At 42.9% G+C, this 1,153,433-nt stretch overlaps 6 protein-coding genes across 48 annotated transcripts in view; 4 read left to right on the top strand and 2 right to left on the bottom strand.

Annotated features, from left to right (window-relative positions):
- The window catches only part of SLIT2 (slit guidance ligand 2), a 426,589-nt gene extending 78,720 nt beyond the window's left edge, over window positions 1-347,869 (top strand). For 2 of the 8 annotated variants that reach the window (XM_053253821.1, XM_053253814.1), the window contains 35 exons: window positions 169,194-169,265; window positions 184,454-184,525; window positions 189,152-189,223; window positions 195,927-196,090; window positions 197,904-198,042; window positions 230,653-230,724; window positions 232,122-232,193; window positions 235,943-236,014; window positions 237,917-238,060; window positions 238,201-238,364; window positions 239,133-239,156; window positions 243,384-243,401; window positions 244,434-244,584; window positions 255,330-255,404; window positions 260,083-260,226; window positions 262,612-262,755; window positions 267,755-267,921; window positions 270,302-270,434; window positions 273,356-273,424; window positions 274,907-274,978; window positions 275,136-275,207; window positions 276,382-276,453; window positions 279,173-279,336; window positions 291,953-292,077; window positions 295,509-295,606; window positions 305,332-305,471; window positions 315,416-315,442; window positions 322,566-322,659; window positions 329,939-330,076; window positions 330,169-330,409; window positions 331,523-331,653; window positions 337,438-337,592; window positions 339,083-339,371; window positions 344,566-344,777; window positions 345,939-347,869. In XM_053253821.1, coding sequence (XP_053109796.1) covers window positions 169,194-169,265; window positions 184,454-184,525; window positions 189,152-189,223; window positions 195,927-196,090; window positions 197,904-198,042; window positions 230,653-230,724; window positions 232,122-232,193; window positions 235,943-236,014; window positions 237,917-238,060; window positions 238,201-238,364; window positions 239,133-239,156; window positions 243,384-243,401; window positions 244,434-244,584; window positions 255,330-255,404; window positions 260,083-260,226; window positions 262,612-262,755; window positions 267,755-267,921; window positions 270,302-270,434; window positions 273,356-273,424; window positions 274,907-274,978; window positions 275,136-275,207; window positions 276,382-276,453; window positions 279,173-279,336; window positions 291,953-292,077; window positions 295,509-295,606; window positions 305,332-305,471; window positions 315,416-315,442; window positions 322,566-322,659; window positions 329,939-330,076; window positions 330,169-330,409; window positions 331,523-331,653; window positions 337,438-337,592; window positions 339,083-339,371; window positions 344,566-344,777; window positions 345,939-346,180 — 4,240 coding nt within the window. In that variant the 3' untranslated portion in view covers window positions 346,181-347,869. Of the gene's footprint in view, window positions 1-169,193; window positions 169,266-184,453; window positions 184,526-189,151; window positions 189,224-195,926; window positions 196,091-197,903; window positions 198,043-230,652; window positions 230,725-232,121; window positions 232,194-235,942; window positions 236,015-237,916; window positions 238,061-238,200; window positions 238,365-239,132; window positions 239,157-243,383; window positions 243,402-244,433; window positions 244,585-255,329; window positions 255,405-260,082; window positions 260,227-262,611; window positions 262,756-267,754; window positions 267,922-270,301; window positions 270,435-273,355; window positions 273,425-274,906; window positions 274,979-275,135; window positions 275,208-276,381; window positions 276,454-279,172; window positions 279,337-291,952; window positions 292,078-295,508; window positions 295,607-305,331; window positions 305,472-315,415; window positions 315,443-322,565; window positions 322,660-329,938; window positions 330,077-330,168; window positions 330,410-331,522; window positions 331,654-337,437; window positions 337,593-339,082; window positions 339,372-344,565; window positions 344,778-345,201; window positions 345,291-345,938 lie in introns of all 8 variants that reach the window. The other 6 variants (XM_053253818.1, XM_053253819.1, XM_053253822.1 and 3 more) reach the window with 6 other exon arrangements.
- A 13,007-nt stretch (window positions 347,870-360,876) lies between these two features.
- On the top strand, window positions 360,877-384,276 carry PACRGL (parkin coregulated like). Of its 2 annotated transcripts, none has more exons than XM_053252541.1 (8): window positions 360,877-361,299; window positions 363,695-363,848; window positions 366,288-366,355; window positions 367,824-367,914; window positions 370,571-370,705; window positions 374,433-374,540; window positions 375,054-375,134; window positions 378,944-384,276. In XM_053252541.1, exons 1-8 carry the CDS (start codon window positions 361,280-361,282, stop codon window positions 378,998-379,000), a joined length of 714 nt encoding a protein of 237 aa, XP_053108516.1. In that variant the 5' UTR covers window positions 360,877-361,279; the 3' UTR covers window positions 379,001-384,276. The 2 variants fall into 2 exon arrangements, with proteins under 2 accessions (XP_053108516.1, XP_053108517.1); XM_053252542.1 differs by lacking the exon at window positions 360,877-361,299 and adding an exon at window positions 363,191-363,521 and having other exon boundaries at window positions 363,692-363,848.
- KCNIP4 (potassium voltage-gated channel interacting protein 4) lies at window positions 381,191-980,021 on the bottom strand. 21 transcript variants are annotated; one of them, XM_053252519.1, is made up of 10 exons: window positions 979,809-980,021; window positions 979,443-979,696; window positions 466,102-466,207; window positions 455,395-455,515; window positions 412,638-412,707; window positions 401,844-401,914; window positions 389,661-389,768; window positions 387,907-388,011; window positions 386,048-386,110; window positions 381,191-381,401 (listed from the first exon to the last, which is right to left on the bottom strand). In XM_053252519.1, exons 2-10 carry the CDS (start codon window positions 979,501-979,503, stop codon window positions 381,354-381,356), a joined length of 753 nt encoding a protein of 250 aa, XP_053108494.1. In that variant the 5' UTR covers window positions 979,504-979,696; window positions 979,809-980,021; the 3' UTR covers window positions 381,191-381,353. The 21 variants fall into 21 exon arrangements, with proteins under 21 accessions (XP_053108494.1, XP_053108499.1, XP_053108493.1 ...); XM_053252524.1 differs by lacking the exons at window positions 466,102-466,207; window positions 979,443-979,696; window positions 979,809-980,021 and adding exons at window positions 549,200-549,232; window positions 579,372-579,427; window positions 584,646-584,709 and having other exon boundaries at window positions 455,395-455,519; XM_053252518.1 differs by lacking the exon at window positions 979,809-980,021 and having other exon boundaries at window positions 979,443-979,794.
- A 13,957-nt stretch (window positions 980,022-993,978) lies between these two features.
- LOC128326181 (uncharacterized) lies at window positions 993,979-1,055,313 on the bottom strand. Of its 9 annotated transcripts, none has more exons than XM_053252551.1 (6): window positions 1,047,767-1,047,928; window positions 1,024,417-1,024,511; window positions 1,009,470-1,009,554; window positions 1,002,296-1,002,385; window positions 995,038-995,132; window positions 993,979-994,592 (listed from the first exon to the last, which is right to left on the bottom strand). In XM_053252551.1, exons 1-5 carry the CDS (start codon window positions 1,047,819-1,047,821, stop codon window positions 995,056-995,058), a joined length of 402 nt encoding a protein of 133 aa, XP_053108526.1. In that variant the 5' UTR covers window positions 1,047,822-1,047,928; the 3' UTR covers window positions 993,979-994,592; window positions 995,038-995,055. The 9 variants fall into 9 exon arrangements, 8 of the variants coding, with proteins under 8 accessions (XP_053108526.1, XP_053108520.1, XP_053108523.1 ...); XM_053252545.1 differs by having other exon boundaries at window positions 1,002,296-1,002,372; XR_008307878.1 differs by lacking the exon at window positions 1,047,767-1,047,928 and adding an exon at window positions 1,046,168-1,046,512 and having other exon boundaries at window positions 993,979-995,132; window positions 1,002,245-1,002,385.
- Window positions 1,055,314-1,055,506: 193 nt separating this feature from the next.
- On the top strand, window positions 1,055,507-1,108,931 carry LOC128326177 (uncharacterized). 6 transcript variants are annotated; one of them, XM_053252515.1, is made up of 24 exons: window positions 1,055,507-1,055,533; window positions 1,055,638-1,056,458; window positions 1,095,749-1,095,834; window positions 1,096,353-1,096,426; window positions 1,097,883-1,097,946; window positions 1,098,927-1,099,015; window positions 1,099,337-1,099,400; window positions 1,100,459-1,100,544; window positions 1,100,867-1,100,939; window positions 1,101,889-1,101,974; window positions 1,102,357-1,102,435; window positions 1,102,831-1,102,922; window positions 1,103,771-1,103,840; window positions 1,104,141-1,104,310; window positions 1,104,679-1,104,801; window positions 1,104,921-1,105,041; window positions 1,105,132-1,105,269; window positions 1,105,656-1,105,784; window positions 1,106,005-1,106,154; window positions 1,106,379-1,106,498; window positions 1,106,600-1,106,708; window positions 1,107,032-1,107,094; window positions 1,107,362-1,107,553; window positions 1,107,848-1,108,931. In XM_053252515.1, exons 4-23 carry the CDS (start codon window positions 1,096,356-1,096,358, stop codon window positions 1,107,544-1,107,546), a joined length of 2,082 nt encoding a protein of 693 aa, XP_053108490.1. In that variant the 5' UTR covers window positions 1,055,507-1,055,533; window positions 1,055,638-1,056,458; window positions 1,095,749-1,095,834; window positions 1,096,353-1,096,355; the 3' UTR covers window positions 1,107,547-1,107,553; window positions 1,107,848-1,108,931. The 6 variants fall into 6 exon arrangements, with proteins under 6 accessions (XP_053108490.1, XP_053108489.1, XP_053108492.1 ...); XM_053252514.1 differs by having other exon boundaries at window positions 1,095,744-1,095,834; XM_053252512.1 differs by lacking the exon at window positions 1,095,749-1,095,834 and having other exon boundaries at window positions 1,055,509-1,055,533.
- An 8,582-nt stretch (window positions 1,108,932-1,117,513) lies between these two features.
- Window positions 1,117,514-1,134,216, top strand: LOC128327674 (uncharacterized). Of its 2 annotated transcripts, none has more exons than XM_053256741.1 (22): window positions 1,117,514-1,117,616; window positions 1,121,668-1,121,741; window positions 1,123,248-1,123,311; window positions 1,124,292-1,124,380; window positions 1,124,702-1,124,765; window positions 1,125,823-1,125,908; window positions 1,126,231-1,126,303; window positions 1,127,251-1,127,336; window positions 1,127,684-1,127,762; window positions 1,128,142-1,128,233; window positions 1,129,082-1,129,151; window positions 1,129,452-1,129,621; window positions 1,129,990-1,130,112; window positions 1,130,232-1,130,352; window positions 1,130,443-1,130,580; window positions 1,130,967-1,131,140; window positions 1,131,313-1,131,462; window positions 1,131,687-1,131,806; window positions 1,131,908-1,132,016; window positions 1,132,340-1,132,402; window positions 1,132,670-1,132,861; window positions 1,133,156-1,134,216. In XM_053256741.1, the coding sequence occupies exons 1-21, from the start codon at window positions 1,117,593-1,117,595 to the stop codon at window positions 1,132,852-1,132,854; spliced, it is 2,154 nt and encodes a 717-aa protein (XP_053112716.1). In that variant the 5' UTR covers window positions 1,117,514-1,117,592; the 3' UTR covers window positions 1,132,855-1,132,861; window positions 1,133,156-1,134,216. The 2 variants fall into 2 exon arrangements, with proteins under 2 accessions (XP_053112716.1, XP_053112717.1); XM_053256742.1 differs by lacking the exon at window positions 1,117,514-1,117,616 and adding an exon at window positions 1,118,691-1,118,795.
- The last annotated feature ends 19,217 nt before the right edge of the window (window positions 1,134,217-1,153,433 follow it).

Genomic DNA, 1,153,433 nt, shown 5'->3' with positions numbered 1-1,153,433 from the left:
AATATTGTCCTGAATTTTATAACTTCAAAAAGGAGCAAGCATGGGCCATCTTGTTGAGCCCTTCCCTTTCGCATCTGGATATAGTATGTAATGTTAGACAAGGTTGTGGTATCCTGTGTCCTAAAAATCCAATTTTCATGTTGCTGGCACAATTGAGTTCAAAATTAATCTATAAGATAATTTTAATGACTTGGTCCATCGTGGTTTTAATTTTGCTGCTATTGTCTTCCTCCATTTCTTAATTTATATTAAAGCCTTTGGGGTAAATACCCATCTTTCTATCTGTTCTCTAATTTAATATTATTAATTAGTTGTGATTCTTTATCTACACTTCATCTTTGACTTCTGCATATTACTCCAACCGATGAAGTAACTCATTGTCTTCCTAAAAGAGGAATAAAATATTCATGGTAGCCTAATTGAGATCGTACCATGAAGCAGTGCAAGTTCCTTCTTCATTTGCTTTCTTTTCCATCCCTACATGGGCCAGTCACTTCTCTCTCAGCCTAACCTACTTCACAGGGTTGTTGTGAGGAGAAACTTAAGTATGTAGTACACCACTCTGGGCTCCTTGGAGGAAAAGTGGGATATAAAATGTAAAAATAATAATAATTAAAAAATATATTTCATTTCTGGACTTGGTAACTGGGAACCAGTCCTTAAAATCTGGTATAATTGGATACTGCATACTTTATGCAATGCAATCAGTGATATTAATACGGATTATGAGCAAATAATTTTGCCTGGGCACTTACTATTACAAAACAATGGGAGGAGTGTAGTTTAGGGTGGGTGGGAGGGGAGGGCGGAGGTTGATAGTATCTTCAAAAATATGCACAACTTCTAGGAGGTTCAGCTATACATATAATGCATTTCTGTGGCAGAAGAAAAGTATACTAAGGCTGGATTCACACAATAACTGTGGCTTGTTTACTCCATGCAGGCCTCCTTACATATGGGGAGATTACTTGGAGAATGTAAAGGGAGTCTGGTTGCAAAAGTTTGTTGCTTCCTGCAGCCATTTCCATTATGGTGGCACATATTTCAAATTGCAGCTGTGTGGAATGACTTCCCAATTCACATGGAGACGTCTTCATATGCTACTATACATAAAACTGATTGTTTTGGTGGAAGAAAGAAAACTGACATTACCATATATGATTTTGCCTTGAGTTGTGCTTAATTTCAACATTAGAAGATGCAGGCTATGAAGAAGAAATGTAATTGCTAGTGAACTTATCAGGACAAGTCTTGAAACAGGAAAGTAGAATATATGACTTGGAGGAGAAGAGGTGGATATGCAGCCTGTCTTGCCATCTGTCATAAGAACATAAGAACAGCCCTGCTGGATCAGATACTAGGCCCATCTAGTCCAGCATACTGTTTCACACAGTGGCCCACCAGATGCCGCTGGAAGCCACAGGCAGGAGTTGAGGGCATCATTTTAGGGAATCCCACACATCTCTATCTTTTGGGGCGGGGGAGAACTGAAGAAGGTTTATTGGGTAAGATGTAGATGTCGGTAAGATGCTTCCTTATATGTTGACAGATGCAGAGAAGCACTTATCAAAATATGCATGCTCTAAAAAAAATTGGGTGTTCAATTAAAAAATTAAAATAACTTTAAAGAATGTAGATCTTAAATCTGGAAAGCTTAAAAATAAAAAGAGCAAATGTTCACAGTTTGACTTTTCATGCTTAACTAAGGGAAAACATTGCAAAAGCAAATGCCAAACTTTAATTGATATGCTTGTAATTCTTGCAGCATTAGATTATCCTGTTTGGCTAGATTCCATTGTAGTACTATCTAATGTTTAGGTTGACTTAGAATAAACCTTTTCAGTGCATAATATATAGCACATTTTAGTAATCTCCAGTGGTTAATGCTTTGTACAGAAGATGAATGGTGAGTTTTAATATTGGAAATAAAACATTTTGGCAACTAATGCAAGTGTGAACTGTAAATAGAAATAACAATTTGCTCTAATGTTTTATCCATAATTGATACTGTGAAATAAAGCATAGTTGGTATTTGAACATGGGGGATTTCTTGATACACAGTGCCATGAAGGGAAAAATTGAATAATGACTTGATGGTGATAAGCGTCTGCTGTTACTGTTCCAGTGGGAATTATGATAATGGCAGCAACCCAAGCACTATGCTAGAGTTGAATTGGAGAACAAGAACTTGGAGGTTTTGTGTATGTGACATTATTATAACAAACAACTTTAGAGGCAGGCTGAAATTCTGTCAATGAATAAGGCAAAATTCCTTATTCATACGAAACTTCAAACAGCATTCCTAGTGCAGTAAACTTGGATAAACTTGGATTTTAGTGTTTTGAAATAAGCCTATAGAACTGACCAAATGAAATGTATCCAATTCAGAAACATGGCAGTTTTGGTCATTTAATGTAGTGGTTGGACTTTTTGGTTAGTTTCTAGTTAGACAGGAATTATACAGACATTCCTGTTCCTATATAAGGTGAAGAATAGAAACTTTCTACTGTTATAAGTCTTTAAGATCATATATTGGTTATAAAACCCAAATTATTCATACAGTCTTTGACATCAGTAACTAGGTATCAGATACCACAGCTTTCCAAAGTTGGTGCAGATGCATTGAGAAATGACTTTGATATAGCAGTTTAAATATTGATCCCAAAGAAACAGATTTCACATATTTGTGACCCCTTTTATGGCAATGATTTTTTTCTTGTTCCCTTAACATTATTTTAAAACTTTACTCATCAGAGAAGATATAAACTTATTTTGGAAAAAATCCACTGAGTACCTATTAAGTTTATTAGTCTTCAAAGTTTCCATTATTTTAATAGAAGAATAAGTCAGGGCACATATCTCAGAAACACGTAAGATGGGCAATCCTTAAAATAATTGGCAGTTGTCATCCAGCCAGACTCTCTTTTGGATGTAAAGATGGCTGAGTAAAAAGAGAACACACGGAGAAAAATCTGGGAATTGTGGGATAGGAAGACATTGGACTTCCACCTTTGGACTTACTAGCTGCAACATATTTATAACCTCTACTAAGTGAGCAAAGAGGCACCTTTTTAATGTGGTGATTCTCTTTATTTAGTAGGGGGGAGAGTAGCTGGCCCTATCCACCCCCAGCACAGGACCTCCAGTGACTGCTGCTGGATTATGAGCCCTTTGGGGACAGGGATCCTTTTATTTCATTCATTCATTCCCTCTCTGTGTAAACTGCTTTGGAAACCTTTGTTGAAAAGCGGTATATAAATATTTGTTATGTTTCCTTTTTATTTAAATGTAATGAAGCTAAGCTCTCTTGAGATCAATTGTAGTCCATTTTACTTTTGCCAAAGATCTTTCAAGAAGAGAAATGAGGAAATGGGCTCTGTTCTTCTCCAAAGGGCCCTTCCTAGTGAGTGGTAGTCCTCAGAATTCCCACATGCATGCGGATTGTGCCTCTTCCCTTTCTGGATAAAGTGTTAAGTTCTCCCATCAGATTAAAAGTGTGGCAGGGGAATAGTGGGAAATCCTCTTCGTCGTCTTATTATTATTATTATTATTATTAACATTTATATCCCGCTCTTCCTCCAAGGAGCCCAGAGCGGTGTACTACATATTTGAGTTTCTCTACCACAACAACCCTATGAAGTAGGTTAGGCTGAGAGAGAAGTGACTGCCCAGAGTCACCCAGCTAGTTTCATGGCTGAATGGGGATTTGAACTTGGGTCTCCCCGGTTCTAGTCCAGCACTCTAACCACTACACCACGCTGGCTCTGATGGTTAGGGTGGAAGTAGCTCACCTGTGAGGCAATGCCCTTCTTCCTCAAGGGTCTTACCTGATAAGTGGCCATCTTACTTTGCACTGGTTTCAGTGTGAATGCAGAAGGGAAAAAGATGAAGTTGTTGCACCTGTAGAACTTTTACCTGACCCTCTACTGTGGTTGGTGGCATTTTGGAGAAACACTGTGCCTTGTGAAGATGCATGAGGAAGAAATTAATTGGGTGCATCTTTAGCATGTTTTTTGGGAAGGCGCATTTAATTTCCTGGATCCATGCCTCCCTCCCCAACCTAATGTTGAACTAAAAGGCAAAGGCAAGGTGTGCATGAAGCCTAATTTTAAAGCCAGTAACAGTATATGAGAATGTAAAAAGTACTATTTACATGATGTACAATTAAGATGATCACAACTTCTTAGAAAACAAGTGAGAATTGTAAAGTCATCTTAAATGACTTAATCCTCAAGGATTATTTATATTTTAATTTCCTTAGTTTCTGTTGAACATCAGTGTGTGTCAATTCTACAGCACCTTAGGATGTTTAAGCCGCTTAGCTTGCCAAACTGTAGCTCACAATCTTATGTACGTTTAACACAAGCTTAGCAGGAGATTGAGAACTAAAAGATGAAAGCATACCTATTCTATTCATCTAGTAGAAAATTGAGACTAATTCTTAAGATAAATTCATGAAACACCAAGATCTATTATCAAAGTTAGTGAAATGGAACCTCCATATTTAGAAATAATATACTAGGGATGTGCAGAATTGGTGCTGTCATGAACTGGATCACCGTGAATTGGGCTGGAGTGGTTTGATCATGAACCACTTTGAACTGGTTAATTGAACCAACTGGCCCAGCTGATCAATTTGACTAAACTGGTTTGCATACCCATGGTTCAGTTCAATTTTGGACTGAACTGTTCCAAACACTGCAAAACTCCTAGAATATACTTTTCAATACCTGATGTTGGGGACATACAATGGAAATAGTATTACAATAATCCTGTAATGTACTTCACTCTATTATATTTTCAAAAGTTTTGCTCAGAGTAAATTAAAAGTGAAAAGTTACACAGGGACTCAGTGGAGAATGAGGGGTAAGAAGACTCTACCAATATTAATACAGGTGTGTGTGTGTGTGTGTGTGTGTGTGTGTGTGTTGGTGTTGTTTTTTTACAACAGCCTTACAATGGTGTTCACTAAAAGATGAACACAGACTTCTACTTCATATGATCTTCTTCTCCCAGAAGGAAAACATTTAGCAATTCAAGATATCTAAATTGCAGTCAGAAGACTAGTGGCAGGTGCACTGCAGACAATCAAAGCCAACATGCCTTAGCAACTTTTAAGAAGAAATTATTGCTACCACCACCTCATTATATTAGGTTTGTTTGAATAAAGTTGTGGCTTATTAGTCACACTTATTTGTGTCTTTCTTTCCATACTGTCTACTAATTTAGAACATTTAAAAAGCTGTCAGATAAGTCTCTGAGCTTACACAGAATGCATGTCTCAGTTATACCCATGGGGCAAAATGCCCAAAGAAGCTACCATTTACTGGTGTTGGTAGACTGCACAGAAAGGCTCACATCCAGCAGAGTGGTTTAGGGTTGTGAGAGCACTAGTACATGCTGCTCCTCCCTTGAATCAGAACTTGGAACCACCAGTTACCCATTGTTATGTTTTTAATGAGTTCTTTGTAGATAGAATGTATTTGGGCCAACTTTAGACTCAGACCCCACAATTTTTGCAGAGTCTAATGCAGAGGCTCCTGTTATGTGGTTAGGTTGAATAAATTTCAGATTGTGACTCCTAATGATGTGGATAGGCTGCTTGGAATGGTGTGGACTACCACTGTTCTCTTGGCCCTTGCCTGATATGGCTTATACTGTCTAGCAGCGGGGTTGTTGTAGAAGTCCTGGTAGATATTAAAAATACTTATCTGAGGGAGGGCAGGATGTCTTCCTGTCTTAAGGAGGCAATCAGACTTCTTCTGAAGAAGCCTATATTGGATCCCACAGAATTAAGCCTGTCTCCAAGTTTCCGTGCTTGGGCAAGGTAACTGAGAGGGTGGAGGCCTCCCAGCTCCAGGCAGTCTTGGAGGAAATTGATTCTTTAGATCCATTTCAAACTGGTTTTTGGGCAGGCTGTGGGATGGAGACTGTCTTGGTCTACCTGATGGATGATCTCCCATGGGGAATTGAAAGAGGGTGTGTGACCCTGTTGGTCCTTTTGGATCTCTCAGCGACTTTCTATACCACTGACTGTAGTATCCTTCTGGAACACCTGAGAGGGCTGGGAATGGGAAGCACTACTTTACAGTGATTCTGCTCCTAGTTCTCGGGCAGATTCCAGATGGTGTCACTTGGAGACTGTTCTTTATCCCCCTCCCCCCCATTTAAATTTTTATTGATTTTAACAATATCTTAACATTCACATCACATTAAACAAATATTGACTTCCCGCTCACACCTCCTCGTGAATCACCAACTATAGAATTAACCCTTGCTATAATAATTATTCAAAACATATATCTTAAACCTTACAAACTCGATTTTGATCTACCCTACCTGCTAATATTACTAAATTTCAAACCCTGTTGTAAAATCAATATTAGGAAAATAGTTCTTTAAGTATAATAAGAATGGTTTCCAATCTTCTTTAAAGCATTCCAAATTTTGGTCTCTTATCAGTACTGTAAGTTTTGCCATCTCCGCATATTCCAAAATTTTTATCAGCCAATCTTCTTTTGAGGGCAGTTCATTACTCTTCCATTTCTGCTCATATATTATTCTGGCTGCCGTAGTAGCATACATAAAAAATGTTAAGTTGGTTGTAGAAAACACTCCTTGCATTATTCCCAGCAGGAAGGATTCTGGCTTCTTAGGAAATGTCATTTTGAAAATTTTCTTTAACTCATTATATATCATGTCCCCAAAGGCCTTAGCCTTCCTACAAGACCACCACATATGAAAAAAGTTCCTTCAGAGTGTCCACATTTCCAACATTTGTTTGAAACATTTTTATACATTAATGCCAGTTTTTTAGGTGTCAAATACCACCTATACATCATTTTATAATAATTTTCTTTTAAAACATAACATGCAGTGAACTTTAAATCAGTTTTCCATAATTTTTCCCAGGCTGCCATTTCTATATTATGAGACTGTTCTTCAGAATGTGAACATTTATATGGCATTCCCCAGAGCTCCATATTGTCTCCAATGCTTTTTAACGTCTACATGAAACCACTGGGAAAGTTCATCAGGAAGTTTGGTGCACAGTGTTTTCAGTATGCTGATTACAGCCAAATCTATTTCTCCATGTCAGCATCATCAGGAGAAGGCATAACCTCCTTAAATGCCTTTCTCAAGGCAGTGATTGGCTGGATGAGAGATAACAGACAGACTGAATCCAAATAAGATAGAGATACTTATTATGTGGGGTCAGAACTCGGGAGACTATTTTGATGTGCCAGTTCTGGATGGGGTCACACTTCCCCAGAAGGAGCAAGTGTGCAGTCTGGGGGTGCTTCTGGATCCAAACCTCTCTCTGGTGTCCCGGGTTGAAACAGTGGCCAGATGTGCTTTCTATCAGCTTCAGCTGATATGCCAGCTTCACCAGTTTCTTGAGATAAATGAGCTCAGAACAGTAGTACATATATGGGTAACTTCCAGACTTGACTACAGCAATGCACTCTATGTGGGGCTGCCTTTGTACGTAGTCTGGAGCTCTAGTTAGTACAGAAGGCAGCAGCCAGGTTGGTCTCTGGGTCATCTTCAAAATAAATCTCCAAGAGACCATATAACTCTGATATTAAAAGAACTACACAGGCTACCAATACGTTTCTGGGCAAAATATACAAGGTGCTGCTTATAACCTATAAAGGCCTAAACAGCTTAAGACCAAAGTGTTTGACAACATCATCTTCACTAAGAGCCCCATTGCCCATTGAGATCATCTGGAGAGGTTAGTCTGCAGTTGCCATCAGCTCATCTGGAGGCTATACAATGATGGGCCTTCTCTGTTGCTGCCCCAAGACTCTGAAATGCTCTCCCTGCTGAAATAAGAGCCTCCCCATTTCTGACAACTTTTAAAAAAACTCTAAAGACACATTTGTTCATCCAAGGTAGACTTGTGGTTTTAAGTTGTTTTAAGGCTTTAATTTGTCTTATGTTGATGTAAACCACCCAGAGATGGAAGTTTGGGGTGGTGTACAATGTAACAAATAAACAAGACACTATATTGGGCTGGTTCAGATGAACATGAATCCCAAAGAATAAACTGGACAGTGACATCAGACAGGCAAGTTTAAACCATTTGCAGTGATATCAGACAGGCATGATCTGGGCCAACTTCATCCTGCTCACATGCTGGGATTTGCATTCATCTGAACAGTAGGACATGCTGGACTAAACTTGCTAAGGACTGCACTGTTCTGCAGCTGCTGTAGATACAAAAGAGGCTCAGTGATCTCTGCTCTGAATGAAAGTCAAATTAGACGCACAGTTCAACTATGAGCGATGCTTGCTATGGTGGCTCGGTGGTTCAGACAGCTCAGGATAAAGGCAGATGGCAACCATCTTTATTAAGGGAAAAGAACAATTCTTCCCAGTAGCAATCAATCCAGCCACTTGACATGTACTGTGATATCTGCCCTCGACTGATTACCCTGTTATACGGGGGACTTCAAAGGTGAATAATTTGAAAAACATTCGACAGATTTTTTTCTCTCAAATGAAAACCAAGCATTTCACTTTGGACCTGAATTTTTGAAAACATTTACTGAGTGAAACAACAAAATAATAAATTACTGTTGGCCAAATATAGGTAGCCAGCAAATGAAATCTAGAAGCAATATTCCTGAATGTTCATGGTCAACAATCAACAAATCCAAATGCAATTGAGAAGTTTATTGAAGAACAAGGAATAGGAGTGTGAAGAGGTGAGTGGAACCATACAGTATAAAAAAGAAACACATGATATGCTCTAGTTCACCTATACATTTAAAGCACTCTAGGTCTTAATCGTAGTCTTCTATGAGAGACAAAATTCCCTTCAGGCAAAGCAGCTGAACGCTTCCATAAGACGGAATGGGCTGTTCTGTTGTTTAGGAAAAGGGGACATAAAGGGGGAATACCTTGCCAATCAAATTCTAGAGGTGGAGATTCTATCCTCCTTTCAGTGAGTAGGGTTTCTCTTTATCAGCAAGAGAGTAACTGTCTCTTGAACATGGTCTGTGCAAATGGTGCAGGACATGTTTTGCACATCCATTCCAAATGCCTATAATATCAGCCTCTTGACAGATATCCAGGAAGAACTGAGAAATGAAGGAACTTCTTCCTTTTCTTGCCAGATTTAAGCAGTTTTCTTGAGGTGTGATTGGGATGCTTGTTATGTGCCTCTTAATTAGACAAGGTAATCGGAGCAAAATTGAGCTTAAAAAAAAAGTTACTTAAAGCTGGACTTTTCTCTCCATTGTTCTGTAGATGTCACTGCAGGGGTGCCAAACAGAGGCCCTCCAGCTGTTGTTGGCCTACAACTCCTATCATCCCTGGCCACTGTAACAGGGGATGATGGGAGTTATAGGCCAACAACAGCTGGAGGGGCACAATTTGACATTTCTGCCATAGACACTGTTAAAATTACATCCTGTTAAGGTTTCAATTTGTTTAAATCTCCAGCTAAGATGTTTTTACTGTACTGGAATAAAAGATACTGTGTGTGTGTGTCTAGTTGATCACTGCAGTGGTATTCAGAGAATTTTGGGTGTTGTAGATTATACTCTCCTCAGTATAATCCTGGCACAAGACAAATGTCATGATGGGTGTTACCTAAATCTGGGGAAAAGTCCCTTCTTCCTGTCCCTCTACATGTTGATTTCTCTGATTTAACTGGTGCATAAAAATTGTTACAGCTCTGTTTGCTAAGGCTCAATAGCCTTGTGTATGTCTGTATTCACAAAGATCAGTGGGACTTTTGCTTTGTATTGATCCTTGCATTGGAAACAGAATTTGACAGCATGGAAGCAATAGAGGCATCTCCATTTCTGAAAATAGATCTTTGGACCAAATGTTGTTTAGATCTATTATTTCCTTCACTAGGCTGTGGTTCATAGTACTGTCATCAAATTGCTGCCAATTCAGTAGAGTAGGAATATTTGCTAGCAGAGAAAGAACAACTTTTTTTTTTACCCTACCAGGTTGCCTCTAGTAATATAGACAGAAGGGTCAATCCAGACTTGACTGAAGTGGCATGTTGGCAGATCAGAAATCTACATCAAGATTTCTGTTAACATCACTCAACAGGTAGAATTGTTCGCTCCCATGTTTAGCTGTACACTCCCCCCCCTTTTTTTTAACATTACCCATTTACTGCTTACCTCCCACTCGGTAAGTGATGGCCATAAAGGGAACAACTGTGAATACTGATGAAACTGCTGTAAACTACCCTAAACCCATGGGATAAGGCAGGGTATAATTATAATAAATACAAGTACAACTATTTATATACCACTCTTTAACAAAAGTTCCCAAAGCAGTTTACACAGAGAAAAATAAATAAATGATGGATGGATCCCTGCCTCCAAAGGGCTCACAATAGACCGGGAAAATGAGTCTTAGTCTCCAGTAATCCCGTAATGCCATGAGTGTGGTGCACTGGCGGATTCCCCCATGAGTCGAGTGCTCTAGGCATGCAGCCTGAGCACACACACGATCCTGAACCTGTGTTTGAGGGTGCATTTGTGCCCTCTAACCCTGGTTAAGGGTCGGGATTAGGCTAGTGGGGGCAGAAGCTCCAGGATTGGAAGTGATCCCGACACCACATGGGCTGCCCGTGTGAATAGCCTCTATGTTTAACATTTATTTATTTGATTTATAAGTTGCCTAATAAAAGTTTTCTAGGTGGTTTACATAAAACTAAAACTAAAAACAGACAAAACAAAAACAATTAAAATGATAAATAGAATTTTTTAAACTAAAAACCTGAAGGAACAGGTGCGTCTTGAGAGTTTCTTAAAGGCAGCCACATTGCTGTTAGTTAGCCCATTATAAACTTCATTATAGACTCATTACAGAGTTGTACAGGGTAACTGGACCTTAGGGTGCTGAACTAAGTACAAAAACTATAGAGTGTCCTTTTCTCATGGGTGCTCTGCTTGCAGGCATAACAGGACCATGGGAAAAGGTGTTTGAGCAGCCTTCACAGGAGAGGAGAGCTGGTTTGTGGTAGCAAGCATGGCTTGTCCCCTTAGCTAAGCAGGGTCTGCCCTGGTTGCATATGAATGGGAGACTAGAAGTATAAGCACTGTAAGATATTCCCTACAGGGGATGGAGCCGCTCTGGGAAGAGCAGAAGGTTTCAAGTTCCCTCGTTGGCTTCTCCAAAATAGGGCTGAGAGAGATTCCTGCCTGCAACTTGGGAGAAGCCGCTGCCGGTCTGTGAAGACAATACTGAGCTAGATAGACCAATGGTCTGACTCAGTATATGGCAGCTTCTTGTGTTCCTGAGCCATATGATTAAATCAGCCAACACTGACAACAGAATTGAAGTTCACTTATTAAAGTAAGCTGAACAGAATCAGGATGTGCTAGTCTAGATACTCACACTTGAATAACCCCTTCAGAAATAAATATTTTGCCTTGATGTGGTCACAAGATTTTAAAAAAAAAAATCCTTATGTACTCATTGCTGAAAGTTTGGACTACCTAGATGAAGTTTTGGGGTTTTGGGCCTAGTTGACGTTCTGTAGAATTCAAAAGGCCATTTGACGATTATGTAAGACCACTACTACTACTATTTAAAGTATTGCCTAGCATGTCAAAGCATAACACAGTTTTAGATTGTGTGATTTCTGTGTAAGATTCCTAGGCATTTTCCTCCATCAGCACACTAATCCAGTTTATAGATGAAGTAATCCCAAATTTGGTCTCGAGGGAAGGCTCCATCTTGTGGATGACTTTGTGGGAAACAGTTCACTGTTCTACTGTTTCAGAGTTCGTACATAACATTGAGAAATCATTACATACTAAAAAAAAAAAAAAGGAGCTGTGTGAGAATGCTCTTGGATTTAATGAACAAAGCCTAGTTTTTGAGAGTGGTGCAGGAACATTTTATTTCCATATTCATTTTTGTTTCTGGGCTGACATGAAACAAGCTAAGCATGATGGTGCCAAGTGGCTTTTCTTTTGAATAACTCATCTAGGGGGAATTAATTCTAGGCAAGCATTTAGTGTGAAGTTAGTCAAATGTGTGTTGGTGACTTATGAACAGGTTATATCAAATATTTGAATATGACAGTAATAAAGTGTTTTGTGGGTTTTTTCATTTATTGTTTTTTAGGTAATTTCTGATTAAATGTGTGCTTCATTTTAAAAGAACTACCATTTTTCTCTGCTTTTGGCATTCTGTTTTGTCAAGATATAATAGTAAAAATATTATGCTTTTTATATTATATTTTCCCACATATTTTGAAAATGCACAAAGCAATAGCTGCAGATACATATCTTAGCAACGTGTGAATGGTCAGATGATGGAGGATTTTTAAAAAATCAGTCAAAGCATGCCCAACTGCATTTCTTCAAGGTCATTTTCTGTGTTAATAGCTTGATTTCTGTAGCTGAGGGGCATATATTGTGTTGCGGGAAGGGAGGATCAGCAAAATGGTTTTGCTATTGTTTGTCCCCACCACTTACAGAATAAAACTGGCTGGATGTGCACTTTATGTAGAAGAGGAAATGCATTCAATTGCCCCAGAATAAAAATTGAGAGGGTAACAAAATGGCAGAGCATTTCTCCATATTGGCTAGCCTCATTCATTTCTTATGATGCACAAGGGCATATATAAAGAAACATTTTCATACTGGAGATGTACAGGCTATGAAGAAAAAGGAGCAAGTTGGTGCAGATAACGGTGCACCAAATGGTGCAGATAACAAATTCCCATAATGTGCTGTGGGTATATGTGACTCAAATCATAGATCACAAATGAATGAGTTACCTACATTAGGTGAAGTATTCTCCCAAGTACAAATACTTGCATCTGAGTGCTGTGCAAATATCACACATACATCCACAACAACAGAGTATAGTGTTAGTTTCTTCAGAAAAATGGTGCCCACGTCTAGTGGGGGTGATGGTTTAAGAGTGTGGAGGGAGGCTGGTTGCAAATTCTCATCAGTACTGTATCTGGGTACAATATTCATGGTTTTAATGTTAACCATGTTTATGTTTTATGTTTGTCACACAAGAGTTCCAGTAGGTGTTTATTAGATAAAAATTTTAACTATCCTCAGCTGCTTATGATGATGGTGATGGACATTTCAGAAATAACTGATAGCTCACACATTTTAAATAATGTGAAAATTTGAGCAGTCTCTCAGTCATTTGAGTCTTGATAAAAGAATTTTGATTTTGTTTTCCTAGAATCAGTGCACTAGTTCAAACATCACAGTTAAAACTTGGCTCCACACAAGATATCCAATCCTCAGAAATATGCATTCCTGTCTTCCTCTCCTTGCATGAAGTCAGAAGAATTCCACTTTCAGATGTGATTAAAAGCAAACCAAACTTGATTGAGATGCCTGTTTTCAGGCCTTAGGTTTAGATATTGGTTTATTTCAAGGAAATTGGTTAGAATAAACCAAGATAAGTAGTTGGGATATTGCGACCAATCTTGATTTCTAAACTGCAATTGAAATTCTTCTGAGGCTCGCAGAAGAAGGGGAGGAAAGAGCATGCATTTATGAGGCTCAGGGACTTTGTACAGAACCAAGATCTAACTGTGGTTCCGCATGATGTCTGAAACAGCCCAGTGTGACATGAGAGGCTCTACTTTTTTCTGATTATGTTAACTATTCCTGGTGATGATGTGGGTATTTGTAATTCTGTTCAATACATGTAGCTTGTCTGCAGTGCTGTCTTAAGTGAGTTTGGGCAAATGCCCATCCCACTGGTGAGATGGAGGGTTGAGTTGGTGGGCACACATGGCCTGCAGCTGAAGAGGAGGAAACTGGCAGCTGGTGATGATGGCGGCAGAGGGTGGGACTGGTGTGTGTGTGGCGGGGGGGGGGGGGGGCAAGCTGCATTTTCCTCTTTTCCTGTCCAGCCATGGATATCTGTTTTTTTGCCCCACCAGAGCTGCAGGGCTAAAAGACAGAAAGCTAGAGAGTAGGGATGTGTAAGAAACAGATTTGTGTTTTGAGCTCGAAACAAAACACAAAATGGCTGGAACATTCTGTAGAACCAGCTGCTGAGCCAGCTATTTTGACAGAACAAACTTGAAACAGTTCAAGTGTTTCGGCCATAGGGAACAATTTTATTTATTTAATATCAGGCTGCTATCAGGCTCGAAATTGGATGGCCACCTGTAGAGGCGAGAGTCTGGAAGATGGTCTTTTCTTATTGGCTCAATTTGATTTTTACCCCTACGGGCATTGCTCCCTTGATACTAGAGAATGGTTTTATGTCCCGTTGGAAAAACAATATTAATGTAATGTTAGCGTCCTTGGATTTTTCCCTGCCTCTAATTAGAGCCTTGGGCCATAGCAAGTCCAAAACTGCTATAACCCAATGTATTTGGGACATGATGAAACAGGGGGATGTTGCCCAAATAGGTCCGGACCTATTCTTAGGAGACCAAATCAGCAATTATTTTCCTGCTGAATATTTACTTAGGATCTCTAACGGGGACCATCGTAGGGCTCTTTCAGCGGCCAGACTTAACGCCCTTCATACGGCAGTATTGGAAGGACGTTTTGGGAAGGTGCCCTACAATCAAAGATTATGTCCATGCCAGAATGGTGAAGTAGAGACCACAGAACACCTGATGCTGAGGTGTAGATTTCATATTGAATTAAGGGGAAAGCTTCTTTCCCCACTGTTAATTCATCTCAATTCTAATTGTTCCTCTGGTAGGGACAAGGTTCTTTTTTTGGTTGCTGCCAAGTCAGAGTATGTTTACAGGAGGGTAGCAAAATTCTTATTTATAGCAAGTAAGATTCAATTTAGAATGATGGAGGCACAAGATGCTGGGCTGTGCACTTTAGATTAACTGGCTTATTTGAATGGAATTGGCTATATGTGCGGTATCGGGAGCCATTAATGTTTTATCCATTTTATGTCAAATGTATTTAATCTATTTTATGTATTTATTCTTGCTGGGTTTTTTTAATATGCTGGCCTTGGGCCGAAATAAACAAATAAACAAATAATTTATTTAATACATTTCTATGCACTAAATAGAAATAGAATTCAAAATACCCCATTGTTCCCCATGGGTGCTATGGGTTTGAAACACCCCATTGTTCCTCATGCTCAACTACAGCAATTTCAGCCACATCTTGACTGAGTACAAGGGACACACAAATGAGTTGGGTGGTAGATCACGATGGGTGCTACCTACTACCCAACCCTGGAATTGTTCCCTATGGCTGGAATGAGCTGCACTCGCATAGTGCACACCAGTTTTGCCTTGTAATTTGCAATGCATTTTGCAACCCTTCCTTGGAAAACATTATAGAAGCCCCACAGTAAAGGGCAATCTGCCACTTCCAACACAGAACACACATTTCAAACAGTCCAAAAATGGCCAAAAAAGCCCCCACTGATCCAGAAACTTCTGTCTGCCAGAATACCTGTGCTGCAGTTACATCATTAGCACAAGTTGCTCTCACACACACAATTATGACTCCTTACTTCCTAGCATTGCCACAGCAGCACCCTTACTTAGCAGCAACCAGAGCCATAAGCTCAACTAGAGTAATTTCAGCCACATCTTGACTGAATACACCTTGCAATGCAGATTGCAGAGCAGAGCAGACCCGTGAGTGAAGCACAGGTTTGTCTCAAGGCCAGACATGGAGCTCATCACAGCAATCACTGAGAAATATTACAGAGAGAAAGGGAGCTGCCACTGTCCATTTCTTGCCACAGCACTATCTCACAAACAAACTAAACCACAACTCAAGAAAGGCGGGCACCCAAGTTTTGCCTTTGTCAGTCTGAGATCTAGAAAACCAGATAGTTATATCAGCAATTGCTGATTATATTATATTCAGTGCTGAGAAAATAAAATCACAAAATCAATCATTCCTTCCTTCCTCCCTTCCTCTTCTCCTGTCCTGATGATAACTCTTCTTCAAGAGAGGAAGGCAGTGTTCTTTGCCTCTCAGTCCCTTTGAATACAATTTGAAATTGCCTCCTTTTTTGTCCCTCTCTTTCTTCCAGCAGCCAATGAGGCACTGTTGCCCATGACAACACTTGATTTGTATGATAACAAATCAATCAAGAAGCAAGGAGATCGCAAGCCAATTGTAAGCCAGTACTAGAAAACCAAACAGCAAGGGAAAAACAGACCTCCAAAATGGCTCTCAGAATGTTGAAATGTTTCAGTCAAAATGGGGTTGTTCTGCTCCAAGTTCGAAGCAGGCCCTTTATTTCAAGGGTGTTCTGTTTTGAGTGTGGAACAATCTAAATGGCCCATTTCAAGTCAAAACGTTTTGCCACTGAAATGTTCTGCACATCCCTACAAGAGAGACACACAAATAGGGTAGGGCAGGGAGATACAACTGCAGCTGCTTGACCAGCTAGCACCACCCTCTGCCTCTGTTGGCTCCAGCTGCTACTGTTGCCGGGGCCCTGCCTAGCTGGCAATCTTTGCCTGGGTTCTGCACCCCCTTCAGTGGTCCTGAGCTCTGTAGTCCCCCACCCCCTGGATGGTCCTGCCTTTCTGAGATTAATGTGTGTGGTAGTAATTGGTAAGGACACAATCTTTGTTCCATTACCTATTTTTGAAGATAGTTATTTGCTCTTTATTGGGTGGACATTCCTTTTCCAGGAATATTTATTTCTAAAAATGTAGATGATCATAACTGCAGATGCCTAAAAGTCTTGACCATGCATGGGCGAAGCATGTTTCTGATCTAGAGCCTTGGAGTCCTTCTGTATATGTGTGCGTGCCTGTAATTGGGCTAACTGCATTTTGCTGTGTCAAATACCTTACATGCAACCAAGTGATCTGTTGCCTTATTTAAAATAGGAGAGGTCTCATCAAAAGATACTGTACTGGGTTCATTTCACTCCTCATGACCTTCCTGGCTTTCAGTTTTGTAATTCTAATTTTACAGTATATTATGAGGCTGTGAATACCATAGGCTTTGAAAATAAAATAATAACATTACTTGCAGCGATCTGAGAAAATCTCATTAAAAAGCACACCATAGAAATATTTGAGTGCTTGATCAGTCAATTTAATCAGGAGTTTCGCCTCAAGTGGAAGAAAACTTAACACACATACTGTATAGTTTATGTAAGCATTTTCTTTATTATATCTTTATACCACCTGATATATAGCTCTCTAGGCGGTGTACAAAGTAGATTTAAAATATGTAAATGTTAAGCTCCAAAGCAGGCTTCTCCCTCCATTAATGTTTGGTAAATAGGTATATTTGAAGTTTTGCAAAATGCACCCATTTAAGCAATACATATGCTTTGAAAATCCTAATTATTGCAGTTGGTGAAACAGTCTAGATACATGGATTGTTTGAACAAGAGCTGGTTAGATTGACAAGTGACTGACAGGTTAAACAGTCTTGCTGTGCTCTGTCTTCATGCTGTGATACAGTGCTGTAGATACCCCATAAGCCTCAGGAAGTAACTGCAATCCAGTTTTTATTAAACTCTTGGTGCCAGTGCCTGTTGACATTACTTTTAATTAGCAGTCAAAATGTGGCACTGCCTCCCCTCCCCTAAGGCATCCCCCTTAACTTTTACACATTGATTGCTGCTCTGTGGGAATTCTATAATGGGCACACATTTAATCATGTTTATTGATGTTAAGTAGGGGCATATCCTTTTGAGCATATTTCGCAAAATGCAATGTTGCTGAAGGTTTCATTACTATGAACGTGCTAAAGGACAAGCTCGTTCCCTTGAAGCCAAGGTAGCTGACCTGGAGGAGCTGAGAGAGGCAGAGAGTATATGGATGAGACCTTTGGGGATGTTATAGAGTCATCCTGCTCCCAGTCTGATGGATGCTTTGCTGCCATGGAGAATGGAGGTCTCAGGGAAAGAAGACATAATTCCAAGGAAGAGGGACATGCTCCCTTAGAAGGGACCCCTTTGTTGGATGATGAACCCATATACTCTCACACGGGGTGGGGGCATTCTTGTGTTGGGTGACTCTGTCATTAGGGACACAGAGAGATGGGTATGTGATCTGCATCTAGACTGCACAGTGAGTTGCCTGTCTGGTGCAAAGGTTGCAGATATCATGCAGCATCTAGATAGGGTGTTAGGAAGTCGGCACCTTGACACCAACAATTGTAGGAAATGTACTCGGGAGATTCTTAAAGCAAAATGTAGGCTGCTGGGTAGCATATTGAAGTCCAGGAGCCCGAAGGTGGTGGTGTTGGTGTTATTACATTTAGATCCCGCTTTTCCTCCAAGGAGCCCAGAGCGGTGTACTACATACTTGCGTTTTTTCCTCGCAACAACCCTGTGAAGTAGGTTAGGCTGAGAGAAACATGACTGGCCCAGAATCACCAGGCTAGTATCATGGCTGAATGGGGATTTGAACTCGGGTCTCCCTGGTCCTAGTCCCGCACTCTAACCACTACACCACGCTGGCTCTCTGTTCTTAGAATGCTACCTGTTCAATGTGCAGGGCCAGCGAGAGAGGTAGAGCTGAGGATTTTCAAAGTGTGGAGAAGACAGTGGTGCCAGAAAGAGGGGTTTAGATTCATTAGGCACTGGAGAAAGCTTTGAGACAACATACAGAAAGAGCCTGTACAAAAGAGATGGTCTCCACTTGAACCAAGGTGGAACCAGATTGCTGGTGCTTAAAATCAAAAACGTTTTAGAGCAGCTTTTAAAATGACTTTTTAAAATGGGGGGAATAGCCTACAGTTGCTGGGCAGTATCCAGTTCAGCAGACCTCCTCCCTTAAGATGCAAGGGTGTGAACTTTTCAGATAAACTGGAAGGGGTAGAGTAGAACCAGGAAAAGAGCAGAAAGAAGGATATGATAGTTGGTCAAAGAGATTAAATAGCCATAAGGGAGATAGTACACACAGAAAATGGGTAAGAGACTTTGTGTATACCTATTTGTATGCCAGTGCCAAAAGCCTCTGAGCCAAGATGGGTGAGCTGGAGTGCTTGGCTGCTAATGTAAACATATAGTGGCATAATGGAAACCTGGTGAGAACCAGGGGGCACTATTATTCCTGGATATGAACTCTATAGAAGGACACGGAGGGACAGAGTGGGGGTGGAGTAGCACTATATGCTAAAGAAGGGATAGAATTTAACAAAATATAAAATCTAGAAGGACCAGAATCTTCCACAGAATCACTGTGGGTGATAATAAAAAGCCTTAAAGGAAATGTATTAGTAGGGACATGTTGTCACCCTCCTAGGGATGTGCACGGAACTGAATTGCCCAGTTTGGCTCAAATCCAGACTAGATTCGAGCTGCTCAGGGGTGGACTCATTCAAACCTGGTTTGGTCCGGCCATTGAGCTGACTTGAGGGGCTGGACTGGCATACTTCTAAAAGGGAATCGGTCAAGGATTCCCATTTACAAGTAAAGGGCTCAAGGCTAAGTAAAGGGGGATGCGATGGAAAAGCTAGCCTTTTAAAAATGCACCTTTTCAAAAACCAAGCCACAGAGGCGGTGGCTCCTTCCACCCACCCCCTCTGACCGGCTTCTCAAGTGACCAGCCGGCTGCACTGCGGGGCTCCTTCCACATGACCCCACCAGTCTCCCAAATGACCGTCTGCACTGTGGCCTGTTTCCGGCCTCTGGACGTGTGTGTAGAGGCCCGAAATGGGCCACAGTGCAGCCTCACAGTCATTTGGGAGGCTGACAAGGGGTGAAAGCAGCCATAGCTGCCCATCCGTAGCATGGCCAGTCTGTCACTTGGGAGGACAGTGGGGGGGTGGTGGTGGAAGGAGCCCCTCCAGCCGTGGTTTCTTTTTAAAGGTACAATTTTAAAAGACTAGCTTTCCCATCAAACCCCCCCCCCTTTATTTATTTTATTTATATACCGCCTGAACGGAAAGGCTCTAGGCTCTTTAGCCCTTTTACTTGTAAAGAGGATTCTTGCTGGATTCCCCTTTACAAGTATGCCCATCTAGGCATACACAAGGGGGGGTTGGTTCCAAGCGCTCCTCGGACTGACTCCCCCTGGTCCAGTTCAAGGGCAAGCCTTTGAACCAAGCCAGCTTGATTTCGAGCCGGCTTACACATCCCTACACCCTTCCGTTCAAAATGCTGAGGTTGACATGGAGTTGGAGAAGGAAATCAGGGGGGTGTCAAAGAGATACAGAGCTGTAATAATTGGTGACGTCAGTTACTGTCCTATAGACTGCATACATTCATGTTCAGGTAGTGACAAAAATGGCAGATTTCTAGGCATGTTAAATGACTGTGTGTTAGAACAAGTTGGTCATGGAACAGACCATAGAGAAGGTGACTTTGGACCTAAGCCTGAGTGGTTTTATTGTATAGGTAAATCTGTATCAATTGCATTTTACTTTCCTCTTGTGCGACCCTCAGCTATAATACTGGGATAATTCAGTAATAGCAAAAAAAAAATTACTGGTAGTGGCAGAAGCTGAAAGGAAAAAGGGAGAGGGAGGAACATATTCGTCATTAACATTGGTCCATTTAGTTTAAAGCTGGATAACCTCACCAGGGTGTTTTCCGGACTATGAGATTTGTAATGCTTAAAGTGTTCTAAAATGTCACAGAATAGTGAAACATTTCAAAACTGAGAATAAAGGATTGTTCTATGTTTCATTGTAGGCTGGTTGCCATTCGGTTAGAGTGCTGGACTAGGACCGGGGAGACCTGAGTTCAAATCCCCATTCAGCCATAAAACTAGCTGGGTGACTCTGGGCCAGTCACTTCTCTCTCAGCCTAACCTACTTCACAGGGTTGTTGTGAAAGAGAAACTCAAGTATGTAGTACGCCACTCTGGGCTCCTTGGAGGAAGAGCGGGATATAAATGTAAAATTATAATAATAATAATAATTCACATTTCCCATCCATTGCAATATTTTTTCAAGGAAGGATGTGTCCATATTCTCCCTTGTAATGCATTTATCTGCCCTCCTCCTGCCATTTTGGCCAATGGCATCATGGGTGTGTGAAGTATGATGTTTCATTTTACAATTACGCAAGTCATTCCAGTGATTTTTTTTTTTTAAACTCCATCTGCTGCTAGGCCTGTGGCTGATGGAGTGGCTGGTCTGGAGCGAGCAAGCCAAGGGAGCAGGAGGGAGTGCCGGGTGGTGGACTGCATGCGGGCACTCTGAAACACTGAGCTGGCCATGCAGCGTCGGGCAGACTCCCCACCACCACCGCCCACCCGCCTGCCAGTCTCACCCTCACCACTGCAGGACTGTGAGCAGGCACTCCAAAGCGCCGAGCCAGCCACGCAGCACTGGGCAGCCTCATGCGCCTGATCACCAGCCTCGCCTTTGCTGCTGGAGGTACCGTAGCTGGGTCCTGTGGCCAAGCTGCCCCTGCTCACCCACTCACTTTCTGCATCTCTCTGGCTTGCTGGCCATGAACTTACTCTTAGGAAGCACCACCCCCGCTTTTGCCTGCCTCTTATTGTAAAGCAATGACTGCTTCCTCTAGGAGGTCGCTTTTTAAAATAAAAAGCGTTTGCAGGATTGCTTAATTTGGATGCAAAATGTGGGCCATCCCTACAAGTCAAATAAAAATTATATTTGGAATGAAAATAACCATTCACACCACAACATGCTGCAATGCATAAACTATGTGACAAGCCTCCCTACAATGGAAAAATATAGCTACTTTCCTGCAACATTTTTGACGTGTTATAGGGCCATAACAAAACAATAAAATCTGAAACAAGGCATTGGAAGTACCCTGCTGACAACATAGCAACACTGATGTCATGTCACAGGTAAAATGGAGGGGCACTTAATGAACATGTTACTAGACTGTTGAAGCACGTAATTCGGAAAATGCCCAGTTTGGGTACAGATTGAAATACAGGTATTTGTATTCAAAGAGTAGGATATTAAGCGTATACCTACACATGAACTGAGCTTCTCGTGGATTGAGGCTGAAGACTGAGTCAAATTGAAGTGATGACAGAAACTATTGCTAAAAATGAACAGATCGCCAAGACTAGATAACATTCCTCCAAGAGTTCTTAAAGAACTCAAATGTGAAATTGCTGATTTCCTAGCAAAAATACAGGTGAAACTCGAAAAATTAGAATATCGTGCAAAAGTTCATTAATTTCAGTAATGCAAATTAAAAGGTGAAACTGATATATGAGACAGACGCATTACATGCAAAGCGAGATAAGTCAAGCCTTAATTTGTTATAATTGTGATAACAAATAAAGGCAGTTCACATAGAAAACTTAAAACAAGACTATAAAAATTACACAATTAAAATATTAAAATAAAAACAGAGATCTAACTAAAAGTTTTTTAGAATACATGCATAAAATAACCATACAAAATACAAAGAAGCAGCAGTAGAGACAATCACATAAAAGCCTTGGTAAAAAGCCAAGTTTTCACATGCTTTCTAAAAACTGTGATGGAGACCGAGGAGCAAATAGCCACAGAGAGAACATTCCAGAGTCTGGGGGCAGCAACAGAGAAGGCCCTGTCCCGTGTGCACAGCAGCCAAGCCTCCTTCATTGTCAGCACTTGGAGCAGAACCCCTCAGATGACCTTGTCAGGCAAGCAGCAACCCTTGGGAGCATGGGTATCCGGAGCCCAAAACATTAAGGGCTTTAAAGGTCAAAACCAGCACCTTGAACTGGACCCGGAAACAAACTGGCAGCCAGTGCCTCTCTTTCAAAATGGCTGTGATGTGATCCCAGCTGGCAGCTCCGGATAAAATCCTAGCTGTCGCATTTTGCACTAGCTGCAGTTTCCGAATATTCTTCAAGGGCAGCCCCATGTACTGCACGTTACAGTAATCCAGCCTTGACATGACATGACTAAGGCGTGAGTAACTGGACAGATCTGCCTTCTCAATAAAGCCACACTTTATTTGTGCACTAGCCGAAGCCGTGCAAAGGCACCCCTGGCCACCCCCTCCATGTGAGTTTCCAAAAGCTGAGCTGGGTCCAGCAATATCCCCAAGCTGCATATTTGCTCCTTCAAGGGGAGTGCAACCACATCCTGAACCGGTAGAATCTCCAGATGACACTAAACTATGTTGTGTAGTGAAATGCAAAATGGATTGTGAGGAGCTCCAAAAGGATCTTTTGTTGCCCACTGGGTGAGTGGGCAACAAAATGACAAAAGATGTTTAATGTAAGTAAATGTAAAGTTATTTATATTGGGGCAAAAAACTCCAAATTCACACATCTGAGTCTGAGTTGTTGGTGACTGACCAGGATAGGAATCTTGAGTTTGTGGTAGACAGCTTGTTGAAAGTGTCTACTCAGTGTTTGGCAGCTGTGAAAAAAGCAAATTCCATGCTCAAAATCATTAGGAAAGGAATTGAAAATAAAGCTGCTAATATCTTAATTCTCTTATATAAAACTATGGTCATCAAGACTAGATCGCATTCCCCCAAGAGTTCTTAAAGCTGCATTTGGAGTATTGTGTACAGTTCTGGTCACCATAACTCAAAATGGACATTGTAGAACTGAAAAAAGTGCGGAGGAGGGCAAGTAAGTTCACTGGGAGCCTAGAGCACTTCGTTATGAAGCAAGGCTAAGGGGTTTTTTAAGTTCAGAAAAAAAGACAATTGAGGGGAGATTTGATAGAGATCTATAAAATTATGCATGATGTGGAGAGAGTGGAAAGAGAGAAATTTCCCCCTCTCACAACACTAGAACCAGGGATTATACCACGAAATTGAATGCCAGGAATTTTAGGAATGTCAGGAATTTTAGGATCACCAAAAGGAAGTACCTTTTCACACAGTATGTCATTAATCTATGGAATTCTCTGCCACAGAATGTTTTGTTGGTCGTCAGCTTGGATGGCTTTAAAAAGGCTTAGACAAGTTCACGAAGGACAAGACTATCAATGGCTACTAGTCTGGTGGCTATAGGCCACCTCCAGCCTCCAAGGCACAATGCCTCTCAATACCAGTTGCAGGGGAGCAACAGCAAGAGAAAGGCCATGCCCTCAGCTCTTGCCTGTGGGCTCCCCCGAGGCATCTGATGGGCCACTGTGTGAAATAGGATGCTGGACTAGATAGGCCTTGGGCCTGATCCAGCAGGGCTGTTCTTATGTTCTATTATGTAATGTTTCCAGTGGAATGCAATTTTTATAAGCAACCAATTACAGATTTACTATAAGCTATCATAGATAGCACTACGAGAACACTGTAGAACAGGTAATACCTTGATATATTAGTCCCCTTTTGGCATATTTTCCTTTGCAGGATCACAGATCCAGATTCTTTCTTGAATGACTGGGCATAGTAGAAGTAATAATAATACCACTTTTCAACAAAAAGTTCACAAAGTAGTTTACATGTCAAAAGGAAAGAGAGAAAGAGAGCAGAAAAATGTGAACATTATTCATTGTCCCAAGCAGCTCACAGTCTTCAAATAGTTCCTAGTCATTGGCCCCAATTTGAACTTGTGTGTATTGGAATTCTGTTACGCTTCCATTTCTTAGATTTTTGAACCTTGGCTACATCCAGATGAAAGTGTTTATTTTGGTACCATTGGAAATTTCAGGGGAGAAAAACAGACTTTAATTGGAGGGCTAGTCAGATGTGATGAGCCACCCTAATGAAAGTGTCAAAGTGGCCTGAGAAACAAACTATTCTGATTCATGGTTGAGGAAATAGCTAAATGTATGGTTAGGCATGAACATTCCAACAGTATTCAGGAATGATAAAATGTTACCTTTGATAGCAACCTCCTCGCCCCCAAGTTGCTTGAAATGGAGACCAACAACAACAACAATATAAATAATTAATAAATAAACTTTATTTGCTAGCTGCCCCATAACAAATTGTTCTCTGGGCAGCACAATCCTTGCCCTTTCACTTTTCATTTAGGAGAAGGAGCTGGAAAACAGAGTATTACTGGAGGAAGAAAGGGTCCCTCTTTACTCATTTTGCTAAGACTACACTGTAAAACAGTGCAGTTAACTTATGTGAATTTTGCTCTTTGGAAAGGACAGAGAACTCAAGAAATGTGCCAGAGTATTTTCCTTGACAGGCATTAAATACATCCAGTATTCATATAAAAACCACAATGATTTTTCCTCTCAAAAACACAACATGACTTCTGTGTATGAACAACAAATAAGAAGTTAGAAGTTAGGAGTGGTTGGCTTCAGACAATATGTGACTTAGAATATTTTCAAAAGCCATAAAGCATGTTTTGAGATAAAATTTCCTATGAAAATGTCCCAGATGAAACTTTTCTTGAAGTCTTACTTTTTCTGGCTATCCTTTTTAAAATCTGTTTGTTCCAAGTATGACACAATCACATCTACTTAGTCTATTTTACACTTGTCCTTCTCATTATGAACATGATTAGTAATTTAGTAAATCCCTGTTAAGGTGCAAATCCAAATTTCTTTAAAAGTCTACATGTTACCATAATGACATCTATATAGCCTGACGTTTTGTACAGATGATTATATATTTTAAAATCTCTGGTCAGATTTTAACCTGGAGTTAAAATTTAGTGCAGATAAGAGTAACTAAGAGGTTCTTTGACTTTGTTGTCATGATGAAAGAAAAAGCCTCCATTTTAACCATACCAATCAGCTTTCATGTAGATTTTGGGCTTATTTTAGACTGTGAATACTTTTTAATCAGTCTAAATTGAACTCATATGTGACAACTGTTCATGTTGCATTAAGCAGCTGTGTAACTTTTAACTTTTTATTTATAACCAACTATTAATATTTGGTTGATGACCAAACAACCATTATTCTATTGGTTGCTGACCACACAAATGGCTGTCACGCATGTGTGGAGGCCATGTGCATACCGGCACAACACAGGGCAGCTGAGGGAGAGCGCCATAGTGTGTGACGATAGCTGGGGGTGGCGATTAAGGAAGTGGTGGCGAGCAGCGGAGGAGCAGGTATGGACCTGCTTTCCTCCATGTTAAAGGGGATGTGTCATTCCTCCATGTTAAAGGGATGTGCTGCGATCTGGCATCTGAATGTTGTTTTGTGCACATCCCTAAGTTAAATGGGAAGTATTATTAAACAAGTCTGCCAAAAAGTCACATGAATTATCCTTCAAGATATACCAAGAGATTGATGGCACTTGTGTGCCATGGTACAAGGCCCAGTAGGCTAGAAAAAGGGAGTGGAGCCACTTGGACCTATAGTGTGCTTGAAGGGACTCAAGCGATCGAGAATACTCAAGAGACCAAGGATGAAAAGCATTGAACAAGAGGGAGTTGCATTGGCTTCTAGTGTTGTTGACCAATGCGCAAATGATGGGAGCATAAACTCTTCTTTTACCACTGGGGAGGAGGGGTAATAGCAGGGATGGCTTGCTGGCGAGGTGAACTGAAGCAGTTACCTAGAATGGCACATTTGGTGTGGGGCATGCCAGCATGTAGCCCCTGCCCTCCACAGACTCTGCAGTCTTGCTGGTCCATCAGTGCCATAGCTGCCTGGGCCCCCGAACTGTTCTTGCAGTGTTCCCTTTTCTCTGTCAGCATTGTTGGTGGGCTTACCCCACCCACTCGGGCCACCTCAATATTGAAGGCAAAGCACAGGAGACTTAGTGAACTTGTTCCAGTTTTTGCTGTGTCCTGCTGTTGGCATTGCCTTCAGTTTCCCAGCAGCCAGCCAATTTCTTTTTCTTCAGTTAGTGCTCCATTTTATTTTATTTTAATGTATTTTATTTTATTTTTATCTATCATATTTCTATACCACCCAAAACTTGCGTCTCTGAGCAGTTTACAGTTAAAATCATTTAAATCATTTAAAACCCACTATTAAAAATAATAAAATCATAAATCTAATTAAAAGCCTGGGTGAATAAATGTGTCTCCAGTGCCTTTTAAAAAGTTGCCAGAGATGGAGAGACTCTTATTTCAATAGGAAGTGCATTCCAAAGTCCAGGGGCATCAACGGAGAAAGCCCATTTCTGAGTAGCTGCCAAACAAGTTGGCAGCAACCACAGACGAACCTCTCCAGATGATCTTAACAGGCGGTGGGGCTCATGGCAAAGAAGATGTTCTCTTAAATACCAAGGGCCTAAACTGTTTAGGGCTTTATAGGTAATAACCAGCACCTTGTATTTTGCCCAGAAACGTATTGGCAGCCCGTGTAGTTCATTCAACACAAGAGTAATATGGTTTCTGCTAAATGACCCAGAGACCAACTTTGATGCCACATTCTGAACCAACTGCAGTTTCCGTACTATGTACAAAGGCAACCCCACATGGAGCGCATTGCAGTAATCCAGCCTAGAGGTTACCGGCATATGTACCACTGTTTTGAAGTCCTTCGTCTCAAGAAATGGACACAGCTGGAGTATCAGCAGAAGCTGATAAAAAGCACCTCTGGCCACCACCTCAACCCGGGACACCAGGGACTGGTTCAGATCCAGAAGCACCTCCAGACTGTGTACTTGTTCCTTCCGGGGTAGTGTGACTCCATCCAGAACCGGCAGATCAAAATCATCTCCCAAGTTCTGACCCCGCTCAATAAGTATCTCCGTCTTATCTGGATTCAGCCTCAGTTTGTTATCCCTCATCCAGCCCATTACTGCCTCTAGGCGGGCATTTAGGGAGGTTATGCCTTCTCCTGATGATGTTGATATGGAGAATTAGATTTGGGTGTCATCAGCATACTGATAACACCCTGCACCAAATCTCCTGATGACCTCTCCCAGCAATTTCATATAGATGTTAAACAATGTCTTAGACAATATGGAGCCCTGAGGGACAGCATAGGAAAGTTCAGATTTTGAAGAACAACGGTCTCCAAGAGACATCATCTGGAATCTTCCCATGAGGTAGGAGCGGAACCACTGCAAAGCAATGCCTCTCACTCCAAATTCCCTCAGATGTTCCAGAAGGATATTATGGTCAATTGTATCAAAAGCCGCTCAGAGAGCCAAAAGCACCAACAGAGTCACACTCCCTCTGTCAATTCCCAATTGGAGATCATCCATCAGGTCAACCAAGGCAATCTCCACCCCATAGCCTTGCCAAAAGTCAGTTTGAAATGGGTCTAGATCAGGCTTCCCCAAACTGCGGCCCTCCAGATGTTGATGAACTACAACTCCCAGCATACCCAGCCACAAAAAATTATGTCTAGGGATGCTGGGAGTTGTAGTTCAGCAACATCTGGAGGGCCGCAGTTTGGGGAAGCCTGGTCTAGATAATCAGTTTCCTCCAAGACTGCCTGGAGCTGGGAGGCCTCAACTTTCTCAGTCACCTTGCCCAGCCATGGAAGGTTGGAGACACACTTTAACCTGCCTGTTCCAACTCCCTCACTTGCTGCAATCCCTCCTACACTTCTCTTAGAGACTTAGGGTACGATTGACCAGGCCTTTTCTTTTCAGGCCTGAAAATAAGTGGCAACATATGCAGGATATATATGTTGTTGCTGTCAGTGTTGTGTTGGGGCTGCCATGCCTCTTCAGTGGGCCTCTGCTTGGCCTGGGTCATGCCAGGCCATGCAGAAACCCATTGTACAAGCACGGTGGCCGAAAACCAGCCGAATAATGGCCAAAACTAAGGGAGGCTGGCGGGGGAGTGGGAACATCTGTAGACCCGCACCCCCACCTCAGACAACTCCCCTGGAGGGAGTAAGTTTCAAAAAAAAACTTTGAAGGGTGAAAAAACTATCTCTCAAACCCCAGGGGATGGGGTCCAGGGTAGGAACGAACAGGGTGGTTCAGTGTGACCCCGAACAGTCAAATCGAACCAGTTCAGCATTGAACCTGTTTGCACATCCCTAGTTGGAACTGCCTTCTGAGTTCAGAGAACTCTTTCTTTTGGGAAATTTTCTTTGTATTTCGAGGTCTTCACAGATGTCATTGTATTACTGCTCCTTGTATCTTCTAGCAGCTTTCTGAAATTCCCTATTATGAGGTCTTTATCTTTCTTGATTATAACCACTTTTAAAAGGTGCCTCTTTGCTCATTTAGCAGGTAAATGACCTGCTTTTGTGCCTAAAGCCATCACATTAAGCTGTACAGTCAAGCAGAATATCTTGGCCAATATTTTGTTAGCTACACTATAGGTCACTCCTACAGCCAAGCAAGATGCAGTCTTGGACTGCAAGTTTGTCCCAAGTTACATGAGGTTAAGTCCAGAAATAAAATGGCTACTTCAACAAATAATTTGGTTCCCAATTTATTTGCTCTCCAAGACTAGATTGAACATCCTGGGATTTAGACTTATGTTTGCAAGGACTCTTGAATTCCAAGACTTGTTGCAATTGGATCATTCACCACCACCCCTTTCCAATTTGCATGTAATGTGTAGGATTTTTACATTCCAGTTTTAGTGATTTCAGGTGTTCAAAACAATTAGATTGCCAAAGAAATGTACAATTCAACGTCTGTATCCTGATCTGTGATATGTGAATAGAGACATTTTTTAGAAGCATGGAATGGAATAAAATGCCCATTATCTCTTAAAAAGCAAAAGATGTTTTGTTACTGGTGTGAAAATGAAGAATCCTAAATCCTCTATTTTGTGAGGTTTATATCCATTTGGGGAGGGGGAGAGAGAGAGAGAAAATCAAATTTTCAAGAATTTAACATTTTCCCACCAAGAATACATGTTAATGTGGTCTGTTCTTGCATACTTACATCAAAATAAGACTTTGCAAAATAGACTACAGGTAATTATTTTAAAAGTTGTTTCCTCCCTGCCCTTGAAATGTTTGCCTGTTTTTAAATCATAAGAAACAGTTGCAATCCCATGTGTGCTACTGTGTTATTGGTTTGTAATCCAATTGGTGGTAGATACATATTTTGTCTAGATTATATGCAAGGTAGTTGGATTTTCTTTTTGAATGGACCTTTGGCAAGGAAATCTTATGAGGAAGATGTATTTCCACTTGTCAGGGAGAGAATCTGAATAACTGTTTGAGATTACAGCTGGTTTTCCCAGAGACGTAAGTTTGGGTGGGGTATAAATTTGATAAATAAATAAATATAAATTTAAAGGTGTACATGGAGATTCAACATAGCCATAATGATTAACAGCCAGTGATACACCTTTCTTCCTCTATTAATGTGACTACAGGAGAACCTCATTATATGCGGATTCTATATCCACGGTTTCGTGTGTTCACAGGTTTCTAATTGACACCTGGTTTCATTGTCCATGGATACAGAAGAGTTAAAACCTGTGTATCTGCGGTTCCTAGAGGGCCAGAAGTGACAGTGGAGCTAATTTCCGGCTGGCATTTTGTCCATTAGAGCCATTTTGTGGCTCATTTCAGCAGCCGCAGCAATAATAAAAAAAATAATAATAATAATAACTATTATTTTTGGAGAATCCACAATTTTAGGGACTATTTGGGGAGGAGGCATTGCTGGATGCCAGGAGGCCCACAGACCACGATAGGGCACCTTATTTGGTCCATTTTTGTGTGGTGTGTATGGTGTTTTTTGAGTCTGGAAATCTAACTCCTGCATTCCCATAGACTCAATGACTCATTATCCATGATTTTGTTATCCATGGTAATATGCAGGAATGGAACCCCCATGGATAATGAGGTCCACCTGTACTTTTCTTCTTTATCAGTAAGAGGTCATTTGGCTGAGTCTGAGAGAATTTGAATAGTTCTTCACCTTATTTCCATTCTATATTTTATTTTAGTGTTGTGTTATACTGCTGAGGAAAGCCCTAAAATCCTTTACACAATTTTGTGAGCAGGAAAAGCTGTTGATAAACTACCAAAAGACGAAAATAATGACCTTTGCCAGGAGAGTTAAAGACAACAGCTGGTACATCAGTGGTAACAAAATAGCCCAGGTCCACTGTTTTTAACAATCTAGGAATAGCTTTTCACTCCTCAGGTCGAAGAGATGCACACCTAGATTACTACCCTTAACTACTGGTTGAAGGTGGTATTCTCACCAATGGGTGAGAAATCCACACTCAGGTTTCCACTCACATGACTCCCAATTGCAGTTATTATTATTAGATTAATAACAATACAATCTAAGTTTCTAAGATTAATTATGTTTTATTATATTGTAAATTTTACAGGGATTCGCGTGAATCACTAATTTTATCCTTGATTAAGGATCTACCAGGCAGAGGAGATGAAGCATACATTTTATTTCTTTTATCAGATCATCAAGCCCATGTTACCAATAACGTGGCTAAATTTTGTTTAATAGCAATTAATATACAACAATAACTAATGACCACTGTAGTGGAATAATTTATCATGCCACTGTATATTCATAAAGCTATACTGTTGTTATACTGTACGTGTATAACACTGTGTTTTTCTTCATGCTTCTGTACTGGTCAAAGACTGCAATAAAGTTTATCTATCTATCTACTGATGAAGAACTGCTTCAATGAAAAAGTGCACCTTAAAGTGCCACAAGACTTTTAGTTGTGCTTGCATTTTTTCCTTTTCCTCTTTTTCAATAAGATTACAGCAGTGTGTATGCCATAATTAAGGATAACAATTATATATGTGTATAAATGGGGGGAGGGGGGACCTCAAGCATAATTTTAACATAATAAAATATAACCTGCCAAGGAAAAAAAAGGGGGGGGGACTCCACCTTATTCTATCTCTTTTCTCCAAAAAACATAAATAATTCATTTAAATCCAAACAAATTGCTGAAAATTCCTCTTCTTTTGCATTTTGATTGTTACTTGATTTGATTATTAATGTTACAACAAAACAATCTTGAATGATATACTTCAGTTATTATGGATGAACATAGAAAGCTGTCATCTTCTGAGTCAGACCACTGGTCCAGTAAGCTCAGTATTGTTTGTCCTGAATGGTAGCAATTCTCCAGAACTAGAAATCCCAGGACCACCTGCATCATTCTAGATTCCATATGGGGGGGGGGAGGCATGCCCTTATAAAGTCTTGCAAAGAGAGGCAACTGCTTGCTCTGTTACGGTTGGGAAAGAAAAGAAAGAATAAAGGTTTTGTTTCCTACAGTGTTCCCTCTAATTTTTTCCCCCATCGGTGAGCGGAATGAGGTTGGTTCTGGGCGGCAGTATCAAGGAGGTGTGTGCACATATGCATTATTATGTGCCACTATAGATACAACACTCACACACACAAATACTGAAGGAAAGAAGTGTATTTTACAATTCTATACCATTTATAAAATTATAACATAAAATAATATTTATTCTGTTTATAAAATTGGGATTTATAGCTTTATAGTGCCAAACTACATATGCTAACTTTTGGTTTGAAGCCAAGCTCTTAAAATTCCATAAAGACAAAATTTATTCTGTCTGAGCTTTTCTGAAGGTAGAGTCGTCTTGATATAGTGATTGGTTTTGACCTGTGCATTAGGCTCCTGCTTGCTATACGCTATTATCTTCTCTGCCACTTATCAAAATTTCACAGTTCTTGGGGAATAGTGCTAGATTCCCTCAGTAGACAAGATCTGGAATAACTGGATTACATACAGAACAAAAGCCTTCAATTAATTAACTAGGAAATATATTTATAGCTGTTTTCATTACTTTAAAATTCTGAGTATTATTTTAACTTATTGTTCTCAGCAGAGTTTTAACACTCAATTAATTAAAATGCGTTCAGAATTTTCTGAAAAATAGTTTCTGAAAAAGAAGACTCTATTATGTTTAAGTAATGAAAACAGCTATAAATATATTGCCTAGTAAATTAATTGAAAGCTTTTGTTCTGTATGTGATCCAGTTATTCCAGATCTTGACTACTGAGGGAATCTAGCACTATTCCCTGAGAATTCTCAGATTTTGATAAGTGGCAGAGAAGAGTATAGCAAGCAGGAGCCTAATGCACAGGTAAAAACGAACCACTATATCAAGAAGACTGTATCAGAAAAGTTCGGACAGAATACATTTTGTCTTTATGGAAATTCAAGAACTTGGCTTCAACACCAAAACAACACCACATCCAAGAAAAGCAGAACCCCTCTTTTCCCCACCATGCCCTCCACTCATTCCATTCACTCCTCTTATGGGGAAGGCACCTTAACCATCCAAGCAGCCAGGGAGGGAGATTTGGAGAGCAAGAAGAGTGGAAGCCCAGTCAAAAGAGCACAGGGACAGGGTTGCTGCTTCTAGCACTGGTGGTGATCCCACTTTTGAGTCTCTCCCTCTTCATTGCTGCTGTTTTTTGGGCCAGCTCCAGGAGTGCAGCCACCTGTCCACACTGCCTCTGACTTGCCTGGCAACGCGGCAGAAGGGGCACTGGAAACAGGCTTACTCTGCCTCACCCTGTAAAATCTCATTTGCCCACCCCAGCCCAACTCGTTCCGCTACTCCCTGATGGCAGAGGGAGGCGCTGCCAGTATTAGGGCAAGAGAACTGATTGAGAGGTGGGGAAGTGTGAAGAAAATGAAACCTCCAAGAAAATAGAGCTGTTTTGTGAATTGTGGGCCAGACATCAGGAGACTTCAGATTCCCTCCAGCCACCTACCTTCTCCTCCCCACTTCCTTTCTACCTTCCTGATATGGGAGGGGCTGAGTAAGGAAGGAATGGCTCATCAGTAGAGTCTTCCCTTTGTAAGAGATTCGAGATGCCCGAAATTCCTTTGCAGTTTAGGAATAGATGGGGATCCCAGAATCCTCACATCAAAGGGTGAGGATTCACCCAGGCATGCCACTGGGGCACAGCACAGTGGGAGGGGGGAAAGGAAGGAGTGGCTTGGATCTGCTCAGCATGATGGTGCGGGAAAAGGAAGATGTGACTGGAGGAAGAGGTTCAGTTCACCTTTTCCCCTCCACCTGCAGGTCATCCCATGCTGCACAACTGGAAACTGTTAAAAGAAAGGATTGGCACAGTGCAGTGTGGCTTGGTGGGGTGGGGGGAAGGAAAAGGCAGCACAAGGAGCAGTGCAGTGAGCACCTGCTGAAAACAGCTGTGCGGGGGTCTGGAGTTCAGTGTGCGCACTCACATGTGCACATCCTGTTTCCTGCTGGTCCTCAGAGGCAAGATACCTCTAAATACCAGTTGTAGGACAGCAACAACAGGAGAGAGGGTATGCCCTCACTTATTGCCTATGGGCTTCTCAGAGGCATCTGGTGGGCCACTGTGGGAAACAGGATGCTGGACTAGATAGACGCTTGGCCTAATCAAATATGAGACCATTTTGGACATTCTGAGGTCATACCCAAAGTGAAGCAGGGCCACTCTGCACAGGCTGAAAGATTGTATGTTGTTTCAAACAATTTAAATCTTGCTTTTTTGAAGGATGTCCTATCCTTTCCCCCACACCATGGTCCCAGTCTGAATCAGGCCCCCTCTGTAGCTGCTGTTTCCTCTGGGATGGAAGCTCCCATTGACATCTTAAATTGCATAGTTTCTTGACACTTTCCTTCTGTATTAAGTGCTTGCATGCATACAAACACTCTGGGTTAGTTCATAAATTCAGCAGAAGCAAGTGGCAATGCTTTTGCTGCATGGTACTATTACATCTGTGTACACATGTTGCGGGTGGGGGTAAGAGGGAGGTTGCATGCTTGAATGCTCTCCCATGGAGAGAGAGAAAAGCCCACCTCTTTGCAATTAGAAAGCTATAACATGCTAGAAAAAGGACTAAGCTTAACTATTTCCCCTGACTTTACTTTTCCGTGTACAGAGAACAGGGTTTTTTTTTTTTTTTTGTGGAGGAACATTTAAACAACCACATCTTCAGTTTGAAGTGTAACAATTGAGGAAATACTTAAACTGGCCCTAATTATTAGTCCTGTGCATGTTCAGAAAATTTGGATTTGACCAGATCCAAATTTGACAACATCGGATTCAGATTCTATGGGTTCTGCCAATATTGGTATGAATTTGGAATCTGAATCAAAATTCTGACTTAAATTTGGATTTCCCCCCATAGTTGTCAATGGGGAAATTGAAAAAAAATCACCAGTTAGTACTAGAGCCTTAAAACTTGTCCCACGTGTGAAGAAGGAAGTCAGGGGCCCCTGTAGTGAACTAGAAGATAATTGGTCAATCCTATAATTTGGCGCATGTCACCCACATTGGCAGGACCACCACCCACCCACCCCGCCAAAAGCTATGGGTCAATTATTGTTGAATTTTTGAAATTTTTCTTTAATATAGCTTAAAATGGTAAAATCTGGCTTGTTTTGAAGCCAGAACTTTGCAAAACATTCTGGATTCTGAAGCACCTCCTTTGACCATCATCCTACCCCCATGTGGAGGAAATTACACCTTTTAATCCTTTAATGGCTAGAAGGGAAAGTGAGAAATTCTTTCTAACCACAAAAATGGAAACATTCAGGGTACTTTCACTTTTACTGACTCTGTGATTCTGCAATGGGGAAGACAAAAAATAATATATCAAAGGAATGCCCTTGTTCCTCCACATTGGTGTGGAATGATTCAAAGGGAGGAATTCAGATATAGAACCTTTTGTAAAGTTCTGCCTTGAAACAAGCCAGATTTCACCATTTTAAAATAAAAATTTCAAGCATTCACCAAAAATAAGGGCATTGACACATAGCTTTGAAAAAAATTACACAGAGTCCTGCCAATGTGGAATTCATATGTTGCAGATTTCATAACTGTATGCCCATGCATTCTGGAAATATAAAAGGGGGGGCCTTTTTATCAGGGGGGGGCAAGGGGGAAGGCTGTTACACTTTTTCATGAAGGCAAGGAGCAGATTCCTCTACATAGTGGGAATCGAAGTGGGATCTTAAGTTTCAGAAGTTTTTGTGAAGTACTGGCTTAAAACAAATCAGATTTCACAATTTTTAGCCATTTTTATCACAAATCTTACAAAAATTCACCAAAAAGCAGGGGATTGACTAATTGTCTTCAAATTTGCTACAGGCATCTCTGATCTGCTTCTCCACATGTTTGTCAAGCCTCTAGACCCAACTGGTAAGTTTTAGTGATCCCCCCTTTGCTCTATTCATCTGTGGGGGAAAATCTTATTCAGTTTTGCTAATTCCAAAATTCTGAAATGCTTCTGAAATTAATTTTGATATTTCAGAATTAATCCTAACTTTACTTGATTTAAAATCAACCAACCAGAGTTGGATTGTACCCATTTTTACCAATTCTGAGCAATTTCAAATAAATTCCTAAACTTTTAATACAAATTTGTACAGGCCTACTAATTGTCACTGAAATAAGCTGTTATTGAACACTTCAGTTTTAAATCCCACAATTCAGTGTTAAATCCAACATAAATCCAACCATTTTGACCTTCCTAGTAAATAGTGACACTCAGACTTGCTTTGGAATAAGAAAGACCTTTATCATACTTTTCAGTGTCCCACAATTATCTTTGTCCAATTTTATAACTTGCTTATCCTGTCAGAAGTTCATGATGAGCTTGTGGAGCAGACTTTTTGTCCATTTGCATGCATAATGCATAGCTCTGGAAATGTGAGTCTGTATGAAAAGCATGTAGTGTTTGCCTTGTTCTTGCATCAGAAGAATTTTTCTTTTGTGCATTTTATGCTTGTTTCCAGAGGCTTAAAATGAAAGCTTTGTTTCTGAAATAATGGCTTAGTGTAAGCTTACATTGTTGATCCCCTTAGTAGATGCAATGTAATCCACTTTGGTAATGTGAATTTTTAAACAATCATCAGCCTTTGTCATTAACCCTTCTATACTAATGGTAATACCCTAGGAAAAACTACAAAGGAATTCAGTGCCCTGGTTTAACATAAGGCTTATAGGACACTTCACAACATTAGCATTCCTTTATTTCAGGCAGTCTATATTCAAGTTGTACAGTGCTGAATGTAAAAGAGTGATTTGTAAAAGACTAAAGTTGAAGTTCAAATATAGTTTACTTAATAAATATGCAGGAAACTGCTTTAAGGAAAACATTCCAAAATGCCCTTCCATTTTTTAAAAAAAGGCTTATAAAAGTATATGTTGTACTGTATTTTAACATGTTATGTTTTTCATGTAGAACCATTTGCATGGGCTTACATACTCTAAATTGCACATACTAAATTTTAGTAACACATTTCCATGAATTACATATAGTGTGCTTGAGTCTATTAGTCTACTACAGGAGTGCAGAACTCAAACTGTGACTTGGTATATGGAGGCTAAGCTTAACTTTAAAATTAAAAATGAATTAACATTATATTAACTGATATAGAATAAAAGTACTACATTAAGTTTAAAAACCAATTCTTTATTTTTAATTTAATTTACATTTTTAATATTTAAGGGAGGGTGGGACTGTGTTCGCCCCCTTCCCGGCAGCTTCTAACCCTTTGCCATTGGCAACCCTACTGTCCCTCAGCCACCACCCTCCCGGCAGCCTCCCTTGGTAGTGCGTTTGCCACAGAGCTGTATGCTGTGCTCTCCCAGCCCTTGGCTTTTGCCTGCCGCCTCTTCCTGTTCACCTGACAGGAGCTTGCTGAGCCAGGGAATGAGGGGGACGATCCTGCTGCTGTTGCTTGGAGGAGCTTCCCCGTGGCTCCCTCCTTGACCCGGTTCCATCCTGCTTGCCTGCCTACTCACCTGGCAGGAGTTTGCTCGGCTGCGGAGTGAGCAGCTGATCAACTGTCACAGGCAGAAGGGAGGAAAGCTGATTAGCAGCTTTCTTCTTGTACTTGGCCCCATCCCACCCACTTGACCAGAGCTTGCTTGGGTAGTGAGTGGGCTGATTTGCTGCCGCCGCTGGCAGCAGAAGAGAGGAAAGGCTGATCAACAGCTTTCTCCTTGAATCTGTCCCAAAATGGCTACCAATGAAGGATGCACATGCCAGCCAACAATATACTTCCCAATGAAGTGTGGCAGAGGCAGCAGGAAGCCCCAGCAAGTGGAGAGGACTGCTGTTGCTTCAATGGGCTGTTGGGCTGGGAATGGAAGAAGTGTAGCAGTGGCAACCAACCCCAGCAAGTAGGGAGGATTCCTCCCTGCCTGTGAGGCTGGTTGCTGCTACTGCACCAAATGATAGCAGTCCTCTTCACTTGCTAGTGAAAGCTTCCATTGCCATTGCTGTGCTTCTCCACCTGCTGAAGTGGTGACATTCTTCCTGGAAGAATGCCACTGCTTCGGAGGTGGGAGAAGAAGCATGGAAGTGGCAGACAGCCCCACAAGTGAAGAAGAAACCTTCCCACTTGCTGGGGTTGGTTGCCACTGCCACACTTAGCAACGGCATTAGCAAATCACACTGTGGTAGGCAGTGTGGGGGCTGGGAGAAGGACCAGGAAGTCTGTCATCCGCACACAGGCTGAGCTGCTGCGGGACAGGGAGACGTTGCCCAGTAATAGTGTTAGTGGCCACTGGCTGGCCAGGACTTGTCCTGGAGGGGAGAGGAATGCTGATTGGGGTGGCAGAGAACCCTGCCACCCCCATAGAGCTTGGGGCCTCAGACTTGAGCCCTGAAGCCCGGGCTATTGTCAACAGTGCTATTGTCTCTCACTAAATTCTTAGCAAAACAGACATGTTTTTACTAAGAGCTTCCCCAGACATCAAGCTTTACTGTTGGATTAAGAGGAGCGAAGTACTGTGAGTGATGGATATTTCAAATTTGCCTAAAACACCGACACAAAAAGTAGATTTCCTTTACCCCAGACAGAAATCAGGCTAAGCATCAATGAGTAATGAAAAACCTGAACCACGTATAGAGTGCTCCCTGATAGCTCATGGGGACCTTGACTTAAAAAGCTAGATGATATGTGAACACACACTTGCCCTTCCATGGTCAATCAAAGTAAAATCACTGCCTGGGAATGCTCCTGGTGACAAAATATCCCAGTGTGGGGCCTGCATGGACTGAATGGTGTAGGCAGAGGTTTCCAACCTTGGGTTCTCAGATGTTGCTGGACTACAACTCCCATCATCAAATAATGGGAGTTTTAGTCCAGCAACATCTGGGGACCCAAGGGTGGAAACCTTGTTGGTAAGGAATTCCTGATCTGGTGCCTCAACAGAAAATAGTCTGTCACACATCCTTGAAAATAGATGCTCCACTAACAGAGGAATATGGAGCACTATATGGAGTTATCCTATTTTATTATTCTGACGTTAAGTAGGTGTGTTGGCTTGGTCAAGGCCATCAGGTCAGGGCCAAACTAAAGGTTACTTGCAAATACATGTATTGATTGCACAAACAAGCCCCACCCCCTTTTAAAGGAAAAGTCAGTTCTGGTGGGGGTGCTTGGGAGCAGAGAAGTTCCCAGTGGAGTGGGAATACTTTGTTTATTGGACTGCCAATTTCTCTGCTCTAAATAGCTTGCCCGTGTAAACTTTGGAGATGCATTTTTGGAGCAGGGAAATGGCAGGTAGGAAAAGCTGAGCCTTCCTTCTCCACTATCTTTCTGCTCGTAGGAACCCCCACCAGAAAAGGCTTTTTCCTGTTTGAAAAGGAGTGCTGAGTTACTGTTAAACGTGTGTGTGTGTGTGTGTGTGTAAGTAAGTGTAAGATGTTGTTTGTGATTAAGTGTTATGGCACAGCAGAAGTTTGAACTCAGCTCTCACAAGCCAAGTGGAAAGGACATTTCCAGTATCAGAAATCTGGTATTGTACAGCCCCAGTAAGTACCACGGCCCTCATGCAAGTACTTTCCATATGTGGGGCTCTGCTCATGGAAGGTGCTGCTCCATGGCCTTATTTCTGAGGATTCTCCTTTCCCACTACAGCTGTGACCCTCAGCCTCCACTCACAAGGTGGTCCTCAGCCTCCAGGAGTAGTTTTGGGGGGGTTCAGGAAGCTGCCCAAGGGAAGATTGGGGAGAATATCACTTGCACAAGTGCATGTGCCTTTTGCTACTTAGAATACAACCCATTGTAAGTAAAGCAAGTTTAATAACTTTACTTTGTAAACTGCAACAAAATATAAAATAAAAAACAATAACATTTACTAATTAAAGCAATAAAACAGACTGATTCAAAAGTAAAAGCTAGCAGCAGCTGTTTAAAACCATAGATTAAAAGCTGATTGGAACTGAAAAGTTTTCACAGACTTCTAGAGAGATGCAAAGATGGAGTCAGATCTCCACCAGGAATGAGTTCCACAGTTTTGGTGTTGCCTCTCAAAAGACTCTGTTGCACATATCCATCCACCTAATTTTACAAGTGAATGGGAAAGAGAGCAGGGCCTCTGAAGCTAATCATAGAAACTGGGCAGGTTCATAAGCAAGTAGGTGGTTCCTAAAGTGAATGGGTTCTGATTCCCTCGCTGTTTAGAACTTTAAAGGTCAACACCAGGACTTTAAATCAGATTCAGAAACAAGCAGGCATCAAAATAACATTTCAACATTTCACACACCAGATATCTAACAATAGCTTAGCAGCTGCATTTTGTACCAAATGAAATTTTCTGGACCATTTTTAAAGGCAACTCAATGCAGAGAGCGTTGCAGTAATCTAGTTTGGAATAGGGATGTGCAGAACATTTCAAAGTCAAAACGTTTCCACTCAAAACGGGCCATTTCAAGTGCTCCGAGCACAAAACAAAACACCCTTTTAAATAAAAGGCCTGTTTGAGCCCTTATACTGTGCCTGAAGAGGATACATTAGGAGAGGAGGGAGGAAGATTTTATTTTGTGGCTTTCTCAGCACTGAGTATAATATGCTGTACTATTGCTGCTATGGTTTTGCTGGATTTCAGATTGACAAAGGCTGAACTTGGGTGCCTGCTTTCCTTCCTTGAGCTGTGGTTTGTTTTGTTTGTGAGATAATGTTGTGGCGAGAAATGACAGTGGCATTTCGCTCTTGCTGTAATGTGGTCCACATCTGGCCTGGAGACAAATTTGTGGTTCACTCACTCTCTGGTTTGCTCTGTAATCTGCATTGCAAGGTGTAAGTCAAAATGTGGCTGAAGTTGCTTTAGTTGAGCTTATGGCTATGCTCGCTACTAAGTAAGGGTGCTGCTGTGGCAGCTGTTGCAATGCTAGGAAGTAACATAAGGAGATAATTGTGTGAGAGAGACCAGCTTGTGCCAATGATGTTATTGCAGCACAGGAATTGTGGCTGGCAGTGGATTCTGGGCCAGTGATTCTTTTTTGGCCATTTGTGGACTGTTTGAAAAAAAATGTGTGTTCTGTGTTGGGAGAGACAGATTCCCTTTTTACTGTGTGCTTCTGCAGTGTTTTTCAAGGCAGGGTTGCAAAATGCAAAACCAGTGTGCTCTCTGTGGGTGCAGCTTGTAGGGAGAAATGGGAGAATTCAAAACACCCCATTGTTCCCCATGGGTAGGTCCTAGGGAACCAAAGTGGGTTTGGTGGTAGGGCATGATGGGTGCTACCTACCACCCAGCCCACAAAAGAAATGGGCAAGCAGGCAATTTTTAACCTTTCACCAAAACTATTGCTCCCTATGGCTGTAACACTTGTAATGTTTCAAGTTTTGTTTCGTTGAAACAGCCAGGTTAACTGCTGTTTTGACAAAACATTTTGGCTGCTTAAATTTCATTTTGAGCTCAAAACAAAAACCATTTCATGGACATACTTAATTTGGAAGTAACTATGACATCGATAACTGATGCCGGATCAAAGACCACATGTGGCAAAGCAACCAAAAAGAGATTCTTCATCACCTTTGTCCCCTGTTTGTTCAGGGAAATGGTGAATACACAGGTATTCCTCCTAGCTGCTGATTCATGGGAAGTGTAACTCCACCCAAAATAGTTTTAATAGTCTTCTAGGTGGTAACATAAGAGTTTCATTACCATCTTCTAATCCTGGGGAGGCAGTGAAAGTGACAAACATTGGTTCCTCAAGCTGGTTCAGGAAGGAATTTGGGTGAGCAAGCTGAAACGTCATCTAGATAAAGTTTTTTCAACTAAGCGGCAAAAATACACAACTGAGCCATCATTGCAGCCTCAATTATTTGACAAGAGGGTACAAGCATCAAATGCTAACAGGCCACAAAAGGATTGAGTAAATATCAAGTTTTTAAAATTGGTGCCTATACTGTAATTATGCGTCTGTCAAAGTTGGGGAGGGAGTTCCACAGTCTGGGCACCACAATCAACATACTGATGATACTTCAGCCCAAGTGGATGTGGAGGAACCTTGTAAGAAAACTCTGAAAATTTCTTCTTGTGAAGAACCCTGTAATATCTATATATATATTTCTCCTGGGTGTGCCCAGGAGAAATGCGTCCCGGCAGCCCAGCTGATTGGCTGGGCTGCGGGGGCGCCTGATTGGTCCTGGTGCACCCAGGAGAACGGCGGCGGCCATGGCCGGGGAGCCAGGCGGGCCCGGCCGCGGAGTCGAGGCGGCGGGCCTGGCCGGGCCTGGCGGCGGCACCCTCGGGCCCGGCCGCGGAGGTAAGGCGGCGGGCCCGGGCACAGCGCAGGCGGCGGCGGGCCCGCCCGCACTAGAGGCACAGATGCTCTGTGCCCGGGCCCACTAGTTATCTGAATTTCTTCACTTTTCAATTTGAATAAATTTCAGTTCCATCATATGATCAGGGGTAGCTCTGTTATGAAGGTGGGGTGGCATCCCATCTATTGCCCTATTTGCCTATTGCCATTGCCCCAATGGTATCTGTGCTGCTGCCCACCTTTGTGCTTCCACCCTCACCAGTCTGCCCACTACCTCACCAGCTCAGATGCCACTCCCTTTCCCTTCACTGCAGGAGGCCTCACCTTCTGCAGCATGTCACTGCTGCTTACATACCAACAAGGCAGTGTGGAATGCGCATCCAGCAGTGGCAGCTTCACTGGCTGGTCTCTTACTGTCACTGCTGCATCAGCACTAGCTCTCTCTTTGTCTTTTCTCTCTAGCACCAAACATGTCTGCTTTGTCTCCAGACAAGTTTGATGCTGGAGGGGGAATTGAACTGGTCATTGCCCAGCAGCAATGGCCAGTTGTGGAAGCTGCCATTGCTGGATGCATACTTCATGCTGCCTCACTGGCATGCAAGGAGCAGTACCATGGCCCAGGAGAATCTAGTGGTGAGGGGGAAGAAGAGTAGCAGCTAGGTGAAGGGCAGGGCCAGCGCAAGTGTGGGATGATGTCAGTCTCAGCCCTCACCCAGGGCAGCTTATTCTCCTCAAGCTGCAAAAGACAATGAGACACAAGGTGGAATCTCATGGCAGCTCACAAGTCAATGATCATGGGGTAGAACCTAAATTTTCCCATCCTCTCCTGAGATTGACCTCCCAGGAATGAGTGAACTCACCGCAAAGCACTGACCCCTTCCCACAAGTCATCCCAGAAGGTCAGGATACCATTTAGATCAAATGTCCAGGAGAATCAACAGGTTTACACTCTCTCATCCATATCCTGATATAGGTGATCAGAGTGACCAAAGTAGACCTAAATCCAGGATCCAAGTAATCAGTTTCATCCAAGATCAACTGGAGTCGAGATGCTACCACCTGCTTTGACACCTTCCACAACCCAAAAGGGAGGTTAGTTAGATCCGCCCACAGTGCCCTGAAGTCACCTTAAGTGGCACAGCAGGGAGATAACAAGCAGAAGGTTGACTAACAAGCAGAAGGTTGCCGGTTCGAATCCCTGCTGGTATGTTTCCTAGACTATGGGAAACACCTATATTTTGCAGCAGCAATGTAGGAAGATGCTGAAAGGCATCTCATTCTGCGCAGGAGGCAATGGTAAACCCCTCCTGAATTTTACCAAAGAAAACTACAGGGTTCTTTGAGCGCCAGGAGTCAAAATCAACTTGACGACACACTTTACTTACTTACAATGCCCCGATGTAGCATCACTCCAGAAATGCTTTACACTGAGGGCATTGTGTGAGAATTAAAATGGTGATCATCTCATAATGAAAGAAGCACCACTACTGCTGCCCCTCACTGCCTGGAAAACCTGCCAGACTCTCAAGGTGCAATGCTACAACCTAACAGAGGTTAGCTTGATGGGGATGGGGGGTTTCTGGCTGATCTAGGAAAAGGCTCATCCAGGACACACTTTGCCCTTTCAAACCAGGAGCTGACCCTGATACTCTTCCTTAGGGGTATTCACTACCTCCAAGATAAGACCTGCTGTGGCAGCCAGGATGGGCAAGGATCAGGTGCCTTTCAAGTGTGTAAGTGGTTGGCTTCAGTCCTCCAAGCAGCTTTTAAACCTCCTCAGGGAGAACAAAAAGAGTTCATGAAAACATGACTAGTTGGAACCCTGAAGCAACTATTTTTGATACTTGGACTGCAATCTTTAATCAATTTCAAAGTTATCTTAGAGAGCTCCTTCTTCTACATGATCCGCACTGCACGTTAAGGTCATCTGAGGAGGTCTTTCTCCAGTTACACTGGTTCATCTGGTGGCAACCCAGAGGAGGGCCTTCTCTGTAGCTGCTCCTGAGCTGTGGAATGCACTCCCGGCATAAATCCATAATTTGAGATCATTACTGTCCTTCAGGAGAGCCCTTAAAACCTATCTGTTTGGCCTGGCCTTCCAGGGTTTTTAAATGACTGATAAACTGTTTTAAATTGCTGCTCTGGTTCTCCAGGGTTTTTTAGCTGTTTGAATTGTTTAATTGGTTTTGTTCTGTTTTTGTAGTTTGATTTTAACTTTTAACTTGTTCTAATTGTTTTTACCATGTTGTAAACCACCCTGAGCCATTTTGGAAGGGCAATATATAAATCGAATGAATGAATGAATACATTTAATTGGCTAGGTTAACTGCTTGAAAACCTTTTAAGTTGTCTAAAAAGTCATTGTCAATTAATCAGGCAACACTTTTTTTTAAAAAAAAGGCTAATTATTTTTGATGTAAGTACTTGTACAAACTATAGACGACAGACACAGTTTTGGAAGAGACATTCGCCTTGATTTTCACACACAAGAGGAAATGCCTCTGCTGCAAGTTATAGATGCACTGGAAACAAAATTATCTTTTCTTCAAAACTGTTGTCTTATGTGACATATGAAAATGTATGCAGATTTAATGAGTTAAAACTCATTTGATTAGTTGGTAAATATTTCTTTAATCAGGTGATAATCCTAATATTTACTCTATTAGCCAGAGATTACTGTCCATTTTACTGAATCCATGATAAAGTAGGGCCCCTTTGTCTATTCAATGACTAAAGTTAACTTTATGAAATAATTTCAAACATAAGTGGTCCAGGTGACTTAGATAGTGAGTTAGTTTACAAAGAGGTATCCTATTTTACAAATATAACCAAAGAGGTTGCAAACATTAGGAAACACTGATCAGCTCCTATTACTTCGCGTCCTGGATGACCTCATGAAGCAAGACTGCAAATTAAGAGTGTTCAAAGGAAAACCAATAATGCAGAGGAAAACAGCTGAATCCAATATTGACATTATGCTGTCTGAAACACAGAGGCCAAAGAGAACATTACAACTTAGCACCTGCTACTGGCATTTCTCAAATCCCTAAAGTGATTTGTGAAAAAATAAAAGGCAGAGTAATTCCACAAACTAAGTTAAAAGGCAAACTCCTTATCCTTTTGATATGGTGCCTATTAGAAAATAATCAAAAAGTTACTTCTTCCATTAGCATATGCTTTGGTTCGACAGTGGGAATGCTTTGAGATTTGTTTTCTGAAAATCAGTTGCAGCAGTTATGTTACTTAAATATATGTTCATTGTTAGCACTATCTAAACCTTTGTTTCCCTAAGTAATTGGAAATGTTCCTATCTGCTTTTTAAAAAGCATCTGTGATGTTGAACTGTACTTAAGGAGTTATCACTTGAAAACAACATGTTTTTCTGTGTAATTATGGTAGTCAAAATGGAAGTATCTGGAAATAATTTTTATTTTTTCATGGAATGAGAGATCAGTAATGGTCCATATTATTTCTAATTGCAATTATATTTTTCTCAGCAAATTTAGGCTGCAATCTTGGCTAGTTAACAGTCAAGTTATCCAGGTCATCAGGACAATTGGTTGTATACATGAACCTAAATTATTTTGCTTGTGTAGATCAGGTTTTCAAAAATGGGCAGAGTTGCATTCAAACAGTGAACATGCTCAATGTTCCATAATTCTGCTTGATGGTGGTTATTTGTATTTTAAAAGATGATTGTGAATGGGAACAAACTAACAGTCCAGCAGGTACCATGGAACTTGAAACAGCATTCATTCAAAACATCTATGATTCTCCTTTTGACCCAGTTAGGTCTCTGAGGCACTTTACAAGAGAAACATTAAATACACACAGATTTTTTTTTAAAAAAAATAATCTCAACATCATTGCAGCCTCAATAAGTTGTCAGAGAGTGCAAGCATAAAATGCTCGCAGGCCACCAAAAACCTGAGCAACTTAGTACCCTGTTTCCCCGAAAGTAAGACCTACCCCGAAAGTAAGACCTAGCAGTAATTTCTGATGTACCGCTAATATGCCCTAGTGCATTTTTTGGGGCTAAAATTAATATAAGACACTGTCTTATTTTCGGGGAAACACAGTATCTAGTTTTGAGTGTAAACTGAAACAAGGTGGGTGGTATCAAAACTGGGGGAGAGTTACATAGTTTGGGCCACAATAGAGAATACTCTTTCTCCAGTTGCCATTTGTCCTGTCCTGATTGTCAGCAATATGAGGCAGGCCTGGGCTGCAGGATCTTGGAGAGATCCAAAGGATAAAGTTGACTCCACACTATCCAGTGGCAGACTGAGCCCTTAAGTACTACCGAAGCAGACTACCCTTGCTGTGCCACCTCCCTGCCTGGAGAGTGTAAATGTTAAAGGGGCAGACTTCTGTGTTGGAGTTTGGCACTCCATCCTTTGCTCGATCAGTTCCTGCTGAGCTTGTTGCTGGTATGCAGATAGGGGGGGCATGATGATGAGGTAGAGACCAGACCAGCCACAGGCTGAGGTTCAAAGCGTGCTGCCCCAGGGAGCTTAGGCCCTGAACGAGCTATCTCAGGGGATTCCAACTCCTGGGATTCCCTTAAGTTCTCTTCTGGTGTCAAGATCCAGGACTATGGCTGGGGTTTGTTCTGCCTCCTAAACATCTGACTCAAAGGCACTACTATGAGCAGGGGCTGTGCCAGTCTGGGCCATGACATCTACCCACTGAAGCAAGGCCTTGGTGGAAGTTCATAATATTTGGACAAATTCTTATGGGAACAGGTGAATCCCATAGGTGAAGCCAGCATGTTGTAGTGGTTAGAGTGCTGGACTAGGACCGGGGAGACCCGAGTTCAAATCCCCATTCAGCCATAAAACTAGCTGGGTGACTCTGGGCCAGTCACTTCTCTCTCAGCCTAACCTACTTCACAGGGTTGTTGTGAGAAGAAACCTAAGTATGTAGTACACCGCTCTGGGCTCCTTGGAGGAAGAGCGGGATATAAATGTAATCATCATCATCATCTTCAGTCACCCTGGTTGATCCTGGGCCATTTAGGATTTCAAAGGTCAAGATCGACACTTGGAATGAGGAAAACAATTACAGGGGTTTGGGAGTAGGAGACACTGCTTTGTAGTGGTTCTGCTCTTACCTCTCAGGTTGATTTCAAATGGTGCTACTTGGAAATTATTGCTCTTCAAAGTGAAAGCTACTGTATGGAGTCCCGCAAGGCTCCATTCCATCTCTAGTGCTGTTTAAGAGAGTTGCTTCTTCTTCATGAACTCCACTGCTTATTAAGATCATCAGGGAAGGTCTGGTTGTGGTTACCACCATGTTGTTTGTTAGCAACCCAAAATTTGGCCTTCTCTAGGTTTGAAACCTTGGCTCTGGAACACACTCCCAAATGAAATCAGAACTTTCTCATCTCTGGCTGTTTTTAAGTGCCCCTTGAAAACACACCTATTTTATCAGGTTTTTAGTTTATGATGTTTTAAAGTTTTGTTGATGGTTATTTTAATTGGTTTTAAGGTTTTAATTGTAAACCATCCAGATACTTTATATGGAGTGGTACATAAATATGAAAAATAAACAAATACAAGCACAGTTCTTTTCACACTGGACCAATATGATCAAATTTATGGGTCTCTATTAGTTAATAGACTCTGAGGGACAAATGACAGGGTCATAATTTCCTGAGGTGCTCACAGGAGGCAATAATCTTCTCCTATCCTCTTAAGATACAGACATTCCAGGATACTAAGGAGAGTAGCTACCCAGTTTTGCAAACCAGCTCTACTCTGCTTTCCTAGAAGTGTGTTGCTGGAATGTATAGCTGATCTTAGCAAAAATAATATAAAAATCATTTAATAAACATTCTTATGGCCATTTTCAGTTCTGACGGGCTTGAGGAAGGATTTTTCCCCCAAAGGAAAGAGAAACAACTGAATGTCCTGCACAACACCACTGCTCTTCCTCCCCCCACCCCAACTCAAATAGCATGATAAAGGTGGATTCCTTTTCCCGCCCCGCACATGGCAGGAAACAATCCAGTCACTCTCCCAACCTCCCTAGTGGGGTTTGTGGGACAAGCCAGATACCAGTGTATCTCTTTCAGGATGAGCTGGGACTCCTCCTGGCACAGGGATCCAGTACAGACACAGAACTTGGTCAGCTGCAAAAGGAGATCAAGAGGACCTCGGATGGCTCCAAGCAAAAATAAAGAAGGCTTGAGTACAACAGCATGAGATAAGTGTAGTTTCATCTCTGGCTGCTGGTTTTTATAGCTGCTGCCCAGATGGAGTGGATTGGCCCTGCCTCTTCCCTAAGAAGGCTCTGTTGTTTAAAGGAGCCTTGCCTGATTTTATAAGTGCTGGCTTCCCCTGGCTGTTTTGGTAGAGATCCCAGCAGTGTGGGGTTGCCTGTGGTCTGGATCATAGTTTTCCCACTGTGTCTCATCCCTTGAACTATCTGCTTTTGTCGTGATCTGTGGTTAAGACAAAGTGCTGGTTTATTCATCCCCCACCACCACCGTGGTGGGAAAGAATCCACTTTGCCAGGTTGTAGCGTAGTACCTTGAGAGTTAAGGTGTGAACACAAATGGAGAGGGATGGTTGCTTTTGGTCTCTCACTGTTCTGAGCAGCTTGCTCCCTTCCCCAAGACAAGCAGTAATGCTGCTGCCCAGGAGTTGACTCGCATGTCAGAAACAAGTCCAACAACCTCTGGGAAATGTATTAAACCATTCATAGGTTTCCCTTCTGATCCTAGGGTTTCTGAATGTAATCCTTACAGGAGTTTTAGAGTACAAATGGATTCCTAACAAACCTCAGCAGCATCTCCCTTCACTTTCTGAATACTGACCCTTTTTTCTGTTGGGGGTAGATAAAAATATAGGATAAATCCCTAGACATGCACATGACGGAAACCCCCAAGACGTAATGACTGAAAGGGTATGGAGAAAATGAGTGCTATGAGACCATTGTCCCCCTCCACAGTCTGTTTAACAAACTGCAAAAGGGTATTTAAGCATATTGAAGTGTATTAAATGATTTAGGTTGTTTATGTATATTCAAATTAACTTAAGATGTTATTGTTTACTTTAAATTACTTTTAAAATTTTATTTATAAGTGTATACCTTGAATCTTCAGCACTGAGAAGGGACCTTGGAGTAGCTAACTGTATGTGTGTTTGTGTGTGTGTGTTGTGTTGCATACAAACAATGTGCAGTAAAACCATCAATAGCAAAGAATATTAAAAGCAAAACAATAATAGGGATATTTGGCTCTGTTGATTTTTGTTATTACTTCAAATTGCATTTGTAATTTGTATTTATAGATAAAAATATAGTTATTCTAAAATTGCAAAGGGATGTTTCTCATGACCCCAGAGACCAATTCCCCATCTAACTCAGCAATTCTTTAAGCTGCAAATGTGCAGTCTCCCTCAATGTCTGATTGAAGATTAGTGTGAAGAGTGTGTGTAAAGGGGTTCTATTTCATGTACTAGTTTTTCTAATTGAAATATGAATACTTGTTGGAAGATGGGTGTATATTATAATATGTAGTATCTGATATTTTGCTCTGGATACTATTCCATAATAACGGACCCATAAGTTACATTAGTATATATGAGCATTACTCACAAGTAAAAAGCAATGATTTTGTTTCATAGTTTTAGTTTGCAAGGCAACTGAGATGTTGCTCTGTGCAATGTGGTGTGGTGGTTAGAGTGCTGGATGATGACTGAGGCTGGAGTACAAATTTCTATGCAGCCATGAAGCTCACTGAGTGCCAGTCACTAACTCCTCAGGCCAATCTATCTCCAGTAGTTGTGATGAGGATAAAAATTACCATGTATACCAGCTGGGGCAGCTTGGATAAATATACATCTAAAAATGTTTTAACCCCTCCACACACAAACCATTTAACATAATTCTAAATTGGTAGGTCTTACCAATTGTGATTCATATCCCATCTTAAACCCGCTGTGTACTATCTCATGGATGTGGCAACCATTTTAAGGTTTCACTACTCCTAAAGACAGAATTACTACATTTTCTTCAGTGTATATGGAACTGCTTTTTTTTTTCCCCTGGCTTGACTTTGCTTTCCTAGAAAAGGGCAAATTCAGCAGTTGAAAGTACTTTACTTTCTATTGTCATATTTCAGTTCAGAAAGAAAACTGTGATCAGTGGAACCCAGTGGGGATCCTCCCTTTCCTCCAGATGGTTGTGACACTTGAGTAAACCTTGGAGGATTAAGAGCACTCCAGTGAGCACTTGCTGTAAACTCCTGACACAATCTGACAGTCCAAAGCTGGCTTGTGGGCCTATTTAAGGTGGCCATGGGTGCAGGATACAAATCAACAGCCACGTGAATTTTGGAAAAGATACTGTATGATGAATTGTGTGTAATGTTAAAGAGAGTTGATTTGTGAGCATTCGAGGGTAAACATAGGTAACTGTATTAAATGTTGTTGTTCAAATGAAATGATTTACACGCCTTCTCGCTCATTAATTTTAACTTGTCTAAAGCCTTTTGGCTGAATGAGCACAGCATGATGCAAATGTCCTTACTCTATCTTAAATGGGGTTTGCAAACTACCTAAATAGTTAAATAATGGCAAAAACTGTATGCACTCATCAGACCCTAGTCAGGTTGACTAAATGTAATTATGCATCAGCACCATCTGCTCCAGTGTGATAAGAAAGTAAACACGAGTACCTCCCTCCCCCCCCCTTTTTTGGTATGTTGAATAAATTTTTCTCATTGTGCTTTGCTGATAAAAGTGAAATACATCTTGCTGGTGAATCCTTGGAAATTAGAATGGGAGAAGGTTTAAAAGCCTCTATGCAATGGTAGATATGGAACTTTGAAATCAAGTATTTGTTATACTTCCAAAGGGATTCAGAAAGAATGTAGTCTTCACATTTAATATAAAATCTGGTCTGTATGCGTCTTGGATTCTAAATTGAGCCATTCAAAAACCATATGGCAACAGGTGCATAATTATCAGTGTTACACATGTCTTCAAGGTAATGCATTTCTTCTGGATGAATGAATATTTAAATCATACTGCTTAACACCACCTTAGCTAGTAAACAGACAATGCTTCAGCCCTGGCCTGTAAATTGATCTGTGTTATCTATAGATTGCTTTTACTGCATAGCCATTGACTGCAATAATTTGTGTCTTTCAGTGTTTTCTCTGTTTATCGAAGCATGACAGAGAGTTTGGTTATGTTCCATGTTGGGGGATGAGGGGAAATCACTGATGTATTTAATTATTATTCTGTGCCTCCCACTATTTCTCTTGTTTTTCTAGCCTATCTGAGAAGATGTGATATGAAAATGCTTTCAGGGAATCAGAAATGGTTCTACATTACCTTACAAATAGGCACATTTAATCTTGCAGTATGACATATTACTAAGTACTAATTTTCCAAATATATTATGGTACACTGTGTATTTTTCCTGTGTGTATAAAGCATACTGAAAGTATGTTTTCAAAAATGCTTATTAAATCTGCTTTTGACTTCTTCAAAAGTAGATGTCAGGTGAAAGCAAACTCTTGTTTCAAGTAGTTCATTGAAACCAATAAAAAATAGTGGCCCAGTTCAGACATAACATGGAGCCAAAACTGAATCTTAGCTTTGTGCTGTGTTGCCTAGTTTCGGGCATGCATACCCTTCCTCCCCTTTGCTAAATATTCAGACATATTAGTTGGTTTAATGTAAATGTTTCTACCACTTGAATTGCTGGTTCTCAATTGTTTTTACATTCAGTATAAAATAGATTAAGAGTCATAAAATATTCATTCATTCATTCATTTTACACACATTTATTTACACATTTTATTTTACACATTTTTATACCACCCAATCACTGGGCGGTTTGTCAAAATATGTCAGTTAACCATAGTTATGTGCCTTCTGCCAAAGCATTGCCTGGGAAATGTGAAACAAAATATATTAATTCCATACAACTAAGTTGACTTTGACCCATTAAAGTGAATTTTGTGCCCAAAGTGCATTTCTGTGCTGTGCCAGACAAATTAGTTGCTGATTTTCACACAACACACGTGGGTTAGGTGGATGTATGTATTAAATTGAACTGAAAGTTATACACATTTTCAAATACTAATTTATATGCAGGTTTTGAGTTGTATTCCTTTTACTGCTGGAAAGAAAATTAGTGAAGGCACAACTTTGAAAACAAGCTGTATTTAGCATTGGTTAATCTACTCGTATAAACAAAGTTTTGTTCATTTATACATTCTGAAGTCTACTTATAGTGTGTTTATGGAATAAGATTAAATAGTACCACCACATTATGCAGTCTCTGCATGCCCCAGGTTAGTTTTTCTTTCATTTTCTGATCCTATTTTATGCAGCCCATATTTATAGCCACTGGTGGTAGGACTACAATGGTGTTAGTGCAGGCTTCCCTTTAATGGAGCACCGTTAGTGTTGGCTATTGTTCAAGCTGCTTCAGGCTACTTAACTCTGCAAGGTTGCCTGGAAACCCCTCTTTTCCAGTCCATTCCTCTGTCTCCCAGCTCACACTAGTCTAATGTTTAAAGCTTCTAAGAATAAAGGTCTATGTGCGCTTGTTTTTTGTGACCTTTGTGGTACTAAACCAGTGACCTCTTAAACACAGACATGTAGCTGCCCATTGTAGTTTGCATGTCTGTCTAGTTAAAACAAACACTATACCAGCTGCTAAACAATTGTAATTAATGCCTTTAAAGTTGCATGCATGGTTACTTTAGAAAGGAAAATATCACAGTGATTATAAACCAAAATGTATATGCTGGTTTGAAATGAATGGTAAATATTATGTAGTTTCAGAAGATCTTAATATAAGACAACACAGCCCTTCTACCTTAATTCTTCCTCAAATTAATGCTTACAGTGAATCAAGATTAAAAAGAAAGACAATGTTAAAATTCAGTCATCCAAAAATCATCAGTGATCTCATCATTTAAGATGACAGTTAAGATGCTCTCAATTTTCACTCGTGCTAATAGTGAAACTAGTACGGAAATTTGTAGATAAGTGAAACTAGTACGGAAATTTGTAGATAAGATGCTGTGCCATAAAAGCTGTAAAGACTTTGTAGAGTTTTGTATATTATGCTGCTTTATAAATAAGGCTCTATGCACCCACACCTTTACACATGATTAGACCTCACCCTTACTTGCAAGTACACCCCATGACTTCACTTGTATGCAGACTCTCAGCCTTACTCCTGTAAAAACCTTGCATCCTTGGTTGTGAGTAGACCCCACACTTACAGGTAATGTTGAGGTAAGACTGACTCATTAATAATCATCATGCAGGGTTAGAGGGGGCAAGACCAATTGGGCGGGAGGATAATCTAAGCCAATAACAGAGAGTGGTCGCCCATACCCTAGCCTCAATCTTGATCAGGCCTGTCTCCAGGCAGAGTGTGGCATTGGAGACACATCGTGGCACACGGAGCGCTGCCCTCAAGAATGTAGATTGTACATGTTCCAAAGTCGCAATGTTGGGAAATGGACCCAGCTGAGCACCATAGAGTTGCTGAGCAAGTGGTTTAGCTATGAATAGTTTGAGGGCTGCAGGTAGATAGTGTCCTCATCTTGTTTGCATGAATTGAAGAATAGCAGAGGAGCTTCTCTGGGCATTTAGTGCCACATGTTCTCCATGCTTTTCTAGAGCCTCCAGAGTGAAAAACTACACCCAAGTATTTAAAATGTGCAACTTGCTCCATCTTATGCCCTTTGATCCTCCAAGAGTGAATCTTAGGCCTCATGGCAAAGGCCATGATTTTAGTTTTCTTGTAGTTAATTTCCAGGCAATCCTTGCAGTGCAGCACCAGGGCCCTCAGTGCTCTTTTAAGCCCAATGGGGGTCCGTGAAAGAATGGCTGCATCATCTGTGTATAACAGGATGGAAGCATATAGGGAAGTGGCCCTGCAGGAGAAAGTCTTAGTTGGGCAATTAGAATGTGAATCTCTGTGGTTGAGACCAGAGCCCATGCTGGGGAGTCATTGATAATACAAGGAGGGCTTCCACAGTCAATAGCAGGGTCTTTGTATAAATCCTGAAAGTGTTTCTCCCAGATCTCTGGATGGATATGACATTCCAAGTGATTTGGACAGTAGCTGGGAGAGTGCTTTGCAAGACGCCAAAACGTGCCAGAGTCTTTGGATCTAGCAGCCTGGATGAGTTCCAACCAAGCCTCTTTCATGGCCTCTTTTTTCTTATGAGCCAACAGGAGTTTATACTGTCTTTTCTGCTGTAGGAGATTGTGTGCAGCCCACAGTCCAGAGCATGATTTATAGACCTGGTAAGTGTTGGCAAGGGCTCTTTTAGCATTAACACAGTCCTTATCAAACCACTGCCTAGAGACCGGCTGACGCGGTTCGTGCGGCTCACAATTCTTGCGAGTTAAGAGGTGCTGTAGTTCCTGGACTAGGGCTTTGTAGGACTCCACGGGTGAATAAGTGGGGTCAGTGTTTATTAAGGATGATTGGATACACTGTAGGTGGTCAGTGGCAAGTAGCTCTCTCAACGCTTGATCTAGTTGAGGTGACCATTTAGCCCAGCGATAAGTTCCTTCTGCCAAGGTTATGGAAGCATTGTAGCGGTTCTCCATGTGGGACTGATAAATGAATGGCTTCAAAAGTAGCGAGATGGGCAGGTGATCACTATCAAATTTGGAGATTACCTGAAAACTCAGGTCATTCTCCCAATCACATTGTTCACAGACTATGGGGTTGCACAGGGACGTAACTATAATAGGGCAAGGGGAGACAGTTGTCTGGGCGCCCACTGTCTTGGGGGCCCCCCAGAGGCAAGTCATATGACTGACTCCCCCAGCCGCACACCCTCATGGGCTTCCTTCATTTGTATTCATCCTCTGAAATTGATGTGAGTGTTAAGACCTGGAGCTACCAGAACAGCATGTCTTTCTCTAGTACCATTAAATGACTTGCATCGTCCACAATTTACAAAACCTTAAAAAAAATAATTTAGGATAATGTTCTATTGTGGCACATAGGAGATATATAGATATAGATGTAGATTAAATTTTACTATGATATAGGATGATGTTTTATAGAATAATTTAGGATGACGTTCTATTGTGGCACATAGGAGATATATAGATATAAATTTTACTATGCTTTTTGTTACCACTATTCTGCCTCATTTAAGATTTCTTTACTTCATGAACTGAGCTTCAGTGGGTGGGGGTGGGTGGGTACATTTTAAAATCTTGTCTCTGGGCCCACTCCAACCTTGCTACGCCCCTGGGGTTGCAGATGTTCTCACAAGAGTTGGGAACTGGTTGCAAACCATAGTTGTTTGGGATTTTCCCCATAGGGCAAAACATGGTCAGGGGGCTGTACTCTGCCTGCCAGTTTTATGTTGTGCAGGCCTAACCTACAGCTAGATGACCATCTGTAGCAGATTCCTGAACTGAGCAGAAGGCTGGACTAGAAGACTTCCAAGGTCCTGTCCAACTCTATGATCTATCTATTATCTATATCTCTTGTAGCTTGAAGAGTGAATAGCTATGTCTGGTGGCTGTTGCTACGATTGTCCATCTTTTTTGCAACCAGATGAGACTGATTTTAGCCTCTGAGAACAAGGCTGATAGAAGATATCTAAATTGTGGATATTCAGTAATTTCCAAAACCTGCTTATCCAATAAGGATTAGTGGTCTCTACTGTATGATAGTACATGACTTGCAGCTGCTTTGATTACCTTAATGAATTCAGCCTGGCATAACAGCATAATGTTTTGGTGACTAACAAGGAGTTTGGGATTTTCTTATTGCCACTGAAGAAGGCTGATCAGTAGCTGAAACACCAATAGCTTGTGGGACACTTCTTTGGACAGGACATTATTCATCTAGAGCTTCATAGGAAGTTTTTATCAGCACCCTTCTGCAACATCACAGTCAGACTTTTATAAGCATGAAGTTTATTGTATGGGTTGTTTGTATATGCAGTGGATTTTATCTTTTTCATTTGCATCATTTGTGAAGGTTTTACTAAAGTAAAGTGTGCTGTCAAGTCGATGTCCATTCCTGGCAACCACAGAGCCCTGTGGTTGTCTTTTGGTAGAACACAGGAGAGGTTTATCTACCATTGTCTCCTGCTGCACAGTATGAGATGTTGCCTTTCAGCATCTTCCTATATCTCTGCTGCCCGATATAGTTGTTTCCCATTGTCTGGGAAACATACCAGTGGGGATTCGAACCAGCAACCTTCTGCTCGTTAGTCAAGCCATTTCCCCGCTGCATCATTAGGTGGCTTTACTAGCATATGAAATATCTGATTTATAGATGGTTGTTGTTTTATAATATACAAGCTGACCCCGCACAGAGCATCTGTGTGCTCTTTGGGGCCGGCTACCTCTCCCGCCCCCCGGCCGGTTCCGCTGCCGCCTGGCCTTGATCCGCCTCCGCAGCTGGGCCCAGTGCCTCCGCTGCCAGGCCCACCACCGGGCTGAGTTCCGCCTTTGCGGCCGGGCCTGCCAGGCCCGTTGCCGCTGCTTGCTGGCCTCTGCGGTTGGCCTCCTCTCCCCCACCCTCTTGCCCATGCTGCCGGCCGAGTCCCGCTGCTCCGCCCAGGCCCGCCTCACCTCGCCCACCCGGGCCCGCTGCCTCGCCTCGCTCGCCGGCCCGCCAGGGCCCACCGCCGCTTCGCCTCGCTCTCCTGGGCCCGCCGCAGCCTCGCCTCGCCCATTCACCCGCCCGGGCCCGCCGCCGCCTCGCCCATTCACCCGCCTGGGCCCGCCACCGCCTTGCCTCGCTCACTCGCCCGCCCGGGCCCGCCTCGTCTCGCCCACCCGGGCCCGCTGCCTCGCCTCGCCTCGCTCGCCCGCCCGCCCGGGCCCACCGCCACTTCGCCTCGCTCGCCCGGGCCCGCCGCAGCCTCGCCTCGCTCGCTCACTTGCCCGCCCGGGCCCGCCACCGCCTCGCCTCGCTCATTCACCCACCCGGGCCTGCCGCCGCCTTGCCTCGCCTTGCTCACCCACCCGGGCCCGCCGCCGCCTCGCCTCGCTCATTCACCCGCCCGGGCCCGCCACCGCCTTGCCTCGCTCACTTGGCCACCCGGGCCCACCGCCACCTTGCCCGCCCGGGCCCACTGCCTCGCCTCCGCGGCCGGGCCTGCGGCCACCATGGCTGCCCACAGCCTGGTCCGCCACTGGTTCAGTTCTCCTGGGTGCACTGCACCACCCAATCAGGCGCCTCCGCAGCCCAGCCAATCAGCTGGGCTGCTGGGATGCATCCCCACAGGCACGTCTACGAGAATTAAATATATGGATCCTGGATTAAATATGTATTTGTACTTGAGGATCTAGATTCTATTTGAAGTAGATTTGAGTGTCATCAGTGTATAGATAGCACCCTGCACCAAATCACCTGATGATCTCTGCTGTTGGTTTAATGTAGATGTTAAAAAAGCATTGGAGACAGAATGGAGCCTTGTGGAACTCCATATAAGTGGAACTCTCACTTTGAAGAACAATAGTCTCTAAGCGACACCATCTGGAAACTGCCCAATGGGTAAGAGTAGAACCCCTGTAAAACAGTGCCTCCCACTCCCAACCCCATCAGGCAATCTAGAAGAATACCAAGGTCAATGGTACTGAAAGCTGCTGAGAGATGCAACAGATCTTGATACATACAAGACCCTCTCAATCATCTTGCCTAAGCATGGGAGTTGGGAGATGGAGCTAAAACTCTGAGAAGGTTTAATGTAGGCTTCTTTAAACAAGGTCTAATGATTGCCTCAAAACAGGATGGCATTCTGTTCTCTCTGAGAAGCATTTATGATATCTACCAGTGCCTCTACAACAACTTCCCTACTAGACCGTAGAAGCCAGGTTGGGCAAGGATCAAGAGAACAGATGGTAGGACATACCAGTTAAAGTAGCTTTTCCACATCATCAGGAATCACAAACTGAAATTGGTATAATTTAACTATACAAGAGGAAGTTACTGGACACTCACACAATAAATGTTGACTCAATTGCGGTATCTTGGTCGGCTTGAATATGAGAGACTATGTCTGTAAAAAATCATTAAAAGCATCACAGCAGTCAACCAATGGTTCCAGGTTACTGCTGCTGCTACTACTATTACTACTACTATGACGATTATTATTAATTATGTAAAGTATTTATTCCTCAATTCTCCAGTACACTACTGCTTGGATCAAGTTTGGAGAAGTTCCCCCGTTAGGGGGCTGGGTTTGGCCCTCTCTCACAACCAGTGTTCCCTCTAACAAGGATTTCCAGATGTTGACTACAACTCCCAGAATTCCCAAGCAAAAGCCATTTGCAGCTGGAGATTCTGGGAGTTGTAGTTGGGAACACTGCTCATTACCCTAGGCAACTGTGCTGGATGTGAGTTTGAGGATGCAATGCAGGCAGAAAAGAACTGCTGATTTGCTGCATACATTGCTAGAGCATAGGTCTTCAGTTGTGCTTTGCACTTTAATCTGTTGGATTCGCGTTGAGTCTTTCACCACTTGCATGCTAGTTGTCTACCAAGGCACTCCAGCTCCTGTAATTCTTCTGTATACCACGGGCCCTATTTTGATGCAGGTCAAAGAAGATACTTAGGAGTAATTGTGACTACTGCCCTACTGCGAGTTCCTTTGTTCCTAACCTCCACCAGGGCATCATCAGAATCGCTAGCATAACCAACTTTAAAGCCTTCCAAGTCGTCTGAGATCTAATAGCCTTCTCAGGCTGACCATCCCAACAGGCCATCCCAATAGCCTTATCAGGCTGACCATGCCCTGCAGAGGTGGGTTGTGGCTGTGAATCTGACCTTAATGAGGTGAAAGTACATGCTATTCAGAGCACAATTTACTATGGTAAATAACAAATGGTTTATTTTCAGTGCAGGCAAGGAAAAGTCATTAGTCATATCCCTGTCTATTGCAAGTAGAAATAGCTCCGTTGTAATTTCAGCTACTCCTGTGTGCTATTTTTATGAATATAGAGAATTATGTTTTGGATCATTAAAACACCTGCTGTAGCTAGAAATTTTTTTCATGGGGTTTCCTAGTGGTGGTGGTAGTGTGAATAAAGCAATGTTTGTAGCCAACAGTTCTGGTATGCCTGGGGAATGCTCCACATATGGAACTGTGAAAGCTTGTGAAACCTTCCATGACATTGAAAAGAAAGGGGCAGCCCCTGCTTGTGCATCAAAGCCTTGCTAAGCTTCCCAACAGGCTGAAAACTTAAATCAGAACCATTACCTCCAAAATTCTGGAGATGAAAACATGGGCCCCTTCATGTACTTATAATATCCATATCCTTAAAACCACTGATTTAGCTTCACTATTTCACATTGCTGAAGGATCTCCTCATACTGTGTATGCTTTATTTATTTACTCATTGATATGTTCCTCATTGAATTAATTCAAGGCAATTTAAATGACCAAGAGAAAGATCTGATCTAAATGAAGCTTCCCTCAGATACTTCTTCACATATTTCTTAAATAATGGTGAAAATCTGATCACTAAAACATATTAATTCACAACTCAGTAAAGTATTTACAACATCCAAGAAGGTATACTTTGTGTAATTTTTTAGATAACGTGATTCTTTACTAATTTAGAAAAGAGTACATAATACCTGGTATCTTTAAAAAATGTAATTGATACCTTTTTCTCATTACATGTGTCAAGCTGCCCTGTATCTCCTTGTTATATTGCTTACATTGGTGATATAGCAGATTAAAATCTTTGTCTTAGAGCAAGCTCACATGAAGGAAAGAGATGCTGAAGCTGTCTGGCTAGGCTTCTCCTAAAACATTTCTGTATTACCGGTAGGTTCAAAATGCTGCCACCACCACCCCTTTTGTCTACAGAAACACTCTGGGTTTGGGGTGGGATAATCCCAGAGAGAAAACTATTGATTTTGCTCTTGGACAAGTAGAAAAATCTTCCATTTTATTCAGTTACAACAGACTGCTTCTGTCTGAGGCTTTCTCAGCTTTAAATACATCTTAGAATGCTTAATTCCAACAAAAATAGGTTGTCTTTATGCAAGCTTAAATGTTTATAGAGTCTTTTTCAATGCCCTAGTTAGGATGGGTGTAGGCTACTGTTTCTTATTTTAATTATGTTACAAGTAAACAATAATAGAACAGTAGTATGCAAAAGCACACACACCAAAGAAATACAAGTTCTAACATGTGACTAAACAAACTCTTCCCTAAATTAATCTTCCTGAAGCCAAAGCCCAGGCTTCCTTTCCTTGAACTCACCAAACTCCAGATGAGAATTCAAACTTCTTCCCCCCCTGTCTTTCAAAGATCTGCAGAGTCATTCTCCTGCAGCCAGCTTCCATGGCCACCTGTCCTCCTGTGCACCGCCCGCCTAGCTTCATTCTAACCAATACTTCCCTTCTTCCTGGCAACAGCTCTCTAGGTCCTACCCACCTGATGTGCTGATTGGCTGTACCCTGGAGTTCACAAGGCTGTCAGTCAAGACAGGGTTCACTTCCAGTTAACTCTTTAGGGGAAGGGGAGTCTGATTACTACAGATGTGTTTTCCTTTTTCACACAGGGAAGGAATTGCTTCATTATTTTTCAAAATCCTTTCTCACACCCCAAATCAAGGAAAACACTTCTCCACTCCACTAGGAGTGTAAAACAAGCACCATTTCGGAGGGCTGTTTTTCCGTTTGATTTTCTGGCACTGGCTTCTCATTTTATTATGATCTCCTTTCTTCTTGGTTGGCTTGTTATCATCATACAAATGAAGTATTGTCATGGGCAACTGTGCCCCCATTGGCTGGAGTGAGGGATGAGGGGGAACACAATTGTTACCCCCCCCCAAAAGGGCAAGTGAGCAATTTCTAATGTATTTGTAACCTTTCCCCATAGGATCCTTTGGGGTTTGGGGGAAAGGATTAAAATTTGTTTAAAATCACCCACTTTCCTATTTCTTTTGTGACTTGGGTGGTGGGTAGCACCCATCATATCCTACCAGACCCACTCTAGTATCCCTAGGAGCTATCCATGGGGAACAATGGGGTATTCCATGTTCCCCATTGTTCCTTATGGCCAAAACACTAGAAATAGATGTAATGAACGCAAAACGTTTTAAGTGTTTCAATGAAACTTTTTGAGGATTTTGCATTTCATTTCAAGCTCCAAATGAAATGCAAAATCCATTACATGCACACCACTACTATTCAGTTTGTATCTTTGTACATGTAACTTTAGTCTGTTTAGAAACAGAAATTGAAAGCCTATAAAAATTCTAGAAGGAAGAACTCGTAATTGCTGAGAAAACCTTAGCCATTTTCATGAGCTGAAACGGAAATGAATGGGCATGTTTGATTGGTACTGTAAGTAATGTGTGTGGGTGAGCCATTAATTCATTTTAAAAAGACTGTCAATGAAGATGTATAATGTTTGTGATGAGATTTAATTGCAACCAAATCATTTTAAAATGAGAAATTTAGTATTTTTTAAAAAATAAAAAAATCAAATTAAAAATTAAAAATCCATTTTTATTTTTTTTCCAAATTAATGTTTATCCATCCTGATTTAAAGCAAAGAGGATGTCTATACTTGTTTTAAAGGCATTCGAGAAAAATCACCATTGTCCTATAATACATTTTCAAATGTTGTGAACCTCCCTGAGCCGTTTTGGAAGGGTGGTATATAAATCTAATAAATAATAATAATAATACAGGTTCAAAAAGACCCTCACCATTGCAGTGTCTGTTATGGCAGACAGACACTGCAATGGATGGTGTCTTCATTTTCATGCATACGCACTAGAGACAAAATTTAACTTCTAGAGACCATTGGTGGTGGAAATAGAAATGCAAAGAATACCACAGCTCTCTGATCATATGTGGCTCCAGAGCTGGGTTCCAAATAAGGGCTTAACATACCCAGTTGAATTTTTGGCTTTGAACAGAAGACTCCCACCCCCTGACATCCATCATCACAAACTGTTCTGAAAAGTTCCCAGAGTTTCAAAAAGAAGTTTGCTATGTGGCATGTGATTTTGTTTTTCATGATCAACTGCTCTGTATCCTCTGTGGGTACTAGAATATGCAGCTGTTTGGATCCCAGCCTGTGTATCATTGAACTCTTTTTAAAATGGATTTGTGAATCTGATATATATATATGGACATATAAAAAATTCTAACAGTCAATGGATATTTCCCTTTCACCTCCTTACAGATTTTAAGCAGCATTAGCAGCAGATTATTTCTACCCATATTAAAATAAATAACAGAATGGGGGGTGGAAAGTTATTTTATTTGCAGAGTGATGGCATGTGCCCTATTCCCTGAAGACTGAGCATTTGAACTCAACTAGCATTGTTATGATAGCTGTGTCCCCAGTCTGATTTCTAAAGGTTAGTTTCTGTTGTCTTTATCTCTGTAGAGATTTCCTAGGAAGAATTATTACATGGCTCAGTGATCATAGTGTAGTCTTTTCTTTTGCAATCTGTAATATTAAAAAATACCAGAAGATTACTCTATAGAATCAATCTGTCCTTCAGCATGTAGAAATAATAACACAATTGTGGTTGTGCACTGGTGTGCAGTGATATGAAGCATGAGTGCTATTTGAAAAAGTAGGACTTGCCATGCTAAATTATATAAAGAAAAAAATATGCATATGCCCACTCTCCTAGTAATGTCCTGTGGCATTGGTTTTCATTTGTGTGAATACGTAACTAAGAAATAACTGTGAAAAGCTGTGTTAATAATTTTATTTTATTTGTTAACTGTACTGAGACTTCAGATCAGAGAAATACAGATTGTCGGGTTCTTCTTTGAATATGACAGCATTTCAATTCTGGGCATAGTATTTCACTCACTTCAGGAGTATAGTTCTTTAAGTGAAGTTTCAGAGAGTGTTCTGCCAGCTTAGCAAGGTATGTATTCTTTTCTTTTTTGGAATGAAATGCCTTTGAAGAGGCTGTAAACATCATGCACAGTTTTGGACAGGCCATGTTAGGGACTTGGGAAATAGCTTCACGTTTGCAAGTGAAGTCTGTGCCATTGGTTGAACGTGTAGGATCTCCTCAAGGGTGTGCAGTCGTGGGAAACTAGAGACAGTTCTTGTTTTTCATTCACTAATCCAAGGTTGTTTTGGTTGTTTTGTTTTGGCCTGGAATTTTTCAGTGATTTGTAAAGAATAAATAGTTGAGTTATCAGGAGTCTATTATGTGATGCTGTTCTCACATATCCCATAGATATGTAGACACAATGTGCAGCAGAAGTATATTTGCAATAGAGGTAGAAACAGAGGTATGGTAACTAGTAACACAGCCCAGTCCACTGATTGTTTGGAAGTAAGACCCCCTGTTTTCATTGAGTGTTTTGTTCAAATAAATGTGCATAAGATTACAGCCTTAATGTATTATTCCTTTTCAGTATAGATCTTGATTTTAAAAAGTGATACAAAATGTTTCTCAGTGTTAATCTTGTGAAGAATCTCTCTAAACAGTTCTAAATAAATATTTTGCATCATGTATGCTCATTATGACGGAATTGGGGAGACACTGCATTAATAAATCCGATCCTAAGCTCTTAATGCTTGCTATGTGAGTCATAAATAAGACTTTTGCCCAAACCTAAAACACATTACTTACAAATAAACTCCAGCTTAACTGAAAATAGTGCCATCAGCTAATACTTAAAATCTCTGTTTTGTTGGTAAGAAAGTCATTGTAGGGAGTTGTACATGAAATGGCGTTCTGGTGAAGTGACTGATAAACAGCTGCAGAGCTAATCCAGTGGGCTGATGGTAAACTGAGGGGAAAGATTGTTTATTGCTGCATGTACTGAAGAACAAATGAAAGCAACAACAGGCAAGAAGCTGGAGAGTCTGAAACTCTTTCAGAGCAGATCACCAAGTCAGCTATCTTCATTCTGAGTTTACAGCCTTGTAATTCAAAGATCTGCATTGTTGTGATGTACAATAATAACTATGAATATTGTAATTCAGCCCCCTTATTGGCACGAAATAAGGGCAGATGGGGGTCATCTTTAATACTTTGTCCCTGTCTCATGCTGCGTCTGATCTTCCTTGGTGCCCACTGCACTGTGAGGGATTGTGCTTGTGTAAAGTCCTCTTTGCTGGGAAAACCTGGGTCTCTGCTGAACATCTGAGAATTTGCTTGGTTTGAAGTTAAGAAGCTCCAACCCTGCAATTCCCTTAATTGGCTATTTCCCCCTGCATCATGGCAAACACATGCCTGGTTGTGGGGAAAATATCATGGGGAGCAGATGGGAATTGTTGGAGTTGACTGTAGCACTAACCGCTACTACTGCTTGTCCAGTTTGAATCCCCCACTGAACCACTTTGCAGCTGTTGGTGGAGATTGTGGTTCTCAAGTGCATAGTATACAGCAGGGATTCTCAACGTGTGGGTCCCCAGATGTAATTGGACTTCAACTCCCATAATTCCCAACCAAAGGCCACTGGGGCTGGGGATTATGGAAGTTGAATTCCAATAGCATCTGGGGACCCATACGTTGAGAAACCCTGGTCTACAGTATACCATACCTGTTATTGCAGAGAACTGGGCAGTGGGTGTAGGGGGAGGAGGAGGATAGTTGTACAAGGCTTGCTTTTGCACAAGGTTTCCCGAACCAGCAGTGATGGCATGTGCAAAGGGGGTGGGGCCCAGGGTCCACAGAGCTCAAGCGAGCTCTCCAGAGCTCATTTCTAGGCAGGCAGCCCTCGCTGCTTGATAATGTTCATTTTCCTTCCTCAAAATGAACATTATCCAGCAGCAAGGGCTGCCTCAAAATGAGCTTCAGAGAGTTCCTGGTGGCAGCCCATAATTGTTTTTGATTTTTATTAGTGATGCCTCATGGACCAGTACCCAGCACCTTGCAGACCGGCACTGGTCCACGGACCGGTGGTTGAGAAACACTGCTTTAGGGCAAGCCTGGGTAGGCTAGTTATTTTGAAGGGAAGCTTGCCTACCTGTTATGATGGGGTCTCAGTATTTAACATTTTACTTATGGTAGATAAACAGTAAACAGAAATATTTAGAAATATTAGCGTTAAATTTTAGTTTCATTTGTTTTATTTTAATCAAAATACTGTATTTAGAGATTGCAATTAAATTGACTTAAACGGGCTCCAGAATGCCTTAGATTTTTTTAACTTGTGTTTGTTTGGTTCATCTTTTGGCCTGAGTACTTGCAAAGAGCCACAATTTAATATAATATATTGGGTCAAGTTTCTGAATTGTAAGCTGGGCTTCTGTTATACAGTGTAGAGAACAGTATTTGGAGTTTATCTTTATTATACTTCCTTTGTAGTCCCAGTATTGGATTTAAGAGTTTAAGTGCTCTGTATTGAGTGTTTTGCCTGTGTCCTGGTCCTCAGTGAGCAGTTGCCATTGCTGCTTGAACAGCCGTAAGCTTCAGCAAGTAGGTTCTTGACTAAATATTTCCGTATTAATTTACATGATGAATGTACTATAAAACTAATGTAGTTTTTTGTGGTAGTAAATGCTATAAATCCTCAGCATAGGACAGAATTGAACTTCTTCTGTCTGATCAATACTTTATTCGCTTCCAGCTACAATGTCTCTACTTTTTATGTTGGCAAGCCTTAATTATGGACAAGAATTCTCATATAGTTTATATGATAATTCATATACATATATTTTGAGGTCTACACGTGCTATGCACATGCATAACTTAGACCCCCTTCCTTGAATGGTTTACAGGGCCTATCTTCTTGAGTTTTAATTCCAGCCCCGTGCTCAAAGGACCTGAGGGGAGAATGCAGGATATCTAATTCTTCATCAGATAACTGAGCTTGGAGATGGGATGTAAGAGATGCTTCCTGGAAGTGCAGCACAAAATGAAAATGATGGGTCAACCCAGTTCATCTCTGGGACTTGCAATTGGAAAAAAGTCCCCTTTCCTTGCAGTCAGTCAGCCTGAGAAATTGTCCTTCCCTACAGTAGATCTCTCCTTTTCAGACCTGTTCATCTTTCTCTAGGAGATGATAGTTTTTAACCATAGAGCTGACAATGGAGATGGTATAGGCTGATGATGATGGTGATGATGATTAAGTGTATGTGTTCTTATTGTTACACCATTCCTGCAAACAATGTTTTATAGGGTAACATAAGCAAAGACAGGTTTCTGTCCCAAGGAGCTAAATTTAGAGACAAGAGAGAGAAAGACAAGAGTAATAAGGATGAATGCAAGCAAATATTTCATACACTTGAGTTTCATTCCAGTTGGAGATGCAATAGATTTTATTATTCCCTAACCTACCTACTCTGCCTCTAGCAATATTTTGAACTAGCTTAACCTACGCGGAGTATTTGCGTGCTAGTACTTGATTGCTTCCCTCACCCCCTGCCACAGCCCCCCTCACCTCAAAGAGATCTCCACTTTCACATGAGTCGCACCGTGCTCCTCCTTCTCCATCACATTTGCTTCCAACCCCCACCCCTCTTGGTCACTCCTCTATCCCTCTTGGTTGTGGCTACAGTGTGGCTGGTGCCTTTTGGCCAAGCTGTAGCTCCCTATCCCCAGAGACCTTCCCACCCTCACCCGAGCCCGGCTCCTGCTCCTCCTCACAATAGCAGAAGCAGCAGCAGCGGTTGACTGGGCCCTTCCTCACTGCTGCCACTGCCATGGCCACTCTTTCCCCTCAGGTCGCTGACAGGCCTGGGCCCTTCCCTCGCCTGCCCGCCACCCTCTGCCAATAGCCTGGGTAGCCCCAAAGAAGCAGTGGTTGACTGGGCCCTTCCTTGCTGCTGCTGCTGCCAGGGCCACTCATTCCCCTCAGGCTCCTGACAGGCTTGGGCCTGTCCCTCACCCTTCCTTCTCTCTCTCTTCCCCTCCCTTCTTTTTCTCTCTTTCTCTCTTCTCCACTCACTCTTCGCCTCTGTCTGTCTTTCTTCCCCTCCCTTCTCTCCCTCTCTCTCTCCCCCCTCTCCTAAGTTAACAGATCTTGTTCATCTTGTTTCCTCATCCAATTCATACAGTGACAGCCTCCTTCTCTTGAAGGGGCTCTTTACTCCATCAGAACCCCTCTCTTCGCAGACCCCTCCCCACATCCTTTTATATTGAAGGTAGTCAAGCTTCCCTTCCAAATGAAAATGATGTGAGTACTCAAGTGTTGCCATGATTTTGGAGGTTCTGTCTTGCTCATTGCTACTTTGTCTGTATTATCTTTAAACTTAAATCCTTAGACTATTTGGGTATTTGTTTACCTTAGAGGAATTCAGTTCAGTTGCAGAAAAATGATTGTTTTATGTCTCGTTGGAAAGCAAAGTATGTTTGGTCAATTCAGCCTGAATATTATGTATTGTTAATTAATTGAATCAAAGCTTCTGTTGTAATTGTTAGAAAGGTGAGATTCCCTGAGGTCCTGTTATGTATTAAATGTTTGTTACATTTCACAGTAAAGAGAGAGAGGCATTAGTGCCTATACACATGAGAAAATTTTGCATGTGGATACAGGAGGAGACCTGTAGATACAGGAAGCAACTCCACTATCTCATCTGTCTGTGAATTAATCAAATTCTCAATAAGTTCTTAAACACTAGCTTTTGTGTATTTAACACACATAGGCATAACCACCCCATGTAGTTGAAATGTGGCATGAAATAGAGACCTCACACTTGATTCAAGTCATTTCAATTAATACAGTTCATGTGATATAGTATGCAGTTTAGAAGCAAAATCAGTAAACTACAAGATAATTTTTCATAAGCTGTGCCAATTCTCTATTGGCAAAAATATTGTAGTCTGACTAATACCAGAATCTTAGCATAAATGTCACATTTTCTTTGACAACTCTTTCACAGGTTTTCTACTACATTTAATCCAGTTCCAGATTAACAGGTGGTTTTGAGCTGCAAAACAATTCTTAAAAACAAACTAATTACTAATGCACTGTAGGTTAATTTCTGCGAGGTTATGAGAAGGGCCATTTCTTCTGTAGATGGTCACTCTCCTACATTTGTACATGTGAGGTGTTTGTTTGTTTAATTAACACATTATATACAGGTCAAGAATCCTTTATCCGGACTGCTTGGGACCAGAGGTGTTCCGGATTTTGAATTTTCCCAGATTTCAGAATATGTTCATAAATGAGATATCTTGGGCATGAAAGGTTACTGGGTTTTTTTCCTCCAACAACCCCTGAAGTTCCTTCCTGCCTTCCAGCCAAACTCCTTCCTGCTTCCCCTCCTTCCCCTCTCACAGACCGGCTTGAGAAGTGTGTGAGTAGCAGTGCAATCCCATTCACAAAACCAGCTTGGCTCTGCCTCGGAGAGCTCTTCCCCTGTTCGGAGCGCCTTTGCAGACGGAGCCCCAGGTCCTGCTTTGCCTCCCTTCACTCTGCCCTGCCTACAAGTGCCCTTAAATTCCCTTAAATGCTGCCAGCAAAGTGCCTGTCCATGTGGGAAGGGAAGAGCAGCTGAGGCTGAGGAGCGGGCCGGGCAACCACCATTGCAGACGGAGCCGTGGGTGCTGCTTTGCTGTGAGTTGTGGGTGCTGCTTAGTTTGGGGGCTTTTTGCTGCTTTGCCACTGTTGGCTGCTGAGTTGGGGCTGGGCTTGGTTTGGGGGCTTTGTGAGTGGTTGAAGTTGAGAATCCAAGTGGAAAATAAAAGTGGGGTTTGTTTTTTTCTCAGTGTGATGTCCGGATTTCGGATCTTTCCAGATTTTGGGAGTCCAGACAAAGGATTCTTGACCTGTATGCCCAAAACGCAAGTCTCTGGGTGGTTTACAACAAAACAAAGGTTTTGTTTTGAGAGTGTTGTTGACCCTCAGCATTCTGCTTGAGCTCACAATGATAAATGGAAATAGAGTTAAACTTGTTTTTGTCATGAAAATTTGAATGTGAGTTATTTAAAGGTCTTAGATAGGATTGCTTGTGGCTATGTCATGAATGTACACATGGCATAAATGGTTTTATTTCATCTGAAATAGACTTTAAATTGGATAGAAGTCAGTGCATCAAAACATAGTGAGAAAGTAGTAAATAAAGTAACAAAACCAGGAACCCTATTACTTCTTAGTGCATTTTTTAAAAAGGAGGGTGTTAATGAAATGGTAGAGTGATTCCACTTTCTCTCTCTCTCTTCTAGCAGTGGCTCTGTTATCTGGAGCAGGGATTCTCAACGTTGGGACCCCAGATGTTATTGGATTTCAGCTCCCATAATCCCCAACCAAAGGCCACTGGGCCTGGGGATTATGGGAGTTGAAGTCCAATAACATCTGGGGACCCAACACTGAGAATCTCTGATCTGGAGAACACTCTGCATTTTCCCAGAAACAAGATACTATAATATGAGTTCCCACCCTGAAACATGGAAGATGTGATTTTCTGTTCCAAAAGTGCTACCTTGCACTTCAGTAAGGATCTGTGCAACAACTGAATAACAGTATGTGTTACCTCCCAAAGGCTCAGTTGTTTAGAAAGTCACTAAACCCCCAGGCCTTTAAACTGGGGAGGTGGGGGGCCAAGACAGTAAGCAGTGACGTGGAGTTCAGGAATTCAGATGACCTTGAGGCAAGTGGAGACTTTCCCTCTGCCAGCTGAAGACTATGCCAAAATTCTAACTACCACCAAATAAATCACAAAATGTTACAAAATAATGTTTTGAACTGGATATCCACTCCTTTATTTAATATGTAGCTGTTAATACATTCTTTATATGTCTTATAAAATGATAGCTGTTCTGAGCTTCCATATCTATAGAGGGTTAGTACTTGTTGGTACAATGCACTTGTCTTAACTTGGAAGTGCAAAAATATTTTTGATGTTTGAGATGACTGTCAAGCAATAGTGTGAGTTGGAGTTGGTTGTAGAAAGAAACAGAGACAAAACTCAGACCACCCAGTGTAGTTCAAGCTGCTCTTAACTCCAAGAACCTAAAACATGTGGCATAGAATAAAACTTGGCAGGGCATTTGCATTCCTTTTATGTTTTGTTGCATTTTTCAGTTCGCTATTGTAATATAAAATTATTTTATTAGACTTTCAAACAGAAGACTTAACTTTGAGTGGCATAATCTAATTTTTGCACTCTTGGACTGAGCAGCATTTAAGGATCTGTGTTTAGAAAGATGCATGGTTCAGCTGTTTCATGTGTATTTTCATCTGTACAAATTGTGAAGGTATGTGGGATATGCACCTTACTGGAGAGGAGCATGCTGTATAGAAAGGACTTCATTCCAAAGGTTCTCTGTTAATGGTGTTCTATACTTCTTGCTCCAGCATCACTGGACCCCAAGTACTTACATTTTTTCCTAAACTCTGCATTTATATATAGACCCACAATAAAATGTTGCAGTATATCCCTGGTGTGCATGTGTCACTTAGGCCCATGGCTGAGCATGGTGAAAAAACAGGAATCTCTAACTTAGGACTTCTTCCATATGCATCCCCCCACCCCTGATCTCTGGGTTTGTTTGGTTTTTTGTGAAGGGGAAGGACTGATCCTCTCTCAGCTCCTTTTCATCCAGTCTTTAAGTTTCAAGAGTTAATGGCTGGTTAAGGGATCAACTGAATGTTTTCATCCATTTCTGCTAAGGTTGTAGGGAGGGAAAGGGATTGTGAAATAGGTTATATCTAATGATGAATGTTGTTAGTTTAGTGTGTGTGTACACACATGCAGTAATTTAACAGATTCAGATTCTGTGTGCTATTTCCCCCTCTGTTCCTCAATGGAGTTCACACATATTTTATGTTGTTTTTTGTGGGGGAGGGGTTAACCCTCCACACCAAGAGCTTAAACGTGCCAGCATAGCATCGTATGGAACATAGGAACATAGGAAGCTTCCATATACTGAGTCAGACCATTGGTCTATCTAGCTCAGTATTGTCTTCACAGACTGGCAGCAGCTTCTCCAAGGTTGCAGGCAGGAATCTCTCTCAGCCCTATCTTGGAGAAGCCAGGGAGGGAACTTGGAGCCTAGATGCTCTTCCCAGAGCGGCTCCATCCCCTGAGGGGAATATCTTGCAGTGCTCACACATCAGGTCTCCCATTCAGATGCAACCAGGGCAGACCCTGCTTAGCTATGGGGACAAGTCATGCTTGCTACCACAAGACCAGCTTTCCTCTCCTAATGGACTATGGACTAGGACTGGGAAGACCTGAGTTCGAATCCCCATTCAGCCATGAAACTCACTGGGTGACTCTGGGCCAGTCATGTATCTCAAAACCTAACCTACCTCACAGGGTTGTTGTGCAGATAAAGATAAGCATGTACACTCCTCTGAGGTCCTTGGAGGAAGAGTGGGATATAAATGTAAGAATAAATACTCTTCCCCCTCAAAAACATAAAGCTGTGAAATGGCTGGTGAGAAAACTTAATGAGTTTTAGGTACCTTTTCCTCAAAAGGAGAAGAGTTGTGACTGTCTTGAGCGAGTATTCTTTAAGCCAAGAAATTTCACGCACTTTGTGTCCAAGACTTCCTTCCCTCTCCTTGCATTAGCTTAATTGACCTGGTTGTCTGTGCCCTGAGTCCATGAATATCCCACTCCACTGAATTACATTGGGGCAGTTTTGGAGTTTTTCTGTCTCCCTTAGGTTTTTTCTTTAGTGTTTTTTTTTAAACTGATGTATCATGGGTTATCCCAGTCTGCCTGTACATCCCTCTCACCTGCAGGTGTTCTGGTTATGCATCCATATACATCATGACTTTTCCAGCTCTTTTGGAAATGGATATAAGATTTATAAATTATAATATAGTTGTAACTGTAATTATATAGTTATATAATTTAAAATGAATTCTAAGATTTCTTTTCCAGAAATTATTATTTTTCAGGTGGGTGAGATTTGAAAGATCTCTGGCTACCTATTGCTAGTGCAATACAGAATTGTTTACATAATGACTGAATTAAAACAGATTTAAAAATATATATTAAGAAAACATGTGGAGCCTAGCATGAAATCAGTTTGGGCACAAATGGCTCAGGCAGCTGTCAGTGGGGTGAGGAGCAGTTCCATTTAAAAGCAGGTAAGTGGCTCCTTACTTGCTCATCTGCTGGCCTGCTGCTTTTCTGGTGGTGGCATCTACTCTCCACAAGGCTGTGTGCAGCTTCAGTGCTGTTCTCTTCAGCCTCCACGTGGCATTGGCACACACATGCATGCTGGCCACCTGTGTGCCAGCACCACATGGAAGCTGTAGGAAACAGTGCTGCAGCCATGTGTGGCCTTTTGGAGAGCAGGTACCGCTGCCAGAAATGCCGCATGACAGTGGACAAGCACGTAAGGAGCCGCTTACCTGCTTCTAAAGGGAACCGCTCCCTGCCCTGTCAAACCAGTTTGAATGCCGGCACCCGAGCTGATTTGGCTCTTCTCAGAGAAGGTGCCAAACCGGCTCATGCGCATCGCTAGCATTAACTTATAGGTTGCTTTGGTGCTGTTGCAAATAAAGTTTTTAAACTATATTCTGCCAAACTCTTGGGTTCCTTGCAAGCTTCTCAAAGGTTCCTCAGTGATAAGATGAGTAATTGCAGGTAGTAACTGCAGCAATTGTCCTGCACTACCAGTCTTCCCCTGGAATGCTTAGTTGTAGGGTTGTGGTAGGGTTTCCTCCTCCTGCTCCTGCTCCTGTTCTAGCATTATCCTGTTGTACACTGAGCCAGAGTCTCTGCTGAAGCAGGGATCCAGGAGAGCAGATACCTTGGACAGCTCCAAGGGTAAGACTGGTATAGGGATGTGTACAAAATAGATTTTGCGTTCTGTATCAAGCTCAAAACAAAATGCTAGCAACAGAAACATCTTATTGGAAACATCAGGCAAAACAGCTGTTTTGATGAAACAACTTGAAACCTTTTGAGTGTTTTGGCCATAGGGAACAATGAGGACGCTCAAAACACCCCATTGTTTCCTACATGTAGCTCCTAGGGACACCAAAGTGGGTTGTGTGGTAGGGCCTGATGGGTGCTACCTACCACCCAGCCCACAAAAGAAATGGGCAAGCGTGTGAGTTAAAACAATTCTTTAACCTTTCCCCAAAGCCCCAAAAGGATGCCACAGCAGCACCCTTTCTTAGCAGTAAGCATAGCCACAAGCTCAGCTAGAGCAATTTCAACCACCTTTTGACTGAGTACACCTTGCAATGCATTGCAGAGCAGATTAGAGCAGTGAGTAAAGCAGGAGGTAGTCTCAAGGCCAGACATGGAGCTCATCATAGCAATCACCATGAAATATCACACACACACACCTCTGCCACTGTTCATTTCTGGCCACAAAGAAGCCAAACCACAGCTGAAGGAAAGTTGGCACCCAAGTTCTGCCTTTGTCAATCTGAGATCCAGCAAAACCAGAGAGTTATAGCAGCAATAACATAGCATATTGAGCCCCTGGTGGCGCAGTGGTAAAACTGCCGCCCTGTAACCAGAAGGTTACAAGTTCGATCCTGACCAGGGGCTCAAGGTTGACTCAGCCTTCCATCCTTCCGAGGTCGGTAAAATGAGTACCCAGAATGTTGGGGGCAATATGTTACATCATTGTAAACCGCTTAGAGAGCTCTGGCTATAGAGCGGTATATAAATGTAAGTGCTATATTATACTCAGTGCTGAAAAAACCACAAAATCAAACCTTCCTTCCTCTTCTTCTGTCCTGACGTATCTTCTTCTTCAAGAGAAGCAGGCATAGTATAAGGGCTCTCTTTGTCTCCCAATCCCTCTGAAATTCCCTCCTTTTGTGTGCACCCCTGCCTTCTCCAAAATGGTGCATGGAATGTCAAAACATTTCAATAGAAATGGCATTGCTAGAAAGAGGTCCTTTATTTAAAGGGTGTTCTGTTTCGAGTTGAAAAGTTCTGCACATTCCCAGACTGACAGTGGTGGACAAGTTGTTCTGGGAAGCTTAGCTGCAATTACTCATCTTGTCCTTCAGGGACCTTTACGAAGCTTGCAAGTAACTCCAGAGTTTTCCAGAACACATAGTAAGTTCAGCTAGCTCTGAGCACGAACCAAGTGGCTCACCCCTGCCCTGCTGGCCTCCCCAAGAGTATCCTGGGCCAGCAGCGGCCCAGTTCAGGCCTTTGTGCATGTGTGTGGGTCACTTGTGTGGTCATGCAAATGGCACCTGGTCATGCGCGGAGGTCACTAAGATGGCCCCCACATATGCACAGAGGCCCAAACTGGGCTGCTGCTGGCCCTGGCTACTCTGGGGAAGGCCGGCAGGGGTGGGGGAGAACTGCCCCTACTGATGCTGATGCTTGTACTGTGAATACTAAATTACTTCCCTTCCGCCCCCTCTAGGTTTAGGGAAGGCCTTGCCCCTTTACTGTTAAAGGGGAATCCTCCCTGGATTCCCCTTTACCAGTAGAGCTCTGAGCTGGCTCACCTTCAAAATGGGCCCGGTTTGGTTTGAACTCTAATTGGCCAGTCTGCTTTGATCCTGAACCTGTCAAACTATGCCGCCTTGACATCGAACCCAGCTTGAACCCTGATACTGTGAGCAAGGCTGAGTAGACTATTGTCTCCATATTTTCCTTCACGCTGTAACTAAAAGGGGAGAGTATTTTTTAAAAACTGAGAGCTGGACATACATGGAAGGAACTTGGGATATCTCTAAGAGAGCTTTAACCTCCACAGCTCCTTCCATAGCTATCTCTGCGGGTAAACTGAATTAACATTTCAAAAATGGATTAATCATTTCATGTGTATAATTCTGTGTTCCATCACCAGGAATGCTCAAAGTTCTCAAATATCTAAAAAATAAACAATATTTAAAAATTAAGAAGATGGGAATCGGCAGGAATTGATTCTACAGGCAAAGGGTTATGAGGAAGAGGTCAGGTGGGGAGGAATTGATAAAAGTAGCTTATTTTAATTCTTTAACATGTCTAGCCTTTCCCTTCCTAATGGGATGTTACAATAATTTTAACAGAGAAGAATCAATATAAGTAACTGGACTCAAATTCAGATTGACTGTATTACCTAGATCAGTGTTTCTAAAAGAGCGGTCCGTGGACCGGTGCCGGTCCACAAGGTGTCGGGTACTGGTCTGTGAGACATCACTAATTAAAAAATCACCCCCCAAAAAAGAACAATTTCAGGCCAGCAGGGGCTCTCCAGAGCTCTTTTCCAGGCAGCCCTCGGTGCTGGATAACGTTCATTTCGCTTCCTCGAAACGAATGTTATCCAGCAGTGAGGGCTGCCCGGAAATGAGCTCTGGAGAGCTGCCCAAAATTGTTTTGGGGGGATGCCTGGGGGTGGAGTTGGGGGTGGCAGTGAAGATCCCCTTACTAACTGCTGGACTGGGAAACTGTGCATGAATAATGTACCAGTCCATGACTCCAAAAGCGCTGAGAAATACTGACCTAGATAGATTCTCTCCCTGCCCCCCCACCCTGCCTTCTGATAGCTGTTATCTTTAATTTGCTCTTCATTCACTGAAATATGGAAGGATCTTTATTCATAGCCTTCTCAAATTAGCTCTAAAGCTGTCTAGGGCCTGGGATATAAAATCCAGAAGCTCAATGGGTGGATGATGAAGCTTTTGTGGTACTGTGAAGCAATCTCTTCATTGAGCCTATGATTGTTAGTTCAACTGCAAGTAAGAAGATCAAGGACCAGTAATTAGCAATGTCCCTGACAACTGTCAAGTGGAAGAAGTGTTGGAGTTTGAGGACAGCTACAAAATGCTTGAGAGTTCCTCAAATCTCTTTGTGATTATTGGTAGGAAATATATCTTATGAAACTTTTAAAAATGTTCTTTTTTGCATGATCATTTCTTTTATGTAGGGGTATTTTTGGTGTTGGTTGGTGAGCAAATTGTCAAAGATGGAAAAAGTCTTCTCAAGAACTTCTTAATTAATAGGAATTGTTTACTCTGCTTGAAAAATAACTCCAAAAGTTCCAACCCTACTTTCTGCCCTTTCATGTTTGATGAATTTACATAGCCCATGCCTAATAATTAACTCATGTTTCATCTTATCTATATGCTGCAATGTACTTTATTTGTAATACCTGCTATTAGTAAGATGTTTTTTCCAGGTTGCTATAGCATTAGATTTAGTTTTGTTTTGGAGTCTGGAAAAATCTCTGCAGCTTGGTTACTTTGGCTTTACTGTTATATTTACTTTCTCTCAGTTGATCTGCATAAGGCATTCTGGCTTTTCTGAGTCCCATCTGACTGTGCTGCTAACAGCTGACATCATTTGTATGGGCCCAAGGAATGTAGAATAATTTTAAGATTGTTAGGTCTTGTTAAACTATGAGCTAAACTTGTAGCCTCAGTCAGGTTTTTATTCTATTCATCATATTCATAGTAATTTCATACTTTCCCTTCTGGAAGATCACCTCTTAAGAGGACAAAGTCAGCATCATTTTACTTCTTGAAAGCACTGGCTTGCTAAAAACAATTAACTTCCTGCAGAGTTAATACTTGGCTCAGCCTTCCATGGCTTATGAACAGTGAAAAGTGTGTGTTTGGTTACCACTTCATTGTTTTCTGTCACATTCTTTATTGGAAGAACCATGTAGAATAATTTACATTTGTATGATTGTGTTGTGTCTGACTTTCAATGCAAGTTGGGTTGGGGTTTTTTTTGGTGGTTTTTTTGGTAACAGGTTAGTATAACATTCATGATTGTTGCTGTTCATTAATGTTATGGCTTTCTGATGTCATCATTATCAACAAAGCATCACAGCAAGTATTTCTGACATAAGTTGGTTGGGGACAGACACAATTTGTAATCCTACTCTGGAGTAGTTATTACATTCCACAATACATATATTTACCACTTGCATATAGCAGAAGATGTTGCTATGCCCAGTTTATAAATTAAGTGTGAAAATATAGGGCTATTTTTGACCACAAATTCTGTAAAGAAAATCTAGATTTCATTGGTAGATTCTTGTGTCCACCCATCCCAAGGACAGTTTCCCACCCATGCAGTGCCTCACTGGGTCCTGGCCGAAGCTTTGCACATCAGAGTAGGTAGGTTAATGATATTACCTATCTGCATTCACACACCAACATACAAAAGGTATTGTGTGAAAGAGTTATGAACATGGATACAAAAATGAAAGTTTTAAGTTAAGTATCCAAAGTTCATGAAGGTAATAGGACAGTAATAAGCGTTTTTCCAGAGGGTTGGGCATAGTTAGTACATGTATGTAACAGCCAGCCACACATAACTGAAACAAACTGGGAATGCTGTAAGTAGAACTGCTCTGGAGTGAGGAAATTAGCTTGACATTTGGGGAGCAGTCTATTGCACTATTAACTTGAGCAGAGTTTTGGTCATGGAAATAATAAGGAAATATAGATGTAGTACAGCAAATTTATTTGGGATGAAATTGGGATATAGGGGGGAAAGGTTGGTTAGGCAAGCAATAAAATGTTAACTATCCATCTTAACAAGAATTTCACTAGGAGGAATTTTAGCTAAAGGTCCAAATTGTAAGTAAAGCAGCTTAAGGCTTGCCATAGAAAAAGGCTTTGAAAGCAGGTATGGACAGGAAAAAGAAAGTGGGCAAGGAGATTTAGAGGGCCAGGAAGTTAGTATTACTGATCCTGATCCAGTGCCAGGGCATTTGTAGATGGGCAGCCGAGCAGGTCTCTGAGCAGGGGGGAGGGCAGCAGAAGAGCAGGAAGAAGAAAAAATAAGTGGTGTGGAGCTAGCTACCACTTGCAGGCTTGAGAGCCAATATGGTGTAAATCCAGGCAGACCACTGCGCAGATGCTGATGCAGGTTTCAGTATAGTTTCCAAATGCAGGTTCTGAACGCATGTGTTTGGATTTGAAGTACAAGTAGGCAAATTCATATATGGGGGCCATGCACAAGTCACATACCTTTGCTGGAGGGGCTGAAATGTAGGCTGAACAAATAAGCTCATGGTTGCATGAACTGATCAGCTTGGGTGTAAACCCCCTGAACAAGAGCTGGAAATGACTTGGGTGAAGTGTATGTGGAGATCTGAATAGGTCACCTTTAAAACCTTATCTGAGAACAGGGGATGTCTCCAGGTGGAGAGAGAAGTAAAGTGGAGAAATACATTCTTCTTAAGTCTTAATGACTTCACCTTAGTTCTTGCTAGGGTTGTGTATGGAACCAGCTGGCCTGGTTGGATTCGGGTGTGAACTGTACGCGAACCTGACTGGGCCAGTTTGGTCCGGCACCCCTCGAACCCCCCCTCCTGGTTTGGTTCAGTCGGGGGGGTTCACAATTTTTTAAAAAAAATAATTTTTTTTTTACCTGTAGCCCCTTTGGGGGGGCTTCCTAAAGGCTGAGGTGCTCCGCAAAGATTCCCCCTCCCCCCGCCAGCCTCTTAATTCATGGCTGCAGCCTGTCCCAGGCTGATTTTCTGACCCATTCGGGCCTGCAAAGATTGGTGCGGTGGCTATTTTGGAAGCTGCTGTGCATGCTCAAATGTTCTCTGAGAGGCCTGGCATGGCCTAGGGCCTCACAGGGACCATTTGAGCATGCACAGCAGCCATTTTTTAAAATAAAAAAAATTAAAAATGACCACCGAAAACAAAATGGCCACTGCACATGCTCACATGGTCTCTGCAAGGCCCTAGGCCATGCCAGGCCTTGCAGAGGCCATTCGATCATGCGCAGCAGCTTTCAAAATAGCCTCCGCACCGATATTTGCAGGGCCGAACGGGCCAGAAAATCAGCCCAGGACAGGCCGCGGCAGTGAATTAAGAGGCCGGGGGGGAGGGGGAACCTTTGTGGACAGCCCCCCAAAGGGGCTACAGATAGCATTTTAAAAAAAACAACAACCCTCAAACTTGGAAGGGGAGTTCGGTCCGGTTCGACTGGACCGGAGGGCGGGGTTTGGTTCTAACCCAAACCCCCTGAACCAGTTTGCAGATCTCTAGTCCTCGCCAGCTCATTAGGTGGTTGACAGTGGGTTGGGGATGAGCCATGCTTATCTGAGTTACAGCAAATGAGAGGTCTCTTGCAGGAGGGAGGTAGCTATTCCCTCTGAGAACATGTTTTTAACATGGCGTCTGTTCTGCCAGCTCTTCCTTCAATTTGAAAGTTAGACAAAGAGAGGTTGGGGGGGATAATTCCCTGCAGTCCTTTGGTATAATGAATTAGGGCAACATTGTCCCATGCTTTGCTTGTGCTAAGTGACCAAATTGCATAGTTTGCCAAATGTGGGCATGTGCAGAATTCATGATCCCATGAGCTCAGGTGTCCTGAAATTGAAGCTGTGGTCCCTCATTTCCAAATCATATAGAGTCCCAAGATAAGGGGCTGCAACAATGCCTAAAATAATGAATGCTATTTTAATAAATATTTTCATGGAACGATTACATAGGTACTCTTATTTACTTGTCAGATCTAGTTTCATACCCATAATTAAATATTTTATCAGGAAAGATTAGTAGCATAGGACATCATTTCTAGCAAACATTATGGATTACAGTATACTAGCACAGTAGTGCCAGTATATAGTAGTTAAGAAGAACAGTTGTTTCAACATTCTGCCCTTATAAGACCTGAACACTCTGTTGGTCATACAAGCAAACCATCTGTAAAATCTACCTGAAGATTTGTGGAAATCAACTTGGTGACAAGAGTCACCACCCTTCCAAATTTGGTACAGATCTGATGACAAATGGCTGAGATATAGCAGTTTAAATATCACTCCTAAGAAGTGACACCTTCCGTATTTGCTACACTTTTTTTGTCAACAGGTAACATATCTTTTAATTTTAATTTTTTAATGTTCTTTTAAATATGTTTTAAAATTCTGGTGTATGCTTTAGCATAATGCTGTGTTTTGAAAAAACAGTGTTTTCTGAATTATTAGCCTCTGAAGTCTGCATAATACTGGGTAAAATCAACGAAGGACCCTTAATGTTGATTTTGCCCAATTAGGGTTCTGAAGCCAAAGTAGGAAGGGGAAAGTCCTGGCAAATGACTTCCTGGTTCTTAATGTAGCTACTTGTTAAGGAAAGGCTTGGAACATTCTGGCACTTCCTCCTCACTTTCCTGTTATGGGCTTTTAGTTTCTCCCACCACTGAGGCAGCAACAAGGGGCCTTTTCAGGGCACACAAGGTGGGAAGAGGTGGCAGATGGATAGGGGTGTGCAATTCGGTATTTTCAGTGTTTCGGTTCGGACCTGAACCAAAACACCCCTGTTCTGCTCTGTGCCTGAATTTTGCTCACTCGAATCACCCCCAATTCGGTTCGGATTTGGATTTACCCGAATCCAAATCCAAATCGATTCTGGTAAGAAAAATGGGTCCTGGGGCCAAAAGATGGGGTGGGGTGGTAGTGCCCAATGGGTGGAGGCTATCACCCAAATTTCAGGGGGATTGGGCAAAGGGCTGATTTTTGGTGATTTTTTTAAGTTTTAGTGTCTTTGGGGCAGATCGGGGGCAGAAAGTGGGATCTGGGCCAGAAGCGTGGGGTGGTAGTGCCTAATGGGTGGAGGCTACCACCCCAATTGCAAAGTGATTGGGCAGAGGGCTGATTTTTGGTGAATTTCTGAAGTTTACACGTTTTTAAGGTTTTCCCGCATTAGATAGAATGGGGGGTGTATCGCTTCACGTCGGGGGGAAAGGGGTGGCCTAGAGTGGTGTGGGGTTGGTGGTAGTGCCGGGTAGGGGCAAGGAAGCTACCTGAATTTTTTCAAAGGATTTGGGCAGAGGGCTGATTTTTGGTTAATTGTTGAAGTTCATGTCTTTAAGGTTTAGATTCTATGATAGCAGATGAGAGTGGATTCATGGTGTGTCATTGAAAATCTCATTTGCTATCATAGAATCCACACTCAGAATACCTCAGAAACAACAGAAAACTGTACCCCATGGGTTAGAAACCCATGGGGGTGGTTGGCACCCTATGTGCACTACACCACCACTTGCTCTGGGCCACCCCAGCACCCCCCAAGTGCACTTATGGGGCTGCTGAAAGCTCCATTCTATTATAACTTATGAGGAAAAACCTTAAAGACACGTACACTTCAACAATTAACCAAAAATCAGCCCTCTGCCCAAATCCTTTGAAAAAATTCAGGTAGCTTCCTTGCCCCTACCCGGCACTACCACCAACCCCACACCACTCTAGGCCACCCCTTTCCCCCCGATGTGAAACGATACACCCTCCATTATACTTAATGGGGGGAAACCTTAAAGACGCATAAACTTCAGAAATTCACCAAAAATCAGCCCTCTGCCCAATCACTCTGCAATTGGGGTGGTAGCCTCCACCCATTAGGCACCACCACCCCACCCCACTCTTTTGGACCAGATCCCGCGTTATGCCCCCTAACTGCCCCTAAGACACTAAAACTTCAGACATTCACCAAAAATCAGCCCTTTGCCCAATCCCTCTGCAATTGGGGTGGTAACCTCCACCCATTAGGCACTACCACCCCACCCCACTCTTTTGGCCCCAGGACCTTTTCAATTAAAGTAAAAGGAAAGCAATTTCTGCATTGAAATCAATGGAGGCAAAAAGACGGGAAATTCAAAGAGACGTCAAACTGAAAACGGAGGGGGAAGAAGAAGACAAGGCTGGCACTTTTCTAGGGCACAAAAAGGAGACCCAAAACACCTGAAAAATTCGGACCCGAAACAGGGGTGCTTCGTTTCGGGTCCGAAAATTATCGGGTCTCATCATGGGTGATTCGGTTCGGCTCCGAATCACCCGAAATTGGTCGTTTCGGGCACAGATCATTCTGTGCCCGAAATGTTTTGCACATCCCTACAGATGGACTTAGAAGGGAGGCTGCAACAAGATGGCAAAGGCCCTTGCGAGGGCACAGAAAATGGTGGCAGGCTGCCTTTGAATATGAACTTCCTACATCCTCTCTAATAAAACGCTTGGTGTCCGTCCGTGGATGGCCACCAAGCGTGTGTTCGTGCCTCCCTGCCCTGTTCTGCGCCTGCGCGAAGCGCAGGCCCAGAACAGGGCAAGGGAGACACGACCGCCAGCACCCGGCGGACATCTTGGACGGCCACAAGCGGCCGCCCTGAAGAAGCCGGAGAAGCGCCGGCGGGGGAAACTGGCCGACGCGGCGGCAGAGCCACCGCCTCGCCCAGAAGAGACAGCAACCAAGCTGGGGAGACGAGGGACGGAATGGAGGCCAACGGAGGCCGGCGGGACAGAGCCGACCGTGAAGGGCCCGGGCCGGCCACGGAGGATGGCAGCGGCGCCTCCAGAGACCGCCCAGCCGGTGATTGAGGGGGGAAGAGGCGGCAGGGGAAGCCTGTCCTCCCGCCACCCGCTCACCCGCCCTCCCAGCTTTCCAAAATCCCCTTCCCCGCTCCTCCCCCCAATTGATTACGGGCCAAAAGGGCCCATGAGAAGGCCGTCGCCCCCGCCTATAGCCCACCCACCCACCCAGCTGCCCGAGCCCACCTTACCCACTCCAGCCCGCGATAGTCGGGCGAAGAAAAAAAAAATTATTTGCACAGTGGAAGTGAGGAGCTCAGAAACAGAGCTCCTCTTTGTGCTATGCTGCTGCCCCAACTGCCGCTATGGACGCAAAGGACGCAAATAATATTTTTTTTCTTCGCCCGACTATCGCGGGCTGGAGTGGGTAAGGTGGGCTCGGGCAGCTGGGTGGGTGGGTGGGCTATAGGCGGGGGCGACGGCCTTCTCATTGGCCCTTTTGGCCCGTAATCAATTGGGGGGAGGAGCGGGGAAGGGGATTTTGGAAAGCTGGGAGGGCAGGTGAGCGGGCGGCAGGAGGACAGAGGGAGGAGGGGAAAATGGGGGGGAAAAAAACAACCGAGAGAGAGACAAGCAGAAAGGTGGAAGAAAAAGGAAAAAAAACACTTAAAGGCGGGAGAGAAAGCTAGCGCCCGTTATCATAACGGGCTTAAAAATACTAGTCAGAGATAAACTGCCTGTGAATATGGAGGCTCCATTCAGCCAGCATGGGAATTAAGCTTCCCTTTCCCACAGTTCCTAATCAGGTTTTCTTTTTTAAAAGCCTGCAAATTCAGATATCCAAAAACCTTCAGAGTAAAGATGGCTTTCCATTTTCACTCCTGCTCTTAAAAGCATGTAAAGACTTTGTATAGTCTCGTATATTATGCTGCTTTAGAAATTAGGCTCCATGCACCCACACCTTTACACATGAGTAGATGGCACCCTTACTTGTGAGTAGACCTGCAACTTTACTCGGAAGTATTTAAACCAAAGATTTTACACACAGTATTGAGTCTGCAGGACCAGAGAGAGAGAGAGAGAGAGGAGGAATAAGAAGACCTTTTAAAAATACACTTCAGTGGTTGGTGTGTGTGTGTGCGCACACGCACGCTCTTCAGGGCTGAATCCATAAGGAGCTAAACAAAGCACATCTGTGTTATAGTCCCGACTGACTGACTGTCAGCAGACAATACATTCAAATATTTTAGCCAGAAGATTGTTCTCCCCCCACCCCTTCTTTTAAAAACAAAAATAGCTTTCAAGATGTGCTCCTGAAATTGTATTTGTGTACTGATTATGCAGTACTGTCTGTTGTCAGCAGGGAGTTCTACAAAGAAAACAGCAAGGTCTAACATTGCAATAGTAGATGAACCAAGTGAACTAGGATACAATTGTCCACTTTTCTTGATGTGCCTAGCTTAGCATAAATATATGACTAACTGAGGTGTCATTTAAAGAGAGAGAGAGAGAGGCTTGAAATATTCAAAAAGATTCATGGAAAGAAATTGAGTATTTTATTTTAAAATCTATTCATAATCTGAAATTTTTCTGAAGGCTCTGACAAGGAGCCTATCTAATTTTGGCACATACTGTGGTGTAAGATCTAGCTTCAATTTTTTAAAACATATAACGAACAAAGTTGCAGGAGAAAGTAAACAATGGCCTAAGAATATGTAGACCAGCTGAACAAAGAGAAAATACAGAGAGGAATAGGATATAGAGTCATCCCCAAGATTTGAAGTACCTTATTTACCTGAATCAGATTTTTTCCAAGTTATTTGATATTAGAAATTGAGAGTCGTCTGGTACCTGTATCAAGCAGCAGTGATACAGGAAGATGCTGAAAGGCATCATCTCATACTGTGCAGGAGGAGGCAATGGTAAACCCCTCCTGTATTCTACCAAAGACAACCACAGGGCTCTGTAGTCACCAGGAGTCGACACAGACTCAATGGCACACTTTACCTTTTACCTTAAATTCAGAGTCCTTTTCCTTTTGGGTAAAATACAGGTATAATCTGTCTTTAAGCTCTCTTTTTCAAGGAAAATAGTCTTGAATTCAGAGTCATCTTCTCTTCAGGTAAATATGGTATGTCTGACTATGTGAAATACGTCCTTTCAGTATTATAGTACTATATTTGTGTCTGTTTGAACCCTGGTGAAGTCAGGATGCCCTTCTTCCATCAAGAAGAATGAACACTTATGGTATCAATGTCCTTCCGCCTGCCCGCCAGCTGCCCTTCAGTGGAGGAGAACAACCTTTTATGGGAGCAGTGACTCTGCACCCTTCAGGGCTTGCTATAGCAGATCTACCAACAGCAGTGTCCACAAATGCATATGGGCTGCTGTTATAGTGGTCCACAAAAGTCCGATCCAAAAAGTCACTCAAATTATTATTATTTTATTTTTACATTTATATCCCGCTCTTCCTCCAAGGAGCCCAGAGCGGTGTACTACATACTTGAGTTTCTCTTTCACAGCAACCCTGTGAAGTAGGTTAGGCTGAGAGAGAAGTGACTGGCCCAGAGTCACCCAGCTAGTTTCATGGCTGAATGGGGATTTGAACTCGGGTCTCCCCGGTCCTAGTCCAGCACTCTAACCAGCTATGGTGCACAGTTCACTCCAAATCCTGTAGCGAGGTCTTGCTGAACCAATCTGCCACCACACTGGCCAAACTCACCAGATGTACTAGTAGGTCGTTAGCCTACTAGTGAAGCATCGGGGATCTCATGTTTCCCTCTCTGTTGACATTGATCTTTGCAAATACATTGTCCATCTGGATGAGAACATGGCTATTGGCGATCTAGTTCTGGAAGTCAAATAGGGGTAGCATGATTTCCTTAAGTTCCAGCTAGTTTATGGTTTTCCATAGCTCCAGTTCAGACGAAATCCCCTGAGTGACCAGGATTCTGATATGTATAAGCATTACATAAGGGGCACTATTGTCTGAATTGACAACAAATCCATATAGTGTAGTGTGTACATCCCTCAAGGCCAGTTCAGTGAAATGGGCCAGCTCATTCATCCATATTCATCTAAAATGTCCATATTCAGTGTATATCTATCTATCTATCTATCTATCTATCTATCTATCTATCTATCTATCTATCTTTCATCTTCAGGTGTGGAATCAGTGCCACAAGGGCCTTTGTGAATGTTCTGGGAGCTGATGTTAGTTCAGAGTTCACTGCCCTCCCCTGTACTGGAAATGCCTTGGACAGATCAATGGATATCAGGAAATCCCATTTGAATAGACTCTGGAGCTTCTCTGGATTTGTGGAACAGATTTGTCACTTTCAGGAATATTGGATTGCCTTCATCACTACCAGGTGTTATTAGGGGGTTCCTAAGATATTGTCAACACTACAAAATTGTCCTTGGGATGGCAAGTAAACTCCAGGACTCCCTGAGATACCATCTCCCACACCCATGCACCTGAGGTTATCTGTAGATGTAAAGCAAAGAAGCTGTGGATCTCTGCAACAAAGGAACCAAAGTCAACCAAAGAGTGTCTCCTGCTTCACTGTGGGTTAGGGAAATGCAGTGGGAGGGGTAAGAGCACCCTCCCCTACCTTCGAGCTGCCCCCTGCTGGTTTCATGCACATACCTATTGTGAATGTCCTCGGATTAGATGCCAGCCTGAAAGAAAAGCTCTGTATTGATACTGCTTCTTTCTGTAGGAAAAACACAGATTTTATGGTGGGCTGGGTGAATGGAAATGTGGATATATGCCTCTGTGAGATTGATTAAGACAAGGAAACTTACTTGGCAGGGGCGTATCTAGGGTAGGGCAGGCAGGGCACGTGCCCCGGGCGCCACTTGAAGGGGGGCACCATTTTGTAAAAATTTTTTTAAATGGCTGCCAAAAACAAAATGGCCACCGTGCATGCTCAAATGGCCTCTGTGAGGCCCTAGGTCATGCTAGGCTTTGCAGAGGCCATTTGAGCATGCACGGTGGCCATTTTGTTTTCAGTGGCCTTAAAAAAAAAGGATTATTTTTAAAAACGGCCACTGCACATGCTCAAATGGTCCCTGCGAGGCCCTAGAGGCCAGCGGGGTGAGGGGGAACCTTTGCAACCCCCCCCCCCACAGACTTTAGGAAGCCCCCCAAAGGGGCTACGGGTAAAAATAATAATAATAAATATATAATATAAGACACTGTACACATATTCAGATTGGCACTATGTACAGAGAATCAGGGCTTGTGAATACTGAGCTGACACTTATGAGCTAGGATTGTATTCATTTGCTCTTACTTTGCTTCTTGTGATAAGTGAGTTAAATGTGATGTCTTAATAATATGGCTATTAATGGTGAGTTTGTCTTTGAATCAGTGTGAAATCCTTAATATTAAGGCCCACTGGGAGTTTCTTGCTCTCTTTCTCTCATTTTAACTGTCTTTCTGAAAGACTAGAATATATTCCAAGCAGTGACACAGTTTACTCTGCATATCCTTTAATTATTTACAGAGTATCTGGGAAAAGTCAAATTCTCCATTTATTTTTAAAACTTATGTAATGGTGATGCTACAATGCATAGTAGAGAATTAGACAGGCACTTCTGTTTAGTTTTCCAAGTACACCTCCACATAGTATTTGGGTATTTCATGAGCCCCCACATACTGAAATGTGTAGTTTTCCAGCATTTTTTGGTCTGGCTAAGTCCACTGCAAAATAGTTTTTGAAATATAAAAAGATTAACGAGCTTGACTTGTATTTTTCAGCTGATATTATGGTAAAGTTATCTGAAAGATGGGTGTCAGATGTTTGGAGAGGGGGTGCAATTTCAGTGCTTGCCCTAGGCGCTATATTCCCTAGATACGCTTCTGTTGGGTATAGTGCCTCTAAAATGGTCTTCAAAGGTCTCCATGTATTCTGTTCAGTCAATGTCACAAGGAGAGGGTACTACTTAAAAAGTGACCTTTAGAGTGTTGGATTTAGTTTATGATCTCATAAGTTAGCCTTTGGGAGGACCCTCAACTAATCTATATAATAATGATGGAGATTAGCTTAACAGGGAAACCTGTCTTCCAGCCCTTGCCGTTTATAGTATAGAAGGCCCTAGTAAGAGCTCCCTAAACCAACCCCAAAGTGTTGTAATGATACCCAGGGAAGAGAACTTGCAGAGTCCTTTGGAACTCTAAGGGTAAAATTATAAGCAATACTGTATTTTCCTTTTCTGTTGGATGAAACTTGGTTTTAGATCCCTCAGAACCTATAATTAGACATATACATTTGAGGAGGTAAAGAACTTGGTAATTTGAAAGAAATATCAAAACAGATCTTTAAAAATGGAATTGTTGTTTTGAATGTACCTGTAATGTCTGGCCCTAAACTGTCACAGTAGTGCCACATTTATTCTAAGTTATCCTTGTTTTATACTGTACAGAATTGGCATATTCATCACATGAAATTAGGCTATTCTCTTAAGGCAGCAAGAGAAAATTATATCAAAGTTTGTCTTAACACATAAATTAAACTTCTAAAATCATGTTTTTAGAATATCGGGATATTAAATTGTATATAAGAAATGACAAGATTTAAGACCTCTTTTAATGCATAGGTAAAACAAATACAATTGACAATGATGTTTTAATATTGAAAAATGTTTGATGAGTTTGTAATATCTTTGTTTTTGTTTTATCTACGCATTAAAAGAGGTCTTAAATCTTGACTGGAGTAGAGGAGTATGTGTATATTATTGCTATTGTATTATAAGAAATGAGGGGGAAAAATTATAACTTCATCTAAATTTAAAGCGACTGTCCTTGTGTGTGCATATTCCCCCTCCCCCACCGCACTTCACATGTACCATAGGTACATTCCTTGGAACTCCTTATTTTCAAATGTAACTATTGTTAACATGTATGAAAGGGATGTTCCCATATCCTTCAGTTCTGTCATATGCATGGCATGATATTCTCTTTGCTAGAACACTAACAAGTCTCATCAGGGAGACTTCATGTCCTGTGCTTGGAGTTTGAGATATAAAAATGTTTTCAAACTTTTTCTAATTACCTGGCCTTGAACTATATATGTTTAAAATTTCAGCTTTCTGCCTGTTTTGTAATTGCCTAAACAATATTGATATCCCCATGAGTTCCAAACAACTTTAATGATACAGCTTTCATTTTGCAAACGTAAATACATAATGACACCCAGCTCTTTTTCACTATGTCATTCGATCTCTGTGAGCTACTGATAGATGTTCTGAACCAGGGGCTGAGGGAAGGTAGTAGTGGGCTGGTTGTGGACTAACAAACTAAGACTTAATCCAGAGAATATAGAAGTGCTAGTAATCAGGATGGAAGAGTGATTAGGATGGAAGAGGGATTTCAGCTTATTTAGGATACAGTTGCACTGCTTCTGAAAGACCAGGTGCACAGCTGGGCGTGCAGGGGAGGGGCGGGATTATCTTGGACCAGGAATTGTTCCTCTAAAACCAGACGGCCACTGTTGCTAGGAGGGCCTTGGCACAGTTTTGGCTGCAGCTGCAGCTGCAGTTCTGTCCCGAGGTGGCAGATGTAGCCATTGTTACAGATGCCTTGATCTCATAACATCTGGATTAATGCAGTGTGCTCTGTGTGAGGCTGCCTCTGAAAAATATTTGTAAATTGTATAAGGTGCAGAACATGGTGGCCAGGTTACTGTCAGGGGCTGCCTGTTTATTATTCCTGTTTTGAAGGAATTGCACTGGCTGCTGAACTGTCTTTGGTTACAATTCAAGGTACTGAACCTTTCAAGCCCTAGACAGTTTGTGGTCCAGACCAGATGTGCATTCTTTGGGATCCTAGAATAAATAGAAGTTTATAAATGTAACAATAAAATATATTCCAGATTGCCACTGCAAATGCTGTTTCCCCTGAATTCGAAAACAGTTCAAGTATGTGAAGAAGAAAGGCTCACTCATGCATTCTGTTAGAGGTATGATTTAGCTTTGTCACTGCTGGAGTAATAAGACAGGCTTCACATTTTTTCAGTTTAGTGGCATAACATTTTCCTGTCTTCAGACTCTTCTAGTAATTTGTGTGTCTTATACTATATTGCAGTAAAATTCAGTTTCATAAATCTTGCAGAAGTGCCCTAACAATTAGAATATCTAAGTGAATGCATAAAGCATTGTATAGGTGATATGTTTTCATAGTTGCATTTAAAGTGGTTTTGTCAAGCTGGAAGGGTCTTCTGTAAACGTGGGCTATATACAGGCAGCCCATGTGATTACGTTCAGTAAGTTTAGTTAACAATTCTACCTTTTTTCTGTTTTATATACTGTCTCAATCTGCTTTTGAAGAACCGAAGGCCATTTTAAAAGAACAGAATACAATTTGGAGCAGCCCTTGAACTTCACCTTTTCTAGCCTTGGTTTCTGGGTTGCTATTCCGTTAGCATGATGAACTAATTGACCTAGTAGAACTCCCTGTAGAATACCAGGTTCTGCTTAGATCATCAGGAGCACAATTTGTTGTTTCATTTCCTCTTCAGATCCCACCAGGGAAACTGAATTGTGAAAAGACTGCCTGCTGGGAGCATTCAGTCTTCATGACTGAATAAGTAACTTCTTTTGGGGTACTATCTTAATTAACAACAAAAAGGAGAACATAGGATGAAGAAGCCTGCAGTGATTCAGATACAGATGACTAACTTCAGTAACACAATCACTTGAACCACACAACTTCTGAAAGTCTGGGACCCTGAGCAGGTGCAAAGCAGAAAGCTTCATTTACACCATATAAGGCATTTTATTCATGGTAACTCAGCAAAATTTGAGCAGACCATTACTGAGGTTTAAGTCTGAGAAGGGAAAATTTGGCAGGAGGAAATGGGGGGAATCCAGTATATTAGTTTACAAATGAAATTAATGCTAACTCATTCTCATTTGTCAGTGCCAGAATTAAATCTTAATGTTTTAAATCTTAATAATTCCAGTCAGGAAGAAAACAGTTTATATTTACAGTGAGCCATGGTGGTCCATTGAAGGAATTGGCAGTAATCCAGTGTAGGAAGGAACCCAAACTAAGGAATGAATAAAAGGTGGGAAAACGCCCAACTATGTCCATGAAAGTAGCTTGGGCTTTGCAGTGTGGAGAAAAAAACACAATGAACAAAGGACATGCTGGAAGAATGGATGAATTGGTGGGATAGTAGAGAAGGCATGGCAGGGAACATTGTGCTGGGAACATTGATGGATGGCTGTCCAAATAAACATAAAGTACATCAAACCAGAATAGTATCCGTTTAAATAAATATGGACTTCACAAGCAATTGAAGTAAATTCATGTATGATGCATATGAAAAACTGCTGGTTTAGCAATACTCTGTCTCAAAAGGAAAGGTACATAATGCATATGCTGTAAACATTAATATAAGGTATAATTATTGTACAATTAGATTGATATATAAACACTTAGGAGTTGTGTTTGTTACTTCTACATACATAATTTATCCTCTCCCGACATATCAAAAGAAATCATACCAGGTACACAATGTAATTTAAGAGTAAGATCAGAAGGAGAAATATTACACTGGCACAAGTGTAATAGATAGATAGATAGACAGAGAGATAGATGGATATGACTATCCTCCATATATTATCTATATTGTTTCGTGTTGGCTAAAATATTTAATTTACAAACCTGTAGAGGAAAAAAAATCTGGTTAAATAAGAACATAAGAACAGCCCTGCTGGATCAGGCCCAAGGCCCATCCTGTTTCACACAGTGGCCCACCAGATGCTGCTGGAAGTCTACAGGCAGGAGTTGAGGGCATGCCCTCTCTCCTGCTGTTACTCCCCTGCAATTGATACTCAGAGGCATCCTGCCTTTGAGGCTGGAGGTGGCCTATAGCCCTCCAACTAGCAGCCGTTGATAGACCTCTCCTTCATGAAGTTATCCAAACCCTTCTTAAAACCATCCAGGTTGTTGGCTGTTAATGATTTACTTGAAGCAGCTTAGTACAGTGTAGATCAGTAAAACTTTAATTCACTCACTGTGTTATGGGCCAAATGGGTTCCCCAAATTCCACCTTAATTTGGGAGATGCTACACTGAGGAAATTCCTATACAGTTGAGAGGCAGCCAGAGACTTCAAATATGTCACTGGGGCTTTCCAGGCAAGGCACAGTCTCCCTCCGTGTCTATAGCCAGAGATCTCAAATGCATTGCTGTTGCTTCCCAGCAAGGCACAATATACCCTGTGGCAGTAGCTGGAGACCTGAAGAGCATTGCCAGTGAGGCTTAGTCTCCCTGGTGGCTATGTCGCTGCCCAGGTATGGCTGGCTCAGCCCTCACTCCTGGCCACTCAAACTTATCATTCCCGACTGGGGGGACTCTTGCCTGTACCAAGAGGGGTGTCAAGAGGGCTCTTCCTGCCTGATTGGCCGGTAGTTTCTGTTCTTAGAGCCCTAACTCCCCAGTGGGACTCCCAGGAAGTAGGAGTATAAAAAAATGCATAAAAAATGTTAGTTTGTAAATCAGTCCTTTTCCTTTGGGATGCCTTTATATGTAGAGAATCCTGTCTCTGACTACAGGGTAAACTTAGAATCTTGAAAGATCAGGCACATCATAAACCATAGCACAGTTTGGTTATTGGTTTAAACAGTTTGGAGGTTAGAGAGAAACTTTGATGCAAGCATGATTGTTCACAACTTTTATTGAGGCAGCAAACAAAAATTTGGTAACTAAGATATTTATAAGAATTATGGCTTTTCTGGTCATGTACCAAAATATATTTTTAATATTTCAAGAACTATGGGTATTTAATATTTAGAGGAGTTTCTAATTGGAGGGAAATTAAAGTGCTGTTTAAAGTTTTCATTCTAGATAAAACAATAAAAAATATTTTTTTAAAAAAATAAAGTGCTATTTCATAGAAGCACCATCTGCATCATTTCCCCCGCAATTGTTTCATGAAGAGACCCATGTAGGGCATGTGGATATGTTGGGCTCCTAGCTGATATAGCCAGTACATATATTGGAGAGTTGATAGATGAATGATGGTAATGGGGGCCACAGTATTTACAGAACTGACCTGGGTGTGGATGACATGATCATAAATAAGTAGAAAGGAGAAAATGCAGTCCTGAATTATACTGGTTTTAAGAAATATCTGATGTGCCTTATGTCAAAAATAAAATATGATTTATCTGATTAATGGAAGTTGCATGTAAATGTGATAAGACAAACAGAGCCTATATTTCAGTTTTGTCATAGAGTCTTCCACTAAGCTGATTGTTCTCCCTCGCTCAACCCTTTCTGTTCTTCTGAGACTCCCTGTGGCATTTTTGCCTCTACTTAACTATCTCTCAGAACATAACTGACATCAAATCTAATTTGCAACTCTTTGATTACATCTTGATCATATTAGTGTGTGTGTACATATGTGCTGGAAAGAGATACTGCTCTTATCAGAAATTTAGAGCACACATAGTGTGGGTGTGTATAATTGACAAATACTGATTACGTGACATTAATTATGTATTGTGTACCATTTAATACATTGGTAGTTGCACATATAGTGGTGGTGGGGAGAGGTTTGACATGCTTTGGCTTGACGAGTAGTTTTTGTGTTTCTTCCTTGAACAACTAATTCTTTTATTTTCTTGCTTCCTTTTACTGAGATGTACCACAGCTATTTGGTACTGAGTAAATCCTATTTGTTTGATCTGCAAGAAACTGTCACTATCAGTTGCTTAACCCCCAGCAGTGATATCACGTTTCTGCAGAATCTATACTTTTCCCCTACTAAGTAGTTTGTGCCCTCAGAGTCCCTGTGACCTTTCCTTGTGCATTTGGTAGAGTTTCATGAACTCATGCAACCACATAACAATGTCCTAAAATAGCCCGACTCTAGGCATTGTGCTAGCTGGAGCAAAGAGCTTTCTCCCCTCTGCACAGTGCTACACATTTTCCTGTCCCCTATATTAGTGCAATACTGCTGTACTGAAGCTGCAACACCAGCACTGAACTTGCCTTCCTCTATGACACCACACAGTGGAGTGAGTAGCAAGAAGTTTGTCTATTTCCTAGTCTGCTTCATCCTACAGATTAGATATCTGGTACTGGACAAAACAAGAGTATCTTTTTCTTTTTCATTCACAGGCTGGCCTCAGAAATATGTATTAGCAGCAGAAAACACTAACCAGAGTTAAAATTACAATCTCCTTTTGTGCACAGACATACAGCTAACCGCCATTAGCCTAACTGAAGTAGAGGGAGAGGGGAGCCCCTCCCTGTCGCTCAGCCTCCCAGTTGATCCCAGCCAGCTCTGCAGCCAAACTGTTGGCAAAGTGTCACCACATCAGCAGCTCAGCCATGATAGACTATGATCTGCAGCGGGGCGTGCTGAGTGAGTGCATTTTTTTAGTGCCCCGCCCACCCTCGGCAGGGGAAGCAAATCGAAAGCCCTTTACAGGCCCCATGATGCCAGTGCTGCTTCTGCCAGCCATGGCACCGCCACCACCCCCAAGTGGCTCAGCACAGAAAGCAAAGCACCACACAAACTCCAATCCCCAGGGGAATCTGGGGCATGGGGGTGGGGGTGGGGCAGGATGGAATCCTGATTTCTTTATGGAATCAGAGGTGAGAACCCATATTCGCCAGAATGGGATATGCAGATGGAGTAGGGCAAAGGATATTGGAGATCTGTCGCACCATGACCAAGGAAGATGTTGTGTGGGGGAGACCTCAGCAAAGCACTCCAGCCAGACTCACCACTAAGCCACTGCAAGGAGCTTGCTGCCCTGTGGGCTAACAATCTCATGAGGAGCCAGTCTATTTGGAATATGCTTGAGCCTGTTAAAGTGTTATTCTGCACCCACAGACTGTGAGCTCATGAGCTGAGTTGGCCACTTAACCACCAGCTAATTCAAGGGTGCCCCGCTCTTGTGGAGACCCCGACTATCCTTGTTGAAAAATAGAAGAAAAATAAAACTTTGCTCTCCTCTAATCACTGCTCCCTCTAAGAGGGATGCCAAGCTATTGTTGACTGCAACTCCCACCAGTCTCAGCTGCAGTGGCCTTTGGCTGGGGATTATGGGAGTTGTAGTCAACAACAGCTAGGAATCCCTGTTAGAGGGAACACTGCCCCTAATCCTTATTCAGCATTGCACTCATCCCAGAGGACATCCCCACACCCCATGTTCCATAGCCTGGCTGTGTGCACGATCGTGGGGTGGGCTTACAGGACATCACATTCACTCAAGTGGCTTGGTGGCGGTCGTCAAAACCAGGAAAGCACTTGCCTGAGTGCCTGTCCTCACAGCATTCCTGCATGGGGCATCCTCCTTTGCTCCTCTTAATCTGCCACTCTCATGAGAGAACGATCCATGGAGTTATGGGCTAACATTGCAGCATGCAACGAGAATACTAGCTTGTACAACACAAGTCCATCGTGTAAATTTTTAGTTAGTGCCCAGCAGATGGTTCTTCTCATGACTAAGGCTTAGAGAGCAACCATCCCCCCCACCCCCAGGGAAGGGGCTGAGTGAAAAACATGGCTGGTAAAAAACACTTACTTGGTGAAAAATAGAACATGGCTGCTCTGGAATCCCCTCTGGGGGTCGGCTTTTCAGATCACGCCAATAGTACCCCCACACAAACCATTTGCATGGGCAGTGCACTCAGTGTGCTGTGGAGCAGACCCTTCCAGCCATTCAAAATTCCTGGGCCAGGGCCATCATTGTGGCATATGTAGATGAGCCACTGTGGGGAACCCCGGGCAAGGGGTTCCAGTGATCCCTGCCAAGCTGTGTGGGTGTAGTGGGCAGAGAAATCCATGTATATGTGCTGTGGGGCAACCTTACTGCCAGGTGAGTGCTTGTAACCCTGCAATCCACCATCCCCCTTTCCCATCCTTTCTTTGTGAACAATAGAACTTGGCTTCTTCAGCTTGCCTGCTTGGGTCAGCATCTTGGCTTCCCTCTCAGGTTCCCCTGCTTGTGCTTCCACTTGGTGTGTTTGTGCTTGTGGACACCCATGACTGCTTGCCCCAAGTGGCTGAGCGGCTTGATAGGATGGCTGGTCTGGGATGGGGCATGTTGGCATCCCTGTAGCCTGGCAACTCCATAGCTGCACGGCTGACAGGAGGGGTGGGGCTGGTTTTCCAAGCAACTGCGAGTGAAAAGTGCCGAAAGCATGGAGCAGCCGCATCCTCAGACGGGTCTGCGCTGCCACCTCTATGCTTGAAAATGGGCACTCAACAGCTGTTAAGTATGAGTCTGCCATCAGGTGTGATGCTTTGGCGGCAAAACTGCCACCTCAGGTCCCAATTAGAGTTTGTCGGGGCAAACTGGAGTTTACTTTTGAGGCTTAACTGCACTTTGGGGTGTTTGGGCATGCTACAGTTACAAACTCTGGTAGCTTTAACTGCAGTTAAAGTATACGTGTGAACCAGGCCGCAGACTCACTAGCAGCTTAAAAGGTATGTCAGTATATATATTTTTAGCAGACCCCTGTTAACTGAACAAAGAGACACCTCTGAAGTGGTGATTCTCTTATATTTAGCAGAGGGGGGAAGCAACTGGCCCTATCTAACCCCAGCACAGCATCCCTCCAGTGGCTGTTGCTGGTGTCTACCTTATATGTCTTTTTCGATTGTGAGCCCTTTGGGGACATGGGATCATCTTCTTGATGTATTATTTATTTTTCTATGTAAACCGCTTTGAGAATTTTGTTGAAGAGCGGTATATCAATATTCGTAGTTGTAGTATATACTCCAACTGCCTGTATTTACAAGGACCATTCCCTGTAGGGGAATATTATTCTTCTATTTGACTTTTGGGAAATCTTAACCTACCCGCCTCCCCCCCCAATAAATATTAAAAATATTTATTGGTGTACACTTATATGCAATAGAGTGTGCTAGCTTTCCAAACCCCTTCCTTCATGATTCCATTATGCTAGACAGCAAATGTTCATTTGCTTGAATTGCTTGGTTTGTGTGGGGATGCTATTGGCGTGGTCTGAAAAGCAGACCCCCAGAAGGGATTCCAGAGCAGCCATGTTCTATTTTTCACCAAGTAAGGGTGGAGAAGGGGGACCTAGCCCCTTCCCTGGGGGGGCGGGGCGGGAGGCAGGATGGTTGCTCTAACTCATGAGAAGAACCATCTGCTGGGCACTAACTGAAAATTTACACCATGGACGCATGTTGTACAAGTTAGTATTCTAGTTTAGTAGTATAACTAGTTTCGTGATAATGAATATTTTACTGAGCATTATTAAGTTTTGGGAAAAGAAAACTGTTGTAGTCAGTGACGTACAAGCTCCAGACAGGGTATTTTACAATTTAATAAATATCATGTACAACAGACAACCTTCAATAATGTGTAATTATGTAGTGATGGAGGGAAGAATCCCCAGGGTATAAGGGTGTTGAAAATGCACAAAAGTGACCCTGTTTTCTTGAATGATGGTATGTTTCATGCCCTAGTCTTGGTGTATTTCTTCTTCTCCTTTGCTAGAGACAGACAGAAGTTCTCCAACTCTCTAGGGAAGCTGGGATTTATCACTGGTATTCACCACTCATCCTCCCCTTCCCCACAAAGCTGTAATAATGAAACCTGAAGCTTATTAGAATTTGATCAAATCTAACAATCTTAATAAGTACATTCATTCTGAGCCCTGCAGCATGGAGATCGGCCCTCTACAGTGGGAGAAATGTTGCAATCTGTAGTTTCTGGACTATGTGCAACAGCAGCCCAATGTAGAGTGCATTACAGTAGGTTATCAGCATATGTATCACTGTTTTAAGGTCATTTTCCTCCAGAAATGGGTGTAACTGACGTATCAGCTGAAGCAGATTAAAAGCGCCCCTGGCCATTGCCTCAACCTGAAAGACCAAATTGAGTTTTGGATCTAGGAGCACTCCCAAGCTACGTATTTGTTGTTTCTGGAGAAGTGTAACCCCATCCAGAAAAGGCTGATCTAACCCATTTCTCGAGTTCTGACTCCCAACAGTCAATACCTTCATCTTATTTGGATGAAGGTACTGACAATTTCCAACCAATTACTGTCAGCAATCTGGCCACCCAGAAGGGAAGTTCAGGAAGACAGTCCACAATACAAACTGGGCTGCAAAAACAAAACACGGCTCAGAATAGTTCTCTATATCGGGCTTGGGCTGAAAGCTGTCAATACGAGGGTTGACAAATGTTGTCTTCCAGCGGCTAAAAGAGAGCTGTTTATAGTCCAAGCTGATAACTCTCAGCTGGCAGGGATTCAAGGCTTAGCCCTCTGCAAGAGGCATTTACTCCTCCTGATAGTTTCCAGCTGTGCTCTTCGCCTTGTGACACGCCTTTGCTGTGGAGTCAGTGGGGGTTGCCTGCACAGCTCATCTTCTAGTCTGTTCATCACTGTCTCTGCTGCTTCAGACTGCTGTGCCTGCTCTGAAACATCAGCCGGACCTTCTTCAGCCGTCTCTTGGGAACTGACAGCCGGGCTCTGCCCCTCGGGCACCCCTGCATTGGCTGAAACGCTGTCAGGTTCCCCTTCCTCTTCGCTATCTGAGATCAAGGGCATGACAATTACTGCCTCTAGGCAAATATTTAGGGAAGTTATATTATTACCTGATGAAGTTGATATGAAGAAATAGATTTGGGTGTCATCAGTATATTGATGAGATCTTGCACCAAATATCTTGATGATCTCTGCCAGCAGTTTCATGTAGATGTTAAAAAGCATTGCAGACAGTATGGAGCCTTGTAGAACTCCTTACATTAATGCCTACTTTGCAGAGCAACAGTCTCCAAGTTACTCCATCTCGAATCTGCCCAAGAGGTAGGGATGGAACCACTTTAAAACAATGCCACACAATCCAAATCCCTCATGCGACCCAGAAGGATACCATGGTCAATGGTATCAAATGCCACCAAGAGTTCCAAAAGGATCAACATAGATATATGACAAGAAATTTGGGTGGAAGACAATTCATTCAGCATAGCAGCAGCATGTTCTGATGCTCACATGATAATTTCCAGTCGGCTAACAAGCTCTGGTTTCACATTATATATCTTAACCCAGCTAGATGGCTTTTCCAAAGTGTGGAAGTAGTCTGAACTATATTGTTGTCCTGAAAACAAATGCTTTGGCATGCTGCAAATGTTAGTACAACCCATGTCTATGGTACTTTGGAATGTCTTCCTTCTTTATTTTTTTCTCTGTTACTATTTTCAAATAGTTTTAAAACATTTATTTGATTTCAAATTCTAGCTGTATTAAGCCCCTGGTGCAGTATTCTCCACTATTTTTCAAACGGGGGAACTTTGGCGGTGGGCAACCTTCAGTGTGTTAAATGAACACTGCTCTGGAGTGTTGTCTATGCATTCCTGACTGATGTTGGGGCTTGTGTGAGGAATTAGCAAATATAGAGTGAGCAGTTCATTACAGAATAGATTTGTGCAAGGCTTCTGTCTGAAATGACCGACAGAGAGTTGCATTCAAATACAATCAGGTTTATTTAAAGTTTTAGGAGTACAGAAAGGAAACCTTGATTAGCAAGCAACACAATATTAACTAGCAAAATTAACCAGGCTAATAATATCAGTAATCCTAGATTGAAGTTCACCAAGAGGCATTCTAGCTTGAGAACTGAATTAAATCCATTCAAGGCTGACTAGAGAAATGGTCTTAGAGAACAGTTTCAGACATTAAAGAGAGTAGGAAGAGAGGGGAGCAAGATATTTCAGAGCAGAATTAGTATACCTAATTCCTTCCGGTGGTGTGTTGCAACACTTGTTGCTCAGTTGATACCAATGGATATCTCTCTCCGGGGACAAGCAGGGAGATGGGATGCAAGAGCCAGGGATCTGTGTGCCACTTGCAGGTCAGGGAGCAAGTTAAAGTCCAAAGGAGGTCTGATTCCAAGTGACAAGTTCCTTGCTGGAGCTAGGTGTGCTGCACAGATTGGGCCTGGAGACAGAGCCCACCTGGAGACTGAGAGCAGGACGGGCACGAGAGCCAAGGCACAGCAATATAGTTTAGCTGTTACCCAGATACACATATATGCAGTGGGTGAATCCAGAGAAGAGACACACTGCTTGGTGGTCTCGAGGGCAGAAACAGGCAACAACTTGCCCTGTGACCAAATGTTGACCACACCTTTCTGCTGAGAAGGGTAACATTCACAATGGACAAAAGAATACATTTTGCTCTGTTCAGTCTTCAGTGGGTGTGCTCTAAAAACACAATGGAGTGAAGAGGTTTGGGAAACCTCTATAGGATGGAGTGAATGGGTGCGTTGAAGTTTATCTTTGTGGGTCAGGAAGACCTGGGTGTGATTGGAATGTTTTAATGAGCACTCTTTCTGAGCCTTGAGCCAGCCATTAAGACTTCTGTTAAAGAGATGAGCCTGTTTTACCTTTATCTACTCCTTCCTGCGAAGGTGATAATCTCAATGTCTAATCCGATGTGCCAACAAGAAGGGGAGTTCTTTGGCCATTTCTGTTAGAAGAATAGCTCTTAAATTGTGTCCACTTCAGCTCCTCATCTGTTCTGGAATCAGAGAGAAAAGCACAAGAAATAGTCCTCTTTCAGTCATGGGTTAGGCTTGACCTGAAGTTACCTTCCCCATGTTGCCTGCTAAGCAATATACCCTCATGAGTTAGCTCATGTAAGCAAATGGTGAGCTCACGTTCAGAGAGTCCAAAAATGAAAACTACAAGTCTGTAGTTCCAAATCATGTACAGCGGGTGCTACTGGGAGCCCTCATTCAAGCTATACTCATAACAAGTGTGAGAGCTGTTTCCCATTGTCCTGACCTTCACACAATATTGTACTTTCCCCCAATACTGTGCTTTTCTGTGAGGGACAGAGAGACAGAGAGACAGAGTCCTCTTTTAAGAACTCTAGGAAAGTCTATACTTCCTGGCACTCTGTTAATGCCTTCCAAGATAGCACAGGGCTCAAGAGGGCTCCATTTCCCTTAAAGGAGCCCCCCCCCCAAGCTGGGCAAAGCGCTGCACTGCAGATGAGAATAGTTGTCTCTACATGGTGTCAGGGGGACTGTGCATAGTATTCCGCTTTGGCTGAAGCTTCACACAGGCCTAGTAAATAAAGTAGCCAGGGAGCCAAACTTAGGGTTGATGGGGGCTGCCACTGGACCTCAGGCCTTACAATGAAGAACACTGATCTAGCTCTTCAAAAATGTTAGTTCTTATATCGAAACACCACCTCACAAGTTGTTACATGGCTGATTGAATTCTCCTTAGCCCCTGTGAGTGGGATGAATGCCATACCAATTCCTTGTTCTCTTTGTATAATGAAATAGTTCTATCCCACCACACACACACACACACACACACACACACACACACACACATTTCAGAGATTGAATCTAATTATTATTCAGTTTAATCACTTATCAATTATTTACTTCCTTTAATTGTTGCATTTTACCTCTCCTGGAGTCTGTTTGAAATCCTGAGATGCTTCCTGTACTGTTCCCTTTGTTTTGCTCCTCTCTGGCCTGAGTGGCACTCAATCTTAATTAGTGGTTTGTTAGCTGTCTTGTCAAGCTTGCAAATTAATGTTGTTCACTTTCCAGATTTCCATGATTTGAGTCAGTTTTATAATGTTTACATACTTGTGCCATGTGGTATATTTTTTTAAACCTCTACTTACAGAACAGCCTAGGAAACATAAAACATGTTCAGATAATTAGCAATGTGCATTAAAGAGAATGATATTTGCATTGTGACTATTTTCCACATTTAGAAAATCCATTGCTCATTGACAGATTTGCCTGATCTGCCATGATACATCAGGATGTTGTGGATTATTCTGGGGCATATTCTAGAGCACACACTATTAATGGCACCACCCTGACATGTCGGATATAATATTATTCCTCCTTCGACTGAGTATATTATCTAAAATACACTCAACACTTTCATGCAGCTAGATATTAGAGAGGATAGATGCCATTGGGCAAACTGCTTTTCAGGAAAGCTTATATTTTTAATTATCATTTCTTGTAGGAAGCTCTGATTAGCTTTCAACAAACTCCATCATTTTGCAAAACAGTTTGAAAGGAAGTGGTTGACTATATTAAAAAGTAATAAAAAGTTGTGGATGTTGAGAGGAAGGAGGACTCAATGATTACTCCCTTTTGCCCAATTATATTATCTTTGATAACATTTCTACCAATAGATATAGAAGCTTCATTGCCTTGGGAATAGGAAGACATGAGTATTTGTTTCTGTCTAGACTTGCTCTCCTGCTGAACTCTTGCCATGCCCAGCCAAGATAAAAGACAGGAAGGCACACCTGCTATTAAGCAACCAGTATCCATTTTGGCAAGTATCAATGCCAGACTGGGAAGACTGATCAATATGTTTTTAACCAAGTTAGACATAATTAAAGAAAGTAGTGGCAAAGAGTTAAGATTCTCTCTTGTCATCAAGTGAGATGGAATAATGCTTGAATATCTTGCTATTTGATTGCTGTCATACATATCAGTTGTCTTAATATGAGTATATAACTTGTAAGTGAATTTGACTTCCTTTGTCTTCTGATATATTAAAATTCTAATAGATTTTGCCTAAGATCCAGTTCAGATGTAATGCAAAACTGTTTGATACTATGTAAATGAGGCTTATGGATCTGCAAGCTCTGTACTTCCCATTTCTCTCTAGCTTGTCTCATGAACCAAAAGAGTATGAAAGTTTGTGCTTTCATTTTAAGACCAAACTGCAGCTCAGCTTGTGACTGGAAGCGGGCCTGTTAAGTTTGGAGATGTGTGTCTGGATCGATATTTTCAACTTTTGGTTGAAATTGATCTATTTTCCTTCCTTAATCTTTAACCTTTAAGTATGAATCCCACTGATTGATCCCACTGACTTGGATGTATTTAATTACTGAAAAGCTTAAATTATATGGTTTGTCAATGGAATATCTACTCCCTCTGGGTTCTGATAATTCCAAGGTCATTATTGATGCGGATCATGAGATAGATATAAGTTCGGCATCAAGCTATGTGAACTTTGGAGCTGTTAAGCCTTTGCAAAACCAGCTAAATATTTGTATAATATGATATGCCCAATACCCAAAAGGATGGGCTGGACATGCTGCCCTCTGTGGTGTTGGAAGGTAAGTTCAAGAGAATCCCCTATCTGAAGAGAATGTGTTCCTGTGGGAATGGGGATGTTGAGACAGTTAGCCATGTGCTCTTGTATTGTTCTTTTTACAGCGATATACATTTTAGATATATTTCTCCTCTCATTTCTAGATACCCAAATAATTCTGATGAGTTTTATATAAATTTACTTGTCTCTGATAAACACACCAATGTCTCGTATCAGGTTGGAAGACTTTGTATGGCTGTGATTAAGATCCGCACATGATGTGCTGGAAATGGTTAAGATAGGGTTTTTTAAAAAAAGTTTGTTTTATTTTATGTAATTGCTGCCTTTTACACACGTAAGTGTGTGTGTTTATGTTCTTTTGGGGGGGGGTTCCTTTTTATTTCGGTTTGGATTGAAATGTGTCTATTTGATCAAAGATCATAATAAACTGAACTGAGCAGCTCACCAATATGTACAACCAGAGAGAACTGTGGTTTAAATAACTATAGTCAAGGCAGGCTAGCAAATCACAATTTGATTTTTGGTTTGTTCTAACTATAGTTAGGTTACAAATCACAGTTCCTCAAGTTCAAGCATAACTTTTATTGGGGTTTGACAAATCCTGTGAATCAGGGAGCCATGGCACCAAGAAATTCAACCCTGGGGCCTAGACTAGGATCTTAAAAAGCAGAATTATTTAACAAAAATCTGTATTTGTAACAGGGAACCCTTTTTCCATTCCATGTATGTTACTTGTAAAGGGGATAAAGAAAAGACCATTTGTCCTGCTCCCTCCACATCTGTCACTAAGTCTGGTAATTTTTCCAAGTGTCCATTGTCTGGCTCCTTAAATTTTGGGCTGACTTCTAGGTTCAAAGAGAATTAGTCAAGGCCTGGTTTATAGATCCAAAGATAATTTGCCAAAGTTTTGTGTGTGTTAGGGGCATGCAGAACAAGTTCGAATTGAACCTGGTTCTATTCAATCAGGGCCCCCCCCCCCCGCAAAGGGGACCAATCAGAGTTAGAACTGAACCAGGCCCAGTTCAGATTGAAACGGTTTGACCTCTTTGGGTGGCTATGCTTATAAAGGGGAATCCAATCCCCTTTACAAGCAAAGAGGATGCCTAACTCTAAAGGGTTCGGTGTCAGGCAAGAGGGCATCTTACTGCTGCTGGCATGTCGGCGGCCCTCTAAGCCCTACCAGCACTCCACCATGACCAGGCAGCCTGGCTCGGGTCTCCGCACATGAGCTGAGGCCAGAATTGGGCTGCCTACCAGCCCACGGTGCCGGGGGGAGCACTGGTGGGCCTAGAGATGCCCCCAAACCCTTTATGGGATCCCCTTTGCTGTAAAGGGGAATCCTCATTGGATTATCCTTTACAAGCAAAGACACTCTAACCGGTTCAACCTAGTTTGACTACCAAACTGCCGGCTGGATCTAACAAACCGGATTCCTTACCAGCAGTTTGATGCAAATTCATCTCCAATTTGAACTGAACCACAGCAGACAGTTCTGTGTACACTCCTAGTGTGTGTGTGCATCTGTCTATCTGTCTGTCTGTCTGTCTGTCTATCTATCTATTTATTATCTTTTCACTTTCCATTACAACACTGTTTGAAGTAGCTAACTGCTGCAGTAAAATATAATTTTAAAAGCTCAACTGCAATATAATTAATATGAGAAACTGAAATAGATTAAGCTGTAAAAAAAAAACCCAGGAGAATGCATTCACGAAAATAATTACCGTTAATATAAACTAATAATTGTAGTTAATATAAACTAAAATTAAAAATGGGGACAAACCAGACAGGCTTGCATGGGGATGGGGCCCTAGCCCAGTAAAAGAGTGTCATATTCCCCATATAGAGCTGGGGAAGACTCCTGGCTGAAACACTGGAGTGTCGTGGCATCAGTGTAGAAAGTCCTGACATAGATGGACTAATAGTCTGACTTAAGACAGCTTGCTATGTTCCTATAACTGCCTGACACTTAAAATATAACAGTGATGCCTCCAGGAAAACTTGTCTGAGGAGAGTGTTCCACAACCAGGGCACTACCACAGAAATGACCCTCTGTCCACTAGCCATCTAGCTAGCATTTGAAGGTGAATATTAAGTCGCCCATTAAGATCATCTGGAGAGGTTCGTCTACACCAGCCCGTCTGCTGGCTACTCAGGGATGGGCATTCTCTGTTGCTGCCTCGAGGCTTTGGAATGTGCCTTATTGAAATAATAGCCTCCCCATAAGAACATAAGAAAAGCCCTGCTGGATCAGGCCCAAGGCCCATCTAGTCCAGCATCCTGTTTCACACAGTGGCCCATCAGATGCCGGTTGGAAGCCACAGGCAGGAGTTGAGGGCATGCCCTCTCTCTTGCTGTTACTCCCCCACAACTGGTATTCAGAGGCATCCTGCCTTTGAGGCTGGAGGTGGCCTATAGCCCTCCAATTAGTAGCCGTTGATAGACCTATCCTCCATGAAGTTATCCATACCCCTCTTGAAGCCTTCCACGTTGTTGGCTGTCATCACATTTCGTGGCAGAGAATTCCACAAGTTGATTATGTGTTGTGTGAAAAAGTACTTCCATTTGTTGGTCCTAAATTTCCCAGCAATCAATTTCATGGGATGACCCCTGGTTCTAGTGTTATGGGAGAGGGAGAAGAATTTCTCTCTATCCACTTTCTCCACTCCATGCATGATTTTATAGACCTCTATCATGTCTCCCCGTAGTAATCTTTTTTCTAAACTAAAAAGCCCCAGGTGTTGTAGCCTTGCCTCATGAGAAAGGTGCTCTAGGCCCCTGATCATCTTGGTTGCCCTCTTCTGCACCTTTTCCAGTTCTACAATGTCCTTTTTTAGATGTGGTGACCAGAATTGTATGCAGTACTCCAGGTATGGCCGCACCATAGTTTTGTATAAGAGCATTATAATATTAGCTGTTTTATTTTCAATCTTCTTCCTAATGATCCCTAGCATGGAATTGGCCTTTTTCACAGCTGCTGCACATTGAGTTGACACTTCCAACGAGCTGTCCACCATGACCCCAAGATCTCTCTCCTGGTCAGTCACTGACAGCTCAGATCCCATCAGCATATACTTGAAGTTGGGGTTCTTCATGCCAATGTGCATCACTTTACATTTTGCAACTTGAACCTCATTTACCACTTTGTCACCCATTCACCCAGTTTGGAGAGATCATTTTGGAGCTCCTCACAACCTGACCACTTTTAAAAGGTCAGTCACAACACATTTGTTCACCCATGCTTTTAATTAGATTTAGATTTAATAGTTAACATTTTTAACATGTTTTAAATTTTAAATTGTTTTAATGTTTTAATTTTATTTTAATTGTATTTTTATTGTAAACTGCCCAGAGATGTGAGTTTTGGGTGGTATAGAAATTTGTCAAATAAAATAAATAAAATATTGGTAATATTATTTGCAGCAATGACCAGACCTCATATTTCTTACTTGGTCAAAGATTCAGTTCAGACATTTGAGCCTAGGGAATATCTGTCACATGGTGGCAGCTGGGAAGTGATTTTATCAAAGTGCATTCTAAGGACCATGTGAGTGGCATACTGTGTGAGCTGGGTGACTTCAGTCATGGTTTTTTTTAGTGGATTGTCCTTTCCCCTCCAACTCCAAGAAGATAAAGGGATCTCCACTCCAATTCTGTTTTGCTGTGACTTCCTTTGGCATGATACAAACGTTACCTTTTATAAATATTTCATTGAGTCACTATACACGTTAGGAGTATCATGTGGATGTTTTCATTTTCACATGGCAAAGCCATTTTTAGGAATATTTTTGAAATTTTTCCACACATATGATTTTTGCGACAAATCTTTTGCAAGACAACCAGTTTATGCATGTGTCCATTGTCATTTGCTCCGTACTTACGACATATTAGTTGCTGCATGTTTTTTCCTTTTCTGGCCTGGAGGATTAATGTCAAGATAGTGTGTCTCACTGATGCTCCCTGCTGTTAATGAATTGCTACTTGTTTCTTATCTTCACTGTGGTTGCAACAGACTAGATAATGTGTAGCATCTTGCTAAATTTCCAAGATTTGTGCATGTAGACTGCAAAGAATCTGGTGAAACAGATAAAACTTCAGCCTTGCTCTGCAGTGAATGAAAATGTATAAATGGAAAATTCAACAAAGATAGATAGTTTTACATATTCTCTCATCTCTTATATCTACAAACTGAATTCTGGGCAGCCCTTACTGTTCTTATCAGTTTCATCAGACATGTGCACACCATTCCATACCTACAGACATCTTCAGTGTGCTTTTGTTTTCTGCATTTTTAATGGAGCAATAAATATTTTCTTCTACATATCGGTTTTAGCTAGACAAATGTAAAACTTCAATAATATCGAAACTCAGACCAGTTTTTAAAACTTGGCTGAATTCCACCTTCTTGGGTGGGATTTATGGTTTCGGTAAAAAATGATGGAAAACAATCAGTGGGTTCTCATGGTTTCTGCATGAAACAAATCTAAACTTGGCAGTTTTCTGACAGTTTTCTGCCACATTTTGCTTTGATATTGGTCTGATGTGCAATCAACAAGCTGATATTTTCAAAAACCACGTTTTTGGCTTTTATTTCAGAAGCATTTAGAAGAGCCTAGAACTGAATGGATATTGTAAATCTTCATGAGTTAACTAGTTGTCTGGTTATACAGTTAAAACACTTTAGAGATTGTGTACTTGTTTATATGAAATAAAGTTTGGCACCCTGCTCCCCCAAATGCTTCCTTAGGCTCATTTGTTCCGCCTCACCTCATTCAGAAGCCCCAGGGTCATCTTTTATGGTTGTGGTGTTTTAGACCAGGGATTCTCAATGTTGGGTCCCCAGATGTTATTGGACTTTAACTCCCATAATCCCCAACCAAAGGCCACTGGGGCTGGTGATTATGGGAGTTGAAGTCCAATAACATCTGGGGACCCAACGTTGAGAATCCCTGTTTTAGACGAACTGGACATAAAGTTTTAATTGTTCAAATTACCTTCTAATAGATGCCAGGTAGCATGCACACATACTAGAAGTCCTCAGTTTAGGACACACAGAGGCCATGCATGTGCTGGTGTTGCATGAGGGCAGCTGGAAGATGCCCTGCCACGATGATAGTTGGGGGGGAGTGCCACTGAACTTCCTGTGCCAGCAAGCACTGGAGGAACAGGTACGGCCCTGCTCTCCTCTCTGTTAAAGGTGTGGGGAATGTGCTGTGATGCACTACTCAAATCACACTTTGTGCACATCCCTAGGGGAGACTCTCTTATGGGCTAGAGGAGGAGGAGGCAACAATGCCAGCTTAGGCTCACGCTGCCATAGAGACACAGTCCTGCTGGCAACTGCTGCTGCATCTGAGACTGCAGAGGGATTGGCTGGCTTGCCCATCCAAGATATTCCTTCTGCCACCATTGCTGCTTCAGCTCCTCCTCCACCAGGTACAGCTGCTGTGCTGTGACAGCAAGAAGGAAGAAGCCTAGCCTGTATCCTGCCCACGTGCTGCTATCTACTCACTCCGCCCTCCTTCCCTGTCCAACAGTTGCCCAGGAGGTGGAAATGGAAGTGAGCTACTCAGCTTCCCTTCTTTCCATGGAAAAGTGAGAAAGAGTCAGAAAGGGAGTGTGTGACAAGGGTGAGCAACCTCTCATTCTCTGCCATCAACCTTTGGTGATTTTTCAATGGTTTTACACAGTCTGAATTCTTTAATTGTTTGTTTTAATTATTGCTTTGTTTTATATTATATGTAAACCATGAGTCAACAGTAATGAATTTGTAAACTTCTCTGCTGCATGTTTGCACATCTGTGAGTAACACACCACCATCTTTGACAGTAGCAGGAAAAAAGTTGAGTCTAGCCTTGGTTTAGGAAGCAAATTCGGTTTTAGAAGATTGTTTCCTATGGGAAAATAGGTTCTGAGTTATGTTTCAACTTAAGACACAGTTCTCAGGAACCAGTTGTGTCTTAAGTCTGAGGACTGCCTGTAGTCTTCTGTGTGTGCAGCTGGGAGCTCAAACGAAGGCAGGGGGACAGACAGGTTCCTGCTGTTGCAAGGAAATATTAGCAAGGGGAAATGTTTCCCTACATAAACTGTCTCTAGCTGTGGGTGGCACAAATGCATTTTCCTCAGTCACCAATGCAGGACACAGCCCTGGTACTTAGTTAAAATTTCCAATGACTAGATATGATTTTAAATTTCTGCTAACTAGATATGATTTAACTAGATTCTGGCAGTGGGGGGAGTAATACTTTGAATGTGAATGCTTAACCAAGGGTTTTATAAATAAATAGGAAAAAAATCTGTTTTTTAATTTTAAAAAAGATTGATTGATTAAGTGCCGTCAAGTCATTGTCGACTCTTAGCGACCACATAGATTGATTCTCTCCAGGTATCAAAACATAAGTTAGGAAAATAAACCATCTTTTTTTAAAAAAATGTATTTGGGCTTTAATGCTAGACCAAGAATATGATATAAAATGTTATACCTTCCATTGCTTGAGGGAGGATTCAGCTTTCTCAGGAACAGCAGAACAGCAGAAAGAGAAAGATGAGATGGTGGGGGACATCTTGCCACCCCAATTACACTCCAAAAATTTACCATGGGGTAACCATCTCACCTCATGGAAGGATGTATAATGCTTATAATGATTGCAGTGGCAGAGGAACCTTCTAACTGGCTATTAAGTTTTGAAGTTTGAATACATAGCCCAGCCATTGTAACCACCATATAGCAGCATGTCAGAATTTGATTTTAAAACCCATAACAACATTTGTTCCCTGAAGTGATTTTTGCCTTAGGTGATTGTTTATTTTTACATACAAATTACCTTGACACTCTCCTAGTAGGTTCAAGGCAACGTGTGTGTGTTTGTTTGTTTGTTTGTTTGTTTACCTGACTAATCCTCACCCCCTCCGGAGTAAAGTATTTAGCCTCAAGAGCAGCTAGGGCATTATATTAAATCATTTCTAAAGAACTATACTTATTGCACATAAGTATAGAGATCGGCCACAAGTAATACCTTGGTGATCTCGGGCCCTAGGGATATTAACTGCAATCAACAAGAGCCAGGGCCTTCTCAGTGGTGGCCCAGCTCTGTGGAACGGTCTCCCAGATAATATCAGAGCTCTCCACAATCTGTTGGCTTTCCGTAAGGCATTAAGACTGAAATGTTCTGTCGGGTGTTCAGTCTCTGAGATAGCTGGTTGTAGAGTGATCTTGTAGTCCATGGTTTCTATGTCATGTGGAATGAGTACTTCATGGGGTTGGGGTTATGACATGATGTAAGATGTATTTTATAGAATTGTGTTGCTGTATGTGTCCTGAGTCCTATGGGAGTAGGGCGACATATAGATCTAACTAAATACAGTAAATCCAACTAACTAAATAATAAATGTGTATGTTAACCCCTTAAAGTAGTCAAGGCAGAGATGTTGGTGCATCATGCCTTTTAAAAGCTTTTGTAGCATGCCACCCTAAAGTCCTGGGCCAAGATTTGCTGTTTTATTTAAGAAATTTTGGAATTTATTCTGATACTGAATGCTCAGCACAAGCTGGAAATATTTATCCTGCCTTGGCACATTGCCCTTGTAGTGGAACAGTCTTGTTCTGGAATGGACAGTTTTATGATTGCATCCAAAGTCACATACTGTCTTGTTGACTAAGCAAGTGCTTGGATCCATGGTGTCCAATCTTAAACTAAATTCTGATGTAGCATAACATGCCAAAGATGCCCATTTGTTTTGGAGGTTTAAGATAGCTAATTGTCCTTTTTCTTATCTTACAAAACAGTGCAGCCCTATTGCCAATTTTCTTTCTGATGTTCACAGCACTATAACCGTCAACATTTCATAAATGAAGATAGGGGCACAGTCTTGTAATACCCCTATTATCACACTGACCAAGGTTCACTACCTGAGCCCAGTCCATCTCATCCCTGTTACACACTGAAGAAGTCTCTTCTTCATCTGCCTGTAAGTTGCATTCATTCATTTACCTTGTGGTGGTCTACCCTGCACTGGATTTTGTAAGATGGTTTGTTACTGAGATGCAGATAGTACAATGTGTACTGAGATCTATACTCAAGGTAAATATGTAAACAAATAGATCCCAGCTATGTTCAAAGTACATTTAATGTATAAGGCACAGTTTATACTATAAAATAGTTGTAACTCTTATGAGTGACTAGTAATACTAAGTTCACATATGTCAGCAAGGCCACACCAAATCCACTTATATTACAAGAAGTCCACTATGGTGACACAGATACCTTCATTTCGCGTACTACTCTTTGTCAAGTGGAAACATGGATAAATGGTTGAAATAAATCTTTCCGCATGTTGAAGCTTCTTGGTAAAAGTTTGATAAAACTTACAAATTGTGGAAAATGGCATATCCTAATTGTGGAAAATGGCATATCCTATGCCAGAACATGAATTTATCCACTAATATAGTTATTTCACATGACATATTGTACAAATGTTTCAGTACAAAATCCTTATATAATGTAATATTGCGCGCTCTCTCTTTCTCTCTCTCTATATATATTCCAAAAGTTCACTTTTAGTATAACAATTGCTTATTAACTGAAGACTATTCATAACATAATTTTAAACTGTACAAAGCCATGATCATAATAGTTACTGAGATGACCATTAGTTTCCTTTCCAAAAAAAAGAGCATGTTTAGTCTCACAATTTGTTTATTATTCAAAGAGCTAGGTAGGCATTTATGGAAACCTGTGGTTGAGTCACAACTCAATACAGTGCAAGAGCTTTAACTCTCCTTACTTTCAATGTCAGGAGGAGATCACATTTGTTTGGAAAAAATTCAGGACACCTACCACTGCCCCACTAACCAGCATTAAGCCACCCATGAAACTTAGGAAGAATGTTACGTCCCATCCCTGAAAATGCCAAACATATTTGTCACATGCGGGTGGGCATGCTATTCAGATCCATACTAAGACAATATGGTATATTTTCCATGAACTTTCTCACCCCTATTTGATAGTTGGTGTGCGCTCTCTCTATTATACCTTCTAATGGTTTCTTTGAACTGTGAATTATTGTTAGGAGTATAGAACAATGAACTTGCATAATATTATCTGACATAACATTGCCATTGTGCTCTTGCTTTGAATTTTGGTGGCAACTTCAGCTAGGCCATCAAAAAAGTTTAAACAAAACATTATGGGCAAGGTTAATTGCTGTTGATGTAAAATGACAGAGATCATTCAGTGAGAATACTCCTTTGAAATAATATGAAAAATATCCAGACTGTTTTTCCACCCAAACTATGCAATGGAATAGCAAATATTGGCTTGGGTCCAGGGTATTAAAGAGAGCACCTTCTCTGCCATGAACCCAGCTGCCTATTAAGATCATCTGGGGAGGTCCAGTTGTGATTGCTGTCAGCTTGTTTGGTGGCAACTCAGAACCAGGCCTTCTCTATGGCTGCTCCGGGACTTTGGAATATACCCTCTGTCAAAATAAGAGCATCTCCATCTCTGATTGCTTTTAGAAAGACTCTCAACACACCTGTTTTCTCAGGCTCTTAACTGAAATTAATTTTAAACTGTTAATTGTTTTTTTACCTGTGAAATTTTTAGTCTGTTTTATATTTGTTGTTTTAAATTGTGTACACTGCCTAGAAATACACATATCAGGTGGTATATAAAGGTAGTATGTAAGTAAATAAATAAATAAAATAAGAAATAATTACGCAGAGATCTGTCAGTCCCTCAAGACTTTGTTTCAGGGATCTGGAAGGACAGCTAATGCACTTGTAATGGAATTCCCCTTCAGATGAGCTTTTTTTTTGGCCTCAGAATCTGACTTTATTATAATCACATTGCAACCCCTTTCAGGAGATGCATGAAGAATGGGGATATTAAGAGACATAAAATGAGAGAGAGGGCAGTGTTTCAGAATAGTTCAGCATGGCCATAATCTTCCACTTAAATGGGAGTTTCACCTTGAACTTCTGTGCTCTCCTCTTTATAATTTCAGTGACAGAAAACAAATTAAACCATACTTGTAACTTGGCCCTCCTTTCCGAACTAGGAGAGAATACAGTATAGGAGAGAATACAGAGAATCATTACAGTTCCAGGTGTAATTGCTATGCCCAAGGGAGCAAAGTGCAAGAATCTAGAATTGCAGTGGAGCTGGGACAGATGTGGTAGTTGGAAGAAAGAACAGAATTAATTGGCATTGGACAGGTGGTACATAATTAATTGATTGAAGGCAGAAAGCCAAAGTTAATTGACATGGGGCTGGAAGACACATACTTGATTGATGTGGTGGTGGTGCTGGTGTTGTATAAACTGATAGAGTAATAATGTGGAAAACACAAAATATGAGGTTAATAAGCCACAAAATTAATCAGGGATTTGGAAGCCCATATGACACTTGTTCAAGCAAATATCTCTCACTTTTTTGCTAACAAATAAATCCTCTTGCTTTTCTGCACTCCTCAAAAGCACAGGAACTACTGTGAAATCTGTGGCTATATCATAGACCACTATAACCCCCTGCCACAAGCCCCTGCCACAACATGTATTCTCTACTACTAAACACAACTGAATTATACTCAGATGGTTGAGATGGTTATACCCGGCAAGGGAAGTGAGTTTCAGAATTAAGGGATGGGAAACAGTTGACAAGTAGGGACTGAAATGCTTAATACCCTTGTTCTTGAACATTATGTTTAGTAAATTGTAAAGAAGGTTTGATATTTGTATGTATAACTTGCTGACTTACTGACTAAATTCCTCATGACCAAATCCTATATAAATAAATGAAAAGTTATTCCTGACTGATTTTAAATTATTGCTGATTTGTCCCATTGATTTCAGTGGTACTTAGTCATGACTAAATAGTTGGTATGTGACTCATGTATGAATATATTTATCTTAAGACCATGATAATGGTGTTTTCAAAGCACCCCAAAATCTTTAAATGGGCAATAAATGGGCATATTATTGAACAGGTTAAGGTTTTTAAGTATTTGGGGGTAGTATTCCACCAAACTGGAACATGTAAAGCCCATCTTGATTATATTTCCCAAAGTGCTGAACAGACGGCAAATGTGATTAAGTCCTTCTATTACTCTAGGGGTGCCTTTTTCGTACCAGCAGCTATAAAATTGTTGAAGGCCAAGATATATCCCCAAATTCTTTATGGGGCACAGATCGGTCCTCTGGAAAATTTCTCTCAGCTTCAAACAGTACAAACTAAATTCCTGAGGGCTATTTTTCAGGTACCCAGGGTACAGCAAATGCCGTCCTTCGTAGCGATGCTGGGGTCACTACTCTGAAAGCAAAAGTATGGTTTTGTATAATTAAATTTTGGTTAAGCCTGGTCTTCTTTCCACCCGGTCTTGCCCCTTTAGTGTTATCAGACAGTTTCATTTCCAAATGGAAATCAGCTCTGAAATTAAAATTGCATCACTTGGGCACGTCTCAAGAAGATCTTGTTGGGCGAGGATTAGAGCAGGCGCTTTGCTTTGTGAAGCAACGGCTCCGAGATATAGATTTGCAGGAGGAGTCCGCACTGCTACCCAAGGGAATATACTTAGGTTCTCAAACTTTTAACTATAAACCAGCTGAATATTTAGACCAGATCTTGGTACCAAAATTTAAGAGATTTCTGACCCTCGCACGATTGAACGTTCTCCCTTCGGCACTACTTGATGGTAAATTCAAACAACTTCCTTATGATCAGCGCTGTTGTCCCTGCAGCTCAGGGGATATAGAGTCTATCATCCATGTTATTCTTTATTCCCAGTTTTATAAGGATGCTCGCACCAAATTTATTGCTTCTATTTTAGCCATTTATCCTGGTCACACAGACCAATTTTATTTTGAAATTATGCTGGCCAATTTTAAACCTGTAATTTCAGATAATGTGGCAAAGTTCTGTTTTGTGGCGTCGAAGCTCCATAAAGACTGTATTAGTAATTTGAACAGTTTGTGATTTTGTAAACTTCTGAAATTCTTGAATTTTTAAATTAATGCTATTAATTGTTATTGTTTGTTAATCTGGTCTGTGACCGCAAGAAACATACAAACAATGTATTTATCAATTTGGGATCAAACTATCTCAAATTTTTAGTTCAAATCTTCATTATGGTCAATTACCAGCTTTATATAGTGAACAATCCCTGTAAAATAACAAGCAACAATAGTAATAATAACAGTAGCAAAGCAGGGAATTGTGCAACACTTCTAATAAAGGTAATTTATATGCTAGCAATCAAGTTAGACAGAGTGTAATATACTGTAGTTGTTGTAATTCAATAACAGTGTAAGTAAGTGTAAAGTGAGGCATATTGGGGCAAAAAAACCCAGGGCTGGATTATTCACTGGACACAATAGGCAAAGTGCCAAAGCTTCGATGGGCCTACAAAAAGGTTTTTTGTATGTGTGGTGAGAAGGGGGAGATTTTGTGTATATTTACTTCTCTGAACCAAACCGAATTCTTTCTAAACCCAGCCTCCTCCTAAGATGTACTTCAGACACCCTCTCTCTGGGCTACAGTTGCCATCTCCCCCAATTTTCTGGCTATTACCTGAATTTTAAGTATGTCATTCGGATTGCTTGGCCCACCTGAATTCCCCTGGATTTCAGCTTTCTTTAAAAAAAATTTTTTTTAAGCAAATTTTTGGCCCTTGTAGAAATGGATTTATGGAGCAAATTGTGCAGTCACGATTCTGCTCAACTGCTGGACTTGGACTAAGACAGGTAAAGCACAGGATGCTAGCTAATCGGTTCACAAGTACAGTAATCCCCTGAGGAATGCTGCCTTTTTTCTTTTATCAGCAGGAGATCTCTATCAGGCAGTTGAGAGGATGACTTGCTTTTAGTTTTATGTAAATCAATGCCTGCCTACCAGGCTGTGTATTGTAATGTTTAAGGCTCTGGCTTTATATTCTATGCATGCCTGCTTAGAAGTAAGCACAGTTGGTTTCAATCAGATCTTCTCTGAAGTGTTTACAGAATTGCAGGCTTAACTAAAAAGCTGTGCATTTTTTTTATCAACCTCTTATCTCTCTCTGTGACTCTAGCCTTTCCTATCTCTATGAGATTTCATTGCCCATGCTTTTCAATGGGAGAGTTTCCCCACATTTTCTGGGAAAGTAATGCATTTGGTGGGGTGGGGGTGGGGCGGGGCGGTAGTCCGTGAGAGGTTTGGAACCTATCTACAAAACTGGAAAGATGTTTCTATCTTTTGTGCATTGGTCTGGGACTAGGACTGAGTTTCATGTCAGTCAATGAGTGAGTGAGGCCCAAGCAGATAAATTGACAATAGTGAGCAATATAGTGAGCTCTACACTGAGAAAAGCTCTTTTATACATTGCTTCTCGGCCTTTTGGCTAAGATCAAGTGTTGTATTAAGTGTTGCTCTTTTATAGGAAAGTTCCTCACAGTTTCCAAGCCCACAAACCCAGATTTCTGCTGGACATCGAAAAGACACAGTTTTGCAGCTGTGAGTGAGGCGCTGGAACGTGGAGACGAGAAGGCAAAGGACCAAGGGTGATTTCTATGCCTTGTCTGGCTTCCCCTACCCCACCTTGGGTTCTCTTTTCTTGCAACCTCTCTGTGTCAACTTGACTAGGATCTTCCTGGGCAAAATGCTCCGTCAGATCCCAGCAGGGAGAAAAGCTGGGGGAGGGAAGAGACTGAAGAGACTGTATGTGAGGCTCTGGAAGTTGGGGGAGTAAAGACAAGGGATTGGGGTGACCCTTAAGGCTTGATGGGTAAAACTGCCAGTTTTTAGCCTACTTTGCAGTAGGCTTATGAGATCAACTGGCATTCTTTGTGTCTCTCTGTGTGTCACTTCCCACATCAACTTTACAATGCCTGGACAAATATGAACCAAATCAGATATGGTTGTATGGGACACATAGGGACACCTCAACGACATAATTTGTGAGGATGGAATCCACACAGATCAGGATGGCAGATGCGTAAACTTTTGAGGCGCAAGTGGGCTAACTTGTGAACCACCTAACTGATTTGAACCAAATTTGCTTCAGCTGTAGGGACACATAGGGATGCCAAAATGGCATAGTTTGTGGTGATGTCATTCACCCCAATCCAAGATGGCACACATGTGAACATTTGAGGTGCAAGTGCACTAACTTGTGGGCTGACTAACCAATTTGAACCAAATGAGGTGCAGTTGTAGTGAGTGACACACAGGGACACCTCAGTGGTATAGTTTGTAATGATGTCATCCACCCCAATTCAATGTGATGGAGACCTGAGCATTTGAGGCACAAGCGATCTAATGTGGACCTTAATTTGAACCAAATTTAGTCCAGTTGTAGAGAATGTGAAAGGAAAGTAGGTAGATTAGTTTTTACTAGAACAACTTGTTTTTCTTGTCACAGCAAAAAATAAAAATAGAAGTTCATGTTTGCAACTCAAACACACAGATATGCACAGTTTTTCATATTTATTCTATACCAGAAAGTGAGTGAAACTTGTAAACAGCACGCTTGTTTTGTAAGCTGCACTTGGAATAATGATCTTCTCAGTAGGATGTTCTGAGCATTTTAGTAAAGCTAGAGAAGTACTTTAAAACTGTGGATTATCAGCATTGTTTAATGTGGTTCATTAGTACTATCGGCCTTTTGAGCTTCAACCCTATGCTTGTGTTTAGCATTTTCTAAAGAGCAACTGGTAAACACATTAACTTTTCCACTGGCAACAGGAAAGAAGTCAACTGCCTAAAGTTGATAAGCTTCCTTTGATTTGGTAATATGGAATATTGAATCTATCACAGATTAAAGGAGGTGTGTTTTTTAACTGCTTTATGGTATTAACACATGTTTATATGAGATTGTATGGCATATCTTTGTTTTGGTTTCAAAGACAATGATTGCTTCCTTTTCTTATGCAGGCCAAATTACTCTTATCAGAGTCAAGCAGGAATTGTTTTTCAGCTTTTACACATAGTATTCCATAGTCTTCACTCAGGTTATCATTGGCAGGCTGTGGCATTCTATTGACAGTTTCAATACTTTATGATCATATTATTTGCTTTTGCACCTCTACTCCAATATTTTAATAAATAAATTTCCATAAAAGTACATACACTCTCTTTTCTTCTACAATCTATTCCAAGCTAGTTTTTCACCAGCTGTATTTAGGATGTAGCATTGTATCAAGGAATTACCAAGCATTTGACCTTTGTCTCTTGTAGTATGAACTTGTAGAGAAATAAAAATGTTCACACTTCTATCTTTAGATAAGAACAATTATTGCTTACACTTTTCATGACTTGACATATTATACTAATGAGAGGGGAGGCACTAAATAAGTCTTATTAACAAATGCATGGAAAATTATGAACTCCCTTGAAACAATAGTTGACGTTCATAAGCAAGTTGCACTGTTTTCAGGCAGTTCTATATGGAGACTTGGGAGCATGTCGTTGGTCATGACATATTCCTATATGTCAAAAGGCTAGCCTTTATAATTAGTTTCTGTGTTACAAACATACCCATGCAACAATTAGCTAGTGTTGTCATGTGAACGTTTATATTAATGACAGTTTTAAAAGAAAAATAGTGAGATAATTAAACTATATAATTTCCATATTTATTACTGATGGAAGAATTTCCTGCTTGATTAGAGCTTGGTCAAATATAATTGGAAAGTAGTTCACTTGTTTCTGAGCCCAATTCAGAAATTTGGGAAATCTGTTGAACTCCATCAGGAGGGAACCCAGATTCCTTTTTCTACAGTGACCCCAACCCCTATCTTCAACTACTCCTTCCTTCCCCCAAAATCTATCTGGTGGTAGCAGAAGTTTGTGAGGCCAAGATTCTTCCTAGCTCTTGGGATGCTGAAAGATCAGTACCTCAGATGCCAGAGACTTTGGGATATGGCCTTTTCCAGGGTACCTGAATACTCTATATGGATGTCAGGTATTCTGTAAACTACATGTCCCAGGATTTCTTAGTCACCTGAACATGCTCCGAAAGTCAGTTTACATTTTGAACCAGAAGAGAACTTAATGGGGAAATAGACACTCAATTTGCAATGCAGCTGAGCATTACAAGCTGGAGAAATTTTGTATTTTGAGCCAGGAAAATATGAACTTTGGCAACATCATAAGTTTCCATATGTAAGAAAATCCCTTGCCATTGCGTATAATATCCCTTGTGATAATTTATGAAAGAGTCTAAAAATTATTCTGAATGGATGTTAACTTCAGGGGCATTATCCATCTGTCAGTTTTTGTTTTTTCACTGTTCCTAGATATCAAATCAACTAATAGGAGTCAGAAATGTGGGAGTTAATTCCATGCAAATGATCGTATGCAAACCACTAGAAAGCCACTGGGGAATTCAACTTATGTCGCAAGGCTGAGCATAGTTTAAACTTTCACAAGGTGTTTGATACTGCATGTAAAATGTGAGGGCAATTAGTGTAACACTGCACAGATCCAACATGTAATTACCACTTGCAATAATGCAGGGACTGCTTAACTCTCCAAGGGCTCTCTTTTTGCCAGAATTCACTGCAACAACAGAATTCATTTTTAACATATAGTAACAATGGCTAGAAGCTATAAACTAGGCATTACTTAAAAGCCTAAAAAACAACAACACAACCAAATGACAGTCACCTAGTGTTTTCAGAGTATACTTTTTCTTCTTTTGTAACATGACAGGGGATTCAAAAACAATTCTGAATATCTGATATTAGTATTATTAATGTATGGGAGCATATGACCAGGCATGATATTTGCATGGGTGATGATGTAACAGTGATGAGTGCTTGCTTAGTACTCCTTGCCTTAATGTTGTGAAAGAATTAAAATTGTGGTCCCCATATGACGTAGTTTTACTACGGTAAAGGTAAAGTATGCCCTTGAGTCAGTGTCAACTCCTGGCAGCCACAGAGCCCTGTGGTTGTCTTTGATAGAATACAGAAGGGGTTTACCATTACCATCTCCTGCGCAGTATGAGATAATGCCTTTCAGCATCTTCCTATATTGCTGCTGCCCAATATAGATGTTTCCCATAGTCCGGGAAACATACCAGTGGGGCTTTGAACTGGCAACCTCTGGCTTGCTAGTCAAGTCATTTCCATGCTGCACTAAGCTAGTTAAACGTTTTCTGAGCTGGACCACTTCAGACTGCAGGGAGGATCCCACAGGATAGAATACTCTGCTGTACAAAAGATCCCTCCAGAAAGAAAACTAGTATGTCAGGGGGAAAGGCTATAGCCTAGCCTTTTATCTTACATGCTCACTTTCTATCATAGGATTTTAAATTTTATTTTATTTCTGTAATGGAGGAGCATTCAATTATGTATCTGTAGTCTGGTGCCTTCCAAATACATGTTTATCACCAACCAGGGGCGGAGCCACCATTGGGCAAATGGGTTCAAAGAACCCAGGCCACCACCAATCAGGGGCCACGAGCGTGGCCCAGACACGCCCCGTGCATCTGATGTTAGACACAGGAGGGTGTTATTTCAGTCCCCGTTCGGGAGGGACACCATGCCCCCTCATCTGACATTAGACGTGGGGGTGGGTCTAGCCAACCCCCTGCATCTGACGTAAGGTGCAGGGGGGCTGCAGCGGCTGCACCCTGGCCACCACCAGCCTCCCTGCACCTCTGTCACCTCCATAAGAAATAGACCCATACATGCCACCAGAAAAGTAACATTGGAAACCTATTAAATTTGTTTAAACCTTGGCACATGGTTGAAGGAAATTACTTAAACCTTCTCTGGCTGCAATTCAGGAAGGGCAGGATTTGTGCTGATTAAAAATGTTGAGGCTTTTATTTCGTTAAGATCCTTTCTTGTCAATAGGCTTTCTCTATGCAACAAAAGTGAGATTACTGATTGACAGTGGTAGCAATTTCTTTGTTTATATGTGCATGCATGTGTGTGTGTGCACACACACACAGAATCTCCCTGAATTATGCTATCTCATGATGCAGTTTTGTTTCAGGAGACATTCTGCAAGGGTATGGTGGCCCCCAGCAGATAGCTGCGGGGAAGTCTGTTGCTCTTAAAATAGGGGGGGGGAGTTGCTGTCGCCAGTTCAATAAGCCACCCCAAACCTTTTGAAATACATTTTACCCCCTTGAAATCATCCCCAAGTTCAGACTTTTTTTGCCCCTGCTTTTGCCCCTTCCTAATTTGAATTGTTAGACTTTTTGTGTGGCCCAGCTTCTAAAAGCTTAAATTTTTTGTAATATGTGTAGACTGGGCTTACCTGCTTAAATTATGAACACCCTTTTGCCACAGGGCTACCAGAACTTTGCATTTCAGGAGTTTGGAATTCATTATGGTTCCCCATAAAACTGAGCAATGGTATGCCAATCATAGGGGAATTCACTAATAAGTGTTAGTATCTTTGGGCCAGTATCTTGGTTGGAAAGAAAATATGATGTGTATGTGTGCGCGTATTTGTATGCTTGCATGTGTGTTTTTGTGTGTGTGCTCTCAGTTTTTGTTCCTGGAGGTCCTGGCAGTTTTAAAAGCAGATCACTTGTATACAGTATAAGAGCAAAATGTACTGGCTTTTGATTTCTGTAGAAAGAGGCATTTTTTCTTTTTTTGTTTAAAATGATTTACAATCTGGAACAGATTCTGCAGCATGGTTGTTTTGAAAGAAAACAGAAAACTTTGTAGAGAGTTTAGAGTGTGTGTTTGAGATGGAGAGATGTTTAATAATGGAGCAATGGCTGTGTTTTTCACTCTGCATATATAAATTATTTTTAATTGTGCTGTCCCTATATAGCCTCAAAGTCTTCATGATCAGACATAGTTATTAGAGAAAGATGGGATCATGTGCTGAGATCATAGATTGTATATGTAAATGAGATTAGTGTGATTAATATTTCCTGGGTAAAGTCAATCATTATGCACAGAACATACCAGTAAAGTATTTGCTTTGGGGTTTACTGCATAGATGAGAGATTAATTGATCATATTCTCTTTTAAAACAATTTTAACAAGTTTTTTAAAGTATTAATTTTTTCAAAACCTTTCTAAAAAGAGTTTACAAGCAAGATAGCACTCTTCCCTTCAGTCCAATACTCAGAAGAAAATCTTGACCAGGTTTCACTGGGGAAGACTGTCAGATCTGAGCAATTCACATATTGTGTAATTTGTATGTTGCAGCATAACGTATGTTTTTAGATACCAAGGAATGTTGCCATTGACAATTTACCCCAAAAACAATTTTTCCAGTTTTCAATACAGCAACTTAAAATACAGTAAAATAAACTGTACAGAGACCAAACTATATACAATATATTTGAATTTTATTATAACCATCTTCAGGCATTATAAAGTAATGGCCTCTGTACCCAGGTACAGTACCAGCTGGAGTTGCACCAGCAAGCCCTGCCTCCACCACCACAATGCTCTCCAGAGACCCTGTGTTTGCAGAGACAAATGCTGTAACCTATGAACCCTCCCTGCCAGCATTATTACTCATGGAGAAAGTCATTGGACGCAGTGGTTGACTGAGTATGAAGGTCATAGGAAAACAAAATAGCCATGGATATGCTGTGGCAGGATATGACGCTTCTAGCCCTGGCACACAGTTCAGCTCTTCAGAGCCAATATGCTGAACTAGTTGTTAAACTAGGGAGACCCTGGATTAAATCCCCACTTAACAATGATACTTAGTGGGTGACTTTGGACTTTCTCTAAACATCACAGGATTGTGCTGGGGATGAACCATGTACACAACCATGAGCTCCCTGGAGGAATAAAAGTATAACATCATCCTTGCGTGCAGAAGGTTAGAGGCCTGATCTATAGCTATTCAGGATCAGTTTTCCAGCTGTACAACTCTTTTGAATTAATTTTAGAATCGATTAGGCTAGTCTACCCATCACTAATATTAAAGAGCTAAGAGATAACTAACAGCAAGGTTTTAATTATATTGCTGCATATATGTTTCAAATCCTGAAATAGAATTTGAAATCAATTCATTATTTTTGCACCAATTATCACTCTACTAAGACTTATGACTAAATTAAGGTATTCTTTAATAACATACTGGTTCTTGAGCAACTAATTAAATATCTGAGTGCTGCTTAATTATATTATAATCTATAATAATCAAATACATTCCTTCAAGTCATTACACTTCATTGCATGCTAATAAGTCCATAGAGTCTCATAAGTTATTTTTAAAATCTAGCATTCATGATATATCTGTACTGCAATCTATCATCTAATCTTTTTGCTTGTTTCTTTGTTTGCTGCATAATATTATTTCTTATACTCTTGCAGGCTATGAGACTGTCCGACTATTGTTGGACTACAACTCCCATCATTGCTGTAAACAATGGCCAGTAGCCAGGAATTATGGGAGGTGTTGTCCAATAACACCCAGAGGTTGGCCCACCCATACTATAATTTGGATCTAGCTTGTGCAAGTGCGATGAGATTTGCTAAAGGGATCTTACTTGCTTCCTCCCCACTGCAGTCCCCCCAAAAGCTGCTGCTGAGGGCCAGGAGAGTCTTGAAGATTGGGTGGGATGCATCAGAGGAATGTCTAGAAACATCTCTGTTTAGCAAAGGAGCAAATTTAAAGTAATGTGTTCTGGAAAACATGGAAGGGGCAAGAGCCAAACACCCACAGGAGAGCCTTTGACCATAAGGGTTGCTCATGGGAAGTGGTCTTCCCTCCCTCTCCCCTCATTTGTCTTTACTTCTCCCCATTTTCCAGGAGACAGCCTTTCAAAGAAACCTCAAAAGAGGAGTCTGCTGTTTAACTTTGACATTTCTTTGAAGCATGTAAAATAGGGACAGGAGAGGAAATCCAGCTCCTCACTGGGGGGAGGGGTTCCATGGTACCGGTGTTGTCCTGTTGGGTTGTCCTCTGCCATTTTCCCAGTTATTTAGGGGGTTCAGCCCTAATTCAATGTAATGGAGTTCAGTTGCTCAATTACATTAAATTAGAGTCAAATTCAGTCACTTCAGGGGCAAACATTGAGGAATGAGGAGGGATCCAATCCTACAAGGGATTGGTTTCCCCCCACAGCGTCTTTGGCTTTTGCCCCAACAGCATCTAATTTTGTCTCCTAGTGAATATTATCAAGTCACAGACTCATTCTGGACACATTTTGTACAGTGCAAAAACAACAAACACAAACCCTGTGTAGGTGCAACTAAGCTTTTGTGTAGTTGGAGTTTAATAAGGAAGCATGTTATTTCCTAAAGAGAAATAAAAGGAGAAAAAGAAGCAGAAAATAAAGATGAATACTGTTTCCTTTCCATCTGTATAACTTTATACAAAAAGTATCAGAGAGTCTTTCCTTACTCTCTTCAATTATTTGCTTCTCTTTTTCTCGCTTTAATTTTTCTTGCTTGCCCTGTCTTTGTCTCTTATTCTTCTCCTTTCCTTGCTATGTTGTGTTCTATTTCTTCCTTCCTTTCTCTTTTTTTTACTTGTTCATTTCATTTTCTCTTCCATCTTCCTTCCTTTGCTTTCTTTTCCTTCCATCTTTCTTTTCTCTATCTATGCAACCAGGAACCTAGAAAAATAGAGGTCTCGGCTATGGGGAAAAGATCATATAGGTGTATGCATATGGTTTTTGCACCCAGAACCCAAATAAGAGACATGTGATGACTTTAAAATTCAGGTTGTGCTTTATTAATTAATAACCAAGATCTGCAATGTAAGAAATAAAGCGTGGTTAGAAAACCTTTCTAAAGGCAGCTGCCTGCCCCAATATAAGACAAGCCAACTGAACTCTGAGACAGGCAACAGTCATGTGACTGCTCATGCCTCATCAAAAGGGGATCTGTTTGAAGTAGGTGTGTGTGGGGGCAGAAGGATCACATTTAAACACCAATCATAGTAGGGATTTTTTTAAAAAAAAAACTCTACTTGGCCAGGTAATTCCACACCCAGAAAAGGGTGGGTGAGTCCCAAGCTCCGATATGAAAAGGCCCAAGCAAGGGGGCAGGCCAGTTTATGAAGCAGCTGCCCCAAACTCCACTGATTGAACATGCAAAGGCCCAGTGAGCACTGCAGTGACATAGGACCAAGATACAACTCCACTCGCCCAAAACCATGCTGGGGGAAGGAGTGACAATATTTAGATAGATTGGGCAAGATCCAGACTAAGTTTGACATGATGAAGTCTAAATGAAATGAATGAGATACACGTTAGGCAGTATCCAGACTAAGTTAGGCATGACTTAAGTATAATTTAAATTAATGGGATTTTGTTAGTCATGACTGACTTCAATCTCACTTTCTTTAATTTATTTCAGTGATACTAAGTCATGGCTGATGTAGTCTGGATCCTTCCCATAGAAATGGGAAGCCATATGTAATCCTTCTCCCCTCTCCCTTGTGATCACCATAAAATATGAAAGGGGTACCCTAGCTGGTGCCAGGTTAGAGAGAATTGCCCTACCATAAGGAGGGCAGCACCTTAATACATCAAAGAATGGGGAAAGGGGAATTTGAAATTGGTTTTTCAACCAAACATCTTGTATCTATTGGCTTCACCCTTTCTTCCTTCTTCCCTAACTTGAATGTGGGAAAAATAAAATTCCCTTATAAAAGTAGCACAAGAGGGAAGACAGAATAAATCCTTCTCTCCAAATGAATGAATACTGTACATTTATAGAACTGGGGTGGGGACCCTCTGGAAAGGATCCAATTTAATGGTAATGCCAGGTGATGGTAATGAGTTAAGTTTATGTGGAACTAGTTTTGCACATGTGAAGTAGCAGAAGGTATGAAAGCATTTACATTGTGGGTTTGAAAAGTTGAAAGCATGTGGTAGCAATTTTTTAACCTCAGTACATGAGCTGCTTGTCAGTAAAGGTCCATACACCCAAAGCTAGTTAATAACAGCTGCAGAAGAAAGTTCTTTTAAAAGTTATTAGAGTGTTTCCGAATTCTCTGGAGACGCTGAACAAGTGAAGTTGGCCACATGCGAATGCAGTAGATCTGTTTTCTGCTTGTTTAGTAACCAACATATGAAGAACCACAAGAGAGAGGGCATGCCCTCACCTCTTGCCTGTGGGCTTCTTAGAGGCATCTGGTGGGCCACTGTGTGAAACAGGATGCTGGATTGGATGGGCCTTGAGCCTGATCAAGCAGGGCTGTTCTTATTTTCTTAAGGAGGAGAAACCTGTGGCAGAATATGCATACTATACCTAAAGGGTGTAGAATATTATTTTCTAGTGAACTCTATAGTTAGTAATAAATGCTGATTAATATAATGTCCATATTAAAAGTAAATGGGATAGGAAGTGAGGAGGAGCACTTAACACTTAGAAGAGAATTGCTTGCAACATATTGTGGTCATTCACACAATCAAAAACTGTGTTCTACCTAGGTTTGGGAGCTTTGTGTGCTCCCAATTTTCAGTTGTGTAGACGTGATTGTGTGAAAGTAAAGTAGGAGGAAATGCTACCCAGGTTTTCCTCCTACCCTGCTTCCCCACAATCACTTCTACCTAGGTTTTCCTCCTGCCTTGCTTACAAACCTAGGTAGAACACAGTTTTTGATTGTGTGAACTTTCTCATTATCTTGTAAAATCAGACAATTGTGGCATAATACTAAACAAATACTATCTGAATTTCAAAAACATGTAACTCATTTTAACTTCCAGGCAGGCAAAAGACTTTGAAAGTTGGGTTGCCAGGTTGCTGTGACACTTGTGGTATGCATTTGTGTAAAATGTGATAAAATTTTGAATGGGGTGTGTGTGAGAGAGAGAGAGAGAGAGAGAGAGAGAGAGAGAGAGAATGTGTGCTTTGAAGCCTCTCTTTATTTTGCCACTGCTCAAGGTTATTAGATTGGCTACTGTCGAGATTTGCTTGCTATGCAGCAAATATTACAACAGGCAAATTGCATTTCACATTGGCTACATATTTGCTCTGAATAAAGTATATGACCAGCCTTTCATAGGCTGGAAGAAATGGAAAGATGGTGTTTAGTGCTAGCAATAATAATCTAGATGCAAGTCTATGGGACGAGGTTAACTGTTTGCATCAAGGTTGCGTTCTGCAGGAATAATTAAGCCTCATGATTCTTTCAGACATTTGATTTCCTCTTTCACACAGAGTGGCTTCACATGCCACTTTTAATGTCAGGTTCACCACTGGAGCTATGGGGAGGTGGGTGAGCTTCACCTTCAGTTGTGTGAGGTTGATGCTGACATTTGCTGTCCTGTGCAAACCCACTAACGTCTGTCTCTTTTGCCAGGCTTTTTGTTCTAGACACATCTGTAACCAACTTCAGTTCTTGCTTGTTAGACTGGCTGCTGAAGCTGGAACCAAAAGTTGGGTAGAACATGCTGACATGGATGGGTTTGCACAGACATAACACAACCAGTGTCAGCATTGCCCTCATGCAAAGACAAGCTTGTCCACACTCCTGGGGTTCCAACTTCAGCAGCAAAAGGTAAGGTAAAGCGTGCCGTCGAATCGGTGTCGACTCCTGGCACCCACAGAGCCCTGTGGTTTTCTTTTGGTAGAATACAGGAGGGGTTTACCATTGCGTCCTCCCATGCAGTCTTTATAAGGGAATTTTATTTTTCTCACATTCAAGTTAGGGAAGAAGGAAGAAAGGGTGAAGCCAGTAGATACAAGTCTGGGAAACATACCAGCGGGGATTTGAACCAGCAACCTTCTGCTCAAGTATTTCCCCGCTCCGCCAGCAGCAAACCTGACATTAAAAGTGGCACGTGAAGCTGCCTGCTTGCACGTGCACAGTCAGAAGCGGTATAGTCATGTTGCAAAAGTTGTCAAGCATCATAAAATTAACTGAAAAAATTCTGAGAGGAAAAAACATTATTAACTTGATGATTAGATAACACTTTCTGAAATCCCTCTTCATATGAGGAAATCAAGCCGTGAGTTACAAATTGATGAGAGGGAATATTTGAAAGAGAGACAGTGATAATGTAGTGCTAGATTCAAGAGGGCAACTAGCTAATAAAATATGTGACACTATTGATTAAATAATCTAACACAATGTGGCATTTGGGGAGCACGTTCTTTTCTCTTTTGAGGAATACTGTAGTGATAAATGAATGTGTGCATTTTTGAAGCATTTCTAAGCCTTTGAGTGCCCCTAGGTGGCCAAAATAAAAAATGCAGTGTTAGCAGCTTTCCCATATTTATCTCTGTCTTTCGGACAGACTGCTAATCTTTGTTTTTGATGAGTCACTGTTCTCAGGCTTCATGCCATATTTTTAGGAGGCAGTGACTAAAACAAGTGATCCCATTGCTTTTGGAAAGTCTCTGCTTAACAGAACAGCATTTGTGTGGTGTTAATTCTAATATGGAAATTGCTGACATTCTGAAGTTGCAGTCTATCATTACTCCCACATGACTCCAATTTAGCCCCTATCATTGCAGTTGTCAGTATCAATTGGGGCTTAGATTGCATCACAGTGTACAGAGCGGGATGGTCAGTGCATAAGAACCACATCTCATTTGCCTAGCATCTTTTTTTTTTAAGTCTGTTTGATACAGTTTGGCCATTCTTTTAATCACCTATATAATTGCTTTCTGTTTCGGCTCAGTTTTACATTGGTTTTGAAGCTGCATAGTGGAACCTTCTATTTCTTAACAGATTGATACTTCTACATTATTTGGTGCTTAGGTGCCTTAGGTTTCAACTCTAAACCTACTTACTATGAGCAAGTCCCATTGCACATACAATAGCAAGTGAGAGAGAACAAATTCTGTTTCTTAAATGCATGTTTTGAGGGGGAAATCCTGTGGGAACTTACTTATTTTTATATGGTTGATCATAAACACCAAAATGTAAGATGTGGATTTTTTATGATTACAAAGAAAGAAAATGAGAAGATGCTTTCCTGTCCCCAAAGGCTTACAGTCTAAAGAGAACAGAAGGGAGATACCAACAGGCTACAGCCACTGGGAGGGATGCAATACTGGGCAGTTGTTGTTGTTGTTACATTTATATCCTGCTCTTCAACCAAGGAGCTCAGAGCAGTGCACTACATACTTAAATTTCTCTTTCACAACAACCCTGTGAAGTAAGTTAGGCTGAGAGAGAAGTGACTGGCCCAGAGTCATCCAGCTAGTATCATGGCTGAATAGGGATTTGAACTCAGGTCTTCCAGGTCCTAGTCCAGCACTCTAACCACTACACCACGCTGGCTCTTTCAGTTGCTACCCTGCTGCTAAGTACAGGACTGTCACTGCCTTAAAAGCTGCCCTTTTTGTTCAGTCAGCACACAGCTGTAACAATGTGATGTAAGTTTCTGTCCTTTAAGAATTAACAAAAATTTAATTCTTTTAATTTAAAATACTGATATCCATCACATGTAGTAAAAGCCTAAGGCAGCTTACAATCCACATGTTTTAAAATCATAATTAAAACATGATAAAAACAGCCAGCACAAAGAGACAAATTACATAGGAGGCTAGGACTTGGAAATCAAGCAAGCCCATAGACCCACAAGAGTCTATTAGTCTTTAAAGTAAAAGGTAAAGTGTGCCATCAAGTTGATTTCAACTCCTGGCACCCACAGAGCCCTGTGGTTTTCTTTTGGTAGAATACAGGAGAGGTTTACCATTGCCTCCCCCCACTCAGTCTGAGATTATGCCTTTCAGCATCTTCCTATATCACTGCTGCCCAATATAATAGCAGCGGGGATTCAAACCAGAAACCTTCTGCTTGTTAGTCAAGCATTTCCCCGCTGCACCACTTAAGGTGAACTGGCATCAAAATGCTATAGGAGAGGGGGTTAACAGAGCCTTTCAGGACAAGGCCAATCATGGACTTAATTTTTTTCTACAGATTATAATTTTCACCAGACTATTATGGAGAAAGCTACTTCCCACATATCCACCTCTGGTGGTAGTGAGACATATAGAAGATCTTCCACAATGATTTAAGTGGTCATGTATGAGGAGTATTCTGGTCCCATATAACCCAGGGCCTTAAATACAATAAGATCATTCTCATGGCCGTTACTGGGGCACGAAGGGCAAGGAGGGGGAAGGCAGGGTTGAACCTACTTTCTTCCCAGATAATCATCATCCTCTGTGTGGTGTGGGGCTCTCATGCCCACATGATCCACACTGCTCTGAGCAGGGCGGATCTCTTGAGGCCAGTAAAAATGAAGCCTGGCCTCCAGGTATCCCTAAATATCTGTGTATCCCTCAGGGAGCATGATGCATTGAAGGATTTCTCCTCAATCTGGGTGCTCTAGGCACCAGCTCTGTCTCTGCTTGGGCTGTGTGCAGCCTGAGCATATACAGAACCCTATACCTGGGTAAAAGGACTTTCCCCCAGGTAAAAGTCAGTGTACAAATCCCGGGCTATCCAGGGAGGCAGCTCTGGGATCAGCCTCAATCTTGACACTTCACACGAGCAGCCCTACCCGGATAGGGCTGCGCAAGCCTGGGTAGGGATGTTTTGTGTGATCAGCCTCAATGACCATCACTTGGAATTGGACTGAGAAACAGACCAGGATCCAGTGGAGCTGATGGCATAACAGAGTTGCATGATCCAAATAGCTGGCCCAGTCAAATCTCTTAAACATAGCATTTTGTACTACCTGAAATTTTTGATCATTCTTCAAAGGCAGCCTGAAGTAGAATGTGTTTCAGTAATCCTATTTTGACTTAACTAAGGCATGTATGACTGGCTAGAACTTCCCTCTCTAAAAATGGATGAAGTTGATACACCACTGTATACAATTCTTTGCTACAGCTACTAGTTAGTTCTCCAGGAGCAATGCTGAGTCAATAACAGCCCTTTTCAGACATTATAAAACATGAACTCTGTACCCAGATACCTGGAGAGAGCCTCCTGTGCCTGAGAAAGCTGGGGAGCCTAGCACTGTCAGCCATGGGAGGATCTCTCCTTCTAAGTACAGCATTTGTCCCTACAAACAAATACCCTATCCAGAGAAATTGGGGAGCATAATTTAAGAATATGCTAGTACAAGGCTTGCTGGTACACTCCTGTGGATGCTGTACATGGATATAGTGTCCATGTTTTCTAATGTCTGAACAGGGCTTAGGAATATTCCCACAATGTGAACTTGATTCTTAAGGGATGTGCAACCCTGTCCCAAGTTCAACTGTTCTGCTGACCAAGAGCATTTCTGTCTTGTCTGGAAAGACTCTCAGCTTAGGTGCTCATATTTAGTGGAAAACTAATGTTAATGAATTTATTTATTTATTTAACAATATTTATGTCCTGACCCTCCAGTACACTACTGCTCGGAGTGGCTCACAACATTAATAAAATAGATAGAATGTTAAATAAAAGATTAATAAAGTTAAACAAGTTAAAAGACCAGGCTAAAACCACATTTAAAATTACAATTTTTTTTAAAAGTTCCAAATAAAAAATTATGAATAAGTTAAAAACTGAGGACTGTAAACATAATGGTTTAGTACCTCCATGGCACCTCCATGGAATGAATATTTTGAAAAAGTGAAATAGAGCTGGATATTATCTTGAGGACATTCCAGACAATCTCCACAGCAGGCTCTTGTATATGTTAAATAGCATCAGGAATATGGAAAGCTGCAGAACAGCAGCCAATGACTATGGGATCAAAAATATTTTTTTCCAGCACCACCTTTTCAAATCTGCCGTCCAGGAAATCTGCCCTTTAGTCCTGGAATGACTGAAATAGTTATGAAATGATGGCAGGTGATCCAGAAGGGCACCATGATTAATTGTATTGGAAACCACTGTGAGATCCAGCAGAACCAACTAGAGCACATTACCTCTCTCCAGCCCTCAGTGTAGGCCATCTACCAGGGTGACCAAAATGGTCTCAGTGCCCAAACTGGAATTGGGTCACCATTGCAAGATCAATCACTTTGCCCAAGAATGAAATATTGGTAACAGGACAGTGATTGTCTAGGTCAGTGGAAACTGAAGAAGGTCTAGCCACTGCCTCCTTCAGTACCATCAAAGCCATACCCTCAAGGAAGCATTAATCATTTTTATCCACTCAACCAGCTAGTCCTCCTTTGTCCACTTTAGTCAGGCAAGAAAGATAAAGGTTGAGCAGAAAAGTAAAGGAGAAAAGTGCCCAGAGTGACCAAATGCAGTGAGCTGGGGAAAGGGTTCAACTTTCCACACCTGGAGGCTTTTCAGACAGCAGGCTTTACTGTGTGCAGACTCCTGTGCACATAACTTGTAAAGGTTCCCTTCCCACTTTCCTGCTCAGAAGTGCTCTTACCCCTGGACTTTGGGGCCCAAGCCCAGGGCCCCCAAATCCTCCTTAGTCTGTTCTGGGTGGTGTGGTTTGTGCCTTCAAGAACCCACAGGTTAAAAAAATGATGCTTAACTTGCAGTGGGAGGCCTCCAAAGGCCTTTAGGTCCAGGCTCCAAATCTACCTAGGTGCACCTTTGTTCCTGCTTTATAAGTGAGACAGGAATGTGACAGCAAATTGGGCTCCTCCTCATCACATCTCATTTTTGACCCAAAATATTGTTTCTGATTATGATTTATAAAGATCTGTAAACAGGATTTCAAGATAGCCCCCCCCCAAGAAAACCCAAACTTTGTTTTTGAGGCAACTCAAAACTTCAGCATGCATTAACTGGAGAGTACTTATGACTGTCATTTACAGTACAAGTGAAGTTTGATTGTTGGCATTCCAGTACCACATCTGAGGTACTGGATAATTCCAGATAAGATGCTACTGTGGTAACTAATTAAAGGTAAAGTCTGCCGCCGAGTCAGTGTCGACTCCTGGCGACCACAGAGCCCTGTGGTTTTATTTGGTAGAATACAGGAGGGGTTTTACTGGAGGGATTTACCATTGCCATCACCCACACTGTAGGAGACAATGCCTTTCAGAATCTCCCTATATCGCTGCTGCCCGATAAAGGAGTTTCCCATAGTTTGGGAAACATAACAATGTTGATTCAAACCGACAACCTCTGGCTTGCTAGTCATGCCATTTCCCCGCTATGCCATTAGGTGGCTCAGTAGACAATTAGTCTATATTATCCATATAAAATAGTAATGTTTCCATTTATAAGACACTTATTTTGCAAAATGTATGTAAATGATGAAGTTAAAGTTATTTCCCAAGACTACAAGTGTTCTTTGTGAATGGAAACAGCTGGGTTCACACTTCTAAGAAAAAAAGAATGCTTCCAGAAAGATGCATCCATCCACCATGAAAGCAAATATTTGTTTTTGGAAGATATAAAAGCTGTCCCGAGAGCAGCAGGCTTGGCAAAAGTGGGAATAGAAGGACCAAACTAATCTTTTATGAAAGTCAGATAAGTTTCATGCTCCTTAACATCAACTGTGACTGCCAACATTTTCTTTTTGTTTTTTGACTGGAGCCTGACTAGTGCGAACAAAATAGGAAAAGTGATTTAAAGTTCACTCAGCATTGGACAGCAGGAGGCAACAGCTTCTGTAGTTTCAGCAGATGGAAAGAGTGCAGTGGGCCTTTAATAAGGCTTGTGATGATTCTATGAAGAAAGGAGACAGGACTCGAAGGGCCTATAGAATTCTGTTGCAACGTTAGTACGTTTCCTGTACTTGGTTTGGCTTCTTTTGTGTAGCTTTGTAGTATTGTCATTAAAATACTGATTATGAATGGGGAACAAGAGAAATATGGCTGAAATTTAATGTTAGGGCTCAGCAATATCTGCTGTGGTCTGAATATTCACGGACATCATTAGAATATACAATGTAAAATAAAATATTAATACAAGTCATAAACCTCTTCCTCGGCAATGCATTGTAGTTGGTAGTAATTCTGTGTGTTCATGCAAATATTGGTGAAATGAATTAGCCAGAGGCAGTCCAGGATTATACCACTTGGGGAAAATCTCTTCATCCAACCCTCCCACTTTAAAAAAAAAGTCTGCAATCACCATTCACACATTCATATAACTAATAGGATTTGAAGTATTGCAAAGGGATTAAAACAAGATAATTAGTTTACTGCTCATCCTCACAATATAGCAGGCAAAAACCTTTTGAGGAAAGACACACAAAATGGGTCAGAAAATATGTGGAAAATTAGATAAATGTGTCTGAATCAACTATAACTGATTCAAATGCGTCTGAATCAGCTATAACATTATGAAAAGATCCTACAGCATCTTTCCAGCAGTGGAAAATGTTTCTGGACACTGAGAAATTAATTTTCAGTGTTTAAAAGTGTCAAGTGTTTAAATGCAGCTTCACATTTCTTGCCATAATGTAATGTGGAATAATGAAGTAAAAAAGCTGAAACACTTTGTTTCAGAGGTTTAAGAATAGAATTTAAAACAAAGAGTGTCTGGTGACAAAGTTGGGGGATATATATATATATATATATATATATATATATATATATATATATATATGAAAGAGGATGGGAAAGCTTCATAGTTTATCAAGGTCTTTTGGGGGTGTGTGTGTGTGTACTATATGTAACACTAACTTGATCAAAGATGCTCAGAGTTATTAAGACGCATGTTGATCTCACCCTGCTAGTCATTACTGTGGTCTCTTATCCTCTGCTTTAAGAAGCAGCAGGCACTGCTCTATTGAGCAGTTAGCAGCTCCATAGAAATAAGTCCTGTAGTATGTTTACAACTGGAGGAGAGAAGGGGGCAGGGAAGTATTTCACAGGGGAACTAGTTGGGGAAGCAAAGCAAAGAGGTTCAGACTGACACAGTAGCAAACTTCAATTTAAAAGAAAAACTATAAACACTTTCTTAAGCTTTAACTCAAATTCTTCAGTGTTCTTTATCTTGTTTGCTTTTCAGTTAATTTTTGTACAGTGCAAAACAGATTATTTGCCAAGATGTAATGAATATTGATTTTGCAGAAATAAACTTCTTTTATACTTGCATTCTGTTTAACATTAAAATGATCTAGGATAGCAATTAAATGTGTTTAGAGGAATGTTAAAGGGGGGGGGGACTTGAGAAGGCCTCTTTAGTGGTCTAGTTTACAAATACAGAGAAGACATGTACGTTAATTTATATTTCTTGGAGTATATTACTCGGACACTCTGGAGTCGCTGCCCCCCATGAGCTGACCACTTGGTTGAGCTACTTAAAAAGGAAACCTACCTAAAAGCGGGGCGGGGGGAATCAAGCCCATTTCTCATTCTGTGAGGACAGAGGGCACCCACCAAAGGTTGATTCAGACCCAAAGTCTTCTCTGGAAGCAGAGAGTGGTGTCAGTGACTAGCGGACCCACACTGGAACAATGATGAGTGAGTGAAACTGCCTAAACTCCTGTGGGGTGGTCCTTACAATCAATTTTTATCAACCCTTGCTGCCAGGATCCAAAGAGCTATTTTAAGCATGCCCAGTATATATGTCATTCTGGGGGCTGGGGGCTTGATGTTGGCAACTAGGTTGGCAGTTGCTCATGATACATCATTCTCCTGTCTGCGGCTGTGGTTAAATTGTACTACAGAATATGGGTTTTACTCCTGCCTGCTTTACCACTTTTGTCGCAGACAGAAGCCCCACTCAGGACTAAGTCCAAGGTCGCCTTCTCTCTGGTTGGTTCCATGACCAATTGTTCTAGGGCAGTCATTCGGTGTGTCTTGAAATTTGGTCTATTTGTCACTAACTGAATGTGACAGCGTGGAATGTGGAGCGAGCATGGTGTAGTGGTTAGAGTGCTGGACTAGAATCGGGGTGACTCGAGTTCAAATCCCTGTTCAGCCATGATACTTGCTGGGTGACTCTGGGTCAGTCACTTCTCTCTCAGCCTAACCTACTTCACAGGGTTGTGGAGGAAGAGCGGGATATAAAATGTAAAAAATAAATAATTAATAAAATAAATAAATTTACCCAGTCTATGTGTAATTGAAGCCACTCATTATTACAGGTCTGTGTCTCTTTGATGCCTCCCTGATTTGAGGCCGCCCTTCTTCAACTGCCAATCACTGTCAGCATTTTGATCCAAAGGGCAATAGTACATCCCTAGTACCACACTTCGTTTCAGGCATTGTAGAGCTTCTATGGCCTTGTAGAATTTCTGTGGAGGATTCCGGTCTTCCTAGGTTTTCTAGCTTGTTAGATTCTGTCCCTTCTTTAACATACATTGCTACTCGACCCCCAATTCACCCCTCCCTGTCCTTTCTATAGAGTTTATATCCAGGAATAACAGTGTCCCACTGGTTCTCACTGTTCCACCATGTTTCTGTTATGCCCATTCTATCTATGTTTTCATTAGCAACCGAGCACCCCAGCTCACCCATCTTGGCTCCGAGGCTTCTGGCATTGGCATATAAGCAATGAATCTCTTACCTGGTGTGTGCTAGCTTTCTTTTGGCCATTTGATCTCTTTGGCCAGCTAGCACAGCTTTCTGTCTGCTCTTTATCTGGTTCTGCTCTGTCGCCTTCTGTTTTATCTAAATAATTTACACCTTCACATCTTAAGGGGTGTTATTTGCTGAACTGGATACTGCCCAGCTCCTGTCGGCTATCCCCCAGCTGTCAGTTTAAAAGCTATCTCTCCTTTCTTTCCCCATCTCCCCCTAGCCAGCGAAGCATGCAAAGGCTGGCCAGGGGAGGGGAGGGAATGTCAGGGTTGAGGTGGGATGGAGGGAAACGGGGAAAGATGTATGTAAAATACAAAATGTCAAAAACACATTTGTTTAAAAAAGCTACTCTGTGAACCTTCTTATTTTAAGTTCCAGCGGTCTGTTTCCATCTTGGTTCAAGTGGAACCCTTCCTTATTGTACAGGCTCATCTTGACCCAAGATGTATTCCAGTGCCTAACAAATCTAAACCCCTCCTTCTGGCACCACCATCTCATCCACACATTGAGACCCCTCAGCAATGCCTGTCTCGCTGACCCTGTGCGTGGAACAGGTAGCATTTCTGAGAATGCTACCTTGAGGGTTCTGGACTTCAATATGCTACCTAACAGCCTAATTTGGGCTTACAGGACCTCCAGACTGCATTTCCCAACATTGTTGGTGCCAACATGCACCATGATAGCTTACTTCTCTCCAGCATTGCCTAACAGCCGATCTAGATGCTGTGTGATGTCCGCAACCTTTGCACCAGGCAGGCAAGTCACTGTGCAGTCTACATGTGGGTCACAGACCCATCTCTCTATACCCCTAATGACTGAATCTCTCACTACAAGGATCCCCCCCCCAGAAGAGTATCCCCTGTGCAAGAGGATATGGGTTTATCATTCACGGAAGTGGTCCTTTCTAAGGGAGCATTTTCCTCTTACTCAGAATGATGTTCTCTCCTGAGACCTTCGTTCTCCCTGACAGCAGAGGAGCGAGCAGCCTTGGAGTAGGATACCTCTGCTACATCCCTAAAGGTCTCGTCCACATACTTCTCTGACTCTCTGAGCTTCTCCAGGTCAGCCACGCTTTGAGGGAACGTACTTGTTCCCTGAGAGCCAGGAGCATCTTGCACTGAGCACAGGCCCATGGCTTCCACCCCTCAAGCAGATAGTCATACATGCAAGACTGTACAATATATTAGGAAGCAGCCCCTCCCCTGCTGGCTTTCTATTTTCATGACTGATTTTGTTGGCTGTTTAGCATATGGGAGATTGTTTATTTGAAAGTCAGGTCTTAGCTGAAGTTGTCAACTATTCAACAGTTCAAACTTTATTTCCTGAGAATATGAAAGAGGGAGGAGTACTTACATTCTCTTCCTGCAGGGCTCCTTGTGATCAACTTTCAAGCTCCTTGTGATCAACTTTCAAGGTAGGCTTCAAAGTAAGACGAATAGGCTTGGTCTGTACCCAGACCATCTACAACATGTAGATGTCTACAACATCGCAGAATACCTTTACATACTTAGATCCTACGATTCTGTGTATTCATACAGAGACTTGGTGGCAGTGAAATAAAAGAATGCTGAGAGACATTAAAATAATAACATAAATTCAAATAAGTGCATTCTAGAAAAGCTCCCGAAGACACATTCATATTTAGAATCATAGCTTAAAGCTAAATACATCTCAGCCTCTTGTCTTTTTGCTTTAGTCCACAATCCAAATTATGCCTGCTAAGATAACTTGACAGTTAGCTTCCCAGCCCTTATCAGTTATCTGAGAATCTTACTGAATGTTGAATATAAAATATACTTCAAGAGAAATGTCTTATATTCTTTTGGGACAAAACATACACGTAAACCCCTCATCCGCTTAATTGTTAAATGTGAAATTCATGTTGTAAATTGGTTACTTGGAGATAGCAGTTTTAATCTGAGGAAGGGATGTGCACAGATTTATGATCTGAATTGGCTAAAATGGACATGAGAAATTGGGATAAGCAGCAATCTGAAAGTACATTAGTTCTCTTGCTTATAATTTGAACTATATGAAAAGGATCTTTATTTTGATTTGGCCGGATGCACAACATTTTGAATAGAATAAAATATAAACTAAGGTAGAGATTAAGCAAAGCGCTGATGTGTGAGAATCAGGGTGGATTTGATTTAAATCAAACTGATTTAAATCACGATTTAAATCACGATTTAAATCACTAGCAGGGTGGATAAAAATCAAAAAAATCCGATTTAAATAAAAAAAATCTGATTTAAATAAAAAAATACGATTTTTTTGATTTAAATTGGATTTTTTTGATTTAAATTGGATTTTTTTATTTTTATCCACCCTGCTAGTGATTTAAATCGTGATTTAAATCGTGATTTAAATCAGTTTGATTTAAATCAAATCCACCCTGGTGAGAATCCATTTTTTTTACAAGCAGAAATCCCAAAGATGTCAGTGGATGTATAGTTTAATAATTAAGCTGTAGAGTGTTTTCAACATTCCACCATCATAAGCCCTGAACATTCTATTTCTTATAAAATCAAAACCCTTTGTCCAATCTGCCTGGCCATCCGCAAACATTACCTAATGACAAGAGATACCCCCCGCTGCAAATTTGCTGAAGATCAATCGAAAAATGGCTTAGATAGAGCAGTTTTTGTATTTTGAACAGGGGTGTAGAATAGTTGGCAACATTTTTTCGGATGGAGGAAGTTCTATTTAAATGATTTTGTAGTCCATTTTTGCATAGTTTCAGCCTTTAGACTGCATGCCAGAAAATTGCCTTTTATATATCCCCCTGGGACCCAACTGATTATTTTGCAACTGATCCTCAAAGTTGGGTTTTAAGAGGCAGAAAAATGCATTTTTTGTGCTAACAAAGTAGCAAGTTTGAGGTTATAGTGCCCACAACACTCCCCACAAAAAACATGCCCCAGTGTTCTCTGCTGGCTGCCCTGGCCTCCACCCCCAGGGCTCAAATGGCCTCTGTGCATGTGTGGAGTCCACAAATACGTGGAAACAATTTGAGCACTTGGTACAGGGCAGCCTTCAGGAAACGCTCTTGCCACTGCTCTGTTCCAGCCTGCACCCCTCAGCCATTCAGGGGCACACCTTACCCCGGCATGCGAGCATTCCCTGCCAGGTGTCCTGCTTCTGTCCCAAGGGCTTAGGAACATAGGAACATTGGAAGCTGTCATATACTGAGTCAGACCATTGGTCTACCTAGCTCAATATTGTCTTCACAGACTGGCAGCGGCTTCTCCAAGGTTGCAGGCAGGAATCTCTCTCAGCCTATCTTGGAGAAGCCAGGGAGGGAACTTGAAACCTTCTGCTCTTCCCAGAGTGGCTTCATCCCCTGAGGGGAATATCTTGCAGTGCTCACACATCAAGTCTCCCATTCAGATGCAACCAGGGCAGACCCTGCTTAGCTATGGGGACAAGTCATGATTGCTACCACAAGACCAGCTCTCCTCTCCACGCATATGCCAACTCTGCACATGCGTGGAGGTCATCTGAGCCCTGGGGGGCAGGGCAGCTGGCAGCGAATGCCAGCTTGCCAGGGCCAGGACAAGAAGGAGCACACCGGAATGGATGAGGGGTGTGCTGGCTTTTACGTGTGCATGCGTGAATGGCTATGTCACTTGTGTACAACCCTCACACTATTTTGCTGACAATGCCATCCTGAAAGAAATTAAATAAAGCAGGAGAATTGCTCTTATTGCATTTGTTCTTAGTGCCTGTTCTTGTGCAGCCAGTATTAAATCCTCTGTTTCTTTCTTCAAGTTGCCATTCTTAAGCCATTGCCAGGTCTCGGTGATGTCTGATTTTCCAGTTAATATTGACCATGCAGTGGCTTATTTTTCTATTTTTCTGCTCAGTTTTTGACTTGTTCTTTCTTGTAGGCCTGCTTTCTTTCATTGGTGTTGAATAGTTTCACATTATTGACCATTTTAAGTGCATCTTCTTCACTGTTCTTCAAGGCCTCTTTTCTCCTCCTCTACTGTTTGATGGACTTGCAGCATTCCTCTTCCACCTGAGCTGTGAGGGAAGTATAGCCTATCGACATCACTGCGTGGGTGCAGAGCATGATTGATGGTCATGATTTTCCTGGTCTTACGATCTAGCGTCTCTAGCTCTGCCTGGGTCCAGTCTATTATTCCTGCAGTGTATCTGATAACAGGTATAGCCCAGGTGTTTATGGCTTGTATGGTGTTCCCGCCATTGAGTTTGGACTTGAGGATTTTTCTAACTCTCCTGAAGAGTTCCAATTTTTCTTTTCCAATTTCCAATTTCCAATTTCCAATTTCCACTTCCAATTTTTCTTTTAACTTCAGTGTGTGCAATGTTATCAGCCTGGAGAATGCCCAAGTATTTGTAAGGTTCTTTCTCTTCCAGGTTCTTGATCTTGCTTCCTTTGGGCAGTTCTATTCCTTCTGTTTTTCTTATTTTCCCTCTGTACATTATTAATGCAGCACACTTGTCTAGTCCAAACTCCATTGCTATATTGCTACTGAATATACGGACAGTGTTTAGCAGTGATTCGATTTCTGACTGGGACTTTCCATACAAGTTCAGATCGTCCATGTACAGCAGATGGTTGATTTGACTTGATGTTTTAGATGTTTGGTATCCCAGGCCTGTTTTGTTTAGTATTTGTGAAGGTGGGGTCATGGCGATTACAAACAACAGAGGGGATAGTGAGTCCCCTTGGAAAATGCCTCTTCTAATGCTAATCTGTCCAAGTGTCTCGCCATTGATTGTTAACTGTGTACTCCACATGCTCATTGCTTTTTAAATAAATATCTGAATGTTTTTGCTGATACCAGTTGCTTCTAAACATTTTCGTATCCATGTGTGAGGCAATGAATCGAAGGCTTTCTTGTAGTCAATCCATGCAACACTTAGATTGGTTTTTCTTCTCTTGCAGTTTTCTAAAATCATTTTGTCAATCAGCAGCTGGTCTTTTGTGCCTCTGGTGTTCGGGCAATTTCCTTTGTGTTCAATGGGAAGTTGTTTGTTAGTTAATAAGTGTTGCATCACTTCATCTTCTATTATTCCAGTTAATAATTTGAACATGGTTGGCAGGCAAATTATCGGTCTATAATTACTTGGAAGTGCACCTTTTGCTGGGTCTTTCATGATGAGATGGGTTTTCCCAGTTGTTAGCCATTGTTCAATATCACCTCCTTGCAAAATGTGATTGAACTGTTTTGATAGTTGTTTATGAAGGCTTGTTAGGTGTTTAAGCCAAAAGCCATGCAGTTCATCGTCGCCTGGAGCAGTCCAATTTTTAATTTTCTTTGCTCTTTCACTTATTAATTCTGGTGTTATTAGAGCTTGCATTTGTGGGTCACATTTTTCAACCTCTTTCACCCAGTCTGCTTTTTTATTATAATCTATTGGATTGTCCCATAATTTTCCCAGAATTGCACAGTTTCTTCTTTATTTGGTGTTTCTACATTTCTTGCAGTTTCTCCTTCTATGCTTTGGTAGAAACGTCTCTGATTCGACTGGAATTGGAGATTCTGCCTGTGTTGTGTAATTCTGGCTTCATATCTGCTAATCTTCTTTGACATTGCTGTTATTTGCTGCTTTATTATTTCCAGGACTTCTCTAATTCTCCTTGAATCTAGGTGGTATTTTTGGATCAGATACTGTTTGGTGTTTTCATTCTTCAGCTTCTTGTCTTTCATATCTTTCAATTTACTAGCATCTGATCTAAGCCTGGAGATTTTATTTTCTAATCTAATCTTCCATTTAGGTGATGTACTACTTTCTTTTTTTACAGGTCCACTGATCTTATATCCAAGCTCTTGTGTTGTTATTGTTGCTGCACTGTACATTAGTTGGTTTGTTTCTTGCAAATTATTGGTTGTTATTTCTGCAAGTGCAGCATTGACATCTTTTAATGCCTAAGCAAGTTGTTTTTTGGCAACTGTTTTTAGAGCTGGAAGTCGAACCCTGGTGGTGGTTTGGTTCATGTGCTCAGTTATTTTTTGCTTTAGTTCTTGATGCTTTGTTGTTAAACGGCATTTGGGTTTTTGAGGTGAAGGCAAAGGGGAGGTTGCCTGGTTTTGATTTTGAAACAGTTCAGCAGCAGTGGCATCCTCTATTTCCAACACCTCCTCCACCTGCGCCTGAGCAACTGCTTCAGTTGGTGGTAATTCTTCTTCCATGTCTTGAGCCTGTGTTGCTCTTTGCAGTTCTTCCAGCTCAACTCCTGTGAATACTTTATTTCTTATTATGTATCTTCTCTGGTCTGCTAGCCTTTGTTCTGTGATTTCTGTATCGGGATGCTTCTCTTTCCAAATTTGGTACATTCTTTTTAAATAGCCTCTTCTAGTTGGACTAGACTTGTAATAGCAGATCATTATTTCCTTGTTGGCATTTTTCGTATATTTTTTTTCGGTTAAGCGATGTTTCTTCCAGTAACTTTGCTCTCTTCAGCCCTGGTTGCTCAACTGAAGATCCTGAGTCCTGTAGCCCACTTGCCACCAGATGTCCAGGGACTCCAGCACCTGGCGCGGTCCTTGTTGACCCGGGCGACGACCGATCCGGTATAGATTTATTAAAGTTATGTCTCACCATATTGTTGATGGGAGAGGCACTCTTTGTCTGGCTCCTCTGGTGAGACCTGTCCAGTATGGTTGGACATCTGGCATAGCTCTCACCTTCCTCAGAGCACACAAGCCCCATAACCACGCCAAGGTAGTGCCTCACTGGGGCGTTGTTGTTGTTGTTGTTATTTCAATTTCTATACCTCCCTTCCAAAAATGGCTCAGGGCGGTTTACACAGAGAAATAAATAAATAATAAACAATAAGATGTATCCCTGTCCCCAAATGGCTCACATTCTAAAACGAAACATAAGATAGACACAAGCAACAGTCACTGAAAGTACTGTGCTGGGGGTGGATAGGGCCTGTTTTGGTATGTCAAACAATAGCGAATGCAGTATGTTTTTATTTGTCCAATCATCATCCTTGAACTTTGCTTGGTCTCTTATACAGCAAACCAAAATCCAGTATCCCACTGGTGGGTTCTGTGTCGATCAGTTCTGCACCTAAACTGAAATGAGTGTCATGCTATTGTCAGATATAGATATGGCATATGGAGATGGGGAAGGAAGAGTTTTCAGTCTAAATACTTGCATTTGTAACTGTGCTTTTGTTTGAGTTTTGTCACCAGGTACTAAAACATGGTTCTGTGCTAAAGGAAGATATTTTGCTTGCCTAGCGTTTAAGTTTGAAACTAATCTTCATTGTAAATATTTCTCCTTCTCTTGAACTTCCTTGAATAGAGAGAGGCATGGATTTTCTCACTGAAAAGTGAATATATAGTCTTTCCTCACCTCTCCCCTGTTACAGCAAAGAAAGCAAAAATGAACTTTGTGAGTTTGGTCATGCTAGGCACTTTGGATGGGGCATGAAAGCTTTAAGTGTGAAAAGCATTTTTTATAAAACAAGTTGGTCAGTTCTGAAAGACAGCAGCTGTGCTGTCACATCATTGTGCATTTTGGTATATGACAGCACAGTTGCTGTCTAGGATAGATGGGTGGAGCAGAAGTTAGGGGAAGAAATTATGTTCTGTCAAGTTTGTGTGGTTCCTTTTTCTTCTGTGATTTTCAGCATATATGCATATATATACACTTTTGTATGACCTTGATCTAACACTGATGTTTACATATGTTGCTATCCACATATTCTAGAAATGGGGGTCTCTGTATCCCTATAACCTCCAGTATTTCACAGATGAAAATAGGAACGCTGCTGTGCATGAGTAGATGTGCTGGTGTGGAGTCTGGCAGCCCAGATTCACGTCCTGCTGGGTTATGGTGGGCCACACTCCAGATGCAAATATGCCATGAGTAAAAAGTGGAAATTGAAAGTACAGGTGATTTGCAATGACAAAGTATTGATGCAAGCCACACATTACATGGCAAGTCACAAAGACATAGATGAGTTATGTTGCATTTGTATCCTTTAGAGGATATTAGTCCCATTTTAAAGCTGAGGAATTCTAAGACACAGCAATAAGTGAAATGCCCAAAACCAGGAGTGAATTATTGTAACAGAATTCTCTCCCCCCCCCAATTTTATTAAAACATAAATAAAAAGGGGGGAACAGTATCATAATATATCTTTAAGCAAGTACTAAAAAGAAAACATTCTAAATATATATTAACAGTTCTAAGAAAGTTTGGCAGCAATGATCAACATTTGATTATGCCTGATCAACACTTGGTTGCATAAAGCTTCACAAATCAAATCCGGACAATGGGAACAAATGAAGTCCTTGTCAGATATTAAAAATTATAAAGGGATCCCAAGTTGACATAAATGACTCAGTTGAGACTTCATTCATATATACTGAAACTTTGGAAATTGAGGCATAATCCCATAATTTCAAGAACCAGTCATTTAAGGAGGGGACTTCAGAAACATGCCAATTGTGAGCATATAAAATCCTGGCTCCAGTAATCATATATAAAGACAGCTCATTACATTTAGAAGGTTTATATAAGGTTTTGTCATACTTAAAAGAAAGATTTCTGGTAGAAAAGGAAATTTAATCTCTAAAATTTGCTCCATTTTCTCATGAATTTGCTTCCAAAACAATTAAGCCTTATTATAGGTCCACCACATATGGAAAAATGACCCTGGTTGGTGATTAAATTTCCAACAATTTTTAGAAAATTAATTATCTTATTAATTGTCAGGGGAGTCATGTACCATCTGAAAATCATCTTATATGAGTTTCCCCTTAGGTTGTAACACAATGTAAATTTAACATTTCTTTTCCACTGGTATTCCCAGTCAATCGTCCTGTTGAAATTCTGCATCCACTGTATCATGCACTCTTTAACCTGCTCTGTCTCTGTCACATATTTCAACACAGATTATATATTTTTCCCAACAAATGGTCCTTATTTCAGCTAATTAAGCCTTCAAAGTCAGTCAATTCTCTAAGTTTTCCACCTTGTATTTGTAGCTCCTTACGTACTATTGAACTGATCTGGATCTGTTGAAACCAAGATGGTTGTTGAGATTCGAAATCTGACTTGCATTGTAACAGAATTCTTCTTACTGAACTATTATTTCTGGTTAACAATAAAGATAGTATTTCAAAGCATATCAAGAATGTTTTCCTTTCACTGAGCAAGCAACCTCCCTTATTTCCATACAATTAGACTGAAGAAACAGGCTTACAGTGAATGGCATGCCTCCCATGCAGATTAAAGTCCTAGCACTTTCTCTTTAGAAATTGAGATCCAATTTTGTAACCAGCAAAATACAACCCAAGAGCATATGGTTTTGTTCATACAATGATCCAGTTGTTTTCCATTCTCATTCCAGCAACTCTTAACAAAAACAGATTCTTTTTCCTCACAGTTTCCCCCTCCTGCTTACTTCCTGTCATAGGCTTGCTTATTCTCTGCTTCTTTATTTTGTTCCAAGTCCTCACAGTAACTCTCCCAAGCAGCTCAGGAGTCTGTTTTACATGGCTGAATCCTGGAATATGTAGTGATCAGACTCCCCATCCCCTAAAGAGTTAACCAGAAGTGAACCCTCTCTTGACTGACAGGCTGGTGAACTCCAGGGCTCAGCCAATCAGCACACCAGATGGGTGGGACCTAGAGAGCTGTTACCAGGAAGAAGGGAGTTCTTTGTTAGAAGAATCTAGGCTAGAGGTGCTGAGAAACGTGCTGAGGTGCTGAGAAATTCAAACACATCCTCAAACTGTCAGAAGCTCTCAGTTTTCTCACCACATGTGGGCTTGCACATGGAAGATTTTTGAACTTATCCAATAGCAAAATAAAGTTTTCCCTGGGATTCCACCCCAAGCCCAGGGAGGTTCAAGCTCTTTCAATAAGAGGGGTGGCGGCGGCCGCATTTTGGACCTACTGATAATACAGAATAGTTTTAGGAGAAGCCTGTCCACGTAGCTTAGCAGGGATGATTCAGCATTTCTTTCCCTCATGTGAGCTTGCTCTGAGACAAAGGCAAATTGTCAGGGGAGTCATGTACCATCTGAAAAACATCTTAATCCAGTTTCTTTGGCTACAGGAGAATAACTCTACTACAATCCACTACAGAATAGAAGACCAAAAGTATTTCTGAGCACATGCAGAGTACATTTCCCTCATTCTGAACAACAGTAGTCTCCTGCCTTCTCACATGGTTAGCATTAAAGAGAAGATTACCCCTGAGCATATGCTTAGGCAAGGTTTTTGGTAGCTGTGCTCATAATCTTTTCTATTCTCTCTCATTCTCTCCCTCTCTCCCTCCCTCCACTCCTGGCTTCCTCCCCACCTGCATCACAGTCTGCCTTCTCATGCCAAACTGTCAGTTGTTACCTGAGAAAACCATAGTACAATGCTAACTCCAGGATTTTGTTGAGCCTTGGGCAATATACCCTTAGTGGCCTGCTTTAACCTGCTAGAGTTCGGACACACAAACCAAGAATTCACTCTTGCTGATTTCAAGCATGCTGTATGCCCTACATAAATTGAGAATAGATGGCCCAGTTTTGAAAGTAGGCCTTTGCGGGTTTGAGGGACTTAGCAGATGCCTGAATTTGTCTCTCTCCAGACTGACCATTTGTTACTGCTTTTCATGCATCAAATGCAAATGATGATGTTTTGCAGAGAGGCATTCTCAGCACTTGCTCTCATGCTGGTTTCAAACTGACTTTTTATGGCTATAAATAACTGTTAGGGTAGAAAAATTAGCACATCCCAAACCCTTGGGATCTGGTGGCATATAAGTGGCGGATGTGGTGGCATATAAGTGGAGGATGTGGTGGCATATAAGTGGCATATAAGTGCAATTAAACTAATGTTTATTTATTGTATTTATTTATTTATTTTATTGTTGGATTTATCTACCACCTTTCATTAAAAACAACCCCAAGGCGGTTTACAAAAGTTAAAAAACATACAATAAAAATGACAATTAAAACATTAAGCTAAAAATATAAAACAAATCTAATTTAAAAACTATAAAATACAAGCATAAAACTATAAAAGAGTAAAAACACATAGAAGCAGCAGTAGAAACAGTTGCGGAATTTGTGGAAACATGTGGAACATGTTGTGGAATTTTCTTTCCTTAATGGTGTGACTCCTTTGACCATTTTTGAAGCATGCTCATGGTTACCAGCAAGAAATATCAGTTATATATAGGGATGTGCAAACTGGCTCAAAATCAAATGGGTTCACACTCGAACCAGTTCATTTCAAAGGCTCGATCTTGGACTGACCCTGGTCCGGGTTGAGCTGAACCTCTTGGGCAGTGGAGGCTTGGTTCGAGGGGCTGGGGTCCCTTAGCATCATTTTAAAAACCATAGTTACTGCTGCCAGCAGCTGCAGCAGCCACAGAAGGGGGCACTGCGGCAGCTCCCCCTCCAGTTGTGACCCCTCCTTCTCGGTTGTGACCCATCTGCAGTAGAATGCACTCGCAGAAAAAAGACATACTCCCTTGCTTAGGGCTTTTAAAAAAGATCTCAAAATCCATCTGTTTAGAGAGGCTTTTAAAATCTAATGCAAATCTTATTATCTAAATCTATAATGATGATAAATTGATTGACTTTTTATTTTATTTTATCTTTATTTATTTGTCTTAATTGAGTTTTTAAAATTGATTTTATTCTATGCTGTGTTCTTATTGTGTTAAACTTTTTCTGTTGTGAGCTGCCACAAGCAGTATTGTACTGAAGGGGCAGGGTTATAATTATAATTATTATAATTAATAATAAATAAAATGTTGCATCCTTTTCCTAATGCTGATGTTGCATCATTTTCCTGATGCATTATTGGAAAAAATTGGCTACACACTCTAGTTACAGTGTGCGGCCATTCCCCTTCTCCCCCCCTCCCCCACAGTTGTGTACCAGGAAAGGGACCGAATGTTGCTTTATTTCCTGGTGGCACCAGGCAGATAAGGTCAGTGCTTTGAAACAAGCCAATTCCTTCAAATATGTCAGCTCCTTACTAAAAGTAAACTCTATCTGGATACATTAAGCCAATAATGATTATGATTATTGGCTCAATGTGATCCTGAATGCATTGTTAGCATGATGTGAGAATGGCCAGGATCAGGATTGCGCTGATAATTCAGTCAGTGCATAGTTGTACCATTTATACTGGTGTGAATACAAAGAACCATGAGCAGAAGGAGAAAATGTATTTGTAGTTACATGCACAAGTCTTACTGAAAATTTCTTGCAGTGTAGCACCACAGAGTTTCAAGGATTGTACTAAAATATGAGAAACATAGTGAAGGAAGAGAGTGTAGCATAGAAACTCATACTGGACAATTAAAAAGGATTTGAAAAGAGGTTGTGCTCTTCTGTGAGGAAAAAAAGGATTTGTGCTAGTGGAAGGACACTTGTGGATCCAAGCAGTTTTATTTGTATGTTTAAAACTAATTTTGCATAGTGACTCTCTCTTAGAAAGACAATAAGTTATAAATATCAGCTAAATGGCCTGGGGTGAATGAGCTTTGTATATAAGTAAGTGTGTGTGTGTGTGTGTGTGTGTGTGTGTGTTTTCACACACACACACACACACACACGTATATACATACACCACACACGTTATTTTGCAGAAGCATATATTTACAAGGAGCATACATTATTTTGCAAAAACATAAAAACATTTCTTACATGCAATCAGTATTTTAAAAAGTATATTTGCATTAAAAGTTAGTTCAGTATTTAACTCTGAACATCCAAAACAAACATTTACATACATTAAAGTATGACTGACCTATAGTCACAAAGATGTATTTAAAATGATGTACCAAAAACAGCTGCTCAAATGAAATGAAAAGAAGTCACATTGGTTACACTTCAAAAGTATGAAGTTATGCTGACAAATTAAGTGTAAGGAATGAGATACAAGTACTTCATAATATGTTTTCTTACGGACATTGGATATGTGGCTCTTTAGAAAATGTAGCCGTTTAAGATGGTAGTTTTATGACAATGTTTTTATGAGTTCAATAATATTCCAGTATTTAGCTTCACAGAAGTTGAATATATTAGAAAGAGTTTTAACGATTGCATTTCACAAACTCCTTTGACAGATCAAGCTTATTGATGTGATTTAAAGGCATAGAGAAAACAGTACATGTGCCACTTCTAATTGTAGAAAGCTTTCTATCTCTTTCTCCTTTATTTTTCAAAATCTTCTACTAATGAAAAGGTTCCAGTATGTAATTCAATTTTCTTTTGGCTTTGCCAGAAGATTAATTAATTCTTGGAACATTTTAACCACTGAAAGCTGTGCATGAGAAAGTAGTTTGTCCTAGCTTTCTATACGATTACATTTTATCATAGGCTTTCCATAACTTTACAACATTTTGATATCCATTAACAAATGTGGCAGGGGGGTGAATAAATATTATCTCATGCAGTGCAATACAGGACTTATAAATAGACATGAATTTAGTTGGGTTCTGTTCTTAGTGTCCATCATTAGACTACATTGACTGGGGCCATTGATTTTTAAAAGGATGCAAAATATGATTGACCGCACACTTGCCTCTCTTTATGCTAGTTTATGTCAGATTAACATCAGGTTCAGGGGAGATGCCCCATGGGACATCTTTGACTGGGCATCCATGTCATCCCATGGATCCATGTCATTGTTTGGGGCATCTCATTTAGCAATTATTTTTGTTCCCCTCCACATTGGTCTAGCAGCTTGCTATATTTGTTAAAACGAGTAGACAAAAACATTCTCGGGATAATTATTATTTATTATTTATTTTATTTACATATATTTATTTATTATTTTATTTTTATACATGGATTATTTATACAGGGATACTCATTTATTATTTATTATTATTGAAATTATATACTGCCTAATTTAAAATCTCAAGGTGGTCTGTGTTTTTATGGGTTCCGTCTCTTCCCTCCTTTAGACAGTTTTTGAAATGGTTGTTATTCAAATAGGGCCTTGAAGTATAATTTTCTTGTTTTGTTGCTGCTGCTTCATTCCTTTGCTACTGATTTTTGTAATTGTAACATTGTTCATGATTTTAATACACTTTATTAAATTGTAAATATGTTAATACATTTTGATTATATTGTTGTTTTATACTGCTTTGAATACATATTGTAAAAAAGTAGGATATAAATGGAATGAACTAATTAAATATGTTTTATAATAAGCTTAGTTACAGCTGTGATTCTTCATGAAAGGACAGACTATAGTTTCAGCAACGATGCTGGGATTAAAAAGATTAAAAGAAAATACTACACTACAACAGAACATATGGAAGAAGTTCCTTGACATTCCTGCAATATTTATTTTAAATATACATATATATTAGGTGCTAGTAATGCTTTCTTTAAAAAAAGAAAAAGTGGAGAAATTTCCTGAATTATGAAATGCTTAAGAGCACTTTCTTATTCAGAAGTTGACCATGTTTACACTCACTAAATGTGTAAAAGTTCTGTACAGCTGGATTTTGTTGAATATGAAATTAGTTGTTTCTTGATGAAACACTTATTCAGCTCATAGCTTGAGAGAGATGAATAGAGGACTGTATATAATCTATGATCTACTCTCCTTTCTCCTATGTCTCCTTTTCTTTTGGGGTATGGAACTTTCTCCTGTCTAATTTGCATGGAAGTTCAGGATCTCTCTTCCCGACTTCAGAACAGGGCCAGATTAAGCTACTGTGGGGCCTGTAGCATATTTTATAAAGGGGCCCTAAATTTAAAAAAATGCACATAAATATTAAAACATAAATTATTTACTTGCATAGTAAAGTAATTCAATTTTTTAATGTGCTATATTTTGGAGTATGGGAGACCAAGCCACAAACTCACACTTACTACAACAACAGTGAACATGTATATACCATTTTTCAATCAAAATTCTCAGTGTGGTTTACACAGAAAAATAAAGAGTGGAGAGATGATTCTCTGTCTCCAAAGGGCTCACACTCTAAAAAGAAAAATTTGGTAGGCACCAGCAACAGCCACTGGACAGATGCTATGCTGGGCCTTCTCTTAAAAGGCACATTTAGCAGAAAAGGGGTATTTTATCTAACATGGACCAAATAAAACAGGTAAAGTTTTAAATTTAATTCCCAGAGTTTTTGATTTAGGAATGAAAACAAACATGCTAAACAAGAGTGAAGGGCAAGATTGGGAAAAGGCACAAGCCATATACTCTGTTAGTTCTACTATCATTTAAATCTACAGTCTAGCATTTACACATAATACAGCTGGAAACCTAAGCACTTGAACCCTGGAAGTGCCACATACCATACAGGACTCAAGAAACCAGAAGTTTCTCCCTGACCCACCCCCAATAAAGTCTACTGTTTACAGGAATCTTTCAGCCACACCCCAAGGGAAATACATTACATACAGAGCATTTGCTTTGCAAATGAGTTGGGACAATGCATGATTGCTACTACAAGACTAGGAGCATATCAAGCAAAACTAAAGACATTACAGTCAGAGGTTTTTTTCTCCTGCATCAGATTTTTATCCTGCAATTAATACCCACATAGTTGAGAACCAATGTGGAACTGTGTAGTGATTAGAGTGCTAAATTCTAGGGCTGGGGGACTTGCATAGAAAAGTAACCAGAAAGGTCTTGTATGAGCTTTGCAAGACTCTCTGTGCATCCTCCCAGCTACAACTCACTTGGCCAAAACTAGCAACGTGACTGGAAATTTTATGAAGGAAAGGGGTGGAGAAGAAAGGCATCACCAACCTGCAGCTTTAGGTTTTGAAAGCAGAGGCTAAGGCTCCCTGGAGAAGGTCTGGGCTCTTTGTGTGTATCTTTGTTCTGCTCTTCTACACTCCCTCCCTGTTCCCCAGGCCTGGGATTTTAAAAAAAGACTTGCTCGCACCTTCAGTTTTGTCTGAGCCTCTGCTTCAGATGATCTGCCTACCTGGTCTGTCTCCAGCTTCACTTGGAACATTTTCTTTCTGGCCTCTGGGATTTCTTGAAATAAAAAAGTATTTTCCTAATTTTTTTTCCCTTGGATACTTTGGAGTTAGGGCTGGAGAAGACTCTCCTGCAAGCTTCAAGGTCTCTTTTTCTCCCTGTCCCAGCTAGCCACGCCACCCTGCCCTTGCAGCAATTACTGCCTGCCTCCCCCCCCCGCCACTCAGAGTGATAAAGAAGATCTCCTGAAAACTTTGCAAGTAATGCCCCATTACTTGTTGACAGGGGAGGGGCACACTACAGCTGAGCTGAGCCTGCTAATCGTTGGCAAGTGAAGTGAGAGCAAGCGCTCACTGCAGCCGCTGCAGAGGCAGGAGTAAATAGAACCCACTTTTCAGCATGCTCTTCCCCACACACCAAGTAGAGAGAGCAGAAGGGGCAGTTGGAAGCCAGGTGTGCGGGGCCCTCAAACGCAGGGCCCATAGCAAATGCTACATTTGCTACTACGTTAATTCGCCATAGCTTCAGAACCCTAGACTCCCTGTCTACAGACAGAATCTAACAATCCAAGCATGGTTTGGGCAGGAAGTGGGAGGCACCAGATAAAACAAATTGACCTTGTGATCATAGAGGCATTTTGCCTTCCTCTGCTTCCTGACACAGATTTTGTCATTATGATTAGGGTGAACATTAAATACAGTATTTTAGTCATATTTTAAATCTTCATCTAAATTTTACTAAAGACTCGAATAAAATAAAAATAATGAAGAAGGTGTGTGTGCCTCTATGTGTGTGTGTGTGTCTACTGATTATTATATTATGCTTTCAGAATTTAACATAATAGGCTCGGGAACATGTTTTTGAAACACTCTTGCCCTATATCTTGACTTCCACATATGGATCTCCTCCTTCTATGCTTCAGGAATCACAGGTATGAATAGTTGCATATCTGGCACAATGTATAACCACGTGTGACTAGAGCTGGAGTAGGGCATCTGTTTGTATTCTGTATATTTTCATAGATCTGGAAGCTATCTGTGTGTGGATATGGGTTTTGGAAGAGGCCCTCAGGACCAGTCCTAACTAGTTGAGTGTTCCCTTGAGTTCAAGGGTTTGGAAAAGCCTATGAGCAAAATATTTACCACCACCACATCACCCTTCAAAGGAAACAAAACAGAACAAAAACTCTAAGCGAATTCCAAATCTGCTATTGCAAAAATTGTACTCCAGAATATGGAGGAGGAAATCAATCTCTCCATCCCATCCTATACAAATGCATATACTCTAATACTGTTGAATATTAACTTGATTCTGAACATTTGCTGCAACCCTAATCATATTACCCAAAGTTTATTTTAATAAACCAATGGCAGCCCCCACCCCCATTTTTAAGGCTCCTTTCTCACTGTTTGTTAGTGTTGCTATGACAATGGATTGTAAGTAGGGCTATAAGTTTCCAGTCCTCCTACATTCTTGGCTGGACTCTTGGGACTTGTAGCTGTCATGTGCTGAAGTAGTTGCGAGATATAGGAGCCATTTGCTCAGTACATGTCTGAATTAGTTTTAATCTATGAAAACTTCAAACTTTTAAGTGCCTGTTATTGAGGTTGAGATAAAAGAAAACTAGCTGCACAGAGCTCCCCTACCTGCCCACTCGCCTAGTTAAAATTAGTGAAAAATGAGATCAAATATTGTCAGGACAGATATAAGATATAAGCAGGACCAGGTCCAGGTTTCAGTGTGTCCTTGGTCTTCCATGGTCCTTTCCTACCTGGCTAAGCCCTCCCTACACCCCACAGACATACACTAAGGATTGGGGTGGGGTGGTCTACCTTGGTATTTATGGGAGAGAGGAAGCAAGAATGAAGTGTCTTGCTTGGCAGAGAGTGTTCTTCCACTTCAGTAAGAAGACTATGAGCACAGGGATGTCTTCAAGGATTGACTGAGCCCATTTGTCCGAGCCATTGCAGCTACCCTGAGTTATGACACAAGCCTTGGTGAGAACCAGTGTAAACTCAAAAGCAAAGTAGCAAAATAATATGTCTGACGTATATGTCATGGTAAATAACTTTAAAGCTCTCAAAATGGGTTTTATATAATTATTATAATTGTTATTCTTATTTCTTGTTTACACAGACAGGTGTTATTGACTGGTTTGTTTTATCCAGACAACGAGTCCTTCCCAAGGACCTGGGATGGCTGAATTTTATTATCAATATCATTGCTATTATTATATTATATTATAGATATTGTCGTAGAATATAGGCTGTTCCCAGTAAAGCTGCTTTTTGTAATTGGCTGATGGTGATTTCTGTGGCCCCTATGGTGCTGAGGTGCTCTTCAAGTGGTTTTGGAATTGCACCTAGGGCACCAGTTACCACTGGGATTATTTTGGTGGTCTTCTGCCACAGTCTTTCAATTTTAGTTTGTAGATCTTTGTATTTTGTGATTATTTTTCTATTTCTTTTCTTCTATTCTGCTATTCCCTGATATTGCTATGTCGATTATTTTGACTTGTTTTTCTTTCTTCCCGGCTAGTTATATCTGGTGTATTGTGTGGCAGATGTTTGTCTGTTTGTAGTTGAAATTCCCATAATATTTTTGCATCTTCATTTTCTACAACTTTTTCGATTTTATGGTCCCACCAGTTTTTGCCTACAGGCAGATGTTCCAGTGTATCATTCCTGTTACCTTGTCATTTCTTTTTTTGTAGTCAGTCTGTGCTATCTTTTTACAACAGCTGATTAGGTGGTCCACTGTTTCATCTGCTTCTTTACAAAGGCGGCACTTGCTGTTTGTTGTTGACTTTTCTACATTTGCTCTTATTGCATTTGTTCTTAGTGCCTGTTCTTGTGCAGCCAGTATTAAACCCTCAGTTTCTTTCTTCAAGTTGCCATTCTTAAGGCATTGCCAGGTCTTGGTGATGTCTGATTTTCCACTTATATTGTGCAAATATTGACCATGTAGTGGCTTCTTTTTCCATTTTTCTGCTTGGTTCTTGACTTGTTCTTTCTTGCAGGCCTGCTTTGTTTCATTGGTGTTGAATAGTTTCTCATTATTGACCATTTTAAGAGCATCTTCTTCACTGTCCTTTATATATTCTTCAAGTGCTCTTTACACAGTCAGACTGGTGCTATTGACTGATTTGTTTTATCCAGACATCGAGTCCTTCCCAAGAACCTAGGATGGCTGAATTTTATTATCAATATTATTGTTATTATTATAGATATCGTCGCAAAATATAGACTGTTCCCAGTAAAGTTGCTTTTTGTAATTGGCTGATGGTGATTTCTGTGGCCCCTATGGTGTTGAGGTGCTCTTCAAGGTCTTTTGGAACTGCGCCCAGGGCACCAATTACCACTGGGATTATTTTGGTCTTTTTCTGCCACAGTCTTTCAATTTGTAGATCTTTGTGTTTTGTTATTTTTTTCTATTTCTTTTTCTTCTATTTTGCTATCACCTGGTATTTTTATTTATTGATTGATTGGAGACATTTAATATACTGCCCACTCCGAAGACTCCAGGCAGTGCACAACAACATGGAAACAGGCAACATTAAAAATTACATTACATTAATAATTAAAAATTATTTTTAAAAAACAAAAAACTAAAGTAACTACCAAAGAACAGAAAAATGAACTACAGGGCAAAAGCCTGGCGAAAAAGAAAAGTCTTCAATAGCGATTTGAAGATCGGTAAGGAAGGGGCTAGCCAGATCTGTAGGGGGAGAGAGTTCCAAAGGAGCGGGGCAGCAACCGAAAAGGCCCTTTCACAGGTCTTAGAGCCCCAAACATCTCAGAAATCAGGGACCGACAGAAGGGCCATCTGAGATTATCTAACTGGATGGGATGTAACTGGATGGGAGAGGCAGTCTGTAGGTAGACAGGCACCAGACCCCGCAAGGCTTTGAAGGTCAGGCCAGGACCTTAAATTGAGTTCTGAAGTGAATAGGCCATAAGTGAAGGCAAACAACAAGAACCTAAAAAGAACTGTCCTTTCAGTTATTTTGAGATTGGTTCAGACCAATGTCCATTTAGCCCAGTTTTTTTTTAATCCAACAATAGCTAGACAGATGCCTTTGAGAAGGTTACAAACAAGACTTGAAGGTCATGTCCTCCCATATCAACTGTTCCCATTATCTGGTATTCAGAGAAATGCTGCCTCTACATATGCAGGTTCTGTTTAGTTATAATAAGTAATACTCATTGATAGACCCACCTTAATGGATTTTTCTATCTTTGAAATAGCTTTAAAAGCTATTGATAACCACCATGTCAAGAACAGCCCTGCTGGATCAGGCCCAAGGCCCATCTAGTCCAGCATCCTGTTTCACACAGTGTCTTGTGGTAGTGAATTCTATAAGCTAGTTGTGCATATACAAATAGACATATGAAAATAAGATTAACTTCTTAGTGACCACTTATTTAAAATATTGTCTTTAAGAAAAAAGAGCTAGTAATTCTTTAAATAACAACAACAATAGCTGAAACTTCTGGGAAAGGGCCTGTACTATTCTTGGTGGGGGGCAGTCTCCCTTAGGCACACCATAACTATAGCCGTGCATTAATAGACATTTTATTATTATCCACTATATAAATATTAAATATAACTAATGAAGGAAACATGTTAAGGCTTCTGAGAGTCAAGTAAAGTACACATGAGACCATGATGTACCTCCATTTTATTTTTATAATTGCCATTTGTTATGCTGAATCATTGTAGCCTTTCATAATCAGAGTGGTGAATCTTCTCAGGAAATTAATTTCCTATAATGAATAATATTTTATGTCTGCTTAATATTATACTGAGCCTTTTTAGCAAATTACTGTAAGTGCATTTTTGGATGCATTGGAGGATGGAATTGAGACTTGCTTTGAAAATTGCTAATTTGATGTTTTAGTTTATTCCAAGATTATACATGACCCTTTAATAAATAAAATAATAGATTGGTATTTTTCGATTAACTTATTATAGAGTGCAAAGGAAAACAAAAGTATCCTCTACAAATCTCAAAGGATGATTTAGTGTAGTAGGCCCAGAAGCACTGCAAGGGCAGGCTCACTGTGTCCCCTCGACAGCTGCTGGGAGCAGATTGTGCGCCGGGCAGCAGCCATTACAATTGCTGCTTATGCTCAAAAAAGCAACTAAATCAGTGTTTCTCAAACTTTTTGAATTCCTAACTTATCCTGCCTGCTGACTCTTTGCTCTTTGACTTTTTGACTCTTTGGCTGGCTAGCAAAATGTTGACACATAGTGCTACTCCATGCTGTTGACTGGAGCACTGATTCAACACTGGCATTAGAAGAGGGCTAGAGCAGCGCAACTCATACTTCCTCCTAGAACTAACCAGCCAGAGGAGGTGCCAGGAGGGTGAAAGCTAGTATGTCCAGAGTTTCCATGTATCACCTGCATCTCTTCCACTTCCATAGTTAACATAGCAAGTTTTGAGACTTCAGTGCTAAACCCTACTGCTAGAGGAAACTATCTGACTGTGCCTGTTGCGGACTCCTCAACCTCCCCGAAACTGGGCACACACACCCCTCCTGTTGACTCTCTCCCCCCCAGGAGCATTACCCCACATTTTAAGGATTATGAATCACAGAATGCTGAACAGAAGTAGTTTGCAAAAGGATTTTTACTATTACTACTACTACTACAAATATTTATATACCACTTTTCAACAAAAGATCCCAAAGCGGTGTGTGTGTGTGTGTGTGTGTGTGTGTGTGTGTGTGTATATATATATATATATATATATATATAAAAATAAATAAATCCCTGGCCCCAAAGGGCTCACAGTCTAAAAACAAACATAAGATAGACACCAGCCACAGCCACTGGAGGGATGCTTTGCTACGGTTGTATAGGACCATTTTCTCTCCCCCTGCTCAATGAAGAAAATCACCACTTAAAAAGGTGCCTCTTTGCTCAGTTAGCAGGGGAATTTTACTAATGGAGCAATTCGGAGGGCAGATCATGTTTCTTTCCCACCCACAGATATTGCACAAGTAAGGAGAGCACTGATAAATTAATTTTGCCTGGAGACATGGAGTTGAATTTATAAGTAAAGGAGTTTGTTTATGAAATCCATCCAGGAGATGTATAAGGTCTGCATGCCTAGCTGCTTGCTACATCAGGAAAGGAAGAGGAACTCTGTTTCTCAGGTGAGAGAATGAAACCTGAGACTATCAGTCTAACAAAGGGGAAGTAGAGTAGAGAAAGTGTAGTCAGAAAGGGGATTCCCTTCACTATCTCTACCCCCAGTGGTCAATAGCGTTGCTGGTACTAAGCATCAATGCCATCAGGAGCTGCATCTCAACAATGACAACATGATCAGTTGGGTCTAAGGAGCTAGGAGATACTTTTGCCTGCTTCGAAAACCTGCCCTAGTGCAGTTGATATTCTAATCAAATGATCACTAAGATAAATGTGTTCCTTCAGCTACTCTTATATTGAGCATAACCTGCAGTATGGGTTTTATCCCATGTTTTTTATTTAAAGTTGAGCAGGACAGTGGACAGACTTGCACAGAGGATGAGGCTTCAAGGGTTGTGTTGCACACAGAGGTTTGTGCTGCGGCTGTTAAAGTGCTTGGATAGGCTTGGGCTACTACCAGTAGGAGGGGGAAAGTACTGTGTTGTGTTACATGTTATTGTGTATGAGTTAATACAAATGATCAGGAGCTATTATGTGTGTGTGTATGCATCATGCTTTTCATGAGCTTGGGTCACTAGGGATATGAAACAGGTATAACCCAGACATCCATGATATTCTCAAGAGCACTCCTTAACTTTCTCCTATGAATGTGAATGGCTGCCATTTCATTCCTATGGGAAAAATTAAATTGATGCCCTTAAAGACAACATTGTTGTGGGAGCAAACTTGCATATTACCCATAACATACACAGAACTCCCCAGGAACCACAAAACATTGCTCCATTTAGATGGAGGAAGAATCACTGGTTCCTCCTCTGTTCCAAATACAGCCTTGGGGAAGGGAAGTGTGTCTTAACTTCTTCTTAGGCAGGCATTCACAAATCATCTTGCCAGTTTACCAGGGGTGAGTACTGTACTGTTGGCTTTCTGGCAATCAGAACACCTAGCACCACATAGATGTCCATTCCAGAATTCTCATTTCCAATGCCTTTCTTTTTTTTAAGATAAGAGACAAGAATTCCTTTTGAACAGTAGGAGAGAGCTCTCACTCTTCTTGCCCTCTTCATATCCCAGTGCAAATGAGAGAAGATCCACTTCTCTCTCCTAAGTCTTCTGCCTGTGTGCCAGAAAGGATTTCAGGAAAGTGAGGGAGTTGGCCAGCACAGCTAATCACTTACTAGTGAGTTTGGGATGGGCAAATATTGCTACTCTACACAGCCTTTTCTGAAGCAGAGAGTTTACCTTGACTTTACTTTTTGCTCTTTCCACTACAACAGCTTCAGTGATAGTAGATGAAGAAAGGAACAAGATAAGTTCAGTCCAGTTTCTCTACTTAGGAAATGAGTATGTAGGATAGTGATGAACTGGATTGGCAAATAATTATACTATTACTACAAATACTTGTATACCAATCTTCAACCAAATTTCTCAAAGTGATTTCCTATTATTTACATAGGAAAGTCTAGACTAATGTCAGTTAACAAACTGTGGTTTATGTGGGGCAATCAAACCACTGTCTGAATCCAATGTTTGAAGTTTTTTGGTTTGCCCTAACCTAATCATCCTGCATGATGTCTAAACCCACGACTGTGGATTAATAATTAGCTCTACTTTCCATGGTTCCATATGATGCAGGAATCCACCCTGTCTATTAAGCAATCAGGTCCTTAATGGACTGGCTAAGTGACTTGATTATGAATCACTGTTCAGATTACAGTTTAAATTAGGGATGTGTGGAACCTGGGTGGATGATGTGCACTCTCTAAGTGCTTAATAATTGCATTATTTACAGGATTAGAGGGACACACATGCTTTCTGTGAGAAATAACAGTTTTAAATAGTTCAGAGAAAACAGACCATTTCCTGTTTCAGTTGTTCAGAATTGCGAATAAAAAACCCAATGCAACTATCCACTACCATATATTTCTCATGTAATTTTAAAATCCATCATGTGTCATTCAATCTCGCAGACAATTGATTCTGTATTTTCTCCCTGTCCCTAACTTTCTAAAAATTTGTTTGTGTAAAACAAACATTTAAAGTTCAACCGCAAACTAGTTTCCTCTTAACAACCATTTCACAATTGCTGCTGTGCAGAGAGTTGTAATGTTTGACAGAGTAAACACTGTTCCTGGATGTGACACTTAATTCCAACGTGCCTACTTAGATTGATTTGAAGAGTACTTCTGTGTAACCTGTTGTAACACATGTGTTACAACACATGGTGTACTTGGATTGTTGGTTGGCAGATACACAGACCTTGCTTAGACTTAAATTAACCTTTTATTAAGCATGTTAAAATTCTGCATAGTTCTGGACAAAAGGGAAATTTGCATTCTGAAACTGCATGTAGAGCAGAGGTTCTCAGCCTTGGGTCCCCAGATGTTGCTGGACTACAACTCCCAACATATCCTGACCTAGAGACATGGGCATCTGCTGGGTGAGGGGTAAGGGACAGTTGCCATCTAGATTCATGGCCTTTTATGTATTTAGATTTGTGTTTATATATATGTTATGAATGTAGTGTCCCCTTCTATTGGAAAAATTCCTGTGGCTGCCCATGTCCACACTTATCCTTTCTGGAGCAGCAACTGATTCATTATTTAAACTGATTTAACTGTTTCTTTCCTGACCAGAGTCACTGTAAGGTGACTATAAAGGTTTTACTGCCATGCATCTGTTTTGTTACACGATAATTTACCTGGATGCTTGAGAGTTGCATCTGGCCACTAGATGACAGCCACTCACAGCTGGTCTTTCTCATAACTGAAAAGGAGCCTTTCAGCCCCAACCATCCTCTTTATAACTAGTTTCAATATACAATCAAATAATTGCATATTATTTCCAGTATCCCAACCTTCTTCCCCAGGCAAAACAGCACTCCAGTTTGGGGTTCTCAGAATCAGTCAGCTATAAGCAGCAGTGAGTAAGAGAGACGGGAGGGAAAGTTGCCACTTTACACTTACACTCCACTCTAGATTAGAATTTCAGCCACTAATATGAATATTTTGAATTGTTTTATTCCAAATATATTTCATCATGGGAAACTAATGCTATGCTCCATGTAAGCCCCCTTAATGAACATTTTAAAACCAGTTTTCTTCCTCAAAGTTTCAGTCTTTCTGTTCTTTTTCCTTCTTTTCAGGACTGCCTTCTGATTGTGTTTTATTCTATTATTCTCAAGACAGACACATGCTAGATGTAGTTAAACTGGTTTGAGCAGATGTATGGTGCATTGCAAGGCACTTATTTTCAGGGCAGAAATAAAATGTTCAACCACCAGCCTTAGACACACATTCTAGGAAATTCTTATGTTTGCCCACTTTGTTTTTTTGCTTCAGCCAAGCTACAGAGCAGGACACAAATAGCTCTCCTGTATGGGGCTTGTGCCCAGAAACAAACTGCAACTAGTGAAGATTTTTTTTTCGCACAGGTGAGGGATGTTCAGTGTGCGACTCCTGTTAAACTGGCCATCATCTTCTAGACAAGTTGAAGCTACTAAACCTTCTTCAAAGGTTTAAAAGTTCCACATATAACACATTACAGTAATCTATAAAGGTCAACATTTTGTGCCTTGTTCAGCCGGATCTTGATAATGCAAATTCTATCAGCCCCTTCATCCGGGATCAAATAATGGATGGCAGCTGTTTTTCTTCTGAACTGACCTATCATTAGCATCCACACCTCAGTGGTGCATTGACTTGGCTACCAGGATAGCTTGGGCAGAGAGAAAGACTGGAAAGGGGGTAGGGAAGAGCTTTAATGGAAGTGTTCCTCCCCATAACTGGCTCGGCTCCCATTGCCCAAACACTTTCTGCCCATTACAACAACATTTGGAGTGCCCACCCCCCTTCTCAGATCAGTGCCAACAGAGCTGCTGAAACATGTAGTGTTCTTAGCAAGGTCTGAAGTAAGCTAAAGCCATATAAAGGACTGCATTTTGCCATCTAAAAGTGGGCAAACACTTTTCATTGTTGCAGTTATTACAATTGTTGTTCATACCAGCAGCAATCAATATATTGATCCAGTTAAGACATAACATTATATTATAATATAATGGAGAGAAGAGCTGGTCTTGTGGTAGCAAGCATGACTTGTCCCCATAGCTAAGCAGGGTCTGCCCTGGTTGCATATGAATGGGAGACTTGATGTGTGAGCACTGCAAGATATTCCCCTCAGGGGATGAAGCCGCTCTGGGAAGAGCATCTTGGTTCCAAGTTCCCTCCCTGGCATCTCCAAGAAAGGGCTGAGAGAGATTCCTGCCTGCAACCTTGGAGAAGCCGCTGCCAGTCTGAGAAGACAATACTGAGCTAGATAGACCAATGGTCTGACTCAGTATAGGGCAGTTTCCTATGATCCTATGTTCCTAACATTATATCCTGGCTTTGTGCAATGTCTCCAATCTACACGGAAATGTGCACACACACACCCCTCACTGCTCATGTAAGACTCAGAAGAATTCTGTTTTTCTTCTGGATAGCAACAAGCCAAGAATGCTCATTGTGAGTTAATTCCTGGTTCAGATCCTGGCTTATTATAGTACTTTGGTTAGAATAAGCCAGGATCACTTAGTTCAAATGAAAAAGAGTGATCCTGGCTTGTTCTTAACCAGAATCAGAGGAAGAATTCTTCCAACACTTGTACGGGCAGGGAGGGAGGGAGCACAACTCCTGAGATGCAGGATGTCATAGTAAGTCAGGATAATCATCATAGTTCCATGTTATGCTTACACTCATTGTCATGTGAACTCACTTCACTGCAAGAGACAGAGAACATTGTAAAAAAGAAATTAAATATTTTTAAAAGTACTCATTGCATTTTCTATGTATGTCTGATAATATGTGGTGATTCTCTACAATTTTATTATAGACCATAATCAGTTTTGTTCTAGCTGATGTATTATAAGCTGTTGAGATATTAAGAAATGTTCACAAGAACATTTGTGGAGTCAAACAATAAAAATAATGTTGACAAACAGTGAAACAGTGTGCTGATGAACATGAGGGAAGTTAAACGTCAGTTGAGATTCAAAAACTAGGGCAGGGGTGTTGAACTGTGGTCCTCACAGTGGCTACTGGTTGTCTAAGGTTGTGAAGGAACTATCTCAGGTGCCTTCTTCCATATAATCCAACTTGGAGCCTTCAATGACCAACTGTGATGCTTTAATGAGTTTTTTGCGAATAAAAACTGACCGTGAGGAGAGCTTCAGCAACTGTTTTGAAAGTTAGCTGTTGCACATTGATTCCTTTTCCCCCTAGTTTTAACTTGATGTTTTTATTGGACTAGTTAATGTAGGTGTAGTTGGTGGTTCATTCATTTTTTTTAATCCTGTTGTACCAGGATAACTGTTCAAAGCATATAATTCTGGACATCCTCTTCACCTCTATATTTCTGCTTCTTACCTGTGAAATTAAGGACTTCTTCCATGCTCAGTAGTTTCTGTAACGTATTGGGTGGCATTATAGATTTATGATGCTTCTGATCAGACTCTAAGAGAGGTTAAACCATGGAGGAAAAATAAAATTACTGATAATTAAATTTAGCAGCAGGTTTGCCTTCTACCAAAGATTTATTGCCTTAAAGTAAATTATGGTTTAGCTATACAGGAAAAAAGAACCCTGAGCCAACCTTAGCAGTGCATGATATAGTTATTCCACATAGCAATTTCCATTTATACAATTAAAATAATAGCACTCCGTGCTTTGTGAGGTAAATGGCATATTCAACTTTGTCGGTGAGTAATAAAATAGCCGCAATGCAGAACTGAGTTCATTTGCTAAGAGCTGGTGCATTGCATGTGATTCACTAATATTATACTACACATACGTTTTTATTACACACACACACACACACACACACACACACAGGACTATACCATGTGTGTTCATTTACACTTTTTAAATTTGTGTATGTTAGTCATTTGGTAAAGACATATTTGTAGAGTTGCCCAAATGTGTGTAACAACTAATCTTGAATAAGCTCTGGTATTTCTGCCATTTTATCAGAGGCGTATCTAGGGAAAATAATGCCAAGGACCAGCACTGATATTGGCCCCTGTCCAAACATCTGACACCCATGTTTCAGATAACTTTACCATAATATCAGCTCAAAAATACAATTTCAGACACTTTCAGGAGAAACAGGTTGTAAGCAACACATACATGCATAGACACATACAACCACACATGCAGCACATATGTGCCAGTTGCCTTCCCAAGGAAATGCAGCACATCCATGTGCTGGGCATGCCTCCATAGAGCTAAGCAGTAAAAGCTCTCTCTAGCAAATGCTCTGCTACCTCAGCACACCTCACTACAGGTTGCTGCCTCCAAGAAATTCAGGGATGGTTTTTTTTATGTCCAAACAGCCTGAAAGGGAGATGGTTGCAATGGAAAATCCTAGGGGCCCCAAACAATCTGAAATTATCCAACAGCTTACAATAGGCTTGGATCCAGCAGCCTGATCAGGAAGAAGGTGGAAGTTGCAACTAGCCACAGAACAGCAAAACAGTGTGATATTCGAATCAGAAAAATGGTGTTTGTATGTATGTGAGAGAGAAATAATTTATAACAATAATCTACCAATTTTCTGTCTCTGCCACACTGCAAAGGTTTGGTAAAAAGTTGCCCCTGCCCCATCCCCTCACGTTCCTGGGTCTAAAGGTAAAAACAAAACAAAAAACCCAATTCTATTGCACACATATTCCATTTCCTATCTGTCGCTGTGACAGATACTAAGGTAGTAAGAGCATATGGCCTGTGATAGTGTATATTGGATGGAGGACACCAGCCACCTTCATAGCATTACAACCCTTTCAAAAGTGAGTTCTGCCATAAATGAACCAAGTAGGCACACAAATATGGTGCCTTGGATAAGTTACACCTCCCTTGTTCAAGAGGCAGCCAACAGGCAGACTGGACAGTAAACTTTATGTCTAGTTTATCAAATGCACTAGTCAATCAGAATCACAGCATGACTATTCAATGTGTCTTTTTAAAAACAATTGTGTTCAAAGTAAAAAGGGAGTTGCATTGATTTTTTTAAAAAAGACATTCTAAAATATAACTTTTTTAGAAGGCAAGGAAACTTGAGCAAATCTACTTTGCATGTGCACAGGCAATAAAAACCAGAGTACAACTCAGCTAAATTGAAGAGAATAATTTGCAGAACGTTAACCACTTATTTCAAAAGAAAAGCCATTTCTCAATATGGTAAGACTGCACAACACAAAGATGGCAATACATTTCAAATGCAACATTTCTGGGTGTGAATTCTTATGAGGTTTTTTTTAAGCACTACACAAGTTAAAAGCAGGCACTTTCCAAGTTTGAAATCCCACAAACCTTATAATCAGATAGCTTGACAAATATGCAGATAAAGACAGAGCTTTTTATATAGAATTAAACAGCATGTGAGTGAATATTTCCATTTTATTCTTTGCTTCTTCCCCTCACCCTTCATTTTGCCAGCTTACAAGATATTAAACCAACATTGTGTTTTTAAGAGATGTTTTGTCCACTTACTTTTGTGCCATTTATATCTGGTTTTTAAATGCTCGGGTCCCTTGCCAAGAACTTTGCATTCTTCTGACTCCCTAGATCAGGGAAAAATCTAGACTTGGGTCTCGCAGAGGCCATTTGAGTATGTGCAGTGGCCATTTTTAAGCTCAGTGAAGCTTATCCCACATGAGCTGGGCCTTCTCATTACCCTAGTCTGCATTAGCAAGAAACAGGACTTCAGTTTCCATCTCAAAGCCTTTCAAAACTGTGACAGAATGCTGTGATTCCCAGTGACAGGATCAAGTTTTTGGATCAAGGAGAGTGCTTTACTCTCTTTTATGAAGGCAAACGGTAGATTCTTTTGTATGGGGGTGGAATGATGGTATTGGGGGGAGGGGCCTTCAGTTCCAGAAATTTTTGAAATTTTCTGTCATGAAATAAGCCACTTATAGGACTGTGTGTTTTAAATTCAAAAAGTATTAAAAACCAACAGATTGCCCAATGCATTTCAAATTCAATATGCGGAGCCCTCCCAAAATGCCCTACCTCTGTGTCTAATGTCAAAGCCCTATGACAAGCCATTCCATAAATATTCAAAGTGGGGGGATAACCACAAAAAGGAAATGAGCTCAGGAAGCTGCTGTGGGGAGGGGATTGGGCTGCAGCCTCTTTTGTCCCCAGAGTCCTGCTCGGGCCACAGCACAATAATGGGGATTTGGGGGCCCTGGGGGGGTGAGGAACCAGAGTAGCTCCAGTACTAAGTCTGGGGGGGAAGTTCCAGGCAGACACAGGCTTAGCACAGGAGACCAGGGAAGCCAACCCAGAGCAAACCAGAGAATGTGGTGTGCACAGGCCACCACTCTGTCTCCTTTATTCTCCGCTGCCTACATCCTGCCAGCAGAATCAGAAAGTCCTCTGGAAGCCCCGCCGAAGAGCTGATGGTAGGGTTGGGAGAGCTCATGAAGCTGCTGCGGGGAGGGGATTGGGCTGCAGTCTCTCTTGTCCCTCACAGTCATGCTTGGGCTGCCTCAAGAAGATGGGGATTTGGAGACCCCAGGGGGCATAAGGGACCAGACTTCTGTCCAGAAGTCCTGTCCAAAGAGCCCCCCACCTGTGTGTAATGCTTATTTCAAAGTTTTAAAAATAACTTCAAATGTTTTAGTATATAACATTGAATGAGGTATCTAGGTGGGAAAGGATGAAAAGGAAAAATCCTTTTGAATTTGATGGTCCACTGGACTTCCTCCTCCCCCCAATAGTAGGATATAATAACCATTTTTTAAAAAAATCATCATTTCCCTATAGCTTTTTTTTAAAAAGTGTAGTCAAAGCAACTGTGAATTGTTTAAAGGCAGGAGCATCAGGTTGTCAATAGTGTGAAGTGAGAACAAAGTAGTAGGGATTTATGTCTGACTCTATAGCTGGGTTTGGGAGAAAGACATAGTCTCATGTTTAGATTCTGTGGGCCACTGGCATGCCTGCCAGCAAATCTGTAAGTGGGGGAAGTGGAAGTATATTGGGAACTGAGAGTGTGTGTTCTTGGCAGGCATGATGTCCAAACCTGCCCAGGTCCGTTCCCATGTTCTCTGTCCAACATTATCTTGAAGTTCTCTCCCTGAATTTAAATATTGGTTATGGAAGTTAGGAGAATGTCTGACAGAGAATCTTGGGAACCAGACTAGAGTGGGTTCAAAGTTCAAACAGCGCACCTGCCAAGAGTGCATGCCCTCAGTTTCGAATATATTCCCAACATTTTTCCCATTTTCAACTTGCCAGCAGTTGTTTGAAGCCACCTTATTAGTACTGTAATATGGTTTCAATCCACTGCCTTGAAGGAGGACTACTTTATTGTAGCCCTGTGTGAGATTTCGCTCAAATCAAGCTGGTGGCTAAGAAAAGAGGCTTGGGGAAAGGGCTGTAGCAGAGTCTTTAGCTAGCAGTAAGAGCAGAGCCCCTATACTGCTCAAAGCAGTGAATGGGCTGGGCTGGAAAACCTTTAAATGGGTCAAGGGATATCTGTATTTGAAGTCTTATGTGAGTACTGAACCTCTGTTTACAATAACAGAAAGCATTTGTTCCTGAATGGGTTCTCAGTATTCTGATATTTTAATTTTCAAACTCAAATTACAGCTTGCTCACTGAGGCTAGTTGGCATTCACCTGTGAATTTTTAAATAACTCAAATGTGAAATGGCTAAACTTCTAACAAAAAAATATGCAACGTCATAATCAGCATTCTCCAAGAAAGTCCATAAGCATGTGTATAGGACGATCTAATACTCAGACCAGCAAAAAGATCTTGAGAAACATTCCTTAGTAACCTTCGCATCATGGGTCATCATTTAAGGTCCAGGTTACCTTAGAGAGTGCCTCCTTCTGCATGATCCCACTAAGGAGGTCTGTCTCCAGTTACCACCGGCACATCTGGTGATGACTGCTCTCTAGCTGCAACTGCTCTCTAGCTGTTCCTGGACTGTGGAGAGCACTCCCTGTAGAAATCCATAATTTGAATTCATAACTGGCGTTCAGGATTGCCCTCAAAACCTATCTGTTTGGACTGGCCTTCCAGGGTTTTTAATTTGTTGTAAATGTTTTTAACTTGCTGTAACCTGTTTTCCAGAGGTTTTAAATGTTTTAACTGTTAATTGTTTCATGGTGTGTTATAGTCTCTGTTTGTAATTGTTAATTGATTTTAATTGTTTTGTTTTAATGTAAACCACCCTGAGCCATTTTTGGAAGGGCGGTATAGAAATTAAATGAATGAATAAATGAATAAATAAAATCTTACCAATTGGTAACTGGTTAAAGAATAGGAAGCAGAAGATAGGACTAAATGAACAGTTTCACAGTGGAAGGAAGGCAAGTAAGTGGAACCCTAAGGGATTAGTGCTGTTCAACTCATTTATTCAACATTATTTAGAAGGGTGAGCAATGAGGTAGCTAAGTTTGTGAACACGTATCTGCAGTAGATAGAGGGCCGGAAGTGACCGCGGAGGTCACTTCTGGACGCCTTTTGTTTCACAGAGCCCAGGTCGAGCAATTTTGTGGCTTGTTTATTTTTTTAAAATGGACTTTCCCCACTATTTTTCACAGTTTTCAGGAGTATTTCGCTCTTTGGAATGCCCTTGGCACATTGGGGGCCCGTGTAGCACACCACAGTGAGTTTTGGGTCATTTGGGAGATTTCAGGTCATTTTGAGGCCATTGTGACACTTAAAATTTTTTTCCTCCACCCTAGAGCCTCACCCCCCCCCCCTTTCCCCCTAGCCCAAATGCCTCATTACACACGGATCTGTTCCTTGTGGCAGTAGCCAAGGAACGGAACCCCTGCATGTAGAGATTCTCCTGTATATGTGTTATCTGTAGTATGCAGTGACACACTCTCATAATAATTGAACTTGACTTGTAACAACATTTACCATAAAGGTGCACACTGCTGTTCAGAAATCTGGATATGTGTCCCCAGGTACTCATATGTGTTTAGGCAGATGCAATATTTTGAGAGGCAAGCAACCTACACAGAATTTGATGTGTGTGTTAACACTTCCATGTGATTTCACCCCTCTCCTGTTTACCTGCTTCTTTTGTTTAACCAAGTCTACCTAACCATCGAGACTCTGCCAACTTAAAATTAATTTCAATCCAGTTTTAATGTGTGTCCCCTGCCCTTTTAAAGAAGTTTTTTGAGGCCTTCCTTTGATAGAATACAAGTATAGTAAAGTTTTCATATTCAAACCCAAGCAACCTGAGAGGCTTTAAAAGTGGCCAATTGTTTCAAACCACAGTTCTAGCTAAGGATTACCTGGAATGCTGTACACTAGCTTTTTTGGAAAGGAACTCTTCATTGCTGTATAGCTTAAGTGATTCCTTCTTTGTAGTTGATAACAAGTACTTTATTCTAAGAAAATGTGTGTAATTTAGAATGGAGATTGAATTACAGTGGTTTGAACTAACTTGAAATACCTGTTCTTAAAATATATTCCTTTACAGGAGATCCTTTGTATGCTATATAAAAGTGTGGAAACCTACCAAAGTTAAGTGTATTCCTTTTATTTATTTATTTTAGGGACCTCAGTGAAAACCAGATTCATGCCATTCCAAGGAAGGCTTTTCGTGGAGCTGTAGACATTAAAAACTTGTAAGTATTTTTATTGTCTTCATATGGTTTACTTTTTATTATAATATAGTGTATCTCCAGATAACCTTCCATTCCCGGCAAGGAGTGAGCAAGAAGTGAGGTTAATGGGGACTCATGAAAAGGCCTTTTCTGTGGTGGCACCCAGCTTGTGGAACACCCTGCCATGAGAAGTTCATCTCTTTGGTGTTTTTGAAGTTTAAAATCCTTTTTGTTACAGCAAGCCTTTTATTTTTGTGGTTTGTGCTGTATTTCTGTCTTTTAGAATGTTTGTGTGGTGGTCTTGAAACTATTTTATTTGATTTATTTGAGATTCTTAAATTTGATTTATGTTGAATGCTTTGGGCATCTCCTGGAGAAGGTATAAAGAGGGATTAAAAAATTGCAATAAAATAAATATATGTCAACAATCAGACTAATCTTTTGCCAGTATGCTGGTGCTCACATGGAACTTTTGTCTGTGTGCAGAATGTTAGTCTGGATCTCAGCCAATACTGTATTTTTAGCCTCTTATTTAAAATGGGTTTTTAATACATATAGACTGGTATTTTAAAAGTATAACTATATAACCTACATTCATAGGTGAGTAAGAGGTAAGGGAAGACCTGGTAGAATCTGGACTGTAAGTTGAAGCCCTAGCTTTTTTTCTCTCCATGCGCTGTTTTACAGCATTAGAGGTTGAAAACTATACCAGCAAGCTCAGTATGGTTTGTTGATACATGCGTATCAGCACTGTTTCTTATTTTTTCTTCAACAGACTTTTCATACCACATTTGATTTTTTTTCTCCCTTCACTTTGCTCATTCCTTTCCCTTTTTCTATATCTCCCCTCCCAACTACTATTACACCTACTTATTTTGCTTAACCAGCCTGGTCCATGGTCTCATCCATGTCACTGGGTGGTAAACCTATGTCTCAGCTGTACCGCCTTAGAGTACAGCTGAGGACTCATGTTAAAAAAATGCTCCTCCACACACAAATATTCACTGAACATGGAGAACTCAATGGTAATGAAAAATCTAGCTCTCTATCTTTGTGGTGTTTTGTTTTGTTGGTCTGGAAACATTCCATTGCCCTTGGAAGCCATATTTGCTAAACTCATTGGACAAGCTCCAGCTAGACTACAACAGATGCTGTTGCAGCTTCAAAAATATGACATACGTATTGTTTATACTAAGGGCAAGGATATATTTATAGCTTACACATTGTTGAGAGCAGCTCCATCCAACTTGTAGACTGATGATTATGATGATGTAGACCTAGATGAGAAGGTTGCTAATGGGCTTAAAGAGACTGATCCTATTGGTGACCAATTACTCCATCAGTTGCAAGAGTGTACTAATTTTGACCCAATTCTTCAAGGTCTTAAGGTTCAGTGTTAAGGTTCAGTGAATCTGAGAATAACTGGTCACAGAAGCAGGAACAAGTTAAGCCCGAGCTCAGAGTGTATTGGCCCTTGAAAGATCAAATTAGGATTGAAAATGACTTATTAATAATGATTGGCTTGAAGATTATTATTCAACATGGTGCACAAGGGAAGATGTTGAAATTATTGCACTTTTCACATCAAGGAGTTCAGCGAACAAAAGCTAAAGCCTGCTCCCTCATCTTCTATGTCCCATAGAACAGTGGGTGAGGAATTGCCCACAATGTCAGGCACTGCAGTCCAGTAATCATAGGGGAGCCTATGATACCTCACAAGATTCCTGATCTTCATTGGCTAAAGTTGGCAGCCACACCCAACCAAACACAACCTAATCTTAAAAACACAAGTTTAGCAGCTAAAGTGAGAACTGCCCCTTTTCTTCCCAGTGTGAATCTGAGAAGATGGGACAAGCATAAGTGTTTATACAAAATCCGGCATTAACCTTGAGCCATTTGTTTCTTGCATTGCATTACTGCTCTTGAGCTACAGTTTGGAAACCACTGGTTGCAAGACTTAAAATATAGCTTTTCTGAACACTTGTTCATATGTTGTCAGACATTGCTTTAAAGTTGAGGGATTAACTATTATTTTAAATTTAGGCAGACTCAAGTGTGAAACAGTCTAATGCAGGGGCGTAACTATAATAGGGCAAGGGGAGAGAGTTGTCTGGGGGCCCACTGCCTTGTGGGGGCCCCCCAAAAGGCAAGTCACATGACTGACTCCCCCAGCCGCGCACCCGCCTGGGCTTCCTTCAGTTGTATTCATCCTCTGAAATTGATGTGAGTGTTAAGGCCTGGAGCTACCAGAACAGCATGTCTTCCTCTAGTACCATTCAATGACTTGCATTGTCCACAATTTACACAACCTTTTAAAAATAATGTAGGATGATGTTCTATTGTGGCACATAGGTGTGTGTGTGTGTGTGTGTGTGTGTGTATGTATATATGTAGGTGTATGTATGTGTGTGTGTGTGTGTGTGTGTGTGTGTGTGTGTGTGTATGCATATATATATACACACATATATACCTATGTGCCACAATAGAACATCATCCTACATTATTTTTAAAAAGGTTTTATAAATTGTGGACGATGCAAGTCATTTAATGGTACTAAATAAAGACATAGAGAAAGACAAGATAGATAGATAGATAGATAGATAGATAGATAGATAGATAGATAGATAGATAAAAATTTTACTATGCTTTTTGTTACCACTATTCAGCCTCATTTAAGATTTCTTTACTTTATGAGCTGAGCTTCGGGGGGGGGGCATGTTTAAAATCTTGTCTCTGGGCCTACTTCAAGCCTGCTACGCCCCTGGTCTAATGCTTTGGCAAATCATAGGAACATAGGAAACTGCCATATACTGAGTCAGACCATTGGTCTATCTAGCTCAGTATTGTCTTCTCAGACTGGCAGCGGCTTCTCCAAGGTTGCAGGCAGGAATCTCTCTCAGCCCTATCTTGGAGAAGCCAGGGAGGGAACTTGAAACCTTCTGCTCTTCCCAGAGTGGCTTCATCCCCTGAGGGGAAGATCTTGCAATGCTCACACATCAAGTCTCCCATTCATATGCAACCAGGGCAGACCCTGCTTAGCTATGGGGACAAGTCATGCTTGCTACCACAAGACCAGCTCTCCTCTCCGTGAATCAAACAAGTTATGAGAAAAGAGCAATATCTCAGATAATTAATATAGTCCTACAACTCTGGATCTTGTTAATTATTTTACTAGAACTCAGAACATATTAGAAGCTAATTGTTTTTATTTATTTTTAATTAAATAACTGTTTCAAAACAAGAGAAGATGTATTGATTAGTTTTAACTTTGAAGCAGCCTCCACAGAGCTCAAGACAATGAGCATAAAATGAGAGTTTCCCATTTTATTTTCACAGCAAGAGGCTCAGGTCAGGTGGAGAAAAAAGTGAGCTCCCCAAGGCTATCCAAGAGCGCTTCATGGTTGAATGCAGATATGAACTTAGGTCTCCTTGGGCACATTATCAGTTCCTAAGATTATGTTGCTTTTTCTTACTTCCATAACTGAGAGAAAAAGTTGTTGATGTAGTAACTAATTGAAATATTAGTTGCTATATAAACTAATTAACACATTTCAGCTAGCATCTTAGTTCTCCCAACAATTTCTGTTGGGTGACAGCTAATCCAGTTATTTTAAGGATCCAGCATCTATTTTACTTCTATATTATATTTACTCAACCTGCCAGCCACATTTGATTCCCCAAAATACTAAAAACAATTACAGCTCATCATAAGGTATACTCTTTCATCAAACAATGTATTAAAATTATATGCTGTAATCTTCCAGGAGCTTTTAGAAGCTGTGAAGCAGGGGCGTAGCTAGGGGAGAGGGGGCCCGTGTTCATCCCTCTCTTGGACGGCCCCCCAGAGTGAGGGAGACAATGAAGAAAATAGGGAGGGATGGAGCTGGAGGGCCCTCAGGAGCTGGGGGCCCGTGTTCTTTGAACCCTTTCGTTCAATTATAGCTACGCCCCTGGACAGCCTACATTTCTCAGTGGAACTCCTCTAAAAGACAAAGGGCTACTAAATTTCAATAGGACCATCTAGTAAATTAGACAGAATGTTAGTGACTTCTCTGAGCTAGGATATCTTGCTGCAGCTTTTAAATTATGGTTAATGCATTTCAAGTATGTCAACTCTTTCTCAGTCAGTAGTCACTTTTTGTCTATTGGGAGAGCACTTCCCAAGAAACTCTTCATTCAAGAAGCAAGAAATGTATCTGACAAAGAGTTGTCCAATTCAGAATGTGCTGGGTACCATAATAGAATAGTAATCATTTTTCTAAATAAAGTGCATTACTTGGCAGCTTGTACATCTGGCTTTTTGATCTTGAATTGGTGCTGCCCATACTCCAACATCAAGAGCCATAATAATAAAAACAATAAAATTAGTAGAACGAGGAAAGTATGAATTTCAAAGGGGAAACATATGTCCTAAAAAGCAATCAGATGTGTAATGAAAGCAGCAGGCAAACATGCCTAGGGTGGGAGCTCCAGTTTGTGGCCACCACTGAGCAGCCCCTCTCTCCAACAGCCACCAAACCTAACCTGAAAAGGCATTTGTATCACTGAGAATTAGTGTGTCTTAAAGACTACATTAATATTCTGTGTAAAATGTAGCATATGTACATGAAGAGATAGTGATAAATACAGTAAAACAACTCTAAGGGAAATATTAAACATCCGTAACTTGATCCCACATCAATTGGAAGGCAAGGAGTATCCATTCCATTTGATTTACTCATTGTATGTGCCTAATTTTAATTAAGCTTCAGTTTCAGCTACTGAGGCATTTTTCCCCATAATACTGGAACACCAATGCATACTATTGTATGATGAATAAGATCATCCTAGGTGATCGTATATCAGATTATCATTAATTTTGTTTTGTCTAACTGAATGTCAGTTTGAATGCTGCTGCTGCTACTACTACTACTACTACTACTACTACTTCCCCTTATTGTGAACATCAAAGCTTGACTTAAGTTGATATTAAAGACTGTGTGAAACTTTCTTCATGAAATAAAAACCTGTGAAAATCACATTTCAGTATTTTCATACAAACCTTTAACTGTAAGTAAATATACAACAAAAGGCATGTGCACACGCCATCCTGAACTTATCCTATGATACTTCAGGATGTTTGATAAACCTAATCCCCAGACAGTCAAAATAGTTAGAGCAAATAGAGGTAGATACAATAAGGAAGCGGGTTGCCATTCTTTAGTGCTCAAATATACTTGACCAAGACAGGTCTCAACTAGAGATGTGTGAAACGTTTTGAGCACAGAACGATCTGTGTGCAAAACGACCAATTCCGGATGATTCAGAGCCGAACCGAATCACCCCCGACGAGTTCCGATAAATTTCGAACCCGAAACGAATCACCCCTGTTTCGGGTCCGAATTTTTCGGGTGTTTCGGGTCTCCATTTTGTGCCCCAGAAAAGTGCCAGCCTTGTCTTCTTCTTCCCCCTCCATTTTCAGTTTGAGGTCTCTTTGAATTTCCTGCCTTTTTGCCTCCATTGATTTCAATGCAGAAATTGCTTTCCTTTCACTTTAATTGAAAAGGTCCTGGGGCCAAAAGAGTGGGGTGGGGTGGTAGTGCCCAATGGGTGGAGGCTACCACCCCAATTACAGAGTGATTGGGCAGAGGGCTGATGTTTGGTGATTTTTTGAGAGTTTTAGTGTGTATGGGGTAGATTGGGGGCAGAAAGTGGGATCTGGGGCAGAAGGGTGGGGTGGGGTGGTAGTGCCCAATGGGTGGAGGCTACCACCCGAATTCCAGGGGGATTGGGCAGAGGGCTGATTTTTGGTGAATTTCTGAAGTTTAAGTGTTTTTAAGGTTTCCCCCCTTTAGGTATAATCGCTTCACGTCGGGGGGAAAGGGGTGGCCTAGAGTGGGGTGGGGTTGGTGGTGGTGCGGGGTAGGGGCAAGGAAGCTACCTGAATATTTTCAAAGGATTTAGGCAGAAGGCTGAACTTTGGTGATTTCATTTGTTGGAGTTTTGTTGCTTCTGAGGTGAGCTGAGTGTGGATTCTGTGATAGCAAATGAGATTTTCAATGACACACCATGAATCCACTCTCATCTGCTATCATAGAATCTAAACCTTAAAGACATGTGAACTTCAACAATTCACCAAAAATCAGCCCTCTGCCCAAATCCTTTGAAAAAATTCAGGTAGCTTCCTTGCCCCTACCCGGCAACACCACCAACCCCACACCACTCTATGCCACCCCTTTCCCCCCGACGTGAAGTGATACACCCTCCATTCTACCTAATGGGGGGAAACCTTAAAAACGCGTAAACATCAGAAATTCACCAAAAATCAGCCCTTTGCCCAATTCCCCTGAAATTTGGGTGGTAGCCTCCACCCATTGGGCACTACCACTCCACCCCACTCTTTTGGCCCCAGGACCTGTTTTTCTAATCCGAATCGATTTGGATTAGGATTAGGAGTAATTTGGCTCCGAACCGAATCGGGGGTGATTCGGGTAGGCAAAATTCGGGCACAGAACAGAACAGGGGTGTTTCAGTTTGGGTCCGAACCGAAACACTGAAAAATCCAAATTGCACACCACTAGTCTCAACACACCAGCTATCAGTTCCCCGAAAGCTGACAGAGAGAAGTATTGCTCTAAGAAACAACTCCAAATGTTAATTGTAAAAAAACTGGTTTTAAAAATGTGTTGTAAAAATAAAATGTAATAAATAATTCTGAAATTAAGCTAAATGTTTCTGGAAATAATAGCACAGGGATGAGGGAGCTCTCTCTCACACCCACAGGCACACCAAAAGTTGGTTCTAGCTTTGATCTATTTTAGATCAAAGTAAATGCAACTTTCACAGCACTTTGCAGGTCATTAAAAGAGGATCCTGCCATCACTTGTTTTGTTTATAACAATTTCTGTTGTGTGTGCGTTTGTGTGTACATCCGTCCTCTATGATTGGCATTCTCCAGGAATTAACAGAAGTCCCAAGGTGACTACTGAAAGCAATCCTGATTATTTTAATGACCTCATGTAAACAATTTTGAGTAAAAAAAACCTATCCAGAAATAGTTTCAGCCAGAGTTAATAATCTCTCTGTGTGTGTGTGCTTTCTCCCCCCCCCACCCCCACTCTGAGTTACTTCTTTCATTCATACATCCATACATACATCCAAGTAGCTACGGAGAAGGTGGGAACAGGCTATCAGAGGTATTACTGATAAATTTGTGAAGACTGAATGTGATGCAGATCAGGTTGAAGGAGTTTTACTTGCTTAGGTAATGGGAAATCTTTACAGCTATGTGAGCAGAAACCTTACTGTACTGTTCTGTGGTTCATAAAGATGGAGAAAAAGATGTCACAGTCATTTACCATCAGAAGTGTTCTACTCAAGCAAAATTGCAGTTGATTTCAGTGGGGCTTGAATGTGTGGTTGTGAATAGGTTGAAGACTTAGATTCAACCCATATTCTTTTATATTGTTCATTTTATAGAGATATTCATATTTCTCTTATTTCTCCTCTCTTATTGAATATGCCTTATAGAATGGATGATGAATAAATTTCTTTTCTTTTCACTTATTGCTATGCACCCATAACACTGTGTGTGGCCAAATTCTGTGCAGCTGCAAGTAAGATTAGGACTGAGATGGTTTAAATTATACTTAATAGTACTATGAAGATTCTGACATTATGTATTTTTACTATTTATACTTTGTTGTGTGCTGTTTTTGTTGTGTCAAAGACCATAATGAAGTATTCATTCAGTCAAACCAAACTTTATTTTGGTCTCTGACCAGCAAAGAAGACTTCGATTGTATTGGCATACAGGGGATTATGCATTTTGTCCTCTGTGGAAAATGAGACCAAATGTTGTACTGGCTTTTTATAGTAATTATTAGAAGAGGGCAGAGAATTATTAATATCTAACTCTGTTGTGTATATATAATAATTGGGGGACAGGGGTAAGGAGCTAAAATATTAAACTGATTGTAATCGTACAAAAAGGAAATGGAAACATTTATAGGTGGACATCTTGGCTCCGTATCCCAGTGTATCTGTCTCATGAAACTGGGTAAATTATTTTAATTACAAGACGGCCTGCTGTGTTGGTCCCAGAGAAAGGATTCGTAAAAATTCAGATGATGCCATTTTATTAAACCAGCTGAAGGCAGAACACCACATCAAATTGTACAGTGTAACAAAAATCCAGTGGCTGCTTTTTCTAAAGAAATGCAACTTTAGGAGAAGGATTTGGAACGGAGAAGCAGCAGCGAGGCGGGGGTGTTTAATCCTTTCCCCACTTGCTGATTCTCTCTGCCAAATCCCCACTGCAAGCAGCTCTCCCCCTGCCCCAGTTAGAAACATGTATTTGGATCTTTAAGTGGTTGAACCAGCTTGGAGGTGATTTGGAGTGGAAAGGCAATAGGTGGGAATGGGTTAAGCACCCCCTTGCAGCTTCTCCATTCAAAATTGTCTTCATGAGGTTGCTTTTCCCTTGGAAATTAAAATACACTAGTATTAGATCTGGAATGGCAAGCTGCATTCTACGAATGTACCTAAACATATATATATATATTTTACCAGTCACTGATTAGAAATTGTGCCTGTCTGTTGCATATTTGTCCAATAGTGTGTGCGGTGTGTGTGTGTGTGTGTGTGTGATGTGGTATAGTGGGTAGAACATTGGGCATAGATAGGGGAGACCCAAGTTCAAATCTTCACACAGCCATGAAGTTCATTGGATCGTTTTACCAATTCACTAGTTCTCACCTACTTCATGCAGTGGTTGTGAGGATAAAATAAGATAATTGCCATATATGTCATTGGGAAGAAAGGCAACACAATATGAAATAAATGTTGGTGGGGGGTTTTCCAGTGAGTTCCATTTATTTGTTCACATGTCATTGATGTTTTGCCAACATATTGATTATTTGATTTGCTGGGTAAAGATAGTCCATGTATTGTGATTTGCATATGACAATCTCATGTATTTAGTATTGTTTTCCCCTAGCAATTTCTAAAGATGTAAGTACAGATTGTTTCAATACAAGATGTATTTCACTAGGCAAAATTAAAAGCATTTTGTATTGCACATAGCCTCTATATTACCAGAACTTCTCTGGCCTCTATATTGCAGAAACACTGGGTGGTGCCACTGCAGATTTTCTTGATGTCAAGGAATCCAATTCCCTCCATCTGCTTTCATTCATCATGATACAGCAGGATTTGTTTTTCCTTTTAGGGTAGAACATTCTTTGTCTATGGAAAGCTTACTTCCAACTATAAGCTGTGAGAGGCCAGGAAGCTATTTACATGTAAATACTGCACACCTTTTTAATCTTATAGTGTTTTTTTTTTCATTTTTATTGAATAAGCTTTATTTAATAGACACAAATCTTTGAAATCAGTCAAGAAGACATATACACAGAGAACATTTCAGTAGACCTGCCAGGAAGTTTTACACACAGAAGTTTTACCGTGAGGTTTTTGCTTTTAGCTCGCATCTCCTCTGGAATGGAGGGTGCATGTGTACATATCAGCCAAATTTTCCCCAAAGTCCCTGCGAGTTATCAGGGAGCAGTCCACACGTGCAATTCGGGTTTCCCATTGTGCCCGAGTGTAGTCCAATTGATCTCAGGAGTAAAAAACTCCACTCTTTTCAGTGGCTTTTTGAGACAGCTTTAAGTTTGCTGTAAAGCCTCCTGACAAACCCGTGGTAAAATCTGCTGTGCGTAAAACCTCCAGGATCACAAAAAGTATCAGAAGAAAATATTTTGATTGTTAGAGCTCAGTTGCTATTGCATTGATCAAGTTGACCAGTATTGTGCTTCAAGTTTGCAGTTATTTCATTGATTGACATATTAATACTTAGCCTGCTTAATAAAAGCAACCACTTATATATTAAAAAGAGGTTTCTTTTCTCTTCAGATTAAGTGATAAATTTTCAAATTAATTGACTCTTGTATTAATACTTTCTGATTACTACAATCTGTAGACTTTTAAAATCTGTTGCTGTTATTCCATACTACCTCAAATAAAACAAAACAAAGAGAAAAGACTACATTTTAATCAGCTGTTCTGCTGCCAAGAAAATTGTTTGTGCCAAGTTTATTCCATGGTGAACAGAAAAATAACTATATGGGAAAGCAGCATGTTTGAAAACTGCTACTTAGCCTTAACCACATCAGTGTTTGGAGGACATCATTAAAAGAAAGATCCTCATTTTTCCCCCCGGATGCACCTGAACTCATGCCAGTTTAGGGGAAGAAATCTGCCTTTCAGGTCTTGTAGGACAAGATTTGCTCGAGTGCTTTCTGTACCGTTAAATCTTTCCCTTTGTGTATAATATGGATGATTTAGGAGGAGCTGTGTCAGCGCTGATTTATACATTGACAGCTAAGGATAATAAGATATGGGCCAACATACAGCTCACCCTTTTACAGATTAACCTGCAGACTGCATTAGGCAAATTTGATGGCATTAAAAGATTTTACCGATTTGTCTGGAAACAATTTCTCTTTTGTGTTGTGTCAGAGGATAACATTTCATGCCATTGTACTAATTTAAATGGCTTTGATAAATTGCTCCGGAGGTTAGAGAACTGTACTGAAGATATTATTTTGGCCCTTTAAAATAAAAAGCCTATTAACTTAATTGTTAAATGCCCTTAATTAGTTTAAATGGAAAACGTCTGAGACTCTTGCATTTTCTAAAAATGGTCTGCAGTGCAAACATTGCACCAAAATGATTAACTGCAGTGCCTGGAAAATTATTGTTTCTGGTAGACAGTAATACACTGCAGTGAAGAACACAGAAAATATAGTATACATCCTATGATTGTGTTCAGTTTCTTGTGCAAGTGAAACAGGAGATATGCAAAAGAAATACAGTGTTCTTTTGCAGCTTTTATGCATTTTGTTGAGATTTACACTTCCTGCTGTATTTTACCCATAGTGGGTACATCTACATGTGTATATGGTACCTAAGGTGTATCTCATTTCTGTATGAAAGGAAACACTCTTCGTGTCATTCCCCATGGGCTCTCAAGTATGACATTACAGTGTAGCCATCCAAAGATTATCACAGAGTTAGTGGCCCTTTCCGCAGTAAAGCACTTTAGCACTGCTGCAACATGGCTGTTCCACAGCTGGAAGCAGATCTATCTCTGTGGTTCCACATATCACCCAGCAGAGAGCTATAGTCACTATTACAATTCCTCAATGAAAATGCCCATGGCAAAAGCAAAAGTATGCAGTGCACATTATCACACCAACAATAACAATTGCAAGCAATAAAGTTTGAACGTTTTAATGTGTTTTATTTTTATTAACAGATGCGTGTCTTGGCACAGAGACAAAATAAATATTTCAAAATTATGAAAAAGTGAAATGCTGACTGTTGAAAAGTAATAGGACAAATAGGAATATAGGAATAGCATGTTGGGACACATAATAATAGTAAGCAGCAAGTGCTGGTTGTTCCTATCAACTTTTTGTGGGGTGGTATGGAGGATGAATTTAGTTCTTCTCTCCTGACACCTGATCTGCAGTGTGTGACCATGTTGAAAGGGTGTCATGGATGCAGGCAAGTAGTGCAGTAAGTAAATGTGGGGCAAGAAATGAGGGATTTAACCAAACATAATGAATTGCCTCCAATGGCAGATTACCGCATAGGCAGTATAGGCAGCCACCTATGGCGGTAAATCTTGGGGAGTGGTATCTTGGAGGGAAACTTAATTCACACACACACCCGCAACCTTTAAAATTGCTGCCATGTAGCGGCAGAGGCTCTGCCCGCCTCCTAAATCGTCACAGGAGATGAGGTCAGGCACTGGAGGACAGCAGCGAAAGAGGTCATCAGTCAAGCCTGGCTTACTCGCAAATGACACAGAGCAGACAATTTTGGGCCTCTGTGCACGTGCAGATAGGGGTGTGCACGGAACCGTCTGGCCCCCATCGAACCCCCCCCCGTCTAGTCTGGCAGGTCCACAAACCTTTTTAAAAATTTAAATGAAAAGTAACTACCTGTAGCCGTGGGGAGGGGGGGTTCGCGGAGGCCCGAAAGGGCCAAAAAGACTACATTTACCCCGCTGTGGCAGTGATGAGGGAGGCCACGGGGGGAGACGGAACCCTCATGGACCACCCACCCCGTGGCTACAGCAAGCCCCAAAGGGGCTACTTTTCATTTAAATTTTTTTTTTTAAAAAAAGGTTCACGGACCTGCTGGACCAGACCGGCAGTCCAGTTCCGGTCCAGATGGAACCAGGGGGGCGGGGTTCAGTTCGATCATGAACCCACAACCCCTGGACCGAACCGTTGGACCATGGACCACCAGACCGGTTCTGCACATCCCTACGTGTAGAGGCCTGGAATTTCCCGCTCCATGTCATTTGCGAGTAAGGCAGGCTTGAGTGTGGAGCTCTTTCGCCGCTGTCCTTCAGTGCCCTACCTCACTTCCTGTGATGGTTTAAGAGGTGGGCAGAGCCTCCTCCACCGCTACACAGCAGCATTTTTAAAGGTAAAAAACCATAATTATGTATCCCCCCCCCCCGCACAAAGCCCCCTTACTCTTGTCTCTGGGGCAGCAAACCTTTTGCTGCCAATGGGCGGGAAATGATTAATCCACCCCTGATTGCCTCTCAAGGACCGATCTTCTGCCAATTGAATCAATAGAGCTTTGCCAGTCCACAAACAAAAGGCTGGTGCTGTGGTTGCTTTGAAAGTCACAAAATCAGCCACAAAGCAACTATTTAGAATGTCAGGGACTGACTTTTTGAGGAAGATTATTTAGAGTAGTCCCACTGAAATTAAAAGGACAAGAATTTCTTAATTTCTCCTTTTAATTTCAATGGAACTGCTTTCAGTAATTTTCTTCATTATGTCAGCCAGGAAGACAACAGGGGAAACACTAGACTGCAACAGTTTGGTAGTGACATCACCAGGATCCTCTATGATAACTGGGTGAGCACTAGGCTTTGTTGCAGGAGGATATGGGAACTTCTTCACACCAAAGACTACTCAAAAGAAGTGGGTTCTGAAGATGTCATGTAGGCCTTCTCAAAGGACTTTCCAGGCTTATGAAGCAGAAAGGTAGAGTCACTGAAGACAGAAGGATACTTGCAAATGGCTGAAGGTGCTGGAGATGAAGGAACAATGGTCACAGGCAAACATTTAATATTCTAGAATTCAATTAAGCTGAAGTACTTGGATTGAACCTGCTTTATGATCCATTTCTAAGATAGGCTGTGGTAGCAAATAAATCCTTACATCTGGGTGCATGTATCAGTGTGCTGGGTAGTGGCCTAGACCATTATACTGCATCAGTGTTGCAACCTTGGGCAAGATCCACATTAGTTATGACTAAGTCCCATTGACATCAATGGAGCATAATTAGTCTTGACTAATTTGTCTCATTTATTTTCATGATTCTAAGTCATGACTGCACCTCATTTAAAAAGAGATTAACTTGGAAATAAATCCCATGGATTTTGCTGATCATTGATTGGAAGTGTTTTAGGATCACAACTCAAATTAATATAAATCAAAGCACTAGCTTACTGATGGTTTGGACTAGAGATGTTAAATAAACTAAATCTACATGGTGCAGTGGGGAAATGCTTGACTCAGAAGCAGAAAGTTGGCGAATCCCCACTGGTACTATATTGGGCAGCAGCGATATAGGAAGATGCTGAAAGGCATCATCTCATACCGTGCGGGAGGAGGCAATGGTAAACCCCTCCAAAGAAAACCACAGAGTTCTGTGAGCGCCAGTAGTTGAAATCGACTTGACGGCACACTTTACCTTTGCCTTACAATTTTGTGGACTCTTACTATGGAGTTTTGAAGTTACTGGCACTTTTGAAGTTACTGGCACTTATTACTGAATAAGAAAGCTTAGAATTGAGCAGTCCAGCTGCTGTCAAAGCACACATGTGGACGCGTTTAAGAATTTTATCTTAAATGGTTAGTGATATCTCATCAAGCAGATATGCAAAGATATGCACGTTCACCTATGTCCATCTTAGACAATCTGTTTTACTAGCTTGGAATAGATAAGATGGGTGAAAACTACTCTCTGTATGTGCATGCATGCATGCATGCATAAGTGTTCATTCATATTTATGTTTATCTTATGTTTTAAAAAAAAACCATAATCATGAAGTCAATATTTTATTTTATTTTTTGCCGGGCGGGGCAGGGGGGAGAAATCCCCAATCCTAAACCAATGTATTTGGAAACAAGGTCTATTAAGTGGAATTTCCTTCAGAGGAAATAGGTTTAAGGTTGCAATTAATTAGTTTCCCTAGGCTAATACTTATGCAGGTTAGCTTAATTAAAATGGTGGTTTAAGGTTTTGACTTTTTGTTTTGTTTTTGTTGTTATCACAAAAGTTTTATCAACCTGCCATCCTACACCATACTGTATTCTGAATGAGGCAGTAACCATTGTAGTAATTTCTTGGAGAGAGTATTAATCTTTTCAGAAAACTGAGTGTAAATTATACATATCGTAATACTTAAAGATTAATAATGCCTAGGCAGCAGTGCTGATTTTTATGTTTAGCTTTCTACCATTCCTTCATTACATCCTATCTGCATGGGATCATGAAGAATACAAACTGCAGAAGTCTTATGCTAAGGGTTGTTTTCATGAACTAAAATATGCATTGGTTTTGTTTGGAGTGGAAATGTAAAATGTACCAGGCCTCATATACATGCTTAAGAATGTGGATTTCTGGAAGGAAGCTGCTTTAAAGAACTAAGGGTGGTCTCTCCCACTCTTTCTTGTCAAGGATAGTGAAATTAACATGCAGCTGAGCTTCTCTGATAAATGGATTCTGTTAGGTCACTGAGGGGATGCATGTGACATTAAGTGATTTACAGCCCTTTACCTTAATGAAATTGTTTCAGCGAGATGACGCTGAGAGCTTTTAATGGATAGCTTTTCTTGATGTAATGAAATTGCATTCCTTTGGCATTTAATATAAGGTGCAGTTATTATTTACTGGAGCTTTCCCAGGGCTGTCGTGGTTTTGCACACGCAGTTCAGAACAAAAAGAGATTTCAGTGGCGACATCAAGACCAGAATGGCGTGTGACATTCTTAAGCAGATGAGTGTATTTGGGGACTACATTTCAGTTAGTATGGCCTAGCTCTCAAGCCTCATTTGTTAAGGAGGCTTTCTAACCTGTAATGCTGCCAGCCTTCATCTCTTTCACGTATCACCTCCTAATCTGTTTAACAGGCAACTGGATTACAACCAGATCAGCTGTATTGAAGATGGGGCATTTAGGGCTCTCCGCGATCTGGAAGTACTGTAAGTAACTGCCTCTCTCTCTTACTTCTTAAACAGGGAAGTCCAAATGTAGAAGCCTATCTGGTAGCTGCACTTCGGGTATCAAAATGCTCTAGTGGGATGATGTATTGGAATAAATTAATGGTGATGTTTTATAAGATATTACAAAAACATATAAAAAGAGTAGAGATGTTTTATTTAACAAGAACATCACATTTACCAAGGATAATCATGTAAAGCAAAATAATTTCCTTTAAAAAGCAATACAGGAGTTTGTTATTCAGTTTGTTTTTGTAAAACCATTTTCCATTGTTCAGATCCCACAAAATTCTGTTCTTGCTTTCAGATATAATCTTTGTGTATTAAGATTACAAGTTGCAAAGCCTTGAATACATTTCAATATCTTTCACAAAGCTAATTTTCTAAGAGAATGGAATGTGGTTTTATTTAAAGATGTGGCTTTCTGTGTTCAGTTTTTTACAATTGATTTTGACTCCTGAGCTGCTGTCTGCAAGCTGTTCACTGTGCAATAGCCTCACAGAAGTCACTAGGACTATTCTGCAGATAAGCAGGTAGGTAATAGGAGGTTAAGTGCCTTTTGGATTGTCATGCCAATGAGGTACTACCTGTATGCATAAAAAACTGAAAGTGTGATCAGCTCTACTATGCTAACTTATTTTGCTTTTTAATTGTTATGTATTGCCTGTGACTAAAAAGCAGTAAATATAACGAATAACATATCTACTAATTTAAAAAACCTGGAGACTTATCATGTAATCATGTAATATTCATGCTATCAGTCAGAGCTGCATGTTCCTTGGGAACATCATTCTGAAGTAAGTAAGGTTCTATGTCCAAGATAACTATATAATGCTGGCACATAAATGTGCCATTCATTATTTTAATATGTCTCTTTTTTAAAAAGCAGTCAGGAGATGCAAAACTACATTCATTTGATAAGAAGGAAGGTTTTTTGTACATATTAGAAAGTCATTTCAGAATAAAAGGAACAACAAAACAAAAGGAACACAATCTCAGATGGCAAAAATGTGATTATTATTTGGCAATTTAACAGCTAAACTTTGTTCATCTAGAATAGTAAAACATGGCTATTGTTATTTGGCATTTTAAATAATTGCATCACCAGTAGTAGATTTTATTTAAAATGATGTATGGCAATTTGGGCAAATATTTTAAAGTAAAATCAAGGTTTTAATGTCAGTGTATATTGATTATTTAAGTAAGCAAATACTGTAGATGATCTGTTAGTATAACTCCATACATTCTGCATTATTTTATTAGCATTATTTTATTAGCCTGTAGTGATCTTTTACAAAGCTGGATTAAGCAGGTTATTAAACTTTATATAAAAGTTTATATAAAAACTGGGGCCTAACTGTAGTCAACAGAAGTTGTCTCACTGAAAACTTTACACAATGGAAGTCAGGAGGCCTTTCCAATATGCTTCACAGGGCCCTGATATCCTAATATATCATATATATTGAAGAATCAAATACTACCATGCCCATTTGTGATTTTTTTTAAAAAGCCCAAATTGTTCCCATTGTTGTTGGATCAATTCATCATAAAACAGTATGGCGCTGCATAAGGTGTTTGAACCTAAGTATGCACATCATTACAGTTCATCCATTACAGGTCATCATCCAGCTGGACGCGGACTGATGTTAAACATAGCTATCTGCAAAGCAAAGAATATTTGAGACAATATATTCTGAAGAAAGTGTGCTTTCCCCTTCTATAGATGGGATATTAGTCCATTCAGTAGATTTACATTCTGTAGATGTTGTTTCTTCGGCATGTATATGTTGCCCTCAAAAGATGAAAAACAAAGGACCAATCTCCCAAGTTTTACAGTGGTTACAGTTTATCATTAGTCACTATAATCAATAAGGTTAAATTAAGTAGTTTTTGTATTTGACTGATCATACAGTTTGTATAAATACAGCATTACTGTACATGGAATATCTTTGTTTTCCACGGATGTGCATGTGTAACAGAGTTTGTGTACTGTGTATTCTAAATACATATGAACCTTACCCACAGTTCCCTCAGGTCTGAACGGTGTCACTAATACCACAGACCTTTGTATATTTATGCAAAAAATGCAAGTCAAGGGAATGGATTCTTCCCATGACTGAGAATGCAGAGTTTCACTCTTACTTAACAATCAGATTAAAATCCAGACATTTCAAAATTCTGACTTGAGAGGTTTTTAGGTAATAGTTCTGCCAATTAATCCCTTCTGTGCATGCTGTTGTGGTTTCAAAATAACATCTTCCAGTTTTTAATTTCTCCCTGCTGCTGCTGTGTGGAAGGGGTGGGGGTGGGGGAACCCAATAACAGTCTAATAATTTTAAAAAGAAATGGCAGAGAGGAGAGCAGCAGCTCTGACAGTTGTCACATTGCTGTCAAATTCACCAGCTGAACTGAAAAACAATAAAATGGAAATGTTTTCCAAACCTGATAAATGTGAGGTTACTTGGACGCAGTAAATATAAACAAGTTACAGGAACAATTTGAGGAATTGTGAATTTGGAAGTATAGATGTGAATTTAGAAGTGTAGAGGAGAATATGATCTATCTAATTAATTACATAATTATATAATATAGTTTAACTGAAAAAAATAGTTTGTTGTATAATAATTATGCTGCTGTTTGCATGGGTTCTGGCAGCAGATTCAAAGCACTAAATTTGCCCTATTAAAACAGATGAAGTGCATCCATGCGCTCTGGAGAATCCCACAGACTTCAGGAGGCCTAGACCGGTGCATGAAGTTCCTAGTTCTCGCAGGTGCCTCTTAGACTTTTTCATGGCAAAATGGTGCTTTTTGCCATGCATAGTTACTTTGTTTTGGATTTGTTACATCACTAAAGACACATATGGGAGCTTGTAGCTTGTATTTATGGAAAACATTTAGGCAAATACAGGATAAAAGTCCAGCATATTGTACCAGCAATTCACAGAACAATCAAAATTAAAATTAATTGGAAATATAGAAGGCTGTCTATTCCAGGGCACTGTAAATGACTCTTAAGTCTTTCAAGGCATTGTTCTTTTACAAAATGCACTGAGAAAAGTAACCTTGCATATATATATATATATATATATATATATATATATATATATATATATAATTAAACAGTAATGCTTATATATTCAGAATAATAAGTTGCAATGTGGTTCTCAATAGTTTGGTGACATATCCAAATAATATTTTGAAACTGTTCTGTGTTCTTCTAATGAAAAGAGTCAGGGAGAAGTGTTAGAAATGGCATAAAACCTCTCATCTCACACCTGTCATGTTTACAAGCACTTTATATTAATTGACAAAAAGCCCTCTATTTTTATTAGCTGTTTTCTTTTCAAGTTCACAGAAACAACTTTTCTTTTCAACCCACAGAAACAAGTACACTCAGTTCAAGCCAGGAGATCTTGTTTGTGTCTTAGCCTCTAGTACTGCAAACATCCCTGTGCTTTGGTAATATTATTATTATCATCATAAATTTGAAGGTCTTAAATAAATTTTATTATTGGCAATATCCCTCCCTATCACCAATGCAGAATCCTCTACATCGCAAGCCCTTCCCATTCTCTTACACTACACCACCTTTCCACAACAAGATGGAAATACGTAATCATGCAATTAAAAGGACAGGTGTAGACTAGATTGGAACTATCAAGGTGCCTTACTAGTGGAGAGCTCCAAAGAATGTATGTTGATGACCTGAGCTGTGCATTCAAGAAGATTCCTATCAGGATCACTACTCGCCAGAATGTTCTGGGAGCAGATCCATTCATGGATACAAACATGGCAGTCAGCTGAATTTGAAACAAATGCCTTGCTATTATGTTTGGCTTCTAAGTAGGTAGTCCATTTGATTGCTCTTGGTGAGTAAGAATCTCATTAGGTGATCAAGCAGAGGGAAAGTTCTCCCCCCCCCCCTTTAAGGCACATATAAGGAATGCTAGTAAAAATGTTTGTTGGTTGCAAGGCTCACTTTCAGGAAATCCTCTTCCTACCTTCCCCAGTAAAGTCATGAGCATTCTACAATTTTATAAATGAAATAATGCTTTTCAGAGAACAGTTTTTCTGGGAATTTGGATATAGAAAGTGACTGTGTTATTTCCAAATGTGAACGCACTTCTTAGGATCTGAGATCTTTTCAGTCCACTGGCCTAATCCTTATAGCTTTGGTGTTCTCTATATCATCATAATAGGTCTGTGCATGTATTAGTGGCCAGCCAAGATTCATGGTTGTGGTTGGCTCCATCTCATGCTGAACTTTTGCATGTGGTGCCTGTAACACCTTGTTACTGATGGCACCTCTCAAAAAAGCCAAACAAGAAAGGACAGAAACCATCCTCTCATATTTTTCCATGGAGGAATGAAGGGGTGATTTCTCTCACATATTGAGCTTTTGCAGGAGGCACCAGCAACTGCTGCCCCGGCTTGCTGCAAAAGCCCAGCAGGAAGGGAGTCTTTGTGCTCGATTTGTCTACTTGTATTAATCTTGCACCAAGTATCAGGTCAGCTTTCCTCTTTTATATCTGATGTCCATTCCCAACTCAATTACCAGCATCATTTCCTGACTGAAACATTTGTACTTGTCTTTAATGTTTTACAGCACTCTCAACAATAACAACATCACACGACTCTCAGTGGCAAGTTTCAATCACATGCCCAAACTCAGAACCTTGTAAGTAGTTTGGTATTATTGTTCCTTGTGGCTTTTGAAATCATGATCTGATCAGATGGTCGAAAGGAATTTTTCTTGGAAACTCTAATGTATATTTATACATTGGTTCTTAATTTTAAAATAAATAAAAATGTGGTCCGAATGTATTTCTCTAAAGAAGATCTTTTAAATGTTTAAAACTGCTAGTTTTATGTTTGGGAACTATATTTTAGGATGGGACACACACACTCTCTAATACTACAGTAATGAGACAGTCTACTATATTCACTGGCTTACATCTAGACTAAATTACTCATGAGTGCACCCACTGAAATTAATAGGACTAATTTCAATAGTACTGCCTATGAGAAATTTAATCTGGATGTAAGCTATAGTAGCCAAAAGTTCTGATCAGGAGGCAATGAAGCTGCAATGAAGAGATTGGAGGACCTGAAGTGTCCCTTACAAGCCTTAAACCCCACAAAGCTTCTTGTGCTACTGGTTGGGAACGACTGTTTTGGGGCTTTGACCAGGCTTCAGTAAACCCACTCACCTCCTTGCCTGTGGCAAATGCCCTTTCCCTACCGGCAAGGAACAAAAGCAGGGGTGCCTTTTTTTGGTACCGTTCTCTTTGCTAGAACTTTGCAGAGATGCTGCAGGCTGCACATGCAGCTCTACCTCACAACCCCTGGAGCAACCCATTTCCCTGGCCATATTCACCTCAGGCACCACTGGAAGCCCTGCTGGAGGCTGCTCATCAGGGATCAGCTGCACTCCTACTAAGATCCCCAACAGAGAGAAAAGCTGCTATTTGTCCACTCCCCCAGTTAACATGAGGAAAAGAAACTAATGAGGAAGGACACTCTGCAGGCAGGCTCCACCCGAGGCAGCTGAGGTAGGGAGGGAAGAGATCAGAAAAGGGGCAGTAAGAATGACACGATAATTCCTTACCATCCTGCTTTGCTTCTTTCCTTGACTTGTGGCTTGTTTAAAAAGCCTCTTCTCCAATCTCTCCCTCCCTTTGCCTTGGCGGCTCTGTGTGTGAATGGGCCGATGATGGCGGAGGAGGGGATGTGAATACCCTCTCAGGAGTCTAAGCAAGCAGTATATTTGGGAGAAAGCCAGAAATTCACTTACAAGGTGGGGATTACAGTACTGGAGGCAGGGACAGAAGAAAGAGAAGATAAAAGAGATCTGAAATGAGCACTTTTTGTGCTTGGAGTGCAAATGCCATGAAAATTGGGGAAGGGTTGGTCAGTAGAAGTAATGTGTTTGGTGAGTAAGTAAATTGGTTTTGGCTAGTGCATCAAGACAAAATTTGTAGAGACCCTTTGTAATGCCAGAGCTCTCAGTTCACTACCTGATGGTGACGCAGTGGCCTGAAACCATCCCTTACATCACCAAATCATTCCTCCTGTACTGTGGGATAGGTGACCCTTAAGGTGGATTTACGTTCATAGTAGTGGCATAGCTGATAAATAAGATGGCAACTGCAGCATGATGTACTTTCAGGAAATAGTTTATAATCCTCAGAGGGCTGCAAGTGTGGATGGCAGATTTGATCTTATAAGAGATTAAAAATGCCATTCATTTGATTGTGGCACAAAATTTGTCTTTAATTTGGCTGACCCAGGTGTTGTATATCCGGGCTTATAGATTTATGAGGGTGAGTGTTAGGTTTTCTTCTAGCTATTCAAAATGTCCACACCAGATGATTTTCAGAGAGGATTTTTCTTGGGCTTCATTCTTGTGCTTGTTCTTAAGCACTGCACTGATATTAACATGTGGTGAAGACACTGGAACCTGTGATTGAAATATAGAACACTAAAATTTTATCTTCAATAGATTCTGCGGGACAAAAGTGGAAAAAGATTTTGAGGAATTGAATCAGTCATGTTTCATTTAATATCACAGTAAAATCTAAGAATGGCTGTCGGATATGATGAATGCAAAACTTTTATAAGCTTTTATTGCTGTAATGCTGGTAGGCCTAATTAAATTAAAATGACACTTCTAGATTCTAATACATAAAATAAAACAAAACATAGCATCTTCCAGCTGTGCTGCAATTAAGGTTATGTTAAGCATTTGCTTCAAAATCTCCCATTTTTAGCAGTTGTTCCTTGCATATAAAATATGCTTAAGACAATTCAGAAAAATAATTGAGCAAGTTTTAAATCAGTGTTGATTTAAACAGTGTTCAATAATAATAATTTTATAAAAAATTAAAACTACAAATACAGTGGTCCCTCGACTTACAAACTACTCGACATAAGTATTTTTCGAGTTACAAACGGCAGTTTTAGATCCGGTTTTAGATGCGGTTTTTTCGACTTACAAATTTTTAGATGGGGTTTCCTCGACTTACGAATTTTACATGCGGTTTCCTTGACTTACGAATTTTACATGCGGTTTCCTTGACTTGCCTGCCTGTTTACTGCCTGTTTATTCTTGAAAAGAAATGTTCCTGTGCAGTTTGCAAGCCTTACTGGGGGTCTGGGTCTTTTTTCTAGGCTCCGGAACGCATTAATCCGTTCCCAATGCATTCCTATGGGAAACCGCTTTTCGACTTATGAACTTTTCGACTTACAAATGTGCATTCGGAACGGATTAATTTCGTAAGTAGAGGGACCACTGTAAAATGGTTTATGGTCTTTCAAATCCAAATCTGATGCTCACTCTTGATGCATTTAAAGTATTGAGAAAATCAGTACTAAGATCCAGATGTCCATGTTTCTCACGGTGCAATGATCTGATGAAAAAGGTCCACCAGTTTTTTTCCCCTCTCCCCCCCCCACTGCAAAAGCAAGACTGCATAACCCATGACCCAATGCGTGAGAATGAGAAGCTGCTGCAGCATCAGACTTGACAGAGTGACAGCAGCTGCGACTGTGATATTCTAATATGTATAACTTCTAGTTTCTCAGTTAAGAAATAAACAACAAAACTTTATTTGACTATTTACATAGTTAAAGAGTCCAAGTTATATTTAGAGAGAAATGCGAGGTCTGCACTGTTTGCCAGTTCAGCTATGAGGGGTTGCTGAGTAGGGATGTGCATGAATTGATTAAATAATAATGGTGCTAGTAAGTAACAGCCAATCTAGTCAGCTAGCAGCACTGTGTCTGAGAAAGGGCAAGAATGTGAGGCTTTTAAACATTGACACCATGTAGCTACAATGCCTTGAGAGAAGTACCAGGAAAATGACTAAAACTAATAGAAGCAATCATCCTGCTCAATTTCTTTGACATAAAATGTCCAGGATGACACTTTTCCTACATCTTAGACAGGACATCCGATTCCTGGATTGTTCAGGCAAATCCTGGGCATGTGGCAACTCTAGTTGTAACACACATGATACAATTTAAGCAGATTTTAAGACTTAATTATATATATATGCCATATATATGGCACCACACAATAGTATTGTATGCACAATTATGGGAAAGAAAGAGGCATGATTAATAACTGCTTGCTGTTCAGACACCAGAATGAACATTGTTGGTCTAAATCTTCATATCTAGTATTAGTGTAATTCTAGCACCTAGAATTGAAGTCCCAGAAACTAATGTTAGTGTAGCTGCTAGCATTGGACTACGGTGGACAAGTAGCATGCACTACTTTCCTTACCTCTTACAGTAGATCACATAATCGCATGTCACTCTGTGCGGCTAATGTGATTCGTATCTCTGTGAACATATATCAGTGCCATATACTGAGTTAACCAGCCCTAGAACCAAATACAAATTTTCAAAGCCCTTGTGGTACCTGGGGAGCTAGGGAAGAAAAAAATTACAGGAGCAACTCAAGCCTCAAGATGGGAAGGGAGTTGGGGGTAGTCCTTCCAGACCCAAGAGGACATGATGCAGCCTGTCCCCTGCCCCTACTTGGACCTAGGATTGGTAGTCCTAGGACCAAGTGGGGGCAGGAGACAGGCTGTATCATGTCCTCTTGGCTCCGGAAGGTTACCCCAACTGCCTTTCCCGTCTTGGGTAATGGTGTGGGAAGAGGAGAGATTCCAATAGACAAGAGTTCCCACAGAGTTCCAACAATAGCATGGATGTCATTCAGTTCTGATAGCACCCTACAGTCTAACATGTCTTTTGTACTGAGACAACTACACAGCCCTAATATTTCGGTGTTTTGATTGTGTTGCTGCTGCATCTCTGTATATGTTTTACAGTGTTACAGGTTTTATATATATTTTTAATGATTGTATTCTGCTTTGCAATATATGCTTCATGTTTATAGTGTCAGACTGTCAGTCTGTTTCTTTCTGTTCTAGCAGCTGCTCTTCAGGGTTTCAGACAAGGGTCTTTCCCAGCCCTACTTGGGGATGCTAGTAATTGAAGCTGCGACCTCTGCATGCAAAGCATGTGCTTTATCACAGCACTATGGCTCCTCCCCATAAAGGCCTGAGGGCCAACACATGACTTACAAAATTTAGGAGCATAGGAAGCTGCTATATACTGTGTCAGACCACTGGTCTATCTAGCTCAGTATTGTCTTCTCAGACTGGCAGCGGCTTCTCCAAGGTTGCAGGCAGGAATCTCTCTCAGCCCTATCTTGGAGATGCCAGGGAGGGAACTTGGAACCTTCTGCTCTTCCCAGAGCAGCTCCATCCCCTAAGGGAAATATCTTACAGTGCTCACACTTCTAGTCTCCCTTTTATATTGGGTGGGCCCTGCTTAGCTAAGGGGACAAGTCATGCTTGCTACCACAAGACCAGCTCTCCTCTGAGAGAAATTTAAAAATAAATAAATTATAAAATTGCTCATGAAACCTGTTTTTAGTGGATGAATTAGCTTTTGGACCAGGTTCTTGATCCCTTTCTCCTTCTTGTTTTTTTTATTAATGTAATGTTATGTAGATACCTTAGGCAGACTGCAAAATGAATGTCAGTGACATCATAAATTATTCTGAAAATAAGAGTTGATTTATACTTCTCTGTCATATTCCTTTAGTTTGAGAATGCGTTAAAGTCCAGCTGAAGTCATTTACCTAATTTAGTGAATATATTTGTCTAGTATCTTATCTTTAGCAAAGTGCTTTTTGCTACCTGGCAAAAAGCCATGGATCTTGCATAGGTCCTTGCCAAGAAAGAGGCAACTTATTTAATTCCTCAGTTGCTGCCATTTGGTCTTTTAATTTCAAGCATTGCTTTGAGTTTGGGTCCTAAGGAGCCAAAAACAACTAATCCCCTCTTTTGTGATTAAACCAAAAGAAATGGAAGAGAGAAAAATGTGAAGAGTTCTGCCTGTACTGAATTATTTGCTTTATTCAGCAGAAAACAAATTTGAGCTACTAAAAGGATTTCTACAGGCAGTTACTATAGTGACCATTCATGACCCAAAATACTCATATATTCAATTAGAAGAAAAATCTTTTAACTTTTTTCATGTCCTTGTCACTGCAGTGGTCATTCTTCATGCAATCACATACTTTTCTATAGATCCAAGTTAAAGGACTCCATGTAAATATTAAAAAGCATTGGTGACAGAATGGAACCCTGAGGGACTCCACATTAGAAGCTCCCATTTTTGAAGAGTAACTGTCACCACATGCCACCATCTGAAATCTACCCAAGACATAGGAGTGGAACCACTGTAAAACAGTTCGTCCTATCGCCAAAATTCCTCAGGCAATCCAGAAGGGTACCATGGCTGATTGTATCGAAAGCTGCTGAGAAATCCAAAAGAACCAGCAGAGTTGCACTCACTCTATCAATTGCCTGGCGAAGGTCACCTGTCAGACTGATTAAGGCAATCTCAATCCCATAGCCAGCCCTAAAGCCAGTTTGAAATTAGTCTAGATAATCAATTTCCTCCCCTTCTTAAGAAGGGGTCTAACCACCACCTCCCTCAGACAAGGTGGCATCCTGCCCTCCTACAGTGACCCCTAGTTGATATCAACTAGGCCATCTCCAACAACCTCCCTGCAAGATGAAAACAGCCATGTTGGGCAAGGATCCAAAGAACAGGTGGTAGGCCATACTGCTCCAAGCAGCTTGTCCACATCCTCAGGAGTTCAAAACTGAAACTGGTCATGTATTTATTTATTTATTTATTTATTTATTTATACATTTATATCCCACTCTTCCTCCAAGGAGCCCAGAGCAGTGTACTACATACTTCAGTTTATTCTCACAACAACCCTGTGAAGTAGGTTAGGCTGAGAGAGAAGTGACTAGCCCAGAGTCACCCAGCTAGTATCATGGCTGAATGGGGATTTGAACTCGGGTCTCCCGGGTTGCAGCACTCTAACCACTACACCACGCTGGCTGTCGTATTACCCATGTATTTATTAAATAATGTTTATCCTGCCTTTCCACTCACAATAAATGCTCAAGGTGACAAATACTAGAATAAACACAAAACAATAACACAAAATCAAACACAAAATTTAGCAAATGAAAAAATAGCAGCTCAACTAATCAAAGAGATGAGAGCCAATAACAAATCAATTCCAAGTTATGGTAGGAAAACCAAAGGCTCCAAAATATTGATGCTGGTGAGTTGTTTTGCCAGAACATTTTGTACTAGCTAAAGTTTCCAGGCAGTCTTAAAAGACAGTCTCACCTAGAGCACATTACAATAGTCCAAAGTCAAGGTAATGAGTGACCACGGCCAGATCTGTATTCTCCAGGAACTTGTCATATATTACTTGAAACATACTGACTTGTTTTTTGCTTTGTTTTATTTCATCTCCCCGCTCCCTGCTTCAGCCGACTGCACTCCAACAACCTCTATTGTGATTGCCATCTGGCTTGGTTATCTGATTGGCTGCGTCAGCGACCTCGGGTTGGCCTCTATACCCAGTGCATGGGCCCATCACACTTAAGGGGTCACAATGTAGCTGAAGTTCAGAAAAGAGAATTCATCTGCAGTGGTAAGAGCATCAATATTATTTTAGAAGTACCCAGACACAACGTATTAGAGGAGTAGCTTGGCAGAAAGCATGTTTAACACCAATTTCACTAATGGTACACAAAACATAGTGAGCTTGAGCCAGTCACCGTGTGGGCAGATAAGTCTTAACAGAGCACTGTTTTTATCCCTGGAAGTTTTTCACATGGGGCTTATAAAGCCCTTTAATTCACATCTCGTCCAGAATGGAGGGTGTGCGTTCACATATTGGCCAGATTTACCTCAAAGTCCCTGCGAGTTATCGGGGAGCACTTACACACAATTTGGGTTTTTCACAGTGCATCACTGTGTAGCCTGATTTATATCTGGGGTTAAAAAAAAAATCCACTATTTGTGTAGGATTTTGGGGACAACCTTGAGTTCACAGTAAAGCCTCCCAGTAAACTTGTGGTAAACCCTGCTGTGTGTACAAGTTCCTGCTGATGCAGATTCAAGGCAGTGCAAGTTGAAGATGGGAAAGTGGGAGACCTCTGCAGGCCTTCCATATCCCCATTGAGGCATCCCTTTCTGCCTGATACAATATACATAAACTCCAGAGCATAACAAATTTATTCAGGAGCAAGGGGGAAGGCTGGATTGCAACACAGGAGCTGCCCAAAGGCTTCCCATTTCCCCGAGCAGCCAGTTACACTGCTTGCAGTAGCAGAGCTGTGGAAGGGGTGGAAACAGGCCTATTGGAACCCTCCACATGAGAATTGCACCAGTGTATAAGTGGATTGAGCATAGACTCAGCAAATATCTTATCTACTCTCATCACAGCATATATACTTTGTGTAAGAAAGCTACATATACTCTGCGGGAGAAGACTATGCAACATGCATATGTGGGTACAGAATATGTGCACGCAGAGCTTTTTGTATGAAATATGTATAAGTTTGAAGTTTATACACAGTTTATCCTTTTGCTCCAGCATTTTCTATAGTTTCATAACCACCTCTCACAGAGGAATCCCAATGGCATGGAAAATAGAATACATTTTGTACAGTTTGCCATGTCTGTAGCTTTTCTGTTTTTGCAATGAAATAATAAAATGACTAATGGCTTCTTACTAACTCGTTAATTTCTATCTCTCTTTATTTATATCCCCTAGATGAGGAAGAAGGCAAGTGCATTTTCTTTAAAAATAAATACATCTCAATTTATACTAGAAATTAAATTGACAGTAAACACTGTTGCATTCTCAAAGCTTATGCATACAACAGTGGTACATGTTAACTTTTTATTTTTTAAAAAAATGAAGTTTCAATTGAATATTACTTCTTGAATATGGCAGCTGGTGGTCCTATGCATTCTACAGAACAAGCAGCAATATTCTATATATGCTTACCGAAGGGTTAATTTGATTTGCTTACTGGCTTTGCTGAACAATTTCAAAAAGCTCCTATAAATAGACAGACTGCTGAACATATAGCTATTGTTGCTAACGAAGGCTGCACATAAATTACGTTTTCTTCTAAGTTAACATAAAGACTGAGAGTTAGATAAAGAAGTTGTTTCCCTATACAAGCTCTATATTGTCACTCAAGTGCTCGATGTACTATGGTGGAATCTGTACACCTATCAGTATCACCTGATAGTATCACCTATACAGTGTATGAAAGCAAAGCAGCTGCTTTTGTGTATGTTTTTAATAAAGCATTTGAAATTTGTATTTGGGAGTTAGGAAGGGATAGGAAAAACTACTTTTTGTGATCGCTGTAGCATTAAAATGAGTTAGGTTTTTCATTAATAGCATTCTTACGGTTTTAGAAGTAGCAATCTGTTACTGTTTCCAGGTCATCAGTCTTTTATGGCTCCCTCCTGCAGCGTCTTGCACTGCCCCGCTGCATGTACCTGTAGTAACAACATTGTGGACTGCCGTGGGAAAGGACTTACGGAGATCCCAACCAATCTGCCAGAAACCATAACAGAAATGTATGTAACAGGGTATTTCCCCCCTGCATTTACTTATGCTTTTCTTTCATATTGCTTCTTTATATTTGTTGAATGTATGCTGCTGTTTTATCCTGAGTCAGACCACTGGTACATCTAGGTTTGTATTGTCTACACTGGGGCAGGCAACAATGGAACTCCAGGTATTGCTGAACTACAACTCCCATCATCCCTGGCCACTAGAAAATTGTGTCTGGAGATGATGGGAGTTGTAGTTCAGCAACAGCTGGACTGCCAATTCTATCCCTGCTCCACATGGATTGGCAATGTCTGCCTAGGATTTCAGACAGGGATCTTCCCAACCCTACTTAGAGATGCCAGGGATTTAACTTGAATCTTTTTGCATGCGAAGCATGTTCCCTGCCACTAAATTGTAGCCCCATGCCTTGGGCTTGCTATCACAAGTTTGTATAGTGCTGAGATGGAACATAGAGAAACGTTTCCTTTTCTGGTTATATAACTGGGTGTGGATCAACCAAATTTTCTTTCACATAATCTTGTATTTGCTTCTCTATGCTAAATACAGCAATTCAAACTCCATTAAAAATATATATTCAAAATTGGGCATACATTGTCTTTAAATTTGTAGTTCACTCCCCTTACATGACATTAGCCATAATTTAAAACAATCACATATGAGATACTTACATTTCAGTGTGGTGAAGATGCTCTATTCTTTCTTCAGCCACTTCAAGTGTGCCATTCTTCAGAGTAATGTGATGAAATAGAACACCTAGAAACCATAAACTTGATGACTTTTAAAGGTTATAAGTTTATTCGGTCATTGACCAGCAAACTTAAATGTTAACTAGCTGAATCCGCATAGAGCATCTGTGTGTAAGTGCTAATGCACTCGGCCTTCCCCACCCCCTCACTCTACCTTCCTCACCCCAGAGACTTGGTGGGGTGACAGAAGGCCCCCTCACTCAGCCTTCCCCTCCTGCTCAGCCTCCCCCCAAGACTTGGTGGGGCAACAGAAGTCCCAACTTGTTCTGCCTCCCCCTGCCCGCTCACCCTTTCCTTCTTACCTCTCCCTCCTGCTTGCCGCTCACCCTTTCCTCTCTCCCACCTGCTTGCCGCTCACCCTTTCCTCTCTCCCACCTGCTTGCTGCTCACCCTTTCCTCTCTCCCACCTGCTTGCTGCTCACCCTTTCCTCTCTCCCACCTGCTTGCCGCTCACTCTTTCCTCTCTCCCACCTGCTCGACGCTCACCCTTTCCTCTCCCCCCGCCTGCTTGCCGCTCAACCTTTCCTCTCACCCGCCTGCTCGTTGCTCGCCCTTTCCTCTCCTCGCCACTCCCCTGCCGCTCATCCTTTCCTGTCTCTGCTGCCCCCCACCACTTTCCTCTCACCACCACCCCCTGCTGATTGCCCTTTCCTCTCCCCACCCACCACCACTTGCCCTCTCCTCTCCACCCACCCTCCCACCGGCCACCTGGCCTCCCCACCACCACCCACTCATTGCTTGCCCTTTCCTCTCTTCTGAGGCCTCCTCCCTGCCTTCTGTCTCTCTCTGGAACTATTGCAAAATGTGCCACGTACCACCCGAGATTAGCGGGTCACCATCTTAATATCAGAAGATAAGGCACTCAGCAGATTTACTGAAAATATCTCTAGAGGGTTCTGGAAGCTAGTTAGTTCCTTGAATCTCCAAGACTGAATTAACCAGCCTTTGTTTTTAAAAACACTTTTTTGTAAAGTTCTTAGTATCCTGATCACTGCTATACTTCTAAATAACTTATGCTGAAACAATTGCCATCACTTTCAGGAGAAAGTAATTCCAAATAAATATGTTGAGGATTGTGGCCTCATCCCTTATCTACCCAAAGAGAAGTATATCATTTTACTGCTGCCATCTGTGAACCATGTGCACATTGGGAGATGTACAATAAAGGAGACATTGTAGTTGCTTCACAATGATGGAATGCCCCAGAGACCAAATGTCCACAAATATGACAAATTCAAATACACCAAATATTTATATATTTTCAACAAAAAACTTTTCAACAAAAGTTCCCAAAGAGGTTTACATAGATACAGATACATAAACAAATAAATAAAGTGGCTCCCTGTCCTCAAAGAGTTCACAATCTAGAAAAGGAACATAAGATAGACACTAGCAACAGCCACTGCAGAGATGCTGTGCTGGAGATGGATAGGGCCAGTTGCTCTCCCCCTGCTAAATAAAGAGGATCATCACTTTAAAAAGATCTCTCTTTGCTCAATTAGCACCTTCCAGAAGTATGGGAGCAGGGGTGTGGCTACCATTCAGAGCTAGAATTTGGTATTAGGAGTTAGATGTTCAATCAAATTGTGTCTGAAATAGTACGGTTTTAACAATTTGTTGGGGCTCCCCTGACAGTTGTGCCCATAAATTCTCTCTGACAAATGTGTCAACCCTAGTTACAACTATGAGCAAAATGAAATGAAACGGAACTACTTCTTGTACAAGGAGTAGCTCCTCCAACATCTATCTCTCTCTCTCTCTCTCTCTCTCTCTCTCTCTCTCTCTCTCTCTCTCTCTCTCTCTCTCACACACACACACACACACACACACACACACACACACATACACCAACAAGCTGTTTCCCCCTAAGTTTTCCATTTTAAATCCACCCCCACTCTATTTGATAATAAATTTCAACTCATTGGTGAACACATTAAATTGGTGATTAAGATACACACGGAGGCATATAGTCACATTATTTATGATTACTGGGAATTTAATAAGTGGATTCTTGCTTAAGTGTCTCTCAGAGAACATTACTAATTGTTGGACTTTCAACTGGTTGAAACTTATTATCTGATAGAGGGTGTGAAGAATTAAAATGGAAACCTCAGGGGGAAACGTGTGTGTGTGTGTGTGTGTGTGTGTGTGTGTGTGTGTGTATGTGTGTGTGTGTATGTGTGATACTCCTTGCCTTAAATGTGTTGTGTGTTCAAGTTAAATTGCTGAGCATTTTGGATGAAGAAACAAGATATTAGGTTTCCAGTGTTTCCTACTCCTTTTCAGTAATGACATATCTAAATGCATTCTTGAATTTTCCCTGCTTGGGAGATATGAAAGTTGTCTCTGCATTGAGAACTTGCGCATCTCTTAGGTTCAGAAGATTAAGGGCTGTTTTTTGACCGGGATTGGAAAGAGTACTCAACAGTGGAGCTTGGTGGCTGTTTCACGCATTTTCCCCTATAGAGTTCTTTGCACAGGTGAGGATTAGGAGCTCATATAGTTTTGGGAGCAATAGCTGGGAGTGGAGCTTCTGCAGAACTTCATATTGTAAACATAAATGACTGTTTTGTTTTAAGGCCTCCTGCTCCTTGCATTTCATCCTGCTACTCCATACAGGAAATACTTCCGATTGGCTAAGAGGGGCTCTCACAAGAGGTCAGGTGCTGCATCAGGCCATTACTGTTAGAGAAAGAAGAATGGGACCCCAAAAATGTTCTCTAGAGAAAAGGGGGTTCTTTCTGTCCATATAAGTCGCAGATAAACCCAGAAGCCCATTCCCCCCTTACTAATTATAGAGATGATCTATAAAGAGGGAAAGTGGTTTATTTAGCCATAGAGAGAGCGCCCTGCTAACTAGGCAGAGGCAGCTTTCAAAGTGGTGTTTCTCTTAATTAACCCCAGTGCAGCATCCCTCCAGTGGTTGTTACTGGTGTCTACTTTGTGTTTATTTTTAGACGGTGAGCCTTTTAGGGGACTGGGGACCATAATAATGGTGCTAGTAAGTAACAGCCAATCTAGTCAGCTAGCAGCACTGTGTCTGAGAAAGGGTAAGAATGTGAGGCTTTTAAACATTGACACCATGTAGCTACAATGCCTTGAGAGAAGTACCAGGAAAATGACTAAAACTAATAGAAGCAATCATCCTGCTCAATTTCTTTGACATAAAATGTCCAGGATGACACTTTTCCTACATCTTAGACAGGACATCCGATTCCTGGATTGTTCAGGCAAATCCTGGGCATGTGGCAACCCTAGTTGTAACACACATGATACAATTTAAGCAGATATATATATGTGTGTGTGTGTGTGTGTGTGTGTGTGTGTATATATGCCATATATATGGCACCACACAATAGTATTGTATGCACAATTATGGGAAAGAAAGAGGCATGATTAATAACTGCTTGCTGTTCAGACACCAGAATGAACATTGTTGGTCTAAATCTTCATATCTAGTATTAGTGTAATTCTAGCACCTAGAATTGAAGTCCCAGAAACTAATGTTAGTGTAGCTGCTAGCAATGGACTACGGTGGACAAGTAGCATGCACTACTTTCCTTACCTCTTACCGTAGATCACATAATCGCACGTCACTCTGTGCGGCTAATGTGATTCATATCTCTGTGAACATATATCAGTGCCATATACTGAGTCAAGTCATTGATCCATCTAGTTTGGTATTGTCCATGTCAACTGTCAGCAGTCCTCTATGGTCTCAGTCAGAATTTTTTTTCCAGATCTGCTGCATAAAATTCTTTAACTGAAGATGCTGAGGACTGACTACCTTGTACATACAAAGTATGTGCTCTACCACTGAACTATAAGCTGTTTAGAACTGAGATGACAAAAGCTAATTCAGACTGTAAAGGATTAGCAGGTTGTACAAACACAACTTAGTAACACTATTAAAAGTTATTTACATATTTATTTCTTGATTGTTATAACACTTTTCAGACCCATAGCCAGAGCATGGCCAGGGTGTGACATCCCACCCACCCACCCAAAAAATTATCCCACCCCCGCTCCAGCCCAGGCCTGGACTGGCCCACCAGGAAGATTCCTGGTGTCCCCCCTGCCCACACTGTGCCCCCCGCAACAGCGTGAGTCATGAGGAGGTCGGCTTCCCATTCTGCACCCAGACAGTGAGGAAAGCAGTCCCTGGCTGGGAGCGTGAATTCGTCAGCAGCAGTGAGATCAGCATCAGTAAGCAAAGGGTTAAACCTGGGAGTCCCACCCTTCTCCCCAGCAGCCTAGCTGTTTCTGCTGCATTCTTGAGCTGCTTCCTGGACGCTCAGCATACCGCAGGAGGCAAGAAGGGAGCCAGATGGGAAGTGGAGGGACTTTGAACTTCTTCTCTCAAGGATAGTAAAACAAAAACTTTCCCATTCCCCAACCCATATCTGTTTGTTTTATTTGTTCCCCTTGATTAAGCCACTGTGTTTTTCTTTTCACCCACCCTGTATGAACCGTGTGTGTGTGTGTTTCTTCCCTCCCAATTTGAAGAACTTGTATGTGTCTGCCTACATTTGAAAAGCCAGTCTGCTTGTGTTTTTTCTTCCCACCCACCCCCACCTCCCTGGTTTGAATCTCAACCCCTCCCCTCCCTCCATTGTAAACTTGTAATAAATATCCTCCCCAAGTCCAACAATATACCTTCTTGTGATGAAATTATTCAGTAAATGTTTTTAAAGTTTTTAAAAGAATAAGAGAGAAGAAAAAATGCTCTAACAAAATAGATATGTTGTTGGTCCTGCCTTTTGGTTTAGCATGTGCTGTTGAGTTTATATTAAGAATATTTATAGTGTGTGTTGCTTTATGTATCTTGTAGATACATAACAAAATTTGGCTACTGTATAAGAAATAAATGGATCTGTGTCAGAGAGTAAAAATTTAATAAGAAAATCCTCAGGTTGCCCTGTCAGTCTGATAAGTAGCAGACAAATCAGTCGCTGTCTAATATCCCAGTAAAGCCTGCAATTTAGTAAAAAGTGGGTGATGGTTTCAATTCCACCACAAGGACACATCTGGGCCTCCAAGGGTAGATGTCAATATCTCCCGACTAGCAAAGCTGATGGCAAAGCATTAAATCTGGCTCTCGAAAAGGCCCAACAGAATTTGCTAAAAGTATTGGTAAACAGATATGGTGCAGGAAGAACCCCCAACCTGGCCTTTAAGGGTTTATAGACAAACAGGCCATCTCGTTCTGCAATTCAATGTCTTCCAGTCTCTGGCGAACCATTTTCTTTGCATTCACTAAATGCAATTCCAACAAAGAGTAGGGGGTTAGTCCAATATGGAGGAGTTTGTCAGTTAACTTTAGGCACCAGAGCAGTTGAGGGACATCCAAAAGGAACTTGGGTATAAGACCTACTGGCCGAAGATGGAGCTTCATCCATAAGTAAATAATAACCTAGCCCAGGCCTCTATCCTAAGTATGCCAGCCTCCTGGTGAATCACCCGATTGGAAGTGCATCTGGTAGTGCCAAAAAGAGCCCTCAAGAAGCCTGTCTGGATCCTTTCAAGAGCAGTAAAATTACTATAAGGGCCTAACTGTGCACCATATAACAGTTGAGGTACAGCTTTAGCTAAAAACAATTTGATAGCGGCAGGTATGTAATTTCCACCCTCAACACGATAGAATCTCAGAGCTGTCATACTACATTTAGCCGCATTGATAACCATTCTGATATGTGCAGATTTGCTACCGTTGTATTGGAAAACCACTCACAAATACTTGAATTGTTTCACCTGTTGTATTTGGTGACCCTCAATCAACCATTTAAATTCCTTAACTTTGTTGTTGAAACAAACAATTTTCAATTTAGTAAAATTAATGTCCAGATATTCCTCATGACAATGACAAGCCAGGGCCCCCAGGGTTCTCTGAAGGTCTATCCTAGTCTGTGACAGTATAATGCTATTGTCCGCGTATGTAAGTATCGAGAGCCTTTTGTCCGCAAGTTTTGGGGCATGCTTATCCAGGTCCTGCAGCAGTTTAATTAATTCATTAACATAAAAGTTAAATAGGAAAGGTGCCAGTATACAACCTTGCCTAACACCTTTCAAAGTTGAAACTGGGTTAGAAAGATGACCTGCTGGATTAAGGTGCACACAGAGGGCAGAATTTTCATGCAATTTATAGATTAATAATAAAAGCCTCTTATCAATTGTTGTGGTGGCTAATTTTGCCCACAAAAGGCCTCTAGAGATTGACTCAAAAGCTTTTTTGAAATCAACAAAAGCTGCATAAAGCGATCTTTTACCATCATTAACATATTTGTCAATCAGATATTGTAAGGCTAGGCAGTGGTCCATAACTGACTGGTCACATCTGAAGCCTGCTTGCTCTTCCTCCAACAAGCCTTCTTGTTCCATCCAAAGATGTTTAGCATATAATTTACTAATTGCGTTAAGAAGGCTTATTGGCCTGTAGTTGGCAGGCTCATCTTTACTTCCTTTTTTGTAGACTGGGACTATAATAGCAAGGCCCCAGTCCTTAGGAATTTGGGCCAACTGATCAATATATGTAAATAATGAGGCCAATCAATATGAGACTTCAATAGATCTGAGGGAATCAATTGCTTAATTTCATAAGATGTGACCGGAGGCCACTGCGGCAGTGAGCCTAAAGTTAAATCCAGCTGAAAGTACGTGTTCTGATCATTATAAAATGCAGAAAAATAGGACTCCCAGGTTTCAGCTGGAATAGGATTTAACATATAGCTATAAGAATGAACAGCTGAAACAGAAGTCAACCTCCAGAAACCTACAGAGTCCTTGTTCTTAACAGCATTGATGAGGGATGAGCAACGTTCCTGCCTAGCAACTCTTTGCTTATGCCTTAGAAGGGCCTTATAGGCTCTCTTCCTCTGCATCAGTTCCAACTTCAGTGTTGGGTTGTTTTTAAAACATGCTGCAAATGAAAGTAAATCCCTTTTATTCGGTACACAATCCTGGTCAAATTATTTTCTTTTATGTCTGGTCTCAGCACTAGGTTCCGCAAGGCACAGTCTAGAAAAAAGAGGCTTTAAATGTTGTATAAGTGCTCCATAGGCACTGAGAGCAAAAAAGTTACTCTCTTTATCCCAAAGTCACCTATAAGTTTGGCACGAATCTCTACCCCTATCTCTGAATTAAACCATTCAGTGACTACTTGAGCAGTATACTGGTTCCATTTAACTTTGCACAAGCCTGAATCAGCAGTCGAATTTAGAGGAGTGTGCATAATTTTTGGTAAGGGGATAATGATCACTTTCTGGTCTTGTCACCACTTTAAACTCCTTTTCCTTCACATAAAGATCACGGGATACTGCTAAATAATCAATTGTCAAAAACTTGGCCCCCGAACAAAAAGTATATTGTCCTGGGCAGTCGCCTGGAGCAGCTCCATTCAGTATAAATAAATCTAAATTATTGACAGTCTGAGCCAGACAGAACCCCACAAAGTTACCAGTCTGGTCTAAGGAAGTACATATAGAAAAACAGGAGATTTTTTTTAAAAAAATTATTTATGGTCATAGACCAAAATTTAAAGCATACATAATAATACACATATGATATAATAGTAATATATACAGAGATCCAATATTATCTCATCCTAATCAGCAGTTTCCAGTTTACATAATCTGGTTGACCATCTGTTGTCTAGCATTCTTAGCTGCCTCACAAAACTTAGCAACTTTAATTGTTACATCTTCCTTCTGATCTGAGAGCAGATAGTTGCCGTAGAATACATCTGTATGTCCTGGAAAGTCAGCCAGTAATGAGGAAATATAACGAGATTGAAAATCGCTATAGAAGAGGCAGCGGAGTAAAATATGAAAGGTAGACTCCTGTTCTCCAGAGCTGCAAGGGCATAGTCTCTGCTCTTTTGGTATCCCTCTAAATTTACCTTCTAGTTCAGCTGAAGGTAGCACATTAAATCTGGCCAGTGTGAACATCATGCGGTACTTAGTAATCGTAATCTTGTCCAAGTAATTCGCAGGTTTAGTATTATATATTTGTAATCCCAGAAAAACTTCTTTATAGATTAGAGATCGATCAGTCTGCATTTCTGAAAAAACAGTCTGAAAAACAGGAGATTGTGTCTGTTGCTGGGGGCCATGAGGAGAACCTATCAAATTATAAAAAGTCATTTTGGCTCATCCTAGTGTTACAACCACCACCAATTATTAAGGAGGCAGTTGGATATGTGGAGACTAATTGTGAAAGATATGCCTCCACATCCTTCCATTGTGATTTGACCTGAGAATGAAGGCTGTGAGAGGGCAGATATAGATTAATACAAAGTAACTTGAACTTATCGTACGATAACAGTGCTGCAACAACCCAGTTAGCAAAAAAGGTAGTTTTTCAGCTTTCATCTTTAAATGAGTGGAAAGACGATTATGGAGTTGGTAATACAGCAGGCTCCCCATGGTGGGATGAGGAGTAACTTGGTGCCAGCAGAGGAGCAACCTTATCAAACTGCGGGTCAGACAGTAAAGGCACCTTTGGGGATTTAAATAAATCCAAAAGCGTGGTTTAATTTTCAATCTCCGTGTATAAGTCCTTCATCCCAATCGTCACTAAAATAACATTATCATTTTTATTTGGTGAATAGACAGGAAGATAAGATGCATCATTCCTTTTAGGAGAATTGTTTATACCATTTTATCTTCCTTAGAAGTAGTTTTGCCGTCATAGTCCATTGGTTCTTTTCCCGTAACATAAAGAAGATGTTAGGGCGCATACAGAGGCTAAAGTTTGCTCAATCTGTGATATAGTTATTAATTGAGAGTTGTCCAAGTCACTTGGCTGCAGACCAGAATCAGTAGGAGCTTCGCTTATCTGTACAGCAAGTGCTGTTTGCATCTGCTTCTCAGCCAAACTAGGGAGTATCTGCTTCTCGTACAATTTAGGAGGTGTCTTGCTGCTCCATGAACTTTTAAGATTCCTTACAGTTGAGAAATAATTATCAACCAGGTCCTTAGACTGTGATTTAGCAAACACTCTCCTAGGGAAAACATCCAAACCACTTAAGAAGTGATGCATCCAGAAGAGTGACACTGTGATTAATGAATGTTCAAAAAAGAGCAGCAGTTTAAGACCATAAAAATTGCATGTAGGCTGCTTAGTAAAGAATTTTAGATCAACTGAATTGATATCAAAATTCAAAATCTGTTCAAGGGCTCTTCTAATATTATGCTTAGTATTCCAATGACATGCATTAATAAGATTCTGGTAAACAGTAAGTATAATTTGGTTTGGCTGATAAATTTTTGTAGAGTCTTTAATATTCTTATTATTATTTATTTACACGATCAGACAGGTGTTATTGACTGGTTTGTTTTATCCAGACATCAAGTCCGCCCCAAGGACCTGGGATGGCTAAATTTTATTGTCAATGATATTGCTGTTGTTATAGATATCGTCGCAGAATATAGGCTGTTCCCAGTAAAGCTGCTTTTTGTAATTGGCTGATGGTGATTTCTGTAGCCCCTATGGTGTTGAGGTGCTCTTCAAGGTCTTTTGGAACTGCACTCAGGTCGCCAATTACCACTGGGATTATTTTGGTCTTTTTCTGCCACAGCCTTTCAATTTCAATTTGTAGATCTTTGTATTTTGTGATTTTTTCTATTTCTTTTTATTCTATTCTTCTCTCCCCTGGTATTGTTATATCGATTATTTTAACTTGTTTTTCTTTCTTCTCGACTGCAGTTATATCTGGTGTATTGTGTGGCAGATGTTTGTCTGTTTGTAGTCGGAAGACCCATAATAGTTTTATATCTTCATTTTCTTCAACTTTTTCAATTTTACGGTCCCACCAATGTTTGGCTACAGGTAGCTTGTATTTTTTGCAGATGTTCCAGTGTATCATCCGTGCTACCTTGTCATGCCTTTGTTTGTAGTCAGTCTGTGCGATCTTTTTACAACAGCTGATTAGGTGGTCCACTGTTTTTCATCTGATTCTTTACAAAGACGACACTTGCTGTTTGTTGTTGATTTCTCGACTTTTGCTCTTATTGCATTTGTTCTTAGTGCCTGTTCTTGTGCAGCCAGTATTAAACCCTCTGTTTCTTTCTTCAAGTTGCCATTCTTAAGCCATTGCCAGGTCTTGGTGATGTCTGATTTTCCACTTTTATTGTGCAAATATTGACCATGCAGGGGCTTATTTCTCCATTTTTCTGCTCGGTTCTTGACTTGTTCTTTCTTATAGGCCTGCTTTGTTTCATTGGTGTTGAATAGTTTCTCGTTATTAACCATTTTAAGTGCATCTTCTTCCCTGTCCTTGATATATTCTTCAAGGCCTCTTTTCTCCTCTTCTACTGTTTGATGGACTTGCAGCATTCCTCTTCCACCTGAGCTGCGAGGGAGGTATAGCCTATCTACATCACTGCAGGGGTGCAGAGCATGATTGATGGTCATGATTTTCCTGGTCTTACGATCCAGCGTCTCTAGCTCTGCCTGGGTCCAGTCTATTATTCCTGTAGTGTATCTGATAACAGGTATAGCCCAGGTGTTTATGGCTTGTATGGTGTTCCCGCCATTGAGTTTGGACTTGAGGATTTTTCTAACTCTCCTGATGTATTCACTTCCAATTTTGCTTTTGTCTTCAGTGTGTGCAATGTTATCAGCCTGGAGGATGCCCAAGTATTTGTAATGTTCTTTCTCTTCCAGGTTCTTGATGTTGCTTCCATTGGTCAGTTCTATTCCTTCTGTTTTTCTTATTTTCCCTCTGTTCATTAATAATGCAGCACACTTGTCTAGTCCAAACTCCATTGCTGTATCGCTAGTGAATATACGGACAGTGTTTAGCAGTGATTCGATTTCTGACTGGGACTTTCCATACAACTTCAGATCATCCATGTAGAGCAGATAGTTTATTTGACTTGATGTTTTAGATGTTTGGTATCTGAGGCCTGTTTTCTTTAGTATTTGTGAAAGTGGGGACATGGCGATTACAAACAACAGAGGGGATAGTGAGTCCCCTTGGAAAATGCCTCTTCTAATGCTAACCTGTCCAAGTGTCTCTCCACTGATTGTTAACTGTGTACTCCACATGCTCATTGCTTTTTTAAAATAAATATATGAATGTTTTTTTCTGACACCAGTTGTTTCTAAACATTTTCGTATCCATGTGTGAGGCAATGAATCGAAGGCTTTCTTGTAGTCAATCCATGCAACACTTAGATTGGTTTTTCTTCTCTTGCAATTTTCTAAAATCATTTTGTCAATCAGCAGCTGGTCTTTTGTGCCTCTGGTGTTTGGGCAATTTCCTTTCTGTTCAACTGGAAGCTGTTTGTTAGTTAATAAGTGTTGCATCACTTCATCTTCTATTATTCCAGTTAATAATTTGAACATGGTTGGCAGGCAGGTTATCAGTCTATAATTACTTGGAACTGCACCTTTTGCTGGGTCTTTCATGATGAGATGAGTTTTCCCAGTTATAATAACTGAGGAGTTGTTGTTGTTGTTATATATTAATAATATATTTATATAATAAATTTATATATATATATATATATATATATATATATATATATATATATAAAAATTTATAGGAGTGAGTTCTTTCAATGCCATAGAGGGAGAGCGAAAATCAAGCTCCATATTTGGAGCAAGTGTCTGAGACATTAGTTCTGGCTTTGGAGGAGTTCTAACATTACTGTAGGAAATACTTAAGTTGTTTACCAAGGTCTTAATTTCATCCAGTTTAACTATAATCATTGATAAACTTTGAAAAAGACATATTTAGGTCTCCAATATCAAAATTGGCATTTTAAAGTAAGGATCCACTATTGAGTCAGCAATTAATGAAGTTTTCACCTTTGAGTCTGTGGAAAGATTAGTTGGCTGTTCTCGTGAGCTCAATAGGGCATCAGACAAAGATAAGGAATCCTTTAGAGCAGGCATCCCTAAACTGCGGCCCTCCAGATGTTGCTGAACTACAACTCCCAGCATAGCCAGCCACAAAGAATTGTGTCTAGGGATGCTGGGAGTTGTAGTTCAGCAACATCTGGAGGGCCGCAGTTTGGGGATGCCTGCTTTAGAGGGTCTGTCGGGGGGGGGGGGTTTCAGTACTTTGTCTATGTCCTCCTCTTGGATCTAATTCACGTTGTCTGTTTTGCCATAACTCCTTGTCCAAAGACTCCGAGAACTTACTGTTATCTTTATCAGTACTTACTATTCGGCATGATGAAAGAAAAGGGAATCTTCATTTGAATTGAGGAATGATCAGAAGTTTTCAATTCCTTGTGGTGTCACAGAAGGTTCTTGTTCTGTTTCTTTCTCATCATATATATATTTTTTAAAAACCTATGTGCCGCTCCTTCTGGAAATATTCGAGCACCAGCGTGTCGAGAGGGGAAAGTGCTCCAGGAGACACTCACAAACACACTCACACACACACACACACACACACACACTCACACACACATACATACATATAATGAAAACACTAAAACAGTTAAAAATTTAAAACAATCTGATATGGCGAGTGTGCTGAGACTACTTCTGACGACCTCCTCCATATTCCACATAGAGAAGCTCTCCTTCTTTGATCTTTCTCCCTTTTCTGTGAGAAAATGGGAAACAACTGGATAGCTTTCCTCTTTCTCCTCCACCTCATTACAGGGAATGCACCACTGAGAGACCTAAAAGACCAAGTCGAAGATAGATCATCCTTGAGAGAATCTATCTATGTGGTCACTAACTTATTTCACAATATGTTTCTCCTTATAATAAATAATATTTTATTTAGCTTTGTGCATGTAACAGTAGTTCATACATTGTCTTTTTAATAAGCTTGTAATGGACTAAAATACCACAACTTATTGAAAGTGGCTTCACAAATTGCTAAAATGAACATTAAGCATTTTCCCCTCCCCCAGCAATAGTCTTTTTATATACACTTGCTCCATCACAGGAAACTCCATTTTAAAAGCCCTTTAAATGCTGACTTGTTCTTAAACGCTAAAAAATTGGGGTAGCTCCATATATGAAATTCTGCTGCCCTGTTTGAAATACAGTTGGTGGCTCCTTCTGCAGTGGATAGACATACACTTAAATATAGTTCATAGAAGAGATCAAGGAAGGAAGGAAGGATCCCTGCCCTTTGGGGACAAGGATCCATCTTTCTTTCTTATTCTTCTATGTAAACTGCTTTGGAAACTTTAGTTGAAAAGCGGTATATACATATTTGTAGTAGTAGTAGAAAATCAAACTGGGCTGCTTTTTTCTGCTGTGATAGGTGTAAAAAGGCTATTTGAATGTGCTTCTGAGTTTACTACTACTACTACTACTACTAGCAGCTTAGGATTGGAGTGCATGTGGCTAAAAGTCAACAGAAATCTGTATATGATACAGACACATATACATATATTTTCTTATGATGCATATCCTGTTCTTCCTCCAAACATTTATCCTCACAACAATCCTGTGAGGCAGGTTTGGAAAAGAGAGAGACTGCCAGTAAACAGGAAAGGGTTCCCCACCACCCATTCAGTAGTGTAATCTTTGTCCTGGCATGCAAAAGAGAGACTTTATGTACAGAATGCACAATGGTGTGGTTGATTCTCTGGAGAGGGGGTAGGCGGCCTTGGATTGTTGCTATATAACCTGGCCCACCCAACTTTTGTGATCCTCCCCCCCCCCCCCCGCTGACTTTTAGGCTGCCTATGGGCCTCCCTCCCTCCCTGGAAGATCACATTTTGAAATGCTATTGAAATGAAATGTACTGCAGGAACATTTTATGAGTGGTAGATTTTGTGTAGCATCAAATTGCAGGATAATCTTTTTAAACAAAAAACTGTATGCCTTTAGCGTATGTTTCAGATTGGATATATTAATTCAGTAAATTACCAAATAACACAAGTGAAAGGTGTAATAGCTAGCTCTCACATTTTCCAGTCTAAAATGTGCTCCGAATATGCACATCTCTGGAATGTCTTGAGAGTACACTCTGCATTTTTTATTCTTCCACATTAGTTATAAAATGCAAAACAGTGATAATTGTATATAGATCATTGTATATTTGTAGCACTACAGCAAAAGCTGTTTCTCTTTTTTCAGTACTGTGCAGTTTTCTTCTGTTTGTTATTCCGTGGGCTAGTGTCATGTACTTTAATCCTCATTACGTTTATTTAGTCTTGAAAGATAAAGGACAGATTGGTGATCAAGCCAAATATATGTTCTATGGATGCAAAAATTGCTAACAATATCAGTTACTGCTTCCTATTTGGTGTTCAAGGTACAAAGTTAGGACAGTTTGTTTTGGATTTAACATTCTGCCATTTTTACTGTTTTGAAAGATGACTTCACAAGAAAAGCACACATTGATCATATTGAAAATGTTGCTCTGTACTGGTTTCAGACAGGAGTCTTTCGCAGCCCTAACTGGAGATGTCTGGATTGAACTTGGGACTTTATATGGCCCATCACCCTATCTTGACATCTGTCTTTTAGGATACACCACCACACTTCTCAAAGTAACACTTCTCATAACTCCTCTTTGAATAAGAGAGTGTTGGTTCCTTCATGGCTGTTTCCTTTCTATACAGAAAATCTGATCAGCAGTCTGTTGCCTAACTAAACAGAATGTTCCTTAAGAAACACACATTGGCGGGGGGGGTGGAATGGAGAGGGGGGCATACTTACATCAGCGTATTTATAATAATTTAAAAAATTGTCTTATGATACAAAGGAAATCTAACAACCCACCTATCTGACTTGTAAGTCTCTATATTATGATATATCTAAAATGTTTTGGGAGTGTGGAAAGTCCAAAATCTGATAACTTCTATGCAACTGCTTACCTGTTACTACTATTAAACAACAATCCCTAAGTAAACTGGTCTGGAAAATCTCCAAAGATTGCTCTGTAGCAAGAGTAACTTTTACAGAAAGTTCTAAAAACTAGCTGAGCTGGGCACAGAGCATCTGTGCCTCTAGCTGCCGCCACCACCACCACCCGCCATTTCTCTGCCCACCCACTGTTGTTTTTCTCTTCTCCCCTCTCCCGCGCCAGCCCATCCACCATCATTTTCTCCTGATCACCACCAATCTGCCCCTTCATACCGCCGCCGGCTTGCCTTCCCTCCTGCTTGTCCATCCCGCCACTGTCCATCTGTCACTGTCTTCTTTGCCCACCAGCCACCACCATTTTTCCCCTCCCACCCATACCTGTGGTTATCTGGCAGCTCTCTGAACTCTTGCGAGAGCTGCCATGCATGGAAGTAGCCACAGGTATGTCTTAGAGAATTAAATTTAAAGAAGATATTGGGTTAAATCCAAAGGTGCCATCCTATCCATGGAGTGACTAAGACATCAGTGTGCTTGTGCAAACTCTTGCATAAACAAAAGGTTTAGAATTTTGTTGTATTGGTGACCTCTGTGCTGTCTTGTATATGATAATGAGTGCATGCAGGTCTAAGTAGGCATTGGAAACAGTCTCACTCCTGTCCTTAGCTAGCTTTCTGTGCCCTGTGTCTAAGCTGAGGGACAGGATTACCATCCTCCTATGAAGGATCACTGCAGCTCCTTGTTGGATGTACACTCATTTAGTGGTGTCTGAATGCAATGCATGATATATTCTCTGAGAAAGTGTTTATTTGTTTGTTTATTATTCTTTTGTTTTTGATTCATAGATGGTTTCTCAGTCAAGTTGAGTTCGTTCATAGTATTAATAACTAGGGATGTGCACGAATTGATTTTTTTATTCGATTTTTGCCCAGATCAAATCACCCCTGATTTGTTTTGTGTCCAAATTTGTCCCCCTGAAGCACTCCAGATTCAATTTGGATTTGATTTGATTTGGATTCAGATTGATTTGGATCATTTATAAAGGTCCTAGGGGCACTAAATTTGAGTGGTCATTAGGTTCCCATTGGTGCCACCTAACACCCAAATTTCAAGGTAGTGAGGCACTTGGTTGATGTGTTTTTACTGATTTTGCATATTTCCACCATATGAAACAATGGTATTTGAATTCACCCTATCCTAATCCTAAAATGGATTCCCAGCTTTCATTAAAAAAAAAGAAAAAAAAGGGGAAAAAAGCTCAGCTCTAGCCCTTGTAGAAGTAGAGTTATGGAACAAAATGTGCAGTCATTTGGATTTGGGATTCTTTGGTGTATAATCTTTTCCTCATAATGAATCCCTATGAGGATTCATTGCACACCTTCATTTCTTCTGTTCATTTTGACTATTATTGGACAGTGTCAAATGTCAACTGCCATGTGTCAACTACACCCCACACAGAGAGACACTTGCAAGGCACTGGGGTACTCAGTTTATTTTTTAGGAATATTGAAGTGTTTAGATTCTTTGGTGTCTTCATTATACACCTTCATTTCTTCTGTTCATTTTGACCCCACTGCTTTGTGGGTAGGGGTGGGGAATTAGTGGCATCCCATGTGCCAACTACCCCCCAGCCGCAATCTGCTGGGTACTCAGTTTATATTTTAGGAATGTTTGAGGTGTGTCAGACTCTTTGGTGTGTAATGAATCCGCATAGGGATTCATTATGAGGAAAGGTTATTAGACACCAAATAGTCTAAACACATGAAAAAATTCCTTGAACATAAACTTAGTAGTACCCCACTGCATTATGAGTGGGAGGGAGTGTAGCTGGCACTGTCCAAAGACATTCAAAATTACTAGAAGAAATGAAGGTGTGTAATGAATCCCGATAGAGATTGACTGAGGAATCTAGCTGATTCAGATGATTTGGAGACAGAACAAATGCCCCTGTTGTCCATTGGCTAGATTCAGGTCCAAATCGAATCATGCAGATTCGATTCAAATAGATTCGAGAGTCTGTTTCCTCCTATTAATTTTCCCTGATTCCCAGTTTCTTTCTCTTTCTCTTTTTTTTTTAAAGCTAAACTCTAGCCCTTGTAGCTGTGGAGTTATGGAGTAAAATTTGTGATTATTATTTTTCAAGTGTTTGGATTCTTTGGAGTATAACAATTCCTCAGTGAATCTATATCAGGATTCATTACACACCTTCATTTCAAATCAATTTGTACCCTAATCGATTCGCACATCCCTACAAATGACCTCTTTTTAATGATTTTTCTCATGCATATGAGCAAAAGCTAGAAAGTTGAAAGATTAAGAAAAAAATGAAGCTTTTTTCACAGACGATGAGTTATGCCCCCCCTTGTTGAAACAAAGTTTTCTTCTAAATAAAGATGATTCATTGTTCTGTAATTCCATAATGACAGTGTGTGTTGCTTTTACTGATAAAATGCAACTGGAGGCATTTGTGTCATTAACAGCTAGTCCCTTGAGGTACTGTTTGATAGAACAATTTGTGTGGATATTAAAAACTAAGCAAGCTGTAGGGCAATGTTTACAGGTTCCTAACACTGATATTGAGTAGGTTGTCAGCCAAATTTATTTAACAAGCAAGCAACAAGAATCTGGAACAGCAGTTTGAAACAACACTTCAGAAAACATATTTTTATGGCTAGTCATAGAGCAGGAGGCTTCATGATTTTTTATAATCATAAGCAGGAGGCTTCATGATATTTTACAACTAAAATTTGAAGTAACAGTCTGTGGCAAATGTTTTGTAGTACTTTGTTAAGAAGGGGGAATGTACTTTTGTGAAGGAAGCCAGAGGCTTCCCAGAGTACATGCAGAACAATAAGTTTCTCCTTGTGAAGAGATAGGCAAATACTAGGTGTGGTAAGAAATGTTGATATCTATCACAATTATTTTGGATTCAGGAGCTGCAATGACTCCTCTCTTTTGTTTTCTGACATCTGTTTCTCCATTTACATTAAAAGAAGATGGGCAATATGATAAGATGTATACCACATATAATCGTCACATGTACTTATAGTACAGGCATGCCTCACTTTCCGTGGACTCGCCATCTGTGGTTTTGCATATCCACGACCAGTTAATAGACACCCTGCCTTGAAATACGCACAGAAAACCCCCAAAATAAGGGGTTAAATTTGGGTATCTGCAGGTTGGGTGGTGCTGGCTGAAAATGACCTTGGAGATCATTTCCAGCTGCCATTTTGTGGCTCATCAGTTTTAAAAAACAAAAACAAAAATTTTCACCTAATTTTGGGGACTTGGGGGCGGGAGCATCATTGAACTCCTGAAGGCCTGCAGAGCATAGTTGGGCAATTTCTTTGACATGTTTTTGCATTTTTAAAATGGTTTGTGGTGATATTTTTGAAGTCTTGGAACCTAACCCACGCGATCCATTAGACAATGCTTAATTATTCATGATTTTGTTACCCACAGTAATCTGTGGGAATGGAAGCCCCTTGGATAATGGGGTCCTCCTGCAGACTCATCATGTATCTGATTTCCTCCCTCCCCTCATTAAATAATTTGGATTTTTTTTTTCAAATGTTAAAAAGTAAAAGCACTGTAACAAGCAGGGCTGTTGATTGATCAACAGCCAAGTGGTTAACAGTTATCACAAGTACCACCTTTTGGAACTATCTGTTCAAGATGGAACAGGGACACTATCAATATATCTCCTAGCCCCATCTCTGCAAGATGATCCAGAGGGATATCATTTGCTCAGCTTGTCCAGTTCACAGAATAGGTCGCCCAAAGCGACTAAAGCAGCTGTAGTCCTGAACCCAGTTGAGAAATAAAAATGAAAAGGATCCGGCGGGGGGACGGGGGACGACCACAAAATCAAAACTTCTGCAGGAGAACAGAGCAGTCCTGGCCTGATGGACCAATGGTCTGACAAGAAACAAAACTTCTAGACTCTGACAATTAGAAAAACTCTTCTTTCTTCTCCAATGTAAGCATACATCCCTGCTTGCCTGCCTGTGTCTGGATAGCACTATGGCCTCAGATTGGCCAAGCAGCTTGATACATGGGTCAGGGCACCAGTCCATCTCATCATCAGCCATGGCAGCGGTGTGCCAGACTGTCTCTATGTGTCAACAGCACTAGGAAGCAGACTGTGACACATTTGGGTTTGGGGCTGGCCAGGTGAAGCAAGCTGCCTGTGGTGTTGCAGTGGGTTGGGGTGACCATGAGTCACTCACACTCCATGGCCAGCTTAGGATTGCCTTGGAAGGGGAGGTTGGCCTTCAGGAAGACCAGCATGCTCCACCATCCATCCAGCCAGACTTGGTGATGAGCTGCCAAAAAACTGATGGGTTCCATCTCCTGGTCTGCCACCCTCTCCTGCAGGAAACACTGCTCAGCACTGCTGCAAAGCTCAGTGGGCTCCTCCTGTACCCCTGGCAAGATGCCAAGAAATCCCTCCATAAACCACTGGGTGGAACGCGGAGGCAGAACCACCAGTTCACTTGACCCCACCAGGGACACCACACTGCTGGACTGGGAAGTGGTAGTGATGCTGCTGCTAGGGGTGAACTGTGCACACTAGCTGTAGGTGCTCCAGCACTCTTCTTCTGGTTGTACCCCAGCCTCCTCTCCTCGCCTAACCTCCGCAACTGGGAGGTCCCTCGAGCTGGGCAGGGATGACTGCTTTGCCCTTCAACCTTGGGTCACATAGGCAGGACAAAACATGCACTGCCAAAGAACTAAAGGGTGTTGTGAGCCGATACACCATGCCAGTCTTCAGCCGACCTGCCAAGGGGATTCCTTCCTCAGTGGTCAGCGTAGAATGGGAGTTCATCCATTGAGTTCATCCTGAATGGGAGCTCATCCATTGTCTTCTTGAGGAGAAAAGTGCCGGGCAAAGCCTGGCTTAGTGTCCTGGCACACAAGCTGTTCATGGCAACATAGAATGGCTCAAGTGCCAAGACAACCTCAGAAAGCAGTGCCCAGTCTGTGTTGGACAGGTCACACACTTCCAAGCCACACCTTGCCAGGGCATGTATGGGTGGCTCTTGCTCCTGCAGGTTCTGGAGCAAGAGAAAGGTGGAGTTCCACCAGGTTGGAACATCCTGAGGGATTGGGAGTTCAGGTAGGCCAAGCTGAAGCTGTCTCTCCTTGAGCAACCACCAACACTTTTCGCTCTGGTAGAAGTAAGCTGCTGTCTTGCTGCACTTCTCCAAAGAGCAGCCATGGCAGTAGCAGGATGATGCCTAGTGCCTGCAGTGGTGATAACCCACCTGGCCGGAAGGTCCAAAGTTATTACCTCGTCAATGGCCTGGGTGATGAAATGAGGCTGTGGGCAACCAGATTGCCCAACAACTGCACAGGCAACTTGGGAGCAGGTGCGTTGCCTCTAGCTGAGGACATTCCAGGCCTATTGGAGCCAACAGGAGCATTGACCCCCAGATGATGCCGTCGCAGGTGCTGCAGCAGTATCCCCATCATCATAAGACATATGAGGTCCTTGCCTCTGCTGACTGTAGTCCTGCAGTGGATGCAGGCAGCATGGTGTGAGCCACCAGGGTGGAGCTCAAAGTGGGCAGCGCTCAAAATGATCTGGGACCATTTTGGTGGTGGTGGTACTGGGGCTATCTGTTCATTCTGGGGCCCACCCACCCCCTCTCTCTGGGGCTGAAAAGGTCCAGGAAGTGGATGTAGTTCCTGCTTCTCCTCAGTCCCAGCCTTGGGGGGTGGGGGTCGTGCTACCAACGTAGTTTAAGTAGGATGGAGAGAACAATCTGGCTGGGCTACCAGCCGACAACACCTTCTGCTCCACTGCCACAGGAAAAGCTTCTTCCCAGATAGGGGAGGGCTATCCTTAATTCTACCTCAGCCTCCATAGACAGCTGTGCTGCAGGACTAGGCTCCTTTGCAAAGGAATAATCTGTACACAACTACATCATTGGGGTCAACTTGGGAAGTTGGTCCATCTCTCCTTCGCCCATCACAACCAGCTGGATCACCACTCTCTCTGCCTGCCTCACACCGTCCTGGACATCTTGAGGTTTTGGGTTTTGGTTTTTTTGTTTTGGTTTTTTAGAAATTTAAGCCCTAACTCTGACGTGGGGTGATCTGCACATCTCTACTTACAAACACATCACAGCAAAAATGTGGACTCATGCACTCCAAGTCCTTCTCTCATTTACTGGTTTCATCAAAACATAGTTTGCTGTTATATCTGAAACAGGTAAACTATGGTTGGTGCAAATAATAGCTTACCTCCAAACCAGAACTGGAAACCACGTTTAATTAATGACAAATTGCCAAAATATTTTGTAGTTCAACTCTGCTACAAGCATTAGCTACCAGTTTCCCACCACCACCCAAGCTAGAACTTCCGAAATACACCTTTAAATCAAGTATTGTAAATGTTTATTTTATTTTATTTAACATATTTTTATACCACCCAAAACTTACGTCTCTGGGCGGTTTGTGTTGTGTTTAATGTGAGGCACTATTCAGAAAATAACGTTTTAAATTAGAATTATTTTTGTCAGCATGCAAATTTCCTTTCACTCTTCATATCTAATTAAATTTGTTTTGGAATTATGTATGAAAAATTGTTCTCACTAAAGTTTGATAGATGAAAAAGGTTAGAAAACAACGCATGTAAATACAGATTTTATTTGCTTATGATCTGGATAAAGAATAATTGGTATCAAACTAGTGTTTTCCCCTCATGTATTTCTATAATTTCACTAAACATTTTTCTTCTTTTGTATGGATTTTGTTTAGAAGATCCTATTCCATATTTATCTTGAATGACATGTAATTTTATCCTGTTATTATACATGAATTTATCATGCTGTAGGTTTGCCACTGAAACAACCAAACTGTTGGCAATTTAAGATGATAGACATTTAATTTGACTATGGACTACCTTTTTCCTTATTTATGCTATTGTCTTCTCAACAGTTATTGACTTTCTCCTATAAATGACATCTGCTTATTGCACCCAGACAATGAAGACATGAGGCAAGCAAAAACAGTATTCTACAGGGCTACAACGTTATTGATAACAATTTGGCAATTGGCTCTCCACCACCTACAGTGGGCTCGCAACTAGGGCTTGTGACCAATGGTTCGAGCCCATCATTAAATGCCATGGCCAACACCTTGGCTCCAGACAGCCCACTTGCCCTACGGCTGAGGCTGCCCTTCCTAAACAACCTAAAGTCAGGCATCTATGAACTGCATCACCCCCTTGAAACACAAAGCCTTTCAGGAAGATGCAGTGGGTGGGGTTTTGCTCACAAATGGGGCCATGCGCCCCATTTCCAAGCAAATTTCCGGCCAGCTCTGCATTCGCAGCACAGCCAGGAACTGCTCTCCCTGCCTTATAAAAGGCAGGGAGATGCGTTCTCACCCAGGCTGGGAAGTCAGCGCTGGGCTAAGCTGCTCAAAATTGAGCCGCTCCATCTTTGAGCAGCTTAGCCCAGCTCTGGGTTCCCAGCCTGGGCGGGAACGCATCTCCCTGCTTATTAAAGCAGGGACAGCCCCTCCTGGCCATGCTGAGAATGTGGCACTGGCTGGGAATTTGCTCGGAAATGGGGAGTGTCTCCGCCCCCCCCCCCGTTTGTGAACAAAACTTCACCTGTGATGTATGACGTGGTGGCATGGCTCAGGTGCGAGGCGCAGCCCCCGAGGGGCAGCAGCCCAGGTTCTTTGAACCCATTTGTGTAATGGTGGCTCTGCCCCTGATGGGGACTATGATCCCATAACCATGTGCCGTTAGTGCTGGCCTTCCGAATGAGAGAGGTTTCCACTTCTGCCAGAAGACCAGGCAAGGAACAATCCTGCACCTCATCAGGGAGATGGTTCTAAAGCCTCACAGCAATTGCAAAGCTCACATCATTTTTGTATAGGAACTAACATGGTAGTAGTTGTAAATAAATATAAAATAGTATTAACAGTAATGTATCAACATACTACCTGTGCTTCAAGATGTATTGGCTTTCTATTAGTAGTACTGACAGGATACATACACACACATACACACACACACACACACACACACTTACAATATTTTTGTATTAAAATGATTTTTCCTACTCAATGTTGCCCCATATTTAAGTTCTTTAAGCATGTCCCTTTCATAATAACACTTCTCAGTAGTATGAGAGTATGAATGAATGCTTTCTTATGGTCATTGACCCAACATCACAGAAACAATACAAAACACAATGAAAATAATACAATAATACAATGAAAATACAATGAAATAATAATACAATAATACAATGGAAATAATACAATAATACAAATAATACAATACAATAATACAATGGAAATAATACAATAATACAAATAATACAATGGAAATAATACAATAATACAAATAATACAATACAATAATACAAATAATACAGTAATACAAAACAAGGATAACTCAAAACAGCTCAGACCTGATCTTACATGCGGCCGGACAAAATTTGGCCACATACAGTGTTGTAGATACATGGCAATCAGCTAATTAAAAAGTTGTATATCCATCATTCATTCTAACAGTGATGTTTGTTAAGAGGGGAGAGATGAGAAATACGAATATCTCTGTAAAATGAGCAGTATAGAAAAACATGAGTCAACAGTTTCGACACCCTGCCCATAAGGACAGATTTGACTGGTAATACAGTAACTACCCTCCAGTAAAGCTGATGGAAGTGTGTTAGTATCAGAGTATATACAGTTAAAAAACTAGAGACCATTATCTAATTTGATGGTTTCCATGATGAAGCATGCATAATTAAACTCAGTTAATTAAATAAGAGGTTGATGTAAGCAACTGTTTACTTTTTCTTGCAAAGCAATTTTTGTTATGATTCCACTTAAACCAAAATTGCTACATCTGAGATCAAGCAATTTAATGGAGTGTTGTCCTATTTGTCCCCTAGAATGAGACACACACATTAGGTGATAAAAAGGGGGAACAAGTTTTACTTGAAGTTTTACACCCCCACCTCCGGTCAGTATTCAAGTTCTCATATCATCTTCTATACTTCTCTGTGCAGAACAGGTCTATACTTCTGTATAATGCAGGTGTGGGGGAAAATCTAATACCTCTGAGCTAAATCTGATCTGATCTTTCCCCCTATACCTCCTTGCAACTCCTCCTAGGGCCCTTATTAATTTACTCCCACTCTGACTTTGTCTTATTCCAGTGTCATTGCTGTGGGCTGGTTTAGATATGTGTCTGTCTGAAGACAAGAACACCGCAGGAGTTTGTGAGCTTCTTTGGCTTGCATGAAGGCACTTTTTGTGAGCTGGTGCCTCCATATGGTTTATCAATATATTCATGCCTTGATGTCCACAATAGCAGTAGCACTTTTTTCTGCCACAATTGTCATTGGAATCAGGGCAGTCAAGTGCAGGCCATTCATGTTTAGGACATGTTTTGGAAGTATCAGTTCACAGAAATGGCTCTCCTCATGAATTTGGCTTGACCACAAACCCAGTGGCAACCCTGTCCACTCCTAAGGTACACACATAGGAACATAGGAAGCTGCCACATACTGAGTCAGACCATTGGTCTATCTAGCTCAGTATTGTCTTCACAGACTGGCAGCACCTTCTCCAATGTTGCACGCAGGAATCTCTCTCAGCCCTACCTTGGAGAAATCATAGAGGGAACTTGGAACCTAGATGCTCTTCCCAGAGCGGCTCCATCCCCTGAGGGGAACCATGGGGACAGCTGCATGTCTGAACCAGCCCTGCAGTATATGGAAGAGGATTAGAGACTTTTATTCTGCTCCATTCTGTCAATACTTGCTAATAGCCACTTGTATCTGTACATATGTTTGTACTAATGTGTGCCTTTGCATCAGATGTAAATTGAATGGAATGCCATATGTTGTGTGCCCTCTTTGTGTGACCCTGGGAATGGGAGGAAAGGCAAGCAAAATAATGCACATGAGCTCCCTTTTGACCCTCCCTTTTTATGGCCTTCACCACTTGCACCAAGTGGAAGATGTTTTTTCTCTGGCTTCCCTCGCCCCTCCACCAAACAGCCCTAAAATATTTTATGATTCAGCTTCTTCATTTTGGTGGAGTAGAGTGGCACGCATTTATTTTATTTATTTTTACATTTTATATCCTGCTCTTTCTCCAAGGAGCCCAGAGCGATGTACTACATACTTAAGTTTCTCCTCACAACAACCCTGTGAAGTAGGTTAGGCTGAGAGAGAAGTGACTGGCCCAGAGGCACCCAGCATGTCTCATGGCTGAATGGGGATTTGAACCCAGTTCTCCCCGGTCCTAGTCCAGCACTCTAACCACTACACTGCGCTGGCACTGATATGTAACGTGGGAAACAAGGAAAAAATAAAAATCAGAGACCACAATGTATCAGTAATAGTGCTGAAACTTTAATTCCATAGTGTATCAACGCAAATGATAAATGCAACCAGCTAAGCCTAACTAGATAGGTTCCCTGTACCAATCCCTGGTACCTAGATTGGTTCCCAAGTACCATTCCATCTTACATGCCTCTTTGTCTTTGCTTTCTAGCAGCTCCTTGTTTCCTCTTTCTCTGCTATGGTTTCTCCAATTCCTTCTTGGTTCCTGTTTGTGACTCTGGCTTTCTTTGAGTCCCTGACTGACTCTGGCTCTGGCCAGGAATGTGGCTATAATTGAGCAACATGAGACGGATTCTTCCTGGGCCAGGGCCCCATGCTGAACAGGAGCCCCTGAACACTGCTGTTGTCACTCCACCCCCCCCCCCACCCCCGCTCCTGAGACAGGCTCCTTTCACTACTTCTGCTCCTGCAGCAACAGGAGCATCTTCTGTCCATCTTCTCCCTCAGGGATGCTGAACCTGGGGATGAGAAAGGCACTCTAGCCCTATGCAGCATTTGTCCCCTCTGAAACAAGAGCTTTCCTTTCAGGGAAGAAATAAGTAGAAACATGTATTTATCCTCCTTCTCCCAGCCAGTAGCAGCAGCATGATTTCTTTGTCTTCCATTCCCAAAGGTCAAGAAATGTTAGCTTAGTTCATCAGCCAGACAAGCTATGTTGATACTAGTTAGGATTTCCCCTCCACTTCTCAGGCATCATTTTTCACTTCATGGACAAGTAGTCGAGTGGATTTCCTGAGCTGTGGCCATTCCTTTCTCACTGCTACTGGGACATGCGGGGAAAGGAGGGAGGAGCAATAGCCCACAGACTGGACTGAGCCAGAAAGAGTGAGGTGGGGATGTGTAGCATTATCAGTTGGCGATAGTTCCTATTACTGACTCTGAGATGAAGAAACAAAATCTTTTTATCTTTGTTTTTTCTTCTTGACCTGTGACACAAGTTGATGTCAGAGAAAAAAGTCTAATAATTCCTTTTCTAATAATTCCTCCTACATTTTCTTAATATCTGTGACTACTCGGGCTCCTCTCAAGAACAATGAAGTGCTGTTCCATGCACTCTGGAAAGGGGTAAACTTTCTTAGGATTGTGAATTAATTGTCTGCAGCATGTGGAGGGGAAAGAACAACTGGCTCCCTGAAAACAAGGATACTACCTTTTCCTATGTCCTGTGCTTGCTTCTGAGGATATGATAAATGGCAAGGAAGGAGTTGCTTTGGTACTACAATAGAAATCAAATAAATAATAACAATAACAATAATACTTGTTGTTTGGTTACAGATACCCTCTCTTCAGGGACTGTGTGGAATGGGAGGGAGAGTCTTGGCTACAGATACTAATAATATCTTTTGTCAGAAGCAGTTTCTTGCACAACACATTTGTTATCCTCATGTGTTGCATGAAGCCCACATCTCCTCCAACTTGCTCTAATGCTTAAAACTAGGCAGTCTGTTGTACCTGGGAAAATTAGGCTCTTCGAGAATGTATTTTCCTCTTTAGGCGCCCTGTCCAAGAGAGTGCCGGTTCAGAGTCTTTGTACCTGGTGCTGGGCTCTCTAGAGCAGGCATCCCCAAACTGCGGCCCTCCAGATGCTGCTGAAATACAACTGCCAGCATACCCAGCCACAAAAAATTGTGTCTAGGGATGCTGGGAGTTGTAGTTCAGCAACATCTGGAGGGCCGCAGTTTGGGGATGCCTGCTCTAGACAGTGGGGATTCTGTTGGTGTACCATCCACTCCGCTGCCCAGCTGACTCTCTGCTTGACCTCATGGAGGTGGTCTCAGATTTGGTGTTGAGAACTCCCATAATGATTGATCTGGGTGACTTCGACATCCATGCTGAGGCTGCCTTGTCTGGAGTGGCTCAGGACTTTATGGCCATGCCAACCATGGGGCTGTCCCAACATGTGGTTGGCCCAACACATGAACTGTGGCACACTCTGGATCTGTTTTTTTCAACTGGACAGGAGGACGGTGATTTGGAATTGGGGGCTATGCCCTTGTCATGGTCAGCTCACTTCCTTCTTAGGTTTAGAATCTCAGCGGCTATGCCACTCTGTGAGAGTGGGGGGACCTATTAAAATGGCCTGCCCTGAAGCTCCAATGGATTCCTCAGGGCTCTGCAGGATTTTTCAGCTGGTATGGCAAGTGATCATGTTGAAGCTCTAGTTACTCTCTGGAAAAGAGAGATGACTTAGGTGGTTGACACAATCGCTTCCAAGTGCCCTCTCCCACAAAGCAGAAATTGTGCAGCGCCTTGGTATACACCTGAACTGAGGGCAGTGAAGCAAGCTAAGAGACAGTTGGAACATAAGTGGAGGAAATCTCAGGATGAATCTGAGCAAACAAAGGTTAGAGCTCACTATCAAATCTATTCTGTGGCAGTGATGGAAGAGCAGAAATACTTTTTCCCATCCACCATTACATCCTCTCAATGTCTTGGTGCAGGGCCTCTTAAAATCTGGCCCTGGACAAGATGTATTAGAACCCTAGGTAGCATGTGGTGACCATGCTGTTTTAGAGTAAAGTCGCTTGCATTCACCATGAGTTGGCTACAGTGTCATTGGGAGAGGTGTTCATACAGTGTTCATGCCGTGTCATTGGGAGAGGTGTCCAGAGTAACACCTGGTCCAGTTTTGCTGGAGGACTTTCAGTTATTGGTGCCCGAGGATGTTGATGTGTTTAGTCAAGTTTGGCCAACCACGTGCATGCTTGACCCTTGCCCTTCATGGCTTATTACATCTAGTAGGGAGGGAATTTTTCGCTGGGTCCAGCAGGTTCTAAGTGGCTCATTGAGAGAGGGAGTGGTCCCAGCTCAATTGAAGGAAACTGTTATTCGACCACTCGTAAAGAAACCCAGTCTGGACCCAGAGGATGTAAACAACTATAGGCCTGTGGCCTATATCCCCTTCCTGGGAAAGATGCTTAAGCATATAGTGGCAAAGAAACTCCAGACCCTCTTGGGGAAATAGGGGAAATAGATTATCTAGATCTATTTCAATCAGGCTTCATGCCTGGCTTTAGAACAGAAACTGCTTTGGTCGCCCTGTGGGATGACCTGTGGAGAGTGGGGGGGGGAGTACAACCCTGTTAATTATCTTGGACCTCTCAGCTGCTTTTGATACCATTGACTATTGCTTTTGATACCATTGGCGAAGTTGGGTGTGAGAGGCACTGATTGGAGGTGGTTCTGCTCCTACCTCAAGGCCCGTTTCCAGAAGGTGGTGCTGGGGGATTACTGCTCCACACCCTTGGCAATTGTGCTTTGGGGTTCTGTGGGGTTCCAATCTTTCCCCTATGTTGTTTAACATCTACTTGAAACTGCTGGGAGAGGTCATCCAGAGATTTGACCTGATGTGTCATCAGTATGCGGATGACACTCAGTTGTATCTCTCTTTTTCATCAGACACAGGTAAGGTGATGACTGTCCTGAATCAGTGCCTCAATGCAGTAATGGACTGGATGTCACAAAGTAATAAACGTTCAACTTCTTCATCAAACCAGATATTAAGCATAACAATAGAGAGTTTGTGGGGAGAGCAAAGTTGGGAATGATGGAAATGCCCCAAATTCTGCAGTTTGTAACATTTCTGGAGGTTTTATTGAAATCTTTCTTATGAAATAGCTTCATAGTTACATAGATTAGCTTCTGCTTGCTGTAAGAAAGATTTCAGGTTGAACTCTGAATATAGACTGAATTTGCTATAGGTAACACTATTTATTATGTTTGGGAATGTTGAGCAATTATCATGTTTACCAGGGTGAGCAATTATCATGTCTGGGAATGTGGCCTTGCCAGGGTGAGCCCCTACGACAACTTGGGAAGTCCACTTTAGCCATCTGGTTGAGAGAATGCCAGGCAGAAGAGCTGCTGAATATGACAGGAGCAGTCATTGTGGGAGCCACTGCAGAGATTTGAGAGGAAACAGAACAGAAAGAATTGATGGGATCTCATGGATCACTTTGTGCTCTTGCAAAACTGTCTTGCAAAGCTCTTGCAGAAGAGCTGCTGAATATGACAGGAGCAGTCATTGTGGGAGCCACTGCAGGGATTTGAGAGGAAACAGAACAGAAAGAATTGATGGGATCTCATGGATAACTTTGTGCTCTTGCAAAATTGTCAACAGTCCGTAGAGCTACATCTGCATAGGTGTAGTGCTGAGAGGGAGGGAAGTCTTAAGGCAAGGCTTGGAGAGGAGGCAGCCTATGAGGAGTCCAGATGATGATGAGGAGGAGGACGACGACACGGTGTTGGTTAACTGTGGTGCTTGGGGGCAGGAAAAGGATACGGTCCATTGCAGAATCCAGGGGCCAGACACCACCCTCAGTTCTGACACACTTAATTTTGTTTACAAAAAACTGAATTGCCTTCTAAGTATGCTTGGTCTTTTTGTCTTGAATTATTTAACTGGAAGTTATATTTTCTGTGCTGTTGCCATTGTCACCTGGAGTATGGACCTGTCAGTAAGGGGCAAGTCAACAATTAAAGTCCTATATATAATGATAAATAGGTAGTGTTTCCTGAAGAATCCCACAGCAGATTTGCAATCTACAGTCAGCAAACCTGCACAAGCCCTGGGATTGCTTATTGGTCAGGTTATTTCACTTAGCTTTTTTGACATTCTCTTTATCTTGAGGGGAGTAAATCGGAGTGGTTATTGCCATGCTTGGAATAGCTGGATCACCTAGATGTTGCCTTGTATTTCCAGAAAATCTGTTAAGCTAAGGTATTTCTCATACCGAACTTCGTAGTCAAAGTCAAGTCATGTTCTGGTGGTCTGCTCATACTCTAGTACATCAAGGGATGGAGCCACCATTGCACAGCGGGGAGGGATCAAAGAACCCGGGCCACCACCACCAGTGGCCGTGCCTGGTGCCTCAGCCACTAGGAATGTACAAACTGGCTCGAGTTCGAGCCAGTCCGACATTGAACTTGGCTGGCTTGAGGGCTTGCCCTCAGCTCGCCCTCGAGCCAAACCTCCTTGGCCAGTCCAGGGGTTCTAACAAAAAAAATTGTTTTTAACAACTCAACAACAAATATATATATACCACTTTTCAACAAAAGTTTCCAAATCTGTTTATATAGTGAAATAATGAATGAATGAATGAGATGGATTCCCGTCCCCAAAAGACTCACTGTCTAAAAATAAGCCATAAGATAGACACCAGCAACAGTCACTGGCGGTACTGTGCTGGGGGTGGACAGGGCCAGTTACTCTTTCTCTGCTGTATAAAGAGAACCACCACATTTAAAAGGTGCCTCTTTGCCCAGTTAGCAGGGTCTGACCCAGGCCAGTGCGCATGCGCGGCAGTCTCCAAAATGGCCCCCACCAGCATGAAGAGGCCCAGAACGGCCCACACAGGGACTAAAATTACCCAAACCAGGCCAATTGGAGACCAGCGGCAGGCTGGCAGGGGGAGGGTGAATCACTGGAGACCCCCCTCCCTGGTGGTGAGTTGTTGAAAAACAATTTTTTTGTTAGAACTCCCAGACCAGCTCAAATTCGAGCCAAACCAGGGGTATGTTCGAACATGCCCTGTTCCACCCCAAACCCAAACATACCCAGTTCCCTTCTAGTCTGGTTCAGGCTTGAACTGATCAGGTCATACCGGTTTCATGCACACTCCTACCAGCCACACACCCTGCATCTTACAACAGACGCAAAGAGAGCATGGTTGAGTTTGCCATCAGGGCCGCATGCCCCAATTGTGAGTAAATAACATCCAGTGCCACATTTGCAGTGGCGGTGGGCAGAGAGCCCCTTTCCCTGCTGTAGGGAGATGTAGGGAGATGTAGGGAGACACTCCCTGATGTAGGGAGACACATTCCCAGCCAGGCTGGGAACCCAGAGCTGGCTGAAGCTTTTCAAAAATGGAGTTGTGTTACAAGCAGGGAAAGGCGCTCCTTGCTGCCACTGCAGACATGGCACTGGATGTTATTTACTCACAAACGGCCCTGTTTGCAACCCCGACCACACACCCTCCACGTCTGATGTCAGACACAAAGTGCATCTGACATCAGATGCTGATTAGGGGACTGCGGGCCACTCCCGGCAGCTGAGCACAGGCTGGCGGCGGCATGGCTGAGTAAATCTAGCAATACTATTGTTAGGTCGCTAAGAAATTAGCTACAGTACCATTGTAAGAAAAAGAAGGGCTACAGTTGTGACTCTAATACTTGACTAATGTTGTTATCAATTGCTTTTTTCATGAATGCAGTATACATACTATACAAGTTAGGAATCTGAGACTTCGTCAGTTGAACAGTGATAACATGTTAGGAATGTCTGACTTACTGGTTACTTCAATCTTTTACACTAGTCTTCTATTGAAAATGGAATCCTCACCCCTGGCAACTATAAATTGTTTATAGTACCTGTATTTCTTGTTGGATGTAACACAAAATGTTTCAGATATGTAGTACATGTAAAATCAGATTAGTGCTTAATTTAACTGTCACTATGCTGCATGTCGAGATGATGGAATGTTTTCCAGTTTTTTAAAATGAAAACAATTGCTAACCCTCGATTCCCGTAGCATAATCTTTCATTATAGTGGGGGGTTGGCGGCAGGGGGAGGAATTACCTATGTTTTAAAAATGCATTCCTTCTCATTGACACTGACATGATTTATACATATTTTAGATTGCCCTCTTGTGTTATGTTTGGGGTTTTTTTTCCAGTTGTATTATTTTTCTTTGCTAGACGGTTGGAGCAAAATTCAATCAAGGTTATTCCCCCTGGAGCTTTCTCACCATATAAAAAGCTTCGAAGAATGTGAGTGAAAAATATTTTGAAATTTATATAAAAACATTCAGATAAAAAACAGGTCATGGTTATACAAAATACCTTCCGTCAATGTATGAGTACTTAAGGATGTCTGACAGCTGACAGCTTAGTTGATATGGCTGTATCTGATTGTTTGGTCTGTGTAACATCTTTGTCATGTTAATAGCTGCCACTTATGACAAGTTATTAATAGAAATTAACATGAACATGTAAATGAAGTTGGAAGTTAACAGAAATAATATTTTAAAAATATTTTTGAAGTGGCAGCACTGCAGTGCAATATCATTGATAGTGTAACATTCAGTGTCCATACTAATCTAATCTCCTTTATCCCCCATATAAAGAATACATTAAAGCTTCTGATTATTGCCAAAATTTAAGTGATTGTTTTGGGATGATGTAATGTACTAAACTATTTTAAATTAATATTGTATATACTTTATAAAAAGTTTAGAAAAATATATAATATGAAAGCTAATTAGCCAGACTTTAGCCTCCTGGAAAGTAGGCTTATGAGATCACCCAGCAGTGTGTGTGTGTGTGTGTGTGTGTGTGTGTGTCCCTATCAACTTTGCAATACCTGGACCAATATGAACCAATTTGGTACAGTTGTAGGGACACATAGAGACACCTCAACAACATTGTTTGTAATGATGTCATCCACCCCAATTCAAGATGGCAGACACATAAACATTTGAGGCACAAGTGGGCTAACTTGTCAAATGCCTAACCTCTTTGAACCAAATTTGCTACAGCTGTAGGGACACTTACAGATGCCTCAGTGCCACATAGTTTGTGATGATGTCATCCACCCCGATTCAAGATGGTGGACATGTGAATGTTTGAGGTACAACTGGGCTAACTTGTAGACCTATTAACTGATTTGAACCAAATTTGGTACAGTTGTAGTGAGTGACACATAGGGACACCTCAATGGTGTACTTTGTGGTGATGTCATCCACCCCAATTCAAGATGGTGGACACGTAAACATTTGAGGCACAAGAAGGCTAACTTGTGGACTGTCTAACCGATTTGAACCAAATTTGCTGCAAGTGTAGGGACACATAGGGATGCTTCAAGGGTGTAGTTTATAATGATGTCATCCACCCTGATTCAGGATGGTGGATGTGTAAATGTTTGAGGTTCAAGTGAGCTAAATCGTAAACCACCTATCTGATTTGCACCAAATTTTGTCCAGTTGTAGGGATAGTGAAAGGAAAGTAGGCAGATTAGTTCTAACTAGAACTTAATTATTAGATCTGTTAACTTATGCTTTATAAAACTGAAATAAATATCTGCTGTTTATCATTTTCACTGATGATGAAGCCTGACAAGATTATTTGTATGCTTCAATTAATTTAATACAATTCCATTCTCATTTTAGTGATCTAAGCAATAATCAGATCTCAGAAGCAGCACCAGATGCTTTCCAAGGCCTGCGCTCACTAAATTCACTGTAAGTATAACTACCATCTCTCTGAAGAAAGGCAGAATTCCATGCTTTCTTGGCCTCAAGTGGTGAGAGGTTTTGATATCACTGAACTTCTACACTGAAAGATACCAGCTTTGTCTCAAGGAGTAGCTTCAGTGATAAGGTCATAAAAAGCCCTGCTGAATCAGACCAGAGGTCCATCTAGTCCAGTATCTTATTTCCAGTAGTGCCCAGCTAGATGCTATCTTCTAAAGGAGATAAATGCACACCTGTTTGCTCAACAGTGGCTTGCCTCTTCAGCAGTGAGAACTACTATTGTAAACATAGTGTGAATGGTGTGCTTGATTTCCACCTGTGTGCATGTACACAGCTTTTGGCTTATGGCCCTAGCCAGTACCCAGTTGCAAATGCTTTCATGTGTGTGCAAAGGATCATCTCACACATGGAAGTATTTAATGGGACTTAATTTTCTTAGATCCAGATTTTTTTTATCAGCTTTATTGTACATCTATCCCTCAGGGAGTTTGCAATCTAAGCATGTTTGTTTAAAATTAAATCCCCTTGAATTGAACCTATTTTGGATCAAAATTGTAAATCTACGGGCACAGAACCAGCTGGCCTGGTTCGATCTGGCACCCCATCAAACCCCCCTCCCATTCAGATGGGGGGGTCATTAATGTTTGATTGTGGTTTTTGTTTTTGTTTTAAATTACCTTTACTCCCCTCCAGGGATTTGTTGGAGGTGGCAGGCTGGGATCTGCGGAGGTTCCCCCTTCCCCCACCAGCCTTCGATATGCCCCCCTCCAGACAGTTTTGATGGGTCTTTGCTGGGCCACACAGGGCCGTGCCACCGGGAGAAGGCCGAAATCTGGCCAAAGAGTGCCCAGATGGGAGAAGAGCTTGCCAAACCGGCCAGAGGGAGACATATCGAAGGCTGGCGGGCGGAGGTGGAACCTCCGCAGGAACCCCCCCATCTCTAGCAACTCCCCAGAGGGGAGTAAAGGTTAATTTTTTTTAAAAGCAGTCAAACGTTTGTGCACCCCCCCTAACATTTGGAGGGTGTTCAGTCTGGGGTCAGACCGAACAGGGGGTGGTTCGGTTTGACCCTGGACTGTCAAACCGAACTGGCTCGACATAGGTCCACTTTGCACATCCCTAAAAATTTGCACAGGGCTTGGGAGGTTTGGACATATTCTTTAGCTTTGACCCCCACCCTTGATCTTGCTGCTTATGAAAACAGAACTAAGCGAATCATAGTAGGTGCTTCAATATTCATATTTCTGAATGTGTGACATACACACCATGATCTTTAGTATTTCTGTGCTTTAGGCTGAACAGCAAATTTAGAGCAGACCTGCCCAAATTGTGACCTACCAAGTCAAATGAAGCTCACTAGCCCTGTAAAGTGCTTCACAGGGAGTGGGTATGTGGTTTGCTTTCTTCCTTTCTTTCTTGATTTTTGTTATTCCAGCCAGGCATCAAAAGCATAATCAATCAATCATCTTTATTACGGCCCAAGACCAGCATAAGACAGAAAAGTAGAGCATGACAAAATAGTAATAAAAGCAAAATATGGAACCATAAAACTATACTACTTTAAAGTTTACTACTATATACTATAAAACTATATTATTATACTTCAGAGCTGCTACACCTTAGACAAGAGGGCAGCTATGAGATAAAACCTTTTGTAAATGGCTATATTTAAAGAATTTTGAACATATAACATATATAAAATGCAAAAAGCAGTGGCTAAAATGGAGTATATAAAATAAGATAGCTAAATGTGAACACTAGAAAAGATAAGATAGTCAGCAATTTAAAGCTATGCAGAGCTGATGAAAGGCTATGGCTGGCATTCGAGGCCCAGCAGATCCTACGTGCTGCCATGAAGAACTTGGCAGTGTTGTACATGAAGACCAGGTCTTCATCCTAAAGCAACATCTGGTATAGACATGCCTTGGGCATCCTGGATACTTGAAAAGTAGCAGAAATATAAGCTTTGCCCAACCATCTCTGTAAAGGGGGCAAAAGAGGAGTACATGTTCTGTTGTTTCGACCTCCCCAGTGTCACAGGCACAAAGTCTCTCTGCAGTTGGGATCTTTCTGTATTTGCCTTCCAATACAGCAGAGGGAAGGGCATGACACGTGTGAGGTAAAAGCCCTTCTGTGGCTTGGAATTTCCGGCTGTGACAGGTACGCGGCAGAGGAAGCATAGTATTTGTATCTTTCCAAAGACAGGAAGGTTGGGACCCTGCCTGAGTTGGCCTGGCACTCAGTGTCCATTATTCTCTGTTTGATGACTGCTTCTGCCTGGTCACAGTCCATAGCAATTAGGAGGGTCGGGGGGAATAAGCCGAGGGACAACAACTTAGTCCACACAGCCCTTTTCCAGGAAGACTGAAAATTGTCCTGCAGGGTCAAAGGGGCCAGGCCCCGGGGGCTGAGGGATAATTTAAGCCAGAGGTTAAGAATGGTCATCCACACTCTGGCGGCAACCTTCATCATGCTGTTTACCAAGTGTAGGGCGGCATTTGAGACACAGCGAGACACTTGGCCATTCTTAGAAATGTAGACAGAACCCACTCCAATGTGGCAAGATTGAAGGGGGGCCCTTGATTGAACACCGTAGAGAAGTTGCGCCAACCTCTTGGCCTCAAATAATTTGAGCACTGCAGGAACTCATTGGCCCCCTCCAGTCCATAGGAATTTTAGAATGGCAGTGGAGCTCCTCTGAGCAGTGAGGGCAACATGGTTGCAGTGGGCCAGAAGCATGTAGGACCACCCCCAGATATTTGAAACAAGCGACCTGTTCGACCTTTTGCCACAAAAACATAATATTTACAGAGTCCATGATACATGGCTGAAAGAATACAATCTGCATATTTGATCAGCTGTTATACTGTTCTGAATTAGGGTTTTATTATTGTCTCCAAAATCTTACCTAGAAATATCCTTAAATCTTTAAGTGGACCTAACCAAAAGGAAAGGGAATTAGCTTTAACATCAATAGTAGTAGAAGCTTATTATGGTCGTTGACCAGTCATTACAGTTTGCATAATATATTTACATTTTACAGAGTTTTGGAGTTAACAGTACAAGCTTTACGCAATTTGCAAGCAATAAAACAAAACTTGGCCACATTAATAGAAATCACTGGTTTAAAATTTGACAGCAGATATTCCAGATAAAAAAAGATCAATGTGGCCAGGATATTTCTTTATAAGGGGTAAAATAAGGTTAGAACGACTATCCCTGTAGAATTGGCAGTAGAGGATTACATGAGCAGTTGTCTCTATGTCCCCTGAGCCACAGGGGCAGTGGCACATTGAATAAAGTATTCAATTATATTTTCCCTCCAAGACCGCAGCAGGGAGAACATTTAATCTGGCAAGGGTCAGGGTTCTCCTAAATTTGGATAGGAGAATGTGGTTTAAGTAATCGGCTGGTTTGAAATTAAAACTCTGAACGCCTATATACATTCCCTTTGGCAAACGTGCACATTCCTCTTGGAGGTCTGTGTCTAGGAGCCGTTGTTTGATAAAATGGATAGCCTGATCAAAACCCCAGCCAATGAGTTAAACATCAATATACCTTCACTGTGGGGTTAGAGAGTTGATCAATATGCTATTAGTGTTAAGAATATAATTCCATATTCAAACTTGAGAGGTTTTACTCTGCTTGTTTCAGGGGTGTATAGTTTTTAAAGAATTCTAGAGGAATAAATTTTGGTTTTCAATCAATCACTTTTTGGAATTGATTATTTGTTATAGTGTTCTCTATGGAAACAAAATCACAGAACTTCCCAAAGGCCTATTTGAAGGACTTTTCTCTCTTCAGTTGCTGTGAGTATATATTGGCTGAAAACTGATTTTGTTTTTGTTCACTGAAAAGTGATTTTTGCATTAAAGGTTGTTTGTACTCATGAATATATTAATCTTTTGGGACTGCTTTGTGCTAGGAATATCAATCCTTGGACATTTACGCCTTTTAGCATCATTACATCAAAACATACAAGCTGTAGTTTGTGCTTGCCCTACAAACCAAATTGTAAAGCAGGGTTTGGTCCTGGTTTGCAGGGCAAATACAAGCCATGAGGCTCTACACACGATCAGTGTGTTGAGCCTACAGGGCATCTGTGGGGAGAGCGGGCTCGGTCGGCCACCCACACAATTACCGGCTCTGTCATGGAGCCGTAGGGGTGGCGGGGATCAAGGGCCGCCAGGCCCCAAGAAGTCCCAGGATGCCCTGTGCGAGTGCGCGGGGCATTCCAGGGAGACCCCCAAGGCCAGAGGGGCTTCGCCTCATGAGCTGCCATGGCGTGGAGCTCGCCGTTGTGACTCATGGTCCCCAAAACAGGGTTAGTGGAGCACTCGCTCCTCTAACCTCATTTAAAAGGGGGGGCGGATACTGACTGAGGTTTGCTGCCAGGAGCTGCACAGCTCCCATGGCAGCACACAACCATGGGAAAGAGGGCTTGGTTCCCTTAGTCCACTTTCCCACGGTCGTGAGAATTGCTTCCATGTTTTACTGGTTTGGTTACAGTAGCAAATTAGGGTTTGCTGTAGTTCAGACTGAGAAGAAGGGAACTGCAGCATGCAAAAGATGGAAGGTCCATGTTAACTTGAGGCTCATCCGAGACTTGTTTATGTCGAGTTAAACCATTGCTTAGCATTATGTCTGACCCAAGCCAATAGTTTGGCAAGATGTCTGAATCAAAAACCATGCTCTGAAGTAAATTTACAAAGTATGGTTTGGCATGATTTGGATGGCATGGATGGCATGATTACCAATTGATAAGCTAGAATTATAGCTATTGGTCTGTCTCTGGTGACTCCATAGAAAGTGTTGAGAAGATAGAAGATGAAAGCAGGAAAGCAGATCTAAACTGTGGTTTGCTTAAATGTCTGGAAACTCAAAGGGCCCTTTGATCATGAGAATGGCTTGAGGGCAGACAGCAGGGAAGGCTGCTTAAACTTATCTTCCCTGCAGATGACTGCTCCTCCATTGCTGGGCGCACTCCCTATGTGCCCAGATGATCTTCTGCTGACCCAGGCAGCATGGAGGGCAGGGGGCCAGGATGCATCATCCTACCCCGCCCCCCAGAAATTCCATAATGCACCATGTGAGTGCATGGTGCATTGTGAGAGACCCCTTTTGGACTCTCATTTTGTTTTGTTTTTTTAAGCTTAATTTGAAAAGGGTTAATTTCTGTGGAAAATCCCATAGAACTAAAAATAAAAAACTATTCCTTAATTATATATGTTAACTTATTTCACGGTATGCACATTTAAAGTCACTATCAATGAGACGAGGTGTATAACCGCCTAGAGCCTTTGGAGTCAGGCAGTATAATAAATAAGTCTGGAAGTAATCTCATAGGTCTGCTTTAAAACTAACCTGGTGCTTAAAATGGTTTATTAGTCTTAAATTCAGCTATGGAATTGTTTGAATGCTATCACTGTAATTTCTAGCTAGTTTTCTTGGCTCATATATTTATTTTCAAGGCAAACACCCCATATGTGTATTCAATGCATACTCAATATTGAAACTGTACCTTAGGGAAGTAGGTATCTCACTGTGTGCACTACATCCAGAATAATTATGTGGTGCTTAAGTAAGTTGTATGTTACTTGAGTGAACTGCTATAAAATAAACTTGCTATGTACAAAGAAAGTTTGTCAGACCTCTGAAGCTTAAGGAACTGTAACCCGTATTCTGTTTTGTAATTGTCTTTGGTTTTACAGATTACTAAATGCTAACAAGATAAATTGCCTGCGAGTAGATGCTTTCCAAGACCTGCACAACTTGAACCTTCTCTCTTTGTACGATAATAAGCTGCAAACCATTGCAAAGGGCACCTTTTCCCCACTACGAGCAATTCAGACCCTGTATGTATTAGAATGGTCCATTTGTTGTTATGTTCTTCAAGCTTTTGGTTTCTGTTCCCAAATAGAGCAAGAAAACTTTAGGAACTACAGACACCAACCACAAACATGTAAAAGCATTCTTTTCTTTTTATTTGTGAAAGGCATTTGGCTCAGAACCCATTTATTTGTGACTGCCATCTGAAGTGGCTGGCGGATTATCTCCATACAAACCCTATTGAAACCAGTGGTGCCCGCTGCACCAGCCCCCGCCGTCTGGCAAACAAAAGGATTGGGCAGATCAAAAGCAAGAAATTTCGCTGTTCAGGTAATTTCCTTAGTTCAGCTGCTACTTTTCTTTTACTTAAAAAAAAAAAAAATAACCAACCCAAACCCCAGCAGTTGCAGATGTCCCTTACAAAAAAGCAGCCTGGTTCTCAACTGAATTATTTAGCAATTGTAGCTGACTGACTGTAGCTGGACTGAACAGAGGCTGTTTGATCATGCAGCATTCCTGTAGTTAGCACACTTGGCACTACTTCTGCCTGACACAAAATTTATGTGACCAAATGGAATATGTGATTGTTTCTGATGAAATAATACAGTTCCAAGGTATACCTCTTGTCCATTGCTTTTCTAAAACAAAAAAAGAAAACAAAACCCAATCCGGAATATGAGTAAAATCTTTAAAATAAATTCACTCAAAGAATGTGAGAACATGGCATTTGTATTACACAGGGAAGCTTATTTCATGCTGAAAAGTACTGTTTGCTTTTTCTAATCTTATTCTATTTCCTACTTACATGTTTCTAAAACCTAACCTCTGTCATCTGGTATCCAGCTGTTTCATGTACATTTCATATTCTGCAGTTAATTCTGTTTTTTGTGTAAATACCAGAAGAGAGTAGTTGGCTGTTTTGATTCCAAATACCTTTATATCTAGTCACACCATATCAGCAGTTGATCTGAATACATATTTTTTTCCCCTTCACAACTACATGTAATTAACTGTAGTCCGTACTCAGTCTATTGGAATTAATTCTTTGCTTGCTAACATTCAGGTGCATATTCTATTTTCTCTCTCTCTTTTATTTAGCGAAAGAACAGTATTTCATTCCAGGTAGGTTTGGCTCTGCAGTAAAATTGACTAACTGCAGGAGCCTTCCCCTCCTCCTTCACCAATATAAATTTTGTTTTAACTTCTTAAGAACTGATGCATGCATTTTAACCCTAGTTAAAGCCCCTTAGAATAGTCATAGTTTTCTAGTTTCATTTTCCCAATAATTGGGCTTTGCATGCAGCTCCTGATATCCAACTCACAAATTAGCACAACAATTTTCCAAATGGAACTTGATTTACGCTAGCTAGGATGCTTCACCAGCTTTCAGATATACCTGTACCTGTCATGCATATCCTACTTGTTAATGCCTCTGTTCTTTAAATGTAGCTACTGAGCTGCTTTTAAATGAAGAGAATCCTGCTTCTATCAAAGAGCTAGGACAGAACCTTAAGACACTTCCAAAAGGAAAACCTTCCTGCTTTGCTTTCATGTACTAAACTGTTGGTTGCTCACCTATGACCTTTGATCCTTGTGTTTGCAAAATCACAAAAAATGCCAAGCAAGACAGCCAAACAGTGCATATGTCTTATATATAAAGACTTTTTAAAAAATAGCAAAAAATTTAGTACATTTACACCTTGCTTTTTAAACCATGCTAATTCTCTTGACATATTCAGCATGAGTGATTTATGTTGGCTCTAGCTCTTTGAAACATGATTCCTTCCTCCTCCTCCTCACAACCCAGCAGCTGACAAACAAGTGTAGTGCTCTTTTAATGGGACAACCCTCACTCCAAAAACAAAACAAAACAAAACAAAAACCAGTCATGTGCTTATGTTATAGTGTCCATAACGGGTTATAAATAATTGATTGGCAAAAGTGCTCAAAGGTCTAATGACGCTTTTGATTGAACTGCAGATGCATGAACTGCCAGCAAAAAAAAATTTCAATTATTGTTTACTGTCTAGTAAAATACTACAATAACTGAGTATGCCATCAATGCAACTTGTTCTTTGAAGCACTTGCAGGCATAAGTAATGTTCTGACTTACCAGTTGATCTTGGGCTGCAACTATTTAAACTGGTGTGTTTTAACCCATGCTGTTTTTACTGTATATAGTACTTCTTTTTCAGTTGGAGTGATCATGTGAGGTTTTTATTGCCCTTAACTAAAACTTGTGTAAGTAGTGCAAAGAAAACGGACTGGCCATTGGCCATTCTTAGATATGATAGAGGTTTGGTGTTATTAAAGAACCAGGAGACGCTGGTCTGAACAATGATTTACACACCACATTTTTACAGGCCTGGCAGTCACTCCACACTTGCATACGCTCTGGGGAAACATAATGTGAAAAGAATAACACATGGATCTCACCAAGAGACATGCATCAAGGATTTAGGAATTCATGAATTACAGAGATCAGAGTTCTGTCCACATGTTACTTTTCTGCATCAGGTCTAAATAATAAGACTGTAACTTGATTTAGCAATCATTGGATGATTCTGCTGGATCATCCAAATTCCAAAATGAAGAGAAAATCCTCTAGCAGAAAAAAGAGTCACTTAAACAGAAGGCCAGTTCCTGTATGTTTAACTAGTATGTGGGTTATGTGTTAAGCAATGGTTTGGATGAACTTTTTCCCCCGCCCCGCCCACCACCCATTTGATAAAGGAACGTGTCAGGAGGAGATCATGACATCCAGGAAAGACATCAGTATGGGCACTCTTAGCACGTCCCCTTTCTTATTTGGCTGGTTTGAGGGGAAATGTACTGTATTGTCAAGTCAAGTCAAACTTTATTACAGTCATAGACCAGCATACATATAACAACATTACCAAAGTTCTAAACGAATTTTACAAATTGTATAACAAAACCTAGCCATTTTATTAATAATCTCACAATCAGAATTTGAAGGTAAAAAATGTAGATAAAATTCATCCGAATGGCCGGAACGTTTTGCAGAAGGGGCAAAACTAATCTTAATCAAGCCTTCCTATAGAAGTCACAGTATAATATTGCATGTGCACATATCTCAACTGAACCAGAGCTGCCTGGACAAACTCGAGCGGAAAAAGGAATACCTTTGAATCTTCCTTCCAGTATGGCAGTTGGGAACGCATTGAGCCAAGCAAGAGTCAAAGCACGTCTGAACTTGCTTTGTTATAATGATACTTAAATACTCTGCCGGTTTGATGTTAATCAACTGATTCCCGAATAAGCTGTTTTTTTCTCAAAAGTGTAACTTTCTCATGAAGTTCTATATCTAGCATACGCTTCTTAATAACTCTTCTGGCCTGATTGAATCCTAGCTTAATAATATCATTATGGGGAAAACCATATTGGGCTAGTTTGTTTTTAAACAAAGACTTCCATTTGAAATTAAAACAGTCAGTCATTATGAGAGAAGCCAGTCCCACCTGAGTAAACACCAATTTCAGCCAAAATAAAATAAGAGATCTCCAGTAACAGGTTTCTAGCCTGATTAATCCCACCTCTCATCTCACCACTGCATTAGGAACACATTGTGGAACCTACAGAATAGACCTTAAAATTTTAGACTGTGTAGCTTCCATCAGGGAAAAATTACTGACCAGACCAAGTTGGGCACCGTACAACAGTTGTGGATAAACCTTGGCTAGAAATAGCTTGATTGCAGCAGGTATATATGAAACACCCCCCCCCCCCCACGTGAAATTGATGACTGAGCATTCAGCAAAGTAGATTTTAGATGAACGTTACGAGAACCTGAACAATGAAAAACCACACCTAAATATTTGAAAGAATTAACTTGAGCAATCTTATGTCCATTGATGGTCCAATTATATTGCCTGGGACATTTTGCAAAAACAAAAACTTTGGGGTTTTTTTAAAGTTAATTTCAATAAACTCTTGCATGCAAAAGTTCAAAAGTAGTCCCAGTGTATGCTGTATTGCCTGAGCTGGCTCAGAAAAGATTTGATTCCAGTATTTTAGCAAGCAATTTGCAATATAGCCATATTCATGCCAGGGTTTCCCCCCCTCCTTTTCAAAGATACATTAAGAGCACTGTTCTATACACATTATATTTAGTTTTTCCCTTGAATCATTGACAGCTGGTGAAGCATTTCCCTAATGGGAACCACTGGCTGCCACTGTGGGGTGATTGAGTGGATGGAATTCTCACTCTTATCAGTAACCATCCGGAAATACCCTGGAGACTCAAGAAGCCTCAATCAGCACTGTGGAAGTGTCCAGTTATTGACTAGTAGCCACCCCTGGCATGTTGTCAGTGAGGATAACTAGCCAATCACAATGTGTGTTTGCATGATGCTGATTGAGGCACTTCGCTCTTCCACCAATGCCTCCCAATAGTTGTGGGTTAGGACTTGAGCAGCCACTGCCCTAAACATTGCTGCCAACACACACACACCAGCATCGCTGGTTTAATATTGCTCTAACACTGTCTTTCAAAGCACTTGTGATCCTTCTCAAAGATAGCTTCTACTTCTTCTTAAAAATAAAATACTGGATATACTTTCCATGCACATGCATCACAATGGCACTTTGAAGAGAGTTTAAATAATTGCTAATTCTAATCCATGTGAAAAGTACTCAGATACACATTAATGTTTGAAAACTGTATTCTTGATCAGGAAGCTAAGTCAAAGAACTCTTAGATAATCTTACAATACGTATTGGAACACTGAATACAATATTGTAGAGCAATTCAAGCCAACATATTATTATTTATTATTATTTTATTATTTTTACATTTTATATCCCGCTCTTCCTTTGCATGCTTAGGTTCATTGTAGTTGGAACTCTTCTCCAACATTTCTTTGTTTTCCTTAAATAACTTATCAGATATTTATAAAAGTGGTATAAAACTGTAGCATCTTTCAATGAATGTGTTTTAGAATGCTGATGCTATCATATATGAGAAGAACCATCATATTATATATATAAACAATAGATGTTCTGCTGTGCCTTTTTCTTTACTGTGACAAGTTATGCTGGTCTTGGACCATAATAAACATGATTGATTGATTGATACTTTGAAATTTCAAGTAAATTATACACTGGCACTTTCAGAGATGGTGCAGTGTCTGAATATCATATAATCAGAGACATGTAGGGTATAACCCAGCCTCTAGGGATGTTGTTGGGAGTTTTGGAATGCCCTTGATGAAGGCAATAAATTTCTCAAATTTTAGCAGAGAACAAGCAAGGGTGAACTTGGGGGGGGCAGTTTGTTTCATTGGGGTCACTCTGTCTTTCTTTCCTCCTTGGCTGACTTTCCTGTTTCAGGAGTTCACCATTTGGGCTGTAAGTAAAGTTCAGTGTGTGAACTACACAACAGTGTAATTCCTAGTCTTGACACACCTTCCACTTCCAGTCTCAGTCTTTGCACCTTTTGTCCAAGAAGAATTCACTGGTCTTTTTTTATTTCTTTGTTTTTTCCTGTTGCGTACCCTCAAGTCCTTACCGGATGTTTCTTCCTGATATGTATAGGATGCTATCTCCATTCTGTAACTTGTGGAGAATGGTGAAGAGATCTTTCTTCCTCCAATCCTCATTTGTGTTGCTTTTACTTAAGTGGTGTTATAGTGGCAGTGAGCATTCTTTAAGAAGAATACCATGCCACCCTAAGCAGTTTCCTGCTGCAACACTTTCCTACTCTTTTCTCTTTCTCCCTTTGCTTCTCCTTGGCCTACATGGATGAAGTTGTGATAACTTAGCGAGATTTTCTGTTGTGCTTGATCTAACCATGTGGTTGCGAGGTATGAGTAAAACATGGTTCTGTCAAGCACCATGGAACGTCACGCAGCTTTCTACAGCATGACAAGCTGCTGAGGCTTAAATCTGGATTACACACTTTAAAAAAAAATTGAAGAAGAAAAATAGGGCTTTAAATTTTATGGTTCTGAGATTATGTAAGAGGGCTGTGGACAGTGAAATAGAAGGAAAAAAAGAAGGGTAATGAAATGGGATACAGGATCTACTTAATCCCGAAACACGGATAAGATATATTTAGCAAGAATTAGTAGTGTTTTGTGTGTTTAACTGTAAAATGGAATAGATTGGCTGACAACTTAATCAGCAGAAGTACAGCTGTGAAAAGCTCAAGCGGTTAATGTTATCCCACCATGTGAACTTTTTCCTAGCAAATTTCAAGCCTTCTGAAATTTAACCCTATATTAAACCTTTAATGTTCCTTCATTAGCATAACACTTCCCAAACCTTGCCCCAAACCCACTTGTCTGTACTGCAGGTCTGTCGCTTTTCTTCTATGAAAAAATAATTTCATCACCATCTTGGTGGATTTACTACCTGGATTTTTATTCTGTTTATCCACAGGCACAGAAGATTATAGATCCAAACTAAGTGGAGACTGCTTTGCAGACCTGGCTTGCCCTGAAAAATGTCGCTGTGAAGGGACAACAGTTGACTGTTCCAATCAAAAGTTCAACAAGATTCCTGACCACATTCCTCAGTATACAGCAGAAATGTAAGTATGAGCCCACAGTGGTGTTCTGAATGGGAATTATTATTAACAGCACTCATTATTAGTCTTCCTTTATTACTTTTTGGAATGTTAGTTTTCAATCTTATCGAGCTTCAGCTCATGTATTTTTACTTGTGTAAGTTATTAGCATCAAACGTTTAGTAAAGGGAAAATAAAAATAAAATCAAAGTTTAGGATCCAGAAAATGCAAAAAGAAAACTGGCACAAGTTGCTTTGTAGTTGCATCCTCAGCAAAACCAACCCCATTCCCTGTCTTGAGCCAACTCCATTCATTCCTCTCACTATCTAATGTAAGCTGCGCCTCATTTACAAGGAAGATAGAGTGCAAACTAAGCAAAGGCTTTTAGGAGGAACACACTTTTAATAGAAAAATGAATTACTAATGGAAACTGAAACAAGCTCACATGGATGACTAACTTGACATACTGGATAGACTGTTCTCCGTAGGGGTGGTACTATTCTGTCCTGGTTTCCCTGGCCACTGTTATTGACAAGTCCAACTTCACAGGATACCCCTGGATCCTTGTAGATTACGAGATGAAGGTGGGACTGAATCAGACTGTTTTGAGGTGTTCACAGAATGATCAGATTCAGAATCACACTTCAAATGTTCATTGCTATGTGAAGGTACTTGGATTCAGAAACTGGACCCAAGAACACTAGACTAAACGTGAGGGAAACTAGCCATGATGTACAATTTTTCTCTCTCCGTGCCATGGCCTTTGAGAGCTCAGGTGGCCCAAATAGTGTTCTGAGAGTTCCTAAACTCTCTCAGTGTTCTGAGAGTTAACCCCTGCTAACTGGGCAAAGAGGCATCTTTTAACGTGGTGATTCTCCTTATTTAGCAGGGGGAAAGTAACTGGCCTTATCCATCCCCAGCATAGTACCTCCAGTGACTGTTGCTGGTGTCTGACTTATGTTTCTTTTTAGATTGTGAGCCCTTCGGGGACAGGGAACCATCTCATTTATTTATTTATTATTTCTCTATGTAAACCGCCCTGAGCCATTTTTGGAAGGGCGGTATAGAAATTGAAATAATAATAATAATAATAATAATAATAATAATAATAATAATAATAATAATAAATCTCCCAAATTCCTACAAATTGAAAGGCTGTGGCAGAAAAAGACCAAAATAATCCCAGTGGTAATTGGCGCCCTAGGTGCAGTTCCAAAACAACTTGAAGAGCACCTCAACACCATCGGGGCTACAGAAATCACCATCAGCCAATTACAAAAAGCAGCTTTACTGGGAACAGCCTATATTCCGCGACGATATCTATAATAACAGCAACATTGATAATAAAATTCAGCCATCTCAGGTCCTTGGGAAGGACTCGATGTCTGGATAAAATAAACCAGTCAATAACACCTGTCTGACTGTGTAAATAAATAAAAATAATAAAATCTCCCAAATTCCTGCCTGTGAAAGCAGGTGATCCACATGATATCTCCTAATAATTCCATCCTCCAAGAACATATACTGTATGAGAGTGGTCCAGTATGCAACACAAGGGCCACTTGGCCTTATCAGAAAGGTCTTTAACCTACACTGGGCTTCCTGGACTTGGGTGCTATGTGTGGAGAATGGCTGTTGTCACGGATTCTGTTTCATAAATGCTTATTTTTGACAAACACGGTTAATACATTTTGTTTTAGCAGTTCCCAGCAGTTGCCAATAAGCTTTTCAAACATCATTTCTGCTGGCAACCTAACAGTGGTGGTATGTGGTGGTGTTCAATACATGGCCAGAAAATAAGATTATATTTTGTAAAGTTGTGTCAGTGATCTTTCCAGGTGCAGTATGCCTAAGTCTAGTATGTATAGCCCTTTCTGTATGACTCATGAATGGGCCAACATACTCAATGTGAAGATGTACCCACAGTTGTCCTGGCCATTGCCATAGGGGCAGATCCAACTGAGGGACATTCAATGACATTCTCTTGAGTTGTTCACCTTTAGAGCAGAAGTACAGCAAATCCTCAAGAGGAACATCCATTTTAGGCCACCACATGTAAATTTGAGCTGCTGCCTTCATTCTGGTCACTCCAGGGTGAGCTGGTCACACCAGACTGCAGTTCTTCAGAACATGAAGCTTAACCCAGACATTCAACACCAGCTGATAAACGCATTGGATGTCAATCAATCCATTGGTCAGACAGTGACATGGAGCTCAGTCAATCTGTGTTTACAATAGTTAAACCTGACTTGTATAGTACAGAATTTTGATAACCTGCAAAGTTAAGTGCCCATCACTGAAGCCTAGCATAGACCTATAGAGTCATATTTTTCAGTTCCCCAAACAATTCCAATAAGTGCTTATGAACCATTAGACTGATGAATGGATAACTATCAATATTGGTGGATTTTTCTGATGAATGGATGACTACTGGTGGATTTTCCCCCCCCTCCAGAGATGATGGCAAGCCCTTTCTTGTCTAAGTGAGCGTAGTTTAACATAGTGCCATTCTGCTGCCAAGAGTAAGTGAGATGCAAAACAGTTAAGCCTCTTTGTCTTCTCTCCCATTATGGGAAATACATCTCTAGTACTATATGGTGAGGCATTGCAGGTGAGATTTGTAGGCTCTGAGGCATTGCAGTGAGCCAGGCAGGAACTATACAGTTTTCATGAGAGATTTAGTGCTGGAATAAACTTCTTTGGACAGCCCCCCAGACCACTGTTCCCTCTAAGAGAGATTTCCAGATGTTGTTGACTACAGCTCCCAGAATCCCCAGCTGCAGTGGCTTTTGCTTAGGGATTATGGGAGTTGTAGTCAACAACATTTGGGAATCCCTCTTAAAGGGAACACTGCCCCACACCCATTTTGCATTTTTCTTATGGATGAAAAATGAGTGAGCCCAAAATTGTTGAAAGATTTGGTAAGAATCTATTATAATAGTCCAGGAGATGCAAGTATGCTTTCCAGCTTTTTTCATCTCAATGATTGGGGCATGATCAGTAGCCTTCACCTTCTCATCAAGTGGTGGAAGGAAACCGTGTTTCCAAGGTAGACAACTTCAGAGGCTTGGAAAACATATTTCTAAAATGTAGAACAGCCTCATCAGAGCACTGGAAGACCTCCTCCAGATACTCCTTAGGTGGTCCTTTCTGGTTGGTCCTTTGATTAGTACATCATCTAGGCACACAGCAATATGGCTTATTCCAGCTAGAAAGCTTTTATAATGGCATAGGCAGATGAAATTTCAAAAGGCAGGTGAATGTGCATGTACAGACTTTTGTGGGTGTTGACTGCGATGATAGTTTGTGATTATCTGCCCACACTAGTTGTTGATATGCATGGGACATGTCCAGTTTTGTGAAGGTGATGCCTCTCACTAGCTTTGCATATAGCTCTTCTAATCTGGATATTGGATAGCACATCAATACAACCTAGTGTTATTCTGTATTATTATTGTAGTTTAGTTAGCTATTTGCTTGTAGCTAGTGCAGATTAAAACTGTTCTATCTTGTTTTAAGACTGAGGCAACCAGATATGACTATTCTGACTTGTTTACTAGACAAATGACACCAGTTGCTTCCAGTGGCATCAGTGCAGTCTCAGCTTTTACTTGCAGTGCAAGGCCAATAACTCTGGCTTGCAAAACTTAGATTTGTACTGTTGGATAAATTTGGATATGGGCCTTCTAGTTTTTCAGCTGCCAGCTCTTAGAGGAATACTGTGGCATATCACTTCAGGATCTCAGGGGGCCCTCCAGTATCTTGTTAATGGATTGCAGAGTGGGTTCCCAGTGTCATCCTAGACATGGCTCTGAGTGACCAAGATGGGTAGTCTTAGTTGAGTATTCTTAGTTTGAATGTCATAGAATACACCTAATTTCACTGTACTCCAGACTGAAATCTTCTCACCTGTGTAAGTTCTAAGGCCTGATTTGGTAGGTCCCAGCTGGAAGCTGGTATCATCCTTAGTCTGTTCCATGGTCTATGAAGATGGCAGATGCTCCTGTGCCCTTTCACAACTGAACAGTAATCACAACTAAACAATACTCCTGTTCATTATCAGATTCAATCATAGTTACTGTGACTATGGATATCCCTTAATTTTTTCCTGGACCTCTTCTGGTTGGGTGTGGAGCATGCGTCTAATGGTGAGCTTTATAGTATATACTCTTCTGTGGGTTGCCTTTCCTCTCTTCTTTACTGTGACAGTTGTTCTCTGAATGGCCCTTCTTTTTGCAGTAGTGACATTCAGATCTCATATGTGGATAATAGACCTAAAAGGCCAAGTTGAAGACAAATCATCCTGGAGAGAATCTATCTATGTGGGCGCTAAAAGTCAACACAGACTTGACGGCACTAAACAAATCAATAATCAATCATGTGGGTAATGACTGTCTCCAGTGGTTGTAGGGCTTCATTGCAGATACTGCAGTGACTGATTATGATGTTCCCCTCTCCTTGGGAATGGCCTATTTGATTAGGGCTCCATTCTGTAGACTTTCTTTTTTTAGGAGCTTGGTTGGAGCTGTTTTGGCCCGTGATTGGCAGATTCTATTGCAAAGCCATTCTTCAAAGTTATTTTAAAAGTCAAATCTAGCAAGGATAAAAGACAGCGTTAAATTGATGTCCTCAGTGCTCCATGCTAGCTGGTCTTGCAGCTGGTCATCAGATAAACAACTGGATGCTACACATTCTGTTATGGATCTGCCTTGAGCAAGTCTGACCAAGGCAGGACAGCAAGGTAGGTTGTGTGGCTCTGAAAAAGAGTTGTTGAACCAGCAAAAGACTGGTGCCAGCTAAAGGTTTTTGGTAGTTGGTGAGAGTCCCACTCATTCCTGGATTCTCAGTTCAGTCCTACTCCAGAGGAAGAAGCCCTTCTTCCGAAATTGGTCCGTCAGGAGGAAAGCCCTTCAATGCTAGGTGAGCACTCTGCTCTAAAGCTGGAGTTCTGCCCTACTGCGGTGGTGCCTCTGCTTCTAGGGACTTCTAGGTGATGGGAGGACAGGCACTTCACCTGTTGGTACTGGGTCAAGCAGTGCTCCAAGGGGGTCACTGGCTCTGGCTGCTTCAGCTCCAAAGCATCTGGAGAGTTGTCATCAGAACCAGAGATCTGGGCTAGGACAGACTACTCCATTTGTGTCTCCTCCACGTTGGTAAATCTTGAAACCTCTTGTTCGTTATTTACATTTAAGCCATTGTACAATTACAGAGGGCTTAGATTCATTCACAATTGTCTCTATAATTTTAGCACATGATGCTTCATTGAGGTCCTTTGGGGTCATCAGGTCCCTAGTGATCCCCTAGGTAGAGGAGCCACAGATACTTAGCAAAACAGAAAACTTCTTCTACATGGTCTCTGTGTATAGCACACTCTAAGGATTTTGCACCTGTACAGAAACACCCTCCAGAACCTAGTATAGCTTTACCTCAGGATTTTGGTAGAACCCCGCCACCAACTTCTCTATAGGGAGCATGATCCACCCTTCTCACTAAAGTCTACTTCAGCCACCACAGACTTTATACGTCTGGAGCTTACTCTGCTCTGCAGTTGGCTTTACCTGTGAGGGGAAGGTAAAGATCCAGAAATGCAAGATCCAAGCTCAACGCCCACATCAACAACATTAGGCATCTCCTCCAAGATCTGGACCTGCAAATAAATTTAGAAAAATCAAAATTAGTTGCTTCTCATCAGATAGAATTGATTGACCTTTTGGATTCCAAAGTAGCCATGGCCTTCCTGCCTCACCACAGAATCCAATCCATCCTCCAGCATGCCACAAAGTTCTGCCATTGCAACACGCACACAGCCCTGTTTGTACAGTGCCTTTAGGGCCTCATGGCATCTACCACTGCCACACAAGCCCGTCTAAAAATGAGGACCCTGCAATGATGGTTTCTCAACACTTTTGCACTTCAGCTCCACCTGCAGTCTCACCTTTTGTCTGTGCCACCTCACATTTGGAAGTCCGTACACTGGTGAACCTATACCAAGAACTTAACACAGGGCCAGCTATTCCACTTGCCACATCCCCAGGTTAACATTGCTACTGACATGTCTGTGCAGGTCTGGGGCCCCCACCTCCACATATTGACTGTAGCTGGGCCATGGTCATGCATACAGACCAGACATCACATAAATTTCCTCGCTCTTCTTGCCATTTTCAAGGCATTGACAATCTGTCATGTGCAGCTCATAGGGAAATCCTTCATGATCTTGACAGACAATACAACGGCTTGCTCTTATGTGAACAGATAGGGTGGCATGGGGTATCGCTCACTCCTCTACCTAGTCCTTCAGATTTGGGATTGGTGCCTAACAAATCTCATTTGGATCATGGCCACTCACATTCAGGATTCCAAGAATACCATAGCTGATGCTCTCACTCATCAGCGACCTTCATCTCAGAAATGGCATCTCCATTCCAGAACCTTCTCCTGGGTTTTCTGTCACTGGGGAACCCCAGCAGTCGACCTCTTTGCAACTAGCGGCAACACTCACTGTCCAGCAAGGCCAGCCATGGCCACAAATCTATTGGTGAAACCTTTCTTCAGTTCTGGGGCAAGGGCCTCTTACACATGTTTCCCACCCCCACCCTTTCCCCTGATCAGTGTTCTCTCTAATTTTTTCCATATGTGTGCAGAATGAGTTTTGTTCTGAGTGGCAGTATCAAGGCAGTGTGTGCGCACATGGGTTCAGTGGGATATTCCTGATTCAATCTGAGCAGGATCTAAAATTAACTGAGCAGACATTAAAAAATGTGTGAGTGTGCACACCTTAGAGGGAACACTGCCCCTGATCCCCAGGATCTTCCAGAAGATCATCAGGTACAGAGCAAACCGCATCATAGACACTCTTTGGTCTCCCAGGCAACCATGGTTCCCTACTCTGCTCTCCCTGTCAAACCACATCTACAACTGTCTTCTCCAGCATCCTTCCCTGTTGACCATAGGCAATGGCACCCACCTCCATCCGGACATCACATCCCTTCAGTTAAATGCCTGGAGGATACCAGTTTGCCATCAGTAAACAAGGAGCTTCTCCAGGTTCTACAGGTTGCCAGGAAGCCTAACACTCAGATGTTACAAAGCTAAGCGGAAACATTTTTCTGTTTATGCTCAGAAGCAGAAAGTCTCCCCTTCTGAAGCTTCACTTGACTTTATTCTTTTGTAACTTGTTGATGAAACAGCCTCGAGGGTGATTAATTGGATCCCTCAGTTTGGGCGAATGTGAGGAATTTAGCTCAGAAGTGCAAGCATATGAACTCAAGAAAAATGGCTTGAGAGAGAGGATTTAATTAAATTAAGGAGTTTATTGAAAGAAAAATAATAAAAGCACAATGAGACTAAATTACTAGGCGGTCTTAATGTAAAAGCAATACAAATATGTTTAAAAACAGACTATTGTAAGGCACATTTAGCTTGAAGTTCCAAATTATGTGTAAATTCCCAGGCAGGCTAGAGAGAGTTACTTCTAAGACAGCGGGGGAAGGTTTCAGAAATAAGAGAAAGGGATAGATTCAGTCCTGAAGGAGCCAGGAAAGCGGCTATATCGCCTGTCCTCATGGAAGATCCGACTCGAGCAGCTGGAGACTAGCAACTCTCCAGATAGGTGAAGTGGGGAGCAGGAGAGTTGAAGAAGTTACTGGGGTTCCTCATGAGGAGAGTTCCAGCATGAGGCCAGCTGGATAGATTGGCAGGGAGACCGATCTAAACCCAGGCACAATGAGCTGAACCTCGGTGTGAGGGCAGCGAATTGGCCAGGCAGTAGTGGCCCCAATTGGCCAGGCAGCTTGGGTGGCCACAATGGAGAGGGGGAATACTTGTAGCAGTTCAGGCCTTCCTAGGCCACGCAGAGGCCAATTGTGCAGGCACAGCAGCCTCCAAAATGTGCACCGTACCAGAGGGGGAAGGCCCGAATGGGCCGAAGAGCTGGTCAAAAGGCCTGTATAGGCATGAAGGGAGGCCAGCGGGGGGAGGGGGAACCTCTGCAGACACACCAACTCCGCCAAAAGGGGGTAAATTAGAAAAAATATTTTTTTAAAGATGTCCATGAAGCCCCCGAACAGGGGAAGGTTCGGTTTGACCCTGAACAGTCGAACCTGTTTGCACATCCCTACTCCCTTCTGCAGAGGCATTCCTATAGATGCTGTCTGTAAAACTGTCATTTGGGCACGTTCGTCAACATTTGTGAGTCATTATGCCTTCAATGTTAGATCCAGGTCTCATTCTAGCTTTCAATCTTCCGTCCTCAAGTCCATTTTCACATGAAACTGTTCCCACCATTCAGACATAAGTAGCTTGCTATGATCCATAAAGTATGCTATACACAGAGACCACATAGAAGAAAGGCAGGTTTCTGACCTGTAACTGTAGTTCTTCTAATGGTCATCAGTGTATGTATACAACCCACCCTTCCTCCCCGCTGTAGCAGCTTCTTAATTTTTCTTGAGCTGTGGTGGTCACTGAAGTGAGAAGGATGGAGCATGCTCTTTAGAAGGCAGTTGGGGGTTGGGTCCCACCAAAATTCTGATGTAAAGCTATAGTAAGTTCTGGAGGACGTTTCTGCACAGGTGTAAAATCCCTAGAGTGTGCTATACATCGATGACCACTAGAAGAACTACAGATAGTATACAGGTAAGAAACCTGCCTTTTTGTTCATCATCGGTCACAGGTTGGCCTTGAAGACAAAACTGAGTCAACCTATCTCCTCTGAGATCCCTAGCTTGGCTCAAAAGCATCCACCTTCCCAAAATGTGCAATGGTAAGCAGTTTGTTATTGACTTTTCTCTTTGTGCTTGATGCAGGGTGTAGATCCCCTGTTGACTTTGAAGATGAAACATGCTCTGTGTAATCACTTACTAGACTGATTCGGAAACAAGTACTGGGTGGACACTGCTGCACAGACTGAATAAGTAAAACCAAAAAATGTTGAACTCCCTTTTTCTTGTTGTTGAAGCCTTTCACCTCTCTTCCTTTCTGGATAGCAACATATGCAGCTCTCACCTAGAACAGGCAGAGCAGATGGTGCTGAATGCCAGACTTGTAAGAGGCATACAAAGCACAATTACACTGCAATGGCATACACCATATGGTTCACTTGCTATAATTTGGGAAACAAAGAAAACGTGTTACCTTCATTGCCAAATAATACAAGCTGGGCCTAGCTTACAAGGAAGCTGGAAAACACAAACCAAGCACAGCTCTCTATTAGCTCTCTCTATCTCTATCATATTTATATTAATAAATATAATTAATAAATAGCACCACCACCGACAGTTTAACCACATCTTCTGGAGAGGAGGAGAAAAAACTCTTAGATTATCATGTTGTGAGCCAAGCCTGATTCACACTCTGTGTATGCTCTGGAGCTAGCATGCTCTGGAGCTTCCTCACCCCGCGGCAGAAGCTGCGAACAGTCTGTCAGGGGGAGCGTCTGCCTTTTTCCTACACAGCTGGGCAGCAAGCTCTTAGGACGAGCCAAGGTTTGCTGAAGCCATGACCAAAAAGCTTGGTTCTTATAGTCATTGTATCCTGAGATCTAGGTATAAAGTCCTTGCACCATAGCAATGTCCGTCATGCATCTAAAAAGTGTCAGTTAACTTGTGTCAAAAAAAACCCGTGCTCGCTCATGACAATTGTGTGCTTGTCAGAGCTGGGTTTCAGGAGATTGAGGAGCAGCCTGTTACCAGGAAGGAATTAATTTTAAATTTTATTGTGTGTTTTTCTCTATTTTGTTTTTTATCTGTTTTTATGAATTTCAATGTTTTGTTTTGTATTATGTTTTAATCTGTACACTGCCTAGAGATTTCTATACTAGGTGGTGTAGAAATGCAATAAATAAATAATAAAATAAATAATAAATAAATTATTTTTGTGTTCTCAAGACAATCTGCATTTCTGAGCTTTGCAGATTTGTCTCTGCTGTGTGAACAAAACTTGAGCCTGAACTCTCTGCCCCAAAGAGGTGTTAGGAAGTCAAAAACATGTCAAGGGGAAAACACTAATCCTATATGTGAGAAATGCCAATCGAAATAGCTTGTTTGTGTGTAAATATACTTCATGTGCATTTCATTTCCAAGGCAATTCACAGTTGTAACACGGGACAGGCAACCTCACTTGTTTCTCAGGAATTAACCAGTTCCCTCAGAGTGCACTCGTGCCTGGCATTAAGGAATCTCCCAACAGAATGCTGATTTTGGACACAGGCCTAGGCCTGTCCTTTTGGGCCCTCAACTTCTGTCCAGTTGGGGTGACCTTGGTCATAAGAGTCACACTATCCATCCTGAATTGCTTCAATCTCTCCAAGTCATCTCCACCCTTAGAGATGTGAGCATGCTCTAGAAAATGTATAGGGGAAAGGAGGTTTCTTAACACACAGTGGTATTTATGGAAACTAGGGATGGAGTGGAGTTATAGTTATAAGATTTATTTTTTGTTCGGTGTCTTTGGTACCTTCAAAAGTGTTAGTATTTTAGATTTGTTGTTTTTGTTGTTGTTATATAATATATTTTATTATATAGTTTTAAAAGTGTGCAGTCAACTCACATCCTCAAACAACTGCTGTTGATTATTCCTTGACCTTGACAAATGTTCAAAATCCGCTGACCATGCTGGGTATTTGTGTACATTTTCCATACCTGCATGTACATATACATGTCAATATATACAGTCACCAGTGTTTATGTAATTTCGTCTGAAGCTCACATCAACTTCAACATGTGTGTATGTGTGCATATATATATTTATATATAATGGTCTTCTTCTACAGACGACTCAACAATAATGAATTCACAGTGCTGGAGGCAACAGGGATCTTTAAGAAACTTCCTCAACTGCGTAAAATGTGAGTATATCTATTATCTTTTCTTGTTTAGATCGCTTTGGTGCAGTAATTTGCTTTTAGAAAAGGTAGAAAGTATTCCAGCAGAAGACTAGTAAACTTGCCTGGTTTTGGCTTCACTACTAAGGGTAGATGAGAGCTGCTAAACCACCTGTTGATGAGTATATTTATTATCTTTTCTTGTTTAGATCGTTTTGGTGCAGTAATGGCTTGGTATCTTATATAGTCCAATTAATTTCATTGCATTTCTTGTTCCAAATAAAGTTGACTTGGCAAGTTTTTTGAATAAAATTGATATGAATTTATAAGTTAATATGAATAAAATGTTTGGTGCATTAGGAATAATGATGATAGAAAAGAGCATGAGTTCTCTTTCTTATAAATAATTTTTTAAATTTTTCTAAAGGAAAAGAAAGCACTGGCCCTAAGATCTCTGTGGAAGGACCTCTTTGAGGCAGCTAAAGGTGCCAATGACTCTAAGTTTTGGTGCTTAGTGAATGCACAGTGGTGCATCCACTCTCTCAATGCTAGCTGTGCAGTAACGATGAATGATTGGGTGACTCATTTTAGGGATCTTTATAATCTCGGGGAGTTCCCTTCAGCTTCTGGGAAGTTGGACTTTAGCTCTGTTCTGGGATTGTCACCAGTTACTGTACTGGAGGTGGAAAAATTAATAGGTGAAATGAAAACTGGTAAGGCCCCAGGATTTGATGGTATTAACCCTGAGGCTATCCAATTGGATATTGAATGGTGGGCCCCTGTGCTGGCCAGGCTCTTCACCTATATAGACTCCACTGGACAAATTCCAAAAGAGTGGAGTACCGCTGTTATAGTGCCAATTTATAAGAAAGGCGAAAGAAATCTCCCCTCGAATTATCGGCCTATTTCACTGTTAAGTGTAGTCAGCAAGCTGTATGCCAGGCACCTTTTAGCCAAACTTTCATGCCTGGATGGAGGACAAGAGTGTTTTGGGGGATGAGCAGACCGGGTTTAGAACTGGACAATCTACCATTGATCAGGTCTTTATCCTCCATCATTTGATTGGGAAATATGGAGATAAGCCTGGGTCAGCTTTGTACATGGCTTTCATTGATTTCAAATCGCTGTTCAACTCTATATCTAGAGGACTGCTTTGGGAGAAGCTAGCTCAAACGAACATCGACAAGCGGCTTCTTTTTTTAATGCAACAGCTTTATGCAGGCTCAAACATCAGAGTTAGATGTCATCCTAAAGGGGAACTCTCACAATCTATACCAACCTATAAAGGAGTGAGGCAGGGATGTATCCTTGCCCCCTCGCTTTTCAATTTATATCTCAATGATTTGGCCCCTTGTTTAACTGACCCCAGCCTACATTCGCCATCTGCAGCAGGTGTGTGTATTCCTCTACTTCTTTATGCAGATGCTGCTGCTATTTTAGCTAGGGCCGCGGTGAGCCTGAGGCGAGCATTGAAAAGATTAGCCCTCTATTGTAGAGCCAATTATCTTTTGATCAATCACTCAGAATACAAAGTCATGGTTTTTTCAAGGAGGCACAGGCTGTTAAGATGGTTGATTGAGGATCAACAGTTAGAACAGGTCTATACATATAGATATTTAGGTGTGACCCTGAAAGCAAGGGGTTCATGGAAGGCGCATACAGATCAAGTTACTCTTACTGCATGGAGAAGTTCTCTGACTATCCGGAGATTTTTCTATTCTAAAGGAGGTGAGATCATTTCGGCCTTGAAATTATTTGCGGCCAAAGTTAGGAGCCAGTTATTATATGGGGCGCAACTTGGTCCTTTTCCTTCATACAAGTCTATGGATGTGGTTCAAAATGACTTCCTTAGGGCCAGGGGCGTAGCTAGGGGAGAGCGGGGCCGTGTTCATCCCTCTCTTTGGCAGCCCCCCAGAGAGAGGGAGATAATGAAGAAAATAGGGAGGGATGGAGCTGGAGGGCCCTCAGGAGCTGGGGGCCCGTGTTCTTTGAACCCTTTCATTCAATTATAGCTATGCCCCTGCTTAGGGCTGTACTTAGAGTACCTAGATGTGTCCCCAATGCATCATTAAGGTTCGAGTTGGGTGTTCTGAAGATCGAGGTCTGGGCCTGGTTGTCTATTTTGACCTATTGGCTTAAAGTCAGATTTTCCCCTAGAGGATGGATTTCTCTTATCTTGGCTGATGTATTCCAGCCCACTTGGGACCAGGCTATCCAGGACAAAATTGTGTCCTTGGGTCTGTCTATGGACTACCTGGTCCTGTTAAGTCACAACCAGGCCAGGCAGCTCCTGAAACAAAGACTTTTGGACTTCGAAATCCAACAAGAACTTTCCCAAATCCCTGAATGTACTAAAAGGAGGCTGGGTTTGAGCAGTTCTAGTTGGGGCCCTGCTGCTTATTTGAATGCCTTGAGCTTGACATGCTATCAGAGGGCCTTTTTTAGAGCAAGACTTGATATGTTACCTTCAGCGGTGCTCTCAGGGAGGTTTCTGGGGATTCCTAGAGAGGATAGATTATGCCCATGTGGTATGGGGGAAGTCGAATCCATCCAACATGTTTTGTTGCACTGTCCATTATATAGATATTTAAGATGTTCCTTATTGACTCCTCTTCTGACACCCTTCCCAGGTTGCTCTGGAGATTTTTATGTTTCCTATCTTCTTGCGGATAGAACTTTAGATGTCACCTTTAAGATGGCTAAATTTTGTTCTATTGCATTACAGTTGCGGCAGCGAGCTTTTCCTTGATTAATTGTAAATTTTTATTGATCATTTGTTTGTGGATATTCATCTATATATTTAAATATTTCACTTCCTTATTGTATTTTTCTATGCTATGAGATGTTTTGTTATGTTATGTTATGCTGACCTTGGGTTGCAAATAAAGAACTTTGACTTTGACTTTGATATGAATTTATAAGTTAATATGAATAAAATGTTTGGTGCATTAGGAATAATGATGATAGAAAAGAGCATGAGTTCTTTTTCTTATAAATAATTCTTTAAATTTTTCAAAAAGCTTCCATGCTAGGCCATTGGCAGGGTGGGGGGCGGGATTAATATCGGTTTTTTAGATGTTCATTTTTGCCAGTATTGCACCCATATTTTCTTCTCATCTATCACCACTAGTATGTGTGGGAGATGAAAGGAGAGGAGTCATAATTTACTTGTGGAGTACAAGCTTTGCATGCTCAAGGTCCTAGATTCAATCTTTGGTGGCTGATATTTAGACTAGCACTGTGCTGGTGCAACAGTGCTGACATCTAGACCAATGCTACACCGTCATGTGAAAGGGGAGCACAGTTTTTGCCCTCACTGAAGCCCACTGTGCTTCCTGAAAAAATGTTCCTGAGGGTCATACAGTCCTCAGGGACTTGTTTTTGGGAGACCCAATGGGCTTCAGAGGGAATGGGACATTGGCTAAAATTGTCCCTCTTCTTCTTTTTAACATTTCTATCTTGCTCTTTCTCCAAGGAGCCTGGAGTCACACATATGATTACGTTTCTCCACGCAGCAACTCTGTTAAGTAGGTTAGAGTAGTCCAATGCTCTAACCACTACATTATGTGACAGCATATTGTTAGTCTGGGTGTCAGTACTGTTTCACCAACTCAGTGCTTCTCTGGATGTTAGCTGGCATCTTCACCTAAAAGCATCATGATTTTTAATTGTATTGTCAAACCATGAAATGGTACTAAGTAGCATAGGTCAGGATATCACTAGAGCTTTGACTTGTGACTGTGCTCCAGTTCTGACTCTTCCAGTTTGCTATATTAACAGAAATCAGTGTGGGAACTGAATTAGTGCTCTGACATTTCATATGACCAATCCAGCCTTCCTTCCCCTTTCTGAAATCAAGCTGATTAATTAGTAACTCTGACCACTACCTCTCATAAGTTAAGTTGATTAATTTTGTACTATTGGCAATTGTTTTTCAACCTGAACTAGGAAAGAAAATACAGAGGTCAACATCTGGAGCAGCATACTACAGGCATACCTAACATCCAGCAGTACACAGCCTTAGCCCCACACTATTGCATGCTATCCCTAACACACGGGCAATTTTGTGCTTTCATGCAAGAGTGTTAATACTTTATAGTGCTCACCTGCACCCCAAAAGTGCTCTGTTGCAGTGGAAACATTTCACTGAGGGTCAAGTGATGTGTCCCCACTCTAATAGAGCACCTCTGGAGCACAGGCAAGGTCCAGAAAGTTTTTGAGCTCTTATGCAAAAGTGCTCACGCTTCAGGGAATGCATGCAACAGCATGGGGGTCTAAGGCTACATGCTGCTAGATGTTAGGAGCACTCACGGTATGCTGCTCTGAAAGTCATTTACTGTCATTTTAGGAATAGCTGATGAAGTCTCTGTAATAAAGGTACAACTTGTGTTCAGAAATGCTTTTCATGGGATTCACAATAGTGAAGCAAGTATTTTAAAAGCGACAAAAGCTGTTGATGAAAGCTACTGTTATAAAAGATCTGACAATATAGTATTGTCACTATATTGTTGCAATGTTACTGAAGAGGTTTTCTTTCTGGGTCCTTTCTGGTGTTTCAGTTCCAAGTGACTCCCAAACACTGGTTAGAGCTATCTTGAAACTTTGTTATTAGGCCAGAATTTAGTCATTGTCATTTATGCTTATTTTCTCCAAAACATGATTTTTTTTCTTTTTAATGTACTTTGTCATGAATATACAATAGAAATCTGAGCAATAACAAAATCACAGATATTGAAGAAGGAGTATTTGAAGGAGCATCTGGTGTCAATGAGCTGTTGCTTACCAGTAACCGGTTGGAGAATGTCCGGCACAAAATGTTTAAAGGACTAGAAAGTCTCAAAACGTTGTAAGTCATATCTTTATTCTCCTCACTTCCTATTCATAAATGCCTTTTCTTTCCTGTCTGGTACATTTTATGTTTAAAATTTTTTTAGCTATGTGATGTAAGTGGATACGTGCTTTCCTTTTGCTTCCAGTATCGTGATCATGTAACCTGGCCTACTTACAGTAGAACTCTGAAGTTACTGCTTTAGAGATTTTGTTGTGAACATTTGGCAGCATGAAATGAACTGTAAACCAGATGTGGATCTAGGTTTTATGAATGGCGCTATGCATGTGTCTTTCAACCCATTCTATAGCTGCAAGGCAACGTTGTTTGTCCTTGTTTCTTTTCCCCACTGCTCCCTGACAATAGCTTTCTGGCTATTGCCAGATTTATTCTCAGTCACTGGATCAACCAGGATGGTGATTAGTAAAGCATAACTGTGAAGTCAGAAGCCAACAGTTCAGAGTTTTCCTCTGCTATGAACTCCTCAGGCAGCCTTAGCCACACCACTTTCCCTCAGCAGTAATTAACACCCAACCTCAGTATATGTGGGTAAAAATAGCAAATAAGAGGTTAATTCAGCATAACTGCAGGTTGGACTTGGCCAGAAATGACCTTGGAAGTTATTTCCGGCCACCATTTTGTGACGAGGAGCCAGTCTTGATGAAAGAACTGCATTTCCCAATTTTTCACTGAAAATTGGGACTTTGGGCTCGGCGGGGGGGATCACTGGACTCCTGAAGGTAGGTAGGGCATGGTAGGGCCCTTTATTTTGACATTTTGTGGGCTTTTTTGGTAGGGGGGGGGCAGGCAGGCACCGGGAACATGTTCCATAGACTCAATGACTCTATATTCAAGGTTTCATTATCCGCAATAATAGCAGAAAATGGGACGCCCATGAATACAGAGATTCACCTGTACTAATGTAATCTGGAATGCTACTGTGTATGATTTTATAGTTCTTCTGGATCCTTCACATGCTAAATATGCAGATAAAAGTGTTCTGAGGTTTTTTTAGTAAAAAGGAAGAAAAAGCCCCATGTCCCTAGTATATTCACTTAACATATATTTGCTACTGAAAAACCAAATTAAAATTTTCTGCATGATGGCTATGTCTATTGTTTACATTTGCTTTCATTCATATTTGGACTCCCTCCCTGGCTGACCTGTGTACAATGGAGCTGGAGCAATTTTAATTCTTCCCCTGGAGACAGTCCAAACCGAATTTTTAAGTACGATATTTTAAGTGGCTAAGCATGTTCCCAATGTAGTTCTTCTAAGGTTGAAAGCAGAACTATTAAAAATAGAGGCCAAAATTTGGATAACTATAATAAATTATTGGTTGAAACTAAAGTTCTTCCCTAATGGTTTAGTATCTTTTATACTAGAAGACTCTTTCAAATCCACCTGGTATCAACAAATAGAGATTAATTTTATTTCATATTGTTTCTCTCTGGAGGCGTTACTTTCCCTAGGCTATAATCGGGCCAGGGAAGTGTTAAAACAATGTATATTAGATATGGCGCATCAAAGAGAGTTAAGTCTACTATCTAAATCCATTAAACAGGAGAGATTAAACAGCTATTTTAAGCTGGCAGAATACCTTTTTAATTTAAAGGTTTTTAGTCATAAAAGGGAGTTCACTTTGGCGAGATGTAACACTGCCACCTGTGGTGCTATCTGGAATTTTTTGAAAATACCATATGAAGAAAGAGACTGCCTCTATGGTTTGAGATAAACAAATGAGCATATAATTTGTAAATTGTAAAATTTTATAGAAATATTTGCAACATATTTATAGCACCCCTTTTGTCATCCTTTTTAGGGCAATTGGAAATGTTTTATATGTCATATTTATTGGCAGATTAGAAATCAGAGATAATGTTTGCTTTAGCCAGCTTTTGTGCTGCACTGCAGTTCATATAAGAAGACGTAATTTACTTAACAAGCAGTAGAAGATAGAAAGGGCTCTCAGTTATGTTGCTATAATGTGTGGTGTGTATGTAGTGAATTTATTCTTGCTATACTGGTTATAGACTGAATAAAATTGGAATTGAATTGAATCTCCCCAAAGAAAGATGTAACCGCCACTGTAAAAATTGTTGCTAATCCTGCTATCAATTTTAAGAGTGAACTAAACATAATCATGAGTCAGGCAGACAATATCAGAGCTGCCTTATTAATTGCCATGCATAGGAAGAAGTTATCAGTTTTGTCCGTCCAAACAAAGAGCTTAGAGTGGAAGCTGAATGCACTGCAAGATTTACTGCTGAAAAGCTTATTACTCCTGGAAAATGCAAGATATTTTATCATGCTGATTAGTAAGCTGTTAAGAATGTAGACAGATGAGAGGTATGATATTTTATATGTGGGCTAACAAACTAATTTGTTCATGTTTTTCCTCAGAATGTTAAGGAGCAATCGCATTAGCTGCGTCAGCAATGATAGTTTCACAGGCCTGAGTTCTGTTCGATTACTGTCCTTATATGATAACCAAATAACTACAATTGCTCCTGGTGCCTTTGATACACTCCATTCTCTGTCCACACTGTAAGTTGTTAATACATTTGAAGCCAATCCTTGACATTTATGTTTCTTTCTCTCTTTGTGTAGATAGAAGTAGATATTATATATATAATTTTATTAATTAATATCAGGATGCAATTCTCTCCCCACCACACACAAAAAAAAGGTCTGGAGTATCTGCAACATTATGTGGCAGTTTTCACAGAATACTAAAAATTGTGTAACATGAAAATATGTGGGCAATCTTTGCTAAACATTAGGTGGTTCACACTTTTCCTAAGGGCTCCATATATGGTGTCTGTTATTTTCCTGGAGATGCACTGGCATGAAAAACTGTAGTATGTGAACTGAGCCTTCCACGGTTATAGTCCCAGCTTTCTGGCAATGATCTCCTTCTATCCTGGACACCTTCTACTCTTTATCTGAATCAGGAGAAGACTTGAGTCCCATACACTATAGTTCTCTTTGTTAATCTGACCCCAGGGACAGTCGGGGAAGCCCTTGGTCTTTGATCCAAAGATTCACAGAGCTCAGATTCACACGTAGAGTTCCTTTCTTCAAATACTTCCCAATTCATTTCAACATTAGAGGACCTCATGGCATACACATTGGGATGTAAATACTGAGCTGCTCTTATTGTTGGAGTGAATGGGGAAGTTGTTCCACATGTGGGGCAGTCATCCAATTATTCATGTTTCAACTCATTGATTTCGTGGAAGTAAGCCTGCTCAACTGGATGCAGTTCTACAGCTTTAGGAACTAGAATGGGCCAGTCAGAAATACACAGTCCAAGTCCCATTCTTTTCCCACAAATTCCTGTCAGTTCACAAGTAGGGAAAAGCACTTACCTGCTCCTGAGCAATTATCCTTTTGTTGGGCAGCTGAATATGTGTATCAGGGTGGAAGGAGAGCATTGGTTGCTACAATTCCAATACTCACAAGTACTCTTGTATTTAGAGAAGCTCTGATATATCTAAAGCAACTCTTTTTTGCATCCTCACTGTCCATTGTTCCAAATTCAACCATTACACTGTCACAAAAGAGCTGAAGAAGGAAAGAACTGTGCAACTCTAATGATTTAATTGTGAATTAAATAATGTCACACAACCTTCTGATATATGAATTATATATTCCAATTGCCAATGGGAAGAAATTGGGGGACTGTATGTGTATGTGTGTGCAGAATTGAAGTATCATTAGAAAAAGGTGAAAAGTCAATAGGATTCTAAAGAAGAATCAGACCTCTGATTTAATTTGCAAATCATTTATTCACATATGATTTTCTCTGATACAGAGCATTGTATCTCCATTATCTTACTCAGAAAAAGTTATCAGGCTTCTGTTACTTTTAATAGTTGCGTAGAAAGGAGAATTTTGGCATGTGTAGATTCTTGTCCACCATAGCACTACAATAAGAGACGCTACATTTTCCACAGATATCTTTTTCATAAACATTACAGGTAAATTATTTCTGATACTTAATCTAGTCACTGTAGGGAAGCCCAATAAGAAGCCTGTCAATTGCAGTAAGATGGGTAAATTGGCACCTGACCTAAAGACCTATATAGCTACAACAGGGAAAACACAAGTTGTGATATTGCCCGAATGCACCATAGAGTTGCCACTATTTTTACTAGCTATGTGTATTTCAGTAGCAGCTGAATGTGCAGAAAGTTAACAGTGACTGGAAAGACATCACATATCAATCTGCTATTAAAACACTTCATAGCAAAGGTTTTTTTAAAAGGTAGTTCTTGTTCAGCAGCCATAAATCAGTCTGAGAGCTGCTTTTGCGAAACAGAGTCAGTTTGGACAGTACCATCCATCCAGCTACCCAGTCCTGTGTTGAGGAGTGTGTGCGCACATGTGTTCTTCCCTGCAAGTTCACTGTTCCATTCCTGTATATTCATGTGAGAGGGCAGGGCAAAATGTCCAAACAGAACCTATTTACATTGTTAAATCATATCTGAACAGCACAATTAAGGGTAGTATGGATGGTCTGCTCCCATGTAACTATTCATTAGGGATGTGTAAAACGTATTGACGGAAAAACATTTTGACTAGGAATGAGCTGTTTTGAGTGTTTCAAGCTTGAGACAGACACCCTTAAATAAAGGGCCTGTTTTGAGCTCAGAACAAAACAATCCTGTTTCAATTTGAAATGTTTCAAAGTTTCGAGTGCCACTTTGGAAGCCTGTTTTCTCTTGCTGTTTGGTTTTCTGTCATTGGCTTCTGAATGGCTTGCAATCTCCTTGCTTGGCTTGTTATCATACAAATCAAGTGTTGTCATGGACAACTGTGCCCCTATTGGATGGGGAGGGGGAGGGGGAGGCCAGAAAAAGGGAGTTTCAAAATGTATTCAAAGTGACTGGGAGGCAGAGAGAGCCCTTATAGTGTGTCTCTCTTGAAGAGGATACATCAGAAAAGGAGGAAGGAAGGTTTGATTTTGTGCTTTTCTTTTTTCAGCACTGAGTATAATAGTCTATGCTGTTGCTGCTGTAACTATCGGGTTTTGCGGGATCTCAGATTGACAAAGGCAGAACATGGTTACCTGCCTTCCTTGAGTTGTGGTTTGTTTTGTTTGTGAGATAGTGTTGTGGCAAGAAATGGACAGTGGCAACTGTGTGTGTGTGTGTGTGTTTGTTTGTGTGTAATATTTCTTGGTGATTGCTGTGATGAGCTCTATGTCTGGCCTTGAGACTAACTTGTAATGCACTCATTGCTCTGGACTTCTCTGCAATCTACATTGCAAAGTGTTGTACTTAGTCAAAATGTGGCTGAAGTTGCTCTAGTTGAGCTTATGGGTATGCTTGCTGCTAAGGGTGCTGCTGTGACAGCAGTTGCAATGCTAGGAAGTAAGTAACCATAATTGTGTGTGAGAGAGAAACTTGTGCCATTGAGATTACTACAATGCAGGCACTGAGGCTTGCAGTGGATTCTGAGTAAGTAGATTTTTTTGGCCATTTTTGGACTGTGTTTAAATGTGTGTTCTGTGTTGGGGGACAGATTCCCTTTTATTGTGTGCTTCTGCAGTGTTTTTCAAGGCAGGGTTGAAAAATGCATTGCAAATTGCAATGCAAATTTTGTGTGCGGTGCACAGCAGCATTCTTACCCCCAGACCTTGGGGCCCCAGTCCGGGGGGCGGGGGGATCCAAAGGACCAGCAGGATCTCCACTGCTGCTGCTGTGAGGCTGAACTGCCAATCTTGCCAGTAGTGCTAGCTGCCATGTACACAGCTGGAGGTGGGGGGTGAGTCGAGCAGGCATCCCCCCATGGCAGCAGTTGCAGCAGGAGCGGCTCGCAGTTCTCAAGGGCCTCTGGGCTGAATGGCCAGGCCCAGCAGTCATTCCCACTCCTCTCGTCACATGCACATGGCAGCTAGGATTACTGGCAAGATTGGCAGTTCGGCCTCGCAGTGGCGGCGAAAGAAGCTTGCAGCAGGGGGGTCTCGTGGGGGTGGGTGGGTTGTGGCAGGGGCCGTCTGTGTGCCCAGACTACCTAGGCACACCACTGGCAGTGCACTCTGTGAATACAGCTTGTTCTGGCCATAGGGAACAATGTGGAAACTTGAAACACCCCATTGCTCCCCATGGGTAGCTCCTAGGGACACCAAAATGGGTTGAGTGGTAGGACATGATAGGATCCTATTGTAGGGGGTTGGGGGTGTGGGGAAAGGTTAGAAATTAGTTAAAATTGTCTCCTTGTCCTTTTCTTTTGTGGGTTGAGTGGTAGATATCACCCACCATGCCCTACCACATAACCCACTCTTTTCTCCCAGGAGCTACCCATGGGGAACAATGGAGTGTTTTGATTTCCCCCATTGTTGCCTATGGCCAAAATAACTTTAAGAGTTTCAAATTTTGTTCTGTGGAAACAGCCACTTTGACTGCAGAGTTGATGAAACATTTTGGCCATCTGTGTTTTGTTTTGAGCTCAAAACAAAATGCAAAATCCATTTCATGCACTTCCCTTCTATTGTGGAATGGAATGGCATGCTAGGGAGGGGAGATGCATGTGCCTTTTCTTTTCCTCATGTGATTAGGCAACTAGTTGGATGGTATCATCTGAGCTGGTGTACAGTTAACATAATTACCTAAGCACTAAGATAAATTCATTTTTGCCTGGTTTTGATAAAAAAGGAAAAATGGATATATTTGAAATCTACTTCCCCAGAGCCTTCTGTACTTATTCAGTGGAGAAGATATAGAAGGGAGGTGGAGGAGGGAAACAACAGGAAATGTGTTATCTGTAACAGTTCAGGTTTCTGTGGTAGGAATTTCTGAGGGAAGAATGTAATTGCCAACATACTTAATCCTCTTCCCACTTAAAATGTGACAAGTTACATCTAGTGACTAATTTGTGCATATTAAAGATGGCATGTTTATAAATAATGAAATTGTCAATAGTCTTCTGCTGAAATATGAAGATGCCAAAAGCACTGAGAGTTGTGGAAGTAAATTCATTTTTATAACTGGCATGTAATCAACTTAGCTGTCAGTTTAGATGGGAAACCTATTCTCTAGAGCAAATAAAAGATGGAAATCTTGAGGAGGCAAATTAATGAAAGAGCTGTTGTAGGGTTAAAGCTAATAATATAAAGTAATCAGCCTTCATCTCTTCGTTAAATTACTGTATTATGGAGTGTAGGTAGCCTGACAGCAAGTCAGATCTGTGACATGTTTAAATTGTTTCTAAATAAGATGTAGCAGGATTTCATGGCTCAGGCTCTGAATTGCTATCCTGAACTTTGTCTGGAGCCATGAGGGTTTTTTGACGAAAGAATTTCATCAGGGTTGGCATTTTGGAAAACACAAGTGTGTGTTCAGGGGTGGGGAGTAGAGGCGTTGGTAAGGCCAGTTCCAATGAATGTGCTCTCTCACTCTCTCTCTCTCTCTCTCTCTCTCTCTCTCTCTCTCTGTGTTTCTCTCTCTCTCCCCATATATATTTACATATATGAATGCTTTTGTTTAAATTGTTTCATCAATTGAAACTGAACTATGTCTTGTTCACATGTGCTTATCAGAAACCTCTTAGCCAATCCTTTCAACTGCAACTGCCACTTAGCATGGCTGGGAGAATGGCTGCGGAAGAAGCGCATCGTAACGGGGAACCCTCGCTGCCAGAAGCCCTACTTTTTAAAAGAAATTCCTATACAAGATGTTGCCATTCAAGATTTCACTTGTGATGATGGTAAGAAATGCAGCTCTTATTGTGAGTGTAGCAAAACAGTCAGAATAGTGTTGCATGAAGAAAAATCTGGTATATTATTGCTACTGTTTATAGACTCTTCCTGTTTTGTTTTACATTAAAATGACCATTATTTCATCTATATATTTTTTCTACATTATTTTTTCTACATGGAAAAAAAATGAAATTGTGGTGTAAAAGGCTATGGGACAGCATAGCCCTTTATACCACCATTTCATTTTTTTCCTCTTTCTCTTTCATTCTGTGGCCATTTGATCCCATTTCATCTTTCTGGGATGAAATATGAAACCAGAAGTCCGCTCACCTCCAGTTTCGCTACGTCTGAACCTGAGGAACTAGATTTAAAAGAAAAAATGGATTTATGGTTTCCCTTCCCAAACTCTGTTTGTCACCTTAGGTTCTCTCTAAGTTTCATTGTCCCAGCCTCCAGTTTGCCTGTGCCAGCTGCACATTTGAATGCTGGCACCTCTGCCAAATCAGACTTGAGAGAAGAAGCTTCTCCCTTATTTTGGATGCTATTGGCTGTGTGGGCTGTCCTTCAGGAAAGAAGGAGGCCCACACAGCCAGCTCCCCTGCCTCTCTGCAGTCTGTTTGACTCCAGAGAGGATGCTCTCCAGTACGTCTGAACACAGACAGGAGAGTGGAGGGAAGGGGGTACGGAACTGTGGGTCCATTGGACCCATGGTTCCATATTCTGCCTGAACTGGCCGTGTGTGTGTGTGTGTGTGTGTGTGTGTGTGTGTGTGTGTGTGTGTGTGTTACTACTGTTTTGTTTTGTAAAGTTGGATGTAATTTACATTCAGATATTTTAAGGATTTCCAGCCTTGAAAATCTTCCCTTTTCTCTTACTGGGGGTTGAGAGGGCAGACTCAGCTCCCAGAATAGCAATTCTCTCCCACTGGAACACAAGCCCCACTTTCTAGCTTTACCAGATCAGACTTCTCATGAGTTAGAAGCAGGTATTTTCCCCCTTGAAGTTCCACTAGGTTTTCTTCTCATTTTTCTTCTTCTTTATTTTTAGTATTCTCTTTCTCTGCCCCTGTCCCTTTTCTCCCCCTATCCCTAGTTATAAAAGGGAGAGGATTGTGAACCCCTTGGAGCACACAGGGGATCCTGCCCCCTCAACTGTTCTAAAGTGCCATGTATGTGGATAGCTAAATAGATAATGATGGCAGTAGTAGTAGCAGCAGTAGTAAAGGGTTTTTATTATTTAATGTAATTTGATTTATTTTTATTTTGCTTGTATCATTATTGTTAGCCACCTTGAGAGTCCTTGTTAGCAGAAAGGTGGTATACACATTGTATACATACATACATACATATATGAAATGAAATGAAAACCATGTATTACTTTGTATCAGTATATTGCAGCAAAACTGACATGGGCTAGGATCAAAAGGACTGTCAATTTAGTTGTGTGAGCCTAACAAAGTTTTAGGTTTATTTCTTTGAAGAGCACCCACCCATTCCATTACCACATGATAGACGGAGGGGGGATTTCAAAGGCAGTTTGTGAAATGGAAATAGGAGGAGCAGCTGTTCAAATAAATACAAGTAAAACATTTCACTGGACTTCTACAAGAACATAGGAAGCCTCTTTTTACTGACTTAGACCATTGGTCCGTCAGTGTCAGTATTGGTTACACTGACTGGCAGTGGCTCTCCAACATTTCAGGCAGGAATCTTTCCCAACCCTTAGAGAAGATGGCAGGCATTGAGCCTGGGACCTCCTACATGCAAACAGCTGCTCCCCCACTGCCCTATGTCCCCATCCCCTTAGGGCAGGGCTAGGCAACCTTTTCTCTCCAGCTACTGCTGAACTATAATTCTCATCATCTCCAGCCACAATAAATTGGGATGACGGGAGTTGTAATTCAACAGCAGCTATAGAGAAAGGGATGCTTTCCCCTGCCCTAAGAGGAATATCTTACAGTAGACAGTGCTCACATGTAGTTACTCATCCAACTGCAAACCAAGGTGAATCCTGCTTAGCAAAGGGGGAAATTCATTCTTGCTACCACAAGACCATTCTCCACCCGTTGCATGAGCTAAGCAGCTTTTCTATCCTGACTATGGTGGTAAGGTGCCGTCATCCATGCTGTAATACTCCGGTAATCGTGGTAGATGTTGTTTTCCCAAAATAAGTGGGCACTAGTATACTGGAAGCTGAGATATATTTTGGAAACCATAATTGAAGGTAAAATAGCTTGTAACATTTTGTTTTCTCTTTATCGAGCCACTTGAAAACAGAACACCACCCATATATGAGTAGAATGGGATTAAAAATATTGTGCTGCTGCCAAGTGTGTGAAGTGTTCTTAGCTGCACAATGCTGATCTTTCTATTTCTTTTTATGAACTAGGAAATGATGACAACAGTTGCTCTCCAGTCTCCCGCTGTCCTGTGGAATGTACTTGTCTAGATACCGTTGTTCGTTGTAGCAACAAAGGTCTGAAGACATTGCCTAAAGGCATCCCCAAAGATGTAACTGAACTGTAAGTAGTACAAGATCTTCCTCTCATTAAATACCAGTAATAATATTTGTTTTAAGAATGGTGGGAGTACTTCTGACAGGTCCATAACATTACTCCAGAGCTAACGCTCATTTTGCTAAATATATTTGAAGGAAACCTTGTTTATAAAGGGGTGGTGCTTTCCTTTTGTATATGGCTTCTCTGGACTTATCCAAATGCTTGAAATAATCTACTCCTCCAGCAGTTACATCCCTGTACCCTAGAGTAGGGAATGAAGGAATAATGGAAAAACTCACACTTCATATTTGACTCTCCAAGGGAGTATGTAAACCAGAAAAAAAAAATTTCCACACCACATATGTTTATAACATTTCTTGAAAATGTCACTACCTCTCCCCACAACCACCAACCAAGTATACATCTTTCTAGATCAAGGGGTCCCAATCTTGGGTTCCCAGATATTGTTGGACAACAACTCTCCTCACCTAGGGATGATAGGGATGTGCATGGAACTGGCGGAGGCGGAGGGGTTAAGTTTAAGGCTGGGAGAAGGTGCACTCCCCCCCCCCATTTCCCCCACTGGTGCTCGCTAAAAAACCTGGTCTGGCGGGGCAGCAGTGTACCTCCCTGCCACCCCATCCTCTCCTCAGACCGGAAGTAAGCGAAAGTAGCCTGTGCACATGCGCACATCAGTGTGTGAGCGTCCGTGCCCCCAAAAGTGGCAAAGAAGACCAAACACTTAAATGGCCCAGACGTGGCCTAAAAGAAAAAGGAATGCAAGCTGGCCTCCGGTGGGGCACCACTTTGTGAGAGGTTTCAGCTACAGGCAGTACAGGCGTGGCTATCACTGACGACAGTCTCTGAGATTCCTGCCAAAACCATGGCCAGACGTGGCCTAAAAGAAAAAGGAATGCAAACTGGCCTCTGGCGGAGCTCCGCTTTGTGAGAGGCTTCAGCTACAGGCAGTACGGGCGCGGCTATCACTAACGTCAGTCTCTGAGATTCCCGCCAAAACCACAGCAGCAATTATGTCTCTCCTCAGCCCGTGCCTGTTTATAAGGCTTTGCCTTCGGCCTTGCCGCTCGCTGCTTCTGCACTCCTACAGGGGGTGCGCTCAGAAGCGCCTGAGACTATTACCAGCCCTAACAATGAGGCTTTGTCAGCCAGTGAGTTGCAGTGGTTGGGGGACTTTGTTAAAAAACAATGTTTGTAACAACTTCTGCTTATTTCCAGTCTGAGGAGAGCACGGGGGGCAGGGAGCTATGCTGCCACCCTGCCGGACCAGATTTTTTAGCAAGCACCAGCAAGGGAAACACAGTCAGGGGAATCAGTGTTATATGGTCCCTTCGGCTAAACCCAGAAACCAATCTGGCTGCCACATTCTGTACCAATTGTAGTTTCTGAACTACGTACAAAGGCAGCCTCATGTAGAGTGCACTACAGTAGTCAAGCCTCGAGGTTACCAGCATATATACCACCGTTTTAAGGTCATTTGTCTACAGAAATGGACAAATCTGGAGTATCGGCCGAAGCTGATAAAAAGCATTCTTGGCCACAGCCTCAACCTGAGAAACCAGGGAGAGTTTGGGATCCAGGAGCACTCCCAGACTACAAACCTGATCTTGTAGGACGAGTGTAACCACATGCAGAACAGGCAGATCTAAACCATGTTATGCCTCATCCAGCTCAATATAGCTTCCAGGCAGGCATTTAGGGGTGTCATGCCATTTCCTGATGAAGTTGGTATGGAGAAATAGATCTGGGTGTCATCAGCATATTGATAGCATCCCAGACCAAATTTCTTGATGATCTCTCCCAATGGTTTCATGCAGATGTTAAAAAGCATGGGAGGCAGTATGGAGCACCCACTTTAGCTTAAATTTAGATTTGTTTATAAATGTTTATGTTTTGGTGGTGTTTTCATGATAGTTATGAACCACTCTAGAAGTTAGGGTTGTGCAGCTCTGTTCGAAGGCCCAACTTTGAACCATGTCTGGTTCATTTCTAGATGAGGCTGGGCCGGCTCGGGCCCAGTTTGAAGCCGCTGCTGCTCAGTAAAAAGGGTTAAATGGGGTTACTTACAGCAGCCGTGTGTGGGGGATGGCAGCGGCGGCTTCCCCATTCCCCGCTGGCCTCTCTGTGAGCCTCAAAGGCCGGGCCTTTTTGGGGCCCATTTTGGGCCTCCACACATGTGTGGAGGCCATTTGTTTGACTTCGTGCACATACATGGGCCATTTGTGTGAGTCACACAAAAACAGTCCTTGTCCTTGAAATTGTGGGGAAGCCTGCTGGGGTCAGGGGGAGCCACTACCACAGCCACTGAGAGTAACCCTTTTTACTGCATAGTAGGGGCTTCGAACAGGGCCTGAGCCTGTTTGAATTCGAACCGAGCCAGGGGCCCAGTTCTGGGTTCAAACCAAACCAGGAAACCAGTATTTTGGGCACACCCCTAGTAGAAGTCCATCAAACTGAAAGGCAACAAATAAATATTCTAAATAAATAAATGGTTTTCAAGACCAGCTGCTTCACTATTGCAGCTTGTAAACATAGTCATGGATGTTGCTTTCTCACTGAACAAGTATTACTACACTCCATAAAGTGATATTGATATACAACCAATACCCTTCTGAGATAGGCCAGATGTGTTTGAATCAAGTAGAAAATCTTGGTTCATAATGGTGAAATTATTTCTGTTAACCAAGTGTGCAGGTGTGCATCTGGCTATTAAACTGGCTGTTGATCTCATCTATTCCCCAGCCATCATATTATCCTTATAAAGAAGAAAAACTGCATGCAACTGTAATTGTGAAACCAATATTTAAGAGCTAGTTAAGAGTATCTACATGGACCTTTTTATTGTTTTACTTCTGGATACTGTAGTCATGGAAGCAACTATTAATGATTTCAATTAAATAATATTGCATTCTATTTTCCTTTTGTAGTTACTTGGATGGAAACCAGTTTACCCTTGTCCCCAAAGAACTTTCAAACTACAAGCACTTAACTCTTATGTGAGTAACTTTCAGAGTATCTCTCTATGCTGTTATTTAAAAGCTGCTGTTCCATTAAATGAAATGGCTCCAAGAAAAACATAAAATGTAGTGGGCCTTTTTGCAAATATAACTGCAGTATGCATTTTAGAAATTGTATATTTTTAGTTCACTGATCACAACACAATTCATTAGAAAGTATGGAGACAGAAATCCCCATTATCCGCTCCAAAAGATGCAGAGTGCAAACTCCCACAAAACATACTCTGGAATATGCTGGCTGTACTTACTTGTTAAATAGATGGAGTACAGTATTAGACAGCATAAAGGCATTTAAATGATTTCAATTACAGAAAGAAATTGCCATAGTTTGGTAGGAACAAGGTTATACAGCAGTCGATAATGTTACATTGTGGAAGTAGGAGCAGCATTTATTTTCTTCAGAGGACCCCTTTCTAAAAAGTTTGCTAGTTTTCTTTTATTGAAAAGTAATTTCAGCTATAGCTGCAGTTTCCAAGTTAAGCTTCAGGAGAATTGCAAACTGGAGGAAAGTGTATTAGATTGCATCATGTATAAATACAATCAAAATGTTTTTACATTCTAAAAAAAAGTATGTTTTCCCCTTATGTACATCATATAAAGCAAGGTGATTCATTCTTTTAATTTAAACAACACTGCAATTAAGAAGAGTTGTATACAGGATCTGCTTTACTGCAAAAATATTTGTTTCACATCATTCAGAGAGTCTCTGGGCCAAATATGTATATTTGCATTAAAATAAACATAGGTCTTTGCGGGGAGGTGGTCTTTGAAAAGTAATGCTGAAAATAATCCTTATATAGTGATCTATATTATTAATTCTCCTGGGTGTGCCTTGGAATGTGCGTCCCAGCACCCAGCTGATTGGCTGGGCGGGGGAGGCGCCTGATTGGCTGAGGCGCACCCAGGAGGATTGGTTGCTGTGGCGGCAGCACCCAGCTGCGGAGGCCAGAGGCAGCGGCAGGCCCAGCCCGGCCGCAGAGGCAAGGTCCAGGAGGAGGGAAAGACGTGGGGGCAGAATTGGCGGTGGGGAGGAGAGGCGGCTGTGCCTGGCACAGGCCGGCCGTGGTTAGGAAGCGGAGACTGGGACAGAAGGCGGGGGGGAGGAAGAGGTAACCGCCGGCCCCAAGGAGTGCACAGATGCTCTGTGCAGGGTCAGCTAGTTAGCTTTATTTCACAAAGGCAAGTATAGTCGACAGTTATGTTTGTAGGGATTGGTGCACTTCATTTGAAGGATTATTTGCATTTCCTTCTTCCTTTTGCTGTAATGGTGTGTGGTGGGGATAATGGTGGTGTGAAGTATTATCAAGTTAAATGCTTGCTAGTTTGTACACTGCATGTAGCATTATATGTTGAATGACAATTTCAAAATGGCATTAAATACTACATCTACTAATAGGATTTGGTGTTTCAAGATCTGTGTTGTAATGTAACAGATTGAATTTCTGAATTTATTTTTTGTAGAGATTTAAGTAACAACAGAATCAGCACTCTTTCTAACCAGAGCTTCAGCAACATGACTCAGCTGCTTACATTGTAAGTGTATATGTGTAACAAAGAACATATAGGAAGAAAGTATTTGTCATCTTACTAGCTGATCTGGATTTTTGCTGCATGATAATGATGGAAGCAATCTGTGACCTGAAATGTTCGTAAAATATAGTTTGAAAATGGATTTTTGGTATGCTTTCAGAATTCTCAGTTACAATCGTCTCAGATGTATTCCAGCACGGACATTTGATGGCTTGAAGTCACTTAGGTTGCTGTAAGTAGTGTTGTTCTGTTGTTCACTTGCTTGTGTGATACCACTTGAGGGATTATGCTGGCCTTGGGCCAAAATAAACAAATACATACATACATACTTACACTTGAAGGATTAGGCCTGATTCATACCATTAGCTGAGCAGAGAGGTTACCTCTTCCTTGTGGCTTCATCCCAACTGCTCCAATGTTCCCATGCCAGTACCCCCGGAGACAGAGGAGGTGGGGCAGCTGCATCAGAACATTTCATATGATCCACATAATCACCTGCCAGTAATTTCACCGTTTCATAATTTACTGGAATAGTATGGGGAGCAACCACAAGGTCTGTGCCATTTTGTCAATGTATGACCTTGGGCTTGGTATTTTCTTATCAGAATAATTCCCCAAAGAGTCATTTGTTATGTTAATTTAGGTTGCATGGAATCATCCTAAAGCAAATCCAAATTTAATTATTGAACTGAAGTTATTAAGGAATAGTTCACAGCAGGGTGGATTTGATTTAAATCAAACTGATTTAAATCACGATTTAAATCACGATTTAAATCACTAGCAGGGTGGATAATAATAAAAAAATCCAATTTAAATCAAAAAAATCCAATTTAAATCAAAAAAATCGTATTTTTTTATTTAAATCAGATTTTTTTTATTTAAATCGGATTTTTTTGATTTTTATCCACCCTGCTAGTGATTTAAATTGTGATTTAAATCGTGATTTAAATCAGTTTGATTTAAATCAAATCCACCCTGGTTCACAGCAATATCTATATAGATATAGATATAGATATAGATATTATAAAACAACAGGTATAATCATAATGTGAAATTAACTTCTGAATATTGAGCTTTAATTCTAAGAGGTAGAACACTAGGATTGTGAATACCACCTATTTAAAGGGAAAGGTTTCGGTTCACTGTGTAGGTGTTCTTTCAACCATATCAAAAAATTAGTCAATGGAATAAATAGTTCACATGTGTACATTTAGATAAAATTTGTTGTACACAAATAATTACTAGTAGTGGCTGACATCCAGAATAATCCTCCACTGATGCTCCTGTGCCTCCCAAAACTATGTTCCTAAATGTACAGAATGCTGCTCTGCTTAATTTGATGTTGTCAGATAAAGAAGGATTTCCTCATCTGCTTTCATGAATACAAATGTTTCTCCTTTGCTTAGGTCCTTACATGGCAATGATATTTCTGTTGTTCCTGAAGGGGCTTTCAATGATCTTTCAGCATTATCACATCTGTGAGTATTTCATCCAGAAACCTGTATTTTGTTGAGGGGTGTGAGGAGAAACATTAAAATCTCACAAAGCAGGGTATGCTCTACTGGTAAAGAAGTTTAGCCCAAGACATTATCTGGAGACAGTAGGTTGAGTTCCAAGAGCAAATAAAGGTATATTCATAAACTAAAACATTGCATACTGAGAGAGAAACATCACAAACAGGACTAGCCTTCAACAACAAAGCAGTTCTGACTAGGGATGTGCGCACTGGCTCGAGGTCAAGCTGGTTCGACATCGAACTGGACCAGCTTGAGGGCTCACCCTCAAGGCTGGCTCAGAGCCGGTTCGTGGTTTTAAAGATTTTTTTTCCTTTTCTAAATTTAAGGCTAATTGCCTGGTCTGGGAATGCTGCCATGGCTGTGGGGGGCGGTATCTCCACATCACACCACCATCGCCCCATTCCCACCCCCCCAGCCTTTCCCTGCAATTCAAAGGGCCATTTTGGCCCATTTCCAGGTCATTCCAGCCCCTCCTCCAGTGATGGAGGCTATTTTGGAGGCTGCCTTGCATGCACCCTGGGCCCCAGGACATGCAAATGGCCAGGGTGCATGCATGGCAGCCTCCAAAATGGCTAGCACTACTGCAAAGAGTCAAAATTGCCCTTTTAAGTGTGGGGGAAGGCTGGTGGGGGGAGGGGAGATGGCCAAGACCCCACCGTGGTGACCCCGCCATGGCAACACCCCTGGACCCGGCCTTAAAAAAAATTAAACTTAGAACCCCCAAACTGGCTCTAATTCGAGCCAAGCCAGGGGTCTGTTTGGGGGGCACAAAACTGAACATGCCCAGTTTGGTTTGAGTCCAATTCGGACTCGAACCGAACCAGGCAAACCTGTTTTGTGCACACCCCTAGTCCTGACTCTGATCAAACAGACCTATTAACATGTCATCATGCACCTAGTGGCCAGAAGAGATGACTGCAGTGCTAAGAGCAATGCTTTAGAATTTTCACTTCTGACACTCCTTCTAATCACCCAAGCACCAATCAACAACTCCCATCATCTCTCACAATGCAAGAAAATGATTTCTTGGCAGTTGCTTTGCGAGCACATCTGCTATCATGTTTTCCGTTGGACAGTATTTCATCTCCACCGGACCCTTTTTGTGTACATCATGCACATAATTCTATTTTGTGTCAATATGCTTTGTTCTGGATTTTATTTTCTCCATTTTGAAAGCAAAATACAATTTTGATTGTCCTCAAACAATTCAGTTGGCTTTGGTTCATCAGCTCCAAAGTCTTGCAACAAATTGTGTATCCATGCCACCTCCTGGCAAGCCTGAGTGGTTGACGCATATTCTGCTTCCATAGAGGAAAGAGCAACAGTGTTTTGTTTTCAACTGAACCAACTAATTGCTCCACCTCCATAAATAACAGGTATCCACTTATGGAATTATGATCTGTTCTGCCTTTTTCCCAATCTGCATCCACATAACCACTAATCTAGGATTACTACTTGTTGGCAATCTCAGTTTAAAGGTACTGTAGTTAAAGATACATACCCAGTCTTTTAACTGCAATCCAACCATTTTTGGTGGGTGTACTCACTTTCCTGTTTAAAATTCCCACAGCTCCAGCAATGTCTGGTCTTGTTACTGTGGCAATTTATAGAAGTTATCCAATTGCTTTCCTATTTTGCCCATTGTCTGGAAGAGGCTCACTGTTTGCATCTTCCAGAATTTAGCTTCCATTGGAGTGCTGACTTCCTTGACATCTATAAGACCCAATACATTCTAAAAGATATTTTATATTTTATTTCTGATAAAGAAGATAACTCTCATCTTGTTCTTTTTCTATGTGTATTCCGAGATAATAGGAAATGTTCCTCAGATGCTTTACTTATATTTCTTGCTTTCCAATTTCATCACCATCTTTTGTTTTTTATAACGAACAATCAAACAATCAATTCATCAATGTATATTTAGTATATAAGTTTATCTATTGTTTCTAAACTTTGAATATAGACAAGAATCAACTTTTCCTTGAATAAACCCTTGTTTAACTAGCAACTGATTTAGCTTTGTATTCCAGGATCTTGCTGCTTTAGAACATGCATGCTCTTTTGGAGCTTACACACAAGTCCCTCTTTACCAGGTTCCTCAAACCCTCTCAGTTGTTCCATATAATGGCCTCCTTATAAATGTCCACCATGTAAATTTCCAGTTTTGACATCTAAATGGTCTGCATACATTTTCCTTGCTGCTGCCATGAAGGAAGGTGCTTCTGAGATCGGCAGCCTGAGGAGAGCCAGGCTGCCAATCACAGAACTTCCTTCCCTCACGGTTACAGTGGATCTGCCACTGTAACCATTGTAAACCACCCAGAGACATAAGTTTTAGGTGGTATAAAAATATGTTAAATAAATAAATAATGAATAAATAAACCGTGAGCAGCTGGAAAGAGGGGATGAGTGACAGCTCCAAGGTGGGACATCTTACCCACTTTCAGAGCTGTAACCATGAACGGGGCTAGTGTCTCTAAAGTCAATCCTCTTACAATGAGGTCTTCATGCAGTTGTATAACTAGAGGTTCTCCATTTTGAATAAAAGATCTGTATTCTCATTTCTACGGATTTTAAACAAATTAATGCAGCAGGCTTAGCTTTGAAATGTTTTCTGCTAAATTTTTATTTAATTTTAAGTCTGGGCATATGAAATGGTTATTCTCTTTTTGTTCTTCAGTGCCATTGGGGCAAATCCACTTCACTGTGACTGTAACATGCAGTGGCTGTCTGACTGGGTAAAGTCAGAATACAAAGAACCAGGCATAGCCCGATGTGCTGGTCCCGGAGAAATGGCTGACAAGCTACTTCTCACCACTCCATCAAAAAAATTCACTTGTCAAGGTATGAGGATAGTGGTTTTTTAATTTCCATGTTCAAGTACACTTTGAAATCTGACAATTCAGTAGTTAAACTGAATGGTAATTGCCTTGGCTATTGACTATTGAAGCTGTATGTTTCCCGTTGTATATAAGCAAGAAGTGGTAATGCATATTCTGATCCCATCTTATCCAAGATATTAACAGTATCCAGGTACCAATAATTGACGCAGCTCATCTTAAGATTTTTCAGTGATACACTATTCGTTAACTATTCAGCATTCTCCCTAAATTAATAAGGGCAGCGGTTCTCAAACTAGGGTCCCTGCATGTGGTTGGACTACAATTCCCATCACCCCCAGCCATGACAGCTGCTTGGATTTGTTGTCCAACCAGTGCCGGCTCAAGTAGTTGTGGCACCTTTGCCCAATTTTGCTCCGGCGCCGCCCCCAATCTCCCATGTTTAATACAGTTTCTATTTTAGTTAAAAACTACAAATTTCTGTGTCTTCATCTTTTACTTTATTCAGTACATTTTATTAAAACATTAAAATTATTTTAGTAACTAACTCACAAATAGGCAGTATATACATTAAACAAACAAACAAATAATAGATACAATTAAAATGAAACATTCCTCCAAATTTAGGAAAGGTCTGCCCCCAACTTTTATGAAACATGAAATGTTCTTCCAGATTCATTTTCCTTAAAGATGGACACTTCCAGATGTGAAGTCTGATTAAAATTCATTGGAAGGGCAAGAAAATTTTGAAATGTGAAGTGGGAGAGATCATCTTCCCATGCAAAATACTAAAATATATATATATAGGGTTCATGTTTTTCCCCATTACTAGATGAACCATGACAGTCCCAAGTTAGTTAGTTAGAATATTAGGTGAATATTCATTCGCTGAATCCCTCCTCCGCATGGCAAGCCAGGCAGGCCTGAGTCTTGAGGGTTGCCTGAAGTCTTGAAAGCCTCCTGCCACCAGTGCCAGCTTTGCATCTGCTGCGCCAGCACCTTCTGCCTTTGCTTGCTTGTTGCTGCTGCTGCTCCAGGCAAGAGGAATTAGCTGGTTTAGATGCAAACCAGGAATTAGCTGATTTAGATGAGACAGGTATCAATGTCTCTATTCGAGGAGGAGCCATTTGCATGATGATATACCCATCAGCACTGCTCCTCTCTGCTCTGCTCCTCCCACCATCACTGGCTTTGCTCCCAGACTGTTTTTGGTATTACAGACTGGAAAAGCAGGGAGGGATGGAATGAAACTGCAAGAAAATGTGCCACCCCAAGATGGCAACCCTGCCTTGAGATCTTGCCCTGCCCTCTCCATCAAATGTAGAATTGCTTACTCCATGGCATGCAGTCATGACACCGAAACTAAACCTTTACTGCCAAGCATAGCAATCTAGCCTCTCTCAATGTCAGCACACGGAGCAAAGGCACCCCTGATGATCTTGATCATTCTGATGAGCGGGCAGAAACCCTTGGAAGCAGGCAGTCCTTCAGGTATCCAGGTATGTTATGGAACTCATTGCCACAAGTTCTGGTGATGGCCACAGGGCTTTAAATGATGGCTGCAGATGGTTGCAGTGGTAAACAAGGTGAAGGCCATCTTGGGCCTCATTAACAGAACCGTACTAGACAAGTCACAAGGAATTAGCATTCCACTCTATTCCTCACTGGTCAAATCTTACCCAGAGTACTGTGTCTAGTTCTGGGTGCTGTACTTTAAAAACTAGAACATGTTCAGGAGAGGGCAAACAAGCCCTATGAAGGGTTGAGGGGACTGGGTATGTTTAGCCTCGAGAAGAGAAAACTCAAGAGGAACATGTCTGCACTCTTCACATCCCCTAAAAGCTATCACATAGACAAAGGCAAAGTATGGTTGCTCTCTGCTGCCCCAGGGAACCAGACATGATCTTATGGGCTGAAGTTACAGGAGGGCAGATTTTGGATCAACATTAGGAGAAGCTTCTTAATGGTCAGAGCAGTCCAGCAATGGAATCAATTAACTGGGGAAAGGGTGGGTTCTCCCTGGCTGGAGGTCCTCAGGCAGAGGCTGGTCAGCCCCTTCTGGGATTGCTCTGCTCTGGATTTCCTGCACTAAGCATGGGTTGATCTCAGGAATTCTCAACGTTGGGTCCCCAGAAGTTATTGGACTTCAACTCCCATAATCCAAAACCAAAGGCCACTGGGGCTGGGGATTATGGGAGTTGAAGTCCAATAACATCTGGGGACCCAATGTTGAGAATCCCTGATCTAGATAGCCTCTACAGATCCCTCCAACATCAGGAAGGGTTTCAATATTTGCTTGCAATACTGGAATATTAAACTGGGCTATGCCATATCTCTCCAGATGTATTCCTTTATAACTGGGTTTCTCAACGTGTGGGTCCCCAGATGTTATTGAACTTCAACTCCCATAATCCCCAGCCCCAGTGGCCTTTGGTTGGGAATTATGGGAATTGAAGTCTAATTACATCTGGGGACCCACACGTTGATAATCCCTGCTTTATAACAGCTGTAGCTGAAAAATTGCAGATCAGTGTTCTTTTTAAGGCGTGTGGGTATACTCGTGTTCACATGCTTTTTAATGTCGTCCTCAGTTAATTTTAGATACTGCTCAGGTTTAATCAAAAAGGTCCTACTCTGAATGCATGTGCACACATACTGCCTTGATACAGCTGCCCAGAACAAAACCCATTCTGCAAAGAGATGAAAAAATTAGAGGCAACACTGATGCAGATACAGTTGTCCCTCACCAACTTCAAGGGTTCTGTTCTGGGAAACCCTCACTGTTGGCGACTTCGCAGTTGGGAAGTAATAGGTAATCATTGCAAACAGGGGGTTAGGGAATTGCAGTAAAAAAATAAATAAACCCAAGTTAAAAACCAGGAAAAAATCCCACCTGACTTCCGAAATTTGCCCCCTGGCCCCTAGAAATTGCCTTTGAATAGCTGAAAATCACCCCCTGACACCCAGAAATGACCCCCTGACCCATTAAATTTCCCCCAAAAATGTTCTTTTAATTTTTAAAAAACCTCACTAAACCACTGGTACACAGGTCGCAGTTGGCAAGGGAGGTCACAATTTCCCAGTTGCGGATACTCACATCCGTTATTGGGAAACCACGATTGATGAGGAACAATTGTATATTTTTCTTGCCTAGAAACGCTGTAGATAATATTTTGTAATATACCCTCAAGTATCTTGTCATTTCGAGATAATTTCTCAATCCATAAATAGCACGCCACTATATCAAGAACAGTTGCATTTAGACAAAAAATTAATTTGCTTTAATTAATCTTTTTCATTCCAATTTCCATCCCTTGTTTTACAAGATTGTAAACCATTGGCAAGTATGGTTTTTTGAGATGCAGTGCTGAATAGGCATTCCCCCTGCCCGCCAGCCCGTCCATTCATTCTCTCTCTCTCTCTCTCTCTCTCTCTCTCTCTCTCTCTCTCTCTCTCTCTCATATCAGCTGCAGCTAGATGGTCAGCAAAGAGCAAAGCAGCTGCTGAACTATGCTCCATTAAACTAAGAACCTCTTATGTCTTTTTTTTTTTTTTGTCACATTCACAAGGTTAGGGCCAGCACCCCACCCCCCGGGTGTGAGTCAGGCGTGGCCATCTCTCTCACCTCACTTGTTTGGTCAAGGGGAATAATAAACAACTTCAGTTTTTTAAAAAAAGTTTGAAAGGCTTTGCACTTTCTCTCCTCCACTCCTTCTCCCCACTTAACTTTTACTAAAGTAAAACATTCAAATTAGGCCAGCAGTCCAAGTCATCAGTGTTGGTAATCTCCACTCATTCTGGCCTTCTCTCTGCTACTCCTTCAGGCCTTCTCCTTTGTGCTGACCTTACACAACACTAACAATAGCAATAGCAATAGCAATAGCACTTACATTTATATACCGCTCTATAGTCAGAGCTCTCTAAGCGGTTTACAATGATTTAGCATATTGCCCCCAACATTCTGGGTACTCATTTTACCGACCTCGGAAGGATGGAAGGCTGAGTCAACCTTGAGCCCCTCTCAGGATCGAACTTGTAACCTTCTGGTTACAGGGCGGCAGGTTTACCACTGCGCCACCATGGGCTCTGGTGCGTATAGCAGTGATGTCACTCGCACTGCGCAGGTGTGCCGCTGCCTGCTTGGGCCAGGCGGTAGAGCATTTTGGGCTGCTATGCTGCCGCCTCTCACTCACCCCCACCAAACCTGACCCAGTGGGTGGCGGTGGCAGCAGGTAGCAGTGGGCTGGGCTGGCTTGGCTCTCAGCCCCTGGCTGGTGGCAAGAGGTGGCAAGCAACCTAGGGTCTCGGGAACATGATGGCAGGTCCCCAGAGTGAGTGCACCCCTGACCGGAGACATTTTGGTCGCTGGCTTAAGCTGGTCCTGAGTCCAACAACATCTCAGGATCCAAGTTTGAGAACCCATAAATTTTGGACAGTACACATATTATACAAAGGAAAAGCATGGATGTCACAAAGAGTTGTTTGAGAACTCATGTGTAACCTAAGTACTCAACTTAATTGACTACAGCTGTTTGTTAAGTGTACACTCTTTGGAAAACTTGGGTTACGTCTCTGGGTGTCAAGCCTTATTCAGATCTGCTTCAGCTTTGGACGTACAGCCTTTATGAGATTTGTGGATGCACAGCCTATATAGCCTCTGTGAAAGCACACTGGGAAGTCCCTCCCCCATGCTGATCTTCTCATCAGCTCTACCCCCACACTGTAACCAAGTGCAACATTTATCTGAGATACACACATGTAGAATAGTCTTGTGTACATGCCACCTTGATGGAAAGGCAGGGTATACATCCATTAAATACGCTCAGAATTAAAAATGAGGGACATTATTAGCAAGGATGGCACTATACAACTGTGTATAAAGAATAAAATAACCATTCAACTTTTAAAAAGTTTACTAAATTCCCTTCTGAATCATAAAACTCTACATAAATTATTTACTAGAACTATTGTGAGTAGAGAGCATATTCCCATGTATATATTCTTCCCAATATATTTGCCCCATTCCCATACTCAATATTCCTTTTTGGGTGCAGATCTAACAGGCTTTCAATTTTTTTTTTACTTTTGACATTTCATAATCCACACCCTACTTCTAGAGATTCCAGGGCCTTGTGGTTTTCTTATACCAGGTAAGATTGTACAGTGCCCTTAACTGGATTGCTGTTTAAGACAAGACCGTCTGACCTTCCCTACATGTTTCTCAAGCAAACCTTTTCCTAAGACATGCATGTCGTGTTGGTCTTTCCCCTCTTTGCTTGGATGATTTTTATAGGCAATTTTGTTACTATGTACTATAGCATACACACACCCTGGCATCCTAGGTAGCTTTTTTTTTTTAAGTGACTATTAATTATTCTACCAAATAATTGTCATCACCTGTTGTTGTTCAGTAACCTCAGTGATTTTGATGCCTGTTTTTCCTCATTCCTGTCATGTACTTTTTATATTTGCAGACTTAAGTGTTCATGTTGATATGCCTTCTGATGCCTTGACTACTTTCTTTCTTAATTTTTTCTTTGCTTGCTGGCTTCCTCCACCACCCTCATATTGACTATGATTATAATCTCGATCCTGTTCTTTCTAAGCATTCTTCCCTTTTGAGTCTCTTCCCTCTCTTGAATATATTGCTATTTACCCAGTCCAAAAACAGGGTAAACTCCTTTCCACCATATTAGTAACTTAATAGGCATTTCATATGGACTGAATGGCATTATCTCTTTGCTTTGTTGAGGGAGAAGAAACACACAATTTGGGCCCCTTAGCATATGGATGCCTGCATATGGCCATCCACAAAACATGGTACTGTATATTATAAGCATGTTGGAGCTCTCTTCCACAGAAACAGAATAATTTGACCAGATAAACAACGGAAGGCTTGCTGTTTATACTATAACCCAATTTCCATGACATTTAATATATCAATAATTACCTGATGCTGTCTTCCCACTCCCATTTTCCTGCCATCATTGACTCTATCAATCCCATATTTAAAGTTGCTATTATCTGCTCTTTAGCTTGCCCCTCAAACTCATATGTTTCATCTTCTCCCATTTTACTCTGCATTTGTGAAGGATGATTAAGAATCACTTGGTCTTCCTATGCTGTATCACTCCTCTTTCAGATATATTCTCCCTCTGTCCAGTCCTTCGCTTTACTTTCATTTTGTTTGAATTTTCAGCCATCCTTGTCTTCCTGCCTTTCACTCTTACTTTACTACCTTCTCTTTGTTCTTCTATTACAAAGAGTAATAGGTGGTGTCTAACTTAAAAAGTTAGGTGGTGTCTAACTTTTTCACCACCTCCAATCCCTCAACTAATTCCTTTGTTACTTCCTATGATGATTTTAATCAGACTTCAGGACCTGAAATTTCTGAGAAAGAGCCCCTTTTGAGATCATCAGGGCAGGCACACTTTAACCCCCTCTTTTCCAGAACAAATAGATTCCACTTGAACTAGCACTAACCCTATATTGACTCTTCATTTCTCCCCACGTGCTTTATCTTAAAACTACTGAAATGTCTCTTTAATATCTCTTGCCTTCACTTTCTTCTCCAATGTTTTTTCCAGACTTCTTTCAAATAGTATTTAGCCTTTCAGCCTTTACCCTTTAGGGGCCATCTTAATTCTTTTCCAGTTCCTTGTCTTTGATAACACTGACCATTCTCACCTCTTAACACTCTTTCCTTAAGGCTTGCATGACACAGCCTTTTTCCTGCTCATCTCCAATCTCTCTTTTGGTGGCATGTCTTTTTCACACATTTTGCTTTTTGTGTGAGTCTTGCTCAGTTTGCTGTCCTTTGCTCCCCACTGTTCCCACTGCATATTCTATAGAAGTGTGTCAGATGCCTGTAATGGAGGATTTCTAAGTCAGCCTTTCTGTCCCAGATTTTTCAATATCTGTCCTATCCCACACCTCCAAGTGCTTTCCTTACATTTCCTCCTGGAACTTTCTCTGCAGTCTAAAACTGAATTTATTTGCACTCAGCTCTTTCTTTTTGCCCTCCAAGCATGTTTGGAGTCATCTTCAACTCTTATGTTGCCTCTTCCCTTCACACAAAGCTATTGACTGATACTGCTTTTGTTCAGTTTTGCTGCATCTACTACCCCAAACTCTTCGTTGCTTCTCTAGACAATAACTAAGTTAATGCAATTGCGCCTTTGCTGACTTTTCCACACTTCTTCAATACAGTTTTGCTCTCATCAGCCCTTTCCTGAAGTAGGGGTGTGTGTGGAACTGGTTTCCATGGTTTGTTTCAAATTCAAACTGACCACCTGATATGGTCCGTTCATGGAACCAACTCAAACTGATTCAAATTGGTTTGCCCATAGGAAATTATGGGAAATGTGAACCACCCCATTATTCCCCGTAGGTAGGTCCTAGGGACACCAAAGTGGGTTGAGTAGTAAGGCATGATGGGTGCCACGTACCACCCAACCTGCAAAACAATTGTGGAATCAGGTGATTTGAAAAGAATTTTTAAATTTTTCTTGTGTCAGTAGGTCAACCCTAACCCTACTTTTCCTAGATCAGTAAGCCACCCACCATGCCCTAGGCACCCAACCTGTTTTGGTGTCACTAGGACCTACCCGTGGGGAATAATGGGGTGGTTCAGGTTCCCCATTATCCCCTATGGACGAAACAGGGCACTTACTGCCACACAAGTTTTTAAACAGTGCAAAAAGGGAATTGTATCAATCTGTCCTTCCCAACACAGATTCACCGAACACCACATGGTGCATTTCAAACACAATTAAAAAAAAAGAATCACTGACCCAGAATCTACTGCCAGCCACAGTGACAGGTGCCTGCACTGCATCATTGATACAAGTTGCTCTCACACACACTGACACATAATTATGACTCCATTACAACAGCAGCACACACCCTTAGCAAGCATATCTGTGTGCTTAGTGGATTTGATAGAGGGGTGCTTTTTGCATAGTCCCACACATGGCTTACTGACAACAGCAATGTTGCTGCTGGGAGGGGGGAGTGCACACTAGAAGTAGGCACTCCAGCACCCTTCTCCTGATTCAGACTCCTCTTCTTAGCCAGGCTAACCTCTTCAACAAGGAGGTCCCTCCACCAGGGCAGCTCATCACGAGTGATAGGCAGGACAAAACATGCTCTGCTGATTGACCCAAGATACTGCTGAGCCGCTCCACTACTCACCTACCAGATCACGTGCTTCCCCAGTGGTCAGCAAGGTCTGGAGGTCACCCATCATCTTCTCCAGAAGAGTGGCGGGCAAAGCCTGGCTCAGCATTGCTGTCTCAGCACACAAGTGGTTCTTGGCAACAAAGAATGGCTCAAGTGCCAAGACTACCTTGGAAATGAGTTTCCAGTCCATGCTGTACAGGTCATACACTCTTAAGCCACACCACTTTGCCAGGTCGTGGATGGTCAGCTCTTGCTCCTGCTGTGGAGGTGGTGTTCCACTGGGTCGGAATATCTTTCAGGATTAGGTGTTTAGGTAGGTGGCTCATGCTGCCGATCCCTGAGCATTGACCTAGCCTTTTCACTCTGGTGGAAGTGGGCTGCTATTTTGCTGCACTTCGCCATAAGAACATCTGTGGCAACAGCAGGGCATTCAGGACAGAGGCTTTGTCATTGACTGCCTTGTCATTGACTGCCATTCTCTTTATTTAGCAGGGGGGGATCAACTGGCCCTATCCATCCTAGCACAGCATCCCTCCAGTAGCTTTTGCTGGTGTCTATCTTACATTTCTTTTTTAGTGAGCCCTTTGGGATCAGAGAGCCATTTTATTTACTTACTTACTTACTTACTTACTTACTTACTTACTTACTTATAGCTATGTAACTGCTTTGGGAACTTTTTGTTGAAAAGTGTTATATAAATATCCATTGTCATCCTTAAGGCCAAGCACATCCATCATGGCCAGGTGCAGAGTGTGTACCATACAACACATGAAGACAAACTGCAGCCGATGGCCTGCCCTCAACATGTTTTCACCATTGTCAGTGACCAGGAGCCCTCAGCAAAGGTTTGGCTGCCCAGACAGCCATTCCTCCACCTGGCATTTGATGACCACCAATAGCTCATCTGCTGTGTGTTCAGTATCCATTGCCTCCACATGCAGCACAGCCCACCTGTGCATTGTTGCAGGTGGAGCTAATCAGTCAATTCGATCACGACTGTCCAACTTTCCAGAGGGCCAATCCAGTTCACAATCCAACTGGACAATCTTGGCCTGGTTCGTGGAGAACCATTTTGTTTCGAACTGTGCACACCTCTATCCTGAAGTCCTTGGACAGATTCTGTGTTACTTTCTACATCAGCTCCGAAGTCTTAATCTTGAAAGCCGCTCTTGTGTAGTGACGATAATGTCTGATTATAACATGCTGAGCTCTTTGAATGAAATGTGGGATGAAAATTCAGTCCATGAATAATATAATCTCTGCACACTCTGTTCCTAATATATTTCTCTTCTGCTTTCTCCCCTTATTTCCCTTCCCATTTCTGTAAGTTCTATCCCCCTGCCACTTTGTCCCATGCCTCTCTTCATGTTTTAAATCCTTTCCTCCAAGCAGTTTAGAGGGACAACCTATTTTTACAATACTTTTCTTGGCAACCATAGATTCACATGTTATGTATATTCTACTACAAGTGGAACCTAGTCCATTTCTGTCCTTCCACTCCTTTATGAAATACATTTATGAAACATTTCTCTTTTGTGTCATCTATGTTTTTAAGACTGAAAGATCACAGAGCACAGGCTGTCTTCTCTGCACTCTGTTCCATCACCTAGTACACCGCCAGTTCTGAATTAATGCCTAATATTTATAGGGATGGTAAAAAGGTGCTTTTCTTGATCAATGACATTTTGTTTAAAAAGTAAATGTACTTTGTCCATGATCCAAAAGGCACAATGTCTGTTCTTCACAAGCAGATGCACAGTGACTTATGGGTGAGCTTGCACTTTATTCCGCATAGCAAACTTGCATAGTGATGAGCCCATATTTGCATATTTTTAAAAAATGTGGGGAAATTATTACAGCTATAGTTTAGTTATAAGGCACCAGTCATTATTGTTGTTTATTTGGTAATCATTTTTATGTTTTCTTGATTAACTTCTTAATTTCTAACATATTTATTACGTATCTGAAGGCAAAAAAACAAACCCTTAAGGTCGTAATTTCATCATTCTATTTGTTTCAGACTGGCCTGGTTTGTTGATTTTTCCATCCAGCAGAGCATTTCAATTAGTTTTAGACTTCTGTTTCAAATATTGTAGCAATGCACAACATTTGCAAATGTCAATGACATACTTTAAAAAAAAAAAAACACCACTATTTAACTGTAAACTATTGTTTAAGTTCTAAGTGGACTCACTCACACACACACACACACACACCCCTATTGTTTTTTAAAGTACTTGCACCAATGTTTAAATATGTGCTGTTTTGAGACATAGAACTGCTTTGTCTAGCAATAGCCACTCTCCCTAGATGTGGCTTAGAGCAGGGATTCTCAACGTTTGGTCCCCAGATGTTATTGGACTTCAATTCCCATAATCCCCAGCCCCAACGGCCTTCGGTTGGGGATTATGGAAGTTGAAGTATATCTGGGGACCCAACGTTGAGAATCCCTAGCTTAGAGGAATCATGCAAAATTGTTGCATGACACTGGACTAGGCAGAAAGGAGTGAATGTAGAATGTGACATCCTTTCACCAGTGTTGATAGCCATGAATTTAGCACTATCCCAGTATTTATAATAAATTGTTATAACAGGAATGCAACTGGCAGACTAGCATGACAGGTCAGATTTGCTGTATTTGACAAGCAGATACTTGCTTGTTTTGGTGACATCTGTGTCAGACATGTCCTCTGCTATCCCAACTATCTATAGCTGTAGGATCAATGCACCTGCTATATCCTGTGTTGATTCTTGAGAACTTAGATTTTGGCATCTTTATCTTCCATTACAATTAGCAACTTCTTGTGGAATCCTAAAATGCTGTTTAAGAAACAAAACAAAAATGGGTTGGTTAGGCCAGGGGGAAAAAGCAGCTGTTTGATATAGCAGCTTTAAATCTTCTTGACTATAGGATACTTACACCAACTATGAAATGATTATGAGTCACTAGAATACTCTGAGGCTCAAACTACACGTGACAGCTGCAGACACATTTATTTATACCAGGGTTGTCCCAATCACACATAAAGCAGCGATGGTAGAGAGAGAAGCAAAAAGATCATATTGGTGCTAAATCTTTCCAACAGCCTCTGCTAACTCAGCTTGGCTCCAATAAGTCCAGCTCATTGATTGAAAATCATCTTGGGAGGGAGAGGTCTTAGGGAGGTAAGCAGTGGGCAGGGAGGCTTAAGATCCACCCACATGCCCCTTTATTCTCAAAATACATGACTGGATCAGACTACAGTTTAAACCGTATCTCTGCCATCACATGTAGTTTGACCTGACTACTTTTATAAGAGAGAAAAACTGAGTAGAAAGAAAAAAAGTAGTGATTATGTGGTGAGCAGGTGGCTAAGATATCTTTAGATATTTAGGTATTTTATAGAATACTAGTAAGTGAGGCCTGCAACTGACGGGGCAAAGTCAAATTTTGCATAGATTACTCTTATAGAAAAGTTTGAGAAATTCAATATATGTAATAGAATTTTTTATGAATGTTTTTGCAAAAGGGAAGTAAAAGAACAGTTTGAAATTTGTAGGATATGGACTTCAAACATTTTTCATTTTTTGTATAATTATCATATATGGTAAATATGAATCATACTAAATTTGAATCTGAGAAAGATTTTATCTTGGGCATTATGTCATTCTGGAATTATTGATCTGATTATTAAGTGTTAAAAATCTGTTGAGAACAATAGCTATTAAAACATTATGATTATATTCAAATTTTCTTCTAAATATTTTTAATCATTTAAACATTTTCCCCAGCATATTCTGATGTAAAAGTAATACATTCCACTAATTTCAGTGACAGAATTATTCATGCAAAATTGGTATCTGTAGGTCATAAGGAAATATGACTTTATTTGTACAAACCGAGATTTGTGCACAGGTTCAGCGTCGAACCGGTTCAGCACCATGGTGAGTGGTGAGCATGATCTTTAAAGTGCTGTCCCTAAGAACGCACGCATGACACTGGCACGCACATGGCATCCATGCATGCATGGATGCCATTTGTGTGGTCAGCAACACCATACTGATGCTATTTGCATGTTGCTGACCACACCATTTGTATGGTCAGCAACACCATGTTAACCATGCAAATGGTATTTCCACATGTGCGGATGCCATGCGTGTGCCAGCACCATGAAGGGTTCTTGGGGGCAGCGTCGTTGCAGCAGGAAGCTGCATGCAACGGTGGAGAACAGGTAAGGGCCTGCTCTCCTCTTTTTTAAAGATCCTGCTCACCGTTCCCCTCCTTGCAGCGCTGAACCTGTGCACAAACCTTGGTTCATGCACATCTCTACTGGCTGTGCTAGTATTGTCTCAGGATCTTGAACTTAGGCAAAGAATATTGATTCAGTCTAAGTAAGAAGATGTGTGGTACAAATAACATTAGGCTTGTGTTTGTGACATGAATTTGTATTTCTTTTAAGGTCCAGTGGATTTCAGTATCCTTGCCAAATGTAGTCCCTGCTTATCAAATCCATGCAAAAATGATGGAACTTGTAATAATGACCCTGTGGATTTCTATAGATGCACCTGTCCCTATGGTTTCAAGGTATGGAGAACATATGAAGCTTCTTACATGGAGTCAGTCCATTTGTCCAGTGAGCCCACTACTGTCTTCTCTGGTAGTAGCACTCCAAAATGTCGGGCACAGCAACAGATTGTGAGAAGCTCCAAAAGGAACCTCCAAACTAGGGGAATGGGTGACAAAATGGCAAATGCGCTTCAGTGTTGGCAAGTGTAAAGTGATGCACATTGGGACGGAAACCCCCAACTTCAAGTATACCTTGCTTGATGGGATCTGAGCTGCCGGTGACTGATCAAGAAAGGGATCATTGGGTCATGGTGGACAGCTCGTTGGAAGTGTCAACTCAATGTGCAGCAGCTGTGAAAAAGGCCAATTCCATGCTAGGGATCATTAGGAAGGGGATTGAAAATAAAACGGCTAATATTATAATGCCCTTATACAAAACTATGGTGCGGCCACACCTGGAGTACTTTGTACAATTCTGGTCACCACATCTAAAAAAGACATTGTAGAACTGGAGAAAGATTCAGAAGAGGGCAACCAAGATGATCAGAGGCCTCGAGCACCTTTCTTAGGAGGCAAGGCTACAACACCCGGGGCTGTTTAGAAAAAAGACGACTACGGGGAGACATGATAGAGGTCTATAAAATCATGCATGGAGTGGAGAAAGTGGATAGAGAGAAACTCTTCTCCCTCTCACATAACAGTAGAACCAGAGGTCATCCCATGAAATTGATAGCCAGGAAATTTAGGACCAGCAAATGGAAGTATTTTTTCACACAACACATAATCAACTTGTGGAATTCTCTGCCACAAGATGTGGTGACAACCAACAACTTGGATGGCTTTAAGAGGGGCTTGGATAACTTCATTGAGGAGAGGTCTATCAATGGCTACTAGTTGGAGGGCTGTAGGCCACCTCTAGTCTCAAAGGCAGAATGCCTCTGAGTACCAGTTGAAGGGCAGTAACAGCAGGAGGGAGGGCATGCCCTCAACTCCTGCTGTTGGCTTCCAGTGGCATCTGGTGGGCCACTGTGTGAAGCAGGATGCTGGACTAGATGGGCCTTGGGCCTGATCCAGCAGGGCTGTTCTTATGTTCTTATCTTTCCCACCCTGTTACCTGAGATCCTTTGAGCTGGAAATGCCAAGCATTGAATTTGGGGTGTTTTGCATGCAAAGCATATGCTATGCCATTAGGGTTGCGCATTTTGTATTTTTTTCTGTTTCAATTTGTACCATATCCAAATCAACCCCATTTTGTATTTTTTCCAAAATTAAGCCTTCTGAATCACCCCAGTTTTGTATTGTATCCGAATTGTGTGGGGATTACAGTGCCCAATGAGTGGAACCTACCACAAAAATTTCAAAGGAATTGGGCAAACTGCTGATTTTTGGTGAATTTTTGAAGTTTGCGCGTCTTTCAGTTTTTCCCCATAGGGTATGATGGAGGTTTCAGGAAAAGTATAGCTTCATGCGGGTGGGGGGAAGGGGTGGCCCAGAGTGGAGTGTGGTTGGTGGTAGTGCCCAGTTGGTACAAGGAAGCTACCACAATTTTTTCAGAGGAATTTGGCAAAGGGCTGATTTTTTAAAGAATTAATGAAATTACGCATCTTTCAGATTTTCCTCGTAGGGTATAATGGAGGTTTCTGCAGTCCCATAACTCCACTTGAGGGGTACCGGGGTGGCCCAGAGCAAGTGGCGGTGTAGTGCACATAGGGTGCCAACCACCCACATGGGTTGCCAACCCATGAAGTACAGGGTTTTGTTGTTCTAGAGGTGTTCTGAGAGTAGATTCTCTAGTAGCACATGAGAGTGGATTCATAGTTTCTCATAAAATCTCATTTGCTACCAGAGAATCTAAACTCAACACCTCAGCAACAACAAAGCCCAGTACCCCAATGGGTTAGCAATCCAGGGGGGTGGTTGGCACCCTCTGTGCACTACACCACCACTCACTTTGGGCCATCCCAGTGCCCCCCAGGTGGAGTTATGGGGCTGCTGAAACCTCCATTATTCCCTATGAGGAAAATCCTTAAAGACACGTAAACCTCAAAAAATCCTAAGAAATCAGGCCTTTGCCCTATTTGGAATCTGGGTGCACCACACTTGGGGCACTGCCACCCAACCCACTGTTTTGACCCTGAACCCCCACATAAACAAGTTGAAAGAGTGAAGAGAATGATGAGCAACAATGACACTTAATTTTTTGGCACAGTTATTTGAGAATTTTGCAGCGGGTATGAGCCTGTCCCTGTGGCACTAGCACAGCAGCACAACCCATTTGTGGATTCAAGCAATCTTTCAATAAAAACCCTCCCTCCCCATGGAACAGTGACCACAGGTCACTTGAGATAGCAAGATAGACCAATGAACTGCCTTGGTACTATGGAACAGCTTCAAATGTTCATTTAACTGAAGTGGAGTGAGCTGTAGCCCAAACAAATCAGCCTACTGTTCAGAATTTTTGAGATTTATCATCACTGCATTTAAGAAAGTGCAAAACCATGGATCATGGTTACAAGAAAGAGAGAAGCAACTAAGATTCCTGGGGATGTCAATAGATTGACAGGGGTATTCACCACCACCCTCCTTTTGTCTCCTGTAGTCCCATGTGGATGACCTGTCCCTGCAATGGCAAAAGTTGTGAACCACTGGCTTAGACATCAAGTCCCACCGAATTACATTGTGGCCTAAATTACATTAGACTGCTCAATTTGGGCAACAAAACTTAGACACCACTATAACTCATAAAAATCAGAAGAAAAACAAAATAGCTCTTCAAAATACCCCTGTACAAGTCAAGAGATTCTTTCTAAACCTTTGGAAAGAAAAACCTGTGTAATTTCAGAAATTACTAACTTTCCTAAGCAGCTTCTCGAAAAGCTTCTCCACTCAATTTATTGTGTGGCTTTTAGCAAGAGCTTTGGAATTGCATTGAGCTCCCAAAGATATTTGGTATTTCTGTCTCAAAATGCTGTCTTCCAAATCCCTTTGCAAGGTCAGTTTGCATTTCAATCACACTGAATACAACACATACTTAACTAAACCATCCAGGCTCAACAGCTTTTTGCATATCTTATCTTCTGCAAATCACTCAGTGCCTCAGCTGGAGTGGAGAGAGTCAGAGAAGTCAATTTCAAATGTAATGCTTTTCCAAAGAACAAAGCATTCTGTCTGGAACACAGTCATTTTGATTTGGAAACAAAAATCTCTTTTTTTTTATTCTTGATTTTGTTTTGGTTACAAAACCTCCAAAATTGCCATTTGCCAAAAACGTTTTGTACCCGAATCGAAATGCACAAGCTTATCTGCCATTTACATGTGACTCCTCTATGGCAAAAGGAAAAAAGGAGTATCAAAAGAGTGGAGGATTGTGTATTATTTTGCTATTTTGAAAGAATATGCAATTTGCCTTCCTTTCACATATTCTTATAACTTTGATGTTTTATTCTTAGGGCCAGGACTGCGATGTTCCAATTCATGCCTGCATTAGCAACCCTTGTAAACATGAGGGGACTTGTCACTTAAAAGAAGGCGGAAAAGATGGATTTTGGTAAGTTTTTTAAATCTGTAAACACAGAAGGGAAGCCCTACTGTGTTTGAAAGGCTTGTTGAACTAGCAAAAAACACAAAAGTCTTTATGCTATTAAACTTTGATCCCACAAAGTAATGAGAAGAGGAGATGTATGTTGATAAGCATAAACACACAGTGTTGGCTCCTCTAAAGCTTCTGTAGTATTCAGGAAACTTGAAGTAACATCAATGAGCTTCGGAGGCTCTGAAAGTTTTTCTTTTTTAAATACATTGTTATTAGTCAAAGCATAACAGGGCAAGACAATGTGCTGTTGACTCTCATATGCTAATTAATAGCTAGCTAAGTCCCTGCTGAAAAGTCTCACAATTCAGCTGTTGTTCTGTGCATTATATCAACAGACAGCCTGTAAATGATCAGATGTAAATCCCAGTGAAACAGAAAATTAATGATTCATTGCCAAATCAGCACGCCAGTGGATAAACATGCTGTGAGCATTTTTAATCTAGAGTTATTTAATCACACAGTACAATTACCCCAGATGTACTTCATGAATTATGAAATACAGTTCTTTAATAAATGGATTTAATAATTTCAAATAAGAATTCTAATCCATTCCTCTAGCTTGTTAGAAATATTCTTGATTCCTGCTATTCATTAAGAAATTATCCTTATTTTTTAAATATCTACATTTTGTCCAAAGGTTGAACTACTTTCTATTTGAAATTAATCTGTTACATTTTAATATCATGGTAAATAAATGCTTCAGTCACAGTTTCAGCACACTAAAATGTTTAAGACATGCTGAAGAACAAGCACATTGTTTCAGAGAGGCACAACCTTAATATGTTTGCTGAATATCAGTTTCTGATATGGTTCACCAATAATACAGTTTTTCACTAGCACCCACTCAGATCTAAGAATTAAGAAATAAATAAAAGCAGAATTTCTGCCCCAAAGAAGCAGAAACATTTAAGTAGTTAGGTTTCAGCCTTTACGCATACATACCTGTCTCTGTGTATATGTATGTGTATGTGTGTGTTTCTGTCTTCATACATTTATTCTAGAACAGACTACAACAATTAAAATTAATTCATGATTAAAGGATTTGCAGAGCCAATCCTGTATTATAAACTGGTGCTAGTTATGTAAAAATGTAAACAAAGCCTCCTTATTTATCTTACAACATTCAGTAAGTAATCTGTTTTCTAGATAAATCTTGGTGGCATTTCTTGAACATTCCTGACATGTTTGACAGTCCTAAATAAGACATTGGCATGAAAGGGTACATAAATGCTGCTGAGAGATAAATGGGCAATATTTATTTTATTTTAATTATTTATATAATCAATGAAATTATCCAGGCAAGTTACAACACAATGAAAATATAAATAACAAAAAAGCTAAATGCATTCAGCATACAAATTTTAAAAGAGCAAGATAAAAGTGGAGAATATTAAAACTCATCAGATATTAGAAGTCTGGGAAAATAAAAAGGTCTTCACTTTCCACTGAAAAAGACATTACTGTAATTTAGCCACATGACTACTACCAGTCTCTGGTTACTTGGCTTGATATTGGGTGAGGCAATAATCATCTGATCAAACTGTGTATACTCAGTTTTTCCCATCCATGCTTTGGTTTATTTCTTACATTGCAGATCTTTGTTGTTAGGTAATAAAGTGGTCCCAGTTGTGAAGCCATCACACACACCTCATCTCTTATTTGGAGCCTGGGTCCAAAATAGGAAGTGGAGAGTAGGAACAAATGGAAAGAGAGAAGTATAAATTAAGGTTACCTAAGGATCTGTCTTGCAACTCATCCTTCTTACCTTGTTCATACATTATCTGAAGTTGGGGGTGAGCAGTGAATGGCCGAGTTTGCAGGTGATTATTCATCTGCAAATTATTAGACCAAATTATTCAGGATGGTAAAAACTGAACTGCTGGTATGTGATCAGGAAAAAGATTTTGGGATTGTGATTGATAGCTCAACGAAAACATAAATTCAGTATGCAGCAGCTGTAAAAAACTTAAATTCCATGCTTGAGATTATTAGGAAAGGGATTGGAAAGGAAACCGCCAGTCTTGCAATCTTCTTAAACAAATCTTTGGTGCCACCACACTTGGAATACTGTGTACAGTTCCGGTCACTCCATCTCAGAAAAGACATTGTAGAACCAGAAATGTTGCAGGCTAACTGGAAAAGTGGAGAGAGACCTAGGGTCAGTTCAGATGTCACACAGAACCTTGGCTTATTTCATGTAACCTAGGTATCATTTGTCATCTGAATCAGTGGCATGGAACTAACCATGGTTTGTTTATGCTTGTATAACTAAGATCTGAATCCTAGGTTTGGAGTTGGCTTGTGTACCTAGGTTTAGCATAGCCATAGTTCTGTGTTATGTCCAAATGTATGACAATGGTTTGTTTCTGTGACTCTTCCCTCGAAGGACTGCCGCTCACAGAGATTCTAGCCCAGAACAGCCATAAAACACAGCTGCTCTAGGCTACAAGTGTTTCTCACTGATGCCAAGTTGAAATCTCACCTCATATGCCTAGCAACTTCTTGTGCCATTATCCTTTTTTTTCCTAGAAACCAAATCACTGACAGGATTCACCTTCCCTTTTAAATCCAGATGTTTTCAGCAAAGACAGTGGAAGACCATTCTGCGTTCCTGCTACTCTCATTTCTGCTGTAGCTGGAGTCCAGCAGCTCACTGTCATAGCAATGGGTTGAACATTACAGACTGTGCTGAAATCCATTACCCAAACACAATTTCTCCATTTTATCTTGTATTCTATTATTTTCAAACAAGAGGGGAGCTGAAAACCTCCTTTTGCTAGTTGGCCCAGTGAGTTGCCTTGATGCTCCCCATGTGAAAACAAGACATATGTGATGCACATGTAGGAGGGAATGCTCATGAGATCTTTCATACAGCCCTACAGCATCACTGATGACAAAATCCAAGGAACATGCAAAACGAACTTTCAAGAATAAATGTTCTTCATGTTCACAGGCCACCATGATGTCCCATTGTCCAAACTCTGTTTCCTCTTCTACATACATAGCTCACGTCAAGGTAGTTCTTCCCTAAATTATGCCCCCCTTCTGCTGGTAATGCTGTATCCACAGGAAATTTTCCTTAGTTTCCCCTTCCACCCCACAACTCCCCCTTTTCTGTGTATCCTGTTGGTCTACTCCGCTTTGCTCAGATATGCAAATAGTGTCAGTCTGCCTTTCTGTTGGAGCTAGGACTCTGGCAGCATCAGCTTTCAGCTGCAGTGTCTCATAGTGACCACTGGCGGGGGTTAGAGTCGTGGATAAAAGTGCTGGACTCCTCCCCTCTTTGTTCTTCCAGTGTTAGTCTCCATTTTGTCTCTCCAGAGATGACTGTCTGTTTTGGTCTCTCTCTTCAGCCATGAGTTATAGCTGAAATAAGTTGCAGGCTCTTTCACATTTGTTTGTAACCTTTTTTCTTTTAAAAAAATCCTTGTAGTTCTTCAGTACTAAAGAATTGTCTTATGACCTCTTGCTTTGCTGCTTTCTCACCAAACTGGTTTTGCTTTGTGATTTGGGGACTGAACTGCCGTTCTTCCCCTGCAAAGGGTTATGGGCCCAGAAGGCAGTGAATAAAAGAGAAAAGCCTAGAGAGTTAAATAGAAAGCAAAGCAAAGAGAAAAGCTTTGAAAATGGAGACAGCACACCAGGTGATTGAAAAGTTGCAAGGTCCTGAGTACAAGATCTGGTCTTTCAAGATGGAAATGCTCCTCAGGAGTCATGGACTTGGTAGTGTTCTGCACACCCAGCATCCTGCAGATGCAGGAACGGAGCAGAAAGAATGGGACAGAGCAGGTGAAAAGGCATCAGGAATGATTTGCTTGGCAGTGAGTGACCCAATCTTAGTGCGTCTAAGAGACAAAGAAAATGCAAAGGATATGTGAGAAACTCTGAAGGGGTTATATAAAAAGAAGTCTGTGGTTTCCAAAGTGCATCTAGTACGAAAACTGAGCAATAAAAGACTTAGAGAAGGAGAAAGTCTGTCCGAGCACAAAAATGAAATGTTAGAACTATCTAGGCAACTGCAAGCTCAAGAACTGCCAGATGCAGTTTTGATAGGATTGCTGTTGAATAGTTCACCACATTATTTTGATAGTGTGACTAGTGCCTTGGAAGTCAAGGAGGATGCAGACTTACAATTTGTAATAAACCATCTAGAGGACTTTGATTTGCACAGAAGGGGTGATAGGCAATCAAAGGAAAGGAAAAGAAATGCATTTAGAACCTTGCAAAAAATAAGAAATGCTTTGTTTTTGGAAGCCCCAAACACTTGCAAAATAAGTGTCCCACAAATAAAGAGTTTGAAGACAAAAGGCAAAACAAAGTTGCAAAGAGAGTGAGTCATCTGGGAACACAAGAGTAAAGAACTTACAAGCAATCAAGGACTAAAATAATAAGCAAAGGATATACCTTGCAAGAACAGATAAAGTTTTGGAAGCTAAGTCTGAGAAATGGAGCAGCGGCATTTGCATTGACTCAGGTGCTACAAGCAACCTGATTAGAGAAAAGGAGAGATTTATAAACCTTGATAAAAGTTGTAATATCCCTATATATTTGGCAGATTGAAAACTGATCTATGCAGAAAGGAAAGGATCTGCACAGTTGCTCTGCAAACCAGAGAAAGAAGAAACCATTGGATGAACAATTGAAGAAGCTTTGTATGTGCCTGCTCTAGAAACAAGTCTGATGTCTGTAAAATATGCTATAGAAAGGGGCTACGAAGTAAAATGTAAAGGAATTTAAATTTTCCTTTCTTTAATGAAATTAATTTCATTACTCATAAACAGGAATTGCTTATGAAAACGGTTTTACAAGAGAATGGATCATTTGAAGTAGAGTGTGTGACTGAAAAGGCCAAAACTGTGAAGGAATGTACACACAAAGGATGTGGAACAGAAGGTTAGGCCATAGAGATGCCAAAATGATATGTCAGGCTGAAAGGTTGGATTTGGTAAAGGGTCTAAAAGTAGGCCCCTGCAGCACTGAATCAAAGTGTGCATGCTGTATAAGAGCAAAGGGAACACAGCCTGCTTTTCTTCCATGTAAAAAAAGAGAAACACAGCATCCTTTGTATCTGATTCATAGTGATGTTTGTGGACCTATGCAAGTTAATACATCAGGAGAGAATAAATATGTTCTTACTTTCATTGATGACTATTATAGATACACATATACATACCTGTTAAGTGAAAAGGGACAGGTACTAGAGAGGCTAAAAGAATATGTTGCAAGAGTGAGCAACAAGTTTGGGAGAAAACCACAGATCCTGCACACTGACTGTGGTGGTGAGTACACTGGGAATGATGTCATAAGATTCCTAAAGAAGCAGGGTATTGAACACCCAAATACTGTTCCTTATACTCTGGAGCAAAATGGAGAGGCAGAAAGAGATAACTATTCTCTTATGGAAATGAGGAGATGCATGCTTGTAGATGCTGGTTTGGCTACTAAATTTTGGGGAGAGACAGTGATGACTGCTACTTACCTGCAAAACAGATTGCCAAAAAAGGCCACAGGAACAACACTACATGATTTATGACATGGCAACAAGCCCACTTTGAGTCATATAAGAGTGTTTGAATATAAAGCATACACCTATATACCAAAAGCCAAAAGGACCAAACTCAACCATAGATCTGAGGAAGGAATACTTGTTGGCTATTCCATAGGATGTAAAGGATATAGGATTTTAGATCTTGCCACAGAAACAATTAAAATATGCAGTGTAGCATACTTCAGTGAAAATGAAAAACCAACCACTAGTGAACTGCCAAACTTTCAGCCCAATTTTCAGTTGGAGAAATATGACCAAAAGGAAGGATCCACTGTAAGTTTTACACCTGGTAGTGATTTAGCAGAAGAGGATGCTGATGATGAACAAAGGGTGTGGCATTCAACATGACAAAATAAAGGAGTTCTGCCTAAGAAACCTTCCTACACTGCAAAGAAAGCTTTCAAGAACCAAGCACGTGGAATGAAACTGTTAACTTACCTGCAACTGAAGCACAAAACTGGAAGGAAGCTGCAAAAGAAGAAATGGAATCATTGCACAAAAATCACACATGGACACTCACAGAGCTACCTGAGGGAAGAAAGACTGTGGGGTGCAAGTGGATTTTTAAAATTAAGCAAAATGCAGAAGGAGATGTCCAGCGTTACAAAGCAAGACTTGTGGCAAAAAGATACTTGCAAATATATGGGGAAGATTATGATGAGACATTTGTTCCCATTGTAAAATACACCTCAGTAAGGACACGCCTAAGCATTGCAGCAGCAAAGAAAATCTAAGTGGATCACATAGACATGAAAAATGCATTTTTTCATGGAGACATCAAAGAAGATATTTATATGGATCAGCCTCAAGTATTTGTGGAACCTGGTAAAGAAAAACTTGTATGGAAGCTGTAGGAAAGTATTATGGACTAAAGCAGGCTACAAGAGCCTGGAATGTCAAACCACTAGCTACTCAATGAGGAATTTACTAGGGATGTATATGAATAACTTTGTCTGCCATACACGTGCTCTCACTACTTCCAGCCACTTCCGGCCGATGGGGGAAATGGGGCGGCAGAGAGGAATGCTGCTGCCCTGAGGGTCTTAAAGATAACAGAGCACTGGTGGGGGAAATGTGGTGGGAGGGGTGAGTACACCCTCCCCCACCCTTAAAGAACTACCCCCGCCGGTGCTGAAACACCGACACACACCCCCGGCGCCAAAACATTTCGGGCACATGCCTCGAATTTACCCAAGGAAAGGCTGACCCTTTCCTGTACTCGAGGCAAAGACAACAGATGGACCTATATACTTACTTCCGTTGATGATTTGAGAATTTGTTATGAAAACAGAGAGGACAGCCTTGAAATAATAAAGCATCTGAATAGTGAGATAGAAATAAAAGAACTTGAGATTATTTCACACTATCTTGGGATACACATAGAGAGAGAAGAGGATGGAAGCTATTGCTTAACAAAAACAGAAAATAAATGATTTACTCGAGTATTTGGGACTTACAGAGGCCAAAAAAACAAGTACACCTATGGAAACAGGTTACTTAAAACAGAAGGAAGAAAGTGAGCTTCTACCAAGTGAACTTCTGCCAGTGAGTACAGGACAGCAATTGGAAAACCTTTATATGTAGCCATGATAACAAGACTATATATAGCTACATCTGTGGGAATCTTGAGTAGGAAAGTAAGCACATCCAGCAAAGATGACTGGACTGCGGTAAAGAGACTAGGCAGGTACCTAAAAGGGACAATCCACCTAAAATTAAAGTTGCCTGCTAGCAGTGGACCCAAATTAGTAAGTTATATGGATGCAAACTGGGCTGAGGATCAAACAGACCTCATAAGTCAACCAGTGGTTATGTATTCTTTTATGATGGTGGAGCATTCAGTTGGTGTAGCTGCAAGCAATCAATAGTTGGTTTCTCATCTACTGAGGCAGAATATGTATCTGCCATCCAAGCATCTCAAGAGGTGCATGGCTGCGCAAGCTAATGTCAGATTTCAACATAGAGATGAACTGAACCTTAGAAAGCACCTTCTTTTGTATAATCCCCATCACACGTTGAGGTCATCTGGAGAGGTCCATCTCCAGTTACCACCAATACGTCCGGTGGTGACTCCAAGCTGGGCCTTAGCTGTGGCTGCTCCTGGCCTGTGGAATGCTCTCCCAGCAGATATTTGTAATTTAGGCTGATTGCTGGCTTTTAAGAGAGCCCTAAAAACTTACTTATTTGGCATGGCCTTCCAAGGTTTTTAAATGGTTCTGAATTATTTTGAATTGTTTTTATATTGTTTTAAGCAGTGTGTTTTAAATGGTGATTTTTTAAAAATTTGTTGTGTACTGTCCAGAGCGTTTGGATGGGGCAGTCTAGAAATGAAATGAAATGAAATGAATAAATAAATAAATAAAACCCACTGAGATGTTTGAGGATAACCAAAGCTGCATCCAGACCTCACAAATGTAGAGAATTAAATGTAGAACAAAACACATTGAAACAAAATATCATTATGTGCGGGATGCACCAGAAAAAGGGACTTGTAAAATTGAAGTATTGTCCAAGTGAACAAATGGTAGCAGATGTGCTAAGTTGTTGCCCAGGGATCAATTCAAAACTTTGAGAGAAAAGTTGGGACTTATAGACTGAAGCACAAGCCTATGAGAACGAGTGTCAGAGCTAGGACTCCGGCAGCATCAGCTCTCAGCTGTAATGTCTCATAGTGACCACTGGGGGATTTTAGGATCATGGATAAAAGTGCTTGACTCCTCTACTCTTTGTTCTTCCTGTGTTAGTCTCCATTTTGTTGCTCTAGAGATGGTTGTTAGGGATGTGCAAATGGGTTCAATGTTGAACTGGTTCGGTTTGACAGTTTGGGGTATAACCGAACCACCCCCTGTGGACCCTGGACTTATTTCCCCTCCTCCCAGCCGTTCATGAGTCAATTTTAAAAAAAACCCAAAAAACCATTTATATAAAAAATAATTGTTAATACAAAAAATAACCCAGGGGGGTTCGATGGGGGGCAAAACCGAACTGGCCAGGTCCTGTTTGGGTCCACTTCCGACTTGAACCAAACTGGGCCAGCCGGTTTTATGCACATCCCTAATTGCTGTTTGTTTTTATCTCTCTCTTCAGCCGTGAGCTACAGCTGAAATAAGCTTCAGGCTCTTTCACATTTGTTTGTAACCTTTTTTTTCTTTAAATAAATCCTTGTAGTTCTTCAATACTAAAGAACTGTCTCAAGACCTTTTGCTTTGCTGTTTTCTCACCAAACTGGTTTTGCTCTGCTATTTGGGGACTGAACTACCATTCTTCCCCTACACTTTCTTCTGTATTCTAACACTCCCCTTTGCCTAACACTTCCTGCCACTTAAACACAGATAATTAATGCTGCCCTTCCATTATTTCACTCCCTCTTTCTTAGCTTCCTCAGTAATCATTTGCATTGCTTTCTGATAATCTAAGTAATCTTTCTGATAATGATAATAATAATCTTTCTGATTATGATAATCAAATAATTATCACAATATTATAATTATCAAATAATGATAATCTTTCTGATAAGAAGTGGTCATGATCGAGCAGAGCCAGTTTTGGGCATACCATCTGTCACACAAGTACAAGTGAATAGGGAATGGTTAACTGTGTTGGTTTGAAACTACAGCTGAGAGATGGGAGGCTAGCACTTAAAGCAAAACCTTTGCCTTCTGAGAAGAGCCAAGAGCGTCCAGAGACTCCAGAAGTGGGCAGAGGAGCCAAGGGAGCTCATTCCAGGCAAGCAACACTTTCCTATGGCTGGGTAAGTTAGGAGTGGGTCGTCTTCCCTGCTCAGCACTTACCCAGCGGGACCTGGAAGGCGCCCCACACCATGGTTAAGAGAAGCAAGCCAGGATTAGTAATCATTTGCAGCAATGATTTGCAGTAATACTTAGTTAAGTTTTACTGAGGTTCCATGTGACATCTGAACTGACCCTAATTTTCTCCCAAAGCCCGATATTCTCCACTCCTGTTTAAAGGGAAATGTCTGGATGTTATTATTACAAATCTATATTTATTGAACAAAAAAACAGGCAAAGCACACAGTCTTTTGAAACACCTTTATGTAATATTCTGCTTAACCGTGTATATTTTGGCAGATCCCCTTGTTTGAAAAATATGAATATTTTCCTCATTTTTACAGGTGTGCCTGTGCAGATGGATTTGAAGGTGAAAACTGTGAAGTTAACATTGATGATTGTGAAGATAATGATTGTGAAAATAATTCAACCTGTGTAGATGGCATCAACAACTATACTTGCTTGTGTCCACCTGAATACACAGGTAGGAAAAACAAAAACAATATTCTGGCAACTCTTAAACATATGTCAGAATGTTAATACTTTATATCCTATGACTCCTTTCTGTTCTGGTTTTGTTAGCAGTGTGCCTTTACAATACCATTTGGAATTCTATTTGTTTAGCTGCACTCATTTACTTTTTTCAGAATATTGCTTGATAGGAAAATGCATATCTTGCAAAAGAAGAACACTGAACTGGAAAGACCCTCATCTTTCACTAATCCTTGATCTAACACATTGCATTGGCAGTTGAAATGGTTAAAGATTTGCTTCCAGAAGTGGTCATGATCCAGCAGAGCCAATTTTGGGCATACCATCTGTCACACAAGTACACCCCCCACAGTTACTTTAGTTTCCACATGCACAGCACTACATTACAGTCCTCTTTTTCAAACTAACACAGATTTTAAAATGATTTTGCAGCTTGGAGGTGGAAACAGGATGCTATAGCACAAACTGAAATAATCTGCTGAGTTTTAGCCAATGTGTCTAGGTTTAAGATATTGGGTGTATTTCTAAGGGAATATGTATGTTTTTAAAAAAATCATTCTCCTCACACACATCTTAGTATAACTTCTTCCATCCACCCAACAAGCGCTCAGTTCAGCATGAATTAAACCATTCTTCTTGAATTAATAAAGGCTGTTATTTTAATCCTGTTATACTAATTTACCACAGCAGTGTGGTTCTTGTGGGGAAAGGAAATCTTCTGAAAATAAATTATTGTCAAGAAAGCAAGATCATATCTTGAGCTCATTTTGTTGATTAGAATTTCAAAATAAGGAATATAAAAATTACTGGAGTGGATAGATGGTTGATATGGAGTTGTACTAGATTATGTGTATGGTATTGGTATATAAATGTAATAAATAGATAATAATAATAAATTTTGGAGACTATAACAAGAGAAAGAAAACATTCATTTCACTATATATACCATGCATAGCAATAACTGAAATGGCAAAAGCATAGATAACTAGGTCCATATCTGAGAGAAAATTCCATATTTTTCTTAATGACTATTGGAGATCATTTCCCCCATACGTGGCACAAATCCTCTGGTCCTCTATTTGAGTGACAAATTAACCACATCCATATGGGTCACAGCAGCTAGAAAGGACTCTGAATGTAAGAAATCCTCATGCAAGGAATAAGTTAGACTAGCTTGACCGGTGCAGAGTATTTGCATGCTAGTTGCTCTGCTCGCCCCCCACCACAGCCCCCTCACCCCGGAGACCTCCACATCCTCCAGCGTGGCAGCATCAACCCTACTTTCCTTCCCTGCACTGCCTCCTCCTCAGGCCTCCCATCTCTGCCACCCTCCTACTCCTTGTCTCAGGTGGTGGCTACCCCGTCAGGCTGCTCTGGTTCCCTAGCCACCCCGAGCTTTCCCTCCCTGCACTACCTCCACTTCGGACCTCCTTCCTCCGCTGCCCTCCTGCTCCTCCTTGTTCTCCTCCTTGGCTGCCCCATCGGGCTACTCCAGTTACCCGGCCACCCCCCAAACCACCTGCTTCAGCCATTACTATCATTCTGTCCCAGCTCTCACCATGCATGAGCTTAGAGCTGTGTGGGTGGGGCTTGCCATGTACGACCTAACCCTTTTATATATAGATAGATAGATAGTACTAGTAACATTTTAGTTGCCCAGTGATGATTCAGCAGTTACTAAAAGAAAATTAACTTATTTAAATCCAGAATTGATTCTTATTTCAGGGCTGGGCTGTCAACTCTCCTACCTTTGCTAGTACCAAATGTACATTTTAAATCAATATTATTGAGCTAGACTACTGTGGATTGAAACAATGCTTAGGCTTCCACATCTAGGCTGTACCTATAAAAAGCTAAATACATAGATTTCAGTGTGTTACGGTACATAGATTTCAGTATGTTGTATAGGAGCATCACACTGATGTTCTGGTGCAAAGGAAAGGTAAATTGATGTTCTCACACTGGAAAAAAATGTTTCCATAGCTTGCTTAGGACATCACTTAAATGTTTTGCAAGGAGATTTTTTAATGAAAAGCTATGTTTAGCATGGTTAAGTACAAGAAAAGAGAGGGGGAACCCCACAAACTATTTTTTTTAAAGAGTTGTTTCCCAAACAGCTATATTAAGACCACTAATAAATAGTGATAATAATTGAAACTGAAAATATTTTATGTAGGGGCTTTCATGGTTTTCTGATTCTCTCTTTGCATCCCCCTCCCCCCTTACTTTCCCTCCTTTAAAAAAATCTAGTTAATTGAATATGTTATCTGGTAAATATCAGATGTTGGATATACTCTTCTGTCATAGCTGACCACTCCGTTTGACAGACTTACTTTTGGTAATCTGCTGACAATATTGGTAAAAGAAAATGAAATTACACACAGATTTCATTTCAAATAAAGATATTTACTCCAAACTGACATCCAGCAAACAATTTCATGTATCATTGTTTCTTTATATTAATTTATCATATCTTAGGATCAAATGAGAGACTTCATGAAAAGGGAGGGGAGTACGAGAGTGGCAGCTGTGTGGGCAAAATGCGACAGGAGATAAAGGGCAGAGATTGGGAGGAGCAAGGAGAAAGTTTAGGAGGAACTGAAGAGTGAAAGTAAGCCAAACACAAAGAGTATCCCAGGGACTCAAGGGCAGTGCAACAGCTATGCCACAGAAGGTGTGCTCACAGCGAGTGAATCAGCTTCTCAGTTCTGATCCTACAATCCAAAGTTCTGACTTTGGGCTCAGCAGACCAGTGACTTCAGCAAAAAGAAGGAAAAAGAGGTGAACACAGAAGCCGGCATTCATCTGGATGAATCTCTCTGGAGCAGTAGCACATAGTTTGTGCCACTTGTCTCCCACTACAGAAGCAGACTTTGCTGCTTCTCAAGGAACCATGCCCTAAACACAGAGAGATCAACATAGCTGAAGGAGACAGAACCTTTTATAGGCTTTCTGTCCAGTGTAATGTCTCAAAGGAGGGAAATCTCAGGCTCAGAAGACCAGGTCTTGAAAGGGACGTGGATGTGTGTCATTCAGCGGATAGTAAGATCAAAAGACTCTTTTGTCCATTACCTGCATATAAGCTTCAGATTCCTGGCCTCAATAGCATTCCTGGGGGTCTGAATAGGTTAAAGCTCACTGTGACCTCGCATGCTCCTATCACATTAACATTTCTTTTATCGTTCAGGAACTAACCACCCTGAGCCATTTTGGAAGGGCGGTATACAAATCAAATCAAATCAAATAAATAAATAAAATGATAAAGGTAGTAGTAATAATAAAGGTAGTGCCCCAGTGAGTCACTATCTTGGCCCCCAGTGAGTCACTACCTTGTCCCCAGTGAGGCACTACCTTGGTGTGGTCGTGGGGCTTGCGTACTCTGATGAAGGTGAGAGCTATGCCAGAGGTCCAACCATACTGGACAGGTCTCACCAGAGGAGCCAGACGAAGAGTGCCTCTCCCATCAACAATATGGTGAGACGTAACTTTAATAAATCTATACCGGATCGGTCGTCACCCGGGTCAGCAAGGACCGCGCCAGGTGCTGGAGTCCCTGGACATCTGGTGGCAAGTGGGCTACAGGACTCAGGATCTTCAGCTGAGCAACCAGGGCTGGAGACTGCAAGGTTACTTGAAGAAATGTCGCTTAACCGAAAAAAATATACGAAAAATGCCAACAAGGAAATAATGATCTGTTATTACAAGTCTAGTCCAACTAGAAGAGGTTATTTTAAAAGAATGTACTAAATTTGGAAAGAGAAGCATCCAGATACAGAAATAACAGAACAAAGGATAGCAGACCAGAGAAGATTCATAATAAGAGATAAAGTATTCACAGAAGTTGAGCTGGAAGAACTGCAAAGAGCAACAGAGGCTCAAGATATGGAAGAAGAATTACCACCAACTGAAGCAGTTGCTCAGGCACAGGTGGAGGAGGTGTTGGAAATAGAGGATGCCACTGTTGCTAAACTGTTTCAAAATCAAAACCAGGCAACCTCCCCTTTGCCTTCACCTCACGAACCCAAATGCCGTTTAACAACAAAGCAACAAGAACTAAAGCAAAAAATAACTGAGCATATGAACCAAACAACCACCAGGGTTCAACTTCCAGCTCTAAAAACAGTTGTCAAAAAACAACTCACTCCAGCATTAAAAGATATAAATGCTGCACTTGCAGAAATAACAACCAATAATTTGCAAGAAACAAACCAACTAATGTACAGTGCAGCAACAATAACAACACAAGAGCTCAGATATAAGATCAGTGGACCTGTCAAAAAAGAAAGTAGTACATCACCTAAATGGAAGATTAGATTAGAAAATAAAATCTCCAGGCTTAGATCAGATGCTAGTAAATTGAAAGATATGAAAGACAAGAAGCTGAAGAAAGAAAACACCAAACAGTATCTGATCCAAAAATACCACCTAGATTCAAGGAGAATTAGAGAAGTCCTGGAAATAATAAAGCAGCAAATAACAGCAGTGTCAAAGAAGATTAGCAGATATGAAGCCAGAATTACACAACACAGGCAGAATCTCCAATTCCAGTCGAATCAGAGACGTTTCTACTAGGGATGTGCATCGAACCACAGAGGCGTGGTCTGGCACTGGGGGGAGTGTGTCTTTAAGATGTATGTGGCGCGCACGCACCAGCAGTGGCAACGAGCGTGTGCACACCGCAAAGGGCGCATGCATGGCTCCAGCTTTTTCGGCTTGCTAACTTTAAAGACAATGACGGGGGCAGGGGCGGAAGGGAGGAACTCTGCCGCCCCAAGAACGTTTTAAGAAAGTCCAGTGCCGGAGGGGGAAGAGCGGCGGGGAGTGGGGGTAAGTGACACCCTCCCCCCCCTCCGCCGAACTGCTGGACTGGCCGAATTCCGGACTGGTCCGGAGGCCTTTTATATGGCCCTGGACCGGTCCGTGCACACTCCTAGTTTCTACCAAAGCATAGAAGGAGAAACTGCAAGAAACATAGAAACACTAAATAAAGAAGAAACAGTGCAATTCGGGGGGAATTATGGGACAATCAAATAGATTATAATAAAAAAGCAGGCTGGATGAAAGAGGTCAAAAAATGTAACCAACAAATGCAAGATCTAATAATAACATCAGAATTAATAGCAATAGCAATAGCACTTACATTTAAATACCGCTCTATAGCCGAAGCTCTCTAAGCGGTTTACAATGATTTAGCATATTGCCCCCTACATTCTGGGTACTCATTTTACCGACCTCGGAAGGATGGAAGGCTGAGTCAACCTTGTCCTGGTCAGGATCGAACTTGTAACCTTCTGGTTACAGGGCGGCAGTTTTACCACTGTGCCACCAGGGGCTCTTTCACCAAGTGAAAGAGCAAAGAAAATTAAAAATTGGACTGCACCAGGTGACGATGAACTGCATGGCTTTTGGCGTAAACACCTAACAAGCCTTCATAAACAACTATCAAAATACTTCAATCACATTTTGCAAGGAGGAGATATTGAACAATGGCTAACAACTGGGAAAACTCAGCTCATCATGAAAGATCCAGCAAAAGGTGCAGTTCCAAGTAATTATAGACAGATAACCTGCCTGCCAACCATGTTCAAATTATTAACTGGAATAATAGCAGATGAAGTCATGCAACACTTATTAACTAACAAACAGCTTCCAGTTGAACACAAAGGAAATTTGCCGAACACCAGAGGCACAAAAGACCAGCTGCTGATTGACAAAATGATTTTAGAAAATTGCAAGAGAAGAAAAACCAATCTAAGTGTTGCATGGATTGACTACAAGAAAGTCTTTGATTCATTGCCTCACACATGGATACTAAAATGTTTAGAAACAACTGGTGTCAGAAAAAACATTCATATATTTATTTTTAAAAAAGCAATGAGCATGTGGAGTACACAGTTAACAATCAGTGGAGAGACACTTGGACAGGTTAGCATTAGAAGAGGCATTTTCCAAGGGGACTCACTATCCCCTCTGTTGTTTGTAATCGCCATGTCCCCACTTTCACAAATACTAAAGAAAACAGGCCTCAGATACCAAACATCTAAAACATCAAGTCAAATAAACTATCTGCTCTACATGGATGATCTGAAGTTGTATGGAAAGTCCCAGTCAGAAATTGAATCACTGCTGAACACTGTCCGTATATTCAGTAGCGATACAGCAATGGAGTTTGGACTAGACAAGTGTGCTGCATTATTAATGAACAGAGGGAAAATAAGAAAAACAGAAGGAATAGAACTGACCAATGGAAGCAACATCAAGAACCTGGAAGAGAAAGAACATTACAAATACTTGGGCATCCTCCAGGCTGATAACATTGCACACACTGAAGACAAAAGCAAAATTGGAAGTGAATACATCAGGAGAGTTAGAAAAATCCTCAAGTCCAAACTCAATGGCGGGAACACCATACAAGCCATAAACACCTGGGCTATACCTGTTATCAGATACACTGCAGGAATAATAGACTGGACCCAGGCAGAGCTAGAGACGCTGGATTGGAAGACCAGGAAAATCATGACCATCAATCATGCTCTGCACCCCCGCAGTGATGTAGATAGGCTATACCTCCCTCACAGCTCAGGTGGAAGAGGAATGCTGCAAGTCCATCAAACAGTAGAGGAGGAGAAAAGAGGCCTTGAAGAATATATCAAGGACAGTGAAGAAGATGCACTTCAAATGGTCAATAATGCGAAACTATTCAATACCAATGAAATAAAGCAGGCCTGCAAGAAAGAACAAGTCAAGAACCGAGCAGAAAAATAGAAAAATAAGCCACTACATGGTCAATATTTGCACAATATAAGTGGAAAATCAGACATCACCAAGACCTGGCAATGGCTTAAGAATGGCAACTTGAAGAAAGAAACAGAGGGTTTAATACTGGCTGCACAAGAACAAGCACTAAGAACAAATGCAATAAGAGCAAAAGTCAAGAAATCAACAACCAACAGCAAGTGCTGCCTTTGTAAAGAAGCAGATGAAACAGTGGACCACCTAATCAGCTGTTGTAAAAAGATTGCACAGACTGACTACAAAGGCATGACAAGGTAGTAGGGATGATACACTGGAACATCTGCAAAAAATACAAGCTACCTGTAGCCAAAAATTGGTGGGACCATAAAATTGAAAAAGTGGTAGAAAATGAAGATGCTAAAATATTATGTGACTTCTGACTACAAACAGGCAAACATCTGCCACACAATACACCAGATATAACTGTAGTCGAGAAGAAAGAAAAACAAGTCAAAATAATCGACATAGCAATACCAGGGGATAGCAGAATAGAAGAAAAAGCAATAGAAAAAAATCACAAAATACAAAGATCTACAAATTGAAATTGAAAGGCTGTGGCAGAAAAAGACCAAAATAATCCAAGTGGTCATTGGCGCCCTGGGTGCAGTTCCAAAAGACCTTGAAGAGCACCTCAACACCATAGGGGCCACAGAAATCACCATTGGCCAATTACAAAATGCAACTTTACTGGGAACAGCCTGTATTCTACAACAATATATATAATAACAGCAACAACATTGATAATAAAATTCAGCCATCTCAGGTCCTTGGGAAGGACTTGATGTCTGGATAAAACAAACCAGTCAATAACACCTGTCTGACTGTGTAAATAAATAAATAATAAAGGTTCCTCAAGGACGCACATGATTCAGCAATGGGAAGCCTTCCATTTGCAAGTGGATTGTCGACTGGTCTAGTTTCTGTACAATAGGTCTACCTGATCCAGTTCAAGATTAAATCTCTCTCTGAGGAATCAAATGCCTGCCTGAGCTGGGGTGCTTCTTATGGCAAGCCATAGATTTCCAACATGGACAAAAGGAAATGGGGATACAGGATTGTGCAAGGATTGTCTGCTAAGGATTGTGGCTGTGGATGATGGAAGTGTAGTCCAGCAACTTCTGGGGACCCAAGTTTAATAACCCCTGCCTTAAACCATTTGGATTCTTGCCAAAAGAAACTTCCTCATCAAAAGCATCCTAAAGATCAGTTAGCATAAAGCCATGTTTATACGGCAGTAGACAGTTCAAGTGAGTTGTTACTCAAGCTGGCTTTGTGGCAAAATGGCCATTTGATTATCACTCTCTTTGTTCATCTGTAGCTGTTCTTCTTTTTGCTCATGTGTTTGACAGCCATAGTCAGACTTCTTCCTTTCACAGATTTCAAAGACAGGGATAATCTGATTAGTTGCTTGTTGAAATGCAGCATTGAGCTAGTCACAGTTATTTAAAACTGGATTTTGTGTTTTTTTTATTATTTTGTTCTGTTGACTTTTATTTTTAGAGGCTCTGTACATCTGGAAAATCAATGTGGCAGGAAGAATAGAGCAAAAATAGAAAATAATTCAGTAGTCAGTACTCAAGAGGGGAATATCTCTAACTTCGTGGTGCATTAACTTACTGAGCTCCTTCTCACATAATATCCCAATGGTCTAGTTGGGGCAGAGGCTGATTAGATATAGGCCCCCTTCCTGCCTAAGACTACCACTTGTTTCAAAATTATTCTTTTAGTATTTTTGGTACGGTGGCAGAATTCTAGAAATGAGTCCAACCCACACACAGATTCCAGGGCAATGCCAGAGAAACAGAGCAAGCTGATGTATGGGCTTCTGAACTGGTAGTTAGTGACTATGGGGTTGTATTTTCTTGAGAGAGAGAGAGAGAGAGAGAGAGAGAGAGAGAGAGAGAGAGAGAGAGATAGGGCCAGTTTGGATAATATTTCCCACCTCAAATTAACATTATAAACTGTGTATCCTGGGGTCTAGCAAATGGCCTTAAAGCACTTAATGCTATAACATTGCTGAACCTGGACTGGGGTATACCTGTTCCATCCTTTGGGTGGAAGACCACTGGAAGCCCCATGGGGAAGTGGGATAATAAAAATGACTGCCATCCTGACTAATGAAGCACCAGTGCAATGGGAGAGAGACCGATGCTTCTGAAAAGTTCAACTGACTCAGCTCCACTGCTAGTTCAGTGTTGGGAGCAAATTTCAGCTACCTCCCCTTCTCTAGGAAGCACTCTTGTGCACCAGAAAATATGTCCCTGAGGGTTACACAGCCCTCAGGTACCTATTTTTGGATGACACAGCTTCTGGGGGAAGGGGAGGTCATTTAAATTCTCTCTCTCTCTCTCAATCTCAATCTCTCTCATACTGCATTGTTCCAGAAGCACTGGTGCTTCTCTTGTTGCACCAATGCTTTGTTAGGATGTCAGCCAATATAAATAAATATTAAAAACTAAATAATGAATCCCTTGTTGTATTGTAACTGAATAGATTTAGCAAACTCTGTTTCATTTTTGAAACACTTCAGTGCCCTCTAGAGGTGAATGCATAAAGCACCAACAAGAAACTCCAGCTAAAACATTAAATGAAATTCTATTGCATGTGTATCTCCTGTAGATGTTTGAAAATCAACACCCTTGGCTACCAGCTGGTGTTGGATTGAAATGCATTGCTTGTCTTTGTTTCCAGCGATAAGAATTCTGTTTCAGTGCTGTGAAGAATAATACGAATGCAGCATTGCTCTGTGCATTTTCTGCCGACCCTCTGAACATTATTTTATGTACCCTTTAACTCTGTCTGGCTTCCCTAACATAATCACATTTTTAAATCCTTGATCTTTACGAATGTCAGGATCATTAAGTGTACATTCTGTAGATTATCTGCTCATTTTTCTTGCTGCTCATTATCATCTACCATTAAGATACCTTTGGTCTACCAGCAAAGCTGTTTCTGTGCCAAAAGTGGCACATACTTTTTGTGTGTGTGTTGTGCTGTAGGTAAAAATGAAAGCTTGCTTTGCTTTTACTACATCAACTGAGCTCTTCTGCTGCTGTTAATTGTGCATTAATTTACTTGTGCTATGCTGTTTCATTACAATGTAAAAAGTCTCTTTGTCTCTTCTGTCTTTGTCATCGCAAGCTGCTAATATGAATGAAGTGGAAAAAGGTTAGTTGTCTTTTTAGCCTATTTTCACTACCTTGGTTTCTCTCTTCAATTTCCTTAAAGGTATATGGGTCTCAGATACTGAAATGGCTGTCAAGAGAAGACATTTAGGGCACTCATCCAAAATGATTTCACTAATTTTAATCATGTATTGGTCACATTTGCTATCAAATGTCCATATGTGGATCTATGTATTCCACAACAAACTGTTTATGAACAGATTTGTGTATGACCTACTGAATAAATGTATTTATATCTGCCATTATGATAATTGACACAACAGATATTATTCAATTTTAAGGAGTTTCTTGCTAATATACTTGCTTCTTCAGCATGTATAGGGTTCATTTTAAATTAAAGAGGTCATTTTATTTCATAAATATACTTAACTTCTTCTGCTTGCTCTAATGAAGCAGTCACTAACACGTTTAACCAGTGTAGCCAAATTGCTGTCCTCAGCTAATAATGTATTTTCCTTCCTAAGTAACATTATTTAAACATCTGTATCCCGTCATTCAGTATTTCTGCTTTCATGGCAGCTAACCATTCATAACAAATAGTTAAAACAGCATATCTAAACAGTAGCTAAACACATTAACTCAGCAGAAACAATAAAGCATAGGAGTGATCAGATAAAAACAATTCAGATTGTATTTTAAGACTGGGAAAATAAGTAACTACCTAGCACTAAAAGGATAGTGCTCGGAACACAGGAAGCTGCCATATACTGAGTCAGACCATTGGTCTATCTAGATCAGTATTGTCTACACAGACTGGCAGTGGCTTCTCCAAGGTTGCAGGCAGGAATCTCTCTCAGCCCTATCTTGGAGATGCTGCCAGGGAGGGAACTTGAAAAACCTTCTGCTCTTCCCAGAGCGGCTCCATCCCCTGAGGGGAATATCTGACAGTGCTCACACATCATCTCTTATTCAAATGCAGCCAGGGTAGACCCTGCTTAGCTAGGGAGACAAGTCATTCTTGCTACCACAAGACCAACTCTCCTTTGAAACATAGTTTCAAAAACAGAACACCACAACCAAAAAATGCCCTCTTTTTGGTGGCCACTCACCTTGCTTCAGAAGGAAGAGGCATTTGGAGAGCTGCCTTCAGAGTACCCAATAGGCCCATAGGCAGATTCAGAGTGCCTAAAGGCAGGTTCATGTGGGGGGAGCTAGTCCTTCATGTTCCTGGGTCCACAACCAAATATGGCTTTAAAGGTAAGAACCAAAACCTGGATTGTGCTCAGACATTTATTTTACCCGTTTATATTTCTTAAGGTGAGGAATAACTTTCCCAAGGCAGTTTGTAGAGATGAATATAAAAGTTTTTTTAAAAAAGATTAGAACGGGCTAGCATAAAAATCCAGTTTAATTTCTAATTTGAAAGCATGCAGTAATGAAATCAATCATAAAATCTCCTATGAAATAGAAAACATTTCAGAGTGCCTGTAATATGGGAAAAGAGAAGGACTTGGTGGATTTTCCTAGGAAAACAATTCTGCATCTACAGAAAGATTCTTTCCCTGGTAATGGATTGGTAGCCAGTACAGTTGTTTAGAATTAACATGTGGTCCTTTTGGCCAGCTCCAGTTATTATTTTGGATTAACTGAACTTTCCAAGATAAATTCAGATACACCATAACTCATTGCAGTGGTCTGGGATGGGTCACAGCAATCCTGATTTATAGATCGTTAAACTATAGTAAATAGCTAACCAGGGATGATAATCTCTGGTGAGAGCTAGTGTAGAAGCTTAAAATGGGGAATTTCCCAATCTCACCTTACCAATGAGCTTCCAAAACAGTTTTGAGTAAGCCACAATCTCTCAACCTCAGTATCCTATTTGAATTGTGGAGATAATCCATATTAATCTGGGCCTTAACCTGTGTGTGCATATGGAGGATGGTTCATATAGGGGAAGGTGGTTCTTTGGCTATGTTGACCACGAAGGGCTTTAAAAGTAAGCACCATCACATTCAAATGGGCCTAGAAGGACACAGGCAGCCTTCCACAGGTAGTACTTTCACAGTACTTACTGAATTTGCTCTCACCTTCTCATAGTCACCGGGATGTGAGCCACAGCATTCTGTACCAGCTCTAATTCCCAAACCACTTTTAAGGACAACCTTGCATAAAGTGCTTTAGTAATCAATCTATGAAGTGACAAGAGTGTGGATAAACATGGGAGATTGCTTTATTCCATTAAAGAGCAGAGTCTATAAAACAAAGGGGGTGCTAATAAAAATGCACCATTTGCTTTTCTATTTGCTGCTGCCATTTGCATTTCCAGCATAGCAAGACCCAGAATCCCCAGGTTCTGAATCTGCTCCATTGAGTTGATTACCACTCCCCCAAAGATATAGGCATGCCAATTCCCTCATGTGCATTGGAATTACTCAATAGCATCAATTCCATGTTTTCTGGCTTCAGCTTGTAGTTTAACCTCGTCCACTTTCTTGTAGCAGTCAGTTTTTGGTTTGGGGAAGGACAACATAGCCGCTTATGGGTGCTTTACAGAATATATATAGGTGCTTTAAAATATAAATATTCAAAATCTGTCAAGTTCTGGATCATTTCTCCCAACGTCTTCATACAGATACTTCATAAGAATTGGCAATAATACCAAGCCCTATAGAACATCACAAGTGCGGAACTTGCCTCTTAAGACCAGAAGCTGGGATGCATTTTGACTTTATCTGGTCCTTCTAAGAAGTGCTTCTTAAAGCCATTTTTGTATTTCCCATGTCTGAAATCTGATCATAAAAACTACTTTGGCTAGACAAAATAAATTGATTCCCTCTTGCTTTCCATCTCAATAAATAATGTTATTCCAGACCAAAAGAAATTCTTATTTATTTATTTTATTATTTATTTAAAATATTTCTATACCACCCAAAACTTGTATATCTGGGCGGTTTACAATTAAAAATTAGTATACAAATATTTTTATTGACGCTCAATATTTTTATTGAGGCTGTTTAGGATATAATTTTATTTCTGGATCTGAGATCTCAGCACTCAGTTGTGTAGAGGCTCTGTGCAGAGATGTGGGACTGAAAAACTTCCGGAAATTTTTTCATACTTTATTTTTCATGGAAAAGTTTCCATTTCTAAAAATTCATTCTTTCATAACATTGATTAGTAACAATAAATGGATGCCAATGCAATATTGGGCAAGCTTTTGTATCACTGTTTAAAATTAGGATTTTGAAAGTCAGAGTTGTCTCCCGTGAAAAGATATCCGAGATTGATTGGCTTGGGCTGACATAGATTATCAAATGCATATGGCAACCAGAAAGATTCATTGTAGGCATCAAGGCATAGAGATGGAAGGCAGGAGAGCAAGCCTGGCAATTTCAAAGTTGTAATTAATATCTTTCAGATTACTGTGCCTAAGAAAAATTTGAGAGAGTACCTATATGTCTTACTGATTTATTGAGTATTCCAATGAAAATAATTTATTTCCAAATATAGCTTTAAATTTGTTTCAGTATAACATGTAATCTACACTGAACTTCTTTATTGATTTTTCCCTTCTAGTCAAACATTTCAGATCAACTACTTAGCTACTTGTACAATTTTGAGATGTGGTGGATACAATTAATGTGTGGGGGAGTGTTACTAGATATATAGGTCAAATAACAAATCAGATCACAATCTATTTAGAAAATCATCTATTTAGAACATCAGGAAAATTTGCATGGAATTGTTTCTGGGGGAAATGCAAATTTTATGCAAATGAGGAAAAAAGCATGAGAAATGTTCCAAAGATTTTTCCATACAATTTTCCAGTTCAAAATAGAAAACTCACATCTCTGACTCTCTGATCCTGCTGTTAGTTTTCTTCAGTTTAGTTTAGAACAGCCTAGGTTGACCGTTCAACCCACTCTAACATCAGCAGCATAAGAGGAGGTAAAAATTGTGACAGGCCCATGAACTTCAAAAAGAAAGTTATTTGTGATCCTTTGGCCCATCTTCCACAGTGCTAATTCATATATTGTGTATTTTTTCCTTCCAAAATGTTGCAAGTTGATTAACTGCCATGAACACAATAACAAATATTGGTACTTTTACTGTTCATAAAGAATAGCTTTTGGCTCCCTTACCTTCCTAACAAAATCAATAAGAAATGTTGAGGTGGGGGGTTGAGGTGGGGCAACAAATCAAACTTGGTACTTCATTTGCAATATTTAATACTCTATATGCCTATATAAACTACAATTTTAAAATATTATATCAATATCTGAGAACCATGGCCAAGATCAAAATCTTCTGTAAGTGTGCCAAAGGCCTTGGCTGAGTGGAATTTTTAATGTTTCTTTCTCTTTGAACTACAGACTCTCTTGTCATATCACAAACCACTTATGAAATAATAATAATAATAATAATAATAATAATAATAATAAAAAAAAATTCAATTTCTATACCGCCCTTCCAAAAATTGCTCAGGGCGGTTAACAAAGAGAAATAACAAATAAGATGGCTCCCTATCCCCAAAGGGCTCACATTCTAAAAATAAACATAAGACACACACCAGCAACAGTCACTGGAAGTACTGTGCTGGGGGTGGATAGGGCCAGTTACCTTCTGCTTCAAAAAAGAGATCCTATGCAGAATGGGGAAGTGGGGCTGATGCTGAAAAGACATAAAACTAAACTTTCCTTGGCCACACAGAACTAGTTGCACAATTCTTTGATCCATACTAATTAATAGAGGTATACAAGGTTGGATGGAGGAGGTCAGATCTGGCCTGACATGGGCCAGGCCAGAAGTTGACAGAGATACTCCAACCCCAACCTAGGAAAGTCTACTTCAGATCAGAGTTCTCTGACCCCATTCAGGGGAAATTGGAGCTTTTTGGAGCTCCAAATGTCAGCAGGAGCTGTGGGGGGAGGGGGCGTCTTCTGCCCTCTGCCTGCCTGCCAGCCTGCCCATGCATTTATTTCTATCTTTTTTAGCCTGTTTTTAAACTTAGAGTTTAAAAATAAAGCACCCAATTTCTGGGTTTGCCCTGCAATTCTCTGGTGTTACATCACTTCACCTTAGATTCTCAGATGTTACATCACTTTTCTTCCGCATCAACTAATGGTCATTGACTGAAATAAACCAAACTTACTTACTTACTTACTTAATTTCTTCCACATGTGTGAGTATAATTCCTGGTTACATTAAAAAACAAATCTAAAAACAACAGATGGCCAGATTCACTTTTAATTAAATACACAGCGTTCAACCATCCTTAGCTACTTGTGTGCCAGCTTACAGAGCTCCTGGGCTGGCCCTTACTTCCCAACATTTATTCTCTGTCTGCACAGACAGCTATAGGGATTTTCTGCCAATATTACTGACCCCAGTTTTACCAACCCCAACCTTTTTAAGGGTTGAAAAGGACCCGAACGGACATCTGGGGGTTCCAGATCTGACCCAATCCAATTTTATAGTCATACACACCCCTACCTACTAACTTACTATATACTTGACTATATTTTAATGCAACTGACAGTCTATGGCAGTGACCACAACTAAAAGGATATTAATCCATTTTATGGAATGTACTACTTTTTATAATTAAGATTTTGAAAGTCAGAGTTTTCTCCAGTGAAAAGATATTCAGGACAGATTGGCTTCTGCTGACAGTATAGAGAATGGTTTTTCAAATGCACAGTGGCTGCATATGGCAACCAGAAAGTTTCATTGTGGGCATCAAGGCATGGGGTGGAAGGCAGAGAGGCCCTGAAAAGCAGCAGAAGCAATGAAGGTTGACTGAGTAAATAAATAAGAAAACAGAGAAGTATTGATAGGGGGCGCATTTGTGCCTGCCTTGGACCTTTAAGATAAGAGTTTAGGGTAGAGGACCAAGTGTGTACCCTGAACTAGCACTTACATTTATATACCGCTCTATAGCCGAAGCTCTCTAAGCGGTTTACAATGATTTAGCATATTGCCCCCAACATTCTGGGTACTCATTTTACCGACCTCGGAAGGATGGAAGGCTGAGTCAACCTTGAGCCCCTTGGTTAGGATCGAACCTGTAACCTTCTGGTTACAGGGCGGCAGTTTACCACTGCGCCACCAGGGGCTCTACTAATTGGTTTTCTGCTAACTCTTTACTTTTTCTATACAAATCAACTGAGTGGCTTTTGTTCTATTTACTTGTATAGTACAAGGGGGAATATCAGCAGTGAGAACCATTGATGAAAGGGTCATAGCTGTGGTTGCACCTGTTGACGTAATTAAAGATCAGATCAGTATCCACAGAAAGCGCCCAACTGTGGCTTCATTCATACTTCCCTTGTAATATGAGAACTGCTTTCCCCTGACTTCTTTCTACAGTGGTCCAGGAGCACTGGTGATATGGCCAATACCAGTGTTTGCATCTATCCAAATGTCATCCTACCTTCTGGCTCGTCATCGTACTAGTAGCTGTCACTGACCCCACATGTTGGAACGGCATAGGAAGAAGCTAAAATGAAAAGGTTTCAATGCTGCTAAAGCAAAGAGTGAACTAGAGTTGTATAAGCACACATGTTGAAAGATCTACAGAAACATTTTGAACCCTTTGTAATAATGTAGGGTCACTTCTTCTACACTACTTCTACATATGTGTAATGTGTTTTAAGATTATTTGTCAGTAAGAGGAAGCTTGTCTTTGTTTAGTCAAGAGATACTGCTATCTGTATTAAACAGCCTTAAAACCTCTACTGTATTGCAATATGATATATTAATCGCTTGATTAGTCAATTAGTAGGATGACAGCTCAACTGACAACTCTGCACTTCAGGGAACCTTTTGTCAATATGCTAATCAACTTTTGGGGGGCAATCATGCATACTGTGTCAGTCTTGCTGGCCTGACTTTGCTGACGGCCCAGAGCAAATCTAACTGCATAAGCAAACAAATTAAATGGCAGTTTTGTACGCTAAGAAATGTGGCTGGAGACAAGTCATGGAAAGCAAGATTATACTGAGCAAGAGAGATTTTTATCATTTGCCAAATGTTTTAACAGCTTTTGTCACAGGAGCTGCTTGGCTGAACTAAGAGTTGCCATAGAAATAAGCAGTGGCTACATTTTGCTTCCCAGTTCCCATGGTGGTCTGGTTAGGCTGACTGGATGTACTTTGTTACAGGTGAGCTGTGTGAAGAGAAGCTGGATTTCTGTGCCCAAGACCTGAACCCCTGTCAGCATGACTCAAAGTGCATCCTGACACCCAAAGGATACAAGTAAGCCCTGTTATCTTTATAGTCCACCCCTCCACCCCCGGGTTTGTGTTTTTAATCACTGCTTTGTCCCCCTGAATGGCCGCAGGCTTTGTTTTCACGAGGATGAATTGTGCTGTCAGTCCTTATTCACAGGAGTTGTGATCACAGGATAATGGCTCAATAGATTTTTTCCCCCTTCAGTTTGCATGGAGCCACATGTAATAACATGAAGATTCTCTGTTGAGTGACCAGTTTCCTAGCAGTGTGGATTAAGAAGGAACAATGAAGAATGGAGAGTTTTTATTCTCTGTGACAATCCACACAAAATCCTTTCGGTGACTTGGAATAGGAAGTGAATAATTATGTTAAATTAAAGCTGGATTATGAAGCTGTAATTACAAGATAGGTTATTAGCAAGACACATTGGAAACCGTTATACAATGAGGAGGTTCATCACCAGGAAGGCTAATCTTTAATTAAATGACATCCTTATTATCATTAATTAGTATGCACACTTGAAAAGTGGTGTTTAATGGACTTCAAATGAGTAGATTTAGGAAACCTTAGGAAACCTGCTGCTCTGATCTGTACCTGTTTTATGTGCTAGGTTTTGTTGTGCCAAATCTACATTAGGCCAGTTGTGAGTTGTCATTTTAAGTTCATTTAAATATATTTCTTGTTTTCATTCCAACCCTAACTTGAACATACACCCTTCACATGGAACTAGTATTTTGATAGATTTTGATTAGCATGATTCCTTCTTGTTGATTTGCTCCCTTTGATGCAATAAAAGTAGGCACAACTGGAAGTGGGAAACCAGAAGTGGGAGAACTGGTACTAAAGCAAAAAGACCACCCTGAGCAATCAGTAACCCAGCAAGCCAAACACAGGCCACTAATCATCAGGGACTTGGTAAACATTCTGGTTTTGCTGCTTGCCTAGGGCTGTAAAAACAAGGGATATTGTCATCCACTGGCAAGCCACAGTATATGCCTGGTGGCCTGAATTTGGCTTGCTACGTCATAGGCTTGCACTGAGAGAAGTTCATGGGAAATGCACACACAAATCATTCCCATCCTTAAAATTTTAACTTGTGAAGAATTTATAACTGTATTCCTTGATGACAGGAATGCTGAGCTAAGTCCTTGATTCTCAAGCATACCTGTGTTAAGAGACTCATCAGTAACTTATGATGTTTTGTGTGTTTCAATTTTTGTTGTTTGTGTTATTTAAGTAATGTATAGATACATTTCCATGAATGAAAAATATAAAGTTTGGGGCACTCACATCTGGATGATACTGGTTTGGGGGAGCAAGAATTCTAAACATATCCAGGCACTCATACAACTAGATAAATGGTTGCTATGGAAACTGCAAACATTTATCTAAGGCTTCCATCTTTCCTGTTATTTGATTGTGTCTTGATTGAGAATGGAAGTAGATCCTGAGTCAGGCTTGCAAGTGGTTAGATGGAAAGACCAGACCTGAGTGTGTTGTATGGGTCAGGCCAAAGTCAACTAATTGAGCCTTTCTTTCAAGAGTCAGGCAGGGTCAGACAGGCTGGGGGTAAGTATGTAGTTAGGTCAGACAGAAATTAAGGTCCTGAGCAGCAAATGAGATCAGAGAGGCCAGAGGTAGGTATGTAGTCAGAGTTATGCAGCTCGTCAGCTTCCAAAAGACAGCAGTACATAAGTGAAGAAAAGGGTGAGGCAAGGCACAGGAAAAATATATAGTGAAAAATTGTTCAGCCTGATGAACTTAGCCCCAGGCTCATTGTTATTGATCACCTGGCTTGGCTGGGCTGCAATACTCTCCTTGGCCCTTATTTAGCTTGTGTTGCAGTGTGGCAGTGACCATGCTAATAGCTCACTTTGCCTGAGAGCTCCTGTAGGAGTAGTACACATGAGTCCTGCTGCCAGATTCCTTGATTAAATCCTGCTAGTGCATTACATCTGTTCTTTCCTTCTCCCACGGATGCAAGGAAGAAGTATCAATGCCTCTCCTCTTGCTGTATTGTTGGATGGTGCTGGGGTTAGTGTGGGATCTTGATATGGTTGGTAGACCTTCTGCTTCCTTGCAGTCATTCCTATATAGATCTGGATGCACATCATGATGGTCTTTCCTTTCCATGTATGCAACGGACAGGTACACAGGAACATCCATATTTATTTTGCCTCTAGTTTGGTGAAAGTGTGTGTAGGGGAGCTCCAGTAGAGAGGTTTCCAGTTATCTGAGGAAAGCTTATTGGGACAAAGTTTAAGAATCCTAGTATAGAAGATGGTTAAGAATTACTAATTCTGCCTCAATGCAGAAAGCTGAACTAGAGCTCATTCTAATTATTATTTCTAATAATTAGTAAGAATTATTAATATTCTTACCATTGTAAGAATAATACAGTGTCTCTGCCTACTCACTAATAAAGTAAGATCCAATTCATAACAGGTAGATCTTGGCTACAGTAAAATCTATAATCCTGAAATGAACTCTAAGCACACAGTTGAGATCCCATGTGACATAATTATCAATAAATGAGACCTTAGTTTATTAGTGGGGAATCAAAGGCGTGAATGTTTCTCACTTCATGAGAATGAATGTTACTCCTGCTAATAACATCTCAGCCAACTAATTCTTTGATAGCATCTATTCTTTTTCAGCAAGCCACCTAATGGTGCAGCAGGGAAATATCTTGCCTAGGGAGCAAGAGGTTGCTGGTTTGAATCCCCACTGGTATGTTTCCCAGACTGTGGGAAACACTATCGGGCAGCAGTGATACAGGAAGATGCTGAAAGGCATCATCTCGTACTGCGCAGGAGATGGCAATGGTAAACCCATACTGTATTCTACCAAAGACAGCTGCAGGGCTCTGTGGTCGCCAGGAGTTGACACCGAACTCGATGGCACAACTTTATTCTCTTTCAGTTTTAGAGTCCTGTGAATCCATAAAAAGACTTGTGCTTTGTTACATGGCTCTTCATTCTTCCTGAGCACATGCATATGTGCTCTTCCTGAGCACATGCAAATACACTCAGTAGATTCAGATATGTGGTACAGGACAGATACAAAGCTCTAAAGCAATTGATTTAAGGGTCATGTTCTCAAGACTAATTTGGATTTTTTGCTCCTTTTTAAAAGCATGATTTACTTTTTATTTGATGAACTATGTTGGAGCAGTCAGTTTTGGCATATTGTATTTTAGGTCAAACAATTGTCTTTATGTTGTGGGTTTGGGGCATATAATTTTTGTCTATGTAAATGAGTTTAAAACAATGAAAGTATAACCAATGGATGCTGAAAATAATTGAGGAGACAGCAAGGTGTAGGGTGCTTTAAAAGATGACTTAATATATAAACAACTTCTGAGTAGTCACTCTCTGAAAGCATCATTGTTTCAATTTATTTTTGTCACATATACTCATCAAAGTAGCCTTTCAGCTTTAACAGGTGAAGCATTAAATAAGAACTTCTATTAATGGACTCAAGGTCTGTGTGTCATGATGAAAATAACATTTACATCACAATTCTTAAAACACTTTCCCTGAACAGCCTAGTGGAACACTTTGAAGATTCCACTATTAATCTGCACAAATCTGTACAAGAAGACACCCCTCCCTACTATTTCCCCCCATTCTAATGCAAAATTAGGAAGCTTACTAAATCTACACAAAAGACATGACCTGCAGATATGAAGAAAAAGACATGATCGGAGGAAGGTTATTTATTTAAAGACTTGTATCTGATTCTATAGCCCCAAGAGGCTCTCGAAGCAGCTTACGAAAATCGCAAGAACATTTTATTACAATCACATTGAAGGCGAATATCAGGAACAGAAGCAACATAGTTTTCATGTAGTCCCTGTATTGCTCAGGCAGAAGTTCATGCCCTCACCCTCGGACTTCTCAAGTGTCATCTCAACAGTCAACACACTTCGGTGCTCCTTTGAGCCACTGCCTTCCAAGCAGCAACTCCATCTGAAGCAAATAAGTAGAGCTGAGCAACTAGAACTCACTCAGCCCTTGATGGAGGCAAGTTGTTCATAAATCTTCCCCCCCAAAAAAAAAGCACTGTTTGAGCTGGGGTGCCCAGCTCAAGAACCCCCAGATCATATAGGCATATCCTGAATCCTGGAAAACAGATGGAGATAAGGGAGATATCTGTGCCTTTTGGAAAAAGTCTTGGCTGATGCAAGCATTCTCCAGACGTTTAATAAGTGACTGCTACATCCCAGTGATAAGCAGATTGGCTGAATGTGGGCTGCCATTTTGCATCTTTGAAAGCTGCACTGCTTCCACCAATGGCTATGGGGGAGGTCAGTTGGTGTCTTGGGTTCCAATGAAGCTTCTTTAGAAATAGGTTGTCCCTAGAGGACACAACTACGCTCTAGCAAAGCTGTTGAAGGAGGATCCAAGACATATGAAAGGGGACAGTCACCTCCCAGTGTGTACCTGATTACTGATATATGGCACCCCCCATTCAATTGGGCCATAATCATCCTACTGGAGAAGACTGGAGGTGATCTTCAGGTGAGTGAGGGGGATTGTCCTTGAATTCTGATATGCAGGCAAAGTGTTTGTCTTGCAGCTTTCAAGATTCTGCAGAATCACGGTACTTCTCGAAATCTAGGCAGGCACAGGGCTAGTAGCTCAATAGCCAGGTGATTGCGGAATTCATTCCTTTGTTTCCAGATGGAGATAGTACAGTTTCTGGCAGGTTTTCCTCACTGAAGTTTTCCCCAGGGTCCAGCAATCTAGATGCAATCGTGGTAAAATAAAGCTGACATCACTTCTAAACATGTGGAGTTAAACCTTTATAAATAGCAGAACTAAACTTGCTGTCTAATTTTTCAACTGTATCTATCTGTCTATCTATCTATCTATCTATCTATCTATCTATCTATCTAATTATCTAAGGCCTGCCTGTGGCTAATCCTGTGTGACAGCTCTCACAAGAGTTCACGAGCAGAAGCACCTGATTGGGTAGTGGGGATTCCATATGCAGATAGGGAGGAGGAGACTGTGAGAGCAGAAGCACCATGGTGATTGGGCAGTGGGGATTCCATATGTGATGGTTAAGGTCAGTTGGAATGCAACTGTTACTGATCAGAAGATGTTCTTGATTGTAGAGGAGAGGAATCTATCTATCTAAAAGGATAGTGGGCAGAGGTCTGAGAAGAGAGGGATCATGAGGGAGGAAAGAGCCCCTTCAGGAGAAGGAGGTTGCCATTGTGTGGATTAGATGAGGAAACAAGATGAACAAGATATGTTAACTCAAGAAGCGGGGAGAAAGACAGCGGGGAAGAGTAAGTGGAGAAGAAAGAAAAAGAAGGGAGGGGAAGAGAGAAAGAAGGAAGGTCGAGGAATGGGCTGAGCCTGTCGGCAGCCTGAGGGGAATGAATGGTGGTGGCGGCAGCAAGGAAGGGCCCAGTCAACTACTGTTGATGTTTGGTGCTACCAAGGCCATTAGCTGAGGAAGGCAGGCAAGGGATGGGCCCAGACCTGTCAGTGGCCTGAGGGGAACAAGCGTCCATGGTGGGTGCAGCAGCAAGGAAGGCCCTGGTCAACTGCTGCTCCTATGGGGAAGAGCAGGAGCGGGGCTCAGGTGAGGTCTCTGGGGATAGGGGGCTGCAGCTTGGCCATAGGCACCATCAACACTGCAGCCGCAACCAAGAGGGGTGAGAGGGATGGAGTAAAGGGATGGAGGAGTAATCAAGCGGGTAAGGGGGATGCAAGCAACTGGATGGAGGAGGAGGAGCAGGAGTGCGGCTCAGGTGAGGTTGGAGGCTGTGGCAGGAGGTAAGGGGAGCAATCAAGTACTAGCGCACAGATACCCTGTGTGGGTTAAGCTGTTATATATATATAAGGCTTAGGTGGTCTGTGGCAAATTGTGTGTGGCAGGAGGTAAGGGGAGCAATCAAGTACTAGCGCACAGATGCCCTGTGTGGGTTAAGCTATTATATATATAAGACTTAGGTGGTCTGTGGCAAATTGTGTGTGGCAAATAGGCTGTGGCAGGGGGTAAGGGTAGCAATCAAATACTAGCGCACAGATACCCTGTGTGGGTTAAGCTGTTATATATATATAAGGCTTAGGTGGTCTGTGGCAAATTGTGTGTGGCAAGCCCCGCCCACACAGTGCTTTACCAATCGGAGGTAACAGAGCAGGAGCACTGTGGTGATTGGGCAGTGGGAATTCCATATGCAGATAGGGAAGAGAGTCTGCAAAGAGGAGTTGTGAGGAAGAAATAGCCCCTTCAGGAGAAAGAGGCAGACACTGTGATAATTAGATGAGGGAACAAGATCTGTTAACTCAGGAAGGAAGAGAGAAAGAAAGAAGGGAAGGGAAGAAAAAGGTGAAGAGCGAGTGGAGGAGAGAGCGAAAAAGTGAGGGAGGGCCCGGTAAGCTGTCAGTGCTTCTCAGAGCTACAGAGGCCATTGGCAGAGGTAGGCAGGGAAGGGATGGGCCCGAGTCTGTCAGTGTCCTGAGGGGAATGAGCAGCCACAGTGGTGGCAATGAGGAAGGGCCCAGTCAACTGCTGCTGCTATGTCTGCAGGGAGGAGCAGGAGTGGGATGAGGATGAGGGTGGAGAGGTCTCTGGGGTTAGCGGGCTGTGGTTTGGCCAACTGGCACTGGCAACGCTGCAGCTGCAACCAAGTGGGGTGAGGGTGATGGAGGAATGGGATGGAGGAGCAACCAAGAAGGGGGTGGAAGCAATGGGATGCAGGAGCAGGAGCACAGCTCAGGTGAGTGTGGAGAGAACTCTGAGGTGAGGGGAGCAATCAAGTACTAGCGTGCAGATGTAAAGTGTGTATTTCTGATCATGCTATGTTGATGTAAAATTTACTGCTGGTTCAGTCACTGTTTTCAAGAAAAAAATTGAGACCCAAAGCAAAAATCTTGGAAGTTTTTCTTTCTCTCTCCAACCAAGTTTCATAGATTTGCTGATTTTGAAATTGTATGCATGTACAATTCCAAAGAGAGCTGTTAGAATTATTCATGGGAGCCCTCATGATGTACAGTCTGAATATCTGATATAATGTCTGATAATCAGACAGAGCAGCAAACAAGAGAAAACCTACATAACATTAAATTGTGGTCTCTCATGCAAAGCAAGGTCTTCAATTAATAGCGTGCAGATTCAACACCAGGCTCTAAAATGTTTTGTTTGAAATATAGTATGGTACAATGCATTTTGAAAATGCATGTTTTTCCTAAATATCTTTGCATTTTGTAGTTGTTCAAAATGGCATTCTAGTCTCTCTTACTAATTAGATATTGTATGTAACTTTGCATTTTCCACTCTATAGGTGTGATTGCACACCTGGCTATGTAGGAGAGCACTGTGATGTTGACTATGATGACTGCCTAGACAACAAGTGTAAAAATGGAGCACAATGTACTGATGCAGTGAATGGTTACACATGCATATGCCCTGAAGGGTACAGGTGAGAACAATTTAGAAAGATGTGACTATGTAGCTGTTATCACATCTGAAGGATGATTTGTTTAACATAATTGTGTCTTTGTTTGCATCTAGTGGACTTTTTTGTGAGTTTTCACCACCAATGGTCTTACCACGCACCAGCCAATGTGATAATTATGAGTGTCAAAATGGAGCTCAGTGCATCATCAAAGCCAGTGAGCCAATCTGTCAGTGTTTGTCAGGTTACCAGGGTGATAAATGTGAAAAGCTGGTCAGCATAAACTTTGTGAACAAAGAATCCTATTTGCAAATTCCTTCAGCAAAGATTCATCCTCAAACCAATATCACTCTCCAGGTAAGGCAAGGTGATCTAAAACAAACTGATCATAAATGAGAGCCGGAATCAGGTACTCCATTAAAAATATATATTTTTTAAATGGAGCCTGTCCATATTCCTGGCATCATCATCAAGAACATTGCATTCAAGGCCAAACTGAATGTATGGTGACCAAAGTGGGTCTGGAAAGCCAGGCCGTTGCTTTTCCACTGCAGAAAGCGAGGAGGAGGACAATTTTCAGGCAAAAAGTAGCAAAGGGGAGATTTTAACCATTCCTGTATCTGATGCTTTGCCACTAACTCTTTCTCCCCTCCCCAGCTCTCAGATTTGTGTTCTTACAGTAGATGCCATGTCATGTGTGAATAAGTAGCTCCATGCAGAGAGGTTCAGGAGAAAAGCAATATGTTTGGGAAGGGTTGCACTTGTGAGGAAGCCATGATCAGCTGAACATCTCTGTTGAGTCTCCATGTAGTGGCAAACCTGGGTTTGCCTCTGCAATGGGTGAACTTGCCCTTACTCAGCCTAATGATTGTCACTGTGCCAGAGGAAGGCTGTGGCTTTCTATGGTTTAGAAAACTTGTTGCATAACTTTATAATCTGTCTAAACCCCTGTTCACACACAGGGAGTGGGTGGGGGTGGAAGGACTCAAGCTAATGGGCTGGGAAGCCTCATCCTCACTGTGTTGCTCACAGTTATGGCATTTGTCAGAAGAGGCAAATGCCATAAGCATGATTGTGGGCATTTCCATGACTAGTAGGCTGGGGCACTCCAACCTTGCAATCATATAATGGAAATATCTGTGAACACACAGTGTTTGCCTCTTCAGACAAACACCGTAACTGTGAGCAGCACAGCAAGGACAAGACTTCCCAGTGCATCAGCACCAGGGCTGGGACTTTTGGGTGCACTAAGAAATGATGTACATGGTTACAGTGTCTTCCCCCTGCCAATGTTTGAACAGACTTACAATTTGATGATACTTGAATTTATTACCCAGGTAGGCCAATAGGAAAAAAAAAAGATGGAAATAACAGTACAGTAGTGATTTTCAGTATTAATACCTTTTATTTGAAGTGAAATCTCCATATTTAATTTAAACGTTTTCTAACCAAATATTTGTTTATTACAAGATTGCTACAGATGAGGATAGTGGGATCCTGCTATATAAAGGTGACAGAGATCATATTGCAGTGGAACTGTACCGTGGACGGGTGAGAGTTAGCTATGACACCGGATCATATCCAGCATCTGCCATTTACAGGTGAACCTATGCACAATGAACTAAACTTTTAAGAGAGTCTGTATGTGATTCTTGGTTTTTTGTGCCCCCCTCCCCCCAAATAGCTACTGGCAACAGAATATTTTGAGGCTATATTGTTAGAATATTACCTTCAAAATAGAAGTTAGCATTATAAGCACTGTACTTTCTAATGAGAAATGTCCATTATAGGAAATTTTTGCTAAGTGTTAGGAATTCTGCAACAAGCTTTTTCCCCATATACACAAATATAACTTGTGTATATTTGTTTATGGACTGCTTGTGTATATTCATATTGTAGTGAACACTGACTACACATATACATTGACTGACTGAGATATAGTCAACCCTAGCCATATCTAAAGCAGTGCTCCTGGACCATATCCAAAAGGACTCTCTCACCTTCTTATCCTCCAGTGTGAGATATGCCATCACCTGCCACAAATACTTTCCCATGTATATTCACCAAACAGATCAGTCTCTGTATAAGAGAATAAATTTACATAAATCAGATACTTAACACTGCAACATTGAGAAACCTGTGAGTGAACATTTCAGTATACCTAGAGCTATGAGCTGGTCTTGTGGTAGCAAGCATGACTTGTCCCCTTAGCTAAGCAGGATCTGCCCTGGTTGCATATGAATAGGAAACTAGAAGTGTGAGCACTGTAAGATATTCCCCTTAGGGGATGGAGCCACTCTGGGAAGAGCATCTGGGTTCCAAGTTCCCGCCCTCACTTCTCCAAGATAGAGCTGAGAGAGATTCCTATCTGCAGCCTTGGAGAAGCCGCTGCCAGTCTGTGAAGACAATACTGAGCTAGATAGACCTGTAGTCTGACTCAGTATATGACAGCTTCCTATATTCCTAAATATCAGGTCTGGAATTCTAGAAATAGCTCTATATGGGCCATTCTAGAGGGTACTGGACATAATCCAGATACAAAATAGGGAAGCCTATTTTGGTCCAGGATTATCCAATACCATTTGGGAATTCCAAAATATTTTGGGGTAGGGGGCATCTTATGCCATCTATCTGCCCGCCTGTGTGATCATACATTTCTTTCTTTCTTTCTTTCTTTCTTTCTTTCTTTCTTTCTTTCTTTCTTTCTTTCTTTCTTTCTTTCTTTCTTTTTTGCTGGTTATTGTACTTATAATTTAAGAAATAAAGTGGTAGATGCTCAGATGTTACATCACCTGTCCTGAGATTCTCGCATGTTACTTCACTTCCCCCACCCCGTGATTCTCTGTGACTACAATTTCTGGATTACATTAATTTAGAAACAACAGATGATCGGATTCACTTGTAATTACATACACAGAGTCCGGCCATCCTTACCTACTTGTGTGCCAACTTTAGAACTCCTTTTCTAACCAGGTCCCCCCCCCCCGCCCCCCAGCACTTGTTTTACTTTCCCCAGAAACAACTGTGAGGATTTTCACCAATGAAAAAATTGGATTCCGGATCTGATACAGGAATTCTGAATAGTCCAAAGGACCAGAACCGATATCTGTAGTTCTGAATCGGATCCGATCCGATCTGGAATTTGAAATGGTGCACGCCCTAAGTGTATCCAAGAACATAGTAAGGTCATACACACAACGATGAGAGGGGCAGGGTGGAGGAAGGCAGGGATGAACCTACCTTCCCCCTGATGATTGTTGGTGGTCTCTTCAACATGCCATCACACGTCCACATGATCCGCGCTGTTCTGAGCAACACAAATTATTGGAAGCTGGGAAAATGAGTCCTGGCCTCCAGGAATCCTTGCACTGTGTATTGGGGGATGCCCCCATGAGTTGGGCACTCTAGGCGCCTGACCCAGTGTGTACACAGACTGCATGCACACACAGATTACACACACACACACAACCCCATACCTGGGTAAAGACCCAGGTTAAAGTCTGGGTTAAAAACTCAGGTTTCCAGAGCAGGCAGCATCGGGGTCGGCCCCAATTCTGGCACTTCACATGGGTTTGGCTGCTCATGTGAGTATCTGTTAGGGATGGATGTGTCATGGTTAGATGTTATAACTGAATTGTTCTGATTCAACCTGATTGAAACCAATGATCATTTGGGGGGGATTTGGTTCAGTCCTAATTAGGGGTGTGCAAATAGGTTCGACATTGAACCAGTTCGGTTTGACAGTTTGGAGTTGAACCGAACCACCCCATTCGGTCCAACCCCAGACCAAACACCCCCAATGGTTCGCAGACCATTTTAGTTTTCTTAAAAAAACCTTTTAAAAACTTTTTCTCCCCTCGGGGAAGTTCCTGGAGGCAGCACGGGGGGGGTCCGTGGAGGTTCCCCCTTCCCCCGCCAGCCTTCCTCATGTCCCCCTCGGCCGGTTCACCCAGCGGAATGGTGGCTATTATGGAGCCCGCCCGGGCCACGCAGAGGCCAAGTGTGCAGGTGCGCGGGCTCCATAATGGCCACCGCACAGCTGGGTGAAGGCTCAGAACCAGCCGAGGGAGACATGAGGAGGGCCGGTGGGGGGAGGGGAAACCTCTGCGGACCCCTCCCCCGCCGTCTTCAGGAATCCCCCCGAGGGGAGTAAAGGTTAAAAAAAATTTTTTTTTACTAGAATGGTCTGTGAACTGCCCTGAACTGAACTGAATCAAGGCGGTGCCGGACCAAACTGGGCCATTTGGGTTCGAGGCAGGCTAGCCAGTTCCGTACACATCCCTAGCCCTAATTCAACCATTGAAGCTTTGGATCATCTCGCTTTGCCAATCACTCAACCTCTGTTTAAAACTTACCAGGTGGGATCAGAAGAAGCTTTATTTTCGCTCCTGGTAGCAAGCAAGCAGTGGCTGCTGTGGCACGGCTTCTTTTTTAAGATTTCTGGACAGCTTTCCCTCGCCTCTGCAATCTTGGGGAAGCCATCGTGTTATGAAATGTACTTTATTTCAGAGGCTACTGCCATTGTCTTCAAAGTGAGCCGAAGCAAATCAGACAGCCCTTCCATGAACCACTGAATCTAATTGAGGGCCCTCAGAAGCAAGGTGCCCCAAAAATCGAATTGATGGTGATCACACACAGTCCTTGCGTTTTTGGCCTTTGAATCACTGGGTTGGATTCACAGAGCAGTGACTGGAAGGATAATAGCCACTAGTGCTGTTCTATAAGAGGGGTTTGTGCAGAGCTATAATAGGTTTGATAGCAGTTCTTATGAGAGCAGAATATCTTTTTGATGTTGTTTCACTTTTCCCATGCAACACTCTAGGTCAGGGGTAGGCAACCTTGGCTCTCCAGCTGCTGATGAACTACAACTCCTATTATGCCTAGCCACACTAAAGTATCTGTGGATATGTTTGATGTATGTGTGTGTCGATAAGAATGTGTGGACATGATTTGGTATGACCAAGAAGTGTGCGGAGCAGACTTGTGGCTAGGGAAACCTTACTCGCATTGCAGCAATGGCAGAAGCCTCTTGGACCAGTGCAGAGATGTAGAGGAGGGCTGCAGCCATGATCATGAGTTGGCCAAACCAGGGAAGGAGGAGTCATCTAGGCCCAGCCCATACCTATCTCACTTACTGGCAGCTGGGGCATATGAATGGGGATAGTAATCTTCTTGCTCAGCCTGATCATTTTCTGATGACTATGCATGAGCAATCAAATCTATCCTCTCCTTTCTCACAGGGAGGGACAGAATCATTCATGAACTAAGGAGAAGGAATCCGATCAAAACCTCTCATGCCTCAGTCGTTCCCCTGATCAATTCTGAAGGTTCACAAGGAAATTCATGGGTTCTGCTCATCTTACTCAAATAAGGGGGAGGAATCTAGAGCCATCATTCCATCATCACACATGCTTTTCTTTGGAAGGAGCACTTATGTTATTATAGAACGAAGAAGCTGCTGCTGCTGCTGCTGCTGCTTAGTTGAAATCAGCTTTTCAAATAGTTCCTCTCAATAGACAAAATGGAATTAAAAGCCCAAAATCAGTCCCTTGGGAAATTTTGCTACACTTTGTTAGGCAATAATATCAAAGGGTCCAGATGTTAATAGATTGTTAAGAAAATTTGTATGATTTTTTTTTAAATTGTCCCCGTAAAATTCAATATTTTCTGTATAATGAAGGCAACCTTTTACCATTCCTTTTAGAAAGCCTTTTAAAATACTCTGTTCAACTTTCTGATGATGTGTTTATAGTTCTGAAAAAGGACCATAATTGTGTGACCAGTATATTATTTTCCACATGCATGCATTTAATTACTTTGAATAAAACAAGATTACAGTATACAAAAAAACCCAATGTACATATTAAAGCACAATCAGGGAATTAAAATATCTTTTTTTACTTAAATAAGATTTTAGCTTTCTTCTAAAATAAACCTAGAAGAGATTGAAGCAAGAGCCTTGTATTTGAGGAGCTCAAAAGGCTCAAAGATGATTCCTTATGGATTTGTATTTTAGTCTCTGCTTCTGCCAGCTATTTTCTGGGAAGCAATAAACAACCAAAGCTGTGTGTTATTTCTATCTTTTTCCATTCCAGCTTCCTTAATCCATTGCAGTCATCTCGTTTTTCTTTTCTTTTCCTAGTCAGCTTTGAAAACCAAATGTAAAATTCCTTCAGCTATATTATCCCTCTTGTTTTCGGCTTCCATAAAAAGCCAGGACCCAAAGGACTAAGTAAGAAGCTTCCTTGTGCACACAGGAACTTCTGAGGCCCAACCCACTTCTGTAGCCTCATGCCATTCGACAAGGGGCTCCCTAAACTACTAAGTGGGGGGCACTGGAACAGCCTGTGGAACAACTTGAAAATCTGCAATTGGAAAAGGAAAACTGGGAAGCTTCTGTGTGCATGTGGAAGTACTTGGGTCTGCATGCAACACTTTATGATTCCAGCCAAAGATTCTTAGAGCTTCCACAATTTGCTGAGGTGCTGAAGGAAGGTGCTTTCCCTAAAGGCCAAGGCCACAACTCAACAGCTGGTGTGGGCATATAATTCCACTTGTGTAGGGGTTCCCTCACTCTCTTCTATAAACAAGGGAATTCGTTAGTCATACAAGCATTGGGAAGTCTTGGCAAATGCATGTATGACATTTTTCTGTTCACAGAGAACATAACCCCTGGCATGCATAGCTAGCCAAATGGAGGACAAGATTCACAGGAGAGAGATTGGAGTTTCACAACACCAGATTGTAGTCAAATATTCTTGATAGGAGGATCATGGTAGAAGGCAATGAGACAATACTGTCAACACTTATTTCTCATGTAATAAAAGGGCTAGAAGTCCCATCTTAATAAGTAGAAAGACATCTTTTCATTACTGACACTCTGAGTGATTGCAGAGGTGTCATTTTGGGAAGGCAAAATTTCCTCTCCGTCTCCACCCACACCTGTGTTTCAGACTTCGTGTGATTCTTTCTCAGGAACATGTATATATCTTCATATTATTTTTGCTCATTAGGTATACTACTGTTGTTGTTGTTGTTGTTAGGTATAAAAAGTAACCAAAATAAACACACTTAAAATGTAGTGCCTTTTAGTACAGGGAAGGGGGAGGGGGAAAGCAGCACACAAATTGACAGGTTGAGGCTGTCTAGACACCTAATTAATACAGGATAATTGTACTGATCTATTCTTTACAGTTTTCATAATGCTGAATGCCTGATGGGAGTCTGATCTCATACCCATAAATGTGCTTTATACCCAGAGGAGTCAATTTACAATGTCCCAGATGTTTAAGAAGTTCATCATCATCATCATCATCATCAATTTTATTACAGCCATTGGCCAGCAAAATATTTAAGAAGTTAAACATCCCTTATTCTTGTTTCAGTGTTGAGACAATCAATGATGGGAATTTCCACATAGTCGAATTACTGGCCATGGATCAGATTCTGTCCTTGTCTATTGATGGAGGAAGTCCCAAGATCATCACTAACTTGTCTAAACAATCTACTTTGAATTTTGACTCCCCGCTCTATGTAGGAGGTAAGGAAACATTTTCCCCCTATAAACATCACTTAAGCCTTGCATTACACAGCGCGAGAGAGAGAGAGTACACATTCATGTTTTTGTGCTAATGACTATGCATGCATTCATTTAAAAAGTGAACATGGGTATAGGCCTCCCCAAATGCAGGGTAAATAGCTGAAGTGTTCTACTGTGGGTGCACTGGATACAATGTGTGACCTGTATGTGTGGTCAGATCTGTCTGTGTATACAATACCTGCATTTACCCAAAAGAAAGAGGACTTTGAATCTAAGATGACCAACCCACCTCATATTTAATAGGCAAGAACTAGCGGGGGAAACCTCATCTTAGATCCAGGTAAATATGGTATGTTCAGTGCTTGTACAATCTGTGCATTGTGTACACAGATACAGATCTGTATGCAGGTACAGTTCATGTGTTATGCTGAACGCAGCTACAGCAGTACACTTCATATCCGTATTCTGCATTTCCAGGGGCCTGTACCCAGGTTCACTTTAAAATGAATGCAAGTAGTCATTCACACAAAATCATGAGTGTGTGCACAGATATCTGGATGAAAATACAACATAATATCTGAACAGGGATTTATTATGTTACAATAAATTCAAACTGTCTTCTTTTCCCATTAACACAAACGCTTATATGCTGTGCAGGGTAACACACACACACACAACACAACAAATATTTATATACCACTTTTCAGCTAAAGTTCCCAAAGCAGTTTACACAGATATAAATAAATAAATAAATAAATAAATAAAATGGCTCCCTGTCCCCAAAGGGCTCACAATCTAAAAAAGAAACATAAGACAGACACCAGCAACAGACACTGGAGGGATGCTGTGCCGGGGATGGATAGGACCAGTTGTTTTCCCCCTGCTAAATAAAGAGAATTACCACTTTTAAAAGATGTCTCTTTGCTTGGTTAGGGTTAACAGGGGAAAAGAAGACTGTTTGACAGTTGTCCAATGCCATGTCCATTATTTCTAATGGATCCAGTATCGTGAAATTGCAACTATGCAATTTAATGTCACAGCAAAACACCGTGGGCAGTATTATAGACATTCTCAGTGGCATGGACTGTGCTGAACAGTCCGTACTACCCTGCACATTCAGGGGCTTTGGAGGTACTATGCTGTGTGATCTCCTTGAAGCTTGATGGTCTGAAGTGATCTAATATGTGATAAACTAAGCAACCACCTAGTGTTGGGCAAACTGCAAAAGCATAGTGTGATAAGGTGTAGTTTCTGTTAAGGCTATCCCACATTAAACCACTTTAGTCAGTCTAGCTCTTTGTGTATTGACCCAAACAAATTGCTGTGCATTGGGGAAAGACAACCCACTAAGTCCACCCTTAGAAACTGGACCAGTAGCCACAAGTTTAATAACTGATTTGTATTTAATTACTCTGACTAAACAATAGCAGTCTCCAGGTAATTCTGCAGTTCATTTTGAGACATGCACTGATGGCTTTTTTGTTTTCTAGGCATGCCTCTGAAGAATAATATTGCTGCTCTACGCCAGTCCCCAGGTCAAAATGGCACTAGCTTTCATGGTTGTATCCGTAATCTATACATCAATAGTGAACTGCAGGACTTTAGGAATGTTCCTCTGCAAGTTGGCATACTTCCAGGCTGTGAACCCTGTCATAAGAAAGTGTGTGTCCATGGAACCTGCCACGCCACTAGCCAGTCAGGATTCACTTGTGAGTGTGATGGAGGATGGATAGGCCCTCTTTGTGATCAACAAGCCAATGATCCGTGCCTAGGAAATAAGTAAGTAATTGTTCAATACCATTCTTTAAAGTTGTGCATTATCATGTAGACATGGGCATATGGAAGACTAAAATGAGACAATACAAGCTTTTGAAGGTCTCCATTTTAAGTAGATCAGTGCCCATACTCAACCCACTTTAAATGTTACAGGACATACAAGCCAATGTAAGGAGAAAAGAGAATACTTTTTTGGGGGGAGGGGGGGCAAATATTCTGCCCTGTTGTGATTCTCTGGCACAATGAGGCAAAAAGTAGCAAGTGTTCTTGGATATGGTATCTTTGGTAATAGACTCTGTATCTGCAAAGTGAAAGAACAGGGCGGAACAAATGTCTCTGAAGGTGGGCATCTGTAAAAGGACTATCTTTCCAATCACCTAAGGTGTTATAGACTTCTCTACAACTTTCACAACTTAATGTGGGAGTGCTGATAGCAGCATTGCTCCATATACCTGTCTGATCCATTCAAGTCTATCGTAACAGGTGAGGAGCCCTCTTTTTTTAACATAAGGTGTATGGAGGATGCAGTAGGGGCTGAATCCTTCCACACCTCACCTTCCAACCCCCATTGTCACAGGCACTTTTCTCTCCAGTCTGACTTACTTCCAGTATCTAAGCTGAACTCCAAGAAAGGTGCCTAGGACAATGGGGAACAGGAAGGTAGGGCAAAGAAAGAGCAGAGTTCACCTTCCTTAAGCTACATAAGAACAGTCCTGCTGGGTCAGGCCCAAAGCTTATAGGTTACAGCATCCTGTTTCCCACAGTGGCCCACCAGATGTCTCTGAGAAGCCTTCAGGCACGAAGTGGGGGCATGCCCTCTCTCCTGCTGTTGCTCCCCTGCAGATGGTATTTAGAGGCATCTTGCCTCTGAGGTGGTCTATAGCCATCAGACTAGGTGCCATCAGCGCATGTCTCAAAATTTGTCTAAACCCCTTTTAAAGCCACCCAAGCTAGTGGCCATCACCACATCCCATGGCAGAGAATTCCATAGATTGCTTATGTGAAAAAGTACTTCCTTTTGTTGATCCTAAATTTCCTGGCCATCAGTTTCATGGGATGATCATGCTTCTACTGTAGTGAAAGAGAGAGAGAAATTTATCTCTGTCCACTCTCTCTACTCCATGCATAATTTTATACACCTCTATCATGTCTCCTCATGGTCACCTCCTTTCCAAACTAAAAAGCCCCAGATGCTGTTAGAGGTGTGCGAGCCAGCTCAGTACGAGTCAAATTCGATATTGAGCCAGCTTGGCTCAACAGGTTCAGAGTCAAACTGGATCACCCTCGGCCAGTCCAAGTTTGAACTGAAGCGGGCCTGGTTCGAACTGAGCCGCTTCAGAACTCTACTGGTAAAGGGGAATCCAGTGAGGCTTGGCTAATTTAAGAGTGGGCAGGAGGGGAGTAAATAAGTACTTACAAGTGCCACTTGTGGCAGCCGCAGCTCCCCACCCCCGTCCCCACCAGCTTCTCCTAGAGTAGACAGGACTACCAGCGTCCCAGTTCTGGCCTTCCTTGGCCTGGTTGACGCCTCTGCGTGTACATGGAGGCCATTTTACTGACTTCCATGCATGCACAGAAACCATTTGCATGACTACATAATTTGAATGGTCATGCAAATGGCCTCTGCACATGCATGGACATCAGTAAAATGCCCTCCATGTGCATGTTCAGAGGCCTGAATCAGGCTGCTGGCAGCCCTGCCTACTCTAGGGGAGGCTAGTGGAGGTGGGAGGAGCTACCACGGCTGGCAGCAGCCCTTGTAAGTACCTAATTACTCCTCTTCCGCCCGTTCTAACATTTCCTGGTAAAGGGGAATCCTCATAGGATTCCCTGGTTTGGTTCAAAGTTGAACCTGGTCCAGCTCAACTGGGCCCCAAACCAGACCAGGCCAGGTCTGCTCAAATCTGGTTCAGATTTGAGCTGAACCGGCAAAAAAGCAAATTCCGTGCTAGGGATCATTAGGAAGGGGATTGAAAATAAAAATGCTAATATTATAATGCCCTTACACAAATCTATGGTGAGGCCACAACTGGAGTACTTTGTACAGTTCTGGTCACTGTATCTTAAGGAGGACATTTTGAAACTGTAAAAGGTGCAGAAGAGGGTAACTGAGGTGATCAGTTTCCTGGAGCACCTTCCTTATGAGGCAAGGCTACATCATCTAGGGATGTGCATAAATCCAATTTTCACAACTGCCACACATTGAGCCGACACTTTCAACAAGCTGTCCACTATGACACCAAGAGTTTGCTCTCAGTCAGTCACCAACAGCTCAGTCTCCATCAGCTTATAAGTGAAGTTGGGGTTCTTTGCCCCAATGTGCATCACTTTACACTTGCTTACATTGAACCACATTTACCATTTGTCGGCCATTCACTCACAGAGTTGAGAGATCTTTTTGGCGCTCCTCACAATCTGTTTTAGATTTCACTACCCTAAATAGTTTAGTGTAATCTGTAAATTTGGCCACTTCACTGCCTACTCCAACTTCTAGATCATGTATGAATAAATTAAAGTGTACTGGTCACAGTACAGATCCCTGGGGGTGGGGACTACATGGTCCTCTTGGTGTAAAAATCAGACCCCCAACTCCTATCTTAAATGTGAATGGGACACACACTTGAACAACAAATGGTTGCCCTGTCACATATAAATTGGCCCACAATCTGCCCAAATTTGGCAAATTTTAGGTTGTACTTCATGTGGAAAATATAATCACCTATCTTTTAAAAGAGAACCTGTCAGACATTTTATCCTTGGCTGAATAGTTTATTAGTACACTAGCTGAGGTTGCAAATCACAGTGTTCAACAACCACTCGGCCACTATTGGATCCTATGCTATCTTTTAGGGCTGTGCATTGCTTGAAAATTCAGAATGGATTCTATGGGGGTTTGGGGGGAAAGGTTAAAAAAAATTTTTTAATCAACCGCTTGCCCATTTCTTTTGTGGGTTGGGTAGTAGGTAGCACCCATCATGCCCTACCACCCAACCCACTTTGGTGTCCCTAGGATCCATGGGGAACAATGGGGTGATTCAATTTCCCCATTTTTCTCTATGGCCAAGTTACTCGAATTGGCTTGGCCACTGTTTCAATGAATTGATTCGAGGATTTTGCTATTCAAGCTTGAATCGAATTGCAAAATCCAATTCATGCACATCTCTGCCTTTGTTATATTGGTGCATTACCTGGTAGCATATTAGGCTCTCCTTTTTTCTAACTTGGAAAAACTGCTGCCATAGAAGGCAGAAGCAGCAGAGTCTATCAGCCCATAATGCTCCAGGAAAGCAAGGAACATCATGACATTGCCTGTTTTCTCTGGTGTATCACCAGGTGGAGGCGGGGATGGCTGCCTCCACAGGGATAAGGCTCTCATCATTCCTGGCAGCATTATGAACCAGCTGCCAGAGACGAAGGTGGAGATTTCAAATTCTTTGTCCACTTTCAAGACAGAAGAAGAGCCTACAGTGCTGCTGTCAGGTCATGTCCCCACCTCCTACCCATCTAATCTGATTTTATATAGGATATATCAGATGTAATGGGATCAGGTCATATCAGACAATTTTTTCATCATATCTGATTCAATGAAAAGTGGTCCCAAAGGGTCCCATTATCAACCTGATTTTATGCACAGCCCTACTATCTTTCAACTCTACCTCTACTGATCTCCACTTGTATTTTCCTCTTGAAGTCTAAACAAGACAGTACAAGAAGGGATCACACCTGTTTTTCCGACAGTATAATAACTAAGTTTTCCGAGTTCTTTACAACTCTGATTTTGGTGACTGAAAAAGGAAATGTCTTATAGCTGCCTTATACTGGCAGACCACTGGTCTATGTTACACAGTGTTGCTTGTAACTGCTCTCCAGGGTCTCATGTAGAAGACTCAGCCCTGATGTCTGAGTTCCTTTTAACAGAAGATGCCAGGGATTGTATGTACAAAGCATGTCCCCTAGACACTTACTACTGAGCTGTGTCAGACATCCCAGAGGGGGAACACGAGCCATCCAACTGACACAACTAATTTTACGAATACAGTTTTGGGTTTCTGTTTACCTTGTCCACATACATGCAGCCCTGGCAAGTAATCTCTGTTCCAATCATGGAACGTTAGATGTACAAGAATGTACAATGCTTGGCTGTGATTGGTGATGTTACTAGGTTTAGTAAACAAAACACAATAAATCCCAATTAGGTAGGCCTTGGTTACTGGTAATCTGCGATTCTATATAGTGTCAGCATGCAGTTTCTGTGAAAATTATGTGTTGAGAAATAAAGAGTCTTCCATAGGAAGAAGGTAATTAACTGCTTGACTATGAACAAAAGAAGAAAATTTCTTCATTCAGTCTAAAGTTTGATCCTGAATCTAAATGTCATACTTTCTTTGGTCAGTGCTCAAAATGGCTTTATCAAGGGACATCAGCCCTTCATATTAGAAAGAAACTCATTGTGTTGTGCTCTGACTAGACACCATAGCAGACTCATTAACTTTTTCTACTGTGAAAGAAGTCACAACTCTACTGAAAGAGATTCCTTAAAGGGGAAAAAAATGAGCAGCTTGAGCCATGTTGCAAGTGCCATGAGTAGTGGCTAAAACCGACAGCACTTCTCCTGGCAACTAAATAGGGTATAAATGAATTGCAATTTTATGTGAAAATCATTGTTTAAATAAAAGCATATGTTAAATTATCTGGGGGTGGGGTAGAATGGAGAGTCAAAATTACAGGTAAGTCATTTCTTTTTTTCTCTCTCTCTCCCTCTTTTTAAATGTAAGCAGCTCTATCAAGCTGAAAAAAATTGGACCAAATTATGCATTCCTTGCCCTTACTTTCTCTTCTCCCCCTGCCCCCCCCAAAAGCGGGGAGAGGAATGGTTGATTGGTGAGGAATGCACAATTTGTTAGCCATGATACTTTGTTCAGGTCTTCCATAACACATCTACAGTGGCAATATTCCAGCACTAACAGAATAATGATCTATGTGCTTCTCTATGCTTGCACTAACCTTGCATACCAATAAGTTTGGTACAAACTGCTTCTCCATGTCTTACAGTACATTCTAAAAAGCATTAAAAAAAAAAAAAAGACAATCAATTTCCTTTTTGAGTACGGTCCAAAGCATTTATAGTCAGTGTCGCTTAGCCTTAGGTTGGATGAATAATTTATTTTTATTCTCTTGGGCTTGTCTTCCCCTGTAGATGTGTGCATGGTACCTGCTTGCCAATCAATGCATTTTCATACAGTTGTAAATGCCTGCAGGGACATGGGGGAGTCCTCTGTGATGAAGATGAAGAACTGTTTAACCCCTGCCAGTCCATCAGATGTAAACATGGTAAATGCAGGCTTTCAGGCCTTGGGAAACCATATTGCGAATGCAGCAGCGGATATACTGGGGACAGCTGTGATAAAGGTAAATGACTAATCAGCTTATCATTTCATATAAGAGGGGGAAATGTCCATTTTACTGTCACAACATATAAAATTTAAGATACATATTCCAATCTTGTGTACACGGAATACATTTTTCTTTGGGCTTTTTAAAAAAATGTTTCTTTTCCTGTTATCACTCACCCCCCCATAAACTATACCATGCTTGTCTCAATGACAGCATTTTTAAATGGTAGCTATTTTATAATGAAGAAAGGAAAAACATATTTTAAAATGGTCCTAGAATTTAATATTAACACTTTGAAGATTTTTTCCCCCATCAAGTATTTTGCTATAAAAACTTTTTTCTTTATTCAGAAGCAACTTTTTGCTATATTTAAACTGCCACCTTTTACCTGCTGTATCTTTCTGTATTTATTGTTTCTCTACCTTCTGCAACTGCGAAGCCAAATCCAATGATTCTGCTCCTAGTTTTATCACAAACTCTACTTTTGACCTCTCATCTTCAACTGATTTATCACAGCGAATTATACAGGTGAGATGGATGAAAACAGGATGACTTTTTTCCTTCACTGTCTTGTTCTTTTCTCTCCTTGTCTATCAAGGCTATTTCATTTCTCTCTTTTTCCCACTCTCTCCCCCTCTTTCAGCTGACATCTATTTATTTTGTACTTTGCATCAGTGTGACTAGAATAGAATATGGGGGTCGAGCCTTTCAACCAGATGTCTCCTATTTAAACTGGTTTTATGCCTCAGTTATTTATGAAGTTAGTGGAATGTAACTTCTATTAAATAGCAGATTGAATAATATTTAACTACAGGTCTAATAAATGAAATTGCATGCTGCCTCAAGCACTTCCCAATAGTAAAACAAACCAGCTGGCTGTATTGTTAAGAATAGATGGTGTGTATTTTTGTAAGAAAGAAAAAGATTTAAATTTCCAATTTTCTTGTCCTTGTAATAATATTGTATTTATGGTTTAGATATAAATCATCCCTGAAAATAAGCTGATCTGAAGAAAGTGCAATCCACAGTTTTAAGCCTGTATATCAAAACCATTATTTTTCCAAGTTTAAATTTAAAAAATAAATAAACTATATTTAGAAGCATTTTATCTTCTCAGTAATAACCATTTTAGGATTGATATCATTTGGTGAGTACTCTCTCTTTTCCTGTTTACAGAAATCTCTTGTCGAGGGGAACGAATCAGAGATTACTTCCAAAAGCAGCAAGGTTATGCCGCGTGCCAGACGACCAAGAAGGTATCGAGACTAGAATGCAGAGGAGGGTGTTCAAGTGGGCAGTGCTGCGGGCCATTGAGGAGCAAGAGGCGGAAATACTCTTTTGAATGCACTGATGGGTCCTCATTTGTGGACGAGGTTGAGAAGGTGGTGAAGTGTGGCTGTACAAAGTGCCCCTCCTAAAGCGTGTCTCGTTTGCCCCACTTGTCTTTTTTTGGAAAATGTTGTATACTTATTGACCATGTCGGACTAATTAATGCTTCATAGTGGAAATATTTGAAATATATTGTAAAATACAGAACAGACTTATTTTTATTATGAGAATAAAGACTTTTTCTTCAATTGCAACAAAAAAAAAAATCAAGTGCTTGAACTGAGACTTCTTGTAACCAAGAGGAGCTCTGAAGAAAAAAAAAATTAAAATAAAGACCTGGTAACATTTCAACACTTATGGGAAATTTAACTGCTTTTAACATCAATCCTTCTTTATAACATGTTGGAGATAAACAGACACTCTGCCCAAGTGACTTTCAACCCAACTGTCTTATTGATGAAAATTCAACCAGATTATGATACTTTTTTAAAAACGTCCTTAACAGTAGATTTATCTCTCTCTCTCTTGCTCTCTCATTCTTGACAAGACCATATCAAACTCTTCCAGGATGTAGGAGAAAGAGTGGCGGGTGAAAAGAATCAATTTGTGCAAGTTTAACCAATTATATGTGATGAATTTTGTATGGCGTAAATAATCAAGTCAGGAAAATAGGGAATTTCGTCTCCCAGACAGAAGAGGATGCACCATAACCCTAAAATCTCCTGATGTTATACTTTTACGTCGGCATGTTAGCAAAAGAAGAAATCAAATAAGTGTTTATCTACCCTTTTCCAGTATTAATTTTCTTTGTAATATAATGTTAAGGGGATGATAAAAATAGATTATTGTTGGAAAAATTAGGTATAATATGGAGTTTTGTTTCTATGAGTTCTGAACAGCTCTATACAGTATTCAGTTTATTGAGAAATATTTATTGTATCAAAGTACATTGTACTTAACATTTTAGGCCACCCCTTTTACTGTTTTTTCAATGCTTTAATATATATTAATTTATATTTGTCCTGATATTTTTGTATTTCCCAGTTTTTATATATATATATATATATATACACACACACACACACAAATATATATATATATAAAGACTTAAAATCAGGATATTTGCAATAGGACTAACATAGTGTGTTCTCATGGAGTATATAGATTTGGTGGGTTTTTAATTGTTTTCCCCCTTAGCAACCTATCATCTGGTGTTACTGATAGAACAGGATGCTGGAAGCAACAACAGATTATAGTTTTCATGGTAGCAAAGAACTGGGGCACTTCTCAAGTCCTTGTAATGTGTAAGGGGGAAATGTCTTTACAGTAGATGGCAAGTGTATAGAAGTGAACATTTCCCTAAATATACATTATTTTACAGAAAATGAAATGATGTGTAGAAAATGACACTAGAAAATAGATATTTACGAACTAATATTCCCTTGAAGTTCCTTACCTTTAAAATTAAAAAGAGAGAGGCTGTATTACCAAGAACTGTGACTTCCCCAAAAATATTAAAACTACTTTAGTGCCCTAATGTATCCCTTTGTTAACATGTTGCTGCTAAATCACAATATAGAATTGGAAATAATTCTTCATAGTGGGTTTGTGTTCTTTTTTTCAGTAAATCTCGGGGTACCCTCTAAAAAGGGTTTTTTAAAAAAAAATTAAAAAGAAAAAGTTAGATGTACATGTGTAATACCGTGTTGCTTTGTCTCATTTGGACTGATATCAGTATCTTTACTGATGTTTGTAAATTAAACAGATATTTACTTCTGTGCCAGCTCTTACTTGTTTTCTTCTAAAGTAGATTATCTTGCTTAAACAAACATCTTTAGCTTTTAAAAAAAGTAAATTCAGTAAACCTTCCCAAATAAAGATTCATCCAGATTCTTGTTGCTGACAAACTAAAGGAGTGTATTGCAGCTTCACTAGCCAGTGTCATCTTCAAAGAATAATGTAGTGCTCATGAAGTCGTGTATATCTTTTGTGAATATTAACCTGAATTTGTTTCTCTTGGGAATTAATTGCAAATACTATACTATGTTGAATGTTAATACAAAATGTACCCCCCCACCCCACCCCACAAATTGTTGATATAGCATACTCTGTAACACATGGATTTTCCGAAATGTTTTTATGCATAGAAATGGCAATATGTTGGAATGGTGGAAGCTAAGGTCCATGTATCATGGTGGTGGTTCTCAACATGAGTGCTAGCTAATCATTTCTTTGCCTAAAAATGGAGTTGGGGCACATTGTTAGCAGAGGGGCCATAGCTCAGCAACAGACCATCTGCTTTGCATGTAGAAGGTCCCTGGTTCAATCCCTGGGATCTCCAGTTACCAGATTATTTTGGGTAGCAGTGATGGCAATGACCTCTGCCTTAAGACCCTGGAAAGTCTCCACCAGCTAGAGTAGATAATTCTGCACTAGAGCGGCCAATGGTCTAGGCAGCTGCATATGTTCATATGTTCTTTTCTTAAACAGAGGCAGGTTGTCTCTAGTGACTCATAGAATCTCATATTACCAATGTCTTGAATTGGTCTGTGTAATCAGTATTCCTATATTGTGTGCCTTAAGGGAATTATTTTGCTTAGGAAATCATAATGTAGGAAAATGCCCAATGAAAATCAAAGGTTTTCTGTTTTGTTTTGTTTTTTAAATATGTAGACAATATACTGTTTTAGAAGAGTACCAAATTATAACATCGTTCATGTAATTTTAAAGGGTGTGTATTACTTTCCCTGCAATATGGTAAACATCTTTTTGGATGAATATATACTGAATCAACTTATCAAATCTATCAATGAGTATGTCTAAAACCAACTTGAAATGTGGGTTCATTAGCAAACTGGGTAGCGGGGATCTCACAAATTTCAGCGTTCTGGGTTGTTTTGCTTCCCTCTTCTCAGAACACTGGGAAACAGAGAGTCAAATTCCTTTAGAAGGAAGGAGTACTGGAGTCATGTGGGGTCTTTATACTTGCAGTTTGCAAGCATTCCTCCATTGACAGGGAGTGGGGGGAGGCAAGGTGGGGGGGAAAATACCCTTTAAGACGGCCATGCCAACCACTCAAATGGCCACTGCACATCCATGGAAGCCATATGAGGGGCGGGGGGGTGCAGTGCAGCCTCCCCACAAGATGCTGCAGTGGCCTCCCGGGCTTTCTGCAGGATGCCAAGTGCCAGTGGTGGCAGCATTTGCCATTTTGAAAAGGTATTTCCTCCCGCCTTCCCGTCACCTCCCCGAATTGGTGTTACTGACTACCAAGGAGCCTTATCTATCTGTGACTCAAGCCTTTTTCTACCTCTATGAGGTATTATTCCTCATGCTTTCCAATGGAAGAGTTTTCCTGCATTTTCCAGGAACTTACTTAACTGTGCCAGGGTTTTCTATTTTCTTGGTAATCTGGGGGAGGTCTGGAACCTACCTGTGAGGCATGTGCACACACATACGTGTGCATATAGGTTGACTATATGCTACAGGAGCACAGAAAAAGCACACAAGAAGGTAGAAGCAGCAAGAGTAGTCCAGTTGCTGGAAATACTAAACCAGATACCCATCCAAATAGTAAAAATGCTGTTTTTCTATCCCCAGGCTGGGCAAGCCAACTGCAGCCCCCTAGTACTCTACAGGTGGATAGGATTTAAAGTACTTCTCAAAGCAGTTTTACACAATTTCCTATTAGTGTCCATTATCCCCCAATGGCAAAGTCATATCAAAACCTAAAGGGGAACACCATGCTCCTGAACACAACAGTCAGTATGTCTCACTCAGTATGTCAGTATTAACTGAATAGTTTGAATTTGCTATAGTTTCTGCTGGAGAAGCGAGAGGAGGCACTTATGTGTGAATTCCAGACATGATAGATATATGGAACTAGAGTGGCCAGCTCTTTGGAGGGGGGAAATCCAGATACTTGAGTGGGGTCCAGAAGGGTCAAGGGTGGCGCCACAGGAATCACTATGCTCATGCATGGTGTGCAGCTTTCCCACTTGCTCACAAGTCATGTACTGTCCCCAAGCAATATGTACATGATTTGGGCCACAAAACAACCCAAACTCCCAACAGTGTGCATAAGCACAAAGCAAGAACTTTGTAAGTCAGGCACTTAGACGTCAAGCCATTAATGTAATACACACACATGCAGCACAGTGTTTAGAACTAAGCACACAGAAGACTTCCTAGAAAACATTGTTCATTTTGCAGAGAATATACACTGAGGCTGAGAGACTCTAGTCCGAAAGGCAAACAGTTTCAGGAAACATGGAGCCAGTGGGCTGCACTGCATGCTGTTCGGGGGCTCTGGCATGATGCCCCTTCACCCAGCGCACTCCAGTGTGAAAAACTCAAGTCCCACAGTTTCTGCCCCAACAATCGGTGGTTCCTGGTGATTTACACTGTAGAAGACTAGATGAGGGAGAATAATACCAGGATTCCAAATTAGCAGGTAGTGCCTTCGGTCAGTGGGGACACCACTGGAAGAGGACTAGACCTATTATTTGCCCTAGTGACTCCAGCCCTTGCAAATCACTGGAGGAGTGACATTGGCAATAACCAAATCAGTTGCACAACACGTGATTAATTCTAACTGCTGTTCCCTGAACTGGATCCAGCCACACAAATGGGGCTTCCATGCTGCTCTAGTGACATATCATTCCTGCACATGTGCAGGACAGTGAAATTAATTAAAAATGGGTATGCACAGAACTGTTCTAAAGTGAAATTATCACTAATCTTAATATAAAGATTTTAAGATCCTTGTCCATTTAAACACAATACTTTGGGAGCTATTTTACCAGAGGTTTGTTCAGTATAAATGATAAGCGGGGGGGGGGGATATAGAATTTCCAAAACATCTATGGTGCTCCAATATATATAAACAACCTGAGGTGAATTAATGCTGATTGTCATTCATAGTAATGCCCCAGGTCTGTGTGTAATATTTGTGCATATGACCTGATGCTTAGCATGGCAGCAAGTCCACATGATAGATCTCAGAAGCAGTAGTGTTGTAGTTCACTTGTGCTCATTTTATTTTCACTGTGGTGCTGGGCCACAAACATCACCTAATGCCTGCAAGATTCTAAGTCAAGGAGTCATCAAAATGAAGGCAGAATAAACAAGAATGTGAGCTGTTTGCTAATATGCATGATTACGCTCTCTCCACCTTCATCTTCATCTTCATTCTGTGCCTGACTCTCTCCTTCCGGCTGCCTTCTTCCTTCTGTGCCATTTTCTACCCAGACCTTCTCTGTATCTCTCTATCCCTTCCAATATCCCCATTACTTCTTTCCCCCAAATCTTCTTCTCCCAGCCCCATTATCTACCATGGCCATTTGTGTCTCGACTACAAGTCATGCCATATGTCCTTAAGAAGATCCTTTGAAACACTGGCATGACATTCTTCATGCATGTAAAACCCAATCCAATGCATTTTTATCCTCAAGTAAAGCTTGCTGAGTTACTTCTGTTTAAGCATACATAGGACTCCAGCCGTCATCACACAAAAGAGTGAAAATGTTACTGGGTCACGGAAATACAATATTAAAAACTTTGGGAGATAGAGTTAAGAATAATCCTGGAATATCAAATTAGTTGACTTGGGGGTGGAGGGAAAGGAGAGAGAGCATTGGAGAGAGGAGGGTATGAGCAGGTTTAGGCAAACATCCAACACGTTAGTTGCTTCTGAATGTCTTGAATGTCGTCCACTGTTCAAAGGAAAAAATGCATTTGAAAAAAGAAGAATATCTAAATTTGAGAGTTCACACTCGGCCTTTTCTTTTGGGCACTGCAGAAAAGCCTGGTTTTCTTAAGGGCTCTTCAAAAGCACCCCAGGTGGCGTCCATCCTACCCCCACTCCCAAGTATTCATTCCCCTTCATTAATTAGGAATGTGACAGTACTTGAACCTGCCTATCTTCTTGAGAGAGGACTAGTACATATTCACAGACCAAGTCCTCACCAGACACATGCTCAGCATCTTATCAAGCAACATTTATGTAGAGGATAGTATTTCCACCTTGTTTAAAATTCTTGGAGCAGCAGTAATCAAAGTTCTTGGCTGCTAAGATTATGTCAAGAATTTCAGGAGAAGAAAAACCTTAGTTTTGTACTAGGACAAAACTAGGTGTATCTTTAAACAAACAATTCGCTTGTCTATTTTAAACAACAAAAATTTAAGAGCAGCCGAGGGGAGGACCAATCCAGGATGAGACAAGAGTGTGTGTGTGTGTGTGTGTGTGTGTGTGTGTGTGTGTGTGTGTGTGTGTTTCTCCTCATCCATCCCAATGAAAACTGTGCCACAAATCCTTCATTAAGTAGGAATGTGACAGTGCTTGAATCTGCCCACTTTATAAAGAGAAGGCTAGCATTTACTGTACATATATTGTATGAGTTGACCTCAACTTCTCTAGAATTAGAAAACAGAGAGACAGTGAGGCTATTCTCACGAGGGGGGAAACCGGGCTAAGGGAGCCCAAGCCGGTGCCCCCCCCCCCCTCAGGCTAAGGGAGCCCAACCCAGTTTCCCCCCATTGTGAGAACCACTGGGCTCACGGGCGAGTCTGGTGGTTCAGTGGTAGCTAACCCACCAAAGTAGCCCTCCCCTAAAATGAGGTTAGCGGTGCCAGCGCTCAGCTAACCCCGTTTTTCAATTGTGAGGCCGCAGTGCAGCTCCATGCCATGGCAACCTGCAAGCAGACCCCCCGACTGGGAAACTGCAGCAAGCCTCCCGGTGTCAGGGGTCCCACAGAATGCCCCACACACTTGCACGGGGCATGCTGGGACTTCTGGGGGCCGAACAGCCACTGATCCCCGCAATCCCTACCAGCTCTGTGACAGAGCTGTTAATCATGTTGGCAGCCTATCCAGCCACCCAGTGGGGGCAAAATGCTCATATGTGGAGAGCGCGGGTCAAGCTCGCTCTCCCCGCAGGCTCTACACTCTGCTTATGTGGAGAGCCTCAGTAACAGACCCAAGACTACTCTTTAGCACCTGTGGCCAGGGGTTAGAAGTGACTGTGAGGAAGCAAGGTAGGAGGAAAACCTGGGTAGCATTCCTCCTACCTTGCTTCCATACAATCACTTCTACCCAGATTTTCATCTTACCTTGCTTCCACACAACCAAAAATTGGGAGCACGCACAGCTCCCAAACCCAGGTAGAACTCAAGGTTTTGATTGTGGGAATGGCCTCATTCACAGTTCTCCAAGTTCTCCCTTGAGTCATGCCAGCAGCTTATCTTTTAAGGAAACATTTATGCAGGAGATAATACTATTCCCAGAACATCCCACTGTTCTCATGAGAAACCTATACACAGGACAGGAAGCCACAGTCCAGACAGAACATGGTGAAACAGACTGGTTCCAGATCAGCAAAGAACTAAGAAAAGGAAGTAGACTTTCTCCTTTTTTATTTAACTTATATGCTGAACATATACTGAGAGAAGCTGGATTGGAAGAAGATGAGCGTGGTTTTAAAGTTGGAGGAAGAAACATCAGTAACCTGTGCTACGCTGATGACACCACTGAGATAGCTGAGAATGTGGATGATCTGCAGGCTCTAGTAATGAAAGTCAAGGAGCACAGTGAAAAATCGGAACTGTGACTAAATGTCAAGAAGACTAAACTAATGACAACAGGTACAGCAACCGAGCCTCAGAATTGATAATGAAGGCATTGAAGTGGATAGCTTCTGCCTTTTAGGATCAGCCATCAACAGTAAAGGATCCAGCAGTCAAGAAATACGCTGCAGACTAGCACTTGGTAGGGTTGCAATGAAGGCCTTGGAAAGGATATTTAGATGCCATGACGTGCCTACACCTACAAAGGTTACAATCTTCCGGACCATGGTTTTCCCCGTGACACTCTAGGGATACAAAAGCTGGACTTTGATGCTTTTGAACTTTGGTGCTGGAGAAGACTTTTGAGGATACCATGGACAGCCAGGAAAACAAACAAATGGATCATAGAACAAATCAATCCAGAATTTTCATTTGAGACAAAAATGACTAGGCTCAAACTATCATACTTCAGAGACATTATGTGAAGACCCAGTTCCCTTGAGAAGTCCATAATGCTGGGGAAAGTTGAAGGAAAGAGAAGAAGAGGACGACCAGCAGCAAGGTGGAATGGACTCAATTATGTCAGCAATGAATGCACCACTGAGAGACCTTAAAGGCCAGGCTGAAGACAGATCATCCTGGACAGAATCCATCTAGGTGGTCGCTAAGAGTCGAACCAGATTTGATGGCACTTAATCAATCAATCAATACTATTCCCCGCCCACAAAGGGAAGCTGCCATGCTAGGGCTGTCCTGCACTTACACAATGGGTAACTGACTGAACATCAGTGGGTGGGGTTTCTGATTTAATTCACCAACTTTAACTAATGTTGCAAATTACCAAAGCCTCATGGAAGAACCTTTCTGAAATATTAATGGAAGTACACAATAACTTTTTTGTTACAATGTAGTTACAATGGAAGTACACAATAACTTTTTTGTTACAATGTTACAAAAGCTACCACTGACTCTCAGTAGGAAAGACCCTCTTTACCATCCTCTTTAATTTCCTGTTACAGCAACATGTGAGAACCAAAATTGCCCTGAAAAATAAAAGACACAGTAGTTTTATCATAGAAGGGCACACATCTTTATTCAACCTTTGTTTGTTGGTTAGAATTTTTGGGCATGTCTTATATACAGCATATTGTACGAGTTGGTGTTAACTTATCTAGAATTAGAAAACAGTGACAGACCCAAGACTACTCTGTGACGTGCATGGCACGTGTGCGTATGTCGGCGGCGGGCAAATACACCCGTGTTACTTCCGGGTTTAGACAACAATAATGGGGCAGGGGCAGCAGGGAGGAATGCTGCCGCCCTGAAGATCTGGCTTAAAAGTGGAGCGCCAGAGGGGGGAAAGCGGTGGGAGGGGTAAGTACAACCCCCCGCCCTTAAAGCAACACACACATACCCGGCGTTGGACCGCGCCTCCGCGGTCCATGCACATCACTAGTCCACAATCCTATTTCACACTGTGGCCCACCAGATGCCTCTGAGAAGCCCACAGGCAAGAGGTGAGAGCATACCCTCTCTCTTGCTGTTGCTCCCCTGCACATGGTATTTAGAGGCATCTTGCCTCTGAGGCTGGGGTGGCCTATAGCCAGCAGACTAGTAGCCATTGATGGACATGTCCTCTAAGGATGTTCAAACAAGTTTGAACTCGAACGAAACAGGGCAACTGGCAATGCCAGTCTGAGTTTGAACCACACAGAGCCTGGTTCTAACCAGTTCAAACTGGTTCCAGCCTCCAAAACTGGGTTGTGTGGTAGGCACCATGGGTGTCAACTACCACCCAAAGCAATTGGGCACTCCTACAATTTTTAATGATGGGGGGTATTTTTCCCATAGGTTATAATGGGGACTTGAACCAGCCCATTTTCACTATGCAGAGCACCTAGGGGCAAAAAAACTGGGGTGGGTGGTAGACACCCAGGAGTGCCAACCACCCACCAAACCCCAACACAATTGGGCATCTCTGCAATTTTAGATTCTTTAGATTTTTTCCATTTTTTGCATTTCTCCCATAGGGAATAATGGGGATTTGAGGATGCACCAACTGTCCCCCTGGGGGGGTGCCTTGGCACCAAAGTGGGTTTGGGCACAAGGCAGGTATGGCCACAACTCCCCCCAGGATCCCCAAGCCAGTGGAGTTTATGGTTTATTTTTTATAATTTTAAAAAGATTTTAGCTTGTTTCAATGCAGCAAACAGTGTGCGACCTTAATTGCTGTGAACTCTGAGTTCAGAGTTCACAGCAATTATGGTCAGTAGGTCACACACTGATCTACATATATGAATGGGGGAGGGACTCCTATTCACTGCATTGAAACAGGCTAAAATCTTTTTTAAAATATATAAAAAATAAACAATGAACCCCACTGGCTTGGGGATCCCGGGGGGAGTTGTGGTCATACCTGCCTTGCACCCATACCCACTTTGGTGCCTAGGCACACCTCAGGTGGGCAGTTGGAGCATACTCAAATCCCCATTATTAGAAATGCAAAAAATTGAAAAATCTTCAAAAAAATAATCTAAAATTGCAGGAGTGTCAGATTGCTTTGAGGTTCAGTGGGTAGTTGAGCCCCCTGGGTGCCTATCACCCACCCCGGTTTTGTATAGGGAATAGTGGGCTGGTTCTAGTCCCCATTATACCCCTATGTAGAATTCTAACCAAACCGGGGGTGGGGGCTTGAGTAAAACTAAAACCAAACCTACACACCCTGGTTCGAAGCTGGTTCAAATTCAAACCAAACAGACCAAGTTGGTTTTGTGCACATCCCTACTGTCCTCCATGAATTTGTCTAAGCCCCTTTTAAAGCCATCTAAGCTAGTGGTCATCACCACATCCCGTGGCAGAGATTTCCATGTATTAAATATGCACTGTGTGAGAAAGCACTTCCTTTTGTTGGTCCTAAATTTCCTGGCCTTCAGTTTTACAGGATGATCCCTGGTTTTAGTGTTGTGTGCAAGAGAGAAAAATTTCTCTGTTCACTCTCTCTGCTCCATGCCTAATTATATATACATCTATTATGTTTCCCTATAATCACCACTTTTCTAAACTAAAAAGCCCCAGATGCTGTATCCTTGCCTCATAAAGAAGGTACTCCAGGCCCCTGATCATCTTGGTTGCCCTCTTCTACACCTTATAACAGTTCCACAGTGTCCTTCTTAAGATATAATGACCAGAACTGTACGCTGTACTCCAAAAGTTGTCACACCAAAGTTTTGTATAAGGGCATTATAATATTAGCATTTTTATTTTCAACCCCCTTCCTAATGATCCCTAGCATGGAATTTGTCTTTTTCACAGCTGCCACAAACTGAGTCAAAACTTTTAAATAGCTGTTCACCATAACCACTCTTGCATCTCTTCTCTCCCTCCAGAAGTCTTTCCCATGTGCCTACATGTGTTTCTGAGAGTTGTGCAGGCCTTAGAGATGCTGAAGTAAAAACTGCAAACTCCACCCGCCCATTACACTTAGTAGTCCTCTGTGCAAGAAGCCTTTACCCTCACAGGATGCTGAAAACTCCCTGTGGATTTGTGGTCCTTCTTCCATCATCATAAGGCTGCAAATCATGTGGGCCACTACTTTTAAGGAGTAGATGTTGTAGCCTTGCCTCATAAGGAAGGTGGTATTGTGATGGGGATACTCCTGATTTGTAAGGGCTGGACAAACTAGGGGCACTAGAGGCAAAAAGCTGGCTTAGTCCATTCCACTGGTGTCCCCATGTGTCCGGTATCAGTGAATGGATGCCATTAATTTCCTAGAGGAAATGTAAAGTGAAACGCAGTAAGGCAAAGCTGGTTAGGCCAGCACCCATTAACAGGGTTCCTGTGCATCTCTATCATTTATTCACACACACGCATGTTCTGCAGTATGCAAGCCCAATCTTCACACACACGTGAAGGTGCATCAAGCAGTAAAATAAAATTTGCCATACATCGCAATGGTGCAATAATACAGGGAAGAATGCAGCCTCTCGTGACTATGTACACAAGCTGGGCAAATAAAAACAAGAGCAACTGATTTGGTAAAAGACTTGCCTGTTAGCCTGTTAGCTCATTGCCCAAGGTCAGCCTCCTCATATAAGTGGACTGACAGATCTCTAGGGTAACATAAAACCATTAAGTTGTTCTTTGATCTCACACCTTCTGTAGAACCTTTAAATCAATTAACCATGAAGCTACTCTGCTTTTCTTCTTTACAGCACAAAAAACTACTTTGGTGTGACTGACACATTACTACATTATAGATCAAAGCCAATGGGGCTCTCCAGATCCAAGCAAGATATTTATGAGGCACACTCTCCCTCCTCCCCTTCAACTGAAAAAAAAACAACCACTACCCTTGTTATGTACATTTGCATCCTTGGAATGGAGGACAATGGGTTTTTGATCGAGATTTGAACAAAAAGCTTCATGAGTATTTAACAGGAAGTAAAAATTGATTTGTGGGAAGGCTCTGTAACTGCCCAGGCTTAAAAAAACTGAATGATAATATTTTATGTAGTATAACACTGCATATTTTTAAAAATTCAGATATAACTTCTAGTTAAAATTGGCCTCCCTTCATATTGTGAACCATGGCAGTGATTAAGCCAAGATTTCAATTCTGTGAGATTTTCAAGAACCATTAGATTACATCTTTCCCCTAAACGAAAATAATGATTCCTCCAGTATACATGCAGCTAAGAGTGATGCATGAGTTCAGCTTGAAGTCTGCCACACTCTTATGTTACCAGTTTTTGAAAATGTGGTAGAGTGCTTAACCCAACATGAAAACCAATACGTTCCTTTTGTATGTAAGAGTCAACAAAAGCTATGTGTCAGTGCCATGTTATTTTTCAGTAGGGGAAAATTCAAAAAGGCACAAAGATTATCAGATACATTCAAATTAGTAAAATAGCTATTAAAAGGGGAATCCCTTTACAAGTGTGGATTCACCTTTACAAGTACAGAAGTGGGGAACCCTTTCAGGGGTAAGGGGGTAGCCAGAGGGGCAGTGAGCAAGCAAGTAAGCCACTTACCTGGCTGGTGCGGCTGCCAGCACTTGCCCTCCTGCTGACCCCCAGCAGTGCACTCCCCCCCCCTTTTACCAAGCCACCAGCAAGCCGGTATGCTTTCCAGGCTAGTTATCTCTTTGTCTCCAAGACCATGCTGCAGGAAAAACTGCAGTAGGGAGAGAGGGATCATTACCAGGCCAGCGAAAATCTAAAGGGGAGATGACCCCACATCTCACACACCCTGCCACGCCCATAGTCTCACACACCCAGTTCCTGGTCAGGAAGGAAGCTAGGAGCATTACTCCTGGGAGACTGGAGGTAGGTAGGTCTCCTACCTACCTACCTGGCTGCACTGATTTCTGCTACTGGTTCTGGAGAAAAAGAGGCTTCTTTAAACAATGGAAGCCTTTAAAATTAATTAATTAATTTAGGCTGCAGGGCCATAATATAGTATAACAATATTGTCTGATACATTGCTCTAAAGTCCCAGTCTGGAGGATGGGGGAATGGGAAATATTTGGGAGAAGCATCTGCTACCCCTTGGAGTCATTCGTAGTTGGTCAGAACTGCTGAATGCAGTTGCGAAGTACCACCTGCCTGTAATTCCTACCAGAGAGTTATGTGCTTCATGCTGCGGGGTAAATACTGAGCGAAGCCACTTTGAATTACATTCACAGCAACCTCTCCCCTCTGCTCTCGGGTTTCGTTTTGATGCAAGTTCACATGGCATGCCTCCGTGTTTTCCTTCTAGCCAATGGGAGGGGGGAGCTTTCTAAAGCGCTATATCTGCATTTCTAAAGAGAGTTTCCCTCTTAACATGCTAATGATTCTACATCAATGCCTCTCCCTATTTGCTCCAGCACTTTTAGAAAAAGTAGCTTAAAACCAGCATTTTTTTAAAACCTGGAGATACACTGAGATAAGCTAGAGTTCACAAGACAAAGCCCAATTTGTGTGTGGAGTGGGTCCAAGGATCTCAAAGGGACTTGGCTGGTGTGTGAACATGCACAATCCCTTCTGAAGGAGATTCAGGCGAGCAGCCCTGTCTGTAAAGCCTCCTGATCAACTTTTTGTAGATAATCGGATGTTACAAAAAGCCCTGAGGCCTCTCTCATCCAAAAATGTAAAAAATATCCCTTGAACCTCTCCCTCATGTTTTTCTTTTATTATAAAAAGAAACATTTATTCTACCACTTTACCATTTTCCACACAAGGGACACACAATTCTGTAATATTTGCTCAGCTCTTAATATTTTATGCCCTCTTTTTTTCTGAGCTGGGAAAACAGGTAAAATGACTTGAGCAAACAGTGCATCTGAGCGACACGATACTTCTTTCCAGTTGGCACTTTATCTGACATTTCAGATACGCAAATTAATTTTTAAAATCCCCTTTCCTTTTGAAATTCACGAACCTGACAGCAGCAGCAGAACAATGGCCAAAGCCTTATACTGAACAGTGGGGGGGGGGACATTACAGGGAATGAGATAAGTGTGTCAGCACCACCATCATGTGGACAAAATCTAAAACTGATTTAAAAAAACCAAAAAAGCCGTCCTTTGCTTCCCTTTGTTTTAAACAAAGGTGGCTTTCTTACGCTTATATGAGTTTTGCGTTAAACCAGTTGCTCAGGGGAGTAAGTGTAAACGCTGCACTTTCTCCTCCTGATTTTCTTAACAGCAAGCACATTGGCAGCAGCATGCATGTGTGGTAGGAGAGGCGGCGGAGCTCTTGAGCACGCCGAGGGGAGCCCTCCTAGGCACTCTTCCTTCGGAGTCAACCTCCGGATGGGGCTCAGTGAGTTCCGACGAGTAACTCTCTCCGCCACAGCCTCCAACAGCAAAGCCCTGGAAACCCTCTACCTCCTTCCCTCCCACGCACGACTACATTATGGATCCTTGCGGGGTGGATGCAGCCCATTATAGCCATTCCTAGATGAGCATGACGGAGAAAAGACACTGCAGACTAAAATGAGACTTGGGCCTCTCCATTCACGGGATTCCCCCAACAACGTCGCCTCCCTTTTTGCCCGGCCGTCCGCCTTTGCAAGGAGTTGGGCCTCGCCGCCACCCGTAGCTTCCTTAGCAACGGGCTCGGGAGCGTGCTTGGGCGGAGCTCGTGCTGCTGCGTGTCCCTCCTTCCATCGGCGCTGGGGCGGGAGGGGAGGGATTTCTTCGTCCCCTTGTCTTGGCGGATTCGGTAAGTAAAGGGGAGAGGGGAAGGTATCCTCCCTCTCTCCGTGCTCCTCCTCCTCGCGGTGGGCCTTCAAGAGCGCGGACAGACCGTCCTCTGTCCCGTTTGATACCATTCAGACCGCGCTGCAATTCTTCTTCGCCATCAGTCTAAACAAACCATCCCATAATAGGCTCGTGCAGTGCAGCTCACCCCCACCGGGAGGGCTGCCGCTATGAGTCTAGTGTAGTGTTACCCAACCTCGAGCGGGGCTGAAAGCTGCCTAGACGGACGTCGAGGGGGTGGGACGGGATAAAAGCTGCCTCTGAGCATGTGCAGAATGTCTCCCCCCCTCTCCCGAATAATGCACAGAAATTAAGGAGAAACGTTGAGGGAGCGTCCTGAAAGAAAAGAAAACGGATAACTAATTAGACTCTGGCTGCTCTAATGAGTGCAAACCCGACTCTGTGCGTGTTTTCATGTCATCGGGGCATGTTTCGTTTTCTATCTCATGAAACTGAAGGTTGGGAAATTTAGGACCGACAAGAGGAAGTACTTTTTCACACAGCATAATTAATCTATGGAAATCTCTGCCAGTGATGTGGTGACGGCTACTAGCTTGGGTGGCTTCAAAAGGGGCTTAGACAAATTCATGAGGACAGGTCTAGCAACGGCTACTAGTCTGGTTGCTTTAGGCTCAGCAGGGTAAGGAGGCTGGCAGCAGCCCCCTGGCCCTGCCCCCTACATCTGATGTCAGATGCAGGGCCCAGCTAGCCATGCCCCTGCATCTTACCTCAGACTTGGGGGGGCATGGCCTCCCTTCCAAACGGGGCTTCCAAACAGGGCCGCACCCTTAAAGGCAGGGAAAGCTGTTCCGGCCACACTGCCAATGCAGTGCGGGCCGATCTCCATGTGGCCCCGTTTAGGAGGGAGATCAATCGGCCCCGCTGCGTTGGCAGTGAGGGCAGGGAGAGTCCCTCAGTGGCAGCACGGGGCCAATTTTGGCTCAAAATGGGGCTGTGTGGCCCTGTTTGGGGCCGAAATAACGTCCCCTGCATCTGACGTCAGACGCAGGGGTGTGTGTCTGACTGGTGGTGGCCTGGGTTTTTTGAACCCGCTCACCCAATGTTGGCTCCACCCCTGTATAGGCTACCTCCAGCCTCAGAGACAAGATGCCTCTAAATGCCAGTTGCAGGGGAGCAACAGCAAGAGAGAAGGCATACCTTCACTTCTTGCCTGTGGATTCTCCAGAGGTATCTGGTGGGCCACTATGTGAAACGGGTCTTGGGCCTGATCCAGCAGGGCTGTTCTTATGTTTTTGAGTTCAATAAAGCGATTATGTCATTGGGTTCAGTGAAGCTTGAAGGTAAAGTTGTGCTGTCAAGTCAGTGTTGACTCCTGGCAACCACAGAGCCATATAGGTTTTTTTGGTAGAATACAGGAGGGGTTTACCATTGCCATCTCCCGCAGAGTATGAGATGAAGCCTTTCAGCATCTTCCTTTATCACTGCTGCCCGATATAGATTTTTCCCATAGTCTGGGAAACATACCAGCGGGCATACGAACCAGCAACCCCTTACTTTCTAGCCAAGTTTCTTCCCTGCTGAAGCTTACTCTCATACAGAATGAGACCCAAGGATCCATGTAGCCCCAACCAGTGTCCCCTCTAACAGGGATTCCCAGATGTTGTTGACTACAACTCCCATAATCCCCAAAGAAAGACTGTTGCAGCTGGGGATGCTAGGAGTTGCAGTCAACAACATCTGGGATTCCCTGCTAGAGGGAACATTGGTACCTGAGTCCCACAGTGGCCAACCAGATGCTTCGGGGAAGCCCACAAGCATCATATGAAAACAATAATTCTGCCCACCCCAGCAACTGGTATTTGGACGTACACAACTGAATGGAACCTTCATGTTCAGAGACATTCATGGCTTTTGGCAGACCTATCCTCCATGGATTTTGCCTAACCTTTTAAAAAGCCATCTAAGCTAGTGGACAAAAGCATTGTGGTAGTATATGTCTGTGTTGTGTAAAGAAGTACTTTATTTTGCCTGTCTACTGCCCATGAATTTTGATGACTGTGAGTTCCAGTATTATGAAAAAAGGAGGAATGGGGATGAGGCTGTAGATCACTGATAGAGCATCTGCTTTGTGTGCAGAAGGCCCATTGGCATCTCTAGGTAGGACTCGGAAAGGTTCTTGCCTGGAAACTTGGGAGAGCTGCTGCCAGTCAGCATACACAGTATTGAGCTAAATAGCCCAAGGGTCTGATCAAGTATAAGACAGCTTCCTATGTTTCTATGAAAAAAACATGTTGCATCCCATCCCATGTAAGTGTTAAATGAACAGAACGTAGCCTAAAGAGTATGCATTGTTTACTACTTTATGCTTAGACAGTTCTATCGCAAATACCTTGCAAGAGTTGCTACAGATTCATCATCTTTTGGTGATGATTCTTTTGGTTAACCCTGAGTAGGTTCTCTGAGCTCTGAACAGATCTCTAGCATTCCTGATAGCCAGTGTAGGTAACCCCATTTTCTGTAATAATGTTTCTATTCAAATACTCCTTTGAAAGTTGTGCTGTAATTGATCTCTATGCTGAGTGGGAAAAGCAGAGTGAAACAACCAAAAGGCATGCAGGAAACAAAGAAATGTGAAGGCCCAAGTCTCAAAAATGGAGCAGCTGGTATATCTTTTTACTGTTCAAATGTCCGTGGGATATATGTTATTACATTGAGAAGAGTTAATTGTTTTTCTTCATTTTAATATAGTAATGCACACCCTCTTGCAGATTTCATCTGTGAGATTTTAGATATTTTTTCCTCTTCTTTTCTTTTTTCTTTTCGGTATCCCAAGAAGTAGTGACAAAAGAATGTCTTCAGGCTCTCAAACAAAAGAGAAGACTGTGACACACAAAAGAAAGACGCTGTCTGCTTCGCCTGCTTCTCCGGATTCTGTAATTAAGCCGCAATCCAGGCCCAGTGATAGACTTAATCCTAAAACAATTGATCCAGTACGTACAGGTTTGATTCAGGAGACTGCCTGACTTGACTGGTGTACCTTAACCCTATTTCATCTGTTTGTGATGCATAAAGTCAGACCAAGTCAAGTGAAATGTGCTTATTTTTAAAATGCTGAGACACAGGGAGATCCACCTATCTCCCTTTGCACTATTCCTGTTGCACTAGGCTAATTTGTTCAGGGACACGGGGACAAAATGCCTTCATTTTCCTCCTTTCTTAATTTTTTGCTGCTGTCCTAGAGCTGCCTCCCAGTAGCTAAAACTGTATTGAGTTTAGTGTAGTAAGCTAAGAACTTTATGAAGTTTCTTGTCTTCTCTGAATTGTATGACAGGTCAGTTTTCAAAGCGCCTTGTGATGCCTCCTGTTCATACAAATAAAAATATAAGCCCAACTTTTCTGAGGAAAATACATTCTTAATCTCTGTGTGACTTAAAGTATTTATATTCCTCATGACTTATACAAATACAAATATTTGTATTTCTCATGACTTATATGTGTTTCTTTTAGGAACCATTTTTTTTCTTCCCTGTTACCGTCTAAAGGCTGACATTATAGTAAATATCAGAAATTTGATGAATGTTGTTAGCTGATAACTGCTTTGTGAGAGGCCATTCTGTTTAATACATTACAGTATTTATTACATACTAGTATTTGTAAGCCCGTTTTAATAACGGGCTCTAGTGGGGGGGGTGCTGCTCTTGGCCTCACCTTGGGGTGCCAGCGGGCCCAGTCTTCTCCCTTTCTCTTGCCCTCCGCCCGCCCCCCCAGCCACCTGATTAAGGGCCAAATCGGCCCAAACAACTGCCGCCTAGGGATGTGCACAAAAGGTTGTTCTGCATGGTGGGGGTAGGGCTTTAAGGGCGGGGGAGAGTGTACTCACCACCACCCCGCCGCATTTCCCCCGCCGGCGCTCTCGGAATTAGAAGCCCCTCGGGACGGCAGCGTTCCTCCCTGCCGTCCCGTTGCCCCCGTCGGCCGGAAGTGGCCGGAAGTCCCGTTCGCGCGTGCGCCCGTCATTTTGACCTCCTTTGGGATCCAAACATATGTTTTGAAAGACTGTTGAAAACTGTTCTGTGCCCCTGGGATAGGGTAGACTGTAAGTCAGATAAACAATATGCTTAGTGTTTCCTTGTGAAGAGTTTCTTGTGATTGCAATAAAAAGTGCTTACTAAAGAAAAAAAATCCTCATATTTACAGTGAGGGTTAGAAAACCCCAAGACTTGACCAGAAGAATCTGGCAGTCATTCCTTCAAAATTCTAGACATTTCTCAACACTCTTTGGTAAATTTTGATATTTTACAGGTAAAATAATAGAAATGAGAATGAAATTTGGTCATTAACTAGTAGCATTTGGCATTTTTGAGACTTATCAGTAAATTGGAACTTTCAGATATTTACCCTTAATGATTAACATTACTAAAGATACAAACAAACCAGTAACATTGACTTCTTCAGGCTCCCTCTTTCACAGGTAACCAGGTAATTAATAAACCACAGGACTGTGTAAATGGCTGTATTTTCCTAGGTTCCATAACTTGCTGCAAGAAGTTATGAGCATCATTAGAGTTTTTGTGAAAATAAACAAATAAATAAAAATTAAAAGTGGGGTATTCTCAGTTGCATAGAAATGATATTTTATAAAGTCTTTGCTTTAGTTTTATGTATGTGGTAAGACTAGAAATTCTACTAAAATTAAACATGCTTTTCAGTATGTTTCCCCCCTCAAACTGCTACAAGCTTTGTATTGTACATTCATTTATTCTTAGTTTTGTTTTTATTTCAGTGTATAAACTTTACGTTTTTATTCAGTAATAAACTCTCTATATTTATTTCTCCTAGGCGTACCCGTCGCTAATCCCATGTGTGGCAGTTCTCACGAGAGTTCGCAAACAGCTGCCGATTAGCGACGAGGACGGGGGAGAAAATAGGGATGCCAGCCGGCGGGAGCAGGCAGCAGAGGCAGGCTGGCCCGGCTGGTGGGAGCAGGCAGTGGCGGGCCGGCCCAGTTGCCAGGAATTGGCGGGCGGGAGGAGGTGGCAGGCCAGCTTTCCAGCCCACCAGCCGGAAACTGCGGGCGGGGGAGAGGAGAAGTGGGCCAGTGTGGAGGAGAAGTGGGCCGGGCGGGCATGGGAGGCACAAGTGCTCTGCACCTGGCCCAGCTAGTACTCTCTATTGCTTCTTTTCACACTTTGTTTGGGATATTATTTTGTAAAATATAACACACAAGGCTTAATGCAGCCAAAGTTAAGTATTTTGAAATCAGTGGGGGAGTACTATACACATGCTTTTCTCTTGTTGGATTAAATGGGATTTGAAAGTATGTAACTTTGGTTGGTAAACACCCATGTTGTTGTTAATAGTATTATTATTTTGATGTAATTCATAATCTGGCACTTTGCTAAATAGCATGTCTTTCCTTTTCTTTCTAGTTTGGTGTTCAGTCAAGAGCTCCTTCTGCCTTTGCTGCCATTTATTCTAAAGGGGGAATTCCTTGCAGGTAACACTTGAGGGGCAGAAGTTTTGTATCATCAAGTCAACATTCTGTAGGAGCTTTTTAGTTGCTTAGTAATAAAGTGAACAAAGTTTCAGTTGTCAAGTGTAAGTTGTCTTTGAGCAAGACTGCCATTGAGACTCCATATATGAACGCAAATGACGCCAAGGGTTGGTTTACACATGCATTCAGAGGTGGCTGGACATCTGAACGCTATCGATTCAGAAGCATTATGTGTGAAGTTAATGTGAAAGTTCTGTCTTCTCTGTGGCTGCTCATTAACACATACAAGTCATCACTTGATCCTGGAGCCATCAAGTGTTGGCTAGAGCCATCAAGCCATCTGCTACTTCTGGGTACTTCCTGTAAATGTAGTGAAGGGGGCGGCAGGGAGGTACACTGCCGCCCCAGGGGATGTTTAAAGAACCGAGCGCCGGTGAGGGAAACACAGTTGGGGGAGGGGTGTAAGTGCATCTTCCCCCAACCTTGAAGCTGTACCCCCCACCCCGCCGGTTCTATGCACATCCCTAGTACCTAGTACAATGCATTTTCCAGTTACCAACCCTATTCTACTTCTTTATATTAATAATAATTAGCATAAATACAATAATCCTTTACTGATAGTAGAAACATGTATATTTGATAGTCCCTTAAGCATATACTGTATATAGCATTTGCTGTTTAATACATACAGATAGAAATCCATGACTTTTGCAGCTAGTAGTTTGCCATAAACTACACCAACAATATATTATTATTTATTGTTCTTGTTAAGAATATTTATATACTGCTTTTCAACAAAAAAAATTCACAAAGCTGTTGAACATATATTATTAGAATTTGTTGTCTTCTAACTACTGATTTTTTGGAAACTGTCTAAAGCTTTTGATAAGGTAGCTTGGAAGGCTGTCCCCAAAAGGTCTGTAGATTGCTAGTAGGAAGCTCATACAATGTATACTAGCACCCACACTGGGATGTAGGAAGCTGCCTTCTACTGAGTCAGACCATTGGTCCATCTAGCTCAGTATTATCTACACCAGTGATTCTCAAACTTGGGTCCTCAGGTGTTATTGGACTTCAACTCCCATAATCCCCAACCAAAGGCCACTGAGGCTGGGGATTATGGGAGTTGAAGTCCAATAACACCTGAGGACCCAAGTTTGAGAATCCCTGATCTACACAAACTGGCAGCGGCTTCTCCAGGGTTGCAGGCAGGAATCTCTCTCAGCCTTATCTCTGAGATTTGCGAGGGAGAGATCTTGGAAGTTTCTGCATGCAAGCAAGCAGGTGCTCTGTATCTCTCATTCAAATGCAAACCAGGGCAGACCCTACTTAGCAAAGGGACAATTTATGCATGCTTCCACAAGACCAGCTCTCCTCCCATAGGTTTAATACCTTTGTAAAAATATTGTGGGGTCTTTGGTAACTAGTGCCTTGTCTGATTATTGATGCTCCTCAACATTTTCTCCTCCAGGTTGGTTCATGGTTCAGTAAAACACAAATTGCAGTGGGATTGTCATCCTGAGACACTTCAGTTTGATCCACTTCTTATAACTTTAGCAGAGGTAACTTTTTTTCTCATTAATATCTATAGAGTAATGCTGAGTGTACCCATTTTTCTTCAAAGCTCATATGTTGTATGGTTTAATAATATGCAGTTTCCAGAGATGTGGGTGACCCATAGCCCAAATACTGTAGCTGTTTTTGTTCAGAGAACAAAGTGCAGTGGGATTCTGAGACTAGCTTTAAAAAAAGGGCAAAATTACTGCAAATAAGTGGTAAGCCTTTTTAATAGATAAGAAGTTGGGGGCATCATGTAAGTAGTCTTTTGAAAAAAAGCGGAGATTAATTGAAGGCTATTTTTAATATACTTAATTCAGAAGGCACCATTCTAACTAGCAGGCAGTATTCTAGCCACCAAGGCCCCCTTCCCTCTCTCCCACCACGTTGCCATGTGGTGTCACCTTGTGTTGATTTCTCCAAGCTGTCATTTGGGGGGCAGGCAGGGCCCAAAAGAACTTTCTGACAAATAAAGCATTTTTGTATTAATAAATAAACATGGCTCTTGTAGTACCTGTGCTGCCCCCTTAACTATTTCCAGAAAGGATGTCCCCATTTTGTCTTTTCAGGAGGCCTACTGCAGACTTGAGCTCAAAACTAGCTGTTGCATTAACATAGCCAAAGAACCCCACAATTCTGCAGCCAAGGAGAGGGGAGTGCCTAACCCACACCTACACACTGTTTGCCCAGGGCCCTTCATTCTGCACAGGTGCACATTGTATGTCTCATCTGATCCCACCCCAAACCTCAGTGGTATCCCAACCAGCACGTTACGTCTTTGCTGTTCAATACCGAATGTACAAAATTCAGTACACTTGTTTTTTTTCTGTGAGGTTTACACATCCCTATTTCTAGATCTATGTTATCTTGGTTGGAAAAAGTACTTCATTTATAGCTCATTCAGGCCTCTGTGTGGGTCTGCAGGGCTATATATCCTGTTGAGTTTTTGCATTAATTCCATATCTGACCTCAGATTCAAGTGGCTTAAGAAAAGCCTTCCCAATGAGCTACTAAATTCACTCCCTAGAAGCAGCAGTATGGTAACCAAAGACCCAGAACATGAGTGTAGTTGTCATCTTCTGCTTTGTGCAATAGCCCTTCCAAATTGATTAATTAGCATATTTGGCATTTATGATTGCCTCTGCATCTGCTAAGAATACCCCTAACAGTAATAATGGAATTTCCACAAATGTAAGCTTTGAGCCTCAGCAGTACTGTGCCAAACTTTGTGAAATATTCTTACAGGTTTTAAAAATTTGTTTCTGAACCGGGAGACAGAGCTTTTTAAAATCCTGATGATCTGCTGTGCCAGGGCAGTAAAGCATAGGAACCACCCGTGGGTTCCCAGCTTTGGTGCAATGGGTCCCTTTGCTTGTGTCATGGGAGCTGCCTACCCCCGGGTGAAGCAGTGATAGTGAGCTTTCATCAGTGTGGGCAGGGGCGTAGCCACCATTGTGCGAAAGGGTTCAAAGAACCCAGGCTGCCAGTGGCAGGAGCTGCCGAAGAAGCCCCCGGGGTGTGTGTGTGGCACGGGCTCTAGAAGAGCCCTGAACGAACGCCGCTGCCCCGGCCTAGGCTACTGGGAGCCAGCGAGCACTTGCCAATCTTTTTCCAGGCAGTGTTTGCTGCCTGAAAGCGTCTATTTCCCTTTCTCTCCCTTAGAGAGGGAGAGAAAGGAGGGAGAATAGATGCTTTCAGGCAGCAAGCGTTGCCTGAAATGAAAGGGAAGGGCTTGCTCAGGCTCTTCGGAGCTCAGGGTCATGCCCCCTTTGTGTGTGATGTCATGTGCAAAGGGGGCATGGCCCGAGCTCTGAAGAGCTTGAGCGAGCCCTTCCCTTTCATTTCAGGCAACGCTTGCTGCCTGAAAGCATCTATTCCCCTTTCTCTCCTGAAAGCATCTATTCTCCCTTTCTCTCCCTCTCTGAAGGAGAGAAAGGGGAATAGATGCTTTCAGGCAGCAATCGCTGCCTCTAAAAAGATCGGCAAGCCCTCGTTGGCTCCCGGTAGCCCAAGCGGGGGGTTCATTCGGGGCACACAGCCGGTACATCAGCAGAGGGTCCGCCGGGTGGGGCTGGACCCAGGCCTCTGCTCAGCTGGCTCCATGCCTGAGTGTGGGCCTTCCACTTACAGTACTGGCAACCAACTCAGCCAGGGGTGTCAAACTGTGGCCCTCCTGCAGATGTTAGCCTGAAACTCCTATCATCCCTGACTACTGGCCACTGTGATTGGGGATGATGGAAGTTGTAGGGCAACAGCAGCTGGAGGCCACAGTTTGACCCTTCCTACCAATGCAGTTTTGTGCTTTTCTGTTGAGTAGGGCAGAGCTGTTTTGTTTGACTCTCCCAGGATGAGCACAGGTAGCGGGGGCTTGGAAATGATAGTTGGACCCCTGTTTCTGAATAAATCTCAGGTGGAGTGAAAGTCAAGTAAATATGTTGACAGAATCAACTATTTTATTGTATACTTTAATGTTTTGAAAAATACGGAAATGCTTGCTGACCGAGCATATATTTGATGAAGCCACAAGGTGGCATAAGTGTGTTATTTGTAATGAATATTTGAAATGAAGCTCTAGTAACTGCTGCTGTTGCTTGAGGGATGTGTCAGATGTGCTTTTTACGTTCAGATACATATTACTATGTTGTTGTACCACTATGGCAGGGGCTAAAAGAGACGCGGCATCCATATACGTTTGTATCCAGAGAGGGCTTTAAAGAATTGCTCTTAGTGGAAGATGCTGCTCAGAAAGCTGTTCCACTGCTACCTCGACTTGTTCCAGTCTTAAAAGTTGCTTTGGTACGTCTCTTCCATTTGTGAGATCTTCTTAAGTACAGGTGGACCTTGTTATCTGTGGAGGTTACCTTTCTGTGGATAACGAGACATTGAGTCAATGGCAATTGGAGGGTTAGGTTCCTAGAGGTGAAAAACCTTTTAAAAGGGATAAAAGGGTTAGGTTCCTAGAGGTGAAAAACCTTTTAAAAGGGATAAAAAGGTTTTTCAAAAGCCTTTTAAAGGGGATAAAAACAGAAATAAGAGAAATAAAGTGCTGTACCATGCTCCACAGGTGTCCAGCTGTCCAGGGACACCCCCCCTCCTTTATTTGATGATTCCCCATGAAAAATTACAGTAACACCCCACCCACCCCCAATAAGCAACAAAATGGCTCTGCTCAGCAAAATTGTGGCCAGAAATGACCTCGGAAGTCATTTCCAACGACATAAGAATAGCAGATACTAACCCTTTTTCGACCCACGTATACCGAGGTCGGGTGCATATGACCCGACTGCAGATACATGAAACTGCGGGTGCTGGTGCCACAGATGACAAGGTCCACCTATAATTTAACAATTTTGATTGATTGGTCTTAGCCACAGTCTCAAGTTGATGTGCACAAAACACTGTATGAAAGCTTCTGCGAGAGGATCAATCTGTGATCCAGAAATAGATCAAATGATGTGTATCTGGATTTTAATCCTACTAAATTATAGAGGCTCTCAGCAGGTTACAACAAATGTAAACATATATAATAAAAGATACATTTTGACAGGTATAAAATAGGGTTGTGCACAGAACCGGCGTTTCCACCGGTTTGATGGTGGGGGTATCTAGCTTTAAGAGCGGGGGAGGGTGCACTTACCCCTCCCACCACTTTCCCCCTGCTGGTGTCTATTTTTTTATTTTTTATTTTAAAGCCCATCAGGGCGGCAGTGTACCTCCCTGGCACGCCATTGCCCCCGTTTTTTGGATGTGACCGGAAGTCTCCAATGCTCGTGCTTGCCCACGCAGGAGTGTCGGAGACTTCCAGTCATATCCAGAAAACGGGGGCAACGGGGTGGCAGGGAGGTACACTGCTGCCTCGATGGGCTTTTAAAAAAATAGACGTGGGGGGGAGCGGCGGGAGGGGTAAGTGCACCCTCCTCCGCTCTTAAAGCACCGCCTTCAAGCCTCCCCGCTGCGGTTTTGTGCACATCCCTAGTATTAAACCCGTCACCTCATACCCATACCCACCAGCTCCTGCTCCCATTCCCTTTGGTTTGAAATTCCCTCTCTGTATTAGGATTAGAAAGTTCCCAAGAAGAAGGGAAGTGGGCAGGCAAAATGAGAACGTCTGCCATATTATCTCTGAACTAGAGCTATTTTAGTCATCCTGTTGTTTATAGAGGCATCTAAAGGATGCTAGGTACATGCAAGCAACGTGCAGGCTCCTGCCTACAGACTCCTGCTCTAGATTAAAAAATTGGACAAAAGGGGAGGCAACTTGGATGGAGGCTAAAAAGCTTTCACTTCCAAGCAAAATCACAAATATTCTACTAAGTATTTCTGAATAAGGGTGCAACAAATATTAAAATCCTAATCAAACAGGAAGGATTATGTGTGATTATTGCTCATGAGTGCCTTGTGGCGGTTGGGGAATGGGGGAGGTACTTCTATGGTAACTGTGGGCCACTTGGGTTTTTGTTCTCTTCCCCAAATACCAATAACTAGCTGAACCTGCACAGAGCATCTGTGCGGTAGTACAGTGAGTCTGTGGCATCCTCCCCTCTCCTCCCACAACTTATTCTCTCCCCCCCCAACTTGCTCTCTCTGTCTGTCTCCCCACCACCCTCTCGCTCGTGCGCTCTGCCCCCACCACCCTCTCGCTCGCGCGCTCTGCCCCCCACCCTCTCGTCCGCGCTCTCCCCACCACCACTCTCTCGACTGCACTCTTCCCCGGCAGCTACTTTCCTTCAGCCCGCCAGTGGCTGCTCTTCCCCTCCCCCCACAACGCAGTCCTCCTCCTTGGCCTGCCGGCACCCGCTCTCCCATCAGCCCGGCGGCGGCCACTCCCCATCAGCCCGCCAGCCGGCCCAGCAGCAGCCTCTTCTCCTCTGACCACCAGCCAACCTGTCAACAGCCGCCTCCTCAACCCAGGCCCGCCACTGCCTCCTCCCGCCTCCTCCCTCCTGAGGCCGGTGGGGCTTCTCCTCCCTCCCCACCAGGCCGCTTCTCCCCCCACTGCCACCACGCCTCCTCCTAAGCCCGCCGGCAGCCTCCTCCAGGGCAGCAGGGCTTTGCCCGCCACCCGGCTCCCTCCCTGCCTGCCAGCCAGGCAGCCATTTTGGGGCGGCCATGCTGCCTCCCCGTCTGTCGCCTCCTAAGCCCATTGTCTGTCTCAGCGCTGAGCACCAGCTCCTCCCCCGCCTTTTCATTGGCCGTGGCTGCAGCGGGGTCGGGGCTTGCCAAACATCCTCATGCATCCACACGCAGTTCTCTCCTCAGTCGGCCATAAGAGAATTAAATATATAGATGGTGACTTATTTAATAAATCATTTGGGATCAGGATTGGGGAGCACAATTGGTATCCTTGTTTACTCTCTTGTGGACTGTATATATTGGCAGAAGGGGATTCTAGACTGCAGTCTATAAATACTGTACTTTTCCTGTGGGCCTGCTTTTGTAATTTTGATAAATTTTATTTATTGATTGAATTTTTATATCGCCCTACCCAATTCAGCTCAGGGCGGTTCACAAACAAAACAAAAACAGTTAAAATCAATCACCAATAAAAACAAAACTTTTTAAATAGGTCTAGAGTCACAATGTTAGAAATAAGAGAATCTTGTAGCACCTTAAAAACGAATACATTTGTTAGTTTTCAAGGTCCTACAGGACTCTAATTCCAGGTGCCAAAATGCTTTGTGCTTCCCAGCCAAATCATTTTAGTGGGGGGCCAGTGGGCACTTTAAAAGGAGGAAGGCAGGTCTTATCTGCCCCTCCATTGTTCCGCCTCCACTGCCCCACCACAGTGCTGTTGGTAGTACTGTTAGTAAATGCCGTGCCACGCGGCTGCCACCCTGTTACCAGCAGCGTCGGCACACAAACGGCATCTGCATGTGCACAGAAGTCACCTTGAGTGGTCAGCGTGGTGTTGCTGACCACTCAAGAAGGTGGTCAGCAAAACCATACATGTTCAGACGCCATTTGCATGCCAGCGCCACACATGCTGCTGGGAACAGGGAACCAGTGGCGCTGCATTTACTAGCAGTACTACCAACAGCACTGCAGTGGGGCGGCTGAGGAGCAATGGAGGGGCAAGTGACACCTGCCTTCCTCCTTTTAAAGTGCCCACTCTCCACCCTGCCTCCCGTCCCCCGGATGTGCATGGAACGCTTTGAGCACATCCCTACACTTTGTTTTTGCTGCAATATACTATAATATGACTACCCCTCTGGAGGGCATTAGAAATACACATGCAAATATTAAGATTAAATATTTGAAAGGATGTGCTATTGAAGCCAATGGCTCTTCTACATGCAGTATTGATCCATCAATTTCAGTGGGACCTACTTTTAAGTAAATATGCAAAACATCATGGGATTATCAAACCATTATTGTGTTGGAGCATAGAAATGAATGCTGCACACTGTGGACTAATTATTGGTCTAGTCACACTATCCTTCTAAAGAGTCTGCAAATTGACAGAGGATTTTTAAGTTGTGGTCGGGCATTGGCTTAGGGTGTTTGTCTTTGCTTTTTCTAAAAGGCTCATTCGGATGGTGAAGTGTTTGAGAGGGGACTGAATGCTTTGGTGCAGTTGAGTGCTGTTGTTGGACCTGCACTTAATGATCATCTGAAGCATTTACTTTCAAGTGTGAGTACAATATTTAGTAGCTGTTTGCCTGCATTTGTTCAAGCGTCTTGAGAAGCTCTTGATTTTAGCTCATGGCATATTTTAATTGCATCATTTAAAGGCATGTCAAAATTTGGGCACTGTTGAACTTGATCAGGTCTGCACAACTTCTGACCCACCAAGCTGACCATAGCCTACAAGCCATGTATTAAGACCAGAGACACACAGACACTTACCCAATCTCAGTGTTGCAGTCCCAGAGAGGAAGCAAGAATAGGAGGTTTATCAAGCTACTGGAGGTGGAGCTGCATTCAGTTTGACAAGTCAAAAGGTGTGAAGGACAGCTCTAGATTGACATTAGGGTCTGGCCAGCTCTCCAGGTCTATGAAATTAGGCCAGCTGCTTACCACTTAATGTCACCAAAGCCTTGTTTCTAGGTGATGTTTTGTACTGAACTAATACAGAGCATACTCCAAAGATTTTGAGACCATTTTTTAAAATACAGTCCCGCTTTGTATTTTACCTTCATAACAGCTTTCAAAGAGACAGATGAGCAAGAAGTTCAAAGAACAAACTATGGATGCTTTGCAAAAGCTGGAACAGTATGGAGGAAAGGTAAGCTTGTATCAGAAGAAGTCCGCTACATTAAACCTAGATGTGAATTTCTTTCTCCTGTGGTTTGCACTGCCTAGTAGCATTAGGCGAAATCCACTTCAGGCAGTCAAGATGATAGACTATGATGCAACAGTAAACCTGCAGAGCCTAACTGAGATGTGGCTTGTCAGTATTGCAGCTGATTGCCATGATTCATTGAATCAGTTACATTGAATCAGTATCCTGAAAGGTGACCTTCTGGAAGTGATGTGAGATTAGTGCTAGACTAATGGAATTTAGGGATTTAGATAAGGCTTTACATCCTCTTCCTAAATATGTTACTTTTTAATTTTATTTATTAAATTTATTAAAACATTTTTATACCGCCCAAAACTTACATCTCTGGGCGGTTTCTTACGTCTCTGGTACTTGAAAGTGTAGCTTCCCCCTGCCCTTTTGGGGGGTGGGGGTGGGAGTGGGTGGAGAAGATGAGGATGTTTTCAGATGAAGGTTCAAATATGTCCTCTCCAATTCCCCTCTCTCTTTTGTTGTTTTCTGAGCACTCACAACAGGATTGGCACAGCCATTACACCCTGAGTTATGAATGTAATGTACTCATTACAGAGTGCTTGGGAATCAGCCACTAGATTGATTTCATACTGTCGGGTCCTTGACATCTGTGGATGCTTTTAAAAGACAAACTTAATACCTTCCTATTTGTTCAGGTTTTTACCCCTTAAGGGCTGCCAGGCTTTTTAGCTTCTCTGTTTGCAGATGTCTTTTGGTGTTCTATGGTTTAACTGGTTTTAATGTTTTAATGTGATTTTTGTGGAGTTTTATTGTATTTTAAATTTTGTAAACCACTTTGGGATGTCTTATGAAAGGCAGTATAGAAATCAAACAATAAATAAACAAATACTCATCCTGTAAATAAACTCGTACTTTTAATGGAAAGTGAGAAGATTGCAAAACAAGAGATGTGCTCGGGTAATGGCATTGGCTCACAGCAGGCCTGCACAACATGCGGCCCGGGGGCTGGATGCGGCCCGCGAGGCCTTTTTTCCTGGCCCCGGGGCTATTTCCTCTTCCTCCGCCTGCTGCTTAAAAAACACCTCCTCAAAAAAAATTCCAGCCGCTGCACGGCCGAGGAGATGGCTGCGGGGGTGCGGGTGTTCTTCCTTACCCTCCCCCACAGCAGCAGTGGCGCACAGCGGCAGAAACCAGAGCGACACTCGGGTCTGCCATTTGGCCCAGTGTTGCTTCCCAACTGCGAGGCAACGCCTGCACAGTTAAGTCTCTCTCTCTCTCTCTCTCTCTCCCACCAAGACTGCGCCATTCTATCTCTCTCTCTCTCTCTCCCACCAAGACTACCCCATTCTCTCTCTCTCCCTCCCTCCCACCAAGACTGCTCCATTCTCTCTCTCTCCCTCTCTCACCCACCAAGACTGCTCCATACTCACTCTCACACACACACACCAAGACTGCTCCATTCTCTCTCTCTCTCTCTCTCGCTCTCTCCAAGACTGCTCCATTCTCTCTCTCTCTTAGGCCAAGCCTCCTGCTGCATCCTTTCCATCTTTCTTTCCCCTTCTCCATTCTTTTCCAAAATTATGAGAAGAGGTTCTCATTTTTTTAATCCTTAAAAGTGTTCCATGTTTTGTATGATGATTTGGCAGAGGTGGAAAGGAAGAACAATGTATTTTATTATGTTTTCGTACAGATTGTATAATATTTATATTATTAGAATGAATTTTAATTCAACTTATTTCATATTAATTTAAATCAATCTTGGCCTGCCAGAACATCAAAAGTTAAATATTGATTAAATTCATTTTAAATTCATTTTTAATTCATTTCACTTTAATTCAGTTGATTGGTTGATTGATTGATATTAAGTGTTACTCTAATAATCAGCACCCTAGGAATTGACCTCGGCCCCCATGAACCAAGTCACGGTTGGTTTCGGCCCGCCAGGTCATTTGAGTTGTGCAGGCCTGGCTTACAGGATGGGCAGTCCACCATATTTGTGACACTGCACCCCAGGTCTGATGCAGACTTTAAAGGCAATGCCCTATGCTGTTTTGAAGCCACAATTGCCAAAGCTGCGTTTCCAGAGGATTCCCTACTTAGAACAAAGGGGAAACCTACGGAAGCACAGCTCCTACAGTCACTGCTTCCAAACCGCATTGGGGCTGCCTTTTGAAGTTTGTAGGAGCAGCCCTGGGGTGGACCATTATGAAGGTGGTGTGCTGTGCATTGTCTCAGCCACCGACCTTAAATACTGAAGGGTGCTGTGGCCTTGTAGGGACTATGCAGGTTCTTTGGACAGACTCTTGCCAACTTCATTCTCAGTAACTGCAGAAAGTATGGGCTTGTTCATATGTGCACATAGTTGCTTATTTTTCAGCACCATTACTCAGTGTCTGAAAAACTGCCACCTGAATGTGTAAAGAGGAAATTTAAATTAAAAAAGGAATGCATTTGAAAAGATGTGAGCATTCTGGCTCCAATTAGAGAGAATGCACATGGAGCAGCTAGAGTGTTGCATAGAACTTTTTAAAAAGCTGTAATCCTGCAAATCAGCTCTTTGGGTAGGAAGGAGTGGTGGGACTGAATCTATACTCTGTACAGCTAATTGCAAGGATTGGGGCTTTTCCAGAGGCTCATGCACACTTCCTGGAGCTGTCGGCTCAAGAAGTAGAACTCAGTACACAACCCGCTTTGCATGCATGGTCCTTCGAGCTAGTGATATGTATGTGACCTCTAAACTAAATCAGGATGCCTGTCTGTGGTGTTGTATCTGTGCAGGCCCAACCATGCATTTAAGTCATGATTCAAACAAACATTGTGCACCAGGCCTAATGTTTCAGAACAGTTTGGAGAGAGCGTCATGCTTATTACACTTATTTAAAACTGCTATGAATGTATATTAGTGATGTGCACTGAATTGCTTCGGTACACATCTAAGGGCGGCAAGGGGTTCCTTTAAGAGGAGGTAGGCAGGTCCTATCTGCCCGTTCTCCATGCCCAGCCAGCCCACTGCGGCGCTATTGCGACAGAAAGACTTTTGTGCAAGCAGCAACTTGTGCTGCTTGCCTCTCTAAAATGCCGCGTTGCGGCGATGGGATGCGTCCCCGGCATTCCTTGTACAGCATCGGCATGCAAATGGCGTGAACGCATGCACCGATGCCATTTACGTGCAGATGCTATGCGAGGGATGCTGGGGACGCATTCCATCACTGCGGCGTGTCATTTTAGGGGCGCAGGCGGCAGAAGCTGCTGCTTGCACGGAAGTCTTTCTGTCGCAGTAGCGCTGCGGTGGGCTGGCGGGGGCTTAGAGGACAGACAGGTAGGACCTGTCCACCTCCTCTTTAAGAGAACCCCGCGCCAAAACGTTTCGGTGCCAGGGAGCCAAAGTGTTTCGACGCCTCTCCAAAGAGATTAGGAGACTGGATATACATTAGGCTCATCCTTAATGTACAGTATTTGATCTTATTCATGAAGTAAACTGAGTAAGACCATGCATAGTGATGCGCATATATATATATAGAGAGAGAGAGGGAGGGAGGGAGGGAGGGAGGGAGGGATGACGACGACTAAAAGGCCAGTTGTTGGAAGAATATACTTTGACAGTATCTGTACACTGTACACTTGTACAGTGTACTTTGACAGTATCTTGCTTGGTTCCACAGAGAAAATGGTATGCTTAGTTTTGGGGAGGAGGCATATTAGTTTGCATGTGTATCATGTATATCAGTTGTGGTTTCAAATGAACTGTATCTCCGCATAAACTTAGTACTTACCATGTTCAATTCTCATTTTATCAACAGGAAAGTCTGACTGTTATAAAATCTAAAATTCCAACTTATTGTTCAATTTCCTCCTGAGGAGAAACAAGAACATGAACCCTCCCCCACCCCACCCCCGCTTCAAACTGTGTTACTTATTTCCCCATAGAACACTGTCCTGTAATCTCTCAGGGGAGACAAGGAATTAATGATTAAGACATATGGTAAGAGTGCATACGTTCAAGGGCAGTTAATTATGGAAAACATAATGGTATTATCTTTGTTGTTCCGGTACTTCTAGCAGAATTTGCAAATCAGTTTGTTTTATTAAATAATGGTCTTATCTGTCTGTTGTAAAATATTACCATAAACAAAACAGGAATATTTACTTGCTGGGTACTTTTATGATTTTAATTGTGATATGGTTTGTGTATATTTGCTGAGTGTGAAGACTTAGGCATTGAGAGCACAATCCAGCCAAAAGTAAGCCCTATAAGGCCTGCTGATTTCAGCGGGAGAGGGTTAAGCACATGCTAAAAGATTTCTCACTAAATCAGTAGAACCTGCTTAATTTTGGATGGGTTGTGCCATGATTAATTAATTTAAATATAGGAACTAATTCATTAAATCACAGAGAAACTTATTTTTATACTGTCAAGTCAGAAATATTCCTAAGGATTCTGGATAGGAAAATCTATAAAGTGTGTTTTACTGAAAGCGAGGTCTCTCATGAAGCAAACAGAATGCTCCAATTACTGTACTCCTTAAACAGTGATACTTTACGTATTAAAAGATTAATTCAGAGATTCAGCATTTGCTTCAAGTATTACACTTTTACATAATAAACTTGTTTTATGACTGCTGACTCCACGTAAGTCTTTTTAAAACAAAGCAAACCAGACATTCTATGTTTTCATTTTATTATAAAATGTGCACATTTATTTTTCACAAATGTACTACAGCAAATTTCAGGTGTACATGTATTGTACTACTCATATTCCTACACTGGTGATAGCAGAGCAGCCTTCAGTGTGCCTCTGTATTCCACCTCTACACCAGAATAGATGCCTGCTTTATTGTTGCAAAATCGTTTTGCAGCATTCTTTGCACTTCTGTCAGCTCTTCAGATCCTTTGTGCAGAAACGTCACAATTGAGGTTGGCATACGTCTTGTATCAGTCATAATGGGCTTCTGGACAGACAAACATTGATCATTGTGACTGTGTTGGGGCACCATGAATCCACATTGGCTATGAGCTTTTGTGCATGGAGGACAGGGAGGAAGGGTAATGGCCAGGCTAGCTTTGCTGCGCCATCTTGACAGCTAGTATGTGTACTACTTCACTTGCTGTGGCTAAAGGCTAATGCCTGCATCTAAAAGTATTCCGGCTCCCCAGTGTGATTTGCTTGTGTATGGATAAGCCATTCTAACCAATCCCCTACTGCTCCTTAAACTGTCATACACTTCTTGCAGAGCCAGCTTTTTGCACTCCATGAGTGGAGCCTTTCCTCTCTGCCCACCATGCACAATGTCAAAAGGAATACAACCAGTTGCATTCATTTAAAAATTTACTATAAAAAGAATTTTATTCTATAAAATGAGTTGGTCGTGAATTTTTTTTTATTTTAAGTTCTTGCTCAGAAGGTATGAGCCTTCCCCACCTGGGTGGGCTATCCATATGGCATAATACAGCCTTCTCCTCCTCCCACTCCTGAATGCATTTGACAAGCACTCAATGTACTTATGAAGAACAAGAGGCCAGTGTGTGCCTTAATCCTGATGCAGCCCTCCACTCAGTCAAGCAATGTGTGCTCTAAAACAGGCAGGTTGGATGAGAGGTGTACACAGACCTCCCATTGTCTGGAGCTGGCAACTGCAGGGTGAGCACACAGTCTGAGCAACAAGTAGGGGCACGGACACGGGGTGGGGCAGGGTCGCAGGACTCTTGTTATGCCTTGTGACCATCCTGCTGCTGCAGGGAAGGGCCATACCTAAAGTGTAATTGGCTGTAATGAGTTTTCATTTGGGATGGTGTAAAATGGTATTTATTAATACAAAAGGGAGCACGAAATTAAATTTTACATTCTGGCAATCTATGTAATAGACACAAGTAATTGATCCTCTCCTTTTCCATCTCTGTTGGACCTCTTCCATCAAGTTTGGAATGGCAATAATAAAGTTTTCTTATTGTTTTTCTTTGGATTGTTTTTCAAATCCAATGCGGTTTTAAGAACTACATGAGCATGGTTTAAGAGGGCTGTCTTTACCTCAACTAGTGGGAAAATACAGTCTCGGTAGGAAGGCTTTAATTAAACAAAGCTTATTTGCATTATACACATCTCAGTGTTAAGCTGAGCAATCCTGTTTATGATAAAAGTGGCAACGGCTTTATGGATTTGTTGCAGCAGAATTGTTCATATTGTCCATTAATTGAAGAGAGACGTGCGTGGGGTTAAATCACATTTTCAAAGAGCTGCATGGAATGCATTATATTTTCATCCTGTAAGAAAAAAACATATCTCATTATCTGAGCAAGAGACTTAACAAACAAATGAAAGTAAAAATATTGCTTAACATTTTTTATTGCAGACAGTTGGCCTCTCCTTATGCTGAAAACTGCAGGGTGTTTTTGTTTTGTTTTTTAAAACCATTAGAAAATGTTAGGATATTTCAGCTTCATGAGCAGCTGAAATTCAGGGCCATAGCTCGGACTCTGGAGAAGCATCTTAGATGTGCCCAAAGGCTTGGGTGGTCTCAGCTGGATTTTTAAAAAATATATCTTTAACAAACAGCTATGCCCCTGCTAACCCTCCCCCTCAATTATCACAACTTGCCTCCCTTAGTTTCAAGAGAGGTTTCCCATGCAGCACTGGGGTGCTGCTGTTATTCCCAACCCCTATGCAGACTGAAGGGGTACAGTCTTGCAACAGCTCATCTCAAAGGCCTCATTTATAAATGACATCGAGAAGTCGTTTTTACATGCCCCATCACATTTAAATGAACTGACAATGTGTTTTTTGCATAGAAAGACATGGAAAATGCATTTTAACGGGAGGGAGGGGGTACATGTGTATATGAGGGCATTGCTGCAAAAGGTTACATTGCATTTGAGAAGTAAATCACTTGTGCCTACTTTATGTATATTATGGGCCACAAGCAGAGTATACAGCCAGATATTTGCGATGCTGGTCTTGTCTCTCTTTATAGCTTGGGAATAAATGTGCTCAGCATGTGAGACAGCAAGAACAGAAGGCCAGAACAAAATATCCATTAGAATGGTATTAATCCGCCAATGACATACCAGAACAAAATGGGTTTTGATTCAGAGGCCGCCTAGGTGCTTGCAACCTTGATTCAGAGGCCACAAATGTTCAGCCCGGTTCTAGTGCTTGCAAAGGAGAATCTGTTAAGGATTCCTCTTTACAAGCATCAGGGGAACCCTATGGGGTTGGAAAAGGGGTGGGTGGGGCAGGCAGCAGATTACCTTTCATGCCACAACAGTGGTGTGGCTCCTTGGTGGTGGCATGCTATGGTGACTCAAATGGCCTCTGTGTATGTGCAGAGGACACTCTGATGGCCTCTGTGCTTGCGCGGAAGCCCAAACCAGATCCCCACCAGCTCACACATGCAGGGGAGCGCTGGTGGGGCCTAGGGGAGCTGCCAGCCAACCAGTGCTGAGAAGCCATGATGTGTAAGGTAATCTGCTGCCCCTACCCTTTTTTTAACCCAGTAGGATTCTCCTGATGCTTGTAAAGGGGAATCCTTATCAGATTCCCCTTTGCAAGCACTAGAACTGGGCTGAATCAGTTTGACCCAAACTGGGCCCAGTTTGGCTCAAATTCAGACCCACCCCCCTTTTTGGAGGGCCAGGCCAGTTCAAGCTCGAACCAGGCCAGTTCAGACTGAACCCGGTTTGAGTTTGAACTGGTCCACACACCCCTGCTTTGGAGTGGCCCCTAATTCAAATCAGTGCTCCAAACGACCCATCCCATTAGTTTCAACCCAAACGGAAGGGGTCACTTCAATTCAGAATCAAGACTGCAGCCCTTTCATTCTTGCTGCTTACCCCAGCAGGGAAAAGGGAATCCTCACTGCCAGAAGCAAAATAAAAGGTTAAAAAGGTGAATGTCTCCTCAGACTCTTGCCCAATAAGTACCACACATACACACACGTCAAGAAGTGTTGGCTCTGTTCACCAGACAATTTTACTCGTTGAGCTATGTTGGTACATTACTCATCAGGATTTTTTGTTAGGCGTCATTTTTCACTTGTCACAGACAAGTCGACTAGTTAATTTCCTGCTACCTATCATGCCAATGGATGCTCTACATTTTGGATGGATGCTTTTTTCTGTAACATTGGGTTAATTGCTTATCTGATATACCCTTTCCTCTCAGAATATGGTTTAACAAATATGTTAAACCATATTTCTTCCAAATATGTACAGATTAGTACTTTAATCTGTAGATTAAAACAACAGATACACTGTTGTTCAAATGTGCAAAAGAAGGGGGTGGACAGGCAAATCCACCAATCCAGCCTTAGCTGGTGTATAACTCTACTTATAGCTTTCATTTCTAAAAGAAAAAACAGTCTCTAGCCCTTTTATTTATGGAGACTAAGGAGCAATGCTGACTGTCATGAAGAGGAAAATTACTCAAAGTAGTCCCATTGAAATTAAAGGACAAATTAGTAATTGCCTAACTCAGGATTTGACAAATCCCAGGTGCCAAGCAGTCATGGTGCCTAGAAGTTTAACTGTGGCACCTAGACTAGGCTATTCATAGGTAGAGTTATTTAATAAGATATTTATTTGCCCCAGACTGTTCTGTTTCTGTTCCAAGTAGGGAGGTACAAAATGTTTTGAGCTCAAAACAAGCCATTTTGAGCTTAAAACAGAATGACCCACTTTCAATCAAAATGTTTCAGGTGTTTCTTGTGCCATGTTGGCCCTCACGCTATTGAACGTTCTCCCTTCAGCAGTACTTGATGGTAAATTCAAACAACTTCCTTATGAACAGCGCTGTTGCCCCTGTGGTTCAGGGGATATAGAGTGTATCACCCATGTTATTCTTTATTGCCAATTGTATAAGGATGCTCGCACCAAATTTATTGCTCCTATTTTAGTCATTTATCCTGTTCACACAGACCAATTTTATTTGGAAATTATGCTGACCAATTTCAAACCTGTAATGTCAGATCATGTGGCAAAGTTCTGTTTCATGGCGTTGAAGTTCCGTAACGAATGTATTAGTAATTTGAACAGTTTGTGACTTTGTAAACTTTGAAATTTCTTGAATTTTCTTATTAATGTTATTAATTGTTATTAATTGTTAATTTGGTCTGTGACCACAATAAACTTACTACTACTACTGCGCCATGTTGGAGGCCTGTTTTTCCATTGCTGGTTGGTTTTCTGGCACTGGCTTCTGCCAGGCTTGCAATCTCCTTGCTTCTTGGTTGGCTTGTTGTCATACAAATCAAGTGTTGTCATGGGCAACTGTGCCCCCATTGGCTGGAGGGGGGGGGCAGAAGGGGGAACACTTTTGGAGGGAATTTCAAAAGGTAAAGGGGACCGGGAGGCAGAGAGAGCCCTATAAGAGGACAGATCAGGAAAGGAGGGCAGAATCAAGGGAGGTTTGATTTTGTGGTTTTCTTTTCTCACCACTGAGTGAGAATATGCTCTTCTATTGCTGCTACTGTATAACGATCTGGTTTTGATGGATCCCAGTTTGACAAAGGCAGAATGTTGGTGCCTGCCTTCCTTGAGTTGTGGTACAGTCTGTTTGTATGATAGTGTTGTGGCAAGAACTGTGGTAGCTCTTGGTGTGTTATTTCTTGGCAGTTACTGTGATGAGCTCCATGTCTGGCCTTGAGACTAACTTGTGCTTCACTTCCCCTGCTCTGCTCTGCTCTGCAATCCGTTTTGCAAGGCGTACTCAGTCAAATGGCACACATACTTATGCATAACTTTACTCTGTTTTTTACGAATGGAAAACACCCATGGGGGGAGGGCGGTCTGCAATTGGGAACTGGCAGGTGAGTGGGGGTGCTTAACCCTTTCCCACAGACTGTACTTTCTTGCAGTTGCTTTTCAATTAAAAAAAAGTTATAAGCAACTACAGGTGATATAGTTTGGCCCTTGAAAATAGTTTATTTCTTCTGAAGAGTGCAGCTTTGGCGCCACACATACTTAAGGGAGAACCTTCTCCCATATGTTACCCGCATTTTTCCTCTGAAATCAGAGAATGCAAACTTGCTCTGTGCTCCTCCATATGCAGAGGTAAGATTAGGGCATAACTATAATAGGGCAAGGGGAGACAGTTGTCTGTGGGCCCACTGCTTTGGGGGGGGGGGCCAGAGGCAAGTCACATGACTAACTCCCCCAGCTGTGCACCCATCTGGGCTTCCTTCAGTTGTATTCATCCTCCGAAACTGATGTGAGTGTTATGACTTGGAGCTACCAGAACAGCACGTCTTTCTCTAGTACCATTAAATGACTTGCATTGTCCACAATTTACAAAACTTAAAAAAAAAATAATTTAGGATGATTTTCTATTGTGGCACATAGGTTGTGTGTGTGTGTGTGTGTGTGTGTGTGTGTGTGTGTGTATTTTGTTACCACTGTTCAACTTTATTTAAGATTTCTTTACTTCATGAGCTGAGCTTCAGTGGGGGGGGGGGCATTTTCAAATCTTGTCTCTGGGCCCACTCCAACCTTGCTACTCCCCTGAGTAGGACATGGAGCATGCATCTCATTTACGTTAGATTGGTTTACTGATTATACTTTGATGCTTTTTTACTTTTCATCTTTTGTCTCTCTCTGAAGGGTAGCTTTACAGAAAAACTGAGCAGATGATGATGATAATGAAGAACAGTGTCTAATATTTTATTTATTTATTTTTATTTGAAATATCCGATTATGATCCTGGAATACAGCCAGACAATGGTGGAAGAACAGTTGGTGGAGATTAAATTCTCATATATTTTACAGAAATACTAAATGTGTTTTCTAAGCACAGGAGGAGTTTGTGGCAATAAAACTTTACATATACAATATTTGGCCATTTCACAAGCAACTCCATACTTTCCTGTGGCAGGCAATGCCACTACAACAATAGCTGCAAATTACCACCCATTACTCACTTTTTGGCAGCTTTCAATGAATTCATCTACAGTAACTACACCATCCTTATTCTTGTCCATTTTCTGCCAAAGAAGAAATTTTGCTTAAGTAATGCCAGCCTCCAAGCTTTTTTTCTTATTTTAAAATAATTAATAAAAATACATTTTTATTACTAAAAATAAACAAAACATGGCATTACACACGAACCAAAGCAGCAAGCTGCTAGACTCCTAACAGGGTCATTCCTACTCTTCCTGAAATTTTAGATTTCCTTTGACTAATAATGTTTCTAGATTAAAGTTTTATATTTCTCTGAACATTATCCAAATGAAAGGCTCAGAGTACAGGTGAGACAAAGAGAAATATTTGGAGCGGTAGGGGAGAGAGTGCTTAGACTAAAATTCTAAACACATATGCTATGGATTAAACTCTATTGAATACACATACTGTGCATCAGTACATCAGCCTAGTAACGTTGCATGCATGGAAGGTGTACAGATGCAAAATTTATGCAAATGATGTTACACAAGAGAAAGCTCATTGGAAATAAAAGGCTTACTCTTATGTACAGTAACATCATTTGCGTAAATTACACATCTTCCATGCTTGCAGCATTACGAGGCACATTATGTAAGCCACTGCGGCTTACTTCTGAATAAGCATACATAGGATTGTTCTACTGGTCAGGTATGTAAGTAAGATAACAAGAATGACAAGCGTCAATATAACAAGAATGGCAAGCCATCAAGGTAAGATGTCTAAGGACTGCTCTGGAAAATAATCCAGCAGCCTGACCACAGGTGATAAAGATGGATGAGTGCACACATTGTCCCTGCTAGGCCTGTGCACCATAAAAAATATCAGATCCAATCTGCCCTAACCAGACCCAATAGAGAAATTATCAGGAGGGCCAACATGGCCCCAGCAAAACTGTTGGCTTGTCGGAATCAGATCGGAATGCCGGCATTTCACTGACATAAAGTTGGTGATTTTCAGGAACTTCACCCCTGGAATAGGGGGAAAGGGGGGAATAAAGGCAACCTCACATGAGGGACCCACCAGGTCAGAAGGTTCCCAGCAGTGAGCTGGAAATTGCCCCCCCCCCCCAATTTCCAAAGTACAGTCCCTTTAAATCAACCCAAGAGTTTGCTTGGAGAGAAAGTCTCTCCAAGCCAGCCCCTGTGGTGGTTTTTAAGGACTGTACCCCCAGAATCAGGAGTGGGGCAAATGTAACCCCGCAGGGGACTCTCTGGCCCTGTAGATCCCCCCTGAGGGGGTTGCCTTTACCCTGACTCCCCAATAAAGGAGGGTACAGTACCAATTTCAGGGGTGCAAATAGGAGCAGGGGAGCCAGCTTGGAGAGATTTTTTTCTCGAAACCAGCTCCTGGCTGTTTTAAAGGGACTGGTGCAGGTGGTCCAACAGAAATGCTGAAAGTAGAAGTCCAGATATTAGTCAGACAGATATTAGTGTAGGGATTTTAGGGATCTGACTATCAGGGCTCCCTACTGCTGTTTTTGAAGACCATCCATTAGTGACTGATAAGAAGCATATTGGTCTGACATTGGCCTGCCGGACCAATAAGATTGCACAGTCCTAGTCCCCCGCTCCTGGCACTCTGGGACACATTCCCCTATTCACGATGTGCGGAGGTTCATCCAAACCTCTTATCTATACACACTACAAATACTAGTTTTGGGACAAACTGTCCCCTCCTATGTGATTAATGAAAGGTGTCCCAGCACTCTTGTGGAGTCAGGGATAGAAGTGGAGGCTCATGGTCTGCACACCTCCTTATCAGATGTGGTTGGGCCAGCAAAGTATAATCTGAACCAAACCTTACAACATCATTTTTTCTAGCATATATTTGTGACTCCTACCTGAAAAAATGTTTCCACGTGTTGCCTTGGGGCATCCTCTTTGAGTACAGGATAAGTGCATTTCCCCATCATATCATATATAGCTTTCATAATATCAAGCATTTCCTGCAGAGCAAAAAACATGTTAAAATTGGCAGAATAATACACATTTGTTACAATTAAACCACAGCGGTTGGTAAAAGATTTGCATTTGCACAATGGAAGCCTTGCTAACTTAGGACAGAAAACCTTTTGGAATGTAATGCATATGGCTTGTTTTGAAATGATTATGACTTAGCTGCTGGTGGCTGAAGAAATAAAATGCTAGCCAAAATGAACACTCAGTCAGCTGTGGGATGTTTCTCTCCAACCCAAGCTGCCTTCTTTTGCACTGGAAGGAGAACCAATTTGCATATGGAAATGAATTAATGTCTCGATAGATCCAAATAATTACAGATCTGCAAAAACATTTGATTTGACACTGTTTTCCAACAGTTTGCCTGAGCAATATGAAAAGTGACCACCAAAAACTCCCTGAGGGGAAAAAATCACAATTGCAGACTCTTCTCCTGAATTAGAGTCTCAATGAGTTATGTTTAAAGGAAGAGAAAACTCTACCTCTAAGGCAGGGGCTCCTTAAATGAGAATTTACTTTCAAAAGAAAACATTGCTAGACATAGACAAGCACATGGGGAGTGGGGAAGAAGGGAAAATAAAAATGTGCTTTTGCCAATTGCAGGCTACTTGCTCCCTCCCTCTTATGCAATTTGTTTTCCTACCTGGTTGCAAGCAGTTTTCTCTGTGTGCAGTGAGTCATTCTCTCTCTCTCTCTCACACACACACACACACAATCTGGGGAAAACTATACCATTTGTCTGTAAGACTATGGGTGGGCACAGAGGGCCTGACTGCACAAACAATCCAAGTGGTTGGTTAAGGTACAATCTCTGCAGGGACACCATAGCAGTAGCGCACAATGCAACTGGAGAAGTGTACCACTTCCAGTGGAGCAGGAGACATGATGATCAGCTGAGAACTGTGTTCACAGCATCCTCCATATAAAGGAACTTGAGAGATATCTCTCTGGGTCAATAAAAAATATTAATTACTTAGTTTGGCCAACACCTTTTCCAGACTTAAAGATGCCTGTTTATAGGATAATCAGGATTGGGGGAGGGGTTAACCCTTGGGGAGGGGTTAACCCTTTGCCCCGACCATTATCCCCATCCGGATCAGAGACCCCAACTATTATTTGCCCTGGGAGGTTAACATATTGATGCCAATTGGAGTTTCCCTTTCAGGCAGGGTCACTCTGGCTCCTGGAGATGTTGTGAATTTGTTTCTCGGTTTTTTTCACAATATCAAGCCATTACAATCTCCAGGATTGCTTTCAGTAGTGGCCTGGAGATGCCAATTCCTTGAAAGTCCAAGCCAATCTTAGAGGGCTGGAAACCCTAATTACAGGGCAAATAGCAGTCATGCCTCCCCCAACATAGATCAAGACCAGAGCAAGAGCAAAAGATTCAGGCTCCTTCCCCTGTGCCATAGTCCCAATCCTGATCACACACACTTACTTTAAGTTCGGAAACAAAGGCAGAGGGCCAAACATGTTTAATGTAATGCCTCCTTTAGCCTTCAGACCATATGATGCAGTCACCTAGGGCAGCAAACAGTCTCTGACAGCCTTCCATTTGACCTAGTGAAAAAACTCACACACTGCCCTGGCCTATACAGCAAGAGTTTTTCACCCACTGGAAGTTAAATTGACTCCTTACCTCTTTAGTTATATAGCCATCTTTGTTTATATCATACAGATTAAAAGCCCAGTTGAGTTTTTCTTGCACTGTTCCCCGCAACAAAATTGAAAGGCCCATAACAAAATCCTTAAAGAAAGAAAAAATAGTGTTTTAATTTTTGACATCATAACCTTATGAGGTCATTCATAACATTATGAGATCATCAAAAACTGCATTACACCTAGGTTTGGGAGCTGTGTGCGCTCCCAATTTTCAGCTGTATGGAAACAAGGTAGAAGGAGAACCTGGGTAGAAGTGATTTTGTGGAAGCAAGGTAGGTAGGAGGAAAACCTGGGTAGGTTCTCCTCCTACTACACAACCACTTCTACCCAGGTTTTCCTCTTACCTTGCTTCTACACAACCGAAAATTGGGAGCACACACAGCTCCCAATTCCATGTATAACACAGTTTTTGATAGCATGAATGATCTCTCTATATAGTATAACATCATAACATTTTTTGACTTTAGAACATTAATACATTTTGGAAGATTGGAGAAACAAAGACAAAAAGAAAGCAAAAGTATACATGGCTGCAATGGGTGAAATCTGATGCATCACCACTCAATAGCAGCTTTATTGCTCCTCTGTTGCATGGAAGAAGGACCAAACCATTAAAGCCACACTCCAAAATTAAGCACTTTTAAGCCCTATAGCTATCAGTGGCAGATGTTTAAGCATGCACTTAACTCTCTCTTGAAATCAAAGGGACCTAAAAATTGTTAACTTTGGCTATGTTAACTTTGGCTATGTCACTGAAACAAGTGGAACTGTAAAGTGCTTAACTGGACTGCACCCAAACTATTTTTGTATAAATCACTGGCTTCCATGTGTCACTGAAGCCAATGAGGCATCTGCTGTGTAAATGGCTCAAGGATTTTAGCTGTTGGAAGCCAAAACAAAAATGACAAACCAGCTAAAGCCTGCTCTCTGATCCCAGCTGACATTTCATGGATGTTGTTGTTTTTATAACAGAGCACTGCTTAAGGCAACAAATTGCCCTTACTGTATAAGCAGTGTCTCTGATTTTGTATGAAACTGTGGATTAGACCAGTGTTTCCTAAACCATACCAGTTGAACTGCAGGGGGAAATTAACCCAAGGAACAAGGAAATCCGTTTTAAACCATCTCAGCCAGTTTCACTCCACTCCAGCAGAAGCCAGTCAGAAATCTCTGAAACAGTGCTTGTAGTCTGGGGGAGTTTCATTTAGCCTCCAGCAGGAGCAAATTTTATTTAATGGTGTTAGCTTAGCATGTGTGATTTGCTTCTTCAAGAAACCAAAAATTGTCAGCTATCCCCCAGGGGAAGGAGAGTTGAAAGTCTCTCCTAGCCTTTCATGTTGATATGCTGTGCACATGTTTGATCAGCATTCAAAGACAATAGAGATCGCCATTTGCAAATTGTAATTCTCCTGAGGTTGGTGTTGAATATCCAAGTAAAGAAAAGCCGATTTTTGTCTGAACGGTTATGTTCTCTGAAAGCAACAAGGTACTAATGATTCAACAGTTGTTATAGGATCACTCTGTGGATGTGCTCTTTATAGCAACAGAGTTCCTCATCTGGACAGACAGCACAAACACAAAATTCAGTTTTATCTCTCATTGACTGTCTCATTGCGTCCAACCACCCAGCAAGGAGCTTCTGGCCAATCAAGGCCAGTGCTACCTCCTTCCCTCTTAGGCCAATCAATGGCCAATATGCCTCTCCCAGGCAGGCTTCCTCTTTTCCTGCCTTCCCACCTATTGGCCAGTCAATGGCCAGTATTTCTTTTCCAGGCAGGTTTCCTACTAACCAGCCTCCCACCTACCCTAGCTATTGGCTGATATTCCAGGGGCAGTCTTTGTCTCTCTGTTCCTTCCCTTCAGCAGCAAGATTAAGCAGCAAAGGGAAGCAGGTATTCTTCTCTCCCTCCTTGCTGGGCTTCTTTCCCATCTCCCCCTCGTCCCCTGCCTATGTCTTTCTCCAAGGAAATGCATACCACACATTGAGAAACTATGGATTAAATCTTTTCTGCACTTTTGCATTAGACTATGAACAACAAACTCAATTAAATTTAGTAATATAAATGTTTTGTTCCAGGAGAGATTAAAAATGATCAGAAAGTTATGAGAACTAGTATCTCACAGCAGAGACATTAATTAGAGAGCCCAATTAAAGGGAATCAAGAGCTCTTTTGCAGAAGTTAAATATGTAGGCATGTCTTTAAGAGCATCCTTTGGGATTACCTGTGAGTGCCCTTAATTTCCCAGTAGTTGGGATTCTGGGGACCAATAGCATCCCTTGTTTATGTATAGAGGAGGCAACAATATAAAAAATGATGTTGTGTCAGAGCCAGTTACTTCATCTGCCCTTTACTGTTTACCCTATTAAACAGTTCTTAATAGGATTAGAGTTTAGAATCATAAAAGTGGGAGAACTGACAAGGCAAAAATCAACTTCTGTCCCTCTGGATCCCTATTTTAGTGGAAATGCCTATTGCTGTTGAAAGTCACTGGCAAATCAGATGTAATAGTTCTTGGAGCAGACCATGAACTGCTGACATTCTTAAGCAAGGTTCACTAACAAATATTAGTAAATAATAGTCTTCAAGAAAGGGGGTAGAAAATTAAACAGCACACATAGACCCCTGGAGGAATATGGCAAATCCCATTTAGAACTGAAGGGATTTCCAAAAGCAGTTTGTGATTTAGCATGGAAATCAAAGATAAAAGATCACAAATTCCATGTAGCTAGCCTTACATGAACCTCAACCATTCTTTGGATCCTGGCCACTGTGTTCTCTCAGAGATTGTTCCTAATGAGAGATCTGGAGGAGGGAGGAAGAGAAAAGAACAACTATTCTACAGACAAAGCAGTAATCATTGCTTCTGTCTGCTAATTCCCTAAGTTTGTAGCTAGAAATATGGCACCTTGGTGAGCAAATACTGTATCAATGTTATGCTTGTTTTCTCATCAACACAAGTTGCAAATTTGCAAATCACAGGGTTGTTTGTGATTTTCTCACACACTGTTATGGTCTATTTTGGTATGGTATGCTATGCCAGTATGTCCTCTACTGGCATTTCAAGTAAAATATTATATAAATAACTAGCCTACCCTGCACAGAGCATCTGTGTGGCACTTTGGGCCCGGCAGTTTCCCCCTCCCTCTTCCTCCTGCCGTGGTCTCTCCTCTCTTCCCCTTCCCTCCAGCCCCGTGCTTTCTAGCCCTCCTCCCCTCCCGTTCCTCCCCACACACAGAATCTCACCGGTCGGGCGGCCAAGAAGGGCCCACTGCCGCCGTTTCCCCCCTCTCTCTCTCCCCCGCCGCCACCGTTTTTCTCTCCCCCCACTCCGCCCACCAGCCGCTTTTCTCTCACCCGCCCGCCCGCCCGCCGCTGCCTTTCTCTCCCTGCCACGCACCCGGCCACCTTCTCTCCCCCCACCTCCACCTGCTTGCCCACCGGCCGGCCACCACCGGCACTTTCTTCCCCTCTCCTCCTCACTCCACCGGCCTTTCACTGGAACTCTTGCAGCGTGTCGCGAGAGAGTTCCGCCGCCAAATCCTGGACACGCATGCCGGCTAAGAGAATTAATTATATAGATATTATATAATATTGTAAAGATATTACAATATTATGATATTGCACTACAACTACTAACAATTCCTATGTAAATAAAACTTACAAGTGGGGTGGGGGAATAACAGCTGAAGCTTTTATCAGCTTCAGCTGATACACCAACTGTGACTTTACCTGGACAGAGATAGCTTGGCCACAGTTACTCATGCTCTGGTAACATCTCGCTCAAATTACTGCAATGCATTGTATGTGGGGCTGCCTTTGAAAATCATCCAGAATAGGGCCTGTAAGCAGGGGTGCATCTAGGTAATTTTGGTGCCTGGACCGCCCCTGCCAAGAGCCCCCCCCCGGGTGCGAGCCCCCCCCCCAGCCTAGTTTTGGGGGCCTTCCACACCAAACCTTTTTTTTAATTTCAGCTGCCATATGGCCATGGGGTGGCTGCCGGAGGGTGAGCAAAGCAGTCCTTCTCTCCCACCCACCCCAACGCCCAGTGGTGATGGCGGCCAGAGTGATGCTGGGCCTGTCCGTTTGGCCCAGCATCTTTTGCTAACTGCGAGGCATGCCTGCGCAGTTGAGAGAGATCGTCACAAATCTGTGACGTCACCCCCACCCCGGCTGCAGAGTGGCTGAATTTTTTTTTTTTTTTAAAGAAGGTGGTTCAGCGTGGCTGCAGGAGGCCCTCCTGGCCATTTGGAGCCACCCCCACCTCCCCGCCAGACCTTAGAGGCCACGGACTGGGACCCAAGGTCTGGGGGTTAGAGCACATCTGCCTGCAAGATTATTAATGAACTGGATGTTTTGAGCACACTACATCAGTGCACTGGCTTCCAATCTGTTTCCGGGCCCAATTCAAAGTGCTGATTTTTTAAAAATTATTATTATTATTATTATTATTACATTTATATCCCGCTCTTCCTTCAAGGAGCCCAGAGCAGTGTACTACATACTTAAGTCTCTCCTCACAACAACCCTGTGAAGTAGGTTAGGCTGAGAGAGAAGTGACTGGCCCCGAGTCACCCAGCTAGTTTTTATGGCTGAATGGGGATTTGAACTCAGGTCTCCCCGGTCCTAGTCCAGCACTCTAACCACTACACCACGCTGGCTCTCTGAAGCCCTAAATGGCTTGGGACCAGGTTACCTCAGAGAGCGCCTAGCCCCATATGTCCTAACCCAGACCTTAAGTCCTTTTTCTGAGGCCCTCCTCTGAGTGCCCCTGCCAAACGAGATGAGATGGGTGGCCTCTAGGGAGAGGGCCTTTTCGGTGGCTGCTCCCCACTTATGGAATAGGCTACCCAGTGAGGTTCACCTGGAGTTATCACTTTTTTCTTTTAGATGCCGGGTAAAGACCTTTTTGTTCACTCAGGCCTTTTAAATTTAAGTTTTGATTTTCAATTTTGATTTTCAATTGATTTTAAAAGAGTTTTTAAATGGCTTTGTATTGTATTTTGTATTCTCCCCCCTTTTGTTTGTTTGTTGTGATTTAATGTGTTATGTGCTTTTATTTCATGTTTTAATGTTGTGTTGTGAGCCTCCCAGAGAACAATTTGTTATGGGGCAGCTAACAAATAAAGTTTATGATTTTATTATTATGGAGAGGAGAGGGAAACAAAGCTAAATCTGAATTCTTTGTGTTAGAAGGTTCTGAATGTAATGTTGTTGAAATGATCAAATGATGGCTGTCAAAGATGCTGACTGATCAAGATAGATCCAAAATATGTTGGATGGCACCAAGGGCACAATCTGGCCAATTCCTGTCAATGGTAGTGAGTTACACATATGCTTAACTGTCTCATTGAAATCAAAGGGATTTTCACATGCTTAACTTTGGCTAAATCACTTATTCTACAACCATCTGCCTTGTTTCACTTTCCACAGAGAGCTGGTAAACACTGCCCCTCCTTCTCCCCCAAATACACGTTTGACTAGAAGGACCATCCTTAGGCCTTCTCCTCCTCATTCAATCTCAAATACACTGAGCATCAAAGCTGCAACAAGCAATGGGATTACTTGTTCATGCCCTCATCCTAAACACCTGCAGCATGATTCAATAAGACTCCCAGATGTAAGCCCATGCTTACCTCTCTTAATAAAATCAATGGTACATAAAAGAGCTTAGCTGTGCCATCCACTTAGCCATTTCCATCCACTGATTTAAAAGTTACTGCATTATAACTGAATTTGAGTTTCCCTTGATGAAATGTTATAATATTTGAACCATACTGGGCAAAGAATAATCTTCCATCAACTACATGTGCCAAAACATTGTTTTTAAATACATCTTTATCCAGCCTTTGAAGAGGTCTACTCTCTGGCTATATTCAGAACGTGATTTGTACTAATTATAAATGGAAGAGCAAAGGTTTATGGAAAAATAAACTGTTTGAAGTTGCAAAAGCCTTATGATGCATTCACACATTTAGTAACTTGGTGCTACAATACAATATCTTAAAGACATCCACGCAACAACATTTTACTGTTTTTTACAATAATTTATTTACAAAAATGCTGCTGTGATGTGACAAGAAATGAAAGCAGAACCTACCCATTCTAGTCTAGGCCGGCACCCTAATGAGGCTGTATTTTAAAATAGCTCTGTCGGCAGTAAATATATTCTTTTTCCTCAAGACCTTATCTAAGAGGAGAGTCTCACTCCTTTCTAAAATCCTTAGCAATCTACATGGCATCATTTGTAGGCACACAAACCCCTTGAGCAACAAGAATAAAGATAACAAACAACTCCTTCCCTCCCTTAGACTTTGTTCTAGACATGAGAAAGAGAAGAGAAAAGGAAATGGGCACAGAAAGATCAAGAGGATATGTTTGGGAGCTCTGGTGCCACCATCCTATCTCTGGGCTGCTACTGCCACTGTGAGATTAGAAAGAAAAGATGCAATGTGCCAAAGGTACAAATGAAGGCCTCTGTTCTTCAGCTTGCAAGCAACACTCCAAGCCTACACAAAGCTTTTTTGACATAATAGTCGACCCAGAAACAGCCAGAAACAGGACTGGGAATTGCCTGTTCTCAAGGAGGTCTTCCAGTATAAAGCTAGCAATATGTTCCATAGACATTTGATCCAAGTGAAAATAATTTGTAAGCAACAGTTCATCATTTTCGATAGGCTTAAACACACATTTCACTAGCTATTCAATCTGGTATAGTTGTGTCACCTGAGGCAAATAGATAGGGATTATTCATTTGCCCCTATATTTGGATCAAATATAACATCACAGAGTTATATTTGATCCAAGGAATGTTCACTGAGATGCATGTCCCACGGATGTCAACAAGGCTTTCACACAGGTAAGCTTTCGATCAGAGCCTTAAATAGTTTCTCGGTACAATGCCAGTAAAACAGAAACTTTGGTCATTCTTTTGGGCAGGAATGAATTAACTGTACCTTTTGAGCACTGATCCTCATTGGGGGGAAATGATACTTTTGGTTTATTAAAGGTTTGTTTACACCATCAGTCATTAAGAAGTTAACAACCATATAACTTTGCCTTAGAATTATGTGTCAACTGTAAGATAATGGAACTTGGAAACAAAGAATTGAGGCTGGTGAAAGTCCTGCTTTTGGTCCTTCCTTCTTTCCTTTCCATTTAATATTTTTCTCATTATATTAAAACCCTTTCTAGCCTTTTCAAAATTGACTGTAATCCATTGAGGAACATTGATTGTGCTGGAGAATGATGGGAGGAGGGCTGGACAAATCAGGGTTTGTCAAATCATCTTTTCTTTCCTGTCTGATTGCACTGTAGAAGCAGTGGCATAACGGGGGGAAACGGCGCCCAGGGCAAGCTCTGCCCCTGAAATTGCGCACTCCCCCCGCCCCCCAGGCCTCCACATACCTGCGCCGGCGCCCCCTGAGCGCAGCGGTGGCGGGAGGCGGCGGCAGATTACGTGGTGTTGGCGGGCGGCGGCGGATCGCCGAGTGCGGCGGATCGCCGAGTGCGGCGGTGGCGGGCGGCGATCCCGCCGAGTGCAGCAGAGCGACACCGAGGCCTGCCGTCTGGCCTGGCATCGCTTCCCAACTGCACTGGCGCGCCTGCGCAGTTGGGAAGCAATGCCAGGCCAGACGGCAGGCCTCGCCGTCACTCTGCTGCACTTGGTGATCCGCTGCCACTGCTGCACTCGGCGGGATCAGCGCCCGCCACCGCCGCACTCGGTTATCCGCCGCCACCGCCGCACTCGGCGATCCGCCACCGCCGTGCGATCCGGGGGGGGGGGGTCGGGGGGCATGCCACTTTTTGGCCCCCCCCACGTGACCCATCAGAGTGGCGCCCAGGGCACGTGCCCTGCCTGCCCCCCTATCGTTACGCCCCTGTGTAGAAGTCCTTGTTAATCTACTGTTAGTAGCTAATACAATATTAGCAAAGAACTAGAGCACCTTCAGCCACTTTGCTTTATTAATAGGATAAATTACGGTGTTGTTTTTTAAAATGACATTGTTAATGTTGTATGTGGATCTGCATGTCATATCTGTTTGCTATATTTTATTTGCTAAATTAAATGCTAGCCTGCATTCAAGTTAGTGAAGATGAATTTGATATGATTCTACAAATGCATTTTTTGCAAGAAAATACTCTTAGTTTGTTTTTGGTGAATGCAAGATATTGTTTCTGAATTATGGATCTGTTAAAGGCATTCTGAACTGATGTATGAGAGAACACCAGGAAAGAGATGTTTACAGTAATATGCTCAAGAGATAACTGGAATATGGACAAGAAAAGACATGTGTTGGAACAGCTCATAAGGAACATCTACTGCTCTGTAACAAATCCAGAAATCCAGGCTTTAAATATATTTGGTGGATATGTAAACAATTATTTTGGGACATTTTAACAGCCTGTATAAAAGCAATAGCAATAGCACTTACATTTATATACCGCTCTATAGCTGGAAGCTCTCTAAGCGGTTTACAATGATTTAGCATATTGCCCCCAGCATTCTGGGTACTCATTTTACCGACCTCGGAAGGATAGAAGGCTGAGTCAACCTTGAGCCCCTTGGTCAGGATCGAACTTGCAACCTTCTGGTTACAGGGCAGCAGTTTTACCACTGCGCCACCAGGGGCAAAGGGTATAAATTATCAATAACAGGATGTGAATTATCAATTGATCTGATTATTGTCCTGTTGGGGAAGCTTAAAGAGATGACTACCTCTTTTAAAATGTAAAATAATAAGGAATATGCTGATTTCTGCATGAATACTGTTAGCTAAGTATTGGAAACAGCAAAACATTGGGCTGGACAACAGCTCACTTTTCACTCTTCCCTTCCCACCACCCCTGACTCACTGGCACGCTGTTGGGTCCACCTTATTTTCATTTTTAAAAGACAAGCCCTCTCCAGGAGGTATATATGTGGGTAGGAGGTATATAAGTTTCTATATATATATATGTCTGTATTAGGAGAATCCACGCATGCAACTGTGTGGGTGAGAAAGTGTATGGGAGTGTGTGATATTATTTGCATAGGAGTGAGAGAAATTGTGTCTCGAAAATGTTTTGTTTTTCAACATGTCCTTACAGCAAAAACATGGAGAGGAGGTCCACCTTCATTTTTGCTCACTCTAACCTAGCTATGCCCCTGGAATCAATCCATATGAGAATGTAGGACAAGAGATTTTGAATGTAATTTAATGAGGCTCTACATACGATCCATGTGTAGAGCCTAACCTGGCTCTGTAGATAATTCAGAAACAAAATCTTGCAGGGCTACCCAAAGAACGCTATCTTGTCTGTCACATCAAATCTCCCTTCCACAATCCAAGACTTACTGAAGGATGTGAAGGGGAAACTCAGACACATACGTACATGCAGTGATAAACAGTAGTTGCAAATTCAGATGTGTAGGCACTCTCCATGACAGCCCCCATGGCCAGGGCCATGCCCACCCCAACAGCCAGAGAAGTCGAGAAGTTCTGGCACTCCATCCCTGCACGTCCCCCCTCCACTACACCCCTGCCTACATTCTGGCTCACATGTGTGGCCTATTTGTCTTTGTATTGGAAATTATGATGGAGATTTTCAGTCACACATTTTAACTACTGGAAACAAACATTTCTGATTTCACATTTTTCTAGCAATGAAGTATGTTGCACTACATGTGTATGGTCAAATCTAAACTTTTTGCCTGGAAACACCTCAACAATGTCAATACATACGCATGTGAGTAAGGGAGGGCCAGGACTGGGTTCAGGGGTAATGTGAAACCAGGATTTGTGCTAACCATAGCTGTGAACCAACACCATGATTTGAGCTCCACACATATAAGCAACCTGTGGTTTCAATAGATAACGAGGTCATTCACACAATCGAAAACTGTGTTCTACCTGGGTTTGGGAACTGTGTGTACTCCCAATTTTTGATTGTGTGGAAGCAAGGTAGGAGAAAAAGCTACCCAGGTTTTCCTCTAACCCTGCTTCCACACAATCACTTCTACCCAGGTTTTCCTCTAACCTTGCTTCCACACAATCAAAAACTGGGAGTACACACAGTTCCCAAACCTAGGCAGAACACAGTTTTTGATTGTGTGAATGACCTCAACCTATGGTTGGGCACAGTAGGCAACCTATGGTTTAGAGCTACTTGCTACTTCACTTTCCCATCTGCTCAAGACTCACAGGTTCACTCCCAACTCCATGGTGCAGCAGTCTCTTGAGGCAAAGCAGTGACCCTAATGGTGGTTTAGCAATGGTCTGTGAATTCAAACGTGACAGGAAACCTTAACTGTGGTTTGTAAACCAGCTTCAAACCATGGTTTAGTGGCCTCAAACAAACCATGTTTTGTGAGCAGGCATGGAGGCGGTTCCCACGATCAGTGGAAGCCATGTGGGGATGGTGAGCAGGGAGAGCGGGCTTAGGCTGCTCTCCCCACACATGAGCAGACAGTCTGCTCTGGGCGGCCACAGCAGCCGCCCACACGACTGCCAGCTCTGTCACGGAGCCGGCAGGGGCTGGGGAGTTCGGCAGCCGTGTGGCCCCCAGAAGCTCCAGCATGCCCTGCGCAAGCGCACAGGGCATGCTGGAGAAATCCCCAAGCCGGGAGGCTGCTTTTCAGCCTCCCGGTCAGGGGTCCCTCATGAGTAGCCGTGGCGCAGCAACTCACGAGCAGAAAAACTGAGTTTGCGGAGTGCTTGCTCCGCAAACCTGGTTTAAGGGGAGGGGTAGTTTGGCGGATTAACCGCCAGGTGGTTCTCACGGTCAGGTGAAATCGGGCTAGGCTCTCCTAGCCCAATTTCGCCTGATCGTGGGAATAGCCTCATGGATTCAGATGTCAGCTAAACAAACCATACTTTCGCATTGCCTTTATATAAATGTCTGTACCACCAATGCAGGCCTGCTCAACTTCGGCCCTCCTGCAGATGTTGGCCTACAATTCCCATAATTTCTGGCTATTGGCTGCTGTGGCTGAGAATTATGGGAGTTGTAGTCCAAAAACAGCTGGGGGGCCAAAGTTGAGCAGGCCTGCACCAATGCAACATTTCATTTGCATGTAATAAAAACCCAGTGGGTGCTTTTCCTACAGAAAGGTAGCTGTGAATGAGATAATTAGGAGCAAAGAAGCAGAGGCTCTCCACATGAGCAGTGTGGAGAGCCTGCAGGGAGTTTATGGGGAGAGCGGGCTTGACCTGCTCTCCCTGCACATGAGCATGCAACTTGCCCTGGAGGCCGAAACGGCCATCCACATGATTACCAGCTCCATCACGGAGCCGGTAGGGGTGGCAGGGATTGGGGGCCTCCTGGCACCCGGAAGTCCCAAAATGCCCCACACAAGTGCACAGGGCATTGTGTGCACTCGTGCATGGGCATTCTGGGGAATGCCCGCATGAGTGCACAGGGCTTTCTGGGGAGCCCCTTGACATGGGGAGGCTTGTTGTAGCCTCCCAGTCAGGGGTCTCCTCATGAGTCGCCACACCACGGCGACACGCGACCAGATAAACGGGGTCAGCAGACCATTTGTTCCACTAACCTTGTTTTAGAGGGGGAATTAAGAGGGCTTGATGCCAGGAGCCATGCAGCTCCCGGCGGTTCACAAGCACAGTAGAAACCAGGCTGGGCTCCCATAACCCGGTTTCCACCACGCGTAAGAATAGCCTCGCAATGTAGGGATGGGTTGCTTAACAACCCCCACCCCCCACTCTGCCGGGCTGCTCCAAATTGTCCCCTTCCAGATGCTCTTCCTCCCACAGGGCTTCAATGCATGTTTGCCCTTATTCCAAACCATCTCATATTTTTTGTTACATATGTAACATGCTAGATTCTCAGTTTCCCTATCTATATTATAGAAGTAATGATACTGGACAACATCAAAGGATTGTAATGCAATAGGAAAAGTGAAAAAGGGTCCAATCCAGTCAAAAATCTGTACTTTTAAGTAACTTTAATTTCAGTGGCATACTTCAGCATGTGCTGAACTCTCTCATTCATATAAATGGGGCTTTAAGCCTTGGCAGGCTTGGGCCCTAAGTATTATAGTATAGTAATAACCAGTATTATATTGACCAGTTAGAGTTATTGAGTATAGCCTATTGTAAGCACTTACTTGGTGTAGCAAGTCATAGCCTTGGACAAGAACAGAAATTAACAGCAGGCCTTACCTCAAAACTTACACATCCACTGTGATCCGTGTCAAATGCATTGAACAGAAAATGTGCGTATGTTGTGGAATCTGTAATTTAAACAAGGTTATTACTTATTAGCCACATTTTTTAAAAAATCTAAAATTCATTTCATGTTTGCTTTCTCTCCCCCAACCCCCTGTTCCCAATAATTATTCGTTTCTTCTTCTTTTGAACAACGAGTCTTAAGTACTCACAAAACCAACCAAGTGCCATGAGTCTGGTTTTGGCTATAAAAGGCCATCATTCCACAAACATTACACATTTGAAGTCTAGAAGATGCTCATCAGCACAATGGGTGCCATAGGTCTGAAAAATTATTCAGCAATTTTTTAATGGGCATCGAAAATTCGGAATGTCTGGAGTTCTCCAGTGTTGCAAAAAATTTCATCTCTATGAAATGGGCCCCATCCACATGTGAGAAGAATTGTACACAGGGATGAAGCCTTACCACTGGATAAGAGATCCACTGCATGAATATCTTGATGCAACAGGACCATGCATGCAAGATATTCATACATACTTCTAAGTATCAACTAGTTGTTGTTGTTGTTGTTATTTATTCAATTTCTATACCGCCCTTCCAAAAATGGCTCAGGGCGGTTTACACAGAGTAATAATAAATAAATAAGATGGATCCCTGTCCCCAAAGGGCTCACATTCTAAAAGAAACATAAGATAGACACCAGCAACAGTCACTGGAGGTCCTGTGCTGGGGGTGGATAGGACCAGTTACTCTTCCCCTGCTAAATAAAGAGAATCACCATGTTAAGAGGTGACTCTTTGCCAAGTTAGCAGGGGTCGATTGAATGATTGACTGATTAAGTGCGTTCAATTCAGTGTTGACTCTTAGCAACCACATAGATAGATTCTCTCCAAGAAGACCTTTCTTCAACTTGACCTTTAAGGTCTCTCAGTGGCTCATTCATTGCTGACGTAATCGAGTCCATCCACGTTGCTGCTGGTCGCCCTCTTCTCCTCTTTCCTTCAACAGTTCCCAGCATTATGGACTTCTCAAGGGAGCTGGGTTTCCACATAATGTGTCTGAAGTATGATAGTTTGAGCCTGGTCATTTGTGCCTCAAGCAACAATTCTGGATTGATTTGATCTATGGCCCATTTGTTTGTTTTCCTGGCTGTCCATGGTATCCTCAAAAGTCTTCTCCAGCACCAAAGTTCAAAAACTTCAATACTTTTTCTGTCTTGCTTCTTCAAAGTCCAGCTTTCACATCCATAGAGTGTCACGGGGAAAAACATGGTCTAAACGATTCTAAAAATTATTATACTATGGGGTGCTTCTCATGATCAGCAAAAATCGGGCTAGCAGAGGCTAGCCCGATTCTTGGTGACCGTAAGAACCACTGGGCTCGCAGCTGAGCCCGGTGGTTCTTGGGCGAGCGCTCCTGCAAACCTGCTTTTTGCAATCGTGAGTAGCCGCGGTGCGCCTTTGCGCCACACCTACTCACGAGTAGAACCCCGGCCAGGAGGCAAAAAGCCACCTCCCGGCTCGGGGGTCTCCTCAGTATGCCCTGCACAGTTGTGCAGGGCATACTGGGCTTGCGGGGGCCGCGTGGCTCCCGCTCCCCCCACCCCCGCCGGCTCCGTCATAGGGCCGGCCATCATGTGGGTGGCCGATCTGGCCGCCCAGGGCTCCCTGTCCGCTTGTGAGTGGGGAGAGCGGGCTTAGCCCGCTCTTCCCGCTCACCAGGAAAAACCGGGTCTCGCTGATTGTAAGACCCGGTCCTATGTCTGATTGCTACCACTGACGATCTTTTAAACTGTCTCCTGTAAAAATCAATTATGCAGATAACCAGTTTTACCAGACCTGACTTCTAGGCCCTGTTCGGACATAGCATGAAACTTCGGGTTAGCTGTGGTGAATCTGTGAAGCCAGGAATCATGCCGCAGACAATTGACTAACTGCAGTTGGCAACCTCCAGCTTCTGGACAGAGGAACCCCTCCCTCTTCCTAGTCTGCCCAGGCTGCATCCCAGCAAGCTCCATTCCGCTCGCGTTGCCAGACTGTGGGCAAGGCATCATCATGCTAGTGAAGCTGCAACTATTGGCCACAGTGCTAGAGGGGGCATGCTTAGCATGATCGTGCCTTTTTGGCAATGGTGGTCACCTGCCCTCAATTGGGCAAAGGCATTTAACCCTTTCCTCACAGTGCTTGCACCACTGTCTTCTACAGTTGGAGAAGGAGGAGCTTGTGGCCCCTCTCTTCCCTCCCCTGGGAAGAGAGAATTGGGCCCCTCTCTTCTCACTTGTCCTGGTTAAAGATGGACTGCACAAGCATTCCCTCTGCTTTTTCTCATATATTGGCAGAATGAGTTTGTTACCAGCAATGGTAATGTGTGACACACCCACACCAGCCCATACTCCAGCAGATATGTCAGGAGATGCATTGCCCCCCCCCCCCCAAGTCTCTGGGGATTTCTATTATTTTCCTCCCCCAACACTCCCTTCCCTATCCTATGCACAAGTGGTGATGTATGGTTGTATAGGATTAGATGGCTAGGAATAGGCCAGAATGTTTTATGATTTGCCCTTTTGTTTTTTGGTGATTTTGATCTGTTTTTGTACCAGTTGGTGGGGAAAGCAGGCCCCACCCCTTCCCCATGGCGAGAGCATGCTCATTCCCAGCCAAACCTATCCACCCCCAGTACATTACTTCCAGTGACTGTTGCTGGCATCTATCTTATGTTTCTTTTTAGATTGTGAGCCCTCTGGGGACAGGGATCCATCTTATTTATTTATTATTACTCTGTGTAAACCGCCTTGAGCCATTTTTGGAAGGGCGGTATAGAAATCGAATTAATAAATAAAATAATAATAAACCTCATGAGCAGAAATGTCCATCTACAGCAGGGTTTGATTGCAGGAGAGATGCTCCCAGTGCGGTGAAGACGGATCCTGCTTCTCACTGTTCTCAGTGGACCACTCTATTGTGAGAGTGCCTAGCCATAGAAACATGCACGAGGGCTGGAGGGCAGCTCAGTTGACAGGCTGAGCCCCGGGAAGAGTCCTGGGGACAACTCCCTCCTGGTCCCAGTGTATAAATGCTCCTTAAATATAAACAGTCCTTAAAAGAGTCTGGCCTCCCTGCAACACATCTCCATGCTTGGTTTAGTTTCTTGCGGTCACCTGGCTAGCCAGGGACCATTCTAATTCATGGGTGTCCCATCCTAGAGTGCCTTGTGGTGGCTGCATTCACTTGCAGTGTCTGGCCCAGCCAGTACTGATTAGCCTGGGATGTAGGATTCATCCCTGTTTCTCCTTGTTGGCCCCCGTCACCCAAAACACCCGAAGCAGCCCAGACTACCCTAAAGTCTAGAAGGATTGGGTGCAAGGGGGAAGGTGCACAGTATGAGTTCTAATGTTAACCAGTGCTGTTGGAAGCCCCCCAACAGTGGGCCCCTTATAGTTGAAGGTTTACCTCATGAGAGTACAGTCAAACGGAGAGCTGAAACATATTGGTGTTTGATTTCTCCAGTATACTGGCCCTCTCATGAGAAGGCTAACCCACCAGCTGGCAAGCCAGCATGAGGACAAAAGTGTGTTGGGTCTTTCTCACTGCTTTGCCTGGGTCTGCTAGCCTGGTGGCACCCTTGGTTACAGTAAACCAAACCCTAGGATCATTTGCTTGCCTTATACATATCATGTCCGAGGAAGTCAATAATATCTACTCCTGGAATATCAGACAGCTAGCCCCGGCCCTTCCCTGGCCCAACAACCTGTGTCTTCCCCAAGGATTCTCAGGCATGTCCCTTGGTCTCATCCCCTCCCCGCACCTTTGTGTACATTAAGACGAAAGAAACTACACTCTACTGATAGTATCTGAGAGCCACAGGAATGGGGCTAGATCAGGTGTTAGGTCAATGAAAGAGCTCCTTGCATGTGTGTCTATTCTCCTTCTTTTATTGAAAGTGGGTTTTCACCAATGGTATTCCATCCCTTTAAATGCAGGGACTGCAGGGATGCGACATCCCTGTTGCCAAGCAGCAGCAGGTGGAGCAAGGGGATGGCAGAAGGTGGGGCATCTGCTCCGAGAGGTGGCCAGAGAAATGTGGCTGCCCTAGAACTGATGCATTTCTGGGCTGCTCTGAGCCGACCTCTCTATGTTGGTGGGAGGAGCTAGTACATGAAACCCATGTTATAGCGGCAGCAGACTTCAGACAACAGAATGCTGCCTCCTAACCTCAGGTTTCAGAAGCGAAATTCACTACCAACTGAGACTTCAGATTCAGGTTTGGGAGTGAAAACAGAACTGCGTTTGGGTGACAAAACTGCGGTGTCACCCTTTCAGACAATCACAAACTCCAACCTCTGGCACGTTTACCTCTGGTTTGGCATTATGTCTGAATGGGACCCTAGAGTGACCTTGTGTGCATTTCAGATAACTCCAGTAGTTTCACAGTCTTTGTTCAGTAAAAAACATCCAAGGCAGTGAAGACAATTGTGATTAAACATAAACTGAAGGGTGAAGGCCTTAAGCTTTTAATTAGCGCTACTTAATGTGATTTCTCTCCTACTAGGTCTGGAATATAGATCAGCAGAGAGAGAGCTTGGCTTTCTAATGAAATATGGCTCCTTTTTAGCACCCAATAATAATAAATATTAGGATACATTAACATTCTGACAGGTGGCAGCAGGAAGCAATAAGTAGTGCTAATGTCTTAGAGGCTCAGACCATGTAACCCGACAGCTCCATTCTCAGCTTATTATTAGTATCGCCATAGTAGCCACATGTTTTGCATCCCAGTCTAGCAGCTTTAATGCAGAAAGTTCTAGTCAGATCTTACAGAGAGAACAGTCAAAACTGTATGAAACGCATTATAAAAAAACGGGGACAATCCCAAAAACAGCACCCTGTGTTCAGTTACTTCTGCAATAAAACTTGTCTCAGATCCTGTCATCATTGCATTGTGTACTTCCTCATCTCAAACTCCACATCATGTTCAAAAAGGTGTAGTGTTAGACAAATTCACGAGGAGAGGTCTATGAAAGGGTGTTGGCCAAGACAGTTAAATGCAACCTCCATGTTCAGAGGCAGTATATGAGTACAAAATGCTGGGGGAAGAATGGTAGAGGGCATTGAGGAAATGTCCCTGGATTCAGTGCTGCACTCCTCAGGCAAGCTTTACCTGTTGAATTTCTGCTTGTCACACAGCTTTGGAAGGCATGGAGCTCTGTTCGGAGAAAAAGGTGGCAAGCTTTCTTGCTCACCTTATTTCTGGGGGGAAAACACTACTTTGTGATTAAAACTAGTTTAGCCTACGATGAAAGTTGACATATAGAGGATTATGATACAAGAGTGTCATAATCTTATTTGGCTACTCTTACCAGCATAGAAAAACCTATAGAGATAGTCAGCAGGCCACTTTAACCAGTGCTTATTTTTATTCTGTAAAAAACAATGAATACTCCTGAATTAGACCAATGGATTAGACTACCTCTAATTTTTAACCATCTAGAATTTTTGTTAAAATGTAACAAATTTCAGGGATTTTTGTTCTTAGTAAATTAAGGCTCTTAAAAATATGGAACAAAGAAAGCTCCAAAGAAATCTGCTACTCTTTTAAGTGTGAGGGAGGAAATTTAGGGCCCAATCCACCTGGCTGTTTCCCTGGGCAAGCCACACTAAAATGAATGGATGAGGTGCATGTTTATGTGTGGCTTCCATTACTTTCAATTGGGTTTGCACAAAAAAACTTCCTGGTACATTGTTCCCAAAGGAGTAACAAGTGGGGGGCAGGGGGAGAACACATACTTGATTGTGATACCAATACTATAATGAAATTTCTAAGGTCTAGAAATTAGCCAGTGCTATAGAAAAACTTCAGTTTTGTTGAGATAAAAGCAGCAGGCCTAGTAAAACAAAGGAAAACTCATACAAATCATGGGGGAATCACCCATTTATGCCAGCTTTAGGTTTTTGACTTACACAATTAAACTGCCTCCTACGTTCCCACTGCACAAACACTAATCTAAGAACCTGTAGGAGGAAAATAACTCTAATATGCACAGCTCCATATAAAGCTTATAAATAATTACATTTAGTGTTGCCACATTTCCTGATCTAACTGAATGTTGCTACAGATTGGGAAGGGGTTTCCTTTTGCTTTCCTTTCAGCTCCATGTTTAATTTAAAGCTCCAACAACAATTATTGAAAGAGCAATTCTTTATAAGTTTGAATGTCTGGAACTTGCAGGATTCAGCTCAGGGAGAGCAAGGGATGCCATTTCAGAGGCAGGGTGCAAATTTCAGTAGAGGAAGCACACAGCAAAGGCAAACTGCAAAGGAATGCCTGCTAACATGTCCCTATTTTCCCATTCAGAGGAATGGGGAAATAGGGACATGTTGTTGTTGTTATAATTATTAATTATTTTTTGTTTATTACATTTGCACACCACCCTATCCATCCAAAGACTTTGGGCAGTGTTAGCAGATATGCAAAGGCTGCTCCTAGACAGATTCAAGATTAAGCTGCAGTTACCACAACCAGCATACCTTAAGAGTATTTTTTTTTAACATTTCATTTTTACATTTTTTAATTAATTACACATTAACTAATTTTGTTTATGCTTCATTATATCCAAAGTAATGTTGTCAGCACATAAAATCTCTCTCTCTCTCTCTCTCTCTCTCTCTCTCTCTCTCTCATTCTCATTCTCTCTCTCTCTTTCACACACACACACACACACACACACACACACACACACACACACACACACACCCTTCTTAAAGGAACCGGATCTATTTAATTAGACAATCCCATTTAGACAATTTAGTGAATAACAATTGCCACTCAGTGTTCAAAACCAGTGAGCTGCTGAGAAATCAATGTCTGTGGTCGGAAAGATGAGGCCACTGCCCCCCTTCAATAGTCTCCTGAGGAGAACCCTAGTGTAAGTAGAACCAGAGGAGGAACCAGGGTGAGGCAGGCAGGGCACGTGCTCTAGGCGCAACTCTGGGAGGGGGCGCAGCGCAATGCCCCACAAAAGCCCCACCACCACCACCCAATTTCCCCCCAAAAAAAATTTCCCCCCAAAAAATCCCCCCCCCCAAATTCCAGATGGCGGAGGGTGGCGGGGCGGTGGGCGGGGCTCCCACTGGCTGGCAGAAAAAGCGCCCGCCTGCCCCTGCACTGCTGCGCAAAGAGCGCATGCCTACATGACCACGTGGGACTAGCAGCAAATGCTGGCCGTTCCAAGTGCTGCTGTGCTGTGCTGTGCTGTGCTGCCGCACATATGAACACAAAACAAAATAGACATGCTCTGCTTCCCTTCCCTTTGCCTGTGTTCAAAGATTTGGGTTGCATGTTTTCTTTGAAAATTTAAACATTAATGGACGGTTAGGTGTGCATGTGGGCACAGGAATATTCCCAAATTGCTAAGGCAGGCAGCTTAGCTCAGCACAGACTTTTGAATGGCTTGTTTCGGTTTCGTTCTGCTCCGGCGTTTCCACTGCCCAGCGCCTCAAGAAACTAATTCCAGTAAAGTGTCATGTTTGCCCGCTGCTGACTGCAGCAAAACCAACCAGAAATCTGGGAGTACCTTATGACAGAAATCCCCACGAAGCCCACTGCTCTCTTTGGTAAGAAGATCCGGTTTATTCGAAGTCTGGGGCTTCTGGTTTCATGGGTTGCTTCTTATTGTAGTTGAAGCAAAAGCTCTACATAAAGAGCAGGAGTTACCGCCAGAGAGAGCATTTTCGCTGCACAGATAAAGTGGGGGAGTGTAAGCTGGAAGTTGTCTCTGTCCTTTTCCTTCTTCTGCAATGGATCTCTGCTCACTTAAAGACCCAAAGGGGGTTGCTTCTGTATTTTACACTGACTCAAGGAAAGATTGTTTTAATTTGTTTTACTAAGTGATGAATGAGTCACCACTGAAGCAAAAGGATGTCCTCCCCACCGCCACTATAATATTGTGTCACCACTCACCAGGAGTGAGAGGGAGGACGTCCTTTGACTCCTTTTGCTTCACAGTGGCGACTCATTCATTGCTTAGTAAAACAAAAACAAAACAATCTTTCCTTGAGTGTAAAATACAGAACAAACAGAAGCAACCCCTTTTGGGGGAAGGGAATGAGGAATCGGAACTAAAAACTACCGCAGTTCAGAGGATAAAGCCCCCTCTCTCTTTTGCATTGGCAGCAGCGGTTAGAACTTTGTGGTGCTCGAGATTCCATCCCTAGAATGTTGGAGCAACAGCTGAGAAGCCACACAGGCAACAGGGAGGGCATGGTTAACTTTCCAGTAACTTTCATATCTTTGGAATCTTTTCACGTCCTAGCATAGGTTCAGAGGCATCAAGATTCCTCGCTTCTCCCACCTTCAGCGTGGAAAGTGAGCTGTTTTCTTTTACTGGAAAGCAGACCATTTGGGGGAAGCAGAGAGAGGTAAACATAATATAGATTATTTCCTTCCTCCCCCACTGCTCTGCTTTCTAGCCATGGTGGATGTTTGTAGTGAGAAGGGTGGGGGTGGCAATGGGGTGGGGGGAGGAAGAAAGGGGATTGTAATAAAGAAAAACTTAAACAAAGTTGTGCGGGAGGAAGGGCAGGGGTGGATCTGGGTGGGAGATTTGCTTCTTTTTCAGCATATTTACTCTGAAGTAGGTAAGTCCCATTCACTTCAAGGGGACTTGAACTTGACTCCTCTGTGTGTGTGTGTTTACTCAGAAGAAAATCCAACTATGGTCTGTAGGGCTAACTCCCAGGTAAATGTGTGTGAAGTTGGAACCTCCTCAGCTCCAGTAAAAATGCATCTGATTGCAAGCAAAAGAGGCAGGAATTCTGCTGCTGCATCCCTGCTGAACTGGTTTCTTTAAGCACCCTGACCCCATTCCTGAATGCTAGACAAGAGGAAGAAAAATGGATTCTGAATATGAGTTATCTCAAGGGTGGGAAAAAATTAGAGCCAGACATGCCCCATGGTTTCCTGTTTTGTTTTGGATCTTACTCTGCTGCAACCCAATCCATGTGTGATACCTTGGGGAAAGAAGTCCTCATGTTCTAGTTGAAAGATCATCATTTCCCTCTCCGTTAACATTCAGGAATGGGGTGGTGGCAGTACTGAAACGAGGGGGGGGGGGCTGGGGGGAAGTGGTCTCTCTAGTTTTTTCATCTTTGTGTGGAATGAGTTTTGTTCTGGGCGGCAGTATCAAGGCACTGTGTGCGCAGATGCATTCAGAATCAGCGCCTTCCCCTTTGCGTCCCCTGCCATCTTTTGCTGTTGCATGCTAGAAACAGGTGTGGGATGGCAGAGAGAAGCCAAACCAGGCATTCAGGTGTGCAACACTGCAATTCTTTCATGCCTTTATGCCTTTGAGGGGTTGCAGATAGAACTGCAAGCCTTTTGGGTGGGAACTAGATCATGTCTGTGTTCTGCATAGCGTTGCGCGTGTGGTTGTTGTAAAATACATGTTAATGAGCAACAGTAGAATTTCTCCTGTGTAGATGTTTAATTTTGCTGCTGATATGCAAGATCTTCCTTAAAGCTTTCTTTGATTAAAAAGATGTTGATGTGATTTCTATATTGAGGAATGCCTAGAGAGGAATTAAATCTATATATCAGCCAAGAAGTTGTGTGGCTAACATCTGCTGCCATGCCATATAACTCCAAGTGACTATGTAGAAGATGCTTGTGATTTTTGGATTCCCTTGCTAAAGCATAAACATAAACAGAGGAGGGGGCTGAAGAAGAGGAGAGGTGGGGACGGAAAGGTAGCTCTCCCAAAGTTCCACTCACTTGCCTGCAGTTTCTGGGGTCCACACATATTAAATAATAGGTAATATAATACCTCAGATGCTGTGTATAACCCATATGTATGTGTGTGTGTGTGTGGCAGTGCTGTAAAATGGGTTAATTATTTTGATGTATATCTGCACAGAGAGTCTTGCACATCTTTAAAAATGCAATTGCTTAAATATTGGATCCTTTAGAGCTGGAAGTGGGGGAGGGGAAAATATGTGGGATGGGAGTATGTTAAGTTGTGTGCTACGCCCCTGGACAGCCGCTTCTTTTCATGTGCGATGCTGACTATTTGAAAAGCAGGAGAGAGGCTGGTTTTTTTGCTTTCATGACCCACTTGAAGCCACAAGCATCCTTTCGTCCAGGGTACAATGACCATTTCTCTCTCCTTCCAAATTAAATCATGTTTAGAGAACCATGCTGTCACACACACTTGTCTACCTTGAGCTAGACAGATACATTCTACATCTAAGTTCGGGAAAGGTCCAGAATACAATACCAGACTTGGTGTTTAAAATGCATGCATCCTGTCCATATATATGCTGTATGGACAGGGGTGCAATTTCAGTGCTTGCCCTAGGCACTATTTTCCCTAGATACGCCTCTGAGTAGAACTCTCTCCCACAGCAGCTATGCCAAAATACACACCTGAGCACTTTTTGGAAGTGTTGCAAGACCTTCCCACTTAGGCTGTTCTTTGGGCTCATGATAAAGTCAAGAAAAAGAGGATCAATTTCCCTAAATGAGATTATTGCTTGTGTTACTCACCCTAAGCCTTTGGGATGAAGTGAGCTATATTTACATAAACAAACTGCAGATTGTGCTTTTAATAAAAATATATTGTTGGTAGACATACTCATTCATTAATTAAAGACCCAAAAGTACTTCTATCCACTCATTAAGAAGTATAAAAGAGTTCATTAACTAGATCAACAGCATGTTTAGTCCAAATTTTAAAGCAATTACAATGGCAATTGGCTGTGCATTCAAACAAGACTAATTATCTTCAGAGTACTCACCTCCCTGTGGGAAGAACTGAGAGTAAATCTCTTTGAAGGTATCTTCATTAACAATCCCACTGGGACATTCCTAAAGAAAGTTGCAAAGAACACTGATAAATAACATCCCTATGTACGAGACTGCAAAACCAAACTGCAAGGCCAAAATCTACACCAAATAGGGATTTCAGAAAGTAGTGTTGAATTTATTACTAGTAGGTGAGGCCTGTCGTTGACTGGGCAGTCATTTTGCATAGACGACACTGCTTCAAGAGTTCAAGAAATGAAATCCAATATTGCCCTCCAATTGGCCCTCCAATATCAGGAGGTGACACTTGCAGAAACCACAATATTGGCGCGCTTGATCTAACTCCCCAAAATGGATTTAGATTCCTTTGCTATTCCTTTGCGTGGGAAAAGTGACTATATAAACTTTAAACCTTCCCATGCATCAACTGAGAAGTGTGGAGAGGTGTGAAGATTTTGTATGCCAGATTTGGTATCTGTAGACCATTGGGAAGTATGAATTTATTTCATACCAACCAACCAATTTTTGAAAATATATAATCTTCCCTGGTAACTGGGCCCACTCCAACCTGGCAAGGTTGGAGTGGGCCCAGAGACAAGATTTTAAAATGAGCCCACCCCCCACCCCCTAAGCTCAGCTCATGAAGTAAAGAAATCTTAAATGAGGCTGAATAGTGGTAAATAAAGCATAGTTATGTGTATGTATAAAACAAATGTTATAAATGTATAAAACAAATGTTATAGATCTATAAAACAAATGTATGTATAATACAAATGTATGTATATATAAAACCTATGTATGTATATATAAATGTATGTATATATAAAACCTATGTGCCACAATAGAACATCATCCTAAATTATTTTTTTTAAGGTTTTGTAAATTGTGGACGATGCAAGTCATTTAATGGTCCTAGAGAAAGACATGCTGTTCTGATAGCTCCAGGTCTTAACACTCACATCAATTTCGGAGGATGAATACAAATGAAGGAAGCCCTGGCGGGTGCGTGGCTGGGGGAGTCAGTCATGTGACTTGCCTCTAGGGCCCCCCCCAGTCAGTGGACCCCCAGACAACTGTCCCCCCTTGCCCTATTATAGTTACGCCCCTGCCTGGTAAAGGAAAGAGAACTGTACATAAGTTTGAAACGTATATTCTCTATGCCCGTAACACCACAACTCACTGCAAGAAGAACATCGTTATTACAGCATAGACCTCTGGTAACTTCCACTGTCAGCATTCCTCAGCAAGCTAGGCAAATATTAACTCTGCATGTGACAGAAATATCCCCATAATCTTCCTGCTGCCAACCTTTCCTGGGAGATATATGTAGAAGTTACAGAAAAGCAAGATACTTACAAGTGGACCTCGTTATCCACAGGGGTTCTATTCTGCCCTGATACCATGGATAGCGAGACTTTGAGTGAATAGGAATTGGGGGGTTATGTTCCTGGAGGTGAAAATGGTTTCAAAATAGCCAAAAAAGGCAGAAATAATTGAAATAAAGTGCTGTACCATGCTCTGCGGGTCCCCAGTTGTCCAGCAATGCCTACAACATCAATGGTTTACTACAAAATGCTGTGAGGGGTGTTTTTTTTTTAACAGAAGAGCCACAAAATGGCTCCTTCAAACAAAATGTTGGCTGGAAATGACTTTGGAGGTCGTTTCTGGCCACCTAGGAACTGCAGATGCACAGATATTAACCCCCTTTTAAAAAAATCGCATATTGCCTGGCCGCAGATATGCAAAACCACAGGTGTCGGGGCCGTGTATAACAAGGTCCACCTGTATTGATGTTAAAATGACACCCACACAAATCTTTGAATTAAATGTATAAAATTGACAAAGGGAAGCCAGTAATCACCTGCACTGGTTCAAATGGTCCCTGCACAAGCATTATTCTTCACTAAGGGTTAAAGCCCTCTTCCCCACCATGCTGTGGTCCCAATCCAGATTGTTCTCCTTTTGGCAGCTACTTTTTTAAAACAAAAAACAAACAAACCCTAATATGCCAGGATCAAACTATGCATTTAACAAAACAGCCGGAAGCATACATGGAACAGTAGCCTTGGGTTACAACTGAACATGACAGAAAATCCACAAACAAGATCTTCCACGGTTTTTAAACACTTGAATAACATCTGCAGCAGGGGTGTAGCTATAATTGAATGGGGAGGGGGAAGAAATGTCCCTTTGATCTCCCAAGGAAGAAATTGCAAGGAGAGGGGACCCATCTTCACTTTTCCACCTGGGCACACTTCAGCCTTGCTACATACCTGACCTGGAGGATGGGGGTAGTTCAGATCTGGACCACGGAGCTGGAGAAGGAGTCAATCATTTCCCCTCTGCCATTTTCCTAATGAATGCACTTCTTTTCTTGAAGATTCTATTTGTCCCATGGGAGAGACATAAATTATTTCTTACTATTCCGCTATTAAAGGTAGGGGCCCTTATAATTTGCATCTGGCTACCTCTGATTAGGCTGGGCAGGCTGGCAGACAGCTGGAAAAGCAATTTGGGTTTTGTCTGTATTTGCTGCTGGAAAGGTGGCTTGCCAAAGTGGTTGCACAGGGATGTGCTCAAACTTGTTTGGCATCTCCTCAAACCAGTGCCAAACCAGCTCAGGAACCTGCATTTAAACTGGTTCAGCGGGGTGGGGTCTAGTTCCTTTAAAAAGCAGGTAAGCAGGTCCTTACCTGCTCCTCTGCCGCCCCACCACTTTTCCAGGCATGGCACCCACATCCCAAAAGGTCATGCATGGCTGCAGCACTGCTCCCAGCAGTCTGCATGTTGTGTCTGCATGCACATGAACGCCGGGCATGCTGCTGGGTGTAGCACTGCAGCAATGAGAGGCCTTTGGGGAAATGGGCACCGTGCCTGGAAAAGCAGTGAGGTGGCAGAGGAGCAGGTAAGGACCTGCTTACCTGCTTTTTAAAGGAACCAATAGCTGCCACGCCCACAGCTTCCTGAGCTGGTTCGGACACATCCTTAGCGGTTGGTATCCCAGGCCCTGTATCCTGAGAGCTGTATCATTAAGTCTGATGCCTGGACTGATATAGCCTTGGAATGAACACAGGCTGTTCTTGCTGCTACTTACAATTCATGCTCACACTGCACACTTGTAATCAGAGTTTTTACAAAGAAATGGGAAGAGAAGCAAGTTTAGCTTCTTAATAAAAAGGCTAGTTGGAAGAAATGCAGTTGACTACAATTCTGCAGGAGCACAGCAACTAATGGCTGGAAGATCACCTACACTGATCTATATTTTGTTTAGATCATTAGAATTTCACCAATTCCGCCCATGGCTACTTCTGGTAAAGGTCTCAGAAAGACCTTCTTTGAGATGCTGACCAATTCATCAATTCTTGCTATTGTTTTCTTTTTCTGTAATGTTGGAGAGATCTAAGGGGGCTTCCAGTTTTGACACTATAAAAATATAGCCTTTGTTATTGCTTCTAATAGATCAAGCCTCTAAGCCATGGTTAATGCATTTCTATTACTTTGGATGAAGTACAAGTTGCCACCAAAATTTTGCTGAAAGTGACATTTAGAGCAATTTGTGGTTGGGGGGAGTATCCTCCTCCTCAGGCAAAATTGCAAGAATGATCAGGAAAGCAAAGGGCATTTCCTGGGGGTGGGGAGGAGGAGGGGGCACACATCCTTAGCTATCACCAACTTTCACCTAAAGTGGAATTCACAGTGAATCAGCAGGTTCTTCTTCAGGCAAAACATAAGAGGTATTTCAAAGGAAGCCAAAGGAGGTGAAGTAAGATTAGCAAAGTTTCTCAGCGAGGTTTCACACATCCCCAAATGATCTCTTTTTGTCAAAAGATTCAGTTTCCCACATACTCCAGTTCCAAATGGGAGGAAAGACTTAAGCTTAGGGGGGAAAGCATATGAATTCATTTCAGCTCTTTATATTCAAATATTTCATTCTCTCAAACCTGATATAAATTTTGTTGGAAGCATAGCATGGATATCCACTCATTTCATTCATTTATTGAAATACTGAATGAAATCAATGATCAGCAACTGCATGTTAATTCTAGCTCATTACTGATGACTGGCTTCCCAAAAGCCAAATGGGGGCCAAATTACCTTATGTTAAGCCCACCACTTTCTGGTGGACTTAATATTGGATGTGAGCCACAAGTTCCCACTTATTGCAAAAAAGCAGCTGTTGGGCCCAATCCAGCTCAGGACCATCGTGCATATGAGAGAGGGAGACAACCCCTTTGTGCTGTTTTTGAGCCCTGCCTCAATTAGCCCTGCCTAAAGCAGCTGTTTGTACCTAAGTCTAGGGACCAGGGATAAATTTGGACTTCTGCTGGTGTACCGATCACCCCGCTGCCCAGTGCAGTCCCTAACTGAGCTGACAGACCTGGTCGCTGAGTTGGCATTGGAGTGGCCCAGGTTGTTGGTGGTGGGGAACTTCAATGTTCATTTTGGGACTGGGTTGTCGGAAGCAGCCATGACGACTGTGGGCCTATCCCAATTGGTCTCTGGAATGACACATGATGCTGATCACACGCTCAATTTAGTCTTTTGCTCTGATCATGGTAGTGTTCCATGGCTGGTGACTCCTGTCATCTCCCCTTTGTCAAGGGCAGATCACCTTCTGGTTAAGGTAGAACTAACAGCCTCAGCCCACCTCTGCAGGGGTGAAGGACCTATTAGGTTCGTCCGCCCGAGGAGCTTATTGTATCCAATAGGATTCCAAGAAGCCTTGGAAGGGTTTAGGGTTGGCTCTGCTAGTGATTCTGTTGATGCTCTGGTGCAAACATGGAATAACGAACTCACTAGAGCAGTAGACACAATTGCTCCTAAGCATCTTCTCTGACCTGCTTTAAAGACAGCCCCGTGGTATTCAGATGAGTTACAGGAGCTGAAGCAGCAAGGTAGACGACTAGAGTGCAAGTCAAGGAAGACTCAACGTGAGTCTGACCGGGCACAATACAGAGCACATTTAAAGATCTATGCTCTGGCACTGCGAAAAGAAGCAGTTCTTTTCTGTTCACATTGCTTCCGCAAACTCACATCCAGCTGAGTTATCTAGGGTTGTGAGGGGGCTAGTATGTACCCCCTTCCCCTTGAATTTAAAATTGGAACCATCAATTAATCGCTGTGACATTTTAACTGACTTTTTGGAGGATAACATTTCTCGTATTTGGCCAAGCTGGATTCCACGGTTATTGCAGAATCTGCTGTGGAGGTGCCCTTCTTGTCTTAAGAAGACTATTATCCGACCACTTTTGAAGAAACCTGCACTGGATCCCTTGGAGTTGGCTAATTACAGACCTGTTTCTAACCTTCCATGGTTGGGCAAGGTGACTGTGCGGGTGGTAGTCTCTCAGATCCAGGCAGTTTTGGATGATGCAGATTATCTAGACCCATTTCAAACTGCCTTTTGTGTGGGCTATCAGGTTGCAACTGCCTTGGTTGGCCTGAAGGATGATCTCCAATTGACTAGGTGACTCTGCTGATCCTCTTGGATCTCTCCACGACCTTCGGTATCATCGACCATAGTATCTTTCTGGATCACCTGAGGGGGTTGGGATTGGTGGCACTGTTTTGCAGTGGTTCCACATCTACCTCTCTGATAGATTCCAGATGGTGTTGCTTGGAGCTTGTTGCTCTGGAAAGTGAGAACTGAAGTATGGAGTTCCACAATGCTCTTTAATATCTACATGAAACCGCTGGGAGAGATCATCAGGAGGTTTGGTGCTGAGTGTTATCAATATGCTGATGACACCCAGATTTACTTTCCCATGTCAACCTCATCAGGAAATGGCATATCTTCCCTAAATGCCTGCTTGGAGGAGGTAATGGGGTGGATGAGGGATAACAAACTGAAGCTGAATCCAAATAAGATGGAAGTAATGACGGGGGGGGGGGTCAGACCCAAGAGATGATTTAGATCTGCCTGTTCTGGATGGCGTTACACTCCCCCTGAAAGATCAGGTACGTAGCCTGGGAGTGCTCCTGGACCAAAGGTTTTCCCTGGCTTCTCAGGTTGAGGCAGTTGCCAGGAGCGCTTTTTATCAGCTTCAGCTTATTCAGCATCTACGTCCATTTCTAGAGGTGAATGACCTTAAAACAGTGGTACATATGCTGGTAACTTCCAGACTAGACTACTGTAATGCACTCTACATAGGGCTGCCTTTGTACGTAGTCTGGAAACTACAACTGGTACAGAATGTGACAGCCAGATTGGACTCTGGGACAACACGAAGGAACCATATAACACCAGTTTTGAAAGAACTGCACTGGTTGCCGATATGTTTCCGGGTGAAATACAAAGTGCTGGTTATTACCTATAAAGCCCTTAACAGCTTGGGACCAGGCTATTTAAGAGAGCACCTCCTTTGTCAAGCACCCGCCCGCCTTTTATGATCATCTGGAGAGGTCCGGTTGTGGTTAACACCAGCTCGTCTGTTGGTGACTCAGGACCGGGCTTTCTCTGTGGCTGCCCCAGGGCTTTGGAATATGCTCCCTGATGCACTAAGAGCTACTCCTTCTCTGTTTATTTTCAAGAAGCCCCTCAAGACTTTCCTGTTCTCTTTTAATTAGAATTTTAATAATTTGTTTTATATTGTTTTTATCATGTTTCATGTATTTTAACCTGTGATTTTAATGTTGGGATTTGTACACCACCTAGAGATTTACATATCAGGTGGTATAAAAATATGATAAATAAATATTTGCAGCAAGTACAATAACCATTTTAACACAAGGGGATAAAAATGTGCTGGCCCATTTCTAGAAGGCTGATTGTGCAGTTGCCATCATTATATTTGTTTAATCTGAAGGGATGATTCAATGATAATAGGGAGAGGTCATAAGCAGTTAACAAGGCTTGACAGTTACTCAAGAATCCTTCTAAAATTCTACAGTGCTACTAAAATACAAGAATCTAGAGAAAGAAGCTAAGTTCTACTTTCTTGTAAACTTGTCATAATGCTGAGACACAAGAGGGCAGCAATGAGCTCCACAAAATACTTTAAAACAAATATAGGATTCTCGTTTCCAGGATTTCAGCAACTTGTCTCTGTGCTATAAGTTGCCACAAGCAGCTATACAGTTACTTACAGACTAAAAGAGAGGCCTCTGTTTATTAGCCTCTGAAATAATGTGTAAGAACGGAAAACAAGAAAGAGTTTAATTGTTCAAATTCCATAGACGTGGACTTGTCTAAGATGAACTGTTCAGTGTCCAAAATGAAGGCTGATTTGAATATCTCCCTCACTGGAGTCTTGACTAGCGGTCATATGAACAGCTGTGCTACCATATTAATTTAATTCATGTAAGGACTATTATGTCTCTACTGCAGTCTGCAATGAAGTTTCTATGGAATAGGATACATCTGCTGGGTTTTCCCCTTGAGCTTTTGATAATGATATTATCAGACAAGCTAAAGCCCTATTATCCCAAAGGATCAGTGATCTGGATTTGCAGTTAATGTGATACTTTGCAAATAAAACCTGCTCCTGGGTGTTTTTAGATGATATCCGTGATTTTGGATTTAGAGATGCAAAATATCAATCAGTAGTGAACTTTCCTTAATACAGATGCACTCTAATACTGGCCAGGTTTAATGTTTTACCCTGCACAGTTACAGGAAAGACATCTAGGACAGACACAGCATATAGCTCCCAGGGTTCAAACAGAGGTGACCTCTCCCCAACTGTCACTATGGAGTATTTTACTTTGAGGGAGAAGAGAAAGACACAGACAACCTGTATTTAACGACACCAAAGGAAAAGATCTAGCTCTTGAAAATTCTATTTCTTGCATAGCTTTTCAGGGATATTTATTATTTTAATGCTTTTATGGAAAGCATTTGGGAGGTTCGCCCGAAAAGCGGTATATAAATGCCAAAACTAAATAAATACATAAATATTGGGTATGCCCATTGCTGTTCTTTTTTGTCCTTGTGGGCGCCATGAAGTCAAATCTCTTTTACATGTTCTTTTACACTGGTTTAAAAAACTCCCCAAAGAGCTAATTAAAGCAGCATATATCTAGGTAATGCTGATAATAGCTATGATCATCAAAGTTCTCTCTCCTCTGCAGTCCATCAGATTGTGTAAAAGTAAAAACTTGGGGCACCAAAATAATTATAAAACCAGTTTTGTGTTTGGTTTTTGGTTACTTCTAGCTGGTTTAATGAAAAGATTAACCCCTCCCGCCCCACCCACCCCCCAAAACATTTTGCCAGGAACAACTCTAGCCACTTCATTACAGTTAATAATACTGCTTCTTCTCACAGTATCTGTTAGGCAGTCATGACCTTCCAGGACAAGGTATATTTCTTGTCCTGATAAGATAAGGTAAGATAAGATAAGATAAGATAAGATAAGATAAGATAAGATAAGATAAGATAAAGATACGATCATAACAGTAATCGAATCAATTTATTACAGCCATAGGCCATACAGAGAACATACAAAGATTAAAACAAGATTAAAAACAAAATATGCCAGCAGTAATATAATACATAATTATCAGGACAAAACAATAGCTCCTAGGAATTAGATCTTAAACAGGATCTTAGTCTAATAGTGACATAAAAAAATTTCACCACCACGTTAGTAATCTCATTATCTTGATCTTCAAGATAAAAATTCAAATAAAAGGGGTCAGCTCTTCCTGGGAATTGCTCTAACAGAGGGAATATGAGTTCTTTCCTAGTATCAGAGTACAGGGAGCAATATAACATCACATGATAAACTGTTTCAGGGAGGCCTGCACCACAAGGGCATAGGCCAAAATCTGACGATCCCTTATTAAATCTTTTTTCCAAAAGGGCTGAAGGCAGCACATTCATACGGGCCCTAGTGAAAGCTATCCTAAACTTCAAAAAGTGTAGGGAAGCTAAATATTTAGCACCTCTATTCCCTGAAGGGGGCATGATACCAAAAAATAGAGGAGAGCAGGTCCTATTTCCCCTAGAAACTAGATTCTGGTGCTCAGTGTCATGAAGGTGTTGTATAAGTGTAACCTTCGCCTTCTCATTTCCCATGAGTAAAATTTCAGAAGGAGATAGACCCATTTGCAATATTTTGTTGTTAACATATGACAGCCAAGGGCTAGGAAAGGGGTCTCTCCATAGAAACAAAAAATAGGAGGGCTCCTGAATATCCAAGCAAAGTTTAATCCATCTGGTGAAAGTAAGTTCCCATGCTTTAAAAAAAAAATAGTAAGGGATCCAGATTCCAAACATAATGCTGAACAAGGTACACATCTGGGTACCCCAAAGATAGCCCTAATAAATAATGACTGAACCGTTTCCATCTCTGATGTTACTCCCTGAATCCAAAGTGGGACGCCATAAAGTAATTGAGCTACAATCTTTGCTCAAAAAACTTGGAGAGCCATAGGTATATACTGGCCTTCTTTGGAATAGCAGAATCGCAAAAGAGCGTTGAGAGTTTTACGAGCAATAGAGATAGAATACGATCTTTGAGATTTCCAGTTAAGATTATATTGGAAATGTATACCAAGGTATTTGAATTTATAAACCTGCTCGATATTTTCCTTATTTAACACCCACTTATAAAGTTTCCTAGCTTTAGTGAAAACCAGGACCTTTGATTTCTCATAGTTAATAGATAAGTTATTGTCATTGCAATAATGGGCAAAGGCTGCCAGCAATCTAAGGAGACCAAGACAGGTCTGGGACAATAACACTGCATTATCTGCATATAACAACACTGGCACACGAATGTCGGCCAATTTCGGGGCGAGGGGATTTTTTAATTCTAAACACTGTGCTAAATCATTGATAAAAAGATTAAACAATGAAGGGGCCAGAACACAACCCTGCCTGACCCCACGAGTGGTGGGGATTGAATCAGTTACAGCCCCATTGGGAGCATATCTGACTTGGATAGAAGAATTGACATGGAGCTGCATAATCAGGAACAACAATCTTTTGTCCATCAAGGATTTCCCAAGCTTAGACCACAATAATTCCCTAGGAATTAGATCGGACGCAGCTTTTAAATCCATAAAAGCTGCGAAAAGTCTACCCTTGGGAGCACTAGAGTATTTACATGCAAGATGGTTCAGAATCATACAGTGGTCAAGTGTAGAGTGACCTGCTCTGAAGCCTGCCTGTTCGGTCCCTAGGATCTGCTGATCAGAAATCCATGTTTCAGGTTTGGATAACAAATAAAGGGCATATACTTTGCCCACTACCGAAAGCAGGCTAATGGGCCTGTAATTAGACGGGTCAAGATGGGAACCCCGTTTGAAGACCGGAACCACTATTGCTATTCTCCACTTAGCAGGGAAGATACTTGTACTGTTTACTGAAGTAAACAAATTAGCTAAGACTGGGGCCCACCAATCCACATTGGCTATCAAAACCTCTGGAAGAATAGCATCAGGACCAGGAGCTTTACCAGTTTTGAGACGGCTAAGTAAATCAACTATTTCACCTGACATAACTGGAGGCCATAAGGGTAACACCTCAAATGAAGGTGGCACAGAGAGTTGCGTGGGTTGAGCATCATTATAGAGAGCATAAAAGTGGGATTCCCATGTTCTAGCTGGAATCCTGCATAACATATTAGAAAGGTTTGCCACCAAAACAATTTTCCAAAAAGCATGGCTGTCTTTTTGGTTTGTAGCCAATATTAGCTTGTTCCAGGTGTTTTTTAATGCCTGTGTCTAGCATACGGAGGAAGATCAGGCAAACGAATAGATTCGACATTAAGGGCTAGTGATACACAACAAGCCAAACCCGCCTTAGACCTTCCCCTGTTGTTATCTAAATGGGCTTTCAATACATGAACAATATAGCCACTAATATTCAAGTTTTCTTTGGACCAAGTCTCTTGAAACGTTAAAATGTCCCATTGTTGCAAGAAGGTGATAAACTCTGTATCAGACCTTTTCCCAGCCCACCCAGCTAAGTTCCAACTAAGAATTTTCCAGTCAAATTGCCTACAATTTACATTATATTCCTCCAATTCAATGCAGGGATGTAAATCAGATGAAGTCTCTATAGGTAAAGATCTAGAGCCGCTTCCTAGCCTAGATGTAGCCAGTGGGGGATTCATTGTTGCAAGACTGGACACTCCACCATCAAATGAGACAGAATCAACATTTGGATTGTAAAATCCCCACTTAAGATAACCTAGCAGAAGATGTCACTTCTGCACAGGAGATTCCACCAGCTTATCCAAAACTCCACTTACATTTGCAGAGGGGAAAAAGAAATTGGAGATTTTGGTCTGTCTAAGGTGATGGGAATCTAAAGTAGGCAAGTTATTTAATTGATTCCTCTCACAAGAAGAAGCAGCAGGAGCCTTCTCCAACAATACAGGTCTCCCATTGACCTCCTGAGGCACCTTCTTTCTGTGCTTGTAATTTTCTGCTAAAACAGTCTCAAGAGAGGTTAGTTTCCTGATATTAGCCCAGAGGCCATCCTTGAGAAGGGATCCACTGTTTATTTTAAAAATGCTTTCCTCAGCCCGGGATCCCAACGAGCTAGAATTAGAAGGGATAGAAGGAGAACAAAAGTTCTGAGACCTGGAGCTCAACAAAGGATCCTTAAAGTTTGGACCACTCAGATCTTCTGGTTCAGGAAACTCCTCATCTTCCAAAATCTGCAAGAAATTAAAATCATCTGACAGTTTTCCAACTTCCGAAATTGTTGTAAAAGATAAATCTTTGTGTTCACTAGAAGGCGGGGGAATTGAACTAGATGAAACATGCACGTCCAAAATGGAGTCTCCAGGCCAACAGCCCTGAAGAGGATTCTGTGTCACAGAAGAGGGGTGTCTCCCTTGAATTCCCTTCTGGAAATTCTCTTTCCGCCTAAGATTCCGCTCTAGCAAACTGGGATTCACAGCCTTATTAGGAGAGTTCATCCGGTTCACATTCATATCCACAAACTCCTCAAAGACCCTCATGGGGAAAATTGCCCACACAGCCAAATGACTCCTCATTCTTATCAGTGATTGCGGGATCAAAGCATGATCAAATGTAAGCAAGAGTTTGAGCATATGCGCTTTGAAAGGTCTTAGCTCTAAAAACGTCATCAAATCAATGGCTTGTACAGGAAAAGCCAAAATTTGAGCAAGGGACCTACAAATTTGCACTTTTGAGTACCACCTCTGACGGTTGGTTGAATTCAAGCAAATATCCAAGATAAGTTGTTTGGGTTGGTATACTAACCAAAAAGTTCTCACATTCTCCCCATAATTATGATGTCCAGGATGAATCAAAGAAGGGACCCCTCCACGGATACTGGAACCTCCATACAGTGGTATTTGGTCTGTAAGTGGGGGCTGGAATTCTGTCTGCACGCCAACATCAGCAGGCTGGTGGTCCTCCTTCAGACTTGTTACTATAGGAGCCCTAAATTTATCATTTAAAACAGGCTTAGATAATTTCTTCAGTTCCAAAGCCAGCTGGTCCATTTGTTCTGAGACTTTAGAAAAGTGCTGGAAAAGATATTTTGAAGTTTCCAGCACTAATAAAGCCAGATTTGAGGAAGAATCCTCACCAGAATCAGGTAAGGACATTTTCCTAGGAATAGGGGGAGATAGATCAGCTGAGTCATTCAAGAATAACAAAGAAAGCTCATCCACTTCACTTAGATTACTAGCCGGTTTAGAAGATTTGTAGCCTTCAGACTTTGATTCAAAACATTCCCTACCGAGCTGCTTCTCATTCCAACCCCTAATTTATCAGAAGTGTGAGTATCCTCATGAATATCCTCAGTGGCTCTGCAATTCAACTTACTTTCACTCTGAGGTTGCTGCAACTGTCCTGGTTGCTCAGAAAATATGTCCTTCTCCACTTGAAATGTTTGATTTACTTGAGATGTAAACTTCTCTTCTCCCAGGAATTCCTGAGCTGAGGGTCTCTCTTCAAGTTGCTTATTCAACTTTATAGCTAGTTTATTTTGCTTTCTTCTCATATTTCTATATGAAATATGATCAGCTTATCAGCTTCAGCAACTGACAGTAGAGTAGAAAAAACAAACTAAAACAAATAGTAATTAAGATAAGAAGCGGAGCAGAGAGAATCAGCATCCTTCCTTCAGTGTCGTTAACCAGAAGTTCATAATAGTAAAAACAGATGAAAGGGAAGAGGGAAGAGAATCTGCTTCAAAAATGATTTGTCCAGAGCTATAGTAGATCTCAAGACACCTATGACACAACTGAGCCAAAGTTAAAGAACATGCGTAACTCTACCATTAAAATCAAAAGGTGTTTAGTAGGCTTGTGCCCGAAACGTTTTGGTGGCCATTATGAAGGCCTCCAAAACGTTTCGGCTCCGGGGCCGTTTTGGTGCTTCGGCGCATGCGCTTGCTTCTTCTGGCCACTTCCGGCTGAGGACGAAAACGGGGCAGCACGGAGGAACGCTGCCGCCCTGAGGGGCTTAAAAGTAACAGAGCGCCAGCGGGGGATATGCGGCGGGAGGGGTGAGTGCACCCTCCCCCGCCCTTATAGGACTACCCCTGCCGGTGCCGAAGAAACTTCGTGCACATCCCCAGTGTTTAGCTGTAGCAGAATCAGGCTCTTTATTGTATGTATGTATGTATGTATGTTGATGATTGATGATTAATATTAAAAACAACTGTAATCTCGACTGCAGTGTTCCAGCTAGTCTGACAATTCAAGCTCTATACTTCCTGGATGTTAATTTCTTAGCTCCCATTTAGCTCAGAGAAGATACAAAGTTTTAAACATAGATCTGATTTTTAAATGCAAAACAACAAAAACTGCAAATCTGAGACACACTGGATGGCAAGTAATGATTTGCTGAACTTTGGATAAGTCTTAAAAGTAGTATTATCAACCAATTAAATATTTTAGTTCATTAATCATCTGCCCTATAACTGATTATTCAACCAAGTTATACATTGCCAAAAACTCAATCTAGGTACATTTTAATTTAAGTTAAGTTACCTTGTAATGTAGTTTGAAAAGCTACTACTCACTGGTGTAAGAAAAGGTCATACTGAATATTTTCTTTTTCGGAGCCTATTACTAACAAGTACCAGAATCAAATAAAGACAGGCATGTCTTGGCTCTCTGCCTCACTGATTACAATTAGCCATGACCAATCAATCAGCTAAAGCTGGGCAAGCCAATCCTATGGTCCTGCTGCCACAGCAGGGCTAATGCTGCCATTATATTGTTGGAATCCTATGCTCTCAGAGCAACAAACTCAAAAGCACAGTAATTAGAATAGTATCAAAAGCTAACATCGCAGCACTGCCAGCTAGTCCTATAGCTTTCCCAACAATTCTGTCACAATGTTGCTCACTGATGATACTCCCCATTACCCAAGTATAGAAGGCACCAAAACACGTAGCAATGCCCCCATGTTACCAAGGCATAGAAGCTACCAATAAACATGAGACAACAGAAGGGACATCAAGGTGGCATGACAGAACACATTCCACACACCTTCCCACACAAAATACAGGTACATCTGCTTGTGTAAAACCTATGATACCAAAGCAGCTCTCATGTTGGATTGAAGGATCTATATGTATAGATGAGAGCCTCACAGAAGTAAATTCCAATACTAGAAGTGTCTCGGCAAAGCATGTTGGGAACTGTAGTATTTAGAAGTCCAGTGCATGTTTTTCTTGTAGTTGTAACTGAGTAGTGTAGGAGGATAATCTGGGCCAGGTTTTGCAGAATATCCAAATAAATAAAACTAGGCCTCTATAGCCCGGCTTGTGTGACCCAAATAAAAACTGCTTCTTCAGGCCGTTCTTTGTATTGTCTTCAGACACCAGGAAAAGGCTTCATATCTCACAGGAACTACTCCCCCTTCCAATATTTTGCATTTTGATGAGGAGTTGCTGGCCACTTTTACTCGAATGCAGGGGTGTAGCTATAATTGAGCAGATGGGTTCAAAGAACTTGGGCCCCCAGTTCCACCACTCCCTATTTTCTTCATTATCTCCCTCACTCTGAGGGGCCCCCTCTACCCTAGCTATGCCCCTGCTCAGATGCCCACAACAACAGAAGTCCAAATGGGATGCCTCCAAGTGCATCCAAATACAATCAAGAAGCTTTGTCCCCGATTCATTGGCACATCAAGAGCCCTATCTAGCAACTACTACTGTATTAAAATTCTCTAAAGCATACCCATGGCTAATCCCATGCGTGGCAGCTCTTGCAAGATTCCTGACAGGGAAGAACAGAGCAGAGCACAGCAGGGGGAGCCTCTTTCTGAGCCAGCCTGCCGAGGAGGGAGGGAAGTCAAGGAGGAGACAGTGGCACCACTGTGAGCCAGCAGGAGAGCACATGTCGGCTCCAACCGCCCACCTCCTCGTGAGGAGGACATCTGAGCAGGCAGTGGCACAGGGGGCAAGAATCAACTGGACGAAGGAATATGGGGAGGGGGAGGGGGGAGAACTGGCTGAAGGGATGGGGTGAGAATGAACTGGCTGAAGGGATAGGGGGTGAGATGGGGGTGAGAACGAACTGGCTGAAGGGATGGAGACGAAATGAAGATGGGGCAAGGAACTGGGTCAATGGCAGGGGAGAGACAGGGAGAACTACAGTCACTAGTACTGATTAATTCTCTAATTCCCTTAACTATAGCTATAGTTAAGGGGATGAGAGAATATATACAGCTTAGGTATGAGTTATCTTAGAGAGCGCCTTCTTCGGTATGATCTCCACAGCACATTAAAGTCATCTGAGGAGGTCCGTCTTCAGTTGTCACCAACATGTCTGGTGGCGACTCAGAGGCAGGCCTTCTCTGTGGGCTCCTGGGCTGTGGAATGCACTCCTGGCAGAAATCTGCAACCTGAGTTCATTATTGACCTTCAGGAGAGCCCTTTAGACCTATCAGTTTGGCCTGGTTTTCTGAGGTTTTAAAAACTCTTTTAATAATATTTTTATGTTTTTATATTTTTCAATTTTAACAGTTAATTGGTTTTAGTGTTTTAATGATTTTTAGTGTTTTTAAACCGCCCTGAGCCATTTTTGGAAGGGCACTATAAAAATCAATCAATCAATCAATCAATCAATCAATCAATCAAACAAAGTAACTAGCTGGGCTGGGCACAGAACATCTGTTCCTCCAGTTTGTCGCAGCCATTTTCTCTTCCCCGCCCCCGTTCACCACCACCGTTTTCTCGCCTGCCCACCACAGCCATTTTCTGCCCAACTGCCTGCCAGTGTTTACTTTTCCTGCAGGCCAGCCAGGCAGCCATCCAGACGCCTGCCCTCCTGCTTGCTGGGTCCTCCGACCTGCCAGCAGGCCACCAGCTACCATCACTGTTTTCTCCCTCGTCCCTGTCACTACCCAGTCCCTGTCACTATCCAGAACTCTCGTGAGAGCTGCCACACATGGGATTAGCGACGGTTACGTCTAAAAGATAGATAGATAGATAGATAGATAGATAGATAGATAGATAGATAGATAGATAGATAGATATTGTTAACTCCTCACTTGGGTTAAAACAAAATATGCCCAGGTCCTAGCTGTTAAAATATCATTTTATGCAATAATTTACTGAAGTTTGCATTGGAAAAGGTTCCTGGGGAAAAAAATGAAGATTAGTTGTTTTAATAACTGACATATTTTGCTGTTTTGCATGAGTGTCGTGAGCCACAATTCATTAAGTGTCAGGCACATTGAGTTTTTCAGATAAAAAAAATTACAAATGTTCATATTATTAACTGTTATTAGGATTGAGTGACTTTTCTTCAAAGTTTCCTCTGTAAGACCAGAATTAAATATATTTTGGGTTATATTATCCTCAGTATGTGCAAAACTATACATTATATATGAGAATGTGCTTATGAGGCAAGACCTATCATGATGGATTTTCTCCAGTTTTCCTCTAATGAATTACTTGCACTTGATTCAATTATGCTGCACACCTTTTTTTTAACTTCAATTATCTGCTGTTATCTGGAGGGAAAGGTTAGAGATCTATTCATTTAATATCCTGTCTACTTAAGCAGTATTATTCCTCGCTTTGTTGTGCTTATACCTCAGTCAGAATTAAGAATTACTTTTATTGCTGGCAACCAGTCAAATATTATTTTGGAAACTTTTTTGAGGTATCTCCCAGAGCATCTTCTCTTTGAAGAGAAGGTATAAAGTTGCCAGATGGTTCTGATCTTGTTTAGTCTAACATTCAGAAACATAAATATGTGAAGCTTTTCCTGTATCTTCACATTCGTGGCAGGAAAACGTTGTGGTTCCATGTGCCTGGTGCTTTACCAAGACAGGGCCACTAGAGCTGCAGTTTCTCATCCGGCTCCCTTTGACCCGAAGAGTTACTGCTAGTGGCAGTATACCATTCCATTCCATTGTAGTGGTGTGCACAGCACTGTACCTCCACAGTCCGGCACTGGGGAGGGGGGCTCTTTAAGGGCAGGGGAGGGTGTATTTACCCCTCCCACCACTTTTCCCCCTCCAGCGCTCCCATTTTTTAAAGCATTTGGGGTGGCAGGGTACCTCCCTGCCGCCCCTTCCCCCATTCTTCGGCAAAAGGCTTCAAAAGCTTGACTGTGCATGCGCATGTTGCGCGCGCACATCACATCTGTGCCTCACAACTGCCTGTGCGCATGTCGCGCACACACACATGTCTGACGTACACACGGACGTGATGCACGCTCACAATGTGCACATGTGCAGTCAGGCTTTTGAAGCCTTTTGCCGTGGAACGGGGGAAGGGGCGGCAGGGAGGTACCCTGCTACCCCAAATGCTTTAAAAAACGGGAATGCTGGAAGGGGGAAAGCAGCGGGAGGAGTAAGTAACCCTCCCCCACCCTTAAAGATCCACCCCACCCCACCCCCGGTGTCGAACTGCCGAACAAGCCCCAGGTCCAGACTGGTCCGGAGGCCCTTAGAATAGACCAGTCCATGCACATCCCTATTCAATTGTATTATAGCACACATGTAAGCCTTTATATAGCTAACATCCCAGTAAAACAATGAGGGCTACAATTTGAACTGGAATTTGAAAAGAGCCCAACTGCCGGGGTGGTGAATATTCCAAGGCAGCTGAGAAAGAGAACAAAATTTCTGAGGCAGCTGAGGCAAGATTGAGAAAGATGTGGCACTGTTTAAGTGTGGAAGTTCACACATCTCCCACTCCAGATTTACACATCTCCCTCTCCAGATTCCCTGGGCTTGCCTCTGTGTCTTTCGTGCACCAGACTCCTGGGGAGGGAGTTCTAAGCTCGGTTTTGCATGCTCGTGAGAACAGCCTCATAGTTAATTTCTAGACTATCAATTTAATGTCAGGACTATGAGCAACCCCAACTTGGCAACGTAACAAATGGCTGCCCAAGGGAGAGCACTTACCAGTGATCAATCCTTGGGAGATCAACCACAGAAACCAGGCACGGAGTAAGGCAGCACACTGCCTGGGATTGGAGCAGCAGAGTGGGAAGGCAGAGATGTGGCAGGACACTGGAGGCTGCTATCCTCTTGCAAGAGAGCCCTGCTGCAGTTGCATGGGGCTGTTTAAGTCTACAGGAGGAGAACAAGAGGCAACCTCTGTGACAACAAGGACTCCTGTCGAGGACCATAGCTGGAGAAGCAAGGCCTTGCCAGAGGGAGCCTGAGGTGGTGGCTTAGAACTCCCTCCCCAGGAGTCTGGTGCACGTAAGACACAGAGGCAATCCCAAGGAATCTGGAGAGGGAGACGTGTAAATCTGGAGTGGGAGATGTGTGAACTTCCACACTTAAACAGTGCCACATCTTTCTCAATCTTGCCTCAGCTGCCTCAGAAATTTTGTTTTTTTTCTCAGCTGCCTTGGAATATTCACCATCCCTGGCAGTTGGGGCAGCCCAGCCCGGTTTTGCACGCTTGTGTGAACCACCGAGATCGCAGGCAATTCCGGTGGCCACAGAACAGCAAACCCACCTAAGTAGCCTCCAGCTTAAATGAGGTTAAGGGGGCAAGTGCTCCCTTACCCTCATTTTTTTGATCAAGTGTCCGCCACGGGAAGGGAAGGTTAACCCTCCTTCCACACAGTTAGCCTTGAACCTCTTCTCACTGGTCGTGAGAAGAGCTTCTGTGAGTAGTTACTAGCGTGCAATATGACTTCCTGATTTAAAAAAAAATAACAATGCCCAGTCGTCATTCAGTTATTTAACCAAGAAACCTTAGTTAAAATAGACTATGGTTTCATGTAACACCAGAATCGGTCCCAAGTCAGATCTTTGATCCATTTAGCACAATACTGTCCGCTGTGACTTGAAACAACATTCCAAGGCCTCGAGTTGAGATCTTTCCTACCCCTACTACTAGAGATCCTTTTAACTTAAGTTGTCGGGGACTGAATCTGGAACCTTCTGCATGCAAAACATGAGCCCTACATGCCCCACCATTCACCTCTAGCCTTTCCCATATTTTTATGGTGGCCAAGCACACAGTGCTCCTCTAACTTTAACAGCTGTGTTGTGTGGAAGAACGAATTTCAGCAGCTACAACTTTTCTCACTCCTACATGATCAGCTACAACTGTTAAAATGCCGCCTTTAACACAAATGGAGCTCTAACCTCCTTTGCACCTGGTTACTTATATACTTCACCTTTAGGAGTGGTCTTCACTTCAGAAATCATTGCAACAGCTCTGTTAAGTAGATCAATATTATTTTATCCATATTGCAGATGGGAAGACTGAGGTTAAGAAACTGGTGGCTTGTCCAAGGGACATTATGGACTCCTGGCTGAGGTGCTACCTTCCCTCTAAGGTGTGTGCATGAGCGCACATGCACAGAATTCCAGACCCTCACACAGCTGTTTTCAGCAGGTGCTCACCATGCTGCTACTCGTGCTGCCTTTTTCTTTCCCCCGCCCTGCCAAGCCACGCTGCACTGTGCTGATCCTTCCTTTTAACTGTTTCCAGGTGTGCAGAGTGGGATGGCACGCAGGTGGAGAGGGAAAGGTGAACTTAGGGACATAGGAAGCTGCCATATACAGAGTCAGATCATTAGTCTATCTAGCTCAGTACTGTCTACACAGACTTGCAGCGGCTTCTCCAAGGTTGCAGGCAGGAATCTCTCTCAGCCCTAACTGAACCTTCCCCCTTACAAGCCACATCTTCCGGAGAGGAGAGCTGGTCTTGTGGTAGCAAGCATGACTTGTCCCCATAGCTAAACAGGGTCTGCCCTGGTTGTATCTGAATGGGAGACTTGATGTGTGAGCACTGCAAGATATTCCCCTCAGGGGATGGAGCTGCTCTGGGAAGAGCAGAAGGTTTCAAGTTCCCTCCCTGGTTTCTCCAAGATAGGGCTGAGAGAGATTCCTGCCTGCAACCTTGGAGAAGCCGCTGCCAGTCTGTGTTATTGAGCTAGATAGACCAATGGTCTGACTCAGTATATGGCAGTTTCCTATGTTCCTTCCCCTTCACTATCATGTTGCTTCTTCCTTTCTCCCTTCCCACTGTGCTGTACCCCAATAGGATGCCTGGAGGAGAAGACGCTACTGGCGAGCCACTCCTCCCTTGCAATTTTTTTTCCATTTCAGCCCCATGGACTTTGATTGATAAAACTATCACTTGCCCACAATATCGTTTTTGTTTTCCCTAGCCTGCTGTGGTCTCTGATCAAACAGATGTTGCAGGTTTTTCTAGCACTTCAAATACTTGCAGCACCTATTTGACCAGAGACCAGAGCAGGAAGAAAAGAATGTATCACAGACGACAACGGATTTATCCTTCTGCCTTCACATCTCTGAAACTTGGCTGAAGATGGCTTTCTATTACTTCTCTAGTGCCTCCAGCAAGGCAGGAGGGAAGTTAAATGAATTGCTCAGTCCTCTGGAGCTTGGTCAGCCTGAGAAGGCAGCACATGCAATTACTTGGCTGCTTTTTGGATCACCATTTAGCTAGGAAGGATTTCCAAAGAAGCAGAGTCAAGTCACTATGAGCTCCTGGGGCAATGCTCTCCACTTCATCTGACTCCCCCTGTGCAATACTCAACAATAAAGCTTTCATATATGTCCCTTAGATATAGATGCATTCTTTTTATAACTTCAAAGCAGTGTGAGAGAATTTTTCCTATCAAAGGAAGGCCAGAAATTAAAACAAAACAAAACAGTATGTTGTTCAACCCATCAATATATCTGCTGATGTACTTTACAGTCCAAAAGCTTACCAAATACAAGAACAAAGTAAATGGCTCCCCTCCATCCTGCTTAACGTCACAAACGAAACAACACACCACAAATTAGCTCTTGTGACTAATGCCTGATTAGGTGCTTACGTGTGAAGAAAGATGTAATTTAAAAAACAAAACACAGAGCTCAGGGCAAATTTCTCATCTACAGTGAAAAACTGCCTTCCTCCCAGCTTCGTAACTTAAACGAACAGACATATATACCAGCAAACTGGACACTGGCTTCAACATTCAAGCCTCAGTTGCCAGGAACCTTGCAGGGAGGAGGACACCTTAACATCTGCTGCCCAGTGGTGAGAGCCTGTGAAGCTGCTGTCTGTTGTTGTCAGCCTGCCAGTCTATGTGCCCCCTAATGTGTGGAGCTGTGGCTGCTGCCCTGTGGGTGAGTCAGTGCAGGATCGGGGCCAGAGGGAGTGAGTCAGCAGTTCTTGAGGACCAGCTGTCCAGATTAGCCATCTTTCCAGGCTTATAGAAGGGCTGCTGTCTATGGCAGCAGGCCTGCCACCAGCGGGGTCGCCACCAAAGGAGCAACACCAAAGGGGGTCACCGCCCTGTGGGGGCGGGATGAGGGCAAGATGGTATCCTTTTGTATTTTTTAGGTCCTAGCTGTTTCAGATGTGTCTTGGTTTGTCTGGGGATGGGGAGACAGGAGGTGTGTCCACTGACTGTGTGGTGGTTATTCTGGGCAGGGGTGGGGTGAAGAATAGAAGAAGTAAAGTTGGCAGGTCAGCGAGTTGTTACAGGGGAAGGGAAGTCAGAAATCTATTAGACGGAGGTATTTATTGTGTGAGGTCGGAATTTAGGAGATGATTTTGATCTGCCAGTTCTGGATGGGGTCACATTGCCCCAGAAGGAACAGGTATGCAGTCTGGGGGTGCTCCTGGACACAATCCTCTCCCAGGTTCCCAGGTTGAGGCAGTGGCCAGAGGTGCCTTTTATCAGCTTAAGCTGATATGCCAGCTGTATCCGTTTCTTGAGATAAATGACCTCAGAACAGTAGTACATCTGCTGGTGACCTCCAGACTTGATTACTGCAATGCGCTCAATGTGGGGCTGCCTTTGAATGTAGTCTAGAAACTGTACTTGGTCCAGAATGAGCTCTGGGTTATGGTCTCTGGGTTATCTCGGAGAGACCATATCACTCCTATCTTAAAAGATCTATACTGGTTGCACATAAGTTACTGGGAAAAATACAAGGTTTTGGTTACAACCTATAAAACCCTAAACAGCTTGGGCTCTGGGTATTTAAAAGAATGTCTTCTTTGCTATGAATCACACCACCCACTGAGATCATCTGGAGAAATTCATTTGCAGTTGCCACTGGCTCGTCTGGTGGCTAGTCAGGGATGGGCCTTCTCCATTGCTGCCCTGAGGCTTTGGAAAGCACTTCCTGTTGAAATAATAGCCTCCCCATCTCTGTCAACTTTTAAAAAGGCAGTCAAGATGCATTTGTTCACTCAGGCTTTTAATTAGATATTGTTTTAATTATGTTTTACATACTTATAATTAATTTTAATTGTTGTAATGTTTTAATCTTTTTATCTGTTGTTTTTATTGTTTTGTTGTAAGCTGCCCAGAGACTTGCGTTTTGGGTGGTATACAAATGTGATAGATAAATAAATAAATAATTAAATCAGTCTTCCCCTTCCCCAGTGCTTCAAGCTACTGAGGCTATTCACACGAGTGCGAAAAACTGGGCTAAGGGAGCCCCGCCCAGTTTTGCACACTCATGAGAAACACTGGAATTGCATCCAATCTCGGTGGATACACAGTGGCAAACCCACCTAAGGAGCCACTCAGTTAAACAAGGTTAAGGGCGTGAGCACTCCCTTACCCTTATTTTCCTGATCGTAGAGAAGTATCTAGGGAAAATAGCGCCTAGGGAAAATAGCGCCTAGGGCAAGCACTGAAATTGCGCCCCCTGTCCAAACATCTGACACCCATCTTTCAGATAACTTTACCATAATATCAGCTGAAAAATACAAGCCAAGCTCGTTAATTTTTTAATGTTTCAAAAACTATTTAGCAGTGGACGTAGCTAGACCAAAAAATGCTGGGAAACTACAAATTTCAGTCTGCTGGGGCTCATGGGGCTCCCAATTACTATTTGGAGGTGTACTTGGAAAATTAAACAGAAGTGCTTGTCTAATTCTCTACTATGCATTGTAGCATCACTATTACATAAGTTTTAAAAATAAATGGAGAATTTGACTTTTCCCAGATACTCTCAAAAGAATTAAAGGATATGCCGAGTAAACTGTGTCACTGCTTGGAATATATTCTAGTATTTCAGAAAGACAGTTAAAATGAGAGAAAGAGAGCAAGAAACTCCCAGTGGGCCTTATTACTAAGGATTTCACACTGACTCAAAGACAAACTTACCATTAATAGCCATATTATTAAGACATCACGTTTAACTCACTTATCACAATAAGCAAAGTAAGAGCAAATGAATACAATCCTAGCTCATAAGCTTCAGCTCAGTATTCACAAGCCCTGATTCTCTGTATATAGTGCCAAACTGAACATGTATACAGTGACTTATATTAAATTAAAAAATTTACCTGTAGCCCCTTTGGGGGGCTTCCTAAAGGCTGTGGGAGGGGGTCTGCAAAGGTTCCCCCTCCCCCCACTGGCCTCTAGGGCCTTGCAGGGACCATTTGAGCATGTGCAGTGGCCATTTTTAAAAATAAATTTTGTATTTAAAAAATGGCCACTGAAAACAAAATGGCCCCCACCATGATCATATGGTCTCTGTGAGGCCTGGCATAGCCTAGGGCCTCACAGAGGCCATTTGAGCATGCACGGTGCCCTGCCTGCCCCACCCTAGATACGCCCCTGCCTGATCGTATGTCAGACTACACAAATCCACTATATTTATTTTATTTAGCATATTTCTATACTACCGAAAATGCAAGTTCTCTGGGCAGTTTACAGGTCAATTAAAAAAAACAACAACCACCCAATAAAAAGATTAACATGTTTCAACAATTAAAATTTTAAAAGTTAAAACTATTAAAACACAATTAAAACAATATCTAATTAAAAGCCTGGGTGAACAGATGTGTCTTGACTGCCCTTTTAAAAGTTGTAAGAGATGGGGAGGCTCTTATTTCAGCAGGAAGTGTGTTCCAAAGGAGAAGGCCTGTCCCCAAGTAGCCACCAGATGAGCCAGTGGCAACTGCAGATGAACCTCTCCAGATGATCTCAATGGGCAGTGCGGTTCATAGCAAAGATGTTCTCTTAAATAACCAGGGCCCAAGCTGTTAAGGGCTTTATAGGTTATAAACAAAACCTTGTACTCTGCCCAGAAACTTATCAGCAGCCAGTGTAGATCTTTTAAAATAGGAGTGGTATGGTCTCTCCGAGATGACCTGGAGACCCACCTGGCTTCCGCATTCTGGACTAACTGCTCCGTCTGGACTAAGATGGAGGTACTTATTGTGCATGCTCGTGCAGGGCATGCTGGAACTTCCAGGGGCCACACGGCCCCCGTACTCTGGAGGAAGACAGAGGGATTAATTGACAAAAAGAACAGCAAATCAGGGGAGCTAACAGTAGGGGATAGGCAAGACACAGTAATGCACTGCAGCTGCAATCTAGGAAGACCAGGTGGCCTTAACCTGCAACAGTTAGATATGGTTTCCAAGGAACAGGGGAAGGCTAAAGCTAGAGATGAGACAAACACAAGAGCAAAGTTCTCCCAGGCTGGTCACTATAAAATGGGGAATTAGTGGAAGAATGCAGAAAGGAGATATCTGATAACCGCCCTGAGCCATTTTTGGAAGGATGGTATAGAAATCAAATGAATTAATAAAACAAACAAAAACAAACAAACTTGGGCAAACTTTCAGTGTAGCTGGAAAAACCTATCCATGAATATGGTTCTGTGCTGTTTGCCAGAGCACTGCACACGGACTGGCTTTTATGCCTAAGGCATCCTTAATCTTAGTTGTGGCTTTGTGCCTCTTTAACTTATGACCACATAAATACCCATAATCAGAAAACACTGGTTACGGGGTCCCTGTGACACTGCTTTAAATGATAAAAGACAGAAATAACAAGAGGGGAGAAGGGGATTTCTACTGTAGAGGGGAGCTGGGTTAGCAACTGAGGTTGAGGAGATTCCTTTCCTGTCTGCACAGTCTTCCTAGCCTGGAATGAAGTAGTTGTTGATCCATTTGGCGAGGGAAACTCCAGGCAGCTAGGTTTGCAGCTCATGAGAGGTCAAGAAAAGAGACCCAAAATAATGAAATCACCTCTTTTGACCAGGGATTCTCAAGATTGGGGATCTCTGGGATGCATCCACGGAATGCACTCTATCTGGACTTAGCAATGGGGTGGATGGTCAAAGTAACCAAGTCAATCCCTGTGAACAATTTTGTGAATGGATTGTGAATAGGCCCGTGAGATATATCATGAACTGTTCAAAGTACTAGTTCTAAGTATATGTGTGTATGTGGGGGGATTTATACCCTCAAATTGATTTGATATTTTTAAAAAATGGAATAGATTCCACCTCACTCCTATTCATAGGAGAAGGGCAAGGCAGGGCAATTTCAAAGGGAAAAGCTTCTACTCTATTGCTGTTAGGAATGGGGGCTAGTCTTGCTCTAAACACGTCCTTTTCCCAACTATTGTCTTGGAGATTCAGACTGGTTGAGTCACCTGAGGATAGAAGCGTTGTGAGGTGTGATGCTAGTCCTTAAGGTTTAATCTAACCATGAGTTTCTAGTCCTCAAGGCTAAGTCAATCAGTAATAGGAAATCTTGTCCATGCTTGAGAGCAGATTGTTCTGGCTGAGTAATAGTTACCATAAGTACATTTAACTGAGGGAAGGGGTTTAAGCATGTACACATGAGATTTAGTTGCTGTTGGAGGTAATTTCCTTCCAGGTCTTCCCAAGCCATTGATCTCCCAAGATCTGTTCATCGCATTGCTATCAAGCAGAGGAGAGGAGCAGTGAGGCTCACCTTCTCCCACATTCCATTTCAAAATGCCTTTTTCTTTTTGGTCTCTGGTAGCGCCAATCTGGGCCCTCAACTGGGCAAAGGAGCAGTCTGGCAGTAGCCAGGAGTTGATATCTTGGAGTAAATGGCTGTGAGAGCAACACCGTGCAACATCCTGAGAGCCCTGGTTCTGCCTGGGAGACCCTCAAGCCTCAATGGTTTGGGATGGGAAAGGGAGGTTATTCCTAACAATTTGGACTGTACTTTGAGTGTTCGAAGTGGCACCCCTGCTTTATAAATGTCACCACTGTCTTCATCCCAAAACACATTCTTCAGAGCTAGAGAAGTAACTGAACTTTAAAACATTTCTTAAGCAACCAAATAGCTGAAAATAACTTTGCAAACCAAGTTAAACAAGAAGCCCAAGCACATCAGACTCTGTTGGGTGAATCCAGAGTTCCCAACAAGTTCTTGTTCTTTCAGTGCTTGCTCATCACTCTAGCAGGGGATTCGATGTTGTTGTTGTTAAGGACAGCAAGGGAGGCAGGAGCTGTAATTAAGCTTAATGTAGCAGAACCAAGAGCTCCAATCGTTGTACAAAATCTGCTGCTACAAACACTTGAGTAGTCACACAGGGCACATGGGGGTGAGGGAGAGGGAGACTGTAGTCACTGCTTCTGCTTCTGGAACATTTGCTTCTCTCAGCCCCCAAGCCAGAATTACCTCCTGGTGCTCTTTTACTAGATAGATTACTTCTACTTTAAAAGCTTAGCCCACTGTTTCTCTTTTTAACCCAGTAAATCCATAGCTCATATCTCTTAAAATAAATTGATGGGTCACTGGGAAACACAGTAGTTGAGGTGTTTGTTCCAGATAATGTCTCTATGTAGACACAGCATTTAACTATGGCAACCAGTGGCACAGCTAGGTCATTTTGGTGCCTGGACCTGTTGGAGATGAACTTCCAGTGCATCGACCTTTTGCACCAACTGTCCTAATGACCACTAGGGGCATTGGGAGTAGAGACAGTGAGTAAGGGTCTCCCTATCTGTCCCTACTCTATGACCCCTGATCTGACTCTGCAGCACTTCCTGTGATGCGTCACAATCCTTCTTTTCCTCCTAGAGAGCAGATGGAAACATCTCTCTCTCTCTCCTTACCTATCCACTATGTAGTCCTTTAGATTAGATATAGGTCTTTCCTGTCTAAGTGTATTTAACCAATAAATGTTTAGTGTTCAGTCACACAAGGATCTCCATGTGTTTTCTCTAAATAGCTGCAATATCCAAACCATCCTCTGCTACCTACTCTGTAACTGGAGTGTGTGCTCATTCCTTCGTGCTCTGCTGTTTTACCTATTGTGGGTAAAAATCAACAACCTCTAACAGGACCACCCCCGCCATGAGGCTCCCCCTGCCACATTTTGGGAGGCCTCCTGCCACCATCCCATGTCTGCCAAGAGGCCCCCCACCATGAGGCTCCCCTGCATTTTGGAGTGCCTCACAGTTATCAAGGGCCACTGGGCCAGGCAGGCAGGCAGGCCCAGCAGCCGCTCCACCCATCCCCTGCATGGGGTGGGAGGAGGCTTGCTTGGTTTACCCCGCACCCCAGCTGTGCACATTGGCGACTAAAATTAAGGTAAATTTTGGCGGTTCGGCAATACAGGGCAGGCGCAGGGTGGCAACCTGAAGCCCCCCAAGAGGTGCCCCTGGACCTTGGAGGCCATGGACTGGGGCCCCAGAGTCCAGGGTAAGAATGCCTCTGATGGCAAGACATTGAGGCTATTCACACGAGCGTGCAAAACTGGGCTAAGGGAGCCCAGCCCAGTTTTGCACACTTGTGTGAACCACTGGGATCGCGTCCAATCCTGGCGGCGACACAGCAGCAAACCCACCTAAGTAGCCTCCCAGTTAAACAAGATTAAGGGAACAAGTGCTCCCTTACCCTCGTTTTCGTGATCGTGTGTCATCTGCAGCTGCACCCAATCTCAGTAATGTACCACACACTCATGTGGTACATTATTTGGGCTCCAGGAGGGGTGCATCCTGGCACCCCGACCCTGGGAGCTGCAGCAAAGTGAGTTTGCAAACCATGGTTGGTGCTAGCCATGGTTATGGGTTACAACTTCACCAAGCAACCCATGGAGGCTATTCCCACAATTGCCCAAAAAGGGGCAAAAGGAGCTCAGCCCGCAACTGGGCGATTGTGTGTTGCAACGGGAGCCACGTGGCTCCCAGCAACTAGCCTCATTAAATCTCTCTCCCCTTACATGAGGTTAATGGAGCAATCACCATAATGGAGCAGTGGCACATGACAACACATGGGTAGACCTCTGACCGGGAGGCTGCAAGCAGCCTCCTGGGCTCAGGGGCCTTTCCAGGAAGCTAAATTATTGTGTACATATGGAGGCCAGTCACGCACACATGCAAAACTGGGCTAAGGGAGCCCAGCCTGGTTTTGCACACGTGTCTGAACTGCCGGGATCATGCCCAATTTAGCTGGCACCACAGCAGCACACCTGCCTATGGAGCTTCCCTTCTAAACAGAGTTAGGAGAGCGCACGCTTTCCTAACTTTGTTTATTTGATCATGTGTCAGCTGTTCTGCTTGCAGCTGCAGCTGGCAAACTCGGGGAGGAGAGGGAGGATCCACATAGTGCACCACGCACCTGCACAGTGCATTATTGGAGCTCTGGGGGGCAGGGAGACGTGGGGCAGCGTGTCCCGGCACCCCAACCCTCAGAGCTACTGGCAGGAGTCCGTGCTCACCTGGGTAAGCTATCCGCCCGCCCAAAGGACAACTGCTTGTGTGTGGGGAGGTAAGCACTTTCAGGCTTCCTCTCCACAATACAGGTAGCCCTTTCTTACTGCACATGAGAAAGAGCTCATGGAATCTTATCAAGAGTTAAGGCAACAAACCATGGTTAGCGCCAACCATGGTTAAGCTATGGGGCCATCCACGCAACCTACTGGGCAGGCAGGGGAAAGGCCTCCCAAACCTTGCCTTCCCTCCAGACAAGCCTTCATTGCTCAGTGGGACGATGCTATGTACACCCACACAATCAGCCCTGCTCTGTGCAGCGTGGAACAGAGCAGACTGATCTGAGGCTGGGACTCATTGTTCCAGTCTCCATGAAGCCCACAATGCAGTGCGCAACATGCGTGCTGCATTTGGGGGATTCCCCAAAGAGACGGGTGCTCTAGGTGCCTGTTTCTGTGTGCACCTGGGCTGGAAGCAGCTCACGCTCGCACACGGGCAAGTAGCTGGGAGTAAAGGAGCACTTGCTCCCTTAACCTCAGTTAACACCTGGGCTTAAAAGCCGGGCTAGGTGGCGCTGGCCTGCAGGGATTGGGCCCGATCCGGGGGTGGGGGCTTCTCACATGCAGCCTAACTCGGGCTGGGTATCCCTAACTGGGTTAGGCTGCATGTGAAAACAGCCTCATTAGTAGGACGAGAGCTGATTTTGTGGTACCAAGCATGACTTGTCCCCTTTGCTAAGCAGGGTCTGCCCCGGTTGCATATGAATAGGAGACTACATGTGTGAGCACTATAAGATAGTCCCCATAGGGCATGGAGCCACTCTGGGAAGATGTTCTCCATGCAGAAGGTTACAAGTTCCCTCCCTGGCATCTCCAAGATAGGGCTGAGAGAGATTCCTGCCTTCAGCCTTGGAGAAGCCACTGCCAGTCTGTGTACGCAATACTAAGCTAAATGGTCCAGTTGTCTGACTCGGTATATGACAACCTTCCTATGTTCTTCTGTATTGAGTCAAAGAGTGTTCTTTTCAATTTTGAAAAGAACAAAGGTGACATGACCGAAGCATCATTATTGACAATGCATGCCCTACTTCATCTCTGGTTGCTGTCATAAGATCAATTGTTTTACATAAATAAAGTGCACAACATCTGCAATCCAACACAGCATTAAGTGCATTTAAACCTTTTGAAATCAACAAGCTTAATCACTGAAATTACTATGTACAATAAGAAGAGGCTATAACTAGTATAAGGTCCTAATGTTCTGTTTTCCAATTCCATGTTTAACCAAAGCCATTTATATTATATTATTAAATAACCAGGACTTTACTATGTGGTCATATCAAACCACTTGGCGCTCTACTCAACTGGCTTCACTGATGCAATGCGAGGTCAGAATCCCCATCATTTGGCAAACCTATGTAAAGCTGTAATCATTTAATTGGTCAACAGATTTACTATATCTTCCTTTACAAACTGGATGTTTTTAAATAGATGTCAGATCTGTAGCTGTAGAAAACCCTGTGTAGAATGCACAATGTGCCATATATTCATAGAATTTCTCACATCCAAATAGTTCCCGAAAACATGAAATTTGTGAGAGTGTCTACAAAATCCAGAGATCATGTTGAAACATAGGAGGGATGTTTTGCAGTTTGTCAGCTATCTCTATGATATATACTAGCCCACATCTGTAATAAACATTTTCTGTATGTTGATGGATTGGGAAACCACAGTTACTGATTTTCTTCTATCCCCATTTTAAGACTATTTTACACATATATGTTCATCACTTGATGACAACAGCACCAAGTGATTGCTGCATATGTAAATAGGACATCTCTGATTAAATACCATGGATAGACGTTTGGTAGCACTCTATCTCACTCCAAATACAATGCTTTTCAGCTGAGTTAGTTCACACTTTTAGTTGCCTGTCATCAAGTACAGTATGAGCATCTGTAAGGGAAAGTTTGTCTCTTTCTTCATTTTTTAAATATAAAACTGTAAATATTTATGTAAAATGCTAGAAGCCTTCTATCTGTTGATCAAGATATAAATCAAAACAATCAATCATCAAATCAAATATCAACTGATGACAATTAATATGTTTAACGTGGGAATAACAAAAAGGCAGACCTTTGTTGTTTGGGCCTTTTCTTTTAATATCTAGAAAAATTATAGGAGTTGAATAAGTTATCAGAATTGTTTGAGAAAACTTGGAGTGTGTAAAAAAAGAAACTATAGGAATTGCTGATTTCTATGGAACCCCTGATACAAAGCATTCTAAAAAGACCCTCAAGGCAAGAGGATCTTCTCATAAACTCCATCACGAATAACATCACACCATGCCATCCTGAAGCATGCAGCTTGTTTCTCATAAACTGTGCTGGCTCTCAAGAGATCCCTAGAAGGCCAAATTTGTTCACTCGTCAGCAAATGCCTAATGAGATCAACACTTTGAAGCTACAAGAAAGACCTTCAGGCTGTTCTTCTGACCCAGAAGTAATTGCAATCTATGAAAGGTGAACAATGAAAGTATGCCTTGCAGGCTCGGCCTGAAAAATTTGTGGTCCACCAAGCTGAATGCAGCTTACCAGCCAAGTATTATGGCTGGTCAAATGCTTGACAGTGAGTCCCACCACCATCATTTTTACATTCCCAAACAGGCAACAAAGCAGGAGACTTATCAGTCCATGCAGAGGCACTCTTAGCCCTGGACTTTGGGGCTAAAGTCCAGGGCCTCCCAGCCCCTGGCAGCCCCCAAATCCTCTTTAGTCTGTCCTGGGTGGTGTGGTTGCCCGGTGGAGCATGATGATGCTTAATTTGCAGGGGAGGGGGGCTTCCAAAGGCCTTTAGGTCCAGTCTCCAAAATTACCTAGGTGCACCTCTATGAAGGGACATAGAGCAGGTAGCCAAAATGTATGAAATTTGGTGGATTACAAACTTTGCAACCCTGATTTTTATAACTGATGCATCACACTATGTAATTAATGTTATGCAAGAAGATTTGTCACAGTAAACTTCAGCAGTTTAATGTATTTTATTTATTTATATTTTGATGTTAATATTGTAAAACATGCATATACCCCTCCATCTCAGTGGATTTGAATAGAAAATGTGTCTACACACAGACATAGGCTTGGTTCAGATGTCATCACACTTTCACATCTATTTCATTTCTTCCCTCCGATGCACAGATTCTTCCTCCCCCTTACTCCAGCACCAGTTCACTCCACAGCACCTGGGGAGGCGCTGCCTTCAATTCCCTAAAAGTGCATTGAGTATGCTGCTTGTCAATCAGGCTCTCTCTCTCTCTCCCACCTGCAATGGGGAAGGAGCCAAGCCTAAATCACATGTGGGATATGGCAATGGTGGCAATTTGCATTCATCCCACAACCAGTACCACACACCTACATGCATGCACATCCAAGTCTCTCCCTTGGCTACCCACAATACACAAATACACGATACAACAATGCAAATAAATAAGGTCTAAAATCAGATAAGGAACGAATCCTGGCTTTTGCCTTCCTTATCAAGCAAGCAAGTTGCAGAGACAGAAACCAGTCATATAGTTTTCTAGCCAGCTAGCAAGCCTGTCACCTAGTCTAGGAAAAGATGTCCTTGATATTGGAAGTCAAGTTTAGACAATGTATAAAAACAATGCAATACATCTTTTCTAAAATATTCTAAAGTATTCAGCTGAAAATGCCACCCCCCCACCCCCCCACCCCCCGTATCATTATGGAAATCAGAGAGAAAAATCCATCAGTGAAATAATGGCTGGACAGGATATAGATGTTTTTTTATTAGAGAGAAGTTTTCACACCAAAGGCAATGAGCCAAGATTTTCTTCTCACACGGATGCCACTTCTGATATACACAGAAAAGGGAAAAGAATTAGTTGGTAATACCCAACAGTAGTCAAGTGAAGCTACTATAGCCTTCATATATGGATGGCCCTTTAAATTTAGAAAAGGAGCATTCTGTAGTCCCTGTGATCCATGAAGTTTGCTTTGCTTTATGGCAGGTTTTATTTTTGCATATATTGTTGGTGGAGCTGTTTTATTTTGGCCTTCTGGGAAAGCAGGGAGAACACAGGATATTCCCTGTGTGATAAAACAGAACCGCTTCTGCCATTCTGTAATTGTTTTATTTTGTTCAGTGTAGTAAAGTGATGTTAAATGGTCACTTTTTTTGGGGGGGGGGATGTGTGTTATTTTGCTTAAATATTGGAGATAGTCCATGTTAGCTCCAAAAAGGTAATTTGCAGTTCAGCACCTGGAAGATGAAAAAAAGGAAAATTCCTGTAGGAACTTTAAAAGTTCTCCAGGAGGCTCATAAGATTATTTCCCTTACAAAGTTCAAAAGTTCAGCCCAGGAAGTAAAGAGTATGAGGCAAACAGGAGCTTAAGTTACTGCCCTTTTGATTGGTCAAAATCTTGGTGGAGAAGTCAGAGGGCTGGTTCAAATGAATGTGAGCCCCATGAGCAAGATGGGGTTGTGCCCAGAGTGCACCTGTCCTGATGTCACCAAAGGCTGTCTAGATGTACTGTTGGGATGTCTTTTAATGCGTGAGAGGGAGTGCATGTAGATGGGTTATTCTGATGAACGTCCCTCTCATGCAATTAATGGACATCCCAACAGCACATCAGAACATCTTTCAGTGACATCAGGATGGGTGCACACTGGGCACACACACTGAGCCTTAGGTTAATCTGAACCAGTCCAGAGTCAAACTATTTAAGCCAGAGTGAGACAGAGGAAAGATAGACAGAAGAAGGGGCGGGATATAGAAGAGGTTATTCAATAAAGGTGTAGTGATCAGCCACCCTTCCCCTAAAGAGTTAACCAGAAGTGAACCCTGACAGGCTGGTGAACTCCAGGGCTCAGCCAAACAGCACACCACATGGGTGAGACCTAGAGAGCCGTTGGGAGGAAGAAGGAGTTCTTTGTTAGAAGAAGCAGGTTGGAGGTGCAGGAAGACACATGAGGCCATGGATGATGGCTACAGGGAGATGGCTACAGCTCTTGGAAGAAAGAACTGCAGGGGCTTGTTCTCAACCAGGGTTTGGATGAGTTCAAGAAAAAGGAAACCTGGGCTTTGGCTTCAGGAAGCTTAGTCTAGGGAACGTTTGTTTAGTCAGATTTTGCGTTAGACTTTCTGTTTCTTTTGTGAGTGCTTTGTATATCCCTGATAAAGATAAAGAAAAGTTGTGCCATCGAGTTGGTGTCAACTCCTGGTGATGACAGAGCCATGTGGTTTTCTTTGGTAGAATACAGGAGGGGTTTACCATTGCCATCTCGTGCAAAGTATGAGATGATGCCTTTCAGCACCTTCCCATAGTCTGGGAAACATACCAGCAGGGATTTGAACCGGCAACCTCTTGCTCCATAGGTAAGTTACTTCCCCGCTGCGCCATTAAGTGCTATTTCCTTGATACTGGTCCATTATTGTTTAACTGTAATGTAACTAAACTAAGAAACACTAGCCTTTGCCCATCCAGCCAGGACATTGCAAAAGACTATGTAAGTTTTTAATTGTGCTTTTGTATTTTCCTACATACCTTTTCCTTGCAACTAGTTAACCATTGTTTTTAAAGCGTGCCACCCCAACATCATTCAGGGTGCTTTTTGAAGTATTCTTGTAACCTACTGAGTATTTTTACCTGAAACTAAAAGCTAAGAGAGCCTCAGATGGAAGCAGTCTGTAGCATTTCAATAAAACTGGGTTTCTTCTTTTTTTTTTCTTTTCTTTTACAAGCCTCTCCTCAAAAACCTCAAGTGGGTTTTTAACTCAGGAGAAAGGGGGGCTGGAAAGTGGGGCTTACTCTGGTGCAGACACATCCTCAGACGTTTAGCAACTACCAGTTTTCTCACCACATGTAGGCTTGCACGTGGAGGATTTTTGGGTACTTTTCCAATAGCAAAAGAGCCATTTGTGAAACTACCAAAAATAAAGAAGAGTTTTAGGAGTAGCCTTTTCCAGAAAGCTCAGCAGGGATGATTCAGCATTTCTTTACCTCATGTGAGCTTGCTCTGAGACAAAGGCTATAATCCGCTACAAAAGGCTATTCAATAAAGGCAAGGAGTCAAGCTAAAAAGAAAAAAGAAAGATATATGACTTGAAAGAAACTGTATTTGTGTACAATATCAGTACAGGTAGGCGTAGCTGAATGCATTTATCCATTGTTATTTTTATACCTCTACTGTTCTTATGGATTACCTCACAAATTGTTTAAAAAAATTTCTTGTACGAATCTGACTATTGATTTTTTTTCATAGTCTTTAGTAAAAAAAGTAATGTGGTCTTTACTGATCTTGCTCTCTGAAACTTTGTCACCCCACATCTAATTGCATTCCTAATAACCCAGTACAAGTGGCAGAATTATAAAAGCATTATCAAAGGTCGCAGTGGTATAGAGCTGTTTGGTGGAGGCGGCAGGACAAGTGTGTGTGTGTGTGTGTGTGTGTGTGTGTGTGTGTGTGTGTGTGTGAGAGAGAGAGAGAGAGAGAGAGAGAGAGAGAGAGAGAGAGAGAGAGAGAGAGAGGGAGGGGGGGGGCTTCCACTGGGTGACAGAGTTGAAGACCACAAGAGGGGTGGAGGAAGAAAGGGGATCAGTCAGTTGTTTGCTCCTCTCCCATCTCATGCATGGTGCAGGCTACTGCTCAGAGAACCATTTTAAAACCTTGAACAGCTTGGCTCAGGATTCTTCTACCTTCTTGGAGTGTTACCCTCATTAATGTACAATTCACATGTACTGTGATTTCTGAGGGATTGGAGGCTTCCAATAGTTATCTTCCCTTTAGGTAACAATTGAGAAAAACTGCTGTCTTTCCAAGAAATGTTGACCTACACTTTCATCTTGCATATTATATCTTCTTAGTAGAGTTGCTACCAAATTTTTCCAACAGTAAAATTTTAATGGTTTTAAAATTAGCTTACAACCTCTGTAATATGGTATTTGAGAAGCAGCATCCAGACTAGTTGATTAGTTGATATTATTAAAACTGTTGCTGTGATTGACTATAGAATGGTGTTTGGTTCCAGGCAAATGGTTTTGTCTTGGGAGGTAAATAGTTGCAGTATGGACAAAAAAGGTGTTTTTTTTAAATGTTGAACTCTGGCTACAGCTACTCACAGTGTGTCACTGCTGTCCTTTCATTATGTATATTTGTAAATGGATTGCAAGTACCAGTGTTCTTGTGACTGTGATTGCGTGAATGTTCACAGTATGCAGTGGTAGTTTTTGCACCTCTGTAACTGTACAACAAAAAACCATACATTATCTCTCTCTCTCTCTCTTATTTAACAGAAGCCTTGATCAGTTTCCAGACTTGGAGATTACAAATTTGTGGTACTGTACTGCCAACAAATCATAGATTTACACAAGATATGATGATATAATTCAAGACTCTGTGCTTATTTCCATTGAAATTAATGGGCTTAAGCATGCTGAACTATGCTGAATGGTAGCTTTTGGCTACTTCTCCCCACTGGTTATATCAGTATAGATGGAATTCAAATTTCCAGCAAGGTCTTAAATGCATAGAACTATGTCTTCCAAGTTTAGCCTCTTAAGCCCTCAGGCTAGCCAAGTGACACATGTAGTTCCAAAACAAGTAACAAACATCAAGAGGACTTAATATACAATAATACATTGTATATAGCGTATATAATAATTTACATTGTCTAATAAAATACAATGAGGCTATTCACATGTGCATGCAAAACTGGCTAAGGGAGCCCAGCCCTTAACAGGAGGGATGGATGCCTGCCTGGAGGTGGTGATGAGCTGGATGAGGGATAACAAACTGAGACTGAATCCAAATAAGACGGAGGTGCTTATTGCTTGGGGTCGGAATTCAGGAGACAATTCTGATCTGCTGATTCTGGATGGGGTCACACTTCCCCAGAAGGAAGAGGTATGCAGCCTGGGAGTGCTTCTGGATCCAAATCTCTCCCTGGTGCCTCAGGCTGAGGCAGTGGGCAGAGGTGCGTTCTATCAGCTTTGGCTGATACACCAGCTGCATCTGTTTCTTGAGATAGATCTCAGAACAGTGTTACATATGTTGGTAACCTCCAGACTTGACTATTGCTATGTACTCTATGTGGGGCTTCCTTTATATATAGTCCGGAAACTGCAGGTGGTCCAGAATGTGGCAGCCAGGTTGGTCTCTGGGTCATCTCAGAGAGATCATATTACTTCTACATTAAAAGAAATACACTGGCTACCAATAGGTTTCTGGACAAAATACAAGGTGCTGGTTATAACTTATAAAGCCTTAAACAGCTTAAGCCCAGGGTATTAAAGAGAATATCTTCTTCACTATGAGCCCCATCACCCATTGAGATCATCAGAAGAGGTTTGTCTGCAGTTGCCACCAGTTCGTCCGGTGGCTACTGTTCTTTTCTGTTGCCACCCCTAGACTCTGGAATGTACTCCCTGCTGTGAAATAAAGAGTCTCCCCATCTCTGACAACTTTTAGAAAGTCTCTAAAGACCCATTTATTCACCTAAGCTTTTTAATTAGACTTGTGGTTTTAAATTGTTTTAAGGTTGCAGAGACTTTTCCAGTCTTAACAAGTTGTTCTAGTAAGAACTAATCAGCCTACTTTCCTTTCACTATCTCTACAACTGGACTAAATTTGGTTCAAATTGAGGTTCACAAGTTAAATCTCTTGCACCTCAAATATTTATGCATCCACCATTTTGGATCAGGGTGGATGACATTATTACAAACTATACCATTGAGGTGTCCCTGTGTGTCACTCACTACAACTGTATCAAATTTGGTTCAAATGGGTTAGACAGTCCTCAAGTTAGTGCACTTGCGCTTCAAAAGATCACACATCCACAATCTTGGATCAAGGTGGATGACATCATCACAAACTACACCACTGGGACATCTCTGTGTGTCCCTACAGCTGTAGCAAATTTGGTTCAAATCAGTTAAGCGGTTCACAAGTTAGCCCACTTGTGCCTTAAAGGTTTATGCGTCTGCCATCTTGGACCGGAGTGGATGACATCATCACAAACTACGCTGTTGAGGTGTCCCTATGTGTCCCTACAACTACCTGATTTGGTTCATATTGGTCCGTGTTGCGAGGTTGCTGGTGGGGGACACACCGACACACACACAGAATGCCGGGTGATCTCATAAGCCTACTGGAAAGTAGGCTAAAAGGGGGGGGAAATTTTCTTTAGCCTTCTCTTTACACTGATCATGATCCATACAAACACCTTAAAATCCCACTGATTTCAATTAATGCTTAATTAATTATTGATTTTTTTTTTAACATTCAGTTACATTCTTAACTATTCCTAATAGCTCATCAATGGGGTTTAAAAGTGATTATCTTGGCTGGATCACACCTGTATAAACTCTGCAGTTTTTCATTAAGTAAAATCTAGAGTACTAAAAATTTCAAGTTAATGTTAGTTATCAATATCTAACCAGAATGATGGTCAACTTGTCAAATTCTGTGACAAGTTTTAAAATCTACATCACAATCCAACAAAGTGCATTTATGGGGGGGGGGGGGAATCACGGATCATCCACAACATTTCCAAACCAGAAAAAGGGAAACACCGGCAGAGATTCCACAGCTGCCATATTTGGGTTTGTCAAGGCTCATATGCATTAACAAGCATGTTGGCTTAAAACTGCATCATTAGGGTTGCCATATTCTGGCTTTCCAAATCCAGGTACCTAATTTGCATATTATGTAAATTGGCTTGTAAATAATTATTGAGCAGAATAGGGACTGCACAATTTGCTCCACAACTCTGCTTCTACAAGGGCTAGAGATTAGCCCCCCCCCCCCACTGCTTTTTTAAAAATGAAAGCTGAAATCCAGGAGAATCTGGGTGGGCTAAGCAATCTGGGTGAGATGCTTAAGAGCCGGGTGAAACCTGGAATTTTGGGGGGCATGGCAACTCTAATCACGGTCCTCATCTCTAAGTACAGGTACATCTCTAAGTACTACATTGTGATGATTTAAAATTTAGTCCTGGGAAGACTCTAAATGGAACTCATTCATTTATCTGCAGTTTTGACTGTTGCACATCAATGTATACATTCAGTTGCTGCCTTGTTCTCTACTTCACAGTTCTCTTGATGAAAATGTAATAATATTCTGTTCTTGAACCCAGTGCATATCTAGGACACTTATGCACAAAATAAAATCTACAGTTTTCCCATCTTAATCTGCATTTCAAACATTTACAGTATTATAGTATGCTTCGGCCTTCATATCAAGGTGAGGTAAGAATAGTACTAATACAGGAATTCAGTAGTTTTATTTGCTTGGAAAGGCCCTGGTCCGAGTATTAAACAAATACTTAGGGAAGGAAAATGTGCAGAAGTACAGGAGCTTTTTTTCTTTTTAAAAAAAACAGGGGAAAAATCCTGCGAGAAACTTATCAATGGCCAAAAGAGAAATAAAGGCTACATGCCGAGTGCATGCTTGATAGTCTGGGCAATTTGTTGTGAAGTGCCACTTGTACAAGGCATGCCACAGAGCCACTGGCTTGAAAGGTTAATGACTGTAGCAATCAGCTTCATTTTGAAGCAAATGGAGATGACAGGAAGCCAGTTACAAACTGCAGCTCTCCCACTGCGATGGCAGCTTGGCAATGATTCATCAGCAATGGTACTGAAGGTGGGGAAGCAGAAAAATGCTGGGAGCAGTCTTTACAACCGGGGGAGTTGAGGGCCCTATTAAACCTCTTTCCCAATTACAGCATAAAGACTTTTAAAATTTTCCCAAATTACTCAGCTTCAGCATTACTCAGCTTTAGTGTATCTTCTCTCAATGCTTTTTACTTAATTTGGCTTACTCCAATTCCTTTTCATTGTTTTCCCTTCTTTTCAGCTCAGTGCCTGCCTTATAAATTATGTTATAACTCCATACAAGTCACACATTTAATATAACATGTTCATAGCTCATCTACAAGGAGCCCCTGGTGGCGCAGTGGTAAAACTGCCGCCCTGTGACCAGAAGGTTACAAGTTCGATCCTGACCAGGGGCTCAAGGTTGACTCAGCCTTCCATCCTTCCGAGGTCGGTAAAATGAGTACCCAGAATGTTGCGGGGCAATATGCTAAATCATTGTAAACCGCTTAGAGAGCTTCCAGCTATAGAGCGGTATATAAATGTAAGTGCTATTGCTATTGCTAACATATACCTCAACCCATAAGGGCCCGTGAATGCACCGCTGAGGGGCAGGCAGCGGGAGGCATCTTTAAGGGAAAAGGAAGTTGGTGCATACCTCTGCAGCATGCCTCCCAGCAGCCCCTGTGGCAGGGAATCGCTGCCGCCACTCACCTGGCATAAACGGAGCCGAGCCCCCGCCAGCAGCCAGGTGAGTGGAGGTGGCAATTCCCCACCGCAGGGGCTGCTGGGAAGCAGTTTCTTTCCCCTTAAATATGCCTCTCGCCACCTACCCACCCCAGCGGCGCGTTCACGAGCCGCTACTGCCTCAACCATTTTTTAAACTTGTATTTTTCTGGAAACCCTTATATGTAGATATCCATAAATGGGCATAGGTGAGTTCAGCTATAGTGTCAAGCCTGGTATGTTGCTATGTGAAAACGTCCTGTGCGCTTACATACTTTGATTTCCAACCTGGCTTCTGATTTAGCAGCAAACCAGAGTTTGTCATTGCACCTGAACCAGGCAAACCATGGGGCTTGTGAAAACCAAAATTTGCCCAGAATGCAAGCCCCATTCAAATTATAGTTTGCCACTTTGTCAGGAGGGAATCTGAGTGCTTGCAGGGAGTGTGCAAGCAAGGGTAAGAAGGAAGGAGTGCATGAGCACAGGGCTCATTCACATAGTGCCCAAGTACAGTGTAATGTCTGCAGCAACCCACTGTTTTCAATCCTTAGCACAACACAACAAAGTGAAACTAGGCTCAATAAATAATTGTGTGTCTTTGACTTTCAGTCTCACCACTAGAACTTGTCCTTTCTAATTAAAATTGGACCCCTCTAATGGATCAGTAAGCTCTTTAATGGATTCATCTATTGATTAAAGTCTGCAGCCCTAATTATTATTATGAGACAATAGTTCCCTATACTTTTCAAGAATTGTCTTTAATACAACACCATTGTAACAGAAATTACTGTTGTGCTACTAATTGTCCTCCATCTATTTCCAGAACTACATGTAACTCCTAGAACTACATGTAACTACATGTAACTTCCAGAACTACATGTAACTACATGTAACTCCTACATGTAACTCCTAATTAGTTCAATTTGTACAACAAATGTCAAGTGAAGGGCAACAGCCACACTGACTTTTGTTTTCAACTTTCCATGTAGCAGGATACTGACCGATGTCAAATGATTGGCAAGATCACCAATTAATACTTTCCAAATGCTCTCCACATCAAATATTTCTCACCCAGCATTAATTGCATTTTTTATCGCACAGAAAAACTCTCTTGGGAGAGGAGGAGTCCGACATAAATTCTGAGCAGTGATAATAGCAAAGAGAAAAGGAAGAGGAGAAGTTGATGAAGGCAGGCAGGGAGCAATTGGGAACAAATAACAACATTATGTAGGGGGAAGCACTGGATGTCAGCCCCTTTCCCCCCAGGCCTGCAGTTCTAATAATTAACTCAAGATGTTATGTTTTGCAATGATTATGGGCTCCAATGGCCCAATCTAACACTCCAGCAAAAGGTGTGATCCAGCTAACTAAACACTTCTATATTTCATGAAATACAAGGGAAGGTACTTCATTAAGTGAATAACTCTGTTAGTTAAATGAATTGGGTGCTAGACATAGGCTGCATTGCATTCTTATTTTGGAATTTTATTTGGGCTTTTGGAGTTCTGGCTGCTGCAAATTGTACCACCCTATTTGGGGCACTTCTACAGAGGTTTTGCAATCAATTCCTCATTGAATCTACAATGTTGTGACACATAGCAAATAAAACATTTTTCCAAAGGTTTTAAGAGAAACTTAGTTGTACTCTGAATATTATCTTTGTCTTATTATCATTATCAACATTATCAAAGTCTTATCTTTGGCAAAGATGAAATTAGTAATTGATACTGCTTCCTAACTTGACAAGATTAACTACCTTGGCATTTAAATCCATTTCACTCCAGCCCAGTCCTCTCAACCAAACATGCTGTAGTGAAGTCATCAGAAGATGACTTTTAACTGTCATTTTCAATGATAACGTGATTTGGTGATGCCACAGCCATATTCCATATTCAAAAGTTAATATGTCTTGCGGGGGACCCACAAATCTCTACATGTGGTAATGTTTTATTGTATTGCATGGGGGGTGAACTCACAAAGAATGCTAAATCTCAGGGAAAATGTAGCATTGTCTATAGAAAATGTAGATGTCTGCATCCTAAGATTAGATTTGTTATTTCAAATGAATAAGTAAATTCCAGTCTCTCTCACTTCTGCAGTCCCCGGCCACATGCACCTATGTCTACCCATTTTCTCTCTGGCCTTCTTCTCCCCGCCCCCCTCCTTCCTCTGGACTGCTCCCTCAACTAAACATCCTTTCCTAGGCCTGTCAATTCCTTTGTTGCCTACCCAGGCTCCAGCCTAATTTTGCTTTTTCTATGCCTCTTTACCTAGCTCCTTCTGCAAGATATGAGCAGCTTATAAAGACATTCTCTGCCTCTGTCTACCAAAGGGCAAACTAATCAATCACTGTCACCATCACCACCACCACCATCATCACCATCATCACACCACCACCATACAATACATCAATATTGTAGCACATCTTACAATATTGCGCTGGAATATTGATAACAGACTGAAGTGACCGCTCATTATCCTGCAACATTAAAATTGGTCACTATGAGAGTCAGGCTTTTCCTAATTTTAATGAACGTACAGCCACTTGAGCTTATAAGCAAAGAACCACTCACATTTTTGAACCCTCTGTATAGGATCTGAAGTTCCTTCTTTGTGAATTTGCTCTGTGCTTCCAGCAGTTCCAGGGCTTCCGGTCGATGCCGTACGGTGGCCATTTCCATTTCATCTTCTACACTGTCTGTGAGACCAAACAGAATAAAAAGTCAGCAAGAAATAAACTGCATATAGGAATAGCTGTCCAATGCATAAAGGATGGATCAATTAGGCAAAAGGAATTTGAGAATCGAAAAATACTACAAGCTCATCATGGTTAGAGTTTGAGCAGGACTTAGCAGTAAGGAGAGTACAGTGTGACTGAGCTGGGTCTTTAATAAAATTATATTATCACAACCTTTTTTTTAATAGTTGGTAACAGCTTCCTAAAGGATTCTTTCTATCCCAAATATTCTATAAACCAGTTCTATCCCAAATGCCCGTTTCTATCACAAACCATTGGGGGTTTACATTAAACCATTAAACAATTGGGGGTTTACATTATTTGCTAGCTGGAGCAAATAAACCATTTCTATCCCAAATATTCTATAAATATTCAGAAAATCTATTGTGATGCAAAGCGTTGTCTCCTATAGAATTCAGATATATAGGAACTAGTCTTTGATCCATTCATGACTTTTGCATCTGTTCTTTGAAGCAGAAATATGAACCTCCTTGTCTACTGTCTCAGAGTCCATGAGAACAGTAGAACTCCTTTAAGGCAAAGAACGTGGATTTAAGCTCACTCAGTTGCGTTTGTGTTAGTCTTAAGGTAAAGTGTGCTGTCAAGTCGATTTCGACTCCTCAGGGCCCACAGAGCCCTGTGGTTTTCTTTGGCAGAATACAGAAGGGCTTTATCATTGCCTCCTCCCGCACAGTACGAGATGATGCCTTTCAGCATCTTCCTATATCACTGCTGTCTGATATAGTACCAGCGGGGATTTGAACCGGCAAGATGCGGAGGTCAACAGAGGCCGCTTTCTCTCTCCATCCCTCTCCATCTTTGCCCACCCCCCACACCCCCCTAATAAGGATTAGGGATGCCCCCTTTACTTGTAAAGGAATATCCTCAAGGACCTGAGTGTGTCCGTGAACCAGTTTGGCCAAGCCTGAAGTAGGTCCAGGCTGGGTCAGTTTGACTCCCACCCGGATTCATACTGAATTGGCCAAACCAGTTCTGTGCACATCCCTAATAGGCTCAGACTATAAACAGCTCAGTTCTTTTCAGAAGCAGGGTTGCCAGGAGCATTTCGGCAGCAGCCTTTACTGCAGGTTTATTGTGAGGCTTTACTGCAAGTTCAAAATTTGCCCGGAAGAACCGATGCAAAAAGTGGATTTCTTTACCCCGGACATACACCAGGCTACACTCTAATGCACAATGAAAAACCTGAATCATGTCTGGAGTGCTCCCTGATAGCTCGCAGGGACATCGGGGTAAATCTGGCCAATATGTGAACGCACACCCTCCATTCTGGAGGAGAAGCAAGCTAAAAGCCCCATCTGGAAATGCTCCAGGTCAGATGCATCAAAACCCGAGATTTCCAAGGTAAAGCCTGGTGATGTCACAAGACTGTCAGTGCTTGAAAACATGAGCAGGGAGGAATCTGCTTCTGGGGCAGCAGTGGCCCCCAAATGATCTGAAATTAATCTTTGCTATTTGTCCACCTGAGAAAAAAGGGGAAAGGGGGAGAAACAGGGTCATTTTTGGCAAACCAGAAATCCCACAGAATTAAATCTCACTCAGCTCCATGGGGCATACTCAGAAATTTGTATAAGATTGTATCCTCAATGGCAGAACAGTTACTGGGAATGAAGATTAGGTGGGAGATTAATATATTGCAGGAACAGGGGTGTAGCAAGATTGGAGTAGGTCCTGGGGCTAAAAGTGAAAGTGGACTCTCGCTCTGCCCCCCTCTTCAGAGACCAAAGAGCAAACTGTCACCCAGCCTGTGGGTCTCCCTCCCTCAGGGGCCTAGGGACATTTGTCCTCCAACCCACCCTCACCCCCCCATTTAAATTGTACCTAAACCCCTGTGCAGGAATATTATCAGATGTACTGCATATAATGCACTCTGTCAGGGCTGGTGAAGGGAGGTTCTACTACGCCATGATTCCAGGTTTAGTTGCATGATAGTTCTGTGAGTCTTTCAATGTGCCAGAATTTCCCTCTATCATATAAATTATCTGTGACTTCCGGTTAAGTTTGATTAATGTTACAATCCTTTCCTTTTAAGCCATTTGTTTGCTTCCCCCCCACCCCCCGCCAGCTGCCTTTCTCTCCAAAAGCTAGGGAGAGCATGAATCACAGAACCATACACAATAAGGGTATTCACATGATCAGCCTAACCCAGGCAGCCCACAGTTTGTGAAGTGGCAGGATCCGCACAGATCCCAGCACCGCCCACCTGCCTGACCCAACTTTTTACCCCGGCCTTTTAACCAGGGTTAAAGGCACAACCATGCCCTTAACCATGGTGCCGGGGTCGTGTGACCACTTGGACTGCAACAGAGACGGGCACCAAGAGTGCCTGTCACACAGGGGTATCTCCCAATGCACTGCGCTTGTCATGTGGTACACTGTGGAATACATGGAGGCCGGGACATATCATTCCAGCCTCCGGAGATCTGCGCTGCATGCTGCAGTGTGGATAGTGTGGGAGTGCGGTCCGCACTTCCCACCAATTTTGAACAATCATGGGGGAGGGAGGTAAGTTTAACGCAGCCTTCCCACCGCCCACCCACCCTCCCCACCATGTGAATACCCTTAATATGTAGATCCACCAGGATTACGATGCGATAAGGCAATGAAGTTGGAACACAAACACTTAGTTAATGTGTTTCTGCTGAGCAATCAACATTTTTTAGCCCAGATGTGATATGACCAGTGGCCTTCCTATTACAAACTTTGCATCTGTTTTTGGTAGTGTCTCGTTCTGATAACAGCAATATACTCTTTTAAACAAAACAATATTCAAAGCACAATTTATTTCCAGGGACAAAGACATCAAAAAGACCGCTATCTTATTTTAGGGCAATAGCTGATCCCTCTACAGAAATGTAATCATAGCCAAAAATACCACCACAAAAACAAAATACAAACAAGGACAACTGCTTACTTGGTCTCAAGAGAAAAGAAAAGTCAAACTTACAGTATACTTAATGCCCCGTGTAAAAACCTACTTCCAACTCAACTAAATTCAAGATGATGTGGCATTAAATTTACAATTCAGGCCCTGGTTTCAACTAAAGTTAGCCATGATGAAGTACAACTGAAATCAATGGCTGATATTCTGTGCAGTGTAACTTGGATTATTCTGAATCACATGCACTGCTGTGGGTGTCTAAAACAAGCCACATAATGTTGTGGAATAGGACTGGTGCACTATTATTAAAATAGGACTGGTGCACTGTTATTAAAATTGTGCAATTGCAATTATTATTTCCAATGGCTGTACATTGTGGAAGTGCGATGCTACAGCCTGTTCCACAATCTATGCCTGTTCCACAACACCATTGATATTGTTTTAGACATCCACAGCAGCACAGGCAGTTCAGAACTGCTCATTAGCCTGCGCAGAATATCAGCCAATGAAAATTAAGTTGTATATGGATCGGACGATACATTATCACAGGAATTTCCAACCTGTGGCAATCCAAATGTTGATGAACGACAAACCCCATCATGCCCAGCTACAATTTATTGGTTTACAAAAAAAGCAATGTGCAGCAATGGGTTGTGTTAGTTCACTCCAGTGATAAGCCACCCAGTGCTATGTCACATTCACAACACTAATGATTAACAGGTTCTGCTCTGCAGGGGTGGAGCCACCATTGCGCGAATGGGTTCAAAGAACCTGGGCTGCGCCCCTCAGGGGCCACACCCTTGCACCCAAGCCACACTCCCTGCATCACACATGAGACACAGGGGGCAAAGTTTTGCTCACAAATGTGGCTGTGCCTCCCATTTCTAAGCAAATTCCCAGCTCATGCCATGTTGGCAGTGCATCCGGGAGCAGCTCTCCCTGCTTTAAAAGGCAGGGAGACATGTTCCTGGTCAGGCTGGGAAGCTGGCGCTGGGCTAAGCTGCTAAAAAATGGAGCTGTGCGGCAAAACTCCATCCCTGTATCTGTCATCAGACACTGTGTCTGATGTTAGAGGAAGGGGGTGTGGCTGGTGGGCCGGCAGTGACAGGCGGCGGCAGGTGGAACTGGGGCTGCCGCTTGGCTCCCTATGTGCCTGCTGCGGTGTTATATTGAAGCCGTGGCAGAAAGTAACAAAATTAACCTTCACAGAGACATTTTTCTACCTGTGCTATTATTCTGCTTTTATATTTGCTTCCCATGTTTTACTGGAAATTACAGACCCCAATCAGAAGTAATGGTTGAAACTTGAAATATTACTCTTTGAAATCAAGATCTGGGAAGCATGGACTTCTTTCTTCAGATTAAGAATTAAGGACTATTTGACTGAAACTTATTAAAATTGTGACTGACTTCCTTCAGAGCTGGCCCACTGACCTCTCTAATGTGTAGGAGGCTACTGCATTATGGTTGCAGAGTGAAATTTCAATCCTCATCAAATATATATGTGCACGTAAGTTCCACAGAAATAAGTGAATGGTATTTCCAAAGTAAACAGCAAGTTTAGTAAAATGTTCGGCAAGTTTAAGCCAACTGATTTTGGTGAAAAACATTTCTGATCCATATTCTTTCAGACTGCATGATGCTGAATATTGCTTATATTAAAAGGTCCCTGAATACTGAAAACCAGGGTGTTAGGGTGAAAAAATGTTAGGGTGAAGAATTCTAGCTTAGTCTTCTTCTTTGTTTTCTATGCACAAGGAGGATATTCAAATGTAATTCCTGACCTGCATTTCAAAATGGTACCGTCCAGGATAAGCTTCACCACATGATTCTGCTGCATGTGTAGATTGGTTTTAATTCTATGTTGAATTGTGACCAAGATGTTGGGATTGATGTGTAAATCATTATTTGCAGATTGCCATCTCAGACAGCATATTAATATGCATCTCAAATTTAAATAATTATTATGCATAACACATTGAATATTTAAGATGTCCCAAATTAAAAATTAAAAGCTTTTTAGAATCTGCACAATTAAAACATTTCTAATTAGCATTTGAAAATTAAATTTCTCCTTTCCTAATACAAAGAAAGCAGCAAGCACTGCTGTTCAATATTCAAGAAGCTCACAAGTTCATTTTGAAATCATGATAAACAGCCTGTGAAAATGTGCTACAACTTCCCTTGCTGTGTCACAGGTGATAACGGACAAGTTTATGCTCCGATTTATAACCTGAAATTTGTTCAATAAGGAACTAATTCAATGAAAAAGCTCTGATTCTCATTCAACTAAATGGCTGTTTAGTTCTGAATTGTTCTGATCCTCACAGGAACTGAATCCCTGTGAATGCTATAAACATTTTAAAAGCTCTCTTCTGTCTGAGGATCTGTTCCTAAAACCTGAAGAAAGAAGAGACTGACTATAATGCATATTCTTCCAAAGACATTAAAATGTGATTATTATGGAATAGACCCTTTCCCCAGCATAGACATTTTAAGGCTTACTACTTAGACTCAGTCCCCAGTTTCCTGTGCTGTAGCCTTATTCCAAGTTGTGTTTCCCCCCTCAATGCAGCTGCTTTTACAAGAAGAAAAGCATTGTTCTGTTTTGGGAGGGACAGATTCATTTTACTGTGTGCTTCTAATCTGCGGTGTTTTACAAGGCGAAGATGCAAAATGAATTACAAATTGCAACGCAAAACTTGTGTGCACTCTATGAGTGCAGTTTGTTATGGTCATTGGGACAAATGGGGAACTTGAAGCATCCCATTGTTCCCCATGGGTAGGTCCTAGGGACACCAAAGTGGGTTGGGTAGTAGGGCATGATGGATGTGGCATTATATAATGCTCTACTATGATGGTAGGGCATGATAGACCTTAAAAGAAATGAGCAAGTGGGTGATTATTATTATTATTATTATTATTATTATTATTATTATTATTATTATTATTATTATTATTATTAAAAAAATACCTTTCCACAAAACCCCTATAGGATCCTAGGTTACAATTTTTTTTAAAAAAATCACCTGCTTGCCTATTTCTTTTGTAGGTTGGCTGTTACGTAGTAGTGATCTGCAAACTGGCTTGATGTCAAGCAAGTTCGATGTCGAGCTGGTTTTGTTTGACAGTCTGGGGTCAAACCGAACCACCCCCTGTCCGACCCCGGACCGAACACCCCCCAACTATTCCAGGGTTCGGACATATCAAGTATCACATATCAGGTATTATAATATGTGTGTGTGTGTGTGTATATGTATATGTATATATGTATATGTGTGTATACACACACACACACACATATTAGGGATGTGCGAATCGATTCGGAGACAAATCGATTTGTACCCAAATCTAGCTGATTTGGGTGATTCAGAGACAAAACGAATCACCCCTGTGGTCCATTGGCTAGATTCAGGTACAAATTGAATTGCAGGCGATTCGATTCGGGTTTTGGATCTGTCCTATTAATTTTTCCAGATTCACAGCTTTCATTAAAAAAAAAGAAAAAAAAAGCTAAGCTCTAGCCCTTATAGAAGTGGAGTTATGGAGCAAAATGTGTGGTCACTGTTTTTCAAGTGTTCGGATTCTTTGGTGTATAATAACTTTCACTCAATGAATCCTAATGAAGATTCATTACACACCTTCATTTCTTCTATTCATTTTGACTGTCTTTTAGACAGTGCCAATTGTCAACTGCCATGTGCCAACTACACCCCACTCCCACCCGCAAGGCAGTGAGGTACCACTCAGTTTAAGTTAAGTGCCTAATGGGTAAAGGCTACCACCCAAATTGCAGAGGGATTGGGCAAAGGGCTGGTTTTTGGTGAATTGTTGAAGTTTTCCATAGGAAATCATGTAGGTTTCAGCAGCCCCATAACTGCACTTGGGGGGTGCTGGGGTGGCCCAGAGTGAGTGGTGGTGTAGTGAACAGAGGGTGCCAGCCACCCCCATGGGTTTCTAGCTCATGGGGTTCAGGGTTCTGTTGTTTCTGAGGTGTTCTGAGTGTAGATTCTCTGGTAGCAAATGAGATTTTCAATACAAACCATGAATCCACTCTCATTTGCTACCATAGAATCTACACCCAGACCACCTCAGAAACAACAGAACCCTGTACCCCATGGGTTAGCAACCCCATGGGAGTGGCTGGCACCCTATGTGCACTACACCACCACTCACTCTGGGCCACCCCAGCACCCTCCAAGTGCACTTATGGGGCTGCTGAAACCTCCATTATACCTTATAGGGGAAAACCTTAAAGATGAGTAAACTTCAACTATTCACCAAAAACCAGCCCTTTGCCCAATCCCTCTGCAATTTGGGTGGTAGCCTCCACCCATTAGGCACTACCACCTCACCTCACTCTTCCACCCCAGATCCCACTTTATGCCCAAATCTTCGCCAAAGATATGCCCCAAAGGTTTAGTGTCCTCAAAGACACTAAACCTTCAACTATTCACCAAAAACTAGCCCTTTGCCCAATCCCTCTGCAATTAGAGAGCCAGCGTCGTGTAGTGGTTAGAGTGCTGGACTAGGACCGGGGAGACCTGAGTTCAAATCCCCATTCAGCCATGAAACTAGCTGGGTGACTCTGGGCCAGTCACTTCTCTCTCAGCCTAATCTACTTCACAGGGTTGTTGTGAAAGAGAAACTCAAGTATGTAGTACACCGCTCTGGGCTCCTTGGAGGAAGAGCGGGATATAAATGTTGTAGTAGTAATGATGATGATGATGATGATGATGATGATAATAATATAATTTGGGTGGTAGCCTCCACCCATTAGGCACTACCACCTCACCACACTCTTCTACCCCAGATCCCACTTTATGCCCCAAATCTGCCTCAAAGACACTAAACCTTCAACAATTCACCAAAAATCAGCCCTTTGTCCAATTCCTCTGCAATTTGGGTGGTAGCCTCCACCCATTAGGCACTTAACTTAAACTGAGTAGTACCTCACTGCCTTGTGGGTGGGAGTGGGTTGTAGTTGGCACATGGCAGTTGACAATTGGCACTGTCTAAAAGGCAGTCAAAATGAATAGAAGAAATGAAGGTGTGTAATGAATCCTCATAAGGATTCATTGAGTGAAAGTTATTATACACCAAAGAATCCGAACACTTAAAAAATAGTGACCACACATTTTGCTCCATAACTCCACTTCTATAAGGGCTAGAGCTTAGCTTTTTTTAAAAAAAATGAAAGCTGTGAATCTGGGAAAATTAATAGGACAGATCCAAAACCCGTATCGATTTGATGCAGATCAGCCGCGATTCGGATCCGAATCGAATTTGGGGTGATTCGGATGGGTCAGATTCGGATCCAAATCAAATCAGGGCTGTTTAGATTTGGTTACAAATCGAAACACAGAAAATCTGAATTGCACACCCCTAAAATAAATAAATAAATATAAATAAATATAAATAAATGTATGTATGTATGTGTGTGTGTATGTATGTGTGTGTGTGTGTGTGTGTATATATATATATATATATATATATATGTATGTATGTCACTTACCCCCTCCAGGGAAGTTGTTGGAGGCAGCGGGGGGTCCAAGGAATAGCAAATCAGTTCCATACACACCCCTAGTAGAAATATGTCCCTGAGAACTGTGCAGACATACTTCCATTTGCTGCAGAGTCCTTCCAGTCCTCTCATGGCTCCTTCCTCAGAAGCGCTTTCTGACACACAGAAGTATGTCCCTGAGGGCTGCACAACACTCAGGGACATATATCTACCATTTACAGAGTGATCTGAAGGAAAGGTAGGAACCCCAAAATCTGCCTTCCCCACTGTACAATGGGAAATGTGCAACTAGTTCCAGTCCTCCAAAGTGGGCACACATATCACATTATGTGTCTGCTTCAATAATCCAGATCTGAGCCTATGAGCTGGGTCTCACGATCCGTGAGACCCGGTTTGGGGTGGTGAGCGAGGAGGGAGCCCTGGGCGGCTGGATCAGCCGCCCACACAATTGCCAGCTCCGTGATGGAGCCGGCGGAGGCTGGGGGGAGCGGGGGCCGATTGGCCCCTGCAAGCTCCAGCATGCCCTGTGCAAGTGCACAGGGCATTCCTGTGAGACCCCCGGAGCCAGGAGGCAGCTTTTTGCCTCCCCTCTGGGGGTCTCCTCATGAGTAGCCGCACCACGGCTACTCACGATCCGATAGCCTGGGTTTGCAGCATACTCACTCTGCAAACCCGGACTAAGGGGCGGGCTACTCGAGCGGGTTAGCTGTTCAAGAACCACCAGGCCCGTAGCCGAGCCCGGTGGTTCTCACATTTAAAGAAAATCAGGCTAGCTATCGTGTGAATAGCCTCTATGTCTTACAAGTCTTATACACATCTCCTACTTCATTCTTTTCTCAGGACTGAAGAAGGAAATGTTCTCTATAGCCAGTGTACCTTGCTCCCTCCTCCCTCCATTAGCTATTGTTCCAACAGACCAGAATGTCTCCCTCTCTGTTGCTTTAGTTCACTATGCTTGCTAAAACTTATTGGCATTCTAGGTATAGATCTTTCTTATCTAAGGAATCAACCTTTGCTCAGTTGGAAGTAATTTCCTCTCTTGTAATAAAATGCTATGGATTGAAGTTCTTGGCATCTTTCTCTCCTGTATTTAAAACACTTTTGTTGTTTTTGGTAAACAGCACCCCATATCAACCCTCAGCCTCACACTGCATTTGCCTAATCAGAATCTTTCTTCATTATTTGCAGTCTGCAGTCATGACTGATTCATTATTAGTTGCCTTATTATTTGGCAATTATGTCATCATGTTGGACCTCTACTTTATTGCTAGTGATTATTTGTTTTATGCTTGCTAATTTTACAAAGCTTTCTAGTATGTTGGCTAATTCCCAACATGATTGAATTTGCTTTAATTTATGTCTGCTAATTCCCTAAGTTATTAAATTGGCTTCATTAATATATCTCATTGATTGGAATATCTAAACATGTGTACATGCCCCCTCTCCCAATATCTTTTACAGTATCAAGCCATTAACATCTCTAGGATTGCTTCCAGTAGTAACTTGAAGATTGATGTTGATTGTTGGAAAGTCCAGGCCAAACCTAGAGGGTTAGGAACCCCATCTGCCACAGAAAGGTTGCAGTAGATTTTTTTGCGGGGGGGGGGCATTCTAGGGTACATTATCAGTTCGTGCAGGACACTATCAAGATTTTCTGGGACTCACCACTAACCATGCAAACGGAGTGTAACAAATTGAGTGCACATCCAATAATCTTCTGTAGTTGTACATTGCCAAGGAAGTTTGGTAGTCAGTAGGTGAGGTCCTTGGGGGCAGATGTCCACCATTATTGGTCTTCTGATCTGAGGCCTGACTTCTAGGATTCCCCAGAGTTTGAAAACCAATGATCCACAATACCACACCTTCACAGAAATATTTAGAGGCACCTTACTGCAAAACACACCAAACTTAGTTGTGTTCCACAAAATACATACTAGAGTGGGCCATAATTGTTCATTTGTGCTTTGATAGTCAAGCACTCCAAGGTTATGCAACAATATTTGGTTACCACAGGATGGTTGTTTTTTAAGGTAGGGTACAGTTAGCATAGTCAAGTTTAATATATACCTCATGACACATGCAAATCTAAACCCCAAAATTTAGCAAATGTGGAAAAAAACTTGCTTTGAATATCAGGAGATGTCGTTTTGACAGCTGAGCAAGGCAAGAGCTTCATAAGCCGCTCTTTAATGCTGTGTTTGGTACTGCTCTGGGCGTAGAGGAAACCTAGAAGATACATTATCAGGGCAGTTAAAGAACAAACTTGCATGCTGTACACCAGATATTTGCATACTGAGAGAGGGAGAGCAATCAGCAAGCAGGCAGACATTCTCAGCCAAGAAACATTGAGAAAGACAACAAAATCACTTCCGCTTTGCATTTAATGCCATACCGGGGAGGCTTTTGTACAATTTTTCTCATTTTATGTGGATTATCCCAGCACAATAAATGAGGAAATGCAAACACCAGCATTAACTCATCTCTGTATACAGGAACCAGATGTCTGGATGTTTTGTTTTTTTAAGTGACAAAATAGTGACAGACACCTCTGTGATTGCTTTAATTGCCTGGTGATTCAAATATAAAACAAAAAATCTGCTTTGTTGTCCCCTATGATGTTTTAAGCTCCACTACTGAGTTCACATCAAACAATTTGCACATGCCATTCATTCAGGAACTGTGATAACCAGCTGGTACTTTTGCCTTTCCTTGATATGCAGCTATTCCCTAGCTTTCCTGTGTCATTTCATGAAATATTATAATCTTTGATTGATTTTTCACAGACTAGATTAAAGCTTAATTTGACTATTTAGTTGTGTAATTTAGCAAGATAAATTGAACAACATTAAATCAATCAGAGAGAAAAATACTTTGGAGAAAGATGCTCAGAGCTTGAATTTATAGAAAAGCGCATGCTATAGGAGATTGCTTTGGATTTGCAACAACCGTGGATATTTCCAAATAGGGTGTTTACTCTGGGACTGCCATACCTTGTTCATTCACTTTTTTTATGGGGGAAGGGGGTTGACATGATGCCATCATCCATTAATTATCAACTGGCACTTACCTTACACTTAAATTACCACACTAATAATGAAGCCATATTAACTTAGCACTAAATGAGGTCATTCACACAAAAACTGTGTTATACCCAGGCTTGGGAGCTCTGTGTGCTCCCAATTTTTGGTTGTGTGGAAGCAAAGTAGGAAGAACACCTGGGTAGAACTGATTGTGTGGAAGCAAGGTAAGAGGAAAAGCCACCCAGGTTTTCCTCCTACCTTGCTTCCACACAATCACTCCTACCCAGGTTTTCCTCCTATCTTACTTCCACACCACCAAAAACTGGGAGCAAACAGAGCTCCCAAACCTGGGTACAACACAGTTTTTGTTGCGTGAATGACCTCATACAGTATTGACACATATACTGCATTAGTGTCTATAATATTAGCATTATTCACACTGAAATGTGAGAATTTCCTGGCAGCACACAGAGCCAGTTGGCCTGCTGATCATTTGGAAAACAGTAGTAGTCACCAGAACAGAAAGAGGTGGTTGGGGCGGGGGGGGGAATGCATGTTCCTGATTCTGCTAATCACAGGGTGAGTCAGCATTTGGGTTGGGGTAAGAGGGAAACACCAAAACCACTGCAACTGCAAATCAAACTCAAAATGTTGGCACTTACAACACTGACAATCTAAGTGTTGGTAGAGCATCTGAAAAATTACTTGTAGAGCTGCATGCAGGAATACCAGTTGTGTCTACACGTGCCCAAATACATGCACAAAAACATGTATTAAAAAGCTACGCCATTTCACTTGCAACTGAAACCAGAAACACAACTGGGTGCCATTACAAGAAGCATATCCTATGATACATGACATACCACTAAAATGAGCAGTCTCCTAGACAAATGATTTCAAACCATGACGTATGTTGCACGCTTGTCAGAGGTTCCCTGTGTAGGAATATCTATCTGAATGTATATCCTTTGGCTATATATTCATATTACAATAGATCATAAAGGCCCATTTTTTTTCTGTCAAACACACAAATTCTATTGTTTATGTTTTCAACATATAATATTGTGGCAAAAGACTAATAAATTTGTTGTAGCATAAGCTTTCATGGACTAGATGCATAAGATGCAGACATCTAGTATCATTATCAATATATATATTCAGTATCAGATGCGTAAGTATTCATCAGATGCATAAATAGTTAGTTAGTTGCATAAATATTATCCTCAGTTTATTCATTCATTCATTAGATTTCTATACCACCCTTCCAAAAATGGCTCAGGTTGGTTTACACAGAGAAATAACAAATAAATAAGATGGACCCCTGTCCCCAAAGGGCTCACAATCTAGAAAAAAACATCAGATAGACACCAGCAACAATCACTGGAGGTACTGTTTATGGTTTTATTGTCTTGTTTCCCCCACTTGGTACAGCCAGAGGCGTAACTATAGGGGGGGCAGGGGGGGCACGTGCCCCGGGCACCATCTTTTTTGGTCACATGGGGGCGCCGCCATGACAAAAAATTATTTTTTAATTTTTTTAAATTTTTTGTTAATACAAATGTTTCCTGCTCAGTGCAGCAGCGCTGCAGCAGTCAAGGGAGCGCGCCGGCGCCCCCTCCCCCACGAGCGGTCCCTTCTGCGCCGCCTGCGCCCCCCCATTGCTTTGCTGGCGCCTGGCGGCCAGTCAGTGGCCTGGCTTGGCGGCGGCGGGCGCTTGTGAGGAAAAACCTAAGTATAATGTAGCATGTTGGGGGCGCGGGGGGGGGGGGCGCCATTTCAATGCTTGCCCCGGGCGCCGTTTTCCCTAGTTACGCCTCTGGGTACAGCTGGTGCAATTGTTCATGGTTTTATTGCCCCTTGGAATGTATGATGCTTGTTTTTCGGTACAGCTCTGTTTTTTGGAATACAATTGTATTGTTTGCATTCTCAAAATGTATTCTTTATATCTGTGTCTAAACCATTACTGAGAAGGCAATCTACATACCTTTAGAGATATATCTGGTTTATAAAATTTATATGTAGTATTGGAAGCTGGCAGGCGAGATATTTAGGTGGTCTTGAGAATACTGCTATTTAGAGGATTGTCTTGAGAAAGAATCCCAGTCTCCTTTCCCTCCCCCTTTATCCTGTGAAGACATTGGTATTTGGGAACCTGCAATTAGCAAGAGATTGCAACTGGAGCAGGTGTGTTCAGTATTGGAACACACACTTGCCACATCTTCACAGGCCCGACCTTAGGGAGGAGTGACTGGGGTGGTAGCCCCGGGCTCCACATTTGGAGGGGCCCCGCTGTGCCAGCAAGTGGCGGGCAGCCTCGCAGACTGCCTGTGCACTTGGCTCCTGGTGGCGGTGTGTAGCGACCACTGTGGCTGCCCGCCACCACCATGTGTGCTTGCCTGGGGGAGGTGGGAAAGCAAGCCCCGTGCCCCCTGCACCTGACACAGGGGGCGTGGCTTCGCTCTGAAATGGGGCCATGCGCTCTGTTTCAGAGCAAATACCAGCAGCGTTGCGCTCGCAGTGTGGCCGGGAGCTGCTCAGGGAGAACAGTTCTCAGGCATGCTGCATACGCAGTGCTGGCCGGCATTTGCTTTGAAACGGGGCTCAAGGCCCCATTTCAGAGCGAGGCCATGCCCTCTGCTGCATCAGACATCAGATGCTGCTGACGACAGATGCAGGGGCGGGCCCCTTCACACCACACCCCCAAGGGACAGTGCTGCATCTTCAAATCTGCATGTAAGATATGTCTCTTTGACCAGACCTATTGACTATTGACTATTTGAAATTGATTAGCACAACTGAGTGATCAATAACAGACATGCTTTCGATCAAAGAGCTTTATGGCCCTGTCTGATCAAAGACTGAAAACTGGATAAAAAGTCTGGCCACAAGACAGAAGACTGCCTTTTCTAAGAGCCTCTCTCAGATCTGCTCAACGGAGTTTACCAGTACCCTGCTAGGTAAAGCTCCACCAAGTCTTGGTCATGTCAGCAGCTTCTCCTGCGGAGGATAAGCTGGGCAGAACCAGTGTCTACAGCTTGCTTTCTGGACCTGATCTAAGACTGTCTACATGTCAGTGGCCTACACTACACTCTCCAGCATCAAACTCTAGCAACAGCCTGTTTTGTTGCCAGCCACTCCAACAGGGGCGTAACTATAGGGGGGGCAGGGGGGGCATGTGCCCCGGGCGCCACCCTGGTGGGTCACATGGGGGGGCGCCAAAAAGTGGCTCAAAAAGTGGCAAAAAGTGGATTAAAAAGGATGGCATGAATAAGGAGTCTTTAGCACTATCACCCTAGTCCCTCGAATTACTCTGGAGTCCTTGGTTTTCGGTTTGTTAAAATACAGTCACTCACAAGGGAAAGTCAGGAACAGAACCAGGGCGTGAGGGAAGGGCATCATAATCATAATCATCATCATTGCATCATAATTCTGATGTTTGAGATACAAGCCAACTCCACAGGGTTGTTGTGAGGAAAAACCTAATGTAGTATGTATCATCATTGCATCATAATTCTGATGTTTGAGATACAGGCCAACTTCACAGGGTTGTTGTGAGGGAAAAACACATGTGTGTCAGTCAGATGTATGTTGTGGGGCGGCGGGGGGGCACGATGGGGGGGCGCAATTTCAGTGCTTGCCCCGGGCGCCGTTTTCCCTAGTTACGCCTCTGCACTCCAAAGCCAGGTAATATGACCAGCTTCTGTGTTCCTTTCTTTCTGAGGATGACAGCCTCCACCTCCATCTGCCTTCCCCTCCATCCTCCCCTTTTCCTCTTCCCCTTTTCCTCACGATCATTAGAAATGTTAGGAACTGTTAGCTTGTAGCCTATGTACTTATGCATGCATATTTTTCCTGCCAGCTCTTAGATTCACTATTATGTTTGTACTCTTAGACTCACTGTTATGCTTTTATTAAGTAAATACAAATCCTCTTGATAAAGTCATGGTCTGTCTTCCTCTGCTTTTCTGCCAAAAAAACCCCAAGCATTGACTCACATCAGAACAAGAGATCCCTCCTCAGGGCAGTTTTGCCAAACTTCTCTTCACTACAGTGTATATCTCTAAGCAAACACAGAGTGCAAAAGTAATTTGGCACACAACATATTGGAAAACTAAAGCTAAAAGTTAGCAGATTATGCTTAAGAATGTTTATGCAAACCTATGTCCCAACATGTATATTTTTTCTTTGTGTTTATGGGGTTTCCAGATCATGTAAGATTTAGGAGTCCATCAGAAACAGCATCTTTAAAGTGGAACAATCAATATTCCTCCAAACAGGGAGATGCTAACCCTCCGCCACAACAGTACAGAGTCCATTCTTGGCAGCCAGAGCCTGGTATTATTCTCTCAGTAGGAATGGTCTTAATCTAGGCCTTCTACAGACTATTGAGGAGTACTTGAAAACTGTAATTTTGATATGTGTTGTTTATTAAATTTAAATTGGTAAATATGTTGTTTATTAAATTTAAAATTCCGGTGTGGTGGGACTGGACACCCATCCCCATCCTCCCCTGTGAACATCCATCCCCACTATGCTACAACAGTTCTTTATTATTATTATTTTTGTGCAACTTGGTTCCTTTGCCTTCTTATGCACAGTTAGGAATTCATATGAATAAACTGACAATGATAATTTGACATTTATCATCCATATGTCTTAGAACCTGTTAACTTCAACAGTTATACAGTTCCCTGTGTTGATAGGGTGGTGTCACATGAATTCCAGCAAGTAAGGAAGCTGGGAAGAAGTTAGGGAAATGCCGGAAGCGGCTGTGCATACTCCCAGTGGGCAGGACGTCTGATCCTGTCCAAGTCCAGTTTCTAAGTCCTTTACCTGACATTCTCTTAAGATTCACCCAACTTCCATAACCAAGATTGGATGGAGAACCTTCCTTGGTCCAGGTTCACTATAAGCTTTCAAGTCATCTTGTGAAATGAAGTGGACTTGACATTGATCATGTCTGGAGGTAGGTTTTTCAGAATATTGAGGGTTATCTGAAAGAGATGGCATCATAGACCTTAAATACACCTGGGTATTTAAGAGAATGTCTTCTTCACCATGAACCCCACCGCCTGTTAAGATCATCTGGAGAGGTTTTGTCTGCGGTTGCCGCCAACTTGTTTGGCGGCTATTCGGGAATGGGCCTTCTCCGTTGCTGCCCCTGGACTTTGAAATATGCTCCCTATTGAAATAAGAGCCTCCCCATCTCTGGCAACTTTTTAAAAGGCACTGAAGACACTTTTATTCACCCAGACTTTTAATTAGATTTATAGTTTTGATATTTAAATATTGGGTTTTTAATGTTTTCAATGTTTTAAATTATTTTAATTGTTAATTGATTTGATTTGATTTGATTTGAATGATTTTAGTTGTAAACTACCCAGAGATGCAGGTTTTGGGCACTATAGAAATATTTTAAATAAATACATAAATAAATCATTGCCTGTGTTATGGTATGCATACTTATCTTAATATTGCCTCTACTTAACAGTTTTTGAAGGTTTTTGTAGTTTTTCAAAATCTGTAGAGCCTATAGGATCAGAAACAACAGTGAGACATAAGAAACTTTTCCATTTTCTTGGAAGCTATTGTCTGTTTCAAATCACAACTCCTTAACAATATCAAGCTTGAAATATTGAGATTTAGGTTTCAGCTTTCCAGGAGTAATAAACTAGGAAGTATCCAGATGAAATTTCTCCCAAGAAGTCCTATTGAAATTCAGCAGACCTAAAGAATACGTCCTGAGTAGTACTATCGAGTAACTTATTCTGGATGCTGCGTATTATTTAATTTCTTTCCCAAGAAGTTTCTTATTTTACTGGCCTTAATTCTTTAACTGCAACCTGCCACACAGAAATTAGTAAGTGATCATTTAAAGTGGTGCTTTTCCTTGCATGGAAATGAATGATTAGAAAATGATTTGCTTGCTAATTTCTACATAGCAAGCTGATCTTAGGGGTAAAATCAGATGTGATGTTTAATGTGTTGCTTGTGCTTCCATTATTTTCCTTAATTAAAATAGCAGATGCATGGGAGTGGGTGCTGATTGGGACCATGGTACACAGATAAGGGGCATTTTACCCCTTCCCTTTGTGCTACAGTCTCAACAAAAATGCCCCTCCCCCTTTCAAGCTGTTTTAAGACCCAGGAGGCAAGTTTCCACTAGCACCAATGGAAGCTTCCTCCTTGGGCTTACAGCAGCAGCTTTGAAGGGGAAGCTTTGTTGGAATTGTGGTATAAAGGAAAACAGTTAAATGCTCCCTTCCTGTGTGCCACTGTCCCAATCATAATATCTCACCCCACCATGGCTGCTATTTTAATTAAGAAAAAAAACTTTAAGCATTGCTGACACATTCAATATCATGTCTAAAGGCAGAGCATAACAGTCACAGGAGTAACCTATCTTTTTTTCACCATTGATTTGTGGGGATTACAATCTTTTCTGTAACTAATTATAAACAGAATGGTTGCTTATACAAAAGCATTTTGTGTTGCGTTCTGAGCTCAGAACGGAATGCAAAATGCGCAAAATGTACTGTTGGAACAACCAGTTGTTCCAACAGAATGACCCCGTTCCATTGGAATGATCCAACACCATTCCGAGCACCATTTTGGATTCCAAAATGGCACTCAGAATGGGGTCAGAACGTTCTGCCTCGGAAAAGATCATTCCAGTTCAAGCTTGGAACAGCAGGCACCACTTTTTAGTGGTGTTATATTCCAAGCTTGGAACACTTGAAACAGCTCATTTAAAGGTGGAATGTTCCGACCTCGGAATGTTCTGCACATCCCTACAACTTATTATAGGACCTGATTTTCTTTGATAGTTTATAACGCATTAAGTAACTAAGGGCAATGCTCTAACAAAAGAGCAAACGTCCTATAAAGTGTATTAGTGGGTAGGACATGGGGTTATTATTTTTTACTCATTCACCACAGTCAATAGCATCAAAAGGCCAAGAGTGGATAAAAGTCAATAATACTTTTTTAAAACCTGATTTTTAAAATTTAAATTAGTTTAATTTTGTTGTTTTTCAAAGAAAATTTTGATTTTTATCCACCCTGCTATATGATGAGCTCCCAGAATCCACCAGCTCATCTTCCAGCTCAATATACATATCCTTGATTCGAGAGTTTTCCATCCCTGCAAATGGCAGCCAATGAAGTGGAGTTGTGGAGGGAAGAGGGAGCACTTACAACACAATCACATCACATCACAGGTTTTGTTTTACTAGATGTAAGAAGAGGAGAAGGTGGGTGCTTTTGACAACAGCTATGTAGGCTCTTTATTGTCTCCTGCTCCTAATATTAAGGCTAACAGGAAAATGAAGGTACTTCAGGGTTGGGTTGAGGGAAGAAACATATTTTAAAACAAAAGCAGTGCATTTATCTTGAGGCAACAATGAGTTACGTGCCAGACTAAGATCTGAAATGTTCTATTTTCCTACCCTCCAGTTTGGAATAATGGTATAAACAGGCAGTCATTTTTCATCTTCTGCATTGTCTCTGTGGAATAATCAAGGACACTGTTGCATTCAAATCTCTGAGTGCAGGAAAAATGATGATGAAGAAACATAAATTCTAAGAATGAGGACTGCAGATTATAGTGGCAGTTACTTCTTTTATTACCAGGCAAACAATACAAAACAAAACACAACAAAACACACATCCCACTGTACCCTGTGCCCTATCCCAGTCCAATTGTGCATGATTCACCTTTCTCATATTATTCAACAAAAAAGATTGAGCAGATTTCATGCTCCACAATTTTCAGCCCTGTTCTATTTCCATGCCATTGTTTTGATTTATAGTACCTCTATTTGGAACACATCTGCAGAAGAATAGTGAAGCAAGCAAGCAATGTTTCTTTAAATACACTGTGAATCAATAAATATTACAATCTGTGATCCATCCTGTGAATCAATAAATATTACAAAATCACTACTGACGACTGAAGCAGCGAGGGTCAAGATACATCCTTTTAAACATACAAACAGTGGATGGGTGGGTGTGCATCTGTGTACGAGAATGGCTAATAGTTCACACACTACCAGACAGCCCCAAGAACGATTTTTAGAAGATACTTGATCTCTCTTTCTTCTGCATTTTTTAACTTAGCCTGAAGAGAGAGGATATTTTTTCAGAGAGTTAGAGGTAGTTTGAGAGAGATTGTTTCTTATGGTGTTTATGCTCTCACAGCTTTAATTTCCTGTAAACTGTGAACAGTTTTGGAAAAAGGTTTGCAGGTTTTTGTAGAACAGTTCCCCAAACCTTCAAAACTGTTTTATCAGAGGCAACAGTGAAAAAAGAGATGGGAGTACACCCCAGTAAAACCTCTTACAAGCCAATTTCAGACTGAGTTTTACTAGTATGTCATAGCATGCCAACAATTAGATGAATTATCTTTCAGTTAACTAATTGCAATAGTTAAATATTTATCTTTGCTTGCAGGCTAAACTGCGGCAGAGATTACTCAGTCACCCTATTGACATGTTATGTTCAACACTCATACAATCTGTATACAGTGTACATAGGAAACTGCCATATACTGAGTCAGACCATTGGTCTATCTAGCTCAGCATTGTCTACACAGACTGGCAGCGGCTTCTCCAAGGTTGCAAGCAGGAATCTCCCTCAGCCCTATCTTGGAGATGCCAGGGAGGGAACTTGGAACCTTCTGCTCTTCCCAGAGCAGCTCCATCCCCTGAGGGGAATCTCTTACAGTGCTCACACATCAAGTCTCCCATTCATATGCAACCATGGCAGACTCTGCTTAGCTAAGGGGACACGTCATGCTTGCTACGACAAGACCAGCTCTCCTCTGCTGGTCTTGTGTACACAAATACAAATCTGTACACAGGTAAAGTTATTCACGCTATGTTGAACGCTAGTACAGCAGTACACTTCCCATCTGTACTGTGCATTTGAGGGAGTTGTACCTAGGTTCACTTTTAAAATGAATGCTGGTACAGTCATTCACACAAAAATATGTACATGTATACAGGCAACTGAACACGTATACAATATAGAGACGTCATTCACATGACTGGGGTGGGCAGTAAGGCTGGTTGAACCATTTGCTGGTTCAACGCTAATGGCCTGTGCGAATGCACGGAGTGTGTGCAGAGACCCGAACCGGGACGTAGCCAACCTGGGCTGTCATCTGGGAGGCCAGTGGGAGGGTTGGAGGAGCCCTCGTTGCCACCTCTGATGTCTCCACCACTGCCACGGCTACCATCAGAACTGCCTCTGCCACCTCTATTTTAAAGGTAAAAATTACCTGTTCTCTACCCTCCCTCCACATGTTCTCTAGGGAAAGGGAATGTCCTTTACTTGTAAAGCGGAATCCTTCCCAGATTCCCCTTTAAAAGTATACCCCCCAAACCAGCCTGTGAGCCAATTCTTCGAACTGGGGTCAGTCCGTTTCAAACTTGGACTGCCCAAACCAGACCGGGTTGATATTGAGCCCCGGCTCAAAGTGACCCGGCTTGCCCATCCCTACCCCACCATCTTGCCACCACACATTAGGAACATAGGAAGCTGCCATATACTGAGTCAGACCATTGGTCTATCTAGCTCAGTATTGTCTTCACAGACTGGCAGCAGCTTCTCCAAGGTTGCAGGCAGGAATCTATCTCAGCCCTATCTTGGAGAAGCCAGGGAGGGAACTTGAAACCTTCTGCTCTTCCCAGAGTGGCTTCATCCCCTGAGGGGAATATCTTATGTGCTCACACATCAAGTCTTCCATTCATATGCAACCAAGGCAGACCCTGCTTAGCTATGGGGACAAGTCATGCTTGCTACCACAAGACCAGCTCTCCATTCCCTCCTAAGTACAAATGACACCTCATCACAGTCACACATGCTTTCACAAGTCCATTCAGCACCCTGCCCCCATTGCTTTGGGTATTTCGCAAGGCCCCCTGCTACTCTGCCACTAACTTGTGCTTCCACATAAGTCCATTTGCACCACCTTGAGTTCTCTTCCACAGCCCCTTACCACCTCCTTGCATTCCCTCCCAAGTTCATGCATCACCATGGGATAGCGCTGGGAGGAGATACACATCCCAGATGTCCCCACATACTTTCCCAATGTCCTTGCATGCCTTCCGAGTCAGCCCCATGGGTTTTGCTTCCCATAGAAGAAGCCACTCCCAGGGCTGGGAGATGGCCATGGAGGGAACTGCTGCCTCATGCAGCACAAGGGGGATGCTGCAGATACATTGGGATTGAGATGTCCAATTAACAGCTTTAATAGTGAACACCTATTTTCTAGAGGTTAAGGGTCCATTTTTATACTGTTGTATCTCCACCAGTTTACACCAGATTTGCCCCAGATTTGAAGTGGTGGTGCCACCTAGTTGATGTCTGCAAACCTTCAGACATGCGTGGAGGCTGGAATCGGGCTGCCACTGGCCCACATTTCTGGTGGGGGGGAGCACTGGCTAGGCCTAGAGGAGCAGCTTCCCCTGCCGCTGAGGTAAGGTGCCCTCTTGTCCGCCCCCACCCACCCTTTCAACACTTTAGAGTTCAGAATCCCCTTTGCTTGTAAAGGGGATTCCTTACCAGATTCCCCTTTACAAGCATAGAACCCTAACTAGGTCCATTTCAGTTTGAAAAGGAGGCTGGTCTGGCTTGAACTCGAACTGGTCAAATTCGGCCGGTTCTAATCAAACAGGGTTTGATTCGAACCCCGTACTGTCTTAAGCCTTGTTTGATAGAAGTTACTACCCATGCTTCCCCATATTAACAGAATTACAGCCTCAGTAATTCAGCCCAGAATTTACTTTCAAACTCTCTTTCAAATACTTTTCCTACTTTAGCACCACAGAGTGCTAAAAAAAAAATTCTGACAAAGCATAGTTATTAAAGTATATTTTAATCCAGTATCTGGCACAATTGGCAACACTCTACTCAACCCAACAGAGTGATCAGGATTCAATTTGTAAAGCTTTCAGAGCTCTGTTTTAATTAAATTATTCTATAAATTCCCTACCAAATAAAAATGATTATCATGTAAGTCCTCAAACCAAAGAAAGCACTTCCCCATATCAAATGCCAAAATTTTTGTAACCCTGTCATCTAAAATGGTCTCACTTTGTGTGTGCAAAAATTAATTGAAATTAAATTAACTGAAATTCTGTAATAGGGCAGTATGACCCCACTTTGTGATTGCTACAGCAGTAAATGACAACACAGCAAGTACATTCACTTCAAATCTGTTCTTCATTTTTTGCTTTTTTGTTAAACCAACACCCCACAAATAACAATGGTAGGTGGAAAAACACACACAACTGCTTTAGACTCTGTATTCAGAACTAAGGACTGCCTTCCCAGAAATTTCCCAAAAATCTCACAGTTCCCCTGCTTGATTCAAATTATTTCAGGATGGTGGTGAAATTAGATCTTTGCTGCTGCCTCCTGAAATAGTTAATGCATTTTATTACCAATACACCCTAAGCCTCTGGGCCTCCTGAATAAAATGCTCTTCCTCAGGCCCTCTGAATTTTGCCTCTTTGAGCCTACTTTGTTCGGAACCTGGAAGTCACCCTCGAGGACCTGCCAGGACTTGCCCTTCCCAACTCTGGCTTCAGAACCTTCAGTGGGCAAAATCAACATTAAGTTTCTTTTAAACCGTTAGCAAGGAGACTTTGAACACTAATTACTCAAAAATTACTAGATGGATATTTTTTAAACAAGCAAAAGGCAATACTCCTGAATGGACCTGGGTTTTTGGAAGAGTTATAAATGCACTAAAAAATTTCAAAGATACGTTATATGTGGTCAAAAAGTAGCCAAAACTTAAACCCCCTCTTTATAGGAGTTATTTCTTACAATGTTGTATCTAAGCCATTTTCCCCTAATCCTAAGCCATTTTTCAATGGATCTGCATCAAATTTGGAGGGGTGGTGTCCCTTGTCACCCAGTTTGCAATTGGTCATTCAGATCTGACATTTTGTTTCAATTTTATAAGCAATAGAACGTTCAGGGTTTATAATGGCAGTGTGTTGAAACAGCTCCTCATCTTACCTGTACTGGCACTAACCTGCCCAGTGGTGCACCTAGGTAATTTTGGAGCCTGGCCCTAAAGGCCTCTGCACACACACACACCCGGAGGCTCCCCCTCCCCACTGCAAGTTAAGCATCATCACCTAGAGGCCTTTGCAGTCCCACCCCCCACGCCCCAACCTGTTGGCCTCTCCCAACCTATTTATAACTGAGGGGGGAAACCAGGGAAGGGAAAATGAGAATGGATAGAGAACTTAAGAGAAAGAGATAAAGAGGAAAGACATACGAACATAAGAACAGCCCTGCTGGATCAGGCACAAGACCCATCTAGTCCAGCATCCTGTTTCACACAGTGGCCCACCAGATGCCTCTGGGGAGCCCACAGGCAAGAGGTATGTGCATGCCCTCTCTCCTGCTGTTGCTCCCCTGCAACTGGTATTGAGAGGTATCGTGCCTCTGAGGCTGGAGATGGCTCACAGCCATCAGACTAGTAGTCACTGATAGACCTGTCCTCTATGAATCTGTCCAAGCCCCTTTTAAAGGCATATAAGCGGAGAGGCGTAACTATAGGGGGGGCAGGGGGGCACGTGCCCCGGGCACCATCTTTTCTGGTCATGTGGGGGGCGCCGCCATGACCAAAATTTTTTTTAAATGTTTTAAATTTTTTGTTAATACAAATGTTTCCTGCTCAGTGCAGCAGCGCTGCAGCAGTCATGGGAGCGCGTCAGTGCCCCCTTCCCCACGAGCGGTCCCTTCTGCGCCGCCTGCGCCCCCCCCCATTGCTTTGCTGGCGCCTGGCGGCCAGTCAGTGGCCTGGCTTGGTGGCAGCGGCGGGCGCTTGTGAGGAAAAACCTAAGTTTAATGTAGTATGTTGGGGGGGCGGCGGTGGGGGCGCGGTGGGGGGGCACCATTTCAGTGCTTGCCCTGGGCGCCGTTTTCCCTAGTTACGCCTCTGGTGGCTATCACCACATCCCATGGCAAAGAATTCCACAGATTCACAGAAGTAAATAATTCAGTTCAAAGGGCTTTCTCTGAAGTGACCATTCTCTCATCCCAGCCAGCTCCAAGTTGTGCTTGCCCCAAAAGCAGAACGCAAAAGGAAGCAACATGGAAGAAGAGGTGGTGCTGCCGCACCATGCAAAAGCCAGGCTGGGTAGGCAGGAAGGCCGGTGAGGGAGAGCGAGAGCCAAGAGCAGTCCGCCGGGAGCTCACCCTACCTTGAGCGCAGAAGGAGAAGGGGAGCGGAGGGCGCGTACAGGGCCCACTCTTGTTCTTCTCCTGCTCTTCCTCTCTCTTTGATTTGCCACAAGCCCCAGTGCAAAAGCCCCAGTGCACCCCCCCTCCCACCAAGCTGTCAGCACCAGGTGCTCTCCACACCATACTATTCAGAGGCTTGCATTTTGGGCGGTATGCCAGTGTTTTAAATAAATAAACAAACATCTGGTTCCACATGTTGTAACAAAGGTTTCATTCCTCAGGAGGAATTTCCTTTTGTTAGAGGAAGGGAACTTTGGATACAAACTTATATATTTAGTGTGGGTGCCAGTTTTGGCAATAGTATATTTTCTGAAATGCTGTAGGCATTCTGAGCATTCAAACACAGGAACTAAGGGTGTCAAAGACTGCTCTGAGGGAGATGAAAATTATGATATAGAAAGGAATAAGAGTAACGTTGGGACTGAGCAGAAGAAAATCTTTCTTTGAAAGCAATTAGATTTTGTTTTAAATTTGCAATTAATGGTTTGATTGAAATAAATTTATTTGATTGAAACAAGGGGGGAAATGGGGAAATGGATATAATAAGGCCTCTGAGGTTTCCCTTCCAAAAGCAACTCCCCACACGTGACAACCTGACATCCCACTCAGAGAAGTTGGGAGTACTTTGGTTGTGTACAAGGAGTACAAGGAGCTGGGGATAGAAAGAGAAAAAGGAATTTCCACTATGTGAAACACTGGCATATATCTAAGGAGCTCTTTGAATTACGGTTTATGGATGTTCAAGGTAGAAGAAAAGTTGAAATAGAAAAAGGATTGAAAGAACTATTCAGACTGTGCTTTTAAAAAGCACTCTTGGCACTTTTTAATGTCAGAAATCTAATTCTGGAAACATAAAGAAAAAGTAGTAAGTAATTTTACAATTCCTACTGAATATTCCTGAAGAGGCAGAGTCTTAAATGTAATGTCAAGAAGTCTCAAGTTAACCTTGCAAGCATTAAGATGTTAAACAGAATAAACAGATTAAATCAGAGCCATTTTCAATATCCAGAAATGATATATGGCACAGTCCTCTTTGGATGGCAGCAGGGTCATGACAGAGAAAATACTCCCTTAAATACCCTGGGCCCAAGCCATTAAGGGCTTTATAGGTAATAACCAGTACTTTGAATTTTGCTCAAAAACATATTGGCAGCCATTGTAGTTCTTTTAAAATCAGTGTTATGTGGTTTCTTCAGGTTGTGCCAGAGATCAATCTGGCTGCTGCATTCTGCACGAATTGTAGTTTCTGGACTATGTACAAAGGCATCCCCACATAGAGCACATTACAGTAGTCAAACCTGGAAGCTAGCAGCCTATGTACCATTGTTTTAAGGTGATTTAACTGGGCCCAGTTTGGTTCAAGGTTGAGCCCTGAAACCGAACCTGCTTGAGATCGAACCGGTTCACACATCCCTAAACAGAACCACTGTAAAATAGTGCTACCCAATCCCAATTCCTTCAGGTGACCCAGAAGGATACCATGGACACTGGTATCAAAAGCAGCTGAGAGATCCAAAAGGATCAGCAGAGACACTCCTTCTGTCAATACCTAGTTGGAAATCATCTATCAGGCTGACTAAGGCAGTCTCAACTCCACAGCATTCTTAAAAGCCAGTCTGAAATGGAATGGTTTGTTTCTTCCAAGACGGTCTAGAGATGAGAAGCCGCCACCTGCTCAATAACCTTGCCCAATCATGGAAGATTGGAGACTATGTCAAATATGCATGGACAGGGCCACTGTCATAATCCTGGGCATAATCCTGCTGGATTATTAATTAAGTGGGCATAATCCTGCTTCCCATTCTTCACAAATCCTGTTGAATGATATGGGGGACAAACCTCCATTCTGCTTGGATGGTACCTGCATTCTGAAAGTGTGCCATGTGGGAGGCTGGTGCGGGGTGGAAGGAGCCCCTGGATTGCCTCTGTCGCCCCACCAGCACAGCCACCCATACTACACGACTACTGGGTCACTTGGGAGGCTAGCAGGGTGTGTGTGGAAGAAGCCCCTGCTGCCTCTGCCCCCACTGTGCCATCCCAACCACAGCAGATTTTAAAGATTTAAAAAGTTAAAAGGGTAAGACCTACCTTTTCCCTACCCCCCTCCACTGCATTTAGCCCTTTGGGAAATCCTTGCCAGATTCCCCTTTATGTCGAACTGGCTCATTAGGCGTGGGGCCTGGTTCAACTTGCCCTCAGACTGGCAGCCCTTAGTTCGGTTCGAGGGTGAACCTTCGTGCCGATTCACACATATCACGATCAATACTGGGGCAGGGGGAAGGCAGGGTTCAACTTACCTTTCCCCCAGACAATCGTTCTGCTTGTCTTCAGTGTGTGAGCAACACGCCCACACAATCTGCACTTCTGTAAGCAGTGCGGACCTCCGGAGGCCGGGATGACATGTTGCATATCTCACAGTGTACCGGATATCTCACAATGCATTGCACTGTGAGCATGGTGCATTGGGGATACTCCCATGAGACAGGCGCTCTAGGTGCCCATCTCTGCGTACACTCAGGCTGCAAGCAGCCCAAGCACACTCATGATCCTAGTGTCGGGGTTAAAGGTGCACTCACAACTTTAACCTCAGCTAAAGGCTGGGCTTCAAAGTGGGGTTAGGTGGTTGAGGAGCGCTGGGATCCATGCAGATAACAGCAGCACACATGAGCAGCCTTATCCAGGTTGGGCTGCCCTACCCTGGGCTAGGCTGCTCGTGAGAACACCCTTATTGACTTGAAACTAGAGTCTTTATGAAGCCTAGAAGCATTGTCCAAAATGTTTGGTTAAAGCCACCCACAAGCACAGGAGAGCAGGTCTGGCCTGCTAACAAGGTGGAGTGAGGTGGTTGTGTCAAGTGATGGACTGCAGAGGCAGTAGAACAGGCCTGCTCGACTTTGCCCTCCCCCAGCTGTTTTCAGACTAAAAAATCCCAGCCACTGTAGCCAATAGCCAGAGATTATGGGAGTAGTAGGCCACCATCTGCAGGAGGGCCAAAGCTGAGCAGGCCTGCAGTACATGGTGCCTAGCACCCATCAGCCTTCACCTGTCATCTCCCCACCCCAGAACCCTCACCCCTTACCTGATGGTCACAATGCTGCCACCACTCTGTCTTCTCCATCTCCTAGCCTTCTAAAAGGCAGAGCGTTGTGAACAAGGAACAGACAGAAGTGTGGCAGGGTAGCCCAGAAACTTTTTCAAAAGTAAAGCCTCAGCACTCTTCTTTCTCACCATTAGCCTGTCTCCTGTCTGATTAAAAGAAGTACAGGGGCTGGGGAAACATGAGTTTGATGGGGCAGACTTGGGGCCAATTCAGGCCAATCTAAAACCCAAAACAGGCTGTGGCTCAACTGGGCCAAACTGGACCAATTTGATTTAGTCTCAATTCAGGAGGGAAGCTTCACACAGTCCTACTTCCAATGACCTCTAACAATCCATGTCTCTTTGTATTGCGTTGCTCACTCTAAAAAGTCTAATCAAATAATGCCTTTGAAACCTTTTTATTTTAATGAAATGAGATATTAAATTTGTATTAGCTGTGAAGCTTAATTAAAAACTGTATCCTGAAACCTTCACATTAAGGGCAAAAAACTGAACATCCCTCTCGCACTGCTAACAAGCCCCGAGTTTCAATTTCTTCCTTGGAAAGTTTTTTACAAAACCTATTTCAATTAAAAAATATATTAAAGTTACATTGTATCATGTAATCACAACACAAATTAAATCCATTAATGCTATTACCTTAGCTCTGGAAATTGCTTTTAATGTTGGTATTGTTCGCAAGCATTCCAAAAAAGCATTTAATCTATTTTACTTGGTTGCTTGTGAATAGTATCACAGAAGCATGAAAATATTAACTCACTATGATAAAGAAGAGTACTAAATCATAGTATACAGTATACCACAGAAACATTTGATTCAATCTGTGTTTTCAAGAACTAGGAAATAGTTTTCATCTTAGGAAATTTGTATTAGTTTGTGTGATTAAAGAAAATCAATAAAGCTACACAAACATCCTATGCGTATGTATAACAGGATTCAGACTAAACTTCAAACTAAATTCAGACTAAACATTAATTCTAAATAGGGGTACCAACAAACAAGCTGGGGGAGAGAAATTGCCTGGTTGGTTACAGTTTCTTTGGGCATGTGGAGCTGTTTTTGCTTGAGAAAATCAAGTGGCTGGGCAGTTCCTCCCCTGACATTTTTTAGATGAATACCTTACACGAATAGCTTTTGCATTAAGCTTTATTTCTGGATCCTTCCAAAAGCCCCTGAGCTCCACCTCTGGCTTAGTTTGATCCTACATTGAGTTGCCCTGTGGGTGGAGGGATAATTATTAGGACTGAAGCTGGGAACTGCACATTGCCTAATACTGAGTTAGACGATTGGTTCATCTAGCTCAGTACTGACTATACTGATAGGCAGAGGCTTCTCCAAAGTTTCAGGCAGGAATCTTTCCCAGCTCTGACTGGAAACTCCAGGGATTGAATATGGGACTTTCTGCATGCAAAGCAGACCCTTCCTATGTACCACAAAACAGCTAGTAGTTTACACCTGAAATATCCAGATTCCCCAGAGAAGTGTACTAATAAACACACACATTTATTTCAATAATTTACATCCCACTTTTAACTTTCAGAACAATTTTTCAAGACAGCTCACATTGCATATAAAACACATAAGAACATAAGAAAAGGCCTGCTGGATCAGGCCCAAGGCCCATCTAGTCCAGCATCCTGTTTCACACAGTGGGCCACCAGATGATGATGATGATGATGATGATGATGATTTCTTATTTACACAGTCAGACAGGTGTTATTGACTGGTTTGTTTTATCCAGACATCGAGTCCTTCCCAAGGACCTGGGATGGCTGAATTTTATTATCAATGTTGTTGCTGTTATTATTACAGATATCGTCACAGAATATAGGCTGTTAACAGTAAAGTTGCTTTTTGTAATTGGCCGATGGTGATTTCTGTGGCCCCTATGGTGTTGAAGTGCTCTTCAAGGTGTTTTTGAATTGCACCTAGGGCACCAATTACTACTGGGATTATTTTGGTCTTCTTCTGCCACAGCCTTTCAATTTCAATTTGTAGATCTTAGTATTTTGTGATTTTTTCTATTTCTTTGTCTTCTATTCTGCTATCCCCTGGTATTGCTATGTTGATTATTTTGACTTGTTTTTCTTTCTTCTCGACTACAGTTATATCTGGTGTATTGTGTGGCAGATGTTTGTCTGTTTGTAGTTGGAAGTCCCATAATATTTTTGCATCTTCATTTTCTACAACCTTTTCAATTTTATAGTCCCACCAATTTTTGGCTACAGGTAGCTTGTATTTTTTCAGATGTTCCAGTGTATCATCCCTGCTACCTTGTCATGCCTTTGTTTGTAGTCAGTCTGTGCAATCTTTTTACAACAAATGATTAGGTGGTCCATGGTTTCATCTGCTTCTTTACAAAGGCAGCACTTGCTGGTTGTTGTTGATTTTTCTACTTTTGCTCTGATTGCATTTGTTCTTAGTGCCTGTTCCTGTGCAGCCAGTATTAAGCCCTCTGTTTCTTTCTTCAAGTTGCTATTCTTAAACCATTGCCAGGTCTTGGTGATGTCTGATTTTCCACTTATATTGTGCAAATATTGCCCATGTAGTGGCTTATTTTTCCATTTTTCTGCTCGGTTCTTGACTTGTTCTTTCTTGTAGGCCTGCTTTGTTTCATTGGTGTTGAATAGTTTCTCTTTATTGACCATTTTATGTGCATCTTCTACACTGTCCTTGATATATTATTTAAGGCCTCTTTTCTCCTCCTCTACTGTTTGATGGACTTGCAGCATTCCTCTTCCACCTGAGGTGCAAGCGAGGTATAGCCTATCTACATCACTGTGGAGGTGCAGAGCATGATTGATGGTCATAATTTTCCTGGTTTATTATTATTTTTGTTGTTGTTTACACAGTCAGACAGGTGTTATTAACTAGTTTGTTTTATACAGACATTGAGTCCTTCCCAAGGACCTGGGATGGCTGAATTTTATTATCAATGTTGTTGCTGTTATTATAGATATCGTCGCAGAATATAGGCTGTTCCCAGTAAAGTTGCTTTTTGTAATTGGCTGATGGTGATTTCTGTGGCCCTTATGGTGTTGAGGTGCTCTTCAAGTTGTTTTGGAATTGCACCTAGGGCACCAATTACCACTGGGATTATTTTGGTCTTTTTCTGCCACAGCCTTTTCTGAAAAAGGCCAAATCCATGCTAGGGATCATTAGGAAGGGAATTGAAAATAAAACAGCTAATATTATAATTCCCTTATACAAAAATATGGTGCGGCCACACCTGGAGTACTGTGTACAATTCTGGTCACCACATCTAAACAAGGACATTGTAGAACTAGAAAAGGTGCAGAAGAAGGAAACCAAGATGATCTTTTTAGTTTAGAAAAAAGATGACTGCGGGGAGACATGATAGAGGTTTATAAAACTGATTGCCAGGAAATTTAGGACCAGCCAACGGAAGTACTCCAAGTGTGGCCGCACCATCGTTTTGTATAAGGGCATTATAATATTAGCTGTTTTATTTTCAATCCCCTTCCTAATGACTCCTGGTCAGTCACCATCAATGTATAATTCAAGTTGGGTGTTTTTGTCCCAATGTGTATCACTTTACACTTGCCAACACTGAACCGCATTTGCCATTTTGTCGCCCAGTCCTCCAGTTTGGAGAGATCCTTTTGGAGCTCCTCACAATCCGTTTTGGATTTCACTACCCAAAAGGGTTTGGTGTCATCTGCAAATCTGGCCACCTCGCTGCTTACCCAACTTCTAGATCATTTATGAATAAATTAAAAAGCACTGGTCCGAGTACAGATCCCTGGAGGACCCCACTTCTTACTTCCCTGCATTGGGAAAACTCTCCATTTATACCTACCCTCTGTTTCCTCTCCTTCAACCAGTTATCAATCCACAAGCAGATTAATATGCAAGAACAACCACCAAATCACACAGCAGCAATTTGGAATAACAGAAGCAGCGCCAGCAAAAAAACATCAGATTATTACACACAATCTGTGCAAAAGTTCAGGGCAGATAAAAATAAAACCACTGTTTACTGGAAGCTTGGACAAATAAAAAGGTCTTAGCCTGGTAGCTGGAGTCTTACAAAGAAGGTATCAGACAGACCTCTGTGGAAGGCTGCACTGTAGGGATGTGCACAAAATGGATTTCGAGCTCAAAACAAAACACAGATGGCTGGATGTTTTGTTGAAACAGCAGTTGAACCAGTTGTTTCGACAGAACAAATCTCAAAAGATTTCAAGTGTTCTGGCCCTAGGGAACAATGGTGAAACATCAAAGACCCCATTGTTCCCCATGGGTAGCTCCTAGGGACACCAAAGTGGGTTGGGCAGTAGGACATGATGGGTGCTACCTACCCCCCCCCCCAACCCACAAAAGCAGTGGACAAACAGGCAGTTTTAAACAATTTTTTAAACTTTTTCCCCAAACCCCCATAGGATCCTATGATATACGATATAGGGCTGTGAAAGAGATTCCTGCCTGTAATCTCGGAGAAGTCTGACTCTGTACTGTAGACAATACCGAGCTAGATGGATCAATGGTCTGACAAGAAACACTTGATTTGTATGATTATAAGCCAACCAAAAAGCAAGGAGATCGCAAGCCAATCAGAAGCCAATACCAGAAAACCAATCAGCAAGGGGGAAACAGACCTTTGAAATGGTGCTCAAAACATTGAAACATTTCATATAGAAGAAGCGTTGTTTTGTTCTGAGATCAGAACAGGCAATTTATTTAAAGGGCATTTTGTTTCAAGCTTCACACACTCGGAATGCCCTGTTTCAAGGAGAAATATTTTGCACATGCCTACTGCACTACCACAAATGGAACCTTTCTTCAGTAACCACTCATGTCACCTCCAAAACAAACAAACAAACACTGAGGGTATTCTCACGATCAGTGGAAAGCGGGCTACGGGAGCTTATTCCGCTTTCCACAGATCATGGGAACCATCGGGCTTGCAAGTGATCCCAGTTTCTCCAATGCAGTTAAACCGCTTACATACCCCTCCCCTTAAACGGGGTTAGCGGAGTGAGCGCTCCACTGTATTGCTGCAGTGGTGCTCCGCACCATGGCAACACACGAGGAGACCCCCGCAGCCAGGAGGCTGCAAGCAGCTCGGACGTCTCTCCAGAATGCTCCGTGCACTCACGCGGGGCATCCTGGAACTTCCGGGGGCCACATGGCCCCCGATCCATGGAGCCGGCAGTCATGTGGGTGGCTGATCTAGCTGCCCAGGGCTCCCTTTCCATCATCTGCAAGGAGAGCTAAGCCCGCTCTCCCCACAAACCCCCTTACTGTGCTTCCCACTGATCGTGGGAATCGCCTCAATGAATATTTAGACAAGGCTGTCAGAGAAAAACCTCCAAAGAAGTGCTTAATGTCCAGGCAAGTTGACATGGGAGAAAGTGGACCTTCAGATACCCAGGTCCCAAGCAGTAGCAAGCATTCTGGAAAGTCTCTTTTCAGTTCAATATGTTTCATCATCAATAATCATCATTACTATTAAATATACTGCTTTAGAATGTTCTAACCAATTCACATACATAATCCCAGCCATCCTTCCAATAACCCTGCTCATGCAGCTTTCACAGTGTTCTATTCCTTTTCTTTTCCCAAATGAAAAAAGTGACACTTTTCATTATTCACACATAATAAATAAGCCTGCTGGTTATATATAAATTAGAAAATTATTTGCTTCACTGGGCTTAATAAATTATTTGGATAAAGTAATCCACATCCTGTTGAAAATTAGAAAATGAGAGCCTTTTTTATTTGGAATGCTGTCCTGATATGCCACCATCAATCACAGTCACTCTGTTATTGTTACTAATTATTTTAGAATGCAAAGTATGTTAAAATTAGTCTCAGCCTGAAATCTCTGATGGTCAAGGTTCTACAAAGTGCTGCAAATGCATCTATGCAAACAACTCCACGTTAAAAAACCAGACAAATTCCACATTGTATAAAAACAGCATAGCTGATTCCACCTGGGAGAGGTTGGGAGCAGGAGGCAGGCTTGCACACATGATCTCCACCCCTCCTATGCCCCCCTCACTTCAGACAAAGGGTAATGAGGGAACAAGGGAAGAACTCTTCTGTTCTTCAAAGAAACATGACATATCTCCCATTTATTCCTATCTGCAGGGGGACTGTGGAGAAGGGAGTGTGTGAGCCTGGGGCCCCACTTCCAATCTCATCCCATGGAGATGGAGTGGGAAGTAACTAAACAAGTCCCACCATCCATTAATTCATGTCTGAAATAGACTAGCATACAATTTCTTCACTAATCAAGAGACTTTGTTTTGCAGCAAAACATTAGACAAGAAAGCACTGAAAAAAGCATCTTGCAAAAGCTCATAAACAGACTGCATTATGGGTCAGTCTTGCTACTGGAAGACTAGATAAATTGGTACTTTGCCCCATCATTAAAAAAAAAAAAGATAGAAGAGAAAGGTCCACAGCTGAACCACATTCTTCTCAGCTATTTTGTCTTTAGAACTGTCTCAGATTTTGAATTAATTTTGAAAAGACTTTTTCCAAGGACTAGATGGTATTAACCCAAAGGTTGTGAAGGAACTCCACTCTAAAAGAACCTGGGACCTTCACACACAGCAGGCTTTAACGCGAGTTTACTGGAAGGCTTTACTGTGAACTCAAAGTTGTCCCCAAAACCTGACAAAAATAGTGGATTTTTTTACCCCGGAGCCCGGATATAAATCAGGTTACACTCTAATGCACAGTGAAAAACCCAAATTGTGTGTGAATTGCTCCCCAATAACTCACAGGGACTTCTGAGTTAATCTGGCTAATATGTGAATGCACCCCCTCCATTCCAGAGGCGATGTGAGTTAAGGGGCTTTAAAAGCCCCATATGAAAAATTTCCTTGCGAATTATTTACTCAAGTATGTAACCTCTTTGTTGGATCACTCCTTGTATCCTATTTAGAACAAAGCTAATCTTTCTTTGTAAAAGACCAACTATAGCTTAGAACAGAATGCAAAAGCTTATAAACACAGTGTTTTGTTTTTAAAGCGTGCAAAGTGATACCATAGGTCAATAAGCAAGTGATAAGTGGCCAGCCAGTCAACACTGGGAAATATCTTTAGGCTTTCCAAATAGGTTCTTTAAAATAGTCCCAGAATAAGCTCAAATTCCTTTTCATTAATTAGTAACTAGCTGAAAAGTTGGAAACCTAAGACAGGTTTGAATAAAGAGAGGCTGTAGCTTATGGTACATTTTGCATGTCTTTGATCACCTGTATCTCCTGCTGAGGTGACACAGAGCTGAAAAGAAGACCGGGTCTTTGTTATCTATGTGACACCTGCTTTTCTATATAATATTCCTTTTTTTATAATCTTCTACTAATGACCCACAATCAAAGAAGGGGTTGATTATTTCAAATCAGAATATAAAATGCACTATTCTTCCCCTTTTCTTGCTATTCCTGGTTCAATATCACAATGCCTGTATGATCCCCATCACCAACAGTAAGAAGCCAGTGCGTCTAACTTGGTGCTCTGGTGGCTGGAAGTCATCACAGCTCATATATACATGTGCTCCATGGGCTTTTTGCAGGTCTACTCTTAATAGCAGGACTATATATACAGTAAGTGCCTTTTGTTGCCTTTTCTGAGGGAGCATTAATAGGTTCTCATCCCCACTCAATTTTATCTTCACAGCCACCCTATCTTTCTGTGCAATACCGGCTGGCCCAAGGGCTTTATGAGCAGAGGACTTGAACTCAAGCAGTGTTCAAGCCGCTGCCAGTCTGTGAAGACAATACTGATCTAGATAGACCAATGGTCTGACTCAGTATATGGCAGTTTGCTATGTTCCTATGAACCCTCTATCAGAGATTCCCAGATGTTGTTGACTATAACTCCCATAATCCCCAGCCAAAGGCCATTGCAGCTAGGGATGCTGGGAGTTGTAATGAACAACATCTGGAGATACCTGTTAGAGGGAACACTGAACCCAAGACTTCCCAGTGTAAATCTACTACACAACGTTGGTTTGTGATACTAGATCCTCTAGGAGGCAATGTTGTCATGGTTGTGTTGCATCCAGCTGACCTAGTCCACAATACAAATTGGTAGGTCAAACATATGGTGATCAGTTATCTGTCCCACTGGGGAAGTTCTGAAACCAGGTTGCTTGCATGGCTCAGATAGAGAGTCTCGTCCCCGCAGTGCTTAGAGATGGGAAAATCTGAAAGTACTTCGAGTGATAGACTAATAGAGTGATAGAGTAATACATAAAATCCGTATTCCTAGTCTTGCAAAAGAGTGCACATAAAAGCAAGCAATGATATCACTGAGGGATGGTGGTGACAGGGTCCTTTCTTTGTATTTCAGACCACATGGGATTATTTCTCAGGAGCACGTGCATTTTTTTGCCCAGTTTCCTGGAACTGCACATTGTGCAATGTGTACTCCCAATTTTTGGTTATGTGGAAACAAGGTAGGAGGAAAACCTGGGTAGCTTTTCCTCTTACCTTGCTTCCACACAATCACTTCTACCTAGGTTTTCTTTTTACCTTGCTTCCACACAAACCAAAATTGGGACTGGAGCACACAGAGCTCCCAAACCCGGGTTCTTCGTGAACATGTGAACAGTGTAATCTCTTCACATGTTCACTACAGAAAGCCTGTGGTTTCCCTGCATTAAAGCCAAGTGAAAACATTCATCCCATTGCTTTCACAACAAACTGAGAGAGGAAGTATCTGGTACAGAAAGTAGCAGCATGCTGACAGAGAAACTACAACGATAGGTCAGGGATCAAACCTGAAGTCATCCTTTTATCAACACCTCACCAAGTATTATTCACAGACAGTACATGCTTCACAGAGGACCATGGAATTAATTAGAATCTATCATCCATAATGCAATGGAAAGTTCCTGACCCAGGGGCTTCAACAGATTTATTTCATATTGCCTTGACTCCTGGCAGCCGTTTTCCATGACACATCCTTCTAGGAGGTTACATTAGAATGACCTAAATTGCAGATGAGATGATGAGGAACGACAAAACAGACAGATCTATCGTGTTACATTTTATTACCATGTCAATTTTAATGAAAAGTACACTGTTCATTAGCTTTTTGGAAATTAAAAATATTCCAGATTAAAAGAGACATTAAAAAACCTCTCCCCTTCCCCATTTCTCTCTTTCTCTCTCTCTAAAATATATAATTCTTTAGGCCTCACAGGTAAACGGACATATTATCATGTATAAAATGATACAGCTAAAGCCACAGTGAAATCCTTTATCAAGTCCTATCAACTCCAGTGTATTGTGAAATGACTTGACAGTTTCTGTAAGAGGGAGTGCTTGCAAATATCAGCCCTTTCACACGATATGGGCCCCAATATTCATCGATATTGGGAATCAATAGCAGGGCTCAGCCCTTCAGCTGTTGTTAGACTATATCTCCCACCATCCCAAGCCACAGTGGTCAATAGTCAGTGGGTGATGGGACATGTGGTCCAACAACAGCTGAAAGGCCAAAGTTGTGCAGCCCTGATCAATATGCAGAATTGTGCAGCCCTGATCAATATGCAGACCAGTGCATGGATCACCAAAGGAAATTGCTGGGGTGGGGTGGGATCATCACCAGAAGGTGTACATATATCTTTCTTCTTTCCTGAACAAAGACTAAGTGCTGTCAGCTGTGAAGAAATTAAAGGCCCTCAACCAATTAAAAATGTAGTTGATTAATCATATGCCTTTTAATTGACTGCTCAAGTAATCAATTACATTTAAATACATTTGCAAAATCAAATGATCCACATCTTTTTAAAGTGCTCAAAGAAGTACATTATTTGCCATGCATTATTTGAAAGAAAGGTAATTTTTAATATGTTCTTTAGGATCTCTTATTACAGTAACAAATCAGAACCAAAACACTGTAAAGAAGAAGAAGTAGCAGAAGTAGAATAAGAAGAGGATTTTAGCTCATACTCTGCATGCAAAGAGCCCTAGGTTTAGTCCCTGGCATCTCCAGTTATAGGATTCTCAGGTAAATGTACTGGAGAGCCTTGGAGAACTGCTGCGCATCAGAGTAGACAGCACTGAACTAGATGCACAAGGTCTAATGCCATTTAAGACAGCTTCATGCGTACACAAGCAAAGAAAACTGGCACTTACTGGTTAACATTGGCCCACATCCATTATTCTGCTGAAGATGTCTATTTTTTATTAATCTACAGAATAAAAATCATCTGTAGTTGCAGCCCTGAAACAACTAAAATTGCTTTAGGCAGGTGGAGTGGGGAGAAGGACAGACTCCAGATCCCCTCTTCCTGCTCTTCTTCCATATGATTACCATTGTCAAAACTTCCAGTGTTGACCGTGTGCCCAGGAGATCCTTTCACACAGCAGGGTGTACAGAGGCAGCTGTTGCATGTGAGGATCTCTGAAGTGGGATCACAATATTCAAATACATTTTTTCACCTTTCATTGTGAGGAACAGTTCCTCAAATACAACAATATGGAAAAAATACTAGCAAAAGCAAACAAGGAAAATATAACTTGTCAAAGGACTAGGCAAAATTCCTTCAGCTACAACAAGGGCTTTGAAATGGATATTGCTGCTTAATGTTTTTCTCATCAGATTTAGAATATTTTACTCAAACCCTTTTCATTAACAAGTAAAGGAAAATTCAGGCTTGTATCCATACAAGCAGCTAGAGAGGGCCATGGCCTTCATGCCCAGCCTGTAGGTTTCCCAGAAGTATTTACCTTCAAGGTCCAGTCTCGCCCCAGTATTCCATTCTGCTGAACTAATTCTTTGACACCAGTGTCTGCACTTGGTCTTCCCATTTGGTTGACCTACTGACCTTTAAAGATGCTGTTTGATGTGAGTTTATGAATTAATTTACAAGTAGGCGAAAATACGACCATCATTTCCTCTTGGGGAAGCCAACATGAGATACAATTTGATAGTTTATGAAGGTAAGACATGCCAAAAGCACTGCCCTGGGGTCACACAACATCGTGATTTACAACTGAACTAATAAAAGAACCAATAATTTCAAATGTCAAGCTGATGGTTTTTGTGCTGAATGGAAAGACTAATCTCAAAAGTTCACATTATATTTTGTCCCAGTCATAAAGACATCACTGTTATGTTACTGCAGGCAGATTTGTTACTGAGATCTTTTGGCATTCACCGGTATTTTACTACCAGTTGGAAGACACAGCTACACTGATGTAAAATATTAACAATGAATGATTGTTATTAATCATGTAGAACTTTGCAAAGCTCTACATCTTTTACAGTCTTACAGTCTTTTAACTTCTCTTAACAATCCATGAATAGGATTGATGGACCCTACCTCCATTTTTCACACAAGGAACTAGGATTAATGAAGAATGGCACCTTGCTCAAGTCTCGAATCTATAGCTAAAGGTGACTGAAACTAGGCTCCCAGGTACAAGGCCAACATGCTATACACTGAACCACTCTGGCCATTACTCATTAATGTTTTATCCCCACCCCGATTACTGTGGTACGCTACAGTAGCTTTCACATCCTTCTTTATATAACTTACTGGCTTCATCTATTTTTCTGCAAAATCCACATAGAGTATTCATATCCTCACAGTCTCTAAATGCAGAGGATTCTCTCCTACCAAGGATTTAAGAGCATGACATCTAAACATCTCCACAGCTGGAATTTAAGATCCACTTTCCCCTTCTCCCTTGCTTCCTCTACTTCAGTCTTTTTCTCTAATCTTCCAGTTTCTATGCAGAGACATGCCCACACAAAAGTGTTACACTATGCAAGAGGAATCTTATACCACTGATGCACTTATGCTGACTGCAAAGCCCTCACTGATTCTGTACCAGTTCCTGAATACAGTGCAGACAGACAAGGGAAAAGTATAGGCTACAGGAGGATAGCATTGATTTGGTATAAACATTTCCAAAGCCTACAAAAAGTCCATGCAAAATCACAGAGGTAGAATCATACCGTACACCACAGATATGATGTGTAAGACAGGTTGCTGCAGAATAAAGTTGTACATCCTACAACAGGTAGAGAACAGCTTTCGGGAATTATTATTATTATTATTATCCTACATTTATATCCCGCTCTTCCTCCAAGGAGCCCAGAGCAGTATACTACATACTTTTAAGTTTCTCTTTCACAACAACCCTGTGTAGTAGGTTAGGCTGAGAGAGAAGTGATGGGCCCAGAGTCATGCAGCTAGTATGATGGCTGAATGGGGATTTGAACTCAGGTCTCCCCGGCCCTAGTCCAGCACTCTAACCACTACACCACGCTGGCTCATGTATTACGGCAGGCGGGGCATGTTCAGCAGTCAGTAGGCATGAGACTAGAGATGCTGAGAGAAGAGGGTCCTTTTTTTCATGTGTGAAATGTTGGATTGTAAGTGATTTACTGCTTAATGCTGGGCAGGCTAAGGGAGATTTATTTAAAGTTTCCCTTCAGTGGAGAACCTGACCACTGTCTGTAAAGATTTTTATACTGAGCTTTACAGAGCTAGAGCTACTGCACAGAAGAACCAGGTGTGATAAGAGGAGCAGGAGGAGACTATAGCCGCATTCACTTGTTTTCTTCACATGTTCATACATTGAATGCATGGAATGGGGAGTGGAACTATTCCTATCGATCACAAATTCCTATGTCTCTGTGTTCAGCTGAATGCATGAAAGGGGCCAGGATGGGTGTGCGTATGGCTGTATACAGACAGATGCTTCCATGCGATCAGGAATACTAATTGTGCAGGATTTCAGACCCTGTGGAAAGACCTACAGGTGCTTTGATGTAGGGGAAAGAGAGTGTGCTCATATGAGGGCATGGTCCCACTCCCTCTCCATGTGTTAATTGAATGTGTGAAATGAGTGAATGGGGCTTATGCTAGAACTTAGAGTATTTAGCATAATAATTCATCCAGACCTGTTCTTTGCAAGTATGCATGAGAAGAGTCACATGAATACCTAGAGTACAGGTCAATGGTTAGTTGGTGTTTGTCCAATTGCTCATTGAGTGCCACCATCACCACTGAGGAAGACCTGAACAACAAAAATATATATTAAATATAATTGGGACATTTGGGGTGGAAACTATAGACAACCTTTCATGTAATCAGCATGTTTCTTCACTCAGAATAAAAATGAAAGAAAGGAGAAACACTTTTGGCTCCAAATTGCTTTCCATTTCAATTAAATAATATCACACATGCTTATGTGAGCCAGTACATACAGCTTAAGTTATTAAAATTGTATTCCTTTGTGACTTAGGAAAAAAAATGCATACTTGTTTCCTTTCACATAACAGATGGGAATAGTAGTTAGTTGGTTCAGGGTTGGACTTTTTTCTGTTAAAAAAGTGTCTTCTTAGTGCTAAGAAAATCTAATTTCCTCCAAACAGGATGTGTGTTATCATCCATCACAGCCCTTTTGTGTTGGATGCTCACTAAGACTGCTCATAACAGCTTGTAGTGATAAGACTGCCATGTTGTGATGCCACAGTATCTAACAACAGATGGCTGAGGTCCTAATCAAACAGACACAAAATAAAATGTGTGCGTGAGGAACAATATCTATCAGCGGTACATGTCAGGGTTTCCTTTCAGAATCTCCTACAGCTTGTTTTTAAAAGCTGGAGTCTTTAAATCCATGGCCTAAAGTATTTGTGTGAGTAACTCCTCCGACTGCCAGTGTTTGGTTTTTCTTAGCCTGTTGACACCACTCAACAATCAAATGAGGTTTTAAAAACGCCTTAATAGCTCTTACTTGGATTGTCACTCATTTTGCTCTGTGATGTGTCTCAGGCTAAGTAAAATGATCCAGTTAGTCTTGCTGGGTATTTCTCAGGCCCAAGCTATTCCCTTCCCCCTTCAAACCTGACAAAGTCTAAGCATCTTTCAGAATGTAGTAACGCCCTTCATATTACTTTTGGCAATCATGGTTAATTTGGCAAATTGGATTTTGATATCAGATAATGCTATTTCATCCTGAATCACCATCCTCTTCTATTCTTTGTCCCTACTCCCCTCTGTCACTACAACTACCATCACTCTCCCTTATTTTCTTCCCCCAATCACCCATCACTACCTCCTTCTCCTCTCCACTCACCCATCTCTGCTCCTCCTCCATTCTTCTTCCTTCGCAGCTTCAAAGAGCTGCTGGAAAAGTGCCTTCAAAATGGTGCTAGGTAGTCTTCCTGGAATGCCTGCTTTAGGATAATTCTACTATCCAAGCCACTCTAGGAAGCCTTGTTGTACCATCTTAAAAGTACTTTCTGCTAACCGCTGAAAGAAGAAGCAAAACAGCTGCATGTGGAAAGAAACAGAAAATGATGTTGGACCACTTTTGTCCTCTCACTTCCGTCTTTGGGATGCCCCCCACCCACCCACAAGTAGCACCACTGTGCATATCAAAATGTCTCTATATGCATCAACATTTCATGCCTCCAACATCAGCTGCTTAATCAGTATAATCAGCATATAGATGCAAATTTACTTCAAACAAAATAAAAAAATGGATATAGTGTAGACACACAAACACACAGAGTAACAGATTTTAACAGAAGATGGCAATTTGAAACATTCAGCACTTTGGGGGAAATGGGAGATGTGAAAATTTTGTAAAGACGTATGTGCTAGCAATAACATTATATTCAGAATGTCCTTATAATCTGGGTACTAAAATGGGCTGATGAGAGGCAGACATGTGTTCCTTTGCATAGTCGCAGTTCTACTGAAGTCCATGGGGCCATGGATGGGTGTAGCTCACCTCCACCTATTATTTTCCTTGATTGCACCCTTAATTAGCAGAACTATTAACTATATGAACAAGAGGGAGTGTATATGCACAGGCACCACCAATTAGAAAGGAGGTGGGCTCAGATATACAAAGCTGGAGCAAGGGGGAAATGTAATTACCTTGCATCTTTTCCAAAGAATAAAATGACTAGCAACACCTTCTAGTTAATAGCATCCAGAAAGCAAATAAATACAGCTGCTGCACATTTGTCAATTTAAACTATAATGAGAAAAATTCCACATTCAAAAATACCTTCATCATCGCAGAATCTAATTGCATATTAACGTAATTGTTTATTTAACTCTTAAGAATTCGAATGAAAAAGGTCTGTACCAAATAAATGACACTCTTTATACTAGCAAAATGGCTGCTAACTTTACATTTTAAAAAATTAAGTTATGGCAGTCAATAAATACCAATAGCATTGCAGTTTTCGGGTCGGTGTGCATAAACAACATTTTGTCATTTACTGAAAGGAACCAATCCCCCACCCTCTGAATGGAAGTGAACTATATCTTTCAATATTTCAAAGATGAAGGCAGGGTCATGCTTATCATACCTATATTCTCATATTAAGGATCACTGCTCAAGGATATCCCACCCCACCCCACCGCAGCCACAGTCTTACTTAGGGATGTGCGAACCGGCTTGACCACGAGCTGGTCTGACATTAAACTGGCCTGGTTTGAGGGCTTGCCCTCAAGCCGGACCAGGCTCAGTTCAGCTCGAGGTTGAGCTGAACCCCTCCAACCAGATTGGGGCACAGTCAGGGGCAAAACAGCATATATACACACACAATATAAACTTATAAACTTACTGCTTGTTGGCCCCGGGGGGGGGGGTTGCTGCTGAGGCTGTGGGGTTCTCTAGTAGCTTCCCTTCCCCCACTTGACTCCTCTGGTCTCTGAAGAGCCAGTTCAGTGCATTTTGGGGGCATTTTGGCCCTCTCTGAGCTCATGGTGGTCATTTTGGAGGGCACCATATATGCACCCTAGCCATTTGCATGGCCGGGTCATGACTCAGCCATGCAAATGGCCAGGGTGCATGAGTAGTGTAGCAGCCTCCAAAATGGCCACCATGAACAAAGGGCCCTTTGGAGAGGAGGGGAGGCCACAGACTCTTGGGAAGCCCTGTGGCTCCCAAATCATCTCCACAGACACTGAAAGGACCAAAACAGCCCCAAAATGGGCTGAACCAGCCCTTCAGAGAGCAGGGGGAGAGGCTGGAGTGGGAGGAGAAGCTGCTAGAGACCCCCTGCAGCAGCAGCTTCACCCCCCAGGCAGCCGTCGTGGTAAGTAAAACAAGTTGTTCTAGTAAGAACTAATCTGCTGACTTTCCTTTCACTTTCTCTACAACTAGACTAAATTTGATTCAACTTGAGGTCCACAAATTAGATCTCTTGCACCTCAAATGTTCACGCATCTGCCATTTTGAATTGGGTCAAATAACATCATCACAAACGATGCCATTTTGGTATTCCTATGTGTCTCTACAGCTGAAGCAAATTTGGTTCAAATTGGTTAGGTGACAAGTTAACCCACCTGCACCTCAAAGGTTTATGTGTCTGCCATCTTGAATCAGGGTGGATGACATCACAAGCTACACCACTGAGGTGTCCCTGTGTGTCCCTCACTACAAATGTACTTAATTTGGTTCAAATCTGTTATACAGTACACGTTAGCCCACTTATGTCTCAAATGTTCATGCATCCGCAATCTTGGATTGGAGTAGATGACATCATCACAAATGATGTCATTGAGGTTTCCCCATGTGCCCCTACAACTGTAGCAAATTCGGTTCAAATTGGTTAAGTGGTTCACAAGTTAGCCCACTTGCTCCTCAAAAGTTTACGTGTCCACCATCTTGAACCAGGTGCATGACATCATCACAAACTATGCCATTGAAGTGTCCCTATAGCTGTAGCCGATTTGGTTCATATTGGTCAAGGCATTCCAAAGTTTATAGGGTGGAACACACACATGGACACACAGGCTGAAAAAATTGGCTCCCTGCACCCCTTCGAGCTGGGCCCTAACCCATTCAGATTCGAGCTGGATCAGGGCCCAACTTGCTGTGCACAAAACTGGACCAGACCCGGTTCAGCTCGAGTCCAGTTCAATTCGAGTCAAATTGGGTATTCCAGTTTTGTGCACATCCCTACTCTTACTGAAGCGTCTATTTGTCCTGCTATATACTATATTCATTAAATCTTTTCTTCATTGATTTAAATGCTGAACAGAGGTAGCTAACTTATATCAAGTCAGACCACTGGTCTATCTAGTGCAGTATTGCGTACACTAGGGGTGCACAACTTTGGTCTTCCAGCTGTTGTTCAGTTACAACTCTCATCATCCTCAGCCAGCGGCCAATAGTCAGAGATGATGGGAGCTGTAGTAGTAGCTGGAGGACCTAAGTTGTACACCACTGGTCTTCATTGACTGGCAGTGAATCGCCAGGGTTTCACGCAGACGTCTTTTCTAGCTCTGCCTGGAGATGACAGAACCTTTTGTGTGTAAAGGGCAGTCCTTTCCACCAAGCTACAGCCCCATCCCCCGCTAAAAAAGGTGTTTAGCCTTTTAGTTAAAAAATACTGGAAAAACATAATTGTCCTTACAGCAGTGTGTAAAATAGCTCTCACTTTTCATAATGACACATATTTCTATATGCCTTTTGTTGGAGACAGCCCCCCTGACCCCAACATTAAACTCAGAGCCACCAACCCAGAATTATATGGAACCCAGGCCTGTGTCTGATTCCATTTTATAAGAGTTCAATTAAATGCCTGAACTCAGGGTGAACTGACACCCAGGTCTCTTGCCTGCCCCATGTACTGCTCTGTGAAGGAGGAGGCAATCCAGCATTGTATTGTGAAATGGGCACTCACAGAAACACAAGGGCTAGGCCTGAGCTAATCAATATGCTAAAATGTAACTCACTATCAGGTAATGTCTGTGGAAGAGGCCAGGGGCTGATCTCCCCTTTCCTGTTGCAAGAAATCTATGTTAATCTTTGTCAATGATGGCTCTGCTATGCCCAAAGGGGATTACTCAGTTGCTGTCTATAGAAATTCCACCCTAGGAGAACACCTGTAGATTTAGTCCTTTTACTAACACCTTCTGGGACCAGGCCCAAATCTGGGGACAAGAGAAGAGGCCCATTTGCAGCTCAGAGATGCAGATTTGCTTTGGTTTCCTCCCCAAGATAGCAGCTAACAGAAGATGGGATTAAGATCTCCCTGGACTGCCTGAATAATTAAAAAGACATTATCCAGAAGGTAACAGCAAGTTGTCACCTTTTGGGACCCAGGAAAGATGATGGGAGATCAAAGGAAGATACAACTATAAAGAATAGCTTACTGGACAGAGAACTGGCAGTCTCTTGCCTACAAGCAGTCTTGTGCCTACACGCAATCTTCTGCCTACAAGCAAGACTTGCTCATGAATTATCCAAGAGTTTGCTGCCCAAGCCGCGGGGCTAGAGGCAGGAACTCTGTCCATGGACAGGAATTGTCTGTGACTTCCACTGCGCAGTGAGAAGTCAAGACTTCCCCTGCCATGGTGCTCTGACTCTCAGCCGTGCTCTGAGCAAACTGCATGCTTGATCCAAGAGCTCCTGTCTCCAGCCAAAAGCTTCTCTCCTTCAGCTGAAAGATCCACCGTTCTCAAGCCTCTGATCCAGGTAATATGCTGCCTTCACAAGCCTTGGATCCCTACTTTCCTCCTCCTTACTAATCACTGCTACCCCCCTTCCTAAGCTCCCCCCCCCTTCCTCCTTCTTCTTTCTCTGCTTCTCTCTAAATGTTTTATTTAGGATTTGTTAGATTATTAGATATCTGTAATTACTGATTGCACACACATATGTTAGTTAGGCACATCACACTACACCTTGAATCGGAAACATGTTTTTAATGTGGATTATTTTATCCTGATGAGCAACTTTTTATAATAAAGCCCATTGAACTTTCTGGGTGTGTCTCTCTCTATCTCTGTTTGCGCACCCAGATCCGAACCAATTCAGTTTGTGTATGATGTGACTTTGCCTCTTTCCCTCTGAGCATGTACAGAGTGCGAAACCAGGTATAGTTCACAACACTTTTGACACATCCTGAGAGGTCACATGGCTGCAATTATAAAATGCCTTATGTGATAGAAACAGGTATTGTAGTTCCCATATGAGGACTTAAAATTAAGGGTTACTTTTTGCTCTGAGCACTCTTCTGTCCAAACTGTAATTCAAATGTTCTAAAATACAGAATGAAATTGGTTCTGCAGCTGGAAAAGATGAAAGTCCTAGGAAAGTGAAATGATCCAATGATATTCCGTTGGTCAGACAGCAAAGTACTGATAGCTAGTATCTGTTGTTGCAAACTGAATGCATAAGGGATGTGCATGCATTTTACAAACACTTTACTCCCTAAAAGAGTTTTTCTTCTAGGAAAGAAGCTAAAATATCAACCATAATTCATCAGTATCCTGGTTGGCTTAAATATACAACTTTTATCAACTTGATTGATGGGTTAAAGTCCCTGGTTGCCATTTAAACTCATTGTAATTGTTTCAGAGTTGTTACTAGGGGTGTGCAATTCGGATTTTTGGTGATTCGGTTCGGGACCCGAACCGAGTCACCCCTGTTCTGTTTTGTGCCCGAATATGGGCCACCCGAATCACCCCTGATTCGGTTCGGATTTAACCCGAATGCGAATCCGAATCGATTCAGGGGGAAAAAAGGGCCCAGGGGCAAAATTTTGGGGTGGGGTGGTAGTGCCCAATGGGTGGAAGCTACCACCCCAATTTCAGGGGGATTGGGCAAAGGGCTGATTTTTGGGAAATATTTGAAGTTTTAGTGACTTTGGGGCAGTTCGGGGTCAATGATAGCAAATGAGATTTTTTTCAATTAAAGAACTCTCATGACCCCACTTTCACTTTTTTCACACTCTCACTTACTATGAATATTGAATGAATCAATCTACCAGCCTCCACCCATTAGGCACTACCACCCCACCCCACTCTTTTTCCCCAGGCCCCACTTTCTGCCCCCATCTGCCCCAAACTGCCCCAAAGACATGAAGACTTCAGAAATTCCCCAAAAATCACCCCTTTGCCCAATCCCCCTGAAATTGGGGTGGTAGCCTGCACCCATTAGGCACTACCACTCCACCCCACTCTTTTTGCCCAGATCCCATTCTATGCCCCCAAACTGCCCCAAAGTCACTAAAACTTCAAAAAATCCCCCCAAATCAGCCATGAGCCGAATCACCCGAATTTTTCAGCCCTGAAATTCGGGTGATTTGGCTCAGCCCCGAAAAATATCGGGGGACACCGGGGGTGATTCGGTTCGGCCCCGAATCACCCGAAATTGCTCATTTTGGGCACAGATCGATCTGTGCCCGAAATTTTTTGCACATCCCTAGTTGTTACAAAAATACAACTTGGACATGTCTATTTTCTTCTAAAAACTTCCCAAGAGAATGTACAGTGAGCAGGAGCTTTATTTAGACACAGTTAATATTATAAATGCACACTAGCTTAACTTGCACAGAGCATCTGCACGCTAGTACTTGATTGCTCCCATCACCCCCTGTCACAGCCCCCCTCACCTCAGAGACCTCTCCACTCTCACCTGAGCTGCACTCCTGCTCCTGCTCCTCTATCTGGCTGCTTCCATCTCCCTCACCCCTCTTGGCTGCAGCTGCAGAATTGCTGGTGCCTAGTGACCAAGCTGCAGCCCCCTATCCCCAGAGAGCTCCCCATCCTCACCCGAGTCCCACTCCTGCTCCTCCCCATAGGAGCAGCAGCAGTGGTTGGCCGGGCCCTTCCTCACTGCTGCTGCCACCACCATGGCTGCTCATTCCCCTCAGGCCACTGACAGGCCGGGCCCATCCCTTGCCTGCCTCCGCCAATGGTCTCAGTAGCCCCAAACAGCAGCAGAGGCACCGCCATGGCCTCTCATTCCCCTCAGAAGCTCGGACCCATCCCTCACCCTTCCTTTTCTCTCCCTCTCCCTCTCCCTTCTTTCTCTCCCCTCCACTTGCTCTTTCCCTCTGTCTTTCTTCTCCTCCCTTCTTTTTCTCTTCCTTCCTCTCTTTCTCCCTTCCTGAGTTAACAGATCTTGTTTCCTCATCTAATTCACACAACGGCAGCCTCCTTCTGAAGTGGCTCTTTCCTCCCTCATGACCCCTCTCTTCGCAGACCCCTGCCCTCCTCCCTATCTGCATATGGAATCCTCACTGCCCAATTACCACGGCGCCACAGGCTCCTCCCCCCCATCTGCATATGGAGGACCCACTGCCCAAGCACCACGGTGCTTCTGCTTGCAAACTCTCGTGAGAGCTGCCACACACAGGATTAGCCATGGGTACTTCTTAGAGAATGTAAGATATAGATTCTAAAACACAACTTTATTTAAGAGTACCAACGTGTTCATAATTTATGTTGATGCTATTGGTACTTGCTATTTACCATGAGCCAGAAAGAAACAAAATTAAGATACTATGAGCAGTTTTAACAGAAGTATTATTAAATGTACACCTTTTGTAGGAGTATGCATGAACTGTTCAATGTCAAACCAGTTCAGTCATGGACTGAACCAGGGCCAGTTTGGTCCACAATCAAACTGAACCAAGCACAGTTCGAGCGGACCGATTCATCTTCGAAAAGTGGCACTGTGGGAGGAGCTGTGAGAAAGGAAATCTAAGGTTCTTACCACCCGGTCCTGTGTGGCTGCAGCTGGCACCACTCACCACACTCTAGTACAGCCCAATCACCACCACATCCATCTTTAAGCAGGCCGCCTGCGCAATACGGTTTCAGCCTCTGCACATATATGGATGCCATTTGTGCAGCCAGGCAAATTGCATGCTTAAAGATGGATGCAATCAGGGCAGCGATTGCACTGTACTGGGAGTGGTGAGGGCAGCTACCATGCAGGGCCGGGCGACAAGGCAGCAGATGATGGGCTAGTTCTCAGGTGTGGCACAGCAGTTCACCCAGCACACCCGCTATGGTTTATCTGCAGATGAGACCAGGGAAAATGGCATCACTATGTTTTTGCTTTTCCCTTTCAAACAGAAAAGGAAGGATGAGGGAAAGGTCGGAAAGAAGGGAAGAATTGGGGATATCAGGGCAGTGGGGAAGCAAAAGGAAGAGTGCACCATTTGGTGCTCTGATTCAGGCAAAAAAATATCATGGGCCAGGACTGGGAGTGTGGTGGGTCAAAATCCCTCTTTCAATCCAAAGAGCTTCTAAACAACCTCCCTTCCACCCACCCACCCACCTGACTTCTTGAAAACATTGAAGTTCTTCTTTCTGGTCATTGACCATAATAAATTTGATTCTGATCTTCAGCAAGGAATCTTAATTCCACACTATGAAAAAATAATTCAGCACTAATGTTATGCATATTTGCATATATTTGAAATTGCAGGAATGTAATCCTTTTACTTTTAAATTGTGATGTTTTATTTATGACAAGTGAATTTTAGCCCGTTGAAAAACGGGCGCTAGTAATGCTTTCGGCCCCTGCCGCCGAACCTCCCAGCTGCCCGATCCCACCATTTGTACAGGAAAGAGGAGCTCGCCAGCAGAGCTCCTCTTTCTGCAAAGGCTCTTCTCAAACTGGCGCTTTGAGCGGAAAGGACGCCCTTTCCGCTCAAAGCGCCAGTTTGAGAAGAGCCTTTGCAGAAAGAGGAGCTCTGCTAGCGAGCTCCTCTTTCCTGCACAAATGGTGGGATCGGGCAGCTGGGAGGGCGGTTCGGCGGCGGCATTTTTCAGGGCCAATTTGGCCCTTAGTAATTTGGCGGGGGGACGGGAATGGTGGGATCGGGCCCCAAGGTTCCCCCCCCCCCGCCCGGCTTTACTGGCGGCGCCAGGCCTCGGCGGCGGCTCCCCCGCCGCCTCTTCCCCCGGCGCCTCTCTCCTTTATTTGCGGCGGCCGCTTCTGGCCCCGCCGCCGCCTCACCCGCACTCCTGCCGCCAGTTGCCCCGTCGCGGCCACCGCCACCTCTGGCCGTGGCCACAGCTGCGCCGCCGCCTCTCCCGCACTCTCCTCCTGGCGTAGGCGGCGGCCACTTCTCCTTCTCCCAGCCCCAACATGGCCGCCGGGTCCTGCCGTTCGTGCCTCCCTTGCCCTGTTCTGGGCATGCCCAGAACAGGCCAGGCACGAACGCACGCTTGGTGTCCGTCCACGGACGGACACCAAGCATTTTATTAGAGAGGATTTGCTGTTTTCTTTAATCTGAATTGTAAATGTATTAGGGATGTGCAGAGCATTCCGATCTCAGAATGTTCCGACTCGAAACAGGCCATTTCAAGTGTTCCGAGCTTGGAACAGAATGCCCTTCAGATAAAAGGCTTGTTTCGATGGAACAAGCTAAACACTCAAAATGTTTCAAGTGCCATTTTGGACTCCAAAATGGTGCTCTTCCGGCCTCTGAGCATGTGTGGCAGCTATTTGCATAGTCCGCACATCACAACACAAATGGCTGCCACACGTGGACAGAGGCCAGAAAAGTGCCATTTTGTAATCCAAATGGCGCTCGGAACATTTCAAGAGTTCAGCTTGTTCCGTCAGAATAACTGGCTTGACCAAAAGTTCTGACTGAATGTTCTGGGGCATTTGCATTCCGTTTCAAGCTCGGAACGGAACGGAAAGATCGTCCCATGCACATCCCTAAAATGTATCACTGTTCAGACTGTAATTTTGGTTGGATGGGTTAATAATAATCTAAAAATTTGTTTTTAAATTATGTAATTGATAATTGAAATTTAGTTGGAATTTATATGTTAAATTTGTATTTTAAAAGAAGTACAAGGATGGATAAAGGTTAATGGACAGCTTTACAAAGCAAAAAGCTTCATGTGATCTAAGAACTTCACAGACATTTCTCAAAATATGCAAATACACACACCAAATGTTTATTTCGAAGAGTTTGTGCAAAATAAAGTCATACTTCCCGATGACTTATAAATACCAAATTGGGCAGACAAAATCTTCCCACTGAAATTAGCTGAATGCACTACTTTTTACACCAGAACATGCTTGGGGAAAGGTTTAATTCATTGTTTGGGGTTTTTTAAAAAAAGCAATTCTGAATATAATAATGATATTTTAACTGTTATTGTTCTTAACAGATTTTTAACAATGAATAATCAAACCAAAAATCAGATTAAAATGACATCACATCCAAGAAAAGCTGAAGATCTTGCTGTGCAGTTGAGAATAATGCACGAAAAGAAACTTTACAGACTGTGTGCACATGTGTGCCCACACACACATTATTGGAAATTATATGCACAATTTAATAAAGATTCTATGGAAATATATTAGAGTTAATTATTAAAATTGTATGCCTTTCTTTCTTTGAGTAGTCTTGCACTATACTATTAATCAGTAAACAAATAATATTCCCCTCCCCCCCCAAACCCCCCAAAAACAGAGCTTCAAGGGAACCACAAGGCAACTGTGTTTGTTTCTCATTAAGTATATTTGTACTTTGGAGGCAGAATGGGAGCATTTACTCATTTCACTAAACCATACATAATATATGCAAACAGACATAAGTAATTAATCTCTTCATTTGAAAAGTCCATTTATTTACCAGGCCAAATAGATGTGTGTCTTGGGCTCATTCACACATACCCCTGTCCCTCTGGGAATGTGCATAGTTCATTCAAAAGTTTGAAAATATATGTGTCATACAGTTTAAATTGTCAAAGAGTTATCAGTAGTTATCAGATATGTGACAACAGCAGTACACAACTGTTTATTATTAACAACTCACTGGAGAAAGCCCAATATGTAACATTTCTTTTTTTTTTAAAGCACATTTTGTTATCTGTAGACTATATCTAGTTTCTGGTCCGCCTGGGCCTAAGACTCATAGCTGTGTGGTTCAGCTGCCCACACAGACGCAACTATTCACACAGGCCTCTTCAGCAAAGCTGTTCTCTTATATGCCTTTCTCATTCTAGAGTCTTCTGGGCTGGTTTCAAAGAATATGACAGTAGCTGTGTGACTCCCTGTTGAACTCCTCATATAATGTTACTGCTCTGGTCTATGGCTTGGTTTGGTTTGGTAGGGATGGTGGAGCTGTTACTCCTCTTTACCAGAAGTAACAGTCCCTCCTAAGAAAAAGTATCTGCTAATGCCAATCTATTGCAGTGTCCAATATATTAAAAAATGTCATATGAACCGTTATACAAAACTGCTGCTTGAAAAATTAATAAAACCCTGGTTGACAACCAGACTAAATTACTCTGTAGTCCCACCAGTGACATCACATTTGGGGGGCCCAGGGGGCATGGGCTTTTTTGTTTGGGGCAGAGTGTTTTGGGGCAGAGGAGCTAAACAGGCATGTGAAAAGTAAGCACAAAAGTAAGCACATGCCACTTCCTGGCTGGCTCACACTATTTAGTGGGCCCCTTCCAAAAGTTTTAAAAGTCACGGTACCTATGATGCTGTGACAATCTGGGCCCAAGCCTTGGATCCTTTCGGAGTGCAGCAATGCCCCTGAGTCCCACTAAAATTAGTGGGGCAAGTTCACAACTGACTCATCCCATTAATTTCAATGGGACTGCTCATGAGTAATTTAGTCTATCAACCTCAATTTTTAAAAAAGTAGTACCATCTGTCACAGCTAAAGGCTTGTTTAGTTGATTAACACCCAGAAGGTCAGCCATTTTATATGGGTTTCTTGCTTGCCATAAAAATCTGGAAAATGCTTTAATATTAATTCAGAACTCCCATCAGATCTGTGTAGCCCATATGCATGCATCATAATACAGAACATGACTACGTTAATTTGCATTGCTTATATAAAATATCATTGCTTAAACAAATTATCAGATGTGAAGCCCATAAAACAACTGTGCTATTTTAACAACTCTTTATATCTCTGCATGCTTTCATATAGTTCTTTCCACCTCCACTGCGAGAAGGAGTGTTTAGAAATCTACATTACTTAAATTACACATATAAAATGCAAAGATTCCTTCAAAGTAGTTTCCCCCCCCCCACACAACATAGTTATGGAGGGGATATAAATAAGATGTTTGTTCTATGGGCAAAAGTTTTCCATATTTCACTCCTCTCCCCACTCCCACCCAGAAAGACAATTAGCTAGTTTTAGCAATTCAACTACAAAAATATGCTTATAAATGAAAGTGGATTCAGTTCAACAAACTTTCACAGCTGACTGCAGGATCTTAGCAGATAATATATGATCCTTTAGTTGCCCTTGAAACATAAATACACCAATTTCTTTCCCAGCACTCCTGGATTTATCAGTTTCTGTGAGAGACCAGGCATCTTGAAGTGTGACAACCATTGCTCATTTACTGTTTCTAAAGTATGCAGCAATCAGTTCTGGGAGTTTGGAGATGGTGTGATTGGAAACATTTCAGAAATCTCTATCCATTATGCCTAGGGCCGTGCATCATCCAACAGAGCAAAACAATGCAAGCTGCAATCTTCTAACACTATACTAGATCTCTCTTTATTTTAATCACAACACTGCAAATTAGACACCCAGGCTGTTTTGTAGCTGGAGGAAAACTATGCAGAGATACACTTAAAATGTTAACTGTGTTGACTTCAGCATGTCAAAGGCAACTGTAGACTGACCAACGGCAGCTCCAGGATTTATTTTATTTTATTTTATTTATTGTTAAATTTATATTTCACCTTTAATTAAGAAAATCCCAAGGCGGCAGGATTTGGGACCCTCTCAGATATAGCACTTTAAAAGGGCCCCCTTAACCTGGAAAAGGCAAAACATTTCCTCATACTGCCTATGACCACCGCGGGGGCTCCATGAAGTGGATGGAGGCAGAGCTAGAATTGAGCAGACGTATTCAAGGGACATAAGCTGCTTACCACCAAGGGCTGCCTCTCCCCCAACCCCAGCTGCCTCACCCTCAGTCCTCTGGTCTCCCCCACCTGCTCGCTGCCTTCCTGGTGACTTCTAAACCTCTAGGAGCCGCAACAAAGGGCTCCTAAACATTCCCTGGCCAAACATTCATGGCCTGGCACTTGTCAACCCAGCCATGATGTCTTTATACTGTGCAGCAGTCAGTGAAACTTTAAAAGCCATTGCTGCAGCTCTTGGAGCTGTAGCAGCTCTTGGAACTCCAGAAGCCATAACAGCGGTTTCTAAAGCTTTCTGTGTCCACCGGCGCTATAAAAATGTCAGAGCCCAGCAAGCCAGGCCCTGACTTTTTTTAAAATAGGCCAAGGCTGGGGAAAGCTTTAGAGGCTGCAACTACCAATCTTGCAGCTTTAGAAGCCAATGTCGCTGTCATTTCCCTGACCACTTGCACTATTAAAAATATGCTGGGCCCTGATGTTTTTATACCGCCAGTGGCTTGGGAAAACTTTAGAAGTCACCACTGGTCTTGGAGCTTTAGCAGCTGCCACTGCTGTAGTGTTGGCAGCAGTGGAGGGGGGGCAGTGGCTACAAGGATGAGGACAATGTGAGCTGCCACGGAAATGGCAACTATGGGGCAAGGGCAGTGGGGAGGGGGGCAGCTGGTGGTAAGGCTGGGGTGGTGGCTGCATTCATAACACAGGCTGTCACCATGTCACTATGCCTTGTTAGTAGCATCAATGCCTCTCTGAGGGAGGGCAGGATGCCTCCTTTTCTCAAGGAGGCAATTGTTAAACAACTTTTAAAGAAACCTACATTGGATCCCTCAGAGCTAGGCAATTATAGGCCTGTCTCCAATCTTCCATGCTTGGGCAAGGTGATTGAGAGGATGGTGGCTTCTCAACTCCAGTCAGTCTTGGAAGAAACAGATTATCTAGACCCATTAAAAATTAGCTTCTGGGCGGGCTATAGGGTAGAAACTGCCTTAGTCAGCCTGATATCCATCTCCAGTTGGGAATCAATGGGGAGTGTGACCCTGTTGGTCCTCTTGGATCTCTTGGTAGCTTTCGATACCATCAACCACAGTATCCTTGTGAACCTCCTGATGGGGTTGAGAGTAGGAGGTACTGCTTTGCAGTGGTTCTGCTCCTATCTCTCAGTAGATTCCAGATGGTGTGGCTCTTCAAAGCAAGAGCTATTATATGGATTCCCAAAGGCTCCATTTTATCTCCAATGCTCTTCAATATCTACATGAAACTGATGGGAGAGATCATCAGGAGATTTGGTGATGGGTGCTATCAATATGCTGATGACACCCAGATTTACTGATTTATTGGAATTTTCTTAGATACTGCCTCCACCAAAGACTCTAGGTGGAGAACAACAACAATACCAATAATAATCTCTCCCTCCCTCCCTCCCTCCCTCCCTCCCTCCCTCCGTCCATATCTCTCTCTCTCTCTCTCTCTCTCTCTCTCTCTCTTTCTCTCTCTCTCTCTCTCTCTCTATATATATATATAGGGCAAACACCAGGCAAAAAAGGTAGGTCTTGAGAAGGGCTTTAACAGCAACCAGAACAAATCGAGGGGGGGAGTGTTCCAAAGAAGAGGGGCAGCCACAAAGAAGGCCTTCCTTCAGGCCCAGGTACCACGCACTACACCAGGGCCCGGAACACTAAGGAGGGCCAGCTGAGAAGTCTTCACAGGATGGGATACAACCAGCCAAGAGTGGCATCCTGAAGATATACAGGTGCTAAGTCCATAAGGGTTTTGTAGGTGAGAACCAGCATTTTAAATTGGACCCAGAGGTTGCCTACAGGCAACCAGTACAGCGACATTTTACAGTACAGTAAAAGAGATGTAACACTATCAAATCTACGGCCATCCATGAGGAGGCGGGCCACTGCATTCTGAACTATTTGAAGCTTCTGAATCATTTTCAAAGACAACCCTAGGTAGAGCTATTTCTCCATATCAACATCATAAGGAGATGTCTTAACTTCTCTAAATGCTTGCTTGAAATTGGTAATGGGCTGGCTGAGGGAGAACAAACTGAAGTTGAATCCAAACAAAATGGAGGTACTCGTTGTGGGAGGCCAGAACTTCAGAAGCCTGTATTTGGTTGAGAGGTTTTCCAGCTTTTGTAGTAGCAAGCATGGCCAGTATACCTCACACACAGTTTTCCAAGCTTTTCAAACTGATTGTGACTTTGCCATTCTGCATGGGTTTGTTTTTTGGACTTGGGCTGGCCTGATTCCTGGACTTTTTTTGTTTTGTGTGGGCTTTGCCTAAGCATGGAATGAAAGAAATGGCTGCAAACTGTGTTATCTACCTGTTCTGGATGGGGTTGATTGATGTCCCTGTTCTTGATGGGGTTGCACTCCCCTTGAAATATCAGACTTGGGACTAGCTTAGATGATGACATCTACCCCGATTCAAGATCAGGGCAGCTAGCTTGTGACTACTTCTAAACCCAAACCTCTCCCTGATATCTCAGGTTGAGGCAATGGCCAGGAGGGCTTTTTATCAGCTTTGGCTGATACAACAGCTATGTCAATTTCTCAAGACAAATGACCTTAAAAGAGTGGTGCATTTGCCGGTATCACCCGGGCTTGACTACTGCAATGCACTCTATGTTGGGTTGCCTTTGTACATAGTTCGGAAATTTAAAATGGTGCAGAATACGGCAGCCAGATAGGTCTCTGGGGCGACCAGCAAAGACCATATTACTCCTATTTTAAAAGAACTGCACTGGCTGCTAATTAGTTTCTGGGCAAAATACAAAGTGCTGGTCATTACCAATAAAGCCCTGAATGGCTTGGGCCCAGGATACCACCTTCTTCATGAACTCCGCCACATATTAAGATCATTAGGGGAGGTCTGGTTGTGGTTGCCACAGGCTTGCTTGGTGGAGACCCAAAGCTGGGCCTTCTCTAGAGTTGATCTGAGGCTTTGGAAAACAGTCTGAAATGAAATTAGAATCTCCCTTTCTCTGGTGGTTTTAAATGACTTTTGAAAACACACCTGTTTCAACAGGCTTTTAGTTTATGTTGTTTTGAAGTTTTATTTACAGCAATTTTAATCTGTTTTATATTGTTTTTAGGTTTTAGTTGCTGTTTGTTTAAATTGTAAACCACCCTGATATTTTATATAGGGCAGTATATAAATGTGTTTAATAAATAAAATGAATATGACCCTGCATGGTGGTACTGTTCAGGAGGATGGTCTTTTGCTACTCCTGGGCCCCCAGAAAATGCACAACTTTGCCACTACTGGAGTGAACTGAGCCAACCATTGGTTAGGAACACAGGAAGCTGCCTTCTACTGAGTCGGACCATTGGTTCCTCTTCTAGCTCGATATTGTCCAGACTGGCAGTGGCTTCTCCAAGGTTGCAGGCAGGGGTATCTCTCAGCCCTATCTTGGAGATGCCAGGGAGGGAACCTGGAACCTTCTGCAGGCAAGCATGCAGATGCTTTTCCCAGAGCAGCCCCATCCCCTAGGGGAAATATCTTACAGTATGCACAGGCAGTTTCCACTTCAAATGCAAACCAGGGTTGACCCTGCTTGGTTGTTATGTGGCTGCAGAAACAAGGAACAAGGCAATCTTGCAGGACCAAAGTAAAGAGTCAGTGTCGTTGGGCAGGTAATGAGGGCCTTGAGAAGGGCTTGCTGCTGATCTCTCAGGGAAGATCACCCTGGCCCCAGCTGGTTTTAAATAATTAATCTAAAGAAATCTGGAAATTGGGTCCAGAGCAAATTGGGCCCCTAGCCTGTGGAGTGATTACATCATTATCATTTTCCCAACCCCTGCCATGGCACTCCCCACAGACCTCTACACTAGCCCTAACACTTTATATAAACTTACAGCAGGATGGAGGAGACTCCAAGGAATGCCACAACAGGGGTTAAGGCCTACTCAGATTTATTTAAGATTAGGATAAACCCCAGATTGTTTCGCCAGCTAATGGCACAGCGGGAAAATGACTGGCCTAGCAAGCAAGAGGTTGCTGGTTCAAATCCCCCGCTGGTATGTTTATATCAGGCCACAGCGATAGAGGAAGGTGCTGCAAGGTATCATCTCATACTGAACAGGAGGAGAAAATTGTAAACCCCTCCTGTATTCTACCAAAGAAAACTACATGGCTTTGTGGTTGCAAGAGTTGACACCGACTCAATGGCACAACTTTACGAATCCACCTAATGGCACAGTGGGGAAATGACTTGACTAGCAAGCCAGAGGTTGCCAGTTCGAATCCCCACTGGTATGTTTCCCAAACTATGGGAAACTCCTATATCGGGCAGCAGTGATATAGGAAGGTGCTGAAAGGCATTATCTAATATTGTGAAGGAGATGGCAATGGTAAACCCCTCCTTACTTATAACTATACATCTCTTCTAAATAGTTTTTAATACACAGCAACATTTAGACATATTGTTCTGTAAAAAGATGTGCAATGCATTGCAATGCTACACACATTTAGATGCAGCTTTCACAAACTATTACATGTGTTCTCTAATCCTTCACTCAGAAAACAAATACAGGCACAGCTGAAAAGGTTAATGTAAAATGTTGCTGCTCTACTTATTCAGAATAGGAAGTAAAAGAATGCCACAAGACAAATCCTGTTACGTTTATTAAAGAGGAGATTGTGAAATGATAAGGAGGTAAAGTGGTCAATGGGGAGGGGGGAATCAATTGAACAATTTTAATTTGCATCAATGTCTGAAAGAAAAAATAGGTATGTCTCCTCCACATGATAGTAGAAGCTAAAATTAGATCACTTGTTATTCCTTCTTAATCTAGACAGTTTTCTTTCTGAAGATGTGTGGTTGGGCAAGACTCTGTTCACATTCATCTACTGGTGTGAAGTATTTCCAAAATTCATTTACATTTCTTTTCCATTTAAAAATGAATGATGATCTATATTGGGAAGGGGAGGTGAACTAGCTCTATACTCCTTGTAATCCCTCAATGCTGAAAGATCTCTATATATAATTTGGTAAGACATACTCATGGCTAATCTCATGTATGGCAGCTCTCGCGAGATTTCGCAAAAGAGGGGAGGCGGAGAGGAAGGTGAGTGGCCAGTGAAAGGAAGCAGCGATGCTGGCCGCTGAGAAAAAGCACCACCCAGCGAGAGGAAGCTGCAGCCAGGCTGCCTGACAAGAGGAAGTGCTGCCTGGTGAGAGGAAGTGGTGACCAGGCCGGCCAGCCAGCCGACTGCCGAGAGGAAGTTGTGGCCGGGGATGTGGTGGGGGAGAATGAACTGGGGCTGAAGGGGGGAGCACGACTTAAGGGATGGGTGGGAGAGACAGGGAGAACTAGGGGTGCAGATGCTCTGCGCCAGGTCAGCTAGTATTTTACTATTCCAGGGAAACTGGAAGTCGGTAGTATAATGAACACAAGATAGAAGAGACTGTAGTGATACTCCAACACAATTAGGAGGTAGATAAGGTTAGATCCAAACAGAGCAAAATCTGCTAAAACTCAGGAGAGGGATGTTGGATTGGGCAAATCTATTTATATTCATCAATTTAAATTTTCACCCCAAACAAGTTCTCATAACAGTTTATATAACAAAAGATATGAGAACATGCTTCCATGTCCCAAAATAGTTCACAAGCTCTACACACACACACACACACACACACACACACACACACACACACACACACAGAAAGAGACACAAACTACAGTCACTGGAGAGATCTTATGCTGGGCTGAATAAGAACAGCTGTTCTTCCTCTGCTAAATATAAAAGAGCCACCAATGATACAAGACAGCCTCTCCTCCATTTTGGATGTATCACAACTGAGCAAAGCGATTGCAGAGACAAACACCTGTTACCAAGAAGGTCGGCCTACATTTGAACCAAAATAACAAAAGTTATACAACCCTAAACTTGCGCAGACTGCCTTGGGAAGGTGGAGTCCACACTCATGTCTCCTATACGCCAACTCAGGCTAACTGTTACTGCTGGAACAATAAGGTACAGCCACGTTCCAGCAGATCATCAAACTCTACCCTAAAATGCAGGCAGAACAACTCCAGCATCACGTATGTAGATTTGGCATACTAGAGCCCTTTTGTCTCTCCCCACCCCCCCAACCATCTGCACAGAAATACATGCACCCACCCTCTGACTCAGTTGCTTGTAGAAGCTTCAAACAGGAGGAGCTCCTGAGCATTTGCAATCTATCCAGAGATACAGCCCTACAGTGAAGGATAGTGTGATGGTGTTAATTCCCTTCTCCTAAAATGAAGACAATAACCAGTGGCAGCTGGTGTGGATGCCATTGGGGTGGGGTGGCGGGAAAATGGCAGGAGGCTGGGTTAGTTACAACTAAAGGTTCAAAGACAGTTCCCAGGGAGAGGAAGGAAGAAGAGGAGGCAGGCTTACAGATCTGTGCTGTGGCTTGCAGAAGTGAAAGAGGAAAGTTTGGTCTAGAATGGGGAAAAGGAAAAGAGTCATCCTTATATCTTTTCTAGAGTCTGCAGCCTTGATAGTGATGTCTAGGGACAAGTATTAGGGTTCTTCCCCATGGTTATAATCAGCGGTGGCTGGTTCACGTGCCACTGGGGCGGGGGGCACCTTTAACTATAAACTAGCAGGTGCTTACCTGTCCTCCTGCCGCACCTGAAAGCTGTTCAGAGCAGCGGCGGGCTGCCCAGCACCTGCTGCAGCAGAGGATCGGCTTCACCACTCAGCTGGCCTAGACCATTTGCGTGGCCAGGAAATGGCCTCCTAGCATGTGCGGAGGCCAGCTGAGTGGCAGTGCCAATCTTCCGTTGCAGTGGGTGCTGGCCAGAGTGCCACTGCTCTGAACAGATTTCAGGTACAGCAGGAGGAGAGGGAAGCACCCGCTAGTTAACAGTTAAAGGTGCCCCCCACCTATGATGGAAAACTGATTTAAAGTTCACTGCATGTTATACTTTAAAAGAAAATTATTATAAGATGATGTACAGGTGGTATTTGACACCGAAAAAAATTAGCATTAATGTATAAAAATGTTCCAAACAAATGTTGGAAATGTGGACAATGTGAAGGAACCTTTTTCCATAGGTGGTGGTCATGTGGGAAGGCAAAGGCCTTTTGGGATATGATATATAATGAGTTGAAGAAAAAATTTAAAATGACATTTCCTAAGAGGCCAGAATCCTTCCTGCTGGGAATAACGCAAGGAGAGTTCTCCAGAAGAAACTTAACATTTTTAATGTATGCAGCCACGGTGGCTAGAATAGTATATGCACAGAAATGGAAAGATAATAAAATGCCCTCAAAAGAAGACTGGTTGATAAAAATTTTGGAATACGCTGGGATGGCAAAACTTACAGCACTCATAAGGGATGAAAACTTGGAATGTTTCAAAGAAGATTGGGAGCCATTCTTATTTTAATTAAAGAACTATTTTTCCAATACGGACCGTTCAGCACGGTTTGAAATTTAGTAACAACAGCAGGTTGGGTAGGGTAAAATCGAGTTTGCAATGTGGAGTATATGTGTTTTGAATTATTATAGCAATGGTAGATTTGTATAGCTAATATGAACTGTGCAGACTGGGAAGTGAGAAGTCAATATTTACTTAATTAAATGTAATTGGACTGTTAAGATATTGTAAAAACCAATAAAAATTTTAAATGGAAAAAAAAAGGTGCCCCCCGCCACTGACCTGGTGGCACCCTGGATGACATCATCACAAACCATGCCATCAGGACCCCTATGTGTCCCTACGGCTGTAGCAAATTTGGTTCAAATCAGTTAGGCAGTTCACAAGTTAGCCCCTTGCGCCTCAAAGGTTTACACGTCCGCCATCTTGGATCGGGGTGGATGACATCATCACAAACTATGCCATTGAGGTGTCCCCATGTGTCCCTAAATCTGTACCTGATTTGGTTCATTTTGGTCCAGGCGTTGCAAAGTAGATGGGGGGGACACACACATGCAGACATACACACAGAATGCCGGTTGATCTCATAGGCCTACTGGAAAGTAGGTTAACAATTATCATTGCTCCTCACTTCTATCTTTTTGGTCACTATAGATGTTATTGCTCTTTATACCACTATCCCTCAACAAGAGATATTACAAGTCATAGAATCAATGTTAGAAAAGAGACCTGTTTTGGATCCCCTCACGACTTTTTAATGTGACCTAGCAGACATTACTTTGACCAAGAATTATTTTTCATTTATTCAGGAGTTTTACTGGCAAATTTCAGGGGTGGCCATGGAGTGCAGGCTTGCCCCCAAATTAGTCAACCTCTTTGTGGACCATTTGGAACACTTTATTTTGAAGAATAATGATTCTGTACGTCACATAGAGGCTTATAGAAGATTTTGGGGGTGGTATTTTTATTGTTTGGATAGGACTGGAGGAGGAATTGAAACAATTTCAGAATTGTCTGGATACTATTCATCCTATCATAACATTTCAAATTTCTTAGGATACTAATAAAATGATTTATTTAGATGTTGAGGCTTTAGGAAAGGCAACAAGACAACAATTACGGCAGATCTGTATTAAAAACCTACAAACATGAACTCTTGTTGAAATTTGACAGCTATCATCTCATCCAGCTGGTCTAAAATAAACCTTCCATATTTGCTAATGTTGAGATTATGTAGGAATCATGGAGATCGGGATGCTTTTTACAGACAAGCCAATATTTTGAAGCACACCTTTTGGAAAGAGGCTACCCTATGCAAAAAAAAAAAAAAAAAGAGAGAGAGAGAGAGAGAGAGAGAAATGCATTTTATAGGGCTACAGCTTTAGATTGAGGAGGATTACTTACTTTTCAAAATAGGAGGGAAACACCCAATAGGATGATTATCCTAGTCACCCATGACACACATTCTCGGGATATATAGCGGGTAATTAGAAGACATTGGCATTCATTACAAGATATTCCAGGATGCGAGAAAACAACCCATGTTTGCCCATAAGAAGAGTGCAAGTTTGAGAGATATACTGGTACATAGCAACCTGTTGAACACAGCTCTACCAGAAGGGTCACAACCACAGATGGGATTCTACCTAAGGGGGCAATTCAAATGTGGCCATTGTTCAGTATGTAGCAACTGTGAAAACACTGTAACAATTATAAATCTCCAGAATCACAAAGGATGTTGTATCAGGGATTTTTTAAAACTGCAATAATAAGGGGATCATTTACATCATACAATGCCCTTGTGGACTTTTGTATGCTGCAATGACTACGAGACAGATAAAAGAGAGAAATATAGAACATAAAAGCTGCAACAACAAAAAATACAAGCCCCCTTGGCAGTGTTCACTCTCATGAGCTCACACAGTTTTTGATGTCCACTCAGTTAATTTTAGATCCCACTCAGGCTGAATCAGGAAGGTCCCACTTTGAATGCACATGTGTGCACACTGCCTTGATACTGCCGCTCAGAACAAAACTTATTCTGCACACAGATGAAAAAAAATTAGAGAGTACACTGCCCTTTGGTCAAACATTTTATTGAGTTCCAACATCAGGTACAGAGTTTGAGGTTTTGGTTCCCAGAACAGGTTCATAACAGGAAAATAGATTTGGTAGGGATGTGCGAGTCGGCTCACATCGAGCTGGCCTGGTTCGGGCAGTCCAAGTTTGAACCAGACCCAAGTTTGAACTGGACCACCTCTAGTAATACTTCTAAAGGGGAATCTGGCTAGGATTCCCCTTTACTTGTAAAGGGGGATTCCCTAGCCTAATGGGGGAAGGGGCAGTAAAAAGGGAATCTTTACTGTTAGGTTCCCACTGGCAGGGACAGTGGGGATGGTGGAGGCTCCTCCAACCTCCCTCCCACGGTCCTCCCAAGTAAAAGGCCAGGCCAGCTGTGGCCCTGTTACGGCCTCAATGCACACATGGAGGCACGGACTGGGCCACAGCCAGCCCAGCCTGTCGTTTGGGAGGTTGGCAAGGGTTTGTTTTTTTAAGAGTCCCCGCTGCCTCCTCTGATATCGCCGCCATACCCACCAGTGGGAAACTAACCGTAAAGACTTGTAAAGGGCAATCGAAGCCAGTTTCCCCTTTATAAATATTACCCCTGAGCCAGCCTACAAGCTGGCTTGGCCCAGCTTGATGGCCGAACAGGACTGGACCCGGTTTGGCCGAGCCCGTGCCCAGACCAGTTCTGGTACAGATTTGACAGGTAGAATTTATTTAAGCCATAACAATTTAGCTAGGAAAGAGAGCAGGAGAAGTGATTTCCAGTTTAGTTCCCATTAGAGTACAGGAGACTACTATGGAGCCAGCATGGTGCAGTGGTTAGAGTGCTGGACTAGGACTGGGCAGCCCCGATTTCAAATCCCCATTCAGCCATGATACTTGCTGGGTGACTAGGCCAGTCACTTCTCTCTCAGCCTAACATAGTTCACAGGGTTGTTGTGAGGAGAAACCTAAGTACTAACAAACAGCTTCCAGTTGAACAGAAAGGAAATTGCTCGAACACCAGAGGCACAAAAGACCAGCTGCTGATTGACAAAATGATTTTAGAAAATTGCAAGAAAAGAAAAACAAATATAAGTGTTGCATAGATTGACTACAAGAAAGCCTTCGATTCATTGCCTCACACATGGATACTAAAATGTTTAGAAACAACTGGTGTCAGCAAGAATATTCAAAAAATTTTTTATTTTTTTTAAAAAGCAATGAGCATGTGGAGTACACAGTTAACAATCAATGGCAAGACACTTGGACAGGTTAGCATTAGATGAGGCATTTTCCAAGGGGATCCACTATGCTCTCTGTTGTTTGTAATCACCATGACCACACTTTCACAAATACTAAACAAAACAGGCCTCGGATACCAAACATCTAAAACATCAAGTAAAATAAACCATCTGCTGTACATGGATGATCTGAAGTTGTATGAAGAGTCCCAGTTAGAAATTGAATCACTGGTAAACACTGTCCGTATATTCAGTAGTGATATAGCAATGGAGTTTGGACTAGACAAGTGTGCTGTATTAATAATGAACAGAGGGAAAATAACAAAAACAGAAGGAATAGAACTGCCCAATGGAAGCAAGATCAAGAACCTGGAAGAGAAAGAACATTACAAATACTTGGGCATTCTCCAGGCTGATAACACTGCACACACTAAAGTTAAAAGCAAAATTGGAAATACAGCAGGAGTGAATACATCAGGAGAGTTAGAAAAATCCTAAAGTCCAAACTCAATGGCGGGAACACCATACCAGCCATCAACACCTGGGCTATACCTCTTATCAGATACACTGCAGGAATAATAGACTGGACCCAGGCAGAGCTAGAGACGCTAGATCATAAGACCAGGAAAATTATGACCACCAATCATGCTCTGCACCCCCGCAGTGATGTCGATAGGCTTTACCTCCCTCACAGCTCAGGTGGAAGAGGAATGCTGCAAGTCCATCAAACAGCAGAGGAGGAGAAAAGAGACCTTGAAGAATATATCAAGGACAGTGAAGAAGATGCACTTAAAATGGTCAATAACGAGAAAGTACTCAACACCAATGAAACAAAGCAGGCCTACAAGAAAGAACAAGTCAAGAACCGAGCAGAAAAATGGAAAAATAAGCCACTGCATAGTCAATATTTGCACAATATAAGTGGAAAATCAGACATCACCAAGACCTGGCAATGGCTTAAGAATGGCAACTTGAAGAAAGAAACAGAGGGCTTAATACTGGCTGCACAGGAACAGGCACTAAGAACAAATGCAATAAAAGCAAAAGTAGAAAAGTCAACAACAAACAGCAAGTGCCGCCTTTGTAAAGAAGCAGATGAAACCGTAGACCACCTAATCAGCTGTTGTAAAAAGATTGCACAGACTGACTACAAACAAAGGCATGACAAGGTAGCAGGGATGATACACTAGAACATCTGCAAAAAATACAAGCTACCTGTAGCCAAAGATTGGTGGGACCATAAAATTGAAAAAGTTGAAGAAAATGAAGATGTAAAAATATTATGGGACTTCCAACTACAAACAGACAAACATCTGCCACACAATACACCAGATATAACTGTAGTCGAGAAGAAAGAAAAACAAGTCAAAATAATCGACACAGCAATACCAGGGGATAGCAGAATAGAAGACAAAGAAATAGAAAAAAATCACAGAGTACAAAGATCTACAAATTGAAATTGAAAGGCTGTGGCAGAAAAAGACCAAAATAATCCCAGTGGTAATTGGCACCCTGGGTGCAGTTCCAAAAGACCTTGAAGAACACCTCAACACCATAGAGGCCACAGAAATCACCATCAGCCAATTACAAAAAGCAACTTTACTGGGACAGCCTATATTCTGCGATGATATCTATAACAGCAACAACATTGACAATAAAATCCAGCCATCCCAGGTCCTTGGGAAGGACTCGATGTCTGGATAAAACAAACCAATAACACCTGTCTGACTGTGTAAATAAATAATAATAATGGAAATGAAAATGTTCCTGTTAGTAAGTACTACAGATTATTTCTAAGATAATATATATGTATATAGAATTGGGGATTACAATGTCATAAGAACAGGAGATTCACATTAACATTATACCATTTTGGATATTGGTTTTTTATGTATATTTTAGTTAATTTCAGGACATATTGTTAACTTAGTTTCTAGTCTATTTAGAGTATTCCATATCACACCTGGAAATCTACATCAATATTGCATTATTTGGGTTATTGGTTTTTATTAAGGTATAGCACACACAATATGTTAATGTTTAACAATTGCCACTTAAGAAGCCTGATTTCAGTCAAAATGCGTTTGGCATAAGTACAAGACTGACAAGATAGACATACCATTTTTCAATTAAAACACGACACTGCAGTCATATACCTGTCCCATCTATAGACAGCATGACACTTTGGAAATGAATCATTGGATCTATTTCCCCCCCCCCCAATTTGACTTATAGTGATAGATGATTCTTTATTAATCTTGTTGTGATTAGAGATGTGCACAAAGTCTTTTATGCATTTAAAGTGGTGGAGAGCGGATGCTTTAAAAAGGGAAAGGAAGACCTGCCCCTACACTGCGGCCCTGTCCGTATTAAACAGCTGCAGTCTGTTCTGAAAAGCCATGCCGTGTGGGGGCTTCCTGCTTGGGAACAGGAAGTTTCCTGTTCCCAGAAGCCTGTGGGTGGTGTTGGCATGTAAATGGCATCTGCACAACAGACTGCATCTGTTTAATATGGACAGTGCTGTGGTAGGGTGGTGGAGGAGTGACTGAGGGGCAGCTAAGACCTGCCTTCCTCCTTTTAAAGTGCCTGCTTGCCCGCCACTGAAAAAACTTGGCTGGGGCAACATGAAACATTTTGGCACCTTGAATTAGAGGCGCCGAAATGCTTTGTGTACATCCCTGTTGTGATTGCATGGACATATTTTTAATTTTACCAATTATCCCTTAGTAATTAAGATTGTTTTGAATTATGTAGTTTTATAATTATCATATTAAAACCTTAACATACAGAATATAGATTATTGTTGTCATAATTTCCAACCTGCCATGGTGAGAGACAATGAGGCCCTTCTCACGATTAGTGAGAAGAGCCTGGATGGGGTTTGTGGGGAGAGCGGGCTAAGCCTGCTCTCCCCACAGTCAGCCGTCTCTGGGCGGCGGCCGCAGCCGCCGCCCTCACAACTGCTGGCTCCATCACGGAGCCAGCGGGGGCTTGGGAGTTCAGGGGCCGTGCCACCCCCGGTAGTTCCAGCATACCCTGCACGAGCGTGGAGGGCATGCTGGAGAGAGAGACACACACACCCCCGAGCCAGGAGGCTGATTTTTTAGCCTCCCAGTTGGGGGTCTCCTCGTGAGCTGTTGTGGCGTGGAGCCACGCTGCCGCAGCACACGATCTGGTAACCCGATCTGCACACGATCTGGTAACACGATCTGGTAACGATCTGGAGTGCTTGATCCACTAACCTGGGCTAAGTGGAGGGGTGCCGCTCAGCTCCCGTGGCAGCACACAACCACCAAAAAGCAGGCTAGGCTCCCTTGGTCCACTTTTTGGCAGTCATGAGAATCGCCTCCTTGTCTAATATTTAGGTGCTCTGAACTGATATTTGCTGCTGTAGTTCTAAAAGAGATGTAAATACTCTCAAGAGAGACTAATTCCTGCACTGCTCACTGATCTGGTGTCAGTTAAGAAATAGACAACTGAATGGTGATTGATGCAACATGGTTTATTGCTCTCCCCATGGCAACCTGCAGATTATCAGACCAGCATGTGATGACGAAGAACGATGTCATGACAGAAGATAGTAGAGCATACCAGGGGTCCCCACTCAGACCAGAGATCTGAGACCAAACTCAGTTCACCAACGTGGTAGACAGCCCATTTTCAGACTTCCTACAGACATCAACCTGTCCATCAAACCATCTATCTTCTTCACCTTGGTTTTCAAAAAGGTAATCCAAGATTCCAAGAATTATTTTCAAATCTAGCTGGCCATTTGATGTCTCTTCATGGTTTGAATGGAAGCCCATGGTGCTAGGCCTTCAGGTTTCATAACAGCCAGCACTTTATCTCATTAGAGAGAGAGCCAGTGTGGTATAATGGTTAGAGTGTTGGACTAGTACCAGGGACAACCAAGTTCAAATCCCCATTCAGTCATGAAACTCACTGAGCGACTCTGGGCCAGTCACTTATTTTTCAGCTTACTCACAGGGTTGTTGTGGGGATAAAGATAACCATGTACGCTGCTCTGAGCTCCTTTGAGGAAGAATGGGATAGAAATGTTATTTATAAAAGACCCAAAATGCACTGAAAATTTTACACACCTAACATTTTACAAGTTTCCTTAGCATGTTTCCTCATTATAACCTTATTCTACTGCATCCCAGATATTTTGACCAGAAAATACATTTAACTTTGCCCACCAACAACTTTGCCTTAATTTTAAAAATTGACTTCCATAAGTACATTCAACATTTGGCTATCAAAGCCTAAACAGAGAGAGCCATAAATGTTAAGAATGCACGTAAGATATTCCAATGAACTTTTCCCAGTTAAAAATAACTTCCAAGTGAAATAGCTCTTCAGAATAAAGGGCACAAGGTTCATTTCACTTATTTAAATATGACAGTTATAATGCCTCAGTGTGTATTAACCTAATTTGAAATAATATTGCAGCAGAAAAGGTATGAGGCAGATTCTTAACCTGCAGTTTGCATTAATAATCAACACAGAATATTCTTAACAGACTACAGATTCTGAAATAATGCAGAGTGAAAGTCATTTCGGTGTACAAGAGGCTCCTGCAATATCACTGGCTCTGCCTTAATCCTATGAAGAAACGATGTGCAAGTCAGCTTCCTGAGCACTTCTTACCATCTGCTCAATGAGAAAAGACCACCTTAGGCACCATCCAGACTAAGTTAGTCTTGACTAAGTCTCACTGAAACTAATGGGACTTACTTAGTCATGACTAACTAGTGTGGATGTTGCCAAATTTCACTGTTCAGTGAATATCATGGCAAAGAATGTGGTCAACTCTCTAAGTGTCAGAGCATGAGGCAGAGCTGGTCCCAGGAATTCAGCCCCCAAAACATCTGCATAGCCTGGAACTCTAAGTCAACCTCAGTGGTCTTCAGAAATTAATATCCCCAGGAACAGTATTAAGCAAGTGTAGAGATAAAACTTGGAGAATTGTACTGATGCACTGGTTAGAAAGGAATTTTTGGGGCACTGAGAAAAGATAAAGTTGGCAGGAAAGTTGGAGAAATGTTTGGACTAAAATTGTTTACTGATAGTTATGTTGGTTTGAATAAATATCTGAATAAAAATACAAAATAAATATACTGAATAAATATACAAAAATAAATTAATACAACAAATAACCGCTTTTCAACAAAAGTTCCCAAAGCAGTTTACATAGATCTAAATAAATTTAAGAAATGGCTCCCTGTCCCCAAGGGGCTCACACAATCTAAAAACGAAACATAGGAGAGACACCAGCAACAGCCCCTGGAGGGATTCTGTGCTGGGGATGGATAGGGCCAGTTGCTCTCCCCCACTAAATAAAGAGAGCCATACTTTAAAAAGCTGTCTCTTCTGTTCAGTCAGCAGGGGACAAATGATCAAAATCTGACAAGTCAGAACTGGATATTCAAACAGGAGTCTTACAGAAATAATTCCAGCTCCTTGCTGCCTATGGCCTGGATATAACATGATGCCTTTGTTGCCAATCGACTACTTTTGGAGGCTTGGAAATTCTGTTCTCCGCCTTATGTTGACTGACTGGGTAGCAGAACAACTAGAACTGGAAACTTCAGATTGAATGACACATAAACAAGGGAATACCTTGCATACATATCATAACTAATGGAATACCTTTCTGGAGTGACTTCATGACAGTTATTGCTCTCAAACAGCAACTGCTATGGTCGGGTACTCCTTGCCCAACTGACACAGACAAACTTATCCACATCCTCTCTTTCCCACCTTTTTCTTCTGTTTTGTAGTCTTCTGTCTTAATATTTTTTAATCTGACTGAAATTAGACTACTGGATTGTCAGTAACTTAATAATTCTGCAAGGAGCAGCTTGTCCACGAGGCAAGATCAGGTGACTGCCTTGGGTGTGGCCCTGTGTAATGGAGTAATGAGTGAGGGCACCCTGCCCCTGCAGGTGTAACTTCACCTACTTGCCTACCACCATACCCAGCTCCACTGCCCTCCATTTGTTTCCCTCCCCTAGTAGCATCCTCACTGCTTTAGCTTATGTCCCTATTTTAAATGGCAAGTCAGAGGCGGAGACAGTGAGGACAGAACTTTTAGCATGGACAATGGAGCAGCAGCCTCATTGCCACTGCTTCACTAGTTCCAGTAGCTGAATCATTTTCTCTCTCACTCCCTTCCCACACATCCCACCAGCAGACTTTAAAAAGTGCTGGACACGTCTGTCAGCGGAAAGCGAGTGTGTGTGTGTTTGTGGGGAGTGCCTGTGTGCTAGCTCCAGTAGCCTAATGATTGCTTTCTCAGGTCAGTGTTAGCTTGTGCTGCTCTGAGAAAGCAATCATTGTCAGGGGGCTGGCCACAGCATCAGGATGGAAGCATGGCCAATGGCATATTGGCACTGTGCAAGCAATTGAGCGACTGCTGGGTGCAAAACATAAGAAGCTGCTTTTCTTCCTAGTAGTTTTGTACCACCCAAAAGGATTATATATCTGTTTTTCAAAAGTTTTTGTTCTAAATTCCCCAATTCTATTCCACAGTCCAGTCTCTCTACTGAAACAACTTAGAGTGAGATTAGGAGGCTTCATCCCTTCCATCAATATATGAACTGAAGAAGTTATAACTGGTTTTGGAAGGAAAACATTATTCTAGATTTTGCCAAAATTCTGATTTGATCCAGATTTCAGAATGAATTCTGAAGGTATCTGGACATGGATATATATGCCTGGAGATGGTGTCAACGTGTTCTGGGTGTCACATTCCATGCTGTTTCTATATTTGTCACAGAATCATCTGAAATGGCTGTGTTTCCGGATCTGGTCTGAAATTTCATCTCCCCTTTCTGCAAACTGAGAATTTGGCTCAAAATCCAGTTGAGGAGATGGAATATGACACCACCGCCAGTTAAAGATTGATTCCACCACTGAATATTTTTGTTCATCTCAAATTCTATGGTTCAATATAGGTGAAACAAATTGCAGCCTAACTTTGGTTAAAAAATAAAGTTTTCCCCTTAATTTTTCTGTAAGGGAATTGCTTCACCTTGTTCAATACATGTGGACCTTACAGCAAAGAAAATGCATAGTATGTCAACCCCATCTTTGTACAAAACCCAAAGCCTGTTGAGCACGTAAAGCATGATTCAATAAATATTGATATATATTGTTACTGTGCAATTGGAAGTGACAATGACCTTTATCTTTCAGTTAATTGACACTTTAGCCCTAGGGATAAACAAATAGCTAGAAGATCTGGGATTACATGGTGCATCTCAATTATAAATCATTAGGGCACTTCTCAGAGTTAGGGATGTGCACAGAACCGCAGAGCGGCAGTCCGGCACTGGGGTGGGGGTTCCATTAAGGGGGGGTGTACTTACCCCTCCTGCCACTTTTCTCCCACCGGCACACTTTTTGGGGGGTGGGAGGATACCTCCCTGAGGCCCCTTCCCCCTATCAGCAGCAAAAGGCTTCAGAAAGCCTTTTGCGTGTGCGCACGTCACACACGCGCGTCACGTCTCTGTGACATGCGTGCGTGACGCAGAGACATGCGCACATGCAAAAGGCTTTCTGAAGATCGGACCGGTCCAGAGGCCTTTAGAATGGTCTCCGGACCGGTCCGTGTACATCACTACTCAGAGTTTGTAAACTGAGACTCTGGCCCGGTTCATACAGAATGCCAAACTAGGGTTAAACATGACAGAGGTTTGTATGTCCATACGTGTGAAAGTGTAGTTTAATGGCAAGAGCCTCCAGTTTGCCTCTGCAAACTCCAATTTGAACCTTCAGTTCGCACAATGGTTCACCTCTGGTTTGGCTGCAAAAGTGTAACATCCAATGTGCACCGGTTTTCAAACCAGAATCATAGAAGTGGCAGCGTAGACCTGCTCAGGGACATGGCTGCTCTATGCCAGTAGTGCTTCTCGCTGGCCACCTCTTGGAGAACCAGCCCCGCCCCTCCTGTCAGCTATACAGCTATGGAGTTGCCAGGCAACAGGGATACTGCCACATCACATTGCAGGCTTGTCATCCTCTCCAGGGGCATTCCCTCTTTGCACTCTGTCCCTTGAGTGAGGGCATAGGAGACAGGGTGGGCACGAAGTGCTTTGCTCCCTGAGAAGTAAATGACAGTGCTGTATTTTTAATTTATTTTTTACATTTATATCCCACTCTTCCTCCAAGGAGCCCAGAGCGGTGTACTACATACTTGAGTTTCTCTTTCACAACAACTCTGTGAAGTAGGTTAGGCTGAGAGAGAAGTGACTGGCCCAGAGTCACCCAGCTCGTTTCATGGCTGAATGGGGATTCGAACTCGGGTCTCCCCGGTCCTAGTCCAGCACTCTAACCACTATACCACGCTGGCTCTCAATAAGCTGTCAGCAAGCACAGACACTCCAAGTGGCAACATAAGCAGGCCACCCCATCACAGCACCAGGAGGGGAATATTTGGCATGTGGGGTGTGTGTCCCATGGTTGGGTTTAAAAGGCAGCCCCAAGCTGGGATCCTGGAGCAGCCAAGCGCTCTCTCTTTTTTCATAGAAAGGTTGGGGAAGGGGGCCCCAGCCCCTTCCCCTTGGGGATTATTGGGCTCTGAGCTTACTCATAAGAAGAACCATCTGTGAGGAGTGGGGAAGGTGCTCTGACATGCTCTTGTTGCATTTTGCAACACTTTTTGTCTGTGAGCACTAACTTAGAATTTACTAGGTGGTATTTGAGTGCTTGCCACCCATTATCCCATGGATCACTCTCTCACGATAGTGCAAGGCCAATGAGTGCTCGAGATCGAGCCAGGATGCTCTATGGAGGAAAGCCGTGGGGACTGGTATTTCAGTGAATGCTGTCCCAGTCCTGGCAACTGCTGCTGCATGGACCCCTGCCAGCCCATGTGCACCCTTACTGAACCCCTGAAGCAGGGCTGTCCTTAGAGAGCCCTGGTGGGGTGTGGGGCCCAGGGCAAATCAGCCAGTGCAGGGCCCCCTCCCAGTTAATTCTAATGGGGGTTAAAGGGCACAGGGCAGTCACCCTGCTTGCCATGTCCTAAGGAGAGCCCTGCCCTGAAGGATGACCCTGCTGTCCTGGGGCAGCTGGAAACTGGGTCTCCCCTCTCCTGCAAATCCCAGCACTGGCAGATCTGCACATGGCACAATGCCAGGCCATTCCAGACCTGAGAATTTTGAATGGGTTTAAAGGTCCATTCCAGAACCTGGTGTCTCCCCTGTCAGCGTAAATGCTTTGGGGGGTTGCTCCTGGCTGGGTGTAAAGGGCAGCCACAAGCAGGGATTCTGGAGCAGCCCAATTCTATTTTTCTCACTGAAAGGTTGGTGAAGGGAGGCCCAGCCCCTTCCTCTTTGAGGGTTTGTGCTCCCTAGGCTTACTAATGAGCAAAGCCAGTCACCAGGGTCGGTAGTGCTCCAGTCTCAGATAAGTGCACGACTGCTGTGAAGATAGTCACCCAACCCAGGTGCACTGCTCAATCATGAGAGTGAAAGGTCATGTGGACACCCCCTTACAACTCATGAGAACCATCAGAGGAGAGGGGAAAGAACTATTGAGCAGATTCAGTCATGATGCCTGATGGCAAAACATCCCCTTCCCCCTGGATCACTCCCTCATGGGAGTGACAGGCCATGAGAGCTCTATACTGAGTCCAGTTACTGTGTGGAGAAGGGGTGCCTTGTGGGAAGGGGGCTGCTTTCCTTGTCTTGGCAACTGCTGCAGAACAGTTGTCTGAGCATGCCCCCCGCCAGCCCCTCTGCCCATGTGGACATGTGCACCCTTGCCGGTGCCCCCAAACAGTGACCTGGGTGTCCCAGGGTCACTTGAAAATGGGGGCTCCCCTCTTCTGTGATTCCCCGCACTGGCAGATCTGCATATGGTGCAACCCTGGACCAGGCCCTTGAATTCTGAGTGGGTTTAAAGGTCTGCCCCAGTGTCTCCCCCTTCCGTGGATACAGCAAGGCTGTATGGCACATGGAGCCTCTAGATCTCCTTTGCTTGCGTGCAAGTCTTCTCAGGGAATGGGGTGGGGAGGCTGTGGAGAATCTATTCTATTTTTTGTTTTACCATGGAGAGTTGGGGGCCCCACACAAGCAGGGGCCCCTGGGGTGGGTGGGGTGGGTGGGCTGGCTCAACTTGTAAGCTCGCAATTCGTGGGTTGACCAGCACCCGCATAGCCGCATCGGTCTCCTCAGAATACTGGTCCTCTCGTGAAAGGGCAAGGCTGCTGGCAGCAAGATGCCAGTGGAGCAAGATGTATGTTGGGTCTGGATGGACTGCTTTGGTGGGGTGACCCCTCGTATCCTAGGTTATGGTGGGACAGATCCCCAATATCCTTTGCCCTCCCTCATCTTTGCCCTCCCCTCCTAGGAAGTCTCAATGTTCTCCTCTCACCACTGGTCTCACTCCCCCAAATTAGTGCTTGTGTGGGACTATCAGGATATAAGGCTCTATCTATACACAAAGGTCTTTATACACAAAGGGAAAGACATTTCCCTTCAGAATCCCCATACTAATTCTGCAGGGGAAGACTAAAAGGGAATAGGTTTGTAGTGTATGGCGCCTTAAATTAAAGAAGGGAGAAGGAAGGAGTACAAATGAACTTAGTGAAGGTTTTCTTAGTTTCCTGACTTCCCAATTTCCCTTTTGCACATGGGTGGAATTGGATATTCTCTCAGACAAGGGCTCTTTTAAATCCTGAGCACCTTGGTTAGGGTAATATGATGATTAGGGAACATTACAATAATTTTACTTGTTTGAGCTGGCAGATGCATTTTTAGTCTACTTTATGAAGGGAAGGCTTATGTGATCAGCGTGGTGTCATGAATGTTTCTATGTGGCCTCCTCTAATAACGTAATGATGAATAAATTGAATTGTACATGGAAGAGGGACCTAGAGGTTTTTTTATTTTGCTGATTCACCATCTTGTCTCAAGATGACAGCCCCTCAAAGTATAGGCTACATCCTTCAGTGTTCGCTCTAAGGTGTGTGCACATGCACACGCTCACAAGTTTTTTGATGTCTGCTCAGTTAATTTTAGATCCCACCCAGGTTGAATCAGGAAGGCCCCATTCTGAATGCACCAGTGCAAATATTGTCTTGATACTGCCGCTCAGAACAAAATTCATTCTGCACACAGATGGAAAAAAATAGAGAATACTGCCAGTCTGAACTGAGCAAGCATGGTAGCAAGCATGACTTGGCCCCTTAACTAAGCAGGGTCTGCCCTGGTTGCAAATGAATGGGAGACTTGATGTGTGAGCACTGCAAGATATTCCCCTCAGGGGATGGAGCTGCTCTGGGAAGAGCAGAAGGCTCCAAGTTCCCTCCCTGGCTTCTCCAAGATAGGGCTGAGAGAGATTCCTGCCTGCAACCTAGGAGAAGCTGCTGCCAGTCTGTGAAGACAATACTGAGCTAGATAGACCAATGGTATGATTCAGTATATGGCAGCTTCCTATGTTCCTATGTAGTGTGTCAAAGGCCTGCCTCCCCAGCCCTGCACACCTCTTTTTATGAAAGGAGAGCTGGTCTTGTGGTAGCCTGCACGACTTGTCCCCTAAGCTAAGCAGAGTCTGCCCTGGTTGCATATGAATGGGAGACTGCATGTGTGAGCACTGTAAGGAATCCCCCTTGGGATGGAGCCGCTCTGGGAAGAGCATCTAGGTTCCAGGTTTCCTCCCTGCTTGCAGCTCCAAGATAGGGCTGAGAGAGATTCCTGCCTGCAACCTTGGAGAAGCCGCTGCCTGTCTGTGAAGACAATACTGAGCTAGATGGACCAATGGTCTGACTCAGTATATGGCAGCTTCCTATGTTCCTATGATGCAGATGCACCTTTTGGGGGACATATTTTTCAGCCACTATTAATCATGATAATTGCCCCTGCAAAGCTGCAGCTCTGTCTATGAAGGGCTTAGTTATCACTCAGTAGGTTTCCATGTCTGTGTGCCCCAGAAGGCAGTTGGAGCTTATAACACGGAAGTCTTTAGTCTAATGGAAAGTCCGTTGGCTTAGCTTCAGAAAGGTGACCATGGCACAGAGCTAGTTCACACAAACAGATGAGATGATAAAACTGTTCTCTGTCTTCATGTTGTGACTGATAGTTCACATGGTTGAAAGCTCTCCACTGAAAAACATTCCCTGCACAAACAAAACTAAAAATCTATTTTTCTGCATTTTTATAAAAGGATTCGGCTACATTATCCCTTGAACACATGCACACAAACAGTCTGAACTGGTACAGTCCAGGAAGTTTTACCATCTCCTCCACAGTTTGTGTGAACTAGACCATAGTTTCAGCACCCTTGCTACAAACAACTCCATTCTTGCTTAAATATATGATTACAGAATATAAAACGATATTTTTATCCCCTGTTCTCGCACTACAGTTTATAGCAAAATATATCCTGTTATTGAGAAATTATTCGGGGAAAAGTATATCACCAACTTAGTCTGGTCCCTTACAAAGAAGAAGACAAAAAGAACTAATGCAAGCTAGCCTGAAACAGTCTTCCCGCACTCTTTTGATTAACAAGCATTACTTTTCAAAGAATCATTGAACACTTGTGCTTTTCAAACCCACAAGGATTATAACCTTTGAGTCAAATTCCACAATATAAATGCAATTATACATTTTCTCCTCATGAATTCAGCTTCTTGACAAAGACACTTCATCAGTACTAACATGCAATAATGACAGACATCAGTTGAGATATTATTATTGAACTTCTAGTAGCTTGCTCTCCCACCATGATATCTATCGTCCTGCTTGTTAACGAAGGGGATTATCAACATGCCTGAACTTTTATGCAATCAGATATACTACATACATTAAACATTCTTAATCACTGCTACTTACAAGTTTCCAACATAAATCCGTAACAGAAGTGCCATTTGGAGCAATTGATGGAAACATGGTTTTATTATATTGATTCTACTAGCTTTTTATATTATGTAGTTAGTTATCACTCATTAGTAGAACTGGCCATCTTCCATATGTTGCTTTCTCTGTTCTATTTCAGTGTTACACCAGAGCCATAAGAGCTTCAAAAAAAAAAAAAAAAAAAGAAAGAAAAGAAAAGTATACCCTTCACTTTCAGTTCCACGGATTAAAACAGGTCCCTACCACGTAATCAACTAAAAGCTTTAGTTAGCAAGGGCTTAGTTTTTAGTGAGGTGGTAAACTTGTTTCAGGGCCATAACACTTTAGACTGCAGGTAGGGGTTTATCTTTCAATCGAATTAATTCCCTCCACATAGAAAACAATATATCAGGCTTCTAGCTTTCTCACCAAGATGTGGTTTTCAATGTGGCAAATCTTTTTATCTAAAGCTTTCAGTCACTTGGGCTCCTATGATTGGCACAACCCAGACATAGGTTTACAACCTATTCTATTCCAGGCCAAGTTGGGTCTTCACCAAGCAGGGATCCAGGAGGGACACAGTTCTGAGGGGAAAGGGGGTATGGACTACAGATAGCTCCAAGAAGGATCACAGGAGAGCTGGATACAGCAACGGAAGATATATGTTGGAGCAGACTGCCAGTTTTTATTACTGCTGCCCAGGTAGAGTGGATCAATCTCACTCTGTTGTTTAGAAGCACCTTGCCCGGTTTTCTACTGGCTTCAGCAGCACTGGGGGATCTCTACTTGGATTAGTACGTCCTTGATTGCTTTTTGGCCTTTTGGCTAAGATCAAGTGTAGTAGGTTGTAAGTGTAGAAGTTAGAGGATGAAGGCAGGGCCATGTCCTTGGGGCGTGGCAGGGGTGCTGGCTCGTTCCTATGATGGGGAAGATTCTGGAGGTGCAGGGTCACCTGACGTCTGGTCATAGAGTCTGCCCACTCTGTCTCATTCCCTGAACTGCCTGCCATGTTGGCACGGGGTCCCACATCTGGGGTCATGAAATCACCTTAATGAAAACTAGGCCTGATCTATCAACTAAACCAATCGTGAGATAGGTCTCCATATGTCTCTCTTGTAATAACCTCAACTGGATTAAGACTGAGATTGTTCTCCTTGCTGCCACTTACAATAAAGCTTTATGTTAGATAGATTTCCCCTGCTAACTAAGCAAAGAGTTACCTTTTAAAAGTGGTGATTCTCTTTATTTAGCAGGGGAAGAATAAATGGCCCTATGCATCCCCAGTGCAGCATCCCTCCAGGGGCTGTTGCTGGTGTCTAATATTTCTTTTTTAGAATGTGAGGTCTTTGGGGACAGGGAACCATTTTATTTATTTATATCCACGTAAACTGCTTTGGGAACTTCTTGTGAACTTTATGAACAATGTGAAATGCAGTATATAAATATTCATCATCTTTGTATGAAATGTTAGAAATATTAAATAACTTCGTTATCTTTTCTCTTCCCACACCATTCAGTTGTTGGCATTATGGAATATAAATGCTGCATGCAGTTTTAGAGACCTAGAGAAGCAGCACAGGAAGAACTGGACAAGTGTGTATGCCATCAGCAATAAACTAAGGAAGGAACAATAGCAGAAAGATTATGTTTTGGGTTTCTAGGGCATAGTTTCACTGTGAACTCTTTGTTCTACCTCTTTGGAATATGAACATTAGCAAGATGACATAAATGCTTAGCGTTTTGAGGCATTTTGGTAATTTTCTAAATCTCTCTCTCTCTCTCTCTCTTCTCTCTCACATACACACACACACACACCCCCCTCCATTTTGCACTTTGCTCTCTCCCCGCCTCCCTTTTTTAAGGAGGTATCTATTGTAGAGTTTTATGTAATACACTCAGTCTTGTATCTTCTTAGTTGTAATAGCTATATCATTCATCTAATATCTTTGTTTTACCTTATATCCAGTATAACTTTTTATTGTGTCTGTCCTTTGATTTCAGCACAGTATCATAATAATAGCTGTTGGCAAAAGCTGGAACTCATTTTACTATCATTGGTTATTTGGCTGGTAGCTACAGTGCTAATTATTATGTTATTATTCAAATTTGTAGACCATACCAACTCTGGGTAGTCTACAACAACATAAAACAGTTTAAACCACTTAAAACAAATTAAAACCACAGTACAGTTAAAACACTTGGGTGAACAAACAAGTCTTTAGAGATTTTTTAAAAGTTGTCAAAGACTCTTATTTCAGCAGGAACACATTCCTGAGAATCAGGGCAGACCAGCCAGTGGCAACCACAGACAAACCTCTCTAGATGATCTCAGTGGATGGTGGGGCTCATGGTGAAGAACATGGTCTCTTAAATACCCAGGGCCTAAGCTGTTTGCAGCTTTATAGGTTATAACCAGCACCTTGTATTTTGCCCAGAAACTTATTGGGAGCCAGTGTAGCTCTTTTAGTATCGGAGTAATCTGGTTTCTCTGAGATGATCCAGAGATTAACCTGGCTGCTGAATCTGTAGTTCATGTTAGGGTTTTGGATGTTTTCAGCGAACTGTTCATTGCATCAAAGTTGGCATTTGCACTATAGAAAATGTGAGAAAATTCTAAGAAAAATAAATGATATAACTTTTGCTTAATAAACTTCACTGAAAACAGTGGAAATGGCACATGATTTTTGTTTCTTAAACTCAACACAGCAGATGCAAGAATGAGTGAGAGGGATTAGATAGAGCTGAGCAGAGTGATGTGTTTGTGTGTACAAAATGTGCATATGTACATGTGTGTCTTTATAAAATAGTTATCAGTTGTTGGAGTACATGGTGGCTTTGTTCATTTAACAGACTTATTAGGAATGCAAACCATTTAGATAATTTGCTAAGATGCTATCTAGAATTCACAAAAATGACATAATTGCCCATCATATTGTTAATATATACCAACTATTACTCACAGAAAGTTGGTGCTCCAAATATCTTTCTTCCCTTTCCATTGGCAGTCCCATCTCCACAATTTCCCCCTTTAATTCTCTGTCCTTAACCCATTCACTCCCACAATGCTTGGTCCAGCTGTCACCTAGTACTCCATATTTCTTGTTCACTAAACACACATATGGATAACTGGATAATTTCCCAACAAAATGTTGGTTTAACTCACTTCCTTTCAATTATATTCTGAAGAACACAAGAGCTAATTCATTCAGTAGCTGAAGTCAAAAGACTGACTTAGTAGGAGCCATTAGCTTACCTTTCAACTTCAAAAAGGAAAAGAAAATACTACTAAGCATTCATTAGCACACCAAACAGCCATGCTACCTCCAGAGAGCAGTTTTGTGGCTTGAGTTTCAACAACCTGATTCAGTCTGATGTACATCTCCTCTGAAAACACATACTCAAACTTAATATTTACAAGACCAGGAAAATCACTAAAAGGATAAAAAAGGATATAAAACAAGCCATTATCATCAAACAGTATAAAACAAGCCATCATCATTTGGCTGCTCTGTTTCATCTTTATGGCTGTTTTTGGTGTTATGTTTTTATGGTTTAAATATTTTAATGTTGTTTTATGAATTTTTATTGTATTAACTTTAGTATATTATAATATACCTTAGGATAATTTTATGAAAGGCGGTATATAAATCTAACAGTAAACAACATAAAATCATCATCAAATGCCTTCAATGTACATATATCTAATAGTATAGTTCGCTGTCGCTCTGTGCCCAATTTCCATGCTATTGGTTGTGAAGGGTCAGAGGGGAAGAAGAGTATGCCGGGCTGGTCAAACCCCTTCTTCTCTATGCCCCTTTTCTGCACAACACTTTCCTCACACTCACTGGATTCCCATCTTTTGCACAAGGGTGAGGCAAGACGGCTGGTCAGTCATCGATACAAATTATATGGTATATGAGCCACAGCTTCCATAATGTAACTAGAGTACTCCTATTTTCATTATACTATTCCAAAATAAGTTTAAGGACCAGCATTACAATTTTGGCTTTTATACTATCAAGTATAGTATGTTATTTCTTATAGTTAATATAAAGTTTTCTTTAAAGGGTTTCCCCTTCCCATTGATTGAATTTTATGGACATATTATATCTTTTGTAATCTGTGATCTTGGGTATAATTCCAGTATATTAATATTATGAACAGAAAATGGACTATTCATATGAACAATAAGATGAATATTTTTCAGCTGCTGCTACATTGTCAGACAGTTAAGCAGGATCAATGGGTTTTTGTGAAACAGTTTTCACCTTTCTGCCACTTAGAAATTCACACTACTTAACAGTTTAAAGGCTGAATTATTTAACAAGTTTTAAAGAAGTGAAAGATCGTCAATTCATTTTTAGGTGATTATGCAAATTACCATTAGTTAAAAAAAAATTCCACTATGCAAAACAGAGGGGGCGGGGAGGAGATAGAATTATAACTTGAAACACTGGTGACATAATTTGTGTCTGTGCAACTTCTAATGAAATGAATTGAGTTTGCCAGGGAAAGAGGTTTAGTGGAAATAAAAGTTCTCCCTTTGCCCAATTGATGGATTCACTGGATTCAGGGTATTTCACTGGATTCAGGGTATTTTTAATACAGAGCAAGTGGCTGAATTGTTTGTTTCTTGCAACACAGAGTAATGTGTACACTTTGTTAGGAGATGGTTTAAATACCAAGTGATGAGAGCATATGACATTAGGGTTACTCAAAGTTTAACAGAGTGATAAACAGCACTCCGTCTCCAATTGAACCCAATAGGAGGTTTCAAGTTGCCTCTTTACATAGAAATAAACTAGGCACAGTGTAAGCCAATATAGACATATATAAGCAAATATATCATTTCCCACAACAAAAAGTCATATTATGAGCAGTACCTGAAGGAGTGTAAGTGATCAATATATACAGATTAATTCCTACACTTATGCTTCTTCTGTGCTGAAGTGATAAAGCAGAATGCATGCAGAATGCTTTTAGATGTGCATGAAAGAAGCCCTTGAATGTTAACCATAATATGGAATTTGAAAAGTGCCTACTTTATAAAGCAATGATCTATATGCAGAGAGATCTTTCCAGTTATAAACTTTTCTACTTGCCGAGAAAGGTTATTGGATGCATGTGTGTGCTGCTTTCAGTTTTGCAACTAAAAGGGTTAGTCTTATACTCTGCAACTACTGGCACACTGCAAAATGTAATATTGTAAAACTGCACTGACGAAATAAAAGCAAGATTTATAGCCCACAGGTTAATAAACGGTAAGTTGCTTGGCAAAGTGGTATTCACAGCTTTTACACCCCCCAAATCTAGTGTACTTACACACCCTCTTTTGGAAGACCAGATACTTTTTATCTACAAACAGCAGAAACCAGAGTGACCACTTTACCTTCTGAAAAATCAATCAGTCCGAGCAAATGGAGCAGCTTCAGAGACGCAAATATAATCACAACAATACCCACTGTTTGCAGTCCCTCGGACTCCCACTCCAAAGTCAACATTCTTCGAGCAAGCAAATCATTCCAGTCAGCTGTCAAAGTCAAACCACTGTGCAATCTGAAGGAAAGTTAAGAGGATTTTACCAGTATTTTGTCTCTCACACTCACACACACAAATTGCCAGTGTACTGGGATAAACTGGAGAAAGTCACTGGCCACAGAGTGGAGGCAAGGGTTAAGTGAAGCCCCTCATTTCATGCATCTTGATGCTTTTGGAGTTCAGTGTTTCCTCTCAGAGTGCTGAAGTGAAGGACCCCTAGCCCTTTGATAAGGCATTGTATCCGGCAAGTGCTAGTACTTCAGAGCTGCTAAGGAGGGCATCTGTCTCAGATCTCTGAGACTTTGCTGTGTCGGTTCAGAAAAAGCAACCCTCCCAGGGAAGTTGCACTAGTAGAAAGCACGCAGCAGCCAGCACTGTTTGATCAAGTGCTTGCAGGCTCATGGTTTACAGTTCAGCTGGAGCCGATAAGAACACTGCTTTTCAGCTTCTCAAATGCCACATTGATCATTATATTGGTTTGGATCTTTTTCATTCGTGTTCTATTTAATGCTTTGGCTATTTTAGTAAATGGTAGTTGTGAGGAAACTGCTCCTTCTTCCTAAACTAGGCACCCAGTTAGAATATATTAGCAAAGATTCAAACTGACATGGTCCAATCACACCCCTTTCGTTGCAAATAGGGCTGCTTCCTGAAGGGACCTTCCACACATCATGAAGAGGCAAACCTCTGTTTGCCACCAAGTACACACTCAAGGAAGAGCTGCAACCAATCATGCTGCATGATTGACAAGTGTACCTGCACGATAGACACATTTGCAAATCTGTTTGCCATATTCTCACTTAGCATTGGTTGGATGCCTAAGATATCTTAAGTATATTCCTAAAAATGTGTGAAGTCTCCTTTGAAAATATGTAACATCCCTAATGACATATTTATACCTTTTAGAAACTCTCTCATACAGAATTACAGAACCTAAGATCCTCTGCACTGACTAGCAAAATCTGAAATACACATAGCTGAGCTGATGCTTCGATGCACAAGTGGAGCTCCTTAGGAATGGGACTGTCAGTGTCTGCACATACAGAGGGAGGGGAAAGGGGCTGCTCTTGCCTTTTGCAGAACTAGATCCAAACTCCTTGGATGGTAGCCAAGAGATGAATCTTGCAGTAGAAAACAACTTAGTAGAATAAGTGATAGGCTTTTAGGAGGATTGTTAGCAAACATCTGCTTTGAACACTCTCATTTCATCCAGCTCCACCAGTTTGTTGCTATTATTGATAAATGATCTGTTACTTAAAGCCACAAGTATGCGACAGGTTACTGCTCAGTCTCACATGCTGCTCATATTTTCATATTTATGCTTATTACAGTGGATGATGGAAACTGTTATCACAAATGTATTCTAGTCCAAGTACATCAGCTACATTGGGAGAACATCTGGGCCCATTATCAATCTGCATATGTTGGAGCTGATGCAGAGATTGACGCTACCCAGACAAAGCTCTTATGAGTTTTCAGTTTCTACGTGCTCTCTCCCACCCCTACCCAATAATGATTGTGATGTAGATGCAAAAATACTACTCTATATATGCTCATATGTCAAAATTAGAGGAGACGGAAGAGTAGCGGGGGCGCAATAGTCCTTATAAGTAAAATGGGTGGGCCCATAAAAGTGTGTGTTCACTTCAGGTTAATTGATAAAAGTTATGAGAGGGGTATAGCTCAATGGCAGAGCACATGCAAACATGTATAACTCACAGGCTGAATTCATGAACTCGCAGGAAACAAGACTGGGAAATATAACAACCAGAGTGTCACTGCTGGTCAGGAAATAAAATACTGGAGTAGCTGGATCATTCATCTAATATATAATGCAGCTTCATATATCCTTTAGTCTGTGTTTTATATGATGCCCAGAAAGCAAGAAATCATAGAGCAGCTTGGAGAAGATAGTTGTATGGACAAAGGACCACTAAAAGATCCTTTAATAGTCACATGAAAAGAAAAAATCAGCCTATGTGATCCTACCATTGCAGTCTTGCATCATGCCTTTTGGATTCTGGGACAATCTTGAAGCAGTGTATTATATGCTTAGGGTCATGTCTTATGCAACAGGTTGTGACGATAGGATGGACCAGTATTGCATCACACAAAATACCAATGGCTATGTTTCCTAGTGAAGAACAGGCTTGGGAGGGTACAATCTGTAATAGAGGTGGAAAGCTGCCTCAATCCTTTCCCTGGCCACCAAATCTCTTCTCCAAACCATCTCTTTCCCCTGCAGTGTTCCAAATGAATGTTAGTCATCTCAGTAAGAGCCCTAGGCATGTATCCCTTACCCACAGGGAAATATGTGCATGGGACCATCAATGGCGGACCTCACAAGTTGTTTTCTGATTCAAGTTGTTTTACAGTGTCTGTTATACCAGACACTGAACAGTCACAGATAACCCTCATTCAAAAATAAATGTTTTATAGCCCAGTTCATTGTTACTTTCTCTACACAGGGAAGAATGAAGAGGGAACATGTGCCGGAGACTCTACTGGGTTGAGATTTCTCCCTGAAATGAAATGAAGGAATAGAGGCATAGAAGTCTTTGCCCACAACAAAACACACCCTAACTTTGAAATGGTGATATAAACCAATATAAAAAGTTAGTAACACCTTACTCAAGTCTATTTGCTTTCACACCTTCGTTACAGCTGATATTAGCTGGATTGGTTTCCTTGTCTTACTAATTCCTTCTGTTGCCAGCTCCTGGACTCTGTATAGGCCCAAGACTCAGAAACTGAACACATTGCCAAGGTTGAGGGCATACTATTGATTTGCATAATGGTACTATAAAAGGCTTCCCAAGTGACAGGACATGTAAAATCCTTAATTGACTAGCATGGAAGAACAGTTGCTCAGAAGCTAGTTATTCCTCATCTATCACCCCTCCTCTCCACAAAATGGGAAATAGCTGATGAATTATAAAATTGTTGAAGCTTTTAATTAGCCCTTGTTTTTATAGGGTGCTGTTGGATTGTCAAAATGAACTACGTTTTGAAATGAACACCATTGTATGTTGGCGGGGCGGGGGGGAGACGACTGAATGTAAGGAAAAACTATAGTCTTTGATTTCCATTCTAGATAAGCAGCAGTTCCTTCTGCTGTTGCCTGCCTGCTTTTGCTTCCCCTGTGGGGCTGCAGCCTCAGGTCAACATCTGTGGGAAGTGTGGGCAGGACTTGGACCAGCCCCTGAGTGACTCAGCTGCTCTTTGGGTCACCTGCTCAGTTTTGGGCTTTATAGGAAGGCTCCTTGTGGCGGCAGGCCCGCCACCGGCAAGGTTGCCACTGAAGGGGTGACACCAAAGGGGGGTGCCCCTTTGGGGGAGCCACTTCGGGGGAGGGCGAGGGCTAGAGGGCTTCTGATTAATTAGTTTTAAGCTGTTTTAGACTTGGGTTGAAGTTGCTGTTATGTGTTTGGGTTTGTCTGGAGATGGGGGGACAGGGGGCACCTTCGTTGACCATGGGGCAGCTATCCCAGTGGTGGTGGGGGAATAGAAGAAGTAATGTTGGCAGGTCAGTGGGCCATTCCAGGGGAAGGGTAGTCAGAAATTTAATAGCTGTCTCCCCTTCCATCTGTCCTGCCAGCTCTTTGACCTCGAGGAGCACTGCCAACAACCCACATAGCTTTCCCCTGCTCCTCTGTAATGCCAGGTCGGTCCAAAATAAATCTGAACTCATCCATGATTTGATCATGGATGAAGGGGTCGACCTGCTATGTATTACCGAGACTTGGTTGGTGGAGGCTAGTGGTCCAGTTTGGTCCCAGCCTCTCCCTCCAGGATATTCTGTAGAGGAGCAGGTGAGGGGATGTGAGCGGAGAGGTGGGGTGGCTGTGGTCTATAAGGATAACATCTCCCTTACCAGGGTCCCTGTCAGGGTATCGGACCATATTGAATGTGTGTACTTGAGCTTGGAGACCAGGGATAGATTGGGACTTCTGTTGGTGTACCAATCGCCCCGCTGCCCAGCAGAATCCCTTACTGAGCTCACGGACTTGGTCGCGGAACTCACGTTGGAGACTCTCAGATCCTTGGTGCTGGGGGACTTCAATGTTCATTTCAGGACCAATCTGTCCGGGGTAGCTCGGGTGTTCATAGCGGCCATGACAACTATGGGCCTATCCCAAGTGGTCTCTGGACCGACACATATTGCAGGTCACACGCCTGATTTGGTATTTTATTCTGATCAGGATGGTGTTCCGTGGGTGGGGACTCCTGTGATTTCCCCATTGTCATGAACGGACCACCATCTGGTTAAGGTTGGACTTACGACCACTTCCCACCTCCGCAGGGGTGAGGGGCCCATTGTAATGGTCCCCCCAAAGAGGTTATTGGATCCAGTAAGATTCTAAGAAGCCTTGGAGGGATTTAATGTTGGCTTTGCTGGTGATCCTGTTGATGCCCTGGTTGAGAATTGGAACAACTTGCTCACCAGGGCAGTAGACATGACTGCTCCCAAGCGTCCCCTCCGACCTGCTTCAAATTCGACCCCTTGGTATACTAAAGATCTGCGGGGGCTGAAGCGGCAAGGTAGGCGACTGGAGCGCAAGTGGAGGAAGACTCGACTCGAATCAGACAGATTGCAACATAGAGCACATTTAAAGATCTATGCTCAGGCAATACGTGCGGCAAAGAGGCAGTTCTTTTCTGCCTGTATTGCCCCTGCAAATTCACGTCCAGCAGAACTGTTCAGGGTTGTGAGGGGATTAGTATCTGCCCCCCTTCCCTTGAACCAGAATTTGGAGTCATCAGTTACCCGCTGTGATGTGTTTAAAGAGTTTTTCGCAGATAAAATCTGTCAGATTCGGGCCGACCTAGATGGAGACTCCACAATTAATTTGATGTCTGAGCTGGAGGTGCCCAACGACTCCTCTTATGTGATTCGACTGGATCGGTTTCAAGTGGTGACTCCTGAGGATGTGGACAAGCTGCTTGGAGCGGTGAGGCCTACCACGTGTTCTCTTGACGCTTGTCCAACATGGCTTGCTTGATCTAGCAGGGAGGTTGTTGTAAACAGCCTGGTGGATATCATAAATGCTTCTCTGAGGGAGGGCAGGATGCCTCCTTGTCTTAAGAAGGCAATCATTAGACCTCTTCTAAAGAGCCTGCATTAGATCCCTCAGAGTTGATAGGCCTGTTATAAGCCTGTTTCCAACCTCCCATGGCTGGGCAAGGTAATTGAGAGGGTGGTGGTCTCTCAGCTCCAGGCGGTCACAGTTTTACAGTGGTTCCACTCCTACCTCTCGGATAGATTACAGATGGTGTCAATTAGAGACTGTTGCTCTTCCAAACCTGAGCTTAAGTACGGTGTCCCTCAAGGCTCCATACTTTCTCCAATGTTTTTTAACATCTACATGAAACCGCTGGGAGAGATCATCAGGGGATTTGGAGCTGGGTGTTACCAGTACGCTGATGATACCCAGATCTACTTCTGCATGTCAACTTCTTCAGGAGCTGGCATATCCTCCCTAAATGCCTGCCTGGAAGCAGTAATGGGCTGGATGAGGGAGAATAAATTGAAGCTGAATCCAGATAAGAAGGAGGTACTTATTGTGAGGGGTTAGAACTCTAGAGACGGTTTTAATCCACCTGTTCTAGATGGGGTCACACTTCCCCAAAAGGAACAGTTTTGCAGTCTGGGAGTACTTCTGGATTAACACCCCTCCCTGGTTTCTCAGGTTGAGGCGGTGGCCAGGGGTGCTTTCTATCAGCTTTGGCAGATACGTCAGCTGCGCCCATTTCTCGAGATCAATGACCTAAAAACAGTGGTACATCTGTTGGTGGCCTCCAGACTTGACTTTTGTAATGTGCTCTATGTGGGGCTTGCTTGGTACGAAGTCTGGAAACTTCAGTTGGTTCAGAATATGGCAGCCAGGTTGGTCTCTGGGTCATCTTGGACAGACCATATTACTCCTTTACTGATGGAGTTACACTGGCTGCCAATAGGTTCCCGGACAAAATACAAAGTGCTAGTTATAACTTACAAAGCCCTAAGCGGCTTAGGCCCTGGGTATCTAAGAGAGCATCTGCTTCATTATGAGCCCCACCGTCCATTGAGGTCATCTGAAGAGGTCCGTCTCCAGTTACTGCCAACTCATTTGGTGGCTACACAGAGACGGGCCTTCTCGGTTGCTGCCCCAAGATTGTGGAATGCGCTCCTTGCTGAGATATGATCATCCCCATCTCTGGCAATTTTCAAAAAACACCTGAAAACCCATCTTTTCACCCAAGCTTTCTCAGCTTCCTAAATTTGGGGGGTTTTAATATCTGGTTTATTTTAAAATTAAAAACCCAATTTCGGGATTTTAGTCACTGTAATTGTTTAATTGTTGTTTTAAAATGCTTTTAAATTGTTAATTGTTATATATTGTTTTTAATTTGTTTTAGCTTTTTACTGTTTTAGTTGTTTGTTTTAATTGTAAACCGCCCTGAGCCATTTTGGAAGGGCAGTATACAAATCAAATCAAATCAAATAAATAAATAATTTATCCTGCCTTAGATATGCTTTTTAATGGTCTCAGTCTTCCTTTAAGCTGTAGGATCCTACTTTCTATGCCCGCTACAATTTTGGATATGAACATGTATTCATGTTAAAGTAGGGTGCATTTATTTATTTTTACATTTATATCCTGCTCTTCCTCCAAGGAGCTCAGAGTGGTGTACATGCTTATTTTTATCCTCACAACAACGCTGTGAGGTAGGTTAAGCAGGTAGAAATCATGATCACAAGGGCGGAAGTAATTTTCACAATTTATGCAAATCTAAACAAAAATTACCAGAATTATTCATATTCTTGAATGCTACATCCCTTGTGTAATCATTCTTGCAATATAATACAGCATACTAGAAACGACCAAATGTAAACTGGCACAGTGATCATTTTGTGCAACTCAACAGATTATTTAAGAACAAAATAATGGAAAGTTGTATATCCAAGAGCCAAATAATGTATCAAAAGTGCTGAACGACTTTACTCTAGAATAGCAATTTACAAGCACACTAAGTCATTAGGATAATGCCAAGAGCTACATACTCCTTACAAGATATAGAGGTGAGTCTCATGATCAGCGAGACTCGCCGGGAAGGGGTTTGTGGGGAGAGCAGGCTTAACCCACTATCCCTGTAGATGAACAGGAAAGCAGCCCTGGGCGGCCGGATCGGCCACCCACACGACTGCCGGCTCTGTCATGGAGCCAGCAGGGGCTGCTGGGATTGGGGGCATCCTGGGGGCATGGGTGTGGGGGGCACCCTGGAGAGACCCCCAGGGCTGGGAGTCTTGTTTAGCCTCTCGGCAGGGGTCTCCTCATGTGTTGCCATGGCGCGGACCTGAAGTGTGGCAACACATGATAAAAAAGACGGGGTTAGACTGCTTTTGCCCGAACGTGAGAATCTCCTCATGGACTTAGGCAGGTGAAAATTCTGATTATTTTTGAACACTTCCAAATTGGTTTGTCCACACAGAAGACAAGGACATTTCATTCTTATAAATTAGTTTCTGTTTCAGCATTAAAATAAATGTATTTTAAAAATATGTTTCTAGGCTGAATTTGCAACATAGCCTGAATTGCATTCTGTATATTAAGACTTGCTTGGGGATGGAATACACCTGCTTTTAAGGCAAGTAATTTGTTTTTTGTATGAAGCACCAAACACCATTTCTGACTGACTATTAAGGACTGAAACTCGCCTTGCAAAGTACTTGAAATGGCTAGCTGAGGGATTTTATGTGGGGATTCAGTCTGAGTAGGGAGTCCAACTATTACAGCCACGAAGCCTCTTTACACCAATATGTCAGAGAGAGCTAGTTTGACCCCTACAAAGTTTGACCCTTACAATTTGACCCCTACAATTTGACCCCTACAAAGGCTTCCTGGCCAGGCTAGCCTGCTACTATGGCTTGGACATTATTATACATGCCCTGCTAAACTCTAGATTAGATTACTATAACTCATTATGCATGGGGCTGCTTCTGAAGACTATCTCAAAACTGCAGTTAGTTCAAAAGAGGACTATGTTCAAATGTGGTTCCCATCACTATTTTAATCAGCAACTGAAATGGGGGGAAACTGCTGTGTAAGTTTGAGGAGCAGAAGAACTTCTCAAGGGTGCTGGTGGTCTTCTTGCTTTTTTAAATTAAACAAGTTGTTCTAGTAAGAACTAATCAGCCTACTTCCATTTCACTGTCTCCACAACTGGATCAAATTTGGTTCAAATTGAGGTCCACAAGTTAGATCTCTTGCACCTCAAATGTTCATGCGTCCACCATCTTGGATCAGGGTGGATGACATCATTACAAACTACACCATTGAGGTTTCCCTGTGTGTCACTCACTACAACTGTACCAAATTTGGTTCAAATCGGTTAGATAGTCCACAAAGTAGCCGGCTCATGCCTCAAACGTTCACACATCTATCATCTTGGATCAGAGTTGGATGACATCATCACAAACATGATGACATCATCACAAACTACTCATTGGAGCATACTTATGTGTCCATACAGCTGTAGCAAATTTGGTTCAAATAGGTTACACTGTCCACAGGTTAGTGCACTTGTGCCTCAAAAGTTTGTGTCTGCCATCTTGAATTGGGTTGGATGACATCGTCACAATTTACACCATTGAGGTGTCCCTATGTGTCCCTACAACTGTACCTGATTTGGTTCATATTGGTCCAGGCATTGCAAAGTTGATGGGGGCAGTATGTGGACGGACACACACACACACACACACGGGCACATGTACAGAATGCCGGGTGATCTCATAAGCCTACTGGAAAGCAGGCTAAAAATTGATATTTGAATAAACAGAAACTAGTAGCAGATGCACCATGTCTCCTCACTGGTGCCATTCTCCTTGCTGGGAAGGAAAATTTTGCTGGTGGGGAGATAGGCAGTACGCCTGTCACTGTGGCCCACTTCTCCGAAAAGTATTTTGTACTTGAAAAAACCAAGAAGTCTGTTGCAGCCTCTCTCGGTATGTTCCCTAGTCCCTCAAGTTTTCTTGCAGATGTATTCCCTTGCATCAAAGCTGCAGGAGTTACTTACAAACACACACACACACACACACACACACACACACACACACACACACACACACTGTTGGCCTCAGAACTCTGGCAAAGTGCTGGAATCATGTACTTTGACCCATTCCCAGTCAGAATTCAACCACTAGGCTACTGATTGTAGGGTTGCCAACATTGCACTGGCTGAAATCGGGACGGGGACTCCGAGAGGGAGCTGGGGGCATGGCCAACTAAGAGCGGGGCTTGTGTTTTTTCTTCTTCTTACTTTTAAAGCTGCCGCAGAGCTGTGGTGGAGCGGGGATGGCGGCGAGAGCTCTTCCGCCTCCCAAACTATGTGAATGGCTCTGGCTGGGGCAGGGGTCGCTTGGGACAGGGCACGCTGGCAACAGGTGCGCTGTGGATGAACTGAAAGCACTATCACTGACTGCAGGCGAGACGGAGAGAAGGTGGCGAAAGAGTCCCTTACTCGGCCCCTCCTTCCTCCCAAATGAGGCAGACGAGCCTTTGCACACACGTGGGTAACAGGAGGAACAGAAAGTTGATGGAGGGAAACAGGATGAGCTCTCCCCTCCTCACCCTCCCTGCAGCTGCCACGCTCCATTCCACCCTCCCCCCGAGTAAACATCTCCTTTAAGGGGAACTCTCCCCACCCCAAAGCTAGTGCTGCCACCGCAAAGCAGTAGTTCTTTAAAAGCACAGTGTGCAAAAGTACTTTATCATTAAAAAAAACCCTCCCCCTCCATCGCGACAGGGGGCTCTGAAACCCTTTAGGTCTGGGCTCCCAAATGACCTGGGTGCACCACTGGACATAAACTTTCATAAAAAATAAAGCATGTGTACTCCTATCTCATACACATTCCTATCTCTATGGATCATGCTTGACGAGAAAAGTTTCACTCTGGGCTGTTTGGTGTTAGAGAAAAGGGATCACTACTTGTAAGGGCTGTTTGAAAACAGTTAGAACAAGCATATCCAAACCTCTCTCACCTTTTAGCAATCAAACGTTTCAAAACATAACTGTTTGCTAAAAGCCTGTTCTTAGAATTTTCATTATCACCCCCCTGCCTCCCCCCTACATACTCTAGTTTAGAAATTTATGACTCACCCATTTGGATATGGATTTGCCAAAGTTCAGTCTCTATGATAGGAAAAAGGAATATACAAAATTTTATGGTATTAGTTTTATGTGCAAGGAGCTATTCAAACAATGGAGATCAAATGAACTGCCGAGTCACAATAATAAAGGAACATTTGTAATCTTCTATGCATTCTGGTGAATACTCAAAAATACAGAGATGACTTTATGAATTTGGATAACCACCTAAGGAAACTGACTGACACCCTGACTAAACTTACTAAAGAAAGTTCTATTGGGATTTAGTAGTCCTTTAGAGTAACTCTTGGGTAATAATATTGAGTAACTTAGTCTGGACATCAGCCAGTGTAAACTAGGGGTGTGCATGGAACTGGTCAGGTCAGATCGGTTGACGTTCAAACAGAATCAGATAAAGATTCCCCCAGTGCTTGTAAAGGGGAATCCTTCCTGGATTCCCCTTTGCAAGTACTAAAACCTGCCGAATGATGTGGAATCAGTTCAATCCAAACTTAGCCTGATTCGGCTAGAAATCAGACCAGCCCCCCATTTTGGAGGGCCAGTCCAGTTCAAGCTTGAATCAGGCCGGTTAGTCTCAAACTGGTTCAAATTCAAACCAGTTCACACACCCCTGGTGTCAACATTTACCACTGTAACTATAATTTTGGAGATCATCAGATCCATGCAGGACTGTCATGTTTCCTTTGTGTGGAAGGTGACAAACTCCATATTTTGGCCATTCACAGTAACTGCCTTGGGATTGTTTTAATGAAAGGTGGTATATAAATTTCACAATAAATAAAAAATAAAAATAAAAATATATGTTGGGGTGTCCAAAATTCCATGAATCTTGACACTTGCACTCTTAACCTTGTCTAACGGCTGGGGCAAAGCAGAGTTAGGTTGGGCCGGGGCGCCAGGATCATCCCAGCATCCCAGTCATCCCAGCATTCCACACAAGCAGCCTAACACAGGCTGGGCTACCTTAGCCTGAGTTAGGCTTCTCGTGAGAACAACCTTAGTATGTGGAATGGTCCTTAATTTCTAGCTTGAGATCCTAAAGCTAGGAATTGCATGCTGATTCAGTGGATTTCTCCCATGAATAGTGTGTTTCTCAGGGTTTACAGATAATGCCTATATTTTTAATAATCAGATAAAATTTGGAGAGCTGAAAACATAGTGGATTTTTCCAGTCCAATTGAAGATGCCAAAATTGTCCTTGATCTGGTGTTTTAAATGTTTTTCACATTTTGTTGGATATGTACTTTTGAACATAAATAGCCACAATGCGCCTGCAATCTAACAGCTAGTTTAATCTAAAGTTCATCCTGATTGACTCAATATGAGGCTGCCTGCTTTTTTCCATTAGTCTCTTGGCAAAGCAACAGAAATGCTATAGCATTTACTCCTCTTGACATACCTTTCCCATTGTGCTCATTACTTTTGGTTTTCAAAGGAGACACTTAATTTGTATCAATACTGTTTTGTGCTTTTGATCAGTTAATGTCACTCTAACCTGCTGCAGAGCAAAGTTTTTTGTCTTGTCCTGACTGTATTCAAGTGTAACTATAGGAGATCCTTGGGGTGTTCTTTCCGTATGTCCATTATCCAGCTATACTATTTTTTTAAAAGTAGCTTGCTTGCTTGCTTTCTTCTCGCCCCCTGATATTTTCTGAAGTAATTTTGTTCTGGTATGCCTCTTTCTCTTTTATATTTCCCAATTCTTGGTGACGATAAGACGACAAATATTTATATACTGCTTTTCAACAGAAGTTCCCAAAGTGGTCTCAGATATAGATAGGTGGGCTCACAAGCCACACTCCCCCTTTACTACTATGAATATTTAAATACCACTTTTCAGCAGAACTTTTCAAAGCTGTTTACATAGAATAAATAAAATGATTTAATGGGCATTATGGAAATGAGGACATTTGTACACTTAATAAAAGCATTCCATTGCCTTTACTAGGAAATGTCTGAATTTTATGTTTTTCTGCCTTTAAAAAATCTTAAATATTAGTCTAGAACAGACACTGGTGGAAGGTTGCTGGATACACTGTATGAGAAGGAACTTGGGCAGTGTGCAATAAATACTGAGGAGACTTGCTACTTTAAAAACTTGATGGATGGAGTAATGTACACAATGAGTCTGTACTAAGTGTTTGTGTGACAAAGAGGATGGGGTTGCATTTCTTTCAGAAACCATAGATACTAGGGATGTGCAAAGTCAGATCAGGAAGGTCAGACATGGCCCTTATACTGACCACTTTGGAGAGCATAGAAGGCAGTCGAACCCCAACCCTGTTTGGCTATATTCCAAGCATTTCAAGCTCCAAATGATGGTGGCATCATTGATGGTGGCAGGAGTCTGTGTGTACAGGTGTGTGTGTGTTTGTTTTTTTGGTTGGGGGCAATTGCCACAGTCTGGCATCCCTCTTCCTACCTTCCTGTCAGCCTGCCCGCACATTTATTTCTTAATTTTTTTAAAGTATTTACCCGGATGTTTTACTTGCAATTGAATGGATGTTTTACTTGCAATTGAAAAGTGAAAACGGCAGATTTCCAGGTTTCCTGAAATTCCAGTGATGAATTTCCTGAGATTCATCACTTCCCCTGATATTCTTGGATGTTTCATAACTTTCTTCCACTGCTCTGAGAGTATGATTTCTGGGTTACTTTTAAAAATTAATTTAAAAAATCAAAGGATGGCCGGATTAACTTGTAATTAAATGTACAGTGTACGATCATCCTCAGCTGCTTGTGGGATGACTTTCAGAGCTCCCTTTTATGCATTCCCCCCCTTGCAATTATTTTTGCTTTACCCCTATAGGAATTTTCACTGAAAAAAGCTGATCCCGATCCTGAGTCTGACATTCTTAAGAGTCCAGAGGACTCTGAAATGATGATTGTCATGATATCAGATCCAATCTGATGCAAATTTTGCATTCATGTATAGGCCCAATAGACACATCAGGAAATGCGCATACTGCAGAATATTTAAGAGAGGCAGTAAAAGCTGTAATGAACTGTGGGTGAAAAATTAAAGTGTCATGTGTGTATTTTGTCACGCACAATGTTGCAAATGTGGCAAAGATGAGAAAATATTTAGACAAAATGTTTATTATTTATTTAACATATTTTTATACCGCCCAAAACTCATGTCTCTGGGCGGTTTACAATAAGCAAACAAACAAAAAGTTAAAACACTAGTTATAACAAAATTAATGATACTGTAAAAGTTAAAACATTACAACTCAAATTCTAACACATTTTAAAACGATGCTAAAACTGTTAAAACAATATTTAATTAAAGGTCTGGGTGAATAGGTGCATCTTTAAAGACTTTTTAAAAGTTGTCAGAGATGGGGTGGCTCTTATTTGAGCAGGGAGCACGTTCCAAAGCTTTGGGGCAGCAGCAGAGAAGGCCCACCCCCGATTAGCCACCAGGCGAGCTGGTGGCAACTACAGATGGACCTCTTCTGATGATCTCAGTGGGCAGTGGGGTTCACAACGAAGAAGACGTTCTCTTAAATACCCAAGGCCCAAGCCATTTAGGGCTTTATAGGTTATAACCAGCACCTTGTATTTTGCCCGGAAACTTATCAGCAGCCAGTGTAGATATTTCAATATGGGAGTAATATGGTCCCTCCAAGATGACCCAGAGACCAACCTGGCTGCCACATTCTGAACCAGCTGTAGTTTCCAGACTACATACACAGGCAGCCCCACACAGAGTGCATTGCAGTAATACAGTCTGGAGGTTACCAGCATATGTACCACTGTTCTGAGGTTGTTTATCTCAAGAAATGGTCAAAGCACCCCAGACTGCATACCTGTTCCTTCCGGTGAAGTGTGACTCCCACCCAGAACAAGGAGATCAAATTTATCTCCCGAGTTTTGACCCCACACAATGAGTACCTCCTTCTTATCTGGATTCAGTCTCAGTTTGTTATCCCTCATCCAGCCCATTACCACTTTCAGGCAGGCATTTAGGGAAGTAGATAGAAGGAAGCTTAAAAACTTATGGCTTGTGCCCATTTAATTCATCTTTTAGTCAACGACTACTTAACTACTCCAGGAATACAAGACAATGCTGAAGTTATAAAATATTTCCTTAACAATAATTTTGTTTAAGCATCACTGAAGAGAGCAGGAGGATCCAAACTAATTTTCCCTCAGCATGTTGGGTGGAATTCTGTGGCTGATTTATTTTTATTTTTTTGGAACAATTTATTAAGAACTGGCCTATTTTCATAAAAATCGTAAAGAAAACCATTCCATCCCAGTTGGAAGTAGATTATCCAAAATATCCAAAGTATCCAAAGTATTCAAAACTGGATTGAAGAGCAATGTAGAAGATATGCTCAGTATACTGAAGTCTGTACCTATAGGCTTGGACATGATTGTTGCTGCACTGTTGATGCTGTTGCAATCTGGAAAGGCCTTTTCAAGAGACACTGAAGAAAGATACAGAGGCGATTCTCACAATCGCCAAAAAGCAGGCTAAGGGAGCCTAGCTCACTTTCTGGTGACTGTGAGAACCACCGGGCTCGCAGGCGAGCCCGGTTGCTCTCAAGCAGATCACCCGCTTAAACTACCCTCCCTAAGCCCAGGTTAGTGGAGCGAGCACTCTACTAACCCAGGCTCTATGATTGTGTGTTGCTGTGGCATGGCTCCACACCGTCGGAACTCATGAGTAGACCCCGACTGGGAGGCTAAAAAGCAGCCTCCTGGCTTGGGGTTCCCTCCAACATGCCCTGAGCGCTCACGCAGGGCATGCTGGAACTTCTGATCCCCCTAGCCCTCGCCGGCTCCGTAATGGAGCCAGCAGTCATGTGGGTGGCCGTTTCGGCCGCCCAGAGCAGACTGACTGCTCGTCTGCAGGGAGAGTGGGCTAAGCCCACTCTCCCCACAAATCCCATTTCAGCTGTTCCCACTGGTTGTGGGAACCGCCTCAAACTGTTGCAAGCAATAAAACAAACAGATCAAACACTCACTCCACCTCATTTTTTTGCAAACATTCTCAAGCCCAGATAGAAAGGTAGATGTCTAACTTCTGAAGATTATGTTTCCATGACATGAGCATCTCAAAACGAGTCCTCAGTTTTGCCAGCCACAATAAATTTCAAGACTGGAAGGGAACTATAAAAGAGTACATGCTTATGGATGATGTTTTAAACAAAATCACTCCCCTGAACTGGTGGAAATCATTAGCCAAGCACCTTGAACCAGAGTTCCTTCAGTTGGTAAGCCAACTTCTTACAGCAGTGGTTTCCTCTGCAGGCAGAGAAAGAATATTTTCATAGCTTGGCATTATTCACTAAAATCTAAGATGTCAACTGGGAGTTGAAAAAACAGGAAAGATTTCGTTTCTATTCAGTCTATGAATAAAAATGACAGTAGAAGTGGGGAAAATGAAACCTAGTTTTAAGGACAGATTTAGTGGAGTGATGATTTGTCTGTTAGTAAAATGTGAAAATAAAACAAAATTAAGAGGATTTTTTTAAAACTTTGAAGGATAGCCTATCCAACTTAGGGGGCTGATGCAATTGTAAATGTGAAACATATATGCAACTGCTGCCACCACTATAACCATGAGCGAGAACTCTTCAAACATAAAACATTATTTCGTAATAACCCGTTTGGGCCTTGGGCATGGTTTGGAGCCATTTTAAAAACTCTCTTCTTAAGAAACAAAACAACAATATAACTCTTATTTTTAAACAGGCAAAATCATTCTTTATTGCATAGTATTAAAAACACCTTCACAGGATATCCCAGCTGCCTTCTGATATGTTGGTAAGGCTATGGCTTCACTGAGAAGATCAGGTCACTCCCCCTGTTGCCAATTTCCTCTTTTTATTCACAGTTCTTATCCTTTTCCTGATAACAAGAAGTTCGGTCTTAATATACTGTAATATACTATATTGATCCTTTATCAGCGAAAATTTAGGTTCTCACCCCAGAAAGCTCTCAGAAACTTTGCTTTAGGAACCATAATTCTGCCTTCAGCTTTTCTCTGGGTTTCCTTCTTGGTGACCTCAACTTTTTTTGGGGGGGGGGTCCTTCCTTCCCTTCACCAGCTCTCCCCTGTTCATCCTTAGGCAACCATAAATCTCTAAGGGATAACTCCCAAATGTCATATTTCCCCTCTAACGGTGACCCCAGATTAATCCATACCCACTAGCAGGACCCCAGCAACAATTATTAGATTAGACTTCCCCTAACAACTAAACACAGATTCTTCACATCTCCTCTCATTCTTAAAAGATTCAGCACCCTTATAACATATCTTTTTTAGACAGAGCATTATGTTTTGTTTCCCTAGGATACAGTGTGCTCCACTTTAAAAGTAAACCTGAACTATCCATGACTATCTCTGCAACTTAGTATTTGAATTATACTTTGGATGTTTCATTTTGGTTAACTGGTATGTGACTACGAATTTTTGTATCATATTCTTCCAATCAATTAACTTCTCATGATGTTTTTGTTTGTTTTTAGTTTTTCATTTTGCTTTACTGATGCTTGGACTTTTTCAGTCAACTTCTTTCTCTGTGGTTGATAAGCATTTCTTTTTAAATGCTTCACACCACAGGAAACTCACATATTTTATTATTTCTTATAAATTTATTAAGTAAAATATTAGATAAAATTTCAGCTAAAATCTGCTGCTCAAACTATTTACATTCAAACAATTTTAAATCTCCCTCCAATTCTACTTTCTCTTTTGCTTCTAGAGTTTTAGACATTCCATGATTCTCACTTTCTGCCTCAAAGCCTTGAGACAATTGATCATCTTCTGCATTTTCAGAATATTTATATATTCTTATATTCTCAGAGATATTTAATTGACCAACAAGTAAATTTTTACTTTGTCTGCTTGTAATTACACAGGCCTGGGCCTCAATGCCAATGATATCTCTACCTATAAGCAAAGGTACAAACAGTTCATTTGTTACCCTGGTTTTACAAAATCCATGAGATCCTCTACACTCAAGGGATAATCCTGCCACTGGGAGTCTGAGAAATTTACCTCCCAATTCTTGTACTTCATAGTACCTTCCTATTACTTACATCTTCCTCCAAGTCAGTTCTAATTATGGAAAATGATGTTATAGTATCCAGCATTCTCCATACAATGTTATCCTCAGCCAACACCTTAATTATAGGATAATATCCACATACTTCTTCATTCAAGTTGTTACACTTTTTAGTCATACCCCTCGAACATTGGAAAGGTACTCTTCTTCATGTAACCCCCCTGCATATTTTTCAAACACTGACTGGAAATCTTGGGGTTTTTCTCCCAGTAGACATTCAGCAAAGTTCTTTATATTTCTGGGTTGTATTGTGAGTCTGAGCCACTACCTTCTGATGTTGTCTCTGTAACTCACACAGTTCCTTCTCCAGTTGTAGATGCTTTTCTCACATATTTTTCTCTGTCCAATTAATCTCTCTCTCCAGCTCTTGTTTCTTTCTTTTTATCTGCATCTGTTGAAAGTTGTATCTCACTTTCCATGAGCAGTTATTGTTCTTCACGCTGATACTGTTTCTCTTGGAAGTGCAGATACTTCAGACAACATTGCACCAATCAAGGTATCACAGGTTTGCTAGGTGTTACTGCAACTACAATCTCCTCTGGATCAGCAAGGTATGTGATTCCTTTGAAGTTTCTCCATAGACTAAAATGTTTATTTCCTGGCATACATAAAGTTTTTTGTTTTTTAAAAGTATTTTAATTGGTTTTAAATGGTTTTAATTGTTTTTGAATTGTTTTTATATTGTTTTTAGCACTGTGTTTTGAATTGTGTTTGTGTGTGTGTGGTGTTTTTTTTTAAGTTGTTGTACACCACCCATAGCCTCTGGATGGGGTGGTTTATAAATGTAATAAATTATTATTATTATTATTATTATTAACACAACTTTACCCATGTTAAAGTATTCTGACATTTTCCTCATGTCCTATGAGCCACTACTCCAAATTAAATGCCCCCCTTGTACTTCTAAAATGTTTACAAAATACAAACTCCTTTTGAATCTCACCATTGCCACCATCTGTGAAACTCACCTTTTCTTTGCTGCCACAACTATAACCAGGAGCTCTTTTAAACATTAAATATTGAACTATTTGTAAACAAGCAAAATCATTGTTTCTTATATCCTTCTTTAGTTGAAGAATATAACAAACATCCTTACTGGGTATCCCAGCTGCCTTCCAGATATGCTGATAAAGCTATGGCTTCACTGACAGGCAGTAATCCCTCTAAGGTGTGTGCATGTGCATGCAGTCACGTTTTTTTTAATGTCCGCTCAGTTAACTTTAGATCCCACTCAGTTTAAATCAGGAGGGTCCCACTCTGACTGCATGTGCACACACAGTGCCTTGATACTGCCACCCAGAATAAAACTCATTCTGCACACAGATGAAAAAAATTAGAGAGAACACTGCTAACAGGATCCTGTCACTCCCGCTGTTAAGTTCCATTTGTCTCATCAGCCCAGCTGAAGCCACAACCTCTAGCAACGCCCCCCCCCAGCAACTGTTACTAAGTTAGATTTCCCCTTAACAACACAGCAGTTAACCACCTATAATCCCAATTAAATACAGATTCTCCACAGTAACATTTAAACCTGTTTAATAAAGTATAAGTGCTATGTTGTTTGTGTGCATGATTTACTTCTTACAATTCCTAATGTACTACTGCTGCATCTGCAGCTTGACACTGGTAATGGGTGATGGTATCCATTAAATAAACTAGGTATTTTGTAAAGTGTGCTGTCAAGTCAGTGTCAACTCCTGGCGACCACAGAGCCCTGTGGTTTTCTTTGGTAGAATACAGGAGGGGTTTACCATTGCCATCTCCCATGCAGTCTCAGATGATGCCTTTCAGCATCTTCCTATATCGCTGCTGCCCTATAGGTGTTTCCCATAGTGTGGAAAACATACTAGCATGGATTTGAACCAGCAACCTCTTGCTCTTTATGCAAGTCATTTCCCCACTGTGTGTACTATTACCTAAATTCGTAAAAATCAAGTTATCTAGAAAATTACATTAAGCATACCCTCTTAGATATAATAAATGTTTTACTGAGTTGTAAATTAACATGCTTTACTGTTCAGATTTGCACAATTGTTTAAGAAATAGGTTTAAAAGTATCAATGGGAAACCTGATTTAAATAAATTAAATAAATTATTTAAATCAGGTTTTTCTCCTTGTGATTTAAATCAATTCACCCTGTTGGGGATAGAAACACTTTTCTATCAACCCTAGTAAATGCTTGGATATTGGCAATAAACAGGGAGTTAAATGATTGTGCAAGGCATAAAAATTACTTGAGTTTTTCATTTTCTCTGTTTTAGGAACAATTTCTCAAGTATGATGGGTCACAGGCTCCAACAGCTCCAAGTAAAACCAATCTTGAAAAGTGCTACATGAGCTGTTTCATGCTGGCTTTTTAAGTAAAACACTGGAAATGCAGAGTTCACTATGACACAGCATCCATTTGGAACAAACCTTGTTGGAAGCAGTAAATCAACAGAGACTTTCTTTTTAGCAGATGTCAGAGGAGTTAAAGGCCACAACAAAAAGTTATAAAGGTGATCCATGATCCATGCTTGGAGCCGTTTTTGCAACTATTTATTAACAAATTCAATGAGCTGATGAATAATATACTGGGCTCCCCCACCACAGCCCGCCATTTCAGGTAGTCTGACTAACATTTTGTTCCCCCCATTTTAGCTCACCAGATGACATGCTATGCTAAATCTGTTATTTAGCTCTGTGGGCTCATTTTTGTTAAACTAAAGAGCAGTCACTGACAGCCGCAAAAGGACCACAACATACGAGTGGAAGCAAATCCTGCCTACCGTTCCATAGTATCAATGAAAATAACGCCCCGGTAGTTTCTATTAGCCCTGGAAGAAAACCTTTCATTAGCACCAGCAGAAGCCTTCCTTCTAGCTATAATAGCTACATGATCACCATTTTCAGCAGAACCACAATGCAGCAGAAAGGGGTTAAATAACCCCTCTCCACATGCTGTTGCTGCTCCACATGCTGATTGGATCTTTTGAGCTACTATTAGCTTGAAAACAACAAACTATGCACTGATTGTAACTCAAAACATGAATGCATATTTTATCTGAATCCTGTGCCTAAGTGTACATGCTCATAACTGTGAAGCTGTAAATGTTAGATAGCACCAACTTTGTGATGCCTGATCATCCATCAAATCATCTGCCCCAGAATATTGTCTGGAAATGAGAATGAGAAGCTATATTAAAACTCTCTAGGTTAGGCGGAAGAGATTGTTTGGGAACCTCCCACAGTTGCTACTGGCAGGGTGTGTGCTTCTGCTCCCCACTCTGCAGGTACTTTCTTCTCTTTCTCAGCCAAGGTTTTGTCCTGAGGAGTGAGTCTTGGGCACAAACTGAAGATCAAAAGCCTGAAGTGATCAGCTGAGAGGCACAATGATGACCCTGAACTCATTCTGAAGATTTTCCCTTTCTCTTGCTCACCTTGATGCTTAAAAATAATTAATAAGGAAGGGAAGATTGTTAAAAAAAAAATCACTCCTCCTTCCCATGCCACAGTGCAACCTTAATCTGGATGTCAACCACTGTTATATCAGCACAGTGCTGGTCTGGATATCAGCCAGTGATTTTTATGCACCCTGCTTACAACCCTCGAAGGAGAGAAGGACATACCATAACAATGAATCACTGAAGTTCTCTCAGAGATCATCAAGTCTAGTGTAAAACAACCAAAAGAAGAAGAAGAAGTAAAATACTCATGCCTCTATATTTTGTATTTTTAAAATCACGAATTTATACTTTCCCTTCACTCTAATGGGACTTGGTCTGAGTTATGAAAGTTAAAGGAAACAAGACTTTGGAAGATCATATTTATGCTGAGAAGCAAGCCTTGAATAACTACACTCCACTGTCTCTGTTTTAACCATATTTTTGCCACTGACATATTTTCACAGTTCCAAACTGTTGCCAGAAAAGAGAAAAGAAATTTGCTTAGGGAAATTAAACTTTTTCTCTTGGGAGCAATTTAATTCTTTCCTGGAAGTTGCAGGCATATACTTGAGGATAAACATAGGTATTTTCAAACAAGGACAGTGGAGCCAGCTCTGTATTGGTCACGATGCTTCAAACTTCTCTGGGAAATATCTACCTACAGAGTGGTTGCTGGATAAGTTTGGAAAACAGAAGATTTTACACATGACTCGAACCACATCATTGCTCTGGTGTACCTGCTTTTAAAAAATAGCATGCAGGGTGGAGGGGGGGGATACTGACTGGGATCATTGCGAAGAGGTTGGGAAGCTTTAGCATCACCACCCACCCACCACCGTTCCAGTCTAGGCTGCCCCCCTGTAGTCTACCCTCCATGTAAGTTATTTGCCCTGGAAAAAAGCTGCAAACATCATAAGCAGGGGCCTGATCCAGATCAGGACTGAGACTGGGAATAGGTCAAGGCTATTCTTACCTCCCAAGATTCTGATTTTGAATGGTCCCCTATGCATGCCATTTACAGAGAGGAAGGGGGGAAAGCACTCTATGTGTGCTAAGGCTAAAATCATGAATCAAGTCACATCTACCCCTGACGGTGGTTCAAAAATAGAGCTAATCTGAAAATCCGCTTAGAAACAATTCAAACAAAATTTTGGGGTTCATGGGGTGAAAAACAAAACAAGAGGTATTTCAGGATGGGTGAGAATTTCTTGTAACATTTTGAGGGAAGCAACTTACTGCTGTTTAGTGGTGGCAACAATTAGGGATATGCAACAGGTTCGACATTGAGCCGGTTGGGTTCAATGGTGCAGGGTCGAACCGAACCCCCTCCGACTGTTCAGGGGTTCGCGGCCTTTTTTAAAAAAAACTAAAAAAACTTTCTTTGTATGCCACTTACCCCCTCCAGGGGAGTCGTTGGAAGTGGTGGGGGGGGGTGTTGTTGGAGATCTTCCCTCCCCCCGCTGGCCTCAATGCAGCCCAAACCAGCCAAATCGGCCGGCTCTTTGGCCCCGGTAAGGTGGCCATTTTGGAGGCCGCCGCACCTGCAGAATTGGCCTCTGAGAGGCCTGGGTCATGCCAGGCCTCTCAAAGGTCAATTGTGCAGGTGCGGTGGCCTCCAAAATGGCCACCATGCCAAGGGGGAAGGCCATATCAGTCTGAAGAGCCAACCGAACGGGCTGGTTTGGACTGTATTGACGCCAGTGGGGGGAGGGGGAACCTCCATACTCACCCGCCGCCTCCAACAACTCCCTCAGAAGGGGTAAGTGACTTTTTTTTAAAAAAAGGGTCCGCGTTTCCAGTGTTCCTTGGCATAACAAGGCGGGGGGGGGGAGAGACATACAGGCATAGCATAAAATAGGACAGAGAGAGAGAGAGAAAGAGAACACAAAGGCGCTTTTCATCAACACTATCCAGCAGTAAGCTTCTTCCCACAAAACTTGAAGAATGTCCTGTGCTCCTCCCCGAAAATGCCAAATGTACCCCATTTTTGTGGCCTCAAAATGCATCAGCAGTAGTTATGATTGAGTCTGGTTCAGACAATTTAAGCCATGGCTTAAACGAAATTATTAAGGGCCAGTTTGGCTGTTATGACACGATGTGATTACTTGTTTAGACAGTTCATCTGAACCAGACAGTACTGTCATTCCAAGGATGTTTCTGAGAAATAAAAAATGTGGTTGACAGTGGGCTAAGGAAGCCCACCCCCTATATGGCAGAAAGCCCCCCATTTTCTCTGTCTGAGAATTTGGGGAAGAAAACGGGGGAAGCATTTTGGAGCAGCTCTATTTCAAAAGACGCCAAAAGCACTGCCAATGGAATGCACAACAACTTTCCACAGCTGCCTTTTGTGAATCCAACTCCTTGCTGATTTCAAATAAAGAACCTAGTATTTGGGTAAATGGATGAGGTTTATTTTTAAACCATACCCTTCCTAATTATTGGAAGATTATAATTCATTTCTATCAGTTGATTAGGCAAGCAGTAAATAAACTCATATTGCTTAAATGCCTCCTCCTCCAGTTACAATCCAAAAAGACTCATTTACCTATTCACAATTACTTTGCAAGCTGTAGAATGGTTAATAATTCTGCCATCAAACTGGGTGCAATCGAAAGCCATAAAAATTCATGGAAGTTTTGCCATAGAATTCAGTGGAAAATGGAGTATACCACTGACTTCCAGAGGGAGCAAGCCCTTATTCATGGATTACCATTACAAGAAAAGGAATCCTGCCCCTGGCCTTTTTCATGAAAGGGAAATTAATTTCCATTTAGGTTTCCATAAGCTTATTTATTATATTAAATTGAGAATTAATTCTATTCACCCACTGCCACAAGACAATTACACAATCTTTAATGTGTCACATATTTCAAGTCTCAAGGCTGAATTGAATTAACAGGGGGATATTCAATTTGTTCCAGCACTGTGATACTATTGTTGTCTCATCATTTAAAATGTCCCTCTCATACCTGGTGCTGAGAAAAACCTGGATGAGTAGCAAATCTGAGAAGGGATATTTTTAATTCATGTATTTGTATACCTGTATTGTGATATGTACTGGGGTGGGCGTCAGGGAAGGAATTATTGTCAAATGCTTCTGCATGTTGACAATTCAGCTATAGTTGCCATCTCATTCAGAATCATATATTTCATAGTACAAGCAAGAAACCTTGACATTTCAAAATAATAGTGATCAAAATGTAGCAGCAGATTGAAATTCAGTAGCTTAAAACCAAACTAGCTCTTATGTAGTGGAATCACAATGGACAACTTCACGCCAGGCTACATGAAAGCAACAATGATTGTAATGGCATGTCCCACTTATCTACAGATCTGCTCTCTAACAAGGACCCTTATAAGAGAGACTTCGGTAGTGGGAGGTATAAATACATGCTAAATAAATAAATAAAACTAGAACAGGTTCAGCGGGCAACAAAGATGATGGAGGGGTATGGAAACAAAACCCTATGAGGATTTGGGATATGTTAAAGGAACTGGATATGTTAAGCCTTGGGAAGAGAAAACGAAGGGAAGATATGACTATCATCTTCGAATATCTGAAGAGCTGTCACACAGAAGGAAGAGTAGTCTTATTCTCTCTTGCTCTTGAGGACAAGACTAGAACTAATAATTCAAAATGACAATGAAGCAGATTCAGGCTAGATATTAGGAGGAATTTCCTAACTGAAAGGACTGCTTGACAGTGAAAGAGTCTGCCTCATGCAATGGTGGGCTCTTCACTGGAAGTTTTCAGAGACTGGATGCATGGGCATCATTCTGCAGCGGGACAGTAGCCCCTGCTGAACTCATAGCTGAATTAATATAAGACATATGTTGTGTATATATTTGTAAATATACACTTTTCCCCTGCTCTGGAAAAATTATTGTGGATACCCATGTCTAGAGGGTCATTTGTCAGGGATTCTATAGCAGTTCCCCCCACTGAGCAGGGGGTTGGATAAAAGACCTTAAAGGTCCATTCCTTCCAAGTATAAAATTATTTTCTTAAAGGGCTTTAGCCTGGAAGTAAAATCAGACTGAAGCGATATATTCTGAAGGCTACAAAGAAGGTGAAGGAAATAGAGGGGCTATTCTTACGATCACAAAAAACGGGCTAGGAAAATCCTAGCCCGATTTTTGTGATCGTAAGAACCACCAGGCTCGCAGCTGAGCCCGGTGGTTCTGGAGCGGATAAGCTGCTCCTGTAGCCCGCCCCTTAGCCCGGGTTTGCGGAGCAAGCACTCCGCAAACCCGGGCTATCTGCTCGTGAGTAGCCGTGGCGTGGCTCCGCACTGCGGCTACTCATGAGTAGACCCCCAGCCGGGAGGCTTAAAAGCAGCCTCCCGGCTCAGGGGTCTCCCCAGTATGCCCTGAGCGCTTACGCAGGGCATACTGGGGCTTCCGGGGGCCGCACGACCCCCGAGCTCCCCAGCCCCCGCCAGCTCCGTCTTGGAGCCGGACATCGTGTGGGTGGCCGATCCGGCCGTCCAGGGCTCCCTGCCCGCTCGTGAGTGGGGAGAGCGGGCTTAGCCCGCTCTTCCTGCTCAGCGCCCTAAACCGGGTCTTACTGATCGTGAGACCCGGTCCAGACTATCTCGAGAAACTGCAAACTTTCTGGTGGGAAAACACATTCCCCAGATGCCTCTTCTCCCATGCACTGTGCTTCCTCCCCACTTTCCCACTGTAAGCATGAGCACTGCTCACACTGATAAACAGCTTTTGCCGAACTTGATCTCCCGAGGTCAGGAAGCTCCCAAAAAGTGTTGAGAAACTAACTTAGTGACCCAGAATTTATGTAAGACTTCACCATCTGGGAATCTTTTTGAATTAAAGAACACAATAAAGCCTGAAGTGGAAAGTTCTTCCTTTCCACTATCTATCCTATCTGCACTCCAAAGACCAGTATACAGCAAGCACAGCAGGGGATATCCTCTAGTAAACATTTCTGATCCCACATTGAAATGTTCCTTGCAAACATCCTCACAGTATTCAGCCTATTTTAGGGCCATTCACTGATATCTGTAGCCTTTCATGGCTGCTACTGCAGTGCATTTCCCCCCCCCCCATTTAATTGCTTCTTCTTGTTCCTGGGATTGTGATTCCAACTAACTAGTTATTACATTAGAACATAATGGTATCAAGTTGTGAGAGTTTGCTATGTCAGTGCACTTTATTTCAAGGCCCCAAAGCCAGTGGCAGCTCCCATCAGTTCTGAGTGTGGCCCCCTGGCCCATTGTTTATTAGGCCTGTGCAAAGCTTGGGCTGAAGCCTAGTACTCCTGACACTGAGTAGAGGCAACCATTCCCACCATACAGTGCGATGCTTTGTCCAGTGCTAGTGGGACTTCTTTAAGGGAAACTCTAGAACCATTAAGAGAAGAATTATCATTTCAACTGTTCTATGAGAGCCTTCCAAGATGGCACTGGGGCTCAATAAGGCTCCTTTTTCCCTTACAGGGGCTGTCCCAGCACTCTCAGAACTGCAGCAATGATCAAAGGTCAGCATGGTGGGAAATGACTCAAGGATTTTTGGCCAAAGTGGCCCCTGCTTGAAAAATAGTGAAGATCACTGGTTTAGGTTGCTATATCACAAAGCCATTTCAATACTTATGTCTCCATCAAAAGCAAAAGGGGAAGGAGGTAAACATATGAGGTAAACATTTCATAAAGTAAAACTTTCTCACTGTAAAACTCTCTCACTCTCTCTCACTAGACAAACTGCTTGAATAGTTCTAACTCAAGGAGTAGCCTAAAGCAGGGATTCTCAACCTTGGGTCTCCAGATGTTATTGGACTTCAGCTCCCCTAATCCCCAGCCCTGATAGCCTTTGGTTGGGGATTATGGGAGTTGAAATCCAAAAACTTCTGGGGACCCAAGGTTGAGAACCTATGGCCTGAAGGATTAAATTTCAAAAGAACTACTCAGGAGTAACTTACATCCATCTTAGTCTGGATGTCGGCCACTCATATTAACAGAACAATAGAGTACTTGAAAGGGTGGAAGGAAGAGAAAATTTCACTTTAAGTTTTTTCTCTATCTTTTTTGTATATTTATTTTCAAAACGCTTAAGAGCAAACATGCAGTTGTAACTATGGAAACAAGAGCTTTCCAGATAAGCATTTCAGTATGCCCCAAGTGACAGACATTGTGATGTTGTGTATTTGCCTTTTGTTGACTCTTAAACAACATTGCTTTACTCTGTTAGGAAATGAAGAAGATGGGTGCCATGAATATCCATGATTTTCTGCTTCTGCAATTAAAACAACATATTTGCTATTCCAGAAAGCAACATCAGCCAACAGATTTACAAATCTGATCACTGGATCTGTGAAAAAGTGGCACTTCTATTGCACAGGCAGTTACACAATTAGGCCCACTGCCAATGTAATGAACAACAATAATTCAGATCTGCATTACTTTATATTAGTCCATATGCTATTTAAGTGGGCAGATGATGAGCAGTTTAGCCAACGGTACAGGTAATAAGCAGCAATTATTCAGCTCAGTGCTACTATCTGTGCAAATGGGAAACATGATCCACAGCTGCAGATAATAAATTACACAAACATGAAGTACAATCAATGAGATCCCTTGCAAACATCACTTTCTTTCTTTTTACTTTTACAAGTGAGTGTTCCAAACATGGAATGACATCATGAGGGAAGACAGAAATACCTGAAAATAAAGTGGCAGATTTGAAACATCCCTAGCTACAACATTGTACTTGATCCTGCCAAATATCAACACTTTAAAACCCCACAGCTTTCAACTGCAGAAATTTAAGTACATTCCTAACTAGATGTGATGGGGAAGGTCTAGGCCTGTTGTTTTTTTCTTTGTTTTAAAATTGTCACTGAGAGAATCAGATCAAGGAAGGTCCACCATAGTGCTTAGTGGGGGCTAAACTTTGTGAGATTTTCACTATTAAAAACTTCCTCCACCACTACCCCCGAAAAGCTGATACTTATCCCACAAGGAAAAACACATAGGTATCTGTATGTTATGTGTATATTTTATCCTGCAAGGCAAATAGTAGCTTTGTGAGGTGGGGGGGAAGTCAGATAGAGGAAATTGAATGGTGAAAGGGTTCTCTCTCTTTTCCCCATTACCAGAGGAGTACCTAGGTAATGTTGGAACCTGGAGCCTGGACCTAAAGGCTTTGTAGTCCCCCCTCCCCGACATCTACAAGTTAAGCATCATTCCCCTACACACACACACAAAATATGTTTTACACATGGGTTTGTGACAGCACAAACAGCAGCTGAACTCACAGACTGTAAGAATATAAAACAGGTATACAGGTGGAACTCCTTACTAGTGGATTCGTTATCTACAGTCGGGAAAACGACACCCAGCCTCGGCATATGCAAAAGAAAGAAAAACACGTCGACCTCACATATCCACGGGTCGAGGGTGGCCGGAAGTGACCACAGAGATTATTTCCAGTCGCCATTTGAGGAACTGGAGCCAGAGAATGGCTCCCGTCAAAAAACCACAACCGTGATTTTTGGCCAGTGCGACTGGGGGGGGGGATCAGCAGAGACAGGTAAGGAGCTCCCCCGCCACAAAAATCAACAGAAAATGGCCAACTGGGAACCTAACCCATAGGGATCAATGATCCAAATCCGTAATTTCCATATCCGTGGTACAGCCATGGAACAGAACCCCGGCGAATATCAAGGTCCACCTGTATTAATGCAAATATGCATTAGCAGAAACATTTCAACACGCAACTCAACATATTCCCATCCCACATATTTCTTTCTCCTCTCCCTCCTCTGTCTCTATAGCAGAGGTCATGCTTGGCTGCCCAGCACAGGCCAATCATGCTCAGCCACCCAGTGCAGTGCAGGCCAGTGGTGCGGCAACCACACCACCCAGGACAGACTAAAGAGGATTTGGGGGGCCCCATGGGGTGTGAAGCCCCTGGACTTCTGCCTGGAAGTCCACAGGGAAGAGTGCCTCCGGTACAGACACCAGTATGCACACACAATGTAACAGGGCTTGTATATCACAGTTAAGTATAGGGCTTATATATCACAGGTACGTGTCCAAATGGCAGACTGGAGGGAATTTCAGATATCTTTTGCCAAATGACCAGTCCTGAGATTCTTAAATACACCTTCAGTTTCTTGTATCTTCTTTACGAGCAGGCTTCTATAATTGAAACATGTCTTAAAACACAAGTAGTATCTCTGGCAACTATGACAATCTCATGGGCATAAGAATAATTATGTACTGTATCTGTACTGAGCTGGACATTCTTGACAAGCTGAGTTGGGTTCCTTATCTGCATGGGTTTGCAAGAGGTCACTCTTGAATCTAACTGCCTGAGAAAGGCTCTTTAAGCAGAACACTCAAAGAGATTCCTAAACGGAACATCTAGATAGAAGCCTTTTGACTGAGGCTGAGTCCTTCACAATGTGGGTTTGCCATGGGCTAACTCATATGGCTGACTACTTGGGCATCTCAGGGCTCCTCTTGCTTGCTCTAGCTTGCACAGAGCCACTGATCCCCTGCCCTCACTTTGACAGAACCTTGAGCAAAACCCTTCCTCTCCCTCAGCATCGCACACCAGAAAGGATACCCACATTCCAACATAAGCCATCAGGCTGTTAAAGCCTTCACTCCTCCCTCCCTCCTTGTCTAGTCCCAGAGAACCTCCTTTATCCCTTGTACTACCAGGTTTGCCAAATGCTACTATTTGCATTGTGCTTCTGGTGCATAAAAGCACTTTATGTCTTGTTTCAAAGAGCCTTGTCTCCGGGCCGGCTGCTCTGCTGGGATACCCTAATGTTGGAATTTTCATGTGTCTAGACTGTGTCCCTTAGTTTTTGTGATATCTTGACAAAGAGTACTGTGAGCAAAGTTCTACAGAACATGATTTAAACTTCAAGCACACAAAAGATCAACGGCTGAGTCAGCATAGGGTAGTACTGCTCTGAACAAAATAAGGAGGCCCCAACTGGACAAAACTAACAAGCAGCAAATTATATAGAAAAGTGTACCTAGAGGTCATTCACATTATTACAGTTACCCATACTTGCAAGATTAGTTTGAGAGCTAATTCTCCAAGTCAGTTAAAAGCATCTTCTTTATATTTAAAAGCCTTAGGACATAAGTAGCAAATCCCGTAGTACATGGCACACCTCACAGGATTTCCTGGCAAGGCAGAACAGAACAGAACACAGCAGGGGCAGCTTCACTCTGAGCCAGCCTGTCAAGGAGGTAAGGAGATTGAGGAGGAGGAGGAGCCACTGCAAGCCAATGGGAGAGTGCATATTGGCTCCAACCGCCTGCCTCCTCGCAAGGATAGCTGAGCAGGCGGCAGCAAAACCAGGGCTGAAGGAAGGGGGGGTGTAAACTGGCTGAAGGGATGTGGGGGGGAGCACGAACCACCTGAAGGGATGGGGGCAGAATGGCTGAAGGGATGGAGATGAAATGATGACGGCGTAAGGAGACGGACTGGTAGCGGTGCGGGGGGGGGGAGAGACAGGGAGAACGAGGGGGGCAGATGCTCTGCACCGGGTCAGCTAGTATATTCTAATTCACAATAATAAATCATAATGCAAAGTTTCACATGTGCATTGCATATATGTGTTTGAGCAGGCGTGGTAACAGGGGCAAATTCAAGAGGGGTAACAAGTTCTGCTGCTTAGGGTCTGTTGGGTCTAATAAGCTTTCCTTGGGTTTGGGAGTCTCAGTTGTAGTGTGCTTATCCTCCTTGTCCAAGAGCATATCCCCCAGGTCAGAGTCCAGGTGGGTCCTGACATCTGAGGGCAGGGAATTCCACCCCCCCCCCACCCATTTATTTTGCTATGTTCGCTACTTTGTGAACTGGGGGTGGGTGGGTGAAAAGCAATGCATAAATATTCTAAATAAGAACAGTCGTGCTGGATCAGGCCCAAGGCCTATCTAGTCCAGGATCCTGTTTCATACAGGGGCCCTCCAGATGCCTCTGGGTAGCCCACAGGCAAGAGGTGAAGGCATGCCTTCTCTCCTGCTGTTGCTTTCCTGCAACTGGTATTAAGAGGTATCGTGTCTTTGAGCCTGGAGGTGGCCCATAGACTACTAGACCTGTCCTCCATGAATTTGTTTAAGCCCCTTTTAAAGCCATCCAAGCTTTAAAATGTGCCATCATCACACCCCATGGCAAAGAATCCCATAGATTAATTACTTGCTATGCAAAAAAGTACTTCCTCTTGTTGGTCCTAAATTTCCCGACCTTCAGTTTCATGCGGTGACCCCGGTTCTAGTGTTGTGAGAGAAGAGAAAATTACTCTCTGTCCACCCGCTCCACTCCCTGCATAATTTTATACACCTCAATCATGTCTCCCCTTAGTCGACTCTTTTCCAAGATAAAAAGCCCCAGATGCTGTAGCCTAGCCTCGTAAGGAAGGTACTCCAGGCCTCCTTATAAACCATCTTTTATAGTCTATCCCTCAACCAACCATCCACCCACCCACAAATAACCTTTGTGATGCAGGGACTACAGAACAGAATTGTATGGCTCCTACAGGTTAGAGTCTCAGTTACCAACCAACGTTCTCTCTAATTGTTTTCATCTGTGCGTGGAATGAATTTTGTCCTGGTATCAAGGCAGTGTGTGTGCATGTGCATTCAGTGGGGGTTTTCTTGAGTCAACCTGACTGGGATCTAAAATTAACTGAGAGAACATTAAAAACAACAACTTGTGAATGCATGCAGGTGCACACACCTTAGGAGGAACACTGTTACCAACATATTTTTGTACACAATGCCTTTGCTGCTGCTATCGATGTGTTTGCTGCTAGTAGTTGCTGTCCCTTCTGGATCAGTGTCCAGATTCAACAAGGTAGTTTTGGGTGTGCAAACTGAATGTACAATATGAACACCCAGAGAACAAACTGATGTCTATATCCCTTCTCCACTGGTAGTTCAGGTACAGAGACAATACCCTCAAGACACCCTCACCCCAGGTTAACAGTAGAAAACAACAACAGAGAAGAACTGGGGAAGAAAGGATCTTGAAATGATATTTTATTAGGGATGTGCAAGAATGTTTTGACAGGGTGGGAAGCAGTACCATTAAGCATGAGTAAAGCAGGTCCTTTACCTGCTCCTCTGCCATTGCGCCACTCAGAAAGCTGCAGGGCTTCACCCAGCAACCTGCATGCGGTGGCCACGTGCATAGCCAGCATGGTGTTGCTGGTCATGCATATGGCTGCCACACATGCACGGTGGCCACATGCATTCCGCTGCCATGCACAGTCTGCTGGTTGAAGCCCCGTGGCCATGCATGGACTTCTGAGCAGTACAACACTCAGAAAAGCAGCAGGGCACTGAAGTAGCAGGAAAGGGCTTATTTTACTCATGCTTAAAAGGTACCACTTCCCGCCCTGCCGAAACTATTCAGCGGGCCACGCCAAATCAATCCAGTGAGTCCTGGACGTGCTGAATCAATTCATGCACATCCTTATATTTTATCATTCATCTGCACTATTATACATTTTATCAGAAGTTTAGGTCTGAGGTGATCAGGCAGCAATTGTTGCATTGTTTATTATCTATTTCAAATCAGCATTTTTTAAAAGAAAAGAACAAAAACCAAACACATAACATAGCAATATAGTCTGCTGTGCCCAAGGAGGTAAACCAATTAAACCAGAATTCAAAGCTGACATGATTTATTGTTTTTACTAAAGCTTTCTTCCGTCTCTTGCAAAACTGTGGCAGAGAGCCCAAGGAGCTTTTATGCCTGTGCTGTGTTTGATGGGGTTAGCGAAGTACCCCCAGGCTAATCAAGGTATTAGGAATGAGATTTTTAAAATGGATTTTGCCTAAAATAATATCATAATAATTACTTTAGCCCAGGTCACATTGATATTCATCTTGAAACATTAATTCTCTACAAGCCTTCTCAAGAACACTTTGGAAAGAATTTTTGAGCTGTCTGCTTTATCACCCATTGGCTCAATCACCTTCTCTATTATCAAAGCCTTGTAAAAAAAAGTGATGTCTCCATCTGAGTAATTGCATTTATTCTTCCTTTTCACCGGCAGTCTTAGCACTTACTATATTTTAACAGAACAGGGCTTTGTTCTCCTTTAGCTAAGAGCAAGAAAGTGTTGATCAATAAGAGCAATTGCATCACTAACAGTGTTCCCTCTAAGGTGTGAGCATGTGTGCGGGAATACAAGTTTTTCGATGTCCACTCTGTTAATTTTAGATACCACCGAGGTTGAATCAGGAAGGCCCCATTCTGAATGTATGTGCACACACACTGCCTTGATTGATTGATTGATTGATTGACTGATTGATTGATTTCTATATTGCCCTTCCAGAAATGGCTCAGGGCGGTTTACACAGAGGAATAATAAAATAAATAAATAAATAAATAAATAAAGATGGATCCCTGTCCCCAAAGGGCTCACAATCTAAAAAGAAACATAAGATAGACACCAGCAACAGTCACCAGAGGTACAGTGCTGGGGGTGGATAGGGCCAGTCACTCTCCCCCTGCTAAATAAAGAGAATCACCACATTAAAAGGTGTCTCTCTGCCAAGTTAGCAGGGCTTTTATACTGCCACCCAGAACAAAACTCATTCTGCTCCCAGATGAAAAAAATTAGAGGAAACACTGAACACTATTGCCTTTCCAGCATGGACTAGCAAAGTACTATTGAGAGTATCCCTTTAGTTAAAAGCTTCCTCCTGGGACCTCAGCCCCTATAACTGATTGCTGTTCCACACAGAGATTGTATTAGTAATTGCCCCTTAATTGCTTTTATCAGCTCATTTTTAAAAGAGCCAAGATTTAACAGCTTCCTCTTTAATATAAAATAAAATGTAGTGGTTTTAACAAACTCAGTTGCACAGATGTTCACTTAAAGTTTAATCGCCAACATCCTGACTAAGCATCTGACAAAGAGTCAGGAAGAAGTACACCTGGTACAGAAAGCTTATTTTAACACTGCAGTGACTATCACATGAGGGGGGGGGGAATTTTCACCAATCACTCCTTCCCCCAGAAGTGCCCTGCCGCACCCCAAAATATGTCTCTGAGCCACATGCACGCACGCACACACACAAACACACACACACGCATAGAGAGTGATAGATGCTGCAGAGCTAAGGAAGCTCTCCACAGTGCAGAAGCTTCTTTCTGGCATGCAATCTCACACTTAAGATGTCAGCCAATGTATGGAGAGCAATATAAGAAAAATAAAATGAGTGCTCTTATATACTGAACTTAATGCAGTGAAGGAAAATTATTACTTTCATAAAGCTTCTTGTTATAACAGCAGTAAAAGTTGTCAAAGGAATTTATTAGCAGATTTGTTTGTTGTACAAGATCAGACATATTTTGTGAATGTTAATAGGACAAAGACTTCACATTGATGACAGCAGAGGAAGACTTACAAAAATGTGGGAGCAGTTTTAACATTTAGCAGAATCAATCTGTTTCTCCTGAACTACCCCACTTCATCCAATGGGGAGATTGTGTGTCTAAATGCTCCTCCACACGGACACAAAACTCCCCCTTCCATACAGAACAAGTTATTCTAGTAAGAACTAATCTGCTTACTTTCCTTTCACTATCCCTACAACTGGACTAAATCTGGTCCAAATTATTTAGGTAGTTCACAAGTTAGCCCACTTGCACCTCAAACGTTCATGTGTCTACCATCTTGAACTGGGGTGGATGACATCATCACAATCTACCCCATTGAGCTGTCCCTATAGCTGTAGAAAATTTGGTCAAAATCAATTCCCACTTGCACCTCAAATGTTCATGCGTTCTCCATCTTGAATTTAGATGGATGACATCATCACAAACTACACCATTGAGAAGTCCCTATGTGTCCCTATAGCTGTAGCAAATTTGGTTCATATTTGTCCAGGCATTGTGAAGTTGATAGGGTGACTGACAGACACACAGACAACACAAACACTGCTCAGCCCTCAGAAATATATTTTCAGGTGACACTGAGGGTTTCTGGGGGAAGGAGAGATTGGAAAAATTTAACCCAACGCCCTCCCTCATATATGCACACATGCAGTAGGAGTGTGCACAAAACTGGCTGGCCCTGTTTGGTTCAAGGCTGAACGAGCCTTGAACATGACTGGGCCAGTTCAGTTTTGCCCCCCTCGAACCTCCCTCCCAGTTCAGTTTGGAGGGTTTACAAATATATTTTTAAAATTGTACTTACCCCCTCTGGGGGGCTTCTCTGAGGCTGTGAAGGGTGGGTCTGGGGTTCCACCTCCCCATGTCAGCCTTCCTAATGCCAAAAATTGCCCGGTTTGGGCATTCTTTGGCACTTTCCAGGCCTTTTCCCATCACTGCAGCTTTTTTTGAGGCCACCATGCATGAGTAATGGGCCCCTGAATGGCTAGGGTCATGACCTGCCCAGGCAGGGCCCATTGCCCAGGCACGGTGGCCTCCAGAATGGCTGCCACAATAGAAGAAAGGCCCAAAGAATGCCCAAACTGGTCCATTTCTGGCATTAGCAAGATCGGTAGGGGAGGAGAAACCTCAGCGGGACACACACCCCGGTGGCCTTGGAGAAGAAGACAGTGGGAGGGGGTAAGTACAATAACTACATATTGAGTCGAATGGGGAGGGGGCTGGCTTGATATCGAGCCATCAAATTGAACCATTTTGATTTCGAACAGGTTCAGATTCAAACCTGTTCGCACATCTCTAACATACAGCACTGCTGAATTAGTTGGGGACTCTTAAGCAGCTCTGGAGCTTCTTCACACTGCGTCTGTCAGGATGCCAGCAAGTATAGTCATCCCACGCCAACCGCAGTTTTGAGTATCTGTGACTGGGTTTTTGCAGACTGTCTCACCTACCACAACTTGAGTATAAGTGAGACAGAGAACAAAAAGAGAGATAGGAGCAGCAAGAGAAAGAGAGAGAGCAGAGGAAAGAGAGAGAGGGAAGAGAGTTTCCCTCCACCAGATTACTGTACTTCCTGGAATTTTTCAACCTTTTTAAGTGCCTCTGAATACCAGTTGCAGGGGAGTAACAGCAGGAGAGGAGGCATGCCCTCAACTCCTGCCTGTCAGCTCCCAGTGGCATCTGGTGGGCCACTGTGTGAAACAGGATGCTGGACAAGATTGGCCTTGGGCCTGATCCAGCAGGGCTGTTCTTAAAGTGATTTTTTCCCTACCATTTTGGATTGCAGTTCCACTAACCATCTCATTCCCATTCATTTCTATTGTGCCTCAACCACCATTTTGCCAACCGCAAGGTTTTGCCAGAACATAACCCTCGCGATTGGCAAGGGATGACTGCTATGGACAGGATCAATACTAGCTTTCTATGTTCAATGTTATTTTGTTTTTCCTTTAAGGGGAAACAGTCAAACATTCAAACTCTGCACTCAGCAGAAGTGGTACAGTCCAGGAAAGGTTTTACCATTTGGTTCTATTGATTGTATAAAGTGGCTGTCTAGATATTCTAAACAAAGAATATTTGGACCACCTGCTCTGTCATCTGAGCTCACCTGCAACTCTCTTCGTTAATTATCTTAACAAGATTGAGGAGTATAGCACACTAAAGGGATTGCTCATCTGCTTTTGAGTGGTCTTGATGGGCCCAAAATTCATAGAATCACTTACTGTAAATGTGCAGAACCTCACCACTATGATGACTCTCTGTGTCCTAGACAGTAACCACAAGGCACAAAGAGTGGGTGCTTCAAGACTAAATACTGTGATAGCTGAGCTTCATGTAGTGAAGGTTTCTAAATGTGACAGACCTGACAAGAATAGTGTGCTGTGGGTAGGCCCTCTTCAGTGGGCAGTCCATCTTCATCTGAACATGCTGTGTACAGCTGAAGCACATTGCTCCCTAACTGGGTAAATGCTGGCATTCACACAGAAATGCTGACAATCGCAGATGAAATATATATATATATTTCTCCACTTTTAAGATCCAGACAAGTGGATGATGGCAATCATTTAGATGACTGTGAGCACACACTGGTGTATCTCTGAGATTTTGGGCATTCACCAAAATCTATCTGGGACTGCCAAAATGCATCTGGGATTGCCAACATTCCCATGCAAATGTCCCATGACACCCCCATGTGAATGTCAATGCTCACCAAATTTAGGTTGCTCCGTGTGACATTTCCCTTGTCATGTCAAAACTGCTGGAAACAGCTTCTGCACAGTGACTAATCTCCTACTCACACTAGTAACATGTAGTACCAGTACCACCCTATTCTAGTGCCTCATGTAGAGAGTACCTGTACAGTTCCAGAAAGCAACAGACACTCAGATGGAAACTTTCCACTTCAGTTGCCAGAATGGCATCCTGACAAGTGATTGATGTTGCGGCAATGGTAATAGTCAACCCTGTTTAGAGAGGCTTGCCTGGCTTCTTTGCCTCTTTCTGCCACTATGTGAAGTGAACTTTCTTAACTCACCTGTAACAGCATGTTTGCATGCTCTAGAGGTCACAGATGAGGTCCATAATTCACAATAAAATCAGAAGCCAGAAAAAAAGAAAACACAATTCAGTGCTGATTTCCTTTCCCTGCTTTTATTTACTTCTTTCTTTAGTAAAATATGAATGGGCTCTCAAGGAGCAAGTTACCAAGAGGCACAATGCAACTAAATTTAAGCACGTTTTAGGTTCCATTGATTATGAATGGTGGAGTATACATGCAAACTTCCTACTGAAATTAGAGATGTAAAAGTGCTTAATTTTGGTCAGATTGTGGCAAGTGTTTTAGCTAGGAATGTGTAACCTTAGCATTGGAACCAAAGGGCAGATTCAAGGGGTTACTTTCTTTTTTGCTAACTTTACTGGTTCGAGCCAAGAAAATGGAGACCCCAATTTCTGTTTATGGCAAGCACTTCCTCCACTCATAAACCTAAGATGCAACAAAAACAAGTACATTTATTCACACAGAAGGAAAATAATTAAAACTAGCTGATCCAGCGCAGAGCATCTGTGACCCCTAGTTCTCCCTGTCTCTCCCCCATCTTCATTTCATCTTCAGCGCCAGTCCATTCTCACCAGTCCATTCTCCCCCCCTTCAGCCCCAGTCCATTCTCTCCCTCCCAGTCTGCTTTCTCCAACTGCCCACCCGCCAGCCTGGCCACCTCTTTCCCTCCCTGACTGCTGGCGGACCTGGCTGCCATCTGCCCATCCCCGCCGCTATCCGGCAGCTGCTTGCGAACTCTCACGAGAGCTGCCACACATAGGATTAGCGACAGGTACGTTCAAGAGAAATAGATAGATAGATAGACAGACAGACAGACAGATAGATATGAAAAACTGGCTCCTTTGTCAAACTTGGGCAAAAGAAGCTTTGATAAAAATCTAGCTGAAAGAGCTCAAAATCAGGGTCTCTTTGAGCCCTGATCGTAGTTCTCCTGGGGTGTCATTGCTTCCCAAAAGGTTCGGTGCTTCAGCTTTGGAAGGGATCAGTGGTGGAGAGAAGCTGGCGGCGGCCCATGCTCAGCCACCACCGCAGCCCCCTGGCCTCGCCCCCCGCATCTGATGTCAGACACATGGGGCTGGCTAGCCACACACCCCACATCTGACATCAGATGCAGGGGCGTGGTCTCCCTCCCAAATGGGCTGCGGAGGCGGCCAAACACGGGCTACCGCCAGCCTCTCTCCACCACTGATCCCATCCAAAAACTGAGGCCCGCATGGCCCCATTTGGGAGGAAGATCGGCCTGCGCTGCATTGGACAAAAAACACCACCTTACTCTATTTCCAAATACAGAATTCAATGTAAAAATCTCAGTGAGATTTGTTGTGTGACGATCAAGAACAGACTACAATAAAAGGGAGATTGCACCAAAGACAGACAGAAAATATTATCCTCTGAAGTTCTAGGAACACAAATTAGTTTCAGTCTTTAAAAAGTAGTAATCCTAGGACTTGCTGTGCTGGTAAGGAACAGATAGGAATGTGTTCAAAGGCCAATGAATGGTTGTCATTACTGCTGCCAGAGCCAGAAGAGGAGGAGGGAGTTCAGCGGGGGTTGAAGAAGCCTTGTCTGTAAGGGATTCACATTAGGCTGCCACCATCCACTTTATTTTGAGGTGGGGAAACCCACTCCATAGAAGGTTCCTGGTGGTGGTGGGGGGGATAAAGTGGCAAAACCCTCCCAAAAAGGGCTGAGCAAATCTTAGGCTTTCAGAGGCGTGTGACTAAGGCAGACCCAAAATTAAGAGTAGCACACTTCAGCAACAAGGATTTATTATCAGATTAAAAGGTAAAGGTATGCAATAAGAATAATTGTCTTTTCATTAAACAGATTTTAAGATTCCAAGCAATCAGTTTTTTAAAAAAACAACCAACCTTCTCTCACGTGTGTAACTGGCTTGGTCCACACTTATTACTTACAGGCCTTCCTATTTCCTCAGCAGCTCTCAGCCTGATGCTTCCTCAGGACAGACTAACTAGCAAGCCCAAACGTCTTCCGGTGGCTAGCCAGGAATCCCCACCCAGTCCTCTGGGCTGGTCCCTTTGATTTGAATTTCCCAGGTTTTTTTCCTTTTTAGGAAAGGTCCACCCTCTCAACAGTTGCTCTAAGTGATGTCCAAATTGGCATCAAACAGTTTGGTTTTGCCCCCTTTGGACACCCCCCCCCGTTCAGTTTAGCTTGCTGGGGGAAGGGGTTGCATTTTTAAAAAAATATTGTTGTACTAAACCCCTCCAGGGGGCTTCTCCAAGGCTTGGGGGGTGTCCTCTGAGGTTTCCCCCCCACCGGCCTTCCTAATGCCAAAAATTGCTCAGTTTGGGCATTCTTTGGCCCTTTCCATACTTTTCCTCAGTTGATGCAGCCATTTTGGAGGTCGCTGCACATGCACAATGGGCCCCTGCATGGCCTATGTCATGACCCGGCCGCTGAACCGGACCTCCCCACCAAACCAGCTAAGCACCAGTTCGTGCACATCTCTATCTAAACTTCTTAAAACATTAATACTCAACTTACCCCAGGTTTGGCCTGTCTGCCCCAGGGAAAGCAAACAGTCTACACACCCCTGAAGAAGAGCCCTGCTGCATCAGACAAAGGACCAACCTAGTTCTAGTCCAACATGCTATTTCCAATAGAGCGCAGACAGATGCCCCCAGCAAGCTCACAAGGAAGACATAAAAGCAACAGCACTCCCCTGCTTTTAGTGAACCCTTAACAGATGCACAGAACACAGAAAAGACAGGATGAGAGAGGAACCCTCCAGTTTTGGAGACCACCTTTGTATTCAGATATTCAACGTTTCTTGTTGTTGTTGTTGTTGAAACATCAATGTAATGTTTGTGATAATTTAGCCCAATGACACCTCTAGCATTTCATATCAAAACTGAGAACAGATGGAGCCTCACAGTCACAGAGCAGCAGAGAAATCTTAATAACTGCTGAGAAGTATGTTGTTTTACAAGAACATCAAAAGAATGAACAATATTTCAGTGAAGAGTGAAAACTGGCAGGGACTGCCAAGAACTAAAAGGAAAGCTATGGCAGCCTTTGAGCCTTCTGAGGGTAGGATAGTTAAGATCAGGGAGGAGGGAGATCCTCCCTTCTGTTTGTTTTCAGGTCCCCTGTAGACCAGCAAAACTACTAAAGCCTGAAGGAAACAGCATTAAACAGGCTAAATGTACAACGTTTGGATTGTAACTGTGACCTTTATCATGCCTACCTTCATACAGTTCTTTGCAAATGCTTTTGCTTGCTTTAATCATTTCTTGTATATGTCTAAAATAAAACAAAAAAGTATTATAATGATAACAGCAGATATCTACTAATAACTCTCAACTATGTATTGCTAGGAATTCACCGGAAAAGCCCAGTGCATAGAAAGGAAATTGGTGAAGAAGAAGAAAAAAACACAACTTGCTTGCAGACTTTTGCTAGCCTATCTGGACCTATGACTATTTTAGGCCCTGAGAAAATAATAATAGACCCAACTATTCACACAGATTTCTCTTGCAAAACTTAAAACGGTTCCCCCAGTTCTCTCACATGGCCTCCTCACCCTGAAGCATTTGTCATTACCCCAGATCTAGAACCCTATCAAGTGGGGGCAGGTTCAAGAGATGAAGCAGGATGGGAAGTCCCAACTAACCCAGACCATTTGCAACTCTATGCTGCTAGAACCCCACATATCAGGAAAACTAGGGGGAACCAGAATAGCAGCCCCGGTCAGCGTCAAACAGGTATTCTGCCATGCTGTACCAGTTTGGCGAGAGCGCTGGCGGGGGAAACATGGGGGTGGGGAGGACACACTCCCTGCTCCTTAAAGGTAACCCCCCACCGCTGAACTGGCCAGAGCTTGCATATCCCTATAAGGCATTTAGGAATATTCAATCAGATATAGTCCATAAGCCCAGTATATTTGATAGCCATTAGTAGGAAAGTAATTTATTTAGTTAACCATGATGCTTACATGTGAAGCAGCAGCCATTATGACACACAGAAAGCCATAAAGATTTATTTGTTTAGACATTCTCCCTGCTCCTTAAAAGATAACTCCCCTCCGCCGCTGAACCAGCCGAATGCCGGACCGGTCCGTAAAAGGACCTCCGAACCCATTCGTGCACATCCCTAATGCCAGATGCTACAATAAAATTAAAGGCAACCAGGATGAAATTAGTAGGAGAAATGTCCTCATTTTTGTTTAACTGAAAACCTATCCATTTAATAAAATGAAAGGAGCTTCAGAAGATGGCACAGCAGATTAATCTGAATATTCTTCCATATCAAACACTGCATAACAAAGCCAAATACAACACTGTCATCTTAAAGTATCTGATCAACAAATTCTTGGTTCTTTGTACTTCAATCCTATACACGCTAACTAAGGAATAAGTCTCAATGGTTGACTATGAGAATATGCAGAATTGGGCTGCAAATCCAGCAGCTAGGAATGCCTTGCCAGTGCACCAACTATGGTTTTTTCCCCTGGATTTTGCTACATACTCTGGTTACATCTCGATTGGACATTATTACATAATGCATGCTCTGCCATAAAGGATGAGTAGCCTTTAAACTACTTCAGTTCTGGATATGTTAGGAGGCTCTTTCTTGCAATGTTCAGGAAACAAAATAATAAGCTTTTCCACCAATACTGGCTAAGCAATTCTCAGCCCTAATCCTTCTGGAAGCAAACCCCTTTCAAAATTACTTGCAACTTGTTAAAGGCAATGTCAGACGTTTTCAGAATTAAATATCATTTCTCTCAAACTGGTTCCAAAAATCACTCATACTTATGAAAATTTAGGTTATGGGTTTTTCAAAACCAGGCTAATTATTTTACATTCTTAGCACAGAAACATGGGGGCTGTGATAATAATAACATTGTCTGATCGAGCTATTTAATCACATAAATCCCAATAGTTTTGATAAAGCATACTTTGGCTAAATTGCACAGCCTACTTAAAACTGCTTAACCTAGAAATATAAATTTAGCTACCCAGAGTTAAAATCATAGCCGGAACTGCCCATGGTATTCTGACTACAAGAGTAAGTAATTTAAATAATGCTAGCACTATTTAAACACACAGACAAAAGCTTATATGTTCCACTCTACTGAAGCATAGATCTGGGCCAAACCACATGTGATGTTGTAAGAGATTCTTCTTCTCTTTCTCCTTCTTTAACGGTAAACACAATTTTGGTCAGGAGGCTATTCAGACTGGAGCCACAGCAGCAGCAGCGACATACCTGTATCTTGTTTTCCTCTATGGGGCAAATACCAGCTTGGGGGCATTTTGTATTGGCAAAATGGAGTGTGGAAAAAGTATTTTTAAAAAACACCCCCACACCCAATACTGCAGGCTCATTCTGAATCTTATCCCTATAGCTAGCTACATTTATCAATTCCAAAAGCCACAGGATATCTGATCATCGAACTCCTGCCTTCACATCTAGTTGTTGGCCCGAAAGTCAGCAAATGTGTTATATATATTGGCCAAGTTAAAAATATTCCAGCTGGCCCCTTTTACTCATGTGGAGGAAGAGCATGGACAGGCAAGTCCTTCCCTGCACCGAGTGCATCACTGCTTAATTGCAGAGGGTAGTTTGTCCAAACTGCCCTCGGCCTCCACCATGTATTATTCAAATAATACTTCATAGTATTTGAATTGCATGTAGCAGGTACTGCAGATGAACTACCCCGCGGTATGACATAATGGCACATCAGGTGTGGGGCAGGCATGCTCACCCACACTCTTCCCCATATGTTTATATGGGTTGGTTGAAGTATTTCAGGTGCTTCCATAATGGGGGTACTCCACCTAATGGCACAGCGGGGGAATGACTTGACTAGCAAGCCAGAGGCTGCCAGTTTGAATCCCCACTGGTATGTTTCCCAGACTATGGGAAAAACCTATATCAGGCAGCAGAGATATAGGAAGATGCTGAAAGGCATCATCTCATACTGTGCGGGAGATGGCAATGGTAAACCCTCCTGAATTCCACCAAAGACAATCACAGGGCTCTGTGGTCGCCAGGAGTCGACACCGACTCACGGCACACTTTACCATGTATTTCTAAAAGAATTAGAGCAAAGTGAACCCTTTTGTATGAATTGCCTGTTTGGCCTTCTCTGGTTGTAACATGATATTGTCCTAGAAGATTGAAATATCTGAAAGAAATGTAGTACGCTTTTCCAAAACACAATTATACATTTCAGATTTGAATATCAGCATATCCCTCACATCCATTAAGGAGGAGGAGGAGAAGGGGGCGGAATCCATTTAAAAAGAAAAATATTTTGTGTAAAATGAGGTATCAGAATGAATATTGGTATGTTTATTATAAACACAATTCTTCATTTACCAAGCATCAGCTTGAATGGCAGGAAGATGGCGGAGGGGGGGGGAATGCAATCTGATACCTGAAGTGAGGCCTCTCACACTGTGATTTTTCTAGTCATATATAAATAACTAGTGTTTTCAAGCCCGTTAAAATAACGGGCGCTAGTAGGGGAAAGTTCCGCCGGCGCCACCAAGAGTGCCCCACTCCCTCTTGCCCTTTCCCCTCCCCCACTTCCTCTTGCCCCTCCCCCCGGCCCCACTCCCTCTTGCCCTCCCCCCCTGCATTTTTAAATTTTTATCTTACTGGCCCTCCGCTCCTCCTCCCGGGCGGCAAACAGTTTACAGTTTACATTTTCTTGGGCCTGATCCAGCAGGGCTCTTCCGACATCCTCAAGCCCTTTTACTTTAATCTGCACTTTCTCAGTGCACTTTTTTTCACCTGGCCAGGACCACTTTCGTCTATTAGTATTAGTGCTCAAGTTCCCGAGTTAAGCTTGCAGCTGCGGGGCAGGCTTGTTCTTTCTCATGCCCACACTAAATAGCTCCTGCTTAATAAGGGCTTTTTGGAACTGCTTGGAGCAGACCAAACCCAACGCAGCTGGCAAGCGGTGAAGGCGGTCAGCTGCGGCCGGGGAGAGGCGAGGGCTGCTCCGGGCTTATGTTGGCCTGCAGCCAGTCCGCATTCCTCATGCACCAGCCGGCCTCAGTGGCCTGAGAGGAGGAGCCGCCAGGGGCCGGAGCATCCGCCGCCTCTCCGCTCCTTATGCAACAGTGTTGGCCAGCGGGGAGGCGCGTGAGGCCGCGCAGAGTTCCTCCGCGACTCGAGAAGAGACGGAAGGAGCGCTGGGCAGGTTGCATTTCTCCTGCGCGTCCTCCTCTTCTTGACGCCTTTCCCAACCCCTAAACAAACCGGGAGCCACCCGCTGCCGCAGTGGTGGGCATCTCCGCTTCTCCTCAGCCCGGGAGGGGAATTCCCGCCTCGCAGAGTGCCGTCCCCGGTGGCCAGATTGCTGCCCGCCTGCCCCGGTCTCCTCTTCCCTCCCGCCTCCCAGAGTGCCGGCCGGCAGCAACAGAACCAGCCAGCATGGCCGCCTGGTGTCGGCGGTCGTGTCTCCCTCAGTCTGTTCTGGGCCTGCGCTTCGCGCAGGCCCAAAACAGCCCAGGGAGACAGGGACGCAGACGCCAACATTCCAAAGCCACGGACACTCACTTAGCCTTTTATTATATAGGATGTTGTCATTTCATCTTCAGACTTAACATGTCGTTAGACTGATTAATATGTTAAATGTGCTAAGAGCTGGCCAAACAGAACAGCTCATAGGACTGGTCTTCTCACATGAACAGTGTAACATGGGAGAAGAAGTCATAATACCTCAGCAGTAACCTCTGTGAGCACCAGTCTCCTCTTACTAATAGCCTCTGCTCATGGAAGCTGCTGCAATAGTACGTGAGATCTGTGAAGGAGGTATGATCATGCAATACCTTAGTTTTCAAGTCTTCCTCCCAAAGGGTTTTTTCGCTGCCACCACCAGCCTTTCCAGGAAGGCTGGACACCAGTGTCCCCTCTAAGGCATGCACACTTCCCTGTGCTCACAAGTTTTTTAAATGTCTGCTCAGTTCATTTTAGATCCCGCTCAGGTTGAATCAGGAAGGCCCCATTCTGGATGCATGTGTGCACACACTGCCTTGATATTGCTGCCCAGAACAAAACTCATTCTGTACACAGAAGAAAAAAATTAGAGAGAACACTGCTAGACACCTGAAATACAAGTACTCTGAATCCCCAACTCACCCAAGGAACAGTTCAAGTGTGCCAGCACAGGTTGTTTCCCTTAAGCCCAAGAGTAACCCCAAAACATTCCAGAGTCTTTCAGTAGCAAAATGGTCCAAGCAGACATAGGTAGAGCTTAACATAGTATACAACTCAGCACAGAATTGTAATACAGTAAAAAGACTAGTATATTACAGTAAACATTGAAGGCACAGTTTATAGGCAATTAAACTGAAAATATCCCAAAAGGCATAAAGAAATCTAGATGTTAGTAAGCCAGGAGGTTAAAAGTCTTAGGACCACTGCAGATGATACTTTTAAACAAGCAATTAGTATATACGTGGCTTTTTATACCCTTTTGGAAAAAAGATTCAGATTAACAGACCAATGTGGGTACAGTGTATTCTTGGGATCACATGTTTGGAATCCTACTGTAGCTTCCTTTCACAGACACAGGCCTATCACTTCCCCTCTTCCTATGGTTCCTAGGTTTCCTTTGTTGTATTTCCTGCTTCAAACACATCATCTTCCCATAGACAGAAGTACATAAAACAGGAGTCATGCACAGTGATCAGCTGTTGAGATGCAACTCTTTTCCAAGGCACAACTGAGAGCTTTGGTTCCTTTGTCTTCTATGGAGACATGCTTTCCTACTTGCTAGCTTGAGGTACACAAATTAAATGATCATGCTTGGAGATGTCAGAATGCACCTCAGGTAGGCCCTTAATTAAAAAATAAATAAATCTTGCAGTTTGCAAGCATTTTTCCAAATATCAACCTCTTATCTATCTTTGACTCTAGCCTTTCCTATCTCTATGAGGTGTAACCCTTGCTCTTTAAGGGCTAAAACATTAGGTGATATAGGCTTTTCCAGCAGGGGGCTGCAAGTTTAATAAAGTGTAAAGTGTGCTGTCAAGTCAATTTCGACTCCTGGCACCCACAGAGCCCTGTAGTTTTCTTTTGGTAGAATACAGGAGGGCTTTACCATTGCCTCCTCCCGCACAGCCTGATATGATGCCTTTCAGCATCTTCCTATATCACTGCTGCCCAATATAGGTGTTTCCCATAGTCTGGGGAACATACCATTGGGGATTTGAACCAGCAACCTTCTGCTTGTTAGTCAAGCACTTCAAGAGGGGACAGCAACAGCAAGAGGGGATAGCAACAGCAGACTGTATCTCAGTGCCACAGCCAAGAAAGAACTTTCAAACAAACAAACAAGCCAGCAGCAGCAGCAACAACAAAACCTCAACTTGGGACACACGAGTCTGATCAGGTCACTGTAACTCTTCTTATTTTGCAAATTCTGTTGCTTGTGTTAAGAAAGAGAAACTTTAAAGTGCAAATTTCTCATTGAATTGTTATAATTGTGTTCATTTATATGGAAAGTTGGAGGAAAAGAAATCCCACAAGGCAAGATTACACAGCCAATTGTAAAACAACCCATACATGGTGTAAAGAAAGTGTTACACATGCTTTTCAGTGGAAGAGTTTCCCCACATTTTCTGGGAAAGTAACACATTTTTGTGGAGTCTGGGGTTTTGTTTTGATTTTTAATGGTCTGGGTGATGTCTGGAACCTACCAGAAAAAACTAGACAGATGTTTCTATCTTTTATGTGTTGGTCTGGGGAGTTTCATGTCAGTGAGTGAGTGAGGCTCAGGCAGCTTTTGATAGATAGAGGGGCTATTCTCATGAGGAGTGAAAATCGGGCTCGGAGAGCCTAGCCCAATTTTCGCTGCCGGTGTAAACCACCGGACTCGCAGGCAGGCTTACAAGTGGTTAGCATGCTTTTTTGGCCCTCCCGCAAGCCCGGGTTTGCGGAGCAAGTGCTCCGCAAACCCGGGCTTTCCAATCGTGAGTAGCCATGGCACGGCTCCGTGCCGCGGCTACTCACGAGGAGACCCCCAGAGGGGAGGCGAAAAGCTGCCTCCTGCCTCCAGGGGTCTCACACAGGGCATACTGGAGCTTCCGGGGGCTGCGCAGCCCCCAAGCTCCCCAGCCCCTGCCGGCTCTGTCACGGAGCCGGCAATCGTGTGGGCGGCCGATCTGGCTGCCCAGGGCTTCCTCCCTGCTCGTGAGGCTTAGCCCATTCTCTCCGCGCAGCTCCTGAAACTGGGTCTCACTGATCATGAGACCCGGCTCAGAGTGATTTTCAAACTGGGGAATTCCCCTTTGTAGGAAAGAATCTTCACAATTTCCAAGCCCACAGCCCCAGAGTTCTGCTGGAGAATGAAAAGACACAGTTTTGCAACTGTACGTGGGGTGCTGGAAGAGACGGCAAGGACCAGGGGTAACTCCTATGCCTTAAGGGACCTGCCTGGTAGTCTGGCTTTTTCCACCCACCTTGGGCTCCCTCCAACCTCTCTGTGTCAATCCCTCACCCCCAACCTGACTAGATCTTCCTGGGCAAAATGCTATGTCAGATCCCAGCAGTGAGAAATTGTAGGGGGAGGGAAATTTTATTTATTTATAAATAAATAAGTTAGGGAGGGAGAAAAAATTGTGCCAAAAGTAAGTCCCACCTACATCACTGGATGATCCAATCTGGGACTCTGTTCTGTTAACAATTTGAACACTATGTTAGGGGGTGAGGGCAGTACAGACCACATTGCAATATGGATGGTTATCTAATCATATGGTACATGGTAGTGATTACCCTACATTCTAAATCCCACATTACATCTAATATTTAAATCCAGGGTAGAGAATGTATGGTTTTCCATTATGATGATCATTCGTACATGAGTAGAATAATCTAATCATGCACTGCAGTTATCATCTGAACTGGCTCTTAGTTGCAAAATAATGGATTTTAGGATCTGAAGTATTAAAGAGCCATTTTTGGAAGGGCGGTATAAAAATCAATCAATCAATCAATCAATCAAATAAATAAATAATAAAGCACAGTTTTAACAATCCTATGTCCAATATCACAAATTTTTTTACATTGTTTGGTCTCAGGAGGTCTGGCACAGACAATTTGGACTCAGAGAGAGCTCTGAACAGGATCAGCCTTTATTATAAGGGCAAAACATCAAAGAGAAAAGTACCTCTTTGTGTCTGGCACCACTGATATTGGGATATATTAGGTTAATAAGTAGCGATGTTCACAGAATGCGACATGGAGGATCGAAGGCGGTGGGGGTCTATCTTTAAGAGTGGGGGAGGTACACTCACCCCTCCTGCCGCTTCCCCCCCCCCCACCAGCATCAGTGTTTTCAAAGCCCATTGGGGCAGCTGCGTACGTCCCTGCCACCCCATTGCCCTTGTCTTCTGGATATGACCAAAAGTTGCTAACGCACCTGCATATGCCATCACACACAGGCACGTCAGTGACTTCTGGTCATATCCGGAAGACGAGGGCAAGGGGGTGGCAAGGAGGTATGCTGCTGTCCCGATGGGCTTTGAAAAACATGGACACCGACGAGGGGAAAGCGGCAGGAGTGCACTCTTCCCCGCTCTTAAAGATAGACCTCTTCCACCTTCGAACTGGTGGAACTGCCGGTCCTTCGAATCACTTCGGAGGCCCATAAAGGGCTGTGAACCGGTTCTGTGCACATCCCTATTAATAAGTGTGAAAGAGGCTGAATAGCCTCACCCATTTGGTTTGATGGCTCAGCCATATGTAGAACAATAGGAACGATAGCTCTCCCATTTACATGAATATCAGTATGAGAGCAATTAGTACCAATTGGTCCAGGGTAAAAATAGGAAAAGATTATATGATATATACACCCAGAGATCATGGCTTATGACAGGGCTCCAACCCTCCTGCATCTCCAACCCTCCTGCAGATGTTGGACTACAATTTCCATAATTGCTGAGTATTGGCCACTGTGGCTAGGGATGATGAGAGTTGCAGTCCAAAAACAGCTGGAGGGCTGCACTTGTGGTTTCAGCCCTGGCTTATGATTTAATGCCATCAGAACCGAACTGAAGGTTCTGCTTATTGAGCTGAATAAAAGGCTTTACCCCAACAAACTACATGAGCAGTTTGGCCTTTTACACAAGGTCAAACTGCTCACATAAAGAGACTCTTATATGAGCTATCAAGATATATATAGTAAAATATTACTCTGCACTTAGCTTCTCCCTTCCTAACATTAGAATATTGGCTTGATAGAAGGCTTAGTTATACCAGAAATACTTATTAAATATATAAAACACTCTTTTGTTACAAACAACTGTTAAAATAAATACAAAAATAAAACTAACAAAGAAACATGTCCTAGTTTAGCAGCAAAAGCAACATGAAACTAGCTAACCCCAGGCAAAGCTCTCTCAAACAATGAAATTTTATTTTAATTTAATGATGAAAAGTGTATAATATATACATTTCTGTAATTTCAATGTTTAGTGTACGGCTTCCTTTGTGCAGGTAAAATCTTGTTTAGTCATCTGAAAGTGGAATGAAAATTATGAAAAGGAAAAGGAAAAGGGTATAGAGATGATGTAAGGCAGGCTCCCTTGGGCAGTGTTGTATTCTACCTAGTAATAGTTTGTCTGTTATAAACAGAATTTCCAGATAGTTCAGTGCAAATACTGAGAAGGCCGGCGCACTTGTTCATGGAAGCTGCTACACTATAGTGTGACCTCCCTTGCGGCACAAAAAAGTAGGGTGTTTGTCTAAATTAGCATCTTATTAATATAACGTACAGTTTGGACATACAGATATTATGCAAATTTATGTCATCTTTTGTGGGACTGCATGTGTCCTCTTTTTAGAGATGTGTACTTGGCCACCCTACCCAGAAGGGACTTCATTTTTACACTGTGACGCCATGGATTTTGCATTTCATTTTGGCATTCCTACTAACTGCTAGTAATAATCACAATAATTTAAACAACATGTTGGCATTATTCCTATAGGAACATAGGAAACTGCCATATACTGAGTCAGACCATTGGTCTATCTAGCTCAGTATTGTCTTCACAGACTGGCAGTGGCTTCTCCAAGGTTGCAGGCAGGAATCTCTCTCAGCCCTATCTTGGAGAAGCCAGGGAGGGAACTTGGAGCCTTCTACTCTTCCCAGAGCGGCTTCATCCCGAGGGGAATATTTTGCCGTGCTCACACATCAAGTCTCCCATTCAGATGCAACCAGGGCAGACCCTGCTTAGCTATGGGGACAAGTCATGCTTGCTACCACAAGACCAGGTCTCCTGGTTATTATTGTTATTAAGTTGTTATTATTGTTGTTGTTGTTGGAGGGGAAGAAGATGTAGGTGAGGGTAAACAATAGGAAAAGGTGAGATAATTTCAGCTGCATATACTTAGACATAGTTTGAGTAGGGGCTAAGGTTTAGTAGTCTGATCCTATGCATGTTTCCTATAAGTAACATCTGAGTCCATGGGATAAACTTCCAAATAAGCACGCATTGGATCACAGCCAAAGGCAGCAAACAGATCAATTAGAGGATTACAATTTTTAAAAAGAAAAAGGGACTATATTCATCTTACCAATATTTTGTAAAAAAAATTCAAACCAATTTGAATGGTACTACAAGAGGTATAATAGTAGTAATTGTAATTAGTATCAAAACTAGCATTAATACTGCTACTACCTAGCATTAATACTGCTACTACCTTTGAACTTTAAATAGTTCAAAGAACTGAGTAAACGGTTTGAACTGCTAAGTCCAAAGCCTCATCTCAGGCACAGAGTCACCAGGTGGCCTTAGGCAAGGCACTTTCTCTCAACCTCAGCCTTTCCCTCATCTGCACTGTGGGGATAATAACACTGACCTATTTTAGAGGGACATTGTAAGGATTACTGAAAACGCAGGGGAAGCACTTCGAACTCTCAAAAGCTCTGTAACTGCTGATTATTATGGCAAAATGACCCTAATCATGGCAGGTATGTCTGTCAAAGGCAGGCCTGTGGACATTGCACCTCCTGTGGGGACTAAATCAGTGGGTGTCCCCACCACAACAGTATGCTAAAAGGCAGTGCTTCACTTTTCCCCAGAGGAGCAGATGTGAGCCATACGGCGGTAAAGCAGTGAGGCAGGGGCTAAGCTTATTCCCTACCTGTCCCTACTTCCGTGTCGGTGGGCTGGAGAAGGGGTTAACTGTGTAGCAGACTCACTGAAGTATGTTCAGAACTGACTTTTGTATGTATGAAACAGAACATTTGAAACTGACTTTTGTATATACAGATGCTGCTCCAGCCTACTGGAATACTCCATCCTAAGCTCCTATGCTTAGCAAAAAACAGGATGTAGCGACAACTGAGCAAATGTCCCTGGGCCACTGAGAGAGGGGGGTCTGCTGGCTGGTGACAGTTTACTCTTTGCTCTCCCTTTCATATCTCTCTGAAGAAGTGGGGTGGGGGAAGCCCACCTTCACTTTTTGTCCCAGAGCCCACCTCTAACCTTGCTACAGCCCTGAGCAAAAACAACAATAACAAAAAACCCAAACCTTAGAACTGAATTGCTATAGCTAAGTAGCTATTCACTGTTCCAACACTGAGCTGACAAGAAATCAACTTTTTAATGAACGGAAATTAATACCATTACTGGATTAAATATCCCTTGACACTAATCTCAAATGTATTTCTATACATCAATCATGTGTGCTTGTAGCAAGTTGATATTATATTCTTATTACATTAAAATGAACAAAAGTCCATTGATCTTCATTGTTACAGTCAAATGGTAGCTGCTTTGAATCAGCTTGGAATGGTTGTAGGATTCAACAAAACCCTTTTGAGATTAGGCAACTTTTTAGAACATGAACATAGTTTAATTATTTAGAGGGAATTGAAAAGTTATTTTCTCCAGAATGTTGCTTGACCCCTTTAATTTACTGGCCTTAAACAAAGATATCCTTGAATCCAGCTACACAATGTTTGGCCAGCATTTCCACATTTTAGCATAATATTTGCAAGTTAATTAAATGCTAATATAAAAGTATCACTCATATCACCTAAAGACCAGAATGTGGGCGGCTCAATTATTTCAGAATTTACAGCTCATCAAGTTGTGAAGGCTTAATGGAAACTTTTATGAAATTTCCAAACAATAATTAACACAGAATTAATATCAGAGAGAGTTCTAAAAATTATGCATTTCATTTAAGTCATACAGCAAGATTACCTCCCAAGATACTCCCAAATCCAAAGAAACAGAAGGATAAAACGTGAATATCTCAATTAAGACGAGTAGAAATTTGGGGTGTCCAATATGTGAAACTGATACATTATTTATTTATTTGATTATTTATTTATTTATTTATTTGACATGCGTGTTGCATTTATTGGCCTGTACCTTTAGACATGCATTTCCCTCCTAGTTGTGAAATATATTCTCTGGAGCCATAGTTTATGATGTAGAAAACTCCTTTACACAAACACAAGGGATTACAAGGCTTCTCACTTTGCCCCCACTCAAGTATCTGTTCCCCATTCTGCAACATGGTGCAGTTCTACTGCTAGAGCAAAGCAGGTTTGCACATATAATAATCCATAATAATTTGGCCCTATTAGAATGATGCTAGAATTTAGAGAGCTTCTGTCTCCCCCCCACCCCGCCCTTTTCTTACACTGAAATAACAGTTGCGGGTTTGTGAGTGAACAGGACTAGGACACTGATGTACAGTGAAGGGTTATTTAAGATGCCTTGGTTCTGAGGGAAATCATTCCTTTATTCCCCTTGTGGGATCTTGGTAGTGTGGTTATAAAACAGACAGTTTCCCTACAACCATAGGCTTAAAAAGTCCAAATTAAAATATATTTGATTGAGTACAGAGTAAGAGGTTGACTTATGATATTAACATGGAGATTCCCATGTTACTCAAACACACAAGATGTGCACATGTCTCGGCCTGACACTTTACCTCTTCTGTAACTGTTAAAATGAGTGTCTTCTGTTGAGAGGGATGAGGAAGAGAAGAGGTAGTAGGGTTGTCTGCTTACCGGAGATAGCCTGGGGAGAGAAGGGAGGAGGAGCCAGTCAAAGAACTGGCAGGGAGACCAAGGGCAGGAAGGAAGGGAGCCCAAAGAGGCTCAGGGAAAGGGAAGAGGAAGAAGCCAGCAGAGAGAAAGGGAGGGAAGGAGGGAGAGAGGGAGGGAGGGAGGAAAGGAGGCAAGAGACTTTGGGAAAAGGAGAAGCCAGTTAAAAAGGACAAAAGATCCAGAGGCAGGGAGAAGATGACCCCAGAAGAGTTTGGGGAAAGAGGAGAGAGAAATGCCGGTCAAAAGAACTGGCCAAAGGATCGGGAACAGAGGGCATGGAAAGTAAGAAGGAAGCAGCTTCTTTTATGAGGAAGGAGAGCCAGCTGCCAACTCTCCATGGAGGGCAGACTAAGGCATCATTCTGTGCCAATCCTAGGAGCATGATGGGAACCAGGGAGCGAAATTAGGTTAAGAGGAAGGGAGAGAGGAAAGGATGATGTGTGAGCAGATGGACCTAATAAAAATCCCCTAGCCTGACCTGATGGTGTCTCTCTCTCTCTCTCTCTCTCTCTCACTCACACACACGAAACTGGGGAGAGAAGAGGAAATTCCCAGGAGCAGAGGAAATAGGGAAGCTCCCTGTAGTATCTGTCCAATGTGAAGGAAGGAAAACCTGGGTCCTCAGCAAAGAAGGGGGTGTGTGATGGTGAAAAAGCAGAGGCCACAACAAGTTGGAGGGGCTTTGGCTAACTATTTTTTATGGGGGGAAAGATGCTTTGTGTACTGAAGCTATGTGCTAAATTAATGTTGGTCTGAGTTAATGGTTTCTGGGGATGATCTCTCTAGTCAAGAACAATGGGTTTGGAGGCAAGACAAAAAGATAGGGTTTCCTCATGATGCAGTAGTGCGTTGACTTTAGGTATATTGGTTTGTTGACTTTGATAATTTAGCATCATCCATGGCATCAGTGTCCAGGTCAGGAGTGCAGCTAAGAAACTGGGTGAAAGGTGAGCTATGGTCACTTTGCCCCGGGTCTCAGGAAGGCTAGAGTCATCATAAGAAAAGCGGGTTCAGGGTGTCAGAATGCCTGGGTCAGGTCACCCTAGGATGCAGAGCAATGGCTAAGCTCCTGCCTTTGTTGTTTTCCTTCTGCAACTTCTGGCAGCGGGGCAGACTCTACCTTTTCCTGGACTTCTGATGGGTAGTCAGGCCTGGACTACGTGCTCTCTCTTAGAAGCGGGACATTGCCTGGGGGCCCATGTTTGGACTTCCTAACAATCCTACATACTCATAATCATGTGGAGAGGTTCATCTGAACTGCCCCTCATACAGAATTTAAATACTGCATTAATGTAGTATTTAAAATTGCATGTCTGAACAGCCCTTAAGTAATTAAGAATTGATGCGATTACACACCAGAGGTGCATAAGACATGGTCACATCCTAGTATTATTATTACGGATATTTATATACCACTCAACAAAATTATCAAAATGGTTTGAGAGAACCGCTTAATAAAGAATGAGGACCAATTTAAGCATGATGGTACTGTCAAAAAGCATTTACTCTAGGAGGTCAGCTTAATGTTGAAAAGGCTCTATATTGTAGGGATGTGCACAAATTGGTTTTTTTTATTTGATTTGTGCCCAGAACAAATCACCCATGATTTGTTTTGTGTCCAAATCTACCTCCGCCACCAAATCACCCCAGATTTGATTTGGTTTTGCTTTGCTTTGATTTTGATTCAAACCAAGTCAGACCACTTAACTAGGTCCTAGGGACACCAAATTTGGCTGATGGGTAGGTCCCCATGGGTGCCACCTACCACCCAAATTTCAAGACAGTGGGACACTTGGTTGACTTTTAAAGATTTTAATTTGTTTTTACTGATTTTGGACATTTCTGCCATAGGAAACAATGGGGATTTGAAGTTGCCATATCCTAACTCTAACACGGATCCCCAGCTTTCATTTCTTTAAAAAAAACTAAGCTCTAGCCCTTGTAGAAGTGGAATTATGGAGCAAAATGTGCAGTCATTATTTTTCAAGAGTTTGTATTCTTTGGTGTATAATAACTTTTTCTCATAATGAATCCCTATGAGGATTCATAACACACCCTCATTTCTTTTGTTCATTTTGACTGTCACTCAACAGTCCCAACAGTCAACTGCCATGTGCCAACTACACACACCCCCTACACACACACACACACACACACACACACACACACGGCAGTGGGGTATTCATTTTAATTTTTAGGAATATTGAAATGTTTAGATTCTTTGGTGTCTAATAACTTTTCCTCATAATGAATCCCTATGAGGACTCATTATACCCCTTCATTTCTTCTGTTCATTTTGACTATCAATGGACAGTGCCAACTGTCAACAGCCATGTGTCAACTACACCCCCCCATACACACACTGGGGTACTCAGTCCCACCCCCTGGTATTTTTGAAGTGTTTAGATTATTTGGTGTCTTCATTACACATCTTCATTTCTTCTGTTCATTTTGACCCCACTGCTTTGCAGGTGGGGGTAGGGAATTAGTGGCATCCCGTGTTCTAGCTACCCCCCAACCCACAAGCTACTGGATACTCAGTTTATATTTTGGGAATTTTTGAGGTGTTTAGACTCTTTGGTGTGTAATGAATCCTCATAGGGATTCATTATGAGGAAAGGTTATTAGACACCAAAGAGCCTAAACTCTTTAAAAAAATTCTAGAACATAAACTGACACTGCAGTTTATGACACCGCAGACCTTGCCTTGCGGGTGGGTGTGGGGTGTAGTTGGCACATGGCAGTTGACAGTAGGCACTGTTGAAAAGACAGTCAAAATGAATAGAAGAAATGAAGGTGTGTAATAAATTCTCATAGGGATTCATTGAGGAGAAATTATTATACACTAAAGAATCCAAACACTTGAAAAATAAGGACCACACATTTTGTTCCACAACTCTACTTCTACAAGGGCTAGAGCTTAACTTTTTTAAAAACGAAAGCTGGGAATCTTTAATAGATGGGGGAATTAATAGGTGGTGTCCAAATCTCGAATCTATCCAAATCAACTCAGGCGCGATTTGATTTGTACCCGAATCTAGCCAATGGACCACAGGGGTGATTTGTTTTGTCTCCAAATCACCCGAATCAGCTAATTAGGGTAGAAATTGATTTGTACCCGAATCAATTTGCACATCTCTACTGTGTTGTTTCATATAGTTCACAGACACACTAAACATTTAGTCTACTCTTTACAAATAGGTTTGAGGTATTATTTTTGCCTTTAACTTCTGTGCCTGCTGCGGGATATCCAGGTTCAAAAGCTGGGGACCCTTTACACAGCTGGCCCAATGGAATTATTTAGCAAAATAAATACTATAATTTCCTCTGTTTTTTTAAATAGGGATATATGCTTAAGTTTAATTTCTCCTTTGCTGGAAAACCTCCCTGAACGCCCTGATGATTTCTATCTAAATTTCATATTGGCAAATGCCAATAAAAAGATTATTTGCAAAATAGCCAAGTTTTGTTATATCGTCTGTAAAATCCATTCTGAGCTTTTGTAACTGCTTTTTGTACTAATGTACTTTTTTGTAACTGTTTTCATTTACTGGTCAATGACCGAAATAAAATCTACCTACCTACCTACCTCCTCTGTTTCGTTTCTCATTCTTTTCAGCCAATTTCATTACAGATATTTAAGCTAAAAGTTACATTAAGCATTCAAGAAATTAGCTTTGTGTGGTGTGGAAGGAAGAATCCTGAAAAATAGTTTAAGTCTTAATGTTTTATCCAAAGTATATCATTGCTGCTCTCTGCTGGTCATAAGAATAAAGCCAAGATTCTTTAAAAATTAGCAAAAGTGGTTTCCAGCCTCCACACACTTCTACTCCATGATCAGTCCCTGCTCAAAGTAGGCCAATAAAAAGAGTAACTACAATGAGCCAACTATACTAATCACATCTGCCATACGTCTGATATATTCAACAACTCTTATTTTATATAGTACAGTGATTCAAAATATGAGATCATCATAAAATGTCTTGGTAAACAGTTATAACAATGTATCAGTGCAAAAATATATAGGGGAAATCATTACTTCTGGTAAGCATTCTGATAAGTAAAACATTGCACACTGTTGGAAGAACATGAAACTCTTTCAACATTTGTTGTAAAATAAACTCGGAAAAATATTGAAAAAATATCTCCACTTGAAGGTCAAAATAATGATTTTCTTAAGCAGAAGGGAGACTATTTTCAGAATATTGAAGGGAGTAGGGTGTACTACAAGCATCACTTCTGAGTAAGAGATTGCTCTGAAGGTTATTTCATCACTAATTTTCAAAATTTATGAATTGCTGACAGACTTTTTAATGTGTCTAAAGCAACATACAAAGAATAAAACCAGGACATAATTTAAAAACAAAATAACCCCAAATCTTAAGTCAGAATAAAAAACTATGAAAAACCACCAGCAGCAGCACACTCAGATAATAAACATCTTCAAAAACCTAATTCCACCCAATTCCTAGGTTTCTATCATTTCCCTATAACTTAGTTTGGGCATTCTGGTATGCCCTTGCCTGGTGATGTGCTTGGGGAAAGATGCTTACCACAGGCAGGCAAGGGTGCAGGAAGTCGAGGGGAGCAAGCATGTGTGTGTGTGTGTGTGTGTGTGTGCACATATGAGAGAGAGAGAGAGAGAGAGAGAGAGAGAGAGAGAGAGAGAGGTGTGGAGGAGAATAGTCTGATGGTCCTAGAGAATGGTTTGATGGTGCTTTAAAATGTATGACCACAAATAAAAAGGGTGGCGACCTGGTTGGCCAGCAAGTTCTTGCAAGAGGTGGACACCCTCCCACAGGGTGGTAGAGCAACCTCTCATAAGTCTGCAAGAAGTGTGGGAGATTATTTAGATCAGGGAGAGTGACAAGGAGGAAGTAGCTTCAGTTGTAGTTGAGACTTCTGGGGAGAAGTTCAGTAATCGATGGGATGTGGAAGAGCATTTGGGTGTAGTTGAAACACCCTCACCATCAGGGGGGATAAAAGACAAAGACAGGAGAAGATGTCAGACAACCTGGGCTCTGGAACCTACACACTTAGTAACAATGGGGCACATTGAGGCCTTTGAAATGCCCTCCCATTAGAAGAGTGGTGCCCTAGTAAGGCGAAGCAGCATGGAGATTTCTGCATGGAGTCTCCCTTTGCCCACCACAGCCGGGGCCCTGTGACATCCTTTGCTTGGCTGCATGCCATGGTGGCTCTGGCAGGGCTGCACTCTTCCCTGGGCAAACCAGAGAGACGAGCACCCCAGCCAAAGCAGCACAATATGCAACAGCAGAGCAGTTTGCCACAGGAGCCTGGCCGGGTTGGGAGCACAGCTACTGCAGCAGGAGCCACGCTCTAGGGTGGTAGGGACAGGGAGATTTCTGGCTGGCATCTCCAGGCTGCCACCACTGAGCCAAGAATGGCATATGGCTTGGGACAATAGCGCCTAATCATTCCCCCCCAAAGGATGGCACAGCTTGTAGGGGCTATATTTGCACAAGGGGTCATTCAAAGGTGTGACCCACCCCTCATCTGCACTCTCAGGAAGTACTATAATCGATTGCACTTCATTCTGCTATGTGTATAGGCCAGGCCCAAAAGATGCAATTTGGAGCATCATTTCCCAAAAACTGTTCAGCTGTCAAGGGGTTTCCTTATACTTTCCTCAGTCCCTTCAATAGTGTTTATATGAGGTTCTTTGTTGAAAGATATATTGTACCTCTTAAAATTCCATATTCCTTACTGTTAACTGCTAATAATTCAGATTTAATTTCTTTTGAATCTTTATAGTGACATTAATTCCCAGAGTTTGAAATGTGATTAACATGATCCATATTGACCACGATTTCCAAGATTGTGGAATGCGCTCCCTGCTGAGATTCGATCCTCCCCATCTCTGGCAATTTTCAAAAAACACCTGAAAACCCATCTTTTCACCCAAGCTTTCTCAGCTTCCTAAATTTGGGGGGTTTTAATATCTGGTTTATTTTAAAATTAAAAACCCGATTTCCAGATTTTAATCACTGTAATTGTTTAATTGTTTTAAAATGTTTTAAAATTGTTAATTGTTGTATTTTTTTTAATTTATTTTAGCTCTTTACTGTTTTAGTGGTTTGTTTTAATTGTAAGCTGCCCTGAGCCATTTTGGAAGGGCAGTATACAAATCAAATAAATAAATAATAAACTTGAAGAAAGAAACTGAGGGTTTAATACTGGCTGCACAAGAACAGGGACTAAGAACAAATGCAATAAGAGCAAAAGTAGAAAAATCAGCAAGTGCTGCCTTTGTAAAGAAGTAGATGAAACAGTGGACCACCTAATCAGCTGCTGCAAAAAGATCGCACAGACTGACTACAAACAAAGGCATGACAAGGTAGCAGGGATGATACACTGGAACATCTGCAAAAAAATACAAGCGACCTGTAGCCAAAGATTGGTGGGACCATAAAATTGAAAAAGTGGTAGAAAATGAAGATGCTAAAATATTATAGGATTTCCGACTACAGACATCTGCCACACAATACACCAGATATAACTGTAGTCGAGAAGAAAGAAAAACAAGTCAAAATAATCAACATAGCAATACCTGGGGATAGCAGAATAGAAGAAAAAGAAATAGAAAAAAATCACAAAATAAAAAGATCTACAAATTGGAATTGAAAGGCTGTGGCAGAAGAAGAATAAATAATCCCAGTGGTAATTGGCGCCCTGGGTGCTGTTCCAAAAGACCTTGAAGAGCACCTCAACACCATAGGGGCCACAGAAATCACCATCAGCCAATTACAAAAAGCAGCTTTACTGGGAACAGCCTATATTCTGCGACGATATCTATAACAACAACAACAAAATTGACGATAAAATTCAGCCATCCCAGGTCCTTGGGAAGGACTCGATGTCTGGATAAAACAAACCAGTCAATAACACCTGCCTGACTGTGTAAACAAGAAATAATAATAATAGAAACTGGCCAGCTTGACAGTGCTGGGCTCCATAAAGAGAAACACACATTTTGGGAGTTTGCAAAGCCAGAGCAAAAATTGGCATAGGTGTGTGAATTGCTTTTCTTTTTGTTTAATTCTGTGGGCCACCTACTCAACATCTGGAGATAATGGTCATAAGTTTTCCCTAGAGATTTTCTTCTATGGTAAGCAGAAATTGGAATTCCTGATTAAATGCTAATGTGTTTGCTACTAGGCAGAAACATAGTTACCCAACACACTCTTCATGGACTTGAGGAACTGAAATGTCTTATTAGCATAAGCTTCCTGACCGGGTTTTCACAAGCCTTGCTGTCTCTGAGGTTTTGTAAGATATTAATTGGTTCACGTCCCAGGTGGTGTGTTGCACAATCCTGATGTATTGGGCTTCAAAACTAGGGGTGGAGTGGGGAACTTCTTCCTTTGGTTCTATCTTCTCTCTGTCTTTCCCTCAATGCCTGGTTTTGTTGAAGTTAGCAGTGCAGCTAGGTAATTTCAGAGCCTGGACCAAATGATGTTATGCTCCCGCCCCTGCGAGGTAAGCATTGTCTCCATATGCACATGTACATGCACACGCAAGCAAGGTCTCATAGGACAAATAGGATTTTCACTGATTAAGCAATGGGCACCTTGACTAAGCAGAATTAGTTCAAACAGATACAAACTGTTTCAAGTAATTTTTAAGAACAATTGACCCCAACTAAAGGTACATTAAAAGGTGCATAACTGTAACCCATACCACTTACACTACATGTGAATGCACACACAGTTAACTGATGATCTGGCAGCTGGTGGTCTGGTTCTCTGGATGGGTAAAGTGATGTGTGTGGTGTGGCAAGCAAGGGAAGCATGTGCTGGCTGGCTTTGCAGGTGCTCGCCCAGCGCTGCTGCCTCGCCCTGATCTGCATTCATGCTTGCCCTCAGTGCCGGCAGGAACAAGATTCATGCCTGGCGGATGAGGGCTGCTGCTCCAGCACTCCCAAATTTCTGGGAAGGAGGATTCAGGAGTCACAGCGGGCCGGGGCAGCAAGGAGGCATGTGCACACTGACTGGAATCAGTCAGTGTCTCTTGCGGCTTGCCTGCTAAGGACGCCAGCTCAGCTGCATGCATGCAACCGGAAGACAGAGGTAGCTGCACAGGAAGGGGCGGTCCAGAGGAAGATCAGAGTCTCTGAGGCATGTTTTACTGCTTCTCTGGTAGCCGAGCCGAGTTGGAGAGTCATGGCTGTCAGCTCGGCTTGGCTGGCTGCCAGGGGCGTAGCTATAATTGAACCAAAAGTTTCAACGAACACGGGCCCCCAGCTCCAGAGGGCCCTCCAGCTACATCCCTCCCTATTTTCTTCATTATCTCCCTCAGTATGGGGGCCGGCAGAAAGAGGGATGAACATGGGCCCCCTCTCCCCTAGCTACGCCCCTGCGGCTGCCCAGCCACACGGTGGGAGGCAACTGGGCATTTACTGTGGTCGAATGTGCTGAAGCTAAGCTGGAGACTGGCTGCACTGCCTACAGAGAGCAATCCTGTTTGGCCACCCAGCCTGGTGGCCAAAATTTGCTTAAGAAAAATATTTTGAGGTGAATTCAGAGATTCTGGAGTGGTTGAAATGTCTAAGAAATGCAGATGAAAGCAAAATGTTTTGATAAAATATGAATATGATTAGTATTTATATTGTGCTTTTCAACAAAAGTTCCAAAAATGGTTTATATATAAATAATATATATAAGGGTATTCACACTAAATAATAAATAAAATGGCTCCCTGTTCCCAAAGGGCTCACAATTTAAAAAAGAGACATGATAGACACCAGCAACAGCCACTGGAAGGATGCTGTGCTGGGAATGGACAGAGCCAGTTACTCTCCTCCTGCTCAGTAAAGATAATCACGACTTTTTTGCTCGTTAAGTGTCAGCACCTTAGAAGATTAGAACCCAGAAGCTTCTATTTGTACAGCAAAGTTGTCATTCATTTCACCAACATATCACTAGACAGTACTGAAAGTTCCTAGCATTTGCAGAATCTCTCATATTGCTTGGCTATGGTGAGTAATAATAAAAGCTGTCTCTATTTCAACCTGCCTTGTTCTGTTCCCTCAGCTTGTCATAGCTAAAACCGACTCAAGCCATGAATTCCACTGACTACCAAACCTTTGTATCACAGTTGTGCATGTCTCTGCATTTGTCAGGCTTCTCAAGATGGAAGAAGTTATCATATAAGGGATTTCCTTGTAATCAAGACATTAAGTGCTCTACAAGGTGAAAGGTCAATCAGGTTGAAAGGTGAAATATTTGCAATTAGCAGTGTCAATATTAATTAGAGTCACATGTTTACAGAATTATCAGTAAGGCACCTTCAGGATTCCCTCATTTAGCAACTATAAATATGTTGTCACTTTTAAACTGAATAACGTTGAAGGAGGGCAGGCCACTGTGTGAAAATTATGTTTAGGGATGTCATAACTGTCTGCAGCAGGTTTCTTTCTTTCCTTAGCTCAGAAATTGGTACTGTGAGCCCACTCTGTATTAAACTTGGGGTCAATTAGGGAGGATTTTGTTGCAAGCAATGGTTTATGTACTTACAGGTTTAGGTCCTCTCTCCCATTTAGAGTTGCTGTTGAAAATTTGTCAAAAACCATATTTGAAGGACATTCAGAGGTTCTTTTTCAAAGGCAAAGGTTTTGAGAAATGTTGAGCTAAGTAAAAAAAAAAAAAAGACAGACTAATTTAGGGATGTGCACGAATTGATTCAGCGCGTCCAGTAGGGATGCACTGAATTGTTTCAGTGGGCAGTACTTTTAAGCATGAGTAAAGCAGGTCCTTACTTGCTCTTCTGTCCCTTTCCAGGCACAGCGTGGTGCTCCACCGCTCAGACGTCCGGCGATGGCTGCGGGGGCTTCACGCACCAGGCTGCATGAGGTGGCGGGACACACATGCCCGCCGTGCAGAAAACAAAAGAACCTGCTTTACTCATTCTTAAAGGTACCGTTCCCTGTCCCGTCAAAACATTCGTGTGCATCCCTACTGTAATTAATTTTCTGGGAGTAGCAGTGGTCTGCACATCCCTATTAAAGTTAAAATGTGCCGTTGAGTCGGTGTCAACTCCTGGCGACCACAGAGCCCTGTATTCTTTGGTAGAATACAAGAGAGGTTTACCATTGCCTCTTCCTACGCAGTATGAGAGGATGCCTTTCAGCATCTTCCTATATCGCTGCTGCCCGATATGGGTGTTTCCCATCGTTTGGGAAACATAACAGCAGGGATTTGAACCGGAAACCCCTGGCTTTCTAGTCAAGTCATTTCCCCGCTGAGCCATTAGGTGGCTGCACATCCCTATTACCAGGTTTTAAATAGTAAAACTGGAAGAAACTTTGGAGGCAGCACATCTGAGGAATTTCAAGCAAAGCTAAAACTGTTTCCACAAATGCAATTTCTGAGGTGAGTTTGCACATTTCTAACTTAAATATTTATTTGCAGAGATACATGTTTTGGGACACCTGAACATGAGTGGGCCATATCAAACAACATCTGTTGAATGTTTCTCATTTTGTTTGCACTTTATATAATTGGATCTGGATGATGCAATTGTTTTGGGTCTGTTCTCTCGAAGTTTCAAGATCTTTAATGTACATTAATTCATTGAACTCTTGAAAACTCCACAGGGTCTCTCTATCAGAGTAAACAAAGCTCACAGCTTAAATAGTGAATATTATGGTGGCCAGAAATATCACCTTGCTCTATATCCTCTCAGTGCTATAGCATCTATCTACAGCTGATACTCATAGATTCAGTCTATCAAAAGAAAAAGCAACTTAAAATATATATTGAATACATGATGTTGCAGAGTGGAAGCAGGAAGCCAGCACAGTATTTATTAAAATAAGCCCTTTCGTTTAAAAAAATGTACTGAATGTAAGGGATTTTTCATGACTACAACCATGCATGAGCTCCCTCCCTACCCTGCAGATTGCAAGACCTTCTAGGGCTTAGACCCTGGGATGCATGGGACAGAACCTCAGAGATAGCAGATCAAGGGTGGAACCTAATACGATAGGAGCAGAGCCTAATGTTGGCTCCTGGAGAACAGCCTGACTGTATCTGGTTCCTTCAGGCTGGACTTTGTGGACAAGGGTGTGTGTGGGGGGTGGGGGTGGGGGGGGGCCAGAATGAATGGAAACACTCTCAAACCAGGCAGAAAATAGTCTGGACGTAGATACTGGCCCTTTATCCTGAGATTTTACTCCTTACTGATCTAAAGAATAGTTATGAGCAAGGGAGATCAATTGGTTCAACGCATTATTGGTATTATGGCAGCACACTCAGAACACATCTTTTAAAGGCCTTCCATTTACTTTAATATGCTCCATTTAGAGACAAAGTTGAAATCCTCATTTTGCCATGAAGCTCACTGGGTGACTCTGAGCCAGTCACACATCTCTCAGTCTAACCTACCTACAGGATGTTATGAGGATAAACATAACCATGTACACTGCTCTAGGCTCCTTAGAGGAAGAGCGGGATATAAATGTTAAAAATATAGCATGTTTCCCCGTGCAAAGAAATACCAGAAATTCAGACTATGTGTGACACTAGTCTTTTTCTGCCTCTGACCTTCAGAGTCAACATTGAAAACCCCACGATTGCTAAAAAATCATTATGTTTTCAAACTTAAGTAACATTCAAGCTCTCATTTTACAATTCTAGACACACTTGGAAATCCTACTGAATTCAGTCTGGTGGACTTCTGAGTAACGCATATTGGATTAGGCTGCCCAGTATAGAAGCATTTTACAGTGATCAGGCAGAGTCATTAGTATGGTTTCATATAAAGTTACTGGAAGTTTTCCACTTCTGTTAAGAGAAAAACAGACATTAAATAGAAGTTGTAAAATTGTGCCTGTCTGATATTTTGATGTTTTGTTTCAATGCACTGGACAGGTAAACTATCAGAGTGAGAAACAGAACATTCATCATTTTATTACCAAGTGTTGTACAGTAGCCACAACCTATTTCTAATTAACACTTTAAAATCCTCTAATAAAGCTAAATGTCAAGGTGACATTCTCCTCAGATAAATATGGAATATTTAGCACACATTCTATTCAAATGAAATGCTGGGCAAGGGCAGCCTTGTCAGGTTTTCAAAGCTGGAGGGCAAAATCTATCTTTGATCTATATGCATTAAAGTCAGTGGTGAAAGAGAACAGATACAGTTATAAATGGAGTGTCAACATAAAGCTCATTGGTGGTAAAGGAATACCTCTATAAGCTGCAGCCTTTACAAGTTCTAAAAGCGGGGGGAGCTGTGGACTCTTATTTTCAAAATGTTGTCAAGATAGGTATGGAGAGATGCATGATTTCTGTAACAAAAAGGTACGGACTCTGGCCTATGTGGAGAGCCCTGCCAATTGCACTGAATGGAAACTCTGCTCTAGCACCAGGCCTACCATGAAGCAGATGGTAGCAGGCTGATTCAGACTGTAGATCTGATGGTAGTCTTTGGGAGCAGGCCACCCACTATCCTCCGCCATGAATAGCTTGAAGAGGAAGAAAGACAAAATGGAGTCATAATGCTTTTCCTCATCAATCCATTATGCGGCGGGGTGGGGAGGAAGAGGAAGAACTTTGATATAGGAAGGAAGGAACTGGGGATGTGATTTTTAAAAGAAAAAGAGCGAAAGAACAGAGAATGGGATGGACCCAATTGGTGCTCCACTTTTAACATCAAAATATTATAGGCCAGCACTGCTCTGCTCAAGAGTTTGGGGACCAGCTGCGGTTGTCCTAGTGAAGGAAATGCACTTTATATTCAGATGCATATTTATGTATTACATGTTCATATTTTCATATCTGTTCCTTAAAAGACAAAATATGGCCAGAGGTAAGTGCTAGTTCACCAATATTAAAAAGAGGAGGGTGGACATTAGGTCCAAGACTAAGTCTGCAATCCTATAAACTATTACTTGGGAGTAAATTTCATGTTTAGGATTGGACTGCATGAGTACCTACAGGAGATTTTTTTTAAAATTGTGCTTAGATCACTGATTAAAGGTCATGTTGAATTTGGCCCTTATTGTGTTCAAAGTTTCAAATATATCTGGGATTTAGAGCAGTTTTTCCAATGTGGTGGTACTGACTATATGAGCCAGTTAACCATTAGGAAAATTTAAACTGAAAGTTTAATTGAATGTCTACTCTTTCCTTGGCACAGACAGACTCATTCACTCACATTTGTCAATCCCTGCAGCCAAGATCAACCTTCTTGGTGCTCATGAAGTGACAGATTGCCGACATAGGGGGTTTAGATTCCACACATTCAAAAGTTTGTCTCATCCATTTATACAGAACAAATCTGGCCCTGGACTAGGGTTCCCACATGTCCAGCATTGGCCTGAATAGTTCATAATTGGATATCCTGTCCAGGGTGCCATCCTGGATACAAAATGTCCAGGAATTTGAATAGAAGGATTATTTCACCAGTTTTTCTGGTTTTTAAAAAATATTTTCTCTCCAGGCATTGTAGTTACATGGTGTAAATGTTTAAAAGCATCCTTCATCCTTTCAGTTCAAGTCAGCAACGTATATCTGAAAAGGGTTTCCAGTCATACAACAAGCTTGTGGTTGAAGAAGAAAAAAATCAGAATGACTGTAGAGTTCGTGAAGACAGAACTATAAGTGAGGCTAAAACCTGTTCAAAATTTCCTGCCTTTCTAAGTGTGGTGTTTTTGATTAATCCATTCCTTGATCCAGGCCAGCTTTTTACTTTTAGTCCAGTCCTGGAGTAGAGGCAAGGCTAACAAACAACCAGCAGCAGGAGCTGGAAGCAGTCTGCATTTGCATCTCTGTAAATAATATATATTTCATTAAACCATTAATATTCCTCATTTTACTCCACTGCCCTGTCCTTATGTGCCACAACTCTTTCCTCTGGATTCTAAACTGGTGACAAGAGTGGCTAAGAACCCCTCCATAAACCAACAAATGAACTGGCTTGGCTTTGCTCAATAGGTTTGGGGTTGAATTGGTCCGGCTACAGCCAGTGCAAGTTCAAACTAAACCAGGTCTGGTTTGAACCGGGCTGGTTCAGAGCTATAATGGTAAAAGGGAATCTGGTGAGGAGCAATAAAGGGGCAGGGGGGCTTCCCTAAGCCTAGAGGGGGTTGGAGGAGAGTCAGTTAGTACTTACAAATACTATCATCAGTGGGGGTAGGGGTGGGGGTGGTGGCTCCCCTCCACCCTGCCAGGCTCTCCCAGAGTAGCCAAGGCCAGTGATAGCCTGGTTTCAGCCTTTTCTGGCCCTGTTCAGGCTTCTGTACATTTGTGGAGGCTCAGACTGGGCCACTGGCAGCCCTGGATACTCTGGGGGCAGCCGGCGGGTGTGAGGGGAACCACCACCGCCACAGATGACAAAATTTATAAGTACTAAATGACTCCCCTATTGCCCTCTCTGAGCTAAAGGAAGACCGCTGCCCCTTTACTGGTAAAGGGAATCCTCACCAGATTCCCCTTTATCAGCAATGGCCCAGTGGTCAAACCCGACCGGGTCCAGTTCAACCAGAACCAAAACCGAACCCGCAAAACTGATTTTGTGCACATCCCTACTACTTCTAACCATAAGGGCCTGCCTTAATATGTTTTCATAGGACACAAAGTTTATGTTTTAATTGATATGAGTGCAACTCTAAATGTGATGGCCCAGTGTGACTGTGATGTACTTCCTCAGAAACTGCTGCTGTTGCACTCAGCCATAAAAGTGCAACTCCAACTCCGTTGCCTTTATGCAGCATGTTCCAGACACATTTTATCTTCCAGAAGATATCTGTTATATGCCCCATGTATGTTGCATTTAGTGGTGATACCTTGATCAGCTGTGACACAGCCAACACGATGGGACTCATCACAATGCACTGGACTATAGTCCCTGATCCACTTCCTTTAAATCTCCACCAGTATGAGCACATGTTTAAAGGCATCGGGAACTTTGTCCTGTACGCAGAATAAGAAAAAAGAAAAGAAAAACCACACCAGAGTTCTGCAGCTTCGCAAATATACACTGCCCTGCAAAAGCACTGGACTTCTGCAACGCTGCACGTACTGGAAAAAGAAAACCTAAAATGTAATACATCACAGAATGGAGCCCCCAAGTTGGGGGTTTAAAGAGTATGTGTGTGTTCGTGTGTGTGGGAGGCAGTGTCAGGAGTCCCAGCCTATGGTGGTGGCATACAGAGGCAAATGATGAGTGAGAGAGGCAGATAGCTCATATATTTAATAATAATAATAATAATAATAATAATAATAATAATAATAATAATATTTATTCAATTTCTATACTGCCCTTCCAAAAATGGCTCAAGGAAGTTTACACAGAGAAATAATACTTAATACATACATAAATACATACATATAGTGAGAGAGGAGGGGAGTTAGCAGAAAATTGCAGTCCCAAGCTGGGAACAATCTTCCCTCTCCCAACCCACAGCTTCTCACTGCCACTCCAGTGCCCCAAGCCATGTCCCCTGCATCTAACATCAGAAGCAAGGGGGCGGGGATTCGGGAAACCTAACCCACCCAAGCCTTCCCCTCCCCATTTCTTGAACTCACTGTTCAGTGAGCCAGTATGGAGTGGGAGCATGGCCCCTGGGGTAGCGGCGGCAGATTGGGGCTGGGCAGCCCCTGCTCTGGTGGCTCCTGCATGGTGGCCAGTGGGTAGAGCAGTGGTCTGCTGAGATGAGGAAGTGCGGGGGGAGGATAAAGGAAGCCCCAGCGCACTTCTTCCCATTGTATGGGCACAAAGTGCCACATGCCCCAGCTGCAGGGCACGAGCACCCAGTGTAGAAAGGGTGGCAGCAGCAGGGCGCACCCCTAGCCTTGTGGGCCCCTTGACCCTTCGGGTTGGGACATCTGTCCCCCACCCTTGTCCAATGGACACTACACCCATGCAACCACGCATGCTGAGAAACATAAGAGAAATATGTCAGCCACACATGGGTTGTGGTGGGGGTGGGGAGCGGCATGCAGAGGCAGACCCATAGGAGACAACTCTCTTGCAAATCTCCACCACACAGACGGCAGCTGCAAGAAAAGCATCAACTTCTCTCACAACTACCGTCCACATCTTTGGCTCTTCCTCTTGCAACATTTTTCGTTTCAACTTCCGTCAGCAGAAAAGCTGCTGATTATCGACATTTGGGGCAATTTTGGGTGAACAAATGTGCTAGGAGTGCTGTGAATCATCAGAATGGCAACGGTCAAGGGAGGAGACAGTAAACAAGATAGAATTTCTGGGCCTTCTGGAAATAGCCTGAGAAAGGATTTTAAGAGCCTAGAAGAGACATGAGGGAAGCAGACAGTGGAGGCATCTGAGGATGCAGAGTTTAGGCTCTCTGAGGTAACCTGTGGCTGACTTTTAGGGATGTTCTGCTATATTTCCAACTTCATCCAATGTTCAACCTGCATAGTTATGTAAATAAATAGTATACTATAAAGACACCATAAGCCTACAGTGACTCTCCTTTCAAGGGAAGTCAGAATCCAAGCCTCACTGCAAAGCCCTGAAACTTCTCACAGCTCAGGGAATTGGCACAACTTAGGCAGTGTAACATGATTCAATATGCATTTAGAAGAAAGAACACAGATATTTTGAAGAAGGACTGTATAAAAAGCTAGTATTAATTCAGCATTTTGCTGCGGTTGGGCTCAAATGGATTAATTATTTAAAGGTACACTAGGGAAAACTACACGTTTGTGTAAACTTTTTATGCCAACAGAGAGTTCTGACAGTTCTTCAGATGGAGTTAGAAGGTTGTTTGCCTTGTTAGCAATTCTATTATCATGAGATGTCATTCAAAAGGATGGCAGCTTATTCATTATGTAGCACATGGAGGAACGTGGATCAGAAAGATCATTCGTGGGGCTGAAGGAGTTCATTAAACTGTTGTGAATTAATTCTTCTGGAATCATGATGAATATAAACTTATTTTAAAAAAATAAAATCACGGTTGTAAGCAACCTGCATCTACTGATGCCACATCTTAAACATACAACATCACAAATGATCACAATCCAGGGAAAGCCAGCTCCAAAGGGTGTTAAGTAGTTAGGACCCTGAGTCTAACAAATAACCTACTAAGCAGTAGGGATGTGCACAAATCAAAATCTGTGATTCAATTCAAGGTTTGAACTGAATCACAGATACACCCACCCACCCAACTGATTCATCGAAAGCAGCCAACTTGGCCAGCTTCCTCAACAAATCATCCCTGAATCACCTGAATCAATTCAGTTATGTCTTGCTGGGAAAACAAGCTTCAAAATGGCACTTTCCCCCCAAGGAGAGCTGGTCTACCAATTGGGATCAGTGGGTAGACCATCCCTCTACTCCTGACAGTGTGTCAGCCGACCTCGGAGGACAGTCTACCTCAGTAGACCGTTCTCCGAGGCAGGCTGAGACACTAAGTCCGGAACGGAGGGCTGGTCTACTCGCTGAATCCAATCTGTAGACCATTAACACAAAGCCTGCAGAATATCTTAATAGCTTAACATTTGCTAAATTTAGAAGAGCTATGACTCTTGCTTGCCTAAATGTACTCCCAACCACAGTCCTTGAGGGGAAGTTCAAAAAGCTACCATACTCAGCACGTTTATGCCCTTGCGGCCCAGGTGATATATAAACCACTGCTCACACTATTCTTTACTGCACATTTTATAAGTATATTCGTATAAATTGGATTTCTCCATTACTAATAGAGTTCCCTGGTCATCTAGACGAGTTTTATCTAGACTACCTGCTGTCCAATTTTAAAGTAAGGGTCTCTGGTAGGGTGGCTAAGTTTTGCTACGCAATGTGTAAAACTCACAAAGATTTTACCACTTAATATGTTGTCAATGTTAATGTTTTATACTATGCTGGTCAATGACTGAAATAAAGTATCTATCTATCTATCTATCTATCTATCTATCTATCTATCTATCTACCCATCCATCCATCCAATCTGTAGACCAGCTCTCCCCGGGAAAAAGGGCCATTTTGAGGCCTGTTTTCCCAGCAAATCAGGTTGCTTGAGGGTGATTTGATTTGGGGTCAAATCTGCAAATTATCCCTGATTTGACCCAAATCTATTCGATAATGAATCAATTTGCACACCCCTCATAAGCAGGTCAAGGTAACATGAACAAAATCTTCAGATGAAGACACCACATGGTCTTTGATATAAACATATCAAGTTGCCTAACACTGGTCTACTGGTCAGACTACTGGTCCATCTAGCACAGTACTATTTACACTGACTGGTAGTAGCTCTCCGTGGTTTCAGAATGGAGTTCTTCCTAGCTCTACCTGAAGACACCAGGGTTAAACGTGGGACCTTCTGCATGCAAAGCATGTGCTCTACCACTCAGCTATGGCCCCATTCCCTTATCAGCCAAGTACTCTATTACTCTCAGTTGAAATAAATTGTTGCCAGGACTGCTATTCTGCGGACTCCCCAAAGCCTCTCTGCTTATGTCATGCTTAACATGCTCAGGAGTCTCACGGGATTGTGGGCTCCCCGTTTGTTGGCATATTGGGGACAAGTTACTTAGAAGGCTGTTGGATAGTCACCCCCAGGTTCACCAGCTACCAAGTGAGTTGAAAGGGGATTAGCCTCACACCTTTCCCTATATTAGAGAATGTCTAAGTAAACTCAAGTTAACTTTTGAGTTAGCACCATGCTCAAGGGCTTTCTGTCCGAAGATTGTTCCTTTACTTCTCCTCCTTTGCATTTGTCTCAAACAATCTAATGCTAATCACCGCAGCAGGAAAGTCAGATAAGGCAATGCAAGAGAAACTCCTTTCCCGTCAGAAAAGAGCTAAGTGCTGTCATTAAAATTACGGATTTACTGATCCTTCTGACCTGAGAGATACCGTCCTTGCACATCCATTTAGTCTATTTACATACAAGTTATTCTTGTCCCATTCAAATCATTGTGTTGTACTGCAGCACTGCAAACCCTTTAGAAATTCACCGGAAGTTCCCTCCTCAGGAAGAAGAAACATTGGTATTTTGCCTAAGGGCCTATTTTGGGCTATAACTGGCCCTTGTTTCTTGAACCAGTGTGCTTGATTTGGTCTTTACACCATAGAGTCAACCATTGCATGAGTGATGCAAAGGTTTGGTAAAAGGTTGCCCCTGCCCCATCCCCTCACGTTCCTGGGTCTAAAGGTAAAAACAAAACAAAAAACCCAATTCTGTTGCACACATATTCCATTTCCTATTTGTCGCTGTGACAGATACTAAGGTAGTAAGAGCGTATGGCCTCTGATAGCGTGTATTGGATGGAGGACACCAGCCACCTTCATAGCATTACAACCCTTTCAAAAGTGAGTTCTGCCATAAATGAAACAAGTAGGCACACAAATATGGTGCCTTGGATAAGTTATACCTCCCTTGTTCAATACAGAGGCAGCCAACAGGCAGAATGGACAGTAAACTTTATGTCTAGTTTATCAAATGCACTAGTCAATCAGAATCACAGCATGATTATTCAATGTGTCTTTTAAAAACAATTGTGTTCAAAGTAAAAAGGGAGTTACATTGATTTTTTAAAAAAGACATTCTAAAATATAACTTTTTTAGAAGGCAAGGAAACTTGAGCAAATCTACTTTGCATGCGCACAGGCAATAAAAACCCAAGTACAACTCAGCTAAATTGAAGGGAATAATTTGCAGAACGTTAACCACTTATTTCAAAAGACAAGCCATTTCTCAGTATGGTAAGACTGCACAACACAAGGATGGCAATACATTGCAAATGCAACATTTCTGGGTGTGAATTCTTACAACAGGTTTTTTTTTTTAAGCACCACACAAGTTAGAGCTCTGCATAGAGAATTAAACAGCATGTGAGTGAATATTTCCATTTTATTCCTTGCATCTCCCCCCGCCCCACCACCTTTCAGTTTTGCCAGCTTACAAGGTATTAAACCAACGTTGTCTTTCTAAGGGATATTTTGTCCACTTACATTTGTGCCATTTATATCTGTTTTTTAAATGCTTGGGTCCCTTGCCAAAAACTTTGCATTCTTCTGACTCCCTAGATTAGGGAAAAATCTAGACTTGGGTCTCGCAGAGGCCATTTGAGCATGTGAAGTGGCCATTTTTGTTTTCAGAAGCCTTTTTTTAATTTAAAAAGTGGCCACCGCACATGCTCAAATGGTCCCTGTGAGGTCCTATGCCTTGCCAGGCGTTGCAGAGGCCTTTTGAGCATGTGCGGCAATCTCCAAAATGGCCACCGCACTGATCATTGTAGGCCCGAATAGGCCTGAATATCGGCCCAGGATGGGCTGCAGCAGTGGTCTAAGGGGCCGGCGGGGGAGGGGGAACCTTTGCAGACACATCCCCCCCCCATGGCCTTTAGGAAGCCCCCCAAAGGGGCTAAATAATTTTTTTCTTTTTTTATTTAAATCCACAAATTTGGGAGGGGGTGAGGGCAGCATAGCACTGGTGCCCTCCCCATTGGCATCTAGGGCACATGCCCTGGCTGCCTCTCCTAGTTTCGCCTATGGAAAGAAGTCATTTAACCTGCCGGTTAACCAGCAGTTAATGTTAAAAATCCATTCTCTTAAAAATGAGGTGCTCAGTGAACCAGCAATTGCCCCTTACTTAGGCCAGCACCAATGAAGGGGATTTTTTACTTTGTCAATTTGCTTTAGAATTTCATTTTCTTTTGAAAAGAATCGTTATTAGAGATGGATTATAATTAAGGAGAAATGGTCTTAAATTGCAAGAAGTTACAAGTATTCCCTTTTGCATTTGTAAAGTTGTTCAGTAATTAAATGCTAAACTACTGCTGTATGTCAGTTAGAGACCTACTTATACTAAAAAAAAATGACATAATTATGCTCCCGGGAGGTGTAAATTATCATGTTACCTGGTCCTGTATTTCAAAGGTGGTGTCTTCAGATCAGCATTAAAAGGCCATTTTATTCCCATCTACAACCCTTAAACCTATAATGAAGGCATCTTGAGAATAAGTGAGTCACTTGAAAGATAAGTCCACTGAACCATCTTTTTAGACATTAAAAATATTCATGTTAAGTTGCATTTTGAAATAGACTATTCATACCTAAAGCTCAAGATTGCCTTTTAAAAATCCATTGTTCCGCTCAATGAAACAAGAAAAACAGAAGATATCGAGGAAAGGAGATCACTTAAAATAATATCTCTTCATATATTCTCAAACAGACTTTGATCTCATTGAGCAATAACTTTTTAAAACAACAACAACAGTGGTTACTGTACAGAATACTTGGCCACTTTTGATGCAATATTTCCCTATGGAGACAGTTCATATGTTCTACTACAGGTTTTCAAATAGTATTAAATTGTATAAATGCATGTGTAAGTGAACCCTAATTCACATTACAATTCTATGGAAAGCAAATAAAAACTAGGAGCTAAATTGTATCCACAACAAGCAGCTTGTATCTATTTCCTAAATTTGATTAACTATAGTACTGTCCAGTTGAGCTGCAATGAATTGTTCACACAGCATAATCATCTGAGAAGATCTCAAAATTTATATAAGCAGATTTTACAGGTTATTTAATGGGCCCTATTTGCCTTTTATAGCACTTAGCAATAGCAATAGCACTTACATTTATATACCGCTCTATAGCCGGAGCTCTCTAAGCGGTTTACAATGATTTTTTAGCATATTGCCCCCAACATTCTGGGTACTCATTTTACCGACCTCGGAAGGATGGAAGGCTGAGTCAACCTTGAGCCCCTGGTCAGGATCGAACTTGTAACCTTCTGGTTACAGGGCGGCAGTTTTACCACTGCGCCACCAGGGGCTCCTGTGTTTTATGTTCCACGTAGCACATTTTACCTCCACAATTGCTCTTTATTAAACTAGACGTGCATTTTCAGCAGTCATGTTTTCAGTATCTAGCCACTGGAGTTCCAAAATGCAGGACTCTGAAAACTTACTCGGTGCCAAGTTTGTCCCAGAATTACTTTCTGGTTGACCAAAGCTCTTCTTCTGCGCTGACAGATTAACTGACAAGGTGGCACAGTGAATGTCTGTCTGTCACCGACTCTCAGTTTTCCTCATGTGGATGACAGCATGTTTCAAAAACAGTCTTGTATCACAATTACTACCCTTTCTTATGTTGTTTTGTTTTGGAGTAATGTGTCAGAGTGACACCTGCATAATGCTGCCAGATTTCCAAAGGGAGCCTTTCCACAGATTCTCATCAATATTAAAAGGTTCACAAGAAACAAGATCAGCTATTAACAGACTCAACCAAAACAAACAATCCGTATTGTATATTGACTAAAGGATCTGGTCTGGTGTTGCTGGTGCTGGTGTTGTGAAGCCTGCTTCAATGGCACACAGAAAGGGACACTGGGACATTTTCTCTGTCCCATGGGGGTGGGGGCAGAGCAGGAAGAGAACCTAAAGAACTGAGTGGACCTAAGAGATGAGGAAACAGGGGCCTGAGGAAAAAAATGTGTCCAGGGAAGAAGGACTGGAAAGGGAAATGGTTCACAGGAACTTGTAAAAAGGTTAATGCCTTTGGAACCTGAAAGGAGATGGGAAATCCAGAAAGTGAATGGGCAGGGAAAGGGGAGTGTATACAGACAGGAACTGCAGAGATGAAAATGGTTGAACTTTACATATTCATCTGCAATAAGCAGCCAACTTTTGATTTACTTTAGTTGTAAATAACACAACTCCACTAGAAAGCCCTACACATTAGTTTTGTTTGGGATAAGCCAACATGCAATCTTTTAGGCAAAAGAACCACCTATTTTTTACCATGGTCTAGGAAAAGGAGGAAGCTTGCAGAATTTTGATGTACAGAAACCCATAACATAAGAAATGACTTTTGGAAATGTGGATTGCAATGATTGCATAGCTCTAATTTGCAGTTGTTGCAACTACCTTGATGTCCCAACACTATCATTTCCACCTCGTGAGCCGTCTGTGATGACACTTGGATGCTCTCAAGTTTTCTGTTTCTGAAAATCTAGCCATTTAAAATATATTTTTGATGAGGCTTGCTGTTTTGAAACCAAAGGCCAAGAATTCTGTTCTTGCAGCATGAACATGTGATCACCTACTGCAGAGTTCAAATGAAACATTCTTGGTTCAAAAACTCAGTTTGACATACTCACCTGGGACTGAAGCACTTCATTAAACAGAAGCACCTATATAGAATAGCAGGTGGAGAACTGTGATAAAACAAGGAATAAATAAGAAATAAAAATGAAATCTGAAGAAAGAATGGTGTTCTTTCTTCTATGATGTTCTTTCTTCCAAATGTTCTCATGTATAATGGAAAAGGAGGAAAGGAAAGAACATCTGAGGAATGAGCAGCATTTATGAGCACAGATATGGTTTTTCAGTAGGTTTTCTAGAGCTTGATTTCTGTCTGGCTAGGGATTTGTTTTTGACAGGGCAGTTTCAGTTACAGTTGTACCTAGAGAGACAGTGGGTGGGGATTAGCTTCAGGTGAGTCACACAGTTTGTGGGTGGGGCCACATTTCTGAGGTGGCTCAGTTTGGAAGCAGCTCTTGAGAAGACAAGGCTCAGACCAGGGGAGGCAGCAAATCTTTGTTTTCTTTTCTGAAAAAGAAAGCAAGCATGCAAGCAAGCAAATCAATCAACCAACCAACAAGAAAACAAGGGGGAAAGGACAAGGTAGGTTTGATAGGGCTGCTCTTCTGCCTGAGGGGCAGAAGTAATGGGTTTGCGCTCAGTGCAAAGGGTCCTGGCTCTGAGGGAGCAAGTTCATTCCTTCAAAACCACCTTCTCAGCTATCAGAGTGGTGTCATCAGCGTAGCACAGGTTACTGATGTTTCTTCCTCCAACTTTAAAACCACACTCATCTTCCAATCCAGCTTCTCTCAGTATATGTTCAACATATAAGTTGAATAAAGAAGGAGAAAGTATATAGCCTTGTCCACTCCTTTGCCAATCTGAAAGCAGTCTGTGTCACCATCTGGACTGTGGCTTCCTGTCTTGTGTATAGGTTCCTCATGAGAACAATGAGATGTTCTGGGACACCCATTTCCTAAGGGTATTCCACAACTTGACATGGTTGACAGAATCAAACGCTTTTCTGTAGTCAATGAAGCACATGTTGGCTTCTTTCTCGTATTCTTTGGCTTTCTGAATTATCCAGTGTACATCAGCAAAGATGTTTCTTGTTCCTCGGCCTTTTCTGAAACCAGCTTGAACATCTGGCATTTCACATAGACTGGGCAAATATGCTTGTCGGTACTGACAGAGAAGCCATATTTCCAGACATGCTAAATGACTGTGCCTTAGAACTGTTGGTCATGGAACCAACCATAGAGAAGGTGACCTTGGACTAAATCCTGTGTGGTGCCCACTACCTGTGCGAGATGTCAGAGTTGTAATACCACTGGGGAACAGTGACCATAGTGTGATCCAATTCAGCTTATATGCGAGTGGAGCATTGCCAAGGAAGTCCAACATAGATACATTAGACTTTAGAAGAGGACACTTCTCAAAAATGAGGGGACTGGTGAAAGAGAAGCTGAAAGGGAAGTCAGGAGGGAGAAATCACTATTTTCAAAGAGGGATCCAGGGGGCCTCTGGGAAACAATAGGCCAGCTAGCTTAACTTCTCTGCCAGGTAAATTGATGGAAAGCATACTTAAGGACAAAATCGTCAAACATATAGAAGAACAGGCCTTGCTGAAGGAGAACCAGCATGGCTTCTGCAAGGGCAAAAAGCCTTACTAACTTCTTGGAGTTCTATGAGAGTGTCAACAAGCATGTGGATAAATGTGATCCAGTTGACATAGTATACTTGTACTTCCAAAAAGCTTTTGACAAAGTTCCCCACCAAAGGCTCTAAAGTAAACTTAGCAGTCATAATATAAGAGGACAGGTTCATGTGTGGACTGGTAACTGGCTGAAGGACAGTAAACAGGGCCTTCTGGGTGGGGTTGCACTCCCCTTGGAAGAACAAGTGCGCAGCTTGGGGGTACTGCTGGGCCCGGCTCTGCTTCTGGAAGCTCAGGTGGAGATGGTGGCTAGGGGTGCCTTTGCACAGCTTCAGCTAGTGTATCAGCTGCATCCTGCCCTTGTGGCTCAGAAGATATAGAAACAACTGCACATGTATTACTTTACTGCACATTTTACACAGATACTCACATCAATTTTATTTCTTCATTTTTAATGGAATTTCCTGGCCACACTGATGAGTTTTATTTAAATTACTTGCTGTCAAAATTTAAAAACACAGTGTCTTGGAATGTGGCCAAGTTTTGCTAAGTAGTCTGTAAAATCCATAAGGAATTCACTATCTGATTATTGTTGGCAGTTGTTGTTTGATTATTATTGCTGGTCAATGACTGAAATAAAGCTATCTAACTATCAGCTGAGTCCCTTTCTTGAGAGAGACGATCTGGCCACTGTTACCAACGCCCTAGCCATGTCATGGCTGGATTACTGTAATGCACTCTACGTGGGGCTGCCCTTGAGGAATATTCAGAAACTGCAGCTAGTGCAAAATGTGGGAGCTAGGATTTTATCTGGAGCTGCCCCTTGGGACCATATTACCCTCATTTTGAAAGGGCTAGATTGGCTACATTGTTTCTGGGTCCACTTCAAGGTGCTGGTTTTGACCTTTAAAGCTCTAAATGGTTTGAGCCCTGGATACCTGCTCCCAAGGGTTTCTGCCCGCTTGACGAGTCATCAGAGGGGGACCTGCTCTGTGTGCTGACAATGAGGGAGGCTTGCCTGTCATGTACATGGGACAGGGCCCCCAGACTTTGGAATTGCCCCCAAACTTGGGAATGCTCTCCCAGTGAGTCTCCACTCCCTAGTCTCCATCACTGTTTTTAGAAAGCAAGTAAAATCTTGGCTTTTTACCCAGGCTTTTAAATGAGAGTTTTCTTTTGCAGCTGCTTTGTATCTTATGGTTATATTGTACATGTTTGTTTTTTAATTTTAATTAGATTTGTGTTTTTATATTCCATTTTAATTCTTCTTGTGTGGTTTTTATGGTTTTATATTGTTGAATGTTTTGTAAACCACCTTGAGATTTAATGAAAGGTGGTATAGAAATGTAAAAACAAACAAACAAACAAAAAGGTAGGAATAAATGGACAGTTTTCACAATGGAGGGAAGTAAGAAGTGGGGTCCTCCAGGAATCTATACTGAGACTCTTGCTCTCTCATTCTAGTTCATAAATGATCTAGAAGTTGGGGCAAGCAGCAAAGGGACAAAATTTGCAGATGACATTAAACTATTTAGGGTAGTGTAATCTGAAACAGATTGTGAGAAGCTCCAAAAGGATCTCTTCAAACTGGGGGAGTGGGCAATAAAATGGGATATGAGGTTCAATGTAAGCAAGTGTAAAGTGATGCATATTGGGGCAAAATCCCCAACTTCACACATACACTGATGGTGTCTGTGCTGTCAGTGACTGACCAGGAGAGAGATCTTCGGATCGTGGTGGACAGCCCATTGAAAGTGTCAACTCAATGTGCAGCAGCTGTGAAAAAGGCCAATTCCATGCTAGGGATTGTTAGGAAGGGAACTGAAAATAAAAAAATTTAATATCATCATGCCCTTATATAAATCTATGGTTCAGACACATTTGGAGTACTGTGTACAGTTCTGGCAACCATTTCTGAAGGACACTGTAGAACTGGAAAGGTACAGAAGAGGGCAACAAAGATGATCAGGGGCCTGGAGCACCTTCCTTAGGAGGAAAGGCTATAGCATCTGGGGCTTTTTAGTTTGGGAAAGAGGAGACCACAGGGAGCCATGATTGAGGTGTATAAAATTATGCATGGAACAGAGAGAGTGGACAGAGAGGATTCCCCCCCCCCCCGTTCTCTCACAACACTAGAACCAGGGGTCATCCCATGAAACTGAAGGCCAGGAAATTAGGACCAACAAAAGGAAGTACTTTTTCACACAGCACATACTTAATCTATGGAATTCTCTGCTATAGGATCTGGTGATAACCACTAGTTTGTATGGCTTTAAAGGGGGATTAGACAAATTCATGGAGGACAGGTCCATCAATGGCTACTAGTCTGGTGGCTACAGGCCACCACCAGCCTCAGAGGCAAGATGCCTCTAAATACCAGTTGTAGGGGAGCAACAGCAAAGGCATACCCTCACCTGTGGGCTTCTCCAGAGGCATTTGGTAGGCCACTGTGGGAAACAGGATGCTGGACTAGATAGGCCTTGGGCCTGATCCAGCAGGGCTGATCTTATGTTCTTGCATTCTTAACCAAACATACAAATAAATCTTACTGAAAGGACATCATCCTGATAGCAAAAAATGTATTAAAGGATATTCAAAGTACCTCTAATAATGTGGAAATAACAATAGCTATGTTGCACTACCTGTGAAATAGATTTCTGACCTCCTTCCTAGTGTACATTAGTGTCCAAGAAGATTATGGCAATTGCATGGGGGGTGGGGAAATGAGTGAAACTTATGTTCCATAATTCATTTGTAATTCAGTTTTAAGAGGCGTCTCCCAGTAAACCCAACAAGACTGTAATGAAGCAGTAAACTGCAGGACTTTGAAAAGGGAAAACAGGTTGAGCAGGACAAGCACATATCAAATAAATTGTCAGCATCAAATGTCACAGTGCAGAAACCTGCTTTTAAATGTCAGGTCTTCCTCTGAAAATCTCTTTATGTACCACTGGCTGAAGCTGCCAAAAAGCAGACAAAAGCCTCTGCAGTTAAACAGAATCTTCCATAGCCTACCTAGTAGGAGTGTGTGAGCTGGCTCATATCAAACCAGCCTGGTTCAGCTGGTCCAAGTTCAAATTGGACCAGCTTCCCAAAGGGGTGTGCCAATCTGTTCCGTGGTCTTCTGGTAAAGAGGAACCCCTTTCACCAGTAAAAGGGCAGGGGGGCTTCCCTAAGGCTAGAGAGAAGGCAAGAGGGGCGTCAGGTGTACTTAACCAAATTTTTGGCGGCAGCAGGGTAAACCGCTTTGTAAACTGCTTTGAGAATTTTATTTGAAGAAGGGTATATAAATATCCGTAGTAGTCTTCATCATCATAGTAGCATTAGCTCCCTCTCTAGCCTCAGGAAGTCCTCCTGCCCCTTTACTGGTAAAGGGAAATCCTCACTGGATTCCCTTTTACCAGTAGAGCAGTTCAGTTTGAAGTTGGTCTGGCTCATATTTGAACCGAACCAGCAAAACTGGTTCTGTGCACACACCTACTATACCGTGGGAAGGGTGAGGTCATTGAGGTTATAGTGTGCCATAAGGAGGGAGGGCAGGAGGTGTGTTATTATATGGGGTCCTGTAGGATAAATTTAGTGATTTATCTAGCAGAGATCAGGATGATTCAGCTACTATAAAAGGTGACTAAACATGAAACTTAATGGCGCCACTCTCCTTTTGTACTGGACACAGAAGTAAACCTCACCTGGACCTGGGTGTCCAAAAGAAATTTTGATTGATTGCTCTTGGGAAGGGCTGATTAATCTTGGGAAGGGTTTGTTTCATGTTTAAAGTAAAGGTAAAGTGTGCCGTCAAGTTGATGTTGACTCCTGGTGACCACAGAGCCCTGTGTTTGTCTTTGGTAGGGGAGGGGTTTACCATTGCCATCTCCCAAGCAGTATGAGATGATGCCTTTCAGCATCTTCCTATATTGCTGCTGCCCAATATAGGTACCAGTGGGGATTCGAACCGGCAACCTCTGGCTTGCTAATCAAGTCATTTCCCCGCTGCGCCATTAGGTGGCTCATATCTATCACAAAATGTATGTAGTGGTTGCCCTGCCCTCCTGACTTGGCTGCACATCCATGACTTGGGTTTTGCCACAGTAGCTACACTGTTGTCTCTGCCTCTAGCTAAGACACCATGACCTGCACCTCTGATATGGGGACATACCTGATGTCCCTAGATCAATAGTATGATTGCACTGGATTAGAAAATATCATCATAGTTATTGGCTGCCTTTGAGAATAAACAGAATTCATCAGAATAGACCAATTCCCCCCTCCCAGCAGACTCAGAGGAAGACTTTTCAACAGCAAGTACAAGGAAAGCCAAAATGTTCAAGGTCACTGCCTCTGCTCTAGAGAGAAGAGCTCTCAGCATTGATTGTGATGAGTCACGCTGGGAATCACTCCTCATTGCACAAACTACATGTATGCAAAGCTTTCCACAATGCCCTTTGTCTTTAGAAAATGCCTAGAATGTACCTGAAAAGAGCTACAGTAACTGCTCAGCAACTTGAACATGCTATTCTTCCCTTTGTTCACGACCATCAAGGGCCATTGTCAGGATGGGCACACCCTTGGTCACTTTGTGACTATAAGATCGCCCGCCTCACCCCCTTGCTGCCTTTTTGGGTACAAGCATATGTGCACTTGTGTGTTTGTTGTTTTGCTTTTCTGGTATCCTGCTTCTGCATGTGCACTATAGAGATTTTGTTCTCTTGCAGAAGGCAATTTGCTTGCTCCTGTTTCCTGTAAAATCTCTTTGGCATGACTCCATGGGTTGCAGACTCCAGCTAGCGGTAGGCATGCTACCTTCCCTTACAGTCAGGAGACTCGCTGCCTCAGTTCCCTTCCCTCCCCACAACTAAAGGCCTACACCTCCTTTCCAGGAAGGAAGCCAGCATCTCTGTGACCCTTGATCTCCAGCCTCAAAGACCACCTAAGGACAGGCATATGATCAGCATTTCTGTTGATCATCTCTCTCCTTCTGTGTCTTCCACCCTTAATTCTATCCCACATCCCTCAGTGCCACCAACTCCTTGGTGTGGTAAGTTGGTGCCATCCTCAGAGCTTTAGAATCTTACAGAAAAGCTCTAACAGCAGCTCTACAGGAGATAACTAATTACTGCTTTGACCTGTGAAGAATTTCTGTTCTTCAGTAAAATCAGCCTCCACTTTCAAGGAACCTGTCTTGATTCTGTTGCTCTCTCATGGGTACCCTAACTTCATGTTAAACTACCCGAGATCAGTTTTCCTGGTTATCTTATTTAATAATAAGTTTGCACCCAGTTTGATTTGATGTCCCCAATTTAGCCCAAACTTAGTCATGAAGGTCTGAAACAACCACACTTCTGAGCAAACCTGGTAACACAGCTTATTATAGGCACACAAGTGCACACATGTGCACATACACATGCACACACAAAGAGATCCATCACACTTATCATGGTGGCCATTCCTCTCCCCTACAGCAAGTGCCTCCGAAGCTCACATAGAAAGGACAAATTCTGCTCCTTGCTTCTCCTGAGCTTGGAACTTGAGATGTAGGGGCAGGAGATCGGTCCTTGGCTTGTACCGGGCTTTGGAGGCAAGAGAAAGGACCACAAAGCTCAAGGTATCAAAGACAAGTCCCTGCCTCATTGGTGCTGATCAACAACCCAAGATGCAGTTATGCAGATAGGCGCAGGTTGGATTCTGAACTGATGGAGCCACAAAGGATGGAAAGCACTTTCAATCCCCTATCCCAGTGTACCCAAACACATTCTTGGGAGAAAAAGTAAAGCACTGCCACTTTGACTGTGAAAGAAAACCCCGCCTTCTACTCTGAGACTGGGTGGCCTAACCATCACTTACACTAGGGATTCCCAACTTTTAAAAAACAAGTGTACCCCTTTTGGCACACATCTTCAGCTCAGGCATGTGGGGGAGGGTGAAGAGAAAGCTTGCACACACATAAATTCAGTGTTACACTTCTAAGACAGGCTACTCCAGTCACTGGTTTACATGTCGATGATTACTCATGAGTGCTCGCACTGAAAATAGGACAAGTTTACTTGTCCCATTAATTTCAGAGGGGGTAAAGGTAAAGTGTGCCACTGAGTCAGTGTTGACTCCTGGTGACCACAGAGCTCTGTGGTTGTCTTTGGAAGAATACAGGAGGGGTTTACTATTGCTGAGTGGTAATTTTCTGAAGCTTGTTAGGCTGAGGGCAGACGATCCTCAGATGGGGAACAAATAGTGCAGCTGTAGCAGGAGGGCTCTGAGTACTCCCAGGGAGCCTTTCAATGTTGGGAACCCTGACTTAAAGGAATTAGGGGGGCTGACATGTTTTTCCTGTGTAACAAGTGCAGAGAAATGCATGTCCCCCAGGAGTCCTTCCATCATAAAAGTTTATCTCTGCCATTTTGCTAGTTAAAACTACTGTCCTGATGTGTATTATTATATTGTCAACATTTGCAAGATATAAAACACAAATATCCCTATAATGCAAGTAATTAAAGGTGGGGGATATAGAACCCCAATGGTAAAGTATGTATGCATGTGTCTGGGGATACAAAGCTTGGGGACACCATACACATTTTCACTCCCATCTACAAATGATGTAAAGTTAAGTTGTGCCATCGAGTCGATGTTGACTCCTGTGGTTGTCTTTGGTAGAATACAGAAGGGGTTTACCATTGACATCTCCCGTGCAGTATGAGATGGTGCATTTCAGCATCTTCCTATATTGCTGCTGCCCGATATAGGTGTTTCCCATAGTCTGGGGAACAAAGCAGTGGGGATTCGAACTGGCAGTCTCTGGCTTGCTAGTCAAGTCATTTCTCCATTGCACCATTAGGTGGCTACAAATGATGTAGCTGATGCTTAAATCAAGCTTCCACAACTTGGTAAGGTATACGTTCAAAAGTTAGTATCTATCATTTCTAAAGATACTAAACTGTCGTAGTTTTAATTTTACAGCTTTCCTCTCAAGTGATGGACGTGGCTCAATTAGCTTCACTTAATCTGCTTTGGCTGCTTTTTCAGTAAACCAGCAGCCCACATTTAAATGCTTCCCATGCTTTGAAGCATATGGTATCAGCAGAGCAACTGGGACATTGTACATTAGGTCAGTCATTTTAAGAGCAGATTTAGAGCTTATCCCCAAAGCAAATCTAAACACAGGTTGTGAAGATTCTTTTAGACACAGATGGCAAATATGAATTGCACCTCATCGACTGCTGTGGCTTGACAGCTGACAGATTGCTTTCGTCTTGCCAGTTTGGTTTGGCAACATCACCTGGACGGATACTCAGAACAGTCACAGCTTTCAGGATTGTTTTGTGTTATTTTGATGAGGTGGAAACTAATTGACATTCTTCATGCAGATCAAATGAAAGCATACAAGCTTGAGTGGGCACACAGTACACCTTCAGGATGGAGCCGTGACCATGTCATTAGATCCAAAGAGTCTGTTTTGGAAGAGAAGGGAATGTAGAGTTTGGGCATATCTACACTGCTGGCTTACCCATTGTTCTGCCTCCCCAGGGAACCCTGGGAACTCTAGATTTATGAGGGGGAGCAGGAGATCTCTTAAAAGAAAATTCAATGCAACATCACCAAACTACAGAAATCAGGAATCTGAAGCCATGTCAGTTAAACTGGTATAAATTGGATAGAAAACTGTAGTTTAGCCTTGCACTTAGAAAGTTGTTCATTCAGACAACTGATGAATGCCACTGGAGGGAGGGAGGGAGGGGAGAGACAGAGAGAAAGAGAGCAACCAACCTTCCACATTCCCAACCATTCCCAGATTTGGGGCATCAAGATTCAGGCATGGGTACAGCTCTTTGATTTTGACAGTGTCCAGGTGAAAACCTGGATTTTGACAGTGCCCAGTGGGTAGCAATTTGATTTTGACAGTGTCCAGTGAGTAGCAATTCTATTCTCCATTTGGGAAGGACTCAGTGGCGCAGTTAAGGGAGAGGGGGCCTCAGTTCAGTCCCCCCGTGGTGGTACTCCCCCTATGGCATGTGGGGCTCCCACTTGCCTGTTGCAGCACCTTTTTGCCAATCCGGCTGCCCAAGGCCACTGTCATTCCTGCCACCTGCCTGCCTGCAGCCTCTGCCTCCTGCCAGCTCTTCAGGCTTCTGGCTTGGGAGCTGGAAGGGCTAGTAAGCAGGCAGCGGAGGAGTTGAGCTGACAGCAAAGGAAGTGGAGGAGGCGGGTGGGTGGATGGCAGCAGTGGGTGGGGAGCAGCAGGAGGAGCAGCTGGCTGGAGGAGGAAGCAAGCGAGGCAGCTCTCAGGGGTAGCACAATTCGGCTTCCATGAACACTGGTAGCTCCGACCGCTGAAAAACCAAGTTCACAGCTTGGGGGTGCTTCTGAACCCAAGAGCAGATGGTGGTGGTATGCAGGAGTGTCTTTTACCAGTGACAACTGGCACACCAGCTGCAACCCCACTTGGAGAAGGCAGACCTAACTCAGTCACTCATGCACTGGTAACATCCAGATTGGATTACTGCAATGAGCTCTATGTGGGGCTACTGTTGAAGATGGTTCAGAACCTTCAGCTGGCCCAGAAGGCTGCTTCAAGTATGCTCATGGGTGCTAGTCACTTCTCAAGCATCACACCCATCCTGTTGCAGCTTCACTGGCTTCCAGGCCAGATTCAAAGTGTTGGTTTTGACCTTTAAAGCCCTACACAACTTGGGGATGGGATGTCTTTCACACCACATTCGCCCATATGAATCTGCCATGGCCCTTCACTCATCGTCGTGAGCCTGCTCATGGCTCTGCCATAGACTGGGATGCCATCCATTTGGCAGGGGCAAGAGACAGGGCCATTTTGGTTGTGGCCTCTTTGCTATGGCATGCCCCACCTAGAAGAACCTCACCATGTTCCCTCCCTTGGTGTTATTTTAAAAATGATTTTAAAACTCAACTGTTTAGAGAGGCTTTTAAAATTATTTTAACTATAGTCTGATGGGTTTTTTATTGAGTCTTTACTTTTAACTGGGTTTTAATTTATTTTATTCTACGCTCTATTTTATTTGTTTTGTTGTAGTAAATTTTTATATTACTTTCAGTGTCGTGAGCCACCCAAGCAGTATTGTACAGGAGGGGTGGAATATAAATATTTTACATCAATTAGGAAAAAGGGAACAGGAAGAGAAATAGATACAACAGGTCAATAAGGAAGCAACAATGTTGGGTGACATCCACCCAACTCTATTCAGAACAAGCTGGTTATTTCTGAGCCTTGTGAAAAAAACACAAAGGAGGACTGGTTTGGATAATACATCTGCTTCCGTTACATATAGGGATGAGGCATGTGCATGCTCCCACACCCCCACATCTGCTATGTTGTCTTGCCATCACATAATTTGTGTGTTGAACCACCTGCCCATTCAATTACATCCTTAGTACTATCAGTACTAACCTTAGTATTTAGACTAAAACATGGAATAGAGTTGGTATTTGCTGATGACTATAACACTGAAAATTCATTATATTCAGCAAACACCCAGCCTCACAGAGTGGAAAGTGTCTCTCTGGTTTTGCAGCCACTGAGATACAGAATTTTAATTTCACCTCAGCAGTGACTCTGAATCTAAAAATAAACCTTTAAATGTGTCTCAATATTCTCAAGTTCTGGTTTGTTTGAGCTGATTAACATACAATCAACCTTTGGCACAAATGCCTAATTAAAGCTCCTACTCAGAAATAGATAAGGAGAGATGGATGCTCATTTTTAAACATCAATAACTCTTGATCTAGTCAGACACAAATAAAGAGGTTACAAAGATTTGTGTGAGATAACTTCGCCCACTTCAGTCTTGCAGCTTTGAATATTGCATAGAATTTAAAGGAGGAATAAACAATTCAGTAATCAAACACTTTAAAAAAACATGTTCCTGCTTCTGATTAAATTAAGCATACAAATGGTCTCTTCTGTTTGTGGGAAGAGGGGGTAATGTAATGTAGGATGCCTCTAGTTATGATTGATTATTTATTTATTTATTTATTATTTTAATTTTTTTTACATTTTATTTCCTGCTCTTCCTCCAAGGAGCCCAGAGCAGTATACTACATTCTTACGTTTTTCTTCACAACAACCCTGTGAAGTAGGTTAGGCTGAGAGAGAAATGACTGGCCCAGAGTCACCCAGAAAGTATCATGGCTGAATGGGGATTTGAACTCGGGTCTCCCCGGTCCTAGTCCAGCACTCTAACCACTACACCCGCTGGCTCCAGATCTGTAGAGTCTTTGTTAGTAGATGTATGCAGAAGTTAGTTCCTTTGAAAATTAAGAACATGACTCCTAGTCTGGTAGGCTAATCCCAGAACTGTAAAGACTGGTGGATGTTAGCTTTTACTTAGTGATGCAAAGACAGCTTCCATGCGCTTTAAAGCAGGGATTCCCAACCTGTAGTCCAGATGTTGCTGAACTACAACTCCCATCATTCCCAGCAATAATTTATTGTGGCTGGGGATGATGGGAGATGTAGTTCTGCAACATCTGGACTACAACAGGTTAGAAACTCCTGCTTTAGAGCAGGGGTGCACAATGCATATGCCCTAGTGGGCCAGAACCAACCATGAGTTGGTGTGTGGAGGCTGAGGTCAAATTGTAGTGCTTTGATGACTGAATTAAAATTAAAAACTCATAAACAATATGAAAAATTATTATTAAAATTATATAATTTAAGAAAGACAAAGACAGGCAGTGCCTGGACCCTGTCTCTGATGAGAGGCAGGCTGGGGCAATGGGCTACTCAGAACCTACAAAGAGCCCTTTGGATCAGACCAAAGCTTCAAGTACTTTAGCATCTAGAGAAGCAAACAAGCAACAGCTCTGTATTGCTGTATGACCCTAGTGTTTGGTATTCAGAGGTAGACAGCCTGTGAACATGGAGGCTCTGTCTAACTCTAATGGCCAAGAGAGAGTCCAGCTGTGCAGAGGTTCTATTCTGTCAACTACATCCACATACAAATGGTCCACCAAAGCATCAAACTCTGAACCTGAGCAGGGTGGTTGTGTGTGTGTCCATGCATGTGTGTTACATGTGTGTCATGTTCCTCTGGCCAAGAGTTGTCCAGAAAACAATTGTCCAAAAAAACAATGGTGGTTGTTTTTTGTTTGTTCTTGTTTTTTAAGAAAGAGGTGGAGAGAGAAAAGCAAGGGAACAGCTGTGAATGCCAAATGCTATGAAAGTGATTCACTGCAGCGGATGGGCGGGCTTCCCTCAGACAGCCAGATGGGCAAACGCTCACCCGTCTTTTTCACAGATCCCTCTTCTTGCTTTCTGGTGTTTATGTAGGTACTAGCATCCAGCAGCACGGGTAGCTATGTGGATGGCCTCTTTGCTTCCCATTCTCTGTCTATTGCCCTCCTCTGTGGAAGGCTTGTGCCAAGAGTGAGGGGGGATGCTAGAAGAAGGTGGTGATAGAGGAAGGGGAGAAGAAACAAAGAGAGGATGGGAGAGACAGAGAAAAGTGGAGAGCAAAACCAGATGGAGGATGGGCTGTTTGTTGTGTATAGCTGCTTTAGACATTTTATTACTAACTACAAGGGCTGTGTGTTGCTTCAGGGGCCTATTCAGGTTTGGTTCACTTGTACTCATTTCCCCCCAAATGAAGCACCATCTGGTGGGCGCCAAAGTCAAAGCAAAGCAAAGTGGACCAAACCTTTTGGTCCCCCCGCCCCCAAAAAAACTATTTACCAGGACCAGCATGGCTGATCACACTCGATTAGTCAGCAACTGATACTGGGTTTTGACCTGCTTTACTGTCCTGTTTTACTGTTGATGCCATCTCCAAATTCAGCTGAACGTTTTGTAGAGAGAAAGTGAATCTTTAAGGTTACAGCCTCAAATGCATGTCACCAGTGGTGTAGAGAGCTCTGAGGCGGCTGGGGGACAAAGTGTGCACCCCCATTTATCCACCACACATGCAAAGCATGTGCGTGCTCCAAGCCCGTGAATACCCCAAGCCACATGCCCTGCATCTGACATCAGGTGCAAGGCCAATGCCCTCCCAGGCCTGGGTCAGCTACTTATAGTGGAGGTGAGATCAGGGGGGAAACACTGAAGATAGATAAACTTGAGGGGCTGGATGTAGAACGTTTGACTTATCCTCTTGCAGATGCAATTCCACATGTCAGCTGTCAAGTTGCTACAGTGGTCCCTCGACCTACGAACTACTCGACATCCGATGTTTTCGAGTTACGAGCGACAAAAAAGACCGGAAGTAGTTGCCGGTTTAGATTCAGCTTACTCGACCTACGAATTTTTAGATGCGGTTTCCTCGACTTACGAATGTTTCCAGACTTCCGTGGTGCGCTCTTCGACTTACGAAAATTTCGACCTCCAAACGTGCGTTCGGAACGGATTAATTACGTAAGTCGAGGGACCACTGTACTCTTTCTGCTCTTTCTTTTAAACTCAGAAAGACATTTATATGCTCTAAAATGCAGCATAGGCTTTTGCTCAACTGAACTGATGTGACCTCTTGCTATGTTGCACTTAGGAACATAGGAACATAGGAAACTGCCATATACTAAGTCAAACCATTGAAGTCTGTGAAGACAATACTATCTAGCTCAGTATTGTCTTCACAGACTGGCAGCGGCTTCTCCAAGGTTGCAGGCAGGAATCTCTCTCAGCCCTATCTTGGAGAAGCCAGGGAGGGAACTTGGAACCTTCTGCTCTTCCCATCTGAACATCTGAACCTTCTGCTCTTCATCCCCTGAGGGGAATATCTTGCAGTGCTCACACATCAAGTCTCCCATTCCGATGCAACCAGGGCAGACCCTGCTTAGCTATGGGGACAAGTCATGCTTACTACCACAAGACCAGCTCTCCTTTCCTCTCACTTCTTCTTTTATGTTATGTTATAACCTATGGTCACAACAATAAACTTATTACTTACTTACTTATATCGGGGGCCCACTGCTCTTCGCTGCTGCCTCTCCCCACCGCCCTGCTGTGGTCAGCTGGCTCCTCGGGTGCTGCTCCCTGCAGCGAGAGGCCCAGCCTGCTCCAGCACCACTCTGTAGCAGTCCACCCAGCACCCACCTGCTGCAACAGCAACAGCAACAGCAACAGCAACAGCAGCAGCAGCAGAAGAAGAAGAAGAAGAAGAAGTTCTGCACTGGCCTGCCAAGAGCAGGTCATGGACGGAGTCCAGTATGGTTGCTGGGGCAGGCAGGAAGAACTGCCAAAAGTTCTTCCTGCCCAGCCCAGCCCAGCCCATCTCATCTCTGAAATGAAACCTTTCTGGGTTTCTCAGCATTGGCCCCACTCATTCCGTCTGATGTCAGACAAGGGGCGGGGCCAATCCCTGGGAGAGGGTCCACTCCTCTTCCAGCCAGCTAGAGAGGAGAGGGGTGTGCTTTGCACTTCCAGCCAGTGAGCGCTTTGCTTGCCGGCTGGTTGTGGGAAGGGGCAAGGAGGCACCTAGAACCTTAAGGTCTAAGGGAAAATTGTCCCCCCTTGCTCAACAGTTGCTATGCACCTGCATGCAACAATTTAGTACTAATATGGTGCTATTTCCATGCAGTTTATTTGCAGACATTACTTCCAAAGTCTGTACAACAAGCCTGAAAGGTAAACAAGAAGTATTATCCTCATGTGACAGATAAGGGGCTGAGGCAATAGTGGGTATGGCTTGTCTAAGGTCAACTGGTGAGTTCACAGTTGAGTGAGGTGGAACCAGGGACATCCTGGCGTGCAGCTCAGTCTAGTAGGCACTACACTTTTTCTACTTGTAACCTCTTTCTAGTATTCAAATGCTTATCCGTTCACAGATAAGGCATCATTTAATGCTTTGCTAATTCAACACTAGGTTTTATCTTTTAAAGGATTACATTTAACAGGTTAAAATTAAATCCTTTAATGAAAAGGCAAAGCAGAGGAGGTCAAACTTTTGTGCTAATCATGTCCAACTTCACTGCAGAAGGTCACAAACCAAAAAAGGATATTTCAGTGCAATAATTCAATTACCACAATTTCCTAATGGACTCCGCTAATGAAACACAGGAGAATTTAGGTCAAAATTATCTACAGCTGTATAAGGTAGCACTAATGTACTTCTGTAAAACAAGTTGACACATATATCTACAAAGCAGCAGATATATTATAAAGAAATTAAATTAATTCAAAATATGATTGCCTGTCTTGTTCAACAGGATAAATAAATAGACTGTGGCCTACTACTGCTATCACCAATAAGCCCTGTGCAGATAACCTATCAAGAAAGAATGAACACAAAGTCAAGGTCATGCCTGCTGACCCTGCTCTCAGCCTGATGTGTTCCTCCAGCTACTATACAATGCCTATATACCCACAAGCTGTCTGTATGATCTGTCGCCAGAAAAATACATGTACTAGATCATACATATGGCTTGTACAAATGTAGACTCTCTACAGAAGGTCAGATGAATGCACTGAGATGGAGGGTGGGATCAGGGGGCACGATCTGGACCCCTCCCACCACATGCACATCCACTATCCCTGTATATATTAGCTCAGCAGGCCTAAAGTGATAACAAAATGGAAAGAGCTCCAAGTGGTTTTTGAATGAGTTCTCAAAAGAGACCAAAAGAATGTGATTAAATTCCTATTAGTTAGTTTCTAAAGAAACGAGAACAAATTGGCATCTTGGGCAAATTGGCACAGAGATTTGAAACTGATGCTGACCTCAGGGTTTGAGGAATTCCCTGGCAAAGAAAGAGACAGAGAGAGGAACCGCCTTTAAACTGCAACGCTTCTGATCTCAGCCAGGCTCTCCCTGAGTATTGCTGCTGAGCTGAAGCCAGCCTTCCATGTGACTCCTGCTGGGGAAGAAGCAGTGCAGCAGTCCAAGGAGGCGAGGAACGCCAGGCTGGAGATGGTTGCTGTGGGACATCTTCCTTCCTCCTCCACATGGTGGCAGATGTGGCCCACTAATTCAAACACTGCTCACTCCTTGCATGAGTCTGCAAGGCGGGAGGGGAAGGGGAGGGAGGAGGCAACGGCCTTGGAGGCAGTTTCCACAAAACCCAGCCTTAGTGGACTCTAGCCACAACCTAGGCTGGAGCCGTTGGGCAACAATGCCTGTTGGTTAACTTTGCTTGCCCTGGTGTGCATCTTGCATTGCAATGCAGATTTAACTCCCCACCCCCAGCTGTGGCGAAGAGCACCCAGCCCTAAGCCTGCTTTCTATGCCAAAGCTAATTGCATTGGCATGAGTAAGACCAAAGATACCAGGACTGCTTTTAAGTATGAAAAAGAAAACGTCTGCCCTCCCATGCAGTTACTGTCCATCATTAATGGGTACAATGAAAGACATCATGCACCAGCCTGGAAACTCCACAATATCAGTTGCACCCAGGCTTGTAATTAAATTTATAGTTTTAATACTTAATGTTTGCTTTTATATGATCTGATGTTTAAAATCATTATATTCTTTTAATGTTAATTGTTTTAATGCTTATATTATTTTAATTGTAAACCACCTAGAGATACAAGTTTTCGGTGGTATAGAAATCTGTTAAATAAACAAACAAACCTAAACTTGAAACCCCTTTGCTAACTGCTGGTCCCTGAAACTGTGCACGAAGAATTATCAGTCCTTGACTCCAAAAAGGTTGAGAAACACTGCTCTAGATTAGATGTCTTTTGAGTTTAGTCCAATATTGAAATGTAATAGTTTCATTAAAAATCACTACCAACATTATCACATCTGTGTCATGTGCTCTTTCAAGGAAGTCGGAGTTGCACAGATGGTTTATTCCTTTTCATCCTGGCAACATCCTGGCTGAGAGGTAGTGACTGGCCAAAGGTCACTCAAATAGAACTGGTGGTTGAGCAGGGATTTGAACACAGGCTTTCAACATCTAGTCATTATACCACACAGGCTCTCACATTTGATTCTGCATTTCCCCATGAGTGCTTCAGGCTAAGAGAGGCTTCAGGTGAGGAACCATTAGGGTTGTTGGGATATAAAAGGTCAGTTACAACTGGGAAAAAGACACAGATTTTGCAGAATGCTTTAGTAAGCAGGCAACACTTTCAGTTATTAAATGTAGCTTTCAGAAACAGTGCAATATCATTAATTAAAGCATTAATAGAAAAGAACTTTGGGAAATTCAAGTTCAGGAAAAGATGAAAATAGTGTGTATGCTTTCCCCTGTAGCCATGCTGAATGTTATAAAAATTATTGGGAGATTCTGTGGGAGCAGGAAGCACCATTGTTTCCCTACAGCATATACACAATGTTCCCTAACAGGGCACTCCATTCATCTGGATGTTTAGAGAAAGCAAATCAATCTCTATTATGTTCACAGAATGTGGAGTGGGCAACACTTTCTGACCCTCAGGTTTATTAGTTTAAATGATGATATTTGAGACAAGTGAAGTTACAGCCACAGGGCTGCTTCGCAAGTTACAAAAATGATCAAGGACAAGGTACACAGTGGTATGTCATGGTGTTCCTATAATGAGTGAGTGGGTTACAATATCATTTTTCACTGCATGGATACTGTGTAAAAATTCTACAGGGAATCACAATAGACCTGGTTTCTCTAAAGAATTTACAACCAGTGGGGGGAAAAGGGCACGATCAAAGCCTTATTCAGCTACAAAACTCTCCGGGTGGTGTGGCCCAAGCCACTATCTCAGTCTAACCCAACAAACAGGGCTAAAATGCCACTCTGCACTCCTCAGAGAAAGGGCAGAATAATAGGGATTTGCAAATCAATTCAGATTCAGCTTGAATCTGGCTGATTCAAACAATCTGAATTTGAATCAAATCACCTTGAATTCAAATCTGGCCAATTTGATTTGAATCAATCTGACCTGTTTTTAAAGTTAAAGCCAGGTGGTGGGGGGGAGGAGAGCCTCCTTTTTAAAAGACAGAAAGAGGCACCGAGACACCAGGATCTCGCCTTTCAAGTGTAGAGCATGCGAGTGTGTGTGTGTGTGTGTGTGTGTGTGTGTGTGTGTGTGTGTGTGTGGCACTGCGCTATCCATTCTAACGGCCTCTGCGCTTGCACAGTGGGCCATGGGGGATGGTGGGTTGGGTCACCATCTTCCCCCTGCTGCACGCTCTGCAGTCAGTACAATTGCTCAGTACCAGCAGCACAGCCAAGGAGTGGTTCAAAAGCACCTCCGTGCCTCTTTCTTTTTGAAATGAGTGGCCGCCACCAGGCCATCAGGGAATGGTGGGTCAGGTTGCCATGTCTCCCCCCCACCCACCCACCATGTTCTTTGCACTTGAAAGGCCATGTCCTGGCACTTTGGTGTCTCTTTCTATCTTTTTAAAAGGAGGCTCTCCTCCCTTCCTGCTCCCTGGTTTTAACTTTAAAAACAGGTTGATTGCTTCAAATTTGAATCAAGTCAATTCAATTCTGAATCAAACCAACCTGTTTCAGGGTGATTTGATTCAAATTAGAATAGAAACAACACGTTTTGATTCAAATTTGAATTGAATCACAATTTTCATTTCATGCACATCCCTACAGAATAAAAGTCTAACCAGACAAATCCATCTGTTTTTGTCGGTGGCCCATCAGTTTACAAATATGCTGCAGCACCACTTGTACAAAGCAGTGAAAACAAGCAAGCATTAAATACTTATGAAAGTCACATAGCCATTTCATATATCCACAGTCCGCCCATGTATAAAGGGACCCCATTGATTCAGGCATATGAGGGAAATACAGTATGTTTCACATGGAGGAATTTTAAATACAGGAATTCAGGTCCATCTATCATACATTTCACCTATGTAGCTTCACTGAAGTTTTTCTTTTTAATTTCTTAGGTAAAGCCACAATGAAAGGCAAAATGGCACTGCATTAGTACAAATGAGGCTAACATCTTACATGATAACATAACTCATCAACTTTAGTTCAGCCAAACCGGTTCAGCGGGGTGGGAAGTGGTTCCTTTAAAAAGCAGCTAAGTAGGTCCTTACCTGCTCCATTGCTGCCACACCACTTTTCCAGGCGTGCAGCAGCCATATGTGTGCTGATGCAGCGCACAGGCTGCAGGGAACAGTGCCACATCCAGGAAAGCTTTTAAAGGAAACCACTCCTCATCCTGCACGCACCTATGCGATCCGTTCATGCATATTCCTACTCAAAATGGCCCATTCAAAGTCAAAACCTTTTGGACAGCCCAAGATAGAAAGCATTATAAAGGCTTTTCAGGGCCCATGGCTTAACACTTGCTTTTTGCAGGTTCAGCTCATTGTATTGCTTCTGTTGATCCCAGTCAGTGGTTGGGGAGGGAATCCTAGTCAGTGGTTGGGGAGGCTTTTCAGGGCCCATGGCTTAACACTTGCTTTTTGCAGGTTCAGCTCATTTTATTGCTTCTGTTGATCCCAGTCAGTGGTTGGGGAGGGAATTATTTATTTATTTATTTATTTAACATATTTGTATGCTGCCCAAAATGCAAGTCTGTGGGGGGTTTACAACACATTAGTGATTAGAATTAGAATCACAAATTAGAATTAGCGATGAGCTACCATTTCTAAACTACTTCTCCAAATTGTTTCATGTCAGTTTCTGTTGCTGTGGTGTAGGCTGGGGAGTCTGACCATTTCCTTTGTGTTTTTCCCTTTGAAGTGGTGAAACAGCACTATCTTGAAGATTTAAAAAACTCTTTTAGATGTGTTTTAATTCCTTAGCAGATAATTGTAGACTCAAGGACTCTAGTGTGGAAGTACCCTTGGCCACTTTATGCATCAGATGATACAGCCTATAAAAGTTCATGCTATTATGGGCTGGTGGCATGGTCAATTTTATTTCCGATTATGGTGATGTACAAGCTAGATTATTAACTTTATCTGAACCATACAATCCTGGATTATTCTAACCAAAGTTCCAAAATAAGACAGGACCTTGTTTATTTCAGAACTCTGGTAAGATGAGGCCAGGATTGCTCAGTTCAGAAGTAATGAGCAAAGCAATCCTGGGTTGCTTTGGAAGAACTCTTCCACATCCTGCTGTTGTGACCCAGGTCACCCCAACTGGACAGGAGGGCCCTTTTTTGAGGGCCCAAAAAAGGCTGGGCTGTGTCTGAAATCATCATTTCAGTGAAAGATTCTCTGATGCCAGGTATTGGTGAACCCTGAGTTGAATGGGTTGATTCCATCCTGAGAAACAAGTGAGACTGCCTGTCCATATAGGATTAGTGTTTTCCCTTGATATTTTGACTTTCTAACACCTCTTTGGGGTAGAGGCCCTTCAACAAACAAATCTGCAAAGCTCAGAAATGTAGATCGTCTTCCTGATAAGAGTCTTCCTGATAAGAGTGAAAAGAGTCTTAATAAGAGACAATAATGTAGATCATCTTCCTGATAAGAGTGATAAGAGTCTTCCTGATGAGAGCATATGAGATGGCTCTCAGTCTACTGAAACCCAGCTCTGACAAACAAACAATTGTCATGAGTGAGCAACTTTTTCTGACACAAGTTTTTTGTGAGAAGTTCATGTTCAGATCCGAGGATCAAAACGTCTATAAGAACTTAGCTTTTCGACATGGCTTCAGCAAAAAGCAAACCTTTGCTCACCCTAAGAGCTTGCTGCCTGGCTGTACACCAAGAAGGCCAAAGCTCTCTCCAACAGACAAGAGACTGTTTGTAGCTTCTGCTGCGGAGCGCGTAAGTTGGGACTACCTATATCTATTTTTATCTGCAAACCAGCATGCCTGTTTGAAGCTTGACTGCTCCACGCTAGCATCAGATCCAAGCAACATCCACACCTATGGGCCCTGACGAGACTTGGTAATTTGCCTTACTGGAAGACAATTCAGGCTTTGCCCCATCACCCCCCTTTTCCCTACTAAACTCTGGGATTCTGCCACCCACGATCCTAAAGCACCCACCCCCTCCTATTCTTTGCATTCTCTCTATCCTTTGTTAGGTTACTAGTTAATTAATCCTGAAATCACATGCAACCAACACATGATGAGTTAGGAATATATGCACTACACTACACTGGGAAACATTGTTGATTTAATTGATTTGCTTGATTGTACTACTGAGAAACCTGAGTTATCATACTGACCTTTTTGACTTACCTGATCAGCACCATTGCCTTAATAAAGCCCTTTGAAACTTTATCAGTATGTCTGTCTTCCCTCCTACTTGCATGTCTAGATCATACATGGTTACCATATAAAAAAACTATGCCAGTTTGTGGCTAGAGTGAACAAGCCTTATTCTCATTGCTGGCTCCAGAGCATTCACAACGTGTGAATCAGGCTTGGCTCACAACACTGCATGGAAAGGGGAGGAGGAAGTGCATGCTCCTAAAGCTCAGGGACATCATGTGGAATCAGGATTTAATCCTGGATCCGCTTTATTTCCAAACTAGCCCATATATATTTGTTAGTTTTAGGGTGCCATAGTACTCTTCTATTACTTCTGTTACAACATACCAATATTGTCACTCTCCTGGAATTCCTTGTATGGAAAAACGGGGGAGACCATGTGATATTTCTCTAAAATGCCCACATAGCCTGTGGCAGAATTTTAAAAAGTTTCTCTGCTCCAGGACACCTGTATATCACCAAGGACTTTGCAGCACTCTGCAGCAACAAACATTCTGCAGTGGCCATGCCAGACTTGATATCTGTCAGATATAAATTAGGTTTCAGACTTCAAAGAAGGCAAGATGAATGGAGCCTTGATACATTTTAATCATTTAGAAAATATACCCTGCAGTTGAGCAAAACTTGACTTAGCTGCTTTAGGTTTTTAAAATTGTATTTAGGATAGGCTTTTTAAAAAGCATTGAAGCAGGATATCTGCCAGATAGAGGCTGTTCACCTACTGATTAAACAGGAAGATATACATGGTAAAGGAGCAGGTTATTTCAAAAAGCTCTGGAAACATTTCTGCAAGAAATAGGAACTTATACTCCAGAAAAATCAATTTCGCTACAAAAAATCATGATTACGTTCCACCTGAATACAGCAGATTTAAAACCATTTACCTAAACATGCCTATCCGTCCTGTAGGCTTCAAGGATTAAAAAAGAATGCAAAATATTAATTCTCAGAAAACCAGAATGGCATACAAGCCCTCTGCAATGGTTACAAACTGTGTGTGTAGCAAGTGTGGATGATTTATGGAGATCACAGTATGAGGTAAGTACTGTCAAGTCCCCAGTGGGTTGCTGTTTGGATCACACTGCAGCTTAGTGACTGTGGGTTTAGGAGCAGAATGTCAGTGTCAGCCACATGCTGCTAAAGTCTGTCATTTCCATTTGTTAGAAAATTGTAAAAAAAGACACCTTCCTTTATAAAAAGACTGCCATTAAAACACCATTCAACACAGGCATAGCAATGCAGTATGACACAACTGATTTTACAGTTCACACCCATGCCAAATGAACATAATAACAATGCTGGGCATCATAACCTGGCAGTTCAGAAGTGTCCTGCCCCATTCTAGGAAATAAAGGTCTGGAAAGTAATGCAATAAAGGTCTGGAAAGTAATGCAAGGTTTACCCCTGCTAACTTGGCAAAGAGGCACCTTTTAACGTGGTGATTCTCTTTATTTAGCAGGGGGAGAGTAACTGGCCCTGTCCACCCCCAGCATAGTACCTCCAGTGACTGTTGGTGGTGTCTATCTTATAGATTGTGTGCCCTTTGTCTGTCTTATTTATTTATTTGTTTGTTTGTTTGTTTATTATTTCTCTATGTAAATGGCCCTGAGCCATTTCTGGAAGGCCAGTAGAGAAATCTAGTAAAATAATAATAATAATAATAATAATAATAATAATAATAATTATTATTATTATTATTATTATTATTATTATTATTATTATTATTATTATTATTTACTGGGAACAGCCTATATTTTGCGACGATATCTATAACAATTGACAATAAAATTCTGGCATCCCAGGTCCTTGGGAAGGACTCAATGTCTGGATAAAACAAGCCAGTCAATAACACCTGTCTGACTGTGTAAACAAGAAATAATAATAATAATAAAAGGTATGGTAGATTGTAGCACCACTGACAGAACCACAGGACAAGTTGCTTTGACCATGATCAGGATACCTCCAAGCTCAGGCTACCCCTTCTGGACTGTACTAACTTGCTCTCCTAGAGAGTGGAAGCTGGACTGCAGTCCTGGACTTCTGGACTGCAGTCCTGCACTCCTCCTCTCTATTTGATCCTACTTAGCTTTCTGCCAGCACTGGTGTTCAGATATCGGGGGTTGCAATGGTGTGAGAGGGGCTGGATTCCTATGGGGCTCAGCGCATAGCTTCAAAGGGTTCAGTCTCCGGAGGTGCGGTTTCAAAAGACTTCAGCCTGGTATCAAGGCCCAGGTTTTGTGCTCCTAACAATGACTCAGAATCACCCTAGGATGAGAGGCATGTCCAGAGGCATGTCCAGAGGCATATCTAGGGAGAAAGGGCCTGTGTTCGCCCCTCTTCCCAGTGGCCCCTCAGAGTAGAGGAGATAATGAAGAAAACAGGGAAGGCTGGGGCTGGGGGCTCTCAGGAGCTGGGGGCTCCGGGTTCTTTGAACCTATCCACTCAATTATAGCTACATCCCAGGGCATATCAATAAGGTTACCAACTGATCAGAAAAGAAATTATTGCACCTTTAACAGTCAGTCATGTTTATTTACGGTCATAGACCAAAATTTACATACATAATAATACACGTAATATAGTAATAATATATACATAATATAATCAGGAACATGGACTCATCCTAATCAGCAATTTCCCGTTAGCATAATCTGATTTACCATCTGTTGTCTAGCCTTCTTAGCTGCCTCACAGAACTTAGCAACTTTAAATGTTACTTCCTCCTTCTGATCTGAGAGCAGATAGTTGACGTAAAATGCATCTGTATGCCCTGGGAAATCAGTCAGTAAGGAGGAAATATAACAAGTTCGTAAGTCCCTATAAAAAAGACAGCGGAGTAAGATATGAAAGATAGACTCCTGTTCTCCAGAGCCACAAGGACATAGTCTCTGTTCTTTTGGGATCCCTCTAAATTTACCTTCTAATTCAGCTGAAGGTAGCACATTAAATCTGGCCAATGTAAACATCCTGCAATATTTAGTGATAGTAATCTTACCCAGGTAATTCGCAGGTTTAGTATTATACATTTGTAAACCTAGGAAAACTTCTTTAGAGATTAAAGATCAATCAGTCTGCATTTCCATATCATAGATCCACTGCTTTAATATCAGTCTCGCGTGACAAAAACCCATTTCTAATAGACCATCCAGGCTAAAGCCATATGAACTTATTTGGCGAGATATTGACTGCTTCCAGCTAGAATTAAATTTATCAATAAAAATTAAGTGAGCAAGGCCTGTAGAAAAGAAAGACAATCTCAACCAGAAGCTGAGAATGGAAAACCACATCCGGGCTTCCATCTTAGGCATGCTAGTTTCCATCCTCAATATTAAATTGGGAACACATCTAGGGATCTGTAGAATAGATCTCAGAAACTTTGTCTGAACTATCTCTAGTGGAGTGCAGTTAGTATATGGGCCCAACTGCGACCCATAAAGCAACTGAGAGCAGGCTTTAGCTGTAAATAACTTAAGGGCGGCTGGTACAAATTGAGCCCCATCTTGGTGGAAATATGATTGAATGGCCAATGCCAATTTACGTGCATTTTGGGTAACATACTGCAGATGTGCTTGGCGTTTCGTAGAGGCCTGGAAAACAACCCCTAGATATTTAAAGGTCTTAACCTGTTCTAGTTTATGTCCAGCCAAAGACCATTTCAAGGTCTTTGGGTGTTTAGCAAAGGCCATAATTTTGGTCTTGCTATAATTGATTTCCAGAGCGTACTCATGGCAAAAATTAGCCAGAGAGCAAAGCGCTCTACGGAGGCCGACAGGAGTCCGAGATAAAATTACTGCATCATCTGCATAAAGCAAAATATTAACCTGTCTACTGGCCAATTTAGGTGGATGGAAAGATGGATTAGTAATAATATCCACAATGGGGTTAATATAATAATTGAAAAGAGCTGGGGCAAGTATACAGCCTTGCCTCACTCCTCGAAAGGTAGGAATTTCTTTAGTGAGGATTCCAGCTGAGCTACATTGAACGCACCTTTAACAGTATCTTGGAACTGCATAAATCAGCACATGAATCATTCCACGGCATTGAGATAAACATCATGACCTGCTAGTGCTCTACATTGACCCACTATTAAGGGCACAGCTACAGTCTGGCTGAAAAGTCGGCAATTAGCCAACCTTTCATTTTTTTAATATATTGGATTACATATCATCATTGATAGTACCGTTTCCCCCCCTTCTTTTTTCTGTTATTTCAGTTATTCTTGATTATAGTATTATTATTACACTGTATTTTATTTAAAATAAAGAAAAAATGTCAAACTTGCATGGGCTTGCAGGCTGCACTGGGAGTGGGGGCAGCTGCAAAAGGGCGGAGTCACAGGGCAGTGCCACTCGGGGGGGGCTCCATGCATTGAGTTGGAGCATTGAGCTCCATGCATTGGAGCTGCCCATTCGGCATGGGGGGTGGCACAGCTCCATGCACAGGGCTTTTGCTGCTGGGCATTGCTGCCCTGTGGTGCTGTCTCCCTGTGGCTGTTTGCACAGGCACATGCAGTGCTTCAGTCCCTCACATTCAGTCCCTTGTGAAGTGTGTGAGACACTGTCTGGGTCGGATAGGGTCTTGCCTAAGTGTCCTTGTGGTGGTATTTTGGCAACATCGGGGTACATTACAAAATAAAATATAAAATAAATATAAAATAAAATGTGGCGAACGAACTGCAGTAACCCCCCCCCTTCCAAAGTTGACAATTGGCTATAGAGTGCAGAAGTGGACTAACTGTAGAAAGGTCGGGCTGCAATCCTCTGAATGCTGAGCTAGAAGTCCTGTTGAACTGACTTATATCTCAGTAAATATGTGAAGGATCAAGGTGTGTTACACTTTTTATAGCATGCTTAAGTACTGAAATTTTATTATTGATTTCTTTATAACTCAAACAAGTTGATATAGTCTGGGTGGAAACAGGTTGACTCCCTGCCCCACCAATCCAGCCTCTCTTTTCTATGTTCAAGCAAGAAGTACTTGCTTGAAGATGAACATATCTTCTCTCAATCAGGATAAAACAAAGATTAATGGGTAGAATCCATTTTGAATCTGAACAGCAGTCAGTTTTTTCAAAGCCGCTTTATTTGTCAGTAATATACACTTTTTCTTAAAACACACTCATTGAAAAGTGCCAGGACTTCTTTAATCCCTTTTGCCGTTTGTGGTGTTTTAGTTCTAAGAATTAGAGAGAATTACATACTCTTTCCTTGCTTATATCTTCTGAAGACTTTCAATATACAGAATCAATATATGTTGTGTGGTTATAAAAATATTAATATTATATATGTTAATGAATAGTATTGTTCATTCTGTAAAACCACCCATAAATGAAGAGCTGGGTACACTTTAAAAATGTATTGGGCCTTTTAATTTCTACAATAAGTTTCATTTTGCATCTAGTTATTTTTGTGTTAAAATAAACTTTGATCTGTGTTGCTTGAGTGTGAACCTCTTGTTGGGCTATGAATAAAACCACATGTAATAGGATGGTAGAAATGTCCTTCCCATATTATAGGAACATAAACATTCTCTTAACATATTCAGCTGTAAAGTACTACTGCCACTCTCAGGGCCCAAAAGGAACTTTCCTTAAAGATATAAATGTATTTGTCTGCTATAACAAATAGCAGATAACTTTATGCTTGCTATTGCCCTGGCATAGGAGTTTAATATCAGAAGTTGCTGGATTGCACCATTGCAGGTGAGGGTTTAAATGCATGAATGCCCTTTTAGGTAAATAGCAAGCTTCCTGCACATTCAAATGGAAAAGATCTAGGAGAAAAGGCTTCCAACCTTGACCTTTCTTCCCGACATACTAGTTTCTTATCTTATTGGGATTCAGAGGCAGGAAAGAGGTCGATGGCAGAGGGGAGGAAGACAGAGGGCTGAGTGGAGAAAGGCAGCACAGAAGAACGAACAGTCCTAATTTTCCTGTCAGCTGGCTTTCTGTCCTTGTTCCTGAAGAGGCCTCCTTCTAAATATGACAAGAGAGGAAGGATATGGGCATAGCTGTAAAGAGTGACAGAACAGGGGCATTGCCACAACTGGGCACTCGCGTGCTAAGAACATGAGCCCCAGGGCCCTGGACGGCCACCCTTGCTGCCTCCCCCACCCCCTATATGGTTCACCCTCACTGCCACACTATTCTTGCAGAGATAGTATGTTCTGGATCTGCAACCATGCCCATGAAATTTCTACCAAAACTCTTTCTTCTCTTAAATGTCTGCAGATGTTTGGCCAAGGAAAAGCGTCAAAAACTGTCTTGAATTTTGCTTTCGGTTAACTTTGGAGGCCTCTCTGCTTACTACAGTAAATATGCCAGTCTTCAGACTCATTCATGAAGTCCATTTTTCCCTGGCCATTCCATGTGCATCCAAAGTCCCAAATTACATGAGCAAACTATATGCACCCAAACTACATGAGCAAAAGCTGGAAGGAAATGTGAGGATCAGTTTTCCAGCCACTGCAAAAACAAGTATCTGCTTCCTATTTCATACAGAATTTCCACCATGCAATTATGTGACTGAACATTATTTCAGGCTGCTTAAATGTTTGTGAAAAATAAGATCCGACCCAAACTTTGCCACTGATTTATACAGAACAAGCATTTGCTTTTCGTAAGATATTGACCTACATTAGAAATGACTGTGTAGATGCAACTTCCATTAAAATCTCCTTGATTTAATGGAACATGAATACAATTTTGAGGAATGAAGCACAAACATGAACTTAATATTGTATGTAATATTATCATAAGCTTGTAATGTCAATAATAGCATACTTCCAGGAGCTGAAGCAAATTATCTCTGCACTCCATGCACATCTTCCATGATGGCATTGGGGCTTGACAGGGCTCCACTTCTCTTAAGAGGCTCACGCTGGCACTAGGAAAAGTGCATGTGGTTAGTGTGGTGGGAAATGGCTACTATATCGGAGGGTGGGGTGTTTTTTTTTGGCCAAGTGTCCCCTGCTTCAAAAATAGTGGCAATCACTGGTCTATATAATATATTAAATACACCATAGCTGCCATGCACAGTGGCAACCATGCATTTAAATCCTAACATCTAGGGCAGATTGCATCTAATATCTAGGGCAGATTGCTCTTGTCCTTGCATCAAAGCATTTTCCTTCCCATTGCCAGCCAATCCCATCGAGTATGAGAAGACATTGCCTGCTGGAACCCACCATTGTTCTCAAGAAAGCCCTTTGTAATGACACTGCAGTGCAGTTGAGACAAACTGTCTGTGTGGCAGTCCATCACATATGGAGAAGTAAGAGCATGCCACTTTGGCCACACCCCTCTGGTATGCTGTCCACAGCCTTGCATAATCAGAGGCCCCCGCAAAAAAATCCACATCAGCCACTAATCATGCAGTTTAAACAGCAGTGCAAGTATTCTGACACCCCTCCCCATAATGTCTAGTGCTGATCCATTCTGAGATGATAAAGTGGGAGGGGAGAGGCATGCAAAATTCATACCGCTTTGTGGGAGGCAACTTATATCTGGTTAATGCTGGTATTAGGTGTCCTCCCCCCCTCCCTTAAAAAAATTATTTCCTGCTGTAGCTGTTGGTGTGTGTGTTTTAACGTTTAGGCTCTGCCTTCATAGGCAGCAGCAGAAACAGCATTGCAACTACTAGACCTCTTCTCTAGCAGTCAGACTCTCTATAGAGCTTTCCCATTCCTACTAGGCACATGGTGCTTATCAGCAATCCTCAACCTACACCATGGTCCATTGTTTGGTTTTACCAAGTGCCGTTTAGGGTTGGCATTTGATGCATTAAATAAATCTTGGTCAAATGATTGGTCACGCACAAGTCAAGTGAAATAGGTACGTTTTTCAAGAAATCGTTTATTAGAACAGTAACAAAGAAAAGAGAAAATTTTGCTTTAAAAGCAAAAAACAAACCAACAAAAACAAATATACTGGCTTTTACATCCTCACAAAGCACCAGGTTGGATCACAGGGAGGCTGCTCTTCCTCCACATAGTAAATACAATGGACATATTGGTGGCAGGGGCACAGCGAGGTTCCTGGCGGCTGGGGGACAAAGTTTAGCCAGGGGGCCTCCATTGTGTATGCAAAGCACACATGCACCCCAGAGCCCCAAGCCACACCCCCTGCATCTGACATCAGATGCAAGGGGTGGGGCAACCTAACCCCCCCCCTCCAAGCCTTCCCCTCCCCCTTTCTTGAACTCACCATTTGATGAGCCTTTCAGGAGGGTGGCCGCCACCATGGCCAGCAGCAACACCAGCTCAATGGTGCGGAGCCAAGCTGGGCCAGGCACAAGGCTGCCAGGCATCGCTGTCCTCTGCCAGGGCGGCAGTGGATTTGGGCCAGGCAGCCCCTCCTCTGGCAGCTCCTGTATGGCGGCTGGAGGGTGGAGCAGCACAAGGGGCGGTCTGCTGTGAGGAGGAAGTGCAGGGGGAGGAGAAAGGAAGCCTCAGCGTGCTTCTTCCCATCATGTGGGCACATAGTGCCCCAGTAGCACCCGGCATGGAAGGGCGGAGGCGGCAGGGTACACCCCAAGCCTTGTGGGCCCCCTGACCCTCCAGGCCTCGAGACATTTGTCCCCCACTTGTCTAGTGGACGCTACGCCCATGATTAGCTATCCTGACTTTTGGCCACCCATGACAGGTTATCAGTGTGACAATCACTTTCGTTAGCTTATATTGAACCTTGTGCTTTCCCGGTTTTGAGATGCCTGCAGTTATAACTCATGGCCAGTAGGAGAAACTAGGCCATGTAGCTTAAGTTGGGAGGGGAGTGGGCTTCAGGGCAGGGTGTATCTACCCCAGAATGAAGGGTAGGTGCACAACTCTCTCTTGCAGGGCTAGGGAAAAAGCAACCCACATTCCTGTCACAGCTGTCAGATGATTGCATGGTGCAATAAAAAAGTAGGCTGTCATTTATATGAGGGTATTGTTGACAATATTTGGCTGATCAGCTGAACAGCATCTCAACCCCACTGCTGTGCTATAACATAGCTTCTTGCTTTTCAATCCCAGAAGGTCTTACTAGGAAATATAACCCTGAGGAATCTATTTCATGAAATTTAAATTTGAATCAAATCATATACATAAGCTGGGTAACATCTGATAAATTAAGTCAACATTTTACTTGGTTTTGAATAAAAAGGCTACTCCAACTTAGTAAGAAACTCAAACTAAACTCTTAGAGGTGTTCAAAAGTTATAAACACACCATTTGCAAAATTGGAGTAGTGTAATTTCAAGTCTGAAACCCTGGAGAGCCATAGCCGGTTAGTGGAATCAATACTGAGCTAGACAGACCAAAGGTCTGACAGTATAAAGTATCTTTCTATGTAACTTAAACAATTCTGTTACTAAATTTAAGGTAATTTTATTGCAATATACATTTTCCCCCAGATATCCTTTCACCACTTCTGCATCTTTCCAAGAATGTTTGCAACACATCCCTTTCAAAGCTTTCCCATAGATGAAAGTGTTGAAGACAACAGTACAGTTAAAATGAAGAGGCAAATTATCCAGGAAGAATACTAGAAGCAAGACTAACAAGAACATTCATCTGAGCTGCATACAAACTTTGAGAATACACAGAATTCTTTCAAGTCAGGTCAATGTGCTTTCTCTGTTCTTTGCTCAACACTTTTACAACTAACTGATGAACAGCAGCCACTTTTTTAATTTGCTATGGAAATATAAGGGAGAGAGGAGTGCAATTGTCAGACCTAAACAGATGATACAGAAACAACGCACCAGCCCATCCTAAAATGTAAGTACAGTTATTTACAGTGTCTATCAATATGCTTAACATTTAATTTTGGTTTTGAGAAAGAGAGTGATCATAGCCATAAAATCACTGACGTGAAGGCAGGAGCTATTAATATCTCCACAAAAGGAAATGCTTGGTTATTTATTCAAAATAGGATGTATTCTTTCTAATGGATACATAAGCCATCCCAAATAATCTTCTTTATGGAAATGCACTGGGTGCCACCGTTGCAGAAGAGACCATCATCTTAGAAGCTGCAGTTGATTAATGCTGCTTATATACATGGCTTTCCTAAATGCACAGCACAGAAAAAGAAAAACAGCCTGCCGTGAACTTTCTCTCATGGACAATATCTTGCAGAAAAGATTGAATTTCTTTAAAGGGTTATATAAACAGGATTACTTTAATCCATGCCAGTGCTACAAACTTACATTTTGCTGATTTTGTTTTTCTGGTTAGACTATAAAACCTTAATCTACTCACAGAGCAAGTTCCTAGTATCATGTGCACAGATATGTCCATAATGCAAGCTTATGGAGTATTTTAGATGTCTGGCATTTTACCTTGGTGCCTTGGAAAACTTGGGACAACAATTCATATATGTATAATAGTTCCTGCCACCTATACAGGAAATCTGTTTCTGGGTTACACTAGCCATAACAGCTATAGGACTTAACAAAACCAAAACAAGATCAACTGCTTTACAAACTTTTACTGCAAGAGACAAAACTACGTGCTAAGTAAATATCTGGAAACCAATTCTTTTATTAATATACTCTGTATACAAAATGTATCAAGGAGGAGGAGGAGGATGGGGAACACACTGCAGTAAATCAAGCATTTGGCAGTTAAAATATGTAATTACACTTGCCTGTCTCCATTCAATGACCTAAGTTTCTCAACTAGGTTTTAAAATTTACCATACAGAATACGAAAAGCAGAAAAGTTATGTATGATCATATAGTTGCCACAGCATAAATTCACATGTGATTTTATGATGTGTCATAGAATAGCGCTATTTGTACAATATAAAGCACAGATTTGAAAATTAACAGGAACCTTAGCAAAAGTTTTCTTCCTAACACACCCACACCCTCACTCCCAAAAGCACTTGGGGATATTTTCAGCGACTGTTGCATGTTCAGCTGTGAGGAAGGGTGTGTGTGGAAGGCATCACTTCAAGTTGTAGCATTTACACTAAAACACTAAAGCATTGCATGTATTGCTCTGAGGGTGACTCAGACAGAACCTTAAAAGTCTCATTAACAGGTGCCCTTCAAAAGGCTGCACAAGATTAAATCTTTAGAGAAACAGAAAATAATGTTAGAAGCAATTCTCTTACCTTCCAAGCCTGAGTCAATCAGACCAAATTGTTCCAACACCTTAACAAACAGCACAATCATGATTAAGACGGCTATCATTTCAAGCCCTTCCAGGTTCATGGCGAGCTAGGTCATGGTCTGGCACAGCCACTGAGGAAAAGACTCGTCTGCCTGGCTTTCTTTGTAAAGCCATTAAACTACATTAAGAAAGCTACAGCAAGGGAAGGGGGAAAGGGAGTGAGAGAGGGAGACTGGGTGACTGGCTGAGCGAGTGTGAATACATTCGATCTACACTAACGGAGGCCAGAAGTAGCAGCCGGATAAACTCTGGCCTGTCAGGATTATCCGTTGGCTCATTATCACTCTGACACACAACAACAGCCATGTGTGGAGAAAAGTAACAATCGCCCCAGGGCCTGAGAGGTCATCCAGAAAATGTCCCCTGTAGAGAACGATGCGTCTTGAAGTGATAGCTGCACATCTGGGAATAATTTTTCTTCCTCCTTCTCATGTCAGCTCTGCTGATACTGTAGTATTGTTGTGGATATTCAGTTGCCTGGGCAACAGAAACTAACTAATCCGTGGGCTGGCATTGGACACTGAGGGACTGAAAGGCCTTGTATCGGACTGAGGCTGGGGACATGCAAATAGTGAAGAGATATATGATAAATCTTTCTTTCTAGAAAACCAGTGTTGGAAGCTTCTCTATATGTGACATTCAATAGACAAAAAAACTTATGTTAAAGGCTACCACATTCACTCATATGCCAAAATGCCAGGAAACTGTGTGTGTTAAGGCCACAACCTTAGCAAACTATTTAGGCAATATATTCTGCACTGGGGTTAATTCAACCTTCACCACTACCTTGGAGCTAGATGGCTGACTGCGGCAAAATGGTGACTAAATCCTAGAATTGTATCTTCACAGGAATGCACATACAGAGTCTATACAACTGACGCTAGCATTACACATTACAAATACACACCAGGCAACCAATATCTGCACAGAATGATGCACTCAGAAGGAACCTAGAAAGTAACCTAGCCCAACACTCTGCTCAGTGAAGTATATCCACAGCTAAACTATCCCTGAGGGATCAAATTGGTTAGTCCACAAATTAGCCCGCTTGCGCCTCAGATGTTCATTCAGCCACCACCTTGAATTGGAGTGGATGACATCATCACACACCATGCCATTTGGCCCTATGTGTCCCTACAGCTGTAGCCAATTTGGTTCAAAGGGGGTAAGCAGTTCACAAGTTAGCCCACTTGCATCTCAAAAGTTTACACGTCCGCCATCTTGGATCGGGATGGATTACAACATCACAAATTGTGCCATTGAGGTGTCCTTGTGTGTCACTTACTGCCACTGTACGTAATTTGGTTTAAGTTGGTTAGACGCTCCACAAATTAGTTCGCTTACACCTCAGATTTTCATACGGCCACCATATTGAATTGGTGTTGATGACATCATCACTCACTATGCCATTTGGGCACCCCTATGTGTCCCTGCAGCTGTAGCAAATTTGGTTCAAAGTGGTTAAGCGGTTCACAAGTTAGCCCACTTGTCCTTCAAAAGTTTGTGTGTCCACCATCTTGGATAAGGGTGGATGACATCATCACAACCTACACTGTTGGGGTGTCTCCATGTGTTCCTATAACTATATTTGATTTGGTTCATATTGGTCCAGGCGTTGCTAAGTTGATGGGGTGGGGGGACACATGGACACACTTACAGAATGCCAGGTGATCTCACAAGTCTACTGGATAGTAGGCTAATAAAAATGGCTCTCTCTCTTCCTCTCTCCTGATTAAGCCATACATTTTTCTTCTAAAGAAGTGCATTTGCTTGCTTGCAGGGAGGGGAGCACAGCCAGCCTCCAATGGCAGGAGGTCCTCAGATTTACAACAAAATTGGTTCTTGAAGATTTAAGAAGTTTCTTAAGTCAAAACATCTAAACTCTGAACCTACATGGGAAATAGTGTTATGAATGGGGTTTGGTTCTTGAACCAAGGCAGGTGCCCTATTTTTTTCCCCTGTTGCTGTATAATCTAGTGGTGTATCCATCATGGACATGCAGCTGAGAAGTTCCTTATGGACAATCAGAAGTTGCTCACCCTTGCCACCCACACTCTTTCTCATGTTTATATGAACAGAAGGGTGGCAATTGGATAGCTCAGCTGCCTTTCTTCATGGGCTATGGTTAGACAGAGTAGAAATGAGTGCCCCATCTGACTATCACATCACAGCACATCACAGCACTTAAGCCTAGAGGAGGAGGAGCAGAAGCAGCAGTGGTGTTGGTGGCAGGGAGAGCCTCTTGGACCAGCAAGTCAGCCAATCCCTCCACAGCCTCAGATGCAGCAGCAACTGCCACTAGTACTGCCACTCTCAATAGCAATATTATATTATATTATTATTATTATTATTATTACATTTATATCCCACTCTTCCTCCAAGGAGCCCAGAGCGGTGTACTACATACTTGTTTCTCTTTCACAACAGCCCTGTGAAGTAGGCTAGGCTGAGAGAGAAGTGACTGGCCCAGAGTCACCCAGCTAGTATCATGGCTGAATGGGTCCTAGTCCAGCCCTCTAACCACGACACCATGCTGGCTCTCTATGATATGAGCCTGAGCCACCATTAACTCCTCCTCCTCCTCCTCTAGCCCTTGCACCAGCAGCAGTCGATTGGAGCCTCCCTTCTGAAGGCAAGCGTTGTAAAGTTGAAACACAGCTGTAAAGTTGGAATAAGTGACAATTTACCAACTTCTTTAGTGTCATTTATCTTAACTTTGAGCATAGACAGTACACATCTATAGTCCAGCTTCGGACTATGGCAAGATGGGTAGGGTTAAAGCCCCCTCTTCCCCACCATGAACCTGATCTGTTAGGGTCTCAATCTGGTTTCTATTTAACATTTAAACACACACACATACATGCTATGCTGGTTTGGGGCCGAAATAAACAAACACATACATACACACACACATGCAAAAGCTTGCAGAACATATGCTTAAAATAATGTGTAGCTTGTTTGACATTAGGTCGCCCATCTATATCCTAGCCTATCTGCCTCCCTCCAGACAGCTAGACTTGACATGATCTCATTTAGGAGAATGCTCAGCATCTAAACAGAACTAAAATTGCCCAGGGTCCTTGAGGGACAGCTATGATACTTAAATCAGCTTAAAATCTATTCACTTGTGGGATAATGCATTTTCGAGGAGACTCATTTTATTCAGTGAAGCGAACAGAACCAGTTAGCAAATTGTAAAGATAATGCCTGAGTCACTTTCAGGACAGCAGCTGATGTTACATACAAAAGCTTTCAGCCCAACATGCACAACAAGAGCTGACATCGATGCTTTTCCTACTCCTTACATGGCACAACTGTTAACATCAACAACAACAAAAAGATGACAGGCAGTGCTAAAATGATCAAACCGAACCAGGCCAGGTTTGGGTGAACTGGTCTGGCACAGTAACGGGTGGCTGGACAGGGGTGGTGAGAGAGGGGGAAAGTGGCTTACCTGGCTGACGCGGCTGCCAGCATTGCTGCTCAGACTCCCAACACAGACCCACGCGTGCCTCCCTCCTTTTACCAAGCCGCCAACTCAGTGCCAGCTTGGTTCTGGCCTCCATACATCCACTTCGTTCCTCTCTTGCTGTCCCCGCCTCTCTTAACCCGTGAAGGGGCCCCCATCCCCTTTCCTTGTAAAGGGCAATCCTCACTGAATCCCCCTTTACAAGTAATGGCTCCCCAAACCGTCCAAACAGGTTTGATCAAACAGACTGGACCAGTTTGGAGGAACACGGTTTGGTTCAAAGAGATTCATATTTGAACCAAACTGCATTTTTTTGGTTCGGGCACACCCCTAACCAAAGCCCATTATCTTGAATAGGGGGAAGAAGGTGGTAAGAGAGGAACCATGGGAGAAGCAGCAGCTGTGCCACGGAGGCACTTGGCTTCTCCTGCAGCTGGTTCCCTTGAGCATTAGAAGCCCCCTTAAGAGTAATGGCCTTCTTATTAATAAAGGCAGCTCATGAGGAAAACAAGGAAGCAGGAGAGGCAGATACTGTAAAAAGGAGAGGAAAGGCTAGGGCCAAAGAGGAAGGAGCTCCATGTCTCTTGGGAAGAGAGAAGGAGCATGAGAGAGCACCAGAGCTTTGCATCTGGAAGCAGAATGAACAGAGGCGAGACCCTTTTCCCTGGCTGAGGCCAAAGGGGTCCAGGTCTCACGACATCTCCTTCCTCCGACCACACCTGTGCCAAAATTATGCAGGTGAAATCTATTATTATTGCTATTTGCTACATTTCTATCCCTTCAAGAACTCAGTGCAGCTGACCAGTCTCCCCATATTTCATTCTCACAAAACCCTGTGAGTTAGTTTAGGCTGAAAGATAGTGATTAGGCCAGAATCAACATGGCTGAGTAGAGATCTGAACCAGGACTTTCTGACTCCTACTCCTACCACAACAACACCCTGGCTCTCTCTATACAGTATATCTTTAGGATGCATAATTCTCAGCTTCTGCTTGTCCCAGGGAGAGGGACTGAGCTCTGCATGGCACTTGAGTGCTCCTTCCTGACCACAGAAAATCCTCCCGAGTTCCATTCTGACTTTGGAGATCTCCCAAGTATTGACTTGACAAGTCTGTCTTCATAGCCACAAGAGCCAGAAACTTGATTTTTAATAAATAATTACTAGAGTGGCTTTGGAGCATGAAAAGAATAAAAGTTAGTATATACAGGGATAGCTGGAAGCCTTGAGGGCTTTGAAGAATCTGAATTAACTCTGGGGAACAATGGTGTGAGGAGCTGTTGTGCAAGAAGTAATATATACAAGTAGCTTGGAAGATTTAGAGGTGCAGGGTCAGCTCAAGGGGTTTTGCTTTGGTTGCCCTAGGCTACTTAAAATTCTCCCTATCGAGAAGTAGCAGAAAAACAATGTATTAAATCATCAAGAGCTGACCAGGATACTATCTTCTTCATTTCACTTTTCACCATTTTCCTTCTTTCTCGCCATTCTCACCTCTCTTACCACTGCACTGCATCTATATTCTGGGTTGCTGGAGGAAATGAAAAGACCTTTGATCATTGTCCCTATGGCGCCGAACCATTACAAACTGGGGTTCTGTTCCAGTTCTGCTTCAGACACTAACTTTAAAGAGTAGTTTGGTAACATGTAAGAAACTTTGAACTGGTTTAGGTCTACTGTATGCAAAATAATATCAGAATTATTTTTAACCATTTATTTTTGAATTGAACATGTCTTCATTAAACAAATTTCCTTTTTTCAGAAGCAAGATATATTAGAGAGAAAACGATTTATATTTATGAATTTATGAACAACAGTGGGTTTAGTCCCCTGCTGACTGAGCAAAGAGGTAGCTTTTAAAAGTGGCGATTCTCTTTATTTAGCGGGGAGAGAGCAACTGGCCCTATCAGTCCCCAGCACAGCATCCCTCCAGTGGCTGTTGATGGTGCCTGTCTTATGTTTCTTTTTTAGATTGTGATCCCTTTAGGGAAAGGGGGCTGTTTTATTTTATTTTATTTTATTTTATTAATTAATTAATTAATTAATATCTATGTAAATCACTTTGGGAACTTTTGTTAAAAGCAGTATATAAATATCTGTCGTATTCATAAACAGAAATATAATGGGCAAGAAATTGTGGCTTCTGCCTTCTTCAGTTGTGCCCATGTTATTGGAGCTACTGTACCTTGTCTATAACATCAGAGGAACTCAACAAGTTAGGTGGAAGCAACTTGTCCATTATATTTTTGTTTAGTTAATAAATAGTAAGTGTATACTATTCTTTTTGATTAACAGCATCTTTCTGGAATACAGATATGACTTGTAAGGAATTTCCCATGAAATTGATTGCCAGGAAGTTTGGGACCAGCAGGCAGAAGTATTTTTTCACACACTGCACGGCCAGGATGTGGTGCCAGCCAACGGCCTGGATGGTTGTGAGAGGGGTTTGGATAACTTCATGGAGGAGAGGTCTATCAATGGCTACTAGTCAGAGGGCTATAGGCCAGGCCACCTCAAGCCTCAAAGGCAGGATGCCTCTCTGAGTACCAGTTGCAGGGGAGTAACAGCAAGAGGGAAGGGCATGCCCTCAACTCCTACCTGTAGGCTCCCAGTGGCATTTGGTGGGCCACTGTGTGAAACAGGATGCTGGACTAGATGGGCCTTGGGCTGTTCTTAATTATGTCTGCAGCTTTAAAAATCCCCCCTCTCTCCCCCTTCTACCCTCTATATGTGTGTATGAATACGCATCCACACACACACACATCCACACACCCCTAACCATAGAAGATACTGAAGTAATGACTGAATAATGAAAAATAATTATTGTTCACATTAAGATATCAAACAAATTATGACTGCAGGTTATGGGGACAAAGAAAGCTCAGTAAAGTGATAGTAACTGACACTAGAAATATATGCATTTGAATCTGGGATGTACTGTACTGTATGTATGTGCATGCTTGGGGGAAGACCTCCAATGTAACATTCTTTACGTATTTTAGGGTTGATTTAGACCCAGTGGGGAAGTTGGTGCAATTAGACACCCATCTAATCTGGTTTACCCCATCATCCCTCTGGGGTGTCAGGATAAGGACATTCAGAATGCAGAGGAAAGCAGTCAACCAGACAATGAGCTGTTCGTTGTCTTTGTGCACTTCCTGTAAAAGCACAAGCAATGGCTCTTTCTCCAACACATGTAGCCGTTGCCTGCTGTGCTTCCATGATTAGACCTGCCCAGTAGAGAAGTGTGCAAGGAGATTATCTCAAAAGCTGAGAAAAAGGGCCAGATCAGATGAGACGTTAAGCACCTGGTTTCTAGTTTAGAGTTTACTTTACAGTAAAAATAGCAGTCACTGGGAGGGGGGCGGGGACACTGACCTGGGTTGGGACTATGGAATGGAGATGTATTTAACCCTGTACTTTCATGCTGTTATCCCATGAAAGATCCTCTCACAAGTTGCCACAGGTCCTTGAAGATGGTATTGTAGTGAATTAAAAGGGGGGGGGACTCCCCAAACATCAGAAATGTCCATTTTTAAAGCTGCAGTAAAACCAGCCATAAAAAAGTGAGATATGGGTAGACATTTACCTTAAAGAATAAGTGCTGAAACAGTGTTTTCAGCATTTTTCTAAAAATGGACAATGGTGAGGCTTAGAAGTATTTTGCAAAGAGGGTCCTCTTCAGATCCCATCCCTTTCCCCTGGCTCACATGGATTACTGTAGAGATTATTGGTGTGATTTTATATGAGTAGAAGTACAAACTCTCAACAAAAATACGTTTTTATTGCAGTGTCATAGCGGGGAAATGCTTGACTAACAAGCAGAAGGCTGCTGGTTCGAATCCCCACTGGTACTATATCAGGCAGCAGCGATATAAGAAGATGCTGGAAGGCATCATCTCATACTGCACTGGAAGAGGCAATGGTAAACCCCTCCTGTATTCTACCAATGAAAACCATAGGCTCTGTGGCGCCAGGAGTTGAAATCAACTTGATGGCACACTTCAGAAGTACAAACTCTCAACAAAAAGACCCTTTTATTGCGCAAAGAAATTCTAAAAGTTGGTAAACATAAAAACATAAGACGTTTTGGTGTGACACACCATCAATTAAGTAAAACGTATCTGTTTGGCCTGGCTTTCCAGGGTTTTAAAATCGGTTTTAATATTTTAACCCGGTTTCACAGTTTTAAATTACTGTGATTGTTTAATTGTTGTTTTAAAATGTTTTAAATAGTTAATTGTTGGTATATTGTTTTTTAATTTTTGTTTTAGCTTTTTACTGTTTTAATGGTTTGTTTTAATTGTAAACTGCCCTGAGCCATTTTGGAAGGGCAGTATAAAAATCAAATCAATCAATCAATCAATCAATCAATCAAATAAATAAATAAATAATAAAACAAATGAGATGTTCTCTATATCTGTCTTTATATCTATGGATGTTCTTTATATCTATCTTATGAGTAGAAGTAAGAACTGAAGCTGCAGTTGTCCCTGCTCAAGTTGTTCCTCTTTGAAACCAAAACAAACAAATCTAAATAAAAGGTCACTGGTTCAAAATTCACATGGGATGTAATATTAGAAATGTGATTTTTTAAAAATAATAATAATAATAATGATTGGAAGAGTTATCTGCTATTTTAAGAATAAACTGTTTCATCAAATGAAGCGTTGGCCAGTACAGTTACAATCCTCCTGAAACACAACATTCTATAGTCAACGATGCTACTGAAGTTTAAATACTTTCCAGGATTGTTTATCCCAGAATGAAGTTGTAAGATCTCCTGATGACGGAATGCATCAAAGTATTTTATAGCTTGCCAACACTATTCTTATACAGTGTACTTGGAGGATTAGATGGAAAGGATTAAAGATAAAAGTAGCTGCAGATCTGGACAGGGTCTTGTTTTAATTTTTATTTAATCCAGAAATACAAAGGGATTTTAAATTTAAACCAAAAATCTGTTTGCTGTGTACAACATGTTACATTTTTTTTTAAAAAAAGACAGATAACATCTAAGGATCAGAAGAGGGTGGATTATAAGGAAAGGAACTAGATCTAAACATACAGATCTTGTCATATTCAGGCCATTGATGGAATATCCCACATAGCCAAGCACATGGTACTCAATATTTTAACGTTTTAATCTAAAATACTTGAGTAGCCACTGAAAATTCATCAAAAGCAAAATACAAAGAAAGTGTTGGGGTTCGTTGCATGAAACCTCTGAAGAATTCTGAGGGGAAGAAGAAGAGCTATGATCAAAGTAACAACTTTTCTTTGTGGGGGCATATCTCTGGGTTGTCACTAGATTTCACCTACAGCAAAATTTGAAGAACGTTTGTAGAATATTGCAACAAACATTTTTGGACAATGAATTTGGGGGAACCTCACACTACCATAGTTGCATACAACGGCAAAGCCCTGACAGTCCCTTCTCCGTTGCAACCTGCCCTTGGGAGGGGGTAATTTGCACCAGAGAAAGGATGGAAGGAAGGGAGTGATTAACCTTAGTTCTGCCAGTTGCTTTCTTTATAAAACTCCCCCTGCCCCAGCTTAATTTACCTGTGAATTTCACAGCACACCTAGGCGATCCTCTGCTGCTTCAGGCAGTGCAGAGTTGGGGGTTGTCGTACTGCCAGGGTGTCATTCTGGCCCCTGGAAATCCCATAATGCACCATGTGAGTGCGCGGTGCATTGTGGAGATTCCTGCAGTGATGGGTGGACACCCGTCAGGGCTACAGCACCGGATAAAAGTAGCCGGTACTACACACAATTTAAAAAAAAATAGAACTAAGGGCATGCTTGCTCCCTTGACTTCATTTAGGAGGCAGGTTTCACAACGAGGTTAGCTGACGCTGGGCCGCTGGGATTGGGCCCAATCCCTAGCCTGGGTGTCCATAGCCTGGTTTAGGCTGTGTGTGAGAATAGCAGAGTTCTCACAGAGTGTGTTTGACAGTAAGCATTGAAATCACTACTAATTCAGAAAGTTCATAGGGCAGCTTTGGCCATGGAGAAGGGGAATTGTACCACTTGTTGCCATTTGTGCTATAGGCAGTATATCTTAGGTTCCTGTGCCATTTACACAACCATTTTGCTCCAGCAGTTAATTATACAGCAATGGCTGTATGAAACGGGGGAGTGGGAGGAAGATTCTGTTTTGCCAATTAAAGAACATTGGACTTTTAGTAAAAGTTTTGTTTCCATAACAAATTTGCTATCTTAATGGAAGATATGTGGATGCTATGCAACAAACAAGCAACCATACAGTTATTGTGCAAAACACCAAAACACAAAATTGTATACAGTGGTGCACCTAGGTAATTTGGGCACCTGTGAGTTCCTGCCCGTGCTGCTGTGAGGTCGAACCACCAGTTTTTTCAATAATTCTAGCCGCTGGGGGTGGGGGGTGAGCCGAGCAGGCCTCTCCTGCCTCTCCCCATTGTGGTGGCGGTAGCAGGTGGAGTGGGAGCAGCCGCTGGGCCTGACCATCTGGCCCAGCAGCCCCTGAGAACGGTGAGGTGCTCCAGCATGCCTGTGTAGTTGGAATAGATGCTCTATTATAACTGTGCAGGCACACTGGAGCATCTCGCAGTTCTCAGGGCCCAGTGACTACTCCTGCTCCGCCCGCCACTGCTGTCACAGGGGGAGGCCCGGGAGGCCTGCTCAGCTCACCCTCCACCCCCCTGGTGGCTAGAATAACTGGAGGGAAATCGGCAGTTTGGCCCCACGGCAGGGCAGTGGCAGCGGGTGCGGGGTGGTGGCAGGAGCCCACCCGGGCCTTTGGAGGCTGGCCCGGACCTTGGAGGCCACGGGCCAGGGTCCCAAGGTCTGGGGGTAAGAGTGCCTCTGATCCTATCGAAACATCTTTTAGTAATAATGACAAAGGATACATGTGCATTTTTTTTAAAAAACAAATAAACCAGAATATCTTGACATGCTTTTGTGGAAGTCAGCAAAGTTCACTTGGTCCCACTGCCCACTGGGATCCCACTGACTGAGAATTTCTTGTAGTGCTCAGAACCATGCTGTGCTATACCCACACACTACTTTGTTCTTGACTGGATTGCCTTCAGAATTCCCCACCACAGCCACAGAGACAGCAACCTATTTACACAGATCTGCTAACATATATGGTACAGCCACAAGGAGTTCTTAAAGATCAAATGTCAGAGGCAATTACGGCAAACATGGATCCCACTCAATAAAACAGGTGTAATTAAGACACACACACTTTAAAAAAACCGGAACTGTTCCTTTAACTCTATTTCATACTGGATGATATTTTCAAGCAAATGTTTTGCTATTTCAGCTTGCAAAGAGCTTTAATCCTCAAGTGTACAGCTTTAGTAAGCTTTTAATAATGACACACACATTAAGCATGTATTCAGAAACCAAGAGTGGAAAAGTAAGTGCATGTGGCATGATACTAACAGATGTGTAGATCAATAAAGATATAAAGAAAATTACACTTTTAGTATGTTTACAAATGAGAGGAGTTTTTGAAAAATTTGACACAATAAGTGTACTTGAAGGATAAATGAATAGCACAATCAAAGCTTTATTTGATTGTCTAAAATTAAGTTTTCTGCTTATATAAAGACTGAGATATGTCCTCCTTCCCTCTTTCATACCACACATATTCATCTAGCAAAAACACTTACAATTTCCATGGAAATTACATTTACAAACATGCTACCTATCTGGGAAAATAATGCAACCCCAGGATCTCCCCCGCCCCTGGCCCCATCCAGAAGTTCCAGAGGAAAACAGCCTTTGTTCATTGCCCATAGAGCCTTGTATCAAACTGTACTGGAATGAGAGAAAGAAGACTTACATGTAAGCTGCTCCTTATTACACACACTTACTTAGTTTTAGGGCTTATTTCAAAATAAACATTTACCCTCTGTGAACAAATGTCTATGGAGGTGATATATGGAGGATACAAAATCTATACAGCAATGGAAATTAAATGGATATAAAAAGTGGATATAATGGATATAAAAAGCAATGGATATAAAAAGTGATATATACCAGGATACAAAATCTATACAGCAATGGAAATTATAGCCATATAGTCACCCTATAGCCAGTGGGTAGTAGGGTACTCAATCCTTCCCCCAGCTGTGATTTTTCCCTGTAACATGTCTGATTTGCCAGACGTGTTTTCTGGTCAAGTGGGAAAAATTAGCTGGGTTGGGGAGAGTTAAAGCATCCACTTCCTGCCGGCATCTCTTCCCTGCTTCTCTTCCCTGAAAATGGCCTCCCCAACTTTGCTTTGCACTGTTTGAGCTGCAATGGCAAGAGAAAAACAAACAATATTAGATATTCTACTAATCCAGCAACATAGTAGTTGTTATAACTGCCACAAAACCCTTATTCAGGCATTCAGGCATGGACACTGCACCCTAGTACATGATAGAACACTTAAGCTGCACCCCCACTGACCGGTTTTGAAACCCCTTTCTCCTCACCATTCACCACAGGGACAGCATTTGTTTTATCTATTTATTTATTCGATTTCTATACCGCCCTTCCAAAAATGGCTCAGGGCAGTTTACACAGAGAAATAATAAATAAATAAGAGGGCTCCCTGTCCCCAAAGGGCTCACAATCTAAAAGAAACAAAAGATAGACACCAGCAACAGTCACTGGAGGTACTGTGCTGGGGGTGGATAGGGCCAGTTACTCTGCCCCTGCTAAATAAAGAGAATCACCACGTTAAAAGGTGCCTCTTTGCCAAGTTAGCAGGGGTTATTTGTCTTCAGAGACAAATGCCGAAGTCAGGCAGAGGTTTTCTCCATGATAAGGAATGCTGCTGGCTCAGCATTCCACATTATGGGGAGTATCTTTCCCCAAGTACAACCTTTGTCTCTGGGTACGGTGTGAGGGGATGGGGCTAACAGGTTTGCTGGAATGGGTGGAGCTTGCCAGCAGGATCTCAGGAAGGCTGTAACAAGGTACTGCCTGTATACTATTGTACCAAATGAATAGGGCTAGACTCTTCCTCTGAATCATTCTGCTTTAGAATTGTTTTAAAAATGATTGCTTGGCACCAGCTACAGATAAACCCTGTAAGTCTAGTGTCTACAAACAACTGTATAAAACCTGAGGTTGTGCACACAACCTTGTCGGGAAAGGGCAGGCGTCCCTGGCAGATGAGGAGCTGCCGTCCTCCTCTCCGCCATACCATGCACCCACATGAACAGTGGAGTGGTGGAGGGAGATGCTGGGAGCAGGAGGATTTCCCTCCTGCATCCCAGGGTGCTCCAGGGCATGAGTGAGTCAGCTGCTCTAATTACAGCACCCGCCTCACTCGGCACAGCCCCTCCTCCCCCCTGCCCAGCTCACTGCCGGAAATGGCGATGGGCTGCGGGGGCTGTTTAATGCAGCAGCGATTGCCCGATCGCCAGCCAAGGTTAAGAGAACTACAGGCTCACTTAACCTCAGCTGAATGCCAGGTTTGAAATGGGGGCTTGGCGCGGGGGCATTTCTAGGTGCAACTTCGCTCTCAGCGCTTCACACGCACAGCCTAAACCAGGCTGGGCTGCCCTGGCCTGGGTTACGCTGCACGTGTGAATACGCTTATTGTGTTGCTGGACTGGATGAAGGTCCATCTTGTCCAACATTCTGTTTCCAGCAACAGGCCAGCCTTTTCTGTGTGCTCCACTTCTGGAGCACACAAGGGTGGAATTAAGCAGATGGTCTTTCCCCTGTGTTTATACACAGCACCTTGTGTCTATCAGCCAAATTATTTATTATATTATTTATTTATTTGTTCGATTTCTAGACCGCCCTTACAGAATAGCTCAGGGCAGTTCACAAATATCATGAAACAGTTCAAATCAATCAGTGATCAGGAATGAAAATTGTAAAATACAATAAAGCAGCTAAAAAATAAAACAATTCAAATTATAAACCTAAAAGAAATCAAGGACATTTCAGAGTTTTGTTTTTTCTTACCCCAATAATCCTAACCATGCTGGAATCAGCCCAAATGTCAGAATTACTGGACATATGTACATTTTCTTCCATTACTCAGAAGTCGATCAGCTAATCCTCAGCCATTTTGAAAACCAACATGAGAAACCGCCTTTAGTGTGAAGTCTCCAATTGGTAAATTCTCAAAGACAGGGTTCTTAACCCCCAAAGGAACACTTCTGGCTGTAATAGAACAGTAGTTTTCTCTTCTCAGTGGCACTGTGGTGATTAAAAAAAACTACGGATGCCAGTAACTGGTCATGGATTGGGGAAGATATATTTAAAGAATATAGGGTGTTGAGCATTCTCATTTTGTATTCCCATGAGGAAGAGGGTGCTTGCACACAAACACATGGTGACCAGCAGATCTATAACTGGAACTTCCCACCTTTCAGTTTCATATTTATGCAAATAGGGAGTGTTGAGATTGGGTTAAACCTTGCAGTATTCTAACAGAGCTTTCTTAAGAAAATCAGGACAGCACAGGAGGTGTCTGCTGTTCCCACCTGATCACCAGGGTTTCCCCCCCCCCTTTCCATATAGCACCTCAGTGTACATAACATTTCACAGACAGTTATACAATACAAACTTAGAGCACATTTCCGTCTTGGTTTATCACAAAGGATTCTGGGAACTGTAGTTCTGTGCAGTAAATTTGTAGCAATCTCTGTCCCCATCCCCAGAACCATCCCTTGAGTAATGAGATGGTCTGATAATGGGAGGAAACCTGTTTCCATGATTCTCCCAGACATGTTTAAATGGGTCAAATTATTACCCGAATCAGTCCATGATTGTTGATATGTATACATCTGTGGTTACTCAAAAATTACAAGCATGCAGCAGTATATACAATATACCCCCCTTTTTTGGGGGGGGGGGTATAAATACATAATCTAGTATGAGTTTTTTGGTGAAATAAATGAAATGAACTTGTTAAATTAACTCTAGCATGGCTTGGTTCATGGCAGATTTTAGGGATGTGCATAAAACCGGTTCTCCCGGTTCGGTTCGGGTCCGAACCGGGTCCGGACCGGACCGGGGTGGTTCGGTTTTGGTTTTGCCAGACCACCCCCCCGGTCCGGTTCGGTTTCGAACCGGTTCGGATCCGAACCGAACCGGTTCGGATCACAAAAAGTGGCTGGTTTTTAAGGGGACATTGTGTTCTACCTGCCACCCAAATTTCAAGTCGATTGGACCTTCCTCTGATTTTTTACAAATTTTTTTCAAAAAATAAATTTTTGCCCATAACTCAAAATGTGGAGCCCTTAGGGGCAAAAAAGCTGGGGTGGGTGGTAGCCACCCATGGGTGTCCTCCACCCCAAAAATCCCAAGGCAATTGGTGGCTCCTAGTATTATTGGTGAATTTCTGAAGAAATTTTTTTTTCATTGGCTAGAATGGGGGTTTGGGGCTGCCCCAGACCCACCTCTGTGGGGTGGCAGCACCCCCAAAGTGGGTCCGGGGCCATGGCAAAAATGCCCTCAGTCCCTCCCAGCAATCCCCGTAGAGATAGGAGTGATGGTTCTGTTGTTTTTCTGAGGTATTCTGAGTGTAGATTCTATGATAGCTTATGAGATTTCCAATGAGACACCATGAATCCACTCTCATTTGCTATCACAGAATCCACACTCACTCAGAACACCTCAGAAAAACAACAGAACCATCACTCCTATCTCTACGGGGATTGCTGGGAGGGACTGAGGGCATTTTTGCCATGGCCCCGGACCCACTTTGGCGGTGCTGCCACCCCACAGAGGCGGGTCTGGGGCAGCCCCGAACCCCCATTCTAGCCAATGGAAAAAAAAATTTTCTTCAGAAATTCACCAATAATACTAGGAGCAACCCAACAATTGCCACCCCATCTTTTTGGCCCCTCTCTCTGGGCACCCTAACACGTAACACCTAGTCAGTCCATCTTAATGCCTACCTACTACCACCACTCCTATCCAAGCAAGTAAGAGGAGGACACTCAGAGAGACAACACCCACTCTCTGATCTAACAAAAAGGCCACTGCTGTGCTGCCTGCCAGCACAGCAGCAGCAGCGGAGCAGCACACTAAGCACAAGAGCAGCACACACAGAGAAGAAGCAGGAGGCGGAGCAGCAGAGCAGCAGACCTGCCGCTCTGCATGATGGGTGACGTGATGCCCAAAGAAACCACCGCCTCACTCAGTGCCTGCCACTGACTAGGCCCGACAGACAGAAGCCAGCCAACCTGCTCTGCTCTGCTCTGCTGTTCCGCATGGATGATGCACACACACCCTACATCTGCATCCAAATGACCAGACCAGACCAGACCAAGTGCGCAGAGTCAGCACAGGCCAGCAGCCACCAGCCCAGCAACAACAACAGCTACTACTGCTACCACCACAACCAGTGTTGCCGCTACAATAACATTCCCAGTCCAGTCACACGCGCCACAGCCTGAGCCTAGCACACAGCCAACAGCTGCTGCCAGCCAGTGCCTGGCAAGCCCAGCCAACATGAGGAGGAGAGAGCTAACAAGTAGACGGCGCACGCACATCACCAACCCATCACGACGGCGCAACTGCAAGGGGAGAGGGCACAATTACAGGCAGCAGGAGGAGGAGGAGGCAAGGCAATCCTAGCACAGATTTGAAAGTTTAAAATCCACCAGGACATCTTCTAGAATCTAGACTTCTGTTTTTTCTACCACCAGCTGTAGTGTCTAGTTAGTCAGTGTGCTGTGCAGCTGAGCTGCGTGTGAGGAAGGATGATTGTAGCTAGTTCTTTAGTTTCAGCAGACTGAGCATTGAGCATGGGCAGTGGCCTTGGGAAGCAACACAATTACACGACACTCACCTGCTGCTGCTGGTTCTAGAAGTTGCCTCTTCTCGTCTTTTCACCTCTTCGTGTGTGTGTGTGTGTGTGTGTGTGTGTGTGTGTGTGCAGTGAGTGCATGCCTTTTGCCTTGCTGGAAAGAAATGCTTCTCTGGTCCACCACCACATATCTGCTCAAGGACACAGAGGCCCAAGGCAGAGGTGGTGGCACCAGTGTGAGTGCATGTGTGCTGGTGGTGTTTGCCACCACAGGTGTTTTGTGTGTGTATGTGTGCGCTGCTAGCTAGGAGGGGGGAGGGAGGGAGGCAGGGAGGCAGGGGGGAGGAAAGGGGAGGGGGAGAGGGATGTAGAGGGGATTGAAGGGGGGAGGGTCCGGCTCAGAGTTGGTCAGCCACATATTTGTGCACACACATGCTCACGTGTGTGCTTCGGTGGGAGAGACCAGACTCTCATCATCTGCCAGACCGGGGTTAGGGGCAGGTGAGGCGGTGGTGGGCTGGAAGGGAGGGAGGATGGAAGGTGGTGAAGAGGAAGGGGAGAGGATGAGAGGGGAAGGATGGAAGGAGGCATGGGGGGGAGGGAGTTGGGGGGGGAGGAAAAAAAAACATGTAGACAGACACACACCACACTACACACAGAAAGCATCCACACACAGAGACAGTGCTAGGCATCCATTCACACAGACAGACAGACAGACAGACACACAACAGGAAGAGACAGACTGAGCCTGCACCACACACACACACACACAGACCCAATTCCCCCCCTTCACAGTTATCAATCAATATGTTGTGTTGGCAGCCAGTTCATTGCTATTCTGATGGTTTGGGGTTTTTTGCCATCAGCCAACATCAACAGTGACCACAATCAAGATGAACATAAGATGATAATAATTCATTCGTTTCATTTGAAAAAATCACCCAATCATTTTCTCCATGTAAACCAAGCCCCCCACACATGATTTCTGGTAACATTTTCAATAAAATCAATTCATTTGGCATTCATCATTTTGTTCTCCCTTTGTCACCTTTTTTTCTTTCTTTTGCATAATTTTGAGGCTTGATTTTAACATGGGGTTTTAAAAGAAAAATTTATTTACATGTTTATTTACATACAGTATTTACATATCTACACTGCATTTTAGAACGTATACCCGCCGCTGCCGCTAAGTCTAGTACTCTGTGGGCTGTGCTACTTTGGGGTGTGTGTGCCGTGCCCACGCCAGGTCCCCAAATGCTGACAGGTGGATAGATAAAGGGCCTGTGCTGGTCAGCATTGGGTTTCTTTTTAGGTGGGCGTGGGCATTGTAAACATCTGGCCAGTCGCAGCACTACAACTACTACTACAACTGCATCTCTGTGTGGGCACACTACACGCTGCGACTGGCTGGCACGGCTCAGCATCTGTCACGTCAGCTCAGCTAGAGGTGGAAGGGGGGAGGGTAGGGATAAGCACAGAGGTCGAGCCAGGCAGGTGACCAACCATGGGGCAACCCACGGTAATCACTCGCCCGGCTCAAACTCCAGCTTGGGGTAGCCCAACAGGGGGAGGTTCACCTTAAGGAAGACCAGCTGCTCCACCAGACCAGGGTCCAAGCGGGAGCGAGAGGGTGTCACCACGTCCCCGGCACGTGAAAACACCCGCTCGCTATGGACACTGGTTGGGGGGCAGGAGAGGAGGCGCACAGCCACCACCGCCAGGTCCGGCCAGACTTGGCGGCGGCTCGCCCAGAACTGTGCGCAGTCCACGCCGTCTCCCTCCACAGGCTCCTCCAAGTACTGCGCAACACATTGCTCAGCACTGGAGGGGGGCCTGGCAGGTCGAGCCTCCTGCATACCAGGCATGGCGCCATAGCAGAACCGCTGAAACCACTGGGCGGATCTCGAGTCGGTAGCAAATGGCTGCTGCGATGGCGCCGCCTGGGATGCCGCGCTGCTGGACTGGGAAGAGGGAGAGGAAGGGGAAGCTGACGCCGGCTGGCCGCCCATGCTGCTGCTGGGTGCGGGTTGGGCCGCGAGGGCTGCCCCCGCACCACTACCAACACCCTGGTCTCTGCGGGCCCTAGCAGCCTCCTCCTCCCTAACCTTCTCGACCAGGATGCCCTTCCACCTGGGCAAGTCGTCGGCACTCACGGCATTGCCCTTGAGGGCTGGGTGACAGAGACAAGCGAGGACATACTCCTCCCTGTCTCCCAGCACATCAACGAGCCGCTTGTCAACCCCAGACCTCAGCCTCCCAGCCAGAGCACGACCCTCTGGCGTGGTCAGAGAGATATGGAGTCCACCCATCAGCTTCTCGAGACCAACAGCTGTGGGCAGCGCCTGGCTCAAGGGAGTGGTGTCGCCACACAAGCCCTTCGTAGCAAGCTGGAAGGGCTCGAGTGCCGACACCGCCTCGGACATCTGCTTCCACTCTGCGTTCGAGAAGTCGCAGACATCCAAGGACTCGTCCCTCGCCAGGGCGACAAGGGCTCTCTCCTGCTCCAACAGGCGCTGGAACAGGAGGAAGGTGGAGTTCCACCGCGTCTCCACATCCGTAGGGATGAGATGGCGAGGAAGGCCAAGGTCATCCTGCTTCTGGCGAAGCAGTCTCCTGGACTTCTCGCTGCGGTGGAAGTGGGCGGCCAGCTTGCGAGACTTATCCACAAGCGTGGCCGTGGCAGCAACAGCAACTGGGATGGGGCGGGCCCCCTTCTCCTGGGACGCCTTCAGCTCCTTAAGGCCAAGGGCGTCCCTGACGGTCAGATGGAGCGTGTGTGCCATACACCGTATGTTCACACAGTCCATGACTGTCTCGACAGCGGCGGTAACGTTGGCTCCATTGTCGGTGACAATGAAGCCGCGGGAGAGGTGTGGACACCCGCCAATCCACTCCTCTATCTGGCGGTCGAGTACGGCCGCCACCTCCTCCGCGGTGTGCCTCGTGTCCATCGTCTCCACGTGCAGGACGGCCCACCTGTGCCGTAGTGCAGCGGGAGCCGCGCCGGACCCGGAAGCATCGCCCGCGGAGGTCCCCTCACTCTCCGGGCCCCACCAGTGGGCAGTGAGGGCCAGGAAAGAAGCGTGCATCCCACTGACACTGGTCCAAAGGTCAGTCGTGAAATGCACGCTTGTCCCGGCCGGAGCTGCACACAGCTCGGCCGACACGAGTTCCCTGCACCGGCGGTACAGGGAGGGGACCACGTTCCGGCTGAACGTGGTCCTTGAGGGGATGATGTATTTGGGAGCCAGGTATTGGAGAATCCGGCGGAAGCCGTTGTTCTCGACCACCTGAAACGGCTGGTCATCGGTGGAAATCATCTCCCCTATGAGGCGGGTGAGGTGATGATGGTCCACGCGAACAATACGCTGGCTTCCCGAGGACTGTGTCCACCGCTGGACGGGCAGTGTAGCCTGCCTGCTGGCTGGCACACTGCCGCTGCCCGCCCTAGTGGCAGATGCACAAGGCGCACTAGCGCTGCCAGCCTGTCCCCTGAGACCTGGGTGGTGACGCTCTAGGTGTCTCCACATAGGCGTCGTACCCAGGTGCGCAGGGTCCCTTCCACGGCTGACAAGCATCCTGCAGTGGACACAGCGGGCGTGGAATGGGTCATCTTGAGGGACCTCAAAATGCACCCATGCACCACTGCCCTTGGCCTCCTGCGCCCTGGGCGCCGTCCTAGGCCGTTTCTCGCAGGGTGGCTGCAGTCCTAGGGGGGGGGGGGCGGCCGCCGCTGCCTGCCCACTGCTGCCACCCAACCCGCCCCTTCCGCCCTCCACAGCGGAGGAAGGGCCCGGCTGAACTGGCATTGGAGAGGCAGTCCTCTCCTCCACCACCTCGCCAGACCGCTCCCCACCAGAGTGTCGGGCTTCACGAGGGGGGGCCCCACTGAGCGGCGAAAGGATAGGGGGAAGGGGCCCCAGAGGGAGGGAGAACCTGGCTGCATCGCTGCCAGCCGCACGGTCCTCACCGCCCTCTACCTGCTCTTCCAACTCCACAGTCTCCTCCACCTCAACAACTGGCGGTAGCTCAGCAGCACCTGGTGCCGCCGGCGAGGAGGGACCCGCCACAGCCCTAACGGTGCCTCTGCCTCTGCCGCGATTGGTGGCAGCAGGCGTGGGGAACTGAATCCTGCGCACCAAAGATGGGGCCGGAGCAAAGAATTCTCCAATGGGGAGAACTGGGGTGTCCTCAGGCTCCCCGCGTCCTCTCCCTCCCCGTGCCGCAGGCGCACCCCGCACCTGGCCTCTCCCACCTCTGCCTGCCAGCCTTGAGCGAGCCCTGCCCGCCACACGGCGCTCAGACATGCTGCTAGGTCAGAAGGAGGGAGACTTTAGGAGGAAGGCCAGAGACAGGGTCAAAAAAATAATTTGGAGGGGCTTAGGGGCCAAAAAAAAGGCAGCTGATTTGGAGACAGCGGGGGGGGGAGTTTGTTTTTTAAAAAGGAAGCCAATTGGGGGGAAAGGAAGACTTTTTGATGGGGGGGGAAGCCAATTGAAGTGAGGGGGAGGGTGTCCTTTTAGAATTTGGGACTCGGGAGTCAACCAAGCTAATTGGGGAGATGGGTCTGGGAGGGTTTTTTTAAAAAATAGGGGGTTAAAGGGTGGACCCCTGGTGTGGGTGGCACGGGCAGTTGGGTGGAGTAGTTGTGGTGTGGGTGGCAAGTTTTTAACTTTTTTGGGGGGGGAGTGGATGGGGGGAGGGCACAGCACCTACCGGGGGTGGGGGAGGGACGCAGTCAACGCTTGGGAACCTGCAGATCAAAGGAGGAAAGCCTTATTTAGTGAACTGGAACACAAAGTGTGGGTTCTGGGGGGTGGTTCTCAAGTAATGCTCCTGTGGGGGGAGCATCAAACTCAATGCAGCCTATTTAGTGACTCTAAATTGCACACAACCAAAACCAGAACCCAGTCACACCTAAACAGAGGTTGAACCCACCCACTCTGTGACTCTGCCCGCCCAATGCCATGGCAAGCAAGCAGCAGCAAACACTTGATGGCAGCATCATGGATTGAACATCATCATCATATGTGTGTATTGGCCCAGCATGTAGTGGCAGCATCAGAACCCAGGACCCCACTCAGACTGCCCCAGAGGCAAGGAAGCACTCTGGCATGGCATTGGCCCAGCATGTAGTGGCAGCATCCGATCCCCTGACCCCACTCAGACTGCCCCAGAGGCAAGGAAGCACTCTGGCATGGCATTGGCCCAGCATGTAGTGGCAGCATCCGATCCCCTGACCCCACTCAGACTGCCCCAGAGGCAAGGAAACACTCTGGAAGAAGGCACCTGTTCAAAAACCACCTGCAAGACGCATGCAATGCAACGCAACACACAGCAGCAGCAATTTCTTTATTGGGCATGAAGACACAAGTTACAACGGTACATCTCCTCTCCCTCCTCCCCACACCCAAATGCATTTCAAGATAGGGGTGTCCCTATTTAAAACCGCCAGCTAGGGAGAGAAAGGGGGCAACAAAAGGTGCACAATTGCACACGCACTAACCCCTCTTCTTCCGGTCCTTCTCCTGCCGCTCACTGCTGGTCACGGATGCGCCGCCAACAGCCAACCCCCTGGGCTGGGACACAACAGGGCGGCCGCACGAGGCACAGGCAACCGGGGTAGTTCAACGATGGAGGGGCAGAAGTGAGGAGACCACACTATTTATGTGTTGTTGCTCAACTCACCCCCAAGCAGAGACAAATGAAATAAAACAACTTTCAAAAGAAAAATAACCGATGGCGGGGACCTCCAGGTGAGGTCGGAGGTAGGATACTGTGTGGCTGCAGCTGTGGGAGGAAGAAGAAGTGAAGGGATGAGGAGAGAGAAAGAGAGAGAGAGAGGAAGAAGAGAGGAGGAGCTGTAATGTAGCAGCAGGGAGGGGGATTCGGGTGTGGGAGGAGGACAGCAGCAGCAGCGGTGACGGTCCCAAGAGGGGGAGAGACCAACAGAGGGTGTTTGGGGGGTGGAGTGTGTTTCAGGGGGTCTGGGGTATGTAGCGGGGAGTCGGGGGGCAAGAGGGGGAGAGACCAACAGAGGGTGTTTGGGAGGTGGAGTGTGTTTCAGGGGGTCTGGGGTATGTAGCGGGGAGTCGGGGGGCAAGAGGGGGAGAGACCAACAGAGGGTGTTTGGGAGGTGGAGTGTGTTTCAGGGGGTCTGGGGTATGTAGCGGGGAGTCAGGGGGGCAAGAGGGGGAGAGACCAACAGAGGGTGTTTGGGGGGTGGAGTGTGTTTCAGGGGGTCTGGGGTATGTAGCAGGGAGTTGGGGGGCAAGAGGGGGAGAGACCAGAGGGCAGGGTGTGTTTTGGGGGGATTAGTATGCGTCAAGGGGGATGAATCTGGGTGGGAGGGGGCAGGCAGGGCAGGAGTGGAGGAGGAGGAGGTGGCAGTGGGGGGAGTGGGTTTCTGGAGGGGAGGGAGGGGGGAAGCTGGGAGCAGAGGGCCACACAGAGAGGGGAACAATCAATGAATCAATCAAAGCAAACCAAACAATATGAAAAAAAGTCCAAAAAAAACAACAACACCTGGGAACAATGGGCAGAAAGTCTGGGGGGGGGGGGGAGAGGAACCAACAACAACCAGCAGGGAGGAATGGGACACACACACAGCAAAACCAGAACCAAAAGAAGCTAATTGATTTCACACAAAAAACCAAAGTAACTAAGACAGGACTCAACAGGCAGCAGCAGCAGCACCAGGGAGGATGGGGAACAACACTCAGTCTGGGTGGGAGGGGGCAGGCAGGGCAGGAGTGGAGGAGGAGGAGGTGGCAGTGGGGGGAGTGGGTTTCTGGAGGGGAGGGAGGGGGTAAGCTAGGAGCAGGACCACACAGGGGAACAATCAAATTTGAATCAAAACAATCTATACACAAAGTAAAAAAAAGGAAACCAAAGGGCAGCCAGAAAGTCTCAGGGCGGGGGGGGGGGGACAACTACCAGGGGGAGGGACTGGGGGAGTGGGTGGGACACACACAGGGAGCAAAACCAAAACCAGAACCTAATTCCACAAAGAAATCCAAAGAATGCAAGGCTCAACAGGCAGCAGCACAGGAGGGAAACAATCTTATCTGGGTGGGAGGGAGGGAGGGGGGGAGCTAGGAGCAGGGCCAGAGGGGAACAAATTAACAATCAAAATCAGAACACAAGGAATCAAATTGCAGCAATAATATAAACTAAATCCTCAGAAACACAACTCAGACAGGCAGGCAGCAATAACAATAGCAGAAGTTATTAATTAAAAACCAAAATCAGCAAATATATAAATTTACACAGAAGCAATAATTGAATGAAACTCAAAAAGTGGAACAAAAGTCAGGCAAGGCACAAAAACAGGAAAGCAATGCAGAAGATGGGGGTGGGGGGGGGAGGAGGGAAAGCCAAAACTTTGGGAGAAGGGTTGAGAGAGAAAGGGTGAAGAGAACAGAAAACACAACAGGAAAAGTTGGAAAAAGTTGAGGGGAAAGTATTAAAGAGGTTTGGACAGAGACAGACAGAGGGCAGATGGACAAGGTGGCACACAACAACACACAGAGAGAGCAGAGAGACAGACACACACTAATGTGACACACAGTCAGCAGGGACTCACAGCAGACACCAGCAGCAAAAGAGCAAGCAAGGTCTCAGAGATGATCCCACAACTGCAGCCAAGAGAAGTTTCCAGAGAAGAGGCTTGGGTTTATATAGGTTTGAAATTCCCTCCTTTGGGAGCCCCCACCTTTGCACTCCCCCCACGGCCAACAGGGTGCCAGCTCTCAACAGTGCAACAGCCAAGCAGCCTACCAGACCAAAGGACTCATTCTGGCCAATCAAAGGATCAATAGCGCAGCCAATACAATGCCTGAAAATAGCATCACAAAATGGATGCTAGGAGCAAAAGTTTCAGGAATGAGCCACAAAATGGAGGACACACTTCAAACTTTAAAGGGACACTCCACTGACTCCAGAGACTCAATTGAACTCCCGAACCGGTTCGGGAAACCCGAGCCGGTTCGGAGCCGAACCGACTCGGATTCGGTCCGGATCGGTCCCAGAAGGGCCCGATTCGGTCCGGGACCGAACCGCCGGATCCGGACCGAACCGCACATCACTAGCAGATTTTGCCCAGAATGTTGCTAGTGCAGTTTTCAAGTACTCATCAAGTGGAATGCTCACTTGAATTGTCAGCAGATACTGCAACACTATTTTCATCAGCCAGCCAGAACATTTGTCTGGAGCAACTGTCGGATAATCACCACAAAGCAAAATAAAAACAAGATCAAGAAAACCACTATGTGGTTTGTTTTAAATCTATACATCTATTTTAAAGGGACACTCCACTGACTCCAGAGACTCAATTGAACTCCCGAACCGGTTCGGGAAACCCGAGCCGGTTCGGAGCCGAACCGACTCGGATTCGGTCCGGATCGGTCCCAGAAGGGCCCGATTCGGTCCGGGACCGAACCGCCGGATCCGGACCGAACCGCACATCACTAGCAGATTTTGCCCAGAATGTTGCTAGTGCAGTTTTCAAGTACTCATCAAGTGGAATGCTCACTTGAATTGTCAGCAGATACTGCAACACTATTTTCATCAGCCAGCCAGAACATTTGTCTGGAGCAACTGTCGGATAATCACCACAAAGCAAAATAAAAACAAGATCAAGAAAACCACTATGTGGTTTGTTTTAAATCTATACATTGAACTGAAATATTATGCTGCAAACCAGGGAAATGAAAACAGTTGTTTGTATAAAGATTGCTTGCTTTGGAAGAGGAGTTTAAGAAACATTGATCCGAGTTGCCTCAGAAAACCTGGATCGTTAGGGATATGATAGAGACTAGTAATGAAAATAAGTTTACATTCATATAGGAGGAAGAGAGAGATGAAGTCCATTAGGCCCAGTGAATGCGTCCCTTGTTAATTCATACAAAGCTCCAGGTGGCTGTGCTGGTCTATAATATTCTATTATTTGTGTATGTGTTGGAGAATATGAAATTTAGCTGCCCAAGGGACTTTAAAAACAGGAGGAAGATAGCGAAGATAGAAGATAGGAAGATAGTGGTAACTGGAAGTTGGGATTTAAGTTTAGAAAGTTACATGCCTCCCAACCAGTAGGTTACACTAGTCAATGTAGCTTCTATTGAAATCAGACCATTTGGGGGGCTGGTTTGGATTATATGTCCAGACTGGCCCACCCTGTCCACAGATTATGAGGAACATGAATGAACACATCACACTCATCCTCCCAGTCCACTTTCCCCCTTCTCCTAATCATGGAGGGGGTTATCTGCCCCTTCAAATAGCACAAAATAGTGAGGAGGTTCAGACAAACCACCTCCAATGTAATGAGGAGAAGAGGGAAGGTGTGCTGGGAGGGGAAGTAGGATATGACCCTTCATTTCCCTCATTGCTTGGTAGGTTGGCAGACTCAGATGTATAGCCTGAACCACGGCTACTTAGTGTATAACTCAAAATTAATCTCCAGCTTTACTAATATAAACTAAATAGAAGAGAGCCAGCGTGGTGTAGTGGTTAGAGTGCTGGATTAGGACCGGGGAGACCTGAGTTCAAATCCCCATTCAGCCATGAAACTAGCTGGGTGACTCTGGGCCAGTCACTTCTCTCTCAGCCCAACCTACTTCACAGGGTTGTTGTGAAAGAGAAACTTAAGTATGTAGTACACCACTCTGGGCTCCTTGGAGGAAGAGCGGGATATAAATGTAATAATAATAATAATAATAATAATAATGACATTTATTTAATACATTTTAATACTGCCTATAAGCAGGACTCAAGGTGGTTCACAACTAATAAAAACATCTATAAATGTTTAAATCAACAGTTAAAATAGATTAACAAATTAAAATTTAAAATCAAGTTTAGCTTTACTTCTGCTTACAAGGAAACTGGGGCCATTCACACAACCTACTGGGTGTGTGAGTGGAAGGCCTCCCAAACCTTGCCTTCCCCCCAGATGATCCTTTGTTGCTTGGTGGGAGTACACTCTACACTTCCACATGATCAGCCCTGCTCTGTGCAGCGCAGAACAAGGCGGATCACTCTGAGGCCAGGACTTTTTGTCCCGGCCTCCGAGAATCTCACAGTGTACCGAGCGAACTGAGGACGCGATTCCCCCAGGGAACGGGCACTCTAGGCGCCCGTCTCTAGGTCAGCACAAGTTGCAAGCAGCTCATGCTGACACACGATCCCGGAGCGAAGACTCCCTACAGGCTGGGTTGCAACACTGGGTTTAGCACCGCAGCTGCGCCAGGATCCCAGCGGTTCTCACAGACATCCAAGACCAAGCTTGCCTGCTTAAGCTTGGGCTTGGCTGCTCATAAGAACAGCCTGTGTGTGTTCCACTTAGTGCTGGAGATAGATCTGAGTAATTGCTAGATTTTATATATTACAAATACTTAGCTAAGTTTCCACAAGAGGGAAAGAAATGAAATGCTTGATGTTTCATCTCTCATTGACTCTGGAAGACATTGTTATTACATCCTCCTCACTTTCCTGAGTACAGAAAATTCCAAATAATACTAAACCCAGTATCACAGCCCTGGACAGCACCCGAGAGACTTGTGTTAGTCCTAATATTTTATTTACAAATATACAGGCAATGTACAAGTGGATACAAAGTGGCACTCCTAAAAGACAGCAGATCCGTTACCCTATATCAGATTCCCTAGCAAAAGACCCTGCCTCCCAAGGTGATTCACTGCCACCCAACTCACTGTTCTCAGACTCTGCCTCCTCTAACTGCAAACTAAAAAATCTGCTGTTTTTTCACACAGAGGGCAAAACTAATCTGGCCTCTAAAGCCTTAGTAACCCTAATAGGCTTAGTTATTATATATAAATGAAGTTGTTATTAGTCAATAGCAGCCAGATCAGGGTCCCTATAATTCAGGACCGGTGAGGGGGCAGTTGGGTTACGCTCCCCATCCCCCAACTATGCTACCGATCCATACGCTATTGACTAAAAGAAAACTAAGAGCTAATGTTTAAATTCATCATTCAGCAGCAAGGTGGATGGACTCGATTACGACAGCAATGAATGCACTACTGAGAGATCTTAAAGCCAAGTTGAAGACAGATCATCCTGGAGAGAATCTATGTGGTTGCTAAGAGTCGACATTGACTTGACAGCACTTAATCAATCAATGTTTAAATACCATGTGTAGTTTGGCTACCAAGTCTGCCAAAGCCTTCACCTGAAGGTCTAACTAGATGAGGCATTAAACACGTAATCATTTGTTTAGAGCCTTCTTTTTCCTCTAAAGTAGCAGCTGTGCAGGACTCCAGCCAGGAATACAGCATGCAGGCAGGGAATGTTTAAACCTTTTCTTCTACATCATTGACTCATGCAAAATTGCACACCTAAATGGCTATTTAATCCTGAAAATGTTAGTGTAACAAACAGGACCTTCAAGGTTAAATACCCACTCGGGGGTGGGTGGGATATTTGGTCAGAAAATGGCATAAAAGTAAAGGATTAAATGCAGGGCCGGATTAAGGGCAACTGATGCCCTAAGCACAGCCCAGCAATGGTGCCCCACCTTGGCCCCCTCCATTGCTTAACTGACAAGACATTAAGACTCAAGCAAATTATTTACTTATACCTTAATATTTATTTAAATTTTAAAAAGTTTTCTTCTAGATTTTTAAGGTAAAACATAACAGTTCCACTGCCTATAATTTCTTATAAATAGCCGCAACAGAAGGAATGATTGAGAAAAATATTTCAGCTTCAAAGTCAGACATCATAACATACAACCATCTTTTACGTGAAGTTTTATCAATATTTTGTACTGCTCTTTACAGTAATCTTTTGCAAATCAATGACTTTTTACTTCAGATACATAGTTTAGTAATTTCTCGAAACTTTAGTCACTCACTGAGCCAAAGAAAACATTTTTTTAACAATGCAGAGCAAAGCCGAACGTGGCAGATAAAAACAATTACAAAAAATTGACTAAAGTTGAGTGTGGCAGTGAAATGCAAGGTGACAATAAGGGAGGCAAAAAGAGAGTTCGAGGAACACTTAGCTAAAAGTATCAAGGGGAATAATAAAAACGTCTTTAAATACATCAGAAGCAGGAAACCTGCCAGGGAGGCTGTTGGGCCATTAGACAATGAGGGAGTAAAAGGGATTATTAAGGAGGATATGGAGGTTGCAGAGAAGCTAAATGAGTTCTTTGTGTCCATCTTCAGAGCATATACCTGTTCCTGAACCAGACTTTTCAGGGATGGAGGCTAAAGAACTGAGTCAGATAGAAGTGACAAGAGATGATGTTCTAAATTGTCTGGAAAAACTGAAAACTAACAAATCACCAGGGCCAGATGGCATCCATCCAAGAGTCCTCAAAGAACTCAAATGTGAAATTGCTGACTTCCTTGCCAAAATATATAATTTATCCCTGCAATCAGGCTCTGTAGCAGAGGACTGGAAGGTAGCAAATGTAATACCGATTTTCAAAAAGGGATCCAGGGACAATCCGGGAAATCACAGGCCGGTTAGCTTAATGTCTGTTCCAGGCAAATTGATGGAAAGCATCCTCAAGGATAAAATTGTAAAGCACCTAGAAGAACAGGCCCTGCTGGGAGTGAGCCAGCATGGCTTCCGCAAAGGTAAATCTTGCCTCACAAACCTTTTGGAGTTCTTTGAGAGTGTCAAACAAGTGTGTGGATCAAGGTGATCCAGTTGACATAGAATACCTGGACTTCCAAAAAGCTTTCGACAGAGTTCCTCATCAAAGACTCCTGAGGAAACTTAGCAGTCATGGGATAAGGGGACAAGTACATGTGTGGATTGCTAAGTGGTTGAAAGACAGGAAACAGAAGGTAGGTATAAATGAAGAGTTTTCACAATGGAGGGAAGTAAGAAGCGGGGTCCCCTAGGGATCTGTACTGGGACTGGTGCTTTTTAATTTATCCATAAATGATCTAGAAGTAGGGGTAAGCAGCAAGGTGGCCCAAATTGCAGATGATACCAAACTCTTCTGGGTAGTGAAATCCCAAACAGATTGTGAGGAGCTCCGAAAGGATCTCTCCAAACTGAGGGAGTGGATGACAAAGTGGCAAATGAGGTTCAATGTTGGCAAGTGTAAAATGATGCACTTTGGGACAAAGAACCCCAACTTCAAGTATATGCTGATGGGATCTGAGCTGTCAGTGACTGACCAGGAAAGGGATCTTGGGGTCATGGTGGACAGCTCGTTGACAGTGTCGACGTAAATGTGCAGCAGCTGTGAAAAAGGCCAATTCCATGCTAGGGATCATTAGGAAGGGGACTGAAAATACAACTGCTAATATTAGAATGCCCTTATACAAAACTATGGTGACTGACAGGCTCAACAATAATGGAAATGTCACCAAGCATCATCAGCCAGCTGGTCCCAAGGAGAAGGGGGGGGGAGTTATGCTCCCTGATACTCTTCCCCCTTCTGTCCCGAAACTGAGAAAGAGCTGAAATGTTCTTCAGTTAAAATGACTTCGGGACTCTTTTTTTAATCCTACCCTTGTTAAAAAGGATAGCGTAACACCATAATGCTCCTTTTTTTCTGCTCCCCCCATCAAAACATTTCTTAGAAACTGGATTCAGTTTACCCCTAAATCATGGGGCAAAATGGAACTTGTATCTCATAGGAGTGTGTGTGTGTGTGTGTGTGTGTGTGTGTGTGTGTGCGCGCGCGCACGCCAAACAGACAATGAACAGATTAGTAAAACAGAAGCACCGTTGAAGCTGTTTGAATATACTGAATATATGAGACAACTGAAGTAGGCATATAGAGTGTAAAAATGCTTCTGAACCAGGGGAATATGTGAACACAAGTGTCTGTGCAAAAGTGTGTGGGGTGGGGTAGGGAGTGTGCTATCTTATTTGCAATTTTATTTTATTTTTTCATAATGTCCTTATAGTTCTTCAGCAGCAAAGACACAAGAGAGGGAGGAAAAGGAGGCATGGGGCTCATCTTCTCTCCTTGTCCCAGAGCCCACACCAACCTTGCTATGCCCCTGCTTCTACATTAAACATTGCTTAGGTTACAATGGGTTATTTACATTTCAAAGAAAATATCACTCTTAATCAGATTATTTGTTCTAATCAAGATTTTCAAGCGGAGAATTTGAAGCCTTCGGAAAGCAGCTTCTATCTCTGCCACGTATCTTTGTTTTGTATCTGAAAGATTAGCACATTTTAAATATAGTAAGATTGATCCTGGAACATCTAAGGAGACGAAAAGCATCAAAGTGACCTTGAAACCTTTCATAAGACAAAGTTGTGATTGCTGAGATTTGCTTACTCCTCTTGCTTAAAAGCAATTTCATGCTACAGAGAAATGAACTTAACCTCTGTATATGCCTGGCTAACACATATGTGTATGAAAAGTGGTTTGGAAGTACACATTTTAATCTGAGTGTTTATATCCTTTTATTGCTCTCCTGAACCCTTTCTAGCCTACTTTCTAGTAGGCTTATGAGATCACCCAGCATTCTGTGTGTGTTTCTGTGAGTGTCTCCCCCACTATCAACTTTGCAATGCCTAGACCAATATGAACCAAATCAGGTACTGATTCAGTAGCGTAGTTTGTGATTATGTCATCCACCCCGATTCAAGATGGCGGACACATAAATGTTTGAAGTGCAAGTGGGCTAACTTGTGAACTCCTAACCAATTTGAACCAAATCTGGTACAGTTGTAGGGACACATAGGGACACCTCAATGGTGTGGTTTGTGATGATGTCATTCAATCCAATTCAAGATGGCAGACACATGAACATTTGAGGCACAATTGGGTTAACTTGTGAACTGCCTAACTGATTAGAACCAAATTTGCTACTGCTGTAGGGACACATAGGGAAACCTCAAGGGCATGGTTTGTCATCCACTCTGATTCAAAATGGTGGACACGTGAATGTTTAAGGTGCAAGCAGGAACCTATTTGGACCAAATTTGATATAGTTGTAGGGACACATAGGGACATCTCAAATGCATAGTTTGTGATGATGTCATCTACCCCAATTCAAGATTACAGATGCATGAATGTTTGAGGTGCAAGTGGGCTAATTTGTGAACTGCCTAACCAATTTGATTAGGAAAGTAGGCAGATTAGTTCTTACTAGAACAACTTGTTAGGACTATGGTCCTAGACATATTTACTTGAAAGCAAATCCACAAATTTAAATGTGACTTGTATCAAAATCAGTATGCTTGGGACTGTAGTCCAAATGGATCAGTTGAATAAAGCACTGAAGTATGAAGACCCAACACCCTTGTCTAAATCTAGAACCAGCTTTGACTTTGGGATAGAAACTAGCGATTTGGTGGGATAAAAATCATCCCTGAAAAATGCTTAGACCATGCAAATCATCTGTTTTCAATCCATCCCCCCACCACACCCATGGCTATTGTTTCTTCCTCCTTCAGTGGCTGGCCTGGCTCTGTGCCTCCTCCTTCCATCAGCCATGAGTCCTTCAATTGGCCAGAAGGATGGATGGAGTTGTGTGAGTGGAGTGCACGCATGTGAGCGTGCACGCTGCCACTGGTGGGGCAGGAGTTGTGTGGAGAGGGGGGCCACCTATGTATTGAACACGGGCCCACTTTCTCCTCACTACGTCCATGTTAGGCTGAGAGATCATAGCTAGGCTAGGTTTACCCAGTGTACTCCATAGCTGAATGGGGATTTGAACCTGACTCTCCCTGGTTCAAGTCCAATGCTCTAACCAGTGGCGGACTGGCCAGTGTGTCAGCTTGCCCGATGGCAAGTGGGCCCTGTGGGCCCCTGATGAAGTGGGCCCCCTTAAACATTAGACAATATGTTAAAAATGTTAATGACCTTTTAGTAGTTTGAAAATATAATAGAAGTTCCAATATTATTATTGTATGCAACTAAAACTTACATCGTATTACTATTTTTTAAATCATCATCATCATCATCATCATCATCATCATCATTTTTTGAGGATACTTTATATTTAAGAATATTACTCAAAGCCAGCTGGGGATGCCTGGCGGAGGGCAGCGGATTCAGACAAGTATGATGCAAAAACAAAACAAGAAGCAAATGTTTTACTTCAAAGCCTTCTAAAGTATGAAACAATATTGACAGCATTTACTTACTTGTATATATTTGACTCTACAGACACGTTATCAAGTTATTTACAGACAAGTGGTTTAGATATGTTTACTGCATGGAGTTTAGTAGATTCAGCTACACCAAAGTTGAAGGAACATTTGATAACATTCACAGCAAGGCACTGGAATTTGTAAACAAATGTAATGACAAAATTTCACAGTTGAATATGGATGAAAATCAAACATTGGAAATTGACTCTTTGGAAACAGCATTGCCAGTTAAGAGGCAAAAGAAGAAGAAAGGAATGGCAGATGAGCTTATAGATGATGAAGGAAATTCCTCAGATTCTCTAGCTGATTTTCGAGTAAATGTGTTTAACCTAATAATGGACCGCATTGTCCAGTCACTAGATTCATGCTTTGTACAACACAAAAAGTTGTATAAAGATTTATTCTGCTTGGACCCAGCAAAGTTTAAACTATTGCAGAGAAAGGCCTTGAAGATGAAGCATTGGAAGGTATTATTAAGCTGTCTCCACAAATCAGCAAAGATCAAGTAATATTGGAATTGTTTTCTTTTGCTTCGAACTTTGATGTATTAAAGCTATTGCTTAATGATGGTGAGAATATGGATTCCAGCTGCAACAAGTGTAAAATTTGTAGCACTTGCTCATCGTGTGTACTAAACATCCTGGCATCCAACAGACTTCATGATAAGGCATATGATAACCTTTATGAACTTTATAAAGTCATCTGCACACTATCAGTTACTCAAGCCCACTGTGAGAGGACATTTTCAAAGCTAAAGATCATAAAGACAAGGCTAAGAAATTCACTGTCTGAGGAGAACTTGGAATCATACATGTTGCTCTCCATTGAAAAGGAATTGTTAGATTAATTGGATGCAGAAGCAATTATTGACAGATTCACACAATCATCTTAGTGAACTCAAATGATTGCTCTTAGTATAGTGGACTGCATGAAATATGCTTTTGAACTACCTGTTAATGTGTAAAATGTTCAGTACAAACAAACTATTTAAAAATATCCACCATTTATTTTTTAAAAAATTAAAAATTCAATTATAACAATCTGTACTGTATACTGTCAGTAATATGTACAATATATGTACACTGTAATTACTAAAAAATATACATTTATTTCACAAAAAATTTAATTGTACCTTTTCCCCACTTATGTATTTTTGAAAATTTTATTTATTTCTTATAAAAAGTAAATGATAGCCTTATAGTTGTGGGTGGGCCCCCTTTGTCTCCTGGCAACCAATTTTTTATACCCAATCCACCACTGGCTCTAACCATTAAACAACTTAAACTGCCTGTAGGAATGTACCACTAGATTGATACATAGTATCAATCAGAGTATCAGAGATGAAAGTTTTGGGTGGTATAGAAATGTATTACATACATACATACATACATAGTATAATATGTATTACCCATATCCATTTATTCAGGCTAGAAATAAGTGGCTAATTCTTTTATATATATATTCCTATGTACTTCAGCTTGAAGAAAAACATAAAATGGGATTTCATATCCCTCTGCTTCCATCTGATTAATTTAACTGTGAAATTATTTGATTTAGAAATCAGAGAGCCTTATTTGAAAACTTTATTCTGTTTTAATTTCAGACACTTTATCTGACTTCTGTTTTTTTAATGCTAGCTTAAACTAGCAGATCAAAACAGTGCCCCTCTGTGGCACACCAAAAGAAATTAAGTAGAACCAATGCAACAGCTGACAGTAAAGATTTTCAACAAAATGAGATATATTACTGCAGTTATAAAGGCATTACAGAAATGAATCCAAGATTAAACCATACTGTGTTATTCACCCTGTTTTTTTTTTATTCTTTTTTTTTAATCTTAACAGAGGGATCTATTTTCTGTCAGACCCATCTTGCAGATTTAGCTCATTAAGCAAATTTATACTAAGCATTATTTGAAAATCTAAAAATAACAACACCATCTTGAAAAATGGCAAAAATGCTCCACTCCCAGGGACCTAAACATGAAGGGCAAAATGTAGAGACTGCTGCAGGTGCACAAATGGGCCTTTGTCATGACCCCATCCTCATCAGCAGTTTAAATTCTGATCCCAATGAAGAGGGGCTGTTCATACCCAACACTGGACCAGGATCAGAGCCTCGGGATCCAGTAAAGTCTGCACCACCTGAGGATCCAGCCTTATTCACATCAGGAACATCACACTCCCCTGTGCATGCATACCAGCTTTGAAACTCAGCCAGTCTCCCAGCAGAAGGCTGCCCCTTCAATAATTTCCACATGGGGGTGGAGTGAGGTGGGAAGTTGGAGCCTGGGAGCTGTAATCTGGGCCTACACACATTTAATGCAGCGGTCAAGCCCTGACGCCTGGAGCTAGATCTTTATTCAGAGGTCCAGCACTCCTGTCTGCCTTGCTGCCTATGCATCTCAAATTCTCCGCCACGCTTCATGTGTTCTGTTCATGGACAGGACACATCCTTATGGCCAGATATGCAGTTCTGCTGCTCTCTGCCTCCAGGTCCCCATGAGCCTTTGCACAAGTCAACCCTTTATTGCACAAAAGCCATGCTAGCTTTTACAGCATGTACTCACAGGCCATGGTCCTGACAAAACGATGCTTCCCAGAACAAACACGGATCCAACTGCCTAGTTTAAGGCATTTAGGTCTGCATATGGGAGGGGTGCCAAACCTTTTGATAACTTAAAGAGGCTTGTGGGCTGAATATTCATTTGAGCATCCTCATGTTTCTTCTCTCAGTTGAAGCATACTGTCTATCAGTGCTAATGTGGCCACCTCCATGTGTGAGGTGCAATTGACCTCTCCAAATAAAGACATCCTGGCTGGGTAGGGTCAGGGGCATAGCTAGGGGAGAGGAAACCTGTGTTTGCCCTTCTCCCCAGCAGGCCCTCAGAGTGAGGGAGATAATGAATAAAATAGGATGGAGCTGGGGGACCCTCAGGAGCTGGATGCCCCGGGTTCTTTGAACCCATCAGCTCAATTATAGCTACAACCCTGGGTGGGGTCCTAAAACCTTACAACATCTTAAAGTCTTGGAGGCATCAGGAAGTTTAAAAGATTAGTGAATTAATCAAAGCACTTTCTTGACTGTTGCTGAATGGTAAAGCTGTGCCTGGGCTCTACTGGTTAAGAGTGTTGGAGGAGGATCACATGATTTTATTATTTAAAAAACAACACCACCACCCTTCTTACAGAAAACTAAATATTAGGGAAAAGGTCATCCCAGTTCATCTTCCTGATCTGCCTTTTTCCTATGTGCAGATAATTTGATTGAATAGAGGGGACTTCAGTTATTTGATCTCCAACCTGTATTCTTAAATGTTACAGGCCTGCCTCCTCCATTGACACTAGACCTACTAAAAGTAGCTAAGCGTTCACTTTCACAGCAGTTTTCTCGTTACTTAAACAATGTTTACTGTGAATTTGCTTTCAGTTTAATTACAAAACTAGAAAGGATATAGTCAAAGGGTTTTGATGAAAAGCAGGTATTTAGCTTGCTGTCCACAATATCTACATGCACTGTGACAATCTTTAGATCACTATATTCAACAATTAACTGTGGATATTTCCACATTGTTCGGCTGGAGGGGCGTGTTAGGCATAATGTATAAAGTAGGATTTTGTTGTGTGTGTTTTTATAGTTGCTTGTTTATTTGTTATGCCAAACATGAAATGCAAGTGTGGTGCAGTAAATATTGCTTATTATTTTCAATGTAACAGTTTGTATTGCTGAAGAGACCTTTTACAATATGTAATGAACAATGGCATCTTTATTTGACATTGGAAAGTGTTGGGATGTATGTGTATATACATAGTCTTTATTCTTGCCACTGATGTATGTATATTTGTGTATAGGCTTGGGTTGGAGTTTAGATAGTTTGGGTCAATCATCAGTTCTGAAGAATGACTGGTCAGTTTGTATGTCTTACTGGACACTTTACGATGGTATTTCACTCAGAGTACCGTGTTTCCCCGAAAGTAAGACCTACTCCGAAAGTAAGACCTAGCAGTAATTACCACTGTACCACTAATATAAGCCCTCCCCCAAAATAAGACCTACCGCTAATCCACTGTTTTTGCATCTGTCCTGAGAGCTGCCGTATTTAGCCTAGAAGCTGCCCTGGTTACAAGGTAAGGCGCTTTTACAAGTACGTAGTTAAAAGAGTCAACGTTGTCTTTTGTCCAGCATAACATCGTATAAATATTTTTACCCCCAGACAAGATGAGTGCAAAAAGAAAGAGCTACTCCGTTGAGTACAAAAAAGGGATCGTGGAAAACTCCCAGGGAAAGAATCTAACAGCTTTTTGCAAGGAGCATAAGCTGGATCTCCGCATGGTACGAAAATGGCGTGCAGAGTATGACAACCTCAGTCACAAGATGGATGAGGGACATGCTAAGAAGCGCAAGTGGGGATCAGGTCGGCAACCATTATTTACTGAGCTGGAAGACATCATCTGTGAATGGATTGCTAGCAGGAGAGCAAAGGCTTTGGTTGTGCGTAGGGCTGATATTCAAGCATTTGCTCTTGCAAAGGTGCCTCACATACCGGTAGAATTAGGCCCAGCCAATTTCAAAGCATCACAACACTGGCTGGATGGCTTCCTTCGGCGATATGATCTGTCTCTAAGAAGATCAACAACACTGTTCAAGCTGGTTGACACTGAAATTATTAAACGTGCATTAGCATTTAAGTCTTTTGTTGACAACACAGACTTTACTAAATACCAACTCTCCAACATGATTGCTATGGATGAAACTGCAGTGTATATGGGTCAAGGATCTCAAATGACAATTGATCAGAGGGGCGCCTCGTCAATCTACATTCCCTCCACTGGTTATGAAAGTGCACGGGTGTCCTTTATTTTGGCAATTCGTCTGGATGGAAAGAAGGTCCCACCTCTTATCATCACTAAGGGCAAGAAAGAGAAGACTGACTGTGTTTCAGGTATTTATGTTCTTGAAACCGAGAAGGCATGGTGCACTCAAGCCGTTATAAGAAAGTGGGTAGATTTAATGTTTCCACGTGTTTTGCGAGGTGCCCAAAGAGGTCTGCTAGTCTGGGATTCTGCTAGCACTCACCGTGCTAAAGACATGAAGAACTTCCTTAAAGAGAGAAGAATAGATCAGATAATGATTCCTGCAGCAATGACAGTCTATCTCCAGACACTTGACACTGCAATAAACAAGCCATTCAAGGACCATTTGCGAATAGAAGTCAATGATTACATTGAAAACAGAATGGATAGAAATCAGCAGGGGAACTTTGTGAAGCCTAAGCTGCAAGAGGTGGTGACTCGGGTGAAGAATTCATGGGATAAAATCACTGAAAGCTGTGTTGCCAATGCACTACAAGCAGGCTACCTGGACAAGAAGTGTTCATTTAAGGAGAGCAGTATTGCTGAACATGAGAGATTGGGGCCATTAATTCTAAAGGAATTAGAGTCAAAAGAAATCCAGGAAGGAATTGCAGGTTCAGATATGGAGAGTTATGATGATATTCTAGAAGAAGATGACATGATTGTATTTGAATAAATGTAGAAGCAGTTAACATACGGTAGTTTGTATAACATGAATACATGTTGATTGTTAAACTGGAGTTAACATAGGAGGGGGTGCCCAAGGGAGTCCGTGATACCGTTAGCGCTGCGCTGGCTGGGGCTTTTGGGGTGCACGTTTTTCCTGCTGCAGTGGGTGAGTGTGGAACAGCTTTCAACCTCGTTTTTTGCTTCTTCTCGTTCTTTGTGGTCGGCGTGTGGCTGTGGGCTTTTGTTTCCTGCTGGGGAGGGGTGCTGCATTTCACCTTTTTTTTTAGGCGAGAAAACTCTTTTCTCGTTTGGGAAGGGGTGAGGTGCGGCGTTTTTCCCCGGCGGGAGGCAGGTGTCACGCCCTCGAGCTCCGACAGCGAGGAGGAAGGGGAAGCTGTCAACTTTCCAGCCGATTCAGGAGTGTCTGAGGGGCAGAGCCCGGCTGTCAGCGTTCATGAAACGGCTGTGGTAGATCCAACTAATGATTTAAAGCAGGCACAGCAACCTGAGTCAGCAGAAGGCGTGGGGGACCAATGCGAAGAAGATGAAACACCAATGACTCCACAACAGCGCAGGATCATAAGACGTAAAACGCAATTAGAGGCTGTTAGGAGGAGCAAACGCCTCTTGCTGAGGGCTGACAAGCCATGAATTCCTACCAGCTGGGAGCTCTCGGCTTGCTCCATAAATCACAGCTCCAGCCTCCTACTCATTGCTGAGAATCAACGTTCGTCAACATTCCTTGCGGACAGTGTTCAGCCAAGCCATATCCGATTTCAGCAGCTCCGCTTGCTTCGTGAACTTCCCTAGAAGCTGGCCAGACCTTGACAGCGGGGGTTCGTGGCCGCGCGCTGGCCGCAGGGATCGAGAACGGCAGGAGACGGGGTTGAAACTTGGGACACTACCTCGGAGTAAGTTGTTCTGTGCTTGCCTGCCGTGGCGGGGGAGGTGTGTGCTCTGGGGGCTCCGTCCAGCGCGGTGCTATTGCGGATTCTTTTGGGTACCCCCTTGTACAGTAGTTTGTAGAACATGAATACCGTACATGTTGATTTGATTGTTGAACAGGTGTTAACGTACCAGTAGTTTGTACCGTATAATTGTTGAACAGGAATAAACGTACTTTACTTTTTTGAACTTCAATAAAAATAAGACCTACCTGAAAATAAGCCCTAGTGCATTTTTGGTCCCAAAATTAATATAAGACACTGTCTTATTTTCGGGGAAACACGGTAGGACTGTTTATGATTTGGTAATAGTAATAAACCTTAGTAACTTTGTTCAATAAACTTCAAAAACTTCAGTTTCCACTCCGTTACACTCTGCTACAGGAAGCACTGCATCAAAAAGGTGAAAGCAAAGCTTTAACTATGTACACCATTTCCCCATGATTGCCTAAACAAAAATGACCTACATACACACCTTGATCTATTAAATTTTTTAGTTCCTCAACTGCACTTTTGAATTTTTTTCAAACTGTGCTTTTTCCTTCAAGAAAATTTTATACATGTGCGCACAAACCTCCTTATTTCAACATGCCATGAATAAATTGGATCCAAGAGGAGCTACCAGTACAACTCTAATAGGTGCAATTTGCTCAAGTGTGATGAAACTTCACAAAATTAAAGTAGGATTGTTGAAGTGGAACAAAAAGTTACTTTAATAAATAGGAAAGGGGAATGGTGTCTGACAGACTCAATAGTGTTACACAGACAACCATCTGATTTCTTTTTCTATGTAAACAGCTTTGAGAGCTTTTCTTGAAAAGTGGAATACAAATATTTGTAGTAGAAGTTACTCTAAAAGGCTACTTAATTTCAATAGGTTTTTGATCAGGATAACAGCAATCTTTTCCTTCAGTTAGAGCTGCTTTAACTTTACTTAGCAGGGGTGGGCGGGAGTACAAGCAAGTTGCACTTCTCCTTCCCACAATTGCTTGACGTATCCAAACTGGAACGTTCATATCTCACCCACTAGTGGAGAGATGCTTGCGCTATACTAATGTGGGAAATGGAGAGGCGTAACTAGGGAAAATGGCACCTAAGGCAAGCACTGAAATTGCGCCCCCCCTCCCCCGTCCAAACATCTGACACCCATCTTTCAGGAAACTTGTTTTCATGTGTTGCTGTTGTTTGTAAATAAAAGAAAAAGGAGTTGTGGTGTGTTCTTATTTTCTCTAAACCACACTGTGTGTGAGAGAGAAGATCCTGGAGTTAAACCGTTAAATATTTAGATTTAGGAGCATAGGAACATAGGAAACTGCCATCTACTGAGTCAGATCATTGGTCTATCTAGCTCAGTATTGTCTTCACAGACTGGCAGCAGGCAGGAATCTCTCTCAGCCCTATCTTGGAGAAGACAGGGAGGGAACCTGAAACCTTCTGCTCTTCCCAGAGTGGCTCCATCCCCTGAGCGGAATATCTTGCAGTGCTCACGCATCAGGTCTCCCATTCAGATGTAACCAGGGCAGACCCTGCTTAGCTATGGGGACAAGTCATGCTTGCTACCACAAGACCAGATTTAACTGTAGTTCATCAGCATTTTTTAACTCTTTGTTTCAGTTACAGACTTAATATTTTGAATAACTGGGGGCTGATTTGACCACATTTGAAGCACAGGTGTTTCCAGGAGTTGACCCAACATTAACACAATTGATATGCCTCATGAAAAAACCTGACAATGTAATATGGGTTATTATGCCCTTGAAAATGTCATGTAGAGTTGCTTTCACAAAAACATTTTGCTATGTGATGGTAATGTTGAGCTGAACTGTTTAACCTTCAGTCTGCCTGTGTGAGTAGATTCAAATATATGGATAATGGCATTTTAACTTTTGTGTTTGGTAAGTAATATAATTCGTTATTCAGTTGTTATTGTTACTTAACAAATAGTAGAGGGGATGGGTGGGATTGATAGGATAATCAGTTCCTGCATACCAGCACACACACACTGATGGCACTCTCTCCATCCAAACATGTAACTCAGCTTTCTCATACAGCATGATTAGCTTTTACAAAGTGTTCCTATTTCTATGCAAGCAACTCAAAGTAAATTTCCTTACAATTATGAATGATGATTCCATGTGGTTTCTTCCATGTGACATGGAAGAAACCACATGGAATCATCATTCATAATTGTAAGGAAATTTCCCTTTTTGCATTTGCAAAAATTTTTTAGTGAACATAAAAGGACTCACTTGATCCTCTAAATGTTTAGAAGTATATACTTTCTCCCCCTGCCCCAACCTAAAATTAATATATGAAAAATTCACATCCCTAATTCTACTGATATTGATATCAGCTCTGCAATGGTCCCACTGAAAGGAAAATCAGTCTCCCCTCCTTTAACATCCTTTGTTAAAGAGGATGATTAATGACCTACTTCACAGGGCTGTTGTGAAGATTTAAAGGAGGAAGTTCCTGATCTCAGAGAAAGTACACATTATTCATCTCCCAGCTATTGTCACTTCACAAGAATTAAACATCCCAGCTTATACATTACATGACTTGCACAAAAGATTATTTCTTTAGAATTCATTTCCCTGCAAGAGTGCTAAAGATTACAGCTCTTGATACAGCTGAATGGTCTCTGCATTTGGAAAACATATCATTCAGTTTTTTAAATGGTTGCCTGAGAAGCCAAGGTGTGTTCATAAAAGCCTCTGGTATTATCCAAACTAGAAACCTGATTTGATACACTCATTGTTTTCATTGACATTGTGTAATTTATTGATTACCAAGACATCTATTTATCAGATTTAATAGTTTGTCATCAGTGGTAGAAGTAGTAGTAGATTTTTTATACTGAAGTGTGCTACACACATATTAAACAACAACTTTATACTCCCCCCCCCATTCAAAAATTGGGTTAATGTTATGCAAATAATGTTCACTTGCCCAATGTTTCTGAGCATCCTGGTATTTCTCAAAGCTCTGCAGAAGATAAATCATTATGTGAAAAGCAATGAGTGAATAGCTTAATTGTTGCAAGCACTTACTCTACCAAGCAAGCAAGGAGAAAAATCCCAGCAAAATGAAGAAAAAATTCCTAGTCATTTTTGACTTGTGGATTCTGAAGCAGACCTGCTAGTATCTCTCCTCTTTAAATACTTGAAAGTTGACATGCTGGGGAACCTCAGTTTTTTGTGAAAGAAAGCCATGGGATGGCAGTGTACCTTCCTGCCACCCCTTCTTGGCTGGAAGAACTTCCCACGGTCAGTTGCTGTTAGTTCCTGCCCGAACAACCCCCCACCAGGCTACTATAAGCCCCTCCCCCAAGTGAGCACTTGACATTGCCGATGATGCACCTTTTCAGGCAGGGTTTGCAGCCTGAAAGGGTCTATTCCCCTTTCTCACCCTCCAGAGAACGAGAGAAAGGAAGACTAGATGCTTTCAGGAAGCAAGCCTGCCTGAAATGAGACCGAAGAGCTCGCTCGGGCTCTTCAGTGCTCGAGGCCATGCCCCTTTTGTGACATCATAAGGGGGCACGGCCACGTGCAAAGGGGTGTGGCATTGAGCCGCAAAGAGCCTGAGCAAGCTCTTCAGAGACATTTTAGGCAGGGCTTACTGCATGAAAGCATCTATTCTACCCTTCTCTCCCTTTCTGGAGGAAGAGAAAGGGGGATAGACACTTTCAGGCTGCAAATCATCCTGAAATAAATGGGAAGTACTCACTGGGGCGTGGCTCCCAGCAGCTCGGCCGGGCGCGCACTTGCTCTGGACTGCAGCCAATGGGAGAGCGCCCACCCACCGGTGCCCAGACTCAGAGCGAGTCCCACCTGTGTGTGTGATGGGGTGTGGGCAGGCCAGCCATGGCGGCGGCGAGCAGCAGGGGGAGCCCGGGCGCCCATGGGACTGAATGTGGGGGAATAATTAAAAAAAATTCTTTAATTGTGGTGATGGGGGGCGGGGCATGGAAGGCATTTTGCACCCCCTGTAATGGTGCCCAGGGCACATGCCTTGCCTGCCTCCCCCTAGTTACGCCTCTGGGGAGATGTGTTGGCTGAGCCTTGGAGAATTTAAACGAACACTGGAAAAGAAAGCCAATTTACTAGTAATACTTCTCTTCTTCCATCTCCCCAAGTTCTCTTTTGGATTTTCTTTTACTTTTTCTTCTTTATTGAAGCCAGCACCAAAACCCTACCATTTTGAGATTTAAATACAGCTAAAAATTAATTCAGTGATTACCTAGGAATACATATATCAGAGATACATATTACCCAGAGATACATATATCAGGCAATATATAAAAATATGAAAAAAGAGCTGTGAAGACTAAGAAGTTCAAAGTATGCTTTTGCTTGCATTCAGGAGGGTCTATAAGGTCAAGTTCTAGTTGGACTTTTGGATAATCGTGCTACTAAACAGTGCTGCTGCTTAATTTTCATTGGTTAAATTTTTGTTCTCTTCTATTTTGTTGGTTTTGATAGATTGTTGTTTAAAAACTTATTATGAGCCACCTGGAGCACAGGAGAGGCAGAATACAACCATTTTAAATTAAACACAAAAACATATATCATGATGTCCAAAAAGAGGGCATTACCACTGCTAACTGAGCAAAGAGACACCTTTTAAAGTAGTGATTCTCTTATATTTAGCAGGCAGGGAACAACTGGCCCTATCCAACCCCAGCACAGCATCCCTACCGTGGCTGTTGCTGGTATCTACCTTATGCTTCTTTTAAGATTGTGAGCCCTTTGGGGACAGGGGACAATCTTATTTATGTATTATTTATTTTTCTATGTAAACCGCTTTGAGAACTTTAGTTGAAGAGTGGGATATAAATATTCATCATCATAGTAGGCATTTTCACACACAATACAAAAAACATTCCTGTCCATTTTCCACGTTTGCAATTCAAATGTAAAATCAGCATTGACTGTATTTTTAGCATACTATCCAGTAGGCTCATGAGATCACCCAGCATTCCATGTGTGTCTGTCTCCGTGTCTGTGTTTGTGAGTCTCCCCATCAACTTCGCAATGCCTGGACCAACATGAACCAAACTGGGTACAGTAGTAGGGACACACAGGGACACCTCAACAGCATAGTTTGTGATGATGTCATCCACCCCAATTAAAGATGGTGGATGCGTAAATGTTTGAGGTGCAAGTGGGCTAACTTGTGGACCACCTAACCAATTTAAACCAAATTTGCTACAGATGTAGGGACACAAAAAGACACTTCAATGGCGTGGTGTGTCATATGTGAATGTGAATGTTTGAGGCATATGTGAATGTTTGAGGCACACGAGGACTAACTTGTAGACAGGCTAACCTATTTCAACCAAATTTGGTACAGGTGTAGGGATAGTGAAAGAAAGTAGGCAGATTAGCTCTTACTATAACTTTTTTTAAAATCACTTTCATTTTTATGCCATTAACATATCTAAAAACCCTACACACAAATAGTACCATAAGAGAACATCTCAAGGTCACCTTTAGGACAAACAGTTCAAACATGTGAACAGTCCCAAGCTGCCCTGGAAAATGCAGTTTGAATTAAAAACAGGCTGTATTCATATAGATGCAACTATTCCTGTTATTATAACAGTTCCTCTACCTTTGGTCTCTTATTTCATAATAGAAATTGATGCATCTCATCTGTATTCATATACAACCTGGTGCTTACTAACATTTCCCCATTCAATTGTGGACAAACACACAAATACTTAAAGTTGGAAAGTGACTGGGAGAAGGATGACATAATTGTGCTGATCCAGAATGCTCCGATTTTCTCCACAATATTTTCTCCCAGTTCCCCATCTCTCATTTCCCCTCCATTTTCTCAGGTAGCATAAATGGGAGGCCAATTTCAGCAATTTATCAGGTGGACCCAGGATTGTTGATGTTTACCAGCAGCTGCCATTTCTCACCAGAATCCCCCTCATATTCACTCTAGGCCATGACTAGTGCTGCCACTGTTACCGGCAGAATATGGCACAAGCTAGGAAAAAACAAAACAGTACAAAAAGACACTCACCACAGAACCTCAATTGCCTTGTTTCATTTTGAAACCCTTCAACACTTTCATATTTCACCAAAACTGCTTCTAAGAGAATTATCAGAACAGCTCATAAAAATTAAAATAATGCAAAATATAAAAATTGCTGGCATACATGAGATAGCTGCTCCTATTAGCCAATGCTAGACCAATCATACATTAACCAATATATGATTAATTGCAATAAGGGTAGAATTATTTCAATAAAAGAGTTATCTCAGAAAGCTGGAAGTGTGCTACAAGCAAGTTTATAAAGCGACAGACACCAGAAGATATATCCAGCCGATACCAAACAGAAATACAAGAGGTTAAACTGCAAAGATCAAAAGATAAGGCACCGCCAGTGCAAATCCTGAAAGTCTGAGTTCAAAGAAGTACATTGACTGCAAGGGAAAGCAAGTTATAAAAAAGTAATACATTCCTTTAAAGGCTCAACACTGAAAGGTGTTGAGGGTAACAACTCAGGCACATATGTAATACACACCAATTTCAGAGTTTCACGTTGAAGAGCCAAGAAGGGTCTCTCTGTAGTCCAGTTTATTATTTATTTAAAATATTTATATCCCAATCCTCCAGTGCAATGCTGCTTGGAATGGCTCACAAAAATTTATTTTCTAGGCTACTATAGACTCAGTTCTCACCGAGTTTAGTCCAGGTTGCACCATTTCAGACTGCATGTGAGGCTTCACATAATTTAATGATGCCTCATTTAACAAAATTTCCTGCATACAGAAAACTAGATGTCAGAGGGATATGCCTGGGCTAGGGCTTCTTACCACCCCACACTAGGGCTTCTACAGCAGGCCAAATCACAGCAGAACCACATCACAGGACCTCAACCAGTTTCAAGCAACAAAGAAGGAAGAACTAAAGGACACTCCATCTGTAAAGGCAGAGATTAGGATGTGTACAAGAAAAAGTAAGAAGATTGACAGTGACGGCTTTGTGGTAGAGACCTGCAATGTGTATGCTATGTTCATTTTCTTGCTTGAAAGCATCGTAGACTACACCTGCAAAAAACATAAGCTGGTTGCTCTATTGAAAGAGATGATAAGAGGACTGGAAGAGCAAGTTCTACACTGCTTTATCAGAGAGTATGAGAAGTTCTTGGACAGGCACAGAGACAATGCAGCAAAGACAAGAGCAGGGAGAAGTTGAACTCTGTGAGGGGGAGAAAACTGCACGAGAGAGAGAGAGTGGCTATCAGAAGCAGGAGAATCAGAATGCATTCTGGACCACTGGAACCAAGACCTTGTGGTCTATATCTTTCTAAAGAGAGTGGCTCTAAGTATCACACTTCAAGCACTGGATGCTTGTGAACCTGGACAAATGCTGCTGGAGCCGTGAGCAGAGAAGGTGAATGACTGACTGCAGCAGGACTTCTGGACTCGCTTTAGATGACTGCACTTGCATATAGTGTCTTTTGCTTACCATCTGAATGGGGCTTTAATGCCAGGACATCTGTTTTTACAGCTTCTACATAGGTACGCCAGAATGGAATGTTTTAGATGCATCTGACATCATCTGAAGCTCTTCAGTCTTAATGAGAGGGCAGTCAGACATGTTTTATTTATTTATTTATTTATTTGATTTGATGTGTATACCGCCCTTCCAAAATGGCTCAGGGTGGTTTACAGCATGATAAAAACAATTAAAACATGTTAACAATTAAAATCAAACTATTAAAACACAATAAAACCAATTAAACAGCTAAAAACCCTGGAAATCAGGGCAACAATTTAAAACAGTTAATCATTTAAAACCCTGGAAGGCCAGGCCAAACAGATAGGTTTCAAGGGCTCTCCTGGAGGACAGCAATGATCTCAAATTATGAATTTCTGCCAGGAGTGCATTCCACAGCCCAGGAGCAGCTACAGAGAAGGCCCGCCTCTGCGTTGCCATCAGACGAACCAGTGGCAACTGGAAACGGACCTCCTCAGATGACCTTAACATGTGGTGGGGATCATGTAGAAGAAGGTGCTCTCTTAGATAACTCAGACCTAAGCCATTCAGAGCTTTAAAGGTAATAACCAGCACTTTGTATTCTGCCCGGAAACATATCGGCAGCCAGTGTAACTGTTTCAAAACAGGCATAATAATATGGTCTCTCCGGGTTGTCCCAGAGACCAATCTGGCTGCCGCATTCTGAACTAACTTAAGTTTCCGGATTACGTACAAAGCCAGCCCCATGTAGAGCGCATTACAGTAGTCAATCCGGGAGTTTACCAGTTGATGCACCACTCTTTTGAGGTCATCCTATTCAACGAATAGGTGCAGCTGTTGAATGAGCCAAAGCTGATAGAAAGCACTCCTGGCCATGGCCTCCACCTGAGATACCAGAGTGAGGCCTGGGTCCAGGAACTTGGACTAGTCTGTTAAGAAAACATTTCTTTCGTCTTCCTCATAAGGAACCTTCTTTCTTATCCCATGTTACACAAAAGCTTCTGCTTTATATACTCCACCTACCCCCCACCCCGCTTTTTAATTTCATTTTATTCACATTGCATTCAATTTCTCACCTATCTTTTGACAGATGAGAAATCTAATGAAAAGTTTTTTAAAAAACATTTTGTGGTTTTAAATTACTTTTGGGTCTCTTCCTCTCTCATTTTCCTAAGAGAATCGAACTTCTATTAAAGTGTTTTTTTTAAATGTACTATTTTTGTGTGGACTATTACTGAGGGTTTCCACACTTTCCCTTAACTCTTAAGAGATGATATTAAGGCTATGCACATGAGCAGCCTATCCAAGGCTAGGGCAGTGCCGGGATCTACTGTGATCCTGGCACTGCCCTACCACCTAACCCCACTGTTTACCCTGGCCTTCAGCTGGGGTTTAAGGGAGTGAGTGCACCCTTAAACCCAGCACTGGGGTTGTGTGGATGATTGGGCTGTTTGCTCATACTACAGTGCATTGTGGAATTCCTAGAGGCTGGGATTCATTTTCCTGGCCCCCAGTGACCCACGCTGCCAGGAGCAGCACAGACTGTTGGGCGTGTAGCGGTGCACCAAAATGAAAAAATAACCAATGATCATCTGGGAGGAAGGTAAACTGGAACTTGCCTTCCCTCTGCCCTCCCCGCTATTCACACATGCTCATGTGAATAGCATTATTTAACCTTTTTCTTAACCTAGCATTATTTATTATTTATTTTATTATTATTTATTTTATTTAGTACATGTATATACCACCCCATACAAAAAGATCCCTGGGTGGTTCGCAATATAAAACCAATTAAAACATTAACATAATTAAAACAATTTAAAATACAATAAAAACTCTAACACCGAAGATTTAAAACTATAAACTAAAAGCCTGATGAAACAGGTATGTTTTTAGGTCCTTCTTAAAAACATTCAGAGAAGGGGAATGTTCAGAAGCGTGTTCTAGGGATGTGCAAACCGGTTCGAATTTGAACCAGTTCAAATTCGAACCGAACCAGCCATCAGGTTCGAGCTGCAGGTTCGAATTCAAACCGAACCAGGGGGTGGTTCGATTCAAACTGGTTCGAACCAGTTCGGACATCCAAAAATTGGTAGGATGGTAGCTGGCACCCAGGGGTACCTGCCACCCAAACCCAAAAGCAATCGGACACTCGTACGATTTTTTATGAATTTTTGAAAATTTTTATTTTGTCAGATTGTCTTGGAACTTTGTGAATAGTAGGCACCCCTGGTTGTCTACCACTCACCCCACTTTTGTGCCCCTAGGTGCTCCACAATAGGGGATATGGGCTGGTTCAGATCCTATTATACCCTATGAGAAAAATAATTAAAAATATTTCAAATATTCATAAAAAATCATAGGGGTGTCTGATTGCTTCGGGGTTTGCATGGTTGTTGGCACCCATGGGTGCTCCACAATAAGGGACAATGGGCTGGTTGAAGTCCCATTATATCCTATGAGAAAAAATAGAAATAATTTTCAAAAATTCATAAAAAATTGTACGAGTGTCCGATTGCTTTGGGGTTTGGGTGGCAGGTACCCCTGGGTGCCAGCTACCATCCTACCAATTTTGGGGTGCCTGAACCAGTTCAAACCAGTTCAAACAGGTTCAAATTCGAACTGAACCAGGGGGGAGGTTCGAGCAAAACCAAAACCGAACCACCCCCTCCTGGTTCGAACCTGGCTCAAATTTCAACCGAACTGGGTAAACCGGTTTTGTGCACATCCTTAGCGCGTTCCAGAGTCCAAGGTCAACTCTAGAAAAGGCCCAGTTTCAGCTTCGAAATTGACATTAAGGCTTTTATGGGGTAACTCTCAATTTAATATGGGATATCTTGTTATAAATGTATGCATTTGTACAAATGTCTTTGTACGTAGTTCATAAACATCAGTTAGTTCAAAATATAGCAGCTAGATCGGCCTCTAGGGTAACCCAGATAGACCACATTTTGCCTGTTCTTAAAGAGTTGCACTGGCTGCTGACATGTTTTCGGGCAAAGTACAAAGTTTTGGTTATTACACCTTTAAAGCTCTGAATGGCTAAGGTCCAGATTACCAGAGATAGCGCCTTTCTCTACAATATTCCCAACGCTCACTGAGATCATCAAGAGGGATCCATCTTTGCGTGCCACCAGCTCATCTGAAGATGACATGGGTTAGGGCCTTCTCTGATGTCACCCCAAAGGTTATGGAACACACTCCCCGTGGATATAAGAGGATTGTGTTTTTCGGAGGCCTGCAGGATAGCCTTGAAGACCCAACTTTTTATCCTGGTTATTAATATCTAGTTTTAATTGTAATTTTAATCTGCTTTTAATTTGTTTTTGATTTTAATTATTATGTATTTTTTATGTTAATATCCCTGAGCCACTTTAGGAAGGGTGGTATATAAATCAAATAAATGGATAAAATTCACTAGAAATTGTTAGGTTATTGATTTTATTTTGTCTGCATTTAAAATAAAGTTTTTATGTGATTTCCCATTGATTAAAGGGGGGTTAAACTTTTTGAAGCTTGTATGCTTTATAGTCAATATAGATTGATTTCCCATGTTTTACATAGTCTTAGTTTTCATATATTTTGAATCATTTAGTTTATATACCCTTGATTATATGTAGTATCCAATGCTTTAACAAACCTCTGTTAAATTCATATAATATATATCCAGTATGTCAATGATTTTTGCTTTAGGTGTGTCACCATTGGACAAGGATTTCTCCTATCAATGTAGACAACTGTGGCAAATAAAGAACATTGCTTTCATCCTTGATTGCCAGCTTGCCTGCAATTTGCGAGTCCTGACTCAGCGTTTCAAAGTGGTCTAGGTTATTACTGTGAGGGAAATAATATAAAAGTGATGAAACATTCACAAAAGGAATTCAGCATTAATTTTCATCCAGCTTCAAAGGCATCTTATGGAATGTCTTGAGTGGGCAGGGGGGTGTCTTCAAAAATAGCAGACATGAAGAGAACCTTAAGTACAATTTTGAGAGAAATCACACCAGAAAACCTATCAGCAAGGAGTTAGAATGGTGCTCAAATCACTCAAATCGATTTGAGCTCAAATCATGGTCGTTTCAAGTTGAATGTGAATCAGGCCCTTTATTTTAAGGGTGTTTCATTTCAAGTTCAAATCACTTGAAATGGACCAATTCGAGCTCAAATTGATTTGCACAACTCTGGACAGAATTAAATATTAGCTGAGATGCCTTCAAAATAGCATAAAGTTTTCTTAAGATAAATATAGTATAAGAATGAGGACATTTATTCATGGATTATTTTATCTATTAGTTTATCCACCAATTGGTAAAACTTGGGATATTCCTCAAGAAGATGCTGATGACCTGAGTATATGGTTTGACAGCAGGCAAGGATATATTTGATACCATTGTACTCAGTACCAATACATTTCTTATAACAAGGTCAGTTTTATCCAAACACGCTATTCAAGCCTTATTAAGTAACTAGACATTAAGCCCGTTACATTAACGGGCGCTAGAAGAGTTGTGTAGAAATGTTTGCAGGTTTAACGGGTTGCTACGCGGACCTACGACGCAGAGACGGTAACTACGCGCGCACGCAGTTGTGTGCGTAGTTTCTGTTGCTGCGTCCGCGCGTGCCACGCATGCGCAGAACACCTGCAAGAGACACGGATGCAGGTACCTTAGGGTTTTATTATATAGGATACCCTCCAACATTTCACAGATGATAATAGAGGCATTATTGGATGGACACAGAGATGGGATCTGATGACTTGGGGGGTGTGGCACCTGTAAAATCATTAGACTACGTGAACACATCACAATGCCCACTACAACTGGGGCACAAGAAGAAAACACAATTAATAAAAGTGCATGTAGAATAAATAACTCGGACATTCTAATACTCATTTGTCCTGTTTACAGGTGATGAGCAGTGATCACTGAGGCCAATAAAAGAGTAGCCCAATTGTGAATCTGGGTCCGAGAATTATGCACAACCATCCCATCATACAGCTCTCTTCCCATTTCTCTTTCTCTCATACACAAAGAAAAAGAGAGCAGAGACACAGAGGGTATGCGGTTGATGGTTTCTCAGCAGGAATGTTGATGTGGGGGGGAAATGCAAAAACTGAGGACATTTCAGAAATTTCAGGAGCTTGCTCCTTTTTGGGTTTTTTTGGCCACATCTTTGTCCATGGCAGCAGCCGTAAGGTGGAGCTTTTAGTGGCAGTCAGCTACAATGAATCCCACCCCCCACAGAACCCCATTAATGATGCTACATGCATTGTGTCATTCTGAGGGAGTTCCTGGAGAAAAATGGCAACTGCAAGTGAGCTGAGAAATTTCTTAGAATTTCCCAAACCACCCCCCATTACCAAAATTGCTCCCCTGATTTCCACTGCCTGAGAATGGGGTGCAGAGAATAGGAGTGGTATGTTTTAGATCAGCCATAAGCATTCATTGACGTGTATTTCAATACACTGTCTATATACTGAATATTGATAGTTCTTGCCATGCTTCAGCACACTATATAACAGGAATCCCATGGTAGCTCATGAATAGAGAATATTGTCCACTAGCTAGTTTTACATATTCAAGATATACCTGCATTAGAATATTATAAATATAACTAGAACCTTATAACTACAATAATTAAACTTGAGAGCCAATGTAGTGTACTAGCTTGACCGCTGGACTAGAAGTGGGGAGACTGAGATTCAAACACCTCCTCATCCATGAAGATCAATGAGTAACCTTGGACCCGCCATTCTCTCTCAACCTAACCTACCTTACAGGGTTGTTGTGAGGACAAAGAAGGGTGTTCCAGGCACATTGTCCTAAACTCCTTGGAGGAAGAATGGGATACAAATGTAAATAATAAACAAAGGTGTTATACCACGGTAACAGTCATGGCTTCCCCACAATCAGCATTGGTTATGATATGGTCAAGGCATTGAAAATGCTCTGTTGCAGTCTCTAGGCCCCCTCAGAAAACTAACTTCTTGGGAAGAAGGGATAATTGCTAGACTAGCTCAAGTCTGTAGTATACATTTGTCCTACAGCCATAATCACAATACAGAATTAAACATGAAATCTGTTGCATGAGGGATGTATTTCGGTTCCTAAGGAGAAAGAGTACATACATACACACATCAGTGTTTAGATCAGAATAACTTTGAGAAGGATACAAAGTTATTCAATGGATCTAAAATCTATTGAAATGTGTCTGCTAAAGGAGAGAGGATCGGGAAGATGTTTAAGCAGTATATACAGAAACTAGGGGCAGGGTGGATAGAATGAAACGGATATTTGCATCTGGGGAATCTAAAATGCAGTGAGGAACTAATGGACAATATGATAAAAGGATGGGGATGATAAAGGTAGCTGATGCCAGGTTACATTCATAATCATAATCATAGAAGGACTATCATATCGCTTTTTGGATCTCTGCTCAACTCATCCCCCCCTTTGCTTTTCACTCTTCATTTGCTGGTTCAAAAGCTATGCAAATGTATTCAGATTTATGCAAACAGTTGAGAGTGCATTTATACTTACATGTCCCTCTTTCTTTTTTCAATTAGGAGGCTGCTGGCATGCACCTGTCTACTTTTATTGGCTATGCAAAGCTATTTCAAACCCGTCTGCCCCATCAAATGATGTGCACTAATAGGTTTCATACTGTGAAACACATTTTATCCATTGCAATTAGAGCACAGTGGGCAAATTAGGCAAGAGAAAGGTGTTCCAAAGTGTACAGGCTTCCATGGTAACCCCAGCAATGACGACAGAACCGATGCCTCAGCTCCCTATTCTGCTTCAGTTTTGTGCCAGAAAGCCATGAAAATGGTCCAACATTTCACACTATTTATAGAGTAGTCTCAGCTGCTACAAATGATACACATTGACAGAGAAAGTGAGAGCGAGAGCACACTATTAACAGTGATCACACATAAGACCATTTCTTTCCGAAAGGAAAGCCACAGCGTAAATTAAACCAACGTTTACTGGGAGCCTGACCTCAGTCGAAGATATTACACATGGTGTATAGCCAAGGAACCTACAGTTCTTATTCCGAACAAATTGGATAGAATTTACCCTAAATTGTACTGAATTGACCTTAACCATACACACAAAGTGTATGCCAAGGCTAATTAAGCATGCTACCCATTTGTTCAAACAGTTCCAACCAAAAAAAGAAAAAAGGGCACCTTTCCTCAGACCACGGCAGGCTCAGAAGGTAATATACCATGTACCTATAAGGCACATTTTCCCATCAAGCTAGAGATGCAAAGTTCTTCAGATCCTGGACATTCTGTTGGAGATGGAATTCCAGTGCATCGACCTTTTGCACCAGCTATCCTAATGACCACTAGGGGCATTGGGGGTAGAGGTAGTTAATGCGGGTACCTGCTTTGCCTCTACTCTATGACCCCTGCCTTGACTCCTCAGGTATTTCCTGTAGCGAGTCAGTTCTACTTCCTTTCTTCTTGGAGAGCAGATGGGAGCATCTCTCTATCTCCCCTCCTATTCACTATGTAGCTCATAGTTAGGATAGGTCTTTTCTATCTCAAATGTACTTACCCTAATACATCTTATTTACTTTATACTGCACTACAATCTCCATGTTTGTTCTTGACTAACTGCAACAATACGGCTCTGCACTACTCCGTAACTGGAGTGGGCAGCTTCCTCTTGGTGCTTTGCTAAATAATCACAAATTACAACACACTCAGCATTCCTTTCTCAACAATCTGGCACTTATGCACTATAAATGACAGGCACTGTGACTTGAGGAAGTAGACACAATTACTGAGCAATACTCTTAACACATCATATCTAAATTGCATTGGCTGTGACACTGATATGTTACACGTAGCTAGGATCTGAAGAAGCAGAGATAAAATTCCAGCAGTCCACCAGTATGCGGTGGGAGGAGGGATCACTCCATTATGAGAATGCAATCATTATATCCATTAGGTTATTGATGAAATTATGTAGTGAACTATTGTAACATGGCCCAGAAACCTCATATAATGTCACTGGTGCCCATTATGAAAGCATGGAACTAGACATGGGACTGATCCTATGTCAGGTTCCCTCTCCTTGCCTATTAACACGTAGTTCTGGCAACACATTGAGGCAATTCTCACGATCGCCAAAAAGCGGGCTAAGGGAGCCTAGCCCACTTTCTGGAGACCGTGAGAACCACTGGGCTCACAGGTGAGCCGGTTGCTCTCAAGCAGGTAAACCGCTTACGAAGCTCTCCCCTAAGCCCAGGTTAGTGGAGCGAGCGCTCCGCTAACCTGGGCTCTACAACTGTGTGTTGCTGTGGTGCAGCTCCGCCCATGGCAACACATGAGGAGACCCCTGCCGGGAGGCTAAAAGCAGCCTCCCAGGTTCAGGGGTCTCTCCAGCATGCCCCATGCATGCGCCATGCCCCATGCATGCCCCATGCATGCGCGAAGGGGATCCTGGAACTTCCAGGGGCCACGTGGCCCCCGATCCCCGCAGCCCCCGCCGGCTCCATGACGGATCTGGGAGTCGTGTGGGCGGTCGATCCGGCCGCCCAAGGCTGCAGCCTGCTCATGTGCGGGGAGAGTGGGCTTAGCCACTCTCCCCGCTAACCCTCTCAAGGTGGGTCTCACCGATTGTGAGACTCGCCTCATTATGTGACAGCATGTGCATTTTCCTGTTTCACATCAGTAGCTGTCACTGTGGGCAAGGAGAGGTTACATTTCCATTACTACACTTTACAGAATAGAGGAGAGGAAATTTGACAGCATTAACATTTTTAGCAACAGTCCTATATACTGTATTTACCCAAACGGAAGATGACTCTGAATTGAAGTCTGTTGGGATATGCAACAGCTGCAGCCTAACTTACTGTGTATAGTTTGCATGTAATCTGCTATGAAGCCAGAGGGGGCACTGTAGCTTCCTCAGTTCCTATTGGGCTAGCTAGGAGTTTCTGTTCTCCTTTCTGTTCCTGTATGTGAGTCAGCAAGTTCCATACTGATCTCTAAATGCCTCTTTTGTGTGTCTCACAAGTTATCTTAAACCTTTCTCTGGTGTTTGTTCTGAAACCACACAGACAGCTCACAGTCTGCAACAGGTTATACCTGCATTTACTTGAAAGGAACAGGACTCCTAATTTAAGACAACCTCCTGATTTTGAATATCAAAAACTTGGAAAAACTTAGTCTTAGATTCAGGTAAATACAGTACATGGCCACATTTAGTTACATGGTAAGAGAAGACTTTAGGGGGGGGGGGAAACAACAGTAGATGACTTCATGTAGATCTGTATGTTATACCCTAGATTAGAGTAATTAACTGAGGTAACCACCAAACACTGATTCTACCAGTCACTAAAAGCGGTCTTTAATTTCAGCTGGGGACAGTTCAGACAACATGCCTGAACTGGCCCTGTCCACAAGTGATAAGGGTCATGAGCATGGGTTGCAGTGTACTGTCGTACAGCCTGATAAACATAGGTGTGCTCATCCAAACCACCCCTTAACGTGTGATTTAAAGACTACTGCTTAATTGCAGCCTCTTGTGTCTTTTTAAAAATCCTTCCTCACATCCAGCATATGCATTTTTGTACAATGCCAGCAAAAGAAAGAAAGCAGTTCCGGGACTAATTTTCACAGGTGCTGTAGAAAAATCCACACTGGTTTACTTTAAGAGGATACTCCGCTACATATTCACCTCTGCTTGAGGAGGAGTACTAAGCAGAGAAAAAAACCAGTCCCAAAATGTGAACATGTAAAACCCTGTAGCAGAATAGAGTCTCCATTATCCCTATAATCATCCATTCAACTTGGCAGAAAATCTCTACCCTTTTATCACTTGTAATCACCTTCAGTGAGTAAAGGAGTATTAATCAATATTAAGTAAACTTGACCTGTTTCCATAAGGACAGGAACTGATTCCAGGCTAAGCAATTTTCCAGGGTGGGTGTGGGGAGAGATTTGGCCAGGACTGAGGTAAATACTTATTTCCACAAAGGAGAGAGTGCACAAAGATGGCTCAGTTATCTTACAGCCTGTTCAAGGCCAAGCCAGGGTCTCCACTGAAACAGGGATCCAGGACATACACAGACCTTGGACAACTTCAGGGGGAAAGGGGCCCAGGCCTCAAACATTTATGAACAGGAACCCACATGTGTTGAGTCTAACAGCATAAGAGAGATATTGTCCCAGCAGTTGCTTTGACAGATGGATTATTTTTATGGCTGCTGCTCAGGCAGAATGAATTAGCCCTGCCCTTTCCTAGCCCCTTTTCTTTTGCTTAAAGGGGCCTTGCCTGATTTTCAAGGCAGTGCTGGGGATCTCCACCAAGGCTGGCAGGCCCTTAGGTGACTCTCCCAAGTCAGAGGATGAAGGCAAAGCTGTATCCACAGGTTGTGGTGGAAGTGCTGGCCCACATTCCCATAGTGGTGATGGCAGGTCCTGGCAGCACCAGGTCAGTCAAGCTCTCAGTTGTAGGGTCTTTCTACCTCATCCCAACTCAACTTCTCAACCTATTAATGTGCAAAAACAAGGAGGTGAGTCTCACGATCAGTGAGACCCGCCTTCAGAGGGTATGCGGGGAGAGCCTCCCTTAGCCAATACTCAGACAGCCCAGGGCAGCTGGATCAGCCGCCCACACAACTGCTGGCTCTGTCATGGAGCCGGCAGGGGCTGCGGGGATCGGGGCGACATGGCCCACAGAAGTTCCAGGATGCCCCATGCGAGTGTGCGGGGCATCCTGGAGAGAACACCAGGGGCTGGGAGGTTTGTTTCAGCCTTCCGCCGGGGGTCTCCTCATGTGTTACCACGGCACAGAGCTGCTCCGCGGCAATACACGATCAAAAAGACAGGGTTAGCGGAGCACTCGCTCCGCTAACCTCGGCTAAGGGGAGGGGGAATCCGGAGGGTTTGCTGCCGGGAGCTGTGTGGCTCCCGTGGCAGCAGACGATCAGCAAAAAGTGGTCTAGGCTCCCTTAGCCTGCTTTTTGCTGATCGTGAGAATCTCCTGAACATGTTAAAATAAATTTACAAACTTACAGACATGTAAGAAAAGCAAATGTGTTAACACTGTATAACTAATTTTTCATTATTTTGTCACTACTTCATATTGAATTATCTGCTCTCTAGGGCAAAGCCCAGAAGTGTTTCTACAGTACCTACTCAAAACTAAACCCAAATTCCTATTTACTCTAGAGAGCAGTATTATTTTTCCAATCAAGATTTATTTATGCACAATAGCAGAGTTCTTTAACTCTGCTAATAGCAGAGTACTTTGAGCTCTCCTGGTGGTGACTCGCTCCTCAGTCTCCATCACAGTTTTTAGAAAGCATGTTAAATCTTGGCTTTTTACTCAGGCTTTTATATGATTGTCTCTACTGCTGCTTCTTTGTATATTGCATTTTGTATGGTTATTTTATGCCTGTATTTTAAAATCTTTTTAGTCAGATTCACGTTTTTATATTTTAGCTTAATATATTTAATTGTGTATTTTTATAGTCTTGCTTTAATTTTTCTGTGTGAACTGCCTTGGGATTGTTTTAATGAAAGGTGGTATATAAATTTAACAATAAATAAATAAAATAAAAGATTATGGTTTTCCAACATATATAGTGCATGAGTCTGATTCCTGGTGTCACACAGCAAAGCTGTTGTCAAGGAGGTTTCAAAAAAGCAAAAACAAAAAGGGTCTGCTTGACATTCTGCTACTAAACAGACATCTAGGAGAAACAATTTCTCACCTTTTAAGAGTACATTACTGTGAATTCCACTCACAATGCAACCCACTCATAGAAATTAGAATTCTTGCACAGCACGGAAAGTAGTAATGGGGCAAAAGCTTAACAACCTCAGTTTCTGTATACTATTTAGCTATGAAAAGCAAAGGAGCCTTGCATTCCTAACCATTAACAATGTAATCACATGTGAGCAAGGGTGTTGGTGGAAAGAACCTAGAGCACTGCTGTCCTCACAGTTGAGGGAAGGCGACTGCTATCACCCAGTTCCTTCTTCTCTGGATCCTCTCCTTGGCCATTGGGAATCACAGAGCTCTAATTTCCAGAACCTCTGCAGTGGGGGGGGTGGGTGGGTGGGCCATTTTTCATGGTTCAGTCTACATTTATGGGTCCAAACTGTGGGTCCACGAACTGGTTCAGTGGCATATATATAACTGGGGGGTTTTAGTTTGGAAAAGAGGCGACTATGGGGAGACATGATAGAGGTGTATAAAATTGTGCATGGAGTAAAGAGAGTGGGCAGAGAGATGGTTTTCTTCTTCTCTCACAATGCTAGAACCAGGCTCATCCCATGAAACCGAAGGCTAGGAAACTTAGGATCAACAAAAGGGAGTACTTTTTCTACAAAGCACATAATTAATCTATGGAATTCTCTGCCATGGGATGTGGTGATGGCCACTAGCCTGGGTAGCTTTAAAACGGGCTTAAACAAATGCATAGAGGTCAAATTCATGAATTTGTCATAGAAACAAATTCACCAGCTTCTAGTCTGGTGGCTATAGGGCCCCTCCAGCCTCTGATGCAAGATGCTTCTAAATACCAGTTGCAGGGGAGCAACAGCAAGAGAGAGGCTATGTCCTCACCTCTTGCCTTTGGGCTTCTCAGAGACATCTGGTGGGCCACTGTGTGAAACAGGATGTGGACTAGATAGGCCTTGGGCCTGATCCAGCAGGGCTGTGTTTATGACAATTATTAAAAGCAGGTCAGTTAATCCAGTACTGATGTGCACCTTTCATTGTCCATTTCAAATCTAAATCTATCATGGAGCCACCTAACTCTTGTCATTTTTAGTCAACAGAAAAACTTACACTGTGTGGCTTCCTAAAACCAAGCTGTACATTTTTGTGTGAACATAAGAGTGGATTATAAATGAGGGGGAAATGCAGATCACATTTCCAGTAAACAAAGTCTAATTAGAGATTTATGAGGATGACTGCCAGTGTCAGCAGCAAATTCAGCAAAAGAAAATGACACAGAGTGGCATTTTATACAGGTGGAAAAACCCAATAGGTTGTTCCAATCTTGGCCAGAGCACATTGTCACCTGCTATCTCATCTCCCTTTCCCAATAGGAGTTTTCCCTTGGGAGAGGGATGGGGAAGGGATAGGGGGGTGTTAGAGGGTAGTATGGTGTGATCAGAATGATGCTGGTTTTTCCCTTTGAGACGAGTTGTGGTTTATTGTAATTGAAGCTGGTGTATTTGTGCAGTTGATTCTTACCTCATCCTGATCACTTATTCAGTAATGAAGGTTTATTTGCAAGCTATATACAAGCCACAAGGAAACAGCTGTTGAATTTTTATAGTACATATTGATTCTCTTTGGTTAAAAGTTGTGGTATGTTCAAATATATACAAATATTATTTATACATCAATGTTGCTGCAAATGATTACAAATTACATGTGCCATAGTGGCATTTCCAGATAATAGTGTAGCTATGAAGTTTAGAGTAACCTATTTTACTTCACTCCCTGAAGGCCCAGTTCCATAACTTTACTTCAGTTCCATGACCTTTACTTCAGGTCAGTCTGATTTATAAAACTCCCCTGCTAACTCAACAAAGAGGCATCTTTTCAACGTGGTGATTCTCTTTGTTTAGCAGGGGCAGAGTAACTGGCCCTATCCACCCCCAGCACAGGCCCTCCAGTGACTGTTGCTGGCTTCTATCTTATGTTTCTTTTCAGACTGTGAGCCCTTTGGGGATGGGGATCCATCTTATTTATTTATTATTTATCAGTGTAAACCACTTTGAAAACTTTTGTTGAAAAGCAATATATAAATAGCTGTTGCTGTAAAACTAGTCCCAGTGAAATTATTAATCAGATTGTTTACAGAACAACATTAATCAAAGTGGTGGGATCAGAGTTTTAGAAACATATTTTCACTATAGAAATTGATAAATGTCTCTCTCCTAGTGCCATTCATGAGCTCACTATTTTTGCAAAAATGAGTTCAAAGATGGCTGGCTGGGAACAAATGTCACTAATTAAGAGTAGAGATGTGCACGGAACCACAGAAGCATGGTCTGGCACTGAGGGGACTGTCACTTTAAGCGGGGTGTGTGTGTGGTAGTACTTACCCCCCCCCCCCGCCGCTCTTCCCCCTCCGGTGCTGGTGATTTAAAAAATGTTTTTGGCGCGGGCGCGCCAGCGGCAAAAACAAGCACGTGCGCCGATAGCTCTTCTTCGTTCCAAGCTTAGCAGGACAACGACGGGGGCAGGGGCAGCAGGGAGGAACTCTGCCACCCCAAGAAGATTTTTAAAATCACCAGCACTGGAGGGGGAAGAGCGGCGGGGGGAGGAAAGTACTACCACCACCACCCCGCTTAAAGTGACAGTCCCCCGCCCATCCGAACCTCTGGACCGCTAGAATTCTGGACCGGTCCGGAGGGCTTTTCCATTGCGCCAAACCAAAACCATGCACACTACTAATTAAGAGACTGAATGACAACAAAAATATTTTATAAGCTAAGATAAGGGATATTAAATTATTTATATGCCATCCCTTTTTGTAGGAGTATGAGTAAAAAAAATATATTGCTGATTACCCCAGAACCAACGGAACAATATAATACAAGGATGCAAAGCAAAGGACCTTGGATGGTAGTAAGGTCCCTTGGTTTGATATTTTATTTATTTATTTATTTATTTAACATATTTTTATACCACCCAAAACCTACATCTCTGGGCAGTTTACAGTAAAAAATGACAGCAGAAAAGTTAAAACACTAGTTTAAACAAATAAAAGACAATGGAGAAATTAAAACATTGGTTAAAATAAATGACAGCAAAAAGTTAAAATATTGCAACAATTTAAAATTTTAAAATAATGTTAAAACTATTAAAACAGTAAGTAATTAAAACTTTATTTCGGTCATAGACCAGCAATACAACAATATAAAACAAATAAGAAAATAATAATAATAATAATAATAATAATAATAATAATAATAATAATAATAAATCAGACTACATTTCTACGCATTTGGCATATTATATAACAATATTTGGCCACAATATGAATAACGTCCAAATTAGGATTGGTTAGTAGATAGTTTAAATAAAAATTATCTCCACGACCCGGAAAATTAATCAAAAGTGGGGCAATTAGTTGGCGTCTTATGTCTCTGTAATAATCACAATACAGAAGAACATGAGCAGTTATTTCACCGTTACCAGATCCACAGGGGCATAATCTTAATGCATATGGTATACCCTGGAATCTCCCATGGAGCACAGCTGTTGGGAGAGCATTTTGATGGGCAAGTGTTAGAGCTTGTCTAAACTTTGGAATTAGGATGCTACTTAAATTTGTAGCAGGCTTGAGCTCAATGCTCTGACTTCCTATGTAAATGTTACTCGATAACTTTGCATGTTCCATCTGCAACTCCACGTCATGGACACGTTGCACAATTGTTCTTCTAGCCTGGATCAAAATCTAATCTAATAAGATCATCTTGAGAGAATCCGTATAATAGTAATTTTTTTGTGATTGCCAATTTCCATTTGGATTTAAAAGAGTCTTCAAGAATTAAATGTACTAGGCCAACTTTTGTGAATACCAATTTTAACCAGTAAAATATAATAGTTCTCCAATAACATGATTCGAATCTAACCAGACCCACCTCCCTTCTAATGACAGTATTTGAAACACAGCACGGCAATTGTAATATAGTTCTTATGAACTTAGTTTGAAGTGTTTCTAGCAGAGCAAAATTACTAAATGGACCCAATTCTGCACCATACATAATCTGAGGATACACTTTGGCCAATAGTAGTTTTATTGCAACAGGGACGTACGAAGCTCCCCATGAGAAATGAAATGATTTGATTAGATTCATTGATAATTGGGTGCTCTGAATAATTTGTTTTTGATGCACAATACGGAAGCCAGATGAATGGAATACAATGCCTAAGTATTTATAAGATTGAACTTGTTCAATTGTATTTCCGTTCATGTGCCAAGTATATTTCTTTGGCCGTTTAGCAAACACTAAAACTTTTGTCTTTTGGTGGTTTACCTCCATCATTTCTCTGTTACAAAATAAACTTAATTGTGCCAATGCTCGATGTAGTCCTATGGGCGTCTGCGATAAAAGGATCATAACGTTTGCATACAGCAGGACTGCAATATGTTTCTGTGCCAATCTTGGTGGGTGCATAGACATGTCGGATAAACAGCTCACCACTGAGTTGATATAGATGTTAAATAAAGTAGGTGCCCAAATGCAACCCTGCCTTACTCCTCTACTAGTTGGAACATCTGACGATAAATAGCCATACTGATTACAACGGACCCGCAATCGAGACTTCTCATATAGCTTATAAATTAATAGTAGTAATCTCTTATCAATTTCCAAATCTATTAGTTTTTGCCAGAGCCTTAAATACTGTAAACAGTATTTAATTAAAAGCCTGGGTGAACAGATGTGTCTTTAAAGATTTTTTTAAAAATTGTCAGAGATGGGGAGCCTCTTATTTCAGCAGGGAGTGCATTCCAAAGCTTCAGGGCAGTGGTGGAGAAGGTCCGTCCCCGAGTAGCCTGCTAACTGGGCAAAGTGGCACCTTTTACCATGGTGATTCTCTTTATTTAGCAGGGGGAGAGTAACTGGCCCTATCCACCCCCAGCACAGTACTTCCAGTGACTGTTGCTGGTGTGTGTCTTATGTTTCTTTTTAGAATGTGAGCCCTTTGGGGACAGGGAGCCATCTTATTTGTTATTTCTGCCCTGATCCATTTTTGGAAGGGCGGTATAGAAATCGAATAATAATAATAAATATTATTATTATAATTATTATTAGCCACCAGATGAGCCAGTGGCAACTGCAGACGGACCTCTTCTGGTTATCTCAATGGGTGGTGGGGTTCACGATGAAGAAGACGTTCTCTTAAATACTCAGGGCCCAAGCCATTTAGGACTTTATAGGTTATAATCAGCACTTTGTATTTTGCCTGGAAACTTACTGGCAGCCATTGTAGCTCTTTCAATACAGGAAATAATATGGTCTCTCCAAGATGACCCAGAGACCAACCTGGCTGCCACATTCTGAACTAGCTGTAGTTTCCAGACTACATACAAAGGCAGCCCCACATAGAGCACATTGCAGTAATCCATTCTGGAGATTACCAGCATATGTACCATTGTTCTGAGGCTGTTTATCTCAAGAAATGGTGCAGCTGGCGTATCAGCCAATGCTGATAGAAGCCACTTCTGGACACCACCTCAACCTGCAATACCAGGGAGCGGCTTGGATCCAGAAGCACCCCAGACTATATACGTGTTCCTTCCGGGGAAGTGTGACTCCATGCAGAACAGGCAGATCAAACTCATCTCCCGAGTTTTAACCCTGCACAATGAGTACCCCCATCGTATCTGGATTCAGTCTCAGTTTGTTATCCCTCATCCAGCCCTTCACTGCCTCCAGGCAGGCATTTAGTGAGGTTATGCCCTCTCCTGATGATGTTGACACAGAGAAAAAGATTTGGGTGTCATCAGCATACTGATAGCACCCTGCACCAAATCTCTCCCATATGGTTTCTCTCCCAGCGGTTTCATGTAGATGTTAAACAACATCGGAGACAATACAGAGACCTGAGGGACACCATACAAAAGTTCAGATTTTGAAGAACAGCATTCTCCAACACCATCTGGAATCTGCCCGAAATATAGGAGCAGAACCACTGCAAAGCAGTGCCCCCCACTCCCAAGATGCTCCTGAGCGGTTCAAAAGCATCAACAGAGTCACACTTCCTCTGTCAATTTCCAATTAAGATCATCCATCAGGCTGACCAAGGCAGTCTCCACCCCGTAGCCCGCCTGAAAACCAGTCTGGAATGGGTCTAGATAATCAGTTTCCTCCAAGACTGTCTGGAGCTGGGAGGCCATAATCCTCTCAGTTGCCTTGCCCAGCCACAGAAGGGAGACAGGCCTGTAGTTACTCAACTCTGAGGGATCCAAGGCAGTAATCTTCAGAAGTGTTCTAATAATTGCCTCCTTAAGAGAAGGAGGCATCCTGCCCTCCCTCAGAGAAGCATGTATGATATCTACCAGGCCTTCTACAACAACCACCCTGCCAGTTAGTATAAGCCATGTTGGGCAAGGGTAAGAGAGAAGGTGGTAGGCCGCACTGCTCCAAGAAGCATATCCATGTCCTCAGGAGTGACAAACTGGAACTGATATATTACATTATTTTGTACATTGTTTCTGGTGTAGTCAGCAATATTGTTCTTACTGATATTGCTACAAAAAGGTGCAGTATAGAACATGTTTTTGCACACATTTCTGTATTAGAAATATATACTTGGAAGATAATGTTTTTCTTTACACAAATATGGTTCTCAACATACCTAGTACAGAGAACAGGGCCATGTGAGAGAGAGACTATGAACAAGAGAGGCCAATTATGCAAATTATGTGAACATTACTGTAGGCAGGGCTGAAATGTTATTGAGGGAAGGGGCACTGTTCAACACTGCTGGAAGAAAGTGTTTCCGGAAGACAATGCATCATTTCAATTTGGCTTACATTTATTTATTATCCTTATTGATTTTTATGATTGTTTAGACTATTTTTTCTTGAATTAAATTAGAGACATGCTTCACTCGGATACCCAATGGGATTCCCCTGCATTGTGGGACTGCTGATTTTGCCTTGCCACTGCCTGCCTACATCCTCTGTATCTCAGATTGATGGCGATGGAGGTTCTAGGCTCTTCGTCCGCATTGACCATTTGCATGGCGATGTTGAATGGGGCTGCAAGGAGGAACACTGCAGTCCCGTGCCCACACTTTTTGGGAGAGCGCCAGTGGGGGGAAAGCAGCAGGGTGGGAGCTGGCAGGTAGGCAGTACCTTCCCTGCCCCTTAAAGTAACCCCCCCCTTCAGGCTACTGGACAAATCATTTATTCAGATATGGAAATGGTGGTTGAAAGGCTTAATCTTGTCAGCAGGTTATAGCTGGATATGGATCTACAGTATGATGAGATTACAGTACTCAGAGCAATTCTTGACAAATTAAAAATGACTGAGGACTGGAAACCGAAAAGCACTGCTTTGAAGTGGAGGAACATATTTCAAGTCTCTGATGCTCTTCCTAATATGCTGTCTGTGCTCTCATTTGTACTGAGCATCCCTGCATCCAATGGATATGCTGAATGCATATTTTCCCACGTGCAAAACAAATGGAATGAAAACCGCAGTAGGTGTTCTTTTGAACTGATAAAGAGTGAGCTGCTTGTGAGTATGAATTTTGATCTGTCATGTGCTGACTTCCACATGATGATCATGAATGATAAGCCCCTTCTCACTGCTGCAAGGAGTAACCAAAAATACTCATGGAAAAGAAGACGTTCACTCTAAGGGCAAAAAGCAACTTTAATTTAATCTGCTATCTGTTTAAATGGGTTGAGATTGTATTGTATTGTAGCTATGTTCTGTTCTTAAAATGCTGCTTTCTTATAATGCATTCAGACAGTTACTCATGAGAAGCACCACTGAGAGTTATCTTTACTACCCCGAGGCCCATAAATTTCCATTGAACGTAGTTATGGCTAACTTAGTCTAATTGCTACTTAGTCTAATTGCTACTTAGTCTAATTGCTAACTGAATAGTTTAATTGCTAAGAACTTGCTTAGAAAAGCAGTATATAAATATATTAGATAAATTTAATACTTAAATACATTACACTAGTAATAAATTATTGTTCATGTTCTGACAGACAAACATAATGAGGCGGGTCTCACGATTGGTGAGACCCGCCATAACGATCCCTGCTGCAGCCCTGGGCCACCCACACGACTGCCACCCACACGACTGGATTGGCTGCCCACACGAGTGCCAGCTCTGTCATGGAGCCGGTGAGAGCTGCGTGGATTTTAGTCACGGCTCCGGGGGAGCTGCTTTTTAGCCTCCTGGTCAGGGGTCTCATCGTGAGTTGCCGCAGCGCAGAGCCGTGCTATGGCAACACACAATCAAAAAGCCTGGGTTAGCGGAGCACTTGCTCCGCTAACCTGGGTTTAGAAGAGGAGTAGTTAAGCAGGTGACCCGCTTAGGAGAAACTGGGCTTGCCTGCAAACCCGTGTTTCTCACGGTCTGGCAGAATCAGGCTAGGCTCCCTTAGCCCGATTTTGGCAAACTGTGAGAATAGCCTCAATGTCATTTTATTAAGATCTTACGTGTTCTTTATTTTGGAGCTCTTCGGGTGGCAAGCCTAAGCAGAAGCCCCAAGAAGAATAGATGGGGTTCACTGTGATGTAACAGGGAGCCCTCAAGATTCCTGGGTCAAGAAGAAGGGGGTAAGCACTTCATTCCTGGGTGAAGAAACCACAGGGTGTAGATCCCCTCCCCCAAAGGACTGCACCCGAAAAGCGGCAAGGACACAAGGGAGAGGGAAGAACTAGCTGCTCCTCAATATACTAATCAGGGGCATAGCTAGGGGAGAGGGGGCCTGTGTTTGCCCCTCTGTCCAATGGCCCCTCGGAGTGAGGGAAATGATGAAGTAACTAGGGAGGGTTAGAGCTGGGCGGGGGGCTGGATTCTTTGAACCCCTTCTCTCAATTATAGCTACACCCCTGAAACGAATAATTATTGGTGACGCACTTCTGTTTTATGTGTAACCACCTGCTAGTCCCTATGATGTGGAACCAGTATAGAGGGAAAACATTTTTGATTTTTCTTCCCCTTGAAAAAGGGATGTGGGGGTGAACAGTGTCTGTGCTGCTTTTTTTGTCTTTTCACTCTACTAACAACTAAGGATCATTTCTGTCAGGGCTGGTGAAATCTCTTGAAAACAAAGGGCAACTATTATTACACTTCAGTGATTTAACTCTGATCTCTGACATAAATTGGGCCTATTCCCCTATACTATGTAAGCCTCACCTGCTTCTTTTTGACAGTGGCCCTTCATGGTTTGACTGCTAAGCCTTGGAGCTCCTATCTGGCTTTTACAAACCTCTAGAGAGCCCAGGACTTTTAGACATGAGAGGCAGACATCCAACTGGTGCAACTTTACCAAAGGAGGATGGAAATGGCTCCTGTTTGTTTGTTTTTTAAAGTCTAATAAAAAGTTTATTATAACAAATTACAGTGCAGAACGAAATTGATCCAAACACAAACAAAACATCATACCACAAACCTCAATCCAGCCACACTCTGGCGTAAGAAAACAACCATAATTCTCCCAAATGTTGTAAAGAATGAAATCTGACTAGATTACATAAAAAGAGTTATTTGTGGTCTGGTTTGCACGGGATCGAATAATATGGGTTACCTTTTCTGAAATCGCGATAAGCCATAAGTTCTCAAACAGGATTATTTATCGACATGTTTTGACTTTTGCAGTGCTTGGCTATAGCTAACCTGGCAGTGGATACCATAAACACTACTAATTTTTGAGGACACATTTGTATTGACTCCAGAAAATATATTTATTAACGCCAGCTGGGGGCATAATCCTATTTTCTGATTTGTGATTTTACTCATCTCTGTGAATATCTCTGTCCAAAAGTGTTAAACACTGGGGCAGGCCCACCAAAGATGAAAATAAATTCCCTTCATCCCATAATTATTCCAGCAAAGTGGAGAACAGTCTTTATGAATGTATGCTAATTTTACTGGGGTCATGTACCATTGATGGAAAACTTTAAGAAAGTTCTCCTTAATTTGGGCCAAGGAGGAAATAACTGGCTTGCATTTCCATATGTTCAAACACTCCTGGTCTATTTGCAGTTGGAAGTAATTTTCCCAAGACGCTTTAAGGCCAGGTAGTGCGTTAAATGTGTGGTTTATTATCAGCTCATATAATTTTGAAACCACACCTTCGAGGGAGCCCGGGGCTTCCAAAACCAGAACTTAGAATTTTGTTAATTGTGTGTTGGCTTGTGCTGTTATTACTGGGGTGGATATGGCTTCTGTTGATATTTCCTCTTATAATGGCATGCCATATAAGAGGGCAACTTTGTGGGAGAGTGTTTTTTTCCTTTTGAGATATAAAACTAATTCTAATACTAACTTTGTGGTCTCCACTACGCTCATCTCCACTCCTATTAAGCTGTTAAAGCCCCCCGCCCCCCAATTCTCCACAGTTGCTCCTTTAAAAGGGGGAGCAGGAAAATCAAATTATATAAATATACAATAGTGGAGGATAACATTTTATAATTTATTTATTCCAACACTGAAAAGTATTGGCACACAAGCAACACGTATTTCTCACTGAACACTTTTTCTCATTGCATCTACCCAAGCTTTTCGTCTCTTATTCTCTTTAGCGACACACACACTTTTTCTCTGGGTGGGTGGTGCTTTCTACTGTGCTCTTGCACAATGGTACTACACTACACACCACTTGTAGCTTCTGGATTTTTCAAAATCATGGTAGTTTGGGGTCAGATTACTGCAGGGAACTTCACTAGCCATTCTCAGAATGAACAGGCCTCAAAGACAAAGAGCATTGAGGTGTCACAGCAGAGCCAACATGGCTGCTGCCTGTTTGGGGGCATTATTATTATTATTATTATTACATTTATATCCCGCTCTTCCTCCAAGGAGCCCAGAGCAGTGTATTACATACTTGAGTTTCTCTTTCACAACAACCCCATGAAGTCAGTTAGGCTGAGAGAGAAGTGACTGGCCCAGACACACCCAGCTAGTTTCATGGCTGAATGAGGATTTGAATTCAGGTCTCCCCAAGTAGGAATTTCAAGCCTTGATTTCAGTGGCATATGAGCAGATTTCAGCCAAAAAACACACCAGCTGACTTCTAATCACTTTTTGATGAGAACTATTATGAAGATAGCCTCTTGGAGGCTCCCTGCAGCACCGCTACACCTAATTTTAAGCTACAGGCTTGTAGTTCCCATTTTTTACTTCAGAGAGTCATGGGATCATGAGCTCATCATTTGCTTACAAAAGCTGACTCCCAAGTGTAAGTCACTTGGCAGGTAGCTTAGGGAAGGTAACCCCAGGTCAAACCTAACATGACTAGCCTCCATGCTCTCCTCTGTTTAAGATCAGGTGAGGATGCTAAAGCATACACAAGTTAATTAAGAGTTATTACTCAAGCATGAATAGCCAGGTACTCCCCTCTGTTGACACAATGGAGTAGCCTCCCAGCTTATCACAGGTAGAACAGATAAGAGCTAACAAGGCTCATCAAGGTCTTCCTGACCACGAGACAAACCCTAATGCATCCATTCACTCAAACCTGCACAAATTTCTCAAACCTATTCACTTCATTGTGCTCTTATACCACACCTACTGAAGTTTGAACAGGACAAAATATATTCTTTTGTCTATCACGGAAGTCACCCTTTTCAGCAGAAAGGTGTGGCCAACATTCGGCCCCCAGGCAAAATGTTGCCTGTTCCTGTCCTTTAAAAGCAGTGTGTGTCACTGTGTCTTCTTTGGATTTACCCACTGTGTGTGTGTGTGTGTGTGTGTGTGTGTGTGTGTCTGGGCATCAGGTATACCATCCTGCTGTGCCTTGGCTCTCATGCCAGTCCTACTTTTTGCCCTCAGATCAGCACTGTTTCCAGGCCCAATCTGTGCAGCCTGCCTGGCTGCATCAAGAAATGGCCCCCCTAAGATTCTACCTCTTTTGGACTTTAACTTGCTTCCTGACCCGTGAGTGGCACACAGGTACCTGCTCTTGTATCCCACCTCCCTGCTTGTCCCTGGAGAGAGAGATTCACCAGTATGGACCAAGCAACAAAAGTTGCAACACACCACCAGAAGGAATTAGGTATACTAATTCTGCTTTGAAATCTCTTGCTCCCCTCTCTTCCTACTCTCTTTAAAGTCTGAAGCTGATCTCTAAGACCATTTCTCTGGTCAGCCTTGAGTGGGTATAATTTGGATCTCAAGCCAAAACGCCTCTTTGTGAGTTTCAATTTCATACTATTGGTATTATTAGCCTGGTTAGTTTTACTAGTTAATATTGTGTTGCTTGCTAATCAAGGTTTCCTTTCTGTACCTCTAAAACCCTAAATAATCCTGATTGTATTTGACTTCAACTCTCTGTCAGTCATTTCCAAGATTGGAGCTTTGCACACATTTATTCTACAATGAACTGCTCACTCTAGAGTTCCTGATTCCCCACATAAGCCCAAAAGTCAGTTGGGGTGGTTTGCCAATACTCCAAAAGCAGAACTAAGCATCTCCATTTCAGAGTGTTGGCAACTGCATGCTGAAAGTCAATATACATAGACTTGACCTGTGCATATCCATCTGGCTGCCCATATCATGACTAAGTCAGCACAAGCTATGGATGCCATGCTGCGGGTAGTCATGGCCTGTCTCTGTCACAAGTGCTTTCCAACCATGGTCAATTAGAAAGGTTCCCCAGTTTTCTCCTTCTAGTGTTTCCAGTTCCATCCACCCATTGGTATTATCAGTTGCACAAGTTCCTTGTCTTAATAATTGGGCTGCCCTGTCTATTTATAGCTTTGGTTCAACCATGATAGCTTCTCCAATAAGTTGTTTTTAAGGAGGTATCCAGTCTGGTCAATGAGTGGATATATTTATGCTTACAGAAAAATGCAGGTCTCAAGAAGAAAAACGTAACAAATCTCAAATAATGCAGCATGTAGGGAGGTTTTTAAAAATTTCTTTGATAGATCTAAATCATAGGGTTACAGTCTCTCCCACTGGCTTGCCATCTCTGATTGATAGTTAATAAATTAGGTTTTACCTCCTCAGTTCTGTCCAGATTAAATACATTTATAGCCCAGCATGACACAATGAGGCCAACGAACAAGTGGCAATTGCTTTATCTATTTTAGTCATCCACTTTAAATGTAATTTAAACTCAGAAATGGGGAGCAGAGTGGGAGGGACAACTACTATGAAATCTGAAGAAATGGAAATTGAGTTAACTGGATACAGCAACATAGCTCTCTTCCAATTACTATAGTTTGCAAATAAAAAAATTTCAGTGTTGCACTTTTTGAGACTTGGGGCTCTTCAAGACAATCAGTATAGAGATAAAGGATAACCATGATATTCATGGGGGTTCCGTTCTCCGCTACTACTGCAGATATGGGAACCATGAATACTGAGTACCGCAAATACTGAATTGAGGAAATGAAAATAGGAACATAGGAACATAGGAAGCCGCCATATACTGAGTCAGACCATTGGTCTATCTAGCACAGTATTGTCTTCAAAGACTGGCAGCAGCTTCTCCAAGGTTGCAGGCAGGAATCTTTCTCAGGTCTATCTTGGAGATGCCAGGGAGGGGACTTGGAACCTTCTGATGCTCTTCCCAGAGCGGCTCCATCCCCTGAGAGGATAATCTTCCAGTGCTCACCCTTCTAGTCTCCCATTCTTATGCAACCAGAGTGGACCAGGGGTTAGGTCCTGGTTAGGACCAGGGATTAGGTTACCTAATCCAGGGGTTAGGTAAAATGGCCCTAGAAACACAGGGGAAAGTGGTCCACTGAGGGTCCCAAGAAGTCCACCAATGGTCCCCAAGAGTAAAAAATTGGTCAAAAATTGCCGTGGGTTTTTTTTGGGGGGGGGGGCCATAAAAAGGTTCCCGATCTCTCCCGAATGAAAAATGGCAGCCAGAAACGGAGGTCATTTTTGGCATTTTAAAGATATGCAGATTTAACACTTTTTTGCCTTTCCACCCTGCATATACCGAGGTTGGGTGTCCATTACCTGACCATGGATACATGAAACCATGGGTGCTGGACCCACGACTACGAGGATCTCCTGTACAATAAATGCATGTGTTGCTAACTTGATATTTAGACATAGGAAGCTGCCTTCTACCAAGTGAAAACACTGGCCCATTTAGCTCAATACTGTCTACCCAGACTGGCAGGGGCTTCTCCAAGGTTACAAGCAGGAGTCTCTCTCATCCCTATCTGGAGATACCAGAGAGGAAACTTGGAACCTTCTGCATGCAATCATACAGGTGCTCTTTTCAGATGGCCCCATCCCTTAAAGGGAATATCTTGTCGTGCTCACATGTAATTTCCCATTTAAATGCAAACCAAAGCAGACCCTGCTTAGCAAAGGGGACAATACATGCTTGCTATCACAAGACCACCTCTTCTCCCATCTCAAGGGTGTGTTCCTGTTTCTCTCATAACACATCAACTAGGTTGGTGTTTCTCAACTGCCGGTCCGCGAGGAGTTGAGTGCTGGTCTGTGATGAATTAACCCTTAGGGTTGATAGGTAGCCTAGTGCAAAGGGTGTGTGGCCCAGTATCCATGGAGTCTGGGCGAGCTCTCCAGAGCTCATTTCTAGGCAGGCAGCCCTTGCTGCTTGGATTACGTTCATTTCAAGGAAATGAACCCATCAAAGAAGGTCAAAATACAACAGGTAACGTATTTTAGTAGGAATATTGCTTTAATCAACTCTCTTATTCCTCTGTACCCCTAAACCCTCAAATGAAACCTTCCCTTTTTTGAACTTCAACCTCTATGTCAATTTACTTCCCCAGGACCAGAGCTTTGCACAAAAATTATTCTGACATGGGACTGCTCCACTCCAGCTTGCTAATTTCCCCCACAAAGCCCGAACTCATTTAGAGGTGTTCGCCAATCACCCTGGAGCAGTTCCATTAACACCCTCTCAGATGACCAAGATGATTAGTGGCCATCAGCAGGTGGCCAAGAGAGAAACTGACAAGTCCACCCTGCAGTGCACAACTCACAAAATCTGAACATGAGTGGGCACAAGGCTATGACAGGGCTGACAATCAGCTGAGATGGATGGGTTTGTCAGAGGGAAGATAGCATGTTTCAGGGGTGTGTGGGGACAGAAAGAGGCAGGCAGCAGTTGAGGGTAAGGTGTAGGAAATGGGAAGATTGGGAGAAGTTCCAAGCAACAAGATTGGAGGCAAAGCATTGGGTGAACTGAGGGGCAAGGCCTGCGATTACAGAGGGGATTGTTCCTCTCTATTTGAGGAGAGTGGTGGGGAGTGACGAGATGGACTTGACAGAGACAAGACCTGGGTCCTCCAGAAAGAGGCTAAGTCTTTGGAAAGCTTGACAAGTGGCTAAAGGGGGACAAGGTGACGTATCCTTTCCAGCCATTCTAAGTCTCCATCAATAAAGGGGGACATAGGATGAACCGTAGTGCAGCTTAGTGAGGGGACAGATCCAGTCTTCACTGTAGCATACATGGAAAATAATCAAATCTCTTTATTTTGGTCAGCGACCAGCATGAGATTAAAACAAATGTAGAAAAGAAAACAATCAAACTTCTACTACAAACAATAAAACCAAATAAATTTTAAAAAGTCCTCCCGAACATAGATCAAGGTACTGAAAGTACTACTAAAAACACATAACTAAGAATAAAAGGAGACAGCAGTATTTCATACTTATGAGATTATTACATACAAATCAAAATTTAAACAGTTGCCTTCCCAACTCCTGAATCTGAAAGGAGTTAGATAATTCAGGAGCTTGGGAAAATTTTGTTGTTAGATTTATTGATGATATACAAGTGATCCCAATACCTGTGTACCCACCTGCAGTTAGCCACACTGTAGCTGCAAAAGTTGCTATGGCCTTAAATCCATCACCTATTTTCCCTTTATTAAGCTCTTACGCAAACGGAGGTCTGCACTACAAAATTTAGCTACCTGTCTGGTGGTGCTGGAATTACTTCCTTCCAACAGCCTGCCAATCATCTGAGGAGAATCAAGACCTGGGCATTTAGCCAATCAAAGGGTAAATGAGATCCCGACACAGGTCTCTATAGAACAAATATTCCAACAGCACATAGGTAACCGTTTCCACTTGACCGTCCCCACATGGGCAGAGCCTCTCCCCATAGGGAGTTCCTTTATATCTGCCCTCTAAGAGGGCTGAAGGCATCTTGCCAGGGTAAAAACTCTTCTAAGTGGGGGCACCTCCAAGATTGTGAGATAGGATGATGGGGCCAAACTATGCCTGACTTTCTGGCTCTGAAAGTCAGGTGCCCTCGCTATATCTGTTTGTCTTTCAGTATCTTTTATTCTCTGTTTGATTAGCTTCCTAGCTGTCTCCAAACTTTGCATAAGCAAGGCAGACTGATAGAGGCCCAAGGCGGTCATCTTTTGGTTCAGAGCACACTTCCAGGTCAACTGATAGGAATCCTCTAATGCTAAGCGGCTCAGCCCTGTGTCCAAGGAAAAACCCATCAGCCAATAAAACCACCACTTGCCAGCATCTGGCCTCAACTCTAATGAGACCCACCTCCAATCTGATCCTCGCATTGGAGGTGCACTTGGGTGTCTGAAATATTGCTCTCAAGAATTTAGACTGCACCATTTCTAGGGGGGACAGATCTGGGTAAGGACCCAATAGAGCACCATACAGTAAATGTGCCAATGATTTTGCTTGAAAATGTTTTAAGGCCGTGGGGATAAAATGCCCTCCCCTGGTTCTATAGAATCGCAAAATAGCTTGGGCACTGTTTTGGGCAGTCTGGGCCACATGAGAGGCATGGGCCCATCTTGATCCAGATGAATGAACATCTACCCCCAAGTATACAAAATTTTGGACCTGCTCTATCCTTTGTCTATCAATCTTCCATATCCGTCTCTTAGGTCTCCTAGCAAAGGAGAGCACCTTCATTTTCTGATAATTAATACTCGGCTGTTTTCTCTTACAATAAACAGCCAATGCCCCTAAGGCCCTCCTTAGACCAACCGGGGTTCTAGCCAGAATGGCCGTGTCATCCGCATACAGCAACACAGGGATACTTCTTCTAGGTAGCTTGGGAGGATGGAAATCACTGCTATCAAGATGTATCACCATATCATTGACAAAAAAGTTAAACAGCAAGGGTGCGAGCACACATCCTTGTCGGGCCCTCTTTACAATCGGAATAGCTCTGGTTAATCCTCCCTGTGGATTGCACCTAACCCTCATGGTTGGCAATACGTGTAAGGCTCCAATTAGAGCTAAGAGTTGCCGATCAATGGAGGAGGCTCTCAATTTATCCCAGAGCCTATCCCGAGGGATTGAGTCAAAGACAAACCTAAGATCTACAAAGGCAACATGCAAGGATTGAGCATATTTCTGTGCTAGATGATGATGAACAAGACAATGGTCAACAGTAGACCTCCCTTCTCTGAACCTGGTCTTCTGCAAAAATGTTGTCCTGTTCCATCCAGTCCCTCAACTTCCAATAAAGGTGTTTAGCGTAAATTTTGCTAACTGTACTCAGAAGACTGATTGGCCTATACTTGCCTGGCTCACTTCTGCACCCCTTCTTGTAGATAGGTACAATGATGGACAAGCTCCAGTCTTTCGGTATGCATCCTGAACTATTAATGGCAGTAAACAACGAAGCAAGCACCGGCACCCACTCGTCTACTTTGGACAAAACCAACTCTGGTGGGAACAGGTCAGCTCTGGGGGCCTTGCCCGGCCTCAGTTGGCATATTAGGTCAGAGATTTCTGCTGTGGTAACAGGCGACCAGTCAGGTAATGGCTGCTCAATGAATGTAAAGGGGCCTGGCAAAGTCCCTTCCTCCTAGTACAACTTTGGAAAGTGCCTCTCCCAAAGCTCCAGATGGATGTGGGCATCGGGCGTCAGATGTCTTCCATGTGGAATCCCTGCCACAGTTCTCCAGAAAAGGGACTGTTGTCTTGATCGGATTGAATACAATAACAAATCCCAAGAAGATTTCATATAGACCCACTTTTTCTGTCTAATTAGCTGTTTATATTGCTTTTTCTGTAACATTAGTTCTTGGACTGATGATGAAGCGGGATCTACCTTATAAGCTTGGAATCTGTCCAAAAGAAGACATCTACACTCCACACAATCCTAGTCAAACCATGGTTTGGAAGGTCTCCACTGTCTATTAGAGGATTCACGCTGCTTAGATGTAAGATGTTTTCGTAATTAATGGAGTTATAGACTTGTAAGAGTTGAACCGGGTCCGATAAATTAAGCCTCTCTTGTCTCAACTTCAGAAGGTGATGTGTCTGGAGAAGAGTGGAGATTTTATCAGCCAGACTTGGGGATCATCTGACACAACAGCAGTTATGCTCTGTCCTCATAGAAGGCACTGACTCATCCTGTTTAGGGCCCAGCGGGTTTCGCAGCATCAGAGTAACTAGGTGGTGGTCACTTTCCATTTGTGGGAACACAACATGGAAAATAAAAAGGAACACCTCTCCAAAGAGCATAGTATTCTACCTATGCACTATAGCAAAATACACCTATGTAAAGTACATTTTTAAATGAGATGAACCTGCAACTGGAAATTTCAAGTGTTTAACAGGAGTTTACAGTTAACAGTATGGTTAGCTTTTACAAAAAATGAACAGCTTTAAGACCACTTTGCAGTGGTATACAGTACCTTGACAGATTCACAGAATTCATAACTCTGGAAGAGGTAGTTTTTGGCACTTCCAAAAATATGGTATAATAAACATTAATAGTATGTGGTGGCAACACACAGGGCAATTAGATACTAGAGAATGTTATCAATGAAATCTTTTACTTACAATTTATTCAAAATCCTTTTACTATAGTTCCTTAATTATGTAAAAACCATAGCTCTGACAATTTCCTTCAGTTAAATACGTCTCAGTTATGTGTATTATTTACATAGTCTGTACAGAATTGATTCTGCACTTATTAACAGTGACTGGATTGATATTTACTAAAAGCCACAAAACTGGAAAAATTAATAAATCAAGGGGGAAAAGAGTGGCTGAACAAAAACTGGAAGGGATTACTATAACAAAATTATCTGGTGGTAAAACATCCATAGTTTAGAAATGTCAGACAAATAAGTGTAGAAATTTCAAATATTTGAATTTAGTATAAGTATAAACTATATAAATGGATTAAATAATGTATTTCACAATTTCATTATTTTTCTTTCAAGGTTAATGTTGGGAGAATTGTAGTGACTTTAAACTTTGCATTTTGTAGATTTTTAAAAAAATAATTTTGCTTTTGTTATCTACTCATAGTCTTCAGAATGGATTACACTCTAAATCTAAATGCATACATGTTTGTTGACACCAGAAACAATCTTCCAGACTGTGGGAGTTCCATGTGGTGTCACAGTATATGTAAGAGGCACACCAGATGCACTGGTGACATCAGTACATCATCTGGAATGTCTCCAATGCAGTGCCATTGGAGACATTCCAGAATGATACCAACAGAATGATACCAACGTTCATTCTGTAAATTATAGAATGATACCAATGTTCATTCTATAAAGAATGAACCCCAATGGGAGCCAGGGCTGATAAAAATCAACCATTTTTTAAAAATCAGATTTTTAAATTTAAATTGATTTTTTTTAAATTTTAATCAGATTTTTTATTTAAATTTGATTTTAATTTTAAAAGATAAAAGAACCTTTGTTCAATGATATCAACTTGAATATTAATCATAATTTCTAATTATAGTCTATGAACATTGCAAATGCGTGAATCAAGTCCTTGCTGTTGCCCCCTGCCACCACCACCACCACAAGTGCAAAGACAAAGAAGGTAAATAAATTTGGGGGGATGGAATAGATCTGAGCAAGGAAGAGGAGTCTGGATATAAATGCAAGGGATAGGGGAGGGGAATAGAAAGTGAAAACAAAAGTGAATAGAACATATTAATGCAGTCCTGAGGAACTATTTCCGGAGTGCATCCTCTACTGTAGAAGGGAAATACCTATCATGGTAGCAGGCTGTAAAAAAAGACCCAATTTGGGGATATTTTAATGAAATTTCTATATCCATGGGTAAAACAGGCTTGCATGTGAAATGCAAAGAGTGCAACAAAGAAAGGCAAAGCCCAGTTGTCTGAATGAAACAGCATTGTGAGAAGTGTGTACCTATCATAGTGTGTACCTACCTTCTAAAAATGAAACCTATATCTATCTCTGAATATATTATGGTTATATTACACAATCAGAATGTACTTTTACTAGAAAATGATGATTAAATCTAATCTTCCCGACTAGTGCTCTATATAATTAAAATCGAGTCCTTCTGTGAAGCAATTTAAATCAATTTGATTTAAATCAAATCAACCCTGATGGGAGCCAAAACCAAGTAGCCACAAAGTGAAATGTAGAGAACCCCACTGCCAGTTTTAATCCCTGCAACAAATCTCCAGATCTTTCTTTGAGGCTGAACTTGCTGGTGTGCCATATTTATCCATCCATCCTAATACTGCCTGAGGCTATTGTCTCAGTAGCCAATGTTACAGGTTTCTCTGCTGAAGTCTATAAATCATTCAAAGCAGGAGCCTCATCATGGCTAAAAGTCATCCTCATTTCTCTCAGCAGCAGGTGCATACTTGGCCCCAAAGCCTGGGAAAGCCAAAAACATTTGTGTGTGGTTCTGCCTCAGTCTCATTCAAGCTGAGGCAATGGGTGGCTCCACATGTCACAAAGAACCAGTGGCTTGGCTCAACCCTCAGTTAGGAATATAAGAAGCTGCCATATACTGAGGCAGACCATTGGTCCATCTAGCTCAGTGTTGTCTACACAGACTGGCAGCGGCTTCTCCAAGGTTACAGGCAGGAATCTCTCTCAGCCCTATCTTGGAGATGCTGTCAGGGAGGGAACTTGGAACCTTCTGCTCTTGCCAGAGCAGTCCATCCCCTAAGGAGAATATCTGAAAGACATCTAGTCTCCCATCCATATGCACCCAGGGCAGACCCTGCTGAGCTAAGGGGACAGGTCATGCTTGCTACTACAAGACCAGCTCTCCTCTTGTCTGGTTTCTGGAGTGAGAGTCCACTTCTGGTGTCAACTTCCTCTGGTCTCATTTCTGGAGTGAGAGTCCAACTTCCGGTGTCAGCAAGAATGTGATGACACTGAGTATATCATCTGAACCCACCACGGGTGGTATATTCTACCCCACTTGCAGTTCCAAACCTGACGTTTGTAACAGACTTCAAATCTAGGTTACAGATGGGCTCAGAACTGTAAGTAGGGTAGAAGATGATGAAACTAGGGGTTTGGATGGCATGCCCAATGTAGGCATATGCCTGCCAACACCAGAAGTTGTGTTCCAGGAACCAGCAGCTTGGCTGGGTCACCAGTTCTAGTGGTGTGTGAAGCTGCCCAACTTAACAGTTACTATGGGTCACATGGAGAGCTAGCATGGTGTAGTGGTTAGAGTGCTGGACTAGGACTGGGGAGTCCCGAGTTCAAATCCCCATTCAGCCATGAAACTAGCTGGGTGACTCTGGGCCAGTCACTTCTCTCTCAGCCTAACCTACTTCACAGGGTTGTTGTGAAAGAGAACCATGTCATACACCGCTCTGGGCTCCTTGGAGGAAGAGCGGGATATAAATGTAAAAATTAATAATAATAATAATAATAATAATAATAATAATAGTTGGGAAGGCTGCCATTTTGTATCCACTAAGCTTTTCCCATAACATAATCCTAGGCATATTCTAATGATCATTGTGGGTTGATCTCAAAGGAAAGCACATTTTGCTTTGAGACAATTTGGTTTGTCTATCTACTATAGACAATTGCTATCTACTATACATTCATACACAAACAACTACTTTGCGAGACCTTTGTTTTGAAGCAGTGCTTTCTGTCATTGAAAAAGACTTTCAAGCCATTGGAAGAAAAAACAAATTCAGAGCATTAAGAAAGCATAGTTTGGGAAACTTAATCACCAGTATTTATATAGATTAGCACTTTTCATAGGTATTCAAAGCACATCAATCTCAAAACACTGATTGATACAACATTGTATGCTAGGCTACAATTATTACTCAAATAGTACATATTAGGGAATGAAGCAGATAAGTAGCAGTTTCACTAAGGTTGCCCCATGAATTCAGGGTTCGAGATTTTTCATAGAAATCAACTTGCAGCTGGTTGTCTTAAGTCTACACCACTGGCAGTCATCCTTGTAAAACTCTTATTAGACTTTGTTTACTGGAAGTGTGATCTCCATGCCCCCCTCATTTATAGTCCACTCTTATGTTCACACATAACTGTACAGCTTGGGTTTAGGAAGCTGCACAGTATGTGTTTTTCTGTTGACAAAAATGACAGAATTAGTACTTCAGAGAACGCTACCCTGAGGGTCATGGACTTCAATTTGCTGCCTTGCAACCTAAACTTGACTTCCAGGACATCCTGACTGCATTTCCCAACATGGTTGGTGATGATGTGCACCATGACAGCTGACTCTTCCCCAGCACTTCCTAACAGCCTCGCTAGACACCGTGTGAGGTCTGCAACTTTCGCATTAGGCAGGCACGTTACATCTATAAGCAGGTCGCAAACTCATCTCTCTATACCCCTAAAAATCTAATCAACTACTCTAGGAGGCCCCCAACCCCTGGAGGAGTATCTTCTGTGTGTGAGGATATGGGCGCATCACCCAAGGAAGGGGTCCTTTTTAAGGAAGTATTCCCTTCTTTCTCAGATGACCTCCTTCTCTGAGATCTTCATTCTCCATGACAGCAGAGGAGCTGTCAGCCTGGGAGAGAGAGATGCCTTTATCACATCCCTGTCATTAGATTGCCTCTCCTGTAAGGTGCTCAGGGTGGCATATGTGGTTCTCTCCCGCCTCCTTTATCCTAGCAACCCTATGAAGTAGATAGATAGAAAGATAGTGACTGGCCAAGGTTACCCAGTCAGCTTCATGGCCAGGTGAGGATTTTTCAGAACGTTAAACCACTCTTTCCGGTAGAAATTTGGGAAACTGCTGGTACTTCAAGACCAGGAAATATTAGCAATTTCTAAAACAATGTTTTAGGTGATTGGCTAGGTGATTGGCTAGATATGTCTGCCTTCTCTTCCTCTCACCATGCTGATAAAGCAGCTCAGAAGAACTGTCAGAAAGCTGGGAGAAAAAAAGATTAACACAGACTGGGGGAATCTTTAAGTCCTTTACTGGGAGAGAACCTCCCAATTGTCTAAAATCTAGCAGTGAGGCCCTCAAGCCTGAGTTAATGCTTGTTGTGACATCAGCAGCCCCCTGGTCAACTCTTGCTTTCTCATATTTGCAGGTTTCAAAATCCCAAGCTCACTATGACCAACTGGGCCATTCTGTGACTGGCTCTGCATCCCCTAGTGGCTGGCTATTTTGTGCAAGAAGGTCCCAAGGCTTAGGCGAAGGAGAAAGAAAGAAAGAAAGATCACCCAGAAGTCTTAGGCTGCCCATCCCTGCACTACGACTGCATATATTTGGAACTTCCACAATGCATCGATTCGGTTTAAGCTTCTGCCCTCTCTCCTGAGGGCATATTTAAATCAAGATTAATGGATTCCATAGCACTGAAATAAAAATTCTGTAAATAAAAACCTTTTAATTGATAGTGAATTGGAAGCTTATTTTTAATGTAAGGAGAGAGTTTACATGAAAACCATAGTCATTTTACATGTACCTCTCCTGACAAATATTAAACAAAGCCTATAATAATTGCTGTTATTTCAGCTCTGTCTGGTAATTTTCCACTATATTAATAATCATTCATGGATGATGCTGATGGGAAAATGTACATGTCTACCTAATGAAGCTTTTAGTTGTTTTCAGTCAACCCTTCATTAACATACCTGCAATGTATAAACAATAACTAACTTTTTTTCTTTTCCCCCAACCCCCACTAATAACTTGACAGATTCAGAGCTGTCTGGCTAATGCTCATACCATTAAAAACAACAATGAATAAACAAGATGGATGATGTGGTAAATATTGTTTACTTGTAATGAGTTTGAAAGATTTTAATCAAAGTTGCACGTAAACAATATCAGCCAAAAGAGCATTTAAAACAACAGTGAGAATTTCAAGCAGCCATTGTGACAAAACTGTGCAAACAAGACAGAAATATAATCGTTTCCTGACTCACCCAACAGGCTGCTTTGTGACACAGACACATGAAGATGTAAGTAAATAATAAGGCCCCTGTTTTTGCATATTGGGGAAAGCCTTCATAAAATGTTGTTTGTGGGAGTCACAAATGCATGTGCATGAACACTAAGGCTCCAAGCCATGCACAACCTGACATTTCACACACTGCAGACATGCTTTGGTATATTCTGCATTTGTTGATAACATATTGTAGGATAATTATGCTTTTCTAGTATATCTTCACCAAGAGATCAATTGCTGGCATTAAAGACAGCTGAGGACAAGCTGCTACAGAATACCAGAATGCACCAAACAGCAGATAGTGAAGAGCCTTCAACAATTGACAGCATCCTGACTGGTAGTTTAATAAACAAAAGATGTACCACTGATCCCTCTTCCCTTCCCTTTGCACATCCCTGTGTCCCCTGAAAATATGCCCATGAAGTTGAGGGGAACCTCAAGAGCAGAATGGGGGCGGGTTCCAAAGGACAGCAGAGGGAAGGGGGGATTGGCAAGAATCATGCATGTCCCTTGCATGAGCTGAACATCTTCTACTTGTACAACTACTAGTCAGAAAGCTACCCAAGACCCGTCCTACCCAACAGGCCACTCAAATATACAGCCACCAATAGATTTTTTTTAGCCATAAAAGGCTTTTATTTTATTATAAGTTATCCTGTTTATTAAGACTTTGATTCTCAGTTAGTGCCAAGCACAAGCCTGGAGTTTCTAAACAGACTGAAGCCCACTAGGTCAACAGATTCCACTTCCTCCTTTAGAGTAGGGGTGTGTCCAAACAGGTCTGGAGGCCATTCTAAAGGCCTCCGAACTTCCAGACCGGTTCGGACTTGGCCAGTCCGGGTCCGGGTGGGGGGTCCCCCTTTATGGGCGGGGAGGGCTTGCTTACCCCTCCCGCCTCTTTGCCCCCGCCAGAGGTCCGCCGGAGGCCCGGTCTACCTGGCGGGATGAGGCCGGGTAGACCGGGCCTCCGGCGGAAGTTTAGACGTCGTATCACGCGCGCGCGCGCACCCCAGTCCTCAGTTGCTTCACAGACTTTGCCAAGAGAAGAGCTCTGTTCGGCGGGCTCCTCTCTTTTCTAAGAAACAATGCGGTGAGCACTCGGGGGGTGGGGGAGGGGGGGCAGGGATGGCGGCAGTACCTTACTAATTTTTGCCCCTAATCCGCTTGCGGGGGGGGCGGCAGGGGCGGCTGGTTTCCAGCGCCCCATTTATTAGATACAATACGGCCTCTGGTGGGGGCAAAGAGGCGGGAGGGGTAAGCAAGCCCTCCCCGCCCTAAACGAAAGGCCCCCCTTCGGTGCTGGTCTGGACTGCTCCGGACCATGCACATCCCTACTTTAGAGCCCCCTTTGCCCTGCCTCTCCTCCAGAGGCATATCTAGGCAAAAATAGCACCTAGGGCAAGCACTGCAATTGCGCCCCCTCTCCAAACATCTGACACCCATCTTTAACTTTACCATATAAAGTACCATATACCATATACGATAACTTTACCATAACATCAGCTGAAAAATACAAGTCAAGCTCGTTAATCTTTTAATATTTCAAAAACTATTTTGCAGTGGACTTAGCCAGACCAAAAAATGCTGGGAAACTACAAATTTCAGTATGCTGGGCTCATGAAATATCCAAATACTATGTGGAGGGGTACTTGAAAAACTAAACAGAAGTGCCTGTCTAATTCTCGACTATGCATTGTAGCATCACTATTACATCAGTTTGAAAAATAAATGGAGAATTTGACTTTCCCCAGATACTCTAAAAATAATTAAAGGATATGCAGAGTAAACTGTGTCACTGCTTGGAATATATTCTAGTATTTCAGAAAGACAGTTACAATGAGAGAAAGAGAGCAAGAAACTCCCAGTGGGCCTTAATACTAAGGGTTTCACACTGATTCAAAGACAAACTCACCATTAATAGCCATATTATTAAGACATCACATTTAACTCACTTATCACAAGAAGCAAAGTAAGAGCAAATGACTACAACCCTAGCTCATAAGCTTCAGCTCAGTATTCACAAGCCCTGATTCTCTGTACATAGTGCCAAATTGAATATGTGTACAGTGACATATTATATTAAATATTTTTTTTAAAACCTGTAGCCCCTTCGGGGGGCTTGCTAAAGGCTGGGGGGTCTGCAAAGGTTCTCCCTCCCCCCGCTGGCCTCTAGGGCCTTTCAGGGACCATGTGAGCATATGTAGTGGCCATTTTTTAAAATTTTTTTTTAACAAATGGCCGCTGAAAACAAATGGCCACCGTGCATGCTCAAATGGCCTCTGCGAAGTCTGTCATGGCCTAGAGTCTCACAGAGGCCATTTGAGCATGCACAGTGGCCATTTTGTTTTCAGCAACCATTTTATTTTTATTTTTTATTTTAAAAAATGGCGCCCCCTTCAAGTTGCGCCCGGGGCATGTGCCCTTCCTGCCCTACACTAGGTACGCCCCTGCTCTCCTCCCCCTAACATCCTCCTCCTCCTTTTTACTCTGCTTGGTCTCAGTAAACAGTAGAGCCATAAATCAGTCCAACATTGCATAAACAACAACATTCATAATAATCATGCATATAGCACATTTTAGGTGCTCAGCACATATATCTCACATCCACATTTGTGTCAGTAAAATTAACCCTGGAAAGCAGCCAGTGTTGTGACTTCTTATTGCAGGTAGTGGTTGATGCTGAAAGAATAAATCTAGTGAGCTTATGGGTGAAGTCAGATTTGAACTGGTGGGTTTCCTGGCTCACATGACATTCTTAACCACTACTGTATGCATATATATTTGATATACAAAATGTACAGGTTGACTGAGAAAGAGAAGGCATGGTGTTTGTGAGTGAGTGAGTGAGTGAGCCTGCGCCCTCCAAAAAAGCATATAGACTGAGAGCAAAGGATGGAAGACAAGACTAGACATGCCAGTGCAAGAAGTGTTATTGTAGAGAACAGTGAAGAAAAGATTATTTGTGGGTTTTCAAAATTATTTTTACTTCACTGTATTATGTTAAAGCAATACTTATAAAATGCACCTCTAGAAATAGCCTGTTTTGGTGGCAGTATGGCCTTCAGACTGGCATGGGGTCATTTCCTAGTGACATGCAGAGTGCCACACAACGTATAACCCCTACAAAACCCTACTGCTCGCTTACTGCAGTCTTTCCTTTTCTCAACATACAGAACTGACAAGAAACTTCAATAACAATGTCACCAAATGATCTTATGCATGCTTACCATATTTTCACATATAAACCCTGCACACAGGTATAACCTGCACCCAAGTATTATCCCCACAAAATTGGCATTTAAGGTTTGTTTGTTTGAAGTGCACCACCTGCACCTGTGTATTCCCTACACTGGACCTTTTTCTATCTGGGGGCTTTACCCCACCCACTTGTTCCTCCCATGCTTTGTTTTTTCTATCCTCAGCGGGGTCTTGTCTCCCTGTCACCCCAATACACTTGAATGGAACACACCCGCACCCAAAGAGAGCTGCTGATCAGGGGCTGGTTTCCCTCAAAAAGGAGCAAAGAGATTGCTTTCCACAATACAGTCCTCCTAGGTGCACCTAGGAAGATACACTCTCTTGATTTAACCCTGTGATTTAATTACACTGGAAAGTAAACTGTAAACCAGAACGGAACTGAACGACTCTGTCTACAAAGCCCCTCAGCTCTCTTGGGGGACAGAGGAAGGTGCAGAGTTAGGTTGGGAACCAGGAGGAGGAGGGAGTAAACGGGTCTGTGGAAAAACAATTTTTTATGACTCTCACACACTTAGATCCCTGCACCTAATTAAAAAAACCCTGTATAACTCATGCGGTATACATATGCACAAATACAGTACTTAGAATATCCCATTGAGTTCACTGGGACTAGAGATGCCATCAAATTTCTTCTAAACCAAAGCATCAAGGTGAATTTAGAAGGTTAGGTTGGGTAAAGCATCCGAGCAACTTTGAGGGAAGCAAAGGACAATTCTGAGAAAACACGCAGAATTCCTTCAGAGGATCCTGCGTATCTCTACAAGGGACTCACAGTTCAGTGGGTGGCTGGTTAAGCTGTGCCACTGGTGTTATGCCTTTTACCAGCACTAGAGGGGAGTCCAGTGAGGAATCTGTAGTTGATGCAGAAACTTCCCACTCAGTGGGCAAAGTTGACAAGATCTGGGATAAGAGCCTCTGCCAAATTGTGCCTAAAGAGAAATTGCAAAATTAGTGAAATTTCCTGCTTGGGAGAACAATCTGATGAATTTCAAGGAAGCAAGAGAAAGTCAATAAGAATAGTAAAATTCCTCAGGAGGCTTCCCCATATCTCTGAATGAGCCAATGAGCTCGTAAGCCACTGAGCACAGGATAGCAGCCATGCCATTAGATCCTATGCAAGTTTACTTATTTAATGTATTTGTATACTGCCCACTACTGAAGTCTCTAGGTGGTTTACAGCATAAAACAAACCAATAATTTAACAGTTAGAATCTTTTTTTAAAAAAAATCAAATTAAAATATCCATTAAAACACACCAACTAAAAAGCGTGGCTGAAGAGATTTGTCTTTAGTTGTTTCCTAAAAGTCAACGGGGATGGAGCAGCTCTAATCTCAGCAGGAAGTGCATTCCACAGTCCTGGGGCAAGTACAGAGAAGGCACACCTTTGAGTCGCCACCAGATGAGCTTTCAGCACCCTCAGATGAACCTCTCCTGAAGATCTTAATAGGTGGTGGGGTTCACAACGAAGAAGGTGTTTTCTTAAAATACTGTGGGTCCAAGCCATTAATGGCTTTAAAGGTAATAACCAGCATTTGTATTTCCCCCGGAAACCAATTGGTATCCAGTGTAGATCTTTTAGAAATGGAGTAATATAGTCTCTACATGGCATCCTGGAGATCAATCTGGTAGCAGCATTCTGCACCAATTGCAGCTTCCGGACTACATACAAAGGCAGCCCCATGTAGAGTGCATTGCAATAGTCAAGCCTGGAGGTTACCAGCATGAAGTTTATAGAAACTGGCCACTGCCTCCACCTGAGGTATCAGAGAGAGGGTTGGATTCAAAAGTACTCCCAAACTGCAAACCTGTTCCTTCTGGGGGAGTGTAACCCCATCTATCCCATTTCCCGACTTGAAGCTTCCTAAAGTGAGCACTTCCATCTTGTTTGGATTCAGTCTTGGTTTATTATTCCTCATCCAGCCCATTACTGCCCCAAGGCAGGCATTTAAGGGAGTTATGCCATTGCCTGATGAAGCTGACATGGAGAAGTAGATTTGGGTGTCATCAGCATACAGATAACAAAGTACTGCACCAAATCCCCTGATGATCTCTACCAGCAGTTTCATGTAGATGTTTAAAAAGCATTGGAGACAAAATTGAATCCTGAGGAACACTATACAAAAGCTCTCGCTTGGTAGAACAGCTGTCTCCAAGTAACACCTTCTGAAATCTGCCTGAGAGGTATGAGCGGAACCACTGAAAAGAAGTGCCCCCTACACCCAGTACCTGCCAACAATCCAGAAGGATACCATGGCTGACGGTATCGAAAGCCGCTGAGAGATCCAAAAGGACCAACAGAGTTACACTCCCTCTGGAGATCATCCATCAGGCCAACCAAAGAAGTCTCCACCCCATAACCTACCTGAAAGCCAGTTTGACATTGGTCTAGATTAGAGTTTCTTAACCTTGGGCCCTCAGATGTTGTTGGACTACAACTCCCATCATCCTCAGACACAAAGGCCATATCTGGGGATGATGGGAGTTGTAGTCCAACAACATCTGGGGGCCCTGGTCTAGATAATCTGTTTCATCCAAGACTGCCTGGAGTTGAGAGGCCACCACCCTCTCAATCACCTTGGCCAACCATGGGAGATTAGAGTCAGGCCTATAACTGCTTAACTCTGAGGGATCAAGTGTAGGCTTCTTTAAAAGAGGTCTAATAATTGCCTCCTTTAAACAAGGAGGCATCCTACCTTCCCTCAGAGAAGCATTTATGATCTCAACCAGAAGTTTACTCAGATGTAAGTCCCACTAAATTCATTGGAACTTATTTGTAAGTGTGCATAGATACTCCCTGCAGCCTTAGAGAGACAATGTACCTTCTGATGTCAAAAATGTGGTCTAGGATTGTAATTATAGCATGGACTCCAGCGGTATCATGGGTATGACAGTATTGCCATTAATGTCAGTCAGGGTACTAAAACAGAGAGCAATGCTGAAGGCAAGCTGTAAGAAAAACAAAAGATTCACTCTGGAGCCAGAAGAAACATCGTGAAAGTCATACACATCTTCAATAGTCACTCACATCTTCAACAGACAACAGCAACATTTCCCGGGGCTCTCAGTCCCTCAAGACTGAATTAATATCATAAAGAGCCTCTGGGCTAGAGGCAGGAGCCCTAGAACAGAAACATGCCTGCCGCACTCAGTTTCCAACTTGGCAGGCATCCTGCAGGGTCCTCTTATTAGATTATGTTTGTACTTTAACAAACAGGGTCCTGCTCTTCATAGCTTCTTTGCTGACCTCTACAGGCCATCAGCAAAATAGATGAACAAGGTGTGCAAACAAGCAAAGTTTTTCCAAAGCAGTCACACACAAAACAGAAATAGTTATTGTACAAAACACTTTCTAAAATAATATGTCTAAGCCAATTCACAAGGAGATGTGGATACAGATTCTCAGCAAAACACAAAATCTGAAACCTACCACTTTAAGATACAATGTTATATGGATGCTAGGTTAACTGGTTTTATACATGCCTCTTCTGCATGTTTCTCCACTTTTCAGTTTCTCCTTTAAAAAGTGCTTCTCTTATAATCCTATGACTTTTACACATTAATGCCAACTCCCAAAGATTTTTCAGCAAAATATAACCCCAAGAACTCTGCACTAAGCTTCACGATTCAAATTTTGCTACTATATGCATTTGATGAAATTGTGATCCATATTATCTCATGAATGTATCCCAATAGGGGTGTGCACAAAACCGGTTTGCCCAGTTCGGGGGGGATGGGGTTTGAAACTGCCGCAGCCATGAGGGGGGCCTCTGGTCATCCCCCCTTCCCCCGCCAGTCTCCCCCTGGCCATTTTGGGCAATTTCCGCGCCATTATGGCCCTTTTTGACATGGTGGTGGTCATTTTGTAGGCTGCTGTACAATCAATCAATCAATCATGTTTATTTACGGTCATAGACCAAAATTTACATACATAATAATACACATAATACAGTAGCAATATATACATAATACAATCAGGAACATGGACTCATCCTAATCAGCAGTTTCCCGTTTGCATAATCTGGTTTACCATCTGTTGTCTAGCCTTCTTAGCTGCCTCACAGAACTTAGCAACTTTAAATGTTACTTCCTCCTTCTGATCTGAGAGCAAATAGTTGACGTTAAATGCATCTGTATGACCTGGGAAATCAGTCAGTAATGAGGAAATATAACAAGTTCGTAAGTCCCTATAGAAGAGACAGCGGAGTAAAATGTGAAAGATAGACTCCTGTTCTCGAGAGCCACAAGGGCATGGTCTCTGTTCTTTTGGGATCCCTCTAAATTTACCTTCTAGTTCAGCTGTAGGTAGCACATTAAATCTGGCCAGTGTAAACATCCTGCGATACTTAGTAATGGTAATCTTACCCAGATAATTCGCAGGTTTAGTGTTATACATTTGTAGACCTAGGAAAACTTCTTTAGAGATTAAAGATCGATCAGTCTGCATTTCCATATCATAGATCCACTGCTTTAATATCAGCCTTGCGCGACAAAAACCTATTTCTAGTAAACCATCCAGACTAAAGCCATATAAACTTATTTGGCGAGATATTGACTGCTTCCAACTAGAATTAATTTATCAATAAAAATTAGGTGAGCAAGACCTGTAGGAAAGAAAGACAATCTTAACCAGAAGCTGAGAATGGAAAACCACATCCGGGCTTCCATCTTAGGCATACCAGTTTCCATCCTCAATATTACATTGGGAACACATCTAGGGATCTGTAAGATAGATCTCAAAAACTTTGTCTGAACTATCTCTAGTGGTGTGCAGTTAGTATATGGGCCCAACTGCGACCCATAGAGCAACTGAGAGCAGGCTTTAGCTGTAAATAACTTAAGGGCGGCTGGTACAAATTGAGCCCCATCTTGGTGGAAGTATGATTGGATGGCCACTGCCGATTTACGTGCATTTTGGATAACATATTGCAGATGTGCTTGGCGTTTCGTAGAGGCCTGGAAAACAACCCCTAGATATTTAAAGGTCTTAACCTGTTCTAGTTTATGTCCAGCCAAAGACCAATTTAAGGTCTTTGGGTGTTTAGCAAAGGCCATAATTTTGGTCTTGCTATAATTGATTTCCAGAGCGTATTCATGGCAAAAATTAGCCAGAGAGCAGAGCGCTCTATGGAGACCAACAGGAGTCCGAGATAAAATTACTGCATCATCTGCATATAGGCTGCTGTACATGTGCCCTGGTCATGACCTGGGCCACACAAATGGCCAGGGCATATGCACAGCAGCCTCCAAAATGGCTACTGCCATGTCAGAAATGGCTGGAATGGCCCCCAAATGGGCCAAAACAGGCTGGGGGGGACTGGGGGAGGGAGAACTGCTGGAGACCCCCCCCATGGCCACTTCCCCAGAGGCAGTGAGTTGTTAAATTTAAATGTAGAACCCCCGGCCCAGGGGTTTCGGCTTAACCTCGAGACTGGGCTCGGACCAGTTTGGTGGCAAACCAGCTTGAGGTCAAGCAGAATAGAAAAAAAATCTAATGACCCAAAATCTTATGACCCAACAGAATAGTCAAAATCTTATGGTTTTCAAATATACTTTTGGAAAATCCAGCACTATCAAAAGTGACAGGTGACAATTACTTAAAACCCTTCATTTGAAATAATGATTTCTTGTCCCTCTGAAATAAAGTGATAAACCATTCTTTGTTAACAACGGTCTAACCTTTAAAAGTAGATTTTGGCATCTGGAGTCCCCTTGGCACCTAAAAGGCACTGATTGACCTCTAAAGTTGCAGACCCAAAGAAGTGCACTATTTACAGCAGATGGTGAGAAATGATAATGTCCAATTCCTCTTCTCTCATGTTTGTGACACCCTGAGGCTATTCTCACAAACAGCCAAGACCAGGCTAGGGCAGATTAACCTGGACTTGGCTCCCTGTGGGAACCACCAGGAGCTAAGAAGCCGGCTGTTAAACAAGGTTAAGGGAACAAGTGTTTAATTGACTGTGTGTCAGCACTAGCTGCTTTCAGCTGGCACTGAAACACAGATTGGTGCCCGCCTATCACTGGGGGGATACCCACAATGCACTGCACACTCGCACAGTACATTGTAAGATTTATGGGGGCTAGGACAACACATCGCGACCCCTGTACCTCCGTGCTGCCCGTGGCAGCTGTGGACCATCTTGATGCATGATTCACACACCCAGCCACTCCATGTGGATCATCTGCAGAGAAGGTGAGCTTCTGCTGCCTTCCCCGCTGTCTGCCCTCAAGCCCTCTCACTTGATCATGAGAAAGGGCTCACTGACTAACATTGTGCTCATGTAGTGAACAAAGCTGCGCTAGCATAAGAACATTCCATAGGAAGTCATGGGGATGTTTGAAATTGTGCTATTGTGCAAAAGTCCCCTATAAAACATATGAGGAGTGCCTGGGGAAGATAAACTTTAGTTGCCTCCTCAAAAACAGTTGTTTGGCATCCTGAGCTCCCATTAACAGCGTGGTGTAGTAGTTAGAATGCTGGACTAGGACCGGGGAGACCCGAGTTCAAATCCCCATTCAGCCATGATACTTGCTGGGTGACTCTGGGCCAGTCACTTCTCTCTCAGCCTAACCTACTTCACAGGGTTGTTGTGAGGAGAAACTTAACTATGTAGTACACTGCTCTGGGCTTCTTGGAGGAAGAGCAGGATATAAATGTAAATGAATAAATAAATAGCAATAGGGCTTGATGGGATAGTGTGAAGATCATTACAGGATCATTACAGCTCCAACTTGTGATTCACTTACAAATACAGAAAATACATTCCTCAAATACATATGAATACTAGTCAGTTTGTCCTACTCTGGTATTACTTACTAATGTCTTTAATGCAAAACATGATAGAAGAGCTTGAGAAAGATTAACAAATTCATATACAGATGCTCTGAAATCAAAGTTATCTATACAAGCTTGCATTTATGTCTGATGTATTGCTTGTGCAGGCAACATTCCTAGTGATATATTTATTGCAAATAATTACCCTGCCTTTCTGACAGGGTACTACAGTAGGTTGCCTTATAGAAAAAATGTGCAATTAAAATAAGGTCTAAAATGGCATAATAAATGACACGTTGTAAGTTTACATTTCTTAATTAAAACATAACATCTTTTGTACATATTGCACAATAATAAGGAAAATGGTTTTTATCTACAGTGCTATCCCAAAAGTCGTAACTACTGTGTTTTTCAAAAGCTTCACTGAATATGGATATGAAAACTGTGTTCCTTGCCACAGGGTTTAATACCCCTTGTTTGATTGCTTTAATTAAAATGCAAATTTAGTCATAGTGCAGATGTAAAGACAAAAGCTTTGAGGAATACTGCATTTTATATCTAAAGAACTATTAGCTCAAATAATAACCGATGAGATTTCTGCAGCTGAATTGCAAAACTAATGTTCATTCCTTCTGAACTATGTAGAGATTATACATTAAAGCAAAACTGCATTACCACCTACAGTTTTAATTTCCACAAACTTAACTTCAAACATTTAAGAATTTACTGTGAATAGCAACTCCATCATTGTGGTATTATTAGAGCTCCAGATTGAAGTATTGTGTGCACTCTAATGATACATCTCCCTAGGATAAAAACCACCCCTCTGATGTGAGACTATGTAGTCTACTATCCTGATTAAATGGAATTCCATTCAAAACAGTATTGTGTAATAAAGGAATCCCTCCCAGTGAATGTGCTAATGCTTAGTATATGGGCAAATTGCTTGGAAAAAAGTGAAGATGGACGAGAACAAGCTTATTGCACACAGATAATTTTAACCTGAATTTTAATATATATATTTTAGTGGAGGGAGTAAAAAAACATTAAAGACAGATTTTCTGCAGAAAAAAGGCTGTTCAGTGACAGAACTTATCAGTTAACATGGCTACCAATGAACACTAGACATAAGCAAGTCATCTTGAGACCGGTTTCAGTCTCAGGGAAATAGCTTTATTCTAAGGAGGTCAGCTCACACTTAGGACATAACTACACTACAAACTTCTAGTTTTGGCTTCCCACAAAGAATCTTAAGAGTTGAAGTTTGAGGAGGATTCTGAGAATTCTCTAGCCCTCTTCAGATGGTATCTACCTACCTACCTACCTACCTATCTACCAACCAAAAGGAATGCTGTGTACAGGATCCCAAGAATGCACCCAGAAGCTCCGCTCTAGCATTTATGCATTCAAAAAGCCTCACCACCTCCACGGCACTGCCCACACTTATAGCATTTGTGAAGAGGCAAAAATCATTTTATTAAGTCTTAAGTATTCAATCCTCATCTGAGTATATATGCTTCATCTATGCAATTTATATTCTGATATACTCACCCATCCACTGAGTAGCTAATTTTTGTTTAGTTTGTTCTGATTTCCTTTGGAAGAACCCTGAAAACATCTCAAGCTGCCAGAAGGGTAACTATGATCGCTCTTAGAGGTTTGGGTTAAGTTTAGGTTAATTTAGTATAGAAAAGTCTTAGGTAACATTGGGGGTAGACTTTAGAGCCGAAGTCCAGGTCCTACACACACCCTGGGCACCCCCAAACCTTTAGTCTGTCCTAGCTAGTGTGGTAGTTGCTGGCCTGCACTGCTCCGGGCGGCCAAGTGTGATTGTGAATGAGTGCTTTAGAGACAGAGGCGGGAGTAGGGAAAGAAATATGTGGGGTGGGAATATGTAAATTGTGTGTTGAAATATTTTTGCTACTGCATATTGGTATAGATATACCTGTTTTATATACTTACATTCTTGTGAGTTCAGTTGCTGTTTGTGCCCTCAAGAACCCATGTATTAAAAATACTGTGTGTGTGGGGGGGGGGGATGATGCATAACTTGTAGTGGGAGAGGGGCCTCCAGCAGGTGGGGGGACAAAGGCCTTTAGGTCCATGCTCCAAAATTATCTAGGAGCACCTCTGGAGCCTCTGTGTGAAATAGTATGCTCGACTAGATAGGCCTTGGGCTTGATCCATCAGGGCTGTTCTAATATTCTGAATTTCTCAGTGCCACCTGCTGGCCAGCTTCTGCTTCATGTGAAGAACTGGTTACTATTTCCTGGCAAATGGTTCTTCATGAAAAGCAAGTGCTGGCCAGTAGGTGGCGCTGAGAAAATTGTGCTAGGCCCCCGATCTGCATCTCAGAGCTTGGCTTCACCCTGGCTAGGATTATGGAAGCCTGTTGGTGTGTGTGGAAATCTGTGAAGAATCAGCATTTGTCAGAAAAGTAAGAAACGCAAGCAAGCAACAACTGGCCAGCAGGTAACATTGAGAAAATCATGCTGGGGCCCTGCTCTGCATTTAGTGTAGAAATAGTAAAATCACACTTGGAACAGTGCTTATTGCCATCTGGAAGATCCCTTTGATCAGTTTAGAAAAATAACAAAAGCAAGTTCCTGAGAATTGAAACACCTTTAAATCATACATCAGCTAACATATTTTGCCATGAAGTGATTGTTATATAGGTCCACAACTAATTGAAAGCTGGCCCTTAGTTACAGGGCAAAGAGGCACTTTTTGAAGTGATGCCTCTCACATTTAGCAAAAGAGGAGCAACTGTCCCTATTCAGCCAAGCACAGCATCCTTCCAGGGGCTGTTGCAAGCATGAATGGTCCCATTTGCTAAGCAGGGTCCACCCAGGTTGCATTTGAATGGGAGACCACATATGAGCACTGTAAGATATTCCCCTCAGAAGAAAGAGCAGAAGGTACCAAGTTCCCGCCCTGGCTTCTCTAAGATAGGGTTGAGAGAGATTCCTGCCTGGAGAAGCCACTGCCAGTCTGTGTATACAATACTGAGCTAGATAGACCAGTGGTCTGACTCGGTATATGGCAAATTCCTATGTTCCTATGTCCCCCTTGTGTTTCCTTTTAGCCCATGAGCTGCTTTGGGGCAGGGAAACATTTTCTAGTTCTTTTTGCTACGTACACCACTTTGCAAAAGAAAAGTTCACAAAGTGGTATATAAAGACTCTTAATTGTAACAACAGTTCACAGAAAATCAGTAACGGAGATTTGTTCAGGAGGCACATTTTCAGTTTACAAGGGTAAACAATAGCAAAGCAACTGCTTATGCTGCATGCTGAAATTGCTTTTACTTTCTGAAACACCCTTTTATGTGCAATTCATTTTATTTTGCTCATAAGATAGATGCAGGTTGGCCTTGTTATCCATGGTCCTGGTGATGTGTTTCAGAAAACCAAAGTAACTCCATTTTACTTAGAAAACCTCAGTTTGACTTAAAGTAACCCCAGCTCAGCTCAGAGCCATCACGGCCTCACATGATCAACGTCATTATCTCTCTCTACTAAATTGTATCTATGAAACTTGGTTCTCACAGGATTCTCATTGTTCTTTTGCTGACAGTTAAGAAAACAGGATATAACCCAATAAGGGGTGATCACCAGATGAACAATGAATCATTCGCATGCGTACTAGACACTTAGTCCACCATTTTGTTGCCACATATACTATGTCTAGGGTATCAGCATCATTCAGATTGTTTGTATAAATGTAAGATGCACCTATAACCAATTTGTAATCAGTTTGAGAGCGTAAAGCCCTCTGATTACCTGTTGCAACTGCAGTGCAATAAATGCCTCAATTGTATTCCCACTGAGTCTGTTTGATTGGCTAAAAGGTGGACCCAGGAACGAACTGAATTCACATCACTGGCACCCATGGTTTCGCATATCCACAGTCAGGCCATGTACACCTGGCCTCATTATTTTTATTATTCTAAAAATAGTGAAAATTCGCCTATCTCTGGTTCCTAGGTGGCCGGATATGACTTCTGATGTCATTTCCGGCCACTATTTTGCTGAACAGAGCCAATTTGCAGGAATTTTTTAAAAGCAAATTTCCCTCATAATTGTTTTGTGGAAAATTGGCAGAATTGGGGGTTTGTGGGGGCACTTCTGGACAGCTGGAGACTTGGAGAGCATGGTGTGGTATGTTGTTGCCCTGGTTTCTGCCTCTTCCCTGCTTTTTAAGCCTTTTTTGACCTCCAGGAACCTAGCTGCCCAATTGCCATTGGCTCAAGGTCTCGTTATCCACAGTTGTAGGTGAGAATAGAACCACCATGGATAACAAGGGCCACCTATAATTCTTATTGGAGACGGGAGGTTAAAATACCTGGGGATTAATTTATTTCCTACACATATCACTAATTTAAATCTTGCTCCTCAAACTCTAAGTTGTCAATCGATGATGTACTGTTTTTGCTGTTTAATTAGGCTTCCCATTCATTTCACTTTGACTTCATGCCAATATTGTGGTTCTTTTAAGATAACTCTCAGTGTTTGCTACAGAAATGCACTGGCCTAAATCTATGACCAAGTGGTGTGCAGAACTGTCAGTTCTCTTTATTTAACCTATATTTCCCAATGACATGTAAAAGTTTGAAAATAAATTTATCATACCATCAAAACTTTCCCATTATTCAGGTGGCCTATTTGGACTGTGCTTTCCTCTCTAAAGATTCACTGGCTGACATTCTATGCAGCATGCTACAAGTCCAGGGAAGAGGCACACTTACTGCTTCTACAACACTTTGAACCCCACCTCGCTGCAACCAAAGGCAGAGAGGCTCCATCTCTACTAAGGAATGCATCATCAGACTTCCGCCAGTACTCCCATCATTCTCAACGGGAGTACAGGAGAACCTCGATATTTGCAAGGGTACCATTCTGGGCAGCAACTGTGGTTATGGAAAATGCGACTATCAAGTCATGGGATCCTATGGGACCACAGGGCTTAGGTTCCTGGTTGGCTGAAAATGGACAAAAATCAGCTGAATTTTGTGGGCGGGAGCTTCTTATCGTTCTCTGTGCTCCCCCTGAGTTGTGCAGTGCCCCCAAATCAGCTGACAAGCAGCTTCCCCCTCTCTATTTTTTAAAAAGATGGGAGCCATTTTGTGGCTCCGTAGAAGAAAATGGTGGCCGGAAATGACCTCTGCAGTCATTTTCGTCCACCTCCGACTCATAGATACGCGAAGTTGGCATGTCCCCCCCCCTTTTTTTAATATGCCGAGGTCGTTTGTTTCCCCCCCCAACCGTGGATATGCAAATTATCTGGAATCCACAGATGATATGGAATCCACAGATAATGAGGTCCACCTGTACTGGCAGAAGTGCAGTTGAAGATACAACTCCTGATGGCATCAGCACCAGAAAGCCTATTGACCACTAGGGGTAGAGACAATGAGCAAGGGAATTCCCCAGACTACGCTTTCTCTAGTCTACTTCCTCTTTGTTAAAATGATAGTGTCAGGTTATGTCTCTCACCGAAAGACAGACTTCTTCCCCTTCCCAGTGTAGCAAGCAGCTAGGCGTGAAGGCCTTTCTTATCTCTCTGATGTATTCCCTAGGTAAACTACTTTACTTAGAACTTTAACTCCATATCTCCAGACAGTATTAATTAGCAGTGCTTACTTGTACACTTCTGCTGTGGGTTGGACAGATAAGCAAATCTATCCTCTGCCTCCAAATCTCTAACAGCAATGATGCATTTCTTTGTAGGCATGGAGTCTCTCTGCCTTCAGCAGCAGCACCGAAAGGGTTTAAAGTCCCATGGAAAAAGTGAATTCACCTCTCTTTTAGATCAGCAGCTTGAAGTACAGAATGTCAGCCACTAAATATACATTTAAGCTTTATTCAGAATTATCAGACTGTATCTCTTGCATTTTATGGTCACTATTTATAATTTTAAAAAATTCTAAAAAAATTAATTTAAAATATTTTAAAATGAATTTTTTATCTTTAAAACATTCACTCACTCACTCTTCAGGTTGTGGTTTGTGTTGCCAAATTAAGTTCCAAATTGACTTGTTTTCTCTTCAGCTTCAGTGCTAGTCAAGTAATAATTTTACATTACCAGTTTAAAATTGCCAGATGCAAATAAGCAATTTTGGAAGTAAAGTATCAAAGCTGGTTCCAATACATATTCGTACAACTGTGTTACATTTGAAGAAAACAAAAAAACAAAAACAATCTGAATGCACCAAATTTAATGGTGCTGTGTTCATGAGGAAAAGATAATTAATAGAGATGCTAATTTTGTAGATGCCAAGAGGTTATAAATCAACAGATTACACGTCGGGGGTTTTTTACCTGAAGACATTTTGTTTTTGCTATGTGACCAACAACGTGTAATCTATCTATATATTTAATTCTCTTAAACGTACTCATCACTAATCCCATCTGTGGCAGCTCTCGCGAGAAAGCTGCAGATTAGCGACGGAGATGAGAGGAGAAGCAGGTGCAAGAAGCGGCAGCTGCCAGTCTGGCCAGCTGTGCAGGGGAGCAGTGGCTCCCAGGATGGCAGGCAGCTGTGCAAGGGAAGCAGCCACCAGCAGGTGGCTGTGAGCCAAAAGCGGCCGCTGCCATATGGCCGGCCGAGAAGCGGCCACCAGCTGCTGAGGAAAAGTAGCTTGGCCGCTGAGCAGAAATGCGGGGGGGAGGAGAACTAAATGGGGCTGGAGAGGGGGGAGAAAGAAACGGGGCTGGAGGGGAGGGAGAAAAAAATTAAGATGGTGGAGGAGAGACAGGGAGAACTAGGGGCACAGATGCTCGGCACCAGGTCAGCTAGTATATAAACATTATAGACACTTAGTACATTTTGGACAAACAGCAATATAACATTATTTTTCATGAACAAAGAAAAGATCAGTACAAAAAAATAACAAAGAGATCATGAAGTTTTGAGACAGAAATGTATAACAGCACCACAGAAAATGAAAGCTATCAGCTTAATGAAATCTCATGATCTAATCACAAACACATACATTTAGCCAAAAGTATCTTTTAGCCCAAAGAGGAAGAGATGGGTTGTGGTTAATATACACAATATCTCAAATGATACCACACTGAAACTTACAGTCCAATTCTATGCACATTTACTGAAAAGTAATGGACCTTACCCTCATGTACAAGAGCATTGGATTACATACCTGCCAACATGTCCCTATTTCCCTGTTCAGGTAAATGGGGAAATAGGGACATGTAGGCAAGTATGGGATTACAGCTTCAACAGTGCCATCTTATGCATGTTTACTCAAAACACAGTACCACTGTGTCTAATGGGGCTTACTCTTTACTAAGTATTTTAGAATTGCAGCCTCTCTTACATATGACTTTAATTTGAAAAGCATAGCATAGGAATAGGAGCAAGCATGTGCTTCCTTGTAAATTGATGCACAACACAAAATGCCTTTCTCCAGTTTCACTGCAGCAATAATTAATAAAGAGGGGAAGTTATAAAGATGCTTATAATGATAAGACACAATAAATATGATTGAATTCTACATTAAAGGTACTTTTAAAAAATAACTAGTGCCCAATTTCCCTTTTAATTGCTTCTAAAGGGCAATTAAAAAAGCAATGATTACAGGTAAGTTCAACATACATTAAACTCTTATTCTGCAAGACATTTTCATTACTATGTCCTAGAAAGATCATCATAATGACAAACAGTATCATTATAGCAGGAAATTTTTTTAAAAAGCAGACATGCTAAAAGCACAGTGATGTAGTCACGATGTGTAGAATGGCTGACATGGTGTAAGTGAATGAGGGCAATTTTGAGGTGAGCATGTTAGCCTGATACTTTTAGGTGGAGGGCACAGCCTGAAGTATTATAAAGCTGTTTTCCCCAAGTGCTCCATCCTTATAATTAAATTGTCACCAAAAGATGAGAATAGCATCAAAATAGTTATTTTGCTCTTTTCAATTCATGGCATCCCAGACCAAGATACCAACATTTACTCTTAATTCCTTTCACCTGTGACTTAAATAATTAACTCAATTACAGAGTCCCAAAAATCCACCCTTGCAAGCTGTTTAACTTGCAGGCCACTTAAACAAAATCTCCATCCTCCTCCTCATTAAAAACACAGTTTTGTAACAAGCCCCTTGCTCAGTTTAATCCTGTTCAAATTTTAAGTGTCCATATCCAAGTCCAGTTGCAGTTGAGATCCCAAACTATCCAACTTCTCAAGCAACATTGGCTTGAACTAACAAGCATCCTCTGGAAGAGTGTGAAAAAAGTAACATAAACAGCATCATTCTTTACATGGAAACATGTTGCAGACAGCATACTCACTCCATGCCAGTTATAAATACACCAAAGTGGACAAAGAGTTATCTTCCTACCTCTGCTGTACTTCCTCTGTTGTAGAAGTATGAAAAAGGTCATCACCGGAGCTCCTATCCTCACAAACTTCAGTTCCAAACTTGCTGATTTGCCCTGCTAGGATTTGGTATACAAGACTTCTTTGTCACATTGTTCATTAAAAACAATAGACTAATGCTGTGGCCATCTAAACACAGGGGAATTCTGTAAGGGCTTCAGTCCCTTAAGTGCTTGCATCACATCTGTTGGCAATATACATATTTAAGAGCTGTGCACTCTGCCTTCTTATTTCTGATTCACATACCTTTAGGGAATTCAGATGTGCTGCAAAGGGAGAGCTGGACTTCAACAAAATGTAGACTCATTGTCTCTGTCATCTAGGTTAACTGAGCCGCACTGCTACTGTGCTAACATCTGTACAACACTGTTTATTACAATGCAGTGCTCAAACTTTTGAAGCCAGTAGTAGCTTTTATATTATGATTTATACTATACTATAAATAGGTATTGCAAATTGCAAATTGCACCAGTTGGAACCAGTGAAAAGTTGAGAACAAAGTGAATGTCTGTCTACGAGCGTTCCTGGTTCAAATCTTATTTCAGCCATGAGCTCAACAGGTGGCCATAGGTAAGACATTTTCTCTCAGCCCCTCTTCCCTTTGGAATATATGGATAATAATAGTGACTAGGCCGATGCAAACATTTGGCTTTGAAGGGTTGAAGCTAATCAAATGCACACTGGCCCTGATCCCACATAGAAGTGGCCACTCCCACAGCTTACCTCCTCACAGAGCAGTTCTGTGCATAGCACTGGGGAAGGCCCCTCAAGGGAGGTTGGGCTGCAGGAAACCACAGTGTCATCTTGGAAGTCATACAAGAAAGTGAATGGTCCTATGGGGCTCTATGGGGCTCTATGGGGAATGTGCCAGAAGGACTACCTTTCCTCATATCTTCCAAGAAATCACTGAGGCTTCCCACAGCTCAACTTTCCATGAAGTGTCCCCCACCCCACCCCAAGCACTGTAAGCAGGACTGCTTAAGTGATGGAAGTGGCCGCCTGCAGCATGGCTTCAGGGGTAATGGGTTCATGCTTTGACTTCAACCCTCGGAAGACAAATATCTGCACAGACCCAATACTGACCTACTTTACAGGCTTGTTGTATGAAAAGCTTTGAACATACATAAATGTGACAGGACCACATTAACCAGGAGTCACCCCATGAAACTGAAGGTCAAGAAATTTAGGACCAACAAAGGAAGTACTTTTTCACACAGCACATAATTAATCTATGGAATTCTTTGCCACAGGATGTGGTGACGGCCACTAGTTTGGGTGGCTTTAAAAGGGGCTTAGACAAATTCTTGGAAGGCAGGTCTGAACTAGTAGTCTGGTGGCTATAGGCCACCTCCAGCTGCAGAGGAGGTGCAGTTGCAGAGGAGCAACAGCAGGAGAGAGGGCATGCCCTCACCTCTTGTTTGTGGGCTTTCCAGAGGCATCTGGTGGGCCACTGTGTGAAACAGGATGCTGGACCTTGGGCCTGATCCTGCCTTGGGCTGATTCCAGCAAGGCTGTTCTTATGACCATCTGGTTACATCTGTATGGACAGACTTCAGGCTGGCGGGATCTACTTTATTTTGCACTCAAACCCTCAGGTACACCAACAAGCACCAGGTGCAGCATAGTGTCTGGGACAGAGCTAGATGTAAAATGGTGGTTCAGGAGGTCTTGCCTATTGCACCCCTTCAATAAGGTTCTTCATTATAAGGCCCATGGGTCAGTGGTTCCCCCCTCAACCACCCTAAGGGCGGCCCCCTGTTTATTGAGCCTGTGTGAAGCTTCAGTAAAAGCTGAATAGTCTACACAACCACACACACCCTGGCACCATTCAGAGTTGACTGTTCCCACTTTGCACCGCAGCGGTTTGGCCAGCAGTTTTGAGCCCTGGCACCATCTTGGCAGGCATATATGGAGTGCTGGAAAGTGTAATCCTCACCGCTTTCCCCACAGAGCTCTAAAGAGAGGGCTGCATCCCTCTTGAAGGACCTCCCAGCACTGAGATAAGTGTAATATTATACGGAGATCATTTGAAAAATAGTGAATATCACTGCCATGAGTTATAAATTGGGATAATTTGCACATACAAGTACAAAATTGTGGCAAAACCATCTGGGAAAATTATCTAGTGTTTCTGCATGGAAGAAAACCCAAAAATTCTCTTTTTGAGAATCTGAGTCACTACAGATCAAGGACTCTGTCACAAAACTCTAAATTTGGCAAGCTGCCTGCACTGCAGCACATGGTGCATGGGCGGCTTCCCAGACAGAAGGTGATGGATGCATGGACTCTGCATTCTGTGAGGCCTCACTCTGCATATGACCCACTCTTATTATTACTATTCCTTGGAGGAAGGCAAGATAAAAAAGTGAAATAAATAAATAATTCCCCCCCTAAAACAACTAGTTTGTATGGCATTCATAACTGGCAAGGTTGAAAAGAAATGCAAACTAAAATAACGTCATTTCCCATTTTTGCGAGCCAACTATCTGCACAAATAACACTGCCTCTATTGCTGCAGGAGCTATATTGCCTGAAATCAGTCTTGAATGTCTTCCAAAATAAGATCTTTTAGAACAGGCTGAAGGTTTTCCACAGTCATTGGGAAGCAGAATTAAAATAGTGACTCCACACAGTACTTTATAGAGCTCTATTTTAACCAGCAATGCCCATTCCCATGGCCAAAATTCTTCTATAATGTTTACTCAGAAGTAGTCCCATTGACCAACAATCACTTCCAATGTTAATTAGTCATTTCCTTGATGCAACTTTTGTCAGACAGCAGTGTTACGGATGGGTAGTCTTTTAATTACTGATTAATATCGATTCCTGTTCTCATGAGAGTGGCTTTAAATACTAGTTTCTTTTCTTTCTTTTTTCATTTTTAAAATAGGAAAACAGCATTATTTACTAATTAAAAAGAAAAAGAAAAAGATGAGAGGTAATTGGTAATTAAAGCATGGTAATGACAACATTCACAGCGACATCAATGGGCTTTTATATGCATATTTGTGTCCACAGTAGGTAAATGTTTTCTAGTAAAATAAGACTTCATGTTTTATGAATTAATATATTTTAAGTTGGATTTGTAAGAACTGTTGTAGAAATTTCAGTTACATATTGCTGGATAAGCTGCACTTTTATATATTCACTTCCTTCTTTAAGAAGCATAAATAATACTATTAAAGTGTGAGATTCCACTACAATTCTCTAGATAAACATTTTCAAAATGCATGCCGTCAAAGGAGGCAGGTGCATGTAATTGACTTTTACAGCGGTACTCACAAATACAAGTTAAAATATAATAAAGCCCCATATAATTATTATGGTGCATACAGATGCAGCATTTTGCATGCAGCAGGCACAGTCTGAACACGTTTGCCACGATGCAATGCAAATGCACTATCCTGTTCTGTCCAGTGTGCCCACTGTTCAATCAAAATGTTTCTTTTTTTACCTGAAAGTGTGTTGGCTGTGGTTTTGCCCTACAGAGGAGCTGCATTATCCTCAGGATAGTAGTAGCAGCAGAAGCAGCGGCATCAGAATGTTGAGTACCCAGAATGTTGGGGGCAATATGCTAAATCATTGTAAACCGCTTAGAGAGCTCTGGCTATAAAGCGGTATATAAATGTAAGTGCTATTGCTATTGCTATTGCTATCACATACATGTTCATGACATACTGCCTGGCATAGGGCAGCAAGAGAGCATCGGTGGCTCATGTAAGAAAGTAAAAGACCTTTAGGCATCTGAAAATCGTAAAGTTCTCTTGTCAACAACCCCATTGAGCACACATAGCCCACTGGCACTAATATATCAACACTTGTAGTCCACATGCCAAGTTGTATTCAGGAATAAATGAATGTCAATATCATAGTGCTAGTTTGTAATTTGCATTAGGCTATTATAAATCTTTTCTGCAAATATTTAAATATGCATGGAACTTCTGATGAATATTAACATGGAAAAACTCTAACTCCCACCGTTGAGTATCAGCTGAAACATATAAATTGTTGTATTTACACACCATAATCACTAGCAACAACCTGTTCACTAGCTTTGAGGAGAAATTAATCAGGACTGCAATTAAGAACCAAGACAGGAAACATTTGTTTGTTTGTTTACACTTATATAGCACCCCATCCAACGGCTCTGGGTGGTGTAAAGTAACAAAAATATATTTTCTTCATGTGAAAGATGTGGATCTGGATTAATATCATATTGCCATGTACTAAAATATGAAACACTTGATAGATATGAGGCCCAGATATGAGGCTTCAGTTATTCCAGTGCTTTCGTCAATATACTGGTAAGATCCCGGAATTGCAAATTGGCAATTTGCAGGAAGCTAATTCTAAGAAAGTTTTCACAAACTTTCCATTAGCATCAAGTCATGGTGAATGCACAATTTTTTGGGCAGCATACAGGACTCTCTATGACATGGACTTCTTGGAGTGGGGTGAGGCAGACTTTGTTACAGAATAGAAAGGGATTACTGTATGGGGCCATACCACTTGACACAGGCTGCATACAGCAAAGCTATATGTACTCTTAATTTTGTAAAAAGCTCACACACATAGGGCATAAACACCATCTGTTTGGAATGGTAGTGGAGCGGGGCTTAAATTCTATGGAGATCCAAAGAGCTCTTTTCAAATCAGGCCCAAACTCCTCTGAAGTCTAGGTAAACTCGAAATGTGATCATTCCACCTCCCTCGACCCCCGCCAACTGTGAGCCCTCCCTGCCAAATGTATGTCCCTGAGAGGGCAGCACGGAGGATTTGCAACAAATAGAAATCTCCAGACTTCAGGCCTAGCTGAAGCTGTGAGCACGTGCAGCAGCTGCTACTAGTGCAAGGAAGCATGGGAAATTTATTTTGCATCTCTCAGTGCCTCAGCTTTCTTAACCTACTTTGCTTAATGCACCTAAACTTGAGTGCTTTCAGCCTGGAATCCTTGCCGATTTGTCCCCATGAAACTTGAGCTCTTTAAGGGACTGGGTTGAGAGACCCTACCTTGGAGGAAGGCCAGCTAACTTCCTATTACCTAACCACACTTCTTATTATATGACTTATAACTCTTGCCTTCTCAAATATAGCATAGTTGTTTTCAAATGAGCAAATGAAATCTTCTCAAAGTATAACTGCATCTTTCCCAGAGTAGAAAAAATTTATAATACTTATGTGCAGAACTATTTCCCCCCACAGTGTGGCAGCAGAGCCTTTAAAAACAGAAAGCAGTGCAACATACAAAGAAACACCAGGTTGAACAGAAAAGAAATGTGGCTTAGAAAGCTAGAAGTAGATGCCATGCCTGGTGCCAAAGCACCACATCTCCTTCTCTGGGGAATGCATGGCATGATATCCTTATGATATCCTTGCAAACACCAGCCAAAACAGAGAGCAAGCAGAGAAACAGATGTGATGACATCACATCACCCATTCTGCAGCACTAAACATTAGGGAAGAGAGAGGAATGGCAATGTTAAGTGTGTCCGGGAACCCTATGTACACTTTCCTGACTTTTGTGGGGAAAGAGTGTGATAGAAATGAAACAAGTAAAACTAGACAAGTAATCATTGGTAATTACTACTGATCCCTCCATATACAGAGTCTGACTCCTGCAACATTTGGAGACAAGTTTAGGACGGGTTGTTTTTCAGAAGGTGCAGCCAATATCTCACTGCTGCTGTCTTCTGCAAAACCCCAGTGGGAAGGGAGCAAAGTCAGGCTTCCTTTCCTCCATGGATAGTAACAGGATATGGGTAATATATCCTTTATAAGTTGGGTTTTTGCAGGAAATACCAGCAGCTGCCACCTCATTTAAAAACCCAGCAGGAGGAGAGATAAATCTCCTTCACAGAGAATTCAGAGAATAGCAGGGTTGGTTTGTCTCCTATATGCTTGGGGGATGGAAAAGAAGATAAATCAGCCCTCCTTTCCTTCTCTATCTTCCAAGCTTAGAGTGGCATTCCTCTGAATACCAATTTCTTGGAGAGGACTGTTGCATTCAACATTCCACTGTGGGCTTCCCAGAAGCACCTTACTGGGAACTTTCAGAAACAGAAATTGGGTACTTGACTAGACGGACTTTGATCCAATGTCCAGCAAAGTGGCTCAGTAGTTTCTCTCCTGCATTCTGGGGTGTTGCTGGAAGCACGGGGGCATCCACCACTGCCAAAGAGGTGCATGCATGGATTGTATGGAAGTTTCACCCCTGTGCTAGAAAAAATAACCGTCTTCTTTGCGGTGCTTCTTGTGTAGCTGTTGTGATTGCTGATAAGTTTCCATCTTGATCTGGGTTTAGACTGCGTCCCCCATTCATCGCAATAACTAACTAATAACCATGAATGCAGTCTGAGCAGTTGGAGTGAATTAAACTGCTTCAAAAGACCTGCTGAGAACACAACTCTTCCTGATGTCCATTCTGTATTAAGTTAGTACCACAAGGTCATCCCTAATCAGCACTTAATTTTAGTGGGTTATCATAAAGTGATATGAATTCATGTCATAAATCTTTAATGACTGCACTTTAAAGAATTGAGATGGTCTGCTGTCTTAAACTATTACATGTCCCTGTTATTGATCCAAGATCAATCCTTCACTTATGTTAAAAGGCTCATTGTTACATTCCCATCATTCAGTTACAATTTCTAACTACTGAGATAACCATTTCCTGGCTGAGCATTAATATTTATTATTATTTTATTTATTTAATAAATTAAATATTATTTAATAATAGACTGCATTACTCTGTTTAGAGCAAACAACAGCACTAAAGCTCTGGATTTCTCTAGACACTACTAACTAGCGGCTCAGTCATTGTTCTGCTGGACCATAAAATTATGTGCAAAAGCCATCAGAACATCCTGCTGTTCCACAAGTAACACAACACCTAAGATGCTGCACCACTGCAGAAGTGTGTCAGATATTACTGCATCAGCTGAAAACTTGGTGAGAAAGTTTAGTGGTGAGATTGCAAAGCCATTATACAATATGGAAGAGTAATACTGCAGACCATGTTTAATAGAAGAGTTTAAATCTCACAAAAGATGATTTAGTTTGCCAAGTTTGCAGATTGTTACTGTTTAAAGCTAGAACCTCAGGTAAAAATAAATACTATTTATATACCTGAGTTTAAAATGCACAGGAGTGGGGGGAACAGATGACAGTTCAATAATTGGTTTGAGAGAGAAATGTCTTCCTACACCCAGGCTGTTGTTTGGCTTGCAGCTTGGAACACATAAAACTTGAAATGGCACACAGTTTAACTCTAGCTACTGCAACTGAAATCTTACTTTACATAAATAATATGTTAAACCAGTAAGTGAATTTCATAGTGCAGTTATATAAGGAAGTGGAAATCTTCCTATTATATAAGTATTATATAAATCTTCCTAAAAATCCTGCTTATGCCATTTTGATGGAGCATTAATTTCAGAGTCTTTAGAGGACTCCTTCTTGCTTTATGAAAGTGATATAGAGGAATGCCTGGCTGGACTGACTGGCATGTGCTCATCAGAAGTGGTAGAGTTACCTCCAAAGCACCTAAACATCTGAAATCTGGTAGTCCAAGTTATTGTGGTAACCAGAAAATCTTACGTATGCCTCCTGCTCAAATAGGAAGTGCAGCTCACAATTGTTAAGATATTTATGTACCATCTAGAAAGTGAAATTGAGACATATCCAAGAAAAGCTTATAAATGGGACATTTATATGCCTGAAGGCAAAAAGTGAACCACTGGAGACAACACATCAAGAAAATATTTTGTAAAAAAATAAGAATCAAAATACACTGCAGCATAAAGATATGCAAACACATACACATAAATACATTCACAATAGCTAAGGTTTCAAGTACTGAAGGTAGCTGAATAACAGAATGAAAATTAAGCACCAAATGTCTACATGAGCTCCTGGTGGCGCAGTGGTAAAGCTGCCGCCCTGTAACCAGAAGGTTACAGGTTCGATCCTGACCAGGGGCTCAAGGTTGACTCAGCCTTCCATCCTTCTGAGGTCGGTAAAATGAGTACCCAGAATGTTGGGGGCAATATGCTAAATCATTGTAAACCGCTTAGAGAGCTCCAGCTATAAAGCGGTATATAAATGTAAGTGCTATTGCTAAGAATTCAATACAGACTTTTTTGGGGGGGTGGGGATGGGGTGGAAATAAAGTGGCTTAATTTTTCTAAGGTTGCATTTAACTCTTTTGGGTTTTTGGTGTTTTATTTCAGTTCAATACTTCAGCTGCCTTCAATACTTGTGGGATGAATTCCTTCCTAGTTTGTCATTTGTACACTTTTCATTCAAAATCGGAGGCATGAAGGATACTTCTTTAGCACTAGCATAAAGTAAGCAAAGTCACACAAAAGACAGAAAACTAGGCCATGGGAATTCCACTACCACTTCATACTTAGGTGGCTGGAATACCTGCAAAGGAACCTACTTTTATAGCATGTCAGACCTTTGGTGCATCTGCACTTAAGGTAAGAACAAAAATGGGCTGCTTTCCAATGTAAATTTGCCTGATTTTTTTTTTCGTATTCTTGCATTCAGAAAACCTACACAGTTAGCCTTTTGAAAACTGTAGGTTTTCTGAATGCAATAATGTGAAAACATTCCATGATCAACCAATATTACAAAGTACAGAATACCAAATACCAAATCTGTTGGGTGTTTTCTTTCTTGTTGTTTGACTTTCTCATTATAAGTTTCTGCTTAGTGGTGGGCAAACATCACAATGCATGGTTAAAGTGTGGTATCTGAAACTCCTGTTTCAGTCTTCTGCCTGAAACAAACATGGTGCTTTCATTTCTGTGCATTCTCCTATTAGTGACATATATTTCTGAGAAGGACCATGCTTCTCTCCCTTTTTCTTCTCTATATGCTACACTTTTGGCCAACAATGTCAAGTCACTGCACCACTTTAAAATGTCCCCCCGCCACAAAAAGGGGGGGGGGAGATGTCACAGAGATCCAATCTCTCCCCAAACTGGACCAACTACTAGCATGCTGCAACGACTGCTGGTGAGAAAAGGCAAGTTTAAGAGGACTTTGATGCACCTTTTAACCCTTCCTAATAGCATTTGTATACACTGTGTTCAGTGTCACACACCATATTACCCAAACACAGTTTTTACATTGACTTATATTATTCTCCTTTTCCAGTTTAATATTTCAGCTACCCACATATTTCTCTCATCTTTCACTTAAACATCTACCACATATTCATATGTAGATCAATGAATTTAACAGGTACACTTTTTTAAAATGCTTCATCTACGTCATCGTTTTGAGTTTCTGATTACTACAATAAACATAAAAGCAAGCATTCATTTCACCTGGCCTGCACAACATGACCAAGCCAAAAGTAGCCCATTAACCATAAATAAAGGCCCATTTCCTGTTTTTGCTTCTGGCCCGGGGCTGTAAACATAGGGAGTAATCAAACACAAGGCACGTCACAGCCACTAGCCTGTCTAGTAGCTACTCAAGGACGGACCTTCCCCGTTGCTGCTCTGAAGCTTTAGAATGTGCTCCCTATTTAAATAAGAGGGGGGGCCCATCTCTGACAACCTTTAAAAGGCTAGTTAGCAGGGGTACCAAGTTACCCCTGCTAACTTGGAACCCCTGCTAACTTGGCAAAGAGGTACCTTTTAATGTGGTGATTCTCTTTATTTAGCAGTGGGGGAGAGTAACTGGCCCTATCCACCTACAGCACAGTACCTCCCGTGACTGTTGCTGGTATCTCTCTTATGTTTCTTTTTAGATTGTGAGCCCTTTGGGGACAGGGATTCATCTTATTTATTTATTTATTATTTCTCTGTGTAATCTGCCCTGAGCCATTTTTGGAAGGTCGGTATAGAAACCGAATAAATAAATAAATACATAGTCAAGACACATATGTTCACCCAGGCTTTTAATTAGATTTACAATTTTAATAAACACTTTTAACACGTTACATTTTAGATTGTTTTAATGTTTTAATTTTGTTTTAATGGTATTTTTATTGTAAACCGCTCAGACACGTGAATTTTGGGCGGTATAAAAATTTGTTAAATAAATAAATAAAGTGAGTCACACTACACAACTGGTGGACTGTGTTTGACTTGATGGCTCAAAAACTGTGGACCTGTGTACAAGCTGAAAATATTCTTAATCAAAATATTTTTAACATTTAGAAGTTATTTTTAATATGAGATTTAAAAGAAATTTTAATATTGTCAGCCTGAAATCTTTTCCATTTTGAATAAATATTTTTTCTTCTACTAGGATCTAGTAAGCCTCCTGCTGTGAGATACAAGGAAACTTCCAATTTGAATTATTGAACACTTTTTAGATCTGGCTAGAGTTCACATAAATCTGACATACTGACATACCTCATCGCTTTTATGTGTTACCAAAAGACTAAACATCTTTGACAACTTGATAAAAAATTAATTAGTCTTCCTACAATTCAGGAGGGTAAAAATACGGTAAAATCCACAAAACTGGAGACTTAGAGAATAGAAAGGATTTGGAAAACAAAATATATTCACATTCTGGAATAATAAGCAGTACTTAATCTTGGAAGGCATTGTTCATTTGACGTCCATACTGGCCAACAACATTTTGCTGCCTGAAGCAGAGCATCAAATAGCTTCCCTTCCTTCTTTTTCTGTTTTTCTATCTCACACACACACACACACACACACACACACACACACACACACTTTTTCTTTCAAATATCTTCTCATTCCTTTCTTTCCTATTAGAAAAGGAAGAGCAAAAGAAGTGTGATGCTATTTTATTTATGTATTCATTCATTCATTCATTCAATTTCTACAGTGCCCTTCCAAAAATGGCTCAGGGCAGTTTACACAGAGAAATAATAAACAAATAAGATTGAACCTTGTCCCCAGAGGGCTCACAATCTTTAAAAAAACGTAAGATAGATACCAGCAACAGTCACTGGAGGTACTGTGCTGGGGGTGAATAGGGCCAGTTACTCTCCCCCTGCGAGAGAGAGAGAGAGAGAGAGAGAGAAAGAGAGAGAGAGAATCACCACATTAAAAGGTGCTTCTTTGTCAAGTTAGCATTTTGCCTCCCTTCTTCTTTAGGGCATTCATGGGTGGGAGGAAGGGCCTCAATCTTCTTGTATTTTATTTTAAACTTTGAGAACTTGAAAAGTGGCACATAGAAAGATATCACAGTAGAAGAAGAAGAAGAAGAAGAAGAAGAAGAAGAAGAAGAAGAAGAAGAAGAAGAAGAAGAAGAAGAAGCTGTTGTTCTGAGTTGAATGTATCAACAATTGCCATGATTTCTTAATGGTCTGCTTATTTTTCTCCGTAAGGAGAGTCTTTAAAGATCCAATAGCTCCCTGAGGGGAGACGGCCAGAAAATTTTGCTTAAAGACTTTAAAGCCAGTTACAAATTTCCTTCTGAGCACCACACATTCTTGATCAAACCATCCCTGATATCTATTAAAGTATCTAGTATGGTATCTAGCATATCTAGTCTCAGGATAGATATGCCCCGATATTGGAGGAAGGTGATTTTGCTGTGCGGGTTAGCTGGAATGACAGGTGTGCTAAAGCTTTAACTGAGTGGTTAAATTCTCCATCTATATTAGAAAAGCGGTTTTATTGTTAGATTTTTATACCGCCTTTCATTATAACAATCTCAAGGCATTTCACACAAAATTTAAAACAAGACTACAAAAATCACACAATTAAAATATCAGGTAGAATATAAAAATACAGATGTGATTAAGATTAAAAAACAAGCACAATATAACCATAAAAAATTCAAAGCAGCAGCAATAGGAACAATCATATAAAAGCCTGGGTAAAAAGCCAATGTTTCACATGCTTTCTAAAACCTGTGATGGAGACTGTGAGGAGCGGATGGCCACCTGTGAGGAGAAGATGTTTCACATGCTTTCTAAAACCTGTGAGGAGCGGATGGCCACTGGGAGAGCATTCCAGAGTCTAGGGGCAACAAATGAGAAGGCCATGTCCCACGTGCACGACAGTCGAGCCTTCCTCATTGTCAGCACCTGGAGCAGAGCCCCTTCCCCAGATGATCTCAAGTGGTCAGAAACCTTTGGGAGCAGGCGGTCCTCAGGTATCCAGGGCCCAAACCGTTCTAACTGGTGCAGTCCCATCAGATGGGTATATCGACCAGTATAGTTCCCTTATTAGCAGATTGCAGAGCTTTTATGCTGCAGAAAAGAGGAGGAACTCTTTTAAACAGGGTAGTAGATACCAGGGTTAGTTTAATGAAGAATTTTTGGAGCTCAGAAGGAAATTTGTAGCTGACTTTAAAGCCAATAAGCAATCGACTGTCTCCTCAGGAGTGCTTGGATTTTAAACAAAACAAAACAATATCAGTCTCTCCTTAAGAAGGAAAAGAAGTAGTCCATTAAGAAATCATGGCAATTGTTGATACGATCAGTTAAGGAAAGAGATTCTTCTCTTTTCTCTTTTCTGGTGAATTACTGCCAGAGGCCTTAGTAAATCTCCAATGAGTGTGATTAACCAAATCCCAGTTCATGCATGGGAAGAACATTTTAGAACATTTTATGCAGGCTCTGAGCCAGAGTGGAAATCGAATGATCTAGATAAAGATTCATTACCTCCCTGGCCTGTGGTTACTCTAACTGAAGTTGTCAATTTGATTGATAAAATGAATGTGGGGATGGCTCGGGGTAGTAACTTGATCCTCTTTGGGCTAACTAAAGTGAACCCAGATTGGTGGGCTCCCTTGCTTGCATCCTTATTCACACACATAGATTGGAGAGCGCACATAGTGATAGCTGTCCCAATATAGTAAAAGGAGAATAAGAATGATCCAGTTAATTATCATCCCATTGGTTTTTTGAGTGTAGTGAATGTTGGAATTTGCTGCGGACAACGTCTCAGTTCTTTGTATGGAGCATGCTCCATACTGGCTTGGGAGTGGAGTCGCGGGTTGTTTGTCATAAGAACAGCCCTGCTGGATCAGGCCCTCAAGTATGTAGTACACCGCTCCTTGGAGGAAGAGCAGGATATAAATGTAAAAATCATCATCATCATCATCTAGTCCAGCATCCTGTTTCACACAGTGGCCCACTCAGAGGCATCCTGCCTTTGAGGCTGGAGGTGGCCTATAGCCCTCAGACTAGTAGCCATTGATAGACCTCTCCTCCATGAAGTTATCCAAACCCCTCTTAAAGCCATCCAGGTTGTTGGCTGTCACATCTTGTGGCAGAGAATTCCACAAGTTGATTATGCGTTGTGTGAAAAAATACTTCTGTTTGCTGGTCCTAAATTTCCCGGCAATCAATTTCAAGGGATGACCCTTGGTTCTAATGTTATGCTAACTTGGCAAAGAGGCACCTTTTAACGTGGTGATTTTCTTTATTTAGCTGGGGGAGAGTAACTGGCCCTATCCACCCCCAGCACAGTACCTCGAGTGATTGTTGCTGGTGTCTATCGTGTGTTTCTTTTTAGATTGTGAGCCCTTTGCGAACAGGGAGCAATCTTATTTGTTTATTATTTATCTGTGTAAACCGCCCTGTGCCATCTTTGGAAGGGCGGTATTTAAATCAAATCAACAATAACAACAACAATATGAAGGGGGAGAAGAATTTCTCTCTATGCACTTTCTCCACACCATGCATGATTTTATAGACCTCTGTCATGTCTCCCCACAGTCGTTTTTTTTCTAAACGAAATAGCCCTATGTACTGTAGCCTTGCCTCATAAGAAAGGTGTTCTAGGCCCCTGATCATCTTGGTTGCCCTCTTCTTCACCTTTTCCAGTTCTACAATGTCCTTTTTTAGATGTGGTGACCAGAACTGTACGCAGTAATCCAGGTGTGGCCACACCATAGTTTTGTATAAGGGCATGATAATATTAGCAGTTTTATTTTCAACCCCCTTCCTAATGATCCCTAGCATGGAATTGGCCTTTTTCACAGCTGCCGCACAATGAGTTGACACTTGGAACAAGCTGTCCACCATGACCCCAAGATCCCTCTCCTGGTCAGTCACCAACAGCTCAGATCCCATCTGCTCCCTACTGGTTTGTCTGCTCCCTACTTGTTCCCTTGAATTCAAACTGAGAGGTTCTCTCTCTCTCTGCATAAGAGACTGTTAGTCCTTTTGTGATTTTCTTAGCCTATGTTTAGTTAGTAATAAATATAAGACTCTTGTTTCTCAGTTAAAGTTGGCTTCTTGTTCAATCACTTATAGAGGATAAATAATTATTCTGCAACACTGAGTAAGCTATACGCAAAACGTCTGAATCAAAAGCTCCAAGATTGGTTGGAGCCTGAAGGTATACTTAGGGAAGAACAAGCTGGATTTAGATCTGGGCATTCAACAACTGATCACGTTTTAGTTTTACAACATTTATTAGGTAAATATATTTGTAAATTTATACGCAGCTTTTCTTGATTTTAAATTAGCTTTTAATCAAATTTCGAGAGCGATTTTTTGGGGGGAGGGGAGATTTAAGAACTCTTCTATTGATAGGAATTTTTTCCTCCTTAACTAGAAGTTGTACATGAACACTACCCTAAGAGTGAGATGCAATTTGCAAGGGTTGCTCGATAAGCAGGGATGCATTTTGGCCCTCTCCTTATTTAATTTTTATATTAATTCGAGGGCCAAATTTAAATAATCCAGACTTGCACCCACCTAAAATTGCAGGAAATAACATTCCTTTATTTATTTATTTATTTATTTGAGATATTTGTATACTGCCCAAAATGCAAGCCTTGGGTGGTATGATGATGATGCAGTAGTCATTTCACGAACCCCAACTGGACGGAAAAGAGCATTGAGATCTATAACTGTAATTGTAAAAGAATAGGCTTGTCATCAACTTCCAAAAACAAGTGATGGTATTTGTGAAAAAGGTGAAACTGCAAAAGTGGGTAGTTCAGGGAAGCAGAATAGAACAGGTTCATAATTTAAATACCTTGGAATAGGTCCATTACACGAGGATTTGGAAGTCCCACATTGAGCATGTTATGCAAATGGCATTAAAATCTTTGATGGCCATTAAAAAAAAATTTTTTTCATGCAAGGAAGATAAATAATTCCAGCAGCTCTAAGGGCTAAAACCCTGGCCTAAATTTTATATGGAGCACAGGTGGGGATTTATATTAATCGGGATGTCACAGAGACATTAAAACTAATTTTTTTAGAACCATCCTCTCTGCTCCTAGATGTGTGTCTAATGCAGCACTTAGATTAGAGACTGGGATGCCTAAAACTGAGGTGAGAGCTTGGAGGTATATAATTAATTATTGGCTCAAAGCTCATTTTTTTCCAACAGGACTATTTCCATTAGTCTGGATAGATGAGCACTCACTAGAGTTTATTTCTTTAGATTATGATCAGGCTAAACAAGTATTTCTTCAGAGGTTGAATGATATGGAATACCAAAACAAAGTTAATAGAATATCGCAGAATATGAAGGTTTGGGCCATAATTTTGTTCTTGGGAGCTTGCAAATTATTTAACAACATTCACTAGTCCCAGGTTGAGAAAAAGTTGTTTTAGGCCTAGACATAATGTTCTCCCTTCTGCTTTGTCACAGGGTAGAAAAACACAGGGTAGGGTCCTTTAGGAGAAGAAAGCTGGTCTTGTGGTAGCAAGCATGACTTTTCCCCAAAGCTAAGCAGGGTCTGCCCTGGTTGCATATGAATGGGAGACTTGATGTGTGAGCACTGCAAGATATTCCCCTCAGGGGATGAAGCTGCTCTAGGAAGAGCATCTAGGCTCCAAGTTCTTTCCTTGGCATCTCCAAGATAGGGCTGACAGAGATTCCTGCCTGCAACCTTGGAGAAGCCACTGCCAGTCTGTGAAGACAATACTGAGCTAGATGGACCTATGGTCTGACTCAATATATGGCAGTTTCCTATGTTCCTAGATACTCCAGAAGTCCATTTGCTGATCAAATCTGCCTGTGTGGGTTGGGGATCAAAATTCAGCATGTTTTATTATATTGCCCCTTTTATAAGGATGCTTGTATGAGTCATATTACCCCCTTATTGCTGAAATACCTGGGCAGCTCGTTCTATACCTCACTTCTTCTTTCTGATACAAATGAATGTATAGCCTCTGTGGTAGCTAAGTTCTGTGTGGCAGCGGTGAAAACACAAATGACCCAGTCATGAGACAGTTGTGGGCTTTTTGGTAACATTTTGAAATTCTGTAGCTAAACTTTAACAATAAATAAAGTTGCTGCTGCTGCTAATGAGAAATGGCCCACAATTTGTATTTTTCCCTGAGCCATTTTTGGAGGGGTGGTGTGTGTGTGTGTGTGTGTGTGTGTGTGTGTGTGTGTGTGTGTGTGTGTGTGTAGATAGATAGAGATAGAGATATCAAATTGAAGCAGCATGCTTCATCCTGCTTCATGGTATGATTGTCCCTCCTGCAGTACAACTATACATCTAAGTTGTACCTAAAACAGGAATAGATATTGTACACCTTGTGGAATGCATCTGGTTTCATAAGGCCTTTCCTCAATCAATACAACTCCATATGTGTGCTGTGTTTCAACTTTCCATAGACAAGTTATTCTGGAATAAACAAGAGGTGAGATTGGCTAACATTTTGAGAACATGTCATACATAAATTGTACTAAATCAAATCCATGGAACATTTCTCCATGATTGTCCTGAACCTGGCTCACACACACAACAGCGAGGTTTGCCAACTAACCAGAAAACAAATAGTCCAGCTAATTGGGGAGCGTCCATTTCCCCTCCCAGAACTGGACAATTTTTGTTGTTGTACTATACAGTATTCTCATTCTTGCTCATTTATTTACATTATTTTGTCTACTGTGCATAATACATACATGGTGGGTAAGGGAACCTGGTGGTTGGTGGATGCACCAAAGAAGCTGGTGGATGCACATAACACTCATATGGCAGTCACAGTGGCCACTCCTGATTGGAGTAGCACCATAATGAGGAAGAGTCTGGATGGCTGCTTCACTTGGGAGAAATAACACAAGTAGCAGCAGATGTTCCATTGGCAAAGGAGGAGAAGGTGGAGGAGGAGGGCAGTGAACAGATGGTGCAGAGTAGCAATGTGTTCACCAGCTTCCCACCTTGGCTGCTCATTACCAGCTCTCCCCAAGTTGGGCCTACCAGATGAACTACCTGCCTTCTTGTCTGCCTAGCACTCCTCCCTCAAGATGAGCAATGGCCAGGTATGTGATGGTGTCTTCGCCTGCCTTCCTCCTGGTTCTCTCTCACAGGAAATTTGGTCTTGGCTGCTGTGCAGGTGGGTGGTGGATGGGAAGGAGAAGAGACAGTGTCTTCATCTGCCTCCTCCCCTCTCCTGCATCTGTACCTGTCTTTTTCTACGTAATAAACTAATAGCAGTTTGGAGGAAAGGACAATTTACAATGGGGGAAGGGTTAAATACTCTCCCCAATCCTCAAAGCAGCTATCTGGAATTGCTAATTAGTAGGGATGTGTGTTTCGTTTTGGATACAAAACGTTTTGTGCACAAACCAGGCCATTTCGGCTGTTTTGTAGCGAAAACAAAAGACCCAATGCTCAAAACAGAAAATTTTGTAGCTGAAACAAAACGTCCCTGTTCTGGATACAAAATGTTTTGTTGTTTCGGCTGTTTCGGAACTCCATTTTGCAGTCAGAAAAAGTCTTTCTCCTTTGGTCTCCATTTTGAGTTTTGACATCTGTTCGAATTTCTGGCCCTTCCAGCCTGCAGATTGGCCAGCGAAAGCATGGGCTGATCTGCTGGCAATTGCCCCCTTATTCCTTTTAAGGAAATTTGAGGGTAAAATTTACCCTCATTGGCCAGTGGGGCATGTGCATTTACCCTCATTGGCCAGTGGGGCAGTGTGCATTTCATTATTGTTGTTTCACAGGGATGTGGATATGCATGACCTTTGGAAATCTGCCTGGCTCTTTGCAAAGTTCTGCTGTTGTTGATGTGTGATGTTGATGTTATTTGGGGTGGATTTGGGGGAGAAAGGGGGCTTTGGGGGCAGAAGAGTAGGTCAGGTGGTAGTGCCCCAATGGGTGCCTGCTGCCACCCAGATTCCAAAGGAATTTGGAAAAGGACTGATTTTAAAAGAATTTATGAAGTTGACATGTCTTTGGGGCATATTCAGGGCAGAAAGGGGGCCTGAAGGGCAAAATAGTGGGTTGGGTGGCATTGCCCCAAGGGCTGCCTGCCACAACCCAGATTCCAAAGGAATAGGGCAAAGGGCTGATTTCTTAGGAATTGTTGAAGTTTATGCATCTTTAAGGTTTTTCCCCCATAGGGAATAATGGAGATTTCTGCAGACCCATAACTGCACCTGGGGGGCACTGGGATGGCCAGGAGCGAGTGGTGGTGTAATGCACATAGGGTGCCAACCATCCACATGGGTTGCTAACTCATGGGGTACAGGGTTCTGTTGTTTCAGAGGTGTTCTGAGTGTAGATTCTCTGGTAGCATATGAGATTTTCTACAACAAACAATGAATCCACTCTCATATGCTATCAGATAATCTATACTCAAAACATCTCAGAAACCAGTACCCCATGGTTTAGCAACCCATGGGGGTGGTTGGCACCCTATGTGCTCTACACCACCACTCGCTCTGGGCCACCCTGGTGCCCCCCAAGTGTAGTTATGGGGCTGCTGAAATCTCTATCATTCCCTATGGGGAAGAACTTGAAAGACACATAAACTCCATTAAATCTTTAAAAATCAGTCCTCTGCCCAATTTCTTTGAAATAATTCTGACAGCTTCCTTGCCCCCACTGGGCACTACCACCCACCCTACTCTGCTCTGGGCCACCCCTTTTCCCCCCAACATGAAGCTATACTTTTGATGAAATCTCCATTATTCCCTATGGGGAAAATCTTGAACTTCAAAAACTCACCAAAAACCAGCCCTTTGCCCATTTCCTCTGAAATCTGGCTCGTAGCTTCCACCCACTGGGCACTACCATCCCCACCCACTAGTTTTGCCCCAGGGCCATTTTTAAAAATCCACAACGTTTCGGATTCGGATTTTGCAATTTCAAACAAAGAACAAAATTGGGGTGTTTCGGATTGGCTAATTTCAAACAAAGAACAAAATGGGGGTGTTTCGGATTTGGGCCAAAAACAAAACAGAAAAAAACCAAAAAGCACAACCCTACTAATTAGCTAAAAAAAAAAGCAGGAAATCATCATGCATCTCCTCACATCATCTATAGTTTGGCCCTCTGTGTTTTTTCTAAATTGAGCTCTCAAAGTGGCAACAGTGGGTGGTGTTGCAGATGGGGGGGAGCAAGATTATTTTGCCCCCAATATAGGAAAGTGGCATGAATGGCAGCACTGAGGTGAAATAATATTTTTAAATGAGAGCATTTGACATAGATTCCTCTGAACAGAATGTTTTGAGCAATAATCTAGTACTAGACCTGGAGGGAAAACACACACACACACACACACACACACACACACACACACACACACACACAAACTCCAAGTTTCCCTACAATGATGAGAATTAAAAAGTTGCCCTTCAGATTTTATACCTTCCAATATTTGTAGTTTGAATAACCAAAACTTATTTCCCTGCTATCTTTAGCCTTTTCTAAATCATTCTTTCACATGCAGCTTTAGGTTTGCTTATTTTTATAATAAAGTAAAAACAATCATAAGCAACTACAGAAAGGCTGACAATTTGGGCTGCATTTTAAAGCACTCCAGGGTCTGAGCAGGAAGAGACTTAAATAGCACCCTGGCAATGTGGCGTAGGAAGTCTTTCCTATGTAGTTTTGTGCGGTGCCTTTTTGATGTCAACATACACTGCTAGATGCCACTTACGGACTTCAGGCGAAGGGATTCCCGTCCCTCAATTACTTAGCGCTTGACAACTGGCAGCTGAATGTGTGAACTCACCCTGTTGAAAAGCAATCTGTAAGAGGTGGCACCGGGAGATGGGAGGTTTTTATCACTGGTGCAAAACCTGTGAGGCTCACTTCACACAAAGAGGATATTTCTCAAAAGCTGAAAGACTATATTGATTTGTTCCTGATTAAGAGCTGCATTCAAAATGCACATGGGACACTTCTTGTTTGAAGAAGCCCTTTGAAAGTACATTCAGATTTGTCCTTGTGTGCCAATCACACATGCAAATAGTTGCTTGATGAACATGTGTGAACCAGCCCTGCTTAGAGCCAGCAGGCTCCACAGAAGTGCCACTGGCATATCTACCTGCCTACTACTATTAGCTGATCTGGAGGGAAGTAACTTTCATTATACCAATATTATATTTATTTGCCTAATTTAGTTACTGCACAATATTATCTTATTGAAGATTCACTTTGCATTCTGTTTCCAAACAGAGCTTCACCAAATTATTGCCTGATCGACATCAAGTGTAATTGCACCCAGACCCAAGGAGACACGGACACATAATACGTTTTGTGGAATTGGCCACTTTTATTAAGGGTAACACATCAAATAGTGCCCGTGGGGCACAGCAGCTGGGATTGGCGCTCAACAAGCAGCAGTGTGGTCCCTAATGGGTCGGCCAAGCCTGTGGCCACCCCGACCTAAAAGCCCGTGGCGTTGGCATCTTGGCTCCAGGCGGCCCACCGTTTGCGGGGGTGTGCCCTTCTTCACCGACCTAAGGTCAGGTCTCTGCAATTAACGCCACCCGTCCAACGCTGCCAAGCCATACGGAAGGATGTCGTTTGCAGAGAGGTAGGAGCAATGCAGCATCCCTGATCTGCCAAGCCTCAAGGGATCCGCCCTTCCTCCTTACAGCCAAAAGCTTACCTAAGGTGCCACGCCGTTTTCTTGCTGTTTCCAGCCGCACTGTGCCCGCCCAACCCCCAGTCAAAAGTGACCATAATATGTTTACCTAGCTAACTACCCTGCTACCGTTTATTAACAGATATAGACTGGGGCAGGCGAAAAAAGGTGCACGCTAAGGCCAATCAAGCGTATACCCAAAAAATTCCTGCCCAGCCCCTGAAAGGCAACCAGCAATGCCCAGCCTATACATGAGGGAGGGAGGGAGTCTGAGAGAGGACTGAGCCGGCGCAGGCGCGCAGCCAGATCCCTCCTTCAGGCCCCACCCAGGAGGCACGTCGGGGCCATTGGGAGCTGGCTCCCAGTGCCACGTGTCCCTTCTAGGTGGAGGCTGGGGTCAAACGAGCCGCGCCGCCTAGAAGGGCGGCGATCGGCTAGCTTCTCTTCTGCAGAACACAGACCAGAAAGGCTCTACACTTATGAGGAAGGACAAGTGAGTGAGGTGAAGGCCATATGCTGGACCAGTCCCGGTAACAGCCCAAGACCCCAGTGTACCTGAGGCAGGGTGCCAAATGCCTCCCCCTTCTTCCACACACTGCTTTCCCCCGCTCGGTTATTCTTCCTTCCTGCCATGGCTTGACTTGATATTGTGTCAACGAGTGTGCACATACTCACCTCTGCCTCCTTTTCCTTTTGCAGTGGCAAGCGCTGCTACCACTTGACATGGTACCTGTACCTTTCTCCATCTTCTCCTTCATGGGATGCAGGGCTGGTCATGAAAAGGGATACAAAGTAGAAGAAGGAATGTGGAAAGGGCAGTAGAGTACTGGAGATACTCTACAGAGTGCAGCGAAGAGCTGCTCTGGTGGTGGAGGAAGGCAGGTGAGGCAGTGGAGGCATCTTGCTACCTTGTAAAGCTCGCTTTTATGTAAAGCTTTTGTACTTTGTGTCTTGCTGGTCAAATAACCGTAACAATAAATATTTGATTTGCTACCTTGCCAATGCCTCAATAATCCACAGCTTAATAATTCAGTCGACTCCATCCACTCATCTACTTGCTGATGGGACTGAGGGACGGCCATATAAAGAACTGTTCCCACTATGAGGCATGCAAGGTGAGAAGCAGAGAGGAGACTGGTCTGTTCTATCCTCTTCTTCCTACCCCATCCTGCTTGCTAGACACTCCACTTTATGTTCTCCCCATGAGGCAGCAAGTAGTCCAGGATCTACTGAAAGTTAGGCTTACTCCTGTTCCCTGCAGGAGTAACCTGGATGCCCAGACAGGAGCAGAAGGTGACGGCATTAAGTTGCCATAATGTGGCCTCATGCATTGCCATGTGTCCAACAGAGCCTCCACATCCTGCTCCCCACAACATCAGGACAGGACTGCTCCCTTTGTGTCTCTTGTTACTATCAGTTCAGCTTTTGTTACTATCATATTTCGTCTGTGAGAAATATGAAAACATACTGCATTTCTGAGAACAAATTTGATTTAGAGAAGATTGTTCCATGTTTTCTTAGGACTTTAAATCAGAAATAAATTTGTATTCTACATGTACAAAAACTCAGTACCCAAAAATATATTGTATAATCATGTTAATTACTCTCACATTTGAATGTATTTGAAATTGTAATTTCTCAATAACATAACCTTGGCTTTGCCAAATTTAACAATGTTCCAGCTGCACAGAATGTTTGATAGGCATCTGGTTCTATTAACATTTAAAATTAATAATGGTAATCATTTTCATTACTGGAATATTTTACTGAGAACAGGGGCAGCTTGTTATAATTCTGTTAAACAACAATGGTTATATCACAATATTTATTTTCCCTCTCAGTGTTTGCAGTTGCACACATTGAACCCTGCAGGACCTCCGTTTGAATTATTATGTCTGAACACTAAAACCTGAGTAAATCAAAGCTATTTTTGGAAGGTAGCATGGAGAAGCCATTGAGGCGGTTAGCTCAAGACATTTGCATTAAAGTTGTATTCCATACACACGGCTGATCCCTGTTGATGATAAAACATTGTAAGCGTAAGGTGTCAATACTGCATCTGCCAAATTGCTATTAGCTGAAAACCATGTCATTTGGGGTGAGAAGCTGTTAGCCTGTTAACCATAGGAGCAAAGCTGAATCTCCATGTTCTGAGACACGAATACCAGATGCTGGAAACAAGCAATGGGAGGAGGCTGCTACCATCATGACCAGTTTGTAGGCTCCCAAAGGCATCAGGCCTGGCCAAAATTGGAATAGGATGCTAGACTGAGTTGACATTTGGTGTGTTCCAGCAGGAGCTCTCCTTAAATTGTTAACTTTTCAGTGACTGTAAAACCCGGTATGAAGAAATTGTTGCTGAAGAAAGACTGTCAATCCAACCAAGTAAAAATCTCTACATGCTTTCTGGCCTCTGCTATGTGTGCTCTCACACACTAAGCAGAAAGAAAGGTTGTGTGAACACAACACTATTGTAAGACACTGCAGGGTTTGACCTAGGAGCCCCTGGGGATCAAGTACTGATACCCATTCCCAGGGGTGGAGCCACCATTGAGGGAACTGGTTCAAAGAATCCAGGCTGCTGCCCCTCAGGGGCCATGCTTCGTGCCCCAGACACGCCCCCCGCATCTGACGCCAGATGCGGGTGGCTTGGCTAACCGCTCCCTGCATCTGACGTCAGATGCTGATGCAGGGGGCAGGGCTGGGGATCTGCGGTGGCCGCTGCTGGCCTCCCTCAGTGCCTGCCCATTCCACCATTTGGGCTGCTGATACTAGGAAAGGAACTGAAGGTACTTTGTTCAAGATACCCACACTATAGATAAAGGTCCTCCTGCTCCTGGGAGTCAGGAGATCCCAGCATCCCAGCTAACTTACCAATTCCCTGGTGGTTCCTACACTTTGCTGGCTTGTTTTGCTGTGGCCTTAACTTTCAGAAATGTGGCACTGGCTTGCTCTTTTCTCTGGGTACCAAACTTAAGTGTGGCTCCCTTCTTGTTTCCAGGTATCTGCTGCAACCTGTTGTGCCTGGCTCTGCCAGCACACAGAACTGAGCACTGGACATCTGCATCAGCATGTCAAAAATGGCACACAGATTACAGCAACCACTCAGAATAATGCACTCCAGCTCCTAGAATTGCCTTCCGTTTGTCCCTTTTATATCTGTTAGGGAGTCTATCTTTCCACTTGTAATAAAAAAGCACAATTGCCCTGTTGTCAGGGAGAGGAGGACTCTTACAACCTTTCCTTTGGCAAACATTCTCATGTGGAATGTCTGCCAAAAGCAGCATCTATGGCACCTAACCCTCTTACCAGTGGGGTGTGCTGAATCATGCCTGCTGCCCCTGCCTCCATGAATTAAATGGAAGATCTGAACAGAGCCCTACATATGTATAACTATATGCAAACCCTAAGGTCTTCCATGCAGAGAACCTTAAAGAAACCAGGGGCCTGGATGGCATATATTGCAAAAGTGTTTATCAGACCTTCGGGCAAACATGCCTGAAGTCTGATGCCCGCCTTCAAGGGGCTAGGTCAGTGATTGTGACCCTGCTCTCCACTCCACATGTTCTGCCTATATACTTTTGAACATCTGAACAGGGCCAAGGTGCTCCCAGTTGTAACAAGCTCTGGGAAGCATCATTAGCTCCACCTGCCAGTTCCTTCTCTGGCGCTTCTGTCTGCCTTGCATGCAAAGTGGCAACCCTGGAATGCTCTGTTCACATTTTTAATGGGCAGATGTTCTCAGATTGATGTTTTGCCTGCATGACAGCAAAAACAATAGTAAGGCAGTAAAGATTTACTTTTGAAGTCTGCTGAGCTTTTTACAGACACTGGTGAGGCAGCCCCTCTCTTCCCCTTTATGAGCACGTAGTCATGCTGTGCGACCAATACAACTTCCCACCCCTGGATGACTTCTGCAGCTCTTTTCCCTCAAAATTATTACTCAGTAGAAACTGAGGAATAAAACTATTGATTCAATTTCAGTTTCACTGAAGTTAGATTGGCCAGTGGCCTATCAACTCAAAAAAGATCTTCCTCTTACATAAAATAGCAGGAAACACATGAACCAACTGTTAAAATCTGAGGATGTAGGCAGTGGCACCTGATGCAGGTGCTGCCACGGGCAGGCCAGGGCGGGAGGCACCTTTAATCATAAACTAATAGATGCTAAACCTCTCCTCCCACATCTGAAAGCTGATTTGAGCAGTGGGGCACTGCTGATGACCCGCTGCAGCGTAGAATCGGTTCTGCCATTCAGCTGGGTGAGGCCATTTGTGTGGCCAGCAAATGGCCTCCACACATGTACGGAGGCCAGCTGAGTGCCGGAGCCGATCCTCCACCACAGCAGGTGCTGGGTGGCATACCACTGCTCAAAACAGCTTTCAGGTGCGGCAGGAGGAGCGGTAAGCACCTACAGTTGAAGGTGCTTCCTGCCACTCCCCAGTGGTGCCTATACCAGCCGCAACTGGATGTAGGCTTCTTGTGGGGCAGGCTGCCAAGTAAGCATCTGTAGAGGCAGTGCTGAAAAGCTGGTCCTGGGCCAGTTGCCAGAGCAGCTGTGCACTGGCTACCGAATCAGAGCAACAAGGAGGAGAACACAGGATTACAGGACTGCAGGGGTTGAGCAGTCTTGCAAGAGGCCAAGCCTCCAGCTCTCAGGAGTTATCTAAAACCCTGCCAAAGAGAAGTAGGGTGCTCAGAGGGCCTGATGAGAGAGGTCCCTCACTGCTCGACAGGAAAGGCTGAGCACCCTAAAGTGAGATGTGGATACAGGTGCTCGAACCTCCCTACTTTCTACCATATAGCCAGGATTATATACCATTACTGAAGAGGCAACAAACAGCTGAAAAGATCAGACAAACCTTGGAAGCCAAATTTATTCAATGTACCTTTGTTTACTGAGTGGAAATTAATAGGGGCACAAAGTAAGGCCTTTTTTGTGACAACACCCATTTTAGGAATTGAACTATTCAGGAAGGAACTATCAAGAGATTCAGTTGGCTTATTTCCATCAAGAGTTTAAAATGTATCATTTCCTACAAAGATGTGTTTTCTGCAATGTACCCTGGTATTACACTGATGTTTCCCGCAGTATTAAATGTGGACAACACACACTTGTGTCTGGGAACCCTGATTGGGCCAGGGTCCTCAGATGCATGTCCAAAAAGTGTTTAGAAATGCATGGATGATGTATTTCCCACATTGTACATGTGTGCAGCAGAAAGCCCCAAAATATAAGTGGTGCACATGCTCAAAGCAATTTTGACGTATAAACAAAAATTGTGGACCTGCCCTCAGACACTGAAATTTCCAGTTAGACCTCTGACACATGGCAGATTTTACCAATATACAATTGTTCTCAGGTGAACTGAAGTTTTATAGTCAATGCCATGGGACACATATAGCCACAACCCACAACCCTATGTTGGGACTCATTTATCAAACAGTTTTAACTGGTGGATGTTTCTTAAGAATGATATGAAGAAATTTATTCAAAGCAGTAATTCTCTCTACATTTCACAGCTCCTTCCAAGGAGAAACTGAATTTATCTCTGAATTTCAGGGTTCCTCCCAATTCCAGAGAATTTTCTCAGATTATTTTTCCACATTATGCACATACATATCCATCTAAACCATTAGTGAATTTGAAAATTGTGTTCATATGACAAGAATGTATCTCTGTGCGATGGTCCTAAAATATTTAAAAGAATCAAAATTATGAACTTTTGGGCTTCACTCACACAGTTTCTGCCAGCCAGGAATGCAAGGCAGCAAAACAGGCAGGGTTGCCTCTGAACTGTATTTGGAAACTTCAGATGGTTCAGAAGCAAGGTTGTTAATTGGGACTCATCATACAAAACATATCATTGCTGTGATTCATGATCTCTATTTACTTCCAGTTTATTTCCAAGCAATAGTGACCTATAAAGCCTTAAACAGCCTAGGACCAGGGTATTTAAAGGACCACCATATCCTATATGGACCTCCCTGCTTGCTGAAGTCAACATCACAGGTTCTGATTCTTGTTGCCTCCACCTTCAGCAATTAGGCAGGTGGCTAGCAGAGTCAGCGACATTTCTGTGATGGCACCCAGGTTGCAGAATGCCCTAAAGATATTTCCTTGGCATCTACTTTTTTTCCTTTGACAATGGGTTAAATCTGTTTTGTTTACACAAACTTTTGATAGTAACTATTTAATTCTGCATCTATTTGACCAGTTTGTGCTTTTTAAAAATTGCTTTCTCCCCTTCCATTTCTTCCTTTCTTCCTTTCCCCCTTCATTTTAAATATTAATTTATACTGCATTATTCAAACTTGTTTTTAAAATCTGATACTAGCTGCCTTATATTTTAAGTAAAGAAAATTAGCAGCTCCTTCCCCTGTAATGCATACTTCCAAGTTCCTTTTGGCTTCATAGAAAAGGGACTTAAGGATCCTCCCCCATCACCACCATCTCCTTCCTGGTGGTGTAGATCCAACTAGAGATGACCTCTTAGTAAATTTATTTATTAGTTTATCACAATTATATATTGCCTGATATGTGTACCTCTAGGCGGTGTAAACAATTCAAAACAAATATAAAACAGAGTAAAACCAAAAGAGTTTCATAGAATAAAAAAGTTAAAACAATTTCATAGGAGAAAATGTACACTAAGTGTCACTTCATTATTGTGTTTTGACAGTAGGATCATCAATGAACATTTATTCAGGGGGGGGAATGAAAAGGCCTTTTCTCAGGGTAGCTTCTATCAGACTTAGGAGGGCAATGCAACATTGGGGCATCCTGCAGTTAGGAAAGTCCAGCAAGAACATAATCTTGTGTACCCCACCTAGAGATGTATATATCAGGAGGAATATCAATATGACAGAATAAATAAATAACCAACTAGTTGCTCATACCACTGAGCACACCTGACCCAGAAGGCTTTATAGGGGTTGAGAGCTATCATTTGACCAGCTCTGCCTGTTATCATAAAGAGGCGTCTTTGCTAATGTGGTTGGTCCCTAAGTACTTCCCTCCTTTGATCGGATCTAGATGATGATGGAAAAGCTAGATTCCTGGCTGTCATACCCCACATCTCAGGTTCAGAATCCAGATTCAGCAGTGGTGGAAAAGAATGGCTAGAAAATCATTGTTCTAGCTTTGGTTTTCAAATGTGCTTGCTGTTGGATTTGGCCCAAACATTTTGCCATTTGCAGTATCATTGCTTGCAGGTCCCCTATAAACAAAGAGGATGCAGGGTACTGATGCTGAAAGAGAGGGCACCTAGGAGCAATCATGCCAATCCCTCATGATAACTCTTCTTATTCCAGTGATCCATCAGATCAGTGACAGGAAGAATAATGAAGCCAGTGGGATAGGTTTACTGTCGCATTAACTGCCATATGCTCACATGCTATTGAGTCACTGAACAGTCACCTTGAAACCTCCTGCTTGAATTTGTTTGAATGAATAACTAATACAATAAAGCATTTAAGGGAGAAAAGAGTCATTGGCCAGAGCTCTGAATCAGAGCTCTGAAAATTCAGCCTAAACAATAACTTTCCCTGTATATATATCTATTTTTTTACAGCAGGAGGAGCTTGTTCTGTTGCAATGCAATTTACTTTAAGACATGCATCAATAAACTCAATATATACTCATAAAAGCCCCTCAACTCTGTTTTCCCTTTATTTCACATAAATGTCCTGAGGCAAATCATCAAATTCAATCTGCATAATTTGAATGACAACAAAATTTAACTACATTGCCTAAGCTTCATCTGCAAAGAAGGGAAATCACTTGTAAGAAAAAAACCTGGAATTTTTGAGAAGGCCATAAAACTGTCTTAACAACTGTAGGAAATTATGTGTATATACACTGCCTGTTCTTGCCACTGAGGTATTGTATGTATAACTGTGTATAGGCTCATGGTAGAGTTTAGAATGTTTGTGTCAGTCATCAGTTCCGTAGACTGATTGGTCAGTTTGTATTCCTTACTGGATGCTTGAGACTGTTATTCTTTGGCTAGGATGCTCTTTCAATCAGAGAGTAGCAGACGCTGAGGGTGCCACCGGGGTGGGGCAGCGGGAGAGGCAACTTTAAGGGTAAATTAATAGGTGCTCATCTCTGCTCTCACCGTACCTGAACACTGTTCAGAGCACCAGTGTGCTGCCCAGCACTCCCAGAGGTGGGGACCCCTTCCGCCACTCACCTGGCCGCCAGCAAGGGATCGGCTCTGTGGAGGCCAAATGAGTAGCGGAGAAGATCGCCGCCGCAGGGGGTGATGGATGGTGCACTGCTGCTCTGAGCAGAGTTCGCATGCAGCGAGAATGGAGATCAGCTTTTATTAACTTACCCTTAAAGGTGTCTCTCACGGTACCCTGCCCGGTGGCACCTTCACCAGCCGCTACTGACTCAGAGTTGGACTGTTGTTTACGATTTGGTAATAGTTCAGTAATAAACCTTAGTAACTTGGTTCAATAAACTGGACAAGCCTCTGTTTTTGCGCTGTTACACTCCTCTACACAAGGTTATGGGCCTAGAGTGCTGGAAATAATAAAATAGGCAACAAGAAGTTTATGAATAAGAAATGGCTACTTCCAGGTCTACAAAGATGCATCCGGCTGTAGAGATGCTGAGTGATACAAACTATAGACACTGGTTATTTAAAGTAATTATGTGGTTAAATACTCTTGGAGTGTCTTTTGTACTGGAAGAATAGAGACCATTAGATAGTGGAAGAGAGAAGCAGGCATGGGATGCTGCAAACATGCAGGCCATGGGGGATATCTCCTTAAATATAAGTGATAAATTGATATATCATATAGAAGATTTAAAACACCACAAGAGAAAAGCAGGAGAGATTGCAGGAGGTTTTTCAACAGAAAACTATGACCAGTCAAGTCTCTCTCATACTAAAGTTGTGCAACAAAAGATTCAAAGAAGGAGAAAAATTACAGGCGCTAGGGGTGTGCAAACAGGTTTGAATCTGAAACAGTTTGATATCGAACCAGTATGGTTCAGAGCCAAACCATCCCTGGTTTGGCTCAAATCTAGACTGAAAACCTCAGGGATTTGTTGAGCCTTATCTTTTTTTAAAAAAAATAAAATAAAATCTTTTTTTCCTATTAACTTACCCCCTCCAGTGGGATTATCTGAGGTTCTCCAAGTCAGCCTGGACCCAGGTCATACAGAGGCCCATTGTACAGGTGCAATGGCTTCCAAAATCACCACCATGCCAGGGGAAAGGCCCGAACGTGCTGAAAAATAGCCAAACTCTGCCATTTTTGAAGAAGGGAAGGCCGATGGAGGGGAAACCCCTGTGGACCCCCACCACCACCTCAGAGAACCCCCCCCCCCCCGAGGAGGCAAGTTTTAAAATAATTGTGTGTTTTTAAAAAAAATCCATTCATGAACACACACACCCCCGGCCCTACTGGACTGAACCGGGTAGGGCATGCCAGACCGAACTGGTCTGGTTCTGACTTGAACTGAACCAGCCGGTTCCATGCACACCCCAACAGGTGCACATAGGCTCTTTCTTAGGAGTATTGAAAGAATTAGAAAAGCAAGAGATAAGATTGCCTGAACCAGCCAAAATTGGGCTCTTGCTTTGCCTAAGCATTACGGAAGTATTTTTAATTTCCTGCAAATAAAGGCGAATGTGACTTAACATTTTGTACAAGAACGTTTGTTGGAGTCTGATCTGAGAGGACAAACAGAAAGCAAAGAAATGGCCAAAAATTATGCTCATAAATTTACTAATGGCAGGCAAAGTTTTGTGTGTGCAAGTACTTCACATTTAAAGAGTACATGGCTTAACAGAGAACAGAAAAACAATTTACAAGAGAAGAAGAAAGACAAGGATAAATATCAGGAAGGTGAATGTTTAAATAAACAGACTACTGCAAGTATACATTAGACCCTATGGAGGTTTGGGAGGGAAGGTTAAAAATTATTTAAAATCACCCGCTTGCCCATTTCTTTTGTGGGTTGGGTGGTAGGTAGCACTCACCATGCCCTATCACAAAACCCACTTTGGTGTCCCTAGGAGATACCTATGGGAAACAAGGAGGTGTTCTGAGTTTCTCCATTGTTCCCTATGTCCAGAAAAAGCTGCACTCACAGAGTGCACACACAAGTTTTGCATTGTAATTTGCAATGCATTTTGCAACCCTGCCTTGAAAAACACTGCAGAATCACACAATAAAGGGGAATCTGTCCCTCCAAACACAGAATACACATTTCAAAGACGGTCCAAAAATTGCCAGTCACAGTGCCTGCAGTGTAGTAACCTCATTGGCACAAGTTGCTCTCTCTCACACAATTATGACCCCTTACTTCCTAGCCAGGTGTGTGGCTATAATGGAGCAGAAGGTGACAAATGTCCTTAGGCCACCCCCGCTTGCAGGACTTCGGGGAGCCGCCAGGGGCTCATGCCCAACCTGCGTCAAAATATTTTGTCTCTGTGCCACTGACCGAGCACCCAATGTTGAAGAATGCCGAATCAAGCTATGTGGTAATTTTTGCTTTCCTCATGTACCTTCTTTCCTTCACACTAATGATGCATGGATCTTAGTGCCAAAGAGGCAGATGAAGGGAGCTGTGCATGACAACACATCAGTTTCATTTCCTGGAGCCTTGTGGACTCTTCTATCACAGAAGGGAAGAGGCGATGCTAGGGTCCACATGGTAAATGTGGAGCCTGGAGCTGCAGCCCAAAGGGAGCGTTTTGGGGAGTTCTTTAAAGCTCCTATAAATATTTCAGCCTCCCTTCTTCTCAGTTTCAATGCCCTTCCAGGTTTGCACGAGGAGCAGAGGTGATCTCTAAACTACAGTCGCCAACAGTCCTTGATTGGCCTGGATATCCTGTAATTTTGGGGGAAGTGCTTGTCCTCTCTGGGATGCTCTTAGCATTGCAACAGTTGCCACAGCAGCACCCTTAGCAGCAAGCATAATCATAAGCTCAACCAGAGCAACTAGTGACCAATTAGAAATTCACTGTACTGAAATGGATTTTCAAAGAGTAGTTAAAGAACTGCAGTTTCTGAACACTTACAATAAGAGATCCACTGCTCTATTCTGCTTAGTGAAATACATGTTTGTGTTCATTCTTTAATGGTGCCCCCACAAGCCCCCATTTTAGTATGGAGGGAAGGAAATTATTTATGTGATATTATAGCACACCTAGCAGATAACTGAAGGCCTATAATGAAAAATGTAAGAGATTCCACAGCTATCACTTCAGTCACACATTTGTATTGGAGTGATAGTGGAGAGAGAGTTCTCTCAATTCAAGAATATATAGCCTTTTCTCCCTCTGTACATCCCTAAAGTACAAAGTATTTAGTCTTAGCCTAATTACCCAGGTACTTAGAAAATATCAAAATAAAAAGAGGATACTTTGAGACGATAGTCCTTTTTGGAGTTCCTTCTAAGAGTCAGATTTACTCTTAGAAGGCATAGAAATGCATTTCGTCATCAACTGTCCTCATCCAATACAGTGTGTCTATAATGGTGCAGAGGGGAAGTAACTTGCCTAGGGAGCAAGAGGTTGCTGGTTCGAATCCCCGCTAGTATGTTTCCCAGACTATGGGAAACACCTATATCAGGCAGCAGCGATATAGGAAGATGCTAAAAGGCATCATCTCATACTGCATGGGAGATGGCAATGTTAAACCCCTCCTGTATTCTTCCAAAGACAACCACAGGACTCTGTGGTTGCCAGGAGTCAACACTGACTTGATGGCACAACTTTACTTACTTTATTGATACTGTTAAACTTTGGTAATGGTCAGAGTTGAAGGCACTTCAAGGGAAAGAGAACAGTGATCATTCTGCCATATATTAGTACAGCAGCTTATTTTTATAGTGAACTTTTTTGTTAAAAAACAAACACCCACACGCCCATGCCTGAGCACTGGACACCAACCCATATTGCATTTAGGAAGTGAGCTATAACCAAAATCTTTTTAAAATAACCTTTCAAACTAACTTGGTACAAAACCATCACTAACTAAGGCTGCAGTCCTAGCACTTACTAGAAAGTCAATACCACTGAACTCAGAGAAGCTTCTGAATAAACATGATTAGGTTTTCATTGTAAGTCCCATTTTATGTTAAGGTATATTTTCCCCATGCTGGAGCCATTATTGGCTTAGTGGCAATGTGGAGATAAGCAATACTGGCCTACGCTGCAGGACTGCTGCACAGACTACCCAATTAAATTATGTAAAGTAGTCTGAAAACTTGTACTATAATGGCAAGTATGTCAGTGCTAAGTTTAGGCTAAAGTTCACAGTAAGTGCAACCAATGAAATATGGTAGAAGACAAACCGAAAAGTCAAGCACCTTTTATATCATCATTTTGGCCAAGACTTATTTAGATATTCAGTCATCCAAAAATGTTCAGTTTAAGATGATAGTTAAGATGCTTCCAATTTTCACGTGTACTCTAAAAAGTGTGGAAATTGTAAGTTAAACTGCTCATCTTAACTTCCAGACCATACAAACTGCAAAGACTTTGTATAGTCTTGTAAATTGTGCTGCTTCAGAAATGAGGCTCCACGCACCCACACGTTTACATATGCGGAGGCCTTCCACAGACCTGGTTTAATCATTTACACATGATTAACTTTCAGCAGGGCAATATTGTCAGTAAAGCTTAAAAGATCCTTCTTGGATATAGACAACTATAAAATAGATTACAGATTAGTGGCATTATTAAAAATAGGTAATTTGTAAGGTGTAAAAGGTAATCTTATTAAGTCACCCTTTAAAAAAAGCTTGGTGCCTCTGGCATGTATGTGTCCGTGTGTCTGCTGACTCACCCACTACTTTATTAAAAACATGAGCATGCATATTCCCCACCACTGGGCCACTCGGCAAACTCATATGGAAGAGGCGGGAATGTTCAATCTGCCCACATCACTGTGACTGATAGGGGAAGAAGGCGCCACTCATGGAGCCTAACACACCTGGGTTCTTAGTTCCCCCCTGCTCGGTAAGTGCAGGTGTTGGGGCTGCTCCCCAATTTGAGAATGAGAGACTTACTATGTAGATGTTCCAATGAGTTAGCCATAAATACAAGTTCTTCTGAGGAATAATCAAATGAGGACTGAAATTCAGAAGGGGTAATGCCCTTGCTAATGACACCCATCATTCAAACAGCAGGAGTATGTGGAGAATCATTTTAGATGAAGGTTAATCATTTGGTGTATTTGTATTTCAGTATTTCTTTTCAAACTTTTCATTCATACAAATTTTTAATCAGCTTTAAAACAAATTACCCATCCTAAACTTTCAGGATAGACCCATTTGTTCGCACCAATATAAGTAAATCAATATACTCTCTCTGAGTTCCCACTAGTGGATGCCAAAAGATGCTCAACTCCTATGAGATAATTCTGGGAGCAAAGAGGGGTCCTCATATTAAAGGTAAAGTATGCAGTCGAGTCGGTGTCAACTCCTGGCAACCACAGAGCCCTGTGGTTGACTTTGGTAGAATACAAGCAATCTTAAACATTCTCACATAATAGATCTGCTGTGTAAAGTTATTACAACTAAGCAAGGAAATAGCAGAGCATGTTGCTTCAATAAGTAAAGCTTCTTGGCTGAAATATGGTATCCAGGATATAATATTTAAATTTTTCCAAATAGGAATTCTAGCAGTTTGTGTATGCCAAACTATTCACCACACTCTCAGTGTGATGCTTTGCCTCCTTTTAAAAAGCCTTTCCCCTTTGTGAGCTCAACAGAATAGAACTGGAGAATGTGCTGGTTAATGAGGCATGAGCCGTGCCTTCTAGGGAAATGACTAATGGCAAATGTGCTGCAGAAACTGTGATCCTTCAACAACTTTCTCCAGAGAGGGCTCACTGAAATCAAAGTGGCTACACTGCCCAAAGCATTTTAAAGCAACAGAGCCAGAGTCCATTCATTCCCCAAAGAGCAAATTCTGTAACCTGTGCCATGTGTTGCAAATATCTGATTCTGCACACTTGCTGCAAGAGAGAATTCTCAATGTCAAAATGTGCTGGTTAGCAGCACCTTTACAAAAATTTAAACATTTACTGACGCAAACTCACCAAGCTCCATAAATATGCTTGTCATGAACACACACAAGTTTCTAACTTAAGGAGATAGAACTAACATTTGACTTACAGATAGCTCTTGGAATATGAAAAAGGTGTCCTTGAAAATGAAGAAATGAACATTTGTAAGGTTAAAAAAAATCATAGTCTTAAAAGAACACGTGGACTTGTACAGCACCTAGTTTTCTCAGTGGATTAATAAAATAAATATTATACTCATTCAGTTCTTTCTCCAAAAGATTATTTATGTATTATCAGGGACTTGCTTTTCAAAACTGATTCTTTCTCCATGCAAAGGGGTCCCCCATTTCGGCAATCTTTGGGGACACAAAAAAAGGTGTAAAACATTTACATCCTCTAAAATGCCATCAGAAAGCCACTGGAAACACAAGATCCCTGTTTAACCAATATGTTGTACATGCATTCAGATGTCTGTACACACACACAGGGGTGGAGTCACCACTGGGCGAATGGGTTCAAAGAACCCAGGCCACCACCAATCAGGGGCTGCAAGCACAGACCCAGACACGTCTCCCACGTCTGATGTCAGACACGGGGGTGTTATTTCGGTCCCAAAAAGGGCCACGTGGTCCTGCTTGGAGCTGAAACCTTAAAGTCAGGGAGAGCTGCTCCTGGGCCGATTGATCTCCCTTCCAAACGGGCCCCATTTGGGAGGGAGACCATGTCCCCCACATCTGACGTCAGACGCAGGGTCATGGCTAGCCAGGCCCTTGAGTCTGATGTCAGACACAGGGGGCGGGGTCAAGGGGTCGCGGCGACACATGGGCCACCACCAGCACCAGCCTTGCAATGCTTCTGCACACACGGTTTGTGTGAATGACTGCACATACATTCATTTTAGAAGTGAAGTTAGCTACAGGTCCCCTGAAGTTTAGTATACAAACAGGAAGCGTACTGCTCTACATGCATTCAACATAATGCATGAATAAATGTACATACGTACAGATCTGTACATGCCCACACTGTACAAAGACTGTACATGCACTGAACGCAACATGTGAATAAGGCTCATGTGCCATGCAATCCTTTCCCTCTTTTGTCAAGTGCTTTGCCAAGCCCATGAGGGAGGCACTATTATTCCACAATGAAATGAGGTTTCTTCCTAGAGTAGCACTGCTCTTTTGGAGAAAACTTCACATAAGCTGGCACAAACTGTGATATGCCAAACTGAGCATTTTTAGGAATGCCCATCTGAAAATCAATTAAAGGATGTTTATAATGCATGAAACTTAAAAAACAATTCTTATATTTTTCATTGTTTGCACATTCAAAACCTGCATTGGCCTGGTGCACATTCCAACTACAGATTATTCTTCTCTGCCCATATTAACCATAATTATATATTCACATTAGCAGCACCAGAAGGGTTCAAAGACAATTTAAGCTTCATGTGTGGAAACAGCAATAGCAACCATTTTGCTGCCTTCCCACTGCCTAGAATTCCTCCCCCACTATATACACCAGCCAAAGTGGTGGCATTTCTCCGCACTCACTAGGGGCTGGCCTATTTCCTGCTGCCACTGTATTTCTCTTCCCCCCTTTACCCATTGCTGGGACTGGTTCCCACTGCTGAGAACCAGGTGGAACCAGCAGCAGCAGCAGCAATCAGCCCCAGTGAGTAGAGAAGATTCCCTGCCTTCCCACTGCAGCGGTGTTTCTTTCTCTTTGGGCCTCCTGCATGCACCAACCGAAGTGGAAGCATTTCTTGCTGGGGCTAGCCTGGTTCCCACTGCTGTGTTCCACCCACCTCCCCACTCCTGCTGGGTCTGGTTCCTTCCTTCCAGCATGCAAAATGCAGAAAAAAACATATAAAATCCTGAAAAACAACATGAAGATACTTACATTCTTAGACTAGCCAAGACTCCTTAAGAAGACTTGCTGCTATCTTTCTTACATGAGCTTGAAACACAGCTGGGTTGTTATCTAAGGATATAAATCTGTTGTTGAAATGAAAAATGGGATAAGCTCATGGGAGGAAGATAGCAGCAAGTCTGCTTATGGAGACTTGGCTAGTCTAAAAATGTAAGTATCTGCATGTTGTTTTTCAGAGTTGTTATTCTTGGAAATGTTGTTTCTGTAAAACCAAGTCTTTGTTTTAAATTACTCCTTAGGCTTTTACCGGTTTGTGGAGAAGCTGGTTTTGTATGACAGGATTTCATTGGAATATATTTAAGTGTATAATGATCATAGTTTTAATAATAGGTTGTTCCATTCTTGTTGTTTTTTAAGTATCCAGAATTTACATATTTTAATCATTGAAATATTTCATTATGTGTTTTAGTTTGCCCCTGAAGGAGGCTTTAGCCGATACGCGTTGGGCTACAATAAACAATTTCACAGCACCGTGGGACTTTGGTCTCCCTTTCCCTGCATTTTGATTGGGTACTTCTCATTTTTCTTCATTTCTTCTCCTTCCTTCCAGCCCCACTTCGGCAGAAGCAAGCAGTGGGGTGTGTGGGAAGAAACGTTGCAGCAGCAGCAAGAAAGGTGCACACTGGATCCCTGGGTGACAGGGATGGGAGGAGAAGAGATTCGCTGCTTACTGCTGCCACCACAGTATTCCCCCCACCCACTGAAGTGGCGGCATTCTTCCCCACTCGGTGCTGGGGCTGATTCCCACCATGATTCTACATCCCATTGCATCACTCATGTGTGCCAAAGCTGCTGCCAGTCTGTGTAGACAATACTGAGCTATAGTCTGACTTGGTAGAAGGCAGCTTCCTATGTTTCTAAGGAAGGGTTTCAAAATACATTGCAAATTGCAATGCAATTCTTTTTAGGCCACAGGGAACCCATGTTCTGCCAAATGGCACCCATGTTCTGCCTTTGTCAATCTGAGATCCAGCAAAACCATTTAGTTATAGCAGCAATAGCCCAGCATACTAGTATACTCAATGCTGAGAAAAGAAAACTACAAAATCAAACTTTCCTTCCTCCTATTCTGATGTTTCTTCTTCTTCTTCTTCTTTTAAAAAAGGCACAGTATAAGGGCAAGGGCTCTCTCTGCCCCCCAGTCCCTTTGAATACATCTTGAATGCTTCCAAAAGTGTCCCCCCTCCTCCCAGCCAATGGGGGCACAGTTGCACATGGCAACACTTGATTTGGATGATAACAAACCAATCAAGAAGCAAGGAGATCACAAGCCAATTGGAAACCAGTGCCAGAAAACCAATCAGCAAGGGAAAAATAGGCTTCCAAAATAGCACTCAAAACACTGGAAACATTCCAATCGAAACAGGGTTGCTCTGTTTTGAGCTCAAAACAGGCCCTTTATTTTAAGGGTGTTCTGTTTCGAGCTCAAAACACACAAAAGTGGGCTATGTTGTAGGGCATGATGGATGCTACCTACTACCCAGCCTACAAAAGAAATGGGAACGCAGGTGATTTTTTAAACATTTTAACCTTTCCCCAAAACTCCCATAGGATCCACACAAGTACCATATGTAGGGTTAAACAGCATATTCCCCCATGTCTAAGGCAAAAATCACATGCAGGAAAATTAATCCAACCTTTAGCATATGTAGCCACACAGGTTGAAAGGCCTGATGCTACTTTTGACATCGTTTCAGATGCCAGGTTCTCTCAGGCATTTCAGTTCTACTCCTTGTAGGCTGGCAGATTGGACAAGGGTCAAACTGGGATTTTTGGCCAAAATAAACAAATACAAACATTCTATTTAATTATCATGGCTAATAGCCATTCATAGACCTATCCTCCATGAATTGATGTAATTCCCATTTAAAGCTATCTAAGCCAGTGATCACCCCCCTATCTTGTGGCAGCAAATCCTCCTATTTATTTTATGTATGCATGTTTGGACTTTACCTCATCTTTCAACACCCCCCCCGCCCCAGTGACTTATAATGAAATCAAACATAATACACTCCCCACAACCATTTAGAAAGTTAACACAAAATCACACACACAAAAAGAGAATAGCTACAGGTCTCCTGAAGCTGGCAAGTGAGCTTTTTGGCCATTCTGCATAAGATGTTTTTCTCACTGGTGCACCCAGTAGGGGATCCTGGACACCTCTAAAACCAGGAAGGAATGCAACTCATGATAGGAAAGAATGTGAAAACAGAGGGGAGGAGCAGGAGAAATAAACATGTATTTCTTAATAAACACATCAGCATGTTGGAAGGCAACTGATCACAGAGGGTGGGGTTGGAGCCTTCTCTTTCTCTTCCATTCTCTTTCACAGGCCATCCCACCTCTCCCTCTTGTTTTTTAGGAAAAAAGGAGTGGAGTGTGCTTTCTGCTTAGCCTCAGCATACTCCCCCTTTCAATCAAAAAGCTGCCATGCTGAGGCAAAGCAGAAAGCTTTCTCCACCCACTTTCTCTGCCGCCCATCACTTCTGGGCTGTCTCTCCCGCATGGCCCTTTCCCCAGCTTCATCTTCTCCTGGAACAGGAGAGTGTGGTGCTTGGCAGACAGCAGTAGCACCAGTGATGGGCAGCTGAGTGAGCAAGAAAGTGAGCTCTCTGTTGAGCTTCAACACCTGTGATAGAAGAAAAAGTTAAGCTGAGTGGAAAACAGCAACTGGAGGGAGCTTTCCACAGCTAACTATACCCAGCTTCCCCTCCGTCTTTTGCTGGCACCATCGCCTAGGCCTCATCAACCCTTATGGTCCCTAGGTGGATGAAGCTGAAGCTGCCAGCTTTGAAACCAAGACAGCGGTGGCAGGCAGAGTATGCCCAGGCCGGGGGAGAGGAGGCAGGAGTGAAGAGGAGCTGCAGAATGGGCCCCGGCTGGACCAGCAGAGCACAACCAGGAAAGGGAAGAGGAAAGGAAAGCAACATGCTTCAGCCCAGGGGGTAGGGCTGGTGAGGCAGGGGTGGGACTGGGTGACATGTTACATGGGCGGGGGGCAGGGTGACATGTTGCATTCACTTCCAGTGGTGAAAGCAATGAACCAGCCCTGCACATGGTCCTGCGAAGCAGACCTCTTGGGCAGGAACACACAAAGGAGGCCCAGGTGAACCAAGTGGATGGGCAGATTCTCAGAAGGAAAGGTGATGCCTGAAATACCCTAGACCAGGCCTGCTCACCTTTGGCTCCCCAGCAGTTTTTGGACTACAACTCCCATAATCAATAGCCAGAGAGGCCAATTGCCAGGGATTGTGGAAATCGTATGCCAACATCTGCAGAAGGGTTGAAGTTGAGCAGGGCTGCCCTAGACTCAGATAATTGAGGGTTTTAAAGGTGATTATTATCAGCACTTTGGTTTGAACCTAGAAGTGAACTGGTAATTACTGCAGATGCAATAAAATAGATATAATATGCTCTTGAGTATCTGTTGGAGAGATTTGGAGGGGAGATTTGCTTATCTACCCCACCCAGAGTGGAAGTACACAAATGAGGATATTAATTAACACTGCTAATTAATATTGTCTGGAGATATGGAGTTAAAATTCTGAGTAAAGTCATTTATTTAGGAAATATATCTGAGAGATAGGAAAGACCTACATGCCTAGCTTCTTGCATCATCAGGAAAGGGAAGGAGGAAGAGGAAGTCTGTCTCTCACGTGAGAGAATGACACCTGAGACAGTCTAATAAGATGGGGGGAGTAGAGAAAGCTGAGTCAGAGAGGGGATTCCATTGTACACTATCTCTACCCCTAGTGGTCAACAAAGTTGCTGGTGCCATCAGGAGCTGATTCTCCAACCACTTCAACCCCAGCATGGACCCTAGCAGCCATATTCTGTACCAGCTGTAGCTTCCAAACACAGAAGCTGTGTGAATAAGGTACTTCCTTTTGTCTGTTCTGAATCTATGGCCATCAATTTCATTCAGTGACAATCAGATCTAGTAAGCACGAGAGAGACAGAGAAAGAAATCTCATTTTCTTCCCACCATGTAAAATGTTATAAACCTTCATCATATGTCTCCCTTAGTCATTTTTTCTTTCAAACAAAAAAGCTCAAAACACATTAGCCTTTGGTTGCCCTTTTTGCACCTTCTCCAGTTTTACATTATCCTGTTTGAGATTAGGCGACTAGAACTGTACATTATTACAAGGCATGAAATAAAAAAAAATTCCTCTGGGGAAAATGTTATTTATCATTTATAGTTCTCATCACATTTGGTGTCTGTAAAAGCATTTCTAAAAGTCCATCAAGTTAATGGGCTTATTTTGTCTCTTGCATCTGATAGCCTTTCAATTTCTATTTTCCACCTCTTTGCACGTACTATCAGTTTCTGCCTGATTTTTTTCAAACCTCTCTTCAGCACTTTTTTTAATGCTGGGGATTCAGGTTTGTTGTAATACTATATAAAAGAAACAGATAAATTGGCTGTTACAGTTGACCTTCACTGAGAGCACTTTCAAAAGTCTTGTGTGTTGCCAAAAAAGAAAAAAAGAAACTAACCTCAAGAACACTTAACTGTATGTCCTCCGCTTTCGTTCTACTTAACCTAGATCAAATGGCTGAACTTAAACTGACCAAACTCTTGTGTGCTATTTTGTCCATTTAAACTCGAGAGTCTTCAAAACATTGTCAACAGGCACAATCATATGAAGTACACAGGAACAAAGGAAGCTACCTTTTATCAAGTCAAACCAGTGGTCCATCTAGCTCAGTATTATCTATAACGACTGGCAGCACCTTCTGCAAGGTTTCAGACAGGAGTCTTTCCCAGCCCTTCTGCATGCAAAGCAGATGTCCTACATGCAAACATCTGCCTGTGTATGATTCAGGTACCCGCTACCCAACTTGTAGCAGATTTAACCCAGCCTTTGTCTCAAAGCCAGCCCACATGACTGGAAGAAAAATGCTGAATCTTCCTCTCTCTTGCTTTCACTCACAAAGGTGGTTCCTTTAAAACTTTCCTGTTTTCCCAGTAGCCAATTCGCTGCCGCCGCCGCCCAATTATTACAGAGATTACCCACCAGATTAGGCTGGAATTCCAGGGAGACTCTCCTTCTCTTATTATTGGAAAAGTACAAAAATCCTCCACGTGTCACTTAGACGTGGTGAGAGTACTTGGTAGAGTTGCTCAGCAATCAAACTTCAGGTGCGTGTTGCACCAGAGTAAAATCCCCTTTCCCGAGTTAAAAATCCACTCAGAGTCAGATGAAATGCAAAGAACAAAAAGAGGGGTGGGACTTTATTCAGTTTCCATCTGAGGCACTCTTTAACACTCAGGTAAAAGAAACACTCAGCAGTAGCAAGAATATTTCAAAAAGCACCCCTGTTGTAAAGCACAGGGCTGTAGGGACATCAAGAGCACCTTCAAAAGTTTACAGAGACTTTTGCAGTGCCCTGGATGGATGGGCACAGGCTATTGTTTCTTAGCTTAGTTGCATTACCGATAAAACACAACAACTGTTGCAAAGATATACAAGGCACACAGAAGGGGAGGGGAAAGTTTTTGACACAAACTGTTCCCTAGACGAAATCCCCTTTTCCGTGAAAACTCACCTGATGAGCTTTAAGTATCCTGCAATCCTGTCACTCAAGGATCTGCAGTCTTTTTTCAGTAGCCAATTCCATGGCTACCCATCCTGTTGCAAGCCCAGCCTGGCTTCAATTGAACAAAAGGAAGTTCTCATGCTGCCTCATGGCCCTTGATGTCCCACCCACTGTGTGCTGAGTGGCTGATCCCTAGAGGTCACCACCTGTCAGTCAGGACAGGGTTCACTTCTGGTTCACTCTTTAGGGGAAAGGAAGGGTTGTTCACTACACAACTTGTAATCTCGTTCTCATCCCAAAACAGAATATTGATTTACAAGCTTGCCACTATCTAAGTGTATCTATTTAATGACTTGTTTAAAAACTTCTCTCCTAACCCATATGTTCCAAAGACAACTTACACTACCATCATCCAAAATTTAGGGTCTTGATCTGTCCATGCATGAGAGCATAGTTAAACCACCTCCCCCAGCACCACTGCTCCAATAAAATTCAGAGCTCCTGTTGCAGTTTTTAAAATCAAAGTTTTGATTTATTCCATCAAATGCTCTATATCTCATCTGGTTTGGTCCTCGGGTACATAAAAGACCCATTTTCTGCAGACACAGACTTTAAAAAACCCCAATCTGTAATTAAGTAATATCTTTCTTAAGGACTTACAGATAAAGAAATCTAATGGGAAAATAACTTCTAAATTGCTATTTTCAGGTCCCCTTGAGCCTTTTCTGTAATGGTGTGATTTCTATTAAAAACAAACTAACTGGATTTTGGAGAACTGAAGAAGTTTTCTCATGCAAAACTAATCAGTTTCTTTCAAAGTTGGCTCCAGGGAATATTATACTTGTGTTCTTATTTATTTATTTTAATTTTAATTCTTTCTTTCTTTCTTTTTTTGCAGGGGAACAAGCAACATTTATATGACAGTGTCTGTAATTTCAACATCTGCAAAACTATTCAGATTCAAGGATGGAACAATGGCACATAGTTACCATCTTCCAATCATTTCCTAAAAGTCCTATAAGTGTAAATAACTCACTTGGCAGTTTTACAGGGAGCAGGTTTTGCTCAGTTTTTATTTATTTTTTTCTGCTTACTCCACTGAGTATTCAGGGGAACAGGGAGAAAGCAAGCAAGTACAGTTATCACATCTAGCTCCTGAATAATCTTCCATATTCTGAGGAGAAGCAAGCCATGTCTCCCAGGTTGACTGTAAGGGCAAATGTGGAAAATATCAACTGAATGGGAATTTGAACCAGGTCTCCTTGGTCAGGTTTAGCACTCTAACCACTTCATCAAAAGCCCGCACACAGTTGTACTGTTGTAAAACTTGCCATCTTTTACATTGGGGCCTACAGAGGAGATCATGATGGATGACTCTTATCATTCTGGATCTATAATAGAGCTTTCTGGATCTATTTTGATAGAAGATTTACATTCATCCACAGTTTTTCAGAGCTGTTGCATTTTCGAGGATAATCTATTTCTATTTGCTTTTTAAATATATCTCACCCTTCATCCAAGGAAATGATCGCAGCTGATACATAGGCATTTCCCATTCTGTTCTCAACAACCACGTTGTGGAACAGGTTAGTCCAAGAGAAGGTCCATGATAAGCTGGTGAATTGCATGGCTAAGTGGGAATTTGAGCCCAGGTCTCCTTGGTCAACTCCAGCAGTCTAACCACTACACCATACAGATTCTTAATGTATTATATATATATATATTTTTTCAAATTTTTGGGCTACCCTTCTTCCAAAAATGCAGGGTAGTGTACATAGTTTCTCCCAATTTAGCATCAATAACAACCTTGTCAATTAGGCTATGCTAGCCTAAGAGCTAGTAGCTGACCCAAGGGTATCCCATTTATGGCTGAGAAGGATTTGAAAAGGCCTTCCCAGACCAAAATCCAACACTATATCCAATACACCATACTGGCTCTCTATGGACCTACAAGTGGCCCACATTATTAGCGAGGGTTCTGTTCCCACCAACAAAGCTGTCCCTAGGGGGGTCCTGGGGGCAAATCAGCACATATGGGCCCTCCTTAGCATTTCATATAACTAGCATTTCATATAACTATTGACTGATGACATACAGTTTAAATAGTGAGTGAGGTTTTTGGACATGTCCAACCAGCTTGGACATACAGTGAATTTGGACATACAGCTTGGACATACAGTGAATTTCTAAAGGGGGGGGGGGAAAAGCACAACACATGCTTCACAGTTCTCACTCAGACCTTCTGGATTGCCAAGCAATGAAGTTTTTGTAGATTTCTGTCACGAAACAAGACACTTATAGGACTTTTTGGATGGGGTTTTTTAATTCAAAAAAATATTAAAAACTAACCATTTGTCCAATCTACTTCAATTTAAATATACATATCCCTCCCACCCTGCCCTACATCTCTGCTCATTACCAAAGCCCTATGCCAAGTCATTCCAGGGACGTTTACGCACAGCAGGTTTTACCTGCTTATGTTTATGGGGAGGCTTTACTTCAAATGCGGTTGTCCTCCAAAACCACTGAAAATAGTGCATATTTTTATCCCAGATATTAATCAGGCTACACTGCAACGTGCAGTGAAAAACCCGAATTGTGTGCGAACTGCTACCCGATAACACGCAGAGCCTTTGGGATAAATCTAGGCGATATGTGAATGCACCCCCTTCTTTCCGGAGGAGATGCGAGTTAAAGGGCTTCAAAAGTCCCATGTGAAAACCTTACTGGTGATCTAAAGGCTTGGGCAGAAATGGGGGGGCGTGTTTTACCCTTTTTTATGAAGGCAAAAGCAGGTTAGGTTCCTTGAACTTAAGAACATGCTTAAAAAAGAAGGGAGGAGGTAGAAATAAGGGCAGAGAAGCACAGTACCTTGTTCTCCGGGTCTCTAGGAATGTCCCCCAAATCCACATATTTCTCATTTTATTTATTTTAAGAGCCACAAAATTGCTCTGCACTTCAAAATGGCAGCCAGAATGACATCAGAAGTCATTTCCGGCCACCCAGGAACCTCAGATAGGTGAAAATTGCCTATATTTCATGCCATGGATATAGAAACTGGGTCTCTAAGACCCATCCACAGCTACACGAAACTGCAATCTGTGAAACCATGAAAAATGAGTGTTTCTCCTGTAGTTTCCTTTAAAAATTGCCAAATCAACCAACAATACATTTATCTTGAAACTAATGAGAAAGCAAGAGAGAATGCAAATTCAACATAGTATTAACTTGAATGTATTTATTTATTATTCAATTTCTATATCGCTTTCATAAAACTCACCCCAAGACAGTTTATAAAAGTTAAAATACAATAAAATTCCATAAAAATCACATTCAAATATTAAAATCAATTAAAAATCATAAACACACAATAAAGCAGCTGCTATAGAAAGAAAGACAGAGCAACAGGGGAGCAGAGAGATCTGCAACCCCTAAGTGGCAAAGCCTGAGCAAATAAAAAAGTGTTTGTTGTTTTTTTTAAAAGCAGCCACAGACATCAGAGAATGGACATCCCTGGGAGAGCATTCCAGAGCCTGGGGGCAACAACAGAGAAGGCCCAGTTCCACATGCATGACAATCGAGCCTCCATCAATGTTGGCACATGAAGCAAAGCTCCTTCTGACAATCATTTTGGATGGGCAGAAATCCTGGCAGTCCTTCAGATATCTGGTGCCCAAACCGTTAAGACTTTAAAAGTGATAACCAGCACCTTAAATTGGATCTGGAAACAAATTGGCAGCCAGTGCAGCTCTTCCAAAATAGGTGTAATACAGTTGTCTCTCACTAACCATGAGGATTCTATTTCTGGAAGCTCTCACAGCTGGCCAATTTGCGGCAGTTGAGACATCGACATGAATGGGAAATGGGGGATTAGGGGAATCGCGATAATGCAGTACCTTAAAAAGGGGAAAAAATCCCTCCTGACCCCCAGAAATGATCTCTTGACCCCTGGAAATGATTCCTGACCCTCCAAAATCACCCTGACCCCCCAAAAAATCCCCTGACCCCCAGAATGACCCCCTGACCCCAGAAATTCCCCCCAAGAAATCACCCAAATTTTTGAAAAACAGTGCCAAGCTGTGAATACTAGCGTCACCATTGGCGAGGGTGGTGATAATTTTCCAATTGTGGAAACTCACATCTGTGACTGGGAAACCCGCGATTGATGAAGGACAACAGTATGCTCCAAACAAGTGGTTCCATAAAGAATTCTAGCCACTACATTCTGCACCAACTGAAGTTTCCAAATATTCTTCTAGGGCAGCCCCACAAAAAGCACACTGCAGTAATCCAACCAAGTTATGAATAAAGCACATCAGTACATCCACTGCCTCCCTAGGAGCCAATGACAAAGAGAGGTAGAGCTGAGTGTCATCTGCATATTGGTAATACTCCTCTGATGACCTCCCCCAGCAGTTTCATGTAGACGTTAAACAGCATGGGGACAAAACTGAGCCCCGTGGAACCCCATAGGCCACAGAGTCACACAGAAATATCTTCCTATTGTTTATTGATTGTATCACTTATTGATGTAAGATTGTACCATCTTACAGAACTTTGCCTATCAGTTAATTCCAGCCCCCCTTTCATACACACACACACACACACACACACACACACACACACACACACACTTGCTTCAGTAGTTTTGACAGCTTATCTATGTAATAGATTATCTAGCTGCCTTATTTTACCCAGCACTGACAGACACTGGGGAAAAAATTAAATTAGTTCAAATTCTATTAGCTTGCATTACTGATTCATTAATGTGCTTCACTTTTTCGATCCATATGACAAGAAAATTCTCTTTATCGAAAAGCAAAGTGCACATAAAGGTCAGAAATAAACCTAATTTAACATTAAAGATTAATTATGAGATAAAATGAAAGTTCAGATGCAGTTGGAACACAGACTCCAAGTGTATATGTCACACACATTTGTAGATCTATCAGTCTGCTTGACCCTCTCTTTGAGAAAACAACTGAGAAGGAAGAATATTAGGTACAAGACACTTGAAGCCTGAAGCTAAAGAACTGGCTAGTTTGTTCAAATCAATATGTGAAATTCACACATCCCACTTTTTGGCACTCATTGCTCCCTTAGGTTTGCCCATGTACAATGCTACAGTGATAGTAGAAGCCACAGCTGGCACAATTCCCCTGTCAATGACTAGACTCTAGATCCATTTGCTTCTTTAGCTCTCTGACTCACAAATCGTTACCCAGTCTTCCAAATCTCCTTTAACTGCCTGTTTCCTTCCTTTCACTACAGAAGTCCAGTCCTATGATCCAGTTTTGCCCCAGCCCTACTTTTGCCTTGACTCCTCTCTCCTTCAGCCCCATGACTCTGCTGTCCATTGCTTCTTCGGATTCTTCCTTCGGAGGTCACTGTGCAATGCCATCTCTTTACTAAGCTCCCTAGCACTTTCCTCTCCCTTGCTCTCAGGGCCTACAGCCATCAAACATTCTACAGAACCCTCAGCCAGAGGCGTATCTAGGGCAATTGGCGCCTAGGGCAAGCACTGAAATTGCACCCCCTGTCCAAACATCTGACACCCATCTTTCAGATAACTTTACCATAATATCAGCTGAAAAATACAAGTCAAGTTCATTAATCTTTTAATATCCCACAAGCCCTGATTCTCTGTATATAGTGCCAAACTGAATATGTGTACAGTGACTTATATAATATTAAATTTAATTTTTTTTACTTGTAGCCCCTTTGGGGGGCTTCCTAAAGGCCATGGGGGGACTGCAAAGGTTCCGCCTCCCCGTGCTGGCCTCTACGGCTTCACAGGGACCATTTGAATATATGTGGTGGCCATTTTTTTAAAATAACTGGGTTTTTAAAAAAAATGGCCACTGGAAACAAAATGGCCACCGAACATGCTCGAATGGCCTCTGTGAGGCCTGCCATGGCCTTGGGCCTCATAGAGGCCATTTCAGCATGTGTGGTGGCCATTTTGTTTTTGGTGGCCATTTTAAAAAAGTTTTTTAATTTTTAAAAATGGCGCCCCTTCAAGTGGCTCCCGGGGCACGTGCCCTGCCTGCCCTACTATAGATACGCCCCTGCCCTCAGCCCCTTCTTACCTCTGTTCACTGCCTCCTCTGTCATTTCCCTCAAGCTGCTTCTCTGCATGCACTTCCTTCAGGCTCATGTTTTTCAGTTTATTGTCTACTGTGCAGCCTTCCTCCAGCCTCCTTGCCTTTGGGAAACCTGTCCCTTAATATCACTATGGTTGGGTTACCATCAGGGGTGGAGTCACCATTGTGTGGGGTTTCCCCCCTCAAAGAACCCGGCTGCCATGCCCAGGGCCACGCCTGGTGCTTCAGCCATGCCCCCTGCATCTGACGTCAGACCCGCGTCATCACCTTTTTGCTCTTGGCAGCCCTGCAAACGTGTTGCTGGATGTTATTTATTTTATTATTATTTTGGATGTTATAAATGTGTGGGGGGGGGGCACAGCCCTGTTTGCAAATGCAACCATGTCCCCTGCACATCTGATGTCAGATGCAGGGGGCGTGTCTTGGGTGGTGGCGGCTGCTGGTGGCAGACTGGACAGGGGCCACTGATGTTCTCCCTATGCCACTGGTTCCCATATAATGGCAGCAAGCAATTAAGTACAGAAGAGCCACTGGTTGCTGCTGAACACACACTCACACTCCAGCTGATATTTTTGTGTCATTGGAGCCTGGAAATGTTGGATGGAGAATGTTGGGTACCCACCTTAACTGGACATTCACCCAATGTTCAACACCCACAATTAAAGTTGGTTTGACCATCTATGGCTGAGGTGAGTACCCGACATTTTCTACCTGACATTTCCGAGTTCTGGCAATATGGAAGTGAAGGCCAGAGTGGGAGCACGTGTCCAGTGGCCCTTTGGTACTTAGTAAATGCTGTTACACTGGAATCCAGCCTATGTCTCTGGTCCCTTTCCCAGTCTAGGGCAACCCCCTGAGAATGTACAGCCCTGCTGGATCAGGCCCAAGGCCTATCTAGTCCAGCATCCTGTTTCACACAGTGGCTCACCAGATGCCTCTGGGAAGTAGGGATGTGTGAGCCAACTCTATTCGTACCATGGTTTGGCTGGTCTAAGTTCGAACTAGACCAGCTCCAGTTCTAAAAGAATTGGTCCAAACTCGGAGAATACACTTGTAAATGGGAATCCAGCGAGAATTCTTCTTTACAAGTAAAAGGGGCATTCCCTAATCCTAAAGCTGGGGGTGGGTGAGAGAAAGGTACCTTATTCCAGGCCTCAGTGGAGGCAGTGGAGACATCGGTGGCTATAGCTAATCCTCCATGTCCTGTGCTGGCTGTCATGACAGCCTGTGCCAGCACATGTGGAGTCCATTTGTGTCACCACACAAATTGGCTGTCATTTGGTAGGCTGGTGGGGGACTTGGAAGAGCCCCTGCCTCTGCCCCCTGCTGCTACCAATGTCTCTGCCACCTCCAGTGCAGACTGGAATAAGGTATCTTTCTCTGCCCCACCCCCCACTTTAGGATTAGGAATTGTCCCTTGTAAAGGGAGATCCTTGCCGAATTCCCCTTTACAAGTATATCCTTGAACCAGCCTGTGAACCGGTTTGGTCCAGTTCAACGGCCAAACCCGACCCGGTTCAGCTGAACCTGGAACTGTACCTGGTCAGTTCAGATCTGGTCCAGATACGAACCAACCTGGCCAAACTGGTTCAGTGCACACCCCTACTGAGAAGCCCACAGGTGAGAGATGAAGACATGCCCTCTTTTCTGTTGTTGCTCCCTGGCAACTGATATTTAGATGTATCCTGCCTCTGAACCTGGAGGGTAGCCTATAGCCGTCAAGAAGTTTTAATCCCAGCCAAACTGACAACAGTCCTTTCCTCCCACAAAACCAGAACTGGATTGGAAATCATTTAATTCTCTAAGCCAGGAGTTCCCAACCTGTGGTACTCCAGAAGTTGCTGAACTAAGCACCCATCATCCCCAGCTACAATTTATTGTGGCTGAGGATGATGAGAGTTGTAGTTCAGCAACATCTAGAGTACCACAGTATGGGAACCCCTTCCATAAGCAAATACACATTCTGAGCTATCACACTAGCTCAGCCAATCAGTATTACAGCATTCACAGCACAAGCACAATGCAATACAGATATTTCAAGATGGTGTGAAGTCATTTTTGAACAAATTGCTCCTCTTTTACCCATCCCACCCCATGATTCACCAATTCACTCCTCTTTTCTCCTCTCACCAAGGGTTTCCCCTTCAACATTCAATTACTACTTCTGCTTATTTTCTGTGTAGCTTTTCAAGTAAAGAATAAGCAGAAGACACAGATGAATTCCTATGCAACAAAATATAGGAACTGACAAGTTACTTTCCTGTCAGAAACAATTAAATTCACTTGCAAGATTCGTATTCCCTATTGTAGGGAAGCATTATCTGGTGAGGTCAAAGAAAGACTTTGATAAGTTTCCATAGAGAAGCAAAAAAGCTGACCAGTTGTCTCCATCACTAAAAGTCTGCAGAAGATAAATCATTCTGTTTGCGTCTCCATGTGTATTAGCAGAACACCATTATTTCTCCTCAATTATTATCTTAGCTGTGCTTCTCCTTTGATTGTCTCCATTGGTCTGCAAAATTCTGCAACATCATTTGGGAATATTTGGGAGTGGAAGAAACAGGGAGGACCAGATACTGTGGTATCAGTCATTTGCATCTGCTTAGCTCCAGTCCTAACATACAATGAAAAAACAGAGGGCGATGGTAAATCATCTGCCTCCATTGTCAAATAAAATAAACTACCTGAAAAGTATGGCTGGTGAATGCAGAGGAAAGTTATGTAGGGAGGTTAAGTAGGCCAGTAGCACAGGCCCTCAAGGAGAAAGTGACATTTAAAACAAAACTAGGAAAGGTATATGCAAAAGAGACAGGCAAAAAGGTAAGACAGTCGGAGCAGTCTCACTGTATCAAGAGTACAAATTCACCTCAAAGAAGACTTGGCAGAAGTGACTGTAATACTGCCCAGAGTAAAGCCTGCCTGGAAGAAGTAATGGGCTGGATGAGGGAGAATAAACTGAAGCTGAATCCAGATAAGACGGAGATACTTATTGTGCGGGGTCAGGACTCTAGAGGTGATTTTGATCTGCCTGTTCTAGATGGGGTCAGACTTCCCCAAAAGGAACAGGTTCACAGTCTGGGAGTACTTCTGGATTCACACCTCTCCCTGGTTTCTCAGGCTGAGGTGGTGTCCAGGGGTGCTTTCTATCAGCTTTGGCTGATACACCAGCTGCGCCCGTTTCTCGAGATCCATGACCTCAAAACAATGGTACATCTGTTGGTAACCTCCAGACTTGACTTTTGTAATGCGCTCTACGTGGGGCTGCCTTTGTATGTAGTCCGGAAACTTCAGTTGGTTCAGAATGCTGCAGCCAGGTTGGTCTCTGGGTCATCTTGGAGAGACCATGTTACTCCTTTACTGATGGAGTTACACTGGCTGCCAATAGGTTTCCGGACAAAATACAAAGTGCTAGTTATAACTTACAAAGCCCTAGATGGATTAGGCCCTGGGTATCTAAGAGAGCTGGGTATCTAAGAGAGCATTATGAGCCCCACCGCCCACTGAGGTCATCTGAGGAGGTCCGTCTCCAGTTACCGCCAACTCCAGTTACCGCCAACAGAGACGGGCCTTCTCGGTTGCTGCCCCGAGATTGTGGAATGCGCTCCCTGCTGAGATACAATCCTCCCCATCTCTGGCAATTTAAAAAAAACACCTGAAAACCCATCATTTCACCCAAGCTTTCTCAGCTTCCTAAATTCTGGGGGTTTTAATATCTGTTTTATTTTAAAATTAAAAACCCAATTTCGGAATTTTAATCACTGCAATTGTTTAATTGTTGTTTTAAAAATGTTTTTAAATTGTTAATTGTTATATTGTTTTTTAATTTGTTTTAGCTCTTTACTGTTTTAGTGGTTTGTTTTAATTGTAAACTGCCCTGAGCCATTTTGGAAGGGCGGTATACAAATCAAATCAAATCAAATCAAATCAATCAATCAATCAATCAATAATAAAGGACTGTATAGTTGGATCAGTGCCCTGGGTAGTTAATGCCCCTTTTAGCTAGTCTCTTCAAAAGAATTCTGTCTGGCCCCTTTGAACTGCATCATTTTGTTTTCATATCCACAGAGCCAGTTAAGAGGGGTTTCTCTGGAGAAAGAAGGTGAAAAAGGCTATTCAACTGAAAGATTTTCAGTGCAAGAATTTGCAACGTAACATTGCACATTTCTCCCCATTTATTTATTCATCAAACTCCAAGATGAAATAATTTCCAAAAGTTTTGCTAAGGCTTTTTTAATTGGCTCACATTCTAGTACCTGGACAAGCAGTTTTCTTCAGGGAATAGATGGTTAAATTTTGTCAAGGGTTTAATACTATATGGGATTGTTCAGATCACCCTAAACAGGGTCAAAGGAGTGCCCAACCAAGGGTAAGAGCCGCGTGTCCTCCCAATCTACAGCTGTGTGAATTTAAAAAGCAAGGAGGAGGAGGGAAGAGTGATCATGCGGGAAGTGGGTATGACAGCTTTTTGCCCACTTTTGGTAAAATGCTAGAGACAGAATATGGGGAGAGCTCCCACCCTCCTACATAATCAGGCTCCCCTTCTCCTACCTTGCTTTTTGAATAAACCCGACCACGGACTGGGAGCACACGGCTCCCTGACTCTGGCTGGGTGCTCCTCCTTTGACTCTTATTTAAGGTTGTGTGAAGAAGCCTTTTATATTCTGTCTCTGGATTTTCTTCTTATTTTTTGGTTTCTAAAATGTGATCAGAGGGAGGCAGGGAGGCATTGTGGAAAGGATACGAGTAGAAGTTTAATGATAGCCATGAGCATTACCAACTGCAGTCATTACCAAAGAATAAATGTGGTGTACGCCTTCAACTGGTTGTTACCCCAATATACAACTCCAAACCTAAAATCTGGGACACAGGAACACTCAACTGAGCTGCCCCATGTTTCCCCTACAGATGCTGCAAAGTATCTTTCATATCATGAATCCAATACTCAGGCCCAGTGGTGGGGGATGGCTAACTCTCCCAGACCTGCCTGCCCAGAGCCCACAGCTTCATTGCAGCAGCACAGCTTTCTCAGCTGAGAGAGTTGCTTTGCCACTGCTGCCTTCTCTTACACTCTTTACAAATGAGGAAGACAGGCAAGCAAATGACTTTGCCATCACTTACTGATGTTGTCATTCGGGCCATGTGTGGCACATTGAAGGAGCTGCTGCAGCCACTACCCTCCACTGCCCAGTAAGCCCCCCACCATTGGGCCCTGGCAAGCTTACTGGGCAAGACCAGCAGCTCCTCTTTCCACATTGTCACCAAGTGGCAGCATTGAAGGAAGAGCTGCTGCTGCACAACTGCCAGGTTCCATTTGGGGGCAGCAGGCCAGACACCATTGGGAGGTCCAATAGAGGGCTTTGACCCAAGGCCTTCCACAGCCTAACACCTGCCCTGACAATCTATATATCCCCATTATCTATCTATCTATCTATCTATCTATCTATCTATCTATCATGTTTTTCTACCGCCTGATATGTACATCTCTAGGCAGTGTACAAATTCTAATATTAAAAATCACAGATTAAAATATATAAAACACAAGAAAAATAATATAAAACAAATTATTAAAATTAATTCTGATTAGAAGCTTGAGAGAACGGGAGAGCCTTGATAGTCTTCCTGAAAACAAACAGAGAAGGAGATGCTCTAATTTCAGCAGGGAGCATATTCCAAAGCCCTGGGGCAGCCACAGATAAAGCCTGGTCCTGAGTTGCCACCAGATGAACTGGCGGCAGCCATAACCGGACCTCTCCAGAAGATCGTGAAAGGCAGCAGTGTTCATGACAAAGGAGGACATTATTCCTTGGCTCTAACGCACCTTTCATTGTTTCTGAGACCAATCACTTCTTGCATGGCCTTTTCTTTCCTCCTAATAGTAGGTCCTTAAAACAACAGAGTCTCTCCTTTCATTCAGCCCTGGACAGAAGAACTATGTGAATCCATATGACACCCACTGTGTAGCAGGAAGTCACCAAAATATATTGCATTAAATTCAGACCATTTCCTGACAAATATAGAAACAAAATCAACCACACACACACCCTCTTTATCCCTTTACAGGCTTCCACTTATGCAGTGCCGGTCAAAGAGTTTGCTGCCAGAAGTGGAACACCACATAGTGCCTGCCCCCACTATTCAGAGTAGTTAAAGAGTGATGTATGGACCTTCCAAGCCCATCATGTGCAAGTCTTGCATTCTGACAGAGTGATTGTGGATACAGAATGGAAGACAGAAGTTAATCCAAATTTAAAAAAAAAGAACTATAAGGAGAAGCTGTGGGATGAACTACAGTCCTCGGGCATCCCCACGCTTTCCCCCAGCCTCCCCTGCATGACTGCCTGGCTTCCCTATGGACACTCCCAGCACTCTCCCTACCCACCCAGCTGTCCCTGCACCAGTGCTGGGTTGGATTTAAAGAGGGGGGGGCCCACTGTACTATATGGAACATTTGCCCCATGATTGGCTGCCTAACCATGGTTGGGGAAAGGAATGGCGCTATTGGGCATTCCGATACTCCTGATTGCACAAGCCTAGAAACAACCGCAGAGCCACTAAGTGGAACAAAAGTATTAGAATTATTCCCAGGGCCAGTAAATTAACACTTGAATTGGGATAAAAATGGTTTTCACAATCCAACATGCTGGCGTTTAGATTATACACACCTGTCCCTGAGGGTGGACATTAAAGAAAAAGATGAAAACATGGGAAAGCAATTGGAACGTCTTCCAGTTGCCTGCCTCTTCACCCAGCACATCTCTGTGCAAAAATCCTTATCATTAGGCAAAGCTCCAATATAATTGAAGCTCCAGCCCTATGGAAAGTTACTTGGGAGTAAGTTCTATTGAATTCAGTGAGACTTCATTCTAAGTAAACATGCACAGCTTTAAATCTGAAAATCTAACCTTACTGAACACTTTGTAGTCATGTTCAGTCTAGACAATTGTTCTGTGAAACTCAAAATCTTATATACTATTCCAAGAGAGTAAATTGGTTTTAAAAGTACATTTTATTTCACAGCATTCACCATCATCTCAAACCTCTTCATTTAAATTGCAGATAAATGCACTTACTTTGAAGCAGCAGCTTATTTCAGATTGTTTTCCTTCTCCAACTAATTTCAGAGGATAACTTGTTTATATTGAAGCATTTCAAACTGCTTCCTCCAACCTGTTCTGCATTGATTTCAGATGACTCAATGAGTAAGGGAATTTCGTCCTCACCACTCTCCTTACCCTAATCTCTTTGCTCACTATTTCCTCCCTTTTTCTGTGCTATTCTCTGGGCAAATCTAAATGCCAGAGTATTCTTTGTTCTCCTCTTCCTTTCATGGAGAGGATGAAAGGAGGAGAAGAGTGGCTCCTTTCTTCTTCAGACAGGAGACGAGTCAATTTTTCACTCCCTGCTCATTCCTCAATTGCAGGAAAGTTAAGAAAGGGACGATTTTATACCATCAGAGCTATTAAAGGTTAAAAAACTTTTGGCCTGCACTACTGTAGGCTTACAGGTGGTTGGGATATGCACAAATCACAATTCAAACACACATCCCTGACACCTTTAAAATGGAGAAAAGCAGGTGCATACCTGCTCCTCCACCACTTTCTGCCAATTCCTGAATCGGTGGTACTCCTCCCAGCTATCTTCACAAGCTGGCAGCACTCTCCCCCAGCTGCCCTCACATTATGCCATCATGCACATGGCCTCTGCACAAATATATGACCAAATAAATGAATGCTGTGCATGCACAAAGGCCATGTGCGTGCCAGCGTTGCATGAGGGCCACAGGGGGAGAGTGCCACTGGTACGTGATGATAGCTGGGAAGAGCACCACCAATTCAAGAAGTGGCAGCAAGTGGTGGAGAAGCAGGTATGCACCTGCTCTCCTGGTTTAAAGGTGCTGGGGATATTGGTGCTGAAAGGTGCTGATTTTGAATTACAATTCATGCACATCCCTAACAGGTGGAATGCTGATGTTTGACTGTTCTGCAATGAAAAGATCCTTTCACGGTTTTGACCTTAGCCCAATTCAAACATTATATTGTATGAGTGTACAGCTGTCTATACACTCGGACAGGTGAACCACGCATTTAGCGGTTCCGCCAATCACGGTACCACATATTTGCAGGGCCCCTAAAGACACCCTACCTCATTATCCACATATATGAATGGGTTAAAACCCAAGGTTCCTAGAAAGCTGGAAATGACCATGAACGTCATTTCTGGCTGCCATTTTATCTACAGAAACCATTTTGTGGCTCATTTCATCCGAAAAATAAAAAAGGGGGGTCCATGATACTTACCCCCCCCCCCCATTTGGGACTTTGAGGGGCATTGCTGGATGCCAGGAGACCTGCAGAGCACAGTGGGGCACTTTATATGGACCTTTTTGCATTTTAAAAAGTCATTTTCCAGCAGTTTTTTGAAGTCTGGGAACCTAACCCCTATGATCCCATAGACCTATCTACAGTTTCATTACCCTCAGTAATCTGAGGGAATAGAACCCCCACGGATATTCAGGTCAACCTGTATATGTGTTTGTGTGAATGACTGTTCCTGTCTCCCCACCACCACCTTTTTATTACCTGCTCGAAAAAATCTACAGCAATAGTTCAAAAATAAAAACAATAAAGATATCCATAATGTAATACAAAACAATAAAAAAACCAAATAAAACAATGCAGCACAAGACATAATGGCCATTCAAGATCTCAACCAGCAGTTTTTAAGGTTTTCTGGAAATTTTAAGCATTTTCAAAAAGATAGCAGGGAGGGGGCTATATGGATCTCATTTTAAAAAATGAGTTCCAAATCTCAATTGAAAAACAAAAAATACCACCAAACCTCAGTTCTGAGTTGAAGTTCCAAAACTCAGGACCACTACCAAAATGATCCTATGTAATGTACCTGTCTTCATTTTAAAGATGAACCTGGATACAGGCCCTTCAAATGCATGGCACAGATAGGAAGTGTACTTTTGTACCTGCGTTCAGCATAACATGTGAATGACTGTACCTGTGTAAGATCTGTACTTATGTGTACTGTACACTCATTTGAGCATTGAGCATAACATGTGAATGGGCATCTAATGTGTCAAAGAAAAGGTTAGATTGAATCATTCTAACATGCTAAGTTTTAAAAGAAACAACCCACCCACTAGGGATGTGCACGAAGTTCTTTCGGCACTGGCGGGGGTAGTCCTTTAAGGGCAGGGGAGGGTGCACTCACCCCTCCTGCCGCATATCCCCCGCCGGCGCTCCGTCACTTTCAAGCCCCTCGGGGCGGCAGTGTTCCTCCCTGCGGCCCCGTTTTCATCATCGGCCGGAAGTGGCGGGAAGAAGTAACCGCGCGTGCGCCTGTCGCGTGCGCGTACCTGCATGGCAGACGGGCGCGTGCGCGCGTGACGGGCACACACACGGTTACTTCTTCCGGCCACTTCCGGCCGATGATGAAAATGGGGCGGCAGGGAGGAACGCTGCCGCCCCGAGGGGCTTGAAAGTGACGGAGCGCCGGCGGGGGATATGCGGCGGGAGGGGTGAGTGCACCCTCCCCCACCCTTAAAGGACTACCCCCGCCGGTGCCGAAGCACCGAAATGGCACCCAGAGCCTAAACATTTTGGAGGCCTCCATAATGGCCTCCAAAACGTTTTGGGCACAAGCCTACCACCCACCCCCAAAAACCAACAAAAAACCCAACAAAAAATCCAAACACCTACAACTTGGAGTGCTACAGTCCAAGGAAAGTGTTGCCACTTGATTGGGTTCATTGCCACTTGATTGGGTTCTGTCTGGACAGAAACTAGATCATAAGAAAAAACAAATTGGTCCTATAATGTCTCTTTCCACCTACCCTGATAAAAGGGGGAAAGCCACGAACTAGAATCATGAGCACCTCTTTCTGAGAAGAAAACAAAAGGAAATGAACTTTCTGATTATTAGGGAAAGGAGTCCACTCTCCACCTCTGGAACAATTGCTCTTAAAATTAGTGCATTAGCAGAAAGGAAGCTGTTAGGGAGGCAGGTCTAAGTGACATCCCATGTACTCCACCTAGACCTTTCTCTGCTCTAAGGCAAAACATCTTCTGCTTTTCGCAATCAACATCATGACAGCTACCAGGCTATAAACAACATTTGTGGCAGAACAGAAAGTCAAATGCACAATCATCAGGCACTAACGTGAGAGATAAAAGAAGAGCGAGATGCTAAAAACACCACTGCCACTTTCTTAGTGTATCTTAACGCCTAGTTTGTCAGCTCAGTTCCTCTTCTTTGGAGCAGAAACCCAAGAGGCTGCCATAGCCTACTTTCATTTCCCATGTTGAGAGAAACGGTCATGAGAAAATGCAACCATAATTGTTCAAAGACTATTTTTGAAAGATACACATAATTTAAAAACAATGCTAAAAATGTAAAGTTGCATTTCAAGACTGAACAAAAACAAAAGCAGCATCTATCTATATATATAATTCTCTAAAGCGTACCCATAGCTAATCCCATGCGTGGCAGATCGCAATAGAGTTCGTGAGCAGAAGCACCGTGGTGATTGGGCAATGGAGATTCCATATGCAGATAGGGAGAAAGAGCATGTGAGCAAGTTGAACAATATCCATTAACTCAGGAAGGGGGAGTGGGGAGAAAGAAGGGAGGAGAGAGAAAGAGTGTATCTTTCTCATACACTAGTGGAGGAGATACTTTCTCATACACTACTGGAGAAGATACACTAGTGGAGGAGAGAGAAAGAGAGAAAAAGAAGGAATGGGGAGAGAGAAAGAAGGAAGGGCGAGGCCCAAGCCTATCAGCAGCCTGAGGGGAATGAGTGGCCATGGTGGTGCCTATTGGCAGCAAGGAAGGGCCCGGTCAACCGCTGCTGCTGTGGGGAGGAGCAGGAGCGGGGCTTGGGTGAGGGTGGCGAAGTCTCTGAGGATAGGTGGCTGCAGCTCGGCCAATAGGTGCCAGCAACGCTGCAGCTGGGACCAAGAGGGGTGAGGGGGTTGGAGTAAAGGGATGGAGGAGTGACCAAGGGGGGTGAGGGGGATGGAAACAACTGGATGGAGGAGGAGGAGGAGCAGGAGTATGGCTCAGGTGAGGGTGGAGATGACATGTAGTCTCTCTGAGGTGAGGGGGGCTGTGGCAGGGGTGGGGGAGCAATCAAGTACTAGCGCACAGATGCTCTGCATGGATTACGCTAGTTTCTCAGAATTTTTTTAATGTGGTGCCCTATTCTGTGCAGTTCATACTCTACTCTCCCCACCACCACATCACCAAGCGTCTCTTCCACAAGTGAGTTTCTAAACAAACCTGCATAAGCCATGTAAGGATCTGTGGACTGGCTGTGGTGTGGGAAGCTAGCCCTTGTAGTTACCTGGGGGAAGAGCCTGTCAAGGGGCTGGGTGGCTACTTAATCACAGTTTGATGTGATCTAGGAAGCAGGCACAACCTTAATTCGTCTCTGAAAGTGGCACCTGGGGAGGACAGTTGTTTAAGCCCACAAAAGGAAAAAGTCCTGTAGAAGAATGTCAGACAGAGAGCAGAGAAATGAGGATTCCAGCAATGTAGTGCTAGTGGTTGGCTGCCACAGCTACTCTTAGGTTATTATGATAAATATGTGCATAGTTTTACTGAAGAACCATAATAAAGAAAAGTAATTGGCTTGGGAACTTCTTTCTGATTTGAGTCAACTTCTAAGTGCAGCCTAACCACCACAGTGAGGCACTAATCCAAAACCAATATTAGTTGTAAGTTGTCCAGAAACATGAGTTTGGGGTGGTGTACAAATATACCAAGTAAATAAATAAGAGGACTGGAACAAGACTTCAATGACCCTTTCCTAAAGCCCACCACCACACACACACACAAATTCACAACAAAAAAGCAGCTGCCCATTCTGAGCTCTTTCCTAATAAATTAGGGGAGAACTGCAACTTCACAATGCAGTACATAGCAATCGCCTCGCACAACTTAAATGTGGACAGTGAGGGCCCTCTGCAAGAGGCCATTCAAACCAGTGAGTTCTGGGTGAGGTGGGATAGAGAAGTTTCTGCTGTGTGGTATTCCTTTTCCTGCCTGAAATCTTCCACCCTGGAGGACACCATTTCAATTAGGAGGATGTTGGTAGAAGAAGTCTCTGTAGAGGAAAAGAGAGTTCTAGAAAGGTACAAAGGCTTGCCTGCTCCTTGATATGTTCGAGGTGAAATCCAAGAACACACAGTGTAATTTAGGTGCATTTCTTGTGATGATTTTGTTTTTTGAAACCTTATAAAAATAGCAATGTTATCAACAGAGGTCAAAGAGTTTCTTTTTTCCTGGCAAAATAATTTGTGGCTAGGCACGTAGCGATGATTAGTGAGAGATTTGAGGCAGCCTGTGGTACTTGCCCACTTGCCACTTATGCCACCTGTTCACCCACTGCTCACCAGCAAGCCATCCTGTCTGCCTTTGATGGCCGTGACATGGTCAAATTATGCCACCGCACTGGCACAAGCATGCTGCCCCATCCCAGTGAGAACAGGCACCAGTGCAGTGGCATCCCTATTCTGCATTGCAGCCCACAAAGGGAGGCAGGAAGGGGAGTCAGGTGGAGCATGAGTGGCAGGGACCATGTCCATGGGAGGTTGAGGCAGGGTATGTTTCCAGACAATAGTGACCCATGTGCCACTGCCCTCCTACACCCCCTATTGCTATGTACCTCTTTGTGGCTTTGGCAGGCTCATTTTATTGTTTAAGGGTATATGTAATTCTAGCAGTGAGCCTGCTGTGCACTTGCTGGTTTTCTTTTTTGGCTCTTGTGCCATCTTCCCCATAACAAGCTCACAGAAACTTGTTTTTCAGAAGAAATCAGATCTGCACAGCACCAATGTGTCACTCTTGTATCAGTGGTGGAACCACATTCCCCACTTCCTTAGGATAGTTTTCAAAAGTTTTATTACAAAGAGAGCAACACATTCTTTAAAAAATACATATTAGCGCAGAAAAACATACAAGATGTGCAATGCTTAAGTTAAAGCAGCAGGAAGTTGGCCAAAGGTATAGGAACTCTTGAGGAATAATCTTGTTGATTCCGAAACAGAGAGAACATCCAAAATGTGCACCTTGGTTCACACAAAGCAGTGTGGGCACAGGTGGATAATCAGCATCATAAAGGGATGAGGAAGATGCTATCGAAGTTGATGAAGATGACCAGTTAAAATTGTGAGATCTGATCATGCTATTTGGAATTCACAGAAGTTACCATAGACAAGATCTGCAAGGTGAGCTTTACACATTACAAAGGAAGCAGAAGTGAGAGAAAAGGATGTGCAATTTTCAACAATATTTTCCCTCTTTTTAAAAGATGTTGTAGCCTTCCAGGCTGGGCTTCCCAAACCTGGGTTAGGATGTGTGTCTGTGTGAGAGAGAAACCTCACTGTCAGGCTTTGCCCTCTGACCTGCCCAGTGCCCCTATTGCCACGAAGCTCCACCCCTTAACTCCTAGGCTCCACCCCCTAAATTCAAGTGGTAACATTTGAAATGTTCAATATTTACCTGCAAAAATGAATACAAAAGCAAATAAATCTCCTTCTCTCCAATGTGCTGAATTCCACTTTGCCTCAAATAACTTTTGCAGAACACAGACTATTCTGAGGGCCTTCAGCATGCTAAATGTTTCCATAGCTGGGAACAAAACAGCATTTCCCCTATATTGTGAACAAGGAGTAGCCAGTGTGCTCTTAACTGCAAGGGATTTGAGAAAGCTACATTCTAAAGCAAAAGGTGGATACATCTCTGCCCTGGGGAAACTTTCAGACAATTATCTTACAGTAGGGGACTGAGTTTTCTCCTGGTCCCTCTGCACAGTCCACGACAATGCTAGACATTTCCATTCTAGCCACTAACAGTCCTCACCATACATATTCTGGGAATATGCCAGTTCCTCTCCCTTTTAAAAACAAGTCAATAGCCCTTCTGTTTTCATGAGAAAAAACATGCAGGTAATAGTCTACGCAATTGCTCAGTTGAGAATCAACATACTCCTGCCTTCCACAGTAGTTAATGAGTTCGAAGGCACTGGGACTTTTACACACAGCAGGCTTTACTGGGGGTTTACGGGGAGGCTTTACTGCAAACTCGAAGTTGTCCCCCAAAACTGACACAAATAGTGGATTTTTTTACCCTGGATATAAATCAGGCTAGACTCTAATGTGCAGTGAAAACCCCAAATTGTGTGTGAACGGCTCCCCAATAACTCGCAGGGACTTCAGGGTAAAACTGGTCAATATGTGAACGTACCCCCTCCATCTTGGAGAAGAAGGGAGTTAAAGGACTTTAAAAGTTAAAGGGCTTTAAAAGATGTGCACGGAACTGGATAACCGGACCAGTTTGGTCCAGCACCCCTTTGAAACCCCCCCGGTTGGGTTCAGGTGGGCGGGGGTTCATGAATTTTTAAAATTATTATTATTATTAATTATTTACACAGTCAGACAGGTGTTATTGACTGGTTTGTTTTCTCCAGACATCGAGTCCTTCCCAAGGACCTGGGATGGCTGAATTTTATTGTCAATGTTGTTGCTGTTGTTATAGATATCGTCACAGAATATAGGCTGTTCCCAGTAAAGCTGCTTTTTGTAATTGGCTGATGGTGATTTCTGTGGCCCCTATGGTGTTGACGTGCTGTTCAAGGTCTTTTGGAACTGCACCCAGGGCGCCAATGACCACTGGGATTATTTTGGTCTTTTTCTGCCACAGCCTTTCAATTTCAATTTGTAGATCTTTAATTTGTAGATTTTAAAATGATGATGATGATGATGATGATGATGATGATGATGATGATGATGATTTTACCTTCAGCCTCTTCAGCTTCCTCTAGGCTGCGGGGGGGTGTCCCGTGAAGGTTCCCCTCCCCCCACCATGGCCCGTTCGGCCACTTTTTTGTGCCTCCGTATGTTGGCACTGCGGCCATTTTGTCCACCGCCACGCATGTGCAAATGGCCTCTGTGAGGCCTGGCATGGCCCAGGGCCTCAAAGAGGCCATTTGCACATGGGTGGCAGCCATTTTTTTAAAAAAAAAATGAACGGGCTGCAGCGGTGATGACTAAAGCCAGTGGGGGGAGGAGTAACCTTCACGGACCCCCCTGTGGCCTAGAGGAAGCCCCCCAAAGGGGCTAAAGGTTAAAAAAAAAAAAAAATAAAAATCACGAACCCCATCGCGGGGGGTGGTTTGGTCTGGGGTCGGACCGAACAGGGGGTGGTTCAGTTCGACCCTGGAACCATAGAACTGAACCGGTTTGACGTCGAACCAAACCGCCCTTGAACTGTTCACACATTGCTATTCAATTCAAAGTTTATTACAGTCTATGACCAGCACAACAAAGGAATAGAACAGAACAAATAACACCATTTAAAATAAAAACCTAATACCACTTTACATAAGACAAAATGAATATACAATTAAATAAAAAACATAAACAATTAAAAAGGTTAACAGGTCAACAGTCTCAAAACCCACCAGAACTAGAGAGCTATAAGGCAACCCCTGGATTTATTAATTAAAAGCCGATGCAGTCTTCGAGCTGCCACACAGAAACTCACCACTTTCCGAGTAATGACAGGAATACTATCCTCAAGCAGGAAAGCCACTTGCTGGCTAGGCAAATTTCCTGGGGAACGAGCCAGCAATGGAGATATTAATTCTAAACGTAAGTCCCTATAAAAGGAGCAATCAAGCAGAACATGTTCGATTTATTCAACTTCCCCATCACCACAAGGGCACAGATGCTCCGCATAAGGAGTCCCACTGTAGCAACCTTCAAGAACAGCAGAGGGGAGGCATCTACATCTAGCCTGTGTGAAAGCGAACCTATATTTGGGGATGTCTAATTGTTGCAAGTAAGTTAAAGGAGCAACAAGGTACCCTGTAGTATAATTACAATAAAAACCAGGGGAGTTAGATAAATCTTTCTGCCGCTCCGTGTCTAATATTTTCTGTTTCACCAAGGCACGGGCTTGTTGTACTTCCATTTTAAGCAAGGTAAGTGGAAACAACCCCAATGTTGCCAATTTTGTAAGTATTCTGCATTCCCAGGAAGCATGAAATGAATCTTGTGGTGTAAGAGATACCAGACTACCATGGGAATTATGGATCTTAATCCAATAAAAAATTGTAAGTATCCAACATCTAGCCTCCACCTTAACTAGACCCGTCTCCAGTCTCAATCTGGCATTAGAGACACAACAGGGGATCGAAAGTACAGCTCTAAGGAATTTAGATTGAATTCTCTCCACCTGCTGAAAGCTAGATAAGGGCCCAAGCTGCGTACCATATGTAAGCTGAGCAAGAGATTTGGCAAGAAAAAGTTTAATGGCAGAGGGTGTAAATCACCCCTCTTTACTCCAGAAAAACCTGAGAATAGCAAAGGCACTCCTTTGAGCATTCTGGGACACATAGCTAGCATGCAGCTTCCTAGAGCCCGAGGCATGGAAGAGGACCCCCAAATAGTTGAAGGTAGAAACTTGCTGAATAGGGTCATCAATTTTCCAATTATAACATTTAGGTTTTTTATCAAGGGCCATAATCTTAGTTTAATTTCAAGATGATTTTCCTTACAATAGAAGGCCAATACCCCAGGGCACGTCTGAGACCCACAGGTGATCTTGCCAAGATAAGAGTATTATCAGCATACAGCAATGAATTAATATGTCTCTCTACTAGCTTTGGAAGATGAAAATTCAAATCTGCCAAATGACTGACCAAGTCATTAATATAGAAATTAAAAAGAAGTGGAGCCAGTATACAGCCCTGGTGCACCCCTTTCTGAGTGGGAACTGCAGAGGACAAATGGCCCCAGGGGGAGCAGCACATCTTCAAGGCTGAGTTCTCATATACAACAGAGATCGGAGCCAAGAGGTGGCCATCAATCAAAGAAGCTCTTAATTTCTCCCACAGTCTAGGCCGTGAGATGGAATCGAAGGCAAATCTTAGATCTATGGAAGCAACACAGAGCGAATTAGGATACTTCTCACACAGATGTTGCAAAGTTAAACAATTATCCATGGTAGATCTTCCTGCCCTAAACCCAGCCTGTTCCTCTGCCAAGATTGATTCCCTGTCCATCCAGTCCCTTAGCTTCCAGTAAAGATGTCTTGTATACAAATTACTAATAACACTAAGAAGACTAATAGGTCTATAATTGGATGGATTGCCTCTTTGTCCTTTTTTAAAGATAGGTACAATAACTGCCAATCTCCAATCCTGAGGGACATGCCCCATCCTATCTATCACAGTAAATAGGGTGGCTAAAACAGGTGTCTACCAATCAATATTATTTTTAATCAGCTCTGGGGGAATAGAATCAATTCCAGCAGCCTTGCCAGGCCTAAGTTGATCAATCAAATCTTTAATCTCTGCCTCCAGTACTGGTGGCCAGGGGGCATAATTCATCTCAATTGGTCTCTATAGAGACAAAAGGAACAGTATCACTGTATAAAGATCGAAAGTGGCTTTCACATGTCTCAAGTGAAATGCAGCACTCAGGATATAATAACGCGCCATAATACGCCAGAATATTGTAAAATGCCTTCCTCTAACTGCCTTTATAAGCTGTCTCCACATTGACTTTGCTTCCTCTTTTTTGGGGGGGGGGGGGTAAAAGCTGTTTATAAATCTTTTTTGCCACTAAAAGAGCTTGTAACGAGGACAGAATACAGGATTCTTTATAGGCCCTAAACTGAGCAATTAAACTTCTTTTAGCCATAATGCATTCAAAATCGAACCATGGCTTAGACCGTGGCCTAATCTGCTGCGACCTTCTACAAGGCTTAACAGTAAGATATTTACACAAATCTGCAACCAGGTCCTCATATTAAGCTAAAAACCTCTCAGGATCCGACTCTGAAACAATAGCAGTGGCCATTTGACTATATTGTTCAGAATCCAACAGTGTTTTTAACTTATACCCCTGAGCTTGGTACCATTTGACACAACAACCTTGCGCCAATTGTCGTATATCAAGATGATACTGATCAATTGAACGTAAAAGGTCGCCAAATGGTCTAAAAACTATACAAAGAGGAAAGTGATCACTGTCGACACAGGGAATAACCTCAAGCCGGTCTATCCAACTAAGCAGATTACTAGATACTATCATATAATCAATAGTACTCATTCCAGTAGTAGCCCAGAAAGTGAACTCAGCTGGGTGATCTCTTAAGATTGCCCCATTAAGAACAAAAAGATTGAGTGCGTTCATCATCTGGGCAAGACAAAAACCTGTGTAGTAAGATCTCTGATCTTTAAATATAGAGGATTTGGAGGATTCAGAAGAGGGAGGGCAAGTATGGTGGCAAGAATATGATGTGATATCATCCGGGCCCATTCTGGCATTAAAGTCTCCCCCGATCAAAAAATACGCAGTAGGGAAGGTCAACAGAAGACCAGCAATATAAACCTGAAACTTGGTCCATTGCTCCTTAACTTGATCCATTCTAGATAATGGTGGGAAATAGACACAAACCACAATAAGAGTGTCTTTCCTAAAGGAAATCTGGACCAACAAGGCTAGTTGGCCCAGGGTAGAAATAATCATAGAACTAGCCTAAAGTGAACTCACCACCAAAACCGCAAGACCCCCCCTTATTCCGACCTCTAGAAGGCTCTTTAATTGCTGGCAAAGAGTGAGTTACAAATCCATTAAGGACTATATCTGAGGTCACATCCCTATTTAAAAGCCAGGTGTGAAAAACTTCCTTGTGTGAGTGACAGGAAGAGATGCAGGAATGCAATGGTTCATTTCCCTTTATAGCATGAATGAACTAATGAAGCAGAAAGAGGTAACGTTTCCATGTTTTCATGTCAACTATCACAATCCTTTTGTTCCATTTGGCAGTGGCTACATTGTTTTCCTGGCTACCAAGATGAGTGAACCGCGTCTTTCTTATCTTGGCGGTAACTACAACTATTGAAATCATTACTTACCACATTTGTATCCTGCCCTTTCTCAAATAGTTCAGAGCAGCATAAGCAGGGTTATGCCATTTTATTCTCACAAATCTGTGAGGTAATTTACGGAGGGTGGGGGATGTATTTATTGAGTTCCACCATCTCTGTCATCCATGGTGGACATTTCTCTATACGAGTGTTAACATACACATAAGACAGATGAAACCTTTGAAGATGTTGGGTATTAACATAAATAAAAATGAGGAGAATCATACAGAGAAGTAGGAGTTTTAAAGTGACAGCATGTTATTTTGGGTTTCCCCCAGAATATTTCTCTTAATTTTTCCTGAGCTTTTTCAACATCAATCAAATGTTACATTTTTGTTCTGTAATGCAATAGCCCCAACTCAAAAACCTGCACTGTTTTTCACACACACATACACTCTCTCTCTCTCTCTCTATCTCTCTCTCTCTCTCTCTCTCTCTCTCTCTCTCTCTCTCTATATATATATATATATAAAATCTGAAATAAAATTACTGAAACCCACCTGGCAATGCAGGTTGTTCAATTATCTTCCTACAAAACCTTAATTAAATAAAAAGGTTAATCACCATACTTCAGGACTCTTGTGTTGTGTTTCTGACTGGGTAATTTGTCATACTTTTCCAGATAGTTAGCTACAGAGTATTTAAACAAACCAAAAAATACACCCTGCCAAAAAAAGTGGAGGATGACAATAAACTACATTTGACACAATATAGTCACACTAAATTGGATAAACAGTGTAAGAGTAATTTTACTGAAATACAACAGTATATAAAACTTAGCAGAATAGTATATTTTTGATCTCTAGCTCTATAAGAATGCATCAAATATATGTTTCCTCCTTCTAAGGACTGAAAGAAGTCACCTTGTTGATTTCTAACATGGAGATTTTATTTATTTCTTCATTCATTCGATTACTATACCGCCCTTCCAAAAATGGCTCAGGGCAGTTTACACAGAGAAATAACAAATAAATAAGATGGATCCCTGTCCCCAAAGGGCTCACAGTCTAAAAGAAACATAAGATAGACACCAGCAACAGTCACTGGAGGTACTGTGCTGGGGATGGATAGGGCCAGTTACTCTCCCCCTGCTAAATAAAGAGAATCACCATGTTAAAAGGTGCCTCTTTGCCAAGTCAGCAGGGGTTATTAGAGATAAATTACCAGACAGGACTTTCGGGTGGGCCTCCACCACTTGTGCCACTTTTGTAATCCTTAATGCACCTTCAGTGCTGATCTTCCAAGTACCTGGAGAGTAGTGAGGAGGGTCGATTATGACATGCAGAAACAGAAGGACACAAGTAGAGCAGTTTCATATGGGAAGGTGTCCAACAGCAGCAGACATAATGAAACACTGTACTTAAGTTGACTCCCCGCACATAATCATGTTGTTCGCTTTTTGCATTCTTTAATCCATCCTCCCCACTGGCCTCCTGAGCATTGCATGCATACATTAAGGATCATGTTGGGTCCAGAGTTAGGTTTGGGGAATCCTTTAAATACCCAGCTGCCTGGCCTTGCTGTATACTAAGACCAGCTAGGGAACAGTGAATTATAGAGTTCTGAATGGACAATGTTCAGACTGTTCAGAATCTGCAACATACACACAGGACATAAAAACCCAGATGGAAAAATGAACATCCTTCTCCAAGACTGGATGTGAGGCTTCATTAACCCAGATGACTTGAGACACTGAACGTGTGACATGTTTTAGCAATGTAATTTGTGGGACATATCTTCAAGTATATGCTTACATTATCTTCATCTGGCTCCTCACCTAAATTGAGTGTCAGGTGGCTACAGCCAGGACCAAGTTATGAGATCTGTCCTCTAGACACTGGGAAGCATGGACCAATCACCCTAATTATGTAGTCCAGCCCAGATTTCTAACTCATCTAGGAGAAGTGCTTCCTGTCCCTTTATTAATGTGTGGTACAACATTCCAGCTAGCAAGAGTTAGGTCGCAAACTTATGCGGGCAAAGGGCTTCTCTTTATGCTGTACATTAAAGTAAAGTTGTGCCCTCGAGTCAGTGTCGACTCCTGGTGACCACAGAGCCATATGGTTTTCTTTGGTAGAATACAGAAGGGGTTTACCATTGCCTCCTCCCGCCCAGTCTGAGATGATGCCTTTCAGCATCTTCCTGTATCACTGCTGCCTGATGTAGGTGTTTAGCAGCGGGGATTCAAACCAGCAACCTCCTGCACACTAGGAATGTCATTTCCCTATTGAGCCATTAGGTGGCTTAGGGATACACAAAGTTTTCAGCAAATTCAGTTTGGCTGAGATTTGAGCCAAATAAATCATCAAAAAGCAAAATCCAAATCAAACAGCTATACCTCTGAATCTCTTCAGATTGCATCAGCAACATCCAAATTGATTTGAAGAGATCTGGCCATATGCAAGCTCTGCCCCCCCCCCCGCATTTCAATGGCAAACGTAGTAACTTGTTGAAATGGACAAAAGAGTGAGAATTGGGCGATCTTCCATATATGGAAAACACTGAGGGTGAGAAAGAGTACTTTGAAATTGACTTCTCAATCTGGCCAGTGCCTTTGCTTAGCTTCTCTCTTCCCTTCCAATCACAGTGCTTTGGGCAGAGATGCAGAAAGAATATATCAAGATCTGCTTGCTCAGTCAAAGTGACTCCTGCAAGTTACTGTGTCTGTGCCTAGAACCAATAGTGATTAGAAGGTATTGGCAGGTGGGTGGAGAGTGTGTGTTCTTTGTTTACAATCTTGGCGTACTGTTAATCCTAACAGAAAACCCCTGCACCTATTTGCTTGAAGTGTTGCACATAGAATGCTCTCAGAAAGAGCTACCAGTTCACTACTATTCCATTCCAATGTTCATTAAAAAATAATAACAATTCTAAGGCATTTTATTCCAAAGGTTTCAAGTTTCTTTTTTAGGAAACCCCTATGTATTTGAGATTGACTAGGCTTCATGCCCACTTAAGGGGTTACCATCCCTGTTAGTTTCATCCCATTCTGCAAAGAAATGAAGATAATACAGGCATTGTACTGATTCCCGCTGTTATATCATATGGACACATATTTGGGTGAACTGAGGATTTGGATCTGAATCCAGGACCTCATAGAAAGCAAATGAAGCCTCCTCCTTGGTCTTCCTCTACCTCTGATGGATCCTGGCAATGTCTCCCTACATCAGGGCTGTAACAACATAAAAAAGGAATATTTAGAAGTCTCTGTGCATCCACTGTGAGTGGATTTTTCCACAGATTTTACTGGTACATCATGTAAGATCTGCCTTACCTAAAATGGGCAGAAATATTGGAAGCTACACAGGATGACCTAGAAAGACACTTATTCGTCATGCACTCAAATGAAAAATGATTTAGAGCACGATCCTTCTGTACTCTTAGGATTTGTTACTAAGAACAAAAAGGGAACTCACACAGAGAAGTAATGTGTGGCTAATGTAGCATTTATTCCTTTTAGAAATTAAAAGGCTCATCTAAGAATATGTAGGATGAAAAATAAAACCCTACATGACTGAACCCAATGATCTGGGGGAGAGGTTTTTGGGTGGTTCTGTAGAATTTTTATGATGCTGAGGGAAATTACATACATTTTCTGCTCTGGAGAACTTCAGCATTTTCATTTGATGGAAAAGTTTGACAAATTCTGAAAATGTATTTGACAAATAAGTATAATGTGATGAAAAGAAACCATGAGAAATGCTAACATGCAGTAAGACTGTAAAAATGACCACAAGGAAAAAATAGCTTTTTGAACTAGAGGTATATCCAGAAGTTGAGAAGGGTCAGGGGTGGGCAGAAGTTAGAGACTGGAATATGGGAGATCTGCAGTAAATTGGGAAGAGTTTCTATGACTCCCAAGTAAACTGTGTGTGTGTGTATATATATATGTGTGTATGTACACACACACACACGGAATTATGACATCTGAATTCACAGCGCACAGCACCAGGAGGCATTAGAGTGTGGGCAAATACCCTGGGTAGTCTTTTGGTAGTGCAGACACTTTAACTGGCCGCCCAGCACTGGCACAGCGATGTCCAGGAACTTGAGGCGGGTGGGTAGGGAGTGACGAACTTCTCCCTGGGAAGGATACATGGGCTTCTGGGGACTGTAGTTCCACACAGACTTTATCTTCACAGGACTACAATCCCCAAAAGCCCATGATTCCTCTCAGCAGCCACACAGGCTTCCCAGGGAGAAGTTCATCACTCCCTGCCTGCCCTAAACATCACTGAGCTGCCTGCACAGCTGCCTTCGCGCCAGTGCTGGGGGGCCAGTTAAAGGGCCTGAACCACCAACAGGCTACCTGGGGCACTTGCCCCACACTCCAATGCCTCTTGGCGGTGGGGGCCAGGAATTCTGATGTCAGAATCCCCATTTTTCCAGCTTGCACAGGCCTAATATATGTATAATAATATAATTATTTTATTATTTATTTATTATTTATTACATTTATAGACCTCCCCATCCAAAGGCTCTGGGCAGTGCACAACAAGTTTAAAAAGACATAAAAACAAACACCAGTTGAAACACACAGCTTAAAACAATATAAAAACTATTTTAAAACAATTCAAAACCATTTAAAACCAATTAAAATACTAAAAACAATTTAAAAACCTTGGAAGGCCAGGCCAAACAAGTACATTTTTAGGACTCTCTTAAAGGCCAATGGCAAGCCTAAACTGCAGTGGTCTGTGACTTGGGGGTCCTCTTGGATTTGCAGTTCCTGCTCGAGCAGCAAGTGAAGGCTGTGGTCAGAGGTGCCTTTGCCCAGCTTCGGCTGGTTCGCCAGCCTTATCTCGACAAGCAGGCCCTGGCAACAGTAACTCATGCCCTCGTCATCTCTCGTTTGGATTACTGTAATGCGCTCTACCTGGGGTTGCCTTTGAAGATGACCTGGAAGCTTCACTTGGTCCAGAATGCGGCGGCCTGCCTGCTTATGAGCACTAGAAGATATGATAGTGTTACAACTATCCTACAGTCACTGCACTGGTTACCTATTTGCCTCCAGGTCCAATTCAAAGTGCTGGTTGTTACCTTTAAAACCCTTCATGGCTTAGCTCCTGTTTACCTTCAGGACCATCTCTCCCAGCCAGTTCTGTCCTGTCCTGTGAGATCTCAGGTTGCCCTTCTTTTGGTCCCTGGTCTTAGAGAGGTCCATAGTATTAGGAACTGTGGAAGGGCTTTTTCTGTTGCTGCCCATTCACTCTGGAACTCTCTTCCCCTGCAAATTAAGTCTGGCTCCTCCCTTTCAGCCTTTAAAACCTTATTGAAGACATTTATTTTCCACCAGGTGTTTTCCCTTTACATTAAAAAAATAAATAAATCTCAGGTGCTATTCTTGTTTTGTATCCTGAGACTTTGGATTGGGCGGTATATTAAATATTTTCATTCATTCATATATATATATATATATATATATATATATATATATATATATATATATATATATATATGCCTGGAGTGCATTCCATGGGCCAGGAGCAGCAACAGAGAAGGCCTGGTTCCGAGACGCCACCAGACGTACTGGTGGTAACTGGAGATGTACCTCTCCAGATGATCTCAACGTGCGAAGAAGACATTCTCTAAGGTAGCCCTGAACCAAGACTTTCAGGGCTTTAGAGGTAATAACCAGCACTTTGTATTCTGCCCAGAAACATATTGGCAGCCAGTGCAACTGTTTTAAAACAGGCATAATATCATCTCTTCGGGTTACCCCAGAGACCAGTCTGGCTCCCGCATTCTGAACTAACTGAACTTTCCAAACTACATACAAAGGCAGCCCCACATAGAGCACATTTTTAATGAAAACGCACAGAGAGAGTAAAAAACATGGGGCCAGTTCAGTTGAATGCTGGTCCCTATGTGTAAGCAGGATGGGGCTGCGCCCAGAGCATGCCTGCCTTGATGTCACTGCTGGGACATCCTTTAATCACAAGAAGGGTGTTCATTCAAATCTCCTCTTCACACTCTGTTTTGGATCTCATGTAGAGGGGCAATTCAGATGAACACTCCTCTCACACCATTAAAGGATGTTCCAACACTATGCTGGGACATCCTGCAGTGATGTCAGGGCAGGCAAATTCGTGGTGCATCTCCACCCTGAATGCCAGTGAATGTTCAAATCAGCCCATGGTTCCTTTCTATACTAGAATCACTCCCATCAGGAGTGCCCAGAGAGCAAGTCTAGTTACATCACATTGCTCAGGCAAACAAGATATTGCAGCGGCTGGTTTTTGGTTACTGTAACCTAGAACAAGGGTTTCCAAGCTGTTATACTCCAGAAGTTACTGAACCACAACTCCCATCATCCCCAGACAATAAATTGTGGTGGTGGATGATGGGAGTTGTAGTTCAGCAACGTCTGGAGTACCTCAGGTTGGGAACCCTGACCTAGAAGATCAGGGCCTCTAGACTGAAACTCCTTTCATGAGCTTCATGGTCAAGCACAGATTTGAATCTTCCATGTTTGATTACAATACTCTTTATAGTGTTCCAGTAATACCACACCAGCTACCAAGCTTTAGCCAGCATTTAAGATGTTTTCCTGAATAATACAAAGCTGAAAAATTACAAGAGCTTGTAGGTACAATAAGCTCATGAAGAATGATTTAAGAATCCACAAGAGGAGTTAGCAGTGCAGGCAGCATCCAGGGAACTGGTTTTACAGAAGCTACCCACCTCTTTTAAATTGTGTAGAAAAATTAAACTCTTTTAAATTGTGTAGAAAAATTAAACTATTATATTATTTTTTTATTTATTCGATTTCTATTTTTTGTACCATCTATAAGCAATGCGCTGTGCATCTAGAGGATTAACTATTTAATGATTTCTTTTAAAATTGGGTCTGTCACAAATACCCTGGTGTGATGAGCAGCGATTTACACTGATTGATCTAGAAAGTTCACTTTCTGAACCATAATCCTTGGGGGGACTTTTTGATGATGTTTACATTTTGTAAGGTACTGGAAAAATGAACTTTATACATATTAGATCACATGTTGTACAGGAGGCCTTTTCAGGAGATAATATGTTCTAGCAGAGGAATGCACAACTAAAATACTCCAATGGGCCAGAACCAAGTATGGCTTGGTGTGTGGGGGGCCAAGGTAAATGTTCAGCACATTAACGATTACATTAAAAGTATTAAGTATAAATGAAAGCAATAATTACTCATTAAAAACATTAATGAAAGCAATTATTAGTTACCCATGGCATGAGTAGTAGGGATGTGTGCAGAACTGGTGAGGGCCGGTTCAAAGGCAGGGGGGACACCATTAAGGACAGGGGAAAGTGCATTTACAGTACCACCACCACCTGCCGCGTTTCCCCTGCTAGTGCTCCCTTGAAAACAGGACTGGCGGGCTAGCAGAGTACATCCCTGCCACCGCATCCCCTCTTCAGTCCAGAAGTGACTGGAAGTTGCATGCATGCATGTGCATGCTGGGCACATGCATGCACACATCACGGTCGGTTGCACGCCTGCTACTTCTGGACCGAAGAGGCAATGGACTGGACCGCAGAGGCCGGAAGGTACTCTGCCGGTCCGGTTTACAAGGGAGCGCCGGAGGGGAAAACACAGCGGGGGAAAGTGCACCCTCCCCCATCCTTAGATGTCCTCACTCCCGCAGTCAAACCAGTTCGAACATGTGGTTCTGAACCTGTTCGGCGTTCTGGGAATAGAACACCGAACAGGTTTGTGCACATTCCGAATGAGTAGAGGAAGCTGCTAGCAACCTTTCCTATTCCCTGGGCCTCATGCATTTGCAAAGGTTAATTTCAAAAGGGGGCTGACCCTCACCAGGGCCAAGGAACAATGAAGCAATTTGCACATCATCTCAGACACCACCAAACTTCAGGCCACCCCTAGAGCCAACAAAAAAAGTCCCTGTCGGCCAGATCTGGCCCCTGGGCCTTATGTTGTCTCGAGCTGTTCTAGAAAGATGTTTTAAGCAGGTTTCACTCTAAGGTATAATTATGCCCCCCCAAAAAATTTGTGTTGATAACAGTGCTGAAACATGGGCAGAGTTTAGTCATGCAAGGATGCAGTTGTATGAGTCTGTCACTGCATGCCTGTTGTGGCCCAGTTCTAATTGAGGTTGTTTATACCTGGGCTGTACACCTTAAGTTCAGAGGGCAATTCAGGGCTCACATGACTGAATGCTTTTCCATTCAAAAATGTTCCTCCACGCAGAAACCTAGAATGCCAGGGAGATGGCCAGGTTAGAATTCTTCTCCTTATTGCTCTACTTGGAGGAATATATTTCATATAGAGAAGCATTCAATCCCCACCCTACTGTCTGAACTGATGTGGTACAAATCAGACATACTAGCAGCACCCTCAATTAATGAAATGGGACATTTTGTTGATCTATATATTAGAGATGTTATGAGCAATATGCTATAAATTTTAGAAGCCCGATTCTAAACCACATCTAGTTGTGAGAAAATCCCTTGCTTGCAATGGGACTTACTTTTCAGTCAATATGCTTAGCATCATATCCTATACTGTTTGTAGGAGCTATGCATTGCCTTTCAGATATGCACTCAAGTCAGCTTACAAAAAACACATTAAGATAGCATAAGAGTTTTAATGAGAAACTCTAAGTTTGTAGGGATGTGCGAGCAGGCTCGGTGGCTCACCCTCGAACCAGATCAGCGGGGACCAGGTGAATCAAGCCAAGCCTGGCTCAAAAACCTGCCTTGCAAGCCAGCTCAAGGGCTTGATGGTGATAGTTGTAAAGAGGAATCTGGCAAGGATTCCCCTTTACAAGTACAGGGCTAAATGCGGGCAGGGGGAGGGTGGCAGTGAGCGGAAAGGTTCATTAAAGTTTTAATAACTTTTTGAAACAATCCACCAGACCACCACTGCATACACAGAAGCCCAAAACAGGTCACAAAATGGGCGGCATGTCATTTGGGAGCCTGGCAAGGAGGTGGAAGGAGTCCCCTCACTGGTGGCTTATTTTTAAAGGTAATATCCCCCTCGAGCCGACTCAATGGTCGGGCGGGACCTATTTGAGCTGAACCAGACAGCCACCTGGCTTTCACATCCCTATTAGTTTGATTGTTTTTAACAAACGGAAACATAAAGTCAGCCTTTTAAAAAACCACCACATCATTATACTACTAGCTTTCCACCAAGCATCAGACAGAACAAACAGGTCTTTAACCACTTTTTGGAATGAATGCAAAGCAGGAACTAGGCAAGTCTCTTGACAGGGAACTCCATAAAAACATCTGTCTCAAGGGTTTATTCTAAATTTTCCCTGCATTGCACAAGTCTGGCTTTAATTCAAAGAGATCTAATTTTTATATCATATGGTAAAACCCAGGGTCCATGAGCATGGTCTGATGGGAGAGAATATAGCCACCTTAACAGAGCTGAGGTAAAGGTGTAGCACAGTGCTAGATGTGTGGCTACATGAGAAACCCATGTAAGATGCCTCGAGTTCGGTGAGGGAAGAAAGAAACAAATACAAAAAATAAAAGCACCTGGGAATTCAATCCTTTAGGAATTGTTTAAGAACTTCTTATAAGCCAGGCAGCTTACCATAAGGCAGTGCTCTTCATTATAAGGGCCCTCTAATTCATTCTAGGGCTTGTGGGAAGCTTCAGCCAATGCTGAATACTCTGCACAGCCTTCCTGGTACCATGCAAAGGCAACCATTCTCATCATGCACTGCAGCCATTTGCCTAGCAGCGGCGGGGCCCCTTCCTTGAATGAAAATGGAGCTGTCTGGAGCCCCTGCCCCATCTTGGAAGGCATCCAGAGAGTGCTGGGAAGTGCAGCCCTGCCATGCTCATTGTATAGGATTGGTGGCGCTGAGCTCATGTCTTGGCTCAGTCTGGGAGTCTCTTTGAGACATGCTGTCTCCTGAAGAGCCTGTGCTGAATGGAACCAACTATGAGCTATGAGTCTTCAATGATTCTATAGTTCTTAAGAAGGGCAAACGACACAACTAAAACAAGAAAATAAGAACAAAGTCCCAAAGAATTGTGGCATGACAAGAGAGACCTATGTCCTGTACTACAGCTGCAGTTGTAATGGAGACAAGATGGAGGGCCTGTCCTGCATCGAGCTGCCTGTGAAGGAGACTACAGAGAACTAACTGTGTTATCTGGAGCTAAATTCTGCTAAAAGGCTGGGAAAGAAAAAGCCAGTTCAAGGGATGAGGGGAGCTGAAGCTTCTGAAGACAGCTTGTTCGATGACACAGGTTGCTGGAAGTCAAGTAGTAATAACATACTATTCGTGTAAGGTTATGGAGATTAGAAGATGAATAATTCATCTTAATTTTCTATTTCTTTTAATCTTTCATTTTTATCTTTTTAAAGAAACAACCTAGTTCCTCATTAAATCCCATATGCCCAGCTGCACAAAATCCTAGGTTTTATTGCACAAGATTCCCTAATGCACATTAGAAAAAGCCCTCTCTCCCTCTAAGCCCTGACCAACGTCTCCCAAATGGGGGTATCAGGACCCATGGTTCACCACCAGGGAAGATGAAGCGCCATTGGGCTGGCCTGCCACAAACCTGGCAGCAGACAAAAGAGGAGTTCAGTGCAATGAGCTGGAGCTGGCCCAAATCAAGGCTGGAGGAGCAGAGTGAAGTGGCCAAGGCTGGAAGATGCTGAAGAGCTGGCCAACTGCATCCACAACATTAAATGGTGCTAACATTCAATGGTGGCTGGAGACAGTGGAAGAATGTGCAAGAGAAAGAAATACTCTTATGAGACAAGGAGATCTCTTGAGAGGATACATATAGTTTCAGGGAACATAAAGAGGAAAGCATAGATATCAGGGAGGCCAGCAGCAGAGGGGACTGGCAGACATGCTCCCTGGTGAGGAGTCACCCAGAGGAAACGGGCTGCCATGGAGGAGGAAGAGGTGCTGGTTGAGGAGGAAAAGAGTGGCCCTATTCCCCAGAAAGGGGGTTGACCCTTTCTCCCCATGCCATTCCCCTGTCTAAATAACTTGCATATCTCCCACCCCCACAGTACTAATTAGCTTTGTGGGGTGGGATTTCAATCAGGGAAACAGCATGGCGGAAAGGGTTCATCCCATCTGCTCCAGTATTTCTGCTTCTATCAGAGCTCTCTATGCTGTAGTTTTGTTTTGTTTTTTAATAAAGAGGATTGAGAGGTCAAATCACAACTCTGCTGTGATGTCATTTGTCTTGGAAGTAGGTCTTTCCACTGATCACAAGTGGCTGCAGTACATATGATATAAGGGAGACATTAGTCAAAAGAAGTAGTTTGGAAAATACTAATGTATTCAAGATGCTGTCTGGAAGAAGAAGAAACAATCAATGATCAAAATCCAGACTAATGCTATGCTGATGCAACATTTTCCATTGTGCGGGAGCGGGGGGTGCACAATTTTCAACAATCCCCTCTTCGCCTCTCCCAGGGACATATTTTCATGAGGCAAAGCGGGCTGCAGAGAGTATCACAGTAAATCAAGCCCCTCATGTGACGGGAAATGCTGTTTCACTGCTGTGTTAGTCTGAATGTCAGTTGCTGAGTGAATAAATGTTTATAAACTATTCACACAACTGTGTCAATATTCCTCACACTGTCAGTTACTCATTTCTGCCATTATGGGATCAATCATCTTTACCAGCTGCCAACCTGAGAAGCAGCTGCCTTGATAACTATAAATTCAGACACTTCTTAAAGATGGCCATGAAAATTCTCTGCAGACAGAACACATTATTTTTCAAAATTGTTGGGAAAAGAAAAGGGATTCCAATCATTTATTGAGGATAGTGTTTTCACTTGTATCTCTTTCACTCAGTGATAAAAAACACACACAAAATGATCTCTTTCCCTTTTGTTCCTTAATATTCTCAGTTAAAATACTAAAAAGACCCTCCAACACAGCTCAGAACAATAAAATGTAAAAACTGTAACTAATTAGTCCCAGCATTCCATTGTTAATAACCTCCATGCTCAGAAAAGATTTTAAAAGAGAACATTAACTACTGTTAAAGTGTACAGTAAGTTAATCCTTTTTCAAATTATGTAAAAGGCTTCCTTTAATTAATTTCTAATTCATGTAATACTTTTAAGAACTCTAAAAGAAAAAAAGATGTAAATGTAACACTGATTTAAAGGAGGACACAGAAGCATTAATATAAGTTTAACAGAAGTCTTATTTGGGCTTTCTGAAACCATGTTCAGTGAATGCAGGCAGGAGGAGGAGGATGTGCCGACTGTGTCAATGCACTTCCTGGCTGTAGCTCTCCCTGGGCAGCATTTGACTGGCTGGCTAGAGTTCCAGAGCACTTGTCTCTGCAAACAAGTAATGCAGAGCACATCAGCACAGGGGCAGAGCTAGTTGGTACACTCCCATTCCACATTCTCTCCATGTTGTGTTCACTAATAATGACAATAATTTTATTTATATAACCACCCCATAACAGGCTCACAACCACCACAATAACACATACAATTAAAACACACAGAACAAACAGAAGTAAGAACTATAACAAAATACAACTAAAAACAAAAACATTTTTAAGAAGTCATCACCTGGTATCTTCAAGAATAGAGTGACAGCGCAAGCAAGCATCAATAGGGAAGCGAATCAGGGTGCCACCACTGAAAAGTCCTCATCCCTCCTGATCATGCTTTTGGAATGCCTGAACAAGGCTAAAATAAGGACACAATCTACTGGGATATTCTTGTGTCCGTCTTACTAAAATTAATGGAAGCAGCGCAAGAGTTCAAGACATTAGACTCGTTCACACTATCAACTTCCAGGTAGGAGGGCTGGGCATACTCTTGATGGGCAGTCATGTGAACTCCAAAATCAAGATAGGAAGATGGGAGAGTGATAGTGTGAAGGTGTGAACTGTGCCTACTCCAGATTCTCTCCCCATGCATTTTACTGGGGGTGGAAGAAAAACCAGCTGACCCAGCTCCCGCCTCCCACACAATCACTCTCCCATCCTCCTATCTTGATCTCAGAGTTCATACAATTGCCAGTTGCCAGTTGGGAGCATGCCTGGATCTCCTCCTCCCTAGCTTCCAATCATGTTAACTGGCCTGATGTATTTCTGTAAATATTCTGTCTGTTCACCTGAATTGTTTTTCTATTGTAAAGGCCGGATTCCCACTTCCTGTCCAAGATTTCATGTTGTCTCCACTCTTATCAGTCAGTCAAATTTATTAAATGGTCACGGACCACACTCTTATTGCATCCCCATACCCCATATGTGCAACTTCAAAACTTCAAGCCTCTTCCTCTGTGGTAAGTAGGGTTACATACGGCTTTTTATCAGAAGGTGCTCAGAATCACCATATGCCTTTAGATTTATGAGGCTCAGCATTTAGATGCAGAGTGTATGCATGGGCACAATCCAGTCAAAGTTAAGCACATTAACATCACCCTGATTTCAATGAGAGAGGTAATCATGTGCCAATATATCTCCATTTGAAATCAAGGAGGCTTTGACGTGCTCAGCCTTGACTGGATTGTGGCCTATAAATGTAATGCAAACTTTTTACTAGACAGTCTTCCAATGACCACATGTGGTAATTAAGATCAACGGACACTAGCTGAACTCTTGTAGTACTTTGTTCTGAACTCAGAAAGGAGCTTTCAGTGGAAGCTTATCAAATGAGAACTGAACTGAACACTGATTAAGCAGACGTTTCACATTATTCTTTTGCTATCTTGGCAATTTATCATTGGAAGCTAAAGCAGCACTTGATGAATGCTAATTTTGTATCAGCATAAACTTCTGTAGGCAACAGTGCATAAAATTTGGTCCCCTGATAACCAATGCCATGGTCTGTGTCAGGGACCTGAGGCCTTGAACCAGAGCTCAGAGCCTGAGGCTGAGATCCAGCTTGCTTAGCTAGTACCCGAGATATTGTGTGTGTGTGTGTGTGTGTGTGTGTGTGTGTGTGTGTGTGTGTGTGTATTCAGGCCTACATCTTCAACCACAGAAGAAAATGGGGCCTGCAACACTATCCAGTACATATAGCAAGCAGTATGGATCAGTTTCTAGACTGGACAGGCTAGACCAAGTATAAATACTCAGAGTTGGGCTTCCTGCTTTTGTTGGGTCAGAGCTATAGTTTCAGCCTGCTACACACACCCCATGCCTGGTTTTCACATTGAACCCACTGATCTCAGGTAATTTAAGCTAAAAAACACAGTTAATGCTGCCCATGGCCCAGTTATCCTGCTCATTCTGTAAGTGGAGAGCAGGTTGCACAGGGGTTCCTCAAAAGTATAACAGAACTCTGTACTCTCTCAACATTCATAGCAAGCCACAACTCCAGACCTCCAAGCTTCCTTCACCTGGAAGCATCTAACTGTCCATTTTGTCCCAAGACACCAGCACACTGATAGGATTGCAGTGTGCAGAGAGATTCTCTCAGCAGAACCAAGACCGGCCACAGGTGAGAAATAGATTGCTGAATGTTTCAAGGTCAGTTGTTGGAAAAGTCTTGCTGTGAATATAGGGTAGCCCTATTCCATTTCCCCAAATCTGGACAACCTAATCACCGGCTCTGTAGAAGCCAGGTGAGTGGCGGAGGCTATCCGCCACCGCAGGGGGTGCTGGGCGGCACACTGCTTCTCCAAGCAGTGTTCAGGTGCAGTGAGACCGGAGGTAAGCACCAGTTCATTTATTCTTCAAGATGCCTCTTGCTGCCCCTCCACTGGAGCCCTCACCGGCCACTACTGATTCATACACTCCCTCCTCCACCACCTCCTTCCTATTCTGGTTGAGACAAATCACAGTTTGTCATTCATCCAAATCAGCAAATTATGCTTTGTGCTGACCTTGCAAACCAAGACTGGAAACTAAGGCAAGCATCAACCACAGTTTGCCAGTTTACATGAAATGGCAGAGTATGCTTTGTCTCAGCCAAGGAAAGGAAGGCGGCTCATTCACATAGTTCCAAATCATGTTTGGCACTACAGCTGAACCTGCCTTCCACTTCTGTTGTGCCATCAATATGGCCCCACATTTGTTCAGTGAGTGCACAAGTATGCAAGGTGTAGGAAGGGTGGCAATGGTAGTGCCAGGACAGGATGAGAGAATGGGCACTGTGCTCATCCGCTGTTGCCACCAGGCACTGTGCCTGCCCTTCTCTGCCAAGTATGCTACCCTGCAATGGCCATTTCTTTTCTGCCTGCATTAGCATGCAGATGCAGGGGGCATTGCCAGCACCAAGTACCAATGTGTGGGGCCTGGCCAGTCAATGCTTTCTTCATTGGCATGGCAAGATGCATATTTTCTCTCTCATACAAGCAAGGGAGAGGCAAGAAGCTGGGCCAGTGAAAAATGCACTAGATAAATGGATAGGCTCTGTGCACACAGCAGTGGAAGAGGCGGCCACAGCATCCAGTGGCAGTGAGGAGGAGGAACATGCCATTCCCTCTGATGGGGGCAATGACATTATTTGTGGGGCTGCTGCAGCACTGAGGGAGGAGAGGAGAGGGACGGGACACTCTAGTTGCCCCCACCCACCTGTGGCCCAGGGACATTTGTCCCCCTTTGTTCAACGGTGGATGCATCACAGCAAGTAGGGTTGGGCTGGGGTGGTCCTTTTTCTCTCTCTTGTCTTGAATGCCTGATGGTTGGATATGAAAAACAGACACACCACAACATCCTCCATTATCTTGGTGAGGAGAAACCCCAAAGTCCTCATAGTCAACTAATGTAAATTAAATATCCATTTAAATTGAATTATTTCCAAACAGGTGTGCATGGTATTGCACCTTTAAACACCTAGAATCACAACACTAGGAAGCACTGTCATCCTCAAGTTCTACAACACTAGGAAACACTGTCATCCTCAAGTACTACAACACTAGGAAACACTGTCATCCTCAAGTTCTATAACACTAGGAAACACTGTCATCCTCAAGTTCTATAACACTAGGAAACACTGTCATCCTCAAGTACTACAACACTAGGAAACACTGTCATCCTCAAGTACTACAACACTAGGAAACACTGTCATCCTCAAGTTCTCTGGCACCATTATAAATTCAACCCCAAACCACATGCTACAATGTCGTTCCGCCCCATGCACCTTTCTCACTCTCTCATCTCACCCTGCCCTGAGCCCACTGGGCTGGTAACTCACCCAGTTAGGGATTGAACTCCCCAACTGGGCAGTCCGCTGGGCCTCAGGGACTGGGGCAGGGCAGAATGACAACACCAAGCACCACACCTGTTGTAGCTTTCTTTCTTTCTCCTGCAGCTTGTTTACTGTGGCCACCACTAATCCTGAGTTGGGGCCTGAGAAGAAGAGTACAGAGGGAAGATCCAGAGATGACCAAGCAGTCAAGCAGACAGGTGGCCAAGCAAAGCCCAAATATGACCCAGAAGCTAGCTCTACCAGATTAGGAGAGATCAAATGACTTTTAGTTAGGCAGATGAAGCTCTTTCATCTACAGCTATGACTGGCTCTCACAACAAGAGGCAGCAGAGCACCAATCCCAAATTTCACAGCCCCAGTTGCACTAGCAGCTAGTTAATTTGCATTGCAATCTAAAGGAGCAGGACAAAACATGCACTTGAGAAACAGCTAAGAATGTATATAAGAAAATACAACTCATTAGGTCAAGCATGTCCTGAAAAGTAAATTATACATATTTTACTATCAACAACTCTAAAAAAAATCCCTACAGAAACTAGTGGTAAAAGATATACACCAATGTTTTACACTCCTTACCAGAAATGGCTATTCATTACATACTCTCACCACTAATACTACAAAGTATTTCAGTGGGAGAGTAAAAATGAATCTCAAAATTTGATCTAAATCCATTCTATCATAGTTTTCCAAGAAGACAGACAACATTATATCACAACAATAACTCTAATACTAATGTATAAGCTCATTACAGCTTGACATACAGTGGTGCATTTCATAAATGCATGCATGTGGATACACAGTTATAAATATAAATAGTATTCACATACACACGCACCTCAAATTCTAACATGCAAAAGAAAAACATTCTGTTTGTCCAAAAATAGCAATTTATATGATAGTGTTACCTGGAACCACTAGCTTTATATAACACAGGTTATCATCATTGTCACCTGACATGAGTGTAAAAATGCCTTATCACATGCTTATCACAATGGAAAAAGTAGGTTTCCAGAGTTTTATTTAGAAGGGCAGTTTACCTGGTTTCTGAAACTCAAGGGTCTTTTTAAAGAAAAAGGTATTACTTGGTCTATCAATGCTATTTCACACACCTCAGAGCAGAGATTAATCGACAAACACCACCCCTCACAAGATTTCCATTTCAAGGGATCTGCTGTCAAAAGATATTACAGAAATTTCACAGGTTTTAAATGCTCAGAAAACCAGTCTTTTCAAAATTCTTCCTGATAGAATTTTAATGTCATGCTAACATCCAGCAGTTGATTTATATTTCAGGACCAGCTTTGCTTGCCTTAACATGAACATCTTTCACACATTTAAGTCTGAATTTATAAGGCAAATGGCAGAGGGAAGCGTAACATAAATATTTCTCGGTACACTCCCCTTCAAATAATACACAAACACATATACATATTTAATGCCAGGGTTTTGAGTTGAATGCAAACATATAATTTGACACAATTTACAGCTCTTGCATAGTTTGCAGCCAACAACCTAAAAATAAACTGTTATACTGTTCCCCCTCACCCTATTTTACAAAACGAAGACCACCAGAAAACAGAGCAATGAAGTAGACAGTGTAAATGAAGACAGCCACAATATTACCACCCAGTACACCTCTTAGTATAATGAAAAGAAGAGCCGTTACCTGTATGGAGAGAACCTGTAATTAGCCTGAGAAGATACTGGGCAAATTTCAGTATTTCACGTTTACAACGTTTTCGACATCCACTCATCTTATGCAATAAGGTATTCCTCTGAGGAGAGCCAGAACACTTTTGCCAATAAAACCAAATAGTTTCTGACACAGAACTTCTGTCCCAGTTTCTATCACTGGCTGCCTTTTTACAAGCTGCCTTGTTAGAGCCAGACAAACTCCTTTGGATTTGTTTGAAAAAGGAGATTCCTTCAAAGAGCTAGAGGAAGCAAAGAAAAAAGAATGCAAGTAAAAGAATTAACTGACATGGGGATGCTGAACAGGATTGTCACACTCGGGTCCTCCTGTAACCACATAGACACGCTGTCTGGTGATGAACACTTGTAGTCCAACTGCATATAAGGTAGCAGAGGTTCACTTTCCCCAGCAGCAGATCCTGCTGCAACCTCACAGACCATTCAGACAGAGGCGGGGCCTGAAAGCCCAACTCTACACACAGAAATTTGTCCTCATCAATGAATCAGCATGTAAGCAAGTAAGGGAGAAAGAAATGGCAGGGTACACTATTTGAATTCTGTTGTGCAAGAAGCTGGGGAAGGGGAGAAAATGAACATGCTGAATAGCCATATAATAGCCGGGGAGAATTAGCTTGTGCAATGATTATTATGCCCAAGAAAAATAATAAGGTGTTCTGTTCAAGGTCAGGTTATCTACTCAGCCACAGTAGGACAAAATACAATAGTCCGTATCAACATCTTACCTGCCACAAATAAAAAATGATCAGAGCACAGATTTTTTTTTTCCTTGTAACAGCAACAGTCCAGATATAAATGGGAAGGCTAGATCCCACAGTTTGTTGTAAATGTTAAGAACCATACCCCATAACTCACCTAAAAGAAATGAAAAGTTTTAAATGTGATAAAACTAATGCATTTCCATTGCTGTTGCAGGAGACAGAGAGTGGTTGCATATGCCATACATACATACCTTACGTACTGCAGAAATACTCTGCAAGTTCACTGTTAGCAAGATCATATTTAATGTCCTCAATTATAAAACTTTAAATAGTTTGTATTATGTATATAGGACTATCAATATACTACTATGAATATTTATATACCACTTATCTGGTGTTTTATTGAGTAACAAAACATATACTCAAAAGTGCCCCATGTGTGTAATTTACACACTAGTGTGCACTAGTGTGTAATTACTAGTGTGTAATTTACACACTAAATTTAATGGAGGAAACAACTCTGAGAGTAAAGAAGAAGGGGGGCAAAGGTAACAGGAGGCGGCATATGAATAAATGCTGTTACACAAACTTAAAGGTAAAGTGTGCCATTGAGTCAGTGTTGACTCCTGGTGACCACAGAGCCCTGTAGTTGCCTTTGGTAGAATACAGGTGGGGTTTACTATTGCTATCTCCCGCACAGTATGAGATGATGCCTTTCAACATCCTCCTATATCGCTGCTGCCTGATATAGGTGTTTCCCATCGTCTGGGAAACATACCAGCGGGGATTTGAACCGGCAACCTCTTGCTGCCTAGTCAAGTTATTCCCCCCACTGCACCATTAGGTGGCAACTTAGGCTTCATTTTATTTAGGAATGAGAACCAAGGAATTGTCAGAGACTTCAGAAGAGGTAGATTTCTGAGCTGTGGGTTGAAAGCAGAAAAACCCCTTCACAGTTCTAGCAGAGAATTCCAGGCATAAGGAGTAACAAGGGAGAAGAGTCAGTTAAGCACATAGGTTTAGGAAGTAGGAGAACTGGGGGCAGCTGAAGATAGCAGAGTTTAGCCCAAAAGGGATACATTAAAATATAATAACAGAAAGATAGGGGCAAATCCATACAGGACTTTAAAGGTAAGGAAAATGAGATCATGTTGAATATGGGAGCATATAGGAAAGGACATTGGGGGCGGGGGAGGTACAGGATGGAGAGAAAGTGACTTTGTTCACTAATTATCTGAGCCTTTTTTAAAGTGAGTATTAGTAATGGAAGGGTTCCACAACTGTGAATTTTATGACTCAGCAGCAAAATGATCAAATTGTGGTGCCACACCACTACTTCTCAGTAGCCCTGCTAACTGAGCAAAGAGATATCCTTTAAAGTGGTGATTCTCTAATATTTAGCAGGGGGAGATCCCTATCAAACCCCAGCACAGTATCTTCCCAGTGGCTGTTGCTGGTATCTGCCTTATTTTTCTTTTTAGACTGTGAGCCCTTTGGGGATAGGGGACTATATCTATGTATTATTTATTTTTCTGTGTAAACTGCCGTGAGAACTTGGGTTGAAGATCAGTATATAAATATTCATTGTAATAGTAAGTATTGCCCCAGGGGCCCTAAGCTGGAACAAAATTGCACCTAGTGATGTGTCCCATATAACATTTCGAATTCTACTATGCTTCAATTCTTGTCAACATTTGTAAAAATACTTGGCTTGTTGTTTTTTCTTCTAGCATTGTATCCTGGTCCAAGGGGGGATGAAAGAAATGGTGACAGTTTTATGAAGAAAATTTGGACTTTCCTTGAAATTCCTCATATGTTTTCTCAGAGAAGAAACTCAACTGGCTTTAGACAAAATTTCAGTAGCAACTTTAGGCCTACAGTCTTAGAAGATAAGACTTGGAAAACCCAGAGAGGGAACTTGAAACCTTCTGCTCTTCCCAGAGCAGCTCCATCCCCTGAGGGGGATATCTTACAGTGCTCACATGTGGTCTCCCATTCAAATGCAGCCAGGGTGGACCCTGTTTAGCTAAGGGGACAAGTCATGCTTGCTACCACAAGACCAGCTCTCTTCTCCAACTTGCCATGTGGCAACAACTTTCATAGGCAGCCATTTAAAACAGTCTCCATGTAATTATTTCATGTGCATGGGTCCTAAGAACTCTTCCCGTCTCCTATTAACAGTTTCATTCACATGTAACTAGCATGTTTGCTAAAAAAAAATAAAAAAATCATAAAGATTTCTTCAGAGGAAAAAGTAAATGATAAATGACATCTCAGTTGATGGACAAGAACCAAATTAGCTCTTTTAATATCCTCATTCATTATTTACAAGAAGGGATATAGAATGCCCAAGAATGCTAGATTGGAGAATGTTATAAATACCCTGGAGAACAAGATCTATTATAACAAGGGCCAGCAATTGTTGAAGCAGGGGAGTGGATAAATGTAATTGAACTCTGAGAAATGAAAGGCAATAAATAAAGGGAATCAACAGTAACAAGCATCCTATAAGGAAGCAAAATACAAAGGCCAAAAGGCTCTGTGAAAGTTAGATATGGATTTGCTATGCATGATGGCATATGACAGGAAAATCAATGCATGTAGGCAAAGATATCCTGTGCGGACAAATGAAATATGCACTTAATACAACACTATGTAAAAAGTGGACTCTATCTGGGAATTAATAGTGAACTGCACATTCATTAATCTCCATCAACCTCAGTTTATGATAAATTAGCTTTGTTATTTTAAAAAAATGGACATGATCCAGAAAAGGTTGCATCTCATGTATTTCAAGGGCAAGATTTACACATATACTTTTCAATTCTAGTGTATGTGATTTAAGGTAGTTAATCATCACCATCATATTTATACAGCACCTAAAATTACTAGGTGTTGTGTGCTATTTATTTATTTATTTATTTATTTTAAGAGACTGTTCCTTGTTCATGGGCTCACCATCTACAATCAACCAATACAATAGGAAGAGTGAGAGAATACATGCAAAAGAGGGAGGGAAGCAAACAAAAGGGAAATGGATTCTGAACTAAAACAAGGAATGGTTTAAGCATTTTTAGAAGAAAATGTGATGCAGAAAAAGTAAGTTTAAAAAAGAGATTGAAAGAGGAAAGACAGATATTAAGGGACAACTAGATATGCATGTAAACACATGCTATAGACTTCAGAGGCATTCTCCAAAGCAGAAGTGCCTCTTATTTAATTAAAATCAGTCGTGGGTTTCTCAGGTGGGGTGGGAGGCTTAACTCTTTGCCTTGAACCATCTTCCAACCAAACATCCTTTCCCAGTGACTGGGAGACATACTTACCTTGTGTAAGAAAAATGTCTGTTATTCAGCTTTGCACCAAATCACACAACCCCCAAACCTTCCATCCCTCACAGAGTTCAGTGGTGGATTTTAGATTGTGGGTGGGTGAATTCATATCTAGAACTAGAGAGACTTCCTGAAATCTGTAGGAGTTTTGGCAGGTGCCATACATTCCCTCCGATCTGAAGGTCATGCATGGAATAAGTAGTAGAATCTAGGCAGTAAAGGGCATTAATAATGGCCCATATTGTGGCTTCTGGCCAACCTGTCCTGTAGTCGGCATAGCAAGTATTGGGTTCTTCCAGCCTCATGGAGCATGGGTGAAGATCCATGTCTTGGAGGTCACTCCCTGCCCCAAAGGCCTAAATAACTGCATATGTGCATGATATATCAAGGTCTTTGCATCAGCAAAGACCTGTAGCTGCCAAGGGACCTGCTGGAATTAATAACCGGTATGTACCTGGACTCCCAGAAATTCTGTAGAAGTAAAAGCCCAGATTTAGCTACAGGATTTTATAGTGTACTCTGGCTATCCATATGGAACTTGCAGTTCTAACAGATGACTAGAAGAAGGCTTGTGAGGTGAAATATCCTATTAATCAGAACAGTTATTACATATTGCCTCAATTCTGGACTTGACCATCAATCCTAAGCCCAGGGTTGTTCCTCAGTTCTGGACTTGATCATCATTCCTAAGCCCAGGGTTGTCCCTGGCCTTAGGAATAATGATCAAGTCCAGAATTGAGGCAATATGTAATAACTGTTTTTGAGACCATGAAGACATTACACATTGCTCTCAGATTCCTGTTCTGATTAATAAGGATTTTTTTTTAATTCTGCAGCTCATTTTAATTATACAAGTTGAGCAAATGTACACCAGTCGGTACTTTATTTTGGTTTCACTGGTCTTAAGGCAAGGAGCTTTGTAGGACACTTAAGCCCACCCTACTCTTAAACCACTGGAATTCTTATTAGCCACCCCCCTGGCTTCTGTAGTTTCAAGAGGCATTGACCACTTGATGCACAGCTTTCAAGCATATTTTGGAAATCATAAGGGCTAGAAACTTGTTTTAATTTAATGAAAGTTGCGATACTATCCATATGGAACTTGGGAGTTGCGATACTATCCATATGGAACTTCTACATATAGAAGTATAATTCTGTCTTTTTTCCAGTACGCCTGCAGAATTGCAGCATACATCTCTCTCTGCCTAAAATTCTTTGAGTTCAGTAATACTTAAGCACATGCAATTGGTGTAGAATTTCAATCTATATGTATCATAAGGCAAAGATGTGGGAAGCAAAAGTTCCCAGTGAGATATTAGTAGTAGTAGTAGTAGTAGTATACCTACCAGACAGCTGTCAAGGTTAACATGTTTCATATAACTTTGACCTCTTCTTCTAGCTGTTGCTTAGTGATTACACATTTTTAATTATCTTTATATTTCTTCTGATGTAAAGTTAGTTAATGTTTTCAGAGCATGATTTTCTTTTGATACCCCTTTTCAGATATTTAGGTTTGATCACAAGTTTCAACTTTGAAAGGAGAGAAGTCAGCAATTCTGTTCTTATTTTAATGTTTAGAGATCTCCCAGAATTTGGAGGCTTTAAAAAATTAATTTATTTCATTACCTGTGGGCTCAAAATTAATCACTGAAGTGAAGGGACATTTGGATACTGTCGGCTTAACCCCTTCCCGAACACTTCCTCCACTTCTTCACAGAGCTGACTCAAAGATGTATTTATAACCATAAGTAGGCACAGAGTGAGGGTTTTTATATGCTTGAGTAGGCACAGAGTCCCTGCATGAACTCAGAATGCACCCCCAGAATTCTGCCTGTGATATCACAGAAAGCTCTGGGGGACATACTCAATTTTTAACTTCACAGAAGAAGTTTGTATAATGGCTGTCATGTGTAAATAAATGTCCACAGAGATGCTAGCTGCTCTGTATGCTTATGGTTCACATAACAGGGCAGCCCAAATGGAATAGGGCATGAAAGAATGCCACCATAATCATGGACGCCTCAATAGCTGGATAAACACCATGCCCATAGGGCACACAAATGGAGCCTTCACACAAGTGCAGCCTGGCTCTAGCCCAAGTACCAGCACGAGCAGTGGATATATGCAGGAAACTGAGCAGGCAGTGGGGGGGGGGGCATCTCTCTTTTTAAAATTACCCTTAAAGTGGGGGGGGCATCTCTCTTTTTAAAATTACCCTTAAGTTATGCACTGTTTGGCTCAATATCTCTACACTTCAGAACTTTGCCAAGCCCTAAACAGATATCATGGCATCCATGGTGAGGGGGATGAAAGGCTAGCTGTGCCCAGACATTTCCTGGCCATGCCCCTGGCCATTCCCCAAAGCCCACATTCAGTGCTCAGAACACATAGACATCCAGGGGTCATGGTCAGAAAGTGCATTGCCACAGGGCGAGCTGACATGCTCACTGATTGGTCCTAATGTGCATTGCTGGCCCTAGATACCCTAATGTCTTCATAAGCCTACAGTCTGTTCTGTTCAAATCATGTAGAGTGGAATTTCTTTATTTAAAATAATGCTTTATAATTGTCTTTTTGGCAGTCTGTTTGCCTAACATATGCCCACAATCCTGCTTCAGTCCCTAGCATCTGGTAACAGTTGTAGTTTTAACCAACATACACATTCAAATTGAAGCCTACAGGCTGTAATGTTATTTTTGCATAACATTATTATGCAAAAATTGCAAGCGTGGTGTGCTATATAAACCTATTACAGTAGGTGGGGACTACCAAAAAAGGGAATGGTTTTAAAAATGAATTTGTTTATTACTAGTTCATGTGTTGCAATGAACACTGAAAAGTGAAATTCTTTTCTCAGCTCCCATGTCCTTTAGTTCACTCCAAGGATTCATTTTCACCCAGCAGCCGGAGGAAGATTATACTGCAGACAGCCAACTCCAACGGCTGCTGTAAAGCCCTCAACACCACCCTCACTTGCCTGATTAAATATTCACCGGAACCTAGGAAAGATATGACATCAACGCAAGTAACTTCAGGGTCTGACCTTCTGTAGTGGAGAGCCCGAGAATGATGTTGGGGGAACAAACAAGAGCAGCGTGCTACAGCAAGACAAAAAGAGGGCATAATGCAGTTTTCATGTTCTGCACTTAAGTACTGTGCATGCACTGTTAAATTCTCACTGCAGAAGCCAAAGTGCCTGGGGTCTCTTAATGCGCCATATCAACCGAAGCTCTCAGTGCCAGCCAACAATAAAACCCAGCAGCATAGATAATTATACCAATATCCAGTGTGTGCAAGACTGGAAGGCTGCAACTGGTCTACCTGCTGCCTGGTGAGCTATAGATTTAAATACTTCTATGAAAGTCGGGACTTCTTACTCTGCATATAAATATCAGAGCATTCGAAGCACCCAATGTCCCAGGAATCCTTGCAAAGGCTTGTAAGGTAGGACAGTAGCATTACCTCCCACCCCCACCCCTGCACAAGAAATGTAGGCTGAGAGAATAGACAGATGGAGGCTGAGCGAATAGCTTAAGGCTACACAGAAAGTTGATAGCAGAGGATATTAAATCCACATGCTTGTTACTCTAGTACGTTATGCCAGGTCACACTGGGATTTCTAGATTCACTGTCACTTTGGAAATAGCTGACCATCCCAACCCTGAAATGTTTTAAGCAGATAACATTCTTCTTCCACATCTTTTGACCATGTCCTGTCAATTCATTCTCTTGCTCCAACTCCCTGTGTGCAGAACTCATGTGTGCCACCACAAACAGAAGGAGGGATTAGATCAGAGCCAATAAGAATTGGAATATGGGATGGATGTGGATCAGCCCTGGCCTGTTGCTGTTTGCTGCTCGAGGTGAATGGGAATGAGCCACCCAACCCGCTCACTGCCCCTGCCCCTAGCAGGCCATGCCCCCTCTTCCTTTGCCAGCCCAGGCACTACCCACTTCCCCATTGCCGACAACCTCAGCTACTAGGGCATGCCCCTGTTGCTGGCTGCTTGCATAGTGCAAGGCAGCATGGAGTGTGTATCCAGTAACACTAGCTGTCCTCTTTACTGCACTGTGTCACCAACACCGGCTCCCTCCCTCCCTCCTCCTCTCTTCCTTCCAATACCGTGTCCAGAAACAAAGAGGACAAGTTTGATGCTTGGAGGGGAGAGAGAGTGCTGGCTTGGGCTTCTCCTCTTCACTGTTGTGTTGCTAAGCCAGTGCCAGCAGCACCCCACCCTCCCGCCTCCAACCCGCTACGATCTCTCCCCTTGCAAACCTGTCTGCTTTGTAGTAGTCAGACTGAGCAAAGAGGCACCTTTTTAAAGTGGTGATTCTCTTAATTTAGCATGGGGAGAGTAAATGGTCCTATCCATCCCCAGCACAGCATCCCTTCAGCGGCCATTGCTTGTGTCTGTCTTATGCTTCTTTTTTAGATTGTGAGCCCTTTGGGCACAGGGAACCATCTTTATTTATTTGTTTATATCTATGTAAACCACTTTGGGAACTGTTGTTGAAAAGCGGTATATAAATATTCATCGTATTCGTATTCTCTTGACAGGTTTAGTGCTGGAGGGAAGAGGCAGTGGCAGAAGAGGGAGAGAATTGGCAGTGAGCCCCAGAAGTTGAGGGCAGTGGTGAGGAGGGAAGAGAGGTGGGCAATTGCCTGGGATTGCAAAAGAAGCAAGGGGTGGGGTGGGCCAGGGTCCTGAAGATAAAATAAGACCAGAAATGGTGTGGTGGCAGCAGAGTTGAGTTGGGGGCAGCAGCAGGAAGATGAGGGGGTGGGGTTCTGCACTGGCCACCCCATGGCACACTCACTGCTTGATGTTGTTGCCTCATCTGGCCTCAAGGGGGAGCTGCCCCTGATGTGGATGTCTGTGCTACAAACAGTGGGCAGACTGGGTTGCAGCTGGAATCCTTGGTTCAAATCCCTGTTTGGCCATGAATGTACTGGGTTGTCTTATGCAAGGTGCTAGCTCAGCCTCAGTTTCCCATATGTAAAATGGGAGTATTATGACCTATAGAACAGATAAAATCTTTTTCTTTTCTTTTTGTTTTTTTGCTTCTGTGATTTTGTAAAGTGCCAGGTAACTAATGGTGTTATAGAAATACATCCATACTATAGTTCAGAACATTATGATGAAAGGGATTTAGATTGTATGTAAATTGCTACATGCTGAAAAAAAATGGCAGGAATTAAATACAACATCAGTGACAGCTTTTAAAAAATCTATACATGTGATAAGAATTCAGAAAGACTTCCATACTTACCTCTTTTGTTGGCTTTCAGTTTCAGAGCCTGTTCCAACTGAAAGTAGCAATAACATCTGTTTATTAGAAGAATCCATTCCAGTTAATCTTATGTGCATTGAGGTTAAGCAAGAAAACCTCCTATTCTTTCTACTATTCACTTAGACTTCAGGTTTATCAGTATTGAGTGTCTTTAAATTATGGATGAGAGACCTTGTGTACCAGAGATATACTGTTGGTGCTTTATTATTAAAGAGGGAAAGGGGGTTCATGACAAGAAAGATAAGAAAGACTAAGAAATGATGTGTATCTCTTAGCCTGAAGAAAAAATTATCTGAACAGGAAGTGAGGTTACTTCATATTTATTTCCACCACTTAGTTGGTCTCCCAAAATATATTGGCTGACATCCTAACAGTGTACTTGTACAACAAAGTTGCTTTAGTGCAAGAAGGTCACATAGCTGTGCAAAGTTACGGGGATACTTGGAATTGCATTCTTAGGGGAAAGTTCCCTGCAAAACGTATGAGTACCACTACAAGTTGTGCACCTAGCATAATGTCTTTGCACAAGCACAGTGTTATTCAGGATACTGGTCAATATGTTTATCTATTTCAAGGCTTTCATCCTAAGTACACTAATGGGTAGCTAAGATGCACAAGAATTAATGGTGCCAATAAGTAATGGTGTAGGGAAAATTAGGACTGGGTTATTTATTTATTTTTATTTATTTATTTTTGCATTTATATACCGCCTTTCATTAAAAAGATAACCCCAAGGCGGTTTACAAAAGTTAAAAACATACAATAAAAACACAATAAAAACATCATATTAAAAGTACAAAAACATATAAAAACAGGCATAAAAACAACACAACAAATACAACAAATAGAAACATGATGTCCTCATTGCCACATGACTACTTTTTCCACACAAGAAAATTCATGTGAGCAATAATTAGCAAGTGTAAACATGCTATGTGGAGATGTTCTGGAATTCAAGACTAGAAACGCAAAATTCTGTATTCCAGCTCTGATACTGGAATAAATTATACAAACAACTAGAAATGTAGTTGATTTACATTCTTCATTTGGGTTGTACAGATTGGTCCCGTCCCCCCACCAGCAAAAAATGTGGACATATTGTTCCAGTTTGCTATAAACTGGGACAAACAGGAACTTGTTGCATTTAGAAAAGGGGAAAGAGAACTACAGAAGCAGCATCCAGAGTCCATCGGGATAGACTATGTATTGTACAACATGAAGACTACCAGAAATTCCTCCCCAATATACTCTGATTTCTAATATTACTACAAGTACATCCCAACGTATTTTCAAAGGCTTATTTGTATTCTGTTCCAAGCCAAGGTGGGGCCTGCATTGAGGCAGGGATCTAGGAGGGACACAGATATTGGACAGCTCAAAGTAGGAAAACAGTCAGGACCTTGGATAGCTCTGAACAGGAATGCAAGAGAGCTGGGTATAACAGCATAAGAGGGATGTTGCTTCTAAGCTAGCTGCCCATTTTTATGCCTCCTGCCCACGTAGAGTTGACATCATCCCTTTGCTGGGCAAGCAATTGCTCTGTTGTTTAAAGGGGGGTTGGCCCAATTTCATAAGCACTGGTGCTGGGAAATCCCTACTTGGGCTGGCAGGTCCTAGAGGATCTCCTTCAAGTCAGAGGATGAGAGCAGGGCTGTGTCTTTGGGTTGTGATGGGGGTGCTGGCTCTGGTTCCTCTAACATGTGGGTCTCAAAGGCATGGGTCATGGGGTCTTCCCACCCTGCCTCATTCCCTGAACTATCCACCTTCTCCTCAAATTGGTGGGCTTCTGGATCAGCCCCTGATCCCCGCCACCATGTAGGCGGACGATTTGGCCGCCCAGGGAGGGCGGAGTGCTCATGTGTGGAGAGAAACCCTCCTCAGCTCTCCACACTGCTCATGTGGAGAGCCTCACCCTCTCAAACAAAATGCTTGAGTCACACAATAAGCTGCTTGTAAATAGATCAGTTCTTTGGGAAAAGGTCTAGGCTAGAATCTTTCTCCTCATTTTTGTCACAAGGAGTTTCTTTTTTTAATGTGGGAAGCGTTTAAAAGTGGTATCTCCAACCTCCTATCGGAAGTAGTACAGTCTGTTCCATCACTTTATTCTGATGCATAGATCCATCCTAACTGGACTGTAATCAAGCAATGTACATACATGCTTAAAAAGTATGTCCGTGGTTCCTCAAGAATCCATGAACTCTCAAATTCTGTGCTCCATGCAATATTCTATGCTCAGTTACAGCTATGGGTTCAAAGCACCCTGAATTATGTGTTATACACCCTGAATTAATTATGTGTTAAGCATCTTAAATTATGTGTTAATGTGCTGTTAAGAAAAACAGCAAATTCAATTGACAAAGTGCCCAATAGGAAACCATAGAACAAGAAACCTGCAACCAGATGAGATAAATGATGGACCAAGAATAGTTTATACCGCAGTGTAAGATACATGTGGGTGGTTTTCCCCTTAGAGTTTTTATACACATAGCAAGTGTGTGAAAATCAGTAGCTACTAAAAGGAAAGTCTTAAGAACAAACAGAACCTCATATTTCTGCTAGCAGAGGCAAATGGTAGTTAAATGCCTTTTATTACATTTTAGTGATAACAGATAGACCTGTTGCACCAGACCACCAAGGCTAGTCCAAGCAAACACGGCTACCACTTAACATACATACGTTAAATAAGTATGTTGTACATATGGCTTATGTAAAACAGAAGGAAAAACTTTAAGTACTAGGCAACACCAAGCGCTTTTCTAGCTCACTAGTCTAGAACTAAGAAAACAGCTTGTGAGAAAAACTGTGTTGCACTTTTCATTTCATACCAACTCTGGCTATTCCACTGACTTTTCTTAAAGTTTTGCATCGTAATGGATAAGAAGTTGAGCTGCCAGACAAAAAGGCTGCATTTCAGTATCACCCGAGGCATGATCTCACTAGATGACCTTAGGCAAGCTACTACCCCAGATTTCAAGGCTCCAAATGAAAGCAACCTCTCTGAATGGGTCAAAATGAGTGCAGCTGTCATCTCTAAATGCTGGATCAAACTGACACCATCCATCTGAATCACCAAAGCAATTTCTGAATAGCATCTTGGGTCTGTTGCACAGACCTAATCCTGGTTTTCTTGGTAGTCTTCTAAATTTTAACCACTGCTGCTAAATACTAGGTAGGTTAATAGTAAGACTTCAGTTATCCCGGATTTGATCCTGAATGAACAAGCCAACTTGGCCTGTGTTACAAAGAACTTTCGAACTGTCGAAAAAGAAGGGCTGAGTAGGGGTGTGCACGGAACTGGTTTGGCTGGTTCTGTTTGAAACCAAGCCAGATTTTAACCGAGCCGGCCTGGTCCAGTTCCGTGTCTGCCTGAACCAGATCTGGTCCAGTTCGACCAATGAACTGGACCAAACTGGTTTGGCAGATATACCTTTAAAGAGGAATCCAGTGAGGATTCCAAGTACTGGGAGTGGGGGATCCTTTCAGGGGTAAGGGGCGGCTAGGTGGGGTGGTGAGTGTGTAAGTAAGCTGCTTTACCTAGCTGGTATGGTGGAAAGTGCCGCCGCTTGCCCTCCCAGCAGCCCCAAGAAGCACCGTGCCTTTTACTGAGCCACCTTTATAAGGGGGGAGAGCACTGCTTGGAGCCACCGGGAGGGTGAGCAGTGGTGAGTGGTGGCACCAGTAGCTGTGCTGGCCAGCTAAGCAGCTTATTTACTTGCTCACCACCCCTCCCCAGCCCCCTTATTGTGCTGAACCGGTTCATCTGAACTGGTCCTGGTTTGGTTCAATCATGGACTGAACCCCACCCCACCACCCCCAGTTTGGTCTGTAATAGAACCAGGGTGGATTTGATTTAAATCAAACTGATTTAAATCATGATTTAAATCACGATTTAAATCACTAGCAGGGTGGATAAAAATTTTAAAAATCCCATTTAAATAAAAAAAATCTGATTTTTTTTAATTTAAATCGGATTTTTGATTTAAATCGGATTTTTTTGATTTAAATCGGATTTTTGATTTAAATCGGATTTTTTTTATTTAAATCGGATTTTTTTTATTTTTATCAACCCTGCTAGTGATTTAAATCATGATTTAAATCATGATTTAAATCAGTTTGATTTAAATCAAATCCACCCTGAATAGAACCAACTGACTGGCCAGGCTTTGAGCTGAACTAGTTCTGCATGAACTGTTTGTGAACACCCTTAGGGCTGAGTTAATATGTCTCAACTTTGCCCTCGTGGTTTTCAGGTACATCAGGGAAGAGCTGGTGGGTAAAATTGTGGAATCACAGTGATTTATTACATTTTCCTCTCTCTGTCCTTTCTGCAAATCACCTAATTTGCATGCCTGATGGTGAGTGATCAAGAGAGTCTGTTAGCATACTATCCCCCCTGCCAGGGGCGTAGCCAGCCCGCCGGCAGCCCATGTGCAGCCGCGGCGGGCGCCCTGATAGCCCCACCCCCTGAGTCTGATGTCAGACACGGGGTGTGTGGTCTGGCTCCCGAACAGAGCCTTGAGGCTCCGTTCGGGAGTTGAAGCTTAACTGCCGAAGGGGACGCGCAGCCCCTTCGGCAGTTAAACTAAGGCTGGCGCTGCCTTCGCAGTGCAGCCCAGGAGCGGCTCTTCCCTGAGGAGGAGCCGCTCCTGGGCTGCGTTGCGAAGGCAGCATCAGTCTTCGCTCCTGACGGGGCCACATGGCCCCTTCAGGAGCTAGTTAGGCTGGCACTGCATTCGCAGCACGTAGCCAGGAGCAACTCTTCCCTGCCTTTGCAGGGAAGAGCCACTCCTGGCCGGTGCTGCAAACGTAGCGCCAGCCTTAGTTTAGCTCCCGGAGGGGCCGCGCGGCCCCCGCTCGGAAGCTAAACTACAGCTTCTGCATCTGACATCAGACACGGGGGCGTGTCAGGGCCGCTCTCGCGGCCCCTGGTTGGTCACGGCCCGGGTTCTTTGAACCCGTTGGCCCAATGGTGGCTCCACCTCTGCCCCTTGCTGACCAAGAGTCTGTCTGTCTGAACTGACAGATGTGATCTTGAAGGTGGAAGGTGATTGTCCTGTGGGACTTCATTGCCTCATCTGGAGCAGCTCAAGAGTTCATGGCCTCAGAAACAGAAAGAGGGCTGAGCCTCCTTAGAAAATCGTTATACACAGCCAATACAAATGTCAGTATTCAGAGGTGCTGTGGATTATCCCATTTCACAAAGTAAAGGTAGAAGGGGACCTGACTTCCCAGTGCCAGATCAATGGAGTGTGATCAGCAGTCATGTTGCTATTGCATGACCCAGCGCTAAGAAATCCCCATGAAACTGGCCAGCTGCTGAACCTGCTTGGTCTTTGAAAAATATAGAGCCTCCAGTATAGCAGCCCATTTGAAAGGGACTTTATTGTTGGGGGTAACTATTTATATAGCAGAGTATTTCAGGAACTAACTCACGCCCATTACAGCAGAGGTTAACAGAGTCTCAGCGGCAACAGCTTGTAAATGATAAGCATGGAGATTCATGGAAGGTTAATCTACTTTATTCAGAAATACATGATGATAGGAAAAGACCTATATCTAACTCCTGGCTACATGTTGGTCAGAGAGAGACCTATAGAAGCATGGTGCTCAGAGAGAGAGAGCTAGAAACATTCTGGGAAGAAGAAGGAAGTCACTCCTAGGAAGTTCCTGAGTACATTCTATAGAGGCAGAGATAAACAGGCAAGAGGATACCCTATCTATCTATTTCTACTCCCAATGCCCCTAGTGGTCATTAGGGTTACTGGACTGGTGCAAAAGGTCGATGCCATCTGTAGCTGGATCTCCAACATTTATTTCCTTCGTGGTTCCAGTATCTCCCTCCTCTTATCTTATCTTGTTCTACAAAAATGAAAAGTGATAACTCTCATACTTATTTACTTATTCGTATGGATTTAAATTCATATGTTGCTTTTCTAATAATGAATGAATGAATGAATGAAGCTTCTGCTTTTCTAATATAAAGTCCCTCAAAGCAGTGTGCAAACCATAATTGAAAACATAACTGCATCATAAAGCATATTAAAAGTAGTCAGTTTCTTAAGCACGATGGGTTTCCTTAAAATAAACATATCCAGACTAACAGCAGCTAAACAAAAGTAGATGAGTAAGCAGAAAGCTTGACAAGAAAGATATGTTTCAACCAACTACCTGAAAATCTCAGCAGAACAGGCCTAGTGGATATTAATTCACAAGCAGATTCACAGTACACTTGTGTCAACCACTGAAAATATCTTTATCTTGTATAGGACAGCTGAATAGTGGTGGCACCTAAGGCAACATCTCATCTCATCAGTAGACTATGATTCATGGGGAGGGCATATATGAGAGAAGGTGTTCCTTGAGGAACCCTGAATCCAAGGTGTTTATGACTTTAAAGGACAAAGGACAAAGCCAGCACCTTGAACTTGGGTCAGAAACAAATTGGCAACCAATGAAGTCCGTAGAGTTCCGCATTACAGGAACTCTACAGTTAGTTTCAGACAGAGCCCAGGCTGTTGCATTATGGACCAATTAAACATTTCCAAACTGCTTTTAGTCTGGAAAACAATGGAGAGAGCATTACAGTAGTCAAGCAGAGAAATAATTGAGCGTGCAAGATAATCAAGTAGAGAGATAATGGAGCATGCAAGGTAGACAAGTCCTGAGTCTCCAAGAAAGAGGTACAGCTGACAAATCAACCAAAATAACTCCTGGCCACAACCAACACCTGCACTTCTAAACACACTGCAAGATCCAGGAACATTTCCAGAACTGTGAGCCTGCTTTTTAAGAGGGAGTGTGATTCCTATAAGGAACCGTCATATCCTCCATATCTGCCACAGCCAGCTCACTCACCATCAGCAGCATCTCCATCTTGTCAGTGTATTCAGTCAAGCCTCAAGATCCGATGTAGGAAAGCACACATCAGTTCCCACGTATGAGAATGCCCTCCACTGCCTGCTACCCCACTGTCTGCTGCCTACTGGCAAGGTTTCTTCCTTGGGGACAATGGAGGGGGTAGTAGCAGAGGGATCAGAGCTGTTAAATCAAGACCACACAGCCGAAAGCCACACACAGAGGACACTGGAGCAAAGCAGCAGGTCTCCTGACTTTTCTTCTTCCCAAATCACACTGGGATGATGAGGCAGTGAGCAGCAGCAGCTCAAGAACATTGGGATCCTGAGGGCAGTAGGGGCAGATGCCAAATGCTGCCATGCCCCCACCTTCCCTGTTGCATCACTCCCCTTACCGTGCATGCATATCTGCCTACACAGGCACAGGATGAGCTGCTCCAACAGACCTTTCTCCATGGTACAGCACAGTACACCATATTGAAAAGAAAAGGATGGAGTGGAAGAGGATGTAGTGAGGAGAGGGGCATGGTAGCCTGTGATATCTCATGCAACCACCTCCACTTGCAGTGTCTGCAGCTCATAGACAGCGTAAGCAGCGGCTGCCATGTCAGAGTGGGTGGTGAACATGGGCCTTTGGCTTTCGTGAAATTCACTGGGTGACTCTGGGCCAGTCATGTACCTCTCAGCCTAACCTACCTCACAGGGTTGCTCTCTAGGCTCCTCTCTAGGCTCCTTGGAGGAAGAGCGGGATAGAAATGTAAAATACAATTTAAAAAAAACAAAAACAAAACCATCCTCTAACACCTGAGCAAAGCTGTGTGAACTTTGCTGGAGTAACATCTTGCACCAGCTCAGAAATGCACTGTATATTTCCTTAATGCTTTCAGAAATTGAGGAGCTTTTGATTTCTTCCACTCTAGTACAATTATTTCTTTATTGCAATCAGCAATCCTTTGAAGTATTTGCAAGTATAATAGATTTTTTAAATATACCTAAGAAATAAACACATACCAAAATAGCATGCACTGTATCCACAAGAATTTATGGTGAACTTCTTTAAAATTAATATTTCTGTGCCTATATTTTGGAGTGATGGGCTGGAATCCTGGCAGCCACAATTTGTACCTGCAGACTAGGAATTAGAGAAGGCTTCCAGCCAGATCCACAGAAATATGAGTTCACTTCTTCCACTTCTTTCTTTGATAATGTTTTCAAAAAGCCTTGAAGCCCCTTTTCTTTTGAGAAGCCTTTGGCCTTCAGCTAGACATGTATTTAAAATGCTTTGCCGAACTTTTAATGTTTTAACGGCTATTGTTTTTAGTAATCATCTGGCTATGGTCATGTTATTTTAGATTTATGAGATTTATATGTATTACTTTTACAAGTGGCGTTTTATTGTAAGCCACAAAGCTTTGTGCAGAGAAGGCAAGTTATAAATTTCTTAAATAAATAAATTTCCAGCAACCTGATAAGATTTCCTCAGTGGGAAAACTGTTATGGTTGTCCCCACAACCACCTTAAGTTATGTTACAGAGTACATGTACATTGAGTTGCAATAAACTATAACAATAACAATAAAATAATTAACAATAACAATCCTCAAAATTGCCTTGCAGGGGGGGCTCATGCTATTATTCGCATATTACAGATGAATGGAAGAGGAAAGACAGAGGCTTACATGTAAACCAGACCAGAAGTTTTTATTGTTATAAGGTCACTGGCCTTAAGCAAATGAAATGCAGTACAGTATACAATTTATACCGTACAATGTATCCAGTCATTACTAATCTTGGCTTTTTACCCAATCTTTGATATGATTGTTTCTATTGCTGCTGCTTTGTATCTTTTATGGTTATATTTTGCTTGTTCTTACTTCTTTTAATCAGATCTGTATTTTTATACTATATCTTAATATTTTAATTGTGTAATTTTTATAGTTTTAACTTTTATGTGAACTGCCTTGAGATTTTTAATGAAAAGCAGTATAGAAATTTAATAATAAATAAAATAAGTCTTCCAGCTACATAGGGCAGAGGGGGAAAAGGGGAGAATTTACAAACACATACTATCATGATAGAATTAATATCAACATTAAATAAATAAATAAGCAAATAAGCAAATAAGCAAATAAATAAATAAATAAATAAATGGTATCAACAATAAATAAAATAAGACTTCAAGCTACATAGGGCAGAGGGGGAAATGGGGAGAATTTACCAACAAATACTATCACAATAGTGCCTGAAATCTCCTTCTGATCAGCTACAGCAAGAGTTGCCATGCACATTGGAACATAAGGATCTACATTTCTCAACAAAAAATAAAGTTGATCAGTATCAGGGAACTGGTCTCATAACTATAAGAAAGACTTCAAAAAGATTCGCCTTGGATCTTTATAAGCAGGAGATAATGAACAATATTTTTCTATCTCCATTTCACCACAAAAACACAGGTCTAGAAGAATTCATATATTATTATTATTATTATTATTATTATTATTTACATTTTCTATCCCGCTCTTCCTCCAAGGAGCTCAGAGCGGTCTACTACATACTTAAGTTTCTCCTCACAACAACCCTGTGAAGTAGGTTAGGCTGAGAGAGAAGTGACTGGCCCAGAGTCACTCAGCAAGTGTTATGGCTGAATGGGGATTTGAACTCGGGTCTTCCCAGTCCTAGTCCAGCACTCTAACCAGTACACCATGCTGGCGCCACGCTGGCACCATGCTGGTTGCCTTCCAACCAGGCAGAGGAGATAGACTGAAGCCTCAGTGATGCAAATTCCCGTTGAAGTAGGACCTGTCCAATTCTGAAGGTACATAGCTTGATCAAAATTAAACAGATTAAACCAAAAAGAACTCATCTTGCCTGTGTTTATCACTATTCAAACCCATATCATAAATAGTTATCTTCCGTCAGACCCTTCTTAAGTCTTGGATGAGACAAGTCACACTGAGGCAAAGAAAATGTTACAATACTTAAGCTTCCCTTAAATTTCTGTACTAAAACAGTTTGGCTGCCTGTTCTTCTCCCAAAGAAGAATTGACCATCATCTGGGGCAGAGGTATGTCCATCCTTGCCTTCTCCCCAGTCAGCCTGCCCTGTTGGTCCCCCAGCCAGCCAGCCCAACTGGTATCTATGGTCACTATGGTTGGTGTTGTCCAAAAATGTTATCAGGTTTTGTGGATCCCAGCTGAAATTGAAATTAAGCCTGCTCTTGCTCTCAGCACTGAAGAAGCAATACTGTGCGGAAACTTCAAGAAAGATCTAATAACATTATTTTGAAGTAAGTGCAGCAGTATTACATATTCCCCAAATTTCTACTTCAAAGCCCAACTGCACTATTGTTTTCTCGACAAAGGTCCAAAATGGTTAAATATGGATTAGCTGATAAGTGTCACACACTATCAGGAGAAGAAAAAACTGAATGGGACCCATTCAGTCCATTTACTATGCATTCTGAAACAAACATGGCTGGGCAAACCAAATTCCCTGCTGTTCAATGAAATTTTAGAATCACTTGGAACAACCTAATGGCACACATACCATGTACATCACTAATGTCATCTACATTTGATTACTGTATGTTTGATGACTGGCAGCTGTAGCTTAGACATTCAAATGAACATGAGGTGGTAGAGGGGAAGGATCTGGACAGCAGACTCTGACCCCAACCCACTTTTGGACTGATTTGAAAAGCCCCCCTTTCGGGCTATTCAGCATTTTCACCAGGGCCTCCCAAACCTTTTCAAAAGTTTCAGGATAAGATTTTGGCTTGCCACTTTTGATGGTCTATGCAAATTTGCGCATTTGCAGATCAGCCCTAACCTACACTTGTACATTTAAAGGTCTGAAGTCAGGACCTGCATAAGTCTTTTCTGGGATTTGCTATCACTTTGCCCTCCACAATTGGACAGGTGTGGGGGGGGGAGGGTCACTTCAAATATGCATGTGTTGAATCACAAAACTTTAGTTAAGAGGGCCACTGGAGGTTTTCTAGCCATCCAAACTTTGGACAGAAGAAGCCTCCTACCAGCATCTTACTCCCCCAGACCCCATGCATCCATCTGAACGGGACTGAATATAGCAATAGCAATAGCACTCTCTAAGCGGTTTACAATGCGGTTTACAATGATTTTTAGCATATTGCCCCCAACATTCTGGGTACTCATTTTACCGACCTCGGAAGGATGGAAGGCTGAGTCAACCTTGAGCCCCTGGTCAGGATCGAACTTGTAACCTTCTGGTTACAGGACGGCAGTTTTACCACTGCGCCACCAGGGGTATATGAATATATGAAATGACTCAATGAAAAGTCTTGCATATGAATTGATAACAGTCCTATCTATTGTATTCAGACGGCTCATTCACAACTGCAAGTCACTCACTGATGTTTCAGTCATCAAGTGATGAACACCTATGTTTAAATCCAGGCTCTCACAGCTTGCCTAAGTCCACCCACTGACTAAATGGATAAGGTGTGCACTAAAGTGGCTGGATGATAGCCTTCACGTGCAGAGGCGTAACTAGGGAAAACGGCGCCTGGGGCAAACACTGAAATGGCGCCCCCCCCCCCACGTGCCCCCCCGCCCCCCCCAACATACTACATTATACTTAGGTTTTTCCTCACAAGCGCCCGCTGCCGCCGCCAAGCCAGGCCACTGACTGGCCGCCAGGTGCCAGCAAAGCAATGGGGGGGGGGGGCGCGCAGGCGGCACGGAAGGGACCGCTCGTGGGGAAGGGGGCACCCTTCCCCACCCTTGACTGCTGCAGCGCTGCTGCACTGAGCAGAAAACATTTGTACTAACAATTTTTTTAAAAAAAATCTAAAAAATTTGGTCATGGCGGCGCTCCCCACGTGACCAGAAAAGATGGCGCCCGGGGCACGTGCCCCCCCTGCCCCCCTATAGTTACGCCTCTGTTCACGTGCCTTAAGCTCTGTGAATCTCTCAAATTTCTCAGTCTTAAAGATATGTAAATGAACATAAAACCAATCCATTAAAAGCCAACTATTTTTTAAACTTAAAATATCATCTACATATCCCTTCCTGGAAATTAGATTGCATCATTCTTTAGCAAAAAATGGTTAAATATGGATTAGCTGGTAAGTGTCACACACCATCAGGAGAAGAAAACAAAACAAAACATGACAGGTACCAGTCTAGAGGACATCTAAAGGATTTTATTGCTTTTTACAAATCACTCCCCAGATTTGGTTAAGGAAATGTGATAACCAGCTGCAGTCACAGACACAATGCAAACTCAGCATGCAAACAATTTAGATAAAGACCCTAATGATCTGTAAGCACACACACAAAAAAAACCCTGCAATCTCCCAGTGTTAGTCCTGTTTAAAGTAAGACCCCAGTATCCTAGAGATTCTGCAATATCTACCTGCATGTGTCAACTAATGAGGCAAGGTGAGTTTTTTTAAAAACCCACAAAAAATTGTTGATCTACATTCATTTTCAAAACAGGAAAAAACTGAATGGGACCCATTTAGCTCAATTACTATGCATTCTGAAACAAACATGTTTGTGTGAGAAATTTGTACAAATAAGGTTTGTTTTCAGAACCCCATTCTTATGTATTCATCATTTTGAAGTGGGGAGTTCTCTCCCCCGGCAAGCAGCAGTCCTCTGTGCAAGGAAAGAATGGGCTTACGCTTGTGTAACACAAGCTTTTTGCAGTTGCATAATTTGCAGTTGTACAATTTGTGTGCCTGCAGTGTTAGCAGACTGACATACTGTTGCATGGTATGTCTGCCTCTCTTTTTGTGGGGCAGGAATGTTCTTATTTACTGAATAATTCATCATAAAACCACGCAAGGCAAACATCTTGCCAATATTTTCCATCATTTGTTAATAGATCTGTTTTGGATATGTATTCTTCTCACAGACAATGATTTGTAAATTCAATTGAGAGTTGCAAACGTGCCTCTGAGGCAAAGAAAGTAGGGGCACAGCGCAGAATGATCATGAGATGTCCTGTGTCTCATGTAGCAGAACTTCTTAACCGATACTTAACATTTTAGAGGCATCTTTGAGTTGTAAGTATTCCACATCAGTCCCTGTAAAGTTTGGAGAAGATGTATATTGTTTTTATCTTATAGTAGTGCTCTGTTTCCTGTATGCGGACTTTGGCTGTACATACAATATTTTAAAATCCTTTTGATTTTTTGAAGCAAAGGGATGTGTGTCTTTGGCCCGTGCAGCAATTGCACAGATCCAGTTCAATGTTTACATCAATTATTAGTCACCCTGATCCAGAGAAAGATCTGTGCATGGAAGCATTTATTAAGAACTATCAGCATAAATTGGATATGCATCTAATTGTGCAACTCATCTACTTCCACTAAGGCTTTGTTTTACTTCAAAAGTAATGCAGTGCACATAGATGACATACATTTTGATTCATACCCAATTTACATTTCCTGCTTCTATATATGGACCACCTTCTCTGAACTGGGTCAAGTGTTCAGTATGCAAAGAGAGAGGTGATCCTGAGGAATAACCACATATAGTTTGCCATTGCATCTTCCCTGTCCTAAATGGTGCCTGACAGGATGTTAAATCCCTTAAATTCAACATCTCATAACAGAATCTAATGCTTGACCAAAAAAACCATTACAATCCTGTGCATGTTTACCTGGGACTGGGAGTAAACTCTATTGAATACAATGTGAATTGCTTCTGAATAAGTATGCATAGGATCATGCTGTTAATTTGTTTTCTTTGTGCCTTATAATTTGTGTGCCAATGCAGACGTTAAAGCTAATGGGTTGAGGAAAAATAGCTGCAATTGGAAGTGTCAAGAGATCAGTTTTTAAATAGTAAAAGTATGGAGGCAAGGCCATTTGAGATCTATGACGATGAATTTTTATACTGTATACCGCTTTTCAACAAAAGTTCCCAAAAAGGTTTACATCGATAAATAAAAATAAATAAAATGGCTCCCTGTCCCCAGTGGGCTCGCAATATAAAAAAGAAACTCAAGACAGACACCAGGAACAGCCACTGGAGAGATGCTGTGCTGGGGCTGGATAGGGCCAGTTGCGATCCCCCTGCTCAAAGAGAATCACCAACTTTAAAAGGTGCCCCTCTGCTCAGTTAGCAGGGGAAACATCATAATGTTTCAAAACATTATCACCTTTTGAGAAAATTATACCTGCTTCAAGACAGTCAAATTGATGGAATCTTTTTTTAATGACAAAACTAATGAATCCCTCTGAATCAGATTGTTCCCTTTTTTGGTTTAAATTGAACTGGCATCTCATCCACAAACTGTGACAGGTCTAAGAATGTAATCAGCACGAACACAAATACGCACAGGCATCAGCCAGCAAAACACATACTTGCGACAAATCCATAAGGCATTCACGTCATGCAGTGACTTTGATCTTTGTGATGGCAAGGAGAGTCTGCAAGCACTACTGCTTCTCCAGTACTGGGAAGTCTGCTGTTGTTTCAGCTAGTGAAAAAATCGTTTGAGCAGACAGCAAGATAGTTTGGGGGAACATGGTCAAGGGGTTCTAGTTCATCCCAGAAAACAAAAGTTTTTTAAAATGCACTCTCATTTGTAAGTGGGAAATCTGGTTCACAAGGGCTGGTGATGTGTTATGGGGGAGGCAGAGGAAAAAAGAAGGACCTGACAAAATGCATACGCAAGGCTGCTCCTCAAGCAAGCACATTCATTTTACGCAGGTACGAATCTAGATTTTTTTACTGCTTAATCAAGCAATATTTGTGAATTCTCTGCTGAATGTGTGAACTGCCTCCACTGAGGTAACATCAGGCAACATACAGCCCTGGTGCTTGCTCTGTGAGAGAGATGCAAGTTGCCACCAGGGGTGTGCACGGAACCGTCTGGCCTGGCTTGGTTCAAGGCCGGACTAGCCTCGAACGGAACCAGGCCAGTTCAGTCTGGCCCCCATCGAACCCCACCCCCGGTCTGGCCCGGTAGGTCCGCGCACTTTTTTTTTTAAAATTAAAATGAAAAGTAACTACCTGTAGCCCCTTCGGGGGGCTTGTTGTAGCCGCGGGGATGGTGGTGGTCTGCGAGGGTTCCCTCTCCCACCACCGGCCTCCCTCATCACCACCGCAGCTGGGTAAACGTAATCTTTTTGGCCCTTTTGGGCCTCCGTAAAGGTGAGTGGTGGCCATTTTGGCCACCGCCGCGCTTGCGCAAATGCCCTCTGTGAGGCCTGGCACGGCCTATGGCCTCACAGAGGGCATTTGTGCATGCACGGCATACATTTAGCCAGCCGCAGCAGTGATGAGGGAGACCGGTGGAGGGAAAGGGAACCCTCGTGGACCCCACCCCCACGGCTAGAGCAAGGGCCCCAAAAGGGCTACTTTTCATTTAAATCTTTTTTTTTTAAGTTCGCAGATCTGCCGGACTCGACCGGCGGTTCAGTTCCGGTCCGGATGGAACCGGGGGGGGGGGGTTTCAGTTCGATCACAAACCTATAAACCCCCAGACCAAACTGTCAGACCGCGGACCGACGGACCAGTTCTGCACATCCCTAGTTGCCACTTGACACTGCTATAAGAATATAAGCACAGCCCTGCTGGACCAGGCCCAAGGCCCATCCAGTCCAGCATCCGGTTTCACACAGTGGCCCACCAGATGCCTCTAGGGAGCCCACAGGCAAGAGGTGAGGGCATGCCCTCTCTCCTGCTGTTGCTCCCCTGCAACTGGTATTGAGAGGCATCTTGCCTCTGAGGCTTGAGGTGGCCTATAGCCACTGGCCTGGTAGCCATCGATAGACCTGTCTGTGAATTTGTCTAAGCCCCTTTTAAAGCCATCCAAGCTAGTAACCATCACCACATCCTGTGGCAGAGAATTCCATTTATTAATTATGGATTAATGGCTTCCTTCCATTATAACTATGTTCCACATGCAAAAAGCAATCAATTAATCAACAGTCATGTTCGGAGCATTGCCAAAAAATTGCCAGAAGTGAATGCTCTGACTTAGTGCTGTCTCCAAGGGAAGAACGGAATCTTCAAGGGAAATAACAGTTATTAAAACTGTATTTCACGTTGGAAGACTATTTAAGATTATCACTGAAAAAATGGCATTTGAGGGAACACTTGAGAACAGGCAAGTTCTATCGGTAGAGTTACGGTATTAGATCCGCAGAAGCTCAGTCACACACGTAGTTATCAATCAATAAGGTCGCTTGTGTAAACTGCCCTACTCTACAAATGTGGAATTATTTAGTATTCTAACTGGGGTTTGTATAGTTCAAACAGCACCCTATTCAGGTCCAGTCAAAACCCTAGTGAGAGGTCATCTTTAATAAGATATATAAACCATGTGCCTCATCAAGACCATGGATTCTTCTCAAATTATAACTTGAGTTAAAAATGCTGGATTCCATTCTGCATCGAGGACAATGTTGATATTTCTATGCCTGTGGTCACAACACTTCAGTCAATTATTTTCTTGTCCATTTAACGAATAATAAGGGTTATAAAGTCTGCTAGAAACCTGGGACAATTTCCTCAACTGGTTTTTGCAGTCCACTTTCCAGCTGATTTAATGCCATCCCAGGATATCAACTGAAGTGTGGCCTGCTACTTTCTCTTGACAAACAAGTGTGCCCTACAACACTACTTTCCACATACAGAAAGCAAACATGTCAGGCCATTTCGTGTGGAGTGATTATAATCAGTAGTTGAGCCTACTAGTTCACATTTGCATTTTGATTTTGTATATTTCAAGCTATTTGTGAGGGTATAATTTGGAATCACATTTTCATATTAGAAAACGTGTTCATTTTGATAAGTTTAATAAGAAAATATGCTTATACCGTAAAGCAATATTAATTGCTGATGAGATTTACTTATTGTGTCAAAATGGTTTGCAACAGATAAAATGTAATAAAAGCATAAGACTTGCCTCTGTGATCACACCAAAATTAATCTATTCTGGTGTTCTGTTACGTTAGCCAGATGCTTGTGGAAGCCGGCAAACATGGAGGTGAGGGCCTTTCTCTTGTGGCATGTTGTACTTACAGCTATTATAAAGGTAAAGGTAAAGTTGTGCCCTCGAGTCGGTATCAACTCCTGGAGACCACAGAGCCATGTGGCTTTCTTTGGTAGGATCGGGGCGTAGCTAGGGAAAAGGGGCCTGTGTTCACCCCTCTCCCCAGTGGCCCCTCGGAGTGAGGGAGGTAATGAAGAAAATAGGGAGGGGTGGAGCTGGAGTTGGGGGCCCCGGGTTCTTTGAGCCCATTTGCTCAATTATAGCTAAACCATAGTGTAGCTATACAGGAGTGGTTTACCATTGCCTCCTCCTACACAGTGTGAGATGATGCCTTTCAACACCTTCCTATATCACTGCTGCCCGAGATAGGTGTTTCCCATATTCTGGGAAACATATTCTGGGAAACATACCAGTGGGGATTCGAACCGGCAACCTCTTGCTCGCTAGGCAAGTCATTTCCCCGCTGCACCATTAGGTGGCACAGCTATTATAGACTAGTTTAAACAATGTATCTTAACCACCCATAAATGCACAAATGAAATAACTGCATTACGTAAGTGTGCCCTACTCCACTCCTATGTGTTTTAGGACAGGTCAGAAGACATATTCAAACCAGCTGAAAGCTACAAAACATAAAGGTTACACATAATTATCATGGCTAATAGCTACTGACAGACCACAATGTTAAATCCAGCTAGAGGCCATCACCACATCCTTTGGTAATGACTCTCACATTTAGGAAGTAATGCATATATTGTAATTGACATTATTTGACTGAGATAGTGCCTCTTTTCTAGTGTCTGGAAGCTTTTGTTAGAGGGAAATTACTATTCTTATTTGGCCATTTCTGTAACTGTTTTAATTTAATTTATTACATTTATATCCTGCTCTTCCTCCAAGGAGCCCAGAGCAGTGTACATGGTTATGTTTGTTCTCACAACAATCCTGTGAGGTAGGTTAGGCTGAGAGATATGTGACCAGCCCAGAGTTACCCAGTGAGTTTCATGGTTGAATTCAGCCTTGAATTCAGTGAGTTTCATGGTTGAATTCACCCAGAGTTACCCAGTGAGTTTCATGGTTGAATTCAGCCTTGCAACATTCTGTCAACACCTCTAGGAATCCTCAGTGCTTTTTCTCGACCTTTGATGCCCTGTTCAGATCTGCTTAGTCTTTCCCATCCTCACTTTCTGCATAAGACTTTGCCTCCTCCTTCAATGCCAAAATTTGAAACCATTCACTCTTTCTCTCTGCCCTCCCTCTTCCAGGCCTCCCTCCACTTTTCTCTCACTTAATCCTTTCCCTTTTCCCATCTTACCTGGTAAGGTGACTGCCCTTTTGTCATCACCCTTGCTATCATCCCTCCTGTCTACCAAATCATCAATCTCTTTCTCGCCTCTAGAGCCTTCCCTATTGCATTTAAATATGCTGCTGTATTCTCTGTTTTCCAAAATCCTCCCTTGACTTATCTTCCCTCTCTAACGACTGCCCAGTCTCCCTGCTACCCTTTGCTGCCTAACTCATGAAATGGAAAGGAAAGGTTGTGCCGTCAAGTCAGTGTCGACTCCTGGCGACCACAGAGCCATGTGGTTTACTTGGTAGAATACAGGAGTGGTTTACCATTGCCACCTCCTGCACAGTATGAGATGATGCCTTTCAGCACTTTCCTATATCGCTGCTGCCTGATATTCTCCATATATCCAAGTTTCCCATATTCTCTGAAACACTCCAGCAGGGATCAAACCAACAGCCTCCTGCTCTCTAGGCAGGTTACTTCCCCGCTGCAACTTGACTAGCAAGCCAGAGGTTGCCAATTCGAATCCCTGCTGGTATGTTTCCCAGACTATGGGAAACTCCTGTATCGGGTAGCACTGATATAGGAAAGATGCTTAAAGGCATCATCTCATACTGAGCGGGAGATTGCAATGGTGAACCCCTCCTGTATTCTACCAAAGACAACCACAGGGCTCTCTGGTTGCCAGGAGTCGACACCTACTTGATGGCACACTTTACCTTTAACTCATGAAACATGCTGCTTACTTCTACTGCCTTGACTTTATCTTCTCCAGCTCTATTCTTGACCTCCCCCAAGCTGCCTTCTGTTCCCTCCACTCCACTGAAACTCTCCTTGCAAAAGTCACCAACAATTGCCTTGCTACTAAATCAAAGGGTCTCATCCTTCTTGGACTCTCTGATGCTTTTGATTCATTTGATCACTTGCTCTTGCTTGAGCAATATGGCTTAAGGTCTCTGTAGCTCTGCCCTCAATTGTGGTTGTGGAAAGACCGAAAATAAGGTAAAAAATAGATAGAGTTGCCCCCCGGAGCCCTGAAAATCACCCCCTGTCCCCTGGAAATGTCTCCGATCCCCAGAAATGACCCCCCGCCAAGCCATTTTTTAAAAAAACTTGCCAAACCATGGATACTTGGGTCACGGTTGGCAAGGGCGGTCACAATTTCCCAGTTGCGGATAGTCGCATCTATGAATGGGAAAACCACGATTGGTGAGGGAGGACTGTATCCCTGAACTGGCCTGTGAATTGGTTCTTAGAACCGGGGCTAGGCCAGTTCATACTTGGACTGGTTCCCCCCTTTCTGGGGCCAGACCAGTTCTAACTCAGACCACCCAAACCGATTCGAATCAAGCCAACTTGCACTGCCCTAACAACCACAACAGCTCCCAGACAAAGGGAGTTATAAACTCGTTCTCTGCAGCAGTGCAGTGCTACTCATGGCTGGAATCAGTACTGCAGCTCCTCTGCCCCGATTATCTAGATACAGTCTTGCCGGCAAGAACTAAAGGCTTATGTTTCAAGAAAGGTGATTTCCGCTGAGAGAAACTATTGAGAGAAACCTCTAATAGCAAGAGCAGTTCAACAATGGAACCAATAAGTAAGAGTGTGTGTGTGTGTGTGTGTGTGTGTGTGTGTGTGTGTGTGTGTGTGTGTGTGTGTGTGTGTTGGGGGGCTCTTCTTCATGGAAGATCTTCAGGCAAAAGCTGAACAGCTATCTATTGGGGAATGTCGAGATCTGCATTTCTGACTCTGGGTGGGGTTTGTCTATATGGCCTCCCGGAATTCTTCCAATTCTATGACCCACATCTGCCTGCTCCACAATCAGGCCATTCTAGCTGTAGCCTGCCTTGAAGCCAGGCCAAGGCCTGACTTCTGGCACACTTCACCAGCTTAAGTGAAGGTTAGAAAGGAACAGTCTGGGAACTGGAATACAGGCATAAAGGAGACAGAGGGGTTTTTTAGCTGCCCGAAGAGCTCAAATGGTGCAGTTTGCTGTGGGGAAAATTGATGTGACTTTAAAGCCTAGCACATTACAACAGGCCAACCTTAACTCTGCAGAGTATTTCCTGTTGTGTTGGCCTCACACAATGAAAAAAGCACAAAGAGAACAAGTGAGAAGACACCTTTTATTAGATTCCCTGTTATTTTAAAATACACAACAGTTAAGAAGGGCCTTAAAATGGAACATTCAGGGACTGGACAGAGGCAGCTGGGAGTCAAGAGATGACATTTACTGGGTTAATGGAGGTAGAGGCAGCCCAGCAAGGGAAGTCAGGCAAGACATCCACTGCAAATGACAAATGGACAGTACCTTTCCCTTTCAAATGGCAGCATATTTCCCATGAGAAGAGCAAAAGGAGACAAGCATCAATGTGGGAAGGCTCTGAAGACGGTAAAATATAGGCCAAAGTTCAGGAAGGCAGGTAAAATGGGAAACCTGTTCACCAAGCACACTTTATTCTCCTGCAGATATACACCATCACAGAAGCACACTGACAAAGTTCCTCATGTGAATAAAAAATATTTCTGAATGAATTCCTCAGAAAACTAGAATGAGTGCAATCTGCTTTAAGGTTCATAGAAAAACAGAAACCATTCCTGGGTGGAGGCATATTCAGAACTGCCTTATTGGGCAGCAATGGGCGGGGGAGGGAAGAGAGTGGTGGAGGTATTTTGCAAAACAATGTTTGCAATGGTTCTTAAGATATTGATAGAATCTTAGAATGTTAGAGCTGGAAGGGGCCTTTTAGTCCAAACCCCCGCTCAGTGAAGGAAACTGCTACAACATCCCTGACAGATGGGTGTCCAGCCCGTTTGGAAACCTCCAGTGATTTTGGCCGGGTTCAGATGTAACACAAAACTGGAGGATGGTGAACCCGTGGTTTCAATTTTAAACTGTGAATCGTGCCACAGACGTTTGTCAGACCCAACCAGTTCCAGGAGAGGGGAGCCCTATCCTGCTGCCTGGCCGCCGTGGCTTATCCTAGCAAGCTCCATGGTCAGACTGTGTGTAAAGCGTCGGTGGAATGGCCATGATTGGCCATGGTCTCAAAGGGGGCATGCCAAGTGCAATTATGCATTTTTGGAGTGCTCTGCCCATCCCCAGCATGGAAAGGAGAGCTGGTCTTGTGGTAGCAAGCATGACTTATCCCCTTAGCTAAGCAGGGTCTGCCCTGGTTGAATACAAATGGGAGACTTGATGTGTGTGCACTGTAAGATATTCCCCCTGGGGGATGAAGCCACTCTGGGAAAAACAGAAGGTTCCAAGTTCCCTCCCTGGCATCTCCAAGATATGGCTGAGAGAGATTCCTGCCTGCAACCTTGGAGAAGCCACTGCCAGTCTGTGCAGACAATACTGAGCTAGATGGACCAATGGTCTGACTCAGTATATGGCAGCTTATGTTCCTAAAGAGCATTTAATCCCTTTAAATGCCATACCATGCCAATGCTTCTTCAGAAAGCGATGGCACAGATGCCCCCCAAAGAGCCTAGCACCCTGATAGTCCCACACAAGCACAAAGGAGGAAGAGGGTTGGGGCACATTATTTCTCTCTTATTTCCCTCCTTTGGGCATTATTTCCCTTAGGAAAAAGAGGAGAACATGAAGACATCCTAGGAGGGATATGTAGATGAGGGATAGCAAAGCATGCTGAGGTGGTCTGTCCCACCATAACCTAGGATGATGTGAGGGATCACCCCGTCAAAGCAGTCCATGCAGACCCAATGAAAACCCTGCAGCAGTGGCAGCTTGCTGCCCATGGGCTTGACCTCTCATGAGAGGGCCAGCCTACTAGGGAGGAGCATACACATGTGAACAAATGTGTTGGTACCCCTCCATGAAAAAAAGAAGAACCCACAATTGCTTCTGAAATAACTTGAAACTGACAAATGTAATTGACACCCATCACTGGTTATTCCTCAGGTAACAAAAATCAGACTTCGCTTTAGAGTTTTGATGCAACAAAATATTTTAAATAATAACACAAATGAAAATGGCATGGACAAAAATGATGGGACCCTTAACCTAATAATTTGTTGCACAACCTTTAGAGGCAATCACTGCAAACAAGTGATTCCTGTAGGTCTCAATGCGACTTCTGTACCTCTCAACAGGTAGTTTGGCCCACTCTTCCTGAGCAAACTGCTCCAGCTGTTTCAGGTTGAAGAGTGCCATCTTCAGACTGCATGTTTCAGTTCTTTCCATAGATGTTTGATAGGATTCAAATCAGGGCTCATAGAAGGCCACTTCAGAATAGTCCAATGTTTTGTCCTTAGCCATTCTTGGGTGCTTTTAGCTGTGTGTTTTGGGTCATTATCCTGTTGGAGGATCCATCACCTGCGACTGAGACAGAGCTTTCTGACACTGGGCAGTACGTTTTTCTCCAGAATGTCTTGATAGTCTTGAGATTTCATTGTTTTCTGCACAGATTCAAGGCACCCCGTGCCAGACGCTTCATTTTTTCATCTGTGGACATAGAGTTGATGTGACTTGCCAAAAAGCTCCAGTTCTCAATAAACCAGACTCAATAAACCAGACTCAATAAACAATTGGTCAGGGAACCACACTTAGGGTTGATGGGAGCTGTCACTGGCTCCCAGGCCTTACAATGAAGAACACTGGGTTAGAGAGTCAGCGTAGAACCAGGGAGACCTGAGTTCAAATCTCCACTCAGCCATGAGGCTCACTGGATGACTTCTGGCCAGTCATGGCTCTCAGCCTTGCCTATCACACAGCACTGTGAGGATTAAAAAGAGGAACGAATCATGTATACCACCCTGAACTCCTAAGAAAGGGTGAGTTTTAAGTGTTAAAGTAATAACACAATTTCTATAATAAACTGTAATGACTAAAAATGTATTTTTAAAATAGATACCACAAAAGCAATGATAGGATGTGATTTTTGTTATGTATTATTGTTTTACCAGTTCTATGGTGTGTAAACCACACTGAGTATGACAGGGTAAAAAGGAAGTATGCAAATAAAAAATGAAATTTAACAAAAAATCTGGAATTTTTAGTGCAAGACAGACAGCTGGTGCTGGAATCAGAGCAAAAGGGGAGATGTCTGGCAAAGCAAGGTAGTCCTATTAACATGTGGAACCTGTGTGCAGCCTCCATAAAAACCCCTACAAATCCCATAAGCACCCATGCCACTCAGAGACCTAATTAGGAGGAGAACGGTTTTTAAACAGAAACCATGGAAGTCAAAATGATTGAGCATGTGGAGCAGCTTGTCTCCTACCGTGACCTGGTCCCAGGTAAAGGAGGGGAGGCAGAGATGGTAAGGAAGAAGAAGGTGGGTGGGCCAGTCAGACATGTCAAGTCTCTGGTCTGACAAGACACAACACAACACAACAAAAAATATCTACATACTGCTTTTCAACAAAGGTTTTCAGAGCAGTTTAAAGGTAAAGTGTGCCGTTGAGTCGGTGTCAACTCTTGGTGACCACAGAGCCCTGTGGTTCTCTTTGGAAGAACAGGAGGGGTTTACCATTGCCTTAAAGCAGTTTACATAGAGAAATAATAAATAAATAAGATGGCTCCCTGTCCCCAAAGGGCTCACAATCTAAAAAGAAACATAAGATAGACACCAGCAACAGTCACTGGAGGTCCTGTGCTGGGGGTGGATACGGCCAGTTACTCTCCTCCTGCTAAATAATCACCACCTTTAAAAGGTGCCTCTTTACCCAGTTAGCAGGGGTCTCAATAGTTGGGAGGGGCCAACATGGTTCTTCCTGACAGTGTGACTGTTGGATCGGAATTCAACATTTTGGGCTGTGCACAAGTCTAATACACTTGTAATAAATAAATACACATATATAAAAAAAGAGAGGAGGGGTGCACATTCAAATTATACTCCCATGGCTATGGTCTTGTTCAAACACATTCACTTCTGTGAAACACACTGCTTATGTGATGCTTGCTAGGAGCACTATGATATGGCAGCGGATGAGAAGATCAGTTCATTTGCAGGACCAAGGTTCCAAATGGTTCTCAAAAGTCCATCTCACAGTCTAGAGTGGATTTTTAAAATTTAACAAAAGTTTCTGGAAAAAACTAGAAATACAGAGACACAGTTTTTGATCTGATAAAATTTCCTTTTGTACTTTAAATTGCAATTTGAAGAAAATTTAATGTATTAAATACTTTGCTTTCTTTTTTTACAATACAGAACTAATCCATTTTTTTAATGCTTGGGTTGTTAGATTAGGTTTCTGCTTTGCCAGACTTTCACAATTTACTTGAACTTCTAATTGAATGCTCAGTGCCTTTAAATACATGCATGAAAAAACATAATCATATTTTTGAGATAACATTATTTAGTCTTAATAAGCCTCAACAGGCTTTTGAAATGCTCTCTTTACTGAAGATTTTTTAACAGTACACACTTTATGCAACATATTGATTTTTTTTTTTAATCCCATAAAATTAATCCCCAGTTTTGGGTGCAATCTGCCATACCCTCTCCCAGCAATAGACTTCATAGAACTCAGTAGGATTTATTCCCAGGCAGTGTTCCCTCTAACAGGGATTCCCAGATGTTGTTGACTACAATTCCCAGAATTCCCAGCTGCAATAGCTTTTGTTGGGGATTCTGGGAGTTGTAGTCAACATCTGGGAATCCCTGTTAGAGGGAACACTGCCAGTGAGCGGAGAATTTCAGCTAATGGCATAGGTAGATTAATCAAAACCTACTCAAATTTATCTAGAGGGAGCAGATACATTTCCAAACTGTCTTCTAGAACTTCCAAAAATTATGATGGCACTGCTATGAATCAGAGCTGGGATCTCAGTCCCAGGAGTGTAGCAATATGGTTGACACAGCAAGGTATGGAAACTTCATGGCAGCTTTATACAAATTGATTTTGGATGCTATCAGAATATCTGGGGTTTGATCTGAAATGGATCCAGCCTCCAGCCTCCCACACTTTGGAAATCATTGCCACTGATAATTCCAGCCTTTGATTATCATGTACAGTAATAAACCGCCTAGAGACGCTAACTTTGGGCAGTATAAAAATATGTTAAATAAAATAAATAATAGGCATAGCAGCTTTTTATATACCTTGCTATGCATATGCACAAAACCTTGCCACTTGTATCTTGCATACAAAATTAGTAGACATTTGTGTACATCTGAAATAATTCATTTCACAATAAGCTAGCCAAAGAGAAGCTCCCACTGTTTTCAGTAAGCAAACTTGGAAAACACTATCAGCTACGTGCAGCTATCACATCTCTCAGAGGAATCTGCAAAGAGTGAACCAGCAGATATGTACGCAGTGGTGAGCTAATATATTTAGGTAATAGAACAGAATAGAAATTGAATAAATAATGATATAGAAATTGAATAAATACTAGAAATCGAATAAATAATATAGAAATTGAATTATTAAGAAAGGAAGGAAGGAGGAGGAGGAGGAGGAGGTTTGCAGCATCATTGCTGAGAGAACAAGGAACCCAAGAGAGAAACTTGTGGTGCCCAACTTTGAAGAGAAGCGCACAACCTGCCTGTTGCACTCCACTGACTAGCTGGTGGATGGGTTTATATGATCTGTACAGTCAGAAGTTGTGAGGAGAGATAGATGAGACTACTGAGAATAGTGATAGGCAAGCTTCCATAGGCTCAGTTTGGTTTGAGAGTGGTAATTATGAGTGACATATGAGAACACTTGGAGTGGGGGGGGGATCTTGTCCAAAGAGTTCTAGTGTTTTACATACATACTTGTGAGCCCCCAAACTCCCTCACTTTCTGGCTGCTCCAGTGGTGGGAGAGAGTCTGTCTCAATCTCTATCTCTGATTTTCCCCTCCTTCCCAGCACTTGAAATGCAGTTATTCATTCATTCATTCATTCATTCATGTCTCCTGGGTGCTTTCCAGAGTACACGCTACAACAGCAGTAAAATGCTTCAGCTTGGCAGGATCATATTGACAATGTAAATAAAAGGTCCAGCCGTTTGTTGCGCAAGCCACCAGCAGGGGGAGCAGTCTTTCCTGACTTGCGCAAACCTCCTACAATGGGAAAATACAGCTACTTTTTGGCGACACACATGCAACATTTTAGCATTATAATGCAAATTTAAAATCCAAAATAAGAAATAGGAAATGTGAATTGCACCTTGCTGTCAGCACAGGGACTGCGGTGTCACAACACAGGAAGTACAGAAGCACACTTAGCAGATATGTAGTGACACTGTTGTAGGGTGTAACCTGGAAAGCGCCCTGGTCTTGGGGACTGGGGGTGGGGGGTGGGAGACCAAATGAGAAAGACACCAGTCTCTTTCCTTGCTGTTCTTGCTACCACACCAGACAAAATGAGTGAGAATGAGCAGACTCAGAGGTCACTACGTTCACCTTGTATTGAAGGTGTACATTATGAATCATGGAGGATCATATTACCTACCAGGAAATAATGAACTTCAGTGGCATAATTAGTTACAATTCCAAAACCATTTGCTGCCAGCTGCATGGCTACAGGGGACTGAAATTTTATTTATTTATTTATTTATTTGTATTTTATTGAAGTTCTATACCATCTGATATAGAAATCTTTAGGTGGTGTACAAATTAAAACATAATATACAATATAAAACACTTAAAATTCATAAAACAGATAAAAATCACAATAGATAAAAACACATTAACATTTAAAATTTCAGTAAAAGGCCTGAGAAAACAAGTACATCTTCAGGGTCCTCCTAAAAACCAACAGAGAAGGAGATGCTCTTATTTTAGCAGGGAGCACATTCCAAAGCCCAGTGGTGGGAGAGAGTCTGTCACACAGACTCTGGGGCAGCCACAGAGAAAGCCTGGTCCCAGGTTGCCACCAAACGAGTTGGCGGCAACCATAACTGGACCTCTCCAGATGATCTTCATAGGCAAGAGGGTTTATGGCATTCTCTTAAATACCCTGGACCCAAGCTGTTAAAATGATAGTTGTGGCAGTGCAAACACCACGGGTGAAGGGGCCGCTAAGCAACGCTGGAAGAAGAAAATGCAAGGTTGCTTTTATCATCTGGCTGTATGTTGCGTTGACACCTGTGACTTAACCACTTCAGAGAAATTCCCTCAAATGTCTGAGCCCCCAGGGCCTACGGTAGAAAAATTAATGGGAAACCTGGCTAAGTCAGTGTACTTTATTGTAAGGTCTGAGGGCCAGTGGCAGCCCCCATACATTCTCAGTGAGGCTGCCTGACTAATTGTTATTGGGCCTGTGTGGAGCTTTGGCTGGAGCTGAATACTCTGCACAGTCCCCCTGGCACCATGCAAAAACAACCATTTCCACTGTGCAGTGCTGACGAAGATTTCCCTTCTGGTGAAGGCAGAGGGACTTCAAGAGAGATGTAAGGTCACAAGGGGAACAAAGGGGGGATATTAATGGAACCTGTTGAGCCTAAACCCATCTCTCATCCCAATGCCGGAAGCCAGGGACTTTGGGAGAAACTGAAATAACTCCATCAGCTAATTTGATCAATTTAAAAACTTGTTTTAAAACCTGCAGTGATACTTCTCAGCAATTCACCTGGAGAGCAGATAAGCTCTCCTGAAAGCTAATCTCTAGCTACTGAATCTATCCACATCACCACTATTTTAGAAACACAACACACAGGCTGACCATTATTTATTTAAATAGAAAATGGGAGAATGCCTTGTTGTTCAAAATGGGGCTTGGAAACTAGCTCAGCCAGCCTCATTGGTTCTGTGTGTGGTTCAGCTGCCATTTTGGAAGAGGAAACAAAGAAGCGTCTGAGAGAGTACATGCCCCAGGCCAGTTGCAGGCTTACCAAACTCATCAAGTGATACATTCAGACGCTAGAGAAAGAGGAATCCTTTGCAGTTAGTATTTCTTTTGTAGAAAAACATACCATTCTCTCCCCCACCCCAAAAGGCTCCTCTTTGATGCAGGCGCAGCTTGTGAACTCTCCTCTAGCGGGGGGCGGCTTCTTTAAGGTAAACGGAGCCGGTGTTCCACGCCTCCCAGCAGCCCCCGCGGCGGGGAATCTCCTCCACCACTCACCTGGCCGCTGGCGGGGGCTCGCCTCCACGGGAGCCAGGTGAGTGGTGGAGGCAATTCACCGCCACGGGGGCTGCTGGGCGGCATGGAGCACTGGCTCCGTTTACCTTAAAGAAGCCGCCCGCCGCCCGCCCTCCCCCCCAAGGCGCGTTTACGAGCCGCGCCTGCTTTGATGCTTATTTAATTCAATATATAATATATTTTGGATCCCAACACATTATTTTAAATTTTTTAAATGGCTGCATTCTCACATAATGGGGAACCAAGTTGCAGGGCTGAAGTTTCCTTACTGTTACATCCAAACATGTGCAACTCTGGTCCAATCCCTTTCATGGCCCGAGGTTGCGCTCCAGAGACTCCAATTTGAACCCTCGGTTTGTAGTGAGTTTCCCTGCTCAAAACCAATGGTCTGTTGCGTACGAATGAAGCACTGGAGGCTGCATTTGGCTGGACTGGAATTGAGGGAGGAAGCTCCTCCCTCTCTCCTTCAATGTGCAGGCTGTCCTTCAAGAAAGAAGGAAGCCTACACAGCAAGCTCCCCTCTTGCTGACTGCAGAGAGGACACTCGCTCTGTCCAAATGTGGACAGGAGGGCGAGGAGGGGGAAGCGGAACTGCAGATCTGGGTTCCACATGATGTGTGAATGCAGCCATTATTTTATTTATTGACAAATTACTTTAAACTGAAATATTTGATACCAAGACCAGATTTAAAATGTTAACTGTGTGGTGTGGCTGCTGTCATTCCTGGGGTAGCTCCCACAGTACTCTGTGAACATGTATATAAAGTCATCCGGACATAAGAATAGCCTTACTGGATCATTCCAATAATCAAGCATTCTCTTTCCAACAACTGGCAGCCAGACGTTTCCAGGAAGCTCACAAACAAAGCCTGAAGGAAATACCACTCCCATTTTGCCCTCTGCATCTAGTAGAGCCTCTGAACATGGATAAGCCTTCAGCTATCATGGCTAGTATCCTTCAATAGATATATCCTGCATGACTTGTACAGTCTTTTAAAAAATCTGCCAAGGCTAGTGGCCATCACCACATTTTGTGGCAGTAAACCCATACATTTATTATGTGCTGTAAAGAAGTTCCTTCTTTTGTCTATCCTGAATCTTCTGCCCAAAAATTCATTAGCTGGCCCTCAAGTTCTAGTATTAGAAGACAGGGAGGAAAAATTCTCTCACTCTATACCATGTATAGTTTATATCCTCCTACTATACCCTGCCTTAATCATAGTTTTTCAAAACAAAAGATCCACAAGTGCATTAGTCATTTGTTGTATAAGGAGCAGGGGGAATGTTTAAATCTGAAGCATTCTTAATTCAGCAGGACATGATGTGGGAGAGCCGTGCTCAGGAATTCTCATGGTTTTTTTTAAAAAAAACAACAACTCCCAAGACAACTTGAAATCACAATTTTAACAGGAGAAGTGGTGCTAGGAAAACAGACGTTTAACCCTTTTCTTCCATGCCATTTCCCTAATCGGAATTCTCCTGAAAACTAAAGCTGCTATTGGTTTTGTAGGTGAAAGAAAATGTGCAGATGTTTGTCTTGTGCGTTTGTCTTGTGTTATGCAACATACCACAACTTTACTGAACACCAGCTTGAGACCTAGCCACGTTTTGTGCTCTTTTGGTGCAGCCCTGCCTCTCTCCATTCTGAGAAATGAGCCACACCTTTCTTCCAAGTTTAGAATGAAGAAGGACAAGACTCTAAAGCTAAGAGTGACATCAGGAATAAGACCTTGCCTTGCTCTTAGAGGAGGGGAAGGGTTGATGGCAAGCATAATTTTTGGCTGGCAATGAGGCTGGCCAAAAATCTGTGCAGCCCGAGCATTTTTATGACAATGTTACTGAATAGTATTGGGTGGGGGGGAGAATACATCTGTCCCAACTCCTCTGCATACATGGTCACCAATCTTTGCCTAAAGTGAAGCTTTGAGGCAAAAAATTGAGGTTCTTTCTCAGGAGAAACATCCAAGATTATCAGTAATATTTCTAAGTGTTGGGAAGGGAATCAGCACACCAAAAAGGTTAATTTAGATTGCCAATTAAGCTATGTTGCAGATATCAGCTGCCTCTTACCAGCACTGGATGACCAGCTAGAAATCTTGCACTGGTGAAGAACATTTCAATCCACTGGGCAAAACTGATAAACTCTAGTATTAAATTCCACCAGATTCCATATCTGAGGTTAATTTGAAGATCCTTGCTCAGAGACAAAAAGGTTTGAGAGAAGTTCAACAAAAAGTGTTCCAATACAACTAGCAACATTCCAGGGGGAAGGGCTGTGCAAATCCCTTATGTATATCTGCTGTTGCTCTGACCGAATCTCTCAAGACACATAGTTGGATCAAATTTAGACTCTGTATTATGCTTTCCCCTTCCAATTTTCTTTGCTTCTAATTTAGGATTAAACTAGATATAGCATCAGGAGACAGGTGGGGGCGGGGAGCACACAACACAATTGAGAGAACTGGGAGATGTGGAGTTAACGTTTCCCCAGTCAACACAGGGGAAAATATCCTGTAGTGGATAGGCTGAAAGGGCTATCTGAATTTCTCAGCCTGCTTTGTAGTGTTAGGCTTATTCAGCCTAACTCTGTAGGCTGCAGTGTTATTCTGGCAGTCTTTGGAGAGGTGCAAAACCCCATAAAATGCATGAGGAGGTGCATTTCCCCTCCTTTACTCTGCACATTTAGCAGCACTGGCTGTGGAGTTCTTCTCAATGGCTAGCTTTTGGTCACTGCCACTTTACTTCTACTATACCCTGGATAACAGTGGCCAGGAGCCATTTCATGATCCCTGCTCCCACTAAAAGGTTTAAAGAAAGAACAAGTTGTTCTAGTAAGAACTAATCAGCCTACTTTCCTTTCACTGTCTGTACAACTGAACTAAATTTGGTTCAAAATGAGGTTCACAAGTTAGATAACTTGCACCTCAAATGTTCATGTATCCACCATCTTGGATCAGGGTGGATGGCATTATTAAAAAGCAACTATACTATCGAGGTGTCTTTGTGTGTCACTCACTACAACTGTATCAAATTTGGTTCAAATGGGTTAAACAGTATTCAAGTTAGTGCACTTGAGCCTCAAATGTTCACATGCCCACCATCTTGGATCAAGGTGGATGGCATTATTAAAAAGCAACTATACTATCGAGGTGTCTTTGTGTGTCACTCACTACAACTGTATCAAATTTGGTTCAAATGGGTTAAACAGTATTCAAGTTAGTGCACTTGAGCCTCAAATGTTCACATGCCCACCATCTTGGATCAAGGTGGATGACATCATCACAAACTACACCACTGGGACATCTCTATGTGTCCATACAGCTGTAGCAAATTTTATTCAAATCAGTTAGACTGCCCACAAGTTAGTGCACTTGTACATCAAAAGTTTATGTGTCCACCATCTTGGATTGGGGTAGATGGTATCATCACAAACTTTGCCATTGAGATGTCCCTACAGCTGTAACAAATTGGGTTCAAATCGGTTAAGCGTTTCACAAGTTAGCCCACTTGCACTTCCAAAGTGTATGCGTCTGCCATCTTGGATCGAGGTGGATGGCATCATTGCAAACTATGCTGTTGAGGTTTCCCTGTGTGTCACTCACTGCAACTGTACACAATTTGGTTTAAATCAGTTAGTCTACAAATTAGCCCATTTGTGCCTCAGATGTTCACGTGGCTGCCATCTTGAATTGGAGTCGATGACATCATTACACATCATGCCATTTGGGCATCCCTATGTGTCCCTATAGCTGTTGCAAATTTGGTTCAAATCAGTTAAGCGGTTCACAATTTAGCCCACTTGCTCCTCAAAAGTTTACACGTCTGCCATCTTCGATCAGGATGGATGGCATCATCAGAAACTATGCAGTTGAGGTGTCCCTACAACTGTACCCAATTTGGTTCATACTGGTCCAGGCATTGCGAAGTTGATAGTGGGGGACACACACACAGAATGCCGGGTGATCTCATAAACCTTCTGGAAAGTAGGCTAAACCATGCTGCTGCTGCCATCTGATAATAACCTTCTATTCCGCCCCCCCTTCCAAACCATTCAAAAGTTATTGTGCATACTCTTGCTTCCCCCTAAATCACACCCATTTCAGGGAAGCCAAAGCTTCCTCTCCCAACTTCAAGATGTAAGTTCTTGATAGATAATTTTGATTCAAGACTAGGTTTCTCCCACAGAGCAAAGAGCAGGTATAGATTTGGACCCCTCATGCTGCTATTTATTATTATTATTTATTATATTATTATTGATAGGCAATCTGATCATAGTTCCTTCCAGGCCACAGCTTGTTGTGTCCTTAAGTATTACTCTCATATAATGAATTAAAATGCTAAAAATAGAGAGGATTTACATTGCATGTTTGTCTATTTCAGGACTCTGTCATATTGATTCTCTTCCGTCAGCAAGGTACATTTATTGCTATTTCAGGGGGTGTGGAAGGGGAAGCAATGCTTATACACACAGTCTCTAGAGAGCATCACATGTTGCTTCAAAAACTCCCTACAATAAATTGGCTTAGTTAGTGATATGTGAAGAATAGGGAGCCAAAGGATCTAGCCAGCAGCAAAGCTCGCTAGAAAATCTGGAAGTCTTATTTCTGCTTCAAGCAGTCAATTTCATTTCCTGTCTTTGGTATAGTGAACGCTTTGCTGGCAGAAGGCGATTTAGGAGATACTAGGAACTGTTAGCCACGTGCTTGCTAAGCCATATAAACCCATACAGAAATCAATACAAGAGACAGGCTATCTTGCTTTAATGTTTTAATCCAACTCCTTTCCCCTCCAAAAATAGTTTCCCCATGATAACAGAAAAGGAACAACGTGGGTAATCAGCCACGGCATTCTAGGTTAAGGGATGTTTGTGTTTTCTGCAGGCCATTCACACACATACACAGCTTGACGTCTCATCATTCAGTAACTTGACACACACCTGCCATGTGAGAATAGTTTCAGATGGGTAGATATTGCATTTGAGCTTGACATCAGCTCAAATATTTGTTGGTTTGTTTATAACTATGTAAACCACTTTGGGAACTTTTGTTGAAAAGCAGTATATAAATATTCATCGTATTCGCCAGGAAGCTCCATCTGTGGTGTTTGATCTATGAGGGCTGACAAATATTGGATGTGGAGGAGGTGACAGGCCAAGGCCTTGGAGAAAGAGAATGGCCAGCCTCTCACATTCTGTCACCATCCGTGCTGTGGCAAGTGTACTGCCCTTGGGCCAGTGTAGCCAGTGTGGAGTGCCTCACTTGCCAGAGGGTTGGGGATACTCGCCACAGGCGATTTGGCAAGTGGATTTGTGGATGCCTGTCCTTGGCTGCACTTGGAAGAGATGAAAAGACTCGGCAGCCAAGGATGGCCTATTGAACTCTGGTAATGGCACCACAGACAGCTGCCTCGAGGCCATAGGAATACGAGCAGTGCCTGCTCTCATAATGTCCCAGGGGGAGAAGGACATGGTCTGCAAGTTCCATGAAGTAAAGAGAGCCACAGCCTTATAACACAGACAAGGAGAGCACAGCTTAAGAACAACTCCTCTGAGAATATTTGGGGCTCTCTTTGCTCACGATAAAAGGCTGTACATTATCTCAAGTCAGCGCTGGCAACATGCAAGGGAAGCTCCTCAGGAAAAGGAGAAAGATAGATGGTGTAGCAATCTCCTCCCCTCTAATCCGAGGCTTTTCACCTACCACCTGGAGTGAGGAGTTTCCCACTCTCCCCCTAAACAGCAGACTTCAAACAATGGGCATGCAAGTTTAGGTTAACTTATTAATTTATACTAGCTTAAACCACACAGAGCATTTGCATGCTAGTACTTGATTGCTCCCCTCACCCCCTGCCATAACCCCCCTCACCTCAGAGATCTCTCCACCCTCACCTGAGCCACACTTCTGCTCCTCCTCCTCCTCCATCCAGTTGCTTCCATCCCCCTCACCCCTCTCCATCCCCCCACCCCTCTTGGTTGTGGCTGCAGCATTGCTGGTGCCCATTGGCCAAGCTGCGGCCCTCTATCCCCAGAGACCTCCCCACCCTCACTCGAGCTCCGCTCCTCCCCACAGGAGCAGCAGCAGCAGGGGATGACTGGGCCCTTCCTCTCTGCTGTCACCACCATGGCCACTCCCCCTCAGGCCGCTGACAGGCCCGAGCCCATCCCTTGCCTGCCTGACTCCCTCTGCCAATGGCCTCGGTAGTCCCAAACAGCAGCAGTGGTTGACTGGGCCCTTCCCTGCTGCTAATAGGTGCCGCCATGGCCGCTTGTTCCCCTCAGGCCACTAACAGGCTAGGGCCCACCCCTCGCCCCTCCTTCTTTCTCTCTTCCCCTCCCTTCTTTTTTCTCTCTCTTTGTCTTTCTCTCTCTCCCTTCCTGAGTTAACAGATCTTGTTCATCTGGTTTCCTCATCTAATTCACACAACAGCAGCCTCCTTCTCCTGAAGTGGCTCTTTCCTCCCTCACAACCCCTCTCTTCACAGACCCCTGCCCACTATCCATGTATATGTATATGTATATGTGTACTCTCCTCTCCTCTACAATCAAGAACATCTTCCAACCAGCAACAGTTGCATTCCAACTGTCCCTAATCATCACAGGCTCCTCTCTATCTGTATTTGAAATGCCACTGCCCAATCACCATGGTGCTTCTGCTCGCAAACTCTTGTGAAAGCTGCCACACACTGAATTATCTACGGGTACGCCTTAGAGAATTATATAGAGAGATACTGTCTTTTTCCATATTAATACATTCAACTGGTCACATTCAACTAGTGTGTAACAATTTATGGGAAGTCACCCACTAAGCACACATCATGGCACTATACATGCAACTGTCATGCTAACAAGATACATGTGCAGTGGCGGCCATTGCTGCCAGGTTGGGAGGGTGCAAAGAGTGGGATAGGCAGACACAGAAGAGGCTGCAGCTGCATTTATCTCTGCCATGCCCACTTGCAGCACATGACCAGCCCTGATGGCTCAAGTTAAAGCTAGGACAAGCAGAGACTGGAAGAAGGAGAGCTGGGGTAGGGCAAGGAGAGAGAGAGAGAAAGGCACAGTTGTGGCCCATTCTGTACTTGCCTGCTGTCCCTTCCACCCCACCCCGCCCCAATGGCACCAACCACCACTGCACATCTGTGAGTCTACTAAATATTCTACTTCTGGTGTTCCTTTCTGAAGATCTGGGGTCACTAAAAAGCCCTTCTAGGCTTCAGACAAACAATGTATAGGTGTCCCCCAGCCTCTAAACTCATCATGATGCACTCGATCAATTCAGGCATAATGGAGCCAATTATCAATCCATAGTTTGACTATAAGCTCAGTGACATCTGATTTGAGACACTGCTAAAGTGCCAAATGAAGGTACTGTATCTGGTCAGCCTTGCCTGTAACTCAACTGGGTTGTTAACGGAGGTAAGAACAAATAAGTTCAGCTGTTAACATATTCAATAGTCACTTCCCATCAAGTACAGAAGTGGTTTTTAATTAATTTTCAGCTTCTTCATAGCCACAGAAGCATGCATGGTAAACCTTCCTTGGTACTTATTAACCAGCAAGTCTCTACTATCAAACCTTTTTTCTTTTGACAATGTTTGTTGACACTGCCATCTCCTGGTTATTAGAATCATAGCTAGGCATTTATTTTGCCAAGTAAAACAACTGTAAACTAGAGACTACACACAATATTTTGCTTGTTTAATATCCCCCAATCAACAGACAATGGAAGAATACTGACACACACACCTGCCCCTGCTATTCCAGTTGCCCATTTTTCACTCTCTCTCTCCTGCACGAACCTAACTTCTAAGCCTACTTTTTCACCCAACTTCCACAATCCTAACCTTCAACCCCATTCTTTCCCTTCTCATTCTAGATGCCACGTCCCTACCTCAACACTCACCCCAACCAGGGGCACAGCATTACAAGGTGCGACAAAAGTGAAGGTTACTCCCTAGCCCCTGTATCTTCTCCCCCGCCATCCATTTCTTCTTTGCTGCTGAAGAAGTGTAAGGACAGGTGTGAAACAAAATGTTCTTGGTGCACCTTCTCTCTTACTCCTATACAAACAGTATCACAGGCTCCCCATACATGCAGACACTTACACACAGACACACACTTGCATGTGTGTATTCCCCTGGTTCAGATTATTTTTGTAGGAAGTAAGTATATAACTCCTGAGGAGGCCTCATCTGGGAAGGTGAGAATGAAGAGTGAACTGTTGACCAGCCAGTCCCCCACCTCCCTCAGGGGCCCAGGGACATTTGTTCCCCATCCCTGTTCAGTTATAGCTATGTTCCCTGCCCCAACTCACTACTTCTTCCCTCTGTCTTAAACACTATTCCCACAATCTCCCATGAGGTCTCACCCATCACTTCTCTCCTCTCTCCCCTCCCTCTTCCCTGATGGCATATGCTGTTCATGGCAAGGATCACAAGCACAGTATAATCTGATGCCTTATCTGATTGTTATATAATTGAGTACATACTTTATTCATTGACTATATTGTCATCAAAGAACACACTACCCCAAAGTCTTCAGCTATTCTTCTGTGCACATAATATAAAAAGAGCCCTGCAGGATCAGACAAAAGTTCCATCCTCTTCCTCACATTGGCCAACCAGATGCCTTTGGGAAGCCCAGAAGTGGGACAGGTAGTCAAACTGATTCCCAGCAAATACTGATTCCCAGCACCTGGTGTTCAGAGGCATACTACTACTGCATCTGGAGGGAGCACACAGCCATCATAACTAGTAACTATTGTTACGGCTGCCTGTTCTCCATGAATCAATCTATTTATTCTCTTTTTAAAGCCATACGCTAGTGACCATAATCACATCTTGTGGCATGAATTCTATACATATGTGCTATGTGCAGAAGTGCTGCTTTTTGTCTGCTCTGAATTTCCTGCCAACTAGTTTCACAGGATGACCCATGGTTCTAGTGTTGTGTTGAGAGGGAGAACAACTCTTCCTATCCACCTTCTATACATCACTAATTTGATAAACCTCTATAATGTCCTCCCTTAGTTGCCCTTTTCCCCTAAACAATATACATGGGCCATAAAATAATTTAATTCATGTCTAGATATGTATGTAAACCATTCTCACTAATTATTATGTGTTATTTGTTATTTATTTGTTTGATTTCTAGACGGCCCTTACAGAATAGCTCAGAGCGGTTCACAAATATCATAAAACAGTTAAAATCAACCATTGATCGGGAATGAAAATTTTAAAATACAATAAAGCAGCTAAAAAATAAAACAATTCAAAACCTTATAAAAACCGGATACATTAAAATCCCTGGAAGGCCAGGCCGAATTACACTCCGTGTTAAGGCTTTCCCTGACAACTGACCTACACATACAACAGAATCAGAAAGCTTTGTTTCCTAGATTATGCCACTTAAAACTTGTAGGTAGGAAATTTTCTTTTCTTTTTTTAAGGAAAGGTTTTAAATTGAGAATTCTCAAACTACAGCAAATAAACAACATACAGTACAGTCTGACCTGCAGGTAGGGGTGGGTGGGGTTGCATGGTTAAATACTCACTTCTCTCAAGAGCTCCCTGCCCATTATTTATTATATTTCTATACTGCCCACCTAGCTTTCAAAAAGGCTCTTAAGACACATTTATTCATCCAAGCTTTTAATTCAATTGTGAATTTGTTTTTAAACTGCTTTACTGTTTTAATTTCTCTAATTTCTATGTAATATTTGTTGTAAACCACCCAGAGACATGAGCTTGGGGCAAAATACGCTAATAAAATAAAATAAAATAAAAATAGTAGCCCTGGGTGGTTTACATACAATGGAGTATGTCTATACTCCCCACCATGCTACACTTGCTGGAAGAAGATAAGTTTAAATATTCCTCAGCTAAGCTAACCTGTGATCTGAAAAGCCCACTGGCAGTTTGTGGTGGTCCAACCAAGCAAACCATTATGGGGATGTGCACAAAACCGGCTTGGCTTGTTTGGTTCGAATTTGAACCAGCTCCAAACCAGGGTGGGTAGGTTTGGTTTTGCTCAAACCCGCCCCTCCCGGTTTGGTTCAGATTCGAACCAGTTCTAAAAGCTTTTACATAGGGTATAATGGGAACTCGAACTGGCCCATTATTGCCTATGTGAAGCACCTAGGGGCACAAAACCGGGGTGAGTGGTAGGAACCTAGGGGTACCTACCACCTACCAAACCCCAAAGCAATCAGACACTCCTGTGATTATTAATGAATTTTTGAAGATTTTTTTCAGTTTTTGCATTTCTCCCATGGGGAATAATGGGGATTTGAGGATGCCCCATTCCCCCTTTTTTGGGGTGACTGGGACCCCCAAATTGGGTCTGGGGGCACAGCAGGTTGTGCCAGAACTCCCCCAGGCAGCCCCAAGTCAGTGGGGTTTACAGGGTTTTTTTCCAGGAATTTTTTAGTTCTGGCCTCTCTTAACAGTCTATCTCAGAGTGGATTCTCTGGTTTTTATATAATATTATGAAAAGCTCTTCTGAAGGGCTGCCTGGGGGGAGTTCTGACACAACCTGCTGTGCCACCAGGCCCACTTTGAGGTGCCTAGGCACCCCCCAAAGTAGTGAAATGGGCTGGATGGGCGACCTCAAACTACCATTGTTCCCTATGGGAGAAATGGGGGGAAAATGCAATTTTTCAAAGATCACATAAAATCCCCATTGCTTGGGTGGTGGTGAGCACCCATGGGTGCCTATCACTCACCCCAGGTTTGTGCCCCTAGCAAGCCACACAACCAACACACTGAGTTCAGAGTTCACAACAATTAGGGTCACTCTCACTGTTCTACTTATTTGAATGGGGAGAGACTCCTATGCATTGCAATGAAAGGAAAGATTTAAAAAATATATTTTTTAAAAAACACCACAATAAATCCTATTTGGGGATGCCTGGGGGGAGTTGAGGACAGACCTGGCATACCCCCAGACCCACCTGTTTGCACATCCCTAAAACATTAGCCCTGTTCAGGCCTAATGCCCTGAACAGTGGGGGCGCTGTTCTTAATTACAGCGCTGTTCTTAATTACAATTATCCTGAGAGCACACTTGGATTTCAGCCCAGAAGTCCAGGAGTAAGAGCACCACTGCTAGTAGCCAAACGCAGTCAGTATGCAGAGAGGGCTTCAAAGCATGCTCTCAGGGACACTGTATGATAACAGCATCCCCTCTTTATATAATACCTAAACAGGGAGATATCACATTATTCATTCATCCATCCATCCATCCATCCATCCATCCATTCGTTTTCTATACTGCCCTTCCAAAAATGGCTCAGGACTGTTTACATAGAGAAATAATAAATAAATAATATGGATCCCTGTCCCCAAAGGGCTCACAATCTAAAAGAAACATAAGATAGACACCAGCAGCAGTCACTGGAGATACTGTACTGGGGGTGGATAGGGCCAGTTACTCTCCCCCTGCTAAATAAAGAGAATCACCACGTTAAAAGGTGCCTCTTTGCCAAGTTAGCAGGAAAATATATACAAATATATATGTTTGTTTGTTTATTGACTACATTTCTATAGCGCCCCATCCAAAGGCTCTGTGAGGTGCACAACAAAAAACAAAAATAAACACCATTTAAAACAAACTGCTTAAAACAATGTAAAAACATTTAAAACAGTTCAGAGCCATTCAAAACCAATTAAAATACTTAAGAACAATTTCAATATTGTTTCAATCAATTTCACATTGATTCTCTGGATATGTAGATTGGCCCTAAGTTGTATATATTCCACTTGTATTGCTTGATTACAACCATGGAGATGTCCCCTGTCCTCTCTGCATTTCAAAACCGCTAAGAAGATTTATTTTAAGCTACAATTTTATTCTGTGTATTTTCTCTGAAGAACATTTTCCCCTCAGTGCCTGTATTCAAGATCCGATTTCTCCAGATATAGTAACATTTCCATGGGATGTGTGCTGCATCACTGCTCCATTACAGATCAAGAATGACATATTTCCCTTCTGCAAGTCAAATGCCCAACAGCTCAACAGGGGGAAATGAACAGATAATAGAGATATAGTCTGGTAGACCTGGGTTTCTTAACAAGCAAATGAATTCATTACCCTTTTTGAGATCTACACTGACAACTCATGAGGTCTTTGAAAATAGCTGTGATCAGGTACGTGTGAAGTAATTCAGCAAGGTATAAATAAAGTAGCACAGGCTGCCTGCGGATGGGACCATTCAGTCATTTGGGAAGGAGCCCTCTCTCATCGCCCCCAGCCCAGTTGCCCCATCCCGCCACACAGCGGTGTTGTTTTAGAAAGAAGGGAGCTGGAACGAGCTCTCTCTCGTCGCCCCCGTCACCCCATCCCACTGCGCAGGCAGCAGTGTTGTGTTAGAAAGTCAAATGGGGAAACTTTCCCCATGCCCCCCAACCAGCCGCCACCACTGTGGCCTAACTAAATACAGGGCTACTCCAGATTAGTTCCAGAGCAGACACAGAAGGGTCCATCCATCACTATTAGCTCTATATTAATGGTGTCGCAATATTAAGATGCACCACAATTGACATCAACATAAAACTCATCAGAATTAGCATCAAAAACCAATCTTCAATTGGCAGTTCAACCAAATCTTTCACTCACTAGTATCCAGAAGGGTAAGAGAGATGAGACCTGGGCGCTTTCCAGACTAGCGGCATATTAGCAGCAAAATGCCTCCGTTCAGGCAAGTCGCATTCGGGCCATAAACAGCAGGGGGAGCAGTCTCGCAGCAACTAACAACCCCCCAAAACAGCAACTTTTTCACACTGGATATGCGGTGTCCTTGCTCTATATCGCAGCGATTAAATTCGCAACAAGGCATTAGAAATGTGAACGGCACCCTGCTGTCCTCATAGGGACTGCGTCATGACATAGTAAGTGTGGAAGCACACTTCCAAGATTCGTCTTGACCCTGTTGTAGGGTCTAGTCTGGAAAGCGCCCTGCCAAGTTTCTCTTGAAAAGGGTATAACTATTTGGGCAGACATTCTGAATGAATATATGTCAGTCTGCTGACTTTTACTTCTTGTGAGTTAGAAAGTTTGCAGTTTTATTCTGTGGCTGGAATGCAAAATTGCTAAGGCACATCAACAAGTGTCTTAGTCTCAGTCCTTGTGTTGTGTCAAAACTTTGGTTTGGGGCAGTATGTAAATGTATCAGATAGATAGATAGATAGATAGATAGATAGATAGATAGATAGATAGATAGATAGATAGATAGATAGATAGATAGCCACTTCCATAGATCCCCTGAGTAATTTCTAATTTGGCACAGGAGATGGGAGTGGGATAGGGCTTTGAAGGCAGGGCCACAGGAGCCACACTGCATACAAAGACTTCCCTACGGAGTCCTTTGAATCCTGGCCCTTATATTTAAAGCAAGTAAAAGTCATTCCTTATTTGTAAGATTTCACAGTGGTGACAGCAAGTAAACCACAAGATTAATTACACTAATTAAATCCTGTTCTTACTGCTGTGTTAACAGTGCTGGTAGCACTGATGACAAGAAGAAAACAAACAAAAGGAACACAGAGCAAAGACAAACAGGCGGAAAATAAAAAATAGCCTTCACATGATGCTTTTGAGTGATTAAAACACTCCACATACGTTAATCACGCATATCCTTCTAACAACCCTGTGAGGTAGGTTGGAATTATTATTCGATTTATGCAAAGAACCACTAGCCTACTCACCAAAGGCCTGCAAAGTTTCCCTTGGAAAGGGTATAATTATTTGAGTAGACATTCTGAATGAATATATATGCCAGCCTGCTGACTTTTTCTCCTTGTGAGTAAGAATGTTTGCAATTTTATTCAGTGGCTGGAATGCTAAATTGCTAAGGCACATCAGCAAGTGCCAAGGTTGGTATTACCAAAGGGTATAGATAGGCTACCATAAGAACAGCCCCGCTAGATCAGGCCCAAGGCCTCTCTATTCCAGCATCCTATTTCACACAGTGGCCCACCAGAAGCCTCTTGGGAATAACAGGCAAGAGCTGATGGCATGCCATCTCTCCTGCTATTGCAACTGGTATTTAGAGGCATTTTGCCTCTGAGACTGGAGGTGGCTAATAGCCACCAGACTAGTTGCCAGAAGTGCACCTAGGTAATTTTGGAGCCTGGACCTAAAGGCCTTTGGAGCCCCACTAACTCTACCACTGCAAATTAAGCATCACACCCCATGACACATGCAGTATTTTTAACACGTGGGCTATTGAGGGCACAAAGCAGCAACTGAACTCACAAGAATGTATGAATATAAAACAGATATGCTAATATGCATTAGCAGAAACATTTCACTATGCAACAACCTCTTCCCATCTCACATTTTTCTTTCCCCACTCCCCTCTCTGTCTCTAAAGCAAAGGTCAGCCTCGACCACCCAGCACAGGTCACAGTCACGCTCAGCCGCTCTGTGTAGTGTGGCTACCACACCACTCAGGGCAGACTAAAGAGGATTTGGGGAGCCCCAGGAAGTGTGGAGGCCCTGAATTTCAGCCTGGAAGTCCAGGAGTAAGAGTACCACTGCTAGTAGCCATTGACAGACTTGTTTTCCATGAATTTATCTAAGCCCTTTTTAAAGCCATCCAAGCTAGTGGCCATCACCACATCCTGTGACAGAAAATTCCATATATTAATCATGCATTGTGTGAAAAAGTACTTTCTCTTGTTGGCCCTAAATTTCCTGGTCATCAGTTTCATGGGATGAGCTCTGGTTCTAGTGTTGTGAGAGAGGAAGAAAAAAAATATCATAGTGGTATGCATTTCTATCATGTCTCCCTGAAGTTGCCTCTTTTCCAAACTAACACCCCCAGATGCTTACAAATGGAAGAGTGATGAGGAAGTGTCTGCTTAACTCTTCCCTTTCGTATTTCTGTACAAAATTACCAGCTGCTTTCCTGCCTGCAGGAAAAGGATTTGGGGCCCACAAGCTTTCCTTTTCAGGGAAACAAGTAGTGTGGAAAGGGTGATTTTGAGAAAAACTGCAGGCCCGGAAAGAACTGAGCAGCTCTTCCCTGCTCCACCTTGCAGTGCTCAGACTGGCAGCCTCCCACGACTGTTCTGCAGTTGTAAAAAAATGTCCATTTGGAAATGTCATACTTGCAGAATATCTACTATGGCACTAAATGGGGAAAGTGGGTGGTGTGTTTGTTTAAGTTTGCAAACAGACTCTGAAGTTGAACTCGGAAATCTGCAATTAATAATCAGAACTGCGGAGGAGGAGGGAGAACAGAAGAGTTAATTGCATACATACACATAAACAAAAAACGCTGAGAGATAAATATCTCTAGCTGCACTGTTGAAAACATTTAGCATTTACTACAAGTGGAACTGGAAAAGGTATAGAGGAGGGCAATCAAGATGATCAGGGGCTTGGAGCACCTTCCTTATGAGACTAGGGCACAGCATCTGGGGCTCTTTACGTCAGAAAAGAGGCGACCAAGGGGACGCCACTCAGATAGCTGAGAATGCAGATGATCTGCAAACTCTAGTAATGAAAGTCAATGAGCACAGTGAAAAAATGGCCCACGCTTTCCGTAATTTGAAAAAAGGAGAATGACAACAATATCCCGAGTTGCAGGATATTTTGAAGGAGTTCAGAATAAGCAGTGAGAGAGAAATCCAGCTAATTAAATAATAGCCATGGCAAAAAAACCCTGTAAGCTACCCTGCCCTGGAGTGTATTCAGCATGTGGTTTAATTAACCCCAAAAGAAAGAACTCTTACCCCCATGATAAAGTGGCAATATAAAACTAAGACGCTACAGCAGATAGAGTCATCTTTAGCTAGGCAGTTTTTAACTGTCATGATAAATATTCCAGCTGCTCCAAACGCAAGTTTATCACATAATTCTAACCTTGTGTGGATGTTCTTCCCAGAAACCACATAGGAGAACACATGCTACTAGAAGCAATAAATGTCAGAGACAGAAACAGTAGGCCATGCAATTACCTCCACAGACAAATTTTCACTGGAGACAGATGAAATTATAATAGCTTCTAACAGAAATATAGAATTTACCAGATGGTACACAGAGCTGCTGGCTTGCTGCCAGAAGGGCACTCATTTGTCAGAGGCTGCCCTGAATTTTGTATCCATTTTCAGAGCCAAGTACTGCAACTAGTCATATCTACTTGGATAAAATGTTTGGCTGCCAGTATTTTAAAGTTTCTAAGCTGTATTGTAAAAGGTAAAATTATTCTGTAAAATAATAAATGCATAACTAAAACATCCCAGTTCTATTATGAGAGAAGTGTCTAACTGGAGACCTTTTTTAAAGAGGTACTTAGACTCTATAATAAGGGTATAATTGGTATATTACATAATAAGCATCATCCTGGGATCTGTGAATTCTGTCAGCCCCACCTCTCCAGCTGTGATATAAGTAACCTCATGAGTTCTCCCTCTGTTGCATTAAACATCTCTTCATTATGGATTGAGGAAAATAGAACAATTCATGTTGCAAGGTGTCAGAAGGCGTTAGGCCGTGATAATTTTCCACTATTACATTTGCATGTGAAACATTGTCTACTTGTAAAATGCATTGAAAATTCACAAAAATTCATTAGTAATCTAATAAATTGATATAATACCAGTCAACTGGAAAGTCTGAAAAGTGATAATTAACTTTTCAGGTGACTATCCCTAGGCAGCAGGCATGTGTAGGTCATAAATATAGAAGCATAGTTCTTTGAGCATGCTCATATTAACTGTTTCTAATGCCTTCACTTTCTTCCTAAATTCCTAGAGCGTAAGGAATGATCCCAAATGGTATACTGTCTTAAACACATTACAAGTATCCCAATAAAAATAATTTCTGAGTAAAGCTTTGTATTTGTTTGAATGGAACATTTAAACCACACTCAGCTTCATTGGCCCATGAGCTGAGCATCAGTAGGTAGGCAAAAGGAGGGAGCCTGAACGGTGTCCCTGCAACGAAGCAGGTACAGAGGAGAATAGGAAGCGCCCTTTGCTTCTCTCCCCTCGCTGCAAAAGACACTTTTGCTTGTAGGAATATGACCCTGAGGGCTACAGGACCCTTCCATATTCCTGCAAGCGGAAAGGCCATTCGCAAACCAAATAGCCTTCGCCACAGGGAAGTTGAAGGCTCCCTGTGAACATGCAACTCTCCTTTGACACACCCACTGCTGTGCATCTTGTGGGCCACTGGGTTTTTTCCTAAAAAAAATTTTCACTTCAAATACTTCTGACTATTCTAAAAACCTTTGATAAATTTAAGCAGCATGTAACAAGTCACGTAATCATGCTATATCAGGTCAAACAAGCTAAATCAAATCCCAATTAACTTAGAACATTGAATTTTTTTAAAAAAATCAAGATTTTCTGTCAAGTCACGTCACTGCTGTTAGGGAGTCCATCTTTCTCAAACGTTAATCATCACTAGCCTTCCCAGTCTTCCTTGCTGTCTCTTACGCCTGGAACTACTTTCCCAAACACCTACGGCAGTATTCTTTACTATTGTTCAAGTGGGGGGCACTTTGGCAAAAAAAACCCTTCAGTGTGGCAGCCTTTGCCTACTGTGCTTAGGGCTGTGCATGAAACCAGGCAGGGGTGGTTCAAAGGGGGGGGTCGGAGTTTAGGGGAGGGGGAAGCTACACTTACCCTTCCCTCCACTTTCCCCCCACTGGCGCTCCATAATGCAAGGCTCCTTCAGGGCGGCAGCATACCTCCCTGCCCCCTCTTTGACCAGAAGGACCTGGTGCGCATGCATGCACATGTCATGTGCATACACAAATGTGATGACCACACGTCAGGTATTTCCAGCCATTTCCGGCCAAAGAGGGGATGTGGCGGAAGGGAGGTATGCTGCTGCCCCGAAGAAGCCTTGCATTATGCATTATAGCACACAGGTGGGGGGAAAGTGGAGGCAGGAGTAAGTGCACCCTCCCCCACCCTTAAAATCCGACCCTCCCCCCACCGCCTCTGAGCCTTCAAACCTCCCAGTGTTCGAACCCGTTTGGAGGCCTGTAAAAGGCAATATTTGGGTTCCAAGCTCAGAATAGAATGCAAATACCCAGAACGTTCCGTCAGAACAACCACTCCAGCCGGTTGTTCTGACGGCACAATCCCATTCAGAGTCAAAATGTTTTAGATGCCATTTTGGACTCCAAAATGGTGCTCTTCTGGCTTCTGCGCACACATGGGAACCATTTGTGTGATGGTGCTGACCACATAAATGGCTGCTGTGCGTGTGCAGAGGCCAGAAGAGCACCATTTCAGAGTCCAAATGGCACTTGGAATGTTCCAACTCGGAATGGGATCATTTCTTTGAAAACTAAAAGCAGCCTAAGGCCTATCTAATCCATGATCCTGTTACTACCAGATGCCTCTGGGAAGTCCAGAAGCAGGAGATGAAGGCATGCCCGAGCCTCTCTGCTGTGGCTCCCCTGCAACTGATATTCAGAGTTCTCCTACCTGTGCACCTGGATGAATATGCATATATTACACTGAAATACTATATTTATTGCAATGTGACTATGTCCCTTGTTTTATTTATTTACTATGTTTATTTATTACAATGTGACAATGTCCCAAATTCTTGCAGCGAGCTCACAAATGTATATTTGTCATTTTATGATGGAAGCTTCAAGCATCATCTTGAATATGTGAATTAGTCCATCATAGATCAACCACCACCACCACTACTACTACTACAACCTTTTCAACCAAAGTTCACAAAGCAGATAACATAGAAAAATAAATAATACATAAATAAGATGGTCCCCTGTCCCCAAAGAGCTCACGTTCTAAAAAGAAACATAAGGCAGATAACAGAAACAGCCACTGGAGGGATGCTGTGCTGGGGTTGGATATGGCCAGTTGCTCCCCCCCTGCTAAATATAAGAGAATCACCAGTTAGCAAATAGACCTCACACTACTTCAGACACAATTCACACATTCAACTACATGTTAACTATCCTTGCAATATGAACCTAAACATATCTTCTTAGAAGTCAGTCTTTACTAAAAAGGAGAGAGCCCTAGGCATGCATACTTCTAAGGTACAGTCAAATCCTAGGCATGTTTACTTGGTTTATTCAATCCCACTGAGCTAGTACAGTGTAGTGGCTATGATTTTGGAAGTCCCTTGTTTGAATATCACTTCTGCCATGAACTCTCTTTCATTTCCAGTTAGTGTGTGTATATGAGTGTGTGTGTGTGTGTGTGTGTGTGTGTGTGTGTGTGTGTGTGTGTGTGTGTTGCTGCTATTTAGTTTTGTTTGTTTTTGTTGATATTTATTAATATTTTTAATTTGATTGTAGATGACCTGGGTGACTCTGTGTGGTGAAGAAAGGCCATGTAAATTATATAAATAATAAAACACACAATAAAAGCTCACTAAGTAGCCTTACACAACATGATGCATATGAAGCACTGAACACTCTATAGGGCTATATAAATGTTGCTACAGCTTCTCCTTATTTTCTTCCCAAATAAATATGCCCCATTGAACTTATTTATTTTATTTTTAAACATATTTTATACCACCCAAAACTTATGTCTCTGGGCAGTTTACAACCAGATAAAAACAAAGGTAAAACATTAGTTAAAAACAAAAACAAATTTTTTTAGAACACAGCAATTTAAAAAACATTTTAAAATGATATTCTAAAAACATTAAAGCAATTAAAGCAATATCAGTTAAAAGCCTGGGTGAACAGATGTGTCTTTAAAGACTTTTTAAAAATTGTCAGAGATGGGAAGGCTCTTATTTCACTAGTGAGCACATTCCAGAACCTCAGGGCAGCATCAGAGAAGGTCTGTCCCTGAGTAGCTGTCAGACGAGCCGGTAGCAGAAGCAGATGGACCTCTCCTAATGATCTCAATGGGGGGGTGGGGTTCATGACGAAGAAAACGTTCTCTTAAATACCCAGGCCCAAGCTGTTTAGGTTATGACCAGCACCTTGTATTTTGCCAGGAAACATATCAGCAGCCAGTGTAACTCTTTCAGTATGGAAGTAATATGGTCTCTCCTAGATGACCCAGAGACGAGCCTGGCTGCCGCATTCTGGACCAACTGTAGTTTCCGGACTACGTACAAGGGCAGCCCCACAGAGCGCATTGCAGTAATCCAGTCTGGAGGTGACCAGCAGATGTACCACTGTTTTGAGGTAATCTATCTCAAGAAACTGGTGAAGCTGGCGTATCAGACGAAGCTGATAGAAGGCACCTCTGGACACTGCCTCAACCTGGGACACCAGGGAGAGACTTGGATCCGGAAGCACCCCTAGACTGTGTACCTGTTCCATATGTGGAAGTGTGACCCCATCCAGAACAGGCAGATCAAGATAGTCTCTCAAGTTTCGACCCCAAACAATGATTACCTCTGTCTTATCTGGATTCAGTCTCAGTTTGTTATCCCTCATCCAGCCCATTACCACCTCCAGACAGGCATTTAGGGAGGTTATGCCCTCTCCCAATGATGCTGACATGGAGAAATAGATTTGGGTGTCATCAGCATACTGATAGCACCCTGCACCAAATCTCCTGATGATCTCACTCAGCAGTTTCATGTAGATATTAAACAACATCGGAGACAATATGGAGCTCTGAGGGACACCATACAAAAGTTCAGATTTTGAAAAACAACTGTCTCCAAGGGGCACCATGTGGAACCTGCCCGAGAGGTAGGAATGGAACCACTGCAGAGCAGTGCCTCTCACTCCCAACTCCCTCAGACGCTCCAGAAGATACTATGGTCGATAGTATCGAAAGCTGCCGAGAGGTCCAAAAGGACCAACAGAGTCACACTTCCTCTGTCAATTCCCAGTTGGAGATCATTCATCAGGTCAACCAAGGCAGTCTCCACCCCACAAACAGTCCAGAAGCCAGTTTGAAATGGGTCTAGATAATCAGTTTCCTCCAAGACCACCTGGAGCTGGGAGGCCACCACCCTCTCAATTACCTTGCCCAGCCACGGAAGGTTGGAAACAGGCCTCTTCAAAAGCGGTCTAATAATTGCCTCCTTAAGACTAGGAGGCATCCTATCTTCCCTCAAATAAGCATTTATAATCTCTTCCAAGCCTTCTACAACAATCTCCCTGCTAGATAGTATTAGCCATGTCGGGCAAGGATCAAGAGAACAAGTGGTGGGCCGTACCATTCCAATCAGCTTGTCCACATCCTCAGGAGTCACAAACTGGAACTGATACAACCTAACCACATAAGAGGAGTCACTGGATACCTCCAAATCAGACACTGAAGTAATTGTGGAGATGGAATCTAAGTCGGCCCAAATACTAAGTGGAGATGGAATCTAAGTCGGTCCACAAAAAATTCATTAAACCCATCACAGTGGGTGGTAGATGGTTCGAGATTCCAATTCAAAGGAGGAGGGGCACATACTAGCCCTCTCACAACCCTGGACAACTCTGCCGGATGTGAACTTGCGGATGCAATACAGGCAGAAAAGAATCGCTTCTTTGCTGCACGTATCACCCGAGCAAAGGTCTTCAAATGAGCTCTATGTTGCAATCTGTCAGATTCAAGCTGAGTCTTTCTCCACCTGCACTCCAGTCATCTACCTTGCTGCTTCAGCCCCCGTAGTTCTTCCACATACCAAGGGGCCAATTTTGAAGCAGGTCGGAGAGGACGCTTAGGAGCGATCATGTCTACCGCTCTGGTGAGTTTGCTGTTCCAATTCTCCACCAGGGCATCAACAGGATCGCTGACAGAGCTAACACTAAATCCCTCCAAGGCTTCTTGAAATCCTATAGGATCCAATAACCTTCTCAGGTGGACCATCCTAATAGGTCCCTCTCCCCTGCGAAGGTGGGGTGTGACTGTGAGTCCAACCTTAACCAGATGGTGGTCCGTCCATGACAATGAGGAAATCACAGGATTCCCCACCCATGGAACACCATCCTGATCAGAGTGAAAGACCAAATCAAGTGTGTGACCTGCAATGTGTGTCAGCTCCAAGACCACTTGTGATAGGCCCATGGTCGTCATGGCCGCTATGAACTCCTGAACCACCTTGGACAAATCGGTCCCGAAATGAACACTGAAGTCCCCAAGCACCACAAGCCTGGGAGGCTCCAACACCAAACCAGAGACCAAGTCCGTCAACTCAGTTAAGGACTCCATTGAGCAGCGGGTCGATCGGTACGCCAACAGAAGTCCCAGTCTATCCCTGGTCCCCAAACTTAAGTACACACATTCAATATGGTCCAACACTCTAACAGGGATCCTGGTAAGGGAGATATTATTTTCATAGACCACATCCAGTCCACCTCCCCACCCGTGGTCCCTCACCTGCTCCTCAACAGAGTACCCTGGAGGGAAAAACTGGGACCACACTGGACCCCCAGCCTCCCCCAACCAGGTCTCTGTAATACATAACAGGTCGGCACCTTCATCCAGAATCAAATCATGGATGGTTTCTGATTTGTTCTGGACCGAACTGGCATTACAGAGGAGCAAGGTGAGGTTCCAAGGGTGGTCGGCACTGCTCCCCAAGGTCAAAGAGCTGGCAGAACAGCCGGAAGGGGAAACAGCTATTACGGGAAACAGCCAGAAGGGGAAACAGCAGCAGCAACAGGCAGAAATAAATAAATATTAGATTTTTATGTCCCCTTCCCCTGTAACGATCCATTGACCTGCCAACGTTACTTCTTCAGTTCCCCACCACCACCGGGATGAGTCAGTGGACATGCCCCCTGTCTCCCCATCTCCAGGCAAGCCCAGACACATTATAAAAAATCCTCACCCAGGACTAATTAAAACAGAAGCCCCATTATTAAATATCCACCACATTAAAAATACCTGGGCCAAGAGGCCTGGCCCTCACCCTCACTGTCCCCCAAAGAGGCAACACCAAAGGGGCCCCTTCGGTGGTGACCCTGCCAGTGGCCGGCCCGCCGCCACAGGCAGCGTTCCTATATAGGTCCAGAGATAGCCCCTCTGGTCAGCTGGCAGCAAGAACTGCTGACTCATTCCTGGCCCTGATCCTGCAAAGCAGCCACTGCCAAAGGCCACAGTTCTGCAGGTCTGGCAGGGGGCTGACAGGTGGACTCACCTTCTCCCCCCACTCCTGCAGGCAGATGGTCGTCACAGCAGCAGCAACAGGCAGACAGCCCACACCAGTCTCTCACCCTGGGGACTGTCTAGGAAGCAGGTGGTCTCTACCAGGGGCGTATCTAGGGTAGGGCAGGCAGGGCACGTGCCCCAGGCACCACTTGAAGGGGGGAGCCATTTCGTAAAATTTAAAAAAAAATTAAAAATGGCTGCCGAAAATAAAATGCCCACCGTGCATGCTCAAATGGCCTCTGTGAGGCCCTAGGTCATGCCAGGCCTTGCAGAGGCCATTTGAGCATGCACGGTGGCCATTTTGTTTTCAGTGGCCTTTTTTTTAAAAAAAAGAAGATTATTTTTAAAATTGGCCACCACACATGCTCAAATGGTACCTGTGAGGCCCTAGAGGCCAGCAGGGTGAGGGGGAACCTTTGCAAACCACCCCCCCACAGACTTTAGGAAGCCCCCCAAAGGGGCTACAGTTAAAACATTTTTTTAAAAAATAATATAATATAAGACACTGTACACAAATTCAGATTGGCACTATGTACAGAGAATCAGGACAGTTTACTCTGCATATCCTTTAATTATTTTCAGTGTATCTGGGAAAAGTCAAATTCTCCATTGATTTTTAAAACTTATGTAATAGTGATGCTACAATGCATAGTAGAGAATTAGACAGGCACTTCTAGTTTTCCAAGTACACCTCCACATAGTATTTGGGTATTTCATGAGCCCCAGCATACTGAAATTTGTAGTTTTCCAGCATTTTTGATCTGGCTAAGTCCACTGCTTAATAGCTTTTGAAATATTAAAAGATTAACGAGCCTGACTTGTATTTTTCAGCTGATATTATGGTAAAGTTATCTGAAAGATGGGTGTCAGATGCTTGGACAGGGGGCGCAATTTCAGTGCTTGCCCTAGGTGCTATTTTCCCTAGATACGCCTCTGGTCTCTACCAATGCTGCAGGGCTTCTTGAACTCAGCAAAACATACTTCCCGGTCAACCTGCTTAGGATCGGGTTGCACAACTAGTACTAAGTGGGACCCACTTCCAAGAAAATATAACTAGGACTGAAACTGCACATCTCCACTTCAGAGGTGAAGCGGAAATATGGGGCATCCAATAAAATGTAAAACAGTAATTTAGACAAAAAGAACAAAAATTATTGGGATAAATGTTAGATTGTTTAGCCTTATAAAACAACAGGATACCTTATGCTATCAGACTCAAATACTAATAAAACCAAAACACTTCACACACGCAAATAAAAGACACATGCATTTTAGACTGTATGCCACTAGATGGTGATCGTTCAACACAGATTAGCTCCTTGCCTTCTGAATAAATGCAAAGCACAGACCATATAAGAATTTAAGCTTGAAATACACATTTTCAGCTGTAATCATAAACACACTGATCAGAAAGAAAGTTTTATTGAAAATAAATCAATGGATTTCCCCCCCAAGGAAATATGTTTAGTACTAGGGAATTAAGGATATAAAAAGGATCTACAACATAATCTATGCTGTTTAGATAAGGGACTTAAAATTATATGCAACTCAGTGCCATATATAATATCACTCCCTCACAAACTTCTTTTGATTGCTCTGGTTTAAATCTAGGTTAATACCAATCATATTAATAAAAACAATCAACCATCAAACCATACTAATAGGAAAATAGATTAGGAGAACAGTCTGAAAACTGATAAATGGGGGGGGGGAGAAGACAATTTATTTTATCAATTGCATCTGCACTAAAGAATGATAATGACAACATTGTAGCTCCCACTGGATGCTGTGAATTTCTACTTTTCTCTTTTAAAGTAAGCTCTGGGGCAGGTGTGAACAGACTCAACTCCTAGCAATATGCAGCCCCAGTTGCGGGCTAGGAAGTATCAGAGAGCAGGGAAGTTTGCAAGCACCTTGTCCTTGTCTCACTTTCTCTCTCTGGACTTGTCCACTCTGGGAAGAGCATCAGCACGTTGGCATGCAGAAGGTTATAAGTTCCCTCCCTGGCATCTCCAGATGGGGCTGGGAGAGACTCTTGCCTGTTACCCTGGAGAAGCCACTGTTTCTTATGTTTCTAACACTTCCCTCACATGGCTCCATGGCCCTCCACTTTGTCCTGCTGACTTTCATCATTGGTTGGCTGCTTAAATACCCTTTGCTACCTGCAGTGGCATAGCAAGCTTACAGGTGGCCGGGGGACAAAGTGCAGCCAGGGACCCCCTGTTTTTCCAAAGCACCAAGCCACGCCCCCTTCACCTGATGTCAGATGCAAGGGGGCAGGGCAATTAGCTGCTGTACTCACATTGAGGGACCCCCCAGCTGCTGCCGTGAGTTTTGTTTTGTCCTTATGCACTGCCCAGAGCCTTTTGGGTGGGGTGGTATAAAAATGTATCAATCAATCAATCAAATAAATAAATACAAGGTTTTTTCATTTTTCACCATAAAAAACCCATCTGACCAGAAATACTGGGCATGAACCATTCAGCATTAAGCGCATTTTGGTTTCAAAAGGAGAGTTAAGCATCTGCTTCCTGTTTACCCTTTGAAACTAATGGGTCTCAACAGTGGTTACTGGATTAAGGTCACAAAATTACAGAAGACCAACACAGTTCACCAGATTATTATTTTTTGTTGATCAAAACATCATTTGATGTAATTCTCAGAATTGTTTTATATTGTTTCTTTTACACAACAGAGACTTAAGCATATACATATTTAATTATTTTCTTTTTCAACATCAAAATGAGAAGAGAGAAAAATGGCCCCTTGGAGACAACCTTCAGTGAGTTACACTTTATAAATAGTTCCACAAGGCAGAGAACAAAATGATGTGGTTCACAGTCATGTAGTCTAGTCAAAAATAAAGGCTTTAAGGAATTGTTTTACAGGCTTTAAAAAAAAAGACAATTCATAGCATTTTAATCTCTTGCTGTATCCTTTCTGTACCCGCCTTATGAAATGAATACAAAAAAGCAGTGTCTAAGGACACTGAAATACCAGCTTTCATTACTCCAGTCACACAGACAGACATTGAGGGCGGCATGGTGGCTAAGAGACTGAGCTGCAGATTAGGAAGTCCTTCGTACAGTTGTTTCCTCTGCCATGAACTGATTAGATGCTCTTGACTTAAGCAAGTCACTCTCTCACGGCCTCAGCCCTCTTCTGCAATAGGAGGAGATAAATACTAATCTTCTTTATAGGGGTGTTGTAAACTGTTCCAACAGGATAGTGTATGCAAAGCTCTTATGCTAAGTACTGTTAGACTTCTTTCTCATTCCATGTACTGACATTGTAGACTGGCTCTTTTGTTATACAAACTTTAGACTGTGGGTCCATCTATACCATTGACTTAAACCTGTTAAATATACATTCCCTCTTCTCAGGGACTCTTGAGGATACTTGCTCAGTGTGCGGGGGGAATGAGTGATATACACTCCTAAACAACCAAAAACTCATTTTCTGAGCAAAAGCACACTGGGCATCCAAGTTTTCCTTCTTCCAGAGCAATGGCTCTTTGTGGATCAGGGGCAAACAACTTCTGTATCTATTCATTGCTATATTTCTCTGGAATATGTTATCCTGAACATGGTGGTCTTCCATTTGTGACTAGCTTAAAGTGTTACAATCCTACTGATATTCTCTTGCAGAGTATTCTCCAAGAGATTCTTTGGAATTGCCAGAATCCTCCAATTTCCAGTATTCCTTGAAGGTAGTCACCAGTTAAACCAGTGCAATACCAGTATAGAGTGCACCACAGATCTAGTCTTATGAGAGTCAGTGAGGAAAGGTACCACTAAGTCCAGGAGGATGCCAACATGGCTAACGGGTACCGTCAAGGAAGCCATAAAAGGGAAGAAGACTTCCTTCCAAAATTGGAAGGCCTGTCCAAACGAAGAGAACAGAAAGGAACACAAACTCTGGCAAAAGAAATGCAAGGTGACAATAAGGGAGGCAAAAAGAGAGTTTGAGGAACATTTAGCCAAAAGTATCAAGGGGAATAACAAAAACTTCTTTAAGTACATCAGAAGCAGGAAACCTGACAGGGAGGCAGTTGTACCCTTAGACAATGAGGGAGTGAAAGGGATTATTAAGGAGGATATGGAGGTTGCAGAGAAGCTGAATGAGTTCTTTGCATCTGTCTGCACAGCAGAGGATACTGAGTATATACCTGTTCCTGAACCAGACTTTTTAGGGATGGAGGCTAGAGAGCTGAGTCAGATAGAAGTGACAAGGGATGATGTTCTAAACTGTCTGAAAAAACTGAAAGCTAACAAATCACCAGGGCCAGATGGCATCCATCCAAGAGTCCTCAAAGAACTCAAATATGAAATTGCCGACCTCCTTGCTAAGATATTTAACTTATCCCTGAAATCGGGCTCTGTACCAGAGGACTGGAGAGTAGCAAATGTAACACCTATTTTCAAGAAGGGATCCAAGGGCGATCCGGGAAATTACAGGCCGGTTAGCCTAACGTCCGTTCCAGGCAAATTGATGGAAAGCATCCTCAAGGATAAAATTGTAAAGCACCTAGAAGAACAGGCCCTGCTGGGAGTGAGCCAGAATGGCTTCTGCAAAGGTAAATCTTGCTTCACCAACCTTTTGGACTTCTTTGAGAGTGTCAACAAGTGTGTGGATCAAAGTGATCCAGTTGACATAGTCTACCTGGACTTCCAAAAAGCTTTTGACAAAGTTCCTCATCAAAGACTCCTGAGGAAACTTAGCTGTCCTGGGATAAGGGGACAAGTACATGTATGGATTGCTAACTGGTTGAAAGACAGGAAACAGAGGGTAGGTATAAATGGAGAGTTTTCACAATGGAGGGAAGTAAGAAGTGGGGTCCCCCAGGGATCTGTACTGGGACTGGTGCTTTTAAATTTATTCATAAATGATCTAGAAGCAGGGGTAAGCAGCGATGTGTCCAGATTTGCAGATGATACCAAACTCTTCCGGGTAGTGAAATCCAAAACGGATTGTGAGCAGCTCCAAAAGGATCTCTCCAAACTGGGGGAGTGGGCAACAAAATGGCAAATGAGGTTCAATGTTAGCAAGTGTAAAGTGATGCACATTGGGACGAAAAACCCCAACTTCAAGTATATGCTGATGGGATCCGAGCTGTTGGTGACGAACCAGGAGAGGGATCTTGGGGTCATGGTGGATAGCTCGTTGAAAGTGTCGATTAAATGTGCAGCAGCTGTGAAAAAGGCAAATTGCATGCTAGGGATCATTAGAAAAGGGATTGAAAATAAAACGGCTAACATAATAATGCCCTTATACAAAACTATGGTGCGATCACACTTGGAGTACTGCGTACAATTCTGGTCACCACATCTTAAAAAGGACATTGTTGAACTGGAGAAGGTACAGAAGAGGGCAACCAAGATGATCAGGGGCCTAGAGCACCTTTCTTATGAGGCAAGACTACAACACCTGCGACTGCGGGGAGACATGATAGAGGTCTATAAGGTCATGCATGGTGTGGAGAAAGTGGAGAGAGAGAGATTCTTTTCCCTCTCACACAACACTAGAACCAGGGGTCACTCCATGAAATTGATTGCCAGGAGGTCTAGGACCAACAAACGGAAGTACTTTTTCACACAACGCGTGATCCACTTGTGGAACTCTCTGCCACAGGATGTGGTGACAGCCAACAACCTGGATGGCTTTAAGAGGGGTTTGGATGACTTCATGGAGGAGAGGTCTATCAATGGCTACTAGTCGGAGGGCTGTGGGCCACCTCCAGCCTCAAGGGCAGGGTGCTTCTGAGTACCAGTTGCAGGGGAGTAATGACAGGAGAGAGGGCACGTCCTCAACTCCTGTCTGTGGCTTCCAGCAGCATCTGGTGGGCCACTGTGCGAAACAGGATGCTGGACTAGATGGGCCTTGGGCCTGATCCAGCAGGGCTGTTCTTATGTTCTTATTAAAACTATGGGTCCATTCTCATAACCAAAAGCTGGGTAGGAGTAGCATCCAGCCGGGCTCCAAGTCCTGTGAGCCCCAAGAATCAGTCGAGTGTTGAAAAAATCAAGGTAGGAGAATGGGAAAGCGATTGTGTGTTAACCGCAATGTGGGTAAGACAGTGGCGGCCAACTGACATCATTTACCCAGCATTGTATTGAGAACAGAGGAAAAGCATTTCCAGTGCCATCCTACCCAGATCACTTTCCCATCCTCCTACCTCAATTTTTGCCGGTACATGAGTGGTTCTTGGGAGCGTGCACAGGGCTTGCAACCTGGCTGGATGCTCTTCTTATGAGGAGGGGTCTTACGTTTTGTATTAAAGTACAACTCAGAATGTCAGGTCTAGGTGGGAACTAGAAAAGACTAGTTTGGGCTTTGGTGTGGCCAGGAACGACATGTGTGTAGAAGGGCTGTTGAAAGAGCAACTTGATTTGGGTCAGGAAAAGAATAAGCAGAGAGCAAGTTCAAGAGATTTTTGCTTGTTTGTTGTAATGATGTGTCTCTGAGTACCACCCCGACCACCGCAGACACAGAAAGCAGGAAAGATCAATGTGAGACTTAGGAAAACATAGGAAAATGGAACAAGAGGCAGAGTGACTCAGAAGATAATGGAAGTGACATTTAGCTAGACTCTGCTTTCTTTCATTCATAGAGGGAACCATAAATTGAAAATGAAACAGTGAGTCCTTCAGGCAGTTGTCTTCAGTTTAGGACTATTAGATTTAGATCAGCAAAGTCTGACCCTAAATGACATGAGAAGTTATTATGCTGTATTTTAAGGGAGCACTTAGGGCTACAAGGATGGAATATAAGAATGTGTTACCTGAAGTGTCTTCATCAATTGAAAAAACAGTGAAAACTTGAGGTTAGGAACCCCAAGGAAGAAAGCATAGCCAACCAATGAAAAATCAATATCATTAGCCACTTTGCGACTGAAAAGGAATCACAAACAGAGGTAGCTGCAGGGGAGAAAAAATAGAGGGGAGGAGCACAGAACAGGCAGAGTGGGTAGGTGAGCTGTCCCCCATTTGGATTTCTGAAACAGAAATGGGGGTGGTTGGAAGGAGAACTACAGTCTGGGAGGTGCTTGCTTCCCTCTGGAGCTGCCCTCAATTACAAACTATTCACCAGACATATACCACCACGTTCAGATTTAAAAGCCAAACTTAATTTTAGGCTGGAAACGAAAGTAAGAAAAAAGAGCAGGTTTTTTAGGCATGCTTTGGGCCAGGGGCGTAGAAAGGTTGGAGGGGGCCTTTTAAAATGGGCCCCTCGCTAATATACACACACAAACACACTTCACAATATAGAGTGCACTCACACTCACATCCCCATTATGAATACGGTAAATATCCAGTTCACATTGAATCTAGTTTTTTTACTCTCTGCTCCTGCCGATCTCCAAGAGACTCAACATAATTCTTAGGGGGTGCAACATGGTTGGGTGGGGAGTCATGTGATGTGCCTCAGGGGGGCCCCTCGAAGTGTGGGGCCCCAAGACGACTGCCTCCCCTTGCCTAATAGTAGTTACGCCCCTGCTTTGTGCCCACCTTCAAACCTGAACTGCCAGCCCTAATAGCAAATCAAACTCTGGCTGAACCTTATCCACTCATTCCATTGCACACTTCAGTTGCCACTCCTGCTGCCACCACCTTCACATCCAATTGGAAAAAAGTGATAAAACAGTCCATAGGTGGGTGGTCAAAGCATCTCCCAACAGGAGATGAGGAAGGAAGCAGCAACACAGTAGAGAGCAGGAGATAGATTCGGTATCAAGAAACAGAACTAGTATGGGGCAAGACAAGTTGCTGATATTGGCCCTGTCCAGCCCCAACACAGCATCCCTCCAGTGGCTGTTGCTGGTGTCTTGTGATGTTTCTTTTGTGAGCCCTTTGGGGACAAGGATCTAGATAGATAGACAGATGGATGGATGGATGGATGGATGGATGGATGGATGGATGGCTAAGGACATATGTGGCAAGCCCCGCTCACACAGTGCTTTACCAATCGGAGGTAACAGAGCAGAAGCACCGTGGTGATTGGGCAGTGGGGATTCCATAAGCAGATAGGGAGGAGGAGCCTGTGAGAGCAGAAGCACCGTGGTGATTGGGCAGTGGGGATTCCAGATGCAGATAGGGAGGAGGAGGCTGTAATGGCGGAGGACAGCTGGAATGCAATTGTTACTGGTTGGAAGATATTCTTGATTGTAGATGAGAGGAAAACAGATAGATAGATAGATAGATAGATAGATAGATAGATAGATAGATAGATAGATGGATGGCAGGGGTTTGCAAAGAGAGGGGTTGTGAGGGAGAAAAGAGCCCCTTCAGAAGAAGGAGGCTGCTATTGTGTGAATTAGATGAGGAAACAAGATCTGTTAACACAGGGGGAGAGATGGGGAGAGAGGGAGGAGGGGAAGAAAGGCAGAGGGGAAGAGCTAGTGGAGAAAGAATGAAGGGCTAGGGATGGGCCCGAGCCTGTCAGCAGCCTGAGGAGAATGAGCAGCCACGGCAGTGGCAGCAGCGAGGAAGGTTCAGGTCAACCACTACTGCTTCTGTGGGGAGGAGCAGGAGCGGGACAAGAGTGAGGGAGGGGAGGTCTCTGGGGATAGAGGGCTGCAGCTTGGCCAATGAGCACCAGCAATGCTGCAGCCTCGACCAAGAGGGGTGAGGGGGATGGAGTAAAGGGATGGAGGAGTGACCAAGAGGGGTGAGGGGAATGGAAGCAACTGGATGGAGGAGCAGGAGTTCAGGTGAGGGTGGAGAGATCTCGAAGGTGAGGGGGGCTGTGACAGGGGTGAGGGGAGCAATCAAGTACTAGCACACAGATGCTCTGTGCGGGTCAAGCTACTTTGTTTTTATTTCTCTGTGTAAACTGCTTTGGGAACTTTTGTTGAAAATTAGTATATAAACATACGTTGTTGATATTCTAACAGTTAAGTTCCAAATGTGGGCTTAGAGTGTTTCTGAAGAGCACTTCTGGGGGGGGGAGGGGAGAGAGAGAGAAAACTCATGCTGAATTGGAATCATGGCCATGGCAATGGATTACCCCCCTCCCCCCACATGAGCTGCGGTCTAAATTAGGGTCCACTTCCACACCTGGTATTTTGGAGGAGGGGGAGTGGAAAACAAAAGACAGAGCTACATTGATGCATTTGACATCGCATGTTGTTAGGCCCCGAGAGAACTGCCTATGCACAGAACCAGTTAGGCAAGTGAAAACCTTGCATTAAGTGGACTTGGGTCCTTTTAAGGAAACACATAAGTATAATGCAGCTTTTCATCCAGCAAACTTTGATTACCGCAGTTCAGTTTATCAAGTGTCCATGGACACTATCATAGACTCCAGTGGCCATGCTGTGTGAGAGGAAACAAAAATGCAAACCTATGATCCTTGGCACGGCTGCCTCCAGAGAATAGCAGGGTGCGGCAGATGCCAGGGCCAGTAGCGATCCCTTGAGGGAGTTGGCGGAAAGTAGGCAAAAGTGCTTCAAAATTAAGGCACCACATTTTCTTTGCTTCTGCCCTGTCTTAACTGCTCTAGCTTTTACTAATGCTAAGTATTTTGATTCTTTCAATCATGTAGAAATGATTGATTTGTGATAAATCTAGGGGCACACACTATATCATATAGTGTAGGAGAGTTGTAAAACACTCAGCATTCATTTCATTTATTATATTTTCATTTCTTCCTCTAGGGAGTTCAAGGCAGTGTATGCAATTTCCTCTCTGCTCATTTTACTTTAACACCTTGGGCAGTAGATTAGGTTGAAAAATAGTGAGCTTCATGGTTGAGTGGGAATCTGAATCTCTCCCCTGTCTGAAACCAGACTCCAACCACTATACCCCACTTGCTCACCCATAAGCCGATGAGGAAAGGGCATTTTTTGCTTTAATTTTCTCAGTGGGAATTCTGATCTATTCAGTGATTGCATGGGCCCATGTAGTAGTTATTATGTACTTATTAATGCAGTATTCAAAAATTGTGCTCTTATGAACATAGCTCAGAGCAGGAGAGAAAGTAGCACTATTCCTGGTCAGCAGCTGTGTGGAAAATTAGGGGTTTGTTTGTTTTTTAATGACTTGGAATGTATTTTCTTTGGTTACTTAGGCAGTGTCAGCATGGGATGTTTTCTCAATTTATATGCCCCATCACTCCAACCGCCACTGGTTAAGCAAGTCCACTGATCATTGTATTCTCCAGGATCAAATCCGGCTTCAGGATTTTGGCCCTTTCCCAGGCACAAGGCTATCTGTATGCTCTCTTTGAGATTATTGAAACTTATATTCTCTCCTTGGGATACAATCATCTTCCTTAAGCACCGAAATCACAAGTGACAACATGAATTCCCATGAATTTCTTTTTCTTTACCCAAGACTGAGTCAGGAATTGCTCAAGAGTGCAAAGTCCACCGGAATCCAGAGAAGGAAATGCACTGCTGACGCCAGCAGCCTTGGCTACACCCTTGAGAAATACCAAAGCTGCTTTGGGTTACTATCTCTGGGCTACTGTGCCTCTAAATTACTCCTGAAGGCTCTAACGGCCAGAGTTTGCCTCAGTTAAGAACATAAGAATTCCAGATGGGTTTAATATTATTAATGAATGTTTGGTTATATTGTCTGTTGGTTGCATGTCTACTATGTGTTACAAAAATTCAGACCTCCTACACAGTTCAGTGAAGAGCTATTACATACTTTTAGCCCTCGTAAAATATTTTGGGCAGCAAGATACTAAATATTAGTTTGCACAAAGCAGTGCAGATGGATGAATAATGATACAGTCACCGTTCTTTTCTGACTACGCCAATAGCCTAATTCACCCAAAATTCACACGTCATTTCTTTCAGACCTCACGGATAAAAATATAGCAAGGATGGCAGGAGGAGTCATTCAGGGGAAAAAACCAAAGCATTGCAGTTTAGTAACATCTGCTGGGATCCAAAGAGCTACTTTGGGCATGCCCAAGAACATGGCTGAGCCCAACAGGATTTATTTTAAAACATGTTTTCCTCTGAATGGCAGGTCATCATCCCATATAATCATCTGCTTATTCAACTCCGTTTCAAAAGAGGTCTGCAATGCAGCATTGCAGGGGTGTGTGTGAGGGGGAGCAGTTACTGACTGAGAAAAGAACATTATTTAGATCAGATGCCATAGTCACAGAGGAGCCACAGCTAAGTCACTCCCCTTAAAATTCACTGCTGCAAGATGTGGTGATGGTCAGCCTTAGAAGGCTTTTCAAAGCAGTTAAATGGAACCTCCAGGCTCAGAGGCAGTATAGCTCTAATATTATATGCTGGACAAGTAAAAGGATGGCCCAGGGATAGCTGTTGCCATCATACCTGGCTTGTGGGTTTAATGGAAGAGTCTGGCAAGCCACTGTAGGGAAACAGGGTCCTGGATCTGATAGGACATCATAATAGAGGAGTGCAGAACCTGTTCTGTTTGAACCTGGTTAGAATAGAACCGGCATGGTTTGACTGGTTCAGACTCAAATTGAACCCCCCCCCAAAAAAATAGGTGCCGGTTTGAGTTCAAGCCAAACCAGCCCTGGTTCTAACAAAATGATTCAGAACCAGTTCGGCTGTTTGAGGGGGCATGCTTATAAAGGGGAATCCGGTGAAGATTCCCCTTTTCAAGCAAAGGAGGCAAACCCCGCCTACCTTTTAAAAACACTAATAGGGCTGGTGAGAGGGCACCTGTAGTTGGAAGTGGCAGTACAGTTCTTCCGAATTCTCTGAACCAAGGCTGGCACCCCTGCAGTGGCCTTTTTCAGGCATCTGCACATGCACAGAGGCCATTTGCATGACAACACTGGAGTCCCGGACCAGAGAATTTGGAGGAGCTGTACTGCCACACTGTGCCGCCACTTCCAACTACAGGTGCCCTCTCGCCGGCCCTATTCATGGGGTTGTTTTTTTTAAGGTAGGCAGGGTTTGCCCCCCTTTGCTTATAAAGGGGAATCCTCACCAGATTCCCCTTTTTAAGCATGCCCACACAGACCACCAAACCGGTTCAACACTCGGATGGAACCAGGGGCCAGTTTGACTCAAACTGGCTCACAGTGGCCACTGTGGATCACTGGCTCAAACTCGAACCAAACTGCTGGAACCAGTTCCGCATATCTCTACATCATAGGAAGTGTTTTGCTGCATCAGATCAAATGCCTGTCTAGCAGAGCATCCTGCATCCTCCTAGTAGCCAACCAGATGCCTCTGGGAAGCCCACAACCAGGACTTGAAGGCAAGAACCCTTTTCTGCTATTGTTCTCCAGCAACTAGCATTGAGAGGCACACTGACACTGAACCTGGTAGCATAAACACATCATAATCAGGAGCCATTGTTAGATTTTTCTCATCCAGCAGGGTTCTTCTGACATTCTTCCATTATCCCAGTAACCCTTACAAAAACTATGCAAGGCAGGCCAGTATATCTAGGACAGGAGAGCTGGTCTTGTGGTAGCAAGCATAACTTGTCCCCATAGCTAAGCAGGGTCTGCCCTGGTTGCATCTGAATGGGAGACTTGATCTGTGAGCACTGCAAGATATTCCCCTCAGGATGAAGCCGCTCTGGGAAGAGCAGCAGAAGGTTTCCAGTTCCCTCCCTGGCTTCTCCAAGATAGGGCTGAGAGAGATTCCCGCCTGCAACCTTGGAGAAGCCACTGCTAGTCTGTGAAGACAATACTGAGCTAGATAGACCAATGGTCTGACTCAGTATATGGCAGTTTCCTATGTTCCTATCATATTGCTCTACGGCATGGTCAAGAGAAAGGGACAAACAAATACTTAATCCCAGTGTTCAAGTTATAGGAGAGTAGGGAGGGAGGACTTGTAATGAAATCTACCTTCCTCACTTTCTGATGCCCTCCAGTTTAGCCATATAATGGCGCCTCCACAGCCTTTAAAAAAAACTGTAGCAAATGGGGACATAACAAAAAGTCAAGGGAGCTGGGGGGGAGGGGGATGTAATTTGAGCACTGCTTAAATGGCACAGAAAAACATTAGCACTTTGTCCAGCCATGAGCTCCTCTAAATCAAAATGTCCCCCTGCAAACAATAATGTTTGTTTACAAACAAAACCATCTTGGACTTTATTCTCTCAAATCAGGTTGTGTTCTATAATGCTATTATGGAATGTAGAATTGTGTTCCACAGTGTAGCATTGTGTTCCATACTGCTACAGATAGACTACATAGCTAGTGCCACACTTATTCAGCAATAATTCAATCTGCATTTCAAAAACAATATCTTTAAATTGGCCTTGAGATTCTCACAGGAATAATATTCATCTTGTAGCCAACGGTCACAAGTTTTATTGGGCTTTTCCTTTGGGTTATAAAACAAACAGCTACATATCACTTTTCTTCACTGTCCAAACATACATTGTCATTATTCTTGTATTATTGTTGTTATTTGCCCATCCATGCACCATGCACATGGGTTTGAGGTCATTTTTGTTAACGCCAAACTAATTAGGCAGCTTGAGATGGAGAAAGGTGTTCACACATCCACACAGTCCAATCTCTTTGTGCCAACACATTAGCCTTCGCTCATCAAAGAGCTTTTTGCCATCTGTACCATCTGTGCTACCATCTGGTATGAAGCTCTATAAATAGCTCTTCAATTAGAGTATGCAATAAGATTTTAGTATAAAATCAATTGTCACTTAAGTGAATTATAAATATTAAAACTGGTTTTGTTACTTAGTTTTTTCAATATATTTGTAATCAAGACTTTGTTTATTACCTAGGACTCACTGCTGCAGTGCCAGGGACACTCCCACTGAAAACATCGGATCTATCAAGATCTATCAACAGCATAGAGACTGAACTACAGTTAGGGAGTCTGCAGTTCAAATCTTCCATGAACCTCAGGTGAGCAACTCCCTTCCAGGCTCAGCCGTTCCTCACCTGCAATACACGGACTACAGATGACAATACCAAACTACCTTACAGGACTGTTGTAAGTACAAGATAATGTTAAGTGAAGCACTTTCAATATATGGTAGTGCTACAATGCAAATATCATTAGTAGCAGCAGCAGCAGCATGAATCTCACCTAATGATGGCAGATCCCAGTCTGGAACCATTCTAGATTTCCATTCAGTAGGATTTTTTCATTCAAATATAGCACTTAAGAAAAATAATGCTTCAGATGACTCCTGCAATATTTTTAATGATGCATTCTATTTATTTATTTATTTATAACTTGCCTTTCCTTGTCTAGTGTGAGCCCCCTCAGCTCACAATAATATTTTTAAAGAAAGAAATAGATAAGATTAAAATACATTTAAATTCAACCATTCAAACTAGCAGTAGCACAAGGATATACTAAACAACCTTAGCCTAAAAGCACACCTGCCAGATACATACCAATATCACCTGCCCAAAGGACGCTTCTCTTCATTGTAGTCTTCTTTGTGTGCCAGGCACTCAGGCTCAGTGGACAATGAAAACATTGCACACACACACAAAAAAAATCCTTTTATGGAGCATGTTTGAACAAAATGCCAAGCAGATGTTCAAGTTGCAGGATATGTGCATGAAAGATATAAAATGTTTCCACATCAACACCCCAATCTGGGATATGCTGCTAAAGGCAAAGGTTGGTCTGAACCAGCGGCTTAATTCTCACTTGGGAGATAGATCTGTGCCTGGGCCATACTAATTAAGATTACAAGTGAGAGCTCACATAGATGGAGGTTCCTTCATACAAAATCAACAGAAAACCTGCACATAGAAAACCAGTTTGTCGGGGAGAGCGATCAGCTTGAACTAGAGATTTCAGCAAAGCTCACTAGGCTCAGACTTGAAGAAGAATTTTGGGGAGCTTTAAAAAGTCCTTCCCCCACAAAGGAGGGATGAACTTATCTTGGATAAGTTCTCCTCCTCTTCCCCTCTCCTTGTTGTCTTAGCAATACAGCAATGGGAAAACATTCAGAGAAGATGGAAACTTCCCTCCCTCCCCCTGCTGCAGAGAAGTGCTTCAGACATAAAGCAGCAGCACTACTGAGGAGTAGGGATGCACGAGACGGCTCAAGGTCGAGCCAGTTCACCATCGAAATGGTCCAGCTTGGGGACTCGCCACCAAGCTGGACCCCCGGGCTCTCTCAGAGCCAATTTGAGGGTTTTTAACTTTAATTTTTTTTTAAAAAAGAAAAAATCACCGCTGGGTAGGCCACAAACAGGGCACAGGTGACGCGGCCTCCACAATAGACGCTACCACCGGGAAAAGGGCCAGAACAGCCCTTGGAAGAATGGGGAGAAGCCAGCAGTGGGAAGGGGAGACAGCATAGAACATCCCCCCGTGGCTGCAAACCCCCCCCCCAACCATCGGACCCAGTGGTGAGTGGTATGTATGTATGTATGTATGTATGTATGTATGTATGTATATATAACATATTTCTATACTACCCAAAACCTGCATCTCTGGGTAGTTTACAATTAAAATCATTTAAACAAATATTAAAATCATTTAAAACCCAACATTAAAACATTAAATTTAATTAAAAACCTGGGTGAATAAATGTGTCTTCTGTGCCTTTTTAAAAGTTGCCACAGATGGAGAGGCTCTTCTTTCGGCAGGGAGTGCATTCCAAAGTCCAGGAATGGAGAAGGCCCATTCCCAAGTAGCCACCAGATGAGAGGCTCAGTTGAGCCTCTCCAGATGACCTTAACAGGTGGTGGAGCAAATGGTGAAGAAGAAGTTCTCTTAAATAACCAGAGCCTAAGCTGTTTAGGACTTTATAGGTAATAACCAGCACTTTGTATTTTGCCCAGAAACGTATTGGCAGCCAGAACAGTTCTTTCAATAAAAGAGTAATATAGTCTCTCCAAGATGACCCAGAGACCAACCTGGCTGCTGTATTCTGAAACAACTATGTACAAAGGCAACCCACATAGAGCACATTGCAGTAATCCAGCCTAGAGGTTACCAGCATCTGTACCACCATTTTGAGGTTGTTCATCTCAAGAAATGGACACAGCTGGCGTACCAGTCAAAGCTGATAAAAAGCACTTCTGGCTACTGCCTCAACCTAGGACACCAGGGAGAGGTTCAACTCCAGAAGCACGCCCAAACTGCGTACCTGTTCCTTCTGGGGGAGCATGACCCCATCCAGAACTGGCAGATCAAAATCATCTCTGGAGTTCTGACCCCGCACAATAAGTACCTCCATCTTATCTGGATTCAGTCTCAGTTTGTTATCCCTCATCCAATTCATTATTATGTCCAGGCAGGCATTTAGGGAGGTTATGCCTTCTCCTGATGATGTTGACATGGATAAATAGATTTGGGTGTCATCAACATATTGATAACATCCCGCACCAAATCTCCTGATAACTGTTCCAAGTGGTTTCATGTAGATGTTTAACAACATTGGAGACAGTATGGAGCCCTGAGGGACACTATACAAAAGTTCAGATCTTGAAGAACAACAGTCTCCAAAAGACACCATCTGGAATCTGCCTGTGAGGTAGGAGCAGAACCACTGCAAAACAGTGTCTCCCACCCCCAATCCCCTCAGACATTCAAGAAGGATACTATGGTCAATAGTATCGAAAGCTGCAGAGAGATTCAAAAGGACCAACATAGTCACACTCCCTCTGTCAATTGCCAATTGAAGATCATCCGTCAGGCCGACCAAGACAGTCTCTAGCCCACAGCTTGCCCAAAAGCCAGTTTGAAATGGATCTAGATAATCAGTTTCCCCCCTTGACCGCATGGAGCTGGAAGGCCACCAATCACCTTGCCCAGCCATGGAAGGTTGGAGACTGGCCTGTAGTTGCTTAACTTTTCACGATCCAAGGCAGACTTCTTCAGAAGCGGTCTAATGATTGCCTCCTTAAGACAAGGAGGCATCCTACCCTCCCTCAGAAAAGCATTTATAATCTCTACCAGACCCTCTACAATAGCCTCCCTGCCAGATAGTATAAGCCATGTCGGACAAGGATCAAGAAGACAGGTAGTAGGCTGCACAATTCTGAGCAACTTGTCCACATTCTCAGGAGTCACAAATTGAAACTGATCCTGAATTATCATATAAGAGGAGCTGCTGGACAGCTCGGCACGTGTAACAATTGTGGAGTTTAAATCCAAGTTGGCCCAAATATGAGAGATTTTGTCCACAAAAACTCATTAAAAACATTAAAGCATGTAATTGTTGGTTCCAAGTATTGATTCAAGGGGGAAGGGGCGCACATTAGCCCCTTCATAACCCTGAACAACTCCACTGGATGTGAATTTGTGGACGCAATACAGGAGATAAAGAATAGCTTTTTTGCTGCACATATCGCCTGAGCATAGAACTTCAAATGCTCTCTATGTAATAATATGTCAGATTCTATTCGAGTCTTTCTCCACTTGTGCTCTAGTCATGTATCTTGCCACTTCAGCCCCCATAGTTCTTCAGTATGCCAAGGGGCCAGTTTCGAAGTGGATTGGAGAGGACTCATTGGAGCGATCATGTCCACTGCCCTGGTGAGTTGATTATGCCAATTCTCCACCAGAGTGTTGACAGGGTCACCAGTCAACTATGGGAGCTGAAGCAGCAAGGTAGATGACTAGAGTGCAAGTGAAGGAAGACTTGGCGCGAGTCTGTTTAGGCACAACACAGAGCACATTTGAAGGTCTATGCTCTGGCAGTGCAGGCAGCAAAGCAGTTCTTTTCTGCCCTCATTGCTTCCACAAATTTACATCCAGATGAGTTGTCTAGGGTTTTGAGGGGGCTAGTATGTACCCCTCCCCCTTGAATTTAAATTTGGAACCATTGGTTACTCGCTGTGACATCTGTAATGACTTTGTGTGGATAAAATCTCTCGGGCCGAGCTGGATTCCACAGTTACTACAGAGTCTACTCTGGAGGTGTCCTGCAACTCCTCTTATGGGAAATTGGATCATTTTCAGTTTGTGACTCCTGAGAAAGTGGACAAATTGCTTCAGATTATGCATCCTACAACCTGTTCTCTTGACCCTTGCCCAACTTGGCTTATCTCATCTGATAATTATATTATCAGAAAGGGTCTGGTAAATATTATAAATGCTTCTCCGAGGGAGGGCAGGATGCCTCCTTGTCTTAAGGAGACTATTATTAGACCACTTTTGAAGAAAGTAGATCCTTCGGAGTTAGCTAATTACAGACCTGTTTCTAATCTTCCGTGGTTGGGCAAGGTGATTGAGCAGGTGGTGTCCTCTCAGCTCCAGGCAGTTTTGGATGATGCAGATTATCTAGAGCCATTTCTAACTGGCTTTCATGTGGTCTATGGGGTCGAGACTGCATTGGTTGGCCTGATGGATGATCTGGCTATCAACAGAGGAAGTGTGACTATGCTGATCCTTTTGGATCTCTCTGCGGCTTTTGATACCATCAATCATGGTATCATTCTGGACCACCTGAAGGAGTTGGGATTGGGTGGCACTGTTTAACAGTGGTTCCATTCTTACCTCTCTGGTAGATTCCAGATGGTGTCACTTGGAGATTGTTGTTCTACTAAGCGAGAACTCAAGTGTGTAGTTCCACAAGACTCAATACTGTCTCCAATGCTCTTTAACATCTACATGAAACTGCTGGGAGAGATCATCAGGAGGTTTGGTGCAGGGTGTTAACAATATGTTGATGACGCCCAGATCTACTTCTCCATGTTGACTTTATCAGAAGACAGTAATGGGCTGGATGAGGGATAACAATCTGAAGTTGAATCCAAATAAGACAGAGGTACTGACTGTGAGAGGGCGGGACCCAAGAGATGGTTTAGATCTGGCTGTTCTGAATGGAGTTACACTCCCCCTGAAATATTAGGTACATAGCTTGGGAGTGTTCCTGGATCCAAAGCTCTCCCTGGTTTCTCAGGAGGAGGCATTGGACAGGAGCGCTTTTTATCAGCTCTGGCTGATACATCCATTTCTAGAGGTGAATTATCTTAAAACAGTGGTACATATGCTGGTAACCTCCAGGCTTGACTACTGTAATGCACTCTGTGTGGCTGCCTTTGTACGTAGTCTGAAAACTACAATTGGTACAAAATGTGGCAGCCAGATTGGTGTCTGGGACCACATAACATCAGTTTTAAAAGAACTGCACTGGCTGCTGATATGTTTCTGGGTGAAATACAAAGTGCTGATTAATAAGCCCTTAAGTGCACTATTAAGCCCTTAAAGGCTTGGGTCCAGGCTATTTAAGAAAGTGCCTCCTTTGTCGTAAACCCTGCTGCCTGTTACGATCTTCTGGAGAGGTCTGGTTACATTTGCCACCAGCTCATTTGGTGGCGACCCAGGACCTGGGTTTCTCTGCGGCTGCCCTAGGGCTTTGGAATATGCTCCCTGCTGAAATAAGAGCATCTCCTTCTCTTTTTGTTTTCAGGAAGACCCTCAAGACTCTCCTGTTCTTGCAGGCTTTTAATTTGAATTAATTAATAATTTGCTTTAATAACTGTTTTATCAGGGATGTACCGCTAATGAGGCAAAGGGAGACGAATGTCTCCTGGCCCACAGCCTCTGAGGGGGCCCCCAAGGCCAGTCCTTGCCCTCTCAATTCTGCCATGCAGCATGCCTGCAATGGACAGCAAAGGCAGCTGCCTGCCTGCCATATCTCTCCTTGCTTCCTCGCCCATGCAGCGTGCTTGCGAGAGAGAGCTGCTGGGAGCCCAAGGTGATGGAAGGAGGGAGAGAAGCAAACTTCCCCTCAGCAAAGCTTCCTCCTCCCCGGCAGGCTGAGGTAGCTGAGAATAATTGTTTGGATCACTGCTGAGCTCTGTACTGCTGTTGGGGGAGGGGGGCAATTCTATCTATCAAGTTAACCCCTGCTAACTTGGCAAAGAGGCACCTTTTAATGTGGCAATTCTCTTTATTTAGCAGGGGGAGAGTAACTGGCCCTATCCACCCACAGCACAGTACTTCCAGTGACTGCTGCTGGTGTCTATCATGTTGTCTTTTTTTAGACTGTGAGCCCTTTGGGGGTCAGGGATCCATCTTATTTATTTATTACATCTCTGTGTAAACCACCCCGAGCCATTTTTGGAAGGGTGGAATAGAAATCAAATTAATTAATTATTATCTGCCTTCTATTGTGCAGGCTGGACCTGGAGGTGGAAGAGGGCAGGAGACACTACAAAGAAGACAAGAAAAAGCACCTACCCCATCCCGTTTTTGTTTTTTTGCCAATTGTGCAGCTTGGACTTCAGTTTGCAAACTGTCTCTCTTCAAAGGGGAAAGGGGAAGAGTTTCATATGTATGGAGGCATGGAGAATGGAGCACCTTCGTGGAGATCAGGTCTACCTTGTGTATGTTTCATTTTTTGTACCAGTGCCTGCTCTCTGTGCTTGCAAAATTCCCGAACTCTGCAAATGTCCTGAAAAAGCAAAAGCAGCAGGAGCAGGAGGGAAGCTGGGAGAGGGTACCAGGAATGCCTTACTTTCAAACACTCCCTTCAGCGATGCACTCCATTCAGCTAAGAATGAAAGCTAGGAGCAGCTAAGCAGCTCCTGCTTTTCTGAACGGCGGGTCTCTTTCTCACCCAACCCCCAAGTTGCATTAAAAAACAACAAAAATTCCAAGGTTTTCCCCCTCCTCCCTCAAAAAAAAAATTACCGTTTAAAAATAAATAAATCTTTATATTCTTGGAAATTCAGTTGTTTAAATATTGGATCCTTTAGAGACAGAGAGGTGAGTGGATAAAGAATTATGCAGGATGTGGCAAGTTGTTTTGTGTTGAAATGTTCTGTGAATGCATATTTGCACAAATATACTTGGTTTATATTATTACATTCTTGTGAGTTCAGTTGCTGTTTGTGCCCTCAGGAACCCACGTGCACCATGTTGTCTGTGTGGAGGGGGGAAAGATGCTTGACTTCCCAGTCAGTGTACACAGGATTGCAGTTTTATTATAAAAGTATATCAGCACAAAGTCTCAGCTGGCGTGGTTGTGTTTTGAAATTAGGGTCAAGGCTTTCAGATTGAGTCACTTGGTGACAACTTTAGATTGGAAAAACTCTGCAAGAACCACATCCAAGCACTGGTTTGCAGGATTGTTTGCATGTTTTAACTGTAAACTGCCCTGAGCCATTTTGGAAGGGCGGTATAAAATTGAATAAATGAATAATAAATAAATAAAAATGTTAAATTAATTTGCATTGCTCTTTAAGACATGTTATTTTATCAGGGAAACCCTCTTCTGTGAAAAGCCAATATACTTAAAACGCAGCATGTAATTTCTACAACTTGCGTTTCCCATATTTTGCAAATTGTTTTGTTGGGTTTGAGAACAAATCACACACACACCCCATTACTGCTTTCTTGGAAATGGAAGTTAATAGCTCAAATTCAGATAGAAGCCATCCTCCTTCTTCAGATACCTGTATTGATAATGCTGTTTTAAAATATTATTTTAAATTTTTAAATTGTTGTAATGTGTGTGTGTGTCCCTCTATTTTTGTCTTAACGAATGTTTTATTTTGTTTTTATGTTGTTGTAAACTGCCCAGAGATGTAAGTTTTGGGCACTATAAAAGTGTTTTCATCATCATCATCATCCCCCAGTGAGGCACTACCTTGGTGTGGTTGTGGGGCTTGTGTGCTCTGAGGAAGGTGAGAGCTATGCCAGAGGTCCAACCATACTGGACAGGTCTCACCAGAGGAGCCAGACAAAGAGTGCCTCTCCCATCAACAATATGGTGAGACGTAACTTTAATAAATCTATAGCAGATCAGTCATCGCCCGGGTCAACAAGGACCGCGCCAGGTGCTGGAGTCCCTGGACATCTGGTGACAAGTGGGCAACAGGACTCAGGATCTTCAGTTGAGCAACCAGGGCTGAAGACTGCAAAGTTACTGGAAGAAACGTCGCTTAACCGAAAAAAATATACGAAAAATGCCAACAAGGAAATAATGATCTGCTATTACAAGTCTAGTCCAACTAGAAGAGGTTATTTAAAAAGAATGTACCAAATTTGGAAAGAGAAGTATCCAGATACAGAAAAAACAGAACAAAGGCTAGCAGACCAGAGAAGATTCATAATAAGAAATAAAGTATTCACAGAAGTTGAGCTGGAAGAACTGCAAAGAGCAACACAAGCTCTAGATATGGAAGAAGAATTACCACCAACTGAAGCAGTTGCTCAGGCACAGGTGGAGGAGGTGTTGGAAATAGAGGATACCACTGTTGCTGAACTGTTTCAAAATCAAAACCAGGCAGCCTCCCCTCTGCCTTCACCTCAAAAACCCAAATGCTGTTTAACAGAAAAGCAACAAGAACTAAAGCAAAAAATAACTGAGCACATGAACCAAACAACCATCAGGATTCGACTTCCAGCTCTAAAAACAGTTGCCAAAAAACAACTTGCTCAGGTATTAAAAGATGTCAATGCTGCACTTGCAGAAATAGCAACTAATAATTTGCAAGAAATAAACCAACTAATGTACAGTGCAGCAACAATAACACCACAAGAGCTCGGATATAAGATCAGTGGAACTGTCAAAAAAAAAAGCAGTACATCACCTAAATGGAAGATTAGATTAGAAAATAAAATCTCCAGGCTTAGATCAGATGCTAGTGAATTGAAAGATATGAAAGACAAGAAGCTGAAGAATGAAAACACCAAACAGTATCTGATCCAAAAATACCACCTAGATTCAAGGAAAATTAGAGAAGTCCTGGAAATAATAAAGCAGCAAATAACAGCAGTGTCAAAGAGAATTAGCAGATATGAAGCCAGAACACAGGCAGAATCACTACACAACACAGGCAGAATCTCCAATTCCAGTCGAATCAGAGACATTTCTACCAAAGCATAGAAGGAGAAACTGCAAGAAACATAGAAACACCAAATAAAGAAGAAACAGTGCAATTCTGGGGGAAATTATGGGACAATCCAATAGATTATAATAAAAAAGCAGGCTGGATGAAAGAGGTCAAAAAATGTAACCAACAAATGCAAGATCTAATAATAACACCAGAATTAATAAGTGAAAGAGCAAAGAAAATTAAAAATTGGACTGCACCAGGCGACGATGAACTGCATGGCTTTTGGCTTAAACCCCTAACAAGCCTTCATAAACAACTATCAAAACAGTTCAATCACATTTTGCAAGGAGGTGATATTGAACAATGGCTAACAACTGGGAAAACTCATCTCATCATAAAAGACCCAGCAAAAGGTGCAGTTCCAAGTAATTATAGACCGATAACCTGCCTGCCAACCATGTTCAAATTATTAACTGGAATAATAGCAGATGAAGTGATGCAACACTTATTAACTAACAAACAGCTTCCAGCTGAACAGAAAGGAAATTGCCCAAACACCAGAGGCACAAAAGACCAGCTGCTGATTGACAAAATGATTTTAGAAAACTGCAAGAAAAGAAAAACAAATCTAAGTGTTGCATGGATTGACTACAAGAAAGCCTTCAATTCATTGCCTCACACATGGATACTAAAATGTTTCGAAACAACTGGTGTCAGCAAAAACATTCAGATATTTATTTTTTAAAAAGCAATGAGCATGTGGAGTACACAGTTAACAATCAATGGTGAGACACTTGGACAGGTTAGCATTAGAAGAGGCATTTTCCAAGGGGACTCGCTATCCCCTCTGTTGTTTGTAATCGCCATGACCCCACTTTCACAAATACTAAACAAAACAGACCTCGGATACCAAACGTCTAAAACATCAAGATGTAAAGAAGATGTAAAACATCAAACAGTAGAGGAGGAGAAAAGAGGCCTTGAAGAATATATAAAGGACAGTGAAGAAGATGCACTTCAAATGGTCAATAATGCGAAACTATTCAACACCAATGAAAGAAAGCAGGCCTACAAGAAAGAACAAGTCAAGAACTGAGCAGAAAAATGGTAAAATAAGCCACTGCATGGTCAATATTTGCACAATATAAGTGGAAAATCAGACATCACCAAGACCTGGCAATGGCTTAAGAATGGCAACTTGAAGAAAATAACTGAGGGTTTAATACTGGCTGCACAAGAACAGGCACTAAGAACAAATGCAATAAGAGCAAAAGTTGAAAAATCCACCACAAACAGCAAGTGCCGCCTTTGTAACGAAGCAGATGAAACCGTGGACCACCTAATCAGCTCCTGTAAAAAGATCGCACAGACTGACTACAAACAAAGGCATGACAAAGTAGCAGGGATGATACACTGAACATCTGCAAAAAATACAAGCTACCCGTAGCCAAAGATTGGTGGGACCATAAAATTGAAAAAGTTGAAGAAAATGAAGATGTAAAAATATTATGGGACTTCCAACTACAAACAGACAAACATCTGCCACACAATACACCAGATATAACTGTAGTCGAGAAGAAAGAAAAACAAGTCAAAACAATCGACATAGCAATACCAGGGGATAGCAGAATAGAAGAAAAAGAAATAGAAAAAAATCACCAAATACAAAGATCTACAAACTGAAATTGAAAGGCTGTGGCAGAAAAAGACCAAAATAATCCCAGTGGTAATTGGCGCCCTGGGTGCAGTTCCAAAAGACCTTGAAGAGCACCTCAACACCATAGGGGCCACAGAAATCACCATCAGCCAATTACAAAAAGCAGCTTTACTGGGAACAGCCTATATTCTGCGACGATATCTATAACAGCAACAACATTGACAATAAAATTCTGGCATCCCAGGTCCTTGGGAAGGACTTGATGTCTGGATAAAACAAACCAGTCAATAACACCTGTCTGACTGTATAAACAAGAAATAATAATAATAATAATTTACATATTGCCTGATACTCCAGCATTCTGAAGAATACATGTTACAAAACATGACATCCTTACTCTGTCACACACTTGATTCTTTTCAGAAGCCACTTGCAGCAAATTTTCCAACTATTGTACAGAGCACCAAAGTTCAGCAAGTACCAACCCTTTTATAGCTGGAGCTATAAAAGACTTCTATAATGGATTATTATAAATCCAGATGTTGGATTTATAATAGCTGACAAAGCACTCATGTTGAGGTCTATCTCATTTGTTCTGATGCTCAGGGTTTATGTTTTTAACCTCAGAAGATTTATTGTTCCAAAATCTGTGCCTTTCTAAATATGAAAAATATTTTGGGCTCCCATAAACACTTTTAGAGTCCAATCCACACTTTTGTGGTGGTCTATGAAGCAAGACTGTGGGTGAATTATACAGCATAGCTGTCAAGGAATGGAAACCAGCCTGCCCTACCAAGAGAGAATAACAGGAGTGGTGGTACAACTGGCCATGTATTTAAAGAGGTGCACAGTGATCTTAAGCATGTTTACTCAAAAGCAAGTCCCAGACTGAATCCCTGGCATTTCCAGTTTAAAAGGACCTGCTCTCCAAGGTTGGACTGGGAAATATCTTTGCCGTAAACCTTGGAGAGCAGCCACCTATAGACAATACTCAGCTAGGTGGTCCAAATGTCTGATATAGGTTCAGACAGCTGCACCCATTTGTCAAATTGCAGCTTTTTGGTTTATAATAGCAATTTCTTTCTTTCTGGATGGGCATTATTCATATTTCCTGTTCTACACTTGATCATAGAAGTAGAAAGTGCAAACAAAGAACTGTTTTAAAAAATATGTATAAAGTGGTATGTGCATTTTGTACACCCATAACATTCCATCCCTCAGCATAAAAGCTGGGACTGCATATATGGGAACATACACAGTGGCCATATGACTTGCAGAGATCAGGACCACTAAATGGATGTCCTCATGACCCAAATCTTCAGGTGGTGGTAACATCTAAGAGGCCCTCAAGGTATTGCGTTTGTAAAATTTCTGGATGCTTCTTGCCTCTTTACAGAGTTTACTGTAGGTCTGCAACTCTCATTGTAGGTTTACTGCAATAAGAAATAAACTTTAGAGAACCATAACCAAAAGATACATTCAAAGTATTCAGGTTGCTCCATAACAATTTACTGGAGAGACAGCAGCATGCCCTTCACCAGCAGTCAGACTATGATGGTACATTAACTTCATATGAATCTGTCAGATGCTTCGTTTCTTCCAAGCACCAGCCATTGCTCCATCTGTCCACACCATTTTATATTAGCCCATTTGAAATTTTCATTCCTGTGTTCTGGAAATTGATTCCCCCCCCTTTTTTTTTCTTAGCATCCTCAAAGATAATGACACAATTGTACCAAGAATGTTTTCTGGTTAATTTGTACTGCCTACTCTACACACACTCATTCACATGTCTGCAAAATCCAAATTGCTAATGTGCAAATGAATTAACACCCAGAAAGATAAAGCCTCCTGCCTCCACCTTATGCACATTTACTGAATGCGTTTAGCACATCAGAAGGGGGTTTACAAACAGTATTGCATGTAATCTGAGCTAAACAATGAAATAAAATAGAGTTCTGCACTTTGGTACTCCAAATGGTGTTTTAAAAAGCTGAATGGTGTGTTCAGTATAAATCTGTGTCCTGTACGAATACATCTGAATCTTTTTTAAAAATCTTGTATATTATGGTTAGAATTGGTTACTAGTTATTTCAGGTGTGCCAGTCATGAAACTCCCCACATCCACCCATTGAAAATGTTATTCAGCCACCCCTGTGGCTTCAGAGAGCTCACCAGGAGCTGCCCACATACTTTCAAGTACACTTGTGGAGTCAAACTGACAGAACTTGCTGAGGTGGTGTTGTGTGTCTTTTTTAATGTAAGTGAAGATTAGTAGGAAGCGGAATTCTGTGCCCCGTACCACAATCTGCACTTTTCCTACACTCCTACACAACTGCAGCATGAATACAACCCTAGTTATTACCTTAATATCCATTTCTTTTCACAATGGGGGTAAAAGAAGCTTGAGGGGATGGTTTTTGGTGCGGAAATGACAGAAGGGGAAGAGGTTAAATAGCCTTTCTCTCCCTGTACCCTCCTCCTGCAACAAATTGCTGCTTCAGTGGCTGCATACAATAAAAACAAACAAAAAGGTCTGTAAGAAGAACCAGGAACTATACAGTACATGCATTTTCACTCTCAGTCACTATCAATAACTCCTAGCCAGTTGTCATCAAACAAGCTCACCCTACAGCTGAGGTTAGCTAAGCTATCAGCAAGAATTAATGCAGCAAGACTGTGGTACCAAGAACACTGCGATATCTGCCATCCTTTTGTCTAATTCCAGAAGATGCTTCCATTTTCAACCACCAGTTTACAGCACCCTGCAAGATCAAGGCAGTTGTGGTGATGTTGAGCAAGGCAGGAAGTCCACATACCAGAAGAAGCTAAAGGTTTTTACTCCATCCCCTTTTGTTCTTTTCCTTGAATTTATATTCATTGGGTGAGGTTAAGGTCACTGCACACTTCCTTGCAAACAGGTGTTGATTGCAGCTGACCTGAAACTTCGGCTAGAAGCAACTTTGATGAAACTCGGAGATTCAAGGGGCAAGATAGAAAGTAAACTAGAGAAGTTTCAGGGGTGAGTAAAACATTTTTGTGAAGTCTTAAGGGAGACAGTTTGTTGCTGTTTTTGGTGGCAACAGCAGGATTTCCTTCTTTTTTGTTTGTATTTGTTTGTTTAAAATGTTTATATATCACCCAAACACAAGTCTCTGCATCTTTATGCTGCATCTTTGCAGGCAGTGGCAGAAGCAGCACTTGAAGCACTAGGCCTCTTCCCAGCAGCCAAGTGGCGGCCATTTTTTGTTCTTGGAATGATGTTACATCAAGCTATAGTATAATTCAGAAGCAACTTCCAGAGGAAAATAGGCAGCTGGTCGGAGCTGACCTCCAGGAAGAGATCTAGTGCTGCTGCTGCCCACAAAAGGAACAGGATAAATGGAAGCGACAGGGAGGACATACAGGGCAGCATAAAATAGCTTTTTATTAAAAGGGAAATGGACACTCACCACCACCACCACCACCACCAAGTGGTAAGCTGTCTCCCATGCACAAAAAACCTTATAGAATTTTGCATATCTGCACCCTGAGGATGCCAAATGCCACACCCATTTTTGCACCTCAGACTTGAGCCCATTTGGAAAAGCGTCAGTCATGACAGAGGGCCAGTTTAGATCATTTAAACTGTGGTCCAAACTACAGAGTTAGAGCCCATTCTTGCCCCATGTGCTCATGAAGGGCTGACAATAGCACACCAAGGGAGCAGAGCCAGAGACACACACTCTCACTTCTCCACAGACAGTGGGCTGCTGCTAGAACATTTGGACAGAACCAGTTCCTACTGTCATTCCAAAGAGACTTATGGCGGGGGGTGGCTAGAAAAACTATAGCCGAAGTAATTAGACAGGACTCTTGTTACTGGCCCAAGAGAGGATCAACAAGATAGCAAATGGAAGAAATGAGGTAGGGCTTGGGGTGCGAGTGGAAAATCTTTTCCCCATAGTATACATTGGACAAAGTCACACAGCTACAGTGCTCTTTTTGGCAGATCTACACTAACTGTTCAGAAACCTATTGCTACAGTCAGGCTATTTTGCACTGCTGCAGATATGTGATTTTTCATTCTTGGAAACAAAAATAATGGATATTTACTGCATCCCTACTGATTTTGCAAAGATGGGTATTTTCCTAGAGAAAATACTTGTTCTCCATTGTTCCAGTTCTCCTTTCCTAGGTTCTCATGCTTCTCCTTACCTTCTGATTTCTCAGGTCCCTGCATAAACTGTTTTGCTGGCCAATGGCAGGCAAGCTGTACATTTTTAAAGCTATATTACAAAATTATAAGTTGATATTAAACACAGATTCATATCCAAGACCCACATAAAGGACCTCTGGAAGTGAAGTAAATTGCCATATTCACACATTGATATTCACCACACATACAGTCTGTGTGCAGTGTATGTAACACATGTACTAGGGATGTGCAAAATGTTTCAATGTCAAAATGTTCTGATTAGAAATGGGCTGTTTCGAGTGTCTTGTGCTTGAAACAAAACACCCTTTAAACAAAGGGCCTGTTTTGAGATTAGAATAAAACAAACCAATTTTGATCTGAAACATTTTGAGCACCATTTTGGAGGCTTGTTTTTTCCTGACCAATTGGTTTTCTGGCACTGACTTCCGATTGGTTTGTGAACTCCTGGCTTCTTGGTTGGCTTGTTATCATCCAAAAGAAGTGTTGTCATGGGCAACTGTGCCCCCATTGGGTGGGGGTGAGGAGTTGGAGGGAGAGCCCAAAGGAGGGAGTTTCAAAATGTATTTAACGGGACTGGGAAGCTGAGAGAGCCCTTATAGTGGTGCCAGTGCAAAAGAAGAAGGATACATCAAGAGAGAGGGAGGACAGAGACTGGAGCAGCAAAGAGCAGACTGGTGGTGGTGGCCTGGCTGGCCCAGGGAGGGAGAGAGACAGAGAGTGCCTGCTAGGGATGTGCACAAACAGAAGCCTATTGGGCATGCATGGTGGCCTCCAAAATGGCTGCCACAATGGAGAACAGACCAGGAATGGGCTGAAGACCGCCTGAACCAGGCAATTTGGGGCTGTAATAGAGGCTAGTGGAGGGAGGGGAAGTCTCTGGATACCCCACACACACACTGTGCTCCTGGAGGAAACACATTTATTTTATTTTATTTTATTTATTTATTAAAATTAACTTAACCAAAAAAGGTTGAGGGGGTTTGGCTCGATATTGAGCTGTCAAACCAGTTCATTTCCAAACCAGTTTGTACACCCCTAGTGCCTGCTGGCTTACCTGTCTCCCCCTCCCCCGCTTTTTTTTTCAGTGCCAAACTACTTTCCCCCCTCTCTTTTTAAAAATTGTACCAGCAGCCCCAGGGGCTTTAACTGGTTGCTGCTGTGGGTTTATTTTCTTCTGTTAGCCAGCCCCCAGAGAATTTAATAACTGGGGTGCTATGATGTTTTCTCTAACTTTTGCAGCTAATACTATGTACCTGGAATGGACTTCATGTTTTGTTTTTGTAGGTGGCTATGCTCTGTGACTTCTGTATGGTGCCCAGCCTAACAGGCTATCTCTGTTTTCCTGGTGCCCCCGCCCCACAGCCTTTTATTTTCTTTATTTTTGGGGTGGGTGGGTGCCTGCCTGCCTGCCTGCCTGCCTGCCTGCCTGGAGCCCACCCGCCCTACTCCCAGCTGTTGAGTCCTAGTGTCTGCTCAGTCCAAGCGCCATTAAGAACAGCACCTGGCCAGACTCCAGCAGAAGACACCAGGAGCTAAGCATGCCCCACCACGGCTCTGGTCAGGGTTCTTTAAATAGGGCCTAGTTTGGGGAAAGGATACTAGGTAGGACTGAGGCATTATCAGCTGCTGATATCTGGTAGGTTTTTAGTTGTTCAGTTCTCAGTTTTTAGCTTTCTGTTAATAACTTTTCATTTGAGACTTTTAAAATTTGTAATTTTAAATGTGGTTTCAGTTTGGTCTTTTTAACATGTTTAACTTTATTAATGTTTTATTTTACATTGTATCTGTTTTGTTGATGTTGTGAGCCGCCCCAAGTAGTAGTGCACCGGAGGGACGGGGTATAAATATTTTAAATAATAATAAATCTTCTTCAGTATCTACCTACCCTTTTCACTCCAGTGGAAGTAAACTGTTTTCCTGCGGCAGCTTCCACAAGAGCAACCATAGCAGCAGCCGACTGGTGCTCAGCTCCTTCAGCGGGGAATCTTTCGCCTGTCCGCAGCCCCAGAAAGGCCAAATACATTCCACATGACCAGGTTCAGAGTGTGCGCCACACAATGGATGGATACAAATGGAAGCTGCTTGGCTGCCCTCACTATGTTCAGAAAATAGTCGGTCACCATGAACCCACAGTGAAGGTTTGGCTGCCCAGACAGCCATTCCTCCACCTTAGATTGCAAAATGCACTGCAAATGCATTGCAAACCTGGGTGTGCACTCTGTGAGAACCGCTTGTTCCTATCATAAGGAACAATGGGGACACTCAAAACACCCCAATGCTCTCCACGGGTAGCTCCTAGGGACACCAAAGTGGCTTGTGTAGTAGGGCATGATGGGTGCTACCTACCACAAAACTGACAAAAGAAATGGGCAAGCGGGCGATTTTTAACAAATTTCTAACCTTTCCCCATAACCTTCATAGGATCCTAGGAAAGTAGGTAGCACCCATCATGCCCTACCACCCAACCCATGCTGGTATCCCTAGGAGCTACCCATGGGGAATAATGGAGTGTTTCAAGTTTCCCCATTGTTCCCTATGGCTGAAACACTCGAAACATTTCAAGCTTTGCTCCGTCAAAACAACCGGTTTGACCACTGTTTCTACGAAATGTTTTGGCCGTCTGTGTTTTGTTTTGAGCTTGAAACAAAAATGCAAAATCTATTTTGTGCACATCCCATACATGTACAGTGTATGCACAGATTTGTACACATATACAGTCATTCACATAAGATGCTAAACTCATGCACAACAGTAATTCCTATCTGAACCCTGCATTTGAAGGTGTTTATTTTTTAATGAACACATGTACAGTCATTAACACAAGAACAGGTATATGTGTATAAACACCTGTACACAATGTAGAACACAACAGCAAAATATGGCTGATGTCTGTGCAAGATGCGGAACTTTAAAGGTTACCAATTATTTATTTATTTTTGCTTTGTCTTCAAAAAGGAATTTTAATCTGTAAACCGCTTAGATATTTTCTATATTAGGCAGTATAGAAATTCAACAAACAAACAAACAACAAACTATGAAAACATATACCAGCATAAATCTCTGTGTCTCTGAGGTGCCAGAAGATTCGTTGTCGATTTTGTTGCAACAGACTTAACAAGGCTGTCTTCTGAAATCAAATTAGATGCTTCAGGTATAAGGAGGAGTTCTACACATTTGCAGATGTCCTGGGGATATCCATCTAATCTAAATGGTTCATACATAATTTTAAGACTTCATTAGAGGAAATCAACTAGCCATCCCATTAATAATCAATTCACAATCTGCTCCTCAAGATTTGGCTTGATAATTTTCTTCACTCTGCTGCATTCTTCCCTTGATTTAACCTAAATTCAAGAGGGTCCTGTGGAGAGGTCCTGTCTTTTCCAATAGTTTTTCCATGTATTTAATTAAAAAGAACTCATAAGAAAGGGTTAAGAATTTAATCAAGCTTTCTGTATTCAGTCCATAGCTCTTTTTCAAATACATGCGACAGATGCTTGCAATACTTAATGGAGTGGAGTCAATCCCAGAGGTCAGGTCATCTTAAGTGTTATATTACACACATTAATGATTCAGTTATTCCGAGAGGTTAAAAAATCTAAAATACTGCAGCCAGACAGATATTCACACTGATTTTATCTACACTAAATAGTGAAACCTGAAAGACTAGCTTCATATCTAACAACGTTATGAAAATTGGTGTCAACCTCCCACCCATGATTCTGTACAAATAAAATAGAACTAGAGTTGTTACTGAATTTCAGGTAGAGTGAAGTTAGAACTTCTTTAAAATGTGGAAGGAGTATTCAGATATGCTATCCTGCCACCTACAGTCAGAAATTGTTCAGTCCATTCGACCACTGCAAGATTCTAAAACTTGGGTCTGCTGTATTTGTAGATCAGGGCTCAGTAATCCTTCCTGAGGGGCATCAATATTATTATCTCTATATTGCCCCATGTAATGTGTAGCAACAGACTGAAGAAAAAGTGGATTCCTTAAGGTCTAAGCAGTTCTTATACAAGTCTATTCCCAATATTGCTCTACCAATACTGTCTGTTTCTCACATGGTCATTTCTCTGAACAGGCTCTGGGGCTTCATTGCTGATATCTGCTTAGTGAGTTTCAACATAAAAATACTGACTGAGGAGAATGTATATCTACAGTGGTTAGAGCAGGGCTGTTCAACTTCGGCCCTCTTGCAGACGTTGGCCTACAATTCCCATAATCCCTGGTGGTGGTTGTTATTTACATTTTATATCCCGCTCTTTCTCCAAAGAGCCCAGAGCGTTGTACTACATACTTCGGTTTCTCCTCACAACAATCCTGTGAAGTAGGTTAGACTGAGAGAGAAGTGACTGGCCTAGAGTCACCCAGCTAGTATCATGGCTGAATGGGGATTTGAACTTGGGTCTCCCCGGTCCTAGTCCAGCACTCTACCACGCTGGCTATTGGACACTGTGACTGGGGATTATGGGAGTTGTAGTCCAAAAACAGCTGGGGGGCCTAAGTTGAGCAGGCCTGGGTTAGAGCATCAAAACTATGAGGGGGAAGACTCAGGGTCAAATCTTCAGCCATGAAGTTCACTGGATGACCCTAAGCTAATAACTATATTTCAGCCTAGCCTACCTCACAGGGTTGTTGTGAAATAAGGAGGGGGGGTACTTCCTTGAAGGAAGAGCAGCATAGAAATTCTCATCATCCCTCCTAAGAAAAAAAGACAGAACTGTGTTGAAGTACCACAGATTTGAACATAAGAACAGCCCTGCTAGATCAGGCACAAGGCCAGTCCAGCATCCAATTTCACACAGTGGCCCAACAGATGCCTCTGAGAAGCCTGCAGGCAAGAGGTGAGGACACACCTTCTCTCCTGCTGTTGCTCCCTTGCAACTGGTATTCAGAGGAATCTCTGAATCCGTAGGTGGTCTATAGCCATCAACTTGGAGCCATTGATAGACCTGTCCTCCATGAATTTGCAAAAACATAACTCACACAATTTGTTTGTTTGTTTAAATTTTATATCCCACTCTTCCTACAAGGAGCCCAGAGCGGAGTACTCCTCCTCACAACAACCCTGTGAAGTAGGTTAGGCTGAGAGAAAAGTGACTGGCCCAGAGTCACCCAGCTAGTATCATGGCTGAATGGGGATTTGAACTCAGGTCTCCCCAGTCCTAGTCCAGCACTCTAACCACTATACCACGCTGGCTCTCTTTTTACTTATTTATATTCATAACAAATAAGATGTTAATATATTTGTGTTGGGAGGCATTTTGTTCGCTAATTAACTAGCCATCCATCTATATACATATTCCTTTTAGGCATACCCGTTGCTAATCCCATGTGTGGCAGCTCTCGTGAGAGTTCATGAGTGAGCTGCTGGCAGGAGAAGAGGAAAGCGGCAGCACCGGACAGGCAGGGGGATGGGGAGAAAATGGTGGCAGGCAGGAGAAAATGGTGACAGCAGAGGGGGGAGAACTAGAGGCGCAAATGCTGTGCGCCCAGCCCAGCTTGTTTGAACTATTGCTTTGAAGAGCTAAAACATTATCTGAGCTAGGAAAGCAGTAAGCCATTCATCTTGGACTATAAAAGAAGCTTTAACTTGGCAAACATGAATCATGCAATTATAAACTGAGAAAGGCCTATTTGTACAGTAAACCTATATCTACATTATAAATAGATATCTCATCTGGGTTTTCCAGATTAGCCCTTCAGAACCTAAAACTAAATAGCGAAACAATTTAACATTTAGGCAGGTGGTCACAAGAATTCATGAAGCTGCCTTATGCTGGGTCAGCCCATCTAGCCCAGACCTGTCCTCTCTCAATTTTTAGTGGTTCTCCAGAGCCTCAGGCAGTCCTTCCCCAGAGAGATACTCAAGAAAACAAATGGGGATGCTGTATAGTAAACGTGGAACTTTCTGCATACAAAGCACATGGCTTGTCTCTCAATTGCTACCTGTTCACAATTTTTATGGCTCTTTCACATTTCAGGAATTTTGTCCCTAATAGGCAGAAAATGTATTGTGCACAGATCTTGCCCTGAAGGTTGCAGGTTGTGTCCAAATGTACATTAATCAATCCTCATTTTACTTTAAAAAAAACAAACTCAAACATATACAGCTATGCATCTGAGATGGACAAACAGTTTCTAGACACAACAAAATGAAGGGGGGGGAACTAATAGAGGAAGGTCCTTTTGAAATAATATGTATATGTCTCCCCCCCCCTTTGTTAACAGTAACTGTCTAAAATATGTCAGCATTCACAAGTGAACTTCAACATTAACACTCCAACAGTGTTAGGAGTGTCCAACAGTTTAGGCCAACAGTCAAGCAGTTTAGGCCCAGTTCTTACTGCAGTAGTAAACCTGTGTCTTGCCTGTACTATTTTACAGACTATAAGATGCTACGGACTATAAGACGCACCTTAATTTTAATCCAGTTTTTCAGTGTTTTAACACATTAAACTGTTAAAACATATAAGACGCACCTGAATTTTGGCGGATATTTTTCGAGGAAAAAAGTGAGTCTTATAGTCCATAAAATATGGTACTTCTTTCAAGCAAAAATATTAAAACAGGATGTGAGGGAGAAGGCTAAGGCTAAGCTAAAACCCTTCTACTTGGTAAAGGTAAAAGGTAAAGTGTGCCATCAAGTCGATTTCAACTTCTGGTGCCCACAGAGCCCCGTGGTTTTCTTTGGTAGAATACTGGAGGGGTTTACCATTGCTTCCTCCCACATAGTATGAAATGATGCCTTTCAGCATCTTCCTATATCGCTGCTGCCCAATATAGTACCAGCAGGGATTCGAACTGGGATTCGAAGCATTTCCCCGCTGCACCACTTAAGGTGACACTTAGGCTACTTTTATTACTTGCACGGATTGGGTTTTGGGGGGTTTTTTGGATGCAGGATCATTCCATCATGAGCCCCCCCCCCCAACGGCAGTCTGAAATGGTATAACCAAGACTATGAGGGGATTCTCATGCTCGGGCAAAAGCGGGCTAAGGGAGCCGAGCCCGCTTTTGCCCGATCGTCTGCTGCCATGGGAGCCACGCGGCTCCCAGCACCAAACCCTCCGAATTCCCCCTTCCCTTAGAAGAGGTTTTTCGATCTTTTGTTGTCGTGGTGCGGCAACACATGAAGAGACCCTGAAGAGGCTGAAACAAGCTTCCTGGCCCTGGGGATCTCCACACGGGGACTGCACTCGCACGGGGCATCCTGGAACTTCCTGGGGCCGCATGGCCTCCAATCCCCACAGCCCCCGCTGGCTCCGTGACGCAGCCAGCAGTCATGTAGGCGGCCGATCCGGTGGCACAAGGCTGCTTTCCTGCTCGTCTGCAGGGAATAAGCCCGCTCTCATCGCAAACCCCTTCACAACGAGTCTCACTGATCGTGAGACTCGCCTCACTATTTACCATCTCAGAAGTATTAGGCACTGTTCCCTCTAAGGTGTGAATGTGTTCACACGCTCACACAGTTTTTGATGTCCGCTAAGTTAATTTTAGATTCTACTCAGGTTGAATCAGGAAGGTCATAAGAACATAAGAACAGCCCTGCTGGATCAGGCCCATCTAGTCCAGCATCTGTTTCACATAGTGGCCCACCAGATGCTGCTGGAAGCCTACAGGCAGGAGTTGAGGGCATGCCCTCCCTCCTGCTGTTACTCCCCTGCAACTGGTACTCAGCGGCATCCTGCCTCTGCAGCTGGAGGTGGCCAATAGCCCTCTGACATTGATAGATCTCTCCTCCATGAAGTTATCCAAACCAGTCTTAAAGCCATCCAGGTTGTTGGCTGTCACCACATCTAAATTTCCTGTCAATCAATTGTCAATCAATTTCATGGGATGATCCCTGGTTCTAATGTTATGTGAGAGGGAGAAGCATTTCTCTCTATCCACTTTCTCCACGCCATGTATGATTTTATAGACCTCTATAATGTCTTTCCATTGAATGTAGGTTCAATGTATACTTGAAGTTGGGTTTTTTCATCCCAATGTGCATCACTTTACACTTGCCAACATTGAAGCACATTTGCCATTTTGTCGCCCACTCCCCCAGTTTGGAGACATCCTTTTGGAGCTCCTCACAATCTGTTTTGGATTTCACTACCCAAAAGAGTTTGGTATCATCTGCAAATTGGGCCCACCTCTCTGCTTATCCTTACTTCTAGATCATTTATGAATAAATTAAAAAGAACCGGTTCCCATACAGATCCCTGGGGGACCCCACTTCTTACTTCCCTCCATTGTGAAAGTTCTCCATTTATACCTACCCTCTGTTTCCTGTCTTTCAACCAGTTAGCAATCCACACATGTACTTGTCCCTTATCCCATGAAAATAGGTTTTCTTAGGAGTCTTTGATGAGGAACTTTGTTGAAAGCTTTTTGGAAGTCTAGATATACTATGTGAACTGGATCACCTTGATCCACACACTTTTTCACACTCTCAAAGAACTCCAAAAGGTTTGAGAGGCAAGATCTGTCTTTGCAGAAGCCATGCTGGTTCTCTCCCAGCAGGGCCTGTTCTTCTCAGCAAGGTCTGTTCTTCTATGTGCTTCACGTGTGCCAACATAAAGCTGCCTGCAGTGGTGGCTATAATGACAGCACTGAGGGAAGGCTGAAGCACTTAAGTTGCTCCCATGATGCAACTTGATCAGGCTGGATTTGCCTGATCAAATTAAAACTGGGTTTCCTATACTTGCGTAAAGCATCCCTGAGAGCAAGCTTGCAAGCCTAGCCCAGGTGCTGATACACTCAGAAGCAATGCCCCCTGCCCCACTGTCCATTGTTACAGCATTTTTCTGCAGAGACAAGTGCTGTACTCATGCAGGAATTCTTCCTGTGGTTGAAACACTGGGGTGTCCCTGCATTCTGCATCACGGGAAGAATCTCTCCAGAAGCAGAGCATGTCTGCAGGCAAACACAGCAGTCATGAGGATGTGCTTTCAGAGCAAAAGTAAAGTTGTGCCATTGAGCTGGTGTCGACTCCTGGTGACCACAGAGCTATGTGGTTTTCTTTGGCAGAATACAGGGGAGGGGTACAATTGCCATCTCCCATGCAGTATGAGATGATGCCTTTCAGCATCTTCCTATATTGCTGCTGCCCGATATAGGTGTTTGGAAACATACCAGCGGGGATTCGAACCGGCAACCTACTGCTCACTAGGCAAGTTACTTCCCCGCTGCTCCATTAGGTGGAGCACATCAGCACAAATGACTGAAAAGGCCTTAGGTGGCTTTCTTTATGGGTAATGCCATCCTAGAGGTTCTTGGGATGGTGCTTCTCATAATGCGGATGTTTTACAAGATTTGTTTGGTTCCAAATGGGCAGAATGAGAGGGGAGGATTCTGAGGTATTCCCAGGCATGTAGTCACCATTGAATTGTGGACTGGGGTGGGCTACTCCTCAGCTGCTAATGTCAAGGGGCCAGCTGGGGGTGTTCACCCCCCTCAGGGCCCCCAGCTGGTGAACAAAGCACTCACTGGCTGGGAGAGGGCCGTGGTTGGCGCATCTGTTCCCTGATGCCACCCACGCACCCTGCTAACTGAGCAAAGAGGCACCTTTTAAAGTGGTGATTCTCTTATATTTAGCAAGGGGAGAGCAACTGTTCCTATCCAGCCCCAGCACAGCATCCCTCTAGTGGTTGTTGCTGGTGTCTGCCTTATGTTTCTTTTTAGACTGTGAGCTCTTTGGGGACAGGAAGCCATCTTTAGTTGTTATTTTTTCAGTGTAAAGCACTTTGAGAACTTTTGTTGAAAAGCAGTATATAAATATTTGTTGTAGAGTAGTGCTTCTGAAGCAGATGCAATAGGCATAACTAGCATGGAGTTGGGACACAAACAGGAGGTGCTGCTGTCTGGCAAAGGCAGGGTGGTGGCAGCAGGCCACCATGAAGGTAGGGCCCACCCTCCAATCTTGCCCCAGGGCCTCTGACAATCTTCTTACACCCCTGACTATTCCATCTCCAACTCCACCCAAGCAGATCCTCATGTACACATGGGTTTTAGTAGCAGTCCTAGTTCAGTCATTTGCATATGCACAGGTAAATGCAAAATGCTTTCAAGTAAGAAAAACAATGGTATCTTGCAATCACTTTTCACAATGCCCTATTCACACATTATGTTCATTACATACACAGTAGTATACTTGTTCTCTGTACCCTGCAAGTGAAGAGGCCTATATTCCACAGTCTGTCTTCCCTGTATATTCAGAGTAGACAGACTGTGTATTTCTAGTATAAATAGTAAGGTAAAGTGTGCTGTCAAGTTGATTTCGACTCCTGGCGCCCACAGAGCCCTGTGGTTTTCTTTATTATTTATTTATTTATTTATTTGATTGAATGATTTCTATACCACCCCTCCAAAAATGGCTTAGGGCGGTTTACACAGAGAAATAATAAATAAACAAGATGTATTCTTTAGTAGAATACAGGAGGGGTTTACCATTGCCTCCTTCATTGCAGTATGAGAGGATGCCTTTCAGCATCTTCCTATATCGCAGATGCCCAATATAGTACCAGCGGGGATTTGAAACAGCAACCTTCTGCTTGTTAGTCAAGCATTTCCCCACTGTGCCACTTAAGGTGACCTTGTGTAAACAGTAACACAGTAACAAAAAGCCAGTGGCACCATCCAGAGAATTCCTTCAGGCATGCCAAACTACTTGCATCTAAACAGAAATATTGCTTCTTTGAATAGCAGCAGGTTTCCCTATGCCAAACTGCGAACTATATTTAGAATCTGCCAAAGTTTCAAAAGAAACGTGCCAGGTGGCATGGGATTGGGTGGAGGGGTTCGACATTCAAAAACAAAGCATTCGTTCTGCTGTTCTTTGGACTGTGGCCATTTTCCCTTGGGAATATGGCTGCTATATCTGACTTAAGACCGTAAATAAGGAAAAGTACCTCTAGAACTTGAGCGCACCCAGACAATCATCTCAATGATCGAGCAACAATTTCTGTATACTCTCGTAAAAATGCCTGGTTTTTTGAGGACTTGTTGAAAGTCTTCCATCCTCCATTTTCTTCCAGGGACCGATGATGTCATCCTAAACAATAACTTAAGTGTTTAGGTTTTACTGAAAAGGACAAATCAACAGATTTTACTAAGTGTCTCTTTAGCTACAAGGCTCAGCTAACCTAGTAAACTGATGCCTTTTTCATTCATACCCTTTTGAATCAAAATTCATACTTTACATATTCATCAGTTATTCTACCTTTTATACAGAAATCCAATCACACTACATATTTATAAGGAGAATCTGAATAATATTTTTAACAGATATTCAGATATTTTGTAATCTAAATAAGTATTTTTAATATACTTTTGGATACTATGAACATTTTAGGATTATAAACAATTTTTTATTCCTTACCTTGATCAGTTGTTTAGGCAAATGCAATTGTAATTTAGTCTTTATTATCCTTCCTATTTTAGACTTTTCTCCCTCTCAGATTTGTAATCTAAATGAGTGTTGCACCCTTCTAGCTGGTTACTGAAAGACAGCTGTTGTGCTTGGGGGAAAATGAATAATACCACTAAGAATGCCTTAATTCCACTGTGACTCAAATGCAGAAAAGCAGCTGAAGCTACTTGTAGCAAAGGGTCTCTCTCGCAATCTCTCTCCCTCTCTCTCTCTCATATTCCTTACTGAACTTCAGAAATGCAGGGTTTAGTAGGGACAAGATTATGGATGCCTAATGCATTGTGAACTCTGCTTACCTAACAGCAAATCTATTCTGACCTCTTGCATCTGCAACCTAAGTTCATTTTATCTGCTATAGTCAGACTGCCTGTTCCTCCTATTGCATGGTGCCCTTCTCAGACACCAGATAAAACAGAGGCTGCAGAAACTGAAAGTTACCACAATCTTCCAGCAGGGCATTTTTCACACAGCAGGCTTTAGAGTGACTTTGCTGCGAAGCTTTACTGTGAGTTCAAAGTTGCCCAAAAAAACCTGATGAAAAAAGTGGGGTTTTTTTTACCCTGGATATAAATTGGGCTGAACTCTTCACACACAATGAAAAACCCAAATTGTGTGTGAAGTGCTTCCCAATAGCTCGATAGTTTGGGGGTAAATCTGGCCAATATGTGAACGCACACCCTCCATTCCAGAAGAGATACAAGCTAAAAGCCCTGTGTGAAAAATAACCTGGAACTTTTCCAGACATGGCTTCATGCTGCAGGGTATCCGAAGCTGTTTAATTCAGGGGATTAAATGGACTGTTCACGTAGGGTCAGCTCCTCTCTGCATTCCCTGTGGATCTTTTCCCTGTGTGCGTTCTCACAGCTTGCTCTGGGTTTTTTCTCCAACCAATCACATCCCAGAGGAGGAGGCGAGGTGCGTGACTATACCTACGTCACCTAATTGATTTCCTTCTCTTTCCTGTTTCCCCTCATTTCCCCCCAATCTCTCCTCTCAGGCTAGCAGATCAGGGCTGGCTGCTGAGTGTATTGAATGCCTGGAATCCCTGCCCCATCACCCTCCCCTCCCTCCTGTGTGCAAGAAACTCCTTTCGGGTTAGCAATAATTGCCCCCATCATAATCATCATCACCATCATAACACAACATGAAAATCCAACAATCACTAGAGAAAATCCAAGAATCACTATGCTGCAGGAGACTAATGGATGGGGAAATAACAAGGAGGACACTTTTATCGACCTTTTATTAGGGCAAAAAATTGTTTATATTGGTTCAGCTAGAGCCAGGGGTGTAACCATCTTATTAGCTAGCTCTTTCAAGCCTTCTTAAAATTAAGAAAGATCCGAAGGGGTGGTTTATTTTCATTAAGGGCAGATTTAATAACACGATGTTCACTGTTGCATCAATTTACAGTCCAAACCAAAAGCAACTCAACTTTCTCCATAATACGTTTCTAAATTGGTGAATTTCTGTGAAGGCTATGTCATTGTGGGTGGAGACTTGAATCAGATTGTTGACTGCAAAAGGGATAAAAGTACAGTCTCCAGATTATATGGGGGGAGGCAAGTCTCCTCATTAGGAACACTTTTAAACAAATTCTCACTTGTAGATGTCTGGAGAGAGGTCAATCCCTCAACCAGGAATTACACATACTTTCCCCCTAGATATCTCAAAATTATCAATAATCTCTGCTGATATAGGATCTATAGGACTATCAGATCACGCCCCAGTTTCAGCATCTTTCAAGCTCATGAAGGCTCAAAATTTCTTGCCAATTTGACGGTCAAGCATGCTAATTCTGGACAAACCCAATATTGTAATGAGACTCAATAATTTCATACTGAGACTCAGTAATTCCATAACGATAATCGGGATACTCACAAAGCAATTAATTGGGATGCAATGAAAGCTTGCCTGAGAGCCGAATGTATTAAAGAGTCCATTTTAATGAAAAGGAACAATACTAAAGCTATTAATGAGCTCTTAACACAAATCAAAGAATTGAAAACAAAACATAAAGACACTGGCTGCAGTAGGATTTATAAGAAATTATTACAGAAGCAAAAGGAACTGGAGACTTATCCAAAAGATAGCTACTGCTATGAAGTACACTAACCACAGATCCTATGGACATGGGAATAAAAGTTCTAAACTGATGGCAGATGGGGGAAAAAGGGGGGTAGTGCAATTCAGTCCAGCAAATTAAAGAGGCTAATGTTAGAAAATTAAATTAATGCCACAGAGATATGCAAGTCCTTTGCTAATTTTTATTCAAATTTATAGTAATTTATTTATCATACTTTTATACTGTCTGATATGTACAACTCCTATATATTCCTGACCAAACAGCATTGAAATTTACAAATTTATCAAGGCAGTATCTATCCTCCGCTGCAGGACCATCATAGGCACAGCCTAAATGAGCCATTCACTAATGAAGCTATCAATAGTTACTAAATCACTGAAGAGCCATAAATCTGCAGGCCTGGAAGGTCTTACAGCCTGGGCCTATTAAAAATTTGGCGCTATATTGATATCCAGACTCGTAGCCTTGTTTAATTCCATCCCGGAATGTCAAGTGATTCCCAACTCATGGCGATATTCTAGGATCATTGTACTTCCAAAAACCTAACAAAGATAAGGAGTTAGTGCAATCCTATAGACCTATTGCCTTGCTCAATCAAGATCTCAAGATCTTTACATCCTGCTTAGCGAAAACATTAAACACATTTTTAGCCCTGCATAAAAAACCCAGACCAGTCGGGTTTTATAAAAGGAAGCAGATAGGGATGTGCATGCCTCCGAACTGGTCCGGATGGGCACGGGGGGTTGTAGCTTTAAGGGCGGGGGGGTAGTACTTACCCCTCCCCGCCGCTCTTCCCCCTCCGGCGCTGTGGTTTTTTAAAAAGTTTCTGGGGCGGCAGCGTTCCTCCCTGCCGCCCCTGGCCCCGTCGTTAGCCTTCCATTGCTCAAGTATGCTACACGCATGCGCCTGTTCCGGCGCGCGTGCGCACTCGCCGCCGCCGTGTGCGCACTCCGTACACATGACATGTATGGATAAATTATGATAAATAAATTAGGGAGGGAGGAACGCTGCCGCCCCAGAAACATTTTTAAAAACCACAGTGCCGGAGGGGGAAGAGCAGCGTGGGAGGTAAGTACTACCCCCCCGCCCATAAAACTACAACCCCCCTCCATGCTGAGCCGCCGGACCGGCTCGGAACCGGACCGGTTCGGAGGCCTCCAGCATGGCCTCCGAACCGGTTCGGGCACACTCCTAGAAGCAGATTGCAGATCCCGTTCATTGCCTACTGAACTGTATATACTTCAGTTAAAGGAATAACATCCCCTTGGCCATACTCACCTTAGATATGTTCAAGGCTTTTGACCGTCTGTCATGGTCTTATGTGAACAAGTTAATAGATCATCTAAAATGGTTTCACTAATATTATCAGACAACTATATATTGACTCTTACACCACTGTTCAAATAAATCCCCTGGATTTAGAAACATTAAGTATCAAAAGGGGCACAGAACAGGGATGTCCACTTTCTCCTCTGCTATCGGTACTCCCCATAGAGGCATTAGCTCAGGCCTTCAGAGGTAACCAGCAGATTAAAGGACTGACCATTAATAATACTGAACATACGCATCAGTTTATATGCAAATGACATTGACTTAATATTAGCAGATCCTTACAGGCTATTTCATCCGTACAAGACATGTTGTTAAATTCTGAAAAAAGTAGCGGGTTTAAAAATAAATCTTTCTAAATCAGAAATCTTGTGTACTGGGATCAGCACCAGGTCTCAAAAGGGCATAATTAAATCCTTGGGTATCATCAAAGTCTCTAAAAAGATTTGATATCTGGGAGTGCACATTTCCAAGAATCTCACAAATTTTAAATATTTTAATTTCACTCCAGTATTAACATAAGAACAGCCCTGCATGGATCAGACACAAGGCCCATCTTGTTGTTAGTTTGATAGTTCCTATTTGCACTTGCTTTAACTTCAGCATTGCGGAAGATCAGCACAACAAATTGCCAAGCAGCGCCCTCTGCTGACACTTGGCATTCCACAAGTTCACTCAGCAATTTAAAACAAAAAACAAAAAAAAACACCCATTAAAGTGTGAGTTTTGAAAAAAGCCAAATTATCGGCAATTGCCCCTCCACAAAGAAGCCTCAGGGCATGCCAGAAGCCTTGTTGTTATTAAAGCCGCTGAAAATAGAGGAAGTTTTTTTACACCAGACATAATTCGAGCTAAGCCAGAATGCACAGCCCTAATTCGGGGAAAACCAGAATCACGTGTGAACTGGTCCCTGATAGTCCACTGCATCAAGGGTCAGATTCCGGCAGTGCTTTTAGGCTCTGGGTGGAGCACTGGGACAGAGTTGATAGCAAAAGTTCTCAAGTCAAGCAGAAAACAGTCTGTCACCTTGGTTCTCTCCCCTCCCCCTGAAGATTTCAATCTTTATCCTTGAGAACCTGAGAAGTATGCTACAATTCTGAAACTTCTGGTCAGACTCTGAGACCTGGCAGTCTTGTGCTTAGTCATACTCCTACTTATATACCACTTTTCAACAAAAATTTTCAAAGTGGTTTACACAGATAAATAAATAAATAAAATTAGTCATAAATGAAGAAGCCTGCAGATCAAAGGTCCATCTATTATTATTGTCATGATTCCCCCTATGAGTAGCGACTCTTAGTCTGATCCAGAGGAGGTGAAACTGGGTCAGAACTGGAGGAAACCCCAGAAAAAGAGCTCCCAGAAATAGCACCTTCATAGCCCAAGTCCCCCAGATAGCTGGCACCTCTCATGCTGGAAACCTCATGCTCCCCAGTGCCTGAACATCAACACGGGCAACAGGCAAGGCAGGGCTTCACAGAAGGGAGAAGTGCCAGATTCTAGTCTCAAAGTTAGCCCTTTAAGGCATCCACTGTCCAGGCAAGAAAGTGGACTTCAAAAGGGGTGAGAGTGAAGGTATTTAAAGCCTCAGTATACTTTTGGAAAAGTGACTTACAGCGATTCTTATGCCATGCTGTGAGCCCACCTTCACAACTGAGCTGTCAAATGTAGTAGCTCATCCATCTTGCTCCTCTCTGCCTGCTCCCATATTACCACTGCTGCCTTCAGTTGGAAAAAAGATTAACAAAAGATCCCACAGTAGGGTGCATAGAGGCAGAAGCAGTGCAAATACTTTCCATCTGAGACTCCTACTTGCAGGGCACTATATTAACTTTCCTCAGTCAGGAGGAGAGCAGTCTTCTCCTCCTGACTGGAGCAAGCAAATACAGAAGGGTTTGAACCAGCATCTGATTCGCTACTATGCAGTTATCCAACAGTTCCATTATGTCTTTTTCAGAAAAATAAAATAAATTCAGGTTGTCCAACTAAATCAAAAACAATGTGATCACAGTTCACATTTTCATTATCAATGTGGTCTAGCATTCCAAGTTAAAATCCCAGTGATAGCTTTGGGAAACCCACACCACTAAACTGAAAATTTAGGCACAAACAGAAGATCATGTAATAAACTTGTTTGTGGACTGTACCACTTCAAACTGCAGGTGGGGGAACTGTATGTTTGAATTCTCCTCCATGGGGAAGAACATACACATAGAAGATGGGCACATCAGGGAGTTACACTAGAATGTTTCTGTCCAGTATGCTAATTGTCTATGTGCAGGGAGGGTTTTTAAAAAAGAGAGAGAGAGGAAAGATTCAGATATGCAATCCCAAACTAGTACAAGCCCAGAAGCAGATTCACAATATTATCTACACTTTATCTACAGTATTATCTACAGAATATTATCTACACTAAGCAGGGTCTTGGCACAAGAGCCCTTATTTGACCCCTTTTGATATCGTCTTCACAACCCTTAGGTCTACAGGTCTTAAGAAGGGCAGTTTTGTAGCATGAAACTGACAAATCCTAGACAAGTTTGTAGATTTTTCAATTATTTTTTCACATATTTCCCAAGAGATTTATTTTTCCGTAAAACATTACTGGATAACCCTTTGTCACAAGATATGAAATCAAGATTCAAAGCATAAGACACCAAACCTTCCCAAAGGATAATTTGTCCCTGCATTAAAAGATCAAATTATTTAGTTAGCTGAATAACTGAAACCACATTTAATGGAAAAATCACAGTAAAAATATCCCAATTGTCTATTATTTTCATTACTTCAAGCAATATAGTGGTTCCAATTAACTAAGTGTTTTTCATCACACAGCAGGTATTCAAGAATCCTCAGTTCCATTTTTGCAGTTATTGGTGAGAAAGCAATCATAAACATTGCAAAAAATAATGGGGTTTGGGACTTTCCAGAGTCATGCAGATTGATGACCAGCTGAATAGTCAGAGAGTTTTCTGCTACAAGTAATAAAAGCTTTCAGCTTTTTAGCTCCACTCTTACAAACTGAATATATGGAGTTGAGAAGACACTGAACCTTTAAAATAAAGAAACAAAATTCAGGCAGTAATTTCCCCATAATTCTTGCAAAAGGCAATTTAACCAAATCTTAGTTTGGTATATTATAGGCAGATTAAGCTGTATTGTTAAAAGTTTCATAAGTTCTCTCTCATCACCAAAATTACTATTCAGTATATGGCTTTCAAGATTTACATTTATATCTTTCTGCATCTATATTCCAAATTGTGACAAATATTGTATCCAACATTTTGACTTTGTTTATCAAAAGCAGAAAACAGGTCTCCAAAATCAAAATACAGGTTAATAATGTTAAACATCAAACAGTTCTGTAGTACCCCAGACTAATACATTTATTATTGCATAAGCTCTGTGAGCTAGAACCCACTTTGTCGAGGCATAAGGAGATGCAACTCAGTGGCAGAGCACCTGCTTGGCACAAAGAAGGTCCCAGGTTCAACCTATAGTACTGTATCTCCAGGTATAGCTAGAAAAGTCCCTTGTCTGAAACTGAAGAACTGCAGTTACTCACTTTGATTACTGAGAGTTACTACTCAGTCAGCTACTCATACTGAGCTAAATGGACCAATTGTCTGACTCACTATAAGGTAGCTTCCTATGTCCATATAGACTGACCTTCCAACTTAGCACGTTTAGAAATGGAGTATTAATGGGAAAACCATTGTTTCTCTTTCAGAAATAGAACATGTGGCATAAAGCTCACCTCTTCCCAATATGTATTTTGCCTTTTGTGTGTTTGCGTGCCTCCCCCTTCACCAGCCATTTTTTCCCTGATGCCACCACTGGTAGCTTGGCCTTCACTGACGGATTTGATCACTATCTCTTAGGAGTATGAAAATGTTAAGCTACTTCTGCATCACACAAGGCATCCTGATTCTAAAAAATGCCTGAAAATTACATTTTTGTACATCTTTCCTGAACCCCTCAACCAGATGTATTTAACAATAGCAAACACCATGTATGTGACAAATTAGTGTAGAGGGTGGGAGCAGATTAACATTGACAGCCAGGAGTATAATAATACAAACATATTCGTATTGTTTATAATGTCATCTATGAGAGAACTGGTCTCTGCCCCAAAGGGCTTACAATCTAGATAATTGATATAGCAAAAAAAGGGAAGGGAAACTGAATAGAAGAAGCAGGGAAAGATTTGATTGTTTCTCTTACACATACCTGCCTTAGTTAACAGTAGGGAATGGGGATGAATATAAAATTTGTAGAATAGAAAGATCTATTTGTTCAGTTACCAATCCATAATGCTACTGCATGAATACCAGTTCTTAATTTGGGCACACAAAGAGTATCTACATTACCAATTCAAGATACAATTCTAAGTTCATTAAATTCAACATGAATTTCCCTAAGGAAAAAGTGTTTTCACCTTAGGTTACCAATAAAATACCTATTTTCTCTTTTTCTTTTTACTTAACACGTTTTATTAATAGCTTCTCATACAGATGGGCCTGTAAGAACCACATCATTTTAAAAACCAAAGCCACAGTCCTATGCACACAAATTGGAGAGCAAGTCCCACTCTTCTCTGCCAGACTTACTTTCAAGTAAACATGCATAAGATTGAATCTAAAAATAGCAACATGAAAAGAAATTGATTCCCCTTCTCCTAGGGACATTATATTGTTATTATTTAACATATTTGTATACCGCCCAAAACGCAAGTCTCTGGGCAGTTTACAACAAAACAATAAAAACAAGTAAAAAGGTTAAAATATTACAATTTAAAATTTAAAATGTTAAAATTATAAAAACCATCAAACTATTAAAATAGTATCTAATTAAAAGCCTGAGTGAACAAATGCATCTTGACTGCCTTTTTAAAAATGGTAAGATGGGGAGGTTCTTATTTCAGCAGGGAGCACATTCCAAAGCTGGAAAAGGTCCCCGAGTAGCCACCAGAGGAGCTGGTGGCAACTGAAGACAAACCTCTCCTGAACCTCAATGAATAAGTAGTATATCTAGGTAAAACAACCATCTCTCTGCAGAGGATATTTATCAATATCTACAGAAAGAATATTTATACTTATTTATTTATTTGATTTCTATACCGCCCTTCAAAAAATGGCTCAGGGCGGTTTACATTAAAACAACACTAAAATAAATTAACTGTTAAATCAAAAATGGTAAAAACAACATAAAACCATTATTAAAACAATTAAAAGAGTTTTTAAAACCCTGGAAAACTAGGTCAAACCCATGGTTTCCAATGAAATAGCTAATGAAATTTTAAAAGCTCTTTAAAAATTATTTTAAATCATCAATAACTTTATCAGATCTGATATAATGAATACATATAGGTTTTGACATGACAAAATATTTCCTGATTTCTAATAGGCTTGTTAATTATGGTAAGTTATCCTCAAATATCAATTCTATCTTATTTTAGAATTTGATTTGTTTACATAGGTTAAATCAGAGGCTGACTTGGAAGAGAAGCCCTGAATAATTACTATCTCTTACTTGGTCTTTTTTATTCAAGGACAAATGACTAAACAGCAGCTTGGTCAATACCTTTGGTGTGCCGTGTTCATGATGTACTATTAGGGCTAAGCTGCATGTTACATTAAAAACAGGTGGAGGGAGGTTTAACTCTTTTCCTCCTCTGTGGTCCCAAGCCTGACAGGGGGCATGGCTACTTTAGTGCCAGGACATGGTCCTGTTGAAGCAAGTAGGTATTGGTTTGGTCAGTATCCAGATGAGTGAGCTCCTGGGATCCTCATGTCTTAAGACTGAGCTCCATAATGTGGTGGGAGGGAGCAATGTATTTTTAAAAGAATATTCCCAAGAGGGAAGCTCCCATTGGCACCAATGGAGCTTTGTTCATGGGGAAAACAGCAGTTGTGGGTGCCCACATGAAGACTGATAGAAGGTTAAAATCTCCCCCATCTTCACCATGTTCCTAATCAGTGCTCCCTCTAACAGGAATTCCCAGATGTTGTTGACTACAGCTCCCATAATCCCCAAGCAAAAGCCATTACAGCTGGAGATCCTGGGAGTTGTAGTCAACAAAATCCGGGAATCCCTGTTAAGAGGGAACACTGGTCCTAATCTAGGACAGTTCTTTCACATTTGGTTGATTAAAAAAAAAAAACCAACAAGCATAGGAACATAGAAAGCTGCCTTCTACTGCCTTCTCTCTGGAGAGTCCTATACAAGGTTCAATAAGATAAACATAGTTAATTGTATTCTTCAGACTTTATCATATTAGTCTGACATGGGGGATTTCTTTGGTTTTGGTCTCTTGCCCTGTGTGGTCCCTAGTTTTGGCATTCTTCTACTGAGTCAGACCATTGGTCCATCCAGCTCAGTAATGTCTACACAGACTGACAGCAGCTTCTCCAAGGTTGCAGGCAGGAGCCTATCTCCCAGCCCTATGCCAGGGAGGGCACTTGGAACCATCTGCACACAGATGCTCTTTCCAAAGCAGCCCCATCCCCTAAGGGGAATATCTTGCAGTGCTCACACATGTAGTCTCCTGTTCAAATACAAACCAGGGTGGACCCTACTTAGCAAAGTAGACAATTCATACTACCACAAGACCAGTTCTCCTTCCTCATGCAAGGACCAAATCATGAATTTTAATATAATGTCTAGTTTGGCCTTTATGCAGTGAAATGAGCAATTGTGCACAAACAAGTAATACACCCTGGAACTTCCTAGCTATATAAACAAGAGTTGTGACCAATTTAGAATATCACTAACTTCAGAGATTTATTTATCTCAGCCTCAACTGATTTTGCAAATGAAACAAAAGGGAGAAATGTACACAATTACTGTACAGGCACCTCATTCTAGTTTACAGGGTGGGTGGCAGGAATAATGGTTAGCCTTCAAACAATCCTGATCTTGGACAGGCAAGAACTTCCAGGCAAGCCACAGCACTCAAAAGATCAGCTCTGTGTGAATCGCCACCTTTGAGGTACCAACTGAAAGTGCATTCCGAGAATGCCATTTCAGAACAGAAGGCATTTTAATGTTAATAAATGTTATCATTGTGCACTAACAATAGAAAAAGAGTCCTGCTAACATGTTTCAGATGTTTGTTTATAGATTCCTGTATGAAGCCCATGGCTTCATAAGGTGAGCAGAAAATGACACAAAGCCTTTCCCCCCACTTTTTTCTTTTTTTGCCTCTCTCCTTCTGCACCTCCCTCAGTGATCCAGACAAGGGCACAGTAAGCCTTTCATTAAGACTGACAGCATTTGGTTAGAATTGTGCCTTGTGTTAAGGCTCCTGTGAAGACATACCCTTTGTTCTAAATCTGGTGCAGATATACCAAAAAGGACAAATTATGGTTTATTATAGTTCTCAACATTAGTTAATGGGCGGCAACCAGTTTGTTAAATCAAAAGAAGCCTTGTTCTTGTCAAGGTTTCTCAAACTCAATTCTGTATTTTTACTGCAAAAGGTGTACATTAAAAGAACAGAGATTAAACCACTATAACGTTTTTGAACGGAAAGAGCAATTATCGTTCAACCACAACTAATAATCATGTTTCCTCCAACACAAAAAGAGACAACAGTTATTCTAGGGTTGCCACTTACACACACACACACACACACACACACACACACACACACTTTGCCAATTTTATTGTGGTTCTATCATTTTAGAGGGCTTTTGTCATTTTATCAGTTTTTATAAGTATTTGGTCTGAAATCAAATCAGGATTGCTTTGACAACTGCATTTACCTGAAAAGCCACAAACATAGAAGGGAGCAAATATATTGGCACATACTGTACATGTTTGTAATTCATTCAAGGTCAGGTGTGGGCCTGACACACTAAGCCTTGTAGACCAACTCAGGGACCTCCTTCAAGGATCATTCATTTCAGCTGAAGAATACAGAACTCTCCTGTAGAAACACACTTTCAGCATTTTATCATGTCTCAATCTACATGGCAAGTCTCCTTTATTGAAAGTAACAGGGCTCAAGTGTGCTTTGGCAGCATACTGCCCAAACTGCAGGGTTTTACTGAGACTTTTTCAAAAATATATTTTTTAAGAATGAATTCTAGCAACACACCCTAAGACACAAATTTCCTGAACAGAAATTCCCAAATGATCATGCAGGCACATAAGGAGCCCACCGGCAGCTGTGGGACAAGGTCCTGGCGGCAGCTGCCTTCTTCATTGATTACTGCAGGTGCGTTAGTGCACGTGCCTAAGCCACACACCCTGAACCTATGTCAGATGCAGGGGGAGTCTAGACAGGGCTATGTCTGGACAGGGCTATTCAGCCCCCTTGCAAAGTTGCCTCTCAGCCAGTAGTTCATTGAATCGCTGGTTGGGTGCTCCTTTTTCTGCCTTGCAGAGTTTGGGAAAACTTTGCAGTGGGGTTGAATAGCCCTGTCCAGGCACTGACCACACCCCCTGCATCTGAAGGGGATGCATGGGGAGTGGCCATTAGGGATCCTTCCCAGCCAGCGTTTCATTGAAATACTGGCTGGCTCAGTTTCCCCCCTTTCTTAATCGCTAAGAGCGGGGCAGGGGAAAAAGCCCTGAACCTGCTAACATTTCAATGAAACTCGGGCTGGGAAGGAATGGGGCGTGCCTCATGCACCCAGCTGGTGAACTCATCAGCTGGGTATGGGAGGCTCGGAAGCAGGGGTGTGCTCTAAGCGTAGTGGTGCCTTGACAGCTCCCAGACCTTGGCAGATGAGGGTCACTTATGGAGCCCACACACACACACACACACACTCCATTGTCCCCACACACCTCTGGTTGTGTAAAGCAGATAGTTTGAGAACACCTGGTGATGTATCATATTTACCAGAATTTAGGATGATCTTTTTTCCAAACTGCTTAAGAGCGTAAACTGGAGGTTGTTTTAAATTTGCATATCAAGGCAGCCAGCTTAGAACAGGAGCGCCGTGTGAGAACTTGCCCCCTTGCCATACTCCCTCCCGCAGGGTGTGCAATCATGGGGAGAGGAGGAATGAAATCCTCCCCACTTTGACAGAACAACACCCCACTAGGCATGGGCTGGAAACCTATCACCTCTGGACATTGCCTGAGGGGCTGCTTGCCTGGGTGCACGGCCTCTCTCTTTTTCAACGCTGCTGAGGCAGTGACCACTGGCCAGCCCAGGGCTTTGGAATATGCTCCCTGTCAAAATAAGAACATCTCCATCTCTGATTGCTTTTAAAAAGACCCTCAACACACCTGTTTTCTCAGGCTTTTAACAGAAATTAATTTTAAACTTTCTGTTTTTATCCCATAAAATTATTTTAACTCAAAAAAAACCCCTCTGTAAAATTGCTTTAACTGTTACTACTTGCTTTTACATTTGTTGTGTTTTTAATGGTGTACACCGCCCAGTGATACACATATCAAGCAGTATATAGATATGATAAATAAATAATCTTAGCCATTCAGGGAGCCTGTGAAGCTTACAGACTAAGCTGCTCCAGGAACTGACTTGCATCTAGATTAAGTTACTTATGAGTACTCCCATTAATTTCATTAAGTCACTTGCTTATAAGCGACCTAGTCTGGATATAAGCCAGCCAGGGGCTGGAACTGGGAATTTTACACAGTAATAGTTAATAGCACAGAAAAGATATACAATTTGGGGGACTTTAAAGCAGACAAAGCTTGCCAGGTGGGTTGGGGGGGAAAGACGGGAGTGGAGGAGCAGTAGGGTTTGGAAAAGAGTTCCAGCCTTTTCTCCTCCCTTGCCCCTTGCGGTTGGGGGCTGGAACTTCCTCAACATTTGTATCATCAATCTAGTTTACTAGCAATATTTTGGTGGTGGCTGGTTGTTTTTATAAGCAATGCATTTCTTATTTTGGAGTAGGATTTTGCTTACATTCGTCATATGAATGTAACACAATTCATGTGAATCTTTAGAATGCCTCTCAAAGGTGGTTTATCCACTGAATCTATAAAGCTATAAAAGCTTTTAAAAAGTTACAGTAGCCCTTTAAAAAAGAATAAAGACATTAGTGTACATAATAGTATGAGATTCTCTTTTTTGAAGGGCATCATCTTAAATTCAGGGGCCTCTTCCTTTTGGATAAATACAAGTATAACCTTTCTTTTCTTTTTTTTTAAGAGAGTCATCTTAAATTCAGAGTCATCTTGGATTCAGGTAATACAGTAACTGATTTTCCAACAACATACCCTGTTTCCCCGAAAGTAAGACCTACCCCGAAAGTAAGACCTAGCAGTAATTTCTGATGTACCGCTAATTGCCCTAGTGCATTTTTTGGGGCTAAAATTAATATAAGACACTGTCTTATTTTCAGGGAAACACGGTACTTCAGCACTGCATACTGTGTACCACATAGAGAAAGAGGTTTACTGGCGGGGGGATGATCACCCATGTTTCCCATTATTCAACAGGAATCAATTTTCAAGTAAAATCATGACAAGTAAAGTCACTGTCAAAGAAATTTACATTAAGTCTGTTTTCTTTATTATTATTTATTTGACCTTAGCAAGCCTAAATCTCTCAAAGTGGCTAAAAACAAAACTAAATCAATCAGATTTCAGACTCCCACTGGGGATATTTAAAAGGTTATTATTTTAAAAACAGCTTCATTGATATCTTACTCCACATAGGGGGGGAAATCAAATCTATGGATTGAGACATGATAAAAGCAGGCGGTATGATAGGACAGGGACTAACTTGTGTGTCTTTTGGAATAGTCATAGCACTGAACAATATTGAACCAGTAGTGCAGAATGTCAAAAAGATGGCTGGTTCTTCTATATACCAGAATATGCTCTAGAAGGCTTTTCGGTAGCCTGTGCAATTATTCAGCTCCATACAATTAAAAAAAAAATTGCATTGCAGGCCTGGCAGAGGGAATTGCTGGGAAGGGCTACATGTTTGAGCATTCTGTATACAGCTTCCCACGTGCCATCCATGACAACACGGGAGCCGTGTCCAGCACTTCATCCCTTTAACAGCCCAGCCCAGCTCCAGGCGGAGGCAGAGACTACTCTCCGCAGAGGTAAGTGCTTCCACAAAGGGTCAGATGCACAGTGCAATTTATTTGGCTTTGCTCTCCCCAGAGTCAAATAATTATACAGACCTACTTTTCAGGGATTTACAGCATGACCATAATGATTTGAGAAGTGATTGCTCCCTGGTTAGAAGAAGCCAAGAATGCCAATTCAAACTTGGACAACAACGGCAAAACCCCGTCAGATCTAACAGACCAACTACTTAAGATATGTAATATCTCAATAAAACAGAGCAGTTATCTTCTGTCTGAAAGATGATGTACTAGTGAAAACTGTTGAAATGCAAGAAGTTTGCTTTTAAAAATAAAAAAGAAATCATTTTTTGGATAGTTTTCTTCTATTTTTCACCCTGCCAGAAGATGCCTTGTGGCAAAACCATCAATTACAAATCTTTGCTGCCATCACTAAAATATTTATTTGACAGCTAAAATTTAATCCCCCGATCTGAGCCACAAAACAGAGAATGGCAACAGCCTGCGATTGAAAAAAGAAAAGGTTGGTCAAATAATATTTTGCAAAGAGTATTCATTGACCTTTTTAGTCAATTATTAGTGAATACATTAGTTCTAACTTCAATTAGCTCTGAAGAAGGTCAAATAAATCTTGTTTTTAACTAATCAGAACATTTAACCCCAGCTGTAATAACCTGAGCACAGAATGTGATGAAAAACAGAAAATGGCTTGGAAGCGAAAGGAAAATAAGAAGCAACTGCAGAGGAACAAGGAAGACAAGGAATGTTGAGGTCCATTACTGTATTGTTTCCTACAGTACAGACATATCTGCTCTATTGGAAGATATTTTTAAAAGGATGTTGCCTGTTTTAAAGTAGAGATAGGCAGAGTATGATGACTCTGTGGGTGCATCTTCACACAGGGCTTTTGAAAGGACAACATGAAGCGGCTAAATGGGTCAGAAGCAGAGCCTTGGTTGGTTAGATATGTCTTACAGGCCTTATGTAGCCTGTCCCATTTAAAATAATGTGCCTTTATCCCCCGCAAAAAAACATCATGGGCAGAACCAGCTTGTTCTGGCATGCTCTCAACTCCTGCCTGTGGCTTCATGCGGAATCTGGTGGGCCACTGTGAGAAACAAGATGCTGGACTAGATGGCCCTTGGGCCTGATCCAGCAGGCTTTTCTTTTGTTCTTGTACACTGATAAGATTTGCTGGAGAGGTCCTCTTTTACATCTTGTCAAGATCTAAAGTGCTGTTGACAAGAACACAAAAGATTAATTTTGCCGTCACTGAACCCAAGCTACAAAACTCCCTTTGACGGGTTTTGGGGCATTAAGAGAGCAGGAAGCTTTTCATGGCTTGTATGGAGGTTACAGCTGTTCTGCTTGCTGTTGGTTTTTAAAAGATGCATTTCAATGATCTGATGTATTTTAAACTCAATTGCTAGTCACCATGGGCATTTTATGAATGGAAAGGCAGATTATAAGTATTCTGATTAAAATAAGTATGGACTATCAATAATAAATGCACAGATCATCATAAATTCCATAGCTCTCAAGGCCCTATTTGAATACCCAGCAATAAAAGCAAAATCATTGTGCTTGGGGCATAAGAACTGCATCTGCTCCAGACTCACAACTGGTCCTCCCTTCCCTCAACACACTGATATTTAAAGCAAAGTACACTTGTTTATGCTGAACATGCATGATCTTTCACCCCTACTAATTTATTTTATTTATTTATTTTATTTATATACCGCCCTTCCAAACATGGTTCAGGCCGGTTTACAACAAATTAATTGTGAGAGATTAGGATTATGTATTTCTGTGCTAACACCTTTTCTGTGCTGCTAACTCTTGGAGGCAAGGTGGGGCCATAACACAGATCCATAAAATGGGTAAACCAAAGCAGTGGATTACATTTTTAAAAAGCAGAACTGTACAAAGCAGGGATTAATTTGAGACAGGCATTTTGTGTGTCTGCACAGAACATTTTTCTACATTTTGCAACATATGGAAAGTAAGAATCTCTGGGCATGTGAGGAGTATATTTCTTCACTACCAAGTAGCTGCAGGAAGTCCCCACACATCAGAAATTAAGGAGAAGGGTTCCCAGCTCAGAGTGAGATTTCCAGGCAGACCCAGCATCTATTTTTCTAGAAAATGGAACTGAATACAAGTGAAACAGTATAGAAAACTAATGAAAATTGGAACAGCCAGGCAGCCATAAAAATATTCAGCCCCACTCCATCCAAAGTTTATTTCTCTTAAATCACACATGATTTTAATCTTAAGATCAAGTGACACTATGGATATGGTGAATTTTTAAGGAAACTTAAGTAGCTTCCTAGGAACACAGTAACGGGAATCTCATCTTACAAAATAGGTCTCTGCTACATATCTGCAAAGCATTATAATCCAGAACACGTACTTCTTGGCCATATGCATTTAATAATTCCGGGGGCCAATTTCAACTTTGTCCTCTTCACCCATCTTTGTGTTATATCTAGCTAAGAACTGCAAGAATTTGGGCAGAATATTAGTTTCTTCCCAATGCTCTTTCAGTTTTTGGTTGAGCAAGAACGGCTGACCTGATTTAGCTCAAACCTCTATAACTAATCATTACTGGGGACAGGACAGGCTTACAAAATGTCACCCTGTTGAAAGCAAGCTTCATGAAAGCTACAAATAAAATGGAAAAAGATCAGATTTCCATTTAAATGTGCCAGTCTCAGCTGCATCAGCAGAGAGATAGTTGATTACTGGCAGCTAGAAACAGAAGAGTTGTGGCAAGCTTTCAGATTAGAGCAATTACACTGGTGTAATTATGTGGGTCGGAGTTTCAATAAGCTAAGTGGTAGTTTTAATGTCTGAACCATTTGAGAAATTTTCACACTGCCTAGCACTGAAACCAAACATTTCCTTTTATGTAAGATGAGTAGTGTATAACTGGTGTGCTAAAATGGCGCAGCAGGGAAATGCTTGACTAACAAGCAGAAAGTTGCCGGTTTGAATTCCCACTGGCACTATATCGGGCAGCAATGGTATAGGAAGATGCTAAAAGGCATTAGCTCATACTGTGCCTGTATTCTGCCAAAGAAAACCGCAGGGCTCTGTGGGCGCCAAGAGTCGAAATCGACTTGATGGCACAATTTACCTTTAAAATTACCTATGGGAATAAACTACGCCAGTTCTAAAGAACAACTCTATGCAACACATGAGAGAGAAATTTATCCTCTCATAACCAGGAACACATGGCATAAGACTCATGGAGGTCCTACTTTATCCCGACCAGGGTTCTGCAAATAAGGTTGCCAGATTGCCACTGGTGACCAAACATGTCCTTTTTGTTTGTTATTTGTGGGTGAGCATAAAGCGAGACACCCTTTTCCTTAGAGTTACACACATTGAAAACAGTCCAGATGTTTGGGGGGGGGCTGCTTCATGCCAGGCAGTAAAGACACACCTCACCCCAAGTTCTCTGGCCTTCACAGAAGAGGGGAGGGATCTTCATTTCTCAACACACTGAGTTGGAGAAGACTCTGAAACAACCACCAACTTTTCCTGCTTCTGAGTGCATCCAAAGCAAGGTGTCTCTGTCCTTTTCCCAAGAGCCAGAGGAGGAATCACCCTTACTCAGTGGGTGAGTGGTCAGTAGCTGCAGAAGTCTCTTTACACAAAGAAACCAGGGGCAGAATCTGTGCTCAGCCACATTCACTTGCAATACCTCTCTCCATGTACTCTTAGCTCCCCAGTTAAAAAGAATTCCTGGCAAATGGCCTGGATTTCATTCTAGCTAATCTATACTTCCAGCCACATAAGCAGATGCTTTAATGTACAGACTCCGTTTTAACAACAACATTTAGGTTAGGCAGAGAGAGTAGGCTAGCTTCTCACAGTTGCAAGACTCTTAACATACTTCTCTTAAATTGATCCATGTCTACAGCCCTATTACTATTATTGCTATGACTTTCATATAAAGTAATACTTTCCAACAAGGAGTTCTCAAAGCAATTTACGTGGAAAAAGAATAATAAGGAAGAAATTATTCCCTGTCGCAAAAGGGCTCATAATCTAAAAAAAACACCCACACTGCAGCCACTGAAGGGATGTGGTGCAGAAGTTAAATAGGGCCAATTGGTCTCCTCCTGCTTAATATAAAGAGAATTTGTTTGTTTGTTTTTGTTTTTTTGGTATACTGCCCTTCCAAAATGGCTCAGGGCGGTTTCAGAATGTCGCTGTTCAGTTGCTGTATTTGCTTAAAGCATCCCCAAGGGGCTTTACACACAGGACTTCTACCCCAAATCTCCTTCGGAGAGAGTGTGTGCATTCACACAGCAGCCAAACCTTCCCTGAAATACCTTCAAGATCTTTGGACCCACTCCACACACAAGTCGGGCTTTGTCTTGCAAATTCTAGCTTATCTCGAGGTATTTCCGGATTTTTAAAATGCTGGTTTTAAGCTACTTTTTCTGAAAACGCAGGAGTAAATAGGGAGAGGCACTGGCGTAGAATCATTAGCATGATAAGAAGGATACTCTCTTTACAAATGCAGATGTAGCTCTTCAATACTCTCCCCCCACCACCACTGACCAGAAGGAAAACACGAAGGAAGATATGTGAACTTGCATCAAAAGCAAACCCGAGAGCAGAGGGGAGGGGCTGCTTCCCTCAATGCCACGAGTGTACTTTGAAGTGGCTTCGCTCAACATTTACCCCACAGAATGAAGCCATGTGCGAATAACTCCCAAAAGAGCATTCACAGGCCCTTCCCCTGCACTGACACTCTCTGAATGCACCATCAACACACACACACAGTTACTGTGTTTGTCTGTAGAGACAAATGCTGCACTTGTGGAGAGATCCTCTCTGTGATGTGGAGAAATGGAACTGGGACATAAATTTCTGGTAGAGAGAAAGAGGGCAGATTTTCAGAGCACACCAGCATGGAGCAGGGCTTGTGGGAACACCTCAGGGATCCTGTACATGAGTATAGCATTTCCAGATTCCATAGTAAGTGAACAGGGCTTGGCTTTTAATGCGGCCAATTCTAGTAGGAAAAGTACTAATTTAAGATATAGGATAATGAAACTAGATTTGTCAGCGGTTAGCACATTATTCAAGTTCCTCCTCTGTTGAGGAGGAACTTTATGCCCTACTGTCATTACTCATACTGTACATGTGCTTCTCCTCAATGAACATTCTAGCTGAAGGCTGAATTGGTTCTTGAACCTGGACATCAGCTGGGATCAAAAATGCATTTGTGCGAAATAAAATGTCACTGGTGTTTTTTTTTTAGAACAATCACTTTTAGACTTTAACCTTATGAATTAAAACAGAAATCTCTGGCAAGCAGTTAGCTTTTTTCAAGATCAGTCAAGAATATGCTGTTCCTTAACTAGGGAAATTTCTAAGTGAATTTCATGATAAACATTATGGGATGAAGTATTTAAAAGGTTCAGTGGGTAAATATAAAAAAGGTTCAGGCAATTAAAATGCTCTTTAAAAGATAACCTAAAGTCACCTTAATATTATCCATAAACTGAGTTCACAAAAATGGTGAATAAAAAGTGCTGCGAATTCAGACTTTTATTTTCACCTTTTGTCTTATACTAAAAATTAAGGTCCAGTTCTGTGGGAAACTGCACCAGAAAGTCACAAAGACAGCCACTACAGAAGCACAATATCACAAACTGAATTATCATGATATCCCAGTGGTGCAAAAAGGTGTGGCTGAGCTCTAGAATTACTGCACAGCTGGCAATGGCCATTATTGTCCAGTACATAGGAACACAGGAAACTGCCTTACACCAAGTCAGATCATTGGTCCATCTAGCTCAGTATTGTCTACAGAGACTTGCAGTGGCTTCTCCAAGGTTGCAGGCAGGAGTCTCTCTCAGCCCTATCCTGGAGATGCCAGGGAGGGAAAGCTTGGAACCTTTTGCATGCAAGCATTGCAGATGCTCTTTCCAGACCAGCCCCATCCCCTAAGGAGAGTATCTTATAGTGCTCAAACATGTAGTCTCCCATTAAAATGCAAACCAGGGCAGACTGTGCTTAACATAGGGGAAAATTTGTGCTTGCTACCACAAGACACACTTTCTCTCATAAAGCCCTATCCTGGACACCAAAACAAATGAATAAATGGTAAGGTGAGGGAAGAGCTTTAAGTGAACATCAGAAAAGCCCTGCTGAATCAGCTCAAGCTCTATCTGTTTCTATCTATATTACTCTAAATTTGTTAAACAATTTGCCTCCAAAGTTGCTGCATAGTGTCTTCTTTTTAAAAAGAATGTAGCATTTAACTGGGATGCATCCTGCATTTTCAGACTATCAAATTGGCCACTGCTGAAAGCCCTGCTCGCACTTTTTTTTTTACACCAAAAGGCACATTATTGTAACCACTGAAGTTTCTGAGTATGGTTTGGGTGCTGGCTTGACCCAGCAAAAGGGGGACAGAGAATGTACTGTACTGTTACAATTGCTTTTGCTTCCAGGGCTCTTACTGCTTCAAAGAAGATGTAGATCAGTACCTCATTACTCACAAATCCAGCATCTGCGGTTTCGCGTCAGGTAATTGGCACCCTACCTCAGTAGACATGGAAAAGGGGGTGGGAGGTTAGATCTGCATATCTGTGGATCAGAGGCGGTCAGAAATGACTTTGAAGGTCATTTCTGGTCACCATTTTGAGGCTTGTTTTTAAAGAATTAAAAAAAACCAAAAACCCTGTGGTTTTCTGCCAAAAAATGGTGGAATCTAGACTCTGGGTGGGGGGCATTGCTGGACTGCTGGGCAGGCCACTTTCCCCAAAGTTTCTAGGGCTATTTTAACTGGTTGTTTACCTTTTCCGCGACCTTTGGGAATCTAACCTCCCTTTCCCCATTGCCCCAATGCCTTGGTATCCACAGTTTCGTTATCTGCACTAGAACCAGGGAACAGAACCCCTGTGGACACCAAGGTCCACCGGTATTCTGTCACTGAAAAAGAAGCTCTAGCATGTTTCTGGGAGGTGAGGCTCTTCAGGACTTATTTATTTTATATTTTATTTTATATAGCAGCTGACTCCAAAGGCTCTAGATGGTTCACAAAAATCATCTTCCTGGTTGTATTGTGAACTGCAGATTGTTTATCTCGACTTCCCTTCCAGGCCAAGAGGAGATCCCAAAAGAAGATGATGAAGCAGTAGCAACGGTGCAAATAGCTAAGCCTACACATGAAATGATCACGTCTTCTAAATGGAAAGTGTCCCTCAGTGCTTACTGAACTTAAAACTTTACCTAAATAATTGGATAGCCATGCAAAAACAAGGTACATGAACATCTTCAACCATACATGCACGTAGTGAGTGAGCTGTTTCTTCTCAATGAACTGGTGCTGAGGACTGAGCATTGATGGTGCCAACCTCCTTACAAACAAAAGTGCTCACAGAGGTCACCTGGGCATGAGCTTGACTAAAAGGCTAATCAAAGTAAGTTTTTGGTGGCCAGGTATGTACAAACACATTGAAAATGCAATCAGGTATAGCTTGTACTATATGTGACAAATCAAAGAAGACTTTACCATGCCCTCGACTACCATGCTCTTGATTTCAATGGTCCCTGGGAAAAACTTCCTCTGGATACAATGGGACCCTCAAAACAAAGATTTGTTATAGTGGTGGATTACTATTCCAGGTGGCAAGATATTTCATTTGCTGGCAACATTACTACAAACAAGGTGATCCAGTACATGGCTGCAGTTTTTGCGAGAGAAGGTCTTCCTAAAGAACTAGTGACTGGAGAGCTAGTCTTGTGGTAGCAAGCATGAATTGTCTCCTTTGCTAAGCAGAGTCCACTCTGGCTTGTATTTCAATGGGAGACACGTGTGAGCATAATAACATAAGAATAGTCTTGCAGGATCAGGCCCAAGGCCCATCAAGTTCAGCATCCTGTATCACACAGTGGCCCACCCACTATAAGATATTCTCCTTAGGAGGATGGGGCCACTCTGGGAAGAGCAGAAGGTTTCAAGTTCCCTCCCTGGCATCTCCAAGAGAGATTCTTGCCTGAAACCTTGGAGAAGCCGCTGCCAGTCTGTGTAGACAATACTGAGCTAGATGGACCAATGGTATGACTCAGTAGAAAGCAACTCCCTATGTACAATGGGGCACAGATTACCTAATTTGAAATGGAGAAATACCCAGTAGACCAGTCCTCCAAGGCAGGCTGACGTATTAAGTCTGGGCAGAGGGATGGTGTCTACCCACTGACCCCAATTGGTTGACCAAAAACAGGTTTGTTTTTCCAGGAAGAGCTGGTCTACCAATTGGGTTTAGCAGTTAGACCAGTCCTCCAATCTATGTGAGGTGGGTAGACCAGGCCTCCACTTCATACTTTGCACATCATCCTGCCTTGGAGGCCGATGTCTACCAATTGGTAGCCCAGCTCTGCCCAGAAAAACAGGCTTCAAAATGGTGCTCGAAATACTCGAAACATTTCAAGTAAAAATTGGGCTGTTTTGTTTAGAGGTCGAAACAGGCCCTTTATTTTAAGGGGTTTTTGTTTCAAACTTGAAACGGCCCATTTTTAACCCAAATCAATTTGTACATTTCTAGTTTTTCTTATTGTTTCCAATATAAGTCTTCATGCAAAGTTGGCTCTCCTGTTTTCTGTATCTCAAATCAAAAAAGGGAAAAAATGCTAAACTAAAACATTCCAATCATAAGAGAATTTTGTTTTCAAAGAGTGATAGGAATTCCATTTCAAGGACATCAAACTACCCTAGTAAATCATGTTAGTAATCAAACAAAAATGCACCCTGTTTTAGGATGAACCTTGGATGCACAAACAGAATATAAAGTCCAAAAGTCTCAAAGAGCAACTTTCAGCTTTGGTCTGGATTAGGTCACCTGGATTAAAGTCAATAAATGTGAGGATATTTTATCCATGAAGATAATAATGAAGAACACATCACTTTTAACCAAGAGCGGAGCGAGGCTGGCAGCGGCCCATGTGTGGCCTTTAAGGCAGGAAGAATCACTCTGGCTGTGGTGCCAATGCAGAGTGGGTCAATTTCGGCTCCAAACGGGGCCGCACAGCCCCAGTTGGGACCGAAATAATGCCCCCACGTCTGATGTCAGACGTGTGGGGCATGTCTGGGGCCACACTCGCAGCCCCTGATTGGAGGCAGCCCAGGTTCTTTGAACCCGTTTGCCCAATGGTGGCTCCACCCGTGCTTTTAACATATGGCAGAAGGGTGACTTATGTGAATATGAAGTTCCATTCCAGACTATGATTTTGTAGAAGTACACTCTATAATTATGGCAAAACTGAAGGTGGTGAAGGTGGGGGGGAATGTAATAGTAACTAATGCTAAATAAATTAAATCAAAATGATTAGGTAGCTGTACAGATTTGGCCTGTACAGAACCCAAAATTTGGGATTCCAACCTCACCATCACACTGTTGGCCTCATCCAGCTGTTTTGTGTCTTATCAGGCTGAAGACCTGGAATGTCTGTCAGACCCCCACTGCTCTGCACAACCTTCCCTTCCCCCTCTTCCCTTTAATATAAAGACAGCACTCACCTAGCCTGCCATAGCTCCCATTTAAGTCACTTCTCACCCACCCGCACCTCAAATTCTCTTTTAGGTCCTTCAATGACATCAGCGATTCTGCAGTTTTTCTGAGGCTCCAGTCTTGGGAATTGCAGAACCACCCACACCACTCAGGGGCCTAAAAAAGCAATGGCAGGGGGAGGAGTGCCTTTTAAATGGAAGCCACAGAAAACAAGGCAGCTGTCTGAGCATACCCAATGGAATGAAGAGGACATAAGGCACCCCATCTCCTGCTCCATACCGCTCCTAGAGAAAGGAGGGGGAGATGGGGGGGTTGACAGACATGTTGGTTACCCACTGAGTTCCACTATGACAGCAAGGGAGCTTATGACAGTTACAACTGTCAGATGCTCCCTACTGTCATGGCGGAACTCCCTCCAACAATGCCCAACAGAGGGCATGACAGACATGTCTGTTGGACCAACATGACTGCCTTGAACATATTTCAATGTTCTTAACATATGGGCATTGAGAAAACTGGCTGGATTGACAATTCACCTGCACGGATGGGATCTAAGACAAGTACTCTTTAGCTGTAGATATGTATTCTAGGACTCTGAACTCTGAGAAAGAGACTGACAATTGCTCTAGCTGGAGTTGACTGAGATACAGCCTTGGGAAGAATGAGTAGGTTGCTCTATAGGAATCTGATGAAGGCTGTGCTTTCTGCTGATTTTATCTCCTCTGCACTCTGCCTGTATATATTTTATCTATTTATCATATTTATATACTCCTTGACACATGTATCTCATGGAGGTGTGCATAATTTAAAAGTATAAAACAGGATAAAATGATTAAAACAATTTTACAAAATAAAACAAGTTTAAATGTAATTATTATATATGTAAGTAAAGCAAATATAAAAATCTGTAAATTTTCAGAGCTCCCTTATATCCAAGGGAAACTAATCTTCGTAGCACTGCACCTGGAACATCTCACCATTCAGGGAGTGGAGAGCGAGTAATATAATAATGCAAGACAGGTATATGAAAAAAAACAGTGCAGTATCAATTTCTGTCTTTTATATTGCTGATATTTTACAACTCCTCTGGGAACTGAGAGCGGGGAAAACCTTCAGAACTGTTGCATACAATATAAGACAGTTTATCAGAGAGGAAGAAACAATGGGATTCTTTCAGTGGCAGAAAAAGAGACTTGGGTGTCAGGTATGGGGTGTCAGGTCAGATAACAGATTAGTACTTGGGTAACTAGCTAGCTGGCTGGTGGCACAGGAGAGCTGATGATTTTCCTCAAGAAGTTGTACAAACTGAGGGCCAAATAAGATGTGATTTCATAATAAATATTTCTCCTTCCACACATGCATATCTAATCGCAGGCACAGATGGGTGATCTGGAATGGGACCATGGAGGGTGGGTGGAAGGTGTGAACCTGCACCATTTCCACACAAAAATTGTCCCCAGCCACTATTTGCTGCAGGAGAGAAGCTGCCACTGGCACCAGTGGCAGCTTCCCTTCCACAGCAAATAGCTTCATGGAAATATCATGGAAATGCAGGCAGTAAAGGGTTAATCTCTTAATGACATATTCTGGAAGTATCACATTCTCCTACATGCAATCAAAATTCATTCCATGGTGTGTGTGTGTGTGTGTGTGTGTGTGTGTGTGTGTCTATCTGGATAGATAGATAGATATCACACATGGGAGTTGGTTCTGACAAGCATTTGGAGGCTCTTACATGAGAAGTACAGGGTTGTGCCAAGAGCATGCCCATCCTGAAATCACTAAAGGATGTCTCCATGCACTGTCATGGTGTTCTTTAAGTGCAGGGGAGGGGCATTAATCTGAACTGCCCCCCTACATATGCTCCAAAACTGTTTAAATGTGCATCCAAACCAGTGCACAGAAAAGGAAAAACACATGTAGAGTCATGTCCAGCTTGGCCTGGAGGAAAAGCAGTCTAGAAGAATTTCTAATCAACCAGCAGCACCAGAGTGGCCCTCTGGCATCCTCCGACTTCCTGGGTCAGGAGGATTATGGACAGTTGTGTCACTGTCCCAACCAGAACTGCCTCCTCTGACTAGCAGACCTTGTGGTACAAAGAGCCAGTGTTAGACCTACAGTTTTCCCAGCAAAACCTCCACACAGTTCAGCACTAGGTAGCTGAATGACCTTATCTAAAATGGATTATTATGATCTGGCCTGTACTTCAGGGTAGAACCAGATATTAAAAGATGCATAACTTGATGTGGAAGTGCCACCACTCAGTGTTTCTCTCCCCACTCTTCTTCTAACATCCAGTTTAACCGCATGAACCATGTCATTACACTGAACACAGGATCATTTACTTTTTTAAAAAGGTGTATGCCTTTCAGCTTCACTGTAGATTGAAGCATTTCAAGTTGAAGCATTTTGTGTCTCGGACTGACGCCAGGAACTATTCTGCTGGCAAACCTAACAAGAATTCCTGTAACTCTGCTTTGATGGAAATCGTGTACATTTTTTCCCCTGAGGTTTGTGTGGATTTTTCTTCCCCCTCACTTAATTTAATTCTTGCAGTAAAATTGATGGTACAGAATGATTTATCAGTTGTTTGAAGGCACAATGCTGTTGCATTGCTGACATCTTAAAGTGGTGCGCAGATGTATGAGATCTATCGGCAAACAGGAGAAGAACCGAGCCTCAAGAAAGATTGTGTCACTTTCTAGTCAGCAGCAGTTCTGCTTGATTAGAAACTTGTTACAAGGCATCAAGGTTCAAGACATTTAAAGTTAGCATTTAAATTGCTAATAGTGTATGATCATAATATTGAAAAACAGTCCTAGTGGTGTCCGAGTTTTTACTCTGAGGGAACTTTTTTCCATACTGATTCCACTCCCAGTATGTTACAGTGGATTCCAGGGCATGCCCTATAGTTGCTGGGCCTTGCTGTCACCCCTTATCAACAGTCTGAACACAGCCAGCACTCACCCACTCACCTCCCTCCCCTACAGAGAACATTCTGGATTGGAGGGAAAGATTGGTATTGGAGGGGAAATCGATGTTCAAGGAGGCTTGTCTGCTTCTGCTGACCATATCATTGTAAATCCATGATAATCTTGGGAGGAACCTAAGAGCTCACTGAAACACAGTTTGAAATCCACTGCATTGGTGCAATGTGGGTCTTCCCTGTTCATATAGCTTGTACAGAAATACTTTTCTCCCATATTTATGCAGACTATACTAATTGGATGAAAATGAATTTAACCTACATATAGATTAAAAAAGCAAGTGCAGTGTAGCAGCTAGCAGACTGAACTATGAATAAGGAGGTCTCTGGTTCTCATCTCACTTTTCCCATGAATTCAACAGGTGCCCCACCCCCCGCCACCTGCAATATGGGGAGCATAGTAGTTGCTTACTTTACAGGGTTGTTGTAAGGATAACAAGATAATACATTGATCCCTTGAAAAGGCTTATTATTACATACAAACATTGCAGGAGGAATGTAAGATCAGCCCTTGGTTTGAACTGGGAGGCTGGTGGTTTGTGTGCTGGTGCTGTGTGTACAAATTCAAGCCTTCAAACTAGAAGGCAAAAGGGGCAGGGTGATTTCTCTTTCGGCTCCAGCACACAAGCCCCAGGCAACTCACCAGTGCTCCCAGCTGCAGTCTGGCTTTAAATACTTTCAGGTCACAAGGAGCTGGGGTTTGGAAATGTCCTCTGGCCGGTCCTAAATGTGTGGGAAAGGAATGTAGATGCACAAACCTGCCTGCCTCTCTCACATGGCATCCCACCTCCACCTAACTGCACTGGGAACTATCCCTTAGTGCATAGCATAGTGGCATAGTGGTTACAGCATTGGACTAGGACCAGGAAGACCGGGGTCCGATTCCCCATTCAACCATGAAACTCACTGGGCCAGTCATGTATCTCTCAACCTAACCTACCTCACAGGGCTGTTCTGAGGATAAAAATAACTATGTATACTGCTCTGAGCTGCTTGGAGAAGAGTGGGATATAAATGTTAAAAATAAAAATAAAATGAAACACTACAGTCAAAATTATGTTGATGACAGGACTGTGCACCAGATTTGGGTGGGTGTGTTAACTTTTGTAAAACACTTTGGGATGCTTTGTGAAAGGTGGTAAATTGATTTTATTTATTTATTTAATACATTTCTATACCGCCCCAAACCAAAGTCTCGGGGCAGTTCACAATCATAAAACAATACAAATAAACAAAACAAAATCAATTAAAACTCCAAAAAGCTACCTAAAATGAAAGCAATTTACAATATTTAAAATTACAAAAGCTAAAACGTCTGGTTAAAAAGATGAGTCTTCAAAGATCTTTTTAAAACCGCTAGAGATGGGGAGAGTCTTATGTCAGTGGGAAGCGCATTCCAAAATCTCGGAGCGACAACTGAGAAGGCCCATCCCTGAGTGGCCACCAAATGACTTGTAGGTAGCCACAGACGGGCCTCCCCTGACGAATGCAGTGGACGATGGGGATCATGCAGAAGAAGTCGCTCTCTTAAATACCGTGGGCCTACGCTGTTTGGGCTTTATAGGTTATAACCAGCACTTTGTATTTTGCCCGGAAACCTATAGCAGCCAGTGTAACACCTGTAATATAGGAGTAATATGGTCTCTTCGAGATGACCCAGGGACCAACCTGGCTGCTGCGTTCTGTACTAATTGTAGTTTACGAACTACGTACAAAGGCAGCTCCACATAGAGCGCACTGCAGTAATCAAGTCTGGAGGTTATCAGCAAATGTACTACTGTTCTGAGGTCATGAATCTCAAGAAACAGATGCAGTTGGTGTATCAACCGAAGCTGATAAAAAGCACTTCTGGCCACTGCCTCAACCTGAGAAACCAAGGAGAGGCATGAATCCAGAAGCACTCCCAAACTGCGTACCTGTTCCTTCTGAGGAAGTGTGACCCAATATAGAACAGGCAGGTCAATATTGTTTCCCAAGTAATGACCCCACACAACAAGTACTTCCGTCTTGTCTGGATTCAGTCTCAGTTTGTTATCCTTCATCCAGCCCATTACCGCCTCCAGGCAGGCATTCAGGGAGGATATGCCTTCTCCTGATGAAGTTGACATGGGGAAATAGATTTGGGTGTCATCAGCGTACTGATAGCACCCAGCACTATCAGCGTACTGATAGCACCCAGTATAAAAGTTGAACAATCCATCAGTCAATCTTCCTCCTCCACATAATTAGGACAGGCTGCCCAATTGTCCAAAACCCACTCATTCACCTTCCTGCAGCTGCCTGTTTGCTGACTCTGTGTCATAAATAAATAATAAAATAAAACAAATATCCCACTCTTTTTAGAGAAATGTCTTGGCTTCAACCTCAGCCAGTGAACAATTCATTTCCAAGTAACCCCTGGAAAGTTTGCTGCAGACCAACAGCTCTTTGCACTACCTAACAATATTGACCCCACTCCTATTCAATACCTGTAGTTTCCGTTTGAATCTAGGGAGATGTCATGACCATCTTAGCAATCTCATTAAGTGTCAACTCAAAAAGTCAAGAGTCCCACCTAATTTTAAATGAAATTATTTCTTCCAAAGCATGCAAATAACTCACATGTAAGGAGGCAGGAGACGGCAGACAGATGATGGTTCAAATGGAAATGAAATCACAGGAGATACATTATTGCAGATGGAGAGTATTGGCTCTTGATCCATTAGGTGAAAAGATGATGGTTTTACTAGCTAAATCAAGACCTTCCCAGTAAGTACCAGAGAGAAGGCTTCATGATGATATGCGCCAGAGATTTAAGTAAACAAGCACAAAGGGCTGCTAACATGGGATTGGTTGGCTGAGAGAAGACTGTCATTTCATCCCTGGCACCTTGATTCTTGACTCTGATTCTGATCAGGCTTGACTAGGTGATTTCTGCTCACACCCATGTATACTCGATTAATCTATGGCTCATTCTAAAGATTATCCTAAAGATTATACAAACTGCTATAAAAGGCTAACTCAACAACAACATGATTCTCAACTATGAATGCAATCTAAACCCCTGGTGACCTTGTGGCAACACAGAAGAAGAAGAATTAAGGAAGGATGAAGTCTGGAGAGAAGTATTCCTCCACAGATTATTAGCAGGGGAGGGGGAAGACACCACTGTGATAAAAAGGATAAAGAAAACACAGAAAGAATAAAATAAGAGGGTCCAGTGTTTCAGATAAATAAAATGCAGATAAAAACTTATCCTGGGTTTGAAAAATTAAATGACTATGTCTAGATTTTCCTATGCTCCACCTAAATCATCATGAAAGGAAATCAACACAGTGCCATTCAAGTATGTGACATGTTCTAACTGCAAATCAACTCTACTGGGAGATCAGAACAGGGCAATACCAGTTAGGCCTGAACAAATTAGTAAAAGTTGGTAAAATCCAATTTCCTACACACACACACACACACACACACACACCAGATTGGTAAAGGCAGAATTAATTCCAAAATGTCAAAACTAATGTCATAAATACATCAGAATTTTGGAATTTGCAAAATGGCACCAGTTTAAACATTAAAATAATAGATTTTCTCCCATAGAGGTCAATGGAGAGAAAAAAGTATCCAAAAACAAAAATAAAATAAAATAAATCACCAGTTGGTCCTAGAGCCTTGAAACTTTCCATACAAGCAGGGAAGGAGGTTGGGGGGCCATGTAATGAATTTGAAGAGAATTGGTCAATTCCTTTTTGGTGAATTTTTGAAATTTTTGTAATAATGGATAAAAATGGTGAGATCTGGCTTGTCTGAAGTTGAAAGCCCTTCCTTGGACCATTATTCCACCCCATGTAGAGGAATCTGCCCTTTGAATTCATGAGAAGGGGTAACAACATGCCCCTTTTACTCCCCCTTTTATATCTCCATAATAGATGGACCCACAGATATTCTTTCTAACCACAAAAGAAGAAACATTCAAAGTACTTTCACTTTTACTGATTGTGTGCTTCTGCAATAGGGAAAGCAAAAATAAATATAGAACCAAAGGAATTTCTTTTTTCTTCTACATGGGGTGGAATGATGGTTCTAGGGAGGGTTCCAGATCCAGAACATTTTTTAAAGTTCTGGCTTGAAACAAGCCAGTTTTAGTCCTTCTCCCTATTTTAAACCCCCAACCCCAGTTCCACAAAAATCAGAATAGTTACCCATAGCCTTGAAAAAAATAACACAGAGATCTGCCAATGCGGACTTCATGTGTGCCAAATTTCATAGCTGTATGACTATTTATGCTGGAGATATAAAGATGGGGAGCAAAGGGGGCATACTGTTACCACTTCTCATGAAGGCAAAGGTCAGTTTCAGAGGTTTTTTAATAATGTTCTGGCTTCTTTCAAGCCAGATTTCACCATTTTTAAACAAATAATTCAAAAATTCCACAAAAATCAGGGAACTGATCAATTCTCTCCCAATTTATGAAAGGGACCCTGACTTCTGTCCTCACACGTGTGTCAAGTTTCAAGACTCTGACCAACAGGTGATTTTTAGTGATTTTTCCCCCATTTCCTCATTGACCACTATGGGGGGAAATCAGAATTTAAGTTGGAATTTGAATTCTGAATCTGATTCAATGCCTGCCATCGTCAGAGCCCATAGACTCTGACATTGTCAAAGTCAGTTGGGGTCAGATCCAAATCCAAACTTTCTGAACGTGCACAGGCCTAATACCAGTACAAAAGGAAGTATGTATCAATTAACTTACAAAACAGGCTTCCTTTCCACTAAAAATAGTCAACACAAGGCTTAGAGAACACAACAAGTTGCTTTAAAAAAATGTACCAAAAATGTCAAACTGCTATTGGAAATTTGAACACAACATTTCATATTTGAAAATTGAATATGAAAATATGCCTTAAAAATTGAGATTTTAGTACCTGATACATTGATTTTAATAAGTCTCTGATACTAAATCTCAAAAGGGATCAAAGGTTAAATGTAAAATGCCTTTGCAAGTGATGCAGCAAATACTGAACACTACTGCATGTCAAGTTTTTTATTACTGCTACATTATGTGGCATGCCAATTATCAAATAAAAATAAAATACTAAATACCACTAGCTCAAATATTATTATAAGTTAAATATTCAGTAAACTCTTGGTTATTCAGTCAATATTCAACAAAAGGAAACTTTCTGAGAAGAATTGTCTTGAGTATCAAATATCTTTATTGAGGTACTTGACCAGACTTCAGCATTATAATAAATTTTCTTGAGTAAATTTGTTTCAGAACTGGAAATCAGCATGAAGAACCTGTTTTGGATCCAGAGGATAATCTAACAGTCACAGTATGATCCAATGTATGTTTACTCAGAAGTAAACTCCACTGAGTTCACTGAGATTTACTACCAAATTACACATTCATGGAATTACAGCCCAACAGCCAGCTTCTAAGCATGCCTACTCAGAGGCAAAGCTCACAGAGTTAAATGGAACTTACTCTTAGGAATGTGTGTGCATAGGATTGCAGCCTTCGACCCATGACAACACTGGAGAAATTAAGATTCAAGTGTAGGAACCCACCATCCCCAAGGCAGCTCTTATTCCATGGCTTTACTATTTCCCCCCCTTCCCGTTCTATCAGAACATTTGTCAGACAGTCTGCCCATTTATTTTTGAGTGCTCATAAATGCTTTTTTTTTGTCTTTCAGCATTTTGGAAAATGAGCAAGTTAGCAATGGATGTCCCAAATCTATTTCTTTTCTTTTACACCATTTATGTGCCAAAGCAATTTTTTTTACTTGTAAATGATAAATTGATGTTTTTGAAGAAAGTCCACATGTACTGCTCAACACCAAAAACCAGAAAATCTGTCTTACTCTGCAAATATCAATGGCTCTGCAACATCAACTATTCTGAGGGAGAGAGAAACAAGTATCAGTTAAGACATTCACAATATCCAAAAATTGTTTGAAAATTATTTTTTCCTCATCATCAAATTCAGGATTATTGGAGCAATTTAGGGAAGAGGAGCAGAATGAACAAGAGTGATTTCAGAACAGCAAAGGCTAAAAATGTTTTTGCACACCTTTGTGGGCAGTGGTGGCAGCAGCAGGCAGTGCTGGAAGTGCTGCAGGTTTTCCCATTGTCCAACTCCTGCCAACTGCCATGTTTTACCCAAAAACTTTGGGAATTTCACCCAATGCCCCCCCCCCTCCGCCAACTGCTGACTATCCTGATCTTTGCCACTTAACTGGAGGCATTCAGATCAGCACAAAGAGAGATTTAGTTTTCAAAAGCCAGGTAAAACAAACATACTGTCACCTGTTTCCAAAAGGTCGACAGAAAAGACAAAAGAACTGGCAGGCCACGCAGGGGATGGCATGTCATAATGGGGCCACTACAGAGAAAATCCTGAGCCATACATAGTAATAGAACATTCCCCCCCCCCAAAAAAAAGAATGACACTAACAGGGCTTTATTGGCAGATCTTAAAACAAATGGGGCATCATATAAGATAAGGCACTGCCTGAAATACTCAGGACCCAGAGTCAAACTCTTCTTGAACTGGGCCCAGAAAGAGCTTGATAACCAGTGAAGTTGTTTTAAAATGGGCATATGTTCACTTCAGCTTACACCCAACAACAGTCAGGCAGTGCATTCTGTACCAGCTGAATGAAATGGCTTCCAAGCCATTTTTGGCACAGATCCACAGAGAATACACTACAGGAATCCAATCTGGAAATCATAAAGTCATAAATGACAGTAGTCAAGATTCTGTTTTACCTGTTCTACTGCCCCCAAATGTCATGTTCAGAGCAGCTAATTCCTTTCCAAAGTGTGGGATAGTTTTGTACTAAATTTAGTATTTTAAACTTCTGGTTCCTTTTCCCTTTTTTCCCCACTCCCTCTGGGTCCATTCAGGTTTTCTATTTCACTTGTTAGCCTTTTAAGAGGAACATGGACCCACATGTGAAATTATTGTAAACCACCCTAAGCCCTTAGGATAATATGAGATATAAATAAAAAATGGCAAGTTTAGGATCAGACCCGTACATGTGAAACCAAGATTGGATGTAAATAGTTCAAGTGGGGGAAACAATTAAGGAATCTACATTATATCATTCTAACAAGCACAAAGGAAACCAAGCTATTAAAGCCCATTGAAATCCAACAGAAAAGTAAAATATGAAGGGAGGGGGAACCACATTCTTGTAATAATTGCTTTTCTCCATTGACATTGTTTTGGCATAATGGAGAACAGCCTTTGCTTTTTCCTAATTACATACAGACTATGTGAGGCTTAATTGAAAACAGTGATAGAGTGGTAATTAAGAATAATTACAATGCAGCACTATTGAAACTAGTGTCCAACAATCATTCACATAAGTTCATTTAAACTAGCCTGAATAAGGGCTACCAAGAAACTTTTAATTAATATTTCTTTCATTTGAATGGAAGTCAAAATATTTCTGCTCTTAGGAGTTAGACCACATACTTTACTTCATCACTACTATTCCAAACTTTTAAACACTGATAATTTGCAAAGATGCTTGCAACAGTTAAACAGCAGAGATTCTAAAAGCTGTTGTTTTTATGCTTCCATTTGATATAAAGCACTGAGCCAATGCGAAGAAGAAGACCAAAACACACACAATGTAGTCAAATATAACTTATCAATCTGGGCAAAAGATATTCAATCCATCAGCATCATCAATCCAACATTTCAGTTTTAAGGGATTTCTCAAGGATTTCATTCATTATTCAAACTCCAGTTGCCATAGAGCTCCCCACCACACACACACACACACTTTTTTGTGGACAGCACAGGGAAATTTCTTGTGGAGAAAGCTCTTCCCATTTACTCCCAACACACATTGGGGGGGGAAGGAACCCCCAGCAAGTCTACACAAGAATGGGGCAAAAAACCAATGTGCAAAAGTTCTCTCAAGACCATAGTTATTGTTCCCATTATTTTTAAACATGCTCTTCTACATTGGCTTTAATAACAGCTTGACAATGAGGAACATAACTGTAGCAGATAAAGCTACTGTATTCTCATCACTTCATCTCCATTGCCAGGAAAAGCCTTGCCTGCTTAATCTTTGCTTACCAGGCTGCTTTTAAAAGCACAGAAGCAGAGCCAGTTTTAGAAATCCCAACTATAAGGCATAAATGTCTGCATAGGTGAATATTTAATGCTTATTTAATAACAGGTACTTCTTCCCCACTCCCACCCCAGCAGCAAGCCACATCGCCAAGACAGTCAGGGCTGGCCTACATGTTCCATAGAGTTGCTGAGCCTTTCAAAGGCTCAAATTCAGTCCTGAAGCTTTGCATGTGCTGTGCACACAGTGATATGTCATTTAGGGGAGTAAATGCTCTGAATATCTTTAGGCTAAGAGCAGAGGAGGAGCTGCTAGCTCCAGAACGCATTCTAGACAAACAACCTTATGTCTATTAAAGTTGAGTGCATGCTTTTGCAAAAGAAAAAAGACGGATGCTCAATTCACAGACTGCCAGATGCAGCCAATGACAAATATTCTGTGTCTAGCCAAGTTTGTAAGTTGCCTGGAGCCAATTTTCATTCCATTTGAGATATAATGCAGCAGCTTCAGCTACTAAGAATGTATCTTATGATACAGCCCTACCCCATAGCTCTCAGTCCCATAACTGTCAACTCGCCATTTCATGCACACTTCTTACATAAGTCAGTTCCTTTAGAAAGATAGGTCAACTTTTCCATGCTCTCATGGGCTTCTCCTTCGCAAACACAGATCCCTCAAGTATCAGGAAACCATCTCCCAATAATTAGGTCCCATTGATAAGACATAAACCAACCATTCTGTGCTATTCCTGTAACAAAAGTATCATCAGACAGCAGCCACAACAATATTTAAATAAGAATAGACAAATGGAAGAAAACTCACTGCAGGAGAATAATGATTTCTGAACCCAGAACTCAAGAACCTTCACCAATAAACCCCAAGACATGAACAATCAAATCCCATAAAACAGAAGTGCCTATATCCTTAGGGGGAGAAACTGTCTAAATCAGACAATATTTTAAAAGTTGTAAAGTGAACTTTCTTAAATGTGTCAGTAGTTTCTGGAACAAATAGCTATGAAACTAATTTGCTTTTCATCATTAAATGTGACCCGCCTTCGTGTAGTTTCTGCATTACAGAAGATGAACATAGCCTAATGGCTGCCCTTTGTTGATTGCTGCATTTCCTGGACTGCATGTGCTTACTAAGAAATATGCTACACTTCTTATACCAGCGTGGAAACCTTTCAGTTCACTGTGAATTGGTGATAAAGCTTAATGTGCCAGTGGAAAGTAAAACATTTACAGCAACCTAATGAATCTAGGTTTTATTGTCTTCTGAATTTATTAAAATCTAAATGAGAGGTAGAGTTGTGGATCACAGAATCAAAGAGCTGGAGGGGATCTTGTGCACCACCTAGTCCAGCCAGCCACCATTCAGTGTAGGAAATCCAAAGCTAACGTGTCCTGAGAAGATGGCTCCAGGGAAACAGAGCCCATGAGCTGCATGCTTTGTATGCTGAAGGTCTTAGGCCAGTTAGAATATTGAGCTAGATGAAGCAGTGGTCTGACCCACTATACAGCAGCTTCATATGTAGAGTGCCAAGGGAGGGGACTTCCCCATGTAAAATGTTCTGTGCTTCCTAGCAAGGGTCTGGAATATAAGCATGTTCATGTGTAATTTTTTAAAAACAACAACATGGATTTCAGCACTGGAGGTGGGGGAAGTGCAAAGATTTAGAGTTGAAGAGTTAGAAAAGTAGGGCTGCCATGTATTCACCATGTTTACAGATTAATCTGAAATATTAACCATTCAAACTTTGTAACTGATGATGGATCCACTATCTACTCATAAGAAAAGAAATCCCAATGGGTATCTGAATTATGAATCGCAGATGATGCAATCACACAGGTTGATGATAAATAAATGACAAAGTTATTTTACATAGAAATTGGTATTCTTAACATCAACCTCATGCCACTTGGATTTCACACAGGTACAGTCCCTTGAAACAGAGAAACTTAAGCACAAATGGCAGAGTGGCAGAGGAGGGGGGGCAAAACTGCAGGGAAATTTGAGTTTCTTTCTCCAGAATCCTAGAGCAAGCAGATGCAGGAAACCAAGTAGTGGCTCAAGACTTCTGTGCACTTGAGTCAGAGTGTCAGATGCCACCGCCACTCTTGGGCACACCCTCCCTTGGGGGGGGGGGAGAAGGCAGGCATCCCAAGTGGTGTTTCAGGTGCTTTAATTTGCTCTTATTTCATTGCCTTGGGATTGGCTGGATGTCAACCTTTGCTGATGCCCCAGTCATCTCCCTCCTGAGGTGACCACCTCACCTGGCCTCATGGAAGGACCCCTCAGTATCTTGATATAGTGAATGGCTTGGCTGCCTAGCCATAATTTGCAAGAAGAAAAGGTGGAAGCCCAAAAGAGGAGGCTCAATAATGCTGAAATAAATCCCACTAGACAGCACAGTAACAGTATATAAACCATAGCCCAGTGGTTTGTCACATTTTCTGAGAACCACTATTCTTATATGCTTATTCTTTGCAGTCCAACCCATGTTCTTACTTTATGGACACCATGTGGAAGGATCCTTGAAAGCTTTCGAATAAGAACCCTACTGCTACACTTGTCCTTGATGGATGTAGTCCAAAACAGGTAATGTGCACAGGTAGGAAGAGAATGATGCACACAGCTGGGAATCCCATCAAAATTTCTACTGATGAAGAGGCAGGTTGCTATTCAGATTAAAGTAAACTGAAAAGTATGTTACGCCTTCAGTGTGTCCTGCTAGTTTTTCACACAGGGCAAGCCCTTTAGCTCACATCTCCTCCAGAATGGAGGGTACGCATTCACATATCGGGCAGATTTACCCTGAAGTCCCTGAGAGCTATTGGGGAGCACAGAGGCATTCTTACCCCCAGACCTTGGGGCTCCGGTCCGTGGCCTCCAAGGTCCAAGGGGGACTCCTGCCACCACCCCACCTCATGCCCACCCACTGAAAACTTCAATAATTCTAGCCACCATGTGCGCGGCTGGGAGTGGGGGTGGGGTGGGGGTGAGCCAAGCAGGCCTCCCACACCCTTGCGATGGTGGTGGTAGGTGGAGCAGGAGCGGGCACTGGGCCTGACTGTTCAACCCAGCATGCCTTGAGAACTACAAGGTGCTCCAGCACCCCTGCGTAGAGTGTTGCATGCCCATGACACTGACGTTTTAAAAATCCACTTTTTGTGTCAGTTTTATTGGGACAACTTTGAGTTCCTGTAAATTCTCACAAAAAACTTGCAATAAAACCTGCTATGTGAAGATCTCCCTGGAAACTTTGTCTGAGTAAAGATATATTATCTGTAAGCGTTTATATGGTTTGACATACCAGACTGAAGGACTAAGTTCCTAAATCTCAATGAGCTGTTCTTCCATAACCATGGACAGAAAAGAGATTTTCAGATATTGTGACAGTTAATATATTGTTAATTGCTCAGACAGTAGAGCAATTGTTGCCTGTGATGAAAATATCCATTTTCCCTGTCCCACCATGATCAAACAGGATTTGCAGGTTTTTCAGTGCTGCAGGATCCGTGTCACTATAAGATCCTATGTACATTCTAAAAACTGAATGTATTTATTCTAGCCAATAAAATACAATTTTTCAAGAGTCCTGGCTTATAACAACTGGAGATTATGCCCACATTCCTTCTGTAATCAAGGTTGTATTTTTACACAGTGAAGCTTAGCAACATTTGTTGGCTGTATAAATTATGCATTTTAAGTATATTTCCAAATTTTAAATGCATTTAGTCTTTGTAGCTTAAGAATAAACCACAAATATTTTGTTCAATACCCAATCATGGTAATAGCTTTAAAATATGATTCACCTACAAAAGAGCTAATTATAAAAATAAGGTTCCACAATTCCGTTGCTTATTTATGTAAAACATATCCTTTCCTCAATGCTAATCTAACAAACTCTGTGCCAGCTTGTTAAACTAAAAATGTCAGCAAAATTCATCAGGATCAGGGCAGAAACAAGCACCAGGGACTCAGTAACAGTCACCTCAATTGAGAGGCAAGTATTAAAAGCCCCCTCTCATTTCATCTTAAATCTTCCTATCGGAGTCATTCAGGCTGCAATTCTAGAAAGAAAACATCATCTTAGATTCAGGTAAATACAGTAGTAGTACCTCTAGATTAGACACATTCCAATATACCTGTTCCACACTGAATCAAATTAATATAACATGCAAGGATCCAGCAGTAGTTCTGTGCATTCTAGAAAAACCAGTGACCAGGATTCAACGAACCATAAGACTAGTTCAGCAAATCCAAGGGGCTTTAGACTGGTTTCCCTCAAAACCATAACTTTCCTCAAAACTATAACTTCCTCCTTCTCCATTGTTGCATGGTAAGCTGTCTTTGAAACTGAGCAGAGTGGGGTCAGATGTAGTAAGGCTGGCACTCGACCATCACAACTTCTTTTACAGCTTTGAGCGCAAACCAGGAATCACTAAATTGTAATCAGTGTATACAAAAATAGTTAATCAAAAGGTAAACATACATTTCAATCAGGGTGGATTTGATTTAAATCAAATTGATTTAAATCACGATTTGTCAATAAGACTAGATTTAAACCATGGTGTTTTACATAAAGACTCGTTCTTGCTGGTATAATCTTAATATTTACAACCAGATGAAGGTTTCATTTTTGATCCTCTTCTAGATAGAAAAATTGCCCAAAATAATCTTACAGAAAACTCTGGAAGAGCATGACATTGTGACTGGATTAATGGAATTCATTTAACAAAAAATTTAAACACTGCATATATACAGCCTCATGCTACATAATTAAAAACTAATCCTTATTTCATGATGAATAACCTTTGGACTATAATGTATCTTAAATAGAAAACTATCTTTAGATAGATTTTTTCCTCAGAGAGTATTTTATTGAAAAAATCTGATTTAAATAAAAAATCCCATTTAAATTTTTTAAAAATCAAATTTTATTTATTTATTTATTTAAATCATTGATTGTTATTTTTAAATAATGGTTTAATAATAGATTTCTTAAGTAATTACCAATAACCAACCAAGAAAAAATACTAACACACAATATAATGATAGTAAGTAACATAGTCACTATAAGTGACGCTCAAAATAACACATTTGCACTACTTAACTATTACGCTTATAAGACAGTGACTCGGAACAGTAATAAATTCTGCTGGTAAATCTTGATTAGTATATCTGTTCCAGGACCCCGAAACTGATTATAATTTCAGTTATTCCAGTTTTATTTCAGTATGTTACACTGCTGTTAAAGGAACAGGATCCAAGTCAGTAAAATAAATTTAAAAAATTGAAGTTGTGCCAACTTTGGTTCTTAAAATATTTGATAAAAGTTAATTAAAGCAAAGCAGTAGGTAGACTAGGCAGCTCACAGGCAAGTTCACACTTATAATTAGGGTTGCCAAATTTTTCCCTGGCAGGACTCCTATGTCTTTAACAGCAGTTCAGCAAACAGGTGTTCAGCAGGTGAAGCTATTCCTAGTATGAAGCAATGGAAAAAGCTTCACCTACTTAATTATTGTTTGTCAGGTTGCTGTTAAAAGTACAAGAGCCCCACCAGGAATAAAGTTGGCATGTACAATGTACCCAGCTTTTGTTTTAAACTTGAAACAGCAGGGTAAATTTAGGATGATTTTTCACCAGCACTCTAAAAGTGAACCACTAGTCTTTAAACAAACTGCAAGAACTCTTTGCTAAACATCCAAGTCCATCATATATTACAATTCTATGCAGATCTCACAAATGGGCATTCCAAAAGTAACAGTAAAGGATGAAAGGTAGTAGTTCTGTTTTTCCAAAAGCAACAGGGAGCAATGCTTGCAATTCCGCTGTTCTTCTCTATATATCTTCACTTCAAGGCCAATGCAGCTCTGTACCTGGCACACAATGGCTTGTTGCAAGCAATGTTACAGTTCCAAGGGCAGAGAAAGAATGGCCTGCTTGCAACTTTATTTGCCAAAGACAGTAGGCCTTTTTGTAGGTGTCCTTTATATCGGCTTGGATCCAAATCTCTGCTTGTCCAAGTGGAAGGACTTCTGTTTGCCCTCCCAAGGGGGGATGTTTCAAATCTCCTCCCCAATCTCCAGTCCCTCACATTCCCCTCCCCCCACTAAAGCCACTCCAGAGGGTTAGGACAAGATTTATTTATTTTTAATAGGGCAAGATTTTTTATTGAACCAACAAACTACCAAAGCATACAGTACGTTAGGGCACCTCCAGATTGACAAACCATGTGGTGCCACGGTTGCGAGGAGGGAAGAACTGGCAATCCTCCTTTGTGCAAACAGAGTTTCTGCAAGCACAGAGAGGGGTCTGGATCCAAGCTCTTCTTTTTTTAAAAAAAAAGCTTGTCCTCCCTCCTTTATTTAAGGCACATTCCCAGGTTCACTTTATATAGATTAGTATACGCAGGAATGACAGGGAGTACACAGGAAGACAGAAGTTGGCAACCATCCGGCTCCTCTGTTGCTCACAAAGTCAAGGGCAGGCATAACAGCATCACTTCTTTGGTTGATGGGCCAAAAGTGTTCCCTCATGGAAGATGAACTCTAGCAAGGGTCTCTCAAAAGGGAACCAGCTTCCAATCCGTCAGCTAAAGGGCCATTGTCGTAAATGCCCTAGCCTTTGTGGGTAGTGGGTGAGCTGGGTGGTTGTTGACTCCTCTCCCCCTATACAACAGAGACATTGGAGCAGGTCTTTGAGAATACTTACGTTCCCGATTATGGCTTTTCCAGAATTCTGTCTTAGTGTACAATCTGAATACAAAGAATTAAGTGAGAAAGCTATGGAAATACTGAGTCCCTTTGCAACATCCTACTTGGGTGAACCTGAGTTTTCTGCAGTTGCTTGTAAAAAGAACAAATATTGATCTAAAATAAATGTGGAGCCCAAAATCAGTTTGACAGTCTCAAAACATAAAACCCAGGTTTTAAAAAAAATTAAACAAAAGAAGCAAGCTCATACTTCCCAATGAAAAAGTGAGTGTTCTTTACTGATCTCTGCCTATTCAAATCAGCAGCTTTAATCCTGGGGTTATGATCATGCAACTTTGTACATTATTTGAGGGGGTCAGAGTCTCAAAATGTTTGAGAACCTCTGAGCTATAGGGTTAGTTTTCACCCTTCATATTTTGTATGGATTGTTCATTGTTGGGAATTTCTACCAAAAACAAGTACAACCTTACACTGGATGGAGTCAGAATCATACCTTTTAATGATTCTGCTTCCCAGTCTCACATTTTTGCATACCAGGATACTGTTAAACAAGGAAAGCTTTTCCCAGCCTGAACCACCTTCAACTCAGTTCCAACTTCAAATTTCAAAACAACATTTGGCAAAAGGAACTTAGGGAAGTGTTAAAGAATAAATACAGGTTTGTTTTCCAAAACAATAGTACTGGTATGATTTTTTTAAAATGCATTGTAGTGCTTCCAGAAATGTAGCTGTACAATATTAGTCTTTCGTAGCAAAAACAACAGCAAGCACCTTGAAGACTAACACATTTATTTCAGCTTAAGCTTTCGTAGGCTATAGTCCTCTTCATCTAATGCATGAAGTGCTATCCTCTGTTGGCAAGTGTGTATGTGTAACACACAGAGAGATAAACATGGAACAGTGGGGGCCAAACTGCCATGAAATATTGTAATCTTTGAAAATTCAATGTAACATATAGATAAGCACAGAATGACCCATAACAGCAATAACATGCGATAACAAAAAATGCTGTATATTTTTATTAATTATATGTAATGAACAGAAACAACTCACAACAGCAAAAATACGATTAAAAAATCCAACAATAAACCATCATCTCAATAGTGAGGTCCATAAAACCTTACATTGGAAAGATTTGTCAGTCTTAAGGTACTACAAGATTTGTTGTTTTTTTGTGTGTGTTTGACAGACCACTCTGAAAACCTGAAGCTGCTGTGCAGTTCAATAAGGCATCAGAAAACCATTAGGTATTACAGTTTTCTTTTGAACCATATGACTGTTACGCCTTTGATACATCAGGACACGTATGCTCCCCCACCCCATTTGAGTTCTAAAGTCAACAGATCCTATATAATTATTTATTTCATTTATATACCACCTAACAAACAAAACTCTAGACTGTTTACAAAATAACATGTTCCTTAACTGCACCATTCTGTTGATGGCAATAAGGAATACCAGTCAGCTTAGAAAGGGAAAATCATACTTGATGCATCCTCTCCTCCCACTGAAACATTGTTATAGGAAATGTCACACCTGCTGACACTCTGCTTTCTAGGTAGATTTTAATCTACAGTACAGGAATCGCTTGAGGTATGAACAGAACCTTCCCAAAAGCAATCACAAGGCCCTCTACCCCATACCTGCTCCTTTCAAATAGAGATGTTGCTTTTTTCTTAAGAGCAACATCATCTGCAAAAACAGGCTTCTGTCCTCAGTACATTTATTTGGAATAAAGTCTTACTGAGATTAATGGGATTTGGCATGAATATAACTTGTCAAGTGGCAATTTATCACCATGCCTATATAAATACTTGGTAAGCTGAAAGTCTGTGGGATCCTTTCTAGATATTTCTTTCTAGATGTTTCTGATTTTTATTTTAGAGTAAAAGCAATAAGAAGTATGCGAAAGTAGGCACAGGAGGTTAAAGAAAGTTCCTGCGGACAGTCTACCCTGCGGCTAGTGGTTTATGGGCCAGTTCTAAAGATGCTGTCCCAGCACATGTGAAGAAAAAGGAGCAACATCAAGGGAGCATGCACACCCATCAGGATGTCCTCCACTCCACCAACATGAACTTGAAAGCCCACTTGACACATCTCATGATTGCATGTGGGGACTGTTCATCTGAATGGTTTGGGGCCCTTCAGATGAGCAACCCCCACACATGATCAAGAGACACATCAAGAGGGAAGTGGAGGATGTCCCAACAGGCACACTGTTAATGTCACCCCTCTTTCTTCATGTGCGCTGGATCACTTGAACTGGCCCTAAATCATCTAGCCAAGCCAAGTAGTTAAAAGAATAAGGTGCAGTGTTCAAATGGTTGTCTGTAACTACCTGAATAGCTGATTTACTAAGCGGATCCAGGCACACAGTGTTAAATCACCACTTGCTAAATGGTCACCTGTATTCCAAAGGACTATGCTGCAAATCAGAGTGGTGAGCTCTTGAACTAGCCCTGCTCCCCTGAACTGAGTTTCTCATGCACATGTTTAGCAGGTGATGCTTTTCTGTCATTTGATTCCAGCAAAATTTCATCTGCTGCATTCTGATGTCAAACTGTTCTTAAAAACAAAAGGACAGCTACAAAGTTGGCAACGAAAGCTGTACTAGCAAGGCAGAAAGAATCTCAACGATCTTGAACCTCATTTCAGCACTCTAGCCTATTGGCAGGATCTAGACTAATTTAGTCATGCCTAACTGGTCTCATTTATTTCAGTGGGGTGTGCGACCATGACTAATTTAGTCTAGATCTTGCCTTCTGTCTTTTAACTTGCAGCAGCTCCATCCTTTTGCTCGGAAGCAAGCTGCCCCCCCCCCCCGCTTTCAAAGGAATTTATTCGCAAGGAAGCGCGAATAGACTTGCACCCCAAATCCCTGAGACTAATACCGTGTGTGGGACTGATCAAGTTCATCGAATGTGAGTTAGCAATGGTGCCCTAAAGGGAAACCGTCGTAGACATTTTGGCAATCGCCAAGCTTTTTATCCCACCCCCGCAAGGAAAAACAAAAGATACCAGCATGGTTCGCGCAGAGAGATCCAGAAGAACCACATATGCACACGCACGCACGCACGCGCACACACCCACACCTGACAGACTTTGCGCGGAATTCAGCATCTCTGTGCTCCGACATGCCTGCGTGCTGCGTGCCACGGGTTTTCCCCTCAAGCAAGCCAAGGCAGACACACACAGACGTGTGTATGTGGAACTCATGCCAAAGGCAACGCAGGCTCCCCCTGGGCAAGTTACCCGGCGAACTAACCACAAGACAGACTCCCCAGAGCCCACATGCTGCTCCTGCAGCCCTACCGCCTGTGGAGCTGGCTTCCTCCAGCTGCGCAGAAATGCTGGCCACTCGCCTCACGTTCATGGCTGCTACTCCTGCCGTCTGACTGTGGTGGCTTGCGAAAAGAAGCGCTCGGTGGTGCTGCGAGTGCTGGCTCCCCTGGCTCGAGCCTCGGTGTAGGCGAGACCAACAGCAGCGTCGTCCCTAATTGCTCCTTAGCAGCAGCAGCAGCCGGCGGCGGCGGCGGCGACAGAGTAAGGGAGCCAGTCCAGCACACCTGACAGAGAGAGAGAGAGAAGTCGCGCCAGCCCGCCAGCCACGAACCCGCCGCTCTGCCCCGCTCTGCGTGGGAACCTCCCACTGCAACAACCTGCTGCTGGTTCACTCACTGGAGGCGGGAAAGCGTCTGAGAGAAGCGTCGCTCGCAAAGTTACTAAGTGGAGGTGTGCCGAACTGAAAGGCCAACTCGAAGGCAGAAAGGCGCCAATCTCCGCGTGTTGACTCCGAAGGAAGAGTCCCACACACTGAGTTCAAAAGGATTGACTCCCAAATAAGCGTGATACCCAGAACTTAACTTCCAAATTCATGAGTGCAGCATCATGATGGGAGCGAGACGAGTTGCAAGGCTCAGGCGGCGCTCTGACCTACTTGGAGTGACACGGGGGGGGGGGGGAATCGGGCACTTGCAGTCCTACCTACCTGTTATCACCACTGGAGTAAGTCCAGTGGTGGACTTAGTGAGACTCACTTCCAACCAATGCTTGGGAACTTCCAAGTCAGCATACAGTATATAGGATTGGATAATGGATTGGAGGCCTCAAAACCACAGGCACAAAATCAATGCTCCATTTATGTAAAGGTTTAAAAAAAAACACCCCAACAACTTTAATTAGACTTGCCACCTTTTCTTGCAGGGCTCCTGTGGCTTTAACAGTTGCCTGACAGAAATCCAATGGCGCACTTTTCTTACGGCAGAGATGCACTGTGGAATGTTATGCCTCCTGTCACTGTTGTTGAAAACAAGGCCTCTGTCAATGGGGGAAGAAGGAACTACTTTTTTCTCCCTGAGGTGTTTAAGAGTGGCATGCCATGTAGATATCCATCCAGACTAAATTAGTCATAATTTACCACTGAAATACATGAGACATGATTAAACTCCCATTAATTCCAATGGGACTTAATCATGAGTAACTTAGTCAGAATCCTGCCTAATAACTGTATCGCTTATCTGAACGAATCAGCCACACACCTTATTAGATTGTGAGCTCATATGCAAACTTTACTCTTTTTTTAGATTTTGCATGACAATGCCATACGAAGCTCATCCATGATTAACTTTGCATTTTACAAAATTCAGCGCTCTATTTCTGGCATTGGAGTCAGGTTACAATTTAAAAGTGTACACACAAACAAATAAAATAATGGAAGGAGGGACAATCCCTGTGCCTAAAACCATTCTTCCTTTTAAAAAGCTTAATCCTGACCACTAAAAGTAAATGACGTCTCACCAAACAATATCTGGAAAATGTTTAGTCTCTGCTTTTGGCAAGTCTTCAGGTAGCTCCATAGGTTATGATTCCCAAGCAGACTTTAATCTAAAGTGTGCCGTCAAGTCGATTTCGACTCCTGGTGCCCACAGAGCCCTGTGGTTGTCTTTGGTAGAATACAGGAGGGGTTTACCATTGCCTCCTCCTGCACAGTCTGAGATGATGCCTTTCAGCATCTTCCTATATCGCTGCTGCCTGATATAGGTGTTTCCCATAGTGATTGGGAAACATACCAGCAGGGATTCAAACTGGCAACCTTCTGCTTGTTAGTCAAGCATTTCCATGCTGCACCACTTAAGCAGACTTTACATGGTGGAGATTGTTCTGGCCCACACATGTATACAAACCACTAAATTAAGCAATATTGGGTGACTTTCAGCTAAGGAGCATCACAGCAGCAAATCTATTTGTTTGAACCTTGATTGTTTCACATGGATGTAAACTGGAAGTTTGGTTTTAGAGCAAAAAGAATACACAGTTAAGTGGAGCAAAACCTCCCTCTCCTGCTTCCCTTCGGGCACAGGGTCGGTGCCACGGTCTGAACCAGTTTGGCATCATAGGGAGGGAACTGAGGAGTGGAATCTTAATATTTTTTTAAAAAAGGAGAGCAGGTCATTAACTGCTCTCTGCCGCCATATGCAGCTTCCTGCTGCAAAGGCACTTGTCCCATGTACACAGATGCCATGTACGTGCTAGCACTGCGCATGGATACTTGGGAAAGTGCCACCACAGCAGAAAGCTGCATGTGGCGGAGGAGAGCAAGTAACTAGCTGCTCTCCTTTAAATAAAAGATCCTGCTTCCCACTCCCCTTCCCACGGTGCCAAACCGGTTCAGACCTCATCCAGACTAGTTCAGCACTGAACCTGTGCACAAACCTCAGTTCATGTACGTGTCTAGTGTTGAGGGACTCCTGCTCACTTCAGTTTTTGATGTTCTGCAAGGTTCAACTTTCTTCCACATGGGAATATTCTGAACTACTGTCTGAGGTTAGTGATGGGTTAGCTGGATGTGGGCAAACTAACTGTGTGCTTCCCATTTTAATTCAGGGGGAAAAAGGTGTGCCTCAGCTTTCAGACATTTGGGAAATGCTGATCTACAGGCTATTATAAAAAATATTTGGTAATTTTGTCTATTTTAACTGAAAGTCCTTCTGGGGACATATAGTATGCCAAAAAGCAGGATGTGGTGTGTGTGTGTAGACATCAAACTTAAAAAACAATTTATAAATTTATAAAATCATTCTAGCATAGGACTTCTTGTGTTTTGGCTTCTTGTGTGGACTCATGACAGGGTAGGAAAAGTCTGAGCAGCAAGAACTTAGCACTCGTGCAGCAGTGATATCCAAGTGCTCTTGATTTATGTCAGATGTTGCTACTCATGTCCCACAGAATGCTTAGGATATTCTTTCTGGATTTGTTTGCTGATAGGGCCAGGGAAGAAGAGGAAGAGGGTTAATGTCCCTAACAATATATGAGTCAGTACCTAACATACCCAAATCCATCTATTATCATCATCATTAATAATATTAATAAACATATTTGCATACTGCCCAAAATGCAAGTCTCTTGAAGATGGATTCATACAACTGCTTTTTTGCAAGTAGCAGTATAAAGTTGTTTGGGTTGGTTTTTTTTGCAATAACTTTGAAGAGAAGCTCACAGGGAGAAAGTTTTCTTGTGAATCCATCATGAAGTTAAAAATAATGTTGATATCAGTTGTTCCTGTATTTCTGGAAAAATTCCATGAGTCTGTTATAATGGGTTTCCAAGAGAAAAATCATGCTGCCATATAGAGACAAAGAGAGTCTAGACTATTTCCCATAGTAAGCAATTTTTCTGACAGCAAGAACACAGCCTCATCAAGAGAATGAAGACAAACAAACAAGATAACAAAAGTGGAATCATTCACATTAAAGGGGGTGAGGCAACCTATTCTAAAAGTCCTGCTTTCCCTGCAGTGGTGAAAATAATGGTTTCTGGTGATGGGAATATAACAAGTTGTTCTAGTAAGAACTAATCTGCATACTTTCCTTTCACTATCTCTACAACTGGACTAAATGTGGTTCAAATCGAGGTCCACAAGTTAGATCTCTTGCGCTTCAAAAGTTAAAGCGTCCACCATTTTGAATAGGGGTAGATGACATCATTATAAACTACACCACTGCGGTGTCCCTGTGTATCACTCACTACAACTGTACCAAATTTAGATCAAATTAGTTAGACAGTCCTCAAATTAGCCCACTTGCACCTCAATCATTCACACATCCGCCACCTTGGATTGGGGTAGATCATCACAAACTACACAGTTGAGGTTTCCCCGTTCACATGTAGCAAATTTGGATCAAATCTGATAGGCGGTTCACAGGTTAGCCCACTTGCACCTCAAATTTTTACACGTCCACCATCTTGAATTCGGCTGGATGACATCATCACAAACTACGCAACTGAGGTGTCCCTGTGTGTCACTCACTACAACTTACCTCATTTGGTTCAAATCAGTTAAGCAGTCCACAAGTTAGCCCACTTGCACCTCAAATATTCATGCATCCGTCATCTTGAATTGGAGTGGATGACATCATCACAAACTATGCCGTTGAGGTTTTGCTATGTGTCCCTACAACTGTACCTGATTTGGCTCATATTGGTCCAGGCATTGCGAAATTGATGGGGAGGACACAGACATGGACACACAGAATGCCTGGTAATCTCATAAGCCTACTGGAAAGTAGGCTAAAAAGAGAATATTTGAGCAAAGTGGGGCCTTTGGTTTTAGCATCCTGTTTATGACATTCATATCATAGAGCACTGGCTGCGTCCCCTTATTGAAAAGGTAGATCTGGCCATGGTTACCATGCTTTAGTCATGTTGTGGCTGGATTACTGCAATGCGCTTTACGTGGGGCTGCCCTTGAAGAATATCTGGAAACTTCAGTTGGTACAGAATGCAGCTGCCAGCATAGGCATAGGTCCATTGGACAAGGAGGGACAAATGTCCCCTGGCCCACAGGGTCTGATGGGGCTCCAAGGGCCCAGAAGACTAGTCCCCCACCTTGCCCTCATGAGTCGCCTCTTCTCCTGCTTGCCCGGACAAGCTGTGAGCTAAGCAGCCTGTTGTGGTGCTTCCTTCTGCCTGCCAAGCAGCTGCTTCCGAGAGGGATGGGGTGGATGGCCGAGCCAAGCAGGGAAGGGAGGTGGCCACAGCCATGCAGGAGCCACAGAAGGAGAGTTGCCCAGCCCCGATCTGCCGCCACTCCCCCCCCAGCACAGGACAGCGTCCCCCAGTGTCCCCATGCCCGCCTCCACTCCACGCAGTTGAGCCGGTGCTGCTGCTCAATGGGGAAACAGGGAGGGAATGCTTGTGGGGGTTAGGTTTCCCACCCCCTTGCATCTGACTCATACACAGGGGGCATGGCTTGGGGTGCTGGGGCGAGCGTGTGTTTTTCATATGCAAAGAAATATAAGCCCGCAGGCTAGGCTTGGCCCCTGGGAAGCTTGCTACGCCCTGGTTGCCAGGGTTCTCTGGAACCACTTGCTCAGAACATATTACATTGATTTTGAAAGAACTGCACTGGCTACCAATTTGTTTCCAGATCAAATTCAAGGTGCTGGTTATTACCTTTAAAGTCCTTAACAGTTTGGGCCCTGGGTATCTAAAAGACCTCCAGCTTCCAAGGGTTTCTGCCTGCTCAACTGATTTGAACCTTTCAGAGAGAGGCCTTTGCTTGAAGTACTGATGTTGAGAGAGGTTCGGTCATCATGCACGTGGGATATGGTCTTCTCTGTTGTTCCCTCAGGCTCTGGAATGCTCTCCCAGTGAATGTCTACTTTTTGCCATCTGTGGCTGCTTTTAAAAACAACTAAATATCTTTTTATTTGTTCAGGCTTTTGCCCCTTAGGGGCTTCCAGGTTTCTCAGCTTTCCTGTTTGTTTCTCTGTTTTATTGGTGTGTGTGTGTGTGTGTGTGTGTGTGTGTGTGTGTGTGTGTGTGATGGTTTTTACTGTAACTGCTTCTCAGGTTTTAAATGTGATTTTAATGGAGTTTGCTTGTATTTTAATTTTTGTAAACCACCTTGGGGTGCCTTATGAAAGGTGGTATAGAAACATAACAATAAAATAAAATAAATATTCCCCTTGAAGATAGAGATACTGGAAAGAAAGGTGGTGTTCTGCACTTTGCAGTTCTGTACTTCATATTAAATACCAGTTTGACCCCAGACCCATTTCCAAAGCCTATCCAGACTTTCCAAGAAACAGGTGCTGAACATACAACACTGAAAGTGCATCCAAAATCCCTCCCTGGCACATCTCCTCTACCGCACTACAGATTGCCCCAGTCTGCCAATCACGTAAACATGCACTATCACTTTTGACATTTGTTTATGTAGAGTCATTCCATCCTCAGCTAATCATGGCTCTCCTGGGTGTGATGTTGTCTCCAGCCAAGCGAAAAATACCGAGGAGCCTACTTTACAGATGGGAGAGATCCCTGATGATGATGTTCCCTTTTGGCCTGACTTCCACCATCACTTGATAAGACACGATTCCTAGTGTGGAACATTGCCGGCTGGGAGTCTAAGCTCCGAGATCCTGATTTCCTACTGTTCATTACTGGGTTTGATCTTATTCTTGTTCAAGAAACTTGGACCCCAAAATAACTATACTTACCTGGATATAAGTAATTGTCCTTGGGTGCTACCATGGTGGTGGGTAGAGGTAGGCCTCGAGGGGGCATGGCTGTTTTGATTTTAACCTCAATCCAATTTAAGTTGATTTACCTTGGCAATTTAGATCACCTTGCCATGGCGGTTCTAGTTAGTATTGATGATACCTCAATTTGTGCTGGTGAATGTACATATCCCCCCTACTAGAACACATGCTGAAATAAGTTCAGTTTGGCAAAGCTTGGAGACTTTTATTAATGGAATTCAATCAAACCATCATGGTCCCCATCTAACTGTAGCAGGCTATTTTAATGCCAGGATCAGACCTGATGACAATACTCTTTTTGCCAAATTTAATCAGTGCCCCCCGTCCCTTGATAACCATTCTCCACTTCTTTCTAGAAAATCTAAAGATGTATTGGGGAAGTTTTCTGGCTTAAATCTCCTATGGGCCTTTAGAAGGGCTGACTTCCATCTACTCAATGTGACAATAGCTACAGATTTCCCAGCTGCATTTATTCATTGGGCCAGTTTAAAACCATCTTTCATAGACTACATGGCTGTATCCAGCAATTTAATACCTTGCATAGAGGATTTTCAGACAATTACTCGGTCTGAAAGTGACCATTCCCCAGTGACACTGACCATTGTTTGGAAGGGGCCAGTACATCTTGATTGCCGTCAGGTTTTTAACAATGAGGAGAAGCCAGAATTGCACAGGGTGAAATGGTCTCTTCTCCAGCAATATCGAGTCAATTCATTTTTAATATCACTAGAAGCATAATTGCCGGGCAGTCTGATGATGTTGCTGCTCCTGTGTTAGAGTATTATGATCGCTTGGTTCAGTTACTTTTGCCTGTCCTTGTCAACATGTCACCTCAATCTAATAAGACTGCCAAATCTACCTCTTGTACTTGGTCTGATTATGATTGCTTTGAGGCAAAAAGAAAGTTAGTTAATGCATTTAAATCCTATGCTGAAGGCTCTACTGCTTTCTCTGCTCAGACCTCAGTAGTTTTGAAAAACCAGTACAAGCAATTATTAAAGAATTAAAAAATGCAAGCCACCAAAGCAGCATGGGCTAACTTGATAGCTGCGTCTAAACTTAAGAACCAGGCCAGTTTTTGGCACCTGGTCTTGCAACCCACAGTGAGAGCCCCCACTACCTTCACTTCAATTATCCCAGCCTGGGTATGGGAACGCCACTTTTTGGCATTATATAAACGGGAAGGCCCTCCCACAGTAAACCTAGGTTTTAATGTTGACCAACTACCTGGCTGGAACTTGGTCACTTCTTCTGAAATTGGGGGATTAGTCAAGAAGTATAAGGCGGGTAAGGCCCGAGGGACTGATTTCATTACAATCAAGATCATAGTTAATAACATGGAATGGTGGGCTCCCCTATTAGCCTCATTATTCACCTTTATTGACTCCACCACTAAAATACCTGAAGATTGGAGTATTGCAATAATTGTCTCAATATATAAAAAAGGGTCAAGAGATGGCCCAAGTAATTACCAACCAATTAGTCTATTTAATATTATCAGTAAACTGTATGCCAGACATCTCCTTGAAAAATTATTGGATTGGTTTGAATCTAATGGAATTCTGGCAGATGAGCAGGCGGGTTTCCGTGAAGGGTGCTCTCCCTTACAACAAGCCTTTGTCTTACACCACCTAGTCAAAAAATATGCCCGAAGACCGAAGTCTTCCCTTTTTGCTGCTTTTATAGACTTCAAAGCAGCCTTTTATTCTATGTCAAGGAATAGGCTATTGTCTAAGCTAAAGGATTCATCGATTGAGAAGCGCTTATTGCTATTAATACACAATCTCCATGCTAATACCCACCTTAGGGTCTGATGCAGCGCTAAAGTCCATCTCTCAGCAGAAATACTTACACATAGAGACATTAGACAAGGGTGTATTTTAGCCCCATTCCTGTTTAACTTTTATATCAATTCCCAGGTCCCACAGTTGAATGATCCGTGCCTACACCCTCCCAAAATTGGCAAATAGACATATTCCGATATTACTTAATGCTGATGACATAGTTATTTTTGTCATGTCATGTCATGCGAGCTGATTCACTCGAAAAGATGATTATGCTGGGAATGATCAGCGGGAGAAGGAGATGGGGACGGCCTTGTACTCGGTGGCTGGATATTATAAAAAATGACACTGGAATGACCATGGTGGAATTAAAGGAAGCTGTACGAGATGGGATGGCATGGAGTGCATTGATTCATATAGTGACCAAGAGTTGGACACAACTGAACAGAGAGAGAGAGAGAGAGAGAGAGAGAGAGAGGGAGAGATGACATAGTCCTACTTTCACAGACCCCAGTAAGGCTAAGGCGTGTCTTAGCCTCATTAGGCTCCTACAGTACCATTGAAGCTTTAGAGGTCAACTATACAAAAATAAAGGTGATGGTATTCGCGATCTGTCCAAAGACTTTTGAATGGCATATGAATGGACAAAAAATTGACCAAGTGAAGGTCTTAAAATATCTTGTCGTCTTCCATTCCAACAGAGGACGTAAAGCCCACCTTAATTTTGTATCTCAAAACACGCAGCAATCAACAAATGCCATTAAGTCCTTCCACTATTCTAGGGGCGCCTCTCTCATCCCATCAGCTATTAAACCTTTTCTAGCAAAGGTATACCCCCAGCTTTTGTATTGTGCTCAGCTTGGCCCTTACGATAACTTTAATCCACTTGAAGTGGTTCAAACAAAGTTTTTAAGAGCTATTTTTCAAGTCCTGTGTTGTGTCCCTAACGCTGCCCTCCGAAGAAGGGCCAGGGTCACTACGCTAAAGCTGAGATACTGGCTGCAGGGGAGTAACAAGGTTGGCTTGGGCCCAGAGACAAGGTTTTAAAATCCCCCCCCCGCCGCCCGTCACCACCTTCATCTCTTTCTCCTGGCCCAATGTGGACTCTGCTAACTATCCCAACTAGTTAAAAGGTGTAAATAACAGCACAGCACAACCAACTAGGTACACAAACATACACCCTCATGTCCAAGACAAACTCCTTCATCACAGCCTTTTTTTTTTTTTTTTTTTTTGGTAAATGCCACCAATACTGTCTTTACAGCAGGGAATTCCACAGGTTAAAGACAATATGAAGAATTGAGGCAGTGTTTGGGAGAGCTGTAGTAATCAATAGCCCTAATTATAACTGCATGGGCAAGATCCAGGGGCTAAGCCCTATTGACCTTAGTGATTAATTAATTACAACTGATTAATTTATTAATTAGCCATGATTCACGTGCCTCATACACTTCCATGAGGCTTAGACTGGATGTTGCCCCCTCTCTTCCTATGCCTTCCAAGCGTCTCCTTCTCCTAACCAGGCTTGAGTGATCCCATTGCCAAGCAGCAGCCTGCACGGGTGGGGGGGGGGGGCGGGATTTAAGCACCAGGCTATCATGCCCAGCCCGGCCAGCCAAGGAGAAGTGGCATGCGGCGGCCGCGGGAGTTGGGGAGAAAAGTGGGCTGCTGGCACCATGCCCAGCTGAGCGGCAGCCTGTGGGCAGGTGGGGAGAAAAGCGGGCCTCCATGTGGGCAGGGAGGGGGGAGAGAAGCGGGGGCTATGCCCAGCCATGCCGGCAGTTGGGGAGGGGGAGAGAAGTGGGCCATGATCGTGCAGCTCAGGCTGCTGCCCAATGCAATGTGCCCAGCCATGCAGGTGGGGAGGGGGAGAGAAGCGGCTGCTGCGGCGAACACTCAGCTAACCTGGCTCCAAGTCCTCTGGCAAGTCCTGCTGCTGTAGCCCCATGTTGACTGTATTCACAGTCATGTGACTTTCTGGCTCACGTGGGGTGCTGCAGCCAATGGATGGGGCAGTAGTAGGAGCTGGAGCCCACGTGACAAGGCAAAAGGGTGGAGACGGAGGAAGGGAGGACTACGCGCGTTCCCGTCCTGATTTCAACAAGGATTTTTAATAATTAATTAATTAATTAATTAATTGAATGTTACACAAAGAAGAATGTTACACAAAGAAGCGGTCACTGGGGGAGACACGTGACATGTCTCTGGGGGGTCCCCCAGAGGCCCCGAGACAGTGGCCTCCCCTTGCCTAATTATAGTTACACCCCTGACGGGCTGAGTTTAATCAAGTTCTGGCTGGTCTTTTTCCTCGTTGGTTTAGCTACTTTAATATTAGTGGATAATTATATATTGAAATGGAAAATGGCTTTAAAATCTAAGTTGCAACAACTTGGCACATCCCAGGAAGAACTCACCAGGCTGGGGTTTGACCAAGTCATTCAGTTCTTTAAACAACAAGCCCTAGATATAGAGTTGCAGGAAGAATCTGCAAACCTCCCAAGAGGGTGATTTTTGGGTACCCAGCTTTCAAAAATTAGACCCGCCGATCACGTACTTATACACAAATTTAGGAGAGCTTTTACCCTCGACCGGCTCAATGTACTTCCTACCGCGGTCATAGTATAAGAGGTTACCTTACACAGCTCGCCTCTGTCCTTGTGGTTCGGGCGATATTAGGACTACTGACCATGTAATCCTTTATTGTGCTTTTTATAGGGATAATCACTCTAAGTTTATTTCCCCCTTATTAATAAACTGTCCTGGCCACACTGATCAATTTTATTTAGAGTTTTTGCTGTCTAATTTTAAAGAAACAGTTTTGGTAAATGTGGCCAAGTTCTGCTTTATTGTTTGTAAGTTTCGTAAACTTTTTTATTGCTCAATCGAATGTTACTGTAAACTGTTGATTACATGCTGGTCTATGACCAAAATCAACCCCTGATCTGATCTGTCTCTGCAGACAAACACTGCCATAACCATGAGTGACATGCCAGGACAGGACTTTCAACCTGCTTTTGGCATTGTAAGCATGTTGAGTGCCTGCTTCTTGGAATGTCAGAATAGGGTTCAAGGTGATCAAGAAATATCAAACAGATTGTTATCTAGTATCTCAAACATTGAGAGATCACATACATGTAGAATTACGTTGTAAGCATACATCTCATGTATCAAGTTTGAATATTGTCTCAACCCCTATACTCATTTTTAAAGGGAAAGGGAGAGAAAAGATGCCAAAAAAACAACAACCCCACACTGTAAAGGAATATCTCGAGCACACTATCTCACACATTGTACTTTACTAGTAAAATAATCCTTGTATCAGTTGGAGGAACAGGAACGAGCTATTTGAGAGTATACCCTATCACCCTTTATGGAACATACATAACCAGTTTGGACTATATTTCCTCCCTTCAAACTGACCCACAATGTTAAAAAGGAGAATGCACAGCACTCTAAAGCAACTCAAATGTTAGTGTAAACTAGTATTTGGACCGCATGTAAAGAGTGGTTCTGACTAACCGCTTCCCCACATGATAAAGGAATGGATAAAGGGCTGTGTGGAGAAACTATGAGGAAAGGAGTACTCTCCGTTCATCCTCCTCAATTGTGTGAACTGGTTCTGAGGGGAAAGTATCATCTGAAATGGCCCAGCAGATAATCTCTATATGGCTGCAGATGATCTTCAAAAGTATGAAGTGCAATGGAAAAGCAATCAAAAGACCTAGCAATTGCCAGATTAAATTATCAATTTGTGTTCATTCTCTATTGTTTGATTGATTAAGTGCCATCAAGTCCGTATCGACCCTTAGCGACCTCATAGACAGATTCTCTCCAGGATGATCTGTCTTCAACTTGGCCTTTAAGATCTCTCAGTGGTGCATTCACTGCTGTCGTAATCGAGCATCCACCTTGCTGCTGGTCGTCCACTTCTTCTTTACCCTTCAACTTTTCCAAGCATTATGGAGTTCTCAAGGGATCTGGATCTTCGCATAATGTGTACAAAGCATGATAGTTTGAGTCTGGTCATTTGTGCCTCGAGTGAAAATTCTGGATCGGTTTGTTCTATGATCCATTTGTTTGTTTTTCTGGCTGTCCACAGTAGCTTCAAAAGTCTTCTCCAGCACCAAAGTTCAAAAATGCTTTTTCTATCTTGCTTCTTCAAAGTCTTGCTTTCGCATCCATAGAGTGTCACAGGAAAAACCATTGTCCAAATGATTCTAATCTTTGTAGGTATAGACATGTCACGGCATCTAAATATCCTTTCCAAGGCCTTTGTTGCAACCCTACCAAGTGCTAGTCTGTGGTGTAGTTCTTGACTGCTGGATCCTTTACTGTTGACGGTCGATCCTAAAAGGCAGAAGCTATCCACCATTTCAATGTCTTCATTGTCAATTCTGAGCCTGGTCATTCTATATATGAGGGTGGTCAATTCTGAGGCTGTTCGTTCTATATATCAGGGTATTAATAGAATTAAAGCAAGGCCAGAGCGGGACTAGCTCCAACAGCTGAATCAGAGCCAAGAGTGGGATCAGGGTGGCAGTGGTGACCAAAGCAGGATCAGCAGCCAGAGTGGGGCAATTACTCACTTCAGTTCTGACTGTCAAGCAGCGGAAGTACAGCAGAACTTATATCAACAGGTAGGTGCTGCTTGCACCCTGCTATGCTAGTCAAAGTTGCACCTGTTAACTTTCTGCTTGTCACACAACAGTTAAATGTCCTGGCCCCTCAGGCCCTTACAAGGAACTCGGCAGCCCTTCCCCCTTATGAGGAACAAGGTCGGAAGTGGTAAATGTCATACAGGAGCACTGAGGCCTACGAGTTCTGAGGTAAAATGAACGAAACAGAAGCCTGTTCTTCTATTTACCTCAGAGAGGCGAGTTAAACCATTCAGCTGTAATGGTTACCCTTTCAGACATTTCTCCTTCTTTGGGAGTGAAGAAACATTTTCCAAGTCGGCCATGGCAGAGGCCCCTTTCACAGCTGTTTCCAGGGCAGCAAGGGCAGGAGCTCTTTACTCCCCCGCTTCTCTGCCCACTCCCTCTCTCCCTTCCCCCTCCCCTTTTCTCCTTACAAACATTCTGACTGATCTGAGTGTGTGCAAACTTGACATTATGGGGCCCTCTTTGTTCTTAATTTGTAGAAATTCAAAACATATTTATTTCAACCTACTCGTCAAAGTGTGTTGTATGGAAGACAGACCATCTAAAGAGACCTTTCCTGAAGCAATTGAGTCAGTCTGTGCTTCCCTATTTGGATCCAAAAAATATCATAATGATGATAGTGTGGGTGGGGTGGGGAAGACCCAACTGTGATATCGAGGTTTCATGTCTGCCTTTCAACTTTTACTCCTCAAACTTAGCAATTTTTCCATGGATTCAATTTTTTAAAACCCTGCAAAGTTGTTGAGCAGGCAATTCCAAGTGTAACAATGCCCTTTCTAGCACAAAAGTGCAAAGAGAAAGCTTTGAAAAGCCACAGAAGGTGATGGTGGGAGTTGGGTGAAATAACATGATAGAATGCTGTTTTACTTCACCACCCATAATACACAGGCACTCCTGTGCCTGTGCTATTATTGTATTTACCCAAATCAAACATGACTCTGAATTTAAGATGACCTGATTTATAATATTAAAAAACTGGGGTGTGGGGACTAGGATTGGATTCAGGTAAATACAGTAAGGCCTGCTTTTCACTGAGATAGTTAAGCTGCCGGCTGGCACCACTGCAGACCACTGGTGGGGTTCATATGACTTAGGCTCCTCCATACAAAACTTTCTTTCTACACAGATTGTCAGGACCATGAGACTTTTCCGTGTGGATGGTTTTTGGTTTTTGGTGTTTTGTTTTGTTTTCAAATTGATGAATGTTCAGTGATTGAGTTCCCTTCCCACCTGCAGAAATGATACAGCCCAGACATCAGTTTACTGTCTGTGAGAACTAGGCCTAAGTGGACTAGCTTAGTAATGAAAATATGAATTGAAGCAAAGCCCCAAATGCTTTATTAATTCTGTATTTGACAATCATGTCTCCCCTCCCTATTCCAGAATGAACTAAATAGGCCTACCTATCCACAGGAGCTCTTTATGTCAGTTTTAATCTTCTGTATTCCTGCCATTGTTCTACACTTTCCCCAAATTCTTTTATATGCTTTAGGAAGAGAAGCGGAAGAAAAAATGCAGTCAGGTAGAAATTGTACTTATTTGATGAAATCCCACTGGTAACTGATCCTTTGATATCCAGCTTTACAACTATGTTGTTAGATCTACAAAAAACTATTGCTGTATTCACAGGTTTTCTCATCCCTTAGTATTAAATATTTGTCGGCTGAGAGCTAAATTATGCCTTGTGACATTGGCCTCATATTATTCTATGAATATTAAACAAGCTGCTTAATCTGTAACCATTTCCCAAAATATAGATTCCACATATCAAGTTTAATCTGATCTCAGTTTCAGCCTATTAGGAAATTCTTAATTGTTAAAAAATTTCTTAAAACTCAAAACAAATCCTCACAGACAGGATTTTGGCTATTATTCTTTTGCTTAAACATTGATCCTGTGAACCCCATGAACTTTTCTCTCACTCTTCCCACTAAGTTCACTGCCATGGGCTGCAATTATCTTTGGGAGGGATACCATTTCATGAATGGGAGGAGTGGGGTAGCACACACACAAAGTCCTATAGAGAAATAAAAGTTTGAAAAGACTATGATATAATCAAAAGTAAATGTCAAAAAAGCAGGGCATTTTACAAATATTTGTTGTGGTTACTTTTTAAATAAACCATAATATCCATAGATACAGATGAGGGATAATCAACAAATCAGGAGTTTGGCACTTGATACATTTGAATTTGATGCTATGGATATGTACATCATATAATAACAGAAATGGCAGAACCCTTTTGATAACAAATTTGACATACTGAATAATAAAAAGAAGCTGTGGATGATGTATAATGATTCCTCACTGAAATTGCCGCCATTTGTGGGATGAATTGCACAGTCTGCAGTAGTATTCAAAGATGCTGTGGAATGCTGAAATCACTTAACATAAATTGTTTTAAGCCATTTGTTGTCATGATGATGCCTTTGCTTAAGTTGTTCCATTAATAATCCTCTTTTCATATAATGCTGTCTGTGTTTATAAAAAAATATGCATTTAATTTTTCCTTGTGCCATATTGTCTTGAGGAAACTATAAATATAGATAGATAGATAGATAGATAGATAGATAGATAGATAGATAGATAGAACTTTTTAAAAAGTGGTGCTGTTTAGGAATGTTTGTCAGAGCTATTTTTATTTCTATGGGAAAACATAACTTGGGAAAGGAGAATGCTCCCATTCTAGCTGGGGGCGGGGGGAGAAGCCCTTCCCAATGAACATTAAAATAAATAATAGCAGAAAATTGTTATGAAATCCTTGGTAAAAAAATGCAATAAACAATGGAAGTTAATAATACAGATAATCTGTGGCACACAGCTATCATCTGCTAACAGTAAAATGTAACAAGTACATCTTGCAAAAGGATCAACACAAAGCACTTTAGTTGCACAAGTACTGTGCACATAATTACTCAACAGGAGCCTCATCTGTTTCTTATGGCCTCCAGTCATGAATACTGAAACAATCGTAAGGAGCATCTCTTTGATCTTGATAGTCTTTGTGATGGACATCTGTTCAAAATATTTGAAAAATTTAGAACTCATTAGTATTAGATTGTATCAGTCTAATAATACAATTAGTATTAGAGGGTCTCAGAACAGTCATTTTTAATGCTAATATGTCATTATTTATCATTACATTTTTATACAGCCACAAACAATCATCGGACTGCCTCCCCAATGTAAGAAACTACAGGTCAGAACATTGTGGATTGAACTTGAAAATTATGTAGCAGATCTCCTCCACTCCATTCCTAATGCATATGTGGTGCTGGGCGGTGATTTCAATGCTAGGTTGGGTCCTGACAACCACACTTTATACACCTAACAGAGGGTCTATCCACCCAGCCTCGAGGCAGACGGGCTCCCTCTCATCCGTCTTTCTAAGGATCAAAAGTCAAATTATGTGGGTCTCTGCTTAAGTCAAATGACCACCAGGCATAACCTCTCCATTCTGAATGGCTCGCTTGAAAATGACCATCCCGCCGAGTTTACCTATCTCTCTGGCACCAGAATGAGCTGGATTGATTACCTCATCACACCAGGGAACTTGCTTCCTTTAGTGAAAAGATTCGAGGTTACCCCCAAATTTGATAATGATCATCTTCCCATCTCATTACTTCTGAAGCCATTCATTCATCAGTCCCACATATAGAACCACTACAATTCTTCCATATCCTCGGCAGAGGGAGCATATTACCACGCCAAATGGTCACCACAACTGGATCAAGCGCTTAGAGAGCTACTTGGCTCTGATCACTTGCAGTGTATCCAATCATCCTTACTAAACAACGACCCTACTTGTGCGCCTTTGGAGTCATACAAAGCACCAGTCCAGGAACTACAGCAGCTCCTCTCTTGTAAGATTCGCGAGCCTCGTGCAGAGTGTCAACCATCCTCCAAGCAGTGGTTTGATAAGGACTGTGTTAATGCCAAAAAAGCCCTTGCCAATACCTATCAAGTCTTCAAATCTAGCTCTGGACTGCGGGCCGCACAGAATCTTCTTCAGCAGAAAAAACAGTATAAGCTTCTGCCATGAAAGAGGCTTGGACGGAACTAGTCCAGGCTGCTAGATCCAAAGACTCTGCTGTGTTTTGGTGACTTACAAAGCACTCTCCCAGCTATGGTCCAAATCATGACTTATACAAAGACTCCACTGCTGTCTACAGAAGCTCCTCCAGTGCCATTGAGGATACTCCAGCATGGGCTCCGGTGTCGGTTTCAGAGATCCACAGTCACCCAACTAAGACTTGGAAAGGCTCCAGGTGAGGTCCTTATTCCACTGGAGGCTGTTAAAAACAATCTGGACTGGTGGGACCCTATCCTGGCATCTCTCTTTACCCATATTGACACGAATGTCCAAATTCCCAAGGATTGCGGGGTAGTGATCATTGTCCCCATATTTAAAAAGGGCAAGAAGGATGATCCCGCCAATTATAGACCCATCAGACTGCTCAATAACATCAGCAAACGTTATGCAAGACACCTATATGGGAAACTTAGCGATTGCCTGGAACAGGAAAATCTCCTTGCTGAGGAACAAGCAGGCTTCAGGGAAGGGCAGTCCACTATTGATCAGTGCTTAGTTCTACAGCAACTCATTGGGAAATACTCCCCCTGTAGGGCGACCTCTCTATATGCCGCCTTCATTTATCTCAAGGCAGCATTCGATTCCATCTCACATGTCAAACTATGGGAGAAGTTGGAGGCCTCCTCCAATGACAGGTGTCTGCTATATCTCCTTCACACCCTGCATCTAGACATCTCACTAAAGGTGAGATGTAGCCCACAAGGTCACCTCACAAGTGCTGTTCTAACACAGAAGGGCGTCAAACAAGGATGCATTCTGGCCCCTCTCCTATTCCATTTCTACGTTAACTCCATGGTGGGCCAGCCCAGCAATCCAGATTTCCACCCTCCAAAGCTCGTGGGGACACATTGCCATCCTGTTATATGTGGATGATGTAGCCATCCTCTCAAGGACTCCCATTGGCCTTAGAAGAGCACTGAGGGCCCTGATGTTGCACTGCAAGGAAGACTGCCTGGAAATTAAAAATCATAAAACTAAAATCATGGCCTTTGCCAGGAGGCCCAAGACTCACTCCTGGAGGATCGAGAGACATAAGATTGAACAAGTGGCACATTTCAAATACTTGGGAGTAGTTTTTTACTCTCGTGGCTCTAGAAAAGCCCATGGAGAACGCGTGGCTTTAAATGCTCAGAGAAGTTCCTCTGCCATTCTCCAATTCCTGCGTACAAGAGGAGGCTATTATCTACCCGCAGCTCTCAAACTGTTCAAAGCCAAGTCACTAGCTCAACTCCTCTATGGTGCTCAACTGGGCCCTTTCCCCAACATTGTGACTCTGGAACGTGTACAATCTAAATTTCTGAGGGCAGCGCTCCGTGTCCCGAGATGTGTTTCCAATGCCACTCTGCACCTGGAGACAGGCCAGATCAAGTTTGAGGCTAGGGTGTGGGTGACCACTCTCTGCTAATGGCTCAGACTATCCTTTCGCCCAATTGGTCTTGCCCCTCTAACCCTACACAACAATTTCCAAACTAGTTGGACTCAGACAATTGAGGCAAAAATAGCTACCCTGGGCCTCTCCCCCCGACCCTGCTCAACATGGGCTACGATCAGACAAAAGCAACCATCAAGCAGTGCATTACAGACATTGAGTGCCAAATGATCTCAGCAGTGTCCCAAAATTTTATATTAGTAAAATATGCCTCTCCTGCAGCATATCTCACCCAAGTGGAGGTCCCAAACCACAGAAGGGCATTCACCTTGGCTCGCTGCCATGGCCTCCCCTCAGCAGTGCTAGAAGGCCGTTATAGAAGGATCCCATTTGCAGAGCAACTATGCCCCTGTGTCTCAGGGCAGATTGAAACTACTTAGCATATCCTCCTATACTGCTCGTTCTATAGAGACATTCATGCCTCTCTCATTCTTCCATTGTTAAGAATGTTTCCGGCTGTCTGAAACAATTCTACAGCTTCTTGCTACTCCCTGACTCCAAATCTGCCATTACATATAGCGTCGCCAGGTACTGTGCAGTGTGATTGGCATCTATAGGAGGATGACAAGCTGTGAGCCCTATTAGCCTTAATCTGACTCCCAGTGACTGGATAGACCTTGCACTTGCCCACACCTCCCTTTTTATTGCTTTTTATTGCTCCTTATATATTTTTTAATCTGGATTTTTCAGTTTTATTATGCTGGTTTTCTATATACTTTTGTCCCCACATGTTTTTTTAACCTTATTACCATTTTATTCTCCCCTTTTTTATCTCTTCTCTGCATTTTTATGACTTTTATTATAATAGAAATAGTATTATTTTATCTCCATTTTTACTATTTTTAGCTCTTTTAGTATTAATGTGTATAATGTAATCATTTTAAAAATGTAATCAATTTTACCTACTCATAGATTTTAACATGTCACTTTTTAAAATGCAATCATCGTTCCCTTTTATGATATATATAATCATATATGCAATCACCTTATCCTCCCGTACTTTTAAACATGTATTCACTATTAGTCCTTTTAGTACTGGTATGTAATCACCCTCATTCAACATGTAGTTTTATACTGGTCTCTGACCATAGAGGTCATTTTTGTATTAGATAAGTATTAGACAAGTTAGCCATATTCTGTTAGATAAATGCTTGACATGAGTCCAATGGTTTGAGTGCAGTCCAGAGAGAGCGAGAGAGAGAGAACGTGAACAGTGAAGTCTAATACAATAGCTTTTGTACTAAGTAACAAGTTCTGGTAATAACTTATCTTCCTTTCACTATAATCTTAACTGATAATTACTATCTTCACAAATTAGCCCACTTCAGCCTTGAACATCCACATGTCCACCATCTTGAATTTGGGTGGATTACATCATCACAACCTATGCCATTGAGGTGTCCTAATGTGTCACTCCGACAACTGCACCAAATTTGGTCCAAATCAATTTGGCGGTCCACAAGTTAGCCTACTTGCACCTCAAATATTCATGCATCTGTCATCTTGAATCAGGGTAGATGACATCATTACAAAGTATATCATTGAGGTGTCCCTATGTGACACTCACTACAATTGTACAAAATTTGGTTCAAATTGGTTAGACAATCCACAAGTTAGCCCACTTACACCTCAAATGTTTATGCATCCACCATCTTGAACTGGGGTGGATGACGTCATCACAAACTCTGCTGTTGAAGTATCCCTAAAGGAAAGTAGGCTAAAAAGTAAAGCTTTTTAAGCCTACTTTCCTTAAGGAAAGTAAGCTTATGAGATCACCTGGCATTCTCTGTTTGTGTGTCCCCCTATCAATTCAGGGAGATGTGCAGGGATGAAGAGCCGATACTTCTATGCTCATCTGGCTGTTGAGGTGCATGGCCATGGAGGCTGTCATGGAGAGCGCTTGCACTTCTGAATTTGCAACTGTATCACTGTTCGTAGCTAACGAGTGGGATCAAAATACACACACACACACACACACACAAGCACACAAATCTCAACTGCTCATCAGCAGAGATACAGAAAACACCAGTTGCTTATAGTGTTTTATAGGACTACAGCTGTGTGTAGATTTGTATCTAACACGCAGGATCAAACACAAGCACGCACACACAGGAAAAGAATTGTACAAGCCACAAGGAAAGCACAGACTAGCTTCAAAAGGCTGCTTCTGTGGAGCGTAAATGCATTCTGAGGTCAGCAGAGCAGCTCTGTCTGCCTGGTTATTTAAAAAATGAATATTACTAATAATGAATAACAACTAGAAAGAACTCTGAGCCAGAGTGTAACAGTGGTTAGTGCGCTGGACTAGACTGGGGAAATCCAAGTCCAAATCCCCATGCAGCCATGAAACTCACTGGGTGACTCTGGGACAGTCACTTCTCTCTCAGCATAACCTTCCTTAGAGGGCTGTTGGGAGAATAAATGTAACCATGTGCACCACTCTGGGCTTCTTGGAGGAATCACAGACTATATATAGACTTTAAAAGTAAATAAATCTATACAAAGCCACAGGTAAGGCAGAGACCAGCTACAAAAGTGGATAACAAATGCATTCTGAAGTTACAAGGCAGCTCTGCCTGCCTGTTGCAAAAATGCTTACATAAATAATAGAAAAAACACAGGTTTTTCAGTAATGTTTGCTGCAACTATAAGCCATCTCCTGTAACTTAGAGGACATAATGGGAAGCAATAATGCATGTGGACACCCTCTCCTTACTCCATGTTTGCTAAACAGCTCAGTGCCACGCTCTGTCCACCTTGGGTGCCCACCACTTAACCTGTGCATCCATCCCAGCGAGCAACAAATGTTTTTAATAGATAATACTTCCTTACTCCTTGCCCAATGAACTATAAACTCCAGTGGACATATTAATGTTACAGATACTGGCCATAATCCAGAGGAAAACCTGGTTAGCTCTCTGCATAGCAAATGGATTTTAAAAATTATTTTCCTTCCAACATAATCTATTCTCTCTCTACATACACCACACCCACATGCAAAACCACTTCTGCAATCATTTTAAAAGCAGCTTGGACTCAGAAATCCATGCATATGCCCTAAAAAACTTTCTGGGTTCTTAGGCCATTTTCTAATCTAATTAGTCAGTTTTACAGGTTGTTGTTCCTTCCAATGTTTTATGGCATGTCATTTTGGGAATCAGCCATAATGCTTTGCATACAGATTAGATCAGAGAGCAAGGGAGCAATCAGAGGTTGCATTCCTCTCCTCCAAACAAACACCAGCAAAGAAGCCAGCAAAAGATCAGACTTACCAACAGCCAGTGAGTCAGCCAACCTACCTGCTCTCTAACCAAAATGGTGACTGGATTCTTTTTAGTTTTAAGGGAATCTTAAGCAGATTTAGCTAGAGGTTTATTCAGCAACAACCCCATTTTCTCCTTCCCTTTCCCTCGTGACTCCTCCCCCAAACTCTCAACAGGATCCCCCTTGGGACAAATGTCCAAACAAACAAACTGCAAAGGATTACTGAATAGAATACAATGTTGCTAAAAGAAAAAGGACTTCCCCACCCTCTAGGCACTCTGATTGGTTTCGTGAGGAGTCAATCGGCATGATGCCTTCTGGTTGGTGCTCAGGGTGTTTTAAGCTTTGCCCACCTTCTGAAAATGAAGGCAAGCCTTGTAATTTGCTCCAGTATTCTAATTTGAACAACTCTGTGTGTTCCTATTGATTCTTACAAAATTATGGTACCATTGCCCACCCTATGTACATACTGGGGCCAGGCTACAGGCAGGGAGGAGGCACAGACAGTGAGGCAGTGATGCAGACAGAGAAATGGCTGCAGAAGACAGAAGAGGTAAAATGGATGACAAATATTTTCAGGTAATTTCAGGTGGGTGCTGTCCACTCTGCCCTCAGGTAAGAGCCACCACTGAATGAAAGGAAAATAGGTAGATTAGTTCTTAACAGAATAACTTCATCCAGCAATTCACATGAGGAGGATGGGGTCATGCCAAGAATGTGCTCATCCTGATATCGTGGAAGAACATCTCTATGCACTATTGGGATATCCTTTAATTGTGTGAGAAGGGAGAACATGCAGGGCCTCTCTCATGATTAAAGGACCTCTCATGATTAAAGGATGTCCCAACAATGCATTGAGATGTCCTTCGATGATGTCAGGATGGACACTTTCTCAGCACAACCCCATTCTCCTCATATGTGCCACCAGATGCTAACTTGGCAAAGAGGCACCTTTTAACGTGGTGATTCTCTTTATTTAGCAGAGGGAGAGTAACTGGCCCTATCCACCCCCAGCACAGTACCTACAGTGACTGTTGCTGGTGTCTATCTTATGTTTCTTTTTAGATTGTGAGCCCTTCAAGAGAGCCATCTTATTTGTTTGTTATTCCTCTTTGTAAACCGCCCTGAGCCATTTTTGGAAGGGTGGTATAGAAATAGAATTAACAACAACAACCCCTCTGCCAGGCACTACCATGATGAAGTGGAGGGGCTTGTGAGCTTCGAGGATGCAGAGAGCTATGCTGAAGAGTCACCCAAACTAGACAGGCCTCTACTGAGAAGTCAGACTAAATGTGCCTAATCCCATAACCATGGTGAGAACAAGAAAAATGAATTCTATACCGGATCAGTTGTCGCCTGGGTCAACAAGGACCACATCGAGTGCTAGAGTACCTGGGCACTTGTAAAAATATGGGTTACAGGACTCAGGATCTTCAGCTGAGCAACCAGGGCTGGAGACTGTACAGCTACTGGAAGAACAAACTCAACGTCAAAAGTATACAGTTGCAGAAAATCAAGGAAAAAATTTTTAATGTTTAATTTTTTATTGATTTTAACAATATCTTAACATTCACATCACATTAAACAAATATTGACTTCCCGCTCACACCTCCTCGTGAATCACCAACTATAGAATTAACCCTTGCTATAATAATAATTCAAAACATATATCTTAAACCTTACAAACTCAATTTTGGTCTACCCAACCTGCTAATATTACTAAATTTCAAACCCTGTTGTAAAATCAATATTAGGAAAATAGTTCTTTAAGTATAATAAGAATGGTTTCCAATCTTCTTTAAAGCATTCCAAATTTTGGTCTCTTATCAGTACTGTAAGCTTTGCCATCTCTGCATATTCCAAAATTTTTATCAGCCAATCTTCTTTTGAGGGCAGTTCATTACTCTTCCATTTCTGCGCATATATTATTCTGGCCGCTGTGGTAGCATACATAAAAAATGTTAAGTTGGTTGTAGAAAACACTCCTTGCGTTATTCCCAGCAGGAAGGATTCTGGCTTCTTAGGAAATGTCATTTTAAAAATTTTCTTTAACTCATTATATATCATGTCCCAAAAGGCCTTAGCCTTCCTACAAGACCACCACATATGAAATAAAGTTCCTTCAGAGTGTCCACATTTCCAACATTTGTTTGAAACATTTTTATACATTAATGCCAGTTTTTTAGGTGTCAAATACCACCTATACATCATTTTATAATAATTTTCTTTTAAAACATAACATGCAATGAACTTTAAATCAGTTTTCCATAATTTTTCCCAGGCTGCCATTTCTACCCCACATCTTGAGCCCATTTTACCATAGTCGTTTTAACCACTTCATCTCTTGTCTCCTCCAAAAGCAAGAGCTTATACATTTTAGAAACTAAATTTTTCATCATTTTCACACAGCTCCTTCTCAAATCTCGACATCTGATCCTCAAATCCAACTTTAAGATCCTTCTTATAAACTTCATTTAACTGATGGTACTGGAACCAATTACTAACCAGTTTTTGTACTCAATTAAACTTTTTAACTTACAGTCCTTTTCGAAAATCAAGAAATTATGATTTGTTACTTTAAATTGAACCCATCAAAACGTGGATTCCAGAAAAGAATGTATGAAATTTGGAGACAAAAACATCCAATCTCGGAAATTACAGAACTTAGATTAGTGGATCAACGTCAATCTAACAGTCATTGAGAAGAATCGGGTTCTGATAACTGATATTGCAGTCCCAGGGGATAGACAGCGAAAAACAACTGGAGAAAATAACTAAATACAAGGATCTTTAGATTGAAATTGAGCAGCTCTGGAAAAAGAAAACAGTAGTGGTGCCAATAGTTGTTGGTGCCTTTGGTGCAGTACCAAAAGAACTTGAACACCATCTTGACACCTTGGGCATCGATAAAATTACAACACATCAGCTACAGAAGGCCACACTACTCAGGACAGCACGAATACTATGACACTATCTTTAATTTTTCTTTAGTTATTCTAGACCCTTGGAAAAGGCCCCATAATTAAAGTACCAAATCCAGTCAGTAACATCTGGTAGACTGTGCAAATAAATAGGGGTGTGCACAGAACCGCGGAGCTGCAGTCCGGCACTGGGGTGGGGGGTTCCATTAAGGGCAGGGGGCTTTACTTACCCCTCCCGCGCTTTCCACACTCTGCCACCGTAATTATTGAAAAAATTGCTCCTCCGATGGCTCCTCCTCCGATGGCTGCTCCGTTTAAAAAAAATGGCTGCCCCCTTGAAGCCCCGGCCCCCTGCTGCTGCTGCCCTCTTGAAGCCCCCTTCTGCCTCCTTAAATCTCGCCCGGGCCCCGAGATAACTCTTCAGAAGCGGGCGGCGGGGAGATGTCCTCCCGCCCCCTTCCCTGCCGGGCTCAGGCTGCAAAAGACTTTAGGAAGGCTTCTGCGCGCGCACGCGCAGAAGCCTTCCTAAAGACTTTTGCAGCCTGAGCCCGGCAGGGAAGGGAGTGGGAGGACATCTCCCCGCCGCCCATTTCCCTGCCGGTCTGCCAAAGTACTTTTACTTTTGCAGACCGGCAGGGAAACGGGTGGGACGGGTGGGACGCCCGTTTCCCTGCCAGTCTGCAAAAGTAAAAGTACTTTGGCAGACCGGCAGGGAAACGGGCGGCGGGGAGATGTCCTCCCGCTCCCTTCCCTGCCGGGCTCAGGCTGCAAAAGTCTTTAGGAAGGCTTCTGCGCGTACGCACGCAGAAGCCTTCCTAAAGTCTTTTGCAGCCTGAGCCCGGCAGGAAAGGGGGCGGGAGGACATCTCCCCGCCACCCCCTTCTGAAGAGTTATCTCGGGGCCTGGGCAAGATTTAAGGAGGCGGGAGGGGGCTTCAAGAGGGCAGCAGCAGCAGGGGGCCGGGGCTTCAAGGGGGCAGCCATTTTTTTTAAACGGAGCAGCCATCGGAGGAGGAGCCATCGGAGGAGCAATTTTTACAGTAAATACAGCGGCAGAGTGTGGAAAGCGCGGGAGGGGTAAGTAAAGCCCCCCCCGCCCTTAATGGAACCCCTCAAACTACCCTTCCGAACCAAAACCACCCCGTGACCGGACCGGTCTGGAGGCCTTTAGAATGGCCTCCGAACCGGTCCGTGCACATTCCTACAAACAAACAAACAAACAAACAAATAAAATTGAAGCTTATACTGTGTTAGTCCATTATATAATGGACTAACACAGCTACCTCTCTGGAAATTTTAAATCTAATCTCTAATTTAATCTGAATCATTTTAAATTTCCTGAATTTAAAGTACAAATCCAAAATATTCAAACTGGTGATACTCTGATTTTTGTAGAGAACCCATAAAACCAGTTCTGTATGTTGAAAAGCAATAACATGTTGTGCCAAGGGACTATCAAATATTATTATTGGCACTGGTATTGAAAGCGGAGTATCACTGCACCCTGGCACAAATTAAACTCCTCAGATTTGCTTTATGACACTCAAATTTATCTATTGGTTTTTTCAATTGGTTTCACACTCTTTCTGAATAATTGCAGAGTTTTAAAATATTCTTCAGATAAATACTTATATAGGAAATAGAGTATTTTCTCTCTTAAATAACTAAGTGTTGTCATGGAAATCTCATAAAATCTTTGAAGACTAGTTCTCTTGCCTCATTCTGTTTTCAAATATTATTAGATCTAGAACAGGTTTTGGGCAGGGCCGTCTTACAATTTTGCTGTGCCAGCAGCCTGCTGCTCTGGACAGTCTTGGTACTTACAACAAGGCTGTAGCTCAGCTGGTACAAGGGCAGGGCAGGAGCATCATCAAGCAAGTCCAAGTCTCACCAATAGTCAAGATATGCAAAGGACAAGGCAGAGACTAGTTCAAGCAGGCAAGGTCAAACCAGTAATCAAGCAGGTACAGTAGTCGAGGCAGAAGCAGGGTCAAGTGGGCCCAGGTCAAAGCAGTAATCAACTTATATAGGGGGATAGGAAGAGACAAGGTCAAGGAGGCAAGGTCAAATTGGTAGTCAAGCAGGTACAGTAGTCAGGTGGAAGCAAGATCAAGCAGGCCAAGATCAAACCAGTAATCAGTGGATAAGGAGGGCTAGGCAGAAGCATGGTCAAACGGGTTGAAGCTGGGAATGCAACAGGCTAAGGTCAGCAGTACACAGGAGTTCTATATGAGCTGTACCTCCAACAAAGGCCTGAGGCTGACTGAACGCTTTATACTACAGCCCCTGATCCCTCAGGAACAGGCTTAAAGGGATCTCAGTTATGTCTCTGATCTGATCTGTGTGCCTGCAGTAGGGACATGTAGGGACAAGCGATGTGCGAACTGGCTTGAGTTCAAGCCGGTTCACCATCAAAGCAGGCCATGGGTTCACCCTTGAGATGGACAGGGCCCAGTTTGACTCAACCTCCAGCCAAATCCTCCCCCTGGGCCAGCTTGGAGCCGGTCAAGCGTTTGAAAAGTGTGTGTGTGAGTATATATAACTCACCACCAGGCGGGTGGTAATTTTGCCACAAATAGATTCTTGGCATGCAAATAGCCTGTGTGCATGTATGGCGGCCTTCAAGATGGCCACCACGAGCCAATAGAGGGACAGAAAGGCCCCAAAATGGGCCAAACTGGCCTGGAAAAGACCAGGGGAGGCTGGGTGGGGAGGGGGAAGCTTCGGAGACTCCCCACAGCCATGGCAGCATCCTCCAGAGGCAGCAAAATTACTACAGGCTTGGCAGTGAAGTTTAAAACAAAAAACAATGTTTCGTACCCTGGACCAGCTCAAACTCGGAGAGGGTTTTGGGTGTGCACAAAACTGAACATACCCGGTCCAGTTCAAGTCCAATCTGGACATGAACTGTACTGGGCAGGCCGGTTTTGTGAACACCCCTAATAGGGACACCTCAGTGGCGTATTGTGATGATGTCATCCACCCCAATTCAAGATGGTGGACACATGACCATTTGAGGCACAAGTGGGAACTGATTTAGATCCAAATTTCTTACAGTCTAGGGGCACATAGGGACACCTCAAAGGCATAGCTGATGATGCTGTTATCCACCCCAATGCAAAAAGGCGGACACGTGAATGTTTGAGATGCAAGTGGGCTAACTTGTGAACCACCTAACGTACTTGAACCAAATTCAGTACAGTTGTAGTGAGTGTCACCTAGGGACGCCTCAACAGTGTAGTTTGTGATAGTGTCATCCACCCCAATTCAAGATAGCGGATGTGTGAATGTTTAAGGCTGAAGTGGGCTAACTTGTGAAGATGGTAATTATCAGTTATGATTATAGTGAAAGGAAAGTAGGCAGACTAGTTCTTACCAGGACAACCTTTTTTAATGGCTTTCCCTTGTGGGTTAAGAAGGGCTAAGAAAAGCACTTCTTTATTCAGTTCATCCTTGCCCCTGTGTCCATACCTTTCCTTTTTCCCATAGAAGAAATTTTCAGTCATGCTCATGGAGAAAGTAAACCAATACACTGCCCTCCGCCTGACTGAGAACCTGCTCTCCACCTGACTGAGAGGCCTGGCCTTCACTGAGAGGAACTTCATAAGTGGGCAGAGCACACAGATACACTGTGGCTCCTACATTGGTCTTAGCAAGATACAGCCTCACCCCATTTATCCCCTGATATTAAAAATGGCTGGTTTAAAATATTTGAAAACAGCACATTCCATTTTAATCTTCTAATTTCTATATCTAGGATTCTTTGCCTTTCCTCAAAGGAATTGCCTTCTGTAAGGACCCTTTATCCTCTGTATCTTTGCCAGCTTCTCAATTTCCTTCAATGTAGTAGCCTACCGGCAGCTTCCCCAAAGTTTCTGGAAGCTCATCAACAGCTGACAAAAGCAAATCCTTTTAGTTCTTCTATGTTATACTCTTGACTGTCTCAAATACAGATGACAAAGTGTCTGAAACCCCCACCCCAAGTATGTGTGCGTAAACCAGGAAGTGGAGAGAGGGACGTTTTTGCATCTTCTTTCTTTATTAAGTTAAGTTTTCCATGACAGTCCCCAAGGTTCAGTGACTAATGGGGTTACTCACAATGGCCTACTGCCACAGTATGATGGAGTAAAACATTTGTTTTTAAGAAATAAGATACATTAATGCCCCTCTTGCATGTATGTAATCCCTCTTCCCTGGTGAGCCTGAGGGTGTATAGTTAATCACTACATTGGCCTGTCACATCCGTTACCTCAGACCTGACACTAAAGTAACAGCCAGTCTCAAGGAAGAGGCAATTATTTCTCACTGAATAGCTGACTCTAGGATTTCTGCCGAGTACAACCTGACAGGGTCCACCTGCCTTTTTTTTTTTTTTTTTTTTGCAAGTGACTGACAAGTGTGTGATGAAGAAGACTGTCACAGTTCTGAACTGACCTAAAACTACCCTAATGCATTTGGCTCAATTGTACCAAAAAAATATACCTCTGAACTAATGGTGTCAATTGTAAAACCACTTTTAAAAAAGGAATGATCACACTGTGTTATGATGGCAGATTCCTTAGTTTTAAAATGAAAAAACAGAAATGTGGGAGGTGTTTTGATTCTTAAACTATGATAATATAATGGGAAGGCAGAAGGGGGGGAAATAGGGCAAGCCCCTTTCCTGCTACGTTTGTGTCCATCATGTATGTTTAATGAACTTTTAAAAGTGAGCTCATATAATGTTTAATGGAACTGATGGGAGGAAGCTATTGTAGGCCTTGTGCATCAGAATTAGGCCAGGACAGGTCTGTGGGTGGGCATACCCAGTCCAGTGATTGCTGAAATTTGCGATTTCCTAGTTAGGAGTAAAACTTTCTACAGCTTCTAATGCTGACCTGCATTACAAATTAAGCACTATCCCCTAAGTATTTCTCCAGGTCAGAATGTAGGATGAGATTCTGCACATGCTTGGTCAGCATTCAGTAGACCAGGTTCCAAATTCCAGCTGCTTTATAGGTGCATGTGCAAAAGTTGTTTAATGTTTGCAGGCCACTCAACCAAGCAGCCTTTTGTTTGGTGAGTAATTTTTCTCCATTTTAGTCAATTCTTCCTTGACATTTTATGTCTCTTGTACCCCATCCAGATCTAAAACCATCACTTGTTCCTAGATGTGTCTGTTTGGGGGAGGGGCAGGTTATTTTCAGTTACTAGAGCTCAGAACTATAATTCCAGGGGGCAATATGAGTGCAGTACCATTGATACAAATGCAGTAGCACTGTAAACCAAAAGAGAAAGATTTGATAAAAGCAAATGAGCCCCACAACAAATGCTCACAGAAAAAGTGTGTAATAAATGGGAACAGTAATATCCGGTTGTCATTTTATATGTAATACTGCAAAGTTGACATGCTGCTGCTGACTTGATCTTAGACTGACAGAGCTGACTTAAGATCAGTGCTGACATCTTGAGTAAATTTACTCAGGGAAATCGCATTGATATTTATATGGTATATTAGGCATAGCTAACTTGTCCTTTTAATTTCAATTGGATTTCCTCAAGAAAATTTAGTCAGGACGTCAGACATTTCTCTTGTGGAAACCTGTTTCTGACTTTGGGGGAAATCAGTCAGGTGCAGGTGTGGGAGGGTATAAGAAGTCATCTTACCTTGGCTTATAAGTCGGAAGCAGGGGCATCTCAGTTTTCTAAATGCATCTTGCATCCCCCCAGTTATGGAGTGAAGCAGAAGTATCTATTACAAAAAGGCAGATTTCATCAACAAGTTATGTACTCTTTCATCAGCAACCAGCCCTTTCAAACAGAGAACATTATTAGAGAACACGTACAATTGTACATTATCTTGTTTTCATTTTGGAAGAAAGCAAGCCTTGAAAGGTGTACAGAATTATAACAAGAACATATTGCTGAAGATGCGGCTCCTGATGGCATCAACTCTTAGCACCAGCAATCCTATTGACTACTGTTGTGGTCCAGGCCTGATTTGTATACTAAATATGCTCATTAGCTAGCATACAAAATTAGCCTGTCTCATCAGTGTCACCAAGTGACCAAGTTCTTTTATATAGTGACCATGTAGGATCTGGGCGCAAGGAAGAAAGGAGATCAAACCAATCCTAAATGATTCAATGGGCTTTATTGAGTATAAATGAATAACAACATCAATCTAACTGAGCAGAAAGCAGAACATTCTATCAGTATTACTAACAGTATTTCAACTCTAACCAGCAACAATATTCACCCAGTATTCCTAACTAACATATGTGTGTGTGTGTGTGTTAAATCTTCCTAGAGCCTAATATAATTCAGATATAGATGGAAAAGGGGGGGGGGGTTAAGGAAAGTTGAGGGTTGGCATGGGTTGTAGAAATCAGGAATTAGTAGAGGGACGAGGGGAAAGGAGAAGAAGGGGAAAGGATGGAGGGATCCAAGGCTTGTAGGGTGGCATATTACCAGGATCAGAGGCTTGAGAATGGTGGATCATTCAGCTGAAGGAGAGAGGCTTTGGCTGGGAACAGCAGCTTGGGAGCGGTGGTCTGGCTTCTGGTGGTCAAGCAGACAGTTTGCTCAGAGCGAGGCAGAGAGTGAAGGTACCATGGCTGGGGAAGTCTTGACTTCTCACTGCGCAGTGGAAGTCACAGACAGATTCTGTCCATGGACAGAGTTCCTGCTTGTTGCCCCGCAGCTTAGCAGCAAACTCTGGGATTGCTCGTGAGCAGATCTTGCTTGTAGGCACAAGATTGCTAGCTCTCTATCCAGTAAGCCTCATTCTTTATAGTTGTATTTCCCTTTGATCTCCCATAGAGTCTTCTGGATCACAAAAGGCATCTCTTGCCTTTTAATTATCAAAATTAGCTCAGGATATTTGGTCTATTGTCATTCCCCAAAACAAATCTACATCTTCTCCTGCCTTGTCCCAAGAATGTTAAAAGTCAGGAGTTAGTGAAAGAGTTAGTTCTATTTGTGTGAGACAGCAATTAAATTACTTCTTGTGTACCTCTATCTAGTGTGTAATTATAACAAAAGAATATTTAAAGTAACATCAAAAGGGGTACATGTGTGAGGCAAGTTAATCAACACGTTTGACTAAGGCAGAAGCATCCTGTCAGTGAGGTAAGGGGATTACTGGACAGCAGGTTAATTTCAGCAGTGTGAGACTGGTAGTTAAGCCTGACCCACTGTATCTCTTGTGAGTTCCACAAACACTGATAAACAATGCTAGATTACCCCTGCCTTTACAAATCATTTACCAAGCAGTCATGAGATCTGGGTGTCAGTTCACCTTGAGTTCAGGCATTTAATTGAACTCTTAATATAAAATGAAATCAGACACAGGCCTGAATTCCATATACTTCTGGGCCGGTACCTCTGGATCTAAGGTTGGGGTACATGTGCCCCCAACACTACTGGGGCACTAATAGTGAGCAAGGGAATCCCCTCGCGGACTATGCTTTCTCTACTTTACTTCCCCTTTGTTAGATGGATAGACTCAGGTTTCATTATCTCACCTGGGTGCTTTCCAGGTTATTCACTCAACAGTGGCAAAATGCTTCGGTTCAGGCAAATCGCATTCAAAACGTAAATATCAACACATCCAGCAGGGGTAGCAGTCTTGCAAAAACTAACAACCGGAAAATACAGCAACCTTTTTATGCTGGACATACAACGTTATAGCAATAAATTGCAGTGATTAAATCCAAAACAAGGCATCGGAAATGTGAACGGCACCCTGCTGTCAGCTTAGGGACTGCAGTGTCACAACACAGGAAGTGTGGAAACACACTTCGGAGATAGGTCGTGACCCCGTTGCAGGGTCTAATCTGGAAAGTGCCCTAGAGAGAGAGACTTCCTTCTTCTCTCTCCCCCTTGCTTATGTAGCTAGCAGCAAGGCATGTAGGTCTCAATCTATCTCCCTAATGGAATCCTGAATAAACTACTTTATTTAGAACTGTCATTCCAGATAATATTAATTATCAGTGTTCTCCTTACCTGTGCCCTTCCGTAGAGTAGATGGAGTAGATAAAGAAATAGAAATAAAAAAGAAATCTCCCCTCCATGCTCTCTAACACATACAGCTTTATATAAAAGAGAGGATGCAGCATAATTACCATTTATGTCAAATGATCAGTAATAGTTCCCAGGGACACATAACAACAATTCAATGGCATAGTTTGTGATGATTTCATCCACCCCAATTCAAGATGGAGAACGTGTAAATTTTTGAGGCGCAAGTTAGATAACTTGTGAACCACCTAACTGAGTTGAACCAAATTAGCTCCAGCTGTATGAACACATGGGGATGCCCCAATGGTGTAGTTTGTGATGATGTTATCTAAGTCCATCCAAGATGGCAGATGCATGAATGATGGAGGTGCAAGTAGGCTAATTTGTGGACTATCTAACCGATTTGAACCAAATTAGGTACCGTTGTATTGAGTGACACACAGGGACACCTCAATGGTTTAGTTTGTGATGATGTCATCCACCTTGATCCAAGATGGCAGACTCGTGAATGTTTGAGATGCAAGTGGTCTAACTTGTGGACCCCCTAACTGATTTGAACCAAATTTAGTCCAGTTGTAGAGATAGTAAAAGGAAAGTAGGCTGATTAGTTCTTATTGTAACTTGTTATTTATACTAAAGTTAGACATGAAAGCATTTAGGGATGTGCCCGAACCACCGTTTGAACACTTTTAGGGGAACAGAAAGGGAACTTTAAGAAAAAGTAGAGCAGGTACTTACTTGCTCTCAGCTGCCTCTTCCAGCTTCCTGCTGGGGCAGTGCATGTCCCAAAAAGCCCAGTGTGCCATCAGCATGCACATGGCATCTGCACATGTATGGGCTGACCATATGTGCATCATGGATGCCATGTGCATGCACGGCTTTTTGAAACACACGCTGCCCCAGCAGGAACCTAGAAGGGTTGGCAGAGAGCAGGTAAGCTCCTGCTCTCCTGTTTCTTAAAGTTCCCTTTCTATTTTCCCAAAAAGTGCTCAAACTGGCTTCCTTTCTTGATTGAGATACTAGAGAGCGGAAACTAGCAGATGTTTTCTGCAGCATCTTCTGGGCAGGAACATTCTGAGAAGTGAAAACTGCAGCAACGCCATTAAAGAATACAGAACCATTTTTAATTCTCCCCCAGTGCAAATTCCTGGGTGAGGTGATGCATAGAATTGAGAATGTGTCTCTAGAATAGAACTGATTAGTAACCGCATTGGCAGAAAACACATACAAGATAGTGGCTGACATCCTAACTAAATTACTCAACGGAAGTCTCACTGCAATTAATCAGACAAGTCAGTCATGACTTACTTGTCCTAATAATTTCAATGGAATTTCCATTGAGTATGTCAGCCAGTTTCTTTTTAGGCAAGCCTCCCTAGAGCTGCCTTCCATAAACTAATCCTCTGATAAGTGCTGGAATATATTTGAGATGTTCCTACTGAATGGCTAAAAGCAAGATAAAAATAGATGCTAACTGCAGTGGGACTGTATTACAGTCAAACTTCCTTTTTAAAAAGGGTCTCCATTGTCACAGGGGCATTGATTGATTGCTTATTAACAAGTTTTCTCTCAGTTTGGCGTAAAGTAGACTAGTCATGAAAGGTGCATGGTTACCGATAAAAAGCAGAAGTGGAGCCATGATATGGGAAGAATACATTAGAAGTTGCGGTGGGGTGGGGCTGTGCTTCCCTCAGCAGAGAGCTGCTGAAAATAACTTATTAATCTACCAAAGCATCCACAGTAACCAACCAAGCAGAAAAGCCCACACTGATAGTGTAATCCTAGGTATGTCTACTCAGAAGTAATTCCCCTCAAGTTCAATGAAACCTTAACTGTGTGTAGGATTTAAGCTTGAATGCCATTTTCTGCTGAGTTGTCAGCTGTTAAAATTATAAACATTTTAGAATGTTAAAAGCAGCATGTTTTTATCAGTATAAAAACAGTAAAACCCTATTCACACATTATGTTCAGCATACAAACAGACCTCTACATGCATACAGTCATTCATATATTATGTTCAGTTGTGTACAATCGTACATTCCTATCTATAACCTGCAGTTGAGCAGGGCTGTACCCAGGTTAACTTGTTTTTGTTTTTTTTAAAAGCTTATAAACTTATAAAACAAACACATGTAAACTGTTCATGCAAGAACATGTACATATGTACAGACACTTCTTTCACCTACAATGCAATGAGGTCATTCACATGGCCAGGCGGGCAGAGTGGCAGGCTTATTTAACTCACCTTTTCCCCAGACAGGCTTTTGTCCTTGCTGGGAGTGTGGACCGTACTCCCAAATGATGTGCACTATGTGGGCACTACGTGGGGAGATTATGCGTGATGTGCAGCTTCCTCCTCTGGCACCGTGGAGGGTATGGGGACAAGATACATTGCCCTGGTGCCCCCGAATTACCATAATGCACTGCCCGAGTACATGGTGCATTATGTGGATTCCTCTGGCACTGGCTGGGAGACTGCTGCTGTGTTGGCACTGTGTGGCACCATTACACAATCATTTAGCCCGGGTTAAGGGCCCTGAGAAAGTGACAGGCCCTTTTTTTGCAAGTTTGCCCCTTCTGCCACCGCCACCAGGAGCTGAGTGGCTCCCAGCATTTCTTACAATATGCCAAGACTGGGCTTGGCTTCCTTAGCCCGGTTTTGGTTGATTGTAAGAACAGCCTCTCCATTTAGTCCTGTATTCTGTTGCCATCAGTGTGACTGCAACACATGCAAGAATCTGCCTCTGCACATGGAAAGAATCGGTAAGGTGGAATTTGTGAGCACTGCCAATTCTGGCTGGGTTTATTTCTACCAAACGCCAACTGCCTCACACCTCTGAGCTCTCTTGAGCTCTCTTGAGGCAGCTGTTTCAGAACCAATAACTGCCCTGGTGCCACCCTTTGCCATGCCAGGAAAGCATTTAAGAATTGTCACATTGACATTAAATTAATAGCATTAAACATCACTTTGCATAAGCAAATGCTCCACAGCATAGAAACTATACATCTCTCTGAACTACAGGTTCTAGAATTAACTGTACAAGCACACTCTCCGTTATACAGAACCCTGGGCCAGCTGGTAAACACTGCTTCTGATTGGCTGCACCAGCAAATTTCACTGTAATAGATAGATTTGTCAAAGTTAAAGAAGGTGAATTATTTATAGTGATCATTTGCTCAGTGGGTTGGAGATCTAAAGCTGTCTCAACTAAGGTGCTAGCCTCATTATACGCTTCAAACCCATTTTGAAATTGAACCAACTTGAAAGGATTCTGGAACTTGTAGTTCTGCGACACTACAAGTTCCCACTTCCCAGGAGGCTGGGAGGTTTCAGCATCAGCTCAGCAAGTTCCCAGAATTCTTTCAAACTGGTTCAATGTCAAAACTCTTTGGAACAGTGCACTGTGATGGCTAGAGCCTGTGTGTCAGCAATAAGTGCCATGAAGCATGCATCTGCAACCAAAAATAGATTCAAAGTTAATACTTAACAAATACATGCTATGTGATTTAAACTGTTCCGTTTTAATCACAGGCATTTGTAATGCTTGAAGAAGCTAACAAAGAAAGAAAGGAGGGCTAAATAAACTCATCTTTTTACCCAGATCTTTTAGCTTTTTAACTTTGTTTATTATTTGTTTTAAACTGTTTTTAGTAATTAATTGATTTTAATGTTTTGTTTTTGTTTGTTAGGAACAGCCCTGAGACCTTGGGTTGGGGCGGTATAAAAATGTGTTAAATAAATAAATAAGTGATCATTGTCACTGTGGTAGTTAACTTGCCAAAATTATGGCTACGATCCTGAGTTGATCAGTTAACCTTCATGATGGGTCTGCTCTAATTAGGACTAAGTCAGGATCCCGATCCTGTTTAAAAGTCAGTTTTAAACAAGATACAGGATCAAGTTTAAACAGGTCAGGATCCAGTTTAAAAGTCTCTTTTACACTGACTTAATAAACTAGGAAATAAATATCTCCAACACACAAACACACACACAGGTTGCCAACAGTCCTAGATTGGCCAGGACGTCCCATATTTCGGGGGGGGGGGGGGATGGTCATCCCATCCAGACGACTGTATCAATGCTAATAAATAAATAAATAAATAAATAAATAAATAAATAATAGTGTGTTCTCCACCTTTCCTTCCTCCAGAGTTTCCTTCCTCCCCACCTTTCCAATCCTCCCTAGGTTTGTCAGCTCCTCCCCCACCCATCAAGATTTCATCACCTATTCATTTGAATGGGTTCAGTTCCTATCTTATCTTTGCATTTCTTGTCTTTCTGTAATCCTCTTCCTGTTTGTTTTCCTGCTCCAGGTGTGCATGTGCCCTGCTTTCCAATAAATCATTTATACATTGAAAGTCTGTGTTTCTACCATTCAGTAGAGGCGTAACTATAGGGGGGGCAGGGGGGGCACGTGCCCCGGGAGCCATCTTTTCTGGTCACGTGGGGGGCGCCACCATGACCAATTTTTTTTTAATTTTTTAAAATTTTTTGTTAATACAAATGTTTCCTGCTCAGTGCAGCAGCGCTGCAGTAGTCAAGGGAGCACGTCGGTGCCCCCTTCCCCACGAGCGGTCCCTTCCACGCCACCTGCACCCCCCCCCCCCCCGCATTGCTTTGCTGGCGCCTGGCGGCCAGTCAGTGGCCTGGCTTGGCAGCGGCGGCAGGCGCTTGTGAGGAAAAACCTAAGTATAATGTAGTATGTTGGGGGGGCGGTGGGGGGGCGCGGTGGGGGGGGGCGCCATTTCATTGCTTGCCCCGGGCGCTGTTTTCCCTAGTTACGCCTCTGCCATTCAGGACAGCAAAGGTGGGGGGGAAATACACGTAGTCCCAGGACATGGACTGGAGGCACATGATACTGTCCCCTTTCTGAAGCAAAGTAAGTTGAGATTGGGTCAAGCCCTGGACTGGTAGACCACTTGAGAATACCATGTATGCCACCTTAAGTTCCATGATGGGAGAAAGACAAGAAATAAAAATTCACTGAAAGCACATGGCTTAGTAGAGCTAAGATACAAATAAACTGATTGCAATACAGGAGAACCTCAGTATTCACGGGGGTTCCATTCTCTGCTACTACCGCAGATACGGAAAACACGAATACTGGGTTATTGGTGCAATGGAATAGAGGGGGTTAGGTTCCAGGAGAAGAAAATCAGCCAAAAATCACCAATTCTTTACCCCCCCCCCCTTTTTAAATGAGGCATAAAATGGCTGTGTCAAAATGGAGGCCGGAAATGACCTCTGAGGTCATTTCTGGCCAGCCCTGACCTGCGGTGATGTGGATCTAAGCCTTTTTTTAACCTCCCCCCACGTTTACAGAGGTCAGGTGTCTATTACCCGACCACGAATACATGAAACTGTGGATAGTGAATCTGCGATTAACGAGGTTCTCTTGTACTGTTTGCATACAGGTGCTGTGTTCACCCCTGCTAACTCAGCATAACCCCTGCTAACTGAGCAAAGAGACACCTTTTTAAAGTGGTGGTTCTCTTATATTTAGCAGGGGGAGAGCAACTGGCCCTATCCAACCCCAGCACAGCATTCCTCCAGTGGATGTTGCTGGTATCTGCCTTATCTTTATTTTTAGATTGTGAGCCCTTTGGGAACAGGGGACCATCTTATTTATGTATTTATTTTTCTATGTAAGCCGCATTGAGAACTTTGGTTGAAGAGCAGTATATAAATATTATATATTTATAAATAATAAATAATGCTGTCGTCATGTGGATTAGGATGTATATTTAAGAGTTTCTAGTGGGGAAATTACAACAAAGCAAGCAGAGTCTGTAGAAAGTTTCAGGGGTTTTTAGACATTAAAGCTGATGAAAGGAAAACTATTGTTCTGCCTTATCAATCAAACCCAGAAATATTTTTATTCCAAGACAGTATGCTATGATAATTAAAATCACAGCCAGAGGGATGGTGTAAATTATTTCTAAACACTGGACAGATAATGAAATCCCACTGTTAATTGATTATGTCTAGCACGGAATTGAGAGTCCATATTAAATCAAATAGAAGTGTTGCACTTATATAACCTGATCATGCAGTTCTTTCTTGGCCAAAATTCCAAATAGGAAACCACATTGTGTACCTGCTGTACGACTGTAAGATGGGCAGCATGTCAAATGAAACATGAAACTAGCCATGAAACTAGCTGGGTGACTCTGGGCCAGTCACTTCTCTCTCAGCCTAGCATACTTCACAGGGTTGTTGTGAGAAGAAACCTAAGTATGTAGTACACCGCTCTGGGCTCCTTGGAGGAAGAGCGGGATATAAAATGTAAATAAATAAATAAATGTGGGAAAACGTTTTAATCAACATACTTCTGTCCCACCAACATCCTATCTGAACAATGGCCACAACTGGCTCTTCTCAGACAGAACAATTCCTTGTTAGCATTTCATTTTGTGTGCCTTATAATAGTAGGGGGAAATGTGCATATCAGATATTGTAGAAGGCACTCCTCCATTTTTTCTGTTTTGATGTACTTTGATAAATGAAGGGTTTTCTGGTGGGTTGGTTGGTTTGGTTTTAGGGGTGGGGAAACATCCAAAATTCACTATGCAGGCTATTGTATTGCTTTGGTTTTAATGTGGGGGTATTATTTATTATTGTATTTATTATTATTTAACATATTTTTATACCGCCCCAAACTCAAGTTCTCTGGGCAGTTTACAAGAGAATAAAAACAACCAATAAAAAGATTAGAACATTTCAACAATTAAAAGTTAAAAGTTAAAACTATTAAAACACAATTAAAATTAGCATTGGAACTATGACAGATCAAAGTTGTAATCTTTTTGTTAGTCTTAAACTAGCTCACACCCTTGTATATAACTTTAAGGGGAAACATGGATAAAAGAAACAGGAAAAGAGTGTGCAGTGATGCAGGCCCATTTAAAAATATATACAGCAAAAGAACATATTCATCACATCCTTTCCAACATTATAAAAGGTCTGAAGTTACTTTACTGGGCCAAGATCTTTTAAATATACAGTCATCCCTTGCCAACTGCAGTTTTCCCAATCACGGATACTCAGCTCTCTGGAGTACTGTACAGGGAGATTGAGAAAGGTGGAGGTGAAAGCTGTGGAAATTGAGAGCTGTAGATGTTTGGGCCCAGAAATGTTGGGGGCTGTAAAGTAACAGCTGCTGTGCTTTCACTGCTGCTTGGGGGAGCCTGCATGGACTGGAGGGCTGCATGGGTTGAGGAGCTGCTGTGTCTTCACTGCTGCATTTGCACTGTTTGCTGCTGGGGGGAGCCTGAATGGGTTGGGGGGGGCTGCATGGCTTCTGTGTCTTCACTGCTGCATTCGCACTGTTTGCTGCTGGGGGGGGCCTGCATGTGTTGGGGGGCTGTCGTGGCTGCTGTGTCTTCACAGCATTTTGGAGGCATTGGAGTGTTGGAGAGGTGTTGGAGTTGAGTAAAGAGAGGGATTGGGAGAGGCGGAGGTGAGAGGCTGCTGTGTTTTCACTGTTTGCTGCTGCCAGGGAGCCTGCATGGCTTCTGTGTCTTCACTGCTGCATTCGCACTGCTTTTTAGAGAGAGAACTCAGAAAATGGGTCCAAAGCGTGCAGGCAAGGGAAAGGAAGATGCTGTGGCCAAGGAATGTCATGTCTCTGGAGGACAAAATCAAAGTCTTGGACTGCCTGAAGGAGGGCCAAAGCAACAGCACAGTTGGAAGATTGTTTGGGGTCAATGAATTGACCATCCGCGGCATCAAGGAGAATGAGAATGCCATCAGAGGCAGTGTTGCCAGTGGGACTCAGTCCTCTCTCCAGGTTTCGTACATGCCACGAGACTCCAACGTTGAGAAGATTGAGAAGGCCCTGAATATCTGGATGGAGGACCAGGCACAGAAAAAGGTCCCTCTCGGCATGATCTGCATCAAGGTGCAGCGGATCTTCCGGCACCTGGTGGAGAGCTCTGGAGAGGGAGAACCTGAGAAGTTTCAAGCCAGCAAGGGCTGGTTTGAAAACTTCAAGAAGTGCTTCAGCCTTCACAATATGAAACTTGTTGGGGAGATTGCCTCTGTAGACCAAGAGGCTGCAGCTGCTTTTCCTGCAGAGCTGAAGAGGCTGATCAAGGAGAAGGGCTGTGTGCCTGACCAGGTGTTCAGTGTGGGCAGGACTGGACTTTTCTGGAAGCGGATGCCTAGCTGCACCTTCATTGCCAAGGAGGAGAGAAGGGTTCCAGGATTCAAGGCTGCAAAGGACAGGATGACCCTTTTGTTCTGTGCCAATGGTCAAGCCCATGCTGATGGTCAAGCCCATGCTGGTCTACTGGTCCAAGAATCCATGGGCACTGAAGCGGAAGAACATGAACCACTTCCCTGTGTTCTGGGCAGCGAACACAAAGGCCTGGGTAACGTACTCCATCTTCATGTCTTAGTTCAATGACTGCTTTGTGCATGAGGTGGAGCATTACCTAAGGGAGAAGAACTTGGCCTTCAAGGCGCTGCTGCTGTTGAACAATGCTCCAGAGCATTCTTTGGACCTGCTGCTTGCCCACCCCAATGTGAAGTGGGATACAGAATGAAAGGTGGTATATAAATTTAACAATAAACAATAAATAAAAATAAATGTGAAAGTGGTGTTCATGCCCCCAAACACTACATCGCTCATCCAGCCGAGCGACCAAGGCATCATCCAGGCTTTCAAGAGTTACTACACCAGGCAGAACTTTGAGCACATAGCCGACCTGATGGATGGTGACCCCAACATGACCCTGAAGGAAGCCTGGAAGGGCTACAACATCACCCATGATGACCATCATCAAGGAGGTGATGGATGAGGTCAGGAGCAGCACCCTGAATGCCTGCTGGAGGGAGGTGTGGAAGGAGACAGTGAGAGACAACACTCCTGTGCCAGCTGCGGAGGAAGAGGTTGAGAGGATAATGGCTTGTGCCAGGAGACTTGGTGGCAAGGGCTTTGAGGACATCCAGCTGGCAGAAGTTGCTGAGCTCCTGGAGTCACACTCTGAGGAGCTCACAGAGCAAGACTTGGAGGCCCTGATCAAATCCTCCAGTGATCAGGAGGAAGCTGGTGAAGAGGAAGACTGCAGGGCCACAGCAAAGTTGACCCTGGAGAAGATCAACAGGATCCTGAAACATGCCTCAGAGCTGGTAGATGAGGCAGTGGACATGGACCCCTTTATGCAGTGCAGCCTGACATTCGGGCAGGGACCCCATGGCCTGATTTGGCCCTATGCAGACATCTAAAAAGACCTCCAGAAGAAGATGGCACAGCCGATCTTCCTGAGCTTTTTCAAGAGAGTACAGCCTGGCACTTCAGAGTAGCCTGGCACTTCGGGGAGCAACTGTGAACTGCCTGCAACAGAGGGTGTATCATCATAATCAGAGGAGGAGGTTGCTACCCCATCTTCCCCTTAAAATCCCCCTCCCTCCCCACCCACAGCTCCCTTCCCCCTGATTGCAACCCACCAAATCCCTCCCTACCCCTCTTCCTCAGCATCCTGACCATCGGCATGGCTGTCAGGTAAGAAAAGCTTCCCATTAATATTTCTTGTGTTCTGTTGTTTTCTTGTGATTTCAAAGTGTATTTGAGAGGGTGGGGGTGGGGTGGGGGGGTTTCAGGAATTTGCAAGGAGCTCAGTCTGCTCATTCCTCTTGGTGACTCTTGTCAACTCGTGGTGATTTTAAAGTGCATTTGAGAGGTTTGAGAGGGGGTTCAGGAATAGTCAAGGGGATCAATCGGCTCATTCCTGTTGAAATTCAAGTTGTTTTGGTGATCTGGGGTTTTTAAAAAAACATGTTCCCCTTGATTGTTAAGTGATTTCACAGTCGTGGTTCCCCTAACCCCTTGTTTTACATTGGTTTCAATGCTTCGCCAACCGCTAATTTGCCAACGAGGGGTTTTGTGGCAACGTAGCCCTCACGGTTGATGAGGGATGACTGTACAACTATTGCCACACTATTCCCAAATATTTAAAGGACGTAACTTGTGTGATCTTATTCCCTTCAACAAACCAATTTCTCAGCACTGGCTCCCCCCCCCCCCCTAAAGTCATCTCCAGGGGTATATGTAGGGCAGATTGAGAACTTTGAATATTTAATTCAGAGATTGAGGAATTTGCTGGGTTTTAATATATAATTTTTTAAAAAATCAAAAAAAAGTCCTATAAGTGGTTTGTTTCATGGCAAAACATTACAAAATTGTCTGCAACTGAAGCCCCCTTTTAGACCATCATTCCATCCCCATATGGAAGAATCTGCTCTTTGCCTTCATAAAAACAACAAACCTTCTGCCCAAGCCTTTAGATCACCTGGAATGACTTGGCATAGGGTAGGGTTTTTTAGATCCCCGCCCCCATCTTTTAATTTTTTTCTTTAAAAAATTTGAAAGCCCCCCGGGGTTCGGGAATGTCTGAGCACCATATGGCGAGCAGAGCTTGCAGCAAGGTGGCAGGCAGAGATGGGAGGGGTTCCCTACTTGGTGTGGGAGGCCGGGGTGTGGGACAGAGAAGATGGTGTGGGGTCCCACAGGTCCCCATTGGTGAGTTCTTTGACTCAGGTGAGGCAGTGGTGTAAAGGCTCTCCTATCTCGAAGAACCTACTGCCACTGAGCCAGGTCCTGGACCAGTGCCTGGTCCATCGGGTGCACCGCCGGTGCTGCCACCCTGTGCAATACCTTGTGGTGCAGCAGGCTCTCCTGCCAGAGAAGCTTCTTACGGGGTAGGAGCTTGACAGCTGGCAATGCAGTCAGAATTTCCCTCCCTCTTGCGGCCCCTCCAACGCTCCTCTCGCCACTCAGTGGTGAAGATGACCAGGTCATGGCGGAGTCCAGTTCTGGGTCCTCCCAGTCTGGCTCTGAAGAGGAAGAGACTGCTACAGAGGTGGAGGCGGCCCCTCCTCCAATAAATCCTGGCCCTTCTTCTTCCACACAAGGTGGAAGGGTATGTGTGATGGTGGTGGGCTACCCCCAGCAGCCCCTCTTGGTCCGCTGTCACCCAAAAGTCCCAAGACAGTATCCAAAACATTGGAGGCCACCCAGAGCAGCTATGTTTGGTGGCATTTTGAGATCTCTCAAGATGCCCCAACCACTGCGCACTGTATCCACTGCAGGGCACAGATCAGTCAGGGCAAGGATGCTAAGCATCTTGGGAAGACCTCCATGTGGCGACACATGTGACAGTTTCACCCGGATCTCCTTGACTCTGCTGGCAGCGCTACTGCGCCTAGTGTGCCCACAACTAGTTCTGACAAGGGCTGTGCCAAGGCTTCCATGAAGCAGGGCATGCTGCCAGTCAAACGGTGAATGCAGTCATTGGACAAGAAGCACCCTGGTCATGTGGACCCACGTCTCCTCACCTTCCTCATAGGGGAAATGATGGCCACTAATGACCAGCCATTTCAGTTTGTTGAGAATGCTGGCTTGCGCTGGATTCTTCATAGGGATTCATTGAGAGTACTCATACAGCAACTAATAATCCAAGTTGTGTTTGGACTTGCTGCTGTTTGAGTTCTCTCAATGAATCCCTAATATGAAGAACTTTACAAACACACCACACATACATATATACACCAAAGAATCCACTTTGTTAGACTGTTAAGAGGCCAGAAACTAAAAAATTCTGGGTGGGGGAAGACATAAACCCCACCAACTTGGGGCTCCCAGGGTGGTTGTGGCACAACCTGCCATGCCCTCAAACCCACTTTGGGATGCCCAGGGGGAATGAGGCTGAGTCTAATCCCCATTATTCCCTATGGGAGAAATGCAAAAATTGGAAAAAATTTCAAAAAAATCATTTAAGATCAAAGTAGTGTCCGATTGCTTTGGGGTTTGGGTGGTAGTTAGCACCTCTGGGTGCCTACTACCCACCCTAGTTTTCTGCCCCAGGTGCTCTGCATAGGGAATAATGGGCTGCTTTGAGTCCCCATTTTACCCTATGTAGAACCTTTTAGAACTGGTTCAGATTGGCAAACTGAGGGGTTGTGGTTTCCAAGCAAAACCAAAACTGAACCTACCCACCCTGGTTCAAAGCTGGTTCAAATTAGAACCAAACAGGCCAAGCTGGTTTTTTGCACATCCCTACCACAAGGTAGTACTACTCCATGTCAAACACCAAAAAATTTGTAACCCCTTCAAGTAAAATGAAGTCACTTTTTTGTTGCAAAAACACGCAATTAAATGAAATTGGTGGATTCAGTAACAGTGGCAGTGTTACCCCCCTCCCCCACCCATGATTGCTGTAGCAAGGAGCAAATCCACTTCAAATTCATACCTCATTTCCCTCTCCCTTTTTTGTTTTAAAAAACACCCCGCACAAATAACAGTGATCATTGGGGGGGAGGGCTGCTTTAGAGACTCAGAGTCCATAACTAAGCAGTCTCTTTCCCAGAAATTGCCCACAAATCTGCTTGATTCAAATCCCTTCAGGATTTAATAATAAAGATAATAAAGTGTTAAAACAAAATCTTTGCTGTTGCCTACAGAAACAATTAATGTGTAATGGCTTATTAATAGGCCCTAAGCCTCTGGGCTTGCTGAGTAAGACATGATGAGGAAAATACAAAGTGCTGATAATTACCTTTAAAGCCCTAAATTGCTTAGGACTGAGTTACCTGGGAGAGTGCCTTCTTCTGCATGATCCCCACTGCACACTGAGAGAGATCAGCTTGTCTGGTAGCAACTCGGGAATGGGCCTTCTCTGTAGTCGCTGCCAGGGGCAAAGCCAACAGCAGCAGTGTTAACAAAGGTTTTTGCACTGGCATCTAGCAACACTACAACTTCAGTTACATTGGTGTTCTAGTGTCATTGGAATGATTGTACCTAGATCTTGCGATCAGGCTAAGTTAGGAAACTACGAATCATTCATTTTATTGTAAGGGAACTTGTCATTAGCAGAAACAGAAGTGCCCCCCCCCCCCGACTACATGTCCTATTTCTTACCATTTATCACAAAAATGAAATAAATCTTCCTCCAGAACATGAGAGAACATATGCTGTAGCATTCTTTGATTTTATCATAGTCCTACTCTAGTAATATTTTAGGGCTGTTGTCAAAATCAGTTATATTGGTTTTCAAGGCTTGGCAAAGAACCATCTTATAAAGGCATTTCATGTTGTTTGACTTACTATACAATTCCATAAAATGTATCATCTAGTGCTCCTTATTAATTAGAAATATATAGCAGCATTGTTTTTCAAGTGAAAGCAGCAACAGGGAAAGAAAAGTAAATGAATACAGTGAACTACACAATGTTTGCAAAACTGGCTCTGTTGATTTTTTTTCTTCCAAAAATGTATGTCATTCAGGTAGATGACTGATTTATGAATACAATACAGCTAAATTTCTCAGTGTCTCTTATCTTTAGCAATGCTTACTTTAAACAAGTTGAAATGGATTTTAATATGTATTTCTTTTCAGGCAAATCCTCTGTGAATGGCTTTGTAGAACAAACCTCACAAGATAAAGAAAAGCCTTTTCAAAATGTATTTTTATTTATTTATTGTTCCATTTCTATGCCATTTTTCATTAAAATAACCCCAAAGCAGTTTACAATATAATTAAAACAATGCACAATTAAAATACAAATTAATTCAAAAGTACAAATATTAAATAAAAACAATAATATATTTCTAGGTTTAAAAACCTATATAAAAAAATTTGTTTTAGTTTTTCTGTGAACCGCCTTGGGATTGTTTTAATGAAAGGCGATATATAAATTTAACAATAAATAAACTAACTAACTAACAATAAAATAAATATAAATATAAAAGCCTGGGAGAAGAGCCATGTTTTTACTTGTTTTCTGAAAACTGTGATGGAGGCTGAGGAGTGGATGCTAGCAGGGAGAGCATCCAAATTAGTACCTTAAAGACAGTATAGAAGTCTTATATAAACTGTCTGCATTGTTTCTAGGTTACCATAAATTTCTATTACCAAGCAGTCTCTTTAGCATGCTTTACAGCTAGGAGAGAACATGATGAAATGCTGCAATTAAGTATACTCTGAAATATTTCGAAAATGCAAGGAAAAAAGTGGCCTAATTTTACTTTTGTCTATTTTTTAAAAAATACAGAAAGGCCCTATCCAAGTTTTTGAGAGAAAGATGCAGAGGAAGAATGGGAACAGTTTATAGTGGGGACCTGGAAACTGGAAAATCTGGGACTAGTGATCCTATAGTGTCAGTGGCTGCTCAGGTGACTCTCTCCCGTTATTCCTAATGGGACAGAGAGTCACTTCAGCACTGATGTAATTCTTAGCAGCCCTGGAGTCTCTGAGCACTGTAGCACAGAGTGGATGCAATTTGGAGGAGGATGGAGTGAACATGCTGCTTCCACACTTCCATCAGTGGGGCTGTGTGCAGTACGTCAGATAGATGATGATGATGATGATAATGATGATTTTACATTTATATCCCGCTCTTCCTCCAAGAAGCCCAGAGCGGTGTACTACGTACTTGAGTTTCTCTTTCACAACAACCCTGTGAAGTAGGTTAGGCCAAGAGAGAAGTGACTGGCCCAGAGTCACCCCTCTAGTTTTATGGCTGAATGGGGATTTGAACTCAGGTCTCCCCGGTCCTAGTTCAGCACTCTAACCACTACACCACACTGGCTCCTGGATAGATGGATGGATGGATAGATAGATCATATGAATCGTGTGTGTGTGTGTGTGAAAGAGAGAATGAATCACAGCAAATGGTCTCAGATAAACGGACCAGCATTCAAAGGTTATCATTGAGTTGTAAAACACAAACACAGAGGCTGTTCACATGAGCAGCCAAGCCAGGCTTGGCAGCCTAGCCCAAACAAGCCCATAATACAATCAAATACAATAAAAAACCATATCAATTTAAAAGCAGCAGTCTATGAAAATCCATGCACACAGCAGCATGTTAAACATTAAAAGGGTGGCAAGAAAAAAGGTGTTCAACAGATGCCTAAAAACAAAAAGAAGGAGCTCAGAATGTTTCCACAGGGAGGATATTCCTGCTGTCTGACCAATAAGACTCTAAACTGCTCAGCAGCGACGTGATTTAGCAATCTGAGGCCTTATACCCCTGCTAACTGGGCAAAGAGGCACCTTTTGAACATGGTGATTCTCTTTATTTAGCAGTGGGAGAGTAACTGGCCCTATTCACCCCCAGCACAGTACCTCCAGTGACTGTTGCTGGTGTCTATCTTGTGTTTCTTTTTAGATTGTGAGCCTTTTGGGGACAGGGATCTAACTTACTTACTTACTTATTTCTCTATGTAAAAAGCTTTGGGAACTTCTGTTGAAAAGTGGTATATAAATATTTGCTGTTTGTTTTTGTTTGTTAATGTTCAGATATCACCTTGAATTGTAACCAGAAGGAGCCAGCTCCGAATAGTCTACAAGGGCAGCAGATGTCCCTATGTTCTATAGCAATCTCTGGCCCCCACAAAAAATAAAAAATCCTCCTGACTTTTCTATCCAAATATCTGTTCCATAAGCAAAGGCCACACAGAGGGGTATCTTCACTCAGTAGCTGTTCTACCACAACTCCTTCTCTTTGGAGACTTACCCATGATCTCCAATCATTTTTCAAAGATGCTGCCACAAATCTTCTCAATATTGACTGGCTTTCAACAGCCAGATTAGGCTACTAATGAGGGAGTGGAGCAGCCAAGATTGAAAGTTCCTTTGCCTTGCTTACATTTTTGGAACTTACACTTGCAAGTTCTTCTTTTATTTTATTTTTCAGTTTATCTCTTGGAACATGAAATGTAAATAAAATGCATAAACCAAAAATGGTCTCTCTCAATATGTCTGAAATGTTACCTGCTCAAATAATAATTCTCTCAGGCATGAACAAAATTGATTATGCTAATAAAGTCTACTTTGACATGTCCATATCCTACATAGACTGTGAATTTATTTTTCTCTTTGACTTGATTTGACTCCTGCTCTTAAAAAGGATAATAAATTTGCCATTAATCTTTGACTGTAGTCCATCTGTTCTCAAGGTGACTTCCATTGCTTCACCCTTTACAGCTCTGACTGCCAAAATACCATCTTCCCTCAAGACTATGCATCTTTTCTCTTTCAAGAAAAGAATGAGAAGAAAGTATATTGTTGCCTAGAAAACTAACTGGGGTCAATTTAACAAGCATGTTATTTCCCTATAATCTTTCCCTCCTTTTTGTTATTACCTGGTGTGTCACTATTATTTACTGACTATTTTATCCTGTTGTTTGACCTAAATATCCAAGGAGATATTTAAGACAAACTAAGACAGTACATTAAAGACAATACATTCATTTACACAATAAAAATTACAAAATCAAAATGAACATAAATAAATCCACAAAAACATCAAGATAGTGATCAAGAACTTAATCCTCTTTTCTTCTCATATGCTCACATGAATAATGCTAACTATCCTTCGTGTTGAAAAGAAAGAGAATGCAGTACACCCAATGAACATCTGTTGGGAGGGAGTTTAACATTAAAAGAAAAATAAGGCTTCTTGGCAGCTTACAAAGGGAGTGGGTGGGAGAGAGAGAAAATAATTTAAAATCTCTTGATACTGCTTGTAAAGCCATTCCTAAAACCTAGCATGCCACCCTAACTTTTATTTTTCTCTGCAACATCAGGGCTAAAAACCAAAGCCACTGGCTGACATCCTAATGAAGTATCAGTGTAATGGGAAAAGCATGGTTCGTCTGAAAAGTTCGACTAACTCAGCTCCACTGAGGGCTCAGTGGAGGAAAATTTTGACTACCTCCCCTTCCATGAAAGTCTCTATGCCACTCAAAAATATGACCCTGAGGGTTGCACAGCCCTTAGGGATATATTTTCAGATAACATAGAGGGCTTCTGGGGAAATGGAAGATTGTTGAAAATCCTCCCCCAACGCACACACACTAGCACCAGTGCTGCAGTCATTGGGAATTCTTCAGAAACACCGGTACTTCTGCTGTTGCACCAATGCTTCATTAGTCAGGATATCAGTCACTGAGAATTACAACAGCTCTTTTTTCAAAGCCCAGCTTGGGTGCTGTTTCTTGACCATACACGAGCTTTCCTAGACAGCAAACTTTACCACAGGATTAAGAGGGGTGAAGTACTGTGAGTTACGGATATTTTGAATTTGCCTAAAGAACTGATGCAAGAAGTGGATTTTTACACCCTGGACATAAATCAGGCTAAGCTCCAATGAGCAATGAAAGACCTGAATCTTGTATGGAATGCTCCCTGATAGCTTGCAGGACTTTGACTTAAATCTGGATGATATGTGAATGCACACTTGCCCTTCCATAGTTAAGCAAAGTAAAACCAGTGTCTGAGAACACTCTGGAGTATGATGAAATGTTGAGGACTGGCACTCTCTCTCCATAGTGCCATTAGTAGTTAGAGTGTTGGACTAGGACCGGGAAGACCCGAGTTCAAATCCCCATTCAACCATGAAACTCACTGGGTGGCTCTTGGCCAGTCATGTATCTCTCAGCCAAACCTATTTCACAAGGTTGTTGTGAGGATAAAAATAACCAGGTACTCTGAGCTCCTTGGAGGAAGAGTGGGATATAAATGTTACAAAGAAAAATAAATAAATAGATAGATAGATATCCAGAAACACACAAGCACACATACACACACACAATTTTGTAACTGGACAAGATGTAATCATACAACTTACATGACACTAGAAAAAAATGCTTAACACAGTTAGCAGGCTTTCTTTACAGCTTTATTATGTCAATTTAGATTTGGCTTTTCTTGATTAAAATTACTGTTCCTTGTGGTCAGGAAGATAAATTTGCAGATGTGTGATAAATAAATCAAGACAAGATGTAATTATGTCTTGACAAATCTGAATAGAGATTTGTTTTTTAATCTGAACAAAATCCCAGTCTCTTCTCAGCTGCCCTACAGGACTGCTGGATCTACATCTGGGTACTGAATCACAAGCAGTGCAAGTTTGCTATTTACCATTCAAGGTCTTACATACCAGAAGCATCTTCAGTATATAAACTTTAGCCTATATAAAGAAGTGAACAGTAAGCTACTGTTTGGATAGCTAACAATAAAGCTGACTTGTACAACCGAGTATGGTCGCATGCAACATGGTTACAGCGGAAATTTGCTTCTCAGAAAAGGTCTCCCTTATGGTGAGAGCATTTTTTTACACTATGCGAAGAGGTACAAAGAATGTCAAAAAATGCCATGCTGAGCAGCAAAATAAACATGTCCTAGTTGCACCAGAAAATCTTGGGGGTGGAGTACAGGACGGTCAATGTGCATTTCTAGGAAAGTGAGGTTTTCCCTAACATGTTAGATTTTTGAGAGAGAAATAACAGTATATTGCACATGAATACTGTTGGGGGTTATTAATATTTTACCCCCAGTAGTTAAAACAGCAGAGCACTGAGGAATGAGCACAAACACCAGTTACAGAGTTGGTAGCAGAGGATGGTTTAGTTGTTGCAGTGGTTAAGAGAAAACACATGGAGAGTCTTGTAGAACTAAATACTAAGTATTGATTGGTTAAGTACACTTAGATAGGAAAGTCTATACCTAATCTAAAGGACTACATAATGAATAGGTAAGGAGGGAGACAGATGTTTCCATCTGTCCATCAAAAGTGTGGAAGAGTCAGATCGGGGTCATAGAGTAGAGACAGGTAGAACAGTTAGGGAGGCTCTTACTTACTTACTTACTTCCTAGCCCGATTTTTGTGATCGTAAGAACCACTGGGTTCGCAGCCGAGCCCGGTGGTTCTGGAGTGGCTAACCCGCTCCTGTAGCCCACCCCTTAGCCCGGGTTTGTGGAGCGAGCGCTCCGCAAACCTGGGCTATCTGCTCATGAATAGGCGCGGCTTTGTGCCGCAGCTACTTGTAAGCAGACCCCCGGCTGGGAGGCTTAAAAGCAGCCTCCTGGCTTGGGGGTCTCCCCAGTATGCCCTGCACACTCGCACAGGGCATACTAGAGCTTCCAGGGGCCGCGTGGCCCCCAAGCTCCCCAGCCCCCGCCGGCTCCGTCTCGGTGCCGGCCATCATGTGGGCAGCTGATCCAGCTGCCCAGGGCTCCCTGCCCGTTCTTCCCGCTCACAACTAGGAACCGGGTCTCACTGATTGTGAGACCCAGTCCACTATCTCTACTCCCAATGCCCCTAGTGGTCATTAGGATAGTTGGTGCAAAAGGTTGATGCACTGGAACTCCATCTCCAACAAATACTCCCACTCTAAACACATTTCCTCTCTGAGATAACTCATATTGATTTTGATGGAGTTAACTTTCAAGTCAGCAAGCTTAGGGTTGCTGCCTTATTCTGATGTCCAATTTATTATTTCAGCAATGGGGAAAAAGCGAGGTAGCTGTCAAGTGGTGTCTGCTCCCCCCCCTATGAAAATATGTCTGAATAATTAAGATAAGAATTCTACTTTCACTTCTTCCGCTGAAGGAATTAGTTCTAAATTGACTTGGCTGTGCAAAATTCTGAAGTGTCAAGTCCACACTAGGTCCTGAAGTGAAGTGAACGGATGCCGGCGGGGGGGGGGGGGGCGAGATGTAGTCTGGCCCAAAGAAGGGAAATACAGGGGATCAGCCAGACCAGCCAAGAAGAATAGACATAGGCCATGGTAGGTCATGTAGTAGGCATGGGCCTTATAAAAAACCTTCATTCTCTTTTTCTGCTCTCCTCCATGCCCTCCCAGTGACCATAGGAGAGAGAATGAAAGGTTCCTGGACCTATAAGTATTATGTACTGAACTTCCAAACTTTGCTTCAAAATGTGAATGGAATTTTAAATTTTCACTTTAATTGACATGCTGTCTCAGAATTTGAGTGCTTTAGACATCTTGGCATATCAGGCCAAGAAAAGAAGGCATTCACCACTACCTCCGTGTGCTAGAGCCTTACTCTTCCAACAGGTGTTTGAGGTAGTTTGTAGTGGAGGACTACTGATCCTACCTACTGGAGCCTCAGCGTTGCTAACCTTGGCATCAGTGCTTAACTGGCAATCACAGGAGGTAAGGACCCCACCAGGCAGGATGCTAGAGTCTGGGTGAGGCTGTCTTTGAAGAGAGGTCAATTTGGATATCTTGCTAGATCCCAAACGCCTCTGGATACCAGCTGTGATCATCCCAATGGCCACATTTTTTGGCAGAGGATGTCCCCTGGCTAGGCAGGAGGCCAAGTCTAGCTGTGGCTCAGGAGGAAGAGGCTGGAAGATAAAGAGATTAGGGGTGGGAGTATGATGAACTGGGGGTGGGGCTAGTAGTTAACCATTTCAAGCTAAGTGGAAAATAGCCTGCACCCCACAACACACACACACACACACACCTGCACACTTAATTTTAGTCCCTCAGCCTGTGATTTACTCTCTGAAATTAAAACCCTGCATCTTCTGATCAGAACTTAAGACCTAGGAATGTAGGAAATATATGCAAGTCCCTGCTTTGGGCATCATACAAAAGTGGAAGAACAGGAATGGGGAACTCATTTATGGATTATTCCCATTCCCCCATGATGAACATTTAAAGCCACTCTATATGAACTATAGAGCAACAGGTTCTCATGATTACATACCTTGCTAATGTGCCATTCTTCAGTCCCTATTCATCATTTCACAATGCAACAAGCATTCAGAAATGTAATGGGGTGTAAAATTGGATGCTCTCTTTTATTTCATTCTTATCTTGAATAAAATGAGAAGCAATTAATTTTTAAGATAAAAAATTAAAGAGCAATTCCACAGTTCAATATTGCCTTTAAATGTTGCTTCATATACATGAGTATTCTAACTTATCTAACTATCCATGTGATTCAAACTACTGTAAATATGAATACAACAAATATTTATATACTGCTTTTCAACAAAAGTTCCCAAAGCAGTTTACATAGATATAAATAAATAAAATGGCTCCCTGTCCCCAAAGGGCCCACAATCTAAAAAAGAAATATGAGATAGATACCAGCAACAGCCACTGGAGGGATGCTGTGCTGGGTCTGAATAAGGCCAATTGCTCTCCCCCCTGCTAAATAAAGATAATCACCATTTTTAAAAGGTGCCACTTTGCTCCGTTAACAGGGGGAACCTTACTTAGTGGTTAGAGTGCTGGAGTAGGACCGGGGAGACCCGAGTTCAAATCCCCATTCAGCCATGATACTAGCTGGGTGACTCTGGGCCAGTCACTTCTCTCTCAGCCTAACCTACGTCACAGGGTTGTTGTGAGGAGAAACCTAAGTATGTCGTACACCGCTCTGGGCTCCTTGGAGGAAGAGCGGAATATAAAATGTAAAATAATAATAATAATAATAATCTATTGAATACCAGGTACCAGTATCAGAGGTGTGAAGAATTTATTTTCTTTTTTTGCCTTCCCCACCCCCTTCTACTAGATTATGAACTGTGGCTACTTGTCAAGCACTCGATGGATCCTGGGACCCGAGGGATGTCAAGGCAGGATTCAGCTTGTGAAAAAGGCAAGCTATACCAGCAAGGAATCCTCCTAATGATAATAGCCCAGAGAAGGTCAGATGTCCTCTACAAAACTCCAGGCCAGCTTTCTTTATAAACCCGAGCAACCAGGAGCTTTCCCAGACAGCAGGCTTTACTACCCATTTACTGCAAGACTTTTCTGCGAGTTCGAAGCTGCTAAAAAAAAAAAATGCAAAAAGTGGATTTTTTTTAACCTCAGATATAAATTGGGCTATATTCTAATGTGCAGTGAAAAACCCAAATTATGTGCAAAGTGCTCTCTAATAGCTCGCAGGGATTTCAGGGTAAATATGGCCAAAATGTGAACGCACCCCTTCCATTTCGGAGGAGATGCAGGCTAAAAGCCGGGTGTGGAAAAATTCCAGGAGATTCTTTTTTTGCTGCTCTCTGCAATAGGTAGAAACTGCCAGTAACCAGTGGCAGCAGTGGTGCAAATCAGCTGACAGACATGCCTTTGCCTGACACCCCAATGGCCAATGGAAGCATTTCTCAGGGGTCTCTTAAGAATGCTCCCATCGGCCAGTTTGGGCGGGGGGGGAGATGCCTCCTAAGTCTCTTGACCAAGGGCCTTGCATGGCTTCTCCTTCCACCTCCCATTGACTGATGGGGACTGGAGGGTGGGAAAACAGATGTAGCAATGGTTCCAGTTCCTCCTATCCTTTAAGAGTGGGGTGGGGGTGGAAGGATCTGCTGATGCTTACACCAACTCCCTTCGCAATTATCTGGGAAGCTGGAGAGGATAGGGACCCAGGAGGAAATATAACAGAGGTTTATAAAATTATGAATAGTGTGGGGAGAGACACATTTTTCTCCCTTTCATAATATTTTAAAGAGCTTGCTGACTTATTTTTATTGTTCTTCTGCATGCTTGTGATTATAATTGTATTTTTGTCTTTTAATTTTATTTAATGATTTGTTAGCTGCTAGGAGAGTCTTGTGCCTTATACCTTCGAAAGTCTTGTGCATATACCTTCGAAAATAAACCAATGAAATAATATGAGAACTCAGGACTATCTGCTGCAGAGCAGACCGAAGAAAGTGCTTCATACACAGTTCTTATGGAATACACTACCAGTATGTGGGATGGCTACTGGTATAGATGGCTTTTTGAAAGTATTAGAGAAGTAAGTGGGAAATAGATATGGCCAATGACAGAACAGCCCAGTTCCAGAGTCAGTATACCTCTTAGGGCCCAATGTTGAGGACAAATAACAGGTAATGGTTATCACCTTGATATACCACTTTTTATGTGCTTGGAGGTATCGGCATCCATCCTAGAATGCTAGGATGGATGGACCTTGGATCAGTCCAACGGGGATACTCCCATTTATTGTGCTATTGCAGCACATCCACACTTGCTTGTGCTTACTTCAGGAGCAAGTAGGTGGACAGTCACTGGTAAAAATCTTACTTATGCTGGCTAGTACAGCTCAACCAACATCGAATGGTATTGCATGTATCTCCAGAGAGGAACATATATATATGATGCTACATGCAACCCCTATGCCAATGACCAACATGGGGGAGGAATTAGGATTATGCCAAAACCTGTACAAATTTGAGATGGAAGACTTACACATGTATACCTCAGAGTACCTAGGCATCACATGTATGCTCTGTACCCTGCAAAAAAAATGGAGGGCACAGATAGCATATTCAGAGCTTACATGATTTGGGTGCATGCACATGCCCCTTGCAGATGCTGGCTGCCTTGGACACATGGAGTCTGGGCACAACAAGAGGGTGGGGCAAAGTGGACACACTTCCAATCTTTACTTGTCAATTAAGAGGTTTTGTGTAGAGATTGTCTTTCTCTCTTATCAACCTAGTGTCCCTTGTTCAGGACTGAGCATAAAGTGTGGATTTCACTTTTTGACACCAGCCAATTCTGTACGTGCAACTTAAATTGCAGCAAAGGTAGCGTACAAATCAGTACTTTAATGCTGGCCATATTTCATTTTAATAATCCTTTCACCTGGATCCACCACCACCCCGCCCCCCACAGTGTGACTCTTATGCGGATGTCCTCATTTCTGTGCTATCTGTAGATGAAATGTCTGTTCTGTGTAACCACCATCCAGGTCATCCTTTTAACAGTAACTTCACCAAACCTATTTTAAATCTTATTAAAACCTTTGGCTACAGTTTCAGTATGAAATATCAATAATATTGATTCAGAGTCCCTCCCCTACTTTCTTCAGTAGATAGCTTTTATTCAGGACAGTTTGTATAATGAGGATTGAAAGATGTTCCAGATACATGAAAGATACAGAGAAGATGTATTTTTCTAAAAATGAAACAATCACTGTTGCAGGTTATTTCTTACATGTACAGCACACACAAAATGTACTAACTTTCATGATGCACTTCAGATGGGACAGCCAGCCCTATAGGTTATTTATTTCTTTAAAACATTTCCCCCCCGCCCCTCCAGTACATTACTGCTTGGGGCGGCTCACAACATTTATAAAACAGTTACAATATAAAATTGGACTAATAAAATTAACCAAATTGAACAAATTAAAAATCCAAGCTAAAACCAGAATCAGAATTAGCTGTTAAAACTCCAAATTAAAATCTTAAAGCTAAAAACTAAGAATTATAAAAACTAAAAACTAAAGAACCTACCAGATATACACAACAGGTGAAACATTAAAAAGCATCTTTTAAAAGATGTGTTTTTAGTTGTTTCTTAAAAACACTGAGAGAAGGAGCATGGCGAAGCTCTTCAGGGAGGGCGTTCCAAAGCCGGGGGGCCACAACCTGTCTCTAGTCCCCGCCAGTTGGATCTCTGTTAGTGGCAGGGCCATGAGCAGGGCCTGAGATGACCAGCAGTTAGTTTTATCTGCTGCTCTCCAAGCAGTAAGTCACCCATCATTCACTCAGTTAATTGCAATGGTTTGGTGTTAAGGTGATGCTACTGGTATTTAAGGCCTTGAATGTACCCTGTCTTTTAAAAAAGTATGCCTCTCCTATCTCAAAGCTTCAGCTTTAGGTACCCCATATAACAGCCAAGAACTGTGACCCCCAGAAGTAAATCTTGCCAGTTGATGGGAAATGTCAATCAGTCATCTTTATTATGGTCCAAGACCAACCTAAGACAGAATAGTAGAGCATGATTCATAATAATAAAAGCAAATTATGGAACCATAAAACTACTATTTTAAAGTTACTGCTCTAATACTATAAAACTGTATTATAATACTATAGAGCTGCTACCCTTAGAAAAGAGGGTAGCTGTAAGATTATTAAACAGCTGTATTTAGAAAATTATGAATATATAAAATGTGAAATATATAAAATGCAAAAAAGCAGTGGCTAAAACGGAGTATATCAAATAAGGCATCTAAATAGGAACACTAAAAAAGTGAGCAGTTCAAAACTATGCTGGGCTGATGCAAGGGAATGGCCTGGTAGCCACGACCTGGCAGATCCTACACACTGCCACGCAGAACTTTGTGTTAAATGTGAAGGCTGAGTCTTCATCCGAAAGCAGCAACCGGGTGTAGACATGGTTTGGGCGGCCAGGATACTTGCAAAGTAGCGGAAATATAAGCTTGGCCCGGATGTCTCTGTAAAAGGGGCAAAAGAGGAGTACATGTTCTGTAGTTACTACCTCCCCAGTGTCACAGAGACAAAGTCTCTCTGCAGTTGGGATCTTTCTGCATTTGCCTTCCAATACAGAGGAGGGAAGGGCATCAAAACAGGCAAGGGTAAAAGCCCTTCTGTGACTGGGGATTTCCAGCTGTGACAGGTATGTGGCAGGGGAAACGGAGTATCTGTGCCTTTCTGAGGACAGGGAGGTTGGTCAGCCTGGCGCTCAGTGTACATTATCCTGTTTGGCTACTGTTTTCACCTGGTCACAGTCCATAGCAAATAGGAGATGGGAAATAAATTACAAGCTAAATGAATCTACCCCAGAATTAAGCAACAACAAAACAAAAAACTCTAATCCATTGTGGCTTTCTTTCTCCTCCTGTCCTCTGGAGTGTCATGACCAGGGCTCCACAGCATACTAGGGATGTGAGAACTGGCTTGAGGTCAAGCCAATTCGCCATCCAACCAGGCCTGTTCGATGGCTTGCCCTAGAGCCAAACAGGCCCTGGTTAGGTTCAACTTTGAGCCGAACCACCTGGGCCTGCTCAGGGATTCTATAAGTTTAAAAAATGACTCGGGCACGCAAATAGCCAGTGCACATGTGCAGTGGCCTTCAAAATGGCTGCTGCGAGCCAGGAGAGGGCTGACAACCAGCCCAAAGAAGACTGGAGGGAGACCGGTGGGGGAAGGGGAGACTTTGGAGACACACACCCCCAGCTGTGGCAGCACCCCCTGGAGGCCACCAGGCCAGCCTTAGGTTAATTTTAATTTAAAAAACCTTTGAGCCAGGCCCAAACCTGTTCGATCTCAAACCGAACTGGGGCCCGGCTCGAGATGCACAGAACCAAACCGGGCCCAGTTCGATTTGAAACCGGTTCAATTAGAAACAAACCAGGTTTCCCGGTTCTGTGAAAACCCCTACAGCATACCCCTGACCTGACACCACCTAAGAACATAGGAAGCTGCCTTCTACCAAGTCAGGTCCATCTACATGGACTGGCAGTGGCTTCTCCAAGGTTACAGACAGGAGCCTTCTCCAAGCTTACTCTCAGCAATATCTGGAGATGCCAGGGAGGGAACCTGGAACCTTCTGCATGCAAGCATGCAGATGTTCTTCCCAAAGTGGCCCCATCCCCTAAGGTTATTTGAATTCCCATTCAAATGCAAACCAGGATGGACCCAGCTTAGCACAGGGAACAATTCATGCTTGCTACCACAAGACCAGCTTTCCATCCTCCTCTCCACATGACTGGCTGACTAGGTGCTCAGGCTCAGCCCACCTCTCTTTCAGCCTGACTGACAGTCTCAGCAGCAAGGACAATGCTGATGTTCAGCATCAGCCAGCATTTCCTAGCTGTCAGACCTGTCAGTCAGGCTAAGGGAGGGATGGACTGAGCTTGAACACATAACCAGTCAGCTACGTGAATAAGAGGAGGGAGGGATGCTGCCTGACACTGCTCCTCCCTCCCCTACTGGAGAAGAAGTAACAGTGTAGCATGCAAGTGAATCCAGGAGGTGGGATGGCTCTGTTACCCCCTACAAGACTTCAAAGTATGCCTAATTGAAAACCCCTATTATAAGTCATTCTGCAAGCTGAATGCAGTCTACCAGTCATGAACTGCAGTCAACAAGGGACTGGATAAATCACCTGAATTGCTGTTTGGGACTGCAAAAAAAAAAAAGGCATGTGTATCAAACACCTGGCAGGCTCCAATATACAGTATGGCAGGTGAGTCAGATGTTGTGCACTCCTGCTATATAAGCCCTATTTAAAGCCTCTTCCTACTGCTTGATCTTGATGATGAATTGCCCAAAGATGCCATTTACTATTTGGCAATATCACCATTGCATCTTGGCTGGCAGGCACTTTCACTTTTGATCCAGGATGCCATTTCATATTCCATTGGGGAATTGGGGGGGGGGGCGGTTTGAAAAAGCCCAAAGGCTCATTCTTGAATACATTAAAGCTATGTTGCCCCCTGCCTCGAAGAAAGCATGAGTTTTAAGAACATGTGTTAGGACAGTTTTCTTCTGTATAACTTAGTCTTACAACAGCAGTATCAATGTTATCAGCAAAGGACCAATAATGACAGATAGATCCCTTTTATTTAAGCAATTGGATTTATGCATTTGGCATGCATCCACCCTTTTAGTCTTTTCTGTTGGTCACTTATCAGAATGTAGAACCAGCAATGGCCAGATCTATAGCATTTTGAGGAATAATTACATGCAACTTGAAAGACAGCTGAGGGGGAAGGCAGGGCTAGCATCCGGAGTGATCATAGCTTTGCTGCTGGAAAGGACTCACTGTGAATCCCTGGGGCTAGCTCTGAGCCCATGGCCTTTGTGTGGCAGTGGCAGAGTGACTGTCTCAACCCCAAGCAGAAGGGGGGGACCATGGAGGGTGATTTGGCAAGGGCCCCTTCGATCCTAGAGCTGGCCCTTGTGGCAGTGTTTCTAGTTTGTTCATTTTTTAAATGTACAATTGTGAATTGTAACGGTAAGCTTCTCCAAACCTTACAGGCAGAGCAAGATGTAAACAATGGCTGACATATCCTGCAGCATCACACAGGCACTGCAGGCTGCCAAACTCAAAATCACTCTGTGACACTGCTGTGCAAGACAACCATATCAGTATGGCTGACTCTTGTGCGATTGCACATTTCCCGCCACTTCAATTATTCCCAATGGAAGTAGCATGCAATGTGTGATCACACATGAGTACTGCCCTCATGAGCAGCAATGCTAATGATTTAGAACCCTGCACCGCTTGTGTTACGCTGTGGGGCATGTCAGCCAATATATAAATCAGTACTTCAAGATCATATTCATACAGCATGGAGAAGCTCTCTGGCTATCTGGAGATTTTTCTATTCTAAAGGACGTGAGATCATTTTGCCTCCTGGTCCTGTTAAGTCTCTGGACTACCTGGTCCTGTTATGTCACGATCAGGCTAGGCAGATCCTAAAACAAAGACTCTTGGACTTTGAAATCCAACAAGAACTCTCCCGAATCCCTGATTGTACTAAAAGGAAGCTGGGTTTGAGCAGTTCTAGTTGGGGCCCTGCTGCTTATTTGAATGCCTTGAACATGACGTGCTACCAGAGGGCCTTTTTCAGAGCAAGACATGATATGTTACCTTCAGCGGTGCTCTTGGGGAGGTTTCTGGGGATTCCTAGGGAGGATAGATTATGCCCATGTGGTATGGGGGAAGTAGAATCCATCCAACATGTTTTGTTGCGCTGTCCATTATATAGATATTTAAGATGTTCCTTATTGACTCCTCTTCTGACACCCTTCCCAGGTTGCTCAGGAGATTTTTATGTTTCCTATCTTCTTGAGGATAGAACTTTAGATGTCACCTTTAAGGTGGCCAAATTCTGTTCTATTGCAGGCAGCGAGTTTTTCTTTGATTAATTTTAAAATTCTACTGATGATTTATTCGTGGATGTTTATCTATATATTTACATATTTCTTTTTTTCCAATTGTATCTTTCTATGTTATGAGATGTTTTGTTTATGTTATGTTATGCTGACCTTGGGTTGCAAATAACTTTGAACATACAGGAGAGAGGGGCAGTCACACACACACACATTTTGGGTAGGGACTAAGAGTCCCAACTGTATATGGATTTTTTAAAAGGGGCCTCAAGATTTACAGAAGCTTCCTTTGAGAAATTAACCAGATTTGCCCATTCACTAACCTTGGATGACATATTCTAAAGCAGAAGAAAATTAAATTCAATGACCTTAAAAATGGGCTATAAAGATACTCAAGTAAAATATGAGAAATCGCTTGAAATGGCAAAAGAGGGGGAAAGGGTAGATTAGCTTTGATCATTCTAAAGGAAATTAATCACGAAGGCTATTACTAAGCATATTATCAGATAACAGAGTTAGAGTTAATATCTGCTTTAGGATATTTGAACTTACAATTCTGAAAGGAGGGATATGTTTCAAGCAGTTTGTTCCTCTAGAGTCTGACATTCAATTTCAGAGTATGAATGATTTTATGCACTTTTTTTGTACTGAGTCCAAATATTTCTGGTAATAATTTAATGCAGTGGATGCATTTTTAACATGATCACTCAGAGGAGTTTGTGGGGCTGGTCCTTGTAAAAATTAACCAATCAAAAAGGTTTACATAGGAACATAAGAAGCTGCCATATACTGAGTCAGACCATTGGTCTATCTAGCTCAGTATTGCCTTCACAGACTGGTAGTGGCTTCTCCGAGGTTGCAGGCAGGAATCTCTCTCAGCCCTATCTTGGAGATGCCAGGGAGGGAACTTGAAACCTTCTGCTCTTCCCAGAGCGGCTTCATCCCCTGAGGGGAATATCTTGCAGTGCTCACACATCAAGACTCCCGTTCAGATGCAACCAGGGCAGACCCTGCTTAGCTAAGGGGACAAGTCATGCTTGCTACCACAAGACCAGCTCTCCTCTGAGCTGGTTTAATAGCTTGTACTCCCATTCTTTGGACTGAAGACCCAATGCAGAGAAACCACGATGTTTATGATATATAGCACCTTCTTAAGCAATGTCCCTAAAATAGGAAAGCAGTGTCTGCATTATTTAGCCTTTGCAGAGAAGTCTTGCAGTGTGCCTGGTAGGTTATGCCCTGTATTTCCCCCCAATCTCAATCAGTCTTTCCTACTTGTTTGCTCAGTTAACACATAAAGCCAGAGAAGCCATCTACTGCCTGACCACATCTAGATGTTTCACATGACATGCAGTTATTCCTGAAGCACACTCCTATCGCTGGCCAGATCCGTGGTTTGACACACTGGGTGACTATTGTGGGCCTTTTCGACAATTGAATGGGCATATGTAAAATATGCATGCCAAAAGCACACACGTGCCTTTGCTTTCAAAAAATGGTGGGGGGGGTGTTATGAAGGAGCTAATTGATCAGCATTAATAAAATTGCCACAAGAAGTTATACTATGACGTATTAAAATAGAAGCCATAACTATTACAAAAGAGCCATCATGACCCAGGCCACGCAGGGTCTTACTGCGCAGGCGCAGCAGCCTCCAAAATGGCTGCCATGCCAGGGAATAGGCCCGGAAAGGGTTGAAGACGCCTGAACTGAGCAAGTTTAAACTCCCCAGGAGGCCAGCGGGGGGAAGGGGAACCTCTGCAGATCCTCCCCCGCCCCCTTGGAGAAGCCCCCAGAGGGGGTAAGTTTAAAATAAGAAATAAAATAATTTTTTAAAAAAAGATTGCTCATCGAACCCCTAAATTTCGGTTCGTGGTCGAGCCAAACTGGGGGGGTCGACCCCGAACCCTCAAACCAAACTCGTTCGACATTGAACCGGTTTGGTTTTTAACCTGTTTGCACACCCCTAGAGGTTGCCACTGCTGGACCTGCAAGATTCCTTCTTAGTCCGTTCACTCACCTTCCTCCCCTCTCTGCTGAATTAAGCAGAATATGTCCTCACAGCAGACAGGGAGGCCAGTGAGTAGTGGGGCAAAATTGAGCAGGAGACAGAGCAACGTCACCAGCTAACCAGTACAGATAGTTTGCATCATTCATGTTGCAAAGTAGCAACCCAAAAGATATCCAAGAACCGGCCTTTTGACCTTTCTGTGAATCATTTTTATTGTATGTACTGCTTTTATTATATTATTATATAGTTGAATTTTATTGCATTAACTTTTGTAAATAATCTTGGGATAATTTATTAAAGACGTTATAGAAATCTAACAATAAATTAATTAATCGCGGCAGTGCTGGAAATCAGGCATTTATTGGGCCAGGCATTTATTGGGGCCCTGACGTAGGGCCCATCAAGAACCACCACATTTGCCTTTGTTTTCACTACATGTGACCAGGTCTGAGGCAGTGTTTTCTACCTTCAACTAAGCCAGACCCTCTGATGTGAGAGTGCAGCCTTGAGTACTTTTTGGTGGTACATAAGATATTGAGATGTGCTCACTTAGGTAGGGCCACCAAGTTGGAGGCAGTGTGTGTGTGTATGTGGTCTGTGAGGCTCCTATGCCAAATAAAAGCATGTTCCTGAGGACTCTGGCTTGCCTATCCTGTACCTTTCCACATTCATTAGCTTTACCTTCCAAAAACATTTCAAGGGATCCCCTTGCTCAAGTTGCCCATGGACCCACAAAAAGCTGCTCACACACTGCCCGCTTAAATCTCTTTGCCACTCCCTGAATCAGAGTCCCTGGGGAAAGCCCTCTCACCAGCCTTTTAACTGTGATGGGAACACAGCGGCAGCGGCTTCTCCAAGGTTGCAGGCAGAAATCTCTCTTAGCCCTATCTTGGAGATGCTGTCAGGGAGGGAACTTGAAACCTGCTCTTCCCAGAGCGGCTCCATCCTCTAAGGGGAATATCTTACAGTGCTCACAGTTCTAGTCTCCCATTCATATGCAACCAGGGCAGACCCTGCTTAGCTAAGGGGATAAGTCATGCTTGCTACCACAAGACCAGCTCTCCTCTCCACCATTGTTCACCACGATGTCCAAATTGGCCAAAGCTAATGGTTACACTAAATATAGTTTGCCCAAACCAGAATCAATGGCAGTGTTCTGTGTTGGCACCAAAAAGCCTGCATCAGAGCACTGCTTCCCACAGTGCAAACTGGGAAACGTCTGGTGCCCAGAGGCCTGTTTAATGCTACGTACTGCTTGTTCGAGTTAAACACGATTGCCAGTCATTGCTCAGAATCACCATGGTTCAAGTGAGCAGAACTGAAACCAAGCTGATATGATCTGAAGGGCAGCTGAAGCTGGAATTGCTGCTAAGATAGTTGATATTTAAAAGGCAAATGTTGAAATGTACAGGAAGCTAATTAGGGAGGTGGACTTAGAAACTTATGCCCTTGAGCATAGATGAGAGTTGGAACTTCTTTCAGTCAGCAGTGCACAAAATTGTTTTTAATATGCATACTGAACAAGGTGGAAAAGCACAAGGAAATGGCTCTAGGTGACTGGGTGAGTAACAGCCATACAACCCAGTCCTTTGCATCTTTATTCAGAAGTCAGGCCCATTAAGTTCGCTGGGGCTTCATCCTGAGTATTAAGGCTGTGCGAAGCTTGGGGGGATCTATTCAGATTTGTCACACTTCAATCTCCTTTGGCCTGAAGCAAAGTGCCATCTGGTAGAAGTCCTGCTACGTAGTTTTAAGAATGAGGGTTGAGGCGTGGTGGCCAAAGCATTCAACCTGAAGCTAAGTGGACCCCCTCAGTGGGGCTCAAGCAGGCCAAATAGAATAAGTGGTCTGTTGGAAGCTCCCCTGTTCAAAATCAAAGTGGTCCCTGAAGCAAAACAGGGCTCCTTTGCACAGGCCTAATACTTATGGCCACAGGATGAAGAATATTAGAAAAAATTATGATACAAATTATGATGATGAATAGAAGAAAAGGATGTTTGCTATGGGATACTTCACATTTGCTGGTCAGCCACATATGAGCATGAATGATCGAACAAAGATGAGCAGTGATAGGGGAATCCACCATCACTGCTTATCTTTGTTCATTCATAATCTGCTTTGGTGCAAGATGATGAATGAACTTAGAAAGACTCCAATCTCATTTCCTACCAGAGAATCTACTCTCAGGACACCTCAGACATTGAAAACAACAAAACCCAGTGGCTTAGGGGCTTGTGGTTTTGTGGGTGGTTGGCACCCTATGTGCATTACACCACAACCCACTCTGGGCCACTCTGGTGTCCCCCAAGTGGAGTTATGGGGCTGCTGAATTCCCCATTATTCCCTCTGGAGCAAAAGGTTAAAGAAACACCATCTTCAAAAGAAAATTAAAAATCACCCCTTACACCAATGTATTTGAAATGTGGGTGGTAGCAGGCACCCATTGGGGCACTACCACATGACCCACTCTTCTGCCCTCGAAACCCCTTTTCTGCCCCAAATCTGCATGCCAGACATCAAAAAATTGTTTAAAATCACCCTTTTGCCCAATTCCTTTGAAATCTGCCTAACTGTAGCTCCCAGAAAAAGAAGCAGCTGCTGGCAGACTGCTCAGCTGCTCCCATTTACAGCATCTTGGCTGTGGCTAAACCTGCTTTCTGATTCTTTCGTTGGCTCTGACCTAGCTCTCGCAGAACCCTTCCCAGTCTACTTGGCTTCAGCTTTGCCCCATCTGACTATGCCAACCCGTGTTCTGGCATCTTTCTGACAAATGCTTACAGGATGTAAATAAATATTGCCTGTCAACATTCTTAATACAGGCCTGTCCAACTCATGAGCCACCAAGCAAACTGATCACATTTCCAGCAGCCTACCAGGTCTCAGAAAGCCGCCTGTTTTTCCTGCCTGCTTGGGACTGCACAAACAAAGGGGTTTTCAAACTCTGGCAGGCCATAATACAAAGCCAGGAGGCTGCCTACAGCTTGGTCTGCCACCGCTTTGCAGGCCTGCCTTAATGAACTAATGTTTAAAAGAATGTTTTTTTATACACTAGATTTCATTTGGTTTGAAATAATAGTTTGTCACAAAATAAACCTAATTGAGGACAAAGCAAAGCTCACTCACACCATGCTCTGAACAGATAAGGCAATCTTTGCTAATAAATGGCACAAAAAGAGCATATGAGAATAAAAGGGTTTTTGCTTTTATATACAGATTAGAAATCTGCACATCTTGCCAGTCTGGGACTGTTTAAAAGAAAGCTGGCTTTGCCTGACAGATAAATGCAAGACAAAATAAAGACACTCCTTTTAGGCACAGAAAGTGGATGGAAAGTCCACTGGTGAAAAATGATAATGATCATTTTGCAGGGAAATGATACAAGTCTTCCTTATGGGGGGAAATGGAAGTGATCAAGGAAGTGTCAGATGGAACACCCTTTGCTACTCTAAAAACAGCACAGCTTGGCAGGCAGGCTAATCATGCTTTTAGGTTTGGCTTTACACATCAGGCTGGAACACAATAGCACCAGTGGCATTATGCTACTATCAAGCACTCTGAAGCTACAGTACTGATGAAGCAAAGCACATATACTTGGGCATGTGATTCTGCTACCCACTGAGAAGATTAGGCACTTACCTTCAACAGGAAATTGATGCATGCTGCAAAAACATTCCAACTAAAACTTTGCTACAGATCTGCTAGGAGACCACATAGGCTGAATCACAGGAGAAGGGAAACACGTAGTCAGGACACTGGCCACTCAGCTTTGAGTAAATCAAAATGTTTGCTGCTTTGGGTGAATTAAATATTGCTAGCTGCACCCAACTCTCTATACCTTCTTGTACATGCATTACATTCTATTCATATGCCTTCTATTTATTTCAGCAATTCAACTATCACAATGTTGTGCTCCACCTTAGTGCATCTGGATGAAACACTCCCCAGGATTCTTGGGCATCAGAATGCAACTCTTTACTCTTCCTTAACAATCTTGATTTTGAATGCAGCTTGCCTTCCAAAGATGTACTGGGTACCAAAATGGAAGGGCCCTCTGATTAAGTAGATGAGGAGGCAGGGAGGCACAGAGACACTATGTTCACATTCAGACATAGCAGGAACAGGCTTAGAACTGCAGTTTGCAGTTAAACTTCTAAACTGGGGGTCGCATCACAGACAATCCTCCATCCCAGGTTTGGGAAACTCTAAAGGCAGGTTCGAGTTTTCCCTCCCTTTTAATGGTCCTCCAAGCTTGGTTCTGCCCACTTGTATAACCATGCTGTTGCCAGGCTATGGGCATCCAGGAAATCGCCCACAATTGGCCAGGAGCTCAGAGGGGGTGTGATTACTGGCTATGATTACAGACTTCAAGCAATGCTCCCCTGGTAGTGCTGCTGGCCCTTTAATTAAAAGAGCAGCAGGCCCTGCAGGGCCTGTTGGCAGGAAGAGGAAGAAGGAAGTGTGTGGGGAGGGGCATGGCATTCAGTTAGGGAACATACCCTGGATTGCTGGGTAATCCCTAGAGTGTAACTGCTGTTGGTTTTGCTTTGAATTGGCCTCTCACAGGTCGCAGCCGCCGGTTGGACCCGTAACCAAAGTTATAGCAGTGGATGCATGCAAACAACACAACAGCCCCTTCTAACAGAGGTTTAGAGCGGTGAAACTGAGGAGTAATCCCAGGTCCAAATTCCAGTTTGGGGAATAAACTGGACCCTGTGGCTTAGTTGAAAAGCCACAAATGCACACATTCAGACATCACACTAAACCAGAGTAACAGGTTTGCTGACAGGGGTGCAACCACTATTGGGCGACCGGGTTCAAAGAACCTGGGTCGTTGCCCCTCAGGTTTAGCTCCTGAGCAGGATCGGCCACCCACATGATTACCGACTCTGTCATGGAGCTGGTAGGGGCGGCGAGGATTGGGGGCCGCCTGGCCCCCAGAAGTCCCAGGATGCCCCACACGAATGCGCACAGGGCATCCTAGGGAGACGGCCTGAAGCTGGGAGGCTTGTTTTAGCCTCCCGGGGGTCTCAGCAGTGCGGAGCTGCGCCGTGGCGTCTCACGATCGGGTAAACAGGGTTAGCAGGGGAATCAGGGGTCTCTAAAAGAATGCTCTGTATTCCCACCAAATTACAATCTCCCCAATTCAATGGAGGAAGCCATGACAGGTACTCCAGTTGAAGCACAACCCAATACTTGACATTATTGCTTTTTGCAATTTAACATTGACTGTATCCATGAAATGGCTATTGAAACTTACTAAACCTCGTCCTACCCTGAAATATCATGATGTTCCCCTAAAATCTGAAACGGTACTCTTGGTAGTTTCATGCAATGGTGTACACACAAATCTAACCTCTGCTAACTGGGCAAAGAGGCACAGGCTGCATTCACCTGTAACATGAAACCAGACATCCCTTCACCTCCGGTTTTGGAAACTGCACGTCCCAGTGTAGGCAACCACAGTTTCATTTAAAAATGGACCTGTGGTTTCCCTCCCTGAATTGTATTTTGTACCTGCAGTTTGTATTAAGGTCCACTGCTTGGCCCTCTGGTTCTGCGGTGCCAGCATTATGTCCAAACGCTGGCTGCGCAGTTTCCCCCTTCTGCAACCAGAGTTGAGGGAAGAAGCTCCTCCCTTGCTCTGGCTTCTGGTTCTGTTCTTCAGTCAAGAAGGAAGCCCTGGCAGCCAGTTCTCCCTCCTCTCTGCAGTCAACGAGACTACAGAGAGGGAACTCTCTGTTTTGTCCAAATATGGACGGGATAGCAGAGGGTGTGTGTGGGGTGTGTGTGCAAAACCATGGGTCTATTGGACCCGCGAGTCCATGTTACATCCAAAAGCAGTCACTTTAAAAAGTGCTAGTTCCCTTACATTTAGCAGGGGGAGAGCATCCTTTTCTATTCAGCCTAGCACAGTGGCTGTTGCCAATGTCTGCTATGTGTTTCTTTTCACATTGTGAACTCTCTGATGAAAGTTTTTTAAAAATCTGCTTTGTTACACCAGCCAGTTTATAAACTGTTTTGTTGAAAAGTGGTATATAAATATTTTTATTATAATATGTAATTACCTTACACTCACATACACCTATTACACCTGTATTTTGTGAAGCAACCCTTAGATCTTGAGTATGAAGCAACATTTACTGATGGAACCGCCTCACAAAATTTATTTACTTATTTAATTTATTTATTTATTAAAATTTTATTATATATCTCTTCTTCCCAAGACTCTATGTTGGTCCTTTTTCACAAGTGCACTTCAGTCAACAGCACATCTCTAGTTCTACTTGAAAACATCTCCACTGAAAAGGAAACCAATAGCCAGGAAAACTCTTTTCTGAACTCCGAAGGTCTACAGCTGTGTTGCAGGATTAAAAATAACACAGTTGCTTAATATTTCCTAGGAATTTAACTATGTTGTTTACTTTTGGAATGAGTTCTCTTGTGCTTCTTTAAATTCTGCGATCTTGTCCCCTTTTAAGTACCTGACTCGATTTTTATAAAGCAACTCTCCAGCTGAATAATATTTTCTTCATTGCCAGCTAACTTTGATTTTGTCTCCCATCCTTTCATGAGATGGCCCCAAGTCCTCTAAGGGCTTCACAAAATAAGCACTTCGATTCCAAGACTGCTGTCATTCTTCCAAAACTGAATGGCATTTTGCCTGTCAGCACCATCAACACCACCAAGGTTTCACCTCAAGCAAAATTTGAAGGTAATTTTGCATTTTCTCCTCAGGCAAAACATTTAAAGGATATTAAGGGAAATAAGACAAGCAGATTTTTTTTCAGTGGAGTTCCTTATATCCCCAGGCTGTCATTGGATTTCAAAATAAATGTGAAGGTTCTTTCTATGGTGAAACCATCAAAACATTTAAAAGGGAAATCAAGAGTTTTAGTTAGAATAGTGGCATTTCTTAGAATTTCTTTCCATATTGGAAAGGCAGCAATGTTCTGCTCTCCCATCCACTTCAACGTGCTACTAGAAAACACAATCGCTTGAAAGCTAATGTTGACTCTCCTTTGAGCTCTACTAGTTATGAAACCAGAAACAGGATATGTTCTGAAACTTTTGATTCTCTGAAAAATGAACAGAGAAGTACAAGTTATTTTAATGAGAAAGTAAAGTATGTGGGAGAACCATGGAGGCCAGTACACACAACAAGAATAATGTATGTTCCACTACCATCTTTCCCTTTTTCAAAAATGCCATAACTGTGAATCACTGAGCTATTTTTATTTGTTCCACTGTCAGATTCTTATGAAGCTTTGAAAATCTTTATTAGGCCTCTGTTTTGCTGTATTAAGGACATCACATTCAATATAAAAACCACCTGAGCCTTCCCAGTTTTGTCACTTGTTTATGCTACTCCATTACCCAGCTTTCTGGACTACTTCTCTTCATTCTCTGGTTCATCATGGAACAGAGCACTCTTCTTTCCTCTGCTAGATTAATTTAAGCTGTATTCAGTTTTCTTCCTTGCTTATACCCTATGTCATGATGTCTTGCATTTCCAAACCACTCTATTAAAATCATACTCAAAAGTGATATTCAAATATATAACATTAAGAAGCTACAGACAATTCAAAAGCAGTTAGTAAAAAGAATAAGAAAATAGGTATTTTGAACTGCTGTCCTTTAAGATTGCTAACTAAGATAATGAGGATTTTATAACCTCTGTACTAATTATTATTTTCTTCAAATATTTTCTAATTCTTGAGTAGTATCAGCCGATATGGAGAAAATTTACCTTTTCTGTATTGCATCTCAATAACTGCTTTGGGATCAAATTTTACAGTACCAAGTACCATTGGTACCTAAGAGCACTTTTGAGAAGTGTATTTCAAACTTTCTTTCAAGTGAACACTGTGCAGATGGCAAGGGATTGTATTTTCAAAACAAACTGTTCTGCACTTGGACTGACCTTATGCAGATCCCTGCCCCATTTATGCTGAACTTTGCACCTAACATCTTACACATTCAAGTCTGATAGGAGAACATACACATTGATGTCATGTCACCTGCTCTATTTTTCAATACCCTACATTACCGTGTTTTTTATTGAATGGAATACAAGTGTTATTGAAAAATACTGATACAACTAGCTGAACCCTCACAGAGCATCTGTGTGCTAGGACTTTGTTGCTCTCCTTGCCCCGTGCCACAGCCCCTGCTTTATTGCTCAGTGTCAGCCATCCATTCCCCACTGCTCGCTCACTTGCCCCCATCACTGTTTGCTCACTCCCTCGTCCCCTCACTGACCCTTGTTCACTCCCTTGCTCCTCCCCGCTGCTTGCCCGCCCCTCCCCGCTCCCTCGTCCCCTCCCCACCACTTGCCCCCTGCCCCACCTCCTCCCTGCTGCTCGCCCACTTTCTTGTCCCCTCACCACTGCTCACCCGCACCCTCCCCCCTCCCTGCCACTTGCCTGCTCACTCGCCCACTCCCCATCGCCACCTGCCCACTTGCCCCCTCCCCACCCCTTGCCCACTCACTTGCCCCCCTCCTTGCCACCTGCTTGCTCACTCACCCCCCCTGTTGCTCACTCGCTCCCTGCTCATTCACCCACCCCTCTGCCGCTTGCTCTATATATTATATATAGATTCTTTTCTCCTCTACAATCTTCCCACCAATAACGGCTGCATTCCAACTTACCTAAACCATCACAGGCTCCTCTTCCCTATCTGCATATGGCATTCCCATTGCCCAATCACCATGGCGTTCCTGCTGTGTTATCTCTGATTGGTAAAGGATTGTGTGGGCAGAGCTAGCCACACACCATTTGTCACAGACCACCTTAGTGTTTTATATATATAGAAGATAGATGCTGGGGTGGAAGCATTTGTTTGGGGCCCACTCCACTGGGACATTCTCCTGTGGGGCTTGTGCAAGAGCACTTCCTGGTGGATTGCGCCCTTTATCAATTATTTCTTGATGACTAATCTCTAATTTCCAGATGTTAAGGATCTATCACTTCTGCAGGGGTGGCAGTTTTACAGTGATGAAGCAATCACTGAGAATACCCATTTATGTGCTTTCATCACATACCTTTGGTACAAATGATATTGGTTAGAAGTATTCTTGTTTGATCTCTGAAACAGTGATCAGTGGTAAAAGTGTGAGTGTGGACAAGCAACTGTTATGGGCACTTACTAGCTAGCATCTATAACATCAGTGATAACAAACCCTACAGTGCATCTACCAACGTCATGATGAAATAAAAGGTGTCTTTTATTTCATATTCATAAGTATGCACATGCCTGATCACCTATGGCAAGGGAGAATTGCCTATAGGCAACCAGATAGGAAAGCTTTTCAGAAGTTTCTCCCTCCCACCCTCTTTCCTTTTAGTCTGCAAATGATCAATTCATTTATGTGCAGACTAGTGAGAATTTTTCTGGACTAGAACATTTGTTAACTTATTTGCAAGTCTGTTTTGTTTTATTCTTTTAACAGGACCAACCCATGGATGAGATGTGTTGAGGCAGCTGCCATAGGTTTGAGACCTTTGGTTAGGGAGGTATAAAAATGCACTAAATAAATAAATAAATAAAAAGGTGGTGGTCTGGCAGAGGAATAGCCACATCAGCTGGCCCACCATTTATTTATTTATCACATTTATTTATCTATCACATTCTGTCACACCATGTGCTTCATTAACAGGTTGGCAGCTATCCTACAGGGTGGTGGGAGGGGCACTATTGGTACTGGAATAATCAATTGGCAGAGTAGGATAGGGACCCAACAGCCTGAAGAGTAGTAACTCTTCTTTCTGCCACTCACATGCTCCGTACAAGGCAGGAAACTTGGTAGAAGGAAGTGTGAGGTTCACTTTGCATATGCTTCCATTCTGTTCACACATGATGCACACACCCCCATATGGTTAGATATTACCATGCACCTGACTAAGGACACTTGAAGATTATTATTATTATTTTACATTTATCTCCCGCTCCAAGGAGCCCAGAGCGGTGTACTACATACTTGAGCTTCTCTTTCACAACAACCCTGTGAATTAGGTTAGGCTGAGAGAGAAGTGACTGGCCCAGAGTCAGATGTGTTATTCCTTCTCATAGGTCACTTGCATTAGAACAAAAATGAGTTTCTACTTCCCTGAAGAACCCATTTTGGCATTGTAGGTTTGGCTGCTGTTAAGTTTGAAGTGTACAAAACATAATATATCTAGATTTGTTTTTCAGCTTAAGCCAGTTTGTTGTCTTTAACAGCAATATATTATATTGAAGAAATGGAAAGTTAGGCTGTGCTAGGCGGCACACATCTGGGAAGTGAAGGATTGTTTGAAATAAGGGAGTGAAATGGAAGGTTACACCAAAACTATATAAATTACATACCAGATTGAGTCTATGCATTATGTTTCAGTGCTTCCAAGTTCATCATGTTGTAGATCACCATTAAGAAGTTATGGCTTGCTGAAAGAATACAGAAGCACTGGAGTCTAGGAGGATCTCAAAGGGGTTATTAATTTTTATTTATTTTTACTTCCATGATTTTTCTACAGTGAGACCAAAGTGGCATACTATTAAAAGAATAAAACATCTAGCAAATAAAAATTAAGATGCGGTATCAACAGACAAAAGCACAGCAGCAGCTGCAGAACTGCAAACTGAGCAAAGAGACACCTTTTAAAGTAGTGATTCTCTTATATTTAGCAGGGGGAGAGTAACTGGCCCTATCCACCCTCAGCACAGCATCCCTCCAATGACTGTTGCTGGTTAAGGAAATATGTTCCCTTATGTTTCTTTTTAGATTGTGAGCCATTTGGGGACAGAGGACCATCTTATTTATATATTATTTATTTTTCTGTGTAAACCATTTGGTTGAACTTTAGTTGAAGAGTGGTATATAAATATTCATAGTCGTAGAACCAAAAGGCCAGGTGAGCCACTGGCATTTGCTAAGAGCAATATAAGAAAGCTTTGAAACTGCAAAGGTTTTTTGCCCATTATTGTATTATTTAAAAAGTAGAACTTTGTAATATGGATTTTGTTTACGAAAGCAAGTTTTTAAGAATGCCCCAAACATTTCTTGAACTTTTTCCCCTTTGAAGAGCACTTTTATTTATTTATTCGATTTCTATACCACCCTTCCAAAAATGGCTCACTTGTACTCTTTAATACAGGGGTAGGTCTCCTAGATTTGGAAAAAAAAAAAAAAGTAAAACAAGAATTTCCTCTGTAGTAAGCAAGCATCCCCCATCCCTAAACACACAATTTAGGGTTGCATTTATTGGGCCTGCTCTTGTGCCTTTAACAGCAACATACACTGTAATATTCTTTTATTTAGTGGGTTCCAAGTGAGTATTCATGCAGACTGTAGAGCTGCATGTTGTATTATTCTTGGTTAGCATCAGCCAGAGAGAGGGATTCTTAAAACAGCATCTCTTTATTAAAACTAAACACAAACATGAAGGCACTACATACCAAGGCTGGACTGGGGGCACTGAAAGGGCGGTGGAATGTATGTGGGGAGGGCACCGATTTTTGAGCAGAATAGGTAATTAAGGCTGGGAGTTGGGGTGCAGGGGCGCCACACAAGTGGGGCGCACCGGGAATATGCCCTGTTGCCCTGTGGGCCGGTCTAAGCCTTCTACATACCACTACTTGCACATATATAAAACACAATGGAGACTACTTCTAACCACAGCCACAGAGTAGCCAGAGGGAACCTGGGTAACTGCATTCTACATATGCCACACACAGAACTTTAGCAGATCATGCCTGGCTAAAAAATGTGTGTCTTGAGGACTCTTTTAAAGGCTGGTAAAAATGTTAGGCCACGAATGTCTATAGGGAGTACATTCCACAGCCCAGGAGCGACCATAAATAAGGCCTGCTTCTAAGCCATGTAGGGCTTAAAGGGTAATTACCAACCCTTTGTATTTTGCTCAGAACCCTATTGGCAGCTTAGGAACATACCATATACTGAGTCAGACCATTGGTCTATCTAGCTCAGTATTGTCTTCACAGACTGGCAACGGCTTCTCCTAGGTTGCAGGCAGGAATCTCTCTCAGCCCTATCTTGGAGAAGCCAGGGAGGGAACCTGAAACCTTCTGCTCTTCCCAGAGCGGCTTCATCCCCTAAGGGGAATATCTTGCAGTGCTCACACATCAAGTCTCCCATTCATATGCAACCAGGGCAGACCCTGCTTAGCAATGGGGACAAGTCATGCTTGCTACCACAAGACCAGCTCTCCTCTCCTCTCTTGCAAAGCACATGCTCTATAGCCCAAATGGGTATACTGGGCAGGGCTGAAAAATCGTGACTCCCAATGATCTTGGTGACTGAATGAGGATTTGAACTTGCATCTCTCTAGACCCAATCCAACCCTCTACCACTGCATCTCCAAGGCAGCCCTATGGCAGCTGCACGTGGGTTCTTAGAACCAGTGAACACAATTATAGCTCTGCCCCTGCTATTAACCATGATAGAGAAATGAAACTTTTGATCAGAAGTAGCTGGGAGGGAGACAGAGGAAAGTCTACTACCGGCACACCTTCTGCTTGTGGGCTACCCTGGATCATCTAGTTCAGGGCTGCTCAACTTCAGCCCTCCTACAGATGTTGGCCTACAACTCCCACAATCCCTGGCTGTTGGCCCCTGTGGCTGGGGATTCTGGGAGTTGTAGTCCAAAAAGAGCTGGAGGGCCCAAGTTGAGCAGGCCTGATCTAGTTGATTACTGTTGTAGGATTATGAACCAGATGAAATCTTGGTCCAGTCCAACTGGCAGGGCCAGCCCCAACATGCAGTAGAATGAAGCAATCTGCTTCAGGTAGCACATATGAGAGAGCACAGATTTAGAGCCATCACCCTAGTAACTGACTTCTGCTGCAGCTGACAGCATGTCAGAGCTACCAACAGCACTCCAGCCAGCCCAACTCTATGAAAAAATCCAGAAATCCCACCTTGCCTCCTCTTCCATGGCTGCTCCCACTACCCGGTGCAGTAGTGCTTTTGCTTGCCATCAACCCAGCTCTGAAAATATGAATATGAGAAATATTTGTATACCGCTTTTCAACCTAAGTTCCCAGAGTGATTCATATAGATAGGAATAAATAAATAGAACTGCTCCCTGTCCCCAAAGGGATCACAATTTTTAAAAAGACATCTAAAAAAGCAACATAAGGTAGATACCAGCAACAGCCACTGGAGGGATGCTGTGCTGGGGATGGATAGGGCCAGTTGCTCTCCCTCTGCTCAGTAAAGAGAAGCACCACTTTTAAAAGGTGCCTCTATGCTCAGCAGAGGTTCAGAGACAGCATGGCAAGGTAAGCGTCAATGGGGAACTAGTGTGCATATGTGTGGAGAATGGAAAGAACACTTGACATGTTGCTTCAGGCACTAAAATGCTTTGTATCCATCCTGCCAAAAGGGTTCTTCTCATACCAGGAAAAGCTTAACCTGCTAAATTTCTGTGTGTGAAGCTACTGTTAAAAGGAACAAGAGGAAGTCCATTTAAAAAGTGGCAACCTGACCTGAACTGTATTTGCACAGAGATCATACTATCTACTTTGAAACTGGCAAGAGCATAGCACCAAGATCAAAGCAACAGCCATTGCTTAATGAGAGAAGATCAGCTGTACAAACTGTCCTGTTCTAAGAGTTGGAGCTGAAGACACAGAGAAGATTGGCTACAAGAACCATTCCCCGAGCAAACCTCAGAAGAGATTATCCCAGAAAAGAAGCCCCAGGAGCTGCCTCAGCACGGCCTTAGCACTAACTGCCTCTGAATGTTCCTTCTCAGAACTCCTTGAAACGGTACCAAGCTCCACCAAAGCCAGCACTTGAGAAAGAGGGAGTGGTTCCAGGCGCGTAACAATGATAGGGCAAGGGGAGACAGTTGTCTGGGGGCCCCACTGCCTGGAGGGGCACCCCAGAGGCACCTCATGTGACTCCCCATTGCCCCCTGCCCAGCCCCATAGCCTCTCAGCCACTTGCCCTCTTCGCCGTCTCTCCTGCTTGTTCTGCTGGCCCACAATCGAAGCAGCAGGCAAGCTGCAAAGAGCTCCTTTTCTCCTGCCTCTCAGCTGATCAGCGGGTGGGCGGGGCTTCCACGGAGGCCTCAGTGTAGGCCGCAGTGAAGCCTGAACTCGAGTAGGGCCCAAGCAAGCCAGGAAGCAGGAGGCAGCCAGAGTGTTCTCTGCAGCAGAAGACCCCTTGCTGCCCTGCTTAACCCAGACCAGCATTTGCCAGGTAGAGTGTGAACTCCTTTTTGTGGTTACCTTTCCCGCCCCCCCCCCCATATATAGGGATCTGCTTGCCATAGGGCTTGGATGGGGGGGGGGGGACCGAGAAGTCTCTGAATATTTATTTTGAAACAGCTTGGAAAATTTGCTGACTTTAAAAAAAACTATCTAAAAAGTCCTATAAGTGGCTTGTTTCATGGCAGAAAATTGCAAAAACTTCTGGAACAGTATTTTATTAATTTTATTTATTCATTCATTCATTTATAAATGCACTTATGTTCAAGTTGTTTTGCAACCCAGAAGGTCTGAGTGAGAACTGTGAAGCATGTGTGGTGCTTTTATTTTATTTTTCTTGTGTGTGAACTGCTCCCCAATAACTTGCAGGGACTTCAGGGTAAATCTGGCCAACATGTGAATGCAGCACCTCCATTCCAGAGGAGATGTGTGTTAAAGGGCTTTAAAAGCCTCCTGTGAAAAACCTCCTGCAATCAAACTTGACTGAATTTGTTCAGAATTCTGAGAAAACAAACATAGGTTCACCCTGCATGGTTGAAAGTCTCCTTTGCTAATCTGCAGCGAGGGGCCCATTTTAATAATTCATCTTTCTAGTGTGTTCTAGGCATTAAAAGTAATACAAATGTATAGTACTCAATGTATATCACTATATATTGTGACGTGTGTGTGTGTATTCAGTGAAATGTATTTGCAGGCAGCATACTTATTTTGGAATATCAGACTTAAATCCTTGGGGGCCTGGGGTGTGCGGAGGCCCTGGACTTTGGGGGGGGGGCATTTTAAAATCTTGTCTCTGGGCCCACTCCAACCTTGCTACGCCCCTGAGTGGTTCTTTTAAATAAATCCCATCCGTTTCTAATGAGGGGACAAAGCAGGAGACATTATGGAAGGGTTATTTAGGCCCTCCAGTCATTGCTGGAGCAGCATGTCTTCTATCCAGCCTGTTCCTGCCCAGTGATCTGTCTGTGGTGGTGTTTCCTTGCCTGGATTCATGCTGATAGCTTTGCCAGTCTCCTTCACATGTGTGCTGGAGCAGGATACAGAGCTTTTTATACTATTTGTTCTCCTGCACCACAGCTGATAAGTGTTTGTGAATCCCTCTGACTCACAGCAGTACACTCTGACACAGCCTTTCATGGTGTAGAAGTTTGTAAAATCTACACTCTGACTCTTTGAACTTGCAGAAATATTCTTTTCCAACCTCCTGAAATTGGAATCTTTCTCAATACTAAGATTATACACACCAGTCTGCCCTTTCCTGGTTTGTCCCTTGATCATGGAGTCATGTTACCTTTTTCTCCAATCCCTGGGTAGCTCTCTGGTTGCTAATGAAGCGCTAAAGTGCTTTCATCCACTTAATTTGTCCCCAAGCACTTTTCTAAATTTTAACACTTAGATATTTAGCATCTTGGAACTTCATCATTTTTCACATTCTCTGATTTCCAAAATTAGTAACTAATTTTAGTATGACTAGTTGATATAAGGTGGTGGGGTTTTGTTGTATTTGTGGCCAAAACAACAACAACAACAAACCACCCCTGAAAAGGAACTCAAATGATAAATGTGAGATGCAATCACTTTTACTTATTTTTTTCACTTTAATTTTAGTTGTTTAGCTTCTCTCTTGTTACGATATTTGTGCACAGATTATTTTAACAAAGGGGACACCTTTGTTAAGGTGTATACATTTCATTCAAGACATCTGCATTGGCTTTTTAGTGCAAATTTTGTTTGCAATGATCCTGTGCTTTTAATAGTTGTGTAGAAGAAAGACTTCCTGTTGAAGCAGCTTTTCTCATCCATTGATAAATAATTAAATAAATATAAGGAGGACCTGAAAACATACCTGTTTAGTCAGGCGTTTAGTTTATAGTTTTATAGCTTCGGTTTTAGAGTTCATATTGCCTTTCAAATTGTTTTAATTATGTTAAAGTTTTAATAGTTTTATTTTGTGAACCACCCAGGGACCTTTTTGTATGGGGTGGTATATAAATGTACTAAATAAATAATAAATAAATTGATAACAAGCTGCAGCTTCCAGATTTCTTCTTTTATACAATACATAAGACCTGTTTAGGTACAATTGTACTCTTAGAGCCAGAATATACACAAGCTTGTTGATGGGACAGCTGTGCTTGAATTTTGCTCAGTATGTGCAAATAGCATGTGCTCGGGTGGAGAAGAAGAGCTGATCAATATTGGAACTATGGTTTGGAAGGACTCAGGGGCGTAACTATAATGGGGCAAGGGGAGACAGTTGTCTGGGGGCCCACTGCCTTGGGGGGGGCAGAGGCAAGTCACATGACTGACTCCCCCAGCCGCGCACCCGCCCGGGCTTCCTTCAGTTGTATTCATCCTCCAAAATTGTTGTGAGTGTGACAAGACCTGGAGCTACCAGAACAGCATGTCTTGGGGGCCATTTTAAAATCTTGTCTCTGGGCCCACTCCAACCATGCTACGCCCCTGGAAGGACTTAATCCTATGTCCCACCACAGCCCTCATCCAGACCTGTAGAGGGTGGGCAGAACTCCCATTGGTACCAATGGGAGCTTTCCTTTCAGGACAAATGTCTGCAGTGGGGGCAATATAAATTGGGACCATGGTGAGCTCATAGAGAGAAAGTATTCTGCTGCTTACATCATGTCTTAATTTGGATCACACACACACCGCCCACTTTATTAACTGAGGGGAAAAGAAGCACATCAGAAATGTGTTGTTTGATCCTTTGGCAAGAAAGCATTTGATCCTTTGGCAAGAAAACACTCCAATCCTATGCTCACTTCTGTGGCAATAAATTATATGGCAATAAGTCCAAAATGCAATTGGCCTCACTTCCAAAGAATTGCACATAATACAACAAAGATACCTTGATACTGAGGCAAACCCTTGCTCCCATCAGGAAACCTTTATGCCTGGCTATGGTTAATCTTGGACCTGAGAGCTCTATGGTAGGCTGTGGTATTTCAGCCGCCTGTCACAGAGGGCAACAATATACAGAGTATTAAGAGTTTGGCCTCCATCCAGGCAACTAGAGTGCCTGTGTGAGGGATAGAAATGTAGTCCTCCGTATTGTGTTCTGTGGTGGTTATGTTTGTATGCTTTGAAATAGCAGCTTGGTGGAAAATGAAGAGTTTGTTTGTTTGTTTGTTTGTTTGTTTGTTTGTTTGTTTGTTTGTTTGAATTCTGTTACAGTCAGTTACAGTCAAAGTTAAAGTCAGTTACAGGCTTAGGTCAAAAGGTCAGCCCAGGAAATAATAATCTAAGGGAGAAATGAAATGAAGTTCTACCAGAACAGAAACCAAGAATGCAAATTCTGCCCTTCTGATTGGCTACTTTAGAGGGAGGGAGGTAATTTTAGGGCTAAAGTCATTTCCTTGAGACTCCCTCCAAGGTTTTAGAAGGTCAAATATTAATCTTTTTGATCTCTAAAATAAGCTGAGTTACACTTAGTTCTAGGATGCTGACACTTCATCTCAGAAAACTACATTTTAAAATAATAATTCCTAGCCCCAATACACAGAGCTTTTCTATTTTCAATAAGGATGTGCATGAACCTTGGTCCATGAATAGGTTCTAATACAAACCAGTTCAAGCTTCTGCAAACTTGTTTGTGCCAGTCCGGCCAAACCACGAACTGGTTCGGCGGTTCAAGGGCAGCACCACGGAGGCAGCGAGTGGCACATTTTAAAAAGAGTAGAGCATGACCTTACCTGTTGCTGCCAATCCATGCAACCTGGGCGCTTCCCCCCAAATAACCTTCAGAGTTAGGAATAGTGCGGAAATTCTGTGCTTTAGAGAACTTTTGACAATTTACCTTGACAGCTTTTTTAAAAAATCTAACTATATCTCACCTAGAGTCAAATCAACATCTGTATCTTTCCCTTCCTTCAAATAGCCATGAGCAGCTTATGTGGGAAGTATTCCCTTTTAACCTCATAACAATCCTATAAGAGAGATTAGGCTGAAAGACAGTGGTTGACCCAAGGTAATCCAATGGGCTTCATGGATTTGTAAATTGGTCCAACTCTCTATTCACTACACCACATTATGCATTGTGCTCTCATTACCCTACTTTCCAGTAGGCTTATGAGATCACCCGGTAGTGTGTGTGTGTGTGTGTATGTGTCTCTCTCCCCTATCAACTCCTCAATGCCTGGACCAATATGAACCAAACCGGGTAGAGTTATAGGGACACATAGGGACACCTCAATGGCATAGTTTGTGATGATGTAATCCACCCCAATTCAAGATGGTAGACACGTGAACATTTGAGGTGCATGTGGGCTTTGTAGACCATCTGACTGATCTGAACCAAATTTGGTACAGTTGTAGTGAGTGACACACAGGGGCACCTCAATGTTTGTGATGATGTAGTTTGTGATGATGTCATCCACCCCAGTTCATGATGGCAGGTATGTGAACATTTGAAGCACAAGTTGGCTAACTTGTGGACTGACAATGACTGACATTGATTTGAACCAAATTTGCTATAGATGTAGGGACACAAAGGGATGGCTCAGAATCCACCCTGATTCAATATGGCAGACGTGAATGTTTGAGGTGCAAATGGGAACCGATTTCAACCGGACTTGGTACAGTTGTAGGGACACCTCAAACACAAAGTTCCTGATGATGTCATCCAAGCCAATTCAAGATGGCAGATACATGAATGTTTGAAGCACAAGGGGGGTTTCACTTGCAGAGGAACACAATTTCCAAGGGCATATCAGTACTATACATATAATCTGGTTGTAAACTAATTTTAAGACAGATTTTGCAAAGGGAAACTGCACTTTAAGTGGGGTGGGAGCATCAGGGAGCACCCAAGTCTAAAACCTGCAATTCACAGGGTTTCTTGGGGAAGCCATTATGGTTAACTGGTTAAACATTTTTAATGTGGAAATGTTTGATCTTCCAAACAAACATCACAATCTGATGAACTTGTTGAATTTGACAAGGTCTAGTTTTCAGTCTTTGATCTGGCAAAGTTTGAATTTTTTTGTTTTTGTTTCAGTATGTGAATTAATTTGTGTGAAACTTATTTTGCCCCACAAAGATAGGTGCAATGGGCCTTTTTATATCTATCCAGCTTTATAATAGGCAGGGGTGTATCTCCTGAATTCTCCTCTAAAATTTAGCCCATGGCTGTATAAAGAGTTGGACTTCATTTATACAGCATACCATTTATCTGCACTGCATATTAAAGGCCTGTTTGTTTAACAAGGTTAATGTTACCATTATATCATTCTCCTAAGCTATGAGGTGTGATCCACTTTGTCCTAAGCTACAGGGCTAATATATAATTGGCTTTCTTTCTTCAGGTCCATTGATCACAATTGAATATGTTGGCACAATTCCCTCACTTCTCACAGTCAGCTAGCAGTATCCTAGAGATAAATTACTGAATGTAATTACTTTAAGAGAATATGCACTAAAATTAATGTTAAATGTTCTTCCTTGAAGGAGACTCTGTTATGGACAAAACTCTTTTTGAAAGTCTGTGAAACATTAATCAATATATTTTTGTTAGACACTATTATTACCTGGCCTTTTACTCTGTGGGTCAGTCACAAGAATCCAACAGGCTGTAGCTCCAGTTACCATAAGAGGATTTCTAATGGCCTAGCAAAGCGACCTCAGACCTTTGCTAAGGACCCAGTGAAGACCTGTGCCTCGTGGCCAGACCATACATGACATTAAAACAATTAATACATAAGTAGACAGGAAGTCATTCTTCCATAATTTAAAATTTACCACAGGGGCCCCCAATCTAGGCTAGGAGTATGGCAAGTGGTGGTGGCAGCAGGTTTAAACACTCCCCTTGGTCAGGGATGCAGATTCCCCCTCAGCATTCAAGGAGTTCCTCCTCATTTTACTGAACTCCTCCCCATCCCGTAAATGTAAAGTTGCGCCGTTGAGTCAGTGTGGACTCCTGGCAACCACAGAGCCCTGTGGTTTTCTTTGGTAGAATCCTGGAGAGGTTTACCATTGTCATCTCCCGTGCAGCATGAGATTATGCTTTTCAGCATCTTCCTATATCACTGCTGCCCGATATAGGTGTTTCCCATAGTCTAGGAAACATACCAGCGGGGATTCAAACCAGCAACCTCTTGCTCTCTAGGCAGGTTATTTCTCCGCTGAGCCATTATGTGGTAAAATGCTCTTTTCTCTGCTCCTCAAAAAAGTGATGAGCGGCTCCTCAGACTTTCCTTCTGTCTGCACCCCTGCACCATTTTAAGCACCCCCCAAGCAGCAATATACTCTAAAGTAAATTCAGTGAAATTGCTTAAAATTTAGACACTAATGTTTATCAGTAATACCTTCTCCATGCAAGGTGTGCTTTTTAGCATTAATCTGCCCCCCTAAAATACATAGGATTTTCTCATTTTATCTACACAATGTTCCTGGAAGGTAGGTTAGGTTGTGACAGAATCAGGAGCAAATTGCCATTTCGGGATTGGTTTGCACATGTCAAGTGCAGCGTAGTCTCACTGAGATAGTGAGTCTGGGTCTGGGCAGCACCAATTCAGACTGCCGGTGTTGCCTCAAATGATTGGATGTTCCTCTGTTTGCTGGAAAAAAGCATTCCTTGTATAGAGAAAACTAGCATGTCTGAGAAATCTAGCTGAGTACACTTCTCTGTGGCAACTTATTTTCTATGCGAAAGACATTTTGTGTGAGTGGAGAAATATTCAGTTGTGTGAGCTTCAAGGTCAGAAAGAATTATTTGTAAGCAGGGATAATTTATTTTATTTGGAATTAAAGTTAGCAATTAAACACTGAATAAACATCTCCTCTTCCCCCCCCCCCAGCTAGTATTCAACTAATATTTCAATCATTTATGTTATCCTCAACTTTGATCTCATTTCTAATCCTGCTCCCTATAACCAAGGCTTCCGTTTCATTATACTGGGAGCCCTTTCAACTTGTATTTGCATAGTTATTTTAGAAGTGTCTTTGACAGCCTGAAGGCCCTTAATCTGGTTTTGGTTTTTTGCCCGACACATCTGCTTTCTTTATGACCCAAGCTGGAAAAAAGCGTCATTATTTCTGTTCTTGTATCGTATGCTAATTATGTCTTGGTCTGTTGACAGAACACATATTTTATATTTTTAGTTAATTTATATCCTGCTCCCTATCTGAGGGGCTTACATAAATATTTATAACTTTACATGTTTACCCACAAAAGCTGGGGTATGTGGAAAATAAGAGTTCCCTAAATATCCCAAGAGTGTAACACTCCCTGTGAGGAATATCTATCTTTCTATCATATTTATATACTGCCTGATATATCTATCTCTAGGCAGTGTACATAATCCAAATTACAATATAAAAACAATAATAATAAACAATTAAGACACTTCCACAGACTAAAAACAGTTCACAAAACAAAACAATTTCACAAAGTAAAACAGTTTAAAATTAGTTTTAATTAAAAGCCTGAGAACACAGGTGTGTCTTAAGGGTCTTTTTAAAAGCAATCGGAGATGGAGAAGCTCTTGTTTTGACAGGGTATGTATTCTTAGGAACATAGGAACCTGCCATATACTGAGTCAGACCACTGGTCTATCTAGCTCAATATTGCCTTCACAGACTGGCAGCGGCTTCTCCAAGGTTGCAAGCAGGAATCTCTCTCAGCCCTATTTTGGAGATTCCAGGGAGGGAACTTGAAACCTTCTGCTCTTCCCAGAGCGGCTTCATCCCCTGAGAAGAATATCTTACAGTGCTCACACTTCTAGTCTCCCATTCATTTGTAAACAGGGCGGACCTTGCTTAGCTAAGGGGACAAGACCTCCAGCTCTCTTAAGCCCTGGGACAGGCACAGAGAAGGCCTGGGACCGGGTCGCCACCCAACAAGCTGGCAACGACCATAACTGGACATCCCCAGATGATCTTACTAGATGGCAGGGTTCATGACAAAAGAGGCACTATCTTAAGTACCCTGGACATAAGCCATTCAGGGCTTTATAGGTGATAACCAGCACTTTGTATTTTGCTTGGAAACATACAGGAGAAACTCATTATTCATGGAACCACTATTCATGGTTCCGCATATCCGTGGGGCGTCTTATTAACACCTGTTTCCAGTATCCGTGGATACTAATGGGTTAAAACCCATGTATCCATGGTTCCTAGAGGGCTGGAAGTGAATGTGGAGGTCACTTCTGGCTGCCATTTTGTCTCTAGGAAGCCAGGAAGAGAGAGAAGGAACCATTTTGTGGCTCATTTTGGGGGTGGATGGACCTTTTTCTGCAATCTTTTGAAGTTTGGGGGGCAATCTGTCAGGGGGGGCATTCCCGAGCACAAGGGGGACCAGGGGAGCATGCCAGAGTAAGTTCTGGCCCATTTTGAGGCTGTTTGGGGAAAAATTAAATCCCCCCCTCCACCTTGAAACCTAACTTCTCTTTCCCTATAGACCTAATACCTTGTTGCTTGCTGTTCCATTACTCACAGTAGTAGGCAAGGAACAGAACCCCTGTGAGTAACAAGGTTTTCCTGTCTTGGCAGCCAGTGCAACTATTTGTTATTTGGTCCTTTTGGTTGTCCCAGAGACCAACCCGGCTGCTGTATTCTGCACCAGTTGTAGTATCTGGACTACGTACAAAGGCAGCCCCACTTAGTGTGCATTATAGTAGTCAAGCCGGGAGGTTCCCAGCATATGAACTACTGTTTTAAGGTCATTTACCTCAAGAAATGGGTGTAACTAACATATCAGCTGAAGCTGACAAAAAACTCTCTGGGCCACTACCTCAACCTGAGGGAATTTTGGTTCCAGGAATACTCCCAAGCTATGTACCTGATTTTCAGGAGAAATGTAACCCCACCCAGAACAGGCAGATCTAAACCATTGCTTAGGTCTTAACCCCCCGCATTCAGTACCTCTGTCTTATTTGGATTCAACCTCAGTTTTGTTCATGGAACTGTTCTGGGGTGATTGGCGAATACTCTTAAATGCATTCGGACTTTGTGTGGGGAATTAGCGAGCTGTGGTGGAGCAGTCTCACATCAGAATAATTTTTGCACAAACTTCTGGTCCCAGGGAAATGAACTGACAGAGGGTGGGTGCAATGTGGGCAGAAAAAAATTGCTTCTTTGCTGTGCCAGTCGTCAGAGCATAGACTTTCAGATGTGCTCTATGTTGTAACCTGTTGGATTCAAATTGAGTCTTTCTCCATTTGCACTCTAGTCATCTACCTAGCCATTTCAGCTTCCATAATTCTTCTGAATACCACAGGGCTAATTTTTAAGCAGGTTGGTGACTGTGTCTACTGCTCTAGTGAATTAGTTATATTTGTAAGCAGTTACCCCTGGTAACTGGGCAAAGAGGCACCTTTTTAATGTGGTGATTCTCTTTATTTAGCAGGGAAAGAGTAACTGGCCCTATCCACCCCCAGCACAGTACCTCCAGTAACTGCTGCTGGTGTCTATCTTATTGCTCTTTTTATTATTATTTATTTATTTACACAGTCAGACTGGTGTTATTGACTGGTTTGTTTTATACAGACATCAAGTCCTTCCCAAGGACCTGGGATGGCTGAATTTTATTATCAATGTTGTTGCTGTTATTATAGATATCATCACAGAATATAGGCTGTTCCCAGTAAAGTTGCTTTTCGTAATTAGCTGATGGTGATTTCTGTGGCCCCTATGGTGTTGAGGTGCTCTTCAAGGTCTTTTGGAATTGCACCTAGGGCACCAGTTACCACTAGGATTATTTTGGTCTTTTTCTGCCACAGCCTTTCAATTTCAATTTGTAGATCTTTGTATTTTGTGATTTTTTTTATTTCTTTTTCTTCTATTCTGCTATCCCCTGGTATTGCTATGTCGATTATTTTGACTTGTTTTTCTTTCTTCTCAACTACAGTTATATCTGGTGTATTGTGTGGCAGACGTTTGTCTGTTTGTAGTCGGAGGTCCCATAATATTTTTGCATCTTCATTTTCGACAACTTTTTCGATTTTATGGTCCCACCAATTTTTGGCTATAAGTAGCTTGTATTTTTTGCAGATGTTCCAGTGTACCATCCCTGCTACCTTGTCATGCCTTTGTTTGTAGTCAGTCTGTGCGATCTTTTTACAACAGCTGACTAGGTGGTCCACGGTTTCATCTGCTTCTTTACAAAGGCGGCACTTGCGGTTTGTTGTTGATTTCTCGACTTTTGCTCTTATTGCATTTATTCTTAGTGCCTGTTCTTGTGCAGCCAGTATTAAACCCTCAGTTTCTTTCTTCAAGTTGCCATTCTTAAGCCATTGCCAGGTCTTGGTGATGTCTGATTTTCCACTTATATTGTGCAAATATTGACCATGCAGTGGCTTATTTTTCCATTTTTCTGCTCGGTTCTTGACTTGTTCTTTCTTGTAGGCCTGCTTTGTTTCATTGGTGTTGAATAGTTTCTCGTTATTGACCATTTGAAGTGCATCTTCTTCACTGTCCTTGATATATTCTTCAAGACCTTTTTCTCCTCCTCTACTGTTTGATGGACTTGCAGCATTCCTCTTCCACCTGAGCTGCAAGGGAAGTATAGCCTATCTACATCACTGCGGGGGTGCAGAGCATGATTGATGGTCATGATTTTCCTGGTCTTACAATCTAGCATCTCTAGCTCTGCCTGGGTCCAGTCTATTATTCCTGCAGTGTATCTGATAAGAGGTATAGCCCAGGTGTTTATGGCTTGTATGGTGTTCCCGCCATTGAGTTTGGACTTGAGGATTTTTCTAACTCTCCTGATGTATTCACTTCCAATTTTTCTTTTAACTTCAGTGTGTGCGATGTTATCAGCCTGGAGAATGCCCAAGTATTTGTAATGTTTTTTCTCTTCCAGGTTCTTGTTCTTGCTTCCATTAGGCAGTTCTATTCCTTCTGTTTTTCTTATTTTTCCTCTGTTCATTATTAATGCAGCACACTAGTCCAAACTCCATTGCTATATCGCTTCTGAATATACGGACAGTGTTTAGCAGTGATTTGATTTCTGACTGGGACTTTCCATACTACTTCAGATCGTCCATGTAGAGCAGATGGTTTATTTTACTTGATGTTTTAGATGTTTGGTATCCAAGGTATTATTATTATTATTATTATTATTATTAGTTTACATTTTATATCCCACTCTTCCTCCAAGGAGACCAAAGTGGTGTACTACATACTTCAGTTTCTCCTCACAACAACCCTGTGAAGTAGGTTAGGCTGAGAGAGAAGTGACTGGCCCAGAGTCACCCAGCAAGTGTCATGGCTGAATGGGGATTTGAACTCAGGTTTCTCCGGTCCTAGTCCAGCACTCTAACTAATGTATGTGAAGTGTTGGTTCACCCTAGAGGAGAGATATAGGTTGCTTCAAACAGATCTGAGGATTCAGATTCGAACAACAGAAAGGGGGGACTGATGTATGGCAAATTAGATATAGAAGAGCATAGCTTGAATTAAGCTACGCCATTCTGCCTAACTAGTCTCAAGGATCTGCTTTGCAGAAAAGCCCTGTCACTACTGTTTATTCCTGCTGGTAGTTTTCCCTTTCCCCAAAAGTCAGAGTAACCGCGAGTGCTGAATATGATAAGGTTGGAATAGACTGGCTGACTGCTTGCACTTACTTATCTTGTAACCTGTTCCCTAACGGCAGGAACCTTGGCCAATCACGGATGGTGACAACAATCTGCCTCTTCTATGCAGCTGTTTTCTAAAGAATATTTTAGAGTATAAATGTATTGCTCTCTGTAATGAGTCTTTGTCCTGCTTTGAGCGCGAGCCAAGCAGCACCTTTGCTACTTAAGAGCAAATAAAGCTTTGATCAAGTCCTCTCGTCTGGGCTGATTATTGGGCTCCATCCGCCCAGGAACGAACCTCCCCTATTGGGGTCAAGGGTACCCCGATACATCAAGTACTCTGAGATCATACAAAACATCATCATACAAAATCATCCTCTGGGTAGCTGTTCCCAAGCTTATATGTCACATCATCGAATACCATCCTAACCAGAGTACCATCCCAACCCTGAAAGACCACAGTCTCTCCATCCATATACATCATGGCTAGCATCTCACGTTTAGGTACTCTTGGTTTCTCTGTAACAACATGTTTAACCAACCGGACAAAAGGGGGGTACACAATTAACAAAACAACAACAATTGAAAATAATAATGCCCACAATCAAGAGACCCAGGACTAGGGAGCGTACCCATCCCAGATCTGGCAACCAACTGGTAAGCCATCCCCAGGGATCCAAATCTATTTGGACCCCTATGTTATGAAACACCTGCAAGGCATTTTTGAGTTCCTGGGCCTTCTGGTTTATTTGCTGGTTCTCAGCCATATAGTAACAACACTTCTCCCTGATCAGGGCACAGGCTCCCCCTCGTTGGGCAGCGAGGATATCAAGAGCTTTTCGGTTTTGTAACACCATCTTAGATAAAGACTGGACTTCTGCTTGCAGGTCCAGCAGCATGCTCAAAGTATCATTAAATGATTTCTCAACTTCCTAGGAAATGTTGATTATCGCTCTTTCCAGTTCAATCACCCCCAAACTGGGTAGGATTGCCCTCCAGGCTTCGTGAAACCCTGTGTTTTGCACTGCTATGCTATCGGATTGATGTCTCTTTTCGCCTGATGCAGAAAGCTCCCCAGATTCAATACTCTGGAGGCATTCAAACGTTTACGTACCTCTACCCAAGGGGCCAAATAGGATGGGGCACAACTTCCACCCAAGAGGTAATGCTTTGTATGCTGTTCGACCACAAAGCCAATACATCCCTGGTTCATTCAAGATAGGGGTCAGGGAAATGCCTGATCCATATCTCTGTCCTCTCAGCTTCTTCTCCCCACGATTGAGGGATGTCTTACACTGGTCGTTCAGGCTGAAGTACCCTGAGTTACCTGCCATCCCCCCCGTACCAAGCACTGGTCAGGGAGTGATCTCTGTGGTAGGCACAGGTGATGCTGAGCCATAGATATCAAAAGGGGGTACCCCAGGTGTACGTGTCACCCCTGCATGTTTCATCCTCAGTGGCCGTCCTGTTTACCAGGATCCCCACTCAGTCATGTACATCTATAGCATTGTTCCATATTCCCTGGGACTCCTTCCTCCAGCCTCCCTTCGTGGAATTAAACAATGTGGCTGTGGTATCTGCATGTTCTCCATCATGCAAAGGAAAATACTTCCGCACATTCAGCTGTGCACCTTGACACCCTCCTTAGGGGGCCCATAATCATCCTTTGCAGGGACAAACTCCCCATCCACAGTGTCAAAAAGCCAGGCATGGGCACAGTAGTCATGTGATATCACCCCCATGTCTTGGCCTGTGCCGTTCTCATTTTGGATGCAAATCCACCATTCAGGGATTCCTAAGGAGAACTAATTCTTTTCCCATGCGCGGGTAAAGGTCTTAACCTGGGCCCCACCTCCCCTCCGTGTGGGTCTCCAAGCAAGGTCAGTGTTGCCAACCCAAACAGGACCCCATCCCACTTGTGGGGGCCTTATCCATCATGTGAGAGGCACTGGACCTCCCACCAAGGCAATTTGCTCATTAGCATATATGTCAGCATGTGTGCACACCCAGCAATCCTTAAGCCAGGTGGCATGGACCACTGCCTGAAGGCCCTGTACCTTGGGGTGGGGTTTCATTTGGCCCCAGGTGGCTGGGAGCAATATGAATACAGCAACGCACAGCCAAACCTGAGTAGTCAAACAGATATTCCGACCTCTACTACCCCAACCTGTTTGGGACACCCAAACCAATATCTGTGACACCATTTTACAGAAATACATGTACAAGTATGCTAGAAGAGCTATTCCCAACCCCACAGTCATAGATATTAAGGCTCCCCAGCCTGGTTTGTTGCACATTATCTCTGGAACTTCACACGTAGCAGCTAGTTAGCAGTAGGTATTGGGGACACTGTCCAAAACAGGTTCTGGTGGCGGATCCGGCAACGAGTCTTCTGGGGGGGTCGGTCGGTGCGTGCTCCACCATGGTATAGTGGACCCATGTCTTCACTCCATCGAGGCAGACAAGTGGCAACCAAGCAGTTCCGACGCCCGCTCCCCCTGTTGGCAACTGCAACCTATCCCCTCCCCCATCTTCTGAACGCAACCGGGTGTCAAGGATCACCTTGGGGTTGATAAAGGGCCAGGGCTGTCGAGATAGAGTCACTGTCTCTTTCGGGGGATGAGAGGCACTAAGTATCGTGGGTATAGGCTTCTCAGGGCATGGATGTATGCAGGACTTCCCCTGGATATATGCAGGCCTTCCTCCGATATTTGGCATCAAATCTTCAACTACAGCACTCTGGGATGCATGAGGATCAGGAACAAGAAACCTGCATCATGGCCTTTTCCTCAAACCCAAAACAGGGCAGTCGATGGATGTTCCATCATCATTGGCCTGGACTGGGAATACAGATGGGGCAACCCTCTCTCAGGCAGCCACTGTTGCTGATGATGGTTAGCCTGGCCCGTCACACTGCTGGTCCTTCTGGGTCAGGACTGCTGTCCTCTGAAGGCTCCCTTCCCTCTCACCTTGACCACTGCTTCGGTCTTTAACAGAAAGACATCCTTCTCGGGATAGACAGTTCAAGGCAATCCTGCTTATGTTAGAAATAAAAGGTAGATGCATGAATTACCAATTTCCCTCCCCCCTGGGTAAGGACAGCATGCTGAGACTGAATCTCCGAGTAGCCCAATACAATAAATAAACCTGAGGCTATTTTCAACTTGATCTTTTGGCATTTTCTTTCCAATTTATGTTTTTGTTTTCCTGCTTGCCCTCTTTCTCCCCCCCCCCCAAGTCCAAAACAGGGGATAGTGTCCTCATTTGGGGCTTGTGACAACTGCTGTGGCTATGCCACAAGAAGAAAAGGCTTCACCCGATGAGCAATCCCGAGCAGGAGGCAAAAACAAAAATCAAAAGGGAAAACAATAATGATGTTCTTCTCCCCTTTTGGGTTTGTGACTGAAAAAAACATTAAATCTGACAGGTCAAACATAGTCATATCACTCGAGAGGCCACAACAGAAATTCCAGCGCTTGAATGTCACAAAGGCCTTTTTGGGTGGAACTACTGATAGTCCCATTCCCCTGTAGCCTCATAGAATCTTCTTTCCTTTATATCCAGCTGTTCTTCTGAAAAGTCCAAAGCAGTGTACTACATAAGTCTTTTTTCTTTACACAACAATCCTCCAAAGCAGGCCAGGCAGTTCAAGTGCCAGTTATTAAATAAATAAATAAATAAATAAATAAATTTATGGCTGTTTTTATATGTTTTTAGCTTGATGTTTTTATTGCTTTTTTATTGTATGTTTTAATTTTTGTAAACCGCCTTGGGGTTGTTTTTTAACGAAAGGCGGTATAGAAATGTAAAAATAATAAATAAATAAATAAAAATAAGTGGCTGGCCCAGTGTCACCCAGCAAGTGTCATGGTCGATTGAGGATCCGGACTCGGCCCCCCTGGTCCTAGTCCAACACCACCACGCTGGTTGCCTTGCTGGCTGCCTACATACTTACAGATTTCTGTCAGGGCAACCAATCTCCATCCAGTGTATCTGACTTCATTCTCCATAAAAGGGTGATTCGTCAATGACATCTGGCCTTTGGGATTTTCACTGTCCCCATCTAAGCCACGAGCAGATAGTGTTCCAGCAATCTGTCTTCAGCCTCATCACTAGTAAGCTTGGTAGGGCAACAATATCCTCATAAAAACCTATATAAAAGAAACAGTCCTTGCCCCCCCAAGCAAAAACACTATACCTAATTGAAATGGGATTAACATCCCTTTCACGAGGTCTAGAGTCTCATGAAACAAGCAGGTTTCTTCAATAAAGGATGTTATCAAACATCCATAGTCTTGCAGAGGACGCCCATAGTCTTGCACAGTCTTGCAGAGGGATGTTATCAAACGTCCATAGTCTTGCAGAGGAGTGAAGCCTTGGAACTCCCTTCCACTTGCAGAAGTGGCAAAACAAAATTCCCTGCATCAAATCTCATGTCTGGTATCTGGAATTCCAAGATTCAGCTACTGTGAAGGCAAAGCAGGGCTGGCGGTAGGACAAATGTATAAAGTTAGAAGCTTCAGACCCATTGATAATAGTTTACACCAGAAACGATTAGCAGGAATATTTCTTACATATTGCAAAGATATAAAACAATAACTCCATTTGACTATTTGACTTAAAATCCCTTTTCCTTCTCACCCACAACAAGAAGTTGCTGTTCAGAGATCTCACTCAATATTTGGAGACTACACTCCGGTCATAGGCCACCATTGGCTCTCTGAATTCAACCGACTCCATGTTGGAGACGCTTTTCCATGTACAGTCTATACAAAAAAACTTAGACAGAGTTAGGGGAACCTAAGAGCCCCCTCTTTCCCTTGCCAAGGAGATATACCTGCTTGGTGTACCTATACACTTACACTCAAGCAATTTCATTACAGCCATAGGCCATACAGAAAACATAAAGAAAATTAAAAGTATACATTTATACCAAGCCTTTCCCTAGTCACCCTTTAGCTCAAGAAAGTATTACAGGTTTGTAATAAAGAAGTCACCGAAAGCCAATACTACAATATAAAATCACATGTGGCAAAAACAATTTGCATTTGAGTGACAAGAAGGACACATGGAATCTGACATTGGGAGAATGGAGTGGACAGAACTCGCCCTTTCTTCTGCATATACATTTGCAACCCAGCCATTTAGCAGCATTTCCCCCTTTTGCAGAAGGAGGAAGACCCACAAAGAAGGAAAACTGTCGTTCAGAACCCGTTTCTGGCCAGGACTGGGTGCTGCGAGAGTTCCTTCTGTCGCTAAGACCACGGCTAATAACTATGAGATTAGGAATTCAACCTCAGGGCAAGATTTCTCTGTAACAGTTTACAGAAATGATAGCAAGTAACCAAAACACTTTCACAAATACAACAAAAGTCCCATCTGTACCAAGATGAGTGGCAGAATACCCTCTGTACTTTAACAAAATGTGGAATCCCACACAGAACTTGACAGAAATAAAGTTCTTAGGAACGGAATCTTTACTGGAGCATATCTGGCCCCCATTAGAAACACACACACACACACACACACAAACACACACACACACACACACACACTGCTCCCCTGAAAGTAACATCAGGCACAGTTAACATTTAAACAAACATTTTTGATGGGAAGCAGGGAAGTTCACATTTTAGTGATACAATTGAATTAAAAACACAACAAAATGAACAGCTACATATTTTAAACTGCATATAAACAAAATAAAACTGTGGTATAACATTTATGCATGTTTAGGGCTTAACCCATGAGCAAGCTAACCAGTCAAGCGGAACTCAAAAAAACCCAAGAAAACACAGTCATTAGCAAAATGGTCTATAAATCAACATATATTTTCCCCCCAACCTATCTCAGACCACATTCCTTAAGACATTGTTGCACTTCGTTCCTTTTCCATATACCATCCAAGACATAATAAAGCACATTGCAATACATTCCATTCAGAATTCATTTTCTCTGTTACAAACCTTTAAGTTTTGTTTCCTAAGTTCTCTCCTTCCTTCCTCCCTACTTTTTTTCTCTCCTAAGCAATGCTTGGTGACAATTACTTCAGGCTAGTGCTCAAACATAGCTAATCAGCAACAAAAAGAGTGGAGGAGCGGCATGTGCTTTCACCCTTGCTCCCCCCCTTCTCTCAGCTGAAACAACAAGCAGCTGTTCGAGCTTGGAAACAGAACACAGACAGCATGATTTTAGCAAAACACAGTCATCCTATCCTCCCTCCATTCCATTCCATTCCATTCCATAAACCTTTGAACATATATGTTAAACAAACTTCCCAGGTAGAATAGAACAACCTTCTGATAGTAAAACATACGGTGGAGGTCTTTTCAGTGGGCTCGCAGGTACCTTGCCAACAGCGACCAATGTGGTCTCCAGAACCCACAACCCTTCATCAGCTGGTCTCGAGACCATAACTCCACAAGGGCCTGCGCGCATATTTAAGCTCCTCAAACTTCCCCACCCGGGTGCAAAACAATAACAGTCGCAATAGAACTTCTGAAAGCCATTTTATTCCAGACTCCAATTTATAGCAAAACCACAAATATTGACAAAGATCAAACATCTTCTTTTTCTTTAACCGGTCGCCACCCTTAAGAACCTGCCAGTTCTTTAAAACACATTCCAATGGGGCGCATGACTCCCCTCTCGATTTGCTCAGAGCTATCCCCATCTCTGCGTGGGGCTTGGGACTCTAACCCAGCAGGTGGGACTTTAACCAACCTTGTGCACCTGGACTATATTGGGACCCTGACTCTGCAATGTCTATAGTGTCTAGGCATGCACAACACTCACCTGCTCCGTGGGACTCTAACCCTTGCGTGCTTTTGGGCTGCACCCAGTGATCCGCCTCTCTGGACTCCTCACACTTGTGGTGGCCACTCAGGGGCTCTGCCTGTGAAAAAGGACCCGGGAAACTTCCCGGCAGCCAGCATGCCTTTTCACCCAGCGAGAGCTCCGGAGGGGTCGCACTGCCCAGTGGGGTCCCACTGCACCCCACATCCGAGTCACGGCACCACTTGATGTATCGGGGTACCCTTGACCCCAATAGGGGAGGTTCGTTCCTGGGTGGATGGAGCCCAATAATCAGCCCAGACGAGAGGACTTGATCAAAGCTTTATTTGCTCTTAAGTAGCAAAGGTGCTGCTTGGCTCGCGCTCAAAGCAGGACAAAGACTCATTACAGAGAGCAATACATTTATACTCTAAAATATTCTTTAGAAAACAGCTGCATAGAAGAGGCAGATTGTTGTCACCCGTGATTGGCCAAGGTTCCTGCCGTTAGGGAATAGGTTACAAGATAAGTAAGTGCAAGCAGTCAGCCAGTCTATTCCAGCCTTATCATATTCAGCACTCACGGTTACTCTGACTTTTGGGGAAAGGGAAAACTACCAGTAGGAATAAACAGTAGTGACAGGGCTTTTCTGCAAAGCAGATCCTTGAGACTAGTTAGGCAGAATGGCGTAGCTTAATTCAAGCTATGCTCTTCTATATCTAATTTGCCATACATCATAACCACTACACCACGCTGGCTCTCTTTTAGATTGTGAGCCCTTTGGGGACAGGGATCCATCTTATTTATTTATTATTTACCTATGTAAACCGCTTTGGAAACTTTTGTTGAAAAGTGGTATATAAATATTTGTTGTTGTTATTCCAAGTTTGCACCAGAGCATCGACAGAATCATCAGCAGAGCCAACTTGAAACCCTTCCAAAGCTTTTTGGAATCCTATTGTATCCAATAACCTTATTGGGCAGACCAGCCTAATGGGTGCTTCATCCTTGCAGAGGTGGGCTGTGGTTGCAAGCCTGTTATGCACATTCATGGTTTGTTCAGGTATATCTCCAGTATATGGAATATAGCATTACATCAAGAATTGTGGATTCTTCAAGCTTGGGGTGTCACCAAAAGGATTATAATACAACACTAGAAGGATTTATTCCAGAACTGTAATTTTGGTTGAACTTTAATTAATGCTTTATGCTTTAAAACATAAGACATGTATCCCTGAAAAATGTGTGTCTCTCCCCCCCCCGCTTTTCTCCTGTGATGGTTGTATCTTATTATGTTTAAGTTAAGTTTAAGGGATTTTACTATTTCTTTTTCAGTTATATTCACATGTATTATTACTATCCTTGATCATGTTTGTGCACTGTAATCCTATTGCAAGAAAAGAAAAGAAGAAAAGTCCTACTTTCATCAGATGGTGGTCTGTCCATGACAATGGGGAAATAACAGGAACCTCCACCCATGGAACACCATCCTGATCAGAGAAAAAGATCAAATTGAGCATGTAACCAGCAACATGTGTCAGTCCAGAGACCATTTGGAATAGGTCCATAGTTGTCATGGTTGCTATGAACTCTTGAGCTGCTCTTGTCAACCTACTCTCATAGTAAACATTGAAGTCCTCCCCCGCCCCTGTCCCCGACCAGTCTGGGCAACTCCAATGCCAACCCTGTAATCAGGTCTGTCAACTCAGTTAGGGACTCTTTTTGAAAAATGGGGTGATCTGTACACCAACAGTAGTCCCAAACTATTTCTTTAGCCAAATGACAACTTGAAGGAGCTGCTCATAAGCCCCCACACTGTGCATATATATGTGCATGTGTGTGGAGGGGAAAGTGAGACTGCCTCACCAGCCCTGGCTTCTGTGGTTTTGTAGTTCTTTTAATGGATACAGCCATTATGGCTCAAGCTGCAGAAGCGGACATTGCACTGCTGTCTTCAGATACAGGTAAGGAAGGGGAATGGAGAGAGAGAGAGAGAGCAGTCAAGCAGAGGGGAAAGGTCTGACATGATATTGGATCAATTCCAATTGGATTCCAGCAATTTTGGAGGGAGTCCATGTTGGCCCTACTGACAATTTCTGTATCTGGTTGGATCCAACATATTTCACCATGCACAGGCCTACTGTCTACACACAGGCAGCTGAATACATGTAGATTCTCCACACCACTAGGAATCCCAATCACACGTTTCCCACGGTTATGGAGAGCTTATGCATAAACTGCAACATGTGCAGTTATGCCTTGCCAGTCTTCCACTCAGTGGACTGGTTCAGACAATGCTTTGACTAGCCCTGTACTCATGATTGAGATGTGAGCACACACATTTCTCCCCCCACAATTCCTTAACTACATGGGAGATGGCTCATCCAAATTGCCCTTCTACACATGCTCCATGCAGAGGCCCTCTTACCTGTCGTAAATCTGTCAGGCTAGCCAGACAGAGCGCAAAACAGGCAGAGGCAGAAGTAGAATAGCAAAGTCTTACAGGAAGAAATTCTCCAAACCAGGTTCAGTCCGAATCTAATCCAATCAATCCAACAGAGTCCAAATCGAAGTCCATGGGCAAGGTCAACACACTCCAGGGTCCAAACACGGTCAAGACAATACATGAACACAGCCGATTAACTCACAGGAAATTGACTTTGCTATCAGCAGGGTAGCTGTGGTGCAGTCATCTTAAATAGGCTGGACCCCTGTGCTGTTAATCAAGAGTTCCTGAGTCAGCAGCTTTGCCTGTTGTTCTACACATGCGGTTTCTTAACTCTTGCTGTCTCTTGGACTGATGCCTCTCCACAGCTGAGACCGGTTGCACCTCCTCCACAACAGCTGCCTCACCTGGCTCTAACTCATTTTCAACTCCCCGTGTGTTGGACCCACTCTCCTTTGCAACTTCTGGTCCTTGCCCTCCCTCCTCTGCTGTAACCTCCATCCCCTCCTCCAGCTCCTCCTCAGAGTCTCCCAGCATGCCCGTGACATTACCCCAGGACTTCAGGGCCGAAGTCCAAGGTCTCCACAACACCTAGGTGCCCCCAAATCCTATTTAGTCTGTCCTGGGTGGTGTAGTTTGTGCCCTCAAGAATCTACGTGTTAAAAAATTATGCTCAACTAGCAGCGGGGGTGGGGGGAGGTGGGGGCTCCAAAGACCTTCAGGTTCAGGCTCCAAAATTACTTAGGTGCACCTCTGGCTCCATGCTTGGATCATGTGTAGAGGCTGATTTGGACAAACCACCCTGATGTGATTGCAGAATGGTGTGATGGAAGGGAAGATGTGCACACTCAATTCTTAAGCATGTAGGAGCAGGGCCAATCAGAAATGATTGTCTGAACTGGGCCTGCAGTGTGACAAACGTCTCTCGGGATGGAAGGAAGGTAGAGCCCTCGTCCCCTTAGAACTGGATTTATTGCTGAGAGAGGAAGTGTGCTTTTTCAAACAAGCTCTACATAATTTGTGACCCCCTATGCTGAACTCAGCCCACCAGCAATTTATGGCACTTGGCAACCTCACACTCCCTGCTTTTTGCAGGCCTAGGCAGAACTTCTAGTAGGCTGCCCCACATGGCTGGTGAGTTGCATTTGTCTTGGTGGATCACAAGCTACGCATAAACCATTTCTGTAAGCTTTTGACTCCTTACAAATATCTCCATTGTTTTCCATGAGTGCAGCCCATCTGCATTCTAGTCTTTCTTCTCCGCCCCCCTCCCCACACTGATATTTACTTTATCTTTGAAATGGATTGCTTAGAAGAAAATAAATCACAGCTTGATAAGTCATAAGTTTTGCTTTGCCAAGTAAATCAATTTTAATTAAACTTTATACACTGGGGCATTGAGCCTTTCATTTTTTGAGTCTGGCTACAGCATCTTTGTCAATACTATAGAGGAGAACTCAAGAGACAGACTGTGTGCTGTGATTTCTAATCATTGCCCATCATCATTTTTATTGCTGCATTGTCCATAGTCCCAAGCAAGCCTGGAACTCCTGCTTGCATAACATCAGTCTTATTCATGCACAGCTGTATGCATGCAGAATTTGGTCTCCCTTTCAGCCAACTCACAGAACTAGGAGGACCACAGAAGGGGATACTCTACATGTGTATAGAATATAGCCCTGTTCACACATTGAGTTCAACACTTACTGTACTGTGTATAGCGTACACACATAGATCTGTACACATGTACAGTTATTCACATAGTATGCTCCAACACATGCACAGTAGTACACTTCCTATCACTTCCTATCTGTACATTGCATTTGAGGGACCTGTATCCAAGTTCACTTTTAACGTGAACACATGAACAGTCATTCACACAAAAACATGTACATGTGTACAGATACATAGCTTCAGCCGCAGGTACCAATCAAAATGAAAACTCAATTAGGGCAACATTAAAACTGCTTTTCAGCACAGTATTACATAGTTTATTCTACATTTTAATTTCAAGCATTTGCTAGTGGAAAGGGATGGGAAATACATGATCATTAAAATTAAGTTTGTAGTGCTATGACCAATTCAGTGCACCTAAAGCAATCTCATTACCCACTTGTAGCGTATTTAACCCAGATTTGTCTCAAAGCAAGCCCACGTGAGGGGAAGAAAAATGCTGGATCATCCTCTCTCTTGCTTTCACCCACAAAGGCTGTTCCTTTAAACTTAAACTGTTTCCTCAGTAGCTTATTCGCTGCTACCACATCCACTTTTTAACAGAGTTTAATCTCCCCCACCCCTGTTGTGAGTGAAATTCCAAGGAACTCACCTTCTCTTTACCATTGGAAAAGTACACAAAAAACTCCACGAGCAAGCCTACACATGGTAAGAAAACTTGGTAGAGTTGCTGAGCAAACTTGAGAAGTGTGTTGCACCAGAGACAAAAAACCCTTTCCAGCCTCTCTTTCCTGAGTTAAAAATCTACTCAAAGAGGCTGGTTAAAATTGCAAAGGACAAAAAGGAAAAATAAACTTTATTTAAAATACTACAGACTGCTTCCATCTGAGGCTTTCTCAGCTTTTAGTTACAGGTAAAAAGGAACACTCAGTAGTTGCAAGAATACTTTTTAAAACACCCCAGTTGCAAGGAACAGGGATATAGAAACCTTTAAAAGCACCTTTAAAGGTTACAGAGACTTTTGCAGTGCCCTGGATGGATAGATGGGCACCAGCTCAGCATTTCTTAGCTTGTTATGTTACAGATAAAACGCAATAAACCAGTTGTAAGGATTTGCAAAGCACACCGAAGGAAAGTAAGAAGTCTAACGTGAGCTAACTAACAAACTGTTCCCTGGCTAAACCCTTCCCTGAAGCCAAAGTCCTGGCTTCCTTCCTGAACTCACCAAATCCATGGTAGAGACTTCAGGCCCCTGCAGTCCTAACTTCCCAGGATTGCAGTCCTCCTTGTTGCAGCTATTTGTCTGGCCAACAACCTGTTGTTAGTCCAGCCTGGCTCCAACTGAAAACAAAGAACCCCTTTTCTTCCTGCCGCAAGGCCCTCTAGGTCCCGCCCACCATGTGCTGAGTGGCTGATCCCTAGAGGTCACTGCTTGTCAGTCAAGACAGGGTTGACTTCTGGTTCACTCTTTCGGGGAGGGGAGGGCTGTTCACTAGACCACTTAAGGCTCAATCTTATGTGCACCTACATGGGAGTGAATCCTATTGAACTCAGAGGAAGTGATTTCTCACAAGCATGCATAGGATTGGGCTGCACCTGTCTAATATTTTATGGATTTTATCTAACCCAGTGGTTTTCCAATGTTTTGCCTGCAAAAGGAGCTTTCTGAACAGCATTTTGTTTGCTGAGGAAATTTTGAAATTTGGGGGGGGGGGCACAGAGGATTATGGGACATGTTCTACACTGCATACACATACAGAGAGAGAGAGGGAGTGTGTGTGTGTGTGTGCGCGCGCGCATGTGTGTTCTTGAGTTGTTCTGATTCACTGTAGCTCCATGTAAAAAGAGTGCATCCTAGAACAATCCACCCACTCCTATGGCTATGGCTATGCCTCTCATGGGAAGAACAGGTAGGCAAGCCATCTTCAGGAATGCTTTGAGGGACTTCTGGGAAGCTTCTAAGGAATTCAGGAGCTCCTCAGAACCTTTGGAAACTGGCAATCTATTGACTAAGATCTAATGACTGTTGATCTATTGAGCAGGTTCCCTTGTTTAACAGTGTACGTCTTAATGTGTTACAAAGATTAACTGAACACTACTTCTGTCATGGTTGAGGTGATGAGTTTTGCTACATCCTCTCTCATCCTAGTGCATACCATATTTTATGAGTGGCATGTCTTGGCCAATTACTGCTCTATTTTCAACATTGCCTTTCTAATCTTAACAGGTTGTCACTTTTGAGCTTCAAGTACACCTGTATAATGATGGTGATTTGTATATCACTGTGCACTTTGTTTTAAAGAGTAACATAGGCTCCAAGATGGTGGGGAGAGATAGGCAAAGGCAACAAGGGATGGATGCAAACAAACACAATTATGCAAGCTTCAGTTGGGGGAAGCAAAAGGCTTGAGCAGAAGATTAAGCTAAAGGCTTCATGAAACCAGTAGGTTATAAGCTGAAGCTTGAAGGGAGAGCAAGCTTGGGCTATGCAGGTATCCTGGGAGGGAGCTCCAGGCATAAGACATAGCAAAGAAGTTGTTTAAACGAACAGGAGGAGATCCACGAGCTATAGAAGTAAAGGAGGAAAGGTCATGGGCAGGATGTTGCTGGCCTCCTAGACTCCCATGGGCATTTCATCCCAGATGTGGCAAGCAATATTGCCCCTGAGGCTTTTTTCAATGTTCTTATCTTTGTCTGGGATTTGATCAAGGGAGCAGTGTCTATTTAATCTTTTTTATCTTCCAGGATCCTGGCGGGTAGACTGGGCCTCCGGCCGCCGGAGGCCCGGTCTCCCCGCTGGCAGGGGACGAGGCTGGGTAGACCGGGCCTCCGGCGATTGGAGGGGTAAGTAAACCCTCCCCGCCATTAAAGGAACCCCCTCCACAGTGCCGGACCGCAGCTGTGCGTTTCCGTGCACACCCTTATTAGGGAGGGGAAGTAGTCATGTGCACGGACTGGTTCGGAGACCATTCTAAAGGCCTCCAGACCGGTCCAGACACGGGGTGGTTTTGGTTCGGGCAGATGGGGTGGGGGGTTCCAAATAAGGACGGGGGGCTTTACTTACCCGTCCCAAGAACGGCACCGTATTTCATTGAGCAAGCGGGCAACATACCTCCCTGCCGCCCGCTTCATTCCCCCTCTCGGAGCAGCGCGGCTCCCTCCTTTTGAATTCTGAATCGGGCGGCAGGGTATCTCCCAGTCCCTGCCGCCCTCTTCAATGCCCCCGCTCGGCTGGCGGCCGCCGCCTTCGAGCCCCCAAGACCCCTGCCGCCCCTTCCCTTCCCATTGCAAGGGGTCGGCAGGAGAACTCCCCTGCCATCCCTGTTCCCTTCGGTGGCTGGGCTGCAAATGGCTTCTAGAAAGCCTTTTGCGCGTGTGCGCTAAAGGCTTCCTAGAAGCCATTTGCAGCCCAGCCGGCAAAAGGGACTGCAGGGAGTTCTCAGCGCCGCCCGTTCTACTGGAAGATACCCTGCCGCCCGATTCAGAATTCAAAAGGAGGGAGCCGCGCCACGCCGAGAGGGGGAATGAAGCGGGCGGCAGGGAGGTATGCCGCCCGCTTGTTCAATGAAATACGGTGCTGTTCTTGGGAGGGGTAAGTAAAGCCCCCCCATCCTTATTTGGAACCACCCACCCCATCTGCCCGAACCAAAACCACCCCGTGTCCGGACCGGTCTGGAGGCCTTTAGAATGGCCTCTGAAACAGTCCGTGCACATGACTACTTCCCCTCCCTAATAAGGGTGTGCACGGAACTGCACAGCTGCAGTCTGGCACTGTGGAGGGGGTTCCTTTAAGGGCGGGGAGGGTTTACTTACCCCTCCCACCGCTTTTCCCCCTCCAGCGCCCATATTTTGTGTAGAAATTGGGGTGGCAGGATATCTCCCCGCTGCCCCTTCTTCTTCCTGAATGAAAAAGGCTGCAACAAGTCTTCTGCGCATGCGCACGCGCCCTTCACGTCTCCCCGACATGGCGGGTAGACCGGGCCTCCAATCACCGGAGGCCCAGTCTACCCAGCCTTGTCCTCTGCCAGCGGGGAGACCGGGCCTCCGGCGGCCGGAGGCCCGGTCTACCCGCCGGGACGAGGCTGGGTAGACTGGGCCCCCGGCGATTGGAGGCCCGGTCTACCCGGCCTCGTCGGGGAGACGTGAAGGGCGCGTGCACGTGCGCAGAAGACTTGTTGCAGCCTTTTTCATTCAGGAAGAAGAAGGGGCGGCAGGGAGCTATCCTGCCACCCCAATTTCTACACAAAATATGGGCGCTGGAGGGGGCAAAGCGGTGGGAGGGGTAAGTAAACCCTCCCCGCCCTTAAAGGAACCCCCTCCACCCGGACCGGACCAGCCAGGTCCGAACCGGTCCAGACAGTCCGGAGGCCTTTACAATGGCCTCCGGACCAGTCCGGACCCACCCCTACTCCCTAATCATGAGATGCCTGTGGTGTGTCTCCAGGACTTGTAAGGCCTTTGAAGGCTCACTGTTGAGCAAATCTGCTAAAACCCAGCAAGGAAATCTTGAACACAATCTCACCTTTCCTTCTAGAAGCTCTGGGGCAGATACACAATTCTCCCACCTCCAGCATGTGGGGGCTGTCATTAAAAATAAAGATTTTTATTTTTTAATTGAATTTCATTGTATTAATTACAGGTTTACAGTATAGACCTTCCTATTAAAAATAACTGCATCATTATTGGAGAGGAGAGCTGGTCTTGTGGTAGCTAGCATGACTTGTCCCCTTAGCTAAGCAGGGTGTGCCCTGGTTGCATATGAATGGGAGACTAGAAGTGTGAGCACTGCAAGATATTTCCCTCAGGGGATGGAGCTGCTCTGGGAAGAGCAGAAGGTTCCAAGTTCACTCCCTGGCATCTCCAAGATAGGGCTGAGAGAGACTCCTGCCTGCAACCTTGGAGAAGCCGCTGCCAGTCTGTGAAGACAATACTGAGCTAGATAGACCAGTGGTCTTACTCAGTATATGGCAGCTTCCTATGATCCTATGTTGTTCCTATCAGACTACTACTGGAAGCTTTGATTACCATCTTACTTTGCAAAGGTTGCATTGATTGCTTTAAATCTGTCTCTGTTAAATGTAGTCTCCTGTTTAGCAATTGAAATTCTGTCCTGTGATGAACTTATAATTCATTGCAGGGTTTGACCGGAGGCCTAATCAATCAGCTAATTAATCCAATTATCCTACACTTAGACAAACCATTCTTCCAGTCTCAGGTAGTTCTTTAAGGCTGCCATCATACCTGCATACATACCTGGGATTGAGCCCCAGTGAATTCGGGTGGGACTTATTTCCATGAAAACATGCACCAGATTGGACTGCACAGCCGGTTAGCATTTCCATTGGTAGTAGAAGAGGAATCCCACACAGTGCCAGCTTGCTGCCATTGATGGCTAGAGGCAAGTGGCCACAAGCTGCCCTAGCCTTGACTCTACCCTGAGTGCCAGCACTGATGCTGCTCTGCCCTCTCAGTAGCCAGACCTCTAAATTTCTGCCTCTCCTGCAATCTGTCAAAGAAACTAGTTTAGATAGGCATACCCACATATGTGCATCACATGTTAATTGCTTTCAGTGTTCCAGAATGAAAGTTGAGAACCATTTCTCCGTGATAAATTGCAGAGAAAAGAATAGCATAATCCTTTTATCCCCTGTCTAATGATGCAATAATTCAGTGATGTTTTAGGCTGAAACATTCAACAATATCTAATTAGAATTTAGAAACAAGTTTGTATAGTACAAGTAAAAATATATTTTAACAGATTGCAGCAGAGAAACATGTTTCAGCTACCTCCCTCCAGTGATTTTGCAAAGTTGTTTAACATTCCCTGATGCAGTTTTTTCTGGTTTGGGGTGGGTAGAATAGTAATCATTTTAGCAACTTAATAGCACGCATTAACCTAGTTGCATGTACTTTGAAATGTGTTCGTGTAACTCAGTTCACATCTTGCTTGTTGCCCACAGGATCAGGAAGATTCATTTCCCTGCTACTTTATTTGTTCTCCGCAAACAGGCATTGTTTATCAGTTATCAATTAGGAAATGCAAAATTGGACTTCATATAGTTGCTGTGGATAATTGCAATTGCAACGGAGACCCAAAGCTTAAAATTGAATCTTGCAAACTATTTACACTGGCAGTCATGGTTATTTCGAGCATTGTCCTCTTGCAAATCCAGTCTAAACAGCCAAATCAGGAATTAATCACCTCTCTTGAGTGGGATTACAGTGCAAGAAGATATTCTACAATATTTTTTCTTTAAAAAAAACACCCTATAGAATGCTAGCTGAAAGTGCCTCTTTGTAATCATTCAAAAGATAGTATACTTTACCATGTTCTGAAGAGTTTAACACTAGGGATGTGCAAACAGGTTCAAATTTTAACCGGTTCAGTTCGAAGGTTAAAACTTGAACCAATCAGGGCATTGAATTGGCAATGCCGGTACGAGTTCGAACCAAACAGAACCTGGTTCTATTTGAACCAGTTTGAACTGGTTCAAAGGTTCAAGCCTCCAAAACTGGGTTGAGGTGGTAGGCACCCATGCGTTCCAACAACCACCCAAACCCCAACATATTTGGACACTCCTGTGATTTTTAATGATTTTTTAAATTTTTCCCATAGGGTATGATGGGGACTCAAACTGGCCCATTATTCCCTATGCAGAGCACTTAGGGGCACAAAGCTGGGGTGATTCATAGGTACCCAGGGGTGCCTACCACTCACCGAACCCCAAAGCATTCGGAAACTCTGGTAATTTTTAATGATTTTTGAAGAATTTTACATTTTTTGCATTTTCCCCCATAAAGAATAATGGGCACTTGAACTGGCCCATAATTACCTATGCAGCACACGTTGGGGCACAAAACTGGGAGCAATCAGACACTCCTGTGATTTTCATTGATTTTTTCAAGATTTTTCAATTTTTGCATTTTCCCAATAGGGAATAATGTGGATTTGAGGAACACCCCTCAACTGCCCCCGGAGGGGAGGTCCTGGGCACCAAAGTGGGTTTGGGGGCAAGGCACCTTGTGCCACAACTCCCGCCCAGCAGCCCTAAGCCGGTGGGGCTCATGGGTTTTTAAATATATATTTTAACTATTTTAGCCTGTCTCAATGCAATGAATAGGGATTTCTCTCTCTCTCACACACACACACACACACACACACACACACACACACACACATTCTGAGGTCACACAGAGTACATTAAGTCACACTGTTCTATATTTCTGAATGGGGGAGATATAAAGACACCTATTCCTGAGGTTAAGTTTATAATGCCTCCAATTTAAAAAAGGTTGAAGGTATGTTTTTCCTGTTCTCCCTTCTTATAAATATTCCAGAAGGCCACAGATAGAAGACCTGTTTCCACTGCCCCTGCAATGGTAGCGAGTGCCACAAGGTTCTGGGCAACAAAAATTTCCCTGGGGAGGAAGGGGTGTTCATCCCGGAATACTATACACTTCATGACACCTTGCTTATCATCAATAGACATATCCTCATCGATACGACAGGTCTCCCAAATTCCAATCCAAGCAATGCTAGTGTCGTCGTTGATATTTCTAACGTGCCACACTCTCCAGCGAACAAGCACTGCTGTTATCGTGCACATAATCTCGCTGCTAAGGCTAAGGGAAAAGGCACATAGCTGAAAGCAAGTGACTTTGGCCAGGCAGTTCTTCATTCTTAATATAGCACCAGATAATGGTACGGCATCCCGATGTTGCCCATTTAGGAAACTGCAGACTTACTGGCAAAACACCACACATATATGTATATGTAATAACACACATGCATGCACTGTAATATAGCTACACTTTTAAAAGTGTGAACAAGGAGTGACACCAATTAAGACCATGTTAAACTTTGAACCTTCTCCTAGAAGGAATACACCATATATCCCACCTTCAAATGTAAGAATGAAAGTCTGCTGCAGCTTCCATTATAAGTGTCAGGACCTTTCCCCTATCTTTGAATGCAGACTTCTTGTAGTGACTTAAACTGCCCCACCACCAACCTCCCAGCAGTCCCTTTAAAAGGAAGTAGAAAAGGCTCCTTTGAAGTTGGTCAATAGGTCAAGAGTCAAATAGTAGGTTGATACATTAGATGGCCATAAAAGCAGCAGATTCTATGTTTTGAGCACCATGTTCACCCACCCACACAAGCTTGCCTATCTTTATTACTATGTATGTGCCATGTGTGACAGTTTTCTCTCAGACACCTAACCAAAGACATTGAATGGTCTTTTCTCACTAGCCTTCAGATACTATATTTTTAAGGGTTTTGGGGGAGGAGGGTGGTTAAATCAGTAAAAAGAGAGCAAGGGAGTTCACATCTGCAGAGACAGGGAGAATGTATTGGGGTATCTGTTTAGCTGGACCAGAAACAGCCTAGAAAGCGATGAGTCCAAGCAATTGTTCTCTTTGGGCATCTGAGGCAGGATCAGCAGTTTTGCTGTCTGCAGCAGAAGTCCATGGCTTCTACTGTGTTCTACCTGTAGTCTTGTAAATAAAACCAATTATTACATGGACAACATAATTCTCAAGTTCTTCCTTATACAAAAGCACCAACACTGGACTTCATACTGTTTGGGGAGTAGCATATCCTTACATGTATATGCTCAGTACTGTAGCATATACCAGTATGTATGTCTCACGATCCAAGTCTTCAAAATGCCTTCCTCTCCTGAAGGAAGACCCTGTAAGACCCTGTTGGGCACCACAGCAACGACTCTATAGAGCTCTGAGCCAGTTAGAATGCTCCCAGCAACCACGCTAACTGCTAACTTTAAAAGAGGCACTTTTAAAAGGGGCAGCTTTCCTATGTTTAGCAGGGGGAGAGAAGCTGCTCCTATTCAGTGCAGCATAACACCCTTCTCGTTGGATCTTGGTAATGTCTCCCTTGGGTTTCTTTTTAGAGAATGAGGCCTTCTGGGGCAGGGAATTGTTTTCACATTCTTTTTGCTATGTAGAATGCATTGAGAACTGTTGTTGTAAATTGGGGTGTGTGTGTGTGTTTTTTTTATAGTCACAACCAAGTGAAAATACCGGAAGGCCTCTCTGCCTGACTTTAGAATACTACTAGATTTCAAACTGATCATGGGAATGGGATAGTGAAATGCTGTTTATCTATTTAACCCTCACCTTCCCACTCCACAGCTCTCCAGTTGTGAAGGAGATGGTAGGGCCCGAGCTCAATTAGGTGTGTGAGGGATGAGCAATAACACAATGAAACCCCAGACGAGTGTGGTGCAGTCCCTCCCTATTCTCAGTCTATCAGCGGGAAGGGTGGGAATCCAGTGAGCTACTTTAAAATCTATATAACTACAACTGAGGTTTATTCAACAAAAAAAGAGTGGGAGAGAAGGGGAAGGAGAAGGGGAAGAAACAATACAAATGAATGCAGTAGGTATATAGTTTACAGCAAATCCCTCACCCACACACACAGCAGAAACCCCTCAGAGTCCAGCAATTCAGTTGGGTCAGACCTGTCCCTCACTCCACTCTTCTCCTGAAGGGATCTGATCTTATATTCTTGCTTGTCTTATCTTCCTGATTGCTTGGCTTCTTTCTCCCACTCTCATCCTTTCTCTCTCCAGAATGCAAATCTTTTTCTCTTGTTCCCGGCTTTTCCTCAGTCCAGCTCTTCCCTCTGAATCCACCCTACAGTAACCTCAAAGGTAAAAAAAACCAACCCCATCTGTCCTTGTGCTCCAAAAAGGGGCTGCACACAGAGGGTTACATATGTTAGGACTGACCGAATTTGTCTTCCAAATCACTGATTCAATGTTGTATATGCCGGTTTGGAGGTGCTGTTCAGTGGAGTCTACAAACTGGACAAGCATGGGTTTGCCGTGGTTCCTGGCATCCCTTCAGGTTTTCCCCACACTTTGCACTCCTGCCAGTTGGGCAGATGCAGGTGTGTGTGAGAGCCCAGAAAAGACGGGTTTATTTCAAAATGCTAGTGCAGAGTTCCTCACTCACATCTGGCCAGTGGTGGAGAAGGTGATGAGTGGTTTGGAGGATTGAATGGGGAAAGTAAGGACATGGGATTCCCCTTGCAAGTGGCAGGGAGGGCAATGAGCAATATGGGGTGTGGGATGGGGCAGGGAATGCAATGTGATCCCTGTTGTTGGTGGCTGGGAGAGCAATGGGTGGCTTTGGGGGTTGGATGGGATCCCCCACCCCACCGCAGGACTCGGTCTGAAAGGCATGGGCTACATGGGGGTGGATAGTGCATGTGTGACTTGCTTTTGCTCAATCCTGATGTGTGTGGGTCCATGGGTACCCATCTGCTCAGAGCAGAGAGTGCAGAGGAGACCAGGTCATGTGGCAGCCATGGAGGTGGGATTGCAAGCGGACCTAACTCAGGTACCCAACCTTGATGCCACTCACATGACATGCAGAGAAGTGCATGGAAGTTTCAATACAATGGTATCCCACCATGACCACCCGCCCCCTCCCATGAGGGTTTGCCCCTCTGATGTCAAGTATTTGCCCCATGATTCAGTTGTACTGCTTATTTTTTAGGACAAAATAGCTGGGAGTAGAGTTAGGAAGGGGTTAAGCTGTCATCAGTCTGAGGAAGCCAACTGGCAAAGCTCGATCTAGCCAAGTGTGAACTACATGCCCCCTTCAAGATCGTGGCCAATTGCAGCCGTTCCACACGGTCCGCAGATGTAGCGACGCTTTGCCCACAGTCTGGCCATGGAGCTTGCTGGAATCTGCCTCGACAGCTGAGCAGGGCTCCCCTCTCCTGGAAATGGAGGTTGGTGGGCTGTGGTTTGACGAATGTCCACGGTGCGATTTACAATTTGAAACTGAAACCATGGGTTCGCCAACCTCCAGTTTCGTGTCACATCTGAATCTGGCCACTTTTTAATTTGGGAAATAACATAGGCTGATGCTAAAAACCTTAGGAGGGTTTCAACATGGAGGTAGGAAAACAAGTAAAAACAGGAAAACAAGTAAGCACAGCATCCTCTACACTGATGTAGTACGTACATTCTTGGGGGCCTGGTCAAGTAAAATATGTATGCTGGGGAGATACAACCAGAAAGCAGTAAACAACTATCTTCAGTAAACAACAGCTATTAAAGGGTATAAAAATACTTGTATTAGATTGTACAGGGTCCTCAGATTTCAGGACTGGGAGTCTGGGCACCTTCAGCCGGCTTAATTACCTTGTTTCTGCTGCTTCCTTTCTTTGATTTGTGGTACAGCCTAATAAACTGTTTATGGGAGAATGGTAAGAGACTGGCCATTTTCTTGAGTCATTGGAGTAAATACCTGGGAAGACCTTTTCTTCTGAACCTAAGTGTATCTTCTGAGGTTGTGGCCAAGACCAGAGTGCTATACTTAAATTATTTAAATAAAATTATTACAGTAGATAGCACCCATGATGCCCTACCACGCAACCCACTTTGGTGTCCCTAGGAGCTCCTCATGGGGAACAATGGGGTGTTTCAAGTTTCCCATTATTCCCTATGGCCCAAACACTCAAAATGTTCCGGGTTGCCCATTTTGCATTGCGTTTTGAGCTCAAAATGAAATGCAAAATCCATTTCGTGCACATGCCTAGTCTTTATTTATTGACTCTTCTCTCTTTTTAACAGCCACTAGAAATTAAACCAAGGATGTTTTCCCCCATCACCTTGCCTCTGTGACAGGAAAAGCATCTCACTCACTCAGTTTCTGCATCCCTCTAAAGGAGAACATCCAGTAAAAGCACTGAGGACCAGAGGCATAACTATAGGGGGGGGCAGGGGGGCACGTGCCCCAGGCGCCATCTTTTCAGGTCACATGGGGGGCACCGCCATGACCAATTTTTTTTAAAAAAAAAATTTAATACAAATTTGTCCTGCTCAGTGCAGCAGCACTGCAGCTGTCAAGGGAGCGTGTCGGCGCCCCTCGCCCACGAGTGGTCCCTTCCACGCCGCCCGCGCCCACCCCCCATTGCTTTGCTGGCGGCCAGTCAGTGGCCTGGCTCGGCGGCGGCGGGTGCCGCGACGGGCACCTTTCATGCTGCTCACTGCGCCTGCCCGCCCGCCCGCATTGCTTTGCTTGCGGCCAGTCAGTGGCCTGGCTTGGCGACGGGCGCCTTTCATGCTTCTCACTGCTCCTGCCCTTGGCTGAGGCTCGCTCGCTCCGTCGCTCACTTAGTCTGGAACAGCCAGAAAGAGGCCCTCTAGTGGCTTGCCAGCCAGAGGGTCTCTAGTCAGTGACGCATGCATGCGCGACTCGGCCGGCATGCCGAGTCGCGCTGCGCATGCGTGCGGTGCGTCCGTCCTCCTCTGTTTGCCTGCACATGGTGGCGCGGTCGCCGTCGCGGAGGTTGCTGGGGCTGGGGCTGGTTGCTGGGGCTGCACTGCAGCAGGCGCAGGCAGGACAACGAGGACACACACGGACACCTGCACGGAAGAAAGGATTCGGCAGCGGGCGGGTGGAAGCAGCAGACCAAGTGTCAGGGTGAGAAATTGAATGAGTTGCAAAAACTACAGAAGCCACATGTGGGGGGAAAAACTTATTAAAGAATCAGGCTTTTATCTAGCTGCCCAACTATGGTTCTCAGGTGCCTAACAGGTATTAATGTTTGCATTATACGCTCCTCTCTCCGCCCCAAAAGAAAGAAAAACAATCATAAAGATTCTTTGGCACTCAATCTTAAATGCATGCATGTATATGGAACTGAGAGTCAATTCCGACAGCCTGGGTAGTACAGCAGTGTGAGTTGACTCAAGCAGTGTAACGTAGCTGCCTGTGCATTGTTACAAGGTGTTTCAAGAGAGTTTTACCATGAGTTCTGCTTGCTGGCATGCTCGTTTTTGCACTGTGAAAGCTTGCCTTGTGATCTCAGTTTACGCTGAAGTGCTCCTATAACAGCTCCATCTCAGAAAAACCTGCAGTGTTAGCTTTAACAAGTGCCTGTGGTATCCTGCTAAAGACACAAAGTTTGGCAAGAAAAATGGGGGAGGGGGTTATATGCCAGGACCTTTGGAGATATTCTCTTGCTTGTGAGGAAAAACCAAAGTATAATGTGGTGTGTATCATCAATCACTGCATCATAATTCTGTTGTTTGAGATACAAGCCAACTCCACAGGGTTGTTGCTTGTGAGGAAAAACCTAAGTATAATAGCAATAGCACTTACATTTATATACCACTCTATAGCCGAAGCTCTCTAAGCGGTTTACAATGATTAGCATATTGCCCCCAACATTCTGGTTACTCTTTTTACCGACCTCGGAAGGATGGAAGGCTGAGTCAACCTTGATGTAGTGTGTATCATCATTGCATCATAATTCTGTTGTTTGAGATTCAAGCCAACTTCACAGGGTTGTTGTGAGGAAAAAACACATGTGTGTCAGTCAGATGTATGCTGGGGGGGGCAGCGGCGGTGGAGGTGCGGTGGGGGGGGCGCAATTTCAGTGCTTGCCCCGGGCGCCGTTTTCCCTAGTTACGCCTCTGCTGAGGACCCTGTGTTGCATATAGATGCTATTTTTGCATATAGATGCTTGTTTTCTATGAATAGAAGAAGGAAAAACTGTATAAGTGCCAAAGTGTGTTCAGGAGCATATACAGAATACCACAGACACACTGCACAGAGAAGAGACAGCTAAGCAGGAGAGAGAGAGAGAGAGAGAGACTGAAACTGTTACCTTTTTCTCTTGAGCACTCCAAATTTGAATGTTTGGAGTGCTCTTTACTTTGGAAGCTTTCTTTGTGCCTCTTATGAAATTGACTGTATCCTGCTTTGAAGCAAGTCTGCAAGCTTTGCAATGCTTTTCAATACCTTTCGATGTTACCATTGCAGCTTAGCTTAAGTCAACTACTTTAGCAACACTTTGCCAATGATACTGAGTTTTGATTTTTGTATATGCAGAAAGGAAGCAATTCTTATTTGAAGTGGCTTCTCTCGTGGCATATTGGGAGAGCTGAAGCAATGTTTGAAAAATTCCCTGCTAATTTTCTGCTTGTCAGGCTGCTGTTAAAGGCATAGGAACAGGGTCACGGGAGGGGGGAAGTGTGTGTGACCAAAAATGATTAGGACAGGAGTAGGGTGGAGATGATAAGATGAAGTCTTCAAATGCTTATGTTGAGTATGGGCAAAGGAAAAGTGGAGAGAGAGAGACAGTGTGTGTGTGTTTGTGTGTATTCCCTGCCCACTTTTTTCTCAACTAGCAGGGCCCGATCCAAGACTAGAGGGCTACAGAGTCTGGGCTCCATCTTTTTCCCATGAAAAAGGGTGATTATAAGAGAGGATAAATAAAACCGAGTCATATTTGGGCACAAACATCACAGACAAAGATTTTCATCCTATTTGAAGGTTACCATGGAAACACTTGTTTATTAAAGTGTTGATCCAAATGTGTGTGTGTGTTTTAAAAATAAATAAAATAAAACAGCAATGTGTATTATGCTAAGAGTCGACACTGACTTGACGGCACTTAAATCAATCAATCAATAATCAGATTACTAATATAAACAGTCCAGTTAAATATAGGAAGATTAAGGTGCATAGGATGGGTCCATCTTAACTCAATATTGGCTTCTCTGACCAGCAGCAACTCTCCAGGATTTCGTACAGGGGTCTTTCCCACCCCTTCTTATGGTTGGGTTCAAATCTGGGTCCTTCTGCATGCAAAACAGATGCTCTACCACTGAGTTGCAGGCTATTCCTTTACTAGGTAGTAAGTCCCATTGAACTCAGTGGAGGAACCTACTTCTGGTTAATAACACTCAGGGTCACACAAACACATTCTACTGCTGTTTTGTTTCTTTCTATCACATTATTTAAGAATACTTTGCATGTGTGCATGAATTGTTTTTTGCTAGTTGGTTCAACTTCAAATCGAATCACACACAAAAATGAATAGATGCATCAAATTGGCTGGCAATAGCTGGCTGGTTTGACAAATTGAAATGGAAATTGACCAAAAAAATTGTTAATTGGCCATAGGGAACAATGGGGGACTTGTTCCCCATGGGCAGGTTGTTCCCCAGGGACATTGTTCCCCAGGGACATCAAAATGGATTGGGTGTTAGGGCATGACCCAACCTAACAGAAGGTCATTGATAGTAGAACCACTTAACTCACTTTGGTGTCCCTAGGACTACCCATGGGGAACAATGGGGTGATTCTAGTTCACCTGTGGGGAAAACAAGCAGAGTGCACACATTTTGCAGTCCTGGTTGGATAGGTCACATACTTCCAAGCCACACCACCATGCCAGGCCATGGATGGCCGCCTCTTACTCCTGCACGTGCTTCAGCAAGAGAAAGGTGGAGTTCCAGTGTGTCGGAACATCCTGAGGGATCAGGTATGGGTGTACACTGACAAGTAACCCCAGCTCAAGCTGCCACTGCCCGAGTATCCATCTACCCTTTTTGCTCCGGTGGAAGTAAGCTACTATCTTGCAGCTCTTCTCTGCAAGAGCAGCAGTGGCAGCAGCAGGAAGGCACCCAGCATCTAGCTGCTCCTGGACTGTGGAATGCACTCCCAGCGGAAATTCATAATCTTGATTCCTTACTGTCCTTCAAGAGAGCCCTTAAAACCTATCTGTTTGGCCTGGCCTTTCAGGGTTTTTAATCAGTTTTAATTGTTTTAATACCTGGTTTTCAGGGTTTTAATTGTTTTGATAGTTTAATTGGTTTTTAAGTTATTTTAAATTGATAATTATATATTTGTATCTCTGTTTTAATTGTTTTTAATGTTTTCTGTTTTAATTGTAAACCGCCCTGAGCCATTTTGGAAGGGCGGTAAATAAATCAAATAAATAAATAAATAAATGGGGTCCGGCTCGGGAACATTTTAAGTCTCCAGCAACACCCCTGCAGATAGGCGCTCTCCCTCCCTCCCTCCCTCCCTCCCTCCCTCCCTCTTTGGATTGATGGTGATGATGACCTTGTTTTGAAAGGCTTCCTCAGTAGCTTAGAATGAAATAATACAAGTTTTATTGCTTGTAAGCCTCTTTGATATTTTTAAACTAAAAGTACGATATAAAAGAAATGAAATGTTGTGGAGGAGGATGGAGAGAAGATAGAAATGGCAAGATCTGCCAAGTGGCACTTATGTGGAGGATGGGAATTGCCCCCTCTCGATGAAGGGGGTGGGGGTGGGGAGACCCCCAGGGGTAGGATTTGGGTCAAGGTGGAGACGTTTAGGAAGCGAGACTGTCCTGGCCCCTCTGGGATGACTTTGTAGGGCAGGAAGGGAGTGGCCCAGCCCATCTTCACGGGGTCTTCATGGAGCAGCAACCCCCCATCGATGGATCAGAGCTCCGTCAGCCCCCTCCCTCCTCCAGGACCTCATCCAGCGAGAAAGTGCAGAGTGGAGCCACATGCACAGAGGAAGGGAAGGAGCTCATGGCCTCTCCGAGATCCCTGCAGCTTTCCCCTTCAGAGGGGCAGGGTGGCCAGATGAGGGAGTGAAGAAAACAATACTGGTCATTCTTCGGTAAAAGAAATGAAATGTTGAGGAGGGGGATGGAGGGAGGACCCAAAGGGCCATTTCTGCCAAGGGGGAGTCGCAGGTTCTGTGTAGGATGGGAATTGCCCCCTCTTGATGTGGCCTGGCTCCTCTGCTCTGAGCAAAAGCTTGACCAGCTTGAGCAGGTGAAGTTTTTCTAGCCCAAAGAGATGGGAAATGCATCACCAGCTTGATATCTGCATGCCAGCCTTCTGCTGAAGGCACCAGAGCAGGATTAGTGAGAGAGTTGGCAACCCTGCCTGCTGGTGCCCCATGCCCACCACTGGGCCCTGGGAGTTCTGCTAATTGAGCAAGAGACACCTTTCAAAGTGGTGATACTCTCATATTTAGCAGGGGGAGAGCAACTTGTCCTCTCCATCCCCAGCACAGCATCCCTCCCGTGGTGTTGCTGGCATCTGCTTGATGTTTCTTTTTGGACTGAGAGCCCTTTGGAGACAGGGGACCATCTTATTCAGGTATTCTTGATTTATTTCTCTGTGTAAACCGCTTTGAGTACTTTGGTTGGAGAGTGGTACATAAATCTCTGTAGTAGCTGAAGGACTTGTTTAGATTCAAAAAGTGGCCGTTGCTGAGCTGCATCCCAGGGCTGGGTATGTTGACCTGGTCGCCATGGCGCTGGGTTTCCGACGGATCCTGATAGGGCTGGAAGTTCCGCTGCTGCCCTGGGAGCCCCTGGACTCGACTGGTGGCAGGAGGGCGTTGCGGTCTCCCCTGCGGCTCACGCCAAATTTGGTCCATTTGGGGCCATGCCAGAGTGCTGAACATGGCCTCCGCCAAGGGGTTTAGAGGGAGGGTTCACCGCCCTGCCCCAAAGAGGTCCAATGTGGGGGTGGGGGGAGAGACCACCAAAGTTCTCAAAGTGGTTTGATGAGACATCTAGGATGGGAGTCCCCACTGGCTGCTTAGGAATGACCCCGGTGGGTGTGAACTGGTCCAGCCCATCCTCACTGCTGCTCTCCTCTCTCCTTGGCAGGACATGGGAGAAGGATGCCCCTTACTCCACGGCGTGGGCAGCCTTGATGGGGCTACTCCTGTGGCTCCTCTCAGGTATGTCCTCCTGCTCCTCCTGCATTATCCCGATCCATTCTTGATTTATGGCACCTTGGATTTGGGACCCTCTCAAGAAACATGGCCCCTGCCAGGGTTTCATTGTTGAAGATCCAGCTCCAGATGCCATCGGCCTTTGGCACCAGTAAGCCTGACGACCACAACAGGTCTCTCTCTGACCAACACATAGCCAGAAGTCAGATAGAGGTCTTTTCCTCTCAGCATCTACTTCTGAATAAAGCAGATTAGTTTAACCTTGTGTGAATCTCCCTGCTTATCATGGACAAGCTGTTGCCCCTGAGACCCTGTTGACTTCTTTTTTTCCCAAATTCAATTTTTATTGATTTTAACAATAGTAATATTATCATTAACAAATAAACAAAAGTGGACTTCCCGCACACATCTCTTCGTGAATCATCAGCTATAAAATTTACCCTTGCTATAATAATAATTCAAAACATAAATTTAAACCCTTACAAACACAGTTAGTCGAGACCCTGTTGACTTCTGCTGTAATGGGAGTGAATTAGCTCCTGAAAGACTCTGCCATAGAAGTCAGGACCCCCAACCCCCAAAGAGGTCTCTCTTCGCAAGGAGCATCCATTCTAAGTTCTGACTATTGGAATGTGGGAAGACAGAAAGGAATGACAGCAAGGGCAGGCCAAGGGAGTTCCAAAGGAGAAGAGCCGAACCGTCTGAGCTAGCTGGGTTTTGGGAGAGGATCCAGGGGTTCAGGCACAGGAGGCCAGGGAGGGTTCTCGTGCACAATTTGCTCCCTAGGGTTTCAAATGGGGATGTGTGGGGTGGGGGGATCGTTCCCCTAGTCTGCTCTCTGAGGACTGAGGGGCTGTGGGGCTCCATGGGCTGGTGGGCCTGGCCCACCATTTCTCAGTGCCTGGATTCCAGGTGAGCCCTGCAGCCACCCAGAGCGGGAGGCTGGAGCCAGGCTGTGGCTGGCTGCTCCTTCAGGGCTGGATCCCTTGGTGCCTCCTTGAGTGGTTGCAGGGCAAAGGGAGCAGTTGAGATGGGGAGCAGTGGAAGCCCCTCTGGGGGGCAGAGGAAGGGGTCGTAGCAGCCCCTCGGAACAGGTCATTCTGAGTCAGACCATTGCTCTACTTTGACCAGTAGCTGCTCTCCAAACCCCAACCGAGGGAGCTGAGCTGTTTTAGAGGTTTTTAAAGTAGGCAGTATATAAATATATAAAAATCCAATGAATGAAGAAAGAAAGAAAGAAAGAAAGAAAGAAAGAAAGAAAGAAAGAAAGAAAGAAAGAAAGCCCTTTATGTTGTGGAGAGCTGGGAGGGTATATAAATAAAATAAAATAAAATAAAATAAAGAAAGTAATTAACCCTTATGTTGCAGGGGCCTTCACCCCTGCCCACTGCTGGAAACTGGCTACTCCGGGTTCCTTTGACACACTCACTCACTTGTGTCTTTTGTCCTTTTTCCCTTTCAGTGACTTCCATCCACAGGAGATATATGAAGAGTGCTCCGTGGCCAAAACGAGCAAATGGTCACTGGTAAGGGATGAAAACTCAGTCCGTACATGGCAGGGTGGGGAGGGGGTGGGAGAGGCCCCATTTCGAGCTAGAATAGAGGGCGTGGAGTAGAGATCCCGTCTTAGCAGGTTGAAGGGATGCTTTGAGAACTTGTCTGGAAAAGCCATCTGCATCGATCTTTGCAGTGGTAGTAGCAGTGAATTGGGTGGGTGGGATGAGTGACAATCCGGGCTCAACTACAAGTGACTCAGGCAAAGGTGGGAGACCCTCGCTATGGAGGAAGCATCATGGGAACTTTTGGAGTGGGAAGTGCTGAGTGGGAAGAGGGGTGTGTCTACCTATCTTCCAATCTCGCTTCTTCATTCCGCTCTCCTGCCCCAAATCACGCCCTCCCCCAGGGTTCTAGACTTTGATTTTGTTCTGGACTACCAAGCAGAAAACATGTCCAGGAAGGGAGCAGTCTGGAGGGGAACTAGAGTGGGAAAGTCTTCTTTGGGGTAGATGGTGCACTCTTTCCCCCCTGCCACTTCTTGGCTCCACATGGCCCCCTTTCTGGTGTCATTTAAAAGGGCCTCAAAACACGGGTCTGCAGCATCAAGTGGCCAATAGCTCTGCCCAGCAAAGAGAAGAACGTAGCTAGGCTTTCCTTAATTAAAGGCAACATTAAAGAAACCACAGTGTCCCATGTAGCAGGAGGCCTGACTCTTCTTCGGGATCCTGCCACTCCAAATGTTGTGTAATACCCATGATCTCACCCGACTGCCCAGGAATGGGTGGAAAGCTGGTTTCTGAGGTTCAGTAGATTCTTGGGTTTGGTTCCTCTCTGAGCCCAGTTACACGTTGGTAGACACGGTTTTGAGGTGCTAAGGAGCCACCTCCTGCTTTAAGCTCCTCTGTTAAGAAGGACCTCTTGAAGGAGGGTTGACGTTTGGACCTCAGATGCCCTGGAAAGGTCAAGTGGGCACCAGGGCACCCATTCCTCTCTCCATTCTCATCCACAGAAGTCATTCTCGGATGGCTCCAGGATTCAGATGGTCAACACTGGGAACGAGATCCTGGAAGAAGCACATGCCATCAGTTCCCCGAGGAGGTAGAGTTTCTTCTTGAACTTTTGTGTAGGGAAGCTTTTCTGTCCCCCTGCCAGCCTGGATCTGGGATGGATCCAGTGCCGCTGACTGGCAAGAGGTGCAGGGCAGACAAAAACGACATCTTCATACATTGTGTAGAAGCATTCACTCTTCAAAGATGTGGTGGTGATGTCCGCTAGCTTTAAGGGCACAGAGGATAGCTTCCTGGAGGCCTGCCGGATGGCTGTCCCCTATTGGAAGCAGAGTGCTGGGCTAGATGCATCTTTGGTCTGATCCAGCAAGGCTCTTCCGAGGTACTCATGGCATTGTATTTCTTCCTGCAGTGTCTTCACGGTTGAGGAGGATGGATGGTTTCTGCAGACCGTGGACACCGAATGGTCTTGTGAGGTAAGGAAACGATTCCAGTCGCTTTTGTGGATGGGCTGGTTGAGGGGTGAGGGGAGATTGTATCTCCAGCATCAGGAGTCAGAGGGGGGTCAGATCCAGAAAGGGGAGGAAATCCAGCTGCTGCATGTTGGCCAGAGGATTACAGTGGGAACGTCATGGCTAGGGAAGGATTCTGCAACCCTCTGCCTCTCCTTCCAATGGCCACCTTTTTGGGTTTGTGTGCTTTGGATTTGAGGCATCAAACAGCTCCCAAGACCCTGAGATGGGTCAGGAGAGGAGAGGGTCTTCCTGGCAGAGATCCTCCAGGTCTCTTGACTGAAGAGGCATTTCTGTAGAGACAATCATGGTCCCCTCAGGTAAAAACAGCCCACAGCAGGAGGGATGGCCCTCGTTCCGGACTCAGGGGCCCACCTTGTCTCTCCCTTTGGAAAGGCTGAGCTAACCCTTTTTCCTGGGGAGAGGAGATAAAGGACATGAAGGGGTGGGATCAAGAAGACTCTCTGGGCCAAACTATTGATGCCAGTGGGTCCCGTTCCTCTTTGTTTCCATTCCCCATGAAAGGAATGCAGAAGAAATGACAAGAAATGACAACCAGCAGTTAGCATTCCATTCTGGAGCTCCCATGCAGTGATGTTTCTGTTAATGGTTGGTTTTGGGGAGGGAAAGAAAGAGATTTCATAGACCTACCTGTCATGCTGTCTTTGGACTAGAGCTCCAGAGTGCAGCCAACTGATTCTGATGGCCCTTTTGAAGGATGGCGGCCATTTTGCTGACCACAGTAGATCATATCACAATGGAGCTTCATTGTTGGACATAGGAAGAAACCAAATGGCCACAAGCATGTGGTGGCTGTGCCCTGGCACTCCCAACCACAGTTAGAATTAGAACACATGGTTTCTTTTTTATAAGGTTTTTTTGTCTTAAAAAAAAATTCAAAATAATTTAAAGAAATAAAAATGAACTCAAAGAAAATGTCAGGGGGGAAACTCCCTACGAATCCTAGGCCCTAGGAAGATCAGAGTGAGTACACACATTGGAAACCTTTGTCTCATTTGCAGAGTCCTGACATCCAAGAGGCCAAGATCCCAGAAGACAAGACTAGGGATCAGGAGTTGGACATGGAGAGCTTTGTCAGTTCCCCGAGGTACTCTTTTCTCACCTGGAGGGGCAGCTCCATCGCTCATGGAAGTAGAGGACCTTCCTTAGGAGCCCATGCAAGTTTTTTTGGGGGGAGGTGGTTAGTTTAGCAAGAGGCCAAGGGTGGAGAGAAGCTCCGAGCAGCATGGAGGGTTGTTTCCATGGAGACAGGTGTCTCCATGCCCAGCCCGTGGGCTTCCTGCAGGCATCTGGCTGTCCACTCCTGGAAACAGGGTGTTGGGCTGCATGCCTCATTCATCTCATCAAGCAGAGCTCTTTCTAAGCACTCGTGTTCTGATCTCATGTGTCTTCTTTCTTTCTCTTCTTAGCATCCAGAGGCCAAGCACCGTGTTGAGGAGGCTGCAAAACACCGCCGCTGACCAAGAGCCATCCCTTGGAGAGGTCAGGAAGCCTCAACATCCTTGGAAGGACTGTGGGTTGGGCATGTGGGTCCCCCGTGTTGCCCAGGAGTAGAGATCATGTGGAATGGCCCCAGTTTTTGATGCTACCGGGTGGGCGGCCATCTTCTGACAGTTGTTTGCTTAAAGCTATGGTAAAGGGACAGCCATGCCCTTAACAACACTGCATCACAATGGTGGCACCGTGGGGGTGATAGGATTAAAGAAGATGGCCGCAAGGAGATGGCGGCCATGGCCTTGACTTCTGGTCCAGATCTCACAGTTAAAGGTGGAGCATCCTGTTGCTTTAATGGCAACCATTGAAAAACAGTGACAAATAAATGAAGAATGAATAAAAATACAAAACAATAAGCAAACTAAACCAAACCAATGAGAAATGAAGTGAATGGAAAGGGAAAAGAACTGGGAAAGAAAGAGGAAAGGAGACCCAATTTTGGCATGCTTTTGCACGTGCCTTTAGTGTCCTCACTAAGGAGCCGACTGAAAGCATGAAGTGGACTGGAAGTGGTCTTTTCCAGTCACCCATAAGCCATCGGGGCCCCAGCTGAGTGAGGGAGCGCAGCATGTCTTGGGGGGGGGGGTTGATGCCTTTCCCCTCTGCCATTTGCATGAGTGAGCGAAGGCCTGAAATCAACCTGACCAACCTCACTGTGAGGAAGGCGGGCACGAGAGAGGAGCTCTTTCGCCATCTCTCCCGCCCGCCTCCAGCCAGCACGCCTGGACTCCAAAGTGGTTTTTAAGAAAATTGAAAATCAGGAAAGCGGGAGGAATTGTGTCCAGAACGGGATGATCCCCTTCCGGCCCACTTCCTGCTTTCAGCTCACCCGGTGATGACCGCTGGAAGGTGCCAGGCTGGCCTTTTCCCTGCTGAAGCCTAGGAAGCTCAATGCGAGGGCCAGAGCAGCCATTTCTCCCCCTTCTCTCCTTCACAGAGTTCTTCCTTCCCGGGGGCCGAGACTCCACCCGCCAGCGTGGAGGACGAGGCATCAGAAGGGGACTATGCCACCAGTTCCCCCAGGTACCTTTCTCAGCTGAAGGGCCACTCCAGGGATCATAGAGGCGGATCACCTTCCCTGGGAGCCTTGATTGATTAGACATGTTCATGGAGCAGAAGCCAGTTGAAGACTATTACCCATGACAGCCAAGGAACCTCTGAATCTCCAGATTCTCTCTCTCTCTCTCTCTCTCTCTCTCTCTCTCTCTCTCTCTCTCTCTCTCTCTCTCTGAATAAACACACTTTGATGCCACATGTAACCAGGTCTCAAGTGGTTCACAACCAACTAAATAGGCATCTGGCTGTCCACTGTTGGGTGCTGGGCTACATGGGTCTTTCACTTGATCCACAGGGCTCTTGGCATGCATTGATGTTCTAATGCCATGTGTCTCCTTTCTCCTCTCAGAGTCCCGAAGCCAAAGGAGTGGCTCATCAAGAAGATGATGAAGAACACCTACACGGTGGAAGACTCATCCTCCGCGGAGGTCAGAAATGATCCATTTCATCATCCATTTTTTCATGTGAACGGGCTCTAGGTTGTGTGTGTGTGTGTGTGTGTGTGTTTGTGTGTGCGCGTGCCCTGTTCCCCAGCAGGAGACAGAACATGGAATGGTTCTAGTTCTAGATGCTGCAGGATGGGAGGGATTGTGATTGGTGGGATGGGAGGAAATGCAGCTGAGGCATTGGAAAGGCGGCAAAAATGTGGTGAAAGGCTTTTCTTCTGGGCAGAGATGCCAAATGCCTTTTCTACCAAGAGGCAGGTCTTATTTTAGAGCAGGGTGTCTTCCCAACTGTCCCTTGGGCTTGGTTCCTCTCAGAAGCCTCGCAAGGTCAACGCAAGCCCTGGAACGCTCCCGTTTCTCTTCTCTCTCCTCCCCAGTGCTCCTCTACGGACGAGCACGACACGATGCATGAGATCAGCAGCATCGAGGACGAGGTGTGGGACTCTCCACTGACACCCATTTCGGCCAGGTAGGTACCCTCCTCTCAGCTGAAGGGCCTTAGGAGCCAGTAGGGAGCTTGGGGAGGAGAGCTGGTCTTGTGGTAGCAAGCATGGCTTGTCCCCATAGCTAAGCAGGGTCTGCCCTGGTTGCATATGAATGGGAGACCTGATGTGTGAGCACTGGAAGAGATTCCCCTTAGGGGATGAAGCTGCTCTGGGAAGAGCAGAAGGTTTCAAGTTCCCTCCCTGGCAGCATCTCCAAGATAGGGCTGAGAGAGATTCCTTCCTGCAACCTTGGAGAAGCCGCTGCCAGTCTGTGAAGACAATACTGAGCTAGATAGACCAATGGTCTGACTCAGTAGATGGCAGTTTCCTATATTCCCTATGTTCCTATGGGGGGCTTTTAGCACAGCAAGCAGAAGGCTGCAGGGGACAGGGGCAGCTCCCCCATGTCTGAGCCCCATAGAGGGATGTTTCCTCCCACTTGCTCTCTGAGGACTCTGGAGGGGGAGTTCACCCAAGGAAGCCGATTGGCAGCAGGTGCAAGACAGACACCAGCCAGTCTATTGCTGGCTATTAGCAGAGGGAGCTCCGAGACCCCCATGCTGTTGGCATGAGCGGGTGTTGGGGAGAAGGAGCAGGGGCGGGCTCCTGTCTCAGCACCCCCTTTGAACACTTCCCACGGCTTCTCAGTGGGGAACGAAAGGCTGGACTTGGGAGATCTCTGGCCTGATGAAGTTCCCCTGCCAGCCACCTCCCAAGGGAAGCGAGATCATTGCTTAGCATCTCTTTGGTTGCCCGTGTTCTTCTTCAGCTGGCTGCCATCTCCAACAGGACAGTTCTTGGAGCAGCTTTTCTCTCTCCTCTCCTCTCTCAGGAACATCGATGAAGAGGAAAGAAGAGGACAGCTGGCCCCAGATTGGTTCTCCTTGGTCCATCTGGGAGAGGTAAGGGGCGCAAACCAAGGGTGACTTGACTCCACCCCTCTGCCCCTCCTTTCCTGCACTACACAGGATGGCAGATCAGATGGCAGTCACCGTTCACACGGGCGGTGGAGACTTGCCCTTTCCTCTTGTGGATGTCTTTCCCTTCCAGTTGACCTCATGCACCCTGAGCCAGAGGGAGCACCCTCCAGGCCCAGATGTGGGTGCAGACACCCATGGCACTGGCCTGGCTCTGGGGATTCTCCTGACCCATAACTGTCCCTCGGACTGTGTGCTGAGGCCTGACCCTCCTCTTCTCCTCAGGGGAGAGCAACAAAGAAGATTGGGGACGTCGTCCGGTGTGTGGAGTATGCCAGTGAGGTGGAGGAGAGGTTCCCCGAACTCCTGGTGGGCCTGGTGAACAAGATCCTCACCGGCCTGCAGAACACCACCGAGGGAGTTGGGAACCGAGACAGCCAAGACCTGCCTCCTGAGTAAGTCATGGCGGTGGGAAAAGCGGGGCCAGCAAGTCCTCCTTCCAGCACTCTGGAAGGACAGGCTAGGGTTATTTCTCCCATGTCCCACTCTGATGGGTAAGGAGCATTTCTGGCCTGTTGGGGTGACTCTGGCACGGTGGTCCCCTCCCTCAGCTACACAGGGGAGACCCCAGAATTTGCAGCCCTCTTGGCTCTGCAGAGAGCCTTAAAATGCCTCTGCAGTGTTAAAAAAACAGCTGTGGGGAAAGTCACTTCACCCCTGTGGTCTCCCTCCCATTGTCCAACTCAATCCCTCCACCCTTGACACTACGCCACCCTGCAAGGAGACACACACTTTGGTGACAGCAACCTTCTCTTCTCTGCAGGGAGACCGCGCAGATTGTCCGGACCCTGCTGGAGAGGGTGGCACAGGTGACCCCGGAGAAGACCTGCTGGGAATCCCTGTGTTCTCCACACAGCTGCCTCCAGGGTGTGGCCCTCTTGGTGAGGTAAGTAGGAGTGAATAGGAGATATCTCAGGAGGCCTGGGGGCTGGGGTGGTTTGTGTCAGGTCTGCTCTTTCCGGACCTTCCGCCCAGGACTCAGCAGGGTCTTTTGGTGTTTTGCAGGGCTCTCCTCCAGACACGGTCCTCCACAGTGGCCAGGCTGAAGGCATACCTGGCTTCCCTCTTCAGCCTGGACAAAGATCCAGAAGAGCATTCCCTCGCAGAGGTGGCCTTCTTTGTGGAGGTGAGCAGCGTGTTCCTCAGGGTGGGCTTCCCTGAGAGGAGGGTCTGGCCCCAGGGGCTGATGGGTCTTCTGCTCCTTTCCCTCTTTTAGCTGCTCCTGAAAGACCAAGACTTTGCTGCCTTAGAGAAGACCTGGACGCTCCTGGTAGCGTGGCTAGTCCACCCCAGCCAGAACATCCGCTACCTGAGCGAAAGGGGACTTCTCCAAATTTATGGCACCCTGAAGGCGGTGAGTGACATCCCTGGGCATGGAGCATCCCTAGGCAGGGAGACTCTTCTCTTTGGGGAGCCCTTCCTCTGCTCCTAGGCATCCCCAGGTGTGATGGGGAGATTTCTCCAGTTGGGTGGATTCAGTCTGTGGAACCCTTGCCACAGGACGAAGGAGAAATCCTTAAGGGAAGGCACAGGAATGCATCTCTCAGTAGAAGCCTGATTCCGTATGTGCTCCAATGCCACCTTTTCCCCACTCTTTGTGCCTCTGGGATGGCTTAAGTTATCTCCTCCCCAAGGCAGTGGATGGTGGCCAAGCAGCATCAAACACGGACAGCTCTGTGGTCCGTTTAGCAGCGGGTGGACTAGCATGTGTTCTCAAGGATCCACCTTTTCCCTCCCTAGGTGAAGAAACCCCAGGATTTTAGTGCCGGGATCCTGGGAGGTCTCAGGACCTCCAGTCTGGAAGCCACTTTGGGGGTCCTGGCCTTCATGGAGCGGCTGAGGCACTGTCCATCAGAACACCAGGCCACGGTGAATGCTGTCCTGGCTGCCCTGTGCCGCCCTCTCTTCCACCACATGAGTACTTGCACGCCAGCCCTCCGTCCCGGCTCTATGAGGGCCGGCCAACCTGCAGGTTCCGACTGGGTTGGAGAAGGGAAACCAGACACCCCCTAGAGACCCATGCAAGCTCTTCATCAATTATGGAGGTGAGGAATTCCTCCCTAATAACAACCCCTGTTCTTCTTTGTAGGAGGAGCCTAAGATCCGAAGGGCAGCCATGAGGACCCACCTGGATCTCCTGCAGCACCGCCACCACCACCACAAGGGTACAGAGGAGAACATCACGACCCTCATTGCGGTGCTGATGCATGTGGAGGATGAGGACCTGGAGGTAGCACAGGTGAGGGCCCAATTCTTCCTGCCACCCCTACAAAGGTGTTTAGGCTTCCCAAAGTCCAGCCGCCCAGTGGCAGGCCCCAGAATTAGCTTCCTGGGGTGGTGAATGCACGAGCTGTCCCGCTGTGGTTTGGCCCATCCAGGACCTACACCTTGAAGCCCCCTAAGAGGTTTCTTGGAATCCCTTGGCAGCCTTTTTTACTCCCATTCCGGTCTTTCTTTTGGCAGGCTGCAAAGGACAATCTGAGCCTCCTGGCGGAAGCCCTCCTATGGCACCTGGAGGGCAGGCTGCTGGCGCAGGATTCTTACAGCCTGCAGGAGCTGCTGCACAAGATCGCCAAGCGTCTGGTAAGGGCAGCCCCTCCTTGTCCGTCCCTCGGCTCAAATGGCTCAAGGACCTTTGGGCGATGCTTTGCTCATTCGGGATTTCTCTTTGCTCTTGATCCCAGATTCGGCAGCTCGGCACAGAGGACGCCGTGGAGATGGAGGCCACCAATATCCTGGGCTTCTTCCGCAGCGAGCAGCCTTCAGTGAGGAGAACGGCTGCCCTGCTGATCGGTAAGCGAAACAAGACTTCTGGGTCTCCCTTAGTGGGTCGTCTTGGTGGGCAAAGGTTCACTCTCTTGGAGGGCACTGCCAGAAGGGTGTGGAGGGGCAGGAGCTGTTCCCTCCCCAGGAGGACTGGCCCAGTGAGCGTTAGCTAGGAGTCTAGACTTAATTTCCTTCCAAGGTGACATAAGAGTCCCTGGAGGAATGGCTCAATCTGTCAGTCCCAGAGGGAGCAGAGAGGGGAGGACTTTCTCTCCTGAATGATTGGAAGTGGGCTGTCCATGAGCAGGGTCCTGAACTGTGGTTCCATTTCCTTCCACCCTTGTTTTTAGGTCACCTGGTGCACAAAAAGGGCAGCATCCTCACTGAAGGGAACATAGAGACCTTCCATGCTGGTAAGTGTGGGTTTCTGGGTGGGAAGGGGCAGTTTCTGTGAGGGGAGAGGCCTAGGTTTAGGGACCACAGAGCTGGAATGGGCCACCTGTCCCCTCAAATGGAAGGTCCCGCTTGCATCCTCAGGGATGCTCAGCAGTAGGGTTTCCCAGAGTGCAGGGGAGAAAGAGTCAGGACTTGCTCCCTCTTGGTGTGGAAATGGTGGGGCTGGGGGAAGGGTGGGTTGATCTCTTCGTGCCATTCCTGAAACTTCTCCTTCATCCCTCCAGCGCTGGAGAGCTTGCTTGGCGACCATGACCCCAAGGTCGGGAGAGTTGCCTGCAAGACAGAGAAGATCGTGAAGAAGGCCTTTTCCCTCCACTTCCGGCACGGGCTGCGGGCTGCCGTTCGGCGCTTGTGGTCGGGCTGTAAGAAGAAGAGACACCCGCCAGAGTACGGTGATCTCTCCACCTGACCGACTGGTGAGTAGACCAAGGCAGGGCTTCACTTGAAGGGGGCCCGATGGTTAGGGAGGGGGCTGGGGCTGCAGGGAGGGCAGGCAGGAATCTGGGCAGCCCTCCCTTGTGTTGGAATGCCATCTTCGGCCCTTGTGGCTGGTTGTACCAGTAGCCAAAGGGAAAGAGGAAAGATCTCTCTTCCCTCTGGGAAATGAGGACACAAATATTCTGCCAGGAGTCTCTGGTGCTTGGTGGTGTCACGGGGGAGAGTGTGAGAAGACCCCCAATCTCTGAACCAATGTCCTTCTCTCTTTCCAGGAACAACAGCCCCGTGCTCTCCCCTTGAAGATCGGAAGCTGAAGGGAGGCTCAGGAAAGACCAGGCAGCAAAGTGGCCTCCCAGAAGACCTCCTCCAACCGCGTGGACACAAGATCTGTCCACAAGAAGACAGCAGGGAAGTGCAGTTCTGTCTGAGGAGTGAGGGGGAAGCAGGCTCCACTCCCCTGGCCCAAGGAAGCCCCGCATCTGGGGTGCAGTAGCCCCTCCCCTTGCCTCTACTGACAGGCTGTGGGAGGAGGCTACAGGACCAGCCTGCCCCCAAGTGGCCCTTTGGAGCCATTCTTGGGCTTTCCTTGGGTCCGGGGAGGATGTGTGGCCCCAGCAGGAGGGAAAGGTCACTGCCTCCCTCCATTCTCACCAGCTGGCCTGAGAGCGCCCCCTCCTCCTTCCACCTTTCTCCCCTTCCCCAGCAGCCTGGCTTCCCCTGCGAGGGGAAGCACCATCCAGGCATCCGCCCCCTCCCCTGCCGAGAGTGTGCTCCTCCCCCCCTCCACTCCCGCAGCCACGCCTCACTCCCCCCTCCGCTCCCTCCTCCTTCCTCCCCAAACCGGTCCAGCTTGCCCCCCCCCCCGTCAACCCGCAGCCCCGTGCCCGATCCCCGCTTGCTGGGCTGCCGGAGTGGAAAGGGAGGAGGAGCAGGGCAACCCCACTGACGCTGCTTTGTGCTTCTTGCAGGCTTGTGCTGCTGCTGGGTGGCTGGAGGAGTCGATCCGCCCCAGAAGAGGAGACCAAGTGAACATGCCTGCAAGGAGCGGGTGTGTGTGTGTGTTGGGGGCTGGCTGGGACGCCCCCCAATTTTGTTTGCCCTGCCATTCCCTTGTTATGTGTGACCCTGGGCTTCCTCCCTTCCCTCCCTCCCCCTCCCTCCCAGGGACAGAATGGGCTTTGCTGGTCGCCCTGTTGGGGGCTGAGTAGGAATTTTTGGCTTTCCAACAGATTGGCCGTGATGGAAAGTTTTTTTGCCTACTCCATTCTGTCCTGTTTTGTTTCCTTTAGTTAGGAAGTTAAGTGACGACTTGTATATTAAGTATATTAATAAAGTTGCTACTTTTGTTAAAAACCATACCCTCGTTTCTGAGTTCCTCTTTTCTTCTCGTCTCCCTTGGAGCGTTTGTGCCCACAGACTCCCAAGCTCACCTCTTGGCTGAGGGAGACGCTGCTACACTGCTACAGGTCCATGCAAATGCCTCTTGCTTTGAAGCACTCACTCAGACAATTGGCTTGGATCACTCGAGAGGAGCCCACTTGAGGTTTGCCTCCAATGAGGTTTGCTGAGCACAGGATCCTGGGAGCAAGCGGCACCTTCCAATCGAGTGCCCGGAAAGCACAGCCTTGGCAAGGCCTGGCAAGCTAACAAACCAACACTGACTGCCTCCAATACAGCCAAATGTGAAATGTGATTCCATTCCAATGATTAAAAAGTCCTGCCAAGTATGAAATGCCATTTGTGCAGGAACAAGGCACCTTTACCTCCTCTTGTGCTCTTCAAATTTCTGTTTTGAATGCGTATTTGCTTCCTTCTTGTGCTCTGTAAGAAGAAGCTGGCAGGGATCAAGAGTTCACAGCTCCCGTTCGACAGTTTGGTCTGGTTGCGGAATGAGTCCTGCTGTTTGGTTTTTGGAGGGAGGAGAGGGTTGGATTGGATTGGTTTTGGTTTTTTTTAAATGGGGGAACTCGCATTTATTTCGATGGGTTGGTTTTTTGTTTTTTTCCCCAATTTCAATTTTTATTATTTTTAACAATATTAATATGTCATTGATTACGAATAGACAAAAGTGGACTTCCCGCACACATCTCTTCGTGAATCATCAGCTATAAAGTTTACCCTTGCTATAATAATAGTTCAAAACATAAATTTAAACCCTTACAAACACAGCTAACCTACCCAACCTGCAATTTTTTTACTAAATTTCAAACCCTGCTTTAAAGTCCATAGTAGGAAAATAGTTCTTTAGATACAACAAGAATGGTTTCCAATCTTCTTTGAAGCATTCCAAATTTTGGTCTCTTATTAGCATTGTAAGTTTTGCCATCTCCGCATATTCCAAAATTTTTATCAGCCAATCTTCTTTTGAAGGCAGTTCATTACTCTTCCATTTCTGTGCATATATAATTCTAGCTGCCGTAGAAGCGTACATAAAAAGCGTTGAATTAGTTGTAGAAATTGCACCTTCTATTATTCCCAGCAGGAAGGATTCTGGCCTCTTAGGAAATGTCATTTTAAATATTTTCTTTAATTCATTATATATCATATCCCAATATCCTTTAGCCTTCCAACAGGTCCACCACATATGAAATAAAGCGCCTTCAGACTGTCCACACTTCCAACATGTGTTTGATAGATTTTTATACATTAATGCCAATTTTTGGGGTGTCAGATACCATCTATACATCATTTTGTAATAATTTTCTTTTAAAGCATAACATGCAGTAAATTTTAAATTGGTTGGTTTAGGAAAATTGGAGGGGGGGAAGAGAATAAAAGGAGGCTTGCCTGCAGCAGAAAGTTAGTGAAAGCTGGAGGAAGAGTTTAAAGTTGGCGCTAAAGCTGGAATTAGAGCTGACTAGGAGTAAGACCCTGAGGCTATTCACATGATAATCCTGGGATGCGGAGGGCGGGCAGGGGGGGTAGGCAGAGTCCAACTCATCTTCCCCCCAGACGATTCTTGTGCTTTTCTTCAGGTATACTGCTGTGCACTCACATGATCCTCACTGCTCCCAGCAGTGTGGCTCTTTGGAGGCTGGGATGACACATCCCAGCCTTTGGATATCCCACAATGCATAGTGTGTCGAGCGTGGTGCATTGGGGGATAGGAACATAGGAAGCTGCCAGTCAGACCATTGGTCCATCTAGCTCAGTATTGGCTACACAGACTGGCAGCAGCTTCTCCAAGGTTGCAGGCAGGAATCTCTCTCAGTCCTATCTTGGAGATGCTGCCAGGGAGGGAACCTGGAACCTAGATGCTCTTCCCAGAGCAGCTCCATCCCCGGATGGGGAATCTCTTACAGTGCTCACACTTCTAATCTCCCATTCAAATGAAACCAGGGCAGACCCTGCTCAGCTAAGGGGGGAAGACACACTTGCTACCACAAGACCAACTCTCCTCTCCTCTGAGACGGGCGCTCTAGGCACCCATCTCTGTGTGCACTCAGGCAACAAGCAGCCCCAGCACCCCTCTGATCCCAGTGCCAGGGTAAAGGGCACGCTCGCACCCTAAACTTTGTCTAAAGGCCGGGCTTCAAAGTGGGGTTAGGCGGGCCAGCAGCACCATGATGCATAGGGATGCCTGCGCTGCAGACGAGCAGCCTGGGTTAAACTGCTTCTGGGAACCGTCTTCCTGAGAAACATAGCTAGAACAGTGAAGAGGGAAGCAGACGCAGGAGAGAACTGACCCCCACCCCCACCCCAATCAGTTAAGAGCAGAGAGCTGGAAATCACTGAGCTGGAATTGCATCTGCTTTGCTCGCAGAAGGTCCCAGGTTTGATCCCTGTCATCTCTTAAATCTGCTTCCTTGCAATTTCAACCCATGGAATTTCTAATCCAATTGCTAATCCAGTCCTCGGGGGCAACAGAGAAAAGCTGCCTGTGACCTTGGAGAGCTGCTACCAGTCAGAATAGACAATATTGTGCCAGAAAGTTCTGAGCTAGGCGGACCCAGGGTCTGACTTGGTATAAGGCAACTTCCTATGTTTCTACTGGGGGCAGGATCAGAGTTGTGAAGGCCTGGAAGGATGGTCTTCAAATACCCAGAAGATCATGGAAGGAGGAGGGAGGAGTTCAACAGATGCATCATGACATTTCACAACAGAAACGGAAGAGGAGCAATGTTCAATCCATTGTGAAGCACTAAAAAGGACTGTAGAAATGATAAATTCTGAGTGTGTTTTCTCTTACGCAAACTACTTGCCATCCCTTGGCACATTATAGTTGCTGCACAAGGGTGTGGTCTGGTTTCGTTGCACATCTCTACTGTATGCTAGAAAGCTAACTCATCATTCCAAGGTCAGGGGTCCTCATATTTGGGTCTCCAGATGATACTGAACTACAACATCCCTGGCCACCATGGCCTTATAGAAGAAGGAACAGACTGGTTCTCTGTTGCTCCTGAGAGCTGGGCTACTAGAATCCATGGGTTGAAATGGCAAGGAAGCAGATTTAGGCTAGGCATTAGGAAGAATTTCTTAATTCTGCCTTTGTACGTAGTCCGGAAACTTCAATTAGTTCAGAATGCGGCAGCCAGATTGGTCTCTGGGGCAACCCGGAGAGACCATATGATGCCTGTTTTGAAACAGTTACACTGGCTGCCGATATGTTTCCGTGCAAAATACAAAGTGCTGGTTATTACCTTTAAAGCCCTGAACGGCTTGGGTCCAAGATATCTTAGAGAGCGCCTTCTTTTACATGATCCCCACCGCACGTTAAGGTCATCTGGGGAGGTCCGTCTCCAGTTACCACCGGTTCGTCTGGTGGCGACTCAGAGGCGGGCCTTCTCTGTGGCTGCTCCTGGACTGTGGAATGCACTCCCAGCAGAAATTCATAATCTTGATTCTTTGCTGACCTTCAAGAGAGCCCTTAAAGCCCATCTGTTTGGCCTGGCCTTTCAGGGTTTTTAATCAGTTTTTAATTGTTTTAATGTTAACCTGGTTTTCAGGGTTTTAATTGTTTTGATAGTTTAATTGTTTTTTAAGTTGTTTTCAATTGGTATTTATATTTGTATCTCTGTTTTAATTGTTTTTAATGTTTTCTGTTTTAATTGTAAACCACCCTGAGCCATTTCAGAAGGGCGGTATAAAAATCAAATCAAATCAAATCAATCAATCAATAATAAATGGTAAGAGCTGTTCGACAGCGAAGCAGTCTCCCTCATGCAGTGGGAGGCTTTCTTTTGCTGGAGGTTTTCAAACAGAGGCTGGACAGGCATCTGTCAGAGATGCTGTAGCAGTTTCCTGCACGGAGTAGGGGACTGAAGAACTCTAAGGTACCTTCCAACTCTGACATTCTATGATCCTGTGATTCTATGGGAGTTGTACATAGGAGGAAGATAGGAAGCTGTCTTATACCAAGCCGGACCATTGGTCTGCTTAGCTCAGTATTGTCTATATGTGTTGGATATAGAGTTCCAGTGCATCGACCTTTTGCACCAACTAACCTAATGGCAACTAGGGGCATTGGGATCAGAGGTAGCTAGTCAGGGTCTCCTCACCTGTCCCTGCTTGCCTCTACCCTATGAACCCTGCTTTGACTCCTCAGGTACCTCCTGTGGTGAGTCAATCTTCTTTGTTTCCTCCTAGAGAGATGATGGAGACATATCCCCCTCTCTCTCCCTGATTGATTGATTGATTGATTGATTGATTGATTGATTGATTAAGTGCTGTCAAGACCGTGTCGACTCTTAGCAACCACATAGATAGATTCTCTCCAGGATGATCTGTCTTCAACTTGGCCGTTAAGGCCTCTCAGTGGTGTGTCCAATGCTGTTGTGATCAGGTCCATCCACTTTGCTGCTGGTCCTCCTTGTTTTCTCTGTCCTTCAACTTTTCCCAGCATTATAGACTTCTCAAGGGAGCTGGGTCTTCGCATAACGTGTCCCAAGTATGATAGTTTAAGCCTGGTCATTTCTGCCTTGAGTGAAAATTTTGGATTGATTTGTTCTATAATCCATTTGTTTGTTTTCCTGGCTGTCCATGGTATCTTCAAAAGTCTTCTCCAGCAGCAAAGTCTTCTCCAGCAGCGTCAATACTTTTTCTATCTTGCTTCTTCAAAGTCCAGCTTTACACAGAGAAATAACAAATAAATAAGATGGATCCCTGTCCCTAGAGGGCTCACAATCTAAAAAGAAACATAAGATAGACACCAGCAACAGTCACTGGAGGTCCTGTGTTGGGGGTGGAGAGGGCCGCTGCACATCATGACATGTTTTTGAAATTATTTTGGTTTAGCTCAGTTGTTTTCAAACTTTCTACTAGGGATGTACACAAAACGAGTTATGCAGGCTTGGTTCAAATCTGAACTGGATTTGAGTGGACCCATCCCGGCCGTTTTGTGCCCAATTGACCACACAAGTCCAGCCAAGTTTGACCCTGGACCTGTCAAGCCAAGCCGGCTCGACATCGAGCCTGGCTTGAACCCAGCCAGCTCTCACACCCCTACTTTCTATCCTCTGTTAACTTGTCCTCATCACTGTAAAGGCAAAGTGTGCCGTGAAGTCGGTTTTGACTCCCGGTGACCACAGAGCCCTGTGGTTGTCTTGGGTAGAATACAGGAGGGGTTGACCATTGCCTCCTCTGAAGTATGAGATGATGCCTTTCAGCATCTTCCTATATTGGGAAAACATACCTGCCGGGATTTGAACCGCCAACCTCTGGCTTGATAATCAAGTCATTTCTCTGCTGCACAATTAAGTGGCTTCCTCATCGCTGTATCTCCTCACAAACTAATTCTTTCTTTCTTTCTTTCTTTCTTTCTTTCTTTCTTTCTTTCTTTCTTTCTTTCATCTCATATTTCATATTTTGTTATTTTCATATGTTTTATATAAATATTACATACATATTTATTTATTTATTTTAGCACATTTATACTGCTGCTGCTGCTATATACATACATACATGCTGCTGCTGCTGATATACATACTGCTGCTGCTACTACAACTACTACAAATATTTATATTCAGGGGGTCATACATGCTGCTGATCACAGAAGTGCTGGCCATCATGGGGACGGTGTTTCCTTGTGCAGAAAATTGCCACTGTAACTGTGAGCAACCAGATCATTTGAACATAGGAACCTAGGAAGCTGCAATATACTGAGTCAGACCACTGATCTATCTAGCTCAGTATTGTCTTTAGAGGCTGGCAGCGGCTTCTCCAGGGCTGCAGACAGGAATCTCTCTCAGCCCTATCTTGGGGAAGCCAAGGAGGGAACTTGGAACCTTCAGATGCTCTTCCCAGAGCGGCTCCATGAACATAGGAAACAAAAGAAAAAATGCCAAAAGACCAAATTGAAGATAGCCTCAGGTTTTATCCATCCTTTGTATTATTTGCCTTGAAAACTTGACTTTTCCTTTTGTGCTGATGGTTGGCACCCAGAGACTTAGTCTCAGGACGCTGTCCCTACATGGGGGGAGGGAATTGGCAACTCACTTGCCTGTCTTTCTCTCAAGTAAACAGGTTTGCAACCAACAGTGCCTTGAATTGTCTTTCCAAGAAGGATTGGTCCTCCCCAGATTGAAGGAATACCTGGATCCATCGCCAGAACGTGATCCCAAGGGAGTCTCCAGAGGACATCAACACTGACCCAGGAAAACTAACCATCAGCAGCAGCAGCTACCCGAGGGCAGTCCCTATCTGCATTTCCAATCCAACCCAATGGTGACAGAACGTTCATCTGCTACCCTGTCCTGTGTTCGAAGAAGAGGGCCTAATGCAAAGTTCATCTTCCTGCTCCTAAGTGCTATAGGAGAGGGATAGACAACAAATGCCTGAAGACTGCCACTTTTCTCTGGAGTCATACATGCAACAGCATCTCCCCAAGCTGTAAAGCCCTGGAACCATCCTACCTGGGTAAGATACCTTGCCAAAGACACTATTTCAGATTGCCCACAAGGGAGGGAGTCAAGGCTCCCAAACACATGAACATTCGAGCTTGTCTATGGACACTAGCCAAACAAGCCAAAACAACACGGATCAGAGAACATCCAGGATAGCCAAAATCCTGCAACGTTGTACAAGAGCATTTGGTTCTCAACTGAAGGACTAAAATATTTTTTTTACCAAGGACTCTTAGGGTTTTTTTAAAAAAATTTAATTCTAAAGCTATCCATGGCTTCCTTTTTGGCCGTGACAGATCTTAGAGGACACTAAGGGGGGTGGGAGTTGATGATTTACACCACTTTCTTATATTACTTTCTTGTAGTGACTATGTGCTATCATTATGTTGAAAACCTTGCTATCTCCTGTGCTGTAAGGACATGGACCTCACATGCTTGCTCTCCGGTCATTTCCCAGAGCATTTACCTGCAAGTCTGCACCTATCCCCAAGTTACTGGTCCCTTTGTGCTCTAAGACATTAAGCTAGCCCAAGCTTTACCTGCTAATTTTATAGACACTTGTAATTAAGCAAAGTGATTGTTCGTGACTTGTCATTGCTATCGCTTTCCACAAGCTGATAATCCATTAATCACTAGAAGCACCTGGTTCCACAATGCAAGACTGTTATTGATACTTTATTTGGGAGAAAGATGGGTTAAAACAATGTTGCTTGCTATAAGTTATATGATCTTTATATGTACACCTTGCTGCTATGTATAAAACTTTTTAACTATATCAAATCAGAATTATACTAATTATGTTTGTAGCTCTAGGATATTATATGCAATGTATCTAGTTTTATTGCCATATGTATAGCCCATTCAGCACCTATATGTCCCAAATCCTTTAGCTACACAAAACACAGAACTATATTTCCAAGATTAGGAGTTCATGTGTTAGAAAGAGCTATTATTAATATTTCCAAACAGAACTTTCATTTAACTGATATGGAGAGCCTATTGATTTATGAGCAAAGAAGATAATTCTAGTTATAGTGTGTATTTTCCTTTTATTGATAATCACATGTTGCTGCTTATAATGCATTCTAGCTTTAATCCAAATGTTTATGAGAACCTTTAAACCTTGCCATAATGTAAGACCCATACATACAGCTGAAGATTCAGGATGATCCAGTGTTTCAGGGGGGAATTGATGTGTTTTAGAAAACCAAAGTAACTCCATTTTACTTAGAAAACCTCAGTCTGACTTAAAGTAACCCCAGCCCAGCTCAGGGCCATCATGGCCTCTCATGATCAACGTCGTTATCTCTCTCCACTAAATTGTATCTAAGGAAACTTGGTTCTCACAGGATTCTCACTGTTCTTTGCTGACAATTAAGAAAACAGGATGTAACCAAATAAGGAGTAATCACCAGATGAACAATGAATCATTCGCATGCGTACTAGATACTTAGCCCACCATTTTATTGCCACTTATACTAGGTCTAGGGTGTCAGCATCATTCAGATTGTTTGTATAAATGTAAGATGCACCTATAACCAATTTGTATTCAGTGCAGAGCCGAAGCCCACTGGATACCTTGCTAATCTGCAGTAGCAATAAACACCTCAAAAGAGATTCCCACTGTGTCTGTTTGATTGGCTAAAAGGCGGACCCAGGGACGAACCGAATTCACATCACTGTTGTCCCCTTCCATGTGTGATCAGGGATGGACTTCAGTCTGGATCCTGCAGGGTTGCCAAACTTTTGCTAGCCTGGCTCCTGTGCCTTGAAAAAGAGCTTGACAGTCCAAAATTAAGCAGATGAAGCTTTTGCTGCAATGGAAATGAAGAGATGGGGAAATCTTCATCGGTTTAATTTCTATATGCCAGGTTTCCTCTAAAAGCATAAGAGCAGGAGCAGGTAGAGAGTTGGCAACCCTGCCTACTGGTGCCTCATGCCCAGCATTGGGCATGGGAGTTCCGCCATCCTTGTGTACATTCAAACATGGCGGTTGCTGGGGGGGGGGGTCCCCAGTCGGGAGTGTTTACCGGTCGCAACGGATCCTGATGGGGCTGGAGGTTCCGCTGCTGCCTTCAGTCTCTCTGGACTCGACTGTTGGCAGGAGGACTTTCTGGCCTCTCCTGCTGCTCACGGCAAATTTCCGTCCCATTTTGGCCGTGAGGGAGTGCAGAACATGGCCTCAGGCAAGGAGTCCAGAGTGAGTGTCCACCGCCCAGCCCCAAATAGGTTCAATATTTTTGGGGCGGGGGAGACCCCCAGGGGTTGGATTTGGGTCCAGGTGGAGACATTTAGGAAGCGAGACTGTCCTGGCCCCTTTGGGCTGACCAAGGTGGGCGTGAATGAACTGGCCCAGCGCACCTTCACAAGGTCTTCATGGAGCACCAGCCTCCCCATGGATGGCTCAGAGCTCCGCCAGCCCCCTCCCTACTCCAGGAGGATGGGAATTGCCCCCTCTTGATGAAGGGGGTGGGGGGAGACCCCCAGGGGTTGGATTTGGGTCAAGATGGAGACATTTAGCAAGCGACACTGTCCTGGCCCTTCTGGGCTGAACTTGTAGGGCAGGAAGGGACTGGCCCAGCCCATCTTCACGGGGTCCTCATGGAGCACCAGCCCCCCATCGATGGCTCAGAGCTCCATCAGCCCCCTCCCTCCTCCAGGACCTCATCCAGCGAGGAAGTGCAGAGTGGAGCCACCTGCACAGAGGAAGGGAAGGAGCTCCTGGTCTCTCCAAGATTCCTGCAGCTTCCCCCTTCAGATGGGCAGGATGGCCATATGAGGGACTTGAAGAAAACAACACTGGTCATTCGTCGGTAAAAGAAATGAAATGTTGTGGAGGGGGATGGAGGGAGGACTGAAAGGGCCATTTCTGCCAAGGGGGAGTCACAGGTTCTGTGGAAGATGGGAATTGCCCCCTCTTGATGTGGCCTGGCTCCTCTGCTCTGAGCAAAAGCGTGACCAGCTCGAGCAGGTGAAGTCTTTTCTAGCCCAAACAGATGGGAAACTGCTTCACTAGCTTATGATCTGCATGTCAAGCTTCTGCTGAAGTCACAGGAGCAGGAGCAGATAGAGAGTTGGCAATCCTGCCTGTTGGTGTCTCACACCCACCACTGGGCCTGGGAGTTCTGCCATCCTTGTTTAGATCCAAATATGGCAGTTGCTGGAGGGGGGTCCCCGGCTGGGAGTGTTTACCGGTCGCCATGGCGCTGAGGTTCCGACAGATCCTGATGGGGCTTGAGGTTCCGCTGCTGCCTTCAAACTCTCTGGACACGACCGTTGGCAGGAGGACTTTTTGGCCTCTCCTGCTGCTCACGGCAAATTTCCGTCCAATTTGGGTCGTGAGAGAGCGCAGAACATGGCCTTGGGCAAGGAGTCCAGAGTGAGTGTCCACCGACCTGCCCCAAATAGGTCAATTGGGTGGGCGGGAGACCCCCAGGGGTTGGAGTGGGTCAAGTTAGAGGCATTTAGGAAGCGAGACTGTCCTCGCCCCTTTGGGCTGACCCTGTAGGGCAGGAAGGGACTAGCCGAGCGCTTCTTCACAGGGTCTTCATGGAGCACAAGCCCCCCATGGATCGCTCAGAGCCCCGTCAGCACCCTCCTTCCTGCAGGACCTCTTCCAGTGAGGAAGCACAGAGTGGGGCCAGCTGCACAGAACAGGGGAAGGAGCTCCTGGCCTCTCCAAGCTCTTTGCAGCTTCCCCCTTCAGTCGGGCTGTATGGCCATATTAAAGGAGAGGAAAGATTGTGCTGTTGGTCGGTGTCGACTCCTGGTGCCCACAGAGCCCTGTGGTTATCTTTGCTAGAATACAGGAGGGGTTGACCATTGCCTCCTCCCGCGCAGTATGAGATGATGCCTTTCAGCACCTTCCTTGATTGCTGCTGCCCGATATAGGAGTTTCCCATTGTCTGGGAAACACACCAGCAGGGATTCGAACCAACAGCCTCCTGCTCTCTAGGCAAGTTGCTTCCCTGCTTCGCCATTAGGTGGCTTTAAAAAAACATTTGTCATTCTTGGGAGCTGGGTATGCCTGGACTGGATGTTCAAAAGCCTGTTTTAAAACAGTTACACTGGCTGCCAATATGTTTCCGGGCAAAATACAAAGTGCTGGTTATTACCTTTAAATCTCTGAACAGCTTGGGTCCCAGATATCTTAGAGAGCGCCTTCTTTTACATGATCCCCACCGCACGTTAAGGTCATCTGGGGAGGTCCGTCTCCAGTTGTCACCAGTTCGTTTGGTGACGACTCAGATGCGGGCCTTCTCTGTAGCTGCTCCTGGACTGTGGAATGCACTCCCAGCGGAAATTCATAATCTTGATTCCTTACTGTCCTTCAAGAGAGTCCTTAAAACCTATCTGTTTGGCCTGGCCTTTCAGGGTTCTTTATCAGTTTTAATTGTTTTAATACCTGGTTTTCAGGGTTTTAATTGTTTTGATAGTTTAATTGTTTTTTAAGTTATTTTAAATTGTTATTTATATTTGTATCTCTGTTTTAATTGTTTTTAATGTTTTCTGTTTTAATTGTAAACCGCCCTGGGCCATTTCGGAAGGGCGGTAAATAAATCAAATAAATAAATAAATAAATGGGGTCCGGCTCGGGAACATTTTAAGTCTCCAGCAACACCCCTGCAGATAGGCGCTCTCCCTCCCTCCCTCCCTCCCTCCCTCCCTCTTTGGATTGATGGTGATGATGACCTTGTTTTGAAAGGCTTCCTCAGTAGCTTAGAATGAAATAATACAAGTTTTATTGCTTGTAAGCCTCTTTGATATTTTTAAACTAAAAGTAGGATATAAAAGAAATGAAATGTTGTGGAGGAGGATGGAGGGAAGATAGAAATGGCAAGATCTGCCAAGTGGCACTTATGTGGAGGACGGGAATTGCCCCCTCTCGATGAAGGGGGTGGGGGTGGGGAGACCCCCAGGGGTAGGATTTGGGTCAAGGTGGAGACGTTTAGGAAGCGAGACTGTCCTGGTCCCTCTGGGCTGACTTTGTAGGGCAGGAAGGGAGTGGCCCAGCCCATCTTCACGGGGTCTTCATGGAGCACCAGCCCCCCATCGATGGATCAGAGCTCCGTCAGCCCCCTCCCTCCTCCAGGACCTCATCCAGCGAGAAAGTGCAGAGTGGAGCCACATGCACAGAGGAAGGGAAGGAGCTCATGGCCTCTCCGAGATCCCTGCAGCTTTCCCCTTCAGAGGGGCAGGGTGGCCAGATGAGGGAGTGAAGAAAACAATACTGGTCATTCTTCGGTAAAAGAAATGAAATGTTGAGGAGGGGGATGGAGGGAGGACCCAAAGGGCCATTTCTGCCAAGGGGGAGTCGCAGGTTCTGTGTAGGATGGGAATTGCCCCCTCTTGATGTGGCCTGGCTCCTCTGCTCTGAGCAAAAGCGTGACCAGCTTGAGCAGGTGAAGTCTTTTCTAGCCCAAAGAGATGGGAAATGCATCACCAGCTTGATATCTGCATGCCAGCCTTCTGCTGAAGGCACCAGAGCAGGATTAGTGAGAGAGTTGGCAACCCTGCCTGCTGGTGCCCCATGCCCACCACTGGGCCCTGGGAGTTCTGCTAATTGAGCAAGAGACACCTTTCAAAGTGGTGATACTCTCATATTTAGCAGGGGGAGAGCAACTTGTCCTCTCCATCCCCAGCACAGCATCCCTCCCGTGGTGTTGCTGGCATCTGCTTGATGTTTCTTTTTGGACTGAGAGCCCTTTGGAGACAGGGGACCATCTTATTCAGGTCTTCTTGATTTATTTCTCTGTGTAAACCGCTTTGAGTTCTTTGGTTGGAGAGTGGTACATAAATCTCTGTAGTAGCTGAAGGACTTGTTTAGATTCAAAAAGTGGCCATTGCTGAGCTGCATCCCAGGGCTGGGTATGTTGACCTGGTTGCCATGGCGCTGGGTTTCCGACGGATCCTGATAGGGCTGGAAGTTCCGCTGCTGCCCTGGGAGCCCCTCGACTCGACTGGTGGCAGGAGGGCGTTGCGGTCTCCCCTGCGGCTCACGCCAAATTTGGTCCATTTGGGGCCATGCCAGAGTGCTGAACATGGCCTCCGCCAAGGGGTTTAGAGGGAGGGCTCACCGCCCTGCCCCAAAGAGGTCCAATGTGGGGGTGGGGAGAGAGACCACCAAAGTTCTCAAAGCGGTTTGATGAGACATCTAGGATGGGAGTCCCCACTGGCTGCTTAGGAATGACCCCGGTGGGTGTGAACTGGCCCAGCCCATCCTCACTGCTGCTCTCCTCTCTCCTTGGCAGGACATGGGAGAAGGATGCCCCTTACTCCGCGGCGTGGGCAGCCTTGATGGGGCTACTCCTGTGGCTCCTCTCAGGTACGTCCTCCTGCTCCTCCTGCGTTATCCCGATCCATTCTTGATTTATGGCACCTTGGATTTGGGACCCTCTCAAGAAACATGCCCCCTGCCAGGGTTTCATTGTTGAAGATCCAGCTCCAGATGCCATCGGCCTTTGGCACCAGTAAGCCTGACGACCACGACAGGTCTCTCTCTGACCAACACATAGCCAGAAGTCAGATAGAGGTCTTTTCCTCTCAGCATCTACTTCTGAATAAAGCAGATTAGTTTAACCTTGTGTGAATCTCCCTGCTTATCATGGACAAGCTGTTGCCCCTGAGACCCTGTTGACTTCTTTTTTTCCCAAATTCAATTTTTATTGATTTTAACAATAGTAATATTATCATTAACAAATAAACAAAAGTGGACTTCCCGCACACATCTCTTCGTGAATCATCAGCTATAAAATTTACCCTTGCTATAATAATAATTCAAAACATAAATTTAAACCCTTACAAACACAGTTAGTCGAGACCCTGTTGACTTCTGCTGTAATGGGAGTGAATTAGCTCCTGAAAGACTCTGCCATAGAAGTCAGGACCCCCAACCCCCAAAGAGGTCTCTCTTCGCAAGGAGCATCCATTCTAAGTTCTGACTATTGGAATGTGGGAAAGACAGAAAGGAATGACAGCAAGGGCAGGCCAAGGGAGTTCCAAAGGAGAAGAGCCGAACCGTCTGAGCTAGCTGGGTTTTGGGAGAGGATCCAGGGGTTCAGGCACAGGAGGCCAGGGAGGGTTCTCGTGCACAATTTGCTCCCTAGGGTTTCAAATGAAGATGGGTGGGGTGGGGGGATCGTTCCCCTAGTCTGCTCTCTGAGGACTGAGGGGCTGTGGGGCTCCATGGGCTGGTGGGCCTGGCCCACCATTTCTCAGTGCCTGGATTCCAGGTGAGCCCTGCAGCCACCCAGAGCGGGAGGCTGGAGCCAGGCTGTGGCTGGCTGCTCCTTCAGGGCTGGATCCCTTGGTGCCTCCTTGAGTGGTTGCAGGGCAAAGGGAGCAGTTGAGATGGGGAGCAGTGGAAGCCCCTCTGGGGGGCAGAGGAAGGGGTCGTGGCAGCCCCTCGGAACAGGTCATTCTGAGTCAGACCATTGCTCTACTTTGACCAGTAGCTGCTCTCCAAACCCCAACCGAGGGAGCTGAGCTGTTTTAGAGGTTTTTAAAGTAAGCAGTATATAAATATATAAAAATCCAATGAATGAAGAAAGAAAGAAAGAAAGAAAGAAAGAAAGAAAGAAAGAAAGAAAGAAAGAAAGAAAGAAAGAAAGAAAGCAAGCAAGCAAGCCCTTTATGTTGTGGAGAGCTGGGAGGGTATATAAATAAAATAAAATAAAATAAAATAAAATAAAGAAAGTAATTAACCCTTATGTTGCAGGGAGCTTGGAGGGTTCTTGCCTTCACCCCTGCCCACTGCTGGAAACTGGCTACTCCGGGTTCCTTTGACACACTCACTCGCTCACTGGTGTCTTTTGTCCTTTTCCCCTCTCAGTGACTTCCAGCCAAAGGATATAAATGAAGAGTGCTCCGTGGCCCAAACGAGCAAATGGTCACTGGTAAGGGATGAAAACCCAGTCTGTACATGGCAGGGCTGGGAGGGGGCGGGAGAGGCCCCATTTCAAGCTAGAATAGAGGGTGTGTGGTAGAGATCCCGTCTTAGCAGGTTGAAGGGATGCTTTGAGAACTTGTCTGGAAAAGCCATCTGCATCGATCTTTGCAGTGGTAGTAGCAGTGAATTGGGTGGGTGGGATGAGTGACAATCCGGGCTCAACTACAAGTGACTCAGGCAAAGGTGGGAGACCCTCGCTATGGAGGAAGCATCATGGGAACTTTTGGAGTGGGAAGTGCTGAGTGGGAAGAGGGGTGTGTCTACCTATCTTCCAACCTCGCTTCTTCATTCCGCTCTCCTGCCCCAAATCACGCCCTCCCCCAGGGTTCTAGACTTTGATTTTGTTCTGGACTACCAAGCAGAAAACATGTCCAGGAAGGGAGCAGTCTGGAGGGGAACTGGAGTGGGAAAGTCTTCTTTGGGGTAGATGGTGCACTCTTTCCCCCCTGCCACTTCTTGGCTCCACATGGCCCCCTTTCTGGTGTCATTTAAAAGGGCCTCAAAACACGGGTCTGCAGCATCAAGTGGCCAATAGCTCTGCCCAGCAAAGAGAAGAACGTAGCTAGGCTTTCCTTAATTAAAGGCAACATTAAAGAAACCACAGTGTCCCATGTAGCAGGAGGCCTGACTCTTCTTCGGGATCCTGCCACTCCAAATGTTGTGTAATACCCATGATCTCACCCGACTGCCCAGGAATGGGCGGAAAGCTGGTTTCTGAGGTTCAGTAGGTTCTTGGGTTTGGTTCCTCTCTGAGCCCAGTTACACATTGGTAGACACGGTTTTGAGGTGCTAAGGAGCCACCTCCTGCTTTAAGCTCCTCTGTTAAGAAGGACCTCTTGAAGGAGGGTTGACGTTTGGACCCCAGATGCCCTGGAAAGGTCAAGTGGGCACCAGAGCACCCATTCCTCTCTCCATTCTCATCCACAGAAGTCATTCTCGGACGGCTCCAGGATTCACATGGTCAACACTGGGAACGAGATCCTGGAAGAAGCACATGCCATCAGTTCCCCGAGGAGGTAGAGTTTCTTCTTGAACTTTTGTATAGGGAAGCTTTTCTGTCCCCCTGCCAGCCTGGATCTGGGATGGATCCAGTGCCGCTGACTGGCAAGAGGTGCAGGGCAGACAAAAACGACGTCTTCATACATTGTGTAGAAGCATTCACTCTTCCAAGATGTGGTGGTGATGTCCGCTAGCTTTAAAGGCACAGAGGATAGCTTCCTGGAGGCCTGCCGGATGGCTGTCCCCTATTGGAAGCAGAGTGCTGGGCTAGATGCATCTTTGGTCTGATCCAGCAAGGCTCTTCCGAGGTACTCATACCATTGTATTTCTTCCTGCAGTGTCTTCACGGTTGAGGAGGATGGATGGTTTCTGCAGACCGTGGACACCGAATGGTCTTGTGAGGTAAGGAAACGATTCCAGTCGCTTTTGTGGATGGGCTGGTTGAGGAGTGAGGGGAGATTGCATCTCCACCGTCAGGAGACAGAGGGGGGTCAGATCCAGAAAGGGGAGGAAATCCAGCTGCTGCATGTTGGCCAGAGGATTACAGTGGGAACGTCGTGGCTAGGGAAGGATTCTGCAACCCTCTGCCTCTCCTTCCAATGGCCACCTTTCTGGGTTTGTGTGCTTTGGATTTGAGGCGTCCATCGGCTCCCAAGACCCTGAGATGGGTCAGGAGAGGAGAGGGTCTTCCTGGCAGAGATCCTCCAGGTCTCTTGACTGAAGAGGCATTTCTGTAGAGACAATCATGGTCCCCTCAGGTAAAAACAGCCCACAGCAGGAGGGATGGCCCTCGTTCCGGACTCAGGGGCCCACCTTGTCTCTCCCTTTGGAAAGGCTGAGCTAACCCTTTTTCCTGGGGAGAGGAGATAAAGGACATGAAGGGGTGGGATCAAGAAGACTCTCTGGGCCAAACTATTGATGCCAGTGGGTGCCATTCATCTTTGTTTCCATTCCGCATGAAAGGAATGCAGAAGAAATGACAAGAAATGACAACAAGCAATTAGCATTCCATTCTGGAACTCCCATGCAGTGATGTTTCTGTTAATGGCTGGTTTTGGGGAGGGAAGGAAAGAGATTTCACAGACCTACCTGTCATGCTGTCTTTGGACTAGAGCTCCAGAGTGCAGCCAACTGATTCTGATGGACCTTTTGAAGGATGGCGGCCATTTTGCTGACCACAGTAGATCATATCACAATGGAGCTTCATTGTTAGACATAGGAAGAAACCAAATGGCCACAAGCATGTGGTGGCTGTGCCCTGGCACTCCCAACCACAGTTAGAATTAGAACACATGTTTTCTTTTTTATAAGGTTTTTTTGTCTTAAAAAAAATTCAAAATAATTTAAAGAAATAAAAATGAACTCAAAGAAAATGTCAGGGGGAAAACTCCCTACAAATCCTAGGCCCTAGGAAGGTCAGAGTGAGTACACACATTGGAAACCTTTGTCTCATTTGCAGAGTCTTGACACCAAAGAGGCCAAGATCCCAGAAGTCAACACTAGGGATCAGGAGCTGGACGTGGAGAGCTTTGTCAGTTCCCCGAGGTACTCTTTTCTCACCTGGAGGGGCAGCTCCATCGCTCATGGAAGTAGAGGACCTTCCTTAGGAGCCCATGCAAGTTTTTTTGGGGGGAGGTGGTTAGTTTAGCAAGAGGCCAAGGGTGGAGAGAAGCTCCGAGCAGCATTGAGGGTTGTTTCCATGGAGACAGGTGTCTCTATGCCCAGCCCGTGGGCTTCCTGCAGGCATCTGGCTGTCCACTCCTGGAAACAGGGTGTTGGGCTGCATGCCTCATTCATCTCATCAAGCAGAGCTTTTTCTAAGCACTCGTGTTCTGATCTCATGTGTCTTCTTTCTTTCTTTTCTTAGCGTCCAGAGGCCAAGCACCGTGCTGAGGAGGCTGCAAAACACCGCCGCTGACCAAGAGCCATCCCTTGGAGAGGTCAGGAAGCCTCAACATCCTTGGAAGAACTGTGGGTTGGGCATGTGGGTCCCCCGTGTTGCCCAGGAGTAGAGATCATGTGGAATGGCCCCAGTTTTTGATGCTACCGGGTGGGCGGCCATCTTCTGACAGTTGTTTGCTTAAAGCTATGGTAAAGGGACAGCCATGCCCTTAACAACACTGCATCACAATGGTGGCACCGTGGGGGTGATAGGATTAAAGAAGATGGCCGCAAGGAGATGGCGGCCATGGCCTTGACTTCTGGTCCAGATCTCACAGTTAAAGGTGGAGCATCCTGTTGCTTTAATGGCAACCATTGAAAAACAGTGACAAATAAATGAAGAATGAATAAAAATACAAAACAATAAGCAAACTAAACCAAACCAATGAGAAATGAAGTGAATGGAAAGGGAAAAGAACTGGGAAAGAAAGAGGAAAGGAGACCCAATTTTGGCATGCTTTTGCACGTGCCTTTAGTGTCCTCACTAAGGAGCCGACTGAAAGCATGAAGTGGACTGGAAGTGGTCTTTTCCAGTCACCCATAAGCCATCGGGGCCCCAGCTGAGTGAGGGAGCGCAGCATGTCTTGGGGGGGGGTTGATGCCTTTCCCCTCTGCCATTTGCATGAGTGAGCGAAGGCCTGAAATCAACCTGACCAACCTCACTGTGAGGAAGGCGGGCACGAGAGAGGAGCTCTTTCGCCATCTCTCCCGCCCGCCTCCAGCCAGCACGCCTGGACTCCAAAGTGGTTTTTAAGAAAATTGAAAATCAGGAAAGCGGGAGGAATTGTGTCCAGAATGGGACGATCCCCTTCCGGCCCACTTCCTGCGTTCAGCACACCTGGTGATGACCGCTGGAAGGTGCCAGGCTGGCCTTTTCCCTGCTGAAGCCTAGGAAGCTCAATGCGAGGGCCAGAGCAGCCATTTCTCCCCCTTCACTCCTTCACAGAGTTCTTCCTTCCCGGGGGCCGAGACTCCACCCGCCAGCATGGAGGACGAGGGGTTGGAAGGGGACTGTGCCACCAGTTCCCCCAGGTACCTTTCTCAGCTGAAGGGCCGCTCCAGGGATCATAGAGGCGGATCACCTTCCCTGGGAGCCTTGGTTGATTAGACATGTTCATGGAGGAGAAGCCAGTTGAAGACTCTTACCCATGACAGCCAATGAACCTCTGAATCTCCAGATTTCTCTCTCTCTCTCTCTCTGTCTGAATAAACACGCTTTGATGCCACATGTAACCAGGTCTCAAGTGGTTCACAACCAACTAAATAGGCATCTGGCTGTCCACTGTTGGGTGCTGGGCTACATGGGTCTTTCACTTGATCCACAGGGCTCTTGGCATGCATTGATGTTCTAATGCCATGTGTCTCCTTTCTCCTCTCAGAGTCCTGAAGCCAAAGAAGTGGCTCATCAAGAAGATGATGAAGAACACCTACACGGTGGAAGACTCATCCTCCGCGGAGGTCAGCAATGATCCATTTCATCATCCATTTTTTCATGTGAACGGGCTCTAGGTTGTGTGTGTGTGTGTGTGTGCGTGCCCTGTTCCCCAGCAGGAGACAGAACATGGAATGGTTCTAGTTCTAGATGCTGCAGGATGGGAGGGATTGTGATTGGTGGGATGGGAGGAAATGCAGCTGAGGCATTGGAAAGGCGGCAAAAATGTGGTGAAAGGCTTTTCTTCTGGGCAGAGATGCCAAATGCCTTTTCTACCAAGAGGCAGGTCTTATTTTAGAGCAGGGTGTCTTCCCAACTGTCCCTTGGGCTTGGTTCCTCTCAGAAGCCTCGCAAGGTCAACGCAAGCCCTGGAACGCTCCCGTTTCTCTTCTCTCTCCTCCCCAGTGCTCCTCTACGGACGAGCACGACACGATGCATGAGATCAGCAGCATCGAGGACGAGGTGTGGGACTCTCCACCGACACCCAGTTCGGCCAGGTAGGTACCCTCCTCTCAGCTGAAGGGCCTTAGGAGCCAGTAGGGAGCTTGGGGAGGAGAGCTGGTCTTGTGGTAGCAAGCATGGCTTGTCCCCATAGCTAAGCAGGGTCTGCCCTGGTTGCATATGAATGGGAGACCTGATGTGTGAGCACTGGAAGAGATTCCCCTTAGGGGATGAAGCCGCTCTGGGAAGAGCAGAAGGTTTCAAGTTCCCTCCCTGGCAGCATCTCCAAGATAGGGCTGAGAGAGATTCCTTCCTGCAACCTTGGAGAAGCCGCTGCCAGTCTGTGAAGACAATACTGAGCTAGATAGACCAATGGTCTGACTCAGTAGATGGCAGTTTCCTATATTCCCTATGTTCCTATGGGGGGCTTTTAGCACAGCAAGCAGAAGGCTGCAGGGGACAGGGGCAGCTCCCCCATGTCTGAGCCCCATAGAGGGATGTTTCCTCCCACTTGCTCTCTGAGGACTCTGGAGGGGGAGTTCACCCAAGGAAGCCGATTGGCAGCAGGTGCAAGACAGACACCAGCCAGTCTATTGCTGGCTATTAGCAGAGGGAGCTCCGAGACCCCCATGCTGTTGGCATGAGCGGGTGTTGGGGAGAATGAGCAGGGGCGGGCTCCTGTCTCAACACCCCCTTTGAACACTTCCCACGGCTTCTCAGTGGGGAACGAAAGGCTGGACTTGGAAGATCTCTGGCCTGATGAAGTTCCCCTGCCAGCCACCTCCCAAGGGAGGCGAGATCATTGCTTAGCATCTCTTTGGTTGCCCGTGTTCTTCTTCAGCTGGCTGCCATCTCCAACAGGACAGTTCTTGGAGCAGCTTTTCTCTCTCCTCTCCTCTCTCAGGAACATCGATGAAGAGGAAAGAAGAGGACAGCTGGCCCCAGATTGGTTCTCCTTGGTCCATCTGGGAGAGGTAAGGGGTGCAAACCAAGGGTGACTTGACTCCACCCCTCTGCCCCTCCTTTCCTGCACTACACAGGATGGCGGATCAGATGGCAGTCACCGTTCACACGGGCGGTGGAGACTTGCCCTTTCCCCTTGTGGATGTCTTTCCCTTCCAGTTGACCTCATGCACCCTGAGCCAGAGGCAGCACCCTCCAGGCCCAGATGTGGGTGCAGACACCCATGGCACTGGCCTGGCACTGGGGATTCTCCTGACCCATAACCGTCCCTCGGACTGTGTGCAGAGGCCTGACCCTCCTCTTCTCCTCAGGGGAGAGCAACAAAGAAGATTGGGGACGTCGTCCGGTGTGTGGAGTATGCCAGTGAGGTGGAGGAGAGGTTCCCCGAACTCCTGGTGGGCCTGGTGAACAAGATCCTCACCGGCCTGCAGAACACCACCGAGGGAGTTGGGAACCGAGACAGCCAAGACCTGCCTCCTGAGTAAGTCATGGCGGTGGGGAAAGCAGGGCCAGCAAGTCCTCCTTCCAGCACTCTGGGAGGACAGGCTAGGGTCATTTCTCCCATGTCCCACTCTGATGGGTGAGGAGCATTTCTGGCCTGTTGGGGTGACTCTGGCACGGTGGTCCCCTCCCTCAGCTACACAGGGGAGACCCCAGAATTTGCAGCCCTCTTGGCTCTGCAGAGAGCCTTAAAATGCCTCTGCAGTGTTAAAAAAACAGCTGTGGGGAAAGTCACTTCACCCCTGTGGTCTCCCTCCCATTGTCCAACTCAATCCCTCCACCCTTGACACTACGCCACCCCGCAAGGAGACACACACTTTGGTGACAGCAACCTTCTCTTCTCTGCAGGGAGACCGCGCAGATTGTCCGGACCCTGCTGGAGAGGGTGGCACAGGTGACCCCGGAGAAGACCTGCTGGGAATCCCTGTGTTCTCCACACAGCTGCCTCCAGGGTGTGGCCCTCTTGGTGAGGTAAGTAGGAGTGAATAGGAGATATCTCAGGAGGCCTGGGGGCTGGGGTGGTTTGTGTCAGGTCTGCTCTTTCCGGACCTTCCGCCCAGGACTCAGCAGGGTCTTTTGGTGTTTTGCAGGGCTCTCCTCCAGACACGGTCCTCCACAGTGGCCAGGCTGAAGGCATACCTGGCTTCCCTCTTCAGCCTGGACAAAGATCCAGAAGAGCATTCCCTCGCAGAGGTGGCCTTCTTTGTGGAGGTGCGCAGCGTGTTCCTCAGGGCGGGCTTCCCTGAGAGGAGGGTCTGGCCCCAGGGGCTGATGGGTCTTCTGCTCCTTTCCCTCTTTTAGCTGTTCCTGAAAGACCAAGACTTTGCTGCCTTAGAGAAGACCTGGACGCTCCTGGTAGCGTGGCTAGTCCACCCCAGCCAGAACATCCGCTACCTGAGCGAAAGGGGACTTCTCCAAATTTATGGCACCCTGAAGGCGGTGAGTGACATCCCTGGGCATGGAGCATCCCTAGGCAGGGAGACTCTTCTCTTTGGGGAGCCCTTCCTCTGCTCCTAGGCATCCCCAGGTGTGATGGGGAGATTTCTCCAGTTGGGTGGATTCAGTCTGTGGAACCCTTGCCACAGGATGAAGGAGAAATCCTTAAGGGAAGGCACAGGAATGCATCTCTCAGTAGGAGCCTGATTCCCCATGTGCTCCAATGCCGCCTTCTCCCCCCTCTTTGTGCCTCTGGGATGGCTTAAGTTATCTCCTCCCCAAGGCAGTGGATGGTGGCCAAGCAGCATCAAACACGGACAGCTCTGTGGTCCGTTTAGCAGCGGGTGGACTAGCATGTGTTCTCAAGGATCCACCTTTTCCCTCCCTAGGCGAAGAAACCCCAGGATTTTAGTGCCGGGATCCTGGGAGGGCTCAGGACCTCCAGTCTGGAAGCCACTTTGGGGGTCCTGGCCTTCATGGAGCGGCTGAGGCACTGTCCATCAGAACACCAGGCCACGGTGAATGCTGTCCTGGCTGCCCTGTGCCGCCCTCTCTTCCACCACGTGAGTACTTGCACGCCAGCCCTCCGTCCCGGCTCTATGAGGGCCGGCCAACCTGCAGGTTCCGACTGGGTTGGAGAAGGGAAACCAGACACCCCCTAGAGACCCATGCAAGCTCTTCATCAATTATGGAGGTGAGGAATTCTTCCCTACCAACGACCCCTGTTCTTTGTAGGAGGAGCCTAAGATCCGAAGGGCAGCCATGAGGACCCACCTGGATCTCCTGCAGCACCACCGCCGCCACCACAAGGGTACAGAGGAGAACATCACGACCCACATCGCGGTGCTGATGCATGTGGAGGATGAGGACCTGGAGGTAGCACAGGTGAGGGCCCACTTCTTCCTGCCACCCCTACAAAGGTTTTTAGGCTCCCCCAAGTCCAGCCACCCAGTGGCAGGCCCCAGAATTAGCCTCCCGGGGTGGTGAATGCACAAGCTGTCCCGCTGTGGTTTGGCCCATCCAGGACCTACACCTTGAAGCCCCCTAAGAGGTTTCTTGGAATCCCTTGGCAGCCTTTTTTACTCCCATTCCGGTCTTTCTTTTGGCAGGCTGCAAAGGACAATCTGAGCCTCCTGGCGGAAGCCCTCCTATGGCACCTGGAGGGCAGGCTGCTGGCGCAGGATTCTTACAGCCTGCAGGAGCTGCTGCACAAGATCGCCAAGCGTCTGGTAAGGGCAGCCCCTCCTTGTTCGTCCCTCGGCTCAAATGGCTCAAGGACCTTTGGGTGATGCTTTGCTCACTCGGGATTTCTCTTTGCTCTTGATCCCAGATTCGGCAGCTCGGCACAGAAGACGCCGTGGAGATGGAGGCCACCAATATCCTGGGCTTCTTCCGCAGCGAGCAGCCTTCAGTGAGGAGAACGGCTGCCCTGCTGATCGGTAAGCGAAACAAGACTTCTGGGTCTCCCTTAGTGGGTCGTCTTGGTGGGCAAAGGTTCACTCTCTTGGAGGGCACTGCCAGAAGGGTGTGGAGGGGCAGGAGCTGTTCCCTCCCCAGGAGGACTGGCCCAGTGAGCGTTAGCTAGGAGTCTAGACTTAATTTCCTTCCAAGGTGACATAAGAGTCCCTGGAGGAATGGCTCAATCTGTCAGTCCCAGAGGGAGCAGAGAGGGGAGGACTTTCTCTCCTGAATGATTGGAAGTGGGCTGTCCATGAGCAGGGTCCTGAACTGTGGTTCCATTTCCTTCCACCCTTGTTTTTAGGTCACCTGGTGCACAAAAAGGGCAGCATCCTCACTGAAGGGAACATAGAGACCTTCCATGCTGGTAAGTGTGGGTTTCTGGGTGGGAAGGGGCAGTTTCTGTGAGGGGAGAGGCCTAGGTTTAGGGACCACAGAGCTGGAATGGGCCACCTGTCCCCTCAAATGGAAGGTCCCGCTTGCATCCTCAGGGATGCTCAGCAGTAGGGTTTCCCAGAGTGCAGGGGAGAAAGAGTCAGGACTTGCTCCCTCTTGGTGTGGAAATGGTGGGGCTGGGGGAAGGGTGGGTTGATCTCTTCGTGCCATTCCTGAAACTTCTCCTTCATCCCTCCAGCGCTGGAGAGCTTGCTTGGCGACCATGACCCCAAGGTCGGGAGAGTTGCCTGCAAGACAGAGAAGATCGTGAAGAAGGCCTTTTCCCTCCACTCCCGGCATGGGCTGCGGGCTGCCGTTCGGCGCTTGTGGGCGGGCTGTAAGAAGAAGAGACACCCGCCAGAGTACGGTGATCTCTCCACCTGACCGACTGGTGAGTAGACCAAGGCAGTTCTTCACTTGAAGGGGCCCCGATGGTTAGGGAGGCGGCTGGGGCTGCAGGAAGGGCGGGCAGGAATCTGGGCAGCCCTCCCTCGTGTTGGAATGCCATCTTCGGCCCTTGTGGCTGGTTGTACCAGTAGCCAAAGGGAAAGAGGAAAGATCTCTCTTCCCTCTGGGAAATGAGGACACGAATATTCTGCCAGGAGTCTCTGGTGCTTGGTGGTGTCACGGGGGAGAGTGTGAGAAGACCCCCAATCTCTGAACCAATGTCCTTCTCTCTTTCCAGGAACAACAGCCCCGTGCTCTCCCCTTGAAGACCGGAAGCTGAAGGGAGGCTCAGGAAAGACCAGGCAGCAAAGTGGCCTCCCAGAAGACCTCCTCCAACCGCGTGGACACAAGATCTGTCCACAAGAAGACAGCAGGGAAGTGCAGTTCTGTCTGAGAAGTGAGGGGGAAGCAGGCTCCACTCCCCTGGCCCAAGGAAGCCCCGCCTCTGGGGTGCAGTAGCCCCTCCCCTTGCCTCTACTGACAGGCTGTGGGAGGAGGCTACAGGACCAGCCTGCCCCCAAGTGGCCCTTTGGAGCCATTCTTGGGCTTTCCTTGGGTCCGGGGAGGATGTGTGGCCCCAGCAGGAGGGAAAGGTCACTGCCTCCCTCCATTCTCACCAGCTGGCCTGAGAGCGCCCCCTCCTCCTTCCACCTTTCTCCCCTTCCCCAGCGGCCTGGCTTCCCCTGCGAGGGGAAGCACCATCCAGGCATCCGCCCCCTCCCCTGCTGAGAGTGTGCTCCTCCCCCCTCCACTCCCGCAGCCACGCCTCACTCCCCCCTCCGCTCCCTCCTCCTTCCTCCCCAAACCGGTGCAGCTTGCCCCCCCCCGTCAACCGCAGCCCCCTGCCCGATCCCCGCTTGCTGGGCTGCCGGAGCGGAAAGGGAGGAGGAGCAGGGCAACCCCACTGATGCTGCTTTGTGCTTCTTGCAGGCTTGTGCTGCTGCTGGGCGGCTGGAGGAGTCGATCCGCCCCAGAAGAGGAGACCAAGTTAATATGCCTGCAAGGAGCGGGGGTGGGGGTGGGGGCTGGCTGGGACTCCTCCAAATTTTGTTTGCCCTGCCATTCCCTTGTTCTGTGTAACCCTGGGCTTCTTCCCTCCCTCCCTCCCCCTCCCTCCCAGGGACAGAATGGGCTTTGCTGGTCGTTCCGTTGGGGGCCGAGTAGGAATTTTTGGCTTTCCAACAGATTGGCCATGATGGAAAGTTTTTTTGCCTACTCCATTCTGTCCTGTTTTGTTTCCTTTAGTTAGGAAGTTAAGTGACGACTTGTAACCTAATTAAGTATATTAATAAAGTTGCCCCTTTTGTTAATAACCATACCGTCGTTTCTGAGTTCATCTTTTCTTCTCGTCTCCCTTGGAGCGTTTGTGCCCACAGACTCCCATTTTTTGCTTCCTTCCTGTGCTCTGTAAGAAGAAGCTGGCAGGGATCAAGAGTTCACAGCTCCCATTCGACAGTTTGGTCTGGTTGGGGAATGAGTCCTGCTGTTTGGTTTTTGGAGGGAGGAGAGGGTTGGATTGGATTGGATTGGTTATTTTTTTTTTTTTAATGGGGGGAACTCGTATTTATTTCGATCGGTTGGTTTTTTGTTTTTCCCCAAATTCAATTTTTATTATTTTTAACAATATTAATATTGTCATTGATTACGAATAGACAAAAGTGGAGTTCCCGAACACATCTCTTCATGAATCATCAGCTATAAAGTTTACCCTTGCTATAATAATAGTTCAAAACATAAATTTAAACCCTTACAAACACAGCTAATCTACCCAACCTGCAGTTTTTTACTGAATTTCAAACCCTGCTGTAAAGTCCATAGTAGGAAAATAGTTCTTTAGATACAACAAGAATGGTTTCCAATCTTCTTTGAAGCATTCCAAATTTTGGTCTCTTATTAGCGTTGTAAGTTTTGCCATCTCCGCATATTCCAAAATTTTTATCAGCCAATCTTCTTTTGAAGGCAGTTCATTACTCTTCCACTTCTGTCCTTATATTATTCTGGCCGCTGTAGAAGCATACATGAAAAATGTTAAATTATTTGTAGAAATTACTCCTTGTGTTATTCCCAGCAGGAAGGATTCTGGCCTCTTAGGAAATGTCATTTTAATATTTTCTTTAATTCATTATATATCATATCCCAATATGCTTTAGCCTTCCCACAGGTACACCACATATGAAATAAAGTGCCTTCAGACTGTCCACACTTCCAACATGTATTTGATACATTTTTATACATTAATGCCAATTTTTTGGGTGTCAGATACCATCTATACATCATTTTGTAATAATTTTCTTTTAAAGCATAACATGCAGTAAATTTTAAATTGGTTGGTTTAGGAAAATTGGAGGGGGGGAAGAGAATAAAAGGAGGCTCACCTGCAGCAGAAAGTTAGTGAAAGCTGGAGGAAGAGTTTAAAGTTGGCGCTAAAGCTGGAATTAGAGCTGACTAGGAGTAAGACCCTGAGGCTATTCACATGATAATCCTGGGATGCGGAGGGCGGGCAGGGGGGGTAGGCAGAGTCCAACTCATCTTGCCCCCAGATGATTCCTGACCTTTTCTTCAGGTATACCGCCATGCGCTCACATGATCCTCACTGCTCCCAGCAGTGTGGATCTTTGGAGGCTGGGATGACACATCCCAGCCTTTGGATATCCCACAATGCGTAGTGTGTCGAGCGTGGTGCATTGGGGGATAGGAACATAGGAAGCTGCCATATACTGAGTCAGACCATAAGTCCATCTCGCTCGGTATTGTCTACACAGACTGGCAGCGGCTTCTCCAAGGTTGCAGGCAGGAATCTCTCTCAGTCCTATCTTGGAGATGCTGCCAGGGAGGGAACCTGGAACCTAGATGCTCTTCCCAGAGTTGCTCCATCCCCTGATGGGGAATCTCTTACAGTGCTCACATGTCTAATCTCCCATTCAAATGAAACCATGGCAGACCCTGCTTAGCTAAGAGGACAAGTCACGCTTGCTACCACAAGACCAGCTCTCCTCTCCTCTGAGACGGGCGCTCTAGGCACCCGTCTCTGTGTGCACTCAGGCAACAAGCAGCCCAAGCACCCATCTGATCCCAGTCCCGGGGTAAAGGGCACGCTCGCACCCTAAACTTTGTCTAAAGGCTGGGCTTCAAAGTGGGGTTAGGCGGGCCAGCAGTGCCAGGGATCCCTGCGCTGCAGACGAGCAACCTTGGTTAAACTGCTTCTTCTGGGAACCGTCTTCCTGAGAAACATAGCTAAAACAGTGAAGAGGGGAGCAGACCGCAGGAGAGAACTGACCCCCACCCCCACCCCGGTCAGTCAAGAGCAGAGAGCAGGAAATCACTGAGCTGGAATTGCTCCAGCACTGGAGAGGCAGAAGCGACTCGGTGGTCGCAGTGAAGGAGCTCGGCCTGTTACAGGGGAAAGGAGGAAGTTTTGGGGGAAACATATCGGCCGCCAGTGTAGCTCCTTCCATACAGGAGTGATGTGCTCTCTCCAAGATGACCCAGAGACCAACCTGGCTGCCCCATTCGGCAGAGTAATGATCCCAGATCCCATGATCCCGTGTCATTCAACTCCTACAAGAAATCCCATCGTTCTGGCACAAAATGATACAACTGAGCATGCTCAGAGGCCTCATTCCTGGCTCTGGGGTTGGTCAGGGGGCAGGCAGGTCCACTGGTCCCTTCCCCATTCACAAAGGCAGGGGGTTCTCCAAGGCACCATTGCTGTGGAGGCGGATGGGGCTCTCCTGTGCTGCACCAGTGAGTTCTAGAGGCTCCTGGTAGAGTGGCGAGCAGCAAAAGATGGATCCCCTGGATGAGAACATGGCAGCACCGTGTGTGTGTGTGTGTGTGTGTGTGTGTGTGTGTGTGTGTGTGTGTCTGATTGCCCTGAAAAGTGCCTGACCCAGTTTTCGCTTCTCTCCTCCCAGGGGCCGGAAGGTGAACATGGCGCCAAGCCAGTGTACTTGAGGAGATCCTAGCAGGACGTGAGACTTGCCGGCCATCTGCTGCGCTTGGCTTAGTGGCCACAATGACTGGGAATGAAGCCCTGCTCTGACCTGAAGGAAGGAGGTTCCTTGCCTGGACCCCAATTGACACACACACACACACCTCCTCTGCCAAGCCTTTTGCTCCTCAGCAGCTCTATTACCCACATTTAGTGGGCACCTCCCTCATGCCCTGTAACACCGGTGTGGAGAAGTCTCCCTTTGAAGACCTGAGGGGCCAAATGTTCAGAATATTCCTCCTGCCCCTTGGAGGAAAGGCACAGTCCTGTTGTCCCCTTCCATGTGTGATCAGGGATGGACTTCAGTCTGGATCCTGCAGGGTTGCCAACCTTTTTGCTAGCCTGCCTCCTGTGCCTTGAAAAAGAGCTTGACAGTCCAAAATTAAGCAGATGAAGCTTTTGCTGCAATGGAAATGAAGGGATGGGGAAATCTTCATCAGTTTAATTTCTATATGCCAGGTTTCCTCTAAAAGCATAAGAGCAGGAGCAGGTAGAGGGTTGGCAACCCTTCCTGCTGGTGCCTCATGCCCACCACTGGGCCTGGGAGTTCCGCCATCCTTGTTTAGATCCAAATATGGCAGTTGCTGGAGGGGTGGTCCCCGTCCGGGAGTGTTTACCGGTCGCCATGGCGCTGAGGTTCCGACGGATCCTGATGGGGCTGGAGGTTCCGCTGCTGCCTTCAAACTCTCTGGACTCGACCGTTGGCAGGAGGACTTTCTGGCCTCTCCTGCTGCTCACGGCATATTTCCGTCCAATTTGGGTCGTGAGGGAGCGCAGAACATGGAATCGGGCAAGGAGTCCAGAGTGAGTGTCCACCGCCCTGCCCCAAATAGGTTCAATGTTTGGTGGGAGCGGGTGAGACCCCCAGGGGTTGGATTTGGATCAAGGTGGAGACATTTAGGAAGCGAGACTGTCCTGGCCCCTTTGGGCTGACCAAGGTGGGCAGGAAGGGACTAGCCCAGGGCTTCTTCACAAGGTCTTCATGGAGCACAAGCCCCCCATGGATGGGTCAGTGCACCGTCAGCCCTCTCCCTCCTCCAGGACCTCTTCCAGCATGGAAACACATAGTGGTGCCACCTGCACAGAGGAAGGGATGGAGCTCCAGGCCTCTCTGAGCTCTCTGCAGTTTCCCCCTTCAGAGGGGCAGGATGGCCATATTAGGGAGTGAAGAAAACAACACTGGCCTTTCTTGGGTAAAAGAAATGAAGTGTTGAGGTGGGGGGGATGGAGGGAAGATAGAAATGGCAAGATCTGCCAAGTGGCACTTATGTGGAGGATGGGAATTGCCCCCTCTTGGTTTGACCTGGCTCCTCTGCTTTGAGCAAAAGCTTGAGCAGATTGAGCAGGTGAAGCCATTCCTAGCCTAAAGAGATGGGAAACTGCTTCACCAGCTTAAGATCTGCATGTCAGGTGTCTGCTGAAGTCACAGGAGCAGGACCAGGTAAAGAGTTGGCAACCCAGCCGATTGGTGCCTCGTGCCCACCACTGGGCCTGGGAGTTCCACCATCCTTGTGTACATTCAAACATGGCAGTTGCTGGGGGGGTAGTCCCCAGCCGGGAGTGTTTACCGGTTGCAACGGATCCTGATGGGGCTGGAGGTTCCGCTGCTGCCTTCAGTCTCTCTGGACTCGACCGTTGGCAGAAAGACATTCTGGCCTCTCCTGCTGCTCCCAGCAAATCTCCGTCCAATTTTGGCCGTGAGGGAGTGCAGAACATGGCCTCAGACAAGGAGTCCAGAGTGAGTGTCCACCGCCCTGCCCCATATAGGTTCAGTGTATGGTGGGGGCGGGTGAGGTCTGCTGAAGTCACAGGAGCCGGACGAGGTAACCAGCCATTTTTAAAAATTAAAAAACAATAAATAATGGCCGCCGAAAACAAAATGGCCACCGTGCATGCTCAAATGGCCTCTCTGTGGCCCTAGGTCATGCCAAGCCTCACAGAGGCCATTTGAGCATGCGCTGTGGCCATTTTGTTTTCAGCGGCCATTTTTAAAAAACAAAATTTATTTTAATAAATAGCCACCGCACATGCTCAAATGGTCCCTGTGAGGCCCTAGAGGCCAGAGGAGAGAGGGGAACCTTTGCATACCCCCCATGGCCTTTACCAAGCCTCCCGAAGGGGCTACAGGAAATTTTTTTAAAAATAATAAGAATATAAGTCACTGTACACATATTTAGTTTGGCACTATGTATGGAGAATCGGGGCTTGTGAATGCTGAGCTGAAGCTTATGAGCTAGATTGTATTCATTTGCTCTTACTTTGCTTCTTGTGATAAGTGAGTTAAATGTAATGTCTTAATAATATGGCTATTAATGGTGAGTTTGTCCTTGAATCAGTGTGAAATCCTTCGCATTCAGGCCCACTGGGAGTTTCTTGCTCTCTTTCTCTCATTTTAACTGTCTTTCTGAAATACTAGAATATATTCCAAGCAGTGACACAGTTTACTCTGCATATCCTTGAATTATTTTCAGAGTATCTGGGAAAAGTCAAATTCTCCATTTATTTTTCAAACTGATGTAATAGTGATGCTACAATGCATAGTAGAGAATTAGACAGGCACTTCTCTTTAGTTTTCCAAGTACACCTCCACATAGTATTTGGGTATCTGATGAGCTCCAGCATACTGAAATGTGTAGTTTTCCAGTATTTTTTGGACTGGCTACATCCACTGCTAAATAGTTTTTGAGATATTAAAAGATTAACAAGCTTGACTTGTATTTTTCAGCTGATATTATAGTAAAGTTATTGGAAAGACAGGTGTCAGATGTTTGTACAGGGGGCGCAATTTCAGTGCTTGCCCCAGGCGCTATTTTCCCTAGATACGCCTCTGGTCTTGGATGGCTCAGAGCTCCGCCAGCCCCCTCCCTCCTCCAGGACCTCATCCAGCGAGAAAGCACAGAGTGGAGCCACCTGCACAGAACAGAGGAAGGAGCTCCTGGCCTCTCCGAACTCCCTGCAGTTCCCCCTTCAGAGGGGCAGGATGGCCATATTAGGAACTTTAAGAAAACAATACTGGTCATTCTTGGGGGCTGCTCACCTGGCTGCAGCCCCAGAATGACCAAGCACATTCCTCATGACCAGGTTCAGAGTGTGCACCACAGAACGGATGGACACAACGTGACCCTGCTTGGCTGCCTTTGTAATATTGGCTGCATTGCCAACATACGCTAACCATGAAGCCTTGGCGAAGGTTTGGCTGCCTGCACAGCCATCCCTCCACCTGGTGATCCATGGCCACTGACAGCTCATCTGCCATGTGCTCAGTGTCCAGCACCTCCATATGCAGCACAGCCCACCTGTGCTTTACTGCATGGGAGGGGCTGGCCATGCCACCAGATGTCCCCTCGCTCTCCTGCCCCAACCAGTGCGCTGTGAGGGACAGAAAAGCAGTATGCCTCCCACTGGGACTGTCCTACAGATCCACAGTGAAGTGCACCCTGGTTTCAGGTGCTACTGTTTGCAGCAGCCATGACACAACCTCCCTGAACACCCAGTACAGGGAGGGCACCACCTGCCTGCTGAAGGTGATGCGTGAGGGGGATCTTGTAATGGGCGGCAAGCAGTCAGAGCAGCCTGCAGAAGCCAGCGTTCTCCACAACCTGGAATGGCTGGTTGTCTACAGCTACCATCTTCTCAGTGGCCCAGGTGATGAGATCAGACTCTGGGCAACCAGACCACTTGCCCACTAACTGCACCCACCACACCCTTGGGAGTATGAGCAGTTGCCTTGCCGCTATCCAAAGACTCACCAGGCTTATTGCTGCCAGACACAGTAGGTGCCCTTGGGTGATGCCATCACAGGTGCTGCAGCATCCCTGTCATTCCATGACACTTGAGGTCCTTAACTCTGCTGACCTGTGTCCTGGAGTGGATGAAGACATGATTCAGTGGGTTACCAGGGTGGAGCTGAAAGAGGTCCCACACCAGGCCGCTTTCAGTCTGGGGCCGTTTTAGTGGTGGTAATGGTGGTGGTGGTGGTGGTACTGGGGTTGGTTCATTCTAGGGGCTGCCACTGCCACCCTCTGTCCGGGGCTGAGAAGGTCCAGAACAACTTTCTGCTCCTTCTGTGACACACCTCCAACAGGGATTGGAGAGGATGGAGAGAGTGATCTGGCTAGACTAGCAGCCATGATAACCCCTCCTCCACTGCCACGGAATGAGCTTCTTCCTTGACAGGGAAGGACCCCACACACACACACACACACACACACACACTTCTGCCTCAGCCACCACAGGCAGCTTTGCTGTGGAACCAAGTCCTGCCAGAAAGGTAAGTCTGTGCGGCACCACAGCAGTGGGGGCAACATGGGGAGTAGGCTCCTCTCACCATCACCCACAATGACCAGCAGCATCACCCCTCCCTCTGTCTGGCAATCTGCTCCTGGCTCTGACTCGCACCCTACTCGGTCATCTTGGGTTATTTTTTAAATATAAGTCCTAACTCTTATGGGGAGGGATTAGAAGTGCCTTTGAGGGGGTATGGAGTTGGGGTTGGTCTATTTATGGTCCATGTGCCACACACAGTGCTAGGGTTCGATGAAACACTGGCTTGGGAGGAGAGGGGGGTGTCTCATGCTCCCAGCTGGTAAGTGCTTCATTAGCCAACTGGTGTGAGAAGGGGCAAAGGGGTCCCCTGGCTGAGGGTGAGGAGGTGGCCTCCCCTGTGTACCTGTCGTCCAAGGGATGCTTGTCCCTCCTTGCTCCATTGTCCCCACAGCCCTGGGAACATGCATAACCACAACACACACACTGAAAACCCACTGCTCTTATGCCACTGATTTTCAAATATATCCATGAGCTGAAAGCCTCGACCTCTACTTTTCTTCAGAAAATCTAGAGGGTTTTTAAAAAACCAAAAACAAAAAAAAAACCCAAAAACCTGTCTCATTATTTCCTTTAGCTTGCTAATGGCCCAAATCTCAAACACTCTATTTTGCCATCTCTTATGGTCTGAATTTAACAGGCGGTTTCTGGCAGGCTTTCCAGGCTGAAGTCTTTTAGCAGTTATATTGGATTTTGTGCATCACATTATGGTAAGAGCATCACATCAAAACAGCATACTTAAAACGTTCACGGTGCATATGAATTTATTATTTAACAGAACATTTACCGCTTCTGGACAACTACTGCTTCCAGAAAACCCAAAACAGTTGTTTGATTTCTTGAATCGCATTTTGAGTGATGATTTTGCAGTTGAATTATCTCAATTTCTGCTTCTATTACAGACTTTTCCACTTAATATCTCATGAGTATTTGAAACAGAAGCTAGACATGCATGCAAATGATGCAGTGGTAGAGGGTTGGATTGGGTCTAGAGAGATGCAAGTTCAAATCCTCATTCAGTCACCAAGATCATTGGGAGTCACGATTTTTCAGCCCTGCCCAGTATACCCATTTGGGCTATAGAGCATGTGCTTTGCAAGAGAGGAGAGGGGAGCTGGTCTTGTGGTAGCAAGCATGACTTGTCCCCATAGCTAAGCAGGGTCTCCCCTGGTTGCATATGAATGGGAGACTTGATGTGTGAGCACTTCAAGATATTCCCCTCAGGGGATGACGCTGCTCTGGGAAGAGCAGAAGGTTTCAAGTTCCCTCCCTGGTTTCTCCAAGATAGGGCTGAGAGAGATTCCTGCCTGCAACCTTGGAGAAGCAGCTACCAGTCTGTGAAGATACTACTGAGCTAGATAGACCAATGGTCTGACTCAGGATATGGCAGTTTCCTACAGTTGAAACTCGGAAAATTAGAATATTGTGCAAAAGTCCATTAATTTCAGTAATGCAAATTAAAAGGTGAAACTGATATATGAGACAGACGCATTACATGCAAAGCGAGATAAGTCAAGCCTTAATTTGTTATAATTGTGATGATCATGGCGTACAGTTCATGAAAACCCCAAATCCACAATCTCAGAAAATTAGAATATTACATGGAACCAAGAAGACAAGGATTGAAGAATAGAACAATATCGGACCTCTGAAAAGTATAAGCATGCATATGTATTCAGTACTTGGTTTGGGCCCCTTTTGCAGCAATTACTGCCTCAATGCGGCGTGGCATGGATGCTATCAGCCTGTGGCACTGATGAGGTGTTATGGAAGACCAGGATGCTTCATTAGCGGCCATCAGCAATTCTGCATTGTTTGGTCTCATGTCTCTCATCCTTCTCTTGGCAATGCCCCATAGATTCTCTATGGGGTCAGGTCAGGCGAGTTTGCTGGCCAATCAAGCACAGTACACTGTATACTTTTCAGAGGTCCGATATTGTTCTATTCTTCAATCCTTGTCTTCTTGGTTCCATGTAATATTCTAATTTTCTGAGATTGTGGATTTGGGGTTTTCATGAGCTGTACGCCATGATCATCACAATTATAACAAATTAAGGCTTGACTTATCTCGCTTTGCATGTAATGCGTCTGTCTCATATATCAGTTTCACCTTTTAATTTGCATTACTGAAATTAATGGACTTTTGCACAATATTCTAATTTTCCGAGTTTCACCTGTATGTTTCCTATGTTCCTAAGAGGAAGGTCCAATATCTGACATCTCCAATTAAAAGGAACAGCCAGCCAGTTGTGGGGAAGACCTCTCTCTCTCTCTCTCTCTCTCTCTCTCAGATCCTGCAAATTCTGCCATTCAGAACAGATAATACTGAACTATCTGGACCAATGGTGTGACTTAGCACAAAGCAACTTCTAATGTTCATATGACTCTATGAACCATTGATGTATCTTTCCACTCCACGAGGGCTGTACAATGTCCCAATCCAATTAGAGGCATAAACAGGCAGACTTCCACACATGTATCCATACCCACATGAGGGATGGGTGTATTTTCTGGCCCAAACCAGCATTCTGGGTTGTAGTCCAGTTTTACCATATTTGTATGCAGACCTCCTTTTGTGGGGCTGGAACATAGTGAGCAAACAGATGCAATCAAAGCAACATGCATGGACAAGTAGTCACAAGTGGAAACCACTTGGATCCTTGTATTATTCTTCTCATATTCGTATCTAATAGTGAGAAGTCTGTAATCCGTCTCGTTCGCTAGCAGGCTGTTGAATGCTACTGAGCCCCGTCATGAAAAAGGTCAAATATTTTGCATTTGGAGGAGAAACAGAGGTCGTTGGGGGTGGAGTCACAAGAGTAGAAAATATTTTTCTCCTTGTCATCTGCAAGGATGCATAAGACAGCAAAATTGTTGGCAAAACCAAATCCACATGGTCAGCATTTGCTGTACACACTGGAACCTCCTGCTGCTCCTGTCCTCCTAGGGGAAAGATGTACATCTAGGGGACTGCAGACGGAGGATTTGCACGAGCTAAAGATGATGTAAATTTGGAAGCATCTCGTTTCAGATGGATTTTGTTTTCCATGTTTCATCAGGAAAGCAGGATGCCCAGGAGACCTGGGGAAAAGATGATAAAAGGATATGGCAGAGAGCAAAAGTTGACCGCTAAGGGAGCCAATTAGTGAGCATCTGAGAAAGCAGAGTCCAGCACTTCCCTTGGCTTTCCCAAAAGGTTGCCAAATGCTACATAAGAAGTCAAAGGATGTTATTTTGCAAGTGCAAAATAAGTCCTCTGCAGGAAGACCTTTCCACAGCAAAGTAAGCAGGGAGAGCTAATAGCTTAGCAGTGCACCAAATCTAGGGGTGAATTGCTTACAATCTATCAGGCATGGAATGAAGTTGAACAGGCAAGTCAGAAGAGTGAGTGAGGCTGATGCGTGTTTTCCAAAAGATAAAAAGGCAATTGACAGCCTGTCCCTCACTCTAGTTTTCGGTTTTGCTACTATCTATAATCTCTGGTACAAGATCATTACTTTGCATCTTGTTAACATTTTACCATGACACCCAATCAACGTATTAGCCTCTGCCTACAGGCTGCATCATTTAGTAGATGTTGCTAAGGATCACGTAGCCTTTTTACTGTATGACTCACTGCCAACCCTCAGCTTGTCACAACTTGCCTTATTTGCTTTTTATTTATTATTATTTTTTGACAACCTTTCTATAGCCTAGTGGTTAGAATGTTCGACTAGGACCAGGAAGACCCAAGTTTGAATCCCCATTCAACCATGAAACTCACTGGGTGTCTCTGGGCCAGCCATGTATCTCTCAGCCTAACCTACCTCACAGGGTTGTTGTGAGGATAAAGATAACCATGAACACCGCTCAGAGATCCTCGGAGGAAGAGCAGGATATAAATGTAAAAATAAATAATACATAATAAAATAAACATAGTTCCAAGTCTTATTATTAAGTTAAGTGAGTTTAATCTCTCTTAGATCTCCTTGGATGAAAGTTAGTTATTATTTTAGAGTTAGTTTATTATTTTTATACAGCCTGCACCTCTGTTGTGAAATTTCTTTTGATTGCTATAACGAAAGGATGTCCAGGAGTTGGCAGCCATGTTTTCTGTTGCTTCCGTCCACTCTAGGACAGGTAGAGTGGTAGACAGAGGAGGATGTCCACAAGTCTCAAAATAGCTACTTGCTGTCCTAAAATATCTTGTTGTTGGATTAAGATAATAGATCATATTACAAACTTGCAGATAGTAGCTCATCTTTAGACCACAAGGCCCTTTTATTTGGAAACCATGACTGGGAATCCAACCCAGCAATCTAACAACAGCTGATCACACTCTTCCTTATAGCTACAAAGCTTCCAATAGCATGGAACTGAAAAACTAAAAATCTACCCTCAATCAGGTGTTGGCACACATCAGAATATGGGACATTCTTCTAATTGACAACATTGCAATGCTGCTAAAAGTGACAGCAAACCCTAGGTATAAGAAGGTCGTTTATTAATTTTAATTTAACTGAAGGGGACTCAACAAGCTGGAAATGTAAAATGGCCAGAGGGACTCATCACAATGGCCATTTACTGAGCCCACTACAGCAAGCAATTGGACTATTTCCCTCCACAACAAAGTGATCATCCATGCCTTTGAAACCCTGTGTAGTGTAACTGCTTTGATCATGCAACACTGGCTGTACTCTGTTGATGTCTTTTTAAAAAAGGATCCTGACATGCTAGACTCTGGGAAGTCAAATTATGAACAGAGTTTACTTTTTAAAAATATTCAAAAACAAAACACATTAAAGGAAACACGTGCTTCTCATATTTGTTTCAGAAATCCTAAAGAAATCCTATTAAACTATAATTGCTACTTAAACACATAATGAAGTAGTGGAAGCTTTAACTTGAGGATGCAATATAGCTTGACTGAAAATAAAACTGCTAATATTATTATGCCCTTATATACAGTAAATCTATGGTGCGGCCACACTTGGAGTACTGCGTACAGTTCTGGTCACATCTAAAGAAGGACATTGTAGAACTGGGAAAGGTGCAGAAGAGGGTAATCAAGATGATCAGGGGCCCAGAGCACCTTCCTTACAAGGCAAGGCTACAACACCTGGGGCTATTTAGTTTAGAAAAAAGACAACTGTGGGGAGACATGATAGAGGTCTATAAAACCATGCATGGTGTGGAGAAAGTGGGTAAAGGCGAAATTCTTCTCCTTCTCACTTAACACTAGAAACGGGCAATCCCATGAAATTGATTGCCAGGAAATTTAGGACCAAACGGAGGTAGTTTTTCACACAACACATAATCAATTTGTGGAATTCTTTGCCACAAGATGTGGTGACAGCCAACAACCTGGATGGCTTTAAGACGGGTTTGGATAACTTCATGGAGGAAAGGTCTATCAATGGCTACTAGTCAGAGGGCTATAGGCCACCTCCAGCCTCAAAGGCAAGATGCCCCTGAGTACCAGTTGCAGCAGGGAGTAACAGCAGGAGAGAAGCATGCCCACAGCTCTTGCCTGTAGGCTTCCAGTGGCATCTGGTGGGTCACTGTGTGAAACAGGATGCTGGACTAGATGGGCATTGGGCATGATCCAGCAGGGCTTTGGTTGTGAACCCAGGCCTGATTTGTATACTAAATATACTCATTAGCTAGCATACAAAATTAGGCCTGTTTCATCAGTATCACCAAGTGACCAGTTCTTCTATATAGTGACCATGTAGGATCTGGGCGCAAGGAAGAAAGGAGATCAAACCAATCCTAACTGATTCAATGGGCTTTATTGAGTATAAAAGAATAACAACATCAATCTAACTGAGCAGAAAGCAGAACATTCTATCAGTATTACTAACAATATTTCAACCCTAGCCTGCACCAATATTCACCCAGTGTTCCTAACTAACAGATGTGTGTATTAAATCTTCCTAGAGCCTAAAACAATTCAGATATAGATGGAAAAAAGGGAGGGGAGGGTAAGGAAGGTTGAGGACTGTCATGGGTTGGGGAGATCAGGAATTAGTAGAGGGAAGAGGGGAAAGGAGAAGAAGGGGAAAGGATGGAGGGATCCAAGGCTTGTGGGGTGGCATATTACCAGGATCAGAGGCTTGAGAACGGTGGATCTTTCAGCTGAAGGAGAGAGGCTTTGGCTGGAGACAGGAGCTTCTAGCACGATGATCAAGCGAGCAGTTTGCTCAGAGCAAGGCTGAGAGTCAGAGCACCATGGCTGAGGAAGTCCTGACTTCTCACTGAGCAGCAGAAGTCACAGAGTTCCTGTCCATGAACAAAGTTCCTGCTTGTTGCCCTGCAGCTTAGCAGCAAACTCTGGGATGGCTCTTGAGCAAGTACGCTTGTTAGGCAAGATTGCTCGCTCTCTGTCCAGTAAGCCTCATTCTTTATAGTTGTATCTTCCTTTGATCTCTCATAGAGTCTATTCAAAATATCCTCATCCTTCCTGTGTCCCAAAAGGTGACAACTTGCTGTTACCTTCTGGATATCGTCTTTTAACTATTCAGCCAGTCCAGAGATCTGAATCCCATCTTCTGTAAGCTGTAAGCTTAGAAGGGGGGGGACATTGCCCAAAGCAAATCTGCATCTCAGAGTTGCAAATGGGCCCCTTCTCTTGTCCCAGATTTGCCCGCCTGATCCCATGAGGTGTTAAAAAGGTGTTAGTACAAGGATTTAATCTACAGGTGTTTTCTTTGTGTGCATTTACCTAGAGTGGAATTTCTATAGAGAGCAATTGAGTAGAGCAGAGCAATCATTGACAAGGATTAATATAGACTTCTTGCAACAGGAAAGGGGAGCTCAGCCTCTGGCCTCTTCCACAGACATTATCTGATAGTGAGTTAGATTTTAACATTTGGATTGTTCTGGCCTCTTCCTTCACAGAACAGTTGAGATCTGGGTGTCAATTCACCCGGAGTCCAGGCATTAATTCCTATCTTAATAAAATGGAACCAGACACAGGCCTGAATTCCACATACTTCTGGGTTGGTATCTCTGGGTCTAATGTTGGGGTACATGTGCCCCCCCCCCCATACCCTTATGTTCTTATAGCTGCATAATCAACAAAGCTGGTTGACAAGGTCTTATTTTCATTCAGTGATTTCTCTCCATTCATTTGTTCTCAGCTAATAAGCTCATATCAAAACCTATGCTGGCAATCTTTTTGGTTGCATTCCATTTCCCCAGTGTTTTCATTGACTGAAGTAACTAGGATTCTGAGCAAGCATCTATCTTGAATCCCACTGTGTATTTGGACTAGGCAGGTGTATTTAGACAGGAACATTTCTTGGAGCCCAGAGTTTTTAAAAATACTTAAAAGTTATTGGGAAAACATTCAACTTCACATCAAGGTATACTACAGCAGGAGGGATGCCTTATTATCTTGATATTCTCTAAACTGCTTTACATAATATTTCTGCATAATTATTTGTAATGCTTATATAGGTAGAAAGTCCTGCTTTCTACTAAAATCTCAGTTTTTGTTCCCAAAATGCATGTGCTATTTATATATATATATATATATATATATATATATATATATATATATATATATATATATATATGTCCCACCCCTCCAGTACATTACTGCTTGGGGCAGCTCACAACATTTATAAAGCAGCTACAATATAAAATCAGACTAATAAAATTAACCAAATTAAACAAGTTAAAAATACAAGCTAAAACCACAATCAGAATTAGCTTTTAAAATCTCAAATTAAATTATTTAAAAAGCTAAAAACTAAGAATTATAAAAACCTAAAGACTGGAGAATCTACCAGATATACGCAACAGGTGAAACATTTAAAAGCCTCTTTAAAAAGATGTGTTTTCAGTTGTTTTTTAAAAACACGGAGGGAGCATGACAAAGCTCTTCAGGGAGGGTGTTCCAAAGCCGAGAGGCCACAACCAAAAAGGCCCTTTTAGTCCCTGCCAATAGGGGGGAGGGGCACTTTTAGGGATGCCCTAAGAATTTAGATCACCCCACTGCATGGAGACTTGTATGCTCAAGTTTTGCAACTGCAGCCAACTCATGGTGTATCTAACTAGAGTATATCACATATCCCATATGAATTATCCTGAGACTATTTACATGTGCTGAAAAGCAAGGGGTACATTCTTTCCAGAATGTACCACCTCAGAGTGCAGGGGAGGACTCTCATGTCTGAATGTATCTCCATATAAAACAAAACACAAACACAACTAGGGTTGTCTAGGGTTGTGAAAGGGCTAGTATCTATCCCTCCTCCCTTGAATGAGAATTTGGATCCATCAGTTACCTGCTGTGATATTTTAAATTTATTTGTTTATTTGTTTGTTTGTTTGATTGATTTCTATACCGCCCTTCCAAAAATGGCTCAGGGCGGTTTACACAGAGAAATCACAAATAAATAAGATGGAACTCTGTCCCCAAAGGGCTCACAATCTAAAAAAGATACATCAGATAGACACCAGCAACAGTCACTGGAAGTACTGTGCTGGGGGTCGATAGGGCCAGTTACTCTCCCCCTGCTAAATAAAGAGAATCACCACATTAAAAAGGTGCCTCTTTGCCAAGTTAGCAGGTTTTTTGCAGATAAAATTTCTTGTATACAAGCTGAACTGGGTCTAGGGCAACTCACTGCGGCCAACTCAACACAGCCAACTCACTGTGGGACAACTCACTGCAGGGACAACTCAGCGCGCCGAGCAGTTGCCATCATTCTCCCAATAGTGAAGTTTCCTTTGCAACCTCAAAATAGAAGAGGAAGCCTCCCAGCAAAACCTCCCCCCACCCAGACCAAATCTGGCAGAGAGCAGTTGTAACACAAGCAGGAGGGAGGTGAGGCGATCCCCCCCAAATCTGGCAGAGAGCAGCCTTGGCTTCTGGGATAGTGGCTCACCATCTCCAAATTCATCTTGACTTCAAAAGCAGCTTGTGACATGGCCCGGGTGGGGGAAGAAGCCCAGACATGGGGCGAATGAGGGAGCATTTGGTGTCGATAAGTGCTGTTCAAGAATTCAACAGGAACAAGGAGTTTGCCCTAAAGGCCAAAATGGTTGTGGCCTTAGCATTCGTGCCTGTCCTGGACTTGGGGGAACATGTTGCTACTCTGGAGGGATATCTGCCCAAAGAGCTTCTTCAGCCTCTTCTCAACTGGTTTGAGGACAGCAACATTGGTCATCCAGGTAGGAGAGGACACGGTAGACTGTCTCCTTTGTTTCCTCCCCCAATGTGTAATCTGTTCGACAGAACACTGAACGCCAATGATTGCACTAACAACCAAATGTTGCAAAGGAAACTGCTCTTCTTCGCCAGATGGGGGGGGCTGGAATCGCCTTGCATCCCTCGGTGCAATGAGTTGTTCCTGCACGCATTGAGTTGTCCCGTGGTGAGCTGCCAGATTTGGGGTAAGGGGGGAATCGCCTTGCCTCCCTCGGTGTGCTGAATTGTCCCTGTGGTGAGAAGGCTGCATTGAGTTGTCCTGCGGTGAGTTGGCCGCGGTGAGTTGTTCCATTCCCAGTTGAACTGGACTCTACTACAGAGTCTACTGCAGATTTGCATATGGGGTGGTATAGAAATGTGCCAAATAAACAAACAAAAATACCTGCACATAGACAAACAGGAGAGGAACGCAAGGCAAAAACCCTTCTTTCCACAGACAGGGAAGCTTTTTTTTTTTTTTTTTTAAGGAAAAAATTCAGTTATGTATCCTCTAGCTTGTATTCTGGATTTGTACAGGACTAGGAGGGCTATACAAGATAATTTTTCTGAGTCTATGGTTAAAAGATAACTGCATGAGTGAAAAGTTAAAAGTATATAATAGGTATGTTGGTTTTTAGTTCCTTCTCTAACTTCAGTAGTTAATGTAGGGTGCAGACAGACTTTTTAAAATGCAGAGGAAATGGTTTGAACATTCATTCATTGCAGTCCAAGACATTTGTTTTCTGGGAAGACAATGCATGTTCCAAATTACTTACATTACACTTCAGTGCATCTGCCATTTTTAATGAAGTTGTGAGACAAAGCAAAACTATTTGCAAGGTGTATGGAAAATAGCTTTTTAAAATCCTAAGTGACTATAAAATTCAGTAGCATAATTACTGTAAATTCCAACATCCTAACTCGGGAGTTCAGCTACTTGACTCCTTCTACATATTTCAGAAGAGTTTAAAGTGAAGGTGCTTAATTTAATTTGCTTTATCTCGGAAGGGGTGTGTGTGTATCTATATCTATATCTATATCTATATCTATAGCTATAGCTATAGCTATAGCTATAGCTATAGCTATATCTGTCTACTAGTTTGTCTTGAAATCAAACATCATATACAGTTTCCAGGGGCATAGCAAGGTTGGAGTGGGCCCAGAGACAAGATTTTAAAATGCCCTCCCCCCCACTGAAGCTCAGCTCATGAAGTAAAGAAATCTTAAATGAGGCTGGATAAGACACACACACACACACGCACACACAACCTATGTGCCACAATAGAACATCATCCTAAATTATTTTTTAAAAGGTTTTGTAAATTGTGGACGATGCAAGTCATTGAATGGTACTAGAGAAAGACATGCTGTTCTGGTAGCTCCAGGTCTTAACACTCACATCAGTTTCGGAGGATGAATACAACCGAAGGAAGCCCGGGTGGGTGTGCAGCTCGGGGAGTCAGTCATATGACTTGCCTCTGCACCCCCCCCAAGGCAGTGAGCCCCCAGACAACTGTCTCCCCTTGCCCTATTATAGTTACGCCCCTGACTGTTTCCAATTTTTGCTTTGGCAAAACTATTTCTGGTTTATGGGATGGATTCCTACTTAAAGCTTGGGAAATAGGACCTCAGGAAAGAAACAATTTGGACTGATGCAATTGGGAGAGGCAAAATATCCACGGTAGCAGTAGTGTAGGGGGCTGAGCTGCAAGCTGACTGTGTGAGCAGCTGCTTTATGTATTTTTCATGAAAGGAAAGCAGATGTCTGCTTATGTTGAGGATGTACAAACTAAGACAGGAAGGAGAAACAATCCCACCCTTAGGATGGTATTAATTATGTTATTTTAAAACAAGATGGTTAGGGGATATAGATCAACCTTTTAACAGCACCAGTTAGTAAGTGTCCTACTATTTACGATATGCACTGAAGTAATTTCCTCAGTAACCAACCAAGCCACTAGGGAAGCTGTATTATCAGCAGCAAATGTTGTTAATTAAAATTCACACTTTATCAAAATGTCATCACAAGCCTGCATGTCCAAAGACTGCTCTGTTCTGCATATCAGTTTTCAATTCCATGTAAGAACGCCTATTGAATAGAAAATTTCTTCTCCTAAAGATCCATTGTTACTCAGATAGGATTGCCAAATGCAGCATTGTTTGTAGGCATACAAAATTATGCTCTGAGCTTCAAATACAAGAAGTCCTCAGAGTTACAACACAATTAGTTCCTGAAAACAGTAGAAATGTCTTAATTTGGAATCTATTTTCTCATAGGAAACAATGTTATAAATGGGGGCTTTGTTCCTGAACCAAGGCCAAATATAGTCCGCAAGCCTGACTCACAAATGTCAGCTATTGGTACCATTTCAGAAAACAAATGCTCATAGTTACTTTTTGCAATGTCTACACTGCTAGAAATGGAGAATAGGTGATAGCCTCATCGCTTTCTATGTGTTGTCATCCTTTTTTTGGTACTACTCCCCAAACTATTAGTGTAAAATTACAGTCATTTTTCTACAGGGCAAAGGGTTGTGGTTAGGATAACAATCAACAAACTAGCTGGGGCAGGCACAGAGCATCTGTGCCTCTAGCCACCTGCCCTGCCGACGCCTCCCCCTCCCCCGCCCGCTGCTTCCCCTGTTGCCGTTGTTTTCTCTCCCTCCACCTCGGCCACCTGGCTTCTTCCTTCCGCTGGCCAGCCACTATCATCATCTTCTTCCCCAGCCACCATCACTGCCATTTTGCCCACCAATCCTTCCGTCCATCCCCCACCATTTTGCCTGCCCGCATGGTATGTGGTGCACAGGCCATCACTGCTGTCATTTTGTCCTCCCACTCATCCTGCTGCTTGCCCGCCCACAAGCCACAGGTTTTTTTCGGCCGCTGCCGCTGCCATTTCCCCCTCTCACACCTGTCCCATGGTTAGCTTATCCAGCAGCTCTCCGAACTCTCACGAGAGCTGCCACGCATGGGATTAGCCAGGAGTATGTCGTAGAGAATTAAATATATAGATATATATAG

Source organism: Hemicordylus capensis, chromosome 5 (assembly GCF_027244095.1).
Source record: "Hemicordylus capensis ecotype Gifberg chromosome 5, rHemCap1.1.pri, whole genome shotgun sequence".
Taxonomy (NCBI): domain Eukaryota; kingdom Metazoa; phylum Chordata; class Lepidosauria; order Squamata; family Cordylidae; genus Hemicordylus; species Hemicordylus capensis.
This window is presented reverse-complemented; position numbering and strand designations above follow the sequence as displayed.

Bases quoted from the DNA above. Each gene is read 5' to 3' on its own strand.
- PACRGL (XM_053252541.1), top strand. From the start codon at position 361,280: ATGAGTGCAAACCCGACTCT. The intron at 366,356-367,823 runs GTAACACTTGAG...TTTCTCCTCCAG, and splicing joins AAAGGGGGAATTCCTTGCAG to GTTGGTTCATGGTTCAGTAA. The intron at 367,915-370,570 runs GTAACTTTTTTT...CCACTATGGCAG, and splicing joins TTCTTATAACTTTAGCAGAG to GGGCTAAAAGAGACGCGGCA.
- KCNIP4 (XM_053252519.1), bottom strand. From the start codon at position 979,503: ATGAACGTGAGGCGAGTGGCCAGCATTTCTGCGCAGCTGGAGGAAGCC. The intron at 401,915-412,637 runs GTGAGTACTCTG...TTTAAATTACAG, and splicing joins TCAGTTCTTCCCACAGGGAG to ATTCCACAACATACGCACAT. The intron at 389,769-401,843 runs GTAAGGCCTGCT...TCTTTCTTTAAG, and splicing joins GTGGATGTGTAAGTTTTGAG to GATTTTGTTATGGGCCTTTC.
- LOC128326181 (XM_053252543.1), bottom strand. From the start codon at position 1,047,821: ATGCTGGCACCGCAGAACCAGAGGGCCAAGCAGTGGACCTTAATACAA. The intron at 1,009,555-1,024,416 runs GTAACTCAGTCC...TTTTTGTAATAG, and splicing joins AGAAGAAGGCACTCTCCCAG to ATACTTCTGCTTCACTCCAT. The intron at 1,002,373-1,009,469 runs GTAAGATGACTT...TTGTTCTTCCAG, and splicing joins CTTCCGACTTATAAGCCAAG to TAGCTGTACAGTCTCCAGCC.
- LOC128326177 (XM_053252515.1), top strand. From the start codon at position 1,096,356: ATGGGAGAAGGATGCCCCTTACTCCACGGCGTGGGCAGCCTTGATGGG. The intron at 1,101,975-1,102,356 runs GTACCTTTCTCA...TTCTCCTCTCAG, and splicing joins TATGCCACCAGTTCCCCCAG to AGTCCCGAAGCCAAAGGAGT. The intron at 1,107,095-1,107,361 runs GTAAGTGTGGGT...TCATCCCTCCAG, and splicing joins CATAGAGACCTTCCATGCTG to CGCTGGAGAGCTTGCTTGGC.
- LOC128327674 (XM_053256741.1), top strand. From the start codon at position 1,117,593: ATGGCCTCAGGCAAGGAGTCCAGA. The intron at 1,129,622-1,129,989 runs GTAAGTCATGGC...TCTTCTCTGCAG, and splicing joins AGCCAAGACCTGCCTCCTGA to GGAGACCGCGCAGATTGTCC. The intron at 1,131,807-1,131,907 runs GTAAGGGCAGCC...TCTTGATCCCAG, and splicing joins ACAAGATCGCCAAGCGTCTG to ATTCGGCAGCTCGGCACAGA.